General features: G+C 45.6%; 3 protein-coding genes across 12 annotated transcripts; 2 read left to right on the top strand and 1 right to left on the bottom strand.

The window, feature by feature from the left end:
- The first annotated feature begins 11,139 nt into the window (after window positions 1–11,139).
- Window positions 11,140–50,866, top strand: polr3g (polymerase (RNA) III (DNA directed) polypeptide G). Of its 5 annotated transcripts, none has more exons than XM_070885090.1 (8): window positions 11,140–11,328; window positions 11,622–11,740; window positions 15,081–15,210; window positions 19,387–19,446; window positions 28,433–28,489; window positions 35,765–35,841; window positions 46,081–46,203; window positions 48,242–50,866. In XM_070885090.1, exons 2-8 carry the CDS (start codon window positions 11,627–11,629, stop codon window positions 48,323–48,325), a joined length of 645 nt encoding a protein of 214 aa, XP_070741191.1. In that variant the 5' UTR covers window positions 11,140–11,328; window positions 11,622–11,626; the 3' UTR covers window positions 48,326–50,866. The 5 variants fall into 5 exon arrangements, with proteins under 5 accessions (XP_070741191.1, XP_070741181.1, XP_070741174.1 ...); XM_070885080.1 differs by having other exon boundaries at window positions 11,599–11,740; XM_070885099.1 differs by having other exon boundaries at window positions 11,151–11,200; window positions 11,599–11,740.
- A 10,205-nt stretch (window positions 50,867–61,071) lies between these two features.
- On the bottom strand, window positions 61,072–71,816 carry lysmd3 (LysM, putative peptidoglycan-binding, domain containing 3). Of its 2 annotated transcripts, none has more exons than XM_070866696.1 (3): window positions 71,579–71,816; window positions 68,888–69,217; window positions 61,072–62,677 (listed from the first exon to the last, which is right to left on the bottom strand). In XM_070866696.1, the coding sequence occupies exons 2-3, from the start codon at window positions 69,209–69,211 to the stop codon at window positions 62,033–62,035; spliced, it is 969 nt and encodes a 322-aa protein (XP_070722797.1). In that variant the 5' UTR covers window positions 69,212–69,217; window positions 71,579–71,816; the 3' UTR covers window positions 61,072–62,032. The 2 variants fall into 2 exon arrangements, with proteins under 2 accessions (XP_070722797.1, XP_070722859.1); XM_070866758.1 differs by having other exon boundaries at window positions 61,073–62,677; window positions 68,948–69,217; window positions 71,579–71,812.
- A 182,589-nt stretch (window positions 71,817–254,405) lies between these two features.
- On the top strand, window positions 254,406–1,147,189 carry adgrv1 (adhesion G protein-coupled receptor V1). Of its 5 annotated transcripts, none has more exons than XM_070885038.1 (90): window positions 254,406–254,515; window positions 286,410–286,594; window positions 311,806–311,955; window positions 325,507–325,602; window positions 334,541–334,645; window positions 343,930–344,043; window positions 354,170–354,735; window positions 356,164–356,434; window positions 367,090–367,419; window positions 378,182–378,358; window positions 378,839–379,062; window positions 406,380–406,506; window positions 413,009–413,194; window positions 414,058–414,238; window positions 417,539–417,702; window positions 422,200–422,323; window positions 426,510–426,776; window positions 435,951–436,077; window positions 438,520–438,737; window positions 439,878–440,621; window positions 442,620–442,993; window positions 444,950–445,120; window positions 446,622–446,802; window positions 454,506–454,705; window positions 462,110–462,239; window positions 463,499–463,579; window positions 467,201–467,340; window positions 467,566–468,172; window positions 493,587–493,802; window positions 495,455–495,670; window positions 498,919–499,163; window positions 503,345–503,526; window positions 504,428–505,239; window positions 505,991–506,200; window positions 511,481–511,611; window positions 518,813–518,912; window positions 522,647–522,826; window positions 525,888–526,051; window positions 534,948–535,041; window positions 535,617–535,695; window positions 536,773–536,911; window positions 540,779–540,920; window positions 543,418–543,680; window positions 551,337–551,512; window positions 554,388–554,512; window positions 562,305–562,486; window positions 562,612–562,758; window positions 582,676–582,786; window positions 594,142–594,406; window positions 595,251–595,373; window positions 598,335–598,557; window positions 614,682–614,886; window positions 615,273–615,419; window positions 620,463–620,718; window positions 621,394–621,596; window positions 622,088–622,264; window positions 630,034–630,216; window positions 633,610–633,789; window positions 636,769–636,930; window positions 652,956–653,076; window positions 653,226–653,349; window positions 653,935–654,073; window positions 655,911–656,096; window positions 671,424–671,659; window positions 698,525–698,673; window positions 700,426–700,627; window positions 717,401–717,620; window positions 721,429–721,668; window positions 722,868–723,017; window positions 726,536–727,003; window positions 728,965–729,108; window positions 733,121–733,292; window positions 734,360–734,498; window positions 743,967–744,814; window positions 761,627–761,744; window positions 764,135–764,306; window positions 768,992–769,234; window positions 804,896–805,303; window positions 806,086–806,270; window positions 811,025–811,277; window positions 812,018–812,157; window positions 821,327–821,487; window positions 842,704–842,804; window positions 958,830–958,946; window positions 963,897–964,075; window positions 1,045,204–1,045,361; window positions 1,083,716–1,083,837; window positions 1,085,762–1,085,953; window positions 1,116,570–1,116,747; window positions 1,146,878–1,147,189. In XM_070885038.1, the coding sequence occupies exons 2-90, from the start codon at window positions 286,412–286,414 to the stop codon at window positions 1,146,994–1,146,996; spliced, it is 18,660 nt and encodes a 6,219-aa protein (XP_070741139.1). In that variant the 5' UTR covers window positions 254,406–254,515; window positions 286,410–286,411; the 3' UTR covers window positions 1,146,997–1,147,189. The 5 variants fall into 5 exon arrangements, with proteins under 5 accessions (XP_070741139.1, XP_070741129.1, XP_070741148.1 ...); XM_070885028.1 differs by having other exon boundaries at window positions 504,425–505,239; XM_070885047.1 differs by lacking the exon at window positions 367,090–367,419 and having other exon boundaries at window positions 504,425–505,239.
- Window positions 1,147,190–1,153,433: the final 6,244 nt, after the last annotated feature.

Raw genomic sequence — 1,153,433 nt, 5'->3', positions numbered from 1 at the left:
TTCGACTACATGTTGGGGCATGCCCGATGCCCTTGTCTGCCTGGAGAACTGTGTGCTGCTTTAACAATGTTGAATCTCTGTCCCAACCATTCCTTAACACAGTTCCTCTCGTCTGTTCTGCTAGTGGCCATGCTCGCGTGGTTTAAATCCCAGTTTCTTGTCGCCATTGATACGTCTTTACTATACAGTATAAATGCACACGAGGTCCATGCTTGAGAGAAGGTCAGTCTGTGACCTGTCCTTTATTCCTTAGCACTCAAGTGATGAAGGTGGGTGGAGCTTCCCCTTTTATACCTGAAGGTCCAGGTTAGGAGTGTCTCCCACATCTTGGTCAGTGTTCTCACGGTGTACAACTTAGGTCCGTTTATACATGGGTTACAATGCTGGTTGAATACATGACACATTCTATGAATTCCTCCTCAAGGCTACCCCGTGCGATTTGATTTGACCAATCGATATGTAGGTTGAAATCCCCCATGATTACTGCCGTTCCTTTTTCACATGCCTCCATTATTCCCTTGATTATTGTCCGCCCCACCGTGAAGTTATTATCTGGGGGCCTATAAACAACGCCCACCAGTGACTTTTTCCCCTTACTATCTCTAATCTCCACCCACAATGATTCAACATTTTGTTCATTAGAGCCAATATCGTCTCTCACAACTGCTCTGATATCATCCTTTATTAACCAAGCTAACCCACCTCCTTTCCCTTCTTGTCGATCTTTCCGAATTGTCAGATACCCCTGTATGTTTAATTCCCAGTCTTGGCCACCCTGCAACCACGTTTCTGTAATGGCCACCAAATCATACCCATTTGTAATGATTTGTGCCGCCAACTCATGTACTTTATTTCGAATGCTGCGTGCGTTTAGGTAGAGTGTTTTAATACTAGTTTTTAAACCATGATTTTTAGTTTTGACCCCTCCTGCAGCCCCTTTATATTCATACATATTGTCCCTTCCTATCACCTTGTGGTTTACACTTACCCCAGTACTACTCTGCTCTGTTGCTTCCTGCCTTTTGCATTCTTTCTTGGGGTCCTGTTCATCTGAACTCTCACCCACTCTAACTAGCTCAGAGCCCTCTCCTGGGTTCCGAATACTCCTCGCATTGAGGCACCGAGCTTTCATGCTTGCCTTTTTATTACACTTTGAGCTTTTAGAATTTTGCTGTACAGTGGCCCTTTTTGTTTTTTGCCTTGGGTTTCACTGCCCTCCACATTTACTCATCTCCTTTCTGTCTTTTGCTTCTGTCTCCATTTTGTTTCCCTCTATCTCCCTGCATTGGTTCCCATCCCCCTGCCATATTAGTTTAACTCCTCCCCAATAGCACTAGCAAACACTCCCCCGAGGACATTGGTTCTGGTCCTGCCCAGGTGCAGATCGTCCGGTTTGCACCATGGCACTGGTAGCAATCCTGAGATTACTGCTTTTGAGGTCCTACTTTTTAATTTAGCTCCTAGCTCCCTAAATTCATCTTGTAGGACCTCATCCCTTTTTTTACCTATATCGTTGGTACCTATATGCACCACGACAACTGGCTGTTCATCCTCCCTTTTCAGAATGCCCTGCACCCGCTCCAAGACATCCTTGATCCATGCACCAGGAAGGCAACATACCATCCTGGAGTTTTGATTGCGGCCACAGAAACGCCTATCTATTCCCCTTACAATAGAATCCCCTACCACTATAGCTCTCCCACTCTTTTTCCTGCCCTCATGTGCAGCAGAACCACTAATGGTGCCATGAACTTGGCTGCTGCTGCCTTCCCTTGATGAGTCATCACCCCCAATAGTACCCAAAACGGTGTATCTGTTTTTGCGGGATTGACCGCAGGGGACCCCTGCATTACCTTCCTTCCACTGCTCTGCCTGATGGTCGCCCATTCCCTATCTGCCTGAGTAATCTTTGCTTGCGGTGTGACCAACTCACTAAACGTGTTATTCATAACATCCTCAGCATCGCGGGTGCTCCAGAGTGAATCCATGCGCAGCTCCAGTGCTGCAATGCAGTCTGTCAGGAGCTGCAACTGGATACACTTCCTGCACACATAGTAGTCAGGGACGACTTCCCATATAGCACAGAAGGAGCATGACACGGGTCTGGTCTCTCCTGCCATGACTTAACCCTTAAATTAACTTAATTTGGCAACAATGTCAAAGGTTACCTACTGATAAGGAAATAAAAAGAAAGGAAAAAGATTAAATACTCACCAATCCACCAGCCAATCACTTACCCGCAGGAGACAGAGAGTAGGGATAAAGGGAACATTCTTTGATTGGCAGGATGTGACACCTGGTGTTCCACAAGATTTGTACTGGGGCCTCAGCTTTTCACCAGGTATATTAATGACTTCGAATAGTGAATAGAGACTTGTATATCTTAATTTGTAGATGACACCAAGTTAGGAGGCACAGTAAGTTGTGTGCATGGGAGCAGAAAGTTACAAAGGAACATAAACATTCTAAGTGAGTGGGCAAAACTATGGTAGATGGAGTTTAATGAGGGGAAGTGTGAGATCATCCACTTTAGATACGAGAAAGACAAATCAGAATATTTTCTTAATAGTGAGAGACTAGGAGCTGTGAAGGAGCAAAATGAGTTAGATGTCCATGTACACAATCACCGAAAGCTAGTGTACATGTACAATTACTACAAAAGTGAAACATGTAATGAGGCAACAGCTGTTAAAAGGTTGACGCTCACCATTAAAGAGAAAGTTGTAATTGTGGGCAAAATAATGGACTAATTATTCACAGTGTCATGTGGGCAATGCTGTCCCCTTAATACAGAAGAATTGTGGGTTCTGCTGCAGAAGGAGCCCTGAAGGAGGATGGTCCTATTTGGGGCTGATGAAAGATAATCCAATAATAGTGCAAGTGCAAGCTGCATAGTGAAGTGTGCCAACTGAGTCAGTGCAATCACCCAGGTTCACCTGGCTGAAAATAAGAAAGAAGTGTGCAGCCTTCAAAACAAAATTGAAGGTTTCCTCTGCAGCCATGGCTGCTGATCCCACTGAAGAACCTTCAACAGCAGAGGAGGGGCTTGGACTGACATCTCAGCCTGCCTGTTGTACATTCAGGAAAAGTATTCATGCAGTTCACTTTGCCCACATTTCTCGTGGGACACATCAACCATGGAACAAACCCTCAAGCATTATGTACAATCATTGCTCTTTTGTACATGCTCATCTATTGTACCAAAGCATACTTTTCTTGATAGTTGAGCTGGCAGCTGAGAAACAGGGAGCAGATGGTTCCTCAGTTCATCCGAAAGGCGGAATCTCTGATAGTGCAGCACTCCCCCAGTACTGGAGTGTCAGCCTAGATTTTTGTGCTCAATTCTCTCAAGTGATACTTGAACCCACAACCTTCTGACTCAGAGGCGAGAGTACTACCAACTGAGCCACGGCTAACACTTAATGTCAATGAGCTCAATTGTCCCCAAAGCTTATTTTTGGCGTACTTGAAGAGTTACACCCGTTTTTTGGGGACCCAAGTATGCCAAAAAAAAATGTCTAAGTTTCCCCATTGGATTTCTTCATTTTGACATGGCCTAACCTGTCCTTTAGTTTTGGGGGTGGAGCCTTGATCTGCGCCAAAAAGATCGGGTTACCATGGTAACCAGGGACACAATGCGAGCTGAGGCTGCAAAGTGAAACATACAGCCAGCTCCCAACACATTAAAACACATTGCATCAATTTAAAAACACATTAAAACACATTGCATCAACTTAAAAACACATTAAAATATACTGCAGCAACATACCTCCAATTATTAAAGCCAGGTCGCTACCCCCGCCCCTAGCCCTGGCCGAAGGGCTTGCCGGTGCGCTGCACCGCCCAACCCTGGCCCTGAGTGCCTTGCCATGCACTCCCCCGCCCGACCCTGGCCGCGAGTGCCTTGCCATGCACTCCCCCGCCCGACCCTGGCCCCTAGTGCCTTGCCAGTGCGCTCTCTCACTCTAGCCCTGGCCAAAAGGCATGCCGGTGCGCTCTCCCATCCCAAGCCCAGGCCGAAGGGCTTACCAGTCTGCTCCCCCGCCCCTATCCCAGGCCAAATGGCCTCCTCCTTCTCGGTCCCGCATCTAACTACACCTGAAAGGCTTCCCCCCCCACCCCCTCTCCCTCCCCCCCACCCCCACCTCTCTCTCTGCCCCCCCTCCCACACCCCACCTCGCTCTCCCCCTCTGTCTTACTTTTCCTGTTGCTGCTGTCTGGGCATCTGCTACACTTACTTGCGCCGATTTCCTTACTTGCGCTGATTTCCTTACCTGCACCAATTTCTTTAACTCTCCAGAAGGTTTTCTGCAGAGGCCACATACGCTGGCCTAAGCAGAACTGGAATAACCCCCAGCTGGCCAAACTTGCCTAAATGGCCAGAATTGGTGCGGGTTGCAGGTTACGCCCCCTTTGGCTGAAAAAAAAACGTACCTAAAAATTCGTAACTGAGTTACACCGGTGCAAATTGATTTGGGAAATCGTTGCTTTTTTAACTTAGGCCAAAAAAAGCAGCCTGCTCCACAAAAAACACGCAAATCACTGGGGAAAATTGAGCCCAATGTTTGGAAGGTAAAGATGCTGAAGAAGCACAAGTTTGAATTGGGCAAACTGATGGAGCATCAGGGTGAAGGAGGAAATGCCTCCAGCAAACCATTTGGTGAAAAGACTGGTGCTAAAATATGTAGGGTTAATGGATATGAACCTCATCATGCCCAAGAAACTGTCTTTAAAAACTTATATCATAAAATATCTCATTCATGAAAAAAAAACCTTACCTTTATATATTACATTATTACAGATAGGAGCCGATTAATGCTGTCTTGTAATAGCAAACGTCAGAAGAGCAATTTATTCACCTGAGAAGCGCACTCCACTTTAAGAGAGCAAGCACCCAAATGGTTCAAGAGGCCCTCCAGTCATAATAATGGCCTGTGTTTCCTACTTGACAACAGTGACTACACTTTAAAAAGTCTGTGCTTGGCTCTTTGGAACATCCTGAGGTTGCTCCAAATCTCGTTTACCCATCACCCCTGTGCTTGCTGACCTGCACTGACTCCCGGTCCAACAAAGCCTCAATTTTAAAATTCTCATCCTTATTTTCAAATCTCTCCATGGCCTCACCCCTCCTTTTCTCTGCAACCTCCTCCTGCCCTACAAGCCTTCGAGAACTCTGCGCTCCTCCAATTTTGGCCTCTTGCGCATCCCTGATTCTAATTGCTCCTCTAATGGCAGCTATGCTTTCAGCTTCCTTGGTCCTAAATTCTGGAATTTGCTCCCCTCCCTAAACCGCTCTGCCTCTCTATCCTCCTTTTAAGAGGCTCCCTAAAACCTATCTATTTGACCAAGCCTTTGGTCATCTGTTCTAACATCACCTTCTGTGGCTTGGTGTCAAAAATGTTTTTATTGATATTACTCTTGTTAAGCACCTTGGTGCGTTAAATGCACTATATAATGTAAGTTGTTAAAAGGCATTATATAAATTGAAGTCTTTCTTTCTATAAATGCACTGCACAACATAAGCACTTTCTTGGCACTGATGATGAGATCTTGTTTCTATTTATTTTTGGAGCCTTAATAATAGGAGTGCATGTGCCCACCCTATGTTCCCAGGTCACTGTCTGGTTGCATTGTGGCATGTTGAGTGTTTAGGGTGATCAATATGTCAAATGCCTGAACATCAATATCAGGGACCCTGCTTGCTTGATGGGCATTGATGCTATTATGTAATCTGCCCCATAATTAATTACTTTGAAGTGTAGCTGCCTTGTTAAATTTTATTCCAATACCCAAAGGAACAAAGGGTGGGTTAATTATGAAAGTATTTAAAAAGGATTATGGCTAATAATGCATTTCATTGTATTTATAAAACTATAGATATACAACGGGAGAAACCTAATTACAGTAAATTAAAGAGGCTAGAAGTGGTGCAGATCAGACCCAGTTTATTTCACAAATGACTAAGGAGTGAGGAAGTTACAGAAGGTTTCCTACCGTTAAGTATCATTGGTTTGGCATTTATATCTGTTATCGGGGCAACTTTGTTCAAAATTTGAAAAATGAAATAAGTTATAATTATTATTGAGGATGTTTTAATACTACATAAATGATTGTGAGTGTTCTTCTCACTCTCCATCTTGGCATCACCAACAACACTCCCTTTATGTTGTATCTTTACTCGTGGTATATATTTTTTTAAACCAAAGATGAAAGATCAGAGGTATAGTCTACATTTAAACAACCATAATGCGTGAAATATCAGTTCTGCAAGGCAGTTTGACCGTAAACAATATTGCTTTGCTTTTTCGATAACTAAGATTAAAGCGTACACGCACGATAAAAAAAATAATGAGTCGAATTCTAAGCTACCTTTCGCCCCAACTGCAATGATTCCAAACATCATCATCTGCTGCTAGAATCTCACTCCATTTGATGTTGTGACGAAGCTTTCAAAGCCGTGGACTTATCCAGACAGCAGGGAAGAAAAGAAAGACTCAACAGAAATGCAACGCAAAATACGTTTTCACCGGCGTGGGTCCCAACGTAAACAAACATGTTGCGTCAGCTCATTTAAAAAACCCACATCTGTATATACCTAATCGCAATTACAAATATTAAAAAGGCACAGCTCCCTCCCAGAATATGAATACATATCTAAAGTGCTGAGACCGAACAAATCATTTGTTTCTTATGGAACGCTGTTCTGCCTAATTCCGTTTCGGATGAAGACGGAAAGCTTCCCAAAACAGAAAGATAAGCCGGCTTGACAGCCCTCAGCCAGGCACTAGGAGTTCCCGTTTCAGTGATGATTGATTCTGGGCACAAAATCTGAAATTAAACGAATGTTTGTAGAGTTTAATAAGGACGTTGTTAAATTTAAACACATAGCTTGAAAATCAAATTAACTAATATTCTGTAGATCTATCAGCAACTATTAAATACGTTTGAGAATACTTTATTTATTCTACTCCACAATCATAACAGAAATGTAAGTATAAATATATAGAAAATATATATGCTCAACGTAACACATTTAGGACCATATACAGTAATTATTGATAAATGTGTGTCTCCATGCCTATATATGTTTTTAAAAAATAACGTGCTAAGGATATGCAATGTTTGGTGTATATACGGGCAGCCTGTATCCCGTTGCAGCAATGATGATGTAGGATGATTGATGTTTGTCACTGCCAGTGTCACTTGTGTTGTCACTTGGACCATCAGACGAGCGCGAGAAAACGTGGCACTTCTTGGCTAATTTTTAATGATCACCTGACGATGGGGCTTTAGAACCAATACTGTTTTTTTCCTATGGGATTGATGTACAGTAGAAAAGCTCTTATTTGCACATGAGCTTGGTGGTAGATTTGAGGGCCTGGTTTTCGAACACTCTTTTCCTCAGGCGGCCGAAGGCTGCGCTGGCGTACTGGAGGCTGTGTTGAATCTCCTCATCAATGTCTGCTTTTGTTGATAAAAGGCTCCCAAGGTATGGGAAATGGTCCACGTTGTCCAGGGCCGCGCCATGGATCTTGATGACTGGGGGGCAGTGCTGTGCGGTGAGGGCAGGCTGTTGGAGGACCTTTGTCTTACGGATGTTTAGCGTAAGGCCTATGCTTTCGTACGCCTAAGTAAATACGTCAATTATGTCCAAGAGTTCAGCCTCTGAATGTGCGCAGACGCAGGCATCGTCCGCGTACTGTAGCTCAATGACAGAGGTTGGGGTAGTCTACAGGGCTGCAGTAATACACGCCCTCCTGTATGGCTCAGAGACATGGACCATGTACAGTAGACACTTCAAGTCGCTGGAGAAATACCAGCAACGATGATTCCACAAGATCCTACAAATCCCCTGGGAGGACAGACACACCAACATTAGTGTCCTCATCCAGGCCAACATCCCCAGCATTGAAGCACTGACCACACTTGATCAGCTCTGCTGGGCAGGCCACATTGTCCGCATGCCAGACACGAGACTCCCAAAGCAAATGCTCTACTCGGAACTCCTTCATGGCAAACGAGCCAAAGATGGACAGAGGAAACGTTACAAGGATACCCTCAAAGCCTCCCTGATAAAGTGCAACATCCCCACTGACACCTGGGAGTCCCTGGCCAAAGACCGCCCTAAGTGGAGGAAGTGCATCCGGGAGGGTGCTGAGTGCCTCGCGTCTCATGGCCGAGTGCAGGCAGAAAACAAGCGCCGGCAGCGGAAAGAACGTGCGGCAAACCTGTCCTACCCACCCTTCCCCTCAATGACTACCTGTCCCACCTGTGGCAGGGACTGTGGCTCTCGTATTGAACTGTTCAGCCACCTAAGAACTCATGTTAAGAGTGGAAGCAAGTCTTCCTCGATTCCAAGGGACTGCCTATGATGATGATGATGATGATTTGCACATTAATCATACAATTGGCAAACCTTCCTAGAAGCATTAGGGGCAGTCTAAAGAAAGATTGGATTTATATAGTGCCTTTCACGACCACCAGATATCTCAAAGCGCTTTACAGCCAATGAAGTACATTTGGAGTGTAGTCACTGTTATAATTGGGAAACATGGCAGCCAATTTGCGCACAACAAACAGCAATGTGATAATGACAAGATAATTGAGTGATAAATATTGACCAGGACATGGGGATAACTCTCCTGCTCTTCTTCGAAATAGTGCCATAAGATCTTTTACATCCACTTGAGAGAGCAGATGGTTTAAAGCTTGGTTTCATGTCTCATCCAAAAGATAGCACCTCCAACAGCACTGTTGGAGCTCCCTTCGCACTGCACGGGAGTGTCAGCCTAAATTTTTATGCTCAAGTCCTCTGACTCAGAGACGAGAGTGCTATCCACTGAGCCATCTGAAAACTTCTTTCAGGTAAAGCTTATAATGTGTATTAGAAAACCTCCATGGTGTTGTCTACCATAATTGAACATTGGTTGGGCATGAAATAAAAAGGAGAACAGAAGCAGGAGCGGGGGTGCTAGAGTGTAGGCTGGGAGTTTTTTTTTCAGCCAGAATGAGAATTGAACAAAACAGTAGAAAGAAAGCTTGCATTTATATAGCAACATTCACAACCTCAGGATATCCTAATGCACTTTACAAACAATGAAGTACTTTTGAAATGTAGTCACTGCTGTAATGCAGGAAACGCGGCCGCAGAGCATGTATCCAGTCATCCTGGTTAACACTTGCCACTGGATAAAGGCCTAAGGTGGGCAGCGGAAACATAACAAAGACATCCTCAAAGTCTCCCTGATAAAGTGCAACATCCCCACTGACACCTGGGAGTCCCTGGCCTAAGTGGAGGAAGTGCATCCGGGAGGGCACTGAGCACCTCGAGTCTCAGCACCAAGAGCATGCAGAAATCAAGCGCAGGCAGCGGAAAGAGTGTGCGGCAAACCAGTCCCACCCACCCCTTCCCTCAACGACTATCTGTCCCACCTGTGAGAGTCTGTGGCTCTCATATTGAACAGTTCAACCACCAAAGAACTCACTTCAGGAGTGGAAGCAAGTCTTCCTCGATTCCGAGAGACTTCCTATGATGATGAAGAGCTCTGTCAAGCCCGTGTGGTGACTGATGTGCAACAGTCACCACACGTTAAAAAAATCCATGCACAGGCATCTTCTACCCCTTCAATTGGAGTTCAGGACTCGAACATCGGGTCTTTCATTGAAACATCTGTGAACTCATGTGGAAGCAATTCATCCTCGTTCGAGGGACCACCGCAGGAAACGTGGCAGCCAATTTGCACTCAACAAACAGCAGTTAAGTAATTGGCCAGATCATCTGTTTTAGGTGTTGGTTGAGGGATAAATATTGGCTAGGATATTGGAGAGAACTGCTCCGCTCTTGTTCGAATAGTGCTGTGAGTTCTTTTACATACACCTGAGAGGGCAGATGGGACCTCAGTTTAACGTCTCATCCAAGAGACGGCACCTCCAAAAGTGCAGCACTCTCTCAGTACTGCATTGATGTGTCAGCCTGGATTATGTGCTCAAGTATCTGGAGTGGGACTTGAACCCACATCCTTCTGACTCAGAAGCGAGTGTTACCATTGAGCGACTACTGACAGTAAAAGGTAAAAAGACACAAGGGCCTCCATTGCGAATGCTCTCTTGTTGACAGCGAACACTGACCATGCAGATATGGGGCAGATATGGTGGCCGGGAGTTCCTCAACATAAAACTTTCACCGGCCATGCGTGACTCCCAGAATCTCAGTATAATGTGCATATCATACGCCAGATGATAAATCTTGTTTTATCATTCTTGAGATTTGGGCGTCACTAGGAAGGCCAGCATTTATTGCCCATCCCGAGTTGCCCTGAGAAGGTGATGGTGAGCCACCTTCTTGAACCGTTGCAGTCTGTGTGGTGAAGGTGCTCCAACAATGCTGTTACATAGAGAGTGCCAGGTTACTGGTGTAAAACAATCATTTTTTAAAACGGAGAAAGAAAGCCAGATATTTGATCCTTTGTTTTGATCTGAAAGTTAGAAATAATTTGCAGCCTCTAATTTACCGTAGGAATTTATAAGGAGCCACTATTACCTGGATTCCCACAGGGAATATCTGAGCAGAGGCCTTAAAGGGATAGGGTTAGCTGCTCAGCGCCACAGCTGTGTTCCATACACTCGACTACGTCAAGATTGACTTATTTTTGGACATCTCGACTTGCCCATTTGTTCCTATAAATTACTGGCAAGTGATCTGGCAAGTCTTACTTATCTTCAACGATCATGTCTTTTGGAAAAAAATCCTTTTCTGTATTTTACTGTTTAAAAAAAAACCTGCAGTATTTATTACAATGCATTTGAAACGCAGTATTTTCAAGAAGTTCATTGTTTCCATATGTCTAACATTGGCACTATATACTGCAGCATTTAATCAGGAACTTCTAAGCCTTCAGTTTCCTAGTGGAACCCAGAAAAGCCATTCCTCACTTTCAAGATAGAAATTCCTTAATAGACATTTAAACGTGTTTATTTATACAAATTTAACCTGACAATGCTATTTCCATCATGTCTCACAAAGAAAATCCAGATGCACCTCACAGTGACAAAATTCTTTGGAAAACGCTGTGAATTGACTTTTGCCACATTGCCTCATACGTGGATCGACCAGAAGTGGTGCATGCGTATTCCGAGGCTGAGCAGTTCCGGTAACTGGCGAGTCTGCGTGCAGCAAGCACATGTGAATGTGAATGTGAGAGTGAGTGAGTGAAAATGTCTGTAAAATAACCGGTTTAAATAGAAACACAAACCGGAGGCAGGAGGAGCGCAGTGCCATTGTTGTGCGGTTCCTTTAATTCTCGGTATAAACTCCAGCGTGCAGAAGCAGTTAAGCAAGCCGTTCTGAAATCTTCGGGGTTCACTTGGGGATTGGTAAAAATATTAAAGGGGTTGACCAGAGTGTGCTTAGAAGCGCTTCGAACTTGTAATATTTCTAAGAGGCAAAGTGCGCTTCTGACTGAGGCGTGGCCAGTGTGGCGCCTCGGATCTCGCAGCAGTGGTGTGGCACCTCATCTGATGCAAACACTGTCCCTGCAGACTGAGAGAAACCGCTCAATTTGTTACTGTGTGGCTTTTTCTGCTCTTTATTTTACACAGCTGGTTTTGTGTCTGGATTTCAGTCGTGATGTCTAGAGGAGGCCGCGGCAGAGGGCAATTCACTTTTAATATCGAAGCGATCGGCTTTTCCCGAGGCGTGGCGTTACCTGATACTGGAGGCCAACCTCTCCCTTTATTTCCGGTAAGTGTTAACAGGTTTATTTTAAAGGGGCAATGTCGCCACAGGCAAAATGTTGGGCCTGTCTCATGATGTAACCCGCAGCGAGCCAATCTGTCGCTGGATCGCAGATATCAACATCCTCTTCTGACTCAATTCCCTTTAAAAGGAAAACGTGTACACCACCTTTATATTCAGGACCAGCATTTTACACCTAACTTCCTAGGAGTAATCAAATGGATATCTATGTTTCCCGCACTCTTCATATCCGAGCCCATTAACTTTTGCGTGCAACCGGTCTAATTGCATAACAGCAAAACGAATCACTTAAACTCCCTTGTAAACTTTTAGGCCATCTGATGGCGTTACTGAGGGTACAATTAAATGGATAGGAAAATCGAGCGGGGGTGTAACAGGTGGCGGACCCTCTATCAACCGTTTTACGCTCCCGTTGATGTTAAATTTTGCCCCGACTGTGTGTCTATCGTGTTAAAGTAACTTTTAAGACCCTTCATTTTTTTGAGTGCAAAGGTGAAATAATTTAACTGTCGGCATGATGTCATTCAATTTACTAGTGATCAATGTAATGAAGACTGAGGTTAACATGAAAAACCCATGTTGCAAAAGTTCACACGGCATATAAATCAGATGCAGTTCATTTTATGTTTTGGCCAGTGGGTGGTACTGCAGTTAGCATGCTCAAAAACACTCTTGTAAAACTATTCAATCCTTTTAATGTTTAGCATTTGCAGTGTGACTGTTTCGCTGCAGTTTATATAAATGGCCACACAAATGTTTGCACAAATTAAAATAATGTATGCTAGTTCAAAAGCTTAGTACAGATGAACCTTGATGCATTCACTGGTTCATGTCAGATGTTATTGGCCACTGCTTCATTATGAAGCATCATTGACTATGTTGTCTCGACTTCATTCTCTTGAGCAGAAGCATCATTCATATATAACACAATCAAATCTAACAGCAGTGGGAGAGATGGGCTGTAAGGCTTAAAGCTACGCTCAGCCATCAGTGAGGTGTGGTTACCATTCTTGAGACATTTTTGATATTCTTGATTTGCATGTTATTTCACTTGTGATTTTCCTGTTTCATTTTAAAGTGTGTCTCCCAAGTTTTTTCCCTCCAAGTGAAACAAAAGAAATCAAAATTTGTATTATGTGCATCTATACCTGCAACCAAAACACTCAAAACATGTGAACAAATAGAAAATGCAAGAAATAAAAGGGTAGCCATGTCTAACTGTGAATACAACTGCATGAACTATATACATCATAATTGTGTCTGTTTCTTACCCTCTTGTACGCATTTCATTGAAATTATACAAACAAATGTGGAACCAAATACATAAAGGGTTATCATCTGAAGAAAAAGCTTCAGGATGGGCAAACTGGGTGTGTTATACGAAAGATGGTTCTGATGGGAAAATGAGGTCACTATAAGGTATGGCATCTAGTTTTCTTTAGTGACATCCTCTGCATCAACCGAAGTTGGTCCTCAAATTGTACTGCTTTGAGCATCCATATATCTGATATTGGCCCACAGACTGCTGAATTCAGCCTTCTTGTTGCTGTTTGGGGATCAGAAGTTGGAAAGGATTATCGGGAGGATGTAGGCGAAGATGATTGGGGGGGCCCGGGGGGGGGGGGGACTTTATTGAGTTGCTTGCCAACTGTCTACTTCAAATTCTAGGTTGTTTGCAGCCTAGACTAGTCTTCAACATTATTCAAGAAGATAGGGTCTGAGAAGAAAAGAGGTTCTGCCTTCATCTGTAGTCTATTTGAATAGGCTGTTTTGGCTAAGATCTAACTGAACAGTCCAAAGGTAGATTACAGGTTTTGTTACTGGAATATTTCTGTCTTCTGAAAATAATTAATACTTTCAACTTTTCTGTGGGCAATTGTTTAAATATGACATTTTCTGCTGCTCCTCTCCACCTTTCCGGTGTAGGCTTTTGCTGTACCCATGTGTCTCCCATGGCCAAGAGGTTGATCTTGATCCTGGATCTCTGATAATGATGTTCTTCAGGCAGCCGCTAAAAAGTGTCGCAAAACCATTCTGTAATGAATACAGGATGGTTCTGAAGGAAGGCCTATGGGGCTGACTGCACAGAAGTTGTGATAAGTGCCTTTGATAGCTGAAATTTAGGGAACTGTCAGATATGGAAACAAAGCTTTCAGCTTTAACACCGAAGTCTGTCGATCACATTTTAGTGTTGGTACCAATTGTTTGGCTGGTACCAGACTAGAATTGGATTGTAAAGTTAAGGTGGATTCTGGTTTTGTGGTGTACGGATTTGATGGATAGAGGTCTGAAGGAGGTTTTTCATAATTATCTCAACTCTGCTAATTAAAGAAGCTCTAAGATGCCCAGAGAAGATACCACGCAACAATTTTGTGACTGACTCTGGGGAGTGCTGAGCCTAATGATGTGATCTTGAAACAGTTTCTCTTTCCAAAGTCCTTGCAAAATCATGATGAAAGGGCCAAGTAGAAGCTGCAGAAATTGATGTCATGTACTTAAAATAAGAGGGAGGATAAGTATTAAAATAATAAAGACCATCCTAAACTGGAAGTATGCTGTGGCTCTTAAGAATGGGCGGGGGTGGGAGGGTTGCAGGTGCAGCGGCAAATGGGGTAAAAGGAACCTCTTGATGCAAATGGCATCTCCCCTGACATTGTGACATCAAACATATTCAAAGTTGCCTGTTGCAGTCTCACTATTGGTGACCGTGATCGAGGATGCCACAAAAAAGAATGCTGTTCTTGGCTATGGGTGTTCTATAATTGTAGTAGAACACATTTATTCAATCCGATTGTAAACAGAACGTGTATAAGACCTGACTAATGAAGTGCCCTGTCGGGTGGTTTGGCAATCTTTGGCACTCACTATTTACTGATCACAGTTGCAAGCAATTGGTGGTACACACTTGAAAGGTGCTACAACTTTCCTCATAGGAAGAGGCAGTGAGAGAGGGGAAATTAGTGGGAATGTTGGTTACTGGGCAGCTCACGCATCTAGTGAACTCCTCAGTAGTAGCACGGGTAAGCCCAAGACTCTGGTTGCGTGACCTTTCTGTGTTACAATTCGTTTGTGGATGGGGGAGAAAATGTATCCTGGAAAAAAATAAAAGAATTTGTACCCTCAATAAAAAAGGGTCCAGATTAAGATTTGGTTGTGGCTTGCTTAGTGAGCAAAGTATTAAAAACTGAATTAGGAATTCTGTGCTGGAATGAGATTTGGTATAATGAAAATTCATGTTTGAATCAGGTATGTGCTTGTCTGGTTTCAGCTATATTATTGCCAAATGTACTTGTACTATATGATAACCTACATTACCAATCTGTAGCCCACAGAATTTAAGCCTGTCCCCTTGAATACAGGGGAAGATGTAAACTACATCCTAGCCTTGAAGCAGGAGTTAAGGGGAGCCTGCAAGAAACTGCCATACTACATTGAAGCTGCCATTGTAAAGAAAGGTAAGAAATAGTTTGTTGTATATACATGTAGGCAAAGTCTCCATAGATACAGCTGCAGAGGAAGCTACAGAGCTTTATAGGTTCGGAATATTGGCATGTAAGTACACAGAATTTGCAGCACAGAAACCGGCCATTTGGTGCCAGTGTTTATGCTTCACACAAGAATATTACACTTCCTTATGACATTGGCGGGGTGCAGAAGGAGTGGAAAATCTGTATTTTCATGTCTGTGTCTGTCCTGGGCTTTGCTTTGGATCAGCGCTGGAAGCAGAAGAGGCTTGCACTACTCCATGGCACAAGCTTCATTAAAATAGATATTAGGGGAGTATCCACGCCCCTCCAGAAATTGTGCATCTTTGTGCCATTGCCACAGTATTCGCCAAATAAAGATTGAGCAGGGGGCTGTGCAGCAGTCCTTAAATCTTAAAGGTGTACTCATTCTTATTTGTTTTGCTAGTTTTTATTTGGGCTTTTTTTGATTTGTCAAGAGTCTTGGAATTTCTGTGTTTCTTGCTAATGTGGAGTGGAGCGGAGCAACTCTCTGGAGACATGTATTGACTTCTACAATCCAAAACATCCAAGGCAACTTCGCCCACACCTTGGCAATCCCTAAAGGAATCCCAGTAGCTCTTTTTGAGAAGGAGGAAATGGACCAGAGGAAGGGGCCACAAATGAGTCGACAAGAGGCACCAAGATGTGGACTTTTCACCACCCTTTGAGCAGCAATATGTAGAATAATTAGGTTATGTTACTGGACTAGTAATCCAGATGCTTGGACAAATTATATAGATAATGAGTTCAAATCCCACCATAGCAGTTTGTGTATATATATAATATATATGCCCTGTAGGTTACAGCACTTTCACTGCACATCCAAGTATTTTTTAAATGTGGTGAGGATTTCTGCCTCTACCACACTTTCAGGCAGTGAGTTCCAGACCCCCACCACTCTCTGTGAAGAGATTTCCCCTCGTATCTCCTCTAAGCCTCCGCAATTACTTTAAATCAATGCCCCCTGGTTGTTGACCCCACGGCCAAGGGAAACAGGTCTTTTCTGTCCAGGCCACTCATAATTTTACAAACCTCAATCAGGTCTCCCCTCAGCCTTCTCTGTTCCAAAGAAAACAGACCACATCTCCAATCTTATAGCCAAAATTCTCCAGTCCAAGCAACTTTCTTGTAAATCTCCTCTGCACCCTTTCCAGTGCAGTAACATCTTTCCTGTAATGTGGTGACCAAAACTGCACACAGTGCTCCAGTGTTTTATACAGTTCAAGCATAACCTCCTTGCTCTGTTATTCCATGCCTCAACTAACTAAGTATTCCATATGCCTTCTTAACCACCTTATCTACCTGGCCTGCTACCTTCAGGGATCTGTGGACCTACACTCCAAAGTCCCTTTGTTCCTCGACACTTTTCAGTGTCATACCATTTAATGTGTATTCCCTTGTTAGACCTCCCCAAATGCATTACCTCACACTTATCCAGATTGAATTCCATTTGCCATTTTCTGCCCACCTGACCAGTACATTGATATCTTCCTGCAGCCCGCAGCTTTATTCTTCATTATCAACCACACAACCTATTTTAGTGTCCTCTGCAAACTTCTTAATCATACTCGCAACATTCAAGTCCAAGTCATTGATATATACCACAAAAAGCAAGTGATCCTGCAGAACTCCACTGGATACAGCCTTCCAGTCACAAAAACACCCATCGACCATGACCTGTTGCTTCCTGTCTCTGAGGCAATTTTGGATCCAACTTGCCACTTTGCCCTGGATCCCATGGGCTTTTACTTTTGTGACCAGCCTGCCATGTGGGAGCTTATCAAAAGCTTTGCTAAAATCCACATACAATACATCCTGCGCACTGCCCTCATCAACACTCCTTTATACAGTTGTGAAGAAAGGTGAACGGTTATGTGTGTTTATAGGTATGGCATTGCAGACCAGTACAAATGAATGAGAGGACTTGTACCTTGGCAAATGTCTTGAGGATCTTCCTTCTCATAACTTCAAAGATTGCACTCTGTTCAGACCAGCTGCATGTTGCTGAAGAGAATGGACATTGTACCCAAAGATGGTATGTCTCCTTGCCTGCACCTCCTGCAAGGTGCTCAGTAAAAGCAACATTCCTGTCTGCATCATGACAGTTGCCAGACTTTGTAACACTTCCACTAAAGCTCTAAAGCTGCTCTCCATATCATCCTCACCAGGAAAGGACAGTGCACCTTTTCAGGTCTGAACTTCTCCAGAAATTGTTACCTCTGAGCAAAGTGCACAGACAGTGCAGTATCCATATGCTAATATATGGCAGCGCAGATTCTAGAGAGATTCCTTCAGCAACGTGGTTTTGCAAAGTGCACTATGCAAAGCGGTATACCAGGGGCACAATGTGAGAGTAGGATGTAGAGAAGTGTGTTTAGGAGGGAATTGATCCATCTGTGAAATGGATATTGGGTATTTTACAGCTGACTATTTTAATGTGATAATTTACATTACAAAATTATTTGAATAATTTTGTTTGAGAGCCTTAAGAAATTGGCAAGACGCAATGTTTCCAAAACAATATCCTAGCACGGAAAAAATGCAGAGTGATACTCAAAGCTGCTTTGGAATAAGAGCAAAATACCATCTCTACATATTTCTACATATATCTTAAGGACTCAAGTGAAAAAGATCAGCAAGATCATAAAGCTGAGCTTAAATAGTATAAATTTTGTGGAACTATCCTATGTGTGCTGTTTGCTGGTGAATTATCACAGAACAAGCATTCTGTTCCATGATAAATCAGTGCCACACCAGACATTTTTTCCCTCCTTAAGTTCAACTGACAGTCTGTGCTAGCTTAACTGATTTCAGTTGAGGGGATGTGTTTGTCCCCATCATCATCATAGGCAGTCCCTCGGAATTGAGGAAGACTTGCTTCCACTCTTAACATGAGTTCTTAGATGGCTGTGCAGTCAAATACGAGAACCACAGTCTCTGTCACAGGTAGGACAGATAGTCGTTGAGGGAAGGGGTGGGTGGGACTGGTTTGCCGCATGCTTTTTCCGCTGCCAGCGCTTGATTTCTGCATGCTCTCGGCGATGAGACTCGAGGTGCTCAGCGCCTTCCCGGATGCACTTCCTCCACTTAGGGTGGTCTTTGGCCAGGGACTCCCAGGTGTCAGTGGGGATGTTGCACTTTATTAGAGAGGCTTTGAAGGTGTCCTTGTAACGTTTCCACTGCCCACCTTTGGCTCGTTTGCCGTGAAGGAGTTCCGAGTAGAGCTCTTGCTTTGGGAGTCTCGTGTCTGGCATGCGAACTATGTGGCCTACCCAGTGGAGCTGATCAAATGTGGTCAGTGCTTCAATGCTGGGGATGTTGGCCTGGAGGAGGATGCTAATGTTGGTGCATCTGTCCTACACTTGGCCTTTTGTGCCCCTAGTGGGGAAATGAGCCAGGGTTCCCATTCCTGCTTGCTCTTCATCTATGCCATTTGAAAATTCATACATGTGGATGTTGGATGAAGACAAAATCTGGTTCAGCTGTGATGCTTGTTTTGCCTGGTTGAATAGTCTACCAATGTTCGCTATCTAGGCTCAAGCATGAAGAATGGCTGCTTGGACAAGGTATTGGAGGACACCCAGCACATGGACTGTACCTCAGCGTGAGTTGGTACCTTTTAGCACGGGTCGGGGGGGGGGGAACGGGGGGGAGCCTGCTGTTTGGTTCTAAATTGGATAGACATCAGGGAAGGATGGTAATGAAAAATAACTCCTCTCATGGGTAAGTTTAATAATCTTCACATTGTGTTGAAAATGAGATTTGCCCTTCATTCCATGGTCATGTTTTGTAGTTTTATTCTGTCCTTTTAGATTAGCCACCAGGTGGCAGCTGAAGCAAGTTGCAGAAGCACAATGTTCATTTTACACTGCAGGGCTCGACCATTGAAAATATTTGAGCACCTTTGTATTTTAGTAAAATAGTTGAAATTGTATAAATGATTTATGTTTCATGTTTCATATTGCAATACCAAAGTGAAGTAATAAAGGATGAAGTGTTGATCAGATTCTAAACATTGTGACTACTTGCGTTCGTATATAATTCAAATGTGAAGTTCCATAGTAAAGCAGATTTGAAAATTTAAATCAAATAATGTTACATTCAAAGATATATCTTTCATTTTAGATGTTGAAAGATATGCACACAAGTATCAAGACAAAGATAGCAACAAGAAATGGACACCAGGTAACTACAAATTACTTTATTTGTGCTTATTATTGTGTGATCCTTGAATTAGCTGCATGTTTGTATTTCTCTACATCTAATGTATATTGTGTTTTACTTTATTTGTATTGCCTTGTATAATCTACCTATTACATATTTTTTAGCATCTTTAATCAAGTTAATCATGTGTCACTTTTCTAGAAAATCCTAATCGACCGATCATAATCATGTAACCATTCAGTGTGCTTTCATTGGTCAGTTTTAAACATGTGACAGTTCTGATTCTTCCAAGTCTGGAACAATGCCAATAAAAGTAAGGACTAGAGACAATTTGGTAGATTTCAATTTACAGTTTAAAAGAAATAAAATGCATGTTTATAACCCAATACCCACTAGACTTACACTATTAATGAACATTAGTTTTAATGCTGCAAACCCTCTTCTTCAAGAATTCCAAACGTTTGGCATCTACCTGCCTGAGGGAAATAACTGTTTTTGCACCATTACTGATCTTACTGTGACATGACTCATTGTGATGTAGTGACAGAACATGCACTGGTGATCCTTTATCTGTCAGAGAGTGATAGAAATGAACCAATAGCAGCAGCAGATAACAAAAGTGGAAAACATAACAATAAACTTGGCCTGATGGAGAGGTTACTAGGTATAGCTGAGGTAGACCACCTAATCTGGCCTTAGTCTAGAATCTTGTGAGCAGTATTGTAGGAGATACAAGTAACATAAGTTTCATAAAGTAGACTTACTGATGCATTAAGGCTTTTGGATCCCCTGAACTGAGCCACCAATGGGAATTATTATCTGCCGTTGGCTGGTTAGCTTGCAAATGATCCAGTGACATCTGACACCAATTTGCAGGCAGACTAGCCAGGAAAATGCAGCTTTGTTATCTGTGATGTGGAAGAAGAGAGTTTCTGCTTTCCAAGTTTTCAAAGACCACATCAGGGAGTTAAACTCATGATTGTCACCTTGTAGACCTTTTCCAACAGTCTATCGACTCGGGATCCGTTCCTATGGGCTGGAGGATAGCTAATGTAACACCACTTTTTAAAAAGGGAGGGAGAGCAAAAGCGGGTAATTATAGATCGGTTAACCTGACATCAGTAGTGGGGAAAATGTTGGAATCGATTATTAAGGATGAAATAGCAGCGCATTTGGAAAGCAGTGACAGGATCGGTCCAAGTTAGCATGGATTTATGAAGGGGAAATCATGCTTGACAAATCTTCTGGAATTTTGAGGATGTAACGAGTAGAGTGGACAAGGGAGAACCAGTGGATGTGTATTTGGACTTTCAAAAGGCTTTTGACAAGGTCTCACACAAGAGATTGGTGTGCAAAATCAAAGCACATGGTATTGGGGGTAATGTACTGACGTGGATAGAGAACTGGTTGGCAGACAGGAAGCAGAGAGTCGGGATAAACGTGTCCTTTTCAGAATGGCAGGCAGTGACTAGTGGAGTACCGCATGGCTCTGCTAGGACCCCAACTCTTTACAATATACATCAATGATTTGGATGAAGGAATAGAATGTAATATCTCCAAGTTTGCAGATGACACTAAACTGGGTGGCGGTGTGAGCTGCGAGGGGGACGCTAAGAGGCTGCAGGGTGACTTCGATAGGTGAGGTGAATTGACACATGCATGTCAGATGCAGTATAATGTGGATGAATGTGAAGTTATCCACTTTGGGGGCAAAAACGCAAAGACAGAATATTATCTGAATGGTGGCAGATTAGGAAAAGGGGAGGTGCAACGAGACCTGGATGTCATGTAACCTCAGTCATTGAAAGTTGGCATACAGGTACAGCAGGCGGTAAAGAAGGCAAAAATGGTATGTTGGCCTTCATGGCTAGTGGATTTGAGTATAGGAGCAGGGAGGTCTTACTGCAGTTGTTCAGGACCTTGGTGAGGCCTCACCTGAAATATTGTGTTCAGTTTTGGTCTCCTAATCTGAGGAAGGACGTTCTTGCTATTGAGGGAGTGCAGCGAAGGTTCACCAGACTGATTCCCTGGATGGCTGGACTGACATCTGAGGAGAGACGGGATCAACTGGGCCGTCATACATTGGAGTTCAGAAGGATGAGAGGGTATCTCATAGAAACATACAAGATTCTGACGGGACGGGACAGGTTAGATGTGGGTAGAGTGTTCCCAATGTTGGAGAAGTCCAGAACCAGGGGACACAGTCTTAGAATAAGGGATAGGTCATTTAGGACTGAGACGAGGAGAAACTTCTTCACCCAGAGAGTTGTTAACCTGTGGAATTCCCTGCCGCAGAGAGTTGTTGATGCCAGTTCATTGGATATATTCAAGAGGGAGTTAGATATGGCCCTTACGGCTAAAGGGATCAAGGGTATGGAGAGAAAGCAGAAAAGGGGTACTGAGGGAATGATCAACCATGATCTTTTCGAATGGTGGTGCAGGTTCGAAGGGCCAAATGGCCTACTCCTGCACCTATTTTCTATGTTTCCTTCTATCCCATTCTTAAATGCTATAAATTACTCCAAAGATACTCATTACCAAACGTTTCCTTTCTATATTGATTCATCTTCATACGCAAATGTGTGAATGCCGATTATCCCGAATACCAGTAGCATCAAGCATGAACATAAGAACTTTTGGGAGAAGTGCTGTTATTTAAATCATGTGGTCCGTTATTGTAAGGTGGAATGTTGGCCTTTATTGCAAGGGGGATAGAGTATAAAAACAGAGAAGTCCTGCTACAACTGTACAGAGCATTGGTGAGGCCACACCTGGAGTACTGCGTACGGTTTTGGTCTCCGTATTTAAGGAAGGATATACTTGCTTTGGAGGCTGTTCAGAGAAGGTTCACTAGGTTGATTCCGGAGATGAGGGGGTTAAACATAGAAAATAGGTGCAGGAGTAGGCCATTCGGCCCTTCTAGCCTGCACCGCCATTCAATGAGTTCATGGCTGCACATGCAACTTCAGTACCCCATTCCTGCTTTCTCGCTATACCCCTTGATCCCCCTCGTAGTAAGGACTTCATCCAACTCCTTTTTGAATATATTTAGTGAATTGGCCTTCACAACTTTCTGCAGTAGAGAATTCCACAGGTTCACCACTCTGGGTGAAGAAGTTTCTCCTCCTCTCGGTCCGAAATGGCTTACCCCTTATCCTTAGAATGTGACCCCTGGTTCTGGACTTCCCCAACATTGGGAACATTCTTCCTGCATCTAACCTGTCTGAACCTATCAGAATTTTAAACGTTTCAATGAGGTTCCCTCTCATTCTTCTGAACTCCAGTGAATACAAGCCCAGTTGATCCAATCTTTCTTGATAGGTCAGTCCTGCCATCCCGGGAATCAGTCTGGTGAACCTTCGCTGCACTCCCTCAATAGCAAGAATGTCCTTCCTCAAGTTAGGAGACCAAAACTGTACACAATACTCCAGGTATGGCCTCACCAAGGCCCTGTACAACTGTAGCAACACCTCCTGCCCCTGTACTCGAATCCCCTCGCTATGAAGGCCAACATGCCATTTGCTTTCTTAACCGCCTGCTGTACCTGCATGCCAACCTTCAATGACTGATGTACCATGACACCCAGGTCTCGTTGCACCTCCCCTTTTCCTAATCTGTCACCATTCAGATAATAGTCTGTCTCTCTGTTTTTACCACCAAAGTGGATAACCTCACATTTATCCACATTATACTTCATCTGCCATGCATTTGCCCACTCGCCTAACCTATCCAATTCACTCTGCAGCCTCATTGCATCCTCCTCGCAGCTCACACTGCCACCCAACTTAGTGTCAATCGCAAATTTGGAGATACTACATTTAATCCCTTCGTCTAAATCATTAATGTACAGTGTAAACAGCTGGGGCCCCAGTACAGAACCTTGCGGTACCCCACTAGTCACTGCCTGCCATTCTGAAAAGTACCCATTTACTCCTACTCTTTGCTTCCTGTCTGACAACCAGTTCTCAATCCACGTCAGCACACTACCCCCAATCCCATGTGCTTTAACTTTGCACATTAATCTCTTGTGTGGGACCTTGTCGAAAGCCTTCTGAAAGTCCAAATATACCACATCAACTGGTTCTCCCTTGTCCACTTTACTGGAAACATCCTCAAAAAAATTCCAGAAGATTTGTTAAACATGATTTCCCTTTCACAAATCCATGCTGACTTGGACCTAGCATGTCACCTCTTTCCAAATGCGCTGCTATGACATCCTTAATAATTGATTCCATCATTTTACCCACTACTGAGGTCAGGCTGACCGGTCTATAATTCCCTGTTTTCTCTTTCCCTCCTTTTTTAAAAAGTGGGGTTACATTGGCTACCCTCCACTCGATAGGAACTGGATCCAGAGTCAATGAAATGTTGGAAAATGACTGTCAATGCATCCGCTATTTCCAAGGCCACCTCCTTAAGTACTCTGGGATGCAGTCCATCAGGCCCTGGGGATTTATCGGCCTTAAATCCCATCAATTTCCCCAACACAATTTCCCGACTAATAAGGATTTCCCTCAGTTCCTCCTCCTTACTAGACCCTCTGACCCCTTTTATATCCAGAAGGTTGTTTGTGTCCTCCTTAGTGAATACCGAATCAAAGTACTTGTTCAATTGGTCTGCCATTTCTTTGTTCCCCGTTATGACTTCCCCTGATTCTGACTGCAGGGGACCTTCGTTTGTCTTTACTAACCTTTTTCTCTTTACATATCTGTAGAAACTTTTGCAATCTGTCTTAATGTTCCCTGCAAGCTTCTTCTCGTACTCCATTTTCCCTGCCCTAATCAAACCCTTTGTCCTCTGCTGAGTTCTAAATTTCTCCCAGTCCCTGGGTTCGCTGCTATTTCTGGCCAATTTGTATGCCACTTCCTTGGCTTTAATACTATCCCTGATTTCCCTTGATAGCCACGGTTGAGCCACCTTCCCTTTTTTATTTTTACGCCAGACAGGAATGTACAATTGTTGTAGTTCATCCATGCGGTCTCTAAATGTCTGCCATTGCCCATCCACAGTCAACCCCTTAAGTATCATTCGCCAATCTATCCTAGCCAATTCACGTCTCATACCTTCAAAGTTAGCCTTCTTTAAGTTCTGGATCATGGTCTCTGAATTAACTGTTTCATTCTCCATCCTAATGCAGAATTCCACCATATTATGGTCACTCTTCCCCAAGGGGCCTCGCACAACGAGATTGCTAATTAATCCTCTCTCATTACACAACACCCAGTCTAAGATGGCCTCCCCCCTAGTTGGTTCCTTGACATATTGGTCTAGAAAACCATCCCTTATGCACTCCAGGAAATCCTCCTCCACTGTATTGCTTCCAGTTTGGTTAGCCCAATCTATGTGCATATTAAAGTCACCCATTATAACTGCTGCACCTTTATTGCATGCACCCCTAATTTCCTGTTTGATGCCCTCCCCAACATCACTACTACTGTTTGGAGGTCTGTACACAACTCCCACTAACGTTTTTTGCCCTTTGGTGTTCTGCAGCTCTACCCATATAGATTCCACATCATCCAAGCTAATGTCCTTCCTAACTATTGTATTAATCTCCTCCTTAACCAGCAATGCTACCCCGCCTCCTTTTCCTTTTATTCTATCCTTCCTGAATGTTGAATACCCCTGGATGTTGAGTTCCCAGCCCTGATCATCCTGGAGCCACGTCTCCGTAATCCCAATCACATCATATTTGTTAACATCTATTTGCACAGTTAATTCATCCACCTTATTACAGATACTCCTTGCATTAAGACACAAAGCCTTCAGGCTTGTTTTTTTTAACACCCTTTGTCCTTTTAGAATTTTGCTGTACAGTGGGCCTTTTTGTTCTTTGCCTTGGGTTTCTCTGCCCTCCACTTTTCCTCATCTCCTTTCTGTCTTTTGCTTTTGTCTCTTTTTTTTTTTGTTTCCCTCTGTCTCCCTGCATTGGTTCCCATCCCCCTGCCATATTAGTTTAACTCCTCCCCAACAGCACTAGCAAACACTCTCCCTCGGACATTGGTTTCGGTCCTGCCCAGGTGCAGACCGTCCGGTTTGTACTGGTCCCACCTCCCCCAGAACCGGTTCCAATGCCCCAGGAATTTGAATCCCTCCCTGCTGCACCACTGCTCAAGCCACGTATTCATCTGCGCTATCCTGCGATTCCTACTCTGACTAGCACGTGGCACTGGTAGCAATCCCGAGATTACTACTTTTGAGGTCCTACTTTTTAATTTAGCTCCTAGCACCTTAAATTTGTTTCGTAGGACCTCATCCCTTTTTTTACCTATGTCGTTGGTACCAATGTGCACCACGACAACTGGCTGTTCTCCCTCCCTTTTTAGAATGTCCTGCACCCGCTACGAGACATAGAAACATAGAAACATAGAAAATAGGTGCAGGAGCAGGCCATTCAGCCCTTCTAGCCTGCACCGCCATTCAATGAGTTCATGGCTGAACATGAAACTTCAGTACCCCCTTCCTGCTTTCTCGCCATAACCCTTGATCCCCCGAGTAGTAAGGACTTCATCTAACTCCCTTTTGAATATATTTAGTGAATTGGCCTCAACTACTTTCTGTGGTAGAGAATTCCACAGGTTCACCACTCTCTGGGTGAAGAAGTTTCTCCTCATCTCGGTCCTAAATGGCTTACCCCTTATCCTCAGACTGTGACCCCTGGTTCTGGACTTCCCCAACATTGGGAACATTCTTTCTGCATCTAACCTGTCTAAACCCGTCAGAATTTTAAACGTTTCTATGAGGTCCCCTCTCATTCTTCTGAACTCCAGTGAATACAAGCCCAATTGATCCAATCTTTCTTGATAGGTCAGTCCCGCCATCCCGGGAATCAGTCTGGTGAACCTTCGCTGCACTCCCTCAATAGCAAGAATGTCCTTCCTCAAGTTAGGAGACCAAAACTGTACACAATACTCCAGGTGTGGCCTCACCAAGGCCCTGTACAACTGTAGCAACACCTCCCTGCCCCTGTATTCAAATCCCCTCGCTATGAAGGCCAACATGCCATTTGCTTTCTTAACCGCCTGCTGTACCTGCATGCCAACCTTCAATGACTGATGTACCATGACACCCAGGTCTCGTTGCACCTTCCCTTTTCCTAATCTGTCACCATTCAGATAATAGTCTGTCTCTCTGTTTTTACCACCAAAGTGGATAACCTCACATTTATCCACATTATACTTCATCTGCCATGCATTTGCCCACTCACCTAACCTATCCAAGTCACTCTGCAGCCTAATAGCATCCTCCTCGCAGCTCACACTGCCACCCAACTTAGTATCATCCGCAAATTTGGAGATACTACATTTAATCCCCTCGTCTAAATCATTAATGTACAATGTAAACAGCTGGGGCCCCAGCACAGAACCTTGCGGCACTCCACTAGTCACTGCCTGCCATTCTGAAAAGTACCCGTTTACTCCTACTCTTTGCTTCCTGTCTGACAACCAGTTCTCAATCCACGTCAGCACACTACCCCCAATCCCATGTGCTTTAACTTTGCACATTAATCCTTGACCCTTGCACCAGGGAGGCAACATACCATCCTGGAGTCTCGGTTGCGGCCGCAGAAACGCCTATCTGTTCCCCTCACAATTGAATCCTCTATCACTATCGCTCTCCCACTCTTTTTCCTGCCCTCCTGTGCAACAGAGCCAGCCACAGTGCCATGAACTTGGCTGCTGCTGCCCTCCCCTGATGAGTCATCACCCTCAACAGTACTCAAAGCAGTGTATCTGTTTTGCAGGGGAATGACCACAGGGGAGCCCTGCACTACCTTCCTTGCACTACTCTTTGACTTATGAAGATAGGTTGGGCCTATACACATTGGAGTTCAGAAGAATGAAAGGTGATCTTATTGAAACTTATATGATAATGAGGGGGCTCGACAAGGTGGATGCAGAGAGGATATTTCCACTCATAGGGGAAACTAAAACTAGGAGGCACAGAATAATGGGCCACCCATTTAAAACTGAAATGAGGAGGAATTTCTTCTCTCAGGGTTGTAAATCTGTGGAATTCTCTACCCCAGAGAGCTGTGGAGGCTGGGTCATTGAATATATTTAAGGCGGAGATAGACAGATTTTTGAGCGATAAAGGGTTATGGGGAGCGGGCAGGGAAGTGGAGCTGAGTCCATGATCAGATCAGCCATGATCTTAGTGAAAGGTGGAGCAGGCTCGAGGGGCCAAATGGCCTACTCCTGCTCTTATTTCTTATGTTATTATGTCGATCTTTTCAAGGAGATTTTAAACTAGCCTACCATCAAGGTTTTGAGAACTGGAGGCATCAGTGGTTAGAAGTTCATTGGCAAAAGTGTTGCATTTGGCCTGATTTGTCATATATCACTTCATATATTGAGATCATGTTTTTTTGGAAGCGGGGCGGAGGTCATGGATTATCTATCTGTCTGTTCTGCATTAAGTGAGTGTTTGTTTGGTTTGGACCCTGTCTTTTTAATCCATCTGATTGAGGAGTATGGGAATAAAAAAATGCAATTAAGCACATTCCAGATAGAATGTCTTGTATTTTCTCAGATGGATTAATATCTTATTGTATTTTGAGGTTACATATGTCTAGATTTTCCTCCCAAAAGTTGTGAATGGATGGAAAAATTACCCCTGTGTACTTTAAGGCATAAATTTATGTAGCACTGAAATATAATGAGGGGTTAATTCCTCTGAACACATACCAGACTCTCTTTCCACAAGTCCAAAACAACGTCTTGAAGGTTACACTCGTCCTTGGCACTGTTTTATATTGAGGAATGCTGTTTTGAAGTGTGGAACTCCTTACCTCTTACAATCTACTGTATTTTAAAACCCAAACTGCTTGATTTGCCTCTTTCCCCGCCCCCCCCCCCCCCTCCCCCCCCGCATCTTCTGTTCTTTTCAACTTGCTGGCAATCTGAACAATGGCTGTTTAACATGAGTTTCTTCATTAAAAATTAATTTTAAAATGCTGTGAATTCTAGTGACCTGCATGTTAATTATATGTAATTTAAATGTTTAGATTGGAGAAGACTTCCAAGGGAGCTAAAGCCAAGAATCAAAACGTTAAAAAAAGCAAGTAAGTATGATTTGTAATATATTTGCTGTGTGAAAATAACACCTTTGTTGTGCAAATGGAAGTTAACTAACTTTCACAAATGTTGTGCCCAGTTAAAGTGCCCTCGTCTTAATGTATCTTTGATCTTTCAAATTTCTAGGAAAGCAGAGCATAAATAGTACAATAAGTTTCACAACTGAAAACTACATTTATCAAGTGCTATATTTTTATAATGCTAGATTCATAAAAGAACAGCAGTTTTGGGCATTAAAGCCTTGGAACATTGGCAAGACTGGTCAGATTTTAAAATGTTTTCAGGTCGTATACTGTGACACTGAATGAACATCAGAGCAACATTACCCAAATGCTGGAAGTAGCTTTATTGGTACAATGTTAATCCTATATACAACTGACATAAACTTGAAACTTTATTTTTATTTAACAAAAATTAAGCACTGTCCTGGCCCTCTTTCCCTTTTGAGCACCTTGCCCTGTTCCACCATCATCGCCTCCTTTTTAAAATCATCTTTGTCTAAGGGGCGCCCCAGTCCTTCCCCTCTCCCTCCCTCAGACTCTACACTAAGTGACTCCTCATCCTCAGTGATTTAAATTTCTATCTCCACTACCCTTGACCTCTCTAAATAACTCATGGCCAGTGCTCCAGCCTAACCATCTCGCATGGCCTCTATTCCCATGCTCTTGATCACTGGTAAGGATATCTCTTGACTGCTTGCTTGTATCCCTCACTACCTATATCCTCCTATCCCCTCCCAACCTTACGTAAACACCTTGAGACATTTTGCTATATTAAAGGTACCTTATAAATGCAAGTTGTTATTTTTTTACTTCCTTCTCCAACTGTCCTGGGGGGAAAACTTTGCCTCCAAGGTTGCAACCAAACTCCTAACTGCTTGGCTAGACCCTGGAGTCGTCGTCATCTTAGGCAGTCCCTCAAAACGAGGATGACTTGCTGCCACACCAAAAAGGAATGAGTTCACAGGTGTTTTGATGAAGGACCTGATATTCCAGGTCACGAACTAAATATTGAAGGGTGGAAGATGCCTGTGCATGGATTTTTTTTTTAATGTGTGGTGACCGTTGCACACCAGCCACCACACGGGCTTGACGGGGCTTGGTCCAGTGGCAAGGATTAACCAAGACAACTGGAGACCTGCTCTGCTGCACGGGCCTAGTGCGCACACATATCGCAGTGTGGGCTGGCCTGTGCTGTCTTTGGGTCCTCGCCTCTTCTGGCCCCGAACTCGCGCCTCTCCTGGGCCCCGATCACGTCCCTCTACAATCTCTCGCCACTCCTTCGCCCCGACCTCGCCACTCCTGCTGTACTTCCCCATGTTCCAGTCACCGACCTGCACCTTGATGACGTCCCTCTTCGCTGCCATCGCCCTCCTGCACCTACTCGCGCTGTACCTTGCAGTGGTATGCCGCCACGCTGCCCATGGCCGGCACTCGCCGCTCCTTTTATGGCCCTGACCTGCCGCTGATGGTTTCTCGCAGTTCAGGGCCGCCACGTTGCCCATGGCCGCCAATCACCGCTGATTTTATGGCCCCTACCTGCCGCTGACGGACCCTGTGCCCACTAAACTGCTGACCACCCAACTTCACTTATTGGCCTCTATGCTAGCTGACATTGTTAATGATTCCTTCACCATAGGTACTGTCCCCATCCCTTTTAGAACTGTTATCATTAACCCCCATTCTTCAAAAAGCCCCCCCTCAAATCCACTGTCCTTGCAAACTGCCATCTCCAACCCCCCTTTCCTTTCCAGAGCCATGGAACATGTTGCCTACCAGATCAGATCTTGTGTAACACCCATGTTTGAATCTGTCCAATTGGGATTTCACCTCTCCTCAAAATTGGCTTTAACCAAAGTAATGCCCTACATTTTCTGATACTGGCCATGATGCTTTATTCATCCTCTACCTTTCTACAGCCTTTGACACAATTTGACCTTGTCAATCTTTTCTGTCATCCAGCTCGATGGGCTACCCTTTCTTGGTCCAACTTTTATCCATCTGATTGTAGTCAGAGCATCTCTACTAATGGCTCCTCTTCTTACTTCTGTACTGTTGGCTCTGGAGTTGAAGTAGCTATCATTGGCTCCAGGGCAATTAGAGATGGGCAATAAATGATAGCCTTGCCACCGAGATGTTTTTTTTAAAAGCTGTCCCTTGGTGACACACTCTGATGACTATCAGCTCAACATCGCCATCGCCTAATTGCCCTCCACTGTCTCGGGTGTTGTTAGCTTGCTTGTCAAACAGACCATCCTGGGTGAGCCACAATTTCCACCAGCTAAACATTGGGAACACTGAGGTCATTGTCTTCAGCCATTTAGATTTACTAGAATGGTTCCAGGGATTAGCGATTACAGTTATGTGGCTAGACTGGAGTTGTTCTCCTTTGAGCAGAGAAGACTAAGGGGAGATTTGATAGGTGTTTAAAATCATAAAGGATTTAGATAGAGTAAATAAAGAGAAACTGTTTCCAATGGCTGAAGGGTCGATAACCAGAAGGCACAGGTTGAAGGTGATCTGCAAAAGAACCAGAGGTGACATGAAGAACAACTTTTTTTATGCAACGAGTGTTTAGGTTTTGGAATGCACTGCCTGATCGGGTGGTTGTTACAGATTCAATAGTAGCTTTCAAAAGGGAATTGGAGAAAACATTTCATGGGAAAGAGCGGGGAGAGTAGGACTATCTGGATTTCTCTTTGAGCCGACGTAGACACGATGGGCTGAATGGCAGCCTTCTGTGCTGTACTATTCTGACTCTATGCATTTCAGTTGGGAGGCAGTTTCTGAATGTGATCAGACTTTGGCCTGCACTTGGAATTTGAAAACTCATATTTATGCCGACACCTGACGCTAATTCTGGGCTCCATACTACATCCATGATGTCAAATCTAGCGAGCTTACCATATTTTATATTATTTTCCAGTCAATGAGTTACCCATTCAAAACATTTATTTTCTATACATTTGCATATAGAATTCATTATTGGTATAGAGATGAGATTCTGACTACATATCTGTACCATTACTAAGACTCCCTATTTCCACCTCCGGAACATCGACCGATTCCTTCCCTGCCTCAGCTCATCAGCTTAAACCCTCATCCATGCCTTTGTTACGTCACAACTTGACTATTCCAACACTCACCTGGCCGGCCTTCCATGCTCTACTCTCTGTAAACTTGTCATCCAAAGCTCTGCTAGCCACGTCCTAACTTGCACCCAAGTCCTGTTTCTCCCATCACCTTGTGCTCACTGACATACATTGGCTCCCGGTTAAGCAACGCCTTGATTTAAAAAAAAAATTCTCATCCTTGTTTTCAAATCCCTTCATGGCCTCGCCCCTCTGTAATCTCCTCCATCCCCAGAATCCTCCGAGATATCTGTGCTCCTCTAATTCTGGCTTTTTACACATCCCCGATTTCAATCACTTCACCATTGGTGGCCGTGCCTTCAGCTGCCAACGCCCTAAACTCTGGAATTCCCTCCTTCAACCTCGCTGCTTCTCTACCTCTCTCCTCCTTTTAAGATGCTCCTTAAAACCTACCTCTTTGACCAAGTCTGCTGTAATATCTCCTTATGTGGCTGTCAAATTTTCTTTTATAATGCTCTGGTGAAGCTCCTTGGGACATTTTATTACGTTAAAAGCGTTCTACAAATACAAGTTGTTGTTGGTACGATATGGCATGTTGTCTGCTTAAAGTTTAAAGTATTTTAATCAGTCCTAATATAAAACCTACCACTCAAATTATTTTCAAGGAAACCGATGTTCATTAATTATATTGGTTTATTATGGGGGAAATGTTAACATAGGTGGGGGTGGGGGGGTTAAATGGGGAAAAATTGGAAGCGCGTCGGGAAGCCAGCTCCGACCTGCCAACCTCCGGGTTTTACTTAAGGTGGGATAAGGGGTGGGCAGCCTGTTCCCAGGATGCGGATTGGACATTCAATATGATAATGAGGCTGAAAGCCGCCGCTTTATCCTGCTTTTCAGGTTTTACTCTGGCTGTCTGGGAATCCTGGCAGCTGCAGCAAGGCAAGGACATCCTCGGGGAGCACTCTTTGTGGGCTGGGAGAAGCAGAAGTGCTTCCTCCCAGCCCCTAGAGCGTCTTCGCCATCAAACCACACCTGGGGTCAGGGATCGGAGTTAAATTTCCACAGTGTGCGGGTAAACACAGATTTCCGGGTTTCCCATGTGCTACCACCATCCCAACTCTTAGGTCTGCACATAAAATAAAATCCAGCTCCCATTTCAATGTCTAATCAAACTTTCCAACTGTGGGTTTGATATTATCACTGTGGTACACAGTGATGTACATAGCCAGCAAATTGGAACAGCTAAAACTTGGAACCTACCTTTTCATAAATATATAATTTGCAGTAGTATTCCTGGTAGTGTGGGTTGTAGTGAAGAACCTTGAATTTGAAAAGGCCAGGATCACCGATGCTCCAAGCAGCTCTGCTTCCCAAATTGCTGTAAGTTTTGCTATATAAATATAAATAAGATGAAATCAAAGTATTACATTAAAATAACAGATTGTAATGGGGACTGAATTATATCTGTGCACCCTCTAACCTCAGTTCACTATACATGAGCACGTGCAACATCATAGGAGATTGACTAGTAATATATTAAAATTGACACATATAATTGCATGCTCTATTTTAGAGACAGACGAACCTCTCGGGGATTTTCCAGTGTTAACCTACCAACAGTTGGCTGTCACTAATCCTCGTCTTGCCTGTAGGATTTCCTATTGTAAAGTGTATAATTTGTTGTCATGGTCCCAGTCTTGGCATCAGGTCCAGCTCGTCCACTAGATGGGGCTTCAGAGCCATCACATCCACACATCGCAACCAACATTACAGCTGCCCAGCCTACGTCGTAAATATCAGACCAGACCTCTGGCCGAATAGCTGTTGGCCACTAGCCTCGCGTCCTACCTCTCGCTGCTCCCGTTGATTGGGTCTCCCTATTGTTAACCCAGATTGCATTGCCCACCTGCTCCACTTCTGCTGCAGTGCAAACTCTTGAGTCATTAAGTAAATGGAATCCAATGAATTCATTTAATAATGTATGGATGAGTGAACTTAATCCAGAAAATTAATTACATAATATTGTGGTCAATCAGTATAATCTGGCAAATTACTCGACGCATTTTTAATCCAAAATTTTGCTGCAGTCCTAGAAACTTAATAAAACAGATTTTGTAATCTATTTCTTTTGTCAAAATATCAGGCCTGGAAAGAAAACCAATTTATCAATTAATTTAAAATTTGAAATTCAAACCAACTTTTTACTGCAAACTTAGCTACTGAACATAAAAAGAGCAGGATTAGGCCATTTGGCCCCTTGAGCCTGCTCCACCATTCAATAAGATCAAGACAGATCTGATCTTGGCCTCAACTCCACTTCTGCTCCCCATAACCCTTGATTCCTTTATTGTTCAAAAATCTGTCTATCTCCACCTTAAATATATTCAATGACCCAGCCTCCACAGCTCTCTGGGGTAGAGAATTCAAAGATTCACGACCATCTGAGAGAAGAAATTCCTCCTCATTTCGGTTTTAAATGGGCAACCCCTTATTCTGAAACTATGCTCCCTAGTTCTAGATTCCCCCACGAAGGGAAACATCCTCTCTGCACCTACCCCGTCAAGCCCCCTCAGAATCTTATATATTTCAATAAGATCACCGCTCATTCTTCTAAACTCCAATGAGCATAGGCGCAACCTTTCTTCATAAGTCAAGCCCCTATCTCAGGAATCAACCTGTACAGTTGAAGCAGGACATTTCTGCTTTTATACTCTATCCCCCTTGCAATAAAGACCAACATTCCATTTGTCTCCTAATTACTTGCTGTACCTACATGCTAACTTTTTGTGTATCATGTACAAGGACCCCCAGATCCCTCTGCTTTTTTATTTTTCCTACCAAAGTGGAACCTCACATTTTCCCACATTATACTCCTGCCAAATTTTTGCCCACACGTTTAGCCTATCTATATCTCTTTGCAGATTCTTTGTGTGCTCCTCACAACTTTCTTTCCCACCTATCTCTATCATCAGCAAATTTGGCTACATTACACTCGGTCCCTTCATCCAAGTCATTAATATAGATTGTAAATAGTTGAGGCCCCAGCACTGATGCCTTCGGCGCTATGCAAATGCCAATTGTGCTCGAAGCATAATGGTTTATTGAGGTTAGTCAAATTTAACTTTGCATATATTTTCACTAGAGAAAAAGTATTTGGCAGTTGAATTCAGGGGCTTGGACTAGATGATCATAGGGACGAAGTTACATTCCACCATTTTGTGGTATATTTGTACTCCAGTGCATTTTGCGGTCCTCTTTTTCCATTTTAAAACATTTGATTTTGCATTAACTAATCTGCGGTAAATTTTTGAGCTTCAGGCTGATTATTGCAAACTAATAGACAAATTTGCTACTGAATCTTTTTGGGTTTCACTAACAGGATATCTAATAAACACAACATTCAAAAAAAGAAAGGCAATTGATGCAGGAGTTGGCCTGGTATTTTGTGCTGAATAGAGCTGTACTTAAGATACTAGACAATACAGAACAATAAAGGGCTACTGGAATTTAAAGGAGACAGTTGTTCAAGCTGCCTTTTTGATTATATTTGCATTTGAAATGCCTGATATATTCATGCAATAGTAAGTGTCAAGAATGTAAAGGTCTATAATCCATACACTATATATGCATGTGCCTTACACTTGGGATAGTAGTTTTCGTTGAAGTGTGGTGGAATTCAGCCTCCAGCTATTCACACATGTCATATAAATGACAAAAGAAAATTAGAACGGCCTTTTTAATATCCCAGTCTCATGTACTCCACCTTTTTTGATCTGGGTTATCCGAGCAGTTACTTCCCATGAATTACTTGTCTGTTTTAGATGCATAGAAGGGTTTTCAAATGAAACCATTGGGACATACCAATTTCTTTTGTTGGAACGGATTATCGTCCTGTGCAAATGAAATATTTTTCTGCTGTCTAGGAAATGTTAATAACTAGAGTAAGCAATGATGAAATGAATGTGTGGTGATTAAACAGTATTTGGAGTTAAAGGAGCAATAAGATTGACAGCTAATGAAAATGTTTTTTAAGCTACTTTTTGCTAAATATCAGTGCGATTTTCATTACTGGTTTGGTTTTATATAGTTGTGATTTATGGCTTTAGTGAATTTTACAAAACAGACTGCTAATTATTGCTTTCTCTGTTGCATTATTTCATTTTTGCAGAAACTAGTAAAAATGTACCCCCGGTCCCTAAAGCTGTAGTTAACAAATCTAATGAGGATGTAATACAGACACTGGAGGTGAGAAGCACAATTACATATGATTCATTTTAGATGCGAGTCTGATTTACAAATTTTATATCTGGATTTCATCTGTTGATGCTACCAATTCAGTAACTTGGAGTATTTGAAAAATAGATAGACATGATAGTTCAGTGATGAATTTAATTAAGTGATTTTAAAAAAGCTGATCTTTGCAGTTACCTGCAAAATTAAGTTCAGTAAATTGCAGTGGATAAGATGGACTGTTGAACTAAACAGTAGTGTCGTGGTTATATTACTTGACTAGTAATCCAAAGACCGGGGATAATCTGCCAGGGTAAGTTCAGATCCCACCATGTTAGTTTGTGAATTTCAGTTTAATCCAATCTGGAAATAAAAATACTATCAGTAAAAGTGACCATTGTCATAAAAACCTAATTGTTTCGCTAATGTCCGTTTTAGGGAAGAAAACTTGCCATCCATACCTGATCTGATCTATATGTGACTCCAGTCCCACACCAATGTGTCTCATAATATTGTTTTAATTCAGATAAGTCTCTGAGCACCACCTATTGTGATTTAAAAACTTTCTTTCTATGGCTGTATAGTCTACTCTTAATTCAAAGTCGTTTAATTTGAATTATCTGATCACTTGATTTTTTTCAAGCACAAAATTAATTAATAAGGCCATCCCTTATTTTCTTCTATAACTATATATTTAGTTCCCAGTTTTATCTTGACTGAAGCCAAATTTCATCAAAGCTAAACCATATCTACCCGCTCCTCGTTCTACCTCGTCGCTCTAGTTTCCTGACAATTTCAAATGCTTTGCAAGTTTACATGTAGTCACAAATTCCTGACTTTCAGATTCCTTGGTATCCTGTTTCCTTTGTTTTCTTATTTCATTCACTATCTTTCCTGTTAGCCTATCTTCTATCTGGCCAAAGGTAGATGACTCTATACTGCTTCCTAAGCTTACTATTTTAGTCTGTTTTTCTCTACTTATTTTAACTCCTTTCCCATAAACTTTTAAGAATTGCCACTTCCCATTAGTTTAAACCTATGGCTTTATTTGTGTCTGTGAAGAAGAACATAAGAAATAGGAACAGGTGTAGGTCATTTGGCCCCTCGAGCCTGCTCTTCCATTCAATAAGATCATGGCTGATCTGATCATGGACTCCGCTCCACATCCCTGCCCGCTTCCCATAACCCTTTACTCCCATATCGCTCAAAAATCTGTCTATCTCCGCCTTAAATATGTTCAATGATCCAGCCTCCACTGCTCTCTGGGGCAGAGAATTCCATAGATTTACAACCCTCCTGAGAGAAGAAATTTCTCCTCATCTCAGTTTTAAATGGGCGGCCCCTTATTCAATCTTCCCTAGTTTTAATTCCCCCAAGAGTGGAAATATCCTTTCTGCATCCACCTTGTCGAGCCCCCTCGTTATCTTGTATGTTTCGATAAAATCACCTCTCATTCTTCTGAACTCCAATGTGTATAGGCCCAACCTACTCAACCTATCCTCATAAGTCAACCCCCTCAACTGCGGAATCAACCTATTGAACCTCCTCTGAACAGCCTCCAATGCAAGTATATCCTTCCTCAAATATGGGGACCAAAACTATATGCAGTACTCCAGGTGTGGCCTTACCAATACCCTGTATAACTGTAGCAAGACTTCCCTGCTTTTATACTCCATCCCCTTTGAAATAAAGACCAACATTCCATTTGCCTTCCTGATTACTTGCTGTACCTGCATACTAACTTTTTGTGTTTCATGCACAAGGATCCCCAGGTCCCTCTGTACTGCAGCACTTTACAATTTTTCTCCATTTAAATTATAATTTGCTTTTCTATTATTTCTGCCAAAGTGGATAACCTTGCATTTTCCTACATTATACTCCATCTGGCAAATTTTTGCCCACTCACTTAGCCTGTCTACATATCCTTTTGCAGATTTTTTGTGTCCTCCTCACTACTTGTTTTCTCATCCATCTTTGTATCATCAGCAAACTTGCCAACATTACACTCAGTCCCTTCATCCAAGTCATTAACATAGATTGTAAATAGTTGAGGACCCAGCACTAATCCCTGCTTGGCACCCCACTAGTCACTGTTTGCCAACTGGAAAATGACCTATTTATCCCGAGTCTGTTTTCTGTTAGTTAGCCAATCCTCAATCCATGCTAATATATTACCCCCAACCCCGTGAACTTTTATCTTGTGCAGCAACCTCTTATGTGGCACCTTATCGAAAGCCTTTTGGAAATCCATATACACCACATCCACTGGTTCCCCTTTATCCACCCTGCTCGTTACATTCTCAAAGAACTTCAGCAAATTTGTCAAACGTGATTTCCCTTTCATAAAACCATGCTGACTCTGCTTGATTGAATCATGCTTTTCCAAATTTCCTGCTACTGCTTCATTAATAATGGACTCCAGCATTTTCCCAACGATGGATGTTAGGCTAACTGGTTTATACTTTCCTGCTTTTTGTCTGCCTCCTTTTGTAAATAGCAGCATTACATTTGCGGTTTTCCAATCCGCGGGGACCGCACCAGAATCCAGGGAATTTTCATAGATTACAACCAATTCATCCACTAACTCTGCAGGCACTTCTTTTAAGACCTTAGGGTGTAAGCCATCAAGTCCAGAGGACTTGTCCGCCTTTAGTCCCATTATTTTACCGCGTACTACTTCATTAGTAGTGATTGTGTTCTTAGAAACATAGCAAATAGGTGCAGGAGTAGGCCATTCGGCCCTTTGAGCCGGCACCACCATTCAATATGATCATGGCCCATTTTTGCAACTTCAGTACCCCATTTCTGCTTTCTCTCCATACCCTTGATCCTTTTAGCCGTAAGGGCCACATCTAACTCCCTTTTGAACATATCTAATGAACTGGCCTCAACAGCTTTCTGTGGGTGAGAATTCCACAGGTTCACAATTCTCTGAGTGAAGAAGTTTCTCCGCATCTCGGTCCTAAATGGCTTACCCCTTACTCTTAGATTGTGACCCCTGGTTCTGGACTTCCCCAACATCGAGAACATTCTTCCTGCATCTAATCTGTCCAATCCGGTCAGAATTTTTATATGTTTCTGTGAGATCCCCTCTCATTCTTCTAAATTCCAGTGAATATAAGCCTAGTCGATCCATTCTTTCTTCATATGTCAGTTCTGCCATCCCGGGAATCAGTCTGGTGAACCTTCACTGCACTCCCTCAATAGCAAGAATGTCCTTCCTCAAATTAGGAGACCAAAACTGTAGACAATATTCAAGGTGAGGCCTCACAAAGGCCCTGTACAACTGCAGTAAGACCTCCCTGCTCCTGTACTCAAATCCTCTCGCTATGAAGGCTAAAATGCCATTTGCTGCCTTCACCGCCTGCTGTACCTGCATGCAAACTTTCAATGACTGGTGTACCATGACAACCAGGTCTCATTGCACCTCCCCTTTTCCTAATCTGTCACAATTCAGATAATAATCTGCTTTCCTGCTTTTTTGCCACCAAAGTGGATAACCTCACATTTATCCACATTATACTGCATCTGCTATACATTTGCCCACTCACCTAACCTGTCCAAGTCACTCTGCAGCCTCTTAGCATCCTCCTCGCAGCTCACATTGCCACCCAGCTTAGTGTCATCTGCAAACTTGGAGATATTACACTCAATTCCTTTGTCTACATCATTCATGTATATTGTAAATAGCTGGGGTCCCAGCACTGAACCTTGAAGTACCCCATTAGTCACTGTCTGCTGTTCTGAAAAGGACCCGTTTATTTCTACTCTTTGCTTCCTGTCTGCCAACCAGTTCTCTATCCAGGTCAATACATTATCCCCAATACCATGTGCTTTAATTTTGCACACTAATCTCTTGTGTGGGACCTTGCCAAAAGTATTTTGAAAGTCCAAATACACCACATCCACTGGTTCTCCCTTGTCCACTCTACTAGTTACATCCTCAAAAAATTCTAGAAGATTTGTCCAGCATGATTTCCCTTTCATAAATCATGCTGATTTGGACCGATCCTGTCACTGCTTTCCAAACGCGCTGCTATTATACCTTTAATAATTGATTCCAATATTTTCCCCATTACTGATGTCAGGCTAACCGGTCTATAATTCCCTTTTTTCTCTCTCCCTCCTTTTTTAAAAAGTGGGGTTACATCAGCTACCCTTCAATCCATAGGAACTGATCCAGACTCTCTAGAATGTTGGAAAATGACCACCAATGCATCCACTATTTCAAGGGCCACTTCCTTAAGTACTCTGGGATGCAGACTATCAGGCCCTGGGGATTTATCGGCCTTCAGTCCCATCAATTTCCTTAACACAATTTCCTGACTAATAAGGATTTCCTTCAGTTACTCCTTCTCGCTAGACCCTCGGTCCCGTAGTATTTCCGGAAGGTTATTTGTATTATCCTTAGTGAAGATAGAACTAAAGTACTTGTTCAGTTGGTCTGCCATTTCTTTGTTCCCCATTTATAAATTCACCTGATCCTGACTGCAAGGGACCTACATTTGTCTTCACTAATCGTTTTCTCTTCACATACCTATAGAAGCTTTTGCAGTCAGTTTTTATGTTCCCTGCAAGCTTACACTCATTCTCTATTTTCCCCCTCCTAATTAAACCCTTTATCCTCCTCTGCTGAATTCTAAATTTCTCTCATTCCTCAGGTTTGCTGCTTTTTCTGGCCAATTTATATGCCTCTTCCTTGGATTTAACACTCTCCCTAATTTCCCTTGTTAGCCACGGTTGAGCCACCTTCCCCGTATTATTTTTAAGCCAGACAGGGATGTGCAATTGTTGAAGTTCATCCATGTGATCTTTAAATGTCTGCCATTGCCTATCCACCGTCAACCCTTTAAGTATCATTCACCAGTCTATCCTAGCCAATTCACGTCTCATACCATCGAAGTTACCTTTCTTTAAGTTCCGGACTCTCGTCTCTGAATTAACTGTGTCACTCTCCATCTTAATGAAGAATTCTACCATATTATGGTCACTCTTCCCCAAGGGGCCTCGCACAACAAGATTGTTAATTAATCCTCTCTCGTTACACAACGCGCAGTATAGGATGGCTAGCTCTCGAGTTGGTTCCTCGACGTTTTGGAAAACCATCCCTTATACTCTCCAGGAAATCTTCCTCCACCGTATTGCTACCAGTTTAGTTAGCCCAATCTATATGCAGATTAAAGTCACCCATGATAACTTCTATACCTTTATTGCACACATCCCTAATTTCCTGTTTGATGCCATCCCCAATCTACTACTGTTTTGTGGTCTGTACACAACTCCCACTAGCGTTTTCTGCCCTTTGGTGTTCCACAGCTCTACCCGTTCAGATTCCATATCATCTAAGCTAATGTCCTTTCTTACTATTGCGTTAATCTCCTCTTTAACCAGCAATGCTACCCCACCTCCTTTTCCTTTCTGTCTATCCTTCCTGAATATTAAATACCCCTGGATGTTGAGTTCCCAGCCTTGGTCACCCTGGAGCCATGTCTCCATAATCCCAATTACATCATATCCGTTAACAGCTATCTGCGTAGTTAATTCATCCACCTTATTACGAATGTTCCTCGCATTGAGACACAGAGCCTTCAGGCTTGTTTTTTTAACACTTTGTCCTTTTAGAATTATGTTGTAATGTGGCCCTTTTTGATGTTTCCCTTGATTTCTCTGCCCTCCACTTTTCCTTGTCTCATTTCTACCTTTTGCTTCTGCCTCCATTTTACTTCCCTCTGTCTCCCTGCATAGATTCCCATCCCCCTGCCATATTAGTTTAAACCCTCCCCAACACGACTAGCAAACACTCCTCCTTCGGATATTGGTTCCAGTCCTGCCCAGGTGCAGACCGTCTGGTTTGTACTGGTCCCACCTCTCAGAACCAGTTCCAATGTCCCAGGAATTTGAATCCCTCCCTCTTGCACCATTCCTCAAGCCATGTATTCATCTTAACTATCCTGCTATTTGTACTCTGACTAGCACATGGCACTGGTAGCAATCCTGAGATTACTACCTTTGAGGTCCTACTTTTTAATTTAACTCCTAGCTCCCTCAATTCAGCTTATAGGATCTCATCCCATTTTTTACCTATATGCACCACGACAACTGGCTGTTCACCCTCCCCCTCCAGAATACCCTGCAGCCGCTCCGAGACATCCTTGACCCTTGCACCAGGGAGGCAACATACCATCCTGGAGTCTCGATTGCGGCCACAGAAGCACCTATCTATTCCCCTTACAATAGAATCCCCGACCACTATAGCTCTCCCACCCTTTTTCCTGCCCTCCTGTGCAGCAGAGCCACTCATGGTGCCTTGAACTTGGAACTTGGCTGCTGCTGCCTTCCTCTGATGAGTCATCTCCCCAACAGTACCCAAAACAATATATCTGTTTTGGAGGGAGATGACTGCAGGGGACCCCTGCACTACCTTACTTCCACTGCTCTGCCTGATGGTTACCCATTCCCTATCTGCCTGTGTAAGCTTTACCTGCGGTGTGACCAACTCACTAAACGTGCTATTCACGACATTCTCAGCATCGCAGATGCTCCAGTGTGAGTCCATGTGCAGCTCCAGTGCCGCAGTGCGGTCTGCGCCCACAATAGTTAGGGACACTGGAAGCATCCCTGACTTCCCACATAGCACAGGAGGAGCATAACACGGGTCTGGGCTCTCCTGCCATGACTTAACCCTTAAATTAACTTAATTTGGCAATGATGCCAAAGGTTACCTACTGATGAGAAAAGAAAACGAAAAAGATTAAATACTTAACAATCCATCAGCCAATCACTTACCCGCTTGGCTGTGACATCACACTTCAATTTCTTATTACTTCTTTGTTTACTTTTGTCCCTGCACCAGCTAGCTGCTCCGACTGCCCGAACTCCTGGCCTTTTATAGGCCTCGATCCTCGACCTCCCGCTGCTCCCGACTGCTGCTCCGACTGCCCGAACTCCTGGCATTTTATAGGCCTCGATCCTAGACCTTCCGCTGCTCCGACTGCCCGAACTTTGGCCTTTTATAAGCCTCGATCCTCGACCTCCCGTTGCTCACAACTGCCCTCCCTATAGCCCCTTGATTATCCACTATTGGGATGTTTTTAGTGTCTTATACTGTGAAGACCGATACAAAATATTTGCTCAAAGTCTGCCATTTCCCTGTTCTCCATTATTAATTCCCCAGTCTCATCCTCTAGGGGACCAACATTTACTTTAGCCACTCTTTTCCTTTTTTATGTACCTGTAGAAACTCTTCATATCTGTTTTTAAATTTCATGCTAGTTTACTTTCATAATCTATCTTCCCCCTCTATCATTTTTTTAGTCACTCTTTGCTGGCTTTTAAATATTTCCCAATCCTCTGGCCTCCCAGAATCTTATTTTATCTGTAAATGTTACCCTTTGCCCAAGAACTTGTTTCAATGCCCTAGAACTATGAAATATCATCTGTTAAACTGTATTTACCATGTCTAATTGTGGTTCTTCATAACTGACTTAACACTAGTACCAGAAATAATCTTAAGTTTAGTACCCTTGAGGTCCTGCTTTACCTAACTCGCCAAACTCCCTTTGCAAGATTTGTATTCTTTTTTTTTTTCCCTACATTATTGGTTCTGAAATAAACTTTGAATTTAAATTGCTTACTCCTCGCTCCCTTTCTCTTCCCCCCCGCTCCCCCCTCCCACCAGAAGCTTTTCCATGCGCTCTATTTTATCCTTTACCCTGGCACCTGGGAGGCATCAGACTACTCCCAGTCATGGCTGCAGAAAAGGCTATACATTCCTCTAATTACTTTTCAACCCCTAACTGCTTCTTGCCCATCTTCATCATGATCACTTCTTCATTCTGGTAGCCACTTGCTCCATGGATGTTCTGTTGAGTTAATTAATTTGCAGGAAACTCGGTGCTTGACTTTAAACAGCAGCCATACCATTTCCAGTAAACAATAGTATGAGTAATAGGTACTCTACTGCTTGTGAAGCATGTGATCTAGCACTGGAGCCCCATAGAGTCCATGTCTGTTTTTGCTTAAATTCTGCACCCTACATATTTGAATTAGTTGTCTATGTTCTCTGAATGCTACATGTCCACATGGTGGTCTTCTATATTGTTAATGCCCTACAAACGGCATACTTCTGGTTAAAGGGTCTTGTGGTAGTTGGCTTATTGTATGGAATTTGCAATATTCTATTGGTGTTATTTTTTACATAGAAACATAGAAAATAGGTGCAGGAGTAGGCCATTCGGCCTTTCGAGCCTGCACCGCCATTCAATAAGATCATGGCTGATCATTCCTTCAGTACCCCTTTCCTGCTTTCTCCCCATACCCCTTGATCCCTTTAGCCGTAAAGGCCATATCTAACTCCCTCTTGAATATATCCAATAAACTGCCATCAACAACTCTTTGCGGTAGGGAATGCCACAGGTTAACAACTCTCTGAGTGAAGAAGTTTCTCCTTATCTCAGTCCTAAATGGCTTACCCCTTATCCTTAGACTGTGTCCCCTGGTTCTGGACTTCCCCAACACCAGAAACATTCTTTCTGCATCTAACCTGTCCAGTCCCGTCAGAATTTTATATGTTTCTAAGAGATTCCCTCTCATTCTTCTAAACTCCAGTGAATACAGGCCCAGTCAATCCAGTCTCTCCTCATATGTCAGTGCAGCCATCCCGGGAATCAGTCTGGTGATCCTTTGCTGCACTCCCTCAATAGCAAGAACATCCTTCCTCAGATTAGGAGACCAAAACTGAACACAATATTCCAGGTGAGGCCTCGTCAAGGCCCTGTACAACTGCAGTAAGACCTCCCTGCTCCTATACTCAATTCCCCTAGCTATGAAGGCCAACATGCCATTTGCCGCCTTCACCTCCTGCTGTACCTGCATGCCAACTTTCAATGACTGATGTACCATGACGCCCAGGTCTCGTTGCACCTCCCCTTTTCCTAATCTGCCACCATTCAGATAATATTCTGCCTTCGTGTTTTTGCCCCCAAAGTGGATAACCTCATATTTATCCACATTATACTGCATCTACCATGCATTTGCCCACTCACCTAACCTGTCCAAGTCACCCTGCAGCCTCTTAGCATCCTCCTCACAGCTCACACCGCCACCCAGTTTAGTGTCAACTGCAAACTTTGAGATATTACACTCAATTCCTTCATCTAAATCATTACTGTATATTGTAAATAGCTGGGGTCCCAGCATTGAGCCCTGTGGCACCCCACTAGTCACTGCCTACCATTCTGAAAAGGATCCGTTTATCCCGACTCTCTGCTTCCTGTCTGCCAACCAGTTCTCTATCCATGTCAGTACATTACTCCCAATACCACGCTTTAATTTTGCACACGAATCTCTTGTGTGGGACCTTGTCAAAAGCCTTTTGAAAGTCCAAATACACCACAACCACTGGTTCTCCCTTGTCCACTCTACTAGTTACATCCTCAAAAAATTCCAGAAGATTTTTCAAGCATGATTTCCCTTTCATAAATCCATGCTGACTTGGACCGATCCTGTCACTGCTTTCCAAATGCGCTGCTATTTCATCTTTAATAATTGATTCCAACATTTTCCCCACTACCGATGTCGGGCTAACCAATCAATAATTCCCTGTATTCTCTCTACCTTCTTTTTTAAAAGGTGATGTTATATTAGCTACCCTCCAGTCCATAAGAACTGATCCAGAGTCGATAGACTGTTGGAAAATGATCACCAATGCATCCCCACTAGTTCTAGGGCTACTTCCTTAAGTACTCTGGGATGCAGACTATCAGGCTCCGGGGATTTATCGGCCTTCAATCCCATCAATTTCCCTAACACAATTTCCCACCTAATAAGGATATCTTTCAGTTTCTCCTTCTCACTAGACCCTCGGTCCCCTAGTATTTCCGGAAGGCTATTTGTGTCTTCCTTCTTGAAGACAGAACCAAAGTATTTGTTCAACTGGTCTGCCATTTCTTTGTTCCCCATTATAAATTCACCTGAATCTGACTGCAAGGGACCTACGTTTCTCTTCACTAATCGTTTTCTCTTCACATATCTATAGAAGCTTTTGCAGTCAGTTTTTATGTTCCCGGCAAGCTTCCTCTCATACTCCTTTTTTTCCCCCTCCTTTGTTCTCCTCTGCTGAAATTTCTTTGTCCTCCTCTGCTTACAGATTTGAAATTTATAGCTATTAACTCTTGAAGGAAATAAATAAATGATACTTTTATACATAAAAGTATGTCCAATTTTCTTGTGTTTAAGATAATTGTTTTTCTATAGATTCTAGAGAAGAAGGATACAGAAAATAAATCCGATGAAGAAACTGAAGAGAAGGAAAAAGAAAAAAACGAAGAGGAGGATGAAGCTGTGGATGAAGAATATGATGAGGAGGAATGTGAAGAGGTATAGTGTTTAGTATTTCCAGGGATTGTTCAGAAACAATGGGGGGTGGTAAATTGATGACTTGTTTTGTTAATATATCTGCTATATATGTATTGCTGATCAGAAAAGTGCTTCATCTGAAAATACAGATCAAAAACAATGCTTGGCTATAACGTAAAAGTGAATTCTAGGAGATTTATGGTTCTTGGTTAAAAGATATGCATTTCCTGCTGGTGGTTTCCTCATGGCATTCTTTCTTCTTGGGCAGTCCCCTGGAGTCGAGGATGGCTTGCTTCCACACTAAAATGAGTTTGAAGGTGACTGATGTGAGATCTACAGTCTCTCACAGGTGTAGAGAAGGTGGTTGGAGGGACGGGATGATGGGGTGCCTGATTTGTCATACGCTCCTTCTGCTTTTTGTACTTGGCTTCTGTGTGCTCCTGGCGAAGAGTCTCTAAGTGTTTGGTGCCTTCCCGGATGCTCCTCCTCCAGTTTGAGCGGTCTTGGGCCAGGGATTTTCAAGAGTCGGTGGGAATGTTGCATTTTTTTCAAGGAGGCTTTAAGGGTTTCCTTGAAGCGTTTTCTCTGCCCTCCTGGGACTCGCCTGCCATGACGTAGCTCGGAGTAGAGTGCTTGTTTTGGGAGCCTGTCCACATGCCTGATGCTAATGTGGCCCGCCCACCGGAGCTGGTCGAGTGTGGTCAGTGCCTCGATGCTGGGGATGTTGGCCTGAGCGAGAACGCTGATGCTGGTGTGCCTATCCTGCCAATGAATTTGCAGGATTTTGCGGAGACAGCGTCGGTGGTGGTACTTCAGTGCTTTGCGGTGCCTACTGTACATAGTCCATGTCTCTGAAGCATATAGGAGGGGGAGTATGAGCTTGGTGCCGGGTTTGAGATCCCGGTCTTCGAACATTTTCTCTTCAGGCAGCCAAAGGCTGCACTGGCACACTGAAGGCAGTGTTGGACTTTGCCATCGATGTGTGCCCTTGCTGATAGTAGGCTCCCAAGGTATAGGAAGTGGTCCTCATTGTCCAAGGTCTCATTGTGGATCTTGATAACCGGGGAGCAGTACAGTGGCGGAGGCATGTTAGTAGAGGACCTTTGTCTTACTGATGTTTAATGTGAGGCCCTGACTCTCGTACGCATCAGTGAAGGTGTCAATGAAAGTTTGGAATTCGGACTCTGAGTGTGCACAAACACGAGCGTCATCTGCATATTGTAATTAAATGACGGAGGTTGGAGCAACTTGGATCTGGATTGGAGGCATCGGAGTTTGAACAATTTCCCACTTGTCCTGTAGATTAACTCCACTCCAGCAGGGAGCTTGTTACGAATGAGATGAAGCATTGTCGCGAGGAAGATTGAGCAGAATGTTGGTGCGATGACACAACCTTGCTTGACCCCGGTCTGCACTTGTATTGGGTCTGTGATGGATCCGTTGATAAGAATCACGTCTTGTATGTCATCGTGAAGCAGGGGAAGGATGGTGATGAATTTTTGAGGACAGCCACATTTGAGAAGGACACTCCATAATCCCTCACGGTTGACACATTGAAGGCCTTTGTGAGGTCAAAGAAAGCCATGTAGAGGTTGATGCTGCTTTCTACATTTTTCTTGGATTTGTCGTGCGGTGAAGATCATGTCCATTGTGCCCCACACTGGACGGAATCCGCATTGCGACTCTGGGAGGAGCTCTTCAGCCACTGGGAGGAGACGGCGATGATTTTCCCTGCGGCTGATAGCAGGGAAACTCCTCTGTAGTTACCGCAGTCAGACTTATCTCCTTTCTTATTCTTAAAGATGGTCATGATTATGGCGTCTGATATCCCCTGGCATGCTCGCCTCCTTCCAGATAAGAGAGATGAGGTCATGGAGTACTTCTCTGCCATGCTTTAGTACTTTGGCGGGGATTCCATCTGATCCTGAGGCCTTGTTGTTTTTCTGTTGTCTGATGGCCTTTTCAACCTCATTCTGGGCATGGTGTTAGTAGCATGGGATTAGTTTACATTTATTGTGAATTGGGAAGTAAACTGAAAAATCATTTTATTTGCTTTTAGGAAAATGACTACATTGCATCGTACTTTGAAGATGGAGATGACTATGGAGCTAGTGATGATAATATGGATGAAGCAACATACTAGCAGTGTCTGGCATTGTATGTAATTAATGTACACAAGTAGTCAACATTCTTATTAGGATTATTTTAACTTTCCTCAGGTCACTACAAGATTTTGTTTTGCACATGCAAAGGAATCCAAATAAGAAATATTGTTTACAAGGAAGATAAATGGCTTCCAACTAAGCTACAATAAGCGTATGTTTGAGCTAGTCACATTGAACTGGTTATTAAAAAGCAAATTACCAGTAACAGATCTTGTTTTAAGTGCACTTGGGCTGGTGGTTACACTAGCGTACTATTTTATGATTATGCAAATCTTGTGAGACCAAAGGTGTTGCAAAAATGAGTTAGAACACAACGTTAGAAGTACGTGTTAAAATATCCTCCTTGCTGGTAATTTATAAGTCAATACTTTTGGGTAGTATTTTTCTTAATGGTTATTGACTGTGATCATTGGCGTTTATTATGAACCCTAAAATCCTGTCAATGGAAGTAGGCTGCTTCATTGCATCTTTGGTGCTAGAATGTGTCGGGTCTCTTTGCTGGTTCTGACTTAAACTAGTATAAATAAATGTTCAAAGCAATAGGTTTGAAAAAAATCGCATTCCTACTGACTGAATTTTTATTTAGGAGCGCTTCAGCTGTTCGCAGTAGGTTTAAAAACTATAATCAAATTGTGGGTATTATATAGAAATGCAATCCTGTTTACAGAAGTCAACTGCCTCCATTGCCCAGGCATGTAATCTACCTCTTAAAAATGATGACTGCACAAGTATATGCCCTTGGGTTCTTCAAACCTCCAGATTCATATGTAACTGTTTGTTTATATATTGCACCAGAGGAGATACAACAATAATACAATGCCTTTGAAACTTTTTAAAAAGAAAGAGGCAGTCCAATTTGGCCAAGAGTGTAGTATGAATATATGTGATAAATACCTACCTTCTGAGCTGTGGTAATTTAAATGAGCCCAAACACCACTAAATCTTGGGAGCAGATTTAAATTTTTCAAATACACCAATATGTGAATAGGAACATGGGAAAATACAGGACAGTGAAGACGATGCAATCTCTGTGTCTGGTCCCAAATACTAATACTTCTCAATTCCCCACTCACTCAAATATATCCATTTCTCCCTTAAATTGTAGTCTCTACACAGTCTATTGCGTATGTTTAGCACACACTCCATAAAGTAGTTAAATCTAAACTCTACACGTTCCCTCTTTTAAACTTAAGCCCATGTCCACTGACAATCTCAAAACATATTGCAGTTTATCTATTCCATTGTGAATCTGGCATGATATCATCTCACTGAGCTTTCTCTTTGCCATAGTAAATAATTACAGGCTCTTCAACCTGTCTGTCTTGGCTTAAGACATCTGAGCTAATATCAATTTGGTTGCCTATTTTATTTTTTGCAGTTCCTCCAATGGCTGCATATCCTTGCTATAGTATGGCGACCTGAATTGTACACCAAGTGTGGGTGTACTAGTGCCTCATCATCATCTTATGGGATACTCATCCCAAGATCCAGTTAGCTTTTCTTACTGCTGTTGCACACTGTTATGTTGGTTTTAGTGAGCTGTCCCATCAAAATGACCAATTCTTTACCTGTATCCTAGACTGATTTAATTTATATTCCCTTCCCAAGTCTTCTTTGCCACATCAGCCCACCTTCCTTATCTATCCCCAGCACTAATTCCTATGACATTACTTTAGTGACCCCTTGCATAGTTGATGCATCTCCATTCACAACCATTATTTATTTTCTCAGATTTAGCCAATATTTATTCCACTTCAGAAGCTTGCCTCCTATTCCATGCCTTCCTGCCTTGTGAATTAATTGCTTTTGTGATACATTATCAAAGCCTTGATGAAATCATACCTACAGAATTTTGTTGTCCAGAAATGAACGTGCGTCTTTCACGTCCCCAGGACGCCCCAAAGCACTTCAGACAATTAAATACTTTTGAAGTGTTATTTTATAGGCAAAGACAGCAAGCTCCCACAAAGAACAAATGAGGTAAATGAGCAAATAATCTGCTTTAGTAGTATGGGATGAGGGATAAATGGTGGTCGTACACTGGGGAAAACCCCCTGCTGAAGTTAAATATCTCTGGCGTCCTCATTCCCTTTTCCTTTATAAACTTAATCATAAACTGTAACTTACTGCTGTTGCGGTTTCCGAGATGTTCTTTGAACTCCTAGTTATTATTTAACATCAGGTACAATATTTTTGACTAGAAGAGGGTATGCTTCAATCAGCCCACTGCCCTCTTCTAACTTAAACCTGCATATAACCACAAAATATTTGAACAACTTTCTAAATGGAAGGACTAAAATTACCCAGACGGATTATAAAAAAAACTTGAAAACAAAAGTGCAGTATTATTTGCCTTAACATTTTTTAATGAGTTTTGTTGTTTGAAGGAGATGACTGTACCATGGCTTACTTGCATTTGATTTTGTATAGTATATGCATACTTTTATGTGCATAATAAATTATTGGTGTTTGCTATAATGTTGGCCAACAGTATGAGATTTCTGCAAATTTTGTAATTTATTTTGAGGATTTAATTTCTAATTTTGTTTTCATGATGTCAACTTAACATAAATATACTAATGCCTCAAAGTGTTGCATTAATAAAGTATTTGGATACTAGATTCTTGGATAACCATTTTGTTGATTTAAGTGGAATCCCAATCATTTTTGGGGGATTTGCCTCACCTTTGTCAGTAGTTCACAAGTTAGACTGTCAGAATTTCAGTTTTATGTCATTATATGTGTTACACTGAAATTGGTTCATTTGCTGCACTTCTGTGCTTGTCAAGATGAGGAATAGCTATTCCTAGAATCATACAGCACCAAATAGGGCTATTTAAGTCCATTGTACCTGTGCCATCTCTTTGAAAGAGATATCTAATTAGTTCCACTCCCCTGCTCTTTCCCATAGCCCTGCATTTTGTTTTCCTTTTCAAGCATATATTGAATTCCCTTTTTGAAAATTACTATTACAAACTTTCACCCCTCAAATGAAATTGACGGGCAGAAAAAGACCATTTGTTCGGCCCTTTAAGGGGCCATTCAAAATACTGCACCTACTTGGTTTTTACATTGAAATGCCAACTGCATGGGTTCCTTTGAGTGCTGCACAGCCACAAAGCTTATAGGAAACATTGATCTCAACACTACAGCTAATGCCCACCCTTAAACTCGCACAGCTGAACACTTGTTAAGCAAAAGGAAGGAACCCACCACCAGTGCTACTTAAAGGGATCATCAACTACTTTCAGGTTAGTTGCTGCTTGATTTCTACTGACTGTTGCTGAGTTTGTAAAAGTGTTTGGTGTTTTGTACAGTTGCTAAACTCTACAGTGAGTGGTGTGGCAGGTACTGAAGGACTTTTTTTATGACTTCAAGGATTCTGCACAGACCATTTGCTCCCAGACATGGGTGGGTGCAGTCGTGGGTATTCCACTTGACCTAGAGTATGACCGGGAGAATGAACCGAGGCATCATGGAGCAGGACAAGCTGCTGGCAGGAGGAGTGGGAGAAGAAGGGCTTTCAGCAGGAGGCCATCATGAGACCCTGCCTCACCCAGCCCCCACGAGGCCGCCATTCGCCTTTCCAAACTCCCCACAACCCCCCTATTCTCTTGCTCCGATACTTCCTCTAGTGCTCCGGCCCTGATCCCTCCTTTCTGTGGCCTAGTGCCGCAGGCCTACCCACCTGCAGCCAGCCAGCCTCACCATCTAGCTGCCAGCCGGTAGGAAACAGGCCTTTTGAAATGCAAATCAAGCCCTCCTGTTAAATTCAGCAGAGCCTGAGGGGAAACCTGTTCTCTCGGGATTCCCGACTGCTTTCTAGCTCCCCGTGCTGCCAATCAAAATTCCAGCCAATGTGTCAAACTTCTGTGCTTCACTAAGGACGTTCCGCATTGATATCTGCCACTTGCTGCCACAACAACTACTTCAGAGCAGGGTGAGGACCGCTTTGCAAGTGACTGTGAAGGTCATGGTGGCCATGAAATGTTATGCCTTGGGCGCCTTCCAGGCTGGAGCAGGAGATATTTGCAACATCTCCCAGTTTGCCTTCCCCTGTTGCATAATGGAGGTAATTGAGGCTCTGTATTCCAAAACAGCTGAATATCTTTCCTTTTCTCTTGATGGAGAGCAGCAAGCGGAGTGAGCACACGGCTTTGCAAGGATTACAGGCTTCCCCATGGTGTAGAGTGCCATTGACTGGATGCATGTTGCTGTGTGGACGCTGCATATCAACTCTGAGATGTACTGCAACCAAAAGGGATCCCAGTAAGAATATAAATAGGAGCAGGAGTAGGCCATACAGACCCTTGAGCCTGCTCCGCCACTCAATACGATCATGGCTGATCCGATTATAGACTCGGGTCCACCTCCCTGCCCGCTCCCCATAACCCCTTATTTCTTTATCGGTTAAGAAACTGTCCGTCTTAAATTTATTCAATGACCCAGCTTCCACAGCTCTCTGAGGCAGCGAATTCCACAGAGAAGAAATTCCTCCTCCATCTCAGTTTTAAATGGGTGGCCCCTTATTCTAAGATTATGCCCCCTGTAAGGGGTGGTCCCAGGGGTCAGATTCACCTCTGACTTACTTGAGCGGTTCGAATCACTCCCACTCCCTTGGGTTCTGGACTCTGGATTTATTTGGGGGGTGTGATAAAGTGCAATGGGCAACTGGTTTGATGCAAAAGAACTTTGATTTTATTACAGACAAGAAAATACACTGTCAAACTTACAGTCACTCTAATAAAGAACAATACATTACATGTTCAAAGGGGGTTACAGTAAAAATTACACCTCCCACCTCCCAATACCTAATCCTAACGAGGTTAGACTCCAGGGCAGGCAGGGACTATGCTTACCAATTCTTTCTGGTCAGTTAGCGGTAGTTCACGATTTCGGGGTTCGTTGAATTCTGTGGGTTCTGCTTGCCGTACCCCGAACGTCGGAGAAGACTTCTTACTGCACAATCTTCAGTTGGGTTGAGTCCGCTGATGCGGTAAGGCGCGTTTTGGATCTATGGGGTAAGTACCCGATTTCCTTCGTTAGAAATAGGTTCAAAGTCCCTTTAGGTAATGTTTTCACCTGTTGGTAGTCAGGACTTAGATTGTAGAGTGGAAACTTTAAATTCTTCGGTTTCTTGTTGTGGCGTTTAGTTTCAAAATTGGTCGATCGCGGTGATTTTTCAGTGGTACCACGTTGGCTGTGGTTGGTTGCTGCCGCAATGGTGATCTTTCCTTTTGGACTTCAGGACTTCGAGACTGGAGAAGTTAGTTTACAACTGTTGCGTTGGTTTCGCTCCCTTCTGATGACATAGTCGCAGTATGGCACCTGGTGTGGTATGGCATACCCTTTGTTAGAACATGGGGCCAGTTATACGGTTTGAGTTGTCCTAATCTTCGCGCCAAATCAGTCCAAAATTCTTTGTTTAAATTTGGCGGGCTTGACATTTCTTTGTAATATTTTGGCAGGCTCGTTAAAAGTTAATATGTCTTGGGTGGGTTGCTCTTCTAAATCTGTTTCCTGATGGAAATATTAGCTTGGTAATCGCAATGTCCTTTTGTGCTTGGTTTTTGCATACAGGCTGTAGTGGGCCCTTTGTTCTTATTCATGCTGAAGATGGCTTTTCTCGGTTTAGTCTGATGGCTGGTCATCTCTGAGTTATTGTTGTAATAATGTCTCTTGTGGAGAAGGGTTTTAGAATATCCATTTCTCCAGACAATTTACTGTAGTCCCAACACCCAGACAGTTCCAATAATCAAGTTGGCTCCTTTAGTTCCTTAGGCCCACCCACAGACTTGAATTTGTCTTGTAAAAGTCCAAAATTCGATTAAAGTTCATAGTTTCTTCCGTAAACACTTTAGGATTTCAAACTTTCTGGTAGATAGTTCCAAATTTCCTTTCCAATGAGCCCAACACTGGGGGGGGGGGGTGCCGTGAATTTTGACCTTTCATCCCTAGTTCTAGTCTTCCCTATCAGTGCAAACATCCTCTCTGCATCCACCTTGTCAAGCCCCCTCATAATCCTATACGTTTCAATAAGATCACCTCTCATTCTTTTTGAATTCCAATGAATAGAGGCCCAACCTTCTCAACCTTTCCTCATAAGTCAACCCCCTCATCTCTGGAATCAACCTAGTGAACCTTCTCTGAGCTACCTCCAAAGCAAATATATCCTTTCTTAAATATGGAAACCAAAACTATGCAGCATTCCAGTTGTGGCTTCACCAATACCCTGTATAACTGTGGCAAGACTTCCCTGCTTTTATACTTCATCCCCTTTGCAATAAAGGCCAAAATTCCATTGGTCTTCCTGATCACTTGCTGTACCTGCATACTAACTTTTTGTGTTTCATGTACTAGGACCCCCAGGTCCCGCTGTACTGCAGCACAATGCAATTTTTCTCCATTTAAATAATAAATTGCTCTTTGATTTTTTTTCCCCTCTGCCAAAGTGCATAACCTCATACTTTCCAACATTATACTCCATCTGCCAAATTTTTGCCCACTCACTTAGCCTGTTTGTATCCTTTTGCACGTTTTTTGTGTATCCTCACACATTGCTTTTCCTCCCATCTTTGTATCGTCAGAAAACTTGGCTACGTTACACTCTGTCCTTTCATCCAAGACATTAATATAGATTGTAAATAGTTGAGGCCCCAGCATTGATCCCTGTGGCACCCCACTAGTTACTGATTGCCAACCTGAGAATGAACCATTTATCCTGACTCTCTGTTTTGTTAGTTAGTCAATCCTTTATCCATGCTAATATATTACCCCCCATCCCCGTGAACTTTTATCTTGTGCAGTAACCTGTTAAGTAGCATCTTGTCAAATGCCTTCTGGAAGTCCAAATACATCACATCCACTGGTTCCCCTTTATCCACCCTGTTCGTTACATCCTCAAAGAATTCCAGAAAATTTGTCAAACACCTCTTCATAAATCCATGCTGACTCTGCCTGAGTGGATTATGCTTTTCCAAATGTCCTGCTACTGCTTCTTTAATAATGGACTCCCAACATTTTCCCAACCTCAGATGTTAGGCTAACTGGTTTACTTTCATAGTCTATCTTCCCTTTCTTAATCATTTACCTCAATGTCCAGCTGGTGTTTCATTTATACATGAAATCATGCTATATTGCGTACAAATTTAAACTAATCACCTGTGTGCTTTCCCTTAGTGCCTGTTTTCTGTGTGTGTGTGCCTGTCCTGGTGCTACACAGTGTTACCCCAGTGGCTACAGCTCAGCTGGTGAAAAGTTGCTGACTTTCAATGAAGGAGACTACAGATGGCCTTGGAGGATGACCTCAAGTAGCTCTGGGTCGAGAAGGCTCAGCTTTGGACTGCACCATTTCAGTTTCGGCAGGAGCAGTCTGGGCTGGCTAGCTGACAGAAACATAGAAACATAGAAAATAGGTGCAGGAGTAGGCCATTCGGCCTTTCGAGCCTGCACCACCATTCAATAAGATCATGGCTGATCATTCACCTCAGAACCTTTTTCCTGCTTTCTCTCCATACCCCTTGATCCCTATAGTCGTCAGGGCCATATCTAACTCCCTCTTGAATATATCTAACGAACTGGCATCAACAACTCTGCAGTAGAGAATTCCAGAGGTTAACAACTCTGAGTGAAGAAATTTCTCCTCATCTCTGTCCTAAATGGCTTACCCCTTATCCTTAGACTGTGAGCCCTGGTTCTAGACTTCCAACATCAGGAACATTCTTCCTGCATCTAACCTGTCCAGGCCCATCAGAATGTTACATGTTTCTATGAGATCCTCTCTCATTCTTCTAAACTCTAGTGAATATAGGCCCAGTCGATCCAGTTTCTCCTCATATGTCAGTCCCGTCATCCCAGGAATCAGTCTGGTGAACCTTCGCTGCACTCCCTCAACAGCAAGAATGTCCTTCCTCAGATTAGGAGACCAAAACTGAACACAATATTCCAGGTGAGGCCTCACTAAGGCCCTGTACAACTGCAGTAAGACCTCCCTGCTCCTACATTCAATTCCTCTCGCTATGAAGGCCAACATGTCATTTGCCTTCTTCACTGCTTGCTGTACCTGCATGCCAACTTTCAATGACTGATGTACCATGACACCCAGGTCTCATTGCACCTCCCCTTTTCCTAATCTGCCGCCATTCAGATAATATTCTGCCTTTGTGTTTTTGCCACCAAAGTGGATAACCTCACATTTATCCACATTATACTGCATCTGCCATGCATTTGCCCACGCACCTAACCTGTCCAAGTCACCCTGCAGCCTCTTAGCATCCTTCTCACAGCTCGCACCACCACCCAGCTTAGTGTCATCTGCAAACTTGGAGATATTACACTCAATTCCTTCATCCAAATCATTGATGTATATTATAAATAGCTGGGGTCCCAGCATTGAGCCCTGCGGCACCCCACTAGTCATTCTGCCATTCTGAAAAGGACCCGTTTATCCTGACTCTCTGCTTCCTGTCTGCCAACCAGTTCTCTGTCCATGTCAATACATTAGCCCCAATACCTTGTGCATTAATTTTGCACACCTCCTGTGTGGGACCTTGTCAAAAGCCTTTTGAAAGTCCAAATACACCACATCCACTGGTTCTCCCTTGTCCACTCTACTAGTTACATCCTTAAAAAATTCTAGAAGATTTTTCAAGCATGATTTCCCTTTCATAAATCTATGCTGACTTGCACCGATCCTGTCACTGCTTTCCAAATGCACTGCTATTTCATCTTTAATAATTGATTCCAACATTTCCCCCACTACTGATGTCAGGCTAACCGATCTATAATTCCCTGTTTTCTTTCTCCATCCTTTTTTAAAAAGTGGTGTTACATTAGCTACCCTCCAGTCCAAAGGAACTGATCCAGAGTCGATAGACTATTGGAAAATGATCACCAATTCTTCCACTATTTCTAGGGCCACTTCCTTAAGTACTCTGGGATGCAGACTATCAGGCCCTGGGGATTTATTGGTCTTCAATTCCATCAATTTCCCTAACACAATTTCCTGACTAATAAGGATTTCCTTCAGTTCCTCCTTCTCGCTGGACCTTTGGTCCCCGAGTATTTCCAGAAGGTTATGTGTGTTTTCCTTCGTGAAGACAGAACCCAAGTATTTGTTCAATTGGTCAGCCATTTCTTTGTTCCCCATTATAAATTCACCTGATTCTGACTGCAAGGGACCTATGTTTGTCCTCACTAATCTTTTTCTCTTCACATAACTATAGAAGCATTTGCAATCAATTTTTATGTTCCCAGCAAGCTTCCTCTCATACTCTATTTTCCCCCTCCTAATTAAACCCTTTGTCCTCCTCAGCTGAATTCTAAATTGCTCCCAGTTCTCGGGTTTGCTTTTTCTGGCCAAATTATATGCCACTTCCTTGGATTTAACACTATCCCTAATTTCCCTTGTTAGCCACGGTTGAGCCACCTTCCCCGTTTTGTTTTTACTCCAGTGATATACAATTGTTGAAGTTCATCCATGTGATCTTTAAATGTTTGCCATTGCCTATCCACTGTCAACCCTTTAAGTATCATTTACCAGTCTATTCTAGCCAATTCATGTCTCATACCATCGAAGTTACTTTTCCTTAAGTTCAGGACCCTAGTCACTGAATTAACTGGGTCACTCTCCATCTTAATAAAGAATTCTATCATATTATGGTCACTCTTTCCCAAGGGGCCTCGCACAACAAGATTGCTAATTAGTCCTTTCTCATTACACATCACCCAGTCTAGGAAGACCAGCCCTCTAGTTGGTTCCTTGACACATTGGTCTAGAAAACCATCCCTAATACACTCCAGGAAATCCTCCTCCACTCTATTGCTACCAGTTTGGTTAGCCCAATCTGTATGTAGATTAAAGTCGTCTATGATAACTGCTGTACCTTTATTGCATGCATCCCTAATTTCTTGTTTGATGCTGTCCCCAACCTCACTATTACTGTTTGGTGGTGTGTACACAACTCCCACTAGCATTTTCTGCCCTTTGGTATTCCACAGCTCTACCCATACAGATTCCACATCATCCAAGCTAATGTTCTTCCTTACTATTGCGATAATTTCCTCTTTAACCAGCAACGCTACCCCACTTCCTTTTCCTTTCTGTCTATCCTTCCTGGATATAGAGTTCCCAGCCTTGGTCACCCTAGACCCATGTCTCCGTAATCCCAATTATATCATATTCAGCTGCCTGAGCAGTTAATTCGTCCACCTTATTATGAATACTCCTCGCATTGAGGCACAGAGCCTTCAGGCTTGTCTTTTTAACACACTTTGTCCCTTTTAAAATTTTGCTGTAATGTGGCCCTTTTTGATTTTTGCCTTGGGTTTCTCTGCTCTCCACTTTTACTTTTCTTCTTTCTATCTTTTTCTTCTGCCCCCATTTTACTGCAGGCAAGGGTACTGGCGCAGTGACAGTGGTGGGAGGACAAATGCTGTCATCCTGAGAGAGCACGGCAGGTTTCTGCTCCATCGAGGCACTGTCACTCCACCGGGTGGCGCCTCAGCAATCTGTTGGAGGTCAGGAAATAGGAGGTGGGTGGGGTGGATTGACCCATCCACCTCCACGGAGGTGTGTGGGGGGGCCTGACCCATCCACCTCCATGGCACGAACCTGGTATTGCAGTACTTCCAGGAACGGTGCAGTGGCTCTAGGCCTTTTGGCTAAGAGCATTGGCGCAGAGTGATCCTTGATGTGTGCAAGGTGACCTCTGGCGTTTGTGATTTGACAAAGAATTGGAAAGATTGGCAACGAAAAATTAAAAAAAAAAAAATCTGTTGGAGGTCAGATTGCTAGACAGCTGTAACACCCAGCAAGCCCCTTTGAACACTGGTAAGCACAGCCAGCAGTCTGCGTGGCAGCAAGCTGAGCTTGCATGAAAGAAGTCTCAGCTTCCACTGTGGCACCCATATATTGGGTGGCTTCTACTTGTGCTGCAATGGAAGCTGAGACATCGGCTATCAGATGCTGCATTGTGGTTTGGTCCGCCAGTGTACTAATAGAGTTGGGCATCATTTCCATACTGGAAAGAATGGGCTCCAAGCTCTGCACAAAGTCCTGTGTCAAATTTGTGCTGGATTCCTTCATGTTCCTTGACATTGTATGCAGACTTTCTGGCAGGCCTGCCAATGCATCAAGCATTTCATTGTGTATACCCATCACCCTTCTTCTGTAGGCTGCCCCATTGAAGTATTCATCTGAGTCATCTGCAGCAGTACTTGTGTGGCCTCATCCTCCAGGGAGCTGGCATCTGCATAGCCCTTGCCCCCTGCATCCCGCTTGTGCACTGTGTCTGACCACATGCAGATTTCACGTCTAATCTATCCTCTAAAGTACGCGTAGCATCAGTGTCTGATGGTGCTATGTCTTCAGCATCAATGTCTTCTTTTCTACCTGTTGCTGCTCCTCCACTGGCTGGCCAGGTTGAAGTTCTTGATATCTGAAAGGTGAAAGGCACAGGGTAAGCTTGCGATGAGGGAAGGGGGGAAGCAAGAGGTGCATGCTTACACCATCTGGCTTCTAAATCAGAAGAGATTACGGGACGCGGGGGAAGTGGGATGTGAGGAGGAGGATATCGTTATCTTTGATTGTTTCAGTCCCACCGCTGGCCACGGGCTCAGCGATGGCCACTCCAGTGATGGTAACTACCATCTTCTCCATCAGGGTAAGGTTTGTGCAGAAGCTGGTCAGCTCTAGTTAGGCACCAACTTGTCCTTGCAAGAGATGGAAGTGTGTCAGATTGTCATTAAATGTGCTCGACATGAATGAATTGCTGATAGTGTGTGCAAGCTGAGAGATTTGGATATAAGGCTTGTATGAGGGTGAGGTGAATCTATGTTCGGTATGAGCCCTGTTTGATAGAGGTTGTTGGTAGGTGTGATGCATTGAGCAGTGTGTGAGGCTAGTAGTGCAATTGGTGGTATAAGGCATTTGAGGATGCATTCACTGACCTCTTGACTACTTGTCAGAAGTCATTAAACGTTTTGGGGCACTGCTTCCAGATCCTCGAGGCTTGACTTCTGGCATTGACCGCCACAGCTATCAGCTCCCACTGCTTTCTGAGAGTTTGTCTGGAGGGCCTATGGATAGAGGACACCTCTCCTCATGTTCACCTCCTCCACCAAGGCCTCCATTGCAGCATCTGAGAACCTTGGAGCATGCTCTCTCTCCTTTTGCACCATTAGTCACTCTTCTTGCAGGTCAGACTCTCTTCCCCAGCCACTTCCAGCACCTGCTCCATCAGGTGGTGGTGCAGGTTGGGTTTAAGTGGTGCTAGTCTCGCACGACCTTGGGCAATCATTTAAATTAGTAGACAGCACAAAATTTACACGTCCCTCGAGCTGGGTGACAGTGCAGTTCAACCAGGTGGTGGCTGGGATCCCTGAAGGGTGCATTTTAAAAATTCTTTCTGATCTGCCCTCTTTTATAGGGGGCTGAGCAATTCCTGGTCGAGGTCAAGAGGAGCTGGAGCGCAATCCTCCAGTTGGACATTCCAGCTATATGGAGCAGGCTAGAGATATTCCCACCTGTTCTTTGAAAATTTGGTGCTCTCCCACTGCTCTTGCAAACTACAGCAGAGTCCATGATGGAGGCTATCGGTGGGTGCAGTCACAATGTTTGGAATTTGGGAGATAACTTGTTTACTCATTGAATATTTATCCCAAACTAAATATAAATGGGAACTGCATTGTGCATCGTGTTTCAATTTTTATTTTAAAAGTTATGATAAATTCCAAAAGAATACAATTCTGTTACAAAGTTTTAAGAAAATACAACTGAAGTAAATGGTGGAATTTCATTCTTGAATAGCCACATTTTGAATCATTTGGTCTTTTCTTCACAATTATGATCTCCAGCTTTACTGTACAGAATCAATAACTGTTACATAAAACACTAACTTTCAACAGTCTCAGTACTAACAAGACATCTGCATGTCTTCAACTATGGTAATTTAACAGTCAATAAATACATTTTTAGGCAGCAGAAATCCTTAATATGAAAGAGATTAAGACAACATGTAGTTTTGACATTTAGAGTTACTATTTCCGCATTTACAGGAAAATAGCATTCTGGCGTAATCACTGCATAGCTGCACTGAATATCAATGAGCTGCCAGCAGGGTATCTTTCAAGGTTTAAAGAACATGAGGGATGTGGGGATAATGCTAAATGCATAATTTTTTACACTGGATGTCAGTTTTAGCATTTTAAATTACATATTAAAACTTTAGTGTCTTTAAACACAAACAGTTGCAGTTTAATAACGAATGTATTTTCACCCTAGAAAATAACCACAAAATGTCTGGCTTAGAAATATATTTAACCAAGCTAATCGGGATCAGTTATTTAAAGGAAGATGCTGGTTAAACAATGATGTAAAGCTGCTGTTTAGAACTGCAATATCAACCCAAATGCAATTATTAATGCTACATATCATTTAACTCAGGCACAAAATTCCAGCAAATTCTGTATCAGTGTCATCTTTTATATTACCATATCCCATAACATAGGAAGGCAAGTCTTCACTGCTTCCATCGATTATTTTGCAAAATTTGGTTCACTTGTGCAGTAGAAAATGAGAGCATTTTTAACATGATGCAATTTCCCCAGTTCCTCCCCATTAAAACTAGAGGCTATTGGATAGTCATTTTACATCTGCGCTGCACAGTCATGTTAGATGTTTGTGGTCAGGTGACAGCCACTTGAACTTTTGAGTTCACATGCTCATGGGCCTCCTCTGAACCCATTTTAGTCCTTTTAATAGAATTAATTTCATAGTTGTACTTTGGCTCTTTCTGTGCAGTTTGAGTAACAGGTAGGTTTGTTGATTCCATAGTAGAATGATGGCTTGTCTCAACCTTTACCAGGACTTCATAGTAGAGTAGATAAAACACTGGTGTAACAATCCCAACTACTAACATTATCATCACTGCATTCCACCAACGCATGCCCCAGTCAGCTCCATAATGGGGATCTTTACGTGGCAAGATTTTGCGATCTGCTGCTTGATAAAATGGTTGTGTAGATAAAGCTGAAACCACTTCATTTAAATGCTCCCTAGTGGTGTCATTAGATTTCACTATCCTTTCTATGTCTTTATCAACCTCTCTGAGAAAATTGTCAGCATTTTCATTCGATGAAGAATCTACACCAGTGTTGGATTCCTGAAACTGTGCATTAGATTCCAAGGCAACACGTGGAATTAGTCTTGATTTGGCAGGGCTGTGCGTCTCACTCAATAAAGTGATCTTTTTCACAGGGATCTTTATAGATCTGAGAGCAAAAAAGTCCTGGTCGTTGATAAGATTATTAATCCTCTTGATATCTGCAACCTGAAAATGAAATTTAAATATTTAGTAAAGAAAACAATCATACGAAGGACAGTATGTTCATATTCTTTGAAAGCTTTCCATAGAGCATCTACAAAGTCTCTTCATAATCAGCAAGGCAGCAAATGCAGCTAGGTGTCTGTGTAAAAAGACTTGCATTTATATAGCGCCTTTCACAACCACCGAATGTCTTAAAGTGCTTTATTAAGTACTTTTTGAAGTGTAATCACTGTTGTAATGTGAGAAACACGGCAGCCAATTTGCACATAGCAAGGTCCCACAAACAGCAATGTAATAATGACCAGATACTGTTTTTGTTATTTTGATTGAGGGATAAATATTGGCCAGGACACCGGGAATAATTCCCCTGCACTTCTTCGAAATAGTGCCATGGGATCTTATGTCCACCCAAGAGGACAAACTAACGTCTCATCCGAAAGACTGCACCTCCACCACTGCAGCATCAGCCTAGATTTTTTTTATGTGCTCAAGGCCCTGGAGTGGGATTTGAACCCACAACCTCAGAGGCAAGTGTACTACCCACTGAGCCACTGCTGATACACAGTATTCCAATCTCAGCTAAGCAACTGCACATTTTTCTTGTATGTATCACACAGTACTCTACATCAGAATCCTCGAACAACCTAAGACAGCAGGAGTTGCTCCTTCCAAAAATATTACATAAATTCTTTTGATTCGTGTTGACGCACTTTGGTTGTAGAATACCAGATTTCTGTGCTGCATTTTGACCCATCATTTTCCTGGACCTCAGAATTAGAATCGCAATCTTAAGTTCTGCTACTCTGCATTCTCAGTGGAAAAATAAAACTGCCTTTCATCGCTTCTAATGTGAAGTCCCTAGAGAGTTGCTTTGTTGGCACTATAATTCTGTTTTACCAAATAGACTCGCACTGAGTCAACTTGTAATTAAGACTAGAGATTTCCAGTAGCATTGCCCACAATAAGGAAATGGTTCTGTTGTAGCATGGGTTGATAGATGAGAGAGTGGTTTGTGGGAGTGGGTTATCTGAGTTGTAAGAATTTAGGAGAGCTACTGGAATAATAATTGAATTGGGAAAGTGAGGGGGGTGCAGAGGTTGTGATATTGGTAAGTAAAATATTAAAGACTCTGGGAGGCAATTGGGTATAGTGGTGAAGGGGAAGATAGGATGGGTAAGGGAGGGGTAGAGGAAGCAACAGGGTACTGAGCAATTGCAGCAAATAAGAGTTGGAGTGTATGGTATGAGATACTTCAATTGAAGAGCTCATCTCAAACTTGCCAAAAACTTAACAGTGGTATTGTGCACGGACCTACATTGGCTCCCGGTTTGCCAATGCTCCAATTTTAAAATTCTCATCTTCATGTTCCAATCCCTCCATAGCCTCGCCATTCCTCATCTCTGTAACCTCCAGCCCTATAGTCCTCTGAAAACTCTTCGTTCTCAAACTCTTGTGCATTCCCACTTCCTTTTCCCTACCACTGGTGGCCGGGCCTTCAGCCATCTAGGCCCCAAGCTCTGGAATTCCCTCCTCAAATCTCAGCATCTTCACCTTTCTCCCCTCCTTTAAAAAGACACTGCTTAAAACCTACCTCTTTAACCAAGCATGTGGTTACCTGTCCCAATATCTACTACTTTGGCTTAATGTCAATATTTTATCTGATAACACTTCTGCGAAATATCTTGGGATGTTTTACTATGTTAAAAGTGCTATATAAATGCAAGTTGTCGTTGTACTGCACGGCTTGAACTAAACATAATAATGAAGAGGTGTCATTGAATTATATATATGTACAGAATAAAGGAGAAATATTTAACAGAAGGGCAAAACATTGACATGGAGGGCTTCACCATTGATGAGGATTTCTTGGAATGCAAACAAATCGGGTGCGAATTATAGCCAATTTTCCAAAACACTTCATTTTTTTAATCAGATATAGTTTAATTTACATACAGACCAATTAAAGCCAGCGAGATGTGGTAAATAATTCACTTATAAAGCTGACTACAGTAGTAACTATTGCATACTAACTGTAATATATCCTCTATTGGTATCAAGACGGCAATGATCAGCCCTTTAGATAACATTCAATGGCCCCAAGTTTCCACATGATTTGCTCCTGATTTTTTTGGAGCAACTGGTGTAGAACGGAGTATCTTAGAAATCGGAATTCTCGTCATTTAGTTTGCTCCAGTTCTAGTCAGTTAGAACAGTTTCACTTTGGAACAGAATTTTTTTTTCAAAAGGGGGCTTGTCCGGCCACTTGCGCCTGTTTTCAAAGTTTCGTCAGTGAAAACTTACTCCAAACTAACTTAGAATGGAGTAAGTGAAGATTTTTGTACGCTCGAAAAAACCTTGTCTACACTTTAGAAAATCAGGCGTAGGTTACAAATCAGGCGTAGGGAATGGGGGGTGGTTTAAAAGGGAAGTTTACAAACATTAAACACTTCAGTTTTACAAATAAAGAGCCATCATCAATAATAAATGATAAATACATCAATAAATCAATCACAAAAAATTAAGAAATTTTTTTTTAAATCAATAAATAAAACATTTTCTACTTACCGACTGCAGCACCGGGAGCCCTCCAACAGCGTGCTGGAATGCCCCCCCCCCGTGTGTCTCTATCTCTCTGTCTGTGTGTGTCTCTCATTCTCTGTCTGTCAGTGTTTCTGACAGCGAGATGGGGGGGGGTGGGGGGGAGGGGAGGGGAGAAAGGAGATGGGGGGGGGTGGGGAGGGGAGAAAGGAGATGGGGGGGGGGTGGGGAGGGGAGAAAGGAGATGGGGGGGGAGGGGAGGGGAGAAAGGAGATGGGGGGGGGGTGGGGGGGGAGGGGAGAAAGGAGATGGGGGGAGGGGGAGAAAGGAGATGGGGGGGAGGGGAAGAAAGAAAGGAGAAAGGGGGGGGAAGAAAGAGAAAGGGGGGGGAAGAAAGAGAAAGGGGGGGGAAGAAAGAGAAAGGGGGGGGAAGAAAGAGAAAGGGGGGGGAAGAAAGAGAAAGGGGGGGGAAGAAAGAGAAAGGGGGGGGAAGAAAGAGAAAGGGGGGGGAAGAAAGAGAAAGGGGGGGGAAGAAAGAGAAAGGGGGGGGAAGAAAGAGAAAGGGGGGGGAAGAAAGAGAAAGGGGGGGAAGAAAGAGAAAGGGGGGGGAAGAAAGAGAAAGGGGGGGGAAGAAAGAGAAAGGGGGGGAAGAAAGAGAAAGGGGGGGGGGAAGAAAGAGAAAGGGGGGGGAAGAAAGAGAAAGGGGGGGGGAAGAAAGAGAAAGGGGGGGGAAGAAAGAGAAAGGGGGGGGAAGAAAGAGAAAGGGGGGGGAAGAAAGAGAAAGGGGGGGGAAGAAAGAGAAAGGGGGGGGAAGAAAGAGAAAGGGGGGGAAGAAAGAGAAAGGGGGGGGAAGAAAGAGAAAGGGGGGGGAAGAAAGAGAAAGGGGGGGGAAGAAAGAGAAAGGGGGGGGAAGAAAGAGAAAGGGGGGGGAAGAAAGAGAAGGGGGGGGAAGAAAGAGAAAGGGGGGGGAAGAAAGAGAAAGGGGGGGAAGAAAGAGAAAGGGGGGGGAAGAAAGAGAAAGGGGGGGGAAGAAAGAGAAAGGGGGGGGAAGAAAGAGAAAGGGGGGGGGGAAGAAAGAGAAAGGGGGGGGAAGAAAGAGAAAGGGGGGGAAGAAAGAGAAAGGGGGGGGAAGAAAGAGAAAGGGGGGGGGAAGAAAGAGAAAGGGGGGGAAGAAAGAGAAAGGGGGGGGAAGAAAGAGAAAGGGGGGGGAAGAAAGAGAAAGGGGGGGGAAGAAAGAGAAAGGGGGGGGAAGAAAGAGAAAGGGGGGGGAAGAAAGAGAAAGGGGGGGGAAGAAAGAGAAAGGGGGGGGAAGAAAGAGAAAGGGCGGGGAAGAAAGAGAAAGGGGGGGAAGAAAGAGAAAGGGGGGGAAGAAAGAGAAAGGGGGGGGAAGAAAGAGAAAGGGGGGGAAGAAAGAGAAAGGGGGGGGAAGAAAGAGAAAGGGGGGGGAAGAAAGAGAAAGGGGGGGGAAGAAAGAGAAAGGGGGGGGGAAGAAAGAGAAAGGGGGGGAAGAAAGAGAAAGGGGGGGAAGAAAGAGAAAGGGGGGGGAAGAAAGAGAAAGGGGGGGGAAAGAAAGAGAAAGGAGATGGGAGGGGGAGGGGGAGGGGGAGGGGGAGGGGGAGAAAAAGAGAAAGGAGATGTGGGGGGGGGGGGGAGGATGCGGGAGTCGGGTCCGGTCCGGAGGCGGGAAGCGGGAGTCGGGTCGGGTCGGAAGGAAGCAGGAGCTGGCCGTGGGAGGAGCCTTATTCACGCAGCCCCAGTGAGGCCATTCGGCCAGGGCTAGGGACTGTGTGCTTCGGGCCCCTCCCACACAGTTTCGCGCGCCTGGAGCTACTGCACTTGCGCGCCCACGTGCAGAGGTCCCGGCACGGTTTACAGCGCAGGGACCTAGCTCCGCCCCCTACAGCTCGTGCTGCGCTGCGCCGAGGGCCAGAAGACCTGCAGGGAGCTGGAGAATCTGGAGGGGTTTTTTAGGCGCACTTTGTGGCGCGAAAAACGGGCGTCCAGGTCGGGACTGCGCCGTTCTAGGCGCGGCTCGAAACCTGGGCCCAATAGTTCTGGAATACGAACACTTGTTTTGTTTACTTCAGAGTACAAACAAAACACATGTTATGCATCCAACTAACTCAGTTATTCATGAATTTTTAGTTAGCTATGAAAATACCCAACTTGTGATACTTTTTCCAAATAACATTATAAAACTATGTCTTGTACTTTTAAAGATACAACTTTTGTCAGATCAAACACAACATTGCATTCTCAATGTAGTTTTGTTTTCAAACATCTTAAAATGCACATAACAAACTCACGAATTACAAGCTTGACAGGATATATATGCTTTCCAAATAGGCAGTACTTCATGTTAGGATCTAAATTTGGATTAGAATCAGGATTAAGTGGGAAAAGTCATAAAGGCAAATGGATTATGAATTTTATATATAGGGGCACAGAATCCAAATGTGAGGAGGTAATGATGAATATGTACAAGTTGATGAGTGCAACTAATGTGTAGTTTTGGGCACCCCATTATAGAAAGGATATTGGTAACATGCAAACGGTACAATACAGATCTACCAGGATGATACCTAGGATGAGGATACAATTACGATGAAAGATTTATTCACGAGAGTACAGAAGATTGAGGGATTGAATATGATTATTCAAAATATATTCACTGGTTCGTGGATCAAAAACAAGAGGACATAAATTTTGGATTTTTTTCTTAATTTTGGCAGGAAATGGGTGATGCTGCCAGTGGTATTTAATGCCCATCCTTTGTTGCACCAAGGTGGTAGTAGTCCTTGTGGGGATGGTGCTCCCACAATATGCTAGAAGTATAAAAAGGGGAGGCTAAAACAAACTTTTCCCATGCAAGTGATTATTAGATTGTGGAGTATATTACTACAGGTGCCTACCGCAGCTGAAGCAATTTTGACATTTGAGAGAGGAGATAAATACTTGTACACAAAGTATTAATGGGTAAAGGGAAAAGCAGGGAAGTATAGTTACACTATAATAGTGCTGATGTGGAACTAGCACTATCAAGCATGATGAGTCCTTCTGTGCTGCAAGTTTAACAACAGTAACAAGCTACTACCTGAAAAATTTTACTTGTTACTGTATAAATAACATTTTTGAAAGGGTAATGGAACCAAAATTGCAGACATCTTTAGTCTTATTCATTCTACCCCATTTAAGATTTTTTTTAAGCAAAGTAAAAGTATCGGTTTTACAACAGTCACACAAATCTTACCCATATTTTAAGACATTGATTTTGGCATCTACTTTTATTTCCAATATTGCTTCCTAAAGTAGTTATCCCAACAATATAGTATGACTTGATGTTTAATAAAAAAGTAAAAGCACTGCACTATAAAACTCAACATTAGAACTCCTTTCTACATTTCCACACTATTCTGCAAGTCTCATTTACTTCTGCAGTTGCAGTCATCTAGAAGTAGTGTAAACAGAGGAGTGAGCCACACTTTACACCCACTAATATTCTTTCTACAATAGAACCTTTTATGTACTTGTTATTTTTATTCTTGCGTTCACTTCAATTTTGACACTGCTACAGTTAATAAAATATTCTTTGTTTTACACCAGAATGTACTGTGCCTTTACTTCTACATCTGTAAAATATTTTCTACCCTATTTTCTGCCTATAGCTTTCTTTACCATTCCTTCCACCTCTTCTTTGCAACAATCCTTTACGTTATGACTCAAATCATCACTTACAGTACAGCAGTACTGCAAAGCAAGTGCGTTCAAGGTGTCACCCTCTTGAATTTCTCGGATCAGGTACACAATATCATCCAACCGATCTTTAGATGTGGTTCTTCGTATTTTCTCCTTTCTTCTTGGTCTCAGCTCAAAACATTCTACATCCTCTTCTGAAAGTTCATTTTCTGAAGGTGTGCCATTTGCAAACACATAAACATTGCCTCCCAATGCCGGCTGAACAGTAGCCGGCAGGAAACGGATTTGACTTCTTCCTGCCATGATCAGCTGTAGAGAGATTGAACAGAAAATTAGTCTAATACTTATCCCAAGAAAAAACAAACATTTTAGTTAGATAACAAGATAAGTACAGACGAGGAAGGCCATTCTAGCACTTTAATTTGAAAAAAACTAGTCGTCATATCAGTCTCCAGCTGTTACGAGAGTTTGAATTTATGTCCAGTATAATCTGAATGCCCAAATTTCATTTTTCTATGGTCATTTACTATATTTTACACTTCTAGGATGTCCCAAGACTAGAATATCACATTTCAGTAATTTTCTCAATGTATTATCCACTTTGATAAATGCTGAAGTTTTAAAAATAGCAAAATCAAGACCGTTTCTCAGTTCAAAAGGTAATAATGAAATACACTGCACATAGAATTACCAGTTTTCAAATACATTCTGAATTCTACTTCTAAAATTTGAAAGAATATTTGTAAGTAAACCAGTTCCTGTCCTCACACAATGACCATAAACATATACATCCATTGGATATCAATTAGGAAGAACAACACTTAATTTTCCCTTTCCTGATCCAGCTGTAGCAAACAACTGCTGCCTTGACCAAGATCAACACACACAAGGGATCAAATTTGATGCCTCCTGTTTGCAATGAGTTAATACTGCACCATGCAGTGCTTTTACCCACTCTGCCAGAGACTTGACCACAAATATCTAGGCTGATATTTGTACTGAGGGAGTGCTGCACTATTGGAGGTGCCAACTTTTCGATGAGATGTTAAGCCAAGGCCACATCTACTCTCAGGTGGATGTAAAAGATCCTGTGGCACTATTTCAAAGAAGAGTTGGGCAGTTATCCCTGGTATCCTGGCCTATATTTATCCCTCAATCAACATCACTAAAACAGATTACCTGGTCATCATCACAGTGCTATTTGCGGGAGCTTGCTGTGTGCAAATTAGCTGCCGCGTTTCCTACACTGCAACAGTGACTAAACTTCAAAAAGTACTTCATTAGCTGTAAAAATGCTCTGAAGGTCATGAAAGGCACTATATAAATGCAAGTATTTCTTTCACTGAAGAAGCTGTGATGGGATGTTTAATAGATTTTTGTGTTTCACCTCAGAGTATTTAGAGTTCAAACAGATTGTACAACCTGAATAGTTAAGAGTGTAATTAATAACTCAGGATATATACAAACATAGAAATGGTGAGGGGCAACACCCGACCTCTCAGAGGTCACCTGGCCCTTGTTACTGTCTCAGTGACAAGCAAAATAATCTATCACTGTACCGTATCATAATCTTGAAATCCTCTATCAGCCCTTAATCTTCTCTTCTCCCGTGAATAAACTCTAACTTCTCAAGTTTCTTTTCATAACTGTAACCCCCTCATCTTTGGTAACTTCCTGGGTGGATCTGCATTGCACCTATTCAATTGTTTGTAAATCCTTCTTGTATTCCACTGCTCAAAACTAAACAAAAAATCTCCAACCGCAGTTCAACTAGGTTCTTGTACAAGTTCAACATTACATTCTTATTTTTGTACTCTATACCTCCAGATACAAAACCAAAAATACAAAACCAAATATTCTATTTGTTTTGTTATGGTTCCATCTATTTTCACTGATGCCTTTAATGACTAAGATACCTGCAAACTAAGGCTGCCCCATATGCTACCTATTGATCCATGGAACCCAAAGAGGGGGAATCAAATGTATAATCCATATCTCTCGTTTCAATTTCTTAGAACCAATCTTGATTATTTTATTTACTATGCTTACAGAAAGTGTGCAATACTTTCAAAATAATGGCCTGGATTTTGCAGTCAGCAGCGTAGGGTCGGCAGTCACCGCTGACCTCAAAAAAAGATTTAGCGGGCTCCAGAGCATAGATTTCCTCTATTCCGACGTCACCTTGAACTTGACACCATCTATATATCCATGGATCTGTGCAGTTCAGCAACAGGGCCAGCAGCTGGCACACAGATCAGCCAATCAGATTGAATAATTCTCAGACAGCAAAGCAGGAAGTAAAAAGCAGGGAATATAATTCATATTTAAATAATTGTACACAAAGCAAAATAAAGTTTGATTTATACACAGGGGACTAAGCAATAAATTAATTCCCTCACCCTCTGACACCCTGGGATCATCCCTCTCCCCCCCCCAAACCCCAGTTAGGTGCTGCCCCTCACCCTATGACACCCGCCCCCCCCAAAGTCAGACACTGCCCCTCACACCCTGGGGGCTCTATCTTTATTCTCTTTCCTCTCCCCTCCCGTGGGTCAGACACTGCCCCTCACACCCCGGGGCTCTCTCCCTCCCCGGGTCAGACGCTGCCCCTGGCGGCGAGGCGGCTGATGCCCCTGAGCAGGTCGCTGCGCCATAACTGACGGCACTCACCTGCTCGCTCTCCCGGCTCCATCTTCACCGCGGGCCGAGCCACGTCGCCGGGAACCCGCCGGCACCAGCCATCGCGCTGCAGCAGCCCAGGACCGGGCCTGGGGGGAAGGGGGCCGGACCAAGCCCGGCTGACGTGGAGCAGGCTCCTAGCCCAAGCAGACTCGGCTGTGGGCCGGGTGCGGAGCAGTTGTTGTTGTCGTCGGCTCTCCGCGGATCGCAAACTGCCAGGTCAACCAACAGCTGTAATCTCGCGAGGGCCAGAGCTCGAGCTCAGTGCGGCGGTTGGCTGTTGCGTTTAAATGTATAATTTATTGGGTTTGAGTTTAAGATTATTAGGTTTAAATTTATAATTTACTGGGTTTGGGTCGTTGGGTTTGGGTTTAGGATTATTAGGTTTAAATTTATAATTTATTGGGTTTAGGATTATTAGGTTTAAATTTATAATTTATTGGGTTTAGGATTATTGGGTTTGGGTTGTTGGGTTTGGGTTTAGGGTTATTAGGTTTAAATTTATAATTTATTGGGTTTAGGATTATTGGGTTTGGGTTTAGGATTATTAGGTTTAAATTTATAATTTATTGGGTTTAGGATTATTGGGTTTGGGTTGTTGGGTTTGGGTTTAGGGTTATTAGGTTTAAATTTATAATTTATTGGGTTTAGGATTATTGGGTTTGGGTTTAGGATTATTAGGTTTAAATTTATAATTTATTGGGTTTGGGTCGTTGGGTTTGGGTTTAGGATTATTAGGTTTAAATTTATAATTTATTGGGTTTGGGTTGTTGGGTTTGGGTTTAGGATTATTAGGTTTAAATTTATAATTTATTGGGTTTAGGATTATTAGGTTTAAATTTATAATTTATTGGGTTTAGGATTATTGGGTTTGGGTTTAGGATTATTAGGTTTAAATTTATAATTTATTGGGTTTAGGATTTTTGGGTTTGGGTTTAGGATTATTAGGTTTAAATTTATAATTTATTGGGTTTAGGATTATTGGGTTTGGGTTGTTGGGTTTGGGTTTAGGGTTATTAGGTTTAAATTTATAATTTATTGGGTTTAGGATTATTGGGTTTGGGTTTAGGATTATTAGGTTTAAATTTATAATTTATTGGGTTTGGGTCGTTGGGTTTGGGTTTAGGATTATTAGGTTTAAATTTATAATTTATTGGGTTTGGGTTGTTGGGTTTGGGTTTAGGATTATTAGGTTTAAATTTATAATTTATTGGGATTAGGATTATTGGGTTTGGGTTTAGGATTATTAGGTTTAAATTTATAATTTATTGGGTTTAGGATTTTTGGGTTTGGGTTTAGGATTATTAGGTTTAAATTTATAATTTATTGGGTTTAGGATTATTGGGTTTGGGTTTAGGGTTATTAGGTTTAAATTTATAATTTATTGGGTTTAGGATTATTGGGTTTGGGTTTAGGATTATTAGGTTTAAATTTATAATTTATTGGGTTTAGGATTTTTGGGTTTGGGTTTAGGATTATTAGGTTTAAATTTATAATTTATTGGGTTTAGGATTATTGGGTTTGGGTTGTTGGGTTTGGGTTTAGGGTTATTAGGTTTAAATTTATAATTTATTGGGTTTAGGATTATTGGGTTTGGGTTTAGGATTATTAGGTTTAAATTTATAATTTATTGGGTTTGGGTCGTTGGGTTTGGGTTTAGGATTATTAGGTTTAAATTTATAATTTATTGGGTTTGGGTTGTTGGGTTTGGGTTTAGGATTATTAGGTTTAAATTTATAATTTATTGGGTTTAGGATTATTAGGTTTAAATTTATAATTTATTGGGTTTAGGATTATTGGGTTTGGGTTTAGGATTATTAGGTTTAAATTTATAATTTATTGGGTTTAGGATTTTTGGGTTTGGGTTTAGGATTATTAGGTTTAAATTTATAATTTATTGGGTTTAGGATTATTGGGTTTGGGTTGTTGGGTTTGGGTTTAGGGTTATTAGGTTTAAATTTATAATTTATTGGGTTTAGGATTATTGGGTTTGGGTTTAGGATTATTAGGTTTAAATTTATAATTTATTGGGTTTGGGTCGTTGGGTTTGGGTTTAGGATTATTAGGTTTAAATTTATAATTTATTGGGTTTGGGTTGTTGGGTTTGGGTTTAGGATTATTAGGTTTAAATTTATAATTTATTGGGATTAGGATTATTGGGTTTGGGTTTAGGATTATTAGGTTTAAATTTATAATTTATTGGGTTTAGGATTTTTGGGTTTGGGTTTAGGATTATTAGGTTTAAATTTATAATTTATTGGGTTTAGGATTATTGGGTTTGGGTTTAGGGTTATTAGGTTTAAATTTATAATTTATTGGGTTTAGGATTATTGGGTTTGGGTTTAGGATTATTAGGTTTAAATTTATAATTTATTGGGTTTAGGATTTTTGGGTTTGGGTTTAGGATTATTAGGTTTAAATTTATAATTTATTGGGTTTAGGATTATTGGGTTTGGGTTGTTGGGTTTGGGTTTAGGGTTATTAGGTTTAAATTTATAATTTATTGGGTTTAGGATTATTGGGTTTGGGTTTAGGATTATTAGGTTTAAATTTATAATTTATTGGGTTTAGGATTTTTGGGTTTGGGTTTAGGATTATTAGGTTTAAATTTATAATTTATTGGGTTTAGGATTATTTGGTTTGGGTTGTTGGGTTTGGGTTTAGGGTTATTAGGTTTAAATTTATAATTTATTGGGTTTAGGATTTTTGGGTTTGGGTTGTTGGGTTTGGGTTTAGGATTATTAGGTTTAAATTTATAATTTATTGGGTTTGGGTTGTTGGGTTTGGGTTTCGGATTATTAGGTTTAAATTTATAATTTATTGGGTTTTGTTATGTTTTCAGTCCGACCTCACAAACACAGAGCTTTAAGATGGCTGATAACTTCAGGAAGTCTGTCAGCTGACCTGTTCCCTCTTTATTGTAAACAGCAATGGCTGCAATGCCACAGTAGTCCACTGGGAGGAGCTATATATATTATACTTTTTCCTTAATGAAGAAGTAATTATAACAAACAATCATCATACATAACTTGCATGGTTATACATAACAAAATATATGGACTTATTTTGCCATATTTACAAATCAAGCTTAACCAGTTATTTTCTGTTTCGAAGAGGACACCTTCGCTCTTGAACAGAATCTTCCAAACATGGTGTCTAACTTACTCAGACTAGGCTGATCCCGAGGAAAGTTTTCCTCCATTTGATTTACATTTGAACTTTCTACAACTTCATACTGTTTCTCTGCCTGACTCGGAATCAGGCTTAAATTCTGACTTTCTCTTGGATTGTTTCCAGTACATTTGATGTAGGATATGCTACCGGTACTCTACTTGTATCAAAACTATCTGATGAGTCAGAAATAATCAAATCTTTCCAACCTTCAACTCCTTCCACATCTGTAGGTAAAATATGATCAATGTGAACAAACCTAACCTGTCCATGATCAAACATCTTGACCAAATATGTGCGAGGACCACATGTCTTCACCACTCTTCCTGGTAACCACTTTAACCATTTATGATGATGGTTCTTCACTCTCCTTCTGATTTAAGTTCACACCTCTCTTTTACTCTACCTCTATGATAATTCTCTTTCTGCCTTAATTGTTCCTCTTCTATGGACAGTGCCAAGCTTGGTTTTAACAACGAGAATCTGGTTCGTGGCTGTCGTATGAGAAACAACTCTGCTGGTGTTCTACCAGTACTTGTGTGAGGAGTATTATGATACATAATTAGAAAATTAGCCAATTTGTGGTCCAATGTCAACTGTCGTTTCTTTGGATTTGGATCCAACATCTGTTTGATGAGGGCACGTGTTACAATTTGTACTGTGCGCTCTGCTGCACCGTTTGAAGCAGGGTGGTATGGTGGAACCTTGGTATCACACCATTTTTGCTCGTGAACTGTGCAAATTCTTCTAAACAAAATTGTGGTCCATTATCAGAAACAATTTCTTTTGGGAGGCCAAATGAAGAAAATAATCTTTGCAAAATGTTTAATGTTTTACTTGTTGTTATTTTCCGCACTGGAAACACCTTGACCCACTTCGAATGGCTATCAATCACAATGAACAATTGTTGTCCTTCTAGCTCAGCAAAATAGATATGTAACCTTTGCCACATCCTGGTACTGATGGTGGTTTCTTGCTTATCGATTGACATGTTGTACGCTGACTGATGATGCACTCTATATCTTTATCTAGACCTGACTACCATAACTAACTGCGTGCAAAACTCTTGGTCAAGCACATTCCCAGGTGCTGGTCATGAAGATCTCCTAATAATTTATTTAGTATAACGACTCTTGCACCTCAAATGATACAATCCTTATCGACTGATGATTCATTCCTACAAATGAAGAATGGATGAATATCTTTGTCTGTTACCTGCCAGCCATTTGCGATGTAATCATACACCTTTGACATAACTGGGTCACGTTTGGTTGCTCTACCAATCTCTTCAGCTGTGACTGGCAGTTCATCAATGTAAGAAAAATAGAACACTTCTTCCCTACTGGGTGTAACTTGTGATGAGGAAGGCAATCTAGACATAGCATCAGCATTACTGTGATCAGCTGATCGTCTCTATTCAATATCATATGTATATGCTGACAAAATCAAAGCCCATCTCTGCATTCGGGCTGCAGCTAATGTTGGGACTGGGGACTTTGGATAGAGGATTGCTGTCATAGAAACATAGAAACGTAGAAAAATAGGTGCAGGAGTAGGCCATTTGGCCCTTCGAGCCTGCACCACCATTCAATAAGATCGTGGCTGATCATTCCTTCAGTACCCCTTTCCTGCTTTCTCTCCATACCCCTTGATCCCCTTAACTGTAAGAGCCATATTTAACTCCCTCTTGAATATATCCAGTGAACTGGCATCAACAACTCTCTGCGGCAGAGAATTCCGCAGGTTAACAACTCTCTGAGTGAAGAAATTTCTCCTCATCTCAGTCCTAAATGGCCTACCCCTTATCCTAAGATTATGTCCCCTGGTTCTGGACTTCCCCAACATTGGGAACATTCTTCCCGCATCTAACCTGTCCAGTCCCGTCAGAATCTTATATGTTTCTATGAGATCCCCTCTCATCCTTCTAAACTCCAGTGAATAAAGGCCCCGTTGATCCAGTTTCTCCTCATATGACAGCCCAGCCATCCTTGGAATCAGACTGGTGAACCTTCGCTGCACTCCCTCAATAGCAAGAATGTCCTTCCTCAGATTAGGAGATCAAAACTGAACACAATATTCCAGGTGAGGCCTCACTAAGGCCCTGTACAACTGCAGTAAGACCTCCCTGCTTTTATATTCAAATCCCCTAGCTATGAAGGCCAACATACCATTTGCCTTCTTTACCGCCTGCTGTACCTGCATGCCCACTTTCAGTGACTGATGAACCATGACACCCAGGTCTCGTTGCACCTCCCCTTTTCCTGGGCTGCCAGGTAATATTTTGCCTTTGTGTTTTTGCCCCCAAAATGGATAACCTCACATTTATCCACATTATACTGCATCTACCATGCATTTGCCCACTTACCTAACCTGTCCAAGTCACCCTGCAGCTTCTTAGCGTCCTCCTCACAGCTCACTCCGCCACCCAGTTTAGTGTCATCTGCAAACTTGGAGATATTACACTCTATTCCTTCATCCAAATCGTTAATGTACATTGTAATGAGCTGGGGTTCCAGCACTGAGCCCTGCGGCACTCCACTAGTCACTGCTTTCCATTCTGAAAATGACCCGTTTATCCCAATTCTCTGCTTCCTGTCTGCCAACCAGTTCCCTATCCACGTCAGTATATTACCCCCAATACCATGTGCTTTGATTTTGCACAACAATCTCTTGTGCGGAACCTAGTCAAACGCCTTCTGAAAGTCCAAATATACCACATCTACTGGTTCTCCCTTGTCCACTCTGTTAGTTACATCCTCAAAAAATTCCAGAAGATTCATCAAGCATGATTTCCCTTTCACAAATCCATGCTGACTTGATCCGATCCTGTCACCGCTTTCCAAATGCGCTTCTATTTCGTCCTTCATGATCGATTCCAACATTTTCCCCACTACTGATGTCAAGCTAACTGGTCTATAATTACCCGTTTTCTCTCCCTCCTTTTTTAAAAAGTGGTGTTACATTAGCTACCCTCCAGTCCATGGGAACTGATCCAGAGTCGATAGACTGTTGGAAAATGATCATCAATGCATCCACTATTTCTAGGGCCACTTCCTTGAGCACGCTGGGATGCAGACTATCAGGCCCCAGGGATTTATCGGCCTTCAATCCCATCAATTTCCCTAACACAATTTCCCGCCTAATAAGGATAGTGGTTTATGGTCCATAACAATGGTAAACTTACAATCATACAAATATTTGTGGAACTTCTTGACCCCAAAAATTAATGCCAAAGCTTCCCTTTCGATTTGTGCATAATTACGCTCACTGACACTAAGCGTGCGTGAAGCAAAAGTAATTGGTCTCTCCTCCCTACTATGTAGCACATGAGAGATTACTGCCTTAACTCCATACGGAGAGGCATCACATGCTAGCTTAATCTCCTTAGATTTGTTATATGAGCTAACATGGCGCTCTCTACCAATTGGCTTTTACACTCCTTGAATGCTGTGTCGCATTCTTCTGACCACTTCTAGTGGACCTGTTTTTTCAATAGTTCATTCAGTGGATGTAACACTGTAGCCAAATTTGGTAAGAACTTCCCATAATAGTTCAAAAGACCCAAAAATGATCGAAGTCCAGTGACATTCTTGAGAGTGGGTGAATTTGTGATTGCATCCAGCTTTCCCTTGGTTGGAAGTAAACCATCTTTGTCTACTCTGTACCCTAAGTACTCCACTGAGTTTTGAAATAACTCACATGTGCGAGCAGTTACTCGTACTCTGTGCTTCTCTAGCTGTTTGAGGACTTCATTCAATATGTTATGAATTTGCTTGTTTGATGCTGAAATTAGTATGTCATCTAAATAACATACTACCCCTTCAATACCTTGCAAAATCTGGTTCATCACCCCTTGGAATATTGCGGGGGCGGAAGACACTCCAAATGGTAGCCTATTAAATTGATATAGGCCTAGATGGATATTTATAGTCAAGCATGACTTGGACGCCTCATCTAGTTCAAGCTGTAAATATGCATTCGTAAGATCCAACTTTGAGAAGATCTGACCATCTGCTAGTGTTGTGAACAAATCTTCTACCCTCTCAAACCTGATTTATGGTTACTTTATAATCACCACACAATCTTACCTTACCATCGGACTTAGGTACAACAACAATGGGTGTAGCCCAATTACATAGATCTATCTTAGAGATAATATTCTCAGTCTCTAGTCTTTTGAGTTCTAGCTCAACTTTCTCCTTAATGCATATGGTACGGGATATGGCTTACAGTAAACTGGTCTAGCGTCCCTCTGTACCCTGACACTCGCCTTGAAGCCTTGGATTAGACTGCCTGTTTCGCAGAACACCTTTGGATACTTCTTGATGACATCATCCTTTGATACAAATCTGGTTTGAACATGAAACATCTCACTCCAATCCAGCTTCGGTGATCCCAACCAATTTCTTCCTAGTAAGGCAGGCTTGTCTCCTGCCACTACTAAGAGAGGCAAGCTCTGAAATTGATCCTTGTATTTCACTGGTACAATGATACGACCTACCACAGGAATGTACTCTCCCGAGTAGCCTCGCAGCTCTATCTTGGATTTCTCCAATGTCAAATCATGCAATTTGTCGAGGTATAGCGATTCCGGTACTAGTCACGGATGCACCAATGTCGATTTCCATTGGTATCTTGGTTCCTGCAACATCTACATTTTCGAATCGCTGTTAGTTAACCTCGTGCTCCTGATGATATGTCGCTCTAAAACCTCCTCATCCTGTTGTTTTTCTTCCATGCTATATAGTCTCTGGGGATTTCTACTTATAGCTTTGAAAGCTGGTTTACCCTTCAGTCGACATGCCTTCGCAAGATGCCCACTTTTCCTGCAGAAGAAAGACTCTGCCTTTACATATGGACAACTTTGAGCAATGTGTTGACCCAGGAACTGATAGCATGACTTCAATGTTCTGTTACCATTGCCGGTTGTGAGACCTTGGGGCGCAACTGCCTTTTACTTTTAACCTGAAGCAGATTCACCTCGGTTGTCTGACGACTGGAAATGGTACGAAATTCTCGGGAATATTGGTCGGCCTTGTCCATTGACATAGCTGTCTGACAATCTAAATGAAAAGTCAAGTTAGGAGTTGTCACTAACTTTCTTCTGATCGCATCATTTTTCATTCCACAAACAAAGCGGCCATGTAATGCTCGGTCCTGAAAGTTTCCAAAATTACAGTGAATAGATAGCATTTTTAATGCTACAATGTACTCACTGATACTTTTATCGGTTAACTGATTTCGTATTCCGAAACAATAACTTTCAGCAATTTCCAGGAGCTCAGGACTGTAGTTTTTCAGGGTTTTACTACACCTCGGACCCTGCTTCAGTTAAGAAAATAGCCTGTTTTCTTTCGAACACCACCCGGTTATGGTTTTCATCATTGGGAACTTCGATGATACTATTTGCGGTGAAAAACATTTCTAGCCGCTCCACATACGCTCCAAAACTTTCACGGTCACGTTGAAAATCCCCCAAGCGCCCTATTATTTCCAAAGGCACGGCCATCTGGACTCTGGCAGTTCAGTCAAGTGTGCTTGTAATTTACCTTGAATTTTTAGCTGTTAATCAAAACAGAGAAGTTCTCAAAGTCTCTCTGTCAGATGGCTGAATCATCCACAAACAAAAATTTCAGCTACGTTATCCAATTATCCTATCCTCATCGCCAAATGTTATGTTTTCAGTACGATCTCAGAAACACAGCTTTAAGATGGCTGATAACTTCAGGAAGCCTGTTACGTGACTTGTTCCCTCTTTATTGTTGTAAACAGCAATGTCTGCAATGTCTACCCACTGTAGTCCACTGGGTAGAGCTATATATATTACAGGTTTAAATTTAGGATTATTGGATTTGGGTTTAGGATTGTTGGGTTTCAGGAGAAACCTCTTCACCCAGAGAATGGTTAGAATGTGGAACTCGCTCCCACAGGGAGTACTTGAGGTGAATAGCCTTTAAGGGGAAACTAGAAACTAGATAAGTACATGAGGGAGTAAGTAATAGGTTATGCCGATAGGGTTAGATGAAGTTGGGTGGAAGGTGGACCAGTTGGGCCGAATGGTCTGTTTCTGTGCCGGAAATTCTATGTTCTACATTCCTAGATTTACTTAAGTGACTAAACTGACCATTGCTTCAAGGTCACCCTGACTCAATAGCCGAGTAATTTAAATTGACTTAAACTTACCTGCTTAACAGGTAAAGATTAAAGGTTAGGTTTACTACACTTAAAGGAAAATCAATAGCATGTTAACAGACTGCAGTCTGATTAACCCTTTCCATACACATTTATTCTTGGGATGTGGGCATCACTGGCAAGGATTGGAAGTGGTTTTGATCCTAGCCCAATTGCTAGACAGCAGTTCGAATCGCCCCCACCTTATGAAAATTCTATACCCGGGGATTATTATTCAGAGTGTAAATGGAATAAGTCACGGACAGGAATGCTTCGGTGAAAATCGTACTTATATTTATTTAGTCTAGCATATACTGGCTAAAACATGCACTAGCAAACAGAATCACTGTCTCTGTGGAGAATAAGATCCAGGTTACAAACAACATACATACAGTACAGAACTGAGGACCGGTAACATGCAGTAATTCCCTTGTTGCTATGGTGGATTCTAACTCCACCCCTACCAACGAATTACCCAATTGCAGCCCCTTCACCTGGCTAAACCAAATGAAGCTTCCTCCCCAGAATAACCCTGAAAAGCTTCACTTCTGAGAAACCCCTGAGCCCTTACACCTCACCCAGCTCGCCTGGGATATCTGGTTACCAGCTTGGGACACACGTGGCCGTGCTCACCACCACACACGGTTGGTCTCGATTGCTCAGCTCAGCTCTGGGAAGTCACTGCCTGGAGGCTGTAAGCTGTGAGGGGTATGCAGTTCTCAATCTCAGCGGCTTCTTCTGGGGTACTGTGGCTTCCTCCTCTGGTACTTCTTGTTATGTCGAGAGCGAGAGGGAGAAGGGTCTATCTTTATAGGAGTCTTGCTACCCTTATCTTTCCCGCCAATCTTTAAAACCCTTTTGTTTCTAAGCACTCCAGTGCTTAGTCAATGATGGGCCATCTGACCCATGTGTATTGGACTAATGGCCCTGAGTCTGGGACATATCTCGGTCTTTGTATTGGGAAAAAACAAAAACAAAACTGGCTCCTCTTTGGCTGGCCAGGCTAGTGGGTTCATTGTTCTGCTTCTCTTCTGAGATGGAGGTGAGAAGTGCTTTTGCATATGGCCCCCTTCCTTTAGCTAGGACTGGCGGGCAAACCTGTACACCCGTACACCCATGTCACAGCCAACTGCTATGCGGTCTCTCTGCACAGGGTGATCCCATCACAGGGAAAAATATCCTCAGAAAAATCCCATAAAGTCCTTGAAATATTCTCAACTGAGTCCATTCTTTAAATAGAGACTTTGCGATCTCTTCAGTCCCCCATTTGATGCTTTTTCTTTCCATAAAGCATCACACGACGAGAGAGCAAAGGCCAAAGTCTCCCACAAGTGAAGCTGGTCCCCTGATTTTACGTTTTAAAACCCCGAAACTGTACCCCTTACTGCGTGTCACAGTTCCCTTCTACAGAGTCAGTCTCCAATGGCCTCACTGGGCTGCGTGCATAAGGCTGCCTCCCACGCCCAACTCCTGCTTCCTCCCGACCCGACTCGACTCCCGCTTCCCCGCCCCCGGACCGGACCGGACCCGACCCCAACCCCGACTCCCGCTTTCACCCCCGCCCCCGGACTGGACCCGACCCTGACCCCAACCCAACTCCCGCTTCCCCGCCCCCCCCCGCCCAGGATTGGACCCGACACGACTCCCGCTGCCCCCCTCCCCCCGGCCCCCGCCTCCGCCTCCAGACCGGACCCGACACCGACACCGACCCGACTCCCGCCTCCCCCCGCTGCCCCCCCCCCCCCCCCACCGCCTCCGGACTGGATCCGACCTGACCTCCCTCCTCCCGACCTGACCTCCATCTCCCTCCCTCCCCCCGGCCCGAACCGAACTGACCTCCCTCCCACCACCCCCCCCGATCCCGACCCCAACCCGACCCAATGCCACCTACCTGTAAATCTGGTGCTGGGGACGGGCCCTGCCCGAAGTCTCGGGCCCGGCTGGGCCCGGCTCGTTCAGCCTCCCTCCCCCTTCTCCTTTCCCCCCCCAATCTCCTTCCCCCCCCAATCTCCTTCCCCCCCAATCTCCTGCCCCCCCCAATCTCCTTCCCCCCCAATCTCCTTCCCCCCAATCTCCTTCTCCCCCGAATCTCCTTCCCCCCCAATCTCCTTCCCTCCCAATCTCCTTCCCCCCCCAATCTCCTTCCCCCCCAAATCTCCTTCCCCCCGAATCTCCTTCCCCCCCAATCTCCTTCCCCACCCCATCTCCTTCCCCCCCATCCCAACCCCTTCCCTTCCCCATCCCTCCTCCTGCCCCCCCTCTCTCCCTCTACCCCCCTCCTCCCCCTCCCCTCGCTGTCAGAAACACAGACACTGACAGACAGAGAATGAGAGACACACAGACAGACAGAGAGATAGAGACACTGACAAAGACACACTGGGGGTGGGGGGCATCCCAGCACACTGTTGGAGGGCTCCCGGTGCTGCAGTCGGTAAGTAGAAAATGTTTTATTTATTGATTTTTTTAAAAATTATTTCTTATTAATTTTTTTTGATTGATTTATTGGTTGATTTATTGATGTATTTATCGTTTTTATTGATGATGGCTCTTTATTTGTAAAACTGGTGTTTAATGTTTGTAAACTTCCCTTTAAAGTCCCTCCCCCACCATTCCCTACGCCTGATTTGCAACCTACACCTGATTTTCTAAAGTGTAGACAAGGTTTTTTCGAGCGTACAAAAATCTTCACTTACTCCATTCTAAGTTAGTTTGGAGTAAGTTTTCACTGACGAAACTTTGAAAACAGGCGTAAGTGGCCGGACACGTCCCCTTTTGAAAAAGAAATTCTGTTCCAAAGTGAAACTGTTCTAACTGACTAGAACTGGAGCAAACTAAATGACGAGAATTCCGATTTCTAAGATACTCCGTTCTACACCAGTTGCTCCTAAAAATCAGGAGCAAATCATGTGGAAACTTGGGGCCTATATCTGTGAGGACTCTTGATGAGTGTACCACAGACCTCAGCTTGTCATACTGCTCCTGGAGCAGCACTGCGCTTAAACTGTCCTCTATGGCAGCTGTCTCCAAAAAGAACTCCTCTCCCCCATCAATCGCTCCTAAAGCCGGTGCGGTCTGCAGATCTCTCTTCAGACGACTAAAAGCTGCCATGCAGTCCTCATCCCACTCCCAGCCCACTCCCTTGTGGAGGAGCCGGAATAGAGGAGCTGCCGTCGTGGCATAGTCCTCTATGAAATCCCTGCAGTACCCTGTGAGTCCCAGGAAGGATCTTACCCCTATTACCGTGGTCGGGGCAGGTAGCTCCTGTACTGCCTTCCTCTTCGCCTCATCGATGGCCCTCTCCCCAGCACGCATGGTCAGCCCGAGGAATTTTACTTCCTGCTGGCCGATCTGTGCTTTCCTGGGATTAACCTTGAACCCAGCTTCCTTTAACAGATTCAGCAGCTCAGCCAACAGTGGGCCATGCTCCTCCCTTGTTGGAGAACAAAAGCAGGTCGTCCACGTACTGCACAAGCTGCTGCAGTCTGCTGACCCCTTTTAAACAGTTGGCCATACTTTGGTGGAAAACAGAAGAACTGTTATGAAACCCTTGGGGAAGGCAGGTCCATGTGTACTGCTGACCCTTGAAAGTGAATGCGAACTTATACTGGTCCTCTCTTTTGAGAGCGATAGGCCAGAATCCGTTCGAAATGTCCAGCACCGTGAATGTTTTCGCGGATGCTGGGATACTCCCGATCAGGTTGGCTACGGCTGCGATGATGGGGGCACAGGCTGGGATGTTCTTGTTAAAAGCCCGATAGTCCACAGTGGCTCTCCACGAATTGTCCGGTTTCCTAACCGGCCAAGTCGGAAAGTTCACATGGGTCGCTATGGGTCTCAACACACCCTGCTCAACCAGTGATACCAACGCCGTCTCTAAATCCACCTCTGCCTCTCTGGGGAAGTTGGACTGTTTCTGTGATCGGGCCATGGGGTCTCTTCCTACTCTGACCTCCCCCCCTGCTACCCTCCCGCAGTCGGCTTGTGTGTAGCGAATGCCGCGAGGTTGGCTCGCACATCCGCCCTGTACTCCGCCGGGGTAGAAGTGACCAAAAGTTCAAGGTCATAACTACCCTTGGGCTTCATTGTACACGCAGTTCCCTTGCCTTGCTTCCCTGATATAACTACCATCTCCTTCTCCTTTCCCGTGCTTACTGCCCCCCATAGACAGTGATTCCATAAATCCACCAATATCTTGTGGGCCAGTATAAAGTCTGCCCCAAAAATGCCTATTCCCTCCCGCATCAGGACACATTTCCACTCCTTATGGAGTGACCCAGATTGATGGCTACCGGGATGGAGAAAGACCCCGTTCATTCGTTCCCGGTGAACCCTACTAAGTTATATGGGACCCTGTTCGATAGAACATAAGAACATAAGAATTAGGAACAGGAGTAGGCCATCTAGCCCCTCGAGCCTGCGCCGCCATTCAACAAGATCATGGCTGATCTGGCCGTGGGTTCAGCTCCACTTATCCGCCCGCTCCCCGTAACCCTTAATTCCCTTATTGGTTAAAAATCTATTTATCTGTGACTTGAATACATTCAATGAGCTAGCCTCAACTGCTTCCTTGGGCAGAGAATTCCACAGGTTTTCAACCCTCTGGGAGAAGAAATTCCTTCTCAACTTGGTTTTAAATTGGTTCCCCCGTATTTTGAGGCTGTGCCCCCTAGTTCTAGTCTCCCCGACCAGTGGAAACAACCTCTCTGCCTCTATCTTGTCTATCCCTTTCATGATTTTAAATGTTTCTATAAGATCACCCCTCATCCTTCTGAACTCCAATGAGTAAAGACCCAGTCTACTCAATCTATCATCATAAGGTAACCGCCTCATCTCCGGAATCAGCCTAGTGAATCGTCTCTGTACCCTCTCCAAAGCTAGTATATCCTTCCTTAAGTAAGGTGACCAAAACTGCACGCAGTATTCCAGATGCGGCCTTAACAATACCCTATACAGTTGCAGCAGGACCTCCCTGCTTTAATTCTCCATCCCTCTCGCAATGAAGGCCAACATTCCATTCGCCTTCCTGATTACCTGCTGCACCTGCAAACTAACTTTCTGGGATTCATGCTCAAGGACCCCCAGGTCCCTCTGCACTGCAGCATGTTGTAATTTATCCCCATTCAAATAATATTCCCTTTTACTGTTTTTTTTCCCAAGGTGGATGACCTCACACTTTCTGACATTGTATTCAATCTGCCAAACCTTAGCCCATTCGTTTAACCTATCCAAATCTCTTTGCAGCCTCTCTGTGTCCTCTACACAACCCGCTTTCTCACTAATCTTCGTGTCATCTGCAAATTTTGTTACACTACACTCTGTCCCCTCTTCCAGGTCATCTATGTATATTGTAAACAGTTGTGGTCCCAGCACCGATCCCTGTGGCACACCGCTAACCACCGATTTCCAACCCGAAAAGGACCCATTTATCCCGACTCTCTGCTTTCTGTTCGCCAGCCAATTCTCTATCCATGCTAATACATTTCCTCTGAATCCGCGTACCTCTGTCTTCTGCAGTAACCTTTTGGGCCCAAGTTTCCACACAATAAAAAACGGGCGCCCCTCCGAGCTGGGCGCCCGTTTTTCGCGCCACAAAGTGCGCCTAAAAAAACCCTCCGTATTCTCCACCTCCCTGCAGGTAGTCTGGCCCTCGGCGCGGCGCAGCAGGAGCTGTAGGGGGCGGAGCTAGGACACTGCGCCGAAAACAGTGCCGGGAGCTCTGCACATGCGCGCTACAGTGGGCACGCAAGTGCAGTAGCTTAAGGCGCCCGAAACTGTGTGGGAGGGGCCCGGAGCACGCAGCCCCTAGCCCTGGCCCAATGGCCTCACTGGGGCTGCGTGAATAAGGCTCCTCCCACGGCCAGCTCCTGCTTCCTGCCGACTCCCGCTCCTGCTTTCCCCCCTCCCCCCCCCGACCGGTCGGGACCCGACTCGACCCACCTATCGCTGCCGTTCCTGCTTCCCCGTCGCTCCTGCTTCTGCACCCCCCGACCGGACCGGACCCGACTCGACCCGTCTGCGTCTGCTACTGCCGCTCCCGCTCCCACCCGACTCGACCCGACTCTACTCTCGCCCCCGGACTGGATCCGACCTGACCTCCCCGACCTGACCTCCCTCTCCCCGACCTGACCTCCCTCCCCGACCTGACCTCCCTCCCTCCCTCTCTCCCTCTCTCCCTCCCTCCCCCTCCCTCTCTCCCTCCCTCCCTCCCTCTCTCTCCCTCCCTCCCTCTCTCTCTCCCTCTCTCCCTCTCTCCCTCCCTCCCCCTCTCTCCCTCCCTCCCCCTCCCTCTCTCCCTCCCTCCCTCCCCCTCCCTCTCTCCCTCCCTCCCCCTCTCTCCCTCCCTCCCCTGTCGACCCGAACCGAACCTCTCTCCCCCTCCCTGACCCAACGCCACCTACCTCTGGTGCTGGAGACGGGCACTGCCCGAAATCTCGGGCCCGGCCCGTTCAGCCTTCGGTCCCGACGACAAACCGCTTCCTGAAGGCCTGCCTGAAGAACTTTCACACAGGTAGGAAGATGGTTTATTTAATCTTTTCTTTGCTTATAAATGTTTATTCAGTTTGGATTTATTTGTATAATATTTGTATAAGTATAACTAAGGATTTATTGTAGAATTTAATGACTTCCCTTCCGCCCCCCCCCCCTCCCCCCCTCGTTCCCTACGCCTAATTTGTAACCTGCGCCTGATTTTTTTAATGTGTAGAACAGGTTTTTTCAGTTCTACAAAAATCTTCACTTGCTCCATTCTAAGTTAGTTTGGAGTACGTTTTCACTGTGGAAACTTTGAAATCAGGCGCCAGTGGCCGGACACGCCCCCTTTTGAAGAAAAAATTCTGTTCCAAAGTCGAACTGTTCTACCTGACTAGAACTGCAGAAAAAAAAATGTGGAGAATTGCGATTTCTAAGATAGTCCGTTCTCCACCAGTTGCTCCTAAAAATCAGGCACAAATCATGTGGAAACTTGGGCCCTTTGTGTGGCACCTTATCGAATGCCTTTTGGAAATCTAAATACACCACATCCATCGGTACACTTCTATCCACCATGCTCGTTATATCCTCAAAGAATTTCAGTAAATTAGTTAAACATGATTTCCCCTTCATGAATCCATGCTGCATCTGCTTGATTGCATTATTCCCATCTAGATGTCCCATTATTTCTTCCTTAATGATAGTTTCAAGCATTTTCCCCACTACAGATGTTAAATTAACCGGCTTATAGTTACCTGCCTTTTGTCTGCCCCTTTTTTAAACAGAGGCGTTACATTAGCTGCTTTCCAATCCGCTGGTACCTCCCCAGAGTCCAGAGAATTTTGGTAGATTATAACGAATGCATCTGCTATAACTTCCGCCATCTCTTTTAATACCCTGGGATGCATTTCATCAGGACCAGGGGACTTGTCTACCTTGAGTCCCATTAGCCTGTCCAGCACTACCCACCTAGTGATAGTAATTGTCTCAAGGTCCTCCCTTCCCACATTCCCGTGACTAGCAATTATTGGCATGGTTTTTGTGTCTTCCACTGTGAAGACCGAAGCAAAATAATTGTTTAAGGTCTCAGCCATTTCCACATTTCCCATTATTAAATCCCCCTTCTCATCTTCTAAGGGACCAACATTTACTTTAGTCACTCTTTTCCGTTTTATATATCTGTAAAAGCTTTTACTATCTATTTTTATGTTTTGCGCAAGTTTACCTTCGTAATCTATCTTTCCTTTCTTTATTGCTTTTTTAGTCATTCTTTGCTGTTGTTTAAAATTTTCCCAATCCTCCTTAAAAGTCCTCCACTGTTCCTCAATTGTGCCACCATTTCGTCTGTGTTTCCAGTCTACTTTAGTCAACTCTGCCCTCATCTCACTGTAGTCCCCTTTGTTTAAGCATAGTGCGCTCGTTTCTGACACAACTTCCTCACCCTCAATCTGTATTACAAATTCAACCATACTGTGATCACTCATTCCGAGAGGATCTTTTACTAGGAGATCGTTTATGTTTCCTGTCTCATTACACAGGACCAGATCTAAGATAGCTTGCTCGCTTGTAGGTTCTGTAACAAACTGTTCTAAGAAACAATCCCGTATGCATTCTATGAATTCCTCCTCCAGGCTACCCCGTGCGATTTGAGTTGACCAATCAATATGTAGGTTAAAATCCCCCATGACTACTGCCGTTCCTTTTTCATATGCCTCCATTATTTCCTTGATTATTGCCCGCCCCACCGTGAAGTTATTATTTGGGGGCCTATAAACTACGCCCACCAGTGACCTTTTTCCCCTTACTATCTCTAATCTCCACCCACAATGATTCAACATTTTGTTCATTAGAGCCAATATCATCTCTCACAACTGCCCTGACATCATCCTTTATTGACAGAGCTACCCCACCTCCTTTCCCTTCTTGTCTATCTTTCCGAATCGTCAGATAACCCTGTATGTTTAATTCCCAGTCTTGGCCACCCTGCAACGATGTTTCTGTAATGGCCACCAAATTATACCCATTTGTAATGATTTGTGCCATCAACTCATTTACTTTATTTCGAATGCTGCGTGCATTTAGGTAGAGCGTTTTAATCCTAGTTTTTAAACCATGATGTTTAGTTTTGACCCCTCCTGCAAACCCTTTATATTCAGTGGCCCTTTTTGTTTTTTGCCTTGGGTTTCTCTGCCCTCCACTTTTACTCATCTCCTTTCTGTCTTTAGCTTTTGTCTCCTTTTTGTTTCCCTCTGTCTCCCTGCATTGGTTCCCATCCCCCTGCTATATTAGTTTAACTCCTCCCCAACAGCACTAGCAAACACTCCCCCTAGGACATTGGTTCCGGTCCTGCCCAGGTGCAGACCGTCCGGTCCCACCTCCCCCAGAACCTGTTCCAATGCCCCAGGAATTTGAATCCCTCCCTGCTGCACCACTGCTCAAGCCACGTATTCATCTGCGCTATCCTGCGATTCCTACTCTGACTAGCACGTGGCACTGGTAGCAATCCCGAGATTACTACTTTTGAGGTCCTACTTTTTAATTTAGCTCCTAGCTCCTTAATTCGTCTCATATTACCTCATCCTTTTTTTTTTACCTATGTCATTGGTACCAATGTGCACCACGACAACTCCGAGACATCCTTGACCCTTGCACCAGAGAGGCAACATACCATCCTGGAATCTCAGTTGCGGCCGCAGAAACGCCTATCTATTCCCCTTACAATTGAATCCCCTATCACTATCGCTCTCCCACTCTTTTTCCTGCCCTCCTGTGCAACAGAGCCCACCACGGTGCCATGAACTTGGCTGCTGCTGCCCTCCCCTGATGAGTCATCCCCCTCAACAGTACTCAAAGCAGTGTATCTGTTTTGCAGGGGGATGACCGCAGGGGACCCCTGCACTACCTTCCTTGCACTGCTCTTCCTGCTGGTCTTCCATTCCCTATCTGGCTGTGGACCCTTCACCTGCGGTAAGACCAACTCGCTACACGTGTTACTCACGTCATTCTCAGCATCGTGGATGCTCCAGAGTGAATCCATCCTCAGCTCCAATTCTGCAACGCGGTCCGTCAGGAGCTGGAGGCGGATACACTTCCCGCACACGTCGTCGTCAGGGACACCGGAAGTGTCCCTGAGTTCCCACATGGTACAGGAGGATGTGGTCGGGTTATCCGCATAGACAATAGTGCTTGAAGCTCCAGTGTCCAGCAGATAGGTCCCTTGCACCTTGTTCACCCCCATCGTCATGCACGGTCTTTTCCAAGCATCATAACTTAGTGGGCACAGGTAAACGGGCTGAGAAGCCCCTATTCATGGGTCGGGATTGTACGGGGCGGATGGGAGTACGCTGCCTGCTGTCACGTTCACCCTACCCTGCCATGCTGGAAAGACTGCACGGAGAGCAGCCACTAATACCGCGAACGGATCGGTGCTGCTTCCCTCTACAGCTGCGGCTTTCCACCCTGGCGCTGGAGGATCCTCTTTCCCGCTCCCTTTGTTTGGGACTGGGCAGTCTTTCCTCCAGTGCCCTTTACTCTCACACCCATAACAACCCTGCTTCTTCTTTGAGCTAACCCCTTCCTGGTGCCACTCTCTCCAAAGTTGCCTCCACTTGCCTTTAACTCGTGCACTCTGCCCTTTGGTTTGTCATCCTCACTCCTACCATTCTTAAAAGAGAGAGTTAATTGCCGGATCACACTCTGCTCTGTGGTCTGGGGATCCCTGGAATCGAACCACCCCTTTGTCCTGGGCAGGCTGTTCGTCACCAGGGTCCTTAGCCAATGTGCCCTAGGCTCCCCCTGCAGCTGCGTCCGGTCGGTCACCCCCACACAGGCACTCCGATAGACAGCCACAGCCTGTCCGCTGATACGTCCTTACTACACAGTATAAATGCACACGAGGCCCATGCTTGAGAGAAGGTCAGTCTGTGACCTGTCCTTTATTCCTTAGCACTCAAGTAATGAAGGTGGGTGGAGCTTCCCCTTTTATACCTGAAGGTCCAGGTTAGGAGTGTCTCCCACCTAGTGGTCAGTGTTCGCATGGTGTACAACTTAGGTCAGTTTATACATGGGTTACAATGCTGGTTGAATACATGACATCACCTCCCCCTCCCAAAGTCTTATTGGGATCACAGGTTGAGTCTCTCTGGTGGTTTACGCTCCCTTGTAGAGCGCCTGAGTTGGGGCTCCGGTTGTTGGGCGCTGACCTGAGTGTCTACTGTTTGCAGTGCCTCAGTCCTGTCCGGACTGCCCAAAGTGACTGGGCTCTCCTCCCTTTGGTTCCGGTGTTCGGTCACCTGTGGTGGCGTGAACTCTATATCGTGTTCTTCCTCTGCTTCTTCTATGGGGTTGCTGAACCTCCTTTTTGTTTGATTCACGTGTTTACGGCAGATTTGTCCATTGGTAAGTTTAACTACCAGAATCCTATTTCCCTCTTTGGCAACCACAGTGCCTGTGAGCCATTTGGGCCCTGCAGCGTAGCTGAGGACAAAAGCAGGATCATTTACATCAATACATCGTGCCCTTGCATTCCTGTCATGGTAGTGATATTGTGACTGGCGCCTGCTCTCGACAGTTTCTTTCATGGTGGGGTGTATAAGGGATAATTGGGTTTTGAGCGTCCTTTTCATTAGTAGCTCTGCGGGTGGAACCCCTGTGAGCGAGTGTGGTCGGGATCTATAGGCCAACAGGAGGCATGATAAGCGGGTTTGTAGGGAACCCCCTTGGACTCTGAGCATCCCCTGTTTGATTATCTGCACTGCTCGTTCTGCCTGGCCGTTTGAGGCCGACTTGAACGGTGTCATTCTAACATGGTTAATTCCATTGCCTGCCATGAAGTCCTGGAATTCAGTGCTTGTGAAGCACGGGCTATTGTCGCTGACCAAGATGTCCGGTAGACCGTGGGCGGCGAACATTGCCCGTAGACTTTCTACCGTGGCAGAGGATGTGCTTGAATTTAAAATGTCACACTCAATCCATTTGGAGTAGGCGTCTACTACAACCAAAAACATTTTCCCCATGAAAGGACCTGCGTAGTCCACATGGATGCGTGACCAAGGCTTGGCAGGCCATGGCCAGGGGCTAAGGGGGGCTTCCCTGGGTGCATGGCCCAGCTGGGCACACGTGTTGCACCTGCGAACACAAAGTTCCAGATCTGCGTCTATCCCTGGCCACCAAACGTGTGACCTGGCAATTGCCTTCATCGTGACAATGCCCAGGTGCCCATTGTGGAGTTCTCTGATGAACACCTCTCTGCCCATCTGGGGCATGACTACGCGGTTTCCCCACAGTAGGCAATTGGCCTGAATCGAGAGTTCATCCTTGCGCCTGTGAAATGGTTTAAATTTCTCAGGGCATGCCCTGTACGTGGCTGCCCAGTCCCCATTCAGCACACATTTCTTGACTAGAGGCAATAGCGGGTCTCTATTTGTCCAGACTTTAATCTGACGGGCTGTCACGGGTGAGCCTTCGCTTCTGAAAGCTTCAACAGCCATGACCATCTCAACACCATGCTCGGTAGCCCCCTCAGTGGTGGCTAGTGGAAGCCTGCTGAGTGCATCGGTGCAGTTTTCGATGCCCGATCTGTGCCGAATTGTGTAGTCATAGGCAGCTAGCGTGAGTGCCCACCTCTGTATGCGGGCCAATGCGTTTGCATTTATGGCCTTGTTGTTGGCCAAAAGGGACGTTAGGGGTTTGTGATCTGTCTCCAGCTCAAATTTCCTGCCAAACAGGTACTGGTGCATTTTCTTTACTGCATATACACATGCGAGCGCCTCCTTTTCTACCATCCCGTAGCCCCTTTCTGCCTGGGACAGACTTCTGGAGGCATAAGCTACCGGCTGTAACTGACCCTTGGCATTGACATGCTGCAACACACACCCGACACCATAGGACGACGCATCGCACGTTAACACAAGTTTCTTACATGGGTCATATAGCGTTAACAGATTGTTGGAACATAACAAATTGCGTGCTCTATTAAAAGCCGTTTCCTGGCTGTCCCCCCAGACCCATTCGCGACCTTTGCGTAGGAGACGTGTAGCGGCTCTAGCAGCATGCTCGATTTGGGAAGAAAGTTACCAAAATGGTTCAGGAGCCCCAGGAACGAACGCAGCTCTGTCGTGTTACGGGGTCTGGGTGCTCTCTGGATCGCTTCCGTCTTGGATGCAGTAGGGCTGATCCCGTCTGCTGCTACCCTCATCCCTAGGAATTCTACCTCTGGAGCTAGGAAGACGCACTTCGCCTTTATCAGTCGCAGACCTACCCGGTCCAGTCTGCGTAGCACCTCCTCCAGGTTGTGGAGGTGTTCTTCAGTATCGTAACCCATAATGAGGATGTCGTCCTGAAAAACCACCGTCCCTGGAATCGACTTGAGGAGGCTTTCCATATTTCGTTGGAAGATCGCGGCGGCCGAGAAAATCACGACCGGAAATCTGTTGTACTCAAACAACCCCTTGTGTGTCGTGATGGTGGTCAGCTTCTTCGACTCACTCGCCAGCTCCTGGGTCATGTAAGCTGAGGTCAGGTCCACTTTTGACAAAAAGTTTGCCACCGGATAGCGTCGCAAAGAGGTCCTCCGCTCTCGGTAGTGGGTACTGGTCTTGGAGTGACACCCGATTGATGGTGGCCTTGTAATCGCCACATATCCTGACCGACCCATCCGCCTTGAGCATCGGCACAATCGGGCTCGCCCAGTCACTGAATTCGACTGGCGAGATGATGTCTTCCCTCAACAGGCGGTCCAATTCGCCTTCTATCTTTTCCGGCATCACGTACAGCACCGCTCTGGCCTTGTGGTGTACTGGTCTGGCGTCCGGATTTATGTGAATCACTACCTTGGCCCCCATGAAAGTGCCAATGCCGGGTTGAAATAATGAGTCAAATTTGTCCAGGACATGTGAGCATGATACTCGCTCCACAGAGGAAATTGCATTGACATCGCCCCATTTCCAGTTCATGACAGCCAGCCAACTCCTCCCCAGTAGTGCGGGACCGTCCCCTGGGACAATCCAGAGTGGCAACCTGTTCTCCGAATCTTTGTGGGTCACGACTACTGTGGCGCTGCCTAGCACCGGAATGATCTGCTTTGTGTAAGTCCGCAGCTGTGCGTCAATCGGCGATAATTTTGGCCTCCTGGCCTTGGATGCCCACAACTTTTCAAACTGTTTGATACCCATCAGGGACTGGCTGGCACCCGTGTCTAACTCCATTGATACCGGGATGCCATTGAGGAGCACTTTCATCATTATCGGTGGTGTCCTAGTGTATGAACTGTATACGTGCTCTACATGAACTCGCTGAACTTTAGCTTCCAGCGATTTCCCCCAGTGTCCATTTCTGCAATTTCTGCAGGTATTTTGCTCATCTCTGCAAACTCCGGCTGAATGTATGCCTCCACGCCTCCAGCATGAGTTGCGGTTTGAAACAAAAGGTCCCTTGCCAGTCGATCGTCCCTGACTGCCCCTGTTATTGTCCTTGAGTGCACCATTAACAGGTGTTGATGGCCCCATTACTGGCCGCGTTGTCCCTTGCAATGGCGTGAATCACTGTTCAGCTTGCCATTGTCTCTGTCGAACTCCCCCTCTGGGTTCGACTACATGTTGGGGCATGCCTGACTGCCCTTGTCTGCCTGGAGAACTGTGTGCTGCTTTAACAATGTTGAATCTCTGTCCCAACCATTCCTTAACACAGTACCTCTCGTCTGTTCTGCTCGTGGCCATGCTCGCGTGGTTTAAATCCCAGTTTCTTGTCGCCATTGATACGTCCTTACTACACAGTATAAATGCACACGAGGCCCATGCTTGAGAGAAGGTCAGTCTGTGACCTGTCCTTTATTCCTTAGCACTCAAGTGATGAAGGTGGATGGAGCTTCCCCTTTTATACCTGAAGGTCCAGGTTAGGAGTGTTTCCCACCTAGTGGTCAGTGTTCTCACGGTGTACAACTTAGGTCAGTTTATACATGGGTTACAATGCTGGTTGAATACATGACATCCGCGAAAGCCTGCGGTGCCTCCCCAGCTACTGCAGTGTCCTTTCCACTCGGGAGAAGGGACTTCCATCACTGAGGCCCATAGCCTCTAGGATGTCATCCTTTATCCCCTCTAACGTACCCTGCCCCCTCTTGCTACCAGCTGAGAGTGACTGGTACAATCTACTCTCCAGGGAAAATAAAAGTAATTTGGCTGCCTCAGCTTCGTTATAATTATTGATCCCCACCACCTGCTCCACATCCGTAAAATGGTCAGTTTGCTAGTCAGTTTGGTCAAGTTACAGACCATTGCCTGCAGCTGTGACTTCATATCCGGGACCATGAAGTCACTCTGCAGTGGACCTTGTTCTTGACCGCCTACGGACGCACCGTATTTTCGCTGCCGGACAGGGTACATGGGTCCTGGTCCCAGCACTTCGGGCGGTGGTCGAGCGTCCTCCTCTGCCTCACAGTCCTCCTTATCTACCCGGGCCATTCCCAGAGCTACCAAGCAGACCATCCCTTTGGCCTTCGATAGAGCATCGGTCAAATTCCGGATCTGCTCCTGTCAAGTGATATGTTGATAACAAAGGATGAAACTGAGTACTGTGTACAATGAGCAAGTGTGACCTTAGCTCTTTTAATAAGACTCCAGAGTGCCAGTACCTCGTTGGTGGCCTGCTTATATACCGCACTCCCAAGGGATGCTGGGATCCCTTGGGACTCCAACAGCTACTCTGGTGGTAGTGTAATACAGGTTACAAGGGATTAAATACATAACATAATTCCCCCGTGAAGTCAATAGTACACTTATTTACAAGGTGAGACGATCTGGGGCTTTTCGCTCCCTTGTCAATTGTCTCGGTACAAATGCGGGTGTGGATGGGTTGGTCAGTTCTTCACTGGGTTGTTGGGCAGCCGGTCTTGCCAGGCTGCTGGGGATGGTGAGTTCGGCTTCGAGGTCAACCATGATGTCAGTTGCCACTTGTGTGTGTGTGTTGGAAGGTCAAAGTTGGTGGTGTCTTCTTCGGGTTGTTCGTAGCTGTTGGTGAACCGCAATTTGATTTGGTCCAAATGTTTTCTGTTCGTTAGTCCATTGGCCAATTTGACCTGAAACACCCTATTCCCCTCTTTGGCTGTGACCGTGCCAGCGAGCCATTTGGTACCATGTCCATAATTGAATACAAACACAGGATCATTGACCTCAATATCGCATGATAAATTTGCGCGGTCATGGTACACACTTTGTTGATGCCACCTGCTCTCCACATGATCATGGAGATCAGAGTGGACAAGAGAGAGCCTTGTTTTGAGCACCCTTTTCATGAGCAGCTCGGCTGGGGGAACTCCGGTGAGTGAGTGGGGTCTGGTGCGGTAGCTGAGCAGCACTCGGAATAGTCAGGTCTGCAGGGAGCCTTCCGACACGTGTTTCAGGCTTTGCTTGATGATCTGAATTGCCCGTTCTGCCTGGCCATTGGATGCAGGGCAGATGTGACGTGCTTGATCCCATTGCGGGTCATGAATTCTTTGAATTCAGCACTGGTGAAACACGGCTCATTGTCTCTGACTAGGACATCAAGCAGGCCGTGCATGGCAAACATGGTTCGTAGGCTTTCAATAGTGGCTGTGGATGTGCTTAATCCATTTTGAGTAAGTGTCCACAACAACCAAAAACATTTTACCTAGAAATGGGCCCGCATAGTCCACGTGGATCCTCGACCATGATTTGGAGGGCCACGACCACAAAATTAGCGGTGCCTCTCTGGGTGCATTGCTCAGCTGAGAGCAAGTGTTGCACTGGCGCATGTATGACTCTAAATCTGAGTCGATGCCGGGCCACCACACATGGGATCTAGCTATGGCTTTCATCATTACGATGCCTGGGTGGGTGCTGTGCAATTCACAATTGAACGTATCTCTGCCTTTCTTGGGCAAGGCCACACAATTGCCCCACAACAGTCAGTTCGCTTGCAGAGACATTTCGTCTTTGCGCATGTGGAACGGCTTAATTGCCTCCTGCATCTCCACTGGGACCCTGGACCAGCTCCCATGGAAGACACAGTTTTTTTACCAAGGACAGTAAAGGAACCTGGCTGGTCCAGGTCCTGATCTGGCGGGCCGTAATGGGGGACTTTTCGTTTTCAAATGCATCCATTACCATGAGCAAGTCCGCAGGCTGTGCCATTTCCACCCCGGTGGTGGGCAATGGCAGCCGACTGAGAGCATCTGCGCAGTTCTCTGTGCCCGGTCTGTGGCAGATCACATAGTAGTATGTCGACAGCATGAGTGCCCATCTTTGGATGCGGGCAGAGGCATTGGTGTTAATCCCTTTGCTTTCAGAGAACAGCGATATGAGCGGCTTGTGGTCGGTTTCAAGCTCAAACTTGAGGCCAAATAAGTACTGGTGCATTTTCTTTACCCCGTAAACACACGCCAGAGCCTCTTTTTCAATCATGCTGTTGGCCCTTTCGGCCTTGGACAAACTCCTGGACGCATAAGCAACCGGTTGCAAAATCCCCGATTCATTAGCCTGTTGTAACACACACCCAACCCCGTATGACGACGCATCGCAAGCTAGCATTAATCTTTTACAAGGGTCATACAGGACAAGCAGTTTGTTTTCTGGCTTTCTTAAAGGCAGCATCTTGTGAATTCCCTTGTGTAGGGATTCTAGCAGGGTGCTTAACCTAATTAGGAAATTACTGATCGATAAGAAGTCCCAGGAACGACCGCAGCTCAGTCACATTCTGTGGTCTCGGAGCGTTCTTGATGGCCTCTGTCTTGGCGTCGGTGGGTCTGATGCCGTCTGCTGCGATTCTTCTTCCCAAGAACTCGACCTCCTGCGCCAGGAAAACACACTTCAAGCTTTTCAACCTGAGCCCCACGCGATCCAACTGACTAAGAACCTCTTCCAAATTCTTCAAGTGATCAATGGTGTCCCGACCTGTAACCAGTATGTCGTCCTGGAAAACCACGGTGCGACGAACCAACTTTAGCAGGCTCTCCATGTTCCGTTGGAAGATTGCCACGGCCGACCGAATCCCGAATAGGCATCTGTTATAGATGAACAGACCTTTGTGCATGTTGGTGCAGGTGAGGCCTTTCGAAGACACCTCCAGCTCCTGCGTCATGTAGGCCGAGGTCAGGCCCAGTTTGGTGAACATCTTCCCTCCAGCCAGGGTCTGCCTTGGGTAGCGGGTACTGGTCCTGCAGCGAAAAACGGTTATTCGTTACTTTATAGTCACCACAAATTCTGACCGTGCCGTCCTCTTTAAGTACCAGGACAATTGGACTAGCCCACTCGTTGAATTCCACCGGTGCGATGATGCCTTCTCGCTGCAGCCTGTCCAGCTCAATTTCCACTTTCTCACACATTATGTACGGTGCCGTCCGTGCCTTGTGGTGGATGATTCGCGTACTGGGAACCAAATGGATCTGCACTTTTGCCCCCGAGAAGCTTCCAATGCCTGGCTTGAACAACGACGGAAACCTGCTCAGAACCTGAGCACATGAGGTGTCGTCGACGGACGAAAGCGCTCGGATGTCGTCTCAGTTCCGGCGGATTTTTCCCAGTCAGTTTCTGCCAAACAATGTGGGGCCATCCCCTGGCACAATCCACAGTGGGAGTTCGTGTACTGCTCCATCATAGGAGACTTTGACTTCTGCACTGTCAATTACAGAGATTATTTCCTTGGTGTAAGTCCTTAGTTTGGTGTGAATGGGGCTGAGCTTGGGCCTCTGTGCCTTTTTGCCCCACAGCCTGTCGAAGGCCTTTTTACTCATTATGGACTGACTTGCACCCGTGTCCAGTTCCATAGATACCAGAATACCGTTTAGTTCAACTTTCAACATTATTGGTGGACATTTCGTGTTGAATGTGTGCACCCTGTACACTTCTGCCTCCTCGGTACGAGTCTCCATTCAGTCTGATCCACAGTGGATCGATCTTCCTCCGCAACGTGGTGGTTTGCAGGGTTTGCAGCTCACCTGCACATTCGCTGGAGGTGTCCCATTGTTTTGCAACCGTTGCACACATAGTGCTTGAAGTGGCATTGATGGGGCCGATGATCACCTCCACAGCACCAACAAGGTGTTAACTGCCTTGCATTAACGATTAATGGTGGACTCTGGGTCATCTGAGGTCGGACAGCAGCAGCCGGCGTGTTCGTTCTGCCATGTATATTCCTGCTCGAAAACGACGTTACTTTATGCACAGTTTGGTTTTGTCGCTGGCGGACATAAATGCTTGGGCTATCGTTATGGCTTTACTTAGATTTGGAGTTTCAACAGTCAACAGTTTGCGAAGGATTACCTGATGGCCAATGCCCAGTACAAAAAAGTCTCTAAGCATTTGTTCTAGGAATGCCTCAAATTCGCAATGTCCTGCGAGGCGCCTTAGTTCGGCGACATAGCTCGCCACTTCCTGGCCCTCCGACCGTTGACACGTGTAGAATTGATACCTCGCCATCAAAACGCTTTCCTTAGGATTTAGTTGCTCCCAGACCAGCGTACACAATTCTTCATAGGATTTCTCTGTTGGTTTTGCCAGAGCTAGGAGATTCTTCATGAAGCCATAAGTTGTTGCCCCACAGACAGTTAGGAGGATCGCCCTTCGTTTGGCAGCTTTCCCGTCCCCTTCCAGCTCGTTGGCCAGAAAGTATTGATCGAGTCTCTCCATGAAGGCCTCCCAATCGTCCCCTTTTGAGAACTTCTGCAGGATACCAACTGTTCTTTGCATTTTCGCGCCATTGTTCGTTACCTCATCACCAATTGATACATTCATAACAAAGGATGAAACTGAGTACTGTGTACAATGAGCAAGTGTGACCTTAGTTCCTTTAATAAGACTCCAGAGTGCCGGTACCTTGTGGGTGGCCTGCTTATATACCGCACCCACAAGGGATGCTGGGATCGCTTGGGTCTCCAACAGGTAGGCCCTCTGGTGGTAGAGTAATACAGGTTACAAGGGGCTAAATACATAACAGCAAGGACCATGATTACCTGTTGGCGACTCTGTATGCCACCTGACTATCCTTCACCTGCTCTTCCAGCACCTTTCCCTCATGCAAGAAACGAGCATTCTCCTCCCTAACCACCCTCTCATTCCCCTTTGCCTCAGTTACCTGACATTGCAGGAACTCCTTATGGTTACGGAAGGATTTCTCCTGGCTTATTCTTCCCAGCTTCTCATCCCTTAGCGCCGTGCAGAACCTGTTCCCTACTACAGCCCATGCGTCTGACTGTGCCTCGGACTCCCTGAGCACTGCCTTTAACTTAGCAGCCTGCTCATCTAGCAGTTGGACTTGTCTTTGTAGACAGACGAGCCATATCACCTTTTCAATACTACGCCTATGCTCCTTGCCCTCCGTCCATTCTGCCGCTGCATCCACCGGATGCTCAGCACGCAACAACCTAGCACCCATTTCTTAGTCATGTTAACCTTCTTAAATACATATGAAGAAAGCCCTTCCTCCATTTGGGATCTTTCGCCAGAAGCATTGTCCATGACTGATTAACCTTCTTTTAACCCGGGTTCCTTCGTGGTCGCCAAGAGATGTAAGTGGTTTTGATCCTAGCCCAATTGCTAGATGGACAGTTCGAATCGCCCCCCGCTTTACGAGAATTCTATACCCGGGGATTATTATTCAGAGTGTAAATGGAATAAGTCACGGACAGGAATGCTTCGGTGAAAATCGTACTTATATTTATTTAGTCTAGCATACACTGGCCAAAACATGAACTACTAAACAAAATCACTGTCTCTGTTGAGAATAAGACCAGGTCACAAACAACATACATACAGTAGAAAACAGAGGACCGGTAACATGCAGTAATTCCCTTGTTGCTATGGTGGATTCTAACTCCACCCCTACCAACGAATTACCCAGTCGCAGCCCCTTCGCCTGGCTAAACCAAATGAAGCTTCCTCCTCAGAATAGCCCTGAAAAGCTTCACATCTGAGAAAATCCTGAGCCCTTACGCCTCACCCAGCTCACCTGGGATATCTGGTTACCAGCTTGGGACACACGTAGCCATGCTCACCACCACACACAGTTGGTCTCGATCGCTCAGCTCAGCTCTGGGAAGTCACTACCTGGAGGCCGTATGCAGTTCTCTGTCTCAGCGGCTTCTTCGAGGGAACTGTGGCTTCCTCCTCTGGTACTTCTTGTTAAGTCGAGAGCGAGAGGGAGAAGGGTAGCAAAATGGTGGAAAAAGAATCTGTCGAGGAAATTTTAGCTTAAATTAACTCAGGCAGAGGCTTTCAGAGTTGTGCTTCGAGAGAATTTTATTTTACAAACGAGATATCTCGGAGAGCCTGCTCAGTCCGTACCGAGGCAAAACTCTGAGTTTTACAAGCAAACCCGCTCTATATTTATACAGTCAAAATAGGAATTTTATCTAAAACACACCACACATGAACATTAATCAAACATCCTGTAAATACAAAGGTCATTCCAGGAGGCACACTTTATCTGTTCTTGCATAGTTTCTCTCTGTCCGTATCCTGATAAGCAGGGTATCTGGAAATTCATATACATACCAGATAGTCATGTATTTACAACATTCTTTGTTTTAAGGCAGAGAAGTGTGGGTGTTTTTTCTAGCTCCACTAATTCTACAAAATCAGCAAAAAGTGAACTTAACCCTTTCCTTTAAAATAGGACATAGATCGTTTTCTTCCACAATTCCCTCCTTGTTGATCTTCTACTAGATCAACACAGTGTTTTATATTTTCCTTCTATGCGCCTTAACCTTCCTTTCACGAACACACTTTTCCTTTCTACTTGGGATACCAGGCCCATTACTTGACTAATTAATTTTTTCAACTTTATCCACATTCCACAAATGATTATTAACAATATAAGCATAACCACACCTAAGATTACTATGGGGTGTATGACAAGCTTCAGTACTGCTGAAGCTTTTGTGGACCATCCGAAAAACACATCCCACCAGTGGTGTACTGTCAAAGAGGTGACTTCATCTGCGATTCTTACTAGTTGCCCCTTCTTGTAACTCATTTCGACTCTAAATTGGTGGATGTCTCTGCCTCGCTTTGACAGAGCTTCCTCAATTTGCTTGTCATTCTGTATCAAATTGTGCAGTCTGGTCAAATTAATTACAGGGGGTAGGGGTTCAATCTTGTGCACAGACAGATATTTTTCTACATTTTGCCATTGCCCAAAGGTATAAGTTATTTTTTCTTCTGGGTCATACAGGGTGTAGACTCCTCTCACGCATTTATTAATGGGGGGCCTATACAAAATTCCATCCAGATAGACAGGTTTATTTCCGGTCACACAGACCTCATTCTGTCCTATTTCCGTAATATCAGTGTCACTTGTTGGCTTTAGTTCCCATTTACATACTCCAATGGAGTGCTGTAATGAGCATGGTTCGTATGTGGCAGTCTGATAAGGACATACCATTCCGAATGGCCACCTAGCACATCCCCTATGGTGATGTGTCAAATTCTTTTCATCGACCCAATCTCCTTTAAATTCTGGGTACCAAAAGTTCTGTCCAAACAACTGGGGCATTACTTGGAACTGACACCAAATTTATTTTCTCGTCTTATTTACTATTTCCATAGTTATGTTACATCCTTTTGAATCACAACTGGTATATCTTTCTTGGGGTTTAATGGTTAAATTAAGAAGCTTATCCTTCTGATTGATTTTCAGCAACCTTTCCCATGTGTCAACATGGAAGGATAATATTTTCCTTTCTAGCTCGGCTCTCAATAACTGTCTGATCATTTCTTTATATATACAATGGCTGTACCTGTTTCTTCAAGTGATTCTTCTTCCTGTCTGACTTTCTTTACTGCTAAAATGATCAGAATGCCCAATGTCCGCTTATAGTTTTTCCAAGAGTCCCGCCTCATCTTCCCTTTTCTGTTTACTTCTATAACACTCTTGAACTAATTCGTTACAATAACAACACGCAAGCACGATAGTAATAGTAACCCAAATAATAAAGGCCCAAACTGGCATACAAATGAGTTCTGACATTCGTCCCTGGACTTTTGGGTAACTATAAATACTTTTAAGTCCAAAATACACAATGAGTGAACACAAAATAAGAGCAGGTACAGTTCTTCAGCGAGAAGATGGCTGTTTTCTTAGTCGGGCAACCATAGCTCGTCCTGGTTCAATGCCTTTTCTTTCGGCTGTAATTCGTCAGGGAAATAATATTTACAGCAGGTTGCATGCACCCAGTTCGGGTGCTTTTCCAACTTCAAAGCGGTTCGTGTTGTGAGAATGATCTGATACGGTCCTTTCCACCTAGGAGAAAAGGATTCTTTATTTAATGTTTTTACTAACACTTGATCTCCAGGCCTGAAAGGGTGCATATTTCCTTCCGACGGGGGAACCTGTATCTGCTTTATTTGTTCGTGCAGACTCCTCGCTATTTCACACATGGCTTGAGCATACTTTAGTGATTTTTCATCATTCCAAATTAATGCTATTTTTTCAGCCACCTGTGGTGGTTTTACGCCGATAGGCATTGGTCGTCCCAACAAGGCTTCATGTGGTGTCAAACCAGTGTTTCGGTTTTTTTGGTTTCTAATTGTATACAGTACCAATGGTAAGGCATCTGGCCACTTTAGTCCTGTCTCCTGACATACCTTGGTGAGGGTAGATTTTATTATCCCATTTACTCTCTCTACCATTCCCGAGGACTGTGGTTGATATGGTATATGTAACTTCCACTGGAAACCTAATGCTTCTGCAAGATTTTGCACTATTTTTCCTGTGAAGTGTGTTCCCCTGTCACTGTTGATTCCCATAGGTATCCCATATCTTGGTACTATTTCTTTCAATAGAATTTTTACTACTGTTCGGGCATCGTCTCTCCTAGTGGCGTACGCTTCTACCCACCTTGTGAACATGTCTACTATGACTAATAGGTACTTAAGACCTGATACTGGAGGCATGTGGACAAAATCAATTTGCAAATTTTCAAAGGGCATACTTGGCTGGGGTAGATGATCATATTCAGCAGGTGTTTTACCTCTGTTATTTTGTTGACAAATTTGGCATGTTCTAGCAACTTTTTCAATTACTACTGTTATTCCTGGTGCATACCACTGTGAATTCTTTCTGGTCCTAGCTGCCTCTGCCCTTGAGATATGTGAAAACCCAGGTACTGGACTTGAGTCTGACAAAATTGTAACTTTTGTAACGACACTCGGTGTCCTCTTTCACATAGGTGCTGTAACAGTTTCAGGGAATCTTGCATGCACCTGTATCCGTGGCTAGAAGCCACAAGCAAATCGTCCGCATACTGCAACAGCACAGACTGGTCCGATAATGAACAGTCTTCAAGGTCTCTTTTTACTGTTGCTGCATATACTGCGGGGCTTTCGGTGTATCCTTGGGGCAACCTGGTCCATGTGTACTGCTGTTTCTTGTAGGTGAAAGCAAACAGATACTGACTTTCTTGATTTAATGGGACGGAGAAAAAGGCTGAACACAGATCTACCACAGTAAAGACAGTTGCTGTTGGTGGGATAGCAGATAGTATAATGTTGGTGTCCGGTACCACAGGGGTGATAGGACTACTATCTTATTAATAGCTCTCAGATCTTGCACAAATCTCCACTAATTCGGCCTATTAACCTTGGGTATGGGCAGTATCGGAGGTGTTACACGGGCTCTGTGTCTTTTTTAGAACTCTTTGTTCCAACAATGCAGAAATGACTGGCTCTATCCCATCTTCTGCCTCTGGAGGCAGTCTGTACTGCCTAATGCTTGGTAACACGGCGTTCTTTATCAATTGTATCCGATGGGGTACTGCAGAATGTACTTGCCCAACATGATTCTTATGTTTTGCCCAAAGTTCCGAAGATACTTGATTCAATGCCATCGGCAGCTTAGGGCTTGGTTGTTCAGGGGGTTGCTGTTTTTCGAAAGTGGAGGCATGATTTTTACCTTTCCACTGGAGAATCCCCCTGGTGCGGGTGATAAATTCTATCAGAACATTCTGCAATTCTATTACTGCCCAAGGTTGATAGCCTTGTTGCTGTTTTTCCTTTTCTATTTCTACAATCATCGGACCCATATCTTTGGGTTTCGCTGGCGGTTTTACAGCCAATGTCAGATGGGGTGTCGAGTTCTCTTCTCTAAACCGCTGCTGCTGTAAGGGTGTCAAATCCACGGCTACCCCCAATCCTTCTGGTCCAAAATAAATGCGGGGCGTAGCTTCTACTATTTCTTCTCTATTTAAAAAGGATTGTACCAAACACTGGTAAGTTTCAGCTTTTTGTCGAGTGTACCAGGCTGTACAGTGAAGCTGAACTGCCTCAAAGCTTGTCAAAATTATATACATCAATTCTTCAGTATTAGAGTCAATTTTAGCTTTTAGATTTTGTATAACTTCATGTATCAAGGGGGAATAGAAGTTGCCATTCAATTGCCAACAATAGAGGGTAGCCTTTTCTTTGTTATCTTCCCTTTTCTCCCCTTCAATCCCATTAAAGAACTGATGGATTTTATTTGGGGGGAGCTCCATGAACATCCTTTCTTTTGTGCAATAAATTGTGGCTCCTAGTTTGCACAAAGTCTGTCTTCCTCATAAAGGGAGAGGTGTTTTTTTAGAGACTATCAAAGTCTCATTATTAACTTGTTGTCCTTCAATTATCAATTTGGTAAGTTCAGATAAAAATTATTTCATGGGGATACCGGCCACACCGATACGTAAGACGGTGGTGTTGCTTACAGGTAGTCCCACAGAGGATGGTACAGAAGACATAGTAGCACCGGTATCCACCAGGAATTTCACATAAGTGTCTCCCACTTTTACTACTGCCAAAGGGTTTTCTTCTATGTCTGCTGATAAGCGGAGGGCTGCCGCCTGTACCACTAAGCCTCCGGGGCATCCCTATGCTGATCGGTGCGGATTGGGGTTAGAGAACGAGAATTGAGGGGCCAACGCAGGTGGAGGTTCGGGGAAATCCCCTTGTAATCCTCCGAGCTGTTTAGGTGGGCATCTGCAATCTCGAGCCCAATGCCCTTTCCTTCCGCAATTTCTACACTCATCTTGGGAGCGATCTCGTTGGGGCCACTGTCCTCTTCCTCTTCCTCGTCCTCGTCCTCCAAACCCTCCTCTATTATTCTGTGCTTGTCCGGAGGGGCTGCTAGTTCCCTCGGAACTTGATTTCTATGGGCAGCGATTATTTCTATAATTTCCTGCCAACTATCTTGTTTTGGGGGTTCTATGCGGGGATAGAGTCCTACTGCTGGTGCTGAGGGGATAGGAAGGCCCGGAGGACTATAAGAGGGAGGTTTTTCATTTTCCCTTTTTTCCTTTTTTAAAACAGTTTTCCATATAGTCCCTATCCCAAGTGGGGTCTCCCCCTCCTTCCTTGGTTGTTTTTCTCCATTCCTCAATCAAAGATAACTTAAAACTTCCTCCATATGGTCAATCCCCATCAGACCAACCTTACAAATCGCTGCTAAACGTTACCGCATATCTGTCATCTCCTGTTTCCTTAATTACAGTGTCCGCCGGCGAACTGGGCGGCACAATGGGATCTCCTACCTTCTCTCGTGGCTTTACTACCTTACGGATTCTTTTCTCGGTCTTAGGATGTACTTTCATTCTTTCAGTCAAGAGGTCGTCTTTCTTTCCTTTTCTAGGAGCTGGGCGCGAGCGCCCTGCTCGACTAGAGCCGTTTCCCATTCTTCCGGGTGCAACGTCTCGCGATCTTTTCTGAAATGAGAGTTAGGACAATCCTACAAAATATACAGTAATTTACAAAGCGTTCACCGGTGTTCTCTTTTCCGCTCAGCTCGGGGTCTCCTTTTGCCTTTTTGTTATTTTAGCTTCTTTGCGGTAGCTACCTTAAATGCCTCACCCCCCAGGGGATCTCGGCAGCTCGTCCCCCTTTTAGCTAGGACGGCCTAGGCACCTTCCCCCTTTCAGCTAGGAAGGTCCTTAAAATTCCTCTTTTCTCTTTAAAAATTAAATTTAGTTCTTTTGGATCTCGTTTTTTAGAGATCCTGCCTGACTACGCCAGAATCTGTCGAGGAAATTTTAGCTTAAATTAACTCAGGCGGAGGCTTTCAGAGTCGTGCTTCGAGAGAATTTTATTTTACAAACGAGATATCTCGGAGAGCCTGCTCAGTCCGTACCGAGGCAAAACTCTGAGTTTTACAAGCAAACCCGCTCTATATTTATACAGTCAAAACAGGAATTTTATCTAAAACACACCACACATGAACATTAATCAAACATCCTGTAAATACAAAGGTCATTCCAGGAGGCACACTTTATCTGTTCTTGCATAGTTTTTCTCTGTCCGTATCCTGATAAGCAGGGTATCTGGAAATTCATATACATACCAGATAGTCATGTATTTACAACATTCTTTGTTTTAAGGCAGAGAAGTGTGGGTGTTTTTTCTAGCTCCACTAATTCTACAAAATCAGCAAAAAGTGAACTTAACCCTTTCCTTTAAAATAGGACATAGATCGTTTTCTTCCACAGAGTCTATCTTTATACGAGTCTTGCTACCCCTATCTTTCCCGACAATCTTTAAAACCCTTTTGTTTCTAAGCACTCCAGTGCTTAGTCAGTGATGGGCCATCAGACCCATGTGTATTGGACTAATGGCCCTGAGTCTGGGACATATCTCGATCTTTGATCTTGGGAAAAAACAAAAACAAAACTGGCTCCTCTTTGGCTGGCCAGGCTAGTGGGTTCATTGCTCTGCTTCTCTTCTGAGATGGAGGTGAGAAGTGCTTTTGCATATGGCCCCTTTCCTTTAGCTAGGACTGGCGGGCAAACCTGTACACCCGAACACCCATGTCACAGCCAACTGCCATGCGGTCTCTCTGCATAGGGTGATCCCATCACAGGGAAAAATACCCTCAGAAAAATCCCATAAAGTTCACGAAATATGCTTGACTGAGTCCATTCTTTAAGCAGTCTTTGCGATCTCTTCAAGATGACATTTATTGCCCATTCCTAGTTGCCCTTGAAAAGATGATGGTTGGGCGCCTTCTTGAACCACTGCAGTCTGTGTGGTGAAAGTGCACCCACCTGGCTGTTGGGTAGAGAGTTCCAGGATTTTAACTCGACGATGGAACATCAATATCTGTCCAAGTCAGGATGGTGTGTGACTTGGAGATGAGCTTGGAGGTGATGGTATTCCCAGGACAGCACTTTTGACAATGCAGCACTCCATCAGTAATACACTGAAATAACATAGATTAGGAGCTTGAACCCACAACCTTCTGACTTCGAGGTAAGTTCTGCCACTGGACCAAGCTGTTAGGATTTCTCCTAAGAACTGCAAAAAGGCAGTTTCTATAAGCAGGCCCAAGTTTGCTGACTCTTTTAATGCTGGCAATTGACAATTAAAAGTCAAGCACGTGCCCCCTTTTTAAAGCGGCACAGCCAATAAAGACTGTAATTAAATGAAAAATCTTAAAAAAGCCTTAACAAATTAAATTAAAATTCTATAACCGGTTGTGATGAAGCACTCTAGTTCCCCCGGTGCCCACAGGTCGCCTCAAGCATGCCGGTGGACACCGTATGCTCCATCTCCAGGGAAGCCCGGGTGTGAACTTAGCTGTAGAAGAGGGAAAAGGCTTGCTGACTATTTCATTACTGGCAAATGTGAATTAAAAATCAACCATGTGCCTCCTTGCACAAACAATAAAACCTGTAAATTAACAAAAAAGTTTTAATTAACTTTAACAAATTAAATTAAAATCTTATTTCCGGTGGTGATGAAGCACTCCAGTCCCTCTGGCTTGCACCATTCATGGAAGGCCTTCAGCGTTCCGGTGGACACCACGTGCTTCATCTCCAGGAACACCCGGGCGCGAATGTAGCCGTGGAAGAGGGAACAAGTTTGCTGTGAATGGAAGGCTGCATCCTTAGTTGCATGTCATGAGTTGGATAGGACCTCATAGGATTAACAATTTATCCTTAACCATGGCATACTCCATTGCAGTTCATTTGAGGGTGTCCAGCTGCCGATTCAGAAAAGTGGTAAATACTACAAATTCAGACCAGTGTGAAAGGCCATGAGTTACACACAGTAGCAGAAAGATATAGGGCCCGAGTTTGGTTGACTTGCCGCCGGCTGCCGGCGAGTTTTCTCGGCGGTTTTGATGTTTTTTGGGCGCTCTCCCCTCTGAATGAGTTTTGTCAGGTCCTCACGGCAGCAGGGAGAGAAGACCGCTGGGGAGCGTCCGATGGTGGTGTCGTCGTACAATGCTCACAGGAGTCCTCCCGCCCGCTGAGTCCCCAGTTTGGTCCGGGCGGTCCTCTGATCCGGCAGCAGAAGAGACTGCCGCGTGGAGGCAGGTCTTACCTGAACGGTAAGTATGAAGACCTGCAAGAAAAGGTTAGTGCACTTGTTTTCTTCATTTCTTTTGCAGGGATTTAGGTGGATGGGGTCCTTTGAAGGATTTCTAATGTTTTTTTTATTGTTTGAAAATTTTTTGAAAACGTTTGGTGGCCTGGAGTTGATTCAGACCTGGAACACTGTTCACAGGTGCACGACATGTGCCCAGCTGGGTAATGCCCTCAGGAAGGCCCCGCTCAGCCCGTGGCCCTGGCCCACCAGGCCATGGTCACGCTTTCATGTTGACTACGCGGGCCCATTCATGGGAAAGATGTTCCTTATTGTGGTAGATGCGTACTTGAAATGGATCGAGTGCATCATTCTGAATTCATGCACATCATCCGCCACCGTGGAAAGCCAACGTGCGATCTTTGCAACCCATGGCTTGCCGGACATCCTGGTTAGCGATAATGGCTCATATTTCACATGCTACGAATTCCGAGAGTTTATGTCGGGCAATGGCATCAACCACGTCAGGACTGCGCCGTTTAAGCCGGCCTCCAATGGCCAGGCGGAACGTGCGGTCCAAATCATTAAGCAAGGTATGCTCAGGATTCAAGGACCCTCCCTACAATGCCGCCTATCGCATCTCCTGCTGGCCTATAGATCCCGACTGCAGTCACTCACGGGGGTCCCGCCCACAGAGCTACTAATGAAACGGACACTCAAAACTTGGTCGTCCCTCATTCACCCAATCCTGACTGATATAGTTGAGGGCAAGCGCAAATCTCAAAACGAGTACCATGACCGAAATGCAAGGGGGAGATGTATAGAAATAAATGATCCTGTATTCGTCCTCAATCATGCCATGGGGCCCAAATGGCTTGAGGGCACTGTAATTGACAAAGAGGGGAATAGGGTCATCGTGGTAAAACTCAACAATGGTCAGATATGCCGTAAGCATCTGGACCAAGTAAAAAAAAGGTTCAGTATCGACACGGAGGAACCTGAAGAAGACCATGAGATGGAATTCACAACACCGCCAGTGAACGAGCAACAAGAGCAATCAGAAGAATGCACAGTCCCTGCGGTCAGCCCGGACAGGCCGGAATCACCACAGGTGACAGACACTCATGCCACAACTGCGGCACTCCACGAGGGAGCGTAGACCACCTGAAAGACTAAACCTATGATCCCAATAAGACTTTGGGAGGGGGGGGGGAGGTGATGTCATGTATGTAACCACAATGTAACACCACTGTATTTCTGTAAACACTCAACCTAGATGCACACCTTGACCACAAGGAGTGAACTTGTGGGAGACACTCCTTACCTGATCACACAGGTATAAAAAAGGAGGTCCCACGCAGGGTCATCGTCTTTGGAGTCCTGTGAATAAAGAGTTAAGGCCACAGAGTAACCTTGTCCCCAGAATGTGCCTCGTGTGGTTTCATACTGTTGAGTAAGGACTTTACAGACTCTATCCTTGGCGGTACTTTGCCAAGGATCGCATTTGCTGCCCAGAATGGGACCTACTGCCCGTCGCCGCCAGATGGTCTTTTGCAAAGTTTTTCACGAAACTATCAGGATCTTAGCGGTCCTTTGGACGGTACTTGGGCGGAACTTAGGTTTCACGAAACTCGGAGCCCATAAAAACTTACTGATGGTACAAATAGTATTTAGACAACTATAGACATAGAATCAGTCCACAAAAGGTTGATTAATCCTTTTTATTAGGTATTTCTTGTGCAGTACAATAATCATGAAGACTTTTCGATAAAATAGGTTTTCATAAATTTACCAATTTGATGGTTGTACATTTTGCAAAATTCCTGCCCACAGCATGGAGCTCAATGTGCTCGATTCCTTAACTTGGGCTTGGACCCACATCAATCTGACAGAGGTGAAAGTACAAACATTGAACCAAGCTGTCACTTTAATATACACTGTAAATAATGGCTGGTATGAAAAGGTTAATAAAATAATTTATTTCTGTGCATAGGGAAGGGTTTCTTGCCAGTAGTGGCAAAAAGAAAATAAATGTAATTTTTTTGATTTGATTGGTAATCGAGACTAAGTTTTTTGGGAAACAGCTCATAAATCATATATGATTCTTATCTTTGCAAAACATAGAGGCACATTTTCCAATCTAAGATTTTTATTTATGAGAGTGATGATGCAGCCAAGTGCCGAAGGTGAGAGGTACAGCCAAATTGTTAGCATTCAGGGGCTCTTTGAGGTTTCTAGAAGCCCAGGATTGTTACAAATGCGTCATTTATTATGTTCAATATAAAATATGAGATAAATGCAAATAATCAAAAAATCTTGCACCTGCGTGCACTTCCTGTCTACAAAATTTTACAGCATGCTGTCAATCTTCTAGTCGCGCCTTTGCGTCAACTTTACTATTTTCGGGTTGGCAGGCTGTAACTAGTGGGGTACCACAAGGATCAGTGCTTGGGCCTCAGCTAGTTATAATCTATATCAATGACTTAAATGAAGGGACCAAGTGTAATGTATCCAAGTTTTCTGATGATACAAAGTTAGGTGGAAAATTAGGCAGCACCTGCGGAGAGAGAAACTATTTCAGGTCAATGATCTTTCATCAGAATGGGGACAAGTTAGAGATGTAACGGGTTTTAAGGAAATACAGAGACAGGGAAAGAGGGTGGGGAGGAAAGAACAAAAAGGAAGGTCTGTGATGGGATGGAAGCCAGGAAAGATTAAATAACAAAAGGGATGAAGATAATGGGACGAGTAAAGAAACAAAAGATGGGTCTAGGACTGGTGTAAATGGCCCTGGAATATCATGGGCTGCCCCGACCTGTGTGAGAACACCACCACAAGTCGGGGCTATAAGTAGAACTGGAGTGCCGGGACCTGGAACAACATGGACGAACGTGCAGCAAATGAGGGTACGGGGCCCAGAAAAACCAAGGGCCCAGGGGCAGCACAGGCCTGCCCACACTGTGATATGTGCGCACACTAGGTCCGTGCAGCGGAGCAGGTCTCCAGTCGTCCTGGTTCAACCCTTGCCACTGAATAAAGGCCTAGCCCTGTCAAGCCCATGTGGTAGCTGTTATGTTCAGAATAACTCCACAAGACTGTATACTGTAAGCTCAAACTGTTGTTACCATGGTCTCTTTAATGTAACTCCAGAGTGAAGAAGCAGCATGGTTGACTGCCTTTTATATCTGCTTGCCCGGGGTGTGCAGATGACCCTTGGATCGCCAACAGGTGCGCCCCCTGGTGACAAGTCTTTCACACTAGTAAGGTTTACATATATAACATCACTTCCCCCCAAAGTCTTGGATACAAGTTATTTACAACTTGAAGCGATCCGGGGCTCTACGTTCCAAATATGTATTGGTACATTTTCTTAACCCCGTATACGCATGCTAATGCTTCTTTCTCAACTATACTGTAGGCTCTTTCAGCCTTAGATAAACTTCTGAACGCATATGCAACCGGTTGCATTTTGCCTGACGCATTGGCTTGCTGTAACACACAACCGACCCCGTACAAAGTTGCATTACAAGCTAGTACTAAACGTTTACATGGGTCATACAATACAAGAAACTTGTTAGAACATCGCAGGTTTCTGGCCTTATTAAAGGCTGTCTCTTGAGATTTACCCCAAACCCAGTCGTCACCCTTGTGTAGCAATAAATGCAAAAGTTCCAGCAAAGTGCTCAACCCCGGTAGAAGGTTACCAAAATAGTTCTGGAGTCCCAGGAATGAACGCAGCTCTGTCACATTCTGTGGTCTGGGTGCATTCTTGATGACCTCCGTCTTGGAGTCAGTGGGTCTGATGCCGTCCGCCGCAATCTTTCTCCCCAAAAATTCGACTTCTGGCATCATGAAAACATACTTGGAGCGTTTCAGCCTGAGTCCCACTCTGTCCAGTCGCTTTAGAACCTCTTCCAGGTTGTGCAAGTATTCGGTGGTGTTGCGGCCAGTGATCAGGATGTCGTCTTGAAACATCACGGTGTGCGGAACGGTCCTTTGTGCGTGTTGACGCACATCAATTTTTTCGAAGGTTCAGCCAGCACCTGTGTCATGTAAGCAGAGGTTAGATCCAGCTTGGTGAACGACTTTCCCCCTGCTAGCATTGCAAACAGGTCATCTGCTTTGGGTAGTGGGTACTGGTCTTGTAGCGAGACTCGGTTGATCGTTACCTTGTAGTCCCCGCAGATTCTGACCGTCCCATTGCTTTTCAACACTGGAACAAATTGGACTGTTGAACTCAACTGGCGATATGATCCCCTCTTGTTGAAGTCTGTCCAGCTCAATCTCGACTTTCTCTCACATCATATATGGAACCACTCGGGCCTTGTGATGAACGAGTCATGCATCAGGGACTAGATGGATCTGCACTTTGGCGCCTGTGAAGTTGCCGATGCCTGGCTAAAATAAGGACGAGAATTGTCTCTCTTACTCGTTCAGCGTGATCCACGCCGGATCGGTCATCTTCTGCCAACTCTGCCACGTGGTGAGTCGCAGCAAGTTTGCACATTCGCTGGAGGTGCCCCATTGTTCCACAGCCTTTGCACACGTTGAATCGATATTGATGGATCCGATGATTACCCCCGCAGCGCCAACATGGTGCCAATGGATTCGCATTCACGCCCCACAGCGGACTCTGAGTCATCCTAGGTCTGGCCTCTGCAGGTGTGTAGGCCCTGCCATGTACAGTTATGCCTGCTGAAAGCGTTATTTTATGCACAGTACTAGCCGGTGAGCTTTGATGCTGCAAAGATATCTGTTTAGTGTTATCGTTCGTGGACATGAAAGCCTGGGCTATCGTGATAGCCTTGCTCAGATCGAGGGATTCGGCAGACAACCCCGTTTGCAAAGAATGACCTCGTGGCCTATTCCAAGCACGAAAAAGTCCTGCAACATTTCCCCCAAAAATCCAGCAAATTCGCACGGTCCCGCAAGGCGTCTTAGGTCGGTGACATAGCTCGCCATGTCCTGACCCTCAGAGCGACGGTGCGTGTAAAAGCGATACCTGGTCATTAAAATGCTCTCCTTCGGCTTGAGGTGTTCACGAACCACCGTGCACAACTCTGCATATGTCTTCTCCGTTGGTTTCATTGGTGCTAGCACATTTTTGATGAGGCCATATATCATGGACCCACAAACGGTGAGGAGAATCACCCTGCGCTTGACTGCGGTCTCTTCCGTATCCAGCTCGTTGGCCATGAAGTACTGGTCAAGACGCTCAACGAAGTATTCCCAATCATCACCCACAACAAATCTCTCGAGAATAAGGATGGCAGCATAACCGCGTGAAAGTTCGTGATCTCTTACTCGTCGCCAATTGTTATGTTCAGAATAACTCCACAAGACTGCATACTGTAAGCTCAAACTATTGTGACCTTGGTCTCTTTAATGTTATACCTGCTTGCCCGGGGTGTGCAGGTGACCCTTGTGTCTCCCACAGGTGTGCCCCCTTGTGGCAACTCTTACACACTAGTAAAGTTTATATACATAACATATCCAAGTTTGCTGATGATACAAAGTTAGGTGGGACAGTAAGCTGTGAGGAGAACACAAAGTGTTTGCAAAGGGATATAGATAGACTGTGAATGGACAGTAAGGTGGCAGATGGAGTATAATGTAGGGAAATGTGAGGTTATTCATTTTTGTAGAAAGAATAGAAAAACAGAATATTTTTTAAATGGTGAGAATTTTTTTAATGTTGGTGTTCAGAAAGATTTGGGTGTCCTCCTCTCCTTCCTCCTCATGGGAGAGGTCCCCAAAAGATGGAGTGAGATCTAGGGTGTCAGCAATGCTGGATCCCTCAGTCTCATCAATGCTGCCAATATGTAGATGTATATCAGTATCAGCAAGGGTCTCCTTCAGGCCTTGTGACGGTCTTTCATGAGCATCTTCCCCCTCGCCTCGTCTGCCACTGGTCACTGGGGTCCCCTCCAGGCCTGGCGACGGTCCTTCATGAGGCTCCTCTCCCTTGCCTCGGCTGCTACTTGGCCTCTGATCTGCAAGCTTCAATGGGAGGTGGGCTGTCGTGAGGGGGAGGTAGGGGATTTATGCATGGAGCCTGCAACTAGCACACTCTCAGAGGGTAAGGCATAGTGTGTGCTGTCGCATTCAGGGAGACATAACATTAAAGGAAGGCCTTCACTTACCCATGCTGCACACATCAGCATCGCCAGTACCAGAACACACAGGGGGGGGATCTCATCTGCAAACATAAATGGGAGAAGGACTGCCGTGACGGGGAGGTGGGGAGTTTACGCATGGAGGCTGCAACTAGCACACTTTCAGAGGGAAAGCCACAGTAGGAGCTGGAGCATTCAGGGAGAGATAGCATTAAAGAAGTGCCTTCACTTACCCTCATCGGCATCGCCAGTGCCGTGGGCCACAGGGAAGGCACTGTGTCTGCCAACGAGCACCTCCATCCTCGCCTCCAACGGTGTGAGGATTTGATTGTCAGCCTCAGCACCGCCCGTCCTCCTTAGCTCCATGCGATTATACACTAGTTTGGCCTGCAAGATAAAGAATAGTTGGTTTGTAGCACCGTGATGACGCTTCAGAAATGAGAGCACAAATGTGTGTCCCTGACATGCAGCTGTCAATGTGAGATGTGAGGTCCTCCATTGTGAGCAGACACACATATATATAGAGGTGTCAGCAATTAAATGCTGCTTCAGTGACTAAAGAGTGAAGATGGGAAATAAGAGAAGGATGAAGGAGAGGCTCGCGGATGGAAGGTGAGCAGTTGGTGCAACAGGTACTCACTTTCATCAAACAAATGATGTTGTTCAGCCTTGGGTCGCCATGCGATTATATATGGAGGTCCCCAAAACCTCGACTGCAATCTCCCTCCAGGCATTTCTGAACATTTGTTGAGTTGGTCTCCTTAAGTCCAGATAAAGGACTCGCCTCCTTCCCTCGACACCCTGAATGAGGGTCTCCAGCTCCGCATCAGAGAATTGCCTTGCCCTCCGTCCCACATCAGCAACAGCACCAGCACAAGCACACACCATGACCTTTACTGAAAGGCCTTCCCTCTTCAGGACATAGCTGCAAACCCTGGCCTTTAAGAAGGCCATGGAACATTGACGACAAATCACCATAAGGGTGAATTTCCCCGTGTCAATAGTGCCCCAATCAACCCACTCACACCGCTGCAAAGTGCCAATTCAGAAGGGCAATTTGCGCCGCAGGACATTTTTTCAAAAAAAGGGTGAATATCGCTCCATTGGCCGACACAACCATAGCGGCGGTAATTGCGGTAAAAAGGCACCAAGTGCGTCAGCTTTCTGGCGGCACTGAATTTTGGCCCCAGGAAGTCTTGCTCCAATTGTACAGGGCCTTGATGAGACCACACCTGGAGTACTGCGCACAGTTTTGGTCTCCTTATCTAAAGAAGGATATACTTGCCTTGGAGGTAGTCCAACAGAGGTTTACTAGATTGATTCCTGGGATGAGAGGGCTGTCCTATGATGAGAGACTGTGTAGAATGGGCTTGTACTCTCTGGAGTTTAGAAGAATGAAAGTTGATCTCACTGAAACATACAAGATTCTGAAGTGGATTGACAGGGTAGATGCTGAGAGGTTGTTTCCCCTGGCTGGAGTGTCTCGAACTAAGGGTCACAGTCTCAGGATAAGTGAAAGGCCATTTAAGACAGAGATGAGGAGGAATTTCTTCACTCAGAGGGTTATGAATCTTTGGAACTCTCTGCCCCAGAAGGCTATGGATGCTGAGTCTTTGAATATATTCAAGGCTAAGATAGATAGATTTTTGGCGTTTAGGGGAATCAAGGAATACGGAGATCGCGCGGGAAAGTGGAGTTGAGGTCGATGATCAGCCATGATCTTATTGAATGGCGGAGCAGGCTCGAGGGGCCGTAGGGCCAACTCCTGCTCCTATTTCTTATGTTCTTATGTTCTTATGTTCTTATACCTACGACACAGAGAAAGTCTCAAATAGACAGAATGCATTTCATCTTCCTAATTTAATTTCTTTTTTAAAAAAGTAACTTGAATTATGAAGGCAAACAAAACCTCTTTGAGGGAAACAGAAAGGAAAGAAGTGTAGAAGGAGGAGGGGAGGGTGGAAGTAGGTTGATGGTGAGGGGGACCTTAGCCTATCGGCAGCAAATCAACTTTGGGGGAGTAGATAAGATTAGGGGGAAATGGATGGGGTTAAGGATGAAGTGATTAACAGTAGAACAAGGAGAATGCAGGATACAGAAGTTCAAAGGGTAGTTCAAAGAGGAAGCGGTACAGCTATGATGCAAATGAGGGATGGTATGAAGGGAGGGATAGTGGGAAAGACAAGATAAAGGGCTGGAAATTCAGTATCGCCCGCCGTCTACCGCCTCAAAGTGTGATATTCAGTTGTATTTGTAGAGGAGAGTGGGGGGCTAAGAGAAGCAATCCACACTTCTCTTGGGGCTCTAATGGAGTGATAACGCAGAAGGCCTGCTCAATTTTGTGCCACTAAGATGCCGACATCCTAGCGCCAGAAGCTGAGAAAAAAAATCCTTGTGAAAATTTCAATAAACTTCACCCACACTTCCCCACTACTGCAACAAATAAATAGAAGTTGAAGAACTGAAATTTCATCACTTACCTTGCACTCCGGATGATATCGCCCCAGGATCGACGCTGTACTGACTGCTTTCCTCTGCTGGTGTCACCAGCAGGTGCTACTGCAGGCAAAGGAGTAAAGTTTGCAACCACACGACTACGGAGGCATTGCACACTTGGTGTCATCACCAGTGGCGTTAGCAAGCGCAGTGCAAACTGTCAGCGCCACCGCGAAACCTTCACTGAAGTTCGCGGCAGGAGCTGATAGTGCGGCGCTCGGGCAGTAGGTGTTTAGCGGCCCCTTAGCGGCCACTCTGGCGCTAATGGTGATGCTAAGCTCGGAATTTCTAGCCCTTGATGGCAACAAGTGGGTGGGGAGAAGCATGAGTGATTTGGGAGGGGTTCAGAAGAGAGCCACTGATGGCTACATGTTGCTTGCCTCCCCCACCCCAAATGCAACCTGCGAATCTCAGTCACTCCTTTCCGTACAAAAGGAAAGAAAAAGACAGAGAGAGAAGCAAAGAGGAGTTGGAGAGTGATATATAAGAGAAAAAAACACTGGCTGCGAAATTGGAGCCTTTAGCGTTAGCCGTTAAGAGTGGTTTGGAAGCAAAATTGGCGGCCACCTCGCTTCCGCATACTTCCGGCACGACGCACAGCTGCCACCACTTTGGGCAGTTCGGCAGTGCTGCCGTTGCCTCTGCTCACTCCAGATATTTAGATGAGGCGGCTTGTGATATCAATGAGTGTGCAATGCTGATTTGACGCACAATCTGCCATTTTCAACGCCGCCGTTCCATTTAACATCCTCTCCTAATCACGACCCACTGACCATGCGTTCAACAGTAGGAAGGACCCCCCCCACCAGCGCAATTTAAAGGGATCATCAACAACTTGCAGATGACTTGCTTTTTAAGTTCTACTGGCTCTTTGTAAATTTCTACAATTGTTTGGAGCTTTCCACAGTTATTTAAATTTGCTGGGGTGACAGGGAGTGTTGTTGCAAGTGGAGAAGGCCTTGCTTCTCATTCAAAGGGATCTCCTCATACCACTTACTCCCAGTCCTCGGGGGTCTACTTGCAGTCCACCTCGTGCTCAAGTGTGACAGGAAGGTGGAGCTGAGGCAGCGAAGAGGAGTACAATATGCTCACAGAGTGAGGAGGAGGAGCAGGAGGGCACTCAACAGGAGGTCTTACCCATCGAGGGTCTTCTGAAAGCACTTCTCCTACCCCAGGAGCAGTGTATTCAGAGGCTCCGCTTCACCAAGGAAGTGGTCACAGAATTCTGCCACCTCCTGCAACCAGACCAGCAGCCTCAGAGTAGAGCAACAATGGCTCTCCCAGTGGCCCTCAAGGTCACCGTGGCCCTCAATATTTTTGCCACCGGATCCTTCCAGTCTGAAGCAGGAGACATAGCTAATGTGTCCCAGGTTACCATCGCTGCCTCCGAGAGGTCACAGAGGCTCTGTACTCTCGGAGAACGGATTTGATTGCTTTCTCTCTGAATAGAGAGAAGCATAAGTGTGCTTGTGTCTTTGCCTTCCCCATGGTGCAGGGTGGCATCAGCTGCACATAAGTGGCTTTGCGGGGCACCGTGCATCAATCCTGAGATATTCCACAACCGCAAAGGCTACCACCCACTTAATGTACAGTTGTTGTACGACCATGCCCAGTGCATCATGATGGTAATTCCCCAGTATCCTGGCAGCAATCATGATGCTTTCATCCTGTGCCAGTCTACTGGGCCAGGAATCTTCTGGTCACCACGTCGAAGCCGAGGACGGCTGCTCAGTGAGAAGAGCTATCCGCTCTACACCTGGCTGATGGCTCCCCTTCGCAGTCCAACCACGCGTGGCCAGCCCTCAGATAATGACAGCCATGCTGCTGCGAGGACTCTGAGGAGGAGAGAGGGAGGAGGCAGGCAGCAGATTCCCCTTTCGGACGGGCTGTCTGTGAGCGCTTCATCAGAATCCAATTCCAGTGAGTGAAACCCCAGATCCCTATTGCTCACCACTTCCCCATCTGTCACAGGACATCACAGCATCCTCCTGGGCACAAAACTGAAATGAGAGTCGCATTCCAAACATAATCTTTATAATTTATCAAATGCAAATCAAAAGAACAAAGTCAACTAATCACCCTTGTGCATTCTCTTTGTGTCTGTCTTTTGTTTACCTTTTCCTACTCTAGTGCTCCGACAAAGTGCTCCCCAGTGGCTGCAGCACGGCTGGTCGAAGGCTGCTGAGTTTCCGCGGGGAACACTGCCTTGAAGGACGACCTTGAGCAGCTCCGGCCTAAAGGCCCCAGCTGTAGACTGCACCACCTCTGCTTGGCGGCAGCAGTCTGAGCTGAGTGGATGACAGGAAGCAGCAATAGCACTGGTGGAGTGGCAGTGGTTGGAGTAGGAATTCTGTTAGAGAGGGTGGTGCCTCAGCATTGCTAGTCATCTGTTGGCGGCAGATTGCTGGAATGCTGTGAGACCATGCAAGCTCCTTTCCACACTCACAAACCCAGCCATGATGGCAGCAGTCTGAGCCTCCACTGTAGTACTGAGACATTCCACCTGTGCTGCAATGGAAGATGCGACACCGTCTATCGCATGCAGCATCATGCTGGATCCACATGGACGGGCTCCAAACTCCAAGCAAAGCCCTGTGCAATGTTGGAGCCGGACTTCTCCATGCTCCTTGACACTGACAAAAGGCTTTCTGGCACGTCTGCCACTGCACCAAGCTTTTCTGTGTGCATGCCAACCAGCATTCTTCTGGAGGTTCTCCATTGAGGTCATCATCTGAGTCTTGTGCAGCAGAACACATATGCGAACTCGCCCTCCAGGAGCTGGCACCAGAGATATCATTTGCCCCTGGCCTGGCTGCAGCCCATTCACGCCCAGTAACTCACCACTATCAGATTCTGCCTCTATACTAGCTTTTAAAATACATACAGCACCATTTTCTGAGCTGGTGCCTGCAAGTGTCAGATGCAGTGCCAGTGTATCTTCTCCATCACTTCAGGGACAGGCTGGGCTGATAGCAGTCCTTGGGTATCTGAAAGGAGAAATACACAAGGATCGGGTTGTCTTGAGGGAGGGGGAAGAAGCAAGATATCCATGCATACACCAACCATTTGTAAGTGAGAAGAGATTGTGGGATGAGGGGAAGGTGGGATGTGAGAAGAAGAGTTAAGTATGAGTGTACCGTCATCCAACAATGATTTCCACTTTCTCGCTCGCCACAGACGCTGTGACTGTCCCTCCAGTTATTTTGAGAACTGTTCACTCCAGCTCAGTGAGGTTCTGAAGTCTGGCTTGCCCTCCACCCGTCGGCTGGTGCTCCAGGTGGTTGTGTGCCACCTCAGCCTGCAAGAGAAAGGGAAGTGTGTCAGTGAGTGTGGTGCAACGTGTTTGGGTGATGTGCCTGCCATGTTTGAATAGCTGACAGTGTGTGCATGGTGTGAGATGTGGGTATGAGTCAGCAATGGTAAGTGTGTGAGGGTGAAGTGAAACTATGATTGTGAGTTATGAATGGTGATTGCTAGAGATTGTTTGTAGGTGAGTGATGGGGTGTGGTGCATTGAGCAGTGTGTGAGCCTTGTGGTGCAGATGGTGGGATATGGCATTTGATAATCAATCATGATCTTATTGAATGGTGGAGCAGGCTCGAGGGGCCAAATGGCCTACTCCTGCTCCTATTTCTTATGTTCTTATGATGCATTCACTCACCTTGACCACACTTGTGTGAGGTCATTACATTTTTTGCGGCACTGGATCCAGGTCCTGGGGACTACACTCGTTGCAGTGATAGCTTGAGTGATCTTCTCCCACAGCCTTCTGGTGTCCAACTTTGACGGCCTCTTGCCCTCTGTGGGTAGAGGACCTCATGGTCTCTTTGTACCCCCAGGAACAAGGCCTCCAGTGCCACATCGGAAAATCTTCTTGCCCTTCCCCTTAGCTCTGTTCAGAATGACAGAGGTGCTCTGGAACAAAGCACCTCCCCTTTAAGTAGTGCAGAGAGCCATGGCCAAGCATTAATGGCCAGCAGTCCCCTTGTTGAGTGCTAAGTCAATCAGCAGCACGTTCAGCGCTGAGATCACCGCTGCAATCATTATAATGAGCAGGCAGCATAAATTTTGCATGCTGCCTGCACCACTTTGAACGGGCATGGGCAGATAGCACATCGGGCCTTGTCTAATTTCTACAGCAGCACATAGCCAACAGAGATAGCTAATAAAGAGATCATATTTTATGATTTACCATCTGCAACACGACAAAATATTGACTAGTATATAATAAAGGTGCCAGTGGTTCTTCAGAAATGTGGGTGTCATCAGAATGAGAGTGAGTTGGAATGTCTTTAAAATATTAAGGTCAACAACTGTTCAGCATTTATAAAAAGAAAAGCAAACACCAAAGGTCCTATTTTTAAAAGACATTCACTTTTATTTCTACAATGTGGAGGCACTCATTTTTAAGGTTACTAACATGTTCAATTAATTTTTATCATCTGCAAACTAAACATCACACTTCCAACCATGTTTCCATCCGTGCCCCAACTCTATTCTGTCCCTGCTCAGTTTTGGACTAAGCGAAAAGTATCAACCCTAAATCACATATAAAATACATAATTTTAAATTCAATGAATAAAAATGACATTTCACTGCAGTATATTTTATTGCAAAGCAAATATGAAAGGCTAAAGAAGGTAGTAAAAGCTCACACCACTGAGCAGGGGCGGACTGGTCATATGGTTAATTGGGAGATTTCACGATTCCATAGTGCTGTATTTTCAGTGCCCGATTTCTTTGTGAGACTCTTAAAGAATCCTGTGTCATTTTGGGGGAGTCAGTCCGTTGCTGCCACCAAGTTTGAAAGAGTCGGAGGAAAGATGAGGTAAATCAGAAAACAGTAAGGATTGATAACTAACAATTGTTTTTTATTTTAAAAAACTAAATGGTTGGTAGAAAGCCCAGGTTGTCTTGATCCAATTATTTTTTGAAAATTTCCCTTATCTTTGCAATGTCACAGATTGGAATGTATGAGTGGAACTTTCAACTTTGGGAGTAAAACGGGCGATAATCGCATTAAGTTCAATGGGAGGGAATGTCCTTGGGCTTATTACCGGCGGCGGATCCGATATTGCCCATTTTATACCCCCGCTGGAGGTTTCCCAGCTAAACCCAGTACCATCACACAACCTAGCAATAAGCCGCATGCTTGTACATCCTGTACAAAACAACAAATACAAATTGAAATAATGACATTAAGTATTTATACTCAATTCCTAAGTAATTATACTCATTGATGGATAGTGAAATTAATTATTTAAAGAGGCATTTATTATGGAGCTGATGTGTAAAGGTAATGTGATAGCATCAGCATTACTTAAGTAACCAATAACTCACAGCATCTAGAAAGAAAGAAAAATAAATTGCATTTATATAGCATCTTTCATGAGCTCAGGATGTTCCAAAGCTAATGAAGTACATTTCAAGTGTAGTCACTGTTGTAATGCAGGAAAATTCAGCAGCCTGTTTGCACACAAGGTACAAGCAGCAATGCGATAAATGCTAAGATAATCTGTTTTAGTGATATTGGTTGAAGGATAACATCATCATAGTCAATCCCTCAGAATCGAGAAGACTTGCTTCCACTCTTAAAATGAGTTCGTAGGTGACTGAACAGTCCAATATGAGAACCACAGTCTCTGTCACAGGTGGGACAGATAGTCGTTGAGGGAAAGGGTGGGTGGGACAGGTTTGCCGCATGCTTTTTCCGCTGCCTGCGCTTGATTTCTGCATGCTCTTGGCGATGAGACTCAAGGTGCTCAATACCCTCCCGGATGCATTTCCTCCACTTAGGGCGGTCTTTGGCCAGGGACTCCCCGGTTGCAGTGGGGATGTTGCACTTTATCAGGGAGGCTTTGAGGGTGTCCTTGTAACATTTCCTCTGCAAACGTTTGGCTCGTTTGCCGTGGAGGAGTTCCGAGTAGAGTGCTTGCTTTGGGAGCCTCGTGTCTGGCATGCGAACAATGTGGCCTGCCCAGCGGAGCTGATCAAGTGTGGTCAGTGCTTCAATGCTCGGGATGTTGGCCTGGTCGAGGACGCTAATGTTGGTGTGCCTGTCCTCCCAGGGGATTTGTAGGATCTTGCGGAGACATCGTTGGTGATATTTCTCCAGTGACTTGAGGTGTCTGCTGTACAGGGTCCATGTGTCTGAGCCATACAGGAGGGCGGGTATTACTACAGCCCTGTAGACCATGAGTTTGGTGGCAGTTTTGAGGGCCTGGTCTTCAAACACTCTTTTCCTCAGGCGGCCGAAGGCTGCACTGGAGACGGTGTTGGATTTCATCGTCGATGCCTGCTCTTGTTGATAGGAGGCTCCCGAGATATGGGAAATGGTCCACGGTGTCCAGGGCCGTGCCGTGGATCTTGATGATCCACAATCACACCACTTGTGGCCAGCAACCATATAATGACAACCATGCTGCCACAAGGAACCTCATCGAGCAGACCATTGTGGTGCTCAAACAATGGTTCCGCTGCCTTGACCGCTCGGGGGGATCCCTCCAGTATTCACCAATGCACGTGTCTCAATTCGTGGTGGTCTGCTACATGCTTTGCAACTTGCATCATGAAGGCACAGCCCTTGCTACCACCTAAGGAGCGGGAGGAAAAAGGAAGGCTGAAGGCAGGCAGGCAGCAAATTCCCCTTCCGAATGGGCTGTCTGTGAGCGCATGATCAGATTCCAGTTCCCCGAATGAGACCCCAGATCCCCATTGCATAACACTTCCCCACCTTACCATCCCTCTGTCACGGAGCATCCCAGCGTCCTCTTGGGCACAATGCTGAAAGAAAAGCCGTCACATATGAAATATTCCAAACATAATAAATGATAATTCCAATATTACATGACAGAGTCAACTCATCACTCTTGTGCATTCCCTTAGTGTCTGTCTTTGATGTTCCTTTGTCTACTCTAGTGCTCCAACACAGTGCTATCCCAGTGACTGGTGGAAGGCTGCTGACTTTCCATGGGGGACACTGCAGATGGCCTTGCAGCATGACCTCCAGCATCTCTGGGTGCTCGAGAAGGCCCATCTTAAAACTGCTCCACCTCGGCATGGTTGGCAGCAGTCTGGGCTGGCTGGCTGACAGGCAACTGCAATGGCACTGGTGGAGTGGCAGTGGTGGAAGTTCGAACGCTATTATCCTAAGAGAGGACAGCAGGTTCTTGCTCCATGGAACCACTGCCACTCCTTGGAGGACAAATGTTGGCTACTGTGAGACCCTGATAGCCCATTTCCACCTAAACCTAGCCACGATGGCAACACTCTGATCTCACATGGCAACAAGCTGAGCCTGCATGAGAGAAGTCTGATCTTTATTAAAGGGAAGTCACAATAGCCCAGAAGGCATCTCAACCCATTAACAGCTTTCACATAGGTTGGAGAAGCAGGAGACTAAGAGAAAGAAAAATGTGAAGTGAAGGGAAAGGAAATCCAAGGTGCAGGCATGAGTCCATCGGCAAGTGACAGAGTAACTCAGCACCCAAGCCACTATTTGTTGGCTGCTAAATTCAAGGTGGTGAGGCATGATGCGATTGCAAGTGTCGTGGTCCTCTGTGCCACTCCACAGCACCATTCCCACAGGGAAATACTGCAGCATGCCTGCAAGAAACTTACTGTTACTGAGTGTGCCACCACTATGCTGTATGGTCTTGGAGTTGATAGCATGGCTGTGCCCCTGCATCTGTGCTGACCGAGGCCCTGAGAAAACAGATCCCTAAGGTAACTGCCAGATAAGTGTGCCAGATTTAGTGATGTCTTAGTGGATATAGCCACTCAGGTTATGCTGGCTGTTGATCACTCTGAAATGCAAAAAATTACTTGCATTTAAGCAGTGCCTTTCACATCCTCAGGATGTCCCAAAGTGCTTACAGCCATTTAATTACTTTTGAAGTGTAGTCACTGTAGTTTATAGATAAACATAGGAGGTCAAAATCGGTATGGAGCAGAGGTATGAAGCTGCGAGGAGCGGAGATAGGAAGCGGCAAGGAGCGGAGGTCGGAATTGGAATGGAGCGGAGGTTGGAAGTGACGAGGTGTGGAGGTCGGAAGTGGCGAGGAGCGGAGGTTGGAATCAGGGAGGAGCGGAGGTTGGAAGTGACGAGGTGTGGAGGTCGGAAGTGGCGAGGAGCGGAGGTTGGAATCAGGGAGGAGCGGAGGTTGGAAGTGACGAGGTGTGGAGGTCAGAAGTGGCGAGGAGCGGAGGTCAGAATCGATGAGGAGCGGAAGTCGGAAGTGGCAAGGAGCGGAGGTCGAAATCGGGGAGGAGCGGAGGTCGGAAGCGACGAGGAGCGGAGGTCAAAAGTGACGAGGAACGAAGTTTTGAAGTGGCGAGGAGCGGAGGTCGTCATCACGCTGGTGCGTCACAACATCCCTCTCCTTCGAACTGCAAACTCTGCAGCCACTTCAGTGGCAAACATTGGGCCACCAGGGAGGGTTTCGGCCGGGCCAGCAGCCTGTTGGCAGCCTGGCCGAACCAGCAGCCATAATTGTTGGCCCGACCTGGCAGTCAGCTGAAAAAAAAATGGAATCGCCAGCAGCGCCTTTAAGGGAGGCCATGTCGCCCAGCCAAAGAAAGGGTACCGACAGCAAAAGCTGGCCATGGCGCTGCTCCCGCGGGATAATTTTCGAAAGGGGTAATTTCCCACAGGACAATTTCTGGAAGGGGTCGCCGCCGATCGGTAAGGGATCGATGCGTGTGTAAGGGGGTAAAAAGTAAACTTGAGTAAGAAGCATAAGGGAATTAGGAGGTTCTGAGGAATCGGGAGTTCCTCTGACTTCCGGTATGGATTGTAATATTGACCGATTATATAAAACTCACTTATGTCCATAAAGCACGCTTATACACTCGCTTACATTGGGTTAAGAAGAGGGAGGCAGCAATGCCTGATGGTTAATGAACCATCATAACTAGCCAACACGGCATTGCCCCTTAGCACAGACTGATAGAACATGAAAACATACAGTCTGTTATGCTCATAATAAATGGCGAGGCTGAGTACTGTGTGTAATGAGCAAATGTGATCTTAGCTCCTTTATTAAGGTTCCAGAGTGCAGGTACCTCGTGTGTGGCCTGCTTATATACTGTGCTCCCAAGGTATGCTGGGATCCCTTGGGATTCCAACAGGTGGGCCCTCTGGCGGTCAGGTGTAATGCAAGTTACAAAGGGTTAAATACATAACATCACTCCCCCGTGAAGTCAACAGTACACTTATTTACAAGGTGAGACGATCTGAGGCTTTGCACTCCCTTGTCGATCGTCTCGGTACAAATGCTGGTGTGGGTGAGTTGGCCAATTCTTCACTGAGCTGTTGGGCAGCCAGCCTTGCCGGGCTGCTGGGGATGATGAGTTTAGTTTCGTGGTCAACTATGATGTCAGTTGCCACTTGTGTGTGTGTTGGAAGGTCAAAGTTGGTGGTATCCTCTTCGGGTTGTTCGTAGCTGTTGGTGAAACGCAATTTGATTTGGTCCAAATGTTTTCTGTGCGTTTGTCCATTGGTCAGTTTGACCTGAAACATTTGGCTGTGACTGTGCCAGCGAGCCATTTGGGACCATGTCCATAATTGAGCACATATATAGGATCATTGATCTCAATATCGCGTGATAAATTTGCGCGGTCATGGTACATACTTTGTTGATGCCGCTTGCCCTCCATGGAGATAAGGGTGGACAAGAGAGAGCCTTGTTTTAAGCGCCCATTTCATGAGCAGCTCAGTTGGGGGAATCCCGGTGAGTGAGTGGGGTCTGGTGCATTAGCTGAGCAGCACTCGGGACAACCGGGTTTGCAGGGAGCCTTTCAATACATGTTTCAAGCTTTGCTTGAAGGTCTGAACTGCCCGTTCTGCCTGGCTGTTGGATGCGGGCTTAAACGGGGCAGTTGTGACATGTTTGATCCCGTTGTGGGTCATAAATTCCTTGAATTCAGCACTGGTGAAGCATGGCCCTTTGTCACTGACTAGGACATCAGGCAAGCCATGTGTGGCAAACATGGCTCATAGGTTTTCAATGGTGGTCATGGATGTGCTTACAGACATTATTGCACATTTAATCCATTTTGAGTAAGCGTCCACGACAACCAAAAGTATTTTGTCGAGGAATGAGCCCTCATAGTCTATATGGATCCTCGACCACGGTTTGGATGGCCACGACCACAAACTTAGTGGTGCCTCTCTGGGTGCATTGCTCAACTGAAAGCAAGTGTTGCACTGGCGCACACATGACTCTAAATCTGAGTCAATGCCAGGCCACCACATGTGAGATCTGACTATGGCTTTCATCATTATAATGCCTGGGTGGATGTTGTGCAGTTCGCAAATAAATGTCCCTGCCTTTCTTGGGCAAGACCACGCGATTGCCCCAAAAAAGACAGTCCGCCTGCAGGGACAACTCGTCTTTGCGTCTGTGGAATGGCTTAATCGCTTCCTGCATCTCCACTAGGACACAGGACTAGCTCCCATGGAGGACACAGTTTTTTACCAAGGACAGGGCCATAACGGGGGACTTCTCGTTCTAAAATGCCTCCATGAGCAAGTCCGCTGGCTGTGGTGGGCAATGGTATGACTGAGAGCATCTGCGCAGTTCTCCGTGCCCAGTCTGTGGTGGAATTACATAGTTGTATGCCGACAGCATGAGCACCCATCTTTAGATGCAGGCAGAGGCATTGGTATTAATCCCTTTGCACCCAGACAACAGTGATATGAGCAGCTTGTGGTCAGTTTCAAGCTCAAATTTGAGGCCAATTAAGTAATGGTGCATTTTTTTTACCCCGTAAATGCACGCCAGAGCCTCTTTTTCAAACATGCTTTCGGCCCTTTCGGCGTTGGACAAACTCCTAGATGCATATGCAACCAGTTGCAAAATCCCCGAATCATTAGCCTGTTGTAACACACACCCGATCCCGTATGACGATGCATCGCAAGAGTGACCATAATATGGTAGAATTCTTTATTATGATGGAGAGTGACACAGTAAATTCAGAGACTAGGGTCCTGAACTTCGGGAAAGGTAACTTAGATGGTATGAAAAGTGAATTGGCTAGAATAGACTGGCGAATGATACTTAAAGGATTGACGGTGGATAGGCAATAGCAAACATTTAAAAATCACATGGATGAACTTCAACAATTGTACATCCCTGTCTGGAGTAAACATAAAATAGGGAAGGTGGCACAACCGTGGCTAACAAGGGAAATTAAGGATAGTGTTAAATCCAAGGAAGAGGCATATAAATTGGCCAGAAAAAGCAGCAAACCCGAGGACTGGAAGAAATTTAGAATTCAGCAGAGGAGGACAAAGGGTTTAATTAGGAGGGGGAAAATAGAGTATGAGAGGAAGCTTGCTGGAACATAAAAACTGACTGCAAAAGCTTCTATAGATATGTGAAGAGAAAAAGATTAGTGAAGACAAACGTAGGTCCCTTGCAGTCAGATTCAGGTGAATTTATAATGAGGAACAAAGAAATGGCTGACCAATTGAACAAATACTTTGGTTCTGTCTTCACGAAGGAAGACACAAATAACCTTCCGGAAATACTAGGAGACAGAGGGTCTAGTGAGAAGGAGGAACTGAAGGAAATCCTTATTAGTCAGGAAATTGTGTTAGGGAAATTGATGGGATTGAATCCCCGGGGCCTGATAGTCTGCATCCCAGGGTACTTAAGAAAGTGGACCTAGAAATAGTGGATGCATTGGTGATCATTTTCCAGCAGTCTATCAACTCTGGATCAGTTCCTATGGACTGGAGGATAGCTAATGTAACGGCACTTTTTAAGAAAGGAATAAGAGAGAAAACGGAGAATTATAGACCGGTTAGCCTGACATTAGTGGTGGTGAAAATGTTGGAATCAATTATTAAAGATGAAATAGCAGCGCATTTGGAAAGCTGTGACAGGATCGATCCAAGTCAGCATGGATTTAGGAAAGGGAAATCATGCTTGACAAATCTAGAATTTTTTGAGGATGTAACTAGTAGAGTGGACAGGGGAGAACCAGTGGATGTGGTGTATTTGGACTTTCAAAAGGCTTTTGACAGGCTAATGGGACTCAAGGTAGACAAGTCCCCTGGTCTGATGAAATGCATCCCAGGGTATTAAAAGAGATGGCGGAAGTTATAGCAGATGCATTCGTTATTATCTACCAAAATTCTCTGGACTCTGGGGAGGTACCAGCGGATTGGAAAGCAGCTAATGTAACACCTCTGTTTAAAAAAGGGGGCAGACAAATGGCAGGTAACTATAGGCCAGTTAGTTTAACATCTGTAGTGGGGAAACTGCTTGAAGCTATCATTAAGGAAGAAATAGCGGGACATCTAGATAGGAATAGTGCAATCAAGCAGACGCAACATGGATTCATGAAGGGGAAATTCTGTTTAACTAATTTACTGGAATTCTTTGAGGATATAACGAGCATGGTGGATAGAGGTGTACCGATGGATGTGGTGTATTTAGATTTCCAAAAGGCATTCAATAAGGTGCCTCACAAAAGGTTACTGCAGAAGATAAAGGTACGCGGAGTCAGAGGAAATGTATTAGCATGGATCGAGAATTGGCTGGCTAACAGAAAGCAGAGAGTCGGGATAAATGGGTCCTTTTCGGGTTGGAAATCGGTGGCTAGTGGTGTGCCACAGGGATCGGTGCTGGGACCACAACTGTTTACAATATACATAGATGACCTGGAAGAGGGGACAGAGTGTAGTGTAACAAAATTTGCAGATGACACTAAGATTAGTGGGAAAGCGGGTTGTGTAGAGGACACAGAGAGGCTGCAAAGAAATTTAGATAGGTTAAGTGAATGGGCTAAGGTTTGGCAGATGGAATACAATGTCGGAAAATGTGAGGTCATCCACCTTGGGAAAAAAAAACAGTAAATGGGAATATTATTTGAATGGGGAGAAATTACAACATGCTGCGGTGCAGAGGGACCTGGGGGTCCTTGTGCACGAATCCCAAAAAGTTAGTTTGCAGGTGCAGCAGGTAATCAGGAAGGCGAATGGAATGTTGGCCTTCATTGCGAGAGGGATGGAATACAAAAGCAGGGAGGTCCTGCTGCAACTGTACAGGGTATTGGTGAGGCCGCACCTGGAGTACTGTGTGCAGTTTTGGTCACCTTACTTAAGGAAGGATATACTAGCTTTGGAGGGGGTACAGAGACGATTCACTGGGCTAATTCCGGAGATGAGGGGGTTACCTTATGATGATAGATTGAGTAGACGGTCTTTACTCATTGGAGTTCAGAAGGATGAGGGGTGATCTTACAGAAACATTTAAAATAATGAAAGGGATAGACAAGATAGAGGCAGAGAGGTTGTTTCCACTGATCGGGGAGATTAGTACTAGGGGGCACAGCCTCAAAATACGGGGGAGCCAATTTAAAACCGAGTTGAGAAGGAATTTCTTCTCCCAGAGGGTTGTGAATCTGTGGAATTCTCTGCCCAAGGAAGCAGTTGAGGCTAGCTCATTGAATGTATTCAAATCACAGATAGGTAGATTTTTAACCAACAAGGGAATTAAGGGTTATGGTGAGCGGGCGGGTAAGTGGAGCTGAGTCCACGGCCAGATCAGCCATGATCTTGTTGAATGGCGGAGCAGGCTCGAGGGGCTAGATGGCCTACTCCTGTTCCTAATTCTTATGTTCTTATGTTCTTATAACAGTTTGCGACGGATTGTCTCATGTCCGATGCCCAGTACAAAAGAGTCTCTGAGCATTTGTTCCAGGAATCCCTCAAACTCACAATATCCTGCGAGGCGCCTTAGTTCGGCAACGTAGCTCGCCACCTCCTGGCCCTCCAATCGTTGACACGTGTTGAACCGATATCTCGCCATCAAAACGCTTTCCTTAGGATTTAGGTGCTCCCAGACCAGCGTACACAATTCTTCATAGGATTTCTCTGTTGGTTTTGCTGGGGCCAGGAGATTCTTCATGAGACCACAGGCTGTTGCCCCACAGACAGTTAGCAGGATCGCCCTTCGTTTGGTGGCGTTCTCGTCCCCTTCCAGCTCATTGGCCACAAAGTATTGGTCGAGTCTCTCCATGAAGGCCTCTAAATCGTCCCCTTCTGAGAACTTCTCCGGGATGCCGACTGTTCTTTGCATTTTCGCGTGGTTGTTCGTTACCTCGTCACCAATTGTTACATTCATAGAAACATAGAAAATAGGTGCAGGAGTAGGTCATTCGGCCCTTAGAGCCTGCACCACCATTCAATAAGATCATGGCTGATCATTCCCTCAGTACCCCTTTCCTGCTTTCTCTCCATACCCCTTGATCCCCTTAGCCGTAAGGGCCATATCTAACTCCCTCTTGAATATATCCAATGAACTGGCATCAACAACTCTCTGCAGCATGAAATTCCACAGGTTAACAACTCTCTGAGTGAAGAAGTTTCTACTCATCTCAGTCCTAAATGGCCTGCCCCTTATCCTAAGACTGTGTCCCCTGGTTTTGGACTTCTCCAACATCGGGAACATTCTTCCCGCATCTAACCTGTCCCGTCCCGTCAGAATCTTACATGTTTCTTTGAGATCCCCTCTCATCCTTCTAAACTCCAATGTATAAAGGCCCAGTTGATAAAGGGCGAGGCTGAGTACTGTGTGTAATGAGCAACTGTGACCTTAACTGCTTTATTAAGATTCCAGAGTGCAGGTGCCTTGTGGGTTGCCTGCTTATATACTGTGCTCCCAAGGGATGCTGGGATCCCTTGGGACTCCAACAGGTGGGCCCTCTGGTGGTCAGGTGTAATGCAAGTTCCAAAGGGTTAAATACATAACACACTCAGTACTGAACAACAAGGGAAGTGGAGAATCAACAGCCTAGAAAGATAGCAAATCCTGGGAAGCAAGGTCAATCAACACGTCATGAGAAACTGAGGCAAAGTTGATACCATGGGAGATGAACAGGTCGGGGAGAACCACTCAGAGCCAGTCTGAGCCGTAGGCCAATCTGTGGTTTTGTAGGAGGGTCGCACAAATCGGAAAACTATATAACTGTGCTTGTAGAACTCTTTTACTTTGAAGTGTTCATCGGAACATTTCCTGAGCATGTTCGAATAAACCAGTAAACTGAGGTTTCGTCTGCGTGATTCCGTGATCGCTATACAATACGGGCGGGTGTCAATCCCTTATATCAGGGAGTCCACCTTGAGGAAGAGAAGTCTTCTTTTTACCCCAACACATGCGTGACATGGTGGAAAAACGGGCGGAGCAGTCCCCTACACTGCTCCAAAACTGAGGAAGGGCAATTTCTAAAATGGCGGCCCCTCTGTGGAGACTCGGCAGCCCAGTCCGCACCGACCTGTGGCCACCGCTTTCAGGCGGCCACGGGCCTCATAGAAAGGGGCAATTTCGGCACTGCTGTCTCCTTGCAATCACTGTACACTTCTGTTCTCCCCACATGTACAGCGCTAACCCTGACCTTGACCTCATTTCTGTGGGAAGTTTATTTAAGTAATGGTGGCCATATTCACACTGGTGTTCTGGCAGGGATTCGTGCTTTGCCCTAGTGGGGCTGGGGAAGGAAAACCTTGCACTGCTGCAGAATAATGCTTCCTCTTCCTCTTTAACTTTCTATAGATCTTGAAGACTGGGGCTAGTGCTTTTGCTCAAAGGCAAGAGATAGAACAGACACTGCCTTTTGATTCATACAATTCAGTCACAGAAATGATTGATTAATTATGATCCAAGAATAAAGGTTCTATTTAGTGTTGAGCTGTAGGTTAGGTTTAATTAAAGGCTCATATTAATAACAATACAACCCCAATGCGTGCGGTATTTCTCCCAAGTCCAACCCTTGACTTGCTGGAGTTCAGAAAATAGCAGTGAAACAGTGACTAACTTAAAATTAATGCATCATGACTGTTGCCAGAGACGTGTAGATCGTCACACACAAGCTGAACATCGATGGAGTAAAGCACAGTTCATGTGTGGAGCACTCGTGTGTGGGAGTACATAGGGCTACATGGAAACCATCAGCAACTCCCTGGGCTTTAGAAAATCTTGCCTTGCCATTAAATCCTCACTGTTGCCCTGTGAGAATGTGGTGAACTTGCTTGCTCTTGGAAACGGCATAATTCGCCCACTTTATGCAGTATTGCAGTGCAGATTGATGTCACTGATGTTCCCAGTGGCACAATTGAAACAGCCCAAGGTAAAAATAAATGTTCAAGGCTGCTGTAACCCTTTGCAGTGCTGTCCATGCTCAGGTGTTGGGCTGGACGACTTCCTGTAGCATATTACACAACTTTGATGTTGTCTCACTTTCCTAGCATTCAGAAGTTTTTCCTCATTATCTTCTTTCTCCAAGTAACATAAATATATTAGGTCCCTGAGGGAAAGAGGAATGGTACCAACTGAAAAAATAACCGTAAAACAGCCTTTCACCTCCTCTAGTCCCACAGATACATGGAAAATTAATCACAAAAATAATTTATGAAACATAATTTGTTCAAAATTATGTATTAATTATGATCTCAGAATTAATTCCCAACATTTCAAAACTATCAAAAACTATAGCATAGCCATTTGCAACTAGTTTTGTGTTCCTTTAAAGGCAAGTGTATTATGCTGAACGCAAAGACAAGTCATCATGCATTAACTAGAATAATGAATAAAACGGAAGCATATTTAGTTTTCATTTTAATTCTGTTGTTTTAAAATGCAGGCCAAGGAAATAGATTAGTACATCAACTTTTTCAACAATTAAGGACATGACTTTTTAAAGAAGTTGGTGTGCCTTGGGGTGTGTCATGTATGTAATTTTGGGATCACTAGCCACTAGATGGCGTCACAGTTGGAGGCCATTGGGCTGCACGCACGTGTGTGCAGCCCAAGTATAAAAGGCCAGCCATTTTGTATATTAGTCACTGGAGGCCTTAATAAAGCAGAGCCAAGATCATACCTCTTGGAGTTAAACAGTACTCAATCTAACAGTTATTGCATACACAACAGGGTGGGTGCACTCATGCAATTTTGTAACAAACTTTTGGTGGCAGTGAGGGGAAAGTGGAATGGAACTTGACCCATCAATTTAAGTGTATTAAAACCACTTTATGTTGGGGTGGTGGGGGGGGCAGTGTGGGGAAGAGAGGTGAGGGCGTTGAGTCAGTGAGAGATGGTGATAATCTGATTGCTTTTTAAATGTTATAACATCAGAGACTGGACACAGGAGAAGTCTTTGAACCATGGGTGTAGACATTTCAAAGCAATTTGCAGACGTGAATTGATTAAACACATAGCATCATTGCATTGGCTCCATGTAAAGCTCTGTAGCTTTTTGGTTCCATTTCCTTTTTTGCAACTTTTCTAAACATATTCATTTAGGGGAATGCACTCTTTAGCTTCCAGAGACATAGGGCTAGAACCTCTACTTTTTTTGCATGCTCAACACCCACCTAACGCCCATTTTACCACTGAAATGACGTATAACATCGATATATCGCCCACTTTGGCACAAAATGGAAACTGACGGGCATTTTTAGAAACTTACCGCCGAGCGTTACTTTCCTCATGTGCTTAACGCTGGGAAAAAATATTATCGCCCGCCCACTTTTTTGGGGCAGAATCAGCAGATTGGGCGAAATCAACGCCCATAATATCGGCCAACGTTACTTTCCGCGCGGAATTATCGCCGAGATTCAATAATACCGCCCGCCCACTTTTTTTTGTCATAAAGAGCACATTTGGTGAAACTGACGTCCAGGTGATCGCCCACCATCACTTGCACCACCTCGCACACATATTGCCCACAATATCACTCGCCCAAAAAACCGCCCAGAAAAAGTGGAACTGTTCTGAACTAACGCCAGCGGTGTGGCTGCCATTTTTTTAATCGCAGGTCGCTTCATTCAAAAGGCTGCTTCAACTTCGGGGGAGTTTGCATTGACTCTGGAGTTCTTCTCAGGTGAAGTGACCATCTTAACAGACATATTTTCAGACTCTGGATTATTGGGTGTTTACTGTAGGTGTATTTTAGTGAGGGAATTTATTGCTTCTGATCAATAGCTATTATACTTTCATTGCAATGGGGCCAGCCATTTCTCAGCCTGCATCGATTAATATGCAGATGCTGCAGAGTGCAGATGGCTCAATGTGTGATGCACATCATTATGTCCCCAATTTAAGACATGCAAGAATGAGGAGGAGGGCCAGATCAAGCACATCCCGCATGCACAAGGAACAGAGGTCTCCGAGCACACCTGCCTTCGGAGACTGTGCTTCCACAAGGTGGTAATCAATTAAATATGTGAGCTCATCAGGCCACATATGCAGCCTGCCATCAGGACTTCAGTGTCGGCCGAGGTCAAGGTCACCCCGGCACTGTCTTTCTACACGTCCGGTTTCTTTCAAGCCTCCGCAGTCGAGATTTGCCCTCTGTCTCACGATGCAACTCATCGCTGCATTAGACAGGTCACGGAGGCTCTGTACGCGAGAAGGATGGACTTTATCAGTTTCCCTATGACCATGAAGGCTCAGACTGACATGGCTGGAGCATTCTACCACATTGCTAAGTTCTCCAGGGAGCTATAGAGTGCACTCACATCGCCATGCAGCCACTTTCTCAGGACCCAGAGTGTTTTCGTAACACAAAAGTATTTCACTCCCTGAAGGTCCAACTTGTTGTTGACCACAACCGGATCATACTGGCAGTGAATGCCAAATGTCCGGGCACCTTCGATGAGGCTCACATCCTGCGTGAGAGTGCTGTCTCTGACATCTTTAAGAGTCAGCCACAAGGACAATGTTGGATGCTTGGTGATAACTGATATGGCCTAGCCAACTGGCTGATGATCCCCTGCGTGACACCCACACCGAGGCTGAGAAGCGATACAACCGGAGCCACAGAGACACATAAAATGTGGTCCAGAAAACAATAACTGTGCTTTAGCAGTGCTTCAGATGTCTGCACCACTCAGGAGGGGAGCTACAATACAACCCTGAGCAAGTAGGTAAATTCGTGGTCATGTGCTCCATGCTGCACAACCTGGCTATCAGGAGGGGTCAAGAATTGCCAGAAGGCGCTGATGTTCCACCTCAGGAGAGAGAGGAAGAGGACGATGAGGGGCTGGATGCTGACCTAGGGCCAGACAATCAGGCTGACTATGCAACCATGCTCACGTCCCCCCTCTCAACCGCAGGAAAGGGCCCGTGGTGGCTACATAGCTGCAAGACTCTTACGTGAGGAACTGATATCTGAATGATTTGTGTGAAAGAATGTTGATGTGAGTGACAATGCTGACACACTGCTGTGTGTGTGCAGCTCAGACATCAATGGTGCCCATCACCTTGGTGCCAGTTAAAGTTTACGTTGATTGAAGTTAATTTGTATTTAACCCTTTCATGTTAAGGAATCACCAGTGTGTAATGGTCCAGCATGCATAATAAAACATTTTTTACACCAACATTGGTCTGAAATCATAATGGCCCCCATCCACATCCCACTTTTTCCACCATTGACATCAATCAAATGTTCAACATGTCCAGCACCACAGAATACAAAGGCAAAGCAGGTGCGTGATCCCCAGCCCCCATACATTACAACAAATTGCATACACCCAGATGGAGATATTGTGAATGTTTAAAAATGTATAGAGACATTGAAGTTGAGAACGTGGGAATTGTATAGGGACAGTATAAGCTAACAAAGAATTCATGGAGGAATAGCCATGACATCTCAGACTCGAGACTGCGAAATGTTACAACACTAACATGTATTGAAACAAAACCCACAGCTTGCAGAAAAACCTCAAGGTCTTATTAAATCATGTTATTAACCTGAAACATTAACAGAAGGTCTTTGTTTAAAATCAGACCATACTTAGGTCGGCTTATGAGTGGACAAAGGGAAAGAGGGATCTAAGAGGATAGGCTGAACTAGGATGTCACTCTAGCCCTATCTTGTTATCTTTTGCCGAAAATGTATAACCATCGTCCCTTTACAATGTAACGTCACTTTGTCCGTAAGAAGTGAGTGCGTTCGAACAGACTTGCATTCCTTCTGTCTGATAAAGTCCCCGATCGGGATTTGCTTTTTAAATAAAAGCTTGCTTTGTTTAAAGCACAAACGGTATTCGTTTCAGTAATTTTGCTGAACCAGATTGAGGTAAAAGAATCCAGGAATCAACAATATAACACAGCCATCACCTGCGGACATGCACCTCACTTTCCTTCCCCACCTCCCCTTCTTCTCCCCACCTCTACTCCTTCCCCTCCTCGCTCCATGGTGCCTTGCTGAGGAGCTCCTCAGGCGGTGCCTCATTGGGGGGGATGAAGGCAGATGTGGTTGCACAGGTACAGGAGCGGGGGCTGCCGAGAGGGCAACATTCTCTGATGCAGAAGCAGGATCTTGGTCATTTGCTCTCATCTGTCGTTTGCAGTGGTGGTGCAGAACCTAGGATGAAGTGCCGTGCTCTGGGACCACTGGGAGGCCTGTGCCAGCAGTGTTCCTGGCTATCGCATCCAGGGACTCTGCCATGCGTGGAATGTACTCAATCATGGTGGCCAGCTGTCTGGATATGCCCCCCAATGCTTCGATGAGCTGGTCACCAATGTCTACAGTCCTCCTGGACAACTATACCATCTCTCTGCTCTCATGTGGCGCTCGTGGAACAGACCTGCCGCTTCCATGAAGCTTCCGCGGGTTCGGCGCCGTACTGGGGACAAATGGCTGCCCTGTGGTGAGGTGCTTGGGGTCGGTACCTCCAGAGTGGAGGCGGGAATGACCGGAGGACCACTAGATGGCCTTGGGGTGGAATGGCTTCTGGAGCGTGGCGATGCAGGTTCCTCAAAGTCGGTGCTCTCATCCGTGGAGAACAGACCCAGCGGATTGACGGGCTAGAATCGGAGCTCCTCAGCACCAGATGTAGGATCATATGGAGAGTCGGCCCCGCACCCCCACATTCTGGCCTTTGTGGTCTTACCTGGGGCCGTGTTGCTGGCTGAGCTGCAAAACGCAAATGAGGTTATTAGAGGAAAAAGGGGTGCTCGGGTCACAAGGTGAGTCCAGCGCTGCACACAGCATATGCACGACAAAAGCACCACCGCTATCAAAATCATCACAGACATTCGGCCCTTCGAGCCTGCATGACCATTCAATAAGATCATGGCTGATCATTCCCTCAGTACCCCTTTCCTGCTTTCTCTCCATACCCCTTGATCCCTTTAGCCATAAGGGCCATATCTAACTCCCTCTTGAATATATCCAATAAACTGACATCAACAACTCTCTGCGGCAGGGAATTCCACAGGTTAACAACTCTCTGAGTGAAGAAGTTTCTACTCATCTCAGTCCTAAATGGCCTGCCCCTTATCCTAAGACTGTGTCCCCTGGTTCTGGACTTCCCCAACATCGGGGACATTCTTCCCGCATCTAATCTGTCCTGTCCTGTCAGAATCTTATATGTTTCTATGAGATCCCCTCTCATCCTTCTTAACTCCAATGTATAAAGGCCCAGTTGATCCAGTCTCTCCTCATATGTCAGTCCTGCCATCCCTGCAATCAGTCTGGTGAACCTTTGCTGCACTCCCTCAATAGCAAGAATGTCCTTCCTCAGATTAGGAGACCAAAACTGAACACAATATTCCAGGTGAGGCCTCACCAAGACCCTGTACAACTGCAGTAAAACCTCCCTGCTCCTATACTCAAATCCCCTAGCTATGAAGGCCAACATGCCATTTGCCTTCTTCACCGCCTGCTGTACCTGCATGCCAACTTTCAATGGCTGATGAACCGCGACACCCAGGTCCCGTTGCACCACGCCTTTTCCTAATCTGCCGCCATTCAGATAATATTCGCGTTTTTGCCCCAAAGTGGATAAACTTTTATCCACATTATACTACATCTGCCATGCATTTGCCCACTCACCTAACCTGTCCAAGTCATCCGGCAGCCTCTTAGCATCCCCCTCACAGCTCACACCGCCACCTAGTTTAGTATCGTCTGCAAACTTGGAGATATTACACTCAATTCCTTCATCTAAATCATTAAAGTATATGGTAAAGAGCTGGGGTCCCAGCACTGAGCCCTGCGGCACTCCACTAGGCACTGCCTGCCTACCTTCACATTTCATGACCATCAGCACATTAGCATTGCAATGGTTTTCATTAGGCCAGCATTATTTATATGACAATTTTAGAAATCATCTATCATATATGATTGGTCGGATATGAGTGGGTGTGGCATCTATTGAATTTACATTACATAATGGTGTAAGCTTTACTCACGTGGTATCACTTCAGGGTCTGCAATTGCTTCCGTGGCTGTCCAGGTGTGCTTCCCCACGAGTGCGAGCACCCAGTCCTCCGTCTCAGTGATGTCGCTGGGGACTGGTGGCCCCCCCCACCCGTTCGCCTCTGCATGGACCTCATCGTCGATAGCTTCTTCTGTAAAAGGTGACAGGACGACATGGCATGAGATCATTGTGTGATATCATTGCTAGGTACTGTCACAGAGACTGATACACACATAACCAACAGATGTAATCATGATTATTATGAAAATTAGCATTCTTTATCTAAAGACGTGCATCGTGACCACAGGCTTTGAGTAAAACATTCCCGGTAAAAGTGAAAGACCTCAAATCTGCTGATAGTCACTCATAACTGTTACAAATCAAATTATATAAATACATAAGTAAATGTAAATCAATGTAATGCTTACTCTTGCGGATCCCACAAGGTTGGTCCATCGTTTGCAGCATTAGTTGCCCTCACGAACCTCGTTGGTCGCCGACGAGACCACCTCTGCTATCTCAGTCCATATCTTCTGGTCGGTCTTTGGGGTAGGCTTCCCACGCCCACCCTGTGTCAAATCACCCCAGCGTGACTCGACCTCCTGCAGGAGGGAGGCATTTGCCTCATCTGAAAACCTCCTGGCTCTTTTGCGCCTTCCAATGTGCTCCTTTCCCACCTCACTGCTCTCTCCAGCTTCAGTCTCTACAGCGTGCTGTGATGCCTCCCCCTCTCTCTCCATTATAGGCCAAATTCGGGCAAATATGTGGCTGGTAACAGCTAATTTTTCTTTCCCTACTTGCTGTGAAGCTCTAAAGTCTCCCTCCTTCCTCCCAAAGCAGCCACACCACATCCAGACACGCCTCCAGTCCTTCTGAGCTCCTTCTCTCTCTGTCTCCTCTTCTGTGCATGTCATGATGACCCTTGACCTCCTGAATCGTGGGAATCGAGTGTTGCCATGCCGCTGCTAAGGACGGCGACACTTTACGGCAGAAATTCAGCGAGATTTAACGCTACCGCCCATTTCATATCGCTCGCGGTAACACCCATTTTAAAAACTGGAGACTAGGTGCTTTGAGAATGGGCGAGAAGCCGGTGATCTGAAAACCCATTTTTACCGCCCACACTGGAAATAACACCCATTTTTGGGTGATAAGCACAAAAGTGGAAAATCTAGCCCTTAAGTGATACATATTATTCAGTCTGTTTTTTTGTTTGTTTTAGTCTTCTTGAGACATGGGTAAAATTCCCATGGGGTTTACTTGATCTCACTCCGAAACTTCAGCGGAAGATCCATGTAAACCCCAAAGAAACGGCATGCACAGCCCTTTACACCATTTCTCCTGAGCCTCTGCTGAATTTATGATGAACGATCAGGAGAATTGCCCACTGAAATTTTACTCCAAAGAGTTCAATGAAGATTGAACAATATAACTGCACAGTTTCCAAAGCATAAGACTTTCTAAAACTTATCTTGGGATGGAACTTTCAAGTTAGATGAAGATTTAAGTAGAAAAAAAATAATTGCAAATGTTGGCAATCTACAGCAAATACAGAAAATGCTTGAAATATAGTTATTATTTGGATAGAGATAAGATAACTTAACATTTTGAGTAGGCTGAAGTTTCCAAGTTTGTCTTGAACAGTTTAAAAATGTCTCTAACAATGGCTAGTCCGATCCTGTTTTAGAAGGGCATTTTATTAGCACATTATTTTTGATGTATTTCCAGTCTTCTTCAATATCAGTACTAGCTGCAGATGCAAGCAACGTTTTCATGTAACATAAACACAGGGTATAGCCAGTCATATTTTGTACAGATCTAATTGTAAGCATATTTTGTTGATTATTTTGACTAGTTGATTATAACAGTTTCCAGCGATATCTGTTTTACCAATAAATATTTCCTCATTTTGACATAGCCAACATGCAACGTGTTCCCATGGTGAATGACTTGAACCCTCCCTTACTTTATTATACTCTGAATTGATTTAGAAAAATAATTGAAGACATGACCATGACAGGAGGATATCATTGCTGCAGTAAAAAACACTATACAGGGTAGCACACATTTTAAATGCTATATTTGAAATAGAGCCAAATTCTGCTTCACAAATCATATTTCAGATTATTTTTGTTTTACAGAGCTCTCAATGCTGGGGCAGTTAAGGTGGATGATTTATTTACTAGTATTTTGTAACATTTTTTTCTGAAACCAAGACAACAATCTATTTTGAACCTACAGTTTTCTGTTTTTCCTGAAGTAGAATGTTCAAATAGCTCAAATATTGATTCAGGGAAATGAATGGCTGCATCATTCATTGGGTTCTGACAACTGGACAAATGCTTCCATGGTTACTTTTTGATATTCACAGTGGATACTGTGCTTTGTCTGCTTCCTTCTTTGCTGTTGAACTAAAATAACAATCCATTGGGAATTGCCACACATGGTGAACAGAATTCAGGAACAACTTAAAAAAAAAGGCAGAATGGGCTAGTCTTACATGGACTTTAGCGATAATGAGTTCCTTTGCATTGCTACTGCAATTAGCCAAAAGAGGTATTTAAGCACTCCAACATTTTGATAGCTATGAGTTATTTATCAACATGTGTTTGAAAACTTTGAACAAAACATTGTGTAACATCATGTCATTGATTGAATTGCACATTATTTTGCTTTCCTCACTATAAGATTACTGCTGGGTTCCCTGTTCAAAAGAAAGCCTGCAGAGAATACATATGATTCTTGATGTTTATCTAAGTTGCAGTATTCAGTGTAATGTTTATTTTTTAAGCACTACTTTTGGCTTTCTGCTTGCAAAATTCATATATCATTAATTAAAATAATAGAAAACGGGTGAGAATGCTTGTTTGTGTAATACTAGGAAAGAAACCTCAAAAACAAAGAAGCCAAACAGAATGTACAGTGTTTGTAGATGCTGCCAGAGAAACATCCCTGCTCATTAAAAATCCCTGGTGTTTAACTAGTAAATCTTGCACCTGGTGCTTTTGTTCCATAAGGTCTGAGGGTGAATTTGGCAAAAGATATCAACAATTCACAAATAATTTCAAACTAAAATGTTTACCATGAAGCCTGGATTTTTCCCCAGTAATAAGCTGTCTTATTTAGTATTTCAACTTTTTGTTGACAATTTCAGTCTGCTACATCATATTTATGATTATAATAATAGAAATGTCCTAAAGAAAAGCCTGAAGAATTAGAGGGGTTGATTTTAAATGGCTGCCTGCTTTTCAGCATAATAGAGCAGCCGGCAATTGAAAATTATTTTTTAAATCATCATCATCATCATAGGCAGTCCCTCGAAATTGAGGAAGACTTGCTTCCACTCCAAAAGGGAGTTCTCTGGTGATTGAACAGTACAATTTGAGAATTACAGTCTCTGTCACAGGTGGGACAGAGAGTGGTTGAAGGAAAGGGTGGGTGGGGGGACTGGTTTGCTGAACGCTCCTTCCACTGCCTGCGCTTGTTTTCTGCATGCTTTCGGTGACGAGACACGAGACTCGAGGTGCTCAGCTCTTCCTCCACTTAGGGTAGTCTTTGGCCAGGGATTCCCAGGTGTCGGTGGGGATGTTGCTCTTTATCAAGGAGGCTTTGAGGATGTCCTTGAAACGTTTCCTCTGCCCACCTGGGGCTCGCTTGCTGTGTAGGAGTTCTGAGTAGAGCGCTTGCTTTGGGAGCTTTGTGTCGATCAATGTGACCTGCCCAGCGGAGCTGGTCAAGTGTGGTCAGTGCTTCAATGCTGGGGATGTTAGCCTGGTCGAGGACGCTAACGTTGGTGCATCTGTCCTCCTGGGGACTTTCACGATCTTGCGGAGACATTGTTGGTGATATTTCTCCAGCGATTTGAGGTGTCTACTATATATGGTCCATGTCTCTGAGCCATACAGGAGGGTGGTTATCACTACAAAACGGATCTTGATGACTGGGGGCAGTGCTGTGTGATGGGGTCAGGTTGGTGGAGGACCTTTGTCTTACAGGTGGTTAGTGTAAGACCCATGCTTTCGTACATCTCGGTGAAGATGTTGATGATGACTGCTCATTGGCTGCCTGAGATCCACCTGACACAGTTTTCAAGTGGGCCTTGAAAAGGGCAGCCAGGGCTCCTGCCTGTTTTAATTGCCTATTGAAGTTGTCTGGCAGGACACTGTCAGGTCTGCTTTGTAATTTTCAGTACTGCTACTAGGCGAGGAGTGGCTTCATCAGCAGTCCTCAAAGGGACAGCCGCAGGCCATTCAAAAACAGGTAAGTTTCAGATGTAAAAGTGATTTTAATGGGTTTCAGCTGGAGTAGGAATGAGTTGGGATATCTCTATTTAAGCCTCCTAGTACGTTGTTATTATAGCATAATTTTGGTAATATTTTAGAAAGCATGGGCCTGCCTGTCGGTGCCCTTTAGCGCTGACGCTGACAGAGTTTGCAGCTGGAGGTACCTCATTTACATTTGGCCAGTGGGCGCAAGACCACTTTCCTGGCCTAAACCCTCTCCTTGTGCCCTTCTGGAGGATAATATGCCTCATCTCACTGGGCAGACATCATACATCCAGTGTGATGTCAGGGGAAAAATAAATAATTTCACTTTTAGAAAATTTTACCAGTGTTATATTAAATGTCTCAAAATTAGTTTACGTTACTTTAAACAGATAGTTATGAACATGTGGAAAATAACGGACAGGAAAAGATCTACTGGCCCATTCAACCTGTCCCATACAAATGTGATGTCTTGTGCATTATAATACATACACTCCCCAAGTTTTGTTGGAGTGATATTGGGTGCAAAAGGTGGAAAAAATGTTCCCTTCCCCACAACTGATATTGATTAGTTTAAGTATTTTTCTGTTGAGACAACAATATCCCTTTTTGGACTCTTTCCAATTGTCCGAAGCTGGCTCCGTATTGGTAACAGTGGTGGTTTTATTTGATATAAGTAAGACTTAATACATTACAGTATTTGAGCAGCAGTTTACAAGGTGCAATGTCCTTGGGTAGAAGCTGTGACTGCCTGTTCCACGTTACTTCTACAGTTCGACCTTGATCATCCTCCAGAAGCTTGCTGTTGAATCTTCTACACCGAGTGATCCAAACTCCCTGGTTATACTTCACAAACAGGAACTCACTGTACAATTTGTACAATCACATTTTCTTTCATACTCCCCCAACCCACATAATCATATTGATGATATAGGCACTGACATGCTTAGGCTTTTCCTATCTCTGCCTCTAGCCTCATCACAAGCTTCTATTTTCTCTGGATTAATGGCCCATCCTGCAGACCTTGAAATCAACAGCCTTACTGACTGTAATCAAGTCTCGAAACATTGTCCTCATTACTATTTTAATCAGCAGAATGAATACAACCATGGCCTATCAAAGCTAAGAGATTAAATGTAGTCTACCAAGGCCCAATATTATAAACTGATCAAAGTGGTTTATAGATTGGGCAAAAGAATAAGCAGCATACTCGTTAGACTATGAGAGCCTATTATCAACTGTAGCAGTTTACGGTGAATCTGTTGTTCCAAGCAACTTGCCATTTTTTAATTCTTTCAGACTGATTTCCCCAAATACCTTTCAAATCCATATTTTACCTACAAATGAAATACCAACCTGGTGAAGCTATGACACAGGACTCATCATAGGCAGTCCCTCAAAATCGAGGAAGACTTGCTTCCACTCTAAAAGTGAGTTTTCAAGTGACTGAACAGTCCAATTTGGGAATTACAGTCTCTGTCACAGGTGGGACAGATAGTGGTTGAAGGAAAGGGTGGGGGGGCCTGGTTTGCTGCACGCTTCTTCCACTGTCTGTGCTTGTTTGCTTGTTTTCTACATGCGCTCGATGATGAGACTCGAGGTGCTCAGCGCCATCCCGGATGCTCTTCCTCCAGTTAGGGCAGCCTTTGGCCATGGATTCCCAGGTGTCGGTGGGGATGTTGCATTTTATCAAGGCGGCTTTGAGGGTGTCCTTGAAATGTTTCCTCTGCCCACCTGGGGATCGCTTGCCGTATAGAAGTTCCGAGCAGAGCGCTTGCTTTGGGAGTCTTGTGTCGGGCATGCAGATGATGTGGCCTGCCCAACAGATCACGAACACTGACATTGGTGCGTCTATCCTCCCAATGGATTTGCAGGATCTTGTGGAGACATCGTTGGTGGTAGTTCAGCGATTTGAGGTGTCTACTGTATATGGTCCACGTCTCTGAGCCATTAAGGAGGGCGGGTATCACTACAACCCTGTAGACCATAAGCTTGGTGCCAGATTTGAGGGCTTGGTCTTCGAACACTCGCTTCCTCACACGACCGAAGGCTGCGCTGGCGCACTGGAGGCAATGTTGGACCTCGTCATCGATGTCTGCCCTTGCTGATAGTAGGCTCCCAAGGTATAGAAAGTGGTCCACATTGTCCAAGGCCCTGCAGTGGATTTTAATGACCTGGGGCAGTGCTGCGTGGCAGGTTAAGTTGGTGGAGGACCTTTGTCTTACGGATGTTTAGTGTAAAGCCCATGCTTTCATATGCCTCGGTGAAGATGTTGATGATGGCTTGGAGTTCAGCCTCTGAATGTGCGCAGACGCAAGCATCGTCCACATACTGTAGTTCGATGACAGAGGATGGGATGGTCTTGGGTCTAGCCTGGAAGTGTTGACGGTTGAACAATTTCCCACTGGTTTTATAGTTTAGTTCCACTGCAGCAGGGAGCTTGTTGAGTGTGAGATGTTAACCACGAGGGACTATGGAGCGTCCTCCTATGTTTCAGTTGCCCCCAAAAGTTTGTTGCCACCCTCTGCCTGCTCCAGACAAGCCATGATCCTGACCAACGGATCCACCACTGACCCAATCCACATCCGGACCGGGGTCAAGCAGGGCTGCGTCATTGCGCCAACCCTTTTGTCGAACACAGGATGACATACATGCTAAACAGCATGCTACGGACACAGCTAAGTGATCCCACAACTAATGGATCAGATCAATGCTCTGCAGTCCTGCCACATCCAGTCGTGAATGCTGGTGGACAAGTAAATAACTAAGGGTAGGATGAAGCTACATGAACATCCCTAGCCTCAACATTGGCAGAGCTCAGCATGTGAGTGCAAAAGGCAAGGCTGAACCATTGGCAACCATCCATCTTCAGCTACCAGTGCCGAGTGGATGATCCATCTCGGCCTCCTCCTGAGGTCCCAGGTATGGTCTGTCCACAAAAAGCAGGAAAAATCCAATCCAGTCAATTACCGCCCATACAGTCTATTCTCAATCACCAGCAAAGTGATGGAAGGTGTCGTCGACACTGCTATTAAGCAGCACTTATTCACCAATTACCTACTCACCAATGCTCAGTTTGGTTTTTGCTACGACTACTCGGCTCTAGACCTCATTAAGGCCTTAGACAAAAGAGTTGAATTCCAGAGGTGACGTGAAGTGCCTGCTCTTGACATTAAGGCATCATTTGACCGAGTGTGGCATCAAGGAGCCCTAGTAAAATTGAAGTCAATGGGAATCGGGGAATATGCTATACTGGCTGGAGTCATACCTAGCACAAAGGAAGATGGTTATGGTTATTGGAGGTCAATCTTCTCAACCCAGGATATCGCTGCAGGAGTACGTCAGGGCAGTGGTCCAGGCCCAACCATCTTCAGCTGCTTCATCAATGACCTTCCCTCCATCATAAGGTCAGAATTGGGGAAGTTTGCTGATGATTGCACCATCCAGTGATGATTGTTCAGTTCCATTCACAACTCCTCAGATAATGAAGCAGTCCATGCCCACATGCAGCAAGACCTGGGCTGACAAGTGCCAGGCAATGACTATCTCCAACAAGAGAGAGTCTAACCACCTCCCCTTGACATTCAATAGCATTACCATCACCGAATCCCCCACCAACAACATCCTGGTGGTCACCATTGACCAGAAACTTAACTGAACCAGCCACATAAATACCGTGGCTACAAGAGCAGGTCAGAGGCTGGGTGTTCTGCGGCGAGAGTCTCACCTCCTGACTCCCCAAAGCCATTCCACCATCTACGAGGCACAAGTCAGGAGTGTGAAGGAATATTCTCCACTTGCCTGGATGAGTGTAGCTTCAACAACACTCAAGAAGCATGACACCATCCAGGACAAAGTAGCCCGATTGATTGGCATCCCATCCACCACCTTAAACATTCACTCCCTCCACCACTGGCGCACCGTGGCTGTAGTGTGTACCACCTATAAGGTGCACTGCAGCAACTCACCACGGCCTCTTCGGCAGCTCCTCCCAAACCCACGACCTCCACCACCTAGAAGGACAAGAGCAGCAGGTGCATGGGAACACCATGACCACCATGACAAAATACCCTTCAAGTCACACACCTTTCTGACTTGGAAATATACCGCCGTTCCTTCATCATCGCTGGGTCAAAATCCTGGAACTCCCTCCCTAACAGCATTGTGGGAGTACCTTCACCACACGGATTTCAGCAGTTCAAGAAGGCTACACTCTACACACTTGAATGTTAAGCAAGGTAAGCAAAATTCCTAATCCCGAGAGTCAACCTTCCCCGCATTTATACTAGCTAAACATTAACGTGTATTCCCCCTTTGAAATGCAATGCAATTTACAGGTGAATACAATTACTACAATTCAGTTACATTATAGAGGGGGGTCCGATGCCCCTCCTTTACTCTGTTTTCACAGTAAAATAACGGTATACAGTCAAACACAACTTTAAGTACAGTAAAAAAGAAGGTACATAGTTAAACAGATTTTTAAGTAACGCTCTTACAACACTTGACATTTGCGTTTTACAGCATGTGAAATCAAATACATATTAAACATGGTAGTATGGTGTCACCCCTCCCTGCGCAATTCCCAAGTTCGGCCAAGAAGCGTACAGCACCCTTTGGTGCCTGACCTGACGGCCTCTGCGTTTCACTCGGCAAGTGAGACACCAAAAAATAATCGCGAGTTGACAGATAACTAAAGTGTGAGAAGCGATTCGGATCCAGACTGAGACTTCTATATTTCTGAAAAGATCCCACCAAGGCGGAATTGTGATCTCGAGAATCTTTCTCCCGATCTCAATTATTTTCTGTTCCAGAGTACAGAAGTGTTTTTGTGAGATAATTACAGCTTTTAGCAGAGCGGTAAGATGTTCAGGTAGAGGGGGACTGGCTAGCTCCGGTATCCAGTTCCATGTGCACCGGAATGCCATTCAGTAAGACTTTTATCATCATGTGTGGCGTTTTGGTGTATGAGCTGTGGACGTCGGCCACATGAACTCTCTGAACTTCAGCCTACATGGTAGTTCCCCAGGCCTCATCCTGCATTTCAGACCTCTCGTCTGGTTCGTCTGTCTCGCAGACTAGCCTCGCTACTGCCTTTTTGCACATCCTGGCCAGGTGTCCCTTGACATTACAAATCCTACAGGTGTAAAGTTGGAACCTGCAGATTTTTGCAGTGTGTCTGGCCCCCACATCTCCAACATGAGCTGAGATTGCTGTTAACAAAAGGGCTATTCCCAGGCTTTCCTCTCTGATGGCCCATTTGGCTGTTTCTAATCACTCTGATGGAGGGTGTTAATTGTCCCATCACAGGATGCATTGTTCCTCGTGATGGCGTGAATTGCCGATTCCCTTTCCATTGTCCCTGTTGCAGGCCCACCCTGCCTGCCTGGATGGTATCGAATTGCCCTTGCCTGCCTGTGGGGTTCTGTGTCCTTTTTACAACATTAACTCCCTGGTTCATCGCAACATTGAAACCAGGGCTGTGTGTGTAAATTAGCTTGGTCTCCTCTTCCCCTGCCATGAAGGTCTGAGCTATCAACGCTGCCCCTTCTAAAGTCAAATCCTTAGTCTTTATGAGCTTCCTGAAAATGCCGGCATAATTAAGGCCCTCGATGAAAAAGTCCCTTCACATCTCCCCCCTGCAGGCATCGGAAAACTTAGAGACTGGCCAGATGCCGCAGTTCCGCCACGAAGTCCGAGATGTTTTGACCCTCCTGACGCCGGTGAGAGTAGAACCGGTGCTGGGCCATATGTACGCCACTTGTCGGCTTGAGATGCTCACTGATCAGCTGGCTGAGTTCTTCAAAGGACTTGTCCACTGGCTTTTGGGGTGCGAGCAGGTCTTTCATCAGCGCATACATCTGTGGACCACAGCTGGTCAGTAGATGCGCCCTCCGCTTGTCAGCCGCTGTCTCTTCCAGCCAGTCCTTTGTGACAAAGCTCTGCTGGAGTCTTTCCACAAAGTCGTCCCAGTCCTCACTCACACAGTAGCGTTCCTCTGTGCCAACGGTGGCCATCCTCGTGGTTCGGTGATTCCCAATTCTCGTTGCCAGATGTAATGTCTCTGCACCTTGTTACAAACTCACACGAGGCATGGATATATCAGACACAGTCACTCTGTGACCTTCACTTTATTTCCAGGACTGAAGAGTCCTGATCCTGGATGGGACCTCCACTTTTATACCTGGAAGCCCAGGTGAGGAGCTCACTCCCTGTGGTCATGGTGTGCATTACAAGGGTACAGATACAGTATGCATGAGTTACAGTTACATACTTACAGTCATTGCAAGATGGTGAAATACATGACAGTGCAGAAGGGAGGGATTCAAATTCCTGGGACATTGGAACCAGTTCTGGGGGAGGTGGGACCAGTACAAGCCGGACGGTCTGCACCTGCACTGGACCGGAACCAATGTCCGAGGCGGAGTGTTAGCTAGTGCTGTTGGGGAGGAGTTAAACTAATATGGCAGGGGGATGGGAACCTATGCAGGGAGACAGAGGGAAGTAGAATGGGGGCAGAAGCAAAAGATAGAAAGAAGAAAAGTAAAAGTGGAGGGCAGAGAAACCTAAGGCAAAAAGCAAAAAGGGCCACATTACAGCAAAATTCCAAAGGGGCAAAGTGTGTTAAAAAGACAAGCCTGAAGGCTCTGTGGCTCAATGCGAGGAGTATTCGGTATAAGGTGGACGAATTAACTGAGCAGATAGCAGTATGACGTAATTGGCATCACGGAGACATGGCTCCAGGGTGACCAAGGCTGGGAACTCAACATCCAGGAGTATTCAACATTTAGGAAGGATAGACAGAAAGGAAAAGGAGGCGGGGTGGCATTTCTGGTTAAGGAGGAAATTAATGCAATCGTAAGAAAGGACATTAGCTTGGATGATGTGGAATCGGCATGGGTGGAGCTACGGAATACCGTTAGTGGGAGTTGTGTACAGACCACCAAACAGTCGTAGTGAGGTTGGGGACAGCATCAAACAAGAAATTAGGGATGCATGCAATAAAGGTACAGCAGTTATCATGGGTGACTTTAATCTACATATAGATTGGGCTAACCAAACTGGTAGCAATGCGGTGGAGGAGGATTTCCTGGAGTGTATTAGGGATGGTTTTCTAGACCAATATGTCGAGGAGCCAACGAGAGGGCTGGCCATCCTAGACTGGGTGATGTGTAACGAGAAAGGACTAAATAGCAATCTTGTTGTGCGAGGCCCCTTGGGGAAGAGTGATCATAACATGGTAGAATTCTTTATTAAGGTGGAGAGTGACACAGTTAATTCAGAAACTAGGGTAACTTCGATGGTTTGAGGCGTGAATTGGCTAGAATAGACATATTGTGGTAGTCCCCATTGGGAGAACACTTCTCTGACCAGGATCCTGGCTATTCCCAGGGCAGTGGCTATTCGGCACGGGGAGGCTTCCACCCATTTGGTGAATACGTCGACCAATACTAGGTAGTACTTATAGCCTTCCTGGGCAGTGGGTAGGGGCCCGATGTAATCGATTTGGGTCGACTGCCAGGGTCCCTCTACCCTCCTGATATGTCCCATCGACACCTTTCTTTTCTGGGGGTCGGGGTTGTTGGCCGCGCACACCAGACAGCTAGTACAAAACTCGCGGACGTCTTCTCTGAGTCCTGGCCACCACCCTGCCTGTTCCACTCATTGCCAAGTGGTGTCAGGTCCAGGGTGTCCTGCTCCTGGACCCTCGTGGGCCAGCTGGAGGAATTCCCTCTGGTGTTGTTGCGGTACTACCTATTGATCCCCCCTGAACAGCATGCCTTCTGTAATGGCAATTGCTGCGGTGCCGTACGGGCCGTCTACCCTTTCCCCTTTAGCTAGCATGTTCAGGACAGTTTTGAGGATGGGGTCTTGGGTCTGAACCGTTTTTAGGTCCGGGGGCAAATCCCTGCCTTCCCTGCCACCCCCATAAGAACATAAGAACAGAAGAATTAGGAACAGGAGTAGGCCATCTAGCCCCTCGAGCCTGCTCCGCCATTCAACAAGATCATGGCTGATCTGGCCGTGGACTCAGCTCCACTTACCCGCCCGCTCACCATAACCCTTAATTCCCGTATTGGTTAAAAATCTACCTATCTGTGATTTGAATACATTCAATGAGCTAGCCTCAACTGCTTCCTTGGGCAGAGAATTCCACAGATTCACAACCCTCTGGGAGAAGAAATTCCTTCTCAACTCGGTTTTAAATTGGCTCCCCCGTATTTGGACAGCCACGGAAGCAATTGCAGACCCTGAAGTGATACCACGTGAGTAAAGCTTACACCATTATGTAATGTAAATTCAATAGATGCCACACCCACTCATATCCGACCAATCATATATGATAGATGATTTCTAAAATTGTCATATAAATAATGCTGGCCTAATGAAAACCATTGCAATGCTAATGTGCTGATGGTCATGAAATGTGAAGGTAGGCAGGCAGTGCCTAGTGGAGTGCCACAGGGCTCAGTGCTGGGACCCCAGCTCTTTACCATATACTTTAATGATTTAGATGAAGGAATTGAGTGTAATATCTCCAAGTTTGCAGACGATACTAAACTAGGTGGCGGTGTGAGCTGCGAGGGGGACGCTAAGAGGCTGCCGGATGACTTGGACAGGTTAGGTGAGTGGGCAAATGCATGGCAGATGTAGTATAATGTGGATAAAAGTTTATCCACTTTGGGGCAAAAACGCGAATATTATCTGAATGGCGGCAGATTAGGAAAAGGCGTGGTGCAACGGGACCTGGGTGTCGCGGTTCATCAGCCATTGAAAGTTGGCATGCAGGTACAGCAGGCGGTGAAGAAGGCAAATGGCATGTTGGCCTTCATAGCTAGGGGATTTGAGTATAGGAGCAGGGAGGTTTTACTGCAGTTGTACAGGGTCTTGGTGAGGCCTCACCTGGAATATTGTGTTCAGTTTTGGTCTCCTAATCTGAGGAAGGACATTCTTGCTATTGAGGGAGTGCAGCAAAGGTTCACCAGACTGATTGCAGGGATGGCAGGACTGACATATGAGGAGAGACTGGATCAACTGGGCCTTTATACATTGGAGTTAAGAAGGATGAGAGGGGATCTCATAGAAACATATAAGATTCTGACAGGACAGGACAGATTAGATGCGGGAAGAATGTCCCCGATGTTGGGGAAGTCCAGAACCAGGGGACACAGTCTTAGGATAAGGGGCAGGCCATTTAGGACTGAGATGAGTAGAAACTTCTTCACTCAGAGAGTTGTTAACCTGTGGAATTCCCTGCAGAGAGTTGTTGATGCCAGTTTATTGGATATATTCAAGAGGGAGTTAGATATGGCCCTTATGGCTAAAGGGATCAAGGGGTATGGAGAGAAAGCAGGAAAGGGGTACTGAGGGAATGATCAGCCATGATCTTATTGAATGGTCATGCAGGCTCGAAGGGCCGAATGTCTGTGATGATTTTGATAGCGGTGGTGCTTTTGTCGTGCATATGCTGTGTGCAGCGCTGGACTCACCTTGTGACCCGAGCACCCCTTTTTCCTCTAATAACCTCATTTGCGTTTTGCAGCTCAGCCAGCAGCACGGCCCCAGGTAAGACCACAAAGGCCAGAATGTGGGGGTGCGGGGCCGACTCTCCATATGATCCTACATCTGGTGCTGAGGAGCTCCGATTCTAGCCCGTCAATCCGCTGGGTCTGTTCTCCACGGATGAGAGCACCGACTTTGAGGAACCTGCATCGCCACGCTCCAGAAGCCATTCCACCCCAAGGCCATCTAGTGGTCCTCCGGTCATTCCCGCCTCCACTCTGGAGGTACCGACCCCAAGCACCTCACCACAGGACAGCCATTTGTCCCCAGTACGGCGCCGAACCCGCGGAAGCTTCATGGAAGCGGCAGGTCTGTTCCACGAGCGCCACATGAGAGCAGAGAGATGGTACAGTTGTCCAGGAGGACTGTAGACATTGGTGACCAGCTCATCGAAGCATTGGGGGGCATATCCAGACAGCTGGCCACCATGATTGAATACATTCCACGCATGGCAGAGTCCCTGGATGCGATAGCCAGGAATACTGCTGGCACAGGCCTCCCAGTGGTCCCAGAGCACGGCACTTCATCCTAGGTTCTGCACCACCACTGCAAACGACAGATGAGAGCAAATGACCAAGATCCTGCTTCTGCATCAGAGAATGTTGCCCTCTCGGCAGCCCCCGCTCCTGTACCCGTGCAACCACCACATCTGCCTTCATCCCCCCCAATGAGGCACCGCCTGAGGAGCTCCTCAGTAAGGCACCATGGAGCGAGGAGGGGAAGGAGTAGAGGTGGGGAGAAGAAGGGGAGGGGGGGAGGAAAGTGAGGTGCATGTCCGCAGGTGATGGCTGTGTTATATTGTTGATTCCTGGATTCTTTTACCTCAATCTGGTTCAGCAAAATTACTGAAACGAATATCGTTTGTGCTTTAAATAAAGCAAGCTTTTATTTAAAAAGCAAATCCCGATCGGGGACTTTATCAGACAGAAGGAATGCAAGTCTGTTCGAATGCACTCACTTCTTACGGACAAAGTGACGTTACATTGTAAAGGGACGATGGTTATACATTTTCGGCAAAAGATAACAAGATAGGGCTAGAGTGACATCCTAGTTCAGCCTATCCTCTTAGATCCCTCTTTCCCTTTGTCCACTCATAAGCCGACCTAAGTATGGTCTGATTTTAAACAAAGACCTTCTGTTAATGTTTCAGGTTAATAACATGATTTAATAAGTCCTTGAGGTTTTTCTGCAAGCTGTGGGTTTTGTTTCAATACATGTTAGTGTTGTAACATTTCGCAGTCTCGAGTCTGAGATGTCATGGCTATTCCTCCATGAATTCTTTGTTAGCTTATACTGTCCCTATACAATTCCCACGTTCTCAACTTCAATGTCTCTATACATTTTTAAACATTCACAATATCTCCATCTGGGTGTATGCAATTTGTTGTAATGTATGGGGGCTGGGGATCACGCACCTGCTTTGCCTTTGTATTCTGTGGTGCTGGACATGTTGAACATTTGATTGATGTCAATGGTGGAAAAAGTGGGGTGTGGACGGGGGCCATTATGATTTCAGACCAATGTTGGTATAAAAAATTTTTTATTACGCATGCTGGACCATTACACACTGGTGATTCCTTAACATGAAAGGGTTAAATACAAATTAACTTCAATCAACGTAAACTTTAACTGGCACCAAGGTGATGGGCACCATTGATGTCTGAGCTGCACACACACAGCAGTGTGTCAGCATTGTCACTCACATCAACATTCTTTCACACAAATCATTCAGATATCAGTTCCTCACGTAAGAGTCTTGCAGCCACCACGGGCCCTTTCCTGCGGTTGAGAGGGGGGACGTGAGCATGGTTGCATAGTCAGCCTGATTGTCTGGCCCTAGGTCAGCATCCAGCCCCTCATCGTCCTCTTCCTCTCGCTCCTGAGGTGGAACATCAGCGCCTTCTGGCAATTCTTGACCCCTCCTGATAGCCAGGTTGTGCAGCATGGAGCACATGACCACGAATTTACCTACTTGCTCAGGGTTGTATTGTAGCTCCCCTCCTGAGTGGTGCAGACATCTGAAGCACTGCTAAAGCACAGTTATTGTTTTCTGGACCACATTTTATGTGTCTCTGTGGCTCCGGTTGTATCGCTTCTCAGCCTCGGTGTGGGTGTCACACAGGGGATCATCAGCCAGTTGGCTAGGCCACATCAGTTATCACCAAGCATCCAACATTGTCCTTGTGGCTGACTCTTAAAGATGTCAGAGACAGCGCTCTCACGCAGGATGTGAGCCTCATCGAAGGTGCCCGGACATTTGGCATTCACTGCCAGTATGATCCGGTTGTGGTCAACAACTCGTTGGACCTTCAGGGAGTGAAATCCTTTTGTGTTACAAAAACACTCTGGGTCCTGAGAAGGTGGCTGCATGGCGATGTGAGTGCACTCTATAGCTCCCTGGAGAACTTAGCAATGTGGTAGAATGCTCCAGCCATGTCAGTCTGAGCCTTCATGGTCATAGGGAAACTGATAAAGTCCATCCTTCTCGCGTACAGGGCCTCCGTGACCTGTCTAATGCAGCGATGAGTTGCATCGTGAGACAGAGGGCAAATCTCGACTGCGGAGGCTTGAAAGAAACCGGACGTGTAGAAAGACAGTGCCGGGGTGACCTTGACCTCGGCCGACACTGAAGTCCTGATGGCAGGCTGCATATGTGGCCTGATGAGCTCACATATTTAATTGATTACCACCTTGTGGAAGCACAGTCTCCGAAGGCAGGTGTGCTCGGAGACCTCTGTTCCTTGTGCATGCGGGATGTGCTTGATCTGGCCCTCCTCCTCATTCTTGCATGTCTTAAATTGGGGACATAATGATGTGCATCACACATTGAGCCATCTGCACTCTGCAGCATCTGCATATTAATCGATGCAGGCTGAGAAATGGCTGGCCCCATTGCAATGAAAGTATAATAGCTATTGATCAGAAGCAATAAATTCCCTCACTAAAATACACCTACAGTAAACACCCAATAATCCAGAGTCTGAAAATATGTCTGTTAAGATGGTCACTTCACCTGAGAAGAACTCCAGAGTCAATGCAAACTCCCCCGAAGTTGAAGCAGCCTTTTGAATGAAGCGACCTGCGATTTTAAAAATGGCAGCCACACCGCTGGCGTTAGTTCAGAACAGTTCCACTTTTTCTGGGCGGTTTTTTGGGCGAGTGATATTGTGGGCAATATGTGTGCGAGGTGGTGCAAGTGATGGTGGGCGATCACCTGGACGTCAGTTTCACCAAATGTGCTCTTTATGACAAAAAAAAGTGGGCGGGCGGTATTATTGAATCTCGGCGATAATTCCGCGCGGAAAGTAACGTTGGCCGATATTATGGCCGTTGATTTCGCCCAATCTGCTGATTCTGCCCCAAAAAAGTGGGCGGGCGATAATATTTTTTCCCAGCGTTAAGCGCATGAGGAAAGTACCGCTCGGCGATAAGTTTCTAAAAATGCCCGTCAGTTTCCATTTTGTGCCAAAGTGGGCGATATATCGATGTTATACGTCATTTCAGTGGTAAAATGGGCGTTAGATGGGTGTTGAGCATGCAAAAAAAGTAGAGGTTCTAGCCCTATGTCTCTGGAAGCTAAAGAGTGCATTCCCCTAAATGAATATGTTTAGAAAAGTTGCAAAAAAGGAAATGGAACCAAAAAGCTACAGAGCTTTACATGGAGCCAATGCAATGATGCTATGTGTTTAATCAATTCACGTCTGCAAATTGCTTTGAAATGCCTACACCCATGGTTCAAAGACTTCTCCTGTGTCCAGTCTCTGATGTTATAACATTTAAAAAGCAATCAGATTATCACCATCTCTCACTGACTCAACGCCCTCACCTCTCTTCCCCACACTGCCCCCCCCCCCCCCCACCACCCCAACATAAAGTGGTTTTAATACACTTAAATTGATGGGTCAAGTTCCATTCCACTTTCCCCTCACTGCCACCAAAAGTTTGTTACAAAATTGCATGAGTGCACCCACCCTGTTGTGTATGCAATAACTGTTAGATTGAGTACTGTTTAACTCCAAGAGGTATGATCTTGGCTCTGCTTTATTAAGGCCTCCAGTGACTAATATACAAAATGGCTGGCCTTTTATACTTGGGCTGCACACACGTGCGTGCAGCCCAATGGCCTCCAACTGTGACGCCATCTAGTGGCTAGTGATCCCAAAATTACATACATGACACACCCCAAGGCACACCAACTTCTTTAAAAAGTCATGTCCTTAATTGTTGAAAAAGTTGATGTACTAATCTATTTCCTTGGCCTGCATTTTAAAACAACAGAATTAAAATGAAAACTAAATATGCTTCCGTTTTATTCATTATTCTAGTTAATGCATGATGACTTGTCTTTGCGTTCAGCATAATACACTTGCCTTTAAAGGAACACAAAACTAGTTGCAAATGGCTATGCTATAGTTTTTGATAGTTTTGAAATGTTGGGAATTAATTCTGAGATCATAATTAATACATAATTTTGAACAAATTATGTTTCATAAATTATTTTTGTGATTAATTTTCCATGTATCTGTGGGACTAGAGGAGGTGAAAGGCTGTTTTACGGTTATTTTTTCAGTTGGTACCATTCCTCTTTCCCTCAGGGACCTAATATATTTATGTTACTTGGAGAAAGAAGATAATGAGGAAAAACTTCTGAATGCTAGGAAAGTGAGACAACATCAAAGTTGTGTAATATGCTACAGGAAGTCGTCCAGCCCAACACCTGAGCATGGACAGCACTGCAAAGGGTTACAGCAGCCTTGAACATTTATTTTTACCTTGGGCTGTTTCAATTGTGCCACTGGGAACATCAGTGACATCAATCTGCACTGCAATACTGCATAAAGTGGGCGAATTATGCCGTTTCCAAGAGCAAGCAAGTTCACCACATTCTCACAGGGCAACAGTGAGGATTTAATGGCAAGGCAAGATTTTCTAAAGCCCAGGGAGTTGCTGATGGTTTCCATGTAGCCCTATGTACTCCCACACACAAGTGCTCCACACATGAACTGTGCTTTACTCCATCGATGTTCAGCTTGTGTGTGACGATCTACACGTCTCTGGCAACAGTCATGATGCATTAATTTTAAGTTAGTCACTGTTTCACTGCTATTTTCTGAACTCCAGCAAGTCAAGGGTTGGACTTGGGAGAAATACCGCACGCATTGGGGTTGTATTGTTATTAATATGAGCCTTTAATTAAACCTAACCTACAGCTCAACACTAAATAGAACCCTTATTCTTGGATCATAATTAATCAATCATTTCTGTGACTGAATTGTATGAATCAAAAGGCAGTGTCTGTTCTATCTCTTGCCTTTGAGCAAAAGCACTAGCCCCAGTCTTCAAGATCTATAGAAAGTTAAAGAGGAAGAGGAAGCATTATTCTGCAGCAGTGCAAGGTTTTCCTTCCCCAGCCCCACTAGGGCAAAGCACGAATCCCTGCCAGAACACCAGTGTGAATATGGCCACCATTACTTAAATAAACTTCCCACAGAAATGAGGTCAAGGTCAGGGTTAGCGCTGTACATGTGGGGAGAACAGAAGTGTACAGTGATTGCAAAGAGACAGCAGTGCCGAAATTGCCCCTTTCTATGAGGCCCGTGGCCGCCTGAAAGCGGTGGCCACAGGTCGGTGCGGACTGGGCTGCCGAGTCTCCACAGAGGGGCCGCCATTTTAGAAATTGCCCTTCCTCAGTTTTGGAGCAGTGTAGGGGACTGCTCCGCCCGTTTTTCCACCATGTCACGCATGTGTTGGGGTAAAAAGAAGACTTCTCTTCCTCAAGGTGGACTCCCTGATATAAGGGATTGACACCCGTCCGTATTGTATAGCGACCACGGAATCACGCCGACGAAACCTCAGTTTACTGGTTTATTCGAACATGCTCGGGAAATGTTTCGATGAACACTTCAAAGTAAAAGAGTTCTACAAGCACAGTTATATAGTTTTCCGACTTGTGCGACCCTCCTACAAAACCACAGATTGGCCTACGGCTCAGACTGGCTCTGAGTGGTTCTCCCCGACCTGTTCATCTCCCATGGTGTCAACTTTGCCTCAGTTTCTCATGACGTGTTGATTGACCTTGCTTCCCAGGATTTGCTATCTTTCTAGGCTGTTGATTCTCCACTTCCCTTGTTGTTCAGTACTGAGTGTGTTATGTATTTAACCCTTTGGAACTTGCATTACACCTGACCACCAGAGGGCCCACCTGTTGGAGTCCCAAGGGATCCCAGCATCCCTTGGGAGCACAGTATATAAGCAGGCAACCCACAAGGCACCTGCACTCTGGAATCTTAATAAAGGAGTTAAGGTCACAGTTGCTCATTACACACAGTACTCAGCCTCGCCCTTTATCAACTGGGCCTTTATACATTGGAGTTTAGAAGGATGAGAGGGGATCTCATAGAAACATGTAAGATTCTGACGGGACGGGACAGGTTAGATGCGGGAAGAATGTTCCCGATATTGGAGAAGTCCAAAACCAGGGGACACAGTCTTAGAATAAGGGGTAGGCCATTTAGGACTGAGATGAGGAGAAACTTCTTCACTCAGAGAGTTGTTAACCTGTGGAATTTCATGCTGCAGAGAGTTGTTGATGCCAGTTCATTGGATATATTCAAGAGGGAGTTAGATATGGCCCTTACGGCTAAGGGGATCAAGGGGTATGGAGAGAAAGCAGGAAAGGGGTACTGAGGGAATGATCAGCCATGATCTTATTGAATGGTGGTGCAGGCTCAGAGGGCCGAATGGCCTACTCCTGCACCTATTTTCTATGTTTCTATGAATGTAACAATTGGTGACGAGGTAACGAACAACCACGCGAAAATGCAAAGAACAGTCGGCATCCTGGAGAAGTTCTCAGAAGGGGACGATTTAGAGGCCTTCATGGAGAGACTCGACCAATACTTTGTGGCCAATGAGCTGGAAGGAGACGAGAACGCCACCAAACGAAGGGCGATCCTGCTAACTGTCTGTGGGGCAACAGCCTGTGGTCTCATGAAGAATCTCCTGGCCCCAGCAAAACCAACAGAGAAATCCTATGAAGAATTGTGTACGCTGGTCTGGGAGCACCTAAATCCTAAGGAAAGCGTTTTGATGGCGAGATATCGGTTCAACACGTGTCAACGATTGGAGGGCCAGGAGGTGGCGAGCTACGTCGCCGAACTAAGGCGCCTCGCAGGATATTGTGAGTTTGAGGGATTCCTGGAACAAATGCTCAGAGACTCTTTTGTACTGGGCATCGGACATGAGACAATCCGTCGCAAACTGTTATAAGAACATAAGAACATAAGAATTAGGAACAGGAGTAGGCCATCTAGCCCCTCGAGCCTGCTCCGCCATTCAACAAGATCATGGTTGATCTGGCCGTGGACTCAGCTCCACTTATCCGCCCGCTCACCATAACCCTTAATTCCCGTATTGGTTAAAAATCTACCTATCTGTGATTTGAATACATTCAATGCGCTAGCCTCAACTGCTTCCTTGGGCAGAGAATTCCACAGATTCACAACCCTCTGGGAGAAGAAATTCCTTCTCAACTCGGTTTTAAATTGGCTCCCCCGTATTTTGAGGCTGTGCCCCCTAGTACTAATCTCCCCGATCAGTGGAAATAACCTCTCTGCCTCTATCTTGTCTATCCCTTTCATTATTTTAAATGTTTCTATAAGATCACCCCTCATCCTTCTGAACTCCAATGAGTAAAGACCCAGTCTACTCAATCTATCATCATAAGGTAACCCCCTCGTCTCCGGAATTAGCGCAGTGAATCGTCTCTGTACCCCCTCCAAAGCTAGTATATCCTTCCTTAAGTGAGGTGACCAAAACTGCACACAGTACTCCAGGTGTGGCCTTACCAATATCCTATACAGTTGCAGCAGGACCTCCCTGCTTTTGTACTCCATCCCTCTCGCAATGAAGGCCAACATTCCATTCGCCTTCCTGATTACCTGCTGCACCTGCAAACTAACTTTTTGGGATTCATGCACAAGGACCCCCAGGTCCCTCTGCATCTCAGCATGTTGTAATTTCTCCCCATTCAAATAATATTCCCTTTTACTGTTTTTTTTCCCCAAGGTGGATGACCTCACACTTTCCGACATTGTATTCCATCTGCCAAACCTTCGCCCATTTGCTTAACCTATCCAAATCTTTTTGCAGCCTCTCTGTGTCCTCTACACAATCCGCTTTCCCACTAATCTTCGTGTCATCTGCAAATTTTGTTGCACTACACTCTGTCCCCTCTTCCAGGTCATCTATGTATATTGTAAACAGCTGTGGTCCCAGCACCGATCCCTGTGGCACACCACTAACCACCGATTTCCAACCCGAAAAGGACCCATTAATCCCGACTCTCTGCTTTCTGTTAGCCAGCCAATTCTCGATCCATGCTAATACATTTCCTCTGACTCTGCGTACCTCTATCTTCTGCAGTAACCTTTTGTGTGGCACCTTATCGAATGCCTTTTGGAAATCTAAATACACCACATCCATCGGTACACCTCTATCCACCATGCTCGTTGCATCCTCAAAGAATTCTAGTAAATTAGTTAAACATTATTTCCCCTTCATGAATCCATGCTGCGTCTGCTTGATTGCACTATTCCTATCTAGATGTCCCGCTATTTCTTCCTTAATGATAGTTTCAAGCATTTTCCCCACTACAGATATTAAACTAACCGGCCTATAGTTACCTGCCTTTTGTCTGCCCCCTTTTTTAAACAGAGGTGTTACATTAGCTGCTTTCCAATCCGCTGGTACCTCCCCAGAGTCCAGAGAATTTTGGTCGATTACAACGAATGCATCTGCTATAACTTCCGCCTTCTCTTTTAATACCCTGGGATGCATTTCATCAGGACCAGGGGACTTGTCTACCTTGAGTCCCATTCGCCTGTCCAGCACTACCCCCCTAGTGATAGTGATTGTCTCAAGGTCCTCCCTTCCCACATTCCCGTGACCAGCAATTTTTGGCATGGTTTTTGTGTCTTCTACTGTGAAGACCGAAGCAAAATAATTGTTTAAGGTCTCAGCCATTTCCACATTTCCCATTATTAAATCCCCCTTCTCATCTTCTAAGGGACCAACATTTACTTTAGTCACTCTTTTCCGTTTTATATATCTGTAAAAGCTTTTACTATCTGTTTTTATGTTTTGCGCAAGTTTACCTTCGAAATCTATCTTTCCTTTCTTTATTGCTTTTTTAGTTATTCTTTGCTGTTGTTTAAAATTTTCCCAATCCTCTAGTTTCCCACTAACCTTGGGCACCTTATACGCATTGGTCTTTGATTTGATACTCTCCTTTATTTCCTTGGTTATCCCTTCTCTTACCGCCCTTCTTTTTCACTGGAATATGTTTTTGTTGCACACTATGAAAGAGCTCCTTAAAAGTCCTCCACTGTTCCTCAATTGTGCCACCGTTTAGTCTGTGTTTCCAGTCTACTTTAGCCAACTCTGCCCTCATCCCACTGTAGTCCCCTTTGTTTAAGCATAGTACGCTCATTTCTGACACAGCTTCCTCACCCTCAATCTGTATTACAAATTCAACCATACTGTGATCACTCATTCCGAGAGTATCTTTTACTAGGAGATCATTTATTTTTCCTGTCTCATTACACAGGACCAGATCTAAGATAGCTTGCTCCCTTGTAGGTTCTGTTACATACTGTTCTAAGAAACCATCCCGTATGCATTCTATGAATTCCTCCTCCAGGCTACCCCATGCGATTTGAGTTGGCCAATCGATATGTAGGTTAAAATCCCCCATGACTACTGCCGTTCCTTTTTCACATGCCTCCATTATTCCCTTATCCCCATCCTGCCCCTGACTGCTGCGATGGGTCCTAGGTTGTACGGATCGCAGAGCTTGCTCGTGTGGGCATCTTGCTTGGCCAACACGTCAGCCTGTTGGTTTCCCTTGCTACGGGGTTTGGTGGTGGAATGTGCCTTCACCTTATGTATATAGATATTCCCTTCCTCCTCTATGGCTTTCATGATCTTTTCCAGTAGGGGCTTAATTGCCAGGGGTCTCCCATCTGCGGATGTGTACCCGTGACGGGACCAGATAGCCAGGTATTCTGTACACGAATTGCATGTGAACATACTGTCTGAGCAAATCGTATATGGGGTAGGGAATTCTTCTGGGTGTGTGACTACGTACACCACCGTAGCGTGTTGGGCGCTCATAGTACTGGGGATTTTAATCGCCAGGGCAATGCCTGCCTCGGGGTCATAAACTCCGCAGCCTGTGAGTCGTTCACCCGCAGATACTGTGCTTGAACCGTCCACCTAGATCTCTCGGCCTGTGAGGTGTAGCCCAGCCCGAAAGCCTATGTTAATTTCCCATACCCCTTCTACGGAACACCGGTGGGCTGCCCCTGGATAAATCATGTTGGCTGTGAGTCTTGGCTCGCAGAGACCCTTTACCCTTGGATCCATTTGAGAGAGGAGCAGGGTCCAGCGAGCAATGCGGGCACTGCACACTGTCCCGTCGTTGATTCTCCCATTCAAGAACATTTGGGTGGGCATATGGTGGGTAAGGAGTGTGATAGGGGACCCCCCTGTGAAGATCAGTGATCTTTTCACAGCCCAGTGAGTGGCTAGAAGGTGTTGCTCACAGTTGGAATATCCCTTCTCCACGTCCGTGAGTATCCTGGAGGAGTAGACCACTGGTCTCAGCCGGCCGTGCTGCTCTTGGAGCAGTATTGCGCTCAGGCTGTCCCCACTGGCTGCTACCTCCAGGAAAAACTCTTTACCCCCATCGATGGCCCCTCGAGCTGGCGCAGTCTGCAGGTCTTTCTTGAGTTGGATAAATGCTACCTCGCAACCTTTGTCCCATTCCCATTCCACTCCCTTGTGTAGGAGTCGGAGCAGAGGAGTTGCGGTGGCTGCATAATACTCAATGAAATCTCTTCAGTGCCCGGTTAGCCCTAGAAAAGATCTTACTCCTTTACTGTGTTGGGGGCGGATAACTTCTGCACTGCTTCCCTTCTAGCTTTGTCAATGACTCTTTCCCCAGTCCACACAGCCAGTCCCAGGAATTTGACTTCCTTCTGGCCGATCTGTGCCTTCTTTGGGTTTATTTTAAGCCCTTCTTCTTTCAGCAGCTCCAGCAGTTCAGCCAGCAGTGGGCCATGCTCCTCCCCCTCATCAGTGAACAGGAGCAAGTCATCTACATACTGCACCAACTGCTGGGGTCTGCTGAAACTCTTTAAACAGTTGGCCATACACTGATGGAGCATACTGGGGCTGTTGTGGAAGCCCTGAGGGAGACAGTTCATAGAAACATAGAAAATAGGTGCAGGAGTAGGCCATTCGGCCCTTCTAGCCTGCACCGCCATTCAATGAGTTCATGGCTGAACATTCAACTTCAGTACCCTATTCCTGCTTTCTCGCCATACCCCTTGATCCCCCTAGTAGTAAGGACCTCATCTAACTCCTTTTTGAATATATTTAGTGAATTGGCCTCAACAACTTTCTGTGGTAGAGAATTCCACAGGTTCACCACTCTCTGGGTGAAGAAGTTCCTCCGCATCTCGGTCCTAAATGGCTTACCCCTTATCCTTAGACTGTGACCTCTGGTTCTGGACTTCCCCAACATTGGGAACATTCTTCCTGCATCTAACCTGTCTAACCCTGTCAGAATTTTAAACGTTTCTATAAGGTCCCCTCTCATTCTTCTGAACTCCAGTGAATACAAGCCCAGTTGATCCAGTCTTTCTTGATAGGTCAGTCCCACCATCCCGGGAATCAGTCTGGTGAACCTTCGCTGCACTCCCTCAATAGCAAGAATGTCCTTCCTCAGGTTAGGAGACCAAAACTGTACACAATACTCCAGGTGTGGCCTCACCAATGCCCTGTACAACTGTAGCAACACCTCCCTGCCCCTGTACTCAAATCCCCTTGCTATGAAGGCCAACATGCCATTTGCTTTCTTAACCGCCTGCTGTACCTGCATGCCAACCTTCAATGACTGATGTACCATGACACCAGGTCTCTTTGCACCTCCCCTTTTCCTAATCTGTCACCATTCAGATAATAGTCTGTCTCTCTGTTTTTACCACCAAAGTGGATAACCTCACATTTATCCACATTATACTTCATCTGCCATGCATTTGCCCACTCACCTAACCTATCCAAGTCGCTCTGCAGCCTCACAGCATCCTCCTCGCAGCTCACACTGCCACCCAACTTAGTGTCATCCGCAAATTTGGAGATACTACATTTAATCCCCTCATCTAAATCATTAATGTACAGTGTAAACAGCTGGGGCCCCAGCACAGAACCTTGCGGTACCCCACTAGTCACTGCCTGCCATTCTGAAAAGTACCCATTTACTCCTACTCTTTGCTTCCTGTCTGACAAGTGTATTGCTGTCCTTTCAAGGTAAAAGCAAACTTGTACTGATCTTCCCTTCTTAAAGGTATGGACCAGAACCCGTTGGAAATATCCAGCACCGTGAAGGTGGTCGCAGAGGCTGGGATACTTCCAATGAGGTCGGCGACAGCAGCAACGGTGGGTGCACAGGCGGGGATGTTATGGTTGAGTACTCAATCGTCCACCGTGGCTCTCCAGCAGTTGTCCGGTTTCTTAACCGGCCACAATGGAAAGTTCACATGGGTAGCTATTGGTCTCAATAATAAGAACATAAGAATTAGGAACAGGGGTAGGCCATCTAGCCCCTCGAGCCTGCTCCGCCATTCAATAAGATCATGGCTGATCTGGCCGTGGACTCAGCTCCACTTACCCGCCCTCTCCCCGTAACCCTTAATTCCCTTATTGGTTAAAAATCTATCTATCTGTGACTTGAATACATTCAATGAGCTAGCCTGTTTCTATGGTTAAACAGGGGGCATTCAATGCCCCCTGTTTAACCAGAGAACCCAAGGCTGTTTCCATGTCTGCCTCCGCCTCCCTGGGGAGGTTGTATTGTTTCTGTGGTCGGGTCATTGGGTCCCCATCTACGCTAACCTCGACCCCGTTTATTCTCCCACAGTTGTGTTTGTGAGTAGCAAAAGCTGCAAGGTTTTTCCTCACATATTCTTGGTATTTTATCGGAGTGTTACCGACCAATGATTCAAGGTTGTAACCCTCCTTTGGCTTCATGGTGCACACCGTCTCCTTTCCCCGTTTTCCTGAGATAACCATCACCTCACTCTCCTGTCCCATACAGACTGACCCCCAAAGACAGTGGTTTCTTAAATCCACTAGGATCCCGTGGCCTCGGATGAAGTCAGCCCCCAGGATCCCTCTCCCTTCCTGTTCCCACTTCATCAGGACACAATTCCACTTAGTGTGGAGTGTACCTAAATGAATGGAGAGTAGTGCCTGTGAAACCCACCAAGCTGCAGGGGACCCCGCTGGACAGAGGTGAAGTGGCGGGGTTAGCTGCATAGACAAGAGTGCTTGAGGCACTGGTGTCCAGCAGATAAGTCCCTTTCATCTTTTCCACTTCCATCTGAACGGTTGGTCTCCGCCACTCAAGGGAACACAGGTGGACAGGCTGCGCCTGTCCTAGTCATGGTTTTGGTTGGGATGGGGCAGATGGGATTTCGGTATCGGTGGCAGTGGCTACCCTACCAGGGCCATCTAACATGGTTCGGAGCGTGTTTAGGAAGGTATCGACCGAGTGGGGAGGGACTGGCTTATCTGTTTCGGCCCTTTTGGCTGGGGTTGAAGAACTCTTTCTTGTGCTACTCTTCCAAGGATTTCTACAATCCTTTCTCCAGTGCCCACTTTTTACGCACCTGAAGCAGGTACGTTTTGTATCGGAGGGGTTGCCCCCCTCGTGGTGCCATTCCCTCTTATCTTGGCTAGGTCGTATTTCATGGACCTTCCCCTTTTGTGGGTGCTCTTCCGTCCCTCTGCCGTTCCGGTAAGCTAGGATCAGTTGCCTAAGCACTCCCTGTTCGGTGGCTTGAGGATCTCTTGGGTCGAACCAGGCCTCAGCCTTGGCTCTTATTCAGGGTAAACTGTTAGCTACTAGGCTTCGAAGCCAGCGGGCTAACACGTCCGGGCTTAAGTGATTTCAGTCGAGGTCCCCACCACAGGCGCTCTGGTACACAGGCCACAGTCGGTCTGCGAAAGCCTATGGGGTTTCCCCTGTGAGCTGCACCATTTTCTCTACTCTGGAGAAGGGACTCCCGTCATTGCAGCCCATGGCTTCTAAAATGTCTTCCTGGATGGCGGCAAATGCTCTCCGTCCCCTTTTGCTCTCAGTAGAGAGGGACTGGTACAGGTTGCTGTCCAGGGATAGGAGGAGCATCTTTGCCATTTCTGCATCATTGCACCCATTAATATCCCTTGCCTGTTCCACCTCCATACAATGGACCGAGGGGCCTCCCTTTGGAGTTAGCTTTCCCAGGTGGCTTATCATAGCCCTAAGCTGTTGGGGTGTGTGGGGAACCACAAACTGGTTTTCCAGGGGCCCTTGACCCCCGCCACTGGTGGGCGGGCCAAACTTCTGTTGCCGGACCGGGCACATTGGCCCTGGTTCTGGCTCTCCTTATTCTGGCTCGCCTACCCATCCTCCCTGCTGCCAAACCGAGCTGAAACTCGACGCCACAGCGGGTGGTGGTTTGCTATCCCTGTCTGACTCACAACTCGTTCACCCCTCCTGCTGCTGCACCGGTGCAGTCACCGGTGCCACAGGTGGTGATCGAACAGTTTCCTCCTTCTCTTCCAGGTTTACCTGGGGCGTACCCGGGCTTATTCGGCATACCATGTCTTTTGCTTTAGACAGAGCAAGGTTTAAACTTTTGATTTGTTGCTGGCAGGGACGGTGATCTCCCGATTCAAACCCATTACTGCTAGCTACTTTATAAGCTGCCTGCACATCTTTTAATTTTTCTTGGAGCTCTTTTACTTGTAGGGTGAGGCGAGTGCTTTTCTCCCGCAGTAACTTTTCATTATTTTTGGCTTCGGCAACCTGACAATGAAAATAATCCTGACTGTTTTTAAACCTTTCCATTAGCTTGGTCTTTCCCTGTTTTAGCTTACGGAGTTCTCTCCATAACCTCTCTTCTGTCATAACCCTTTATTGGTGGGCCTCTGCGCATTCCCATAGTTCTGCCTGTAGTGACTCAATGGTTTTGTCTCGGAGTTGGACCTGTCACTGTAGACAGACCAACCAAATTTCCTTCTCTACTGCTTCTTTGTGATCCTTGCTTGCTGTCCACTGGGCTGCAGCGTCAGCTGGACGCTCAGCGTGCAATAGACCAAGCACCCATTCTTTAGTGACATTGACCTTCTTAGACACATAGGAGGAAATCCTCTCTCCCATCTTGGCTCTTTCCCCCAAACTAGCACTCTCCGCATCACACCCCTTGTACCAGAGTCCTGCCGCGGTCGCCATTTTGTAAAGGGTGGTCGCGGGGGTCAGGTTCACCTCTGACCTACTTGAGTGGTTCAAATTGTTCCCACTCCCTTGAGTTCTAGACTCTGGATTTATTTGGGGGTGTGATAAAGTGCAAAGGACAACTGGTTTGATGCAAAAGAACTTTGATTTTATTACAGACAAGAAAATACACTGTCAAACTTATAATCACTCTAATAAAGGACAATACATTACGCATTCAAAGGGGGTTACAGTAAAAATTACACCTCCCACTTCCCATACCTAATCCTAGCTAGGTTAGATTCCAGGGCAGGCAGGGTCTATGCTTACCAATCCTTTCTGGTCAGTTAGCGGTAGTTCGCGATTTCGGGGTTCATTGAATTCTGTAGGTTCTGCTTGCCATAACCCAAACGTCGGAGGAGACTTCTTTACTGCGCAATCTTCAGTTGGGTTGAGTCCGCTGATGCGGTAAGGCGCGTTTTGGATTGTGGGCTAAGTATCCATTTTCTTTCGTTAGAAGTAGGTTTTTACAGTTTTTTAGGTAATGTTTTACCCGTTCGTAGCTCAGGAACAGCTTGTAGAGTGGAAACTTTCGATTCTTTGGTTTCTTTCTGTTGGAGTTTTGTTTCGAGTTTGGTCGATCGCGGTGGTTTTGGTGGTGTCACGTTGGTTGTGGTCGGTTGATGCCGCGATGGTGATGTTCTTCCTTCCTTTTTGGACTTCAGGACTTCGAGGCTGGAGAATTTGTTTTCAACTGTCGCATTGGTTTCTCTCCATTCTTGATGGCATAGTCGCAGTATGGCACAAGCTTTGTTAAAACAGGAGGCCAGTTATACAGTTCGAGTTGTCCTAATCTTCATGCCAAATCAGTCCAGAATTCTTTGTTTAAATTTGGCGGGCTTGACATTTCTTTGTAATATTTTGGCGGGCTCGTTAAAAGTTAATATGTCTTGGGTGGGTTGCTCTTCTAAATCTGTTTCCTGATGGAAATATTAGCTTGGTAATCGCAATGTCCTTTTGTGCTTGGTTTTTGCATACAGGCTGTAGTGGACCCTTTGTTCTTATTCATGCTGAAGATGGCTTTTCTCGGTTTAGTTTGATGGCTGGCCATCTCTGAGTTATTGTTGTAATGTTAATGTCTCTTGTGGAGAAGGGTTTTCGAATATCCATTTCTCCAGACAATTTACTTTAGTCCCAACACCCAGACAGTTCCAATAATCAAGTTGGTTCCTTTAGTTCCTTAGGCCCACCCACAGACTTGAATTTGTCTTGTAAAAGTCCAAAATTCAATTAAATTTCATAGTTTCTTCCATAAGCACTTTAGGATTTCAAACTTTCCGGGTCCCAAATTAAATTTCCTTTCCAATGAGCCCAAAAACTGGGTGGGTGGGGGGAGGGGGGGGGGCATTGCCATGAATTTTGACCTTTCAGTGGATCTGCAGGAATTGATTCTCGAGTCTCAACGACATATTTTTGGTGAGCTGCCTGCACTGGTCATATCTCCACAGGCAGCTCTCTCCACGAGAAAAATCTATTTCAGGTCCCCTGCCTCGTTGTCAGGTATGTTGTGAGAGGGGGGAATTAATGCAGGCAACAAGGGGGAGAGCAATGGCCTGCTCCCCCTGACTCCACAGAAAGTTTTTTTTTAACGTGTTAAAAAACTTACTTTTAGTTGGTGGCCTCAAGGATTGTTGAATTATCCAGAGCGACGCAGGCCCAATGCCTGGCCGCTCATTGGTAACAAATTTTGTAGTGGGTTCTGTCAACATGCATTCGGCCTAATGCCTGTTTTAGGTGGCAGCACGCATCTGACAAATTTAGTAGTGGGCCCAACGGCGGTACAGGTTGGGCCCAGCTTATTCTTTGTACTCATTTTATGCCTGGAAAATGGGCACAATGCATACCAATTTCTACCCTCTGAGTCTAAACTCACCTGACATATTATGATTTCTAAAAATATTTGAAGGTTCTCGGAAGCATCTGATATAGAATTCTGTACCTTGTGATAGAAACTCATCCAGAAAAATGTTTTGTTTTGTGTGTACTGTATTATCACCGGACCACCCAAAAATGTAGTCAGATCTAAGGTCACCTGGAATCTATTAACTATTAGCATGGGTTTTTCCTACTCTTGATGATCACAGCAAAACTCAAAATATGTTGTTTAGTGCATGGCAGCTTATGTTGGTGAGTTTATGCTGATTTATGTTAAATAATAGGAAAGTTAATAATGGAAAGCCTGGGAAAATAATCAAGACAATAAATATTTGTAAAGGTATTCAATCTGATGATGTTAACTGAACTGAGCTTTCTTTACAATCAGCACTGAAGCACTTCAGAAGCCTGAGAAACTTAACTTGAGGGAGCTACCAAAATGTTCTGAAGTACCTCATTAGTCCCTTGAGAGAAGGATGCTGAGTCATCTTTTGTGAAGAGAGTACTGTTTGTTGTTTCACACAAAATCAGTTGAGGAGGACTTTAAACAAAATAAGGGTTAGAAAATTTACATTAAATCTCCCAATGTTGTTTCTTTTCTATCTGGAACTAAAACACTATGGGTTAGAACCGCCACTTTTGAGCATATTGCCCAAAAATAGGCGTTATTTCCAGCGCGGGCGGTAAAAAAGGGTTTTCAGATCACCGGCTTCTCGCCCTTTCTCAAAACACCTAGTTTACCGTGAGCGATATCAAATGGGCGGTAGCGTTAAATTTTTCTTCCCTTCTGCCGTAAAGTGTGGCCATCCTTAGCAACGATGTGGCAATGCTCGATTCCCGCGATTCAGGAGGTCAAGGGTCACCATGACATGCGCGGAAGAGGAGACAGAGAGAGAGGGAGCTCAAAGGGACTGAAGGCATGTCTGAGTGTGGTGTGGCTGCTTTGGGAGGAAGGAGGGAGACTTTTGAGCTTCACAGCAAGTAGGCAAACAAAAAGTAGCTGTTAACAGCCACATATTTGACCAAATTTGCCCTAGTATAGAGGGAGGAGAGGAGGCATCACAGCACGCTGTGGAGACTGACACTGGAGAGCGCAGTGAGGTGGGAGAAGAGCACATTGGAGGCCGCAAAAGAGCCAGGAGGTTCTTGGATGAGGCAAATGCCTCCCTCCTGCAGGAGGTCGAGTAAAGCTGGGGTGATTTGACACAGGGAGGGCGTGGGAAACCCACCCCAAAGACCTACCAAAGGATATGGACCGAGATAGCAGAGGTGGTCTCGTCGGCGACCAATGAGGTGCGTGAGGGCAACCAATGCCACAAATGATGGAACGACCTTGTGGGCTCCGCAAGAGTAAGTATTACATTGATTTACATGTACTTATGTATTTATATAATTTGATTTATAACAGTCATGAGTGACTATCAGCAGATGTGAGATCTTGCACTTTTACCGGGAATGTTTTACTCAAAGCCTGCAGTCACAGTGTACGTCTTTAGGTAAAGAATGATAACTATCATAATAATCATGATTACATCTGTCGGTTATGTGTTGTATCAGTCTCTGTGACAGTACCTAGCAATGATATCATGCAATGATCTCATGCCATGTCGTCCTGTCACCTTTTACAGAAGAAGCTATCGATGATGAGGTCCGTGCAGAGGCGAACGGGTGGGGGGCCACCAGTCACCAGGGACATCACTGACATGGATGAGTGAGTGTTAGCACTCATGGGGAAGCACTCCCGGACAGCCACGGATGCATCTGCAGACCCTGAATTGATGCCACCTGTATAAAGCTTACACCATTGCGTGATGTAAAATCAATAGATGCCACACCAACTCATATCCGACCAATCATATCAGATAGATGATCTCTAACAGTGTCACAGAAATAATGCTGGCCTAATGAAAATCATTGCAATTCATAACGTGTTGATGGTCATGAGATGTGATATCTGTGATGATTTTGAGAGCAAATTTTTTTATTGCGCATGCTGGACCGTTACACACTGGTGATTCCTTAACATGAAAGGGTTAAATACAACTTAACATCAATCAACGTAAACTTTAACTGGCACCAAGGTGATGGGCACCATTGATGTCTGAGCTGCACTAACACAGCAGTGTGTCAGCGTTGTCACTCACATCAGCGCTCTTTCAGGCAAATCTTTCCAATATCAGCTCCTCATGTAAGACTGGGATTTAACAAATGCCAGCCAGACTGCTGGCATCCGTCCCAGTTAGTTCCACTTTTTGTGGGCAGTTTTTTGAGCGGGCGATATCCTGGGCGATATGTGTGCGAGGTGGTGAAATTGATGGTGGGCGATCGCCATGGCCGCTGGTTTGGGTAAATATGCTCTTTATGACAAAAAATAGTCGCCGGGCGTTATTATAGAATCTCGGTGTTAAGTCCATGAGGAAAGTAACGCTGGGCGATAATATGGCTATTGAAATCGCCCGTTCTGCTGATTCCACCCCAAAAAAGGGGGCGGGCGGTAATATTTTTTCTCGGCGTTAAGCCCATTGGGAAAATAATGCTCGCCGATCAGTTTCCTAAAAAAGCCCGTCAGTTTCCATTTTGTGCCAAAATGGGCGATATCTGAGTGTTATACGTCATTTCAGCGGTTAAATGGACATTAAGTTGGCGTTAAGCAGGCAAAAAAAGTGGAGGTTCTAGCCCATGATGTGTGTAGGTGTGATGTGCAATTCTGTGGTCTGAGCTATTTTTGCCACGATTGTGTGTTTTTTTTGGCGTCCAAACATTTTTTGGCGTGAAATACTCCCTTTCCAACTTTCACCAACGTTTGGATGCCGGCACCAACTGTGTGTGTCAGTTTTTTTTAACCATAGCATTTTTGGCACCAACCCAAGTGAAAACGGGATCGGGCGCCGTTTTTATGCACTTAATCGATTTTGGCTGTCCACGATTTTTTCCAGCACGGCGCACACTGACCACAAAAAAAAATCTGTGAAATTAAGGAATCGGCGTGGCGCACAAGAGGACAGGAGTGAGGCAATAAGAATACAAAATAAAATACTTTTTTTTTCACAAGCAAGGGAAGATGATTTCCAGGCCTAAGGACTGCTCCCCCCACTGCAATCCTGGGCTGAAAGGACTGCTCCCCCCTGCTGGACACGTTGCAAACCTGAGCCAAAAGGACTGCTTCGACCGGCCCCCTCCCTACCCCCCCCCCGCCCCCGCTGGACCCACTGCAATCCTGGGCCGAATGGGCCCCCGCTCAGTCCCGCTCCCCCTGCAAATTGAAGTTCAGGAGTGGGAGGGCCATTCGGCCCAGGATTGCAGCAAGTCCAGCCGGGGGAGAGCAGTGATAGTGGGTCGAGCCGAGGGGGGAAGCGGTGGCCGCGGGTCCAGCTGAGGGGGGGGGGAAGAGGTCCTTTGTGGTCCTTTCGGCAGCGGCAGGCTAGCAGTCCTTTCAGGGGAGTGGGCTTCAGCTTGCTTCAGCGTCTCTGGTTGCCCTGACAACTTCAGCTTTTCACACATGCCTAGAGAGTTCTGCCCCCCCCCCCAGACTAATTTCGGAGAGCGCGGCGCCAATTCAAATATTTCTTTGGCGAAAGTCCCGATTTTTTTTTTTCTAGCGCGAACTTACACAAAAAAATCGGACGTTAACATGCACAGGCGCCAAAAATCCAGCAAGTGGAAAATAGGGGCCAAAGCCTGTACATTGACATAGACAGAACTGATGATGCTATGGGCTTGATTTTCCACTATTTTTGCATGCATACCCACTTAACGTCCATTTTAACGCTGAAATGATGTATAACGCCCATATATCGCCCATTTAGCCACAAAATGCAAACTAACACCCATTTCTCGGTCACTTATCGGCGAGCGTTACTTGTGGCATGTACATAACGCCGATAAAAAATAATACCACCCGCCCACTTTTTTTGGGCGGAAAGATCAGAATGGGTGAAACCAATGGCCATAATATCGCCTAACGTTACTTTCGGTACATAATTAACGCCGAGATTTAATAATACTGCCCAGCCACTGTTTTTTGTCGTAAAGGTAACATTTGCTGAAACTAATGCCCAGAAAATTGCCCAGCGTTACTTTCGGCACCTCGCACACATCTCACCGACAATATCGCTCGCCAAAAAAACCGCTGTGAAAAGTTGCTCTCACCTGAACTAATCACAGCGGTATGGACGCCATTTTCTAAATCGCAGGTCGCTTCATTTAAAAGGCTGTTCTGCTTCTACTTCGGGGGAGTTTGGATGTACTCTGGAGGTCTTTTAAGGTGATGTGAACATCTGAACAAACATCTTTTCATACTGTGGACGATTGGAATTTATTTAGGTGTCTTAGTGGGGACATTTATTGTCATGTATCCGACATGGCTACTGTTGGTATTATCACAAGGTGTGCCACCAGAGAGCACAGCAGTGGGAGACTCGTAGGTTACCTGTACAAGTGTGCCTGACCTAGTATAAAAGGCAGGCCACCAGGTGTGATCCTCACTCTGGAGTTATCAATAAAGGACTAAAGTCACTAAAGTTCAAGTATAACACATTGCCTCGTGAAGTCATTATCAGAACATCCAAGGAAACAACAATTGGCGACGAGATTACAGACTTTCATGCGAAAATGGCTACCCTTGGTACGTTGCAGCAGTTTGCCGATGGTGATGATTGGGATACCTTTGTGGAGAGGCTCGACCATTTCTTCACAGCAAACGACCTGCCAGGAGACAACCGGCCACACTGGCTGGCAAACGCAGAGCTATCCTGCTAACCAGTTGTGGGCCCACCGTCTATGGCCTCGTCAGGAACTTGCTGGAACCAGCGAAGACGACGAGGAGCTCGTAGCACTGATCCATAAGCAACTCAAACCCAAGGAGAACATTCTCACAGCCAGACACCGGTTCTACACCACCGATGACCCGAAGGCCAGGAAATCACAAAATACGCTGCAGACCTCAGGACGCTGGTGGCACCGTGTGATTTCGGCACCCACCTCACCGAAGCGCTGCGGGACATTTTTGTCATTGCAATCGGCCTTGAGGGCCTTCTTCATAAGCTACTGTCGGCGGATACCACAGTCACACTGCAGAAGGCCATCTCTGTGAGCCAGGCATTCATGACCTCAACCAGCAGCTCGAGGCAGATGACTCACCCTTAGGGCTCAAACCCGGCAAGTACTGTGCACAGAGTGGCGCCTTTTATAGGCTGGACTAGAGAACGCGAACCTTCTCAGGGAAGAGAGAACAGGCCCCCGAGTCCCTTAACTCAGAGTGTGCCGAAGGGGGCTAATCGAGTAGCTCCATGCTGGCGTTGTGGAGGGAATCACAGGGCTCACCAGTGCTATTTTAAAGACTATGTATGCAAAGGCTGCAGCACAAAGGGCCACCTCCAGCGAATGTGTAAGAGAAATATGACTCACTGTGTCGATGAAGAATCTGCAGATGGCCATGAATCCAACGTGGATTATGAAACGATAGGCAGAGAGGCAGCTCAGCCCCACGATGAGGTATATAGCATGTTTACCTGCACCACTGAGTGTTCCCCATTGAGGATGGAAGTCGAGATAGATGGCGTTCTAGTCTTCATGGAAGTGGACACAGGGGCGAGCCAGTCAGTAATGAATCAAGAAACCTTTGAGAGGCTATGGGACAATCAAGCTGAATGACCCAAGTTGGTCCCGGTTCAGGCAAAGCTGCGCACCTACACCGATGAACTTATCCCAGTCGTTGGTAGTGCAGATGTTAAGGTACTCCATGATGACGTGGTACACAAGTTACCTCTGTGGATTGTTGCAGGTGATGGACCAATGCTACTCGGAAGAAGGTGGATGGAGAAGATCCATTGGTGTTGGGAAGACTTCATCCCTCCAGCGATCGGCGCCCTCTGTGCTCAGAGGCAAAGCAAACCTCACCTGAGGGTGAACCAGGCACCAGAGAGCAGACCAGCACAGCACCCGAGGCACAGACCTCCCAGCACGACTGCGTGGAGATGATCCAGCTGAGACGATCCAAACGCACCTTCCAGGCTCCAGTGGCAGGACTCCGGAGGAAGAAAATCGGATCCAGAGATGACTTCCCAGCTTCGGAGGCAGAACCTGGGGAGAAGATGATCACCGCAGTCGACATCGTGGATGGAGGAAAGATGGTGCCCGAACCACGAGGTGATGCGCTGAAGAAAAAGATGGCGGCGGCCAGATCACGAGGTGCAGCGCTGATGGAGCAACACGTGGCACCAAATGGAGAAGAGGATTGGGGTAAAGAAAAACAAGGCTCTCTTAAAGGAGGCCTGCAAACCATCACACTTAAAGGGACAGTTCCACACACTCAAGCAATGTAATAGCAACTGTGAGTTAGAGATAAAATGTGTAACTGATGATCAGAGTTGTGTACATGCAACAAGCAAGGAAAAGTCGCGCGATTGCGATCGGAGCTACAGGGTATTCACAATAAGTAATGAAAAGTTGTGCGATGTAGGATTTCAACTGCACACAGTCAATGCAGTGGGCAAACACCCATTGGGAGTACACAGGTTCAGCGAGCTACCCAACGCTGTAGCCTGCACCCTGTTCCCCACCATGGAGTGTGGCCACAAGCAGCCAACACACACGAATTGCAGAGCAAGCGATCTCAGGAGGACAACGGCACCGGCATCGTAATCCTGTCCCTGATCGGCTCCGCTTCTCAGGCACCCGGTGGCACCAACCACCACGAGCCTGAAAAAGCAAACTGTGCTAAGGCACAGCCCCCAGAGCCCATCGCCACCAAGGCCATACCCGGAAACGAAGGGTCACCCGCAACAGTCCTCCCAAAGGGGACCGGGACCAGCCAGGATCCCAAACCAAACAACGCCCAGGCCAGCGAGTCAGCAGTTCCCTGTGCACTGCTGGACAATAGCTCCTCGGGGAGCAGCAGCGACCCAGGGCGCAAAGAAAGGGCAGGGAGGTCACAGGCATCTGTGAACCTGCCTGACGCTAGGAGCAACGGCAACAGCCCCAAGAGCAGGCAACTTGAGCCAATCAGGTTCCCACTGCCAGCACTGGGCACCGCGCCAGCACCAGACTGCAGGGACACCATCCAGCAGTTCTGGAACTAGTTTGTCCTTACACACCGGTTACCGATCCCCAGTACGTATCGATAATGTATCTCACCAGTCTAACGTACTTGTCTCACAACTGATCCACAAATGTAATTCAAACTTGTTTTCCTGGACTTGAATGTATGTGAATGGAATGAGCCTCCGGCATAATCTATATGTGAGGGCGGGGGGGAGGGGGAGAATGGAGTGGTCAGGAACACACACAAACAGCAACCACCAACACTCTACTGCCAACAAACCACCAACCACTCACCCAAGACTGAAACGACCTGCCAAGGGTCAACCAGATAGAGCTAAGCCCAGAGCACAGTCAATGCAGAGGCGATTTGCACTAAAGGCTTGGCAGAGAGTGATGTCATAGTACAAACAGTAGCCATGTAGGATACTGTTTGTACTATCACAAGGTGTGCCACCAGAGGGCTCAGCAGTGGGAGACTTGCAGGTTACCTGTACAGGTGTGCCTGGCCTAGTATAAAAGGCGGTCCACCAGGTGTGATCCTCACTCTGGAGTTATCAATAAAGGACTAAGGTCACTACAGTTCAAGTACAACACATTGCCTTGTGGAGTCATTATCAGAGCATCCAAGAACACAACATTTATTGTTTGTGAACAATCTGTATAATACTGATAGTTATTGGAATGGGGCCTGTCATTTCGCAGCCTGTCTTGATGAGTTTGCACATGCTGCAGACTAGAGATGGTAGAAGATATATTCAACAGCATTATGTGCCCAATCTAAGACGTGCCAGACTGATGAGGTGGACCAGACCTTACACCCGCAGCACTTACAGGGAGAAGCAGTCTTACCTCAACTTGTCCAATAACACCTGCCTTAGGAGACTGTGCTTCCACAAGGAGGTTATCAGTGAGATATGCCAGCTCATCGGTGGAGATCTGCAGCCTGCCAGCACCATCAGGATCGCACTGTCCGTCGAGGTCAAGGTCACAGCGGCACTTTTGTTCTACGCGTTGGGTTCCTTTCAGGCCTCAGCTGGCGACATTTGCGCTATATCTCAGTATGCCACACATTGTTGCATTAGACAGGTCACTGAAGCCCTTTACGCATGCAGGATGGACTTTATCAGCTTCCCCATGACCAGGGAGACTCAGACTGAGAGGGCTTTAGGATTCTACTGAATTGCTAACTTCCCCAAGGTGCAGGGAGCAATAGGCTGTATGCATATCACGATGCAGGCACCTTTTCAGGATACAGAGGTTTTTAGGAACCGCAAGGGATTCCACTCCCTGAATGTGCAACTCGTTGTCGACCACCAGCAAATTATTATGGCACTAAATGGCAAATTTCCAGGCAGCATCCATGATGCTCACATCTTGCGTGACTGCACTGTATCTGACATATTTACCAGTCAGCCACAAGGTCAATGCTGGATGCTTGGTGACAAAGGATATGGCCTCGCCATCTGGCTGATGACCCCTCTGCATGACACCCACACCGAAGCCGAGAAGCGATACAACGAGAGCCACAGAGCCACTCGCAATATCATCAAGAAAGCCATTGGAGTGCTTAAGCAGCGCTTTAGATGCCTGGACCACTCAGGAGGCGAGCTCCAATACCACCCTGAGCAGGTAGCTCAATATATGGTGGTCTGCTTCATGCTGCACAACTTGGCTATCAGGAGGGGACAAGAATTGCCAGCAGGGACTGACGGTCCACCTCAGGAGAGAGAGGAAGTGGAGGACGAGGAGGTGGACGCTGATCTCGGGCCAGACAATCAGGCTGACGCTGAAACCATACACCCGCCCCCCTCTAGATCACAGGAAAGGGCCCGTGGTGGCTGCATAGCTGCAAGATTCTTACATCAGCAGCTCACAAATGAGCACTTTGCTTGATAGAACGTTGTTGTTATTTACAAAGCTGCAACACTGCTGGGTGTGTCGGTCATACATCAATGGTGTGCATCACCTTGATGACAGTTAAAGTTTAAGTTGATTCAAGTTAAGTGTAATTATACCCTTTCATGTTCAGGAATCACCAGTGTGTAACATGCCGCTATCTGAGACAATGCGCAACAAGGTTATGTTAAATAAAAAACATTATCCTGACCATTTGTGTGAAATCATAATTATAACTGTAAAAAAACACCCCACCCCACCCCACCCCACCCCACCCCCGCCACAACCCACAGCAAATTAATCACATTTACATCATTTGATTGGTCACCAATTCCAGCAACACAGAACATAAATGCAAACCAGCAAGGTAGCCCTCTCGCCCCTTCCCCCAACCCTCCCACCAAAATAGCATCAACAACATAAAAATATGCCAAAGACAACACCTACGGCCATGCACCTCACTTTCCTTCTCACCCCCGACCCCCGCATCTCCTCCCCATCTTTACCCCTCCCCATTCCCCTCCTGACTCCAAGCCGCCTGGTCGAGGAGCTCCTCAGGCGCTGCTTCATTGATGACGGCAGAACCACTGCTTGGGCGGATATGGAAGAGGACGATCCCGAGGTGGGAACATCCTCCAGGCCAGAAGCAAGATCTTTCGCCTGGCTCTCATGTGTCGTTGGCAATGGGGGTGCGGCACCTTGGGGTGCAGTGCTGTGCTCCGGGACCACTGGAAGGCCTCTGCCACCAGTGTTCCTGGCTATCACCTTCAGGGCCTGCGCCATCCGCGGCACGTACTCGGTCATTGGCGGACATGATGGCCAGCTGGAAGGATATGCCCCCCATTGTCTGTTGGATCTGCTGACCTCTGTCAACACTCCTCCTGGACAAGTGTACCATGTCCCCGCTCAGTTCTGCCGCTCGTGGAGCAGACCTGCCATGTCGAACTAACGTCTGCTTGGTCGGCGCCATCCTGAAAATACTTGGGACACCCTGGGGCAAGGTGCTTGGGCCTGGTACCTCCACGGTGGTTGTGGGAATGGCCGCAGGAGTACTGGATGTCATCGGTGTCGAATGGATTACGGAAGTTGGGGATGCAGGCTCCTCGAAGTCGGCACTGTTGAAAAGGGACCCAGCAGATGCACGGGTGAGAATTGGTGCTCCTCAGCACCAGATGGAGGAGAGTCCAGCGAGTCCGTCCCCCACCCGCACCTTCTGGGCTCGGTGGTCTTGCATGGGGCCGCGCTACTGGCTGAGCCGCAAAACATAAATGAGGTTATTAGAGGAGAAGAGGGTGCTAGGGCCACAAGGTGAGTTCAGCGCTACATAGAGCATATGCACGACAAAAACAACACCGCTATCAAGATCATCACAGACATCACACTTCATGACCATCACCAAATTCTGTATTGCAATGATTCTCATGAGGACGTCATTATTTAGAGAATTTTATGATTCATCTATCATATAATATTGGTCGGATATGAGTGAGTGTGGCATTTATTGACTTTACATCACGCAATGGTGTATACTTTACTCACGTGGCATCACATCAGGCTCTGCTGCTGCTTGTGTGGCCGACCAGCCCACTAGTGCCAGCACCCGAACCTCAATGTCGGTGGGGTCTCTGATGACTGGTGGCCCGCTACCCATTCGCCTCTGCTCGGCCCTATTCCTCGAAAGCTTCTTCTGTAAAAGGTAACAACAGCACGACATGGCATGAGATCATTGTGTGATATCATTGCTAGGTACTGTCACATAGACTGATACAACACATAACCGACAGATGTAATCATGAGTATAATGAAAATTATTATTCTTTACCTGAAGACATACACCGTGACTGCAGGCTTTGACTGCAATCTTCCCGATATAAGTGCAGGACATCACATCTGCATTTAATCACTCATTACACTTATAATTCCAATTATATAAATATATAAGTACATTTAAATAAATGTAATACTTACTCTGGCAGATCCGACAAGGTAGTTCCATCGCTTGCGGCATTGGTTGACCTCACACACCTTGTTGGTCGCCGATGAGACCACCTCGGCTATCTCGGCCCATATCTTCTGGTAGGCCTTTAGGGTGGGCTTCCCACTCCCTCCCTGGGTCAATTGACCCCAGCATGACTCGACCTCCTGCATGAGGGAGGCATTTGCCTCGTCCGAGAATCTCCTTGCTCCTTTGCGTCCTCCCAATTGTTCCTCTCCCAGCTCATTGCTTTCGCCAGCGTCCTCAGTCTCTACAGCGTGCTGGGTCACCTCCTCCATCCCTTCCATGTTAAATATTATTTTTTCCACAAAAACTCCGTGCCAACTATCTTCTTTGTGCTTATTAGGCTTTTTGCTGCTGGTGAATCTCCCTCGTGCCTCCCACAAGCCAAAGAAGCATACACCACACCCACACACGTGATCAGTCCCGCTTTGCTCCCTCTCTCTCTGTCTCGTCTTATGCACATGTAATGGTGACCCCTGATCTCCTGAAACACGGGAAACAAGCGTTGCCATGCTGTTGCTATGGTCGGCGACACTTTATGGCAGAAGGTCAAAAAAAATTAACACTTACGCCCATTTCAGATCGCTTGCGGTATCGCTCATTTTCAAAAATGGAAAGTTAGGGTTTTGAAAATGGGCGATAATCCGACGATCTCAAAAACCATTTTTACCGCCCACGCTGGATGGATGTTCCTGGTGTATAAGAGTCCAGAACACAATGGCATTAATAGCCCTAAATTAACAGTCTCAATTGGAGAAATGATAGAGTGGAAAAGGGAAATACCACACAGGCACAAATGAGTGGTTGAAGGAAACATGCTTCATTGAATAGAGTAATGGGACCTTTACTCAATGTCAAAAGTGTAATACCTTTGTCATGGGAGTATTTAATGTTAATCCTGAAAATGAGTAAAATATGAAGAGCTGGATCTTTGGTTTGTTGCTGCCTTCGTTTTCGCCCGGAGGGGCGGTAATGGCGGCAGAAAGCATCTCCAGGTGGGCGACAAGCTTCCAGTACCCCGCCGGAACATTTGGTCGCGGATTTGTGGGGGCGGGGAGCAGTACCACCCAGAGAGGCGAGCCGGTCTGCAACGCCCCTGGTTACGACACTGTCTCAATATTTGTTTCGCACCCAATCCGTAGCGCCCTGCAGCGCCCCCCAGTGGGACCGCCTGTGAAAGCTGGCGTCTGAGCTGTACCGGCTGCAGTGAGTGGAAGTAATGTCGATCTGAGGTAAGTGCGATTGTTTAAAATGTTAACATTTTTGCGATTTATGTTGATGTGGCGTCAGTAATGTATTGGTAATGTTTTTAGTGTTTATTTTTCAGGGGTTTTTTTCCACAGAAGCCTCTCTTAGGGCACTCTGAGGCCGGTTGTTTAGCTCGGGATTTTCAGTTGCTCAGCCGCCTAGCACTCTAAAAGAGGTGTGGAAAGCCTCCCTTAGTGCTCCGCTCCACACTCTGGGCCCAGCTGCTGAATCTTGCGGCTGGAGACACAAACTATTTCCCGGCGCAAAATTTACCGCTCCGCCTGGATTAACGCCGCAACAGAACTTCCACCCTGAAGAATCTTCCCATCATTACATGTGAAATTTTTTTAATTATCTTCCCTTCTCCAAAAAATAAATGTACAAGCATATTAAAATATGAGGGAACACTCACCCGGTCAGTCAGCATCTATGACTAAAACAGACAAGTTAATATTTAAGCTGTTCACACCTGAATGATTTTTTGTGTTCTCTTCACAGATTCTGACTGAGCTACTGAGTGTTTCCAGAATTGTCTATCTTTATTTCAGATTTTCAACATCTGCAGAATTTTGCTTTTTGTTCAAACTATTTGGGAATTGGATGGCGCAGTGGATTAGAAAATGTATTTTCAGCTGACAGTTTGGGGAAATTATAACTCCAAAACGGGTGGTTGGGTGCAGGTTAAAACTGAATCCCGATTCCAACCTGCCCACTTCCAGTTTTAACGGAGGCGGAATTGGGGACGGGCAGCCAACCGGCTCCCAGGAGGTGAGTCTACCATTTAAATATTATAATGAGGCTGGCCATTTCAAATTTAACTCTTGCTGGCTGCGTTTCCCAGGCCTTGGGGAACCCACCACCTAAAGGGAGGCAAGGACTGCTGGATCCAGAAGTTAAGTGCCTTTCCACTTACCTGCTGAATCCAGCATCCCTGCCTCACCCACCCCCCCACATTTGGACACCCCCCTACCCTTCCGACCTCCCCCCACAAGGCCTCCGATCCTCCCCCTATCTCCCCACCCCAAGGCCTCCAATTCCCCCCTCTGGCCTCCGACCTCTGCCCTCCTTTCCCTGATCGTCTTCCCGGCCTCCCCCCTTCGGCCTCACTATTCCTCCAGCCCCCAACCACCCCCGATCTTCCACTGGCCCCAATTCAACCACTAATCTTCCTCCAGCCCCGATCCTTTGGCCCCGATTTACCCCTTCCCTCCGCAATCCGCTGCCATCCCCCAACCCTCCAGCCCCGCTCCAACTCCCCCCCCCGACTTCCATCTTCTTCTGACCCGATTCACCCTCCGATCCTTCTCCAGTTCCAATTCCCCCGCCCCCGTTCCATCTGGCTGGCTGCAGGTGGGAAACAAAGTTTTGAAATGTTAATGAGACCCTGTTATTGAATTCGGCATGGTCTACAGGAAATCTGTTCTCCCGGGTTTCAGGACCGCTATTGAGCCCCTCTGCTCCCTACCCACCTCCAGGTGAAAATTCCAGCCTTTGGGTCTGAATTTCCTCAATATCTGTTGCGTTGTTATTATGCCAGAAAATAATGCCATTCACCAGCAGGGGGAGTAGCATAGAAATTTCCCAGGTGAGTTAATTTAAGAACATAAGAATTAGGAGCAGGAGTAAGCTATTCGGCCCTTCGAGCCTGCTGAGCCATTCAATAAGATCATGGCTGAACTTCGACCTCAGCTCCACTTTCCTGCCCGATCCCCGAGTCCCTTGAATGCATTAATATCCAAAAATCTATCGCTCTCTGTCTTGAATATACTCAACGACTGAGCATCCACAGCCCTCTGGGGTAGAGAATTCCAAAAATTCACAGCCCTCCGAGTGAAGAAATTTCTCCTCATCTCAGTCCTAAACGATTGAACCCTCATTCTGAGACTGTGAGCTCCTAGTTCTAGACTCCATAGGGAGTCAGCTTCACGGAGCACATGGCTGGAAGGAGGAAGGAAGTTGATCTGGAAGTCTTGCTCAGCAGGTCGGAAGCATGATGCAGGGTAGATGGGAATGATAGGGGTCAGCCTGCACATCCAGATGAAGTAATGGCAGGCAGAATCACGCTCTGATCCTCTTGATGCTCTAGCTGGCGGAAATCACAGCAACTCAGGTTCAAAGTTCACCGGTGCATGGAGCATGCGGGGAGATGCATAGGGATCATATCAAGCTGGGAGGATTCAAGACAAGGTGACGCCCAGGACAATGGCCAGGATGACAAGCAGAATCAGGACTCAGGATGACATAGAGTTTGTGTTTGCAGATGAAGTGGTGTTAGTTGTTGCATAATAACGTTGTAAGGGCAGCATAGGCCCCAGGAAATTTCAGTTCAGAAGTGGGAAGCCTCTGTAAAGACTGCATTCTTTATCCGGGCACTTGGGGACAGCAATGTGAAGCTGGAAAGATTCTTTTCTCAACCCTTTACATTTGATCCATTCAGGGCATCTCCCACCTTCATGTGAAGTGTTTCTTGCCAGAAGCTTGACCAATCACAGACCAAGTGTCCCCATGGGGCATCATGACAGGGCAGCAGGTCACTAAAGGGCTGTGCATTTTTGTCATCAGATATAGTTTCAGTGCCATGTGTGTGGCATTTATGGCACCTGAATTCTGGGGAATTTAGCAACGTGGTAGAACTCCCTAGCTCTCTCCCTCTGCTGCCTGGGTGTGATCCCAAAATTGATTAACTCTGCAACTGTGCTAAAGAGCACATCCATGACATGTTGAATGCCTGTCATAGCTACTCCTTGGCTGATTTTGCACAGATCCCTGTGACACCTGGAATCATTGCTTAAAAAAAAATCAGGGCCGTGGTCACTTACATTTCGGCAGAAAGAGCTGTTCTGGCAATGGAGCAAGGCTGAAGATCTTCACAAAGATCACAGAGATGAGCAATTGCAGGCTTGGGCAATCACAAACGTTGAACAAAAATCTCCCAAGAGACCCTCGAAGGATCTATGCTGCCTATAAAAACACAGTCGAGGGCAGTCCCTGGTGGGCTGGTGTCTTCTGCCATGCTGCCTTATTATCCTCAACTCCATGCACTGCCATTGCTCCTCCTCCTCCATAATGATGGTGTGCCCAAATGGAATACAATTTCTGCTCCAAAGCCGTTCTGAGTATGTGGGAGAACAAGGTGAGGGGCTGTTTAAATTTTTTAAAATCTGTTCCAGGATGTGGGCGTCACTGGCAAGGCCAGCATTTATTGTCCATTCCTAAGTGCCGTTGAGATGGTGGCGGTGAGCCACCTTCTTGAACCTCTGCAGTCCTTGTGGTGAAGGTATTCCCATGGTGCTGTTATGGAGAGAGTTCCAGGATTTTGACCCAGCGACGATGAAAGAATGACGATATATTTCCAAGTCATAATGGTGTGTAACTTGGAGAGGAACTTGCAGGTGGTGGTGTTCCCATGCGCCTGCTGCCCTTGTCCTTCTAGGTGGTAGAGGTCACGGGTTTGGGAGGTGCTGCCGACGAAGCTGTGGCGAGTTGCTGCAGTGCATCTTATCGGTGGTACACACTGTAGCCACGGTGCGCCGGTGGTGGAGGGAGTTAATATTGAAGGTGGTGGATGGGGTGCCAATCAAGCGGATTGCTTTGTCCTGGATGGTGTTAAGCTTCTTGAGTGTTGTTGAAGCTGCACTCATCCAGGCAAATGGAGAGTATTCCATCACACTCCTGACTTGTGCCTTGTAGATGGTGGAAAGGCTTTGGGGAGTCAGGAGGTGAGACACTCGCCACAGAATACCCAGCCTCTGACCTGCTCTTGTAGCCACAGTATTGTGTGGCTGGTCCAGTTAAGTTTCTGGTGAATTTTGACCTCCAGGATGTTGATGGTGGGGGAATTCGGCAATGGTAATGCCATTGAATATCAAGGGGAGATGGTTAGACTCTCAATTGTTAAAGATAGTCATTGCGTGCCAGTTGTGTGGCGTGAATGTTACTTGCCACTTATCAGCCCAAGCCTGAATGTCATCCAGGTCTTGCTGCAGGTGGGCATGGATTGCTTCATTTTTTGAGGAGCTGCAAATGGAACTGAGCACTGTGCAATCATCAGCGAACATCCCCACTTCTGACCTTATAATAGAGGGAAGGTCATTGATGAAGCAGCTGAAGATGGTTGGGCCTAGGACAGACACTGCCCTGAGGAACTCCTGCAGCGATGTCCTGGGGTTGAGATGATTGACCTCCAACACCATAATCATCTTCCTTTGTGCTAGTTATGACTCCAGCCAGTGCAGAGTTCACCCCCTGATTCCCATTGACTTCAATTTTACAAGGGCTTCTTGATGCCACACTCAGTCACATGCTGCCTTGCTGTCAAGGGCAATCACTCTCACCTCACCTCTGGAATTCAACTCTCTTGTTCATGTTTGGACTAAGACTGTAATGAGGTTTGGAGCCGACTGGTCCTGGTGGAACGCAAACAATGGCGGGCTGCCCTTCTATTTCGGGTAGAGTATTTAAAGCGGGGATACACTCTTAAAGTGAGGCAGCCTTTGCCTTAACAGTAGTACCTGACAGAGAGAGAGGTGAGCAGAAGAGGTGCCCCCTGCTTCTCAGATGTCATGCTGGAGGTTTTAATTGAGGAACTCAGGGGAAGGAGGGAGATCATTGGCAGGGAGAGTCCAAGAAAGAGCTCGCCAGAGAGTGAAGACCCCTCCCAGCTCAGCGAGGAGGACACAAAAATGGAGTACAGAGCCTCAGCCATGTAATGAACTGGAAGGCCTGCCAAGAAGTTGCAGCACCATGGCTCAGAGTATGGAGGAGTCCGCCTCCATTCTGTGTGGTGACATCTCTGCAGTCTACTATCACTTTGAAGATCTCCTCAATCGAGACTCTGCCTTTGACTCGAGTATTCTCAACTCCATCCCACAGCATACGACCCGCCGCCACCTCAGTGAAACCCCAACACTGCACAAGGTAGGCAAAGCCATAAAACAGCTCAAGAATAACAAGGCTACGGGTGCGGATGGAATTCCTGCTGAGGCGCTAAAGTATGGCGGAGAGGCACTGTTGGCACGGATACATGACATCATCTCTCTCCTTTGGAGGCAGTAGAGCATGCCGGGAGATCTCAGAGATGCAGTGATCGTGACCATCTTTAAAAAGGGGGACAAGTCCGATTGCAGCAACTACAGGGGAATCTCCCTGCTCTCAGCTACTGGGAGGTTGTTGCTAGAGTTCTCCTCAACCGTCTTCTCCCTATGGCCGAGGAGCTCCTCCCGGAATCACAATGCGGATTTTGTCCCCTATGGGGCGCAACGGACATGATCTTTGCAGCATGACAGCTACAGGAAAAATGCAGGGAGCAGCGCTAGCCCTTATACATGGCCTTTTTCAATCTTACAAAGGCCTTTGACACTGTCAACCGTGAGGGCTTATGGAGCGTCCACCTCTGTTTTGGATGCCCCCAAAAGTTTGTCAACATCCTTCACCTGCTCCACGACGACATGCAGGCTGTGATCCTTACCAGCTGTTGCATTACAGATCCAATCCACGTCCGGACCAGGGTCAAACAGGGCTGCGTCATCGCTCCAACCCGCTTCTCAATCTTCCTCGCTGCCATGCTCCACCTCACAGTCAACAAGCTCCACACCGGAGTGGAACTAAACAACAGAACCAGTGTGAAGCTGTTTAACCTACGCCGCCTCCAGGCCAGGCCCAAGATTATCCCAACCTCCGTCGTCGAGCTGCAGTACGCGGACGACGCCTGTCGATGTATTCACCAAGGCATATGAAAGCATGGGCCTTACACTTAACATCCATAAGACAAAGGTCCTCCACCAGCCTGTCCTTGCCGCACAGCACTGCCACCCAGTCATCAAGATTCACGGCGCGGCCCTCGACAACGTGGACCACTTCCCATACCTCGGGAGCCTTTTATCAACAAAGGCAGACATTGATGCGGTGATTCAACATCGCCTCCAGTGCGACAATGCAGCCTTTGGTTGCCTGAGGAAAAGAATGTTTGAAGACCAGGCCCTCAAATCTACCACCAAGCTCATGGTCTACAGGGTTGTAGTAATACCTGTCCTCCTGTATGGATCAGAGGCATGGACAATGTACAGAAGACACCTCAAGTCGTTGGAGATATATCACCAACAATGTCTCCGCAAGATCTTGCAAATCCCCTGGGAGGACAGGTACACCAACATCAGTGTCCTCGCCCAGGCTAACATCCCCAGCATTGAAGCACAGACCACACTTGATCAGCTTCACTGGGCAGGCCATTTAGTTCACATGCCAGACACGAGGCTCCCTAAGCAATTGCTCTATGCAGAGCTCCTTCACGGCAAACAAGCCAAAGGTGGGCAGTGGAAACGTTACAAGGACACCCTCAAAGCCTCCCTGACATCACCACTGACACCTGGGAGTCCCTGGCCGAAGACCGCCCTAGGTGGAGAAAGTGCATCCGGGAGATCGTTGAGCTCTTCGAATCTCAACACCGCAAGCGTGAAGAGGTCAGGCGCAGGCAGCAGAAAGAGCGTGCGGCAAAACAGTCCGAACCGCCGCCCCCCCCCTTCCCCCGACAAACGTCTGTCCCACCTGTGACAGGGTCTGTGGCTCTCGCATTGGACTGTTCAGCGACCAAAGGACTCACTTTACGAGTGGAAGCAAGTCTTCCTTGATTCCGAGGGACTGAATATGATGATGATTATCAAGAGTCAGATCGAAGGATACTGCAGCCGGGCCCTCACATAAGGACTCTTTATTAGGATGCTTTGCAGTTTGGGTAGAAGCGTAAACCATGCTGGCTTTGGGCTCCACTTTGGAGAGAATTTTGTTCACTTTGGACAGAATGGTGGACTGTATAGATAGGGGCTTTGAAGAAGTCACTCATCTTCTGCATTCTGCTTCCTGCAGATCAGTGGAAGTGATCAGCGCAGCCCCACAGAAATGGCAATGGCACTATGGGAGTAGTATGCGTTGCCCTCTCTCAGGATGTCAGCACATTTGCTCCTTCACCACCCCTTCAACCAATACCCGCCATGGTGCTGGCAAGTCAATTGGGTCAGACTGTCCCGGCAGCAGTCTACAGCCTGACTGTCACAGATTCAAGCACCCAGAACTCACTGGCTACAAGCATCTCAAGGGTTCTCACATGAGCAGTAGCAGCCGTGCACCCGCTCTGCTCAGTCTACTAGGTAGCATCTCGTAGGAGTTTTAGAGTTAGGAAACATTTTAAGAAAAGCCCTATGGGCTGACATTTGGGTGAAAAATTAATGAATAGCAATTATTGTGATGGAAATTAAATTTATCACTCTTATCAGTTTTGGCACTTTGGTCAGCAGTGTGGTTTAATAGTGGCTTCTGAGTCTATTGCCCCTATGCCACTGATATAGAGGTTGTTTGATGCTTCAATGTAGGATTTATGGCTTAGTCAAGGTTATAACTGGGACTCTAAATGGAGAGGGATTCTGTGTATGGTTTGAGGCCAGGGGAATGATCCCCAGAATCTATGCAGCAGCAATCTTTATGAAGGTATTTAAGTTTTTTTACAGTGAAAATAAGCTGCTTTGCTGATAATTATCTGAAAAACTATGAAGTATAGTTTTCTTGTGTTGCTGAGTCCCCACACTAAGATTAGTTTTGAAATATTACAATAATTCTGAAGTTAAAGATAATAAATATTTTTTTGGGGTAAACATTGACACAATCCCAGGGCCCCTTGTCCTAACTTCTATAAGATAGTGTCAGCTACTCAAAGGAAAAAAAGTGATATAATTGCAGAAAATGTTTTTTACTGGTACACATCAGAAGTAGTAATCAACAAATGCAGACAAGATTTAGAATGCAGAATAATCATGACACTGCTTGCTGTCTGCAATATTTCTAACTCAGTTGCACAGAAATGTGATGATTTTTGGGATTCTCATGGATCTTTTGGGCTCTAAGGACCCTAATTTAAAGACAAGGGCTAGATTTTCCATTATTTTTGCATGCATAACGCCCACTTAATATCCATTTTGATACTGAAATGAGGTGTAACGCCCAGATATCGCACATTTAGCCACAAAATGGAAACTGACGCCCATTTCTCTGACACTTTTTGCCGAGCGTTACTTTCGCCATGTACGTAACACCGAGGAAAAATAACACCGCCCGCCCACTTTTTTGGGGCGGAATCATCAGAATGGGTGAACCCAATGTCCATAATATTGCCCAGCATTACTTTCAGCACGCAATTAATGCCGAGATTCAATAATACCAACCGCCCACTTTTTTTTGTCGTAAAGATCACATTTGCCGAAACAAACGCCCGGTATATTGCTCAGCTTCACTTTCAGCACCTCGCACACATCTCGCTCACAATATCGCTCGTCGAAAAAAACGCTCTGAAAAAGTTGAACTGTTCTGAGCTAATCACAGTGGTATGGACGCCATTTTGTAAATCGCACGTCGCTTCATCGAAATGGCTGCTTCAACTTTGGGGGAGTTTGGATTTACCCTGGAGTTCTTCTCAGGTGATGTGACCATCTGAACAGACATCATTTCATACTGTCGACGATTGGGTTTTATTGAAGGTGTCTTAGTGGGGAAAAGTATTGCTTGTGAACAATCGGCATTATACTTTTATTGGAATGGGGCCAGCCATTTCTCAGCCTGCATCGATTACATCGCAGATGCAGCAGAGTGCAAATGGCACAACGTCTAATCCACGGCATTATGTGCCCAATCTAAGATGTATCAGACTGATGAGGAGGTCCAAACCATACACACACTGCACTTACAGGGAGAAGCGGTTACATATGTAAACTTGTATTTACTCTGTACAGCCACCAGAGGGCTCATCCTATAATCCCTTGGGAGCACAGGTATTTAAGGAGGCCTCTGGAGACCTGCAATAAAAGACTACGGTCACACTTTACTTTGAGCTCACAGTGTTCAGTCTGACTCTTTCTCCATACATAACAACTGGCGACAAGATACAAGATACAGATAAGTGAACCCAAAGATGTAGAGAACCGTGGGCATCCTGGGGAAATTCTCGGAGGGAGATGATTGGGAAACGTTTGTGGAGTGACTCGACCAATACTTCGTGGCCAACGAGCTAGATGGGGAAGAGAATGCTGCCAAATGGAGGGCGATCCTCCTCATCGTCTGTGGGGCACCAACGTATGGCCTCATGAAGAATCTGCTCACTCCAGCGAAACCCACGGAGAAATCGTATGATGATTTGTGCATACTGGTCTGAGAGCATTTGAACCTGAAAGAAAGCATTCTGATGGCGAGGTACCGGTTCTATACCTACAAAGGGTCTGAAGGCCAGGAAGTGGCGAGTTATGTCGCCGAGCTTAGACGCCTTGCAGGACATTGTGAATTTGAAGGACTTTGGAGCACATGCTCAGAGACTTTTTCGTACTTGCCATTGGTCACGAAACCATACTTCGCAAACTTTTGACTGTAGTGACCCCAACCTTGAGTAAGGCCATAGCGATAGCCCAGGTGTTCATTGCCACCAATGACAATATAAGCAAATCTCTCAGCACACAAGTGCTGCTACAAGTAATGTGAACAAAGTGATGTTGTTTTCGAATCGCAACAATCAGGGCAGGTCACACACGCCTACAGCTGCATGTCCGCAGATGTCTCAGAGTCCACCATCAAGGGTGATGAATGCAAGGCCATTAACACCTTGTTGGCGCTGCGGGGGTGATCATAGTTTCCATTCATGCCGATTCAAAGGGTATGTTTGCAAGGGCTGTGGAACATTGAGACACCTCCAACATATGTGCAGGCGAGCTACTAATCCTGTTAAACCTGCAAGCCACTATGTTGCAGAGGAGGACAGATCCAAGGAGGATCACGACGAACTAGAGCCTCAGACCGAGGAGGCAGAGGTACATGGGGTACACACATTCAACATGAATTGTCTCCCGATAATGCTGAATGTTGAACTAAATGGACTCCCGGTGTCAATGGAACTATATACGGGCACGAGCCAGTCCATCATGGGCAAAAAGACTTTCGAAAGACTGTGGTGCAACAAGACCTCAAGGCCAGTCTTAACTCCAATTCATACGAAACCAAGAACTTACACAAAAGAACTGATTCCCGTAATTGGTAGTGCTACCGTAAAAGTCTCCTATAATGGAGCGGTGCACAAGCTACCACTCTGGGTGGTACCGGGCGATGGTCCCACGCTGCTCGGCAGGAGCTGGCTGGGAAAGATACACTGGAACTGGGACGACGTCCAAGCGCTATCGCCCGCTGATGACACTTCGTGTGCCCAGCTCTTAAACAAGTTCCCTTCGCTGTTTGAACCAGGCATTGGGAAATTCCAAGAAGCCTAATTCCGGGGGCGCGACCCATTCATCACAAGGTGAGAGCAGTACCATACATGATGAGAGAAAGGGTAGAGATCGAGCTAGACTGGCAGCAACGAGAGGGCATAATTTCACCGATCGAGTTCAACGAATGGGCCAGCCCGATCATTCCTGTCCTCAAGGGAGACGGTACTGTCAGAATCTGTGGCGATTACAAAGTAACTATCAATCGTTTCTCTTTGCAGGACCAATACCCACTACCAAACGCCGGCGACCTCTTTGCAACGCTGGCGGGAGGAAAGACATTCACGAAGCTGGATCTGATTTCAGCCTATATGACGCAGGAACTGGAGGAATCATCGAAGGGCCTCACCTACATCAACAGGCACAAAGGTCTTTTTATTTATAACAGATGCCCGTTTGGAATTCTATCAGCGGCGGCGATATTCTAGAGAAACATGGAAAGTTTACTGAAGTCGGTCCCGCACACCGTGGTCTTTCAGGATGACATCTTGGTCACAGGACGGAACACAGCCAAGCATCTGCAGAACCTGGAGGAGGTTCTTAGTCGACTCAACCGCATGGGACTCAAGTTAAAACTCAAAGTGCATTTTCCTGGCACCAGAAGTGGAGTTCGTGGGAAGGAGGATTGCAGCCGACGGCATCAGGCCCACCAATGCGAAGACGGAGGCAATCGAGAACGCACCAAGGCCACAGAACGTGATGGAGTTGCGGTCGTTTCTGGGACTCCTGAACGACTTTGGTAACTTCTTACCGGGTCTCAGCACACTGTTAGAACCACTACATGTCTTATTGCATAAAGGAGACGAATGAGTATGGGGCAAAAGCCAAGAAAATGTCTTTGTAAAAGTGACAACATTGTTATGCTCAAACAAATTGCTTGTGTTGTATGATCCATGTAAGCGTTTGGTACTAGCATGTGATGCATTGTCATATGGCGTCGGGTGTGTATTGCAACAAGCTAATGATTTCGGGAAACTGCAACCAGTTGCTTATGCATCCAGGAGTCTGTCTAAGGCTGAAAGAGCCTACAGCATGTTTGAGAAAGAAGCGTTAGTGTGTGTCTATGGGGTAAAGAAAATGCATCAATATCTGTTTGGGCTAAAATTCGAATTGGAAACTGACCATAAGCCACTCATGTTTTCCGAGAGTAAAGGGATAAATACAAATGCACGGCCCGCATGCAGAGATGGGCGCCCACGTTGTCCGCATACAACTATGTCATCCGCCACAGGCCAGGCACAGAAATCTGCGCTGAGGCTCTCAGTAGACTGCCATTGCCCACCACGGGAGTGGAAATGGTGCAGCCCGCAGATCTAGCCATTGTTATGGTAGCATTTGAGAGTGAGCAATCACCCGTCACTGCCCGGCAGATCAAACCTGGACGAGCCAGAACCCCTTATTATCGCTAGTCAACAGCTGTGTGCTTCACGGGAGCTGGTCCAGTGTCCCAGTGGAAATGCAGGAAGAGATAAAGCCGTTCCAGCAGCGTAAAGATGAAATGTCTTTACAGGCAGACTGCCTTCTGTGGGGCAATCCTGTAGTGGTTCCCAAGAAGGGCAGAGACACCTTCATCAATGACCTCCACAGTACCCACCCAGGCATCGTAATGATGAAAGCGATAGCCAGATCCCATGTGTGGTGGCCCAGTATCGATGCGGACTTAGAGTCCTGCGTTCACAGATGTAATACATGCTCGCAGTTAAGCAATGTACCCAGGGAGGCGCCGCTAAGTTTATGGTCTTGGCCCTCCAAACCATGGTCTAGGGAACACGTCGACTATGCAGGCCCGTTCTTGGGTAAAATGTTCCTTGTGGTTGTAGATGCGTACTCCAAGTGGATTGAATGTGAGATAATGTCGGCTAGCACGTCCGCTGCCACTACTGAACGCCTGCGGGCTATGTTTGCCACACACGGCCTACCCAATGTCCTGGTGAGCGACAACGGGCCATGTTTTACCAGTGCTGAGTTCAAAGAATTCATGACCCGTAACGGGATCAAACATGTCACATCTGCCCCATTTAAACCAGCGTCCAATGGTCAGGGAGAGAGAGCAGTGCAAACCATCAAGCAAGGCTTGAAGAGGGTAATTGAAGGCTCACTGCAGATACGCCTATCCCGAGTCCTGCTTAGCTACCGCACGAGACCACACTCACTCACTGGGATCCCACCTGCTGAACTGTTCATGAAAAGAGTACTTAAGACAAGGCTCTCATTAGTTCACCCTGATCTACATGAACAGGTAGAGAGCAGGTGGCTTCAACAAAGTACATATCATGGTAGCGCAAATGTGTCACGCGAGATTGAAGTCAATGATCCTGTATTTGTATTGAATTATGGACAAGGTCCCAAGTGGCTTCCCGGCACTGTCATGGCCAAAGAGGGGAGCAGGGTGTTTCGGGTCAAACTTTCAAATGGACTCATTCACCGGAAACACTTGGACTAAATGAAACTCAGATTCACAGATTATCCTGAGCAACCCACCTTGGACCCTACCTTTTTTGATCCCCCAAAATACACACCAGTAGCAACCGGCACCACGGTTGACTATGAAGCAGAAACCATCATCCACAGCAGCCCAGCAGGACCCAACAAATGATTCAACAATACCAGCTTTCACACCGAGACGATCAACCAGGACAAGAAGGGCCCCAGATCGACTCATATTGTAAATAGTTACACTCTTGACTTTGGGGGGGGGAGTGTTGTTATATCTGTAAACTAGTATTTACTCTGTACAGCCACCAGAGGGCTCATCCCCTGGAGTTCCAAGGGATGCCATAATCCCTTCTGAGCAAAGGTATTTAAGGAGGTCTCACAGGTTGGAGAGGCATTTTGGAGACCTGCAATAAAAGACTAAGGTCACACTTTACTTTGAGCTCACAGTGTTCAGTCTGACTCTTTCTCCATACATAACAGAAGCAGTCTTACCTCGACTTATGCGCTTCCATAAAGTGGCTATCAGTGAGATATGGCACCTCATCAGTGCAGATCTGCAGTCTGCCAGCACCTTCAGGACATCACTGTCCGTCGAGGTCAAGGTCAACGCGGCACTGTTGTTCTACGCGTGCGGTTCCTTTCAGGCCTCCACGCTCGACATTTCCCTTATGTCTAAGCATGCCACACATTGCTGCATTAGACAGGTCACGGAGGCCCTGTACACGCGTAGGATGGACTATATCAGCTTCCCTATGACCACGGAGGCACGGACTGACAGGGCTGGAGCATTCTACTGAATTGCTAAGTTCCCCAAAGTGCAGCGAGCAATACAGTGTATGCACATCGCCATGCGGGCACCTTCTCAGGACCCAGAGGTTTTTCACACACCAAAAGGATTTCACTCCCTGAAGGTCCAACTAGTTGTTGACCACAACTAGATAATTATGGCAGTGAATGCCAAATATCCGGGCAGCTTCGATGAGGGTCACATCCTGCATGAGAGCGCTGTCTCTGACATGTTTACTAGTCAGCCACAAGGTCAATGCTGGATGCTTGGTGACAAACGATATGGCCTAGCCACCTGGCAAATGACACCCCTGCATGACACCCACACTGAGGCCGAGAAGCGATACAACGAGAGCCACAGAGCCACATGCAATGCGGTCCAGAAAACAATTAGTGTGCTTAAGCAGTGCTTTAGATGCCTGGAGCACTCAGGAGGGGAGCTACAATACAACCCTGATCAGGTAGCTCAATTCATGGTCGTCTGCTCCATACTGCACAACCTGGCTATCAGGAGGGAACAAGATTTGCCAGAAGGGACTGATGGACCACCTCAGGAGAGAGAGGAAGAGGAGGATGAGTGGCTGTACGCTGACCTCGGGCCAAACAATCAGGCTGACTATGCAACCATGTTTATGCAACCCTCCAGACCGCAGGACAGGGCCCATGGCGGCTACATAGCTGCAAGACTCTTTTGTCAGCAGTTCATAAATGAGCGATTTGCCTGAAAGAACGTTGCTGTTATTGACAAAGCTGACACACTGCTGTGTGTGCAGCTCAGACATCAATGGTGTGCATCACCTTGGTGCCAGTTATAGTTTAATTTGATTCATGTTAAATGTAATTATACCCTTTCATGTTAAGGAATCACCAGTGTGTAATGGTCCAGCTATCTGAGACAATGGTTATGTTAAATAAAAAACATTTAACATGACCATTGTTCTGAAATCATGAATCATGGGCAAAAACACCCCACTCCCACCCCACTTTTTCGAACACTGACATCAATCAAATGGTCAACATGTTCTGCAACACAGAACACAAATGCAAACGAAAAGAGTGGCCCTCTCCCCTCATACCTTACAACAAATTGCATACACCGAGATGGAGATATAACACAGCCATCACCTGCGGACATGCACCTCGCTTTCCTTCCCCCTCCCCTTCTTCTCCCCACCTCTACCCCTTCCCCTCCTCGCTCCAAGCTGTCTGGCCGAGAAGCTCCTCAGGCGGTGTCTCATTGGGGGGAATGAAGTCAGAGTCGGTGGTCGCACGGATCTGGGAGCGGTGGGTACCGAGATGGCAACATTATCAAATGCAGAAGTAGGATCTTGCTCCTGCCTCTCATGTCTCGTTGGCACAGGGGGTATGGAACCTAGGGGTGGAGTGCCGTGCTCAGGGACCACTGGGAGGCTTGTGCCATGAGTGTTCCTGGCTATCGCCTCCAGGGCCTCTGCCATCCACGGAACGTACTCCGTCATGGTGGCGGAGATGCTGGCCAGCTATTGGGACATGCCCCCCAATGCATGTAGGATCTGGTCACCTATGTCTACAGTCCTCCTGGACAAGTGTATCATCTCTCTGCTCTCATCTGGCGCTGGTGGAGCAAACCTGCCGTGTCCACGAAACCTCCACGGGGTCGGTGCCATCCTGGGGACACCTGAGGTGCCCTGTAGCGAGGTGCTTGACCCCGGTACCTTCAGAGTGGATGTGGGAATAGCCGGAGGAGCACTAGATGGCCTTGGGGTGGAATGCCTTCTGGAGCCTGGCAATGCAGGCTCTTCAAAGTCGGTGCTCTTATCCATGGAGAATGGACCCAGCTGATTGATGGGCGAGAATCGGACCTCCTCAGCACCAGATGTAGGATCGTCCGGTGAGTTCAGCCCCACGCCCCCACCTTCTTGCCTCTGTGGTCTTGCCTTGGGACGTGCTGCTGAATGAGCTGCAAAACACAAATGAGGTTACTGGAGGAGAAGGGGGTGCTAGGGTTACAAGGTGAGTCCAGTGCTTCAGACAGCATATGTATGACAAAAGCACCACTGCTATCAACATCATCACAGACATCACATTTCATCACCATCAACACATTCTGCATTGCAATGATTCTCATGAGGCTAGAATTATTTATAGGACACTTTTAGAAATCATCTATCATATATTATTATTCGGATATGAGTGGGTGTAGCATCTATTGTTTTTACATCACACAATGGTGTATACTTTAATCACGTGGCATCACTTCAGGGTCTGCAGCTGCCTGCGTGGCCGTTAGCGGGATACTCCCAACTAGTGCCAGCACTCGCTCCTCGATATCAGTGATGTCGCTGATGACCTGTGGCCCCCCATCCGTTCGCCTCTCCTCAGACTATTCCTCGATAGCTTCTTCTGTAAAAGGTACCAGGATGATATGGCATGAGATAATGGCGTGATATCATTGCTAGGTACTGTCACAGAGACTGATACAACACATAACCGACAGATGTAATCATGATTATTATGATTGTCATGTATTCAACTGTCATTGTAACCCATGTATAAACTGACCTAAGTTGTACACCATGAGAACATTGACCACTAGATGGTGAACTTGTGGGAGACACTCCTAACCTGGACCTTCAGGTATAAAAGGGGAAGCTCCACCTACCTTCATCACTTCAGTGCTGGCTAATAAAGGTTACTGGTCACAGAGTGATCTTCTCTCAAGTATGGGCCTCGAGTGCATTTATACTGTATAGTAAGGACATATCATTGGCGACGAGAAACTGGGATTTAAACCACGCGAGCATGGCCACTAGCAGCACAGATGAGAGGTACTGTGTTGGTGATGATTGGGACGATTTTATTGAGAGACTACAGCAAAATTTCATCAATAAGGAATGGTTGGGGATTCGGCCGACAAACACAGGGCTCATCTCCTGACGGTTTGTGGATCCAGGATGTACTCCCTGATGACGGACCTTCTAGCGCCAGAGAAGCCGGCGGACAAGACTTTTGAAGAGCTCAGTAAGTTGATCGGGGAACACTTTAAACCAGCGAGCAGCATGCACATGGCGAGACATCAGTTTTACACGCACCGGCGGCAAGAAGGGCAAAACATTCCAGACTTCATGGCAGACCTCCGGCGACTGGCGAGCCTATGTAAGTTCCCAGATGCATGCAGAGCGGAGGTGCTGTGAGACTTTTTTACTAAAGGGCATCGGGCACACTGGGGTTTTCAGGAAACTGATTGAGACCAAATACTTGACCCTGGAAATGGTGGCTTTGATAGCCCACACATTTATCTCAGGGGGGGATGAGACCAGAATGATATTTGACAAAAATCTTGGCTTAAATGCAGCAAATGGACAGGAAGTCAACATTGTTAACGCGGGATACAGTTCTCCAGGTAGGCAGGGGCAATCGGACATGCCCGAGCGTGTAGTCGAACCCAAAGGGGGAATTCAACAGAGACAATGGCTAGCTGAACGGCGATTCATGCCATTGCAAGGGACAATGTGGCCAGTAATGGGGCCATCAACACCTGTCAATGGTGCGCTTAAGGACAGTTACAGAGACAGTCAGAGATGATCGACTGGTAATGGACCTTTTATTTCCAACAACAGCTCATGTTGGAGGTGTGGATGCAAATACCCAGCCAGAGCTTGCAGGTAACAGCAATATACCTGCAGAAACTGCAACGTCAGCGGTCACTTGGTGCGTATGTGCAGGAAGCCTGCAGCCAGGTTGATGTACGAGGAGGACGGGCTCGATGTAAGCCCAAGAGGCCAAATGAACACTGGGGGAAATCGCTGGAAGCTGAAGTTCAGCCAGTTCATGTGGAGCACATACACAGTTCATGCACCAGGACGCCACCGATAATGATGAAAGTGCTCCTCAGTATCAATGGAGCTAGACACGGGAGCTAGCCAGTCCCTGATGAGTATCAAACAGTTTGAAAAGTTGTGGGCGTCCAAGACCAGGAGGCCAAAATTATTGCCGGTTGACGCACAGCTACGGACATATACAAAGGAGATCATTCTGGTACTAGGCAGCGCCACGGTAGTCGTGACCCACAAAGATTCGGAGAACAGGTTGCCACTCTGGATTGTCCTGGGGGATGGTCCCACACTGCTGGGGAGGAGTTGGCTTGCTGTAATGAACTGGAAATGGAGCGATGTCAATGCAATTTCCTCTGTGGAGCGAGTATCATGCTCACAGGTCTTGGACAAATTTGACTCGTTATTTCAACCCGGCACTGGCACTTTCATGGGGACCAAGGTAGTGATTCACAAAAAACCCGGACGCCAGGCCAGTATATCAAAAGGCCAGAGCAGTGCCGTAAGTGATGCGGGAAAAGATAGAATGCGAATTGGACCGCCTGCTGAGGGAAGGCATCATCTCGCCAGTCGAATTCAGTGACTGGGTGAGCCCGATTGTGCCGGTGCTCAAGGTGGATGGGTCGGTCAGGATATGTGGTGACTACAAGGCCACCATCAATCGGGTGTCACTCCAAGACCAGTACCCGCTATCGAGAACGGAGGACCTCTTTGCGACGCTATCTGGTGGCAAACTCCACCCACCTTCATCACTTCAGTGCTGGCTAATAAAGGTTACTGGTCACAGAATGACCTTCTCTCAAGTATAGGCCTCGTGAGCATTTATACTGTATAGTAAGGACATATCAATGATATCACATGCTAGTCAGAGTAGAAATAGCAGGATAGTTAACATGAATACGTGGCTTGAGGAATGGTGCAAAAGGGAGGGACTCAAATTCCTGGGACATTGGAACCGGTTCTGGGGGAGGTGGGACCAGTACAAACCGAACGGTCTGTACCTTGGCAGGACCGGAACCGATGTCCAAGGGGGAATGTTTGCTCGTGCTGTTGGGGAGGGTATAAACTAATATGGCAGGAGGATGGGAATCTATGCAGGGAGACAGAGGGAAGTAAAATGGGGGCAGAAACAAAAGGTAGAAAGAAGATAAGTAAAAGTGGAGGGCAGAGAAATCAAAGGCAAAAATCAAAAAGGGCCACATTGCAACATAATTTTAAAAGGACAAAGAGTGTTAAAAAAACAAGCCTGAAGGCTCTGTGTCACAATGCGAGGAGCATTCTTAATAAAGTGGATGAATTAACTGCGCAGACAACTGTTAATGGATATGATGTAATTGGGATTATGGAGACATGGCTCCAGGGTGACCAAGGCTGGGAACTCAACATCCAGGGGTATTCAATATTCAGGAAGGATAGACAGAAAGAGGTGGGGTAGCTTTGCTGGTTAAAGAGGAGATTAACGCAATAGTAAGGAAGGACAATAGCTTGGATGATGTGGAATCTGTATGGTTAGAGCTGCAGCACACAAAAGGGCAGAAAATGCTAATGGGAGCTGTGTACAACCAGTAGTAGTGAGGTTGGGGATGTCATCAAACAGGAAATTAGGGATGTGTGCAATAAAGGTACAGCAGTTATCATGGGTGACTTTAATCTACATATAGATTGGGCTAACCAAACTGGTAGCAATACGGTGGAGGAGGATTTCCTGGAGTGTACAAGGGATGGTTTTCTAGACCAATATGTCAAGGGCTGGCAATCCTAGACTGGGTATTGTGCAATGAGACAGGATTAATTAGCAATCTTGTTGTGCGAGGCCCCTTGGGGAAGAGTGACCATAATCTGGTAGAATTATTCATTAAGATGGACAGTGACAAAGTTAATTCAGAAACTATGGTCCTGAACTTAAAGAAAGGTAACTTCGATGGTATGAGACATGAATTGGCCAGGATAGACTGGCGAATGATACTTAAAAGGTTGATGGTGGATAGGCAATGGCAGACATTTAAAGATCACATGGATGAACTTCAACAATTGTACATCCCTGTCTGGCGTAAAAATAAAATGGGGAAGGTGGCTCAACCGTGGCTAACAAGGGAAATTAGGGATATTAATTCGTGTTAAATCCAAGGAAGAGGCATATAAATTGGTCAGAAAAAGCAGCAAACCTGAGGACTTGGAGAAATTTAGAATTCAGCAGAGGAGGTCAAAGGGCTTAATTAGGAGGGGGAAAATAGAGTATGAGAGTAAACTTGCAGGGAACATAAAAATTGACTGCAAAAGCTTCGATAGATAGGTGAAGAGAAAAAGCTTAGTGAAGACAAATGTAGGCCCCTTGCAGTCAGAATCAGGTAAATTTATAATGGGGAACAAAGAAATGGCAGACCAATTGAACAAAAACTTTGGTTCTGTCTTCACTAAGGAAGACACAAATAACCTTCCGGAAATACGAGGGGACCGAGGGTCATAGAAACATAGAAAATAGGTGTCGGAGTGGACCATTTAGCCCTTCGAGCTTACACCATCATTCAATAAGATCATGGCTGATTATTCACCTCAGTACCCCTTTCCTGCTTTTTCTCCATACCCCTTGATCCCTTTAGCCATAAGGGCCATATCTAACTCCCTCTTGAATATATCCAATGAACTGGCATCAACAACTCTCTGCGGTAGGGAATTCCACAGGTTAACAGTTCTCTGAGTGAAGAAGTTTCTCCTCCTCTCGGTCCTAAATGGCTTACCCCTTATCCTTAGACTATGTCCCCTGGTTCTGGACTTCCCCAACATCGGGAACATTCTTCCTGCATCTAACCTGTCCATTCCCATCAGAATTTTATATATTTCTATGAGATCCCCTCTCATCCTTCTGAACTCCAGTGAATACAGGCCCAGTCGATCCAGTCTCTCCTCATACGACAGTTTTTCCATCCCGGGAATCAGTCTGGTCTAGCGAGAAGGAGGAACTGAAAGAAATCCTTATTAGTCAGGAAATTGTGTTATGGAAATTGATGGGATTAAAGACCGATAATTCCCCAGGGCCTGATAGTCTGCATCCCAGAGTACGTAAGGAACTGGCCCTGGAAATAGTGGATGCATTGTTGGCCATTTTCCAACATTCTATCAACTCTAGATAAGTTCCTATGGACTGGAGGGTAGTTAATGTAACCCCGCTTTAAAAAAAAGGAGGGATAGAGAAAACATGGAATTATAGACTGGTGAGCCTGACATCGGTAGTGGGGAAAATGTTGGAATCAATTATTAAAGATGTAATAGCAGCGCATTTGGAAAGCGGTCCAAGTCAGCATGGATTTATGAAAGGGAAATCATGTTTGAGAAATCTTCTAGAATTTTTTGAGGATGTAACCAGTAGAGTGGACAAGGGAGAACCAGTGGATGTGGTATATTTGGACATTCAAAAGTCTTTTGACAAGGTCCCACACAAGAGATTAGTGTGCAAAATTAAAGCACACTGTATTGGGGGTAATGTATTGGTGTGGAGAAAGAACTGGTTGGCAGACAGGAAGCAAAGAGTTCGAATAAACGGGTCCTGTTCAGAATGGCAGGCAATGACTCATGGGGTACCGCAAGGTTCAGTGCTGGGACCCCAGCTATTTAGAATATACATTAATGATTTAGACGAAGGAATTGAATGTAATATCTCCAAGTTTGCAGATGACACTAAGCTGGGTGGCAGTGTGAGCTGTGAGGAGGGTGAGTTGGACAGGTTAGGTGAGTGGGAAAATGCATGGCAGATGCAGTATAATGTGGACAAATGTGAGGTTATCCACTTTGGTGGCAAAATCAGGAAGGCAGAATATTATCTGAATGGTGACAGATTAGGAATAGGGGAGGTGCAATGAGACCTGGGTGTCATGGTACATCAGTCATTGAAAGTTGGCATGCAGGTACAGCAAGCAGTGAAGAAGGCAAATGACATGTTGGCCTTCATAGCGAGAGGAATTGAATGTAGGAGCAGGGATGTCTTACTGAAGTTGTACAGGGCCTTGGTGAGGCCACACCTTGAATATTGTGTTCAGTGTTGGTCTCCTAATCTAAGGAAGGACATTCTTGCTATTGAGTGAGTGCAGCGAAGGTTTACCAGACTGATTCCCGGGATGGCAGGACTGACATATGAAGAAAGATTGGATCGACTAGGCTTATATTCACTGGAATTTAGAAGAATGAGATGGGATCTCATAGAAATGTATAAAATTCTGACGGGATTGGACAGGTTAGATGCAGGAAGAATGTTCCCGATGTTGGGGAAGTCCAGAACCAGGGGGTCACAGTCTAAGGATAAGGGGTAAGCCATTTAGGCCCGAGATGAGGAGAAACGTCTTCACTCAAAGAACTGTGAACCTGTGAAATTCTCTATGAAAGAAAGTTGTTGAGGCCAGTTCATTAGATATATTCAAAAGTGAGTTAGATGTGGCTCTTAAGGCTAAATGGATCAAGGAGTATAGAGAGAAAGCAGGAATAGGGTACTGAAGTTGCATGATCAGCCATGAACATATTGAATGGTGGTGCAGGCTTGAAGGGCTGAATGGCCTACTCCTGCACCTATTTTCTTTGTTTCTATGTTTCTGTGTTATCATTCTTTACCTAAAGACATGCACCATGACCGCAGGCTTTGAGTACAACATTCCCGGTAAAAGTGAAAGATCTCACATCTGATGATAGCCACTCATGACTCTTACAAATCAAATTATATAAATACATAAGTACATGTCAATAAATGTATACTTACTCTTGCGGGTAAGATGGAACAAGGTTGTTCCATCGCTTTCGGCACTTCCTTGGTCGCCGACGAGACCACCTCTGCTATCTCGACCCAAATCCTCTGGTAGGCCTTTGAGTTGGGCTTCCTACACCCTCCCTGTGCTAAATCACCCCAGCCGACTCGACCTCCTGCATGAGGGAGGCATTAGCCTTGTCCGCCAACCTCCTCGCTCTTTTGCGTCCTCCAATTTGCTCCTCTCCCATCTCACTGCTCTCGCCAGCGTCAGTCTCCACAGCGTGCTGTGTCGCCTCCTCCACTCCCTCCATTATAGGCATCAAATTCAGGATAATATCTGGCTGGTAACAGCTAAATCTTTTGGCACAATTTGCTATAAAGCTTGAACCTCTCCCTCCTTCCTCCCAAAGCAGCCACACCACACCCACACACGCCTTCACTCCCTCTCAGCTCCCTCTCTCTCTGTCTCCTCTTATGAACATGTAATAATGAACCTTGACCTCCCGAATCGCGGGAATCGAGCCATGCCGTTGCTGAGGATGCCGACACTTTGCAGCAGAAAGTCAGAGAGATTTAACGCTAACACCCATTTCAGATCGCTCGTAGTATCGCCCATTTTATAAAATGGAAACTAGGATGTTTGAAAGTGAGTGACAAACCGGCGATCTGAAAACCCATATTTACCGCCCACGGCGGAAATAACGCCTATTTTTGGGTGATCAACACAAAAGTGTAAAATCTAGCCCCAAGCCTTAAAGTACCATTATAAAAATTAGATGGGAAGATCTTTTCGCATCAGGAAAGGCAGCAAATTCATCTTGGGTTTTAAGGTAGCTTTTGGCTGAAATCCAGTAAGGATTTCTGAAATGAATGCATTGACAGACAGGCAGACAGACAAAAAGACACAATGATTACAATACCTCCTTCACCATTTGGGGCAGCGGTAATAAGGAATGTCAGTAATTTCAGACTGAACAGCTCAGAGGAGAAGCCTTGTTGTACATCTCAGTGTTAATACTTTTGAAAACCATGCAAATGGAAGTAATGGGAACCAGCCGTGCTCTTTATTGTTGAAAAAGGGATGGGAAAGGATTAAGAAAGCTACGCCAGATGTGAGAAAAGTAGAACATTGATGAGAAACAAATGTCTGGCTGGTGTGTGCATGAAAGTTGAATGTAGCACATACAGTCAGGAAAAGATAGACAAAATCAGAGACCAATTGGTCCATTAATAAGATTTCTTTGTGTAAGGTAACAAAAATGACACACTAAATATTGAAGTCTGATCTAACACTCTTGTTCGAAATATCCTTCTCTGAAAGTGGTAAAAATATTAGCTTCTACAGATGCGCATATTTTTGAGCGTCTAATTTTGATTGCAGGTGTTTTAAAACTAACAGCAATCATAACGCACAGTTAAATTAATCCTTTTTTTACAACATTTTAAATATTGAACGCTCAGAGAAGCACTTTTAAATGTTGAACAAAAGATGTGCTTCTTTCTACAGAATGATTAAGGGGCTAAAATTACCCACCGCCGAAAACACGGTGGATCTCCCCTGTATCAGCTGTTTTTCATCATCATCATAGACAGTCCCTTGGAATCGAGGAAGACTTGCTTCCACTCCCAAAGTGAGTTCTTTGGTGGCTGAACAGTCCAATACGAGAGCCACAGACCCTGCCACAGATGGGGCAGAAAGTCGTCGTGGGAAGCGGGGGGGTGGGACTGGTTTGCCGCACGCTCCTTCCGCTGCCTGCGCCTGACCTCTTCACGCTCTCGGCGTTGAGATTCGAAAAGCTCAATGCCCTCCCAGATGCACTTTATCTACCTAGGGCGGTCTTCGGCCAGGGACTCCCAGGTGTCAGTGGTGATGTCGCACTTTACCATGGAGGCTTTGAGGGTGTCCTTGTAACGTCTCCGCTGCCCACCTTTGCCTCGTTTGCCATGAAGGAGCTCCGCTTAGGGAGTCTCGTGTCTGGCATGCGTACTATGTGGCCTGCCCAGTGAAGCTGATCGAGTGTTGTCAATGCTTCAATACTGGGGATGTTAGCCTGGTCGAGGACACTGATGTTGGTGCGCCTATCCTCCCAGGGGATTTGCAGAATCTTGCGGAGACATCGTTGTTGATATATCTCCAGCGACTTGAGGTGTCTTCTGTACATCGTCCATACCTCTGATCCATACAGGAGGGTGAGTATTACGACAGCCCTGTAGACCATGAGCTTGGTGGTAGATTTGAGGGCCTGGTTTTCGACAATCTTTTCCTCGGGCGGCCGAAGGCTGCGCTGGTGCACTGGAGGAGATGTTGAATCTCCGCATCAATGTCTGCTTTTGTTGATAAGAGGCTCCCGAGATATGGGAACTGGTCCACGTTGTCGAGGGCCGCGCCGTGAATCTTGATTACTGGGGGGCAATGCTGTGCGGCAAGGACAGGCTGGTGGAGGACCTTTGTCTTACGAATGTTAAGCGTAAGGCCCCTGCTTTCATATGTCTCGGTGAATACATCGACTATATCCTGGAGTTCAGCCTCAGAATGTGCGCAGACGCAGGCGTTGTCCACGTACTGTAGCTCAACGACAGAGGTTGGGATGATCTTGGACCTGGCCTGGAGGCAGCGTTGGTTAATTAGCTTCCGACTGGTTCTGTAGTTTAGTTCCATTCCAGCAGGGAGCTTGTTGACTGTGAGGTGGAGCATGGCAGCGAGGAAGATTGAGAAGCGGGTTGGAGCGATGATGCAGCCCTGTTTGACCCCGGTCCGGACGTGGATTGGATCTGTAATGGATCCGCTGGTAAGGATCACGGCCTGCATGTCGTCGTGGAGCAGGCGAAGGATGTTGACAACCTTTTGGGGGCATTCAAAAGAGAGGAGGATGCTCCATAAGCCCTCACGGTTGACAGTGTCAAAGGCCTTTGTAAGATTGAAAAAGGCCATGTATAAGGGCTGGCGCAGCTCCCTGCATTTTTCCTGCAGTTGTCGGCGCTGCAAAGATCATGTCCGTTGTGCCCTGTAGGGGACGAAATCTGCACTGTGACTCCGGGAGGAGCTCCTCGGCCACAGGGAGAAGACAGTTGAGGAGAACTCTAGCAACAACTTTCCCAGTGGCGGATAGCACGGAGATTCCCGTGTAGTTGCCACAGTGGGATTTGTCCACCTTTATAAAGATGGTCACGATCACTGCATCTCCCGGCATGCTCTCCTCCCTCCAGATGAGAGAGATGAAGTCATGTATCCGTGTCAACAGTGCCTTTCTGCCATACTTTAGCACCTCAGCAGGAATTCCACCCGCACCCGTAGAATTGTTATTCTTGAGCTGTTTTATGGCTTTGCCTACCTCGTGCAGCGCTGGGGTTTCACTGAGTTGGTGGCGGGTAGCATGCTGCGGGATGGAGTTAAGAACACTCGAGTCAAAGGCAGAGTCTCGATTGAGGAGATCTTCAAAGTGCTCCTTACAGCGGGCCCTGACAGCCTTAGTGCCCCCGTTCTTGGCCAGGAGTGGGGTTGGGAGTTTGGACCGTAGGTGGCGTTGACTGCAATGAAAAATCGTCGCCCATTGTGGCTGTCGGCCAGTTGTTGTATCTCCTGTGCTTTCTCCATTCACCACCTGTTCTTTAGGTCCCGGGTTTTTTGTTGACCTCAGCCTTGAGCCGTCTGCAATGTTGCTTTGCTGTTCCCGAGTTGGGTTGTTGCTTGAGGCTCAGATATGCACTGTACTTGCGATCTATTAGTTCTTGGATCTCCTGATCATTCTCATCAAACCAGTCCTGGTGTTTTCTCATTGAATAACCAAGTGTCTCTTCACAGGCACTGGTTATAGAGGCCTGGCGGGCAGACCAAGCACGGTGGACATTCAGCATCTCAGGGTCATCAAGGCACGCCAGATTACATAGAAACATAGAAACATAGAAAATAGGTGCAGGAGTAGGCCATTCGGCCCTTCTAGCCTGCATCGCCATTCAATGAGTTCATGGCTGAACATGCAACTTCAGTACCCCATTCCTGCTTTCTCACCGTACCCCTTGATTCCCCTAGTAGTAAGGACTTCATCTAACTCCTTTTTGAATATATTTAGTGAATTGGCCTCAACAACTTTCTGTGGTAGAGAATTCCACAGGTTCACCACTCGCTGGGTGAAGAAATTCCTCCTCATCTCGGTCCTAAATGGTTTACCCCTTATCCTTAGACTGTGTCCGCTGGTTCTGGACTTCCCCAACATTGGGAACATTCTTCCTGCATCTAACCTGTCTAACCCCGTCAGAATTTTAAACGTTTCTATGAGGTCCCCTCTCATTCTTCTGAACTCCAGTGAATACAAGCCCAGTTGATCCAATCTTTCTTGATAGGTCAGTCCCACCATCCCGGGAATCAGTCTGGTGAACCTTCGCTGCACTCCCTCAATAGCAAGAATGTCCTTCCTCAGGTTAGGAGACCAAAACTGTACACAATACTCCAGGTGTGGCCTCACCAAGGCCCTGTACAACTGTAGCAACACCTCCATGCCCCTGTACTCAAATCCCCTCGCTATGAAGGCCAACATTGCCATTTGCTTTCTTAACCGCTTGCTGTACCTGCATGCCAACCTTCAATGACTGATGTACCATGACACCCAGGTCTCGTTGCACCTCCTCTTTTCCTAATCTGTCAATCTGTCACCATTCAGATAATAGTCTGTCTCTCTGTTTTTACCACCAAAGTGGATAACCTCACATTTATCCACATTATACTTCATCTGCCATGCATTTGCCCACTCACCTAACCTATCCAAGTCGCTCTGAGCCTCATAGCATCCTCCTCGCAGCTCACACTGCCACCCAACTTAGTGTCATCCGCAAATTTGGAGATACTACATTTAATCCCCTCGTCTAAATCATTAATATACAGTGTAAACAGCTGGGGCTCCAGCACAGAACCTTGCGGTACCCACTAGTCACTGCCTGCCATTCTGAAAAGTCCCCATTTACTCCTACTCTTTGCTTCGTGTCTGGCAACCAGTTCTCAATCCATGTCAGCACACTACCCCCAATCCCATGTGCTTTAACTTTGCACATTAATCTCTTGTGTGGGACCTTGTCGAAAGCCTTCTGAAAGTCCAAATATACCACATCAACTGGTTCTCCCTTGTCCGCTCTATTGGAAACATCCTCAAAAAATTCCAGAAGATTTGTCAAGCATGATTTCCCTTTCACAAATCCATGCTGACTTGGACCTATCATATCACCTCTTTCCAAATGCACTGCTATGACATCCTTAATAATTGATTCCATCATTTTACCCACTACCGATGTCAGGCTGACCGGTCTGTAATTCCCTGTTATCTCTCTCCCTCCTTTTTTAAAAAGTGGGGTTACATTGGCTACCCTCCACTCCATAGGAACTGATCCAGAGTCAATGGAATGTTGGAAAATGACTGTCAATGCATCCACTATTTCCAAGGCCACCTCCTTAAGTACTCTGGGATGCAGTCCATCAGGCCCTGGGGATTTATCGGCCTTCAATCCCATCAATTTCTCCAACACAATTTCCCGACTAATAAGGATTTCCCTCAGTTCCTCCTCCTTACTAGACCCTCCGACCCCTTTTATATCCGGAAGGTTGTTTGTGTCCTCCTTAGTGAATACCGAACCAAAGTACTTGTTCAATTGATCCGCCATTTCTTTGTTCCCCGTTATGACTTCCCCTGATTCTGACTGCAGGGGACCTACGTTTGTCTTTACTAACCTTTTTCTCTTTACATATCTATTGAAACTTTTGCAATCCGTCTTAATGTTCCCTGCAAGCTTCTTCTCGTACTCCATTTTCCCTGCCCTAATCAAACCCTTTGTCCTCCTCTGCTGAGTTCTAAATTTCTCCCAGTCCCCGGTTTCGCTGCTATTTCTGGCCAATTTGAATGCCACTTCCTTGGCTTTAATACTATCCCTAATTTCCCTTGATAGCCACGGTTGAGCCACCTTCCCTTTTTTATTTTTACGCCAGACAGGAATGTACAATTGTTGTAGTTCATCCATGTGGTCTCTAAATGTCTGCCATTGCCCATCCACAGTCAACCCCTTAAGTATCATTCGCCAATCTATCCTAGCCAATTCACGCCTCATACCTTCAAAGTTACCCTTCTTTAAGTTCTGGACCATGGTCTCTCAATTAACTGTTTCATTCTCCATCCTAATGTAGAATTCCACCATATTATGGTCACTCTTCCCCAAGGGGTCTCGCACAACGAGATTGCTAATTAATCCTCTCTCATTACACAACACCCAGTCTAAGATGGCCTCCCCCCTAGTTGGTTCCTCGACATATTGGTCTAAAAAACCATCCCTTATGCACTCCAGGAAATCCTCCTCCACCGTATTGCTTCCAGTTTGGTTAACCCAATCTATGTGCATATTAAAGTCACCCATTACAACTGCTGCACCTTTATTGCACGCACCCCTAATTTCATGTTTGATGCCCTCCCCAACATCACTACTACTGTTTGGAGGTCTGTACACAACTCCCACTAACGTTTTTTGCCCTTTGGTATTCTGCAGCTCTACCCATATAGATTCCACATCATCCAAGCTAATGTCCTTCCGAACTATTGCCTTAATTTCCTCCTTAACCAGCAATGCTACCCCACCTCCTTTTCCTTTTATTCTATCTTTCCTGAATGTTGAATACCCCTGGATGTTGAGTTCCCAGCCCTGATCATCCTGGAGCCACGTCTCCGTAATCCCAATCACATCATATTTGTTAACATCTATTTGCACAGTTAATTCATCCATCTTATTGCGGATACTCCTTGCATTTAGACACAAAGCCTTCAGGCTTGTTTTTTAACACCCTTTGTCCTTTTAGAATTTTGCTGTACAGTGGCCCTTTTTGTTCTTTGCCTTGGGTTTCTCTGCCCTCCACTTTTCCTCATCTCCTTTCTGTCTTTTGCTTTTGCCTCCTTTTTGTTTCCCTCTGTCTCCCTGCATTGGTTCCCATCCCCCTGCCATGTTAGTTTAAATCCTCCCCAACAGCACTAGCAAACACTCCCCCTCGGACATTGGTTCCGGTCCTGCCCAGGTGCAGACCGTCCGGTTTGTACTGGTCCCACCTCCCCCAGAACCGGTTCCAATGCCCCAGGAATTTGAATCCCTCCCTGCTGCACCACTGCTCAAGCCATGTATTCATCTTCGCTATCCTGCGATTCCTACTCTGCCTATCACGTGGCACTGGTAGCAATCCCGAGATTACTACTTTTGAGGTCCTACTTTTTAATTTAGCTCCTAGCTCCTTAAATTCGTTTCGTAGGAACTCATCCCTTTTTTTACCTATGTCGTTGGTACCAATGTGCACCACGACAACTGGCTGTTCTCCCTCCCTTTTTAGAATGTCCTGCACCCGCTCCGAGACATCCTTGACCCTTGCACCAGGGAGGCAACATACCATCCTGGAGTCTCGGTTGCGGCCGCAGAAATGCCTATCTATTCCCCTCACCATTGAATCCCCTATCACTATCGCTCTCCCACTCTTTTTCCTGCCCTCCTGTGCAACAGAGCCAGCCACGGTGCCATGAACTTGGCTGCTGCTGCCCTCCCCTGATGAGTCATCCCCCTCAACAGTACCCAAAGCAGTGTATCTGTTTTGCAGGGGGATGACCACAGGGGACTCCTGCACTACCTTCCTTGCACTACTCTTCCTGCTGGTCTTCCATTCCCTAGCTGGCTGTGGACCCTTCTCCTGCGGTAAGACCAACTCGCTACACGTGATACTCACGTCATTCTCAGCATCGTGGATGCTCCAGAGTGAATCCACCCTCAGTTCCAACTCCGCAACGCGGACCGTCAGGAGCTCGAGGTGGATACACTTCCTGCACACATCGTCGTCAGGGACACTGGAGTCATCCCTGAGTTCCCACATGGTACAGGAGGAGCATAACACCCGACCGAGCTCTCCTGCCATGCCAATGCCGGTTGCCACTGGTGTGTATGTTGGGGATCAAAAAAGGTGGGTCCTAGGTGGGTTGCTCAAGATAGTCTGTGACTCTGAGTTTGATTTGGTCCAAGTGTTTCCGGTGAATTAGCTCGGAAGCGCTGGCTGTATAGGACACTCTTAGCTGGGTCTTTAAGTGCCCCGGCATTAACTTTTTGTTATGTATGGAGAAAGAGTCAGACTGAACACTGTGAGCTCAAAGTAAAGTGTGACCTTAGTCTTTTATTGCAGGTCTCCAGAGTGCCTCTCCAACCTGTGAGGCCTCCTTATATACCTGTGCTCCCAAGGAATTATGGGATCCCTTAGGACTCCAGGGGATGAGCCCTCTGGTGGCTGTCCAAATACAAGTTTACATATATAACAACACTCCCCCCAAAAGTCAATAGTGTAACTATTTACAATATGAGTCGATCTGCAGCCCTTCTTGCCCTGATTGGTCCTCCCAGTGTGAAAGCTGGTATTGTTGGATCATTTGTTGGGCCCTCGCTGGGCTGCTGTGCAGCTGGTCTTGCTGGGCTGCCTGTTGTGTTGGGTCCTGCTGGGCTGCTGTAGATGATGGGTTCTGCTTCATGGTCAACGATGGTGCCGGTTGCCACTGGTGTGTATGTTGGGGGATCAAAAAAGGTGGGTCCAAGGTGGGTTGCTCAAGATAGTCTGTGACTCTGAGTTTGATTTGGTCCAAGTGTTTCCGGTGAATGAGTCCATTTGAAAGTTTGACCCGAAACACCCTGCTCCCGTCTTTGGCCACGACAGTGCCAGGAAGCCACTTGGGACCTTGTCCGTAATTCAATACAAATACAGGATCATTGATTTCAATCTCACATGACACATTTGCGTTATCATAGTATGTACTTTGTTGAAGCCGCCTGCTCGCTACCTGTTCATGTAGATCAGGGTGAACTAATGAGAGCCTTGTCTTAAGTGCTCTTTTCATGAGCAGTTCAGCAGGTGGGATCCCAGTGAGCGAGTGGGGTCTCGTGCGGTAGCTAAGCAGGACTGGGGATAGATGAGTCTGCAGTGAGCCTTCAGTTACCCTCTTCAAGCCTTGCTTGATGGTTTGCAGTGCTTTTTCTGCCTGACCATTGGACGCTGGTTTAAATGGGGCAGATGTGACATGTTTGATCCCGTTACGGGTCATGAATTCTTTGAACTCAGCACTAGTAACACATGGTCCGTTGTCACTCACCAGTACATCGGGTAGGCCATGAGTGGCAAACATGGCCCGCAGGCTTTCGGTAGTGGCAGCAGACGTGCTAGCAGACATTATCTCACATTCAATCCACTTGGAGTACGTGTCTACAACCACAAGGAACATTTTACCCAAGAACGGCCTGCATAGTCGACGTGTACCCTCGACCACGGTTTGGAGGGCCAAGACCATAAACTTAGCGGCGCCTCCCTGGGTACATTGCTTAACTGCGAGCATATATTACATCTGTGAATGCAGGACTCGAAGTCCGCATCGATACCGGGCCACCACACGTGGGATCTGGCTATCGTTTTCATCATTACAATGCCTGGGTAGGTACTGTGGTGGTCATTAATGAAGGTGTCTCTGCCCTTCTTGGGAACCACTACACGATTGCCCCATAGAAGGCAGTCTGCCTGTATAGACATTTCATCTTTGTGCCGCTGGAACGGCTTTATCTCTTCCTGCATTTCCACTGGGACACTGGACCAGCTCCCGTGAAGCACACAGCTTTTGACTCGGGATAATAAGGGGTCCTGGCTCATCCAGGTTTTGATCTGCCGGGCAGTGACGAGTGATTGCTCACTCTCAAATGCTTCCATAACCATGGCTAAATCTGCGGGCTGCGCCATTTCCATTCGTGGTGGGCAATGGCAGCCTACTGGGAGCATCAGCGCAGTTTTCTGTGCCTGGCTTGTGGCGGATGGCGATGTTGTATGTGGACAACGTGAGCTCCCATCTCTGGATGCAGGTCGATGTGTTGGGATTTATCCCTTTACTCTCGGAAAACAGGGATATGAGTGGCTTATGGACAGTTTTCAATTCGAATTTTAGCCCAAACAGGTATTGATGTATTTTCTTTAGCCCATAGACACACGCTAATGCTTCTTTCTCAATCATACTGTAGGCTCTCTCAGTCTTAGACAGACTCCTGGATGCATAAGCAACCGTTTGCAGTTTCCCGAAATCATTAGCTTGTTGCAATACACACCCGACGCCATATGACGACGCATCACATGCTAGTACCAAATGCTTACATGGATCATACAACACAAGCAATTTGTTTGTGCATAACAATTTTCTCGCTTTTACAAAGGCATTTTCTTGGCTTTTGCCCCAAACCCATTCGTCCCCTTTTCGTAGTAAGACATGCAGTGGTTCTAACAGTGTGCTGAGACCCGGTAAGAAGTTACCAATGTAGTTCAAGAGTCCTAGAAACGACCGCAGCTCCGTCATGTTCTGTGGCCTCGGTGCGTTCTCGATTGCCTCCGTCTTCGCGTTGGTGGGCCTGATGCCGTCGGCTGCAATCCTCCTTCCCAAGGACTCCACTTCAGGCACCAGGAAAACGCACTTCGAGCATTTTAACCTGAGCCCCACGCAGTTGAGTCGAATAGAGTCTCCTCCAGGTTCTGCAGATGCTCGACTGTGTTCCGATCTGTGACCAAGATGTCGTCCTGGAAGACTACGGTGTGCGGGACCGACTTCAGTAAGCTTTCCATTTTTCTCTGGAATATCGGCGTCGCTGATCGAATTCCAAACGGGTGTCTGTTAAAAATAAAAAGACCTTTGTGTGTGTTGATGCAGGTGAGGGCCTTCGATGATTCCTCCAGTTCCTGCGTCATGTAGGCTGAAGTCAGATCCAACTTCATGAACGTCTTTCCTCCCGCCAGCGTTTCAAAGAGGTCATTGGCCTTTGGTAGTGGGTATTGGTCCTGCAGGGAGAAACGATTGATAGTTACTTTGTAATCGCCACAGATTCTGATGGTGCCGTTTCCCTTGAGAAATGGAACAATAGGACTGGCCCACTCGTTGAACTCGATCGGTGAAATGATGCCCTCTCTTTGCAGCTGGTCTAGCTCGATCTCTACCCTTTTTCTTATCATATACAGAACTGCTCTCGCCTTGTGATGAATGGGTCACACCCCCGGAATTAGGTGGATCTGCACTTTTGCTCCTTGAAATTTCCCAATGCCTGGTGCGAACAGCGAAGGACATTTATTTAAGACCTGGGCACACGAAGTGTCGTCAGCGGGCGATAGCGCTCGGACATCGTCCCAGTTCCAACGTATCTTTCCCAGCCAGCTCCTGCTGAGCAGCATGGGACCATTGCCTGGTACCACCCAGAGTGGTAGCTTGTGCACCGCTCCATCGTAGGAGACTTTTACAGTAGCACTGCTGATTATGGGAATCAGTTCTTGTGTAAGTTCTTAGTTTCGTACGAACTGGAGTTAAGACTGGCCTTGAGGCCTAATACACCACAATCTTTCAAAAGTCTTTTTGCCCATGATGGACTGGCTCGCGCCCGTGACCAGCTCCATTGACACCAGCAGTCCATTTAGTTCAACATTCAGCATTATCGGGGGACAATTCGTGGTGAATGTGTGCACCCCATGTATCTCTGCCTCCTTGGTCTGAGGCTCTGGTTTGTCGTGATCCTCCATGGATCTGTCCTCAGCAACATGGTGGTTTGCAGGTTTAACAGGATTTGCAGCTCGCTTGCACATACATTGGAGGTGTCCCATTGTTCCACAACCCTTGCAAACGTACCCTTTGAATCGGCATGAATGGAAACGATGATCACCCCTGCAGCACCAACAAGGTGTTCATGGCCTTGCATTCATCACCCTTGATGGTGGACTCTGAGACATCTGCGGACGTGCAGTTGCAGGCATACGTGACCTGCCCTGTACGTTGCGATTCGAAAACAACACTTTGTTCACAGTACTTGTAGCAGCACTTGTGTGCTGAGAGATTTGCTTAGTATTGTCACTGGTGGCAATGAACGCCTGGGCTATCGCTATGGCCTTACTCAAGGTTGGGGTCTTTATAGTCAAACGTTTGTGAAGTATGGTTTCGTGGCCAATGCCAAGTATGAAAAAGTCTCTGAGCATGTGCTCCAAATGTCCTTCAAATTCACAATGTCCTGCAAGGCGTCTTAGCTCGGCGACATAACTCGCCACTTCCTGGCCTTCAGACCTTTTGTAGGTGTAGAACCGGTACCTCGCCATCAGAACGCTTTCTTTTGGGTTCAAATGCTCTCGGACCAGTGTGCACAAATCATCATACGATTTCTCTGTGGGTTTTGCTGGAGTGAGCAGATTCTTCATGAGGCCATACGTTGGTGCCCCACAGATGGTGAGGAGGATCGCCTTTCATTTGGCAGCATTCTCTTCCCCATCTAGCTCATTGGCCACGAAGTATTGGTCGAGTCGCTCCACAAAGGTTCCCCAATCATCTCCCTCCGATCATTTCTCCAGGATGCCCACTGTTCTCTGCATCTTTGGGTTCGTTATCTGTATCTCATCGCCAGTTGTTATGTATGGAGAAAGAGTCAGACTGAACACTGTGAGCTCAAAGTAAAGTGTGACCTTCGTCTTTTATTGCAAGTCTCCAGAGAGCCTCTCCAAACTGTGAGGCCTCCTTAAATACCTGTGCTCCCAAGGGATTATGGGATCCCTTGGGACTCCAAGGGGATGAGCCCTCTGGTGGCTGTACAGAGTAAATCCAAGTTGACATATATAACACTTTTTTGCAGCACTTCTTCTGCTGTCCCTTCTGGTTTGGGGCTATGTTAATATCGATGATGGATCCGATTAGCCAATGGACCATCCAGCAGTCGCCAGCTCCTGATAAGGCGCATGTGATGCGCACATACACAACTGTTTTTACCGGCACGGTGGATGCAGTGGCCTCTTGAGCTAAATTCCGCTCTTTGGCTTTCGTTTCCCGCAGCCCAGAAGTCGGTCATAAATGGGGGCGGCAGTGCGGCAGTGAGTGGAAGTTCACTTAAAGGGGAGAGCCGCTGACATTATTTAAGTTTAATCCACTGGGCCACCAGGGAGGGTTTCGGCCAGGCCAGTGGCCTGGCACCCAAGAGGGGGTGCCAGGCTTGCTGTTGGTGGCTAGGCTGAACCGGGGGCTTAATTGTTCGCCTGACATGGCAGTCGGCCGACAAAATAAATTAAGATGGCGGCCGCAGCAGTACGTCCTCCCCTTTAATGGCAGCCACAGCACCATTTTGAACACACTCCAAGCACAGTGCACTGGCAGTAAAAGCTGTCGGTGGCACTGAGCGGTGGGTGCAAGATTTTCTCGGCGGAATTTCATGATCGGCGGGGTCGGGGGGGTGGGTGCGCAGGGAACATCGGCGGTGCGCGCTCTGATGACACACTTAAGACGGATCGGCAGCAATGGAGCGGTAGTGGGGGGAGCAGGTCCCCGTCGGGATACCACAGAAGTGGAATTTTCAAAATGGCGGCCATTCCACGAAAAATCGACATCCATTCCACTCCGCAGGGTGGCCGCCAATTTCCGGCAGTAACAGGCCTTAAGGGTAGGGGCAATTTCGGCCCCTAAATATATCATATGTTATTAAAAGATCCATGATCTGCTTTAGTATAATACTTGCTTTCTGTTTATTGATAAATATGAACATTTATCATATATGAGGTAGCTATCCGATCCTAGTATTTCAGTTATAAAAGCAAAATAAACAAAAGGACCCTTTTGGTAAATTGGTGCCTGGGAATGTTTGATTTGATCTTTCTTCAGCCACCCAACAAAACATGGCAGGAACAACAGTAAGCAGGCTTCAACAGTGATATTTCAAGGGGCTTCACCTCCATTAAGGGTAGTCTCTGGCTAGGTCTTTTTGGAGACAATTTTTGACTGTTTTTGCTGAGTTTGGGAAGTTGTTGAGAATGCAAAGCTGTTGGAGAGCTGTATTTTGGTTGCAACAGGTGACATCAGCAGCATTTGTCACATTTTTAAGCGTACAGCCATCAGGCATGTGACACATGACCACTTTGCAAGGAAACAGCAATCATCACATAGAGGCTGCCAATCAGGAGGAGAGGGCTTGCGGATTTGCCTGCATTGTGGACTTCCCTAGATGCAGGGCATAATTGACTGCATACATGTTGTGCTGCATTCTCCCCTTCAAGCATCAGTCGTGTTTTATAACAGGAAGCAATTCCACTCCCTGAACATGCAGCTGATGTGGGACAACAGGAGCCCTTATCCATGCTCTCTACACTCCTACCCATGCTTTCTTTCATGGACTGAAAGCCTGAGAAGATGCTAGTCTCCAGTGCCACAGTGGCAGCAGTCTGAGCTCCCAGCAAAATTGTCAGGGCTGTTACTAGAGGCTCCATCATTTTGGACCCCACTGCAGTGTTCATAGAGCTGACCACTCACTCCATGGTTGACTGCACAGTCTCAATACGATGCTGGATGGTCATACACATGTTGGAGCTGGACTTCTCAATACACCATGTCATTTTCCACAAGCTCGCTGGTAGGCTGCCGAGTACACTTAAAAGATCCTGGTGAAAAGCAATCAGTATTTTTATGCAGGCACTACCCTCAAAGTCTTCATCTATGCCCTCTGCAGAAGAGCTACTTTGCGAGCTCTCCCTCCTGCAAGCTGCTTCCTAAGCCATCCTATCCCCCTACCCATACTCTTGCACACGAGTGTTCGGTGAGTCTCACAGCGCAGACTAGCCTATCCAGTAAAGAATGTATAGTAGCAGTGAGCTGGTGCTTACTAGCGCACGGTTGAGTGATGCTGTATCTTCATTAGTGCTTCCCCCTTGCAGCTGCTTGACCTCTGGTCATTCTACATTGGCTTCACCTGAAAGAAAGAGATGGATAAGGATTAGCATTTAGTGTTCAAGGATAAGCATAGACAGATGAGTGGCTGTTAAAAGCAGCTGCACTTTGTCATTCATAGCGTGTGAGGGTGAGATTTCAGTGAGAAGGGACTGAGTGTAAGGTGGCCAGAACCCTGCATGGCACATTCTCCAGACTCTTTACTCGCCATGCCACTGATACGACCCATCTCCATGATGTCCTCCTTCACTGAGGAGAGGGCAGTTATGGATGCTCTCCCTTTTCGCTTGCCTGTTCTCTGTTATTGTTTGTGAGCTTGTCATGCAAGAAAGAAGGGAGAGTGTCCACTATGTGTTAGTGGTAGTCTAGTGAGATTCTTTGAGGATGTCAAGGTACATAGTTGTGTTGGTGTGTGAAGGCTAGCAAGGTGTGAGGAGTTGAAGAAAGCAATAGTGACAGAGTAGCATGTGCAAAGCGTGGCATGAGAAGAAGGAGGTGGAGTGAGGTGTGCAGCAGTGATTGGAGGAGAGTGCTGGTAATCGGGGAAGGAAATGGTTGTGAGTGCTGAGCTTCAGGTAATGCAGGGTTATGCAGAGGGTAATGCAAAATAGGAGTTAGGAGTATTACCTTAGCAACTCTGGTCAGGTCATTAAACATATTCCGTCATTGCAGCCAGGTCCATGGTGTGATACTCTGGCGCTGACTCCCTCTGCCACTTAGAAACATAGAAACATTCAATGAGTTCATGGCTGAACATGAAACTTCAGTACCCCCTTCCTGCTTTCTCGCCATACCCCTTGATCCCCCGAGTAGTCAGGACTTCATCTAACTCCCTTTTGAATATATTTAGTGAATTGGCCTCAACTACTTTCTGTGGTAGAGAATTCCACAGGTTCACCACTCTCTGGGTGAAGAAGTTTCTCCTCATCTCGGTCCTAAATGGCTTACCCCTTATCCTTAGACTGTGACCCCTGGTTCTGGACTTCCCCAACATTGGGAACATTCTTCCTGCATCTAACCTGTCTAAACCCGTCAGAATTTTAAACGTTTCTATGAGGTCCCCTCTCATTCTTCTGAACTCCAGTGAATACAAGCCCAGTTGATCCAGTCTTTCTTGATAGGTCAGACCCACCATCCCAGGAATCAGTCTGGTGAATCTTCGCTGCACTCCCTCAATAGCAAGAATGTCCTTCCTCAAGTTAGGAGACCAAAACTGTACACAATACTCCAGGTGTGGCCTCACCAAGGCCCTGTACAACTGTAGCAACACCTCCCTGCCCCTGTACTCAAATCCCCTCGCTATGAAGGCCAACATGCCATTTGCTTTCTTAACCGCCTGCTGTACCTGCATGCCAACCTTCAATGACTGATGTACCATGACACCCAGGTCTCGTTGCACCTCCTCTTTTCCTAATCTGTAACCATTCAGATAATAGTCTGTCTCTCTGTTTTTACCACCGAAATGGATAACCTCACATTTATCCACATTATACTTCATCTGCCATTCATTTGCCCACTCACCTAACCTATCCAAGTCACTCTGCAGCCTCATAGCATACTCCTCGCAGCTCACACTGCCACCCAACTTAGTGTCATCCGCAAATTTGGAGATACTACATTTAATCCCCTCGTCTAAATCATTAATGTACAATGTAAACAGCTGGGGCCCCAGCACAGAACCTTGCGGTACCCCACTAGTCACTGCCTGCCATTCTGAAAAGTACCTATTTACTCCTACTCTTTGCTTCCTGTCTGACAACCAGTTCTCAATCCACGTCAGCACACTACCCCCAATCCCATGTGCTTTAACTTTGCACATTAATCTCTTGTGTGGGACCTTGTCGAAAGCCTTTTGAAAGTCCAAATATACCACATCAACTGGTTCTCCTTTGTCCACTTTACTGGAAACATCCTCAAAAAATTCCAGAAGGTTTGTCAAGCATGATTTCCCTTTCACAAATCCATGCTGACTTGGACCTATCATGTCACCATTTTCCAAATGCGCTGCTATGACATCCTTAATAATTGATTCCATCATTTTACCCACTACTGAGGTCAGGCTGACCGGTCTATAATTCCCTGTTTTCTCTCTTCCTCCTTTTTTAAAAAGTGGGGTTACATTGGCTACCCTCCACTCGATAGGAACTGATCCAGAGTCAATGGAATGTTGGAAAATGACTGTCAATGCATCCGCTATTTCCAAGGCCACCTCCTTAAGTACTCTGGGATGCAGTCCATCAGGCCCTGGGGATTTATCGGCCTTCAATCCCATCAATTTCCCCAACACAATTTCCCGACTAATAAAGATTTCCCTCAGTTCCTCCTCCTTACTAGACCCTCTGACCCCTTTTATATCTGGAAGGTTGTTTGTGTCCTCCTTAGTGAATACCGAACCAAAGTACTTGTTCAATTGGTCTGCCATTTCTTTGTTCCCCGTTATGACTTCTGCCCACTGTTGCAAAGCAGCATGTCTGGAGACCTTCCTGCCACCTGGTGTGAAGAGGGCAACTCTCCCCCTGCTGAATTCCTCCACCAATACCTCCAATGCAGTGTCCAAGAACCTTGCAGCTTTTCTTTTGCCTGCCATTGTTTGAAACCTTCAATAACAGTTGCCTGCATCCACAGAGTACTTCACCTTTAGGAGGCGCAGACTGCCTTTAAATAGTGTCTGGGGCTCCAATATTTATGCCTCCCTATTAGGTGTGGTACTAATCAATACCATTGTAGCTCTGGCAGCCCACCTATTTAATGATAATGAGCGCCCCCGATCTATTTTGATTCCCACGTGATTAAGCACGGGCTGCTTGCCCAGTGGTAATACTGGGTCTGAAAATGGGGCCAGGCAAATTTCTAGCCCCAGTAATCAATAATTTTTAAGCTTTCTAATTTAAACTTAGATCGCCAAAATTCTAAATTACTGCTATATAGTAGTATCACTACTAGAATCAATTTGAAAGCATTTCTTCAATCTTTTAGCGAAGCAATCACGTAAGTGTTTCAAAAAGTAAACTACTACAGATGCTGGAAATCTAAACAAAAGCAGAAAATGATAAAAGCACTCAGCAGGTCAAACTGTAACTGTGAAGAAAACAGACAACTTAGTGTTTCAGGTATGGACCTTTCATCAGACCTTTCAATTGTTTTCCAGAACTGTTTTAATTTGAGTATTCATTATATAAATTCTACATGTAATCATCTTCACCCTTGTGTCAGCAGCTCATTGAAACTCTTGTATTAAGATTCTCTGTACTTGGTATCAAGTGTATTGCATTCACTCAAAGCACCCCAATTTGTTTCTGATCATTTCTAATCTGTCATGTTATACCTAGTAGCAGTTGTGAATATTTGTATTTGAATGTAGATAGGATTGAATCTTGAAACTATGGGCCCAACATTGGCCATGAGTTGCATCAATTTTTTGGGAATAAGTTGTTTTTTCTGGCATAAGTTAGAAAATGCCATTTTCCCCCAAAAGTTTGCTCCAGAGTAAGTCAGTTAGGTACGATTTTTTTTAGGTCATTTTTCTTTTTTCAAAAGGGGGCGTTCCCAGACACTTACGACAGTTTTGGCCATTTATGCCACTTTGGCCAGCAAAAACGTACTCCAAATCCATTTAGGTCAGCGTATGTGGCCAGCTCTGAAATAACTTGCGGGCAGTTAAGAAAATGCAGCGCCCATTCGGCAGACATTAGGGCAGGGATAGGGGAGGGAAGGGAACTGGAGAGGATCTCAACAACCAAACAGCAAACATTAAGGAAAAGCTCAAACCATTAAAATACAATAAAAAAAGAAGTAAATCCTACCTTATGTTTAAAGTCTGCCCGGGAAAGGCAGCGGGCCAGCCTGTGCGTGAGGCCATTCGGCCTGGGATAGGGGAGGGAAGACGTGCACTGGAGAAGTCACAGCTGCTGGGCCGGGGCGCCTCGAGGGGGCGGGGCACCGAGTGACCGGAGGATTCACAGCTCGTGGGTCTGGAAGTCTCATCTCTCACCCACACCCCCCCAAAACTCTCCTCCTCCTCCTCCCCCCAAAACTCTCCTCCCATCCCCTCCCCCAAATCTCCTCCCATCCCCCCCCAAAACTCTCCTCCTCCGCAGAGTGGCCAGGATAGGGCCCCTTTTTTCTGCCGCCCTTTCCAACGCGCAAAGTCGGCGCGCTTTAGGTCAGTGCGCCGAAAAAAGGGGTTGGGCAATGTTGGGCCCTAAGAGAGTAGGCACAGAAAAAATACCTTATGAACATAAACCAGTATCAATGATTCAGATACTTAATGCTGAAAACATTTTTATTTAATTCACTATTTGGACATGAAGCAATTTTGCTTGGAAATATTTTGTTAATGAAAACAATGTATTAACAATTATCATCTTTTTATTATCTAAATGTTTTTGTATGCGAATAACTCAGATTCATAGGAATATACTATAATAGGTCACATCCTGGTATTAAAAATGTTTAAAAGTACAGTTTCTATTTGGGATTTTAAGCTGAAGTTCAGCTTCCAGCTCGGCAAAACCATGTTTACATTGATTGGCTTCCCAGGAGGGAGCTTTACGCATACTCGAACACATGCCTACACAAGCCTTTCTCTCAACGGTGAGAAATATAAATGTTCAGAGAGCATGAAGGGGGTGGCCTGCCTTCTAAACATTTAAATTAAGATCAAGTAGGAACTTTGTGCACTTTGTAAACTAGTTTGGACATGAAGTTAATGGAATGCTGATACGGACAGTATAGAGGCAGTATTAATGTAGAGGTGGTCAAACAAGCTATGCTTGACTTTATATATTGAATTATTTACCCTTTCTATTGATATGTTTAATTTGAATAATCATTCCATGACCAAATTATATCAAAGAGAAAGTTAAAATATACAGCATTGTTTGGAATTGTTTCAATGCCTCATCACTTCCAGGAATGTTCCAGTATCATAATTCTTGATATGTCTTTGTGTTTTTATTTCAATTATTTGTTTTTCTGCTCGTTTCCAAATGAGTTCCTTTGTTAAATGGTGGAGTAGTGTGCCATGTAATGGTGAGTTATGGTTTCTCCCAATTTCTCAAACAGCCAGAGTCTGATGTTGGACATGCCATTAAGAGGAAGTACATGAGATCAGAATGTGAGTCACCCTTGGCTTTTTTCAGGTCGCTACTATCAGCAGATTACAGAATGGCATTGGCAGAAGACTAGTACCCCAACTGGCAAGATGGCATCAGGTTTGGAAAAGTTGAAACAATTAATCCTACAAAAGTCAAAATGAATGAGTGCAAGCCTTTAATTCAAATTCTTTGTAGCTCTACTTTTAATGGTGAATGTCAAATGTAATCATTCTTCCACTAACAAAAAATATTAACATTTTTCATTTGTATTCATTTATGTCTGGGGGAAAGAGGGAGTAGGGTTAGGTTTATATTAAGCCCATATTAATGAGTAAAAAATTTGGATTGTGTCTCTCTTCACACAGTTTCCCCAACAACTGAGTAGTGTGGTATAAAGATAACAAACTCCCTCCGCTGTTAAGTACAGTTTTTTTTCCATGGATGATCTGAAATCACCAGCAAGTAGAAGAAAGTTAAATATCCTAAATAGGATACAAATGATATTTAAAATTTGGAAGAAAATATTCTAATGCAAAACAGTTTTTTGCTAAACTTTGCAAATCAGGACAAATAGATTAATGACAGGAATGTCTGTGATCTCTGGAGTGAGGTATCACTTTCACGAGATTATGCCACAGATGCAACATAGGATGACTTATAGGTTTCCCATGCACTCTACTGAGCTACAGACCATAACAGAGCAACCTAAAGGCACTAAAACCGACTCTGAAAAGTTAGAAAATCCACCAGAATAATGGAAAGTAAAGTGAAAATTAAACAACAATGTAGTTATTATTGCAATCAATCCCTGCTTCTTGTCCTCCTCTTTTAACCCATCTCCAGATACATTCAGAAATCCTGGATGCTATTTGGTTGTTTCTTTCAAGAATTAGTCTAAAATACCACAAGTAATCAGTTCATAACTCCTTCGCTCTGCCAGCTTATTGCCAGTCTCTCTTGCTCCAAGTATAGCACAGTTTGCACTTGAAACACAAAGGATTATCCTAATTCTAATGATATGACAGGGAGCCGAGATCAAATCGAGCACAAAGCACAGTTATAACTTTCCAGTACAGACTTGCTAAACAGCTAATGTGAAAGTTTGTCAGAATATAGTTATCTTTCCTTGCTCTTCCAGGAACTGAGCATCATCAAAAACTTAAACAAATATGTTGCTATAGCTTATAGTATTTGATAACCAAATAGCATAGAGATAATGTAAAATGGTTTGAAACAGTGGTTTCAATTTTGTTTATGTCTGGAAGACCCTCTCTAAATATTAATACACTCCCTAGGACTCCCATCCTGAGCATTCTCATTGGGGTAGATTTTGACTTTATGCGATCGTGTAAAACGAGTGACAGCAAATCAGCAGCCTGTTTTACATCTCTCTCGATTTTTATTTCCACTGCAAGAGATATAAAATAGGCTGCCAATTCGCTATCACCCATTTTACACCATTGCACATAGTCAAAATCTACCCGTTGTGTTTTATGTCCTCGACTCCGAGGGACTGCCTAAGAAGACGATTACTATATAGAACACCAGAAATGATATGCTAGAACATCAACAAATAAAGAAAAGTACACAATCTGATGAACTCACAGAAGGTGTGATCTCTTGGCAGACCTTCAAAGACCTAGGCATATCAATGTAAAAATTGATGGTTTAAATAATTGTATCTGGATTCATAAATTGTAATACACAAATGTTATGGTGCACAATAAAAAGACAAGTTCAGGATAAACATTTCAAACGTGAAGCCACTTCGAGATGGGATCTGTAGAAAAACAAAACAGGCCGGGGGGGGGGGGGGGGGAATAAAAGATTTAATTTGTTTCTCTTTTCCCACAGGTCCTATTTAAAGAAGGCCTCATGGCCAAAGCATTGTTTATGACCTTTTCCTTTTTAAACATCTACCCTGGAAAGATTATGGTGCTAAAATTACACTCTCCTCCCCTTTCCTATTTACTCCTCTGCATCCAGTCTGTCATTTCAGTTGGGAGGTACAGTTCAGCTATCAGACACCTCCGTAAATACCATTAATGTTGCTCTCACGGTCAATTTATCAGAAGGTATGTTTGAGCAGGGTAGGAAATAATCTTTTTTGTTTTTGGCCCCAGCTAATTTTTTCCAGGGGATCTTGCTAAAATGGTTGATGATGTAATTAATTACTCATAGGTTATCTAGAAGTACATTATGTAGCTTAAAAGTGTCAAAGTGCAAAAATACATTATTTGGCAATATATCTTAACTGTCAGTTAAGGTAAAAATAAAAAAAGCTACATGGATGGGATTGAACTGAAGATTTATAGTGTAGTGTTCTATATGTCACATAAAAATTGTTGAGAAGTAGCAGAAGAAACAAATGTTTTGAAGGTACTTGAAAAAAGAAAAGAAAGACTTGCATTTATATAGCACCTTTCTCGACCACCAGATGTCTCAAAGCACTTTACAGCCAATGAAGTACTTTTTGAAGTGTAGTCATTGTTGTAATGTGGGAAATGCAGCAGGCAATTTGCGCGCAGCAAGCTCCCACAAACAGCAATGTGATAATGACCAGATAATCTGTTTTTATTATGTTGACTGAGGGATAAATATTGGCCAGGACACCAGGGATAACTCCCCTGCTCTTCTTCAAAATTGTGTCACACAATCTTTTGCGTCCACCTGGGAGAGCAGACACGGCCTCAGTTTAATGTCATCCAAAAGACAGCATTTCTGACAGATGCAGCACTTCCTCAGTACTGTACTGGAGTGTTAGTCTAGATTTATATGCTCAAGTCCCTGGAGTGGGAATTGAACCCACAACCTTCTGACTTAGAGGCAAGAGTGTTACACACTGAGCCACTGCTGACACTGCAATTTGGGAAATATATAATACGCAGATGATATTATTGTTACAGTAGGTCATTTTTGTATTCATACAGCAATATTAGGTTAAAAAAATCTAGCGAATAAACTATACTTTGGAAATAGTTCAAAGATTTCCTTTCTTAATACATAAAATGTAATTATGCTTTCCGTGCCTTGTTTACAACATTATTTGCTTGGTATTTGTGCCATACTTCACTGTCATCTTTATTACTTCAACTCACACATTAGTTACTAAACATGCTCGAGACACAAAAAAGTATTTTATACAATTGCAATTGATGTAAATGTATTTAAAAATAAACTGCACATTTCTTGTTGTGTCAAGCCCTTCTGAATGTTTTCCACAGATCTTAAGATTCATGGAGGGCAGAAGCAATTAATAAATCTTAACAGTTCACTAACTTTTTCTCAATGCCAGGGCCAGTTTCAATAAAGTTGGGTCAAGGCATTTCCTAATTACATTTGTCCACTTACTGGAAGATTATACTTGCATTGTGATTTGATATGGAGGCTGCATAGCTACCGAGATAACAATCCATCTACTGTGGAGTTAGCCATAGTGCAGTTAAAATTGGATCTGTTCCAGTTGAGTAGAAAATTGTAAAATCTGCCAACAGTATCAGTTTTCTGGCATGGCTGCAACAGATGTGAATGCCAGATATAAATACTCTTATAATGGCTTGTAAAACAATTAATAATGTGATAAGGCCCATAAATCTAAATTTTGGTTCTTTAGTTGCATTCTGATTATGCTGGAGACATGGCCCTGAAATTCTTGGGACCTGATCCTTACGGTTACTTCAGAATTGTGCCTGCCAGTGCCCCTCAGTGCTAACCCTGTCTGAATGTGTAGGGTCAGTGAGAGGGCACCTAATTTACATGGGGTGGGGGGGGGTGGGTGGGAGTTGAAAACATCATTGTGGGTGCAACTCCAGTGTTCCTGCCTACCCTATGTACTGGAGAATCCGGTTTCCGTCCGGCGTTGGGAAATGGGGGCGGGGAGGGGGGTTTCCAGGCCACCTCGCACCCGAGCTATCCCCCTCAGCCCGATGTGTAAGGGTAATAATTGGCACCTTTGTAAAAAAAAAAATGTCCTCTTTCTTCGGGGATCCAGGTCACTTCCCTGGCCTGGGCTCCATCGGTAGAGTCACTTTCTACCTTCTAGAGGCCGGTGTGCCGCAACTCAGTGTGCTGTCCTCCAGAGATAGGGTTCTGACTAAGTCAGGCAAGTGGGATCTCCCAGTATAGGATGTACCCCTGTTCCTCAACGCCAACCCCGGCATGAGTTCCGGGGTCGGCGAGAGGCCTACAAAAGGCCCAACGCGGCGGCAGTAGGGAGCAGCGTGTGGAGGTGCGTCGCTGAGTCGGGAGCAGCGTGAGGAGGTGCATGGCGAGGCGTGAGTTCCGGGGTCGGCGAGAGGCCTATAAAGGCCCAACGCGGCGGCAGTCGGGAGCAGCGTGAGGAGGTGCGTGGCGAGGCGTGAGTTCCGGGGTCGGCGAGAGGCGTGCTTGTGCAGCTACAGGGAGAAGGCAAAAAAGAAGTAGAAAGAAACAGAAAGGTGACGTCACAGCCAAGGGAGTAAGTGATTGGCTGGTGATTGGTGAGTAGTTTTTCTTTTTTCTCTTCGATAACAGTCAGTAACTTTTAACATTGTTGTTGCCAATTTAAGTGTATCTAAGGGTTAAGTCACGGCAGGGGAGCTCGGTCACGTGATATGCTCCTCCTGTACCATGTGGGAACTCAGGGACGCTTCCGGTGTCCCTGACGACTACATCTGCAGGAAGTGTATCCGCCTCCAGCTCCCGATGGACCGCGTTGCAGAATTAGAGCTGAGGGTGGATTCACTCTGGAGCATCCACGATGCTGAGAACGACGTGAGTAGCACATGTAGCGAGTTGGTCTTACCGCAGGAGAAGGATCCACAGCCAGCTAGGGAATGGAAGACCAGCAGGAAAAGCAGTGCAAGGAAGGTAGTGCAGGGGTCCCCTGTGGTCATCCCACTGCAAAACAGATACACTGCTTTGAGTGCTGTTGAGGGGGATGACTCATCAGGGGAGGGCAGCAGCAGCCAAGTTCATGGCACCGTGGCTGGCTCTGTTGCACAGGAGGGCAGGAAAAAGAGTGGGAGAGCGATAGTGATAGGGGATTCAATTGTGAGGGGAATAGATAGGCGTTTCTGCGGCCGCAACCGAGACTCCAGGATGGTATGTTGCCTCCCTGGTGCAAGGGTCAAGGATGTCTCGGAGCGGGTGCAGGACATTCTAAAAAGGGAGGGAGAACAGCCAGTTGTCGTGGTGCACATTGGTACCAACGACATAGGTAAAAAAATGGATGAGGTCCTACGAAACGAATTTAAGGAGCTAGGAGCTAAATTAAAAAGTAGGACCTCAAAAGTAGTAATCTCGGGATTGCTACCAGTGCCACGTGCTAGTCAGAGTAGGAATCGCAGGATAGCGCAGATGAATACGTGGCTTGAGCAGTGGTGCAGCAGGGAGGGATTCAAATTCCTGGGGCATTGGAACCGGTTCTGGGGGAGGTGGGACCAGTACAAACCGGACGGTCTGCACCTGGGCAGGACCGAAACCAATGTCCGAGGGAGAGTGTTTGCTAGTGCTGTTGGGGAGGAGTTAAACTAATATGGCAGGGGGATGGGAACCAATGCAGGGAGACAGAGGGAAACAAAAAGGAGACAAAAGCAAAAGACAGAAAGGAGATGAGGAAAAGTGGAGGGCAGAGAAACCCAAGAAAAAGAACAAAAAGGGCCACTGTACAGCAAAATTCTAAAAGGACAAAGGGTGTTAAAAAAACAAGCCTGAAGGCTTTGTGTCTTAATGCAAGGTGTATCCATAATAAGGTGGATAAATTAACTGTGCAAATAGATGTTAACAAATATGATGTGATTGGGATTACGGAGACGTGGCTCCAGGATGTTCAGGGCTGGGAACTCAACATCCAGGGGTATTCAACATTCAGGAAGGATAGAATAAAGGGAAAAGGAGGTGGGGTAGCATTGCTGGCTAAAGTGGAGATCAATGCAATAGTTAGGAAAGACATTAGCTTGGATGATGTGGTATCTATATGGGTTGAGCTGCAGAACACCAAAGGGCAAAAAACATTAGTGGGAGTTGTGTACAGACCTCCAAACAGTAGTAGTGATGTTGGGGAGGGCATCAAACAGGAAATTAGGGGGGCATGCAATAAAGGTGCAGCAGTTATAATGGATGACTTTAATATGCACATCGATTGGGCTAGCCAAACTGGAAGCAATACGGTGGAGGAGGATTTCCTGGAGTGCATAAGGGATGGTTTTCTCGACCAATATGTCGAAGAACCAACTAGGGGGGAGGCCATCTTAGACTGGGTGTTGTGCAATGAGAGAGGATTAATTAGCAATCTCATTGTGCATGGCCCCTTGGGGAAGAGCGACCATAATATGGTGGCATTCTGCATTAGGATGGAGAATGAAACAGTTAATTCAGAGACCATGGTCCAGAACTTAAAGAAGGGTAACTTTGAAGGTATGAGGCGTAAATTGGCTAGGATAGATTGGCGAATAATACTTAAGGGATTGACTGTGGATGGGCAATGGCAGACATTTAGAGACCACATGGATGAACTACAACAATTGTACATTCCTGTCTGGTGTAAAAATAAAAAAGGGAAGGTGGCTCAACCGTGGCTATCAAGGGAAATCAGGGATAGTATTAAAGCCAAGGAAGTGGCATACAAATTGGCCAGAAATAGCAGCGAACCCGGGGACTGGGAGAAATTTAGAACTCAGCAGAGGAGGACAAAGGGTTTGATTAGGGCAGGGAAAATGGAGTACGAGAAGAAGCTTGCAGGGAACATTAAGACGGATTGCAAAAATTTCTATAGGTATGTAAAGACAAAAAGGTTAGTAAAGACAAACGTAGGTCCCCTGCAGTCAGAATCAGGGGAAGTCATAACGGGGAACAAAGAAATGGCAGACCAATTGAACAAGTCCTTTGGTTCGGTATTCACTAAGGAGGACACAAACAACCTTCCGGATATAAAAGGGGTCAGGGGGTCTAGTAAGGAGGAGGAACTGAGGGAAATCTTTATTAGTCGGGAAATTGTGTGGGGAAATTGATGGGATTGAAGGCCGATAAATCCCCAGGACCTGATGGACTGCATCCCAGAGTACTTAAGGAGGTGGCCTTGGAAATAGCGGATGCATTGACAGTCATTTTCCAACATTCCATTGACTCTGGATCAGTTCCTATCGAGTGGAGGGTAGCCAATGTAACCCCACTTTTTAAAAAAGGAGGGAGAGAAAACAGGGAATTATCGACCGGTCAGCCTGACCTCAGTAGTGGGTAAAATGATGGAATCAATTATTAAGGATGTCATAGCAGCGCATTTGGAAAGAGGTGACATGATAGGTCCAAGTCAGCATGGATTTGTGAAAGGGAAATCATGCTTGACAAATCTTCTGGAATTTTTTGAGGATGTTTCCAGTAGAGCGGACAAGGGAGAACCAGTTGATGTGGTATATTTGGACTTTCGGAAGGCTTTCGGCAAGGTCCCACACAAGAGATTAATGTGCAAAGTTAAAGCACATGGGATTGGGGGTAGTGTGCTGACGTGGATTGAGAACTGGTTGTCAGACAGGAAGCAAAGAGTAGGAGTAAATGGGTACTTTTCAGAATGGCAGGCAGTGACTAGTGGGGTACCGCAAGGTTCTGTGCTGGGGCCCCAGCTGTTTACACTGTACAGTAATGATTTAGACGAGGGGATTAAATGTAGTATCTCCAAATTTGCGGATGACACTAAGTTGGGTGGCAGTGTGAGCTGCGAGGAGGATGCTATGAGGCTGCAGAGTGACTTGGATAGGTCAGGTGAGTGGACAAATGCATGGCAGATGAAGTATAATGTGGATAAATGTGAGGTTATCCACTTTGGTGGTAAAAACAGAGAGACAGACTATTATCTGAATGGTGACAGATTAGGAAAAGAGGAGGTGCAACGAGACCTGGGTGTCATGGTACATCAGTCATTGAAGGTTGGCATGCAGGTACAGCAGGCGGTTAAGAAAGCAAATGGCATGTTGGCCTTTATAGCGAGGGGATTTGAGTACAGGGGCAGGGAGGTGTTGCTACAGTTGTACAGGGCCTTGGTGAGGCCACACCTGGAGTATTGTGTACAGTTTTGGTCTCCTAACTTGAGGAAGGACATTCTTGCTATTGAGTGAGTGCAGCGAAGGTTTACCAGACTGATTCCTGGGATGGTGGGACTGACCTATCAAGAAAGACTGGATCAACTGGGCTTGTATTCACTGGAGTTCAGAAGAATGAGAGGGGACCTCATAGAAACGTTTAAAATTCTGACGGGTTTCGACAGGTTAGATGCAGGAAGAATGTTCATAATGCTGGGGAAGTCCAGAACCAGGGGTCACAGTCTAAGGATAAGGGGTAAGCCATTTAGGACCGAGATGAGGAGAAACTTCTTCACCCAGTGAGTGGTGAACCTGTGGAATTCTCTATCACAGAAAGTTGTTGAGGCCAATTCACTAAATATATTCAAAAGGAAGTTAGATGAAGTCCTTACTACTAGGGGGATCAAGGGGTATGGTGAGAAAGCAGGAAGGGGGTACTGAAGTTGCATGTTCAGCCATGAACTCATTGAATGGCGGTGCAGGCTAGAAGGGCCGAATGGCCTACTCCTGCACCTATTTTCTATGTTTCTATGTTTCTATGTTTCCATCCAAATGCCGTTTGCCTTGTAAGTAGCAAGCAGAGAGGTTCGCCCCTTGCAAGGCATGTCAGAAACTCCCCAAACTGGTGCCAGTTTCTCTCCAGAGGTATAGCAGGAGAAGGGAGGAAGCCCTGTAAATTTTTGGGCCCACAGTTTCCTATCTGAATTAGTTATTGACTATATTTTTTTAATTTCGCAATACTACTGAAGGGCAGCTTGTTAATGAATGCATCACTAATGAGCTGAGACAATAAACAACTGCCAGACTTTGCAGTACCTGTTATTAGTGTTGCTTTAATACAGGTATCAAAAGAAATATACATTGGCAGAGTTGAAGCATTTTCATTTTTATGGTTTGGTTAATGCTCTTGCAGTATAAAAATAGTAATATTTTAATTTAAATGTTTCCATGAAAGATCACATTGGGGAGGAAAAATCAGCAAGTGATTTTTTAGGGAAGTGAACCAAATTGAATTCCAAACCTGAAGTTAACTAAACAGCCCATCTCAGTCTTATTCAGAAGCATCCATATTGTGCAAAATTTGAATTACTTCGTTTTCAGGTTGGTCTGCTGCCTTTAATGCCTCTATAAACTGACAAATACATGAATGGGAGGACAAATGTTCTTCTGAACATACGCATCAAATTTTATGTATGATATACAACTAATATCTATGACTCAAGCCACAGCAAAATGTGTTTTCTAAATGTCCTGGTAGCCTGCCATGAGCAGTCCAATTCTAGGGAGGCTAGTAGTGATTATACATCCATTTTCTCGGTTGGTCTGGTAGACGTATGGGAAGGGCTTATTCTCATCCCTGGTGGTCCAGTGACGGAGCATTCATCTGATTTCCCAAATGGCATCAGCGAGCTGTTCAGTTAGGCAGTGGGAGGTCTGCACACAATCCCTCCTGTGTGGATGATGCCCAAACAGCACAATGGGGAAAGATGTATCCTTCTAGAGAGACATCTGGGCTGACCTAAGTTACAACAGTGACTACACTGCAAAAGTAATTAATTGGCTTTGAAGAGTTTTGAGACGTCTTGAAGTTGTGAGAAGTGCTATATAAATACAGATTCTTTCTTTCGAGCTATTAGAATCATAAAATAATAGAATATTACAGCACATTTGACCCATCAAGTCTGTCTGATTTTTTTCACCACCTAGAATAATACCATTCTCAACACTCCTCATACCTTTTAATATTAACTTTGTTGAGAAACTATTTCTTGCAAATGAATTTATAGACTCCGCGTCAACAACAGTTCATAGCAGAGGATTTCACATTCTAATCATGCTCTGCATAAAGAAATCTTTTCATAACTGCCTTTTATTGTTTTCTCATTATCGTAAATGTGTGCACTCTGATTATCATTTCACCGAATATCTATCACTATTATTATTGTGTTCCTAACACAGATGAGACTGCACCAGGGAGGTTAAAGTAACAGTGACCTCAGTCTTTATTAAGACACTCCAGATTGAGGAACAGGCCTTCGGGGCTGGCTGATATACAGTGCTCCCAAGGGATGCTGGGATCCCTTGGGACTTCAGGGGAGGCACTCCCTGGTGGCGGAACATGGGAGTGCATGCTTTACAGATACACAACATCACTCCCCCGCAAAGTCAAAGTGAAAACTATTTACAAGGTGAGGCGGTCGGGAGCCTTTCTTTCCCTGGTGGACCGCCTCGGTACAAATGTCTGTTCTGGTGTGTTGGCTGTGCCCTCGCTGGGCTGGCGTGTTGTTGGCCCTGCAGGGCTGCTGGGTGAGCCTGGCCTTAAGGGGCTGTTTTTTGGGCGTGATGGATTCAATTTCCTGGTCCGGGGTGGTGTCGTTGATCCTTTGGGTGTGTGTTGTGGGCTCGAAAAAGGTGGTGTCTACTGTGGGTTGGTCAGGGCAGTCTGTGAACCGCAGCCTCGTTTGGTCCAGGTGCTTTCTGCAAATTTGTCCATTTTCTAGTTTGACTACAAACACCCTACTCCCTTCTTTAGCTATCACCATGCCCGCGATCCAGTTGGGACCATGTCCATAGTTTAGCACATACACAGGGTCATTCAAATCAATTTCCCGTGACACAGTGGCGCGACTATCGTTTACATTTTGTTGCTGCCGCCTGCTCTCTACCTGATCATGCAGGTTGGGGTGAACCAGCGAGAGTCTGGTTTTAAGTGTCCTTTTCATGAGTAGCTCAGCCGGGGGCACCCCGGGGTCTCGTGCGGTAGCTGAGCAGGACTCGGGTCAGGCAGGTTTGGAGTGAGCCTTCTGTGACTCGTTTAAGACTCTGTTTGATTGTTTGTACTGCCCGCTCTGCCTGCCCATTGGAGGCTGGTTTAAACGGGGCCGAGGTGATATATTTGATCCCATTGTGGGTCATGAATTCTTTAAATTCAGCACTGGTGAAACATGGCCCGTTGTCACTGACCAGTATGTCAGGCAGGCCGTGGGTGGCAAACATGGCCCTCAGGCTTTCAATGGTGGCGGTGGCAGTGCTTCTCGACATTATTTCACATTCAACCCATTTTGAAAAAGCATCCACCACCACCAGGAACATTTTACCAAGAAACGGGCCCGCATAGTCGACATGGATCCTCGACCATGGTCTGGAGGGCCAGGACCACAAACTTAGTGGTGACTCTCTGGGCGCGTTGCTCAACTGAGCACACACGCTGCATTGCCGTACACAGGACTCTAAGTCAGAGTCGATACCTGGCCACCACATGTGGGATCTGGCTATCACTTTCATCATTACTATACTCGGGTGTGTGCTGTGGAGATCCGAGATGAATGTCTCCCTGCCCTTTTTGGGTGGCACTACGCGGTAATAGGCAGTCTGCCTGAATGGACAGCTCGTCCTTACGCCAGTGGAACAGCTTGATTAGCTCTTGCATTTCAACAGGGATGCTGGCCCAGCTCCCATGCAGTACACAGTTTTTTACTCGGGACAGCAGAGGATCTTGGCTGGTCCAAGTCCTAATCTGGCGGGCCGTGACAGGTGATTTATCATTTTCAAATGCTTCCATGACCATCAACAAGTCTGCGGGCTGCGCCACCATCAACAAGTTTGCAGGCTGCGCCATTTCTAACCCCGTGGTGGGCAATGGTAGCCGACTGAAAGCATCCGCACAGTTCTCGTTGCCTGGCCTGTGGCGGATGGTATAGTTATACGCTGATAGAGCGAGTGGCCACCTTTGTATGCGGGATGAGGCATTCGTATTTATCCCCTTGTTTTCAGCGAACAGTGATATGAGGGGCTTGTGATCGGTTTCCAGCTCAAATTTGAGGCCAAACAGGTACTGATGCATTTTCTTTACCCTGAACACACACGCTAATGCCTCTTTCTCAATCATGCAATTGGCCTCTCGGCCTTAGACAAGCTCCTGGAGGCATAGGCGACATGTTGCAACTTCCTCGCAACGTTAGCTTGTTGTAATTCACACCCGACTCCGTACGATGATGCGTCACATGCTAGCGCAAGTCTTTTACACGGGTTAAACAATACAAGCAGCTTGTTGGAGCATAAAATGTTTCTGGCTTTCTCAAAAGCAATTACTTGGTTTTTTTCCCCATACCCAGTTCTCACCTTTACGCAATAACACATGTAGGGGCTCTAAGAGAGTGCTTAACCCCGGTAGGAAGTTACCAAAATAGTTGAGGAGTCCCAGGAACGACCGCAGCTCCGTGACGTTCTGTGGCCTGAGGTGCATTCCTGATAGCCTCTGTCTTGGTATCTGTTGGCCGAATGCCGTCCGCCGCGATCTTTCTCCCGAAAAACTCCACTTCTGTTGCCATGAAGATGCATTTCGACCTCTTCAGCCACAGCCCTACGCGATCCAGTCGCTGGAGGACCTCCTCCAGGTTGTGTAGGTGCTCAACGGTGTCCCGACCCGTGACCAATATGTCGTCCTGAAAAACCACCGTGCGTGGTACTGACTTGAGGCAGCTCTCCATGTTTCTCTGGAAGATCGCTGCAGCCGACCGAATTCCAAACGGGCATCTGTTGTAGATGAACAGTCCCTTGTGCGTGTTGATGCAGGTGAGGCCCTTCAAAGACTCCTCCAGCTCCTGCGTCAAGTAGGCCGAAGTCAGATCGAGCTTGATGAACGTCTTGCCTCCTGCCAGCGTCGCAAATAGGTCGACTGCCTTAGGTAATGGGTATTGGTCCTGTAGCGAGAAACGATTATGAGTTACTTGATAATCACCGCAAATCCTGACCGTGCCATCACTTTTGAGTACTGGAACAATCGGGCTGGCCCACTCACTGAATTCCACTGGGGAGATGATGCCCTCGCTTTGCAGCCTGTCCAGCTCGATTTCCACTCTCTCCCTCATCATGTGAGGTACCGCTCGCATCTTGTGGTGAATGGGTTGTGCCTCTGGGACCAAGTGGATCCGCACCTTCACCCCGGAAAAGTTTCCAATGCCTGGCTCAAAAAGGGAAGGAAATTTGTTAAGAACCTGGGTACATGAGGCCTCATCAACATGTGATTGCGCTCGGATGTCATCCCAGTTCCAGCGGATTTTGCCCAGCCAGCTCCTTTCAAGCAGTATGGGGCCATCGCCCGGGACAATCCAGAGTGGCAGTTCGTGCACCGTGCCCTCGGAGGTGACCTTGACCATGGCGCTGCCCAGGACTGTGATAGCTCTCAGTTTCGTGTAGATGGGGCTCAGGGCTGGTCTGAGTGTCTTGTTGCACCACAGCCTCTCAAACATCTTTTTACTCATGATGGATTGGCTAGCCCCAGTGTCCAGTTCCATGGCTACGGGTAAGCCATTCAATTTTACATTTAGCATTATGGGTGGACATTTCGCCTAAAATGTGTGCACCCCGTGTACTTCAGCATCTGCCTCCTCTCTCTGGGGCTCGAAATTGCTTTGATCCACCATGGACCGATCTTCCTCTGCCACGTGGTGGTTAACAGGTTTTGCAGAACTTGCAGCTCGCCTGCAAGTTCGTTGGAGGTGCCCCATTGTTCCACAGCTCTTGCAAACATACCCTTTGAAGCAGCATGAATAGGCTGAATGGAAGCCTCCACAACGCTAACAAGGTGTGAATTGCCTTGCATTTATCCTTTGTTGCGGACTCTCTGAGTCATCTGGGTCACCTGAGGCCTGCTGGTAGTTGCAGACTTGTGGTTTCTGCCCTGTACATTTCTGCTCACAAACACAGTTCCAGTTAATTTATGAACATTGCTAGCACTTGTGTGCTGAGAGATTTGTTTGGTGTTATCACTGGTGGACATAAACACCTGTGCTATCGCAATGGCCTTACTGAGGGTCGGTGTCGCTACAGTCAAAAGTTTTCGTAGGATGGTTTTGTGGCCAATGCCCAGTAAAAAAAGTCTCTGAGCATTTGCTCCAGGTAGCCATCAAACTCACATTGTCCTGCAAGTCGCCTTAGCTCCGTGACATAGCTCGCCAGTTCATGACTTTTAGATCGCTGGCATGTGTAGAACCGATACCTTGCCATCAGCACGCTCTCCCTCGGGTTAAGATGCTCTTGAACCAGTGTGCACAGCTCCTCATACGACTTATCTGTGGGTTTCACCGGAGCCAGAAGATTGTTCATGAGGCTGTAGGTCGGTGCCCCGCAGACTGTGAGGAGGACCGCTCTCCTTTTTGCAGCGCTTCCTTCTCCATCCAGCTCATTGGCTACAAAGTACTGGTCTAGCTGTTCAACATAGGCTTCCCAGTCCTCACCCTCCGAGAACTTCTCCAGGATGCCCACAGTTTGCTGCATCTTTGCGTTGGATTCGTATACTCGTCGCCAGTTATTGTGTTCCTAACACAGATGAGACTGCACACAGGGAGGTTAAAGTAACAGACCTCAGTCTTTATTGAGCCACTCCAGAGTGAGGAACAGGCCTTAGGGGCCGGATTATATACAGTTCAGGGGATGCACTCCCTGGCGGCGGAACATGGGATTGCATGCTTTACAGAGTCACAACACTTAGCTTATGACAAACCTTCATGATTGTGAAGATCTCTATAAAGTTACCCATTACCTTTCTCAGCTCAATTGAAAAATGCCTAATTTCTCAAAACTCTCTTCATAACTATAAGTCCTCATCCCTGGAAACATCCTAGTGAATCACATCTAGGATCAGCTCTCCACCTTAAGTTTTTGTGAATATCCAAAATACTCTGAAGTGCTCAACATGTTCAGCTGAATTCTACTATCTATGCACCATTTGTGGCTATCCAACTGTTTATTCGGTTGAAATAGTAAATGTTACAATACAAGATAACAACGATTTACATTCATAGAGCACCTCTATTGTAGAAAATGTTTCAGGGTACTTCACAGAGGCACAAGGAAAAACAAACATGACAAGCCAAAGAAGGAGATGTTAGAAAGTGTGACTCAAAAGCTTGGTCAAAGAGAGTGGTTTTCAGAAGGGTCTTAGAGGAGAAGAGGGAGGCAGAGAAGCAAAGAGTTTAGGGAGAGAATTCCAGGGGAAGTTGGAGACTTGGCTACCAGTAGTGGGGCAGAAGGAGGGGAATGCACAAAAGGCATGCGGGGCAGGGGGGGGGGGGGGCGCGGTGCAGAGAGTTCAGGGGGAAGTGTAGTGCTGGAGGAGGTTACAAAAATAACAAAAGCCAAGAACATGAAGCAAGGATGAAAATTTTTAATTTAAGGCATTGGAGGACCATGAGTCAACGTGGGTCAGTGAGGACATGAGTGATAGGCAAGTGCGACTTGGTGCGGGATAGGATATGGGGAGCAGAGTTTTGGATGAACTGAAGTGGAAGATGGGAGGCCAGCCAGGAGAACATTGGAATAATTGAGTCTGAAGGTGACAAAGGCATAAATGAGGGTTTTAGAGGCAGAAGCGCGGAACTAGTACTGGAAGCAAGTGCTATTACAGAGGTGAAAGTAGGGAGTCAGTGCGGCGGAGAAGATGGTTGGTTGGAAGCTCAGGTTGGGGATACATAGGATGGCGAGATTGGGAACAACCTGGTTCACCTGGAGACAGGGACACGGAACGGGGCAGAATCAATTGCAGCGGTATGGAGTTTGCGGTGGAGGCCAATTAGGTCTTTTCGTGTATAGCAGGCCATCAGTGTGAAATCAAAAGCAGAAAATGGTTCACATATAAATGAGAACTATTCATACTTTTGATTATCATTATTCAAAGGGCACAAAGATATTAGAGCTAAAACTGTTAATCCAATTAGTATAGATACTGTGGCTATACAATGTATAATATCGTTGAGGGTTTTAAAGAGCTTTCTTATGAACCAGGAAGACATATAATTCAGGAGTGAAACCACTGCGAATGTCTTTTGTGTTGAATCAAAAAGTATCAGTGATCCACCAACATTTTAAAACATTTCTGACAGTGGGTTCTATTTTACTTCAAAACGCATGTTACACTACTCAAAATGTAACAGACTTTCTCATTTTTAATATCACTGCTCGGAATGTTTACATTGCTGGACAGTAAGGTTATCAATCATATACATGAATAATAATTGACATCACAAGATTATGAATCGGATTTTGTCTATTATTTTACTTTCGGGAAAAACCATTGATGATTTGAGCCATTTGTGATTTAAATCGAGCAAAACTGAAATAATTTTGAGTGAACAGTGAATGGCTTTAGATGCACAAATGTTATTAATTGCCCATCTAGATTCAATCAGAAGATGTTTGAATGATCATCAAATCTGTATTGTGGAGGAATTGCATGTAACCACATTTATTTGACAACTATTCATCACTGACAGAATCGTAGCCTGAAAAGTGTTCATTAACCAATTGATCCAATCAAAATCCTTTTGCTTGAAATAGTTGTCTTTTGGTGAAAGATAGCAGCCTGCTGAAGGTAAATGGGCTGAAAAAAACTCAAAATCTTTGGCAACCTCTGTAGAGATTTTGAGGGTTTGGGGTGAAGTCAGGCCTGGTATTGCTTAAGCGGTCTGTTTCCACAATAATCCAATACTTCTGCAGGAAATTGTTACCTTGAACAGAAGCTACTTCCATTCCTCGGTATATATAAAAAAGACAAATGCAACAAGAAGTGAGCGGCATGGACCATTTTCAAGTTGTGGTGAGGAGCTCTCGAGCATAGAAGTTACATCTGGCAGACACTGTAGATACTTCCAGGTAAATGCTACGTTTTGAATTGATATAAGACTGCTTGGCTCTCTATTGTAAAACATTCAACATTTGACTCTGCTTTACTGCAAATTGGCTTGCTCGAAATGTTTCTATTCACATTTGCAATATTTACTAGGTTCCGCTGTGAAAAGAAAATATAATTTTGGTTCTGTCACTAACAAATTATAAAATTGTTAAATCTGAATATTTACCGTTCGTTTCCCCAACCATTTCACAATATCGCAAACTTTAACTAAATATAAATTGAGGAATTATAGTTGGAGCATTTTTTTTTGAAAGCACATAATTTTTTCAAGTGGCGAATTCTGCACTAGAAACTGAAGGATCAGTTCAGAACATTTGGTCTGGCGATGGTGGGCACTTGTCCTTCAATTTTCTATCAGTCACCCTTCATCAATTCGCTTGACAGCTTTGATGAAAGATAGAGCGCATGAAAGTGTATTTACTCATGCTTGTCAGAATACAGTCGTCAGCAAAATACTCGCGGGCTTCAGCAACGTTAAGTAAATTCTGGCGACAGAAAAAAATTGCCTAATTAGTGTTCTGTCTTTTGTTGGGAGTATATTTTTCCTCAGTGAAAATGATTACCATAATCACACATTTTTTTTGTGGGACTAAGCAGAAATAAATCATCCTTTTCCTTCACACTTGTCAGCAGTGGTGAACTTTGTCTTGTGTATATGGGCTCAGAACCACTCAAGCTGACCTTATTAAAGATTTTACACGGCCTTAATCCTGCCATCTGCTATCTGTCTGCCAAATAAGCAATCGTGAAGGATTTGGATAGGAGGTTAGAAATTTCCCACATTTTAAAAGGTGAGGGAGAATAACAAAAATTATCAATGGAACATGAATATTTCATAATAATATTTCTGAATTAGAGTTTCTGATCTGCGTTGAGAATGTTAGAAAGAGGCAATTAGCATTTCAACCAGCCGATTTGATTAAATGCAGTGAAGTAATCTGGTTTGCAATTTGTCATTGTCCACTTGGCACTGCTGTTGCATAGACTGTGTGGAATCCCTGGAAGGCATTTTTCTTTTCAGCATTGTTATTGTTGCTTCTTATAAATAGCTAATCAGCAAAGAGGCTGTCTGGTCCACAACAGCCAGGCGGCTTATAACAGCAGCGTTTGAATTGTACTAAAGCAAAATACTGTGGATGCTGCGAATTGTACTCGATTACGAAGTATTTCAATTTTCATTGAAGATATCAAAAAAAGAACTTGGAAAAGTTACAAGATACACTGGACCATGCTTTCCTTTTATTTTATTTTCTGTTTTCATAATTATGCCACCAGCTTTTTAAAGTGATGGTACTAACAGCATGTATTGTCGCACAATTTAGGTGGCTTTGTGGTGCAAAATCGTCAACAACTGCGAGCTATTTATTTTTTAAAGTCAAATCTCAATCAATATTTGTACATTAAAGTGGTATTTTTCCAGTACTAAGTTTGTGTATGTAGGAATTTGCAGTGATGTATTTGGGATGGTTTCTTAGTACAATACGTTATGGAACCAACTAGGGAGCAGACTATTTTAGATCTGGTAATGTGTAATGAGACGGGATTAATTAATGATCTCATAGGAAAGGATCCTCTTGGGAAGAGTGATCATAGCATGGTAAAATACAAAAAATCTGCAAAAGGACATAGACAGGCGAAATGAGTGGGCAAAATATTTGGCATATGGAGTATAATGTTGTAAAGTGTGAGGTCATGCACTTTGGCAGAAAAAAATCAAAGAGCAAGTTATTATTTAAATGGAGAAAGATTGCAAAGTGCTACAGTACAGAGGGACCTGGGGGTCCTGGTGCATGAAATACAAAAGGTTAGTATGCAGGTACAACAAGTGATCAGGAAGGCAATGGAATCTTGGCCTTTATTGCAAAGGAGATGGAGTATAAAAGCAGGGATGTCTTGCTGCAGTTGTACGGGGTATTGGTGAGGCCACACCTGGAATACTGCGTGCAGTTTTGATTTCCATATTTACGAAAGGATATACTTGCTGTGGAGGCAGTTCAGAGAAGGTTCACAAAGTTGATTCCGGAGCTAAGGGGGCTGACTTATGAAGAAAGGTTGAATAGGTTGAGCCTCTACTCATTGGAATTCAGAAGAATGAGAGGTGATCTTATCAAAATGTATAAGATTATGAGGGGGCTTGACAAGGTGGATGCAGAGAGGATGTTTCCACTGATACGGGAGACTAGAACTAGAGGGCATAATCTTAGAATAAGGGGCCGCCCATTTAAAACTGAGATGAGGAGAAATTTCTTCTCTCAGAGGGTTGTGGATCTGTGGAATTCACTGCCTCAGAGAGCTGTGGAAGCTGGGACATTGAATAAATTTAAGACAGAAATAGATAGTTTCTCAAACGATAGTGGAATAAGGGGTTATGGAGAGCAGAAAGGGAAGTGGACCTGAGTCCATGATCGGATCAGCCATGATTGTATTGAATGGCGGAGCAGGCTCGAGGGGCCATATGGCCTACTCCTGCTCCTATTTCTTATGTTCTTATATAATCACAAAAGTATGAAGGTAGAGTTGGTTAAAATGGGCTAGGAAAATAGATTAAGGGTAAGACAGTAGATGAGCAGTAGCAAACATTTAAGGAGATATTTCATAATTCTCAGCAAAGATATATTCCAGTGAGAAAGAATCTAAGAGAAGGATGAACCATCCAAGCTTAACTAAAGAAGTAAAGGATGGTATCAAATTGAAAACAAAGGCATACAAGGTTGCGAAGAATAGTGGAAGGCCAGAGGATTGGGAACTTAAAACAATCATCATCATTAGAGAGAAAGTACTAGGCAAACTAATGGGACTAAAGGTGGACAAGTTCCCTGAACCTGATGGCCTGCATCCTAGGGTCTTAAAAGAAGTTGCAGAGATAGTTAGTGCATTGGTTGTAATCTACCAAAATTCCCTGGATTCTGGAGAGGTCCCAGTGGATTGAAAAACCGCAAATGTAACAGCCCTATATAAGAAAGGAGGGAGACAGAAAGCAGGAAACTATAGTTAGCCTAACATCTGTCATTGGAAAAATGCTGGAGTCCATTATTAAGGAAGTAATAGCAGGACATTAAGAAAATCATAATGCAGTCAAGCAGCATCAGTATGGTTTTATGAAAGGGAAATCATGTTTGACAAATTACTGGAGTTCTTTTAGGATGTAACGAGCAGAGTGGATAAAGGAGAACCAGTAGATGTAGTGCATTTGGATTTCCAGAAGGCATTCAATAAGGTGCCACATACAAGATTACTACACAAGATAAGAGCTCACGGGGTTGGGTGTAATATAATAGAATTGATAGAGGATTGACTAACTAACAGAAAACAGAGAGTCTGGATAAATGGGTCATTTTCAGGTTGGCAAACTGTAACTAGTGGGGTGTCACAGGGATCAGTGCTGGGGCCTCAACTATTTACAATCTATGTTAATGACTTGGATGAAGGGACCCAGTGTAGTGTAGCCAAATTTGCTGATGATACAAGGATAGGTGGGAACGCAAATTGTGAGGAGGATGCAAAGAATCTGCAATAGGCTAAGTGAGTGGGCAAAAATTTGGCAGATGGAGTATAATGTGGGAATATGTAAGGTTAGGTAGGAAAAATAAAAAAGCAAATTATTATTTAAATGGGGAGAGATTACAAAATGCTGAGGTGCAGAGGGATCTGGGGGTCCTTGTGCATGAAACACAAAAAGTTGGCATGTAGGTACAGCAAGTAATTAGGAAGGCAAATGGAATGTTGGCCTTTATTGTAAGGGGGATGGACTATAAAAGTACAGAAGTCCTACTACATCTGTACAGGGCATTGGTGAGACCACACCTGGAGTACTGCGTACAGTTTTGATTTCCTTATTTAAGGAGGGATATACTTGCATTGGAGGCAGTTCAGAGAAGGTTCATGAGGTTGATTGCTAAGATGAAGGGGTTATCTTATGAAGAAAGGTTGAGCAGATTGGGCCTATACTCATTGCAGTTTAGAAGAATGAGAGGTGATCTTATTGAAACATATAAGATTCTGAGGGGGCTTGACAGGGTAGATGCAGAGAGGATGTTTCTCCTCATGGATGAATCTATAACTCGGGGGTATAGTTTCAGAATAAGGGGTCGCCCATTTAAAACTGAAATGAGGAGGAATTTCTTCTCTCAGAGGGTTGTAAATCTTTGGAATTCTCTACCCCAAAGAGCTGTGGAGGCTGGGTCATTGAATCTTATTAAATGGCAGAGCAGGTTCAAGGGGCCAAATGCTCCTGCTCCTATTTCTTATGTTCTGATATTCAAATGTATTACCTCACACTCCTCTGGATTGAATTCCATTTGCCACTGTTCTGTCCGCCTGACCAGGTCATTGATATCTTCCTGCAGTCTACAGCTTTCTTCTTCATTATCAACCACACAGCGATTTTAGTAGCATCTGTAAACGTTTTAATCATACCCTCTACATTCAAGTCTAAATCATTGATATATACCACAAAAAGCATGTGACCAAGTACTGAGCCCTGAGGAACCCCACTGGAAACAATCTTCCAGTCACAAAAACACCAATCAACCATTACCCTTTGCTTTCTGCCTCTGAGCCAATTTTGGATCTAACTTTCCAATTTGCCCTTGATCCAATGGGTTTTTACTTTTGTGACCAGTCTGCCATGCGGTACCTTATCAAAAGCCTTGCTAAAATCCATATACACTACATCAAATGCACTACCCTCCTTGTTACCTCCTCAAAAAATTAAATTAAGCTCGTCAGACATGATTTTCCCTTAACAAATCCATGCTGACTCCTTGATTATACCATGTCTTTCTAATTGAAGATTTATCCTGTCCCTCAGAATTTTTTCCAATAATTTCCCACCACCGAGGTTAGGTTTGCTGGCCTGTAATTGCTCAGTCTATCCCTTTATCCCTTTTTAAACAAAGGTACAACATTAGCAGTCCTCCGGTCCTCTGGCAGCAGAGAGGATTGGAAAATGATGGTCAGAGCCTCTGCTATTTACCCTTCTGCTGCTCGTAACAGACTGGGATACATTCCATCGGGGCCTGGGGACTTATCCACTTTCAAAGCTACTTATCACCTTAATACTTTCTCTCTCACTATATTTATTTAATCTAATATTTCACACTCCTCCTCCCTGTTTGCAATATTTGCATCGCCCCTCTCTTTTGTGAAAACAGATGTGAAGTATTTATTAAAAACCATACCCACGTCTTCTGCCTCCACACACACATCACCTTTTATGATGTCTACTAGGTCTCACTCTTTCTCTAGTTTTCCTCTTGCTCTTAATGTATTTATAAAACATCTTTGGGTTTTCCTTGATTTTACTTGCTGACATTTTTTCATGCTCACTCTTTGCTTTTCTAATATCCTTTTTTAATTGCACCCTGCACTTTCTATACTCCTCTCAGGTTTCTGCAATATTGAGTTCTCGGTATTTGTCATAAGCTTCCCTTTTTTTCTATATCCTACCCTGTATGATCCCTGATATCCAGGGGGCTTTAGATTTATTAATCCCACCCTTTTTCTTTAAGGGAACATACTTGCTCTGAACCCTCAGGATCTACTCCTTGAATGCTCTGACACTGATTTACCTTCAAGTAGCCATTTCCAGTTTGGCTAAATCCCATCTCAGCCTAGCAAAATTGGCTTTTCCCCAATTGAGAACATTTATTCCTGGTCTATCTTTGTCCTTTTTCATAACTACCATAAATCTAACTGAATTATGATCACTAGCACCAAAGTGCTCCCCCACAAATATCCCTTCCACCGGCCTAGCTTCATTCTCTAAAACCAAGTCCAGAACCACCCCCTCCCTTGTTGGGCTTATTACATACTGGCTAAAAAAGTTCTCCTGAATGCAATTTAGGAATTCCGCACCTTCTATACCATTCAACACTAATTTTATCCCAGTTAATTATAGGGTAATTGAAATCCCTTACTGTTACTGCCCTATAGTTTTTGCACTTCTCAGAAATTTGCCTATATATATGCTTTTCTATCTCCTTTTGTCTGTTTGGGGGTCTATAGTACATTTCCAGCAATATGATCACCCCTTTTGTGTTCTTCAATTCAATCCATATGGTCTCATTTGATGATCCTTCTAACATATCATTCCTGCTCCCAGCTGTAATTGTTTCTTTAATCAATACTGCAGCTCCCTCTCCTTTTTACCCACTTCTCTCTCCTGTCTGAAAACCCTGTAACCAGGAATGTTGAGCTGCCATACCTGCCCTTCTTTCAGCCACTCCTCCCAGAGTCGCAATGCGGATTCCGCCCACTGAGGGGTACAACAGACATGATCTTCACCATGCGACAGCTACAAGAGAAATGCAGGGAACAGCATTTGTACATGGCCTTCTTTGACCTCACAAAGGCCTTTGACACTGTCAACCATGAGGGAGTATGGAGCGTCCTCCTCCGTTTCGGCTGGCCTCAAAAGTTTGTCATCATCCTCCATCTGCTCCACGATGACATGCAAGCCGTGATCCTGAACAATGGATCCATTACAGACCCAATCCACATCCGGACCGGGGTCAAGCAGGGCTGCATCATCGCACCACCGCTCTTTTCTTTCGATCTTCCTTGCTGCAATGCTCCATCTCACTCTTAGCAACCTCCCCACCAGAGTGCAGCTAAATTATAGAACAGATGGGAATCTGTTCAACCTCTGCCGCCTCCAGGCCAGATCCAAGGTTGTCCCATCCTCTGTCATTGAACTACAGTGTGCAGACAATGCTTGCGTCTGCGCACACTCGGAGGCCGAACTCCAAGCCATCGTCAACACCTTCACCGAGGCATACGAGAGCATGGGCCTTACGCTAAGCATCCGTAAGATAAAGGTCCTTAACCAACCTGATCCCTCCACATAGCACTGAGTCCGATTATCAAAATCCATGACGTGGCCTTGGACAACGTGGACCATTTTCCATACCTCGGGAGCCTACTGTCAGCAAGACGAGGTCCAACACCACTTTCAGTGCGCTAGCGCAGACTTCAGTCACCTGAGGAAGAGAGTGTTTGAAGACCGGGACCTCATACCCGGCACCAAGCTCATGGTCTACAGGGCAGTAGTGTTACCCGCCCTCCTATATGGCTCAGAGATGTGGACTATATACAGCAGATACCTCACAGCGCTGGAGAAGTACCACCAGCGCTGCCTCTGCAAGATCCTTCAAATCCACTGGGAGGATAGACGCACCAACGTCTGTGTTCTCGCTCAGGCCAACATCCCCAGCATCAAAGCATTGACCATGCTCGATCAGCTCCATTGGGCGGGCCACATCGTTCGCATGCCTGACACGAGACTCCCAAAGCAAACTCTCTACACGGAGCTTCAACATGGCAAGCAAGCCCCAGGAGGGCAGAGAAAACACTTCAAGGACACCCTCAAAGCCTCCTTGACAAAGTGCAACATCCCCACCGACTCCTGGGAATCCCTTGCCCAAGACCGCCCAAAGTGGAGGAAGAGCATCCAGGAGGACACTGAGCACCTCGAGTCCCATCGCCGAGAACAAGCAGAAACCAAACGTAGACAGCGGAAGGAGCGTGTGTCAACCCAGGCTCCGCAACCATCCTTTCCTTCAACCACTGTCTACCCCACCCGTGACAGAGACTGTAATTCCCGCATTGGACTCCTCAGTCATCTGAGAACTCACTTTTAGAGTGGAAGCAAGTCATCCTCGACTCCGAGGGCCTGCCGATGATGATGATCTTTCAGCCATGTCTCAGTAATAGCTATAGTTCTTACAATTTTTGCATTGCACATTGTTTACGAATGTGCTGTGTATCACTTGGCCCCACTTACTATGAATGGAATTTGTATAAAGTCTTCATTTCTGAAAACTGAAGTGAACAATTTATTTAATGGCCCGTAATTTGCAGTTGGCGGTGAAGCAAAGGTGTTCGCCACTGGTCCTGAACTAAGCTTCCCACACAGATCTCGTGATCTCTGTGGCGAGAAGTCCGGATTTTCCGACACGTAATTGAAATCAATGCAAGTTAATGGGGATTCCCAGCAAAGAGCTGCTGTGATGTCAACAAGCCGTCTGAGCAACCAATCAACATGCAGAATTCTCACAGACAGCGAACCATGAAGTGGGTAAGCTCATTTGATTCTAACTTTTAAAAAATGTCAGAGCGATAAAAACAAAGATTAGGGCTCTCACATGGGAAAAAGGCAAACCTGAAATAAAGATGAACAAACTTTAAAATATATTTTTTAAGTTTCATAAAAATGTTAATTTTTATTAAAATGGATAAATTTGACACACCACAAATTAAATGAGTTTTTCAGGGCCATAACCTATGCATTGCAGTCAATCCGCTGTTAAAACCGTAGTTACACCTAATGGGTCTAACTTTTAATGGGGTATTTAACAGCGGTATTACTGCAGTAGTCATAAGAACATAAGAAATAGGAGCAGGAGTAGGCCACCTGGCCCCTCGAGCCTGCTCCGCCATTTAATAAGAACATGGCTGATCTGATCATGGACTCAGCTCCACTTCCCTGCCCGCTCCCCATAACCCTTTATTCCCATGTCGCTCAAAAATATGTCTATCTCCGCCTTAAATATATTCAATGACCCAGCCTCCACAGCTCTCTGGGGCAGAGAATTTTAATAGATTTTACAACCCTCTGAGAGAAGAAATTCCTCCTCATCTCAATTTTAAATAGGCGGCCCCTTATTCTGAGACTATGTCCCCTAGGTTTAGTTTCCCCTATGAGTGGAAATATCCTCTCTGCATCCACCTTGTCAAGCCCCCTCATTATCATATATGCTTTGATAAGATCACCTCTCATTCTTCTGAACTCCAATGAGTATAGGCCCAACCTACTCAACCCCCTCATCTCCAGCATCAACCTAGTGAACCTTCTCTGAACTGTCTCCAATGCAACTATATCCTTCCTTAAATATGGAGACCAAAACTGTATGCAGTACTCCAGGTGTGGCCTCACCAATACCCTGTACAGTTGTAGCAGAACTTTGTTGCTTTTATACTCAATCCCCCTTGCAATAAAGGCCAACATTCAATTTGCTTTCTTGATTACTTGCTGTACCTGCATACTCACTTTTTGTGTTTCATGCACAAGGACCCCCAGGTCCCTCTGTACTGCAGCACTTTGCAATTTTTCTCCATTTACATTATAATTTGCTTTTCTATTTTTCGTATCATTATAAGTCATATCGGCAGTTTCCGTGATTTGATAGATTACATTGATTGCCGTCTGTGGAGGCGGGTGGCGGTGGGGGAGGGGTGCAGGGGGGTACAGCGCAGTTGGAGCAGTGAATGAGTGACCGCAACTTCAGGATTTCCACTTTAGGATGCGCATGTTCTAAATCCTGAAGTTGCGATCAGTTTCAAAGGCGAAATGATGCCGAATGCTGCCAGTTCAGTCATCAGGGCTGCAAATTCCGAGCCAATATATCTACTATATTCTGATTACCTTTAATAGTTTTACCCAACCTATTCTTTAATAAACCTCCCTATTTTTAACTTTCCCACTGCTATTAACATTTCCTGAAATTATGCATGTATTTTAGCTAAAATAAAAATGTAATTCAAATTATGTAACATTGGAGCAGTCCATAGTAATCTGAACTTGTCCAACTGGTCAACATACCATTACAAATTTTGGGAGTCCGCTATTTCAGAAAGCCATCCTGTTTCTGCTGAAAATTCCAAAAATATAAAGTACAAATGTAAATATAAAACTGTGTTCATCTTTGTTGAATATTCTACTTCCTTTGAAGACAAAGCATTTTTGAGCAGTCCTTCCTCTTATTTTCAAAATGAAAGAATAAAAATAAAAACGGTATTTCCTTTTCATATCATTTTGGACGAACATTCTTATCCGGATATCCCAAATTAGGTCATGCATGGAGGTGGGGGGAGCAACTGATACAATATTGTTAACATAAGAGTGACAATTCTGATATATGTAAATTTCACCCTCTGTTCAAAAGTTGTCTCTGTATCCTGTCTTGATGATAAGCAGTGCTGAAAATGAATATTATGTGTCACAGAGCAAATGCCAATTGCAAGAAGGATCTTCATTGATTTCTACACCAGCTTTGGATAACTAGATATAACCCCCAAACAGAAATTCATGAGATTACTCATGGAGTGCAATATATTTTGATGGATTATTTAATCACTCTGTCTACCACTTGTACCATCCAGTTGGCAACTGCATCATATTTGCCAATAGGAGGATCTTGGCTCAGATTGTGTCATGTAGTGCATTTAATGTAGAAAGCATCCCAAGTGGCCTTCAATGTAGAAAAAGGTCCAAAGACATTTCACAGTGGCAAGTAAAATAAATAGGGCAATCAGAATGATTGAGGGTATGGAGGGATTGGATCGGATTATGTAAACTGGGCACGTTTTCACTATTGTGTCAGATGTGGCTCAGTTTGTAGGCTTTTGCCTCTGAATCAAAGGGTTGTGGCTTTATGATCCACTCAGGAGACTTCAGCACAAAAATCTAGGCTGACACTCCAATGCAGTACTGAGGGAGTACTGCTTTGTCGGAGGTGCTGTCTTTCGGATGTGACGTTAAACTTTGCTTTCTCAAGTAGATGCAAAAGATCCCATGGTATTACCTGTATTTCAAAGAGGCCAATATTTATTCCTCAATCAACATCACTAAAAACAGATTATTTAATCATTATCACATTGCTGTTTGTGGGAGCTTGCTGTGCTGTTGTGTTTCCTATATTACAACAATGACTACACTTCAAACATATTGGCCTGAGGTCATGAAAGGTGCTTTTTAAATGCAAGTCTTTTCTTTTCTTTTTGGAACAGAAAAGGTTGAGAGGTGATATGATTGGTGATTTTAAGATTATAATAGGAATAATGTAGACCATGAAAAGTTGTTTCACATTGTCCAGTAGAATCAGAGGACATGGCCTATGTTGAATGGGGTAAATTCAAAACTAATTTGCAGGAACATTATTTCAGTGAATTTATGGAATAGATTCTTTAGTGAGACTGTAGAAGAATAAAGTTGTGATCCATTTAAATGCAAAATGATATAGATTTCTTTCAAATAATATTTTGAGATACAGTACAGTATATGAATAAATTGCGACATGACATCTGTAGCATGTTTGAGAGGAACAGGCAACTTTGGACCCATGCTTCCCAAAGTTTTCCACCACTGGGGTTTACCTCGCCTCATGTCTGGGTCTGTTGCAGATTAATTGATAGGAATTGATTGCCATGATTAGTCAACAATTCTCATGGTTGATCTCACATTCTCCACTCTCTATGAACTTCAGCTCCTCCAAATCTCTACTGCCCATACCTATCCTGCACTATATCCTGCTTGTCCATCACACCCATATGTGCTGACCTACATTCACTCCCAGTTTCAGTGCCTCAAATTCTCATCCTTGCACTCAAATCTCTCCATGTCCTCACCCCTCCTTACCTCTGAAACCTCCTGCAGTCTATAACCCCTGAACTCTGCATTCATCTGACTCCAACACCTTATGTATGTCCACCCCACTTTTGTCCCACCATTGTTGACCATGCCTTTAGCAGTCTGGGTCCCACTGTTTGGAATTCCCTCCCTAAACCCCTTCACCTCTCTCTCCTCTTTTAAGACCCTTCTCAACCCCCACTTTAAAACCCCCCTCTTTGACCAAACTTCGACCAAGTCACCCCTGCCAATCTATCCTCCTTTGACTTGATGTCCATTTTTTGATTATGCATCTGAGAAGTGCCTTGGATGCTTCAGTAGACCCTTTGCACTCAGTAAAATAATGTAAAAAGTATATTCATGTGCTGCCAGTTATCAATATATGCCTGTTCATTTGCACTCGGCAGATTTTGCTTTCTTCTCATTCATGTGATTAAACAAAATAAAGGTAAAAGCTGAAGTCTAATTTGGGGGCAGGCGAGTGAGCCACTCAAGCAGCCAGCCCCGAGGTCCGGCCCGGCCCGGCGCATGCGCTCTGGCGGAGCCGCTGCGAGCCCTGATCCCGATGCAGGGAGCGGGAGCAGTATTTACGTTGACATTGCCGGGAACCGGGACACGCTTGCGGATTCTCTGCAGGCTTTCCACGGACCCTCAGGGGACCGCGGCACCCCGCTGGAAAACCACTGCAAGTGAGTGTAAAGATCAAGCAGAATGAGTTTAATTAAAATTGTTTCCAACTAGACTTTTATAGATCTTCTAACCAATGAAAATATCGCTTTGCGAGTGCGGGTATCTATCGGAACAAAATCTATATTAGAAATAACGGATTCGCTTAAAAACAAACCATCCGATGGATTTATTGTTATTACACGGATTGCGCACAGTTGGAGGATCTGGATTTGCAAAGAAAATCAAATCAAAGAAAATCCTGATTTCCTCACCTGCTAACCGAGCAGTGGTACCAGCAATGCAGCTCTCTGCAGCACTAACTACATTTTGTCCGGCTGGTTGGCTGTTTTTATTTAGTATATTGTTGATCACACGGTGTCAGCGTGCGGTGTGTGAGCGACTGAGCGATGCTGGCGCCAGGCAGTGGGGACGGCGAACACCTTTTGGTGCATGTCTACAAATCCAAAGCCAACAAAGCCCAGACTTGTGTGAAAAATCCTCATTTTTAAAATCAAAATGTTTCTGAAAAGTATTTAGTACAAAAACGCAATCGTTGTTTGATTTTAAATAATACAAATACATTCTGTTTACCGTGAGAACATTTCACTATAACGGCAGAGGACAGCTGATGTTCAAGTGCAATTACTCTAAACAATTGTTCTCAATATTCTATTATTTTGAGTAAAGTATTCAACCAATTTATAGTCAGCACCTTGGTGTGAAACTGGTATTTAAAGGGAGTGCAATCCTGAAAGTAGCCGTTTCCTGGTCCTGAACTGTAATTAATGTTTTTAAAAAGAGTAACAGAAGGAATACTATAAGACATATTCTAAATTGCATCGTCTTAGTGTTACCTGAATATTTGTTATACGGGCACATGATAAAAACAGCTGTAATGGCAGTTACATTTCTTACTGCACAACTGGTTTCCTTTTGCAGCTATCCTTTTAATTCGACCTTATACAGTACTTTTATACTTGCTAAGGTGCCTACTTAGAAACTGCATTTGGATAACTTTTGAGAAAAAAAGTTTAGGTAAGTTGTTTATGTACTGAAAATTACTTTATTTGGTGCTATGTTTTTGATCCTAAATAAGGATAACTGTTCAGTGCATAAAGGGGGGTGAGGTGGGGCTTGGAATGGCCCTGACATGCTTTTCATAGAAAATGACAACTCTGAGTAGGAGGCTTACCAAATAGTGGGGAAATAATACGTTCCAATTCGAATATAGTAATTATATCATGGGACTATGAAACATTTAAAGTAACTAGTAAAAAGCCATTACAGGATCTTGTTCTGGAATACTGCTTCAAGAAATTCAATCACTACACTGACAGATTATTTATGATGATTGATGACACTGAAAATAGAAGATTAGTGCTCAAATTTTCATTGCAAAGTAGAAGTAATTTTATTATATTTGGTTGTATGACAAGGGTAATAAGGTTATTGGCATTTTCTTCACCAGCTTAACTTGGCAGTGAATAAACTTCCTTTAGACTTGAAGTATGGAATTAGACAATTGCATTTTTGGTTCTGAATATTTTATCATATGCAAATCTATACTCTCTTATCAGATCAGATGTTCATATATCAGTTGCCAGGTTAAATTATTATAGGGCACAAGGGTTAAAAAAATCTTAGAGAATAGTACAGCTACACTGAAAGGGAATGATCGACTGGGTAAGGTTTAAATCCTTCCACAGTCACCTCGAGTGCATCACTATTACTTGGAGAGAATTATAAAGAATAGGGAGAGCCAATGAGTGTTGAAAATTTCAGGAGGCATTAGCCCAATCAGAGTGGTTACACACATAGACACATTTCATTAATACAACCCCATGAAGAATATATATGGGTTTTAAGATTTCAGCTTGTCCACGAGTTGTGATTTCGTTGGGACCAACAGAAAAATCTGCTGCAAGGAGCTGTTTGCAATAATGAGGCTCACATTCAAGAGCAATGTGATGGTTTAAAGGCCAGGATAATAACCGAATAAATAACGTTTATAGATTTTGAAGCTGTGATTGTTTACAGATATGACAACAACAGTTACAAAACTTAACATCTGGCTCCTATTTAGAATAATTGAACAAATGATTAATTAAAAATTTTGTATCGTGGAATAGTTATAAAACTTATCAAACATATGCGCATGCTGCAAATTTTTGGGGGTCTTGAGTTTTCAGGTGCTAGGTTAGCACCACTTAAAATGTCATGTTATTATTACAGTAAGTGATTATTTCCAGCTGTTGTGACAGGATGATTCTGATTGCTATATTTTAAATAATGCACATTTTATTCAAAAATCAGCTTATCAAAAATGTAAGTTATTCAATTATGTTTAATTGTTAACACTGCAGGAGCATAATAACACCCAAAAAGATTACTTAGTTTATGCAGAAAGTACTTCAGGGGATCATGAAATGTGGGTGGTGGTGTCGCGTGAGGGTGGGGGTGGGTGAGCTGGCAGTGGCAACCTGAAAACAGTGCAAAATATGAATACCGAATATTTTACTAATATATTGTGTTGTGTTGACATAATCAAGGTTGAGATGATGGTTGCGATCATTTGAGCTTGACTGTTCCAGTAACTGATGTCATCTTGATACCTAGATTGGATAACATCCTAATATCTTTCAGATGAGACGTTAAACTGAGGTACTGTCTGCTCTCTCAAGTGGATGTAAAAGATCCCATGGCACTATTTCGAAGAAGAGCAGGGGAGTTATCCCCGGTGTCCTGGCCAATATTTATCCCTCAGTCAACATTTAAAAAAAAACAGATTGCCTGTCATTATGACATTGCTGTTTGTGGGAACTTGCTTGTGCGCAAATTGGCTTCTGCGTTTTCTACATTACAACAGTGACTATACTCCAAAAGTACTTAATTGGCTGTAAAGCACCTTGAGTCGTCTGGTGGTCATGAAAGGTGCTATATAAATCCAAGCCTCTTTTTAAAAAAAAAAATCTTAGTAGTCCTTTTTGGGTCCCATTATTCCATTTCGATCTGTGTGTGCATAAATCCTTATTTGCCTTGATAAAGACTTTTCAACACTGTCAAAGTATTTTTGATTCATTCCTGGGATGTGGGCATCACTGGAATTTATTGTCCATCCCTAGTTGCTGTTGAGAAGATGGTGGTGGGACTTCTTCAACTGCCTAGTCCATGTGGTGTAGATGCTCCCTCAATGCTGTTCGGTAGAGGTTTCCAGGATTTTGCCCCAGCGATGATGAAGGAATGACAATATATGTCGAAGTCAGAGTGGTGTGTAACTTGGAGGTGATGGTGTACCCCTGTGTCTGCTGCCCTTATCTTTCTATAAGGTGGAGGTTGTGTGCTTTGGAGGTGCTGTCAAAAAAGCTTTGGCGAGTTGCTGCAGTGCATCTTGTAGACACCATAGGCATGTAATGTCAGTGGTGTGGATAGGTAGGCCAGTGGATGAGGTACTGAAAAATTGTACAGCTTTGGTCATGTGTTGTTGCAGCTGCACCCGTCCAGACAAGTGGAAAGTATTTCATCACACTCCAGACTTGTGCCTTGTAGATGGAGGAACAGCTTTGGAAAGCCAGGAGATGAGTCACTCGCTACAGAATTCCCAACCTCTGACCTGCTCTAGTTTCCAATCCATTTATATAGCTGTGCGAGTTGAGTTTCTGGTCAGTGATGACTCCCAGGATGTTAATGGTAGGGTGTGCAATGGTAATGGTATTGAATGTCCAGGGGAGGTGGATATGTCCTCTCTTGTTGAAGATGGTCATTGCCTGGCACTTGTGTGAATGTTACTTGCCACTTATCAGCCCAAGCTAGATGTTGTCCAGGTCTTGCTGCATTGGGCATGAACTGCTTCAGTATCTGTGGAATTGTGAATAGAGCTGAACACTGTGTAATCATCAGTGAGCACACTTCCAACCTTATGATGGAGGGATAGATTGATTGAAGTAGCTGAAGATAGTTGGACCTAGGATGCAATCCTGATGAACTCCTGCAGTGATGTCTTGGTGCGGAGATGATTGGTCCCCAACAACCACAACCACAACCATCTTCCTTGTGTGAGGTATGATTCCAGCCGCTGGAGAGTTTTCCTCCTGGTCCATATTGACCAATGTTCCCATTAAGCTTTGTAGCCACACAGCTCTCTGGACCTCCCGTGCAGCCGGCTCACCAGCTTTTCAATGTGAAAAACTGCGCAAGCGCTGTATTTTGAATGGACTGCACAGCTCCTTAAAGGGACCACGCACCCAAAAATAAATTAACGGGAACATTGTTATTGACTTCAGTTGTACTCGGGCTTCTTGGTTCTACACTAGATCAAATGCTAATTTGACGTTAAGGACATTCACTCTTGCCTCGCCTATGGAATTGAGTTAATTCCAGGTTTGAACCAAGGCTGTAATGATGTTTGGAGCTGAGTGATCTTGGTGGAATCCAAACTGGCAGTGGGCAGGTTATTGATGAGTAAGTACTACTTGATAGCACAGTTGATGGACTCCTTCCATCAGTTTAGTGATGATTGGGAGTCGGCTAATAGCGTGGTAAATTGCCTGGGTTGGATTTGTCGTCTTTTTTGTGGATAGGACACACCTGGGCAATTTTCCACATTATTGGGTAGATGCCAATGTAGTAGTTGTACTGGAGCAGTTTGGCTAGTACCAGAGTACAGGTCTTCAGCAGTACAGTATTGTTGCGTCACGTAATCTTTGCTGCATCCAGTGGACCCAGCTATCTCTTGATTTCATGTGGAATTAATTGAATTGGCTGAAGACTGGCATCTGTGATGGTAGGGACCTCACAAGGAGGCTGTGAAGAATCATTCACTGGTCAATTCTGACTGAAGTTGTTTGCAAACGCTTCAGCCTTGTCTTTTGCACACGCATGCTGGGCTTTACCATTATTGTGGATGGGGATGTTGATGGAGCCTCCTCTTTTTAGTTGCTTTATTGTCCACCACCAATCATGACTGGCTGTGGCAGGGCTACAGAGCTTTGACCTGATTCCTTGGTAGTGGGATTGTTTAGCTATGTCCATAGCATGCTGGCTTTTGCTGTTTAGCACGCATGTAGTCCTGTGTTGTAGCTTCACCAGGTTGACACCTCATTTTCAGTTATGCATGGTGCTACTTCCGACATGCATTTCTACACTCTTCTTTAACAAATACAAGTAATTAAATACAGTCATTAATGTTATACAACATCACAGTGCCAGATAAATACTAATGCCTATAGGGCTAACCTTTCTTTTCATTCAATTATTATACTCTTTATTTCATGAAGAATTAAATAAAAGATTAATGAATTAAAATAATCAACTCATAGAAACATAGAAATCTACAGCGCAGAAGGGGGCGATTTCGGCCCATCGTGTCCGCGCCGGCCGACAAAGAGCCACACGGCCCTTGGTCAGCAGCCTTTAAGGTTATATATAAACCTATGAACAATGGCGGAAAGGTAAAGAGCACCCAGCCCAACCTTACACAACTGCGACACCCCTTGCACCAAAACATTCTACACTCCACCTCAACCGGAGTCATGTGATCTCCTGGGAGAGGCAAAAACCAGATAAAGCCCAGACCAATCAGGGAAACAAAATCTGGGAAAATTTCCCTCCGACCCATCCAGGCGATCGAAACTAGTCCAGGAGATCACCCTAGCCATATTCGATTCACTGCAGTACTTATCATCATATTTGCACCAGCCAACAAGAGGTTATCCAGTCTAATCCCACTTACCAGCTCTAACTCCGTAACCCTGTAGGTTACAGCACTTCAAGTGCCCATTCAAGCACCTTCTAAATGTGGTGAGGGTTTCTGCATCCACCACCCTTCCAGGCAATGAGTTCCAGACCCCCAAAACCCTCTGCGTGAAGAAGCCTCCCTTCAAATCCCCTCTGAACCTTCCACCAACCACCTTAAAACTATGCCCCCCTCGTAATAGACCCCTCCACCAAGGGAAATAGGCCCTTGCTATCCACTATGTCCAGGCCCCTCAAAATTTTATACACCTCAAAGAGGTCTCCTCCCAGCTTCCTCTGTTCCAATGAGAACAAACCCAGCCTATCCAATCTGTTCTCATAGCTATAATTCTCCATTCCAGGCAGCATCTTAGTAAATCTCCTCTGCACCCTCTCTAGTGCAATCACGTCCTTCCTATAATACGGCGACCAGAACTGCACGCAGTACTCCAGCTGTGGTCTAACCAGAGTATTATACAATTTAAGCATAACCTTCCTGCTCTTGTATTCTATGCCTCGGCCAATAAAGGCAAGCATTCCGTATGCCTTCTTAACCAACTTATCCACCTGGCCTGTTACTTTCAGGGATCTGTGGACAAGCTATCCAAGGTCCCTTTGTTTATCTACACTATTAAGTGGCCTACTGCTTAATGTGTATACCCTTTCCTTATTAGCCCTCCCAAAGTGCATTACCTCACACTTCTCCGAATTAAATTCCATTTGCCACTGCTCTGCCCACCTGACCAGTAGATTGCTATCCTCCTGCAGTCCATGACTTTCCTCTTCATTATCAACCACACAGTCAATTTTAGTGTCATCTGCAAACTTCTTAATGATACCCCCTACATTCAAATCTAGATCATTGATGTATACCACAAAAAGCAAAGGACCCAGCACTGAGCCCTGTGGAATCCCACTGGAAACATCCTTCCAGTCACAAAAACATCCATCAACCATTACCCTTTGTTTCCTACCTCTAAGCCAATCAAGCAAGAGATTACTGGCAATGTGTATTGTGCAGTTCATTTGCTGATTCAGCTCCTGGTGCATATTGCTGATATTGTGTCAACAAGATAAACATTGAAATTCATTCCAGCTTTGTTTATTACTGTAGCTAAACAGTTGACTTGTACACTGGTTTTGAAATATAATCTAAACAACCTAAAATTTATTCAGTGTGAAAGTATCACATTAAGGCGCAAAGCTCTAAATGCAAATTTAGTTAAGAAGTATTACATTTCTATAATTATTCAGTATTTCAAAATATTTAATAGGATCTTAGTAAAATGCATGTTTCATCCACAACATACAACATAGGTATGAAATGGTAATGTTTGTACAAAAATGAAGGTCGTGTTATAAACAGCAGTATGCACGTATTGCCATCTGAAGTGCTACTTGTTCAGACCTAAATATAGGCTTTTGAAAAGGTTAACACAAATTACTTTGCAACTCGTTACGATGCAATATTCATGGGACTTACAACATTGTGCGTAGGAAGGTGAGCAGTGGCTGCTTAATTGTTGCTGGGTGGACTAGAAATACCAGGTGATTATTAATTGATGATACTATTATGAAACAACTTCTCTGTTTCCAAATGAGTAACACAAAGACTTTAAAATGACCTCTGTTTTGGCAGTAGGGGCTAACCTTTCATGAGATGACTACTAAGGATCATGTGTTGCTGTATCAGTTTCAATATGCAGTTTAGTACGGGGAGGAGAAAGGATTGGCAACTCATAGTGCTGATGACCAGGTAGCACTAAAGCGTCAGTATGGCTATTAGGAAATATCTGGGCTTGCTTTGGGAGTCTCGTGTCTGGCATGTGGACAATGTGGCCTGCCCAGCGGAGCTGCTCAAGTGTGGTCAGTGCTTCAATGCTGGGGATGTTGGCCTGGTCGAGGACGCTAATGTTGGTGCGTCTGTCCTCACCAGCAACCCTCCTGTTAAATTCCCCTCATCTGGTTTGCACAGCTACAATGAGGGCCTCGTTTGCTTCATAACTGAACTTTTGGGCTCTCTGCCTACTTAAGACCCTTCCATCGTGGCTGCTTGCTCTGTGAAAAATACCTGCTTCAGCCCTGGATGTCCTGCACATCCGCGGGCGCACCCTGACCGCTGACCAGAATTGCGGGAAGAAGAAAAATATCAGAGAAAAAAAAATATGGAAAAAAAATTGGCACATATGTAGAAGGTCCATTTTTTTTCTTCGCAAAATTTGGCTCTGGCGCACAAATTTCATTGTGCAAGGCCGTTTGGTGAATTTTGTGACTTCCGCTACCCCGGCACCAAAAAAAAACTCCACGATTATCACCCAAACATGGGCGAAATCGCTAATACACGAATTTTTAGCCCGCAATCTCTGTGAAAAGTAGCCTACCCTGAATCAACTTGTTCTAGAATTTGCTGTGCTGTTCCTCAAATGCCATCTGTTATTATCTTTTGTTGTGCTACTGCTTTATTCTAAGCAATGACACAAAGATACTCGGCACAATGCACTAATCAACTGCAGTATACTTATTCCATCCATTGTGTGTTCTGTGAGTAACTGAATGATTTGTCTTACTGCTTCCCCTTTATACTTGCAGTTTGTTTGTGGTGTGTGACATCTAACCCGCTACTTAATAATTTTGTAATTAAAAGGCATAAATATGCTGACTGGTTGCAGGGTTTCACTGCAAGCCTGTTGGGATTGTGGTAGCATCGACCTCTGTGACATACACTTTGCTGTCCCTACATGTCAACACTATCCAGTGCATTTGATCCTGCATACTTTTTGATACACCTACTATCACTTGAGCAGAGATCCTCGATTGCTTGGATGTGGCATTATCGTGAAAGCCACTCATCTGATTTGCAACAACTACAGGCAAAACCCTGCTGTTATGTATTCTCTTGACATATCCACTTGTCTGTCTGAGAGATCTTTGGGCAAATATGAGTTTGCCTATATCTGATTTCCAAGCATGCGAGGTGCTTCCTCTGTGCCTATGACCCATACATTCATGCATTGCTGTACAGATCCAGATGGTTGACATCTCTACACTCTTCTCCATATTTTGCAGTGCATCTTACATGAACACAGTGGGCGGGATTATCTTTTTTAAGCCAGAGTTTTGGCGGGGTGGGACTTCCCCCAACCTGACCCATTTCCCTGGCTTGGAACTCATTATCATTGCTTGACAATCTCCCAGCAGGATTCCCACTGATAGGTGGATGAGGTTTGGCAGCGCTGTAATTCTTGCACATCCACTTATGATAGGTGCTTGTCTTGCAGTGGGCAACACTGGCCCACTTTAAGATTTCCTCCCATGCCTGCTGCTCATGCTGCTTCAGAGGAGAAGCCATCCATTTCATATATTATTCCTTTCTCAACCGCCTTAACAGTGTTTAGAGCATGTGGTCATAAAAATAGGATCTTCTTTGATTTCTATGTTACCTGTACAGGAAAATTGTCCATGTATATAGCAAGAATGAGCGCCCATGAGCTACTTCAAAAGTTTAAGTGGCTAAATATTGCTGCTCAAAGGCCATGTTATTGATCCTGCTGCTCCACTGGATGCCCCATTATATGATTATTACGGCACATGTAAGTAAAAGAGGAACATTGTAAGATCATAAACATGCTCAATTATGTTGGGAAAAACTCAAACAACATTCAGTTAATCCTTTAACCCCACACAAACAGTAATATAGAGCCAATATACTGTTCTAATTCTATTTGGAATTTGAACGACTTTTAGTAAAAGCACGATATTCCAAATCTGCAATTTTTAATTATCTGGTCATATCCCTGAATTGTTCTGTTCATCTTAGATTAACTATCCTGAATCAACTTATCTAATGTGCCTGTAATCTATTGGTAGGATTTTTTCCACCTATCCACTGTCGATTAGTGCTTGAATGACATAATGTCTACTGTTTTTTCTTCACAAAAGAATAATACTTGCATTTATCATGTTAACATGTATTGAGGTGCTTCACACTATAAATTGCTTTTAAAGTATCATGTTGGAAAATCCAATAGCTTGAAATTTAAAAGATGAAAGGTGAAAAAATAATTTAGATTTAATTACTATACAAGGAAGGTGATGAATTTATGGAGTGGACTGTTAAGGGATTAAATAAGGGCTGAATGTATCAACAAATTCAAGAGAGAGAGCTCTATTAGTACATAAGGAATAGGAGCAGGAGTAGGCCTTTTGGCCCCTCGAGCCTGCTCCGCCATTCAATAAGAACATGGCTGATCTGATCCAGGCCTAAACTCCACTTCCCCATCCGCTCCCCATAACCCCTGACTCCCTTATCTTTTAATAATCTGTCTATCTCCGACTTAAATACATTCAATGGGCTCAATTTTCCCCGATCATTTGCGCTGCTTTTTGGCACGCGCCTTTTTTTAATGGCGTATTTATTTTTTTTCCAAGTTTCTCACTGCGATCTGCGCCGGTGTAACTGACTTAGTTACGATTTTTCTAGGACAGTTTTTTTTAACGTCATGGGGGCTTTCCTCATGTCTGCGCCGTTATTTTTAATTGTTCGCTCTTTGGCCAACATTTTTTTCTCTTACGTTGGCGTATCTGGCCACTCCCGAAAAACCTTCTGGTGAGTTAAAAGCAGCGCACATTCACAAATCTGTGCTGAGAGACGCCATTGTTTTTAAATCGACGATTTTGGAGAGAGTCAAGAACACTGTCAAAATCAATAATAAAGTTCAACTTTTTTTTACCTGTCAAAGTAGAAGTGTAAATTTGTTGGATTTCAGAAGTTTTCTGATTTTTTTTTACTGACTCACACGTCACCACCGAACGTCTTGAAGCAGGACTGGAGGGTCGTAGGTTTGGCCGGCAGAATCGGCCCCGCGCCCGGACACAGCGGCTCGGGGTTCAGCTGCAAAATAAGCCGTGGGGGCGGGGGAGGGGGAGGAGAGAGGGAGGGAGCGAGGTGCCAATCAAAATGCTTGGAGCCTGGGGAGGGGGAGGGAGAGAGAGAAATCACAAGACCTTTGGGTGTGGTCCATCCAGACAGACATGGAGAAATACAACTGCGAACCTGTGCTGCCTGCTTTCCTGCTGTTTTGAGCTTCTTTCAAAGGTTAAATTTAAATATGGGGACAATACTGACATTGCCATACCTTGTGCGAGCCTTCTGCATCATAGTAGGAGACAATTAATTCGACTTCATCGCATCAGGAACATCAGAGCCCGTAGGGTACTGGGCAGGAGGCCTTATCCACCTCGGGTATATCGAGACAGGCGTTCATACCTCCACCTGAGTGATGCAGATTATGTCAGAAGGCTGCGTTTCCGCAAAGAAGTTGTAACTGAGATCCATGAGTTGGTCAAAGCAGACCTGCAACCTAGAAGCATCAGGAGGACTGCTTTGTCAGTTGAAATGAAGGATACTGTAACAAAATTTGCAGATGACACAAAGATTAGTGGGAAAGCGGATTGTGTAGAGGACACAGAGAGGCTGCAAAGAGATTTAGATAGGTTAAGCGAATGGGCTAAGGTTTGGCAGATGGAATACAATGTCGGAAAATGTGAGGTCATCCACCTTGGAAAAAAAAAAACAGTAAAAGGGAATATTATTTGAATGGGGAGAAATTACAACATGCTGAGGTGCAGAGGAACCTGGGGGTCCTTGTGCATGAAACTCAAAAAGTTAGTTTGCAGGTGCAGCAGGTAATCAGGAAGGTGAATGGAATGTTGGCCTTCATTGCGGGAGGGATGGAGTACAAAAGCAGGGAGGTCCTGCTGCAACTGTACAGGATATTGGTGAGGCTGCACCTGGAGTACTGCGTGCAGTTTTGGATACCTTAAGGAAGGCTATACTAGCTTTGGAGGGGGTACAGAGACGATTCACTAGGCTGATTCTGGAGATGAGGGGGTTACCTTATGATGATAGATTGAGTAGACTGGGTCTTTACTCGTTGGAGTTCAGAAGGATGAGGGGTGATCTTCTTGAAACATTTAAAATAATGAAAGGGATAGACAAGATAGAGGCAGAGAGGTTGTTTCCACTGGTCGGGGAAACTAGAACTAGGGGGCACAGCCTCAAAATACGGGGGAGCCAATTTAAAACCGAGTTGAGAAGGAATTTCTTCTCCCAGAGGGTTGTGAATCTGTGGAATTCTCTGCCCAAGGAAGCAGTTGAGGCTAGCTCATTGAATGTATTCCAATCATAGATAGATAGATTTTTAACCAATAAGGGAATTAAGGATTATGGGGAACAGGCGGGTAAGTGGAGCTGAGTCCACGGCCAGATCAGCCATGATCTTGTTGAATGGCGGAGCAGGCTTGAGAGGCTAGATGGCCTACTCCTGTTCCTAATTCTTATGTTCTTATGTATAAAGTTGCACTTTCAAGCTACAACTGGGGATATGTGCACCATCTCTCAACATGCAACACATGTCTACATTCGGCAGGTGACGGCTGCACTGTACGCGCGTAGGAATTACTTCAGAAAGTTCCCCATGACCGTCCAGCAATTCATGGCAGGGCTGTGGGCTTCTCCAAAATTGCTGGCTTCCCAAAGGTACAGGGCTGCATTGATTGTACCCACAATGTCTTGCGAGCATCTTTGAAGGATTCCGAGATGTACAGGAACAGAAAAGGCTTCCACTCCATTAATGTGCATCATGCATCATATGTCAGTCGATGCAAGATAACCTGGCAGCACCCATGATGCGTTCATTCTACGTGAGAGTGCTATATCTGCCATGTTTCAACAGCAGCCAGAAGGGCAGAGCTGGCTACTGGGAGACAAAGGGTACGGCCTCGCCACCTGGCTCATGACGCCCTTACCCGTAATCCGGACGGAAGCTGACCGTCAATACAACATGTTGCACATTGTGACGCGCAGCAGCATTGAGAGGACCATTGGCATCTTGAAACAGCGTTTCCGATGCCTGGACCATTCCGGAGGCTACTTGCTGTTCTCCCCTGAGATTGTTGGTCAGTTCACTGTTGTGTGCTGCATGCTGCATAACTTAGCCATCATGTGGCAGCAGCAGCTGGTAGTGGAAGACCCACCTGCGGTGAGAGTGGCTGATGATAATGATGTGGAAGATGCAGGTGACGAGCAGGAGGAGGAGGAGGAGGAGGTTGATGACTAGGATGAGGAAGCCATGCAAGTGCCTGAGGCTGGAGCACGATGGCGGAGGAGGGAGGGTCATTGTGCTCCTTTAACGATTGGTCGAGCCTTGCGCCAGCAGTTCATCCGTGAACACTTTACTGATGCCTGAGGGCTCAACGACAACTATTCCACATGGACATGTTTATTGTTTGGAGCTGTTCCATAATGTGTTATATTAATGGAACATGATTCAGTTTTAATGTAAAATATATTTTATTCAGAAGTTTACAACGTACTTAACTTTACTAAAATTATTCTTGTATTAAACTTTAATAGCACTCTTTAAGATCACTTAAAAACTTGTAAATTTACATAACTTACAAAAAACTTTTAATTTGAGAACAGTTATAACAATAATAACAACAACAGCAGCAGCAAAGAAAGGCTGCATCCATCTCTCCTCACCCTTATTCTAAAACCGCCCGCTGCGCTTGGTCTTGGACACCAGGTGGTGGTGCAATGTTTCTGGGCTTGATATCAAGCTTATTCTTTCTAACATCTCGGGTACTACGCAGCTCTTGAGGAGGTTGGGGGTGGGGGGGGCGGGCGTCAGCGTCAGGCGGCAATTTGGAGGGCCCAGGGAACAGATTGGAGGGCCTGGCTTTGGGCTCATCAGAGGCTGGTGTGGGAATTGGAGTGGGAGTGATGGTTGATTCTGTCAATGGGCGCGGGGTCTGGGCGGGGTCCCTTATTGCAGCAGCTAACTCCAACATGTTTTCCTTCATGCGCCCTGACAGTGTCTCAACGACCTGCAACATGCCCTCCCTCATGGCCAGTGACGTGGTTTGCACTACCTCTGACATTCCCTCCCTCATGGCCACTATTCCCTCACTGATGATCCCGGATATCGTTCCCATTTTTCATGTCATTGCTGTTACTTCTCCCGACAGTCCTGCTACCTCATCACTCACTCCACCGATGGCATCCAGGAGTGATCGGGTAAGGTCAATGCTCTCCGCACTCGATGACATCATCTGAACCACATCTGTGAGATCCTGTACCTCAGTCGAGCTCTCCTTCCCCCTCTTCCCCGCGGGTGTGGCTCGCCCCCCAACACTGGGATCCGCAGACTGGGATGGTGGGGCCCTGGGTGTGCCTCGCTGCACCCCAACACTGGGACCCGCAACCTCGGAAGGTGGGGCCCTGGGTGTGCCTTGCTGAACCACACCATTGAGATCTACAACTTCGGAAGGTGTGAAACCATGGAATGTCCCACCAACACTCAAACCACTCGTCACGGAAGGGGCTGTCACCTCCATGAACGGCACCTTCTCCAAAGTCAGTACAACAGTGGGAGCTTCATCCAGCTCCATCCCTCCCCCTCTCCCTCACTCCCATGTTCTTGGTGTGGCAGGTTGGATTGGAAGATGTTCTCCTCTTCAGGCTCATCCTCGTCTGAATCTTCTGCATTGTCAGGGTTGGCCTCAAGTTCTGCAAAAGATAACAGAACAGTCAAATGCTCAGCAGCACAGGAGGGGGCAGGGTGGGTGCATGAGTAGTGTCATGTCTATAGTGTACTTATGAATGACTCCACGAGGCAATGTGTTGTACTTGAACTGTGGTGACCTCGGTCCTTTATTCCAAACTCCAAATTGCTGTGCAAGCATGGTGTGCAGCCTTTCATACAGGGCCCTGCCACCAGGGCAGGGAACCCCCGGTCTCCACCAGTTGCACCCTCTAGTGGTGCCAGCATATATGTACACGGTGTGAACTTTATTGATAGTACATCAGGTAAGCAAGTCTCCATCTAATACAATCTCACAGTGACTACACATAGAATAGATCCATAGTCAGTATATACAACATCACTCTCCCCCAAGTCCTTTGTGCCAATTACCTTTGCACTATGTGCTCTGGCTTAGCTCTCCCCAGACTTAAGTGCCAATAGCCCTTGCACCTTGGCTGTGCTTTGGCTTGGCCCTCTCCCTGTTAACCCCAAAGTCCTTTTGCTACAACCTTGGGTCGTGGTTATCAGATTGGATGGTTCAGTGATGCAGTGGAGGTTCCAGTAGGTTCTGGGTGTGATCCATGTGTGTGTCCATGGATACATACATCCATTTCACCGCTGCCCCCCCCCACAGCGAGATCATGCAGCTGGCCCTTGCACTGTGTCTGAACCTGTATGTTAATTTAATTATAAAGAAAGGAAGAAAAAATTTTTTTTTTCAGTTTGTGATACCTAGGTTCCGTGACTTACATTTGTTACATTTTACGGTCGTGTGCCAGGATTGGGTAGATTGCATTCATGGTTTAGTCATGGTCAGTACTGAAGTAGCAGTACTGGTATGCGAGGACACTGATTCCAGAGCAACTGGACAGGGTCCTAGTTGTCTGATGGCGGCGCTACACCCCCTGCAAGCAGGATGGCCTTGGTTCACTCACCGAGCCAGGACTCAGGGCCTTTGCCATTGCCTAGTGGTGGGCAGAGCCACAGATGTGTGTGGCCTCTTTTTGAGGGCTGCAGAGTCTTCTGCCTGCTCTCTCACGGTGTTGGGAACCTGGCTGTTCCAGGTCCCATTTGGGGAACTGGTTGGTCCTGACCTTTCGCTCCAGGACATGGCCGAGGTAGTGACTGGGTCTGGGGGCTGGGCCGTCTCCACCGGGTGGTGGGCAACGGCGGCCGACTGCGCGTATTGGGGTCGTTTTTGTTTCCAGGTCCGTGGTGAATAGTGCCATCAGGTGCCTGCGGAGTGGGATAGACCTGGGGCAGGGTATCTGTCTCCGCGACTTTACCCTCCTGAATTCACTTGCTTGCTGCTCTCGGGGACACTATTCCCGATATCTTGCAACAACATTTGGTTCTTTGCATTGGGACTGGTACCGACATCTTGCAACAACATTTTGTTCACAATCATTACATTGATTGCCATGCATATACAATGCCTCTTGAAGTTCAGTTGTTTGCATGTCTCCTTTCAGAGAACCCTGCTGGCTTTACCCCAATCAGATCCTTTGTTGGACGCCACGTGTTGGTCCCTCAGCGTTGCACCTCGTGATGTTGCCGCGGCCATCTTTCTTTTCAGCCACGCTGCTCCTCGGTCCTCGAGGTCGACTGCTTTGATCCTTCCCTCCCGCGATTCTGCCACAAACGCTGGAAGGGTACCTGTGAATTCGATCTTCCTCCCCAGTAGTCCTGCCACTGGAGCCGGGAAGGTATTTTTAGATCGTTCTGGTCAGATCATTGCCACGCAGTCGTGATGGACGGTCTGTGCCTCAAGTGCTGCGCTGTTCTGTTTTCTGGTGCCTGACCCAAGCGAAGGTGAGGTTTTGCTCTGCCTCTGAGCACGGGGGACATCGATTACTAGAGTGAAGAGGTCTTCCCATTTCCACTGGATCTTCCCCATCCACCTTCTTCCGAGTAGCATTGGGCCATCACCTGCAACAATCCACAGAGGTAACTTATGCATCACACCATTATGGATTACACTTACATCCGCACTACCAAGGACTGGGATCAGCCCCTTGGTGTAGGTGCGCAACCTTTCCTGCACTGGAACCAGCTCGGGTTGTTTTTCGTTCCCCAAACTCTCAAAGGCATCCTGGCTCATCACTGACTGGCTCGCTCCCGTGTCCATTTCCATGAAGACTGGAACATTGTTTATATCGACTTCCATCTTCACTGGAGGACAATCGGTGGTGCAGGTATACACGCCATACACTTCTTCTTGGGGCTGAGCTGCCTCTCTAGCCAAATCATCATACTCCCCGCTGGATTCAAAGTCATTTACCGACGACTCTGCTAGACGGTGAGTCATATTTCTTTTACACATCCGCTGGAGGTGGCCCTTCGTGTCACAGGCTTTGCATACATACTCCGCAAACCAACACTGGTGAGCCCTATGGTTTCCTCCGCAACGCCAGCATGGTGCTACTCAATTAGCACCCCTTGGCGGACTCTGAGTTCTGCATGGCCCTGGGCAGAGCCATGTTCTACAGTTTTGCCTGTGAAAGGCACCATTCTGTGTACAGTACTTGCCGGCTGAATGATTTGCTTACAGTCTGAATGATTTGCTTGGTGCTGCAGGTCGAGGTCATGAATGCCTGACTGATGCCGATGGCTTTCTGCAGGTTGACTGTGGTGTCGGCAGATAGTAGCTTGTGAAGGAGGCCCTCATGGCCTACTGCTACAACGAAGATGTCTCGCAATGCTTCGTTGAGGTGCGTGCCAAAATCACACGGTGCTGCAAGTCTCCTGAGGTCAGCAGCATATTTTGCAATCTCTTGTGTTATGTATTTAACCCTTTGTAACCTGCATTACACCTCACCACCAGAGGGCCCACCTGTTGGAGTCCCAAGGGATTCCAGCATCCCTTGGAAGCACAGTATATAAGCAGGCCACCCACGAGGTATCTACACTTTGGAATCTTATTAAAGGAGCTAAGGTCACATTTGCTCATTACACACAGTACTCAGCCTCACCCTTTATTATGAATGTAACAATTGGCAACGAGGTAACGAACAACCGTGCAAAAATGCAAAGAACAGTCGGCATCCTGGAGAAGTTCTCAGAAGAGGACGATTGGGAGGCCTTCGTGGAGAGACTCGGCCAATACTTCATGGCCAACGAGGTGGAAGGGGACGAGAACCAACAAACGAAGGGCGATCCTCCTAATTGTCTGTGGGGCAACAACCTATGGCCTCATGAAGAATCGCCTGACCCTGGCAAAACCAACAGAGAAATCCTATGAAGAATTGTGTACTTTGGTCCGGGAGCACCTAAATCCTAAGGAAAGCATTTTGATGGTGAGATATTGGTTCGACATGTGTCAACGAACGGAGGGCCAGGAAGTGGCGAGCTACGTCGCTGAACTAAGGCGTCTCGCAGGACATTGTGAGTTTGAGGGATTCCTAGAACAAATGCTCAGATACTTTTTTTGTACTGGGCATTGGACATTGGACAATCCTTCGCAAACTGTTGACTGTAGAAACTCCGAATCTAAGTAAAGCCATAACGATAGCCCAGGCATTTATGTCCACCAGCGACAACACCAAGCGGATTTCGCAGAACAAAAGTTTCGGCTAGTACTGTGCATAAGGTAATGTTCGTTTTGAGCAGAAATGTACATGACAGGACATACATGCCGGCTGCTGTGGTCCGACTTCAATTGACCCAGAGTCCACCATCAACTGTTAATGCGAGACAGTTAACACCCTGTTGGCGCTGCGGAGGTGATCATCGGCCCCTTCAATGCCACTTTAAGCACTATGTGTGCAATGGCTGCCGAACAATGGGACACCTCCAGCGAATGTGCAGGCGAGCTGCAAACCCTGCAAACCACCACGTTGCAGAGGAAGATTGATCTACAGTGGATCAGGCTGAATTGGAGACTCGTACTGAGGAGGCAGAAGTGTATGGGTACACACGTTCACGACAAAATGCCCACCAATAATGTTGAACGTTGAACTGAACGGCATTCAGTATCTATGGAGCTGGACACGGTGGTAAGTCAGTCCATAATGAGTAAAAAGGCCTTCGACAGGCTGTGGGGAAATAAGGCTCACAGGCCCAAGCTCAGCCCCATTCACACCAAACTAAGGACTTACATCAAGGAACTAATCCCTGTAATTGGCGGAAGTCAAAGTCTCCTAGGATGGAACAGTACTCGAAATTCCGCTGTGGAATGTAACAGGATGGCCACACGTTGTTTGGCAGAAGCTGGCTGGGAAAAATCCGCTGGAACTGGGACGACATCCGAGCGCTTTTGTCCGTCGACGACGCCTCATGTACCCAGGTTCTGAGCAAGTTCCCATCGTTTTTTGAGCCAGGCATTAGAAGCTTCTCGGGGGCGAAAATGCAGATCCATTTGGTTCCCGGTACACGACCCATCCACCAAAGGCTCGGGCGGTACCGTACATGATGCGTGAAAAAGTGGAAATTGAGCTGGACAGGCTGCAGCGAGAAGGCATCATCACGCCGGTGGAATTCAATGAGTGGCTAGTCTGATTGTCCCGGTACTCAAGGAAGACAGCACGGTTAGAATTTATGGGGACCATAAAGTAACGATTAACCGTTTTTCACTGCAGGACCAGTACCCGCTACCCAAGGCAGACGATCTATTTGCGACCCTGGCTGGAGGGAAGACGTTCACCAAGCTGGACCTGACCTCGGCCTACATGACGCAGGAGCTGGAGGAATCTTCGAAAGGCCTCACCTGCATCAACACACACAAAGGTCTGATTATCTACAACCAGTGCCCATTCGGGATTCGGTCAGCCACGGCAATCTTCCAGCAGAACATGGAGAGCCTGCTAAAGTCAGTTTCTTGTACAGTGGTCTTCCAGGACGACATATTGATTACAGGTCAGGACACCGTGGAGCACTTGAAGAATCTGGAGGAGGTCCTTACTCGGTTGGATCATGTGGGGCTCGGGTTGAAACGCTCGAAGTGTGTTTTCCTGGCACTGGACGTCGAATTCTTCGGAAGGAGGATCGCAGCAGATGGCATCAGACCCACCGATGCCAAGATGGAGCTCATCAAGAACGCACCGCAACCACAGAATGTGACGGAGCTGCGGTCGTTCCTGGGACTCCTTAACTATTTTGGTAATTTCCTACCTGGGTTAAGCACCCTGTTAGAAACCCTACATGCGCTACTGTGCAAGGGAGACGACTAGGTATGGGAGAATTCACAAGAGGCTGCCTTTAAGAAAGCCAGAAATCTGTTGTGTTCAAACAAACTGCTTGTCCTGTATAACCCATGTAAACGATTAGTGCTAGCTTGCGATGTGTCGTCATACAGGGTCGGGTGTGGGTTACAACAGGCTAACGAATCGGGGATTTTGCAACCGGTCGCTTATGCGTCCAGGAGTTTGTCCAAGGCCGAAAGGGCCTACAGCAAGATTGAAAAAGAGGCTCTGGTGTGCGTTTACGGGGTAAAAAAAATGCACCAGTACTTATTTGGCCTCAAGTTTGAGCTTGAAACTGACCACAAGCCGCTCATGTCGCTGTTCTCTGAGAGCAAAAGGATTAATACCAATGCCTCTGCCCACATCCAAAGGTGGGCGCTCACGCTGTCGGCATACAACTATGTAATCCACCACAGACCGGGCACAGAGAACTGCGCAGATACTCTCAGTCGGCTGTCATTGCCCACCACCGGAGTGGAAATGGCACAGCCAGCGGACTTGCTCATGGTCATGGAGGCATTTGAGAACAATAAGTCCCCCATTACGGCACGCCAGATCAGGACCTGGACCAGCCAGGATCCTTTATTGTCCTTGGTAAAAAACTGTGTCCTCCATGGGAGCTGGTCCGGTGGCCCAGTGGAGATGCAGGAAGCGATTAAGTCGTTCCACAGACGCAAAGACGAGTTGTCCCTGCAGGTGGATTGTCTATTGTGGGGCAACCGCGTGGTCTTGCCGAAGAAAGGCAGAGACACATTCATATGTGAACCGCACAGTGCCCACCCAGGCATTGTAATGATGAAAGCCATAGCCAGATCCCATGTGTGGTGGCCCGCCATCGACTCAGATTTAGTCATGCGTGCACCAGTGCAACACTTGCTCTATGCCGGCCCATTCCTAGGCAAAATGTTTTTGGTTGTCGTGGACGCTTACTCAAAATGGATTGAATGTGCAATAATGTCTGTAAGCACGTCCATGGCCACCATTGAAAGCCTACGAGCCATGTTTGCCACGCACGGCTTGCCTGATGTCCTTTTCAGCGACAATGGGCCGTGCTTCACCAGTGCTGAATTCAAGGAATTCATGACCCGCAACGGGATCAAACATGTCACATCTGCCCCGTTCAAGCCCGTATCCAATGGCCAGGCTGAATGGGCAGTTCAGACCATTAAGCAAAGCTTGAAACGTGTGTCGGAAGGCTGCCTGCAGACCCGGTTGTCCCGAGTGCTGCTCAACTACCGCACCAGACCCCACTCGCTCACCGGAGTTTCCCCAGCTGAGCTGCTCATGAAATGGGCGCTTAAAACAAGGCTCTCTCTTGTCCACCCTGATTTCCATGATCACGTGGAGGGCAAGCGGCATCAACAAAGTATGTATCATGACCGCGCAAATTTTCACATGATATTTAGATCAATGATCCTGTGTTTTTGCTCAATTATGGACATGGTCCCTAATGGCTTGCTGGCACGGTCACAGCCAAAGAGGGGAGTACGGTGTTTCAGGTCAAACTGACCAATGGACAAACGCACAGAAAACATTTGGATCAAATTAAATTGCGGTTCACCAACAGCTACGAACAACCCGAAGAGGACACCACCAACTTTGACCTTCCAACACACACACAAGTGGCAACTGACATCATGGTTGACCACGAAACCGAACTCATCATCCCCAGCAGCCCGGCAAGGCCGGCTGCCCAACAGCCCAGTGAAGAACTAACCAACCCACCCACATCTGCATTTGTACCGAGATGATCGACAAGGGAGCGTAAAGCCCCAGATCATCTCACCTTGTAAATAAGTGTATTGTTGACTTCACGGGGGAGTGACGTTATGTATTTAACCCTTTATAACCTGCGTTACACCTGACCACCAGCGGGCCCACCTATTGGAGTCCCAAAGGATCCCAGCATCCCTTGGGAGCACAGTATATAAGCAGGCCACCCACGAGGTACCTGCACTCTGGAATCTTATTAAAGGAGCTAAGGTCACACTTGCTCATTACACACAGTACTCAGCCTCATCCTTTATTATGAATGTAACATCCTGGCCCTCAGCTCTGCGGTGCATGTAGAATCTGTCCCTGGCTGTGAGCAAGCTCTCCTTTGGTTGCGAATTCGTTCAGTCAGCTCATCATATGTCTTATCCTTGGCCTTCGTGGGTGCCAGCAAGTCCCTGACGAGGCAGTAGACCTCGGGCCCACAACTGGTCAGCAGTATAGCCTTGCGCTTCTCCGCCAATGTGTCCGTCTCCCCTGCCATGTCGTTTGCCACAAAATATTGCTTGTGCCTTTCCGTGAAGGCATCCCAATTATCACCCTCTGCAAAGTCTTTAATGTGCCAAAGGAGGCCATGATCGCTTGGAAGTCTTTATTCTCGTCGCCAGTTGTTATGTCTATAGTGTACTTATGAATGACTCCACAAGGCAATGTGTTGTACTTGAACTGTTGTGACCTTGGTCCTTTATTCCAAACTCCAGAATGCCGTGCAAGCATGGTGTGCAGCCTTTTATACAAGGCCCTGCCACCAGGGCAGGAAACCCCCAGTCTCCACCAGTTGCACCCTCTAGTGGTGCCAGCATGTATGTACACAGTGTGAACTTTATTGATAGTACATCAAGTAAACAAGTCTCCTTCTTATACAAGTAGGCTCACACATTGCAGGCCAGGCAGCAGGCTGATTTGAAGGGCCATGATGAATTTTCAGGACTTACCCTCCCACTCGAGTTCCAGCTTCTGCAGTACTGATTGCTTTTTTCCAGGCAGGACCCATCAAAGCAGCGACCCTCTCTTCCAAGGGTGTCAGTGGGTGTAGATTTGCCAGGCCTCCTCCTGTTCGAGTTCTTTCCCTTTTATTATGTGCCACCTTCCTCTGCAAAGATGAAAATGCAACTTTTTAGAGAGGGTGTCTTTCTGCTGGGTGGGACATATACAACTGGTCACATTTACAATTGCATTGAATAAATGAAAATATTATTTATACTAACTACTTGACAAAGGTCCTGCCATTTCTTTTTACACTGGCCTCCAGATCTCATGGGGGTCACCATAGCTCAGTAATCTTCTGCAAATTGGTTCCAACGTGTCTTCATTTCTTTGGGTGGAACTTTTATGTGACCTCTGCTGGTGTCCAGCTCCTGCCATCTGTTCTCAATCACAGTAACTAGTGCCTCCACTTCTTCCAGTAAGAAATTCTTGGTTCTTACACTGCGTTACATCTTGTATTGCTGGAGCTGCGATTTTTCCAATGCTCTCACACAGCACTCGTCACACACACAACTGGCTCTTTAAAAATGGCCGATTGCCAAATCCGAGCTGTACTGAGCATGCACGTCCATTGGAACAGCGTCAAAAACGTAATTGATTTTTCCATACATGCGCAGAAGGTGCGGCTTTGTTTTACGGCACAGACAGCAGGCTCTACCCCCTGAGGTGACTGGACATGCTGTGCGCCGTCAAATTCGAATTATAGATCGGGGAAACTTTGACAAAATATTTCTAGCGCATTTCTGGCCTAGAAAAACGGATGCAACTCTGGCAATACGCCAGAAAGCGGGCTTGGGGAAAATTGAGCCCAAAGCTCTCCAGCTCTCTGAGGTAGAGAGTTCCAAAGGTTCATGACCCTCTGAGAGAAGAAATTCCTCCTCGTTTCCATTTTAAATGGGTAATCCCTTATTCTGAAACTATGCCTCCTAATTCTAAATTCCCCCACGAGGCAAAACATCCTCTCTGCATCTATCCTGTCAAGCCCCCACAGAATCTTACACATTTCAATAAGATCACCGCTCAAACTTCTAAACTCCAATGTATATAGGCCCAACCTGCTCAACCTTTCTTCATATGACAGCCCTTCATCTCATAAATCAACTTCGTGAATCTTCTCTCAACGGCCTCCAGTGCAAGTATATCCTTCTTCAAATAAGGAGACCAAAACTGTATGCAGTACTTCAGGTGTGGTCTTACCAACCTGTTCTAGCAGAACTTCCCTACTTTTATACTCCATCCCCCTTACTATAAAGGCCAACATTCCATTTGCCTTCCTAATTACTTGCTGTCGCTGCATGCTAACATTTTGTGTTTCATGTACAAGGACCCCCAGCTCCCTCTGTACCACCAAATTTCTAATCTCTCCCCATTTAAATAATAATTTGCTTTTTTATTTTTCTGCCAAAGTGGATAAGATCATATTTTCCCACATTATACTCCATCTGCCAAATTTTTGTCCACTTACTTAGCCTATCTATATTCCTTTGTAGATTCTTTGCATCCTCCTCACAATTTGCTTTCCCACCTATCTCTGTATTATCAGCAAATTTGGCTACATTACACTCAGTGCCTTCATCCAAGTCATTAACATAGATTGTAAATAGTTGAGGTCCCAGCACAGATCCCTGCGGCACCCCACTAGTTACGGTTTGCCAACTTGAAAATGACCCATTTATCCTGACTGTGCTTTCTGTTAGTTAGCCAATCCTCTATCCATGCTAATATATTACCCCCAACCCCATGAGTTCTTGTCCAGTAATCTTTTATGTGGCACCTTATTGAATGCTTTCTGGTAATTCAAATACATGACATCTACTGGTTTCCCTTTATCCACCCTGCTCATTACATCCTCAAAAAAACTCCAGCAAATTTGTCAAACTTAATTTCCCTTTCATTAAACCAGTCTGACTCTGCTTGACTGCATTATGATTTTCTAAATCTCCTACCAGTACATCCTTAATGATGGACTCCAGCATTTTCCCAATGACCGATGTTAGGCGAACTGGTCTATAGTTTCCTGCTTTCTGTCTTGCTCCTTTCATAAATAGGAGTGTAAGAAATAGGAGGTGGATGGGGGGCTTGACCCATCCACCTCCATGGCACGAACCTGGTATTGCAGTACTTCCAGGAACGGTGCTTTGGCTCTAGGCCTTTTGGCTAAGAGCATTGGCGCAGAGTGATCCTTGAATGGGCCCAAGGTGATCTCTGGCGTATGTGATCTGACAAAGAATTGGAAAGATTGGCAACAAATAAAACATTAAAAAACATTTTTTTAAAAATAGGAGTGTTACATTTGCGGTTTTCCAGTCCGCTGGGACCTCTCCAGAATCCTGGGAATTTGGGTAAATTACAACCAATGCATCTACTATCTCTACAGCCACCTCTTTTTTAAAACCCTAGGATGCAGGCCATCAGGTCCAGGGGACTGGTCCACCTTCAGTCCCATTAGTTTACTGAATACTTTTTAGTGGTATTGATTGTTTTTAGTCCCTCCCTCTCTATAGCCCCATGATTATCCATTATTGGGTTGCTTTTAGTGTTTTCTACTGTGAAGACCGATACAAAATATTTGTTCAAAGTCTCTGCCATTTCTCTGTTTCCCATTATTAATTCCCCAGTCTCATCCTCTAAGGGACCAACGTTTAATTTACCTACTCACTTCCTTTTTATATACCTGTAGAAGCTCTTGCAATCTGTTTTTATATTTCTTACTAGTTTATTCTCATAAGCTATCTTCGCATTTTTTTTAGTCATTCTTTGCTGGTTTCTAAAAATTTCCCAATCCTCTGGCCTTCCACTGTTCTTTGCACATTGTATGCCTTTGTTTTCAATTTGATACCATCCTTTAATAGAAACATAGAAACATAGAAAATAGGTGCAGGAGTAGGCCATTTAGCCCGTGTAGCCTGCACCGCCATTCAATGAGTTCATGGCTGAACATGCAACTTCAGTACCCCCTTCCTGCTTTCTCGCCATACCCCTTGATCCCCCGAGTAGTAAGGACTTCATCTAACTCCCTTTTGAATATATTTAGTGAATTGGCCTCAACAACTTTCTGTGGTAGAGAATTCCACAGGTTCACCACTTACTGGGTGAAGAAGTTTCTCCTCATCTCTGTCCTAAATGGCTTACCCCTTATCCTGAGACTGTGACCCCTGGTTCTGGACTTCCCCAACATTGGAAACATTCTTCCTGCATCTAACCTGTCTAAACCCGTCAGAATTTTAAACGTTTCTATGAGGTCCCTCACATTCTTCTGAACTCCAGTGAATACAAGCCCAGTTGATCCAGTCTTTCTTGATAGGTCAGTCCCACCATCCCGGGAATCAGTCTGGTGAACCTTCGCTGCACTCCCTCAATAGCAAGAATGTCCTTCCTCAAGTTAGGAGACCAAAACTGTACACAATACTCCAGGTGTGGCCTCACCAAGGCCCTGTACAACTGTAGCAACACCTCCCTGCCCCTGTACTCAAATCCCCTCGCTATGAAGGCCAACATGCCATTTGCTTTCTTAACTGCCTGCTGTACCTGCATGCCAACCTCCAATGACTGATGTACCATGACACCCAGGTCTCGTTGCACCTCCCCTTTTCCTAATCTGTCACCATTCAGATAATAGTCTGTCTCTGTTTTTACCACCAAAGTGGATAACCTCACATTTATCCACATTATACTTCATCTGCCATGCATTTGCCCACTCACCTAACCTATCCAAGTCGCTCTGCAACCTCCTCGCAGCTCACACTGCCACCCAACTTAGTGTCATCCGCAAATTTGGAGATACTACATTTAATCCCCTCGTCTAAATCATTAATGTACAGTGTAAACAGCTGGGGCCCCAGCACAGAACCTTGCGGTACCCCACTAGTCACTGCCTGCCATTCTGAAAAGTACCCATTTACTCCAACTCTTTGCTTCCTGTCTGACAACCAGTTCTCAATCCACGTCAGCACACTACCCCCAATCCCATGTGCTTTAACTTTGCACATTAATCTCTTGTGTGGGACCTTGTCGAAAGCCTTCTGAAAGTCCAAATATACCACATCAACTGGTTCTCCCTTATCCACTCTACTGGAAACATCCTCAAAAAATTCCAGAAGATTTGTCAAGCATGATTTCCCTTTCACAAATCCATGCTGACTTGGACCAATCATGTCACCTGTTTCCAAATGCGCTGCTATGACATCCTTAATAATTGATTCCATCATTTTACCCACTACTGAGGTCAGGGTGACCGGTCTATAATTTCCTGTTTTCTCTCTTCCCTCCTTTTTTAAAAAGTGGGGTTATATTGGCTACCCTCCACTCGATAGGAACTGATCCAGAGTCAATGGAATGTTGGAAAATGACTGTCAATGCATCCGCTATTTCCAAGGCCACCTCCTTAAGTACTCTGGGATGCAGTCCATCAGGCCCTGGGGATTTATCGGCCTTCAATCCCATCAATTTCCCCAACACAATTTCCCGACTAATAAAGATTTCCCTCAGTTCCTCCTCCTTACTAGACCCTCTGACCCCTTTTATATCCGGAAGGTTGTTTGTGTCCTCCTTAGTGAATACCGAACAAAAGTACTTGTTCAATTGGTCTGCCATTTCTTTGTTCCCCGTTATGACTTCCCCTGTTTCTGACTGCAGGGGACCTATGTTTGTCTTTACTAACCTTTTTCTCTTTACATACCTATAGAAACTTTTGCAATCCGTCTTAATGTTCCCTGCAAGCTTCTTCTCGTACTCCATTTTCCCTGTCCTAATCAAACCCTTTGTCCTCCTCTGCTGAGTTCTAAATTTCTCCCAGTCCCCGGGTTCACTGCTATTTCTGGCCAATTTGTATGCCACTTCTTTGGCTTTAATACTATCCCTGATTTCCCTTGATAGCCACGGTTGAGCCACCTCCCCTTTTTTATTTTTACGCCAGACAGGAATGTACAATTGTTGTAGTTCATCCATGCGGTCTCTAAATGTCTGCCATTGCCCATCCACAGTCAACCCCTTAAGTATCATTCGTCAATCTATCCTAGCCAATTCACGCCTCATACCTTCAAAGTTAGCCTTCTTTAAGTTCTAGACCATGGTCTCTGAATTAACTGTTTCATTCTCCATCCTAATGCGAATTCCACCATATTATGGTCACTCTTCCCCAAGGGGCCTCGCACAAACGAGATTGCTAATTAATCCTCTTTCATTACACAACACCCAGTCTAAGATGGCCTCCCCCCTAGTTGGTTCCTCGACATATTGGTCTAGAAAACCATCCCTTATGCACTCCAGGAAATCCTCCTCCACCGTATTGCTTTCAGTTTGGTTAGCCCAATCTATGTGCATATTAAAGTCACCCATTATAACTGCTGCACCTTTATTGCATGCACCCCTAATTTCCTGTTTGATGCCCTCCCCAACATCACGACTACTGTTTGGAGGTCTGTACATAACTCCCACTAACGTTTTTTGCCCTTTGGTGTTCTGCAGCTCTACCCATATAGATTCCACATCATCCAAGCTAATGTCTTTCCTAACTATTGCATTAATCTCCTCTTTAACCAGCAATGCTACCCCACCTCCTTTTCCTTTTATTCTATCCTTCCTGAATGTTGAATACCCCTGGATGTTGAGTTCCCAGCCTTGGTCACCCTGGAGCCACGTCTCCGTAATCCCAATCACATCATATTTGTTAACATCTATTTGCACAGTTAATTCATCCACCTTATTACGAATACTCCTTGCATTAAGACACAAAGCCTTCAGGCTTGTTTTTTTAACACCCTTTGTCCTTTTAGAATTTTGCTGTACAGTGGCCCTTTTTGTTCTTTTTCTTGGGTTTCTCTGCCCTCCACTTTTCCTCATCACCTTTCTGTCTTTTGCTTTTGTCTCCTTTTTGTTTCCCTCTGTCTCCCTGCATTTGTTCCCATCCCCCTGCCATATTAGTTTAACTCCTCGCCAACAGCACTAGCAAACACTCCCCCTAGGACATTGGTTTCGGTCCTGCCCAGGTGCAGACCGTCCGGTTTGTACTGGTCCCACCTTCCCCAGAACCGGTTCCAATGCCCCAGGAATTTGAATCCCTCCCTGCTGCACCACTGCTCAAGCCACGTATTCATCTGCGCTATCCTGCGATTCCTACTCTGACTAGCACGTGGCACTGGTAGCAATCCCGAGATTACTACTTTTGAGGTCCTACTTTTTAATTTAGCTCCTAGCTCCTTAAATTCGTTTCGTAGGACCTCATCCCTTTTTTTACCTATGTCGTTGGTACCAATGTGCACCACGACAACTGGTTGTTCTCCCTCCCTTTTTAGAATGTCCTGCACCCGCTCCGAGACATCCTTGACCCTTGTACCAGGGAGGCAACATACCATCCTGGAGTCTCGGTTGCGGCCGCAGAAACGCCTATCTATTCCCCTCACAATTGAATCCCCTATCACTATCGCTCTCCCACTCTTTTTCCTGCCCTCCTGTGCAACAGAGCCAGCCACGGTGCCATGAACTTGGCTGCTGCTGCCCTCTCCTGATGAGCCATCCCCCTCAACAGCACTCAAAGCAGTGTATCTGTTTTGCAGTGGGATGACCACAGGGGACCCCTGCACTACCTTCCTTGCACTGCTTTTCCTGCTGGTCTTCCATTCCCTAGCTGGCTGTGGATCCTTCTCCTGCGGTAAGACCAACTCGCTACACGTGCTACTCACGTCGTTCTCAGCATCGTGGATGCTCCAGAGTGAATCCACCCTCAGCTCCGATTCCACAACGTGGTCCGTCAGGAGCTGGAGGCGGATACACTTCCCGCAGATGTAGTCGTCAGGGACACCGGAAGCGTCCCTGAGTTCCCACATGGTGCAGGAGGAGCATATCACGTGACCGAGTTCCCCTGCCATGACTTAACCCTTAGATACACTTAAATTGGCAACAACAATGTTAAAAGTTACTGACTGTTAGAGAAGAGAAAAAAGAAAAACTACTCACCAATCACCAGCCAATCACTTACCCCCTTGGCTGTGACGTCACCTTTCTGTTTCTTTCTACTTTTTTGCCTTCTCCCTGTAGCTGCACCGGCTCGCCTCTCGCCGACCCCGGAACTCACGCCTCTCCACGCACCTCCTCGATGCTGCTCCCGACTCAGCGACGCACCTCCGACGCTGCTCCCGACTGCCGCCGCATTGAGCCAAGGATGGTTCATCCTTCTCTTCGAGTCCTTCTTTCTCACTGGAATATATTTTTGCTGAGAATTATGAAATATCTCCTTAAATTTTTGACACTGCTCATCTACCATCTTACTCTTTATAATCTATTTCCCCAGTCTACTTTAGCCAACTCTGCCTTCATACCTTTTTTAAATTACCTTTATTTATGTTCAGGACACTAGTTTGAGACCTAGCTTTCTCACCCTCAAACCGAATTTGAAATTCTACCATTCTATGATTCCCCAGAGCATCCTTCACTGAGATAATTAATCCAGACTCGTTACACATTACAAGATCTAAAATAGCCTGCTCCCTGGTTGGTTCCACAAAACGTATTGTTCCAAGAAACCATCCCGCATACACTATGAATTCTTCCTCCAAGCTACCTTTGCCAATTTGATTTGTCCAATCAATATGAAGATTAAAATCACCCATGATCATTGCTGAACCTTTCTTGCAAGCCTCCATTATTTCTTGATTTATACCCCTACAATTTGGCTACTGTTTGGGGGCCGGTAGACCACTCCCACCAGTGACTTCCTACCCTTATTATTTCTTATCTCCACCCAAACTGATTCTACATCTTGATCTTCTGAGCCAATATCACTTCTCACTACTGATCTCATCCCTTATTAACAGAGCTACCCCACCTTCTTTTCCTTTCTGCCTATTCTTATGTAATGGCAAATACCCCTGAATATTCAGTTCACATCCTTGGTCACCTTGCAGCCACGTCTCTGTAATGGCAATCAGATCATACCCGATGAAAAAATTGGCAGAGGGATATGACCTATATTATGGGATATGATATTTCTGGGACTGACCAATGGACCACAATAGTATTTTTATGGTTTATGCACATTCCTCCTATGTTTCCATGTTTTGCATGCGCAACATCCCACAGTAGTTTGTGAACTAATAATATGATTCCTGTGTGAAGCAGTGTTTGGGCCAGAATAATATAGTAGTTATGGCATGCCAGTATCTTTACAAATGAGAGTTGGTTATACCTACATTTTTAGTCTGAGTGGTAACATGCATACTATCTCCAAGTTATTTCTTATTATCATTACTTTTCATTTCCACTCCTAGCCTTGTTCTAAAGAGTTTTGAAGCTCTGAGTTGTGAAATAGGCATTTTGTTGAAGGCACAACTAAAATATTGAACAATAAGTTCTATTGCAACAATTTACACATATATTGACTTTTACATAACAAACATCCAAAGTAACTTTTATGCAGAATTGTCGGACACTGAACAAGAAGTGGGAGAGAAGTGATGGGAGGTAACCTTAGCATTATAACAGGTGTTGAAGGTGGGAAGTTAGATGTGAAAGAGAGTTTTAAAGCACTGGGAAATGGTAACTGAAGACTCAGCCACAGATACTGTGGCAAAGTGTTGGGGGCACACAGTAGACCAGAGTTCTGAGAACATAGGGTACCTTTTGGGATGCAGGTAATGTAGAGTGAAGTCACCCTATCTTTGCAACTAAGGATTTTGAATGGGGAACCAATGAAAATCAGTGAAGATTGGGTAAAAACTGTGCAGGATGTAGTACAAAATAGAATGAGTATTAGAATTCTGGATGGTCTGGAATTTAGTGTAGAATGAAGTTTACGAGGCAAGTATTTGTGTCATAGAATCTTATCTGATGTTTACTGCTGAGAAATAATATTGCTGAGAGTATCATGTAACTAATAATAAGAGGGACAATGAAGGGGATTTTGGGTACTACAGAGGTGCCCTTGTAGGGTGGGAGGAAAAATAATTGGAGTAAATGTACAGACTATGTTGGGGCGGGTAGGAATGGAATGGCAAAAGAGTCGTTCTATAGAGGTTAACCATGAGTAGAAGTGGCAGAGGAGGATAGTGTGACCAATCACGTTGAAATCCACAGAGATCAGAGATTATAACCACTCATTGGTAATGGGGAGGTTGTTGATAGTGTGTGTGAGGGAAATCCAGACAAAGGGATTTCAGTAGGGTGTGATGGGATATATGGGCACAGAGTTGGATAAGGAGCTTCGAGAGGAAAGGAAGGTTAGAGATAGGCTGGTGGAGAGGACCGAGATGTTGGAGCTGGGGCTTTAGCAAAGGAGGATGGCTCCAACAGTTTTGAAGGGGGAGGTCAATTCCTGAGGAAAAGGAGAGATTGACTACATTGGCAAATGTTAGGCTGAGGAGAGGTAGTTGGGTTGGGAGAGGGTTGAGGGAGTAGCTGGTATTATTCCTGGAGATGTTGACTGAAGAAAGCTGATGAAAATGAGTAGTGAAGAGGAGTTTGGCCTCCAGAATTATCCTGTAATAAGACTGTTACTAAAAACTAATAAAGCTTTTTATCTGAAATATGTATAAAATGATTTGGGGAAGACTTTCTTTGATTCTGAAAACAATTACCCATATGGTTTAGGTTTGTACATTTTTATCTGTAATCCTAATAATGATCCTAGTTTAAACTAGTGTTCTGTCTCTGATTTGTCTTCATAGGAATGCCTGCTGTTTTCTCGGTGGCTGAGCTTATTTTGGGTCTTTGTGTCACTCTCGCATTTGGAGATACAGAAGTGAAGTTTGCAGGTCAAACAAAGTTTGTGGTGAATGAAACAAGCACCTCAGTTTTACGCCTGGTTATCGAAAGGACAGGAACACCAGCCAATGTCACAGTACTCTTACTGGTAAGGGAGAACGATTGTCTAGGCACTCCTATCTATGCTGCTACTTATTATGCTTTCAGTCTACATTTAATGCTATTTTACGCATTGTTTTACATTGTAAATACTTGAAGGAGAGATCTTATCATACATTATGTTTGAAACATTGAGGCAAAATCTAAACTTAGTCCTTAAACTCAGCTTTCCAGAGAGTGTTTGTTAAAAAGAATATTCAATCCTAATATGATTATAGTAGTGCAGTACAGAGTTAATTTTATTACAAGTAGTTTCTCTAAACGATATTCTCCAGGGTGATCAGTTACAGTGAGAGAGAATGGACCAATCTTGTACAATGTAACACCCCTATTTAAAAAAGGAGGCAGACAAAAAGCAGGAAACTAAAGACCAGTTAACCTAACATATGTGGTTGGGAAAATGTTGGAGTCCATTATTAAAGAAGCAGTAGCAGGACATTTGGAAAAGCAAAATTTGGTCGGGCAGAGTCAGCATGGATTTATGAAGGGGAAGTCATGTTCAACAAATTTGCTGGAATTCTTTGAGGATGTAACGAACAGGGTGGATAAAGGGGAACCAGTAGATGTGGTGTATTTGGACTTCCAGAAGGCATTTGACAAGGTGCCACATAAAAGATTACTGCACAAGATAAAAGTTCATGGGGTTGGGGGTAATATATTAGCATGGATAGAGGATTGGCTAACTAACAGAAAACAGAGAGTCGGGATAAATGGTTCATTGCCAACTAGAGAATCAGTAACTAGTGGGGTGCTGCAGGGATCAGTGCTGGGACCCCAACTATTTACAATATATATTAACGACTTCGAAGAAGGGAACGAGTATAACGTAGCCAAGTTTGCTGACGATACAAGGATGGAAGGAAAAGCAATGTGTGAGGAGGATACACAAAATCTGCAAAAGGACATAGGACAGGTTAGGTGAGTGGGAAAAATTTTGGCAGATGGAGTATAATGTTGGAAAGTGTGAGGTCATGTACTTTGGCAGAAAAAAAATCAAAGAGCAAGTTATTATTTAAATGGAGAAAGATTGCAAAGTGCGTGTAGAATCGATATTGTGAGATGATGATGCTTTTTTCTGGTTTGAGATGGTCACGTACCAGAGCACACAATTCCTCATAGTCCTTGACCGTTGGACTTGCAGGCGAGAGAAGATTCATTATGAGTCCATAGATTTTCGGACCGCAAACTGTGAGAAAGACCGCTCTGTGCCTAACTGCGTCAGTGGGTTCCTCCATCTTGTTGGCCACGAAATACTGGTCCAGGCGAGCTACAAAATCTGCCCAGTCCTCTCCCTCCACGAATCTCTCCAGAATTCCAATTGTGCTCATTTTTGCATGCGAAGGTTCTTAAGTTACCTCGTCGCCAAATATTATGTATGTAATGTACAGCGGGACCTGGGGGTACTTATTCATGAAACACAAAAGGATAGTGTCATGTATGTATGCTTGGGGTTACCAGCCACCAGGCGGCGCCACTGTTGGAGGTCATTGGGCTGTACGCATGAGTGTGCGACCCAAGTATAAAAGGCAAGCCATCATGTAATGTAATCACTTTGGGCCCTAATAAAACAGAGCCAGGTTTGTACCTGTGCTAGTTTACAGTATTCAGTCTATCGAGTTAATACATACATAATATTTGGCGACGAGGTAACTTAAGAACCTTCGCATTCAAAAATGAGCACAATTGGAATTCTGGAGAGATTCATGGAGGGAGAGGACTGGGCAGATTTTGTAGCTCACCTGGACCAGTATTTCGTGGCCAACAAGATGGAGGAACCCACTGACGCAGTTAGGCGCAGAGCGGTCTTCCTCACGGTTTGCGGTCCGAAAATCTATGGACTCATAAAGAATCTTCTCTCGCCTGCAAGTCCAACGGTCAAGGACTATGAGGAATTGTGTGCTCTGGTACGTGACCATCTCAAACCAGAAGAAAGCATCATCATCTCACAATATCGATTCTACACGCACGTTCGTTCTGAGGGCCGTGATGTGTCGGAATTCGTTGCCGACCTAAGACATCTAGCTGGACCGTGTAAGTTCGAAAACGCATTGGGAGACATGCTGCAGGACCACTTTGTAATCGGCATCAACTATGAGGCGATCCTCCGTAAGCTACTGGTGGCGGAGATGCTGGATTTGAGCAAGGCCATCTCGATTGCCCAGGCATGCATGATGACGGACAAAAACTTAATGCAGATATCATCGAAAAATCGGAACTCGGCAGGCACTGTAAATAAGATTGTATCGTCGTTTGGCAGAGCTGCATATGGCAGGGCCTACTTGACTGCGTATGCGAAACCTGTGGTTGCCCAAAGTCCGCCAACGGGAATGAATCCGATTTCACCGTGTTGGCGTTGTGGGGGCAATCATCGGCCTCGTCAGTGTCGGTTTAAACAGTACATTTGTAAAGGCTGTTCGAGACTGGGGCATCTCCAGCGCATGTGTCCGCAACTATGCAAGCATGCTGCGACACAGCACGTGGAGGATGATGTACCAGTATAGCGCGGATCCAGATATGCAATCCGAGATACCAGAAGAGGAAGTGTATGGGACTGTAATCGTTCCGAACAGAGCCAACTGACAATGATTAATGTGAAACTTAACGGTGTGCCGGTACCAATTGAATTGGACATGGGTGCGAGTCAATCAATAATGAGCCAAAGGACATTCAACAAGCTGTGGGAAACTAAGGCTGTGAGGCCTAAGCTGAGTCCAGTCAATGCCACGTTGTGTATGTACACTAAAGAACTCATAACGGTGATTAGCAGTGCAGTAGTCAAGGTGTCGTATGATGGTGCGGTTCATGATTTACCATTATGGATTGTTCCAGGCAATGGTCCAATGCTGTTTGGCAGTAATTGGCTAGAAAAAATCAAAAGGAGTTGGAATGATATCAAAGCGTTGTCGTGGTAGGATGATACTCCATGTGCTCAAGCGCTGAGCAAGTTCCTCTCGCTGTTTGAACCAGGTATTGGAAATTTCACGGGAGCCCAGGTGCTAATGGACTCGGATGTAAGACCCTTCCATCATAAAGCTCGGGCAGTTCTGTACATGATGAGGGAGAAGATCAAAATCGAATTGGACAGACTCCAGCATGAAGGGGTCATATCATCGGTCGAATTTAATGAATGGGTCAGCCCCATTGTTCCTGTGTTGAAGAGGGATGGCACTGTCAGGATTTGTGTAGACTACAAGATTACGATCAACCGAGTTTTGAAACTGTTGTGTATCTGTAAAGCATGCACTCCCATGTTCCGCCACCAGGTAGCGCATCTCTGAAGTCCCAAGGGATCCCAGCAAGGGAGCACTGTATATAAGCTGGCCCCTAAGGCCTGTTCCTCACTTTGGAGTGTCTTAATAAAGACTGAGATCACTGTTACTTTAACCTCCCTGTGTGCAGTCTCATCTGTGTTAGGAACACAATAACTGGCGACGAGTATACGAATCCAACGCAAAGATGCAGCAAACTGTGGGTATCCTGGCGAAGTTCTCGGAGGGTGAGGACTGGGAAGCCTATGTTGAATGGCGAGACCAGTACGTTTTAGCCAACGAGCTGGACGGAGAAGGAAGTGCTGCAAAAAGGAGAGCGGTCCTCCTCACAGTCTGTGGGGCACAGACCTACAGCCTCATGAAGAATCTTCTGGCTCCGGTGAAACCCACAGATAAGTCGTCTGAGGAGCTGTGTACACTGGTTCGGGAGCATCTTAACCCGAGGGAGAGCGTGCTGATGGCGAGGTATCGGTTCTACACATACCAGCGATCTGAAGGTCAGGAAGTGGTGAGCTATGTCGCCAAGCTAAGGCGACTTGCAGGACAATGTGAGTTTGATGGCTACCTGGTAATTTTCTACCAGGGTCAAGCATCCTCTTAGAGCCCCTACATGTGTTATTGCATAAAGGTGAGAAGTGGGTATGGAGAAAAAAAACAAATAATTGCTTTTGAGAAAGCCAGAAACATTTTATGCTCCAACATGCTGCTTGCAACATATAACCCATGTAAAAGACTTGTGCTAGCATGTGATGCGTCGTCGTGCGGAGTCAGGTGTGTATTACAACAAGCTAACGTTGCGGGGAAGTTGTAACCTGTAACCTATGCCTCCAGGAGCTTGTCTAAGGCCGAGAGGGCCTACTGCATGATTGAGAAAGAGGCATTAGTGTGTGTGTTCGGGGTAAAGAAAATGCATCAGTACCCGTTTAAACCAGTCTCCAATGGGCAGGCCGAACGGGCAGTACAAACAATCAAACAGAGCCTCAAACGAGTCGCAGAAGGCTCACTCCAAACCCGCCTGTCCTGAGTACTGCTCAGCTGCCGCACGAAACTACACTTGTTCACAGGGGTGCCCCTGGCTGAGCTACTTATGAAAAGGACACTTAAAACCAGACTCTCGCTGGTTCACCCCAACCTGCATGATCAGGTAGAGAGCAGGCGGCAGCAACAAAATGTAAACTATGGTTGTGCCACTGTGTCACGGGAAATTGATCTGAATTACCCTGTGTATGTGCTAAACTATGGACATGGTCCCAAGTGGATCGCGGGCACGGTGATAGCTAAAGAAGGGAGTAGGGTGTTTGTAGTAAAACTCGACAATGGACAAATTTGCAGAAAGCACCTGGACCAAACGAGGCTGCGGTTCACAGACTGCCCTGAACAACTCACAGCAGGCACCACCTTTTTCGAGCCCACAACACACACCCAAAGGATTAACGACACCACCCCGGACCAGGAAATTGAACCCATCATGCCCAACAGCCCCTCAAGGCCAGGCTCACCCAGCAGCCCTGCAGGGCCAACAACACACCAGCCCATCAAGGGCACAGCCAACACACCAGAACAGACATTTGTACAGAGGCGGTCCACCAGGGAAAGAAATGCTCCCGATCGCCTCACCTTGTAAATAGTTTTCACTTTGACTTTGGGCGGGAGTGATGTTGTGTATCTGTAAAGCATGCACTCCCATGTTCCGCCACCAGGGAGCACATCCCCTGAAGTCCCAAGGGATCCCAGCATCCCTTGGGAGCACTGTATATAAGCTGGTCCCGAAGGCCTGTTTCCTCACTCTGGAGTGTCTTAATAAAGACTGAGGTCACTGTTACTTTAGCCTCCCTGTGTGCAGTCTCATCTGTGTTAGGAACACAATAGAAACAGGATCAAAACCCGTTACCAAAGGCTGATGACCTGTTTGCTAGCCGGGGGGGGGAAGTCGTTCACCAAACTGGATCGGACGTCGGCCTACATGACACAGGAGCAGGTCGAGATGCCGAAGAAACGTACGTGCATCAACACTCATAAAGGACTGTTTATCTGCAACAGGTGTCCTTTTGGAATTTGCTTGGCTGCAGCCATATTTCAGAGGAACATGGAGAGTCTACTGAAGTCCATCTCTAGAACCGTCATGTTCCAAGATGATATCCTGGTCACAGGTCGTGACACCGCCAAAAATCTGAACAACCTGGAAGAGGTTCTACATTATCTCGACAAAGTGGGACTTAGACTGAAACGTTCGAAGTGCGTCTTTATGACACCAGAAGTCGAATTCCAGCGGAGGAAAATTACTGCTGATGGCATCAGGCCTACGGACTCGAAAACCAAGGCCATCAAAAATGCACCCAGGCCTCAGAATGTGACAGAGCTGCGTTCATTCCTTTGTCGACTGAACTACTTCGTTAATTTCCTACCTAGATTGAACACTTCATTAGAGCCACTGCACATGCTGGGAAGAAAAGGCGACAACAGAGTTTGGGGTGATGCTCAAGATAGAGCTTTTGAGAAAGCTACTTGTTATGTATGCAAGTTAATGTATGTACTGTAACACCAGACCACTGGCTGTACCTTCACCCGATGTACACAATACCTGTACACCAGAGGGTGCTGCTGCTGGAGACCTAAGGATCACCTGTACACTGCAGGTAACCAAGTATAAATGGAGCTCACCTCTTGGTGGCCTCACTCTAGGAGCTGCAATAAAGGACTAAGGTCTATACAGTTCAAGTACTATACCCTTAACTAGTGGAGTTGTTACTACAGAGTGCTTGCATACATGATAACTGGCGACGAGATTACAAATTTCCATGCACAGTATATCTAATCTAAGCAACTTCCAACAATTTTCTGATGGGGAAGATTGGGTTGCTTTTGTGGAAAGACTAAAACACTTTTTCATCGGCAACGACCTGGCTGTGGACTCACCGATCTCGCTGGCGAATAACGCAGAGCCATCCTGCTCAGCAATTGTGGGCCCACTGTCCATGGCCTCGTCAGGGACCTGCTAGCCCCAGCGAAGACGACAACCAAGACTTAAGCAGAGCTCGTAACCTTAATGCAAGAACAACTCAAACCTAAAGAGAGTATCCTCACAGCCAGACACCGGTACTACATCCACCGGCGGCCCAAAGGCCAAGAAATTGCTAAATACGCTGCTGATCTGAGAAGATTGGCTGCACCGTGTGACTTTGGCGACCACCTCACTGAAGCACGAAGGCACATCTTCGTTATTGGAATCGGCCACGAGGGCCTCCTCCATAAGCTGCTCTCTGCAGACACTACGGTCACCCTGAAGAAGGCAATCAAAGTGAGCCAGGTATTCATGATTTCGGTCTGCGACTGCAAATGGATGATGACTCACACCCAGGACTCTAACCCGACGAGTACAGTGAACAGAATGGCGCCTTTCAGAGGCAGGAATGCTGCCCCAAGTCCCGCAATCCTGAGTCTGCCACCTGGGGCCAACCGGCTAGCCCTGTGCTGCGCTGTCGAGGAAACCACAGGACCCACCAGTGCTGATAAAAAGACTATACCTGCAAAGGCTGCAACACTAAAGGTCACCTTCAGTGAAAGTGTTGGAAAAGTTTTACTCACCGAGTCGCTGAAGAGTCGGCCGATCACACGGGCCCCAGAGCTGATGAAGACGAAGCTGCTCAGCTCCTGGAAAAAGAGTACGGAATATTTACCTGCTCCACCGAGAGTTCCCTGTGGAAAATCGAAGTAGAAATCAACGGTCTCGATGATGATTGACACAGAGGCGAGTCAGTCGCTGATGAATCAGACGGCCTTTGAGAAACTCTGGGACAATCCCGCCGAACGACCCAAAATGTCCCCAATCCAGGCGATGCTGCTCACTTACACAAAAGGCACCATCCCAGTCGTTGGCAGCGTGGATGTCCAGGTGTCCTATGGCAGCGTGATGTACAAGCTCCCCTTGTGAGTCATTGCCGGTGATGGTCCAACGCTGCTGGGTCGATGGAAGAAGCTGGTCCAAATCGATCGGAGCGACGACGGCCTCCGGGCCCCGGTGATTAACATCCCATGCGGCCCCAAACTTGGATCCATTGCGGCACCTGAAAATCCTACCTTCTGACTCGACTGCGTGGCAACGACGCAGACTGCACAACTCAGCGGCGAGATGATCCAACCTGAACGACCAGACCTCTTCTTCCGGGCTCCAGTAGCAGGACTCCGAGGGTAGAAGATCGGCGCAGAAGGTAGATTCCCGGTGTCTGTGGCAGAACCTGGGGAGGAAAGGATCACCTTGTGGAAAGAGAGAAGGTGAAGCCCGCACCACGGGGCGAAGCACCTGGAATCAAGATGGCCGCGACCAGACCACGAGTGGCAGCGTTGAGGGAGCAACACATGTTACCGAGCAGCTAACCGGATTGGGGTAAAGATTGCAAGGCCCTCTTAAAGGAGACCAGCAACACAAAACAATTAAAGGGACAGTTCCACTCTCGGCACAGCGATGCCAGTGATATTAAAGATAAAAGTGCAGTAAATGAATGCAGATATACAAATGTACTGTTAAATGGTGATGCCGGCAATGCTAATGGGAGAAATGTAATGAATGCTTCAACAAGTGATGTAAGTAACAAGTTTGTACTGTTGAACAGTGATGCCAGTAATGCTAACATGATAAATGAAACTTGTACAGAGATACCGATACACAAGAAAGCGTTGTAAGTGACAAATGTGAAAGTGTAAAGAGAGATAACAATGTCGAGTCGACTAGTCGTGACCAGAGCCAATGTGTCATGTATGCTAATGATAGAATGATAAATGATACCAGGTTCTACCTGTATATTGTCAATGCCAAAGGAAACCCCTCGTGGGAAACACCCAGGTCCAGCGCGCTACCTGATCATGTAGCCTGTGCTTCCGGCACCAATGTGATGCCCCAGGAAGGGCTCACACACACCCAGTGGGAGCATACCCACTGCAGGAACAGCGGTCAATGGGTAGCACAGCCCCCACCATTGGCAACCTGTTCCAGATCGGCCCTAAACCCCCTGGCCACCAGGGACAGCACCAGGAGGAAGACGCAAATACCCTCCAGCTTTCCCGGCAGAACCTGGGATGACCAGACTCCCACCATCAATGGAGGACAAGGAGGCCACACCACTGTGGCCCTACCCACCATTAAACGCCACCACCTACCCATTTTGCAAAGTATGCACCTTACCCATGACAACATGTACTTGCTCCACCACTGCGGAATCTTCCAACAGTGACACCCACAAGGTCTATGTATGGGGGGGGTGGGGGCGGGGTGGGAAATGGATGAGTGCAGCCACGAACACAGGGATCACACCCGGCACCCACACAACTCTCACCACAACCTCCCACCGTCCACTATTGATTACCTCCCCATGTCATGGCAATAAGGACTTGGGAAAGGCTTAGGGGGGAGTGTTGTTATGTATGTATGTTAATGCATGTACTGTAACACTAGACCAATGAATGTACCTTCACTCTGTATACACAATACCTGTACACCAGAGGGTGCTGCTGCTGGAGACCTAAGGGTCACCTGCACACTGCAGGTAACCAAGTATAAAATGGAGCTCACTCTAGGAGCTGCAATAAAGGACTAAGTACAGTTCAAGTACTATATCCTTACCTCGTGGAGTCATTATTACAGAGTGCTTGCATACACAATACTACTAATCTGCTTTGCTCTAACAAGCTGCTGGTATATTATGATCTGTGTAAGCATCTAGTATTGGCCTGTGATGCTTCGTCATATGGAGTTGGTTGCATGCTCCAACAAGCTAATGAGTCAGGTAAACTACACCCTGTTTCGTATGCTTCTAAAAGTTTGTCAAAGGCGGAAAGAGCCTACAGCATTGAGGCATATAGGAAAGAGCCTGGAATTGACTCTGATCTGGAATCATGTGTGCATCAGTGCATGCAGCTAAGTAAAGCACCAGCGGAATAGCCTCCGAGTCTGTGGTCGTGGCCATCTAAACCATGGTCCAGGATCCACATTGACTTTGCAGGTCCCTTCCTGGGAAAGATGTTTTTAAGTTGTGGTGGATGCATATTCCACATGGATAGAGTGTATAATCATGTCATACTGTACATTCACAGCTACCATTGAGAGCCTTCTTGTCATGTTTGCCAATTATGGTCTGCCCGACATCATTGTAAGCGACAACGGACCTTGCTTCACTGGTCTGGAGTTTCAAAAGTTCATGAAACTCAATGGTATCGTAACATAGAAAATAGGTGCAGGTGTAGGCCATTCGGCCCTTCAAGCCTGCATCACCATTCAATATGATCATGGCTGATCATGCAACCTCAGTATCCCATTCCTGCTTTCTCTCCATACCCCTTGATTCCTTTAGCGATAAGGGCCACATCTAACTCCCTTTTGAATATATCTAACGAACTGGCCTCAACAACTTTCTGTGGTAGAGAATTCCACAGGTTCACAATTCTCTGAGTAAAGAAGTTTCTCCTCATCTCGGTCCTAACTGGCTTACCCCTTATCCTTCGACTGTAACCCCTGGTTCTGGACTGCCCCAACATTGGGAACATTCTTCCTGCATCTAACCTGTCCAACCCCGTCAGAATTTTATATGTTTCTATGAGAAACATGTGAGGTTAGCACCATTCAAACCCACATCTAATGATCAGAGCATGCTGTCCAAACCATCAAGCAGAGTATGAAATATCAAGCGCGTAACTCAAGGTTCACTGCAGACTCGCTTGTCTTGCATATTGCTTAGTTACAGAACAAGACCCCACACGCTTACCAGGGTCCCCCCTGCTGAACTATTGATGAAGAGAGGTCTCAAGACCAGGCTCTCTCTTGTCCACCCTGACTTGAGCGATCATGTTGAATACAGACATCAAAGTCAACTGTGGTATCATGATCACGCTGCTGTGTCACGCGACATTTCTGTTAACGATCCTGCGTATGTACTAAATTATGGTCAAGGTTCCAAGTGGATCGCCGGTACTGTTACGGCCAAGGAGGGTAACAGAGTGTTTATGATCAAGCTCAAGAATGGGCAAACAAGCAGGAAACATGTTGATCAGATAAAGCTGCGGCACACGGATGAACCGGAACAGTCTGAGGAAGACACAATCAGTGACCAACCAACCTACCCTCAGTCATCAGAGGATGCCGCTGTCATCAATGAATCTGGACTTTCAATCCCTGACATGGTCATTGCCACTCCCATCAGATTGGCTACCCAGCCCCCAGTAATAACAGACTCAGAACTCTCGCCCAAGGCTGGAGTTGAACTGAGACAATCAACTCGGGAGCGGAAAGCCCCGGACCGTCTCAATTTGTAAAAAGACTGTTACTAATATCTTAAAGGGGGATATTGTCATGTATGTATGCTTGGGGTTATTAGCCACTAGGTGGCGCCACTGTTTTGGTCATTGGGCTGTATGCACATGTGTGCGGCCCAGGTATAAAAGGCAAATCATCATGTAATATAATCACTTTGGGCCCTAATAAAGCAGAGCCAGGTTCGTACCTGTGTTAGTTTACAGTATTCTGTCTATCGAGTTATTATATACATAACAGATAGTATGCAAGTACAACAAGTGATCAGGAAGGCCAATGGAATCTTGGCCTTTATTGCAAAGGGGATGGAGTATAAAAGCAGGGAAGTCTTGCTACAGCTATATAGGGTATTGGTGAGGCCACACCTAGAAAACTGCATGCAGTTTTGGTTTCCATATTTACGAAAGGATATACTTGCTTTGGAGGCAGTTCAGAGAATGTTCACTAGGTTGATTCCGGAGATGAGGGGGTTGACTTATGAGGAAAAGTTGAATAGGTTGGGACTCTACTCATTGGAATTCAGAAGAATGAGAGGTGATCTTATCGAAACGTATAAGATTAGAAACATAGAAACATAGAAAATAGGTGGAGGAGTAGGCCATTCGGCCCTTCGAGCCTGCACCACCATTCAATAAGATCATGACTGAACATTCATTCACCCTTTCCTGCTTTCTCTCCATACCCCTTGATCCCTTTAGCCGTAAGGACCATATCTAACTCCCTCTTGAATATATTCAACAAACTGGCATCAACAACTCTCTGCGGTAGAGAATTCTACAGGTTAACAACTCTGAGTGAAGAAGTTTCTCCTCATCTCGGTCCTAAATGGCTTCCCCCTTATCCTTAGACTGTGTTCCCTGGTTCTGGACTTCCCCAACATCGGGAACATTCTTCCTGCATCTAACCTGTCCAGTCCATTATGAGGGGGCTTGACAAGGTGGATGCAGAGAGGATGTTTTCACTGATGGGGGAGACTAGAACTAGAGGGCATGATCTTTGAATAAGGGGCCGTCCATTTAAGACGGAGATGAGGAGAAATTTCTTCTCTGTGGATTGTAAATCTGTGGAATTCGTTGCCTCAGAGAGCTGTGGAAGCTGGGACATTGAATAAATTTAAGACAGAAATAAACAGTTTCTTAAACGATAAGGGGATAAGGGGTTATGGGGAGCGGGCAGGGAAGTGGAGCTGAGTCTATGATCAGATCAGCCATGATCTTATTGAATGGTGGAGCAGGCTCGAGGGGCCGTATGGCCTACTCCTGTTCCTATTTCTTATGTTCTTATGTAATGAGTTGCTTTATAAATGGGAAACAGGCTTCAGGAATGTGCAGCTACAGCTCCCCTGATGTACAATTTAGCTAAAATAGTGGCAGAAGTTATGGATGGCTTCATCAATTTTTATTATGTTATTTTAAAAAGTTTTTTTTAGCAGCATGGTGATACTGAGCATTAATGGAATAGTGCTTCAGAATAGGTTTGGATGCAGTTTTGAATCCCACTTTGCTCAATTCTCAATCTAAGCCCTGTTGAGTGGGGCAATGCCAAATTGATCCCAGGGAAGGGGTGAGCCATCAGTGCTTTCTGGTGGCTACCAAAAGGCATATTAGCTGGGGTTTGGGAGTAGGGATAAAATGACCAAAAAAAGAAAAAAGCTTAGTTCAAATCTCACCCCTCACAAAAATGTTTTTTTTAATTGTAAAAAGCTAAAATTTAATATCCAATATTGGCTTTAGAACCATGAGAAAAATTACCAAGCGTTGTGACTGAAAAATGTTACATTTCTTTGGATATGAGACTGTCTGCACTAAGGAGGTGGTTAGTGTTTTATACCCTCAGTATACCATTTTCCTGTTTGGATTCCGTGTAAACAGGAAATAAATCTCACTGCTCATAGACTGATTGGCAGAGGAATATCATGAATGTTGGAGCTCATCGCTCTTTTGAGAGTTTGAATTGCTCTATTTTTTTCTGCAGTTCTCTGCAGTCACCCTAAGATGTATAACAGCATTAGCCAAGAGAGAAAATGTTCCCAGCAACCTCCTCTGAGCTGGATTCTTGAGGTGCATGAGAGCAGTTTGTGGAGGAAACAAAAAGCCAGAGTCTGAGAAACAGGGTTCTTGGGGGAGGCTGGTTGTAGAGCTGGAGGAAGTTACAGAAATAAGGAGGGGCAAAGTCATGAATAGATAGTATAGAAGGTACTGTCCTGGTTAGAACCAATCAAACACCCTGTAGTTGAAGATGCTGGCCAGGTAGTAGGTCTTGGATACCGCTTTGCCACTTCCTGGTCACGCTTCTTGATCAGATTCATCAAGTTCACGGTGCGTCCTCCATCCTCAACTTCGAGAGTCTGGACTCTAGTAGAGTTCTTACACATATCTTGGCAGCTCTGTTTGTCACATTCATCATCCTCAGAATTCGCACCATTGGCTAAATAGGATCAGTACATTGGCCACTGGTTGCGCATCTTCTGATCTATCGCTATATTCGTTGCAGCATATTCTTTATCAGATCTCCAGTGAATATTGATGTAATTTCACCACTGGAGGATCTCAAGATTTGTAGTGGCCTGCTGCATGCTGCACAAACTCACCATCATGAGGGCACAGCCCTTGCCACCAGCTATATGGCAAGAAGCTGAGGAGCATGAGGAGGAAGAGGACGGGTTGGTGAAGAGCTACCAGTAACCACAACCCCAATTACCCATTCACCAACATTCTCACACCTCACTTTCCCTCTGTCACTAACCATCTACTTGAGCCACAATGCAAAAATAAAAGCCATCACAAAATAAATTTATGAAAGAAATTATGCCATATTGCATGCAAACTTAAACTAATTACCCTTGTGCATTCCCTTAATGCCTGACTTGCGTGTGCCTTTGCCTGTGCTAGTGCTTCTACACAGTGCTACCTCAGTGGCTGCAGTATGGCTGCTGGAAGGCTGACGACTTTCAGTTGAGGATACAGATGGCCGTGGAGGATGACCTTGAGCAGCTCTGAGCCTCGAAGGCCTAGTTGTGTGCTGCACCATCTCGGCATAGGTGGCAGCAGTATGGGCTGACGGGCAACAGCAAGGGCAATGGCCGAGTGACAGTTTTGGAAGACAAATGCTGTCATCCTGAGAGAGGACAGCAGGTTTGTGCTCCATGGAGCCACTCCCCTGGGGTGGCGCCTAGCAATCCGAGTAATTTGCTGGAGGACAGATTTACTGCAGTGGTTCAAGAAGGCGGCTCACCACCACCTTCTCACGGTAATTAGGGAGTGGCAATAAATGCTGGCCTTGCCAGTAATGCCTACATCTCATGAATGAATAAAAAAAGGATTGCTGGACTGCTGTGATACCTACAAGCCCATTTGAACACTGTATTCCTCATCATCATCATAGGTAGTCTCTTGAAATGATGATGTCTTGCTTCCACGCCAAAAAGGGATCAGTTCACAGGTTTTTCAATGAAGGACCTAATATTCCAGGTCCTGAACTACATCTTAAAGGGTGGAAGATGCCTGTGCATGGATTTCTTTAACGTGTGGTGGCCGTTGCACACCAGCCACCACACGGGCTTGACAGAGCTAGGTCTTGGTCCAATGGCAAGGATTAACCAAGACGACTGGAGACCAGCTCTGGTCCACAGCCATGATGGCAGCAGTCTGAGCTTGCATGGCAGCAAGCTAACCTTTTATGACAGCAGTCTGATCTTCTACTGCAGCATACAGATGTTGCTCCTGCTTGTGCTATACTATAACCTGAGACATTGGCCATCAGACACTGCAGCATGGTTGGGTCCATAAGTGTACTAATGGAATTGGCCACCACTTCCATGCCGGAAAGGATAGTCCCAAAGCTCTGCACATTGCCCAGTGCCAAATTGATGCTAGACTCCTCCATGCTCCTTGACATTGGATGCAGGCTTTCTGACCGGCTTTCCAATGCACCAAGCATTTCATTGTGCACATCCACCAGCCATCTTCTGTTGCCTGCTCCATCGACGTGCTCATCCGAGTCTTCTGCAGCAGAACTCGTGTGTGTGACTTCGCCCTCCAGGGAGCTGGCACCTGCCCTGGCTGCAGATCACTTGTGCCCGGTGTCTCACCACATGCAGATCCTGCCTCTATGCCATCTTCTAATTTACATGCAGTTTCAGTATCTGAGCTGGTGGCTGCGAGTGTGAAATCGAGTGATGGTGCATCTTCATCATCATTCTCTTCTTGCTGTCCCTCCACGCCAGGTTGCACTTCTTGGGTATCTGAAAGGAAAAAGGCACCAGGGTAAAGTTGTGAGGAGGGGTGGGTGGGGGAGGGCGGGGGTAAGAGGTGCATACTTACACCATGTGCAGCTTGTAGGTCAGAAGAGATTTTGAGATGAGGAGTGGGATGTGAGAAGGAGGATTAAGTATGAGGATACTGTGATCAACAATGGTTTCAGCCCCGCCACTGGCCACAGGCTCAGTAATGGTCAGCGCCGTCCCCTTCATGGTGGTTAGCCCTGTCTCCCTCTGGTTAGCTGCCTCTCGTTGTGCGCCACCTTCTCCTGCAAGAGAGAGGAAAGTGCGTCAGTGAGTGTCGTGCAATCTGTTTTGCTCAGGTGGCTGTCATGGTTGAATAGCTGGCAGTGTGTGCGAGCTGTGAGATGTGGGTGTGAAGCTTGCAGCCGTGCTAAGTGTGTGATGGCGAGGTGAAACTATGATGTATAAGGGCTGATTGATAGAGATTGTTGGTAGGTGAGAGATGAGGATGTGCTGATTTGAGCAGTGGCTGAGGCTACTGGTGCAGTTGGTAGGATTTGGCATTTGAAGATGCAGTCACTGACCGTGACCACTTGTGTGAGGTCATTGAACTTCTTGCAACACCACATCCATGTCCTCGGGGCATGACTCCTGGCATTGATCTTCATGGCTATCTGCTCCCACTGCCTTTTTATCGTTTGTCTGCAGGGCCTCCTTCCCCCTCCTCTGCGAATACAGGACCTCTCTCCTCCTTTCCACCTCCTCCACCAAGATCTCCAGTGCAGCATCCGAAAATCTTGGAGCCCACTCTATTCTCCCTGTTGTGCTGTTCCTCACTCTTTCCCAGGTCAGAGTCTCTTTCTGCACAACTCCCAGAACCTGCTCCAGTCACAATGCACCTCTCAAGAGGTGCAGGCTAGCTTTACCCAATGCAGTCTATCTTTAATTGGTGCTAGCCTCTCACAATATTGGCCCCCTGCTTATCTGTCCAACCAATGAAGAGCGTGGTTAGCGTTGGCTGGACGCTGCAATCATTTAAATGAGAAAGCAGCATGAAATTTACATGCTACCTGCATCGCAATCAACAGGCACCGGTTAATCATGCATTGTGATCCCTGTGCCCATTTTTGGGGGCTATTGAATTTAGTCCCTGTTATGTATGCAACCCGAGGTAACCTGTATCATACTGCCACCAGAGGGCATACCTGTTGGAGTCCCAAGGGATCCCAGCATCCCTTGGGAGCACTGTATATAAGCAGGCTGACCAACACTCTGGAGTTTGAATAAAGGAGCTAAGGTCATACTTACTCATGTCTATAGTACTCAGTTAAATTACCTTATTATGAGCTTAACAGTACCAAGGCTGCTTTTTTGGTGGTGGCCACAGATTGGGTGTGGGGAACCTGATTAGTTTAATTGATATTGTGATTGGCACCACATATAATTTATTACTGTCATTGTTTTAATAAGAATTAAGATAAGTATCTAAAAACTGTATGGCAAAGGTTAACATTGCATTCTGTCAGCTGGTGACTAATATCGTGATAGAAAAGCAAAATACTGCGGATGCTGGAATCTGAAATAAAAAATGCTGGAAATCTCAGCACGTCAGGCAGCATCTGTGGAGAGAGAAACAGAGTTAATGTTTCAGGTCAATGACCCTTCGTCAGAACTGGCAATAGTTTGAAATGTAACAGATTCTTAAGGAAGTGCTGGGGCCCTGAAAGGTGGAGGGCGGGAGGTGAGGGGGACAGAGGAAAGAACGAAAGGAAGGTCTATGATGGGGTGGAAGGCAGAAGAGATTCGACAGACAAACGGGATGATGGGCCGAATTGAGATGGTAACAGCACAAGTTAGGAAACAAAAGATGAGTCTCGATAGGGTGTGAATAATTACCAGCTGCCATGGGAAACTGAGAGAAACAAAATAAAAATAAAAAAAGCTGTGGGGGGGCGCAGTTTTGTAAAAAATATTGCGAGGAAAGGGAACAAAATGTGGGCAGAGGTTATGGTCTGAAATTGTTGGACTCTGTGTTGAGTCCAGAAGGCTGTAAAGTGCCTAAACGAAAGGTGAGATGCTGTCCCTCGAGCTTGCGTTGAGCTTCATGAGAGCACTCCACTAGAGTCAGAGTGGGAGTGGAGCAGAGAATTAAAGTGACAGGCGACCCGAAGCTCGGGATCACCCTTGCGGTCTGAACGGAGGTGTTCAGCAAAGGGGATAATTCGACAAGGGCGCACAGACGCAATTCAGGTCCCATTTAGAGTCGTACATTATCTCATTACTTTTATATTCTATTTACTTGATATTATCTGTAAATATAATTAAAATCTAGCATTTGTGTACACTTTCTATCAGCCTTTTCCCTTATACGTTTACAATGGAAATGGCCTATGCAAATGTTACATTGCAATTGCCCTCCCGCCATGCTTTCTGCATATTTAGACAATAACAAGAACTTGTATTTATATAGCACCCTAACATAGTAAAATGTTACAAGGCGCTTCACAGGAGTGTTATAAAACGAAACAAATAAATTTGACACTGAGCCACATTAGAAGAAATTACGGCAGATGACCAAAAGTTATGTTAAGGTGCTATATAAATACAAGTTTTTGTTGTTGTCTAAATATGCAGAAAGCATGGCGGGAGGGCATTTGCAATGTAACAAATTTGCATAGGTTTTAAGGAGCATCTTGAAGGAGGAAAGCGAGGCGGAGAAGTTTAGGGTGGGAGTTCCAGAGCTTCGGGACCAGGCAGCTGAAGGCACGGCCACCAATGGTTGAGCAGTTATAATCAGGGATGCTCAAGAGGGCAGAATTGGAGGAGTGCGGACATCCGGGAGGGAGGGTGGGGGGGGAGGGGGAGGTTGTGAGGCTGAAGGAGACTCCAGAGATAGGGAGGGGTGAGGCCATGGAGGGATTTGAAAACAAGGATGAGGGGTCGAGAGAAGTGGTGGTGAGGTAGAGCTGGGTGTCGTCAGCGTGTGGAAACTGACGCTGTGTTTTCAGATGATGTCGCCAAGGGGCAGCATACAGATAAGAAATAGGAGGGGGCTAAGGATAGATCCTTAGGGGATACCAGAGGTAACGATGCAGGAGCGGGAAGAGATGCCATTGCAGGTGATTTTCTAGCTATGATTAGATAAATAAGAATGGAACCAGGTGAGTGCAGTCCCACCCAGCTGGACACTGGTGGAGAGGCATTGGAGGAAGATGGCGTGGTCAACCATGTCAAAGGTTGCAGACAGGACAAGAAGGACAAAGAGGGATCGTTTACCTTTGTCACAGTCACAAAAGATGTCATTTGTGACTTTGATGAGAGCTGTTTCAGGACTGTGGCAGGGGCAGAAACCAAACTGAAGGGATTTAAACATGGAGTTCTGGGAAAGATGGACACGGATTTGGGAGGCGACAACACGTTCAAGAACTTTGAAGGTTGGAGATGGGGCAGTAGCTTGCAAGCACAGTGGGGTCAAGGGTTGGTTTATTTTGAGTAGAGGGGTGATGATGGCGGAGTTGAAGGGGAAGGGGACAGCACCTGAGGAGAGAGAACCATTAACAATGTCACCTAACGGGAGCTAGAAAAGGAAGTTGGGTGGTCAGCAGTTTAGTGGGAATAGGGTCAAGGGAGTAGTAAATGGGTCTCATGGACAAGATGAGTGTGGAGAGGTCAAGAGGGGAGATCGGAGAGAAACTGGAGAAAGATGCGAGTTCAAGGCTAGGGTGGGGGGGGGGGAACCTCAGAGGAAGTTTGGCCCGGTGGGCTAGGGGAAGGAAGGGAACTGGCAGAGGCAGCTGATCGGGAGGTCTCAATCTTTGAGACAAATAAGTACATGAGCTCCTCATACTTGTTGGAGATGAGTGTGGTGGAGACAGGGGAGAGGGGTTTAAGAAGACAGTTAGCAGTAGAGAATAGTAGCCGGGTGTTATCTTTGCATTCCAGAATGATCCTGGAATAGTGAGCAGTTTTGGCAGACAAGAGTAGGACCCGATAATGCTTTATGTGGTCCATCCAGATCTGACAGTGAATGGCTAAACCAGTTGTCTGCCACTTCTGTTCAAGTCTGCATCCCTTGGACTTGAGGGAGCGAAGATGAGGGCTGTACCAGAGGGAACGGCCAGGATGAGAGAGAGTAATGGTTTTAATAGGGACTAGGTGGTGAGGATGTGATTGAGCAGATTGGTGGCAGCAGAAATGTCATAGATGTACAAAATATGACATTCTTTACAAAATGAATGCAAGTTGTGATTCCTTTCAGAGAGAGAACATTCTGGGTCTTGCCTACAAATGTGAAGAAGCAGACTTCATCAGGCTGTAGAATATGATTTTATACTCAACCGATAAAAACAGAAAAGAAAGACTTGCATTTATATAGCGCCTTTCACAACCACTGGATGTCCCAAAGCGCTTTACAACCAATTGAGTTTTTGAAGTATAGTCACTTTTGTAATGTAGGAAACGGGCCAACCAGTTTGAGCATTTAAGTTAGTTCTTTGTTAGTTTTCTCAGATACACAAAGATACATTATATGAATAAAAGAGATTCAACTGCCTCAACCACAGAATATTACAAAATGAACAAACATTGTAAAATTTCACTTGTCAATAGTCATCCAACAACATCAGGTTCTGAAAAACAGTCTGTCGGTGCCTACAAGTACAAATCTAAGCTTGAAATGTGTATTTATGTAAATTGTTGTCAGATTCAGAATGTGACAAACTTGGACCACGGCGGGGGTGTAGAACGTGTGGTACTGGATCGGCTATTTTATTAACTTTGTTTCCATTTCAAATGGAAACCTGGCACACACAGAGCTAAGGTTTCCCTTTGTTATTCATTCACAGTTACTGTTATCCTGGTCAAGGAGCACATGTATACTGATTTGTAGAGGGTGGCCTCTGTGTTTTGTGGTTTAAGAAATATGTTTATTGATTTTATGCCATAAAATAAGACAAAAATAAACTTTTTAAAATGATGGGAAATGTTTTCCAAATTTATGTAGAATTGTTTGCCATTTATAAATTCTACTGATAGAAAATGAAGATTGAATTTGAATAATATTATTAATTGTGTTCGAGCAAATTCATCAAGCGTTAGTAAATTATTTAGTGTTGCTGACACTATTGCGCCATGTTGTCAATGTAAGGAATCAGATGACAAGTTTACAGTAGTTAGTACTGTGCATAATATTCGCCGATACATTTTCTCTGCAAAGCCTTCCAGCACCTATCAGGAGGAAACAGAAATATGGACATTATTAGTGTGACCTCGCTATCGACTACTGTTCGGTTGGCGATTACTGTTTGCTATATTAACACTACATTCCTGTTCTCTATTTTAATGCAAGTGTTGGCCTATTATTCTTACTATTCCAGTTGAGGGTCATGAATAATAATGGCTCTGAATTTGTGGCCGATATGACAACTTATTCCGAGTACGCCATCACACCGCCTTTGAAATTGACTAAGTTCGGGATTTACTAAGCGCATGCGCTAAATCCCGAACTTGCGATCAGTCAATTTCCAACTCCGCATCGGCTTTTCTGCATGTTTCACCGACCCATTGACATCAACATGCTGGTGAAAAGTTAAGCTAATTGCCCACTTACTGCGCATTAAATACCCTGAACATTTTTATGGCTGGTACAAACAGGCAAAGTTGCACAGTGTAAGCGGAGGCTTAGCAGAGCAAGGTCTTGGTCTAGTAGCAAGGTCTTGGTCTAGTGGCAAGGGGATCCGAGATGACTGGAGACCAGGCTCTACTGTATGGACCCAGTTGCCTACAGTGGGATGTGAGCCTTAAGCTCGGCACTGAGCAGCGCCTTCAGGAGAGGTAGTGGGAGATCTGGGGTGTGATGAGGGGTGGGGATGAGAGGCGCTTGGGCCCTGCTCCATTTTAGCTTCTCGAAGAGTCGTGAGAGAAGTCAGAGAGGCCGCTGCCATTCCCTTCGGCCAGCTCAGAGCCTTGACAGGACCTGCAATAGCTAGCTTATGTTTAAAACTCCCACCAGCTGCTCCAGGCTCGAACTGCCTCCCTTGTCAGGGAGATGCTGAGCCTCCCTGTGCAACGGCCACCCCACGTTAAAAGAACTCATGCACAGGCACCTTCCACCCTTCAAAGTGACGTTCGGGACCTGGAACATCAGAACCCTCATGGACAATCCTAACAGCGACAGATCGGAATGCCGCACTGCTATCGTTGCCCGGGAACTCATCGACGTTTCGACGTTGACATAGCCTCCTAAGTGAGACCCGGCGGGCAGGGGAAGGCCAGCTCAAAGAACAAGGTGTTGGTTACACCTTCTTCTAGAAAGGCAAACCAGAGGAAGAATGCCGCCTCCATGGAGTTGGCTTCGCTGTCAAGAATGAGCTGATGGGCCGCCTCAGAGACAACCCCTGTGGCATAAACGAACGACTCATGATTCTCCGGCTCACACTAGCCCGGAACCAGTGCGCCACAGTCATCAGTGCGTACGCCCCAACACTCGACGCAACAGATGAGACCAAAGAGGAATTCTACTCCAGTCTCGATCAATCCCTGTCCCAAGCCCCTATGGACGACAAACTGATCCTCCTCGGTGACTTCAACGCCAGAGTCAGTAAGGACACAGACCTCTGGGGAGGCGTGATCGGCAGAGAGGGGGTAGGGAAAACCAACTCCAGCGGTACACTACTCCTGACAAAATGCCTAGAGCATGACCTTGTCATTACCAACACCTTGTTCCGTCAGAGGAACAAGTACAAGGCATCATGGCAACATCCTCCTTCAAGCACTGGCATCTGCTTGACTACGTCATTGTCCGAGCGAGGGACTGCAACGATGTGCGCATCACACGCATCATGACAAGAGCCAACTAATGCTGGATGGACCACTGTCTAATCTGCTCCATCATTAATATCAATATAGCCCCAAAACAGCTATGGCAACAGAAACAATGCCGTAGGAAAATCAACGCTGGGGCACTCAAAGACTCAGTCAAGAAAGCCCTATATAGCCAGTGCCTCACTGCCAACCTGGTGACCCTTGATGACCCCGAGATGCAGAGTGCCCACAGCGCCTGGTCTGGCCTCAAGGCCTCCATAACCAGTGCCTGCGAAGAGACGCTCGGTCACTCAACCAGGAAACACCAGGACTGGTTTGACGAGAACGACCAGGCTATCCAGGCTAACAAGCTGCAAGGCATTTCTGAACTTAAAGCAGCAACCCAATTCGGGAGCAGCAAAGCAGCTCTACCTGCGGCTGAAGGCCGAGGTCCAACAAAAAACCCACGAGCTACAGAATAGATGGTGGGTGGAGAAAGCACAGGAGATCCAGCAGCTGGCTGACAACCACGACATGCGAGGATTCTTCAGCCCAAGCACCCAAGGCCCCACCCCACTACTGGCACCCATTAAGGACACCGAGGCAGTTGGTGCCGGGTGGAAGGAGCACTTCGAAGATCTCCTTAATCGAGATTCTGCCTTTGACACGAGTGTCCTCGACTCCATCCTGCAGCATCCGCCACCATCTCAGCAAAACCCCAGCCCTGCATGAGGTAGAAAAGGCCACCCGTCAGCTCAAGAACAACAAGGCTTCTGGAGCCGATGGAATCCCCACTTTTCCTTTGTGAAGTACAAAAGCTGGTAGTCTCGATAGCAGATGGACACCAATCTAACTTGAGGGTGATTTTGATCGAAGTGAAGAACCAAATGTACCAAATCACACTTCACTCATTTTTTTGGATCTCTCACTGATCTAATCTTCGGCAATGGTCAATGACACCAGCCCTGAAATTCCATAGTGCCACCACTGCTGGAATTTCAGTGTTTGATCGAATTCTATTAATGTTGAAATGTTGGATTGTGTATTAAATACTATTGTGATGATTGTAATTTATTAATAAAATAGCATTTTTGGCTGCTAATTTATTTAAAATGAGTTGTGGGCAAATCGACAATCTCCACTGTTTGCTCTTTAGCGAAGAGTCAGGAAGTGAATGGAGCACCGTCCCATGTGATCCCAGGTTAGCATACACACAACGGTGCACCTCTGGGATCTGTGGGCCTCTAAGCTACGCACAACTCTGCAGCGTTTGAAAGCAAGTTTTTGCTTGCGGCTTCACATGAGGTAAGTGCGGATTTTGTTCGGATGTTGGCGGTGTACTCCTCAGTTACGCCGCCGACCTCAAATTCAGGGCCAATGTAAGTTCTATCTTAAATTCACTGAGAAGTACCTGTTATTGCTTAGAATATATATAAGATAGTGAATTTTGTTATTGGACTCTGTTATAAGACTCTTCCTGGCCATTGTCTGAGGCTGAACCATACTGTTTGCAACCTTGGTGTCAATGTTATTTTTTTTTAAAGTTTTGGGTGTGTGGCCACTCTATCAGGCTGTGCGGCCCATTCAAATACCTGCACATATTGAAAAGCCAATAAGTTGGCCTGCGTGGGATCTCCAGAGAGCTGCGCAGCTGCACAGCTTATAGGGAACATCACTTGGTATCCTTTTTGATGCTGATCTGAGCTTCCTACCCATATTCTCTCCATCACCAAGACCGCATATTTCCACCTCCATAACATCACCCTTCTCCACCACTGCTTCAGCTCATCAGCTCCTGAAACCCTCAACCATGTCTTTGTTAACTTTAGGCTCGACTATTCCAATGCTCTCCCACCTTGAGCCTTCCTGGCCAATATTTATCTCTCAATCAACAACACAAAAAAAACAAATGATCTGGTCATTATCACGTTGCTTTTTGTGAGAGCTTGCTGTGCATAAATTGGGACTACACGTCAAAAGTAGTTCATTGGTTGCAAAGCGCTTTGGGATGTCCTGAGGTCGTGAAAGGTGCTATATAAAGTAATTCCTTCTTGCCTCCTTTCCTTGTTAAACTTCAGCTCATCCAAAACTCTGCTGCCTTTATCCTAACTCTCACCAAGTCCCATTCACCAATCACCCCTGTGCTCGCTGACCTACATTAACTTCCGGTGCCACAATGCCTTGATTTTAAAATTCTCATCCTTGTTTTCAAATCCCTTCATGGTCTCATCCCTCCCTATCTGTGTAACCTTCTTCAGCCCTACAACTCTCCGAGATCCCTGTGCTCCTCCACTTCTGGCCTCTTGCACATCCCTGATTTTCATCGCTCCACCATTGGCGACCGTGCCTTCAGCTGTCTGGGCCCTAAGCTCTGAAATTCTCTCCCTAAACCTACTGTGAAGAGTTTTGGGATGTTTTACCATGTTGCAGGTACAATATAAATGTAAGTCGTTGTTGCTTTTTCTAGATGGTACAATGCTGTGAAATTGTGTATGAGTTCATAATTACCTATACAGACCGTTTTACTATTTCAGCTCAGCCATTTGTGGCCAAGTAGCACTTTCCCACAAAGGGAAAATTGGACAACAAATTATCCCAGATTGCACCGCCTCTTAGTACTCTAAAAACTAAGGGCTAGAAATTCACCACCGTAATGTGCGTTAAAACAAAGTTTTTGTCCTGAAAATAAACTGCTTAAAATTCCACAAACCTTAAGGATGGTGTTGTCACAATATCACCATTTTCAGTAATGCCATACCTAAAGAAAAACGTACCGCCTAAGTTTGGCCGTTTGGCCGTTTGGCACCGGCAAACACGCTTTGCAAAGCACCGTTTTGAAAAACCTTGCGTTGCAGTTTCAAAAATGCCGGTAAGTAAGAAGACCTACAAAAAAGATAAGTTGAATTTAAAAAAAAATTTTTTTTTCAGCGATTCTGTTGTTAATGCTTTTGTGAATGTTTCCTGAAATGTTTTTTTGGTGTTTTTTCCCCTGTATTTTTCGTGATATCGACCTCTCGGTAAAGTTGGAGAGGACGGCGTTTTCCAACACGATTCCTCCAGGAATGTTGTTTTTTTAAGGATGGGGATATTTTTGGGCCAAACTTACCCATTAAGAAATGGCGAGATTTTTCTTTTTTTTCATTAAAATGGCGTTATTTGTCAAATAACGACAGTGGAAATTCTAGCCCTAAGAGTTAAAAATATCTCATAAGAACGCCTTGAAATATGTTTTCTATAGCAGAACCAATTATCGACGTAGCCTTCTACAATACCAGCATTTGCATCTGTTATGTTAATAAACTACATGTATTTCACTTTATTCAAACCACCTTGAAATGAATAAATGAAAAAATAGCAAGTAATAATCTTACACTTGCAATTTTGCCCTGTGCATTTAATAACATTTGAAGCAATAATTGCATGTTTGAAAAAAAAAACATCTTTAATGGGATAAAGTTATGTTGAGTAGAAATTTATTGGAAACAAAGAAGTTAACTTTGGGTTAGCATTTCTGTGCCTGTTTAAAAACCTCTGAGAAAATTACTAAATGTAGGTTTGAAAACCTAAATAAAGATATGAGCTCACATGTTCATTACAAATCTTTTCAGCTTCAAGGGGAAGATACTGGCGATTTTGAAGCCACATCTGCCGCAGCTCGATTACTGACTACAGAAACAAATAAAACTGTATATGTCGCAGTCAAGGATGATGATTTTCCAGAAGCAGATGAAACTTTTGTATTTTACCTAAGACTGCAGGTAACTTCATTTTCTTTTTAAATTCATTTCAAGAAAAATGGGACCATATAGTTTATCGTGCTCGGTAAAGTACTTTATTTAATTTCCTTAAGTATTGCAGGTACAAACAAATTAACATGAGTTATCAAAAGTAAATGAATGCCAGTGCGCACATTAATGTTGCGAAAGTTTATTTGATCTTTCAGTTTGTGCAGTTCACATTTGGATTTTATAATAAGCAAAAATTGATGAGACTTAAAAGTAAAATGAGAAATGGTGGAAAGCTAAAATTAAAAGAGGAAATGCGCAGAGGGACCTTACTCAAAACTTTAGCCTCTATCTCTTTTCGGATTCTGACTGATTAAATGTACATTTCCAGTGTTTTTGAAGTCTGCAGCCAAGTGGTCCTGGCAGAAGCTGAGCATCGGTGAGCAGGTTATTGATGAGTAAGTGTAAGTTGATAGCACTGTAAATGGCACCTTCCATCACTTTGCTGATGATTGAGAGTAGACTGATGCGGTGGTAATTGACCGGATTGGATTTGTCCTGCTTTTTATGGACAGGAAATATGTGGGCCTTTTCCACTTTGTCAGGTAGATGCCAGTATTATAGTTATACTGGAACAGTTTGGCTGGAGGCATGGCTAGTTCTAAAGCACAAGTCTTAAGCACCACAGCTGGAATATTGTTATTGTAGTCTTTGCTATGTCAAGTGCACTCGCTATTTCTTGACTTCATGTAGAGTGAATTGAATTCAGCCCTGGTTCGCATCCTTGATGTCATATTTGACCCTGAAATGAGCTTCTGACCACATATCTGTGGCATAACTAAGACCGTCTCTTTTCACCGCCGTAACATCACATGTCTCCGCCCTTGACTCAGCTCATCCGATGCTGAAACCTTATCCCGGCCTTTGCTACCTCTAGACTTCACTATTCCAACGCACTCCTGGCTGGCCTCCCACGTTCTACCCTACATAAACTTGAGGTCATCCAAACCTCGGCTGCCCATGTCCTAACACGCACCAAGTCCCGTTCACCCATCACCCCTGTTGTCGCTGACCTACATTGGCTCACGGTTAAGCCACACCTAGATTTCAAAATCCTCATCCTTGTTTTCAAATCCCTCCATGGCCTCATCCCTCCCGACCTCTAATCTCCTCCAGCTCCACAACGTCGCCCCCCCCTAGATAACTGCGCTCCTCTAATTCTGCCCTCTTGAGCATACTTGATTATAATCGCTGTGGTGGCTGGTGTGCAATGGTCACTCCACGTTAAAGAAAATCCACGCACAGGCGTCTTCCAACCTTCAGGATGTAGGTCAGGATTTGGAATATTAGGTCCTTCATTGAAATAACTGTGAACTCATCTTTTTTGGCGTGGACTGCCTATGCTGATGATGATTATAATCGCTCAAGCATTGGTGGCTGTGCCTTCTGCTGTCTGGCCCCCAAACTCTGGAATTCCCAGCCTAAACCTCTCTGCCCCTCTTTACTCATTTATGACTCTCCTTAAAACTTACCTCTTTGACCAAGCTTTTGATCATCTGCCCTAATTTTTCGGTGTCAAATGTTTTTGTCTTATAATACTCCTGTGAAGCGCCTTGAGACGTTTTTGTTGTGTATCTGTAAACATGCACTCCCATGCTCCGCCACCAGGGAGCGCATCCCCTGAAGTCCCAAGGGATCCCAGCATCCCTTGGGAGCACTGTATATAAGCCGGCCCCTAAGGCCTGTTCCTCACTCTGGAGTGTCTTAATAAAGACTGAGGTCACTGTTACTTTAACCTCCCTGTGTGCAGTCTCATCTGTGTTAGGAACACAATAACTGGCGACGAGTATACGAATCCAACGCAAAGATGCAGCAAACTGTGGGCATCCTGGAGAAGTTCTCGGAGGGTGAGGACTGGGAAGCCTATGTCGAACGGCTAGACCAGTACTTTGTAGCCAACGAGCTGGACGGAGAAGGAAGCACTGCAAAAAGGAGAGCGACCCTGCTCACGGACTACGTGGCACCGACCAACAGCCTCATGAAGAATCTTCTGGCTCCGGTGAAACCCACAGATACGTCGTATGAGGAGCTGTGTACACTGGTTCAGGAGCATCTTAACCCGAGGGAGAGCGTGCTGATGGCGAGGTATCGGTTCTATACGAGCCAGCGATCTGATGGTCAGGAAGTGGCGAGCTACGTCGCCGAGCTAAGGCGACTTGCAGGACAATGTGTGTTTGATGGCTACCTGGAGCAGATGCTCAGAGACTTTTTTGTACTGGGCATTGGCCACGAGACCACCCTACGAAAACTTTTGACTGCAGAGACACCGACCCTCAATAAGGCCATTGCGAGAGCACAGGCGTTTATGTCCACCAGTGATAACACCAAACAAATCTCTCAGCACACAAGTGCTAACAATGTTCATAAGCTAACTGGAACTGTGTTTGCGAGCAGAAATGTACAGGGCAGAAACCACGAGTCTGCAACTGCCAGCAGGCCTCAGGTGACCCAGATGACTTAGAGTCCGCAACAAAGGATGAATGCAAGGCAATTCACACCTTGTTGGCGTTATGGAGGCTTCCATTCAGCTTATTCATGCTGGTTCAAAGGGTATGTTTGCAAGAGCTGTGGAACAATAGGGCACCACCAACGAGTTTGCAGACGAGCTGCAAGCTCTGCAAAACCTGCTAACCACCACGTGGCAGAGGAAGATCGGTCCATGGTGGATCAAAGCAATTTTGAGCCTCAGAGAGAGGAGGCAGATGCTGAAGTACACGGGGTGCACACATTTTCGACGACATATCCACCTATAATGGTAAATGTAAACTTGAATGGCTTACCCGTAGCCATGGAACTGGACACTGGCGCTAGCCAATCCATCATGAGTAAAAAGATGTTTGAGAGACTGTGGTGCAACAAGGCACTCAGACCAGCCCTGAGCCCCATCCACACGAAACTGAGAACGTACACCAAAGAGCTCATCACTGTCCTGGGCAACGCCATGGTCAAGGTCACCTACGAGGGCACGGTGCTTGAACGGCCACTCTGGATTGTCCCGGGCGATGGCCCCACACTGCTTGGAAGGAGCTGGCTGGGCAAAATCCGCTGAAACTGGGATGACAACTGAGCACTATCACATGTTGATGAGGCCTCATGTACCCAGGTTCTTAACAAATTTCCTTCCCTTTTTGAGCCAGGCATTGGAAACTTTTCCGGGGCGAAGGTGTGGATCCACTTGGTCCCAGAGGCTCGACCCATTCACCACAAGGCGCGAGCGGTACCTTACATGATGAGGAAGAGAGTGGAAATCGAGCTGGACAGGCTGCAACGCGAGGGCATCATCTCCCCAGTGGAATTCAGCGAGTGGGCCAGCCCGATTGTTACAGTACTCAAAAGTGATGGCACGGTCAGGATTTGCGGCGATTATAAAGTAACTATTAATCGTTTCTCGCTACAGGACCAATACCCACTACCTAAGGCAGACAACCCATTTGCGACGGCAGAAAGCAAGACGTTCACCAAGCTCGACCTGACTTCGGCCTACTTGACGCAGGAGCTGGAGGAGTTTTCGAAGGGCCTCACCTGCATCAACACACACAAGGGACTGTTCATCTACAACAGATGTCCATTTGGAATTCGGTCGGCTGCAGCGATCTTCCAGAGAAACATGGGCCCCAAGTTTCCACATGATTTGCTCCTGATTTTTAGGAGCAACTAGTGGAGAACGGTGTATCTTAGAAATCGGAATTCTCCACATTTAAGTTTTCTGCAGTTCTAGTCAGGTAGAACAGTTTTACTTTTGAACAGAATTTTTTTTTCAAAAGGGGGTGTGTCCGGCCACTGATGCCTGATTTGAAAGTTTCCACAGTGAAAACGTACTCCAAACTAACTTAGAATGGAGCAAGTGAAGATTTTTGTAGGCTTGAAAAAACCTTGTCTACACATTAAAAAATCAGGCGCAGGTTACAAATTAGGCGTCGGGAACGAGGTGGGGGGGAAGGGGGGGGAAGGGAAGTCATTAAATTCTACAATAAATCCTTAGTTATACTTACACAAATATTATACAAATAAATCCAACCTGAATAAAAATTTATAAGCAAAGAAAAGATTAAATAAACCATGTTCCTACCTGTGTGAAAGTGCTTCAGGCAGGCCTTTCAGGCTGCGGTTTGCCGTCGGGACCGACCAATGGCAGGGGGAGGCAGGGAGAAGGCTGCAGGAAGCCTCATTACTTGAGGCAGCCGTTTCCGACGGCAGGGGGAGAAAGCTGCAAGAAGCCTCAGTGCTGATCATGGAAGGGCAATGTGGTTTTATTAAAAAATGTTAAAAATTGAACAGCTACAAAGAATTTGAATAGTCTCAAACAAGTGCATGTGTCCCGTTTATCACAGTCTATCTTTAATTACAGAATGCACTCCCTCACCCTCACACACAGAAATATCAAGAAAATTAAAATGCAAGCCTTTGCAAGGGTTCAATAAACAAATTTTCACTTTTTCTGCAGCACTTTTTAAAATGGGCGAGTGCCAATGTTTCCTTCAGACTGCGCGTGAGCGAACGCTCCAATGCGCACGCGCAGGGTTGCCGACACGAAAAAAACTCATTTAAATTGTACCCGCCCCCTCCTACTTACAAAATCGGCGCGAGTGGTAGGCTCCGCCCCCTGGGCGCCGTGCCAAGCAGACATCGAGCTGCAAAGCGCTCAAGAATAGCGCGTTTTTATTCAGGCGCCGTTTTCGGCGTGAAAAACGGGCGCCCAGCTCGGAGGGGCGCCTGTTTTGCCGCGTGTGGAAACTTGGGGCCATGGAGAGCCGCCTCAAGTCGGTACCACGCATGTATGGTTTTTCAGGATGACATATTGGTCATGGGTCAGGACAGTGTTGAGCACCTACAAAACCTGGAGGAGGTCCTCCAGCGACTGGATCGCGAAGGGCTGTGGCTGAAGAGGTCGAAATGCGTCTTCATGGCAACAGAAGTGGAATTTTTGGGGAGAAAGATCGCGGTGGACGGCATTCAGCCCACAGACGCCAAGACAGAGGCTATCAGAAAAGCGCCCAGGCCACAGAATGTCACGGAGCTGCGGTCGTTCCTGGGACTCCTCAACTATTTTGGTAACTTCCTACCTGGCTTAAGCACCCTCTTAGAGCCCCTACATGTGTTATTGCGTAAAGATGAGAACTGGGTATGGGAAAAAAATGAAGTAATTGCTTTTGAGAAAGTCAGAAATATTTTATGCTCCAACAAGCTGCTTGTATTGTATAACCCGTGTAAAAAACTTGTGCTAGCATGTGATGCATCGTCGTACGGAGTCGGGTGTGTATTACAACAAACTAACGTTGCAGGGAAGTTGCAACGTGTCGCCTATGCCTCCAGGAGCTTGTCTAAAGCCGAGAGGGCCTACAGCATGATTGAGAAAGAGGCATTAGCTTGTGTGTTCGGGGTAAAGAAAATGCATCAGTACCTATTTGGTGGCCTCAAATTTGAGCTGGAAACCGATCACAAGCCCCTCATATCCCTTTTCGCTGAAAACAAGGGGATAAATACCAATGCCTCAGCCGCATACAAAGGCGGGCACTCAGCGTGTAACTATACCATCCGCCACAGGCCAGGCACCGAGAACTGTGCGAACGCTCTCAGTCGGCTACCATTGCCCACCACGGGGTTGGAAATGGCGCAGCCTGCAAACTTGTTGATCGTGGCGCAGCCCGCAGACTTGTTGATGGTCATGGAAGCGTTTGAAAATAATAAATCACTGTCACGGCCCGCCAGATTAGGACTTGGACCAGCCAAGGTCCTCTGTTGTCCCAAGTAAAAAACTATGTACTGCATGGGAGCTAGGTCAGCATCCCCGTTGAAATGCAAGAGCTAATCAAGCCGTTCCAGCGGCGAAAGAAGGAGCTGTCCATTCAGGCAGACTGCCTGTTGTGGGGTAACCGCGTAGTGCTACCCAAAAAGGGCAGGGAGACATTCATCTCGGATCTCCACAGCATACAGCCGAGTATAGTAATGATGAAAGCGATAGCCAGATCGCACGTGTGGTGGCCCGGTATCGACTCTGACTTAGAGTCTTGTGTATGGCAATGCAGCGTGTGTGCTCAGTTGAGCAACGCGCCCAGAGAGGCACCACTAAGTTTGTGGTCCTGGCCCTCCAGACCATGGTCGAGGATCCATGTCGACTATGCGGGCCCGTTTCTCGGTAAAATGTTCCTGGTGGTGGTGGATGCTTTTTCAAAATAGATTGAATGTGAAATAATGTCGGGAAGCACTGCCACCGCCACCATTGAAAGGCTGAGGGCCATGTTTGCCACCCACGGCTTGCCTGACATACTGGTCAGTGACAACGGGCCATGTTTCACCAGTGCTGAATTTAAAGAATTCATGACCCGCAATGGGATCAAATATGTCACCTCGGCCCCGTTTAAACCAGCCTCCAATGGGCAGGCAGAGCGGGCAGTACAAACAATCAAACAGAGCCTTAAACGAGTCACAGAAGGCTCACTCCAAACCCGCCTGTCCCGAGTACTGCCCAGCTACCACACGAGACCCCACTCGCTACAGGGGTGCCCCCGGCTGAGCTACTCATGAAAAGGACACTTAAAACCAGACTCTCGCTGGTTCACCCCAACCTGCATGATCAGGTAGAGAGCAGGCGGCAGCAACAAAGGTGTAGCAGTTATAATGGGTGACTTTAATATGCACATAGATTGGGCTAGCCAAACTGGAAGCAATACGGTGGAGGAGGATTTCCTGGAGTGCATAAGGGATGGTTTTCTAGACCAATATGTTGAGGAACCAACTAGGGGGGAGGCCATCTTAGACTGGGTGTTGTGTAATGAGAGAGGATTAATTAGCAATCTCATTGTGCGAGGCCCCTTGGGGAAGAGTGACCATAATATGGTGGAATTCTGCATTAGGATGGAGAATGAAACAGTAATTTCAGAGACCATGGTCCAGAACTTAAAGAAGGGTAACTTTGAAGGTATGAGGCGTGAATTGGCTAGGATAGATTGGCGAATGATACTTAGGGGGTTGACTGTGGATGGGCAATGGCAGACATTTAGAGACCGCATGGATGAAGTACAACAATTGTACATTCCTGTCTGGCGTAAAAATAAAAAGGGGAAGGTGGCTCAACCGTGGCTATCTAGGGAAATCAGGGATAGTATTAAAGCCAAGGAAGTGGCATACAAATTGGCCAGAAATAGCAGCGAACCTGGGGACTGGGAGAAATTTAGAACTCAGCAGAGGAGGACAAAGGGTTTGATTAGGACAGGGAAAATGGAGTACGAGAAGAAGCTTGCAGGGAACATTAAGGCGGATTGCAAAAGTTTCTATAGGTATGTAAAGAGAAAAAGGTTGGTGAAGACAAACGTAGGTCCCCTGCAGTCAGAATCAGGGGAAGTCATAACGGGGAACAAAGAAATGGCGGATCAATTGAACAAGTACTTTGGTTCGGTATTCACTAAGGAGGATACAAACAACCTTCCGGATATAAAAGGGGTCAGAGGGTCTAGTAAGGAAGAGGAACTGAGGGAAATCTTTATTAGTCGGGAAATTGTGTTGGGGAAATTGATGGGATTGAAGGCCGATAAATCCCCAGGGCCTGATGGCCTGCATCCTAGAGTACTTAAGGAGGTGGCCTTGGAAATAGCGGATGCATTGACAGTCATTTTCCAACATTCCATTGACTCTGGATCAGTTCCTATGGAGTGGAGGGTAGCCAATGTAACCCCACTTTTTAAAAAAGGAGGGAGAGAGAAAACAGGGAATTATAGACCGGTCAGCCTGACCTCAGTAGTGGGTAAAATGATGGAATCAATTATTAAGGATGTCATAGCAGTGCATCTGGAAAATGGTGACATGATAGGTCCAAGTCAGCATGGATTTGTGAAAGGGAAATCATGCTTGACAAATCTTCTGGAATTTTTTGAGGATGTTTCCAGTAAAGTGGACAAAGGAGAACCAGTTGATGTGGTATATTTGGACTTTCAGAAGGCTTTCGACAAGGTCCCACACAAGAGATTAATGTGCAAAGTTAAAGCACATGGGATTGGGGGTAGTGTGCTGACGTGGATTGAGAACTGGTTGTCAGACAGGAAGCAAAGAGTAGGAGTAAACGGGTACTTTTCAGAATGGCAGGCAGTGACTAGTGGAGTGCCGCAAGGTTCTGTGCTGGGGCCCCAGCTGTTTACATTGTACATTAATGATTTAGACGAGGGGATTAAATGCAGTATCTCCAAATTTGCGGATGATACTAAGTTGGGTGGCAGTGTGAGCTGCGAGGAGGATGCTATTAGGCTGCAGAGTGACTTGGATAGGTTAGGTGAGTGGGCAAATGCATGGCAGATGAAGTATAATGTGGATAAATGTGAGGTTATCCACTTTGGTGGTAAAAACAGAGAGACAGACTATTATCTGAATGGTGACAGATTAGGAAAAGGGAAGGTGCAACGAGACCTGGGTGTCATGGTACATCAGTCATTGAAGGTTGGCATGCAGGTACAGCAGGCGGTTAAGAAAGCAAATGGCATGTTGGCCTTCATAGCGAGGGGATTTGAATACAGGGGCAGGGAGGTGTTGCTACAGTTGTACAGGGCCTTGGTGAGGCCACACCTGGAGTATTGTGTACAGTTTTGGTCTCCTAACTTGAGGAAGGACATTCTTGCTATTGAGGGAGTGCAGCGAAGGTTCACCAGACTGATTCCCGGGATGGCGGGACTGACCTATCAAGAAAGATTGGATCAATTGGGCTTGTATTCACTGGAGTTCAGAAGAATGAGAGGGGACCTCATAGAAACGTTTAAAATTCTGACGGGTTTAGACAGGTTAGATGCAGAAAGAATGTTCCCAATGTTGGGGAGGTCCAGAACCAGGGGTCACAGTCTGAGGATAAGGGGTAAGCCATTTAGGACCGAGATGAGGAGAAACTTCTTCACCCAGAGAGTGGTGAACCTGTGGAATTCTCTACCACAGAAAGTAGTTGAGGCCAATTCACTAAATATATTCAAAAGGGAGTTAGATGAAGTCCTTACTACTCGGGGGATCAAGGGTTATGGCGAGAAAGCAGGAAGGGGGTACTGAAGTTTCATGTTCAGCCATGAACTCATTGAATGGCGGTGCAGGCTAGAAGGGCTGAATGGCCTGCTCCTGCACCTATTTTCTATGTTTCTATGTTTCTATGTAAACGATAGTCGCGCCACTGTGTCACGGGAAATTGATCTGATTTACCCTGTGTATGTGCTAAACTATGGACATGCTCCCAAGTGGATCGCAGGCACGGTGATAGCTAAAGAAGGGAGTAGGGTGTTTGTAGTAAAACTCGACAATGGACAAATTTGCAGAAAGCACCTGGACCAAACGAGGCTGCGGTTCACAGACTGCCCTGAACAACCCACAGCAGACACCGCCTTTTTCGAGCCCACAACACACATCCAAAGGATCAGCGACACCACCCCGGACCAGGAAATTGAAACCATCACGCCCAACAGCCCCTTAAGGCCAGGCTCACCCAGCAGCCCTGCAGGGCCAACAACACGCCAGCCCAGCGAGGGCACAGCCAACACACCAGAACAGACATTTGTACCGAAGCAGTCCACCAGGGAAAGAAAGGCTCCCGACCGCCTCACCTTGTAAATAGTTTTCACTTTGACTTTGCGGGGGAGTGATGTGTATCTGTAAAGCATGCACTCCCATGTTCCGCCACCAGGGAGTGCATCCCCTGAAGTCCCAAGGGATCCCAGCATGCCTTGGGAGCACTGTATATAAGCCGGTCCCTAAGGCCTGTGCCTCACTCTGGAGTGTCTTAATAAAGACTGAGGTCACTGTTACTTTAACCTCCCTGTGTGCAGTCTCATCTGTTTTAGGAACACAATAGTTTTACTTTGTTAAAGGCCATATATAAACACAAGTTGTTGTTGAATTGGCTGAAGACTGGCATCTGTGCTGGTGGGGACCTTGCAAGGAGGCTGAGAAGAATAAATTGCTTGCCACTTCTGGCTGATGATGGTGAACGCTTCAGCTGTGTCTTTTGCACTCGTGTGCTGGACTGTGCCAACATTCGTGTTTGAATCTGTCTTTGGAATGCTTGGCATGGTTTTGAGCATTTAGTGATAAAATTACAGTGAAATGCTTTTTTTAAAATTCCTTGTAATTAATTATCATGTGCTTTATTATTATTACTAGCAACCACAGAATAAATCTAAAGTCTGTACAAAATGGTAATCTGATCAAGGGGTTTATTTGATGTCATAAACTAGGAGAGTGCAATTTTGAGTGCTTTGTATCTATCATGTGAACCTCAGGTGCTTTGAAATCAGCTTGGAGCATCTGTTACATTTAGCCACTATAAATGCTGCAACCAAAACAACATACAAAGCCTGTGGAACTTCATGAGATTCCCTTCCTCTTATTGGATGTTCAAGGATAAATGAGTAAAAGCTGCAGAATTGAGCTAGGTTTCATTTTTGCACCATTCTGGAGCCTTCATGAGGCTGGAGCATAATGGGCTCAATTTTCCCCAGCATTTGTGCCGTTTTTTTTGGAGCAGGCTGCTTTTTCTGGCCTAACTTAAAATTCCCCAGTTTCTCCAATCAACTCAGTTCGTTACAAATTTTTTAAGTCAGTTTTTTTTTCAGTCAAAGGGGGCGTAACCTGCCACCTACATCACTTCTGGCCATTTAGGGAAGTTTGGCCAGCTGAGAATTACTCCAGTTCTGATTAGGCTAGTGTATGTGGCCTGTCCTGAAAAACGTTCCCTGGAATTAAGGAAATCGGCTTGGGCAAGAAAGTGGCGCAGCAGATGCCTGGATACACTGAAACAATTAAAAAACACATAGCAGCAACTTATCTCCAACCCTGCCCGAAGTCAGTCCGGTCCCCACACACAGGAAGGCTGTCCAGTCCGATACTCGGTCCCCGGTTCATGTGCTGGCATAAAATGGCTGCTCTATTTCCCTACATAACACACCCAATGACTTTCAAAAATATATTAATTGTGTAAAGTGTTTTGAGATTTACCACCATGCAAAACACTATATAAATATTATTTTAACCACATGGTATAATTGCAAACATGGGGGTAAATTTTACAAATTAGCAGTTCCATTTGCACCTAGAATTAGCAATCCAGGTGCATAGCTTCGCATGATGGGAATGTATATTGGTAAATTGGGCACGGGGATAATAAATGGATGAAAAATCAGGTGGGATATGTTGGCATGCTACTCAAATTCCAAATATGTGCTTCTATTGTCTGAAGCTCTGTGTGCCATAAGCATTACTTTGTAAAAGTTGTTTCAAAATAATAATACTCAAAAACAGCAGCTGAAACCAGAGAGCCTGGAATTCCCTGCAGTTGGCAACAGTTTAAGGATTAACATTTAAATTCCTAAAGATACTTAAATAGCTCAAGTTATTTTAAATGATCAACAATACTGAGCCTACCATGAAGATTATTTTGCACGAGGCTTGTTATTCTAGTCAGGCATGACATTTGTTACAATAAACCATATAATTTTTGGAAGTGCTATATTAAAATGCATGAATGTTCTGTTTCATAGCTCCCATGATCAGTATAACAAAGGCCCTTGTATATCATCAATTACATTTTTATCTTAAATGGACACTTTCTTTGTTACTACTATTCTGTTAGATTTTCAGAATAAAAAACTCATTCACTTTAAACTGGCAGACTAAATCTCATTTAAATTATGACAACAGGTATTTCAAAGCAGAGATGAAATCATTCATGATGGAGGTAAAATTTGAATAATGTGGTGTGTGAACAGTAAGATGTTAAGGAAGTTGCTATGGAAACTGTTGATAATCGACTCCTGTATGGACTGTATGAAGTTCAGACTTTAGATTAAGTGATCATGAGTCAGAAACTGTGGACCTTTTAATATTTATTACATTTCTTTTGGAGCTTCAAAAAACGTAAAGTGCTTGACAATGAATAACACAAATATTACAGCTTTAACATTTCATCCAGTCCCAGCACATATTAAATGGATCAAAACATTTCACCAATAATAATTTGGCAAAAGAAAATCAAATTAAATATTTGACTGATTTTATCTATGTTCCTTTTAATGTACATGTGAAAATTGAATAGCATCAACATTCTAGAAAGATATTTTGTAAAGTTTAGGATGTTCGATGTTGGTTTACCTTTGATAGATGATATGAAAGAGAGAAATAGTGGTCATCAACTTAACTAAAACTGTACTTACACTTTGTTATTTAGGTAAATATGAATATATCAAATGTTACTAGATGACATTTTTATTTGTTTATGTTGCGTTACCAACTTTTCTAAAATTGAGGTTTTCTAAGGTCCAAGCTTTAAACAAACAGTTTAAAAGCATTTTTTTTGCAATATAAACTTTTAACCAGCACATTGTAATTTACCATGCCTATGTCTGATTCTTGTGAACTTGTGTGCCACATTATTTTTCGAAGAAGATGTTAACTCTGTAGTTTTTGGACAACCCTCTATTTTATAATATCTAGTGCCTAACATTTGTTGTAGTTGTAAAATTATATTGCTAAGAAATACAAATTCTAAACTGTTTTTGTCCAGAATCTAACTAATTCACATTCCACTGTGCAGTAGAGAACAGAGTCTTACCCATGAGAATGGATTTTGAGCATGAAATCTTGTTATTTCTCACTACAGTCTGTAATGGTCTTCGTTATTTTTTTACTAGGATTCAAAGTAAAGTATGATAATCAATAAGGATTTTAGAACAAAGTATTTCACAGACAAGCTTTCTTTAACACAGTCCTGTATGTTACATTGATACATCCAGTTAAAAGAAAGAAATGTACGATGCATCTATCTTCCCACAACCATTCATTTCACTGCATGAATCAGATTGTTGAGACCTTTGACCTGGAGTTGGGAATAGAATTCAGCTTTTTAACATTTAAGTCAAAGGATAATGTATAAAGGCGAAGGGCTGAAAGGAAACTTCATTTTCAAATAGAGCTGCATACTTCATACCTAGGTTCTTATTGCTATGGTGTCATTACCAGGTTGTCAGACCATGATAAATGAGTTTTGAAAGACCTCTTTATTAACTTGGGGTCCTAATTAAGTTGTGGTGCCCAAAGAACTTACTTTTTGCAAAAGTTATAGATCATGAACAATTTACATTTTTGAACAAAACTGTGATCCAGTTGGTAATTACAGCACTGATAAAAGTATGGAATCTGACTGTTGTAGCAAAACAGTTTTGGCAGATATATTTTTAGTTTGGCTAGTAATTTTGCACTGCATACTGCCATACATTAGGTTGAAAGTGAGAAATGTGTTTTCGGCTGGAGCTGTTTATGGCCACTGTCATTGGGATTGTGTAAATTCTCTTTTGTTTAACTGCTGATTACAGTTTTGAAGACAAACATAAGCACATCATTATTATTATACATATAACTTAAAAACCTGTCTATCTAAAAATACTTCAAGACAACCAATCTAGCTGAAGTTATGTATTCATAAAATCTGTATATAAAAAAAAAACAAATAACCATTAGACCTGTGACAAAGCAGTTTATAACAGTGCTGCATTTTTCTGTTAACTCAAGGGTACTTCTGCAGATGTGATGCTTGGAATTCCCAATATTGCCACAGTAACCATTCTGTCGAATGATAATGCCTTTGGAATTATATCTTTCAATATGGTAAGTACTTTTTTCAGCCAGTGTAATTGTTTAGCATACTTGGAATGTTTTTATTTATGACATATTGAGGCAGATTAATGGATGGAAAATTGTAGGGAACATGGGCCTGAATTCCCTATATACACTCCCAGCAAGGGAGGCACCCTGCCAGCAACCTAATTTTGTTAGATCGGCCTTATTGTATTCAAATCCTGTGTTACAGTGCATATCATAAGATCCCCGTAGTGCACAACTGCAATGCTAAAATACTTGGGGGGGGGGGGGGGGGAATTGTCCCCTCTCTTTAAGGCTCGCTACCGTCTCTAAGAGGCGATAATAGGACGGTAAGGCCTTTCCGAACGGGGGCAGACGGCAGCGTTGACCCACTCCAATTGCCCCTGTGCTGGGGCTGGCGAGAACAGGTTTCCACTATGCCCCCTGTTTCCGCACCACCCGGCGTGCTGACCTCTTACCACCCGACAGCGACCCCTTTTTCGCCATGTGAGGAAATTGTCCCGCGAGAGCGCAACCATCGCCAGTTGGTGCTACCGACAGCTTCGCGCGGCGAGGAACTGCCAGTAACTGGGCGGTGCGGCTGCCCATAAAGGGGAGGACGCAATGCTGCGGCTGCCATTTTGTTTTCATTGTCGGTCGACTCCTGAGTCGGCTCAACAATGGCGGCTGCTGGTACGGTGTTGGCAGCCCAGCACCCCTTTTTGGGTGCTGGGCCACTGGCCCGGCTGAACCCCTCCCTGTTGGTCCAGTGGGCTCCATGTAGGCCTCGCAGCGTTGCTCCTCTCGAAGTGAAGGGGAGGGACGTTGTAACACGTCAGCGTGACACATCCGTGTCACCGTCATCACGACACCGCCCTTCTCCTGACCCGAACATGCCCTGATACCGCCTCAAACAGTGCTCCAAAGCGCTGGGAGGCGGTGTCAGAGTTAAAGAGCCGAATTTTCAGGGTCTTCCCTCTGACTCCTGCCGGGCGGTAAATTTCCGGATAAATCAAAGTGCCCTCCCCAATTTCCCGCTGAGGGCAATTTGAGCCGTTAAGGTTCTGAAGGCACTGGAGCAGAAGTTTGATTATGTTGAAGAAATCTAGATTTAGTGTTATGTGAACAATACTTTGTTGGGAGAAAGAGGCAGGAAAGTAAAATTAGGATTTTGAAAAAATTGTCAAAGGCCTTTTAACATATTTTGAACTACGTCAAAATATTAATGACAGTATAATGCATTACAGCATTTTTTGATGTAATTTATTAAATGTGCTTTTATAGTCTTGTTGGACAATACCATAGAATATTGTTAAATTCTATCTGACCTAGAGGGAAGTGCCTTTGTTTTGCTACATTAAAGCTGTTATAGAAATGTAAGCTGTTGTAGTTGAATTGCACTAACAATGGGATTAGATGGGAGTATACTTTTCTACTTTATAGTCATGCCAACTTTTTCAGCTAATATTAGTGAACAGAGGCAGATAATCTTTCACATTCTCTATTTTAAATCATCACACTTCTGCAGTTTCTTGATTGACCAGCAGGGTCATAGTTGAGCAGAGTGGATTGCAATGTCCAAAATAACTTTGTAGAACGAGACATTGCTAGTTGCTCCTCCCAGGTTGCTGCAATTTGTCATGAAACTGCTTGGACATTCGAAAAGAATTGTCCATGGGATGAGTATACCTCAACACCTCAGAAGAATACTTGCGCTCATAAAAATGGAGCTGACTAATATTTTGGTAATAAAAGCAAGAACTTGTACCTCTGTAAAAACTTGCATACAATTAGAGCAAAGGTGTTCGGTAAGGAGCTGTCAGTTCAGGAGCCATTATATATATATAGTTCTTCTCATTTAAAAGAGAACTTCTTTGAATGCTGACCAACATGGAGAATGTGGGCACCAAATGGGGGAAAGGGCTGCAGTTTGAAGCATTTGAAGACTGGGAGGGATGTGCCAATGGGAGGTGATTTTGGGAGAGATTTCCAGCATACAGGAGCATGATATTTGAAAGAACAACGTTCATTGGTGGAGTGGAGGGATTGAGCAATGTGCAATAATGTGCAATGTTGTAGGAATGTCTGTTGATGTGTATAGAAACATAGAAAATAGGTGCACGAGTAGGCCATTTGGCCCTTCGAGCCTGCACCACCATTCAATAAGATCATGGTTCATCGTTCACCTCAGTGCCCCTTTCCTGCTTTCTCTCCATACCCCTTGATCCCTTTAGCCATAAGGGCCATATCCAACTCCCTCTTGAATATATTTAACGAACTGGCATCAACAACTCTCTGTGTAAGAGAATTCCACAGGTTAACAACTCTCTGAGTGAAGAAGTTTCTCCTCATCTCGGTCCTAAATGACTTACCCCTTATCCTTAGACTGTGAACCCAAGTTCTGGATTTCTCCAACATTGGGAACATTCTTCCTGAATCTAACCTGTCCAGTCCCGGCAGAATTTTATATGTTTCTATGAGATCCCCTCTCATTCTTCTAAACTCCAGTCAATACAGGCCCAGTCAATCCAGTCTCTCCTCATATGTCAGTCCTGCCATCCCGGGAGTCAGTCTGGTCAACCTTCGCTGCACTCCCTCAATAGCAAGAATGTCCTTCCTCAGATTAAGAGACCAAAACTGAACACAATATTCCAGGTGAGGCCTCACCAAGGCCCTGTACAGCTCCAGCCACACCCCTCTGCTCCTATACTCAAATCCCCTAGCTATGAAGGCCAACATACCATTTGCCTTTTTCACCGCCTGCTGTACCTGCATGCCAACTTTCAATGACTGATGTACCATGACACCTAGGTCTCATTGCACCTCCCCTTTTCCTAATCTGTCACCATTCAGATAATATTCTGTCTTTGTGTTTTTGCCACCAAAGTGGATAATCTCACATTTATCCACATTATACTGCATCTGCCATGCATTTGCCCACTCACCTAATCTGTCCAAGTCACCCTGCAGCCTCTTAGCATCCTGCTCACAGCTCACACCACCACCCAGCTTAGTGTCATCTGCAAACTTGGAGTTATTACTCTCAATTCCTTCATCTAAATCATTAATGTATATTGTAAGTAGCTGAGGTCCCAGCACTGAGCCCTGCGGCACCCCACTAGTCATTGCCTGCCATTCTGAAAAGGACCCGTTTATCCCGACTCTCTGCTTCCTGTCTGCCAACCAGTTCTTTATCCACATCAGTAGATTACCCCCAATACCATGTGCTTTAATTTTGCACACAAATCTCTTGTGTGGGACCTTGAAAAAGCCTTTTGAAAGTCCAAATACACAACATCCACTGGTTCTCCCTTGTCCACTCTACCAGTTACATCCTCAAAAAATTCTAGAAGATTTGTCAAGCATGATTTCCCTTTCATAAATCCGTGCTGACTTGGACCGATCCTGTCACTGCTTTCCAAATGCGCTGCTACTTCATCTTTAATAATTGATTCTAACATTTTCCCCAATACTGATGTCAGGCTAACTGGTCTATAATTCCCTGTTTTCTCTCTCCCTCCTTTTTTGAAAAGTGGTGTTACATTAGCTCCCCTTCAGTCCATAGGAACTGATTCAGAGTCGATAGAATGTTGGAAAATGATCACCAATGCATCCACTTTTTTGAGGGCCACTTTCTTAAGTACTCTGGGATGCAGACTATCAGGCCCTGGGGATTTATCGGTCTTCAATCCCATCAATTTCCCTAACACAATTTCCTGCCTAATAAGGATTTCCTTCAGTTCCTCCTTCTCGCTAGACCCTCGGTCCTCTAGTATTTCCGGAAGGTTATTTGTGTCTTCCTTCGTGAAGACAGAACCAAAGTATTTGTTCAATTGGTCTGCCATTTCTTTGTTCCCCATTATAAATTCACCTGATTCGAACTGCAAGGGACCTACGTTTGTCTTCACTAATCTTTTTCTCTTCGCATATCTATAGAAGCATTTGCAGTCAGTTTTTATGTTCCCAGCAAGCTTCCTCTCGTACTCTATTTTCCCCCTCCTAATTGAACCCTTTATCCTCCTCTGCTGAATTCTAAATTTCTCCCAGTCCTCAGGTTTGCTGCTTTTTCTGGCCAATTTATATGCCTCTTCCTTGGATTTAACACTATCCCTAATTTCCCTTGTTAGCCACGGTTGAGCCACCTTCCCCATTTTATTTTTACTCCAGACAGGGATGTACAATTGTTGGAATTCATCCATGTGATCTTTAAATATTTGCCATTGCCTATCCACCGTCAACCCTTTAAGTATCATTCACCAATCTATTCTAGCCAATTCACATCTCATACCATCGAAGTTACCTTTCCTTCAGTGCAGGACCCTAGTCTCTGAATTAACTATGTCATGCTCCATATTAATAAAGAATTCTACCATAGTATGGTCACTCTTCCCCAAGGGACCTTGTAAAACAAGATTGCTAATTAGTCCTTTCTCGCTACACATCACCCAGTCTAGGATGGCCAGCCCTCGAGTTGGTTCCTAGACATATTTTGTCGAGAAAACCATCCCTAATGCACTCCAGGAAATCCTCCTCCAACGTACTGCTACCAGTTTGGTTAACTCAATCTATATGTAGATTAAAGTCGCCCATGATAACTGCTGTACCTTTATTGCACGCTTCCCTAATTTCTTGTTTGATGCTGTCCCCAACCTCACTACTACTGTTTGGTGGTTTGTACACAACTCCCACTAGCGTTTTCTACCCTTTGATATTCCGCAGCTCTACCCATACAGATTCCACATCATCCAAGCTAATGTCCTTCCTTACTATTGCGTTAATTTCTTCCCTAACCAGCAACGCTACCCCACCTCCTTTTCCTTTCTGTCTATCCTTCCTGAATGTTGAATACCCCTGGATGTTGAGTTTCCAGCCTTGGTCACCCTGGAGCCTTGTCTCCGTAATCCTAATTATATCATATTTGTTAATAGCTGCCTGCGCAGTTAATTCGTCCACCTTATTACGAATACTCCTCACATTGAGGCACAGAGCCTTCAGGCTTGTCTTTTTAACACACTTTGTCCCTTTAGACTTTTTCTGCAATGTGGCCCTTTTTGATTTTTGCCTTGGGTTTTCTCTGCCCTCCACTTTTACTTTTCATCTTTCTATCTTTTGCTTCTGCCCACATTTTACTTCCCTCTGTCTCCCTGCATAGGTTCCCATCCCCCTGCCATATTAGTTTAACCCCTCCCCAACAGCACTAGCAAATACTTCCCCTAGGACATTGGTTCCGGTCCTGCCCAGGTGCAGACCGTCCAGTTTGTACTGGTCCCACCTCCCCCAGAACCGGTTCCAATGTCCCAGGAATTTGAATCCCTCCCTCCTACACCACTCCTCAAGCCACGTATTCATCTTAGCTATCCTGCAATTCCTACTGTGACTAGCACGTGGCACTGGTAGCAATCATGAGATTACTACTTTTGAGATCCTGCTTTTTAATTTAATTCCTAGCTCCCTAAATTCACCTTGTTGGACCACATCCCGTTTTTTTACCTGTATCGTTGGTATCTATATGCACCACGACAACTGGCTGTTCACCCTCCCCCTCCAAAATGTCCTGCTGCCGCTCCGAGACATCCTTGACTCTTGCACCAGGGAGACACTATACCATCCCGGCGTCTCGATTGCTGCCACAGAAACGCCTATCTATTCCCCTTACAATAGAATCCCCTACCACTATAGCTCCCCCATTCTTCTTCCTGCCTTCATGTGCAGCAGAGCCACGCATGGTGTCATGAACTTGGCTGCAGCTGCCTTCCCCTGATGAGTCATCCCCCCCAACAGTACCGAAAACATTGTATCTGTTTTGGAGGGAGATGACCGCAGGGGACCCTTGCACTACCTTCCTTCCACTGCTCTGCCAGATGGTCACCCATTCCTTATCTGCCTGAGTAACCCTTGCCTGCGGTGTGGCCAACTCATTAAACGTGCTATTCACGACATCCTCAGCATCGCGGATGCTCCAGAGTGAATCCATGCGCAGCTCCAGTGCCGCAATGCAGTCTGTCAGGAGCTGCAGCAGGATACACTTCCTGCACATGGAGTGGTCAGGGACACTGGAAGCGTCCCTGACTTCCCACATAGCACACGAGGAGCATGACATGTGTCTGAGCTCTCCTGCCATGACTTAACCCTTAGATTAACTTAATTTGCCAACAATGTCAAAGGTTACCTGTTGATAAGGAAATAAAAAGAAGAAAAAAAGATTATATACTCACCAATCCACCAGCCAATCACTTACCCGCTTGGCTGGGTAGTTTCCGTTAGCCTAACAGTTGATAATGTCTATGTCTTTACTTCAAAAAATAATTCTACCTTTTATTTACAAATAATTTGGAAAATCTCAAAAGAATGTTAAAAAATCTTTTTACACCATGAAGAGATATTCCCTTGCAATTGTGAATCAGTGTGCCATCCACATTAAAGCATGATCGAAATTTCTGTACATGCTCAGACCATGGCATTTCCCTGAAGCTAATAATGATAATTATAGGTCAAAGCAACAACTTTAAGCCCAATCTTTTGAGGCCTACAAGTGGAAAAAAAAATAAAACTACTTAAAAAGGGCAACTTTATAAATAAGTTTAATCGGGCACTTGAAGGCAAATAAAATGGTGAATTAAGAAATTTTCAGCAAATGTTTTGAGTAATTTGATTGGTTTGCATTATTCACCTTCTCCTTGATAAAAATTTGCAACTTACCATTAATAAATTAGAATAACAAATGCAATTGCATATAAACAATTAGCTGGAAGAAATTTACATAAAACTCAAAAATATGAACTGGGAAAATCTGAATATGAGCCACATTGCACTACCCATGGGGAAAGATGAGTGAGATCGACTACCCTGGATGAGAGAGCATTGTGGCTTACTAGGATGTGTAAACATTAAATGATGGGGTTGTAAGATGTAGAAGTAGTGTGAGGGGATGTGGGAACACTGAGAGTGCTGTCTTGGGGGTCCAAGCAGAATGGGAGGGGATTGTGTGATATTTCATGGCAGCAGAGAGATGTTGGGAGAATTTAGAATATTGGGTAGAGGGGGATCTGAGGACCTGGGAGAATTGATGAGAAGAGTTTTGGGATATGCGAGCATTGAGATCTGGAATCATTCTTGCAGCATATTTGGGTCAAAGAGAATTGCAGGACAATGGAAGCTATAGGCCTTCATCCATTTCTCCATTCCCAGAAGTTTCAACCAAGGTGCAGAGCTGCTTTCCCTGCACAAAGATGGAAACGAGCTCTTTGTTTAAAACGTTTAGTGGCTCAAGATTGTATGTCAAGTTTTGGAGATGAATCATTCTGGGGTTGGGGGGTGAGTTGTTGGGGAGCAGATCAGGTTGCGGCAAGGTGGGAGTCTAGTCATGGACAAACCTGCATTGTGTAAAATAATTACTTTGCTCAGTATTGATTTTTAAATTCTGAAGAACATAGAAACAAGTGCCTGATGATGTGGGTTTGCAGGTGATGGGGGAAAGATAGTAGCTGTGGCAGGGGGCGGAGGGGGGGGGGTGAACAGGAGGGTGGGGGGGCGGGTTGGAAGGAAAGAGGGAGGCAGCATCGGATCTTTGCCATGATTTTTGGAGCTTAAAGGTGGATAACAGTGTCATGTATCATGGAGACAGAGCTGCTAATTCTCAGAGATAAGTAAGCAACAGTGCCCACCTATCACGGAGCACTTGATCATAGAAACATAGAAACATAGAAAATAGGTGCAGGAGTAGGCCATTCGGCCCTTCTAGCCTGCACCGCCATTCAATGAGTTCAGAGTTAAGTAAAGTGAATTGGCAAGTGTATTCGAGCCAGAAAGAATGATAGATAGTAATGATGGAAATAACGTTACAGAAAAATGTGCCAGAAATAGACATGTCAGGACAGTGTTACAGGAAGCAAGTATTACTTGACAGATTTTCTAGATGTGTCTGGCTGGGTCTTAAACTTGAGCCTTTGACTTAGTTTGAGCTTTAGATTTGATATTGAGGATAAGCAGCAATGTTGATCCCTGTATGTCTCAATGGCAGCCAACCAGAGAGGAAATGCCTAGATACATAAACGGAAGGTGTGCTTTCTGGTTCAAAATTTGGGGTCTTTTTTTGATTTTTCTCCAGTTGAAATATTTCCCCCTGTTTGGGAATTATAAATACAATCTTTCTTTCCACTCTTTGATGGCAAGAATACTTTACAGTTAAAATGCTTGCTTCCCATAATTACACTCTCTCTTCTGATAAAATAATATATTGCCTATCCAGCTCATTTTTAAATACTTACAATATTTTACAAAAATGTTAATATTTAGGTTTAAATTAATTCAAACCATCTTCATATTATGAATTGGCCCCTTGTTTACTGACAAAATTTCAATTTTGCAAAAGAAAATATTTCTAATAACATGGGGAATTAAGGGTCCAAATAGAAATGAATGGGTGATCCAAATCCAATTCCCATGTAATATGTACTGTTAATAATATCAGAATTAGTTGCCTGGAAGAATGAATGTGAAGGAAATGGAAACATTACACAGTGAGAATGTGCTTGAGCAATGCAGAGAGAGCTTCCTTACTCTAATCATTGTTGAAGGAGCTTTACAGGGCAACAGATATGTGCTGTACCTGTCTTCAGAGTCAGTACTGTTGATCTTACTGGCAAGAAGACAAAAGGTATTCCACTTCCCCAGCACAGACATATTTTATTTTGATGAGCACTTCATTCCAAAAAAGCAACAACAGCCAGTTACAGATTTTTATGTCATTAGCCCTTTTATATTAAAGCTTGGCTCTTTAAATTTTGTAACCCAAATTGTTCTAAAAGTTGAAAGATTTTGGCAAAATTTGTTTCCCATGGAATATAATACCACGAACTACTTTACAAATTAGATTCATTTGTTTGTGAGAGTTTGATGTTGTCAGGTCCACGGATCTGTCCATGCTATTCATGTCAAAATAATATTTTCTCTGTCTCTCCCTAAGTCTTCTATAATCATCGTCAATGAGGCAAGAGATAGAGAAGAATTTGTGCCGCTTACTTTAATCAGAAAGAAAGGAACCTATGGGGCTGTAACTGTGAACTTTGAGGTAAGTGATATTAAATTACTTTTCTGTCTCATCTTGGCTTAATAACAGAATCTGGCATTTGGTTTACTGCCACCAGCTGACCTAAATTATTTAATTAATGTAGCACGGACCATTTGTTATCAGACAGCCACCTGGCTTAAATAGCGATTAGTATCATGATTTCGGTCTCTGGAGCTGAGGGGTATGATTATTTAATGGAATTACTTCCACTGAAATCTTCCTTGGAAGTTCGTTACTATTCTACAACTATGTTTTTTTTAAAGTATTTTTGAATATTTGCTATGCCAGAACAGCACCCAAATTCCTATACAGCGTGTCACTTTTGTGATTTTGCTGTTTATTTTTATTTGGCCTTAAAATTACAACAAACAGAATACTTCTAGATAGAAAAAATGCATTTATATGGTGCCTTTCACATCCTCAGGAGGAACTTTACAGCCAATAAATTATTTTTGAAGTGCAGTTACTGTTATGCATGCAGATATGGCAACTAATTTGCACAAAGCAAGGTCCCACAAGTTTGTGTTTTGGTTGTGTTAGTTGAGGAAAGAATGTTGGCTAATATATTTGGAGAACTGCCTGGTCTTTTTGAAATGGTGCCATGTAATTTTTTTGAACCACCTGGGGCCTTAGTTTAACCAAAATATCTAAAAGATGGCATATCTAACAATGTAGCATGCCTCCAGGACGGCACTAAAAAATGTTAGTTTAGATTATGTGCTCAAGTCCTAGAGTGGGGCTTGAACTTACAACCTTCAGACTGAGGAGAAAGCACTACTTACTTGGGTATGAATAAGAAATTGGCTGAAGGGTAAAAAACAATGGACACTTGGTTAGAGAAGTTATGTTGGAGTGGAGGAAGAACTGAGTGGGATGTTCCACAGATTGGTGATAGGGCCACTACTGTTTCTAATTTACATTAATGACTTGGATTAAGAAAACCAATGTAAATTGGTTACATTTTCAGGTAATACCAAACTAAGATGGCAGTGGAATCAGTGAAGGCAGCTGAGAAATTATTGAATGAGTTGACAAAATATGTGAATGGGTAGAACAATTTAATACAGACAAATGCAAAGTACTACCTGTAGAAAGGGAAAATGGGCAACATACATATTGCATGAATCCTGTTATCATAGCTAAGGATGAAGTGTAAAAAAGATGTAGGCGCCTTAATGGACTTGATGCTCAACATGTCCAACCAATGCAGAACAGCAATCCGTCCAGCTAATACAAGGTTTAATTATATAACCAAAACAGAAGAATACAAGTCATGAGGCCATGTACAGATTTGGCGGCAATGCAGAGAAGAGCCACAAGACTGATCTCTAGTGTCAGAGGCCTGAGTTATATGGAAAAGGCTGGAAGGCTTTATAACCTCAATAGGAAGCCTGAAGTGATTTAATGGAGAAAATAAGATTGTAAATGGTATGGAAAAGATAAATCTGCAAAACTATTTTAAACTGAGTAGGATAAGGAGACACTGGTTCAAACTAGTTAACATTAAAGTTAAAGGACTAATATTAGGAAGTTCCTCATGCAAAGAGTACTCAATACATGGAATGGTCTCCCAGATAGAGCAGAGGAAACAAAAACCCTGAAATCATTTAAGAACCAATCCAAGGATGGATTTGAGTCATTCTGGATGGATGAACTAAGATGGACTAAATGACCTTCCTCATTTGTAATTAATTTGTGATCTTTTGAAGTGAACACAGGCTATCCCTTCAGCCTTGGCTCAGTGGTAGCACGCTCACCTCTGAGTGAGAAGGTTGTGGGTTCAAACCCCACTCCAGAGACTTGAGCACATAACCTAGGCTGATACTTAAGTGCAGTACTGAGTGTTGCAATGCCAGAGGTGCTGTCTTTCAGATGAGAAATTAAACATAATACCTGTTTGCACTCTCAGGTGGACGTAAAAGATCCCGCGGCACTATTTCAATGATAGGGTATTTTTCCCAGTGTCCTGCCTGGTAATTTCTCAACCAACGTCATTAAAAACAATGATCTGGTCATTTGTCACCTTGCTATTTGGATCTTGATGTGTGCAAATTGGCTGTTACATTTCACTATTACAGCAGTGACTACACTTCAACAAAAATACTTATTTGGCTGTGAGCTGCTTTTGAGATGTACTGAGGTTGTTAAAGAAGCTATATAAATGAAAGTGATTTCTTTCTTTAGACTGAATATTGTATGGTCAAAAATTCTTGTAATTTTTTTTCCTTCTACACAAGCTTTATGTGAAAAGTATTAGGAATTATGCTCTAGGTATCGATGATGAAATTTTCCAATGTTAAACAAAAATCTTGAAGTGCATAAAAAATGATCAGCTAGGTTTATTGAGGCTCGAGAATGACTGGTCTTTGTTCATTCAGTTTGCTGTTTATTCATGTTTTTCAACGCCATATCCATTGTCGCAACATTTATTGTGATGCGACAAACAACTTCCTTTGAAAAAAAATGACCAAAGCAAGAAGACTGTTACAGTGAATTGAATAGCAGTGATTGCACATTATGTTAAGGTTTTCTTTTTGGAAACTTATGCAGTGTAAATTTAGCTAATTCATAAACTTTAAGCTTATCCTTAATTATAATTCCCTTTTGTGGGGAAATGATTGATCTCTGCTCAACACCACCTCCCTAAAGCTCCTCCCTCGAAGGCAGGGCCGACAGTGAGAACTCGTGTTTGAGCAGCTGAGCCACAGCTATTGGTGCTTAGGCCAACAGCGAGGTCGTGAGGCCGCCACTGCATCCTATGAATCCCAGGGAGCGATCATCTGCGGGAAGGAGAAAGGAGGATAGTAGGAGTATGTGTGTGTGTATGCACTAGTCCCATGCAGTGGAGCCTGGTCTCCAGTCATCTTGGATCTCCTTGCCATTGGGCCAAGACCTTGCTCTGCTAAGCTCGTGTGGTAGCCGGTGTACAACGGCCACCCCATGTTAAAAGAATTCACGCACAGGCATTTTCCACCCTTCAAAATGAAGTTCTGGACCTGGAACGTCAGGTCCCTCATGGACAACCCCAACAGCAATCAAACTCAGACTCACGAACTATCCTGAACAATCCACCTTGGACCCTACCTTTTTTGATCCCCCTACATACACACCAGTGGCAACCGGCACCACGGTTGACCACGAAGCAGAACCCATCATCCACAGCAGCCCTGCAGGGCCCAATACATCAGGCAGCCCAGCAAGGCCAGCTGCACAGCAGCCCAGCGAGGGCCCAACAAATGATTCAACAACACCAGCTTTCACACCGAGACGATCAACCAGGGCAAGAAGGGCCCCAGATCGACTCACATTTTAAATAGGTACACTGTTGACTTTGGGGGGGGAGTGTTGTTATATATGTGGACTTGTATTTACACTGTACAGCCACCAGAGGGCTCATCCCCTGGAGTCCCAAGGGATCCCATAATCCCTTGGGAGCACAGGTATTTAAGGAGGCTTCACAGGTTGGAGAGGCACTCTGGAGACCTGCAATAAAAGACTAAGGTCACACTTTACTTTGAGCTCACAGTGTTCAGTCTGACTCTTTCTCCATACACAACAACTGGTGACGAGATACAGATAGCGAACCCAGAGATGCAGAGAACAGTGGGCATCCTGGAGAAATTCTTGGAGGGAGATGATTGGGAAACTTTTGTGGAGTGACTCGACCAATACTTCGTGGCCAACGAGATAGATGGGGAAGAGAGTGTTGCCAAATGAAGGTCGATCCTCCTCACCGTCTGTGAGGCACCAACGTATGTCCTCATGAAGAATCTGCTCTCTCCAGCGAAACCCACGGAGAAATCGTACGATGATTTGTGCACACTGGTCCGAGAGCATTTGAACCCAAAGGAAAGCGTTCTGATGGCGAGGTATCGGTTCTACACCTCCAAAAGGTCTGAAGGCCAGGAAGTGGTGAGTTATGTCGCCGAGCTAAGATGCCTTGCGAATTTGAAGGACATTTGGAGCACAGGAAGCAAAGACTAGGAGTAAATGGGTATTTTTCAGAATGGCAGGCAGTGACTAGTGGGGTACCGCAAGGTTCTGTGCTGGGGCCCCAGCTGTTTACACTGTACATTAATGATTTAGATGAGGGGATTAAATGTAGTATCTCCAAATTTGCGGATGACACTAAGTTGGGTGGCAGTGTGAGCTGCGAGGAGGATGCTGTGAGGCTGCAGAGCGACTTGGATAGGTTAGGTGAGTGGGCAAATGCATGGCAGATGAAGTATAATGTGGATAACTGTGAGGTTATCCACTTTGGTGGTAAAAACAGAGAGACAGACTATTATCTGAATGGTGACAGATTAGCAAAAGGGGAGGTGCAAAGAGACCTGGGTGTCATGGTACATCAGTCATTGAAGGTTGGCATGCAGGTGCAGCAGGCGGTTAAGAAAGCAAATGGCATGTTGGCCTTCATAGCAAGGGAATTTGAGTACAGGGGCAGGGAGGTGTTGCTACAGTTGTACAGGGCATTGGTGAGGCCACACCTGGAGTATTGTGTACAGTTTTGGTCTCCTAACCTGAGGAAGGACATTCTTGCTATTGAGGGAGTGCAGCGAAGGTTCACCAGACTGATTCCCGGGATGGCGGGACTGACCTATCAAGAAAGACTGGATCAACTGGGCTTATATTCACTGGAGTTCAGAAGAATGAGAGGGGACCTCATAGAAACATTTAAAATTCTGACGGGGTTAGACAGGTTAGATGCAGGAAGAATGTTCCCAATGTTGGGGAAGTCCAGAACCAGAGGTCACAGTCTAAGGATAAGGGGTAAGCCATTTAGGACCGAGATGCGGAGGAACTTCTTCACCCAGAGAGTGGTGAACCTGTGGAATTCTCTACCACAGAAAGTTGTTGAGGCCAATTCACTAAATATATTCAAAAAGGAGTTAGATGAGGTCCTTACTACTAGGGGGATCAAGGGGTATGGCGAGAAAGCAGGAATGGGGTACTGAAGTTGAATGTTCAGCCATGAATTCATTGAATGGCTGTGCAGGCTAGAAGGGCCGCATGGCCTACTCCTGCACCTATTTTCTATGTTTCTATGCTCAGAGACTTTTTTGTACTTGGCATTGGCCTCGAAACCATACTTCGCAAACATTTGACCCCAGCCTTGAGTAAGGCCATAGCGATAGCCCAGGCGTTCATTGCCACCAGTGACAATACTAAGCAAATCTCTCAGCACAAAAGTGCTGCTACAAGTACTGTGAATAAAGTAATGTTGTTTTCAAATCGTAACGTACAGGGCAGGTCACACATACCTGCAGCTGCACATCCACAGATGACCCAGAGTCCACCATCAAGGGTGATGAATGCAAGGCCATTAAAACCTTGTTGGCGCTGCAGGGGTGATCATCGTTTCCATTCATGCCGATTCAAAGAGTATATTTGCAAGGGCCGTGGATCAATGGGACACCTCCAATGAGTGTCCAGGCAAGCTGCAAAGCCTGTTAAATCTGCAAACCACTATGTTGCAGAGGAGGACAGATCCATGGAGGATCACGATGAACCAGAAGCCTCAGACCGAGGAGGCAGAGGTACATGGGGTGCACACATTCACTACGAATTGTCCCCCGATAATGCTGAAAGTTGAACTAAATGGACTCCTGGAGCCAGTCCAGCATGGGCAAAAAGACTTTCGAAAGGTTGTGGTGGAGCAAGGCCTCAAGGCCAGTTTTAACTCCACTTCGCACGAAACTAAGAACATACACAAAATAACTGATTCCTGTAATCGGCAGTGCTACCGTAAAGGTCTCTTACGATGGAGCGGTGCATAAGCTACCATTCTGGGTGGTACCGGGCGATGGTCCCACGCTGCTCAGCAGGAGTTGGCTGGGAAAGATACGCTGGAACTGGGACAACGTCCGAGCGCTATCGCCCGCTGACAACACTTTGTGTGCCCAGGTCTTAAAGAAATTTCCTTTGCTGTTCGAACCAGGCATCGGGAAATTTCAAGGAGCAAAAGTGCAGATCCACCTAATTCTGGGGGCGCGACCTATCCATCACAAGGCGAGAGCAGTACTGTACATGATGAGGGAAAGGGTAGAGATCGAGCTCGACCCGTTGCAACGAGAGGGCATCATTTCACCGCTCAAGTTCAGCGAGTGGGCCAGTCCTACTGTCCCAGTCCTCAAGGGAGACGGCACCGTCAGAATCTGTGGCGATTACAAAGTAACTATTAATCGTTTCTCCCTGCAAGACCAATACCCATTGCCTCACTGCCAACCTGACAACTCTCAGTGACCCAGAGATGCAGAGTGTCCACAGCGCCTGGCCTGCCCTCAAGGCCGCCATAATCAGCATCTGTGAAGACACGCTTGGTCACTCGACCAGGAAACACCAAGACTGGTTCGACGAGAATGAACAGGAGCTAATAAGCGCAAGTACAAGGCATTCTTGAACTGGAAACAGCAACATAACTCGAGAGCAAGAAAGCAGATCTACAGACGTCTTAAGGCCAAGTTCCAACAAAAAACTCGCGAGCTAAAGAATAGATGGTTGGTAGAGAAAGCACAGGAGATCCAGCAACTAGCCGACAACCACGAGGTGCAAGGATTCTTTAGCGCCATCAAGACCACCTACGGACCAGGCATCTAAGGCCCTTGCCCACTGTTGGCCAAGAACGGAGAGGTACTCCTCAAGGACAGAGAGGCGATCAGTGCCCGCTGGAAGGAGCACTTCAAAGATGTCCTCAACTGAGACTCTGTCTCTGACTTGTGTGTCATCGACTCCATCCCGCAGCTACCGGCCACCATCTCAGCATAACCCCAGCCCGGCATGAGGTAGAAAAGGCAATCCGACAACTGAAGAACAACAAGGTCTCTGGATCAGATGGAATCCCCGCCGAAGCATTAAAACATATCGGAGAAGCACTTTTGGTGCGAATACATGAACTCATTTCTCTTAACTGGAAGGAGGAGAGCATGCCAGGGGATCTCAGTGATGCCATAATCGTGACCATCTTCAAGAAAGGCGACAAATTTGATTGCGGTAATTACAGAGGAGTTTCCCTGCTGTCTGCCACAGGAAAAGTCATCGCAAGAATCCTTCTCAATCGCTGCCTTCCTGTGGCTGAAGAGCTCCTCCCAGAGTCGCAATGCGGATTCCGCCCACTAAGGGGCACAATGGACATGATTTTCACCGTGCGGCAAATCCAAAAGAAATGCAGAGAACAGCACCCAACCGCTGTACATGGCCTTCTTTGACCTCACAAAGGCCTTCGACACTGTCAACCGTGAGGGACTTTGGAGCATCCTCCTCAAATTCGGCTGCCCTCAAAAGTTTGTCACCATCCTTCACTTGTTTCACGATGACATGCAAGCTGTGATCCTGACCAATGAATCCACCACAGACCCAATTTATGTTTGGACCGGGTCAAGCAAGGTTGTGTCATCGCAGCAACACTCTTCTCTCGCTCTTCCTTGCTGCAATGCTTCATCTCACTCTCAGTAAGCTCCCCGCTGGAGTGGAGCTAATCTGCAGAACAAACGGGTAACTGTTCAAACTCAGCCGCCCCCAGGCCAGATCCAAGGTCGTCTTATCCTCTGTCATTGAATTACAGTATGCAGACGACGCTTGCATAATTGGAGGCCCAAGCCATTGTCAAGGCCTTCACCAAAGCGTATGAGAGCAGGGGCCTTGCACTCGACATCCATAAGACAAAGGTCCTCTACCAACCTGCCCCCACCATACAGCACTGCTTGCCGATTATCAATATGCATGACGTGTCTTTGGACAACGTGGACTATTTTCCGTACCTCTGGAGCCTACTGTCAACAAGGGCAGACGTCGACAACGAGGTCCAACACCGCCTTCAGTGTGCCAGCTCAGCCTTCAGTCGCCTGAGGAAGAGAGTGTTTGAAGACCAGAACCTCAAAACCGGCACCATGCTCATGGTCTACAGAGCAGGAGTGATACCTGCCCTCCTATATGGTTCAGAGACATGGATTATGTACAGCAGGCACCTCAAAGCACTGGAGAAGTACCACCGATGCTTCCGCCGCAAGATCCTGCAAATCCATTAGCACCAACGTCGCTGTTCTTGCTCAGGCCAACATCCCCAGCTCAACCAGGTCCGTTGGACGGGCCACATCGTCCGCATGCCCGATGCGAGACTCCCAAAATAAGCGCTCTACTCGGAGCTTCGACATGGCAAGCGAGCCCCAGGTGGGCAGAGGAAATGCTTCAAGGACACCCTCAAAAGCTCCTTGGAAAAAGTGCAGCATCCCCACCTGAGAATCGCTGGCTGAAAATCGCTCAAAGTAAAGGAATAGCATCCGAAAAGCGCTGAACACCTCGAGTCTCTTCGTCGGGAGCAAGCTGAAGCCAAGCGTAGACAGCGGAAGGAGTGTGTGGCAACCCAGGCACCCCAACCACCCGTTCCTTCAACCACTGTCTGCCCCACCTGTGACAGAGACTGTTGGCATTGGACTCATCAGTCACCTGAGAACTCATTTTTAGTGTGGAAGCAAGTCATCCTCGACTCCGAGGGACTGCCTAAGAAGAGAAGATTGGTGCTCCATTATTTTCACTGTGCGAGCCATAATTTTATGTGTCAATTTATATAGGGTGTTTCTTTGGTGTCAAGACTATTCCTGTTGTTATCAATAAGGAACATGAAGAAAAATCTTTCTGCTTTACATTGAACTTTCTGCTTAGCTGTGTTCGTTTGAAAATGTTTCATGTTAAAATGACACACTACCTCATAAAAAGTAATTAATCTTCGTTGAAAGCAAGTTGCCATTTTATAGCATCTTATCACATCATCTGAATATCCCAAAGCTATTCATAGACAATTAATTACATTGGAAATGCAGTTACTGTTATGTTAGGAAATGCAGCAGTCACTTTGCACATAACATGATGGGAAGTGGGTGATTTTCAACTGACAGCTACCGCTTCTCCGACTTCGTGCCTGTTTCGGGCTGAAATTAAATTTACCTCCAGGGTCTTTTATGTCCACCTGAAATGGCCTTGGCTTAATGTCTCATCTAAAATACAGCACTCCTCAGCACTGCACTAGGTTGACAGCACCCCTCAGACCAGGTTATGTTCCCTAGATTATGTGCACAAATGGTAAATATGGGAATATAAATTCTCATTTTAAATGCAGAATGTGTTGATATGCAGATTGCATGATAGCTCTATGATGTCAATGTGAAATTTGTATTTGTTTAATGCTGTCTGTTCTCCGTTGTGATATCATCTTCGTGAATGTTGTCTCCACTTGTATAAGTGCTAATAACTGATTTGTTGTAATTATTATATGCTGTCTCCACTGGCAGATAACAGCAGGCCCAAATTCTGCAGACGAAGACATCAGTCCAGCAAGGGGAAGCATCATACTTCCTCCTGGGAGAGCAGTGGTAATTTATAACCTTACCATTGTAGACGATCAGGTGAGAAACACAGCTCTAAGGAACACGAATGGTAAACATTCTCTGTTGAGTGAAATGCTTTTCAGCCATATATTTGAAAGACTAAGGCCCCAAAGTTACATGGGTTGCTCTGACAGACTCCCGCTGTAATTCAGGCAGATTCTGCTTGAAAGGCCACAAAATCAGTTGAGATCTGGGTACGCTAGATCCTGGTCTTAATTTAGTTTAGTGTTGGAAGAAGTTGTCTGTGGTTCCTGCTCCCATCAGAAAACTACATAATGCCTTAATGAAACAGTTTGTAAAAAAAAAAACTGTACAGCAGATTTTCTGATCTGCTTTGCTGATTGTGCTGGCATGGAACAGGAAGTCAAGTGAACCGGTCTTAAGGATCCATCACATGGCTGTTGCTGATAAAACCAGGTGCTTACTTAAAATGTTCATATGGCACTCCTCTGTCTGCTATTTTAAACACAGGTTAATCTATTTAAAATAAATGGGTTAATTCCCTCCATAAAATAGAAGACCGAGGAACATCACTCTCGTGTGTTAAGCATTTGAAACTATTCTCATCAACAGTAATTTCTATCCTGTGTTGTTTGTTTGATTCAGTCAAAAATATTTATTTTGTTGTACTGGAAATAATACAAATCATTTATATAAAAAAAAGAAAATGTACAAAACATAGTTTGTATGATGAGACAAAGGGAGTTGGATTTGTACTCTTGGGTGGACCTGACTGGCTCGTCAGAGTTTGTAATCTATTATACTCTAATTGATTATTAATGTTACTCTTCACATTTCTTTTTGGAGGTTGACCACTCTAATACAGAAGGTGCAGGCGATCTCCCTGGTTATTACATGTTAACAAAGGGGCTTCCACCATGAGCATGTAAACAAACTGAATTCCATTTTCAAAGTGCATAATGTAACATAACCAGGCCCCAAAATTCAGTCACAAATGGGCCTATGGCACTGTTACACATCATACTAGTGCATTGTAGTAAAATCCCTAACATGGCAATCTCAGTGTAATTTTTAAATTGATAAAACTTTTCACTATTTGTTATGTATGCATGTAAACCTCACCAATATGTAATCTTGCCACCAGGGGGCACACCTGTGGGAGACCTAAGGGTCATCTGTGCACCCCGGACAAGCAGGTATAAAAGCCAATCCACCATGCTGCTTCCTCACTCTGGGGTCACATTAAAGAGATCAAGGTCACAACAGTTGGAGCTTACAATACATTCTTGTGGAGTTATTCTGAACATAACACTATTCACAACCACTTCCTATTTTATTCCCAAGCTGTAGCTAATTTGCCCAGTGATAAGAATTCTCAAAGGAAGCTAGTTAATGCACTCATGCCAAGGAGCATCTTCCTTACCTCAAACAAATGATTAAATCTGGTCTTGAAGAAAATAATCATCTGCTGGACATGGCCAAAAAGAAAAATTAAAATTTTATAGCAGCCCAAATTTTGCCAGCTTACTTGTTGCATATGAGGAGTAGATGCTTGTTGAGACGTTTCCTTAATTTGGGTAACATCACCCAAATAAGCAAGTCAGCAATACACTAGAGGGTGATAGAAAAGTAGCTTCACAATGGGAACTCTTTCATCATTTCCTCATTTTCTTCTTACAAAATCACCCAACAGCATTAGAGGACACAGCACTTTTACCAGCTGGCAGGCTTTCCTAACATACAAGGTGTTACAGATAGAAACATAGAAAATAAGTGCAAGAGTAGGCCATTCGGCCCTTCGAGCCTGCACCACCATTCAATAAGGTCATGGCTGATCATTCCCTCAATACCCCTTTCCTGCTTTCTCTCCATACCCCTTGATCCCTTTAGCCGTAAGGGCCATATCTAACTGAATATATCCTCTTGAATATATCCAATAAACTGGCATCTACAACTCTCTGCGGTAGGGAATTCCACAGGTTAACAACTATCTGAGTGAAGAAGTTTCTCCTCATCTCAGTCCTAAATGGCTTACCCCTTTTCCTTAGACTATGTCCCCTGGTTCTGGACTTCCCCAACATTGGGAACATTCTTCCTGCATCTAACCTGTCCAATCCGGTCAGAATTTTATATGTTTCTATGCCATCCCCTCTCATCCTTCTAAACTCCAGTGAATAAAGGCCCAGACGATCCAGTCTCTCCTCATATGTCAGTCCTGCCATCTCGGGAATCAGTCTGGTGAACCTTCGCTGCACTCCCTCAACAGCAAGAACCTCCTTCCTCAGATTAGGAGACCAAAACTGAACACAATATTCTAGGTGAGGCCTCACTAAGGCGCTGTACAACTGCAGTAAGACCTCCGTGCTCCTATACTCAAATCCCCTAGCTATGAAGGCCAACATGCCATTTGCCTTCTTCACCACCTGCTGTACCTACATCAATGACTGATGTACCATGACACCTAGGTCTCGTTGCACCTCCACTTTTCGTAATCTGCCGCCATTTAGATAAAATTCTGCCTTAGTGTTTTTGCGACCAAAGTGGATAACCTCACATTTATCCACATTATACTGCATCTGCCATGCGTTTGCCCACTCACCTAACCTGTCCAAATCACCCTGCAGCCTCTTGGCGTCCTTCTCACAGCTCACATCACAAACCAGCTTAGTGTCATCTGCAAACTTGGAGATATTACACTCAATTCCCTCATACAAATCATTAATGTATATTGTAAAGAGCTGGGGTCCCAACACTGAGCCCTGTGGTACCCCACTAGTCACTGCCTGCCATTCTGAAAAGGACCCGTTTATCCCGACTCTCTGCTTCCTGTCTGCCAAACAGTTCTCTATCCACGTCAGTCCATTACCCCCAATACCATGTGCTTTAATTTTGCACACCAATCTCTTGTGTGAGACCTTGTCAAAAGCCTTTTGAAAGTCCAAATACACCACATCCACTGATTCTCCCTTGTCCACTCTACCAGTTATATCCTCAAAAAATTCCAGAAGATTTGTCAAGCATGATTTCCCCTTCATAAATTCATGTTGACTTGGACTGATGCCGTCACTGCTTTCCAAATGTGCTGCTATTTCATCTTTAATAATTGATTCCAACATTTTCCCCACTACTGATGTCAGGCTAACCGGTCTATAATGACCCATTTTCTCTCTCCCTCCTTTCTTAAAAAGTGGTGTTACATTAGCTACCCTCCAGTCCATAGGAACTGATCCAGACTCGATAGGCTGTTGGAAAATGATCACCAATGCATCCATTATTTCTAGAGCTACCTCCTTAAGTATTCTGGGATGCAGACTATCAGGCCACAGGGATTTATCGGCCTTTAATCCCATTAATTTCCCTAACACAATTTCCCGCCTAATAAGGATATCCTTCAGTTGCTCCTTCTCACTGGACCCTCGATTCCCTAGTATTTCCAGAAGGTTATTTGTGTCTTCCTTCGTGAAGACAGAATCATAGTATTTGTTTAACTGGTCCGCCATTTCTTTGTTCCCCATTATAAATTCACCTGAATCTGACTGCAAGGCACCTACGTTTGTTTTCACTAATCTTTTTCTCTTCACAAATCTATAGAAGCTTTTGCAGTCAGTTTTTATGTTCCCAGCAAGCATCCTCTCATACTCTATTTTCCCCCTCCTAATTAAACCCTTTGTCCTCCTCTTCTGTATTACAAAATTCTCCCAGTCCTCAGGTTTACTGCTTTTTCTGGCCAATTTATATGCCTCTTCCTTGGATTTCACACTATCCTTAATTTCCCTTGTTAGCCACGGTTGAGCCACCTTCCCCTTTTTATTTTTACTCCAGACAGGGATGTACAATTGTTGAAGTTCATCCATGTGATCTTTAAATGTTTGCCATTGCCTATTCATCATCAACTCTTTAAGTATCACTCGTCAGTCTATTCTAGCCAATTGACGCCTCAAACCATCGAAGTTACCTTTCCTTAAGTTCAGGACCCTAGTTTCTGAATTAACTGTGTCACTCTCCATCTTAATAAAGAATTCGACCATATTATGGTTACTCTTCCCCAAGGGACCTCGCACAAGATTGCTAATTAGTCCCTCCTCATTACACATCACTCAGTCTAGGATGGCCAGTTCTCTAGTTGGTTCCTCGACATATTGCTCTCGAAAACCATCCTTAATACACTCCAGGAAATCCTCCTCCACCGCATTGCTACCAATTTGGTTAGCCCAATCAATATGTAGATTAAAGTCGCTAATGATAACTGCTGTACCTTTATTGCACGCATCTCTAATGGCATGTAACTGGTCATCTGGGCCTCTGTTATCAATTCCATGGTGTTTATGAACAGAAAAAGATAACATTCCATTAACATGCAGGTTGTCTGTGACTGCATTCACCAAATAATGCATCAAATACCCACTACCTTGGTTCACAGTCATCACATCTTCATTTTATGCCAATCTGCCATGTCATTTTTATTTGAAGGAAGATCGAGAAGAGAGTTGGTGCGATGACACAGCCCTGCTTGACCCCGGTCCAGACGTGGATTGGTTCTGGTAGATCCATTGGTCAGGATCACAGCTTGCATGTCATCGTGGAGCAGGCAGAGGATGGTAACAAACGTTTGTGGGCAGCTGAAACGGGGGAGGATGCTCCATAATCCCTCATGGTTGACAATGTCAAAGGCCTTTGTGAGGTTAAGGAAGGCCATGTACAAGGGTTGGTGCTGTTCCTTGCATTTCTCTTGTAGTTGTCGCGTGGTGAAGACCATATCCTTTGTACCCGTTAGTGGTCAGAATCCGCATTGTGACTGTGGGAGGAGCTCTTCAGCCACAGGGAGAAGATGATTGAGGAGGAATCTTGCGATGACTTTCCCAGTGGCTGACAGCAGGGAGATTCCTCTGTAGTTGCCGCAGTCGGACTTGTCCCCTTTTTTGAAGATGGTCACGATTACAGCATCTTTGAGACCTCCTTCCAAATTAGAGCGATGAGGTCATGCATTCGTGCCAATAGCGCTTCTCCGCCATACTTTAGTGCCTCAGCGGGGATTCCATCCACACTAAGGCCTTGTTGTTCTTGAGCTGTCGGATGGCCTTTTCTACCTCATGCAGGGCAGGGGTTTTGCTGAGATGGTGGCGGGTGGCATGCTGCGGAATGGAGTCATGAACTCTTGTGTTGAGGGCAGTGTCTTGGTAAAGAAGATCTTCACAGTGCTCCTCCCAGTGGGCCCTGACTGCCTCGGTGTCCTGAATGAGTGCCTCTCCATTCTTGGCCAGCAGTGGGGTGGGGCCTTGGGTTTGGGTGCTTGGGCCGTAGGTGGTCTTGACTGCGCTGAAGAATCTTTGCACGTCGTGGTTGTCGGCTAGCTGCTGGATCTCCTGTGCTTTCTCCACACACCATCTATTCTTTAGCTCGCGGGTTTTTTGTTGGACCTTGGCCTTCAGCCACCTGTAGAGCTGCTTTGCTGCTCCCGAATTGGATTGCTTCCTTAAGTTCAGAAATGCCTTGCGCTTGCAGCTTATTAGCTCCTGGATCTCCTGGTCGTTCTCATCAAACCAGTCTTGGTGTTTCCTGGTTGAGTGACCCCACTGGATGTAGCCGACTCAGCTGCTCCACTCAATCCCCAATGGCATCCGGTGAGCCTCCGACCAGCTCCAACTACAGGTTTGGGCCCTTGGGCAGTAGACTTCCTTGCTGCAATGCTTCATCTCACTCTCAACAAGCTCCCCGCTGGAGTGGAACGAAACTATAGAACCAACGGGAACCTGTTCAACCGTCGCCGCCTCCAGGCTCGATCCAAGGTCACCCATCCTCTGTCAGCGTTCTACAGTATGCGGACAACGCGTGCGTCTGCGCACACTCAGGCCGAACTCCAAGCCATCGTCAACACCTTCACCAAGCCGTATGAAAGCATGGGCCTTACACTAAACATCCGTAAGACAAAGGTCCTCCACCAACCTGCCCCCTGGACATCAAAATCCACGGCACGGCCTTGAAAAACGTGGACCATTTTCCATACTTCGGGAGCCTACTATCAGTAAGGACAGACATCGATAACGAGCTTCAACACTGCCTCCAGCGTACCAGTGCAGTCTTCGGCTGCCTGAGGAAAGAGAGTGTTTGAAGACTAGGATCTCAAATCTGGCACCAAGCTTATGGTCTACAGGGCAGTAGTGATTCCCGCCCTCTATATGGCTGAGACGTGAACTATATACAGCAGACATCTCAAAGCGCTGGAGAAGTACCACCAGCACTGCCTCCGCAAGATCCTGCAAATCCACTGGGAGGATAGACGCGCCAATGTCAGTGTTCTCTCTAAGGCCAACATCCCTAGCATCGAAGCACTGACCACACTCGACCAGCTCCGTTGGGCGGGCCACATCGTCCGCATGCCCGACACGAGACTTCCTAAGCAAGCGCTCCACTCGCAACTCCTACATGGCAAGTGAGCCCCAGGTGGGCAGAGGAAACGTTTCAAGGACACCCTCAAAGCCTCCTCGATAAAGTGCAGTATCCCCACCGGCACCTGGGAATCCCTGATCCAAGACTGCCCAAAGTGGAGGAAGAGCATCCGGAATGGCGCTGAGCACCTCGAGTCTCGTCGCCGAGATCGTGCAGAAATCAAGCGCAGACAGCAGAAGGAGCGTGCGGAAAACGAGGCTCCCCACCCACCATTTCCTTCAACCACTGTCTGCCCTACCTGCTACAGGGACTGTAATTGCCGCATTGGACTGTACCGCCACTTGAGAACTCACTTTTAGAGTGGAAGCAAGTCTTTCTTGATTTCAAGGGACTGCCTGTGTTGATGATGATTATTTGAAGGAGGAGTGAAGCTGGATAGACGACTTCTTTGCAGCTGAGTATCTTCTAATCTTGGTGCTTACCCTTGGCGACAGGGTATGATGTGTGTCTTTTCGAACTAACTCTACTGCTTTTGTATGTGCTTCCTGATTGGAGGAGTGGGTGATGTGGTTGGCTGCTGTTGGCTGCTGTGTAGCACTGCATTTTGTTGCTTTGTGGGCCTGACTTTAAGTATGACAGCCTTTGCATATTTCAGTGCCAGTTGCAAAGTTTGCCCTGCAGCAGAGTGGGTATAAATGTGAATGAAAGAATTGAAAAGTTGTGAGTACTTTGCATGCAGCCTCCTTGAGATATAATTCTTTGTGGTATGTGCCCAAAAACTTTGGGTAGCAAATGTTGGGTAAGCTTGGCAATCTTTCTGAAGTTAGTAAACGTTCCTCATTTGCTTCATGTGGACATGGGTGATGGCATTGACTCATCCTCTCACACAATGAAAAATGCTGTGCATTGAAAGTGTGCCCCTTTACTCCAATGAGGGTAGACCTCTCTTCCACTTCTTGTTTCAGAAGTACAGCATTTTTGCAAAGAACAGTTGGTAAATGGACTCTTCTTCCTTCTATCCTCAGAGTTCCAAAGTGCCAGATTGCAATAGCACATGCTGTTCTCTATTAAATAGCAGAACCATCCCTTTGACAGCTGCTGGGCAGGTAATCTTACCCCTTCAATCATTGAGCTCCTTGGTGCATGGCTAATGTAGGCAGGAAGCTCGCCAGTCACCTACAAATGATTAGCTGACCGTAAAAAAAGCAGGACGTCAACCATTGAACAACTTTGTAAAGCTAATGTCGTTACAAGCTTTTCCTGCTGCATCTACACTAAAATTGGAAAATAGATGTTTGTATTTAGTTGAGTGATGGTTAATATTATTATCCACCAATTCAATATGACTGTATAATACCACCTACCAAGAATCAGTGGCCCTGAAATTCCGGCCTCCTGGGTCCGTACGGAGTGTGTACAGACCCGAGGAGGCATCGCAAAAGCCGGTTTTCAGCGCACAATGCGCATGCACTAAAAACCGGCTTTTCCGATCTGTCGAGTTGGATCTGGAGCTTGACAGATCCTCCATATCTCCACATCCAGGACATTCACAGGGGCAAGATTGCAGTATTTACCCATATCTTGCCCAGTGGATGTCCTGAAAACTCTTGCGCCTGATAAAAGCCTACTTTTACAGGCGTAAGAGTTTTAAAACATACCAAAACATCAAAAAATTAAATTAAAAAAACGTTATTTTTAAAAACCTTGCCCACTAGATGAAATTTATTTTAAAGCAAAAAAAAATGTTTTAATCGGAAAGATAGATTTTTTTAATAATACATAAATAACTTTAATTTAAATTAATGTTAAATATGTAGTGTATTTTTTCAATTTTTTATTAATGTTTTGTGTGTTTGAGGGTGTATCTCATTCATAATAATGGGAACTCCAACTTACGGAGTTCCCATTATTATGAATGAGAACATACTTTACCTGGATTGGCTGCCCAGAGCCATGTGACTGCAGCTCCAGCCCTACGCATGCCCTGAAGTGTAAGTGCTGCGAAGTGCAGTCAGCGGAGGCCTCAGGACCGGGAACTCGTGTGGGCACAGCAGCTTCAGGTAAGGAGAAACCGGGATTTCTGGGCCAGTATCTTTTTCTCTTTTTCAAGATACCCCATCATCATCATCATAGGCAGTCCCTCAGAATCGAGGAAGACTTGCTTCCACTCTTAGCATGCGTTCTGAACAGCCCAATACGAGAACCACAGTCTCTGTCACAGGTGGGACAGATAGTCGTTGAGGGAAGGGGTGGGCGGGACTGGTTTGCCGCACGCTCTTTCCGCTGCCTGCGCTTGATTTCTGCATGCACTCGACGACGAGACTCGAGGTGCTCAGCGCCCTCCGGATGCACTTCCTCCACTTAGGGCGGTCTTTGGCCAGGAATTCCCAGGTGTCAGGGGGATGTTGCACTTTATCAGGGAGGCTTTGAGGGTGTTCTTGTAACGTTTCCGCTGCCCACCTTTGGCTCGCTTGTCGTGAAGGAGTTCAGAGTAGAGCGCTTGCTTTGGGAGTCTCATGTCTGGCATGCCAGACATATGTGGCCTGCCCAGCGGAGCTGATCAAGTGTGGTCAGTGCTTCACTTGTTGGCCTGGGTGAGGACGCTAACGTCGGTGCATCTGTCCTCCCAGGGGATTTGTAGGAGACATCGTTGGTGGTATTTTTCCAGCAACTTCTCAAGATACTATATTGTGCCTAAGTGAATAAAAAGTTTTTTTTCTTGTTCATTTTAAATATTGTTCAATTTTGCTAATTAAACAAGCATTGCTATCTGCAAACTTATACTTTTAATCCTATTTCATCCAAGAAGTATTTCAATCAAATATATATGACCATATTTGTGTTCTCCATTCAGCAGCCTGAATTGTTCCATTTGTCTCCAAAAAATCTGTTACGCAGCCTGACAACAGTTAACTCCTAACTGAATAAAGGTGTGACCAGGGACAATATATTTTTTCCAGTCAAAACTTTAATTCCCTTGTGGCTAATTTAACATACACATTATAGTTACTCAAATATGAACTGCTGAACTTATCCTGAATCTGATTGTCATGTTAATTGTTGGTTCTCCCAGGGCTCAAATGTATGATGAGTGAGATGCGAAGTGAGTTACTTAATTGCTTTATTTCAGACTGCACCTATTTTTAAAATGCAAATCTGTGGTATTTTATAATTTGTGTGACTATTCTGCAGAATATTGTTTCTCTGACAATTGTGTGTAGTACAAGCTTCTAAGAAGGATTTACTATTCAGAAATTTAAAGCTAAAAACCCCAAAATTACAGGGTCTCATCTCCATCAGCATAGTGGGGCCCCCATGCCCCCATAGACAAAGCCATAGGACCCATCTCATTATGCAGTGACAGGGTAATTATCATAATCGGAATGGAAGGCTTGCGCTCGTAAGAGCATTTCAGAAGTGTCCACTTTGACGGCTGGTATGAGAACCAGAGCTTGTGCCCTGTCGTTCCGAGGGTGAAAGTTCAGTTTGAGCCGAATGGGGACTTGATTCCCGGGCTGGCATGGGAACTCCACCAGACACACTCCAAGATGTTGTCGGGGGGACGGGGGCTGGGGCAGGTGGAAGATGCTCCCTTCTCCCATTGCCTGGAATGTGGAGGAAATTTAAATGATACCTGGCACCTGGGTACTGCCCCAAATCCTGGCCCTCCCTCTGGCGAGTGATGATCTTGTCCTCCTCAACTACTGGAATTTTTAGCCTAATGTAATTAAATCAAAGATTTACCTGTTCAACATCCAAGTGGCTACTATTTAAGACATTTATTTCGTTCTTCCAGATTCCTGAAAATGATGAAGTCTTCACTGTCCAGCTGACGAGTGTCGAGGGAGGAGCTGAAATAAATTCTACACAAAGCAGCTTTCAACTTAAAATCAACAAGAATGACAGCCCCCTGCGATTAGCACAAGCAGTATACACAGTGTCAGAGACAATTGATGTGATTAACATACCAGTCATTCGTGGGAGGGACCAGAATGGAAAAATAATTGGTTCTGATGATATTCTGGTTTCTATTAATTACCAGATAGTAACTGGCAACAGTTCTGCCAGTGCATTGTTACAATCTGATTTTATTGATCTGCAACCAAACAGGACCATTAATTTTCCACCTTATGTTTATGAAGTAAATCTGACATTTCAGATTATTAATGATCCTACCCCTGAAATTGCGGAATCATTTCAGGTTATGTTACTTGAAGATACAATAAAGGGAGATGCAGTACTGTTTAGTCCCAGTACCGTTCAGGTTATTATTGAGCCAAATGACAAACCTCATGGAGTTCTGTCAATTAGCAACAGTCTTCTGGCACAGAAAGTTGTTATCGATGAAGACATGACAACAAGGTAGGATACAATACAAATGTCTCTTGCAACAGCTTCTTGTATTATAATATTCAGTAATGTTCTTTGTTTTACACAGAAACAATCTTGCATATCTTTCATATTTAGTAATATTAATCTAGTTGGAGTGACTGAATGCTGACTTAAATTTTTCTTTTAATTATACATTTCTCCAAATAATAAGAGCACTACCATTTAGATTGCCCTTAAACATAATAATTGAACGTATTTAATATTATTTGGTAATCTGATGCCAATGCACTCAATTTATATATTTACTTAACTGCAGCTTCCGAAAAGACCAATTTATTTCATCTATTTCTCTGGTAATGTCTTCTGTTAATATCTCTCGTTCTCATCATTCCGTATTCTAACTTGCTTATTTATCTACCAATGTTAGCTCAAGCCCTATAAAGTACTGTGAGACATCACTGTATGTAATGAGCTCAATAGAAATGTAAGAGGACCACGAGGAGGCAATAGCTCGATCCAAGAAGAGGCTCTTAGTGCGGTTTTTGAAGTCAGGGAAGGAGATGTCCAGGTGGAGGTGCTGAGGGAGGTAGTTCTAGAGGTCAAGGACCAGGTGACTGAAGGATAAGCTACCAGTAGTGGAACTGAGGGATGGAAATGAGCTGGTGTTGGAGGTCCAGAAGATACGCTTAGAAGTGTAAGCTTAGAGGAGATCACTGGGAAGACCTGTTTATAAGAGCTGAAGTAGGCACAGCAAAGGACGCCCAGATTGAGCTAGAAGGCAGAAAGCTTGTCCAGGAGCGATGAGTGTCTGAGACAGTGGAGGTCAAGAAGATTGGTGGGGAAGCAGCAGTGAGTGGAGGCTGGAAGCAAGACAGAATTGAGGTAGTCACTTGGGAAAGGTTGGTGTTATAAGAAACAAAGACAGGCGGTAAGGAACTTAGGGAGTGTAGAGAGTGAGACAAGTATGATGGGGTTGAAGAAGTAGAAGAGCAGCAGTCATTAAACAGAGGTTAGAAACAATAACATCCAGCTTGAAAGTTTGTCAGAGAAATGTTTCAATGAGACAGGATTCAAAGTGAACCAAGAAGGCTGGAGAATAGTCCAGAATCAATGTACGATTCAGAGAGACTGGGTTATGTGCAGAGATGTAGAAGTCTAGGGTCTGTGCAGAGGTTGGAGATTAATCCAGGGTCAGCACAAAAGTCTGCTGACACTCTTTTAGCAGACTTTATGCCATTAGTACATTATTTTTCTACAACAGAGTGATAATTAAAGCTACATGTATGGCTAATGTATGCCAGATTTTATATGGTTCATCCAAGTTACTAAATCACATATAAATAACTGCTTAAGAAACAAAATTGAAGCTTTGCAGAATGACAGATTTTAGATGCCCATACAAATCCAGTTATTGTCAATGTTCATTAATCCATGTGGTAATCCATATTCTGTTTGCAGATTTGATGGAATTACCATTGTAAGGAATGGTGGGACACATGGTAACGTTTCGGTGAACTGGCTTATTTCAAGGAACAGTAGTGACTTTTCTGCTGTCACTGCAGACCTCATGCCAGCTTCAGGAACTCTGAACCTTGTGGAAGGACAGATGATGGCCACAGTACACCTTACCATCATTAATGATAATACACCCGAGGAAGCAGAGGCGTACCTTTTCCAGCTGTTAAACAGTACAGTAAAAGGAGGAGCAGAATTGGATGAACCTATGCAAGTAGGTTTATTAAAACGCCTGTTTAGACACACATTATAATTTTCTTCAGTACACTCCTAGGAATGTATAAAACGGCTTTGCATAACTTTTTGATGATAGATAGATAATGTAAGTAAAAAGAAAGGAAGACCTGCATTTATATGGTGCCTTTTACAACCTCAGGTCATCCAAAAATGCTTCACAGCCAATGGAGTTGCAAAGAGATACATGACCAAATAATCATTTTTAGTGATGTTGGTTGAGGAATAAATATTGGCCAGGACACCAGGAGAACTGCCCTGCTCTTCTTCAAATTGCAGCATGGGATCTTTTACGTGCACCTGAGAAGGCAGACGGGGCTTTGGTTTAACCTCTCATCTGAAAGATGTACAGTAGACACCTCAGGCTCAAGTTTCGGCCTGAGTTGCTCCTATTTTTTTGGAGCAACTAGTTTAGAATGGAGCATCTTAGAAATTGCAATTCTCGGCATTTAGTTTGCTCCAGTTCTAGTCAGTTAGAATAGTTTCATTTTAGAACAGATTTTTTTTTCAAAAGGGGGCGTGTCCAGCCACTTACGCCTGTTTTGTAAGTTTAGGCAGCGAAAACTTACTCCAAACTAACAGAATGGAGTAAGTGTAGATTTTTGTACGCTAAAAAAAACTTGTCTACACTTATAAATCAGGCGTAGATTGGGGGGAGGGTGGGGAAAGGGGGGATTACAAACATTAAACATTTCACTTTTACAAATAAAGAGCCATCATCAATAATAAATGATAAATAAATCAATAAATCAACCAATAAATCAATCAAAAAAAATTAAAAAATAAAATATAAAAAAATAAAATATAAAAAAATAAAAAATCAATCAATAAATAAAAAAATATTTCTGCTCACCTACTGCAGCACCGGGAGCCCTCCAACAGCGTGCTGGGACGGGCCCCCCCGCCAGTGTGTCTCTCTCTGTCTTTGTCAGTGTCTCTCTCTCTGTCTCTGTCAGTGTCTCTGTGTTTCTGACAGCGAGGGGTGGGGGGAGAGAGGGGGGAGAGAGGGGGGAGGGGTGTGGGGGGGAGAGGGAGGGAGGGGAGGGAGAGAGGAGGGGGAGAGGAGGAGAGAGAGGAGGAGAGAGAGGAGGAGAGAGAGGAGGAGGAGAGAGAGGAGGGAGGGAGAGGGGGAGAGAGGGAGGGAGAGGGGGAGAGAGGGAGGAGGAGGGGGGAGGGAGGGAGAGGCTGAACGGGTCGGGCCAGGCCACCGTCGCCGTGGACACTTCAGGCGGGGCCCGCCCTCAACGAGATGCCGGGCGGGCCCTGCCGACGACATGGAGGGAGGGAGGGGGAAAGAAACGGGAGGGGAGGGGGGTGAGAGAAGGGAGGTGGGGGGAGAAAAGGGGGGGAGAAGAGGGAGGAGGGGGGAAGGCTGAACGGGAGGGAGTGGGGGGTGGAGGCAGCTGAACGGGAGGGAGGTCCGAGTCCCGATCTTCGCCCGGTGAGCCCATTCGGCCAGGGCTAGGGTCGGGCCACTCCCACGCAGCCTCAGGGGCCTGGAGCTACTACACATGCGCGCACACTCTAGCGTGCATGTGCAGAGGTCCCGGCACTGTTTTCAGCGCCGGGACCTGGCTTCGCCCCCGACCCCTTGTGCTGCGCCACGCCGAGCATGAAGACATCCTGAGGAGACTGGAGAATCACAAGGTAAGTTTTCGCCGCCCTTTTTCTTCCAGAAATCGTCGCACCTTATCGCGATGCGCCGTTTTTCCAGAGGACGGAAACTTGGGCCCCTCAAGTCACTGGAAAAATACCAACGATGTCTCAACAAGATCCGACAAATCCCGTGGGAGGACAGATGAACCAACATTAGCATCCTCGACCAGGCCAACATCCCCAGCATTGAAGCACTGACCACACTTGATCAGCTCCGCTGGGCAGGCCACATTGTCCGCACATACCACTCACGAGATTCCCAAAGCAAGCGCTCTACTCAGAACTCCTTCACGGCAAACGAGCCAAAGGTGGACAGAGGAAACGTTACAAGGACACCCTCAAAGTCTGCCTGATAAGTGCAACATCTCCAATGACACCTGAGAGTCCCTGGCCAAAGAGCACCCTAAGTAGAGGAAGTGCATCCGGGAGGGCGCTGAGCACCTCGAGTCTCATCGCTGAGAGCATGCAGAAATCAAGCACAGGCAGCGGAAAGCGAGTGTGGCAAACCTGACCCACCCACCCTTTCCCTCAACGACTATCTGTCCCACCTGTGACAGGGACTGTGGTTCTCGCATTGGACTGTTCAGTCACCTAAGAACTCATTGGAAGCAAGTCTTCCTCGATTCCGAGGGACTGCCTATGATGATGATGACATCTGACAGTGCAGTACTCAGTACTACACTGGAGTGCCAGCCTGCATTATGTGCTCTGGATTATGTCTTTGTGTACAAAACTGGGTGACATATTGTAAGAAACATAGACATAGAAACATAGAAAGTAGGCGCAGGAGTAGGCCATTCGGCCCTTCGAACCTGCACCACCATTCAATATGATCATGGCTGATCATGCAACTTCAGAACCCCATTCCTGCTTTTTCTCCATACCCCTTGATCCCTTTAGCCGTAAGGACCACATCTAGCTCCCTTTTGAATATATCTAACGAACTGGCCTCAACAACTTTCTGTGATAGAGAATTCCATAGGTTCACAATTCTCTGAGTGAAGAAGTTTCTCCTTATCTCGGGCCTAAACGGCTTACCCCTTATCCTTAGACTGTGACCCCTGGTTCTGGACTTCCCCAACATCGGGAACATTCTTCCTGCATCTAACCTGTCCAATCCCGTCAGAATTTTATATGTTTCTATGAAATCCCCTCTCATTCTTCTAAATTCCAGTGAATATAAGCCTAGCCGATCCAGTCTTTCTTCATATGTCAGTCCTGCCATCCCGGGAATCAGTCTGGTGAACCTTCGCTGCACTTCCTCAATAGAAAGAATGTTCTTCCTCAGATTAGGAGACCAAAACTGCACACAATACTCAAGGTGTGGTCTCACCAAGGCCCTGTGCAAGACCTCCTTGCTCCTATACTCAAATCCCCTCGCTATTAAGGCCAGGATGCCATTTCTTTCTTTACTGCCTGCTGTACCTGGAAGGCCTCCTTCAATGACTGATGTACCATGACACTCAGGTCTTGTTGCACTTCCCCTTTTACTAATCTGTCACCATTCAGATAATAATCTGCCTTCCTGTTTTTGCCACCAAAGTGGATAACCTCACACTTATCCACATCTGCCATGCATTTGCACATTCACCTTATCTGTCCAAGTCCCCCTGCAGCCTCCTAGCATCCTCCTCGCAGGTCGCATTGCCACCCAGCTTAGTGTCATCTGCAAACTTGGAGATATTACATTCAATTCCTTTGTCTAAATCATTAATGTATATTGTAAATAGCTGGAGTCCCAGCACTGAACCGCACTAGTCACTGCCTGCTATTCTGAAAAGGACCCGTTTATTCCCACTCTTTGCTTCCTGTCTGCCAACCAGTTCTCTATCCATGTCAGTACATTACCCCCAGTACCATGTGTCTTAATTTTGCACACTAATCTTTTGCGTGAGACCTTGTCAAAAGCCTTTTGAAAGTCCAAATACACCACATCCACTGGTTCTCCCTTGTCCGCTCTACTAGTTACATCCTCAAAAAAACTCTAAAAGATTTGTCAAGCATAATTTCCCTTTTACAAATCCATGCTGACTTGGACCGATCCTGTCACTGCTTTCCAAATGCGCTGCTATTACATCTTTAATAATTGATTCCAGCATTTTCCCCACCACTGATGTCAGGCCAACCGGTCTATAATTCCCTGTTTTCTCTCTCCCTCCTTTTTGAAAAAGTGGGGTTACATTAATAGGAACTGAACCAGTGTCCATGGAATGTTGGAAAATGACCACCAATGCATGTACTATTTCTAGGGCCACTTCCTTAATACTCTGGGATGCAGACTATCAGGCCCTGGAGATTTATTGGCCTTCAGTCCCTTCAATTTCCCTAACACCATTTCCTGACTAATAAGGATTTCCTTCAGTTGCCCCTTCTCGCTAGACCCTCGGTCCCCTAGTATTTTTGGGAGGTTATTCCTGTCTTCCTTAGTGAAGACAGAACCAAAGTATTTGTTCAATTGGTCTACCATTTCCTTGTTCCCATTATGAATTCTCCTGATTTTGACTGCAAGGGACCTACGTTTGTCTTCACTAATCTTTTTCTCTTCACATATCTATAGAAGCTTATGCAGTCAGTTTTTATGTTCCCTGCAAGCTTACTCTCATACTCTATTTCCCCCCTCCTAATTAAACCCTTAGCCCTCCTCTGCTGAATTCTAAATTTCTGCCAGTTCTCAGGTTTGCAGCTTTTTCTGGCCAATTTCTATGCTTCTTCCTTGGATTTAACATTTTCCCTAATTCCTCTTGTTAGCCACGGTTGAGCCACCTTCCCCATTTTATTTTTACTTCAGACAGGGATGTACAATTGTTGTAGTTCATCCATGTGATACTTAAATGTCTGCTATTGCCTGTCCACCGTCAACCCTTTAAGTATCATTCTCCAGTCTATCCTAGCCAATTCGCGTCTCATACCGTCGAAGTTTCCTTTAAGTTCAACACCCTCGTCTCTGAATTAACTGTGTCACTCTTCATCTTAATGAAGAATTCTACCATATTATGGTCACTCTTCCCCAAGGGGACCCGCACGACCAGATTGCTAATTAATCCTCTATCGTTACACAAGACCCAGTCTAGGATGGCCTGCTCTCTAGTTGGTTCCTCGACATAGAAGATCACCCCATTAACACTCCAGAAAATCCTCCTCCACAGTATTGCTGCCAGTTTGGTTAGCCCAATCAATATGCAGATTAAAGTCACCCATGATAACTGCTGTACCCTTATTGTACGCGTCCTTTATTTCTTGTTTGATGCCATCCCCAACCTCACTACAACTGTTCGGTGGTCTGTACACAACTCCCACTAACGTTTTCTGCCCTTTGGTGTTTCGCAGCTCTACCCATATAGATTCCACATCATCCACGCTAATGTCCTTCCTTACTATTACGTTAATCTCCTTTTTAACCAGTAACACTACCCCACCTCCTTTTCCTTCCTGTCTGTCTTCCTGAATATTGAATACCCCTGGATGTTGAGTTCCCAGCCTTGGTTACCTTGGAGCCATGTTTCCGTAATCCCAGTTACATCATATCCGTTAACAGCTCTCTGCGCAGTCTAAGATTTCTAAATCTCTGGCATTAAATTGACAGCAAGACCGATTCTTTTAAAACAATTTGGAATAGTTTATTAAACACACACACATGCACATCTATCAGAGAAACAGCAGTTGTCAGCTATCCTATGGATTGACTTAGTTACAACAGATACAATGATGTTACAATAATGATTTATAAAAAGGTATACTTCACTTCTCTCTGGCAAAGCACAAGCACATGGTGTTCATCCTTGCTTCTGCTATGGAGGGAGGTTCCTGTTTTGCCATGTGCTAAGGAGAAGAGAGAGCTAGCAATCTTTCCTTAGGTTATTATACTCCTTGAGGTCTCTCAGAAAGCCTCAGGATTGGGTCGTAGTTTCCAGGGCCGTTCCTGATTGGCTTCTCCTCATACATGTGTCTGTCCGGAGGGCCGGTACTATTCCTTGATTAGGTTAATGGCTTTCCAATTAACACCTTTTCTAGTTTGGTGAGTTTCAAAGCCATGCTTCCTTTGTTCCTTGGACTCTGCCCAGCCAGAGAACACATGGGCTTGGGGAAGGGATCCATTTTGTCTCTTTCAAAACCGCAGCCTTTCCTTATAATCAACACTTTTAACATTTTTATATATACACAGAATCATTACTATACACTTTTATTCTTACCTTGAGGAGGAAATATCCTTATTGATTCCTCATATGGTTTATCTCTTCAGGGCTTGAATATCATAAACATTGAGGGGGTTCTGATAGCTCTGCTGTTTATGTTTCTGTGAGTTGGATGACTGCTGTATAATGGGTTTTAAACTTAGGAGAGAGAGAGAGAGAGAGAGAGTAAAGTGGATGGCCTGACTTGGTCCCCACCTCGTAAGATGTAGCACACGTAGGGGATTTACTATAGTACAATAACATCTCCAGCAGAGGCCCTTCCTTTCCCTTATCTTCAGTGCACCGTCGCTTCTCGAAGCACATTGATGATATTCGTAAGTCATGCTGCAGCTCCCGCTTCGCCATCTTCCCTCGGCTTCGGTTGTGGCCAGTGTTGTCCCAACAATCATAAGGATCCGTATCATGGTCTGTGGGAAACAAGATCAGTGTAATATTTACTCTTTGGCAATTTTTAACTAATTAATGTGAAACTATTTCTTGTACTTAACGTCTTTTTCCACCGGTAACTGAATCAAATAAACCGCGGAGTTCAATCGGTCTATAATCGTATGTGGTCCCCAACACCCAGGCTCAAAGGCAGCTTCTTTTCCCCATAATTTGGAATCATTATTGAGTCTCCCATCTGATATTCAAAGGGATGTACTTTCTTGTCAAAGTACCTTTAAATTTGTCTTTTTGACTTCCCCAATTTCATGGCCACAAATCGATTGATCTGATCGATGTGATCTACCACTTGTTTCAGCCACTTGGAACTACATGGTTTAATTGTCAGGGGACTCATCCTGTTAGTGTTAGCTGGCCTGGTGTTCTCATGAGCCTCCCCATCATGGCCTGATATGGGGAGACCCCTGTTGTTCTATGAGGTGTGGACCTCATTGCCATTAAGCACATTGGCAGCATGTTAGCCCATTGAGTGGGGTAGTCCACGCACAATTTTTTTAACATTAACTTGAGGGTCCTGTTCCCCCTTTCAACCCCTCCGGACGACTGGGGATGGTGAGCAATATGTAATTTATGTTTTATCCCTAATACTTCCTGCAGGTGGGTAAAAATTTTACTGGTAAAGTGTGAACCTGTCCACTTATACTGGTACACCCCACCTACAAAACACATGATTTAATAGTGTTTTGGCTGCCATGATTGTAGTGTTGGAGCAGCAGGGGAATGCTTCGATCCATTTAGTGAATTGATCCACCACCATTAGTGTTATGTCTTGGATAAAGAGTCAAACTAAATACTGCAAGCTCAAAGTAAGGTGTGACCATTGTCCTCTATTACAGATCTCAGAGTGCCTCTCCAGCCTATGAGGCCTCCTTATGTACAGGTGCTCCCAAGGGATTGTGAGATCCCATGGGACTCCAGGAGATAAGCCCTCTGGTGGTTGGACATGGTATTTACAGGTTTACATACATAACAACCTCCCCCCACCCCCGCAAAGTCAATAGTGTAACTATTTACAATGTGAGTCGATCTGAGGCCTTCCTTTCCCTGGATGATCGTCTCGGTGCAAATGCTGGTTTTGGTGAGTCATTTGTTGGGCCCTCGCTGGGCTGCTGCGCAGCTGGCCTTGCTGGGCTGCTAGGGGTGGTGAGTCCTGCTGGGCTGCTGCGGGTGATGGGTTCTGCTTTATGGTCAACTGCTGGATCGATTGCCACTTGTGTGTGTGTGTTGGTGGGTTGAAAAAGGTGGAGTCTATTGTGGGTTGTTCTGGATAGTCCATAAATCTGAGTTTGGTTTGGTCCAAGTGTTTCCTGCAGGTGAGTCCATTTGAGAGTTTGACCACAAACAACGTACTTCCCTCTTTGGCCAACACAGTGCCAGGAAGCCACTTGGGACCTTGTCCATAGTTCAATACAAATAGAGGATCATTTATCTCAATTTCGCATGACACATTTGCACGATCATTATATGTATTCTGTTGAAGCCGCCTGCTCTCTACCTGTTCGTGTAGATCAGGGTGTACTAAAGAGAGCCTTGTCTTAAGTGCCCTTTTCATGAGCAGTTCAGCGGGAGGGACCCCAATGAGTGAGTGGGGTCTTGTGCGGTAACGAAGCAGCACCCGGGATAAGCGAGTCTGCAGTGAGTCTTCAGTTACCCTTTTCAAGCTCTGCTTGATTGTTTGAACTGCTTATTCTGCCTGACCATTGGACGCTGGTTTAAACGGGGCAGATGTGACATGTTTGATCCTATTGCGGGTCATGAACTCCTTGAACTCGGCACTGGTAAAGCATGGCCCATTGTCACTTACAAGGACATCAGGCAAGCCGTGTGTGGCAAACATGGCCCGTAGGTTTTCAATGGAGGCAGTGGACGTGCTTGCCGACATTATCGCGCATTCAATCTATTTGGAGTACGCATCTACAACCACTAAGAACATTTTTCCCAAGAATGGGCCTGCGTAGTCGACATGGACCCTCGACCACGGCTTCGAGGGCCAGGACCATAAACTTAGTGGTGGCTCCCTGGGTGCATTGCTTAACTGTGAACATGTATTATATTTGTGCATGCAGGACTAAGTCTGCATCGATACTGGGCCACCACACGTGGGATCTGGCTATTGCTTTCATCATTACGATGCGTGAGTGGGTGCTGTGGACATCACTGATGAAAGTGTCCCTGCCCCTTTTTGGCACCACTACCCGATTACCCCATAGAAGGCAGTCTGCCTGTATAGACATTTCATCTTTGTGCCGCAGGTACGGCTTTATTTCCTCCTGCATCTCTAACGAGACACTAGATCAACTACCGTGAAGCACACAGTTTTTTTTTACTAAGGACACTAAGGGGTCCTGTCTCATCCAGGTTCTAATCTGTCGGGCGGTAACAGGTGATTGCTCACTCTCGAATGCTTCCATTACCATGAGTAAATCTGCGGGCTGTGCCATCTCCACCCCTATGGTGGGCAATGGCAGCCTACTGAGAGCATCGGCACAGTTTTCTGTGCCTGGCCTGTGGCGGATGGTGTAGTTGTATGCGGACAACGTGGATCTGTTCTCCTCTGCAATATGGTTGTTTGCAGGATTAGCAGGGTTTGCAGCTCGCCTGCACATACGCTGGAGGTGTCCCATTGTTCCACAGCCCTTGCAAACTTATCCTTTGAAGCGGCATGAATGGAAACAATGATTACCCCCGCAGCACCAACAAGGTATTAATGGCCTTGTATTCACCACCCTTGATGGTGGACTCTCAGTCATCTGCGGACCTGCAGCTGCAGGTGTGTAAGTCCTGCCCTATACATTTCCATGAAAAAGCAAAGATAATTTGTTGACAGTACTTGCAGCAGCACTCGTGTGCTGAGAAATTTGTTTGGTATTGTCACTGGTGGAGATAAACGCCTCGGCTATCGCTATGGCTTTAGTCAAGGTTGGTGTCTCTACAGTCAAAAGTTTGCGAAGTATTACTTCATGGCCAATGCCAAGTACAAAGAAGCTCCAAGTGTCCTTCAAATTCGCAGTCTCCTGCAAGGCGCCACTTCTTGGCCTTTAGAGCTCTTGTATGTGTAGAACCGATACCTCGCCATCAGAACACTTTCCTTCGGGTTTAGATGCTCCTGGACCAGTGTGCACAAATCATCGTATGACTTATCTGTGGGTTTCGCTGGAGCGAGCAGATTTTTCATGAGGCCATACGTTGGTGCCCCGCAAATGGGGAGGAGGATCGCCCTTCGTTTGGCAGTGTTCGCTTCTCCTTCCAGCTCGTTGGCCACGAAGTATTGGTCGAGTTGCTCCACGAAGGTTTCCCAATCATCTCCTTCCGAAAATTTCTCCAGGATGTCCATGGTTCTCTGCATTGTTGCGGTGGGGTTCGTCATTTAATCTCGTCACCAGTTGTTATGTCTTGGATAAAAAGTCAGACTAAATACAGCAAGCTCAAAGTAAGGTGTGACCTTAGTCCTTTATTACAGATCTCAGGGTGCTTCTCCGGCTGTGAGGCCTCCTTTTATACAGGTGCTCCCAAGGGATTGTGGGATCCCTTGGGACTCCATGGGATAAGCCCTCTGGTGGTTGGACATGGTATTTACAGGTTTACATACATAACAACTAAGGCATGCTGAAAATTGCCGTGCCCCTGTGGAAGTGGTCCAATGGAGTCTACCTGACTAAAATAATCGCAGAGCTCGCAGCGGCTCTCCTCTTTAAGTGAAGGGGAGAGATGTGGTGACGCGCTAGCGCGATGACGTCATCAGCACTATACTGATGACTGACAGTGGGTGGACACTACGCCCGGCCTCACTTCCGCCCCTCTGATGACCGAATTCCGGTCCGCTCAAAAAATATGACAAAGAGCTGAATTTTGCGCAAGCGACCACCCCATCCAACATGGTGGTGAAAGCACAGGAAAAACGATAGGTGCGACCCCTTTCTGGCGGAGGTGAATTTCTACCCCGCAGCATCCAGCAGTTTACTGAATCTTGGGCACCATTGGGCATATTACCTGTCTACTGATGTTTAAAAAAACCTTTCCATTAGTAGGATGCTTTTTTTATATTGGGGTATTTCTTTAAGTTCTGAAAAATGTAACTACCTTAATTGATATATGGATGGCAATCTTTTTTTGAAATGACTTTTGAACATTGAGAACAAATTTCAGTGTGTAAAATTGTATATGCATGTAGGTTTTGCATTTCTTATAAACCTGGTGAGATAACAAAAGTGTTGTAGTGCATGATTTTTATCAGTTGCAGATTGTGGTTTTGACAATATTGCAACCAATCTGTTGGATTTTAAATTACTATGTTGGATAGAAACAAGCTATATACACTTTTCGTCTTTCTCTTCCTGTTTAGATTATTTTCTATATTCAGGATAGCGATGATGTTTATGGCCTAATTAAATTTCATTCTATGGAAGCACAGAAGATAGAGAGTAGCCCTGCTGGGCGATTTCTGTCGTTGAGTTTTGTCAGGCACAATGGAACCATGGGGGTTGTGAAGTTGAACTACAGTGTACTGTACATCCCTGCTGGTGTTTTGGATCTTTCTGAAGCAAAGGATGATGTCCTAAATGTTTCTAGCAAAAACAGCATCATCTTCGTGCCAGGACAATCACAGATGAGACTCAAGCTACCAATAAGAAACGATGCCTTCCTTCAAAACGGAGCAAGCTTTCTTGTACAGGTATGTCAATAGAAATGACAACAGTTTATAATATGCTGATTCAATATTAATGGCCAAAAAATCAATATGTTTCTGCATACCAATATAGACGATCCATTGGGATTTTTTAATATTTGTATCAGTGACATTGAATCCTTTTTCAGTGAAAAATCAATCTCCGTTTAATTCCCCTTGAGACTGTTTATCTTAAATGATATACAGTTGCTGCCAGTCCCATTATATTTAATTGTAATGTATTTGATGCCATTATTTTACAGAGTGCTTTTCAGGGAGGTATCATATATCAGTTGTAATTGAAAACAGGAGCTTTCATACTAAATATGTGCTACCATTCTTTAAATATCATGGCCATTTATTATTTAAAATGTTTTCAGACCAGCATTTAATCCCAACTGGGGGAGAAATTGGGGTAATTTGCACCGCCCGTTAGCGCCCGACCCCGGGGACACTAACGAGGCACAAATAACTTTGCGACTCCCGCTAAATTCGGCGGGAGTTTAGTGGCGGCACTATGGCGTTACGTCCCGATCTCCTGCGCCCGGAGATCGTGGCATCATTACCGTGCGCATCCCCCCATTCGCGTCCTGGCACCTAAATTGGGTTTTTCCCCCTGAAGTTGCACCTGGCGATAACAACGATGTGTACCTGGCGGCCAGCTGCTGCCAGGGCAAAATTTGATCGGGAGGTGGCCGGCTGCTCCTGAAAGAATCTCACGTTTTCATTTACGTAGGGCTGCTGAGCCGTGCGCACTGCTCCCACCCCAGAAAGGAAGTGGGGTGCTTGATTTGGCGCTCCACTTCCTTTTGAGGGCAGTAGCCCCAATTTATCGTGAGTGGCAAAACTTCTGCGCCTGTTGTAAAGTCTTGCGCTTTGCGAGTATTACTGCCTGAATTTCTAGGCTATGTTTTTACTATTATTTTAAGTAGTAATAATAATTTGTACTGTGCTGTAGAATTGAGGATAAACAGCTTAATAGTACAGGAGAAGTTTTTCCACCATCTTCAGATCCCTGGAATAGTATAGCCAGATTCCTCTGTCACTATTTGGTCATAGTTCCTGTTATCTTAAGCCATTGTCTTGTTTTTCTAGTTCTTTGCCACTGTGAAAAATTGCTGCCTCGGTTCTCTTGACATTTACACCAACGCAGGGAATATGCAATTAATTAATAAATATCCTGTAGTATTAAAGTGCCTCATGAATATATTCTCAATTACGCTGCCTGTTCAAGTTTCAACATACAGCAATCAGCCACAGTACTACCCAACACTGTTTATGAACTAAATGGAGGGTTTAAGGTTACATTGAAACTTTCTAGTTTTTGGAACTTGGGGCAACAAGACTATGAAACCCCATACTTTCAAACTCTTGCAACCTAATTTTGCCTGAATTTGTGATTAATCCCATTCAATGCCTTTGGGGTTGAGATAGCATGCTCTTTTATAGCCTGACAATCTGCAATTGGTCTGTTAGAAAGAAAGAACAAACCTCCATTTATATAGTATCTTTCACAACCTTGGGAAGACCCAAAGTTTTTCACAACCAATGGAAAAGAAAATTGGGCACGGTGTATAATGGACGAACAATCTGCCACTACACATTTTGCTCCCCGTTGAAGTTGAACTTTACTCCCATAGTGCTCAAAATTGCCCAAGAGTTGCTCTGTTTCTTTTGGAGCAACTTGATTTTCCTGGAGTATCTTAAAAATCCCCATTTTGCACATTGAATTTACGCTAGTGTAAGTGAGTTTGTTAGGATTTTTTTAGTTTAGTGTAGTTTTTTTCAAAAGGGGGCGTTACCAACCACCTATGCCCGTTTTGGCCATTCAGGCCACTTTGGCCAGCTAATAGAACTTAGGCCAGCGTATGTGGCCACATGTGGTCGCAAAGAAAACTCTTGCAGAGAGTTAAGAAATCAGCGCAGGTAGGTACTAATGACTTGACGAAATAATGTGACTGAGGATGAAACAGCTATACAGGACATCATATGACAAACTTCACAAATTAATTTACTGTACAACAGAAGCATTCATGGAAGCTTAAACTACAAAAATAAAAGAAGTAAAGAGACAAAACATATTTGCATAATTTTTTCAAAATAGCCAAATAAAAAATAGAAGTACCTCCTGCTTATAATTCTTATGTTCTTATGCAGGAAAGTATTTTCATCAACAGGGTTAAGGAAAGTCTTGAGTAAGCTCATTAAAATTATTGGCTACACAGCTATCACCCCTCCCCCCCTCCCGGATCAAAACTCCCCCCGGGATCAAAACTCCCCCCCGCTTCCCCAATATCAAAACTCCACCTCCTCCCACCCCCGGATCAAAACTCTCCTGTCCCCGGCCCCTCCCACCCCACCGGTCAAAACTCTCCGCCACCCCCCTCCCCTTCCCGATCTAAACTCTGACTCCCCCCCCGCCCCCCCGCACACCCGTCCCGATCAAAACTCACACCAACCTGTAGCCTTAGCCCGGGAAGGCAGCAGACCGGCCTGTGTGGCAGGCCACTTGGTCCGGGATAGAGGCGGGAAGCATTGGGTTCCACGCTGCAGCATGCATCATCAGCAGGAGCAGCTGCGCATGTGCGAACGCTCTAATGCGCATGCGGACAGCTGCCGGCACCCTTTCACGTGCAGGGCCCTAGCTCCGCCTCCCAATGGAATCGCCACGCCACGCCAAGCCCCGGGAGAGTCAACAGAACGGCCAGAATCTGGGGACATCTTTTTGCCTAGGAAGTCGGCACATCTCACGTGAGTGTGCTGAAAAAACAGGTGGGCCAAATTTGGGCCCATAGTATTTAATTTTTACGTTGCTACCACGTTGGTGCAATGTTATATTGGAATCTTACTGAGAAGTATGGCACAGTTTTACTTCATACTTATTGTTTATCCTTGTATGTAATCTTTATGTGCATGCAATAGGCTATTGGTGGCTGCTGTTTTAATTTTATTTTTCAGTTAGGTTTGATGTATGACAGCAGAATAGCATTCTGAGTCACACTGCATTGTGGATTAGATTAGATATTTAAGACTAACAAAAATCCTATTCAAGAGCATCCATCCAAACTATATTTTGCTGTTTTTAAATAATGGTAAATTTATTTCAACACTGCATATTTATTGTATTTCAGTTTTTGCTTCTGTCCTTTAAGATCAAATTTTGGTTTGATTATATTTGAAACTTCTTAATTCCTGATTCAAAACTGAATCAGCCTCTTTATTCCAATATAAATAATCAAAATTAGTTACAGTTATGCCATCTTTCTTAAATTCACTCTCATTTGTTTTAATTAGCACTAGTTGCTCTGCAGCTCCAGTCTTTCCCTTTTCCAATATGCTGAGATGGTCAGACATTTCTTTATTGCAAAATTGCTGGTATAAAATTGTATCTTGAAGAGAATACTATAATTTGTAAGCCATTCCCTGAATTGTGTTCAAGTCAAGCTGTGTGTGATGTTGGCTACAACTTCTTTGTTGGCTGGTGTTTGTAACATATAACACTATTCTAAATGGTTCAGTTCATCATGGTATTAATGTTTGAATGAGGAATTAGTGTGCAGTTCACTACAGTACCACAGTTCCCCTGAACAATTTAAACTTTCCCTCTCTTCACTTACCTGCCTTACTGTACTGTTTTGCTTCATACATCATTTGCTTTTGTTTTAACAGAATTAAACTAAAATGCTTGGATTATATACCTGGTAGCACTGTGGTTTAATGTTGTAGAGTGCTAGGGCATTGCCAAGTGACTTTTGTTTTCTACATGGTGCTGATTTTAGACAGGTGGTCAGGGGAATGTAGTGAATAGTCATAACAAGTCCAGTGCTTTCCTGCAATAAGTTAGAAAAAAATAGCAGGTAAGATGTTCTCCTGCGCCTCTTAATGGCAAGATACTGGTAGGTTTTCACAAGAACATAAGATAGATATGGATGAAAAATGCCACTTGGCACATCCCAATTCATCCAGAAGGTTAGATTTTATGAGCAATTTTCAGTGGTGAATTGGGTAAATTTTGTTGGAACATTGGACAAAGATCTGCAATTTTGGATCTCTGCCCATTTTTGCTCATCTGATTTTCTGATTGGGCTTTATATTAGTCCAGGAAGAATCCTCCATTCTATGGATAAATACATGTAATTAATGCATCTTTCACTCCATTCTCTGTTCTTTCCACCCATATAATGCTGTTTTATTTAACCGGCCATATTAACTGGAGTTGAGGGTTGCTAGGTGCTAAGTTCCATACGTAAATCATTTTAAAGAGATCAGTAGCAAGACTATCACATTGTCAGGCCATTGTGAAGCTATTTTTCCCCTGTGATGACATTGAAGATCCTGTAGCAATTACTGTGGTGTTGTCTTTTTTGTATGCCTGCAGGCATTTTGCTACAATGGGTACCCCCCTGGAAATGTCCTTATTTCTCTGCTTCTTGGAGGAAGAAGAGAAGGACCTACATTGGGGGCTTTGTGCCCTGCAGCATCCTCTAAGACATTCTTCAAAGATTTTTCTGCCTGCTTGCCAAAAAAAAACATCAATTGCTGAGACCTGTAGGCTGGAATTTTCCAGAGGGTCAGTGGGCGGGATCAGTGGCAGGTCAGGTGGGAAAGTATTTTTTTTGAGTCGGGACCCTGCTGTCAACCCGCCACCATGCTCCTTTCCCAATGTCGGGTCTGTCGGCACTGAGCAGACCCAACACGCAGCAGCGGGGCCCCAATTAAGTTGATTATTGCCTTGTTGACTGATCATTAATAATACATTTAACCTTACCTTTCCTCTTTGACTGTTCGCCCACGGGGTACATGCTGCTCGGGAATCACTTCTGTTAAATTGAGGCGGGAGTTGAATGGCTATTGAATGAGCTGATTACTTGACAGCTTGAAATATGCTATAAAAGCTCCCCTTTCACAGCTGTTCACTTTCCAAGCTCAGAAGCTGTTGTTTACTCCATTTGGAACACAGATTGAGCTTTATGCAGGCTTCCATTTTTTGGAGCAAACTCTCTATCCACTGTCACCTCCTTGGAACAACCTCTCACACCATTGACAGATTGCTTCTGTCATCTCAACTTCACCTGCCATCTATTCCATCAGCATGGGTACCATTTATAGTCTTTCATCTTGGTCCTCAGAATCTGTCCATAATCAGCCCCAATACGAGCAGAACCAGGCATAGCAGCAACACCTACAACAATACCAACCTTCTCCGCAATCACCTGATGCTGCACAGGACACAGGGCATTAGCACCTGAGCACATTGCTGCCCGGGAAGCTAGGCATGGCCTTACCATGACCAGATTTATTTCACTTTACGCTAAATACCCTGGCTGCCACATGATGCACCAGGTTGGCACCACCCCACACCAACACCGTAAAGCACACCTACAATGTCCAAGCCATTCCTTTCACGCTCACCACCACTGTGAGGGGGATGGGGTACCATTATGTCTCACCATTCACTGCAACTCACAAAGCCACTTCCAAAGGTGCACACACATCTGGCCAAAATGCAACATGTTGAAAATAAAGGTTTCAATATTTGACAGCACATTAACAGAAACATATACATGAACATTGGATAAAACACCCAAATGGCTACCCTTGTGTGTTGTTAGTTGGTATGATTGCATTAGAATGAGGGCGAGTGTGAGGGGTGGCTAGTAAGGTAGGGATGTGATAATGTAGATAGAGAGAGAGGAATGAGTGGAGGTACACGGTAAGTTGGTGTGAGTAAAGAAGTGCAGGAATAGGATAGGGAAGGCAGTGTGATGGGGATGTGATGAGAGGCACAGCAGGATGAGGTTGAGTATGGCTTTGCAGTAATGTTTCGTGATCTACTGAGATCATTGAAACATTTGTGCCACTGCAGCCTGGTCCTCCTGATGACATTCCTGTTTGTGCCCTCCTCTGTAATATGCAACCAGGCTGTTTAGGTCTCCTGGGGAGGTCTCTTCCGCCCATGGGAAGGGAAGAGAACTTCCCTGCGTGCGGTGACTCCCTCCATAAACATATGGAGGGAGTCATGGGAGAACCTGGGTACAGCCCTGCACCTTTGTGCAGTGCTTGTCAGTGTTTGCAGCACCTCATTACTGCAGAACACTGACAGCAAAAACGTCAAAAGTAAGGTGGCCATGGTCCTTTTAAGGAAACCGGCTGATGACGCATCATGAAATGACATCATCAGAACCGATTCCTCTAATTGGCCCGAAAAATGCACTGGGCAGGTTTAACAAGCCCTATCAACGGAAAGTTATTTCACAGAACAGGATGGAGCCAGCAGCGGGGCCGCGACCCGCTATCGACATTGCTCATCGAGGTAAGTAAAATCGTGGCAGTAAATCCTGCAGGAACATGCTCTTTCCTGACCAAAATGGGCGAACTTCCAGTCAAAGGCTTTGGCAATGCCAGGAGGTTGCTTTGAATCTTCTAATGTACCTGGCAATAAATCAGACTGAAGAGAAAATCCAGGCTTGTGTGTCATCTGATCTGATCTGTTTTTTGAGATGACCCGAGAATTTGTTATCAATACTGAGTCAGCAGATAGAAGTGGTCAGTTACACCAATAAATCCGAGTGACTGGCTGAAACTCTAGTCCCATGGCATAAAAAGCTTTTCCATTTGTCGATTGGTCCAGAACTAGCCATGTCTTTAGCCAAGTTGTTCCAGTTCAGCTACAACATTGGCATCTACCCAACAATGTGTAAAATTGCATAGGTATGTCCTGTCCACACAAAGCAGGACAAATCCAATCCGGTCAAACTGATGGAAGGTGTCGTCGAAAGTGCTATCAAGCGGCACTTGCACATCCATAACCTGCCCACCGATGCTCAGTTTGGGTTCCACCAGAACCTCTTGGCTCCAGACCTCATTTCAAACATGGACAAAAGAGCTGAATTCCAGAGGTGACATGAAGTGACTGCCCTTGACATCAAGGCAGCATTTGACCGAGTGTGGCATCAAGCAGCCCTAGTAAAATTGAAGTCAATGGGAATCGGGGAAAACTCTATAATGGCTGGAGTGCTATCAAGCATAAAGGAAGATGGTTGAGATTGTTGGAGGCCAATCATCTCATTTCCAGGATATTGCTGCAGGAGTTCCTCAGGGCTTCAGCTACTTCATCAATGACCTTCCCTCCATCATGGAGTCAGAAGTGGGGATATTCGCTGATGATTGCACAGTGTACCGTTCCATTCGCAACTTCTCAGATAATGAAGCAGTCCGCGCCCGCATGCAGCAAGACCTGCACAACATTCAGCCTTGAGCTGATAAGTGGCAAGTAATATTTGTGCCAGGCCATGACCATCTCCAACAAGAGAGATAAAAACAGAAAATGCTGGAAATCTCGCGGGTCAGGCAGCACCTGTGGAGAGAAAAACAGAGTTAATGTTTCCGGTTGATGACCCTTCATCAGAACTGGCGAATGTTCGAAATTAACAGATTCTAAAGGAGCACAAAAGGAGGGGAGGGGAGGAAAGAACAAAAGGGAAGCTCTGTGATAGGGTAGAAGACAGGAGAGATTTGAAAGAAAAGGACTGATGGGCCGACTTGAGATGGTAATGGCAGAAGTTAGATAGGGTGTGAATGGCAGAATATTTACCAGCTGCTATGGGAAACAGAGAGAGAGCAAAAATACATAAGATCGGATGGTGGTGGGTGGGGGAGGGGGCGGCTGGGGGGTGGTAGGTTTTAAAAAAGGAGGAAAGGGAGCAAAATATGGGCAGAGGTAAAGGTCTGAAATTGTTGAACTCGATGTTGAGTCCAGAAGGCTCTAAAGTACCTAAACAAAAGATGAGGTGCTGTTCCCACTTGCCTGGATGAGTTCAACTCCAACAACACTCAAGAAGCTCAACACCATCCAGGACAAAATATCCCGTTTGATTGGCACCCTATCTACCACCTTAAACATTCACTTCCTGCACCACTGGTGCACTGTGTCTCTAGTGTGTCCCATCTACAAGATGTACTACAGCAACTCACCAAGTCTTCTTTGACAGCACATCCCAAATCTGTGACCTCTACCACCTAGAAGGTCAAGGGCAGCAGGTGCATGGAAATACCATCACCTCCACGTTCCTCTCCAAATCACACACCATCCTGACTTGGAAATATATTGCCATTCTTTCATCGTCGCTGGGTCAAAATCCTGGAACTCCCTCCCTAATAGCACTGTGGGAGTACCTTCAACACATGGACTGCAGCGGTTCAAGAAGTCTGCTCAACACCACCTTCTCAAGGGCAGTTCGGGATGGGCAATAAATGTTGCTTTGCCAACATCCCGTGAACGAAAAAAAAAGTAAGTTGTCTGTTGACTCAATAGCAAGGCCTATTATTATTATTATAATAATTATCTGAATGGTGACAGATTATTAAAAAGGGAGGTGCAACGAGACCTGGGTGTCATTGTACATCAGTCATTGAAGGTAGACATGCAGGTACAGCAGGCAGTAAAGAAAGCTAATGGTATGTTGGCCTTCATAGCGAGGGGATTTGAGTATAGGAGCAGGGAGGTCTTACTGCAGTTGTACAGGGCCTTGGTGAGACCACACCTTGAGTATTGTGTGCAATTTTGGTCTCCTAATCTGAGGAAGAAAATTCTTGCTATAGAGGGAGTGCAGCGAAGGTTCACCAGACTGATTCCCGGGATGGCAGGACTGACATATGAGGAAAGACTGGATTGACTAGGCTTATATTCACTGGAATTTAGAAGAATGAGAGGGGATCTCATAAAAACATATTAAATTCTTACTGGATTGGACAGGTTAGATGCAGGAAGAATGTTCCCGATGTTGGGAAAGTCCAGAACCAGGGGTCACAGTCTAAAGATAAGGGGCAAGCCATTTAGGACCGAGATGAGGAGAAACTTATTCACTCAGAGAATTGTGAACCTGTGGAATTTTCTACCGCAGAAAGTTGGTGAGGCCAGTTTGTTAGATATATTCAAAAGGGAATTAGATGTGGCCCTTACGGCTAAAGGGATCAAGGGATATGGAGAGAAAGCAAGAAAGGGGTACTGAAGTTGCATGATCAGCCATGATCATATCGAATGGTGGTGCAGGCTCGAAGGACCGAATGGCCTACTCCTGCACCTATTTTCTATGTTTCTATAATCCCAGCGTGAGAAGTAAACAGCCGCTCGGCTTAAAAAATGTGAATTGAAATAAGTGGTCATCCTCTAGTTCAACTGAGGACTGAAAAAATAGTGGAATCCAAGCTGCAATATGTTCTTTAAAAAAGTCATTTTTGTGGATCTTTTACAAGAACATTTTCTAATTTTAGTTCTTTCAAGTGAAATACTGTTTTGAAATGTTAAGAATGCTCACATTTGGAAACCGACTAATGGTAATGATTTGTGTCGAGTACGATGAACCAAAAAATGACATGAATGCATGCGTACTGCTTTGAACTCTTGCTCTCCAGCCTCAATTTGTACTCTGGTCGTGAGTGCAGGGGCAAGGGCGAGCAGTAAGCTCGTATGACTGCACCCCATGAAACCCAAAGAGATTTGAACTCCCAGACCTTATTTCCATGTCAGATGTCCGGCTTCCTCCTGAACACTGCAGGAATGACTATCTGGCCAGTGGGCAGAAGCAGGATTTAATGCAGCAGGAGGTCACAGTCGGAACCCGAGGGAATGGTCCCCAAAGGTAATTGGTTGGGTGGTGGGGATCTGGAGCAGGAGTTCTCCTCTGTGGCCCCACAAGGTAACCATTAAAAACATTTTAAATTACCTATCCATTTTCACTGGCAGGTCTGGCACTGTGTCTAACTTGCACAATTGGGAGTTACAATTTCATTGGGGTCCTAAATGCACTATAGGACCCTCATTTTTACATGCTAATGAGACGTCCATCGGACTGTGATGGGTGTCCTTGCCCCAAAATCAAAAACTGCATGGTTAAAATGGCGGCCTGTGGGAGTGTGTCAGGAATGCAGTGGGAAGCATGCGACCGCCATTTCACCCCGACCTGTTTCTGTTGGATGGGTTGGGTTAAAATCAGGTTTACTCTCTCCGAACTCATGGGCCCCGATATTTACTCGAGGCCGGGAGATGAGCAGGGGAAGGGGTGAGGTTGTGGGGTTGGTGGGGTAGGATTTTTGAACAGGAAACCATAAGTATGGGTTTCCCGGAAGTCCTGACAAAATTAATCGCAGGACGTCTTGTTGGGTCTTGGGGAAACACTCCTTCTCCTTCTCCTGGCCCACAAGCAATGCAATAAAGGCACATATCATGGATCCGGCCCTTCTCGCCTCCTTTTACCTGCTGCGGTTTCCAGGTCCAGGAAGTCCAACTTCCATGTGTTAAAAATAAAAATGGCGTAAAAAGGAGGCAGGTTGCTGCCTGAAACGATTTTACTGACCGACCTGCCTCCCGAGAACAGATTGGTCGTTTGCCCTCTAACCTGCCTCCGTTAAAACCGGAAGTGGGCCGGTTGGTGTTGGGTTTGAGAGTTTAAAAATGTAACCTTCCCAGCCACCCTCAACGCACCTCTCCTTGAGTGTTAAAGTGCCCTCCATGCTATTTCTCTTTGTGCATTTGTTGATAGTATTCTATTGCGTTCCATCACAGTTGCATCTTTGTGATCTCAGTACAAGAATTGTTTAAGTTGATAAAAATGTTATGCTTGGTAAAGTTATGTTTTTGTTATAATGACTGGGAGCAGTTGTAAGGTCTGGAAAAAATCTCACCATTTAATTTTCTTTCAGCTTCCTGTGCTTGACATTGGGATATGGAGTTGATTTAAATCTGACAAGCTTCTGTTATTTCTTCCAGCTAGAAACGGTGGAGTTAGTAAACATCATTCCTCTAGTTCCATCAGTGAGTCCCAGACTTGGTGATCTTCTAAACATCTCACGGACAGTTACTCCTGAACTAGCAAATGGAGAGGTTGGATTTACCAGCAATGAAACTCTTCTTGTTTATGAACCAGAGAACTCTTCTGATAGTCAGGTATATATGAGCTACAAATTATGGTTTTTGCCAGAAAAATGATGACCGTATACATGTAAACTTACGGACAGTAAAAGACCTACTGGTCCATTCAACCTGTCCCATACAGTTGTGATGCTTCGTGCATCACGATGCCTGCACTTCCCATCCTACCCAGAGCCATGTGATCTCTTGGGAGGGGAGAAAAACGAGTTTATAAATCCAGGCCAATCTGGAGAAAAAAATCTGGAAACTTTCTCTCTGAATCCCTTACATGATTAAAACTAGTCCAGAAAATGAGATAATAAATTACATTAAAAAATTGTACTTTTTTCTGTGCTGCACTTGGAGAATCCATGTTCTCCAACAAACATGTGTGTGAATATAATGAATAGTAAATAGATTTTTATTTTTGGTTCCGTTGACAGATCAATGATGTTTTAAAAACACAACCAGTCCAGAAATGTCAGTTATTCCTAGTTGCTGTGGTCTTCTCTCCAGATATATATTGCCTTGCAACGAGATGGAACTGATGGCTCCGCAGAAGTATACTGGCATTTGAAACCTACAGGGGTTAATCATTACAATATTACCAGTGAAGACCTCAGCCCAATCAATGGTTCTGTTACATTCTTATCAGGCCAGAGCAGTGCTACAATCAACATCACAGTAAAATCAGATGACGTGCCTGAAATAAATGAGACTTTGATTATCTCATTAGACCGGTATGTGCTTTCCACTGGGTTTGTTTGTTTTTAATTCACAAACTTGTTAGCATTTTCATTAATTAATAAAATATGATAAATTAATTATATCAATGCTTATTAACGGTGTCAGCCTTGGCTCAGTGGTAGCACTCTTGCCTCAGTTCCATTAGGTTGTGGGTTTAAGCTACATTCCAGAGATTTGAGGACATAATTTAGGCTGACATTTCAGTGCGGTGCTGAGGGAGTATTGCACTGACAGAGCAGCTGTCTTTCGGATAAGGCGTTAAAGCAAGGTCCCATTTCCCTTGGGTGGATATAAAAGATCTTTTGACACTTATTAGAAGAAGAGCAGGGAAGTTCTCCCAGTGTACTGGCCAATATTATTTGCTGAACCAACCTCAGTAAACACAGATAGTCTGGTTATTTATCTCATTGCTGTTTGTGGGACCTTGCTGTGCATAAATTGTCTGTCGCATTTCCCTATGTTACAACAGTGACTACACTTCAACAGTACTTAATTGGCTATGAAGCATTTTTGGATGTCCTGAGGTTGCAAAAGATGCTAACAACTGCAAGTTATTTTTTCTTAATTCTGAGTATCTCATGATCAGCAGTGAAATATTATGCCCTAGAAACTGGCCTCCTTTGCGCCTCCCATTATCACATCTGTGGATGTGTAGCTGCAGGTATGTGTGACCTGCCCTGTACGTTACGATTCGAAAACAACATCACTTTGTTCACATTGCTTGTAGCAGCACTTGTGTGCTGAGAGATTTGCTTAGTATTGTCACTGGTGGCAATGAATGCCTGGGCTATCGCTATGGCCTTACTCAAGGTTGGGGTCTCTACAGTCAAAAGCTTGCGAAGTATGGTTTCGTGGCCAATGCCAAGTACGAAAAAGTCTCTGACCATGTGCTCCAAATGTCCTTCAAATTCGCAATGTCCTGGAAGGCGTCTTAGCTCGGCGACATAACTCGCCACTTCCTGGCCTTCAGACCTTTTGTAGGTGTAGAACCGGTACCTTGCCATCAGAACGCTTTCCTTCGGGTTCAAATGCTCCCGGACCAGTGTGCACAAATCATCGTACGATTTATCCATGGGTTTCGCTGGAGTGAGCAGATTCTTCATGAGGCCATACGTTGGTGCCCCACAGATAATGAGGAGGATCGCTGCACGTTTGGCAGCGCTCTCTTCTCCATCTAGGTCGTTGGCCACGAAGTATTGGTCGAGTCGCTCCACAAAAGTTTCCCAGTCATCTCCCTCTGAAAATTTCTCCAGGTTGCCCACTGCTCTCTGCATCTTTGGGTTCATTATCTGTATCTTGTCACCAGTTATAGTGTATGGAGAAAGAGTCAGACTGAACAATGTGAGCTCAAAGTAAAGTGTGACCTTAGTCTTTTATTGCAGGCCTCCAGAGAGCCTCTCCAATCTGTGAAGCCTCCTTAAATACCTGTGCTCCCAAGGGATTATGGGATCCCTTGGGACTCTGGGGAATGAGCCCTCTAGTGGCTGTACAGAGTAAATACAAGTCCATATATATAACACCGAGGGGTTCCGGATTCGGGACGCTGCACCTGTAGTAATAATTTAAGATATAAATTATTTAATTAACCTTGAATGTAAGCAATGTTATCAGTTCTAAAACTGCACAGGGTCCAGTTTATAATTCTATGTTTGTAATCATAGAATCGTTACACAGGCTTTTCGGCCCATCAAACCTGTGTCGGCTCTCTGCAAGAGCACTTCAGCTAGTCCCACCCCCCCACCCTTTCCCCGTAGCCTGCAAATTTTTTTACTTCAGGTACTTATCCAATTCCCTTTTGAAAGCCACAATTGAATCTGGCTCCACCACCCTTTCAGGCAATGTATTCCGGATCCTAACCACTTGCTGTGTCAAAAAGGTTTTCCTCGTGAGTTTATTCTTATGTTGCCTTTGGTTCTTCTGCCAATCATCTTAAATCTGTGTCCTTTGGTTCTCGACTCATCTGCCAGTGAGATCAATTTCTCTCTACCTACTCTGTCTAGACCCCTCATGATTTTTAATACCTCTATCAAATCTCCTCTCAACCTTTTCTGCTCTAAGGAGAAGAACCCCAGCTTCTCCAGTCTATTCATGTAACTGAAGTCCCTCAATCCTGGAATCATTCTTGTAAATCATTTCTGCACCCTCTCTAAGGTCTTCATATCCTTCCTAACTTGCAGTGCCCAGAATTGGACACAATACTCTAGTTGAGGCCGTGTTTAATAAAGGTTCATCATAACTTTCTTGCTTTTGTACTCTATGCCTCTATTTATAAAGCCCAGTATCCCGTATGCTTTTTTAACTGCTTTCTCAACCTGCCCTGCCACCTTCAACGATTTGTGCACATATACCCCTAGGTCTCTCTGTTCATGCACTCCCTTTAGAATTGTACCCTTTCGTTTATATTGCCTCTCCTGAATCACTTCGCACTTTGCTCCATTAAATTTCATCTGACACATGTCTGCCCATTTCACCAGCCTGTCTATGTCTTCTTGAAGTCTATCACTATTCTCCTCACTGTTCACTATACTTCCAAGTTTTGTATCATCTGCAAATTTTGAAATTGTGCCCTGTGCACCCAAGACCAAGTCATTAATATATATCAAGAAAAGCAGTGGTCCTAGTACCGATCCCTGGGGAACACCACTGTATACCTTCCTCCAGTCCGAAAATAACCGTCACCACTACTCTCTATTTCCTGTCACTTGGCCAATTTTGTATCCATGCTACCACTGTCCCTTTTATTCCATGGGCTTCAACTTTGCTGGCAAGCCCATTATGTGGGACTTTATTAAATGCCTTTTGGAAGTCCATGTACACTATGTCAATTGCATTGCCCTCATCAACCCTCTCTGTTTCCTCATCAAAAACCTCAATCAAATTTGTTAAGCATGATTTGCTTTAACAAATCCGTGCTGCCTTTCCTTAATTAGATACATAGAAACATAGAAAATAGTTGCAGGAGTAGGCCATTCGGCTCTTTGAGCCTGCACCACCTTTTTTGGACACGGGTGTAACATTTGAAGTTCCCCAGTCCTCTGGCACCAGCCCCGTATCCAAGGAGGATTGGAAGATTATGGCCAGTACCTCTGCAATTTCCACCTTCACTTCCCCCAGCATCCTTGGATACATCCCATCCGGTCCTGGTGACTTATCTGCTTTAAGTACACCCAGCCTTTCTAGTACCTCCTTCTTATCAATTTTTATCCCATCCAGTATCTCAACTACCTCATCTTTCACTGTGACTTTGGCAGTATCTTTTCGCTTGGTAAAGACTGATGCAAAGTACGCATTTAGTACCTCAGACATGCCCCTTGCCTCCATGCGTGGGTTTATATTTTGGTCCCTAATCAGCCCCATCCCTCTTCTTACTACGCGTTTACTATTTATATGCCTATAGAAGACTTTTGAATTCCCTTTTATGTTAGCTGTCAATCTATTCTCGTACTCTCTCTTTGACTCTCATATTTCCTTTTTCACTTTCCCTCTGAACTTTCTATATTCAGCCTGATTCTCACTTGTATTCTCAATCTGACATCTGTCATAAGCGCTCTTTTTCTGCTTGTTCGGCGCGGCCCTGGACAATGTGGACCACTTCCCCTATCTCGGGAGCCTCCTATCAACAAGATCAGGCATTGATGACGAGATCCAACACCGCCTCCAGTCGCCTGAGGAAAAGAGTGTTTGAAGACCAGGCCCTCAAAACTGTCACCAAGCTCATGGTCTACAGGGCTGTAGTAATACCCACCCTCCTGTATGGCTCAGAAACATGGACCATGTACAGTAGACACCTCAAGTCGCTGGAGAAATACCATTTAGGATATCTCCGCAAGATCCTACAAATCCCTGGGAGGACAGGAGCACCAACGTTAGCGTTCTCGACCAGGACAACATCCCCAGAATTAAAGCACTGACCACACTTGATCAGCTCAGCTGGGCAGGCCACGTAGTTCACATGCCAGACTCCAAAAGCAAGCGCTCTACTCGGAACTCGGGGCAGCGAACCCGGGGACTGGGAGAAATTTAGAACTTAGCAGAGGAGGACAAAGGGATTGATTAGGGCAGGGAAAATGGAGCACGAGAAGAAGCTTGCAGGGAACATTAAGGCGGATTGCAAAAGTTTCAATAGGTATGTAAAGAGAAAAAGGTTAGTAAAAACAAACGTAGGTCCCCTGCAGTCAGAATCAGGGGAAGTCATAACGGGGAACAAAGAAATGGCAGACCAATTGAACGAGTACTTTGGTTCGGTATTCACTAAGGAGGACACCAACAACCTTCCGGATATAAAAGGGGTCAGAGGGTCTAGTAAGGAGGAGGAACTGAGGGAAATCTTTATTAGTCGGGAAATTGTGTTGGGGAAATTGATGGGATTGAAGGCCGATAAATCCCCAGGGCCTGATGGACTGTATCCCAGAGTACTTAAGGAGGTGGCCTTGGAAATAGCGGATGCATTGACAGTCATTTTCCAACATTCCATTGACTCTGGATCTGTTCCTATCGAGTGGAGGGTAGCCAATGTAACCCCACTTTTTAAAAAAGGAGGGAGAGAGAAAACCGGGAATTATAGACCGGTCAACCTGACCTCAGTAGTGGGTAAAATGATGGAATCAATTATTAAGGATGTCATAGCAGTGCATTTGGAAAATGGTGACATGATAGGTCCAAGTCAGCATGGATTTGTGAAAAGGAAATCATGCTTGACAAATCTTCTGGAATTTATTTGAGGATGTTTCCAGTAAAGTGGACAAGGGAGAACCAGTTGATGTGGTATATTTGGACTTTCAGAAGGCTTTCGACAAAGTCCCACACAAGAGATTAATGTGCAAAGTTAAAGCACATGGGATTGGGGGTAGTGTGTTGACGTGGATTGAGAACTGGTTGTCAGACAGGAAGCAAAGAGTAGGAGTAAATGGGTACTTTTCAGAATGGCAGGCAGTGACTAGTGGGGTACCGCAAGGTTCTGTGCTGGGGCCCCAGCTGTTTACATTGTACATTAATGATTTAGACGAGGGGATTAAATGTAGTATCTCCAAATTTGCGGATGACACTAAGTTGGGTGGCAGTGTGAGCTGTGAGGAGGATGCTATGAGGCTGCAGAGTGACTTGGATAGGTTAGGTGAGTGGGCAAATGCATGGCAGATGAAGTATAATGTGGATAAATGTGAGGTTATCCACTTTGGTGGTAAAAACAGAGAGACAGACTATTATCTGAATGGTGACAGATTAGGAAAAGGGGAGTTGCAATGAGACCTGGGTGCCATGGTACATCAGTCATTGAAGGTTGGCATGCAGATACAGCAGGCGGTTAAGAAAGCAAATGGCATGTTGGCCTTCATAGCGAGGGGATTTGAGTACAGGGGCAGGGAGGTGTTGCTACAGTTGTACAGGGCCTTGGTGAGGCCACACCTGGAGTATTGTGTACAGTTTTGGTCTCCTAACTTGAGGAAGGACATTCTTGCTATTGAGGGAGTGCAGCGAAGATTCACCAGACTGATTCCCGGGATGGTGGGACTGACCTATCAAGAAAGACTGGATCAACTGGGCTTGTATTCACTGGAGTTCAGAAGAATGAGAGGGGACCTCATAGAAACATTTAAAATTCTGACGGGTTTAGACAGGTTAGATGCAGGAAGAATGTTCCCAATGTTGGGGAAGTCCAGAACCAGGGGTCACAGTCTGAGGATAAGGGGTAAGCCATTTAGGACCGAGATGAGGAGAAACTTCTTCACCCAGAGAGTGGTGAACCTGTGGAATTCTCTACCACAGAAAGTAGTTGAGGCCAATTCACTAAATATATTCAAAAGGGAGTTAGATGAAGTCCTTACTACTCGGGGGATCAAGGGGTATGGCGAGAAAGCAGGAAGGGGGTACTGAAGTTGCATGTTCAGCCATGAACTCATTGAATGGCGGTGCAGGCTAGAAGGGCTGAATGGCCTACTCCTGCACCTATTTTCTATGTTTCTATGTTTCTAACTCCTTCACGGTGAATGAGCCAAAGGTGGACAGCGGAAACGTTACAAGGACACCCTCAAAGCTTTCCTGATAAAGTGCAACATCCCCACTGACACCTGGGAGACCCTGGCCAAAGACTGCCCTAAGTGGAGGAAGTGCATCCGGGAGAGCGCTGAGCATCTCGAGTTTCATTGTCGAGAGCTTGCAGAAATCAAGCGCAGGCAGCGGAAAGAGCGTGCAGCAAACCAGTCCCACCCACCCCTTCCCTCAACGACTATCTGTCCCATCTGTGACAAAGTCTGTGGTTCTCATATTGGACTGTACAGCCACCTAAGAACTCATGTTAAGAGTGGAAGCAAGTCTTCCTCGATTCCGAGGGACTGACTATGATGATGATGATTTTCTGCTTAATCTTACTTTCTATCTCTTTCGTCATCCAGGGAGCTCTGGCTTTTGTCGCCCTACCTTTCCCCCTCCTAGGAATGTACCTCGACTGTACCCGAACCATCTCCTCTTTAAAGGCAGCCCACTGTTCGATTATAGTTTTGCCTGCCAATCTTTGATTACATTTTATCCGGGCCAGATCCATTCTCAACCCACTGAAATTGGCTTTCCTCCAATTAAGTATGTCTACTCTAGATTGCTCCCTGTCTTTTTCCATAGCTAGTCTAAGCCTTATGATATTGTGATCACTGTACTCGAAATGTTCCCCTACTGACCCTTGCTCTACTTGACTCAACTCATTGGGCCAGAAATGTACTGATCAAGAAAGTTCTCCTGAATGCACTTCAGAAATTGTTTTCCCCTCACTGCCCTTTACACTATTACTATCCCAGTCTATATTAGGATAGTTGAAATCCCCCATGATCACAACTCTACCGTTCTTGCTTCTCTCTGTACTTTCCCGGAAAATTTACTCCTCTATATCCTTCCCACTAGTTGGCAGCCTATAGAATACACCGAGTAGTGTAATGGCACCTCTATTGTTTCTCAACTCTAACCAAATAGTTTCTGTCCTTGACCCCTCCAGGACATCATCTCCCACCAGCATTATAATATTCTCCTTAACCAATACTGCCACCCGACCTTTTTTCCTTCCCTATCTTTCCTGAACACTCGGGGCCAAAATTTCCCCTTTCTATATGGCCCCTGGCCAGGTCTCCCATATAGCCACAACATCACATTCCCACGTATCTGTTTCCATCTGCAGCTCACCAACCTTATTTGCCACACTTTGTGCATTCACACACAGGCATTGTCAGCCTATCATATACCACCTTGTATTCTCTCTCAGTCTGACCCCACCTAATACCGTTCTTACTCTTGTGGTATCTGTCTCTCCCAATCCTTTATGCACCTTGTTTCTCCTTTGTAATACTATACCCTGGTGCCCAGCCCCTGCCAAATTAGTTTAAACCCTCCCCGACAGCACTGGCATACCGCACCGTCAAGAACATTGGTCCCGGCTCTGTTGAGGTGCAACCCGTCCGGCCTGTACAGGTCCCACCTCCCCCAGAACTGGTCCCAATGTCCCAGAAATCCAAAGTCCACTCTCCTACACCATCTCTCCTTTTTTTGTACTCATTAGCTCGTGGCACTGGGAGCAGTCCGAAGATTACTACCTTTGAGGTCGTACTTCTTAATCAAACCAGAAAATGTTGGAAATATCAGCGGGTCAGGCAGCATCTGTGCTGAGATTTCCAGCATTTTCTGTTTTTATTTCAGATTCCAGTATCCCCGCAGTATTTTGCTCCTGCTTTTTAATCTCTTTCCTAGCTCCTTAAAATCTGCCTGCAGGACCATATCCCTCTTTCTACCTATGTCGTTGGATACCGATATGGACCACGATCTCTGACTGTTCACCCTCCTCCCTCAATGTCCTGCAGCCGCTCAGTGACATCCTTGACCCTGGCACCAGGGAAGCAACATACCATCCTGGAGTCACGTCTGCATCCTCAGAAACGTCTGTCTGTTCCCCTATATCGAATCCCCTACCACTATTGTTTTCTCGATCTTGCTCCTCTCCCCAAGTATTGAAGCCATTATTCAATAAATAGCTATGTTTACTGAACCAAAATTTTATAGTGTTAATTAGTGCGGTGTGATTTATTGATAGAGGTGTGATTTGTTTGTACAATCAGGTAAACTGGACAAACCCTATCCAGCCAAATCAAATGTATTAATGTAATCTGCAACTGTTTATATAGAGGCTCCACTTTAATTCGTAGTCTTGGAGCTGGCCCAGGCACTTACACTGCTAAATCAGCTCTCCTATCTCAGTGGCAGTCCAGTAGACCGAACTTTTCAACAGCTGATAGGCTTAATTTTAACTCAGAACAGGAATCGGGTGGGTGAGGGCGAGGCAAGTGCCAAGTCCCCCTAACTGTGGCTGCATGAAGCCCGGGCATTTTAAACGCCCGGACCTCAGCTGCATGCCCCAGGTTAGTTATCTGCCCAAACTGGGTGTAAGCGGCAGCTGGCTGACCATCAGGAGCGTAATTTCGGATGCCAGGAGGCTGCTTCTAGGACCAAAGGAATGGTCACCGGCACTTGGGTAAGTCACGAGGAGGGCGTTTCGCAATCGGGAAGAGGTGAACCTCGGGCGGGGAGCCCTAAACTTTCCTTGTGGGATGTGGAGCAGCATTCCTGCTGGTCCCACAAGGAAACTGAAAAAACTTACCTGTTTGGGCCTCTTAAGGCCACAGCTCCTCTTCCAGCTATCTTCACCTGGTGGGAAAGGACACAACTGCTACAACTCAGTCCACAACTTAAAATTACAGTTGGAGCCTGATGATGTCATTGGACCTTAATCTCTGTATTTAAAGAAAGACCCCACCAGTTTCATGTGTGTGTCTTGATATGAGGTCCTGTCTGCCAGGAGTGCAGATTAGGAAATTTCAAACATGCAGTCCAGATCTTTCTGTCCATATCGACATAAAAATGTGGGGACCATATTTGTGATTTCTTGAGTAGCTGCTCCCAGTGGATACAGTTTCTCGCCCGGAGTTTGCATTCATAAAATTGTCCCTCTGGTCTTTGCTCAGCCCGTCTTGTTGTACACCATCCTTGCTGCAGTCCAAGTTATTGTAAAACATTGTATTATACGAGATTGGTATATAAATGCATAATGCTGAAAATATCAAGGCCCTATTTTACAATTGCTTAAATTTCAGCAGTTAATTAGATTTAGAGGTTGTGAAAGACACCTTACTTCCATTAAGTTATAAAAATAAGATATATTGTCATTTGTTGTAAAACTCCTGAAATTGTGTTTGTTTGTTATAATATTCACTACATTGTTCACCTTGATATGATCACATAGATGATCCTTTAATAATAAGGTGGCTAACATTAGTTTGGATACCAAAGTAAAACTGAACTCATGCAGACTCCAGTTAGTCCTAAGTGACATTCTTCTACAGCAGTTACATTACCAGTTTGCCGGCAGAATCTGCTGTTGGCAGCAAATTGGCAATATAAAAGAGACAGTGCTGCTACGGTGCTGTGTATCACTAAAAGTGCTTTTTGCAGCTGGCGCCTCTCGCACTGCCTTCAATGACAACATTAAATACAGAATAGGCTTGCTGTTGGAAGAATAGGCAGCCATGCGTTTTGGCAGCCAGGAAGCTGTGTGCCTGAAATACTCACAGCTGCCTCATACAGACCAACAAAACATTTTGTGTGTGAAGTGCTGCTGCCAACTAAATAATCATTAATTGAAGTTTAAAAAAAAAGTGGAACTAATTGTAGAAAAAATGTCTGTTGCTGCAGCACAAGTACTTGAAGTCAGTATTTCGGTCTCAATTCAGGTAGCAGGTCCTTCCCTACATGGCTCACATGCATCTGCTGGCACCGACAGCAACAGGAGAGCACTCTTCTGGCTAGACGACTGTATCTGACTTATCAAAGAGGTTATAGTGGATGCAGGTGTGGAAGAGAGTGTAGGTTGTGATGTGAAAATATAGAAAAGTTTTTTAAAAAACAGACAAAAGTTTTAGTGATAAGATTACATTTAATACATTTTTCCCTTCTCCAGTTAGCATCCATGTAATTTTATTTTGATACAAAGCTCCAGATAGCTGAATTGCCATTAACACAATGAACTCTTTGATCAGCCTGCCAAGAGTTATTTTATGATTGGGCATGGACACCTTCCAAAGCTAGTTTTTAAGCAATCATCTGAGATTGCTGCGACTCGTATTCTATAAGGAAAATTTGAGAGTGAATATCAGTTTTAAACTGCTTTGCAGTCACATAAAAATTAGTGTGGCCTGGGTTTTCTTGCACTATCACACCTTAAATCACACACAAAAATATTGTAAATGGAATCAAAATCTGGCAGTAAGAACAGTTGCTGCTGCCTTGACCCAAAATGGATTTTCTTTCCCCAACCCCGCCCGCCACAATACGGTAGAGGTAGCAAGCCGTCCCATTTTCCTGTCTTCCACTTGTCTCGGAGTCACCGGCAGGCTTCTGCTTGCTGGCGGAAATCCCACTGGGAGCCTGCCGTGCATATATAATGACACCACCGACCCAGGAAACTGGGCCAGGGTCATTGTGAATTCAGGGCGGCATGCACAATTTCCACCTGACCCTTCTGGGTGGGAAAAGGAAAATTCACGTCTCCAACGTTTGAATCGGGTCCCAACCAGACTCTGGAACCCAGTAGCTTAACATCTTTTCGAAGGCGCAGGCTTGACACTGCACAGAGTAGTGCATTGGAGTTCCTGAACACTTTTTAAACTTAGGTAAAGTATTTTTTAATGTTTTGGCAAAGCAGTACTTCTGCCTATACTTTCAAAGCATAGGGAATGAATTGGCTGTAGAGCAGAGTGTGTATCTATTGTTGTTTGGGTATTAGAATGCAATTTCCAGACTGCACCATAACTTGATAGCTGCCAGCTACTGCCACTCCCTGTCTCCGAATGATAGTGCACGATTGCTGCAGCATTGCCAGTTCAGCCAGTGTAGCATTGTAGTGTGATAAAATCTTATTAGTAAATGCATATTCGGCATTTATTAATGTACATTTTCAACAATAATAGTTATACATTTTGAACAGAGCAACAAGTAGGTGGCACTGCTAAATTAAGTTTGCATGGCACACACAACCAATTAAAAGTCAGCATCACCTAAGAGTCCACTTCTAAAACCACAAGAAAATGCAATTCTTCCTTTGGGGAAAAAACAGTTTTACTTTTACATTTATATTCACTGCGAGAAAAGGCGACAATTCCTAATTCAGTGCAAGGAGTCACCACACATTGGGCCCAAATTTGGTCCTCCTCTTTTTTTGGTGCACTCACATGAGATGCGCCAACTTCCTACGATCCAAACAGCGGCAAAAAGATGTTCCGGGATTCTGGCCCCTCTGCTGACTCTCCTGGGGCTTGGCGTGACGAGTCCATTGGGGGGTGGAGCTAGGGCCCTGCACCTAAAAGAGTACCGGCAGCTGTCCGCATGCGCAGTAGCTCCTCCCATGATTGTGATGGGACCCAATGCGTCCTACCCTATCCCGGACCGAGTGGCCTGCTGCACAGGCCGGCCGCTGCCTTCTCGTGCTGAGGGGCTACAAGAAACAGGTTGGTGCGGGGAGACTTTTGATCGGTGCGGGGGAGTTTTGATCCAGGGGGAGGAGAGAGGAGAATTTTGATCTGGGGGTGGAGGGGGGAGGAGAGTTTTGATCCGGGGGGGCGGGGGGAGAGTTTTGATGTGGTGGGGTGGGGGAAAGAGGAGAGTTTTGATCTGGGGAGGAGGAGAGAGGAGAGGTGGGGGGGGAAGGGAAGGTGTGATAACTGTGTAGCCAGTAATTTTAATGAGCTTATTAAAGACTTTCCTTAACCCTGTTGATGAAAATACTTTTCTACGAGCAGGAGATACTTCTATTTTTTAATTAGATATTTTGAAAAAATTATGTAAATACGTTTTGTCTGTTTACTTCTTTTATTTTTGTAGTTTAAGCTTCCTTGAATCCTTGAATGCTTCTATTGTATAGTAAATTAACTTTGCGAAGTTTGTCAGTTCTGTATAGCTGTTTGATCCTATTCACATTCTTTAGTCACATCATTAAGTACCTACCTGCGCTGATTTCTTAACTCTCCGCAAGGGTTTTGGCCGCATATGCTGGCTTAAGTTAGTTTGGAGCAACTATTAGCTGTCCAAACTGGCTTAAAAGTACAATCAGAGTCAAGATAGCTCAGATGAATACGTGGCTTGAGGAATGGTGCAGAATGGAGAGATTCAAATTCCTGGGACATTGGAACCGGTTCTGGGGGAGGTGGGACCAGTACAAACCAGACGGTCTGCACCTGGGCAGGACCAGAACCAATATCCAAGGGGGAGTGTTTGCAAGTGCTGTTGCGGAGGGGTTAAACTAATATGGCAGGGGGATAGGAAGTAGACTGGGGGCAGAAGCAAAAGATAGAACGAAGAAAAGTAAAAGTGGAGGGCAGAGAAACCCAAAGCAAAAATCAAAAAGGCCACATTACAGCAAAATTTTAAAGGGGCAAAGTGTGTTAAAAAGACAAGCCTGAAGCCTCTGTGCCTCAATGTGAGGAGTATTCGTAATAAGGTGGACGAACTAACTGCGCAGGCAGCAATTAACGAATATGATATAATTGGCATCACGGAGACATGGCTCCTGGGTGACCAAGGCTGGGAACTCAACATCCAGAGGTATTCAACATTCAGAAAGGATAGACAGAAAGGAAAAGGAGGTGGGGTATCGTTGGTGGTTAAAGAGGAAATTAACGCAATAGTAAGGAAGTACATTAGCTTGGATGATGTGGAATCTGTATGGGTGGAGCTGCGGAATACCAAAGGGCAGAAAACGCTAGTGGGAGTTGTGTACAGACCACCGAACAGCAGTATTGAGGTTGGGGGCAGCATCAAACAAGAAATTAGGGATGCGTGCAATAAAGGTACAGCAGTTATCAATCTACATATAGATTGGGCTAACCAAACTGGTAGCAATACGGTGGAGGAGGATTTCCTGGAGTGTATTCGGGATGGTTTTCTAGACCAATATGTCGAGGAACCAACTAGAGGGCTGGCCATCCTAGACTGGGTGATGTGTAATAAGAAAGGACTAATTAGCAATCTTGTTGTGCGAGGTCCCTTGGGAAAGAGTGACCATAATATGGTAGAATTCTTTATTAAAATGGAGAGTGACACAGTTATTTCAGAGACTAGGGTCCTGAACTTAAAGAAAGGTAACTTCGATGGTATGAGATGTGAATTGGCTAGAATAGACTGGCGAATGATACTTAAAGGGTTGACGGTGGATAGGCAGTGGCAAACATTTAAAGATCACATGGATGAACTTCAGCAATTGTACATCCCTCTCTGGAGTAAAAATAAAACGGGGAAGGTGGCTCAACCGTGGCTAACAAGGGAAATTAAGGATAGTGTTAAATCCAAGGAAGAGGCATATAAATTGGCCAGAAAAAGCAGCAAACCTGAGGACTGGGAGAAATTTAGATTTCCGCAGAGGAGGACAAAGGGTTTAATTAGGAGGGGGAAAATAGAGTATGAGAGGAAGCTTGCTGGCAACATAAAAAGTGACTGCAAAAGCTTCTATAGATATGTGACGAGAAAAATGATTAGTGAAGACAAACGTAGGTCCCTTGCAGTCAGAATCAGGTGAATTTATAATGGGGAACAAAGAAATGGCAGACCAATTGAACAAACACTTTGGTTCTGTCTTCGCGAAGGAAGACACAAATAACTTTCCAGAACTACTAGGGGACCGAGGGTCTAGTGAGAAGGAGGAACTGAAGGAAATCCTTATTCGTCAGGAAATTGTTTAAAAAAGGTGAGAGAGAGAAAATGGGTAATTATAGACCGGTTAGCCTGACATCAGTAGTGGGGAAAATGTTAGAATCACTTATTAAAGATGAAATAGCAGCGCATTTGGAAAGCAATGACAGGATCGGTCCAAGTCAGCATGGATTTATGAAAGGGAAATCATGCTTGACAAATCTTCTGGAATTTTTTGAGGATGTAACTAGTAGGGAGAACCAGTGGATGTGGTGTATTTGGACTTTCAAAAGGCTTTTGACAAGGGCCCACACAAGAGATTGGTGTGTAAAATTAAAGCACATGGTATTGGGGGTAATGTACTGATGTGGATAGAGAACTGGTTGGCAGACAGGAAGCAGAGAGTTGGGATAAACGTGTCCTTTTCAGAATGGCAGGCAGTGACTAGTGGGGTGCCGCAGGGCTCAGTGCTGGGACCCCAGCTATTTACAATATACATTAATGATTTGGACGAAGGAATTGAGTGTAATATCTCCAAGTTTGCAGATGACACTAAGCTGGGTGGCGGTGTGAACTGTGAGGAGGACGCTAAGAGGCTGCAGGGTGACTTGGACAGGTTAGGTGAGTGGGCAAATGCATGGCAGATGCAGTATAATGTGGATAAATGTGTGGTTATCCACTTTGGTGGCAAAAACACGAAGGCAGAATATTATCTGAATGGCGGCAGATTAGGAAAAGGGGAGGTGCAACGAGACCTGGGTGTCATGGTACATCAGTCATTGAAAGTTGGCATGCAGGTACAGCAGGCGGTGAAGAAGGCAAATTGTATGTTAGCCTTCATAGCTAGGGGTTTTGAGTAGAGGAGCAGCGAGGTCTTACTGCAGTTGTACAGGGCCATGGTGAGGTCTCACCTAGAATATTGTGTTCAGTTTTGGTCTAATCTGAGGTAGGGCGTTCTTGCTATTGAGGGAGTGCAGCGAAGGTTCACCAAACTGATTCCCGGGATGGCAGGACTGACATATGAGGAGAGACTGGATCGACTGGGCCTGTATTCATTGGAGTTTAGAAGAATGAGAGGGGATCTCATAGAAACAAATAAAATTCTGTCGGGACTGGACAGGTTAGATGCAGGAAGAATGTTCGCGATGTTGGGGAAATCCAGAACCAGGGGTCACAGTCTAAGGATAAGGGGGTAAGCCATTTAGGATTGAGATGAGGAGAAACTTCTTCACTCAGAGAGTTAATCTGTGAAATTCTCTACCGCAGAGAGTTGTTGATGCCAGTTCATTGTATATATTCAAAAGGGAGTTAGATATGGCCCTTATGGCTAAAGGGATCAAGGGGTATGGATAGAAAGCAGGAAAGGGCTACTGAGGTGAATGATCAGCCATGATCTTTGTGAATGGTGGTGCAGGCTCGGAGGGTCGAATGGCCTACTCCTGCACCTATTTTCTATGTTTCTTTGTTTCTATATTAAAACGGGCGTAGGTGGCTGGTAACGCTCCCTTTTGAAAAATAAAGAAAACTAAATAAAATCCTAACTAACTCACTTACACTGGCACAAATTAAATGTGCAGAATAGGGATTTTTAAGATACTCCAGAAAAATCAAGTTCATCTAAAGAAAACGGGGCAAATTTGGGCCCATAGGGAGAAACTTCACAATTTGTGGATTGATTTTCCTGGCTGCATATAAAAATGGTGCATTTCAACGAATAAGCATATGTTTCAAACACAGGCTAGGATAACTTTACAATGAGGGTTTCCAGATACAAGAACAATATGTTATTGTTAAACCTCTGAAATAAAATTTGCTCAGCTGCTCTAGTTTGCCCACTTCGTGTGTGCAGTGATTGACAATAATCCTCTTTGTGGGACCTATCTTGGCATCGTGTCATGAATAGACCTTGACATACTGATTGGTCACGGAGCCACACTAGTTCATTGGGAAATACCAAACCCTTTGAATTCATTTGCCATAAGTGAAAGTAGTATTTTCATAATGTGCATGTTATGCGATGTTGCAGATGAAAAAACCCTCTCTTTTATCCTATCTTCTGAAACTTCTGAAAAACAACATTCATATTCTCTACCACTCTGTCTACAGGGTAGAGACAGAAAGATTTGTGGTATATTTTGGGTAAGTAGAGTGATTTGTGGTGTTCAGATTTTGCTCAAAACGTTATGATTCTCATCTACTTTGTATGACGTTTCATGAGTACAGTATTAGCATACACGTCATCTGTTTGCATGCAGCATGATTGAAATCAAGAATGCTTTAGGTTATTTATGCAAGGTAGTTAATTAACATAACAAAGCTGCTCCCATGGCTGCTGTCTTTATTTGGTTGTTATTTTGGATGTTCATTAACAATTAAATAAGAAAACAATATTACTAGGATTCTGAAGAAGCCTTGTTTGCTTGCCACAATTTTATTCCTGGTAACCTCCTTTGCATTGCCCTTTTGCATTTTGCCTCGTATATATGTTTAAATGGAGACTAATTTTCTAACATTAATCAAATGGTATAGAAAATACAGTACTACCAACTGTCATTATTGCTATTGAAATCAATGTGGCGTAGATCACACCATTGAGACTTTTGTAGAGTTGAAAATTGTCATGGGCTAATGCCATGTTGGTCACCATATAAAATTGTTTGTTGCCTTGATGTCTATAGATTGATTATGATTTGAGAATGCAAACTTAAAATTTCAGATTTTTGCATGCAGGAACAACTATTAGCATGATTTACCCGAAGCCATAAATATGCGATTTTATTCTGCAGAGTTGGCTAGTTAAAATTGACCTATCAAGGAACTAGGGGACACAGTGGGTTGGCATACTAGTTTTGGGACCTGAGTTTGAATCCAACTCGGAATGATGGAATGAAGGTCTGTTGCTTGCAAAGGTCAAATACAAAATCAGTTTCTGTTGGATGTGAAGTGTCTACAATTTTAATCTTCCTGAAATAGCTGAAACTTACAGTGGGGTCAATCTCTGTGCATGGGAGAGTTTATTGAAGCACTTCAAGAATCTTTTCTGAAACAGCAGGTGAGCCTTCTAACTAATAAGGAGGAAGTAGCAGTTGAAGTGAGAGAACATTTGGGGATGTTCATAAAGTTACTAATTTGAAGGTTATAAAGTTGTTCATTTTAAAATTGAAATGAGAACATACAGGTAATAATTACTCAGCAATTTGCAGACAGAAGAGATTAAATGTATAGAAAGAATAGTGAGAGGAAAAGCAATGTGTGAGGAAGACTCAAAAAATCTGCAAAAGGACATAGACAGGCTGAGTGAGTGGGAAACAATTTGGCAGATGGAGTATAATGTTGAAAAGTGTGAGATCATGCTCTTTGACAGAAAAAAATCAAAGAGCAAGTTATTATTTAAATGGAGAAAGATTGCAGAGTGCCACAGTACAGCGGGACCTGGGTGTACTTGTGCATGAAACGCAAAAGGATAGTATGAAGGTACAGCAAGTGATCAGGAAGGCCAATGGTATCTTGGCCTTTATTGCAAAGGGGATGGAGTATAAAAGCAGGGAAGTGTTGCTACAGCTATATAAGGTATTGATGAGGCCACACCTGGAATATTGTGTGCAAATTTGGTTTCCATATTTACGAAAGGATATACTTGCTTTGGAGGCAGTTCAGAAAAGGTTCACTAGGTTGATTCCGGGGATGAGGGGGTTGACTGATGAGGAAAGGTTGAGTAGGTTGGGCCTCCACTCATTGGAATTCAGAAGAATGAGAGGTGATCTTATCGAAACGTAGAAGATTATGAGGGGGCTTGACAAGGTGGATGCAGAGAGGATGTTTCCACTGATGGGGGAGACTAGAACTAGAGGGCATGATGTTAGAATAAGGGGCCACCCATTTAAAACTGAGATGAGGAGAAATTTTTTCTCTTCGAGGGTTGTACATCTGAGGAATTCGCTGCCTCAAAGAGCTGTGGAAGCTGGGACATTGAATAAATTTAAGACAGAAATAGACAGTTTCTTAAACGATAAGGGGTTATGGGGAGTGGGTGGGGAAGTGCAGCTGAGCCCATGATCAGATCAGCCATGATCTTATTGAATGGCGGAGCAGACTCGAGGGGCCCTATGGCCTACTCCTGCTCCTACTTCTTATGTTCTTATGTAATACTATGTTACTATGTATGTTACTGGCATTTGGAGATGGTATGGTGACAAGAAAGGGGAATAGGTAAGAACTTGGAGAAGTTGACCCTTTGGGAGCACGGCACATGAGCTATGCACTGGGACTGGAAAGTGGACAACTCACATGGTTGCGCTGGGAGAGCCATGGCAGTTAGACTGGGAGTGTTGGAATGATAGAGACCAGGAAGAGGAAAGGAGATATGAACTAAATAGTGGGCATGAGTAGGATCAAGAGACGGGCAACGGATAGAAAGCAAAACTTGGGTCTGCACATGGGTAGCTATGATGTAGTAGCTTTGACTTAGGCATATTTCTCCACATTAACAATCAAAATCATTAACATAATAACATAGAAAACAGGTGCAGGAGTTGGCCATTCGGGCCTTTGAGCCTGCACCACCATTCAATAAGATCATGGCTAATCATTCACATCAGTACCCCTTTCCTGCTTTCTCTCCATACCCCTTGATCCCTTTAGCTGTAAGGACCACATCTAACTCCCTCTTGAATATATCCAACGAACTGGCATCAACAACTCTCTGCGGTAGAGAATTCCACAGGTTACCAACTCTTTGAGTGAAGAAGTTTCTCCTCATCTCAGTCCTAAATGGCTTACCCCTTATCCTTAGACTGTGTCCTCTGGTTCTGGACTTCCCCAACATCGGGAACATTCTTCCTGAATCTAACCTGTCCAGTCTCGTCAGAATTTTATATGTTTCTATAAGATCCCCTCTCATCCTTTTAAACTCCAGTGTATAAAGGTCCAGTCGATCCAGTCTCTCCTCATATGTCAGTCCAGCCATCCCGGGAATCAGTCTGGTGAACCTTCGCTGCACTTCCTCAATGGCAAGAACGTCCTTCCTCAGAAGAGGAGATCAAAACTGAACACAATATTCCAGGTGAGGCCTCACCATGGCCCTGTACAACTGCAGTAAGACCTCCCTGCTCCTCTATTCAAAACCCCTAGCTATGAAGGCCAACATACCATTTGCCTTCTTCAGCGCCTGCTGTATCTGCATGCCAACTTTCAATGACTGATGTACCATGATACCCAGGTCTCATTGCACCTCCCCTTTTCCTAATCTGCCGCCATTCAGATTATATTCTGCCTTCATGTTTTTGCCACCAAAGTGGATAACCTCACATTTATCCACATTATACTGCATCCGCCATGCATTTGCCCACTCACCTAACCTGTCCAAGTCACCCTGCAGCCTCTTAGCGTCCTCCTCACAGTTCACACCGCCACCCAGTTTAGTGTCATCTGCAAACTTGGAGATATTACATTTAATTCCTTCATCTAAATCATTAATGTATATTGTAAATAGCTGGGGTCCCAGCACTGAGCCCTGCGGCACCCCACTAGTCACTGCCTGCCATTCTGAAATGGACTTGTTTATCCCGACTCTCTGCTTCCTGTCTGCCAACCAGTTCTCTATCCACATCAGTACATTACCCCCAATACCATGTACTTTAATTTTGCACACCAATCTCTTGTGTGGGACCTTGTTATAATCCTTTTGAAAGTCTAAATACACCACATCCACTGGTTCTCCCTTGTCCACTCTACTAGTTACATCCTCAAAAAATTCCAGAAGATTTGTCAGGCATTATTTCCCTTTCATAAATCCATGTTGAATTGGACCAATCCTGTCACTGCTTTCCAAATGCGTTGTTATTTCATCTTTAATAATTGATTCCAACATTTTCCCCACTACTGATGTCAGGCTAACCGGTCGATAACTACCCATTTTCTCTCTTCCTCCTTTTTTAAAAAGTGGTGTTACATTAGCTACCTTCCAGTGCATAGGAACTGATCCAGAGTCGATAGACTGTTTGTAAATGATCACCAATGCATCCACTATTTCTAGGGCCACTTCCTTAAGTACTCTGGAATGCAGACTATCATGTCCCGGGGATTTATCGGCCTTCAATCCGATCAATATCCCCAACAAATTTCCCGCCTAATAAGGATATCCTTCAGTTCCTCCTTCTCACTAGACCCTCGGTTGCCTAGTACTTCCGGATGGTTATTTGTGTCTTCCTTCGTGAAGACAGAACCAAAGTATTTGTTCAATTGGTGTGCCATTTCTTTGTTCCCCATTATAGATTCACCTGAACCTGACTGCAAGGGACCTACGTTTATCTTCACTAATCTTTTTCTCTTCACATATCTATAGAAGCTTTTGCAGTCAGTTTTTATGTTGCCAGCAAGCTTCCTCTCATACTCTATTTTCCCCCTCCTAACTAAATCCTCTGCTGAATTCTAAATTTCTCCCAGTCCTCAGGTTTGCTGCTTTTTCTGGCCAATTTGTATGCCTCTTCCTTAGATTTAACACTATCCTTAATTTCCCTTGTTAGCCACGGTTGAGCCACCTTCCCCGTTTTATTTTTACTCCAGACAGGGATGTACAATTGTTGAAGTTCATCCATGTGATCTTTAAATGTTTGCCATTGCCTATCCACCATCAACCCTCTAAGTATCATTTGCCAGTCTATTCTAGCCAATTCACTTTTCATACCATCGAAGTTACCTTTCTTTAAGTTCAGGACCCTAGTCTCTGAAATGACTGTGCCACTCTCCATCTTAATAAAGAATTCTATCATATTATGGTCACTCTTCTCCAAGGGGCCTCGCACAATAAGATTGCTACTTAGTCCTTTCTCAATACACATCACCCAGTCTAGAATGGTCAGCCCTCTAGTTGGTTCCTCGACATATTGGTCCAGAAAACCATCCCTAATACACTCCAGGAAATCCTCCGTATTGCTACCAGTTTGATTAGCCCAATCTATATGTAGATTAAAGTCGCCCATGATAACTGCTGTACCTTTATTGCACGCATCCCTAATTTCTTGTTTGATGCTGTCCCCAACCTCACTGCTACTGTTTGGTAGTCTGTACACAACTCTCACTAACGTTTTCTGCCCTTTGGTATTCCGCAGCTCCACACATACAGATTCCACATCATCCAAGCTAATGTCCTTTCTTACTATTGGGTTAATTTCCTCTTTAACCAGCAATGCTACCCCACCTCCTTTTCCTTTCTGTCTCTCCTTCCTGAATGTTGAACACTCCTGGATGTTGAGTTCCCAGCCTTGGTCACCCTGGATCCATGTCTCCGTGATGCCAATTATATCATATTCATTAATTGCTGCCTGTTCAGTTGATTTGTCCACCTTATTATGAATACTCCTCACATTGAGGCACAGAGCTTTCAAGCTTGACCTGTTAACACACTTTGCCCTTTTCGAATTTTGCTGCAATGTGGCCCTTTTTGCTTTTTGCCTTGGGTTTCTCTGTCCTCCACTTTTACTTTTCTTCTTTCTATCTTTTGCTTCTGCCTCTATTTTACTTCCCTCTGTCGCCCTGCACAGGTTCCCATCCCCCTGCCATATTAGTTTAACCCCTCCCCAACAGCACTCGCAAACACTCTCCCTAGGACATTGCTTTCGGTCCTGTCCAGGTGCAGACCATCCGGTTTGTACTGGTCCCACCTCCCCCAGAACCGGTTCCAATGTCCCAGGAATTTGAATCCCTTCGTTCTGCACCACTCCTCAAGCCACGTATTCATCTGAGCTATCCTGCGATTCCTACTCTGACTAGCACGTGACACTGGTAGCAATCCTGAGATTACTACCTTTGAGGTCCTACTTTTTAATTTAGCTCCTAGCTCCCTAAATTCAGCTTGTAGGACCTCATCCTGTTTTTTTTTATCTCTATCGTTGATACCTATATGCACCACGACAACTGGCTGTTCACCCTCCCCTTTCAAAATGTCCTGCACCCGCTCCGAAACATCCTTGACCCTTGCACCAGGGAGGCAACATACCATCCTGGAGTAATCAGTGAGTAGGAGAGAACTATAAAAGTGGAATTCAATCAAGCATGATGGTAGAGTGAAGTTCAAGATTTCTTTTTAAAATGTCAATCCAATTCCTTTAGAATAGTTGGAATATTGGAGTAATTTTTGTGCATTGTCTTTTGGTGTGTTGCCTTGCTAAATGAAATAGCAGACGCACAATCAGGCGCGGCAGTCAATTAATCAAATTCATACCCCTTCCACTAATCTTTTACACCTGGACCCCTAACACACAAAATTTGTTCCTCTTTGGCATCACTGTTTTGCCTCTACAGGTGCCCAACTCGAAATGACCCTGTCCCCCGGATTTGGGATGGAGTCATAGGGAGGCCAAAGCAATGGGTACACGTCCACTCAGCTGCACTTCCATACCCTTGCCAAGGTCTGTGGAAGTTTCAGGCTGATTTTTCCAACATCCCCCTTGCTGGTCTCCCTCCATAAAGTCCAACTCATTCAAAATTCAACTGCCCATATCCAGCCTCTCATTGGATCTCACTCACCCATCACCTATCCTGTTGATCTACTCCCTACTCCCTCTTATAACCTTGCTGCACTCTATGCATCTAACCTCCTCCTCCCATGCACTCAGTCCTCCAATTCTGATCTTCTATGCATTCCCCATTCCCTTTACACTTTAGGTGACAGACCCTTTAGCTGCCGTTACCTCAATCTCTGGAGCTCTCTCCCTAAACCCTTCCTCTTCCATGTGCAATTTTAAAGGACATAAAACTCATCTTTTTGATCAAGGTTTTGTCACCCACTTTAACTCTCCACCATGGTTCAGTATCTATTCTTTTTTATTTTTAAGTGCCTTGAGACATTTCTCTGTTTCTACATAAATTTGGAATTGAGGTTGTGAAAAGCGCTCAATAAAACTTGTCTGTGAAAATTGGCACTTTAGCGCTGACAGTTACAGCCGGTTTTGGAAAAAAATGGCGGCTGCCTCACTTCCACCCACCTCTGGCGCAGCCTGCGCTGGTCGCCATCTTGGTGAGAGCAACAGCATGGGTGGGACATGTGTACACCGGCAGTATTCAGAGTTGGCAGATTGTGTCGTCAGTCAGCACGTAACACTGATTTGATGCACGACCTGCCATTTTGGATGTCGCCGTTTCAAACAACGGCCACTCCTAAACACGCACAGTTGAACAGGCGTTCAGCTGCACGAGGGACACCCTCACCAGTGCTATTTAAAGGGAGACATCCAACTTAAAGGCAAGTTGATTCTTTCACTTGTAGAGTCTATATGAATACTGGCTTGCTGGAAGACATTTATAAAGATGTTAAAGTGTGCAGGGACATTGGCAAGGTATTGGTTCCGAGGGCTTTTGCTCACAATACTTGCTCCCAGTCATGGGGCTCTACTTGCAGTCCCCCTCACGCTGCAGCATGACGGAGAGATGGAGCAGAGGTAGCAAAGACGAGCTACTCACAGAAGGAAGAGGAAGAGGGGTAGGATGGCTCTCAGCAGGAGGCCTTACTCACTTGGGGTCTTCAGGGAGCACTTCTCCTACCTGCACCTAAGCCAGGAGCAGTGTATTTGGTGGCTTTGCTTCACCAAGGAGGTGGTCACAGAACTCTGCCACCCCCAGAACCAAACCTGCAGCCTCAGAGCAGGGCAACAACGACTGGCACTCAAGGTGACTGTGGCCTTGAATTATTTCCCCAGCGGATCCTCCCAGGCTGGAATGGAGACATAGCTAACATCTCGCAGTTCGCCATCCATTGCTGCATCCAGGAGGTCACAGTAGCTCTGTAATCTAAGAAAAGGGACTTCATTGTTTTCTCTCTAAAAATAGAGAAGCAGGAGGAGTGCACAAATGACTTTGCCAGGATATCGGGCTTCCCCATGGTGCAGGGTGCCATCAACTGCACGCACATGGCTTTGTGGGAGCCACATATCAATACTGAGATGTACCATAGCTGCAAAGGCTCCCATTCCCTTAATGTGCGATTGATGTGTGCCCACGTCATGCTCATTATGATGCCCGGTATCTTGGCAGCAGTCATGATGCCTTCATCTTGTGCCAGTAATCTTCCAGCCACCACATTGAAACTGAGGGTGGCAGCTTGGAAACCAGGGGTATCTGCTCAACATCTAGCTGATGACTCCCCTCCACAACCCCAACACTCGTGGCCAGCAATCATATAATTACAGCCATGCTGCCACAAGCAGACTATCGGGCGCTGAAGCATCAGTTCTGCTGCGTTGACTGCTTGGGACGAGCGGTGGTCTAATGCATCCTCTACAACTTGGCCATCATGAGGAATCAGCTCTTGCCAACACGAGTTCTGCGACCACCTCAGGAGGAGGAAGGGAGGAGGCACCCTGTAAATTGCCGTTCCATGCTGTCTTTGAGCGCATCACCAGACTCCGGTTCCCCTGGAAAAAAAAACAGATCCCTGTTGCTCAACACTTCACCACCTTACTATCCCTCTGTCACGGAACATCACAGGGGCACAATACTAAAATGAAAGCCACCACAAAACAAACATTCTAAACATAATTTATAAATGTTTAATTCCAATAATACATGACAATGTCAACTCATCGCCCTTGTGCATTCCCTTAGTGTCTGCCTTTCATGTTCCTTTGCCTCTTCTAGTGATCCGATGCAGTGCTACCCCAGTGGCTTCAGCATGGCTGGTGGAAGGTTGCTGACATTTGTGGGGAGCACTGCAGATCGCCTTGCAGGATGACCTCAAGCAGCTCTGGGCTGTAGACTACACCACCTTGGCATGGGCAGCAGTCTGGGCTGGCTGGCTGACCGGCAACTGCAACTGCAAAGGCACTGGTGGAGTGGCAGTGGTGGAATTAAGAAAGCTGTCATCCTGTCAGCAGGTCAATGCTCCATGTAGCCACTGACACACTCCTCAACATTCCTAACCATCTGTTGGAGGATAGATTGATGGACCGTTGTTGGGCCCTGCAAACCCCTTTCCACACTCGTAAACCCAGCCATGACGGCAGCAGTCTGATCTTGCGTGGCAGCAAGCTGAGCCTGCATGAGAGAAGTCTGAGCTTCCACTGCAGCACTCAGACGTTGGGTCACTTCTGCCTGTGCTGCAATGGAAGCTGCGACATTGCCCATCACACAAAGCATTATGGATGGGTCCACAAATGCTCTAATGGAGTTTCCCACTACTTCCATCCTGAAAATTGTGGGCTCCAACCAAGCTCCGAGCAAAGCCCCGTGCAATGTTGGAGCCAGACTCCTCCATGTTCCTTGACAGTGACAAGAGACTTTCTGGCAGGCCTGCCATTGCACCTAGCATTTCTGTGTGCATGCCCATCACCCTTCTATTGAAGCGCACCCCATCGAGTTCCTCATCTGAATCCTGTGCAGAAGAATCGTATGCAACCTTGTCCTCCGGGAAGCTGTCACCTGCACTACTCTCTCTCCCTGGCCTGGCTGCAGCCCACACATGCCAGTGACTCACCATGTGCAGATCCTGCCTTTATACTGCCCTCTAAAATTTGCGCAGTGCCATTTTCTGCGCTGGTGCCTGGAAGTGTCAGATCGAGTGACGGTGTCTCTTCTCCATCACTCTCCTCTACTTCTTGCTGCACAGGCTGGGCTGGTGGCAGTTCTTGAGTATCTGAAAGGAGAAATGCACAAGGGTCGGGTTGTGGTGAGGGGAGCGGGGGAAAGCAAGCTGTGCATGCTTAAAGCAGTTTATGTGAGAAGATATTGCAGGAAGTGGGATGTGAGAAGAAAGATTCGGTATGAGCATACCGTCCTCATCAATGCTTTTAGCCTCGCTGATTGCCACGTCCCTCCAATGATCTCCGGCATAGTCTCCTCCAGCTGAGACAGGTTCTGCAGCCGTGCTTCCCCCCCACCCCCCCCCACCCTCCCAGCCTGTTCCTGCTCACGCTGGTTGTGAGCCACCTTGGCTGCAAGAGAAAGGGAGGTGTGTCAATGAGTGTGGTGCAATGTGTTTGGGTGATGTGCCTGTCATGGTTGAATAGCTAGCATTGTGTGCAAAGTGTGAGATGTGGGTGTGAGGCCTGCCCCAATGGTAAGTGTGTGAGGGTGAGGTGAAGCTATAATTGTGAGGTATTGAGTCGTGATTACTAGAGATTGTTGGTAGGTGAACAATGGGGTGTGGTGCATTAAGCAGTGTGTGTGGCTAGTGCTGCAGTTGGTGGGATATGGCAATTTGAAGATGCATTCATTCATTTTCACCACTCGTATGAGGTCATTAAACTCTTCTGGCACTGGATCCAAATCCTGGGGCAACACTGTTGGCACTGATCGATTCAGCAATCTCCTCCCACTGCCTTCACACACTGTGTCTCGACGGCCTCCTGCCCCAGGAGGACCTGTATCCTCCTATAGGCCCCCTGCACCAAGGCCTTTCTGTGTTGCATCGGAGAATCGAGGTTAAGACATTGCTCCAGCTCCAGTCACAATGTGGTACTTCTGTAACAAAGCACCTCTCCTTTAACAAATTTAACAAAGGAACACATTTCTCGTGCTGCCTGCACTACTCTCAACAGGCATGGGCAATCCTCACCCACTTTTTCGGGCCTTATCCAATTTAGCCCCCAGATCTCTCTCTTTAATGCAAGTTGTTCCTGATGTTGGATGTCAGCTTGTGCTGATTTAACACAATGGCAGTGAAGTGACAAAAGAAAAAATTATGGTGTATACCTTGAACAGTGATTCAAATTATGTAATGGGTCTTGCAGGATAGTAGATGTTATTTTCTCCATTGTAACGTGTCAGAGTTTTATATTTATTTCTAAATTAAAGAAACATTCCCATGGTAATAATTCTATCTGTGTGTAGGTTTAATTTGATCTGTTTTCATAAAGTTCCTTTGTGTATTATTTAATACCGCCTTTAACTTGTTTTTTTAATGTGCTAATGGCATTTTATGTGAGCATGCTTGCCTGTGTACTGGTGAAGAAAATTCACCTCTTGATTTTGCTTTGCTCTAAAAACATAGTTTCTGTGAACTTTGTGGCTGGATGAGATTCTGGCATTTAAAAAAAAATACACATTATTCAATTGAAGATTTAAAACTGGAAGTAGTTACCAAATACTTCAGCTAAATAGTTTCTTCTTAGGCGGTCCCTCGTATCGAGGATGACTTGCTTCCACACCAAAAAGGGATGAGTTTGCAGGTGTTTCGATGAGGACCTGATATTCCAGGTCCCGAACTACATATTTTGGTTATAAACATAATTCCAGTCATTAACAACTATCATTGCTCCATTCATTTATTCATTTGTTCCTGCATCCCCGCTCCATTCATTTACTGATATGCTGGTGTTCCTGCTGCTTGGTGAATTTATTGATTCACTGTTGCCCACTTCTCCATTTAACTCACTGGTGCCTGCTGATGATTTAATTGTTGCCTCCTTGCTGTATTAATGTGCTGGGGCCTGTTGCTCCATAACGGTATTCATTCACCGCTGCCTACTTACTTGCTGCAGTGACCATCGGTATCTCTGTTTGAGCCAGGATGCATGTGGTTTGTAAATAGTTTACCGTTATTTGAATGTATATAATTGTTTTCTGTGAAACTGTGACATTTGTAGTTTTTGCCTTTCTATTTCATTTGCAGAACTAACCCTGAAAATCAGATTGTGAAATCAGGATTTACAAGTAGAGAGATAATTATTTTACAAAATGATGACCCAGGTGGAGTATTCGAATTCTCCCCACAGACAAGAGGACCATATTTTGTTTATGTAAGTCTGGATGGATGGTGTTGAAAGTTAATTTTTGAACTTTTTTGTAGAAAATTGTGAACAAAATGCAACTTTACTTGTTTCTCCGTGAATTATTTTTTATATACCCTGGATTATCAATTTGTTTGATTTTTCTAGCTTTAAAAGCACACAAATTCCCTAATATTGTGACCTCACTGGGAGGTTTCATTTTACCACCGAATGGAGACGGGACTCAAAACAAAGTGGAATTCTATTACGCAGAATAGCGAGGAACTGAAAATGCATTTATAACCAAACTTGTTTCGAACAGGACTGGCTATAACCAGCACATAATATAGGAAACATATCAACATTTGATAATTTGCAGATATAAAGAATTCTTGCCTTCTTTCTTCCTTTGCTGAAGGGGTGAACTCCTTGCTAGGATACATTTCCACAGGTTTCAGATGTGTTCTGTTACATTAGTCCAATGGCTGTTATTTTTGTGTGAACCTTCACAGTGAATGGCAGAATGCTATTTGATGACAAGCCAACATAACCGAGTCTATTTCTGTCCTTATCTGATTGCCACAAATGCACACATCTAGCGGTCACTGGATAACACTCAGGAGAGGGAATCCTGACTGAATTTCCTTTGAGCAGCCAATTGCAGCGTTCCTGCTGCCACTTATTTCTTTTTCCGTGTCCTCACTGATCAAGAATTGCTGTAACAGTAGTTTCTCAAGATTGGAAGCTCATGTACAGGCGTCCATATATGTGGCTGTGACATAAATGATGCATTGCCCAGAAACTTAACTGGATCAGCCACATAAAATACTGTGGCTACAAGTGCAGGTCAGAGGCTGGGTCTTCTGTGGTGAGTGACTCATCTCCTGACTCCCCAAAGCCTTTCCACCATCGACAAGGCACAAGCCAGGAGTGTGATAAAATACTCTCCACTTGTCTGGATGAGCGCAGCTCCAACAACACTCCAGACTCGACAGTTGACATCATCCAGGACAAAGCAGCCCACTTAATTGGCACCCCATCCAGCACCTTAAACATTCACTCCCTCCACCACCCGTGCACCGTGGCTGCAGTGCAATAACTCGCCAAGACTTCTGCAACAGCACCTCCCAAACCTTCAACCTTTACCACCTAGAAGGACAAGGAGCAGGATCATTGGAGCACCGCCCCCTGCAAGTTCCCCTCCAAGTCACACACCATCCTGATTTGGATTAAAGAGATTTACTAGCCTTGTTCTTTTCAAATCTTAGTGAATCTAGGATTTCTGAAGAGGGATAAGGCTTCTTTATAATCTTTGAGGCAGATCTGTTTAAAATCTTTGAAGCGCACCAGCTGCTCAGATACTTCTGTAACTGTTTATAAAGGCTAATTAAAAGGTAGTCTTGTATAGAATTGGAAATTAGTATTTTCTATTGTAAGGAGGAGCTAGTAAAGGTAACTGCTACTGAAGCTGTATCTGTTATTATCTGCCGTAATTTTTTCTCGTGGCTTGGTGTCAAATTTATCTGCTTTGTCATGTAACACTGCTGTGAAGCGCCTTGGGACGTTTTACTACGTTAAAGGCGCTATATAAATAAAACTTGCTATATTATTGCATTATTCGCTTGTTAATTTTCTATTTAATGTATGTAAATTTCCCCCTGGGCGATTGCAGGTTGACTTCAATGAAAGGAATATTGGGCGGGATGTATAGAGGACGGCTGATCCTTAATAGCCAGTTTTCCTCCACCGCTAGAAATTAAAATTGGTCCCAATAAATTTGTTTGGCAGTTAGAGCAAAAAGTAAGGTCCAATATAATGTTGTTCTGCTATCGTTTGAAACAAGGAGGATCATATGGAGCTGTGGGATAGAATCAATAGCTAAAGCAATCTTAAAAAAGGGTTCTTCGTGCATGGGCACACGAGAAACTCCAACACCATTGCCTAGATATTCAGAACAAGTGACAACACTCTCAAGGGCAGAGGGAACTAAAGCTCATCGATGAGATTAGTCTGAAATATGGAAGTCAAAAATATCTGGAATACAAAGGATAAAAGAAACCAAATAATGCCACAGTGGTACAAAATAGAATATAAATATACCCTATTTTTCTGGTCCGGGCTCACCTTTACCCAGGATTTTGGGGGGAGTTAATTAATATGTTCAACTTTAATTCTCTTCCTGCTCCTGCATCGTTATCTCTGTAGGATCTGTCCTTGGCCCCCTCCTATTTCTCATCTACATGCTGCTCCTTGGCAACATCATCCGAAAACACAGCGTCAATTTCCACATATACACTGATGATACCCAGCTCTAACTCACCACCACTTCTCTCGAACTCTCCACGGTGTTTAAATTGTCAGACTGCTTGTCCGACATCCAGTATTGGATGAGCAAAAATTTTCTCCAATTTAATATTGGGATGTCCGAAATCATTGTCTTTGGTCTGTGATACAAACTCCGTTCCCTAGCCACTGACTCCATCCCTCACCCTAGCATCTGCCTGAGGCTGAACCAAACTGTTTGCAACCTTGGTGTCAGATTTGACCCTGAAATAAGCTTCCGACCACACATCCACCTCCGTAACATTGCCCGTTTTGGTCCCTGCCTTAGCTCATCTGCTGCTGAAACCCCAATGCATACCTTTGTTACCTCTAGACTTGACGATTCCAAAGCACTCCTGGCTGGCCTCCCACGTTCTACCCTATGTAAACTTGAGGTCATCCAAAACTCGGCTGCCCATGTCCTAACTCGTACCAAGTCCCGTTCACTTATCGCCCCTGTGCTCGCTGACCTACATTGGCTCCTGGTTAACCAATGTCTCACTTTTTAAAAATTCTCATCCTTATTTTCAAATCTCTCTATTGTCTCGCCCCTCCCCATCTCTCTAATTTCCTCCTGTACCACAAACCCCTGAGATATCTGCACTCCTCTAATTCTGCCCTCTTGAGCATCCCTGATTTTAATCGCTCAACCATTGGTGGCTGTGCCTTCAGCTGCCTCGGCCCTAAGCTCTAGAATTCCCTCCAAAAACCTCTCCGCCTCTCTACACCTCTTTCCTCCTTTAAGATGCTCCTCAAAACCTACCTCTTTGATCAAACTTTTGGTCATCTGCCATAATTTTTCCTCATGTGGTTCGGTGTCAAATTTTGTGTCTTATAACACTCCTGTGAAGCGCCTTGGGATGTTTTATAGGTTGAGCGTCCGAAATTCGGTGTTCCGAAATTCGGAATGTTCCAGATTCCGGACGCCGGGCCGATCTGTGACGGAGTCATCCGGGAACCGGAAAATGTTCCGAAATCCGGACTCTCCCGCCCCGGCTGCCCGACCTCGAGCCCCGCACGACCTCGACCCGCTCGACCTCGCCCCGGCCTCTGTCGGCACGACCCATCTCGCCCCGACCTGCCTCGCCCTGATCCGCTTCGCCTCGCCTCGCCCCGCACCGACTCACCCCGACCCCGACCTGCCTCGCCCCGACCCCGGCCCCGACCCGCCTCGTCTCGACCCGCCTCGCCCCAACTCGCCTCGTCTCGACCCGCCTCGCCCCAACTCGCCCCGCACCGCCCCGCCTCGCCCCGACCCTCCACTCCCTGCACCGACCTGCCTCGCCCCGACCCCGACCTGCCTCGCCCCGACCCCGGCCCCGACCCGCCTCGTCTCACCCCGCACCGCCCCGCCTCGCCCCGACCCTCCACTCCCTGCACCGACCTGCCTCGCCCCGACCCCGACCTGCCTCGCCCCGACCCCGGCCCCGACCCGCACCGCCCCGCCCCGACCCCGACCTGCCTCGCCCCGGCCCCGACCCGCTTCGCCCCGCCACGCCTCGTCCGGACCCGAACCGCCTCGTTCCACCCTGCCTCGCCTCGCCCCTTAGATGAAGGAATTAAGTGTATTATCTCCAAGTTTGCAGATGACACTAAGCTGGGTGGCGGTGTGAGCTGTGAGGAGGATGCTAAGAGGCTGCAGGGTGACTTGGACAGGTTAGGTGAGTGGGCAAATACATGGCAGATGCAGTATAATGTGGATAAATGTGTGGTTATCCACTTTGGGGGCAAAAACACGAAGGCAGAATATTATCTGAATGGCGGCAGATTAGGAAAAGGGGAGGTGCAACGAGACCTGGGTGTCATGGTACATCAGTCATTGAAGATTGGCACGCAGGTTCAGCAGGCGGTGAAGAAGGCAAATGGTATGTTGGCCTTCATAGCTCGGGGATTTGAATATAGGAGCAAGGAGGTCTTACTGCAGTTGTACAGGGCCTTAGTGAGGCCTCACCTGGAATAGTGTGTTCAGTTTTGTCTCCTAATCTGAGGAAGGACATTCTTACTTTTGAGGGAGTGCAGTGAAGGTTCACCTGACTGATTCCCGGGCTGGCAGGACTGACATATGAGGAGAGACTGGATCAACTGGGCCTTTTTCAGTGGAGTTTAGAAGGATGAGAGGGGATCTCATGGAAACATATAAAATTCTGATGGGACTGGACAGGTTAGATGCGGGAAGAATGTTCCCGATATTGGGGAAGTCCAGAACCAGGGGACACAGTCTAAGGATAAGGGGTAGGCTATTTAGGACTGAGATGAGGAGAAACTTCTTCACTCAGAGAGTTGTTAACCTGTGGAATTCCCTACCGCAGAGAGTTGTTGATGCCAGTTCTTTGGATATAATCAAGAGGGAGTTAGATATGGCCCTTGCGGCTAAAGGGATCAAGGGGTATGGAGAGAAAGCAGGAAAGGGGTACTGAGGGAATGATCAGCCATGATCTTATTGAATGGTGGTGCAGGCTCGAAGGGCCGAATTACCTACTTCTGCACCTATTTTCTATGTTTCTATGACCCGCACACCCTGACCTGCCCTGCCCTGGCCCAGGCCCCGAACTGCCTCGCCCCGTCCCGCCTCGCCCCGCACTGACCCGCCTTGCCTCGTCCCGCCTCGCCCCGACCTGCCTCGCCCCAATCCACCTCGCCCCGCCCCGCACTGACCCGCCTTGCCTCGTCCCGCCTCGCCACAACGCACCTCGCCTCGCCCCGACCTGCCTCGCCCCAATCCACCTCGTCTCGCCCCGACCTGCCTCGCCCCGACCCACCTCGCCCCGCACTGACCCGCCTTGCCCCGACCTGCCTCGCCCCAATCCACCTCGCCTCGCCCCGACCTGCCTCGCCCCGACCCACCTCGCCCCGCACTGACCCGCCTTGCCTCGCCCTGCCTCGCCCCGACCCACCTCGCCTCGCCCCGACCTGCCTCGCCCCAATCCACCTCGCCTCGCCCCGCACTGACCCGCCTTGCCCCGACCTGCCTCGCCCCAATCCACCTCGCCTCGCCCCGACCTGCCTCGCCCCAATCCACCTCGTCTCGCCCCGACCTGCCTCGCCCCGACCCACCTCGCCCCGCACTGACCCGCCTTGCCTCGCCCTGCCTCGCCCCGACCCGCCTCGCCTCGCCCCAATCCACCTCGCCTCGCCCCGACCTGCCTCGCCCCGCCCCGCCTCGCCCCGCACTGACCCGCCTTGCCTCGCCCTGCCTTGCCCCGACCCACCTCGCTTCGCCCCGACCTGCCTCGCCCCAATCCACCTCGTCTCGCCCCGACCTGCCTCGCCCCGCCTCGCCCCGCACTGACCCGCCTTGCCTCGCCCTGCCTTGCCCCGACCCACCTCGCTTCTCCCCGACCTGCCTCGCCCCATTCCACCTCGTCTCGCCCCGACCTGCCTCGCCCCGTCCCGCCTCGCCCCGCACTGACCCGCCTTGCCTCGCCCTGCCTTGCCCCAACTCACCTCGCCCCGACCCGAACCCGACCTCACCCTGGCCTCGGCCCAACCGATCTCCCCTTTCCTCAGCCCGCCCGACCCTATCTACCTCGGCCCAGGCAAAGATGTTCCGAAATCCGGAAATAGCCGGATTCCGGAACGGCCTTGGTCCCAAGATTTCTGGATTTCGGACGTCACACCTGTAACATGTTAAAGGCGCTATATAAATATGTTGTTGTTGTACTAAGGCTGATTAGAATGTGCATAATTCAGTGAAACCCCACACTAACATTTCTATCTTTTGTTTGTCGCAAAAAGCTGTGGTATTTTTCATTAAGATGTGATTTGCTCCAGGAACTTGAGCACCTAAATCTAGGCTGACACTCCAGTGCAATGTTGAGGGAGTGCTGCACTGTCGGCGGTTCCGTCTTTCGGATGAGATGTCAAACCAAGGCCCTGTCTGCTCTCTCAGATGGACGTAAAATATTCCATGGCACTATTTCGAAGATGAGCAGGGGAGTTATCTGCTGTGTCCTGGCCTATATTTATCCCTCAATCAACATAATAAAACAGATTATCTGGTCATTATCACATTGCTGTTTGTGGAAATTTGCTTGTGTGCAAATTGGCTGCCACGTTTCCCACATTACAACAGTGACTACACTTCAAAAGTACTTCATTGGCTGTCAAGCACTTTGAGACCTCCGGTCATCTTGAAAGGCGCTATATAAATGTAAGTCTTTCTTATATATGCTAATTGATTTTAATCGACTAAAAATATTTTCTTTCTTAGGAAGGTGTTGCCTTTGAACTGAAGATTGTCCGATACCGTGGGGCACTTCTGAAGCAATTCTTGCGCTATGTTGTGGAACCAAAAAAATCTTTTGAGTTTTATGGGAATACAGGAGTTTTGGAATTTGATCCCGGTGAAAGGGAGGTAGCAATAACATTGTTAGCAAGGCAAGATGACATACCAGAGGTAAGGCTTTGGGTAGATTTATTTTTTTCAGGTGTAAAAGATCTTTGCTGTGTATACAGGGTATTTGAAACTTGGTAATAATGACAATTCCAGAAATAACTATTGGTACAGTATATTTTGCTGTTCATGCAATCAGATTCCTTTCAAGTATTTCTTTAAAAAAAACTCAAGGACTGTGTTCTGCTGCAGGTGGGTAGGGCTGTGATGAAAAAGTGTAAACATTGTAATGAAATCTTCTGGGCAACCTTGTTCTTGCAGTGCTTGAAAAAGCAGCAGCAGGCCTTGCTACTATTTAAAAAAATGTCTGGAATTATTCTGTTCCACTTTAGTGGTATGACATTTCTGCTAGCAAGAAAACTGTTTTATCTGATGGTTTCTGTTGTAACTGATCGTTTTGTTACAGTTGACTACAGCATTTATTTACCCAGCCTATCTCATTTCCCAAGATGCTTCAACATTTTGCCATCCTCTCATTGCTAAATCTAAAAAGATTCCAGAATACCTATACAGACTATCCTATGCTACTTTAATCAACAACTACTGGCTGAGCATGGAATTCCCAAAGTCCCAGCCATTCAGGAACATTATATTCGAGAGACATTCAACCTTTATTGAAACTTATAAGGCTCAATGCTGTTCGGAACCATATATCCCTCCAGTCTTTTAAGGGTGTTGATTGACCACAGTATTGACTCATTTATCTGCATATTTTATTCCATATATTTAACTCTGAGGGAGAACAAATTCTTTCCTCTTACTTGAGGCTTCTTAATTTTGGACCTCTCTCTTTGTAGCATTTCAACTTTCATTAAAAACATATTAATGTCTGCTGATATATTTGTTATTTATTGACTTGTTCTTAGCTGGATGAACACTATTCTGCAATACTCAGCAGCCATAGTTTACCACCAAGCGAATTAGGAACTGCTACACAAGTCAATATCACAGTTTTGAAGAATGATGATCCTCATGGTGTGATACAATTCATCACTCAAGAATTTACTAAAACTATAAATGAAAGCAAGGGAGATACTTTGTGCACAGGTAAAAACAACTTTACCAATAAATGATTGATTTTGTTTTCCAGTAGCTGGGTGGGATCATAATGTTATAAAAGTTATCACAAATCCCCTTAAAAATGAAATAACTTGATTAACAGAACAGTAGTCATTTTCTGATCTCTCATACATTTAGCACTATTGAATGAATTAACGTGTCTAGGCTCAATGTAATTTAAAAAAATGTTTAGATGAAAACAGGCCCTAAAAAGTGTAAGGCCTCATCATTCGCACACATACAGCAATCAAGGTCTGTAAAACCAACTTGGTGGCCTATATCAACAGGAAATGTTTTCACTCCATCAACATGCAGCTAGTCTCTGACCACAAGCACAAAGTAATGCAGGTTACAGTGATACCTTGGCAGGAGGCACAGTGCCTTTTTTCGACACCAGTACATGGTGCCAGGACTGTTTCAAGGAACATCCAGACTGAGTTGTGGGTACTAACATTGTTACAAATCTTTAAACAGAGGTTGAGAGAATGTACAACGAGGCTCATTGAAAGCTCTGCTTTAGGATGCCAATGCCTGGACAAATCAGTTGATGTCTTACTGCACAACCCCTAAAATAATTTGTGTCTGATATTTCTTGCATAAGTTTGCCATCCAAAGAATGGAACCCAGTCAAGCAGTGAACCAGGAAGGTAGACCTGCAGTCTCAGTGGAAGAGGAAGAAGAAGAAATGGGAGAGGCTGTTGTTTCAAACATATGAATGTCTCTCTTATGGCCCTGCAGTAATTCATTGGTCTACAGGATCCTGGAAGGGGGTTGAAATACAAAGGGGTAGAAAGTTATGTTACAGTTATATAAAGCTCTGGTTTGACCTCATCTGTAGTACTGCTGTTGGCCGTGCAAATTGGCTGCGTTGTATCCTACAGTGACTACACTTCAAAAAGTACTTAATTGACTGTAAAGCGCTTTGAGACGTCCAGTGGTTGTGAAAGGCGCCATATAAGTGCAAGTCTTTCTTTTCTTTTTCTTTATGTACTTGTTCTACAGTTCACTGAGAGGGCACACTGGATTGGTTGAATGGGCCACCATCCTAAAACGCAAATGCTTCATCCATCTCTGCCAGCTATCCCCAGCTGCTGTGTTCCCCCTGTGGATAACCTGGGTTCTCTGTAGGGACAGCCCCCTGGCCCCCAATCAAGCTTGCCATCAAAGTATCTCGTCCAGCCTCTCAAGGCCAGAATGAGAGCCTCATGCACGTTTAAGCCCAAGGTCTCAATGTCATTGGACACAATGTTTGCTGGCAAAAGCTAACCTGACTTTGGGGCCCTCTGCTTGGAAGTACCCTGCAGGCCAACCATTTGCTCCATGGTGTTCTGCAATTCATAAATTACTCTCGTGTCTAGACAGATGTTGAAGCAACAGTCCTGCATGTTCTCTGCTGTTCCATGCAGGGATCGTTGAAAATTCTCAAAAGACTTCACAAAGAGTTTCTAGGGATTAATGAGGTCTATTCCCTAGACAGCCCTGTGTGCCTTGTAGCAGCTAGCCAAAATGATCCTGCCCTCATTTCTTCTTGTTCATGATCATCTAATGTCACTCCATGAGCTCCACTTCACTTGTGTAGTGTTTCACCAGGTGGTCCCTCCTCACTTCCAAGTGGGTATTTCTGTGCTGATACTGGATTGCTTGAGAAGTGTTGATGTGAAGGTCTAGCTGCATCAGCATAGGAAATTCCTACACAAAGGACTCCAAGAGTTAAATTACAAGGAGAAATTACACAATCCCTGGAATTTAGACGGTTAAGGGGTGATTTGATCCAAGATTTCAAGTTGCTAAGGGGAACTGATAGGGTAGATACAGAGAATTTATTTACGCTGGTTGGGGAATCAAGGACATGGGGACATAGCCTAAAAATTAGAGCCAGACCAGAGAGTGAAGTTAGGAAACACTTCTACACGCAAAGGATGGTAGAAATTTGGAACTCTCTTCCACAAACAGCAGTTGATGCTAGGTCACTTGCCAATTTTAAATCTGAGATTGATAGATTTTTGTTTACCAAAGGTATTAAAGGATATGGGGCAAAGGTAGTTTTAAGGAATTAGGTTGCAAATCAGCCATTATCTGATTGAATGCCAGAACAGGCTCAAGGGGCTAAATTGCCTACTGCTGTTCCTATATTCTTAAGAGAAAGGAAAACTATGTTAACATTAGTATGTGGCAAATATGACCAAGGCCATTTAGGGGAATGTGCCAGCCTGCCATTCAGTGATTGACTTTAAAGGAAAGGAAAAAGAAGAAGCTGAAGTGAAGATTTACTTTGTTGGGCTGGCATCAGACCACAAAGCCTCTCTCGCCCTTTTATTTAATTATTATTATAACCTTGAGCAATCAATAAAGTAACCATGATTGAAATTGAAGGAGAAAGAATAACTCAACCATTTCCTATTAAGAAGTCATTCTTATTGTATAAAAGTTTGCAATACTGTACAAGGAATTGTGATACATCAATATATATTTGCATATATGAACAAAGCTTACTTTATAATAATTAACTATTAAAGGACTGGATAATTGGGCAACAGCGGTATTTCTGTTTATGGTGTAATAGAGTAATAACATACTGATATTTTGGGTTAGGTTGTCCTCTGTTCTACTACCCAAGCTTTGTCCGGGCCAGTGTTTAAATGATGATGGGAGATGGGGTTAGGGAAGCAGACCGATTTGCTTGCCTTCCCATCACGGTACTGATTAACTCAGGTTAGGACCAGAATAGGAGTGGCAGTACCTCTTCGGAGCAGCTGTCTGAAGACCACAGAGGGCCCTGATTGAGGGAGAAGATCTGGTTTCTCTTTCTGTCCCCATGACACCTCAAGAAGATGGCAGTTCATTTTAGAAAAAATCTATGCAGATTCTTCAAGGTGCTTTTGCCCTCTTTATAACTCTTAACTCCTCCTCCTTCTGATACTGCAGAAGGTGTCCTGCTGCAGCACTGCTGTACTTTCCTGGCATTTTGGACTCTCTCTGTATTGCAGAGAATACTGCCAGGAACCTGACCTGCATGCTTGATAAACTCTGACCCAGGAAAATGGGTTGTGGTCACAGCGGGGTCAAGGCACGAGGTACATCAATCTGTCTCGGCAATACAAGAGGGTTTTGTGAACCTGTAGAACACCATGCAGGAATTGGTTGACCTGCAGGCTACCTCTGAGGACAGAGGGCCCAAACACAGGTTTCGGTTTGCTAGCCAACATTGTTCTTTATGTTGTGAGCTATTTTAAATACCTTGTGCCCATACAGCTACGCTCAATTAAATATTTTCCTTTAATTTAACAGCTGACTTTCCCCTAATCCGTGACCGAGGAACGTTTGGCAATGTTAGTGTATACTGGATTGTGGACCCTGCTTTCACTAATGATGTTTACCCAGTCCAGGGCGTGGTCAATTTTAACGGTGCCGAATCTTCAAAGAACATCACTCTTCAGTCCCTTCCTGATGCAGTGAGTTATGGTTTTTCCAGTTCAGTACATTCTGATAATGGCAGGTTTTAAAAAAAACAAAGACTCATGTTCAGAAGGTATACGAATTTTTTAGAAACTGCAATTTGGATGGAATTTGGTTGGAATTTGGGGTGAACCTGTTTATGGATCTCTGCCCGATCTAACTTAACTTTAAAATTCTAACTAGTTGTGGAGATGAGCGCATCTTCTGCCTGCCCCACCTACATCCCAGCAGCAGTTTGAGAACATGTTTGTGGACATTCCCAGAGCCCCACACGTTCTGTCATTATGCCTGTCTTCTGTTCATTGGTTGACCTCTACTGGACAGAAGAGACATCCCGAAGATGAAAAATGTTCCCTGCAGTGAATGGAACTTTCAGCAATAAGGGCCTAGAGCTTTCTGTCTGAGTGGCTAAGGGCTCCTTAAGCTCACTACCTTTACTTGCTGCATTGATAATATCTGGGGGCAAACCTGGGCTACCTCAAAAATTCTTCCAGCTTGCTCCTCTTAGATCCAGTGGAACACACATCTGCTGTGAGCAAGCACAAGTTCCATTTTGGGCTTCCTCATTGCCCCAACATTGAGGGAGTCCAAGGTAATTGATCCCAGATGGCTTGGTTACCTTAAGCCCGTCACACAGATATTCCCAGCAGGGATTAAAGCTATTTTTTGCTGTTTTAATCTTCAGCCCGTCTGAGTCTCAAAGGATCTGAGGTGCCTCCTCTCGGGCCGTGCCTGAGATCCGCCACCTCTTTGGGTGGGCTGCTCTTTTGCAGTTATACAAATGATTTGAGATGGGAACATGATCGATTACACAGAGATTTTTGTATTTAATTGTACATTGTTTAGAAGTAAAACATATCTCCCAGTTCATTTCTGTAGAATATTTTTCTGGTAAGATTGATTTAATTATATTTGCCTTGCTTTGATACCATATATATAATATTTGCCAAGCAAAAGATTAATGGTCCCAGTGTTACTTTTGCAGAAAGTAATCTATTCATCCAAATGATTCCACTAAATACCTTATCAGAGTTATGACATTTGAACCTCAATGTGGTATATGATATTACAAAAAAATGTATTGTAACAAAATATTTCCCTGGTCCTTACTGAAACTTTATTGGGCCATAATTTGCAACCCCTACGGGTGCATACGAGTTGCGCATATGCCCGTAGGGGCCGAGTAAGTTCTGGGTTTAGGCATGCGCTAAAACCCAGAACCTGTGATCTGTCAACAATTTTCGTGACAGATCGCACGCACCCGGGGGAAAGGGCCTCCGCGGGTGGAGAATTGGGTTATTTGCCCAACTTCTGCCCGGTGAATGCCCGTGAAATTCTTACACGTGGTAAAAGCAGGCATAAGACCTGTTTTTACTAGCGTAAGAGTTTAAAAAAAAATAAACATAAAAATGTTTCATTCATTTATACATTAAAAACCCTGTGCAATAAGGTAAGTTTATTTTTAGCTCCGTTAAAACCTGTCAAATTTTTTTTTTTTAATTACATTTTTGTTTTAAAGATTTAATTAAATGCCATTTTAATTAATTTTAAATATGTAATTTTTGAAAATGTGTTTGATGCCTAGATGTATTTTTTATGTGATTCCATTCATACTTACGGGAATTCCGTACGGAATTCTCATTGGCATGAATGTAGATTCCCTTCCTTGATTGGTTGGGCCAGCCCACGTGATGCCAGGGGCCCTTGCGAACCTCTATGCAGGCCTACGCATTGAGGCCCAGGAGCGCAAATCTCTGGATCCCGAAGCTGAAGGTAAGTTCGTAGATTTTTTGCTGATCGGAGGCATCTGCCCGTGGGAAGCCTCAGACCGTAAATTCAGCCCCAATGTAGTCTGTAAAGAAAATCAAAACTAGATGAATGAATGGCCTGGTAAGACAAATTATATTGTCAGAAATCAATGTAGCTTATATGAGCTTCTCCAAAATCTGCAGTTCAAATAATGCTCGTCTTACCCAAGACAGTCATCCAGCACTGCATTTCCTCCCCTCCTCCTCCTTTAGCAGATACCTTCGTGGAGCGGGTGCCTGCACAACATCTGTTAAACAGTTGACCCCTCCCTGACTCTGGCTACTCCAGTGGGATCAGGAGGAGAGGTCATCACAAGTGTGCTCTCAGTCACACATGCACCAGTGGAGCTGGGTTGAGGATTTTCTTAATGTCCTTCAGTATAGAGTAGGAGTCAACAACAACAATTTACATTTATATTGCATCTTTAAATCTTTAACCTGGAAAAATAATGCAAGTTGCTTCATAGAAGCATAATCCGATACTGAGCCAAAGAAGGTGGTTATTAGGAGGGGTGATTAAAAGTTTGGTCAAAGAATTGGGTTTTACAGAGGTTCTTAAAGGAGGAGAGAAATGGGGAGAGGTGAAGAGGTCTAGGGAGAGAATTCCAGAGCATAGGTCTAAACTGCTGAAGGCACAGCCGCCAGTGGTGGGGCAAAGGTTGTGGGAGAGTGAACAATAGACCATTGTCAGGGGAGTGAACAATAGACCATTGTCAGGGGAGTATACAATAGACCATTGTCAGGGGATCACTAGTAGAATTGTAGAACTGAACGAGGTTACAGAGATGGAAAGGCACAAGGCCATGAACAGATCTAAACATGAGAATTTAAAATTTCTAGCATTGGGGGTCTGTGAGCCAATGTTTATCAGTGAGCCCAGGGATGATGGGTGGGCAGAAGTTGGTACAGGATAGGATGCAGGCAGCAAAGTTTTGGATCAGCCAGGGAGGGGAGTATTGGAATAGGTGAGTGAGGAGGTGACGAGGCATGATGAGGTTTTCGGCGGCAGATGGGCTGAAGCAGGCTGGAAATGGGTGATATTATGGAGGTGAAAGTAGATGGCCTTAGTGATGGAGATGATATGGAATCTAAAATTTTGCTCTGGATCAAATAGGAGTCGAGGTTGTGAACAGTCTAGATCAACCTGAGCGAGTAGCCAGGGTGGGGAATGGAATCGGTGGCAAGGATTCGGAGTTGGGATTGGAGATGGTTAAGACATTGAGACCGAAATTCAGGGTCTCAAAGAGACCCATTAATGCCCGTTTGCGGCGGCCATTCTTAAAAATCGAATGGCCGCCGCTTAATGGTCAACAGGCCGACCCGACGGAAATTCAGGTCGGGAATTTTTTGGCCTGGACCCCATTCCGCCCAAATAGTTGCACTGCCAATTTAAAGCATTAAAAAAATACCAGCCATTTTCAGATGAATCCCTCGATCCCCGCTGTGCAGGTTTTTCTGTCAGTGCACCATCTCCGAACTGAGTAAGGCCCAACAGCGTGGCCGTCCTTAACGGGGAGGGCCCAATGCCGCGGCCGCAATGATAGAATTTTTGCCAGCTGACTTGCCGATCGACCGACAAAATACTGGCCCCGGGTTCGGCTGGGCCGCCAATGGACAGCCTGGTACCCCCTCTTAGGTGCCAGGCCGCTGGCCTGGCCGAAACCATCCTTGGTGGCCTAGTAGCCAAAGTTAAAAAACGATCGAATCTCTCCCGTTTAACTGAGGGGTGAGAACGTGGTGACGTACACGCGCTGTGATGTCACCACATTGATTGACAGTGGTAGATGCATATTCAGCCATTCAGCCGAGCTTTGAGTCTAAGGCCCGCCCCAAATGATCCATTTCCTGCGGGACTTTGAACAAAATTCAAAATCCTGAAAATAGATCTACTCACCGCACCAAGAGTTTCAGCGGTCAGTTACCAGTTAAAAACTTATAGGTGTGGCAGCTTTCTGGTGCACCTGAATTTCGGCCCAGCTGCATTTTATAATTGGAGGCAAATAAATTCATAAACCTATTACAAATCATTAATTGAGTCAAGAGGAATAACTTTTCAATATTCAGCAAATCTGCATGTTTGTGTTAATACACTAATTTGCTTTAGCTTTAGTTTTCTAGAACAGCTTTCATACACATTTTACACAATCAAAAGATATGTATATTTTGAATTTGAGTTTCTATCTTATCTATCATATGAGTTTCATTGAATATCAAATCGTAACAGGGTTGACGTCCATGAGATGTTAACAATAGCATTTAGAATGTGTAATGGATAATGTTTATTATAATGGAAGCTTTAACTTTCAATTTGTTGAAATCTTGCATATCCAAAAGTGTTAAGTAGTAAGTGATATGTGCTTTGCAGTTTGACAGATGCCATAATTTACATGGCATGCCTGGCTGATTGTGAACATTACCAATAGTAATGTAAACGCTGGAACAACATATTCTATTACAAACATAATATTGACCAGGATAATTAAGGCTTGTATGGCTGCAGGAAATGTAATGTGATGATAGTCCAATGTTAAAATATTCCATGGAGTTTTTGGTTGAATTCTTTGGAAAATGCTAACTACTGAAGTGGAAACCAACCTGTACTTTACTCATTATATAAAAAAAACTTTACATAAGCTATGAAACTCCAAGTTAATTTACTTTGTTATCTTTGTAATCTTTACCCAGATTCCTGAGGAAATAGAAACCTTCACAGTCATCCTTTGGAATACCACTGGAGGTGCCAGACTTGGAAGTGTACTTAATGCAACTCTTCTTATTCATAAAAATGATAATCCCATTTATTTCGAAGGTTTGGTTCACTTCTTATAAAGTTTATCTATATGCATTTTGATAAATTTCTTCAATTTTTAACAAACCTATTAATTTTAGATGAAAATAAGTTAAAAGGTTATTCTGTGGAATATGCTATTATCCTTTGGCATCAAATTTTAAATCCACGTAGGCTGATGGAACATAAGCCTCTTTTATGAATGGTCTTGCGTGAAATTACATAGAATGTACACCACTGAAACAGGCCACTCGATCCAACAGGGCTATTCGAGCATTTATGCTCCACAAACTTCACGTGAGGCTTCCCACGGGGAAATGTCTCTGATTGGCAAATAAAATGCCCGGTGTTTTTATCAGTAGGAATGCAAGAGTCAGATTAAAATTGTAAGATCTAAGTAACTGACACTCCTCACGAGTGAAATTAATTGATGGTGTCAGTGTTGGCAATTAGCAATTGCAACAGGAGTAGTGAGCCAATTAAACCAGATGGATAGCACAGGATATTAGTATTCCAACTCTGAACTGTGAAGTTAGTGGGAGTAGTGTTTATGTCTGTGAACTCCCACACAGCGATACGGTTTCAGCTAGCATAAGCACTGATTAGTGGAAGCCAAGTAGCAATTGCTCTTCTATTGGTGATTTTGAGGCTGCTTCAAATCCCAAATCTGATTCTGTCATCAAGTTCCAGACCGGTCTCCGATGATTACCTTGGGCTTGTTCTTCTTGCATTTGGACTCATAGTCTGCACATGAAGTGGAATTTCAACAGGAGAGTGTTGCTTGACTTTTTATTTCCTGTGTGAATTTGTTTATAGCCACTTAAAGGCAGTGCTGTAAGGGACATAGACTGACTGGGCTTGTGGCATCTGTAATTGTCTACACTGTTCTGAACAGGTTGACAGGTCTTGAAGGTGGTAAAGTGTCAGGAATTGGGTGAGCTGTCATTAAATTGATGTAGTCTGTAATATACAGGTTTGCCATAGTGTACAATATGATTTGAACTTCTTCCATGCCTAATAGCAATAAAATGTTAATGTGAAGCAAAATAAGAGGTAATATATTGAATCACTACATGTTGCAAAGGATGGGATTTGGACATTGCTGAGGAAAACGCCATAAGAAAACCATTATGGGTGGAATGGATATTTTAAATCTGTAATTTGGAGTGAAACAACATTAATTTGTTATCTCAGGCTTGTCACTGATGGGGAAACTTTGAGTGTGCAGGTGCAGCGTCCAAAATCTGGAGTTTCTATGTTTCTATGTTTCTATGTTCCGGAATACGGACCCTGGACCAATTGGTGGCAGGGTCGTCCGGAATCTGGACCCGCCGACCCTGCCGACCTCGAGGTCCTGCCGCTGCCTGACTTTGGGCCTCGCCTCAGCGTCCCTCACTTCGCCGTTGCTGCCCTTACCTCCGAGCCTCCTTGCCGGCCCGCCTGAACACCTCCTCTGTGGCGGGTCCTGCCCGAACATCTCCTCCTCGCCGGCCCACCCGAACACCTCCTCCATGACGGGACCCCGCCCGAACACCTCCTCCATGCCTGGGCCTCACCCGAGCAATTCCTCCTTGGTGGGGCCCGCCTGAAGAGCTCCTCCTCGGCGGACTCCACCTGAACAACTCCTTGGCGGTTGGGCCCCGCCCGACGACCTCATCGACGGGGCCGGCAGCCCGAGCAACTCCTCGGCAAGCACCGCCCCCCCCCTCCACCCCCTGCCCATTTCTGATGTTCCGAAATCCAGAAATACCCGAACCTGGGCTTGGGTGTTCCGGATTTGTGACGTCAGAAAGGCGACACAAAGTCCGGAAAAACATGGAATCCGGAATGGCCTCGGTCCCGAGTGTTCCGGAGTCTGGAAGCTGCACCTATACTACCCAGCAGTTAGTAATATTGGCCCCAAGTTTCCAAACGTGGCAAAACAGGCGCCCCTCCGAGCTGGGCGCCCGTTTTTCGCGCCGAAAACGGCGCCTGAAAAAAAACGTGCTATTCTCGAGCGCCTTGCAGCTCGATGTCTGCTTGGCGCGGCGCACAGGAGGCAGAGCCTACCACTCGCGCCGATTTTGTAAGTAGGAGGGGGCGGGTACAATTTAAATGAGTTTTTTTGGTGCCGGCAACCCTGCGCGTGCGCGTTGGAGCGTTCGCGCATGCGCAGTCTGAAGTAAACATTGGCACTCGGCCATTTTAAAAAGTGCTGCAGAAAAAGTGAAAATTTGTTTATTGAACCCTTGCAAAGGCTTGCATTTTAATTTTCTTGATATTTCTGTGTGTGAGGGAGTGCATTCTGTAATTAAAGATAGACTGTGATAAACGGGACACATGCACTTGTTTGAGACTATTCAAATTCTTTGTAGCTGTTCAATTTTTAACATTTTGTAAGAAAACCTCATTGCCCTTCCATGATCAGCACTGAGGCTGCTTCCAGCTTTCTCCCCCTGCCATCGGTCGGGCCCGACGGCAAACGGCTGCCTCAAGCACTGAGGCTTCTTCCAGCTTTCTCCCCCTGCCGTCGGTCGGTCCCGATGGCAAACCGCTGCCTGAAAGGCCTGCCTGAAGCACTTTCACACTGGTTGGAACATCTTTTCTTTGCTTATAAATTTTTCTTCAGGTTGGATTTATTTGTATAATATTTATATAAGTATAACTAAGGATTTATTGTAGAATTTAATGACTTCCCTTTGCCCCCCTCCCCCCCCCACCTCGTTCCCGACGCCTAATTTGTAACCTGCGCCTGATTTTTTAATGTGTAGACAAGGTTTTTTCGAGCGTACAAAAATCTTCACTTGCTCTATTCTAAGTTAGTTTGAAGTACGTTTTCACTGTGGAAATTTTCAAATCAGGCGTCAGTGGCCGGACACGCCCCATTTTGAAAAATAAATTCTGTTCGAAAGTGAAACTGTTCTACCTGACTAGAACTGCAGAAAACTTAAATGTGGAGAATTCCGATTTCTAAGATACTCCGTTCTCCACCAGTTGCTCCTAAAAATCAGGAGCAAATCATGTGGAAACTTGGGGCCATTGGGTCCAACAGATCTTCCCCAGTACAGCACGCAAATTCTCACCAATGTTAGCTATGGGGGCTGAGAAAATTGTCAATTGGGCATGAAATATTTCCCTGCAATGAGGCAGGAAAAATTTGGATCTCAAGTACACTATAGCTACTTGTTACAGAATGGCATTAGTCGATACATGGAAACAAGTAACCTGTCTGTTGTCTTTTCGGAAAGTAAGATAAGAATACAATCATTAAGAGAGTGCGGAGTAAGGAAGTAAAGTAAATAGTAATCATCAAATGGGAATTTTTGATGGATTTGTTACTCAAGAACCTAAACCTTGTGCGGAACAAAACAAATTGTTTGCTGATAGATTGACAATGAGTGTTTTACAAATACATTTGGCACAGTAAATATCCAATTTGTATCAGAATTTGAATTAACACCTGCATTTGGAACACAAATGGACCTCTGCTTTATAGAAAATCTTAATAAAATCCAGATTTCAGTTTCCAGTTAGCTCTTGCATAAAAAAAATTGTTCAATTTGGATTAGCATAATTTTCTTCTACTAAGACATTTTTAAAAGTTCTGATAATGAGCTGTGAAATACAATAAAATAAATGATCATCGGGGTAGTTTTGCAAGACTGCTACAGGCATGAAGCCTTGATAGCAGTAAGCACAGGTCAGAAATATGGCTAGAACACTAAAACCCTGGTTTTCTGACATGCAGTATAGCCTTGATTTACTAATCTACGCTCAATATCAGTGAGGCTACTCTCCAATGGTGGAGCCTCGTCAAATTATCCCGATAATTAACTGCCAGCTGGTCGCTGTTTTACCACTTTAGGGATACAGTACTGAAAACCACAAGAGCAATAAAACAATACTTTCCATTTTGATGGATTCAGTGGACAATAGCTCTTGGGTTTATTGAGTAGAAGTGAAATTCATTGAATGCTGTCTGGGAAAGGAATATTGCACTTAGTCTTCCAGCAATCCTGAACTGTGACCTGGTATAATACTAGGCAATTATCAGTAGCCACAGACTGCTTTCCTCCCTATTGCACTTAAAGCATCCCTTGGTAATCAGTTATGAGCACAAGATTCACAAAGGTATATTTCTAAGATGGGCTATTTGAAATGTGTTTAATGTTTTACCAGATATTTTGTGTTGGTAATTCTGACCCTTGACTGATCTGCTTAATTTTAGAGCCAATTGTCATTAGAGTCCAAGAAGGAAGTGTTGCCAATTTCACAATTGCGAGAAATGGATCTGCTGACTTTGTCGCTGCTGTTGTTTACAATGTTGAGAGTGGAGGAGCCTCCAACAGTGAAGTAGACTTCCTTCCTCTGAGTGGAAACAATACACTGGTATTTGAAGTTGGAGAAAGAGCTAAGACTGTTTCTGTTATTATTAATGAAGATGATATTCCTGAAACAGATGAAGCATTCTACATTGTGTTGCTTCATTCGACAGGTACCATTATTTACCTGTTTTTCTACAGCAGAAATTGATTCTTGTTTTTTGGCACTGTCTTCAAGACTCGTGTTTTCTTTTTTCTAAATATGAAGAAAAGACCAAGATTGTAAACTATACAAATGGTTTTTTGTTACTTCAACTAGTTTAGGATTAATGTGGTTAAATTATGATTCATATTTTTTTTGGTAGCAAAAAGTAACTAAATGGGCTCAATTTTCCCCAATGCTGTTTTTTGGCGTATTGCCAGAGTTCCGCCCGTTTTTCTTGGCCCCAACTACTCCAGAAAAAAAGTAGCAAGTTTCCCTGTTTTACTTTTTTAAATTGGCACCACGCAGCCTGACATGTAGCCTCGGGGGGTTGGAGCCTAATGTCAGCACCGAAAAAAACGTTGTTGCCCCTTCTGCGCATGCGCGGGGGGGAAAAAAGGAAGTTTTTGACGTGATCCCTATGGGCACGCATGCCCAGTACAGCTCGCGGTCTGCAATCGGCCATTTTTAACGAGCCAGTTGTGTGTAAGAACTAAAATCGGAGCTGCAATACAAGATGCAACGCGCTGCAAGGACCAAGAATTTCTTACAAGATGAAGTGGAGGCACTAGTTACTGTAATTGAGGGCAGATGGCACGAGCTGGACACCAGCAGAGGTTAAATAAAAGTTCCACCAGAAGTAATGAAGAAACGCTGGAACCAACTTGCAGAAGAGGCCAGTGCAAAAAGAAGTGGCAGGACCTTGGTCAAGTAGTTAGTGTAAGTAATATTTTCATTTATTCAATGGAATTGCAACTGTAAATGTGACCAGCCATATATGTCCCAACCAGCAGAAAGACACCCTTTCTAAAAAGTTATACTTTCATCTTTGCAGAGGAAAGAGGCACACGACAAACGAGAAAAAACTCGAATATGAGGAGGCCTGGTAAATCTGCAGCCACTGACATCCTTGGAAGAGAGGGTCGCTGCTTTGATGGGTCCTGCCTGGAGAAAAGCAACCATCACTGCACAAGCTGGGCCCACACTCGAGGGAGAAGGTCAGGCCTGCAAATTTCACAGTCTGGCTTTGCTAAATGTTAAGTACTGCACGGGCTAGCCATGCTTCGGTTCGTGGGGATGTCTCCGTCCGCTTGCTTCGGTTGATTCAATGTGCTATCATTTATCGTGGTCCTTCAAATCAGCCTGCTGCCTGAGCTGTGTGAGCCTACTCATGCCACCCACCCTGCCCCCTCCTCTGCTGTTAACCATTTGACTGTTCTTTTATATTTTGCAGAACTTGAGGCCAACCCAGACGATACAGAAGAAGATTCAGATGTGGATGAGTCAGAAGAGGAGAACATCTTCCAATCCCACCTTCCAGACCAAGAGTATGGGGGGGAGGGGGAAGAGGATGGATGAAGCCCCCACTGTTATACTCACTTTGGAGGAGGTGAAGGTGCCGCCCATTGAGGTGCCAGCCCCTTCCCTGAGTGGTTTGAGTGTTGGGACATTCCATGCTTTTCCACCGTCCAAGGCTGGGGATTCCAGTGGGGTGCAGCGAGGCACACCCAGGGCCCCACTGTCCAAGGCTGCAGGGTCCCACCTTCCCAGGCTGCGGATCCCAGTGGGATGCAGCAAGGCATACCTAGGGCCCCACCATCTGAGTATGCGGGTCCCACTGGGATGCAGTGGGCCACACCCAGGGTGAGGAGAGAAAGGAGAGTTCGACTGTGCTCTCCTGAGGTGCAGGATCTAACAGATGTGGTTCACATGATGGCAATGAGTACGGAGACCAGTGACTTTACCCGATCACTCCTGGACACCATCAGTGGGGTGGGTGATGAAGTATTGGCACTGTCGAGAGAAGTAACAACACTCTCACGAGAAATGGGAACACTGTCTGGGAACATAAGAGAGGGAATGTCTCAGTCAGCTGAAACAATGTCGGTGCACAGGAGGGAGGGAATGTTGCAGGTAGCTGATGCACTGTCAGGGCCACATTACAGCAAAATTCTAAAGGGGCAAAGTGTGTTAAAAAGACAAGCCTGAAGGCTCTGTGCCTCAGTGCGAGGAGTATTCAGAATAAGGTGGACGAATTAACTGCGCAGATAGCAGTTAACGAATATGATGTAATTGGCATCACAGAGACATGGCTCCATGGTGACCAAGGCTGGGAACTCAACATCCAGGGGTATTCAGCATTTAGGGAGGATAGACAGAAAGGAAAAGGAGGCGGGGTGGCGTTGCTTGTTAAAGAGGAAATTAATGCAATAGTAAGGAGGGACATTAGCTTGGATGATGTGGAATCGGTATGGGTGGAGCTGCAGAATGCCAAAAGGCAGAAAACGCTTGTGGGAGTTGTGTACAGACCACCAAACAGTAGTAGTGAGGTTGGGGACAGCATCAAACAAGAAATGAGGATGTGTGCAATAAAGGTACAGCAGTTATCATGGGCGACTTTAATCTACATATTGATTGGGCTAACCAAACCGGTAGCAATGCGGTGGAGGAGGATTTCCTGGAGTGTATTAGGGATGGTTTTCGAGACCAATATGTTGAGCAACCAACGAGAGAACTGGCCATCCTAGAATGAGTGACGTGTAATGAGAAGGGACTAATTAGCACTCTTGTTGTGCGAGGCCCCTTGGGGAAAAGTGACCATTATATGTAGAATTCTTTATTAAGATGGAGAGTGACACAGTTAATTCAGAAACTAGGGCCCTGGACTTAAGGAAAGGTAACTTCGATGGTATGAGGCATGAATTGGCTAGAATAGACTGATACTGAAAGGGTTGACACTGGATAGGCAATGGTAAACATTTAAAGATCACATGGATGAACTTCAACAATTGTACATCTCTGTCTGGAGTAAAAATAAAACGGGGAAGGTGGCTCAACCGTGGCTAACAAGGGAAATTAGGGATAGTGTTAAATCCAAGGAAGAGGCATATAAATTGGCCAGAAAAAGCAGCAAACCTGAGGACTGTGAGAAATTTAGAATTCAGCCGAGGAGGACTAAGGGTTTAATTAAGAGGGGGAAAATAGAGTACGAGAGGAAGCTTGCCGGGAACATAAAAACTGACTGCAAAAGCTTCTAAAGATATGTGAAGAGAAATAGATTAGTGAAGACAAACGTAGGTCCCTTGCAGTCGGATTCAGGTGAATTTATAATGGGGAACAAAGAAATGGCAGACAAATTGAACAAATACTTTGGTTCTGTCTTCACGAAGGAAGACACAAATAACCTTCCAGATGTACTAAGGGACCGAGGGTCTAGTAAGAAGGAGGAACTGAAAGATATCCTTATTCGGCGGGAAATTGTGTTAGGGAAATTGATGGGATTGAAGTCCGATAAATCCCCGGGGCCTGATAGTCCGCATTCCAGAGTACTTAAGGAAGTGGCCCTAGGAATAGTGGATGCATTGATGATCATTTTCCAACAGTCTATCGACTCTGGATTAGTTCCTATGGACTGGAGGGTAGCTAATGTAACACCACTTTTTAAAAAAGGAGGGAGAGAGAAGATGGGTAATTATAGACCGGTTAGCCTGACATTAGTATTGGGGAAAATGTTGGAATCAATCATTAAGGATGAAGTAGTAGCGCATTTGGAAAGCAGTGACAGGATCGGTCGATGTCAGCATGGATTTGTGAAAGGGAAATCATGCTTGACGAATCTTCTGGAGTTTTTTGAGGATGTAACGAGCAGAGTGGACAAGGGAGAACCAGTGGTTGTGGTGTATTTGGACTTTCAAAAGGCTTTTGACAAGGTCCCACACAAGAGATTGATGTGCAAAATCAAAGCACATGGCATTGGGGATAATGTACTGACGTGGATAGAGAACTGGTTTGCAGATACGAAGCAGTGAGTCGGGATAAACGGGTCCTTTTCAGAATGGCAGGCAATGACTAGTGGAGTGCCGCAGGGCTAAGTGCTGGGACCCCAGCTCTTTACAATATACATTAATGATTTAGATGAAGGAATTGAGTGTAATATCTCCAAGTTTGCAGATGACACTAAACTGGGTGGCGGTGTGAGCTGTGAGGAGGATGCTAAGAGGCTGCAGGGTGACTTGGACAGGTTCGGTGAGTGGGCAAATGCATGGCAGATGCAGTATAATGTGGATAAATGTGAGGTTATCCATTTTGGGGTCAAAAACTCAAAGGTAGAATATTATCTGAATGGTGGCAGATTAGGAAAAGGGGTGGTGCAACGAGACCTGGGTGTCATGGTACATCAGTCATTGAAAGTTGGCATGTAGGTACAGCAGGCGGTGAAGAAGGCAAATGGTATGTTGGCCTTCATAGCTAGGGGATTTGACTATAGGAGCAGGGAGGTCTTACTGCAGTTGTACAGGGCCTTGGTGAGACCTCACCTGGAATATTGTGTTCAGTTTTGGTCTCCTAATCTGAGGAAGGACGTTTTTGCTATTGAGGGAGTGCAGCTAAGGTTCACCAGAGTGATTCCAGGAATGGCTGGACTGACATATGAGGAGAGACTGGATCAACTGGGCCTTTATACACTGGAGTTTAGAAGGATGAGAGGGGATCTCATAGAAATGTATAAGATTCTGACGGAACTGGACAGGTTAGATGTGGGAAGAATGTTCCCGATTTTGGGGAAGTCCAGAACCAGGGGACACAGTCTTATGATAAGGGGTAGGCCATTTAGGACTGAGATGAGGAGAAACTTCTTCACTCACAGAGTTGTTAACCTGGGGAATTCCCTGCCGCAGAAAGTTGTTGATGCCAGTTCATTGGATATATTCAAGAGGGAGTTAGATATGGCCCTTATGGCTGAAGGGATCAAGGGGTATGGAGAGAAAGCGGGAAAGGGGTACTGAGAGAATGATCAGCCATGATCTTTTCGAATGGTGGTGCAGGCTTGAAGAGCCGAATGGCCTACTCCTGCACTTATTTTCTGTGTTTCTATGTTTCTATGTCAGTGAACATGAGGGAGAGAATGAGTCAGGTAGTTGAAACACTGTTACTTAATATGAGGGAGGGCATGTCACAGGTAGCTGAGACACTGTCGACGAACATGAGGGAGGGAATGTTACAGGTAGTTGACACGCTGTTAGTGCACATGAGGGAGGGAATGTCGGAGTAAGCTGCTGCAATAAGGGAACATGCCCAGACCCCGTGCCCATTGACAGAATAAACTGCTACTCCTACTTCGATCCCCAGACCAGCCTCTGAAGAGCCCCAAGCCAGGTCCTTCACATTACCGCCTTCCCGTCCACCCCCAAGCCCCCCACCCAATCAAGAAGTGCGCATTACCCGAGATGTTCGAAAGAAGAAGCCTAGTTCGATCCCGAAAAACGCTGCACCACCACCTGCGGGCAGGGGTGGAGTCACCAAGAGCAAGCGCAGCAGGCAGTCTTGGAATAAGATGGAGGAGAGATGGGTGCAGCCTTTTTTTGCTGCTGTTATTATTATTGTTAGTGTTGTAACTGTGCTCAAATTAAATTTTTGGTAAGTTTACAAGTTTGTGAGTGATCTTGAAGTTTGCAAGTGATCTTAACTGAAAACTTTAAAGTTTGATACAAGAATATTTTTATTAAAGTTAAGTTAAGTACAAACAAATGTTTGTTAAACTTTTAAATAAAATATATTTTAAATTATAACTGAATAATTTCCATTATTTGTTCCATTATTAACACAACTTTTTGAAGTAAACAAGAATCATTTCTATCATTTGTTCCATTAACACAACACAGCATTATGGAACAGGTCCAAGCAGTAGACATGGTCCATGTGGAATAGTTGCCACTGAGCCTTCAGGCAGCAATGCGTTCACGGATGAGCTGCTGGCGCAAGACTTGAGCAATTATTAAAGGGCCATGACGGCCCGCCCTCCTCCACCGTCATGCTCTGGGTTCAGGTAGTTGCATGGCTTCCTCGTACTCCTCCTCCTCATTATTTGCATCTTCCTCATCATCATCAGCCACTCTCACCTCAGGTGGGTCTTCTACTACCAGCTGCTGCTGCCTCATGATGGCTAAATTATGCAGCATGCAGCACACAACAGAGAACTGACCGACAATCTCAGGGGAGTATTGCAAGTAGCCTCCTGAATGGTCCAGAGGCTGCTTCAAGATGCCAATGGTCCTCTCGATTATGCTGCGTGTCGCAATGTGTGACATGTTGTATTCCCAGTCAGCTTCTGTCTGGGTTACGCGAAGGGGTGTCATGAGCAAGTTGGCGATGCCATACCCTTTGTCTCCCAGTCGCCAGCTCTGTCCTTCTGGCTGCTGCTGAAACATGGTAGATATAATGCTCTGACGTAGGATGAATGAATCATGGGTGCTCCCAGGGTATCTTGCATCAACTGACATGATGCGATGCATGTCATCACACACGAGCTACACATTAATGGAGTGGAAGACTTTTCTGTTCCTGTACATCTTGGAATCCTCCAAAGGTGGTCGCAAGGTGATGTGGGTACAGTCAATGCAGTCCTGTACCTTTGGGAAGCCAGCAATTCTGGAGAAGCCCACAGCCCTTTCACGCATTGCCTGGGCGTTCATGAGGAACTTTATGTAGTCATTCCTCCGGGCATATAGTGCAGCAGTTCACCTGCTGAATGCAGATAGGTGTTGCATATTGAGAAATGGCGCACGCATCCCCAGTTGTAGCTTGAAACGATCCAGAGGCATAGAATGAAAGTGCAGCTGTAACCTTCACTTCAACTGACAAAGCAGTCCCCCTGATGCTTCTAGGTTGCAAGTCTGCTTTTACTGACTCACAGATCTCAGTCACAACTTCTTTGCGGAAACGCAGCCTTCTCACGCAGTCTGCATCACTCAAGTGCAGGTACGAATGCCTGTCTCGATATACCCGACATGGGTAAGGCCTCCTGCACATCACCCTATGGGCTCTGAGGTTCCTCATGCGATGACGTCGAATCAATTGCCTCCTCCGCAGCACCAGTTTGCAGAAGGCTTGCATAAGGTATGGCATTGTCGGTATTGCTCCCTATGATTAAATTGTACCTTTGCAAGAAGCTCAAAGCAGCAGGCAGGACAAGGTTCTTTGTTCTCTCTCCCCAAGGTCGACGCCCTAGTATGGACCACACCCAGGTCTGAGCAGGCGCAATGATCGGGAACCACCCCCCCACCACCCCAGGGCTTCATTTGATTCGTAGTATAGGCTTCTCATGCCTTCTGTTCGCCTTACACAGCCCCCCCCACCCCCACTCCCCGGGCTTCTTTTGAAGCCGAGCCCCTGTGTTCGGGTGAGGGAATGATTCTGCCAGCCAACGCTCTGACCCTCGAGCCCGGTTTGGAGACATTCAGTGGTGGCGTGTCACTTTATTAAAAAAAAATGAAAACTTAAAGAATTCCATTAAACTTCCATTTCTTGCATTTTAACTTTGAAAAAATTAAGCTTGATGATGCATACTTAATGTGTTCTTGACTCCCTTCAAAACTTTGCATAAAAACAATGGTGTCTTTCTGCGCCGCTTTTTTAATATGCGCTGGTTTTACTAAGTGCCCAGAAGGTTTTTCGGGAGTGGTCACATATGCCGTCCTTGGAGAAATTTAAATTGGCCAAACTTCCATAATTATGAAAAACTGACGCGGACATCAAGTTACGCCCCATGACGCAAATAAAAAACCTAACCTGAATAAATCGTAACCAGCTGAGTTTCACTGGTGCACAAAGATTGCGGAAACTTGGATTTTTTAATTTGGGCCAAAAAAAGGCACAAATCATTGGGGAAAATTGAGCCGAAGGTAAGTCACTAAATATAAGGAGGTTCATAATGAGCCGTAATTTGCTAAAGTGATTTTGTTAATTAAGTAATACCCTATGGTTTAACTGTTCTCGCAAAATGAAACAGATCATTAGGCCAATTTAGAATATTAATTTCTGAGACTTGGAAACATTGAATAAACTATCCATTATTTAATGAATATATGTTAGGATGTTCATAATTGCTTCATGTAAATAGAACTTGCTAACACTTTTTTGTAGATCTCGTTAATAAAGTAGTAATACCTCGGTTGAGTAGTGGCAACAACCATTTCTTACTGAGTCTTCAGAGGCCTGGACACTGGGACCATTTCAGAAACATTAAAATGGGGATATGGCAGGATTGGTTTTTGGAAGGATTAAATCTGAAGGATTTTCTTCATCTGACCAATCTCATGATTTTAAGGGAAGATTTCTGCTGCTTGCAATACATAGTGAAATTGTAAATGTGTTCTTTATAAACTCATTTATTGGCTCAGAAATTGCAGTCGGAAGCTTCCCGCGGGCAGATGCCTCCGACCTGAAACATTTCTACGAATCTACCTGGTGGTCCGGGAGGAGCCTACGATTCCAGTGGGGAGGCCTTCTCTTCCCGCGCTGCGAAGTGCGCTCCTGTCCTCCAGGTTCCCACGCAGAAGGTGCAGTCACGTGTGACTGCTCAGCCAGTCAGGTACAGTATTCCACAGCTTTCTCATTAATAGCAATGAGAACTCCGTATCTACCAGTTCTCATTGCTATCAATGAGAAGAAAAAAGAAAGAAACTAAACACATGTAATAAAAAGTAAAAAACACACCTCACATAATTAAAATTAATTGAAATTAAAGTTAATATCTGAGAATTTTTTTTCCAAGTTTTTAAAATGTTTTTTTAATTATGGTTAAAAATAAATGTAATGTAGTGGGCAGGGTTTTTAAAAATATGTGTTTTTAAAATTTAATTTAATTATATTTTTGTATGTTTTTAAACTCTTACGTGTGTAAAAGTAGGCGATGCACCTGCTTTTATCAGGCGCAAGAATTGTGAGGACATTTGCTGGGCAAGATATGGGTAAATACTGCAATCTTGCCCATGTAAATGTCCTCGCTTCCGATTCGCGTGAGATCTGTCAAGCTGACAGATTGGAAAAGCCGGTTTTCAGTGCATGCAAATTGTGCGCTGAAAACCGGCTTTTCTAATGCCTTCCTAGGCATTTGTACGGACCCAGAGGGGCCGGGATTTCCAGGCCATAATCTTTAATTTAATTTACAGTGAAATCATAAATACATTTTTAAAGAAAATGTTCATGATTTCACTGCATTTAGTGAACAGGGTAAGTTTCCCCCTTGTTGATATGTATATTTTTGTTTTGTATCCTCATGATATTTATGTGGTTAACCAAGAAATCTTATCAGCTGATGCCTTCTGTTCTAAAAGCATATTGAGTTGAGTTTCATTTATTGTCATAGGAGATACAGTTGTTTATGGGGCCTCGAGAGCTACAGTTGTTATTGAGGCAAATGATGATCCTAATGGAATATTTTCACTAGAACCTTTTGAAAAGATTGTATTTGAAGGAATGACCAACAATTTTATGTAAGTAGTAAAACTTGATTTTTTAAAAAAGTATTATCAACATCAAATTTGAAAATAGAATGAAAGCCAAATCATATTCTAACCTGGAGCGACTTGTATTAGCTTACATGTGCACTGTCTTATCAATTAAAAAAATATATATAGATTTACTTTTGAATAAATGTTCGTCATCTCTCAAATTAGAAAAATTAATATATTGTAGTTAAATAATTTGAATTGCACCTTTTCATTATGGTTTTGAACAACATAAATTCGGAATGTGCCTTTGCAGCACCTCATACATACTGGGGCAGTGCAGGATTGGGACTTAGGCCCCAAATAGGTCATGAATTGATACAAGAGGATTTCCCTCTAAAATACCTGGTGCGAGTGGAGGAGGGTGAAATTGTGGGGGATGGGGTGGGGGCGCGGGTTGGTGAGTGAGGGGTTCAGAAGAGTAGGGAGAGAGTAGTGAGGTAAGTGGGTGTGAGACGATAAGGTTTGGGAGAATTGGAGACAGTCCAAGCATGTGATATATTCTTTGCAGAGGGAGGTGGCTGCACCAGTGAGTGCCACCTCCTTGAACACCAGGATTCCTTTGTAGTGCAGGAGGAAGTTTAACAACCCCACTAGAGCAGCTACCTATTCTCGCTGATCCTTCATTGTAGTGTCTTTATATAAGTGGCAGTCCTTGATTCATCACCTTCATGGTGCCAGAGGATTTAGAAGTGAAAGTGGGGTGAGACATTGCAGAGCATCGGCTATGCAGAAGTCAGTCCCTGGCTCGTGAGACAATGGACTTAGATCTTTGGGGTCCTTCTATCAACAGAAAAATGCTGGATTTGCATCACTCACTCACTGGAGGCAATGAGGCCCAGCATGGAAAACCTGAGACAGATGACGGGGGTTTGTGTGAAGTCCCGTGCCAAAATTCAAGAAGAATTTGACACAGTGCAGCGTTACAGGTGGTGGCACCATAAATATCTGCACCCATTCTCCATGACAGGTCGAGCCCAGATCAGTCAGTGGATCTGCAGTTTTGACCACTGTCTTCCGACCTTAGTGGACTGTTTAGAGAGAACATCAGAAAGAAGCTTCTGGCAGCTTTGGGTGACATTTTTCAGGATTTGGAGGATCTAAATGATAGTGTCAGGTCTGCTGCCCCTCTGATTAGTGGGTACTCATCTGGGACCGAGCACAAATGGCATCGCTTTAAAGTCCACCTTTACGATGTAGTCCTCTCTCAACAACTTGTGATCTTTCTAGTTGCCCCACTTCAGATGTTTGCTCAAGTAGATGTCAGGATATGGAGCCAGGTTGTTCATGCACCTGAATGGCCATACAGGCTACTGATGAGTCCTCCTGGGAATCAGAAATCCTGAGATGAAGGGCACGTCAGTCCCAAAAGGATTATGAATCACAGCACAGCCAAGCACCACTGACATCCCTGGCTCTAAAATATAGGTTTAAGAATGGCAGAGAGGCACCATGGGTGGTAATAAATACTTACCGTATGTGTACATTGTGATATGAAGTCCAGTGTTCTGAAATTAGTTTATTCTTTGTTTTTTGAGAGTATGTTTAGAAATCAGTTTTGAACAGCAAACAGTTAATTTTATGCCTCCTTACTCAACTATTGCCTCCTTAAGCAGAACCCTTCCGAAATAGAAAGATGGAGCATAAGATTTCCCTGCCTGAAATTACTGAAAGCTTGCAGAATCCTGTCTTAGTTGCACAGCTAAGAAAAAAATTCTAATTGCTGCAGTCAAAACTGATTCACGTTGACCCGTCTCTTATCCGGCATTCTTGGGACCTGGCCTGTGCTGGATAAGCGATTTTGCCGGACGAGGGGAGGTCACGTTAAATTGGACGGTACAGGTACTGAGCAAGGGGATATCTGGGCTGGTTGGCTTGGGGCTGGGAGTGCGGCAGAGAGATCGTGGCGGGGGGAGGGATGGGGGGTGGCGGTTGATCGCGGGTCAGGCCAGCAATTGCGGGAGTCAGCAGTGAGGAAGGACTTCAATTTGTTCATGTCGAAGCGGCCGGGGGTGGAACTGGATAAGGGGCTCCAGACAAGGGAGGTTCAACCTGTATTGCATACTACGTTTGCTGGCACTAGAACCTGTGAACTCAACTACTTCATGTTTTGACAAGTCACGCTGGTAACTTATCCTTCTTTTCTACAAGCTTCACTTAAGTCAGGTGCAATACTGGTGTAAAGGGCAGAATTTCTGGGGCAGCAGCTTTGGCCCTAATTACCCTGTCATTTGGATACATGCATCACATTGAGGCAGGTGCATCTTCTACCAGCTGCTAATTCTACTGGAATTTAGTGTGTATTTTTAGAAAGGGTGTAACTCTTGCAGTCTGATTTATGCCCTAATAACAACCCAAAATATTAAGCAGCGAAATGCTTTAGAGTAAAATGTTTTCCTTTTTTATTGTTCTTTTGCTTACAAACAGGATTATGAGACAGCGAGGAAAATTTGGCAATGTCTCGGTTTCATGGCAGCTGTTTATCAATGATTCTTTCTTGGAACCTGGGCAAGAGTTTTTAGAAACATCTGGTATTGTGCTGTTCACAACTGGAGAACAAGCCCGTCCTATAATACTCTATGCACGTGCTGACGGAATTCCAGAATTCAATGAAGTTTATGTTCTAAGGCTGCTAAGTGCTTCGGGTATGTGCTTGAGGCAAGGCCTGTTGAAATAGTATTCTATTTTATTATATTGTAAATTCATTGTAGTATTCTTTTTTACAATATTAACATAAAAATCTGAACTTTATGGCTCTCTATTAATAAAGAAGTTATCTAAAACACTCCTTTTAACACACATCAACATTTATTTTTATTGCTTGTGGAGTCTGTCATAGAACGGGAAAAGCAGAAGCTGTTTTTAGAAACAATGGGGGTGAAATTGCCCTTTATTATATCCCCATTTGTGCCGCCGGAGCACTCCTTAAAGGGGAGGCTGTTTGTGCCATGGGCCGCCATATTTTTCTCTTGGCCGGCTCTTCTGTCGACCTGACAATGGTGGCCCTCGCCTCGACTGGGCCGCCATCCTGCAGCCTGGCACTCCGTTTTGGGTGCCAGGCTGTTGGCCCGGTCGAAGGTGTACCTGGTGGCCCAGTGACGGCTGCCAAAGGGACTGCAGAGCATGCAGCGGCCCTCCCCTTTAATTGAAGGGAAGGGGCATTCTGCTGCGTCAGCACTACGTGGAGCATCAGCGCCATACTACCGCCCCGGGAGCGCCGCCCCACGGACGCAGAGTGCCTCTGATATTACTCCGCCTCCGTCGAGGGGCAGAAGGGCCGTATTCTGCGCCAGAGGTGGAACGTCCGTCCCGGCCCCAGAAGGTTACCATCTCCAAACGGGGCACGGGGCAATTGCGCTCCTATATCCTAGAAATGACTGAAGCACTATTATTCCACTAATTTTAAACACATTCATATCAAATTCCTCTGTTTGCTATTTTAATATTTAATACTAAAATAATGAGTTAATACCTCCATTAAAGTAGTAGACTGAGGAGTTTGATACAAATGCAGTAAGTGTTTGTACAATAATATTACACACAGGTTTACAATGTATGAAAGCTGAGCTCTTGTAATGCCTGTAAATAGTCCTTGCTGAACAAGCTTCAGCTTCATATTTAAAACATTTACTTACCTTCGATATACTTTTTATCTTTTAGTTTCTTTGCTAGAGTTACAGTTATAGTTGTTTTAAAATGAAAAAACAATAATCTTTTATAAAGTTGGTATTTGTCTAGTAGAATAATTCGGGGAAAACTAATCAACTTTTTTGCTAACTTTATAGGAGGGTCTCCTGGTCCTGGTGGTCAGTTATCAAATACCAGCTTAAGTGTGAATGTTGTAATTCCATTTAATGATGATCCTTTTGGAGTTTTTGTTCTGGACATCGAAAGCCAAGACAGGGAAGTTGCGGAAGATGTGCTTTCAGTTGATGATATGTCCTATATTACAAACTTCACCATTCTACGACAAAAAGGCACATTTGGGGATGTTCGAATTGGATGGGAGATACTGTCCAATGCATTCAGATATGGATTGCCTGAAATGACAGACTTTATACTGGTTGGAACATTTCCCAGTTCTGTTGCATTACGGCCTCATACAAGGCGACATCACACTGGTACAGATGCTCTGTACTTTAGTGGGGCAGAAGGTGTTTATGGAACCATTAGCCCAGAATATCATCCAAGGATGAATAATACACTTGCAAACTTTACATTATCTGCATGGGTGATACCTAAACCCAACACTGATGGGTTTATCATCTCAAAAACAAACAACAATGGCAGCATTTATTATGCTATGAAAGTGATGACAAATGAATTGTCTATGTCAGTATTGCTCCACTATACTCTGTTAGGGTCAAATGTTACCCATGTTGCCATGGTAACAGCATTGAATTATGTGGAAGAAAAGACTTGGATACATATTTTAATCATGGTGGATGATGGGATAATTGAATTTTATTTGGATGGAACTCTGCTTCCTGATGGCATTAAGAGCCTCAAAGGGGAAACAATTGCAGATGGTAAGTGCTAAAGACTGACAATCGTGTACAGTTTAGTGGTACATTTACATTGCTAGTTTGTGCCAGTAGCACCTTTGTTATCAATTGCAAATCACCAGTGTAAAGGAGGCAGTCCTGTTGTTGCCAAGAGTTCATCATTTAAACAGGTGGCTTTGGATGCAGCCTTTAGTGGCAGTGGTACTTCTGGTGACCATTTGAAGGTGGCTATGTTGCTTGCTCCTTGATGACTGAGTGGCTAAAGTGATCATACCCATCCTATGCAGACTGACCAAGTGTTTTTAGAATCTCTGACCTATATGGACCTTCCCCAGTCATTGGGGGACTTAAGGCAACTGCAATTGGAGAGGTCAGGGAAATGAGATCAAATGCTAGTCCAGCCATAGCATTTCTAAAAGAGGATGGACAAAATTAATTCAACACTCTAATTTGTAATATACATTTTTTATGAGTAATAAGCCCGTTATCATAAATACAACCAATATGTTAATTAAATTAATTCTCATGCTATTATTATATAAAATACATTTTTCTATGGTGGATATGTGTCCCTTTAGATCCTACTTTAATGCTGTTGGGGTAGAAATCCCTCTTGGGCGATAGCACAAAATAGGCAGTATTGCATCAGCTGTCTGGTATATGCCTCGATGGACATTCACTTCCATTGAAATCAACATAATTAAATAGCAGGTGAGACTTATAATGGGTGGCTGATGTGATGCTGCCTGTTTAGCTGTGTAATCCAAGTCGAATTTCTACCTGAACAGTATAGAGTTTCTGCTTTGGGTGCTATTAGAAAATTGGACCCAAAATGCGCTCGAAATTGCACAGGTTAGGTTACAGTTCAAGTTTCTACTAAAATTATTTGCATAATCACAAACATAAAATCTTCCATGTACCAGCACAATTGGGCAGAGTAATAAAACGCAATCGGTTCTTTTTATTCTTTCCGTTACAAAGTATTCCTTGATGTATTTAAGAGTGTTAACCTGGTGCAGCTTTATTAATACAGCTGAAAATGGATTTATCAGCAAAAATATACATTTATAATAAGGGTGTCCAGCAAAGTTCCTTCTAAGCTGCGCTTGGTTATATTCATTTCAGTGCGAAATCCCTTTAAATTTCTGCGCATGCGCGATATTTCCAATAGAAAAGCTCGTGAATGGCCTGCGCGCGGGACCTTACAGATTACTGCGTGGCTGCGCATGTGTGCAGCTTAGAGGGAGCATTGGTGTCCAGTCCTACACCTGTGACTAACCTGAATTAAAATCACTGAAAATGATTCCCAAAAAAATACTGAACTATTTAATAGTTTGTGTATACAAGTCAGCTTCTTATTAAATTAAATATTTTTTGATATGTAAAACCTTTTAAAACGTGACTGCGAGTGTCTGTGCATCTAAGAGACTGAGTACAATTTGAAGAGCCTTCCTGAACCAGCACAATCAGTGGAATATCACAATTTCAACCAGGGTGTGGCCAGGTTTGTGGGCGGGGCCTGATTCAGGCAAATTGAATCTTGAACCAGTGTAAAAGAATGTGGAAAACAAGACGTGAGTGGTTTTGGGCATTACTCATTGACTTTTAAAATTCTCCGATTTTTTTTTCATGCTGGTTCGGTCGATTCTGCCCGGATTGGGTTAATATTATTGGCGGAAACTCGACCACACTTTTTTCTGCCAGCAAAGTCCTTTTTATAATCTCTTTTGAGCCGTAACAACTGTAACCCACATTTTTCTTTTGCAAATTGAAAAACATAGTACAAGATTACAATAGATCATTTGAACAATTCTCCATTCTGTAATATGGCACATTACTCTATTTACAGAAGCCTTTTTAGGAGATTCATTATTTTTCATTTCACATATTATGTTTCATATATTAGATTTATGCAGCAACCCCATAATAATCCAGGATTTTACATTTTGGATGAAAATTATAATAATATTTGAAAGTAGTTCAATATTCTAAAATTGTTTGAATAATATTCTATATCTTTAGGCCCTGGCGTTCTAACTGTTGGGGCAGATGCTGATGGGCGGAACAGGTTCACAGGACTAATGCAAGATGTGAGAATGTATGTTTGCAAGCTGAACCGAGCAGAAATTCATGAAATTCATGCTACTCCGGCAAAGACTGACCTGCACCCAATATCAGGATATCTGGAGTATAGACAAGGAGAAAAAAAGAAGTCATTTATAATTGCTGCAAGAGATGACAGTGAAGAGGAAGGAGAGGAATTTTTCATATTAAAAGTGACAGCTGCATTTGGTGGAGCCAGAATATCACGGGATAATACCACAGCCAGACTACGAATACAAAAAAGTGATAATGCCAATGGATTGTTTGGTTTCACTGGGACCTGTATTCCACAGGTGAAATTTATATTTTAGTGCTGCTGAAAATGAACCTAATAACGTCAGGCAATTCCAAGATGTAAGGTTTTAGCCGTGAGTCAAGAAATTTGAGGCCTTTATATTTAGAATCATAGAGCATAAAAGCTTATAGCCCAGGAAGAAGCCTCTCCGGCCATTGTGTCTGTAAGGCTTCTCTGCTAGAGCAATCCAAATCCATTCCCACCGGGATGCTCTCTCTTCCATAAACCTTAAGATATAAATATTTATCCAATTTTTCCTTAAAAGGTTCAATGGCCTCTATTTCAACTATTCCCTGTGGCAATGTATTCCATGCTCCAACAATTTCAATGCATCAAAAAATTTCTTCCGACCTCTCTCGGTGACCATTTTAATTTGATGACCCCAGTCACTGACTCCCAACCACAGTCCTCTTTACCTATTCCTCCTTCAAGACCTTTCATAATTTAAGAAACCTCTATTAAATCTCTTTGCAGCATTCTCTGCTCTGGTGGAAATAATCCCAGTATTTCAAGTCTCTCCTCATAAATATAATTTCTCATCTCTGATATCCTCCGAGCGAATCTACGTCGTACTATGATTTTAATGTCCCTTTTTTAATGGATTGCACAAAACTGCACAGCACTGCAGTGCTTTGACTGTGGCCTACCTGTTGACTTGTACAAATTTATCATTATCTTGAATTCCGTGCCCAAGTTAATAAAACACAAAATGCTATTGGCCTTTTTTATGAATTTGTCTACTACACTCACGCTTTCAGGGAATTATGTATTTGAAGCCTTCGGTCTCTTGTTCATGTATTCACTTCAGCAGTGTTTCCATTCAGTACATATACTCCCATTCCTTGTTTTTCCTCTGAAGATGTATTACCTCACACTTATCTACATTAAATTCCATCTAGCCCCATTTACCCTTTCTACTAACCTGTCTCCATGAACTATTTTACATCCTCTTTGCTTTTTGCCAAACCTACATTGACAAATTTCAAGTACTCAAGTCCAAATTATCAATATATATTTAGAACAAAAGTAGACGCAGGCTGCCCTCAAAGGTACACATCAGTCCACTCTTCTTTAATCCGACCAATGTCCATTAACTGTAACTCTATTTCCTGTCCATCAACTAACTTTCCAATTATATTTTCCTCAAAGTAAATGTCTGAACTTTTGAAACAAACCCCTATGAGTCACCTTATTACCCTCCTTCTGAAAATCTATATAGATTACATCTACTGTATTCACTTTATATATGGAATCAATTTCTTAATCAAAAACTGTATTACATTTGTCAAACATGACTTGTCTTTAACAAATATATTATCCCATGCAACTCTAAATGCTTACTGTTTTGATCTTGGTTCTAAGGATCCCAAATTCCTGGTTACCTTGGGAATTCTGCCGAGATGTTACTTTTAGGCCGAGCAGAACTTGCAGCTTCTGTACTGGGCCTTCCGATGGCTGCAAAATAATTTCCCAGCAAAGATAATTGATGCCAGAGGGATTGATTGCCTTACAATGGATGCTCTTATTTCCCTTTGAGGAAATATGAAACATTTTTTAAGGTTCTTTTTAGTTCGCTAAGAGCCTCTGTCTCCCTCTAATGGAGCAGCAGGGCACCACTTCAATTTGCCGTCGGCTACTTGGGATGGAAGATTCTGCTGCCCACACTGAATTTTAAAATAACCCTGTTATTAGGATTTGGGTTAATATCCTTCCCATTCGGCAGCTGGGCGGCCCAACCTGGCGCACACTGGCAGTGGAGCAGTGCTCGTCGAATTTTGGCCCTTAAGAGTTTACCCACTCTTACAACTGACATGTGGTTAATTCGCCTGTAGCTATTTATTTCGTGCTTCTCTCCTTTCTTGAATAGAATTTGTTCTTGTATCTGAAAATGTTTTCTGTGTAGATAATTTTGTGTAACCGACCAGCAAATCATTGCTTTGTTTTTTTCTTGCAGACATCGGATGAAGGATCTACAATATCATGTGTTGTGGAAAGAACGAGAGGGGTCTTAGACTATGTCTATGTGTATTACAGTATCACGCAGATTGAATTTGACAACAGCAATATTAGTGATTTTGTCAACGCCAGTGGCACTCTCACCTTTGTTCCACGGCAAAGCTCAGAGGTGACGATAAATCTAACCACCGAAGATTAATATCATACGCAGTGGTGGGCAGCACTTTAGAGCACCAACAGATGGTGCAGTGTAGCTGTGGGCTGTAGGCTTTATCTCATGTTATCCTAAATTTCTGATTTTAGATACATATGTCAGGAAGGCAGAATTAGCAGTAGACCATGATACTGTCGGGACGATTTTCAACTAGCACCTGAAATGAGTGTGAAGTCGGAAGAGCTGCTACTCCACCTGCTCATTTGTGCTGGCATGAGACCCAAGTCATTTTGAAGCTCGGTCTTTATTAGTATACCGCTGCTGAGCTGCGGGCGACATGTGAGCAACCTGCTGCAGCTCACCGGTTCTGGGAGGACAAGAAATTGGCTGGCTACCATACTGAGCCGGCTAGCAGGTTGGGCCGAGGGGGTAGGGTAGAAATCCTGGAGGGATGTCATGAACAGCTGGAATTTTGGAGGGGCGGGGGTGGAGGAGGCGCATGAGTGCTATTTTTTGAGTGGCCAGTAGGGGTCCCCTTGAAAAGATCACTGGTTATGCTTCTCAATGCCTGGTACAATTGGTGGAGCGTACATGACACAGCTCCATCCATTTATACCTAAAAATTACAATCGGAGTCCGACAACTGAGCCATGTGATCTATTGGGGCAGTCAAATAAATAGATATAAAAAACCCTCGGCCAATTCAGGGGGAAGAAAATCGGATACATTTTGTCTATGACTCCCTAATGCAATCAAAATAGATTTAGGAAATCACAGTGGCCACCTACCTTTTGTATGCAGTGATATTAGCCACAACAAGGAATTCATTCAGCTCCTTTTCAAACTGTTGCAGTGAATCCGCACTTACCACATGAGCTGGTAACTTATTCCAAGCGTCGATAATCCTCTGTGTAAAGAAAAGCCTCCTAACATCTAATTTAGTTCTCTGCTTACATAGTTTATATGCATGAATCCTTAATTTCCCTTGCCCATAGTTCAAAATAATCTTACAATTAGCCGAGAAAGACAACCTGCATTACTCAGAGCTGAATCTCAAGCCTAGAGATGAAAAGAGTGGTCCTTTTACAAAAATAAGAAAAGGTTTGTTTCCTATAACCACCTAAAAGTAAAATGGAGATGATTTATGGGTAGATGTATTCAGGCATTTGTTATTTCCATTCTTCATGGGGTAAGATTTCCTCTGCATGTATTGCAAATGTGTTTATAAAGAATGTGTTTATGATATTGTTGCATTGAGTGCACAGGGGAAATTCTGTTTGTTTCATTCATCTTGACTACTTCAAATTCTGCTATATAATTGTAGTGGGAGCAAAAGCATTGAATAAGTCAAAAGTAAAATTAAGTATTGCCTTTTATAAATAGGTTCTCAACATCTACTGTTCAAATAAAACATGTAGTTGACACTTAATTATTATTCATTATCATATTATTTGCCAGTTTAATTTGTTTCTTGGGACACTGAATTCTGATTGTGGTACTTCTGTTTTTTATGAAGGTTTTGAACGTGCATGTTGTAGATGACGACTTACCTGAGGTTGTTGAACATTTCATAATTTCACTTGTTTCTGCAAAATCTGGAGATGGAAAAATGGGCTCTACTCCAACTAGTGGGGCCAGTATAGACCCAGAGAAGACCAGCACAGAAATCGCTATAAAATCCAGTGACCATCCAAATGGTAATTATGTTGTAAAATGTGCATTGTATATGCCATCGTATAGCTGATGATGATGATGTGATTAAAAATTAACTACTAATTAGAAATGTCTAATTTGAAAGGATTCAATATTCAGATAAACTGAGACTTTAACCATTTAAAATGAAAATTAATGTTGATGTTAGCTATGCAGTATTGTATGGTGTCTATTTGCTGTCAGTGGAAATGACTTCTATGCACTGTTATGCTGAAGATTGAATGTCAGGGTAGTTGAGGTTATTATTTGCCAGCATAATAAATACTTAAGTGTAAAACATCCCATATTTCAAGGCTAAAACATACCATATATGTTGAATTGCTAGTCCCTGTATGAAACAGGTATCGTAGCAGAGGATACAGTTTGTCTAACTGCTGACAATTGAGCAGCTATAAGCATTTTTAAATGCTGTGGGGAATCTGATTTAGTGCAATTGGCAGAGGAGAGGCAGTAAGGCAAGGAAAAGAATACTCTTTATTTAGGGTGACCCACAAGTTGAACTGCCTGGTATGCAACACAGCAGGTCTATTGTACCCGACACAGCTACCGTAATTGCTGGAATTGACTGTCGACAGAGGCTGAAACTTTAAAGGATGCTGTGACAGAACTGTGCCATCTCTTTCAGAAAGATCTGCAGACAAGCTCGACCAAATGTACAATAATGCTGCTTATTGTCAAAGTAATTGCAGTACAAGGGGAAGGTTTAGCATAGTGGACAAAGGGAAGCAGCTGAACGGGTGGTCTTATTCTTAGCGATAACCTAGTCCAGGAGATCCTTGCTCTTGTTGGTGAGGATAAAGGGCACAGGGGAGAGAGGTTTCAGGAGACAGTGTATAGTTGAGAAAAGAAAGTGGGCGTTATCTTTGCCTCCATGATGATCCTGGCACACTGGGGTTTTGGCAAAGGGGTGTTCGGCCCAATAGTGCTTGATGTAGTCTAGCTAGATCTGGTGAGGAATGGCTAAACAAGTTGTGCACCAGATGCGCTCAAGTCTGCGCTCCTTGAACTTGAGGGAACAAAGATGGGGGGGCATACCGAGGGGAATGAACTGTGATGGAAAAAGCAAAGGTAAAGAAGAACTTGCATTCATATAACACTTTCACATCCTCAAGATGCCTCAAAGTGCTTCACAGCCAATGATTTACTTGAGGTGTAGTTACTGTTAAATTGACAAACGCAGCAGTCAGTTTGTTGGTTGAGGGATAAATGTTAGCTTGGACATCTGGAGAACTTCCATGCTCTTGGAATACTGCTGTGGCCTTGATGGCAGACAGACTCTTAGTTTAATATAATCATCCAAAAGACAGCACCTCTGACAGTACTTCCCTGAAGTATCAGCCGAGATTATGTACTCAATCTTGTAGATTAAGTAAGGTGCCATTCGATAAAATGCCACATAAAAGGTTGCTACACAAGTTAAGGGCTCATGGGGTTGGAGTAATATATTAGCATAGATAGAAGATTGACAGAAAAAAGAGAATTGGGATAAATGGGTCATTTTCAAATTGATAGGCAGGCAAGGAGCAGTGCTTGGGCCTCAGCTATTTAAAATCTATATTAATGATTTGGATAAAGGGACCAAGTGGAATGTATCTTAAGTTTGCTGACGATACAAAGCTAGGTGGGAAAATAAGCTGTGAGGAGGACACAAAGAACCTGCAGAGTAAAAATAAAATGGGGAAGGTGGCTCAACCGTGGCTAACAAAGGAAATCAAGGACAGTGTTAAATCCAAGGAAGAGGCATATAAATTGGCCAGTAAAAGCAGCAAACCTGAGGACTGGGAGAAATTTAGAATTAAGCAGAGGAGGACAAAGGGATTAATTAGGAGGGGGAAAATAGAGTATGAGAGGAAGCTTGCTGGGAACATAAAAACTGACTGCAAAAGCTTCGATAGATACGTGAAGAGAAAAAGATTAGTGAAGACAAACATAGGTCCCTTGCAGTCAGAATCAGGTGAATTTATAATGGGGAACAAAGAAATGGCAGACCAATTGAACAAATACTTTGGTTCTGTCTTCACGAAGGAAGACACAAATAACCTTCCGGAAATACTACGGGACCGAGGTCTAGTGAAAAAGAGGAACTGAAGGAAATCATTATTAGGCAGGAAATTGTGTTAGGGAAATTGATGGGATTGAAGACCGATAAATCCCCAGGGCCTGATAGTCTGCATCCCAGAGTACTTAAGGAAGTGGCCCTCAAAATAGTGGATGCATTGGTGATCATTTTCCAACATTCTATCGACTCTGAATCAGTTCCTATGGACTGAAGGAAAGCTAATGTAACACCACTTTTCAAAAAAGGAGGGAGAGAGAAAACAGGGAATTATAGACCGGTTAGCCTGACATCAGTATTGGGGAAAATGTTAGAATCAATTATTAAAGATGAAGTAGCAACGCATTTGGAAAGCAGTGACAGGATCGGTCCAAGTCAGCACGGATTTATGAAAGGGAAATCATGCTTGACAAATCTTCTAGAATTTTTTGAGGATGTAACTAGTAGAGTGGGCAAGGGAGAACCAGTGGATGTGGTGTATTTGGACTTACAAAAGGCTTTTGACAAGGTCCCACACAAGAGATTGGTGTGCAAAATTAAAGCACATGGTATTGGGGGTAATCTACTGATGTGGATAGAGAACTGGTTGGCAGACAGGAAGCAGAGAGTTGGGATAAACGGGTCCTTTTCAGAATGCAGGGCTCAGTGCTGGGACCCCAGCTATTTACAATATACATTAATGATTTAGATGAAGGAATTGAGAGTAATATCTCCAAGTTTGCACATGACACTAAGCTGGGTGGCGGTGTGAGCTGTGAGGAGGATGCTAAGAGGCTGCAGGGTGACTTGGACAGGTTAAATGAGTGGGTAAATGCATGGCAGATGCAGTATAATGTGGATAAATGTGAGGTTATCTACTTTGGTGGCAAAAACACGAAGGCAGAATATTATCTGAATGGCGGCAGATTAGGAAAAGGGGAGGTGCAACGAGACCTGGGTGTCATGGTACATCAGTCATTGAAAGTTGGCATGCAGGTTCAGCAGGCGGTGAAGAAGGCAAATGGTATGTCGGCTTTCAGAGCTAGGGGTTTTGAGTATAGGAGCAGGGAGGTCTTACTGCAGTTGTACAGGGCCTTGGTGAGGCCTCACCTGAAATATTGTGTTCAGTTTTGGTCTCCTAATCTGAGGAAGGACGTTCTTGCTATTGAGGGAGTGCAGCGAAGGTTTACCAGACTGATTCCCGGGATGGCAGGACTGACATATGAGGAGAGACTGGATCGATTGGGCCTGTATTCACTGGAGTTTAGAAGGATGAGAGGAGATCTCATAGAAACATATAAAATTCTGACGGGACTGGACAGGTTGGATGCAGGAAGAATGTTCCCGATGCTGGGGAATCCAGAACCAGGGGACACAGTCTTAGGATAAGGGGTAAGCCATTTAGGACTGTGATGAGGAGAAACTTCTTCACTCAGAGAGTTGTTAACCTGTGGAATTCTCTACCGCAGAGAGTTGTTGATGCCAGTTCATTGGATATATTCAAAGAGGGAGTTAGATATGGCCCATACGGCTAAAGGGATCAAAGGTTATGGAGAGAAAGTAGGAAAGCAATACTGAGGTGAATGATCAGCCATGATCTTATTGAATGGTGGTGCAGGTTCGAAGGGCCGAATGGCCTGCTCCTGCACCTATTTTCTATGTTTCTATTTTTCTATATGGACAGGTTAAGTGAATGGGCAATAAGGTGGCAGATGACATACAATGTGGGGAAATGTGAGGTTATTCATTTTGGTCGGAAGAATAGAAAAACAGAATGGCCCCAAGTTTCCACACGCTACAAAAGGGGCGCCCCTCCGAGCTGGGCGCCCGTTTTTCGCGCCGAAAACGGCGCCTGAAAAAAAACGCGCGATTCTGGAGCGCCCTGCAGCTCCATGGCAGCTTGGCGCGGAGCCGACCACTCGCGCCGATTTTGTAAGTGGGAGGGGACGGGTACCATTTAAATTATTTCTTTTCATGCCGGCAACCCTGCTCATGCGCGTTGGAGCGTTCGCGCACGCGCAGTGTGAAGGATACATTGGCACTCGGCCATTTTTGTAGTTCTTTGTAGCTGTTTAATTTTTTAACATTTTTTAATAAAAGCACATTGCCAACAGCACATCAGCACTGAGGCTTCTTGCAGCAGTGAGAAGGCTGCAGGAAGCCTCAGAAGTTTAGGCAGCCGTTTCCCGATGGCCTCCCCCCCCCCTGCCGTCGGGAACGACTGCCTCCTCCCTGCCTCCCCCCCCGCTGCGGTCGGTCGGGCCCTCACTCCCTCCCCCCCCCCCCCCGCCGCCGTCGGGAACGGCTGCCTCCCCCCCCCCCCCCCCCCCGCTGCGGTCGGTTGGGCCCTCATTCCATCCTCCCCCCCGCCCCCGCCGTCAGGAACGGCTGCCTCAACTTGTGAGGCATGCTGCAGCATTCTCCCTGGCTGAAGCACTTTCACACAGGTAGGAAGATGGTTTATTTAATCTTTTCTTTGATTATAAATTTTTATTCAGGTTGAATTTATTTGTATTATATTTGTATAAGTATAAATAAGGATTTATTGTAGAATTTAATGACTTCCCTCCCCCCCCACCCCCCCCACCTCGTTCCGGACGCCGAATTTGTAACCTGCGCCTGATTTTTTAATGTGTAGACAAGGTTTTTTCAGGCCTACAAAAATCTTCACTTGCTCCATTCTAAGTTAGTTTGGAGTACGTTTTCACTGTGGAAACTTTGAAATCAGGCGTCAGTGGCCGGACACGCCCCTTTTGAAGAAATAATTCTGTTCCAAAGTGAAACTGTTCTAACTGACTAGAACTGCAGAAAAAAAAATGTGGAGAATTGCGATTTCTAAGATAGTCCGTTCTCCACCAGTTGCTCCTAAAAATCAGGAGCAAATCATGTGGAAACTTGGGGCCAATATTTCTTGAATGGTGAAAAACTATTAAATGTTGGTGTTCAGAGAGATTTAGGTATCCTCGTACAGGAAACACAGAGTTAGCATGCAGGTACAGCAAGCAATTAGGAAGGCATTCCTAGAGTACTGTGCACAGTTTTTGTCTCCCTATCTAAGGAAGGATATACTTGCCTTCGAGGTGGTGCAACGAAGGCTCACTAGATTGATTCTTGGGATGAGAGGGTTGTCCTATGAGGAGAGATTGAGTAGATTGGGCTTGTACTCTCTGGAATTTAGAAGAATGAGAGGTGATCCCATTGAAACATATAAGATTCTGACGGGAATTGACAGGGTAGATGCTGAGAGGTTAGTTTCCTTGTCTGGAGAGTCTAGAACTAGGGGGCATAGTCTCAGGATAAGGGGTCGGATATTTAAGACTGAGATGAGGAGGATTGTGAATCTTTGGAATTTTCTACCTGAAAGATCTGTGGATGCTGAATCGAATATATTCAAGACTTTGATAGATAGATTTTTCGACTCTTGGGGAATCAAGGGATATGGAGATCGGGCGGGAAAGTGGAGTTGAGATCGAAGATTAGTCATGAACGTACTGAATGCGGAGCAGGCTGAGGGGCCGCATGGCCTACTCCTGCTCCTAATTCTTATGTTCTTATGTACTCAATCCTGTCGTGGGGTTTGAATCCATCACTGTCTGAAAAACAATAGTTCGACCACTGTGGAGTATCTGTGGAGAAAGAAACAGAGTTAACGTTTCAGGTCGATGACCTTGCGTCAGAACAGATGCTGCCTGACCTGCTGAACATTTCCAGCATTTTCTATTGTTCAGATGTCCAGCATCCGCAGCATTTTGCGTTTGTATTAATCCTAACAGTGAAGCTGGTTAGTTCATTTCACACAGGTGTTTCCTCTTTGTGTGTGCTGTCTAACACCTAACTGACTGCATACTATCTAACATCAAGCCTATAGTTGGACAAAGGACAAAAAACTGCAGATGCTGGAAATCTGAAACAGAAACAAAAATGGCTTAAAACCCATAGCGGATCATCTGTGGAGAGAATTGAATTGAAGAGTTAATGTGCCAAATTTCGCTGCAGCAAGTCGTCTAACGGCATCTGCCATTAAGCTAGACTTGCCCATGCATTCTTAGGTTTTTAAAAAAATTTTTGCGTGACAAATTGCTGAAAGTGCTTTGGTTGATAACGTTGCAGCGACACAAACAAGGCATCTGGGACCAAAGTGAACAGGACAAGTAACTGTATCTTCTTAATTTCATAATCAGTTATTCTGATTGGTTAACAGTGCAAGGACTGAAAAGGAAGTGTAAATTAGAAAGCGTACATCCGCGCCAGGGTGTCCCTAGAGATGGAGCAGGCGGTGTCCACCGGTACGCTCGCGGCCTTCCGCGAGAGGTGTGCGCAGGAGGGACTGGAGTGCATCATCACCCCCGGCAACCAAATTTTAATTTGATTTTATGTTTTAAAGTTTAATTTGTTTTAATTGCCGGTGATTTTAGTGTCCTCCTCCCCTTTTATAGGGGGCACTTGGAAAAAAAATTGATTTTAGTGCCCAAAACCCCCCCCCCCCCCAAAAAAAAAAAATAAAATAAAAGGGCCTTGAAAATGTTTGGTGTGTCCCCCAGATCGGGGGGCACGATTTAATGTTTAGTTTTCTCCCAAAAAGAGTTGTAAATTAGAATGGGTGGATTCAATGTCAAATCAGTACAGAAAGAGAAATAATGTGAGGGAAATAAAGACTGGATTAAGAGACAGAAAGGAAATTACAACTTTTTTTTGAAATGTTCATATTTGACACTTTTTAAAATCTCCAGCAACAATTAATACCCGAAGGAAAAAGACTCCAACACATATAATAGTTCATTTTCAGTGGCAGAGAGGTTTTTTGGCAGTAATTAACACTAATGATGTTGTGAAAAGGGTACATACACTTGTAATGGCATGAGTTAACTTTCTGTGGCGAGTTTAGTTCCTATCGATCACGCAAATACAGTAACTTTACACCATTCAATGTATTTCAATGATGAGACAGACAGTAAGATGTAGTTTTTGTGAAGCTAAATACAGAGCGGCTCAATGTGGACAGCAACTTTTTGATATTGGCATTTAACCACTCACTGCTCCTCGCCTGAAGTTGTACCATTTGCACAAATAACACCGAGCACCATTAGCCTCACTGTTACTGTGAAAGGACAATCTGGACCAATGTTTTGTTTGTGGAGCCTTTGTCTAAACTGAAGCATATCACAAATGCACATCATTTAAAAAGAGGAACAGAACAAATGGAAGGGGCAGGAGAACAACACACATAAGAGAAAAGGAAAGGAATGACCTGTAAGGTGCTGACATGAAAAACAGGAGATGGTTAAATTGCAGAAATTATATTAGCATCAGACAATAGGAGGCATAGAAATTGTGTGAATAGCTGAGGAGGTGGGGGATGAGGCAGGTAGAAATGGAAGCACAAAAACCTGGAAAAGCAGACCAGGCCCCAGTGGTCCAAGTACAAGGGAAAAGAAAAAATTCATTTGACACACATGGTGCAGGCAACCTCACCAGCATAGTCTTCTAACAGTGGGTCTCAATCCCAAGTCACCAATACTTCATACTGGAACAGTTATCTGCAGGCAATAGTGATTTAGGGCATGTAAAAACCCTTTACAATTAGCGAGTGTTGTAAACAAGCCTTAAAGTACCCAGAGCTCAGAAATATCTTCTTACTGTAACATTTTTCAGGTCTACTGCAGTTTTCTACTAAGCTACCGCCTGATAAAAACACAATTATCTCTCCTGCGCTCTCCGTACCAAGCATCACTGTGAAAGAGGAGGTTGGTCTACTCAGATTGCTCGTAGTCCGTGCACAGGGTCTTCTGGGAAATATCATGGTGGCATACCAAACTGTTCCCCTGACAGCTGCCAGTCCTTCTGATTATCAGGTGAGTTGAAAATCAATTAAAAAAAAAAAGATTCTTCTCATTAAGTAAGAAACATTTTTCTGAGTTGGACTAATGATATTGTAGCGGCTTTCAGAGCCATTGAGTAAAAAAATACAACAGGAAATGTTGATGTATTAAAAATATTTGCTGTGAAATTCGGCACCTTAGTGCCAGCAGTTAAGGCTGGTTTTGGGAAAAAATGACAGCCACGCTTCCACCCACATACTGCGCAGCCCGCGCTGATCTTCATCTTGGTGAGGGCGATAGCGCAGGCAGGACACGTGTGTGCCGGCAGTATTCAGAGTAGGCAGATCGTGACGTCAGTCAACGTTTAACACTGATTTGACGCACGACCTGCCAATTTGGGCGCCGCCGTTCTAAACAATGCCTTCTCCTAAACACGCACAGTTGAAAGTCCATTCAGTTGCATAAGGGACACCCCCCCCCACCACTGCTATTTAAAGGGACATATCCAACTTGGAGGTAAGTTGATTATTTCCCTTGTACCTGTACTGACTCTTGCAGAGTTTATATCAATACTGGCTTGGTGGAAGACATTTATAATGTTGTTAAAGTGTACAGGGAGTGTTGCTGGAGATTGGTAAAGTGATGACTACAACTGGAAGGTCTCTGACTGTGGGGGACGGGGGGAGGGGGGGAAAGAGTGGGACAGGGCTCTCAGTAGGAGGCCTTACCCACAAAGGGTCTCCTACCTGCACTTAAGCCAGGAGCAGTGTGCTTGGTGACTCCGCTTCACCAAGGAGATGGTCACAGAACTCTGCCACATCTTGGAACCGGAGCAGCATCCTCAGAGCAGGGCAACAACAGCTCAGCCAGTGGCCCTGATTTTTTTTTTGCCAGTGGATCCTTCCAGGCTGGAACAACCGACAAAGCTAACATCTTGCAGGTTGCTGTCCATTGCTGCATCTGGGAGGTCAGAGTCTCTGTACTCTAGGAGAAGGGACTTCATTGTCTTTTCTCTAAACAGAGAAGCAGGTGGAGTGCGCACATGGCTTTGTCAAAGACTACCACTCACTGTGCAGTTGGTGTGCGACCACGCTCAGCACATCATCATGATGAATGCCCAGTATCCTGGCAGCATTCACGATGCCTTCATTCTGTGTCAGTCCGCGTTGCCAGCAATCTTCCAGCCACCATGTCGAACCCGAGGGTGACTGCTCAAAGACCAGGGCTACCGCTCTACACCTGGCTGATGACTATCCTCCGCAACACCACCCTTTTGGCCAGCACTCGTATAATGAGAGCCATGCTGCCATGAGGAATGTCATTGAGCAAACCATTGGGGTGCTCAAGCAATGGTGCCGCTGCCATGACCACATAGGAGGAGTTTTTCAAAACTCACCGGAGTGAGTGTCCCAATTTGTGGTGGTCTGCTACATCCTCCACAACTTGGCCATCATGAGGGCACAGTCCTTGCCACCACAGGTTCTGGGACCACCTCAGGAGGAGGGAGCTTGCAAATCCCCATTCCGGGGATAAGCTAACTCAGCTCAGATTCGTGAAAGAACTTAGGACCTTTAAGGAATGTTGATTCAGTCACACACTGCCTTAATCAACTGAAACTTTTTGGGGTAGAAATTGAACCTCGTGTAACCTGCTTTGGGGTGAAATTAGGCCATTTTTCAATGCCCAAAGTCAGCGTTGGGTCCCTTACATATGTAAATCGGGGGCCTGATGCCAGTTTTAGGTCCCCTTACAGAAATTGATCTGTGATTTTTCAGTGGAGGACAACAAATGTTTTGGTTTTTTTTAAATTACAAAAATGTTGCTGTGGAGCCAGAAGGAGCAGGAGTGCTCCACCAACTTGACAGTATTCGCGATCGTCCCACCGATCATCCTCATTCCGCGACCTATCTTTGGCCTTGTGCTGTTGAGGCAATCAGCCCGACATTCGTGCAGGCAAAATGGGCGGGCTGCATGTGGAGGTGTGACTGGTGCTGGCAGCTCTCCCAAGTACAGCAAATGAGACCGAGGCCCAATGTCAGGCCGACATACATTGAGGTGATTTTTGTACTATCAGACCTGGGTGGATTCGAACCTCAGCCCTAAAGTTGAAATCACAGAGAAATATATCACTCAGTATCCAGTACAGGTTGGACTTCCCTTATCCGGCACCACCCCTCGTTCAGCATCATTCCCACCGCCGGGGAGCGTATGCGCAGAATGAGGCTGGGTTGTCCGACATGAACAAATTGAAGTCCTTCCTCGCTGCCGACTTCTGCAATCGCTGGCCTGACCCCGCGGTCCAGCGCCCCCCTCCGCCCCCATGATCTCCCTACCGCACTCCTAGCCCCCAGCCAACCAGCTCCGATATCCCCAACCACTCCACTGCAAACTCCAGCGGACTCACGACTCTGTGATCTCTTCCACCGACGCTGAACCCCCCCCCCCATGGCCTGCCGCACTTCCAGCCTCCAGCCAGCCAGCCCCATATCTCCGACTGCTATGCTCTGCTGCAAACTGCCGGACCGGCGGTCCAACTCCGTGAATTTTTTTTTACTTAGTGAGAAACAGATGAGCAATGAGAAAACATGACTGGCGTTGGCAATCTCTTCCACCGCCGCCGATTCCACCCCCCCTCCCTCCCCCGCGGCCTTCCTTGCTGCCGCACTCCCAGCCCCCAGCAAGTCAGCCCCGAGCGCCGGGGAATGTCAGATAATCGTAACTTTGCCTATCTTTCCAGCACTTTGCTTTCATTGGGGATATCAGGGTAGGCATGCTGGGGGCTGGGAGCATGGCTGCGAGGAAGGCCGCGGGGAGGTGGGGGAATCGGCAGCGGTGGAAGAGATCACAGAGTCGGGAGTGCGGCGGAGTTTGCAGTGGAGCAGTCGGGGATATCGGGGTTGGCTGGGTGGGGCCTGAGAGTGCGGCAGAGAGATCGAGGGGCGGGCGGGGCGGTGGATCGCGGGGTCAGGCCAGCGATCAAAGTTCATGAAAGTTGTAAAAATTACGCTTAATGTACACAATAATGTGTGTACTTGGTTGCTATGGCACAGAAATGAAGACACGGTCTGTTTTTGACCAATGATTGACACCAATGAAGTTGTAAAAACAGTTTGTATAGCGTTGCTCCCCTTATAACACGTGACCTCCCCTTGACCGGCAAAATCCCTTATTCAGCACTGGCCAGGTCCCGAGGTTGCCGAATAGGGAGCTTCAACCTACAGTTCATTTTCTTTATTGACCAAACTATCATCGTTGTTTTCTTTTTTTAGGGTAATCCAATTAATGTCTGACATTTTTCAGAAAATTGATCTTGTCAAATGCTTCACTGTGATAAAGGTTGCAAATACTGAGAGACACAAGTTAAAAATGAGGAAGTTAGGAGTAAGCAGGGAATTATTTTTAAATCCAAAGGACATTTTGGATTGTGGAATGAATTACTAGGGACGATTATTGAGGCAAACAATATAATGGACAATTGGATCCTTTTCAGGAAGGGATTGAGGGATGGGTAGGTAGGGTTGTTGTACAAAAAAGACTTAACTCTCTATGGGCCAGAAATTCATGGACATACCGCCCGCTTACTGCCCAAAAATGTGATTTTCGTAAAAAAAACATCTACATACCGCCGACATACTGCTCGGCGGAATATTCATCATTGACATACCGCTGAGCGGTATACACACTGTCCGCCATGCAGGACCGCCCGCATACCGCCCAAAAAGTCAGATTTTATGGCATACCACCGACGTACCATTGGAGCTGCATACCGTCCTGCAAAAGGTGGTTTTACGCGATGTTAAGTGTCAGCTAAAGCAGCACCTCAGTATTTCTGGGGCGAACAGTGATTTTACAGTGGGATTTACAGTGGAAAAGCTATTTTTATTGGTACTGAGTAACTTATTGAGATCAAAGGCATTTTAGTTATTTTTTTCATTGAAAAATATTCTGGAGATTTAAAAAGAATGGGGCCTGTACTATCTCAGCCTGTATTGCTGACTACCTATCTAATGGAGGAACCAGATGGGAGAAGGTTTATTGAGCAGAGTTATCAGGGTAATGGAGGATGTCGCAGACTGATGAGGAGGAGGAGGCCTTACCCTCAAAAGACTTTCAGGGAGAAGCCTTCATACTTGGACCTGACCGATTGACAGTCCGTTCGAAGCTGCGCTTCCAAAAAGAAGTGAACAATGAGATTTGCCAGCTCATTGCAGCCTAGTTCCACCAACTTTACTGCACTCTCTCTCTCGAGGTGAAGGTGACTGCAGCACTTGCCTTTTATGCGTGTGGCTCTTTTCAGGCATCAGCTGGGAACATACGCAGTATTTCTCAGTACGCTACTCATAGGTGCATTCGACAGGTAACCGAAGCACTGAATGCACGCCAGATGGAATTTATAAACTTCCCAATGACCAGGGAGGCACAGAGTGAGAGGGCTTTGGGATTTGCACGCCTTGCCGGCTTCCCCAAGGTGCAGGGTGCTGTTGACTGTACCCATATTGCCCTGCGAGCATCATTACAGGAAGTGGAGGTGTACCGAAACCGTAAGGGATTCCACTCCCTTAATGTGCAGTTCGTCTGCGACCATACACAGCGCAGAATGGTAGTGAATGCCAACTTTCCAGGAAGCATCCATGATGCGCACATCTTGCGTGAGAGCACTGTGTCTGACCTGTTTAAATCTGAGCCACAAGGTAAATGCTGGATGCTGGGGGACAAAGGGTACGGCCTCGCTACCTGGCTCTTGACCCCCCTGCGGAACCCTCAGACAGAAGCCGAGCAACAATATAATAAGAGCCGTATAGCCATACGTAATATTATCGAAAAGACAATTGGAGTGCTGAAGCAGCGCTTTTGATGCTTGGACCACTCGGGAGGCAGGCTGCAATACTATCCTGAGCCGGTTGTTCTGTTCACAGTGGTGTGCTGCCTGTTGCATAATTTAGCCATCATGCGGGGACAGGAATTGCCAGGGGACTGCGGAACCACTTGAGGAGAGAGTGCAGGAGACGGAGGAGGAAGAAGAGGAAAATGAGGGGGAGGAGGATGAGGAGGAGCTTCCAGATGAACCCATGGCACCAACTCCCACAACACCACAGCGGAGGGCACGCGGAGCATAAGCCACTGCAAAATTGTTACATCAGCAGCTCATAAATGAACACTTTGCTTGAATGTGGAGAGCTGCTTTTTGGGACCCTGATGACTGTTACCCCAAAAGTTTAACACTGTACAAGAGTGCTTAAATTCAATTCAAACGCTTATGTAAAAACGTAAAAAATATACAACGATTTTAAAACTTTGTAAAACTTAGAACTTTAGTAACATCTTTAGTAACATCTTTAGTAACAACTTCAGTAACAACTTTAACAACAACTTTAACAACTTGAATAAACTTTTAAAAATCAAACTTGAATTATTAAATGAACAAGTACAAGAAAAGACCCTTTACTGTCTTCGACCATGACCTCGACCTCGACCACATGCTACACCACTCTTTGGATTATTCCCCCCACTGCCCCTAAGCCCGGACCTCCCCGTGGTGATACCAAGCCGGCGTACAGCACCGCACCTCGAGTGCTATTGCTGTCGTTGGGGTCAGACATTGCAGGCGCAATAAATGGGGCCTCATGAGAAGCTTGTGATGTGGAGGGCACGGCTTCAAGGCTGGAAGATGATGTCAGCTCCCCACCGTCAGGAGCTGTCGACCTGACTACTATGGTATGGGGGGATTCCGCGCTGTGTCCCGATCCCGTCGATTGCCGCATGGCTTCGACGGAGTCGGCGGTTCGCTCCATCGCGGTGATCATACGCGACATATCCACCGACTGGCTCTGATAGAGCCGCGATGTTTGCGGCTCTCGACCTATGTCGGCGCTGGCCTATGACAGATGCACCATGTCCTGGTACACGCCTATCTGTCTTTTCTGCACCAACCTCCGTCGCTGCTGCAAAGGTGTTCAACACTGGGGATGCATTGCTGCACACCACTTGGTCCCGCAGAATCAGAGGAGCCATGGGGGAATCCCCTGAATACAGACTCGGTGGTGGAGGATGTTCCAGCTGGCCCACATGGAGCTGGTGTATCCTCCTCAGTCACCACCCCCACCTCCACCTCCATTGGCTCCAGGATCAGCGGCTCTTCCTCTTCATCATCTCTGCCAGTGGTGAAGTCGGCGGGAGAGGGCTGGTGACGCCAGAGTTGGAGGCAGTGGAGGCTCAGGTCTGATCTCTCTGTGTCGGTGTGGTCTGAATCGTCCGAGTCTGGAAGTACAAAACAACATTTAAAAATGCTTGGCACCAGGGGTTCGGTCAGGGTTACATGAATACATAGTATAGTGACAGCGCAGTCTTACTTAAATGTCCTCGAGTCTCGTTGCCGAGAGCATGCAGAAATCAAGCGCAGGCAGCGGAAGGAGCGTGCAGCAAACCAGACTCCCCGGCCAGCCTTTGCTTCAATGACTATCTGTCCCACCTGTGACAGAGACTGTGGTTTCTCGTATCAGCCACCTCAGAACTCATGCTAAGAGTGGAAGCAAGTCTTCCTCGATTCCAAGGGACTGCCTATGATGATGATATGATGACTTAAATGTCCACCACTGCTGCATCACTGCATTACATATCGCAGACAGACAATAAATATATGCATTGCGTTACATGCCCCCAACATTGCAGTACATTACATGAGGCCAACATTACAGTTACAGTTACATTACATGACATGAGAGGACCGCAACACAGACCAGGGAATGTATTCAACTTACCATCCTGTGTGAGTGGGTCAGCTCCAATGCCGGTGGTGGCACGGTTGCTAACCCCAACCATGGACAGGGCACGGATCTCTGTTTCTGTCAATGGCTCTTGGATTGTGGGTCCTCCCCTGCCTCCCCCCCGTCCCCCCACCCCCATACGCTGTTGATCGGCTGCTGTTGCAGATGTCTTCTGCAGAAAGTGAAGTAAATGAAAGTAAAAATCTTCAATCCATTTAACATCGTAGACACACAGGGTCTCACACACACACACGCACACATATTAAAATACTGCGTTGACCCTCTTGTCATTGCCTGAAAGCACGTATACATCGCCGTAACCTTAAGATAAATAACATCATCCGTGTGACACTGAACCTATATTTACAAGGTACATGGCACATGGATGCATAAATAAAATCATTACTTACTCTTGCTACCCTCAGTGAACTAAGAAATTTCATTCACGTGTATTAAGCATCCGTATGGTCTAATTTGAAGATTGTCATTTCAAGTGATAGGTGACCAGTTGTCTCATTAACTGGATTAAAATCTACTAAACTGATTTCTAGTGTGATCCCCACTATCCTTAGATAACGGATGGCTTTCATCATTTGGATTAGTACCTGTTCATCACATTGTCTAAAACTGTGGACTACTGAGAAATTACTAATACATTTAAATTGTTTTCTAGGATACAGCAGGCTTTCTGGATTTTAAGCCTGGAGAGCAATATAAATACATAACTGTAAATATCACTGATGATTCTGTTCCTGAACTGCCAAACAGCTTTAAGGTAGTGCTTCTGAACTCACAAAGAGGAGGTGAGGATCAATAGCAACATTTCTGGTATACAAAGAATATTTCCATTCCTTACTTTGGTTAATGCACAGGAGCTCACTTTTCAATTTAATATAATTTTAAGATAAAAGATTTAGGGCTAGAATTTGATCAAAATCCGCCACCGCCGGATTTCCGCCCAAAAAACCGCTAGATTATTCAATTAAGGGCGGCAGAAAATTGATCAAAAAATGGAAAAAATCGGTCTTCCATGCAGATTCTAGGTGGAAAACGCGAACCAGGTCAAATTAAGTGGTACTTAGTCAAAATTTAATCCGAGGCTGCGCGTTGGGCCGAGGGAGGGAGGAAAACACAAAAAATATTTTTGCAAAAAATAAAAATCGGAAAACATTCACAGAATTCTTTTCCAGTGAATCGCTGCAAAAGAACGTTAAAAAAATTTACACTTACCTTTTTTTGCAGGGTTTCATACCTTCTGTTGCTGCTCCGGCTGGTTACTCCTCGGCAGTGTTTTTTCAAGCAACTATGGGTCACCGCTACCACCAAACCCGGGCAGTGGCGGTTTTTTCAGTGTTACACGCCGGCGGTCCGCTCCCCAGCGGTATTTCGAAACCGCCGGCGGAACACTTTGACGAAACTTGCACCGGGGCGGTTTTCAACCAAAAAATCGGAATACCGGCGAGAAACTGGGCAGAAATGCTGATCAAATTCCAACCCTAAGGCAAGATAATGCCTTCTAACTGTACATTATAACTGCAACGAGCTCTGTCATAATTCCATAGCATAAAGGCTCACCTGATTCCACATGATGAGTTTCCAATCTAAGCTGCACCTTGTTATGCTGTGTGTAGTTCCTAACTATGTAACAAGTGTCCTCCTGTCACTTCATTTTGTTCAGTCCACAAAATTGTAGCAAGGTTTCTTAAGTCTGAAATCAAAAGCAATTGCCTACATGTGGCACATTTGTAATTTTGGAACTTGTTTAAACCTATCACATTTGTGTTGTGATGTGTGTTATTCCAGCTTATTTTCTGCTTTTCTGCCCAAACTGTAAATCTTTCCAAGCTAATGGGAATGACTATAGGGCATTTATACTCCCGTAAATAGTTGTACATGATATGTGCCGTGATTATTAATTATTTCAGTTTAAAATAAAATTGCTTTATCTTATAAGAAAGGTTCTGTCTGATCTTTCAGCTGTGTCAGTGGTTCATTTTCTCTTGTTCATTGCTTTATCTGTTTTTTTTGTGTGTATGAATGTGCTGTGTGTTTATTTCTGAAGTGGCTGAACTCTTTGGCACAAGTACCAGCGGTAGTGGTGATGGTGAGGTGGAGTTCTTCCTTCCAGCTTTGCACGTACGTGGTAAGAACCTACTGTCTATCATGTATTTATGTCTGTTTAACCTTTCCTATGTTGTTTACATTTAGTTCCTAATTTAGCATTACTAGTGATTGGGGTGGGTGGTGCATGAGGTGAGCACTAATGGGCCTGATGGTCTTTTCTCACCCTTTTCATAAGATATACATCTGTCACCTGTATCAATTTTCAATTCACTAGAATGCGCATGCCCATTTATTCATGTTCTGCTAGTCTCGGCTGCTGAGTGTATTGAATCATGTTCCTGAAGAACTAAATTTTCTGATCTTATCAGAAGAATGATTTTTCAAACCATTTTGCTGTCCTTGTATAAATGGAATTAATTTGTGGAATGTTTTTGTTAATTATTTGTCTCTGTGAAATGAAGGGCTAAATGTAGATAAAATTGCAGATTTTAAGAAAGCTTTTAAAGACGGGGAAAGATGAGAAGGCCGAAGGCTCTGCCAGTGATAGTGGAGTGGAAGGGCACATGGTAGACTGAGTTGGAAGATTGAAAGATGCAAGTAGGAATACAGGGAAGGGAAGGGAAGTTGTCGAGATAAGATAGAAAAATGAATCCTGGAGTTTGAAAAGAGGAATGGAGAAGACAAGGTAACTCAAGGTATGAAAAGAACTCCGTACTGGAAAATTGAAATAAAAGCAGAGTCTGTTGGAAATACACAGCATCTGTAAAGAGTAAAGATAGGTAAATGTGGATCCTTAACCAGAACTGAAAAATAGTAGTTAAATTACTTCAAATTTGGGTTTTAAAGGCCTCTCACTTGTAAGAGCAAGGAAAACAGAGGAAGGCAAAGAGTTTCAACTTTGAAGTCATTGGAAAGAATGAAGTGGAGTGAAAGATAAGTCTGATGAATCTATATTTCAACACAGCGAACATACAGAGAGAAGAGGAGCATGGAGGATGGCAGTACCAGAATTTAGCAGGAAGAAATGAACAACCTATAGAATCTAAAATGTTTACGTTAAAGAGAGAGATTGGAGTTTAGAGTTGAGAGAAAGATTGCCTATCAGATATCTTTTTCCTGTCTGGAAGTGTGATAAGAGATGCTAGACGATCCCCTGCAGATATTAGCAAAGTATACAAGTTTCAAATAGAAAGGGCTTTATAGAAAGTTAAGGATTGTTGGTGGTAAGAGGAGTGTTTTGCAGGAGAGAGGAAACTCAGCTTTTCGGAGACAACTTTGTCAATGGAGATGTTGGGAGTCCCACCTCATGTTAGATTTTACATAGGTGCACTTTTAGGAATTATATAATATGCTTATCTAAGTGGGGGTCAGACCCAAGCAGGAGATGTGGGAAAAGGAGGTGTCCAAATGCAGTTAAGGAGGTAGGTTGTAAGGAAGTTTTGAAGATGTGGACAGATGGGGCATTTTCTTGAAGATAATTCTAGAGTGGTTTCAGTGGATAATTCCAAAGTGTGCCGATGAGAAGCCTGATTTGTCTGCCAGTGATATTGGATTGGAAGGAGATGAGACACACACAAGGCTAGAGTTGAAAGAACAAAGAATGCAATGCGGGATTTAGGGCAGGGAGGTTGCACTGTGCGATGTGAAAAATTTGGCAAGGTCAGGGGTGACGGATATGGGGTACTTCGTACAGAACAAAATGTTGCCACCAGAGTTCTGGATGAGTAGAAATTATAGGATGGAGCTTGGGGGAGATGTTGGAGAAATTTGAAGAACTACAATAGCAGTTGATATTACTGAGTAACTAAAATATTTCCAATAAATATCACAGCATTGAAACTGTAAACAGTTCAACCATTAGAATGCATTGTACTGTATTGCAAAGTGCTGCAGTACAGAGGGACCTGGGGATCCTTGAGCATGAAACAAAAAGTGAGTATGCAGGTACAGCAAGTAATCAGAAAGGCAAATGGAATGTTGGCCTTTATTGCAAGGGGGATAGAGTATAAAAGCAGAGAAGTCCTACTACAACTGTATAGAGTATTGGTGAGGCCACATCTAGAGTACTGCATACAGTTTTCGTCTCCGTATTTAAGAAAGGATATACTTGTCTTGGAGGCTGTTCAGAGAAGGTTCACTAGGTTGATTCCGGAGATGAGGGGGTTGACTTATGAAGATAGGTTGAGTAGGTTGGGCCTATACACATTGGAGTTCAGAAGAATGAGAGGTGATGTTATCGAAACATATAAGATAATGAGGGAGCTCGACAAGGTGGATGCAGAGAGGATATTTCCACTCATAGGGGAAACTAAAACTAGAGGATATAATCTCAGAATAAGGGACCGCCCATTTAAAACTGAGATGGAGGAATTTCTACTCTCGGATGGTTGCAAATCTATGGAATTCTCTGTCCCAGAGAGCTGTGGAGGCTGGGTCATTGAATATATTTAAGGTGGAGATAGGCAGATTTTTAAGCAATAAGGGAATAAAGGGTTATTGGGAGCGAGCAGGGGAGTGGAGCGGAGTCCATGATCAGATCAGCCATGATCTTATTAAATGGCGGAGCAGGCTCAAGGGGCCAGGTGGCCTACTCCTGCTCATTTTTCTTATGCTTTTATGAGTATTTGACCCATATAAAGCCCATATTTTTCCATAGACCATGTATAATCTACCCTACCACAAAAACTTAATCTGCTTAGAAAGAGTTATGCAGAATTTCTCCTTGACCCCCAAAGAAGAATGATTAAGTATCAAGTAACTTAAAACTTCACTAGCAGCCTCCCAAATTCTTATGTTTCTGTATGTTAAAAGAAAGGAATTGTTTGCGTTTTTAAATTGATTCTTGGGATATGGGCAATTGCTGGCAAAGTTGCCATTTATTGTCTTTCCTTAGAAGGTGGTAATGGGTTGCTTTCTGTTCATGAAGCCGCAAACCAGTGATTTTTGATACCAATGTGTTGCTTGTGAAGCCACTTCAGAGGGCAGTTAAGAGTCAAGCATGTTAGTGTGGGACTGGCGTCACAGATAGACCACACTTGGTAAGGATGCCGGGTTTCCTTCACTTAAAGATCAGTTGTTTTTTTGGACAATCCACTAGCTTCATGGTCACTTTTTTATTGATTTTTAAAAAAAAATATCCAGATTATTTTTTTAAACTGAATTCAAATTCTCAAATTGTCATGGTGGGATTTTAGTGCAGTTGTCTCAGTCTCTGGTTTACTATATTGTCATTTGTTAAATGTTTGGGGCTTTCAAAAGATCTCATTGGAACTTGCACCAGTTCACAGCTGGTGTAAGTTCTCAGGTTTACAGGACACAATTTCTGGAGTATGTCAGGACCTCCCATGATATAACCCCTTGATGTGGGGATAGTTGGAAGATCTGTTCACTTTCTTTGTCTCCAACAAAATTTAAAGAGGCACTGTAAACCAGGCAGAACCCTGGGTCCACCTTGAATTCCTGCCTCTTTTTCATCCTTCCCATAACCTCAGAAATTCTGGTCTCAGTGCCTTAACCAACTTTTTTTTTGTAAAACAAAAAGGTTATATGATTGTTTATTTAAAAAAAATTGTCTTATGCATTCTAACAATGGAAGTTATTTCATAAATATCAGTAGGTATTTCTGATAACATGAACAGCCCAAAAATAATTAGCAGTGAGAAGATTAAAGTGCCACTTATTCAATTGATTTGATTTGCAGCCACCCTTGGGATAGCATCTGAAATCATAGTGATTATTGATGCCTCTGATGATGCCTATGGAGTGTTCCAATTCAGCAATAACTCTTTGCATATGAATGGTACAGAACCCGAAGGAGGTCATGATATTGTTTTATTACAGGTCAGTAATTAATCTTGCCTGTTATCTAAATATTTTATCTGAGATGGAAAATAGAAATTGTTATGAAACATAAAAATATGTTGGCGAGTGCGATGCTTAGTTTGCGGTGTTAAATTTGTCAATACATTATGATGCCATTACTTTGTGTGACTCATTGGTAAGACTCTAACATTGATAATCTGCATTATACAGTTTAAGAGTTTAATAAGTTGTTTGAATTTTTAGGTTGTACGTGCTGGTGGTGCACTGTCCCAGGCTACTTTATTTTGGGATGTTGTGTCTGATCCTTACAATAATTTGGTCAATATCCACGGCAATGTCACGTTCGAAATAGGACAAACTCTGGCCAACATTGTGCTGCAGGTGGCTTCAGATGATGTTCCAGAATTGGACGAAGAGTTTATGGTTTACATCAGTAAGGTTTCCAAAGGTCGCCTGGGAATTCTAACAAATGCTACCTTGACAGTTCAAGCAAATGATGACCCCTATGGTGTGTTCATCTTTTCGGGAAGAAGTCGACCAGTCAGAGTTGAAGAGGAGGACCAGAATGTAACGCTTACAATTGAGCGATTAAATGGATTCATGGGTATTGCCATAGTCTCGTACTCCACTGTAGATGACACAAAGTCAACTGATCTGCCATATTTCATTGCGAGGGCAACAGAAGAAAGTGATTACCTTGCCATCTCTGGGTCAGTAATCTTTGAAGCCAATCAAATAGAAGCTAATGTAACCATTCCCATACTGGATGATGTAGAACCTGAGCGGCCAGAGTCTGTGTTTGTCCAGTTGCATAATGTTGTGCTGCTTGAAGAGGAGCAGAACAGACCAAGTGAGTAACCCAAAATGGTTGATTAGATTTTTATTGCATTTGATTTTATTGTTCATATTTTATTCATTTTTTAAAAAGTTATTACCTTCCTCCTCTATATACCATATACCATTCCCTCATGAAAACCTTAGTTAGGTAGACCTTTTCCCACAGCTCTGTCAGTGTCTGTCTGTAAATGATGCCATGCAGGTGTTGTCTGGTCTACCTCATCTACCTCACCTCAGGTGAATTTATAATGGGGAACAAAGAAATGGCAGACCAATTGAACAAATACTTTGGTCCTGTCTTCACTAACAACCTTCCGGAAATTCGTGGGGACCAAGGGTCTAGCGAGAAGGAGGAACTGAAGGAAATCCTTATTAGTCAGGAAATTGTGTTAGGGAAATTGATGGGATTGAAGGCTGATAAATCCCCAGGGCCTGATAGTCTGCATCCCAGAGTACTTAAGGAAGTGGCCCTCGAAATAGTGGATGCATTGGTGGTCATTTTCTAACATTCTATAGACTCTGGATCAGTTCCTATGGATTGGAGGGTAGCTAATGTAACCCCACTTTTTAAAAAAGGAGGGAGAGAAAAAACAGGGAATTGTAGACCAGTTAGCCTGACATCGGTAGTGGGGAAAATGTGGAATCAATTATTAAAGACGTAATAGCAGCGCATTTGGAAAGCAGTGACAGGATCTTCCAGAATTTTTTGAGGATGTAACTAGTAGAGTGGACAAGGGAGAACCAGTGGATGTGGTGTATTTGGACTTTCAAAAGGCTTTTGACCAGGTCCCACACAAGAGATTAGTGTGCAAAATGTAAGCACATGGTTTTGGTGGTAATGTATTGACGTGGATAGAGAACTGGTTGGCAGACAGGAAGCAAAGAGTAGGAACAAACGGGTCCTTCTCAGAATGGCAGGCAGTGACGAGTGATGTACCACAAGGTTCAGTGCTGGGCCCCCAGCTATTTACAATCTACATTAATGATTTGGACGAAGGAATTTGAATGCAATATCTCCAAGTTTGCAGATGACACTAAGCTGGTTGGCAGTGTGAGCTGTGAGAAGGATGCCAAGAGGCTGCAGGGTGACTTGGACAGGTTAGGTGAGTGGGCAAATGCATGGCAAATGCAGTATAATGTGGATAAATGTGAGGTTATCCACTTTGGTGGCAAAAACAGGGAGGCAGAATATTATCTGAATGGTGACAGATTAGGAAAAGGGGAGGTGCAGCGAGACCTGGGTGTCATGGTACATCAGTCATTGAAAGATGGCATGCAGGTACAGCGGGCAGTGAAGAAGGCAAATGGCATGTTGGCCTTCATAGCTAGGGGATTTGAGTATTGGAGCAGGGAGGTCTTGCTGCAGTTGTACAGGGCCTTGGTGAGGCCACACCTTGAATAATGTGTGCAGTTTTGGTCTCCTAATCTGAGGAAGGACATTCTTGCTATTCAGGGAGTGCAGCGAAGGTTCACCAGACTGAATCCCGGGATGGCAGGACTGACATATGAAGAAAGACTGGATCGACTAGGCTTATATTCACTGGAATTTAGAAGAATAAGAGGGGATCTCATAGAAACGTATAAAATTCTGATGGGATTGCAGGAAGAGTGTTCCCGATTTTGGGGAAGTCCAGAACCGGGGGTCACAGTCGAAGGATAAGGGTTAAGCCATTTGGGACCGAGATGAGGAGAAACTTCTTCACTCAGAGAATTGTGAACCTGTGGCATTCTCTACCACAGAAAGTGACTGAGGCTAGTTTGTTAGATATATTCAAAAGGGAGTTGAATGTGGCCCTTACGGCAAAGGGATCAAGGGGTATGGAGAGAAAGCAGGAATGGGGTACTGAAGTTGCATGATCAGCCATGATCATATTGAATGGTAGTGCAGGCTCGACGGGCCAAATGGCCTGCTCCTGCACATATTTTCTATGTTTCTATGTTTAGGTTTTTTTCCTTCACTTCATGAAGAAATGTCCAGGTGAGATCAGAAACTTTTCATTTGTGGAATCAAGTGAGCACATTTGTGACGTGGCAATCAGTAACCTAATATGCCACCAAGCTACCTAAAAAGGTTTATTTTTATTTGTGTAATACAAATTGTTGTAACTGGACTACATAGGTAGTCTGCTTTTTACTTTGCACAAGCAGAATACACCTCCCAAAATCAACAACTTGCAGAAGACAGAGTTCCACATTGCACTGAGGTTGAGCATATCCCTTTTATTGGTTTAATACTTGATCGTGATTATAAGATAAAGTTCATCCAGTTCCAATGTGTTTAATACATTAATAGGCTGAGTTGACTAATTAGCCTTCTGACTAATGATACTTTTAATTTTTTGCATTTGGTGCCAACTTTCTCTGCCTGTATTTTTCTCTCTCCCACTTTCAGAAAGCATTGGCTCATTATGGGTCATTGGTTAATCTATTGAAATTATCTTTGTATTAAAATGCTGGCTCCCTGCTGGACGGAGTTGCACACCGTACAAGGCAGGAAGAAAGTGGTGGAAACCAGACGCAACCAGTCCTTGCTGCTTTCTGGTGCTGGGTTCCACCTCTATTCCATCAGAATATATAGCCAGCTGCCCTAGAAGAGAGAATATATATATACTGCAATTGATCACTCTATGGCTTAAACTGTGCAGGGGAGCAAAGTTGTGCAGGGAACAATTCTACTGGTTCCCCGCTACATACCACTTTCAAAGTTTTGCATTGGAGGTTAGGTCAGTTGTCCAATATGTTTGCCTGAGTTTATGTGGGCATACTGTAGTGAAATGCAAAGAACAGGATTATGTCATATGACTTATTTCCCATCAATTGCTGGGTGCTCGGAATGTTGGTGCATTTCTGGTGTCCAGGTTGTGATACCCGTGGAGGACACAGGGGAGGACTTAAGCTTTAAGCCATAGAGCGATCAATTGCATATATATATATTCTATCTTCTAAGGCAGCTGGCTAGACATTCTGATGGGATACTCAGCACCGTAAATCAGCACGGACTGGTTGCGTCGGGTTTCCACCACTTTCTTCCTGCCTTGTATGATGTCCATTCTGAAGAGGCAAGTTAAGGGAGGGAAACCTCCCTAAGCCAAGAGTACTGCTTCTCTGGCTAATGTAGGACCAAGCATAGTGCCGCAGACTAGTACACCCAGTGAGATTAGGGGTATTGATCTCAAGTATGAGGTGGGGTGGGAAGGGGAGTTGAGGTGAGGGGGACTGGAACCTAGGCCAGGCAAATCTTGATTTGATCCTTTACACAAAAGTTTGGACAACATCCTCCCCAGTCCCGGGCAGCTGCCAGATTTTCCTGTTGCACAGGGTAGGTGGGTTCCACAGATGTGCCCAAAGTGGTGCTCATGCCTGCCTGATTGATGTAAATTAGGTGCTCTACCACTGACCCCATAAATTCCAAAGATCGTTTCCTGCAGATTTTTGGGGCTGTGGTAATTAGCCTAACCCTGAAAATTTGGCCCACGTCAGAGATGCAGGTAGAAGGTAGTTGGATATCCTGTTCCTTCAAAGTTGTGCCACAGTAGTGACAAGGAAATAGTGTGCCTTGTAGTGTTATTACTGTGGAACATCAACACCAGGTTAAGCACTTAGAGAGAATGAACAATGTGTAACAGTTTTGAAGGTTCATAAAGCCATGTATGTACGTAAAACAGGAGGCTAGATGGCTCTTTGGAAATCAATTAGGTTAGTAGTCGGAGGAAAGCATTAAGTGCAGTTATCCTACAACCAAAGCGTACTTCGTCGAAATAAAGTTAAGATAGAAATGTCTCAGCACTGTTTTGTAGTACATACAAACATAAGAACCTAAGAATTAGGAGCAGGCGTGGCCTATAAGCCTCTCCGCCATTCATCATCAACTTTGACCTCAACTCCACTTTCTCGCTCGATCCCCATATCCCTTGATTCCCTAGAGTCCAAAAATCTATCCATCTCAGCATTGAATAAACTCAACAACTCAGCATCCACAGCCCTTTCGGGTAGCAAATTCCAAAGATTCACAACCTTCCTTATCTCAGTCATAAATGGCGGACCACTTATCTTGAGACTATGCCCCCTAGGTCTAGACTCTCCAGCCAGGGCAAACAACCTCTCAGCATCTACCCTGTCAATCCCCCTCAGAATCTTATGATTCAATAAGATCACCTCTAATTCTTTTAAACTCCAGACAGTATAGGCTTAATCTACTCTATGGGCTAGACTTTCCACTTCACATCACTGGGCTAGTGCCCAGATATCGCCCAACAAGGGCTGATATTGCCCAAAGATGGAAAGTTGGACACATTGTCGAGCTTATCGCTGAGTTGATTGCCCGGCCCAACTTTCGGCTCACATCGCCGAGGTGATCGCTGAGGTGATCGTCCACACATCGCCAGCCCAACTTTCGGCACATCGCCGGGCTGATCGCTTGCCGAGAACATCGCTGGAGAATAGTTGCTATAACCTGGCCTTCCTCACAGACCTCTTTTGAACGTTATTTTTCAATTACAAATGGTTGGAAGGGGAGATTTCACGCAACTCCAGGATTATCTGCTGTGTCGCCTCCGCTTGGCGAGCAGACACCCGGGAGAATTCCAGCGTGAACCCTACAAACACCTGGAGCTGCTCACGCTGAATCGTGACAGACTCCTCGCACAGTCGTGCCAGGTTCTCTACGCGGTCGTCCAGGGTAGGCCTTTGCTCAAGTCGCTGACCCAGCCTCCGTGGGGTCTGCCACAGCACCAATGTGCGCCTTGGCATCGCCAACTGCATGCCGCTTGGTGCCGATACCTCCTCAGTTGGGATCCCCATCGTGGCCGCAGGTTCCCCAGACACAGGGATGCAAGGGGCATCCCCCTCTGTCTCCAGGTGTTCCTCCTCCTCCTCTGGCTCGGTGGTCTCATCCTCTTCACCACCCGTGGTGAATGACACATGCAGTGGGTCAGGTCCATGTGTATGTCTGTCCTCCTGTTGCGCCTCTGGAGCTGGTAAAGCTGCAAAACACAATTGAGATTATTAGAGCAGAAGGGATTGGTGCGCCGCACTGGCATATGTAGGAAGAGCAGCACTAATCCCATAAATGTGACCAAGAAACGTTACATATTAATGCATCATATGGTGGTATCTATGTGGAATTCACTGCGCCAGAGAACTGTGGTGGCTGGATCAGTCACAGATAGACCGAATGATAAGGGAGCGAGGGTTTATGGGGTGCGGACAGAGGGCCAGATGGCCTGCTCTTATGTTCTTATGTTGTCAACCTGAGCGTGGCAGAGAGTCGCACAGAGGCTGCATGCATAACATGACATCATTCGTCTATGATATAATGAAGTGATGTCACATAGCTTTTACACTGCTTGACACATTACTCACGTGACACATGGGAGGGTCCAGCAACACCACGGGTGGTGACCTCTCGACTGTGGGCCCCCAATGGTGCTGCAGCACATTCCTCCAGGTCGGTCAGTGGCTGTATTACAGCAGGGTCTCCCCCAGTGCACCTCTGCTGTGCCCGATTATGAGATATCTTCCTCTGCAAATGTGAATAGTGCATGGCATAAGCTACTTGACTAGGTTATGTCATTTATACACACCAGCTTCAAATGTTATATGTTAATAGGGGTTGTGTCCACAATTGATGCACAGTTATAACAAAGTTCAGTGTGTTTAGAGGCTAACGCTTGCCACATACATCTCTCTCGAATACAATCTACATTGAAGTCGACAATGACAGTAGCTAATGTCCAAAAGTGTCCCAGGCCAGACATTGAGCAAAGGTAGCTCTCCCTCAGTCTATGTTGGGTTCCTGTGTAAGTGACAGCAGCCAGAGAGACTTAAAACGGGCACAGGTTCATGGCCCTGTCCAGTTCTTAGCGGGGATGATATATATTATCTCAGTTAGAATAACAAGCTTACATTCAATCCAGGAGAATTACCATTATAATGATTATTATACTTAGAATGTGCATCATTAAAATATAAAGTCGTACTTACTCTTGCAGAAGCAACGAGATTGTTCCAGCGTTTGCGGCATTGGTCGGAGCCCTTGGGCTCGTGGGACGCAGACGAGACGACATCAGCTATCTCGTCCCATAACCTGCTGTACGCCCGTGGTGCAGGTTTCCCACCCCCCGCCCCGCCCCCGGTCAATTGGGCCCACTGGGAGTGCACTTCCACCACAAGGGCCTCGTTGGCCTCCTCGGAGAAGGCTTTGGCCCTCTTCCCCGCTCCACATCTCTCCCACTTTCATCGCTGTCAGACATATTTCTCTGCCTTTCTCTCTCTCTCCTCTCTTGATCTCTCTCCCCCTTCTGCGCATGTGTGGATGACCCCTGATCTCCTGAAACGCGGGAAAACATGGCCACCAAAAAAAAAAATTGCGCATGCACAGAAGGCCGTTGCTAGGGAAGCTTTTGCCTTCACCATTGCTGGGCTATCGCTGGGCGATGTCACATCGCTGGGCTCTCGCTGGGCCCATTTCACATCGCTGAGCTATCGCCGAGCCGAAAGTCGCGATCCAAAAAATGGGCGATGGTCCAGCGATCATGAAGGCTGGAACATCGCTCATTTTTTGGGCCCTAGTGAGCAAAGTGGAAAGTCTAGCCCAATATCTCCTCATAGGTCAACCCTGTTATCCCAGTGATCAATCTGGTGAACCTTCGTTGCACCACCTCTAAGGCACGTGTGTCCTTTCTTGGATTAGGAGACCAAAACTGTGCACAGTACTTTGGATGTGGTCTCACCAAAGCCCTGTAAAATTGTAGTAAGACTCTTGTACTCCAACCCCCTTGCAATAAAGGTCAACGTGCAATTTGCATTCCTAATTGCTTGCTGTACCTGCATGCTAACTTTGTGTTTCCTGTACGAGGACACCTAAATCTTTCTGAACAGTAACATTTAATAGTTTCTCACCATTTAAAAAAATAGTCCGTTTTTCTAATCTTCCTACCAGAGTGAATAACCTCACATTTCCCCACATTATACTCCATCTGCCACCTTATTGCTCACTCACTTAACCTGTCTTTATCCCTTTGCATGCTCTTTGTGTCCTCCTCACAGCTTACTTTCCCACCTAGCTTTGTATCATCAGCAAACTTGGATATATTGCACATGGTCCCTTCATCTAAATCATTAATATAGATTGTAAATAGCTGAGGCCCAAGCACTGCTCCTTGCGGCACCCCACTAGTTACAGCCTGCCAACCGGAAAATGACTTGTTTTTCCCTACTCTGTTTTATGTCCGTTACCAATCCTCTATCCATGCTAAAATATCCCCCCCAACCCCATGAGCTTTTATCTTGAGTAGTAACATTTTATGTGGCACCTTATGGACATCCAAATATACCACGTCCACTGGTTTCCCTTTATCTACCCTGCTAGTTACATCTTCAAAAAACTCTAATAAATTTGCTAAACATGATTTCCCTTTCATAAAACCATGTTGTCTCCGCCTAATCATTTTCTAAGTGTCCTGTTACCACTTCCTCACTAATAGATTTCAGCATTTTCCTGATAACTGATGTCCGGCTAACTGGCCTGTGGTTCCCTGTTTTCTCTCTCCCTACTTTCTTGAATATCGGGGTTACATTTGCTACCTTCCAATCTGCTGGAACCGTTCTAGAATCGAGGGAATTTTGGACGGTCACAACCAATGTATCCAGCTCTTTTAGAATCCTAAGATGTAGGGTATCATGTTTAGGGAATTTGTCAACTTTTACTCCCATTAGTTTCTCAAGTACTTTTCCTCCACATGTATTAATTACTTTAAGTTCCACACTCTTATTAACCCCTCAGTTCCCCACTATTGTTGGTATGATTTTCATGTCGTCTACTGTGAAGACAGATATAAAATATTTGTTTAAAGTCTGCCATTTCCTTATTCCCCATTATAATTTCACGTGTCTCAGCTTCCAAGGGAACAATGCTTATTTTTACTACTAGCTTTGTTTCTCCATACTTGTAGAAACTCCTACAATCTGTTTTTATATTTTTTGCTAGGTAAGTCTCATTCTCCCTTTTTATCAATTTTTTAGTCAGCCTTTGTGGGTTTCTAAAGCTCTCCCAATCCTCAGGCTTACTATTATTCTTCACAACATTATAAGCCTCTTGTTTTCATCTAATACTATCCTTAACTTCTTTAGTTAGCCATGGATTGATCAATGCTCCCATGGAGTTTTTATTTCTCAATGGAATGTATATTTGTTGAGAATTTTGGAATATTTCTTTAACTGGTTGCCACTGCTTATCTACCGTCATATCTTTTAATCTGATTTACAATATACTTTAGCTAACTCATCCCTCATACCATTGCAATTGGTTTTATTTAAATGTAAGTCTCTCATTTCCAACTGAGTATTTCACTCTCAATCTCAATGTGAAATTTTGATCATATTATGATCACTCTTTCCCAGAGGATCCTTTTCTATGTGATTATTAATTAACCCTGTCTCATTACACAATACAAGATCTAATATATCCTCTTCCCTGCTTGGTTCCATGGCATATTGTTCAAGGAAACTGTCATGAATGCATTCCATGAACCCAACCTTCAGACTACTTTTGCCAATTTGATTTGCCCAGTCTATATAAAGATTAAAGTACCCCACGATTATTGCTTTACCTTTGTTTCAAGCTCCTATTATTTGTTGATTAATACACTGTCCAATGGTATAGCTACTGTTAGGGGGCCTGTAAACTACTTCCACCGGTGTTTCTTCCCCTTGTTATTTCATATCTCCACCCCTACTAATTCTATTCCTGATCTTCCAAGCCAAGATCCTTTCTCAACACTTATGTCATCCTTTATTAGCAGGGCAATGCCCCCCCCGCCTCCCCCCCCCCGGCCCTTTTACATTCTCCCTGTCTTTTCAAAATGCCAAGTATCCTGGAATATTTAGTTCCCAAACCTCGGTTACCTTCTAACCACATCTCTGTAATAGCTATTAGATCAAACCCATTTATTTCTATTTGTGTCACATAGAAACATGGAAACATAGAAAATAGATGCAGGAGTAGGCCATTCGGCTCTTCGAGCCTGCACTATCATTCAATAGGATCATGGCTGATCATTCACCTCAGTACCCCTTTCCTGCTTTCTCTCCATACCCCTTGATCCCTTTAGCCGTAAGGGCCCTCTTGAATATATCCAATGAACTGGGATCAACAACTCCCTGCGGTAGGGAATTCCATAGGTTAACAACTCTCTGAGTGAAGAAGTTTCTCCTCATCTCAGTCCTAAATGGCTTACCCCTTATCCTTAGACTGTGTCCCATGGTTCTGGACTTCCCCAACATTGGAACATTCTTCCTGCATCTAACCTGTCCAGTCCCGTCAGAATTTCTATCTTTCTATGAGATCCCCTCTTATCCTTCTAAACTCCAGTTAATAAAGGCCCAGTCGATCCAGTTTCTCCTCATATGTCAGTCCAGCCATCCCTGAAATCAGTCTGGTGAACCTTCGCTGCACTCCCTTAATAGCAAGAACATCCTTCCTCAGATTAGGAGACCAAAACTCACCAAGGCCCTGTACAACTGCAGTAAGATCTCCCTGCTCCTATATTCAAAACTATGAAGGCCAGCATACCATTTGACTTCTTCACTGTCTGCTGTACCTGCATGCCAACTTTCAATGACTGATGTACCATGACACCCAGGTCTCGTTGCACCTCCCCTTTTCCTAATCTGCCGTCATTCAGATAATATTCTGCCTTCATGCTTTTGCCCCCAAAGTGTATAACCTCACATTTATCCACATTATACTGCATCTGCCATGCATTTGCCCATTCACCTAACCTGTCCAAGTCACCCTGCAGCCTCTTAGCGTCCCCCTCACAGCTCACACCGCCACCCAGTTTAGTGTCATCTGCAAACTTGGAGATATTACACTCAATTCTTTCATCCAAATCGTTAATGTATATTGTAAAGAGCTGGGGTCCCAGCACTGAGCCCTGCGGCACTTCACTAGTCACTGCCTGCCATTCTGAAAAGGACCTGTTTATCCCGACTCTCAGCTTCCTGTCTTGCCAACCAGTTCTCTATCCACGTCAGTACATTATCCCCAATATCATGCGCTTTGACTTTGCACACCAATCTCTTGTGCGTGACCTTGTCAAAAGCCTTTTGAAAGCCCAAATACACCACATCCGCTGGTTCTCCCTTGTGCACTCTACTAGTTACAGCCTCAAAAAATTCCAGAAGATTTGTCAAGCATGATTTCCCTTTCATAAATCCATGCTGACTTGGACCGATCCTGTCACTGCTTTCCAAATGCACTGCTATTTCATCCTTAATGATTGTTTCCAACATTTTCCCCACTACTGATGTCAGGCTAATCGGTCTATAATTACCCGTTTTCTCTCTCCCTCCTTTTTTAAAAAGTGGTATTACATTAGCTACCCTCCAGTCCATAGGATCTGACCCAGAGTCGATAGACTGTTGGAAAATGATCACCAATGCATCCACTATTTCTAGGGCCACTTCCTTAAGTACTCTGGGATGCAGACTATCAGGCCCCGGGGATTTATCAGCCTTCAATCCCATCAATTTCCCGAACACAATTCATCTATCTTGCTCCGAATGCTTTGTGCATTCTGATAAAGAGCCTGTAATTTTAACTTTTTACCATTATTCCCTGCTTTCACTTAATTCGCTGATGTACTTTTACCATTAAAGTCTCTGGGCTAGAAATTCAGTTGGTTAGTGCCACCTGTTAGTGCCAGCGCTGTGCGGTAACGGGTGGTTATGCGTTATCACCCGAAAGGAGCAAAGCTGACGCCGCTCGGAAAAATCATTGGAGTTTTAGCGCGCCGCTAAAAGGTAGTGTCTCGCGATGTAGCATCCCTTCGATCGTGACGTTAATGAGTGTGCAACATGTCCCGGATGCCATCTTCAGTTGTTTCTCCTCACTTACCGGCTGACGCTAAAAACGCCTCAGAAAGCAGGCGTTCAAACCTCCAGCTGGCACTGCAGGTCGGTATTTAAAAGGATGTGCAACCGTTCACTGAGATGTCAGAGTGAGTGGTAGCTATTGTGCTATCACATTTGGCAGCTCTTGCGTTATTGCAGCTGGTAATTACTTTTCCTTATCACTTACCTACCCATTTTCAACTCATGCCGTTGGACTTTCATGGGGGCAGCACTGGCACTGCACCTTGCCATCCGCCAACTACTTCGTAGGTGATGGCTGCAGGGACAGATTATGGGAAATGTGGGCTGAGGAATGAGGAGGGCTGGTAGAGGCCAGAACTTGGAGGCCTTAACCACCCCCCCCCCCGCCCCCGCCGTCTCCCAGGGGTTTTCCAGGAAGAGTTCTCCTACATTAATCTGTCGGCGGAGCAATGTAAGAAGACTGCGGATCACCAAGGAGGAGTTGACAGAGATCTGCCACCTCTTGCAGCCAGACCTGCAGCTTCACATCAGGACCAGGACTTTGCTCTCAGTGGCTGTTAAGGTGACAGAGTCACTGAGTTTCTATGCTACCGGCTCCTTCCAGGCTACAGTTGGGGATCTCTGCAACATCTCGCAATTTGCTGTCCATTGATGTATCCGGGAGCTCACTGACATTCTGCACCGCAAGAGAAGAGACTACATCACCTTCAGCATGAGAAGGGAGAAGCAGGAAGTCCGGTCATGTGGCTTCGCCAGGATTGCGGCCTTCCCCAGGGCGCCATTGACTGCACCCATGTGGCATTGCAGGCACCTCCACAGAATGTAGAGGTTTTTCATAACCACAAGGGCTACCACTCTCTGAATGTTCAGTTGGTGTGCAACCACAGGCAGTGTAAAGACCTTTCCCCTCAGTATAGAGTCACACGAGGCGTGTAGTGAAGTCAAGGTCACTCTGGACCTGCACCTTTATTTCACAGCTCTGGAATGCTGCACTTGCCTGAGACCTGCCCTTATATACCTGTCTCTTGCAAGTGCACCCCTGGTGCTAAGGTATGCTGGTGGTTACAGGTCATATCTTATTACAGTCATGTATAGCATGTTAGGATACAATTATATATAATAATGTAAGATACATGACATCACCCTCCCCCAAGGTCTTATTGTCTTTATAGGTTCAGTCTCTCAGGTGGTCTACGCTCTCGCGTGGACCGTCTGAGTTGTGGTTCAGTTGTTTGCCTTGATGTCTGTTTTTCTTTGGGTGTGGTTGCTGGTATCTCGCCTGGGCTGTCTGTTTCAATTGGTGTGATTGTCGTTGACTCACCTGGGCTGTCTGTTGGGATTGCCCTTTCCTCAGGTCATTCCCTCTGTCTGTCCACCAGGTGTGGTGCGAGTTCCACATTGTAGTCTGCCTCTGGTTCCGCAGTGTAGTTGGTAAATCTGCTTTTGACTTGGTCTACATGCCTCCGACAGGTTTTGCCATTGTCCATTTGTACTATCAGTAGCCGGTTTCCTTCCTTGCCCGTTACTGTCCCTGCAAGCCATTTGGGACCCCTGCCAGAGTTTAGTACAAACACTTTGTCCCCTATCTCATTCAATCTCCCCCTCAAATTTCTGTCATGGTACTCAACTCAGTCAGCTTACAGCGCTTTGCCAAAACGATTTCGTGCATGTCTGGGAGGATTAGTGAGACCCTTGTTTTTAAAGTCCTTTTCATCAACAGTTGCGCGGGGCGGGGTCCCAGTCAATGATTGCGGACGAGATCTGTATGCGAGCAGCAGTCGCGACAGGCGACCCTGCAGCGTGGGACCTTGGATTTTAAGCATGCCTTGTTTAAGGATTTGCACTGCTCTATCCGCCTGGCCGTTGGAGGCCGGCTTGAACTGTACCGTCTTGACGTGATTTATGCCGTGGTCAATTATAAAATCTTGGAATTCTGCGCTGGTGAAGCACGGACCATTGTCACTGACCAATATGTCAGGGATTCCGTGCGTTGCAAACATGGTTGCGAGGCTCTCCACAGTGGTGGAGGTTGTGCTCGAGTTTAAAATGGTGCATTCGATCCACTTTGAAAATGCATCTACAACTATGAGGAACATTTTGCCCATGAATGGGCCTGCATAGTCTACGTGCACCCGCGACCACAGTTTGGTAGGCCAGGGCCAGGGGCTCAGGGGAGCCTCCCTGGGGGCATTGCTGAGTTGGGCACAAATGGTGCACCTTCGGACGCAGAGCTCCAAGTCCGCTTCAATACCAGGCCACCAGACGTGGGATCTGGCTATGGCCTTCATGAGAACGATCCCCGGGTGCTCGCGGTGGAGCTTCCGGACAAATGTCTCTCTGCCTCGCAGAGGCATGACTACTCGGCTGCCCCACATCAGGCAGTCTGCTTTTAGTGATAGCTCATGCATGCGCCTGTGAAAGGGTTTTAATTCCTCGGGGCAGGCATCGCGAGCCTCTGCCCAGTCACCGGTTAGGACACATCTTTTTACTAAGGATAACGTGGGGTCGCTGGCCGTCCAGGCTTTGATTTGGTGAGCCGTCATGGGCGAACCTGTGGACTCAAAGGCATTGATTGCCATGACTATCTCACAGTCCTGTTCGTCAGACCCTTCCGTGGTCGCCAAGGGTAGCCTGCTGAGCGCGTCGGCACAGTTGTCTGTGCCTGGTCTGTGCCTTATGCTATAGTCGTAGGACGCCAACATGAGTGCCCACCGTTAAATTCGCGCCGAGGCGTTGGAGTTTACTGCCTTGCTCTTGGATAGGAGGAACGTGAGGGGCTTGTGGTCGGTTTCTAACGCGAACTTGGCCCCGAAAAGGTATTGGTGCATCTTTTTGACACCGTACACGCACGCGAGCGCCTCCTTCTCGACCATTCCGTACCTGCGCGCCGCCCACGAAAGTGACCTGGAGGTATAAGCTATGGGTTGTAATTTGCCCGCACTATTGACATGTTGCAAAACGCACCTGACCCCATACGCTGACGCATCGCATGTGAGAACTAGCTTTTTACTTGGGTCAAAGAAAGTCAAAACACTGTTGGAATACAGAAGGTTGCGTGCCTTATTGAAGGCGAGTTCCTGGGCGTCCCCCCAAAACCAATCGCACCACTTCCTGAGTCGCACGTGGAGAGGCTCCAGCAGCGTGCTTAAGTTCTGCATAAAGTTCCCAAAGTAATTGAGTAGCCTGAGAAAGGCACACAGTTCTGAGACATTCCGGAGCCTGGGTGCCAGGCGAATTGCTTCTGTTTTGGACTCTGTTGGGTGGATTCCATCAGCGGCAATCCTTCTGCCCAAAAATTCAACCTCGGGTGCGAGAAACAGGCACTTGGATTTCTTGACTCGTAGGCCTACCCGATCCAACCGCTTTAGTACTTCCTCCAAATTACGGAGATGGGAGTCGGTGTCCCTGCCCGTGATAAGTATGTCGTCTTGAAATACAACCATCCCCGGGATGGACTTGAGCAGACTCTCCATGTTGCGCTGGAATATGGCAGCTGCCGACCTGATGCCGAATGGACATCGATTGTACATGAAAAGGCCTCGATGTGTGTTGATGGTGGTGAGTAGCTTGGATTCCTCGGTCAATTCTTGCGTCATATACGCAGATGTGAGGTCTAGTTTTGAGAAAAGTTTACCTCCAGCCAATGTGGCAAATAAGTCCTCCGCTCTGGGCAGTGGGTTCTGGTCCTGTAGGGAGACTCTGTTTATGGTAGATTTGTAGTCCCCATAGATTCGTATGGATCCATCAGGCTTCATGACTGGGACGATGGGACTTGCCCAGTCGCTAAATTCCACAGGTGATATAATGCCTTCCCGCAGAAGCCTGTCTAGTTCGTGTTCAATCTTTTCCCTCATCACATAGGGTACAGCTCTGACCTTGTGATGGACCGGTCTAGCATCCTGTGTGATGTAGATTTTGACTTTGGCCCCTTTGAAAGTGCCCACACCTGGCTGAAAGAGATGTTCAAATCGCTTTATAACTGTTGAGCAGGAGGTCCATTCCTCTGATGACATGGCATGGACATCATCCCATTTCCAGTTTAGTTTTGCCAGCCAGCTTCTCCCCAGCAGGGCTGGGGGGTCTCCGGGGACAATCCACAGGGGAAGTCGGTTCACTGTCCCTTTGTGTGTGACAGAGATCATGGCGCTGCCGAGGACTGGTACGATTTCTTTGGTATAGGTCCTTAGTTTGGTGTCGACCCTTGTGAGTTTTGGTCTGTCTCTTTTATGCGGCCACAGTTGTTCAAATTGTTGAGCGCCCATGAGAGATTGACTCGCTCCCATATCCAGCTCCATGTTGACAGATATCCCATTGAGTAGGACCCTCATCATTATCGGAGGCGTCCTGTTGTAGGAGCAGCGGCCATTGACCGTGTTGACCCGCTGTACATTGGTGTCCCGGGTATTGTCCCTACTGTCTTCTGGTCCGCTTTCCGACCCATCCGATTCGTATACCAGCCAAGCTGCCGTTTTTTTGCACATGCGGGCCAAATGCCCTGTATATTCATAGTTCCTGCAAACAGCCTGCTGAAATCGACATCCCCTTGACGAGTGCCCACCCCCACACTTCCAGCACAGACTGTGTCCATTGTTCCCAAAGAATGAGCTGCGTCTGGCTGATCTCTCTTGAGCTTCTCTCAATTTGTAGTTGATTGCTCGCATTGTGGGTTGATGAGGTGTGAACGGCCGTTCATGTGGCCCTTGATGGCTTCTGGCGCCACTGCCTGCTGTTGAGAACCTGTTCTCCCGGTTTTGTCTATTTGTGGGGATAGCAGCTTGTTTAATGCTGTGAACCCCTTATTGTTCCGATATTTTGTTATTTGTCGTAATTGCATTGTAAATCAACCTCGTTTCTTCTTCCCCTACCAAGAATGTCTGTGCAACCAGTGCTGCTGCCTCTAAGGTCAGGTTCTTGGTGTCTATGAGCTTTCGGAATATGCCTGCGTGGCCTATCCCTTCAATGAAAAAGTCTCTCAGCATTTCTCTCCTCAGTTCATCGGAGAACTCACATAAACTAGCCAACCTCCGAAGTTCCGCCACGAAGTCGGGTATGCTCTGGCCCACACAGCGTCTGTAGTTGTAGAACCTGTGTCTGGCCATGTGTAGGCTGCTCGCTGGCTTCAGGTGGTCTCTTACCAGTGTGCTCAATTCTTCAAACAACTTGCTTGCTCTTTTCTCGGGTGCCAGCAGATCCTTCATTAAAGTGTATGTTTTTGAGCCACAGCTGGTCAAGAGATGGGCTCTTCTCTTGTCTGCCTTATCGTCGCCTAACCAGTCTTTGATTACAAAGCTTTGCTGGAGCCTTTCTATAAAGTCCTCCCAATTGTCGCCCGCATTGTACTTTTCATCTGATCCGTTGTTAGCCTTTCTGTGGATTCTGTAATCCCGTAACTTGTCGCCACTGTAAAGTCCTGTCCCCTCAGTACAGATTCACATGAGGCATGTAGTGAAGTCAAGGTCACTCTGGACCTGCACCTTTATTTCACAGCTCTGGAATGCTGCACTTGCCTGAGACCTGTCCTGATATACCTGTCTCTTGCAAGTGTACCCCTGGTGGTAAGGTATGCTGGTGGTTACAGGTCATATCTTATTACAGTCATGTATAGCATGTTAGGATACAGTTATATATAATAATGTAAGATACATGACAGGCAGCTCATCCTCACTGTCAATGCCTGCTATCCTGGCAGCAGCCATGATGCTTTCATCCTGCGACAGAGCACTGTGCCAACACTCTTCCAGCCACCACATGAAGGTCGTGGCTGGCTGCTCGGAGACGAGGGTTATCCACTTGCCACCTGGCTGATGACCCCCCCCCCCTGCAACTGCAACACCCCTGCTGAGCAGCATTACAATGACAGCCATGCCGCCACCAGGAACCTCATCGAACAGACTATCAGTGTGCTGAAGCAGCGTTTCCACTGCCTTGACCGTTCTGGAGGGACCCTTGATCGAGTCTCCATCTTCATCGTTGTTTGTTGCCTGCTGCATGCCATTATGAGGACCCAGCCATTGTCACCAGGGATTGAAGGTCCACCTGAGGAGGAGGACGAGGAAGAGGACGAGCAGGAGGAGCAGCATGGTGAGGCAGAGGAGGAGGATCAGCAGCCACGGAGGAGGGATCGTGGCAATGTTGCCGCTGCAAGGGCAGCACAGCAGCATCTCATTATGCATCAGTTCCATTGATTTGCCCATCAGATTGTGAATGGTCAGCAAACTCACATCGCGCACCACCCTGAAAAGCTGAAATGAGGAACATCAGAAGAATGGAAAGGTCCAAATAATTATTTAATGTCGCCAACAAGTCTGTGCCCTCAACCGGCACCCACCCGCAAGAATCGACCACAACTTATTCACAATAACCCCTAACCCCTTCAGACATCATAAACCACAAGCAGATTCAACAATCCCTCGCCTCTTAAAAAGAACCACAACATCCATCAACAATAGCGCAGAAAACAAGCCTCCCCTTTCACACATCAAAACTCTCAACTAGTAACCAGAATATGTGTCAAAACATTCCCAATGACAAATGTGCCAACATGGCCATGTGGGGAAACTGTCTAATTGGCCGCTGGTGTCATGTTTCCCTCCCACTCTCCTTTACCCTCTCCCAGCCCTGTTACTCCTCCTCAATGGGACCCCAGTGGCTGCAGCAAGGCTGGTCGAAGGCTGCTCCGTCTGTGACACAGAGACTGCAGATGGCCAAGCAGGACGTCCTCAACCAGCTCTGGGCCCGGTAGGCCCGGCTGCAGACTGCACCACCTCAGGATAGGCAGCAGCAGTCTCGGAGGGATGGGGTGCAGACAGCGGCAGGTGCAATGACGAAGTGGCAGTGCCGGGAGCCGGAATGCTGTCATCCTGAGACAGGACAGCGTCTTCCATTTCCACCAACACACTGCCACTCCCCCAGGGGCAGAGCATCAGCATCCGGACCAATCTGCTCCAGCACAGATAGCTAGCCAGCTTCGGCACCCTGAGATCCCAGATGGACTGCTGGGGACACAGAGATGATGGCAGCAGTCAGTGCTCGCGTGGCATCAGTCTGAGTCTGCATGACTCCAAGCACTGACTCCATTACAGCATTAAGTCGTTGCGTCACTTTGGCCTGTGCTGCAATCGGTGATACCACCTCACCCATGACCAAATGTAATATATTCAAGTTTGCTGATGATGCAAAGCTTGGTGGGAATGTAAGTTGTGAGGAGGGTGCAAAGAGCTTCAAGGGGATGTAGACAGGCTAAGTGAGTGGGCAAGAACATGGCAAATGAAATATAATGTGGAGAAATGTGAAGTTATCCACTTTGGTAGGAAAAGTAGAAAAGCAGAATATTTTTTAAATGGTGAGAGATTGGGAAATGTTGGTGTTCAGAGGGACCTGGGTGTCCTTGCACACGAATCACTGAAAGTTAACATGCAGGTACAGCAAGCAATTAAGAAAGCAAATGGTATATTGGCCTTTATTACAAGAATATTTGTTTCAGAGTAAAGACCTCTTACTGCAATTATATAGGGCCCTGGTGAGACCGCACCTGGAGTATTGTGCACAGTTTTGGTCTCCTTACCTGAGGAAGGATATACTTGTCATAGAGGGAATGCAACGAAGGTTCACCAGATGGGATGTGGGGGGATTGTCCTATGAGGAAAGATTGAGTAGACTCGGCATTTATTCTCTAGAGTTTAGAAGAATGAGAGGTGATCTCATTAAAACATACAACATTCTTACAGGGCTTGACAGGGTAGATGCAGGGAGGATGTTTCCTTTGGCTGGGGAGCCTAGAACCAGGGGTCACAGACTCAGAATAAGGCGTCGGCAATTTAGGACTGAGATGAGAAGAAGCTTCTTCACTTAGAGGGTGGTAAATCTTTGGAATTCTCTACCCTAGAGGGCTGGGGATGCTCAGTCTTTGAGTATATTCAAGACAGATATCGATAGATTTTTGGATATTAATGGAATCAAGGGATATGGGGATAGTGCAGGAAAGTGTAGTTGAGGTAGAAGATCAGCCATGATCTTATTGAATGGCAGAGCAGACTCGAGGGTCTGAATGACCTACTCCTGCTCCTAACTCTTATGTTCTTCTGACACAAGGCATCAGTTCTGGGTCCCCACCGTCCCTCTGCGAGTCCACCATTCTTTGCAAATTACCAAGGATGGGCTCGAAGGTCTGCTGAGAAACTAGGGCAATTAGTGAGGTGGACTGTTCCAAACTCACAGCAAGTGCATCCATGGTGTCAGGCACCCTTGCCAATGCACCCAGAAGCTCGCTGTGCATCTGTAGTGAACGTCTGGCCACAACATCCACGTTGAGGTCCTCATCTGAATCCTGCTGAGCAGCACTTAGGCGCGAACTCGCCCTCTGGGGAGCTGGCCCCCGAGCTTCCCTTCTCCCGTGGCGTTACTGCCTGCCGCTGGATCCCGGAGCACCAACAACATCAGACCCCACAAACATGGCCGCCTGCACTGAAGTGATGCCCCCACTGTCAGAAGCAGCTGGCTGCTCTGACACAGGCAGAGATTCAATGTCCTCCCCTTCCTCATCCTCTGCGGTGTCGCTGGAATTGGAGGGCTGAGGCACAGGCTCCTGGCCTGCTGGCTCATTATCTGAAAGCAAAACAGCAGAAAAGTGTGGTTAAAAGTGTGGGAGGGGGCAGGAAGGCAGCAGGGAGTTCAGACACCATAGTTACATGTGAAGTGGAAGTGGTGTGATAGAGAATGAAAAGGTGAGCAATATAGCGCTACTGTCCCTGGGGGGGTCGGCTTCTCCGGAGGCAACCACACCCACTTAAACACCCATGACGGCGGACACTTGTTCCTCCAGGTCCATTGGGCGCTGGAGATCCGGCTGTCGTCCACCTGTGCACAGCTGCTCCCTGCGGTTGTGTGCAAGCTTGGCCTGCAGGAACAAAGAGAGCGTGTGAGTGAGTGTGCAGCTATGTGTTTGTCATATCTACCTTCCATATTGAATAGCTGTAACTATATGGAAGGCGTCAGATGCGCATTTAACTCTCAATAGCTGGTGCCAGTTGGTGTGTGAGAGCTGGAATTTGGGGGCCTATAAAGTGTGTGAGACAGTGAGGTTGATCTGGTGGCATGTTGAGGTTTATGAAGAATGTACTGACTCTGACGACCCGAGTGAGATCGTTCAACTTCTTGCGACATTGCGTCGCAGTTCTGGACACCGTGCTCCTAGGCCGACACTTGGGCTGCCACTTTCCTCCATAAACGGCGGAAAACATTCGGCGATGGCCTCATGCCAGTGTCTGGGCGCAGCACGTCCCTCCGCCTCTCCACCGCCTCGACAAGAGCCTCCAATGACCCCTCTGAAAATTGATGGGTGCGCTGCTGAGCTCCCATGTCTGCCATTCTCACTGTTCAAATACCAGTGTAGAGGCTGCAATGACCAGAATGAGGCTGTGCTGCGTCAGTGAAAATACCCTTTAAGAACCAGATGGCGGCAGTATGCCTGATCAGAAGCGCCAGACCCTGATTTGCGTTGTCATGCTAGCACCCCGCTTGCCAGCTTTAGCGCTTTATGGCAACTGTGCACCGCCTGATTTAGTGCTTGACTTCCCTCTGAGGGTGTGGCAACTCAATATTGCGGTCGCTGGTACTAATTATCGGCGGGCGCCAAACTTATCGCCCTGTCAATGTTACCGCCTCAAAATGGTCGATGATGAATTTCTAGCCCTCTGTTCCTTCCTGTCACATTCTCTGTATCTACCCAAATCACTGCATGCTCCAGTGCCTTGACTTTTTTCTTTAGATTTTTAGATTTCCCCTCACCTGACCCCTTTCTTCCCCCCCCCCCCTTTTCTTTAAAGCCCTATCTACAGGTCACTGGTCGCTGTCTGTTTTAAGTGGAGATCATCCCAATGGAACAGCTCCCTCTTTCCCCAGTACTGGTGACAGTGCCCCATGAATCGAAACTGCTTCCTCCCACACCACTCTTTGAGCCACACATTTAACTCTCTGATCTGCTTATACCCATGCCAATTTGCACATGGCTCAGGTAACAATCCAAAGAATATTATCTTTGATCTGCTTTTGAATTTAGACCCTAGCTCCTCAAACTTTCTCAGCAGAACCTCATTCCTAGTTCTTCCCATGACATTGGTTCCTACGTGGACCACAACAACTGGATCCTCCCCCTCCCATTCTAAATTCTTCTCCAGCCACGAAGAGATATCCTTAACCCTGGCTAGCAACACAGCCTTTATAACTCCCGGTCGCGACTATAGAGAACAGCATCTATCCCCCTGACTATTCTGTCCCTAACCATGACAACATTCCTTTTCACTCCCCCCTCCCTGAAAGGCCTCCTGTACCACGGTGCCGTGTATGTTTGCTCATCCACCCTGCCGACTTTGCCCTCCTCCACACAGGCAGCAAGAACCTCATAACTGCTGGATCAGGGCAAAGGGTGAGGCTCCACCAGCAATATTTTGTTTTGTTCTGGAAAGCCATAAAAAGGTGCTTGTCTGCTGGTAATTGTATTCCACTTCCCAAGTAAAAAATTTCTTTAACACATTATTCGGGTCTACCATAGAAATGAAATTTTCAATGAAGTGGAAGTTGTGAGGAAACCTTTCAGCTGTGGTTTTCCAGCTCTAACCTTCATGTGCCTCAGATGTCTTCACATCTAAATTACACTATACAGTCTGTATGGCTGAAGAAGAAACCCCTTCCATGCTGACACAAATTGTATGGTATAACAGGTATATTGGAAGGCCCTGTGACAGAACATTACTGGAATTATAACTGCAGCAGAGTCCAGTGTCTGGTTGATGCTGTGGTGACTAGGAAGTGAATTCATATTTAAATGTGGACCAGTATCCGTTTCTGAGACCACAGAATTTGTTTTGTATACTTGCAGGTGTTCACTGCTCGCAGGTCTATTCATATGTCAGATGACTGCTCTAAGAAATATCTAACGAATGAAACATGCAAGGTTATATACTGTTACAAGGGACATACACCTGGAGTAGCTCAAATGATAATGGAAATATCTGGATCATTAGATCACTAGATACATGCTGAAGTTATCCACCATATTTCTGAGGAGCTGAGGTGATTTAAAAAAAATAATAATAATTTATTTCATCTATATTCGCCTTTCATATTTTTTGTAATTCGTTCCTGGGATGTGGGTGTCACTGGCAAGGCCAGCATTTATTGGCCATTGCTAATTGCCCTTGAGAAGTTGATACTTGAACCGCTGCAGTCTGTGTGGTGAAGGTACTCCCAAAATGCTATTAGGGAGGGAGTTCCAGGATTTTGACCCAGCGACAATGAAGGAACGGCGATATATTTCCAAGTCAGGATGGTGTGTAACTTGGAAGGGAACTTGCAGGTGATGGTGCTCCCATGTGCCTGCTGCCCTTGTCCTTCTAGGTGGTCGAGGTCACGGGTTTGGGAGGTGCTGCCAAAAATGCATTGGCGCGTTGCTGCAGTGCATCTAGTAGATGGTACACACTGCAGCCACGGTGCGCTAGTGATGGAGAGAGTGAATGTTTAAGATGGTGGATCAGGTGCCAATCTAACAGGCTGCTTTGTCCTGGATGGTGTTGAGCTTCTTGAGTGTTGTTGGAGCTGCACTCATCCAGGTAAGTGGAGAATATTCCATCACACTCCTGACTTATGCCTTGTAAGTGGTGGAAAGGCACAGGACGCGAGACACTCACTGTAGAATACCCAGCCTCTGACCTGCTCTTGTTGCCACAGTATTTATGTGGCTGGTCCAGTTAAGTTTCTGGTCAATGGTGACCCCCAGGAGGTTGATGGTGGAGCATTTGGCAATAGTAATGCCATTGAATATCAAGGGGAGGCAGTTAGACTCTTGCCTGTTGGCCATAGTCATTGCCTGGCACTTGTGTGACACGAATGTTACATTGCCACATCAGCCCAAGCCTGAATATCGTCCAGGTCTTGCTGCATGCGGGCATGAACTGCTTTATTATCTGAGGAGTTGCAAATGGAACTGAACACTGTGCAATCATCAGCGAACAGCTCCACTTTTGACCTTATGATGGAGGGGAGGTCATTCATGAAGCAGCTGAAGATGGTTGGACCCAGGACACTGCCCTGAGGAACTCCTGCAGTGATGTCTTGGGGCTGAGATGATTGGTCTCCAACAACCACAACCATCTTCCTTTGTGCTAGCTATGACACCAGCCAATGGAGAGTTTTCCCCCTGATTCCCATTGACTTCAGTTTTACTAGGGCTCCTTGATGCTACACTCAGTAAAATGCTGCTTTGATGTCAAGGGCAGTCACACTCGCCTCACCTCGAGTTCAGCTCTTTTGTCCGTGTTTGGACCATGTCTGTAATGAGGCCTGGAGCTGAGTGGTCCTGGCGGAACCCAAACTGAACGTCGGTGAGAAGGTTGTTGGTGGGTAAATGCCACTTGATAGCACTGTCGACGACGCCTTCTATCACTTTGCTAATGACTGAGAGTAGACTGATGGGGCAGTAATTGGCTGGATTGGATTGTCCTGGTTTTTGTGGACAGGACATACCTGGGCAATTTTCCACATTGTCAGGTAGATGCCAGTGTTGTAGCTGTACTGGAACAGCTCGGCTTGAGGCGCGGCTAGTTCTGGAGCACAAGTCTTCAGCACGACAGCCGGAATTTTGTCAGGGCCCATAGCCTTTGCTGTATCCAGTGCACTCAGCTGTTTCTTGATATCATGTGGAGTGAATCGAATTGGCTGAAGGCTGGCTTCTGTGCTGGAAGGAACTTCAGGGGGAAGCCTCTTTCCACTCAGCCCTTCTGGCTGAAGATAGTTGCAACATTTCACCCTTGTCTTTTGCACTCATGTGCCTTGCTCCACCATCATTGAGGATGGGGATATTCATGGAGCATCCTCTTCCTGTTAGTTGTTTAATTGTGCACCACCATTCACAACTGGATGTTGCAGGACTACAGAGCTTTGATCTGATCCATTGATTGTGGGATCGCTGAGCTCTCTCTATAGCAAGCTGCTGCCGCTGTTTAGCATGCATGCTCTCAATTTTGGCACAAGTCCCCAAATGTTAGTGCGGAGGATTTTGCAGGGTCGACGGGCTGTGTCTGCCATTTTCATGTCCGAAGCCAGTGCCTAGGTCGATGCTGGGTGGTCTGTCTGATTTTATTCTTATTACTGCTTTTTGTAGCGGTTTGTTACAATTGAGTGGCTTGTTAGGTCATTTCAGAGGGCAATTAAGAGCCAACCACATTGCTGTGGGTCTGAAGTCACCTATAGGCCAGATAGGTAAGGGCGGCAGATTTCGTTCCCGAAAGGACATTAATGAACCAGATGGATTTTTACGACTTATTTAATTAACTGAATTTTAAATGTGGTGGGATTTGAACTTGCGTCTCCTGATTATTAGTCCAGGCTGCTGAATTACTAGCTGAGTAACATAACCACCATGCTACCATTTTGTACTATAGAGTACAGTTTGCATTTTCCTGTGCTCCTGTTTAAGGAAAAACCTTTTGGCTGAAAAGGAAGTAACAGTGGGTATATAAGTTCTTAATAACACATACCATCACAATGCCCAGCTTAAACTCTTCAGATGGTTACAGACTATTCAAGTACCAGTGAGGTAACAAATTGTTTTCCCCAAACAGCATTACTTGAGTTTTGAAATTGTTATGGTTGGAAGAGAGTAGGCAAGTAGATTTAACTTTTAATAATTTTCCTATTCCTGCCACTGAAGTACCATAATGGATTATTTTATGTATGCAGTTGTGTGAACAGAGATTCAAGTAATGATTGAGGAAGAACACCAACAGAAAATACAAAGGAGTGTGCTTGCCTATAAAAGGCTCAGCTATACTCTTATGGATATGCAGGTTTTGTATTACCTTCCTTACTGACATTTTAATTTTATAGGTGAGTAAGTAATCAGATGGCTAATCCTATATAAGGGAGAAGATACGTGCAGAAGGAAATTATTTAAAAAATTTTCACTTTTGAAATAGGTATTGCCCCAATCGAGGTAGCTAATGTAAAAATGAATAAATCCTGTAATTTACAGAAAATAATCAGTATTTTTCCCCTTGTGAAGATCTGATTATTTGTTTATCCGCATCAGTAGGGGCCACTCAAGTTACATCAACTAAGGACGCAATTGTTAACGGTCCCACCAGAAATCTCATAGACTGGAATTCTTTCCTGTCCTGTATGCTGATTGGAACGATCCTGGCAGAGAAACTTCTGTGCAGACCATCTAGTAGTGCATTTAACTGCAGTAAGTCCATTGACTGATGAGTCTCTTGAAAAGCTGTTCAGTACAATGGTCCTAATTTTGTAAAATTGACTGAACTGAACAAGCATCTTATTAAAAAGTGGATTTAACACTTTACAGATCGCAAGTTGCGGGGCCTTTCAAATGGATTACGACGGTATACTCTCAGAGTACGCCATCTCAGAGACCACAATTTCAGAGCCATGATGCGCACACACAGATAAAAATCACTTCTGTATATTGAATTTTTTTTTGGTTTCACATGGACTACTGTAATAGTATGCACAACAATGATGATAGACACTCCATTTTTTAGTTGCTGGTTCTCCACGTCTTGGACCAAAGAATGACATCATAGCCCAAGTGATAATCAATGCCAACGATGATGCATTTGGTACCCTGCAGCTTTCTACTTCTGCTGTACGAGTTTCTGAAAATTATATTGGACCAATAATCAATGTGACCAGAACTGGAGGCATATTTGCAGATGTTTCTGTAAAATTCAAAGCTTTTTCAATGACAGCGAGAGTTGGTAAGAGACATTTACACTTATTAATATTACACTTAGAGTTGGAGTCTTTTTCTGTCCTTTACCATAAGTTAATTTTTAAATGTTATACATATGACTTGGGCAGTATAGTGGTTTATAGTATAGAAAATCTAACAATGTCTGAGAATGGAAGGACATCACTTTGAGGCTGGGATGCCCCACACACAGTTACCAATCTGAGCTGTGAGTCATAGAATCATAGAAATTTACAGCAATTTCAGCCCATTGTGCTCGCACTGGCCAACAAAGAGCTATCAGCCTAATACCACTTTCCGGCTCTTCCTCTGTAGCCCTGTAGGTTACACCACTTCAAGTGCACATCCAAGTACTTTTTAAATGTGATGAGGGTTTCTGCCTCTACCACCCTTTCAGGCAGTGAGTTCCAGACCCCCACCACCCTCTGGGTGAAGAAATTTCACCTCAAATCCCCTCTAAACCTTCTACCAATTACTTTAAATCCATGCCCCTTGGTTGTTGACCCCACTGCTAAGGGAAATAGGTCTGTCCTATCCACTTTATCTAGGCCCCACATAATTTTATACACCTCAATAAGGTCTTCCCTCAATCTCCTCTGTTCCAAAGAAAACAGCCCTAGCCTATCCAATCTTTCCTCATAGCTAAAATTCTCCAGTCCAAGTAACATCCTCGTAAATCTCCTCTGTGCCCTCGCCAGTGTAATCATCCTGTAATATGACTAGAACTGCACGCAGTACTCTAGCTGTGGCCTAACTAGTGTTTTATACAGTTCAAGCATAACCCCCCTGCTCTTAAGGCAAGTATTCCGTATGCCTTCTTAACCACCTTATCTACCTGGCCTGCTACCTTCAGGGATCTGTGGCAACATACTCCAATGCCCCTTTATTCCTCTACACTTCAGTGTCCTATCATTTAATGTGTATACCCTTGCCTTTTTGGCCCTCCCCAAATGTATTACCTCACACTTCCCTGGATTGAATTCCATTTGCCACTGTTCTGCCCATCTGACCCCATCGATATTTTTCTGCAGTCTACAGCTTTCTTCTTCATTATCAATGTGCTGTTCTCTCTTCTGACTCTGGCTTCTAGTGCACTCCTTCTCTTTGCATCACCATTGGCAGTAGACACTTTTTATCGCTTGGTCTGTACTTTCTGTAATTCCTGTAGTTTGTCAAGCAATGCAGGTAAGGGGAGGAGATTGAAGACCAGATAGTTCCTCACAGTGAGGTAAGGAGAAATTTCGGAAGTGTCAAACTGGCCTACTTTTGTGCACTGTCTTGCAGCCAGTTTTCGAGTAGAATTGGTGGAGTGCAGGTTCCTTTGTTTTCCTATTGGACAGTAATATTGCAAGGTGTAGGGAGACTAAGAGAGAAGTCAAAAAATAGGAAAAATGCAACAAAAAACTTGAATTAAAATGATGAAATATAATAAAGTGGAGACTACCAATGACAATCAAAATGTTAAACCGGTGGCCCAGTAACAACTGAAATTTTGCAAATACAGCATTACCGAGAAATGTTGCTGCTAGTAGTGAATGAAATACGTATGGTATTCATGTATGCATTGACCCTCAAGAAGTATAATAGCACGTTGGAATCTTTTTAAAACCTAATCTTCTCAGAGAAAATTATTAATTTTTTTTTGTATTACTTCTGTAGGTGAAGATTACAGTATAGCGTCTTCTGATGTCATTTTACTTGAAGGGGAAACGAGCAAAGCTGTGCCAATTTACCTCCTTAATGACATAATTCCTGAACTCGAAGAGTCATTTTATATCGAGCTTATTAATGAGACCACAGGGGGTGCTGTGCTTGGAACTGTTACACAGGCAACCATTACAATTGAGGCTTCTGATGACCCTTATGGATCCTTTGGTAAAGTCAAAAGTTTAGAAATCAAGGGCTCAATTTTCTCCAGTGATTTGCACCGTTTTTTTTGAGCAGCCTGCTTTTTTTGGCCTAAGTTTAAAAAACCCCACAGTTTTCCCAATCAATTTGCACCAGCATAACTCAGTTACGATTTTTTTTAAGATACGTTTTTTTTCAGCCAAAGGGGGCATAACCTGCCACCCGTGCCAATTCTGGCCATATAGGCAAGTTTGGCCAGCTGAGAGTTACACCAGTTCTTCTTAGGCCAGCGTATGCGGCCTCTGCAGAAAAACCTTCTGGAGAGTTAAAGAACTCGGCGCAGGTAAGGAAATCGGCGCAGGTAAGTACAGCAGATGCCCGGACACAGCAGCAGCAGGAAAGGTAAGAGAGAGGCGGGGGTGGAGAGGGGAGAGAGAGAGAAGGGTGGGGGGGAGGAGAGAGAGAGAGGGATGTGGGGCGGGGGGAGAGAGAGGGGTGGGGGGGGAGAGAGAGAGAGGGGTGGGAGCAGAAGAGAGAGAGGGGTGGGGGTTGGAAGAGAGAGAGGGGGGTGAAGAGAGATGGGGGGGGAGAGAAAAGAGGGGGAAGAGAGAAGGGGGGTGTGGGGAGGGAAGCCTTTCGGGTGTAGTTAGGTGCGGGGACCAGGAATGAGGAGGCCACGCGGCCTGGGATAGGGACGGGGGAGCAGACCGGGAGGCCACTCGCCCTGGGATAGAGGTGGGACCGGCAAGGCACTCGGGGGTGGGGGGGGGAGCGGGACCGGCAAGGGGCTCGGGGCGAACTTAGGGAAGCAGACTGGCAAGCCCTTCGGCCAGGGCTAGGGGGAGCGGGACCGGCAAGGCACTCGAGGCTGGGAGGGGGGAGGAGCGGGACCGACACCGGCAAGCCACTTGAGGGTGTGTGGGGGAAGCAGACTGGGGGGCCCTTTGGCCTGGGATAGGGGCGGGGTGCCTTGCCGGTCCCACCCCTATCTCAGGCCGAGTGGCCTCCCAGTCCGCTCCCCTGGGATTGGGAGGGGGTGGGGGGACTTTAATAATTAGAGGTAAGTTGCTGCAATATATTTTGATGTGTTTTTATGTTGAAACAATGTGTTTTTATGTTGATGCAATGTGTTTTTAAGTTGATGTAATGTGTTTTAATGTGTTGGGTGCTGGCTGTATGTTTCACTTTGTAGCCTCAGCTCGCATTGTGTCCCTGGTTACCGTGGCAACCCGATCTTTTTGGCACAGATCAAGGCTCCACCTGCAAACTAAAGGACCGGTTAGACTGCATCAAAATGAAGAAATCCAATGGGGAAACCTAGAACATTTTTTTGGGTGTACTTGGGACCCCCAGAAAATGGGCGTAACTCTTCAAGTACACTAAAAAAGCTTTGGGGAAAATTGAGCCCCAAATGCTGGTTATAGAAATGCATGATTAGTAAGCAGATAGTTCATGGGCAGGGCTCCTCGCCATTAGCAAACTTGCCTAAAATTGGGCCTTAAATCCGTAACTTAATCCCAGCTACCGTGCAGTGCATCACATTAATATAAATTTAGATTCTTGAAGTCCTGTGTCTAACACACATCCTTCACAGATCAGGTATCACACTTCAAATATCACTTCAAAGTGTGTTAAGTGTGTAAATAAAAAAGAGAAAGAAAGCCAGACATTCGTTGTTTTTTATATAGCCTGGCCTCTCCTCTAGAGTAGGAGCTGGGAATTTTCAAATAGCTGGTTATCTGCAGATAGTAAAAGGCATGACTACAAACAGACCCTCAGAGAGTCGAGCGCACTAAAGTCGCCAGGTTGGGCAGAATGCAGCAAAGTACAATAATGTGGCCCATTTTGTCCCGGCTACATTGCAGGGAGCCCCCAGAGTGATTAAGGCATCTGAATCGATGCTTCAAAATGCCAATGGTATGCTCTATAATGTGCCCGGTGGTCCCATTGTACCTGTGTTGTTCAGGTATGATGAGATTGCAGAGGGGTGTCACCAGCCAGGTGTGAAGGGGACATTCCTTGTCCCCAAGCAGCCATAATCTGATGTAAAAGTAGGAGGATAGATAAATGTTGTAGAATAAAGGCAGTTATCAGCGAACGTGGCACAGACTTGCATCCTCCTTCTGTCGTGAATATTGATGGAATGGAAGCCCACCTTGTTCACACAAACTGCTAGCTTGCCTTCTGGTGTCCTGATAGCCCTGGACAAAGGGGAAGCTGGCCACTGCTGCACAGCACATAGTTCTCTCATTCTGGTGTCTATTGAGAAGGTTTGCTCTAGCCATGCAGGGCATTGGTGGTATGTTTGATGCAGCTGTGCACTACAGATTTTGAGATGCAGGTGTTGTCCGCATACCAGCCTGGAAGGAGGCTGTGGTTTAAAAGTTAAGGGGTGAACTTTGACAACTGCTGGCCAAGCATGGTCCCTAGTCCATCAGCTAGCAGTTCCTGCTGCAAGATGCTGATTCAGTCAGCAACAGTCTGCCTGGTAAAGCACAATCTCCTCCTGCACTGCTCCTAAGAAATCTCAAAGAAAATAATTTGGGTTATAGTCTCTATGAGCAGACTCCCTCACCTATTGTGCTAACAGACCTGGCTGCTGCTTGTCCTAGCTCTTCAGGTTGTTTGAATAAGCCCTATTTAAGTTTATTCATGAAGCGCCTGCCTCTTGCAGCAGGTGAGTTTGTGACCCAAGTTAGCTCAACAGTAAAAATGGCAGTTGATTGGTGTCTACAGATCGCCGACAATATGCTGATGAGACTTGAGTCTCAATATCAGGTGAGGCTCAGGCCACCAGTTCTGGCACGCATTTCCAGTATGCTGCCTATTTCAGGCCCGAAGTTGGACCAAAATGAATTTCCACCCCACGTGGACTTGGTATAACATCTCATCTGAAAGACACCAAATCAAATAATGCAGTAATCCCATGATATGATGCTGAAGTATCAGTCAAATTGTGTGTTGTGTGCTTAAGTCCTGGAATGGGGCTTGAACATATAACCTGCTGACTCAGAGATGAGAGTACTAACATCCAGGCCAGTCTGGAGTACTATTGTCCACCATATGGATCACTTCCCCAGAGTACTCAATCAGATTATTGAGGCAGGATCTATGTTTCCTGAAAGCTAATAACTGCCAAACTCCCCCAAATGATTGTAAATTGCATTCTGTATAATTCTTTCCAACAGCTGGAATGTATTTATATTGTGTTAATTTAACTAATTGGCGAGAGTATAAAAATTGAGTTAATCCTAATGGCTTATTTTCTGTTACAGTTTTTGAAAGGACAGAATTTACTGTTGAAGAACCAGAATCTAAAACTACGAAAATAAATCTGTCAGTTATTCGAAATGCTGGGACACTTGGTGCTGTCACAGTCCAGTGGGTTGCCACAATGAATGAACAACAAATTACCAGTGATCTTCAGGTGACATTGGGCGAGCTGACCTTTGCTCCAGGACAAACCATTCAAACCTTACAACTGGAACTCCTAGCAGATGATTTCCCTGAAATTGATGAGGTAAAGACAAAGTGATATAAATAGATGAATACATTTTGAATATTTAGCCTGCCTATATCTCTTTGCAGATTCTTTGTGTACTCCTCACAACTTGCTTTCCCACCCGTCTTTGTCTCATTAGCAGACTTGGCTATATTACACTTGGTCCCTTCATCCAAGTCATTAATATAGATTGTAAATAGTTGAGGCCCAGCACTGATCCCTCTGGCACCCCATTAGTAACCATTTGCCAACCGGAAAATGACCCATTTATCTCGACTCCCTTTTCTGTTAGTTAGCCAATCCTCTATCCATGCTAATATATTACCCCCAAACCCGTGAGCTTTTATCTTGTGCAGTAACCTTTTATGTGATACCTTATCGAATGCCTTCTGGAAATCCAAATACACTACATCCACTGGTTCCCCCTTATCCACCCTGCTCGTTACTTCCTCAAAGAACTTCAGCAAATTTGTCAAACATGATTTCCCTTTCATAAAACCATGTTGACTCTGTTTGATTGTATTATGATTTTCTAAATGTCCTGCTACTACTTCCTTAATAATGGACTCCAGCATTTTCCCTACAACAGATGTTAGGCTAACTGGTCTATAGTTATCTGCTTTCTATCTCCCTCTCTTCTTGAATAAGGGCTTTACATTTGCGGTTTTCCAGTCCGCTGGGACCACTCCAGAATTCAGGGAATTTTGGTAGATTACAACCAATGCATCCACTATCTCTGCAACCACTTCTTTTTAGACCCTAGGATACAGGCCATCAGGTCCAGGGGAATTGCCCACTTTTAGTCCCATTATTTTACCGAGTACTTTTTCTTTAGTGATAGTGATTGTTTTAAGTTCCTATAACCCCTTGATTAACTATTATTGTGATGTTTTTAGTGTCTTTTACTGTGAAATATAAAGTCTCTTCCATTTCCGTTTCTCATTATTAATTCCCCAGTCTTATCCTTTAATGAACCAGCATTTACTTGAACCATTCTCTTCCTTTTTATATACCTGAAGAAGCTCTTGTTTTTATATTTCTTGCTAGTTTACTCTCATAATCCATCTTCTCTCCCTACTATTTTTTAGTTGTCCTTTGCTGGTTTTTAAAAATGTCCCAATCCTCTGGCCTCCCACTAATCTTGGCAACATTGTATGCCATTGTTTTCAATGTGATACCATCCTTTACTTCCTTACTGAGCCACGGATGGCTCTCCCTTCTCTTAACGTCTTTCCTTCTCACTGGAATATATTTTTGTTTGAGAGTTATAAAATATCTCCTTAAATGTTTGCCACTGCTCATCAACCGTCTTACACTTTAATCTATTTTCCCAGTCCACTTTAGCCAACTTTGCCTTCATACCTTTCTAATCGCCTTTATTTAAGATCAGGACACTGGTTTGAGACCCAACTTTTGCACCCTCCAACTGAATTTGAAATTCAACCATGCTATGATCGCTATTTCCTCGAGGATCCTTTTCTATGAGATCATTTATTAATCCTGTCTCATTACACAGTGCTAGATCTAAGATAGCCTGTTCACTGGTTGGTTCCACAACGTACTGTTCAAAGAAACCATCCCAGATACACTCTATGAACTCTTCCTCAAAGCTACCTTGGCCAATTTGATTTGTCCAATTAATATGAAGATTAAAATCACTCATGATTATTGCCGTACCTTTCTTACAAGCCTCCATTATTTCTTGATTTATACTCAGTCCTACAGTGTAGCTACTGTTAGGGGGCCTGTAGAGTACTCCCACCAGTGACTTCTTTCCCTTATTATTTCCTATCTCCACCCAAACTGATTTTACATCTTGATCTTCTGAGCCAATATCATTTCTCACTAATGCACTGATTTCATCCTTTATTAACAGAGCTACCCCACCTCCTTTTCCTTTCTGTCTATCCTTCTGAATTGTCAAATACTCCTGAATATTCAGTTCCCAGCCTTGGTCACCTTGCAACCACGTCTCTGTAATTGCTATCAGATCATACCCATTTATATTTATTTGTGCCGTCAACTCATCTATCTTGTTACGAGTGCTGCTTGTGTTCAGATAAAGTGCTTTTAATTTTATCTTTTTACCATTTTTCCCTGCTTCGACCTCACTTTCTGATGCACCTCTTATTTTTATATATTCTGTCCCTGCCTGTTACCCTCTGGTTATCATTTCCCCCATCGCTACCTTGCTTTTTAGGCTTCTCCTTTCTCTTTGACTTTTAAAATTTCCGCTCACCTGAATCCCCTCCATTATTTAGTTTAAAGTCCTATCTACAGTCCTAATTATTCGATTTGCCAGGGCACACGTCCCGGCATGGTTCAAGTAAAGCCTGTCCCAAAGGAATAGCTCCCTTTTACCCCAGTACTGGTGCCAGTGCACCAGGAATTGTAACCCATTTCTCCCACACCAGTCTTCGAGTCATGCGTTCATCTCTCTGAGCTTATTTACCCTATGCCAATTTGCTTGTGGCTCAGGTAGTAATCCAGAGATTATTACCTTTGTGGTTCTGCTTTTTAATTTAACCCCTAGCTGCTCATACTCCCTCAGCAGAACCTCTTTCTTTGTTCTACCTATGTCATGGGTACCTACGTGGACCATGACAACTGGATCTTCACCCTCCCACTCAAAGTTCCTTTCCAGCCCAGAGGAGATGTCTTTAACCCTGGCACCGGGTAGGCAACACAGCCTTCAGGACTCATGCTGTCGGCTGCAGTGAACAATATCTATTTCACTAACTCTACTGTCCCCTATCATAACTACATTTCTTTTTACTCGCGCCCCCCCCCTCCCCACTCCCCACTTGAATGGCTCCCTGTACCACAGTGCTGTGGTCAGTTTGCTCATCCTCCCTGCAGTTCCTGCCCTCGTCCACACAGGCAATAAGAACCTCAAATCTGTTGGACAAGAGCAAGCACTGAGGCTCCTCCATCACTCCATCCTGAGTCCCCATAGTTTCCTCGCTTGTAATCATACCACCTGTCTCTGACCACAGACCAAATTTGAATAATTTAACCTAAGGGATGTGTCTGCCTCCTGGAACACAGCGCCCAGGTAACTCTCCCCCTCCCTGATGTGTCGCAGTGTCTGAAGCTCGGACTCCAGCTCATCAATTCTGAGCCAAAGCTCCTCGAGCTGCAGATGTGGTCGCCGTGGATCATACTGGTGTCCACCAGCTCCCACATGCAACAGCTGCAACACATTGCCTGCTCTCCGATAGCTATTATATTTTATTTAATGAATTTGGTTTTTAAGTTTTGAAGTATCAATTGTCTATGTTTATTTTTTAATCCCGGCTCTTAATTTAAACCAGTGCCCAAGTTTAGGAAAAAAGAGAAATACTCACCAACCAACCAGCCAATCACTTACCTGCCTTCCTGTGATGTCACACTTTGCTTTTGTCCCCTTCTCAGGTCGGCTCGTGTTACATAAGAACATAAGAACATAAGAATTAGGAACAGGAGTAGGCCATCTAGCCCCTTGAGCCTGCTCCGCCATTCAATAAGATCATGGCTGATCTGGCCGTGGACTCAGCTCCACTTACCCACCCGCTCCCTGTAACCCTTAATTCCCTTATTGGTTAAAAATCTATCTATCTGTGATTTGAATACAATCAATGAGCTAGCCTCAACTGCTTCCTTGGGCAGAGAATTCCACAGATTCACAGCCCTCTGGGAGAAGAAATTCCTTCTCAACTCGGTTTTAAATTGGCCCCCCCGTATTTTGAGGCTATGCCCCCTAGTTCTAGTCTCCCCGACCAGTGGAAACAACCTCTCCGCCTCTATCTTGTCTATCCCTTTCATTATTTTAAATGTTTCTATAAGATCACCCCTCATCCTTCTGAACTCCAACGAGTAAAGACCCAGTCTACTTTGCATGACAGAGCTCTGTATCTTTTGCATAACCCAGCACTGTTATTTTTATAATAGTAGGTTGAAATGAAGGTATATAAAAGGTCAAAGGAAATGCAAGGGATAAGATCAAACACAGATTTCTAACAGTAAATTCTTATTATGAGTCTAAATCTACATGCAAAGTACTTTCTGCTAACAGACAGGAGTTTCTAGAAAGTACACAGAATTTTACTCCTGAAATCTTGAAGTTAGGAGAGGTTTTATTCCTTGTTGAAAATGTAATTTTAGGCTGAGTTTTAATGTGGCTAATAAACTAATTTTAAAGTAAATCTTTTCCTTTAAAGGTCATTCAAGTGAAGCTTACCGGTTCTACTTATGGAAGCTCTATTGGGAAGGACAATGTGGTGAATATTTTTGTTCCAGCAAATGACAACCCACATGGTACTGTTCATTTTACACAGACAGTGTACAGAGTTCAGGAACCACTGGAAGGAAATTCCATAGCAAATATCACAGTGAAAAGAAGGTGTGCATGCTTTGAAAGTTTCCAAATTAAATACACCTTTTTGTGACAGTCAAGTTACAATATAACAGTGTTCACCGTTATAACAGAGGCAATCTGACAGGAGTCTCTGGAGTATGCACATGCGTAGTTAAGCATAGAAATCCTGAAGTTGCTGTCAGAGATACCCCATTCCTCCACAGGGTGCACTGTTGCAGACCTCGCCGATAGACTTGGTACTGAAATGAATGGAATGGCATGAACTTGGGGTACTTTCCCACTAGTTCCACACTAAAAACAGCTGAAAAAGTTAGCGCTGATGCATTCAGGAGTAAGTGAGTTTTTAATGGTGTGATAATTACTGCCAAACAACCTCTCTGCCCCTGAAGATTTAATTTTGCAGGTGTGACGTCTCATTCCCTCAGAAGAAAATTACTGTTGGAGATTAAAACATTTTTTTTACTATTTGTCAGTCCCTTTTTAATCTCTCTCCCATAATACCATATCTTTTTTCACTTTTTATAAATCTAATTTATATTTTCTGCTTTATACTCCCTAGTTTGGACTCTGCGTGTCTCAGTGAGGACGCTTCAATCTGATTGGTTGAAAAGCATCGATGTTTCTTTTTACTGCTCACAGACAAGCAGATCTCCTGTAGAGGGTGCCAACATGGATTAGATGCCGGATAAGAGCATGTCATTGCTCTAAAGTCCGCAAAAACTTTGTTGGCAACTGTCAGTGAGGTGAACGGTAAGCGCCGTTCCTTCGCCGCTGACCACAAAATCCGTGTCATAACTGAATATTGAGTTCTAAGCACTGTGACAATAAACTGTTTGGAACTAATAATACAATGAGTCAATGAGTAAAGGTGGAGCTTGTACATGTTTTCTAAAACAGTGTTTAATTGTGCTTGCTTTTCAAGTAGCGGAGGCCATTTTGGGCAGCTGCGAATATTCTACAGCACCTCCAAAATTGATTTTGTGGACCTTTTAATAAAAGAAGGACAGGACATATTCTCTTATTATGAACCCCCAGTCCCTGGAATTGCAAATGGCCAACCTATTCTTCAGGCGAATGTTTCTCTGGAGAAAGATGCTTTACATGCATGTGCAGCTATTTGTCTCAAAGAACAAGCTTGTTTAACCTTCTCGTTCACAAATATCTCTGGGAGATCCAAGTGCTCCTGGACAGCTTCATTGTCTAACATACTGGCCAACAGCATAGAATTCTCAACATATCGCAAGAACATTTCCAGTGTGTCCAATCTGCTGAGTGCCCAGGCAACAGCTGGCAGTGATTATGAGCCAGTCACTAGATTGTGGGCAATCATGCATGACGGAGATGAGTTTGCTAATCTCTCAGTTTCAATACAAACTGACACTGCACCAGAACGTGATGAAAAGTTTGCCATTTTGCTTTTAAATGTGGAACTGCTGAATGAAATGGTTACTCCAGGAAACCAACCTACAGTTGGCCAACCAAATGTCTCCACTGTTGTCATTACTATGAATGGAGATGCATTTGGGATCTTTCTGATTTACAGTATAAACCCTAATGCCACAGATGAAGGGAGTTATCTTGAAGTAACAGAAGAAACTCAGACAACAGTACAGTTGGTTATAGACAGGAGTGGTGGGAGTCTGGGTGAGGTGACTGTGGAGTGGAGTGTGGTTGGTGGCACAGCTACAAGGAACATTGATTTCATTGGTGATGGTGAAATTCTAACATTTGCAGAAGGTAGGGTAGTTACGTGTGTTACAAAAATTCTAAATACTTAAAGCTTAAAGACTATTGCTTTCACTGCTTGTTATAATATTTTATTTTGAATACATGCATAACATGAAATATATTTTTGGTATAATTTTTTACATATGCTAATTTGATGGGATTGTACCTTTTTCTCCTAATGTGGACTTCTTGTGACTCTTTTTCCTAATCTTAGGCTTGAGATCCATCAGATAATATGGCTGGATTTTTTTTTCGTAGAATTTACAGTACAGAAGCAGGCCATTCGGCCCAACAGTTCTATGCTGGTGTTTAAGTTCTCACGAGTCTCCACCCACCTTACTTTGTCTCACCCTATCAACATATCCTTCTATTCCTTTCACCCTCATGTACTTATCTACCCTCCCCCTTTAAATGCATCTATGAAAAGCAGATATCAGCAACTTTTCTCACACCAGTATTTTTTAAAAAAGAGTTAATGGTATTAATAGCTGATGAAAGTTGGATATTTAAGTGTGCACAGTAGTTGTAAGCTTGCTTGTATTGTTCTAATACATCTTCCATAGCAGAGAAAAGATCCAGCTTTTCACAGATGTGTAGTGGTTTAAAAGTCCCTTGATAATTATCTGGAAAGAAGACTGCAAAAGCAGAAGAAATACAGATTTTATTTTGTATTTGGATGGTACTTTAAACATAAAATTCAAGTAGATGGGCCAAGAAAGCTGTAAACTAAATCTTACTTTTCCTCTATTTTTCCCTGCAGGTGAGAATAAGAGATTCATCACATTAACAATTGTCGATGATGAAGAACCAGAAGACAATGAAACCATTCTAGTCAGTTTAACGCACACTGAAGGCGGCAGTCGTATTCTGCCCAGTTCCGACACTGTCACTGTGGTCATTCTAGCCAATGATTATGTTGCAGGAGTAATTAGTTTTCAGGCATCCTCCCAGTCTGTCATTGGATATGAAGGTGGGTTTCTGTATGTAATGACAACGCTCCTAATAATCATTATCAATTCCTGCAGTGCCACAGTCTTTCTAAGTCTTGCTTTACTATATTAACCATGACATATATCTTTTCTTCAATTCTTATATTACAAAAAGAATATAGGAGGATAGAATAAATAACCAGATTCTATATACATGTAAAACAGAAATTATTTTGGCAGATTTTGTGACAGTTTGATCATTTTTATTTTATCCTCCTGGTACTGTAATTGAATACATCAATGGTGATACCTTAAGGTTTGAAAATTACCTTCACTGTTGATGAACTGCAGTATAGCTTGCAAATAATGAGCAAAATAAAAAAGACCATATCCAGGATAAACTTAAAAGTGACAATGGACTCGTACCAAAATATAGCTGAAAGCGATCCTGAGTATGGCTGTTTCTAACCTACTTTGGACTGGCTGCCATATATAATCATCACCAAGAAACGGGATATCTCTTGCTTCATGGCCTGATTGGAAAATGAAGAGTTATTATAATGTGCCTATTTTGTTTTACAGCATTTTGACAGGATGAAAGTATTTTCTTAGGGACTGATCCATAACTTGCTTCTTTCTTGGATTCTAGTCCAGGAGGTTATACCTTGTCCTGTCAAGAGATTATTATAAATCATGTTTGACAAACTTATTTTGAGTGCATAAATAAGGTCCTTGATTATTGGTACTGTATATGGATTATTGTACAACGGTTTGTTGCTCAAGATTTCTTGGGAACAGTATGTTGATGATAACTAGTGATCCTTTACATGATTTATAATATGTAGGAATGCTGGTGGGCCATCTATAATTGTCATTTTTCCATTGCATTGGATATAATTATCTCCCCCTACCAGCTGTAAAAGAATTAGTGAAAATCTATCATTTTTTTTTAGTACAACAGGGAACATTAACCTACCCCTCTCCGTCCATCCTTGTAATAATACTTTTGTAAAAATGATGAATTTGTTACAGATGGCTCTTTATAAAAACTGTCTTTGGTTTACCTTTTTAAAGGCTTTATTGATGTGGTTTGTGCTGATATTTTTATGCTGGTGTGTGTTCGCATTAATGTTTCTGTTCGGCCTGTCACAGCTGTAGCTGAATTGCAGTTCTGATTGGCCAATAAGAACCATCAATGTTGGTTAAAAGGGATATACATCTTGACAATGCATTGGCTTTTAAATAAGTGTAAAAGGAACATAAGTGTAAAAGAAAACCGTTTTTTTTTAATTCAAAAGAAATCTACATTTATAAGCTTTAATTATATTTGATTTGGCCTAGAATAAGCATATTGTGACATGGTTGAAATTTGAATGAGAAAATGGCCCTTAATTGATTAGCTCCCAAAATCGGGCACAATTCTGGTGGTGCGCTGGAACAGAGGCCCAAGGACCAAACTAAATTCATCCTCGGGCCTCCATGATAATTCAGACAAGCTGTTGGCACCAATCAGAGCGCACATGCAGTTCACCTGTTGGGGACTTACCAATTTCACCCCATGCCGAGAACCACAGGTAATTCCATGGAGGGGGGTTTGGCCCTAATAAAACAGGCCTAACGGTGTTGAATGTTGGCCTTCATGTATTTAGAACTTGAAATTAATTGTAACCTGGAAATGTTATTGATCATTTTTAGACTTTAGATGTATCAATCATATCTGATCCAAGTAAAATTATAGAGTTAGCTTAGCTAGGTGCAGTTGCTTTGCATTGGATTATAAATTAACTGTAAATCTGATTTTATTTTCTTTGTTGTACCACTTATATAAATGGATGAGACAAACCGAGGTGTGTCCTGCCTAGTCAAGTGTTGTAGGTACACTTTTTAAATCCTGTGGCACTATGCAGAGTTTTTCCACTATCCTGGCCTCATTTCCTTTTGTGCGATATTGATGAGCAGAATAGCTATGTTGATGCCTACAGAACAACAGTTACCATTCTTGAAAAGCAATTAATTGTGTGAAGTGCTGTGGCACGTCTGGATAGGATAAGCCCTGGACAAGTGGAAGTATTATTTTATTAAGAAAGAGACATAAACACTTTTTACAACATACAATAAATTATTACTATGATAGAATTTTATTTTTAGAGAAAATTAAGTGCAACTCTGAGCGTAGTTGTTAAATATGTGACTCAAAGGGTAATTTTCTTGCGTTAAGCTCCTGTTAAGAGTACCTTTTGGAAATCCCAATGCATGATTTTGAGATAACGGTCTGAAAATTGTACAAAAGTCATGCGTTCAATTTGTGATTGTGCTCTTGAAGGGCGAGGCTACCTGCCAGGAACATCAAGTCAGAATTTTTTTCTGTAAGAGTTGTACAACATCATTCACTCTTGTGTTCCAACTTCTATATTTAAAATATGTAGGTTGTTTCCTGTGATTTTTATTAGGCTATATTTAAAAGCCAATGCAATACTGTATGTACTGGCAAAATAATGTTACTGTTTGTAGAAGGTTTTATGATCATGATTCTTCTATAATTTTTTAATGCAATTCATTATTTTAGGAAAAGCTTTCTTCATAAACGTTATATATTTATTAATGCAATGTTTAAAATGTAAATTTAAACTTTAAAAAAAGTTTCATTTATTTTGAACAGAATTACTGGCAGTCTTTGACTAGATAATGCCTCCTTCAAAAAGTTTTAACCATTTTAATATTTTTCAGAAGTATATTTTTTCACATTCTGTATGTTTAATATTATTACTTTTGCTGATTTTTTGAATATCTATTTTAGACTGAAATTGTTTCCAACAATTGAAAATTATTTTGAAAATTGTAAATCTTTTTCCTTTTGTGCTTTTTTGACTTGCAAACATATTTTCAGCTGCAACATACAACCATTCAATGTATTTTTATTTTAATAAATGGTTGGTCTTTTGTTTTATGATTATTATCCAATTTTTTGTTTAATGAACGTCCTGCTGCCTCTAAAACCAGTACATTTTTCTTCCACATTTTGTGATTTTTCAACCCCTTATATTTTTTTACATAGAATAAATGTTTGTTTAACATTCACATAGCCTTTGGTCTTGCAGGTAAATGCAAGTGTATATACATTTTGCTGCATGCTTTTCAAGTAGTTATACAGTGCCAATGGATTTAGCATGCAATAGCACCACATAATGATTTAGCTGGTACATACAGCATGCCAATTTGGCATTGCGAAATTCAGCAAAGATACTGTGGAGCAAGAACACTAAGATGAACATTTGGAACTATTTTGTGTTGTGTTATGCTCTAACATTGCTATAAAGTAGTTTCATTACATAACCCTTTGAGCTGTTCTGAATTCACATTTCTTTGAATAACCTCAATGAGTGAAAGCATTTCTGATAATGCTTCAAAATAAACAGCAAAATATTTTATTTCGTGATTTGAGTTCAAGAACAAACCATCAGGACTATAAGGGTTATTACTGATGAAAATATTTGCAACGTGCAATGTTTTCTTGGCATTTCTTTTATGTGCATGTTTTGAACTGTCTCTTTTTGCCTAATCGTTTGTTCAGTGTGGAATACAGCTAATTTAGGTGTGTACATAACCATAAATATACACTTATACACACAGAATGTAGTTCTGTTTGGAAAATTTCAGGCCATTTTTATTCTACATGTATGCATTTGAGGAAATGCAAGCAATAACTAAACCTATGTGAATAAAAACGTTCACTATTAGAATACTGATTTCTAAACACACTTTTTTTAGTGATGGTTGTCTGCTCCTTATTACTAAATTATACCTTTCCCCCTACTCTGGTATTTTCACCTCCTTTGAGCACATCAACTTGTTCCGTCCCTCTCATCTCCTTTAAACCCCTCGTTATCTACCATAACCTCAAGCCCTACCTCAAGTTTCCCACCAAGATATTCTCCCTCCTTTCCACCCTCAGCCTCTGCATTGACTGAATCCTTATCAATGATTTTAACATTCATCTCAGCTCCCCTTGCTCTCTCCTCTGAATTCACTGACCTCCTGTCCTTCTAAACATCTCCCTCCTTCAAATACTTCTGGCCACTTTCTTAATCTTTACGGAATGTTCTTGTGCATCTCCTAATAATCAGATCAATTCAAAGTATTTTTATATGACCCTGTAAACAATCGAAACATGTTCTACATCGAGAAAGCAGGGAGGTGAAAGACAATGGGCTCAATTTTCCCCAGTGATTTGCACCCTTTTTTTGGAGCAGGCTGCTTTTTCTGGCCTAACTTAAAAATCCATAGTTTCCCCAATTTGCACCAGCGTAATTCATTTAGTCATGTTTTTTTTAGGTAAGTTTTTTTTTCCCTCAGAAGTGGGTGTAACCAGCCACCTACGCCAATTCTGGCCATTTAGGGAACTTTGGCCAGCTGATAGTTACTCCATTTCTACTTAGGCCAGCGTATGTGGCCTCTTGAGAAAACCCTTGCGGAGAGTTAAAGAAATCGGCGCGGGTAAGTAAATCGGAGGCCATTCGGTCTGGGCTAGGGGCGGGAAGCAGTGCGGACCTGGACCGGCACTCACTTGGGACCGGAGAGGCTCGGCGGGAGAGGGAACAAACTGACCGGCACTCACTCGGGGACCACAGCGGACTGGGACCGGCACTCCTCCTGGCACACACACACACACACACAACTTGCTCTTTAAAAATGGCCGATTGCCAACTCTGAGTTCTACTGCGCATGTGCGGCCATTTCAGTGACGTCCAGAATGTCAGTTTATTTCCCCGCGCATGCGCAGAAGGCCCGGCTGCTTTTTCCGGCGCAGACCGCAGGCTCCACCCCCCGAGGTGACTGGCCACGCTGCGCGGCTCCAGATTACAGTACAAACATCGGGGAAAGTTCGGACATGTTTTTCTGGTGCATTTCTGGACCTAAATAAGCAGTGCAACTCTGGCAATACACCAGAAAACGGGCTTGGGGAAAATTAAGCCCAGTGTTTTTAATTATCGAATGCCATAACATTGTTTTGTGCTGTAAAAACATACTCCGGATTCAAAGAATTTCTCTTAGTCATTGGTATATGGAAAAAAAAAAATTCTTCTTAGTTGAGTTAACCATAAAAATTATAATTTGTTATATTTGCCATATGTAAGCTGAACATTTATACACTGCAAGGTTTAATAAATACTTGTAATTCTCTTTTTTTTATTGTATCTGTATAGCTTTGCATGAAGTGTTTGATTAATAAGCCAAATGAATGATGCATGACTGATAAATCTACAGCTTGCCAGTAGAAAATGGGTTGATAGTCCAATCTGATTCTGCTTCCTCATTTACAGGAGAAGTGTTACTGTTCTGGATTGAAAGAAGTGCTCCTGGACATGGAAACATTACTGTTGACTGGAACATCCATGGGAGATACGTTCAGGAGAATTTTGTGGATACAAGTGGGACTCTTTTGCTTTCTGAGGTAAATAACTAGGACGCTCCCCTAAATTACTGAGCACAATTGATGGCCACTCTTTTGTTATTTAGCTTGCCATAAACAAAATAAAATGCTTGGCTTATTTTTTTACAAGTGAGGACAAATAACTATTACAGTTTGGTGATAATCTGATAAATTAAGGTATATGTCATTTACTGCTAAATGTATAATCTAGTTTTTCATTATTTTCTTTCAGTGTGTAATAGACATACAATTAAATACCCTGGAGAATAAAAACTTATGACAAATTGGGGGTTTAGAGTGCTAACCATAGTCATGGCTAAACTCCAGTAGATCAATGAACAATTGAACAATTTACATGGGGTACATGATTATGGTACTAGACTAGTGTACTCGAGGTTCAGAGGTCAAGGTGGTGAAATTGCCCCACGCTAGGTCTGGAGTGTATAATTCAAATTGTTGTTTTTTTTCCACCGGTGCGGGAAGTGCCGACCCCGGCACGGAATTGGCCACTTTGAGGGAAAAAAATGTTGGTTGTGCTAACTGAGCCTTCGCGCAGTCGCCCGCCTCTCCTCGAAAAGCGCCTGATTTAAAGGTGGAAGTCGGCGGGATGATGGCGGGTTTCCGAGGCACTGTCAATTTCAGCCGACCCGCCCCCACGTTCTGCAATGTGAAAATTCCTGCCTACATGTCAGAAATTTCTGACACAAGGTCTACACCTGAAACATTAACTTACCTTTTGTCTTTACAGCTGCTGTGTATTTCCAGCATTTTCTGTTCTAATTTCAGATTTCCTTCATTTGCAGATTTTTTCTTTTATATTTTCACTCTATGGGGTAGATTTTCATTGACCAGTGGCAGATAGAATGAGTTTGCCGCCCGCTCGATAGAAGCGATCTGAGGCTCAACTAATTTGCATTCTGCCAGCGAGTTGCTTGTGCACTTGGAGAAACTCGCTGATCGGAAGTGGTGGCTCCCCCATGGATTAAGTTGTGGGAGGGAGACTTTCTCTAGTGAGGGCTGCGAAGAGTCAGGCATCACAGGGGTTGATCTTTATGGGGCTAGGTGACATGCTCCTCCTGACCCTACAAAAATCACTTACAAACCATTTGATAAACTTTTTTGGAGCAAATTCTTTAAGGACCCCTGGTTAGGCTGTTCAATGTCGAACACAAATGAGCGGAGTATGCACGGTGCACTCTCAGCTCATTGGGACTTCAAAATTTTGTTGAGGTTCTGTTGACGTCCTAGGACCTCGATTTACGTGGGCTCCCACCCATTTCCAGGCAGTGCCTGGGCTGCACATTTCAAGATCTCAACCAAAATGCGCTGATCCCGACGTCAGCAGGAATAGGGCGGTAACTGCTGAGCTGCTGTTTTAATCATGCCACCAGTCCATTCCCACTCAACAGAGGGGTTTAATCAGCCCCTAAATCTGTCTTTTTGGTGCATTTCAGAAAATGAACAATTAAGGTGAAAATGAATTGAAAGAAAAAAATGTGCTTATACGATTGGAATATTGCACATTACTCACTGGTGTACATACAGTCTTCTTTCAATATTTTTTCACTTTTAGAGCTTCACCAAGAGAAGCCACATTAAAGGTAAGTGCATTGTAATGCTTTAAGAATGCCTGTGACTAAAAGGAAAGGCAGCTGGGCTGATGGTGGGTAATTCACTGACCAGCAGAATATCTACTGGTTGGAACTTAGAGCATAGAAAATTTAGATGAAATGAAAAACTCAAGACAATGGGTTTGGTTTTGTTACAAATGATGTACATTCACACTGTTCACTATGGGAAATAGGAGCCAAAATCATCAGATTTTTGTTTGCTGATTAGATTCTACTTTTCACTATTAAGATTATTATAGGGCTCCAGCACAGGCATGATGGGCCGAATGGTCTCCTTCTGTGCTATAAGATTCAATGATTTATAAATCTTGCTGAAATGCCATCTGAATGTTCTCCACTTGAGGGAACATGTGCCATGCAGAAGCGAGCTGATCTTGCCAGATTCGCTGAGGTCAGCTCCTTGATATATTTAGCATAAGATCCCTGTGTGTTCTTCACAAGTGCAAAAAAGTTGTAATTGTTGCAGAATGGGATTTCTAGACACCTCCAGTTCTTAAAGCATAGCTGCTCCCATTTAAAGGCAACCAGTTTGTGTACCACAAGAACCAACATTTTTGCCTGTAATGGAAGGTGCTGAAGGAACTGTAGAAGAATGTTCCCTTAAGAAAAAGGTGCTCTGAATCTTCTGAAAATAGAGGAATGTTTGAGGTTGAGAAAAATGTTCCTCTGTAAAATCAGCACAACAGGAGTAGGCACAAAGGAGGCAGTTGATGCCACATCCATCCAATCAACCCAACTCATTCCTCAATGAACTCAAAATTGCGAAGTAGCAGGTCAACCAGCATAGTATGAGAAGCACTGGCAAATGTTGCAGAACTATCTCATGACTCGGCTGTCTTATGCAGCCCCTTTCGTATGATTAGCAGCCTACCACTGTACTTCCACTGAGAACTCCGACAACAAGTGTGAAGAGCTCATGGACTTCTTCTCTCTAAGATTGAGGCAGTCCGTTCAGCTGCCTCTGCCACTTCCCTTCCTTCCCCTAGCCAGACTTCCTCTAAGGTTCTTCCCTGCCCTAGCCCTGAACGCGCATCTTTCTCCAGTTTCTCTCCGATTTCCCCTCATGACGTCTCCATGCTTATCTTGTTCATGAGACCCACTTCCTGCTCCCTCGAACCTATTCCCACCAAACTGCTGACCACTCAATTTCCTTTTCTGGCTCCCATGTTAGCTGACCTTGTTAACTGTTCCCTCTCCTCAGATACTGTTCCCCCCGCCCTCAAATCTGCCATCATCACCCCTCTTTTAAAAAAAAAACAACCCTTGACCCCTCCGTTCTTGCATACTACCGCCTCATCTTCAACCTTCCTTTCCTCTCCAAAGTCCTTGAACGTGTTGTCGCCTCACAAATCTGTGCCCATCTTTCCCGGAACTCCATGTTTGAATCCCTTCAATTGGGTTTCCACGCCTGCAACAGTACCGAAACGGCACTGATCAAAGTCACAAATGACACCCTTTGAGACTGTGACAAAGGCAAACCATTGCTCTTTGTCCTTCTTGAATTGTCTGTATCCTTTGACATGGCTGACCACTCCATCCTCCTCCAACACCTCTCCACCGTCGTCCAGCTGGGTGAGACTGCACTCACCTGGTTCCATTCTTATCTATCTAATCATAGCCTGTAATGGATTATCTTCCTGCTCTTGCATCATTACCTCTGGTGTCCCCCAAGGATCTATCCTTGGCCCCTTCCTATTTCTCATCTGTTTTTGGTGTCAAATAAGACTTCTGTCATATTGTTGATTACATTGGCGCATGGAAGGCTCATTGGTTTGGCAAAACTTCTCACTGATGGTATCAAAATTTAATGCTATGGTCAGCTTCACATCTATAAGCAGTAGCATCCTTGTGCTGGTAGTTATCTGGAGGTCAGGCTTGAGGTGATACAATAAGTGTGATAGCTTTGCTCATCATTGAAGTGTGATAGCTTTGCGCATCAGTCATTGAAGGTTGGCATGCAGGTACAGCAGGCGGTTAAGAAAGCAAATGGCATGTTGGCCTTCATAGCGAGGGGATTTGAGTACAGGGGCAGGGAGGTGTTGCTACAGTTGTACAGGGCCTTGGTGAGGCCACATCTGGAGTATTGTGTACAGTTTTGGTCTCCTAACTTGAGGCAGGACATTCTTGCTATTGAGGGAGTGCAGCGAAGGTTCACCAGACTGATTCCCGGGATGGTGGGACTGACCTATCAAGAAAGACTGGATCAACTGGGCTTGTATTCACTGGAGTTCAGAAGAATGAGAGGGGACCTCATAGAAACGTTTAAAATTCTGACGGGTTTAGACAGGTTAGATGCAGGAAGAATGTTCCCAATGTTGGGAAAGTCCAGAACCAGGGGTCACAGTCTAAGGATAAGGGATAAGTCATTTAGGACCGAGATGAGGAGAAACTTCTTCACCCAGAGAGTGGTGAGCCTGTGGAATTCTCTACCACAGAAAGTAGTTGAGGCCAATTCACTAAATATATTCAAAAGGGAGTTAGATGAAGTCCTTACTACTAGGGGGATCAAGGGGTATGACGAGAAAGCAGGAAGGGGGTACTGAAGTTGCATGTTCAGCCATGAACTCATTGAATGGCGGTGCAGGCTAGAAGGGCCGAATGGCCTACTCCTGCACCTATTTTTCTATGTTTCTATGTTTCTATCTGTCTTTAGGCTGAGATGTTAAACTGATGGCCCATCCAGCTGTTCAGTTGGGCATCAGATCCCATGGCATTTTTTCAAAGAAAAGTAGGGAGTTCTTCCAGTATCCTGGCTAACATTTATCCTTCAACCAAAACCATCAAAACAGATCAACTGTTTATTCATCCAATTGCAAACTCATGGCCTGGCACATCCCTCACTCCTCCAGCACCATCAAGACAGATGACCAAAAAGGAGTTCAGTGAAGAGCATAGAAGAGCATGCCAGGCATACCTGAAAATGAGATCTACAACACAGGACTATATGCATGCTAAACAGTGAAAGCAGTATGCTATAGATAGAGCAAAGTGATCCCACAACCAATGGATCAGCTCAAAGCTCTGCAGCCCTGTCACATCCAGTCACGTATAGTGTTGGACAATTAAGCAACGAACAGGAAGAGAGATTCCATGAATATCTCCATCTTCAAATATGGCAAAACCTATCACGTTGTGAAAAAGACAGTACTTTGGCCATCTTTGGCCAGAAGTGCCGAATGGATGAGCTTCTTGGTCTCCTCCTCAGGTCCCAATCATCACAGATGTAAGTCTTCAGCCAATTCACTTCACTCCATGTAACTGCAAGGAATGGCTGAGTGCACTAGGCACAGCAAAATCTATGGGTTCTGACAACATCTTGATGGTAGTACTGAGGATCTGTGTTCCAGAACTAACCTTTCCTTGAGCTACGCTGCTCCACTGCAGTGCCAACTCTGGCATCACCCGACAATATGGGAAATTGGTCAGGTATCTCCTGTCCACAAAAAGCAGGACAAAACCAACCCGGCCAATAACCCCCCTGCCTACTTCCAATCATCAGCACGGTGATAGAAAGAGCCATCAACAGTGATATCAGGTGGCACTTATTCAGCAATAACTTGCTCGCTGATTCTCAGTTTTGGTTCCACCAGGACTACTTGGCTCCAAACATAGAAACATAGAAAATAGGTGTAGGAGTAGGCCATTCGGCCCTTCGAGCCTGCACAACCATTCAGTAAGATCCTGGCTGATCATTCACCTCAGTACCCCTTTCCTGCTTTCTCTCCATACCCCTTGATCCCTTTAGCCATAAGGGCCATATCTAATTCCCTCTTGAATATATCCAATGAACCTCATTAGCAGAATTCCAGAGCTGAGGCGAAAGTGACTGCAGTTGATATCAAGGCAGCATTTGACTGAGTGTTGCTCCAAGAAGCCTAGTAACGCTGAAGTCAGTGTGGATCAGGGGGAAATATCTTCAGTGGCTGGACTCATACCTGGTATGAAGGAAGATAGTTGTTGATGTTGGAGGCCAATCACCTCACCCCGAGGACATTGCTGCAGGAGTTCCTCAAGGCAGCCGAATCCCCTACCTTCAACATCCGGAGGAGCCACCTTTGACCAGGAACTCAACTGGACCGGTGGCTACTAGAGCAGGTCAGAGGCTGGGTATTCTGTAGTGAGTGTCTCACCTCCTGACTCCCCAACGCCTTTCCACTATCTACAAGACATAAGTCAGGAGTGTGAATCATAGAATCATAGAAATTTACAGCATGGAAGGAGGCCATTTCGGTCCATCGTGTCCACGCTGGCTGACAGAGAGCTATCCAGCCTAATCCCACTTTCCAGGTCTTAGTCCATAGGCTTGTAGGTAACAGCATTTCCAGTGCACATCCAAGCATTTTTTAAATGTGGTGCGGGTTTCTGCCTCTACCACCCTTTCAGGCAGTGAGTTCCAGACCCCCCCCACCCTCCGGGTGAAAGGAATTCCACTCAAATCCCCTCTAAACCTCCTACCAATTACTTTAAATCTACGCCCCCTGGTTGTTGACCCCTCTGCTAAGGGAAATAGGCCTTTCCTATCCACTCTATCTAAGCCCTTCATAATTTTATACACCTCAATAAGGTCTCCGCTCAGTCTCCTCTGTTCCAAAGAAAACAATCCCAGCCTATCCAATCTTTCCTCATAGCTAAAATTCTACAGTTCAGGCAACATCCTCCTAAATCTCCTCTGTACCCTCCCTAGTGCAATCTTTCATGTAATGTGGTGACCAAAACTGCACACAGTACTCTAGCTATGGCCTAACTGGTGTTTTATACAGTTAAGCATAACCTCCCTGCTCTTCTGTATATATGCCTCAGCCAGTAAAGGCAAGTATTCTGTATGCCTTCTTAACCACCTTATCTACCTGGCCTGCTACCTTCAAGGATCTGTGGACATGCACTCCAAGGTCTCCCTTACCCTCGGTGGCTGTCTGTCCCACCTGTGACATGAACTTGGCTCTCGTGTTGGACTGTTCAGCCCCTAAGTACTCATGGTGGAAGCAAGTCTTCCTTGATTCCGAGGGACTGCCTATGATGATGATCATGATGGTGTTCCTCTACACTTCTCAGTATCCCCAAATGTGTTACCTCACATTTCTCCTCCGGATTAAATTCCATTTGCCACTGTTCTGCCCACTTGACTAATTGATTAATATCTTCCTGCAGTCTGTAGCTTCCTTCTTCATTATCAACCAGACAGCCAATTTTAGTATCATCTGAAAACTTCTGAATCATACCCCCTACATTCAGGTCTAAATCATTGATTTTTTTCCACAAGAAGGATGGAATACTCTCCATTTGTCTGGATAGGTGCAGCAGCAACAACATTCAAGAAGCTCAACACCATCCAGCACACAGCAATCCACTTGATAAGCACCTCATCCATTAGTCTAGACATCCACCCCCTCCACTATTGGCCAACCATGTCCACAGTGTGGCCAAGACTTCTGATGTAGTGCTTGTCCTATCTGGCACCATGATTTTCTATATAGGATGTTCTGAGGTCGTGAAAGGCGCAATATAAATACATTTAAATTTATTTTATATATATTTCTGTTGTGTTCTCTCTTTTTATTCTAATTGTGTCTGCGATCTCTATAACCTTATAGGGTGTTCTGAATGCATCTCTTCTGGTCCACCTATTTGATGATGGTATTCCTGAAGAAAAGGAGGAATACAGAATTATTTTGTCAAATGTCAGAACTCAAGGTAATATTCTACCGCATTAAGTAGAGTATTTTTGAGGCTACACTAACATGACGTATTTATGAGAGAGGGACAGTGCATAAGGAAAGGGATTCATTGTAGATCTCTGCTAGCAAGGAGGCTAGTAAGGGGGTTGAGTTAGGAGGGGATCAGGAGAACAGAAGGTGAGTCTCCTGGAGATGATGGGGTGAAATTTCCCTGAGTGGACCTAGTAGTCACAGTGGGAAGCCTGGTGCATTTTGAGGGGGATCTGCATTTAAGGACATAAGAAATAGGAGCAGGCCATTTGGCCCCACGGGTCTACTCCGTCATTCAGTAAGATCATGGCTGATCTGATCTTGGCCTCAACTTCACCTTCCTGCCCACTCCCCATAACCCTTGACTTCCTTATCATTCAAAAATCTGTCTATCTCCACCTTAAATGTATTCAATGACCCAGCCTCCACAGCTCTCTGGGGTAGAGAATTCCAAAGATTCACGACCCTCTGAGAAAAGAAATTCCTCCTCATTTCCATTTTAAATGGGTGACCCATCGGGACAGCGGGCTGTGGCTGGAGTTTGAGCAAACCAGGTCACCCTGTTGGCTCTAGGCCATCGCAATATTGGGCAGCCCGGCCGGCCTCCGGGCCGAAGAAAGAAAGTCTATTAGGGAGGTGGGATGGGGGAGCCTTGATATTTGATGGGGTAGCTAGCTGGTGTGGCACAGTCCAGACTGGATCTCTGGAGTCTGAAGGGACCACTTTGCCTAAGCCAACAGCTGATATTGGTTGGAGAGTGTACACCGCATGCTCCACCATGTCCGGTTCAAAATGACAAATTAGGCTCCTATTGATGTCACAGGACCCCAATTTCCATTTTAAATGGGCTTTGTTTTTTATTCATTCATGGGCTTTGTGTGTCGCTGGTAAGGTCAGCATCTATTACCACCTGCCTCCAGGTAAATTTTCGCCTTCTCCACATGGCTGGTGCAGATTTCCCCAGTTGCAGAACCTGTCTGATTTTCATTCCATAGAAATCAATTGAAAGAAATATAGTGGGTTCTGCAATGGTCAGGTGATAAGCACAGCACAATTACTGCATATGCTGTGTAAATGACAATTTAACCTAAACTTAATTAAGACTCTTCGGGGTCGAAATTCGGTAATGCCGTTTTTGAGGCGGTGTCACCACCTGAGTGCTGGTTTTACCGCCAGGCGTTGGGTGCAGGCTACAACTGTCAAAATCAGTTTTTACGCCCAAAGGTGAGAGCAGCAGTAAAAAGGGGCGTTACACACTCATCCTCGTGCAGGAGCTGAAGAGGCCTACTGAATTTTGCATCGGGAGGCTGCCGCCATGCTAGCTGGAAAACAAGAAGAAATGGGAAGAAAGAAAAGAAATCTCAAATTTCTCCAACCTGCACACAAACTTTCCCACTGTTACAACTAATGAAAAAATGAAGAAATAAATAAAGAAAAAAACATGCCTAGCTCTCTGGTCGATTCTGCCCAAGTTCAGCTGTTTACTCACCACTTTTTTCAGGCTGTACGGCAGCAGTACAAAGCAAATATCGCAACAGAGGCGTTGTATGCTGGATGACATCACCATGTGGGTGGCATTAGCAGGCATAGCGTTGCCTCTTGACGTCACTTATTGTCAAAGGTAGGCCATTGCCGCCTCCCGTGCACGATAACAGGCAACCAAATTTCGACCCCTTAGCTCCCTCCTAACTTATTCTTTCCCTGCGAACGTTTTGTAATGAAGGGGCTATAGGGAGGGATGAACTTAGTGCAATTACTATCACTAAAGAAGTAGTACTCGGTAAAATAATGGGACTAAAAGCGGACTAGTCCCCTGGATCTGATGGCTTGCATCCTAGGGTCCTAAAAGAAGTGGCTGCAGAGATAGTGGATGCATTGGTTGTAATTACCAAAATTCCCTGGATTTTGGGGAGGTTCCCGCAGATTGGAAAACAGCAAATGTAACGCCCCTATTTAAAAAAGGAGGCAGACAGAAAGCAGGAAACTATAGACCGGTTAGCCTAACATCTGTCATTGGGAAAATGCTGGAGTCCATTATTAAGGAAGCAGTAGCAGGACATTTAGAAAAACATAATTCAATCAAACAGAGTCAGCATGGTTTTATGAAAGGGAAATTATGTTTGACAAATTTGCTGGAGTTCTTCGAGGATGTAATGAGCAGGATGGATAAAGGGGAACCAGTGGATGTGGTGTATTTGGATTTCCAGAAGGCATTTGACAAGTTGCCACATAAAAGGTTACTGCAGAAGATAAAAGTTCACGGGGTTGAGGGTAATATATTAGCCAGGATAGAGGATTGGCTAACAGAAAACAGAGAGTCGGGTTCAACGGGTCATTTTCAGGTTGACAAACAGTAACTAGTGGGGTACCCCGGGGATCGATGCTGGGGTCTCAACTATTTACAATCTATATTAACGACTTGGATGAAGGGACCAAGTGTAATGTAGCCAAGTTTGCTGATGAAACAAAGACGTATGGGAAAGCAAATTGTGAGGAGGACACAAAAAATCTGTAAAGTGATAAAGACAGGCTAAGTGAGTAGGCAAAGATTTGGCAGATGGAGTATAACGTAGGAAAATGTGAGGTTATCCACTTTGGCAGAAAAAATAGAAAAGCAGAATTAAATTTAAATGGAGAAAAAGTGCTGCAGTACAGAGGGACCTGGGGGTCCTTGTGCATGAAACACAAAAAAGTTAGTATGCAGGTACAGCAAATAATCAGGAAGGCAAATGGAATGTTGGCCTTTATTGCAAGGGGGATAGAGTATAAAAGCAGAGAAGTCCTGCTACAACTGTACAGGGTATTGATAAAGCCACACCTGGAGTACTACGTACAGTTTTGGTCTCCATATTTAAGAAAGGATATACTTGCATTGGAGGTTGTTCAGAGAAGGTTCACTAGGTTGATTCCGGAGATGAGGGGGTTTATTTATTAAGATAGGTTGAGTAAATTGGGCCTATACACATTGGAGTTCAGAAGAATGAGAGTTGATCTTATCGAAACATATAAGATAATGAGAGGGCTGGACAAGATGGATGCAGAGAAGATATTTCCACTCATAGGAAAACTAAAACTAGGGGACATAGTCTCAGAATAAGGGGCCACCCATTTAAAACTGAGATGATGAGGAATTTCTTCTCTGAGGGTTGTAAATCTGTGGAATTCTCTATCCCAGATATGTTTAAGGCAGAGATAGACAGATTTTTGACTGACAAGGGTTATGGGGAGCGGGCAGGGAAGTGGAGCTGAGTCTATAATCAGATCAGCCATGATCTTATTGAATGGCGGACCAGGCTCGAGGGGTCAAATGGCCTACTCCTGCTCCTATTTCTTACGTTCTTGTAACTTTTCCATGTTTTCTACTTCCAAGATAGCCACTCCACTTCCTAGCCATCTTTTCCTGAATTGGTTACAGCAGGATGACACAGCGTGTTCATATCTCCAAAAATATCATCAATGTTACTCTTTTGTTGATTGACTGGGAAATATACTAAGTGACCTTTGCTCCAGGTGTCTTTCTTTCATCTTACAGATGACTCTTCCCCATCCCTCTAGTCCTTGAGTGTGATTTGAAATTCCAGGAGGAAGTTTCTTAGCTGAGATGTAACAATGTATCTGTTGGGCAGTGTGTGAGTTCTGAAAGATAATGAATTGCAGTTACAATTACCTGATGTTTTCAAGAAAAGCAAAAGATCATCATTTTTTTCTCTCTTTTGGCAGGTGTTCCCGCAACAGGTGCAGCTATTATTGATAGCCAAGGATACAAAGCTGTTCTTCTAGTGGAAGCCAGCGATGAGCCACATGGGATAGTGAAGTTTGCTCTGTCGTCTCAAACTGTTTCCATTCAGGAAGGAAATAAAACCATTCAGCTGTTTATCAGTAGGGAATTTGGATCCCTAGGTAACAAAATATTGATTAGAACAACGTTAAATTATATTGTTTGGATAGATGTGAAACGAGACAAGGGAACTTGTTAGTTTGCTTCCTTTTTGTATTATGATGTGAAATAGTCAAACGTATAATAATCAAGCTAAGCTACACCTAAGGAGTGAAACCTTGCTCCCAGTGTTTTTGTACTCATCGAGGGGTATAAATGCTATCTTTAATTCTAGTGATCTGAAACATGGGGCTCAATTTTCCCCAGTGATTTGCGCCATTTGTTTGGAGCAGGCTGCTTTTTTTGGCCTAAGTTTAAAAAACACAGTTTCCCCAATCAATTTGCATCAGCTCAGTTGATTACGATTTTTTTTAAGGTACGTTTTTTTTCAGCCAAAGGGGGCATAATAACCTGCCACCAGCGCCAATTATGGCCATATAGGCAAGTTTGGCCAGCTGAGAGTTACACCAGTTCTTTTTAGGCCAGCGTATGTGGCCTCTGCAGAAAAACCTTCTGGAGAGTTAAAGAAATCGGCGCAGGTAAGGAAATCGGCGCAAGTAAGTGCAGCAGATGACCGGACAGCAGCAGCCGGAAAGGTAAGAGAGAGAGAGAGGGGGAGGAGGGTGGGGTGGGAGTGAGAGAGGGAGTGGGGGGGAAGCCTTTCAGGTGTAGTTAGGTGTGGGCACCGGGAGGGAGGAGGCCACTCGGCCTGGGATAGGGATGGGGGAGCAGACCGGGAGGCCACTCGGCCTGGGATAGGGGCGGGGGAGCAGACCGGGAGGCCACTCGGCCTGGGATAGGGGCGGGGGAGCAGCCCGGGAGGCCACTCGGCCTGGGATAGGGGCGGGGGAGCAGACCGGGAGGCCTCTCGGCCGGGGATAGGGGCGGGGGAGCAGACCGGGAGGCCACTCAGCCTGGGATGGGGCGGGACCGGCAAGGCACTCGAGGCTGGGAAGGGGACCAGGACTGGCAAAGGACTCAGGGCTTGGGGGTGGGGGGGGAAGCTTGAGCTGAAACAGCACCAGCACTGGCAAGGGGCTCGGGGCAGGCTAGGGAAGCCTTTCAGCCAGGGCTAGGGGCGGCACCGGCAAGGGGCTTGGGGCTGGTGGGGTAGTGGGACTGGCAAAGCACTCGGGGGTGGCGGGGGGGAGTGGAGCTGGACCGGCAAAGCACTGGGGGCTGGGGAGCGGGATCGGCAAGGCACTCTGGGTGGGCGGGGGAGCTGGAGCTGGACCCGCAAGGGACTCTGGGCAGGCTAGGGAAGCAGACTGGCAATCCCTTCGGCCAGGGCTTGGGTGAGTGGGACCTGCACCGGCAAGGCACTCTGGGCTAGGGAAGCAGATCAGCAAGGCACTCGGGGCTATGGTCGGGTGGGGGAGTGGGACTGGCACTGGTAAGGGGCCTGGGGCAGGTGGGAGAAGCAGGCTGGGAGGCCATTCGGCCTGGGAAACCATTCGGCCTGGGATAGGGGCGGGGATCAGCACCGGCATCGGGGCAGGAGTGGGGGTGGGGGAGGGGGAGAAACTTTAATAATTGGAGCTAAGTTGCTGCACTATATTTTAATGTTTTTTAAGTTGATGCAATGTGTTTTAATGTGTTTCGAACTGGCTGTATGTCTTACTTTGCAGCCTCAGCTCGCATTGTGTCCCTGGTTACTGTGGCAGCCTGATCTTTTCAGCACAGATCAAGGCTCCAACCCCAAAATTAAAGGACAGGTTAGGTGATGCCAAAATCAAGAAATACAACGGGGAAACTTAGAGCATTTTTTTTTTGGCGTACTTGGGCTCCAAAAAATCGGTCGTACCTCTTCAAATATGCCAAAAACAAGCTTTGTTGGAAAATTGAACCCATGGTGAGGTAATAGAAGTATACGAGCTGGAACTTCCACCCACTGTTGTGAACTGTCAATGACTCCATCACAAATCCCAGGGAAGGATCATTTGAATATTCAGGTCGGGTTCCTGCAGTAATCATGGTACAACTAAAGCCCCCACCTCACCAAGACAATTAGCTTCATAATTTATTTGAATCCTCTTGGGGAACAGAGGAGCAACTTTGTTAGAGTATTTGGCCCACAATGGGACATACACCTGTTCTTAGCAGGTGTAGATCTTACTCAGATTATCGGGGGTCCTGTGGTAGAATTTCTGGGGATGTTTAGAATGTTGTGACTCATCTACAACTGCCAGAGCATCCTGGTGGAAATGGGTAAAGCAATCCTTCCCCTCTCCTGGAATGGAATTCCTTGGTGTAACTTCAGTTATAGCCCCCACACCAGAGTTTCTCCCTAGTTGTTCCAATCTTCTCTGGAGTTATATTTTTAACAATAGTGTTAATATTGTTCAGTGTTGTTATATAAAATAATGCAATTCTATTTGATATTTCTCTCACAGTTAAATTCTGTGTCCCTGAAATTATACAGCAGAATTATAGAGGAGCACTTAATACATTCACTGAAATGCTCTCCACAATCTTAATGTTAATCCATTTATAATAAATGGGTGAACATTGTCACAAATATAATCAAAAGAGGAATTTCAGATGAATATGTTAAGAGTTCATACCATTAGTGTCCTACAGCGTAACTTTAACCTATGTATTGTGGCATACCAAATGGATTTATGTGATTTTTGGAAAAAGGCCAATATACTAAATTGAGCCCGGCAATGTTGTTGGCAAATGAAGGCTTCAAGACATCAAATTTAATGATGTCAAAGGAGCCAAGAATTTTATGGGAGCCCTTAAAAGCATATATGCAATGTTTCTATTAATTTTTCTACCCCAGAAAACGTTGAATCAGCTGCCTGTTATACATCTCACCCAAGTTTCATTTCTATTGAAGTCAATGGGAATGAAAATTGGGAGAGAGATGTAACAAGTAAAAACATGTCAAAGCTAGGCTTACAAATACATAAGAAAGGATAGCACAGCTGGTCCAGTGAGCCTGTCCTGCCCTGGCAAGGTGTAATTTTCACACACGATCATCACATCCTCCCCATCGCCTTAATACTTTGAAATATACATTGTTACTACATTTTCTATGCTGTATCCTTGTTTTGCGTAATGTTTTCTTTTAATGTGTAGGTGCGATTAACATCACTTTTGAGACTGTTCAAGGGTCTTTGCTACCTTTAAACCTCATTGAGGAGTCGCTGGCTGAGCCTGGTCTCGATTTTCTGTCTGTGTCTGGTTTCGTTATTATGGAGGAAGGGGAAGCCACTACTGCCATAAATGTCACTATTTTAGAGGTGAATCAGAATTCTATTTGGAGAACTTACATTTGTAATATGGCATACCATGTGACCTGCTTAACTGTGACTTCTGCGATCATAAGTACAGAGCTGCAACAGAAGAGAATATAGTGATTTATGTACTAAAGTGACTTTGGCTGTAAGATAAATAGTAACTCAGGAACATAGGGACTGGAATAGGATGTTCAATCCCTCCAGCCTGTTCTGCCATTTAATTAGGTCCTCCCCTTTGTTTTGTCACATTTTGATTGCAAAAAAACATGGAATGAAAATCAGCCGGGTTCTATGGGCTCAATTTTCCCCAGGAGTTGCTCTGTTTTTTTTTGGAGTAGGCTGCTTTTTCTGGTCTAACTTAAAAATCCCTAGTTTCCCCAATCAATTTGCACCACCACTTAGTTGTGTTTTTTTTTAGGTAAGTTTTATTTTCTCAAAAGGGGGCGTTACCAGCCACCTACACCAGTTCTGGCCATTTAGGCAACTTTGGCCAGCTAATAGTTATTCCATTTCTACCGAGGCCAGATATGTGGCCACTTGAGGAAACCCTTGCGGAGAGTTAAAGAAATCGACGCAGATAAGTACATCGGAGGCCATTCGGCCTGGGATAGGGGAAGGAAGCGGAGAGGACCTGGACCTGAACCAACCAAGCCTTAGCAATGTTAAATAAATCAATGTGGATTGCATTTGCAAACAAGAAATAAAAAATTGAAGCCCTACCTTCAGCATCAAACTCCAATTCACCTTTCTGCACTCAGCCCGGAAAGGCAGCGGTCTGGTGCGGGAGGCCACTCGGCCTGGGCTAGGGGTGGGAGAACGCACTGGGAGGCCACTCGGCCTGGGCCAGGGGCGGGAGAACGCACCGGGAGGCCACTCGGCCTGGGCTAGGGGCGGGAGAACGCACCGGGAGGCCACTCGGCCTGGGCCAGGGGCGGGAGAACGCACCGGGAGGCCACTCGGCCTGGGCTAGGGGCGGGAGAATGCACCGGGAGGCCACTCGGCCTGGGCTAGGGACGGGAGCAAGCGAACTGGCCGGCATCGGGGTACACAGAGCGGCTGCAATTCAACGGAGAGGCTGCAATTCATCGGAGAGGCGTGGGGGGAGGGAGGGAGGGACCTGGCCGGTATCGGGGGCCACAGAGAGGCTGCAATTCAACAGAGAGGCTTGGGGGTGGGAGGGGGGAGGGAGGGAGCCACCTAGATGGCATCGGGGGCCACAGAGAGGCTACAATTCAACGGAGAGGTTGGGGGTGGGGGAGGGAGAGAGGAGAGGACAAAAGATCTTTGGATGTGGTCCATCCATACAGACCTTGGAGAGAGAGAGAGAACTGCGAACCTGTGCTGCCTGCTTTCCTGTCGTTTTGAGCTTCTTTGAAAGTTTAACTTTAAATATGGGGACAATTCTGACAATGCCATATCTTGTGCGAGCGTTCTGCATCATTGTGCTACGTGGGAGACAATTGATTAGAGCTCAACACATCAGGAACATCAGAGCCTGTAGGCTGCTGGGCAGGAGGCCATACGCACCTCGAGAATGTCGAGACAGGCGTTTGTACCTGCATCTGAATGATGCAGAATGTGTCAGAAGGCTGCGTTTCCACAGAGAAGTTGTCCGTGCGATCTGAGTTGCTGAGAGCAGACCTGCAGCCGCGAAGCATCAGGTGGACTGCTTTGTCAGTTGAAGTGAAGGTTACAGCTGCACTTTCATTCTATGCCTCCGGATCATTTCAATCTACAACTGGAGATGTGTGCGCCATCTCTCAACATGCAATACATGTCTCCATTTGCCAGGTAATGGCTGCACTGTATGCGCAGAGGAATGACTTCATCAAGTTCCCAATGACCGCCCAAGCAATTCATGACAGGGCTGTGGGGTTCTCAAGGATTGCTGGCTTCCCAAAGGTACAGGGCTGCATTGATTGTACCCACATCGCCTTGGGATGTTCAGGAATAGAAAAGGCTTCCACTTAATGTGCAGCTCGTGTGTGACAACATGCATTGCATCATATCAGTTGATGCAAGATACCCTGGCAGCACCCATGATGCGTTGATCCTACGTGACAGCTTTATATCTACCATGTTTGAGCAGCAGCCAGAAGGGCAGAGCTGGCTACTGGGAGACAAAGGGTATGGCCTCGCCACCTGGCTCATGATGCTCCTACGGATGGAAGCTGACCGTGAATATAACATGTCGCACATTGCAACGTGCAGCATCATAGAGAGGACCACTGGCATATTGAAATAGCATTTCCAATGCCTGAACCATTTCTTGATGTACTCCCCTGAGATTGTCGGTCAGTTCACTGTTGTGTGCTGCATGCTGCATAACTTATCCATCATGAGGCAGCAGCAGCTGGTAATGGAAGACTCATCTGCGGTGAGAGTGGCTGATGATAATGATGTGGAAGATGCAGGTGACGAGGAAGAGGAGGAGGAGGAGGAGGAGGATGATGACGAGGATGAGGAAGCTATGCAAGTGCCTGAGGCTGGAGCACGATGGCGGAGGAGGGCGGGCCATCGTGCTCCTTTAACAATTGCTCGAGCCTTGCGCCAGCAGTTCATCCGTGAACGCTTTACTGATGCCTGAGGGCTCAGCGACAACTATTCCACATGGACATGTTTAGTTTTTGGAGCTGTTCCGTAATGTTGTGTTGTGTTAACGGTACATGATTCAGTTTTAATGTAAAATATATTTTATTCATAAGTTTACAATGTACTTAACTTTACCGTAATAAAATTATTCTTGTATCAAACTTTAATATGACTCAAGATCACTTAAAAACTTTAAGATCACTTCCAAACTTGTAAATTTACATAACTTACAAAAAACTTTTAATGTGAGAATATTTACAACAGTAACAACATCAACAACATCAATGACAGCAGCAAGGAAAGGCGACATCCATCTCTTATCCCCCTTCGTCTAACACCACCCGCTGCGCTCGGTCTTGGACTCTCCACCACCCCTGTCTGCAGGCGGTGGAGCAGTGATTCTGGGCATGCTACCAAGCTTATTCCTTCTAACATCTCGGGTAATGGGCACTTCTTCATGGGGCGGGGGAGGTTCAGGTGGTAATGTGGAGGGCCCGGTTTGGGGCTCTTCAGTGGCTGGTGTGGGGATTGTAGTGGGAGTGGCAGTTGATTCTGTCAATGGGTGCATGGTCTGGGTGTGTTCCCTTATTGCAGCAGCTAATTCACACTTGCCCTCCCTCACGCACCCTGACAGTGTCTCAGCGAACTGAAACATTCCCTCCCTGATGGCCTGTGTCATTGCCAGTATCGTCCTTTGCACTACCTCTGACATTCCCTCCCTCATGGCCACTGCCGTACTTTGCACTACCTTTGACATTCCCTCCCTCATGGACACTATTCCCTCACTGATGGTCACGGACATTGTTCCCATTTCCCGTGTCATTGCTATTACTTCTCCCAAAAGTACCGCTACCTCATCACTCACCCCACTGATGGTGTCCAGGATTGATCGAGTAAAGTCAATGCTCTCCGCACTCAATGACATGATCTGAACCACATCTGTTGCATCCTGCATCTCAGGAGTGCGTGGTTGAGTTCTCTTTCCCCTCACCCTGGATCTGCCTTGCTGCATCCCACTGGGACCCGCAGCCTCAGACTGTGGGGCCCTGGGTGTGCCTCGCTGCTTCCCAGTGGGACCCGCAGCCTCCGACTGTGGGGCCCTGGGTGGGCCTCGCTGCACCCCACTACTTGGACCCTCAACCTCGGAAGGTGGGAAACCATGGAATGTCCCACCAACACTCAAACCACTAGTCACAAAAGGGGGGAAACCATGTAATGTCCCACCAGCCTCAAACCACTAGTCACAGAAGGGGGGAAACCATGTAATGTCCCACCAGCCTCAAACCACTAGTCACAGAAGGGGGGAAACCATGTAATGTCCCACCAGCCTCAAACCACTAGTCACAGAAGGGGCTAAACCATGGAATGTCCCACCAGCCTCAAACCACTAGTCACGGAAGGGGGGAAACCATGGAATGTTCCACCAGCCTCAAACTACTAGTCACGGAAGGGGGGAAACCATGGAATGTCCCACCAGCCTCAAACCACTAGTCACGGAAGGGGGGAAACCATGGAATGTCCCACCAGCCTCAAACTACTAGTCACGGAAGGGGGGAAACCATGGAATGTCCCACCAGCCTCAAACCACTAGTCACGGAAGGGGGGAAACCATGGAATGTCCCACCAGCCTCAAACCACTAGTCACGGAAGGGGCTGCCAATTCCATGAGCTGCATCTGCTCCATATTCAGTACAAAAGTGGCAGCTTCATCCAGCTCAGGCCACTCCTCCTCCACTGCCGCCCCCCCATGTTCTTGGTCTTGAGGATTGGATTGTGATGTTCTCTTCAGGCTAGTCCGCGTCTGAATCTTCTGCATCTTAAGGATTGGTCTCAAGTTCTGCAAAATATAACAGAACGAGCAAATGGTTAGCAGCAAATTGGGGCAGGATGGGTGTCATGAGTAGGCTCACACATAGCAGGCCAGGCAGCAGGTTGATTTGAAGGGCCACGATGAATTTTTAGGACTTACCCTCTTCCTCGAGTGTGGGCCCAGCTTGTGCAGTACTGATTGTTTTTCTCCAGGCAGGACCCACCAAAGCAGCGACCCTCTCTTTCAAGGTTGTCAGTGCGTGCACATTTGCCAGGCTTCCTCCTGTTTGAGTTCTTTCCCTTTTGTTGTGGGCCAGTTTCTTCTGCAAAGATGAAAATGCAACATTTTAGAGAGGGTGTCAATTGAACAAATACTTTGGTTCTGTCTTCACGAAGGAAGACACAAATAACCTTCCGGAAATACTGGGGGACAGAGGGTCTAGGGAGAAGGAGGAACTGAAGGAATTCCTGATTAGTCAGGAAATTGTGTGAGGAAATTGATGGGATTGAAGGCCGATAAATCCCCAGGGCCTGATAGTCTGCACCCCAGAGTACTTATGGAAGTGGCCCGAGAAATAGTGGATGCATTGGTGATCATTTTCCAGCAGTTCCTATGGACTGGAGGGTAGCTAATGTAACACCACTTTTTAAGAAAGGAGGGAGAGAGAAAATGGAGAATTATAGACCTGTTAGCCTGACATCAGTGGTGGGGAAAATGTTGGAATCAATTATTAAAGATGAAATAACAGTGCATTTGGAAAGCAGTAACAGGATCGGTCCAACTCAGCATGGATTTATGAAAGGGAAATTATGCTTGACAAATCTTTTAGAATTTTTTGAGGATATAACTAGTAGAGTGGACAGGGGAGAACCAGTGGATGTGGTGTATTTGGACTTTCAAAAGGCTTTTGACAAGGTCCCACACAAGAGATTGGTGTGCAAAATTAAAGCACATAGTATTGAGGGTAATGTATTGACGTGGATAGAGAACTGGTTGGCAGACAGGAAGCAGAGAGTCGGGATAAACGGGTCCTTTGCAGAATGGCAGGCAGTGACTAGTCGGGTGCCGCAGGGCTCAGTGCTGGGACCCCAGCTATTTACAATATAGATTAATGATTTAGATGAAGGAATTGAGTGTAATATCTCCAGACTTGCAGATGACACTTAGCTGGATGGCGGTGTGAGCTGCGAGGAGGATGCTAAGAAGCTGCAAGGTGACTTGGACAGGTTAGGTGAGTGGGCAAATGTAGTATAATGTGGATAAATGTGAGGTTATCCACTTTGGTGGCAAAAACACGAAGGCAGAATATTATCTGAATGGCGGCAGATTATGAAAAGGGGAGGTGCAACGAGACCTGGGTGTCATGGTACATCAGTGATTGAAAGTTGACAGCAGGCGGTGAAGAAGGCAAATAGCATGTTGGCCTTCATAGCTAGGGAATTTGAGTATAGGAGCAGGGAGGTCTTACTGCAGTTGTACAAGGCCTTGGTGAGGCCTCACCTAAAATATTGTGGTTAGTGTTGGTCTCCTAATCTGAGGAAGGCTGTTCTTGCTATTGAGGGAGTGCAGCGAAGGTTCACCAGACTGATTCCCGGGATGGCAGGACTGATATATGAGGAGAGACTGAATTGACTGGGCCTGTATATACTGGAGTTTAGAAGGATGAGAGAGGATCTCATAGAAACATATAAAATTCTGATGGGACTGGACAAGTTAGATGCAGGAAGAATGTTCCCAATGTTGGAGAAGTCCAGAACCAAGGGACACAGTCTAAGGATAAGGGGTAAGCCATTTAGGACCGAGACGAGGAGAAACTTCTTCACTCAGAGTTGTTAACCTATGGAATTCTCTGCCGCAGAGAGTTGTTGATGCCAGGTCATTGGATATATTCAAGAGGGAGTTAGATATGGCCCTTATGGCTAAAGGGATCAAGGGGTATAGAGAGAAAACAGAGGAGGGGTACTGAGGTGATGATCAGCCATGATCTTATTGAATGGTGGTGCAGGCTCGAAGGGCCGAATAGCCTACTCCTGTACCTATTTTCTATGTTTCTATGTGTTTATGTGTCTTTCTGCTGTGTGGGACATCTACAGTTGGTCACATTTACAATTGCAGTTGCATTGAATAAATGAAAATATTACTTACACTAACTACTTGACCAAGGTCCTGCCATTTCTTTTTACACTGGCTTCCAGATCTCTTGGTGTTCACCACTGCGCAGAAATCTTCTGCAAGTTGGTTCCAGCATTTCTTCATTTCTTTTGGTGGCACTTTTATGTGACCTCGGCTGGTATTCAGCTCCTGCCATCTGTTCTCATCACAGTAACTAGTGTCTGCACTTCAAGCAAGAAATTCTTTGTCCTTGGTCCACGTTGCTGTATTGCTGCAGCTGCTCTGATACACTCACAGCACTTTTCAAATGCTCTTAGGCACACAGTACAGGTTGAGCATCCAAAATCCGGAAACCTCGGGACCAAGGCTGTTCCGGATTCCGGGTATTTCCAGATTTTGGATTTTGAGTCAAGGTAGGTAGGGTCTGGCAGCCGAGGTGAGGGGGGAGAAGTGGGGGGAGCCGGGACTGGGGGGAGAAGGGGGGTGGAGCCAGGGCCAGGGGGAGGTCGGGCCGCCGAGGGCCGGAGCGAGGTAGGGTCAGGGCGAGGTCGGGCCGCCGAGGGCCGGGGCGGGTGAAGACGCGGTGAAGTCGGGGCGGACAAAGTCGCAGCGAAGTCGGGCCGGAGGTCGGGCCACCGTGGGCCGGAGCGAGGTAGGGCTGGAGCGAGGTCGGGCCGCCGAGGGCCGGGGCATGCGAAGTCGGGCCGCCAAGGCAGGGGGGGGGTCCGGGTTTTGGAACATTTTCTGGTTTCCAGATGGCTCCACCACGGATCGGCCCAGTGTCCGGATTCCGGAAGGTAGCAAATTTTTTTTAACTCCGGCTTTTGGACGCTCAACCTGTACTGATTTTGCATGCAGCAGTGATTTTTCCAAACACAGCACTCCTTCTGGCACGCAGACCCAAGTAGCTCTTTAAAAATGGCCGATTGCCAACTCGCGGCCATCACTTTTCTCCACCGCGCATGTGCAGACGTCTCGACACATTTTCCAGCGCAGAACACGGGCCCCAGCCCCCGAGGCGACTGACCACGCCGCGCAGCTGCAGAGAAGAGGCCAGAGAGCGGCGAAAGTTGGAACATTTTTTTCTGGAACATCTCCGGACATACTGAAATGGGCTCGGCCAAAATTGAGCCCAATAATAGGTGGGCAAACTGCTCCACCAGATTACTGCCATTTGGTGAGCACAAATATTTACCCCCAGCCATGCAATTTTCTGTGAGAGGAACTCCACACCGAAGATGAGAATCCCAACCAAAGTATTATATCCAGATAAAGACACTCAAACTGAAATCATTCAATACAGTAGATAGACATCTACCATTGTAAGCCTCAAAATTACTCAGTAATATTCAAATTCCTATCTCAACTAATTTGATGATGGCATGAACCCATCTATTTTCAATGGTTTATTGTCTCCATAAATTTAGCAAAGAGAGGGATTTGATGCTAGCCATTGAATTTGTTTGCGAACATTGCTGACAGTATTTTTTAATCTTCTTGTTTTTAATGTGAAAAGGTGCTGAATAATGGTCTTGAAATGTCATCCAATGAGCTTTTAGTATTTGCCCTGGTTGCCTTAGTTAGATTCTCGAGGAATATGAACATATGAAAAAGCAGTTGGTCCAACAAGCCGGCCCCATATTGTCAAGGTGCAACCTATGCACACCATGAGTCACATCCTCTGAGAGACAAAACACTGAGAAAATAAACCTTGGACCAATTTAGGAGGAAAAGAACTCTGGGAAATGCCTCTCTAAACCCTTAAGGCGATTAAACAATTTCCAGGGGACCATTGTGACACATCCCCCAATACCCCACCTACCTTCTATACATAATGATGTCAGCCTCAGCTAGGAGCTCATCCTGCACCCTTTTGAATGTTTTCAGCGAATCTGCACAAGCTAGCAAATTGTTCCATAGGTTGACGACCTTAATGGGACTGCTGCCAGCTGCTTGGGAAAAGGCAAGTTTTTTTTTAAATTCCTTTTTTTTTGGTCCAGGAGAGCGTGAGTGCATCATAGCTACTGAGGCCCTCCCTCAAAATAGCAGAGATTTTGAGCAGGCAATGCAATCACACCACCTGTCCATCTACCTGAAGTATTACTCAAACTTAAAACTGATTTCTGTATCTTTAATGTTCCCTTCTACCAGCTTGCTTTTAATCAGTCAAGTTAATGGGCCTGTAATTTCCCAGTTCTGACTTATTGCCCTTTTTAAATATATATATATCATCAAATCACAGGAGCCATGTCACTACGATTTGTTTCAGTGTCTTTTTGTGATTTGCAACATGAGTAGAATATATATTATGTAATTTTGTGATGTATCTGACTTTAAAGCAAATATATAGTTTTTGTCTGTTGTATTGAAATGTGTCTTTTGCAGGATGAAATTCCTGAATTGCAGGAGTTCTTCCTTTTGAATCTGACATCTGTGGAGCTCATCCAACATGATTTGACCACCTTCCCTCCTAGACTGGGTGTGTATTCCGTGTTTATATACCTACATATTTAGCTGCTTAATATAACAAAATTGATTCCCCTTATCAATGACGCTTTTAAATATGTGTATATGCTCTCTAATCCTTTGGGGGCTCCTATGATCCTATTCTGAACTGGGTTTCTCTCCTCTGCTATGTGCCAGATTGGTTCCTACTGTTACCATCTCCAAACTATTCCTTTGCTTCTCCTGTTTGTCTCTGAATTAGACTCAATCCATCAATGACTCCTGCCTAGAGGCTCCTTCCCCTGTTAATTTAAGTCCTTAAATAGTGAACTGATTTTTCTCATATCTGCCCTTATCCAAATTTACCTCTGCCATCCCTTGATCTCCACCACTAAACCACCAAACCTAAACCTTCCCTATTTGTCCTTTCACACACATGCACTGTGCTGCTCGGTATCCAATCTCGTCTCCCATTTTTCCTTTCCAACCAGGTCTCATCCAACCATACCTCCGTTCTCCACGTACTTTCAGCATCCTCTTCTATTTTTATCTTTTGAAATTAATTCAGTCATTTACTTTTGGTTTTAAAGGTGTGGTTTTAATTTCTAGATACTGCAGGTCAAGTTTCCCAGATAACTGTTGATGCAAATGATGGTATAAAAGGAATCATCCAATGGCAAAACATTCAGTAAGTGTTTAATCAAGAAAATCAACATGTGTTACTATTTAATACAAATCTATTTTACTTTTATATATTTATGTATGCATTGCTTTGTACAGTAATAACATTTGTTTAATTTACTATTATATTTTTTAACTTTGAAGTTAATTCCATACTTAAGTGTGCTCAGTTTATTCAAAGCTTCTATTTACTTTATTATGTAATGTGTTGTAAAATCTTACTGATTGTCAAACAGAACCACAGCATGAGCCCATTTTTGAGCAAAGACAGTCTTGTGTTTGACACCCAAGGGATTTCTTAAAGTTTGCCTACTTCTGATATACTGTGGTGATGGCAGATAGAAATCAAGAATATTAGAATGTATGGAATGAGAAAAGGACACCAGCCCTACTCCATTCCACAGACCATGTACCCTATCAGACTCTAAACATTCATGATGGACGGTTCTGAATTATACCGATTCGTAAAAGTAATCAGTATCTATCCAAGTCCCAACACATCCTCCATAGTAAAACAGGGCAGATTTCCCTGCCACTGCAGTGGTTCAAGGAGAAGGGGCAACGAGGGATGGGCAATAAATGCGACCTTGCCAGCATGTCCCAGATCCTGAAAACAAATTTTATAATTTGTTAGTGTTCTATTAACTTTGCTGATAAAAGTTTCATATAAAGAGGAAACTTTGAGTGAATCATCAGTAAATATGCCCACATTTTATCCTTTTAACTCAACCTTTTAAAAGTCATCTGTGAAACTTCATTCCTTGCATTCTGAAAGTTGAAGTAAATATGCTAGTGCCTTGCAGCGATAAGTGACCAGTTACTTGGACACATTCCCTCACTTTACTTAAAAAGGAAGGTGAAGGATATTGTTACACAGCACCATCTGCTCAGTTTGGCTCCAGTGATTAGATTTTATAATTTAAATCCAAGAGCCAATACTAATTTTAATTGGAATCATTTTAGCTGTATTGGTCCAGTTAAATTATTTATGTTCAGTTGTGGTTAAATTCACAGTTTCTTGAACTGTACTGTCAGAATATTTTGTTACCTAATGGATAAGTTTTTACTATTCTTTTTCTTCAAGTTTTGAGGTGAATGAAACCAATGAAAATCTAACCTTGGTGATCTATCGAGATAGGGGCACCTATGGAAATGTATCACTATTTTACTACCCCCAGAATCTGGAAGCTCAACTGGGATGGGATTTCAATGTGCCACCAATGGTAAGAAGTAATTTTGCAATAAAGTTTCAAATTTGGGGGATGAAACCTTGATTTTTAATATGTTTGGCTAAATTTTCATCTGCACTGCACTGGAGGAACTGGTCTTGCCCAGGAACAAGAGAGGGGGAAAAGTGAGAGAGACGCATTGGCTAGAATTTCCTGGATCGCCATGCAGAAATTATGCCAAAATTTACATCAGTTTCTGCTTGTCGATGGAAACTTGCACCAGATTTCCTGCGGAGCTCATTTGCCTATAGCGTAATATAAAAACCAGTACAAGCGCAAATTCAGCGGTAAAACCTTGCCTTCTAATTTCTATATTTGAAATGATTGAAGAGAGGCTTAAATTAATAGCTGTTTTACTCATGTCCCAATAAACGTGATAAAAACCATACAACTGTATCCTAACATTTGTACTCCATTGTATATTTATTTCAATAATCAGACATTTATAAACTAAGGAAGCCCAAATATGAGTTTTTAGAAAACCAGATTTGAAGAAGGGACTGAGTGTAACGTAGCCAAGTTTGCTGACGATACAAAGATGGGGGGAAAAGCAATTTGTGAGGTGGACACAAAAAATCTGCAAAAGGTCATAGACAGGCTAAGTGAGTGGGCAAAAATTTGGCAGATGGAGTATAATGTTGGAAAGTGTGAGGTCATGCACTTTGGCAGAAAAAATGAAAGAGCAAGTTATTATTTAAATGGAGAAAGATTGCAAAGTGCTGTAGTACAGCGGGACCTGGGGGTACTTGTGCATGAAACACAAAAGGATAGTGTTATGTCTTTAGATGCTCTGATAATGACTCCACGAGGCAATGTATTGTACTTGAACTGTAGTGACCTTAGTACATTTAATGTAACTCCAGAGTGAGGATCACACATGGTGGCCTGCCTTTTATACTTGGCCTGGCCTACCTGTACAGATAACCTACAAGTCTCCCACTGCAGTGCCCTCTGGTGGCACACCTTAGTGACCATACAGCTGGTGTACAATTTTCCCATAGTAGTGCCCTCTGGTGGCACATCGTATGTAATAGTACAGGCGTAACATGTCTAGATACATGACAGATAGTATGCAGGTACAGCAGGTGATCAGGAAGGCCAGTGGTATCTTGGCCTTTATTGCAAAGGGGATGGAGTATAAAAGCAGGGAAGTCTTGCTATAGCTATACAAGGTAATGGTGAGGCCACACCTGGAATACTGCGTGCAGTTTTGGTTTCCATTTTTTTGAAAGGATATACTTGCTTTGGAGGCAGTTCAGAGAAGGTTCACTGGGTTGATTCCAGGGATGAGGGGGTTGACTTATGAGGAAAGATTGAGTAGGTTGGGCCTCTACTCATTGGAATTCAGAAGAATGAGAGGTGATCTTATCGAAACGTATAAGATTATGAGGGGGCTTGACAAGGTGGATGCAGAGAGGATGTTTCCACTGATACGGGTGATTAGAACTAGAGGGCATAATTTTAGAATAAGGGGCCGCCCATTTAAAACTGAGATGAGGAGAAATTTCTTCTCTCAGAAGGTTGTAAATCAGTGGAATTCACTGCCTCAGAGAGCTGTGGAAGCTGGGACATTGAATAAATTTAAGGCAGAAATAGACAGTTTCTTAAATGATAAGGGGATAAGGGGTTATGGGGAGCGGGCGGGGAAGTGGAGCTGAGTCCATGATCAGATCAGCCATGATCTTATTGAATGGTGGAGCAGGCTCGAGGGGCCGTATGGCCTACTCCTGTTCCTATTTCTTATGTTCTTATGAATAGTAACTACAGCTGGACCACATGGTTTCTTACAACCACCTTTATAATTGTACTGCTGAATTGGGCCAATATTTATTTATTTACAAAATCTCTCCTATCCAGTGCATCAATCTCTATTTTAGCAAATCACATATTAACTATTCCAATAATTCAGCAGTTGCTCTTTAGTTATTTACAAAACATAAGTGGCAGAATTAAACTTAATGACCACAATTCTTCAGAGATTACACATGTGCACTAATGCAGTGGAGAATTCTCTGGATCTTACAATTTACATATTCAGATTGAACGTTCATTAAAATAGGCTGATTGTGCATTGGAGAGACACTTGAAAAAGTATGTGAATCTCTAGGGCAGACACTTCTGTTTCTATTTATTGGTTAATATTATTTATATAGAAGAAAAATGATATTTTTAATAAAAGAAGCATCAATAGTTCTAAAATTATCTCTTGCCTAAAAATTTAAAAATTCAGACCAGAAAAATACAGTTACCCCTTAAGTTATGTCACAATCAGGTGGTGTCTTTGGATCCTGCTGCGCCTAACTTTGAGTAATTCTGCATAAATCTACGGCAGCGCATTACTGCCGTAAATGCAGGAAACTCGCATAAGCTAGTTTTCACATGGGAAACGAGCTATGTAAATTAGTGGTGGAGGGTTTCAGCAGCTTCAATTTCCTAAGGCTTCCTCCGGAGATGCAAGTTGGTCTGTGATTGTAGTAGGTGTATGCCCAGCTCTGGATTTGAGGCCTTTTAGCTGTTACCTCCTAGCCAGGGAGTGGGTTTGCACTTGCGACCATTTTAATGACCTGGTGGATCAAAAGCTTGAGCAATTGCCTCCGTATACTGAACGGGCAACCCATAAGAGGGAAAAAATACCCTCTTGTGTTCATTGAGTCAATAGCCATCTGATACAAATATATAAACCCTTCTAACCAAAAATATGAAGAATAGTGTTTAAAAAAAGACTGCAATTAAACACTAAGGTGCAGATGTAGAAAATATTTTCTGCTTTAGAAATCATTGGTCCAGATTTTGCTCTCAGTGGCGAAAGATCATCTTTAGCCATTCACCTCATGCACAGTTGCCCAGAGACTTTTCGCGGGCCTGTCAGCGGAGATTTCTACTAATCTGGTATCTAATCCAGTACAGCTCCCTTTACAGGAAATTTGTGGCGTATGTGAGCAGGTAAAGCAACAGCAAGGCTCTTCAGCCAATCAGATTAAAGTATCCTCACTGAGACATGCAGACTGCAAACCAGGAAGTAAAAGACAGTCAATATAAATGACATTTAAATTATTGTACAATAAGCAAAATAAAGGGACATACAGATGGGATTAAGGAAGAGAGATAATAGAGAAAAAAAGAAAAACAAAAAAGTATATAATTTTTAAAAAATCTACAACGTTAATTTTCTACTGAGGGAATGAGACTCAAAATGCATTTAACTGTGCATGTGTGGATGCAGAAATTTCTGTCCAATTTACCCAGTAATAATGATAAATGCTGATAGCCTCACCATTATTATTACAGCAGAATCCGGGCCATTATTGAAGTCAACCTGTTTCTGTTCAGAAGCATCATCTATGAATCAAATAGTTAGATGAATCTATATTTCTTTCTGTTGGATTTGTTATTCACAAATATAATTTCACCATAAAGATACTGCTCAATCGGCACGTGTCGGTAGTGATGCTCAATTTTACACTTCTCAAGCACCTGACCAGCTGCTTAACGAGCTGAAATGAATTAAAATTCACAAATTTAGCATGTTACTTGACCAACTATAATAAATGCACAAGTTCTGTTGGGAAATTTTCATATAATCTGATTTACGTTCTCCTTCAACTAAATTGGCACCCTACACCCGAATCTGCTAGCAGCTGTTATCCGACTGTTGCTAATAGTCTTCAGTGTACTCACTCCCATGACCACTACACAGCTAATTCAACATAAAACCCTCTGAAAACCCCCAGTCAGCATCTGCATACCGAATGTCAGCCCACATATTGCCATCCCTACAATCAGCAAGTTCCGTTTGTTTTCTATTGAGACACTGCAGGTGATCTTTAACACTGTGGTAATTTGTTTTTCTTGAATTTTCAGACTATTTTTTTCGGTGATGGGGAAAGATACAAATATGTTGAGGTTGCAATTTTTGATGATGATATTCCAGAAGGAGATGAGGATTTCCAGCTGATTCTCACTAATCCTTCCTTAGGACTAGAACTAGGGGAAAGAACCACAGGTAACAAGTAGAATATCTGCTGCACAAATGACTAGTGCATTGCCCTGACCAGAGGGCAATGCACAAAAACATATGGATTTTAATCCATTCTGAAGGTGGCAGAATATTTGGGGTGATTTTCATCCTGCTGTCATTCAGGCCAACAATAAGAAAGCAACAGACATGACAGCTGGAGGAAATGTAATGGATGCAATGTTCTTGATTTTAAGGAACGCCTTTGATAAGGTACCACATGGAACCTTGTGAGAAGATTAATGGATACAGAATTAGGAGAGGATAGCAAATTTGATTTAAAAATTGGTTAGATGGGATAAAACAAAAATTAGAAGTTCAGGAGTGGTTCAATTCTGGGCCCACTTCTGTTCATGTACTGAACTTCACTGCTAGTTTCCAGAGGATCTTGTTCTTGTGTGGATATAGATTATTCTAAAGTTTTATGGGGCTTCTGGCAACACAATTATTTTCTTTGTGAGGATCTTCATAGCAATTACACCCTGGTAAACAAAGGAGAAGATGGAGCAGTCGTAGGAGGAAAGAGCAATGAGAGCTGCAACTGCAGGGAAAACAAATAGAAGGAAGCATGCTCATAGGAATCCTTACACTCTCAACAGAGTTTATAGTCCCAGGGCCACATACTCACAGTTCTTTGTGGAATATTGCTTAAGGACGTTGTGCTTCTCTTGGAAGGTTGTCACAGAGTTGTTTCACCTCCTAGAACAAGACTTGCAGTCAACTGCTACAGTTAGCACTGCATTGCTTGTTGCAGTAAAGATCATTTCAGTCCTGAACTCGTTTGCCTCCGACTCCTTCCAGGCTGTCACAGAGGATACCAGTAACGTTAGTCCGTTTACAGTTCATGTATTCATTCTGGTGTTGACTGATGCTATATTTGCTAGATTCTTTCATCACTTTCTTCATGGACATTTGGAAGGAGCAGGATAGGATTTTGGGGTTTTCACAGATTGAAAATGTCCCCCAGGTCCATTGGTGTCACTGAGGAGAGGAGCTATGAGGGGGAATCGGAGTGGGGAGGGGAGGTCAGGTGCTCGTGGGGTGGGGGGATTGTGGTGGGGAAAGAGCACTAACTGTGGGGATGTGAGAAGAACTTGATCCAGATATAAAAGTGGGGGGGGGGGGGAGGTGAAATGAGGGCAAGAACGTGATCCAGATGGGAAGACGCATCAATTTCTCCCCCCTCTGTTAGACGTGGATCACGTTCTTCCAACCGACTGAATTAGTGAATCCCTTCTCACAGACTGAGCAAGTGAACGCCTTTTCTCTAGTGTGAACTTGGTAATGTGCTCGCAGTTTGTTGGAATGAGTGAATCCCTTCCCACACACATGGAGCAGGTAAACGGCCTCTCTCCGGTGTGAACATGCTGGTGTCAGAATCCCAGAGCTTTTAAAGCTCTTCCCACAGTCAGAACATGTAAACAGCCTCTCCCCAGTATGAGCACACTGATGTATTCTTCGATCCCAGGGGCTTTTCAAGCTCTTCCCACAGACAGAATATTTAAATGGTCTTTCATCAGTGTGAATTCACTGGTTGTCAGTATATCTGAGTGCATCCCTTTCCACACACAAGCAGGTGAATGGACTGTCCCTGGTATGACTGCGCCGATGAACTTTCAGCGCAGATAGTGAACTGAATTCTTTACCACCCCATACACACACGCACCCCACATGCGCGCATCCACACACCTACTCACACGTGCGCATTCACGCACCCACCCGCATGGACCTACACCCGAATGCACACCACATATTGCGCACCACACACAGGTCCCTTCATTCTGAATTAAAGATTTTTTTATCACTTCCAGAAGGAAAAGAAACCCAAAAAACTCAAAAGAAGTAACTAATCCACTAATTAGAGTCTAAAGTCTTTTATTTTACCAGCCAAGGACAAATATAATTACAATGGCAGCACACTAAATAACAGAGGATCTTCACAAAGCTAACTACACTTCCACTTTCTGAAGGATGCCTTACAAGACTGGATCAAATTACACATTGCAAGTACTTTACAACAGGCAGAATCAAATTACACATTCCAGACAAACTGTTGGGTGTGTCTTGTCCTCCATGGGGACCTATCAGAAATCTGATCCAACCGACTGGTGTTGCAAATAAATGCTGCCTACAATATTAGCAATGAACACATTAGCATATTCAGGTGAAATTCCTTTGCTTGCTGTTTTAACAAAGATAGAAACTCTTTTAAAATAAACAGGTTAACATCTTTCTTGAAATAATGAATAACTGAAATTTCATGAATACTTTTTGTAACCAATATTGCACAGCTTGTTTTCTACCAATTTGAGAATTTCCTCAGTTTTTCTTGGTATTGGGGTTACAAAAATACAGACAATTAATTTGATTGATGTTCTATGTTGAACCACTTGCAGATCCTTAGAAAGATTATAGCATAATATTTTGGGGGATGATGTCTTAACCCAACTGGACAACTGCTTACAACATACTTTTGTTATTACAGCCACAGTAACCATCTTTGCCAATGATGATGGACATGGGATTCTGTCATTTAACAACACTGAGCACTTTTTCCTTAAGGAGCCAACTGCCCTTGGTTTATCACAGAGCGTTGCAGCACTGCACATTGTACGAGACCCACCACTAGGGACATTTGGAATAGTCACCGTTCAGTACATTGTCACAAGTATGAATGGATCAGACTCTTTGCTGGATCTGAAACCTACGCAAGGTTTTATTGTACTGGAAGATGGTATGAGAATGAAGGTAAAATACTTTTAAATGTGTATTTAAAAATAGATTTAGTAATAATTCAGAATGATCTTTCTGCAGTTTACTTACATTGTTATTCATACAACATAAACGGATTATGCTTACATTTGCTTTGCATTCAGTAGAAAAGGTAAACATGACAAATCACAGTACAATGTAATTTCAAGTTTGTTTTATTATTTTGATGTGTATTTGAAGTAAAAGTAAACTGACTCAAGCAGAAAAGAAAATCTGTGAGCTTCAATGATTCACACATTTTGAGTTAAACAGGTTTCCTAATTTAGTTTAACTCTTTTTGAATTTACATAAATTAATGATGTGTTTAAAATGGAAACTGTCAGAATATCTCATTTGTTTTGGTTATCTGGAAAAATTCCCTCAGCAATCCAATGACATGACCTACGTAATCTCCTTGGAGAGTTGCTGGTGACCGGGGAGGAGGCCAGTGATTAAAAATCATCATGTTGGCCAAAAGCATGTGTTTGCCCCCAAAAATTATCCAGATACAAAAAGCACTCAAGAAGATAATCTATGCTATATTAAATGTATTGCACATACATGCACTTCCTGTTAATCACCTTTAATTATTACCTTTTGTAATGCTAATTCCATTATATCTGCCTGACACACCTAAACAAAACCTATCTATGCTAAATGTTTACCTTTGTATCCAATCATCTCTCCAAGGTAAGTGGTGCTTTATATTGCCATCCATCTGAAGATTACTGGATTGGGCCTCTTCCAGCTCTCCCCAGAACCTTAAGCACATAAGAAATAGGAGCAGGAGTAGGCCGTACGGCCCCTCGAGCCTGCTCTACCATTTAATACGACCATGGCTGATCCGATCATGGACTCCGGTCCACTTCCCCGCCCGCTCCCCATAACCCCTTATTCCCTTATCAGTGAAGAAACTGTCTATCTCTGTCTTAAATATATTCAATGTCCCAGCTTCTACAGCTCTCTGAGGCAGCGAATTCCACACACCCACAACCCTCTGAGAGAAGAAATTCCTCCTCATCTCAGTTTTAAATGGGCGGCCCCTTATTCTAAGATTATGCCCCCTAGTTCTAGTCTCCCCTATCAGTGGAAACATCCTCTCTGCACCAAACTTCTTTCTTAAAAAAAAATGTCTGAATATTTTTACAGTTTTTTTTTGCAGCTCTTTCCAATTTAAAAAGTGACCACTATTGCACCTCCTCCTACTCTGGCCTGCTGCCCTGGCTGGATCCCTGCTGCTGTCCCAATTGTTCGAGGAGACCCAGACTGTGTTCCTGGCCTGATTCTCTCCCCATGATTGCTCTCACTCTCTACTGATTGGAAGCCTGTGGCTGTGGATGGATAAGTTTAAAAAAATAATTAGCTGAATTTGGAGCCATGAGGAGCAAGAGTGTCGTTCTCAGCTCCACAGCAGTACTAACCTATCAGGAAAATTCCTGAGTGTTACGTCCTTACTATACAGTATAAATGCACACGAGGCCCATGCTTGAGAGAAGGTCAGTCTGTGACCTGTCCTTTATTCCTTAGCACTCAAGTGATGAAGGTGGGTGGAGCTTCCCCTTTTATACCTGAAGGTCCAGGTTAGGAATGTCTCCCACCTAGTGGTCAGTGTTCTCACGGTGTACAACTTAGGTCAGTTTATACATGGTTTACAATGCTGGTTGAATACATGACACTGAGGAAGTTCCAGATGCAACTCTCTTTGCAGCTGTAGAAGTTAGAAAGTGATGTGTGGATAAAATGATGGAGAAAAACAACTATTAAAAAGAACAAGGAATAAGGAAAGTAAATAAATAAAATTGTGTTGGTTACTCTGAGATAAAGGGCTCAAGTTTTGGCCTGAGTTGCTCCTATTTTTTTGGAGCAACTAGTTTAGAATGGAGCATCTTAGAAATTGCAATTCTCGGCATTTAGTTTGCTCCAGTTCTAGTGAGTTAGAATAATTCAATTTTAGGACAGATTTTCTTTTTCAAAAGGGGGAGTATCCAGCCACTTACGCCTGCTTTGCAAGTTTAGGCAGCGAAAACTTACTCCAAACTAACTTAGAATAGAGTAGGTGTAGATTTTTGTACACTCAGAAAAACCTTGCCTACACTTATAAATCAGGCGTAGGGAACGAGAGATTTGGGGGGGGCGGGGGGAGGGGGGTTTACAAACATTAAATACTTCACTTTTACAAATAAAGAGCCATCATCAATAATAAATAAATAAATCAACCAATAAATCAATCCAAAAAATTTTTTAAAAATCAATCAATAAATAAAAAGTTAAGTTTCTACTCACCTACTGCAGCACCGGGAGCCCTCCAACATTGTGCTGGGACGGAGCCCCGCCAGTGTCTCTCTCCCTCTGTATCTGTCAGTGTCTCTCTCTCTGTCTCTGTCAGTGTCTCTCTGTGTTTCTGAAAGCGAGGGGTGGGGGGAGAGAGGAGGGAATGAAATGAGGGGGGAGGGAGGGAGAGGGGGAGAGAGGGGGGAAAGGAGAGGAGGAGGGGGAGACTGAACGGGCCCCGCTGACGATGAAGCAGATGCCTGGCTGCTGCTGAAGACTTCGGGCGGGGCCTGCCCCCAGCAAGATGCCGGGCGGGTGGGCCCCGCCGACGACGTAGAAGGAGGGACGGAGGGGGGGAGGAGGGGGAATGGCTGAACGGGAGGGAGGGAGGGAGGTGGGGGGAGCAGGAGCTGAACGGGAGGGAAGACGTGGGGGGGGTGGGGGAGCGGGAGTTGAACAGGAGGGAGGGAGGAAGGCCCGAGTCCGATCTTCGCCCGGGGAGCCTATTCGGCCAGGGCTAGGGGCGGCATGCTTCGGTCCCCTCCCACGCAGCCTGCACAGATTCGGGCTGCGAGGAGCTACTGCACATGCGCACACACTCTAGCGTGCATGTGCAGAGGTCCCAGCACTGTTTTCAGCGCAGGGATTTGGCTCCGCCCCCGACCCTTGTGCTGCGCCACGCTGAGCACGAAGACGTCCTGAGGAGCTCCCAGAATCACAAGGTAAGTTTTCGGCGCCCTTTTTATTCCAGAAAATCGGCGCACCTTATGGAGGTGCGCTGTTCTTACTGCAGGCGGAAACCTGGGCCCTACAGACTTAAAAAAATTAAAAGAAAGTAAAAGTCAAAAAGTATTGAAAGGGACTGAAAGGTTATGCTAAAATTGTGGTTGACACATCTATCAAATAACCTTAGCCCTATCAGAAAAAAGTTGGCACAGTAATCAAGGAAAGTTTGCCTTTTTGGCAGAAACCAACATTAGTCTATTATTCTGGATCATCCGACAGTAAATCCTAAAATGTTTATCTCAGAGAACTAGGGTATCTGAAGGAGTGACCTTAGTATTATTGATAGCAAGAGCTCAAATTATACTGCAACAGGAAACAGAAATATAGAAAATAGGTGCAGGAGTAGGCCATTCGGCCCTTCGAGCCTGCACCACCATTCAGTAAGATCATGGCTGATCATGCAACCTCAGTACCCCTTTCCCGCTTTCTTTCCATCCCCCTTGATCCCTTTGGCCATAAGGGCCACATCAAACTCCCTTTTGAATATAACTATCGAACTGGCCTCAACAACTTTCTGTGGTAGAGAATTCCACAGGTTAACCACTTGGTCCTAAATGGCTTACCCCGTATTCTTAGACTGTGACCCCTGGTTCTGGAACTCCCCAGCAACGAGAACTTTCTTCCTGCCTCTAACCTGTCCAGTCCTGTCAGAATTTTATATGTTTCTATGAGATTCCCTCTCATTCATCTAAACTTCACTGGATACAAGTCCAGGAAGAGAAACAGAGCAAGGAAGTTTTTTTTGATACACTAAGGGTTAATGTTAGGGTGCATAGTTTTGGATTAGATACAGAGGGGCTGAAATTGGTCGACATACCATCCATGTACCGCCGACATACTGCCCAGAATTACAAAATTCATCAAAAAACACCTACATACCGCCTGGTGGAAAATTCATCAGTGACATACTACCCGCCCATGCAGACCACCAATGACACAATTCGTGACTTACCATTGACATGCTACCGGAGCTGCAGACCGTCCTGGAAAAGGTGGTTTTAAGTCGATCTTCAGCAGGCGGTATGTAGACAGAGCTGACAGGTCACCTTTAACTTCAATAAAAATGTTGTCTTTCACCGCCGCGCTCCCCCCCCCGGGTCTCTCCCATACCCCAGTCTCTCTCATCTCCCCCGCCACCTCTCCCCCCGCCAGCACCGGGCAGCGATTCCCCCCCGTCACCCCACACAGCGATCTCAGACCGCCCCACAATGTCATGAGTAGGGGAGAGGCTAGAGAAACATTGATGCACTGTGCCTCTGACCTTTCAGAGGATTGTCTGGTGAATGGGAGATATACAAATAATGGACACACAATTAAAAGTACCAGCTATGGACGTTAGGTTATACAGCATGGGATCAGACCCCAACATGCTGTCGTCCACGCATTGAAAGCACATTCACTATTAAAATAAGTAATAGTTTGGAGAACTACATTAAGAAAGAGCAATGCATTTCAGGTTAAACTCATACCTGTGTATCAGGAACTCCAAACAGTCTCTGGCCTCTCGTCTGTGCCTCTCGGGGGGCGGAGCTTCACAGCAGTATGAGCGTGTGCACAACTCGGGAGCCGAAGATTCCCAAGTGAAAAGGCCTCTCCGCCACACACCGCCGGCTGCACTCCGCTCCGCTCCCGTCGGCTGCACTCCGCTCCCGCCCACTGCACTCTGCTCCCGCCAGCTGCACTCCGCTCCGCTCCTGCCCACTGCACTCCGCTCCACTCCCGCCCAATGCACTCCGCTCCACTCCCGCCCACTGCACTCCGCTCCACTCCCGCCCACTGCACGCCTCTCCTGCCCGCTGCACTCCGCTCCCGCCCACTGCACTCTGCTCCACTCCCGCCCACTGCACTCCGCTCCGTTCCCGCCCACTGCACTCCGCTCCGCTCCTGCCCACTGCACTCCGCTCCCGCCCACTGCACTCCGCTCCACTCCCGCCCACTGCACTCCGCTCCGTTCCCGCCCACTGCACTCCGCTCCGCTCCCGCCCGCTGCACTCCGCTCCGTTCCCGCCCACTGCACTCCGCTCCGCTCCCGCCCGCTGCACTCCGCTCCCGCCCACTGCGCTCCGCTCCACTCCCGCCCACTGCACTCCGCTCCGCTCCTGCCCACTGCACTCTGCTCCCGCCAGCTGCACTCCGCTCCGCTCCTGCCCACTGCACTCCGCTCCACTCCCGCCCAGTGCACTCCTCTCCCGCCCGCTGCACGCCGCTCCCGCCCACTGCACTCCGCTCCACTCCCGCCCGCTGCACTCCGCTCCACTCCCGCCCACTGCAGTCCGCTCCCGCCCGCTGCACACCGCTCCACTCCTGCCCGCTGCAGTCCGCTCCACTCCCGCCCACTGCGCTCCGCTCCCGCCCACTGCACTCCGCTCCCACCCACTGCACTCCGCTCCCGCCCACTGCATTCCGCTCCCGCCCACTGCACTCCGCTCCACTCCCGCCCACTGCACTCCGCTCCGCTCCCGCCCACTGCACTCCGCTCCCGCCCACTCCGCTCCTCTCCCGCCCGCTGCACTCTGCTCCCGCCCACTGCACTCCACTCCACTCCCGCCCACTGCACTCCGCTCCCGCCCACTCCGCTCCTCTCCCGCCCGCTGCACTCTGCTCCCGCCCACTGCACTCCGCTCCACTCCCGTCCACTGCATTCCGCTCCACTCCCGCCCACTGCACTCCGCTCCACTCCCGTCCACTGCACTCCGCTCCGCTCCCGCCCACTGCACTCCGCTCCCGCCCACTGCACTCCGCTCCACTCCCGCCCACTGCACTCCGCTCCACTCCCGCCCGCTGCACTCCGCTTCCGCCCACTGCACTCCGCTCTGCTCCCGCCCACTGCACTCCGCTCTGCTCCCGCCCACTGCACTCCGCTCCACTCCCGTCCACTGCACTCCGCTCCGCTCCCGCCCGCTGCACTCCGCTCCGCTCCCGCCCGCTGCACTCCGCTCCACTCCCGCTGCACTCCGCTCCACTCCCGTCCACTGCACTCCGCTCCGCTCCCGCCCACTGCACTCCGCTCCACTCCCGCCCGCTGCACTCCGCTCCACTCCCGCCCGCTGCATTCCGCTCCGCTCCCGCCCACTGCACTCCGCTCCGCTCCCGCCCACTGCACTCCGCTCCGCTCCCGCCCACTGCACTCCGCTTCCGCCCACTGCACTCCGCTTCCGCCCACTGCACTCCGCTCCCGCCCACTGCACTCCACTCTGCTCTCGCCCGTTGCACTCCGCTCCGCTCCCGCCCACTCCGCTCCACTCCCGCCCGCTGCACTCCGCTCCACTCCCGCCCGCTGCACTCCGCTCCCGCCCACTCCGCTCCGCTCCCGCCCGTTGCACTCCGCTCCACTCCCGCCCGCTGCACTCCGCTCCGCTCCCGCCCACTCCGCTCCTCTCCCGCCCGCTGCACTCTGCTCTCGCCTACTGCACTCCGCTCCACTCCGCTCCCGCCCACTCCGCTCCTCTCCCGCCCGCTGCACTCTGCTCTCGCCTACTGCACTCCGCTTCACTCCCGCCCACTGCCCGCCCACTGCACTCCGCTCCCGCCCACTGCACTCCGCTCCCGCCCACTGCACTCCCCTCCACTCCCGCCCACTGCACTCCCCTCCACTCCCGCCCACTGCACTCCACTCCACTCCCGCCCACTGCACTCCGCTCCACTCCCGTCCACTGCATTCCGCCCGCTGCACTCCGCTCCACTCCCGCCCACTGCACTCCGCTCCGCTCCCGCCCACTGCACTCCCCTCCACTCCCGCCCGCTGCACTGCGCTCCACTCCCGCCCACTGCACTCCGCTCCCGCCCACTGCACTCCGCTCCCGCCCACTGCACTCCCCTCCACTCCCGCCCGCTGCACTGCGCTCCACTCCCGCCCACTGCACTCCGCTCCCGCCCACTGCACCCCGCTCCACTCCCACCCACTGCACTCCGCTCCGCTCCCGCCCACTGCACTCCCCTCCACTCCCGCCCGCTGCACTGCGCTCCACTCCCGCCCACTGCGCTCCTCTCCCGCCTGCTGCACTCTGCTCCTGCCCACTGCACTCCGCTCCACTCCCGCCCACTGCACTCCGCTCCACTCCCGCCCACTGTACTCCGCTCCCGCCCACTGCACTCCGCTCCGCTCCACTCCCGCCCACTGCACTCCGCTCCACTCCCACCCACTGCACTCCACTCCTGCCCGCTGCACTCCGCTCTACTCCCACCCGATGCACTCCGCTCGGCTTACCGCTGAGAAAAACTTGATGGAAATCCCGCACACTCCGCGCCAGCTGTACCAGGCGGTAAAATTGACGCACCACCCAAAAAACAGGCAGACCATCTGTTCAACCAATTTCGGCCACAGAAAGTCCATCTGTCGATAGCATTTGATCCCAGTCATCTGGCTCATAAAGCATACTACAGGTATTAACTCCTATCACTTTGATAGCTGGCTTGTTGTTTTATTTCATTTCAATGCTCCATCTATTGGGCTCTTTGAGTACTGGCATAAGTCATATGTTGTACCAATTTATAATTAACTATTGAATGCTTCTTACACCATATTCAACTATAGTTGTTACGTTGTTTGTTTGAAGCCGTACTTTAGATATTGTCATTTTACTTTTTTCTCCCCAGATTCTGCAGATTTCTGCTATATTGGATGAAGAGGCAGAGATGGATGAGCAGTTCTTGGTTACTTTGTTTGGCCCTACTGGAGGGGCTAGACTGGGAGAGAAAGTACAGACCCTGATAACAGTCCTTCAGAATCAAGCACCATTAGGACATTTTAGTATCTTCCCAATAGAAAACAGGTCAGAAAATATAACAGATACAATAATTTACATTGGTTATTAAGGATAACTTTGGGGCAATTCAATAATTATGGCAGTAGAATGAGTTCACAACCCAAAGGATCATGATTTAGAAACTCAGCCTCACTTTGCATTCAGTATATTTGTCATCCAACTAGCAAACATTTTCTAGAATTAGCCAGTTACAAAGTTTATGTCAAAACAGTCAGTACCCTAACTTGACAGTATTGCTCGGGTAAGCTAATTATGCTGACCCAAAATTCTTACACTCCAGCAAAATAATTATTTTGATATATTTTTAAACCTACCTTTGCTTGCAGGTTGCTTGTGCAGCATACAATCATTACTCATCCAAAACAAGGCAGTTTATTAACGGTTAATAATAGTGTATTGTGCAATTCTAAAAGGAGGTTTAATTTATATGGTAAAACCTAATCATTTGAATGCAGCCAAATGGCAAAATCACTGAGCCTTTAAAAAAAAACACACAGTAATTCAACATCTGATGATCAGTATTTGAATTTAAGGAACACCAAGTAGAATGAAATGTAATTAGTGAGTAAACACAGCTGTTTCTGCCCGAAATAAACGGAGCACTTAAATTGCTATAACTGGCAACTTTGAAATCGACGTTAATACAAGTGGGTAATGGTTGTCGCTTTTTGGCTTATATAAGCAACTGCCCGTTTTAAATATGGGTGTTTAAGTGGTGGGGTCTATCATGGGCTTTTCCTACAAAATTTGAAAGTAGTTGATGATGGTCTGAGTCTCTTAGAACAACCCAGTTTCACAGAGTAGAATCAATTACCTCTGTCAGTCCTTTTCTGCATTTCAGCTCTTAGAACTACTAACAATAACAGAGACCCTATTTTAAAGAAATGAGGCACAAATGTAATGAACTGTTAACACAACGCAGATTTTGTTTTTATCATGCTTTTGCAAGGAATCATAGAAACATAGAAACATAGAAAATAGGTGCAGGAGTAGGCCATTCGGCCCTTCTAGCCTGCACCGCCATTCAATGAGTTCATGGCTGAACATTCAACTTCAGTACCCCATTCCTGCTTTCTCGCCATACCCCTTGATCCCCCTAGCAGTAAGGACCTCATCTAACTCCTTTTTGAATATATTTAGTGAATTGGCCTCAACAACTTTCTGTGGTAGAGAATTCCACAGGTTCACCACTCTCTGGGTGAAGAAGTTCCTCCGCATCTCGGTCCTAAATGGCTTACCCCTTATCCTTAGACTGTGACCCCTGGTTCTGGACTTCCCCAACATTGGGAACATTCTTCCTGCATCTAACCTGTCTAACCCTGTCAGAATTTTATATGTTTCTATGAGGTCCCCTCTCATTCTCGGGTGAAGGTGCAGCATAGTTCATTGAATAATTACTGGTTGGTTGAATTAAATTCAGAAAAATATGGGGCCCAATTTTGGCTATGACTTGCATCAATTTTTTTGAAGTAAGTTGGTTTTTCTGACGTAAGTTTAAAAAAAAACATTTTCCCCAATAAACTTGCTCCAGAGTAACTTAGTTAGCTGCGATTTTTTTTAGTTCAGTTTTTTTTTCAAAGGGGGGTTTTTCCAGACACTTACGCCAGTTTTGGCCATTTATGACACTTTGGCCAGCTAACACTTACACCAAATTGATTAGGTCACCGTATGTGACCAGCTCTGAAAAACGTTGCGGGCAATTAAGAAATCAGCGCAGGTAAGTAAGTAAGGATCTGCACCCAAGCACCAAGCAGCAAACATTCCAAATAAAAGTTAAAATAACTCAATAAAAATAAAGAACTCAGGTAAACAATTGATTAACAATTAAATATTTGAAGTAAATCCTACCTTGGGCCGGGGAAGGCAGCGGGCCGGCCTGTATGGAAGGCCATTCGGCGTGGGATAGGGGCGGCTGGCAAAGACTGATTGGGAGGCTGGGGGGGAGGGAGGGAGAGGAAAGGCTGGGCTCGCTGGCATCGGGGGACGGCATCGGGAGAGGGGGAGGGAGAGGAAAGGCTGGTCTCGCCGGCATCTCGGGTAGGGTTCTGGCAGCCTGGGCTGCTCTCAGATGTGGGCGACCATTTGGCCACGGCTAGGGGCGTCGAACATCGGGTCCTGCTGACAGCTTGTAGGACACGCTGGGAGGGCGAGGAGCATGCGCGCAGACTACACTGCGCATGCAACAGCTGCTGGCAATGTTTTCAGCGCAGGGCTGTAGCTCCGCCCCCCTACTCCACCATGAACGCTGTGCCAGGACCCGGGACACTCGGCAGAGGGGCCAGGATACTAAGTAAATTTCTTGGTGCCCTTTCCAGCGCACAAAGTCGCCGTATAAAGGTTTAGTGCACCAAAAAAACGGGTTGGCAAAAATTGGGCCCAGTGTATATGGAAAGTGGTAATGAACTATATCTACTCTCAGGAAATCTAGTTTAAAACCCCAAAATGCCTGAGGTAATTTTTATTAAGTTGATGATCAGATTAACAAATTCCTTGATCAAACTCCTTAGTTCAAAAAATACTATACTATATCAGATAAAGGGATATGTTCTATAAGTTCCAGCTTTAATAACTTACTAAGTGGCTGTTCTTCATGTGAAAGGCTAGTTAGTAAGTGTCACCAGGCTATTTGAGTGTGGAGGACATTACAACTGAGTTCAATTTTGCTCTCGTCCAATATCCACCCCTCACACACGCTCACACACTTTAGGGTTCACTGAAGAATAGTCAGGAGCAGGAGCTCTGGTGGATATATTTCCTTTCCCTCCATAGTGCCAATTCTGTATGTGTGTGTGTGTTAAACACTGATATTTTCAATGTTGACTTGCACTTCAACTATTTCATTTTTGAAAATTGGAATGTTTTAAATCTTCATTTTATTTAGAACTCGCTCAGTGAGTTTGGAAGAAGGCAATAGGACTTTGTATTTAAAGGTTTCTCGAAGTAATGGTTTGGAGAATAGAGTCACTGTGGAATGGGAGACACAGGCTGGAATGGCATACGGAATAAGTAAGTTGTATTTTTTAGAACCGCTATCTAGTGAGCCATAGATAATTTGCTACAAGAGGTTAAATATAATTCTAATGTAATAGTTAAAACTTTAAAATTGGATGCATTAGTCGAGAAAGTATGCAATACCAATAACAGATAAACAGATTTTATAAGAACACATTAAATATTTGTACAGTAATAACATGGCTTAATTTCTGGGCGATTGTATTTTTATCTTTTGTCACTTATTTTATATTTTATCTCCTTCATTGTTATAAATCTTCCTATGCCACATATTATTGCTTGGTTAAGAACTTAGGGTGCTAATATTTGTCCTGCTCTTTGTCAATGTTGTTTTAGAACCAGCCACTAGAGTTGGTTGGGCTACCTTACTGAGTTACACCCTACTGCTCAATGTGAGTGTAAATTAGTTCACTAATCCAATGCACCGTCATTCTATCTTGCATTATTGCCCTTAATATATAGCTTGCCATAGAAGCATTAGTCTGTGTATTTTTTTCTGCCTTTCTCTTCTGTCAAAGGTTATCCTATCAAGAAATATAGCTCTATTTTGTGTATAATTGAATTTATTTCTTCTTGGTGTTGTATTTATCTCTTTATTAAGTCGATTTGTTGCTCGTGTTAATTTGTTGTTGGATTTTATTTTAAATTGAAAAATGAAGGCGAAAGGCCAGTAGAGCAGGATGCTACCAAAATTAAAAAGAGTAAAAGTGAAGCTGAGGTGAATCAGGAAGTAGTGATTTTATCTTCAGCATCAAAAGCTTGATGTTTGCAGATTGGAGGAAAAACTAAAGTAGGTAAAAAGTTCATGGGCTGGGAAAAATTAGTTAGAATAGGAGTTGTGATAAGTCTTGATTTGGAATCCTAGGGGATAAAATTGAGTGGCAGTGCAAAAAGGGCAGCTTGCTTAACACCTCATCTGATTTTCTTTTCCAATGAATTTTAAACACAAAAGGAGGCCTTTTGCTCTATCCCATGTGCTGGCACTCAAGAACAGCTATCCTCAGTCCCATTCCCCTGACCTTTCCCTGCATACCTTTATAATTTATTTTTAAATATTTATCTACTTCCATTTTAAAAGCAATTATAGATTATAGAAATCTATTATAGAAAATGTTGGAATCCATTATTAAAGAAGCAGTAGCAGGACATTTGGAAAAGCAAAATTCAGTCAGGCAGAGTCAGCATGGATTTATGAAGGGGAAGTCATCTTTGACAAATTTTCTGGAATTCTTTGAGGATGTAACGAACAGGGTGGATAAAGGGGAACCAGAGGATGTGGTGTATTTGGACTTCCAGAAGGCATTTGACAAGGTGCCACATAAAAGGTTACTGCACAAGATAAAAGTTCACGGGGTTGGGGTAAATATACTAACATGGATAGAGGATTGGCTAACTAACAGAAAAAATAAAGTTGGGATAAATGGTTCATTCTCTGGTTGGGAACCAGTAACTAGTGGGGTGCTGCAGGGATCAGTGCTGGGACCCCAACTATTTACAATCTATATTAACGACTTCGAAGGGACTGAGTGTAGCGTAGCCAAGTTTGCTGATGATACAAAGATGGGAGGAAATGTGTGAGGAGGACATAAAAAATCTGCAAAAGGACATAGACAGACTAAGTGAGTGGGCAAAAATTTGGCAGATGGAGTATAATGTTGGAAAGTGTGAGGTCATGCACTTTGGCAGAAAAAAATCAAAGAGCAAGTTATTATTTAAATGGAGAAAGATTGCAAAGTGCTGCAGTACAGCAGGACCTGGGGGTACTTGTGCATAAAACACAAAAGAATAGTATGCAGGTACAGCAAGTGATCAGGAAGGCCAATGGAATCTTGGCCTTGATTGCAAAAGGGATGGAGTATAAAAGCAGGGAAGTCTTGCTACAGCTACACAGGGTATTGGTGAGGCCACACCTGGAATACTGCGTGCAGTTTTGGTTTCCATATTTACGAAAGGATATATTTGCTTTGGAGACAGTTCACAGAAGGTTCACTGGGTTGATTCTGGAGATGAGGGGGTTGACTTATGAGGAAAGATTGAGTAGATTGGGCCTCTACTCATTGGAATTCAGAAGAATGAGAGGTGATCTTATCGAAACGTATAAGATTATGAGGGGGCTTGACAAGGTGGATGCAGAGAGGATGTTTCCACTGATACGGGTGACTAGAACTAGAGGGCATAATTTTAGAATAAGGGGCCGCCCATTTAAAACTGAGATGAGGAGAAATTTCTTCTCTCAGAAGGTTGTAAATCAGTGGAATTCACTGCCTCAGAGAGCTGTGGAAGCTGGGACATTGAATAAATTTAAGACAGAAGTAGACAGTTTCTTAAACAATAAGGGGATAAGGGGTTATGGGGAGCAGGCGGGGAAGTGGAGCTGAGTCCATGATCAGATCAGCCATGATCTTATTGAATGGTGGAGCAGGCTCGAGGGGCCGTATGGCCTACTCCTGTTCCTCTTTCTTATGTTCTTAATGCTGCTTCCACCACTGTTTTTGGTAGGGCATCCCATGTCCTAAAATTCCATTAAATATTTTTTTCCTAGTCTCTTTGATTTGTTCTTAGATGATCTGATATTTATGCCTTCTAACTACCGAGTCCAAGATCTTTATCCGAATCTTTCATAATTTAGATCTCCTAAACCTTCTTGTTCTAATGACATAATCTCCAGATTCTATAGTCTCTTTTCATCCCTAGTATCACCTCATCGAATCTTTTCTACATAGCCTTGATATCCTTCCTAAAGTAAGCTATCCAAAACCGGATAATATATTCTAATATTAGGATAACTAATGATTTAAATAGGTTTTGCATTATCTCTTTGCTTTTGTACTTTACTTCCTATTTATAAAACTTAGAATCCCATGGGCTGGAAATCCGGCTCTATAGCACCAGATTATCCGGCGTTATGGGTGCCGATTTGAGTTAAAAATGGCGTCTGCGCTATGTGTGCATACTTCTGATGCGGACCGCGCCGGATGCCATTTTGGTGAGGGGCGTTCAGAGCATGCGCCGGAAGTATGCAGAGTAGGCAGATTGTGATGTCAGCTGATTTGACGCCATTTGCCATTTCCATCCTCAACACTGGAGCTAACATTCTGACTTAACCTCTCACTGCAAGGACCTCCACCAGTGACACTTAAAGGGATCAGCAACCACTCTCAGGTTAGTTGCTGATTAATTTCTGCTGGCTCTGTAATTTTGTGGAAGTATTTGGTGCTTTCCAGAGTTGTTTAAAGTTGGTGAGGTGACAGGGAGCTCTGCTGTCAATGGAAAAAAACAAGTGCATCAAAGAGGAAACTAAGCTTCTTTACGAATGGAGAAGATTTAGGAGTTACATTTGAAGTTAAAGATAGTGAGGCCAAGAATATCAGTAAAGGAAGGCTTAAAGATGGGTCCATTTAATATGAAGTGAGAATTGTTAGTTAGACATAGGAAAGATATGAAGAAATTGCCTCACAATATGCAATCTGCTTGAATAGACAGTTCGGCCTTGCGACGAATGTACGGTTTGGTCTCCTCGTACATTTGCTTAGGTATGGCAGACTAATCCCCTTTGAGGATGCAACCCTTTACCACCGATAAAATCGGGTCCTGGCTGGTCCAGTTCTTAACTTGTTGAACCGTGACAGGGGTACCTTCACTCTCAAAAGCATCCATGATTAATATTAAATCTGCCGGTTGTGGCGTTTCCATCTCCGGTGCGGACAACGGCAACCAGCTCAAAGCATCGTCACAATTCTCTGTGCCAGGTTTGTGGCGAATGACATAATCATAGGCAGATAATGTCAGCGCCCACCTTTGGATGCGGGATGAAGCGTTGGTATTGATACCGTTGCTCTCAGAAAATAACGAAATGTGCGGCTTGTGATCGGTCTCTAATTCAAACCTCAGACCGAACAGATATTGATGTTTCTTTTTAACACCGTACACACATGCTAAAGCTTCTTTTTCTATCATACTGTAGGCTCTTTCTGCTTTAGACAAACTTTTGGATGCATACACGACAGGTTGAAATTTCCCCGACTTATTGGCTTGTTGTAACACGCAACCAATTCCATATGACGATGTGTCACAGACCAAAACTAAACATTTACATGGGTCACAATGTACCAGATGCTTGTTTGAGAAAAGCAGAATGGTGGTTTTCTCGAAAACTCTGTCCTGTAATGCGCCCCACACCCAGTTGCCTTTTCTCAATAGCATAGTTCAAGTAAAGTGCTCAATTTAGATAGGAAGTTACCAAAGTAGTTGAGTAGACCCAGGAATGAACGCAGCTCCATCACGTTCTGTGGCTTGGGTGCATTCTTGATGGCTTTGGTTTTCACATCAGTAGGTCTGATGCCATCAGCGGCGATTTTCCTCCCGAGGAATTCAACCTCCAGTGCCATGAAAACGCACTTCGAGCATTTAAGTCTGAGTCCCACTCTGTCCAAACGCAGTGGAACCTCTTCCAGGTTGTTCAGATGTTCCTTGGAGTCACGACCAGTGATCAGGATGTGATCTTGGAATACGACGGTTCCGGGAACGGACTTCAGTAGACTTTCCATATTCCTCTGGAATATTGCTGCAGCCGAGCGAATTCCAAACGGGCACCTGTGATAAATAAACAGTCCTTTGTGCGTGTTAATGCACATAAGTCTCTTTGACGTCTCGACCAACTTCTGCATCATATAGGCCGATGTCAAGTCTAGTTTTTTGAACCCTGGCTAGCGTCGTATACAAGTCATCAGCCTTCGGTAACGGGTACTGATCTTGTTTCGAAACCCTGTTGATCGTAGCCTTGGAGTCTCCACAGATTCTGACTGTGCCATCACTTTTCAGCACAGGAACAATGGGGCTGGCCTATTCATTAAATTCGACCAGTGATATGATCCCTTCATGCTGGGGTCTGTCCAGTTCAATTTCGACCTTCTCTCATCATATACGAGCTTTATGATGGACGGGTCTTGCATCTGAGTCCACGTGGATCTGCACCTTGGCTCCCGTGAAGTTGCTGATACCCGGTTCAAACAGCGAGTGGAACTTGTTCAACACTTGGGCACATGTATCTTCCTCCGACGACAACGCCTTTATGTTGTTCCAGTCGCATCTAATCTTCTCCAACCAGCTCCTGCTGAGCAGCATTGGGCCATTGCCTGGAACAATCCACAGTGGTAACTCGTGAACCGCACCGTTATACGACACATTAATTTGTGCACTGCCAATCACCTTTATCAGTTCTTTGGTGTACGTGCACAGCTTGGCGTTAACAGGTCTCAGCCTGGGCCTCACAGTCTTAAGTATTCCAGAGCTTATTAAATGCCCTCTCGTTCATGATCGATTGACTCGCTCCCGTGTCCAGTTCCATCGATACTGGTATCCCGTTAAACTTCACATTAATCAAAATTGGTTTACTCTTAGTTATGAAGGAGTACAGTCCATACACTTCCTCCTCTGGCATCTCGGATTGCGTATCCGGATCCGCACTAGTCTGACTCTCATTCTCCATGTGGTGTGCCACAGCTCCCTTGCTCATCTGCGGACACTTGCGCTGGAGATGCCCCACTCTCAGACAGCCTTTACAACTATATTGCTTAAATCGGCACTGCCACTGCCAATGATTTCCCCCACAACGCCAACACGGAAAAGTCGGATACATTCCCGCTGGCGGACTTTGGGCAGCAGCAAGGTTCGCGAACACAGCTGGATAGGCCCTGCCATGTGCCACTCTGCCGAATGCCGAATCAATCGCATTTACAGTACTTGCCGAGTTTCGGTTCTTCACCGCTATTGCTTTAGACTCCTGTCCGTCGACATATATGATTGAGCGATCTGGATGGTCCTTTTTAAATCCAACTCCTCCACCACCAGAAGTTTGCGTAGGATCACCTCGTGGTTGTTGCCGATAACAAAGAAGTCCCGCAGCATGTCTACCAACCCTGTCCCGAACTTGCACGGTCCCGCTAGACGTCTTAGGTCAGCAACAAATTCCGCCGCGCTCTGGCCCTCCGGTCGAACGCGTGTATAAAACCTGTATCTCGAGATGATGACGCCGTTGTCTGGCTTGAGGTGCTCCCATACCAATGTACACAACTCCTTGTACATTTTCTCTGTTGGATCACTAGGCATGAGTAGATTCTTTATCAGACCGTAGATCTTTGAAACGCACAAAGTGAGGAACACGGCCCAGCGCTGATCTGCATCATCGACCCCCTTCGTTTTGTTGGCCACGAAGTACTGGTTCAAATGGCTCACAAAGTCTCCCCCATCTTCTCTCTCCACGAATCGCTCTAAAAATCCAATCGTGCTCATTTTGCAAACAAAGATTCTTGTATTCTCGTCACCAAATGTTATGTATGCAATAAAGGTACAAACTGAGTCCTGTTTAACTGAACAAGATACAACCTTGTTCTGCTTTATCACGGCCCAAAAGGCCTGACTCACAAAATGGCTGGCCTTTTATACCAGAGCAGCACCATGTGCGTACTGCTCAGTGGCCTCCAAAATGAAACCATCTGGTGGCTACAAACAGCATGTACATACATGACAGGTTCCCCTCCCAGAGCTCAGCCTGATTGAAAGGCTGGCTTCCAGCCGGGTGGGAAACACTGAAGAAGAGGTTGCAGCCCCAGGTAGGTACGAGCCCCAACCCCGGGGGGCGTCCAATCATTGACCCGGGGAAGAAGGGCCACCCCCTGCCCTGCTGCCATTAAACTCGGAAGTGTGTGGGTTGGAGGCGGATTGGGGTTCACACTTTAACCTCCCACTGACCCAAACCCGCCCCTTTTTGGGGTTAAAATTCTCCCCATGATGCCAAAGGTTTTGGATGTATCTTAAGTAATGGTAGATAATTCACTAAAGATTTTGAGACCAAAATTTCCAAAGTTTATAACAATAGCAGGAAGATCATGACAAAAACAGTTTGGCTTATGTCAGAACTTTCAAGGCGATGGATAATTTGAGAGATAATAGTTAGAGTTAACTTCCATAACTTTACTAATTAAATGATGTAAATACAATGATCCTATAAATGCACAATGGGAGTGAAGTTGAAGGACTGAGATAGGCTCGGATCACACTGGCCTTTGCTGGTAGTTTCAACAGGGTTTTGACTAAGGTGTAACCTCTGTGGGCCCCAAACATGGCCCTGTGTATCAGAAGGAGAGTGGGTCGAAGGTGGGGACTTCTCCAGGCTTAGTAGGAAACAGCATAATTGTGATGGTCAGTACACTGAGTGAGTTGAAGCATAATGGCCTCCTGAAGAGTGCAGTTGGGCCCGACCAAGGTGAATGATCCAGGCCAGGGTGGAATGGAATGGTCTGTGCCCGTGAAGCAAAAGTAATAAAAAAATACATTGTTGTCTCTTTCCCCCCCCACCGCCCCCTCCAAATCAAGTTTTGGACAGCCTAAATTTACATGCACACATCTTGAGGATGATGGGAGATTTACCATCAGGGCCAAAAGTCTTACTGGAGTCCGACAGGCCTGGTGAAAATAGATCTCAACGCTGGAACAAGAGAGAAACTGTTTACGAAGATGATGAAAATTAGAGTTGACAGAGAAAATCAAACTAGAAAGGTTAACTTTCTCTTTAGCAACTAAAGCATTAGGATGAAAGCGGGTGGAAAAGGGAGTTCACCAAAGTTACAAAAGACAGCTTTGATAACAGACCAGAATGGGTGCCTTTTTGAAGGGTAGGAAATGGCAATTGATGTTTCTTTTCGATAGAAAATGATTCAGTACTGATTGATTATGTACATTTATTAATTTCCTAATTAATATGCACATTGTTCATATTTTTTTTCAGAGGGTGATATTCAAGTGTTGTCCACATTGCAGAATTTCCCTGATGCACTCGGCTCAAGTTGGTGTTTCTTGAGATTAAACAACAGCCTGTTTGGAATTTTTCTTCAATTGCCTGAAAGCAGCTCCGAAGCAGATGTTTTATCAACACTTTATCAATGGCGGGGTGTATTTGTCCCAGTGCAGGTAAAAACAAACTAAAAATGCTCTTGGTCTGTTTATTACGAAATTATAACTATAACTTTTTTAATCATTTCTGGAAATGCTGTGAAATAACTAAGAAAACAATAATGTCATTGTTGTTCTCACAGAACTTCAAAATACGGAATCCCACAGGCTGCGCAACCTTCGTCAAAAATGATGTGTCCTATATAATCATTACTCACAGTGGAATGATAGGAATGAAAGCATCCAGTAACAGTGTTTACAGGTTTACATTGCAATCTGAATTAACATTGGTATGATCTATATATAGCTTCTTGTTTCTAGTTATTAATTCAGATGTGAATCAGCATGCTATTTAAAGTTGTTCTTACAGGATTAAATATTGTCACAAGGGAACAATCTGAGGAAATATAATTGATTTGTGCGAATGCAGCAAAGTTCATCAGATGACTATTGAAACAATGGGCTCAATTTTCCCCCAGTTATTTGTGGTGTTTTTTTGGCGTGTGCCGTTTTTTCTGGCGTATTTATTTTTTTCCACGTTTCCCCCTGCGATCTGCGCCGGCGTAACTGACTTAGTTACGATTTTTCTAGGACAGTTTTTTTTGACGTTCCCTCATGTCTGCGTATTTTTTTTCAATTGTTTGCAGTTTGGCCAACATTTTTTTCTCTTAGGTCGGTGTATCTGGCCACTTCTGAAAAACATTCTAGTGAGTTAAAACCAGCGCATATTCACAAATCGGCGCTGAAAGACGCCATTGTTTTTAAATCAAAGATTTTGGAGGGAGTCAAGAACACTGTCAAAATCAATAATAAAGTTCAACTTTTTTTAATCTGTCAACATAAAAGTGTAAATTTGTTGGATTTCAGAAGTTTTCTCATTTTTTTACTCAGCGAACGTCTTGAAGCAGGGCTGAAGGTTTGGCCGGCATAATCGGCCCCGCACTCTGACACAGCAGCTCAGGGTTCGGCTACAAAACAAGCCATGCGCGGTGGGGGGAGGGGGAGAGAGAGGAGAAATCACAAGACCTTTGGGTGTGGTCCATCCAGATAGTACTGGAGAGATACAGCTGCGAACCTGTGCTGCCTGCTTTCCTGCCATTTTGAGCTTCTTTCAAAGGTTAAACTTAAGTATGGGGGCAATACTGACAATGCCATGCCTTGTGCGAGCCTTCAACATCATGGTGCTATGTAGGAGACAAATGATTCGACTTCATCGCATCAGGAACATCAGAGCCCATAGGGCTCGGTTATATCGAGACAAGTGTTCGTACCATTCCGGAGGCTACTTGCTGTACTCCCCTGAGATTGTCGGTCAGTTCATTGTTGTGTGCTGCATGCTGCATAACTTAGCCATCATGTGGCAGCAGCATCTGGTAGTGGAAGACCCACCTGCGGTGAGAGTGGCTGATGATAATGATGTGGAAGATACAGGTGATGAGCAGGAGGAGGAGGATGAGGAAGCTGTTATGTCTGTAATGCACTTATGAATGACTTCATGAGGCAATGTGTTGTACTCAGACTGTAGTGACCTTGGTCCTTTATTTGTAATTACAGAGTGAGGCACAAGCATGGTGGGCAGCCTTTTATACTGGGCCCTGCACAACTATGCAGGTGACCCTCAGGTCTCCCATCACAGTGCCCTCTAATAAACAGCCTCTGCCACAGGGGCAGAAAACCCCGCTCTCCACCAGTTGCATCCTCTAGCATAGTATATACACAGTGTAAACCTTATTGATAGTACATCAGGTAACAAGTCTCCATCTTATGCAACTATTCAGTGACTACACAGTGAGTATATCTATAGTCTGCGTATATAATATCACTCTCCCCCAAGTCCTTTGTGCCGATTACCTTTGCACAATGTGCTCTAGCTTAGCTCTCCCTAGACTTAAGTGCCAATAGCCCTTGCACCTTGGCTGTGTTTTGGCTTGGCTCTCTCCCTGTTAACCCCAAAGTCCTTTTGCCACAACGTTGGGTAGTGGTTACCAGTTTGGATGGTTCGATGATGCAGTGGAGGTTCCAGTGGGTTCTGGGTGTGATCCATGTGTGTGGCCATGGTTACATACATCCATTACACCACCGCCCCCCCCCCACCCCCACCACAACGAGATCATGCAGCAGGCCCGTTAAAATAACATACAGGATCAGAAACAGTGCAAGTACAAAGAAAGAAAGTTACTGTTTGTATCGTGACACCTTGGTTCAGAGACTTACATTCGTTACGTTTTGCGGTTGTGCCCCAGGATTGGGTAGATTGCATTCATGGTTCAGTCATGGTCAGTACTGAGGTAGCAGTACAGGTATGCAAGGATGCAGGTTCCAGAGCAATCGGATGGGGCCCTAGTCGTCTGATAGCAGCGCTGCACCCCCTGCTAGCAGGGTGGGCTTGGTTCGCTCACCTAGCCAGGGCTCGGGGCCTTTGCCGTTGCCTAGTGATGGGCAGAGCCACAGATGTGTGTGGCCTCCCTGTCCTCCTTTGAGGGCTGCAGGATCTTCTGCCTGCTCTCTAATGGTGTTGGGAACCTGGCTGTCCCAGGTCCCGTTTGGGGAACTCGTTGGTTCTGACCTTTCGCTCCCAGAAATGGCCGAGGTAGTGACTGGGTCTGGGGGCTGCGCCGTCCCCACCTGGGTGGTGGGCAACGGCAGCCAACTGCGCGTATTGGCGCCGTTTTCGTTTCCAGGTCCATGGCAAATAGTGCCATCGGGTGCCTGCAGTGTGGGATAGACCTGGGGCAGGGTATCAGGATCAGTGCTTCACCCTCCTGAGGTCGCTGGCCTATATCTTGTGGGGACACCTGGGGCAGGGCATCAGGAGCAGCGCCTTTACCCTCCCGAATTCACTCGCTTGCTACTTTTGGAGACACTCGTCCCGACATCTCGCAACAACATTTTGTTCACAATCTTAATCGGTTCGTTACATTGATTGCCATGCATACAATGTCTCTTTAAGTTCAGTTGGTTGCAGGTCTCCTTTAAGAGAACCCTGCTGGCTTTACCCCAATCAAATCCTTTGTTAGATACCACGTGTTGGTCCCTCAGCGTTGCACCTCGTGGTATGTCCGTGGCCATCTTTTTTTTCAGCCACGCTGCACCTCGCTGCAGTAGGAACGCCATCTTGCCTCGGTCCTCGAGGTCGACTGCCTTTATCCTTCCCTCCCACGATTCTGCCACAAAAATTGGAAGAGTGCCTGTGAATTCGATCTTCCTCCCCAGGAATTCTGCCACTGGAGCCGGGAAGATATTTTTAGATCATTCCAGTTGGATCATTGTCATGCAGTCTTGATGGGCGGTCTGTGCCTCAGGTGCTGCGCTGGTCTGTTCTCTGGTGCCTGGCCCAAGCGAAGGTGAGGTTTTGCTCTGCCTCTGAGCGCGGGGGACATCGATCGCTGGAGTGAAGAGGTCTTCCCATTTCCACTGGATCTTCCCCATCCACCTTCTTCCGAGTAGCGTTGGGCCATCACCTGCAACAATCCACAGAGGTAACTTGTGCACCACGCCATTATGGATTACACTTACATCCGCAATACCAAGGACTGGGATCAGCTCCTTGGTGTAGGTGCGCAACTTTTCCTGTACTGGAACCAACTCGGATCGTTTTTCGTTCCATAGCCTCTCAAAGGTATCCTGGCTCATTACTGACTAGCTCGCTCCCGTGTCCACTTCCATGAAGACTGGAACGCCATTTACCTCGACTTCCATCTTCACGAAAGAACAATCGGTGGTGAAGGTATACACTCCATACATTTCTTCTTGGGGCTGAGCTGCCTCTCTGGCCAAATCATCATACTCCCAGCTGGATTCAAAGTCATTACTGACTCCTCTGCTGGACGGTGAGTCGTATTTCTTTTACACATGCGCTCATGGTGATCCTTCGTATTACAGGTTTTGCATACGTACTCCACAAACCGACACTGGTGAGCCCTATGGTTTCCTCCGCACCGCCAGCATGGTGCTACACAATTAGCACCCCTCGACGGACTCTGAGTTCTGGAACACTGAGGTCTGTGCTCTCTGCCCTGGGCACAGCCGCGTTCTACAGTCTTGCCTGTGAAAGGGACCATTCTGTGTCCAGTACTTTCCAGGTTTGAGTCCATAGGATGAATAATTTGCTGGTGCTGCAGGTCGAGGACATGAACGCCTGACTGATGCTGATGGTCTTCTGCAGGTTGACTGTGGTGTCGGCAGATAATAGTTTGTGAAGGAGGCCCTCGTGGCCAATTCCTATAACGAAAATGTCTTGCAATGCTTCATTGAGGTGCGTGCTGAAATCACACGGTGCCGCAAGTATCCTGAGGTCGGCAGCATATTTGACAATCTCCTGGCCCTCAGGTCTGCGGTGAGTGTAGAATCTGAGCCTGGCCATGAGGATGCTCTGTTTTGGTTTTGGTTGGTCGCGAATTAGTTCAGTCAGTTCATCGTATGTCTTATTCTTGGCCTTTGTGGGTGCCAGCAAGTCCCTGACGAGGCGGTAGACCTCGGGCCCACAACTGGTCCGCATTATAGCCTTGTGCTTCTCCGCCAATGTGTCCGTCTCCCCTGCAAGGTCGTTTGCCACAAAATATTGCTCGAGCCTTTCCGTGAAGGCATCCCAGTCATCCCCCTCTGCGAAGTCTTTTAGTATGCCAAAGGTAGCCATAATCACGTGAAAGTCCATATTCTCATTGCTAGTTGTTATGTCTGTAATGCACTTATGAATGACTCCACGAGGCAATGTGTTGTACTCAGACTATAGTGACCTTGGTCCTTTATTCGTGAGGAGTGAGGCACAAGCATGGTGGGCAGCCTTTTATACTGGGCCCTGCACACCTATGCAGGTGATCCTCAGATCTCCCACTGCAGTGCCCTCTGGTGGACGGCCCCTGCCAAAGGGGCAGGAAACCCCGGTCTCCACCAGTTGCACCCTCTAGTGCTGCCAGCATTGTATATACACAGTGTAAACCTTATTGATAGTACATCAGGTAACAAGTCTCCATCTTATGCAACTATACAGTGACTACACAGAGAATGTATCTATCGTCTGCATATATAACAGAAGCCATGCAAGTACCTGTGGCCGGAGCACGACGGCAGAGGAGGGCGGTCCATCGTGCTCCTTTAACGATTGCTCGATCCTTGCATGAGCAGCTCATCCGTGAACGCTTTACTGATGCCTGAGGGCTGCGCGACAACGATTCCACAAGGACATGTTTGCTGTTCTGTAATGTTGTGTTGTGTTAATGGAACATGATTCAGTTTTAACGTAAAATATATTTTATTCAAAAGTTTACAATAACATAACTTTAATAAAATTATTCTTGTACCAAAATTTAATTTAAGATAACTCTAAGATCACTTAAAAACTTGTAATTTTACATAACTTACAAAAACTTTTTAATTTGAGAACAGTTACAACAGTAACAATAATAATAACAACAACAACAACAGCAGCAAAGAAAGGCTGCACCCATTTCTCATCCACCTTATCCTAAGGCCGCCTGCTGCACTTGGTCATGAACACTCCACCACCCCTGCCCGCAGATGGTGGCGCAGTGTTTCTGGGCTTGAAACCAAGCTTATTCTTTCTAACATCTCGGGTACTGCGCATCTCTTGAGGGTGGGGGGGCGACAACGCCAAGCGGCAAGTTGGAGGGCCCGGCTTTGGGTTCTTCAGAGACTGGTGTGGGGATTGGAGTGGGAATGATAATTGATTCTGTCAATGGGCGCGGGGTCTGGGCGTGTTCCCTTATTGCAGCAGCTAACTCCAACATGCTGTCCCTCATGTGCCCTGACAGTGTCTCAATGACCTGCAACATTCCCTCCCTTCTGGTCAGTGATGTGGTTTGCACTACCTCTGACATTCCCTCCCTCATGGCCACTATTCCCTCACTGATGGTCCCAGATATCTTTCCCATTTCTCGTGAGAGTGTTGTTAATTCTCCCGACAGTCGCGCTACCTCATCACTCACCCGACTGATGGCGTCCAGGAGTGATCGGGTAAGATCAATGCTCTCCGCACTCAATGACATCATCTGAACCACATCTGTTAGATCCTGCACCTCAGGAGAGCGCGGTCGAGCTCTCCTTACTCTCCTCCCCATGGGTGTGGCTCGCACCCTAAAACTGGGATCCGCAGCCTGGGACGGTGCGCCCCTGGGTGTGCCTCACTGCACCACACCACTGGGACCCGCAACCTCGGAAGGTATGAAACCATGGAATGTCCCACCAACACTCAAACCACTAGTCATGGAAGGAGCTGTCACCTCGATGAGTGGCACCTCCTCCAAAGTCAGTACAACAGTGGGAGCTTCATCAAGCTCCATCCCCTCCCCCTCACCCCCATAGATACATTGGAAAATGTTCTCCTCTTCAGGCTCGTCCGTGTCGGAATCATCATCTGCATCGTCAGGTTGGCCTCAAGTTCTGCAAAATATAACAGAACAGTCAAATGGTTAGCAGCAGAGGAGCGGGCAGGGTGGGTGGCATGAGTAGGCTCACACATCGCAGGCCAGGCAACAGGCTGATTGAAGGGCCACGATTAATTTGCAGGACTTACCCTCTCCCTCGAGTGTGGGCCCAGCTTGTGCAGTACTGATTGCTTTTTTCCAGGCAGGACCCATCAAAGCAGCGACCCTCTCTTCCAAGGGTGTCGGTGGGTGCAGATTTTACGGGCCTCCTCCTGTTCGAGTTCTTTCCCTTTTATTATGTGCCACCTTCCTCTGCAAAGATGAAAATGCAACTTTTTAGAGAGTGTCTTTCTGCTGGGTAGGATATATACAGCTGGTCACATTTACAATTGCATTGAATAAATTAAAATATTACTTACACTAACGACTTGATCAAGATCCTGCCATTTCTTTTTACACTGGCCTCCAGATCTCATGGTGGTCACCATTGCACAGTAATCTTCTGCAACTTGGTTCCAGCGTTTCTTCATTTCTTTGGTGGAACTTTTATGTGACCTCTGCTGGTGTCCAGCTCCTGCCATCTGATCTCAATCACAGTAACTAGTGCCTCCACTTCTTCCAGTAAGAAATTCTTGGTCCTTGCACCGCGTTGCATCTTGTACTGTTGAAGCTGTGATTTTTCCAATGCGCTCACGCGGCACTTGTAACACACACAACTGACTCTTTAAAAATGGCCGATTGCCAAATCTGAGCTGTACTGAGCATGCGGGTCCATTGGAACGACGTCAGAAACGTAACTTTTTTTCCACGCATGCGCAGAAGGTGCGGCTTCGATTTTGGCACAGACAGCAGGCTCCACCCCCCGAGGCGACTGGACACGCTGCGTGCCACCAAATTTGAATTATACATCGGGGAAACTTTGGCCAAATATTCATGGCGCATTTCTGGCCTAGAAAAACGGGCTTAACTCTGGCAATATGCCAAAAAATGGCTTGGGGAAAATTGAGCCCAATAATAGTTCAATTAGCATAGCACTGAGGAAAAATTCAAGGCAAATACCTTAATAAGAAGATCAAGATGTAGAACCAGTTTGGGTGGAGATAAGAAATAACAAGGGAAAGAAGTCACTGGTGGGAGTAGTATTTAGGCCCCAAACCGTAGATACAATAGAGGACAGAGTGTGACTCAAGAAATAATGGGGGCTTGTAAGAAAGGTACTGCAATAATCATGGGTGATTTTAATCTTCATATAGATTAGATAAATCAAATTGGCAAAGGTATCCTTGAGGAAGAGTTCATAGATGTATTCGGGATGGTTTCTTAGAACAATACGTTGTGGAACCAACCAGGGAGCAGGCTATTTTAGATCTGGTAATGTGTAATGAGAAATGAGATGGGATTAATTAATGATCTCATAGTAAAGGATCCTCTTTGGTAGAGTGATCATAGCATGTTAGAATTTCTAATTCAGTTTCAGGGTGAGAAGCTTGGGTCTCATGCTAGTGACCTGAACTTAAATAAAGGCAATTACAAAGGTATGAAGACTTTCCCAGGCTAAAGTGGACTGGGAAAATAAAGTAAAGGCTAAGACAGTAGATAAGCAGTGGCAGCCGTTTTAGGAGATATTTCATAACTCTCAAAGATATATTCCAATGAGAAAGACTCTAAGAGAAGGATGAATCATCCGTGGCTAACTAAGGAAGTTAAGGATGGTATCAAATTGAAAATAAAGGCATACAATGTTGTGAAGATTAGTGGTAGGCCAGAGGATTGGGACATTTTTAGAAATCAGTGAAGGATGACTAAAAAAATAAGAAGAAGATAGATTATGAGAGTCAATTAGCAAGAAATATAAAAACAGACAGTAAGAACTTCTACATATATAAAAAGGTATATAAAAAGGAAGAGAGTAGCTAAAATAAACATTGGTCCCTTAGAGGATGAGAGTTTTCCCAAGTTATTTGAAAATTTCTCCAGAGGTTTTAAAAGTTTCCCAAGTTGATTAAAAGTTTAAAATGAAAGTTCATGGTTAAGTTACTTCCTTTGGTATTGTTCCATGGGCGTTGCCAGCCCTCTGCAGCTGCACAAAGCCCTGGTTAGACCACACTTGGAGTACTGTGGGGAAGTAGAGGCCCAATCGTCTCTGAAGGAGGGGGAAAGGCCAGCCACCGTAGTGGAAGAGGAGGAGGCCCAAACGCCATCGTGGAGGAGAGGCACAGCTGTTGCCGCTGGAGGGGATCCGGTTGCCACAGGGGACGAACACCTGGACAGCGCTAGGGTCCCGAACGCCTGGCCGGATGCTCACCATATAGACCGGGGCTCCGGCATCCACACGATCAGCGTAGTTCCCTTGCCGCAGGAGCCTGTGAGCACGGCCCACGGGGAACTGCAGTCCAACCCACCACTGTCATTCACGGTCTGCTCACTGAATGAGGAGTACTGCCCCTCTGACAGTGCTCTGACAGAAACTTTCAAATAACTTGGGAAAACTTTTAAAACTTCTGGAGAAACCTTTAAAACTTCTGGAGAAACTGTCAAGAATTATTTTCTTTTAAAAAATTTTTACTAAGGAATTGAATAACTGTACTCCAATCTAACTAGAAAATCGTTTGGTGTGTTTTAATAGCATTATTTTCAGTCATTTGAAACCAGATTATTCACGTCGACACCCGGCGAGCAGGTGAGCCTCTGACCAGGCGACCGGCACATCACCCCACCCCCCCTCCTGCGGCGGGCTTACATCCCTCCAGCGGCAGGCCTTCATCCCTCTAGCGGCGATTCGGCTGGATCTCTCCTTCCCCACTGGTGACCTGGCCTCTTCGACTGGTGAGCATCACACTATGACTCTCCCACCCTCCCACTCCTTGCTGACCTCCCACTCAGAACTCCAGCGGAAAACTGACCTTCCTAATGCCTGCCCCCAACCAAGCCTCGGGCCACCCTACCATCAAGGACACTACTCGGCGGCGAGCTTGCAGCCAACATCTCGCCGAAGGCAATTAAGCTCATACAGCAGTGCCTGGTCTCCAGTCGTCTTGAACCCCCTTGCCACTGGACCAAGACCTTGCTCAGCTAAGCCCGTGTGGTGGTCGGTGTGCAATGGCCACCCCACATTAAAAGAACTCATGCACAGGCATCTTCCACTCCGTTAACATGAAGTTCGGGACCTGGAATGTCAGGACCCTCATGGACGACTCCAACAGCAACAGATCGGAACGCCGCACCACCATAGTTGCCCGGGAACTTAGAAACTTTGACATTGACATCGTTGCCCAAAGCGAGACCCGGTGGGCAGGGGAAATCCAGCTCAAGGAACAAGGTGGAGGTTACACCTTTTTCTGGAAAGGGAAACCAGAGGCAGAACGCCGCCTTCACGGAGTCGGCTTCACCATCAAAAATGAGCTGGTCGACCGCCTCAAAGACTCCCCCTGCGGGGTTAACGAATGCCTCATGATTCTTCGACTCACCCTATCCCGGAATCAATGTGCCACAGTCATCAGTGCGTACGCCCCAACACTCGGTGCAACAGATGAGACCAAAGTGGGGTTTTATTCCAACCTCGAAACATCCCTGTCCTGCGTCCCCGCGGGTGACAAACTGATCTTCCTAGGTGACTTCAACGCCAGGGTCGGCAAAGACACAGCCCTCTGGGGAGGCATGATCGGCAGAGAGAGGGTAGGGAAAGCCAACTCCAGTGGTAACCTACTCCTGACAAAATGTCTAGAACATGAACTTCTCATCACCAACACGCTGTTCCGCCAAAGGGACAAATACAACGCATTATGGCAACACCCTCACTCCAAACACTGGCACCTGCTCGACTATGTCATCATCCGAGCCAGGGATCGCAAGGATGTGCGCATCACCCGCGCCAGGAGCTGACGACTGCTGGACGGACCACCGCCTAATCCGATCCATCATCGACATTAACGTTGCCCCAAAGCGGAGGGGGCAGCAGAAGCAGTGCCAGAAAAAAGTCAATGCCGGAGACACTTGGTCACTCAACCAGAAAACACCAGGACTGGTTGATGAGAATGATCAGGAGATCCAAGAACTGAGATTGCAAGTACAGAGCATTTCTGGGCCTCAAGCAACAACCCAACTCGGGACCAGCAAAGCAACATTACAGATGGCTCAAGGCTGAGGTCCAACAAAGAACCCGGGACCTAAAGAACAGGTGGTGGATTGAGAAAGCACAGGAGATACAACAACTGGCCGACAGCCATGATGTGCGAGGATTCTTCACCGCAGTCAAGGCCACCTATGGTCCAAACTCCCAAGGCCCACCCCACTGCTGGCCAAGAACGGGGAAACACTCATCAAGGACACCGAGGTAGTCAGGGCCCATTGGAAGGAGCACTTCGAAGATCTCGTCAATCGAGACTCTGCCTTTGACTCGAGTATTCTCGACTCCATCCCACAGCATGCGACCCGCCACCACCTCAGTGAGACCTCAACACTGCATGAGGTAGGAAAAGCCATAAGACAGCTCAAGAGCAACAAGGCTATGGGAGCAGATGGAATCCCTGCTGAGGCGCTAAAGTATGGCGGAGAGGCGCTGTTGGCAAGGATACATGACCTCATCTCTCTCATCTGGAGGGAGGAGAGCATGCCGGGAGATCTGAGATGCAGTGATCGTGACCATCTTTAAAAAAAGGGGACAAGTCCGACTGCGGCAACTACAGAGGAATCTCCCTGCTATCAACCATTGGGAGAGTCGTCGCTAGAGTCCTCCTCAACCGTCTCCTCCCTGTGACTAAGGAGCTCCTCCCGGAGTCACAGTGCGGATTTCGTCCCCTACGCGGCACAACGGACATGATCTTTGCAGCGCGACAGCTGCAGGAAAAATGCAGGGAACAGCGCCAGCCCTTATACATGGCTTTCTTCGACCTTACAAAGGCCTTTGACACTGTCAAGCGCGAGGGTCTATGGATTGTCCTCCTCCGTTTCGGATGCCCCTAAAAGTTCGTCACCATCCTCCGCCTGCTCCACGACAACATGCAGGCCGTGATCCTTACCAACAGATCCATTACAGACCCAATCCACATCTGGACCAGGGTCAAACAGGGCTGCATCATCGCTCCAACCTTCTTCTCAATCTTCCTCGCTGCCATGCTCCACCTCACAGTCAACAAGCTCCCCGCTGGAGTGGAACTAAACTACAGAACTGCTGTTTAACCATCGCCGCCTCCAGGCCAGGTGCAAGACCATCCCAACCTCTGTCGTCGAGCTACAGTAAGCGGACAACACCTGCGTCTGTGCACAGTCAGAGGCTGAGCTCGAGGACATAGTCGACGTATTTACTGAGGCATACGAAAGCATGGGACTTACGCTAAACATCCGTAAGACAAAGGTCCTCCACCAGCCTCTCCTCGACGCACAACACTGCCACCCAGTCATCAAGATCGATGGCGCGGCCCTGGACAACGTGGACCATTTCCCATACTTCGGGAGCCTCTTATCAACAAAAGCAGACATTGATGAGGAGATTCAACACTGCCTCCAGTGCGTCAATGCAGCCTTTGGCCGTCTGAGGAAAAGAGTGTTCGAAGACTAGGCCCTCAAATCTACCACCAAGCTCAAGGTCTACAGGTCTGTAGTAATACCCGCCCTCCTGTGGCATGGACCATGTACAGTAGACACCTCAAGTCGCTGGAGAAATACCATCAACAATGCCTCCACAAGATCCTGCAAATCATCTGGGAGGACAGACGCACCAACATTAGCATCCTCGACCAGGCCAACATCCCCAGCATTGAAGCACTGACCACACTTGATCAGCTTTGCTGGACAGGCCACATTGTCCGCATGCCAGACACGAGACTCCCAAAGCAAGCGCTCTACTCGGAACTCCTTCATGGCAAATGAGCCAAGGGCGGACAGAGGAAACGTTACAAGGACACCCTCAAAGCCTCCCTGATAAAGTGCGGCATCCCCACCGACACCTGGGAGTCCCTGGCCAAAGACCGCCCTGAGTGGAGGAAGTGCATCCAGGAGGGCGCTGAGCGCCTCGAGTCTCATCGCCGAGTGCATGCAGAAAACAAGCGCAGGCAGCGGAAGGAACGAGCGTGGCAAACCTGTCCCACCCTCCCTTACCCTAAACGACTGTCTGTCCCACCTGTGGCAGGGACTGTGGCACTCGTATTGGACTGTTCAGCCAGCTAAGGACTCATTCTCAGAGTGGAAGCAAGTCTTCCTCGATTCCGAGGGACTGCCTATGATGATGATGATGATGAGAGGATGAGACTGGGGAATTAATAATGGGAAACAGGGAAATGGCAGAGACTTTGAACAAATATTTTGTTTCGGTCTTCAAGGAAGAAAGATTTAGAAACATAGAAAATAGGTGCAGGAGTAGGCCATTCGGCCCTTCTAACCTGCACCGCCATTCAATGAGTTCATGGCTGAACATGCAACTTCAGTACCCCATTCCTGCTTTCTCGCCACACCCCTTGATCCCCCGAGTAGTAAGGATTTCATCGAACTCCTTTTTGAATATATTTAGTGAATTGGCCTCAACAACTTTCTGGGGTAGAGAATTCCACAGGTTCACCACTCTCTGGGTGAAGAAGTTTCTTCTCATCTCGGTCCTAAATGGCTTATCCCTTATCCTTAGACTGTGACCCCTGGTTGTGGACTTCCCCAACATTGGGAACATTCTTTCTGCATCTAACCTGTCTAAACCCGTCAGAATTTTAAACGTTTCTATGAGGTCCCCTCTCATTCTTCTGAACTCCAGTGAATACAAGCCCAGTTGATCCAGTCTTTCTTGATAGGTCAGTCCCGCCATCCCAGGAATCAGTCTGGTGAACCTTCGCTGCACTCCCTCAATAGCAAGAATGTCCTTCCTAAGGTTAGGAGACCAAAACTGTACACAATACTCCAGGTATGGCCTCACCAAGGCCCTGTACAACTGTAGCAACACCTCCCTTCCCCTGTACTCAAATTCCCTCGCTATGAAGGCCAATATGCCATTTGCTTTCTTAACCGCCTGCTGTACCTGCATGCCAACCTTCAATGACTGATGTACCATGACACCCAGATCTCGTTGCACCTCCCCTTTTCCTAATCTGTCACCATTCAGATAATAGTCTGTCTCTCTGTTTTTACCACCAAAGTGGATAACCTCACATTTATCCACATTATACTTCATCTGCCATGCATTTGCCCACTCACCTAACCTATCCAAGTCACTCTGCAGCCTCATAGCATCCTCCTCGCAGCTCACACTGTCACCTAACTTAGTGTCATCCGTAAATTTGGAGATACTACATTTAATCCCCTCGTCTAAATCATTAATGTACAGTGTAAACAGCTGGGGCCCCAGCACAGAACCGTGCGGTACCCCACTAGTCACTGCCTGCCATTCTGAAAAGTCCCCATTTACTCCTACTCTTTGCTTCCTGTCTGACAACCAGTTCTCAATCCATGTCAGCACACTACCCCCAATCCCATGTGCTTTAACTTTGCACATTAATCTCTTGTGTGGAACCTTGTCGAAAGCCTTCTGAAAGTCCAAATATACCACATCAACTGGTTCTCCCTTGTCCACTCTACTGGAAACATCCTCAAAAAATTTCAGAAGTTTTGTCAAGCATGATTTCCCTTTCACAAATCCATGCTAACTTGGACCTATCATGTCACCTCTTTCCAAATGCGCTGCTATGACATCCTTAATAATTGATTCCATCATTTTACCCTCCACCGATGTCAGGCTGACCGGTCTATAATTCCCTGTTTTCTCTCTCCCACCTTTTTTAAAAAGTGGGGTTACATTGGCTACCCTCCACTCAATAGGAACTGATCCAGAGTCAATGGAATGTTGGAAAATGACTGTCAATGCATCCGCTATTTCCAAGGCCACCTCCTTAAGTACTCTGGGATGCAGTCCATCAGGCCCTGGGGATTTATTGGCCTTCAATCCCATCAATTTCCCCAACACAATTTCCCGACTAATAAGGATTTCCCTCAGTTCCTCCTCCTTACTAGACCCTCTGACCCGTTTTATATCCGGAAGGTTGTTTGTGTCCTCCTTAGTGAATACCGAACCAAAGTACTTGTTCAATTGGTCCGCCATTTCTTTGTTCCCCGTTATGACTGCCCCTGATTCTGACTGCAGGGGACCTACGTTTGTCTTTACTAACCTTTTTCTCTTTACATATCTATAGAAACTTTTGTTTTAAATGTTCTTAATGTTCGCTGCAAGCTTCTTCTCGTACTTCATTTTCCCTGCCCTAATCAAACCCTTTGTCCTCCTCTGCTGAGTTCTAAATTTCTCCCAGTCCCCGGGTTCGCTGCTATTTCTGGCCAATTTGTATGCCACTTCCTTGGCTTTAATACTATCCCTGATTTCCCTTGATAGCCACGGTTGAGCCACCTTCCGTTTTTTATTTTTACGCCAGACAGGAATCTACAATTGTTGTAGTTCATCCATGCGGTCTCTAAATGTCTGCCATTGCCCATCCACAGTCAACCCCTTAAGTATCATTCGCCAATCTATCCTAGCCAATTCACGCCTCATACCTTCAAAGTTACCCTTCTTTAAGTTCTGGACCATGGTCTCTGAATTAACTGTTTCATTCTCCATCCTAATGCAGAATTCCACCATATTATGGTCACTCTTCCCCCAAGGGGCCTCGCACAACGAGATTGCTAATTAATCCTCTCTCATTACACAACACCTAGTCTAAGATGGCCTCCCCCCTAGTTGGTTCCTCGACATATTGGTCTAGAAAACCATCCCTTATGCACTCCAGGAAATCCTCCTCCACCGTATTGCTTCCAGTTTGGTTAGCCCAATTTATGTGCATATTAAAGTCACCCATTATAACTGCTCCTTTATTGCATGCACCCCTAATTTCCAGTTTGATGCCCTCCCAACATCACTACTACTGTTTGGAGGTCTGTACACAACTCCTACTAATGTTTTTTGCCCTTTGGTGTTCTGCAGCTCTACCTGTATAGATTCCACATCATCCAAGCTAATGTCCTTCCTAACTATTGCATTAATCTCCTCCTTAACCAGCAATGCTACCCCACCTCCTTTTCCTTTTATTCTATCCTTCCTGAATGTTGAATACCCCTGGATGTTGAGTTCCCAGCCCTGATCATCCTGGAGCCACGTCTCTGTAATCCCAATCACATCATATTTGTTAACATCAATTTGCACAGTTAATTCATCCACCTTATTACGGATACTCCTTGCATTAAGACACAAAGCCTTCAGGCTTGTTTTTTTAACACCCTTTGTCCTTTTAGAATTTTGCTGTACAGTGACCCTTTTTGTTCTTTGCCTTGGGTTTCTCTGCCCTCCACTTTTCCTCATCTCCTTTCTGTCTTTTGCTTTTGTCTCCTTTTTGTTTCCCTCTGTCTCCCTGCATTGGTTCCCATCCCCCTGCCTTATTAGTTTAACTCCTCCCCAACAGCACTAGCAAACACTCCCCCTCGGACATTGGTTCCGGTCCTGCCCAGGTGCAGACCATCCGGTTTGTACTGGTCCCACCTCCCCCAGAACCGGTTCCAATGCCCCAGGAATTTGAATCCCTCCCTGGTGCACCACTGCTCAAGCCACGTATTCATCTGCGCTATCCTGCGATTCCTACTCTGACTAGCACGTGGCACTGGTAGCAATCCCGAGATTACTACTTTTGAGGTCCTACTTTTTAATTTAGCTCCTAGCTCCTTAAATTCGTTTCGTAGGACCTCATCCCTTTTTTTACCTATGTCGTTGGTACCAATGTGCACCACGACAACTGGTTGTTCTCCCTCCCTTTTTAGAATGTCCTGCACCCCCTCTGAGACATCCTTGACCCTTGCACCAGGGAGGCAACATACCATCCTGGAGTCTCGGTTGCGGGCGCAGAAAAGCCTATCCCCCTCACCATTGAATCCCCTATCACTATCGCTCTCCCACTCTTTTTCCTGCCCTCCTGTGCAACAGAGCCAGCCACGGTGCGATGAATTTGGCTGCTGCTGCCCTCCCCTAATGAGTCATCCCCCCCAACAGTACCCAAAGCAACGTATCTGTTTTGCAGGGGGATGACCACAGGGGACCCCTGCACTACCTTCCTTGCACTGCTCTTCCTGCTGGTCTTCCATTCCCTATCTGGCTGTGGACCCTTTTCCTGCGGTACGACCAACTCGCTACACGTGCTACTCACGTCATTCTCAGCATTGTGGATGCTCCAGAGTGAATCCACCCTCAGCTCCAACTCCGCAACGCGGTCGGTCAGGAGCTGCAGGCGGATACACTTCCCGCACACGTAGTCGTCAGGTACACTGGTGTCGTCCCTGAGTTCCCACATGGTACAGGAGGAGCATAACACGTGACCGAGCTGTCCTGCCATGACTTAACCCTTTGTTAAGCAACAACAATGCTAAAGTTTACTCACTGTTATCGAAGAGAAAAAAGAAAAACTACTCACCAATCACCAGCCAATCACTTACCCCTTTGGCTGTGATGTCACCTTTCTGTTTCTTTCTACTTCTGTTTTGCCTTCTCCCTGTAGCTGCACCAGTACGCCTCACCACGCACCTCCTCGACGCTGCTCCCGACTGCAGCCGCGTTGGGCCTTTATAGGCCTCTCACCGACCCTGTAACTCACGCGTCTCCACGCACCTCCTCACGCTGCTCCCGACTGCCGCCGTGTTGGGCCTTTATAGGCCTCTCACCGACCCTGTAACTCACGCGTCTCCACGTACCTCCTCACTTGCATTTATATAGCGCCTTTTATGACCATCGGACGTCTCAAAGCTTCCCAATAGGGGTATATGGAGGGAGGAACTTAAAACAATCTCTATCACTCGAGAAAAACTCGTAGGCAAACTAATGGTACTAAAAGTGGACAAGTCCTCTGGACCTGATGGCCTGCTTCCCAGAGTCTTAAAAGAAGTGGATGCAGAGATAATGGATGCATTGGTTGTAATCTACCAAAATTCCCTGCATTCTGGAAAGGTCCCAGTGGATCGAAAAACCACAAATGTAACGCCGCTATTCAAGAAGAAAGGGAGACAGAAAGCAGGAAAATATAGAGCAGTTCGCCTAACATCTGTCATTGGGAAAATGCTGGAGTCCATTATTAAGGAAGTAGTAGCAGGATGTTTAGAAAATCATAATACAATCAAGCAGAGTCAGCATGGTTTTATGAAAGGCAAATCATGTTTGACAAATTTCCTAGAGTTCTTTGAGGATGTAACAAGCAGGGTGGATGACGGGGAACCAGTGGATGTTGTGTATTTGGATTTCCAGAAGGCATTCGATAAGGTGCCATATAAATGGTTACTGCACAAGATAAGAGCTCACGGGGTTGGGTAGAGGATTGGCTAACTAACAAAACAGAGAGTCGGGATAAATGGCTCATTTTCAAGTTGGCAAACTGTAACTAGAGCGGTGCCGCAGGAATCGGTGCTTTGGCCTCAACTATTTACAATCTATATTAATAACTTGGATGAAGGGACTGAGTGTAATGTAGCCAAATTTGCTGATGATACAAAGATGGGTGGGAAAGCAAGTTGTGAGGAGGACACAAAGAATCTGCAAAGGGATAAAGATAGGCTCAGTGAGTGGGTAAAAATGTGGCAGATGGAGTATAATGTGGGAAACTGTGAGGTTATCCACTTTGGTAGGAAGAATAAAAAAGCGCATTATTATTTAAATGGAGAGAAACTACAAAATGCTGCAGTACAGAGGGACCTGGGGGTCCTTGTGCATGAAACACAAAATATTAGCATGCAGTTACAGCAAGTAAGTAGGAAGGCAAATGGAATTTATTGCAAGGGGGATGGAGTATAAAAGTAGGAATGTTTTGCTACAACAGTTTGGTCTCCTTATTTAAGGAGGGATATACTTGCTTTGGAGGCAGTTCAGAGAAGGTTCACTGGGCTGATTCCTGAGGTGAAGGGGTTGTCTTATGAGGAAAGGTTGAGCAGGTTGGGCCTATACTCATTGGAGTTTAGAAGAATGAGAGGTGATCTTATTGAAACATATAAGATTCTGAGGGGGCTTGACAGGGTAGATGCAGAGAGGATGTTTCCCCTCAGGGGGGAATCTAAAACTAGGGTCATAGTTTCAGAATAAGGGCTCGCCCATTTAAAATGGAGATGAGGAGGAATTTCTTCTCTGAGGGTCGTGAATCTTTGGAATTTTCTGCCCCAGAAAGCTGTGGAGGCTGCGTCGTTGAATATATTTAAGTTGGAGATAGACAGATTTTTGAATGATAAGCGAGTCAAGGGTTATGGGGAGCGGGCGGGGAAGTGGAGTTGACACCAAGATCAGATCAACCATGAACTCATTGAATAGTGGAGCAGGCTCGAGGGGCCAAATGACCTACTCCTGCTCCTATTTCTTATGTTCTTGTGTTAATCTGTTTTTATATGGCATTCAATGAGTTACTGAGTAAAGTTACTGCTTGTTACAGTATTGAGCCGTACAGACTAAGAAATCCCGGGTTCAATCAGTAAGTTGATCTCAGGTATGGCAGAATTTTGGGGTCTACAATTAGCCTCTGTGCTTCTGAGCTAGGCAGATTCAAAATTATCCCGGGTTCTCGCCATGTTTCTAGATGTTGAGGATGAGATCAGTCTTAGCTATGATGCCCTCCATGGTAGAGTAGCTCATCATATTGAGGTTCTCACATGATGTTGGTTTAAAAGGAAGACTTCTCTTCCTCAAGGTGGACTCCCTGATATAAGGAGTCGACACCTGCCCTCTTAATAGCGACCACGGAATCACTCAGACGAAAACTTCGGTTCAACCGGGTTTATTCGAGCGTGCAAGGGAAATGTTCCGAGGAAGGTATCAATGATGTCACTTTGCCTCAGTTTTTCATGACGTGTGTTTGATATCTTGTTCCCAAAACACCTGCTTTCTTATCCTGTTCCCAAGAGAACTTCAGTCATCATGTCCTAATTTTTCATCAGATACAGATGCTGTTTACAATCTATGTTCCCAAATAGCTTATTCTCTACTGTCCTTGGCAAGTGTTGTTCTATACTGAATGTGTTGTTTCCATCTTCTGTTATGATGGTTCATTAACCATCAGGCTTTGCAACATAGCAAGCTTTGCTGCTTCCCCTTCTTAAAACCCATTCAAACAAGTGTATAAGCGTGCTTTACATACATAAGCGAGTTTTACATACAATTACAATCGCTTAGAGACAGAGGAACTCCCGATTCCTCAGAACCTCTTAATACTGATAAGCCCTACAATTCAGTTCGGATATCGGTTTTCCTCCCCTTACATATGAAGAATGTTGAAGTGAGGGAGGTATCGGATGGCTAGATTCAACGCCTTCAGGAAACGACAGTAGAAAATGGGTGAAACAGATTTTTTTTTTAAAGCACACTTGTCCTCATCTGATTAAATCAGATTAGCAGAGCCCTAGGGACAGATTATCTATATATATCTTCTGGCTCAGGTAATTGTGCTTGACAGAGGAAGAATTGAAATGAATAGGTTTTTGCATTTTGTGGTTTATGCCAACACTTGTACTTAAAAGAATGAAGTGGATCTTAGCTTGGCCCGACTGGGGGAAAAGCCCCTCAATGTTTATAATTGTTTATAGGCAAATATTGGAGAAAATAATTTTCAAACTGAAGACTTAAATCTGAGGGTTTTTTTTACAGAGTAATTAATATCGAAATGTTTTGAAGTTTTTACCAAAATGTTTACCTATTTTCCAGTAAATGATAGGTTACTGTTTAGTTTATCAAATGCAATCTTATTATTCTGGTGATACGAGATGCTTGAACATTAAATCAAATGGGTGCAATATTGTTATAATTTCAAAGTATGGTCTTAGTCTTTGCTTTTATTTTCCCCACAGATTCAGTCTTTGATTGTATCCGAAACCAGTGATGTGAAACACTTTACACAGGGCAACCAGGATTATTTGATCATTAGTAGTCAAGTGGACACTCGAGACAGTAATTCAAAGGTTAATTTTGAGATTACACTAGATTTAATGACCGTAGCCTTGTATTAACTCAGTTTTATTATAGCCATTATTTATGTAATGATAAAAAAGAAGCAGCAATTAAAGGCTGTATCTTTTGGAGTTTGTTAAACACAACAAGGGTCCTGCCAGATTTTCCACCTTCATTGTGTCTCCTGCACCTCAGCTGCAGAACTGCGGTACTTTCAACCTCTATGTTTATAATGATATTTTTGATATGCTCAGTCACTAAAAAGACCAAAAAGGTTACATCAGAAAATAATTTCTGAGGCAAACAGGACAGCTTTGTGTTCATGGCTAATTACTAAAGTTAATCAGGTTGGCCATGAAATTTTCATCAAATGAGTGGCTGGAAATCAAGCTGATTTGGGGGAGGGTCCATAATTTGGGGCAGAAGCTGGACCGACCATAAATTCTCAATGGAAGGTAGAAGTATAATCCCCCTCCCCCCTCCCCCCCCCCCCCAGACCACTCCCGACCAAACGAGTGCAGCCATGTAAATGATGATTCAGAATAGGATTATGCCACCCATTTTAACTTCTGTTATTTCCACCCTAAGATCATCATCATCATCATCATAGGCAGTCCCTTGGAGTCGAGAATGACTTGCTTCCACACTAAAAATGAGCTTTCAGGCGACTGAAGAGTCCAATGCAGGACCTACAGTCTCTGTCACAGGTGGGGCAGACAGTGGTTGAAGGAATGGATGGGTGGGGGGGCCTGGTTTGCCGTACGCTTCTTCCGCTGTCTACATTTGGTTTCACCTTGCTCTCAGCGAAGAGAACTTGGTGTTCAATGCCTTTCCGGATGCTTCTCCTCCACCTTGGGCAGTCTTGGGCCAGGGATTCCCAGGTGTCGGTGGGGATGTTGCATTTTTTCAAGGAGGCTTTGAGGGTGTCCTTGAAGCGTTTCCTCTGCCCACCTGGGGCTCACTGGCCGTGTCGGAGCTCCGAGTAGAGCGCTTGCTTTGGGAGTCTCATGTCAGGCAAGCAGACGATGTGGCCCACCCAGTGGAGCTGATTGAGTGTGGTCAGTGCTTTGATGCTGGGGATGTTGGCCTGAGCGAGAACACTGATGTTGGTGCACCTATCCTGCCAGTGGATTTGCAGGACGTTGTGGAGGCAGTGCTGGTGGTACATCTCCAGTGTTTTGAGGTGCCTACTGTACATAGTCCATGTCTCTGAGCCATATAGGAGGGTGGGTATCACTACTGCTCTGTAGACCATGAGCTTGGTGCCAGGTTTGAGGTCCTAGTCTTCAAACACTCTCTTTCTCAGGCGACCGAAGGCTGTGCTGGACCTCGTCGTCGATGTCTGCCCTTGTTGACAGTAGGCTCCCGAGGTATGGAAAATGGTCCACGTTGTCCAAGACCTCATCATGGATTTTGATAACCGGGGGGCAGTGCTGTGTGGCGGGGGCAGGTTGATAGAGGACCTTTGCTTGCGGATGTTTAGTGTAAGGCCCTTGCTCTCGTAAGCCTTGGTGAAGATGTTGACGATGGCTTGGAGTTCGGCCTCCAAGTGTGCGCATGCATTGTCTGCGTACTGTAATTCGATGACGGAGGATGGGACGACCTTGGATCTAGCCTGGAGGCGGCGGAAGTTGAACAGATTCTTTTTTCTCCTGTAATTTAGCTCCACTCCAGCGGGGAGCTTGTCGAGGGTGAGATGGAGCACTTGCAGCAAGGAAGATCGAGGACAGCGTTGGTGCGATGACATACCCTTGATTGACCCCGGTCCGAACGTGGAATGAGTCTGTGGTGGATCCATTGGTAGGATCACAGCTTGCATGCTTTCAGGCGGAAAATTGTGACAAACATTTGAGGGCAGCCGAATCTGAGGAGGACGCTCCATAATCCCTCATGGTTGACAGTGTCAAAGGCTTTTGTGAGGTCGAAGAAGGCCACGTACAGGGGTTGGTGCTGTTCCCTGCATTTCTCTTGTATCTGCTGCGCGGTGAAGATCATGTCCATTGTGCCCCTTAGTGGACGGAATCTGCATTGCGACTCTGGGAGGAGTTCTTCAGCCACTGTGAGAAGGTGATTCAGGAAGATTCTTGCAATGACTTTCCCAGTGGTTGACAGCATGGAGATTCCTCTGTAGTTACCGCAGTTGGACTTGTCACCTTTATTGAAGATGGTCACGATTACAGCATCTCTGAGATCTCCTAGCATGATCTCCTCCTTCCAGATAAGAGAGATGAGGTCATGGATCTGCGCCAGTAGTGCTTCTCCGACATGGTTTAATGCTTCGATGGGGATTCCATCTGTTCTTGATTACTTGTTCTTCAGTTGTCGGATGGCCTTTTCAACCTTGTGCCAGGCTGGGGTTGTGCTGAGATGGTGACACGTGGCATGCTGTGGGATAGAGTCGAGGACACTTACATCGAAGACAGAGTCTCGGTTAAGGAGATCCTTGAAGTGCTCCTTCCAGGCGGGCACTGACTGCCTCTCTCTCTTTGATGAGCACCTCTCCGTTCTTGGCCAGCAGTGGGATAGGGCCTTGGGTACTTGGGCCATAAGTAGTCTTGACTGCGCTGAAGAATCCTCACACGTCATGGTTGTCGGCTAGCTGCTCGATTTCTTGTGCTTTCTCCACCCACCATCTGTTCTGTAGGTCACAGGTTTTCTGTTGGACCTCGATCTTCAGGCATCTGTCGAACTGCTTTCTTGCTCTCGAGTTGTTTTGCTGCTTCCAGTCCAAGAATGCCTTGCGCTTGTGGCATATTAGCTCTTGGATATCCTGGTCGTTCTCATCGAACTAGCCTTGGTGTTTCCTGGTCGAGTGACCGGGTGTCTCTTCGTAGGTGCTAATTATGGAAGCCTTGAGGGCAGACCAGGCACTGTGGACACTTTGCGTCTCTGGGTCACTGGGAATCGTCGGGTTGGTAGCGAGGTGCTGGCTGAATAGGGCTTTCTTAGCGGGATTTTTGAATGCTCCGGCGTTAATTTTACTACGGCATTGTTTTTGTTGCCGTCGCTGTTTTGGGGCAGTGTTGATGATGATTGTTATGTATGAAGAAAGATTCAGACTGAATGCTGTGAGCTCAAAGTAAAGTGTGACAGTCTTTTATTGCAGGTCTCCAGAGTGCCTCTCCAACCTGTGAGGCCTCCTTAAATACCTGTGCTCCCAAGGGATTATGGGATCCCTTGGGACTCCAGGGGATGAGAACCTCTGGTGGCTGTTCAGAGTATATACAACTTTACATATATAACAACACTCCCCCCACCCCCCGTCCCCCAAAGTCAACAGTATAACTATTTACAAGGTGAGTCGATCTGGGGCCCTTCTTGCCCTAGTGGATCGTCTCAGGGCAAATGCTGCTATTAGTGATTCGTCTGTTGGGCCCTCGCTGGGCTGCCTGGTGAGGTGAGTCCTGCTGGGCTGCTGTGGATGATGGGTTCTGCTTTGTGGTCAACCGCTGTGTCGGTTGCCACTGGTGTGTGTGTTGGGGGTCAAAGAAGGAAGGATCCAAAGTGGATTGCTCAGGATAGTGCATGAATCTGAGTTTGATTTGGACCAAGTGTTTCCAGTGAATGAGTCCATTTGAAAGATTGACCCTAAACACCCTGCTCCCCTCTTTGGCCACAATAGTGCCGGGAAGCTGCTTGGGACCTTGTCCATAATTCAATACAAATACAGGATCATTGATTTCAATCTTGCGTTGACACATTTACGCTCTCATGATATTGACTTTGTTGGAGCCGCCTGCTCTCTACATGTTCATGTAGATCGGGGTGAACTAACGAGAGTCTTGTCTTAAGTGCTCTTTTCATGAGCAGTTCAGCAGGTGGGATCCCAGTGAGCAAATGGGGTTTCATGCGGTAGCTAAGCAGGACTCGGGATAGGCGAATCTGCAGTGAGCCTTCCGTTACCCTCTTCAAGCCTTGCTTGATTGTTTGCACTGCTCTCTCTGTCTGATCATTGGATGCTGGTTTAAACGGGGCAGATGTAACATGTTTGATTCCGTTACGGGTCATGAATTGCTTGAACTCAACACTTGTAAAACATGGCCCGTTGTCGCTCAGCAGGACATCAGACAGGCCATGCGTAACAAACATGGCCCGCAGGCTTTCAGTGGTGGCAGCGGACGTGCTTGCCAACATTATCTCACATTCAATCCATTTGGAACATGCATCTACAACCACAAGGAACATTTTATCCAAGAATCGGCCTGCATAGTCGACATGGACCCTAGACCACGGTTTGGAGGGCCAAGACCATAAGCTTAGTGGCGCCTTCCTGGGTGCATTGCTTAGCTGCGAGCATGTGTTACATCTGTGCATGCAGGACTGTTAAGTCCGCATCGATACCGGGCCACCACACGTGGGATCTGGTTATCGCTTTCGTCATTATGATGCCTGGGTGGGTACTGTGGAGGTCACTGATGAAGGTGTCTCTGCCCTTCTTGGGAACCACTACCCGATTTCCCCACAGAAGGCAGTCTGCCTGTCTAGACATTTCATCTTTGCGCCGCTGGAACGGCTTTATCTTTTCCTGCACTTCCACTGGGACACTGGACCAGCTCCCGTGAAGCACACAGTTTTTGACTAGGGACAGTAAGAGGTCCTGGCTCGTCCAGGTTCTAATCTGCCGGGCTGTGACGGGTGATTGCTCACTCACAAATGCTTCCATAACCATGGCTAAATCTGCGGGCTGCGCCATTTCCACTCCCGTGGTGGGCAATGGCAGCCTACTGAGAGCATCGGCACAGTTTTCTGTGCCTGGCCTGTGGCAGATGGTGTAGTTGTGTGCAGACAACGTGAGCGCCCATCTCTGGATGTGGGCCGATGCATTAGTATTTATCCCTTTACTCTCGGAAAACAGGGATATAAGTGGCTTATGGTCAGTTCCCAATGCGAATTTGAGCCCAAACAGATATTGATGCATTTTCTTTACCCCATAGACACACGCTAACGCTTCTTTATCAATCATGCTGTAGGCTCTCTCAGCCTTAGACAAACTCCTGAATGCATAATCAACCGGTTGCAATTTCCAAAAATCATTAGCTTGTTGCAATACACACCCGACGCCATATGACGACGCATCACATGCTAATACCAAGCGCTTACATGGATCATACAACACAAGCAATTTGTTTGAGCATAACAATTTTCTCGCTTTTACAAAGGCATTTTCTTGGCTTTTGCCCCAAACCCATTCGTCCCCTTAACGCAGTAAGGCGTGCAGTGGTTCTAACAGTGTGCTGAGACCCGGTAAGAAGTTACCAAAGTAGTTAAGGAGTCCTAGAAACAACCGCAGCTCCATCATGTTCTGTGGCCTCGGTGCGTTGTTCGATGGCCTCAGTCTTCGAATCGGTGGGCTTGATGCTATCTGCCGTGATCCTCCTCCCTAGGAACTTCACTTCAGGCGCCAAGAAAACGCACTTCGAGCGTTTTAACCTGAGCCCCACGCAGTTGAGTCAACTAAGTACCTCCTCCAGGTTCTGCAGATGCTCGACTGTGTCCTGACCTGTAACCAAGATGTTGTCCTGGAAGACAACAGTGCGCGGGACCGACTTCAGTAAGCTTTCCATGTTTCTCTGGAATATCACCACCGCTGATCGAATTCCAAACGGGCATCTGTTATAAATAAAGAGACCTTTGTGCGTATTGATGCAGGTGAGGCCCTTCGATGATTCCTCCAGTTCATATATCACGTAGGCTGAAGTCAAATCCAGCTTCGTGAACGTCTTTCCCCCCGCCAGCGTTGCAAAGAGGTCATCGGCCTTTGGTAGTGGGTATTGGTCCTGCAGGGAGAAACGATTGATAGTTACTTTGTAATCGCCATAGATTCTGACGGTGCTGTCTCCCTTGAGGACTGGGACAATCAGACTGGCCCACTCGTTTAATTCGATCGGTGAAATGATGCCCTCTCTTTGCAGCCGGTCTAGCTCGATCTCTACCCTTTCTCTCATCATGTACAGTACTGCTCTCACCTTGTGATGAATGGGTCGCGCATCCGGAATTAGGTGGATCTGCACTTTTGCTCCTTGGAATTTCCCGATGCCTGGTTCGAACAATGAAGGGAACTTGTTTAAGACCTGGGCACACGAAGTGTCGTCAGCGGGCGATGGCGCTAGGACATCGTCCCAGTTCCAGCGTAACTTTCCCAGCCAGCTCCTGCCGAGCAGCGTGGGACCATCACCCGGTACCGTTCCATCATAGGAGACCTTTACAGTAGCACGGCTGATTACGGGAATCAGTTCCTTTGTATAAGTTCTTAGTTTCGTGCGAAATGGAGTCAAGACTGGCCTTGAGGCCTTGCTGCACCACAATTTTTCGAAAGTTTTTTTGCTCATGGTGGACTGGCTTGCGCCCGTGTCCAGCTCCATTGACACCGGGAGTCCATTTATTTCAACGTTCAGCATTATCGGGGGACACTTTGTGGTAAATATGTGCACCCCATGTACCTCTGCCTTCTCGGTCTGAGGCTCTGGTTCGTCCTGATCTGCCGTGGATCTGTCCTCCTCTGCAACGTGGTGGTTTGCAGGATTAACAGGATTTGCAGCTCACCTGCACATATGTTGGAGGTGTCCCATTGTTCCACAGCCCTTGTAAATGTACTCTTTGAAGCAGCATGAATGGAAATGACGATCACTCCCGCAGCGCCAACAAGGTTTTAATGGCCTTGCATTCATCATCCTTGACGGTGGACTCTGAGACATCTGCAGATGTGCAGCTGCAGGCATGTGTGGCCTGCCCTGTACATTGCTATGTGAAAACAACATCACTTTGTTCACAGTACTTGTAGCAGCACTTGTGTGCTGAGAGATTTACTTAGTATTGTCACTGGTGGCAATGAACGCCTGGGCTATCGCTGTGGCCTTACTCAAGGTTGGGGTCTCTACAGTCAAAAGTTTGCCAAGTATTGTTTCGTGGCCAGTGCCAAGAATGAAAAAGTCTCTGAGCATGTGCTCCAAATGTCCTTCAAGTTCGCAATTTCCTGCAAGGCGTCTTAGCTCGGCGACATAACTCGCCACTTCTTGGCCTTCAAACCTTTTGTAGGTGTAGAACCGGTACTTTGCCATCAGCATATGATTTCTCCGTGGGTTTCGCTGGAGCAAGCAGATTTTTCATGAGGCCATGCGTTGGTGCCCCGCAGAAGGTGAGGAGAATCGCCCTTCGTTTGGCAGCGCTCTCTTCTCCATCCAGCTCGTTGGCTACGAAGTATTGGTCGAGTCGCTCCACAAATGTTTCCCAATCATCTCCCTCTGAGAATTTCTCCAGGATGCCCACTGTTCTCTGCATCTTTGGGTTCGCTATCTATATCTCGTCGCCAGTTGTTATGTATGAAGAAAGAGTCAAACTGAGTGCTGTGGGCTCAAAGTAAAGTGTGACTGTAGTCTTTTATTGCAGGTCTCCAGAGTGCCTCTCCAACCTGTGAGGCCTCCTTAATTACCTGTGCTCACAAGGGATTATGGATCCCTTGGGACTCCAGGGGATGAGCCCTCTGGTGGCTGCACAGAGTTTACATATATAACAGTGATGGCAGAACGAATTAGGCGATGGTTCATCCAGCAGTCGTCTGCTGCTGTCGTGGCCCAGGTGATGCGCATGTCTTTGTGGTCCCTCGCTTAGACGATGGCAGTGCTTGGAGCGAGGATGTTGCCATGGGGCTTTATATTTGTCTTTCTGACGGAACAGGGTATTGGTTATGACAAGGCCGTGTTCTAAGCATTTTGTCATGAGGAGAGTGCCATTGGAGTTGGCTTTCCCTACCCTTTCTCTGCCGATCACACCCCCCCAGAGGTCAATGTCCTTTCCAACTCTGGTGTTAAAGTCACCAAGGAGGATCAGCTTGTCGCCTTTTGGGACTCGGGACAAGGATTGTTCGAGGCTGGAGTAGAATTGCTCTTTGTCTCATCTGTATTTCCAGTGTTGGAGCGTACGCGCTGAAGACCGTAGCTCACTAGTTCTGGACTAGGGTAAGCCGAAGTGTCATGAGGTGTTTGTTTATCCCGCAAGGGGAGTCTCTGAGACAGCCCATTAGCTCGTTTTTTAAGGCGAAGCCAACCCCATAGAGGCGGCGTTCTACTTCTGGTTTTCCTTTCCAGAAGAAGGTACAGTCACCATCCTGTTCTTTGAGCTGGCCTTCCTCTGCCCGCCAGGTCTCGCTTAGGGCGGCGACGTCTATGTCGAAGCGCTTGAACTCCCAGGCAACGATAGCGGTGCGGCATTCCGGTCTGTCGCCGTTGGGGTTGTCCATGAGGGTCCTGACATTCCAGGTCCCAAACCTCATCTTCAAGTGTGGTAGATGCCTGTGCATGAATTGTTTTAACATGGGGTGGCCGTTGCTCACTAGCTATCACACGGGCTTGACAGAGCAAGGTCTTGGTCCAGTGGCAAGGGGAGACCAGGCTCTGCTGTATGGGTCTAGTTCATACAACATGCATACTCCTACCATCCTCCTTCCTCCTTTCCACAAGAACGCTCTCCTTGAGATTCACAGTGTGGCCCTCGCGGCACCTCGCTGTTGGCCCATGCTATTCCTTCCTTGGCCTCGACCTCGCCGCTCCTGGGCTTCCGATCTCCGCTCTGGGTCCCGACCTCCTCTCCTCCTCCTGCTCTGGGCCCCGACCTCCGACACCCGCTGGGCCCCGACCTCCGACACCCGCTGGGCCCCGACCTCCGACACCCGCTGGGCCCCGACCTCCGACTCCCGCTGGGCCCCGACCTCCAACTCCTGCTGGGCCCCAACCTCCGACACCTGCTGGGCCCGACCTCCAACACCTGCTGGCCCGACCTCTGACTCCGCCTGGCCTCAACCTCTGACTCCATTTGGGCCCGACCTCCGACTCCACTTGGGCCCAACCTCTGACTCCTCTTGGGCCCAACCTCCGACCGTATCGGACTGTTCAGTCACCTGCGAACTTACTTTTAGAGTGGAAGCAATTTCGAGGGACTGCCTATGATGATGACTCATTTTGTGTTGCTGCTGAGGTTGAATTTCAACCCCTGTGTCACCCAAATGCATCTATCAGTACTGGTGAGTAAGTGATAGACTATATAATTGGAGGCATCCACGAGAAAATTTCTGCTGTGCCTGACATAGAAGGTCGTGGCATCAGTTCGTCTGTTTCTTCAGCCCCTTTCTAACACTCTTCTTCCACCTGAGATAAGGTGAGTCGGTCATGCAATCGGTTTTCTGCTGCACATTTTACTTTAAGGTTCAGCTCAGGTCAGAGTCTTCTCAGAGCATGGGCTTCAGAAAAGAGAAAAGTAGTTTTTATGATTAATCATAAGCACATGCGGCCCGAACTTGGTTGAAGCCAAGGCCCGCCCAAAGGACCGCCAATGGGCGCCAAGAGACTGGGCGGTACTTTGCTTGGAAGCTTCCTCTCAAAGACATGGCAGTACCGCCCGGCAGCCAAACAGCAGCTTATGCCTTCAATCTGGGCGGCAGCGGGCGGAAGTTCTCCATCTCGGCGGCAAACCTCTTGCCGTCCAAGTGCCGACAAGGATGGAGTCGGGCCCAGGGAGGGTGGAAGACCTGCAAATAAAAACCATAGGAAACAAAAAAAAACACGGGAACACCTTCAGGGAACCCCATCCAGGTAAGTCGCTGTAAAAAAAAAAGTCAAATACTTTAACCTTTTTTTCCCTTCTTTGTACCGACCATCGGGGTTAGACCAGCCTCCACACAGCGGTCCTTCCCCCTGCTGGCGCCAACTCCCACCCGTACCAATCTGACAGCTCGGCGGGCGGGAGGCCACTTACGCTACTTGGCCTCCAGAGGATGTCAGCGGGCGGTTCCCAGCGGTACTCCCCTCCCGCCCGCTGCAGCCCAAGTGGAAAATGGCGAGGGGAGGAAAATGGCAGCAAAACTCGGCGGCAGTGGGCCATGGTCTGCACAACCCCACAGTTCGTGTAGGTCCTCCCACATCTCCATTTCTTACAGCATTAGCCACAATCTCAATTGCTTTTTTGTCCCCCTGAGTTAAGATTCCTTTTCCTGTTGCCTGACATTCTCTTACATTGCAAGTTATTTTCTCCTGCATCAGAAAGAATGCTTGTTACGGTCAGTCTCATATTCCCATTTTATTGATTAGTGTTTATTTTTTCTACTATTAGAGAGTTATTATACCGGCAGTTATGAAGTTTTTCCAGGAAGTTGACTCTTCATAGTTCATTCATGCATTGCCTATGTTATTGCTGTATAATTGGAGACATCCATGTGAATGAGTAACCGCAGGTCACTTTGCGCTTAAGGTGAACTTCTTTGGCTGTGGACTGAATTTTTAGGGTAAATATTTGTCAGTTGTCTCAGAGTAGAAAGTGAACAGCTTGGAGCCATTTAACTTAATTTTGCTGCCCTTGTCAGTTCATTAAACTTCTTCCTGTATTGGGGTGAGGTCTCGGTGCTTTGGCCTCAACTTGGTCCTCCCTGCTCGCTCCCAACCTTGTACAGCTGACGCTTCAGCAACTAGATTGCGGTTCCACATTGTACAACTACCCCAAAGCAGTTTTCTACCTCCCTTTCTATTCCCACCTGCTGTCAAACATCCACACGCTAAAGCTGTAGATTTCCCCACTTCTGCAGTCCTAGGCTCTGGTATCTATCTCCGATCCCAGCACTGTGCCTCTGTTTCACACAGTTTCGGCCCTCACAGACACCTTTCCGTTAACTCGCAGCTTAACCACTGCCCTCACAGCCAGCTGTACCAGATCCCAATCTGAGACTCAGCCTTGGCCACAGCCTGCACATTTTTCTCATAGAATTGTTACTTTCTGGAACCAGTGTGACAAGATGTCCACTTCCACATGTGACAAGCATGGGTACATTGCAGTACTTTAAGATGCTGCTTGACAAGTTCTTGAGGGAGGAAGACAACGGGGTATATCAAGGTGTGTAGATTATAGTGAAGTTCAACTAGTGATGTGTAATGATTAACGTGGCCCCGTGAAGGTGCTTAAATGTGTTATAGAGTCAGGGTGGAATATTCCAGAGTTTTTCATGCACCTCAAATACAGCTTCGACAGCCAGCTTCCCAACTGTTCCCACCATGATTTGCTGGCCGGGCTTAAGGATGAGTGAATTAGATGCTGCCACAGTTTAATATCATAAAAACATCCTGAAACCGGCAAAGGACCTGAACAATATCGCAATCCAACACACTTCCGATGCTGATTGATCGCCACCCAAATTTCTTCTCTTTAACACCTGTTTTACCGCTGAAAAAGGAGCAAGATGCAGTCCAATTTCTCCCACTATTTATTTTTAAATCTCACATGATGTGTTCATAGCTAAAATAAAAACAATACGATTTCACAAGTGAGTAAATTGAACACCCTCTCAGGTTTAACATTAACAGTATGTTCAATTGATATGCACACAGATCTATAGGTGGAATGGGCAGTCATTTATTTTACACCAAAACCTTCCTACCAATGGGGCTACCGGCCTTACTCTGTTTAACCGAGGAAATCTATTGTACCTGGCTGTTTCCCAGTTCAGCTTCAACCGAGTATCTGTCCTCTATCAATGGCGTGATGACCAGTTCAGCAACCCCCAGAATTTGACGGTCCATGGAGCAACGCATATTAGCAGCATGATAGTTGGGGCAGATGTCTACCTCGTCTTTGGTTATACTGCCATAGAAGGTCAGTGATTTGGATGATTATTTAGTAATTCATTTTTAAATAGATATTAACATTCTACCAACCTGTTATACTGGTACCCTTTGGTAATTAAACCATGTCTAGTTAAATGTCACTATTGTATATATTTTTATTGTATTGGAGCCATATTTTTGAAAAAGAATTTGATAAACTGGAATGCTCACGTTTAGATACAGTAAACACACATGTTAATGTTCTGCACTTTTGCCATTGGCTCAAGATGTAGGGCACTTCTAGTCGTTATGGTCCTGGAGTAGCAGCCCGGATGTTGTGAGTTCATAATCCTACCATACCAGTTTAAAATTGAGATTATCATTAAAAATCCACTGGTTTACTAATGTTCTTCAGAGAAGGGAGCTTGCCACCAACTACCTTAACATGTGACTGCAGCTGTGAGTGGAGCTAAATTGTTACACATCCATTTTGTCAAGCCCAGTGGAGGTGGAACAACTAAAACAAGATATTGTGCCTGTTTTATGTTACTAATAATGGTACATAAATCTTGGCCCAACAAGGATATAAGAGGGGTAAGTTGCACTTCCAGTGTGGAGGTCTTGGTGGACACAGCATGAATTAGTGTAAGGACACATCAGATGTTTTGCACAATTCTGTTGCTTTTTCACAGTCAAATAAACTTTAATTTTGTTAGAAATAGTTTGTGTTTAAACTGCAATTTACAAACAACTCTAGTTCTTTGAGGATACTATTGTCATTAAACTTTGCTCATTAAAGGGCTTTCAGATTCTTTATTTTTGCCACTTTTGAATATAGCACATTATTTATTCATCAATGCATTAACTAAATTGGTATTTGTTGTGCTTCACAGGCAACCATACTTCCTGTCTTGTGTACATTTGGGAGCCAGGACAGCCCTTTTTAACACTGGTCCAGTCTATTCCTGTTAACATTGTGAGAAGTATCTACCTTTTTACAGCTCCCTCTGGCTTTGGTAAGACTCCAGAAATGAACTCATCAAACCATCAAGTATATCATGGAACTCTTTATGAAAAATAAATGGTGCGCAGAAAGATTAGTGTATAAAATTTATAATTATCTTGTACAGTTTATATGATCAAAGTTTTATTTTTACAGTGTTGAGGTAGTTGCAAAGAGGGTTCTGTGCCATTCAACTACACTATCTGTTGTGTATCTGTAAAGCATGCACTCCCATGTTCCGCCACCAGTGAGTGCATCCCCTGAAGTCCCAAGGAATCCCAGCATCCCTTGGGAGCACTGTATATAAGCCGACCCCGAAGGCCTGTTCCTCAATCTGGAGTGCTTTAAAAAAGACTGAGGTCACTGTTACTTTAACTTCCCTGTGTGCAGTCTCATCTGTGTTAGGAACACAATAACTGGCGACGAGTATACAAATCCAATGCAAAGATGCAGCAAACTGTGGGCATCCTGGAGTAGTTCTCGGAGGGTGAGGACTGGGACGCCTATGTCGAACGGCTAGACCAGTACTTTGTAGGCAACGAGCTGGACGGAGAAGGAAGCGCTGCAAAAAGGAGAGTGATCCTCCTCACGGTCTGCGGGGCACCGACCTACAGCCTCATGAAGAATCTTCTGGCTCCGGTGAAACCCACAGATAAGTCGTACGAGGAGCTGTGTACACTGGTTCAGGAACATCTTAACCCGAGGGAGAGCGTGCTGATGGCGAGATATCGGTTCTACACGTGCCAGCAATCTGAAGGACAGGAAGTGGCGAGCTACGTCGCCGAGCTAAGGCGACTTGCAGGACAATGTGAGGTTTGATAGCTACCTGGAGCAGATGCTCAGAGACTTTTTTGTACTGGGCATTGGCCACGAGACCATCCCATGAAAACTTTTGACTGTAGAGACACCGACCCTCAGTAAGGCCATTGCGATAGCAGAGGCTTTTATGTCCACCACTGATAACACCAAACAAATCTCTCAGCACACAAGTGTTAGCAATGTTCATAAATTAACTGGAACTGTGTTTGCGAGCACAAATGTCCAGGGCAGAACCCACGAGTCTGCAACTGCCAGCAGGCCTCAGGTGACCCAGATGACTCAGAGTCTGCAACAAAGGATGAATGCAAGGCAATTCACACCTTGTTGGCGTTGTGGAGGCTTCCATTCAGCCTATTCATGCTGCTTCAAAGGGTATGTTTGAAAGAGCTGTGGAACAATGGGGCACCTCCAACGAGCTCGCAGATGAGCTGCATGCTCTGCAAAACCTGCTAACCACCACGTGGCAGAGAAAGATCGGTCCATGGTGGATCAAAGCAATTTCGAGCCTCAGAGAGAGGAGGCAGATGCTGAAGTACATGGGACTGCATGCTTTACAGATACACAAAACTATCCTCATGGGTCAGCATTGCAGCACGCCTGCAAGGGGGTGGAACCAAATTTAGGCTGTAGCCTATCATTACTTCCATTGAATGTGCCCAGTCCCATGCTGTCTGTTAGCTGCAGGTGTCCATCTGCATCTACCTCCTTGATGATCAAGACCCTGTAAAGATACTTCCCCATGGACATTGCCAACTATCTGTGCCGGGACCTACAGAAACAGTTGGTGGCATCTTGACATTTGTGGCCAATTAGGCTGCTCTGGTTCTTATTCACCATGGTGTGCCTTCTTTAATACAGCACCATTGAAAGCATGACATACTATAATGGGGTCCTTCTGAAGAAGGGTCCAAAAGTATGGTTAATCAGGCACTCGCATATCTTAGTGATGACCATTGGGACTTCTGTCCAGGCTTACTTTGCGAAGAGAAGCCTCCACTAGCACTGATTGTCAAAGCAGAGTATGTTTACCTCTGTCTGGAGATGTGGATGTGTGGGTTCCAGCAAATAGTCACAGAGCGCCTCTTGTGCATCCTTATAACCTTCCATTGGTCTTCCTCTTCTACCGAACACCTCAGATAAGGGGATTCCCATTGGTGACAATAATAGTGTTGGAGCAAAAACAAATTAGAACAATTTGCTGAAAGGCTTATGGGAGCCTAAGTGCCAGCCGCAAATGAATGAAGAAAAACAGTTAAATAACTGAAAAACTCTTATTTAACATTGCTGTGTCCTTTCAGTGACCTATTTAATTAACATTACCTCGTTACTCTGGGCACCTATTGCACATGATCATGATTTAGAAATGATAACTTGCGCACCAAAATATCAGGAAATAGCGTGTGGGATATCAGTGCCCCAAAATTAATAATTAAATGAAGCTTCAACTGGCTTGAGACAGGAGCTTCTAATGCCGGCGCTCTCTGCCTTCCAAAATCGTGCATTTTGTCAAGTAGGTGGCGATCTGGTTGATCAGAAAATCCCCACTGCCATCTCTTTCACAATTATTTCTGTAAGATAGGTATAAAGCTTATTAATATTTACTGAATGATCGCCACTTATCAGATTTATAAACATAACTGAAAAATCTTGAATAAATATACTGCTGGTTGTAATCAGGGTTCAGATAAAATTTAATCAGTTGATGTGATCAAATTGCATATATTAAATACTAATTTCACCTAATGATTTCAATATGTGACAATAAAAATCAGTTACTATAGAACCTCAATTATGCTCCATCTTTTTCCCACTTTCTCAATTATCTGCCAGAATACTAACACAATATTAACAGTTTTCTTACAAGTTGGGGTTTTGGGTTAGGAGACCAGCAGGAGTTGGACTGCTCAGAATTTATTTAAAAATGGGGAACTTTCAGTTTAGAATGAAAAAGAGAAGTTTGTGAACCTCAATCAATTTACCTGTTGATGAAAGGGGATTAAAGGGCTCTCAATTCTAGATAATATTCGATTAACCATTATGGGGGTGGGGGCTGCCCTCCAGTATGGTACAAATTAATGGCTATGCGATATGATAGTGTTTTATTTCTGATGAATTGAGCATATTATGCAAATATTAATTTTAGAATTTTTTTTAGCTCATCTCCTGCTGGCTGGTGGAAATCAGTCAGCCCTTTACACATGGAATTCAGCAACCAGCCAGTTTACATTGGTGCAGGAACTCCCGCCATCAAATCGTATGCTTTCTGTCACTGCTCCTTCACGAAATGGAACCAAAACCCTCATTGCTACAGCCGGTGATTTGGATTCCTGGATCTATGAGCTAGCTTCTGTATCTAACCAATCAGATTTCATTCCAGGGTAAGAATTTCTGATTTGCTCTGCTTCTTTATTTGTTTTATTTGAGAGTAATATATTTTTATCCTGGACAACTGAGTGGAACAACCTTAACATGATTGAAATGATCCTTGGTGGGCTGACCAAAACATATTGGGGCTCCGAGAACATTTATTTCTCGGGCACAAAAACACATCAAATTGAGGCGGCGATCTGTTATGCAGCTCTCCACACCTTTTACATTACTCTGTGATTTGCAGGGTTTCCCTTGGGGGCGGGGTGGAGCGGTATGTGCCGACAAAAGGCGCAGGCAAAAGATTCTTCATTAAAAGAGGGGTGAAGGGAAATTCCTGGCCATCCCACCTCATTTTCTCAAGGTTCATGGGAAAAGCGCCCAGACGCAGTGTTAGGCCTTGCATCTGGACCTGATATATAGATCAGAGCATCTGAGAGGGGCAGGCAGCAAGGAGGTCTGAAAATGTAACTTCTACTTTTAAATTCCAGATTCCCCTTGGATCTTGTCACCTGCAAACCTTCAGGATGTAAACATGAGGTTAACTTCTGCATGTATGTTGATGGCACTCAGCTCTACAACTCCGTCACCTCCCTCAGTCATTGTCTTTGTGATGTTAGATAGCTTGTCCAACATCTAGGGGGTGAAATTCGTTATCGTCCTGTTTGGGGGCAATAACAGTTGGGAGGTGCGAAACTTGGTGCCGGGCGCTAAAGTTTCACCCCTCAAAAAATTCACATTGCTGATTTTATGTCTTGAATGAAACATAGAAACATAGAAACATAGAAAATAGGTGCAGGAGCAGGCCATTCAGCCCTTCTAGTCTGCACCGCCATTCAATGAGTTCATGGCTGAACATGAAACTTCAGTACCCCCTTCCTGCTTTCTCGCCATAACCCTTGATCCCCCGAGTAGTAAGGACTTCATCTAACTCCCTTTTGAATATATTTAGTGAATTGGTAGAGAATTCCACAGGTTCACCACTCTCTGGGTGAAGAAGTTTCTCCTCATCTCGGTCCTAAATGGCTTACCCCTTATCCTCAGACTGTGACCCCTGGTTCTGGACTTCCCCAACATTGGGAACATTCTTCCTGCATCTAACCTGTCTAAACCCGTCAGAATTTTAAACGTTTCTATGAGGTCCCCTCTCATTCTTCTGAACTCCAGTGAATACAAGCCCAGTTGATCCAGTCTTTCTTGATAGGTCAGTCCCGCCATCCCGGGAATCAGTCTGGTGAATCTTCGCTGCACTCCCTCAATAGCAAGAATGTCCTTCCTTAAGTTAGGAGACCAAAACTGTACACAATATCCAGGTATGGCCTCACCAAGGCCCTGTACAACTGTAGCAACACCTCCCTGTCCCTGTATTCAAATCCCCTCGCTATGAAGGCCAACATGCCATTTGCTTTCTTAACCGCCTGCTGTACCTGCATGCTAACCTTCAATGACTGATGTACCATGACACCCAGGTCTCGTTGCACCTTCCCTTTTCCTAATCTGTCACCATTCAGATAATAGTCTGTCTCCCTGTTTTTACCACCAAAGTGGATAACCTCACATTTATCCACATTATACTTCATCTGCCATGCATTTGCCCACTCACCTAACCTATCCAAGTCACTCTGCAGCCTAATAGCATCCTCCTCGCAGCTCACACTGCCACCCAACTTAGTGTCATCCGCAAATTTGGAGATACTGCATTTAATCCCCTCGTCTAAATCATTAATGTACAATGTAAACAGCTGGGGCCCCAGCACAGAACCTTGCGGCACCCCACTAGTCACTGCCTGCCATTCTGAAAAGTACCCGTTTACTCCTACTCTTTGCTTCCTGTCTGACAACCAGTTCTCAATCCACGTCAGCACACTACCCCCAATCCCATGTGCTTTAACTTTGCACATTAATCTCTTGTGTGGGACCTTGTCGAAAGCCTTCTGAAAGTCCAAATATACCACATCAACTGGTTCTCCTTTGTCCACTTTACTGGAAACATCCTCAAAAAATTCCAGATTTGTCAAGCATGATTTCCCTTTCACAAATCCATGCTGACTTGGACCTATCATGTCACCATTTTCCAGATGCACTGCTATGACATCCTTAATAATTGATTCCATCATTTTACCCACTACTGAGGTCAGGCTGGCCGGTCTATAATTCCCTGTTTTCTCTCTCCCTCCTTTTTTAAAAAGTGGGGTTACATTGGCTACCCTCCACTCCATAGGAACTGATCCAGAGTCAATGGAAGAGTCAGACTAGCTACTGCAAGCTCAAAGTAAGTGTGCCTGTAGTCCTTCATTACAGATCTCAGAGTGCCTCTCCAGCCAGTGAGGCCTCCTTATATACAGGTGCTCCCAAGGGATTGTGGGACTACAGGGGATAAGCCCTCTGGTGGTTAGACATGGTAATTACAGGCTTACAGACATAACAACCGCCCCCGGAAGGAACTGGAGTGCTGAATCAAGCGCTCCACTTCCTTCTTGGAGCACGAACTGGGCGGGCACCTCAGCACACCGGGCCATGCAGCGCTGCCACGTTCAAGGGTTCTTCCCTAGCTTAGAGGGAATGGCCCACACTGCAGACTCTGCAAATTGAAAAGGGACCTATCTGGACCACCATGGAGCGGGGGGGCCACGCGATCAGCCCGGCACTCAAGCAGAGTGCTGTGCTTAGCGACCATGGCCGGGACTCTGCGAAAAAAATAGTTGGAGGATTAGGGTTACAGGTTACAAAAAAATACCCAAAAGTTCTTAGGATTTGTAAGGTATTTTATTAAAGAGCTACAGTTTTAAAGCATAATCAGACACTACATACATTTAAGATAGGTATAATTGACATACAACCAGTGACAGTTGAGTGCGATCTACGCGGAGTGAAACGGATGCACAGGTGTACGGCGAGGCAGAGTGGTACAGCCTGCAGCAGTGGTCACTTCTGCCGGGTCGTCCTTCAAGCTGTTGGAGGTGTTAGGTTAGTAACCAGCATTCATCCACCTCAGAGGTTAAGACTTGACCAAAGTGTTAGGCTATTTAGCCAGTATTAGTCCTATTGTGTTCCTAACACGGATGAGACTGCACACAGGGAAGTTAAAGTAACTGTGACCTCAGTCTTTATTAAGACACTCCAGAGTGAGGAACATGCCTTAGGGGCCGGCTTATATACAGTGCTCCCAAGGGATGCTGGGATCCCTTGGGACTTCAGGGGATGCGCTCCCTGGTGGCGGAACATGGGAGAGCATGCTTTACAAATACACAACATCACTCCCCCCGCAAAGTCAAAGTGAAAACTATTTTCAAGGTGAGGCGGTCGGGTGCTTTTCTTTCCCTGGTGGACTGCCTCGGTACAAATGTCTGTTCTGGTATGTTGGCTGTGCCCTCGCTGGGCTGGCGTGTTGTTGGACCTGCAGGGCTGCTGGGTGAACCTGGCCTTGCTGGGCTGTTGGGCGTGATGGGTTTGATTTCCTGGTCCGGGGTGGTGTCGTTGATCTTTTGGGTGTGTGTTGTGGGCTCGAAAAAGATGGTGTCTGCTGTGGGTTGTTCAGGGCAGTCTGTGAACCACAGCCTCATTTGGTCCAGGTGCTTTCTGCAAATTTGTCCATTGTCTAATTTGACTACCAACACCCTACTCCCTTCTTTAGCTATCACCGTGCCATCGATCCACTTGGGACCATGTCCATAGTTTAGCACATACACAGGGTCATTCAGATCAATTTCCCGTGACACAATGGCGTGACCATCATTTACATTTTGTTGCTGCCGCCTGCTCTCCACCTGATCATGCACGTTGGGGTGAACCGGCAAGACTCTGGTTTTAAGTGTCCTTTTCATGAGTAGCTCAGCCAGGGACACCCCTGTGAGCGAGTGGGGTCTCGTGCGGTAGCTGAGCAGTACTCGGGACAGGTGGGTTTGGAGTGAGCCTTCTGTGACTTGTTTGAGGCTCTGTTTGATGTTTGTACTGCCCGACCATTGGTGGCTGGTTTAATCCGGGCCGAGGTGACATGCTTGATCCCATTGGGGGTCATTAATTCTTTAAATTCGGCACTGGTGAAACATGGCCCGTTGTCACTGACCAGTATGTCAGGCAGGCCGTGGGTGGCAAATATGGCCCTCGGGCTTTCAATGGTGGCGGTGGCGGTGCTTCCCGACATTATTTCACATTTAGTCCATTTTGACAAAGCATCCACCACCACCAGGAACATTTTACCGAGAAACGGGCCCGCATAGTCGACATGGATCCTCGACCATGGTCTGGAGGGCCAGGACCACAAACTTAGTGATGCCTCTCTGGGCATGTTGCTCACCTGAGCACACACGCTGCATTGCCGTACACAGGACTCTAAGTCAGAGTCGATACCGGGCCACCACACGTGGGATCTGGCTATCGCTTTCATCATTACTATACCCGGGTGTGTGCTGTGGAGATCCGAGATGAACGTCTCTCTGCCCTTTTTGGGTAGCACTACACGGCTACCCCACAACAGGCAGTTTGCCTGAATGGACAGCTCATCCTTTTGCCGCTGGAACGGCTTGATTAGCTCTTGCATTTCAACGGGGATGCTGGCCCAGCTCCCATGCAGTACACAGTTTTTTACTAGGGACAGCAGAGGATCTTGGCTCGTCCAAGTCCTAATCTGGTGGGCCGTGACAGGTGATTTATTATTTTGAAACGCTTCCATGACCATCAACAAGTCTGCGGGCTGCGCCACCATCAACAAGTTTGCAGGCTGCGCCATTTCCACCCCCGTGGTGGGCAATGGTAGCCGACTGAAAGCATCCGCACAGTTCTCGGTGCCTGGTCTGTGGCGGATGGTATAGTTATACGCTGATAGCGCGAGTGCCCACCTTTGTATGCGGGCTGAGGCATTAGTATTTATCCCCTTGTTTTCAGCGAACAGGGATATGAGGGGCTTGTGATCGGTTTCCAGCTCAAATTTGAGGCCAAACAGGTACTGATGCATTTTCTTTACCCCGAACACACACGCTAATGCCTCTTTCTCAATCATGCTGTCGGCCTGCTCGGCCTTAGACAAGCTCCTGGAAGCATAGGCGACAAGTTGCAACTTCCCGCAACGTTAGCTTGTTGTAATGCACACCCGACTCCGTACGACGATGCATCACATGCTAGCACAAGTCTTTTACACGGGTTATACAATACAAGCAGCTTGTTGGAGCATAAAATGTTTCTGGCTTTCTCAAAAGCAATTACTTGTTTTTTTCCCCATACCCAGTTCTTACCTTTACGCAATAACACATGTAGGGGCTTTAAGAGGGTGCTTAACCCCGGTAGGAAGTCAGCAAAATAGTTGAGGAGTCCCAGGAACGACCGCCACTCCGTGACGTTCTGTGGCTTCGGCACGTTCCTGATAGCTTCTGTCTTGGCGTCTGTGGGTCGAATGCCATCCGCCGCGATCTTTCTCCCGAAAAACTCCACTTCTGTTGCCATGAAGACGCATTTCGACCTCTTCAACCGCAGCCCTATGCGATCCAGTCGCTGGAGGACCTCCTCCAGGTTTTGTAGTTGCTCGACGGTGTCCCGACCCATGACCAATATGACATCCTGAAAAACCACCGTGCGTGGTACCGACTTGAAGCGGCTCTTCATGTTTCTCTGGAAGATCGTTGCTGCTGTAGATGAACTGTCCCTTGTGCGTGTTGATGCAGGTGAGGCCCTTCGAAGACTCCTCCAGCTCCTGAGTCATGTAGGTCAAAGTCAGGTCGAGCTTGGTGAACGTCTTGCCTCCTGCCAGCGTCGCAAAAGGTCATCTGCCTTAGATAGTGGGTATTGGTCCTGTAGTGAGAAACGATTAATAGTTACTTTATAATCGCCGCAAGTCCTGATCGTGCCATTACTTTTGAGTATTGGAACAATCGGGCTGGCCCACTCGCTGAATTCCATTGGGGAGATGATGCCCTCACGTTGCAGCCTGTCCAGCTCGATTTCCACTCTCGGCCTCATCATGTGAGGTACCGTTCGCGCCTTGTGGTGGATGGGTCATGCCTCTGGGACCAAGTGGATCCGCACCTTCGCCCCGGAAAAGTTTCCAATGCCTGGCTGAAAAAGGGAAGGAAATTTGTTAAGAACCTGTGTACATGAGGCCTCATTGACATGTGATAGCGCTCAGATGTCATCCCAGTTCCAGTGGATTTTGCCCAGCCAGCTCCTTCCAAGCAGTGTGGGGCAATCCAGAGTTGCAGTTCGTTCACCGTGCCATCGTAGGTGACCTTGACCATGGCGCTGCCATGATAAGCTCTTTGGTGTACGTTCTCAGTTTCGTGTGGATGGGACTCAGGGCTGGTCTGAGTGCCTTGTTGCACCACAGTCTCTCAAACATCTTTTTACTCATGATGTACTGGCTAGTGCCAGTGTCCAGTTCGATGGCTACCGGTAAGCCATTCAATTTTACATTTAGCATTGTAGGTGAACATTTCGTCAAAAATGTGTGCATCCCATGTACTTCAGCATCTGCCTCCTCTCTGAAGCTCGAAATTGCTTTGATCCACCATGGACCGATCTTCCTCTGCCACGTGGTGGTTAGCAGGTTTTGCAGAGCATGCAGCTCGTCTGCAAGCTCATTGGAGGTGCCCCATTGTTCCACAGCTCTTGCAAACATACCCTTTGAAGTGGCATGAATAGGCTGAATGGAAGCCTCCACAACGCCAACAAGGTGTGAATTGCCTTGCATTCATCCTTTGTTGTGGACTCTGAGTCATCTGGGTCACCTGAGGCCTGCTGGCAGTTGCAGACTCGTGGTTTCTGCCCTGTACATTTCTGCTCGCAAACACAGTTCCAGTTAATTTATGAACATTGTTAGCACTTGTGTGCTGAGAGATTTGTTTGGTGTTATCACTGGTAGACATAAACGCCTGTGCTATCGCAATGGCCTTACTGAGGGTCGGTGTCTCTACAGTCAAAAGTTTTCGTAGGATAGTCTCGCGGCCAATGCCCAGCACAAAAAAGTCTCTGAGCATCTGCTCCAGGTAGTCATCAAACTCACATTGTCCTGCAAGTCGCCTTAGCTGGACAACGTAGCTCGCGACTTCCTGACCTTCAGATCGCTGGCACGTGTAGAACCGATACCTCGCCATCAGCAAGCTCTCCCTCGGGTTAAGATGTTCCTGAACCAGTGTACACAGCTCCTCATACGACTTATCTGTGGGTTTCACCAGAGCCAGAAGATTCTTCATGAGGCTGTAGGTCTGTGCCCCGCAGACCGTGAGGAGGACCGCTCTCCTTTTTGCAGCGCTTCCTTCTCCGTCCAGCTTGTTGGCTGCAAAGTACTGGTCTAGCCGTTCGACATAGGCTTCCCAGTCCTCACCCTCCGAGAACTTCTCCAGGATGCCCACAGTTTGCTGCATCTTTGCGTTGGATTCGTATACTCGTTGCCAGTTATTGTGTTCCTAACACAGATGAGACTGCACATAGGGAGGTTAAAGTAACAGTGACCTCAGTCTTTATTAAGACACTCCAGAGTGAGGAACATGCCTTAGGGGCCGGCATATATACAGTACTCCCAAGGGATGCTGGGATCCCTTGGGACTTCAGGGGATGCGCTCCCTGGTGGCGGAACATGGGAGTGCATGCTTTACAGATACACAACAAGTCCACCTCGAGGAAGTCTCCGCCCATAGCTGCTTGATTTCCCCTCTCGGTCACCCATTTTTATACTTCATTTCGATGGGCTGGTGGATACCTGGTGTCAATCATCTTTTACCCATCCGATAGTCCAATTAGCAGGGAGAGGTTATCACTGACAATCCCTTCCCATCTAACTGACAGCAGTTTTTTTCTTATCTCTGTGCTGAATGTCTTGTTAATTTCTTTAATGCATCATTGGCTCCATGCTGTCTGACTTTGGGTCTCCCTAGGAGTACTTTGTTTATTCTACCGCTCTTTGCTTCCCCTTATCAATATAATGTCCAAGGAGGTTCGTTCCTGTGTTAGCCGTTCGCTCTTTGTGCCATTATCTAATGTAGCTGGCTGTAGCCATTTACCAGCTGCTGGGCTGTGAAGCCTTTTTCTTTAGGTTCATTATCCCTTTTTGTAATTTTCAATTCCTTTGGATATAAACCCCTACTTTTAGATTTAACTATTTCTCACAGTGAAAAGCAAGGCAAGTATTTTTTTATGTTCCATTGGCCATCCCGGCTTCAATTTTCGCCCAAGTAGCGGCCGGCCGGCCGATCCGTGCCCACTGCAGCTGCCGGTGTTTTCGCCCGGCACTGCTGCAGGGGGAGAAAATGATTTTTGGGGCCGGGGCGATGCGCGCGGCGATGACGTCACCGTCTCCAGGCGCAAAGCCATGGCGCTGTCACTAAACTCTCGCCCTAAATGGCGGGTGTCGTTGTCAGCATTACGCCTGGGCGGTAAGGCATTTGCAACCTTTTAGCATACCCAGGAGGCGCAAATGCATTGAATTTCTTGCCCCTAGTCTTCAATGAGCTGCAGTTTCCTACAACTAAAGGTTAATAAGATCGAAGCCATCATCTTCGTCCCCTGGCACAAATTCTGTACCCTTGCCACTGATTCGAGCTCTCCAGCCGATTTCTCTGGCTGAACAAGACGGTTTGCAAATTCGCTATTCTATTTGACCCTGAGCTGAGTTGTGATCCCATAATCTCACCATCGCAAAGCTGCCTACTTCCACCTTCGTAACATCGCCCACCTCATCAATTACTTTGTCACCGCAAACTCAACTATTCTAATGCTCTTCTGTTTGGCTTCCAATCCTCCAGTCCTCATAAACTTTAGCTCATCCAATGTCCGTATCTTATTCCACATCAAATCACACTCACCCATAACTCCTTTCTTCACTGACCTACATTGGCTCCCAGTCTCCAACACCTCAAATTTAAAATTCTCATCCTTGTTTTCAAATACTTCCATTGCCTTATCCCTCCTTCTGCCCTACATCCCTCCTGAGTGCTCTATTTCTCTGACTCTGGTCTCCCATGCACCCCCTCCCTTTCCCTACCATTGGCTGCTGTGCTGCCTTCAGCCACTTCGGCCCTATACCCTAGTATTCATTTCTAAAACTCCTCTATCTATTCCCCTTCCTCTCCTTTTGAGAACTTTAAATTTATGACACCTCATCACGGATTCCGTAACCAGAATAGTCTTTTTCTGTGTAATCTATCAAAATCCTTCATAATTAAAAAAAAACCTCAATTCCATTCCCTCTGCTTAAAACTACACACAGTACTGCAACTGTGGCCTAACCAATGCCTTGTACAAATATATAATTATGTCTTTACTCATGTGCTCTATGCTCCAATTTATAAAACCCAAAATGCTCTGAGGTTGGCTGTTCTCATACTTTTGCATGATTTCATTGTGGTGTTAGCTGTGGCTCAGTGGTAGCACTCTTACCTCTGAGTCAGAAGTTGTGGGTCCAAGTTCCACTTGAACATAACAACTAAGCTGACACTCCAGTGCAATACTGAAACAGTCATGTACTGTCAGAATGGTTGTCTTTCAGATGAGATGTTGAACCGAGGCCCCATGTGCCCTCTTGGAGACATAAAAGATCAGCTGGCACTAATCGAAAAAGAGTAGGGGAGTTCTCACCATTATCCTGGCCAATATTTATCCCTTAACCAACATCACTAAAGCAGATTATCTGCTCACTATTGTTTGTGGGAACTTGCTGTGCGCAAATTGACTGCCATGTTACAACAGTGTGCTTTGGGACATCCTGAGGTCATAAAAGGCACTGTATAAATGCAAGTCCTTTCTTTGATGATGCAGAAGGTTGTAACTTGCAACTTTGGTGGGGGCAGAAAACTGGCGATATCGGGTTATACACCCCGCCCAAATTACGGATTTCAGACAGTTTTACACCCCCACTGAAGTTGAAAGTTACATCAAGTTACATTTTTATGTAAGGGTGAGGAGAGCACATCGGGGCCTGTTACTGCAAGGTTTCTCTCAAGAGAGTGAGTACTCTTGTTTAGAAGTGGTTCATCTGGCTGCCAAGGGTAAAACCGAGCAACACTCTCCAGTAAGGACCGTTCAGGCCAAGATTCTAAGTGAAACCCATAGTTAGAATCCAGTGTTCTACTTCCATGACTATTTGCCGAGAAACAATGAGGGAAATGCTTAGCTGCTGCCTGCCCCGTTTACGCCGGAAAATGTAGTAGCTGATAGTATGTCTGCAATTACCATTGAATAACTCCACGAGGCCTTGTATGAGTAAGAGCTGTGTGACTTCACTCCATTTAATACGACTGCAAAGTGAGGAGCAGCATGGCTGGCTGCCTTTTATATATCCCTGCACACCAGGGCAGGAAACCCCTGGGCCTCCAACAGCAGCGCCCTCAGGTGGTACATCGTACATAGTTACATAGTGAATACAAAGAGTTTGCAGACATGACAGCTGGTAGTTGTAATTTGAAAAGAAATCACTTGCCAATTGGCCGCCTAAGGCCTGCCCGATATAATTATCAGGTGGGCCTTGAAATGAGTGGCTCGTGCTCCCACCTGAAGCAGAAAATATATGAATTGGGATCCTAAACTGATTAAAAGAGTGAGTAGTGCTAGCATTGTGCATGTTCTGACTATTGGTACCAGTCATTGAACAGTCTAGCCATCAGTCCTTAAAGGGACAGCTGAAATCTGCTGACAAAGCAATTTTTTAAACAGTGATTTTTGTGGCATCAGGAGGGCAATTCAGGCTCATTGTCAACCATTCAGTAACCCCCCGGGTGCCTGCCTTCCAACTCGGCTCCACAGAGAATCCATTGGAATGTCTCCACCCCCGCTCCCGCCAAACCCAGCGGTGGGCTGCCTGTGTGTGCTCGTTGAATGCCGGCAACTTCAGACCTCTTGCTGGAACCATTAGGCGGGCATAGTGCATGATCCGCCCAGTGCCCGCCCAATGTATACTCCAATTGAAATTGGCCTTAATATGTTTATTTCTAATTTCTCTTTTCCGATACAATTGTCATAACTTGATGAGCCAATTATTGATTTAGCCCTATAGCTATGAATAACCTGTAATATGTTAATTGTTTGTCTATTGTCAGCTTGGCTCACTGGTAACATTCTTGCCTCTGAGCTGGAAGATAGTGGGTTCACTCCAAGACTTAAGCAAACAATACAGGATGACATTTCAATACACTACTGAGGGTATCTTGTATTGTTAGAGGTGCTGTATTTCAGAAGAGATATTGGCCAGCGGCAAAGCAAAGATGTTCATTTGCTGGCCCCGAAGTAAGCTGCCCACAAAGATCTCGCAATCTCTGTGGGGAGAAGTTTAGCTTTCCAGTTGAAATGCAGTTGAAATCAGCGTAGTTTAGGGGGAATCCCATAGTGCAAGCTGGTGTAACATCAACAAGCTGTCTAACCAGTCAATCACAATGCAGAGTTTTCAGACTGGGAAGCAGGAAATAGAAAGCACTAATCAATCACCTTTTAAAAAATTTACGGAGAATGAAATAAAGATTGGGATATACACATAGTGTTAAGGTAGAAGCTGAAGCAGTGCCTGCTTTTACCAGTGTTGGAGTTTTAAAAGTTAGAAAAATAAAATGTTAACAGTAATTTTTATATTAAAAACCCTGAGCATTTAGGTAAGTTTATTTTACCCTTATTAAAACATATTGAAAAAAATTCAAAAAAAAATGTTTTTGTCTAAAACATTTCATTAAATTCAATTTCAATAAATTTTAAACATATGAAGTGTTTTTCTTATTTATTTAAAATTTTTTGTGTTTTTGGGGGTGTTCCCATTCACACTAATGGTGATCTCTGTACAAACTGAACTCACCATGACTGTGAATTGGGTTGCTACATTTTCATTGGTTAGTCCAGCCCACATGATCCCAGGCTGCACATACACTCCTGGAATACGTGGGCCCCTACGGTGGGCTATGCATCGAGACTTCGTAGCGCATGTGTTCGTTCCTCCGAGACCACCAGGTACATTAGTAAATATTTTTGTGGTCGGAAGCCTCCGACCACAATTTTTGGTCCATCATGAACAAACTTAAAAAAACATTTTAAAATTAATTTTAAAATATAATCATTTTTAACAATGGAGAAATTTGACATTCCAGCAATATAAAATTAGTGTATCAGTAGTTATTAAATAGAACTCCATTTAAAAACCCAGTTAGGCCTCATTTGAATGGGCATCATGGAGACATGGCTCCAGGGTGACGAAGGCTGGGAAGTCAACATCCAGGGGTATTCAACATTCAGGAAGGATAGACAGAAAGGAAAAGGAGGTGGGTTAGTGTTGCTGGTTAAAGAGGAAATTAACGCAATAGTAAGGAAGGACATTAGCTTGGAGGATGTGGAATCTGTGTGGGTGATGCTGTGGAATACCAAAGGGCAGAAAACGCTAGTGGGAGTTGTGTACAGACCACCAAACAGTAGTAGTGAGGTTGGGGACAGCATCAAACAAAAAATTAGGGATGCTTGCAATAAAGGTGCAGCAGTTACCATGGACGACTTTAATCTACATATAGATTGGGCTAACCAAACTGGTAGCAATACGGTGGAGGAGGATTTCCTGGAGTGTATTAGGGATGATTTTCTAGACCAATATGTCGAGGAACCAACTAGAGGGCTGGCCATTCTTGACTGAGTGATGTGTAATAAGAAAGGACTAATTAGCAATCTTGTTGTGTGAGGCCCCTTGGGGAAGAGTGACAATAATATGGTACAATTCTTTCTTAAGATGGAGAGTGACACAGTTAATTTAGAGACTAAGGTCCTGAACTTAAGGAAAGGTAACTTCGATGGTATGAGACATGAATTGGCTAGAATAGACTGGCGAATGATGCTTAAAGGGTTGACGGTGGATAGGCAATGGCAAACATTTAAAGATCACATGGATGAACTTCAACAATTGTACATCCCTATCTGGAGTAAAAATAAAACAGGGAAGCTGGCTCAACCATGGCTGACAAGGGAAATTAAGGATAGTGTTAAATCCAAGGAAGAGGCATATAAATTGGCCAGAAAAAACAGCAAACCTGAGGACTGGGAGAAATTTAGAATTCAGCAGAGGAGGAGAAAGGGTTTAATTAAGAGGGGGAAAATAGAGTATCAGAGGAAGCTTGCTGGGAACATAAAAACTGATTGCAAAAACTTCTATAGCTATGTGAAGAGAAAAAGATTAACGAAGACAAATGTAGGTCCCTTGAACACAGAATCAGGTGAATTTATAATGAGGAACAAAGAAATGGCAGACCACTTTGAACAAATACTTTGGTTCTGTCTTCACGAAGGAAGACACAAATAACCTTCCGGAAATACTAGGGGACCGAGGGTCTAGTGAGAAGGGGGAACTGAAGGAAATCCTTATTAGGCAGGAATTTGTGTTAGGGAAATTGATGGGATTGAAGGCCGATAAATCCCCAGGGCCTGATAGTCTGCATCCCAGCGTACTTAAGGAAGTAGCCCCAGAAATAGTGGATGCATTGGTGATCATTTTCCAACGGTCTATCAACTCTGGATCAGTTCCTATGACTGGAGGGTAGCTAATGTAACACCACTTTTTAAGAAAGGAGGGAGAGAGAAAACGGGTAATTATAGACCGGTTCGCCTGACATCAGTAGTGGAGAAAATGTTGGAATCAATTATTAAAGATGAAATAGCAGCGCATTTGGAAAGCAGTGACAGGATCGGTCCAAGTCAGCACGGATTTATGAAAGGGAAATCATGCTTGACAAATCTTGTGGAATTTTTTGAGGATGTAACTATCAGAGTGGACAAGGGAGAACCAGTGGATGTGGTGTATTTGGATTTTCAAAAGGCTTTTGACAGGGTCCCACACAAGAGATTGGTGTGCAAAATTAAAGCACATGGTATTGGGGGTAACGTACTGATGTGGATAGCGAACTGGTTGGCAGACAGGAAGCAGAGAGTCGGGATAAACGGGTCCTTTTCAGAATGGCAGGCAGTGACTAGTGGGGTGCCGCAGGGCTCAGTGCTGGGACCCCAGCTATTTACAATATAGATTAATGATTTAGATGAAGGAATTGAGTGTAATACCTCCAAGTTTGCAGATGACACTAAACTGGGTGGCGGTGGGAGCTGTGAGGAGGATGCTAAGAGGCTGCAGGGTGACTTGGACAGATTAGGTGAGTGGGCAAATGCATGGCAGATACAGTATAATGTGGATAAATGTGAGGTTATCCACTTTGCTGGCAAAAACACAAAGGCAGAATATTATCTGAATGGCGGCAGATTAGGAAAAGGGGAGGTGCAACGAGATCTGGGTGTCATGGTACATCAGTTATTGAAAGTTGGCATGCAGGCACAGCAGGTGGTGAAGAAGGCAAATGGTATGTTGGCCTTCAGCAGGAAAGGGGTACTGAGGGAATGATCAGCCATGATCTTATTGAATGGTGGTGCAGGCTCGAAGGGCCGAATAGCCTACTCCTGCACCTATTTTCTATGTTTCTATGTTTCATAGCTAGGGGATTTGAGTATCGGAGCAGGGAGGTCTTACTGCAGTTGTACAGGGCCTTGGTGAGACCTCACCTGGAATATTGTGTTCAGTTTTGGTCTCCTAATCTGAGGAAGGACGTTCTTACCATTGAGGGAGTGCAGCGAAGGTTCACCAGACTGATTCCCGGGATGGCTGGACTGACATATGAGGAGGGACTGGATCGACTCGGCCTGTATTCACTGGAGTTTAGAAGGATGAGAGGGGATCTCATAGAAACATATAAAATTCTAACGGGACTGGACAGGTTAGATGCAGGAAGAATGTTCCCGATGTTGGGTAAGTCCAGAACCAGGGGACACAGTGTAAGGGTAAGGGGTAAGCCATTTAGGTCTGAGATGAGGAGAAACCACTTCACTCAGACAGTTGTTAACCTGTGGAATTTTCTGTAAAGTCCTACTCTACCAGCATGAAACCACACGAGGCACATCCCAGGGACAAGGCCACTCTGTGACCTTACTCTTTATTACAGTACTCCAGAAGTGATGACACTGCGTGGGACCTCTCTTTATATACCTGAGTGATCAAGTAAGGAGTGTCTCCCACAAGTTCACCCCCTGTGGTCAAGGTGTGTATCTAAGTTGAGTGTATACAGTAATACAGTGGTGTTACATTGTAGTTACAAACATGACATTTTCTACCACAGAAAGTTGTTGATGCCAGTTCATTGGATATATTCAAGAGGGAGTTAGATATGGCCCTTACAGCTAAAGGGATCAAGGGGTATGGAGAGAAAGCAGGAATGCACTGATTTCACTGTTTGCTGACTCTGGGGTGGGCGGGGCTGGGGGAGTGTCCACAGTGCAGCTTGTGGATGAGCAGTGAGTGACAGACCGCAACTTCAGGATTTCCGTGTTAAGTTGAGCATGCACTAAATCCTGAAGTTGCAGTCAGTTTCAAAAGCGAAATGACGGCGAACGCTGCCAGTTTGCCGTTATTAAGACCACAAGTTCCGGGATATTAAATAGAAGCCCTATCTGCCTGTCAAAGATCACTTGGCATTATTTGCAGAGAGTCTTTCTGGTGTACTGCTCAACATTTATCCCTTGACCAATACCACCAAAACAGTTTAACTAGTCATTTATGTCATTTGTTGTCTGTGGGACCTTGCTGCATGGAAATTGGCTTCTGTGCCGCCTATATCTCATTGATTGCACTTCAAAAGTAAGTATTTGCCTGTGAGGTGTTTTGGGACATTTTGAGCACCTGAAAACCACTATATAATTGAAAGTTGTTTCTTGATTGTTAGAATTTTTGAAAACTGTTGTGTAGCAGGAAATCTATACGTGTACAGAACAAATCAAATTCACTGGAAAAAAAAGTGCAACCTAATTATATTTAATAATACTATTAACATGCTACTGTTCTCAGTATCAGTGTAAATATTAATTCATCATCATCATCATCATCATCATCACCACCATCATAGGCAGTCCCTTGAAACGAGGATGACTTGCTTCCAAGCCAAAAAGGGATGACGTCACAGGTGTTTCAATGAAGGATCTAATATTCTGGATCCCAAACTACATCTTGAAGGGTGGAAGATGCCTGTGCGTGGATTTTTTTAATGTGGGGTGGCCGTTGCACACCAGCCACCACACGGGCTTGACAGAGCTAGGTAATATTAATTACAATATATACTGTCACCTATTAAATTGATACTGTCACCTCTTAAATTGTTAGGTCTGGTGAGCTCATATTTGAACCTGGGGATAAAGAAGCTGTGATAGCAATAAATATTCTCGATGATGATATACCAGAGGATGATGAGATTTTTGCAGTGAGACTCACGAATGCGAAAGGAGGAGCTGAGATTGGTTTCAATAATCAAGTAACTATAGTCATCCAGTCAAATGATGACGCACATGGGATCATTGGTTTTATACAGGTAAATGCAGTTAATTCATTTTCATATTGATTTGCTTTTTGAATAAATGTGCCTCGACGTTACGAAAACAGTTCGGAAGCATTTTACATGTCTGAAGTTCCAGATTTGTAGTGTTAACATGAAAAGGTTATTCAATAAATCTAATACTAAAGTGATTGCTGTGCTGCGTCCAAGTAGTATTTGTGATGGGGAAAACTTGCATTATTCCTGAAAACACTGGCTAACATTTTTTCTGCTATTGTAGTGAAAACATAACTGGATTTTTTCTGAATAGGTTTATGATTTAAGTACCAATAGGTTACAGAAGAAACATTCAATGCAAAATTCTGAATTTTATAGCTGAGCAACATTGAAAGTTGAGAGAATGTTTTTCTCGCCTTCTCCAGAGTTCTTTGTCGAAGCAAGTTGAAGAATTGGAACAGGACAGTATGGTCAGTCTGCGTATTGAACGGCTGCGAGGAACACACAGACCTGTGACGGTACAATGGACAACCAATGGAAACATCAATGATATCTTTCCAACTTCTGGAGTAGTAAGGATATTTCACTTGCTTTGTATATCAGTTAATTTGTTCCCATGTTGTCAAAATCTTGTGGATGAGCTGGGTCGAAGTCCAGGGATTTAGATTTTTGTTTTGTTACCCAAAAGATGCATTGGGGTGGAAATTTATTTGGAAGCTTTTTCGGGCAACAGTGGCGGCGGGACGGTAAATTTTGCGCCGGGAAATGGTTTGCTTCTGCAGCCACAAAATTCAGCAGCTGGGCCCCAAGTGTGGAGCGGATTGCTAAGGAAGGCATTCCACACCTCTTTTAGGACTCTAGGCCAGTTGAGCAACTGAAAATCCGTTGCTAAAGAGCCGGCCTCGGAGCACCCATAGAGAGGCTTCCCTGGAAAAAAAATCGCCCCAAAAAAACATTTCCAATACCTTGTTCACCCCACATAAAGATAAATCGCAAAAAAAAAAACAATCACACTTACCTCATGTAGTTATTCCTTCCCTCACCATCGCCAGTACAGCTCGGACCGCCCACTTTCCCAGGCGGTCCCACTACGGGGCGCTATGGGTCCCGCTGCAAACAAATTTCACAACGGTATCACAACCGGGGGGGCGTTGCACACCGTCTCGACTCTCCCGGACGGTACAGCTAAGTGCCCCTGCAAAACCGGCACAAAATGTCCCAGCGGGGCACTGGAAGCAGGCTGGCCAGCCGGAAATCATTTCCACAGCCATTACCGCCCCTCCGGAACAGAGGTGGCAACAGACCGAAAATGCAGCCCATTTTCTTTCATTTTACTTTATATTCCAAAAATCACTGAGCTAAAACTCATCACTTTTCAATTCACTTTTAAGTTATTTTGACAATCTTTCATAGAATCATAGAAATTCACAGCATGGAAAGAGGCCATTTCGGCCCATCGTGTCTGGGCCGGCCGACAAAGAGCTATCCAGCCTAATCCCACTTTCCAGTTCTTGGTCCGTAGCCCTGTAGGTTATGGCACTTCAAGTGCACATCCAAGTACTTTTTAAATGTGGTAAGGGTTTCAGACAGTGAGCAGACAGTGAGTTCCAGACCCCCACCACCATCTGGGTGAAGAAATTTCCCCTAAAATCCCCTCTAAACCTACTACCAATTATTTTAAATCTATGCCCCCTGCTTGTTGACCCCTGTGTTAAGGGAAATAGGTCCTTCCTATCCACTATATCCAGGCCCCTCATAATTTTATACACCTCAATAAGGTCTCCCCTCAGCCTCTTCTGTTCCAAAGAAAATAAACCCAGCCTATCCAGTCTTTCCTCATAGCTAAAATTCTCCAGTCCAGGCAACCTAGAAACATAGAAAATAGGTGCAGGAGTAAGCTATTCGGCCCTTCGAGCCTGCACCACCACTCAATATGATCATGGCTGATCATGCAACTTCAGTACCCCATTCCTGATTTCTCTCCATACCCCTTGATCCCTTTAGCCGTAAGGGCCACATCTAACTCCCTTTTGAATATATCCAACGAACTGGCCTCAACAACTTTCTGTGGTCGAGAATTTCACAGATTCACAATTCTCTGAGTGAAGAAGTTTCTCCTCATCTCAGTCCTAAATGGCTTACCCCTTATCCTTAGACATCCTCGTAAATCTCCTCTGTACCCTCTCTAGTGCAATCACATCTTTCCTGTAATGTGGTGACTAGAACTGCACGCAGTACTCTAAAGCTGTGGCCTAACTAGTGTTTTATACAGCTCAAGCATAACCGCCCTGCTCTTGTCCTCTATGCCTCGGCTAATAAAGGAAAGTATTCTGTATGCCATCTTAACCATCTTATCTACCTGGCCTGCTATCTTCAGGGATCTATGGACATGAACTCTAAGGTCCCTTTATTCCTCTACACTTCTCAGTGTCCTACCATTTAATGTGTATTCCCTTGCCTTGTTAGCCCTCCCCAAATGTATTACCTCACACTTCTCCGGATTAAATTCCATTTGCCACTGTTCTGTCCACCTGACCAGTTCATTGATATCTTCCTGCAGTCTACAGCTTTCTTCTTCATTATCAACCACACTGCTGATTTTAGTATCATCTGCAAACTTCTTCGTCATATCCCTTACATTCAAGTCGAAATCATTGATATATACCACAAAAAGCAAGGGACCTAGGGCCCAAGTTTCAACTGGATTTGTTCCTTTTTTTTGGAGCAACTAGTTTTTTTTGGAGTATCCTAGAAATTGCAATTTTCTACATTTAGTTTGTTCCAGTTCTAGTGAGTTAGTTTAGTTTCGTTTTAGTTCAGTTTTTTTTTTCAAAAGGGGGCGTGTCCAGACACTTATGCCCGTTTTGCAAGTTTGAACTGTGAAAAGTTATTCCAAAGTAAATTAGAAAGGAGTAAGTGTCCACTTTTATATGCCAGGAAAAACCTTGTGTAGAGTTAAGAAATCGGCGCAGCTAGCCGGGGGGTGGCGGGGAGCGGAAGGGAAGAGAGAGCACTAAACACCTTCACTTTTAAAAATAAAGAACCATAAGAACATAAGAAATAGGAACAGGAGTGGGCCATACAGCCCCTCGAGCCTCATCAATAATAAATGATCAATTAATCAATAAATCAAAAATAAAAGTTCCTACCTCACCTGCTGCAGCACGCAGCGCCTATCCGTTCGGCCAGGGGCTGGAAATCGTTCACCCAGCAGCAAAGAAAATCACGCAGCAGCATATCTTCGGCCGTTCGGCCAGGGGCTAGGGGCGGGAAATCGATCACCCAGCAGCTCACTAAAGTAGCAGCAGCATATCTTCGGCCAATTGGCCAGGGGCTAGAGGCGGGAAAGCGCTCACCCAGCCAATGTTTCTGTGCCATTGCGCATGCACGCACGCTCCAACGCACATGCGCAATGCTGCCGGTACTCACAGACATGCTGGGCCCTAGCCCCGCCCCCATGCTGGCTGTATAGACACAGCATGTCGATAGCTCCGCCCCCCCGCAGCTCAAGCTGCGCTGCGCCGATTGGAATGGAAGTCTGCAGACAGTTCAGAATAGCGAGGTACTTTTTCAGCGCATTTTTAATTCTAAAAAATAGGCGCAAGGCTCGGAGGTGCGCCGTTCTAATGAACAGTTCAAACTTGGGCCCATAGTACTGAGCCCTGTGGAACCCCACTGGGAAAAGCCTTTCAGTCACAAAAACATCCATCAACCATTACCCTTTGCATCCTGCCTCTGAGCCAATTTTGGATTCAACTTGCCACTTTGCCCTGGATCCCATGGGCTTTTATTTTGGTGACCAGTCTACCATGTGGGACATTATTGATTGCTTTAAAAAAAAGTACAGAACCACAAAACACTCTGCAGTGCATTTGTCTGGTACCACACTATTTGCCTCCAGTGGATACCTCAGTAGTGTATTTCCATATTCACCACAGTCTGAATAAAGTTATTAAATATAAATTGTCCTTCTACTTTCCCTCTTTTAAGCTTGAGCTTGTGTTTCCCAGTTCTAGAATTGGTGGTAATCTCAGACATATCAGAGTTCAATTTAAGAAGATGCTTTTAAGAATCTTGAATACTTGTATAATATTTGCCCTGGGCCTTCTCTTCAGAGTAAACAAACCCAGCATCTTCAATCTCACTTCATAGTTCAGGTGCCATAAACCAGGTGTCTGTTTGGCTGTCCCAATGTCTGAATATCCTTGTGTAGCACGACAACCAGAATTGTACACATGAGTCCAGACATCGCTGGCTATACTAGTGCATTCCAAAGATTCTGTTACCTCCTGGGATTTGTGCTGTATCTCTCTAGCTATACTTCCCAAGATCTGGTGATTTTCCCTTACCACTGTCAGCACTACACACATTATTGTCTGCAGTAAGCTATCTACCAACCATAATCCCTCTTCTGTATTGTGCCCTGTTATCTAGAATTAACTGGTTTATAGTCCCACCGTTTATTTCCCTTTCCTAGCCTCATCATTTTGCATGTGTCCACATTCATTGCCATGTGCCAGTCATCATATTACTTTCCCAACCTATTCATATCTCTTTGTATTTGGGTTTGGCTCTTCCCTATTGCTTGGAATCTCCTGTTTCCACAAGCTCCTGCCCCCCAAAATTTGGAATAATCTGTAAAGTGAGACATCTTTGTTTATCTCCCCTCTTCAAATCATTTAAATATACTATAAATAGCAATGTCCCTTTCCCATTAGTGACCGTATACCATATCAATGCAGTTCTATTCAAAACCACACTATGCTTTCTCTGCTTTAATGGGAACTCCTTATGCCAGGGGTTCTGGTATAATACTGGATGCTGGTATGCCAAGTGAGATAAGGCATACTAACCCCCAATTCGGTGTGCGGTCCCTTAAGGGAGAGGATCAGGGAATCAGTCTAAGGAAGCAAGGTTTAGCATTTTAAACATGTCTTCATTGCCCCACTTACACAGAGAGACGGGGATAAGGCTGAGATCAGAGGTGGGGAGGGCTGGGCAACTCTCCCCCACCCAATGGTGTACAGACTCCAGATTTTCCAGCTGCAAGGTACCATCAGATACTGGAGATGTGCTTGCAGTGATGTTTATGCCCGCCTCCTATCCACTGATTCCACAAACACTGACATGGTTAGCGCTGAAAGACACCAGTGGGCATGATTCTATCATAGGTCCCATCACATGCTCTGATACACCTAACCGACTTGCTAGACCACTTCCGAGGTCAGTTAACAGTCAACCAGTTGGTCTGGGAATGGAGTCATATGTTGGCCAGACTGGGAGGTTTCCTTCCCTAAAGGACATTGGTGAACCAGTTGGGTTTTTACAATTCAATCATCGTCACTTTTACTGATACCAGCTACAAGATCTTGCATATTTTTTTAGACAGAAATGAACAGAAAGCACACCCACTAAACTTTTCCTTCTGCTTTAACACCTATGCTGCTATAGCAATGCTGGCCAGACAAATGATCAAATCATTTATGAATGGGAACAGATCAGATAGCTGCTGTGAGATAGCATTATTCAATCCATTCGGTCGGTGTTGAAGCGTTTCACAAATAGTCTTCAATGTTTTACACTTTGTGTGATTAACTATTGGTCCAATATTACAGTTCACTTTTGCAGAGGGTCAAGCACTCATGACAGTTTCACTTACAGTACTGGCTGACAACATTCCAGAAGCATCTGAGATTGTAACTGTAACACTTGTGAATGTCACTACAATGGGTGTGCAAGACCAAGGCAAAGGAGCAACTATTGACTCCAACAAGAGAAATGCTGTCTTGACTATTCTCCCTAATGACTCGCCCTATGGTGTGGTTGGCTGGCACATAGACTCTCTCTACATCTCTCTGCAGGAGCCTGAATGTAAGTTTTATTTTGAGTATTTGGGATTAATCTCATAGCTGTTTTGATAACACTTGAATACTCAAGTCTTTAATCATTTATAATTAAACAGGTAGTTTGCAATTTAATATTAGCTATTTGAAAGCAAAAAAATATTTATATTTGTTAACAATTTGAGGGGAATAGTTTCAATAATATAACATGACTGTTTTGATAATTGGTCTCTATACCTGTTCCTGATGACCTCTCATTGTTGCAGCATAAAACATGATTATTTTAACAGCTCATTCATCTCATCATTATTTATGCGATGTTGCTAATGCGAAATGGCTACCGTGTTTGCTTGCAAAACAACAGTTACTGCACTTGGGGGAAAAAAATGTTTAGATGTTTTCACGTGATAAAATGCGATATAAATGCAATATTACTTCGTAGAATAATACCTCACATTCGATGTAATGAAATTTTGTATCACAATTCAGTGGGTTAGATTTTTGATTTTATGCGATAGTGTAAAACGGAAGATAGCAAATCGGCAGCCCGTTTTACATCTCTCCCGTTTGTTATTTCCATTGAAAGTACTATTGTACAAAGTCAAAATCTACCCAAGTAAGTTTTTTTTTAAATATATGTGAAAATATTCTGACAACCACACAAATATAAGGTGATTTTAAAGTGATGTTTGTCTTTTTACAGTTGATGCAATTAATATCACTTTAACAATTGTTCGTGAACAAGGATTTGTGGGAGATGTTGCTGTCCAGTACGGTACCAAATCAGATCTTTTGCTCCTACTGGTTAATCAAGCAACTGCAAACCAGGACTACATTGCAAGCCAAGGCACAGTTATTCTAAAGGAGAATAGCACACAGGCTTTGATTAGATTTAGCATATTACCTGTAAGTTTCTTAACGCTGATGGTGATTATTATTGTCTTGTTCAAAAGTATATAATACTCATGATAAAAAAACAATCCATTCCATACAGTAAGAAATATGATAGATGTTTTGTATGTCTGCTGATGACTTTTTTGCATCAATTTATTAACCAACATTGGACTTTATTTTTCTCTTTGTTTGATAATAAGGGAATATAAGAGCCATTTTTAGCTCGAGGTGGGAATCAGGGGTGGGGATGCCAAAGGGAGTGCCAAACCTTCTGGCCCTTGGAGCATGAGGCCCAGGAGATTTTAACATGCCCTGACTCTGACTCCTGCCCGAAGCCTATGAGACAATGTCATCACTGGCGGGCAGGAGTCAAAAATTAGTCGGTCGCTAGAACCCATAGAAATGGTCACAGTAGCACAACAAAGCAGCACAACTGTTTGATATTTTCAATAAATTCAAATTTAATTAGATCATATTAAAAACAATTCTTCTTCATTTGAAAGGATAACATTCCTGAATTACGTGAAAGCTTTCTAGTTAACATTACCAGTGTGGAACTGACTGATACAACACTTGTTGGAGGACAACCCAGTGTGAAGCGTTTGGGAATGGAACTGGCAGAAATAACAATTGAAGAGAATGATGACCCCAGAGGAATCATCCAGTTCAATGTAACCAGGGTATGATTTACTATATGATATAGTGATAAAGTGGTGCTTGTTCATTGAAATACTGCACCTAAAATACTAGGTTTATTGAACTTTTTTCTCTAATCATATGCTGCAGTAATTGTTACAGATAGGTCAAGTTTTAGCTGTTTCCTGCTTTTTTCTGATGCTTTGGTCTGCAGTGCGATTGATATCACTTAATGTATAAACTTTAATATATTGCAGATGCAGTTTGTGGAAGAATTCTCTTAATGATTAATAAATCTAACAACAGCAATTCTTGTGGTAGATGATATCAGATAACATCAAGCCAAATCAGAACTTTCCTTACGAAAGAAAAAAAAATCCTCTGTTGATGCACTTGTTGAAACCCATGGCCCAGAATTTTGAACCAGTTCAGATACACATACTAATATGCAATATTATCAGTGCCTCTTGGTACTATTTAAATTCCCGGTGTGATAATATTTAGCAGGTTTTTCAAAGCATAGATCCACTAAAACAAGGAAAAAAATGAGAAAGATGATATGGAAATGTTGCAAAGTGGCAGGTAAAGAACTAATGAAAAGATTAGAGCAGGTTGAGGGAAATCCTTTTGATATATGTTTATGGAATAGTGTTGGCCAAGCGAAGAGGAATCTTTTGTATAGATAGGAGCACTGCAATTACTCTTCAAAGAGAAAGGAATGTCTCGGGATGGCACACTCAATAACATGTGATGGCTACAATTCAAAGCAGCTTGAGGGCTGCTTTTTGTAAATCCACCATAAATTGGGGCAGTGGAGCAGGATCAGGAAACGGAATTGCCCTGCGCCCCGATTGGGGACGGTAACCTGCTGCGGCCGGGACTTCCTGCGTCTGGCACAGAAGTCCCACCCCGGCTGCTGAATTGGGCTTACCACCCCTCAAAGGAAGTGGAGTGCAATCTCGCGCGCTCAACTTCCTTTAGTGGCGAGACCAGCGACGCTAACGGGGTGAGTAGTGCAGCGCTACATGGGTGCTCCACGTAGCACTGACGTGCTTCAATGCCCCTCCCCTTCGCTTAAAGGGGAGGGCCGCTGCGCAATCTGCAAGGCCTCTGATAGCCTCCACTAGACCACCAGGGCAGTGTGGTGCCGGGGCTGCAGCACGGCACCTAAAACGAAGTGCGAGGCTGCGCGATGGCAGCCTCGACCACGCTAGAGAGGATGATGTGAAGCCGACCCGTAAGTCGGCAAAACGATATAGATGGCGGCGTGGGACAATGCGGCCCCCCCCCCCCCTTTAACTTCTGCCCCGCAAGCAGATGATAGCCAGCTTCGTGACCTGAAAGTTGGTGCTGACACCAGCTCGCGCCAGCCTCCAGGGCTGCGGGGCAATTTCCCCTGCGGGGTGGAAAGGGGTCGGGGCATGGCACTGAGGATTCACTACGTATGGTTACGTGGCAAACCGGGGCACTACCTGTGGGGCATGGCACTGCCTTGGCAGCGCATACACAAGCTCCCGGGCAATTTCCCGGGAGCCAGCAGCGTCCCCCCCCCCTCAACCCCCGGATGAAAATAGCTGTGGTTGTTATGTCTGCAATTACCATTGAAAAACTCCACGAGGTCTTGTACTGTGAGTAAGAGATGTGTGACTTCAGTCCATTTAATTCGACTGTAAAGTGAGGGGCAGCATGGCTGACTGCCTTTTATATGCCCCTGCACACCAGGGCAGGAAACCCCTGGGGCCTCCAACAGCAGCGCCCTCAGGTGGTACATCGTACATAGTTACATAGTGAATACAAAGAGTTTGTATAGATGACATCATTCTCCCCCCAAAGTCTTTGATGCGAGTTGATTACAGGTTAAGGCAACCCAGAGCCCTGCACTCCCTGGTTGACTGAGTGTCGCTTCTGGCCTGGGTGAGTTGGTTGGGCTACTGCTGTCTTGCAGCGCGACTGGTTGGGCTGGACTGTTGGGGATGGTGGGATCATCCTCGTGGTTGGCAGCGAGGTCTGTTGTTGATTGGGTGTGTGTCGGTGGGTCGCTGAAGATGAGGTCCTCTTCTGGAGGTTCCTGGTTATCTGTGAATCGTAATTTGGTTTGGTCCAAATGTTTTCTACACATTTGACCATTAAGCAGTTTGACAACAAACACTCTGTTCCCCTGCTTGGCTAATACAGTGCCGGCTATCCATTTGAGGCCCTGACCGTAATTCAGCACAAACACAGGGTCACTTACAGTGATGTCGTGTGATACAGCCGCGCGATCATGGTACGTGTTTTGCTGATAACGTCTGGTTTCAACCTGATCAATGAGGTCAAGGTGTACTAAGGAGAACTTGGTTTTGAGTGCTCGTTTCATGAGTAGCTCTGCAGGGGGAACCCCAGTAAGTGAGTGGGGTCGTGTCCTGTAGTTGAGCAGTACCCGGACAGGCAGGTTTGTAAGCAGCATTCAGTGACACATTTCAAACTCTGCTTTATGGTTTGTTCTGCCCGCTCCATTTGGCCGTTGGATGCGGACTTGAACGGGGCAGATCTGACATGCTTGATGCCATTACGGGTCATGAATTATTAAAGATGAAATAGCAGCGCATTTGGAAAGCAGTGACAGGATCAGTTCAAGTCAGCATGGATTTAGGAAAGGGAAATCATGTTTGACAAATCTTCTAGAATTTTTTAACGATGTAACTAATAGAGTGGACAAAGGAGAACCAATGGGTGTGGTGTATTTGGACTTTCAAAAGGCTTTTGACAAGGTCCCACACAAGAGATTGGTGTGCAAAATTAAAACACATGGTATTGGGGGCAATGTACTGATGTGGATAGAGAACTGATTGGCAGACAGGAAGCAGAGAGTCAGGATAAACGGGTCCTTTTCAGAATGGCAGGCAGTGACTAGTGGGGTGTCGCAGGGCTCAGTGCTGGGACCCCAGCTTTTTACAATATACATCAATGATTTAGATAAAGAAATTGAGTGTAATATCTCCAAGTGTGCAGATCACACTAAGCTGGGTGGCGGTGTGAGCTGTGAGGAGGACGCTAAGAGGCTGCAAGGTGACTTGGACAGGTTAGGTGAGTGGGAAAAGGCATGGCAGATGCAGTATAATGTGGATAAATGTGAGGTTATCCACTTTGGTGGCAAAAACATGAAAGCAGAATATTGTCTGAATGGTGGCAGATTAGGAAAAGGGGAGGTGCAATGAGACCTGGGTGTCATGGTACATCAGTCATTGAAAGTTGGCATGCAGTGAAGCAGGCGGTGAAGAAGGCAAATAGCATGTTGACCTTCATAGCTAAGGGATTTGAATATAGGAGCAGGGAGGTCTTACTACAGTTGTACAGGGCCTTAGTGAGGCCTCACCTTGAATAATGTGTTCAGTTTTGGTCTCCTAATCTGAGGAAGGACTATTGAGGGAGTGCAGCGAAGGTTCACTAGACTGATTCCCGGGATGGCAGGACTGACATATTAGGAGAGACTGGATCGACTGGGCCTGTATTCACTGGAGTTTAGATGGATGAGATGGGATCTCATAGAAACATATAAAATTCTGACGGGACTGGACAGGTTAGATGCAGGAAGAATGTTCCCGACGTTGGGGAAGTTCAGAACCAGGGGACACAGTCTAAGGATAAAGGGGTAAGCCATTTAGGACCAAGATGAGGAGAAACTTCTTCACTCAGAATTATTAACCTGTGGAATTCTCGACCGCAGAGAGTTGTTGATGCCAGTTCGTTGGATATATTCAAGAGGGAGTTAGATATGGCCCTTACGGCTAAAGGGATCAAGGAGTATGGAGAGAAAGTAGGAAAGGGGTACTGAGATGAATGATCAGCCATGATCTTGTTGATGGTGGTGCAGGCTTGAAGGGCCGAATGGCCTACTTCTGCACTTATTTTCTATGTTTCTATAAATTCCGAGCTGGTGAAGCACGGACCATTGTTGCTGACAAGAATGTCGGATAAGCCATGGGTGGCAAACATGGCCCTGAGGCTTTCAATGGTGGCTGCGGACGTGCTGATTGCCATTATTACACATTCAATCCATTTGGAGTAGGCGTCCACAACAACCAGGAACATCTTTCCCAGGAAAGGGCTCGCATAATCCACATAGATCCTGGACCATGGTTTTGAGGGCCAGGACCAGAGACTAAGTGGAGCCTCCCTGGGAGCATTGCTCAGTTGTGAGCATGTGTTACACTGGTGCACGCACGACTCCTGGTCTGAGTCAATGCCGGGCCACCAGACGTGGGACCTGGTGATAGCCTTCATCATGACTATGCCTGGGTGGATGCTATGTAGGCCACGTATGAAGGCTTCCCTGCCTTTCTTTGCCAAGATAACGCAGTTGCCCCATAAGAGGCAATCTGAATGGATCGACATTTCGTCTTTACGACGGTGAAACGGCTTGATCTCGTCTTGCATGTCTCTAGGGATCGCTGACCAGCTCCCATTGAGGACGCAACTTTTTACAAGGGATAGCAGAGGATCCTGGCTGGTCCAGGTCTTAATTTGGCGGGCCGTTACGGGTGACCCTTCGCTATCAAAGGTATCCATAGCCAGTAGCAGGTCTGCGGGCTGCGCCGTTTCCACCCCGGTGGTGGGCAACGGTAGTCGGCTGAGAGCATTGGCGCAGTTTTCAGTGCCTGGCCTGTGGCAGATCACATAGTCATAGGCAGACAGTGTTAGTGCCCATCTATGGATTCGAGACGAAGCATTGGTGTTTATGCCTTTGCTTTCCGAAAACAGTGAGATTAGGGGCTTGTGGTCCGTCTCTAACTCGAACCTGAGTCCGAACAAATATTGGTGCATCTTTTTTACACCGTAAACACAGGCTAAAGCCTCCTTTTCGACCATACTGTAGACTCTTTCGGCCTTTGATAGGCTTCTGGACGCATATGCAACCGGTTGGAGCTTGCCTACTGCATTGGCTTGCTGCAAAACACATCCGACATTGTACGACAACGCATCACATGCTAAAACTAGACGTTTACATGGGTCATATAATACCAGTAACTTATTCGAACACAGCAGGTTTCTCAAAAGCGGCCTCTTGATTTTTACCCCAAGCCCAGTCGTCTCCCTTGTGTAACAGCTTGTGCAATGGTTCCTGCAAGGTGCTCAACCCTGGAAGAAAGTTACTGAAATAACTGAGAAGTCCCAGAAACGAGCACAGCTCCGTTACATTTCGTGGTGTGGGTGCATTCTTGATGGTCTCTGTCTTCGAGTCCATGGGTCTGATGCCGTCTGTCACAATCTTCCGCCCCAGGAATTGTACCTCTGGCGCCAGGAAGACACACTTGGACCGTTTCATCCAGAGTCCAACTCTGTTTAGTCGACTTAAAACTTCTTCCAGGTTGTGCAGGTGTTCGGAGGTGTCGCGGCCAGTGATGAGGATATCGTCCTGAAATACAACGGTGCGTGGAACCGATTTCAACAGGCTCTCCATGTTTCTTTGGAATATGGCTGCAGGCAAGCGAATCCCAAACGGGCACCTGTGGTACACGAACAGTCCTTTGTGTGTGTTAATGCATGTTAATTTTTTCGACGACTCAACCAGCTCCTGGGTCATGTAAGCGGAGGTTAGATCCAGCTTGGTGAACGCCTTTCCCCCTGCTAATGTCACGAAAAGGTCATCGGCTTTGGGTAGTGAGTACTGGTCCTGTAACGAGACTTGATTGATCGTTACTTTGTAGTCGCTGCAAATTCTGACCGTGCCATCGCTCTTTAGTACCAGAACAATCAGGCTGGCCCACTCGTTGAACTCGACTGGCGATATGATTCCCTCGTGTTGAAGTCTGTCCAATTCGATCTCCACTTTCTCCCTCATCAGGTAGGGGACCGCTCGAGCCTTGTGATGAAGGGGCCATGCCTTGGGGACCAAATGGATCTGTACTTTGGCGCCTGTGAAGTTGCCGATGCCTGGTTCAAATAAAGATGGGAACTTGTTCAGCATTTGAGCACAGGAAGCATTATCCCCTGACGATAATATTTTGACGTCTTCCCAGTTCCACCGAATCTTCCCCATCCAGCTCTGCCAAGCAGCGTTGGCCCATCGCCTGATACAATCCACAGTGGCAGCTCGTGTGCCTCTCCATCATAGGATACTTTTACATTCGCACTGCTAATAACTGGTATCAGTTCTTTGGTGTAAGTGCACAGCTTTATCTGAATCGGGCTCAGCTTGGGTCTTTGTGTTTTGTTGTTGCCCCACAGCCTTTCAAATGCCGTCTGGTTCATAATTGACTGACTCGCCCCCGTGTCCAGCTCCATGGATACAGGAACACCATTTAATTTGACTTTTTCATCATGGGTGGACTTTTTGTGGAGAAGGTGTGCACCCCACACACTGTTCCCTTGGGCTGAGTTGCCTCTCTAGCTTGTCCTTTGTGATCCACGCTTGATCGGGACTCTTCTGCCGACTCCACTGCCACGTGGTGAGTTGCAGTATGTTTGCACATTCGCTGGAAATGGCCCCTTGTTCTGCAGCTTTTGCAAGCATAGTCTTTAAATCGACATTGATGGGCCTCATGATTACCCCCGCAACGTCAGCATTGTGTTAATGATTTCACATTTACACCCCTTGGCGACCTAGCAGTAGCGGGCATGTAGGCTCTGCTCTGTACAGTTCTTATTAGTTCAACAGTTCTGCCTGCAATCGGCGTTATTTTACATACAGTATTTGCCAGTGAGCTCCAATTCTAGTAGGAAGTCATCTGTATGATATCGCGACTCGAGGACATGAACGCCTGGCTTATGGTGATGGTCTTCTTCAGGTTAACGGTTTCGGCAGCCAGTAGCTTGCGAAGGATATCCTCGTGGCCTATGCCCATCACAAAAGCGTCTCGCAACGCATCGTTCAAAAAATCCAGTGAATTCACATGGTCCCATGAGCCATTTTAAGTCGGCGACATACTTTGCCACGTCCTGGCCCTGCGGGCGGCGGTATGTGTAGAAGCGATACCTGGACGTTAAGGTGCTCTCCGTTGGTTTGAGGTGTTCCCGAATCACAGCTCTGCGTAAGATTTCTCCGTTGGTTTCACTGGTGCAAACAGATCCCTGATGAGGCCGTAGACCGTGGACCCGCAGCTGGTCAAAAGAATCGCCCTGTGTTTTTCCTTCCAGTGCCTCGCCGTCCAGGTTGTTGGCCACGAAGTGCTGGTCAAGCTGCTCGATAAAGGCTTCCCAATCTTCACCCTCTGCATACTTTTCTGAAACACCAACGGCAGCCATGACTGTGTGAAGGTTCGTGATCTGTAACTCGTCGCCAGCTGTTATGTCTGCCATTACCATCGAATAACTCCACGAGGCCTTGTACCGTGAGTAAGAGCTGTGTGACTTCAGTCCATTTAATATGACCGTAAAGTGAGGGGCAGCATGGCTGACTGCCTTTTATATGCTCCTGCACAACTGGGCAGGAAACCCCTGGGGCCTCCAACAGCAGCACCCTCAGGTGGTACATCGTACATAGTTACATAGTGAATACATGACAGTTGTGGTGGAATAAAGTGGAAGTTAATGGCATATTATACAATCTATTTTGGCAGGACATGTTGACATTTGTGGGGTATTTTCAATAAGCATGTAACAGTTAGATACGCACCACTATATTATCCTCAATAATTTGGTTAGACATTCAAGTGAAAGCGCCCTCACAAAAGAAAAATACATATCTTCATTTGAAATTTTACAATATATAATGAACATTCTTGCATAAAATGATGCCTTAATATGTAATCTTTACTAGTTCTATTTTTTATAATGTATGAAAGTAAAAACTAATGCGACATAATAAATGTTGACTTCTGTCAAATATTCTTAGGAGGAAACTGGTGCAGTTGTTGCTTATGAGGTGGCCTCTCCAAGAAACCTCCTGAAATTGCTGGTTATCCGCAGCTCTGGTAAATTTGGAGAAGTAAATGTAGCTTGGGAAGCACACCCTGGAAGTGCCAATTTCTCAGATTTTACACCAGCCTGTGGAAACCTTACATTTGCTGATGGAAAGGTAGGCTTTTATTTTACATAGAAATTCCAACACGGAAACGGGCTGTTTGGCCCAGTCAGTCCATTGTGATGTTTATCCTTTACACAAGCAGTAGTCCTAATCCCATGTCCTTGCCCTGTTGAAATATCCTTTATCTCTCTTTCCTTTAACCACCTATTTAAACGATTCTTAAATGTTGACCTGGTGGATAAGATTCAACTTTTGTGGTGGTGGAAAATGGGCAGTAGTGGATTGTCTGCTTGTGGTATACCCGACCAGATAAAAATTGGTCGGGGTGTATAAGAGGTGGCCGAACCACTACCAGCCATTTTGTGCCTACACTAAAATTGAATTTTTGTTCTTGGTGTCTGCTTCAGTCACTAAAATATGTAGTGCATTCTGCTGACTCTCATCTCACGGTATAAAAAGTTTCTCCTGCTCTCTGTCCTAAATCTCTTGCGTTTGTCTTTATATTATGACTTTGTACCCTCATTCTGGACCGCTCAATCACTGGAAACAGTCTGGGGCCGATTTTTGTCTTCAGGTGTAAAACAGTTTTAGTATGCACTGCTCTAAGACCCACCAGAATTTCCAGTGTAAATAATATGACATTTTTGTGTGTAATCTTATTTGCATAAAGATTCACAATTCCAGTCAAATTTTTTTAAATGGGGACAGTTAAAGAAGGGAAGCAAAAAAATTTGAAATCTTCTGGAGAGCATTAAAGGGGATTTCAACCCATCAGCAACATTTTCCAAAGTTAAAGGGCATGGGATTAAGGGATGGTCAGGATGAAGGGAAAAGAGACCTGTAGGTGCAGGCATGAGTCGGCAGACAAGTGACTGTACAGTCCAGTACTTTGCCACTTCTTTGATGGCTGCTGAAGTTGGTGGCTTTTCCTCTCTGCCACTCTAAAGCCATCCCAAAGGGCAGCACTACTACATGACTGCAAGATAATGCAGCCACGTTTCAGGCCACAACTAACTGTTGCCATTCCTGCACATGTGAAACCTCTGTGCTGCATGGTGTTCTTACAATAGCTATCAGAGCTAGGCAGCTTCCCCTCTTCTCATCCACATTCTGAGCAGACAGGTTATTAGTCATATCCAGTTGCGTTTACCAGGACTTACAGAAAAGGTTAGTGCCATCTTGTCCAGTGTGGTCAAACAAGCAACAGTGGCTCCTGATCACCCTGGCATACCTTTTTACGTAATACATATAAAGCATGATATGCACTGACGGGGAGACCTCTGAATAACCTTCCAGCATAAAGTATTCACATCTCATTGTGGTGCTACCAGGCGGTCTACTGGCACAGCCATCATTGAGAAAAGGAGCCTCCACCAACAATGTCTTCCAAAGAGAGGTTTGTTACCTCTCTGCAGATGTTGGGATACGGGCCCCCTACGGGAGAGCAATGGGCACTACTCAGCAGCCTGATCAGCCTGGTATCCATCCATTGCTTTCCATTTCCTCTGAACACATCAGCTCAAAGGATTCCTAATGACAATCTATCTGATGCGAATAAACAACAACTTGCATTTATATAGCGACAATAACGCAGTAAAGGCTCCAAAGGATTGTAATCAGATACAGAGCCAAAGAGAAAGATATTGGGACAGGTGACCAAAAGCTTGGTTAAAGCTGTAGATGTTTAGGAGCATCTTAAAGGAGGAGAGAGAGGTGGAGAGGTTTAGGGTGTGAATTCCAGAGTTGAGGACATACACGACTGAAGGCACGGCTGCCAATAGTGAGGTGAGAGAAGTGAGGATGCAGAAGAGAAAGAAAAAAAGAAAGACTTGGGGGTTGAAATTGGTAGACGCACCATCTGCTGCCGCCGAGTTTTCTGGGCGGTCTCCCCTCCGAGCGAGTTTGGTGGAGGCCTCCCGCCGGCAGGGAGAGAAGACCACTGGGGACCACCCGCTGACGTCCATTGGCATGCAACACGCGTGAGAGTCCTCTGCCCGCCGAGCTGCCAGTTTGGTCCGGGCGATCCTCCACTCCAGCAGGGGAAAAGACCGCTGCATGGAGGCAGGTCTAACCTCAACGGTAGGAAGACCTGCAAAAAAAGGTTAGTCCACTTTTCTTTATTTTTTTTTGCAGCGATTCAGGTGGATGGGGTCCCCTGAAGAATTTCTGGTATTTTTTTTTATTTTTTGAAAATGTTAAATTTAATCAGTTCCCCCCTCCCTGGGCCCAACTCAATCCTCGGCGGTACTTTGCCGAGGATCGCATTTGCCACCGAGAATAGAAGCAACTGCGCGCTGCCACCCAGATTCAGCGCGTAAGTCCCATTTTTGCCACCAGGCGGTTTTTCCAAGATTTTTCCATGAAACTTCCGTCCAAAGTACGTCAGGATCTCAGCGGTCCTTTGGACGGTACTTGGGTGGAACTTAGCTTCCACCAATTTCGGGCCCTTGGATTTATATAGCGCCTTTCACAACCACTGAACATCTTAAATCACTTTACAGTCACTGTTGTAATGTAGTAAATGTGGCAGCCAATTTGCGCACAGCAAGCCCCCACAAACAGCAATGTGATAATGACCAGATAATCTATTTTTGTTATGTTGATTGAGAGATAAATATTGGCCAGGATACCCGGGATAACTCCCTTGCTCTTCTTCGAAATAGTACCATGGGATCTTTTATGTTCACTTGGTTTAACGTCTCATCCGAAAGACGGCACCTCCAACATGTAGCGCTCTCTCAGTACTGGACTGGATTGTCAGTCTAGTTTTTTGTTCTCAAGGTCCTGGAGTGGGACTTGAACCCATAACCTTCTGTTGGAGGACAATTGTAGGTCTTGCGGAGGTTACAGAAATAGGACATGAATAGATTGGAACACGAGAATGAAAATTTTAAAATCAAGGCATTGGTGGACTGGGAGCCAATATGGGTCAGCGAGCACAGGGGTGATGGATGAACAATTCTTGGTACGAGTTAAGATATGGCCAGTAGAGTCTTGGAGGATGGAACGCCGGCCAGGAGAGCATTGGAATAGTTGGGTCTGCACATAACAAAAATAAAAGGAAATGGGGTAAAATAAATAAGTTATTGAATATTTTTACTGAATATTTTTTTGAAAAAGTTTTCACTGTTACAATTATAAAGAAAACTGACTGGACACAAGATAATTGACAGTTTAAAATCTATTTGCAATGTTTATCCATTGTCATTGTACCATTACACTGCAAAGTTTCAGGAGTACGATATAAACTGCATAAATGTTGCACATTTTTTAAAAAGTTGATTATTTTAATAGCTGAGGCATCAACAACTTCAAATTTAAATTAGTCTTAATGAATTGGATACAGTACTTAACAATGATCCTGCGGTCTCAAACTCTCTTAACTGCAAATTCATGAAATATAAACTCACAATATGCAATATGTTTTCACTCTTTTTTTTGTAGTCTTCCGCTGTTCTAGAGATCGTTATAGTGGATGATAACTTGACAGAATTTCTGGAGACATTCAGTGTTATCCTGACTCAAGTGATAGGAGGTGCCAAAATGGGGGATGACATTGTAGTTACTGTCAACATTCCAAACAATGACTCACCTGTTGGAGTGTTTGGGTTTGAGGAACGATCTGTGAGTAATCTTTTCCTTCTTTCTCAATCTTTTTTACTGCTCAAATTCTGTAGTTATAATATTTGTTTATAATCTGGCTGAGGATAGATATCTGCAAAGTTAACAAGAAAAGTTGTGTACTTGCAGTCAAAAACCTTAGTATTGCTAAGTCTCTATCACAATTAATACTAATACAGGTGGTGAAATTCACCATGGGCAATAGTGCAAAACCGACTATAGGGCATCGTCAGCCCGTTTTACACTCTGCCCCATTTGCTTTTTCATTCAAGTCAGTGGAGGAAAAAAAACAGGTGGGCTTTGAAACAGGCTGACCATGTGTTATCGCCCGTTTTGTGCTATCACTTAAGATGAATTTTAACCCCCACAGTGTCAAATGTTGTGCAATAATATGATCAAATTCAAATATTCAGCCTAAACAGTTGATCTGAAAGAGAAGTTTATAGAACTGTAAGCAAATAAATCTTTAGGTGGTTTAAAAAGATTTCCCTAAATGGCTGTGATGTTAACAAAAGGACTTTTAAGCTTTTGAGCATGTTATCCTTCTCTGCTGTGTGCTACAAAATTGCCAATGAGAATAAATTGATTCTTTGGTTATTAAATTGTTATATAACCTTGTGAGGTGGGGTGGTACAAGTTGGTGCGATGTGCTAAAATACTTTAATTTCAACATTACTGGGTAGGGAAAACCAGTATAAATGCTTTACACCCAACATGGAAGATCCCTAAGCTGCATGTCATTTCAGCTTTCGTGCTTCAGTTCTCCCTTCGCTTGTTGGATAAGGTGTCATGCAGGGACAGTGTTGCCCCTCAGTGGTGAAGAATTACTGATTTGGACCAACTTCTCATGCTTGAATCATAGTGTATCAATGAGCTATGTTAACATGGCAGCCACAGGCACATATACAGTCAGGATGCCCCATTCAACTGAGTAAATGAGCAGCATCATAGGGAAATAATAGTGAGAAAGATTTTGCTTTAACTTGCATTTCATCACTGAAGAATGGATTTGATGAGCCATCACTTTAATGTCTACGTCAGCTCCAGGGCTTGAATGTCTCCTTATGCCTAATGACCAGAACTGAATATTGCACCCAAGGTGTAGACCAGAGCTTCGTATGGTCGGAGTGACTCCTGCCATCATCATGTGTTCAGTTTTGGTCTCCTAATCTGAGGAAGGACTTTCTTGCTATTGAGGGAGTGCAGCGAAGGTTCACCAGACTGATTCCCGGGATGGCTGGACTGACATATGAGGAGAGACTGGATCGACTGGGCCTTTATTCACTGGCGTTTAGAAGGATGAGAGGGAATCTTATAGAAACATATAAAATTCTGACGGGACTGGACAGGTTAGATGCAGGAAGAATGTTCTCAATGTTGGGGAAGTCCAGAACCAGGGGACACAGTCTAAGGATAAGGGGTAAGCCATTTAGGACTGCGATGAGGAGAAACTTCTTCACTCAGAGAGTTGTTAACCTGTGGAATTCCCTACCTCAGAGAGTTGTTGATGCCAGTTCATTGGATATATTCAGGAGGGAGTTAGATATGGCCCTTACAACTAAAGGGATCAAGGGGTATGGAGAGAAAGCAGGAAAGAGGTACTGAGGTGGATGATCAGCCATGAACTCATTGAATGGTGGTGCTGGCTCGAAGGGCCAAATGGCCTACTCCTGCACCTATTTTCTATGTTTCTATGTATCACCATAGGCAGTCCCTTGAATCGAGGATGACTTGCTTCCACGTCAAAAAGTTCACAGGTGTTTCAATGAAGGACCTAAAATTCCAGGTCCCGAACTAAATCTTGAAGGGTGGAAGATGCCTGTGCGTGGATTTTTTTAACGTGTGATGGCCGTTGCACACCAGCCACCACATGGGCTTGACAGAGGTAAGTCTTGGTCCAGTGGCAAGGATTAACCAGGACGACTGGAAACCTCTGCACGGACCTAGTGTGCTCACATATCGCAGTGTGGGCTGGCCCGTGCTGCCCCTGGGCCCTCGCCACTTCTGGGCCCTGAACTCGCGCCTCTCCCGGCCCCAATCACATCCCTCTAGAATCTCTCGCCGCTCCTTTGCCTGGACTTCGCCTGCCCTGCTGTTCCTACCCTTGGTGACGTCCCTCTTCATTGCCGCTGCTCTCCTGCTCCAGCACGTGTTGCTCCCTGGAGTGGTATGCCGCCACGCTGCTCCTTCCGCTCCCCGGCCTGCTCCGATGGTGCTAACCAACCGGAAGCTGTGCAGAAGCATTCTGCGCAAAACTGTCAGGTCCCAAATTTAAAAAATAATGTTCACCACAACAGACGGAGGATCTCATAAGTGCGGAGACACTGAGAAGTGCGAAGGCACATTACTAAGAAAGTTTCATTAACTTTGTTTCATTAATGTTACTGTGGTTGGATTCATTTAACTTTGTTTCATTAATGTCACTATAATTTGATTAATGTTACTAGATTGGGTTAATGTTATTAAGTTGGGTTCATGTTACTGGTGATTTTTCTAGTTTACGAACCGCTGTCTTGAAGGACAAACAACAACTTTTAAAAATAAACTCACAGCTTGAATTTTATTTAAAATTAACGGTTCTAACATAATTCACTAAATCCACTTCTTTATTCCTCATTCTGGGAAGTCCGGTAACAACAAACAAATAACACCCACTGAAACTGCGAATGCACAACTATTTCCGGTTCGTTGGCATCCTTGTATGGTTCCTATGACTTTACACTATATAGTTTTACATTCCGTTTGCTTTGTTGCTTGCTGATTTGCAGTGATTGGACATGTTAAGCACCAAGTCTGCTGATACGCCAAATCTCTCAACTTCAGTTATTTCAGCACCACTAGTAGACTATGTATGTTAGTCATGGAATATATAGTTTTAATGTTATATGAATAAAAGTGCATTTCAACTTTGATATAGCTGTTGGAGAGACCGAACAAATATCTGTGGTTATTGTACAATTAAGCACAATTCTTTTCTTTTAGGTGACTGTTCAAGAACCACAGACATCTGAAGATCCAGCTGGTCTGGTGTCCTTTACAGTCTGTCGAGATGATGGTCATGGCTCAGTCCAGATTGTTTGGCAGGTGGATGAGTCTGCAATTGATGATCTCACACCCCTTTCTGGAACTTTGTCCTTCAATGAGGTACACAGCACATGTACAATTATTAAAACGGACTAGCAGAATCTGCTTGTGAACCATACACAACTTGATGAAACTTGTAGTAAAGCCTCAAGAAAATGATACGTTACCTGATGATAACCTCATAATTTTAAACACCTCTGTCAAATCACCACATGATGGTCCAATTTTACAAGTCTTTGTAGTAGTACTTCCTCATATCAGGTAGCATCCTGCCTGTACACTCTCTCTTGTCGCAATAGCCTTTCTATAGTGTGGAACCCAAAACTGCACACACTACTCCAGCTGTGGTCCTACTAAAGTTTTATTTAGATTCACCTTTACATCTTGACTTTTATATTCTATACCTCTTGCTATAAAATCTATGCGTCTGTCCATTAGTGATGGTGTTTTTAAAGCCTGTGATCCTGAACTCTCAAATCCCTTTGCTCTTCCACATCACTTAACTTTTCCCCATTTAAAGTATATTTATTACTGTTTTTTAAAACCAAAATGTACCAACTCATATATACTTACATTGAATTCCATCTCCCACTTTTTTTTTGCCCCTGCTATCATCTTATCAATATCCCCTTGCTGCTTTCTTTGGACCTCAGATTTACTTACTATGCCTCCTATACTAGTATAATCTGCAAATTTGGACATCACTCTCTCTTGTCTATATCCAACCCATTGATGTAGGCAGTGAATGGGAACAGTCCCAAATCCAATCATTGTGAGATACTGCTACTTTCTTCCATCACTCTGAGAAAATGTCCGTAACTCCTGTTCTGTTTTCTCTCTTCTATCCAGTTCTTAATACAATTGGCTATCCTCACCCTCATTCCATTCAACTTAATTTTCTCCAGTAGTCTCCTGCGTGATGCCTTGTTGAAGCCTTTCTGAAAGTCCATGTAGACCAAATCCCCTGCATTTCCCCCATTTACCATATCTGCCATCTCCTGAAAGGACTCTATAAAGTTTGTCAAGCGTGATCTTTTCTGAAATCTGTGCTGGTTGCCTCTATTTACTTTCTCCTCATCTGGATATTTATTAATTTCATCTTCAATTAAAAATTACAGAATTTTCTCTACCACAGATATGAAAGTAACTGTCTTGTAATTATCTAAGTTAGCTTTATCCCCTTTTTTGAAAATGGATATACATTGTCCACTCTCCAGTCTGTCAGCAAACATCTAGGGAGAAATTCGCTCGCGCCTCAGTTGGGACGGTAACCCAGGCCGAGCGATAATTTGAAAAAGTTTGCTTCTCCCGTCGAAAAAGTTGTCGGAATTGGGCGAAGAGCTGAAGGTGGCATAAAATCAGCCGTCACACACTTGACCTGGGGGCGCTAACAAAACTGCCAGCGCTAAATTTAACTGACACATTGCGCATGTGCCAATCTCCGATTCAGATCCCGGGAAAAGCTGAATCTTAAAGGCGCAGCATAGTAATGCACTCATTAAAGTTTTCAAAATCTCTTTTTTTCAAGCTGTACTGTTATGTCTGTCTACCGTTGCAAACGCGAAGGCTCACGCACTGTGCACTGTGTAAACGTTGCACTGACTGTGACCTCCGAGAGAAACGCTGCCTCATCCATTTAAGTAGCCACCAGTTAACAACTCTGCAAGCCTGTACCGACTGTTTTTCTAGACGTTGTTATTGATGGGTGCTCAATGAGGCGGCCGCACCTAATTTCGTGAGCTGGGCACAAACGTGGGCGTTGCACCAGCACTGACGTCATGATCCCGGAATGATCATCAGCAGCCTACCGCTAACGGTTTGCGCCCCCGCTAAACTTCTAATTAATTTTCGGTTGGGGGGCTAAAAGCTGTGTGCCCAGTCGCTAAGCTCTAATGCTTGCATTACTGCCCCCTCTGGGCGCTAACTGTGGCTATAGATAACCAAATATTCAGCCCCTACTCTCAATAGAACCCTAAAATATAATCTCTCGCCCCTCTATTACATTTTGCCCCTTTTCCCTCAGGGCTCTTGGTTGCATCCCAGCATCCTGTCCTCTTTTACTAACTCATATAATACTTTCCTTTTATTTATTATGATATCTTTCATCGGGCTTTTAACCAATTCAGATTTCAACATTCATAGGCGGTCCGTCAAACGAGGATGACTTGCTTCCACGAATTCACAGGTGTTTCGATGAAGGACCCGATGTTCCAGTCCTGAACTCCAATTGCGGGGGTGGAAGATGCCTGTGCGTGAATTTTTTTTTAACATGTGGTGACCGTTGCACATCAGCCACCACACCAGCCACCACACCAGAGCTAGGTCTTGGTCCAGTGGCAAGGATTAACCAAGATGACTGGAGACCTGCTCTGCTGCACGGACCTAGTGCGCACACATATCGCAGTGTGGGCTGGCCCGTGTTGCCCCTGCGCCCTCGGCTCTTCTGGGCCCCATACCCTCATCTGTTACACCTCCGCCACGATCTCTCGCCGCTCCTCCACCATAAACATTCACCGCATCTCGCCACAAACACTCGCCGCTCATCCGCCCCGACCTTCCCACCCCTCTGTACCTGGGCCCTGCCGATGTTCCTGCCCACGCTCCAAAACGGTGACCAGGGTTTTGATGACGTCACCCAGTCGCCCATATCAAAATCGGCTCACACTTGGAGCAGCTCGCGCTGGAAGTTCAAGTGGTACGCCACTCCAGCTCTTTTATCTCGCAGGTCGGGGGCCACGATGTTCCAGGGCCCCTGCTTTAGCTCTTTTATAGCCCGACTTGCAGCATACCTAATACTCACTCAAAAACAGTGCAGGTCAGAGATAAGGCTACAACCCCAGCACAGTCTCCAACCTGAGCTACCTTTGAGCTTGGTTTCCTTTTGTGCATGGCAAGTTGAAGAAAGTAACTTCACCGGTAGCTACTATTGCAAGCCGATACTTATCCAAAGAGTTCTCCCATCTGTCAAGACAATTGTTTTAGTTCGGAGAAATATTTGCTTACAAAGCTCCCTTATAAACCTCCATTTAAGCCAATCTATTTGGATCGACCATGTTGGAGTGATGTGAGCCAAGGCAATAACTTGAGTGTTTCCATAGTAACACGATTATCCTTTAACAATTTCAAATGAACTGGCCTAATGATAATATTGCTAAGAAATAACAATACTTGCATTTGAATAGAAGTTTTCACACAAAATGTCTCAAAATGCTTTAATCAAAGAATTTTTTGCATTGCAATGACTCTTATTACATTGGCAAAGTACTGGCTGGTACAGGCAAGCTGTAGCAATAAATGGTATACAACAGAGTAATCTTTCTTCATTAACTTTCTAATAAGAAGCATGAGATTCTTATTAAAAAAAGAATGTAAGAAATCGGAGTTGTAGTCAGTCATTTGGCCCTTTGAGCCTGTTCGAATATTCAACAAGATCATGGCTGATCTTCGACCTCAATTCCAGCTTCCCGCACTATCCCCATATTTCTTAATTCCCTTTGTTGTGTCTTGAATAAAGAGTCAGACCAGATACTGCAAGCTCAAAGTAAGGTGTGACCGTAGTCCTTTATTACAGATCTCGGAGTGCCTCTTCAGCCTGTGAGGCCTCCTTATATACAGGTGCTCCCAAGGGATTGTGGGATCCCTTGGAACTCCAGGGGACAAGCCCTCTGGTGGTTAGACATGGTAGTTACAGGTTTACATACATAACAACACTCCCCCGCCCCCCCGCCAAAGTCAATAGTGTAACAATTCACAATGTGAGTCGATCTGGGGCCTTCCTTTCCCTGGTTGATCATTTCGGTGCAACTGCTGGTTTTGTAAAAGCTGGGCTGCTGGGAGTGGTGAGTCCTGCTGGGCTGCTGCGGGTGATGGGTTCTGCATCGTGGTCAACCGCTGGGTCGGTTGCCGCTTGTGTGCGTGTTGGAGGGTCGAAAAAGGTAGAACCTATTGTGGGTTGTTCTGGATGGTCCGTAAATCTGAGTTTGGTTTGGTCCAAGTGTTTCCTGCAGGTGAGTCCATTTGAGAGTTTGCCTACAAACATCCTACTCCCCTCTTTGGCCAGAACAGTGCCAGGAAGCCACTTGGGACCTTGTCCATAGTTCAACACAAATACAGGATCATTTATCCCAATTTCGCGTGACACATTTGCGCGATCATGATATGTATTCTGTTGAAGCTGCCTGCTCTCTACCTGTTCGTGTAGATCAGGGTGGACTAACGAGAGCCTTGTCTTAAGTGTCCTTTTAATGAGTAGTTCAGCGAGAGGGACCCCAGTGAGCGAGTGGGGTCTTGTGCGATAACTAAGCAGGACTCAGGATAAGCGAGTCTGCAGTGAGCCTTCAGTTATGTTTTCAAGCTCTGCTTGATTGTTTGAACTGCTCGTTCTGCCTGACCGTTGGATGCTGGTTTAAACGGGGCAGATGTGACATGTTTGATCCCATTGCAGGTCATGAACTCTTTGAACTCGGCACTGGTAAATCACGGCCCATTGTCACTTACAAGGACATTAGGCAGGCCGTGCATGGCAAACATGGCCCGTAGGCGTTCAATGGTGGCAGCGGATGTGCTTGCCGACATTATCACACATTCAATCCATTTGGAGTACGCATCTACAACCACTAAGAACATTTTTCCCAAGAATGGGCCTGCATAGTCGACCACGGTTTGGAGGGCCAGGACGATAAACTTAGTGGTGCCTCCCTGGGTGCGTTGCTTAACTGTGAACATGTGTTACATTTGTGCACACAGGACTCTAAGTCTGCATCAATACCGAGCTACCACACGTGGGATCGGGCTATCGCTTTCATCATTACGATGCCTGGGTGGGTGCTGTGGAGATCACTAATGAAAGTGCCGGTGCCCTTTTTTGGCACCACTACCCGATTGCCCCATAAGAGGCAGTGTGCCTATATAGACATTTCATCTCTGCGCCACTGGTACAGATTTATTTCTTCCTGCATCTCTAGCGGGACACTCCCGTGGAGCACAGTTTTTTTACTATGGACAGTAAGGGGTCCTGGCTCGTCCTGGTTCTAATCTGTCGGACGGTAACAGATGATTGCTCACTTTCGAATGCTTCCATTACCATAACTACATCTTCAGGCTGTGCCATCTCCACCCCTGTGGTGGGCAATGGCAGCCTACTGAGAGCATCGACACAGCTTTCTGTACCTGGCCTGTGGCGGATGGTGTAGTTGTATGCAGATAACATGAGCGCCATCTCTGGATGCGGGCCGATGCATTCGTATTTATACCCCTGCTTTCAGAAAAGAGGGATATAAGTGGCTTATGGTCAGTTTCCAATTCAAATTTGAGCCCGAACAGATATTGATGCATTTTCTTTACCCGTAAACACACGCTAACGCTTCTTTTTCGATCATACTGTAGTTCCTCTCAGCCTTAGACAGACTTCTGGATGCATAAGCAACCGGTTGCAATTTTCCAAATTCATTAGCTTGTTGCAATACACACCCGACCCCGTACAACGACGCACCACATGCTAGTACCAAACGCTTACATGGATTGTACAACACAATCAATTTGTTTGAACATAACAGCGTCCTAGCTTTCTCAAAAGTATTTTCTTGGCTTTTACCCCATACCCATTCATCTCCTTTACGCATTAAAGAGTGCAAGGGTTCTAACAATGTGCTAAGACCCGGTAAGAAGTTACCAAAATAGTTCAGGAGTCCTAGAAATGACCGCAGCTCCATCACGTTCTGTGGTCTCGGTGCGTTCTTGATTGCCTCCGTCTTCGAATCGGTGGGCCTGATGCCGTCCGCCGCGATTCTTCTCCCCAGGAACTCCACTTCAGGGACCAGGAAAACGCACTTCGAGCCTTTTAGCCTGAGCCCCACACGATTAAGCTGACTAAGAACCTCATCCAGGATCTGCAGGTGCTCGACGGTGTCCCGATCTGTAACCAAGCTGTTGTCCTGGAAGACCACGATGCGCGGGATCGACTTCAGCAAGCTTTCCATGTTCCTCTGGAATATTGCCGCGGCCGATCGAATCCCAAACGGGCATCTGTTGTAACTGAAAAGACCTTTGTGCGTGTGATGGATGGGTCGCGCCCCCGGAATCAAATAGATCTGCACTTTTGCTCCTTGGAACTTCCCAATGCCTGGTTCGAACAGCGAGGGGAACTTATTTAGGACCTGGACACATGAGGTGTTGTCGACGGAAGAAAGCGCTCAGACGTCGTCCTAGTTCCAGCGTATCTTTCCCAGCCAGCTCCTGCCGAACAGCGTGGGGCCATTGACCGGTACCACCCAGAGTGGTAACTCGTGCACCGCTCCATCGTAGGAGACCTTTACGGTAGCACTGCCGATTATGGGAATCAGTTCCTTTGTGTACGTTCTCAGTTTAGTATGAATGGGAGTCAGGACTGGCCTTGAGGCCTTGCTGCACCACAATTTATCGAAAGTCTTTTTGCTCATTAGGACTAGATCGCGCCCATGTCCAGCTCCATTGACACCGGGAGTCCATTTAATTAAACCTTCAGCATTATACGGGGACACTTTGTGGTCAATGTGTGTACCCCATATACCTCTGCCTCCTCGGTCTGAGGTTCTGGTTCTTCGTGATCCACCGTGGATCTGTCCTCTGCAACATGGTTTGCAGGGTTTGCAACTCACCTGCACATACATTGGAGGTGTCCCATTGTTCCACAGCCCTTGCAAACGTATCCTTTGAAGCGGCATGAATGGAAACGATGATCACCCCCGCAGCGCCAACAAGGTGTTAATGGCCTTGTATTCATCACCCTTGATGGTGGACTCTGAGTCATCTGCAGACGTACAGCTGCAGGCGTGTAAGTCCTGCCCTGTACATTTCGATTCGAAAACAACGTTACTTTGTTCACGGTACTTGTAGCAGCACTAGTGTGCTGAGAAATTTGTTTGGTATTGTCACTGGTGGCGATAAATGCCTGGGCTATCGCTATGACTTTACTCAAGGTTGGGGTCTCTACAGTCAAAAGTTTGCAAAGTATTACTTCATGACCAATGCCAAGTACAAAGAAGACCCTGAGCATGTGCTCCAAGTGTCCTTCAAATTCGCAATGTCCTGCAAGGCTCCTTAGCTTGGCGATGGAGCTCGCCACTTTCTGGCCTTCAGACCTCTTGTACTTGTAGAACTGATACCTCCCCATCAGAACGCTTTCCTTCGGATTTAGATGCTCCCGGACCAGTGTGCACAACTCATCGTACGACTTATCTGTGGGTTTCACTGGAGCGAGCAGATTTTTCATGAGGCCATACGTTGATGCCCCGCAAACGGTGAGGCAGCATTCGCTTCTACTTCCAGCTCGTTGGCCACAAAGTATTGGTCGAGTTGCTCCACGAAGGTTTCCCAATCATCTCCCTCCGAATATTTCTCCAGGATGCCCACGGTTCTCTGCATTGTTGCGGTGGGATGCGTCATCGGTATTTCGTCACCAGTTGTTGTATCGTGAATAAAGAGTCAGACTAGATACTGCAAGCTCAAAGTAAGGTGTGACCATAGACCTTTATTACAGACGTCAGAGTGCCTCTCCAGCCTATGAGGTCTCCTTATATACAGGTTCTCCCAAGGGATTGTGGGATCCCTTGGGACTCTAGGGAATAAACCCTCTGGTGGTTAGACATGGTATTTACAGGTTTTCATACATAACATCCTTTGTTCCCAAAAATGTCATATTCAAAGACTAAGCATCCACAGCTTTCTAGGGTAGAGAATTCAAAAGTGTCATGCATTCAACTATCATTGTAACCCATGTATGAGCTGACCTAAGTTGTACACCTTGGGAACATTGACCACAAGGGGTTGAACTTGTGGGAGACACTCCTAACCTGGACTTTCAGGTATAAAAGGGGAAGCTCCACCCACCTTCATCACTTGAGGTCATGATAATAATGGTAACTGGTCACAGAGTGACCTTCTCTCAAGTATGGGCCTCGTGTGCATCTATACTGTATGGTAAGGACATATCATTGGCGACGAGAAACTGGGATTTAAGCCATGCGAGCATGGCCACTAGCAACACAGAAGAGAGGTACTGTGTTGGTGATGATTGGGACGACTTTATTGAGAGACTTCGGCAAAGTTTTGTCACTAAGGAATGGTTGGAACAGGATTCGTCCGACAAACGCAGGGCTCATCTCCTGACTGTTTGTGGATCCAGAACGTACTCCCTGATGAAGGACCTTCCAGCGCCAGAGAAGCCGGCAGACAAGACGTTCAAAGAGCTCAGTAAATTGATCGGGGAACACCTTAAACTGACGAGCAGCATGCACATGGCGAGACAACGGTTTTATACGCACCGGCGGCGAGAAGGGCAAAGCGTTCCAGACTTCGTGGCAGATCTCTGGCGACTGGCAAGTCTATGTAAGTTCCCAGATGCATGCAGAGCGGAGATGCTGCAAGACTTTTTTATTGAGGGCATCGGGCACGCTGGGATTTTTAGGAAACTGATTGAGACCAAAGACTTGACCTTGGAAGCAGCGGCTCTGATAGCCCAGACATTTATCTCAGGGAAGGAAGAGACCAGAATGATGTATGACAAAAATCTTGGCTCAAATGCGGCAAACGACCAGGGAGTCAACAATTCTCTACGCAGACAAGGGCAATCGGACATGCCCCAGCATGTAGTCGAACCCAAAGGGGGAATTCAACAGAGACAATGGCTAGTTGAACGGCAATTCATGCCACCGCAATGGACAATGCGGCCAGTAATGGAGCCATCAACACCTGTTAATGGTGCGCTTAAGGATAGTTACAGAGACAGTCAGAGACGATCGACTGGTAATGGACCTTTTGTTTCCAACAATGGGGCCTCCAGCTCATGCTGGAGGTGTGGAGGCAAACACCCAGCCAGAGCTTGCAGGTATCAGCAATATATCTGCAGAAACTGCAACGTCAGCGGTCACTTGATGCGTATGTACAGGAAACCTGCAGCCAGGCTGATGTACGAGGAGGACGGGCCCGATGTAAGCCCTACGAGGCCAAATGAACACTGGGGGAAATCGCTGGAAGCTGAAGTTCAGCGAGTTCGTGTGGAGCACATATACAGTTCATATACCAGGACGCCACCGATAATGATGAAAATGCTCCTCAGTGGCATCCCAGTATTAATGGAGCTAGACACAGGAGCCAGCCAGTCCCTGATTAGTATCAAACAGTTTGAAAAGTTGTGGGTGTCCAAGGCCAGGAGGCCAAAATTATTGCCGATTGATGCACAACTATGGACATATACAAAGGAGATCATTCCGGTGCTAGGCAGCGCCACGGTAGTCGTGACCCACAAAGATTCGGAGAACAGGTTGCCACTCTGGATTGTCCCGGGGGACAGTCCCGCACTACTGGGGAGGAGTTGGCTTGCTGTCATGAACTGGATATGGGGCGATGTCAATGCAATTTTGTCTGTGGAGCGAGGGTTCTGGACAAATTTGACTCATTATTTCAACCCAGCATCGGCACTTTCATGGGGGCCAAGGTAGTGATTCACATAAACCCGGATGCCAGGCCAGTACACCACAAGGCCAGAACGGTGCCGTACGTGATGCGGGAAAAGATAGAATGCGAATTGCAACCACCTGTTGAGGGAAGGCATCATCTCGCCAGTCGAATTCAGTGACTGGGCGAGCCCGATTGTGCCGGTGCTCAAGGCGGATGGGTCGGTCAGGATATGTGACGGTTACAAGACCACCATCGATCGGGTGTCACTCCAAGACCAGTACCCGCTACCGAGAGCAGAGGACCTCTTTGCGATGCTATCCAGTGGCAAACGTTTTTCAAAATTGGACCTGACCTCAGCTTACATGACCCAGAGCTGGCGAGTGAGTCGAAAAAGCTGACCACCATCACGACACACAAGGGGTTGTTTGAGTATAACAGATGTCCGTTTGGGATTCGTTCGGCCGCCGCGATCTTTCAGCGAAATATGGAAAGCCTCCTCAAGTCGATTCCTAGGATGGTGGTTTTTCAAGACGACATCCTCATCACGGGTCGCGATACTGAAGAACACCTCCACAACCTGGAGGTGGTGCTACGCAGACTGGACCGGGTAGGGCTGCGACTGAAAAAGGCGAAGTGCGTCTTCTTAGCTCCAGAGGTAGAATTCCTGGGGAGGAGGGTAGCAGCAGACGGGATCAGACCTACTGCATCCAAAACGGAAACAATCCAGAGAGCACCCAGACCCCATAACACGACGGAGCTGCGTTCATTCCTGGGGCTCCTGAACTATTTTGGTAACTTTCTTCCCAAATTGAGCACGCTGTTAGAGCCGCTACACGTGCTCCGATGCAAAGGTCGTGATTGGGTCTGGGTGGACAACCAGGAAAGGGCTTTTAATAGAGCAATCAATTTGTTATGCTCCAACAAACTGTTAACGTTATAAGACCCATGTAAGAAAGTTGTTTTAACGTGTGATGCGTCGAACTATGGGGTCGGGTGTGTGTTGCAGCATGTGAATGCCAATGGTCAGTTACAGCCGGTAGCTTATGCCTCCAGACGTCTGTCTCAGGCAGAAAGGGGCTACAGGATGGTAGAAAAAGAAGCGCTAGCATGTGTATATGCAGTAAAAAAAATGCACCAGTACCTGTTTTGCAGGAAATTTGAGCTGGAGACAGATCACAAATCCCTAATGTCCCTTTTGGCCGACAACAGGGCCATAAATGCGAATGCAGAGGTGGGTACTCACATTAGCCGCCATGACTACACAATTTGGCACAGACCGGTCACTGAAAACTGCGCCGATGCACTCAGCAGGCTCCCACTAGCCACCACTGAGGGGGCAACTGAGCATGATGCTGAGATGGTCCTGGCTGTTGAAGCTTTCAAAAGCGAAAGCTCACCTGTGACAGCCCGTCAGATTAATGTCTGGACAAATAAAGACCTGCTACTGTCTTTAGTTAAGAAATGTGTCCTGAATGGGGACTGGACAGCCACGTTCGGGGCATGTCCTGAGGAATTTAAACCGTTTCATAGGCGCAAGGATGAACTCTCGATTTAGGCTGATTGCCTAATGTGGGGAAACCGAGTAGTCATGCCCCAGATGGGCAGAGAGGTGTTTATCAGAGAACTTCACAATGAGCACCTGGGCATTGTCATGATGAAGGCAATTGCCAGGTCACACGTTTGGTGGCCAGGGATAGATGCAGACCTGGAACTTTGTGTTTGCAGGTGCAACACGTGTGCTAAGCTGGGCAACACACCCAGGGAAGCCCCCCTTAGCCCCTGGTCCTGGCCCGCCAAGCCATGGTCACACATCCATGTGGACTACGCAGGTCCTTTCATGGGAAAAATGTTTTTGGTTGTAGTAGACGCCTACTCCAAATGGATTGAGTGTGCCATTTTAAATTCAAGCACATCCTCTGCCACGGTAGAAAGTCTACGGGCAATTTTCGCCGCCCATGGTCTACCGGATGTCTTGGTCAGCGACAATTGCCCGTGCTTCACATGCACTGAATTCCAGGACTTCATGGCAGGCAATGGAATCAACCATGTCAGAACGGCACCGTTCAAGCTGATCTCAAACGGCCAGGCGGAACGAGCAGTGCAGATAATCAAACGGGATGCTCAGAATCCAAGGGGGTTCCCTACAAAGCCACTTATCACGCCTCCTGTTGGCCAATAGATCCCGACCACACTCGCTCAGAGGGGTTCCACCCGCAGAGCTGCGAATGAAAAGAATGCTCAAAACCAGGTTATCCCTTAATACACCCTACTATGAAAGAAATTGTTGAGAGCAGGCGTCAGTCACAATGTGACTACCATGACAGTAATGCGAGGGCGTGATGTATTGATGTCATTCACCCTGTTTTTGTCCTTAATTGCACTGCAGGGCCCAAATGGCTTGCAGGCACTGTGATTGCCAAAGAGGGGAATAGGGTTTTGGTAGTTAAACTTACCAATGGGCAAATCTGCCGCAAACACGTGGATCAAACTAAAAGAAGGTTCAGCAACCCCATAGAAGAAGCAGAGGAAGAACATGACGTAGAGTTTACTCCACCACAAGTGACCGAACACCGGAACCAAATGGAGGAGAGCCCAGTCACTGTGGGCAGTCCGTCAGGCCTGAGGCACTGCAAACAGCAGACACTCAGGCCAGCGCCCAACAACCGGAGCCCCAACTCAGGCGTTCTACAAGGGAGCATGAACCACCAGAGAGACTTAACCTGTGATCCCAATAAGACTTTGGCGGGGAGGTGATGCCATGTATTCAACTATCATTGTAACCCATGTATAAGCTGACCTAAGTTGTACACCTTGAGAATATTGATCACAAGGGGGCAAACTTGTGGGAGACATTCCTAACCTGGACTTTCAGGTATAAAAGGGGAAGCTCCACCCACCTTCATCACTTGAGGTCTTGGTAATAAAGGTAACTGGTCACAGAGTGACCTTCTCTCAAGTATGGGCCTCGTATGCATCTATACTGTATAGTAAGGACATATCACAAAGATTCACAACGCTTTGAGTGAAGACATTTCTCCTCCTCTGAATTCTTTGGCCGACCCTTTATTTTGAGACTGTGACCCCGTAGTTCTAGATTCCCCAGCCAGGGGAAACATCATCTCAGCATTAACTTTGTCAAGCCCCTTAAGAATTTTATATGTTTCAATTAGACCACCACTCATTGGGCTCAATTTTCCTCAGTGATTTGTGCCATTTTTTTTGGAGTAGGCTGTTTTTTTGGCGCATTGAATCAAATTTTTGGCGTATTTATTTTTTTCAAACGTTCCCCCTGCGATCTGTGCCGGCGTAATTGACTTAGTAACGATTTTTCTAGGACAGGTTTTTTTAACATTCCCTCATGTCTGCACCGGTTTTTTCAATTGTTCACAGTTTGACCCACATTTTTTCTATTACGTTGGCGTATCTGGTCACTCACGAAAAACCTTCTGGTGAGTTAAGAAACCAGCGCACATTCACAAATCTGCGCTGAAAGGCACCATTGTTTTTAAACCGGAAATTTTGGAGGGAGTCAAGAACACTGTCAAAATCAATATTCGAGTTCAACTTTTTTTTAATCTGTCAACGTGGAAGTGCAAATTTGTTGGATTTCACAAGTTTTCTCATTTTTTTACTCACACGCCACAAGCGAACGTCTTAAAGAAGGCCTGGAGGGTTGTAGGTTTGGCCGGCAGAATCAGACTCGCATCCAGACACAGTGGCTCGGGGTTTGGCTGCAAAACAAGCAGTGCGGGGGCGGGGAGGGAGGAGAGGAGGGAGAGATCGCCGATCTTATGGCTTGTAGCCCGGGGAGGGGAAGGGGGAGGGAGAGAGAGAAAGAGGAGACCCTGAGGGCTCATCGACAACTATTCCACATGGACATGTTTACTGTTTGGAGCTGTTCTGTAATGTTGTGTTCATGGAACATAGTTCAGTTTTAATGTAAAATATATTTTATTCAAAAGTTTACAATAACTTAACTTTAATAAAATTATTCTTGTATCAAACGTCACTTTAAGATTGCTCTTTAAGATCACTTAAAAACTTTAAGATCACTTATAAACTTGTAAATTTACATAACTTAAAAAAAACTTAATTTGAGAACAGTTACAACAGTAACAATAACAACAACAACAACAGCAGCAAAGAAAGGCTGCATCCATCTCTCATCCTCCTTAGTCTAAGACCGCCCGCTGCGCTTGGTCTTGAACTCTTCACCACCCTTGCCCGCAGGCGGTGGAGCAGTGTTTCTGGGTTGGTACCAAGCTTATTCCTTCGAACATCTCGGGTACTGCGCAGGGTGGGGGGCATCAGCGTCAGGCGGCAAATTGGAGGGCCCGGCTTTGGACTCTCCAGAGGCTGGTGTGGGGATTGGAATTGGAGTGATAGTTGATTCTGTCAATGGACGTGGGGTCTGGGCGTGTTCCCTTATTGCAGCAGCTAACTCTAACATGCCGTTCCTCATGCGCCCCGACAGTGTCTCAGCGACCTGCAACATTCCCTCCCTAATGGCCAGTGACGTGGTTTGCACTACCTCTGACATTCCCTTCCTCATGGCCACTATTCCCTCATTGATATCGTTCCCATTTCTTGTGAGAGTCTCGCTACCTTATCACTCACCCCACTGATGGCGTCCAGGAGTGATCGGGTAAGGTCAATGCTCTCCGCACTCAATTATCACATCTGTTACATCCTGCACCTCAGGTGAGCACAGTCGAGCTCTCCTTCCCCTGCCCCCCATGTATGTGGCTCGCACCCCAACACTGGGACCCGAAGCCTGGGACAGTGGGGCCCTGGGTGTGCCTCGCTGCACCATACCACTGGAACCCGCAGCTTGGGACGGTGGGGCCCTGGATGTGCCTCACTACACCACACCACTGCGACCCGCAATCTCGGAAGATGGGAAACCATGGAATGTCCCACCAACACTCAAACCACTAGTCACGGAAGGGGCTGTCACCTCCATGAGTGGCACCTCCTCCATGCAGTCCAACAGTGGGAGCTTCAGCCAGCTCCATCCCCTCCCCCCTCACCCCCATGTTCTTGATCTGGAGGGTGGGATTGAAAGATGTACTCCTCTTCAGGCTCATCCTCGTCTGAACCTTCTTCTGCATTTTCAGGGTTGGCCTCAAGTTCTGCAAAATATAGAACAGAACAGTCAAATGGTTAGCAGCAGAGGAGGGGGCAGGGTGGGTGGCCTGAGTAGGGTCACACAAGGCAGGCCAGGCAGCAGGCTGATTTGAAGGGCCACGATGAATTTGCAGGATATACCCTCTCCCTCAAGTGTGGTACCAGCTTGTGCAGTGGTGGTTGCTTTTCTCCAGGCAGGACCCATCACAGCAGCGACCCTCTCTTCCAAGGGTGTCAGTGGATGTAGATTTGCCGGGCCTCCTCCTGTTCGAGTTCTTACCCTTTTGTTGTGTGCCACTTTCCTCTGCAAAGACCTCAAAAGATATTTATTAATTCCATCTTTAATTAAAGATTCTAAATTTTTCCCCGCAATAAATATTAACTAACTGGTTTGTAATTACCTGGGTTAACTTTGCCTCTCTTTTAGAAAATGGTTATTAATATTACCAACCCTCCAGCCCTCTTCAATTTTATTTTGTTTCTAACCTCTTTATTTATCCATAGCATTTTGAAATGTCACGTAGCCTCCATTTTATGGTATACCTGTAGATCTATTCTGCAACATTGCAATTTCTTTAAATAAGAATCCTGTGTTCCAATTTATTTTCCACCTCACCTCAGCTAGCTCATTACTTATCTTTCTAAAATCTGCCCTATTTTTTTGTTTTGTATTTGGACCTTAATTCTTATTAAATTACAGTCATTCCTATTGAGGTGCTCACTCAATTTAACTCATCTACCTGATTTATTTTGTTAGCCATAACCATATCTAGCAATACTTCTCCCCTTGTAGACATCCAAACGTATTGCTTGAGGAAGGAGATCTGCAAACATTTTAGGAATTCCATTCTCTTTTCTCTGTTTACTACCCCCTGCCTCAATCGATAAGTGGGTAAATTACTCACCTCCGTCATCTCTGTCTTGATTTCCTCTTCCATTTCTCTCCCGTAATTATGACGTCTGGAGTGTCCTCCCCTCCCCTAAAATCCCTTTTTAAATCTTTGATCGATTACCATATTGTTTCTGTGGCTCATCCGCCAAAGTTATGGAAGATGATTAGAAGAACTCGTGTGGAAATTTACCTCCATCTTATTTTGCCAGACTCTTGGCTCCTCAGAAACAAAGCAACCAGGAAATGGTTGTAGTACATATTTATCCATTGACTGCACTTTTTTGCCCCAGTTTTCTTCCCTTTCTTTAGATCTCTGCCGACCACGAATCAGTTATTGTCTCCAAGGATGGGTAAATATATGACTTTGTCTATAAGCCTCTGCAAGGCTGCCATTTATTTAGGAGACATTTGGTCTAATTCACTTTCCGTGACCCCTGGGGAAGAGCCTAGTCTTGGCTTGGCATTTCACCATCAGGGTATAGAAGAGGTCCATAACTTGCCATCAACTGCACATTTATACATATCTGCCACATAATATCAAACTAAATACACAAGAAATTGCATCTGTAGATGAACAAAAATGTTACTTTGCCCTAAAGGTTAGTAATCTGTTTCACTTTTGTTATGTTAGACCGAGACCAAAAAGACACTTGTTTTACGCATTTATCCAGATGCTCTTCTAGAGGGAGAAGAACAATTTACGATTCGGCTGGTATCTGCCACTAATAATGCAGAAATATCACCTGTATATGGTAAGTGTGTCAAATTAGTTGATAAATGTAACAGTTTTAACAATAGAAACAAATGTAGCTAAACAGAAATAAGCTTTTTGTGGTTTTACATTAGAAAAAAAATTGCCTCTATTTCTTTCTGCTTTGTTAGATGAATGTTTCTTCCACAGGAAGTACCACTATCATTATTTTGGGTGATAGTGCAGCATCTGGGATAATTGCCATAGCTGCATCCACCAAGCATATTCTAATTGGAGAACCAGTCAGCAGCTACAATGGGACTGCATTAATAATGTATGTGGGACTTATGAAATCACTTTTTGTAGAAAACATGAATAGTAACAGATAAGTTGATCAATCCATTCTTAAAATGTTTCAGGCACCAAGTTTATTTTTTTAAAGCAAAAATTAAATTTCATTAAGATGTCAGTTTTTCACTTTAAAGGCACAGCTCATGAAGGTCCAGATTAAAATGTTTAGTGATGTTAGGTATGTCTTACTGGAGCTATCTGACTGAAGTAGGGCATCTATTGATGATCACGCATCTTGCAATCATTCCTCCTCAGAAATCATGCATAGATACAAATTTGGATGTTACAGTGCGTGCTTGTGTGGGCTATATATTACATGAAGTCATCACAGGGCACACACTAATTTATAGACTCAAAACAAACATCAAAGAAAACATGGCATTTTATATATGCACCCATTCGCCATAATCGTTATAAATTGGTTTAATTTTGTTGTTGACAAAAAAGAGGTAGAATCGCCTTTATATAATTTTTAGAATGTTCTTGTATTAGTAAATTCACAAAGTACCTGTACAGCTATTTATAATGTTTGATAGAAAAATATTTAACACTTTTTATTTCGCTATAGATTAGTGCGTGGTCCAGGAATTTTTGGTGAAGTTACAGTTAACTGGATCATAACTCCAGCACTTTTGAATGAGTTTGTCGAAACAGGCGGAACACTTCTAATGCGTGACAGGCAGTCATCTGCCACCATTTTGCTGCAGGTACAAGAAATTGAATAAAGCTTGAAATAGGTCAGAACAGGAAGCTTGATCGTTGGTCTGTGGTGAATTAGCTTATCTTAGCCGGTGTGACAGTAAAGTTGTCACAGTCGGGGCCGGATTTTCGTGAGGTTTGCGACTGAGTTTTCGCTGCGATTTGACCCTCCGCGGCGAAAACCCGGTCGCAAAGCCCGGGCTGGATCCTCGGGTACCTGTTTGCAGCGGCGCTTTCAAGTACCACCGGGGAGAGGTGCGCCGACGTGCAACGATTCGGATTGCGTTTGTGTCCGAGTTTCGTCACTCTCCTGACCCGTTCGCTGAGCCCAGAACAGCGACAGGTTAAACCTGTCGGTGCAGCCCTACCAGCAGCGGTACGTATGAAAACCTGCAAAAAAGGTAAGTTAAAGTTTTTATTTTTTAATTTTTTTTTGCAGTGATTCGATGTTTTTGGAATTTTTTTGTTTGTTTCTCCCCCCCACTGCCCCCCCCCCCCCCCCCCAAGGCGCCTCTCGCTGCATTTCCGGCCCTGGACTAAAGTTGCCGAAACTCGCAGTTAATGCCTCCCTTACATAAAGGCCAAAAGTTCGGGCTAAAAACAGTCACTCAGCGAAAACGGTAAGTTTCACATATCGCTACCATTTTCGCTGAAATACCCCAAAAGCCGAAAATCCAGCTCTTGGTCTCAATGCCCTGTATTAAGCGAGTGGGGGAGGAACTGGTTTGGATTGCAACTGCTGATCCTTATCACAAGAATGCAAGATACTTTGAGAATTTTTCACCATTGCATAAGTGATGGGGACTGTATTGTTATTGTGTACAGTAATTATTGTTTGTATCTCACCAGATGCTAGTGTTTCCTGCAGATAAATAGCTTAAAACTACTTAAAACTTAATATACAAGTTAGAGGTTTGTCAAGTACAGTTGTCCAGATACTGTTGAATTCGTAACAAATATATGAAATGCTAGAAAAACTCAGCAGGTCAGTCAGTATCTTTAGAGAGAAAAATGAGTCAATGTTTCAGAACTAGAAGATATTGCAGATGAACAGCATTCAAAAAGGAACAGTATTAAAGGAAGGGAGAAGGAGAAGAAAATGGCTGAAATTATATCAACATAAATCAATAGAAGGCATGATGGGAGAAATCAAAGACATTTATGAGATACAGAGAACATTGAAAAGCTGAAAGAGGTTATGTGTAAGGCAAGTAGAAATTAAAGCATAAAAACTGGTAAAGTGCTGCAGCCTGAACGAAGAAAAAAGTAGGTCGACACCAAGTCTGTAGACTGCTGTGCCAGCACAGTGTTCCCAAGGAGTGTTCCCCCAAGTACCAATCCATTCCCCCAACCCACAATCCTGAAACAGCTGCCTTGCCCTGACTGCCTCACTTATTCATACGTTCTTTGTATCTTGTAAATATCTTTAATTTTTTTCATTTCTCTTATTACACATCCTATTGTTTCATGTTAATATCACTTCAGCCATTTAAGTATCTCCTGTTTTACATTGAAGCACTTTATAAGTCATTTCTTCTTTGTGTGTGTGTATTTTTCCTTCCCATGTGTGTGAGTATGAATTTTCCTTCCGTCCTCCCTTTGTTCAATTCCTTTTTAAATGCTGTTCATTTGTAATATCTTTCAGTTCTGATAAAGGGTCCATGCCTGAAACGTTAATTCCTCTGTTCTCTATAGATGCGGACTGACCTATTATGTGTTTCCAGCATTTTCTGTTCTTGTTACAGATTTTCAGTATCTGCAGCTTTTTGCATTTTGTACATACTGTTGAATTTGTACTTGCTTAGATGTTCAGCTTTTAATTGTAAAACTATTTTTGCTGTTCAGGCAGTAGATGATGATATTCCTGAAGAGAAGCAATATTACCAACTTCAACTAACGGGGGTCAGTGGTAGTGCTGTGATTAACGACACATCAAACTCTGCTAACATCACCATGGCAGCCAGTGACTTTCCGTATGGTCAATTTGCATTTTCGCATGAACACCTTCAAACCTTTGAGAATGGAGAACAGGTGCCATCATTTAAAATATTTTTTTTTAATGAATAATCAACAGTAGATTGAGTTTTAAATGTATTTAAAATGAATTGAAGTAGATTATCTTCCATTAACCTGGATCAGCTAGTAATGTTTTGCATACTGTTAAATGTATATGTCTTACAGTGAGTGATTTGATACGTATTAGCCACATGTGCAATATAAATAGGAGATGACATGGACCAATTTATGAGACTGAAAAATAGTAATAGGAGCTAAAAAGAAACCGAAGCAAATGGTAAAAACTAAAAGTTGAAAAAAAGGAATGCTGAGATAGGATTGCAGAAATAAACCATTAAAAAAATCTGCTTCAACAGTAGCGATATTTTTTGGGGTACCTGGTTGTCTAAATGACATACAAACTCATCACTGTGTTTTAGAATTTCCAAACCAAGCTACTGAGAAACCCACATTAGTAGAGTTTCTCTTCCTGCTCCCTTGACCCTGTTCCCACCAAATTACTGACCATCCGACTTTCATTCCAACCCCGCTGTTAGCTGATATTATTGTGTTCCTAACACAGATGAGACTGCACACAGGGAGGTTAAAGTAACAGTGACCTCAGTCTTTATTAAGACACTCCAGAGTGAGGAACAGGCCTTAGGGCCGGCTGATATTCAGTGCTCCCAAGGGATGCTGGGATCCTCGGGACTTCAGGGGATGCGCTCCCTGGTGACGGAACATGGAAGTGCATGCTTTACAGATACACAACATCACTCCCCCGCAAAGTCAAAGTGAAAACTATTTACAAGGTGAGGCGGTCGGGAGCCTTTCTTTCCCTGGTGGACCGCCTCGGTATAAATGTCTGCTCTGGTGTGTTGGCTGTGCCCTCGCTGGGCTGGCGTGTTGTTGGCCCTGCAGGGCTGCTGGGTGAGCCTGCCCTTGCTGGGTTGTTGGGCGTGCTGGGTTCAGTTTCCTGGTCCGGGGTGGTGTCGTTAATCCTTTGGGTGTGTGTTGTGGGCTCGAAAAAGGTGGTGCCTGCTGTGGGTTGTTCAGAGCAGTCTGTGAACCGCAGCCTCATTTGGTCCAGGTGCTTTCTGCAAATTTGTTCATTGTCTAATTTGACTATAAACAACCTACTCCCTTCTTCAGCTATCACCATGCCCACGATCCACTTGGGACCATGTCCAAAGTTTCACATACACAGGATCATTCAGATCAATTTCCCGTGACACAGTGGCGTGACCATCGTTTACATTTTGTTGCTGCCGCCTGCTCTCTACCTGATCATGCAGGTTGGGGTGAACCAGCAAGAGTCTGGTTTTAAGTGTCCTTTTCATGAGTAGCTCAGCCGGGGGCACCCCTGTGAGCGAGTGGGGTCTTGTACAGTAGCTGTGCAGTACTCAGGACAGGTGGGTTTGGAGTGAGCCTTCTGTGATTCATTTAAGGCTCTGTTTGATTGTTTGTACTTGCCCGCTCTGCCTGCCCATTGGAGACTGGCTTAAATGGGGCCGAGGTGATATGTTTGATCCCATTGGGGGTCATGAATTCTTCAAATTCGGCACTGGTGAAACATAGCCCGTTGTCACTGACCAGTATGTCAGGCAGTCCGTGGGTGGCAAACATGGCCCTCAGGCATTCAATGGTGGCGGTGCTTCCCGACATTATTTCACATTCAATCTATTTTGAAAAAGCATCCACCACCACCAGGAACATTTTACCGAGAAACGGGCCCGCATAGTCGACATGGATCCGCGACCATGGTCTGGAGGGCCAGGACAACAAACATAGTGGTGCCTCTCTGGGCGCGTTGCTCAACTGAGCACATACGCTGCATTGCCGTGCACCAGGACTCTAAGTCAGAGTCGATATCGGGCTGTTGCTTTCATCATTACTATACCTGGGTGTGTGCTGTGGAGATCCGAGATGAACGTCACCCTGCCCTTTTTGGGTAGCACTACGTGGTTACCCCACAACAGGCAGTCTGCCTGAATGGACAGCTCGTCCTTTCGCCGCTGGAACGGCTTGATTAGCTCTTGCATTTCAACGGGGATGCTGGCCCAGCTCCCATGCAGTACACAGTTTTTTACGAGGGACAGCAGAGGATCTCGGCTGGCCCAAGTCCTAATTTGGCGGGCCGTGACAGGTGATTTATCAAAACGCCTCCATGAACAAGTCTGCGGGCTGCACCACCATCAACAAGTTTACAGGCTGCGCCATTTCCACCCCCGTGGTGGGCAACGGTAGCCAACCGAAAGCATCCGCACAGTTCTCGGTGCTTGGCCTGTGGCGGATGGTATAGTTATACGCTGATAGTGCGAGTGCCCACCTTTGTATGTGGGCTGAGGCATGAGTATTTATCCCCTTGTTTTCAGCGAACAGGGATATGAGGGGCTTGTGATCGGTTTCCAGCTCAAATTTGAGGCCAAACGGGTACTGATGCATTTTCTTTACCTCGATCACACACGCTAATGCCTCTTTCTCAATCATGCTGAAGGCCCTCTCGGCCTTAGACAAGCTATTGGAGGCATAGGCGACAGGTTGCAACTTCCCCGCAATGTTAGCTTGTTGTAATACACACCCGACTCCGTACGACGACGCATCACATGCTAGCACAAGTCTTTTACACGGGTTATACAATACAAGCAGCTTGTTGGAGCATAAAATGTTTCTGGCTTTCTCAAAAGCAATTACTTGTTTTTTTTCCCCCATACCCAGTTCTCACCTTTACGCAAGAACACATGTAGGGGCTCTAAGAGGGTGCTTAACCCCGGTAGAAGTTACCAAAATAGTTGAGGAGTCCCAGGAACGACTGCAGCTCCGTGACGTTCTGTAGCCTGGGCGCGTTCCTCATAGCCTCTGTCTTGGTATCTGCGGGCCGAATGCCGTCTGCCGCGATCTTTCTCCCCAAAAACTCCACTTCTGTTGCCATGAAGATGCATTTCGACCTCTTCAGCCACAGCCCTACGTGATCCAGTCGCTGGACGACATCCTCCAGTTTTTGTTGGTGCTCAACGGTGTCCCGACCCGTGACCAATATGTCGTCCTGAAAAACCACCATGCGTGGTACCGACTTGAGTAGGCTCTCCATGTTTCTCTGGAAGATCGCTGCAGCCGACCGAATTCCAAACGGGCATCTGTTGTAGATGAACAGTCCCTTGTGCGTGTTGATGCAGGTGAGGCCCTTGAAGACTCCTCCAACTCCTGCGTCATGTAGGACGAAGTCAGGTCGAGCTTGGTGAACCTCTTGCCTCTTGCCAGCGTCGCAAATAGGTCGTCTGCCTTAGGTAGCGGATATTGGTCCTGTAGCGGGAAACGATTAATAGTTACTTTATAATCGCCGCAAATCCTGACCGTGCCATCACTTTTGAGTACTGGAACAATCGAGCTGGCCCACTCACTGAATTCCACTGGGGAGATGATGCCCTCACGTTGCAGCCTGTCCAGCTCGATTTCCACTCTCTCTCTCATCATGTGAGGTGCCGCTCGGCTCTTGTGGTGAATGGGTCGTGCCTCTGGGACCAAGTGGATCCGCACCTTTGCCCTGGAAAAGTTTCCAATGCCCGGCTCAAAAAGGGAAGGAAATTTGTTAAGAACCTGGGTACATGAGGCCTCATCGACATGTGATAGTGCTCGGATGTCATCCCAGTTCCAGCGGATTTTGCCCAGCCAGCTCCTTCCAAACAGTGTGGGGCCATCGCCCGGGACAATCCAGAGTGGCAGTTTGTGCATCGTGCCCTCGTAGGTGACCTTGACCATGGCGCTGCCCAGGACAGTGATGAACTCTTGGTGTACGTTCTCAGTTTCGTGTGGATGGGGCTCAGGGCTGGTCTGAGTGCCTTGTTGCACCACAGTCTCTCAAACATCTTTTTACTCATGATGGATTGGCTAGCGCCAGTGTCCAGTTCCATGCCTACGGGTAAGCCATTTAATTTTACATTTGGCATTATAGGTGGACATGTCGTCGAAAATGTGTGCACCCTGTGTACTTCAGCATCTGCCTCCTCTCTCTGAAGCTTGAAATTGCATTGATCCACCATGGACCGATCTTCCTCTGCCACGTGGTGGTTAGCAGGTTTTGCAACTCGTTGGAGGTGTCCCATTGTTCCACAGCTCTTGCAAACATACCTTTTGAAGAGGCATGAATATGCTGAATGGAAGCCTCCACAACGCCAACCAGGTGTGAATTGCCTTGCATTCATCCTTTGTTGCGGACTCTGAGTCATCTGGGTCACCTGAGGCCTGCTGGCAGTTGCAGACTCGTGGTTTCTGCCATGTACATTTCTGCCCACAAACACAGTTCCAGTTAATTTATGAACATTGCTAGCACTTGTGTGCTGAGAGATTTGTTTGGTGTTATCACTGGTGGACATAAACGCCTGTGCAATGGCCTTGCTGAGGGTCGGTGTCTCTACAGTCAAAAGTTTTCAGAGGATGGTCTCGTGGCCAATGCCCAGTACAAAAAAGTGTCTGAACATCTGCTCCAGGTAGCCATCAAACTTACATTGTCCTGCAAGTCCCCTTAGCTCGGCGACGTAGCTCGCCACTTCCTGACCTTCAGCTCGCTGGCACGTGTAGAACCGATACCTCACCATCAGCACGCTCTCCCTTGGATGAAGATGCTCCCGAACCAGTGTACACAGCTCCTAATACGACTTGTCTGTGGTTTTCACTGGAGCCAGAAGATTCTTCATGAGGCTGTAGGTCTGTGCCCCGCAGACCGTGAGGAGGACCGCTCTCCTTTTTGCAGCGCTTCCTTCTCCGTCCAGCTCATTGGCTACAAAGTACTGGTCTAGCCGTTCGACATAGGCTTACCAGTCCTCATCCTCCGAGAATTTCTCCAGGATGCCCACAGTTTGCTGCATCTTTGCGTTGGATTCGTATACTCGTCGCCAGTTATTGTGTTTCTAACACAGATGAGGCTGCACACAGGGAGGTTAAAGTAACAGTGACCTCAGTCTTTATTAAGACACTCCAGAGTGAGGAACAGGCCTTAGGGGCCGGCTTATATACAGTGCTCCCAAGGGATGCTGGGGATCCCTTGGGACTTCAGGGGATGAGCTCCCTGGATGTGGAATATGGAAGTGCATGCTTTACAGATACGGTTAACGGTTCCCTCTCCTCGGGTACTGCACCCTCCCCTTTGAATCTGTCGTCAACATCCCTCTTCTCAAATAATCCACCCTTGACCCTTCTGTCCTTGCAAACTATCGCCCCATCTCCAACTTCTTTTTCCTCTCCACCAGTCCTTGACTGTGTTGTCGCCTCCAAATCCCTGCCCATCTTTCCCGCGACTCCATGTTTGATTCTCTCCAATCAGATTTTCTGCCTCTGCCACAGTACTGAAACAGCCCTTATCAAGGTCACAAATGACATCCTATGTGACTGTGACCATGGAAAACGAACTCTCCTCATCCTTCTTGGACCGTCTGTAGCCTTTGACACGGTTCACCTCACTATACTCCTCTAAATGACTCCTCCGTCGTCCAGCTGTGTGGGTCTGCCCTATCCTGATTCCATTCTTATCTATCCAGTTGCAGCTAGAGAATCACCTGCAATGGTTTCTCTTCCTGCTGCCGCACCATTACCTCTGGAGTCTCCTGAGAATCTAACATTGGCCCCTCCTACTTCTCACCTCCATGCTGCCCCTTAGCGACATGATCCAAAAATACATCAGCTTCCACATGTACACTGATGACACCCAGCTCGAACTCACCACCACCTCATTTCAACCCCTCCACTGTCTCAGATTTGTCACACTGCTTGTCATCCAGAACTGGATGAGCAGAAATTTCCTCCAACTAAATATTGGGAGGCCCCACCACCAACTGCGTTACCTACCCATCTTTCCTCTCCCATCCTAATGTGGGTTTCTCAGTAGCTTGGTTTGGAAATTGTTGCGTCGAGTGTTGGGGCGTACGCGCTGATGACTGTGGTGCACTGGTTCTGGGATAGGGTGAGTCGGAGGGTCATGAGACGTTCGCTCATCCCACAGGGGGAGTCTCTGAGGCGGTCGACCAGCTCGTTCTTGATGGCGAAACCGACTGTGGAGGTGGTGTTCTTCCTCTGGTTTGCCTTTCCAGACGAAGGTATAACCTCCACCTTGTTGTTTGAGCTGGCTTTCCCCTGCCCGCCGGGTCTTGCTTAGGGCGGCGTTGTCGACATCGAAGCATCTAAGTTCCAGGGCAACGATGGCGGTACGGCATTCCAGTCTGTCGCTGTTGGAGTTGTCAATGAGGGTCCTGACGTTCCAGGTCCCAAACTTAATTTTGAAGGGTGGAAGATGCCTGTGAATGAGTTCTTTTAACGTGGGGTGGCCGTTGCTCACCGGCTACCACATGTGCTTAGCAGAGTAAGGTCTTGATCCAGTGGCAAGGGGGTCCAAGATGACTGAGCCTGCAACCCTCCGGCGACACTCGGGCCTGTAATCCTCCGGCGACGTCCTGGTCTTCACCCCTTCAGCAACATCCTGGCCACTGGCCCCACTCAACGGCGGAGTCTCTGTCGAGCACGTGGTGTGGACAATGGCTGTGGTACTGTCTGGAGAAACAGTCTTAGGATAAGGGGTAGGCCATTTAGGACTGAGATGAGGAGAAACTTCTTCACTCAGAGAGTTGTTAACCTGTGGAATTCCCTGCCGCAGAGAGTTGTTGATGCCAGTTCATTGGATATATTCAAGAGGGAGTTAGATATGGCCCTTACGGCTAAAGGGATCAAGAGGTATGGAGAGAAATAGGTACTGAGGGAATGATCAGCCATGATCTTATTGAATGGTGATGCAGGCTCGAAGGGCCGAATGGCCTACTCCTGCACCTATTTTCGATGTTTCTATGTAACTTTGATCTATTTGACCTCCTCCTCCCACAATATGGACCTCTGACCTTCCCAATGCCTGCCCTCAGCCAGGCCTCGGTTTTCTCATCACCTCACCGAAGGGCGCTGCTTAGCGCCAAGCTTACGGCTCACATCCTGCCGTAGGCTCATGCAATAATATTGCTGGAGTGTAATAGCTATGATCATGTAGTCTACCAGTACAGAGAACTGGTAAGCTTCACGCTGCTTGACCAGCCAGCATCATCATCATCATCATCACAGGCGGTCCCTTGTATCGAGAATGACTTGCTTCCACGCCAAAAAGGGATGAGTTCACAGGTGTTTCAATGAAGGACCTAATATTCCTGGTCCCGAACTACATATTGAAGGGTGGAAGATGCCTGTGTGTGGATTTTTTAAAAAGTGTGGTGGCCGTTGCACACCAGCCACCACACGAGCTTGACAGAGCTAGGTCTAGGTCCAGTGGCAAGGATTGACAAAGACGACTTGAGACCAGCTCTGTTACACGGACCTAGTGCGCACACATATTGCAGTGTGGGCTGACCCGTGCTGTCCCTGGGCCCTCGCCTCTTCAGGGCCCCGAACTCACGCCTCTCCTGGACCCCGATCACGTCGCTCCACAATCACCCGCCGCTCCTGCGCCCCGACCTCGCCGCTCCTGCTGTACCTGCCCATGCTCCAATCAGCAACCTAGACCTTGATGATGTCCAATCCAGTCACCCTCTTCGGTGCCGTCACCCTCCTGCTCCAGCTCACGCTGTACCTTGCAGTGGTATGCTGCTATGCTGCTCCAGGGACTGCTCGCCGCTCCTTTTAAGGCCCCGACCTGCCGCTGATGTTCCCACGCAGGTCGGGGCCGCATCACTTCTGCATTAATACACTTGCTTGCAGGGCTACCTGGACCTACATGGGAATAATCTCAGCCTCAGATCTAACCTTTCAGGTACTATTAGTGTGCCAGACTGGCAAATCAATCAACCGTACCCTAGAATACTGCAAACTTGCCTGGCTCACGTATTGATGTACCAAATCTGCTGTAGAGGATTAACTTAATTCCAAGCTGCCATTGGCAGGCTATCAACTTGGGACCTCTGTAACACCCATAGATATCTGTTTACCATTACCCTTCAATCCCCGGGAATAGTTACTGCTCATTGATAAGTGTGAATTTGAGCCCTCAGTACGTGGACAGTAGGGCAACAAGAAGCACCCCAATGGCATGGTAAACCGCATAATTCACCATACAATTTGTGACGAGTAATAGTAGGTTCGAACATCAAACTATAGTTATAACTAGAAATGACTATGGGGTAGAATTTCTGTGGTTTTCAATGATCCCACGTTGTAACTTCAGCAGAAACCCTGAAGAAACGGCGTAAACAGCCATTTATGTTGTTCTCCAGGGTTACCGTCTAAGTTATGGCAGGAGGAACCCCTATGGATGTTCAAGGCAAATGGCCACTTTCTGGTTTTCTCCTGAATTCTTGATTTTGGGCCAGTTTGGGCTTATCCATTTAAAAATTATCCTTCTTTGATTCCTATTGAATGGTGGTACAGGCTCGAAGGGCCGGATGGCCCACTCCTGCACCTATTTCCTATGTTTCTATGTTTCTATCTTTTTATTCGAGCAGCGAGGAAGATTGAGAAGAGGGTTGGGGCGATGACGCAGACCATGTACAGTTGACACCTCAAGTCGCTGGACAAATACCACCAACGATGTCTCCGCAAATCCCCTGGAAGGATAGACGCATCAACGTTAGCATCTTCGTCCAGGCAAACATCCCCAGCATTGAAGCACTGACCACACTTGATCAGTTCCACTGCACAGGCCACATAGTTCGGATGCCAGACATAGAAACATAGACAATAGATGCAGGAATAGGCCATTCGGCCCTTCGAGCCTGCACCATCATTCAATAAGATCATGGCTGATCATTCACCCCTTTCCTACTTTCTCTCCATACCCCTTGATTACCTTTAGCCGTAAGGGCCATATCTAACTCCCTCTTGAATATATCCAATGAACTGGCATCAACAACTCTCTGCGGTTGGGAATTCCACAGGTTAACAATTCTGAGTGAAGAAGTTTCTCCTCATCTCAGTCCTAAATGGCTTACCCCTTATCCTTAGACTATGTCCCCTGGTTCTGGACTTCCCCAACATCGGGAACATTCTTCCTGCATCTAACCTGTTCAGTCCCATCAGAATTTTATATGTTTCTATGAGATCCCCTCTCATCCTTCGAAACTCCAGTGAATACAGGCCCAGTCGATCCAGTCTCTCCTCATATGTCAGTCCTGCCATCCCGGGAATCAGTCTGGTGAACCTTCGCTGCACTCCCTCAACAGCAAGAACCTCCTTCCTCAGATTAGGAGACCAAAACTGAACACAATATTCCAGGTGAGGCCTCATTAAGGCCCTGTACAACTGCAGTAAGACCTCCCTGCTCCTATACTCAAATCCCTTAGCTATGAAGGCCAACATGCCATTTGCCTTCTTCACCGCCTGCTGTACCTGCATGCCAACTTTCAATGACTGATAGACCATAACACCCAGGTCTCGTTGCACCTCCCCTTTTCCTAATCTGCCGCCATTCAGATAATATTCTGCCTTCGTATTTTTGCCACCAAAGTGGATAACTTCACATTATCCACATTGTACTGCATCTGCCATACATTTGCCCACTCACCTAAACTGTCCGAGTCACCCTGCAGCCTCTTAGCATCCTCCTCACAGCTCACATCGCAAACCAGCTTAGTGTCATCTGCAAACTTGGAGATATTACATTCAATTCCTTCATCTAAATCATTGATGTATATTGTAAATAGCTGGGGTCCCAGCATTGAGCCCTGCGGCACCCCACTAGTCACTGCCTGCCATTCTGAAAAGGAACCATTTATCCCAACTCTTTGCTTCCTGTCTGCCAACCAGTTCTCTATCCACGTCAATACATTACCCCCAATACCATGTGTTTTGATTTTGCACACCAATCTCTTGTGTGGGACCTTGTCAAAAGCCTTTTGAAAGTCCAAAAACACCACATCCACTGGTTCTCCCTTGTCCACTCTACTAGTTACATCCTCAAAAAATTCTGGAAGCTTCATCAAGCATAATTTCTCTTTCATAGATCCATGCTGACTTGGACTGATCCTGTCACTGCTTTCCAAATGCGCTGCTATTTCATCCTTAATAATTGATTCCAACATTTTCCCCACTACCAATGTCAGGCTAACCGGTCTATAATTACCCGTTTTCTCTCTCCCTCCTTTCTTAAAAAGTGGTGTTACATTAGCTTCCCTCCAGTCCATAGGAACAGATCCAGAGTCGATAGACTGTTGGAAAATTTCTAGGGCTACTTCCTTAAATACTCTGGGATGCAGATTATCAAGCCCTGGGGATTTATCGGCCTTCAATCTCATCAATTTCGCTAACACAATTTCCCGCCGAATAAGGATTTCCTTCAGTTCCTCCTTCTCACTAGACCCTCGGTCCCCTAGTAGTTCTGGAAGGTTATTTGTGTCTTCCTTCGTGAAGACAGAAGCAAAGTATTTGTTTAACTTGTCTGCCATTTCTTTATTCCCCATGTTGATGGCTAATTGTTCCTCACCTAGACTAATTGTTCATGTTTACCTTCCCAAGGTGACTTAATGGTTGGTTTCCTGGTAACATTCATGTCCAAATGGTTCAGGGTCTGGTCCATTGTCTAGGCCAACCTGATACCAGCCTTTCTGGAGCCACAGTCCAGAAACAATGTAACCCCTTAAGGTATATGAATGTTCCTGTATCTTTTTTCGACTGCGCCATCGCGCCAACCCTCTTCTCGATCATCCTCGCTGCAATGCTCCACCTCACACTCAATAAGCTCCCCGTTGGAGTGGAACTAAACTACTGAATCAGTGGGAACTTTCGTTGCCTTCAGGGCAGATCCAAGACCGTTCCATTCTCTGTTGTCAAGCTACAGTACATGGACAAGGCTTGCATCTGCGCACATCGAGGCTAAACTCCAAGTCACAGTCACCGAAAGCATGGGCCTTACACTAAACATCTGTAAGACAAAGGTCCTCCACCAACCTCGCCCCGACACACAGCACTGCCCCCCAGTCATTAAGATTCACGACGCGGCCCTGGACAATGTGGACCACTTTCATTACTTCGGGAGCCTATTATCAGCAAGGGCAGACATCAACGACGAGGTTCAACGCCGCTTCCAGTGCACCAGCGCAGCCCTACGGCCACCTGAGGAAGAGTGTATTCGAAGATCAGGCCCTCAAATCTGGCATCAAGCTCATGGTCTACAGGGCTATATGACACCTGCCCTCCTGTATGGCTCAGAGACGTGGACCATATACAGTAGACACCTCAAATCGCTGAGGAAATACCACCAAAGATGTCTCCGCAAGATCCTGCAAATCCCCTGGGAGGACAGACGCACCAACGTGAGTGTCCTAAATCAGGCCAACATCCCCAGCATCGAAGCACTGACCACACTCGACCAGCTCCCTTGGGCGGGCCACATTGTTCGCATGCCTGACACAAGACTCCCAAAGCAAGCGCTCTACTCGGAACTCCTTCGCAGCAAGCGAGCCCCAGGTGGGCAGAGGAAATGTTTCAAGGACACCTCAAAGCCTCCTTGATAAAATGCAACACTCCCACCGACACCTGGGAGTCCCAGGCCAAAGACCGCCCTAAATGGAGAAAAGAGCATCCGAGAGGGCGCTGAGCCTCGTCACAGAAAGCAAGCGCAGGCAGCAGAAGGAGCGTGCGGCAAACCAGTCCCACCCACCCTTTCCCTCAACGACTATCTGTCCCACCTGTAACAGAGACTGTAATTCCTGTATTGGACTGTTCAATCACCGAAAAACTCATTTTAGAGTGGAAGCAAGTCTTCCTCGATTTCGAGGGACTGCCTCTGATGATGATGATCTTTTCCGACAGGAAGTCATTGAAGATGTGAATGTCTCTCTTCTGCTGCCATTGGCTAGTGATTTTGGTCGATGGTATATATCCTGTATCGTTGACCCTCATGATGTCTGATGGTTTGGCTGTAATGTAAGAGTTAATCCTTTCCTGCCCAGCTTTTTGCAGGCTGTAATGCAGTTCTAAGGTTTTATATTCAATAGTCCAATTTTTACCATTGGGGGGGCGGGGGGGAAGGAACGTATCGGGAAGCGGAATTGTTTCTGATTCCCAAGCAGTGTCACGTAAATGGCCATGCTCCATGATGATCAGAGGGCAGTGGATCCATCCAATTACCAGCAATCTAAGTGGGCAGATGGGTGCAGTCATTGAAGGTATATTGGGGTGGGTGCATCCGCTACATTCCTTGGTATGGTCTGTCAGTCAGTTTGTGTCCTATCCCTGTTAGTATTATTGAGGAAGGAAGGGGAACAGATGGAATGGAATCCATTCATTTTTATCAATTGGTCTCGTGGTGAGCATGCAGTTAACAGTGACTTAATACTGGCATGTAAAACATTACTGATCTAAGCCACCATTATGATATGGCTTTTGCTTCAGTTTTGTTTTGGGGCTGCTAAGTAAACATTAACCTGGAGACTCGTATCTGTTCAGTGTTCAGCAGTAGTTCACATTACTGTAATCTTTGTATATAATAGGCACTTTGCCTCTCAATATAGATAGTGCACGGACACTTAAAAAAAAAAGTCTTGGGAACAAGAGCTTTGTTGAGATGCTCGAAGTGCCTTAAACTTCAGAATACTGAACAATCTTAAGCTTTTCAATTGCACTGCAGCTCTTGCAAAGACACCTGCCAAACAATTTAGCCATTTTCAACAGCCAAAATTGAGGGGTGTGTATTATACAAAATACTACATTAATGTCAAAATTTAAGAACCAAAGTGGGGGAGGTAGAATGTGTATTATATGTGGAGTCTTGTTCTACTTGGAGATTTATTGTAGTTAAAAACCAATACCTTTAGATGCTTTTTGTGAGCTTATTCAGGTATGCTATTTGCACTTGTCTAAGCTAAAAATATTTAATTAAAAATAGCATGACCTAAAAGCAGAATACATTATGTAGCGATGATGTTTGCAGTCTTATGAAAGAATGCCAACTGCATTCAAGACTTATGTTCTAAAAATGAGAGCTGCCTATGGCCATAAAATTCAGCATATATATGATCTTATCTGATTTCTAAGAAGGCCTTTGTCACAAAATATATATATATATATATCCAGATATCCACTTTATCTTATAAGTATGTATTTGCTATTATAGTTGTTTCGATAAATGTTATGTAACAATGTACTTCATGAAAAATGTCATCCTAAACCTGTTTTAACCAATTTGCCTGCTACTCATGTCTTTGACAGTTTTTCAGTGTTCAGCATTAGATACATGCTACTAATGCAGAATGGATAGCTAGCTGGCTGAAAGACAGAAAGCAGAGTAGGGGTAAAGGGTATCTATTCAGAGTGGCAGAAGGTGGGAAGTGGGGTCCCACAAGGATCAGTGCTGGTACCACAGTTGTTTACAATTTATATTAACGATTTAGACTTTGGAATCATAAACACAATTTCTAAATTTGCAGGTGACACCAAATTGAGAGGATTAATCAACACTGAGGAGGACTGCAAAACATTAAAAGAAGACGTTAATAAACTTGCAGAATGGGCATATAATTGGCAAATGAATTTCAATATAGATAAGTGTGAGGTATTACATTTTGGCAAGAACAATAAGGAGACCACATAAGAATCTAAATTGCACAGAGTAGCAAAAGGATCTGGGAGTACAAATACACAAAACACTCAGGGCTTAATTTTCCCCAGTGATTTGCATCGTTTGTTTGGCGCAGGCCGCTTTTTTTGGCCTAAGTTTTTAAAAAAACAGTTTCCCTGATCAAGTTGCACCAGTGTAACTCAGTTACAATTTTTTTTAGTTAAGTTTTTTTTTCAGCCAAAGGGGACGTAACCTGCTATCCGCGCCAATTCTGGCCATTTAGGCAAGTTTGGCCAGCTGAGAGTTACTCCAGTTCTTCTTAGGCCAGCGTATGTATGGCCTCTGTAGAAAACCTTCTGGAGAGTTCACGAAATCGGCGCAGATAAGTGCAGCAGATGCCCGGACAGCAGCAGCAGGAGTTGGCGGGTGGGGAGGGTGGGAAGCCTTTCGGGTATAGTTAGGTGCGGGGACCGGGAGGAGGCCGTTCAGCCTGGGATAGCTGCGGAGGAGCAGACCGGGAGGCTGTTCGGCTAGGGGCAGGGGAGCGGACCGGCAAGTCACTCGGCCAGAGCTAAGGGCGGGGGAGTGGGACCAGGAGGCCCTTCGGTCTGGGATAGGAGTGGTGATCGGGAGGGGGGGATTTTAATAATTTAATGGCAGTAAGTTGCTGTAATGTATTTTAATGTGTTTGCGAAGTTGCTGCAATGTATTTTAATGTGCTTGTGCAGGTTGTGAGCTGAGCTGTAAGTGACACTTTCCAGCTTCAGTCTGCATTGTGTCCCTGGTTACTGTGGCAACCTGATCTTTTTGGTGCAGATCAAGGCTCCACCCCCAAAACTAAAGGACAGGTTAGGCTGTGCCAAAATGAAGAAATCAAACGGGGAAACTTAGAACATTTTTTTTTGGCGTACTTGGGCTCCAAAAAAAAGGGGCATAACTTTTCAAGTCAGCCAAAAAAAAGCTTTGGGGAAAATTGAGCCCTAAAAGTTGCGACACCAGTCAATAAGGCCATAACAAAAGCAAACCAAATACTGGGGTTTATTTCTAGAGGGATAGAATTGAAAAGTAGTTAAGTTATGCTAAACTTTTATCAAAACTTTGTTAGACCACACTTGGAGTACTGTGTACATACAGTTCTGGTTGCCATATTAGAAAAAGAATATTGAGTCACTGGAGAGGGTGCAAAAAAGATTTACACTGCGAAGTTATACCCAACAGGAAAGGATGAACAGACTGGATTTCTTTCCTCTTGAAAAGAGAAGGCTGAGGGGTGACCTAACAGGTCTTTAAAATTATGAACAGTTTTCCTAGAGTGTCTTTCCACTTGTGGGGAAGAGCAAAATTCGAGGTCAATATAAGATAGTCACCAAGTAATCCAATAGGGAATTCAGAAGAAACTACTTTACCCGAGAGTAGTGAGAATGTGGAACTCGCTACCACAGGGAGTGGTTGAGGGGAATAGTATAGATACATTTAAGGAGAAGCTAGATAAGCACATGAGGGAGAAGAAAATAGAGCGTTATGCTGATAGAGTTAGATGAGGAAGGATGGTGGGGAGGCTGGAGTGTAAGCACCACCATGGACTGGTTGGGCTGAATAGACTGTTTCTGTGCTGTATATTCTGTGTAATTCTATGTTTTCAAACTTAGTAGACTATAAAAACATTTTTCAATGAAGTACCTGATCAAATAATACAATATTAACTTATTCTTTTATAAGAAGTATTAACATATGCATTCAAATCTCTCTTCTCGGCAAACTTTGTTAGCACAGGTTTTTATTGCATGAATAAAGAAATTAATCTTTTGACTAAATGATCACCTTTATAATTTCCCTTTTTTTGTTAGGCTAACATTACCATTGTACGATCCCATGGTAGTTTAGGCCGTGTTCGCCTGTGGTACCAGACATACAATGGGACTGCACTAGGTGACATAGATTTCACATCTAAGTCTGGACAGTTGTTATTTGAACCAGGAGAACAGACACAATGGATCCCAATTGATATTCTTGATGACAATACTCCTGAAGGCCCTGAGGATTTCTTTGTGAACATTCTTAAAGTAGAGCTTCTGTCAGACAGGTAAGTAATCAAGTGACAGTGTTGTGTAATTTTATAATTTTGAGAACTGACTTTGAATGCCATTCAAAAATATTGTTGGGGGAGGGAAGTAATTATTCCACACACTTAACATCTATGATGAAATGGCATTTTAAACAGTAAAAGAACTTTAAGGGTATTTATATATTAATAGCATATATCTAGTGGCAGGTGTACTAGTACTATATCAATGTAAAAGAGGTCAACATTTCATCGAAGCCCTGAATTTTTTTTTGGATTCGAGAACAGTCAAAATGCGAGTGCAGAATTCAGGGCTCCTTTCTATTGGTGTTCCAATGGAACCAACAGGGACAAGTGGCTTAATCTTAAAGAAAAGCTGAGAGAGCAGTGCTTCGAAGTTGTGGGTTTATGCTTGTGCACTAATTTACACAGTTTTCAGTTTGTGTATTGCATTAAGTTTAATTCATCAGCAGTTTTTGTACACTTAAAACTTTTCATACACCAGTGAATAACTCATGTTCCTGCCAAGCAAAAGGTTGTTTTGTAGAAGGCCATCTTTGCTAAATGCTATATAGATCGAAGCTGGATTTTTAAAAATTACATAAGGTTGTTGAGACTTTCATGGGAGATAATCACAGAGATGTACCAAATGCTGGCCCCACATTTCAAGAGCATCTCGGTGACTGTTTTTCCCGTAATTGTAAAGACCACAGCAGTCATTCATTCTGCTGCAGCGTTTGTTTTGGAAAGCTGTAAGAAACTATAATTGCATTGCTCGGAGTAGAATGTCCATCTGCATTTAGGAGGTGAACATAGAAACATAGAAAATAGATGCAGGAGTAGGCCTTTCGGCCCTTCGAGCCTGCACCACCATTCAATATTATCATGGCAGATCAGGCAACTTCAGTACCCCATTTCTGCTTTCTCTCCATACCCCTTGATCCCTTTAGCCATAAAGGCTACATCTAACTCCCTTTTGAATATATCTAATGAACTGGCCTCAACAACTTTCTGTGGTAGAGAATTCCACAGGTTCATAATTCTCTGAGTGAAGACGTTTCTCCTCATCTCGATCCTAAATGGCTTACTCCTTATCCTTAGACTGTGACCCCTGGTTCTGGACTTCCCCAACATCGGGAATATTCTTCCTGCATCTAACCTGTCCAATTCCGTAAGAATGTTATATGTTTCTATGAGATCCCCTCTCATTCTTCTAAATTCCAGTGAATATAAGCCTAGTCGATCCAGTCTTTCTTCATATGTCAGTCCTGCCATCCCGGGAATCAGTCTGGTGAACCTTCGCTGTACTCCCTCAATAGCAAGAATGTCTTTCCTCAGATTAGGAGACCAAAACTATACACAATATTCAAGGTGTGGCCTCACCAAGGCCCTGTACAACTGCAGTATGACCTCCCTGCTCCTATACTCAATTCCTCTCGCTATGAAGGCCAGCATGCCATTTGCCTTCTTCACCGCCAACTGTACCTGCATGCCAACTTTCAATGACTGATGATGTACCATGACACCCAGGTCTCGTTGCACCTCCCCTTTTCCTAATCTGTCACCATTCAGATAATATTCTGCCTTCCTGTTTTTGCCACCAAATTGGACAACACATTTATCTACATTATATTGCATCTGCCATACATTTGCCCACTCACCTAACCTGTCCAAGTCACCCTGCAGCCTCTTAGCATCCTCCTCATAGCTCACACTGCCACCCAGCTTAGTGTTACCTGCAAACTTGGAGATATTACATTCAATTCCTTCATCTAAATCATTAATGTATATTGTAAATAGCTGGAGTCCCAGCACTGAGCCCTACGGTCATCATAGGCAGTCCTTCGGAATCGAGGAGGACTTGCTTCCACTCCCAAAGTGAGTTCTTTGATGGCTGAACAGTCCGATATGAAAGCCACAGACCCTGTTACAGATGGGACAGACATTCGTAGAGGGAAGGGGTCGGTGGGGCTGGTTTGCCGCGCACTCCTTCCGCTGCCTGTGCTTGGCCTCTTCATGCTCTTTGAGTTCCTTCCACCGCCTGTGCTTGGCCTCTTCATGCTCTTTGCGTTGGGACTCAAAGAGCTCGAAGCCCTCCCGGATGTACTTTCTCCACCTCGGGCGGTCTTTGGCCAGGGTCTCCCAGGTGTCAGTGGTGATGCCGCACTTTACCAGCGAGGCTTTAAGGGTGTTCTTATAACGTTTCCGATGTGCTCCTTTGGCTCGTTTACCATGATGGAGTTCCGCATAAAGCATTTGCTTAGGGAGTCTCGTATCTGGCATGTGAACTATGTGGCCTGCCCAGCGTAGCTGATCGAGTGTGGTCAGTGCTTCAATACTGGAGATGTTAGCCTGGTCGAAGACACTGATGTTGGTGCGCCTGTCCTCCCAGAGGATTTGCAGGACCTTGCGGAGACATCGTTGGTGATATATCTCCAGCGACTTGATGTGCCTTCTATACATTGTTCATGCCTCTGATCCATACAGGAGGGCGGGTATTACTACAGCCCTATAGACCATGAGCTTGGTGGTAGATTTGAGGGCCTGGTCTTCAAACACTCTTTTCCTCAGACGGCCAAAGGCTGCACTGGCACACTGTAGGCGATGTTGAATCTTGACATCAATGTCTGTCTTTGTTGATCAGAGGCTCCCGAGATATGGGAAATGGTCCACGTTGTCCAGGGCCGCGCCGTGGATCTTGATGATTGGAGGGCAGTGCTGAGCGGCGGTGACAGGCTGGTGGAGAACCTTTGTCTACGGATGTTAAGCGTAAGGCCCATGCTTTCATATGCCTCAGTGATTATATTGACTATATTCTGGAGTTCAGCCACTGAATGTGCGCAGACACAGGCGTCATCCGCATACTGCAGCTCAATGTCAGAAGTTGGGTGATCTTAGCCCTGGCCTGGAGGCGGCGTAGGTTAAACAGCTTCCCACTGGTTCTGTAGTTTAGTCCCCGGGGCCTGATAGTCTGCATCCGAGAGTACTTAAGCAAGTGGTCCTAGAAATAGTAGATGCATTGGTGATCATTTTCCAACAGTCTATCGACTCTGGATCAGTTCCTATGGACTGGAGGGTAGCTAATGTAACACCACTTTTTAAGAAAGGAGGGAGAGAGAAAACGGGTAATTATAGACCGGTTAGTCTTAACATCAGTAGTGGGGAAAATGTTGGAATCAATCATTAAGAATGAAATAGCAGCGCATTTGGAAAGCAGTGACAGGATCGGTCCAAGTCAGCATGGATTTATGAAAGGGAAATCATGCTTGACGAATCTTCTGGAATTTTTGAGGATGTAACTAGTAGAGTGGACAAGGGAGAACCAGTGGATGTGCTGTATTTGGACTTTCAAAAGGCTTTTGACAAGGTCCCACACAAGAGATTGCTGTGCAACATCAAAGCACATGGTATTGGGGATAATGTACTGACGTGGATAGAGAACTGGTTGGCAGACAGGAAGCAGAGAGTCGGGATAAACAGGTCCTTTTCAGAATGGCAGGCAGTGACTGGTGGAGTGCCGCAGGGCTCAGTGCTGGGAGCCCAGCTCTTTACAATATACATGAACGATTTAGATGAAGGAATTGAGTGTAATATCTCCAAGTTTGCAGATGACACTAAGCTGGGTGGCGGCGTGAGCTGTGAGGAGAACGCGAAGAGGCTGCAGGGTGACTTAGACAGGTTAGGTGAGCGGGCAAATGCATGGCAGGTGCAGTATAATGTAGATAAATGTGAGGTTATCCATTTTGGGTGCAAAAACACGAAGGCAGAATAATATCTGAATGGTGGCAGTTTAGGAAAAGGGGAGGTGCAACGAGACCTGGGTGTCATGGTTCATCAGTCATTGAAGGTTGGCATTCAGGTACAGCAGGCGCTGAAGAAGGCAAATGGCATGTTGGCCTTCATAGCTAGGGGATTTGAGTATAGGAGCAGGGAGGTCTTACTGTAGTTGTACAGGGCCTTGGTGAGGCCTCACCTGGAACATTTTGTTCAGTTTTGGTCTCCTAATCTGAGGAAGGACGTTCTTGCTTTTGAGGGAGTGCAGCGAAGGTTCACCAGACTGATTCCAGGGATGGCTGGATTGACATATGAGGAGAGACTGGATCAACTGGGCCTGTATTCACTGGAGTTTAGAAGGATGAGAGGGATCTCATAGAAACGTATAAGATTCTGACGGGACTGGACAGGTTAGATGCGGGAAGAATGTTCCCGATGTTGGGGAAGTCCAGAACCAGGGGACATAGGCTTAGGATAAGGAGTAGGCCATTTAGGACTGAGATGAGGAGAAACTTCTTCACTCAGACAGTTGTTAACCTGTGGAATTCCCTGCCGCAGAGAGTTGTTGATGCCAGTTCATTGGATATATTCAAGAGGGAGTTAGATATGGCCCTTACGGCTAAGGGGATCAAGGGGTATGGAGAGAAAGCAGGAAAGGGGTACTGAGGGAATCATCAGCCATGATCTTATTGAATGGCGGTGCAGGCTCGAAGGGCCGAATGGCCTACTGCCGGACCTATTTTTCTATGTTTCTATCTTTCTAGTTCCACTCCAGCGGGGAGCTTATTGATTGTGAGGTGGAGCATGGCGGCGAGGAAGATTGAGAAGATGGTTGGAACGATGACGCAGCCCTGTTTGACCCCGGTCCGGACGTGGATTGGGTCTGTAATGGATCCATTGGTAAGGATCACGGCCTGCATGTCATCGTGAAGCAGGCGAAGGATGTTGATAAACTTTTGGGGCCATCTGAAACGGAGGAGGACGTTCCATAGACCCTCACGGTTGACCGTGTCAAAGGCCTTTGTAAGATCGAAAAAGGCCATGTATAAGGGTTGGCGCTGCTCCCTGCTTTTTTCCTGCAGCTGTCACGCTGCAAAGATCATGTCTGTTGTGCCCTGTCGGGGATGAAATCCGCATTGTGATTCCGGGAGGAGCTCCTCGGCCACAGGGAGAAGACAATTGAGGAGAACTCTAGCGACAACTTTCTCAGTGGCTGATAGCAGGGAGATTTCCCTGTAGTTGCCGCAGTCGGTCTTGTCTCCTTTTTTAAAAATGGTCACAATCATTGCATTACTGAGATCTTCCGGCATGCTCTCCTCCCTCCAGATGAGAGAGATGAGGTCATATCTCCGCGCCAACAGTGCCTCTCCGCCATACTTTAGCGCCTCAGCAGGGATTCCAGCCGCACCCGTAGCCTTGTTATTCTTGAACTGTTTTATGGCTTTGCCTACCTCGTGCAACGTTGGAGTTTCACTGAGTTGGTGGCGGTTCACGAGCTGCGGGATGGGGTCGTGAACACTCGAGTCAAAGGCAGAGTCTCGATTGAGTAGATCTTCAAAGTGCTCCTTCCATCGGGCCCTGACAGCCTCTGTGTCCTTGATGAATGTTTCCCCGTTCTTGGCCAGGAGTGGGGTGGGGCCATGGGAGCTTGGACCATAGGTGGCCTTGACTGCAGCGAAGAATCCTTGCATATCGTGGCTGTCGACCAGTTGTTGTATCTCCTGTGCTTTCTCCATCCACCACCTGTTCCTTAGGTCCCGGGTTTTTTGTTGGACCTGAGCCTTGAGCCGTCTGTAATGTTGTTTTGCTGGTCCCGAGTTAGGTTGTTGCTTGAGGCTCAGAAATGCTTTGCGCTTGCGATCTATTAGCTCTTCGATCTCATGATCATTTTCATCAAACCAGTCCTGATGTTTTCTGGTTGAGTGACCAAGTGTCTCTTCACCGGTACTGGTTATAGAGGCCTGGAGGGCAGACCAAGCGCTATGGGCATTCAGCATCTCAGGGTCATCAAAGCATGCCAGATTGGCTGTGAGGCGCTGGCTGTATAGGGCTCTCTTAGCTGGGTCTCTAAATGCCCTAGCATTAACTTTTTTGTGGAACTGCTTCTGCTGTCCCCTCTGCTTTGGGGCAATGTTAATGTTGATGATGGATCGGATTAGGCGGTGGTCCGTCCAGCAGTCGTCAGCTCTTGTCATGGCACAGATGATGCGAACATCCTTGCGATCCCTGGCTCAGACGATGACACAGTCAACCAGGTGCCAGTGTTTGGAGCGAGGGTGTTGCCACGATGCTTTGTATTTGTCCCTCTGATGGAACAGGGCGTTGGTGATGAGGAGTTCATGATCTGGACATTTTGTCATGAGTAGGGTACCGCTGGAATTGGCTTTCCCTACCTGCTCTCTACCAATCACGCCGCCCCAGAGGGCTGTGTCTTTGCCAACCCTGTCATTAAAATCAGCTCGGAGGATCAATTTGTCGCCCGTAGGGACGCGGGACAAGGATGTCTCGAGGTTAGAATAAAAACCCTCTTTAGCCTCATCCGTTGCATCGAGTGTAGCGGCGTATGCACTGATGACCGTGACGCATTGATTCCGGGATAGGGTAATACGAAGAGTCATGAGGCATTCGTTAACCCCACAGGGGGAGTCTTTGAGGCGGTCGACCAGCTCATTCTTTATGGCAAAGTCGACTCCATGAAGGCGGCGTTCTGCCTCTGCTTTCCCTTTCCAGAAGAAGGTGTAACCTCCACCATGTTCCTTCACTGGCCTTCCCCTGCCCGCCGGGTCTTGCTTAGGGCGGCGATATCAATGTCAAAGGGAGACAGAGGCAAAAGGTAGAAAGGAGAAGAGTAAAAGTGGAGGGCAGAGAAACCCAAGGCAAAAAACAAAAAGGGCCACATTGCAGCAAAATTCTAAAGGGGCAAAGTCTGTTAAAAAGACAAGCTTGAAGGCTTTGTGCCTCAATGCGAGGAGTATTCGGAATAAGGTGGACGAATTAACTGCGCAGATAGCAGTTAATGGATATGATGTAATTGGCATCACAGAGACATGGCTCCAGGGTGACTAAGGCTGGGAACTCAACATCCAGAGGTTTTCAACATTTAGGAAAGATAGACAGAAATGAAAAGGAGGCGGGGTGGCGTTGCTGGTTAAAGAGGAAATTAATGCATTAGTAAGGAGGGACATTGGCTTGGATGATGTGGAATTGGTATGGGTGGAGCTACGGAATACCAAAGGGCAGAAAATGCTAGTGGGAGTTGTGTACAGACCACCAAACAATAGTAGTGAGGTTGGGGACAGCATCAAACAAGAAATAAGGGATGTGTGCAAAAAGGTACAGCAGTTATCATGGGCGACTTTAATTTACATATAGATTGGGCTAACCAAACTGGTAGCAATGCGGTGGAGGAGGATTTCCTGGAGTGTATTGGGGATGGTTTTCTTGACCAATATGTTGAGGAACCAACCAGAGAGCTGGCCATCCTAGACTGGGTGATGTGTAATGAGAAGGGACTAATTAGCAATCTTGTTGTGCGAGACCCCTTGGGGAAGAGTGACCATAATATGGTAGAATTCTTTATTAAGATGGAGAGTGACACAGTTAATTCAGAAACTAAGGTCCTGAACTTAAGGAAAGCTAACTTTGACGGCATGAGGTGTGAATTGGCTAAAATAGACTGGCAAAGGATACTTAAAGGGTTGACGGTGGATAGGCAATGGCAAACATTTATAGATCACATGGATGAACTTCAAAAAGTGTACATCCCTGTCTGGAGTAAAAACAAAACAGGGAAGGTGGCTCAACCGTGGCTAACAAGGGAAATCAGGATAGTGTTAGATCCAAGGAAGAGGCATTTAAATTGGCCAGAAAAAGCAGCAAACCTGAGGACTGGGAGAAATTTAGAATTCAGCAGAGGAGGACAAAGGGTTTAATTAGGAGGGGGAGAATAGAGTACGAGAGGAAGCTTGCCGGCTTCTATAGATATGTGAAGAGAAAAAGATTAGTGAAGACAAACGTAGGTCCCTTGCAGTCGGACTCAGGTGAAATTATAACGGGGAACAAAGAAATGGCAGACCAATTGAACAAATACTTTGGTTCTGTCTTCACGAAGGAAGACACAAATTACCTTACGGAGGTACTAAGGTACAGAGGGTCTAGTGAGAAGGAGGAACCGAAGGATATCCTTATTAGGCGGCAAATGGTGTTCGGGGAAATTGATGGGATTGAAGGCTGATAATCCCCGGGGCCTGATTGTGTGCATCCCAGAGTACTTAGGGAAGTGGCCCTAGAAATAGTGGATGCATTGGTGATCATTTTCCAACAGTCTATCAACTCTGGAGCAGTTCCTATGGACTGGAGGGTAGCTTAATGTAACACCACTTTTTTAAAAAGGAGGGAGAGAAAACAGGTAATTATAGACTGGTTAGTCTGACATCAGTAGTGGGGAAAATGTTGGAATCATTTATTAAGGATGAAATAGCAGCACATTTGCAGAGCAGTGACAGGATCGGTCCAAGTCAGCATGGATTTATGAAAGGGAAATCATGCTTGACGAATCTTCTGGAATTTTTTGAGGATGTAACTAGCAGAGTGGACAAGGGAGAACCAGTGGATGTGGTGTATTTGGACTTTCAAAAGGCCTTTGACAAGGTCCCACACAAGAGATTGGTGTACAAAATTAAAGCACATGGTATTGCGGTAATGTACTGGCGTGGATAGAGAATTGGTTGGCAGACAGGAAGCAGAGAGTCGGGATAAACAGGTCCTTTTCGGAATGGGAGGCAGTGACTAGTGGAGTGCCGCACGGATCAGTGCTGGGACCCCAGATCTTTACAATATATATTAATGATTTGGATGAAGGAATTGAGTGTAATATCTTCAAGTTTGCAGATGACACTAAACTGGGTGGCGGTGTGAGCTGCGAGGAGGATGCTAAGAGGCTGCAGGGTGATTTGGACAGGTTAGGTGAGTGGGCAAATGCATGGCAGATGCAGTATAATGTGGATAAATGTGAGGTTATCCACTTTGGTGGCAAAAATACGAAGGCAGAATATTATCTGAATGGCAGCAGATTAGGAAAAGGGGAAGTGCAACGAGACCTGGGTGTCATGGTTCATCAGTCATTAAAAGTAGGCATGCAGGTACAGCAGGCGGTGAAGAAGACAAATGGCATGTTGGCCTTCATATCTAGGTGATTTGAGCATAGGAGCAGGGAGGTCTTACTGCAATTGTACAGGGCCTTGGTGAGGCCTCACCTGGAATTTTGTGTTCAGTTTTGGTCTCCTAATCTGAGGAAGGACGTTCTTGCTGTAGAGGGAGTACAGCGAAGGTTCACCAGACTGATTCCAGGGATGGCAGGACTGACATATGAGGAGAGACTGGATCAACTGGGCCTTTATACACTGGAGTTTAGAAGGATGAGAGGGGATCTCATAGAAACGTATAAGATTCTGACGGGACGGGACAGTTTTGATGCGGGAAGAATGTTCCCGATGTTGGGGAAGTCCAGAACCAGGGGACATAGGCTTAGGATAAGGGGTAGGCCATTTCGGACTGAGATGAGGAGAAACTTCTTCACTCAGAAAGTTGTTAACCTGTGGAATTCCCTGCCGCAGAGAGTTGTTGATGCCAGTTCATTGGACGTATTCAAGAGGGATTTAGTTGTGGCCCTTATGGCTAGAGGGATCAAGATGTATGGAGAGAAAGCATACTGAGGTGAATGATCAGCCATGATCTTATTGAATGGTGGTGCAGGCTCGAAGGGCCGAATGGCCTACTCCTGCACCTATTTTCTATGTTTCTAAAGCGTCTGAGTTCCCGGGCCACTATGGCGGTGTGGCGATCCGGCCTGTTGTTGTTGGGATTGTCCATGAGGGTCCTGACGTTCCAGATTCCGAACTTCATACTGACGAAGTGGAAGATGCCTGTGCGCGAGTTATTTTAACGTGGGGTGGCTGCTGCACACCGGCCACCACACGGGCTTAGCTGAACAAGGTCTTGGTCCAGTGGCAAGGGGGTCCAAGACAACTGGAGACTAGGCACAGCTCTATAAGCCTAATTGCCTACGGCAAAGTGTTGGCCGCAAGCTCGGCACCGAATAGCGCCATTGATGGTAGATGGCCCGAGGCTTGGTTGGGGGGCAGGCATTAGGAAGGTGACTTCCAAAGTTATTTTAAAAGTTCAAAGTTGATAAAGATTCCCAATTTCTTTCAAAAGTTTCTAAGAGCTGTTAAAAAGTCTAAGATGTAAATCATTAATAGGTTATGAAAGTTTCCCCAATTTAAAACGTTTCTAAAGTTTGTTAAAAAGTCAAGGATGTAGGTCAATATTAGATGTTTAAAAGTATTTCGATTAAAAGTCTAAAATGTAAGGTTTAAAAGTTCTCTCAAATTGTTTAAAAAGTTTAAAAGTTGATTGAAGGTTCAAAAATTTATTAAAATTGTCCCACTGGGCCCTCAGCAGCCCCAGCGGGACAACACACAGCGGGCTCTGAGCAGCCCCAGTGAGACAACACACAGCAGGTCCTGAGCAGCCCCAGTGGGACAATACACAGCGGGTCCTCAGCAGCCCCAGTGAGACAACACACAGCGGGCCCTGAGCAGCCCCAGCGGGACAACACACAGCGGGCTCTGAGCAGCCCCAGTGAGACAACACACAGCGGGTCCTCAGCAGCCCCAGTGGGACAATACACAGCGGGTCCTCAGCAGCCCCAGTGAGACAACACACAGCGGGCCCTGAGCAGCCCCAGCGGGACAACACACAGCGGGCTCTGAGCAGCCCCAGTGGGACAACACACAGCGGGCCCTCAGCAGCCCCAGTGAGACAACACACAGCGGGCCCTCAGCAGCCCCAGTGGGACAACATACAGCGGGCCCTCAGCAGCCCCAGCAGGACAACACACAGTGGGTCCTCAGCAGCCCCAGTGAGACAACACACAGCAGGTCCTGAGCAGCCCCAGTGGGACAACACACAGCGGGTCCTCAGCAGCCCCAGTGAGACAACACACAGCAGGTCCTGAGCAGCCCCAGTGGGACAACACACAGCGGGTCCTCAGCAGCCCCAGTGAGACAACACACAGCGGGCCCTGAGCAGCCCCAGTGGGACAACACACAGCGGGCCCTCAGCAGCCCCAGTGAGACAACACACAGCGGGCCCTCAGCAGCCCCAGCGGGACAACACACAGCGGGCCCTCAGCAGCCCCAGCAGGACAACACACAGCGGGCCCTCAGCAGCCCCAGCAGGACAACACACAGCGGGTCCTCAGCAGCCCCAGTGAGACAACACACAGCGGGCCCTCAGCAGCCCCAGTGAGACAACACACAGCGGGCCCTCAGCAGCCCCAGTGAGACAACACACAGCGGGCCCTGAGCAGCCCCAGTGAGACAACACACAGCGGGCCCTCAGCAGCCTCAGAGGGACAACACACAGCGGGCCCTCAGCAGCCCCAGTGAGACAACACACAGCGGGCCCTCAGCAGCCCCAGCGGGACAACACACAGCGGGCCCTCAGCAGCCCCAGCAGGACAACACACAGCGGGTCCTCAGCAGCCCCAGTGGGACAACACACAGCGGGCCCTCAGCAGCCCCAGTGAGACAACACACAGCGGGCCCTCAGCAGCCCCAGCGGGACAACACACAGCGGGCCCTCAGCAGCCCCAGTGGGACAACACACAGCGGGCCCTCAGCAGCCCCAGTGGGACAACACACAGCGGGCCCTCAGCAGCCCCAGTGAGACAACACACAGCGGGCCCTCAGCAGCCCCAGCAGGACAACACACAGCGGGCCCTCAGCAGCCCCAGTGGGACAACACACAGCGGGCCCTCAGCAGCCCCAGCAGGACAACACACAGCGGGTCCTCAGCAGCCCCAGCGGGACAACACACAGCGGGCCCTCAGCAGCCCCAGTGAGACAACACACATCGGGCCCCCAGTAGCCCCAGTGAGACAACACACAGCGGGCCCTCAGCAGCCCCAGTGAGACAACACACATCGGGCCCCCAGCAGCCCCAGTGAGACAACACACAGCGGGCCCTCAGCAGCCCCAGCGGGACAACACACAGCGGGCCCCCAGCAGCCCCAGTGAGACAACACACAGCGGGCCCTCAGCAGCCCCAGCGGGACAACAAACAGCGGGCCCTCAGCAGCCCCAGTGAGACAACACACATCGGGCCCCCAGCAGCCCCAGCAGGACAACACACAGCGGGCCCTCAGCAGCCCCAGCGGGACAACACACAGCGGGCCCTCAGCAGCCCCAGCGGGACAACACACAGCGGGCCCTCAGCAGCCCCAGTGAGACAACACACAGCGGGCCCTCAGCAGCCCCAGTGAGACAACACACAGCGGGCCCTCAGCAGCCCCAGCGGGACAACACACAGCGGGCCCTCAGCAGCCCCAGCAGGACAACACACAGCGGGCCCTCAGCAGCCCCAGCAGGACAACACACAGCGGGCCCTCAGCAGCCCCAGCAGGACGTCGAACTGGCTGAAGGGACTCCGAGGCCGGCGTTTAACAGGCCGAAGGGACTCCAGACCAGCGCTGAACCGGCCGAAGGGACCACAGCAGCTGCGTTCAACCCAACGTCTTAAACTCCTAACCTTGCTTGTACTCCACTCGTCACTGCCTGCCATTCTGAGAAGGACCCATTTATCCCGACTCTCTGCTTCCTGTCTGCCAACCAGTTCTCTATCCACGTCAGTATATTACCCCCAATACCATGTGCTTTAATTTTGCACACTAATCTCTTATGTGGGACCTTGTCAAATGCCTTTTGAAAGTCCAAATACACCTCATCCACTGGTTCTCCCTTGTCCACTCTACTAGTTACATTCTCAAAAAATTCTAGAAGATTTGTAAAGCATGATTTTCCTTTCATAAATCCATGCTGACTTGGACCGATCCTGTCACTGCTTTCCAAATGCGGTGCTATTACATCTTTAATAATTGATTCCAACATTTTCCCCACTACCGATGTCAGGCTAACTGGTCTATGTATTTGTCAGGGTTTCATAGCTTCATTCACTTCTTGGATAGCATGGAGAAATAGTCAATTACAATGGTCAGTGGCTTTTCTTAGAGTTCTGTGTGTGGATCTGAATCTTCCAATCCTCCTTGGATACGCGGCTGGTGCAGAGGACTGGGGAATTGGAAATATTACACACTTGTTTAAAAAAAGGGTGCAAGGAGAAACCCAGCAACTACAATTTATCCTCTTTCATCTTGGTAGTGGGGAAGCTTTTAGAAAAGATAATCAAGGACAAAATTAACAGTCACTTGGATAAGTATGAATTAATTGAAGAAAGCCAGCATGGATTTGTTAAAGGCAAATCGTGTTTAATTAACTTGATCGAGTTTTTTGATGAGGTAACAGAGAGGGTTGATGAGGGCATTGTGGTTGACATGGTGTATGTGGATTACCAAAAAGGCATTTGATAAAGTGCCACATAATACGCTTGCCAGCAAAGTTGAAACCCATGGAACAAAAGGGACAGTGGCAGCATGGATACAAAATTGGCCAAGTGACAGGAAACAGAGACTGGAGGAAGGAATACAGTGGCCACTGCTTTTCTTGATAGATATTAATTTACTTGGACGTGGGTATACAGGACAAAATTTCCAAATTTGCAGATGACACAAAACTTGAAGTGCAGTGAACAGTGAGGAGAATAGTGATAGACTTCAAGAAAACATAGATGGGCTGGTGGAATGGGTGGACACATGTCAGATGAAATTTAACGCAGAAAAGTGTGAAGTGATACATTTTGGTAGGAAGAACGAGGAGAGGCAATATAAACTAAAGGGTACAATTCTAAAGGGGGTTCAGGAACAGAGAGACCTGGGGGTATATGTACTCAAATCATTGATGGTGGCAGGGGAAGTTGAGAAAGCGATTAAAAAAGCATACTGGATCCTGGGCTTCATAAATAAAGTACAAAAGAGTACAAAAGCAAGGCAGTTATGATGAACATTTATAAAACACTGGTTTGGCCTCAACTGAAGCATTGTGTCCAATTCTGAGCACCACATTGTAGGAACGATATGAAGGCCTTAGAGATGGTGACGAACAGATTTACAAGAATGTTTCCAGGGATGAAGGACTTCAGTTATGTGGATAGACTGGAGAAACTGCGATTGTTCTCCATGGAGCAGTGAAGGTTAAGAGGAGATTTGATAGAGGTGTTCAAAATCATGAGGGGTCTCAACAGAGTAGTTAGAGAGAAACCGTTCCCATTGGCAGAAGGGTCGAGAACCAGAGGACACAGATTTAAGGTGATTGGCAGAAGAACCATTGGCGATATGAGGAAAAACCTTTTTACGCAGCAAGTGGTTAGGATCTGGAATTCACTGCCGGAGAGGGTGGTGGAGGAAGACTCAATCGTGGCTTTTAAAAGGGAGTTGGATAAGTACCTGAAGGAAAAAAAATTGCAACGCTATGGAGAAAGGGCGGGGGTGTGGGACTAGTTGAAGTCCAGGCCAGCGGGCCGAATGGCCTCCTTCTGTGCTGTAACCATTCTCTGATTCTTTGGTGGACTGTATCCATGCAGAAATACATACTTTGAAAGGCTCTTCCCAGAATAAGTTTCATTGGCTTCAACTTGAAATTCTTCCCTCTCTTCCAAGTTTTTCAAACTACACAGCTTTAGCACTGTTTTCTCTCCAGTTTTTATAGCTTAGAGGTTGAACACAGTTTTCTCTCTTTTTTACATCGTTATATTGTTCCCTGATGTCAAGCCAGTGGTATTTCTTTAGAAATGATTGTGTGTGAACTACCTCGGAGCCTCTTTCAGGCCTCTCTGTACAATCATGGATTCAGGAAGTCAATGCCATTATAAAATTTAAAGCCCTTCAAGAAGTTGGCTCCTCAGAGGTCAATCTTTGGTTCAGTGAACCGAGGCTTTGGTTGATTTTTTTCCCCCAAAATTGTGTTTAATTACTTGGCTACTTTTACAATAAAGGAAATGTGTGATAATGTGACTTTAGTCCAGTTTGTTAAGAGCAAGATTTATATTTCATGCCTATACAAGCACACTTTTCCTTCTTTTCTGAATGTAGAACATTGATCTGTTGATTCAGGAAAAACACTTAATTTCAATCTATTCCATTTTGTTGTCCTCTACAGGCAATTACAATTTAGTATTTTCACAAAAATGGGATTATAGAAAATAGACACATTGACCTTTTTCTGACTCGAGGTTGTGACTGCAGGAGGGTGAAATAAATTGTACTACCTTTTCATATATATTTTAGTAATTTTTTCTTACTCGTGAGTGAATTTAGTTTCAGTGCTAACACCACAAGTTCATTCAGGGTGCTTTGTCACATCACTTTCACGCTGACAGCTTTGTGGCATATAAGAACATAAGAGATAGGAGCAGGAGTAGGCCATATGACTCCTTGAGCCGACTCCGCCATTTAATACGATCATGGCTGATCCGATCATGGACTCAGGTCCACTTTTCTGCCCACTCCCCATAACCCCTTATTCCCTTATCTGTTAAGAAACTGTCTATCTCTGTCTTAAATTTATTCAATGACCCAGCTTCCACAGCTCTCTGAGGCAGCGAATTCCACAGATTCCACAGAGAAGAAATTGCTCCTCATCTCAGTTTTAAATGGACGGCCCCTTATTCTAAGATTATGCCCTCTAGTTCTAGTCTCCCCTATTAGTGGAAACACCCTCTCTGCATCCACCTTGTCAAGCCCCCTCATAATTTTACATGTTTCGATAAGATCACCTCTCATTCTTCTGAATTCCAATACTCAACCTTTCCTCATAAGTCAACCCCCTCATCTCCGGAATGAACCAAGTGAACCTTCTCTGAACTGCCTCCAAAGCAAGTATATCCTTCCTTAAATATGGAAACCAAAACTATACGCAGTATTCCAGGTGTGGCCTCACCAATACCCTGTATAACTGTAGCAAGACTTCCCTGCTTTTATACTCCATCCAATTTGCAATAAAGGTCAAGATTCCATTAGCCTTCCTGATCACTTGCTGTAGCTGCATACTAACCTTTTGTGTTTCATACACCAGGACCCCCAGGTCCCACTGTACTGCAGTACTTTGTGCAATTTTTCTTCATTTAAATAATAACTTGCTCTTTGATTTTTTTTGCCAAAGTTCATAACCTTACACTTTCCAACATTATACTCCATCTGCTAATTTTTTCCAATCTGCTGGGACCTCCCAGAATCCAGGGAATTTTGGTAAATTACAACCAATGCATCCACAATTCCTGCCGTTACTTCTCTTAAGACCCTAGGATGCAAGCCATCAGGTCCAGGGGATTTATCTGCCTTTAGTCCCATTATCTTACCGAGTACCACCCCCTTAGTGATTGTGTTAAGGTCCCCCCCCCCCCCCCCTATAGCCCCTTGACCATCCACTGTTGGGATATTTATAGTGTCCCCTACCGTAAAGACTGATACAAAATATTTGTTCCGAGTTTCTGCCATCTCCATGTTCCCCATCACTTATTCCCCGGTCTCGTCTGCTAAGAGACCAACATTTACTTTAGCCACTCTTCCTTTTTATATACCTATAGAAACTCTTGCTATCTGTTTTTATATTTTGTGCTAGTTTACTTTCATAGTCTATCTTCCCTTTCTTAATCATTTTTTTAGTCATTCTTTGCTGGCTTTTAAAAGCTTCCCAGTCTTCTATCCTCCCACTAGTTTTGGTCACTTTGTATGCCCTTGTTTTTAATTGGATAGCATCCTTTATTTCTTTAGTTAGCCATGGATGGCTATCTTTTCTTTTACACCCTTTCCTCCTCACTGGAATATATTTTTCTTGAGAGTTATGAAATATCTCCTTAAATTTATGCCACTGTTCATCAACCATCCTACATTTTAATCTATTTTCCCAATCCACTTTAGCCAACTCTGCCCTCATATCTTCATAGTCTCCTTTATTTAGCTTAGTACGCTGGTTTGAGATCCAACTTTCACACTCTCCATCTGAATTTGAAATTCAACCATGCTATGGTCACTCATTCCAAGGGAATCATTTACTAGGAGATTGTTTATTGATCCTGTCTCATTATACAGGACCAGATCTCGGATAGCCTGGATGGTTCTGTTACATACTGCTGAAGGAACCCGTCCCTTAAGCACTCTATGAACTTTTCCTCAAGTTGTCAAGTTTTTGACCTGATAATATTCATGTTAATGAATATTAGTATTGTATATAGCTGAACATAAACAAACACTGGCTGCTTGTTTCTGTTAACATATGCTGAATTTGGCTCGGTTCAAATAATTATTCCTCAGGCAATCTTTTCTTGCAAGCACTGGAACCCTCGGAAGCAGTCGTGTTTGTATGCCTTTTCATGGTGTATGGCTGGATTGAGTGCATAAAAGTTAATGTTCTAGCCCAAAGGTTTATGGCAATTATATTATTAATAATAAACTTTTATTCCACCGTCACTTGCCACATATGTCCTTTGCCCAGGATGGTGATAAGTTCTGCATTGGCAACAATTCCCAATCTCCACTAAGTGTCACCCTGTGACTGTCTGATGATGCAATGGGGGTAACTTTACAAGTCAGTACTACTGGTGAGCAAAGGTCTCTGCTGGCAGCATAGAGTTGTGTGGCACTACTGCCATGCTCAATGAGATAGATTCAGAACAGATCTAGCAGCTCAAAATTGGGCATCCATAAGGCGCTGTGGGCCATCAGCAGCAGAATTGTATTCCACTACAGTCTGTAACCTCATGGCCCGGCATATTTCTCATCATTACCATCAAACCACGGGACTGACCCTAGTTCAATGCGCAGTGTAGAAGAGCATGCCAGGAGCAGCACCAGGCATATCAGCAAATGAGGTGCCAACCTGGTGAAGCAACAACATGAAGAAAGAAAGACTTGCATATAGTGCCTTTCACAACCACTGAACGTCTCAAAGCGCTTTACAGCCAATTTTTGCGTGTAGTCACTTTTGTAATGTAGGGTACTGCAGCAGCCCATTTGCGCACAGCAAGCTTCCACAAACAGCATTGAGATAATGACCAGATAATCTGTTTTTGTTATGTTGATTGAGGGATAAATATTGGCCAGGACACCAGGAATAACTCCTTTGCTCTTCTTCGAAATAGAGCCATGGGATCTTTTACAGCCACCTGAGAATGCAGAGGGCCTCGGTTTAACATCTCAGCCGAAAGATGGTACCTCCGCCAGTGCAGCACTCCCTCAGTATTGCAATGCAGTGTGAGCCTAGATTTTTGTGATGGGACTTGAACCCACAACCTTCTGACTCAGAGGCGAGAGCGCTATCTACTGAGTCACAGCTGACACAGGACTACGTGCATGCTAAACAGCAGAAGCAGCATGTTATAGACAGAACTAAGCGATCCCACAACCAATGGATCAGATCAAAGCTCTGCAGCCTTGCCACATCCAGTCATGAATGGTGGTAGACAATTAAACAACTAATGGGAGGAGGAGGCTCCATGAACATCCCCATCCTCAGTGAACATCCATATCCTCAATGATGATGGAACCCAACACATGAGTGCAAAAGACAAGTCTGAAGCGTTTGCAACTATCTTCAGCCAGAAGTGCTGAGTGGATGATCTGTCTTGGCCGCCTCCTGAGGTCCCAACCATCACAGAAAACATTCTTCAGCCAATTTGATTCACTTCACGTGATTTCAAGAAATGGCTGAGCGCATTGGATACAGCAAAGACTATGGGCTCCGACATTATCCCAGCTGTAGTGCTGAAGATTTGTGCTCCAGAACTAGCCGCGCCTCTAGCTACGCTGTTCCAGTACAACTACAACATTCGCATCTACCTGACAAAATGGGAAATTGCTCTGGTATGTCCTGTCCACAAAAAGTAAGAAAAATTCAATCCAGCCAATTACTGCCTCATCAGTTTACTCTCAATCGTCAGCAAAGTGATGGAAGGTGTCATCGACGGTGCTATCAAGCGACACATACTCACCAATAAACTGCTCACTGGTGCTCAGTTTGGGTTTCACCAGGACCACTGAGCAGCAGACCCTATTAGAGCCTTGGTCCAAACATGGACAAAAGAGCTGAATTCCAACATTGAGGTGAGAGTTACTGCCCTTGACATCAGGGCAGCATTTGACCGAGTGTGGAATCAAGGAGCTCAAGTTAAATTTAGGTCAGTGGGAATCGGGGTGGGGGTGATAACTCTCCACTGGCTGGAGTCATACCTAGCACAAAGGAAGATGGTTGTGATTGTTGGAGGCCAATTATCTCATCGCTGCAGGAATTCCTCAGGGCAGTATCTGAGGCCCAAACATCATCAGCTGCTTCATCAATGACCTTTCCGGCATCATAAGGTCAGAAGTGGGGATGTTTGCTGATTACACGATGTTCAGTTCCATTCACAACTCCGCAGATAATTAAGCAGTCCTTGTCGGCATGCAGCAAGACCTGGACAATATTCAGGCTTGGGCTGCTAAGTGGCAAGGAAAATTTGCATCACACAAGTGCCAAGCAATGACCATCTCCCACAAGAGAAAGTCTAACCACCTCCCTTGACATTTCAAGGTTTTTTGACATTTGAAGACATTTAACATCATCTAGTCCACCACCAGTAATATCCTGGGGGTATTCTACGGTGAGTGACTCACCTCCTGACTCCCCAAAGCCTTTCCACCATCTATAAGGCACAAGCCAGGAGTGTGATGAAATGCTCACCACTTGCCTAGATGAGTGCAGCTCCAACAACATTCAAGAAGCTCGACACATTCCAGGACATTCACTCCCTTAAACATTTACTTCCTTCATCATTGGCGCCCAGTGTCCAGTGTGTACCATCTACAAGATGCACTGCAGCTTCTTCTACAACACCTCCCAAACCCACAACCTGTACCACCTAGAAGGACAAGGGCAGCAGGCACATAGGAACAATACCACTTGCAAGTTCCCCTTCAAGTCACACACCAGCTTGACTTGGAAATATATCGCCATTTCTTCATTGTCGGTGAGTCAATATCCTAGAACTCTCTCCTTTACAGCACTATCGAAGTACCTTCACCACATGGACTGCAGCGGTTCAAGAAGCTAGCTCACCACCACCTTCTCGAGAGCAATTAGGGATGGCCAATAAATGCTGGCCTTGCCAGCGACGCCCGCATTCCATGAATGAATAAAAAAAATTGTCCCATGTATTTGTCTAAGGCAAAACTGCCATTGTTGCTTTGTCTCCTCTTAAGATACAGCGCTCAAGCCATGCAACTCTTCCCTCGAAAGTCAGCAAAAATCTACTCAATGAGGGCAGGTGATATCAAAGATCCGTTGTAGTGGATTCAAATTCTGAACCACTGTTGGTACACTACAGGGGGCCATCATCAACCTCTGGCCATTGACTTTTTTAAAGAAATACATTTTTAAAAATTATTGGCTCTGAAATCCCGATTCTGAGCTTCCCGTGGGCAGTCGCCTGAAAAGAAGAGAAAAGATGCGCATTTACCTTTAGCTCGGGCGCCCAGCAACGATTGCGGTTTTAGGCCCAAGAGACATGCACATCGGAACGCATGCAAGTCTGAACGGACGTAGAGCTGGAGCTGGAGTCATGTGGGCCTGGACACCCAATCAAGGTAAAGTATTTTCTCATTCATAATAATGGGAACTCCGTAGGTAGGAATCCTCATTATTATGAATGAGAACACCCCCTCCGCAAACACCTAAACACAAATCAAAAAATAAAAAAGGCACCCCATACATTTAAATTAAAGTTAATAAATGTTACAAAAAGTATATATTTTTCCGAGTTTTTTAAAAATTTAATAATTATGGTTTAAAATAAACTTACCTTAGTTGGCAGGGTTTTTAAACATAAAAATGTGTTTTTAAATGTTATTTTAATGTTTCAAAACTCTTACGCCGCTAAAAGTAGATTATGCGCCTGCTTTTACCGGGCGCAAGAGTTTTAAGGTCTTTCGCTGGGCAAGAGATGGGCAAATAGCGTAATCTTGCCCATGTGAATGTCCTTGCTGCCGAGATGCATTGGATCTGTCAAGCCAGAACTTGACAGATCGGTCACGCACGCGCCGAAAACTGGCTTTTGCGATGCCTTCCTGGGTCTGTGTACACTCCGTATGGACCGGGGGAGGCCGGAATTTACAGGCCCATATACAATTTACAATGTTGGCCATTTTTTAAAAAATTAGTAAGTAGCTTAAAAACTCTCTACCTATTTCTGATGCACCTGTAGAGATATTTCTCATTTTTAATCAAGCAGGGTTAATGTATTGATCCACATGTGTATTAGCAGGGATCACTGAGCTGTTGGCTGATTTTCCCTTCTTTGTCCAATGCCGCACTTCAACATCTGCCCTGACTGAGATTAGTGACAGCGATATGGCTTACTATCATATAGCTCCTATAAATCTGTATAAGCTCCTATAAGGCTGTTAAGAGAAGCAAAAGAGGAAATAGCAGAGGTTCTGACCATCATTTTCCAGTCCTCTCTGGCTACAAGGTGTGGTGCCAGAGGACTGGAGGACTGCTAATGTTGTACCTTTGTTTAAAAAGAGAGAAAGGGATAGACCAAGTAATTACAGGCCAGTCAGCCTAAACTTGGTGGTGGGAAAATTATTGGAAAAAATCCTGAGGGACAGAATAAATCTTAATTTGGAAAGACATGGATTAATCAAGGATAGTCAGCATGGATTTGTTAAGGGAAGGTCATGTCTGACTAATTTGATTGAATTTTTCGAGGAGGTAACCAGGAGGGTGGATGAGGGCGGGTGCATATGATGTAGTGTATATGGATTTTAGCAAAGTTTTGATAAGGTTCCACATGGCAGACTGGTCACAAAAGTAAAAGTCCATGGGATCCAGGGCAAAGTGGCAAATTGGATCCAAAATTGGCTCAGTGGCAGGAAGCAAAGGGTAATGGTTGAGGGGTGTTTTTGTGACTGGAAGAATGTATCCAATGGGGTTCCACAGGGCTCAGTGCTGGGTCCCTTGCTTTTTGTGCTATATATCAATGGCTTGAACTTAAATGTTGGGGTTATGATTAAGAAGTTTGCAGATGACACTAAAATTGGATGTGTGGTTGATAATGAAGAAGAAAGCTGCAGAATGAATTGGTCAGGTGGGCAGAACAGTGGCAAATGGAATTCAATGCGGATAAGTATGAGGTAATGCATTTGGGGAGGTCTAACAAGGCAAGTGAATACACATTAAATGGTAGGACACTGAAAAGTGTAGTGGAACAAAGGGACCTTCGAGTACAGGTCCACAGATCACTGAAGGTAGCATTCCAGGTAGATAATGTGGTTAAGGAGGCATATGGAACACTTGCCTTTATTAGTCGAGGCATGGAATACAGGAGCAAGGAGGTTATGCTTGAACTGTATAAAACACTGGTTAGGCTGCACTGTAATACTGTGTGCAGTTCTGGTCACCACATTACAGGAAAGATGTGATTGCACTGGAAAGGGTGCATTTACCAAGAAAGTTGCCTGGACTGGGGAATTTTGGCTATGAGGAAAGATTGGAGATGCTGGGTCTGTTTTCTTTGGAACAGAGGCGGCTGAGGGGAGACCTTATTGAGGTGTATAAAATTATGCAGGGCATGATATAGAGTGGATAGGAAGGACCTATTTCCCTTGGCAGAAGCGTCAACAACCGTGGGACATAGATTTAAAGTAATTGAGGGGAGATTTAGAGGAGATATGAGGGGAAACTTCTTCACCCAAAGAGTAGTGGGAGTCAGGAACTCACTGCCTGAAAGTGTGGTAGAGGCAGAAACCCTCACCACATTTAAAAAATACTTGGATGTGCACTTAAAGGGTTCAAATTTGGCCCCCCGTTTTTACCGGCGCACTCACGTGAGATGCGCCGACTTCCTAAGATAAAAACGGCGCCAAAACGTTGTCCCCGCATTCTGGCTGCTCTGTGACCTCTTGTATGGCTTGGCGCAGCGTGGCAATTCAATTAGGGGGCGAAGCTAGGGCCCTGCGCTCAAAAGAATGCCGGCAGCTCAATGCATGCGCACTGGAGGTTTCGCAAATGCGCAGGAGCTCCTCTGCAACGTGGGACCCAATGCCCCGCCCCTATCCCAGGCCGAGTGACATCACGACGCGCGCTGAGCTGCTGCACGTCATGAAGAGAGTCTCACACCTATCCCCGGCCGAGTGGCCTCCCGCGCCAGTCGGCCAGCCCATTGACTTCCCGGGCTGAGGTAGGACTTCAGTTTTATTTTTTATTTATTATTGATTTTTGTGCTTTGTTTAGTGAGGAGAGTTTTGATGGGAGTGAGGGGGAGGGGGAGGGAGGAGAGTTTTGATGGCGGGGGGGGGGAGGAGGAGAGTTTTGATGGCGGGGGGGTGGGGGGAAGAGTTTTGATCTGGGGAGGAGACTGTTTTGATGGGGGGGGGGGTGTTAACTTTTTCTTTGGATATTTTGAAAAAATTATGTAAATATGTTTTGTCTCTTTACCACTTTTATTTTTCTAGTTTAAGCTTCCATGAATGCTTCTGTTGTATAGTAAATTAACTTTGCGAAGTTTGTCATATGTCCTGTATAGCTGTTTGATCCTTTTCATATTCTTTAGTCAAGTCATTAAGTACCTACCTGCGCTGATTTCTTAACTTTCCGCAAGGGATTTCTGTGCGTCCACAAGTGGCCACATACGCTGGCCTAAGTTAGTTTGGAGCAACTACTAGCTGTCCAAACTGGCTAAAATGGCCAAAACGGGCTGGTAACGCACCCTTTTGGAAAAAAAAACTAAACTAAAAAAAATCCCAACTAACTCACTTACACTGGCACAAATTGAATGTGCAGAATGGGGATTTTTAAGATGCTCCAGAAAAATCAAGTTGCTCCAAAAAAAACGGAGCAACTCCTGGGCAAATTTGAGCCCATAGTGCCATAACCAACAGAGCTATGGACCAAGAGCTGGAAAGTGGGATTAGGCTGGATAGCTTTACAGACAAATAAAAGCCATGTCCCATATTGTTGAATTATGCTTACTGGCTAAACTATCTGGTAGCTTATGCGCTTTGCATGCTGGTGATGACAATGCTCTAAGATGGCTGATGCCAAGACTGCTAAATAAATAAAAATTCAAACAGAATTTTAAATAAAAATTTAAAAACTTTGCTCATGCTGTCTTTTTTCTTCCAATCTTCTCTCTTTTCCCAATTACCCTCTCTCCTACATTTTATCTTTATTTTTAATTATAGTCTATCATCTGAATATATAATTAATCTATTGCAACCCTTTTTCTCTTCTTTAAAAAATAAGTTCAGATCCTTTACTTGTGAAAGGGAAATCATGCTTGACAAATCTTCTGGAATTTTTTGAGGATGTTTCCAGTAGAGTGGACAAGGGAGAACCAGTTGATGTGGTATATTTGGACTTTCAGAAGGCGTTCGACAAGGTCCCACACAAGAGATTGATGTGCAAAGTTAGAGCACATGGGATTGGGGGTAGTGTGCTGACATGGATTGAGAACTGGTTGTCAGACAGGAAGCAAAGAGTAGGAGTAAATGGGTACTTTTCAGAATGACAGGCAGTGACTAGTGGGGTACCGCAAGGTTCTGTGCTGGGGCCCCAGCTGTTTACACTGTACATTAATGATTTAGATGAGGGGATTAAATGTAGTATCTCCAAATTTGCGGATGACACTAAGTTGGGTGGCAGTGTGAGCTGCGAGGAGGATGCTATGAGGCTGCAGAGCGACTTGGATAGGTTAGGTGAGTGGGCAAATGCATGGCAGATGAAGTATAATGTGGATAAATGTGAGGTTATCCACTTTGGTGGTAAAAACAGAGAGACAGACTATTATCTGAATGGTGACAGATTAGGAAAAGGGGAGGTGCAAAGAGACCTGGGTGTCGTGGTACATCAGTCATTGAAGGTTGGCATGCAGGTACAGCAGGCGGTTAAGAAAGCAAATGGCATGTTGGCCTTCATAGCAAGGGGATTTGAGTACAGGGGCAGGGAGGTGTTGCTACAGTTGTACAGGGCATTGGTGAGGCCACACCTGGAGTATTGTGTACAGTTTTGGTCTCCTAACCTGAGGAAGGACATTCTTGCTATTGAGGGAGTGCAGCGAAGGTTCACCAGACTGATTCCCGGGATGGCGGGACTGACCTATCAAGAAAGACTGGATCAACTGGGCTTGTATTCACTGGAGTTCAGAAGAATGAGAGGGGACCTCATAGAAACATTTAAAATTCTGACGGGGTTAGACAGGTTAGATGCAGGAAGAATGTTCCCAATGTTGGGGAAGTCCAGAACCAGAGGTCACAGTCTAAGGATAAGGGGTAAGCCATTTAGGACCGAGATGCGGAGGAACTTCTTCACCCAGAGAGTGGTGAACCTGTGGAATTCTCTACCACAGAAAGTTGTTGAGGCCAATTCACTAAATATATTCAAAAAGGAGTTAGATGAGGTCCTTACTACTAGGGGGATCAAGGGGTATGGCGAGAAAGCAGGTATGGGGTACTGAAGTTGAATGTTCAGCCATGAACTCATTGAATAGCGGTGCAGGCTCGAAGGGCCGAATGGCCTACTCCTGCACCTATTTTCTATGTTTCTTTGTTTGCCTCATTCCTTCTTCTTGGCACTCACACTCCAGTTAGTCTTTGATTGGCTGGAAATTGGCTCTAAAGTCTGGTTTTCCAGCCAATTCAATTGCAGAAATGTAAAGATGACCTGTAAAAATACATCGGACCATAAAGGATTGTCACTGTGGCGTAAGCCGCGAAAAGTCAATCGTGTCGCAGTATCATATAATCATAAAGCACAGAAGGATGCCATTTGACCCATTGGCTGCAATTTAAATCTGAGTGGGGGTGGTGGGGGCATTCGAAAATGGTTGGGAGAACAGGTTTCCCGCAGTCCATGGCCAATTTAACAGCACGGCCTGATTAGCATTTATCTCTTTCGTACCTGAAGCCAGAGAGGCGGGGGGGGGGGGGGCGGGGTGGGGGGGGGTGCAGGTGATTGGTAGCTGGAGGATGATTGGGGTTGGTGGAGGGGGGGTCGTGATCAGGGACCGGAGGAGCATCGATGGGAGGACAGGGGTGGTCAGAGGGAAATTAGAAGATGGCGATGCATTGGGTGGATGATCGCGGGCCGGAGGGGGATATGGTCGCAGGAGCCGGAGGATGACAAGGGGTCGGAAAAGCATTGCAGCAGCAGCGGGGGTGCTGGGGCGGGGGGAGCCTGGGGGCAGTCAGGACCAGGAGGGCGGAGACCAGAGGAGCATCGGGGGGGGCATATTTGGGGGCTGGAGCAGCATCGGGGCTGGAGAGGGAAAGCCGGGAAGGCTTGAGGGGGCCAGAGAAAGTAGGTGGGTTCCGAGGCCTCTGGATGGGCAGGTTGGGGGGAGTTTAGAGGTCTCGGGGCGGGGGGGGGGGGGGGGAGAGGGGAGATTGGAGGCATCAATGGGGGAGGTCGGAGGGAAATCAGAGGCCTTATTGCAGTGGGGATCGGAGGCCTTGGGGTGAGGGGAGTTCTGCGGGTGATTGGAGGCCTCGGGGTGGGGCGGGGCAGGGCGTTTGATAGTGGGGATTGGGCTAGACAGGGATGCTGGATCCAGGAGGTGAGTGGAAAGAAATTTACCTCCTGTATTCAGCAGTCTTCACCTCCCTTGAGCTGGTAGGTTCCCAAACCAATCAGCCAGAGTAAAATTTGCAATTGCGGATCACCATGAGGCACGCCAGCCTCATTATAATATTTAAATGAACGACCCTCCTCCAGGAATTGGTTTGGCTGCCCGACTGCCATCCCGTCTCCATTAAAACTGGAAGTGGGCAGGTTGGGGTCGAGATTCCATTTTTTAACTCTTTAACCTTCCACCTGACTCCAACCCACCCATTTTTTGGAATTTGAATTCCCCGTATTTTGTCTGTGCTGGCGCTGTGAAACAACAATTCAATTAGTCCTACTCCACTGCTCTTTCCTCAAAGGCCTGCAAATTTCACCTTTTCAATTATATCTCCAATTCCCTTTTGAAAGTTACTATTCAATCTGCTTCCACCACTTTTTCCAGTAGTGCATTCCAGATCATCATAACTCGCTCGGAAGTAAGGATTAAAGTATTCTGTGTGTTTTTCTTGTTTATATTTGAACCATAATAAAAGAGAAACTGATGTACCCTTCTATATTTTACCAGCTTTCATGATTTCACTGTTGGAGATCACGGTGTACAGCCAGATCAACCCCCTGTGTTGGGTAACATCTCATCCGTTAGGATTGTAATACAAACAAATGACAATGCAGAGGGTATTATAGACATTGACCCACAATTCCTCAATGTGGAAGGTAAGTTTTTTTCCCCCTCAATGAAGAAACAATAAGGGGAAAGCATTTGAGCTCTAATTCCACAATCCTGAGGGGAGCTATGTTGACAGGGATTGTGACTCAGAGAATCAGTTCTATAATTTTAGCACAGACCATGTTAATGAGGAGGGCTACTATTTTTCATGCAGTTGATATGTAATGATATCTTAGGTGAAGGAAGAACATAAGAACATAAGAAATAGGAGCAGGAGTAGGCCATTTGGCCCCTCGAGCCTGCTCCGCCATTTAATAAGATCATGGCTAATCTGATCCTGGACTCAGCTCCACTTCCCTGCCCGCTCCCCATAACCCTTTATTCTCTTATCGCTCAAAAATCTGTCTATCTCCACCTTACATATATTCAATGACCCAGCCTCCACAGCTCTCTGAGGCAGAGAATTCCATAGATTTACAACCCTCTGAGGGAAGAAATTTCTCCTCATCTCAGTTTTAAATGGGCGGCCCCTTATTCTAAGACTATGCCCCCTAGTTTTAGTTTCCCCTATGAGTGGAAATATCCTCTCTGCATCCACCTTGTCGAGCCCCCTCATTATCTCATAAGTTTCAATAAGGTCACCTCTCATTCTTCTGAACTCCAATGTGTATAGGCCCAACCTACTCCACCTATCTTCATAAGTCAACCCCCTCATCTCTGGAATCAACCAAGTGAACCTTCTCTGAACAGCCTCCAATGCAAGTATATCCTTCGTTAAATACGGAGACTAAAACTATACGCAGTACTCCAGGCCTCACCAATACCCTGTACAGTTGTAGCAGGACTTCTTTGCTTTTATACTCTATCCCTCTTGCAATAAAGGCCAACATTCCATTTGTCTTCCTGATTACTTGATGTACCTGCATACGAACCTTTTGTGTTTCATTCAGAAGGACTCCCAGGTCCCTCTGTACTGCAGCACTTCGCAATTTTTCTCCATTTAAATTATCATTTGCTTTTCTATTTTTTCTGTCAAAGTGGATAATCTCACATTTTCCCACATTGTACTCCATCTGCCAAATTTTTGCCCACTCACTTAGCCTGTCTATATCCCTTTGTAAATTTGTTGTGTCCTCTTCACAATTTGCTCTCCCACTCATCTTTGTATCATCAGCAAACTTGATTACAATACACTCGGTCCCTTCATCCAAGACATTAATATAGATTGTAAATAGTTGAGGCCCCAGCATCAATCCCTCTGGCACCCCACTAGATACTGTTTGCCAACTGGAAAATTACCCATTTATCCCGACTCTCTGTTTTCTGTCAGTTAGCTAATCCTCTCTCCATACTAATATATTACCTTCAACCCTGTGAACTTTTATCTTGTGCAGTGGTGATTTAATCATTTGAAGCTGATTGAGTGATAAACCACAGTTGATTACTAGTAAAATGCATAGTCAAAAATCTTTATAATTGATATTCAATTTAATCCTTATTTTTGATTCTCTGTTTGAGCCTATCAATGTACAAAAATATCTAATGTTTTTAGTGAATTATACCATCTAATGCAGAGGAAAATGAATAAAAGATAGAAAGACAGACAGAATTATCTGAATAACATTAATGGTTTAATATATAATTGAATTATAATTTTAATTACACATTGCTGTACAAACAAAAATATAACACAAACCTTTAAGGTACTAGTTACAATTAAATATTTTAACCTACATAGAATTTAATTTAATGACTAGAATAAAGATTAACAGTCATGAACCCTGCATTTGATTGCACAGTTGAGGAGGACATTGGGATACTTGGAATTCCTTTGATAAGAAAACGGGGAACATATGGATTTGTCACAACAGACTTTATCTCTCGTGCTATCACAGCAACTCCCAGTGGGGTTGACTACATTCTTCCCAATGGTACAGTCATATTCTACCATGGACAAAACCAGAGCTTTATCAATGTGACCATTATTGATGACACAGAAAGGTAAGGAAAAATATTTGCTAAAATGTCAAAAAGTTAGTATTTGAAATGTATCTTATCACCAGGGTAACCATCTATTAAACTAACTCCACCTGTATACTCATCAGATTCGGCTGATTAGCTTTAACATAAAAATATTCCAGTGAAAACATATGAATAATTCAGCATAGTATATTCCCTATTCATAGCTTAGGCAGAAAGTGCTGCAACAGGATGTGATATTTGCTCCCGTCCCCTGCAGCATCGCCGGTGTCACCTCACCTGGCTGCTTGGGGAGCAATATTTAAAGGCAGTGGTGGTCAGGTAGAGTAACATTTCTTTCTCTCCCAGTCTGGTGCTTCCTGATTTGTTTTGATGCTGCGATTCCTCAGCCCTGCACTCTCTTAGTGCTTGGGGCTGCTATGCACATAGCACAGGTCCCATGGCCCCACAGGGATAGCATGATTGATTCAAACCAACATTGGCCCTTCCCTTTAAGCGAGGGAAGGAGCCTCCAGAGACAGCAGCGCTGCACTGAACATTGTTCGGCGCTCTGCTGCAACCGTGCCTCTCACTCACTTTAGCGCTCTCAGGGAAGTGATAGCGCTTGATTTAGCCCTCCACTTCCCTCTTGGGGCGCTAAATTGGAAGTTTAGGGAGAAAAATGTATTTTAGCCTGGCAATACCTTTGAGCTCCTTGAAAAGTTATCGCCCAAAACGGGGCGCTGTGCAATTTCTAGCCCTAGGGCTCTGGCAATGAGCAAAACATTTTGGTCCCTTAGTGCCTTCTTAAAATTCAAACAATACTTGGAAAATTGCCACCATTATGTCAGCTGGCAAGTTGACTTTAAAGATTTTTTTCCAGATTGTTTATAGAAAGAAGCAAATTGCAATCATGTACAATCTTTCATGTCCTGGATATCCAAAGCAATTCACAACCAAAGGAACATAGGAACAGGAGTAGGCCATTTACCCCCTTGCGCCTGTTCCGTCATTGAATGAGATCAAGGCTAAGCTGTGACCGAACTCCATATAACTGCCTTTGCCCCATATCCCTTAACACCTTTGCTTAACAAAAGTCTGTGGGCTAGACTTTCCACTTTGCTGGTCATCGCCCAAAAAATGGGCGATGTTCCAGCGATGTACGACATCTCAGCCTAACTGATCGCTTGAACATCGCCCATTTTTTTTGAGCGATTCTCCACTCGGCAATAGGCCAGTGATGTGACATGGGTGATCTGAAATGTCGGCGATGTGACGTTCGCCCACCGAACGGCCAGCGATGTGGAAGGCAAAAGCTTCCCTAACAACGGGCTTCTGCACATGTGTTGGAGGTTAGGGGTCATCTACACATGCGCAGAAGGCACGGGGAAGGACAGAGAGAGAGGATAGAGAGAGAGAGAGGAGGAAGGTAGAGACAGAGAGGAGAGAGGAGAGATCATTGTTCATTGTATGTTAAATTGCTTCAAATGTTTGTTCATAGTTGGAGGGGCGGGTGGTTGGGGGGAGGCGGGTGTTTGAAAAGAATTCTGTTTGCAATAAATTTTGTTAATGATTTTAACAATTGTTGTGCATTCTCTGATAAGGTTAGTTCACTTAAGCATTTTGAATAATTCAACATCTTTATTCGCTTGTAATAACATTACTTAAGTTAAGCATTAATGCAAATGCTGCACTACAAAGGCCAGGCCAGTGCAGGCAAGGCTAAAACATAACTTAACGCAAATGCAACTTTTGTATAAACGTAATTGTTAATCAAAATTTAAATGTGCCGATCCCCATTGTAAGTTCATGCACATCGTTCCTTTATCAGCTGCTGACGCAACAACTTTGCTGCCGCGTAACTCCCACGTGCTACTGTTCTTCTTGGGGGTAGGGGGGGGGCGCGGGGTGTGATAGGATCATGGCTACATCGCCAGTGTCATGTTTGTAACTACAATGTAATACCACTGTATTACTGTATACACTCAACTCAGATGCACGCCTTGACGACAGGGGGTGAACTTGTGGGAGACACTCCTTACCTGATCACTCAGGTATATAAAAGGAGGTCCCACGCAGGGTCATCACTCCTGGAGTGCTGTAATAAAGAGTTAAGGTCACTGAGTGACCTTGTCTCTGGAATGTGCCTCATGTGGTTTCATGCTGTAGAGTAAGGACTTTACATTGGCGACGAGAAATGGGAATTCACGACCCACGAGAATGGCCACCAGTAGCACAGATGAACAGTACTGTGTTGGGGAAGACTGGGACGATTTTGTTGAGAGGCTTCAGCAGAGCTTTGTCACGAAAGACTGGGCTCATCTTTTGACCAGCTGCGGGCCAAAGACTTATGCGCTCATGAAGGACTTACTGGCACCCGAAAAGCCGTCGGACAAAACCTTTGAGGAGCTTAGTAGGTTGATTGGGGAGCACCTCAAGCCGGCGAGCAGCATACACATGGCTCGACACAGATTCTACACCCACCGACGTCGTGAAGGACAGAGCATACCGGACTTTGTAGCGGACCTCAGGCACTTGGCCAGCCTGTGTAAGTTCACAGACGCCTGCAGGGGGGAGATGCTTAGGGACTTCTTTATCGAGGGTATCGGTCATGCGGGAATTTTTCACAAGTTAATTGAGACCAAGGACTTGACTGTGGAAGCAGCGCCGTTGTTGGCTCAGTTTTTCATGGTGGGGGTGGAAGAGACGAAAATGATTTACGCGCGCAATTCTGCCTCCAATGCGGCGATGGATCAGGGAGTCAACGTCCTCAATGCTACTCAGAGCCCCGCGGGCAGGCAGGGGCAGTCCGACATTCATCAGGCAGTAATAGACCCTAGAGTAGGACCTCAACAGAGACAATGGCAGGCTGAACACGCCATCACACTGGACAATGCGGCCCGGGATGGGGCCATTGACACCTACTAATAGGGTACTTAAGAGCAGTCAAAGGGACAGTCAGTGCGGAATTCCTGGCTACAGCCCTTTTGTCCCCAACAACGGAAACTTTAACTCGTGCTGGAGGTGTGAGGGAAAACACTCAGCCAGATCTTGCAGATTCCAACAGTTTGTCTGCAGAAACTGCAACCTCAGTGGCCATTTAGCTCGTATGTGCAGAAAGCCTACAACCAGACTAATATGAGGCAGATGGACCAGAAGAGAGTTCTGTGAGGCAGGATGACTTTTGGGGCGCCGAGGTTCAGCAGGTCCATGCGGCGAATATTCGCAGCTCATACACCAAAACGCCACCAATGATGATGAGGGTTTTATTGAACGGTATTCCAGTACGCATGGAGCTGGACAGGGGGGCCAGCCAGTCACTGATGGGCATTCAACAATTCGAGAAGCTATGGCCACTCAAAGTCAGTAGACCCAAATTAGAACGTATCGAGACACAATTAAGGACTTATACTAAAGAAATCATTCCAGTGCTAGGCAGTGCAATGTTGGCTGTCACGCACGATGGCTTAGTGAACCGGCTGCCGCTCTGGATTGTCCCGGGCAATGGTCCCGCACTCTTGGGGAGGAGCTGGTTAGCTGAGATGAACTGGAAATGGGGGATGTTCACACAATGTCCTCGGTGGAGCGAAGTTTGTGCTCACAAGTCCTACAACACTTGGAGTCACTTTTCCAACCGGGCATCGGGATTTTCAAAGGCACTAAAGTAGTGATACACATCACCCTGGACGCCAGGCCAGTGCCACAAAGCCAGAGCAGTGCCGTATGTGATATGGGAGAAAATCGAGAGCAAATTGGACCGGCTATTGTGAGAGGGCATCATCTCGCCTGTTGAATTCAGCGACTGGGCAGGCCCCATTGTCCCCGTTCTTAAAGTGGATGGCTCTGTCAGGATCTGTGGCAACTACAAGGCCACCATCAATCAGGTGTCCTTACAAGACTAATACCCGCTCCCAAGAGCGGAGGATCTCTTCATCACGCTGTTCACCAAGTTGGACCTCACTTCAGCCTATATGACCCAGGAACTGGCCAACGAATCTAAACTGCTGACCACAATCACCACGCACAAGGGACTGTTTGCATATAACAGATGCCCGTTTGGCATTCGATCAGTGGCCGCAATTTTTCAATGCAACATGGAAAGCCTGCTTAAATCCATCCCTGGAACAATCGTATTCCAGGACGACATCCTCATTACGAGACACCGAGGAACATCTCCACAACCTGGAGGAGGTACTGCGCCGACTGGACCGGGTAGGCCTGTGACTCAAGAAGTCTAAATGCATGTTCTTAGCTCCTGAGATTGAGTTTCTGGGCAGGAGGGTTGCTGCAGATGGGATTCGGCCCACCGAATCCAAAACAGAGGCGATTCGACGAGCACCCAGGCCCTGTAACACATTGGAGCTGCGTTCATTCCTGGGACTGTTGAACTATTTCGGGAACTTTCTGCCAAACTTGAGCACGTTGGTGGAGCCGCTACACGTGCTCCTGCGTAAGGGTTGCGATTGGTTTTGGGGGGACTGTCAGGAACGAGCTTTTGATCGGGCGCGAAACCTACTGTGTTCAAACAAGCTGTTGACCCTGTACGACCCTTGCAAAAGTTTAGTTCTGACATGTCCTATGGGGTTGGGTGTGTGTTGCAGCAGGGTAATGCTGAGGGTCAGCTACAACCTGTGGCTTATGCCTCCAGGTCGCGCTCTCAAGCAGAACGGGGCTATGGGATTGTAGTGTCTCTGCACTGTATTATAAAGTCACACGAGGCATATACTGCAGACAAGGTCACTCATGACCTGCACCTTTATTCCCAGGATCAAGGAGTGCTGAGCCTGCGTGGAACCTCCCTTTAAGTACCTGGCTGACCAGGTGAGGAGTGTCTCCCACAAGTTCACCCCCTGTGGTCAAGGTGTGTATTTCACAGTTGTATACAGTGTACAGTGTTGTTCCATATTGGTTACAATTATGTGAAGGTTACAAACATGGCATCACCTCCCCCCTAATATCTTTGGGTCAAAGATTGAGTCTTTCAGGCGGTCGACGTTCTCTTGTGGAGCGCCGCATTTGTGGCTCTGGTGGTTGAGCCGTGACATGTGTCTCTGTCGCCTGAGTTGTTTCCGGCCTGTCCGGGCTGGCCGCAGGGACTGTGCATGCTGGTGACTGTCCTTGTTGCTCGTTCACTGGCAGTGGTGTGGTTGACATCCCATGGTCTATTTCAGGTTCCTCAGTGTCCATGCTGAAACTTTTCTTTACCTGGTCCAGATGTTTGCGGCATATCTGCCCATTGTTTAGTCTGACCATTATGATCCTATTCCCCTCTTTGCCGATTACAGTGCCCTCAAGCCACTTGGGTCCCAATGCGTGATTGAGAACGAATACAGGGTCATTGATTTCTATGCATCTCCCCACTGAGTTGCGATCATGGCACTCGATTTGGGACTGGCGCTTGCCCTCAACAATGTCCGACAGAGCAGGATGAATGAGGGACAGCCACGTTTTAAGCGTGTGTTTCATGAGTAGTTCCGCAGGCGGGACTCCTGTGAGCGAATGCGGGCGGGACCTATAGGCCAGCAGGAGGCGCGATAGGCGGTACTGAAGAGAGGGTCCTTGAATCCGGAGGGTGCCCTGTTTTATGATTTGAAACGCACGTTCCACCTGGCCATTGGAAGCCGGCTTGAATAGCGCTGTCCTGACATGTTTGATACCATTACCCGACATAAACTCCTGTAATTCATAGCTAGTAAAGCACGGGCCATTGTCGCTAACTAGGATGTCTGGCAAGCCGTGGGTCGCAAATACCATGTGCAGACTCTCCACAGTGGTGGATGTCGTGCACGAATTCAATATAATGCACTCGATACATTTCGAGTATGCATCGACAACAATCAGGAACATTTTTCCCATAAACGGGCCCGCGTAGTCTACATGAATGCGTGACCATGGCTTGGTGGGTCAGGGCCACGGGTTGAGGGTGGCCACCCTAGGGGCATTTCCCAGCTGAGCACACGTCGTGCACCTGCAATCACAGTGTTCCAGGTCTGAGTCAATTCCCGGCCACCATACATGTGACCGGGCAATGGCTTTCATGAGCACGATGCCTGGGTGCTCGCTGTGGAGTTCCCTGATGAAAGCTTCCCTTCCTTTCTGGGGCATGAATACCTGGCTGCCCCATAGAAGGCAGTCAGCTTGAGTGGAGAGCTCGTCCATCCATTTGTGAAACGGTCTGACCTCCTTGGGGCACGCTCCGTGTGCGGGCGCCCAATCCTCAGTTAGGACACATTTCTTTATCATTGACAAGAGGGGATCTCTGTTGGACCAGATTTTGATCTCGCGGGCTGTGATGGGGGAGCCTTCGGTGTCGAAAGCCTCACGGCCATGACCATCTCCGCGCTTTGCTCCGACGCCCCCTCAGTGGTTGCCAGTGGGAGCCTGCTGAGCGCATCAGCGCAATTTTCGGTGCCTGGCCGGTGCCGTATGGTGTAGTCATACGCAGCCAGCGTGAGAGCCCATCGCTGTATGCGAGCTGACGCATTGGCATTGACAGCCTTGCTGTCGGACAACAGGGATATTAATGGTTTGAGGTCCGTTTCTAACTCGAACCTTCTGCCAAAAAGGTACTGGTGCATCTTTTTTACCTCATAGACATATGCGAGTGCTTCCTTTTCAACCATCCCATATCCCCGTTCTGCCTGGGAGAGCGACCTGGAGGCATAGGCCACAGGTTGAAGTTGGCCCTCATCAGTACTCTGTGGCAACACACCCCCAGTCACATAGGATGATGCATCACACGTTAAAACCATTTTCTTACAGGGGTCGTACAAGGTCAACAGCTTATTAGAACAAAGCAGGTTCCGCGCCCGATTGAAAGCCCGTTCTTGACAGTCCCCCCAAAACCATTCGCAACCCTTACGCAAGAGCACGTGTAGTGGCTCCAACAATGTACTTAAGTTTGGCAGAAAGTTCCCAAAGTAATTTAAGAGTCCCAGGAATGACCGCAACTCCGATGTGTTGCCGGGGCGGGGCGCATGACGGATCGCCTCCGTTTAGGATTCGTTAGGCCGGATCCCGTCTGCGGCAACCCTCCTGCCCAAGAACTCGACCTCTGGGGCCAAAAACACACACTTGAGCTTCTTTAGTCGCAAGCCTACTCGGTCCAGTCGGCGTAGCACCTCCTCCAGGTTGTGGAGGTGTTCCTCGGTGTCTCAACCCGTGATTAGGATATCATCTTGGAATACGATTGTGCCAGGAATGGATTTAAGCAAGCTTTCCATGTTCCTCTGGAAGATAGCGGCCGCTGAACGAATGCCAAACGGACACCTGTTGTAAACAAATAGCCCCTTGTGTGTAGTGATGGTGGTTCATAGCTTGGATTCTTCGGTCAGTTCCTGGGTCATGTAGGCTGAGGTGAGGTCTAACTTGGTGAACAGTTTGCCACCTGCCAGCGTGGCAAAAAGGTCCTCCGCTCTCGGAAGCGGGTATTGGTCCTGCAGTGACAATCGGTTGATGGTGGCTTTGTAGTCGCCACAAATCCTGACCGAGCCATCCACTTTAAGGACAGGGATGATGGGGCTTGCCCAGTCACTGAATTCAACAGGCGATATTATGCCCCCTCTTAGCAGCCTGTCCAACTCACTCTCAATTTTCTCACGCATCACATACGGCACGGCTTTGGCTTTGTGGTGCACTGGTCTGGCGTCCGGGGTGATGCGTATCACTACTTTGGTGCCCTTGAAAGTCCCGACCCCAGGTTGAAATAGTGATTTGAATTTCTGTAGGACCTGTGAACATGAACTTCGCTCCACAGATGAAATGGTGTGCACATCCCCCCATTTCCAGTACACCTCGGCTAGCCAGCACCTCCCCAAAAGCGCAGGACCATTCCCCGGGACAATCCAGAGTGGCAGCCAGTTCTCTGATCCATTATGTGTGACCACCAAATTTGCACTGCCGAGCACTGGGATGATCTCTTTGGTGTACGTTCGTAATTGTGTCTCAATGCGTTCTAGTTTGGGTCTGCTAGCTTTGAGTGGCCATAGTCTTTCGAATTGTTGGACACTCATAAGTGACTGGCTAGCTCCTGTCTCCAGCTCCATGTGTACCGGGATGCCATTTAATAGAACTTTCATCATCATTGGCGGCGTTTTAGTGTATGAGCTGTGGATGTCTGCCACGTGAACCCGCTGGACTTCAGCGTCCATGGCTGTGCCCCAAGCATCACCCTGCCTTGCAGACTCTTCGTCTGGTTCCTCTGCCTCGTAAACGAACCTCGCTTCGGGTTTTCTGCACATTCTGGCCAAATGTCCCTTGAAATGGCAGGCTCTGCAGATAAATTGTTGAACCCTGCAGGTTTTCGCATTGTGTCTGCCCCCGCATCTCCAGCATGAGCTGAGATTGTTGTGGACAAAGGGACTGTTACCAGGCATTCCTCTCTGATTGTCTCTTTGATTACTCTTGATCACTCTGTTGCTGTGTGTTAATGGTCCCATCCCGGGATGCATTGTCCCTTGTGATGGTGTGAATTGCCGATCCTCCTGCCATTGTCTCTGTTGCTGTCCCACCCTGGAATCTGTTGCTGCCTGGGCGGTGTCGAATTGCCCTTGCCTGCCTGCCTGGGCGGTGTCGAATTGCACTTGCCTGCCTGCGGGGTTCTGTATCACTTTTACAACATTAACTCCCCGGTTCATCGCCACGTTGAAACCAGGGCTGCGTGCATAAATTATCTTGATCTCCTCTTCCCCTGCCAAGAAGGTCTGAGCTATCAAAGCTGCCCTTTCCAAAGTCAAGTCCTTGGTCTCAATAAGCTTCCTGAAAATTACGGCATGACCAATGCCCTCAATGAAGAAATCCCTTAACATCTCCCCCCTGCAGGCATCTGTGAACTTACAGAGGCTGGCCAAACGCCGAAGGTCCGCAAAGAAGTCCTGTATGCTTTGTCCCTCCCGACCTCTGTGTGAATAGAATCGGTGTCAGGCCATGTGTACGCTGCTCGCCGGTTTGAGGTGCTCATCGATCAGTTTACTGAGCTCCTCAAAGATTTTGTCCGCCGACTTCTCAGGTGCGAGCAGTTCTTTCATCAGCACGGACGTCTTAGGCCCACAGCTGGTCAGTAGGTGCGCCCTTCGCTTGTAGGCTGCTGCCGCTCCCAGCCAGTCCTTCGTGACAAAGCTCTGCTGGAGCCTCTCAACGAAATCATCCCAGTCCTCACCAACACAGTACCTTTCATCTGTGCTACCAGTGGCCAATTTTCGTGAGTCCTTGATTCCCGTTTCCCGTCATCAAATGTAGTGTCTCTGCACTATTATAAAGTCACACGAGGCATATACTGCAGACAAGGTCACTCATGACCCGCACCTTTATTCCCAGGATCAAGGAGTGCTGAGCCTGCGTGGAACCTCTCTTTAAGTACCTGGCTGACCAGGTGAGGAGTGTCTCCCACAAGTTCACCCCCTGTGGTCAAGGTGTGTATTTCACAGTTGTATACAGTGTACAGTGTTGTTCCATATTGGTTACAATTATGTGAAGGTTACAAACATGACATCGGGATGGTTGAGAAAGAAGCGCTTGCATGTGTCAATGGTGTAAAGAAAATGCATCAGTACCTCTTTGGTAGGAAGTTTGAATTAGAGACGGACCATAATCCACTCACATCCCTGTTGTCAGACAGCAAGGATGTCAATGCCAATGCATCAGCTCGCATACAGCGATGGGTTCTCATGCTAGCGGCCTATGACTACTCCATCCGGCACAGGCCTGGCACTGAAAATTGTGCTGACGTGCTCAGCAGGCTCCCACTGGACACCACCGAGGGGGCAACTGAGCAAAGCGCTGAGATGGTCATGGCTCTCGATGCCTTCGACAGTGCAGGCTCCCCTATTACAGCCCGCCAGATCTAAATCTGGACAAACGGATCCCCTCCTATCCCTGATTCAGAAATGTGTCCTGACTGGGGATTGGGCGCCCGCACACAGAGCATGCTCTAAGGAGGTCAGACCATTCCACAGACGGATGGATGAGCTCTCCATCCAAGCTGACTGCCAACTATGGGGCAGCCGGGTAGTCATAACCCAGAAGGGCAGGGAGGCGTTCATCACGGAACTCCACAGCGAGCACCCAGGCATTGTGATGATGAAGGCCATTGCACGGTCACATATTTGGTGGCCCGGAATTGATTCAGACCTGGAACACTGTGTTCGCAGGTGCACGACATATGCCCAGCTGGGTAATGCCCCCAGGGAGGCCCCGCTCAGCCCGTGGCCCTGGCCCACCAAGCTATGGTCACGCATTCACGTTGACTACGTGGGCCCGTTCATGGGGAAGGTGTTCCTTATCGTTATAGTTGCATACTCGAAATAGATCGCGTGCATCATCCTGAATTCATGCACGTCATCCACCACCGTGGAAAGCCTACATGCGATCTTCGCAACCCATGGCTTGCCGGACATCCTGGTTAGTGATATTGGTCCTTGTTTCACGAGCTATGAATTCCGGGAGTTTATGTCGGGCAATGGCATCAACCACGTCAGGACTGTGCCGTTCAAGCCGGCCTCCAAGGGGCATCCCTTGCTTAACGTTCAAATCCTGCTGGCCTATAGGTCCCGCCCGCACTCGCTCATGGGGGTCCTGCCCGCAGAGCTACTTGTGAAACGGACACTCAAAACTCGGTTGTCCCTCATCCACCCAGTCCTGACCGACATAGTTGAGGGCAAGCGTAAGGTACAAAACGAGTACCATGACCGTAATTCGAGGGGGAGATGTCTAGAAATAAATGATCCAGTATTCGTCCTCAATCACGCCATGGGGCCCAAATGGCTCGAGGGTACCGTAATTGACGAAGAAGGGAATAGGGTCATTGTGGTAAAACTCAACACTGGCCAGATATGCCGTAAGCATCTGGACCAAATAAAAAAAAGGTTCAGCAATGACACGGAGGAACCTGAAGAAGATCATCAGATGGAGCTCACAACACCGCCAGTGAACATGCAACAAGAGCAATCAGAAGAATGCACAGTCCCTGAGGTCAGCCCGGACAGGCCAGAATCACCACAGGTGACAGACATTCACGTCAGTGGCCAACAACCAGAGCCCCAACTGCAGCGCTCCATGAGGGAGCGCAGACCACCTGAAAGACTAAACCTATGATCCCAGTAAGACTTTGGTGGGGGGAGGGGGAAGGTGATGTCATGTTTGTAACTACAATGTAACACCACTGTATTACTGTATACACTCAAATCAGATGCACACCTTGACCACAGGGGGTGAACTTGTGGGAGACACTCCTTACCTGATTACTCAGGTATATAAAGGGAAGTCCCACGCAGGGTCATCGCTTCTGGAGTGCTGTAATAAAGAGTTAAGGTCACTGAGTGGCCTTGTCCCTGGAATGTGCCTCGTGTGGTTTCATGCTGTAGAGTAAGGACTTTACAGCCAGGCTGGTCCTCCCCGAGGTCCTCACCAGCCTCCTCTTCCTTCTGCTCCTCCTCCTCTTGCTCCTCGCCAGCTGACTCTTCTGTCTCCCCTCCTTCTGGAGGTGGACCTGCAGCCCCATCAGGCATTTGCTGTCCTCCTTATTGCTAGGTTATGTAGCATGCAACATGTCATCTATGTAGTTTTGGGATCACTAGCCACTAGATGGCATCACTGTTGGAGGCCATTGCGCTGTACACACAGTGTCCAGCCCAAGTATAAAAGGCCAGCCATTTTGTATATAAGTCACTTTGGGCCTTAATAAAGCAGAGTCAAGGTCATTCCTCTTGGATTTAAACAGTACTCAGTCTAACAGTTATTGCATACACAACATTTGGCAACGAGGCAACAAGAACCTTTGCCTGCAAAAATGAGCACAATTGGATTGTTGGAGCGATTTGTGGAAGGAGAAGATTGGGAAGACTTTGTGAGCCATTGGAACCAGTTCTTCGTGGCCAACAAAATGGAGGAGGTCGGCAACGCAGATCAGCGCCGGGTGGTGTTCCTCACGGTTTGCGGTCCAAAAATTTATGGTCTGATAAAGAACTTACTCCTGCCTATGAGTCCAACAGAGAAGATGTATGAGGAATTGTGTACACTGGTACAGGACCACCCTAAGCCAGAATAAGGCTTCATCATCTCCAGATACAGATTTTACAGGCACGTTCGCTCAGAGGGCCAGAACGCAGCGGAATTCATTGATGACCTGAGATGTCCAGCGGGACCGTGTAAGTTCGGCGCTGTGTTGGCAGACATGCTGCGGGACTTCTTTGTAATCGGCATCAACCACGAGGTGATCCTGCGTAACCTACTGGCGGTGAAGACATTGGACTTGAACAGGGCCATCATATTCGCTCAGTCATGCATGGTGACGGATAGAAGTCTAAAGCAGTTATCAGTGAAAAATCGAAACTCGGCAAGTACTATAAATTGATTGATTCGGCGTTCGGCAGAGCGGCACATGGCAGGGCCTACCCAACTGCGTACGCGAAACCTGTGGCTGCCCAAAGTCCGCCAGCGTGAATGCATCCGATTTCTCCGTGTTGGCGTTGTGGGGGAAATCACTGGCACCAGCAGTGCCGATTTAAGCAATATAGTTGCAAAGGCTGTCTGAGAGTGGGGCATCTCCAGCGCAAGTGTCCGCAGATGAGCAAGCGTGCTGCGACACACCACGTGGAGGATGAAGATCATACTAGCGTGGATCCAGATACGCAATCCAAGATACCAGAGGAGGAGATGTATGGACTGTACTCGTTCCTAACTCAGAGCAAACCGATAATGATTAATGTGAAATTTAATGGGGTGCCGGTATTGATGGAACTGGACATGGCGGCGAGTTAATCGATAATGAGCCAGAGGGCATTCAACAAGCTGTGGGATACTAAGGCTGTGAGCCCAGGCTGAGTCCAGTCAATGCCAAGTTGCGCATGTACACCAAAGAACTCATAACGGTGATTGGCAGTGCCACAATTAAAGTGTTGTATGATGGTGCGATTCACGAGTTACCGCTATGGATTGTCCCAGGCAATGGCCCAATGCTGTTCGGTAGGAACTGGCTTGAAAAAATCAGATGCGATTGGAACAACATCAAGGTGTTGTCGTTGGAGAAGGATACACGTGCCCAAGTACTGAGCAAGTTCCCTTCGTTGTTTGATCCAGGCATTGGCAATTTAACTGGAGCCAAGGTGCAGATCCACATGGACTCGGATGCAAGACCCGTCCATCATAAAGCTCGGGCAGTTCCGTATATGATGAGGGAGAAGGTCGAAATTGAATTTACAGATTCCAGCGTGAAGGGATCATATCACCGATTGAATTTAATGAATGGACCAGCCACATTGTTCCTGTGCTGAAAAGTGATGGCACAGTCAGAATCTGTGGAGACTACAAGGCTATGATCAATAGGGTTTCAAAACAGGATCAGTACCCGTTACCAAAGGCTGATGACTTGTTTGCAGCACTGGCACTGAACTTGACGTCGGCCTACAGGACACAGGAGCTGGTCAAAACGTCGAAGGGACTTACGTGCATTAACACGCATAAAGGACTGTTTATTTATCACAGGTGCCCTTTTGGAATTTGCTCGGCTGCAGCAATATTTCAGAAGAACATGGAGAGTCTACTGATGTCCGTTCCCAGAACCGTCGTGTTCCTAGATGACATCCTGATCACAGGTCATGACTCCGAAGAACATCTGAACAACCTGGAAGAGGTTAGACATCGTCTGGACAAAGTGGGACTCAGACTGAAACGCTCGAAGTGCGTCTTCATGGCACTAGAGGTTGAGTTCCTGGGGAGGAAAATTGCTGCTGACTGCATCATGCCCACGGACGCGAAAACCAAGGCCATCAAGAATGCACCCAAGTCGCAGAATGTGACGGAGTTGCGTTCGTTCCTGGGTCTACTCAACTACTTCGGTAACTTCCTACCTAAATTGAGCACCGTATTAGAACCACTGCACATGCTGCTAAGAAAAGGCGACAACTGGGTGTGGGGTGCGTCTGAAGACCGAGCTTCTGAGAAAGCCATTAACCTGCTTTACTTTAACAAGCTGCTGGTACATTATGACCCATGTAAACATTTAGTATTGGCTTGTGCTGCTTCGTCTTTTGGAATTGGTTGCGTACTCCAACAAGCTAATGAGTCGGGTAAACTTCAACCAGTTGCGTATGCTTCAGAAAGTTTGTCTGAAGTGGAAAGAACCTACAGCATGGTAGAGAAAGAAGCACTAGCCTGTGTGTATGGAGTTAAAAAGATGCATCAGTACCTATTTGGTCTTCGGTTTGAACTGGAGACAGATCACAAGCCACTCATTTCACTGTTCTCTGAAAACAAAGGTATCAATACCAATGCTTCATCCCGCATCCAGAGGTGGACGCTCACATTATCTGCGTATGATTATGTCATTCGCCATAGACCTGGCACCAAGAATTGTGACGATGCTTTGAGCCGTCTGCCGTTGCCCACACTGGAGGTGGAAACGCCACAACCGGCGGACCTATTGTTAGTTATGGATGCTTTTGAGCGTGAAGGAACCCCTGTCACAGCTCAACAAGTTAAGACCTGGACCAGCCAGGACCCGATTTTATCGGTGGTGAAGAGTTGCATCCTCAAAGGGGATTGGTCTGCCATACCCAAGCAACTGTGCAAGGAGACCAAATCTTACATTCGTCGCAAAGACCCACTGTCTATTCAGTCGGATTATATACTGTGGGGCAATCGTGTTGTTATGCCCAAGAAAGGGAGAGAGAAATTTGTACGTGAGCTACATAGCACACATCGCAGCATTGTAATGATGAAAGCCATCATCAGGTCTCATGTATGGTGGCCAGGAATTAACTCTGAGCTGGAATCATGTGTGCATCAATGCAACACTTGCATGCAACTCAGCAAAGCACCAGCGGAATCACCGCTGAATCTGTGGTTGTGGCCGTCCAAACCATGGTCCAGGATCCACATAGACTTTGCAGGTCCCTTCCGGAGGAAGATATTTTTAGTTGTGCTGAATGCATGTTCGAAGTGGATAGAGTGTATAATCATATCATCCAGCACATCCACAGCTACCATTGAAAATCTCAGTGTCATGTTTGCGACACATGGTTTCCTGACATCGTTGTTCGCGACAACAGATCGTGCGTCACCAGTCAGGAGTTTCAAGAGTTCATGAAACTCAATGGTATCAAACATGTAAGGTCAGCACCATTCAAACCTGCATCCAATGGGCAAGCAGAACATGCTGTCCAAATCATAAAGCAGAGTATGAAGCGAGTAACCCAAAGGTCACTGCAGACCCGTCTGTCATGCATACTGCTTAGTTACAGGACAAGACCACACATGTGTACCGGGGTCTCGCCTGCTGAACTAATGATGAAGAGAGGTCTTAAGACCAAGCTATCTCTTGTACACCCTGACTTGAATAACCATGTTGAATATAGAAGACAAAGTCAGCAGTGGTATCATGATCGCGCAGCTGTGTCACGCGATATTTCTGTAAATGATCCTGTATATGTTCTGAATTATGGTCAGGGTTCCAAGTGAATCTGGCATGGTCACACAACAGCAATAAGATGAATGATTAGTTATTGGCCCAGAATTTGCGGTTGGGATGATGGCGAACTGGCAACGTTCGCCGTCATTCCGCCTTTAACTGCAACTTAGGGATGTGGAAATCCTGAAGTTGCAGTCTATCAATAACAGCTCCAAAACAGGCTGCACTCTGCCCCCCTCCCACAGAGCCAACAATCTGTGTAATTAGCCAAATCCGGGAAACAGACGAAAACTTTGGTTCTTCCACAGTAAGTATGCTGTTAAATTCCCCACTAAATGTTAGACCCAAAGGGATTAGGTGTAACTGGGATTTTGGCAGCATTATTACTGCTAAACAAATGTTTAGGGTGTGGAAAACTAATTTAAATTTTCGGCAGTGTGAAATTTGTCCATTTTAATAAAAATTACAATTTTTAAGTTTGTCCATCTTTATTGCAGATTTGTCTTTCTCCATGTGAGAGCTCCAATCTTTGTTTTTCTCTCTAACATACGTAAAAAGTTAGAATTTTAAGGACTTACTCACTTCCTTGTTCGCTCTTTGAGAATTGTGCGTTTTGACTGGTTGCTTGGACAGCCTGTCGATGTCACAACAGCTCGCACAAGAGGATACCCACTATACTTCATTGATTTGAATTGAAGGTTAGAAAACCCAAAGTTCTCGATACAGGGATCGCGACAACCTTATCTTCAGGGCCAGCTGCAAATTCCGGAGCATTGTGTTTTGCGATACTGGGAGAAGTTCTTGTTCTTTTTGAAAAAAACATTGGATCTTTTACAGACAGGGTCCTGATTTAAAACTCGCCTGGAAAATGGTATTCACTCAGTTCTGCACGGAAATTTCAGCCTAAATTGATGCGCTTAAATTCGAGAATGGGGCTTAAATCCACAACCTCTGACCAACATTCTCACTGAGCTGTGCAGCTGCGCAGCTCTCTGCTGGCCCCGCATAGCCTGGGACCAGCTTTTCTAATATTACATTTTGCACATGCGGGAAACTGTGAACGGGCCACACCATAATACGGGGTACATTGCTTCTGCCCTTGAAGCAAAAGTGCTATCACTGATCTAAGCTGACACCTGACTTGAAGCAGTATTTTGCAAACAGTCCTATTCCATTCATTATAAGTGGTCCAGAGTGACTTGATTGCTACATTATGTGTAATGTTAATAAAAGATTGGAAATCGCTTGAACCAGTCAGTGACATGAGGATCATTGGAACAGCAAGTCTGAATATTTTCTGGCAGATATGTTGATAATCTGAGCACCGTTTCACCTATTTGCATAATGATTAAATTTACTGTACAATTTTAAAGCGGAGGAAAAGCTAACATTTGTAGTATGTTTGCCTGCAGCGAGTTTGATGAGCAGTTTGAGATTCAATTGATAGGAGCAACAGGAGGAGCAGTACTTGGAATCCATCTCACCACCAGAATAACCATCCGTAAAAGTGACTCCATCAGTGGGCTCATTCGATTCCTAAACCTGACCCAGCTGATCATCCCTAATCCCAATGTGACACAGATACTAACACTGATGCTGGAAAGGACTGGAGGATCTACTGGAGATGTGAAAGTAGGTTTGAGCTTATCCCCATCTTGATGAATGACTAGTTATTATGTGTTGTTGAGGGATGAATGTTGGCCAGGACACTGGGAGAACTCCTTTCTCTTCTTTGAAAAAATTATCATGGGATCTTTGACAAGCAGGGGCCTGATTTAGCATGATCAGACCATAAATTAGTATAAAGTTGCAAAATGCTTTATGAAACATTGTAGGTCCATGGCCAGTATTTTGAGGCTGTTGTATTAGTGACTAGGCTATTAGGATGTATACTCCTACCCAATCGGACCTACATGTGACTCCATTCCCACACAACGTGATTGACTCTTACTGTCCTCAGGGAAACTAGGGATGGGCAATAAATATGGCCTTGCTAGTGTCGCCCACATCCCAAGACTGAAAAACTTATACCTAGGACAATTAAATATAAATCAAGAAGTATAGTTTTTACCTTGTACAAAGTCTTGGTTCAGCTGCACTGAGAATACTGCATGCAGTTCTGGTCCCCTCACAAGGTTGGAGATATCAAGGACCTAGGTAAAATTCAGAGGATGGCCACTTGATTGACACCTAGTTAAGGACCTTTCGTTTTCTGGAAAAGTGTAGACATTGAGGGATATGATTGAGGTCTTTGAAATAATGAAGGGATTAGATTTTGTGAACTGAATAGATTATTAGAGTTAGATAGACAGGACAGGACTAGATGTGTTCAGTACAAGTGCTGGGAAGTGCTTCTGTTCTGTTCAGAGAGTCATTGACGTCTGGAATAGATAGCTAATATGTGCAATGATTGTGGATACCCTGCAGTCCTTCAAAAGGGTGTTGGGCAAGTGCCTGGGATTTGCAGCCTAAAACTACTGAGATTTCAACATTGCAGAAGCAACATGATGTAAGAATAAACTTTACCCAAACTCCAGCTGCTCAGAGGCACAGATGAGTGAGAAAAGAAGTCACAGTTGAAGTTAAAAAGAAACTAGGGCAAGAGTTTTTCAAAGTGTGTATGGTAAGCTTAGCAGGGTTGGGCGATGGCAGTAAAGGGAGGTTAAAAAATTGCCTGAGACAACCCTATGAGTGATTGAGATCTCGGCACAGGAGAGGCAAGAGATGGTGAGATCATGGGGCTATTGTATAGACAAGGCTTGTATTCTCTTGAGTATAGAAGATCAAGGTGTATAAGATGATTAAAGGAGTTGATACAGTAGATTGAAACTAACTATTTCCTCTGGTGGGGATGCCCAGAATAAGGGGACATAAATCTAAAATTAGAACTAAACTGTTCAGGGGTGATGTCAGGATGCAGCTTTTCACGCAATGGTTAGTGGAAATCTCGAGCTCCCTCCCTCAAAAAGCTGTTGTGTCTAGGTCAATTGGAAAATTCAAAACAAAGTGAGGTAGATTTTTGTTGGGTAAGGGTATTAAGGAATATGGAACAAAGGCAGGTAAATTGAGTTTAGGTACAGATCAGCCATGCTCTAATTGAATGGCAGGACAGGCTTGAGGGGCTGAATGGCCTATTCTTGTTCCTATGTTTCTAGCTGTAGATGTGGGTGAGAACGTATGTGAATGGTGAGGTTGAGTGAAGATGAAAGGCAGAAAAGTCAAAGGAGTGGGAACTAGTAGACTTTAGGAATAGGTTGAAAGCGGCATGGATGAACTATCTTTTGGTGCAAAGGCAAGAGATTAAATTCATAGTATTTCAGTAAATTAGTTGGGGCTTTCTGAACATACCTTCAAGATGAATTAGGCTGATCTGCAACACATGTCAAAGGCACTTTTAGGCAAAAAGGGTAATTTTATTACTTTGTGCTACTGGTGAGGAACCTCATCCATTATTGGAAATTCAGGTGTGGATAGTCCATAATTTATTTGATCATTTAAAACAAAGGTTGGAAAATTGTGCACATCAAACATCCAAATTTCAAAAATGTGCTTCCGACCGGTGAGCCACCTGCTCCACCCATCATCATTATCATCATCATAGGCAGTCCCTCGGAATCGGGGGAGACTTGCTTCCACTCCTAAAGTGAGCTCTTTGGTGGCTGAACAGTCCAACACAAGAGCCACAGACCCTGTCACAGGTGGGACAGACATTCATCGGGGGAAGGGGGGCGGGGGTGGCACTGATTTACCACGCGCTCCTTCTGCTGCCTGCGCCTGACCGCTTCACACTTGCAGCGTTGAGATTCGAAGAGCTCAACGCCCTCCCGGATGCACTTTCTCCACCTAGGGCGGTCTTCGGCCAGGATCTCCCAGGTGTCACTGGTGATGTCGCACTTCACCAGGGAGGCTTTGAGGGTGTCCTTGTAACGTTTCCGCTGCCCAACTTTGGCTCATTTCAATGAAGGAACTCTGTGTCGAGTAATTGCTCAGGGAGTCTTGTGTCAGGCATGAGAACTAAGTGGCCTGCCCAGCAAAGGTGATCGAGTGTAGCTAGTGCTTCAATGCTGGGGATGTTCGCCTGGGCAAGGACATTGATGTTGGTGCGTCTGTCCTCCCAGGGGATTTGAAGGATCTTGCGGAGACATCGTTGGTGATATATCTCCAGCGATGTGTCTTCTGTACACCATCCATGCCTCTGATCCATACAGGAGGGCGGATATTACTACAGCCCTGTAGACCATGAGCTTGGTGGTAGGTTTGAGGGCCTGGACTTCGAACCCTCTTTTCCTCAGATGGCCGAAAGCTGCACTGGCGCATTGGAGGCGATGTTGAATCTCAGCATCAATGTCTGCCTTTGTTGAAAAGCGGCTCCCGAGGTATGGGAAGTGGTCCACGTTGTCGAGGGCCGCGCCGTGAATCTTGATGACTAGTGAGCAGTGCTGTGCGGCGGTGACAGGCTGGTGGAGGACCTTTGTCTTACGGATGTTAAGCGTAAGGCCCATGCTTTCATATGCCTCAGTGAATACATCGACTATATCCTGGAGTTCAGCCTCTGAATGTGCGCAGACGCAGGCATCGTCCGCATACTGCAGGTCAACGACAGAGGTTGGGGTAATCTTGGACCTGGTCTGGAGGTGGCATCGGTTAAACAGCTTCCCACTGGTTCTGTAGTTTAGTTGCACTCCAGCGGGGAGCTTGTTGATTGTGAGGTGGAGCATGTCAGCAAAGAAGATTGAGAAGAGGGTTGGGGCGATGACACAGCCCTGTTTGACCCCGATCCAGACGTGGATTGGGTCTGTAATGGATCCGCTGATAAGGATCACGGCCTGCATGTCGTCGTGGAGCAGGCGAAGGATGTTGACAAACTTTTGGGGGCATCCAAAACGAAGGAGGACGCTCCATAAGCCCTCACAGTCGACAGTGAGATCGAAAAAGGCCATGTATAAGGGCTGGCGCTGCTCCCTGCATTTTTCCTGCAGTTGTCGTGTTGCAAAGATCATGTCCGTTGTTCCCCGTAGGGGATGAAATCCGCATTGTGACTCCGGGAGAAGCTCCTCGGCCACAGGGAGAAGAGTTGAGGAGAACTCTAGCACCAACCTTCCCAGTGGTTGATAGCAGAGAGATTCCCCTGTAGTTGCTGCAGTCGGACTTGTCCCCTTTTTAAAAATGGACACGATCACTGCATCTCTGAGATCTCCCGGCATGCTCTCCTCCCTCCAAATGAGAGAGATAAGGTCATGTATCCGTGCCAACAGCGCCTCTCCGCCATATTTTAGCGCCTCAGCAGGGATTCCATCCGCGCCCGTGGCCTTGTTATTCTTGAGCTGTTTTATGGCTTCACCCACCAGAAGTGGGAAGTCAGAAAAAGTTCCCCCTAAAATGTTCTGCTCATGGTTATATTTCTGTAATCCTAATAACTGTGTATCATTTTCTTTCATAGATAAAATGGAACATTCTGGGTCCAAACTCAGAAACAATCTTGCCATTATCCAACGCAGACATGGGTGACCCTGTGAATGGATCATTCTATTTTAGAGACGGGGAGGCAGGAAATAGAATCATTGAATTGAGTATCTTACCACATGGAGAAATTGAAATACAGGAGACTTTCATCATCCAGATTAGCCTGGATTTTGGTGAAGCAGAAATTGACCGTAAAGCTGGAAAAGTGTTATTAACAGTAAGTGATTGTGGGATGAATAATACTGTTTAAACTACTCTTTCCATATATAAAATCCTGTTGATTATCTATTCTATTGAATTTATATTGAATTTCCAGACTTGAAATGACATACTCTTGTTTTATTTGGTTGAATTGTCAAATGGTAGAATAATAAAGGCTGTGAAATTCGAAGGTGTAAAGTCGGTCATTGAGGCCGGTTTTGTTGAAAAAATGGCGGCCGCCTCACTTCCGGCATGGAACACAGTGGCCGCGTTTTGGAGAGATTGTTAGTGCTGCCATTGCCTGCACTTGCCTCTCGCATGTAAATATGCAGATCATGACATCAGTCGGTGTGTAACATTTTCAGGCCTTACCAAATTTCCCAGCCAAATTATTTAAAAGTATGCATAAAGCAGTCCAAATAAAAGCTGTATGTCAACAACCTGTAAATCATTAATTGAAATACAAAGCATCTGAATAATGCACTTAACATTTCCCCAGCATCCCATTTCTATTCAGCCACTGGGGCATATATTTGTGGTACTGTTGTTTCATTCAGATCTTTAAAAGAATTACATTATTCAGAAGCTTCAATTTTACAATTATTATTATCCTGAATGTATAACCCTAAGCAATAGTTTTTTTGATATATTTCTATTTAATTTCCCTCCTCACCTTTCTCCCCTTTCTGATGGCCAGGAGTCCGTACCATCATGGGGCTGAAAGGGCAGCTGGTATGCCCTGCTCCCAGGATCCCATTTATCCTGCCCTTGAATGAGGTGCCAGAAATGTGTGATAGTGGCCTGGTGACAACTCCCTCTAATGCTTTCCCCTCTGTTTCTGTGAGGAAAACCAGGCCTTCTCCACAGAAAGGTGGTTGAACTCAGCAACATTTGGGCTTTAAGCCATACCCTGTTGTGCTATGACATATTTTAGTGCTCCAGCATGCAGTGCCTATTGTGCTGCTCCCTATAATCAGCAACAGTAAAATGTTTACCAGATATTTTCTTAGTATTATACAAATCCTTTTTCAATTGATGTTTGCATACAGCCAGGTGCTTTTTCTTTCATGGGGGGGTGGGGGGGGGGGGGCGGGGGGGGCGGGGTGCATCGGGGAGAGGTACTATTCAGGATTTAGAATGAGCAAAACTATTTTTTTGAAAAGATGATCCAATTTCAGCAATTGTAAAAATTCTTATGTTTTTTTCATTCCTTAGATACAAAAGTTTGGAAATCCCAATGGAGTAGTTCAGTTTACTGAGGAGTCTTTGTATATAAATACTTACCTGGAGCCATCTAATCAGGAAGAACTGTTAAATATTACATTCTTTATTACAAGAACTAAAGGAACGATGGGGGATGTAAAGGTAATGCTATGACTTGCAACATTATATTTACTTTTTGATTTGCTTGAACATTTTTTCATGAATTGTGGAAATTCTTTTTGCAAGGCATAGAAATGCATATCATACTATGCACAGGTGGGAACAGTATGATTCAATGGAAAACATTGCCATGGTCACTGCTTGACAGAATGAGGATTATGATAATGCACATCCTTTTATGTAATTTTACATCTTTTAACCAGATTTTCCGGTTCACATGAATAGCGAGCAAACAGTGGGACTGAAAGTGTGGCCCAAGTACTGCATCACTAGCGCTGGCACCGTGTAGGTGCAATATGCACCAGAAGATGCCAGGCCAACCTACTTGCATAATTTACTGATGCTCTAGATGCAACTCTTAGAACTTTATGCTAATTTTGCAGGGGGCACCCCCACCCCATTATATTATTGGCCTAGCTATGTCACACTCTGATACCTGCCATGCTCTACCTCACTGTCAACGAGCTCCCCGCTGGAATGGAACTAATCTACAGAACCAGTGGGAAGCTGTTTAACCTACGCCGCCTCCAAGCCAGGTCCAAGATCACCCAAACCTCTGTCATTGAACTGCAGAACGCGGACGACGCCTGCGTCTGCGCACATTCTGAGGCTGAACTCCAGGATATAGTCGATGTATTCACCGAGGCATATGAAAGCATAGGCCTTATGCTTAACATCTGAAAGACAAAGGTTCTCCACCAGCCTGTCCTCGCCGCACAGCACTGTCCCCCAGTCATCAAGATTCACGGCGCAGCCCTTGACAACGTGGACCACTTCCCATACCTCGGGAGCCTCTTGTCAACAAAGGCAGACATTGATGCGGAGATTCAAAATTGTCTTCAGTGCGCCAGTGCAGCCTTCGACTGCCTGAGGAAAAAAGTGTTAGAAGACTAGGCCCTCAAACCTACCACCAAGTTCATGGTCGACAGGGCTGTAGTAATATCCGCCCTCCTGTATGGATCAGAGGCATGGACGATGTACAGAAGACACATCAAGTCCCGGGAGATATATCACCAACGATGTTTCCGCAAGATCCTGCAAATCCCCTGAGAGGACTGGTGCACCAACATCAGTGTCCTTGACCAGGCTAACATCCCCAGCATTGAAGTACTAACCACACTCGATCAGCTTCGCTAGGCAGGCCACATAGTCCTCAGGCCAGATACGTGAGTCCCAAAGCAATTGCTCTATACAGAGCTCCTTCATGGCAAACGCGCCAAAGGTGGGCAGCAGAAACGTTACAAGGATACCCTCAAAGCCTCCCTGGTGAAGTGCGACATCACCACTGGCACCTGGGAGACCCTGGCCGAAGACCGCCTTAGGTGGAGAAAGTGCATCCGGGAGGGCGCTGAGCTCTTCGAATCTCAACGCTGCGAGCGTGAAGAGGTCAGGCGCAGGCAGCGGAAGGAGCGTGTGGTAAATCAGTGCCATCTCCCCTTCCCCAACGAATATCTGTTCCACCTGTGACAGAGTCTGTGGCTCTCGTATTGGACTGTTCAGTCACCAAAGAACTCACTTTAGGAGTGGAAGCAAGTCTTCTTCGATTCTGAGGGACTGCCTATAAAGATGACCTGTATTTGCATTTGCCTCAGCAAATGAAGAATTTCCATGAGCGAACAATGGCAATGGCAGGCCTACTCCTGCTCCTATTTCTTATGTTCTTAAAATCAGCAATAGGTTTAAGTGAAACAAGTGTTCCAAACCAATGCTCATCTCTTATTACCTTTACATGTTATGACATGGGTAATTGTTGGGTAGTGGAAATATATTTGTTGCTTATTTTGAAACTGAACAGGTATATCTGGTAATTTATTTTGCATTCTAATTCTAACATTCCACCTAATACGGGAAAAAAAATTCTGAGTCGGCAAAACAATAGCCCATGACAGATATTTTTGATTTGGGATTTTGAATGTGAGTCTGTGAAACTAGGTTCTATTTGAATTTGGTATTTCTTTTCTTCACTATCTGCAAGTGAACTGTCTTGTCAGATTATATTACTTCAGCAAACACCTTGTGGCTGTTGGTTGCATTGAAGTAATGTATTCTGTTAACACCTGTGGTTGGGAAATTTCATGTCTTCCTGCTATGTAACTGTGAATTCTAAATGCCTTGAAATGCCCTAGGAGATTACTATAATAATAATACAAGCTATTTCAATATGAGGATGACCACAAAAACATAGGAAAGATTCACATTCGGCTATGTTTGCAGGAATGGTTTCATAATCCAATACACAAAGCATGTTTATGGTCACATTTATCAATTGTCCCCTGTGGTTCAAGAGCCAACCACTGATGTTGCTTTTTTGCAGCAATATTTTTCTTCTGATGTTAGAGCTCTACTGACTTGAGGTCTGTAGCATCATGTCTTACAGCATTTTCCCAGACTACATAATCTTTGGCTAAATATTACCAGGTTTCTGAATGATTGTTGCAATCCTTAAGTCTGCAAGTCTGCACTTCAGGTTATCTTTGAAATTACCCCCTGGGTGAAACATAAGATCATAGAAACAGGAGTAGACCATTCAGTCCCTTGAGCTTGTTCCGCCATTCACTTGGATCATGGCAGATCTGTATCTTAACTCCATTTACCCGCCTTGGTTCCATAACCCTTAATAACCTTGCATAACAAAATACAATCAATCTCAGTTTTGAAATTTTCAATTGACCTAGTCTCAACAGCTCTTTGGGGGAGAGAGTTCCAGATTTCCGCTACCCTTTGTGTGAAGAAGTACTTTCTGACATAATTCCTGAAACTGCCTAGCTCTAAGTTTAAGGTTATGCCCCTTTGGGTGATATAGCTCAGCTACACACTGAATGGTAAACCATCAGGAGAACCTCTCTCTCTATTGCTAATAGCAGCTTGAATACTTCTAATTATTTCATGTCAATCGTTTGGTATGTTATCAACTTATTTTCCAACTTTATAGTTTCCTGTGCTGGATATGTGGCAATTTACCTGGTACATAAACAGAGAAAATAGAGCACTGTTACGTTGCCCAAAATCCTACAACCATGAACTTTATGTTTGCAAAAGTTAAATAAAAGTATTTTATTGCATACTTGCAATGACTGGTAAACTGATGAGCAAAAGTGTCAGCTGTTGAAACTATAAATTTCTTCTCCCTCCCCTTGATTAGTATGGCAAATGATGGAATGTGCTTTATTTGTGCTCTGAACATTTTTTACATTTTAATCTATTTTAATTCAGTAAATGTGCTTGATCATGTTCCCAAAGCCTGAAGATATGCTCTGTTTTCCTAACTGTGACTTTATGAGATCTATTTACTGATTGATATTTAACAAATGTAATTCGCCCGTTGAATATTTCAGCAGTATTACTTCAAAACAGGATTTTTTTTAACTTACTTGGGAAAATGCAAAAAAAAAATTAGCATCAGAAATGAAGGTTGTCAAATTTCATGGAACATATTTTCTCTACATTGGTAATGTTGCTCTTAATTCAAATGACTAACTATCTCTGTATCTTGATTTAAGGTGTACTGGAAGCTCCAGAGTGATTCTGATATGACAGGAGACTTTTTTTCAATCAGCGGCACAGTCATTATCCTAGATATGCAGCAAAATGCAGAGATAAACGTTCAGCTGTTAGCTGATGACATTCCAGAATTAGATGAAGTTTACGTAATTAGGCTGACGTCTGTGGACGGAGGAGCTGATTTAAACAAGGAAAAGGACAGTTCAAGATTTAATGTCCCTGCAAATGATGACCCTTATGGCCTGTTTGCCGTCTACTCAGATGGGCAAACTGTGATTATTGAAAGTGATTTGAGTCGCTATTTTCAGATTAATATTACAAGACATGGTGGGACGTTTCAAGATGTGATTGTGGAATACAAACTCATGTTTCGTGGGCAGGAATCTTCAACAGATGGATTTTTGGGATATGTGTTGGTCAGAGATGGTGCTAGCTTTGCTGTTGCCAGAGTGCCAATCACAAATCAGGTGGGTACAACAGCTTAAAATGTAAAAAAAATACTTGATCTTTCAGCTTAACAAATCTGCTTATGCTTTGAGGTGTGGTGAGGAACCTACACAACTGCTTTACTGAGGGGGATGCACAGAGTGTCTGCACTTGGAGTGGGCGCAAGCACGGTCTACTATGAAAACAAGATGATGAGGTCCTAATGGGCCTTTCTGCCTCATTATGCTGCTGGTATGTTGTGCAGGCACCCGTAAGGAAGAGCACTTGGAAATAGCAAATGTGGGCCTTGCAGTAGGCCCCCTTGAGATCAGAAGATTTGTGAAGAGCAGCAGCAAGACTTCACCACAAGGGCTGCAGTGGTTCAGGAAGGTGGCTCCTCACCATCTTCTCATGGGCAATTAGCAATGGGCAATAAATGCTGGCCTTGTCAGCGATGCCCACATCCCAGAATGTTTTTTTTTAAAGGTCCTATGGAGATCTCTGAGGTCATTTGGCTACTGTTTTTGTACAGCAGCCAGAAGTCCTGCACTTCTTCTGCAACCCACAGCCATTACTGTTATTCCAGGCTTCTCAGTCCTACAGCAGCCGGTGACTTTATTCTTTCAGTGGCTTGGCTGTTTTGGGGGCGACCGTGCCAGGGAAACATAAGATCTGAACCCAGCAAGCCACACTTTGGGTGTTCGTCATCTAACCTGCACTTAGGCAGAATGGGGCGGGGTGAGGGGAGGGGGGTGGGGGTGGGGGGGGCGGGTGCTAGAAAATCAGGATTATGTATACTTTTTTTGCCTTGGAAAATCCTGCATCATCTTTATTAGCATTCTACTTTTGCCACTCTCTGATGACACCAGGGCTGCTACACACTGGCCCTAGTTGGGACAGGAAGCTTACTTACTGATAATGCACGGTCAGCACATATGAATATTTTGACATTGCTCTCAGTGCATTGCACATGACCTGCTGGGGAGTAACAAGTTTCTGGAGGTGTGATTTCCAGCACCAGCAGCTCTTCGATGTGTATTTTTTTCATGCGTAAAATCGTTGGAGGCCAAAAGCTCTATTCAGTGAAAATGTTTTGAAGGTCCTGCTGCACTGAGTCCTGCACGAAAGAATGGCCTTGTTTGGAGGAATGGGCCACCTACAATAAAATGTATGACCAGACCAGCATGGACGAAAGTGGCAGAGCAAATTAATGCACTCTCATCTGTGGGCAAATGTGGGAACAGGCGATGAAGAAATATTTTGGCTTTTTAAATTGCCAAGATGAGTGCAAATATATGACAAAACTTTGCACGGCCCTGTGTTGCTGGCCATGCCTTGCTCTCTGCAGGCTAGTGGACAAGTACAAAAAATAATTTAAACGGCTAATGGAATGTTGACCTTTATCTCAAGAGGGCTGGAATACAAAGGAGTAGAAGTTGTGTTAGTCATAGAGAGCTCTAGTTCGATCCCATCTGGAGTACTGCATTCACCTCATTGGGCATTGCACCTCGAAGGATATATTGGCTTTGGATGGGGTGCAGTGGAGCTTTACCAGAATGAGACTGGGGCTAAAAGGGTTACATAATGAGGACAGGTTGAAGACTAGGCCTGTACTCCATTGAATATAGAAGATTAAGGGGTGATATAATTGAAGTGTTTCAGGTGATTAAAAGATTTGATAGGGTAGATAGAGATAAGGTATTTCCTCTACTGCGAGAGTCCAGATCAACTCAATGCTTCATTGATAATGAGGCCCAAGATTAGGAGCAGGAGAAGCCCTTGGAAATTCACCCACATAATCATTGTAGTGAATGCAGTAAGTTGGAGCAGAACTTGGAAGTATTAACTGCATGATATTAGGATGCTGCACTGCAGAAGTGTCCTGCAGCTTGTCTGGCATGCAAGACTGCTGTGGTAAGACAGAGGAGTATTGGAAGTAAGTTTCTACAGGTCAAGGGTTATTACTGATTCATAGCTTTTTACATTTGACTTCTCTTTGTAGACTTTCCTCGGACTGGATTTTGATGTTTCTGTTGAATTAATAAATGTAAGCCTTTTGAGTGGAAATACTTCGAATCCTCCCCGACTGTTTACTGGGACAGACTCGGCTATTATATTTGTCCCGGAAGAGGCAGCAAATTCTGAGGTATAATATTTTTTTAACATTTATAAATTTGGATCGATGGATCTTAATAACTGTTCAACCTCTCAACAGCTAAACATTTCAGATGCAATTCATAACTCCTTTTTAACTTACATTTTTGAATTAAAGTTTAAAAAAAATGGCATTGAGATACTTAATTACTTTTCAGCCATTCTTGCTTTTATGGTATTTTGTTAAAACAATTATTTCACTGGAGGAAATCAGCAGAAGTCTCTTCCGTTACTGATTATTCATTAAGGTTATAGATATACAATAGACAGGCATTAAATCCATTAAGTATTCAATACATGATTCTATTATATGATCTAAATCACAGATGGATAAATTCAACAGGATTGTCAGTTGAATATTTATGGTCTTACTATGTTAATCAGGGGCCTAACACTTGTTTCAGGCTAGGCATCTGAGCCAGCTGATTTTGGGAAGGCCCGGACAGTCGAGCTGCATCGGGATTGGCATTTGCAGCTAACAATTATTTTATTCATTCATGGGATGTGGGCATCACTGGCAAGGCCAGCAATTATTGCCCATCCCTAATTGCCCTTCAGAAGGTGGTGGTGTGCCGCCGTCGTGAAGCACTGCAGTCCATGTGATGAAGGTATTCCCACAGTGCTGTTAGGGAGAGAGTTCCAGGATTTTGACTCAGCGGCGATGAAGGAATGGCAATATATTTCCAAGTCAGGATGGTGCGTAACTTGGAGGTGATCGTTCTCTCATGCACCTGCTGCCCTTGTCCTTCTCGGTGGTAGAGATTGCGGGTTTGGGTGATGCTGTTGAAGAAACCTTGGCGAGTTGCTGCAGTGCATCTTATAGATGGTACACCACTGTGCGCTGGTGGTGAAGTGAGTGAATGTTGAAGATGGTGGATGGCGTGCCCATCAAGTGGTTTGTCCTGGTTGGTGTTCGAGCTGCGCTCATCCAGACAAGTGGAAAGTATTCCATCACACTCCAGATTTGTGCCTTGTAGGTGGTGGAAAGGCTTTGGGGAGTCTGGTGATTGTGAATCTGAGATTTAAGGTGATTGGCAAAAGTACCAAAGGCGATGTAAGAAAAAACTTTTTTAAGTAGCGAGTGGTTGGGATCTGGAATGCACTGCCTGTAAGGGTGGTGGGGGCAGACTCCGTCTTATCTTTCAAAAGGGAGTTGTATAAGTATCTGAAGGAAATAAATTGCAGGGCTACGGCAATGTTCCCGCTAAGATGCGTGCACATGGCCGTGCTGTAATCTAAAAGGCTCAGCATAGGCCGCTCACCGGCTTTTACATTGTAAATGTCGCGCATGCGCAGAAATGAAAAGGGAACACACATTAAAAGAAACAGGCCATGCAGAACAAAGCGCAGCTTACAGGGAACATTCGTCAGGAGGTGAGTCACTCACCACAGAATACCCAGCCTCTGACCTGCTCTTGTAGCAACAGTATTTATGTGGCTGGTCCAGTTAAGTTTGTGGTCAATGGTGACCCCCAGGATGTTGATGGGGGATTCGACAATAGTAATCCAGTTGAATGTCAAGGAGAGGAGGTTAGACTTTCTCTTGTTGGAGATGATCATTGCCTGGCACTTGTGTGCCGCGAATGTTACTTGCCACTTATCAGCCCAAGCCTGAATGTTATCCAGGTTTTGCTGCATGCAGGCACAGATTGCTTCATTATATGAGAAGTTGCGAATGGAACTAAACACTGTGCAATCATCAGCGATGTGTTGACGCTGAGATGATTGGCCTCCAACAACCACAACCGTCTTCCTTTGTGCTAGGTGTGACTCCAGCCAGTGGAGAGTTTTAAAACATTTTAAAACGGGCCAAAATTTACCTAAACTAATTTTAAATGTTTTAATCATTTTAAAAATGTTATTTTAACATTTCTTTTAACCCTTACGCTGCTTTTAACAGGCGAAAGGGTTTTGTCAGCATTTGCTGGGCAGTAGTCGAACTCTGTGCCAGCGAAAAGTGTTTTTGTAGCGAATGCAAAGGATCTGCCAATGCAAAACTTGACTGATCGCAAGTTCCCAGTAATGTGAGGCCCCAGGCTCAGTTTGGAGCTAGCCTCAGGCCTATGTCTTCAAGTGCATATTTTCAGTGCGTCGCCAATTTCACATTGGTTCATGGCTGATAACCCAATTTCTCCCCCAAATGTGAGTAATTGCAGGTGAAAATATGTATCACTACATTCTATGATACAGACTATTCTACCATGTCATTCATTTTCAGCATTTTAAAACACAAATAAATTTCCTCGGGGCAGAGTGGCATCCAGTGCTCTGCAGTTATTCAATTAGACTTGCCTAGTTACTATGGTAGATTGCCAGGCTCTAGGTTGCTTAGGCAACTACTATTCCATGTTTCTTGGGTTAGTTTATGGGATAGCATATTGCTGACAGTAAACAACACAAACAATTTGTCATTAAAATACTGGTAACTGGAAAAGATCAGCTGAATGGTTAAGACTGCATTTTCTTCCTCATTGATTCTCAGACTTACTGCTTCTTCCTTTCCTGTTTTTCAACGTGTTTGAGAACTCAATACTTGTCCACACAGTATTGATGAAAAGAATAACTACATGTTGTAAATGTGGATGTTCTAGTTCTGTCACCAGAGTTGTCATTTTTCTTGTGCCAAGGAGGCAGCAGTTGATGTTGCTCATACATCAGGGATTCAATTTGAGACACACAATAGCCTGTGCTAAATGCATGCACAACATTTACTGTTTCATGGAATTCTCACTCATGAGTTTGATTTTTAACTTCGAGTGGGTTTCAAGCAGAAAACTCTGAGTCAATTAATTTTGCCCCGCCTGTGGCAGAATGAGGCCACTGCACTTTTAACCGCTGTGCTTTATTAGCAAGCCACCTGGGCGGGTATCAATTGCTGGCCTGTGGTACGCAGGTAAAGGTGAGAACAGGGATTTTGGGCATGTTTCGCATTGGGGAAAGCGGGTAAAGGGACAAGGGTGGGGTCTAGGGCAATGGAGGTCTAAACATTTCGAGTGGGGCATGGAGAAACACTCCTCCTCCAGGCCTCACAAAAAAAAGTAATAAACTTACCATGAATGCTTCTTCTGCTTCTGATTCTCTTCTGACAGCCCTTCACCTGGTGGGAAAGCTGCAGCAGCTTTCCTGCTCATACCAGAGTTAAACTTGTATTCTGGGCCGATTACATCATCGGATCCCAATCTACATACTTAAAAGAGGACCATGCCGGTTTTGGGTGGGAGGCTTGGCCACCTGCCAAGAAGTGCCAATAACATTTGGTAATGGTGTGATTCGGTGGGACATTAGCTTGTAAGTTACCCGGTGGATTTCAACTGCTTAACACTCCCCCACCACCTCCCCCCCCCCCCCACCAGTTTCGGATGAGTTAGCAGGGTTAAAATTCCCCCATAAACCTTGCACCTGTGATCCAAATACACAAATTTCATATTTATTCAGGTGTATTAATATTTTCAAGGTATCATTTCTGAGTGTGAAAGGGACTATTTATACATGACTTTGATTGCCATCTTTTGCACATTTCAAAATAAGATTTAATGGTAGAATTGTGACAGGGTAGGGTTTGTGATGGTTTGAATTCTGAAAATTATTTGACAACCTTATTAATCTTAAATAGGGATGGAGTAAATAGATGCATTACTTCTATTTTTTTTTAAATCAGATCTTGGGGCTTGATTTACAATTTAGTGGGAAGAAAATTTAGATTTTTATTTGAAAAACTTCTGGACCTTTTACTGAAGAACTAGATGGTCTACTCCAGAACTGGTCAGATGGCCACCCTATTAAACCCACGCAGCAGTACTTTCAAGGGATTTATGAATTGTAAATGAATCTGAAATGCATGAATTGTTACCTAGAGGAACAAAAGTGTACTTTTTCTCTTTCTATACTGAGTACATGTATAAGAAATGTTTGTTGAAGTTGTTAATATTTAATTGCTTATAATCTCAGTGGTTTTACACCTGCCAAAATTCACTGTGGTTGCTAAATATTCTTCTTCTGTTTAGATTGGCTTTGATTCTTTAGTTCTTCAAGTCTCAGATATTTCTGCTGGCACATGTTGGGCTGTAATATCACGGAATGGTGTGTATGGGCTTATTGTTGTAGAATGGAGTAGTGGCTATCCTGATGGCATGGTCCCTGTCGGATTTACACCTGGTAATATCAAACCTGTATTTGGTAAGTGCAATTGTTAACAGTTTATCGGACATAATAGTGAGCTGTGTGACTAATGAACTTAGCATGACTTTGTCCTTCTCACAGACCTGACATGTCTTCACCTCAAATATAGTAGTCAAGTAAACCTAACTATTCCTTTAAATAAGATTCCACAGAGAAAAGTTAAATAGTTTGAACCCTTCATGGAAAACCCAACAGTGTGAACAACTTGTGATTCTGGGAAATTAAAAGAATGCTTTCTGGACAGAAAAGAGCTAAAATCTGTACATAACAGATATTAGTATATTTAACTACTTTTTGTCCCTCAAGAGGAATCTACAAAGGCATGCTAATGCCTTTAGCATACCATATTGTAATCCTAAAACAGGAATTAGGGTTCTCATTTACATATTCAAGGGGCCTAACGTCTGTTTTTAGGCAGCTACACTGGTCCCAATTTTGGCTTGTATATTCTTCAGGCATCCTTGGGTCGCAGGATGTCTGTTCTTGAAATTGGGCTTTGTTACGTCCATTTTTCACCTGTAAAATGGGTGCAACAAAGTCCAATATCTACCCCATTATTTTTTTTTATGTGTTTCTAAATTTCTGTAAAATTGGATAGAAGACCCCCTTTTTCATGAACTGAAAACTAGTTTAATAAAGGAACAATTAAAGGATTATTATAATTGTTAAAGGCTATTGAAGTACCTATGGTAACATACAAAAGATAATAGGGTAAATTCAGCAATCCTGCACTCAAAGGGAGCATGGATTAAAGATAGAGCTGCAACACTGTAGTGATGACTTTCTGACTCGTGCTCTCTGCAAGTGTAGCACAATGGTGTGAGCACAAAATTGCCTGAATTTACCCTAATCTCAACTGTTTCTATCAGAAATGAAGTCATTGGAAAAACTTCTAGCCCAATCTTTTGGCATTACTGTAAAGTGTACAATTATTGGTACGACCTGTTAAGTGTTCATCCACATCTTGCGCCATTATTCGCTGTTCACCCTTTACCAACTTAAATAAAGGTTCCCAAAATTGTTTCACATGAGTTAATGCAATCTTTTAATATACTTTATATCAGGTTCAGTTGTACTTTCCCATGGTGAAAAAAGCAAACAGTTGTTTCTCACTGTACCCACTACTAATTTTACGGGGCTGGAATCCTTCGCTGTACATCTGACTGCAATACACAGTAATTTTACTGGTAAAGCTAAACTAAGGTAAAGTCAACCAGTTCATTAAAAATGTTCGTGATCAATAATTCTACTTGTTTGTAGTGTTCACAGTTCATTTAATTTTATACAGTTATTACTTAAAGCTATTTTATTTTCCAAGCCAGTTGCTGGAATTATGTTCATCATCAGAGGAAGTAACTACTGATGATCAATACAATTATGTATAATGTCAAATTAATTTGTTTCCTCGGAAGTATCACAATTTCATCATCTTGGCATTCCAAAGTCAGGAATCCGGAATGTAAATTTTCTGATCTGAACATTGAGGTGTGGGGCTAGAGCACTGTGGGTATTTCACTTGCCTATTTCTGAAAAGGCTGACCTAGAATCATTATGCAACTTTGACAGTTGCCATCACAAGCACCAAAAGTCTTAGGGAACACAATCTCTTTAAGATCTAAAAATCTCAGCAGGTCAGGCAGCATCTGTGGAGAGAAAAACAGAGATAACATTTCAAGTCAATGACCCTTCGTCAGAACTGGCGAATGTTCGAAATGAACAGATTCTTAAGGAGCATTGAAAGGGGGAGGGAAGGAGAGGAAAGAACAAAAGGGAAGGTCTGTGATAGGGTGGAAGACAGGAGAGAATGGAGAGGCACGGGGATGATGGGCTGACTTGAACTGGTAAGGGCAGAAGTTAGAAAAAGGTTCGTCTAGGTAGGGTGTGAATGGCAGAGTAATTACCAGCTGCCTTGGGAGACAGAGAAAAGAATTACATAAGATCGGGGGGTGCGGTGGTTAAAAAAAGGAGGCAAGGGAGCCAAATATGGGCAGAGGTTATGGTCTGAAATTGTTGAACTTGATGTTAAGTCCAGCTCTACTCCCACTCCGACATCTCCATCCTCGGCCTCCTACACTGTTCCAATGAAGCTCGAGGAACAGAACCTCATCTTTCGTTTAGGCACTTTACAGCTTTCTGGACTCAACATAGAGTTCAACAATTTCAGAGTATAACCTCTGCCCATATTTTGCTCCCTTTCCTTTTTTTTTACCCCGCCCGATCTTATGTAATTCTTTCTCTCTGTCTCCCAAGGCAGCTGGTAATTATTCTGCCATTCACACCCTATCTAGACTAACCCTTTTCTAACTTCTGCCATTACCATCTCAAGTCGGCCCATCATCCCTTTTGTCTCTCTAATCTCTCCTATCTTTCACCCTATCATAGACGTTCCCTTTTATTCTTTCCTCCCCTCCCCCTTCCAATGCTCCTTAAGAATTTGTTCATTTCAAACATTTGCCAATTCTGACGAAGGATCATCGACCTGAAACGTTAACTCTGTTTCTCTCTCCACAGATACTGCCTGACCTGCTGAGATTTCCAGCATTTTCTGTTTTTATTTCAGATTCCAGCATCTGCAGTATTTTGCTTTTGTGTCCTTTTAAGGTCTAGATGAGCAACAAATCAATAATGGTTTTTCACTAACGATAAAGCTCCTGTCCCTCAGAATTCTTACTGGCTTGGGTTGGCCCAGTGCTAGCTGCATTCAGGGAATTTCGGGAAAGGGTCCTGAAACTGGTGTGTAATGTGCGCACACACGCCTCCTGCCATATTGAATGGTGTCTATTTTATGCCTGTAAAACGGATGCGAAGTCAACTAATTTCTAGGCCTATGAATTTAAATTAAACCATGGCAAGTTATGAAATTGAATTTAGTAAATTTAGTAATTTTTGGACTAACACCAGACACTGACCATTAAAGCTGCTGGATTGTCAAAGGAAACCTGATTCGTCAATGCCCTATCTGGTCTGGCCTACATGTGACTCCAGTCCCACACTATGCGATGACTCCTAAATATACTCAGCAGGTATGGACAATAAATACTGCCTTGCTAGTGTTGCCCACATCCCCAAAAACAAATTGTGTGGAAAATGTGCCTGTATTCCCGATATGTGCTCCTGGTGGGTGAATGCAATTTTGTAAAATCAACCCTGTAAACTTGAGCAGTTGGATGCTAGTTTTGATTACCAGAGGGACAAGCTTTGGTAGTTTTAATGGTATTTTCTTTCATTTATCACTGTTCCTATCTTAGAAAGGATATGTGAGAACAGAAAAGTTATTTTAATGGGAGATTTCAATCAACCAAATATAAACTGGGAAAACTCAAATGTTTTAGAATTAGAATTGGTATATATAATGCATGACTGTTTTATGACCCAGTGCATCAAGGAAATAATGCAACAGTGCTAATCATGACCTGGTGGTTTTTACATGGAATATACGGCACAGAAACAGGCCATTCGGCCCAACCAGTCCATGCTGGCGTTTATGCTCCACTCGAACCTCCTCCCGTTTTTCCTTATCTAAATCTGTCAGCATAACCCTCTATTTCCCCCTCCCTCATGTGATGGTCTAACCTCCCCTTAAATGCATCTATGGTATTCGCTTCAACCACTCCCTGTGGTAGCGAGTTCCACAATCTCACTGCTCTTTGGGTAAAGAAGCTTCTTCTAAATTCCCTATTGGATTTCTTGGTGACTATCTCATATTGATGGTTATCTGATAATGTCCAGGAAATGAAAGACATAGCACCCGAGGGGCAGTGACCATGGTATGATAACATTTAGCATGGTCTAGTAATCAGAAATATCTAAGACCAGGTGCTAGGTATAAAGCTTTATGTGCTAAATTCAACTAAATGAAGGAACAGCAAAAGCAAATCGATTGACTCAGGTTTTTCAATAATATTTCAGTAGCAGATTATACCTCTGAGCATGCACGATAAATACATTCTTAAAATCAATAAGATCAGACTGAACAAATATGACTCACAATGAATTAACAAGCACATTTCAAGTGATAGGAAAAGGAAAAATGGCAACAAATATTGCAGTAAGAGGGAAGAGAGTACCTTGGGATGAATATAAGAAATGCAGAAATAAGTTAAAAGGGTGATCAGAGGGGAAAAGAGAAACCTAGAAAAGGCACAGCAGCAGAATCTAAACAGTAAAATATATATATATTTCAGGTAACAATAAGAGGGTAGTCAGAAAAGAGGTAAAACCATTAAAAGCTGGATGCAAATGGAATTGAAACTGAAGATGAGCACGAGGCAGTTAATGTTATGAATGACTGCTTCCTCCAAGTATTCACAAGGGAAGATGTAAGTAACCTGCCCTCCTCCTCAAACAGGTAACCAAAATAACGGCAACAACTTCAGTATCAGTGAGATAGAAGTCCTAGGTAGCCTAAAAAGGCTCAAAACAAGCTAATCTTGCGGGATAGATTGCATTTATCCCTAGATGCTGAAAAAGACAAGGGAACAGATTTGTGAGGCCTACTGACAATTATTATGGGAAAATCATTGTACTGGTGAGGTACCAGTAGATTGGAAATAGGCCAGCATTGTGCCCATATTCAAAAGGGGAATAAAACAGACTCAGTAAACTACAAACACAGTAGTCTCACTTTCATTGCATGTAAAATAGTGGAATGGATTAACACAAATAAACTTGAACAGTATCTGTACAATAATAACCTTTTGAACAGTAGCCAACATGGAATCAGATGGGAGAAGATTCCTGACCAATCTCCGCGACCTCTTTAAAGAAAGTGGAAAACCCTACAACATCGTGCACCTAGACCTTTAAGAGGCATTTGATGAAGTCCCACATTGCAGGGTTAATAGTTAAATAAGCTTTCGGGATTCAGGGTAACCGTGGAAATGAATAAGAAGCTGGCTGAAGGGTTGAAAATGAGTATTGATTAATGGGTTTTTGTCATGGTGGGGGAAGTACTAAATAGGATGCACCAGGGCTCGGTGTTACCACCATTTCTCAATTATGTAAATGAGCTAGATTCAGAAACTTACTGCAAAAGTGGTCGGATTTGCAGATGATAGCAAGCTGGAAGGACCGTGGAATCGGAGGAAGCAGTTCAGAAATTAGAAAGTAAGTTTGACAAAATAAGTAAGTTGACAGATTAATGGCAGATGAAATTTAATGCGGACAAGTGCAATTTACTGCATACAGGAAAGAAAAATAAGCAACACACATACATCATGAAGGTGTTGAAACAACTAACAAAAAGACCTAGAAGTCTTAGTAAAGTTGATGCCATGGGCTAGAATTTTAGGTTTTAGCCATTTCGCCCATTTTTGGGTGATAATTGCAGTGAGAAAATTGGTTTTAGCGCTGGGGTACTGCTACCGCCAGAGCTCTCAAAATGTGCCAAACGGTGAAGAGTGATAGCGATAAATTCGGCGGTGCACAACTGAATTTGTGCACCAAGGCCAAAATTTCCGATCAATCAAAAAATTGGACCTTCTGCGCATGCGCTAATTTTTTGGGGGGGAATTTCTTTTTTCCCAGTTTTTTCTTCTCACATTTCTGGTCAGCTGTCAGGGAGCGCCCACGCATGCGCAGTACACCCAGGGCTAAATCATCATTCTTAGATTGCATTCACGACGGAAGGAGATGGGAGCAGACAGCGAGCCAGAAAGTTTAGTAATGAGGCCAACGAGTCCCTTGTCACTGCTGTGGAAAGAAGATGGGCGGAATTAAACAGGAGAGGTGCAAGTAAACCCCTCCAGGCGGTTTTTCGTCACATTTGGACCAGCATCGCTGAGGAGGTGTCCTGCATCGACGACATCCGAAGGACCCACACCCAGTGCTGCAAGAGGTTCAATGACCATTGCTGGGTCCTTAGAGTAAGTAATATTTTTATTGATGCACTCCTTCATTACTTAAATTATAAATCTGACACATATTGGTATAGGTAGGCACATTATTAAGCCTGCTTTCTGAGATCTTCAAAGATGTTTCTGCACTTCGATGTCTTCCTCATGAATCACATGCAACTTCCAGGACCATTAAACAGAGGACTGTATTAAATGCACACAGTATGGTACAAGTGCTTTGATGGGTATCTGTGTGTGCTACAAGAGCAGATGGGCACTCTGGTAACCATTCTCATTGTCATCTTTGCAGGGAAAGATGTCCCACAATCACCTGGAGCAGCGGCGGTCCACCCAGAACCATGCCTCTGATAGACCTAGAGGAACGAGTGGCTGGTCTGATCGGTGCCTCAGGGAGGGCAGCTGCCCGTGGGGGTGCTGAGACCCCGTTCGAAAGTGAGGGTAAGTCCTGCAAAATCCCCGGGCTAGGTTGGGGCAATGTGATATAGTGTCTGTGGACTAGGGTTGGGATAATGTGATGTAGTTTCTGTGGACTAGGGTTGGGGCAATGTGATGCAGTGTCTCTGGACAAGGGTTGGGGTAATGTGATGCAGTGTCTGTGGACCAGCATTGGGGCAATGTAATGCAGTGACACTGGACTAGGGTTGGGGCAGTCCTTCAAATGAGCCTGTGCTATGTGACCTTACTCATGTCACCCTACCCCCTCCCCTGCTGCTAACCACTCATCTGTTGTTTTCTATTTCCAGAGGAGTTGCATGCACCACATCCTCCAATGAAAGCCTCCACCTCAGGCCGTGGGGAGTAGGGGGATGAGGGCGAGGAACTTCAAGGAGAGGAGCAGTCCGAGCAGTCTATTCCGGGGGTCGTGGAGGCGGGGGGCGGGTGAGGGGGTGGCGGGCTGATGCTCTCGACACCTCTTTTTTTTTTCTGGACCGAACCTCGTCCGAGGAAGAAATATTCTCGGGTTTTGAACCATCCGAGACCCCAAGTACAAGTGGCGTGCAGTAACGCACCATCGGGATTGAATCCCGTATGCCGTCACTCCAGAGGGGGCGTCGGCAAAGTCAGTCTGCCTGCAGGCAGATGCACACCTGGACATGGTGGGACTGTCCAGCTCACCCGACAGCTCCTAGAGGTATTGGGTAGGATTCCCGCAAGCATTGCGGCACTATCTGTGAAGGTGACGGAGGTCATGTCACAGATTGTCCGTGCGGGCTGCGAAACCATCGCGGTTGTCAATGCGCACGCGCAATTGATGGTCTCCATCTTTGACACTACTGTCCCCAGTGTCACACCCAGACCGACATCACCCATGAGTGGTGAGGCTGAGCAAGAGGCTCACCACTCAGAAGCCGGGTCTTCCATACCCTGAGCTTCTCCAAGGGATCCACACATGGCGTCTCCATTGCATCTCCCCCCCCCCCCCAATACAGCAGGACTCTGGCCGCCGTGCTGCACGAACTCTTGGTGCCACCTTGGGTTGGGTCATGACACGAGGGAGGGCGATTAGGAGGAGGGGCCGGAGGTAAAAGACATTTGATGCAGTGGTTGTTTTGTTATTTTATAAAAGTTTTAAAAGTTTCCCAATTCTGTTAAGTTATAAAAGTTCACAATAATGTTTAATACATTTTATTCCATTTTCCAAATCACATTTATAATGTTTAATAAATCTTATTCAAGTTACTCTATGTTTAGTAAATTATTTTGTTCACCTTAACCATTCCTGTGTAGTGTCTCATTTGCAGAATAAGAGGGGGAATAGTCAACATGGTGGGATAGAGTAGGCGGGCAATGGTGAAACGTGCCGTTCACTGTTCAAGCAAAGCATTGAATTATGAGCTGCTGACATAAGGCTTTTGCAGCGGCGAAAGCTCCACGAGGCCTCCCCTGTGGTGGTGGTGGTGGCATGGGTTCTTCGCCAGGCTCCTCGTCCTCCTCCTCTCCTCTCTCCTGAGGTGGTCCTGCAGTCCGCAGTGGCAAATCCTGTTCCCTCGTGATGACTAAGTTGTGTAGCATGCAGCACACCACAATGAACTCAGAGACCTGCTATGGGGAGTCTTGCAGGCAGCCTCCAGAGTCATCCAGGCATCTGAAGCGCTGCTTGAGCACTCCAATTGTCTGTTCGATGATGTTGCGTGTGGCTGTATGGCTCTCCTTATAGCGATACCCGGCTTCTTTCTGAGGGTTCCAGAGGGGACTCATGAGCCAGGTGGCAAGGCCGTAACCTTTGTCCCCCAGCATCCAGCTCTGGCCTTGTGATTGACGCTCGAACAGGTATCAGACAGAGCTCTCACGCAAGATGAAAGCCTCATGGATGCTCCCTGGATATTGGGCATTTACTGCCATGATATGCTGAGTATGGTCGCAGACGTTCTGTACATTCATAGAGTGGAATCCCTTTCAGTTTCAGTAAACCTCTGGATTGAGTAAAGGTGCTCGTGATGTGTGTACAGACAAGGGCACCCTGAACCTTGGGGAAGCCAGCAAATCGCCCAAAACCTACAGCCCTCTCATTCTGTGCCTCCTTGGTCATTGGGAAGTTTATGAAGCCCATCCTGCATGCGTACAGTGCAGTAATTACCTGGCGAATGCAACAATGTATAGCGTACTGCGAGATGGAGCATATGTCCTTTGCTGATGCCTGAAAGGAGCCGGAGGCATAGAAGGCAAGTGCCGCAGTCACCTTTACCTCGACGGATAGTGCAGTCCTGTTGTTGCTGGTAGGCTGTAGGTCTGCCTTTATGAGCTGACATATCTCTGTGATCACCTCTTTTCGGAAGCACGGCCTTCCAATGCACTGTGCCTCAGAGAGCTGCAGGTATGAGCCTGGGGGGTAAGGCCTATTCCCCATACATATGCGAGCTCTTCGATTACGCCCAAAATGTTCATCAATAAGCCTCTTCCAGCTCGTCGCTGCATAGAAAAAGCAGCCAGGTTTAATGGCTGACATAGTACAGCCCCCATTTTTTTTTAAATATCCTTAAATATTCTTTAAAATGAACTATAAACTCACATAAAACTTCACTGTGTAAAACGCAGCCCTCCTTCTCTAAATCCTTTTATGCACCGAACTTCTGCTCCGTTTTCAAGATAGCGCCGGGTGCAACCTGGGTTCGACTGATTCTTTTGGACGGGTTTCTGGGCGAACGGTAAAACGGGCGATATCCGCAGAATTTTCCGCCAGGGCGATAGCGCAGCGTTGCACGGCGATTGATGTCATCCAAATCGTGAAAACATCGGGCGGACGCTAAGTTTTAGCGCCGCTGCAAAACCACTGCCGAAATTTCTGCCTGGTCACAAACTGTGTGAGTCGATTAGCTCCAAAAAAAATTTGTTTTGCGCTTCGACCAGGTGGAAAAACGGTTGCAAACCTGTTTAAAATCTAGCTCCATATGTCTCACCAATGCAGAGCAGTAATTGACAAAGCAATAGAATGTTAAACTAGATAATCAGAACAGTTGAATAAAAGACAGAAGAGGTTTTTAACCATTCATTCAGTGCTCTGGTCAAACCACACCTTGAAAACTGTGTCCAGTTCTGATTACATTCAAGCACTGAAAGCAGTGCAGGGAAAAGTGACGAGGATGATCCTTGTGTTACAGACCAGATTATAAAGAAAGACCGGAGAAACTGGGTGATGGGTGGGGCGGGGGGCAGGGGGGAGTGAAATTGGCTAACGCCGTGTTTGGCGCACTAACTTTTAAAAGTTTGAAAAATTAGCGCCTGGTGCTAATCATTTCAAACTTTAAAAAAATTTGGCATTTACGCTCCAAGTAGGAAGTAGAGTGCTCAATCAACCGTTCCATTTACTTCCTGGAGCGCAATCGGCAGCAGGCTGGCCAGTGAGTTCAGCAGCACTGCACATTGGGCCATGCAGCGCTGCTGCATTGAAAGGCTTCTTACCTCCCTTAAAGGGAAGGGGCATCGCTGCAAGCTCTGCAAAGGAAAAACAAATTATCTCCTCTCCGACGGCAGTCGCAATCCCACGTGATCAGCCCGGCACTCAAGCAGTGTGCCGGGCTGTTCGATCGCGGGCAGGAACCCACGCAAAAAGCTGCAAGAGAGAAGGTAATTTTTTTTTTTACTTGTCTCGGCCACCTCACCTTTAAATGTCGTCCCCAAAGCGGCCGGCCGCCTGATGCACGCTCCTGCAGCTGTTAGTGTTTTCACCCACACTGCTGCAGGGAGCAGAACGCAATTTCAGGTTTGGGGCGATGTGCACTGCGATGATGTCATGATCTCTGGGTGAAGGAGATCGTGGCGCAATGCAATAGCTCCACCTCAAAACTCACACCGAATATGGCGGGAGCCGCTGATCTTGCTGCACCGGTCGCAGGACGATTTGCGTCCCGTTATTGCGCCCCCCCCGGGGCGTTAATGGGAGGCGCAAAGGAAACCAATTTTGCCCCCTTGAGTTTTTTATCCGAGAAATGAGATGTATGAGAGGTGATATAGAGTTGCATAAGATAGTTATTGGGTATTACTTTAAAACAATATTACTTTAAAGCAAAATGTGAGTATAGGACAAAGGGATGTGTTCAAACACGTAAATGGAAATTTCCGACCAATATCAGAAATAATTTTTCATATGAAAAGTGATCAATACCTGGAACAAATTCAAGGATAGACTAGTGGAGCCAAAACCCTTGGAATCATTTAAGGAACAATTAGATCCCAGGGGACTGTAGGCTGCTTTTCGATAGATAAATTAAAACGGGCTGAATGGCCTTCGTCATCCGTAATTATCTTGTGATGTTCTTATGGCATGTATGTACACATGAAGGATGAAAAATACTTATTTGCTGTTTAATTTTTATAGATCAGGCTTCACTGTAGCTGAAATTGAGCCACTAGGAGTCTTCCAACTTGCCCCCCAGTCAAGGCAGGTCAGCATAGAAGAAGATGCAGGCATAACTACTTTGCATATCCAGAGATTGTTTGGTTTCCATGGCAATAAAACAAAACTGACATATTACACAACAGCAGGAAGTGCCAAACCTGATGAAGATTTTGAGCGCATCCAAAATGGAGAACTCATCTTTACTTCACATCAAATTGAAGCTATTATTAAATTGTTTATTATCAATGATAATATTCCAGAAATGGATGAAGTATTCTACCTAAATTTGTCCAGCGTTGAAGTTCTGGGTTTTAGGCCAAATAATACAGAAGAAAAACCTCACTTGAATTTAGACTTTAGTGTGTCATCTATAACCATTATTGCCAATGATGCCACTAATGGTGTTCTAAGTATTGGACCCACTGTGATACACACTGTAGAGGACACCGATCATAGTACAGCAAGTGTAGTAGTCCTTCACATTCGAAGGACACTGGGATTTACTGGGATCATCAGTGCGAGTGTTACAACTTTTGGAGAAAAAAAGGTTGCAGATGGTTTACAACAAACCCCTTTCCAAAACATCCAGCAAAACTCCAGCTTTTCCTGGGCCAAAGAAGGAGCAGATTTTGAAGATGAAGCTTTAAATGTTACTCTACAGGATGAGCAAAGGGAGATCAGTGTATCCATCAGAATTTTAGATGATAATGAACCAGAGGGACAAGAATTTTTTTATGTCTACCTAACAAATCCTCGTGGAGGTGCACAAATTGTGGAAGGAAAAGATGAACATGGATTCATGGCTTTCATGAAGATCGTTATTTTAGGTACCAGAAATATTACCCACAGTGTGGCTTATACTCATCAGTAACTATGGTATCAGTAACTATGGACTGACATTGATTGCACTCTTACAGTTTTCAATAATGTAGCTGAATTACTGCTGTGTGTTTGTCAACTTTCAAAATGTGCAATAATTGAAAAACCAATGGCCTCGATTGTAACTTCAACTGGGTTTGGATGGATAGGTGGCAAGATGTGTTGGAAACTCACCAGCTGCTACAGAAATTGTGTCTGGGCTGTTTTATCTTTTAGCATTCATTAACATGCTTTGGAAAATTGGGCGGTCCATGGCTGCCCGCTGGTACTTGGGTAAGTGTGGGGGAGAGGGGATAAGGTGGGCATCTGGTGCTGGGGACGTCCAAACTATCCTTGTGGGGCCCGAAGGAGCACTCCTACTCTGCATGCTTAAAAGAGGACCCTGTCAGCTTTGGGTGAGTGGCATAGCCGCCTGTCCAGAAGCCTGCATAAAAATCGCTGTCGACAGAATCCAGGCAGCTTGAAGACAGGTAAGTGACTTGATAATTGTAACTGACCACTCGCTTGGTTTCCACTAGCCATGTAGGATTAAAATCGCCCCAATATTTTGTACCTTTTCTGAATATTTGAAATAGGGCTTTTTAATGTCTAAACCTTAGCCAAATGTGTGATCTTGAAAATGAAGTATCTTCGGCTGTTCGAGCTGTGCTCAATAAGTGGGTTATTTAATCAACATTCGTGCAAAATCAGAAATTCTTCTACACGAGCTTTCCAGTGGTTCATTTTGGGGCTGATATTCTGCTCCTTTGCACCATTTGGTGTAGATGCAAGCTGAGCTAAATGGGAGCACAAATTCGGGGGCAGTGATCTTCTGCTTTAAACATATTGTGGATGGAGCTTTCTAGCTGGGCAGCAATCCATGACACAAGCCTACATTAAATGTAAGAAAATTATGCAAATCAGGTGCATTCCTCCCAGCTCATTGGTTTGGGCTGAGATTATGCTATCATGGATTGAGCCCTTTAAATAAATTATAAACAGTTGTGCAAGCAAAAGAAAACACTTCCTGCTTTTCTTAAAGCTGTGCAGTGATCTTGTAAGGTTTCTTTCCTCTTCAGTTTCCTTTTGTTGTGTTTAAGTGTGCCAAACTTTTTTTTAACATTGCAATTTAATTTAGACTTTTATCAAGTTTTATTAATTTTTTCTCTTTTAGCCACCAATGATATGCAACAGCCACCACTGATAGGATACGTGCTTTTTTAAAACTCCTTTTGCCCTCCCCCCTAAAGGAGCCAGAGGATTTCAAGGTGCTCCTATGAACATTTATGCATCTGGCTCCTTCCAGGCTGGTGCTGGAGATATTAGCAACATTGCACAGTTTGCAGTCCACTGTTGCATAAGGGCTGTCACTGAGGCTCTCTATTCAAAGAGTGATAACTTAATTTTAATCCCTCTTCCAAAGAGAAGCAGGCGGAGCTTGAGAGGTTGCAATGTTTGCAGGCTTCCCCATGGTGCATGGTGCCATTGACTGCACGCATATTGCTTTGAGGGTGTCGCATGTCAATTCTGCCATAAACTGGAATCAAAATGGATTCCACTCCCACAACGTGCAGCTGATATGTGACCATAGGTAGCACATCATGCAGGTTAATGCCCAGTATCCTGGCAGCAGTCATGATGCCTTCATTCTGTGGCAGTCCACTGTGCCAGCTGTACTTCAGCCACCACTGCAAACCAAAGGGTGGCTACTGGGCGACCAGAGCTATCTGCTGATGATATGTCTGATGACTCCAGTCCGCAACCCACGCACATGTGCGTAGAAGGCATACAATGAGAGCCATGCTGCATCAAGAAATGTGATCGAGCAGGCCATTGGTCTGCTGAACCAATGGTTCCGCTGCTTGGATCGCTCTGAAGGAGCCCTGCAGTACTTGGCTGAGCGGGTCTCAAGATTTGTGGTGGTATGTTGCATGCTGCACAACCTTGTCATCATGAAGGGTCAGCCCTTGCCACCACCTATCAGGCGAGAAGCTGAGGAGGAGCAGGGAGAAGAAGAAGAAGTGGACAAGGGAGGAGGCAGAAGAGGAAGGGAGGCAGCAACCGAGACAACCCATTTCTGTCCGGGCTGTATGTGAAGAACTAATTCAAGTGCGATACCAGTAACTCAACTCCAATTCCCCATTCACCAACAGTCCCATGCTCATTACCTTCCCTCTGTTAAGATCTATCGCGTCGTCCTTTTGGGCACAACGCAAAAATAAAAGCCAACAGAAAAAAAATATTCTAAACCAAATTTATAAATTAAATCATGCCATATTGCATACAAAATTAAACTAATCACCCTTGTGCATTCCCTTAGTGCCTGTCTTTCATGTGCCTTTGCATATCCTTGTGATGTTACGCAGTGGCTGCAGCATGGTTGGTGGAAGGCTGCTGATTTTCAGTGGAGGAGACTGCAGATGGCTTTGGAAGATGACCTCAAGTAGCTCTGGGCCGAGAAGAGCCAGCTTCAGGTTGCACCATCTTGGCATAGGCAACAGCAGTCTGGGCTTGCTGGCTGCGGGCAACCACAAGGGGAGTGGCAGGTGTGGGAGAACGAATGCTGTCATCCTGAGAGAGAACAGCAGGCTCATGCTCCATGGAGCCACTGCCACTTCCCAGGGGCGATGCTTCAGCAATCCTAGGAATCTGTTGGAGGACAGATTTCTGGACTTCTGTGAAACCTTCAACACTCTTTGAACACTGGTATCCGCAGCCATGGTGTCAGCATCTGAGCTTGCATGACTTCAGTGTGAGCTTCCACTGCAGGATTCAGACTTTTAGTGGAAACAGCTTGTGCTGCAATGGAGGCTGAGACATTTCCCATAATTTGCTGCTTCATGGTTGGGTCCACAAGTGTGTTGCTGGAGTTGGCCACCATTTCCATGCTGGAAAGGATGGGCTCCAAGCTCTGTGCAAAGTTGGTGCCGGACTCCTCCATGCTCCTTGACATTGGACGCAAGCTTTCTGGCAGGTTTTGCAATGCAACAAGCATTTTGTTGTATACATCCATCAGCCTTCTTCTGTAGCCTGGCACATCAAAGTCCTCGCCTGAGTCCTCTGGAGCAGAATGATTGTGCGACCTTGCCCTCCGACGAGCTGGCACCTGTGCTTCCTTGTCCCCTGCCCTGGCTGCAGCACACTCATGCCCGGTGTCTCACCACGTGCTGATCCCGCCTCTAATCTATCGAAAATACACACAATGTCAGGATCTGAGCTGCTGACAGAGTGTGAACTCAAGTGACGGCGTGTCTTCGTCGTCACTCTCTTGATCTTCTCTCCGCTGCCTGATCAGGTTGCAATTCTTGGATATCTGAAAGGAAAAAGGCACAAGGGTAAAGTTGTGGTGAGGAGAAGTGGGGGGAAATAAGAGATGCATGCTTACACCATCTACAACTTGTAATTCAGAAGAGATTGTGGGATTAGGAGGATGTGGGATGTGGGAAGCAGGATGAGGTAAGAGGATACCATCTTCTTCAGTGGTTTCAGCACCGTCGCTGGCCATGACCTCAGCAATGGCCCATCCAATAAACCAGGAAATAGTGGGGCTTGTAAAAAGGGAACAGCAATAATCCTGGATGATTTTAACCTCCATATTGATTGGACAAATCAAATTGGTCAGGGTAGCCTTGAGGAGGAGTTCATAGAGTGTGTAAGGGGCGGGTTCCTTGAGCAGTATGTAACGGAACCAACCAGGGGGCAGACTATCTTAGATCTGGCCCTGTGTAATGAGACAGGATCAATAAATAATCTCCCAATAAAGGATCCCCTTGAAATGACTGATCATAGCATGATTGAATTTCAAATTCAGATGGAGGGTGAGAAAGTTAGATCTCAAACCAGCGTACTAAGCTTAAATAAAGGAGACTATGAAGGTATGAGGGCAGAGTTGTGTAAAGTGGACTGGGAAAATAGATTAAAGAGTAGGACGGTTGATGAACAGTGGCGTACATTAGGAGATATTTCACAACTCTCAATAAAAATATATTCCAGTGTGGAGGAAAGGGTTTAAGAGAAAAGATAGCCATGTGTGGCTAACGAAAGATATAAAGGATGGTATCCAATTAAAAACAAGAGCATACAAAGTAGACAAAACTAGTGGGAGGACAGAAGACTGAGAAGCTTTTAAAAGCTAGCAAAGAACAACTAAAGAAATGATTAAGAAAGGGAAGATAGACTGTGAAAGTAAACTAGCATGAAATATAAAAACAGATAGCAGGAGTTTCTATAGGTATATAAAAAGGAAAAGGGTGGCTAAAGTAAATGTTGGTCCCTTAGAGGATGAACCAGGGAATTAGTAATGGGGAACAAGGAGATGGCAGAAACTCTGAACAAATATTTTGTATCAGTCTTTACAGTAGAGGACACTAAAAATATTCCAACAGTGGATAGTCAAGGGGCTATAGGTGGGGGGGGGGGGAATTAACACAATCACAATCATGAGGGAGGTGATACTCAGTAAGATAATGGGACTAAAGGCAGATAAATCCCCTGGACCTGATGGCTTTCATCCTAGGGTCTTAAGAGAAGTAGCGGCAGGGATTGTGGATGCATTGTTGTAATCTACCAAAATTCACTGGATTCTGGGGAGGTCTCAGCAGATTGGAAAACTGCAAATGTAACGCCCCTATTTAAAAAAGGAGGCAGACAAAAAGCAGGAAACTATAGACCAGTTAGCCTAATATCTGTGGTTGGGAAAATGTTGGAGTCCATTATTAAAGAAGCAGTAACAGGACATTTGGAAAAGCAAAATTCGGTCAGGCAGAGTCAGCATGGATTTATGAAGGGGAAGTCATGGTTGACAAATTTGCTGGAATTCTTTGAGGATGTAACAAGGTGGATAAAGGGGAACCAGTGGACTTCCAGAAGGCATTTGACAAGGTGCCACATAAAAGGTTACTGCACAAGATAAAAGTTCACGGGATTGGGGGTAATATATTAGCATGGACAGATGATTGGCTAACTAACAGAGAACAGAGAGTTGGGATAAATGGTTCATTCTTTGATTGGAAACTAGTGGGGTGCCGCGGGGATCAGTGCTGGGATCCCAACTATTTACAATCTATTGTAACGACTTGGAAGAATGGACTGAGTGTAACATAGCCAAGTTTGCTGATGATACAAAGATGGCAGGAAATGAAATGTGCGAAGAGGACACAAAAAATATCCAAAAGGACATAGACAGGCTAAGTGAGTGGGCAAAAATTTGGCAGATGGAATATAATGTTGGAAAGTGTGAGGTCATGCACTTTGGCAGAAAAAAAATCAAAGAGCAAGTTATTATTTAAATGGAGAAAGATTGCAAAGTGCCGCAATACAGCGGGACCTGGGGGTACTTGTGCTTAAACACAAAAGGATAGTATGCAGGTATAGCAAGTGATCAGGAAGGCCAATGGTATCTTGGCTTTTATTGCAAAGGGGATGGAGTATAAAAGCAGGGTAGTCTTACTACAGCTATATAAGGTATTAGAAACATAGAAAATAGGTGCAGGAGTAGGCCATTCGGCCCTTCTAGCCTGCACCGCCATTCAATGAGTTCATGGCTGAACATTCAACTTCAGTACCCCATTCCTGCTTTCTCGCCATACCCCTTGATCCCCCTAGCAGTAAGGACCTCATCTAACTCCTTTTTGAATATATTTAGTGAATTGGCCTCAACAACTTTCTGTGGTAGAGAATTCCACAGGTTCACCACTCTCTGGGTGAAGAAGTTCCTCCGCATCTCGGTGCTAAATGGCTTACCCCTTATCCTTAGACTGTGACCCCTGGTTCTGGACTTCCCCAACATTGGGAACATTCTTCCTGCATCTAACCTGTCTAACCCCGTCAGAATTTTATATGTTTCTATGAAGTCCCCTCTCATTCTTCTGAACTCCAGTGAATACAAGCCCAGTTGATCCAGTCTTTCTTGATAGGTCAGTCCCGCCATCCCGGGAATCAGTCTGCTGAACCTTCGCTGCACTCCCTCAACAGCAAGAATGTCCTTCCCCAGGTTAGGAGACCAAAACTGTACACAATACTCCAGGTGTGGCCTCACCAATGCCCTGTACAACTGTAGCAACACCTCCCTGCCCCTGTACTCAAATCCCCTTGCTATGAAGGCCAACATGCCATTTGCTTTCTTAACCGCCTGCTGCACCTGCATGCCAACCTTCAATGACTGATGTACCATGACACCCAGGTCTCTTTGCACCTCCCCTTTTCCTAATCTGTCACCATTCAGATAATAGTCTGTCTCTCTGTTTTTACCACCAAAGTGGATAACCTCACATTTATCCACATTATACTTCATCTGCCATGCATTTGCCCACTCACCTAACCTATCCAAGTCGCTCTGCAGCCTCACAGCATCCTCCTCGCAGCTCACACTGCCACCCAACTTAGTGTCATCCGCAAATTTGGAGATACTACATTTAATCCCCTCATCTAAATCATTAATGTACAGTGTAAACAGCTGGGGCCCCAGCACAGAACCTTGCGGTACCCCACTAGTCACTGCCTGCCATTCTGAAAAGTACCCATTTACTCCTACTCTTTGCTTCCTGTCTGACAACCAGTTCTCAATCCATGTCAGTACACTACCCCCAATCCCATGTGCTCTAACTTTGCACATCAATCTCTTGTGTGGGACCTTGTCGAACGCCTTCTGAAAGTCCAAATATACCACTTCAACTGGTTCTCCCTTATCCACTCTACTGGAAACATCCTCAAAAAATTCCAGAAGATTTGTCAAGCATGATTTCCCTTTCACAAATCCATGCTGACTTGGACCTATCATGTCACCTCTTTCCAAATGCACTGCTATGACATCCTTAATAATTGATTCCATCATTTTACCCACTACCGATGTCAGGCTGACCGGTCTATAATTCCCTGTTTTCTCTCTCCCTCCTTTTTTAAAAAGTGGGGTTACATTGGCTACCCTCCACTCCATAGGAACTGATCCAGAGTCAATGGAATGTTGGAAAATGACTGTCAACGCATCCACTATTTCCAAGGCCACCTCCTTAAGTACTCTGGGATGCAGTCCATCAGGCCCTGGGGATTTATCGGCCTTCAATCCCATCAATTTCCCCAACACAATTTCCCGGCTAATAAGGATTTCCCTCAGTTCCTCCTCCTTACTAGACCCCCCGACCCCTTTTATAACCGGAAGGTTGTTCGTGTCCTCCTTCGTGAATACCGAACCAAAGTACTTGTTCAATTGGTCCGCCATTTCTTTGTTCCCCGTTATGACTTCCCCTGATTCTGACTGCAGGGGACCTACATTTGTCTTTACTAACCTTTTTCTCTTTACATATCTATAGAAACTTTTGCAATCCGTCTTAATGTTCCCTGCAAGCTTCTTCTCATACTCCATTTTCCCTGCCCTAATCAAACCCTTTGTCCTCCTCTGCTGAGTTCTAAATTTCTCCCAGTCCCCAGCTTCACTGTTATTTCTGGTCAAATTGTATGACACTTCCTTGGCTTTAATACTATCCCTGATTTCCCTTGATAGCCACGGTTGAGCCACCTTCCCTTTTTTATTTCTATGCCAGACAGGAATGTACAATTGTTGTAGTTCATCCATGCGGTCTCGAAATGTCTGCCATTGCCCATCCACAGTCAACCCCTTAAGTATCATTCGCCAATCCATCTCAGCCAATTCACGCCTCATACCTTCAAAGTTAGCCTTCTTTAAGTTCTGGACCATGGTCTCTGAATTAACTGTTTCATTCTCCATCCTAATGCAGAATTCCACCATATTATGGTCACTCTTCCCCAAGGGGCCTCGCACAACGAGATTGCTAATTAATCCTTTCTCATTACATAACACCCAGTCTAAGATGGCCTCCCCCCTAGTTGGTTCCTCGACATATTGGTCTAAAAAACCATCCCTTATGCACTCCAGAAAATCCTCCTCCACCGTATTGCTTCCAGTTTGGTTAGCCCAATCTATGTGCATATTAAAGTCACCCATTATAACTGCTGCACCTTTATTGCACGCACCCCTAATTTCCTGTTTGATGCCCTCCCCAACATCACTACTACTGTTTGGAGGTCTGTACACAACTCCCACTAACGTTTTTTGCCATTTGGTGTTCTGCAGCTCTACCCATATAGATTCCACATCATCCAAGCTAATGTCCTTCCTAACTATTGCCTTAATCTCCTCCTTAACCAGCAATGCTACCCCACCTCCTTTTCCTTTTATTCTATCCTTCCTGAATGTTGAATACCCCTGGATGTTGAGTTCCCAGCCCTGCTCATCCTGGAGCCACGTCTCCGTAATCCCAATCACATCATATTTGTTAACATCTATTTGCACAGTTAATTCATCCACCTTATTGCGGATACTCCTTGCATTAAGACACAAAGCCTTTAGGCTTGTTTTTTTAACACCCTCTGTCCTTTTAGAATTTTGCTGTACAATGGCCCTTTTTGTTCTTTGCCTTGGGTTTCTCTGCCCTCCACTTTTCCTCATCTCCTTTCTGTCTTTTGTTTTTGCCTCCTTTTTGTTTCCCTCTATCTCCCTGCATTGGTGAGGCCACACCTCGAATACTGCGTGTACTTTTGGTTTCCATATTTACGAAAGGATATACTTGCTTTGGAGGCAGATCAGAGAAGGTTCACTTGGTTGATTCTGGAGATGAGGGTGTTGACTTATGAGGAAAGGTTGAGTAGGTTGGACCTCTACTCATTGGAATTCATAGAAACATAGAAAATAGGTGCAAGAGTAGGCCATTCGGCCCTTCGAGCCTGCACCACCATTCAATAAGATCATGGCTGATCATTCACCTCAGTACCCCTTTCCTGCTTTCTCTCCATACCATAAGAACATAAGAATTAGGAACAGGAGTAGGCCATCTAGCCCCTCGAGCCTGCTCCGCCATTCAACTAGATCATGGCTGATCTGGCCGTGGACTCAGCTCCACTTACCCGCCCGCTCCCCGTAACTCTTAATTCCCTTATTGGTTAAAAATCTAACTATCTGTGACTTGAAGACATTCAATGAGCCAGCCTCAACTGCTTCCTTGGGCAGATAATTCCACAGATTCACAACCCTCTGGGAGAAGAAATTCCTTCTCAACTCGGTTTTAAATTGGCTCCTCCGTATTTTGAGGCTGTGCCCCCTAGTTCTAGTCCCCCCGACCAGTGGAAACAACCTCTCTGCCTCTATCTTGTCTATCCCTTTCATTATTTTAAATGTTTCTATAAGATCACCCCTCATCCTTCTGAACTCCGAGTAAAGACCCAGTCTACTCAATCTATCATCATAAGGTAACCCCCTCATCTCTGGAATCAGCCTAGTGAATCGTCTCTGTACTCTCTCCAAAGCTAGTATATTCTTCCTTAAGTAAGGTGACCAAAACTGCACGCAGTACTCCAGGTGCGGCCTCACCAACACCCTATACAGTTGCAGCAGGACCTCCCTGCTTTTGTACTCCATCCCTCTCGCAATGAATGCCAACATTCCATTCGCCTTCCTGATTATCTGCTGCACCTGCAAACTAACTTTTTGGGATTCATGCACAAGGACCCCCAGGTCCCTCTGCACCGCAGCATGTTGTAATTTCTCCCCATTCAAATAATATTCCCTTTTACTGTTTTTTTTCCCAAGGTGGATGACCTCACACTTTCCGACATTTTATTCCATCTGCCAAACCTTAGCCTATTCGCTTAACCTATCTAAATCTCTTTGCAGCCTCTCTGTGTCCTCTACACAACCCGCTTTCCCACTAACCTTTGTCTCATCTGCAAATTTTGTTACACTACACTCTGTCCCCTCTTCCAGGTCATCTATGTATATTGTAAACAATTGTGGTCCCAGCACCGATCCCTGTGGCACACCACTAACCACCGATCTCCAACCCGAAAAGGACCCATTTATCCCGACTCTCTGTTTTCTGTTAGCCAGCCAATTCTCGATCCATGCTAATACATTTCCTCTGACTCCGCGTACCTTTATCTTCTGCAGTAACCTTTTGTGTGGCACCTTATCAAATGCCTTTTGGAAATCTAAATACACCACATCCATCGGTACACCTCTATCCACCATGCTCGTTATATCCTCAAAGAATTCCAGTAAATTAGTTAAACATGATTTCCCCTTCATGAAGTCTGCTTGATTGCACTATTCCTATCTAGATGTCCTGCTATTTCTTCCTTAATGATAGCTTCAAGCATTTTCCCCACTACAGATGTTAAACTAACCGGCCTATAGTTACCTGCCTTTTGTCTGCCCCCTTTTTTAAACAGAGGCGTTACATTAGCTGCTTTCCAATCCGCTGGTACCTCCCCAGAGTCCAGAGAATTTTGGTAGATTATAACGAATGCATCTGCTATAACTTCCGCCATCTCTTTTAATACCCTGGGATGCATTGAGTCCCATTAGCCTGTCCAGAACTACCTCCCTAGTGATAGTGATTGTCTCAAGGTCCTCCCTTCCCACATTCCTGCGACCAGCAATTTTTGGCATGGTTTTTGTGTCTTCCACTGTGAAGACCGAAGCAAAATAATTATTTAAGGTCTCAGCCATTTCCACATTTCCCATTATTAAATCCCCCTTCTCATCTTCTAAGGGACTAACATTTACTTTAGTCACTCTTTTCCGTTTTACATATCAGTAAAAGCTTTTCCTATCTGTTTTTATGTTTTGCGCAAGTTTACCCTCGTAACCCCTTGATCCCTTTAGCCATAAGGGCCATATCTAACTCCCTCTTGAATATATCCAATGAACTGGCATCAATAACTCTCTGCGGTAGGGAATTCCACATCATAACAACTCTCTGAGTGAAGAAGTTTCTCCTCATCTCAGTTCTAAATGGTTTGGCCCTTATCCTTAGACTATGTCCCCTGGTTCTGGATTTCCCCAACATCAGGAACATTCTTCCTGCATCTAACCTGTCCAGTCCCATCAGAATTTTATGTGTTTCTATGAGATCCCCTCTCATCCTTCTAAACTCCAGTTAATACAGGCCCAGTTGATCCAGTCTCTCCTCATATGTTAGTCCTGCCATCCCTGGAATCAGTCCAGTGACCCTTCGCTGCACTCCCTCAATAGCAAGAACATCCTTCCTCAGATTAGGAGACCAAAACTGAACACAATATTCCAGGTGAGGCTTCACTAAGGTCCTGTACAACTGCAGTAAGACCTCCCTGCTCCGATACTCAAATCCCCTAGCTATGAAGGCCAACATACCATTTGCCTTCTTCACCGCCTGCTGTACCTGCATGCCAACTTTCAATGACTGATGTACCTTGACACCCAGGTCTCGTTGCACCTCCCCTTTTCATAATCTGCCGCCATTCAGACAATATTCTGCCTTCGTGTTTTTGCCACCAAAGTGGATAACCTCACATTTATCCACATTATACTGCATCTGCCATGCGTTTGCCTACTCACCTAACCTGTCCAAGTCACCCTGCAGCCTCGTAGCATCCTCCTCACAGCTCACACCACCACCCAGCTTAGTGTCGTCTGCAAACTTGGAGATAGTATGCTCAATTCCTTCATCTAAATCATTAATGTATATTGTAAATAGCTTGGTTCCCAGCATTGAGCCCTGCAGCACCCCACTAGCCACTGCCTGCCATTCTGCAAAAGACTCGTTTATCCTGACTGTCTGCTTCCTGTCTGCCAACCAGTTCTCTATCCACATCAGTACATTACCCCCAATACCATGTGCTTTAATTTTGCACATCAATCTCTTGTGTGTGACCTTGTCAAAAGCCTTTTGAAAGTCCAAATACACCACATCCACTGGTTCTCCCTTGTCCACTCCACTAGTTACATCCTCAAAAAATTCTAGAAGATTTGTCAATCATGATTTCCCTTTCATAAATCCATGCTGACTTGGACCGATCCAGTCACTGCTTTCCAAATGCGCTGCTATTTCATCTTTAATAATTGATTCCAACATTTTCCCCACTACTGATGTCAGTGTAACCGGTCTATAATTACCGTTTTCTCTCTTCCTCCTTTCTTAAAAAGTGGTGTCACTCTCCATCTTACTAAAGAATTCTACCGTATTATGGTCACTCTTCCCCAAGGGGCCTCGCACAACAAGATTTCTAATTAATCCTTTCTCATTACACATCACCCAGCCTAGGATGACCAGTCCTCTAGTTGGTTCCTAGACATATTGGTCTGGAAAACCATCCCTAATACACTCCAGGAAATCCTCCTCCACCACATTGCTACCAGTTTGGTTAGCCCAATCTATATGTAGATTAAAGTCGCCCATGATAACTGCTGTACCTTTATTGCACGCATCCCTAATTTCTTGTTTGATGGCATCTCCAACCTCACTATTACTGTTTGGTGGTCTGTACACAACTCCACTAGCGTTTTCTGCCCTTTGGTATTCTGTCGCACCACCCATATCGATTCCACATCCTTCAAGCTAATGTCCTTCCTTACTATTGCGTTAATTTCCTCTTTAACCAGCAATGCCACCCCACCTCCTTTTCCTTTCTGTCTATCCTTCCTGAATGTTGAATACCCCTGGATGTTGAGTTCCCAGCCTTGATCACCCTGGAGCCATGTCTCACGATGCCAATTACATCATATCCGTTAACAGCTATCTGCGCAGTTAATTCATCCACCTTATTACGAATATTCCTCGCATTGAGGCACAGAGCCTTCAGGCTTGTCTTTTTAACACACTTTGCCCCTTTAGAATTTTGCTGTAATGTGGCCCTTTTAGCTTTTTGCCTTAGGTTTCTCTGCCCTCCACTTTTACTTTTCTTCCTTCTATCTTTTGCTTCTGCTTCACTCTGTCTCCCTGCATAGGTTCCCATCCCCCTGCCATATTAGTTTAACCTCTCCCCACGAGCAAACACTCCCTGTAGGAAATTGGTTCCGGTCCTGCCCAGGTGCAAACCGTCCGGTTTGTACTAGTCCCACCTTTCCCAGAACCGGTTCTAATGTCCCAGGAATTGGAATCCCTCCCTTCTGCACCATTCCTCAAGCCACATATTCATCCTGCGATTCCTACTCTGACTCGCACGTGGCACTGGTAGCAATCCTGAGATTACTACCTTTGAGGTCCTACTTTTTAATTTAGCTCCTAGCTCCCTAAATTCGTCTTGTAGGACCTCATCCCATTTTTTACTTATATCGTTGGTTGCTATATGCACCACGAGAACTGGCTGTTCACCCTCCCCCTTCAAAATGTCCTGCAGCCGCTCCGAGACATTCTTGATCCTTGCACCAGGGAGGCAACATGCCATCTTGGAGTCGCAATTGCGGCAGAAACGTCTATCTATTCCCCTTACAATAGAATCCCCCACCACTATAGCTCTCCCACTCTTTTTCCTGCCCTCCTCTGCAGCAGAGCCACCCATGGTGCCATGAACTTGGCTACTGCTGCTCTCCCCTGATGAGTCATACACCCCAACAGTACCCAAAGCGGTGTATCTGTTTTGCAGGGGGATAACTGCAGGGGACCCCTGCACTACCTTCCTTCCACTGCTCTTCCTGTTGGTCACCCATCCCCTATCTTGCTGTGTAAGCTTTACCTGCGGTGTGGCCAACTCATCAAACGTGCTATTCACAACATTCTCAGCATCGTGGATGGTCCAGAGCAAATCCACCCGCAGCTCTAGTGTCGCAATGCGGTCTGTCAGGTGCTGCAGCCGAATACACTTCCCGCACATGTAGTCGTCAGGGACACTGGAAGCGCCTCTGACTTCCCACATAGCACAGGAGGAGCATGACATGTGTCCGAGCTCTCCTGCCATGACTTAATCCTTAGATTAACTTAATTTGGCAACAACAATGCTAAAGGTTTCCTAGTGATAAAGAAAAAGAAAAACTACTCAGCAATCACTAGCCAGTCACTTACCCCCTTGACTGTGACGTCACCCTTCGATTTCTTTCTACTTCTTTTTTGCTTTCTCTCCCTGCACCTGCACCGGCTGGCCTCTCCGATGCTGCCGCTCCGTCTCCACGAACTCCCGCTGCTCCCCGACGACGTTGGGCCTTTTATAGGCCTCTCCGATGCTGCCGCTCTGCCTCCTCGATGTCCTGCTGGCCCCCCGACGACGTTGGGCCTTTTATAGGCCTCCCCACACTGCCGCTCCGCCTCCTCGATGTCCCGTTGCTGCCCGACGACATTGGGCCTTTTATAAGCCTCCCCATGCTGCCGCTCTGCCTCCTCGATGTTCCGCAGAAGAATGAGAGGTGATCTTAGCGAAACGTATAAGATTATGAGGGGGCTTGACAAGGTGGATGCAGAAAGGATGTTTCCACTGATAGGGGAGACTAGAACTAGAGGGCATGATTTTAGAATAAGGGGCCGCTCATTTAAAATAGATGAGAAGAAATTTCTTCTCTCAGAGGGCTGTAAATCTGTGGCATTCACTGCCTCAGAGCTGAGGAAGCTGGGACATTGAATAAATTTAAGACCGAAATAGACAGTTTCTTAAACGATAAGGGGATAAGGGGTTATGGTGAACGGGTGGGGAAGTGGAGCTGAGTCCATGATCAGATCAACCATGATCTTATTGAATGGCGGAGCAGGCTCGAAGGGCCATATGGCCTACTCCTGTTCCTATTTCTTATGTTCTTATCTACTTTATGGGGCTTAGTGCATGGAGCACCTATCCCCCTCCGGATAGTTCCTGCTGCCTTTAGTTGCGTGCTACCTTCTTCTGCAAAAGAGAGGGACGTGTATCAGTGAGTGTCATGTAATATGCTTGGTTGATGTGACTGTCATGGTTGAATAGCTGACAATGTGTGCAAGATGTGGGTGTATGCTTGCAACAGTGCTAAGTGTGTGAGAGTGGGGTAAAGCATATGCATGTTAGGAATGAGTCCTGATTGATCGAGATTGTTGACAGCTGAATGATTGGTGGGGGGGGGTGGCGCGGGGGTGGTGGATGTGGTGAATTGAGCAGTGACTGAGCTACTGGTGCAGTTGGTAGCATATGTGGTTTGAAGATGCCTTCACTGACCTTGACCCCTCGTGTGATGTCATTACACTTCTTGCGGTACTGCATCCAGGTCTTTGGAGTTAAACTCCTGGTATTAAAAACATAGAAAATAGGTGCAGGAAAAGGCCATTCGGCCCTTCGAGCCTGCACCACCATTCAATATGATCATGGCTGATCATGCAACGTCAGAACCCTACTCCTGCCTTCTCTCCATACCCCCGATCCCTTTAGCCGTAAGGGCCACATCTAATTCCCTTTTGAATATATCCAACGAACTGGACTCAACAACTTTCTGTGGCAGAGAATTCCACAGGTTCGCAACTCTCTGGGTGAAAAAGTTTCTCCTCATCTCAGTCCTAGATGGCTTACCTCTTATCCTTAGACTGTGACCCCTGGTTCTGGACTTCCCCAACATCGGGAACATTCTTCCTGCATCTAACCTGTCCAGTCCCGTCAGAATTTTATATGCTTCTATGAGATCCCCTCTCATTCTTCTAAACTCCAGTGAATATAAGCCTAGTCGATCCAGTCTTTCTTCATATGTCAGTCCTGCCATCCCGGGAATCAGTCTGGTGAACCTTCGCTGCACTTCCTCAATAGGTGTTGACCTCCATGGCTATCTACACCCATTGCCTTTTCACCGTGTATCTGAAGAGCCTCTTGGCCCCCTGCGGATACAGGATGTCTTTCCTTTCCACCTCCCCCACCAAGACCTTCAGTGCATTATAGGAAAACATGGGTGCCCGCGCTCTCCCTTATTCAACCATTCTTCTTTCTTTTCCGGTCAGATTCAGCTCACAAAGGAGTCCCAGCACCTGCTCCAGCCACATACACCTCCTTTATGTGGTGCAGGCTAGCTTTAGGTAGTGCAGGCTAGCTTTAAGTAGTGCTAGCAGGTATCGATTTTGTGTCCCCTGTACAGAAGTGATGCTAATGAGCAGGCAGCATAATGCTGTACTGCTTGCATTACATCGAACGAGCGTGAGGTAAATGCGCATCGTGATTCCCGCGCGTGTTTTCGGAGGCTATCCAATTTAGCCCCCCGTGGGTTTGAAAATGTGAATTTGGCAATGTTTCTCATTCCACTTTGGATCTTGAAGGTGTGCCCTCTGGAATCAAGGATAAGCATGAGATGTGTAAAGATTACGTGCAGAACAAGGAAGATTTTGCAGGATCCTTTAAGTGTGCCATCATCTTTTCCAAATGTTCCAAAGTCCTGCAGTGTTAAACCCTCTTACTACCTGCTACCAGGAATGGTGTACTGGTGTCTTCAGTACACCATTCTCACATCTACCTCATGTAGCTGCATATTCTTTAACTGTCCATCAAACAGCGGTTTAGATGCTGTACCAATAGAATTTGTCATGTGCCTTCTTTCATTTTACTTTTTATCTGCCACCTCTTCCCCAACAAGGCTGATACATATCTAAAGTTGATTTTGAAACCTGATAAAGGTTGAAATAAATATGTGGGCACTTACTTTTAAGTATGCACGTCGCTTTAATTTGGATCTGCTTGCCAAAATTTCCTGTTGCCTTATATGGCTTGCTTTGTTCACCAGAGCGACACTGGGGTCGTAGAATGTCATCCCCTTTATTTCTGATTTTCACATTGGTCTTATATATTGTTATCACTGGAAATGCAAATGGGGTTTAGTTTATTTTTGAATTTAGATTTAGACTTGGCATTGGAGGACTAGTTTAACATTCCCACACTGTCGGCTGGATTAAAACCCAGTTCTCGCAAGCAAAAGCAAACCACTGCATCATGCAATCATCAGATCCTGCTTTTTTATTAAAGAAATTTGAATTATTTCAGTTTGACATAATTTTTTGCTTATCCTTTATTTCTTTGCAATACAGGAAGTGACATACAGAATGGTATTGTTGGATTTACGTGGGTCTCCCAGAGTAGCCTAGTGTTGGATGAAGACTCTGAAAATAGGAAGGTTCGGCTAACAGTTGAGAGGCAAAAGAACAGGTAAAACCTTCATTAATAGAAATATTCTTCATCTTTACATTTTAAAATAAAGCAGCTCCAGACTAGAATCAACAGAAAATGTATAAATATCTCTGAAATCTCAAACTCCCAGCAGGAACATAAAGGGTTGATTTTTAACCCCTGACGGGTTTCGGGTGGTTCGGGTGAGTACAAAACGCAGTTTGAGGGCTGAGTAGTTTAACGCCCAGGCCTCATCTAAATGCGACCGGTCAGTTGCCCACACAAAACGGGTGGAAAGCAGCAGCTGGCCTGCGGGCGGGAAAAGAAGTTCAAGGGGCCAAAGGCCGCTGGATGGCACCAAAGGAAGGCTCACATGCGAGCAGGGAAGTGACTGTGCGGATGTTTTGAGATGGTCTCTTAGGAAGGAAGGGAGGGGAAGCCAGGAACTGTCCTGTGGGGCTCAGAAAACCACTTACCCTGGAAGGCCTCTTCAGACTTGCAGCCGATCTGCTTCAGTCTGGCGGGAAAGCCACAGCAGCTTTCCTGTTAAGGCCCAGTTAAAATGCAATTGGGGTCTTTTTTGATGTAATGGGGCCCTCAGTTGCATAAATTAATGAGGCCCCCACCTGCTTTAGGCAGGGGCCTTATCTGCCTGCAGAACTCTGCAGGTTACAGTTGGCAATATTGGAAAGGGGTCAAGTTACAAATGGGTAAGTACCGTATATACTCGTGTATCCTACGATCTCACGTATCATGCGACCCCTAAATTTTCGTCCCCAAAACATGATTTTATCATATATCTCATGTATCATGCGAGTCACTTTTTTGAGATACCAGATGCCACTAGGCTAGGCTTTCAAACAAGTTTAACAAGTACCCAACACGTAACAAGTACCCTAACACATAACAACGATCGAATACAGACCTTAACAACCGAATCATAAAACATCGAGTGGATTCTGTTGTGAAAGCTGTTCGCGAATCGAACACCGATATAGCAATCATTCCAGCTGGCTTGACTAGCGTCGTTCAGCCACAGCCTCTACTGTGTTTGCGGGTAAAAAAGCATGGGCTGAGATAGATGGAGCCTCTAATAATGCAGCAAACTTCAGAGGGAGTTGTGGGTGGCGATCTCTAGACCACAGCAAAGATACAGTACAAGCGACAATAGAGGCTGCAATCCAGCCCAGGAGATACCTGCTGAGATTCAGCGTGGATACGGTCTGCTTAACAGCCTAACAGCCTAATCTTGGCCAGCACTTCACACCCGCAAATTTTGTATCTCGCGTATCATGCGACCCCCCCAAATTTAGGTTACAATTTAGGTCTTCAAAAGTCGCATGATACGCGAGTATATACGGTAACCGTTTTGTTTATAAATGCCCAGCTACCCAGTATCTGCCATGCGGCTCGTGTTAAAATCAACCCTACGTGATACTTTGGTGACGTTTCACTCTCATAGTTCTTGAGATTGATTCATAAGCTTTAAGCTCCTGATTTTTGGAAAATAAAATCCAACGGGTGGCAGAAGAATTTCAATGTGTAAAAGTTCCTGGAATCTGTCATCTGATTGGTTCTTTGCTCATTTCTACAAAGCCCTTCTCCCAAACTCTCCCATTGAAACTCCAAATCAAGTGGGGCCAAGTTATCTGTAATCATCTTACATCACAGCCTAAAAGTGCTGATGAAAGGTCATCAACCTGAAATGTTATCTCAGTTTCTCTCTCCACTCATGCTGCCTGACCTGCTGAGTATTTCTAGCATGTTCTGTTTGTATATTAGAAATTACTGTTACCAATATTAGTCAAGAACAATTAATGCATGTATGACATCTCTCTATTTAAACAAAAATGTTAATTCATTTAAAATAAATGGTTGTGCACAAGGAATGCCTTTTGAATACTTGAAGTGTTGATCTGCTAATATCACAAGCAGTTATTTCTGGTCTAAGAAACACAGGGGCCTTAGTTCATCCTAACTCTATACATTGTTCTATCGATTTATCTCTCCTCAATAGCCTTTGTCAAAGAATCAGCTGAACTGATAACATAAAGGCAAAGTTAAGGTAGTTAACCCAGACATGACTGGGTTCACATCGGGAGGTCCTTGAGAATTAACATGAGATTAGACATCTGTTTTCTGTGTGCATCACAGTACAGCGCAAGTAAATATGTCCTGGTAAGCTGAGCGCAAAAACGGTAGATAAAGGGGGAGCTTTACTGGAATGAAAATTAGGCAGGTTCTCTAAGGAGTGTGCGATCTGCCTCACCAGATCTCTGCCCAGGAAGTGAAGATGAAAATCTACCCAATTTTCCCACCTGAGCCTTACTCGCTTCCATGTTAATAGAAAAACTAAGAGATCTGGGAACATGATTTTAAATGATATTCCAATGTTAAGAAAAGGTGTGACTTTTATTTTACATTTACAGATCTTTTGAGGATGTGAAAATTTCTTGGCGTGTGACGTTTAGTAAAACAGATGTTGTACTGCAAAGAGATGGGGTAAATCTGGTCAATGAGCTAAAGGCTACATCAGGAGTTACCCTCTGTGTCACTGGAGAGTCTGAATGTACCATCACAATTGAAATCAAACCAGACACGGTCAGTAAACAGAAAGATAGTGCTATTTAAATAACTGGTTGTGATGTAAGGATACTGGTTATGGAAATTCTTTTTACGGGGTAGATTATGACTTTTGGGCGACCGACCAATGGAGTGAGCTAGTCAGCCATCCATTCTGATGGTGAAGTGGCCCTCATGATTATAAGGCTCAAGCTTTTAAATTCACCAGCTGAGCTGCAGGGCACCAAGCAGGTGTCTCGATGGAGCTCGCCAGACTGAAGACTGGAAATCGGGTCAGCAAGGTAAGTTACAGGGGGAGGGGGTCCCGGGGCAGCAGTAGACCAAATTATTTTTGTGGGTCACGCAAGGCAGTCCTGCTCCTCTGGGGGCCACAAAAATAATTCAAGACTTAACTTTAGGGGGCCTCTTCTCTTCATTTGCACGTGGAACTGATCGGAGCCTGACCTCCGCAGATTCTGACCAGTTCCTACCTAAATTGGCAATCGGGGCCCTATTTATGTCATCAGACCCCTATTTCCACATGAAAAGGGGCCTATCGCTTGAAACGGATGCGCTTTGGACACGCGGCGGTAATGCTCCCTTATAAAATGGAGCAGGGCTCATCATTGGTATTATCAGGGCGGTAAGGCTACCAATCCCATTTTGAGACCATTAATGCTAGGTGAGGGCACTCAAAATCGACTCCCTGGTTTGAGTGGAACTAAAACATACTGATCAACTAAATGACAGACCAGAATCATCTGTGTATTCAGCAGGTACACTCACATTTCAATATGATTAGCTCTTCAGTGCAACTTATCTACAACTGATTATTTAGGATGATCAAAAAGACTGTGGGAGGGTAGGGAAATTGCCCTCCACCGCGTTTGGGGTGGATAATTTGAATTATTACTGCCCGGCGGGAGTCGGAGGGAAGAGGTGGGAAATTCAGATCTTCAACTTTGTCACCATCTCCCAGCGCTATTTGAGGCGCTGTAGGAGCAGCTTCGCATCGGGAGCGGGGTAGTGTCCATCACCACCATCATCACCACCATGTCAGCCTGGCGGTGATGACGTCAGAGTGATGTGGATGTGCTGCGTTGCTCTGAAGCGTAGCAACGTCCCTCCCATTCACTTAAAGGGGAGGGACGCTGCGAGGCCTAGTGAGGGCTCCTTGGCGCCAACTGGGCCACCAGGGAGGGGTTCGGCCGGGCCAATGGCCACCATTGTCGGGCCGACTGCAGAGTCAGCCGACAAATAAAACAAGATGGCGGCTGCAGCGGTGTGCCCTCCCCTTTAAGGGCGGATGCACCGCCCAGTCACTGGCAATTTCCCACCTCACGAAGCTGTTGGGGGCACCGACCGGCGACGGCCGTGCTCCTGCGGAGCAATTTCCCCCGCAGGGCGAAAAAGGGGTCACTGCCGGGCGGTAAGGGGTCGGCGAGTGGCCGACAACTGGTCGGAGCGTCGGGCGAGGTGGAATCACGGACTGTGGTAGAAACCCATTTCCGCTACCCCTGGCTCGGGGGCAATTGCGGATGGGTCACACCATCTGCTTGCCCCCGGTCGGAAAGACCTTACCGCCACAGAGGCAGTATCGGCCCTTAATTAAAGGGACAATTTCGGCCCCTAAATCTACATGTAACTAGTAGAGTGGACAAGGGACAACCAGTGGATGTGTTGTATTTGGACTTTCAAAAGGCTTTTGACAAGGTCCCACACAAGAGATTGGTGTGCAAAATTAAAGCACATGGTATTGGGGGTAATGTACTGACGTGAATAGAGAACTGGTTGGCAGACAGGAAGCAGAGAGTAGGGCTAAACGGGTCCTTCTCAGAATGTCAGGCAGTGACTAGTGGGATGCCGCAGGGCTCAGTGCTGGGACCCCAGCTATTTACAATATACATTAATGATTTGGACAAAGGAATTGAATGTAATATCTCCAAGTTTGCAGATGACACTAAGCTGGGTGGCAGTGTGAGCAGTGAGGGGCACGCTAAGAGGCTGCAGGGTGACTTGGACAAGTTAGGTGAGTGGGCAAATGCATGGCAGATGCAGTATAATGTAGATAAATGTGAGGTTATCCACTTTGGTGGCAAAAAAGGGAGGCAGAATATTATCTGAATGGTGACAGATTAGGAAAAGGGGAGGTGCAACAAGACCTGGGTGTCATGGTACATCAGTCATTGAAAGTTGTCATGCAGGTACAGCAGGTGGTGAAGAAGGCAAATGGCCTTCATAGCGAGAGGATTTAAATATAGGAGCAGGGAGGTCTTACTGCAGTTGTACAGGGCCTTGGTGAGGCCACACCTTGAATATTGTGTGCAGTTTTGGTCTCCTAATCTGAGGAAAGACATTCTTCTATTGAGGGTGTGCAGCGAAGGTTCACCAGACTGATTCCCGGGATGGCAGGACTGACATATGAGGAAAGACTGGATTGACTAGGCTTATATTCACTGGAATTTAGAAGAATGAGAGAGGATCTCATAGAAACATATAAAATTCTGACGGGACTGGACAGGTTAGATACAGGAATAATGTTCCCGATGTTGGGGAAGTCCAGAACCAGGGGTCACAGTCTAAGGATAAGGGGTAAGCCATTTAGGACCGAGATGAGGAGAAACTTCTTCACTCAGAGAATTGTGAACCTTTGGAATTCTCTACCACAGAAAGTTGTTGAAGCCAGTTCGTTAGATATATTCAAAAGGGATTTAGATGTGGCCCTTACGGCAAAGGGATCAAGGGGTATGGCGAGAAAGCAGGAATGGGGTACTGAAGTTGCATGATCAGCCATGATCATATTGAATGGTGGTGCAGGCTTGAAGGGCCGAATGGCCTACACCTGAACCTATTTTCTATGTTTCTATAATCAGAGAACCTCTAACTGCAAAGCTAGACACATTATAAAAATAGAGCCAATTTTCCTGCCCCCTACCCCGTGACTGAGTAGGCAGAGTGCACACAAAGTACCTGCAATGACATGAACGTGCATGTCTTTTGAGGTTTAAGCCTTTATCCCACCTCCAACATACTGCTGACACCAGCCTGTCCCCTGACAGGGCGTTGTGCTTGGAAACGGGTGTGCCTAATTTTAAGAGCGTAACCCAGTGGCAGAAGAGCCGGTAACCAGATGACACAGATTTAAGGTGATTGCCAAAAGAACTAGAGGCGACATGAGGAAACATTTTTTTCGGCAGCCAGTTGTTATAACCTGGAATGCACTGCCTGAATGGGTGGTGGAAGTAGATTCAATAGTAACTTTCAAAAAGGAATTGGATAAATGCCTGAAGGGGAAAAAAATTGCAGGGCTATGGGGAAAGAACGGTGGAATGAAACTAATTGGATAGCTGTACTAAGAACCACGATGGGCCGAAAGGCCTCCTTCTGGTGCTCTATGATTCTATGAACCCCGTAACGGCATACTCAGCCCAAACCAATGGGGCTGGGAGGCATGGTCCCATTGAGGGGTTTTTTCGGCCCTTTAATGGAGCATCGCATGGCTTCTGCTTGGCCAGAGCTGCCTGGTAGAAAAAACTTTCGGAGTTTGTAATGCAAGTACATCCCTGAAAGTTCTGTTCCCCCCCCCGCCCCCAACATGCCCTGCTCATGTCCAACCACTGGCCCACAGGATTGTTACGCAAGTCCTTATGCATTCGAAGTTGCATTATCGGAAAAACGTCTATGCCGTTGCCAAAGAGGATGATAATGTTAACACATTCATAACTTTGGAAGAAAAATAAAATAAGAATGTCAAAGATATGAACATTTCTAAATTTATTAGTATCTACTTGCACTTTTAAACCCGCAATATTCAAATGGGAATCATAAAGTCTTATGCAGTTTTAGCAACAAACATAACACAATGACAAATAATGTAATATGAAGTTTATATAAGTTAAATATCCAGTACTTTTATTACTTAATACATCTTTACTGATCAATATATTATCGATATGTTGTCCATAAAAACTATCAATTGTAATTTGGATTTGTACATTGTCTAGGAAGTGAAGCAGGGGACCATGAATTATGCATGGTTTCTGGTGTGCTGAATTAAAAGTTACTTTACCTGTGACATTTTAAAACCACCGATAGCTGCATTTTTGTGATAAAGTTAAATTTCAATTTTAGACTGTCTAATTGAATAGAATGCTTACCTTGTCCACAGAAAAAGTTCCTCTTTAAATTACCCACACTCCTCAGAATACCCAATTCCTCTCTTTTGAGATCCATAACCAATGAAATATTTAACAAATTAAAGTTGTTAAAAACTTAAATCAGGCTTTGTACCAAGATAATTGTTAATTTCAAAAGCTAAAACAGTCCTGTTTTCCAGCCCCCTGACTTTCATGTCTTCTTCCTGCTGCTTTAGACAGAATCCAGGCTATGCACCTGCTTTTATCGATTTTATCTGCAGTTGCGTCTGCAGATGCTGGCCAGTAGTTGGGCAAATAGCCCAAATCTGCATCAGCAGTGCTATTTTTGTTGGGGATGCGTGTGATCTGTCAAGAAGAATCTTGACAGATCGCAAGTTCCGGGTTTCAGCGCATGCGCAGTGCATGTCTAAACCCAGAACTTGCTCGTACGCATCTCGTATGCACCCGTAGGGGCCGCAAATTCAGCTCCAATATGTTTCAACATGTTACTTAAGTAATGACCACATTGTGATGTGAAAAGTATGGACAATGTTTCTTACATGCTTACTGTTCTTTGCTCCTCTGCAGATCCCAGAATTTGAAATGTGGTTTCTTGTGGAAATCTACGAAGTGGGTGCAGGGGCCACAATAAATAGCAGTGCTCGATTCTTAAACATTATGATTCTGGAGAGTGATAAGCTACACAAGTTGATCTTTTTTGCTGTGGGATCTCGGCTTCCTGTCATTCATCAGAAGGCCACTTTTGTCAGCCTACAAGTTGTCAGGGAGGATGATACAAATGCAATTGTCAGTGTCAGCTACCATACACAGGTGAGAATAACCCAGAAAAAGATTTTTTTTAAATCTAATCCAGCAAGTTATTTTGTGATGACTTGTGATTTTGTCAGATGTAAATGCAGGCTCGAGGGGCCAAATGGTCTACTCCTGTTCCTATTTCTTACATTCTTACAGTTAAAAACTGAACTCTCAGAAAGCCTTGAGGGTATAATTATTTCATCATACTGTGTATCATCATCATCATCATAAGCAGTCCCTCGGGATCGAGGATGACTTGCTTCCACACTAAAAATGAGTTCTCAGGTGACTGATGAACTAAATTTAAACGGTGGAAGATGCGTCAAGGTCAAACATGCTCCCACTGTCCTCCTTCCTTTCTCCTTCCCATAGGACCTCTCTCTACGTGGAATTCACAGTAAGCAGTGTGAGCCTCACGATCTCACAGCCTCACTATTGGCCCGTGCTGCGCCTTCCCTTGGTCTTGCCCACGTTGCTCCACCATTACTGTATAAAATGCAGGTACAGCAAGCAATTAGGAAGGCAAATGGCATGTTGGCCTTTATTGCAAAGGAGTTGGAGTACAAGAGCAAGGAAGTCTTGCTACAATTGTACAGGGATTTGAAGAGACCACACCTGGATTACTGTACACAGTTTTGGACTCCTTGTCTAAGGAAGGATACACTTATCTTGGAGGCAGTGCAGCAAAGGTTCACCAGATTGATTCCTGGGATGAGAGGGTTGTCCTATGATGAGAGCTTCAGTAGAATGGGCCTATACGCTCTGGAGTTTAGAAGAATGTGAGGTGATCTCGTTGAAACATATAAGATTCTGAGGGGGCTTGATGGGGTAGATGCTGAGAGGTTGTTTCCCCTGGCTGGAGAGTCTAGAACTAGGGGGCATCGTCTCAGGATAAGGGGTCGGCCATTTAAGACTGAGATCAGGAGGAATTTCTTCACTCTGCAGGTTGTGAGTCTTTGGAATTCTCTACCCCAGAGGGCTGTGGATGCTCAGTTGAGTATATTCAAGGCTGAAATCAATACATTTTTCAGACTCTAGGGGAATCAAGGGATATGGGGATCGGACGGGAAAGTGGAATTGAGGTTGAAGATCAGCCATGATCTTATTGAATGGTGGATGGCCTACTCCTGCTCCTATTTCTTATGCTCTCATAAGTTTCCATGTAGAATTAACATAATTTAATCTGCTACAACATTGATGTTAATGCACAGTCACTTATTTGAATGATCAACTTATTTGAATAAGAGTATTTCCTGAAATGTTTGGATAAACAGCATTGAATTGTATATAAGCATGAACCAGTTATTGAATTATGAAATTAATTATTGTATTCTTGTGAATGAGGCTCTTTAAGGACTGTTTCTCTCAAAGATTGCATCAAGCCAGCCATGAACCATTACACTTATTGTAATCAGATAGATTGTGTCTCCGGTTGCATCATTCAGGGATAACAATGATCCAATTTATAGTAACACTAAATGCTGTCATCTGAGTAGTATTCCCACTCTGTTTTGTGCCAATCTTCAGTTTCTGAGCAAGAAAATGAAAGACAAAAAAAATTTCAGGAAATATTTTAAATGATTTGTGAGATGAGATTACACAATCAGCATGACATTGATCAGGCCAACATCCCCAGCATCGAAGCACTGACCACACTCGACCAGCTCCGTTGGGCGGGCCACATTGTTCACATGCACGACATAAGACTCCCAAAGCAAGTGTCGAGGAAATATTTAGCTTAAATTAACTCAGGCGGAGACTTTCAGAAGTGCACTTCGAGAGAATTTATTTTAAAAAGCAAGATATATCTCGGAGAGCCTGCTTGGACCGTACCAAGGCAAAACTCTGTCGTACAAGCAAATTGCACTTATCTTTATACAGAAATTGAATACTGAAATAGAAAAAGAATCTTATTCATTAGTCCCGCGAGTACAAAGGTCGTCTCGGGAGGTACACACTCTATCTGTCCTTGCATAGTTTCTCTCTGTTCACAGTCTGATAAGCAAAGGCAAAAGGAGACTCCCTTTTAATACCAGATGGTCACCTAATTGCATCTCTAAGTTTCAAGGCTAAAAAGCGTGGCTATTTTTCTAGTCTTATTATTTCTTTAAGCATAGCAAAAAACAGAATTTAACCCTTCCCTCTAAATTAAGCCAGGTGTTCATAGATTCTTTCTTCCACAATTCCCTCCTTGTTGATCTTTTTATTTTTTAGATCAACACAATTTCCTGTATTCTCTTCTTGAGCAAAAGGGGGTGTATACCCTTCAGGATAGGGTCGCATTTGGAGATATTCGTCTTCATCAACCTTTTCCTCTAAGCGACTTAACCTTCCTTTCATGTATATACCTTTTCTTTCTATTTCGGAGAGCAGACCTATTACTTGACTAATTATATTTTTTAATTTTATCCACATTCCGCAAAGGATTATTAATAATACAAGCATAACCACACCTACGATTACTATGGAGTGTATAGCAAGCTTCAGTACTGCTGTAATCCTTCATCCCAGGCATTTCTGATCTTTATATCTTCCCCTACCAGTCCCCCGACGGCCTGGATTTTATTTTGTAGGGTCTCGATATCCATGGAGTTCAATGCTCCTATTCCTGCTCCCACTCCACCTAACACAGTCTCTAATACATCCCGTTTCTTTCTTTGGGGTCTTTCTTTTTCAAAAGATACCTTAACACGGGTTGTGTGGCAACCATCTTCTTTCTTTGGGGGATATTTAATTCGTATTGTTAGATTTAATACACCTGGGGATCTTACCACTGGTCAGTATCCTTTTTAGATGTCCCGGGTCCCGGTCTTCTGGGTGGTCGGATTCTTTTACTTACCATTTTACCACAAATGGGTCTCCTCCATTCACCGGGGTGTTATTCATGCACAACATCCGCTGCCCTTCTACCATACTTGTAAAAGAATAACTACCTTTTCTCCTGTCCGGCCTTCCTATGTACCCCCATCTCTTGTTTTTCCCTGTGCTCAGGGTACACTTCATCCACACATCGGCCTGGTATTCTATGAACAACCGATACCCTTTCCCCAATATAAACTGGAATTCCCCTCTTTCTTCCTTCATTCCACATGCCTCACATCATGCCGTAAAATTCCCTACTTTACAACTTTGGCCTACTGGGCATATAAAATTGCCTTGCTGCCTTATACTATTACTGCTTTCCCATACCATATTTTTCCTTCTTTTAGGACTTCTTCCTCCTGCCGGGAGTTCCCTGTCGCTAAAATGATCAGTATACCTATTTATAATTTTTCCAAGAGTCCCTTCCCATCTTCCCTTTCTTGTTTGTTTCTATACCACTCTTGAAATAAGTTGTTACAATAACAACACGTCCACACGATAGTAACAGTGACCCAAATAATAAAGGCCCAAACTGGCACACAAATGAGCTCTGACATCCGTCCGTGAATTTTGGGCAATATTTTCAAGTCCAAATATTTAATACAAGAGCAGGTACAGTTCTTCAGCGAGAAGATGGCTGTTTTCTTAGTCGGGCGACCGTAGTACGTCCTGGTTCAATGCCTTTTCCTTCGGCTGTAATTCGTCGGGGAAATAATATTTACAGCGGGTTGCATGCACCCAGTTCGGGTGTTTTTCCAACTTCAAAGCGGTTCGTGTTGTGAGAATTATCTGATACGGTCCTTTCCACCTAGGAGAAAAGGATTCTTTATTTAATGTTTTTACTAACACTTGATCTCCAGGTCTGAAAGGGTGCATATTTCCTTCCGACGGGGGCATCTGCTTTATTTGTTCATGAAGACTTCTTGCTATTTCACACATGGCCTGAGCATACTTTAGTGATTTTTCATCATTCCAAATTAATGCTATTTTTTCATCTGACAGTGGTGGTTTTACGCCAGTAGGCATTGGTCTTCCCAATAAGGCTTCATGTGGTGTCAAATCAGTGTTTCGGTTTTTCTGGTTTCTCATTGTATACAATACTAATGGTAAGGCTTCTGGCACTTCAGTCCAGTCTCCTGACATACCTTGGTAAGGGTAGATGTTATTATCCCATTTACTCTTTCTACCATTCCTGAGGACTGTGGCTGATATGGTATATGTAACTTCCACTGGAACCCTAACGCTTCTGCAAGGTTTTGCACTATTTTTCCGGTGAAGTGGGTTCCCCTGTCACTGTTGATTCCCATAGGTATCCCATATCTTGGTACTATTTCTTTAAATAGAATTTTTACTACTGTTCGGGCATTTTCAAAGGGCATACTTGGTTGGGGTAGATGATCATATCCAGCAGGTGTTTTACCTCTGTTATTTTGTTGACAAATTTGGCATGTTCTAGCAACTTTCTCAATTACTACTGTTATTCCTGGTGCATACCACTGTGCATTAATAGCATGTATCATCCCTCCTTTGCCCATGTGAGCCTGACCATGTGCTAGGCGTGACAGGGGCAAAAATAGAGATCTAGGGCAAACAGTTCACCCATCAGGGTGATACCAAATGTTGTTTTTTAAAAAACAACCCTGGTTTTCCCAAGTTCTTCCTTCCTGCATGGTAACTTGTTGTTGGGCTGTTTTAAGTTGTTGGATGTCAAGTACCTGTGGAGGGGAAACTGAGACTGCTTGAAGGCAGTCTGCCTGTGCCGAAGCGGCCTGTTTGGCTGCTTCATCAGCCCTCCTATTTCCTACTGATACTTCATCCTCACCGGTTGTGTGAGCTGCACATTTGATAACGGCTACCTTACTTGGCAACTGAATGGCGTCTAATACATTAAGCACCAGTTGAGAGTGCTTAATATGCTTTCCACCAGAGGTGATAAAGCCTCTGTTTTTCCACAGTTGTCCAAAATCATGGACCACACCGAATGCATATCTAGAATCAGTATAGATATTAGCAGTATGATCTTTAGCTATTATACAAGCTCTAGTGAGGGCAAACAATTCAGCAGCCTGAGCCGAGGTTCCAGGAGGCAGGGCGAATGCTTCAACAGTTTTGTAGGGATTTACAATAGCATAGCCTGCCAAAAACAAATCATCCGACGGCCTATGTGATGATCCATCCGTATAGAGAATAAGATCAGGATTGTCCATGGGTTCTGTGAGCAAATCTGGTCTTGGTAAGGTGGCTACTTACACCGTTAACAGACAATCATGCTGGTCTGGATCCTCTACTTCTTTAGTAGGAAGAAAGGTGGCTGGGTTCACTACCGGTGCACGTCGAAAGGTATAGTTACGGTGTGACAGCAGTTCATAACCTGTTCTTCGAGACGCTGTAAAGTGTTGTGTGGCAGCTGAATTCAAAAGTAGTAACACAGCATGGGCTGTAATGACAGTACATGGATGACCCAAAACAATAGGTACCGACTTTTCCACCATGACCGCAGTAGCAGCTACAGCACGTAGACATGCTGGCATTCCCCTTACTACTGGAGGCAGCAAAACCGAATAATAAGCAACTGGTCTATTTCCCCCACCATGTTCTTGGGTTAGTACTGCTGTTGCAAATACTGCGGGGCTTTCGGTGTATCCTTGGGGCAACCTGGTCCATGTGTACTGCTGCTGCTTGTGGGTGAAAGCAAACAGATACTGACTTTCTTGATTTAACGGGATAGAGTAAAAAGCTGAACACATGTCTATTACAGTAAAGACAGTTGCTGTTGGTGGTATAGCAGATAGTATAATGTTGGTGTCCGGTACCACAGGGGTGATAGGACTACTATCTTATTAATAGCTCTCAGATCTTGCACAAATCTCCATTCATTCGGCCTATTAACCTTTGGTATGGGCAGTATCGGAGTGTTACACGGGCTCTGTGTCTTTTCTAAAACTCCTTGTTCCAACAATGCAGAAATAACTGGCTCTATCCCATTTTCTGCCTCTGGAGGCAGTCTGTACTGCCTAATGCTTGGTAACATGGCATTCTTTATCAATTGTACCCGATGGGGTACTGCAGAATGTACTTGCCCAACATGATTCTTATGCTTTGCCCAAAGTTCAGAAGATACTTGATTCAATGCCATTGGCAGCTTAGGGCTTGGTTGTTCCGGGGGTTGCTGTTTTTCAAAAGTGGAGGCATGATTTTTACCTTTCCACTGGAGAATCCCCCTGTTGTGGGTGATAAAGTCTATCTGAACATTTTGCAATTTTATTACTGCCCAAGGTTGATAGCCATGTTGCTGTTTTTCTCTTTCTATTCCTACAATCATCGGACCCATATCTTTAGGTTTCGCTGGCGGTTTTACAGCTAAGGTCAGATGAGGTGTCGAGTTCGCTTCTCTAAACCGCTGTTGCTGTAAGGGTGTCAAATCGATGGCTACCCCCAATCCTTCTGGTCCAAAATAAATGCGGGGCGTAGCTTCTACTATTTCTTCTCTATTTAAAAAGGATTGTACCAAACACTGGTAAGTTTCAGCTTTTTGACGAGTGTACCAGGCTGTACAGTGAAGCTGAACTGCCTCAAAGCTTGTCAAAATTATATACATCAATTCTTCAGTATTAGAGTCAAATTTAGCTTTTAAGTTTTGTATAACTTCATGTATCAAGGGGGAATAGTAGTTGCCAATCAATTGCCAACAATAGAGGGCAGCCTTTTCTTTGTTATCCTCCCTTTTCTCTTTTTTAATCCCATTAAAGAACTGGTGAATATTATTTGGAGGGAGCTCCATGTACATTCCTTCCTTTGTGCAATATATTGTGGCTCCTAGTTTGCACAAAGTCTGTCTTCCCAATAAAGGGAGCGGTGTTGTTTTAGAGACTATCAAAGTCTCATCATTAACTGATTGTCCTTCAATTATCAATTTGGTAGTTTCAGATAAAAATTCTTTCATGGGGATACCGGCCACACCCATACTTAAGACGGTGGTGTTGCTTACAGGTAGTCCCACAGAGGATGGTACAGAAGACATAGTAGCACCGGTATCCACCAGGAACTTCACATAAGTGTCTCCTACTTTTACTACTGCCAGAGGGTTTTCTTCTATGTCTGCCGATAAGAGGAGGGCTGCCGCCTGTACCACTAAGCCTCCGGGGCATCCCTATGCTGATTATTCTGTGCATGTCCTCGTCCCTTTTGCTGATTTACTGACCTGCTGTTTTAGCCATATTTTCCTTATAGGTAAATAGTCCCTCTCTATCCATGTTAGCCAGTACTGTAACTGTCTCTTTCCAACTTTTTCCTTGCCAGTCCAAAACCTTTATTTTGTATGTTCTTGCTTGTTGTGGCAACATACCATTTAACAAGGTTTGCACTGCCAAAGGTTCATTTTGATCCATTGGTATTCCTGCATGCTCGTCCCAACTATTTTTCCATCTGCCTGCAAAATCTATTCTTCTGCTTTCTGCAAGCAGCGGGTGACTTCCCCTATATCTCCATGCTTTTTAGCTCCCTTTAATAAATGGTACAGGTTTGCTCAAGCCAGTTGTGAAAGGCTACTGGCTTCTTAACAGGATTAGGGGCAGCTGATATCATATCCCGAGCTTCTCCGGGTGTCCAGGGCTTTAGGACAGCCGTTGTTCTGATCATTACACGGGGGCTTGTGTCGTGGGGGTAGTGGAGGAATCGGCCTGTCTTATCCAGCTGCGCAGCCACTATTTCTATAATCTCCTGCCAATCATCCGGCTTGGTGGTTGGAAGACAGGGGTATAAGCCGACAGGGGAAGTGGTCAAAACCGGGGCACTCGGGGGGCTGTAAGTGGGAGGGGGCTTCTCCTTATCCTCCTCCTCTTTCTTTTTATTTTTAGGGGCTGGTGCCTCTTTGCCACCTCTGTCCATTTTTTAAAACAATTCTCCATATAATCTTTATCCCAACTGGGGTCCCCTGTCCCATTTTTGGTGGTCTGTCTCCATTCCTCAATTAAGGACAATTTAAAACTTCCTCCATATGGCCAATCCCCATCAGACCAACCGTACAAATCGCTACTAAACGTTACCGCGTATCTGTCATCTCCTGTTTCTTTAATTACAGTGTCCGCCGGCGAGCTGGGCGGCACAATGGGATCTCCTGCTTCTCTCGTTGCTTTACTACCTTACTGATTCTTTTCTCAGTCTTAGGATGTACTTTCATTCTTTCAGTTGAGAGGTCGTCCTTCTTTCCTTTTCTAGGAGCTGGGCGCGAGCGCCCTGCTCGACTAGAGCCGTTTCCCATTCTTCCGGGTGCAACGTCTCGCGATCTTTTCTGAAATGAGAGTTAGGACAATCCTACAAAATATACAATAATTTACAAAGCGCTCACCGGTGTTCTCTTTTCTGCTCAGCTCGGGGTCTCCTTTTGCCTTTTTATTATTTTAGCTTCTTAGTGGTAGCTACCTTATGCCTCACCCTCTAGGGGATCTCGGCGGCCCGTCCCCCTTTCAGCTAGGACGGCCTAGGCACCTTCCTCCTTTCAGCTAGGAAGGTCCTTAAAATTCCTCTTTTCTCTTTAAAAGTTAAATTTAGTTCTTTTGGATCTCGTTTTTTTTAGAGATCCTGCCGACTACGCCAGAATTTGTCGAGGAAATATTTAGCTTAAATTAACTCAGGCGGAGAATTTCAGAAGTGCACTTCGAGAGAATTTATTTTAAAAAGCAAGATATATCTCGGAGAGCCTGCTTGGACCGTACCAAGGCAAAACTTTGTCGTACAAGCAAATTGCACTTATCTTTATACAGCAAGTGCTCTACTCTGAACTCCTACATGGCAAGCGAGCCCCAGGTGGGCAGAGAAAATGTTTCAAAGCCTCCTTGATGAAGTGCAACAACCCCACCGACACCTGGGAGTCCCTGGCCAAAGACTACCCTAAGTTGAGGAAGAACTCCGGGAGGGCGCTGAGCACCTCGAGTCTCGTCGCCGAGAGCATGCAGAAATCAAGCGCAGGCAGCGGAAGGAGCGTGCGGCAAACTAGACTCCCCACCCACCCTTTCCTTCAACGACTGTCTGTCCCACCTGTGACAGAGACTGTAATTCCCGTATTGGACTGTTCAGTCAATACCTTTGTCCAGCAAAAGTCTATTGATCTCAGATTTATAATTATTATTTGAGCTGACATCTACTGCTTTTTGTGTGAGAGAGTTCCACACTTCTGGCACCCTTTGTGTGATGGAGTATTTCCTAACCTCTTCTGGCTGGCCTGACTCTGATTTTAAGGTTATGTTCCCTTGTCCTAGGCTTCCCCACCAGCAGAAAAGGTTTTTTATCTACCGTAACAATTCCTCTCAAATCCTAAAAATCTCAATCAAGTCACCTTCTATATTCCAGGGAAAAGAAGCCTAGTTTATGTAATCTCGCCTCATAATTTAACTGTTGGTGCCCTGGTAACATTCTGGTACAGCTATGAGAGAACCCAAGCATGGGATTCGTTTCGGATTGTTCTAGCAAATGCAATGTGCCGAATGGCTAACTTGTCTGAGGGACTGGAAAAGTTAGATGCGGGAAGAATGTTCCCGATGTTGGGGAAGTCCAGAACCAGGGGACACAGTCTTGGGATAGGGGGTGGGCCATTTAGGACTGAGATGGGGAGAAACTTCTTCACTCAGAGAGTTGTTAACCTGTGGAATTCCCTGCCGCAGAGAGTTGATGATGCCAGTTCATTGGATATATTCAAGAGGGAGTTAGATATGGCCCTTACCGCTAAAGGGGTATGGAGAGAAAGCAGGAATGGGGTACTGAGGGAATGATCAGCCATGATCTTATTGAATGGCGGTGCAGGCTCGAAGGACCGAATGGCCTACTCCTGCACCTATTTTCTATGTTTCTATGTTTCACCTGAGAACTTTTGGATTGGAAGCAAGTCTTCTTCAATTTCAAGGGACTGCCTATGATGCTGATGACAAGATTACATTGGCAAAGCCCAGTATAACTGTGGACAGAGGACTTTTTAATTGAAAACATTTGTGACAAGTACTTGACAGCAAGAAATCCGGTTGTGCAGACAGAAAGTGTGCACAGACATAAGATCGATATATATGTGTGAGGGAGAGATATCCATAGCGATATATTTGTATGTGCATTCAACGCTGTCTCGTTGCTTCCCGTCTTTCTCCCTTTCACTCCCTCCTTCCCCAATCTCTGTTGCATACACCTCGCTAATTGCTTCCATGGAAAATTTGCAGATTAGGATGATCCTTACTTATCTGGTAAAATTAAACTGTGGCTGATGTAATTTGTTTGTGTGATATGAAACTAATCACTTCTTTGTAGTAAGAATAATTTCTATACATTCCTCATGTATGTAGCAAGAATACAAACCTGAATGCATTACTTTTTATGGTATGTGTTTAGGAGGGCACAAAAGATAAGCAAAAAAGTGCCATTTGCATTCTTGTGAAAAAGATGACATAAATGGTACATTAAGGTCTTCTGACAAGAGGAGGTAATTTTTTATCTTTACCAACAGAGTGGAATGCCTGTTTGTTTCAGCCAGGCTATATAATGGGCAGCTGATCCACTACACCATATTATCGCTCAGGCGGTGAAGATGAAAATTTACCTTAAGATCTTTTATGGTAGATATATTTGTCAGAGAGATACCTGTGAAGATATTAGAACTAAAGATAGAAACTAAAAGTGACGGGTTCCGACTGAATAGACATTATTGAAGCACTCTTTCTCCTGTTCAGAAGATTGTAATGTCAGCTGATATTGAAAATTCCACAAGTTTCATTTATCTACAATATTTGCTTTGACAGCACCTGCAGTTTATGGGTTGTATGATTTGATTAATAAGTATGCTTACTTTGTATACTATGAGTACCTGCTGCACCTAATGTTAGTAAATAATACTGCCACTGCAGAAAATTCCTTTAGACCGAATTTAGTAGAGATTTAAGATAAAGCATGAAGATCCTGGGTAGAGGAAAAGTGAAAATCATACTTGTCCTGCTTCTCTTCAGCTTGTTCCTGGCCCACCAGCCCCTCTCCCCCCTCAGATCCCCTAATCTGAGGACACTCCCACCATGAGCCCCAGCGCCAACCTCTTTGGGACATTAAGCTTGAAAGCAGTCCCTCCAGCCTCATTTCCCGAACAACGAACGCAAAGGCTACCACTCACAGAAAGCTGCGGACTTCAAGAACATATCCATCAACTGGTCAGGTGGGCTGAACAGTGGCAAATAGAATTTAATCCAGAGAAGTGTGAGGTAATGCATTTGGGGAGTGCTAACAAGGCAAGGGACTACACATTAAATGGGAGGGCACTGAGAAGTGTAGAGGAACAAAGGGACATTGGAGTGCATGTCCACAGATCCCTGAAGGTAGCAGGCCAGGTGGATAAGGTGGTAAAGAAGGCATACGGAATACTTGCCTTTATTAGTCGCGACATAGAATATAAGAGCAGGTGGGTTATGCTTGAACTGTATAAAACACTGGTTAGGCCACAGCTGGAGTACTGCTTCCAGTTCTGGTAACCGCATTACAGGAAGGACGTGATTGCATTGGAAAGGGTGCAGAGGAGATTTACGAGGATGTTGCTGGGACTGGAGAATATTAGCTATGAGGACAGATTGGATAGGCTGGGTTTGTTTTCGTTGGAACAGAGGAGGCTGAGGGGAGACCTCTGTCATGTATGTATGCTTGGGGTTACTAGACACCAAGTGGCGCCACTGTCGGAGGACATTGGGCTGTACGTATGTGTGTGCGGCCCAGGTATAAAAGGCAAGCCATCATGTAATGTAATCACTTTTGGGCCCTAATAAAGCAGAGCCAGGTTTGTACCTGTGTTAGTTTACAGTATTCAGTCTATCAGTTATTATATACATAAAATTTGGCGACGAGGTAACTTAAGAACCTTCGCATTCAAAAATGAGCACAATTGGAATTCTGGAGAGATTCGTGGAGGGACAGGACTGGGTAGATTTTGTAGCTCGCCTGGACCAATACTTCGTGGCCAACAAAATGGAGGAACCCACTGACGCAGATAGGCACAGGGCGGTCTTCCTCACGGTTTGCAGTCCGAAAATCTATGAACTCATAAAGAATCTTCTCTCGCCTGCAAGTCCAACGGACAAGGACTATGAGGAATTGTGTGCTCTGGTACGTGACCATCTCAAACCAGAAGAAGGCATCATCATCTCACGATATCGATTCTACATGCACGTTCATTCTGAGGGCCAGGATGTGTCGGAATTCGTTGCCGACCTAAGACATCTAGCTGGACCGTGTAAGTTCGAAAACGCGTTGGGAGACATGCTGCGGGACCTCTTTTAATCGGCATCAACCACGAGGTGATCCTGCGTAAGCTACTGGCAGCGGAGATGCTGGATTTGAGCAAGGCCATACCGATTGCCCAGGCATGCATGACGACGGACAAAAACTTAAAGTAGATATCATTGAAAAATCGGAACTCGGCGAGTATTGTAAACAAGATTGTATCGTCGTTTGGCAGAGCTGCATATGGCAGGGCCTGCTCGAAACCTGTGGCTGCCCAAAGTCCGCCAACGGGAATGAATCCGATTTCACCATGTTGGCGTTGTGGGGGCAATTATCGGCCTCATCAGTGTCGGTTTAAACAGTACATTTATAAAGGCTGTTCGAGACTGGGGCATTTCCAGCACATATGTCCGCAACTGAGCAAGCGTGCTGCGACACACCACATGGAGGATGATGACCAGTATAGCGCGGATCTGGATATGTAATCCGAGATACCAGAGGAGGAGGTGTATGGACTGTATTCGTTCCAAACAAAGAGCCAATCAATAATGATTAATGTGAAACTTAACGGTGTGCCGGTACCGATGGAATTGGACATGGGTGCGAGTCAATCAATAATGAGCCAGAGGACATTCGACAAGCTGTGGGATACTAAGGCTGTGAGGCCTAAGCTGAATCTAGTCAATGCCAAGTTACGTACGTACACTAAAGAACTCACAACGGTGATTGGCAGTGCAGTAGTCAAGGTTTCGTATGATGGTGCAGTTTGTGATTTATCATTATGGATTGTTCCAGGCAATGGTCCAACACTGTTCAGCAGGAATTGGCTAGAAAAAATCAAATGGAATTGGAACGATATCAAAGCGTTGTCGTCGGAGGATGATACTTCACGTGCTCAAGTGCTGAGCAAGTTCCCCTCGCTGTTTGAACCAGATATCGGCAATTTCACGGGAGCCAAGGTGCAGATCCACATGGACTTGGATGCAAGACCCATCCATCATAAGGCTCCGGCAGTTCCGTACATGGTGAGGGAGAAGGTCGAAATCGAACTGGACAGACTCCAGCGTGAAGGGGTCATATCACCAGTTGAATTTAACGAATGGGCCAGCTCCATTGTTCCTGTATTGAAGAGTGATGACACTGTCAGGATTTGTGGAGACTACAAGATTACAATCAACCGAGTTTCGAAACAGGATCAATACCCGCTACCGAAGGCTGATGACCTGTTTGCAACATTAGCCAGGGGGAAGTCGTTCACTAAACTGGATCTGATGTTGGCCTACATGACCATAGGAGCTGGTCGAGACGTCAAAGAAACTTACGTGCATCAACACTCATAAAGGACTATTTATCTACAACAGGTGCCCTTTCGGAATTTGCTCGGCTGCAACCATATTTCAGAGGAACATGGAGAGTCTACTGAAGTCCGTCCCTAGAACCGTCGTGTTCCAAAATGATATCCTGATCACAGGTCGTGACATCGCCGAACATCTGAACAACCTGGAAGAGGCTCTACATCGTCTGGACAAAGTGGGACTCAGACTGAAACGTTCGAAGTGCGTCTTCATGGCACTGGAAGTCGAATTGCTGGAGAGGAAAATTGCTGCTGACGGCATCAGGCTTACGGACTCGAAAACCAAGGCCATCAAAAATGCAAACAAACCTCAGAATGTGATGGAGCTGCGTTCGTTCCTTGATCTACTCAACTACTTTAGTAATTTCCTACCTAGATTGAGCACTTTATTAGAGTCACTGCACATGTTGCTAAGAAAAGGCAACAACTGGGTTTGGGGTGCGTCTCAAGATAGAGCTTTTGAGAAAGCTACTAATCTGCTTTGCTCTAACAAGCAGCTGATATATTATGCTCCATGTAAGCATTTAGTATTGGCCTGTGATGCTTCGTCATATGGAGTTGGTTGCGTGCTCCAACAAGCTAATGAGTCGGGTAAACTACAACCTGTTGCGTATGCTTCTAAAAGTTTGTTAAAGGCGGAAAGAGCCTACAGCATGGTAGAAAAAGAAGCATTAGCCTATGTGAATGGGGTTAAAAAGATGCATCAGTACCTGTTTGGTCTTTGGTTTGAACTGGAAACAGATCACAAGCCACTCATTTAATTGTTTTCAGAAAACAAAGGTATCAATAACAATGCATCGTCCCGCATCCAGAGGTGGGTGCTGACATTATCTGCCTATGATTATGTTATTCGCCATAGACCTGGCACCGAGAATTGTGCCGATGCACTGAGCCATCTGCCGTTGCCCACACCGGAGGTGGAGACGCCACAACCTGCAGACCCACTGTTAGTTATGGATGCTTTTGAAAGTGAAAGAACTCCTGTCATGGCTGAACAAGTTAAGACCAGGACCAGCCAGGACTTGATATTATCGGTTGTGAAACGTTGTGTCCTTAGTGGTGATTGGTCTGCCATACCCAAGCAAATGGGTGATGAGACCAAACCTTACATCCGTCGCAAAGACGAACTATCCATTCAGTCAAATTGTTTATTGTGGGGTAATTGTGTTGTTATGCCTAAGAAAGGCAGAGAGAAATTTGTACATGATCTATATAGCACTCATATCGGTATTGTCATGATGAAAGCCATTGCCAAGTCTCATGTATGGTCTGGAATCATGTGTGCATCAGTGCAACACTTGTATGCAGCTAAGTAAAGCACCAGCGGAATCGCTGCTGAGCCTGTGGTCGAGGCCATCTAAACCATGGTCCAGGATCCATCTCGACTTTGCAGGACCCTTCCTGGGAAAGATGTTTTGGTGGATGCATATTCCAAGTGGATAGAGTGTATAATCATGTCATCCAGTACATCCACAGCTACCATTGAGAGCCTTCGTGTCATGTTTGCTACCTATGGTCTGCCCGACATCGTTGTAAGCGACAACGGATCTTGCTTCACCAGTATGGAGTGTCAAGAGTTCATGAAACTCAATGGTATCAAACATGTGAGGTCAGCACCATTCAAACCCGCATCTAATGGTCAAGCAGAGCGTGCTGTCCATACCATCAAGCAGAGTTTGAAATGTGTAACTCAAGGTTCACTGCAGACTCGCTTGTCACGCATATTGCTTAGTTACAGGACAAGACCCCACACGCTTACCGGGGTCCCCCCTGCTGAGCTATTGGTGAAGAGAGGTCTCAAGACCAGGCTCTCTCTTGTCCACCCTGACGTGAATGATCATGTTGAATACAGACAATAAATTCAGCAGTGGTATCATGATCGCGCTGCTGTGTCACGCGACATTTCTCTTAACGATCCTAAGTATGTACTAAATTATAGTCAAGGTCCCAAGTGGATCGCCGGTACTGTTACGGCCAAGGAGGGTAACAGAGTGTTTATCGTCAAGCTCAAGAATGGGCAAACAAGCAGGAAACATGTTGATCAGATAAAGCTGCGGCACACGGATGAACCGGAACAGTCTGAAGAAGACACAATCAGTGACCAACCAACCTACCCTCAGTCATCAGAGGATGCCGCTGTCATCAATGGATCTGGACTTTCAATCCCTGACATGGTCATTGCCACTCCCATCAGATCGGCTACAGCCCCCAGTAATAACAGACTCAGAATGCTCACGCAAGGCTGGAGTGGAACTGAGACGATCAACTCTGGAGCGGAAAGCCCCGGACCATGTCAATTTGTAAAAAGACGTACTAATATCTTAAAGGGGGATATTGTCATGTATGTATTCTTGGGGTTACTAATCACCAGGTGGCACCACTGTCCAAGGTCATTAGGTTGTACGCACGTGTGTGCGGCCCAGTTATAAAAGGCTAGCCATCATGTAATGTAATCACTTTTGGGCCCTAATAAAGCAGAGTCAGGTTTGTACCTGTGTTAGTTTACAGTATTCAGTCCAATCGAGTTATTACATACATAACAGCCTCATTGAGGTGTATAAAATTATGAGGGGCCTAGATATAGTAGATAGAAAGTGCCTATTTTCCTTAGCAGAGGGGTCAACAACCAGGGGGCATAAATTTAAAGTAATTGGTAGAAGGTTTAGAGGGGATTTGAGGAGAAATTTCTTCACACAGAGGGTTGTGGGGGTCTGGAACTCACTGCCTGAAAAGGTGGTTGAGGCAGAAACCCTCACCACATTTAAAAAGTCCTTGGATGTGCACTTGAAGTGCTGTAACCTGCAGGGTTACGGACCAAGAGCTGGAAAGTGGGATTAGGCTGGATAGCCTCTTGTTGGCCGACGCAGACACAATGGGCCGAAATGGTCTCCTTCCATGCTGTAAACTTCTATGATTCTACGAACGCTCGATGTGCACCCATCCAGAAAAGCCCTGGTAATGCTGGTCAGCGTAGTGGTAACGTAGCAGCTCTCCACCTCGCTTTTGTCTCAATAGCATCTGGGATCTGAGCATTCCCCAGGCACTACGAAGAGGAAAATTAGTCCTCCACATTGAGCATTATCTTTGCATATTGAGGGATCCAGGAAGTCTGTCTTTTTTTATTGTAAATGTCACTCCTGACATTTTGAAAATGGTGGCAACCATGGGATTCGTGTCATTCACAAAGGGTGAAAAACAATTACCAAATAGGGAGAGCAAAATGCTTGAAAATAATAATTACACGTGTGAAATGCAACATTTAATAGCAATCCCTCGATATTACATAATGTGAAACTTGAATTACCAGCAATACTGCCGTAAAACAGCAGGTGGCTCTTCATCCACCTGAATGCCACTGTGTAGAGATGCGTTTAATTTATTTTATAAACCTCTGGAATATGTTCATTGAGAATTTCACAAGATTTTAAAGATAACTTGCATAATGTTATAAATTGCAGAATTTATTTTATAATTCTGTTTAGTGATTTCATTACAGCTGTACTCCACCATATTTAAATTACCCCATATATTTACTTTATTGCCACCAATCGATAGATTTGTTTACTTACACTTTACAGATTTTTGGGGGAGTTGGTTTTCAGTTTCCTTGTGGGTCATCAAAACTAAACACATTGCCAACAGCAATGGTTGTGTGACTACATGGCGGGAAGCAACATCCTAATTGATTGCTCAGTCACATTTTTACTTTTAAGGCTAGAAATTAACGTTGATTAATAGAAAATTAATGCTCAGTGTAAATAAATAAAATAGGTTAACACCATCGCTAAAATAGCAAGCAGAGTAAATAAATGACTTAAAAGATTGTCTGCTATCATCACCAACAATAATTTCGAGGAACCTTTAATTTCTTGGCAATCAGTAACGAGTGGGGTGCCTGCCACAGGGATCAGTGCTGGAACCCCAACTACTTCCAATCTATATTAACGACTTGGAAGAAGGGGCTGAGTGTAACGTAGCCAAGTTTGCTGATGATACAAAGATGGGAGGAAAAGCAATGTGTGAGGAGGACACAAAAAATCTGCAAAAGGACATAGACAGGCAAAGTGAGTGGGCAAAAATTTGGCAGATGGATTATAATATTGGAAAGTGTGAGGTCAAGCTTTTTGGCAGAAAAAATTTAAAGAGCAGTTATTATTTAAATGGAGAAAATTGCAAAGTGCTGTAGTACAGCGGGACCTGGGGGTACTTGTGCATGAAACACAAAAGGATAGTATGCAGGTACAGCAAATGATCAGGAATGCCAGTGGAATGTTGGCCTTTATTGCAAAGGGGATGGAGTATAAAAGCAGGGAAGTCTTGCTACAGTTATACAAGGTATTGGTGAGGCCACATTTGGAATACTATGTGCAGTTTTGGTTTCCATATTTATGAAAGGATATACTTTGGAGGCAGTTCAGAGAAGGTTCACTAGGTTGATTCCGGGGATGAGGGTGTTGACTTATGAGGAAAGGTTGAGGAGGTTGGGCCTCTACTCATTGGAATTCAGAAGAATGAGTTGATCTTATCGAAACGTATAAGATTATGAGGGGGCTTGACAAGGTGGATGCAGAGAGGCTGTTTCCACTGATAGGGGAGACTAGAACTAGGGGGCATAACCTTAGAATAAGGGGCCACCCATTTAAAATTGAGATGAGGAGGAATTTCTTCCCTCAGAGGGTTGTAAATCTGTGAAATTCACTGCCTCAGAGAGCTGTGGAAGCCGGGACAGTGAATAAATTTAAGGCAGAGATAGAAAGTTTCTTAACCGATAAGGGAATAAAGGGTTATGGGGAGCGGGCAGGGAAGTGGACCTGAATCCATGATCGGATCAGCCATGATCTTATTAAATGGTGGAGCAGGCTCGAGGGGCTGCATTGCCTACTCCTCCTATTTCTTATGTTCTTATGTTCTCAACATATTTAAAATCTAGAAATTATTGTTGTTGATATTGAGATGGATCATTTACATAGTTTGCATTATTTTAGAGCTGTACAACTATGCAAAATTAACAGATTAACCATTATGTTCAGGTAGCAGACCAAAGAAATACATATGAGGAAACTAAGGGTTCATCTAGTAAAAGAAAAAAAGACTTGCATTTATATAGCGTCTTTCACAAGATGTCCCAAAATACATTACAGCCACTTTTGAAGTGTAGTCTCTGTTGTAATGTATGAATGTCAACAACAATCATTTCTCGGCTCAAATCATAATTTGAAATTTGCAAAATAATGCAAAGTTTAATAAGCTGCATTTCATCACAACAAATACTCTTTAGGATGAACAGCATTTATATTTTGAGCAGAACATTCTTTTAAAGTGGCATTTCCACCATAATCTGTTTTTGTTATGTTGATTGAGGGATAAATGTTGGCCAGGATACCAGGGATAACTCCCCTGCTCTTCTTCGAAAAATTGCTGTGGAATCTCTTGTGATCACATGAGAGGGTTTAACATCTCATCCGAAAGACAGCGCCTCTGACAATGCAGCACTCCCTCAGTGCTGCACTGGAGTGTCAGCCTAGATTTATGTGCTCAAGTTCTTGGAGTGCGACTTGAACCCACAACCTTTTGACTCAGAGGCAAGTGTGCTACCTACTGAGCCACAGCTGACATAAAGCTCAATCTGTGTTCCAAATGGAGTAAGCAACAGCTTCTGAGCTTGGAACATGAACAGCTTTGAAGTGGGAGCTTTTATAGCACAAAAAAAGAAAAGAAAGACTTGGATTTTTCTCACGCCTTTCTCGACCACCGGACTTCTCAAAGCATTTTACAGCCAATAGAACACTGTTGTAATGTAGGAAACCATAATGACAACATCCCTTTGAAAATGTAGTGCAATTTGTTTTAAATATTTGTTGCATATGCAATAGTGCTTTCCTCACTTCTTTTATTAGCTCCTTTATCATCTGTATTGATCTGTAGGGTAACAAAAACCTGTGTTTTGCTTTGCTAAACATTTGTCACTGAAGACTGTGCCCCTTGAGCCCATGTTTAGCTTTGTCTTGTTATCTCACTTTTTATCTTCTGTAAGCACTGTGATTTGGCACCTGTGTTGTATTTTTAGGACTGAAGTACACACAAAATCGATTTAGATCAATATAGTTTCAAAACAAAGTTGATTTATTAAAATGCAGTGCAAAAGTGACTGAAGCAAACCTTGAACAGCACTTCAGTGTGGCTGAAGAGCTATGCTGTATAGAGAGCTTTTCAGAGGGTCAGTGAAGAGGGTTAATGTCCACTGGGTCAGCCTGAACAGTCAGCTAAATAAACAAGTTCCTGCATTTTGGAAAAATAGCTATTTCAGACATAATGGCCCTGATTTTAATTCCCCCACCCCCACTTGACTGAAACCAGTTTGGGGCCTGGAGGGGGGAGGGAAGTGGCAGTTAAAATGAGGGTAGCAACTTGCCTCATCTGATCCTGTTCCCTTCCCGATGTTAACGCTATCTTTTGAGCGGGTGAACAAGATGTCCGCAGGAAGGCAGCGGGGTCCATTTTAAAATATGCAAATCGGGTCCCGGCCAGACCTGCCGGTAGGTGGATTTACAAGAGAGACCCATGCAGGTAAGTTTTAAATGTTATTTTAGGTTTCCTTGACTAGAAGGAGCAGGAGTGCTCTTCAGTGCTTGACTAGAAAGCCGTGGGCATCTCTTGCCCCGGACTCTCTCCCTCCACTCGACCACATCAAAAGACTGACCCAACTTCTGAGCACTGCTCCCATACATCCCCGACTGCGGCCTTCTGCCGCCCAATTCCCACTCTCACCCGCTGGCTACGTAATGGATCTGGCCAGCTTCAGGCAGGAGTCAAAAAAATGTATGCAAATGGGACACTGGCTGTTAAAATCAGTCGGGTCTTGACCTTTCAATTATGTCCATGTGCGCCACCCACTTCAGGGCTTGCACGCACTGTGCCCATCCCGTTAAAATCAGGACCAGTGAAGTTGAATCCTAGTGTCACATGACCGGAAGGAGCAGAGCTGCAGCGGCCTAACAAGAGCGGGAGACTCCAATTTATAAACAACAACAAAACAATCATTGAGTGACATCACAGGAGAGCAGGTAAGTGATTGGTTGGTGAGTATAACAGCTTTTCTTTGCTTTCCAAGTTAGGGAAAAGGTTAAATTAAAAGCTGAGGAACTGTAACTTGCTAGTACTTATTAAATTAATAACTTACAGCATAAAATAATTAAACAAAACTAAAATATCAATTGAATCAAAGTATATGTGACAGGGGGTGTGTCGTAATTGCAGCATGTGGGAACTGGCAGACAGCATCGCATTCCCGAGCAACCACATCTGCAATGAGTTTGTCTGCAGCTCAAGGAACTTCGGCTCAGAATTGTTGAGCTGGAGTACGAGCTGCAGTGCATCAGGAAGGGAGAGAGTTACCTAGACACTTTGCTTCAGGGGGCAGTCACACCCTTTAGGTTAAGTAGTACTTTAGATTTAATCAATGGTCAGGGACAGGAGGGTGTGACTGTGAGTCAGGAAGGTATGGGGACCCAAGATGCAGTGATGGAGGAGCCTCAGCCCTTGACCCTGTCCAACAGGTACATGGTACTCGCTCCCTGTATGGATGAGGAAAAGGACTGCAGGGAGGATGGGCAAACTGACCACAGCACCGTGGTACAGGGGGCCATCCAAGTGTGGGGGCGGGGGGGGCGGAAAGGAAGGAATGTGGTAGTGATAGGGGATAGTATAGTCAGAGGGATAGATACTGTTCTCTGCAGCCGTGACAGGGAGTTCTGGAGGTTGTGTTGCCTGCAGGGTTAAGAATATCTCCTCGTGGCTGGAGAAGATCTTGGAGTGAGAGGGGGAGGATTCAGTTGTTGTGGTCTATTTAGGAACCAACGACATAGGTAGAAATAAGAATGAGGTTCTGCTCAGGACATTTGAGGAGCTAGGGTCTAAATTAATAAGCAGAACCTCAAGGGTAATTATCTCTGGATTACTACCTGAGCCAGGTGCAAATTGGCATAGGGTCAAGCAGATCAGAGAGTTATATGTGTGGCACAAAGAGTGGTGTGAGAGGAAGGGGTTTCAATTCATGGGGCACTGCCACCAGTACTGGGGAAAGAGCGAGCTGTTCCGTTGGGATGGGCTCCACTTAAAGCGGGCTAGGACCAGCGGCCTGGCAAATCGATTAACTATGTCTGATATGACCGTAGATAGGGTTTTAAACTAAAAAATGGAGGAGAGGTCAGGTGAGGGTAAATTTAGATATCTAAAGAGAAAGATCAATGCAATAGAGCAGGGTAGCGATATGTGTAAAAATAAGCAGTGTGACAGAAAGGGACAGAGTTTAATGATAGCAGTGCAGCAGTGAATAAGGTCAAAGCAAGGATTAATGATACAAAAATTAAATTAAAAGCTCTTTAGCTGAATGTACAGAGCATTTGTAGCAAGATAGACGAACTAGTAGCACAAATCGAGATAAATGGGTTTGATCTAATAGCTATTATAGACGTGGTTGCAAGGTTACCAAAGTTGGGAACTAAATGTTCCAGGGTAGTTGAAGTTTCGAAAAGACAGACAGATTGGGAAAGAAAGACTAGCATTTATATAGCGCCTTTCACGACCACCGGATGTTTCAAAGCGCTTTACAGCTAATTAAATACTTTTGGAGTGTAGTCACTGTTGTAATGTGGGAAACGTGGCAGCAACTTGCACACAGCAAACTCCCACAAACAGCAATGTGATAATGACCAATTAATCTGTTTTTGTTATGTTGATTGAGGGATAAATATTGGCCAGGACACCAGGATAACTCCCCTGCTCTTCTTTGAAGTAGTGCCATGGGATCGTTTACATCCACATGAGAGGGCAGACAAGGCCTCAGATTAATGTCTCATCTGAAAGATGACACCTCTGACTGCACCTCTCCCTCAGTACTGCACTGGAGTGTCAGCCCAGATTTATGTGCTCAAGTTCCTGGAGTGCGACTTGAACCCACATCCTTCTGACTCAGAGGCGAGTGTGCTACCCACTGAGCCACAGCTGACATTAAAGGTGGGGTGGGGGGTAGCCCTGATAATAAAGGATGACATAAGGACAGGAGAGAAAAAGGATCTTGGCTCAGAAGATCAGGAAGTAGAATCAGTATGGGTGGAGATAAGGAATAACAAGGGGCAGAGAACATTGGTGGGTGTAGTATATAGGCCCCCTAACAGTAGCTATACCGTGGGACAGAATATTAATCAAGAAATAGTAGGAGCTTGTAACAAAGGTAATGCAATAATTGTGAGGGACTTCAATCTTCATATAGACTGGACAAATCAAATTGCCAAAGGTAATCTGGAGGTCGAGTTCATGGAATGCATTTGGGACAGTTTCTTCGAACAATACATCATGGAACCAACCAGGGAACAGGCTATTTTAGATCTTGTATTGTGTAATGAGACAGGGTTAATTAGCAATCTCATAGTAAAGGATCCTCTGAGACAGAGTGATCATAATAGGATAGAATTTCACATTATGTTTTAGAGTGACTTGCCTAAGTCCGAAACTAGAGTCTTAAACCTAAATAAAACCAATTACATAGGTATGAAGGGCGAGTTGGCTAAGGTAGATTGGAAAATTAGATTAAAAGGTATGGCAGTAGATAAGCAGTGGCTAGCATTTAAAGAAATATTTCATAATTCTCAACAAAAGTACATTCCATTGAGAATCAAAATCTTCACAGAAAAAGTGATCCATCCATGGCTAACTAAAGAAGTTAAGGATAGCATTAGATTGAAAGAAGAAGCTTATAATATTGTGAAGGACAGTAGTAAGCCTGAGGATTGGGAGAGTTTCAGAAACCATTAAAGAATGACCAATCAATTGATAAAAAGGGAAAAGAAAAGACTATGAGAGAAAACTAGCAAGAAATATAAAAACAAATTATTAAGAGCTTCTACAAGTATGTAAAAAGGAAGAGAATGGAAAAAGTAAACATCGGCCCCGTAGAGGATGAGGCAGGAGAAATTATTATGGGGAATAAGGAAATGGCGGAAACGTTAAACAAATATTTTGTATCTGTCTTCACAGTAGAAGGTGAAAAAAGCAAACCTAAAATGGTGGAGAACCAAGGGTCTAATGAGGGTGAGGAACTTAATGGAATTAATATAAGCAGAGAAAAAGTACTAGAGAAACCGACAAATCCCTAGGACCTGACGGCCTACACCTTAGGGTTCTAAAAGAGGTGGCTGAAGAGATAGTGGATGCATTGATTTTGATCTTTCAAAATTCACTAGATTCTAGAACGTTCCAGCAGATTGGAAGGTAGTAAATGTAACACCACTATTCAAGAAAGGAGGGAGAGAGAATCTACAGACCAGTTAGCCTGACATCAGTCATCGGGAAAGTGCTGGAATCCATTGTTAAGGAAGTGGGAACAGGGCACTTCGAAAATCATAATATGATTAGGCAGAGTCAACCCCGATTTATGAAAGGGAAATCGTGTTTGACAAATTTATTGATTTTTTTGAGGATGTAACTAGCGGGGTAGATAAAGGGGAACCAGTGGATGTAGTATATTTGGATTTTCAAAAGGCATTCGATAAGGTGCCATATAAAAGGTTATTATACAAGATAAGGGCTCATGGGATTGGAGGTAATGTATTAGCATGGATAGAGGATTGGTTAACGGACAGAAAACTGAGAGTAGGGATAAACAAGTCTTTTTCAGGTTGACAGGCTGTAACTAGTGGGATGCTGTAAGGAGTAGTGCTGGGGCCTCAGCTGTTACAATCTCTATTAATGACCTAGATGAAGGGACTGAGTGTAATATATCCAAGTTTGCTGATGATACAAAGCTAGGTGGGACAGTAAGCTGTGAGGAGAACACAAAGTATCTGCAAAGGGATATGGATAGATTAAGTGACTGGGCAGTAAAGTGGCAGATGGAGTTTTATGTAGGGAAATGTGAGGTTATTCACTTTGGTTGGAAGAATAGAAAACAGAATATTTTTTAAATGGTGAGAAACTTTTAAGTGTTGGTGTTGAGAGAGATTTGCGTGGTCTTGTGCAAGAAACACAGAAAGCTAGCATGTTGTCCTCGATAGCAAGGGGATTGGAGTATAAGAGTAAGGAAGTCTTGCTACAATTATACAGGGCCTTGGTGAGACCAAATCTAGAGTACTGCGCACAGTTTTGGTCTCCTTTTCTGAGGAAGGAATAACCTGCCTTGGAGTTGGTGCAATGGAGGTTCACTAGATTGATTCCTGGGATTAGAGGGCTGCCCTTATGATGAGAGATTGTGTAGAATGGGCCTATACTCTTTGGAGTTTAGAAGAATGAGAGGTGCTCGCATTGAAACATACAAGATTCTGAAGGGGGTTTGACAGGGTAGATGCTGAGAGGTTGTTTCCCCTGGCTGGAATGTCTAGAACTAACCAAACTGGAAGCAAAACGGTGGAGGAGGATTTTCTGGAGTGCACAAGGGATGGTTTTTTAGACCAATATGTCGAGGAACCAACTAGGGGGGAGGCCATCTTAGACTGGGTGTTATGTAATGAGAAAGGATTAATTAGCAATCTCGTTGTGCGAGGCCCCTTGGGGAAGAGTGACCATAATATGGTGGAATTCTGCATTGGGATGGAGAATGAAACAGTTAATTCAGAGACCATGGTCCAGAACTTAAAGAAGGCTAACTTTGAAGGTATGAGGCGTGAATTGGCTGGGATGGATTGGCGAATGATACTTAAGGGGTTGACTGTGGATGGGCAATGGCAGACATTTAGAGACCGCATGGATGAACTGCAACAATTGTACATTCCTGTCTGGCATAAAAATAAAAAAGGGAAGGTGGCTCAACCGTGGCTATCAAGGGAAATCAGGGATAGTATTAAAGCCAAGGAAGTGGCATACAAATTGGCCAGAAATAGCAGCGAACCTGGGGACTGGGAGAAATTTAGAACTCAGCAGAGGAGGACAAAGGGTTTGATTAGGGCAGGGAAAATGGAGTATGAGAAGAAGCTTGCAGGGAACATTAAGACGGATTGCAAAAGTTTCTATAGATATGTAAAGAGAAAAAGGTTAGTAAAGACAAACGTAGGTCCGCTGCAGTCAGAATCAGGGGAAGTCATAACGGGGAACAAAGAAATGGCGGACCAATTGAACAAGTACTTTGGTTCGGTATTCACGAAGGAGGACACGAACAACCTTCCGGTTATAAAAGGGGTCAGAGGGTCTAGTAAGGAGGAGGAACTGAGGGAAATCCTTATTAGCCGGGAAATTGTGTTGGGGAAATTGATGGGATTGAAGGCCGATAAATCCCCAGGGCCTGATGGTCTGCATCCCAGAGTACTTAAGGAGGTGGCCTTGGAAATAGTGGATGCGTTGACAGTCATTTTCCAACATTCCATTGACTCTGGATCAGTTCCTATGGAGTGGAGGGTTGCCAATGTAACCCCACTTTTTAAAAAAGGAGGGAGAGAGAAAACAGGGAATTATAGACCGGTCAGCCTGACATCGGTAGTGGGTAAAATGATGGAATCAATTATTAAGGATGTCATAGCAGTGCATTTGGAAAGAGGTGACATGATAGGTCCAAGTCAGCATGGATTTGTGAAAGGGAAATCATGCTTGACAAATCTTCTGGAATTTTTTGAGGATGTTTCCAGTAGAGTGGATAAGGGAGAACCAGTTGATGTGGTATATTTGGACTTTCAGAAGGCGTTCGACAAGGTCCCACACAAGAGATTGATGTGCAAAGTTAGAGCACATGGGATTGGGGGTAGTGTACTGACATGGATTGAGAACTGGTTGTCAGACAGGAAGCAAAGAGTAGGAGTAAATGGGTACTTTTCAGAATGGCAGGCAGTGACTAGTGGGGTCCCGCAAGGTTCTGTGCTGGGGCCCCAGCTGTTTACACTGTACATTAATGATTTAGATGAGGGGATTAAATGTAGTATCTCCAAATTTGCAGATGACACTAAGTTGGGTGGCAGTGTGAGCTGCGAGGAGGATGCTGTGAGGCTGTAGAGCGACTTGGATAGGTTAGGTGAGTGGGCAAATGCATGGCAGATGAAGTATAATGTGGATAAATGTGAGGTTATCCACTTTGGTGGTAAAAACAGAGAGACAGACTATTATCTGAATGGTGACAGATTAGGAAAAGGGGAGGTGCAAAGAGACCTGGGTGTCATGGTACATCAGTCATTGAAGGTTGGCATGCAGGTGCAGCAGGCGGTTAAGAAAGCAAATGGCATGTTAGCCTTCATAGCAAGGGGATTTGAGTACAGGGGCAGGGAGGTGTTGCTGCAGTTGTACAGGGCCTTGGTGAGGCCACACCTGGAGTATTGTGTACAGTTTTGGTCTCCTAACCTGAGGAAGGACATTCTTGCTATTGAGGGAGTGCAGCGAAGGTTCACCAGACTGATTCCCGGGATGGCGGGACTGACCTATCAAGAAAGACTGGATCAACTGGGCTTGTATTCACTGGAGTTCAGAAGATTGAGAGGGGACCTCATAGAAACGTTTAAAATTCTGACGGGGTTAGACAGGTTAGATGCAGGAAGAATGTTCCCAATGTTGGGGAAGTCCAGAACCAGAGGTCACAGTCTAAGGATAAAGGGTAAGCCATTTAGGACCGAGATGCGGAGGAACTTCTTCACCCAGAGAGTGGTGAACCTGTGGAATTCTCTACCACAGAAAGTTGTTGAGGCCAATTCACTAAATATATTCAAAAAGGAGTTAGATGAGGTCCTTACTACTAGGGGGATCAAGGGGTATGGCGAGAAAGCAGGAATGGGGTACTGAAGTTGAATGTTCAGCCATGAACTCATTGAATGGCGGTGCAGGCTAGAAGGGCCGAATGGCCTACTCCTGCACCTATTTTCTATGTTTCTATGTTTCTATGTTTCTAACTAGGGACACAGTCTCAAGATAAGCGATAGGCCATTTAAGATAGAGATGAGGAGGAATTTCTTCACTCAGGTGTGAATCTATGGAATTTTCTGCCCCAGAGGGCTGTGGATGCTGAGTCTCTGAATAGATTCAAGGTGAGATAGATAGATTTTTGGAGTCTAGGGGAATCAAGGGATATGGAGATCGGGCGGGAAAGTGGAGTTGAGGTCAATGATCAGCCATGATTTTATTGAATGGCGGAGCAGGCTCGATGGGCCGTAGGGCCTACTCCTGCTCCTATTTCTTACGTTCTTATGTTCTTAATGCAATAATTTTAATATAAATAAATCTGTTTGCTAAATTGTCATTAATCAGCAAAGTTTTCTGCTAACTAATCAGTACTGTAGTTTCCAGCCTACAATCTGTGTTTTTGGAAGATGATAGGTTATCTATGATGACATTTGAAAAATACTTCTTCCGTTTTATAAGAAAAGTGTTTTCGGAATGTGGGAAGAATCTTCTGTTTTTTTGTTCAAGCTTTCTATTGACTGATCTTCAAAGACTGTACATATGAATGCTCTGATGAAGGAATTTAAGAGACGCAATAAATTCATATGCTATAGTTCATTGGGGTTATATTTCAAACAAAATGTACCATTACCTATTATCTTTGAGGCCCTTACATCCAGTACTTGAAGCTAATTGGAGAAGAGTTAACTGGCAACCTTGTACTAACAGCACTGGCTTTATCACTCAAACTGTAGCAAGTTAAAATTTTAGGACAGCCTGTTACTTGAATCTCAACTGGTTCAATAGGTGGATCACTTTGTAACAGGCCTGTATTTAATTTTGCAGAATTAAATAAAATGGTTGTACCAATTTAAAGTGAAATGTATCTCTTTATATGTTCTGTCTCTTTGTCTATCTTGTTTTGTATGTCCCTTTTCTCCTCTTCTGTATTTTTCTCTCTTTCTCCCTCCCACCTCCGGCATGGGCCCAGTTATGTCCAGGAAATACCAGGGCAATGTTGTGGTGGTGGAGACCTGACATAGGAACTGTGCTCCCCCGGTTATACAAAGAGAAAAATCTACCCCATTTATTATATGTATTAGAAGTGATTAAGAATTTCCAAAATAAATACAGGTAGCAAGATTTATGTTGTATACTGAATGCAATGAGAATCCAATCTCAGATTATCACTGCTAACTTGACAAGCAGCTTACACATAAGAGTACATTTTTGAAAGGCTCTGCTCTGATATGGAGAAGTCAGAAAGGGCAGCAGGAGCTGCAGCATCAATCCTGCAGTGTTCTAGCTGTATCTACGGCTCGTGATGCTGTCCATTGAGGCCCCATGCCAGGAGCAGAACCTTGCAAATTGTCTATATGATACCAAATGATTAGGCATCCAATTTTAACCCAAACTGTGAGACAATTATCAAATTAAGCTTGAGGCCATACATGAGGTTACTAGATGGCTTCACATACAACCAAGGTTTACACGCTAGCTGTTGTGAGAAATGAATCACAATTCGGCAATTGAATTTAGTTCATCAGAAGTTGGGAGCTGAAGCATTCTGCTGGGTTAGAGAAATGAGAGCTTTATTCTTGAGCCTTAAATCTAGGAGCACTTAATGATGATGATTGCTGCTATTTTTGAATGCGTAAAGTCTAACTGGGACTGAAACACAGGCCAAAACCAAGAGATCTAACATTTCCCATAAGCGGTGATTCTGCAATCTGGGGCTCCCGTGGAGCAGATTGCAGGAAATTGTGGGCACAGCCTGTGATTATCGGTCTCGCTGGGGAGACTGGATTGCTGAATCACACTTGCGGATTAAATCTTTCCCGTTGTGCAACTTGATAAAATGATAGCGGAAATTTTGCAGCAGGCTTTGAGGAGGACAACAGTGTGGGCAGGACATGCCTGTGCTGGCAGTATGCAGAGTAGACAGGTTGTGATGTCAGTCAGCGTGTAACATTGATTTGATGCACAACCTGCCATTTTCGATGTCGCCATCCATTCAACGCCCTCTCCTAAACATGTACAGCTGAACATGCGTTCAGTTACACGAGGGACCCCGCACTAGCGTTATTTAAAAGGAAACATTCAATTTGCCGATTATTTCTCTTGTACTGGCTCGTGCAAAGTTTGTGGGAGTACTGGGTTGCTGGAAGACATTTAAAAGTGCACAGGGAGTGCTGGGACATCGGGAAGATGCTGGCTGCTACTGGAAGGCCTCTGAGTACATCACTTGCTCCTAGTCATGGGGCTCTAGTTGCAGTCACCCTCACGCTCCAATGTGACAGGGAGATAGAGCAGAGGCAGCAAAGACAAGCTGCTCGCAGAGGGGTGAGATGGAGGAGGGCTCTCAGCAGGAGGCGTTAGCCACGTCGGGTCTTCAAGGAGCACTTCTCCAGCTGCACCTGAATGAGGAGCAGTGTGTTCGGTGGGCTGCTTCACCAAGGAGGTGGTCACCGAACTTTGCCATGTCTTGGAACCAGACGTGCAGCCTCCGAGCAGGACGATGATGGCTCTGCCAGCAGCGCTCAAGGTGAATCTTTTCGGCAGTGGATACATCCAGGCTGTAACAGGCGATGTAGCAAACATCTCAGTTCGCTGTCCATTGCTGCATCCGGGAAGTCACAGAGGCTCTGTACTCCAGGAGAGGGAACTTCATTGTCTTCTCTCTAAACAGAGAGAAGCAGAAGGAGCACGCACGTAGCTTTGCAGGCTATCCGGCTTCCCCATGGTGTAGGGCATTAGCGACTGCAGACACATGGCTTCACGGATGCCACATATCATTGGTGAGATGTTCCATAACCACAAAGGCTACCACTCACTTAATGTGCAGTTGGTGTGCAACCCTGCCCAGCACATTATGATGGTGAATGCCCGGTATCCTGGCAGCAGTCATGATTTCTTCATCCTGCGTCAGTCTATTGTGCCTGCAATCTTCCAGCCACCACATCGAATTAGAGAGTTGCTGTCAGGCGACAAAGGCTAACCTGGCTGATGACTCCCCTTCACAACCCCACCACTCATGGCCAGCACTCGTATAACTGCCAGGCTGCCACGAGGATCGTCATCGAGCAGACCATCGGGGTGCTTAAGCCTTGACCACTCAGTAGGAGCCCTCCAGTACACGCCAGAGGGGGTGTCCCAATTCATGGTGGCTGCTGCAGCCTCCACAACTTGACCATCATGAGGGTGCAGCCCTTGACACCACGGGCTCCACTACCACCTCAGGAGGAGGAGGAAGAGAGGAGGCAGCCTGCAAATCCTGCAGATCTCGCCTCTATACTAACCTCTAAAGTTCGCGCAGTGCCACTTTTTGAACTGGTTCCTGCGAATGTCAGATAGAGTGACGGTGTCTCTTCTTCTCCATCACTCTTGCTCTTCCAACACTGGTAGGCCTGGTTGGAATGCTTGGGGTATCTGAAAGGAGAAAGGCACAAGGGTAAGGTTGTGATGAGGGTTTGGGGGGAAAGCAAGATGTGCATGCTTACACCATCAGCAGTTTGTAAGTAAGAAGAGCTTGTGGGATGAGTGGCGAGTGGGATGTGAGAAGGAGGATTAAGTATGAGCATACCGTCTTCATCAATGCTTTCAACCTCTCTGATCGCCACGACCTCAGTGACCTCCCCTCCAATGATGTCTAGCACTGTCTCTTCCAGCTGTGTCAGGTTCTGCTGCCATGCCTGCCCCCTGCCTGTTAGCTGCTGTTGCTGCTGGTTATGAGCCACCTTTTCCTGCAAGAGAAAGGGAAGTGTGTCAGTGAGTGTGGTACAGTGTGTTTGGGTGATGTGCTTGTCATGGTTGAATATGTGGCATCGTGTGCAAAGTGTGATATGTGGGTATTGCAGCAGTGGTAAGTGTTTGAGGGTGAGGTGAAGCTGTGATTGTGAGAGATGATTTTTGGTAAGTGTGTGATGGGGGTGTGGTGCATTGAGCAGTGTGTGAGGCTAGTGGTGCAGTTGGTGGGACATGGCATTAGTAGATGCATTCACTGACTTTGACCGCTCCTGTGAAGTCATTAAACTTTTTTTGGCACTGGATCCAGGTCCTAGGGGAAAGACTGGTGGCACTGACCGCATCAGCAATCTGCTCCCATTACTTTCTCACAGTCAATCTTGGGGGCCTTTTGGCCCCCTGCGGGTAGAAGGCCAGTCTCTTTCAATCCCCTGCACTGAGGCCTCCACTGCTGCGTCTGAGAACTGAGGTGCCCTTTCTCTGCCCTATTGAGCTATGGCGATCTTCAATATCTCTTTGCAACAATTACAATGAGGTGCTTCTTTCAGAAAGCTCCTCCCCTTTAAAGGGTGCAGACTGTGTTTCATACTGCAGGCTAGTTTTAAATAGCTTGAGCAGACTTCTCACAAAGTTAGGCCCCCTGCTGAACGCTGATCCAACCAGCAGCGCTTTCAGCGCTGGGCTCAGTGGTTCAATCATGTTAATTAACAGGCAGCACGAATTTTGCATGCTGTTTGCATTACTTTCATCGGGCGCAGGCAGATCACGCATCGCGATCCCCATGTCTATTTTCAGGCCTTATAGAATTTGGCCCCAATGAATTTTTACATCTGAATTATTAGTTTCTCTTTAATTCTGAATGTATTTTGCATTTCACCATAATGGCCCAGAATTTGCTGGAGTGGGGCATCTCGCAGTGTGCCGTTAGTTAGACTTGTTTCTGCACCCTTCAGCTCAAATATTTTTGTCCACAAAGTTGCTGGAACTATGAGCTGCTCAAGACTTGGCCAAGAAAACAGGGCATCTGGGACCTTGGTGAAAAACAGGACAAAAAGTGTATTTCCTTAACCAACGAGGATGAGAAATAAACAGAGGAAGGACTGAGAAGGAGGGTGAATTAGAGTGAGTGAATCCAATGTCAAATCAGGTACAGAAAGAGAAATAAAGAAAGAGAAAGATTGGATGAAAAAGGAAAAGTAAGAAAAATTATTATTTTAAAGTTCAACATTTAAAAAATGTTACATTTTTAAAATCTCCCGACAATAATTCACTACTTGAAGGAATGGGTTTCTGCACTTCTAATTGTTCACTTTCTGGGCAAATGAAGTTTGTGGTGTATGGAGAAAGAGTCAGACTGAACACTGTGAGATCAAAGTAAAGTGTGACCTTAGTCTTTTATTGCAGGTCTCCAGAGTGCCTCTCCAACCTGTGAAGCTTCCTTAAATACCTGTGCTCCCAAGGGATTATGGGATCCCTTGGGACTCCAGGGGATGAGCCCTCTGGTGGCTGTACAGAATAAATACAAGTTTACTTAGAAACAACACCCCTCCCCCCGCCCCACCCCCCAAAGTCAAAAGTGTAACTATTTACAATGTGAGTCGATCTGGGGCCCTTCTTGCTCTGGTTGATCATCTCGGTGTGAAAGCTGATGTTGCTGAATCATTTGTTGGGTCCTCGCTGGGCTGCTGTGCAGCTGGCCTTGCTGGGCCGCCTGGTGTGTTGGGCCCTGCAGGGCTGCTGTGGATGATGGGTTCTGCTTCGTGGTCAACCATGGTGCCGGTTGCCACTGGCGTGTATGTTGGGGAATCAGAAAAGGAAGGATCTAAGGTGGGTTGCTCAGGATAGTCCGTGAATCTGAATTTGATTTGGTCCAAGTGTTTAGTGAATGAGTCCATTTGAAAGTTTGACCCGAAACACCCTGCTTCCCTCTTTGGCCATGACAGTGCCAGGAAGCCACTTGGGACCTTGTCCCTAGTTTAATACAAATACAGGATCATTGATTTCAATCTCGCGTGACACATTTGCGCTATCATGGTATGCACTTTGTTGAAACCGCTTGTTCTCTACCTGTTCATGTAGATCAGGGTGAACTAACGAGAGCCTTGTCTTAAGTGCTCTTTTCATGAGCAGTTCAGCAGGTGGGATCCCAGTGAGTGAGTGTGGTCTCATGCGATAGCGAAGCAGGACATGGGATAGGCGAGTCTGCAGTGAGCCTTCAGTTACCCTCTTCAAGCCTTGCTTGATGGTTTGCACTGCTCTCTCTGCCTGACCATTGGACGCTGGTTTAAATGGGGCAGATGTGACATGAATCATGAGTTCTTTGAACTCAGCACTGTTAAAACCTGGCCCATTGTCGCTCACCAGAACATCGGGTAGGCCGTGTGTGGCAAACATGGCCCGCAGGCTTTCAGTAGTGGCAGCGGACATGCTAGCCGACATTATCTCACATTCAATCCACTTGGAGTACGCATCTACAACCACAAGGAACATTTTACCTGCGTAGTCGATGTGTACCCTAGACCACAGTTTGGAGGGCCAAGACCATAAACTTAGCGGTGCCTCCCTGGGTACTCTCGCCTTGTGATGGATGGGTCACGCCCCTGGAATTAGGTGGATTTGCATGTTTGCTCCTTGGAATTTCCCGATGCCTGATTCGAACAGTGAAGGAAATTTGTTTAAGACCTGGGCATACGAAGTGTCATCAGCGGGCGATAGTGCTCGGACGTCATCCCAGTTCCAGCGTATCTTTCCCAGCCAGCTCCTGCCGAGCAACGTGGGACCATCGCCCAGTACCACCCAGAGTGGTAGCTTGTGCACCGCTCCATCGTAGGAGACCTTTATGGTAGCACTGCTGATTACAGGAGTCAGTTCTTTCATGTAAGTTCTTAGTTTCGAGGCGAACTGGAGTTAAGACTGGCCTTGAAGCCGTGTTGCATGACAACCTTTCGAAAGTCTTTTTGCCCATGATGGACTGGCTCGCGCCCGTATCCAGCTCCATTGACACCGGGAGTCCATTAAGTTCTACATTCAGCATTATCAGGGGACAATTCATGGTGAATCTGTGCAGCCCATGTACCTCTGCCTCCTCGATCTGAGGCTCTGGTACGTCGTGATCCTCCATGGATCTGTCCTCCTCTGCAACATGGTGGGTTGTAGGTTTAACAGGCTTTGCAGCTCGCCTGCACACTCTTTAGAGGTGTCCCATTGTTCCACAGCCCTTGCAAACGTACTCTATGAATCGGCATGAATGGAAGCGATAATCACCCCCGCAGCGCCAACAAGGTGTTAATGGCCATCTGTGGACGTGTAGCTGCAGGTATATGTGACCTGCCCTGTACGTTACGATTCGAAAACAACATCACTTTGTTCACAGTACTTGTAGCAGCACTTGTGTGCTGAGAGATTTGCTTCGTATTGTCACTGGTGGCAATGAACGCCTGGGCTATCGCTATGGCGTTACGCAAGATTGGGGTCTCTACAGTCAAAAGTTTGCAAAGTACGGTTTCGTGGCCAATGTCAAATATGAAAAAGTCTCTGAGCATGTGCTCCAAATGTCCTTTAAATTCGCGTCCTGCAAGGCGTCTTAGCTCGGCGACATAACTCGCCACTTCCTGGCCTTCAGACCTTTTGTAGGTGTAGAACCGATACCTCGCTATCAGAACGCTTTCTTTCGGGTTCAAATGCTCTCGGACCAGTGTGCACAAATCGTTGTATGATTTCTCCATGGGTTTCGCTGGAGTGAGCAGATTCTTCATGAGGCCATACATTGGTGCCCCACAAACGGTGAGGAGGATCACCCTTCATTTGGCAGCGCTCTCTTCCCCATCCAGCTCGTTGGCCACGAAGTATTGGTCGAGTCGCTCCACAAAACTTTCCCAATCATCTCCCTCTGAGAATTTCTCCAGGAGGCCCACTGTTCTCTGCATCTTTGGGTTCGCTATCTGTATCTCGTCGCCAGTTGTAGTGTATGGAGAAAGAGTCAGACTGAACACTGTGAGCGCAAAGTAAAGTGTGACCTAAGTCTTTTATTGCAGGTCTCCAGAGAGCCTCTCCAACCTGTGAAGCCTCCTTAAATACCTGTGCTCCCAAGAGATTAAGGGATCCCTTGGGACTCCAGGGGATGAGCCCTCTGGTGGCTGTACAGAGTAAATACACGTTTACATATATAACAAAGTTGATTGGCAGTCATCAACAATTATGTCTTAAATAGGTAGTTACACTATAATTTACTAGAGTTAACTTTCCATGGTGAATTTAATGGGCAATTAATATGCAAATGCAGCAACTTCATGAAAATCACGAGAGATTAAGGGTGAAATACCGTTTTCATGAAGCTAGTGGTGGATCGATGCAAATTGGCCAGCAACTTGTGGCGATTCGCAATTCACGGGGCTCGTCTTCCTCACCACAAGTTGTTGACCGATTTGCACATTAATAATGTTGTGCGTCGTTTGGATGCCATTATTATTTCAGCAAATTCTGGACATTGTCTTCTATGTTTCTGTTATCATGATTTTAATTTTTTTTTAGTTTTTATTAAAGTTATGAAATAAATACATGCATCAAACATAAATTCACAATGGTGAATTTATTTGATTCAGAGCAAATAAATATCCTTATTTTGTATTTTATAGGAGTTGAGAAAAGCTGAGCTGGTAGGCCAAACCTTAATATCACCAGCTATTGCTGGGATGGATTTTGTGAAGTCGGGAGGCATTTTAACTTTCCAACCGGGGCAGTCGAGCGTTGCATTGGACATTGTCCTTACTCCAGAGCTGGCGTCTTCCAATCCATTGCCCAAGCGACTTCAAGTGCTGCTCTACAATCCATCTGCAGGAACTCGGCTGGATAAGGATTACAACATAGCAAACATCACAATAGTCACGGATGCTAACTCTCAGTTCTTCTGGGGTTTAGTTGATCAGTTATACCAACCCCTTGATGATGACTTAATAAATCAAATTCTTCAAAAACTGCAAAACAAGATCACTGCAGAAGCCACAGGAGAACAACTCAGTGCAGTAATGAAAGTGTTGGAAAAGGTGAAAGTTACAATTTATCTTAAACGAGCGTAATACCATAATCCACATAAGTGTAACTATAAGTGAAAAAGCATAATTTAAAAAAAAATACCTACTATTTGTTGTCAAACATTTACTTATCACAGAGTAAACTTGTGTCAGCAGCACAACTAGATGTGCTTGCTTTGAAAGTGCATTAATTACTGTACATTACAGACAGAACTGGATAATAATTTAGAATCATAGGTTTTAGTTTCTGCTTTGGCATAAAAAATAGACGTAGACAGGGTGTAACCGAACAATAGATTTCCACCCATTGTGCGTCCCGTGCTAATTTTCGGTAGGTTCTGGTGTGGGTGGTGGAATGAAAAAAAATGGCATCATTTCAAGTTGGACATTATCAACCTCGGGCTTGTGAGAAATCAGGCATCTTTTTCAAATGGGAGCTTTTTAAATACCAGATACTAGTGTAACCTACTGTGATTTATGGATTATATTAGGCACGTTCTGTGTGAAAGAAATTTATAGGAGTGAAGTCCTCCATTCTCCATTGCATTGCCCTGGACAACAAGTGCAAGGTTGGCTCTTTTGAGACCAAGGCCACTGCAGGCAGTGGTTTATGACTCCTTTCCACTATCCACTTACACCTGTCGAACACAAGTTTATTCATGCTATATGCCTAGCCCTTTTATAATTCCCACTTTGCCTGACACACTTGGAAGAAGATGCTGTCCAGCAATATTTTTTTCCATTATAATTTTGGTACTTTAATTTAATGGATTAATTTGTTTATGATTCATTAGGTGATACAGGAAGGAGCGAAGACGCCGGCCAGTGACACCAGTAGGGGACTACTTTACAATATTCTTTGTGCACTACTAGACCCTACACGCAAGGATACTAAAGGATTCAGTCAACTGGCTGAAGTGACCGAGAGATTTGCCTTCTCACTCCTCACTGATGTAGAATGTGGATCTCCTGGTCAGAGGTAAAATTATTCAAGATTATTGAGATTTTATAGGATTAATACATAAAGCAGTAACTATTATTTGCATCTATCTAGGGGTTGAATTTAATGCATCGTGTATTGAATATATTAGTAGCTTTCAGTAAAAGCTAACAAAGGAGAGTATCATAAAATAGAACCAGAAAAATCTAGACAAATCTAAATATCCTTTTAGTTCAAAGTATTCTTTAAATAAATGGGGAAAAAATGTAAGCCTATTTTTCATCTTGGTGTAGGAATATCATAGCAGTCATCAGAGAGCTACAATCAAATTCTAATTTCAGACTGTGATGCATTGTGTTCACAGTAAAATATTGCTAATCGAAAATGTGTTGATTTTTGTGGCCATGAACACTTGAAAATCAGCAGCACATTGCGCTCTTTTCAAATTTGCTCACTAGCATAGTGACAACACAAAGGCAGTGGATGGGTCAAGAGCGAAGGTGGAAATGTAGATCTGGGTATTGTCTGTGCACATGTAGAAGCTGACCCCATATTTGTGGACAATTTCACTAAGGGACAGTATGCTTTGAGGAAAAGGATAATACACCAAGTGAGGGAAATCCCACTGAGCTGAACAGAGGAAAGACATTGATCAAAGATGGAGTGGTCGGCTGTGTCAAAAGTTGCAGTGAGGTCGAGGCGGGATAATGCACCATGTTCAGAGTCACAGAGGATGTCATTTGTGACTTTGGTTAGGGTCGTTTCAGTGGTGTGGCAGGGATGGAAATCTGATTGGGAGAGATTCAAACATGGAGTTACAGGATAGAGATATACATAGTGGGAACTAGGGTCATATTGCAGTCTCTAAAAATAAAACTAACCATTATGTAACTCACAGGTCATGTCCAGAATAATTTTACCTCAAGATGTTCAGAAAATATTAGTACTACTCATTCTCCTATGCTGACTACACTATTATTTCTCAGTTTACTTTTCAGTACCTGTTCAAACATATAGATATGAAATCATGCAACTTGTTACTGAAATCATCATCATCATCATAGGCAGTCCCTCGAAGCGAGGATGATTTGCTTCCATGCCAAAAAGGGATGAGTTCACAGGTGTTTCAATGAAGGACCGAATATTCCAGATCCTGAACTACATCGTGAAGGGTGGAAGATGCCTGTGCTTGGATTTTTTTAACGTGTGGTGGCCGTTGCACACCAGCCACCACATGGGCTTGACAGAGCTAGGTCTTGGTCCAGTGGCAAGGATTACCCAAGACTAACTGGAGACCAGCTCTGCTGCATAGACTGAGCGCGCACACATATCACAGTGTGGGCTGGCCCATGCTGCCCCTGGGCCCTCGCCTCTTCTGGGCCTCAGATTCATGCCTCTCTTGGGCCCCGGTCACTTCCCTCTATGGACTCTTGCCGCTCCTTCACCCCTCCTGCTGTGCCTGCCCGCACTGCAATCAGCGACCTGGCTTCGCAGCCGTCGCCCTCCTGCAGCAGTACCCGCTGCTCCCTGCAATGGTATGCCGCCTCATGCTGCTTCTTCCAATGGCCCCGGCCTGCTGATGGTCTTGTAGGCCGGGACTGCATTGATTTCCGGGCCAGGCCGCCGCACACTGCTCCCTCCAATGGCACTGAAAGAGGTGATAGTGTAACACTAACAGAAGTGGGTCTACATTACCAATACCAGAAACATACTCTATTGAATACAATAGAGACAAGATCTAGAGTTATAATAATAGAGACATGCACTAGAACTGGAATAACAGGGGCCGGTTATTTTCCAATCATAGCAGAGGCCGGGCATAGTGTAACAATTCCTACATTATAACTCCTCTCAGTTTTTGATTTATTTTGCATTGGTCTTGTTATTAGGTCTCAATTGTATATCTGGATATGTGACCACTTTCAATGCGCTGCACATTTTCAAAAATAATTTTTAGATGTTAGCTGGCAGTCACATGGAAATTTGTCTGATTATATGGCAGTCTAATGGGGGCTTGTGAGTTGTACTGGTCCAGTGTTTCCAGTTACATATTAAAGAAGAGGCTTAATATGCTATTGACTAGTACAATGAAAGGAATTTCAGTACACAAAAACAGGTGGGTTGGGAGCAGGTGCGGGTGCAGGGGGGATTTTTAAAATCTGAACCCCGATCCCAACCCGCCTCCAATCTGCCCAATTCCGGGCTTTACGGATGCTGGACAAAGGGCAGGCAGCCAACCTGCTTCCAGGAGGTGGGTTGGCAATTTAAATATTTTAATGAGGCTGGCAACCTCTAATTTAACCTGCGTTGCAAGTTTTACAATGGATGGTGTAGGGGGTGGTCTCGGGGGTCAGGTTCACTTCTGACCTTCTGAGCAGTTCGAATCGCTCCCACTCCCTGGGTTCTAGACTTTGGATTTATTTGGGGATGTGACAAAGTGCAAGAGACAACTGGTTTTGGTGCAAGAAACTTTGATTTTATTTAGAAAGGAAAGTACAATGTCAAAACTTACAATCTATAGAATAAGGAACACTTTATTACACATACAAAAGGGGTTACAGAAAGATAATACACCTCCCACCTCCCAATACCTAAATCTGACTAGGTTAGACTCTCGGGCAACAGGGATAATGCTCACCAATCCTCTTGTTCCCAGTTAGCAGTGGTTCGCAATTTTGGGGTTCGCTGGATTCTGTAGGTTCTGCTTGCCGTACCCCGAACGTCATGGAAGACTTCTTACTGCGTAGTCTTCAGTTGGGTTGAGTCCGCTGATGCGGTAGGGCATGTATTGGATTTATGGGGTGAGTACCTGCTTTCTTCTTGTAGGAGTAGGGCTTTGGGTTACTTTAGGTAATGTTTCACCCGTTGTAAGCCAGGAGTAGATTGTAGAGTGAAAACTTTTGAATCTTCAGTTTCTTCTTGAGTAGTTTTTGTTGATCGCGGTGGTTCGAAGTTACCACGTTGGCTGTGGTCAGTTTGTTGCCGCGATGAGTTGGTGATGTCCGAAGTTACTGGGAACTGCTTTTCTCAGCCCGTTTGACGATGTTCTTCCTTCTTCTCCGGTGGCAGAGCAGTGTGACCCAGGAGTGCTGTTGAGGCTGAAGGTGCCGAGGCTCAGAGGGCTCTAGAAGGCTGCGTAGCGAGCTCCTTGGAAAGCTGATTAACTCAAAAAATAGGGCTTCAATTATACTTTGAGAGTCTTTCTAATCTGCGCGCCAAATCAAACCCGATTCTTTGTCTTAGTTTTGGCGGGCTTGGTAATTCTTTGTTGGATTTTGGCGGGCTCGTTAACGGTAACTTGGTTTAGGATGTGTCGATCGGTTGAATTCGGGTTGCGATTGTACAAATTATTTTCGGTGTTTACGTTGTCTGCCTAGGCCTGGGTTTTCAATGCAGGCCGGTTGGGCGATTAACATTATGCATGTACTGGATGGATTTCATGCTTAGAGCTATGGCTGGCTATCTCTGGGTCAATTGTTGCTATGTTAATGTTTCCTGGGGAGCAGAGTTTTGGAGTTTGCACAATTCCCCAGACAATTTGTTTTAGCTTGAATATCCCAGACAGCTCCAATACCCAAAAATGGCCTTTTCAGAGGTTAATGTTCCCCTGGGTTTTGCAGTCCTTTTCCCCTGCAGACCCATGCTTCTTTTAACAATCCCAAAGTTGATTTCAAGCAAGCCCCAAATGATCCTTCCTTAGGGTTTCTTCACACAGAGGCGGAATCTTTGAATTTTGAGAAAACTCGAGTTTTACAATGGCTAGGTCTTGGATCAGACCGGACCTACCTGGTACTGCGGTCTGCTCTGGAGTGCTCCCTGTCTGACTGAAAGCCAAGCCTGTCAATCAGGCTGACTTCCAGGCAAGGAACCTATCAGGGCCAATAGACGCATGCTGTGGAAGTAAAACTCTGGGTTTCGCAATTGAAATCCTGCCCTCCCCGCCCCAGTTAATATCCAAGCCAATGATTCTAACATTTCAGGTTATGGAGGGAGTATTCAAAGATTGGTACAAGATTGCCTTTGCACTTAAACTGTGAGATACTGCTTCCTCCATATTTATACCCTTGTACCAAAAAGATGTGCTTCAAATTAAAATGTCATTTGAATCTTTATTTTCCATGAAATTAGAGAAGTTCCGAGTTTAATGTAAACAAATTGCTACATGTGATTTCTAGGTTTTAAAACATTAACAAAAATACTGTGAATGTCATTTTGAGTCGAGAAAGTTTTAGTTGTCCAAGACACTCAACCCGAAGCCAGAGGGTGCCTAATAAAAATATATAAATGAGGGTGCTGCACCTGTTTAAGTACCCTTGTGGGACCCCACTTCTCACCTTTTGCCATTCTGAATAGCTACTCTTCACCTGTACTCTTTGCTTTCTGTCTTGCAGCCAGCTAGCTATCCATTCCGCTATTTGTCCCCTGACTTTGTATACTCTGACCTTATTCATTAGTCGATTATGTGGTACCTTATTTGAAAGCCTTTTGGAAATCTAGATATATTACATCTACTACATTACCCTTGTCTCCTCTCTGTTACCTCTTCAAAGAATTCAATGAGGTTGGTCAAGCAACACTTTCCCTTTTGAAATCCATGTTGACTATTCACTATTGTATTCGGGAACAAAATTAGTAGCTGGTTCTTTCATTTTATGTAAAATTGAACTGAGAAAAGATGAGTTTCAGTTTAGTCTGATCAAAGTAACTAAATTCAATTTATTGCGATATCTACCCTAGATTTTGGAATTGTCACCGGGGCACTTATTTTAACATCTCTTTTTTCAACTTCATAGGGGCAAAACAGTTCTTGATACTTGCCAGTATCTCACTATTAAATCATATCACTGGTATCCCCAACAAATTAATGGACACAAGGTTGATGGGAAGAATGGTGATTCCTTTCATGTTCCCGAACGGCTGCTGGACGTTCCTCCTACCTCCTCACTTACCACGGGAGATGAAAGTTGTCAACATGTGCAATTCACAGAGTACAGCAGCCAGCAGTGGTTCCAAGCCAGTGCAGAAGGAATTGCACTCAACAATAAAGTAGGCCCAATGTGTTCTGAAAATTTTTATTGAAAACAGAAACTTATTGATGACCTAGAATTAGATTAACAAATAGAGATAATGGGGTGAAATTAGTCTTTGATGGTAGCGCAAAGCTCGTGAAAGCGAATCGGCAGTCCTTTTCACAGCCCGCTCAATTTTCTTTTCCATTGACTTCAATTGATCAGTGCAAGCTTAGTTTTTGGTTTGGAAAGTAAGCGTTCTTGATGGCATAAATATATTTCTGGTCACATTTGGCATTTTTGTTTCTCATTGAATCAGTAAAATTCTACTTGGGTCTGTTGATCTGAATGACAAGCATAAAAGGTAAAACTCAATAATTATTTTAACTAAAATTACATGAATAATTTGCAGATAAAGGTGTCACTGAAGATAATTTCACAAAAACTGGAACAGTGCTTGGTGACAGTTTCTCAGTGATTGGCATTGACTGATAATAGTTTTAAAGAACCTATATTTCAAAGTTCAGCTGATATTAGTTTCAACTTGAGCATTACTGTGGGCATTTTGTTTCTGTAGTTCAAACATAACCCAATGTTAATTTAGATGAGCGATTAAATCTTCAAAGTGATTTGATTTTTTTCTAAAAAGGAAAAATATAGTGTAAAGTAGATTTTAAAAAAAAGGATTGTAACTATTTAGCCTTGTTTGAAATGATGCTGTTATTATTGCAGACACAAGGTTTGACTGTATCTCTTCTGATTCCTGTTGCATTCTAGATATTTTCAGCAAGCCTGAAGGATCGGGGTTCACGACCTCTTGCAGACAACAATGAAATAACCTACCGGATCCACACTCTGGACAGTCGCATTGTTCCACACAAATCTGCATGTCTTCTGTGGAACCAGGCAGCTGAAAGGTGAAATTAGAAATATTTGATTCTATGGAGCCTGTTATGTATTCATGTCAATGATGTACTGTAACACTAGACCATTGAATGTACCTTCACCCTGTATACATCATACCTGTACACCAGAGGGTGCTGCGGCTGGACACCTAAGGGTTACCTGGACACTGCAGGTAACCAAGTATAAAAGGGAGCTCACCTCTTGGTGTCCTCACTCTAGGACCTGCAATAAAGGACTAAGGTCGCCACAGTTCAAGTGCTACAACCGTGCCTCGTGGAGTCATTACTAGAGCGTGCTTGCATACACAATAGGGCCTAAATTCATCAACTCACCACCCACTGCCGCTGACATTCCTCGTCAAGATCCGTCCAATGCCACTTTGGAGGTGGCCTGGAGAGGGTGGGAGGTGAGAGCCGCCGGGAACCGCCCGCTGACTTCAGTGGACGGCCGAGTGGCGCAACTGACCTCCCGCCCGCCGAGCTCCCAGATTCCTGCGGACGGGAGTCAGCGGCAGAACAGGGGTGGACCACTGCGAGGCGGCTGGTCTGTCCCCAACGGTAAGTAGGAAGAACCTGAAAAAAAGGTAAGTGAACATTTTTTTTTTAAATGTCAACAGCGACTTACCTGGATGGGGTCCCCTGAAGGTCTTCGGATAGTTTTTTTATTTTTTAGTGTTGATTTTTTTTTTCAGGTCTTCGACACTCCGTGGGCCTGACTCCATCCTCGGTGGCACTTGGGCGACAAGCGCCTCTGTCGCTGAGAATGAGACCTCCCACCCACTTCCGCCCAGATTGGCAGTGTACGTCGTCCATTTGGCGCCCGCCGACCTTCGCGGGATCTCGGCGATCAATATCCCGCCCAAAGTACCGTCCGGTACCTCGGCGGCCACCAGCAGCACTTGGGCGGGCGGAGACCTTGATGAAAATCGGCCCCTATATGTTATTTAACAATTGTATTCTTGTCATTAAATGCAAAAGAAAGAGGAGTAAATATTTAGTTGTTACATTTCGCTTCAGAAGAATTTGATTTTAGTAGTATTGGTATAAACATCAAAATGAGTCTGTCAGAAAGGTTGTAAACTAGGTTCGGACTCCGTTGCGCTGAGTCACAGCCTTTCATTGAACTTTCTGGGATAGTCTGTTGGGGGGGGAAACCAAAAATGGCCATCGGCATTGGAGGGGTCGGGATGAGGACTCAATGGCTTTGTGCACTCTTATCAAATCGGATGGGTTTGATAATGGGTAGATAATCCATTCAACCAGATAATTGCTCGTGTGGTGAAGACAAAAACAATCACACCTGTGTTTGTGATAATTAACTTATGAATAATTATTTCTGATTTTTGCAGAGTTGAATAACCCACATGTGGGAGGTGAAATTATCAATGGTATCCCTGTAATAAACTTTTCAATAATTTTCCAATATTCCAAATGGTTTAAGGAAGCTATTTTATGTTGGCTGAATGCATATGTAATATAATGTGTAAAATGCATATGTCTAGTTTTATGCTCTGAGTATTTGAAAAGAGGCACTTTTCTTGGAGTAAATAAAAGAGTACAGGTTCACTTCACTAATCATGCACTCCCAGAAGGGAGCAGTGCTCAAAAGAAGTGCAGGGTGCAGAATCAACAACACTGTTTTGTGGCCCTGTCTCCAGCTCCTGCTAGCGTCAAGCCGACCCCAAACTGCAAGTGTGGGATTAGTGAATTTACTTTTACATGTGCTGTTGTGAAAATGATGATAATTAGAAACATACAGCTACCAGATTTGTACATTTCAGGGTAAGATTCTGCTAGCAGCTGCTAGCATAGTGCCTTTTGAGGCATGGAAAAATCACAAGATGTCAGGACATCACATATGCACATCTCATGAATTTTCCATCCATCCATCAAAATTAATGGCTGCCATATGATTTCCTAAAAGGCTTGGAGAGGGGGATTTTAATTTCGATCCCCAATCCCGCTCCACGATGTCTCCCTTTCCTCCCGATTGTTGTTCCGACCCCTCCACTTCTGCCCCAAAATGTCTCTCGGTTGCCAGGTACTGTTCCCAATAATCTCCGACTGCGGCCTTCTACTGCTGACTTTCCCTGTCAATCTAGCCAGCTGCCGGGTGGGAAAATAGTTTAAAAAAAAAAATTACAATGAGGTCTTGCCCTTAAATTCGGCAGTTTCTGGCAATTCCATGGGTTTCTTCCCCGCCCCCTCCCCTCTTCCTTGCAAATATCTTGGCCTTTGTGCCAGTTGCGTACAAGCAGAAAATTCACCCTGCCTATCTACGATGGTAGCCTTACATGGACTGTGTACAGCAGGCACCTCAAAACACTGAGAAGTACCACCAACACTGCCTCCGCAAGATCCTGCAAATCCATTGGCAGGATAGGCGCACCAACGTCAGTGTCCTCGCTCAGGGCAATAACTCCAGCATCGAAGCATTGACCATGCTCGATCAGCTCCGCTGGAAGGGACGCATCGTCCGCATGTCTGACACGAGACTCCCAAAACGAGCGCTCTACTCGGAGCTCCGACACAGCAAGCAAGCCCCAGGTGGCAAAGGAAATGCTTCAAGGACACGCTCAAAGCCTCCTTGAAAAAATGTAACATCCCCACCGACACCTGGGAATTCCTGGCCCAAGACCGCTCAAAGTGGAGGAAAAGCATCTGGGAAGGCGCTGAAGACCTCGAGTCTCTTCGCTAAGAGCAAGCTGAAGCCAAGCGTAAACAGCGGCAGGAGCACGTGGCAACCCAGGCACCCCACCCACCCGTTTCTTCAACCACTGTCGGCCTCACCTGTGACCGATGCTGTAGGTCCCACATTAGACTCTTCAGTCACCTTAGAACTCATTTCTAGTGTGGAAGCAAGTCATCCTCGACTCTGAGGGACTGCCTATGATGATGATGATAGTTCACTCAGATTTTCATTTGGTTAAATTGGTTTTATTAGGGCGGTAAAGGCCTAAAAATGGGATCGGTAGCCTTACCTCCTGATTAATCTCCAATGATCAGCTTGCTATAAGTTTTGCAGAGGCTGGGTGGCTGAACACTTGCCTGAAACAAGTGATAGGCCTCTTTCCTTAGCAAATCAGGGTCCTAATAAGAACATAAGAAATAGGAGCAGGAGTAAGCCATACGGCCCCTCGAGCCTGCTCCGCCATTCAATAAGATCATGGCTGATCTGATCATGGACTCAGCTCCACTTCCCCACTCGTTCTCCATAAGCCCTTATCCCCTTATTGTTTAAGAAACTGTCTATTTCTGTCTTAAATTTATTCTATGTCCCGGCTTCCACAGCTCTCTGAGGCAGCGAATTCCACAGATTTATAACCCTCTGAGAGAAGAAATTTCTCTTCATCGCTGTTTTAAATGGACGGCCTCTTATTTATCGTGTCCTCAGTTCTAGTCTCCCTCATCAGTGGAAACATCCTCTCTGCATCCACCTTGTCAAGCCCTCTCATAATCTTATACGTTTCGATAAGATCACCTCTCATTCTTCTGAATTCGAATGAGTAAAGGCCCAACCTACTCAACCTTTCCTCATAAGTCAACACCCTCATCCCCGGAATCAACCCCGTGAACTTTCTCTGAACTGCCTCCAAAGCAAGTATATCCTTTTGTAAATATGGAAACCAAAACTGCACGCAGTATTCCAGGTGTGGCCTCACCAATACCCTGTACAGCTGTAACAAGACTTCCCTGCTTTTATACTCCATCCCCTTTGCAATAAAGGCCAAGATTCCATTGGCCTTCCTGATCACTTGCTGGACCTGCATACTATCCTTTTGTGTTTCATGCACAAGTACCCCCAGGTCCCGCTGTACTGCGGCACTTTACAATCTTTCTCCATTTAAATAATAATTTGCTCTTCGATTTTTTTCTGCCAAAGTGCATAACCTCACACTTTCCAACATTATACTCCATCTGCCAAATTTTTGCCCACACACTTAGCCTGCCTATGTCCTTTTGCAGATTTTTGTGTCCTCCTCACACATTGCTTTTCCTCCCAAATTTGTATTGTTAGCAAACTTGGCTACGTTACACTCAGTCCCTTCTTCCAAGTTGTTAATATAGATTGTAAATAGTTGGGGTCCCAGCACTGATCCCTGCGGCACCGCACTAGTTACTGGTTGCCAACCAGAGAATGAACCATTTATCCCGACTCTGTTAGTTAGCCAATCCTCTATCCATGCTAATATATTACCCCCAATCCCGTGAACTTTTATCTTGTGCAGTAACCTTTTATGTGGCACCTTGTCAAATGCCTTCTGGAAGTCCAAATACACCATATCCACTGGTTCCCCTTTATCCATACTGTTCGTTACATCCTCAAAGAACTCCAGCAAATTTGTCAAATATGTTATTATTTAAATGGAGAAAGATTGCAAAGTGCTACAGTACAGCAGGACCTGGGGGTACATGTGCATGAAACACAAGTGATCAGGAAAGCCAATGGAATCTTGGCCTTTATTGCAAAGAGGATGGAGTATAAAAGCAGGGAAGTCTTACTACAGCTATACAAGGTATTGGTGAGGCCACACCTGGAATACTGCGTGCAGTTTTGGTTTCCATATTTACGAAAGGATATACTTGCTTTGGAAGCAGTTCAGAGAAGATTCACTAGGTTGATTCTGGGGATGAGAGTTTTGACTTATGAGGAAAGGTTGAGTAGGTTGGGCCTCTACTCATTGGAATTCAGAAGAATGTGAGGTGATCTTATCGAAATGTATAAGATTTTGAGGGGGCTTGACAAGGTGGATGCAGAGAGGATGTTTCCACTGATGGGGGAGACTAGAACTAGAGGACACGATCTTAGAATAAGGGGCCGCCCATTTAAAACAGAGATGAGAAGAAATTTCTTCTCTGAAGGTTGTAAATCTGTGGAATTCGCTGCCCCAGAGTGCTGTGGAAGCTGGGACATTGAATAAATTTAAGACAGAAATAGACAGTTTCTTAAATGATAAGGGAATAAGGGGTTATGGGGAGCCCGCGGGGAAGTGGAGCTAAGTCCATGATCAGATCAGCCATGATCTTATTGAATGGCGGAGCAGGCTCAAGGGGCCGTATGGCCTACCCTGTTCCTATTTTTTATGTTCTTATGTTCCTATGACTTCCCCTTCATAAATCCATGCTGACTCTGCCTGACCAAATTTTTATTTTCTAAATGTCCTGCTACTGCTTCTTTAATAATGAACTCCAACATTTTCCCAACCACAGATGTTAGGCTAACTGGTCTATAGTTTCCTGCTTTTTGTCTGCCTCCTTTTTTAAATAGAGACATTACATTTGCAGTTTTCCAATCTGCTGGGAACTCCTCAGAATCCAGGGAATTTTGGTAAATTACAACCAGTGCATTCACAATCCCTGTAGCTACTTCTCTTAAGACCCTGGGATGCAAGCCATCAGGTCCAGGGGATTTATCTGCCTTTAGTTCCATTATCTTCCTGAGTACCTTAGTGATTGTGAATGTGTTAAGTTCCTCCACCCGCTATAGCCCGTAGAGTATCCACTGTTGGAATATTGTTAGTGTCCTCTACTGTAAAGACTGATACAAAATATTTGTTCAAAGTTTCTGCCGTCTCCATGTTCCCCATCCTCTAAGCGACCAACATTTACTTTAGCCACTAATGATGTAGTTAGAACCACAATTGTAATTTTAAGGGACATATGAGCGGAGCTTGCAACATGAATGCTCCATGCATGTGTACTGATAGTTTTTTTGTGGAGCTGGGAGCTCCTCTTGGCTTCACAAAAATATCACGGACTACTGCTGGCCAAGCCTTGCCCCTCCTCTGCCTCGCGACCCTTCTCTCACCAAGAACCTATCTGCGGGTCCCTGCCGGCCTCGCGGAAGCCAACAGTTATGAGGCCGAAGAGCGGCGCGCCTGTTTGTTGTCCGCAGCTCATCTGCCAAACTTCAAATGAGACCAGGGCCTCAAAATCACAGGTGCCTCTTTGCCACCAGAACAGGTAACTGGTCAGCGCGTTCTGCCAGTCTGCCTCCCAAAAGTCAAAATTGACCCCAGTAAGCGCACTTTGTGCTCAAACAGAATGACATGGGTTTGAGCCTATTTGTTATTCCAGTTATTTTCTGATTGCTTACTGACGGTGCAGAGCTTTGCACACCAGGAGTACATACTGGGAAAACATTTTGCACACAGCCCAAGATTTTCCATCCATTAATTTTAATGAACACAACAACAATTTGTATTTATATAGCGCCTTTAATGTAATAAAATGTCCCAGTGCGCTCACAGGAGTATTACAAAACAAAATTTGACATCGAGCCACATAAGGAGATATTAGGGCAGATGACCGAAAGCTTGGTCAAAGAGGTAGGTTTTAAGGAACGTCTTAAAAGGAAGGAAGAGAGGTGGAGATTTAGGGAGGGAATTCCAGAGCTTAGGGCCTAAGCAGCTGAAGACACGACTACCATTGGTTCAGCGATTTAAAATCAGGGATTCTCAAGAGGCCAGAATTGGAGGAGTGTAGATATCTTGGAGATGGGGGTGGCTACAAGTTGTGGTGCTGGAGGGGATTACAAAAATGGGCAGGGGTGAGGCCATGGAGGGGTTTGAAAATGAGGAGGGATTTAAAAACAAAGATGAGAATTTTAAAATCAAGGCGTTGCGTAACTGGGAGTCAATGTCGGTCAGCGAGCACAGGGGTGCTGGGTGAACAGGACTTACATAAGAACATAAGAAATAGGAGCAGGAGTAGGTCACACAGCCCCTCGAGCTGCTCCGCCATTTAACACGATCATGGCCGATCCGATCATGGACTCGGGTCCACTTCCCTGCCCGCTCCCCATAACCCCTTATTCCCTTATCGTTTAAGAAACTGTCTATTTCTGTCTTAAATTCATTCAATATCCCAGCTTCCACAGCTCTCTGAGGCAGTGAATTCCACAGATTTACAACCCTCTGAGAGAAGAAATTTCTCCTCATTTCAGTTTTAAATGGGCGGCCCCTTATTCTAAGATTGCCCTGTAGTTCTAGTCTCCCCCATCAGTGGAAACATCCTCTCTGCATCCACCTTGTCAAGCCCCCTCATAATCTTATACATTTCAATAAGATCACCTCTCATTCTTCTGAATTCCAATGAGTAGAGGCCCAACCTACTCAACATTTCCTCATAAGTCAACCTCCTCATCTCCATAATCAACCTTGTGAACCTTCTCTGAACTGCCTCCAAAGCAAGTATATCCTTTCGTAAATATGGAAACCAAAACTGCACGCAGTATTCCAGGTATGGCCTAACCAATACCCTGTATAACTGTAGCAAGACTTCCCTGCTTTTATACTCCATCCCCTTTGCAATAAAGGACAAGATTCCATTGGCCTTCCTGATCACTTGCTGTACCTGCATACTAACCTTTTGTGTTTCATGCACAAGTATCCCCAGGTCCCACTGTACTACAGCACTTTGCAATTTTTCTCCATTTAAATAATAAGTTGCTCTTTGTGATTTTTTTCTGTCAAAGTGAATGACCTCACACTTTCCAACATTATACTCCATCTGCCAAATTTTTGCCCACTCACTTAGCCTGTCTATGTCCTTTTGCAGATTTTTTGCATCCTCCTCACACATTGCTTTTCCTCCCATCTTTGTATCATCAGCAAACTTGGCTACGTTACACTCGGTCCCTTCCTCCAAGTCATTAATATAAATGGGATCCCAGCACTGATTTTTGTGGCACCCCACTAGTTACTGATTGCCAACTCGAGAATGAACCATTTGTCCTGACCCTCTGTTTTCTGTTCATTAGCCAATCCTCTATCCATGCTAATATATTACCCCCAACCCCGTGAACTTTTATCTTGTGCAGTAACCTTTTATGTGGCACCTTGTCAAATTCCTTCTGGAAGTCCAAATATACCACATCCACTGGTTTCCCTTTATCCACCCTGTCCGTTACATCCTCGAAGAATTCTAACAAATTTGTCAAACATGACTTCCCCTTCATAAATCCATGCTGACTGTGCCTGACCGAATTTTGCTTTTCCAAATGTCCTGCTACTGCTTCTTTAAGAATGGACTCCAACATCTTCCCAACCACAGATGTTAGCCTAACTGGTCTATAGTTTCCTGCTTTTTATCTGCCTCCTTTTTTAAATAGGGGCATTACATTTGCAGTTTTCCAATCTGCTGGGATCTCCCCAGAATCCAGGGAATTTTGGTAAATTACAACCAACGCATCCACAATCCCTGCCGCTACTTCTCTTAAGACCCTAGGATGCAAGCCATCAGGTCCAAGGGATTTATCCGCCTTTTGTCCCATTATCTTACTGAGTACCACCTCCTTAGTGATTGTGATTGTGTTAAGTTGCTCCCCTCTTATAGCCCCTTGACTATCCACTGTTGGAATATTGTAGTGTCCTCTACCTTAAAGACTGATACAAAATAGACTTGGTGCGAGTTAGGACACAGGCACCCAAGTTTTGGATGACCTCAAGTTTACGTAGGATAGAATGTGGGAGGCCAGTCAGGAGTGCATTGGAATAGTCAAGTCTAGAGGTAACCAAGGCATGGATGAGGGTTTCAGCAGCAGATGATCTGAGGCAGGGGTAGAGACTGGAGATGTTACGGGGGTGGAAATAGGAAATAGTTATGGCGCAGAAATAGGAAATAGTTATGGCGCGGATATGTGTTGGAAGCTCATTTCAGGGTATTATGAATAGAAAATCTTGCGCTTTGTATGTGCACTTTCCTGGTAAGCACACTCAGCTGTGTAAGTGTCTTTTTTTTTGGTTATTGACTGTGAGAGGGTAACTTTAATCTTATGCACCCAGTGGGAAACTGACTCGATCAGATCAGTTGCCTGCTTTTACTTTAAAATACCTTCAACGGTCAGTTTCCCTTCGGTCAGATTCAGTTATAATTATCCCATAACAATCCATCTCTAAACCAAGTTACTGGGAAATGTACGTGGATAGAATTTATTTTTTGCTCAATGTGGAGTGTATGCTCTCCCTCAAAGAATAAAACCCCATTTCATTTAGGCATGGCCACAGTCAGAGTAAAATCCACTGCCAATACTGTCACGCCCTACAAGCTAGAAGATGTGTGTCATGCAAGTGACACCACTGGGAAGAAATTATGAGTCATTTGATTAATTTTTTTAATTTAACATTTGAAATGCTAATGTCTTCCTCCAAGAGTCCTTTACTGTGTTTATTTTTAATAGCTGGCTTTCAGGCAATCAATTCTGTCGAGTGGTTGAAGATACCAGTGACTATGTGGAATGTGCCTGCTCACACATGTCCATCTACACAGCCTCTGCCCAAACAGACAGCCTTTCCTCCTACAATGAAGCCTTCTTGTCAGCTGCATTTATTTGCATTTCAGGTGTGTGAAAATGAAAATTAATTTGGAGAACACATGATCACATTGTATGAGATTGCTGATAATTGGCCTGTGTAGAAAGAGTTTCCCTTCAAAGACTATAAGGGTGAAAAGCCAACAGTGTTTAATTATTCATTTCTTTGGGTTTGTTTCAGGTGTTACTATTTGAAATGGTGTAACTGTAGACCTGACAAAAGGTCATCAGTTTGAAACGTTAACTTTGTTTTTCTCTCCATAGATGGTCCCTGACCTGCTGAATATTTCCAGCATTTTCTGTTTTTATTATAAATAGTTTCTCTGGTTCTGGTTTAAATGTCTGCTATAGTCAGTACAAGAGCTCCAACTTCAAGAATATTACCCATATAAAAAATCATTTTCTAATTCACAATAACAGTGTTTGTCTCTAGTACATTATATATAGCCCCTGAGTAGCATATATTTCAACGTAAAACAAATTTAAGTCCATCAAGGGGCAAATTTCCATACTGGCGATAAGTATATAAATCCTAACCTCACCTGATCATTCAAACCTAGATTTCCGATCATGTTTCAAACAATTTGGGAGTGGTTATTGGATGGATAATGGTGCCAATAATGTCAGATCCCAGCCCAGTTTAGTGCCTGCCTGATTTTCCACTATCATTTCTGTTAGATGGCAGAAGCTTGCTTCCCGGCAGCTGCCATGATGCCTTCATTTTAAAGAAAAAAGACTTACATTGATATAGAGCCTTTCATGACCACTGGATGTCCCAAAGTGCTTTACAGTCAATTAAGTACTTTTTGAAGTGAAGTCACTGTTGCAATGTAGGAAACGTGGCAGGAAATGTGCGCACAGCAAGCTCTCACAAACAGCAATGTGATAATGACCAGATAATTTTTTTTTGTGTTGCTGACTGAGGGATAAAAATTAAGGAACTCCCATCATGCCATTTTTTGAGTAAGCAAATATAAATGATGTGGTAACACCACCAGTCCCAGTTCCCATCATTGCCGCCTCAATCCACACCAGTATACATAGAATTACATCGAGTTTGCAGCACAGAAGCAGGCCATTCGGCCCAACTGGTCCATCCTCGTGTTTATTCTCCACACGAGCCTTCTTCCACCTTACTCCCTCTTGCCCTATAAAACTGACATCCAGGGTTGCTAATCCCCTGGCCTTCCAAATAGGCACAATATGTTTCTCACTGGGAAGTTCCCTCTTATCATTTCAAGACACCAGTCTGTAATATAAACCACACAGTTATGTATGAGTGCATCACCCAAGTCACAGATGCAATGTTCTCTAGAACCCTCCTGGGCAGAGGACACATACATATACTGCTCCAAAAATGGTGGGTAACGAACTATTGCCCCATTGCCACAGAAACTCTGGCCATGGCAATGATTTCCCGGGCCTACTGCTGGGTGGTAAGAGTAGCTTCGAGTCAGGTGGTAGGCCCATTTAAAATATACATTAACAGTATTTCCACCGAAGTTACAATGGTGCAGTGGGAGAATCCCCAAGGAAATTCACCGATCTAATATTCTGATGTGGCCAGTGCTATGCTGTGTGATGGTTATGTGCAAAACTGGCACAGACTTTCATTATTCATCTGCAGGGAGCACACACCAGTTGTACATTTATGGAATGAATGTCCTTGGTAGTCACTAAAGCTTTCTAACCCATCTTCTGATGCCTTAATATCTACATGAGTATAGTCTATTATGCCCTGGACATGTAGAAAGCCAGCCACTGCTGCAAATCTCAAAGCTCTCTCATTCTGGCTAGTTGGCAGTCACAAGGAAGGTAATGTCTTGGTTGGCTCTAGGAAAAATGGTGACCTACTTGATGCTGTTGTGTACTGCAGAGAAGGAAGTGTGGATGATGTCCCCTGTAGCAGCCAGGAAGGAACCTGAGGTGAAGAACTTCAGGGCGGTGGTGACTTTCAAAATCACTGGCAAAGCATGGTTTCCTGGTCCAGCAGGCAAGAAGGAGGTCCTGCATGAATAGATCAGCAACAGCCTGCTTGGTGGAGCGCAATCTCCTGATGCAGTGCTCCTCACAGATATCCAGGAAACTGACTTGTGGCCTATAGACTCTGTGTGCTGGGTAAGTCCTTCTATGAGCAACCCACCTCACCGACAGTGTTCCAACAGGCCCACCTGCGGCTTGTTGAGCTTGTTGTTGCTGCTGCTCCTCGTCCAAATGTTCCTTTGTCCAAGGCAAAGAAGCAAAAATGGCATCCATGACAAGCAGTGAGGGTGTCATGGCAAAAAAGAAAAAATCAGAAACAAGCAATCTCCAAGCTCAGCAATCCCTTGGAAATTTGCTAAGCACAATCGCACAAAGTTCCCCATGATTTTTTAAGTTACGAGGCAAGATTAGACAAATGAGGGCTGTATTCCCTGGAATTTAGAAGGTTAAGGGGTGATCTGATCAAGGCTTTCAGGATATTAAGAGCAACTGATAGGATAAATAGAGATAAACTGGGGCCGAAATTCAGCCTCCCGAAAAGGCCTGTTACAGCCGTAAAGTGGCGGCCAAGCGGCGGTGTCGAATGGCCGCTGATTTGTCGTCAAATGGCCGCCGCTCATGAAATTCTCCTAGTTGTTTTTTCTGGGGGTCCCTACTTCCATTCCACTGTTACTGAACCCTCCGTACTGCGTCATCAAAGTGCGCACCGCCGATGTCCTACCCTGCAACCAAAATTCACCTTAGAAAATCTTCCGGCCACCACTCGGTGCCCCTGACAGTTTTTTCTGTGTGTGCAAAACGGCAGCGTGGCCTCCATTAAAGGGGAGGGCGCACTGCTGCAGCCGCCATCTTATTTTTTTTTGTCGGCCGATTGCCAGCAATTATGCTCCCGCGATCAGCCGGGCCGCCAATAGGCAGCCTGGCCCGGCCGAAATCCTCCCTAGTAACTCAGTGGACTTAAAAAGCTTCAGAACTTGCAGCGGCTTCCCCCTTTAACTGAAGGGCGAGACGTGTTGACGTGCCAGCGTGATGACGTCACCAGCCCGATGCTGATGACTGACAGCAATGGAGAGTCTGTCCCGCCTCGACTTCCACCCCCATTATGACGGACTTCCGCTCCGCTCGAAAAAAACTGACAAATAGCTGAATTTCGCAAGTTGGGCCATCGCATCTGTTGTGTATCTGTAAAGCATGCACTCCCATATTCCGCCGCCAGGGAGCACATCCCCTGAAGTCCCAAGGGATCCCAATATTCCTTGGGAGCACTGTATATAAGCCGGCCCCTAAGGCCTGTTCCTCACTCTGGAGTGTCTCAATAAAGACTGAGGTCACTGTTACTTTAACCTCTCTGTGTGCAGTCTCATCTATGTTAGGAACACTATAACTGGCGACGAGTATACGAATCCAACGCAAAGATGCAGTAAACTGTGGGCATCCTGGAGAAGTTCTCGGAGGGTGAAGACTGGGAAGCCTATGTCGAACAGCTAGACCAGTATTTTGTAGCCAACGAGTTGGACGGAGAAGGAAGCGCTGCAAAAAGGAGAGCGGTTCTCCTCACGGTCTGCGGGGCACCGACCTACAGCCTCATGAAGAATCTTTTGGCTCCGGTGAAACCCACAGATAAGTCATATTAGGAGCTGTGTACACTGGTTCGGGAGCATCTTAACCCGAGGGAGAGCAGCTGATGGCGCGGTATCGGTTCTACACGTGCCAGCGATCTGAAGGTCAGAAAGTGGCGAGCTACGTCACCGAGCTAAGGCGACTTGCAGGACAATGTGAGTTTGATGGCTACCTGGAGCAGATGCTCAGAGACGTTTTGTACTTGGCATTGGCCACGAGACCATCCTACAAAAACTTTAGACTGTAGAGATACCGACCCTCAGTAAGGCCATTGCGATAGCACAGGCGTTTATGTCCACCAGTGATAACACCAAACAAATTTCTCAGCACACAAGTGCTAGCAATGTTCATAAATTAACTGGAACTGTGTTTGTGAGCAGAAATGTACAGGGCAGAACTCACGAGTCTGCAACTGCCAGCAGGCTTCAGGTGACCCAGATGACTCCAAGTCCGCAACACAGGATGAATGCAAGGCAGTTCACACTTTGTTGGCGTTGTGGAGGCTTCCATTCAGCCTATTCATGCTGCTTCAAAGGGTATATTTGCAAGAGCTGTGGAACAATGGGGCACCTCCAACGAGCTTGCAAACGAGCTGCAAGCTCTGCAAAACCTGCTAACCACCACGTGGCAGAGGAAGGTCGGTCCACGGTGGATCAAAGCAATTTCGAGCCTCAGAGAGAGGAGGCAGATGCTGAAGTACACGGGGTGCACACATTTTTGATGAAATGTCCACCTATAATTCTAAATGTAAAATTGAATGGCTTACCCTTAGCCATGGAACTGGACACTGGCGCTAGCCAATCCATCATGAATAAAAAGATGTTTGAGAGACTGTGGTGCAACAAGGCACTCAGACCAGCCCTGAGCCCTATCCACATGAAACTGAGAATGTACACCAAAGAGCTCATCACTGTCCTGGGCAGCGCCATGGACAAGGTCACCTATGAGGGCACGATGCACGAACTGCCACTCTAGATTGTCCCGGGCGATGGCCCCACACTGCTTGGAAGGAGCTGGTTGGGCAAAATCTGCTGGAACTGGGATGACATCCGAGCGCTATCACATGTCGATGAGGCCTCATGTACCCAGGTTCTTAACAAATTTCCTTCCTTTATTGAGCCAGGCATTGGAAACTTTTCCGGGGTGAAGGTGCGGATCCACTTGGTCCCAGAGGCACGACCCATTCACCACAAGGCGCGAGCGGTACCTTACATGATGAGGGAGAGAGTGGAAATTGAGCTGGACAGGCTGCAACGCAAGGGCATCATCATCTCCCCAGTGGAATTCAGCGAGTGGGCCAGCCCGATTGTTCCAGTACTCAAAAGTGATGGCACGGTCAGGATTTGCGGTGATTATAAAGTAACTATTAATCGTTTCTCGCTGCAGGACCAATACCCGCTACCTAAGGCAGACGACCTATTTGCGACACTGACAGGGGGCTAGACATTCACCAAGCTCGACCTGACTTCGGCCTACATGACACAGGAACTGGAGGAGTCTTCGAAGGGCCTCACCTGCATCAACACGAACAAGGGACTGTTCATCTACAACAGATGCCCATTTGGAATTCGGTTGGCTGAGCAATCTTCCAGAGAAACATGGAGAGCCTACTCAAGTCTGTACCATGCACGGTGGTTTTTCAGGACGTCATATTGGTCACTGGTCGGGACACCGTCGAACACCGACAAAACCTGGAGGAGGTCCTCCAGCGACTGGAACGCGTAGGGCTGCGGCTGAAGAGGTCGAAATGCGTCTTCATGGCAACAGAAGTGGAGTTTTTCGAGAGAAAGATCGCGGCGGACGGCATTCGGCCCACAGACGCCAAGACAGAGGCTATCAGGAACGCGCCCAGACTGCAGAAGGTCATGAAGCTGCGGTTGTTCCTGGGACGCCTCAACTATCTTGGTAACTTCCTACTGGGGTTAAACACCCTCTTAGAGCCCCTACATATGTTATTGCGCAAAGGTGAGAATTGGGTATGGGGATAAAACCAAGTAAGTGATTTTAACAAAGCCAGAAACATTTTATGCTCCAACAAGCTGCTTGTATTGTATAGCCCGTGTAAACGACTTGTGTTAGCATGTGATGCGTCGTCGTACGGAGTCGGGTGTGTATTACAACAAGCTAACGTTGCGGGGAAGTTGCAACCTGTCACCTATGCTTCCAGGAGCTTGTCTAAGGCCGAGAGGGCCTACATCATGATTGAGAAAGAGGCATTAGCGTGTGTGTTCGGGGTAACGAAAATGCATCAGTACCTGTTTGGCCTCAAATTTGCGCTGGAAACCGATCACAAGTCCCTCACATCCCTGTTCGCTGAAAACAAGAGGATAAATACCAATGCCTCAGCCTGCATACAAAGGTGGGCACTCACGCTATCAGCGTATAATTATACCATCCGCCACAGGCCAGGCACCGAGAACTGTGCAGATACTCTCTGTGCGGAGGTGGAAATGGCGCAGCGTGCAAACTTGTTGATGGTGGCGCAGCCCGCAGACTTGTTTATGGTCATGGAAGCGTTTGAAAATGATAAATCACCTGTCACGGCCCGCCAGATTAGGACTTGGACCAGCCAAGATCCTCTGCTGTCCCTAGTAAAAAACTATGTACTGCATGGGAGCTGGGCCAGCATCCCCGTTGAAATGCAAGAGCCAATCAAGGCGTTCCAGCAGCGAAAGAACGAGCTGTCCATTCAGGTAGACTGCTTGTTGTGGGGTAACCGCGTAGTGCTACCCAAAAAGGGCAGGGAGATGTTCATCTCGGATCTCCACAGCACACACCCGGGTATAGTAATGATGAAAGCGATAGTAAGATCCCACGTGTGGTGGCCCGGTATCGACTCTGACTTGGAGTCCTGTGTACGGCAATGCAGTGTATGTGCTCAGTTGAGCAACGCGCCCAGAGAGACACCACTAAGTTTGTGGTCCTGGCCCTCCAGACCATGATCGAGGATCCATGTCGACTATGTGGGCCCGTTTCTCGGTAAAAGGTTCCTGGTGGTGGTGGATGCTTTTTCAAAATGGACTGAATGTGAAATAATGTCGGGAAGCACTGCCACTGCCACCATTGAAAGCCTGAGGGCCATGTTTGCCACCCACGGCCTGCCTGACATACTGGTCAGTGACAACGGGCCATGTTTCACCAGTGCTGAAATTGAAGAATTCATGACCCGCAATGGGATCAAACATGTCACCTCGGCCCCGTTTAAACCAGCCTCCAAAGGGCAGACAGAGCGGGCAGTACAAACAATCAAACAGCCTTAAACGAGTCACAGAAGGCTTACTCCAAACCCGTCTGTCCCGAGTACTGCTCAGCTACCACACGAGACCCCATTCGCTCACAGGGGTGCCCCGGCTGAGCTACTCATGAAAAGGACACTTAAAACCAGACTCTCGCTGGTTCACCCCAACCTGCATGATCAGGTAGAGAGCAGGCGGCAGCAACAAAATGTAAACGATGATCGCGGCACTGTGTCATGGGAAATTGATCTGAATGACCCTGTGTATGTGCTAAACTATGAACATGGTCCCAAGTGGATCATAGGCATGGTGATAGCTAAAGAAGGGAGTAGGGTGTTTGTAGTCAAACTAGACAATGGACAAATTTGCAGAAAGTACCTGGACCAAACGAGGCTGCAGTTCACAGACTGCCCTGAACAACCCACAACAGACACCACCTTTTTCGAGCCCACAACACACACCGAAAGGATCAACGACACCACCCCGGACCAGGAAATTGAACCCATCACGCCCAACAGCCCAGCAAGGGCAGGCTCACCCAGCAGCCCTGCAGGGCCAACAACACACCAGCCCAGCGAGGGCACAGCCAACACAGCAGAACAGATATTTGTACCGAGGCGGTCCACCAGGGAAAGAAAGGCTCCCGACCACCTCACCTTGTAAATAGTTTTCACTTTGACTTTGGGGGAGAGTGATGTTATGTATCTGTAAAGCATGCGCTCCCATATTCCGCCACCAGGGAGCTCATCCCCTGAAGTCCCAAGGGATCCCGGCATCCCTTTGGAGCACTGTATATAAGCCGGCCCCTAAGGCCTGTTCCTCACTCTGGAGTGTCTTAATAAAGACTGAGGTCACTGTTACTTTAACCTCCCTGTGTGCAGTCTCATCTGTGTTTGGAACACAATAGCATCCATTGCGGCAGCCAAAACAAGAAAAATGGTAGGTGCGACCCGTTTCCGGGGGGTTGAATTTCAGCCCCACTGTTTCCGCTGGTTGGGGCTTCTAGGACTGGGGCGCATCATCTAAAAATTAGAGCCAGACCTTTCAGGAGTGAAATTAGGAAACACTTCTCCACACAAAGGGTGGTAGAAGTTTGGAACTCTCTTCCGCAAAAGGCAATAGATGCTAGATCAATTGTTCATTTTAAATCCGAGATTGATAGCATTTTGTTAACCAAAGATACTAAGGGATATGGGCCAAAGGCAGGTATATGGAGTTAGATTGCAAATCAGCCATGATCTCATCAAATGGCGTAACAGGCTCGAGGGGCTGAATGGCCTACTCCTGTTCCTATGATTTAAGTGCCAGCAACTGAGTGCCCCTTTATATATTTTTTAAAATTCATTCATGGGATGTGGCAAGACCAGCATTTATTACCAACTCTAATTACCCTTGAAAAGGTGGTGGTGAGCCGCCTTCTTGAACCTCTTCAGTCCGTGTGGTGAAAGTACTCCCCCAGTGCTGTTGTGGAGCAATTTCCAGGATTTTGACCCAATGAATATGAAGGAACAGCGATGTATTTCTCAGTCAGGATGTGTGTAACTTGGAGGGGAACTTGCAGGTAATGGTGTTCCCATGTGCCTGCTGCTCTTGTCCGTCTAGGTGGTAGAAGTCGCGGGTTTGGAAGGTGCTGCCAAAATGCATTCACAAGTAGCTGCACTGCATCTTGTAGATAGTACACATTGCAGCCACGGCGTGCCGGTAGAGGGAGTGAATGTTTAAAGTGGTGGATGGGGTGTCAATCAAGCAGGCTGCTTTGTCCAGGATAGTGTCGAGCTTCTTGAGTTCATCCAGGCAGGTGGAGAGTATTCCATCACACTCCTGATATGTGCCTTGTAGATGGTGATGGAAAGGCTTTGGGGAGTCAGGAGGTGAGACACTCGCTGTAGAATACCCAGCCTCTGACCTGCTCTTGTAGCCACAGTATTTATGTCATTGGTCCAGTTAAGTTTCTGGTCAATGGTGACCCCCAGGATGTTGATGGTGGGGGAATTCAATGATGATGATGCCATTGAATATCATGGGGTGATGGTTAGACTCTTGCTTGTTGGAGATAGTCATTGCCTGGCACTTGTGTGGCGCGAATGTTACGTGCCACTTATCAGCCCAAGTCTGAATGTCGTCCAAGTCTTGCTGCAAGCAGGCATGAAATGCTTCATTTTCTGAGAAGTTACGAATGGAACTGAACACTGTGCAGTCATCAGCGAACATCCCCACTTCTGACCTTATGATGGAGGGAAGGTCATTAATGAAGCATCTGAAGATGGTTGGGTCTAAGACACTGCCCTGAGAAACTCCTGCAGCGATGTCCTGGGTCTGTGATCATTGACTTCCAACAACCACAACCATCTGCCTGTGTGCTACGTATGACTCCAACCAGTGGAGTTTTCCCTCTGATTCTTATTGACTTCAGTTTTACTAGGGCTCCTTGATGCTACACTCAGTCATAATGCTGCCTTAATGTCAAGGGCAGTCACTCTCATCTCACCTCTGGAATTCAGCTCTTTTGACCGTGTTTGGACCAAGTCTGTAATGAGGTCTGGAGCCAAGTTGCCCTGGTGGAACCCAAACTGTACATTGGTGAGTAAGTGCCACTTGATAGTACTGTTGACAACACCTTCCATCACTTTGCTGATGATTGAGAGTAGACTGATGAGACGGTAATTGGACGGATTAGATTTGTCCTGCTTTTTGCGGACAGGCATACCTGGGCAGTTTTCCACATTGTTGGATCGATGCCAGTGTTGTAGCTGAACTGGAACAGCTTGGCTACATGTGAGGCTAGTTACGGAGCACAAGTCTTCAGCACGACAGCCTGGATTTTGTCGGGGACCGTAGTCTTTGCTGTATCCAGTGCACTCAGCTGTTTCTTGATATCACATGAAGTGAATTGAATTGGCTAAAGGCTGGTTTCTGTGATGGTGGGGACCTCAGGAGGAGGCTGATATGGATCACCCACTCGACACTTCTGGCTGAAGATGGCTGCAAAAGCTTGAGCCTTGTGTTTTGCACTCACGTGCTAGGCTCCACCTACATTGAGGATGGGGATATTCATTGAGCCCCGTCCCATTAGTTGTTTAATGGTCCACCACCATTCACAACTGAATGTGGCAGGACTGCAGAGCTTTGATCTGATCCATTGATTGTGGGATCTACCAATGCTGTCATGGACAGTTAGATTGGTGAGGATGAGGTCAAGTAGGTTTTTCTCGTATTGGTTCTTTCACTACCTGCCGCAGGCCCAGTCTGGCAGCTATGTCCTTCAGGACTCGGCCAGATCGATCAGTAGTGGTGCTACTGAACCACTCTTGGTGATGGACATTGAAGTCCCCCACCCAGAATACATTCTGTGCCCTTGCTACTCTCAGTGCTTCTTCCAAGTGTTATTCAACATGGAGGGATACTGATTCCTCAGCTAAAGGAGAGAGGTAGGTGGTAATCAGCAGGAGGTTTTCTTACCCATGCTTGACCTGAAGCCATGAGACTTCATGGGGCCGGGAGTCAATGTTGAGGACTCCCAGGGCCAATCCCTCCCAACTGTATACCACCGTGCCACCACCCCTGCTGGGTCTGTCCTGCCGGTGGGACAAGACATATCCAGGGATAGTGATGGAGGAGTCTGGGACATTGGCTGACAGGTATGATTCTGTGAGTATGACTATGTCAAGCTGTTGCTTGACCAGTCTGTGGGACAACTCTCCCAATTTTGGCACAGATCTCCAGATGTTCGTGAGGAGGACTTTGCAGGGTCAACTGGCCTGGGTGTGCCCCTGTCGTGTCTGTAGCCGGTGCCGAGGTCAGTGCTGGGTGGTCCGTCGATTTTATTCTTTTTCGTAGTGATTTGTTACAACTGAGTGGCTTGCTAGGCCATTTCAAAGGGCAATTAAGACTGAATCACATTGCTGTGTGTCTGGAGTCACATATCGGCCAGACCAGGTAAGGACGGCAGATTTCCTTTCCTAAAGGACAAATAGTGGTGTCAGTCAGTTTGCGAAGCCAATTCTACGAGGTTTTACTCAGCGGGTTGACCAGTGGTCTGGATGTCCGTCCCACTCAATTAAAATTGCATCGGGATCGTCATTACATCATAGGACCCCGATTTGCATTTATTAATGAGACAATCACCTATTTCTAATGGGTGTGTTTGCCACCAGAGTCAGCTCCCAAGTTTTAGGGTGGTGTTACTTCTCGATATTGTAACAGCCCACCCACCCTGTTCCCGTTTGGCAGGTTGGGTTAAAATCGCAATCCCTGTTTCCAATACCTGGAACGTTCCCAAATCACACTGACCTTGCTTGTGTAGGTGGGTAGGAATCGTCCCATGTCACGTGCATCCACTGGTATTGTGCTCTCGTAGAAAATTTAGGTTTCAGACTCCGTAATGAGTAGCTGTTCTTTTTCCTGAAGGAGCTGCTACAATGAGCACTTTGCTACTGTGTAGGAGAGACAAAAATCTCAAAAATGTTTTGCACTCTGTTCACTGATGTGAAACAATATTGGTGACAACAATTGGAAAATGTGCAGTTCAGTCTATGACTAAAGGTGAGTGATGTGTTAGGGAAGCAGGAGAAACACTGATAAATAAAGGAGAAAGGATAAAGAATGTGCACATTACTCCCTTCTAAATTAATAAACTATCACATGAAAAATTATTTCCAGCAAATCATTGCTGATGATTTGCAGATATTTAAATGTTGAGGTCAGAAATGCCAGGAAATGCAACAGCCTAACTTAATTTAGGTTGAGGGAGATCACTTTGCAGCAGAACTTGTTTCTGTTAGGTTTCAGTCCTTTCTGGCCTCCTTGATAAATTCTGATAAGGGGTTTCCTACCTCTGTCGTGACATCACTTTTGGAGTGGGGCTGATGGTATGCCTGGTGGATCCCCTACAAATCCTGCCAGTTCTGCCAAGTCGATGGCCAACAGTAATTTTATGCTACAAGAAGTCATAAGTGAGTCTTGCAATGCTGTATCTAACAGAAATTGATTGCCATTGGCAGAATGGCACATCATCAACGGAGCAGTTGGCAGGGCAAATTGTGAAGCTGGCTTATTAAGTTGCTGCTCCAAATTTCTGTTGCCACCACAGTGTGGCAGAAGAGGATGGAACAGTTGACTGCATTGAAGGCCACAGAGAGGGGTGAGGAGGGAGAAAGCACCATGGTCATACAAGGTGGTCTTGGCGATTTTGACACATGCGGTTTTGATGCAATGGACAGGATGGATGCCAGGATGAAGGAATTTGAATAGGGTGTGGTGGGAGATATGGCCACATAATTGGGCGGCAGTGCATCGAGGACAGACCAAGTCAGTAACAAGGCTGCTAAACTTATTTAAAATTCCTACAATATAAAGTGGTTACATTTCCTTGGGGGTTCTGTGTATTGTCAGCAGTAACTTTGATAAAAAATTTGCAGAAACAGTGGAAAAACAGTGTAAATGCCATTCATGCAGGGTTTCCACGGATCTTCTACTGAAGTTATAAATAATTGGGAACGTTTATGCAGAAATGTATTATTTCTAAGTCTGAACTTGGAGGAGAATTTAAATGTTTAACGCAGCAGCTGATAGTTGATATGTACTGAGTGGTTCTGTGGCAAGGTTGCAAGTCTGTAAAGCTGCTACAATTACATTAAACATCAATTTCTCCTGTAAACTAGGTCTTTGGAAGCAATATTTATAACTTAACGAGAGCTGAGAAGCATTTAAACCGAAAATATTTCCCTTAACACTTAGGCTGGGAATTTCTTTGGATCTGCTCTCACTTCACTGCCGTAACTTCACCCGAAAAATGTAACTGGGGCTTCTAATGCAGTTCCAGCAAAGTTGCGGAAATGGAGCAGGAGCAACTCCGAAGAAATTCCTAGCCTTGAATTCTCCCACCTAGTTGCTGTGACTTTATAATAATGAAATTGACTGTAAAAGCTTTTACTTTATAATAGACAAGATTCTCATTGGTCCACTAACTTTGCTATCAACATTTACAACTCCATAATCAGCTGGTATGAGTCACATGACCTTGTATTGCCAGGGTAGACAATTTGCTTGATTAATTTTTCCTACAGCGACGCATTTACAATGTAGCCACTGTTGAGACATCACAATAGCTGCTGTGTTTCTGCCACTATTACCGACCAACACTATCTGCACACTCACAGTAAGAAGATTAGAGTGTAGATAGGTACAAGTACAAAAGTCTGTGGTTATTGATATGAAGGAATCTTTGTCATCAACCACTTTCCTTTCCAACTCAATATTTAATCTTGTATATGTACCCAAAGACATCAGTTCCCCCAGTATTGGACTGTCTGAATTTTCTTTTACCGGTTATTTTAGTTTAAATTCCCCTCCTATTAACACTTGGCTTGCTTAAAGTCGATTGAACCCAGATGGGAGTATTTCAGAGGCATAGGATTCTAATCCGGAGGTGGGGGGCGGAGGGGGCAAGGAAGTGTTTGGCAAACCCTGGAGAACGGGATTCCCGCAGGCCCTGCCGAATTTAACGATAGGTCTTATTGTGTTCCTAACACAGATGAGGCTGCACACAGGGAGGTTAAAGTAACAGTGACCTCAGTCTTTAATAAGACACTCCAGAGTGAGGAAAAGGCCTTCGGGGCCAGCTTATATACAGTGCTCCCAAGGGATACTGGGATCCCTTGGGACTTCAGGGGATGAGCTCCCTGGTGGCGGAATATGGGAGTGCATGCTTTACAGAAACACAACATCACTCCCCCGCAAAGTCAAAGTGAAAACGATTTACAAGGTGAGGCGGTTGGGAGCCTTTCTTTCCCTGGTGGACCGCCTCGATACAAATGTCTGTTCTGGTGTGTTGGCTGTGCCCTCGCTGGGCTGGCATGTTGTTGGCCCTGCAGGGCTGCTAGGTGAGCCTGGCCTTGCTGGGCTGTTGGGCCTAATGGGTTCGATTTCCTGGTCCAGCGTGGTGTCGTTGATCCTTTGGGTATGTGTTGTGGGCTCGAAAAAGGTGCTGTCTGCTGTGGGTTGTTCAGGGCAGTCTGTGAACCGCAGCCTCGTTTCGTCCAATTTCTGCAAATTTGTCCATTGTCTAGTTTGAGTACAAACACCCTACTCCCTTCTTTAGCTATCACCATGCACGCGATCCACTTGGGACCATTCCATAGTTTAGCACATACACAGGGTCATTCAGATCAATTTCCCGTGACACAGTGGCGCGACCATCATTTACATTTTGTTGCTGCCGCCTGCTCTCTACCTGATCATGCAGGTTGGGGTGAACCAGCGAGAGTCTGGTTTTAAGTGTCCTTTTCATGAGTAGCTCAGCCGGGGCACCCCTGTGAGCGAGTGGGGTCTCGTGCGGTAGCTGAGCAGTGCTCAGGACAGGCAGGTTTGGAGTGAGCCTTCTGTGACTCGTCAAGGCTCTGTTTGATTATTTGTACTGCCCGCTCTGTCTGCCCATTGGAGGCTGGTTTAAACGGGGCCGAGGTGACATGTTTGATCCTATTGCGGGTCATGAATTCTTTAAATTCAGCACTGGTGAAACATGGCCCGTTGTCACTGACCAGTATGTCAGGCAGGCCGTGGGTGGCAAACATGACCCTCAGGCTTTCAATGGTGGCGGTGGCGGTGCTTCCCGACATTATTTCAGATTCAATCCATTTTGTAAAAGCATCCACCACCACCAGGAACCTTTTACCGAGAAACGGGTCCGCATAGTCGACATGGATCCTCGACCATGGTCTGGAGGGCCAGGACCACAAACTTAGTGGTGCCTCTCTGGGCGCATTGCTCAACTGAGCACATGCGCTGCATTGCCGTACACAGGACTCTTAAGTCAAGAGTCGATACCGGGATCTGGCTATCACTTTCATCATTAGTATATCCGGGTGTGTGCTGTGGAGATCCGAGATGAACGTCTTCCTGCCCTTTTTTAGTAGCACTACGCGGTTACCCCACAACAGGCAGTCTGCCTGAATGGACAGCTCGTCCTTTCGCCACTGGAACGGCTTGATTAGTTCTTGCATTTCAATGGGGATGCTGGCCCAGCTCCCATGCAGTACACAGTTTTTTACTAGGACAGCAGAGGATCTTGGCTGGTCCAAGTCCTAATCTGGCGGGCCGTAACAGGTGATTTATCATTTTCAAACGCTTCCATGACCATCAACAAGTCTGCGGACTGCACCACCATCAACAAGTTTGCAGGTTTCGCCATTTCCACCCCCGTGGTGGGCAATGGTAGCCGACTGAGAGCATCCGCACAGTTCTCGGTGCCAGGCCTATGGCGGATGGTATAGTTATATGCTGATAGCGAGTGTGCCCACCTTTGTATGCGGGCTGAGGCATTAGTATTTATTCTCTTGTTTTCAGCGAACAGGGATATGAGGGGCTTGTGATCGGTTTCCAGCGCAAATTTGAGGCCAAACAGGTACTGATGCATTTTCGTTACCCCGAACACACACACTAATGCCTCTTTCTCAATCATGATGTAGGCCCTCTCGGCCTTAGACAAGCTCCTGGAAGCATAGGTGACAGGTTGCAACTTCCCCACAACGTTAGCTTGTTGTAATACACACTCGACTCCGTATGACGACGTGTCACATCCAAGCACAAGTCTTTTACACGGGTTATATAATACAAGCAACTTGTTGGAGCATAAAATGTTTCTGGCTTTCTCAAAAGGAATTACCTGTTTATTTCCCCATACCCAGTTCTCACCTTTGCGCAATAACACATGTAGGGGCTCTAAAAGGGTGCTTAACCCCGATAGGAAGTTGCCAATACAGTTGAGGAGTCCCAGGAACAACCGCAGCTCCGTGACGCTCTGTGGCCTAGGCGCATTTCTGATAGCCTCTGTCTTGGCGTCTGTGGGCCGAATGCCGTCCGCCACGATCTTTCTCCCCAAAAACTCCACTTCTGTTGCCATGAAGATGCATTTTGACCTCTTCAGCCGCAGCCCTACTCGATCCAGTCGCTGGAGGACCTCCACCAGGTTTTGTAGGTGCTCGGCGTGTCCCGACCCGTGACCAATATGTCGTCCTGAAAGACCACCGTGTGTGGTACCGACTTGAGTAGGCTCTCCATGTTTCTCTGGATGATTGCTGCAGCCGACCGAATTCCAAACGGGCATTTGTTGTGGATGAACAGTCCCTTGTACGTGTTGATGCAGGTGAGGCCCTTTGAAGACTCCTTCAGCTCCTGCGTCATGTAGGCCGAAGTCAGGTCGAGCTTGGTGAACGTCTTGCCTCCTGCCAGCGTCGCAAATAGGTCGTCTGCCTTAGGTAGCGGGTAAATGTCCTGTAGCGAGAAACGATTAATAGTTACTTTATAATCACCGCAAATCCTGAATGTGCCATCACTTTTGAGTATTGGAACAAACAGGCTGGCCCACTCGCTGAATTGCACTGGGGAGATGATGCCCTCGCGTTGCAGCCTGTCCAGCTCGATTTCCACTCTCTCCCTCATCATGTGAGGTACCGCTCGCGCCTTGTGGTGAAAGGGTCATGCCTCTGGGACCAAGTGGATCCGCACCTTCACCCCGGAAAAGTTTCCAATGCCTGGCTTAAAATGGGAAGGAAATTTGTAAAGAACTTGGGTACATGAGGCCTCATCGACATGTGATAGCGCTCGGATGTCATCCCAGTTTCAGCGGATTTTGCCCAGCCAGCTCCTTCCAAGCAATGTGGGGCCATCGCCCGGGTCAATCCAAAGTGGCAGTTTGTGCATCGTGCCCTCGTAGGTGACCTTGACCATGGCGCTGCCCAGGACAGTGATGAGCTCTTTGGTGTATGTTCTCAGTTTCATGTGGATGGGGCTCAGGGCTGGTCTGAATGCCTTGTTGCACCACAGTCTCTCAAACATCTTTTTACTCATGATGGATTGGCTAGCGCCAGTGTCCAGTTCCATGGCTATGGGTTAACAATTCAATTTTACATTTAGCATTAGAGGTGGATATTTCGTCGGAAATGTGTGCACCCGTGTACTTCAGCATCTGCCTCCTCTCTCTGAGGCTCAAAATTGCTTTGATCCACCATGGACCGATCTTCCTCTGCCACGTGGTGGTTACAGGTTTTGCAGAGCTTGTAGCTTGTTTGCTCGCTCGTTGGAGGTGCCCCATTGTTCCATAGCTCTTGTAAACATACCCTTTGAAGCGGCATGAATAGGCTGAATGGAGGCCTCCACAGCGCCAACAAGGTGTGAATTGCCTTGCATTCATCCTTTGTTGCGGACTCTGAGTCATCTGGGTCACCTGAGGCCTGCTGGCAGTTGCAGACTGATGGTTTCTGCGCTGTACATTTCTGCTCGCAAACACAGTTCCAGTTAATTTATGAACATTGCTAGCACTTGTGTGCTGAGAGATTTGTTTGGTGTTATCACTGGTGGATATAAACGCCTGTGCTATCACAATGGCCTTACTGAGGGTCGGTGTCTCTACAGTCAAAAGTTTTCGTAGGATGGTCTCATGGCCAATGCCCAGTACAGAAAAGTCTCTGAGCATTTGCTCCAGGTAGCCATCAAACTCACATTGTGCTGCAAGTCGCTTTAGCTCAGCGACGTAGCTCGCCCCTTCCTGACCTTCAGATCGCTGGCACGTGTAGAACCGATACCTCGCCATCAGCACGCTCTCCCTCGGATTAAGATGCTCCCGAACCAGTGTACACAGCTCCTCATACGACTTATCTGTGGGTTTCACCGGAGCCAGAAGATTCTTCATGAGGCTGTAAATCGGTGCCCTGCAGACTGTGAGGAGGACCGCTCTCCTTTTTGCAGCGCTTCCTTCTCTGTCCAGATCATTGGCTACAAAGTACTGGTCTGGCCGTTCGACATAGGCTTCCCAGTCCTCACCCTCCGAGAACCTCTCCAGCATGCCCACAGTTTGCTGCATCTTTGCATTGGATTCGTATTCTCGTCGCCAGTTATTGTGTTCCTAACACAGATGAGGCTGCACACAGAGAGGTTAAAGTAATAGTGACCTCAGTCTTTAATAAGACACTCCGGAGTGAGGAACAGGCCTTGGGGCCGGCTTATATACAGTGCTCCCAAGGGATGCTGGGATCCCTTGGGACTTCAGGGGATGAGCTCCCTGGTGGCGGAACATGGGAGTACATGCTTTACAGATACACAACAGGTCTGATTTGCCTTTCAAAAGTCTGTTTTCCACCAGCGGCCAGCCAAATGGAAAGGCTGGCTGACTGCAGGTGGGTAGGCCTGCAGTACTAAGCTGCAGAGAGGAGAGAGGCAGGGATCAGGTGAGGGCATCAGAGCACTGTGGGGCAAGGGGAAGCATTGGAGGGGGAGGAAGGGGAAGCATCAGCGCACTGGCGGGCGGGGGGGTGGTGGAGAGAAGCATTGGAGAACCGCGGGGGGTGGGGAGGGAAGGAAGTATCGGAGCACCGGAGGTGGGGGGAGGGAAGGAAGTATCGGAGCACCGGAGGTGGGGGGAGGGAAGGAAGTATCGGAGCACCGGAGGTGGGAGGAGGGAAGGAAGTATCGGAGCACCGGAGGTGGGGGGAGGGAAGGAAGTATCGGAGCACCGGAGGTGGGGGGAGGGAAGGAAGTATCGGAGCACCGGAGGTGGGGGGAGGGAAGGAAGTATCGGAGCACCGGAGGTGGGGGGAGGGAAGGAAGTATCGGAGCACCGGGGGTGGGGGGAGGGAAGGAAGTATCGGAGCACCGGAGGTGGGGGGAGGGAAGGAAGTATCGGAGCACCGGAGGTGGGGGAAGGGAAGGAAGTATCAGAGCACCGGGGTGGAGGAGGAAGCACTGTGGGCGGAGGATCGGGAGGGTAGGGAAGTATCGTAGGATCGCGGGTTGGAGCATCGGGGAAAGGGAAACAGGAAGTTTCAGGTGTCAGAGCTTCGGCAGGGGGTGGGGAAGCTTCGGAGGATCGGGGCCGGACCATTGGGAGGGGGCGGAGTTAGGGAAGCACCGGGGGTGGTGGGGAGGGAACCATCTAAGCCCTGAGTCCTGCAACAAAACCCGACCAGCCAGGGTTAGATTTGTAATGCTGGTTAAATCTGCGGCACGTCAGCCTCATTATAATAATTAAATGGATGACCCGACCCCCTGGGAGCACGTTGGCTGTCCCCAACCCCCACCCCCGTCTCACCTCTGTTAAAACCGGAAGTGGGAGATTTGGGGACGGGATTGAGTTTTTAAACACGTTAACCTCCCACCCGACCCCAACCCACACACGTTTTTTGGGGGTTAAAATTCCCCCCATAGTATGTACTGGGGGTCTTTCAGAGAAAATGAACCTGCAAGAGTTACAGATCAAGAAAGTGGGATGGAAAATTTGCTTTTGCATTGAGTCGACATCATTTTCAAAATTGCAAACACTTGTGAGCTATTCCTTTGGAATAATTGTTGATTTTTCGCACTTCTTTGTAGTAAAATACAGTATTTTGCAATACAGAAAAACGTCGTTCAGCCCATCACACAGGTGCTGGCTTTCAGAAGGTTTAGCCCCTCAGATCCATTCTTCTACCCATTTACTTTTCTCTTTTCCAAATACATATTTACTTATTTTTTTAAAAGCCATTTGTGGTCTGCTTCATTGTTGTTTCTGGTGGGGCTTTCTATCTTCTAACAACTGTTTGTGTATATTTTTTAAATCTCATAATCTCTCCATTCATTGATAATTTTAAATTTATGCCTTCTCGTTACCGACTCACCAACCGGTGGAATAGTTTTTTTTTGCAATTTTCTTTCTCAAAACCTCTCATAATTTTGAACATCTCCATACAGTCTCCTCTTAACCTCCTTTGTTCTTGTGAAAAGAACCCCTGTTTCTCTAGTCTTTCCTCAGCACTAAACCTTCTCATCCATGATATATTACTGAATCACTTCTGCACCTATTTCATGACCTCATAGTGTAATGGAATCTTTGGTTAATATAGCCGTTCCCATTCCATTTCGTCCTACTCGGTCCCTTCCGAAAATTATGTAACCATGAATGTTCAGCTCCCAGTCCTGCCCAAACCTACACCTATGGTGATGATAATATATTATATGCACATATCAATTTGTGCCTTTAGCTCACCAACTTTATTCACAATATTTCATGCATTTACGTACAAGCCATTGTTTTCGATCCCCAATTCAAACTCCGTTCCCTAGCCACTGACTCCATCCAACTTCTTTCTGAGGCTGAACCAGACTGTTCGCAACCTTGGTGTCATATTTGACCCTGAAATGAGCTTTCTACCACATGTTCGCAGCATAACTAAGATCACCTATTTCCACCACCGTAACATCGCCCGCCTCCACACTTGCCTCAGCTCATTTGCTGCTGAAGCCCTCAACCATGCCTTTGTTACCTCTAGACTTGACTAATCCAACGCACTTCTGGCTGGCCTCCCATATTTGACCCTACGTAAACTAGAGGTGATCGAAAACTTGGCTGCCCATGTCCTAACTCACACCAAGTCCCGTGCCCCCATCACCCCTGTGCTCGCTGACCTACATTGGCTTCCGGTTAAGCAACGCCTCAATTTCAAAATTCTCATCTTCGAATCCCTCCACGGTGTCGCCCCCACCCCCCCCCCCCACCCCCCGACCTATCTCTGTAATCTCCTCCAGCTCCACAACTTCCTGAGATGTCTGCGCTCATCTAATACTGCCCTCTTGAGCTTCCCAGATTATAATCGCTCAACTATTGCTAGCCGTGCCTTCTGTTGCCTAGACCGCTCCGCCTATCTACTTCTCTTTCCTTCTTTAAGATGCTCCTTAAAATCTACCTCTTTGACCAAGCTTTTGGTCACCTGCCCTAATTTCTCCTTATGTGGCCCCGCGTCAATTTATTTGTCTCATAATACCCCTGTGACGCGTCTTGGGACGTTTCACTACGTTAAAGGTGCTGTATAAATACAAGTTGTTGTTGTAGATAAGATAATATATCTGCTCCAAGATCACTTAATGATAAAAATAGGACAACAAGGATTATTTAATAAGAGTTGATCTCCCATGCTGTTGCCTACAGATTTATATGGATTGGCTCTTCCTCTCACTGTTGCTGCGGATGGGCAATTCTAAGCGTATCATGAATAGAAATGGAGACTTTGCTGCCCCTCAACTTCCATCCTGTGTCTCAAATCTTTCTTCTTCCTCTGTGAGCTAATCGCCTGTCTCTCATATTATTATTTTAGTTCATAATAGCTGTGCTGTGACTAGATTTTACAATCAGAAGAGGAAGAAGGTTCTTCAGCCCAGTTGATCTCAAACTTCCAGAAGAACAAATCCACCATGCTGTCCTATAAACTGTGCTCTTTCAGTAAAACTGACCAAACCAATAGAAAAATATCAACTGAGATGAACTTTTAAGACAATTCTTCACTTAAAATGTAGATTATTTGAAACTATTACAGATACAGTGACACACTGGAAGCCTAGTACAAAGTCCTTTCTAACCCCATCTATGGTCTGTGTCCACAGGTTTTTCTCTGGCCATTTTGTCTCATTTGCTCTGCTCAAGGTTCTCCATGTTTGCAGCCAAACTTCTCATGCACATGATGGTTGCCTGCCTAGGAACTCAGGTAACATTTACCAGAACTGTGCTGAATGAGATTTAACAATGTGTTGTATTATGAAATAATCATTAATCCCAGTCTTGTGTTGTGTACAATATGGTTATTTCATTTTATAAGCTTTTTTGAATAGCAATGTATGACACTTGAGAACAAAAAGTGGGTTTTCCTTTCACATTGTTTTTGGATAACACATATAATAATAATTCCTGTGTTACCATCTATTACTATCATTACAGGTATTCATTCAGTGACAAAATTGCTGCCCTAAAAACATGACTAATGGTCCAGTAACAGCCATTAGAATCTCCATTATTTTCAGTGGAAATTAAGGATTTTTGTCATTTACGTATTTTTTTTAATTCGTGCATATGTGGAGTGAGGTCTTATTTACCATAGACACATTGAAACTTAAAAAGTTATTTGTGTTCAAAATGTTTGAGTTGTTTGTTAAGTACAAAGTAATCTTCTTTAATCCTTTACCCATGGTTATAATTGATTCCGCTTGCCACACTCTTCTGCTCTTTCATCCAAGTCTTCTGTGTCATCATATTTGTTTTTATGACCCTTTGTCGGAATTTGACATGAGTCATTCTGCATGGTTTAATAGTTTATTGCTGCTGCATTGGGGCTTGAAGGAACGCAAATATAATGGCTGAATTCACCACAATATGTACAGAGTATAATGAGATTCACTGCAAGTTAAGGGAGATGGGTTAAGCTACTTTTTTCAGTTTAAAAAATGAAACTTAGATCTACATAAGCGATACTGGCCCCAATGTTATTGGGTAGGAGTACTATCAGGTACACAATGCTGACTTGTGTGCCTGAATGTTATTTTATGGGTAGATTTAGGAACAACGTATAGCTGCCTAACAGCTGCAGGAAATTAAATATAAAAACAGATTTGCAGCATTTCCAGTTGTTTTTTAATCTCTACTGTCTGATTCAAATTCTTTGTCATTTCAATTGGGTTTATTCTGGGCTACATTTACGTTTTTGTAGAGGGCAATGGGGAGCAACAGTCACCACTTGCATTGGTAAACATGGAGCTGGTCCTATAAATACAAGAGTCTTTTTGTTTGGACATTTTATTTCAGTATCATTCACTTATTTTCATTAAGGGGACGAAATTTCCCTCCACCCTAAACGGGGCGGATAATTCAAATTAAATGATTAATCCCCGCCCGAATCCTTGGGGCGGAGAATAGAGGGATTTTGGCCACTTAAACTTTTTTAAAGTGTCCGCACGGTGTTTCGAGCGGCTGCGGGGCAACGCTGATGCGTAGCAACTCCCCTCCCCCCCCCCAATCAGTTAAAGGGGAGGGCCACTGCGAACTCTGCAGCCACTTTAGTGCTGCCCATTGAGCCATCAGGGAGAGCTTCAGCTGGGCCAGTGGTCCGGCACCCAAGAAGGGGGGTGCCGGGCTGCCTGTTAGCGGCCTGACTGAACCCGTAGCGCGCCATTGTCGGGCCGACTTCAGAGTTGTCCGACAATTAAAATAAAATGGCAGCTGCAGCGGAGCGCCCTCCGCTTTAAGGTCAGACACACTGCCCGGCAACTGGCAACTTCCCGCCAGGAAAAGCTGTCGGGGGCACCGAGCGGTGGCGGCTCCGCTCCTATGGGACAAATTTCCTCAGGGAGCGGATAAGGATTGCCGCCAAGCCGCAAGGTGTCGGCATGTGCCCTATGGGGTGGGAACACGGGCCATGGTGGAAACCCATTTGCACTGCCCCCGACTCGGGGTCAATTTCTGATGGGTCAGCCCATCCGCCTGCCCACAATAGGAAATAGGCCCACATTACCGCCTCTTTGACCTTAAGGAAGGGGGCAATTTCAGGCCCTAAATGTTTTAACTGCAGGGAACTGTGGCTCATCCATGACTGGCTGTTGGACAAGCAGTCCGACAACACAGAGCAGTGGGAAGGTGGAGAGCATATCTGGAAGTTGATCTCGTGTCTGCAGATGATTTTACCAAGGAGCAGCATATAGATGACGAAAAAGAGGAGGCCAAAGATAGATCATTGGAGGACTCGGGAGTTAATGATGCGAGGGCAGGAAGAGAAGCTATTGCTGCAGATGCTCTGGCTATAATTAGATACCCAAGCTGGACCACAGATAAGGAACATTGGAAGAGGATGATGTGTTCGACTGCATCCGTGGCTGCAGAGGGATCAAGATGGAATAATTCATCATGGTCACAGTCACAGAGAATTTCATTTGTGTTTTTGGTTAAAGCCACTTTGGTTCTCTACTGGGGCAGAAACCTAATTGGAAAAGCGTTGAGGCCACGTGTGAAGACAAGGTCATATGTGTGTATGGGTGGAGAGTCAATGTTGGAAGTGAGTATGAGGGAGGCGAAGAGCATCAAAGAAACTGGCTGTGGTGGTGAGAGTGAGTTCCGGTGAAAGTTGAAATCACTGAGGGTGGGTGGTAAGTCTACAGATTCAGGAAGCAGGAGCATTCAGGTTCGGGGGTGCATCGGGCATGGGACACCCCAAACATTCATTTGGCACCCAGAAACTGGGTGTGACGTGGTCCAATTTCTCCACCTATTTATGGTAAGTTTTGCGAGGCCTCAAATCACATGACTATCTTCGCACACAACCAGCACATATTGAAAAACTGAGACCAGTGCACCTGTGACTCTCTGATGTGTGCTGGCTGTATGCAAGGCCCCACCAGTGACACAGAGCATAGCAAAATCTACCCTAATAAATGTAGGTTCTTCTTATTGTTGAAAGAGACAACAATTATTATGAGCAAGGTGAAAGAGACAAATGGAAATCATGATAAAGAACAGGACTTCTTCAAGACCTGCATTCCTGGAAGATAAGTAGTAATAATAAAAAGAAAAACTGCAAATGTTGGCAACTGAAGTAAAAACAGAAAATGCTGGAAATGCACAGCAATCCCCTCAACTTCTCTGTAAAGAGAAACAAGAGATTAACATTTCAGGTGCAGAAATGATAAAGGATCTACACATGAAATATTAACTCATCTTTTCTCCTTATAGATGCTGATAGTATGTCTTTTTTGCAAACCTTTCTATTTTTATTTGTTTCAATATTTAAAAAAAATTGTGAGTATAATTGATGCTATTAATCAGATGTCATTTTTGTTTATTACCTGCAGGTGGCAGCACAATACAGTGTATAATTAATAGAGCCATTTTAACATTATTGACAACACTGGCAATGCAACATAAAGTATTCTAGAGCTTAACATCATGGAGGAAGTTGGTGTTCAGATTTGCTAAAGATTGCACTGACATGTACTGGGAAGGTGTGAAATTTAAGTTGCACTGTAAATAATCTCCATAGTTTAGATGCTTTGTTAATTAGCAGTTGGTTCAGATTTCAAAAGTCAGATTTCACATATCTACCACATAGATTGGAATCATGAGCAGCCCTCTTTCCTGTTGTTGCACCTGGGCATATTGAATTGCTTGGGAGTAGCCCATAGAGGAATGCTGGGAAGGCTCTGTTAAGGGTATGCGATCCTCCCAGCTGATTGTCTTCTGTGCTAAAGTGTTCCAATACACGCAGAGGCAATTACAGGAAAATCTGCTCTATCGTGTTCAATATGGCTTAAAGTCATGTAATTCAGATCTAAAAATGGCTCTTCTACCCAAAATCTTAATGATTTTCCTAACCCCCCACCCCCACTCCCGTCCACCAGTTTTGTCATACTTCCTCTTCAGTGCTAAATGTATCCAAAACTTCATTACAGTCTGTATTAAAGCTTTACCACATACATGCGCACTTAAAGAGACGTGCACACAATATATAAACCTACTGCTATGTGGTTTGTGAGCTAAAAATAAGTCATTCATTTAGATTTAAAGGAAGTTTGCTATTAATATTGGCCTAGGGGCTTCTTTAAAACATAAGGGCCTGATTTCCCTTCCTCGTCCCGCCCTGCCCCCGCGCCCCCCCCCCCATCCTAGTCCAGTCTGTACCAGTATAACATCGCAGCCAAATGCTTTCGTTCACTCAAAAAATGCCCTATTGTACTGAAGAATTATTTATCTAAGGTAAATTGAAGTTGCTAGCAGCAACTTTACAGAACCTCCGATCTGGACGTGAAACTCTGCAATTTCTGTTACCTAGTTTCCATGACTGGTCATCAGGCATGCACCTGTCCAGCAGTATCCTTGGAAAATTATGCGGATGGCATTCTGCCTGCTGTTCCGATGTTCTTCGACTTCAGCAAGGAGGGTGCCTCAGTTGCGCTTCTGCAAGGGCGGCCCGCCAACCCCAAATATTAAAATGACGCCACCTCCGAAATTTGAGATGAGATCAACGTCTGAGCAAAGTGGCAGTCAGAAGTCCCACCCTGCTGCACTTGTGCCCCTTTAAAAGGATCCATGGAATTTTGAGTAAAGGATTTATCATGTGTGAAAAACATTATATAACCTGATTAAACCCAGGAAAGTACCAGAAGATGTATTAATATTTCCTGAAAAAAGTTCACGTTTATTCAGTAATCTCCCTACTTTACCTGTAACATTTATAAATTAGGTGAGAACTTGATTTGTGTAGATATGTTAAATCAAAGCTAACATTGGTGATGGATTTCACATTTTTTTTCCTTTTCAGTCACCTCTCCTGAAAGTGCTGACTTTTGCTGAGGTACAGTTCCAAGAAGGTCAAATAGGCCTCTTGTGCTTCACCCACGTGGATATTTGTTAAACATGAGGCTTGACAGTGAAGCCTAGATTTTCCAATTGTTTCCACCTGATAATTCAGGTGGGCACAATATTGGGCAGAGTTCTGTTATACCAGATTTCCTCCCATTTTCCTGCCCACTTAATTTTCCATTGTCATTTAAGATGGGTGCCAGAAGTACCTTCCCATTTCCACCTCATTTGCACCCACATGGCTAAACATGCTCCCTTGCTCAATATTACCATATTAATGTGCAACTCAGTTGTGACCAGCATTATCATACCATACAAGTGAATGCTTGCTTCCCTGGAGCACCCTAACATCTTCATTTTCAGGCACTCTGCTTTATCAGCATTCTTTAACCAAGAAAGGAAAGTCACGGGGTGACTGCTGAGATCAGGGCTATCCTCTTCAGCAATGCCTGATGACATTTGTGCAGTATCCCTAATCTACTTTTCTTGCCATTGGTAATTTCATGGGATCCCACCTTGCAGGCTTACCAAGCTGCGACCCAGGAAAATAGGTTTGGCTAGGGTGATACGGGGGGCTGGCTGAAATCCTGCCCTGCAGGAACTCCGGCCCGAAGAGGAAATCCACCCCCATAGATCTTTAAAGGTAGGAATGCTGGCAGAAACGGCTGCTAAAAAAGGCAAATAGAATTCTGGGTTTTATACATGGGAACATTAAATACAAAAACAAGGAAGGAATATTAACATTGCACAAGATATTGGTTAGCCTCAGTTGGAGTATTCAGTGCAGTTCTGGGTGTCCAACTCAGAACTTATACTCCCGACCTGTAGTTCTGGGTGTCCAACTGCAGGTCGGGTATATAAGAGCTGGAGCCACTGCAGCTTCCAGCGCGAGCCGACACAAATGTGCGACGGCTTCCTTCGAGGTGGGCGACTGGGTGACATCATCAGGACCCAGGTCCCCGTTTGGAGTGTGGGCAGGAACATCGGCTGGGCCCTGGTACAGCGGAGGAGCGAGAAGGTCGTGGTGGACTTGCGACGAGTGATCGGGGCGGAGGAGTGATGAGGGATCGTAGCTGAGATTTGGTGGGTGATCGTGGCGGAGGTGCGGTGAATGTTTGTGGCAGAGGAGCGGTGAGAGTTCGTGGCGGAGGTGTGGCGAATGTTCGTGGCGGAGGAGCGGTGAATGAGGGTACGAGGCCCAGAAGAGTCCAGGGGCAGCACGGGCCAGTCCACGCTGCGATATGTGTGTGCACTAGGTCCATGCAGCAGAGCTAGTTAACCCTGGATAAAGGCCTAGCTCTGTCAAGCCCGTGTGGTGGCTGATGTGCAACGGTCACCACATGTTGAGAAAAATCCACACACAGGCATCTTCCACACTTCAATTGGAGTTCAGGACTGGAACATCGGGTCCTTCATTGAAACATCTGTGAACTCATGTGGAAGCAAGTCATCCTCGTTCGAGGGACTGCCTGTGATGATGGGTGTCCAACTGTAGGAGGGATAGTAGAAACATGGAAAAAGTACAGTAAAATCTCACTGAAATAATAATACCCGTACAAGCCATTATTTCTTTCACTGTCACGAAGGAGGTTACGTTTTCAAATTATGGTAGGCTCTGAGAGGGGAAAACTGAATGAAAAAACATGTTAAAAGAAATGTCTTCACGCATAGATTTATTATAACATGGCATGTTTTACAACAAGTAGTCATTGAGGCAGATTTTGTGAGGTGTTCCTGAGGCACACCGTGCAACTGTGGCCAAATGATTATGCCAGATTAGCTAAATTGAACATTTTCATGGCAGTTTTGGTTTTTAAACACATTCCACACTGGAAATGCCACGGGGACAAGGGCTGGTATATTATGATCCAGCCTCCGTGAAAGGTCTGTTGGCTGCTCTATTGGTACCATATTTTGGCCAGGAGAACAAGTTCGGGGACAACTGCACCTTTCAGTGATTGGCTATTGGAGGTTAAAGAAGCAACGTTAAAGAAAGAGTTTTCCCATCAGAAAGAGAGGCATCCCATTAAAAGTCAGGCTTCAATGAGTCTCTTGCACAGGCATGCGCTCAAGCCACGCAAATGGCCCAGGACAGAAAAATTACGCGTATCTCTTTTCTCACAGGTGCTGTGCCTGTGAGGTGCCCAACTGTGGCCCTAAGAGAAAAATCAGCCCTGTGCTGTTCGTTAACGAAACTAGAACTCATTGGTGTAAAAACAGCTCAGTGAATCACTTCTGCTATTATTGTCTTATAGTCATGAAACAGATTTTTGGAAAATAAAAATAGAAAATGCTGAAAGTGCAGAGGAGTTTGATCAGCATCTGTAATCAGAATGATGGCTGAATTGTTAACCTCTCTTTTTCTTTCTGATGCTGCTTGCCCTATTGTGCATTGTCAGCATTTCTGTTTTATTTCATTAAAGTTATGTGCACTTCCACACCTGGTTATTTCTTTAAAGAAAAATAGCAGGGATTTCTATGAAGGGTAACCTATTTACTGCTCAGTTTAATGAGTAAACTTTTAATTTAAAGATGTATAAAAATATTGACCCTGAAATCCCGATGCTGGGCTTCTCGCGGGCGCTTGCCAGAAAATAGTAAAAAAGATCTGCACCTACCTTTTGCCGCTGCGCCCATAGCGATCCCGGTCGGAGGCCTCCTCTCCCTGTGCATTGGAGCGCGTTCACATCTTGCAGATGCACAGGGAGAAGCTGGAATCACATGGCACTGGACAGCCAATCAAGGTAAAGTATTCTCATTCATAATAATGGGAACTCCGTAAGTAGGAATTCTCATTATTATGAATGAAAAACACCCAAACAAAAATAAAAAATAGGGGAAAAAAATCATATATTTAACATTAATTTAAATTAATGTTAATAAATGTGTTAGAAAAAATATATATTTTTCGGATATTTTTAAAGTTTTGTGATTAGGGTTTAAAATAAACTTACCTTAGTGTGAAAGGTTTTTAACAGAAAAATGTGTTTTTAAATTTTATTTTTATATGTTTTGTATATATTTTAAAACTCTTATGCTGGTAAAAGTAGGCTATGCGCCTGCCTTTACCAGGCACAAGAGTTTGAAGGACATTTGCTGGGTAAGAGATGGGCAAATAGCGCAATCTTGCCCATGCGAATGTCCTTACCGCCGAGATGCGTTGGATCTGTCAAGCCAGAACTTGACAGATTGTAAAAGCCGCGAGCCGAAAACTGGCTTTTGCAGGGCCCCGTCGGGTCCATCTGGATCCAGCGAGACCGGAATTTCAGGCCCACTTGTCAATATAACTTTTTTACATTGAGGCAAATCCATTATCCATGTTTCACAAACGTACTTTTGTCAAAATGGGTGTAAATCAGTGTAAGCAATCAGGGCCCAGGGAAAGCACCAAACTCACACCATAGACTGGATTTTAAGGCGGATGGGGGATGGGGTGCGCTCTGAGGGGGTCAGGACTTTAACAGCAGGGCCTGATTTGCATCAGTTTCCCACAGCCCGCCAGATGGAGAGGCTGGCTCTCCGATGAAAGATCGGGTACATTGTGGGCTCAGACAGGTGGCGGGGAGAAGATCGGAGACATCGGTGGGGGGCGGGAGGGGGCAGAGGTCACTTCGGGGCCAGTCTCAAGATCATCGGGGTTGGGGGAGGAGAATCACTTCTGGGCCGGCCATCAGAGGATTGTGGCTGGCCTGATGCTGATGGGGGGCCGTAAGGGAAGATCGGTGGCCTCGTGAGGGGGTCTGTGATCGCAGGGGGTGGGTTAGGCAGGGACCCTGGATCCAGGAGGTAAGTATAAATGCACTTACCTCCTGGATGCAACAGTCCTCACCTTATCTTACTTGCTGGGCTTAGCGAAGTGTGTAAAACCAGACCAAATGCAGTTAGAAACAAAATGGAGGTTAAAGAAGATGCTTCCAGCCTCATTATAATATTTAACTTAACGTCCCACCTCCTGGAGCGGGTTGGCTTCCCGTCCCGCCTACGTTAAAACCAGAAGTTGGAGGCGGGATCAGTTTGGGAATCTGATTTTTAACCATTTAACTATTCCCACGCTCCAAACTCACCCATTTTTTTAGGCTAAAGTCCTGTCCCATATATTTCTTTTCTGCAAGTATAAAAATTAAAGTTTCAACTTATTCAACTCTCAATTATTCACATTAGGCACATGTTCAAGAACCTGCAATCAGGGAAATTTAAAAATTTTTAATGTGACATACTTAGACCAGTTTTATGGACAGAGATGCTTTTGGGCAGAGGGATTCATAGACAGCTGCACAAAATCGATAAGACTTGGGCCTGTTGTACATGCGTGCATAACTCATTTGTCTGTGAACTTTCAGGCTGCAAAATTGATTTACGCCTTGGTTACGCATGTTTTGGTGTAAATATGCAGTAAATTCAAGGCCTGTATGTCAAAATCAGGGTGATGCATGACACGGAACTCAACTTGAAGGTGCTGACCATAACAAGAATGCCCACTTCCACCTCTGTCTCCGCCCTTGCCTCAGCTCATCTGCTGCTGAACCCCTCATCTATGCATTTCTTACCTCGAGACTCGACTATTCCAATGCTCTCCTGGTCGGCCTCCCACCTTACACCCTCCGTAAACGTGAGTTCACCTGAAACTCTGCAGCCCATGTCCTAATTCATGCCATGTCCCGTTCACCCATCACCCCTATATTCGATGACATACATTGGCTCCCAGTTTGGTAGCGCCTCAATTTTAAAGTTCTCATCCTTGTTTTTAAATCCATCCATGCGCTCAAAATTGGCCCACCCCTTTCTTTGGCGCACTCACCAAAGATGCGGCGACTTTGTGGGCTGAAAAGGGCGCCGAAAAAATGTTCCGCAATTCTGGCCGCTATATTGCCTCTCCCAGGGCTTGGCACGGCATGGCCAGTCGATTGGGGAGCAGAGCTAGGGCCCTGTGCCAGAAACAGTGCCGGCAGCTCTCCACATGTGCATTGGAGTGCGCGCGCATGTGCAATAGCTCCTGCCCCCAGCCTCTGTGTGCGTGCTGCAGTGTAGGACCCAATGCGTCCCGCCCTTACCCCAGGCCGAGTGGCCTCCCACACAGGCCGGCCCACTGCCTTCCCGGGCTAGAAGGCTACAACAAACAGGTTGGTGCAGGGCCCAAGCCGAGGCAGTAGGGATGGGGGTTGGAGGGGGGGAGCTTTGATTCCCGGGGGGGAATTCCGAACCGCAGGGTGGGTTTGATCACCGACCCCATGGGGGTAGGGGATTCTGATCCCGTGGGCGGTCCGATCCCAGACCTCTAGGGAAGATCTGATCCCCAGACGTGTCCGATCTCTGACCCTAGGTGTTGTTCTGATCCTGGAGGGTCTGATCCTCGACCCCTGGAGGTAGGATTGTTTGTAAGGGGCGGGCTGATGGTGGGTGAGCTTCGGCGGCTGGGAGAACATAAGAATTACGAGGACCTTCTATTTTTTATTTGGATATTTTGAAAAAATTATGTAAATATGTTTTGTCTCTTTATTACTTTTATTTTTGTAGTTTAAGCTTCCATGAATGTTTCTGTTGTATAGTAAATTAACTTTGCTAAGTTTGTCATTTGATGTCCTGTTTAGTCAAGTCATTAAGTTCTGCTGGCCTCCGATTGTTAGGTACCTGTGCTGATTTCTTAACTATCCAAGGGATATCTGTGCGGCCACAAGTGGCCACATACGCTGGCCTATGTTAGTTTGGAGCAATTATTAGCTGTCCAAAGTGGCCTAAATGGCCAAAACGGCTGTTGGTGGCTGGTAACGCCCTCTTTTGAAAAAAACTAAACTAAACTAAAAAAATCCTAACTATCTCACTTACACTGGCGCAAATTGAATGTGCAAAATGGGGATTTTTAAGATACTCCATAAAAATCAAGTTGCTCCAAAAAAAAATGAGCAACTCCTGGGCAATTTTGAGCCCTATCTCTCTAACATTCTCCATCCGTACAACTCTCTGAGATCTCTGCACGCCTTCAATTCTGGCCTCTTGCGCTTCCGATTTTTATCACGACACGATTGGCGGCCGTGCCTTCAGCTGTCTAGCCCCTCAGCTCTGGAATTCCTTCTCTAAACCTTGCTGCCTCTCTACACTCCTTCTTTAATACACTCCTTAAAACCTATCTATGTGACCAAGTCACGTATTCTAATATCACCTTATGTGCTTCGGTCTCAAATTTTGTTTGATAACGTTCCTGTGAAGCACCTTGAGACATTTGACTATGTTAAAAGCACTATATAAATGTATGTTGTTGTTGATGGTGACCCCATGATGTTGCTGCAGGATTCAAAACACTGAAATTTTTCAGCCACAATACATTTTGTTTTTGAGCTAAACTTACATGAGGGTGATGGGGAACGATGGAATGTACATTAATTAGGTTATTTTGATGCATTCACGAATTGCTTTTATTCAGTTTGAAACAAAAAGTACATTGTAATTGCAAGGACAGGGATTTTATTCATGTTCTATGTATCTGGCAATCTTAACAGTACCTCTTTCAGCATTTTAAATTGATATTTAAAAAACAAAAATTCTTATCTTTTTTTCTGCTCCTCCCCCAAAGATGATGAGATATTCTGTGGCACCAGCAGCCATCTGGCACCTCACCCGTGGAGTTCCCATATCTATGCGTCAGTGGACTATTTTACCATGGGCTCCCAGTATGATCAAATGCTGAACTGATGTCCACTCAAGAGCACTTTATAGCTGGAGTCACTGGGCAGTGATCAGGCGAAGAAACTCTGGCTGATCTACATTCCCTTCTCACAGCTGGAGATTACGGGTCAATTGTAGGCCCATAATAACTAGATTCGATTGGCTAATTCAGCACAGACCACAACCTAGATCTTTGTGAACTGCATGGCTGAGTACCAAACTATTTATTCACCGAGCCTTCTGGAAACTCTTCTACTATTCTGATTGATAATTTAAAAAAAATCTTTTATGAGACATATGTTTCTGTAGCAATATTTACATTTTTATTGCTCACCCATTACAAGAAAAAAATGGTGAATGGTGAAATTTAATTGACTGTTTCTGCAATAATTAACTTTTTTAAAATAACAGAACCATAGAGAAATATATTCAACCAATCAAGTTTTTATTTGGATAAATGAACAAATTATTTAAGTAAATAATTGTGAAATATTGATTTTATTATTTTCCCTGAATTGTTGAAGTAGTGGTATTAGAATGTGAGGTTTGAATGTACAAGGGCTTAATCTGGGTTGCATCCAAAGCTGTATTTGGCACCTGTCAGGAACAGATTGTGGAGACCATACCTGTTCAGGGGTGTTGAATCTTTTCAAACCAAATTGCACTGAGGATATGATGTGACTTTTTATTTGCCCCCGAATTGGGTAATACCACTAGTGTGCTGGTGCTAAATCGTGACGTTAATACATAGGCCGCAAAATTTGGCATCTTAGCACCAGTAGTTAAGGCCCTTTTTTTAAAAAAAAATTGCCGTCTGCCTCGGTTCTGCCCACTTCCGGCGCGGGCGGGACATACATGCGCCGGCAGTATACAGAGTAGACAGGTGGAGACGACAGTCAGCGTGTATTGCTGACTTGATGCACGACATGTCATTTTTGACATTGCCGTTCCATTCAACGTCCTCTACCAAACACGCACAGCTGAATGTGTGTTCAACTGCATGAGGGATCCCCCACAACACCATTTAAAGTAATACATCCAGCTTGCAGGTGCGTTGATTATTTCTCTTGTACTGACTCTTCGAAAGTTTCTGGGAGTACTGGGTTCCTGGAAGACATTTAAAAAGTTGTTAAAGTGTGCATGGAGTGCTGCTGGACATTGGGAAGGCATTAGCTCCTACAGGAAGGCCTCTGAGTACATCACTTGCTCCAGTCCTAGGGGCTATAGTTGCAGTCCCCCTCATGCTGCCACATGACACGGAGATGAAGCAGAGGCAACAAAGAAAACAAGCTTCTTGCAAAGAGAGGGGGAGGAGGGCTCTCAGCAGGAGGCCTTACCCAGCTAGGGTCTTCAGGGAGTACCTAAACCAGGAGCAGTGTGTCTGTTGGCTCTGCTTCACGAAAGAGGTGTTCACTGTTATGTTCAGAATAACTCCACAAGACTGTATATCTTAAGCTCAAACTATTGTGACCCTGGTCTCTTTATTGTAACTCCAGAGTAAGGAAGCAGCATGGTAGACTGCCTTTTATACCTGCTTTCCCAGGGTGTGCAGGTGACCCATGGGTCTCCCACAAGTGCGCCCCCTGGTGACAAGTCTTACACATTGGTAATGTTTACATACATAACATCATTCCCTACCAAAATCTTATATACAAGTTATTTACAAGTTGAGGCGATCCAGGGCTCTGCGTTCCCGGGTTGATCGCCTGAGTTGAAGTCCTGACATGGGTGAGTCGGTCGGATCATTGCTGCACTGCGGTGTTACTGGTCTGATCGGACTGTCAGGCATGGTGGGTTCATCCTCGTGGTTGACCGCGAGGTCAGTTGCTGGTTGGGTGTGTGTGGGTGGATCAATGATGGTAATGTCCTCTTCAAACTGTTCTTGGTTGTCAGTGAATCGCAGTTTGGTCTGATCCAAGTGCTTTCTGCACGTTAGTCCATTCAAAAGTTTGATAACAAACACGCTATTCCTCTCCTTGGCTAACACAGTGCCAGCAACCCATTTGGGACCATGACCATAATTCAGAACAAACACGGTCATTAACCTCAATGTCGCGTGATACAGCCGCGCGATCGTGGTACAGGTTATGCCGGTGACGCCGGGTTTCTACGTGATTATTGAGATCTGGGTGAACTAAGGAGAGCCTGGTTTTGAGTGCTCTCTTTATTAACAATTCTGCAGGGGGATCCCCAGTAAACGAGTGGGGTCGCGTATGGTAGCTGAGCAGAATCCGAGATAACCGGATCTGCAGGGAACTGTCGGTCACACGTTTCAAGCTCTGCTTGATTGTTTGGACTGCCCGTTCCGCTTGACCATTGGATGCGGGCTTAAACGGCGCAGACCTGACATGCTTGATGCCATTGCGGGTCATGAACTCGTTGAATTCCGAGCTGGTGAAACATGGTCCATTGTCACTAACAAGGACGTCGGGCAAACCATGGGTGGCGAACATGGCCCGGAGGCTTTCAATGGTGGCAGTGGACATACATGACGAAATGATTATACATTCAATCTATTTAGAGTAAATGTCCACTACTAGCAGGAACATCTTTCCTAGAAAGTGGCCAGCAAAATCTACGTGGACCCTGGACCACGGTTTGGAGAGCCATGACCACAGACTCAGTGGGGCCTTCCTTGGTGCATTGTTCAACTCCGAGTCAATGCTGGGCCACCAAACGTGCGACCTGGCGATAGCCTTCCTCATGACTATGCCTGGGTGGGTACTGTGAAGGTCGCGTATAAACATTTTTCTGCCTTTTTTTGGCAAAATTACACGATTCCCCCATGGGGCAGTTCGAATGGACGGACATTTCATCCTTGCGTCGGTGGAACAGCTTAATTTCATCTTGCATTTCCCCTGGAACCACCGACCAGCTCCCATTGAGGACACAGCTTTTTACTAGTGATAGCACTGGGTCCTGGCTAGTCCAGGTTCTGATCTGGCGAGCCGTGACGGGTGACCCCTCACTCTCAAGAGCATCCATTACAAGAACCAAGTCTGCGGGTTGCACCATTTCCACCCCAGTGGTGGGCAATAGTAGCCGACTGAGGGCATTCGCACTGTTCTCCGTGCCTGGTCTGTGGCGGATTACATAGTCATACGAAGATAACGTTAGTGCCCATCTTTGGATGCGGGACGAAGCATTGGTGTTAATACCTTTGCTTTCTGAGAACAACAAAATGAGCGACTTGTGTTTGGTTTCGAGCTCGAACCGGAGTCCAAATAGGTATTGGTGCATTTTCTTAACCCCGTATACACATGCTAATGCTTCTTTCTCAACCACACTGTCGGCTCCTTCAGCTTTAGATAAACTTCTGGACGCATATACAACTGGTTGCAGTTTGCCTGACACATTGACTTGCTGTAACACACAACCGACCCCGTACAAAGATGCATCACAAGCTAATACTAAACGTTTACATGGGTCATACAATACAAGTAACTTGTTAGAACATAGCAGGTTTCTTGCCTTGTTAAAGGCTGTCTCTTGAGATTTTCCCTAAACCCAAACGTCACCCTTGCGTAGCAATAAATGCAATGGTTCCAGCAAAGTGCTCAACCCCGGTAGAAAGTTACCAAAATAGTTGAGGAGTCCCAAGAATGAACGCAGCTCCATCACATTCTGTGCTCTGGGTGCATTCTTGATGGCCTCCGTCTTGGAGTCCGTGGGTCTGATGCCGTCCGCTGCAATCTTTCTCCCCAGAAATTCGACCTCTGGCGCTAGGAAAACATACTTGGAGTGTTTCAGCCTGAGTCCCACTCTGTCCAGTCGCTTGAGAACCTCTTCCAGGTTGTGCAAGTGTTTGGTGGTGTTGCGGCCAGTGATCAAAATGTCGTCTTGAACCACCACGGTGCACAGAACCGATTTCAGCAGACTCTCCATGTTCCTCTGGAAGATGGTTGCAGCCAAGTGAATTCCAAAGGGGCATCTGAGGTATATGAACAGTCCTCTGTGCGTGTTGATACACGTCAATTTTTTCAAAGGTTTAGCCAGCTCCTGTGTCATGTAAGCAGAGGTTAGAACCAGCTTGGTGAACGACTCCCCCCCCCCCTGCCAGGGTTGCAAACTAGTCATTCGCTTTGGGTAGTGGGTACTGGTCCTGTAACGAGACTCGGTTGATCGTTACCTTGTAGTCTCTGCAGATTCTGACCGTCCCATCGCTTTTCAACACCGGAACAATTGGACTGGCCCACTCATTGAACTCGACTGGCGATATGGTCCCCTCTCGTTGAAGTCTGTCCAGTTCGATCTCGACTCTCTCGCATCATGTATGGAACCGCTCGGGCCTTGTGATGAACGGGTCGTGCATCAGGGCCAAAATGGATCTGCCTGTGAAGTTGCCGATGCCTGGTTCGAATAACGACAGGAATTTGTTTAGCACTTGGGCGCACGAGGCATCATCCACCGAAGACAGTGCTTTGACCCAGTTCCATCGGATCTTTCCTAGCCAGCTTCTGCCGAACAGCATTGGGCCATCGCCTGGTACAATCCATAGTGGTAAATCATGCACAGCTCCATCGTATGATACCTTCACTGCCGCACTGCCAATGACTGGTACGAGCTCTTTGGTGTAAGTGCGCAGCTTGGTGTGGATCGGGCTTAGTTTTGGCCTGTGTGCCTTGTTGCCCCACAGTTTCTCAAAAGCTTTCTGGCTCATAATTGACTGACTCGCCCCTTGTCCAATTCCATGGAAACTGGAATGCCGTTTAATTTGACTTTTAACATTATCGGAGGGCTTTTGGTGGTGAAGTTATTTTATGCACAGTACTTGCCGGTGAGCTTCGATGCTGCAATGATATCTGTTTAGTGTTATTGTTTGTGGACATGAAAGCCTGGGCTATCGTGATGGCCTTGCTCAGATCTAGGGATTCGGCAGACAGCAGTTTGCGAAGAATGACCTCGTGGCCGATTCCAAGCACAAAAAAGTGCCACAACACTTACCCCAAAAATCCAGCAAATACGCACGGTCCCGCAAGGCGTCTTAGGTCAGCGACGTAGCTCGTCGCATCCTGGCCCTCGGAGCGATGGTTCGTATAAAAGCGATGCATGGCCATCAAGATGCTCTCCTTCGACTTGAGATGTTCCCGAACCAGCGTGCACAACTCTTCATATGTCTTCTCCGTTGGTTTCGTTGGTGGTAGCAGATTTTTGATGATGTCATATATCGTAGACCCACAAACAGTGAGGAGAATCGCCCTGTGCTTGACCGCGATTTCTTCCTTATCCAGCTCGTTGGCCACGAAGTACTGGTCAAGACGCTCAACGAAGGCTTCCCAATCATCACCCTCAACAAATCGCTCAAGAATACCAATGGCAGCCATAACCGCATGAAAGTTCGTGATCTGTTACTTGTTGCCAATTGTTATGTTCAGAATAACTCCACACGACTGTATATCTTAAGCTCAAACTGTTGTGACCTTGGTCTCTTTATTGTAACTCTAGAGTGAGGAAGCAGAATGGTAGGCAGCCTTTTATACCTGCTTGCCCAGGGTGTGCAGGTGACCCTTGGGTCTCCCACAGATGCGCCCCCTAGTGGCAAGTCTTTCAAATTGGTAATGTTTACATACATAACAGTCACAGAACTCTGTCACCTCTTGGAATCAAACCTGCAGCCTCAGAGCAGGGCGACGATGGCACTGGCAGTGGCCCTCGAGGTGACCGTGGCGTTGAATATTTTCGCCAGTGGATCCTTCCAGGCTGGAAGAGGCAACATAGCAAAAGTCATGTTTGACAAATTTGCTGGAATTCTTTGAGGATGTAATGAACAGAGTGGATAAAGGGGAACCAGTGGATGTGGTGTATTTGGATTTCCAGAAGGCATTTGACAAGGTGCCACATAAAAGGTTGCTGCACAAGATAAAAGTTCACACGGTTGGGGGTAATATATTAGCATGGATAGTGGATTGGCTAACTAAAATAAAGCAAAGAGTTGGGGTAAATGGTTCATTCGCCGGTTGGCAATCAGTTACTAGAGGGGTGCCGCAGGGATCAGTGCTCGGACCCCAACAGTTTACAATCTCTATTAAAGACTTGAAGGAAGGGACCGTGTGTAACGTAGTCAATTTTCTGATGATACAAAGATGGGAGGAAAAGCAATGTGTGAGGAGGACACAAAAAATCTGCAAAAGGACATAGACAGGCTAAGTTAGTTGGCAAAAAATTTGGCAGATGGAGTATAATGTTGGAAAGTGTGAGGTTATGCACTTTGGCAGAAAAAAATCAAAGAGCAAGTTATTATTTAAATGGAGAAAAATTGCAAAGTGCTGCAGTACAGAGGGACCTGGGGGTCCTGGTGCTTGAAACACAAAAGGTTAGTATGCAGGTAGAGCACGGGATGAGGAAGGCCAATGGAATCTTGGTCTTCATTGCAAAGGGGATGGAGTATTAAATCAGGGAAGTCTTGTTACAGTTATACAGGGTATTGGCGAGGCCACACCTAGAATACTGCGTACAGTTTTGGTTTCTATATTTAAGAAAGGATGAGGAAAGGTTGAGTAGGTTGGGCCTCTACTCATTGCAATTGAGAAGAATGAAAGGTGATCTTATTGAAATGTATAACATTGCGCCCAAGTTTCCACACGACAAAAAACAGGCGCCCCTCCGAGCTGGGCGCCTGTTTTTCGCGCCTAAAACGGCGCCTAAAAAAAAAATTGCGATTCTGGAGCGTTCTGCAGCTCCTTGTCTGCCTGGCGCGGCGCCTATGGGGGCGGAGCCTACACTCACGCCGATTTTGTAACTGGGAGGGGGCGGGTACTATTTAAATTCGTTTTTTTCCTGCCGGCAACACTGTGCGTGCGCATTGGAGTGTTCGCGCACGCGCAGTGTGAAAAAAACATTGGCACTCTGCCATTTTTGTAGTTCTTTGTAGCTGTTTAATTTTTGAACATTTTTTTAATAAAAGCACATTGCCATCAGCACATCAGCACTTGCAGCCTTCTCACTGTCTCCTTCCCCCCTCCCCCCCCCGCGGGAAGAACGGGCGCCTCCCCCCCCCCCCCCGCGGGAAGAACGGGCGCCTCAGGCTGACTGCAGAATTCTCGGTGCCTGAAGCACTTTCACACAGGTAGGAAGATGGTTTATTTAATCTTTTCTTTGCTTATAAATGTTTATTCAGGTTGGATTTATTTGTATAATATTTGTAGAAGTATAAATAAGGATTTATTGTAGAATTTAATGAGTTCCTTTCCCCCCCCCTCCCCCCCACCTCGTTCTGTACGCCTAATTTGTAACCTGCGCCTGATTTTTTAATGTGTAGAACAGGTTTTTTCAGTTCTACAAAAATCTTCACTTGCTCCATTCTACTTTAGTTTGGAGTACGTTTTCACTGTGGAAACTTTGAAATCAGGCGTCAGTGGCCGGACACACCCCCTTTTGAAGAAAAAATTCTGTTCCAAAGTAGAACTGTTCTACCTGACTAGAACTGCAGAAAAAAAAATGTGGAGAATTGAGATTTCTAAGATAGTCCGTTCTCCACCAGTTGCTCCTAAAAATCAGGCGCAAATCATGTGGAAACTTGGGCCCATTATGAGGAGGCTTGACAAAGTGGATGCAGAGAGGGTGTTTCCACTGATAGGGAAGACTAGAACTAGGGGGCATGATCTTAGAATAAGGGGCCACCCATTTAAAACAGAGATGAGCAGGAATTTCTTCTCTGAGGGTTGTAAATCTGAGAAATTTTCTGCCCCAAGAGCTGTGGAAGCTGGGTCATTGAATAAATTTAAGACAGAGATAGACAGTTTCTTAACCGATAAGGGGTTAAGGGGAGCAGGCAGGGAAGTGGACCTGAGTCCATGATCGGATCAGTCATGATCGTATTAAATGGCGGAGCAGGCTCGAGGGGCCGTCAAACTTACTCCTGCTCCTATTTCTTATGTTCTTATGTAACTCCTACACGGCAAGCGAGCCCCAGGTGGGCAGAGGAAATGTTTCAAGGCCTCCTTGATCAAGTGCAACATCTCCACCGGCACCTGGGAATCCCTGGCCCAAGATCTGCCAAAGTGGAGGAAGAGCATCTGGGAGGGCGCTGAGCACCTCGAGTCTCATCGCCGAGAGCATGCAGAAATCAAGCACAGGCAGCGGAAGTAGCGTGCGGCAAACCAAACTCCCCACCCACCCTTTCCTTCAACCACTGTCTGTCCCACCTGTGACAGAGGCTGTATTGGACTGTACATTCACATGAGAACTCACTTTCAGAGTGGAAACAAGTCCTTCTCGATTTCAAGGGACTGCCTATGATGATGATGATGAGCACTAACCCAACCAGCAGCGCGTTTAACACTGAGCTCTGTGCTTCAATCATTATAATGAGCAGGCCGCACCAATTTTGCGTGCTGACTGCACCACTTTGAGTGGATGCAGACAGATCGCGCTTTGCGCTCCCCATGCCCATTTTTAAGCTTTATCCAGCTTCATCCCCCGAAGTCTTTTTGAATTAAAACAACGCAGATTATGGAGCAATATGATAGAAGTGTTTAAAATTATGAAAGGATGGAATAGGTTTGATGGAAGGAGATTATTTCTAGTAATTGATTAGTCAAGAATGAGGGTCATAGATACAGAATTAAATGTAAGGGCTCAATTTTCCCCAGTAATTTGCGCTGTTTTTTTTGAGCAGGCTGCTCTTTTTGGCCTAAGTTGAAAAACCACAGTTTCTCCAATCAATTTGCACCAACGTAACTCAGTTAGTTCCGATTTTTTTACGCCAGTTTTATTTTCAGCCAAAGTGGGCGTAACCAGCCACCTATGCCAATTATGGCCATTTAGGGAAGTTTGACCAGCTGAGAGTTACTCCAGTTCTGCTTAGGCCAGCATATGTGGCCTCTGCAGAAAAACATTCCCTAGAGTTAAGGAAATTGGTGCAGGTAAGGAAATCGGCGCAGCAGATGCCCAGACACACTAAAAGAAATGAAAAACACATAGCAGCAACTTACCGCCAACCCGCCCGAAGGCTGTCCGGTCCCATTCTCGGTCCTCGGATCTCACACAGAGAGAGAGAGAGAGAGAGAGAGAATGGGACGGGTAGGGTTGGAGGTAAGTTGCTGCTATGTGTATTTCAATTCTTTTAATGTGTTGGGAGCTGTCTGTATGTTTCACTTTGCAGCCTCAGTTTGCATTGTGCCCCTGGTTACCATGGCAGCCTGATCTTTTTGGCGCCGATCAAGGCTCCACCCCCAAAATTAAAGGTCGGGTTGCACCATACCAAAATGAAGAAATCCAACGGGGAAACTGAGAATTTTTTTTTGGCGTACTTAGGCCCAAATAAATTGGCCGTAACTCTTCAAGTACGCCAAAAAAAATTTTGGGGAAAATTGAGCCCCATGATTTAGAAAAGAGGGCACAAGAAGCTTCTTTACACAGGCAGTTTTGAGGCTGTCGAATTCACTTCCAATGTTAGTGGTTGAGACAGAAACTATGGCCCTGAAATTCTGGCCTCCCCGGGTTCGTACGGAGTGTGTACCATACGGTTTTCGGCGTGCAATACGCATACGCCGAAAACCGGCTTTTCCAATCTGTCAGGTTTCTGGCTTGACAGATGGCCACATCTCTGGGAGAAGGACATTCCCACAGCAGAGATTGAGCTATTTGCCCAGCTCTTGCTCTTGTCCTGAAATCTCTTGTGCATGCTAAAAGCAGGCGCATAGCCTACTTTTACCAGCATAAGAGTTTAAAAACATATCAAAAACATATAAAAATTAAATTTAAAAATACATATTTATGTTATCCCTGCCCACTCAGGTAATTTTATTTTAAACTAAATTAAAACTTTAAAAAAAAAATCGGATACTATTTTTTTTGCAAAAACATTTCTATCAACTTTAATTTCTAGAATGTATTTATGTGAGGTGTTTTTTAAATGTTTTATGCAGTGTTTGGGTGTTTGAGGGGGTTTCTCATTCATAGTAATAGGCGTTTCGGACATAGGAAACTCCTATTACAATGAATAAGAAAATACTTTACCATGATTGGGTGTCCAGGCCCACGTGACTCCTATGGACGTCCCGACGTGAACGCACTCCATTGCGCAAGAAGAGGAGGCTTCAGGACTGGGATCTCTGGTGAGCGTTCGACCAAAAGGTAAGTGCGCATCTTTTCTCCTATTTTTAGTCGAACGCCCGCAGGAAGAAGAACCCGGGATTTCTGCACCATCATAAAATTTCAAGATTGGGTTTGATAGCGGATGAAGAAAAATTTCCATCAAGCCAGCAAGCTGCAGACGGTAACAGGCAACTGCTGGTGAAACGGCATTGAAAATCAGCAGCGCGGCCCTCGGGTAAGTCATGAAGAGGACAATCAGGAAGGGAGGGAGACTGGGAAGTGGGGGCGATCGGGTCGAGAAGGAAGTGGGGGGCGGGGGAGGTAGCAGTGCGATTGGGGGGGCGGGGGAGGTAACGGTGGCGATCGCGGGGGAGGGGGAGGTAGCGGTGGCGATCGTGGGGGGGGGGGCAGGTAATGCCGACAGTCAGCGGCGGGGGGAGGTAACGATGGCGATCAGAGTGGAGGCAGGTAACAGCAGTGATCAGCGGGGGAGATAACGGTGGTGGTCATGGGAGCAATGGACTGCAGCAGCCCTTATTCTGTGAATGTGGGGTCTGGAAGAGCAATCCTGCTCCTCCCGGCTCTAAATTCAGGTAACTATATTTTACTTGTTGGTTGGTAAAACAAATTGCATTGACTTTTACAACTGCATCATCATGTTTGAATATTGCAGTCACAGTACTCACTTAAAGTACGCTATTATTTCTTCACAGTCCTTCACTAATGTTGCTATTGCTTAACATATATGAAGTGGCCTCTGACGACAAAGCCTCTTGACTATTACAAACTGTAACAGAGGAAGCAGGAATTAGATTGTTTTGTGAGAAACTAGAAAAAGGAAACAATCCAAGCTTGAGTTTTGTCAGATGTGTTTGATTTACACCCCTAAAGTTTACAAATTGTTGCCAAGTTATGTATGACATATTGTATGAACTCTCTGAGGTCTCAGTGATATTCCCCAAACCACGTAAATGTGCAGTAAAAAGCTCTCACTATTATTCTTTCGACAGAGTGTGTGAATCTTGGAACAAACTTGACATTTTCATTTACGTACAACCCTCCGTTTTCTGAAGTATGCCTGTTCTTTTTTTTAATCTTGCTCCTCAACATGTGCTACTGCAAAAATATTTGTACAAATTTAACTGTTTATTCATTCGACCTTTCATAGAATCATGGAATGGTTACAGCACGGAAGAAGGCCATTCGGCCCGTTAAGCTCGTGCCGGCTCTCTGCAACAACACCTCAGTTGGTCCCATTCCCCCGCCCTTTCCCCATAGCCCTGCAAATATTTTTCTTTCAGGTACTTATCCAACTTCCTTTTGAAAGCCATGATTGAGTCTGCTCTCAGGCAGTGCATTCCAGATCCTAACCACTCACTGTGTAAAAAAAAGTTTTTTCTTGTGTCATCTTTGTTTCTTTTGCCAATCACCTTAAATCTGTGGCCTCTGGTTCTCAACCCTTCCGCCAATGAAAATAGTTTCTCTCTATCTACTCTGTACAGACCCGTCATGATTTTGAACACCTCTATCAAATCTCCTCTCAGTCTTCTCTGCTCTAAGGAGAACAACCCCAGCTTCTCCAGTCTATCCACGTAACTGAAGTCCCTCAATCCTGGAATCATTCTCGTCAATCTTTTCTGCACCCGCTCTAAGGACTTCACATCCTTCCTAAAATGCGGTGCCCAGAATTAGACACAGTACTCCAGTTGAGGCCGAACCAGTGTTTTATACAGGTTCATCATCATTCCCATGCTTTTGTACTCTATACCTCTATTCATAAAGCCCAGGATCCCGTAAGCTTTTTTAACTGCTTTATACTGAGATAGTATGGCTGAACACAAACTGATTTATTTTCAGTGGTGATTGTGTATACATTGAAATTGCTTTTTTATTTATTACATTACATTTATTACATTAAAGGGACATTATCTTCATAAAAAGAGAATTTGACAAAATATTTTTGTTTAGTGCAAGAGATGAGCCAAGCCTTATTTTCAATGCAGTAATCTAGGTCGGAATGTTCCGGGGTGTCAGCGGGTGGGATCAGTGGCGGGTTGGGTGGGAAAGTGTATTGTTCTGACAGTGGGTTGGCAACCCAACGCAAAGCGCCTTACTCTGCTGTGCAGACCCGACAGGCAGCGGTGGGCGACCCAATTATAATGGGTCAGAATTTGTGGTCGGAGGCTTCTCGCAGGCGAATGCCTCCGACCTGAAAAATTTCTACGAATTTACCTGGTGCTCTGGGAGGTTCGGAAACTTGCGGTCCTGGGCCTCTACGCAAAGGCCTGTAGAGAGGCCCACGTATCCCTGGGACTTTAGCGCTTCGTACGTGTCCCTGGGGTCACGTAGGCCGGCCCAACCAATTTAAGTAAGGCTATTCCTATTCATACGTTTGTACGGAACTCACCATAAGTATGAATAAGAATGCCCCAAAAACACACATGCACTTAAAATAAAGAAAAAAAACCATCACATATTTACGATATAATTATTGTACGAGACTGTTTGACAGACATGCATCTGTCAAGCCCCGGCCCCGAATCATTCCTTCCACGTGGTGCCGAGAAGTGGGACCTGAGGCCCGAGACTGCTGACCTGATTTCGGTGGGTGGCCGAGGGGGCCCGTGGGCAGCCGAGAGTGGCGGCAGTGGGCAGAGAAGTGGTGGGAGGCCAAGTGACGGAGGGGAAGAGAGCGCGAGGCTGGGGAGGGGAAGAGAAAGTCTGGGGTGAAGAGAGAGTGGGGGAGAGAGAGAGACGGGAGGAGGAAGAGAGAGAGAGATGGGGGGGGAGAGAGAGAGAGAGCTGAGGGGGGAAAGAGAGAGACAGAGTCGAAGAGTGAGACGGTGGGGCGAAGAGAGAGACGGGGGGCGAAGAGAGAGAGACGGGGGGGGTGTGAAGAGAGAGAGATTGGGGGGGTGCGAAGAGAGAGAGACTGGGGTGGAAGAGAGAGAGACTGGGGGGAGAGAGAGAGCGGCTGGGGGGGGGAGAGAGAGAGAGACTGGGGGGCAGAGAGAGAAACCGGAAAAGAGAGAGAGAAGCAGGTGGCAGGGGTAGAGACATGGGTGGGGGGGATCGGAGGGGAGACGGATCACATTCTTCCAATCCCCTACAAGGGACATCGTTGGAGTGGATTATATCCAGTAGTCACGACACTGTCACTATTCACTTCATACCCAATAAACCTGTAATCAATCCGTACACAATGCCCCATCTATTGGCGGAGGGGAGGGGGGTGGTAAGGTTTTGCACTGTGGTAAGGGACTTCGGCTGGGGGAGGGATGTACTTGGACTGGGGTAAGGCACTTCGGCTGAGGGAAGCATGCACTTGGACTGGTGTAAGGGACTTTGGCTGGCCCTTGCTGTCTTTTGGGGAGCTCTGTCCTCTGTCGCTTCAGGAAGCCAAAGTGGATCGAGTTACAATTTGCAAAGTCAGTGAGACCTTGGGATGAGCGGTTCCAGTTACACATTCCTGTGAAACGTCAGGGTGTGGCTTATCCTCCAAGGGGACCAATCATAGACAAAGAGTTGCGCATGGCGGCCATTTTTGCAGTACAAATAAGCGCGTCCTTAAAATTTATGAAAATGGAATTTAAGCAATTATTTAAAACAAAAATGTTATTTTTTGAAAAATAAATTTACATTTCAAAGGGTTTAAAAATAAACTTACCTTATTTTACCAGGATTTTAAATACATAAATTATTGAAAAAAAATGTATTTTTCTGTCCTTCAAAAGTCTTGCACTAATAAAAGCCTTACGCCTGCTTTTATCAGTCATCACAATTTCAAGGGCATTCGTTGGGCAGAAGTTGGGCAAATAGCCCAACTCTCCGCCCATGGAGGCCCTTCCGGATCTATCAAGAGGATTTCTGACATCACAAGTTCTGGGTTTAGGCGCATGCGCTTTGCACACCTAAACCCGAAACTTGTGGGGCCCCTACGGGCGCGTGCGCAGCTCGTACGTGCCCTTAGGGGCCACAAATTACGTCCATTATACGTACCATACCCTGAACAGGCTTTTTTTACCTTACTTTTTAACTTTAACGTCATGGCCACGGAAACCACGCTGTTCGGTAACTACTTCTGTCAACCTGAGATGGGACTTCAGTGATTACTTGACAGCATCAAACGTACAGTAAACGCTCACACCTGACAGAGATCACTTTCCTCAGCCACAAACTGTTCTTCACTGCATTTCCAAAATAGATTCCGCATGCTGCAAGTTTTTCCACAAGTCTCCGCATTACCTCTTTCACCAGTGACAGATCGCTTCTGTCATCTGTACTTCACCTGCCATCTATTCCATCATCATGGGTGCCATTTATACTGTCCACCTTGGTCCTCAGAATCAACACCAGCAGTACGAGGTACACCAACCACACCAAACTTCTCCGCAATCACCTGATGCTGCACGTGACAGATTGCCCGGGACACCAGAAATGACCTCAACATGGCCAGATTTACTTCACTTGACACTGCACACCTTGGCTGCCACATGAATTGCCAGGTTGGCACCACCCCACACCAACACCGTAAAGCATCCCTACAATGTCCAAGCCATTCCTTTCACACTCATCACCATTGCGGAGGGTACCGTTTTGTCTCACCATTCACTGCAACTCATTAAGCCACTTCCAGAGGTGCACACAAATCTATCCAAGACCGGAAAGTTTTGAAAATAAAGATTTCAATGTTTGACAGCATATTAAGAGAAACTTCACATAAACATTGGATAAAACACACAAGTGGCTAGCTTCTCCATCAGCATTTATACTGTCTCACATTGGTCCTCAGGATCAACACCAACAACACCAAACTTCTCCGCAATCACCTGATGCTGCACAGGACAGAGGGCATCAGCACCCGAGCACATTGCCCGGGACACCAGGGCCGGTGTGTTGCTGGTTGGTGTGATTGTACTAGGATGAGAGGGAGTGTGAGGGCTGGCTAGTGAGATGGGGATGTGATAGATAGAGAGAGGGGGATAGGTGGAGGTTCAAGGTTTGTTGGTGTGAGTAAAGATGTGCAGGAGTAGGATAGGGAAGGTAGAGTGATGGGGATGGAATGAGATGCACAGCAGGATGAGGTTGAGGGTGGCTTTGTACTAACGTTCCACTGAGATAATTGAAACATTTGCGGCACTGCACCTAGGTCCTCTGATGACATCTCTGCTGGTGCCTCCTCTGCAATGTGCAACCAGGTTGTCTTGGTCTCCTGGGAAGGTGTCTTCTGCCCATCGAAAGGGAAAAGGACCTCCCTGCGTGCTGTGATACCCCCCCGCCACCGCCCCCATCCCCACCCCCATAAGCATACGGAGGGTGTCATGAACCAGTGGATGTGGTGTATTTGGATTTCCAGAAGGCACTCAATAAGGTGCCACATAAGAGGTTACTGCACAAGATAAAAGCTCACGGGGTTGGGGGTAATATATTAGCATGGATAGAGGATTGGGTAACTAACAGAAAGTAGAGAGTCTGAATAAATGGGTCATTTTCCGGTTGGCAAACAGTGACGAGTAGAATGCTGCAGGGATTGGTGCTGGGTGCTCAACTGTTTACAATATACATAGATGACCTGGAAGAGGGGACAGAGTGTAGTGTAACAAAATTTGCAGATGACACAAAGATTATTTGGAAAGCGGGTTGTGTAGAGGACACAGAGAGGCTGTAAAGAGATTTAGATAGGTTAAGCGAATGGGCTGAGGTTTGGCAGATGGAATACAATGTCAGAAAATGTGAGGTCATTCACCTTGGGAAAAAAAAGCAGTAAAAGGGAATATTATTTGAATGGGGAGAAATTACAACATGCTGCGGTGCAGAGGGACCTGGGGGTCCTTGTGCATGAATCCCAAAAAGTTAGTTTGCAGGTGCAGCAGGTAATCAGGAAGGCGAATGGAATGTTGGCCTTCATTGCGAGAGGGATGGAGTACAAAAGCAGGGAGGTGTTGCTGCAACTGTACAAGGTATTGATGAGGCCGCACCTGGAATACTGCGTGCAGTTTTGGTCACCTTACTTAAGGAAGGATATACTAGCCTTGAAGCGGGTACAGAGACGATTCACTAAGCTGATTCCGGAGATGAGGGGGTTACCTTATGATGATAGATTGAGTACACTGGGTCTTTATTCATTGGAGTTCAGAAGGATGAGGGGTGATCTTATAGAAACATTTAAAATAATGAAAGGGATAGACAAGATAGAGGCAGAGAGGTTGGGCCCAAGTTTCGAGCCGCGCCTAGAACGGCGCAGTCCCGACCTGGACGCCCGTTTTTCGCGCCACAAAGTACGCCTAAAAAAACCCTCCAGATTCTCCACCTCCCTGCAGGTACTCTGGCACCTCGGCGCAGCGCAGCAGGAGCTGTAGGGGGCGGAGCCAGGTCCCTGCGCCAAAAACAGTGCCGGGACCTCTGCACATGCGCGCTACAGTGGGCACGCAAGTGCAGTAGCTCCAGGTGCCCGAAACTGTGGGAGAGGCCCGAAGCATGCAGCCCCTCGTCCTGGCCGAATGGCCTCACTGGTGCTGCATGAATAAGGCTCCTCCCACGGCCAGCTCCTGACCCGACTCGACTCCCGCTTCCCGCCCCCGGACCCGACACACGCTCCCTTCCCCCCGCCCCCTATCCCCCGGACTGGACCCGACACCCGCTCCCGCCCGCGGACCGGACCCGACACCCGCTCCCCCCCGCCCCAGGACTGAATCCGACCTGACCTCCCTCTCCTTCCCTCCCTCTCCTTCCCTCCCTCCCCCCGACCTGAACCGAAGTCTCGGGCCCGGCCCGTTCAGCCTCCCTTCCCCTTCTCCTTCCCCCCCCCACTCCCCCCAATCTCATTCCCCCCCCAATCTCCTTCCCCCCCGCAATCTCCTCCCCCCCCAATCTCCTTCCCCCCCAACCTCCTTCCCCCCCACAATCTCCTTTCCCCCCCCAATCTCCTTCTCCCCCATCATCTCCTTTCCCCCCATCTCCTTTCCCCCAACATCTCCTTTCTCCCCTTCTCCCCTTTATCCCCTTCTCCCCCCTTCTCCCCTTCTCCCCCCTCCCCCTTCTCCCCCCCTCCCCTTCTCCCCCATCCCTCCCCCTTCTCCCCCATCCCTCCCCCTTCTCCCCCCTCTCCCTTCTCCCCCACCCCTCTCCCTTCTCCCCCATCCCTCTCCCTCCTCCCCCTCCCCCCCTTCCCTCCCCCTTCCCTCCCTCTGCTCCCCCCCTCTCTCCCTCTACCCCCCTCCTGCCCCTCCCCTCACTGTCAGAAACACAGACACTGACAGACAGAGAATGAGAGACACACAGACAGACAGAGAGATAGAGACACTGACAGAGACACACTGAGGGGGGCAGCCCAGCACGCTGTTGGAGGGCTCCCGGTGCTGCAGTCGGTAAGTAGAAAATGTTTTATTTATTGATTTAAAAAAAAAATTATTTCTTATTAATTTTTTTTGATTGATTTATTGGTTGATTTATTGATGTATTTATCATTTATTATTGATGATGGCTCTTTATTTGTAAAACTGAAGTGTTTAATGTTTGTAAACTTCCCTTTAAACACCCCCCACCCAGCATTCCCTACGCCTGATTTGTAACCGACACCTGATTTTCTAAAGTGTAGACAAGGTTTTTTCGAGCGTACAAAAATCTTCACTTACTCCATTCTAAGTTAGTTTGGAGTAAGTTTTCACTCACGAAACTTTGAAATCAGGTGTCAGTGGCCGGACACGCCCCCTTTTGAAAAAAAATTCTGTTCCAAAGTGAAACTGTTCTAACTGACTAGAACTGGAGCAAACTAAATGACGAGAATTCCGATTTCTAAGATACTCCGTTCTACACCAGTTGCTCCTAAAAATCAGGAGCAAATCATGTGGAAACTTGGGGCCGTTGTTTCCACTGGTCGGGGAGACTAGAACTAGTGGGTACAGCCTCAAAATACGGGGGAGCCAATTTAAAACCGAGTTGAGAAGGAATTTCTTCTCCCAGAGGGTTGTGAATCTATGGAATTCTCTGCCCAAAGAAGCAGTTGAGGCTAGCTCATTGAATGTATTCAAATCACAGATAGATAGATTTTTAACCAATAAGGGAATTAAGGGTTATGGGGAGCGGGCGGGTAAGTGGAGCTGAGTCCACGGCCAGATCAGCCATGATCTTGTTGAATGGCGGAGCAGGCTCGAGGGACTAGATGGCCTACTCCTGTTCCTAATTCTTATGTTCTTATGTTCTCTGGTGGCTGTACAGAGTAAATACAAGTTTACATATATAACAACATACAGACAGGCCAAGTGAGTGGGTAAAAATTTGACAGATGGAGTATAATGTGGGAAAATGTGTGGTTATCCACTTTGGCAGAAATAATAGAAAAACAAATGATAATTTAAATGGAGAAAAATTGCAAAGTGCTGCAGTAGAGACACTTTGTGCATGAAACACAAAAAGTTAGTATGCAGGTACAACAAGTAGTCATGAAGGCAAATGGAATGTTGGCCTTTATTGCAAGGGGGAATAGAATATAAAAGCAGAGAAACCCTGCTACAAGTGTACAGGGTATTAGTGAGGCCACACCTGGAGTACTGCATACAGCTTTGGTCTCCGTATTTAAGGAAGGATATACTTACATTGGAGGATGTACAGAGAAGGTTCACTAGGTTGATTCCCGAGATTTGGGGGTTGACTTATTAGGATAGGTTGAGTAGGTTGGGCCTATACACATTGGAGTTCAGAAGAATGAGAGGTGATCTTATTGAAACTTATAAGATAATGAGGGGTCTCAACAAGGTGGATGCAGAGAGGATATTTCCACTCAGGGGAAACTAAAACTAGGGGACATAGTCTCAGAATAAGGGGCCGCCCATTTAAAACTGAGATGAGAAATTTCTTCTCTGAGGGTTGTAAATCTGTGGAATTCTCTGCCCCTTCTAAGGCGGAGATAAATTTTTGAGCGATAAGGGAGTAAAAGGTCATGGGGAGTGGGCAGGGAAGTGGAGCTGAGTCCATGATCAGATCAGCCATGATTTATTGAATGGCGGAGCAGGCTCGAGGGACCAAATGGCCTACTCCTGCTCCTATTTCTTATGTTCTTATGAGAGCACCTGGGTGCAGCCCTGTGTCTCTGTGCAGTGATTGTGAGTGTTTGCAGCAACTCAATGCTGTAGAACACTGACAGCACAACTGTCTAAAGAAAGTTGGCAATGGTCCCTTTAAGGAAACCGGCTGATGATGCATCATGAATGATGTCACCAGACATGCCTCCTCTAATTGGACCGGGAAATGCATTGGGCGTGTTTAACATGCCCTATCACTGTAAAGTCATTGAAGAAAGCGGGATGGAAACAGCAGCAGGGTCTGTTCCCGACACCAGTTCCACCAGAACCACTGAGATTAACAAAATCCCGGCCCTAATGTGTAAGTGACAGTTACGTATTTTAATAACATTTAAGTCATTTTAATGGGGGTTTGGCATTTTCTTTTTGTATCACAAATGCATTTTAATGAAGACTGTGCCCCTTTCACAATGGAGTGCAATTATATCGTATTATTACACACTGTTCTAAGTCACCCTTCCTCCAATCTCTGAGATGCCCTTGAACAAACCTTTCCTCTCAATCCCACAGTGAAACAGCTATAATGTTAGCCTTGACACGCACTCTTGCATATGAGTCAGGAAGTAGTGAGTTCAATCCTCACTCTGGAGACTTGAGCACAAAATATAGGCTGACACTTCAGTGCAGTCCTGAGGGAGTGTTGCACTGTTGGAAATGCTGCCTTTTGGATGATATGTGAAACCATCCACCTGTTTTGGCAAATGTAAAAGATCCGATGGAACTAATTGACAAAGAACAGAAGCATTTGCCCACTGTCCTGGCCAATATTTTTGCAGTTAAAGGAAAGGAAGATGAAGGGAAATGGGGTTTAATTTTCCCCAACCCCTTTTTTCGGTGCACTTGCCCTAGAAGCGCCGACTTTGCGCGCTGGAAACGGCGCCGAAAAAAAGTGGCCCCATCCTGCCCGCTCTGCCGAGTCTCCGGTGTCCCAGCGTGGTGTACATAGTGCAGTGGGGGGACGGAGCAACAGCCCAGCACAGAAAACACTGCCGGCAGCTGCGCGCATGCTCCTCGCCCTCTCAGCGTGTCCTGCAGGCTGTGGGCAGGACCCATGCTCGCAGCCCCTATCCCTGGCTGAAGGGGTGGCCCGATGTTCGCCTGGTGAGTGGGGAATATCCTGTAGTATTTATTCAGCATCGCTCAGAGTTGTCAGAAATTTAATGCATCATAAACAAAGTATAAAAGTTGGGAATTTGGGTAAAAGTTGGGAATTTTGTGTAGAGGGGAAGGAGGTTCTGTTTTTTGGCTTCAATACTTCTAGTGGTTCATGTTACATATTTAAATATTTCATATAATCTACCTATAACTTAAACTAGATCAAGTAATGAGTTAAAAAACTATAAGCTAAGTTGATTAAATGTTGAAAGGTTGTTTCCCTTGGCTGAGATTATTCATTTTGGACCCAAGAATAAATGGTGTGAAGCTCGGAACTGTGGTATTTGCTAGTGCTGTTGGGGAGGAGTTAAACTAATATGGCAGGGGGATGGGAACCAATGTAGGGAGACAGAAGGAAACAAAATGGAGACAGAAGCAAAAGACAGAAAGGAGATGAGTAAAAGTGGAGGGCAGAGAAACCCCAAGGCAAAAAACAAAAAGGGCCACTGTACTGCAAAATTCTAAAGGGTCAAAGTGCAATAAAAAGGCAAGCCTGAAAGCTCGGTGCCTCAAGGCGAGGAGTATTCGGAAACCAGAAGAGGGCTCTGAGCTAGTTAGACTGGGTGAGAGCGCAGATGAACAGAACCCCAAGAAAGAATGCAAAAGGCAGGAGGCAACAGAGCAGAGTAGCATTGGGGTAAGTGTAAACCACAAGGTGATAGGAAGGGACAATATGTATGAATATAAAGGGGCTGCAGGAGGGGTCAAAACTAAAAATCATGGTTTAAAAACTAGTATTAATACACTCTACCTAAACGCACGCAGCATTCGAAATAAAGTAAATGAGTTGACGGCACAAATCATTACAAATGGGTATGATTTGGTGGCCATTACAGAAACGTGGTTGCAGGGTGGCCAAGACTGGGAATTAAACGTGCAGGGGTATCTGATAATTCGGAAGGATAGACAAGAAGGGAAAGGAGGTGGGGTAGCTCTGTTAATAAAGGATGATATCAGGGCAGTTGTGAGAGACGATATTGGCTCTAATGAACAAAATGTTGAATCATTGTGGGTGGAGATTAGAGATAGTAAGGGGAAAAAGTCACTGGTGGACGTAGTTTATAGGCCCCCAAATAATAACTTCACGGTGGGGCGGACAATAATCGAGGGAATAATGGAGGCATGTGAAAAAGAAACGGCAGTAATCATGGGGGATTTTAACCTACATATCGATTGGTCAACTCAAATCGCACGGGGTAGCCTGGAGGAGGAATTCATAGAATGCATACGGGATTGTTTCTTAGAACAGTATGTTAGAGAACCTACAAGGGAGCAAGCCATCTTAGATCTGGTCCTGTGTAATGAGACAGGAATAATAAACGATCTCCTAGTAAAAGATCCTCTCGGAATGAGTGATCACAATATGGTTAAATTTGTAATACAGATTGAGGGTGAGGAAGTAGTGTCTCAAACGAGTGTACTATGCTTAAACAAAGGGGACTACAGTGGGAGAGTTGGCTGAAGTAGACTGGGAACACAGACTAAACGGTGACACAATTGAGGAACAGTGGAGGACTTTTAAGGAGCTCTTTCATAGTGCTCAACAAAAATATATTCCAGTGAAAAAGAAGGGTGGTAAGAGAAGGGATAACCAGCCGTGGATAACCAAGGAAATAAAGGAGAGTATCAAATTAAAAATCAATGCGTATAAGGTGGCCAAGGTTAGTGGAAAACTAGAAGATTGGGAAAATTTTAAATGACAGTAAAGAATGACTAAGAAAGCAATAAAGAAAGGAAAGATAGATTATGAAAGTAAACTTGCGCAAAACATAAAAACAGATAGTAAAAGCTTTTACTGATATATAAAAAGGAAGAGAGTGACTAAGTAAATGTTGGTCCCTTAGAAGATGAGAAGGGGGATTTAATAATGGGAAATGTGGAAATGGCTGAGACCTTAAACAATTATTTTGCTTCGGTCTTCACAGTGGAAGACACAAAAACCATGCCAAAAATTGCTAGTCACGGGAATGTTGGAAGGGAGGACCTTGAGACAATCACTATCACTAGGGAGGTAGTGCTGGACAGGCTAATGGGACTCAAGGTAGACAAGTCCTGTGGTCCTGATGAAATGCATCCCAGGGTATTAAAAGAGATGGCGGAAGTTATAGCAGATGCGTTCGTTATAATTTACCAAAATTCTCTGAACGCTGGGGAGGTACCAGCAGATTGGAAAGCAGCTAATGTAACGCCTCTGTTTAAAAAGGGGGGCAGACAAAAGGCAGGTAACTATAGGCCAGTTAGTTTAACATCTGTAGTGGGGAAAATGCTTGAAGCTATCATTAAGGAAGAAATAGCGGGACATCTAGATAGGAATAGTGCAATCAAGCAGGCGCAACATGGATTCATGAAGGGAAAATCATGTTTAACTAATTTACTGGAATCCTTTGAGGATATAACGAGCATGGTGGATAGAGGTGTACCGATGGATGTGGTGTATTTAGATTTCCAAAAGGCATTTGATAAGGTGCCACACAAAAGGTTACTGCAGAAGATAAAGGTACGCGGAGTCAGAGGAAATGTATTAGCATGGATCGAGAATTGGCTGGCTAACAGAAAGCAGGGAGTCGGGATAAATGGGTCCTTTTCAGGTTGGAAATCGGTGGTTAGTGGTGTGCCACAGGGATCGAGCTGGGACCACAACTGTTTACAATATACATAGATGACCTGGAAGAGGGGACAGAGTGTAGTGTAACAAAATTTGCAGATGACACAAAGATTAGTGGGAAAGCGGGTTGTGTAGAGGACACCTAGAGGCTGCAAAGGGATTTAGATAGGTTAAGCGAATGGGCTAAGGTTTGGCAGATGGAATACAATGTTGGAAAATGTGAGGTCATCCACCTTGGGAAAAAAAACAGGAAAAGGGAATATTATTTGAATGGGGAGAAATTACAACATGCTGCGGTGCAGAGGGACCTGGGGGTCCTTGTGCATGAAACTCTTTTGAGTTTACCTGAAAATAAACATAAACATTAAAACCATGCCACCCGCCTGGGTGACACAGCAGACATTTTCAAGGCCCCTTTTTGGTTTTTTTTGGGGCGCTAAAATCAAATTTTTCCAGTGCCCCCTATAAAAGGGGAGGGGGACACTAAAAGCACCGGCAATGAAAACAAATTAAACTTTAAAACGTAAAATCAAATTAAAATTTGGTTGCCGGGCGTGATGATGCACTCCAGTCCCTCCGGTGCCCACCTCTCGCGGAAGGCCGCGAGCGTACCGGTGGACACCGCGTGCTCCATCTCCAAGGACACCCTGGACCGGATGTAAGAGCGGAAGAGAGGCAGGCAGTCAGGTTGAACGACCCCCTCGACCGCCCGCTGCCTGGACCGGCTGATGGCACCCTTGGCCGTGCCCAGGAGCAGTCCTACGAGGAGTCCTTCGGACCTACCCGCTCCCCTCCGCACAGGGTGCCCAAAGATCAGGAGAGTGGGACTGAAGTGCAGCCAGAATTTCAGGAGCAGCCCCTTCAAATAATGGAACAGGGGCTGCAACCTCGTGCACTCAATAAAAACATGGAACACGGACTCCTCCAGACCGCAGAAATTGCAGGCGGCCTGGGAGTCCGTGAACCGGCTTAAAAATTTATTGCACGGCACTGCTCCGTGCACCACCCTCCAGGCCAAGTCCCCGATGAATAGTGGGAGGACCCCTGCGTAGAGTGCCCTCCATCGGGGACCTCCGCCTCCTCCGGCCGGCAAGATGGTACGCCATGGCGTGTCCGGACGGCCGGCGAGGATGGCAAAGTTGAGGGTGTGCAGGAGCAGCCCGTACAGGAAACCCCTCCGCGCGGAACTGAAAGACACGGAGGGGATTTCCCCGAGGCGGCTCAAGTTGTGAGGCGCCGGCCCCCGAGGGAGGTTCCGGGGTTTGGCGCCGATGAGGAATTCCGTCCGGACTGGGGTCAGTTCGGACGGGATCTCCCCACGTGCTTGAGCCTCCTCGATGCACCTAACGGAGTCAGGGCCCAGAGCTGTTTTTAGCGACTCGATGGCATCGGCCGCGTGGCGGACGTTGGCAGAGTTTAGGCGCCGCGCCAGCGTGTCTGGCGCCATCCAGCCCGCTCCTCCGCCATCGAGCAGGTCCCTGACCTTGGTCACCTCACCAGCCACAGCCCTCTCTTCCGACCGCCACATAAAACCTCGGCCGTGGAGGTACGGATTCCCGAGCAGCGGTTCCTGCAGGACGGCCGCCACTCCAGCCGGCGGAGAGCTGCGCTTGGTGGAGACTTTGTTCCTCCTTGTGCATGAATCCCAAAAAGTTAGTTTGCAGGTGCAGCAGGTAATCAGGAAGGCGAATGGAATGTTGGCCTTCATTGCGAGAGGGATGGAGTACAAAAGCAGGGAGGTCCTGCCGCAACTGTACAGGGTATTGGTGAGGTCGCACCTGGAGTACTGCGTGCAGCTTTGGTCACCTTACTTAAGGAAGGATATACTAGCCTTGGAGGGGGTACAGAGACGATTCACTAGGCTGATTCCGGAGATGAGGGGGTTACCTTATGTTGATAGATTGAGTAGACTGGGTCTTTACTCATTGGAGTTCAGAAGGATGAGGGGTGATCTTATAGAAACATTTAAAATAATGAAAGGGATAGACAAGATAGAGGCAGAGAGGTTGTTTCCACTGGTCGGGGAGACTAGAACTAGGGGGCACAGCCTCAAAATACGGGGGAGCCAATTTAAAACCGAGCTGAGAAGGAATTTCTTCTCCCAGAGGGTTGGGAATCTGTGGAATTCTCTGTCCAAAGAAGCAGTTGAGGCCAGCTCATTGAATGTATTCAAATCACAGATAGACAGATTTTTAACCAATAAGGGAATTAAGGGTTATGGGGAGCGGGTGTGTAAGTGGAGCTGAGTCCACGGCCAGATCAGCCATGATCTTGTTGAATGGCGGAGCAGGCTCGAGGGGCTAGATGGCCTACTCCTGTTCCTAATTCTTATGTTCTTATGTTCTTAAATGTACTAACCTGCGCCGAATTCTTAGCTGCCCACAATGTTTTTCAGAGCTGGTCACATACGCTGATGTAAGTCAATTTGGAGTAAGTTTTAGCTGGCTAAAGTGGTATAAATGGCCAAAACTGGCGTAAGTGTCTGGGAATGCACCCTTTTGAAAAAAAAACTCAACTAAAAAAAAACGTATCTGAGTTACTCTGGAGCAAGTTTATTGGGGAAAATGGCGTTTTTTAACTTACGACAGAAAAAACAATTTACTCCAAAAAAATTGGAGCAAGTCATGGCCAAAATTGGGCCCATGGAAACTGGACATAAGAACATAAAAAATAGGAACAGGAGAGGCTAGGCCAAAAGATCCCTCGAGCCTGATCCGCCATTCAATAAGATCATGGCTGATCTGATCATGGACTCAGCTCCACTTCCCCACCCACTCCCCATAGCCCCTTATCCCCTTATCATTTAAGAAACTGTCTATTTCTGTCTTAATTTTATTCAATGTCCCAGCTTCCACAACTCTCTGAGGCAGCGAATTCCACAGATTTACAATCCTCTGAGAGAAGAAATTTCTCCTCATCTCTGTTTTAAATGGGCGGTCCCTTATTCTAAGATCATGCCCCCTAGTTCTAGTCTCCCCCATCAGTGGAAACATCCTCTCTGCATCTACCTTGTCAAGTCCCCTCATAATCTTATATGTTTCGATAAGATCATCTCTCATTCTTCTGAATTCCAATGAGTAGAGACCCAACCTACTCAACCTCAACCCCCTCACCCCCGGAATCAACCTAGTGAACCTTCTCTGAACTGCCTCCAAAGCAAGTATATCCTTTTGTAAATATGGAAACCAAAACTGCACGCAGTATTCCAGATGTGGCCTCACCAATACCTTATACACAGGCAACTCCCGATTATCCGAGGCCCTCGGGGATCAGGCTTTTCCGGGTAAACGATTTTGCCAAGAATGTTTGGGTTCCAAATTTATACTTTGATGCTTTTCTGCTTCTGCTTCCAGGATGGGATTGTCCACCTATTCATTTTAATATAAAGTGAAGAGACCTATGTTATACTGTGTCTACTTTTTCTTAAAATGGCCAGTCTAAAGGCTTCAACTGCTGGAGGTCGATTGAGACTTGGCTTTACTTACCCCCGAGGCCGGGCGAGACCCTCAGTGATTGCCTATGAATAGAGTTGCAGAGGTGTCAGAGAACGGAAAGACGGCAGGGAAGGGAGGAAGAGTTGGATAAATCTTTTGCCCCTCTGAACTTGCTTCCAGCGTGATGATCTGGACAGTGCCCAAAAAGAGTGGGGTTGGGAGCAATGCCTTCGATCTGATAACATGAGGATGGGTCGCAGTATGAGCGGACAGACTGTCCAGGTCCGAGTTACAATAATCTGATTGACGAGTTTGATTGGAAGTTTTATAAATATATAAATCGGAATTAAGAAGGGACCCATGTGCATAGGCTTGACTCCTGAACTGCGTGCCATCCCTAATCATATTTCATTACTGGTTGGATTCATGCTTAGCACACGGGACAGAATCACAGTTTCTAAAAGTGCCGTTGCAGCGGGTTCTCCGTTAGATCCGTGTACAGATAATCGAGAGTTGCCTGTAGCTGCAGCAAGACTTCCCTGCTTTTATACTCCATCCCCTCTGCAATAAAGGCCAAGATACCAGTAGCCTTCCTGATCACTTGCTGTACCTGCATACTATCCTTTTGCGTTTCATGCACAAGTACCCCCAGGTCCCGCTGTACTGCGGCACTTTGCAATTTTTCTTTATTTAAATAATAACTTGCTCTTTGATTTTTTCTGCCAAAGTGCATGACCTCACACTTTCCAACATTATAATCCATCTGCCAAATTTTTGCCCACTCACTTCGCCTGTCTATGTCCTTTTGCAGATTTTTTGTGTCCACCTCACACATTGCTTTTCCTCCCATCTTTGTATCGTCAGCAAACTTGGCTACGTTACACTCAGCCCCTTCTTCCAAGTCGTTAATATAGATTGTAAATAGTTGGGGTCCCAGCACTGATCCCTGAGACACACCACTAGTTACTGGTTGCCAACCAGAGAATGAACCATTTATGCCGACTCTCTGTTTCCTGTTAGTTAGCCAATTCTCTCTCCATGCTAATATATTACCCCCAAGCCCGTGAACTTTTATCTTGTGCAGTAACATGGGATTAAGATGATTGCTTGGGGGGGGGATAAACAGGAACAAGGACTGAATAGATCAAACAGCCTGTTTTTCGGTTGTAAATTCCACATAGTGGGGGAGAAATTCAGGTCGTTTGCTCCTCCTCTGAGCACAAATGATTTTTCGCCTGGGCGCCGCATTGCTAAAGACTCATGCAAAATTCCATGTGAGTTTAGCGGTGGCGGTAACTGATCATCACCCGTGCGCAGCAACCCGTTTTCGCCCCGGAGCAAACATTCGGTATCGCCCCCTGAAGCTGCGCCGGGCAATGCCAGCGACAGCTTCAGAGGGCGCGTATATGGCGGCCAGCCATCAGTTAAAGGAGAGGTGGCGTGCACGTAACAAAAAAAAACAGCTGACTTACCTGTCGTGGCCCATTGCCTCCTTGAACACGAGATCTGTGCTGCGACCTGGCAGGTCGGCACTCCGCATGTGTGCCGGGCTGTTGGCACGGCACCCCGCACCCCGGTGGTCCAGGTAGGACCCCGCAGAGTCTGCAGCTTGGCCCTTCCCTTCAATGAAGAGGAGAGCCCCTTCTACACGGCAGTGCTACGTGGCCCAGTGCGTAGTGCTGCGCCCCACTCCCTCTGCCTCCACCCTCTTAGCGCCCCAGAGAGGAAGTGGAATGTGTTTTTTGCGCTCAACTTCCTCTCTGGGACGGGAACCCCAATTTCGCGAGCGGGGCAGGACTTCTGCCCTGGCACAGGAACTCCCACCTCGCGGATGTTACCACCCCTAAATGGGGCGCTACGCAATTTTCTGGCCAGTAAACGCTTACTGTAGGGAATGTGGCTTTTAGGGTAGGATTTCCTAAAGGGCTTCCCCAATACTGAGCTGCAAAAATCTTTTATCATATAAAGTGAAAACTGTGACATTAATTGTCATCTCTAGCCATCATAAAATAGCATATCCTCCATTTCACTTTGAGCAATGCCATGGAAGATCGTTAGTACTCCAACACAATTTTCTAACTTTGCACTTCGAGTATTTCAAGTAGTTAGAAGGCCCCATAGCTAGAAACCATTACCACTGCTTCAGGCCTCTCAAATTACAACAATTATGGCTTTATGTCCCCATTTCAGCACAGTTACCTGCCATGAGCAGGTCTGTGTCGGTGGCATATTGGGGCCATGTTAAAGAGCAGAATCTTTAATATCCAGAAGAGTTCAGATCACGTCTGGTGAGCACAATTTGGATATGCACCTGACTAGTGCCCTGAGTAGAGGAAGAAAGAGAAATAAGCAAAGGCTGGTACAAGTGGTATGGAGATTTCAGTGTCATGAGGTTGCATCCCTTTTTCTCCTGCTCTGTGCCCAGGAAATAAGCATTCATAACAAAACAGAGCAAAGTCAGACCTAATCGGTGAAATTGGTCTTCAGCAGTAGCACAAATGGACAATAGCAAAACTCATATAGTTACAAACAATTTTACTTATGACTTTATGGCGGAATTTTAACCTCCAAAAACAGGTGGGCTGGGGTTCGGCGGGAAGTAAGAAGTGTAGAAATTTCAAGTGCAACCGGAACCTGTCTCCAACGCACCCACTTTCAGGTTTAACGGATGCGTGTTTGGCTGCGTGTGAGTAACTTGCTCGCCAGATTATTAGGACAGATGGCTCGGTAATTAGCACAGCCATTTACATCATTAGCACATGGTAATGAGGCGGTTTTACATAAGAACATAAGAATTAGGAACAGGAGTAGGCCATCTAGCCCCTCGAGCCTGCTCCACCATTCAATAAGATCATGGCTGATCTGGCCATGGACTCAGCTCCACTTACCCGCCCTCTCCCCATAACCCTTAATTCCCTTATTGGTTAAAAATCTATCTATCTGTGACTTGAATACATTCAATGAGCTCGCCTCAACTGCTTCCTTGGGCAGAGAATTCCACAGATTCACAACCCTCTGGGAGAAGAAATTGGCTCCCCCGTATTTTGAGGCTGTGCCCCCTAGTTCTAGCCTCCCCTACCAGTAGAAACAACCTCTCTGCCTCTATCTAGTCGAGCCCTTTCATGATTTTAAATGTTTCGAAAAGATCACCCCTCATCCTTCTGAACTCCAACGAGTAAAGACCCAGTCTATTCAATCTATCATCATAAGGTAACCCCCTTATCTCCGGAATCAGCCTAGTGAATCATCTCTGTACCCCTCTCCAAAGCCATTATATCCTTCCTTACGTAAGGTGACCAAAACTGCACGCAGTACTCCAGGTGCGGCCTTACAAATACCCTATACAGTTGCAGCAGGACCTCCCTGCTTTTGTACTCCATCCCTCTCGCAATGAAGGCCAACATTCCATTTGCCTTCCTGAATACCTGCTGCACCTGCAAACTAACTTTTTGGTATTCATGCACAAGGACCCCCAGATCCCTCTGCATCTCAGCGTGTTGTAATTTCTCCCCATTCAAATAATATTCCCTTTTACTGTTTTTTTTCCCAAGATGGATGACCTCACACTTTCCGACATTGTATTCCATCTGCCAAACCTTCGCCCATTCGCTTAACCTATCCAAATCTCTTTGCAGCCTCGCTGTGGTGAGTGAGGTAAGCAGGCATTTGAATTTAATGCCTCCAGTATGGGTTTCCCAGGTCTCAGGAAAAGGAGGTGAGCTTGAGAGGCACTTCATGGGGTGTTTAAAGGTCAGCTGTTTAAAGCTTACAGCTGCTTTGTAAGTTCCCTCTGACAAAAGTTTTACAGAAAGTTCTTGTGAGCATTTAGGTTTTTGAGAAGTTTGGAGGCTTTCAAACAAATAACTTCAGGATGGTGGGGTATTGCGCCCCCACCTCCGTCCGTCCCCCAATCTGGACTCTCCACAGCTGTCCTTGCCACCAAAGCAAAAAGGGCCAGATTACAGCAAGATTCAAAAGGGGCAAAGTGTGTTAAAAAGACAAGCCTGAAGACTCTGTGCCTCAATGCGAGGAGTATTCGGAATAAGGTGGATGAATTAACTGCGCAGATAGCAGTTAACGGATATGATGTAATTGGCATCACGGAGACATGGCTCCAGGGTGACCAAGGCTGGGAACTCAACATCCAGGGGCATTCAACATTTAGGAAGGATAGACAGAAAGGAAAAGGAGGCGGGGTGGTGTTGCTGGTTAAAGAGGAAATTAATGCAATAGTAAGGAAGGACATTAGCCTGGATGATGTGGAATCGGTATGGGTGGAGCTGCGGAATTCCAAAGGGCAGAAAATGCTAGTGGGAGTTGTGTATAGACCACCAAATAGTAGTAGTGAGGTTGGGGACAGCATCAAACAAGAAATAAGGGATGTGTGCAATAAAGGTACAGCAGTCATCATGGGCGCCTTTAATCTACAAAATGGAGACAGAAGCAAAAGACAGAAAGGAGATGAGTAAAAGTGGAGGGCAGAGAAACCCAAGGCAAAAAACAAAAAGGGCCACTGTACAGCAAAATTCTGAAGAGTCAAAGTGTAATAAAAAGGCAAGCCTGAAAGCTCGGTGCCTCAATGCGAGGAGTATTCGGAACCCAGGAGAGGGCTCTGAGCTAGTTAGAGTGGGTGAGAGCTCAGATGAACAGGACCCCAAGAAAGACTGCAAAAGGCAGGAGGCAACAGAGCAGAGTAGCACTGGGGTAAGTGTAAACCACAAGGTGATAGGAAGGGACAATATGTATGAATATAAAGGGGCTGCAGGAGGGGTCAAAACTAAAAATCATGGTTTAAAAACTAGTATTAAAACACTCTACCTAAACGCACGCAGCATTCGAAATAAAGTAAATGAGTTGACGGCACAAAGCATTACAAATGGGTATGATTTGGTGGCCATTACAGAAACGTGTTGCAGGGTGGCCAAGACTGGGAAGTAAACATACAGGGGTATCTGACAATTCGGAAGGATAGACAAGAAGGGAAAGGAGGTGGGTTAGCTTTGTTAACAAAAGGATGATATCAGGGCAGTTGTGAGCGATGATATTGGCTCTAATGAACAAAATGTTGAATCATTGTGGGTGGAGATTAGAGATAGTAAGGGGAAAAAGTCACTGGTGGGCGCAGTTTATAGGCCCCCAAATAATAACTTCATGGTGGGGCGATAAGAATCAAGGGAATAATTGAGGCATGTGAAAAAGGAACGGCAGTAATCATGGGGGATTTTAACCTACATATCGCTTGGTCAAATCAAATCGCACGGGGTAGCCTGGACAGGAATTCATAGAATGCATACGGGATTGTTTCTTTAAACAGTATGTTACAGAACCTACAAGAGAGCAAGCCATCTTAGATCTGGTCCTGTGTAATGAGACAGGAATAATAAACGATCTCCGAGTAAAAGATCCTCTCGGAATGAGTGATCACAGTATGGTTTGTAATACAGATTGAGGGTGAGGAAGTAGTGTCTCAAACGAGCGTACTATGCTTAAACAAAGGGGACTACAGGGGATGAGGGCAGAGTTGGCTAAAGTAGACTGGGAACACAGACTAAATGATGGCACAATTGAAGAACAGTGGAGGACTTTTAAGGAGCTCTTTCATAGTGCTCAACAAAAATATATTCCAGTAAAAAAGAAGGGCGGTAAGAGAAGGGATAACCAGCCGTGGATAACCAAGGAAATAAAGAAGAGTATCAAATTAAAAACCAATGTGTATAAGGTGGCCGAGGTTAGTGGGAAACTAGAAGATTGGGAACATTTTAAATGACAGCAAAGAATGACTAAGAAAGTAATAAAGAAAGGAAAGATAGATTACGAAAGTAAACTTGCGCAAAACATAAAAACAGATAGTAAAAGCTTTTACCGATATATAAAACGGAAAAGAGTGACTAAAGTAAATGTTGGTCCCTTAGAAGATGAGAAGGGGGATTTAATAATGGGAAATGTGGAAATGGCTGAGACCTTAAACAATTATTTTGCTTCGGTCTTCACAGTGGAAGACACAAAAACCATGCCAAAAATTGCTAGTTATGGGAATGTGGGAAGGGAGGACCTTGAGACAATCACTATCACTAGGGAGGTAGTGCTGGACAGGCTAATGGGACTCAAGGTAGACAAGTCCCCTGGTCCTGATGAAATGCTTCCCAGGGTATGAAAAGAGATGGCGGAAGTTATAGCAGATGCATTCGTTATAATCTACCAAAATTCTCTGGACTCTGGGGAGGTACCAGCGGACTGGAAAGCAGCTAATGAAACGCCTCTGTTTAAAAAGGGGGGCAGACAAAAGGCAGGTAACTATAGGCCGGTTAGTTTAACATCTGTAGTGGGGAAAATGCTTAAAGCTATCATTAAGGAAGAAATAGCGGGACATCTAGATAGGAATAGTGCAATCAAGCAGACACAACACGGATTCATGAAGGGAAAATTATGTTTAACTAATTTACTGGAATTCTTTGAGGATATAACGAGCATGGTGGATAGAGGTGTACCTATGGATGTGGTGTATTTAGATTTCTAAAAGGCATTTGATAAGGTGCCACACAAAAGGTTACTGCAGAAGATAAAGGTACGCGGAGTCAGTGGAAATGTATTAGCATGGATCGAGAATTGGCTGGCTAACAGAAAGCAGAGAATCGGGATAAATGGGTCCTTTTCGGATTGGAAATCGGTGGTTAGTGGTGTGCCACAGGGATCGGTGCTGGGACCACAACTGTTTACAATATACATAGATGACCTGGAAGAGGGGACAGAGTGTAGTGTAACAAAATTTGCAGATGACACAAAGATTAGTGGGAAAGCGGGTTGTGTAGAGGCTGCAAAGAGATTTAGATAGGTTAAACGAATGGGCTAAGGTTTGGCAGATGGAATACAATGTCGGAAAATGTGAGGTCATCCACCTTGGAAAAAAAAACAGTAAAAGGGAATATTATTTGAATGGGGAGAAATTACAACATGGTACGGTGCAGAGGGACCTGGGGATCCTTGTGCATGAATCCCAAAAAGTTAGTTTGCAGGTGCAGCAGATAATCAGGAAGGCGAATGGAATGTTGGCCTTCATTGCGAGAGGGATGGAGTACAAAAGCAGGGAGGTCCTGCTGCAACTGTACAGGGTATTGGTGAGGCCGCACCTGGAGTACTGCGTGCAGTTTTGGTCACCTTACTTAAGGAAGGATATACTAGATTTGGAGTGGGTACAGAGACAATTCACTAGGCTGATTCCGGAGATGAGAGGGTTACCTTATGATAATAGATTGAGTAGACTGGGTCTTTACTCGTTGGAGTTCAGAAGGATGAGGGGTGATCTTATAGAAACATTTAAAATAATGAAAGGGATAGACAAGATGGAGGCAGAGAGGTTGTTTCCACTGGTCGGGGAGACTAGAACTAGGGGGCACAGCCTCAAAATATGGGGGAACCAATTTAAAACCGAGTTGAGAAGGAATTTCTTCTCCCAGAGGGTTGTGAATCTGTGGAATTCTCTGCCCAAGGAAGCAGTTGAGGCTAGCTCATTGAATGTATTCAAGTCACAGATAGATAGATTTTTAACCAATAAGGGAATTAAGGGTTATGGGGAGCGGGCGGGTAAGTGGAGCTGAGTCCACGGCCAGATCAGCCATGATCTTTTTGAATGGCGGAGCAGGCTCGAGGGGCTAGATGGCCTACTCCTGTTCCTAATTCTTATGTTTCTTATGTACATATAGATTGGGCTAACCTAACTGGTAGCAATGCGGTGGAGGAGGATTTCCTGGAGTGTATTAGGGATGGTTTTCGAGACCAATATGTCGAGGAACCAACGAGAGAACTGGCCATCCTAGACTGAGTGATGTGTAATGAGAAGGGATTAATTAGCAATCTTGTTGTGCGAGGCTCTTTGGGAAAAGTGACCATAATATGGTCGAATTCCTTATTAAGATGGAGAGTGACAAAGTTAATTCGGAAACTAGGGTCCTGAACTTAAGGAAAGGTAACTTCGCCGGTATGAGGTGTGAATTGGCTAGAATAGACTGGCAGAGGATACTTAAATGGTTGACAGTGGATAAGCAATGGCAAACATTTAAAGATCACATGGATGAACTTCAGCAATTGTACATCCCTGTCTGGAGTAAAAATAAAACTGGGAAGGTGGCTGAACCATGGCTAACAAGGGAAATTAAGGATAGTGTTAAAACCAAGGAAGAGGCATATAAATTGGTTAGAAAAAGCAACAAACCTGAGGACTGGGAGAAATTTAAAATTCAATAGAGGAGGACCAAGGGTTTAATTAAGAGAGGGAAAATATAGTACAAGAGGAAGCTTGCAGGGAACATAAAAACTGACTGCAAAAGCTTCTAGAAATATGTGAAGAGAAAAAAAATGAGTCAAGACAAACGTAGCTCCCTTGCAGTCGGATTCAGGTGAATTTATAATGGTGAACAAAGAAATGGCAGACCAATTGAACCAACACTTCGGTTCTGTCTTCACAAAGGAAGATACAAATAACCTTCCGAATATACTAGGGGACAGTGGGTCTACTGAGAATGAGGAACTAAACGATATCCTTATTAGGCGGGAAATTGTGTTCGGGAAATTGATGGGATTAAAGGCCGATAAATCCCTGATAGTCCTGATAGTCTGCATCCCAGAGTACTTAAGGAAGTGGCCTTAGAAATAGTGGATGTATTGGTGATCATTTTCCAACAATCTATCAACTCTGAATCAGTTCCTATGGACTGGAGGATAGCTAATGTAACGCCACTTTTTTAAAAAGGAGGGAGAGAGAAAACGGGGAATTATGGACCGGTTAGCTTGACATCAGTAGTGGGGAAAATGTTGGAATCAATCATGAAGGATGAAATAGCAGCCCATTTGGAAAGCAGTGACAGGATCGGACCGAGTCAGCATGGATTTATGAAAGGAAAATCATGCTTGACGAATCTTCTGGTGTTTTTTGAGGATGTAACTAGTAGAGTGGACAAGGGAGAACCAGTGGATGTGGTGTATTTCGACTTTCAAAAGGCTTTTGACAAGGTCCCACACAAGAGATTTGTGTGCAAAGTCAAAGCACATGATCTTGGGGGTAATATACTGACGTGAATAGAGAACTGGTTGGCAGACAGGAAGCAGAGAGTCGGGATAAATGGGTCCTTTTCAGAATGGCAGGCAGTTACTAGTGGGGTACCGCAGGGCTCAGTGCTGGGACCCCAGCTGTTTACAATATACATTAACGATTTGGATGAAGGAATAGAGTGTAATATCTCCAAGCTTGCGGATGACACTAAACTGGGTGGCGGTGTGAGCTGTGAGGAGGATGCTAAGAGGCTGCAGGGTGACTTGGACAGATTAGGTGAGTGGGCAAATACATGGCAGATGCAGTATAATGTGGATAAATGTGAGGTTATCCATTTTGGGGGCAAAAACACGAAGGCAGAATATCATCTGAATGGCGGCACGAGAAAAAGAGGAGGTGCAATGAGACCTGGGTGTCAAGGTACATCAGTCATTGAAAGTGGGCACGCAGGTACAGCAGGCGGTAAAGAAGGCAAATGGTATGTTGGCCTTCATAGCTAGGGGATTTGAATATAGGAGCAGGGAGGACTTACTGCCTGGGCCTTGGTGAGGCCTCACCTGGAATATTGTGTTCAGTTTTGGTCTCCTAGTCTGAGGATGGACATTCTTGCTATTGAGGGAGTGCCGCGAAGGTTCACCAGACTGATTCCAGAGATGGCTGGGCTGTCATCTGAGGAGAGACTGAATCAACTGGGCCTTTATTCACTGGCGTTTAGAAGGATGAGAGGGGATCTCATAGAAACATATAAGATTCTGACGGGACTGGATAGGTTAGATACGGGAAGAATGTTCTCGATGTTGGGGAAGTCCAGAACCAGGGGACGTAGTCTTAGGATAAGGGGTAGGACATTTAGGACTGAGATGAGGAGAAACTTCTTCACTCAGAGAGTTGTTAACCTGTGGAATTCCCTGCCGCAGAGAGTTGTTGATGCCAGTTCATTGGATATATTCAAGAGGGAGTTGGATATGGCCCTTACGGTTAAGGAGATCAAAGAGTATGGAGAGAAAGCAGGAAAGGGATACTGAGGGAATGATCAACCATGATCTTATTGAATGGCGGTGCAGGCTCGAGGGGCCGAATGGCCTACTCCTGCACCTATTTTTTATGTTTCTATGGGCCCAAGTTTCCACACGATAAAAAACGGGCACCCCTCCGAGCTGGGCGCCCATTTTTCGCGCCTAAAACGGCGTCTAAAAAAAACCTCACGATTCTGGAGCGTTCTGCAGCTCCTTGTCTGTTTGGCGCGGAGCCTACACTCGCGCCGATTTTGTAAGTGGGAGGGGACGGGTACTATTTAAATTAGTTTTTTTCCTGCCGGCAATGCTGCGCATGCGCGTTGGAACATTCGCGCACGTGCAGTGTGAAAAAAACATTGGCACTCGGCCATTTTTGTAGTTCTTTGTAGCTGTTTAATTTTTGAAATTTTTTAAATAAAAGCACATTGCCATCAGCACATCAGCACTTGCAGCCTTCTCACTGTCTCCTCTCCCCCCCCCCCCCCCCGCAGGAAGAGCAGGCGCCTCTTCTCCCCCCCGCGGGAAAGAACAGGCGCCTCCTCCCCCCCCCCCCGCGGGAAGAACGGGCGCCTCCTCCCCCCCCCGCGGGAAGAACGGGCGCCTCCTCCCCCCCCCCGCGGGAAGAACGGGCGCCTCCCCCCTCCCCCCCCCCCCCCCCGCGGGAAGAACGGGCGCCCCCCCCCCCCCCAGCGGGAAAGAACGGGCGCCTCAGGCTGACTGCAGCATTCTCCGTGCCTTCACACAGGTAGGAAGATGGTTTATTTAATCTTTTCTTTGCTTATAAATGTTTATTCAGGTTGGATTTATTTGTATAATATTTGTAGAAGTAGAAATAAGGATTTATTGTAGAATTTAATGACTTCCCTTCCCCCCCCCCCTCCCCCCCACCTCGTTCTGGACGCCTAATTTGTAACCTGCGCCTGATTTTTTAATGTGTAGAACAGGTTTTTTCAGTTTTACAAAAATCTTCACTTGCTCCATTCTAACTTAGTTTGGAGTACGTTTTCACTGTGGAAACTTTGAAATCAGGCGTCAGTGGCCGGACACGCCCCCTTTTGAAGAAAAACTTCTGTTTCAAAGTAGAACTGTTCTACCTGACTTGAACTGCAGAAAAAAAAATGTGGAGAATTGCAATTTCTAAGATAGTCCGTTCTCCACCAGTTGCTCCTAAAAATCAGGCGCAAATCATGTGGAAACTTGGGCCCTATGTTTCTATCCGTTCGTACTCACTTGTGACTTGTAAATTGTGAATCACCAGGTGAGAACCTAACTAACTCGCTAATTGGACCCACTGAACTGTGAAAATTTGCCCTGATGTATGTATGGCTCTATGTCCTGTAACGGTGCATCTTCAGAAAGAATGAGGACCTCTGAGGAATCATTCTCATGCATCTCCACCGACTCTTCCTCTCTGCATGAAGGCTCTGGAAAAAAAAGGAAAGGGATATGAACCAGTCATGGCAACATAACGATCTTGACAGTCACCATACCCAGACTTCTCATAGTTTAGTTATTGATGAATTAAAGTCAGCATGCGTGTCAGAGATATTTTTAATTCTGTCACCAGGCATCTGCGAGTTCCCAGTCTCTCCATCTCCGATTGACGGGCGCAGATGTGCCACATATCACCATGGCATCTTCTTCTGCATCTGTGAGCTGCATAATTTGTGACTGGCCACCTGCAGTCCTCTCCCTCTCCCTAGCATTTTGTGCTCTCTTCTCCTACAAGGGGCGAAAGAACAGACCTGTGAGTGACAGAACTTCAGATATTCACACGATGGATGCAGTGCATTCGGTGAGGATGACTGAGACAGGTGCATCATATTGGAAAAGGATTAAGGGGAGTAGCAACAGTGGATTGATACATAGGGAGGTGAGGAAGTGCATAGAAAGTGAAGGATGAATGCTGCTGAAACTTATGTGGGTGTGAGGAGTGAATCATAGAAAATAACAACACAGAAGGAGGCCATTTGGCTCTTCATGTCTGTGCCAGTCGAAAAAGAGTTACTCAGCCTAATCCCATCTTCCAGCACTACATCTGTAGCCCTGTAGGTCACGGCTCTTTAAGTGCACATCCAAGTACCTTTTAAATGTGATGAGGGTTGACATAAGAGCATAAGAAATAGGAGCAGGAGTCAGCCATTTGGCTCCTTGTGCCTTCTCCGCCATTCAATAAGATCATGGCTGATCTGATCTTTCCTGCCCGCTCCCCATTTTTCCTTACCCTTCTGTTTTTCCTTTGTCCTTATCCATAATTATGCTAAAACTAACTTGAATTATGATCACTACCACAAAAATATTCTCCCAGTGCTACTCCTTCTACCTGCTCAGCTTCATTCCCAAACACTAAATCCAGAACTGACGCCCGCCCCTCGCTCTTGTTGGGCTTGCTATGTATTGGCTAGAAAAGTTCTTCAGAATGCAATTTAGGAATTCTGTGCCCTCTGTCCCTTTTACACTGATATTGAAATCCCTTACTATTACTGCCCTATTGTATTTGCACTTGTCAGTAATTTGCCTACAAATTTGCACTTCTGTCTACCTTGGACTGTTTGGGGGTCTATCATACACGCCCAGCAGTATGATTGCCCCTTTTTTGTTCTTTAGTTCCACCGATATAGTCGCATTTGATGATCCTTCTAACATATCATCCCTCCTCACAGCTGTAATTGTTTCATTAATCAGTACTGCAACCCCCTCCCCACCCTTTATTACCCCTGTCTCTATCCCGTCTGAAAACCCTGTAACCAGGAATGTTGAGCTGCCATTCCTGCCCTTCTTTCAGCCATGTCTCAGTAATGGCTATAATATCATACTCCCGTGTGTCTATCTGTGCCCTGAGCTCATCTACCTTATTTCCTAGACTTGTTGCATTAAAGTATATACCATTTAGCATTGCCAATCTGCCTTGTTGTCCATTTTCTAGCCTTTGTTTCCTCTGCCTTCCAAACTCGCTGACTAATTTTCTGCCTTCCATTTCCAACTTGGCTTTTCTCCCCTCCGACAATGCTCTCAGGTTCCCATCCCCTTGCCAAGCTAATTTAAACCCTCCCCAACAGCACTAGCAAACCTCCCCCGCCCACAAGGATTTTGGTCCCGGCATGTTGAGGTGCAACCCGTCCGGCTTGTACAGGTCCCATCTCCCTCAGAAACGGTCCCAGTGCCTCAGGAATATAAAGCCCTCCCTCCTGCACCATCTCTCCAGCCACACATAATCATCCCTTCTATCCTCCTATTCCTGTACTCACTAGCACGTGGCACCGGGAGTAATCCGGAGACTACTACCTTTTGGGTCCTGCTTTTTAATCTCTCTCCTAGTTCCTTAAACTGCCTGCCGGACCTCATCCCTCTTTCTTCCTATGTCATTGGTGCCGATATGGACCACGACCTCTGGCTGTTCACCCTCTCCCTTCCCCCCACCCCCCTCAATGACCTGCAGCTGCTCAGTGACATTCTTGACCCTGGCACCAGGGAGGCAACATACCATCCTGGAGTCATGTCTGCGGCCGCAGAAACGCCTGTCTTGTCCCCTGACTATCGAATCCCCTATCACTATTGCTCATCCACTCTTCTTCCTCACCTCCTGTGCAGCTAATCCACCCGTGGTGCCTTGGAATTGGCTCTGGCTATACTCCCCAGAGGAACCATTGCCCCCACCAGAACTCAGAACAAAATACTGGTTGGAGAGCAAAATGCACTCAGGGGATTCCTGCACTATCTGCCTAGTCCTCCTCTTCTGTCTGGCAGTCACCCATTCCCTCTCTGTCTGCTCTCGCTTCAGCTGTGGGGTGTCCACCTCTAAAAGCGTGCTATCCACGAATTTCTTAGCCTTGCAGATGCAATGCAGTGACTCCAGCTACCACAAAGGCTCCGAAACACGGATCTCGAGCTGTCATAGCTGGTGACACTTCCTGCACACGTGGTCGTCCAGGCCATGAGAAGCATCCAGGACTTCCCACATGGCATAGGATGTGCATTCCACGGGACTGAGCTGCCATGCCTCTATTTAATAGACTAAGAACTAACTTAGCAGACATAAACTTAAAACTAAAAAACAACACTCACCAGCTACTCACCAGTCTGTTCCTACCCTTGTGCCGACATCACTTTTTCTACTCTGGCATCACTCTTTCGATTTCTGCCTGTGTTGAGACGCTCCCGCTCAGGTCTTGCCCAGTTCTGCTGTCTCCTCCGGTCTCGGGCCTGCACTTTATTGCCGCTCTCGCTCTGCTCCCGTTCTGGTCTCATCTAGGTCCGCTGCCTCCTCCTGGTGGAATACGCTTGGCAAGACAGAGTAGGGGGGGAAATGTGGAGGGTAGGTTATACCACAGGGTGTAGGTGAATCAGCAAATGTACTCCATTTTCCTGACCTGGTTAGGCTATTAAACCACTTCCTGTACTGCATGCAAGACCAGAGCACAATGCCCCTACTGCTCACCTCCTCAGCTACCGACAACTGCGCCTTCTCAGAGACAGCAGCAGGTTTCTTCCTCCCATTTCTGGGGAAAAGTATGTCCCTCCTGCTTCTGACTGCACCTAGCAATAACTCAAGGGAAGCATCATTGTGAATCTGAGTGCTGGCCTTGTTCTTTGTGAATCCATTTCTGCACTGGCCCTTTAAATAGTCGACTTCAGATCGCATCATGCAGGTGCGCATCACGCCCGCTGTGCAGCTTGGTGACGCGAAATCTGAAAGGAAAAATGTTATGATTTTAAACAAGTTAAAATCTGCAGAATCCAAGCCGCTAACTTTGTTTCTGGATTTAGCCTAGAAGATCTTTAAGACATGACCTGTTGCTTCTAAAACCATACTTAGTATTATGGCCTCTCCAGTTAGATGAACACTGATAGCACCCTATAGAATGCGGTCAAGCCTAATTTCCCCTACTTACTGATTTAAGCTAATGCTCTTTATTACCGAATTCATGTCTCACTACTTTCAATTTGGGATAACATTTAATATGATCCAGTTCTCAGATAAAGCATCTGCATTTATTTCCTTGTTTATTTCCTTGAGGGTCTTGGGTTGTATCCAAATGGTTCTAGTATCCTGTCGATCTCCATAGTTTTTTGCCGGCTTTAACCTGTTTAAAATTATTCTTTTCTATATATTAATGATTTGGATTTGGGTGTACAGCGCCCAATTTCAAAATTTGCAGATGACACAAAACTTGGAAGTATAGTGAATAGTGAGGAGGATAATGATAGTGTATGTCTTTAATACTCCTATGAATGTCTCCACAAGGTCTAGTATTGTACTTGAGCTGCTGTGACCTTAGTTCCATTTATTGTAACTCCAGATGAAGCACAAGCATGGTGGGCAGCCTTTTATATGGGCCCTGCACACCTATGCAGGTGACCCTCAGGTCTACCACCGCAGTGACCTCTGGTGGCACACCTTATGTGACTATACCGTTAGTATACATGGTCTACATACATGACATCACTTCCCCCCAAGTCTTTAATGCAAATTGACTCGTACATTGACGGTGACCTGGGCTTTGCTCTTCCTGGTTGACCATTGGAGGGTCGCTTCTAGTTTGGGTGGGTTGGTTGTGAGATTTGCTGCCAGTGGAGGTCCCCGTGGTTTCTGGTTGTGAGCCCATGACTACTCCATTCTCCCCCCTACACAGAGATCATGCTAATGGCCCGTTACATGCAAGTTGCATTCAAGTTCATCACATGGTTTTTACATTTACATCTTGGTACATTTGTTGGGTGGATTACAGTTGTAGTTCTTTTTGTGTGGTACATTTACATGATCAGTACAGGTATATCAGTACAGGTACACAAGGACAGTCTAGTTCCAGCACGGCCGGATGAGATCTGGGTCGTCTGGTGGCGGCGTAGCGCCCCATGCTAGTGGGTCTGTGGGCGAGGTGAGCTCATTTTGTTCGAGTTGCCGAAGCTCAGGGCTCTATCCTTTACTCCTAGTGTTGGGCAGGCCCAAAGACAGCTGATGTGTCTGTGACCTCCCTTTCCTTTTTGTTTGCACAGTGTCGCTGCTGCTCCCTGGGAAGTGGTCTGAACGAGTGAACGTTTCATCTAAGCGACGGTGGGGCTGCCTCGTCTTGTCTAGCAGTTCACAGGAGACTGCTGACTCGCTTTCCTTGAGGGCACCGTTGTGAGCAATTTCTATTTTGGGATCCTGGCTGGTCCAGATCCCGTTTGGAGGAGCCATATCGGGTGACCCTTCGCTCTTGGGCATTGCCTGGTAGTGAGTGGATTTGTGGGCTGCACCTTTTCCACCCGGGTGGTGGGCGACGGTAGCCGACTGCGAGCATAGGCGCAGTTTAATGTTTCTGGCCCGTAGTGGTTCATGTCATCGGGTGCCTGCAATGTTAAACCGATCTGAGGCAGGGTATCGCTACCGGTGCCTCTGCTCTCCGGGGATCGTTTACTCTGCGGCTTGTCTACTTCTACCAGCTGTGGGGACACTTTATGATCCATTGTTCTGGTCCCGGGGATGCAGGCTACAGCATTGGGTAGCCCGCTGGACCTGTATACGACCGCTAGGTGTTCGCCCGCTACATTGGCTGATTGCAATTTGCACTAGACATATGGCAACAACATTTTGCTCGTTACAGCTGGACTTTTACATTGGTTACCAATTTCAAGCAGTTCATTCAAAAATGGCGGGTTGCTGGCCTCCTTTAAAATGGCCTTACTACTTTTACCCCAATCGTCTTCCTTGATGGAACCATGTGTTGTTACTCCATTAGCGCTGCACCTCATGGTTTGGACGCCATTTTTTCCCTGTCCTTGATGTCGACTGCCGCGATCTTCTTTCCCAGGGATTCTGTCACTGAAGCTGGGAAGGCGCCCTCAGATCCAATCTTCCTCCCCAGGAGTCCTGCCACTGAAACCGGGAAGGTGCGTTCGGGTCGTCTCAGCCGGATCATCGCCAGGCAGTCGTGATGAGCGGTCTGTGCCTCGGGGGCTGTGCAGATCTGCTCTCCAGTGCCTGGTCCAATTGAAGATGGGAGCTTGCTCTGCCTCTAAGCATGGGAGACGTCGATGGCTGGAGGGATGAAGTCTTCCCAGTTCCAATGAATCTTCCCCATCCATCTTCTTCCAAGTAGCGTTGGTCCATCATCTGAAACAATCCACAATGGTAAATTGTGCACCACGCCATCATGCGATACACTTACATCCGCGCTACCAACAACTGATATCAGTTCCTTGGTGTAGGTGCGCAGCTTTGCCTTAACCGGGACCAACTTGGGTCGTTCAGCTTGATCGTTCCATAGCCTCTCAAAGGCGCCCTGGCTCATTACTGACTCACTCGCCCCTGTGTCTATTCCATGAAGATTGGAACGGCATTTATCTCGACTTCCATTATCACTGGAGGACAATCTATGGTGCAGGTATATACTCCACACACTTCGTCCTGGGACTGAGCTGCCTCTCTAGCCATCTCCTCCTAATCCGCGCTGGATTCACAGCCATCTGCTGACTCCTCTTCCACGTGGTGAGTCACAGCTCTTTTGCACATTCGCTGGAGGTGGCCCTTTGTGCTGCACCCTTTGCACATGTAGTCTCTGAACCGACATTGATGAGCCCTGTGATTACCTCCGCAACGCCAGCATGGTGCTACTCGACTTATGTTTGCACCCCTCAGCGGACTCTGAGTTAAAGGACTCAGGGGGCCTGTACGCTCTGCCCTGGACAGATTCATGTTCAATAGTTCTGCCTGAGAAAGGCGTCATTCTATTTACAGTACTTGCCGGGTGTGAGTCCTGAGAGTGAGTTATCATCTGCTTGGAGCTGCAGCTTGAGGTCATGAACGCCTGGCTGATGCTGATGACCTTCTGCAGATTGACAGCGGTTTCGGCAGACAGTAGCCTGTGAAGAAGGGCCTCATGACCAGTGCCAATTAAGAAGATGTCCCGCAACGCATCGGTGAGGGATGCGCCGAATTCACACGGTCCTGCCAGATTCCTGAGATCGGCAGCATACTTCGCAATTTCCTGGCCCTCGGGGCGGCGGTGTGTATAAAATTGATGCCTGGCCGCGAGGATGCTCTCCTTCGGTTTGAGTTGGTCCCGAATTAGCACTTTCAGCTCCTCGTATGGTCGTTGTTTTCTCTGGTGCAAGCAAGTCCCTGACGAGGCCGTATATCGGGGGCCCACAACTGGTCAACAGGATAGCTCTGCGCTTATCTGCCAGCGTGGCCGGATCATCGCCTACCAAGTCGTTTGCTACGAAATATTGGTCAGCCGCTCCGTAAAGGCTTCCCAATCTTCACCCTCTGAGAACTTTTCTAATGCACCAACATTAGTCTTTTTTGTGTGTAAGTTCGTAATCTCGTCGCCAGTTGTTTTGTCTTTAATACTCTTATGCATAACTCCACGAGGTCTAGTATTGTACTTGAGCTGTTGTGACCGTAGTCCCATTTAATGGGCCCAATTTTGACCATCTCGGTTTTTTGGCGCACTGACCCTTTATGCGTCGACTTTGTGCGCTGGAAAGGGCGGCAAAAAACTTTCTTAGTATCCTGGCCCCTCTGCCGCGTGTCCCGCGTCCTGGCGCGGCGTCCATGGTGCAGTGGGGGTGCGGAGCCACAGCCCTGCGCTGAAAACACTGCCGGCAGCTGTCGCATGCGCAGTGAAGTCTACGCGGATATTCCTCGCCCTCCCAGCATGTCCTGCAAGCTGTCTGCAGGACCCGATCTTTGCCGCCCCTAGCCGTGGCCGAATGATTTGAGTGCAGCCCAGGCTGCCAGAACCCTACCCGAGATGCCGCCAAGCCCAACCTTTCCTCTCCCTCCGCCCCTCCCTGATGCCGCCGAGCCCAGCCTTTCTTCTCCCTCCCTCCCTTCCCCCCCCCACCCCCAGTCTCCCGATGCGGCCGGCTGCCCCTATCCCACACTGAATAGTCTCCCGTACAGGCCGGCCCGCTGCCTTCCCCGACCCAAGGTAAGATTTACTTTAAATATTTAATTGTTAATCAATTGTTTACCTGAGTTCTTTATTTTTATTGAGTTATTTTAACTTTTATTTGGAATGTTTGCTGCTTGGTGCTTGGGTGCAGGTCCTTACTTACTTACCTGCGCCGATTTCTTAACTGCCCGCAACTTTTTTCAGAGCTGGCCACATACGCTGACTTAAGTCGATTTGGTATAAGTGTTAGCTGGCCAAAGTGGTATAAATGGCCAAAGCTGGCGTAAGTGTCTGGTAAAGCCCCCACTTTGAAAAAAAAACTGAACTAAAAAAAATCGTACCTAACTCTGGAGCAAGTTTATTGGGGAAAATGTTTTTTTTTAAACTTACGTCAGAAAAACCAACTTAATCCAAAAAGATTGATGAACGTCATGGCCAAAATTGGGCCCATTGTAACTCCAGAGTGAGGCACAAGCATGGTGGGCAGCCTTTTATACTGGGCCCTATGCAGGTGACCCTCAGGTCTCCCACCGCAGTGCCCTCTGGTGGCACATCTTATGTGACTATACAGTTAGTATACATGGTCTACATACATGACAGATAGACTTCAGGAAGACATCGACAGGCTGGTAGAATGGGTGGACATATGGCAGATGTAATTTAACGCAGAAAAATGTGAAGTGATACATTTTGGTGGAAAGAATAAGGACAGAAAATGCAAACTAAAGGTTACAATCCTAAAGGTGCTGCATGAACAGAGAGACCTGGGGTGTATGTGCAGAAATCGTTGAAGGTGGCAGGGCAGGTTGAGAAAGCGATCAAAAAAGCTTACAGGATCCTGGGCTTCATGAATAGAGGTATAAGGGTCAAAATTGCCCCTTCTGATAAGGCCTCTGGCCGCCTGAAAGCGACGGCCAGAGCCTTTAACTGAAGGGGAGAGACATTGTGACGCGCCAGCATGATGATGTTATCAGTGCGGCGCTAATGACTGACAGCTTCAGCAACTCCACCCCGCCCGCACTTCTGCCCCGCTTTTGACGGCCACTCCACCCCACCTCCACTTCCGCCCCCATGGTGAGGCCACTTCCGCCCCGCTCTCAAAATAACCCCGAAGTGCTGAATTTTGATGGTTAGGCTGTCCCAATGTATCGGGCGGCCATCGAAAATGGTAGGTGCGCCTCGTTTCCGGTGATGGGCAATTTCGGCCCCATAGATTACAAAAGCGTGGAAATTATGATGAACCTGTATAAAACACTGGTTCGGCCCCAACTGGAGTATTATGTCCAATTCTGGGCACCGCACTTTAGGAAGGATGTGAAAAGAGGGTGCAGAAAAGATTTACGAGACTGATTCCAGGAATGAAGGACTTCAGTTACATGGATAAACTGGAGAAGCTGGGGTTGTTCTTCTTGGAGCAGAGAAGATTGAGAGGAGATATGATAGAGGTGTTCGAAATCATGAGGGGTCTGGATAGAGTAGTTAGAGAGAAACTGTTCCCATTGGCAGAAAGATTGAGAACTAGAGGACACAGATTTAAGGTGGTCGGCAGCAGAACCAAAGACGACATAAGAAAAAACTTTTTTACTCAGCGAGTGGTAGGATCTGGAATGCATTGCTTGAGAGGGTGGTGGAGGCAGACTCAATCACTGCTTTCAAAAGGGAGTTGGATAAGTGCCTGAAAGAAAAAAAATTGCAGGACTACAGGGAAAGGGTGGGGGAGTGGGACTAGCTGAGGTGCTCTTGCAGAGAGCCGGCACGGGCTTGATGGGCCAAATGATTGTATGAAAATAAATGGGTTAATACAAGCATTAAAATAACGCTGACCGGAAAATCTAGTCTTTAATTTCTTGTGTTTCTTCATAACGCAAGCTTTACTAATGTAATGTTACCAGCAATTTGAACAATATTTAATTTTATCTATTGCTTTAAAGCAAGAGTCACAACAGATACTCCACAAAGTAATGTTTGGATGGCATTGGAGTTATTTTAAGTAAACAGGACAGACCTTCATGTAAATAGTGACCTAGAAAAACACAGTATCCTGTTTAGGACTGTGGACTGACCCTATTTGAACTTTTGTACCAACATTCCTCTCCTTTGACAATTTATGTGATTTAAATTCACTCTTACCTGTAGTTCAGTCGAGAACAGAAAAGGTGGGTACTCTCTTTTTTGCCTGTTCTAACTAACATACGTGCATACAGGCATAGTTCGTGACTGACAGGGAAGGAATGTCACCTGCAAATACAGGAGCAACATCAACAGGCCACTGCTCTGAATCCCCAAAGTCAACCTCGACTGTGAATTTTAGTATACCAGCCTCCCAGCCCAGAAAGCTGAACTTACTTTTGAATACCTGTGAACATCCTTACTAGGTTTTGCATAAATTTTGAGCAAAATAATGCAATCTTTCCTTTTCCACTTTCAGTAGCGAATCTGACTTACCTTACTTAGTTTCACATTTCTCAACAGCTATTTAACTATCAGTATTAGACAGCCTTGCTTCAAAAGGGCAAATCATTTTCCCAGTGGAAAACGTGGGCTATTTCCTGCATTAATTACGCTGAAAACTATCCTCCAAAAAACAAAAGGAAAAAATATGCCACTTATCTTTTTAATTGTAAAATACAAGTTTATCAGGGCATTGGTTATACAACAAACTACTTAACTGTTATCACAGTGAAAGAAAGTAAATCAGAATACTGTAAAACGCTGGCATAAATGGGAACATGTGATATATTTATGCCTATCAGAAAAGATTGATCAGGCTGGGGCTCATTTCTTTAGAAAAGAGGAGTGAGGGGTGAACTGAAAGAGGTCTTTAAGATTATGAAAGGATTTGATAGGGTAGTTGTAGAGAAGATGTTTCCAATTGAGGATGAGACCAGAACTCGGGGCCATAAATTTAAGATAGTCACTAATAATTCAATAGGGAATTCTGGAGAAATTCTTTACCCATAAAGTGATTGGAATGTGGAACTCACTACCACAAGGAATAGTTGAGGTGAATACCACAGATGCATTGAAGGGGAAGCTGGATAAACACATGAGGGAGCAAGGAATAGAAGGTTATGTTGATGGGATTAGATGAAGAATGATGGGAGGGGGCATATGTGAATCATAAAGATTGGCATGGATCTATTACAGTTTCTGTGCTGTAAATACCTTGTAATTAAATAACTGAAAACAAGGAAGAAATAGTAATCTGGAATAATTTGTATGTATGGTGACAGTAACTAAAGGCGAATACTATGACCCCAATATTTATGGGGAGGGGGGAGGAAGCGGGGGTGACATTTTGCGATCAGGAAACGCAGAAATACGAGGAAAGTGACGGTCCTGCCAAATTTAATGCAGCCTATTCCACGTTTATTAGTAACACACGGAATCAACCCTAATTAAAAATAGTATTTCAAAAACAGTATACTTAAGTTAGAGCTTTTTATCTGAAACTTTAGTGTTGAAATACTATTTATAACCATCATCTTGAACTTTGCAATGGAAAACTTCCAAGGCCAGGCAGATAAATAGAATGTTAGTTGTTGAACATAACATGAGTGGTGCATGCACAGACAATGTACATTCCTGTAGGTCAATGTTTTTGGAGTATTACTAATCCTGGGCTCGAAAATCCTTTGGCCCACTCCCACCAGCATTAGTGCAGTAGAGTGAGCCACACTCACCTTCACTCCTGATTCTTCCAGAGTATCTGTACTCATGGGAGGGTCAGCAGATTTGCATATCATCTGCTGAGGGGAGGAATCATAGAATGATACAGCACAGAAGGAGGCCATTCGGCCTGTCGTGCCTTTATGTTTGCTTGGCCTGTCCCCTTACTCTTCTGGCACTCCTTTGAGCATCTCGCATTGTTCCATCCCTCTCACCTCTCATTTAAAATTCACGTTCCCTACCCACCCACCCAAGTACATAAAAATATTTTCACCGAGGCATCTTCACTACTCTCCTCCCTTAGCCTCTGCACCGAGTGACTTCTCATCCTCGGTGATTTCAACCTCTATCTCAATTCATCATGCTCACTCTCCTCTGAGTTCACTGCCCTCCTATCCACCCTTAATCTCTCCCTCCATGTAATCTCCCCAACCCATATTCACGGCCACACCCTCGACCTTGCCATCTCTCGTGGCCTCGCTAATCCCATTGCGTCAATCGCAGATAAAGCCATTTCTGACCACTTCCTCGTATCATGCTCCACCCACATTTACCTTCCACCCCCCACCCCCCCCCCCCAGCCCCCTGTAAACCCTGCCTCCTTCTGTGTCTGCCCCTGGAAAACACTCTCTCCCAACTCTCTTACAACTGCACTTACGAAATCCCAACGATCCAGCCTTCGACCCTCCATTCACCATGACATTTCTGCAGCTACCGATCTGCTCAACCTTATCGTCACCACCATGTTTAATACCCTAGTCTCTATTAAAACCTTTACTCTCGCTCACCCTGACCATTCCCCCGGTACGGCGCTCAACTTTGCCGGCAGATATCTGCCAGCCCTCATCCGGCAGATATGTCCGAGGCGCAGTGCATAAGAAGGCTGCAGTTCCGCAAGGAGGTGGTCACGGACCTCTGCCCTTCCTGCAGACAGACCTCGAATCTGAAATCGGCACCAGGACCTCACTGTCAGTGGCAGTGAAAGTGACAGTTGCCCTCAACTTCTATGCTACCGGCTCCTTCCAGTCTCCTGTAGGCGATATATGCAACATCTCGCAATTTGCAGTACATTGCTGTATTCGCCATGTGACCGAAGCTCCCTACAGCCGACGAATGGACTAAATAAAGATCAGCATGTTCAGGGAGAGCCAGGAGGAGCGTTCCCGTGGCTTCGTCAGGATATCAGGCTTTCCCCATGGTTCAGGGGGCCATTGATTGTACGTATGTAGCATTGCGGGCCCCCGCTTTACAATGGAGAGATGTTTCGCAATCGAAGGGGCTACCATTAACTCAACGTTCAGCTCGTCTATGATCACAGGCAGATGATCCTCGCTGTGAATACACATTATTCTGGCAGCTGCTATTGATGCCTTCATACTGCGGGAGAGCAATGGCAGAGCAGGCTCGAGGGGCTAGATGGCCTACTCCTATTCCTAATTCTTATGTTCTTATGTCACGACTCTTCCAGTCACCACATGAAGGCTGTGGCTGGCTCCTGGGCAACAAAGGATATGGTGTAACCCCCTGGCTGATGATACCCCTCCGCAATCCCACCACCCCTGCCGAGCAGCGCTACAACACCAGCCATATCACAACCCGGGCCATTATCGAGCAAACTATCAGGGTTCTGGAACAGCGTTTCCACTGCCTTGACCGCTCTGGAGGGGCATTTCAGTACTCACCTGATAGTCTCCATCTTCACCGTTGTGTGCTGCATGCTGCACAACATGGCCATCATGAGGGGCCAGCCATTACCAACAGGGTTGGCAGCTCCACCTCAGGAGGATGACGACTATGGGGAGGAAGATGAGGAGCTTCAGCCACGGAGGCAGCCTGACACTGTTATGGCTACAAAGGCTGCTTGATAGAGGCTCATCGCACATCGATTTCAGTGAATGAACAAGATGTGCCGAATGGCCTGCCTCTTCATCTGTTGATCTGCTGAAGACATCGCGCCCCACTCTCTAAGCCTCCGTTTATATAAATGGCAATGCAAAAATGTGACAAATTAAAATATGGCTTAGTGCGCTGTAAAGAAGCACAAAAGGACACCATCATCCACAGTAATGAATCATTAAAACCAGATCACTTGAAACATTCTAACCCACATCCACGTGCAACTAGTTACGTTAGTTTATATATGAGCAAGGTCTGCATCTCTGGCCACTATCACACAATTGTTTAGTGGCTCATCCAAGTGCAACTATTTACATGAGTTCATATTCAAGCAAGCTCATCATCTCTGGCCACTAGCACACACATTTTTAGCGGGTCTTTCTCAGTGCTTTCCCATCCCTTCCCTTCTCCCCTCTTCCAGGCCTACTTCTCCTCCTCAATGGGGTCTGAGTGCCTGCAGCAAGGCTGGTAAAAGGTTTCCCTGTTGGCGCCACTGCCACACCTGATGGCCTAGCAGGACGTACCAAACCAGCTTGTGCGCTAGAAGGGCCGGCTGTAAAGAGGTACATCACCTCTGCATGGGCGGCAGCACTCTGTGGTGGATAGTTTGCAACGAACAGCAGGGGCAAGGGATGTTGTCTTGAGAGAGGATATCACATTCCAACAGGCCCGACACGCTGCTACTGCCCCAGAGCAGAACCTCAGCATCTGGAGCAATCTGGGTGAGCACCGATTGCTGGCCTGCTTCAGCAATGTTAGGTCCCCATTGGGCTCATGGGGCCCCAGACACGATGGCAGCGGTCAGTGCCTGCGTGGCATCAAGTTGACTCTGCATTAACACAGACTGCGTCTGCAGCACGCCACAGAGCTGATTGATGCTATCACACATTGACGACATGACCGTATGCAGTGCCTACCATAGCGTCGGCCTGGTGCTCAATGACTACTGACACATCAGCCATAGCCCGTGCCACCATGTCTGGGACCCAATGGTCACTTGAAGCATCCAACATCCAAGACTGGACTCCATGGGCTTCTGAGAAGAATGTGTAACAGTTGAGGTGGACTCCTCCATCCTCACAGCTGGTGCATCGATACTCTCTGGCACCCTTGCCAATGCACCCAGCGGATCACTGTGCATCCACAATGCCTGTCTTGCGACATCCTCTAATTTGGGCTCATCATCAGAGTGCTGCTGAGCATCACTCAGGTGCTCACTCACCCTCCGGGGAGCGGCCCCCAGGTTTCCTCTCCCCCATGGCATTGCTGCAGGCCACTGGGTCCCGCACCATGCCTTCCACCAAAAGGTGCTGGCCCCGCTCTCTGGTGGATTCTCTGTCATATCCAGAGAGGTGTCCTCCGCCTCCTCCTCCTCTCCACCATCACCCACAGTGGAAGGCTAAGGTGCAGGCCCCTGGCCCTCTGACTCATCATCTGAAAGCACAAAGCCAGAGAAGAGTGGTTACCTGCAGGGGAGGGCACCAGGACCGGGAAAGGTGTTCAGAAATACCAGTCTCATGGAAAGTGGTGAAGGGATGTGGTGTCAGGGCTGAGAGGCCCGCTAGAGGCTGCAAAGGAACTCAACATACCCTCATTGTCCCGAGGGGTATCAGCCTCACCCACCACCACCTTACCCACTTGTGCACCCTTCAGGCCAGAGATGCATTCCTCCACAGGAGTTAGGGGTTGCACCTCAGAGTCCCCGCCTCCGCTCTTTGAATCTGTGCTAGCTTGGCCTGCAAGATTAAAGAGAACACCAGAGTTAGTGTCCTTCTATCCATCTGTCCGAAGAGCCTTATATAGTTCAGAACATGTTAGTATATGAGTGTCTTTAAAGGTCAATGTAACTTCTATTAGCTGTGAGTACTTGTGGCCATGAATGAGTGGGGTGAGGACCTAACAGTTATTGTGAGGATAGCATCTTACAGACGCTTATGAAGACTGAGGAGGTTACAAGATGAGGAATGGGACTCCAGTGCGGAGTAGGAAGGTTAACAGCACATGCAGGCCCTGGGAGTGGGTCAGGCTGCAAATGCGAACCTTACATCTGGCTTCACCCACATAGAGCATGGGGGTCAGACACATTCACATTGAGTAGAGACTGCACATTGAGCTCAGAGCATGGCATGCTCAGGTTAATGTTAAATATACTCACCCTCAGCAACCGAGTCATGTCGTTCCACTGCTTGTGACATTGGGTGGCTGTTCTGGGCACCATGTCACTCACTACCACTATTTCAGCGACTTCCCGCCAGTGCCTTCAAAATGTTTTGGGCTGTGGCCTCCATCCGAAGTAATTCTTGACGCCTCTCCAGGGCATCAAGCAGTGCCTTGACGGTGGCATCAGAGAAGCGGTGAACCTACTGTCGAGTTGCTACTGTATCTGTCATCTTCATCTTCATCATCATCCTCATCATCATAGGTGGTCCTTCGAGCGAGGATGACTTGCTTCCACACCAAAAGGGATGAGTTCACAGATGTTTCACCGAAGGACCCAACATTCCAGTCCTGAACTCCAGGGGTGGAAGATGCCTGTGCGTGGATTTTTTTAACATGTGGTGACCGTTGCACAACAGCCACCACACGGGCTTGACAGAGCTAGGCCTTTATCCAGTGGCAAGGATTAACCAGGACAACTGGAGACCTACTCTGCTGCACGGACCTAGTGCGCACACATATCGCAGTGTGGGCAGGCCCATGATGCCCCTGGGCCCTTAGTTCTTCTGGGCCCCTTAACTTCATTTGCCGCACCTCCGCTACAATCTCTTGCCGCTCCTCCGCCACGATCTCTCTCCGCACCAAACATTCACCGCACCTCCGCCACGATCACTCATCGAATCTCAGCCATGGTCTCTCACTGCTCCTCCGCCCCGATCGTTTGCCGCATTTCTGCCTCGATCTCTTGCCGCTCCTCCACCTCAATCAATCGCTGCACCTTCACAATGATCTCGCGCCGTTCATCCGCCCAAACCTTCCCACTCCTCTGCTGTATCTGGGCCCTGCCAATATTTCTGCCCACGCTCCCAAACAGCGATCTGGGCCTTGATTACGGCACCCAGTCGCCCACCTCGAAGTCATTGCACACTTGGAACACTCATCTACATGGTACGTATCTGTTGTTTGTATGTATCCCAGATCCTTATTATTCTGATTTAATGAAATAATGACCTGCCGCATAAAATGATGGTGACACATGACATCTGCGACGTTCTGCTACAGGCAGGCAGGGGCCTACTTAACATTCAGAAGTCGTGGCCCAATATCATTGGTACCGTGAAGTAATCTTAACTTAAAGATAGTGGGAATCTCGTACTGTCCGTAGCCCAGCAGCAGAACCACGGCAGGAGACACCGACTGGCCAGAAGAGGCCAAGGTAAGTTTTAAAAACTTACTTCTGTTAGAACTCTTTGAGGGCCAGCAGGAGTGCCCCTTCTACAGGGCCTGCAAAGGGTCATTGGGCCTCTTCCTCCCCACGCCCCCCACTGTTTGCCTCCAGACCCCTCCTTCCACCGACCATTCCCATGGGTCACCGGCTGCAGCCAAATTCCCACTCTCCGCCCACTGGCCAGGTAGTGAATCTGTTCTGTTAATGAGGTTCTGCCATCAGGCGGACTTCCACGTCAACGGACTCTCTGGGAACACCGCCCACTTTGGGGCGTGCACGCACTGTTCTTGCCTCCCTTTTAAAATCAGGGCCAATGAGAGTGACAGTCAAGTGCATTATATGCAAATACATTAACATTTAAAAAAATTGAACGCAAAGCGCTCGTAGAGTTGTAGAAGGAGGGTCGAGGAGGAAGGGGCGAGGAGGGAGGGTATGAAGAGATTAAAACAGGAGGATGAGAATTTTTACATTTGAGGCATTAAAGGACCGGGAGCCAATGTAGGTCCGCAAGCATAGGAGTGATGGGTGAGCGGCACTTGGTGTGACATTGGCTACGGACAGCAGAGTTTTGTCGGAGCTGAGGAGACTGGCCAGGATAGCATCGGAATAGTCAAGTCTGAAGGTGACAGAGCATGGATGAGAGTTTCGGTAGTAGATGAGCTCAGGTAGTGGCAGAGATGGGTGATGTTACAGAGGTGGAAGTAGGCAGTCTTTGCGTTGGAGAGAATAGGGGGTTGGACGATCAGCTTGAGGTTGAATAGGTCCAACCGCCCCACCCCTCACCTCCCTCTCCTCCTTTAGGGCCCTCCTTAAAACCCACCTCTTTGACTAAGCTTTCCGATTTCCCTTCTAATATTTCCTTTCCTGTGTCAGATGTCCATTTTTGTCTGGCAACGCCTCTGTGAAGCATCTTAGGATATTTTTCTATGTTAAAAGCATGATAGATAAGTACACGTTATTTTGATGTAGAGCAAATATATTTGATTGATCAAATTGAATAGAATTTATTCAAGTAAAAAAAAATACATTTTACACACAAACTGAGGCCTAAAAGTGACCACATTCTGATCTTCGACAAGTTAAACAGTTGGCACTAAAGTGCTCTGTCATTGGAATGTTGCAATGTTGTTGAGATATGCAGGCAGGACATATCTCAACAACACTGCATACTTCAGGAGTATTTCAGGAGTCTTTGCAGCACTTGTCAGCTTCACATTGTAAAGCTGTTTTACACCTGACTGAACAAAATCAATAAACATGAATACAGCGAAACATCTTCACCCTATGGGTGAGTGTGTAGGAAGGGAAGAGACCACGAGGCGGTGCCACGCCCAATCACTGAATTGAATCCAGGTGGCAGCAGTATGTCCGTGGCGCAGTTACAAATGATGATTGCCGCCTGGATGTTCACTTGCCGCCCTACTTACTGCCGCTTACTGTCTCCAGAGTACCATGCAACGTCTGATTTAACGCTGCAATCAAGCGGCAACACTAAATTTCGCGGTTAGTAGCTGCCGCCTGGCGGTTAAATCTCCATTCAGACAGTGACACCGTTCTCAAAAACGGCGGGACCAAATTTCGACCCCTTTTGTTTTAGGGGAGGTATGTAGCCATAGTGCAGGCAAAGGACTTAGTAGGGACCCTTAACTAGAATGAAGTGCAAGTGTTGCTGTTGTGTGTGTATGTGTTGCTTTAAGAGGGCGAAGAGTATGGTGCCCAGGATGGGCAAGGTAGAAAAGAAAACCACTGAGCGTCTTACCCTGCCAGATCTAGTGAGATCATTGACTTCTTCCTGCACTGCTCTGCTGTCCTGGGAGTGAGGGAGTTGGTCAACAGTGCAGTGCCACCTCTTTCCAGGCAGCAAAGCTTACTGCTCTGCTACGCTGAGAGTAACCGGAAGGTTGTGTCTCCTCTGCTCCACCTTGCAAGAAGACATCAAAGTTCTCCTCTGAGAAGTTCACATTTGCCTTCTCCCACCTCTGTATTGCCATGTTTCTGCCAACATAGACTAAAGCTGTAGGTTAGAGATGCCGTGGTGAGATTTGAGCAGAACTGAGAGAACACACTTGCTGCAACCTTTCCTGTCAGTCTCCCAGAGTCATGCCGAGGACAAGTGTCTGCAGAATGCTTTTAAACAGTTACACTGTTATTGCATCGAAGTATCCTGGGAATTCAACTGTTTACACTCGTTTTACACGACAATTATCCCAGAAATTACACCTGCTCATATGTAAATTAACTTACACAGGTAACTTGTATCTAACTCCCTCGCCTGGTGAATGGTATTATTTTCTGGCACTATAATGGAGCTACAGACATGGAGGAATTTCAGGACCTATGTTTGCCTCAGAGTTTCCAATGGCCCCTAATTTAATATCCTCATCAAAATAGCATCTATCCCAAGTGAAGTCCACTGTCCAAATTCTGCCAACCCAAAAACATCCATTCACCCCTACTCTTGCGCTTTCTCTGTAAGCTATATCCCTATCCATGTGGCTACTTTTCTTTTAATACCACGGGGCCAAAATTGCCCCTTTAAGGCCTGTTACCACCGGAAATCGGCGGCCACGCTGCGGAGTGCAATGGCCGCTGACTTTTCGTGTAATGGCCGCCATTATCAAAATTCCATTCCTGCGGTATCCGGGCGATGACCCCCCCACCACCGTTCCGCTGCTGCCGATTCGTCCGAAGCGCGTCATCAGAGTGGGCACCACCAATGTTCCCCCCCAACGCCGAAATTCCGCCGCAAAAATCTTCCTCCTGCCGTTTTTTCTGAGGCGGTGCAGCGAGGTTATGGTCTTCTAAAATTGTGGTGCAGCTCCCATTATAGGGGAGGATGCACTGTCGCTGCTGCCATGTTTTTTTTTTGTCGGCTGACTGCCTTGTCGGGCCGACAGCCTTGTCGGACCAACAATTATAATCCCCAGGTTCGGCCGGGCTGCCATCATCATCATCATAGACAGTCCCTTGGAATTGAGGAAGACTTGCTTCCAGTCTAAAAATGAGTCCTTAGGTGGCTGAACAGTCCAATACGAGAACCATAGTCTCTGTCACGGTGAGACAGATCATCGTTGAGGGAAGGGGTGGATGGGACTGGTTTGCCGTATGCTCCTTCCGCTGCCTGCGCTTGATTTCTGCACGCTCTCGGCGATGAGACTCGAGGTGCTCAGCACCCTCCCAGATGCACTTCCTCCACTTCAGGCAGTCTTTGGCCAGGAACTCTCAGGTGTCAGTGGGGATGTTGCACTTTATCAGGGAGGCTTTGAGGGTGTTCTTGCAACATTTCCTCTGCCCACCTTTGGCTTATTTGCCTTGAAGGAGTTCTGAGTAGAGCGCTTGCTTTGGGAGTCTCGTGTCTGGCATGCGAATGATGTGGCCTGCCCAGCGGAGCTGATCAAGTGTGGTCAGTGCTTCAATGCTGGGGATGTTGGCCTGGTCGAGGACGCTAATGTTGGTGCGTCTGTCCTCTCGGGATTTGTAGGATCTTGCGGAGACATCGTTGGTGGTATTTCTCCAGCACCTTGAGGTGTCTACTGTACGTGGTCCATGTCGTTCAGCCACACAGGAGGGCGGGTATTACTACAGCCTTGTAGACCATGAGCTTGGTGGCAGATTTGAGGGCCTGGTCTTCAAACACTCTTTTCCTCAGGCGGCCAAAGGCTGCACTGGTGCACTGGAAGCGGTGTTGAATCTCGTCTTCAATGTCTGCTCTTGTTGATAGGAGGCTCCCGAGGTACGGGAAATGGTCCACAATGTCCAGGGCCGCGCCGTGGATCTTGATGACTTGGGGGACAGTGCTGTGCAGTGAGGACAGGCTGGTGGAGGAAATTTGCCTTACGGATGTTTAGCGTAAGGCCCATGCTTTAGTGCGCCTCAGTAAACACGTTGACTATGACTTGGAGTTCAGCCTCTATGTGCGCAGACGCAGGCTGCGTACTGTAGCTCGATGACAGAGGTTGGGGTGGTCTTGGACCTGGCCTGGAGATGACGAAGTTTGAACAGGTTTCCACTGTTCTGTAGTTTAGTTCCACTCTAGCGGGGAGCTTGTCGACTGTGAGGTGGAGCATGGCAGCGAGGAAGATTGAGAAGAGGGTTGGGGCGATGACGTAGCCCTGTTTGACACCAGTCCGGACGTGGATTGGGTCTGTAATGGATCCGTTGGTAAGGATCACGGCCTGCATGTCGTCGTGGAGCAGGCGAAGGATGGTGACGAATTTTTGGGGGCATCCGAAACGGAGGAGGGCGCTCCATGGACCCTCGCGCTTGACAGTGTCAAAGGCCTTTGTAAGGTCGAAGAAGGCCTGGTGCTGTTCCCTGCATTTTTCCTGCAACTGGCGCTGTAAAAATCATGTCCATTGTGCCCCGTAGGAGCCGAAATCCGCACTCCGACTCCGGGAGGAGCTCCTCAGCCATGGGGAGAAGTCAGTTGAGGAGGACTCTAGCGACGACTTTCCCAGTGGCTGATAGCTGGGAGATTCCTCTGTAGTTGCTGCAGTCGGACTTGTCCCCTTTTTTAAAGATGGTCACGATCACTGCATCTCTGAGATCTTCCAGCATGCTCTCCTCCCTCCAGATGAGAGAGATGAGGTCATATATTCGTGCCAACAATGCCTCCCCGCCATACTTGAGTGCCTCAGCAGGGATTCCATCCACTCCCGTAGCCTTGTTGTTCTTGAGCTGTCTTAAGGCTTTTTCTGCCTCCTGCAGTGCTGGGGTTTTACTGAGGTCGTGGCGGGTAGCATGCTGCGGGATGGAGTCAAGAACACTCGAGTCAAAGGCAGAGTCTCGATTGAGGAGATCTTCGAAGTGCTCCTTCCAGTGGGCCCTGACAGCCTTGGTGTCCTTGATGAGTGTTTCCCCGTTCTTGGTCAGCAGTGGGGTGGGGCCTTGGTGTTTGGCCCATAGGTGGCCTTGACTGTGATGAAGAATCCTCGCACATCATGGCTGTCGGCCAGCTGCTGTATCTCCTGTGCTTTCTCCATCCACCACCTGTTCTTTAGGTCCCGGGATTTTTGTTGGTCCTCAGCCTTGAGCCGTCTGTAATGCTGCCTTGCTGCTCCCGAGTTGGGTTGTTGTTTAAGGCTCAAATGCCCTGCGCTTGCGATCTATTAGCTCTTGGATCTCCTGGTCATTCTCATCAAACCAGTCCTGGTGTTTTCTGATTGAGTGACCGAGCGTCTCTTCACAGGCACTGGTGGCCTGGAGGGCAGACCAAGCGCTGTGGGCATTCTGTGACTCGGGATCATCAAGGCACGCCAGCTTAGCTGTGAGGTGCTGACTGTATAGGGCTCTCTTAGCTGGGTCTTTGAGTGCCCCGGCATTGACATTTTTGCTGCACTGCTTCTGCTGCCCCCTCCGCTTTGGGGGCTATGTTGATGTCGATGATGGATCGGATTAGATGGTGGTCTGTCCAGCAGTCGTCAGCTCCTGTCATGGCGCGGGTGATGCGCACATCCTTGCGATCTCTGGCTCGGACGATGACAGAGTCGAGCAGGTGCCAGTGTTTGGAGCGAGGGTTTTGCCACAATGCCTTATATTTGTCCCTCTGGTGGAACAAGGTGTTGGTGATGACACCCTCTTGGGTGCCAGGCCCCGTGACCGGCCGAAACCCTCCCTGGTGGTCCAGTGGACCGAACTTTAAAAATCGCACAGGCTCTCCCCTTTAAGTGAAGGGGCGAGCGTGATGATGCGGTGCTGTGATGACATCATCAGCGTTATGTGGATGACTTACAATGGCGGCTACTCCATACCCCCCCAACCTCCGCTCCTCAAGTGTGCTCACTGCCGCACAACCATCCCCATTATGAGCGACTTCTGGTCCACCGGGGAAAAAAAAGCCAAAGGGCGGATTTTCGCTCAAGTGGCCATCTCATCCACCGTGGCGGTGAAAGCACAAGAAACGGGGTGGGAGCGCCCCGATTCCATCGGTGAGCAATGTAAGTCCGCATGCGTCTTAACCTGGCTGCTGCCTGCCTCTGTCTCAACTCCTTGCTGAGTTGCAATGGAAATTTGTTTGATCTGTACATGTTTTCTGTAAACACCACACATCATGCCACAGGTTGAATGTTGTTATGATTTATCGTAAAGAGTACACAAAGTGCCCATCTCTATTCACTTTTTGGCCTTGAGAAATCAAAGGTGAAAATTACAACAAGGTTTTGGTGGATTTAGAAGTACATTAGAATTTTAGAATGGTTACAGCTCAGAAGAAGGCCATTTGGCCTGTCGAGCCTATGCCAGCTCTCTGCATGAACACCTCAGCTAGTCCTACTCCCCTGCCCTTTCCCTGTAGACCTGCAAATTTTTTTCTTTCAGGTACTTATCCAACTCCCTTTTGAAAGTCGTGGTTGAGTCTGCCTCCACCACCCTCTCAGGCAGTGCATTCCAGATCCCAACCACTCGCTGCGTAAAAAAGTTTTTATCTTATGTTGCCTTTGGTTCTTTTGCCAATCACCTTGAATCTGTATCCTTTGGTTTTTGACCCTTCTGCCATTGGGAACAGTTTCTCTCTTTCTACTCTGTCCAGACCCCTCCTGATTTTGAACACCCTTATCAAAGCTGCTCTCAATCTTCTCTGCTCTCAGGAGATCAACCACAGCTTCTCCACTCTCCACGTAACTGAAGTTCCTCATCCCTGGTATCATTCTCGTAAATCTTTACTGCACCATCTCCGAGGCCTTCGCATTCTTTCCAAAGTGTGGTGCCCAGAACTGGACACAATACTCCAGTTGAGCCGAACCAGTGTTTTATACAGGTTCATCATAATTTCCACGCTTTTGTACTCTATGCCTCTATTTATGAGGTCCAGGATCCCATAAGCTTTTTTAACTGCTTCTCAACCTGCCCTTAACTGCTTCTCAACCTACCCTGCCACCTTCAATGATTTGTGCACATTTACCCCTTGGTCTCTCTGTTAATGCACCCACTTTAGGATTGTACACTTTAGTTTATACTTCCTCTCCTCATTCTTTCGACCAAAATGTTTCACTTTGCACTTTTCTGCATTAAACTTCATCTGCCATATGTCCGCCCATTCCACCAGCCTGTTTATGACCTCTTGTAGTCTATTGCTATCCTCACTGTTCACCATATTTCCAAGTTTTGTGTCGTCTGCAAATTTTGAAATTCTGTCTTGTGCACAATCTTATTTCAAACACAATCGATTTAAATCTATCCAAAGTAGATTATACTTTGAATGGTTTTAATTAAAGGAATTTGCACGGCAATAACCTTGTTTTGACAAGGAAAAAAATTATTAGACATTCAATATTGGGCTAGACATTCGGCACATTAGCATCCATATAAGCGTTGTGATGCAGGCTTTCACGCATATTTGCTGAGAAGTGGAAACTAGCGCCCGATTATAGCCTATTTATCTCCGGCCCAACTTTCGGCACACATGAATGAGTTGCATCGCCCGGCCTATTTAAAAAAAAATGTGACGTCATCCTCGTGCAAAGCCGAGAATAGTGTTTATAATGGAAACTTGTGCTCGATGGCGCAGATTATTGGCAAGCGCATTTCGCCCAAATGATGCATTGGTTGTAATTTACCAAAATTCTCTGGATTCTGGGGAGGTCCCAGCAGATTGGTAAACTGCAAATATAACGCCCCTATTTAATAAAGGAGGCAGACAAAAAGCAGGAAACTATAGACCAGTCAACCTAACATCTGTGGTTGAGAAGATGTTGGAGTCCATTATTAAAGAAGCAGTAGCAGGACATTTGGAAAAGCAAAATTCGGTCAGGCAGAGTCAGCATGAATTTATGAAGGGGAAGACATGTTTGACAAATTTGATAGAATTCTTTGAGGATGTAACGAACAGAGTGGATGGGCTTCATAAGCTTCCCTATGACCAGGGAGGCACAGACTGAGAGGGCTTTGGGTTTCTCGCGAATAGCAAACTTCCCCAAGGTGCAGGGAGCAATAGACTTACGCTCATCGCCCTGCGAGCACCTTTACAGGATGCAGAGGTGTTTCGGAACCAAAAGGGATTCCACTCCCTGAATGTGCAGTTCATTGTCGACCACAAGCAAGTAATCGTGGCAGTAAATGCAAGTTTTCCAGGGAGCATCCATGATGCGCACATCTTGCGTGAGAGCAGTGTGTCTGACCTGTTTAAGAGTCAGCCACAAGGTCACGGTTGGATGCTGAGGGATAAAGGATATGACCTTGCAAGCTGGCTCATGACCCTCCCCCCACCCCCCACGCTGCATAAGCCCCAGCCAGAAGCCAAGAAGCACTACAACGAAAGCCATATAGCCACACGCAATATCGTCGAAAAGACAATTGGAGTTCTGAAGCAGCGCGATTCAGATGCCTGGACCACTCAGAAGGCAACCTACAATACCACCCTGAGCAGGTCGCTGAGTTCTTTGTGGTGTGCTGCATGTTGCATAACCTAGCTATCAGGAGAGGACAACAATTCGTGGCGGAAGGTTGCTGAATTTCCAGCCCATAGATTTAGTTCAGAATGCACAACTTGATTCAGCCACTGTGTAGGTCTGTGTACTGGTGTGCACAACACCTTCCTTTTTATGCAACGATGAAAGGTTTGTCCACAGAGTTTTAAGAAAGCAAAAAAAGTTCAGATGCCTTGATGAGTGCCAGAGAACCCAATTGTTTAGCCAGGGGATTTGGAACCCAGCGTTGTGAAGCAGTGAAATATGAGGTCAGTTTCAAATAGCTCCAGTTTCAGTTTGGTACAAGTGGAGGCCTAGGAGCAGATCAGTTGTTTGCCTGCCTGAACTGTTAGCTAGGAATGATGCATGTAAAGTTGTCCCCTAAGGCCATACTATTGACCTGCCTGTACTTTTTCTACAGCCTCAACAGAAGCTCTCCATTAATTTCCAGAAAAATTGCAGCAGGTGTACTGTTATTCTCGCACAAATAGTAGAAAAATCAATTGTCAGGAATGTAAGATCTTTCCGAAGGTTAAAATATTAATAATAACATTTATTTATATAGTGCCTTAACGTAGTAAAACGTTCCAAGCTACTTCACAGCAGTGTAACAAGATAAAACAGATTAAGTTGACATTGAGCCACAAAAGAAGAAATTAAGGCAGATGACCAAAAGATTGGTTAAAGAGATAAGTTTTAAGGAGCGTCTTTAACAGAGGAAAGAAAGGTAAAGAGGCGGAGAGGTGATTAGAAGGATGAAATTGTGCCAGAACTAGTTTTGTGCTACAACGAAGCTACAGTAAAGTTTAGCCAGTTGTAGTGGAAAAAATATTTTAAACTCGTATAAGCTTCACGCATTTATTGAGATTATCCACATTCTTGTCATTAAACCAGATAATTACCAAAGACTTTGACATTGACCTCTTCTATCTGAGTAACAACACAATAAGAAAATATTTTCATTTTCTAAGGACTGTTGTATCATTATGGATTGGATCCAAGTTTATCTGATAGAAATGAAGCTAGGTAACCATGTAATAAAGGTGTATGAAAAGAACTTTGTATAATTAAAATGTAAGCTGATCAGAGTACAGACGCTGGAATTGTCTAATATGGCTTACTTTGAATAATATTAGGTTGGGATATACGGCTCAATTTTCCCCAGTTATCTGCCGTTTTTTTGGCATAAATTAAAATATCCAAGTTTCCCCAAAGTTTCTGTGCGAGTGTAACTCCGTTAGTTACGATTTTTTTAGGTTAGTATTTTTTTGCGTAACCTGATGTCTGCGCCAGTTTTTCAGATTTATGCAAGTTTGGCCAAATTTTTCCCAGGATGGGATAAGTGACCACTCCCAAAAAGCTTTCTGAGCACGTCAGAAAAACCAGCGCACATTAAAAATCAGCGCAGAAAGAAGCCATTGTTTTTATGCGAAGTTTTGGAGGGAATCAAAAACACATTGAATATGCATCATGAAGCTTAATTTTTTTCAAACTCAAAGCGGAAAAAATAGAAGTCTAATTCAATTCTTTAATTTTGGATTTTTTTCAAAGTGCCACATAGAAACATAGAAATATAGAAAATAGGTGCAGGAGTAGGCCATTCGGCCCTTCGAGCCTGCACCACCATTCAGTAAGATCATGGCTGATCATTCACCTCAGTACCCCTTTCCTGCTTTCTCTCCATACCCCTTGATCCCTTTAGCCGTAAGGGCCATATCTAACTTCCTCTTGAATATATCTAGCAAACTGGCCTCAACAACATTTTGCGGTCGAGAATTCCACAGGTTAACAACTCTCTGAGTGAAGAAAAGTAAAAGTGGAGAGCAGAGAAACCCAAGGCAAAAATCAAAAAGGGCCACATTACAGCAAAATTCTAAAGGGACAAAGGTGAATGATCAGCCATGATCTTATTGAATGGTGGTGCAGGCTCGAAGGGCCGAATGGCCTACTCCTGCACCTATTTTCTATGTTTCTATGATACCAGGTCATCAAGATGCTCTCCTTCGGCTTGAAGTGTTCCCGAACCAGCGTGCACAATTCTTCATATGTCTTCTCCGTTGATTTCGTCGGTGCGAGCAGATTTGTGATGAGGCCATATATCCGGGATCCGCAAACAGTGAGGAGAATCGCCCTGCACTTGACCACGGTTTCTTCCTTATCCAGCTCATTGGCCATGGACTATTGGTGAAGACCATTACTGAAGGCTTCCCAATCATCACCCTCAACAAAGCTCTCAAGAATACCAACAGCTGCCATAACCACTTGAAAGTTCGTGATCCGTTACTCACCACCAATTGTTATGTTCAGAATAACTCCACAAGACTGTATTTTGTAAGCTCAAACTGTTGTGACCTTGGTCTCTTTATTGTAACTCCAGATTGAGGAAGTAGCATGGTAGACTGCCTTTTATACCTGCTTGCCCAGGGTGTGCAGGTGACCCTTGGGTCTCCCACAGGTCCGTCCCCTGGTGGCAAATTTTACACATTGGTAATGTTTACATACATAACAAGAATCTCCACTTTTGAGCTTATCGCCCAAAAATGGGCGCTATTTCCGGCGTGGGCGGTAAAAAAGGGTTTTCAGATCGCCGGCTTCTCGCCCATTCTCAAAACATTTAGTTTACATTTTTGAAAATGGGCATTACCGCAAGCGATATCAAATGGGCGGTAGCGTTAAATTTTGTGGCCGTAAAGTGTGGCCGTCCTTAGCAACAGCATGGCGACGCTCGATTCCTGCGATTCAGGAGATCAAGGGTCATCATGACATGCACAGAAGAGGAGACAGAGAGAGAGGGAGCTCAGAGGCACTGAAAGCGTGTGTGGCTGTGGTGTGTGCTTGTCTGACTGTTGTGGGAGGCACGACGGAGATTCACCAGCAGCAAAAAGCCTACTCAGCACCAAGAACATAGTTGGCACCGAGTTTTTGTCCAACAAATAAGATATAACATGGAAGGGATGGAGGAGGCCCTGGAGCTGGTAGCCAGGTAGCCGGGCTCCCAGTGATCCCGGAGCGTGGCACTCCACTCCTAGGTTCCGCACCACCACTGCGAACGACAGATGCGAGCAAGGACCAAGATCCTGCTTCTGCATCAGAAAATGTTGCTCCCTCATCACTCCTCGCTCCCGTGCCCATCCAACCAACACATCTGCCTTCATCCCCCCCAATGAGACACCACCTGAGGAGCTCCTCGGTCAGACACCGTGGAGTGAGGAGGGAAAGGGATAGAGGTGGGGAGAAGAAAGAGAGGGGGGAAGGAAAGTGAGGTGCATGTGCGCAGATGATGGCTGTGTTATATCTCCATCTGGGTGTATGCAATGTGTTGTAATGTATGGGGACTGGGGACCATGCTCCTGCTTTGCCTTTGTATTCTGTGTTGCTGAATATGTTGACCATGTGATTTATGTCAGTGGTGGAAAAAATGGGATGTGGGTGGGGGTTGGATGTTATTGGCTGTGTTACTTATGATTTCAGACCAATGTTGGTATTAAAATTTTGTTATTGAACATAACCTTGCTGCGCATTGTCTCAGATAGCTGGACCGTTACACACTGGTGATTCCTTACTGAAAGGGTTAAATACAACTTAACATCAATCAACGTAAACTTTAACTGGCACCAAGGTGATGGGCACCATTGATGTCTGAGCTGCACACACATAGCAGTGCGTCAGCGTTGTCACTCACATCAGCGCTCTTTCAGGCAAATCTTTCCGATATCAGCTCCTCATGTAAGAGTGGGATTTAACAAATGCCAGCCAGACCGCTGGCATCCGTCCTGGTTAGTTCCATTTTTTGCGGGCGGTTTTTTGAGCGAGCGATATGCTGGGCGATATGTGTGCGAGGTGGTGAAATTGACTGTCTCCATGGCCGCTAGTTTGGATAAATATGCTCTTTACCACAAAAAACAGTCGCCGGGGGTTATTATTGAATCTCGGCGTTAAGTCTGTGAGGAAAGTAATGCTGGGCGATAATATGGTTGTTGAAATCGCCCATTCTGCCGATTCCTCCCCAAAAAAGTGGGCGGGCGGGAATATTTTTTATTGGCGTTAAGCACATGGGGAAAATAACGTTCGGCGATAAGTCTCCTAAAAAAGCCCGTCAGTTTCCATTTGTGCCAAAATGGGCGAATTCTGGGCATGAAACGTCATTTCAGCGGTTAAATGGGCATTAAGTGGGCGTTAAACAGGCAAAAAAAGTGGCGGTTCTAGCCCTTAGTCTTAGAATAAGGGGCCGCCCATTTAAAACTGAGATGAGGAGAAATGTCTTTTATCAGAGGGTTGTAAATCTATGGAATTCTCTGCCCCAGAGAGCTGTGGAGGCTGGGCCATTGAATATATTTAAGGTGGAGATTGACAGGTTTTTGAGCAATAAGGGAGTAAAGGGTTATGGGGACCAGGTAGGGAAGTGGAGCTGAGTCCATGATCTTATTGACCTTATTGACTCGTGGGCTTGAGGGGCCAAATGACCTTCCCTGCTCCTATTTCTTATGTTCTTATGTTCTAACTCCGACATTCCCTCCCTCATGTGCCCTGACAGTGTCTTAACTACCTGCAACATTCCTTCCCTCCAGTTCACTGACAGTGTATCAGCTACCCGCGACATTCCCTCCCTCATATGCACCGACACTGTCTCAGCTGCTTGCGACATTCCCTCCCTCATGTTCCCGGACAGTGTTCCCATTTCTCGTGAGAGTGTTGTTACTTCTCCCAACAGTCCCGATACCTCATCGGCCGCCCCACTGATGATGTCCAAGAGTGATTCATTGCTATCATCTGAACCACATCTGTTAGATCCTGCACCTCAGGAGAGCGCTGTCGAGCTCTCCTCCTCCTCACCCTGGGTGTGGCTCGCTTCATCCAGCTGGTACCCACAGCCTCGGACTGTGAGAAACCATGGAATGTCCCAACACTCGTATCACTCAGGAAAGGGCCTGGCACCTCAATGGGCGGCACCTGCACTTCCTACAGAGTGAGTACAACAGTGGGGGGTTCATCCATCCTCTTCCCCCTCCCCCCTCACCCTCGGTCTGGACGGTGGGATTGGAAGATGTTCTCCTCCTCAGGCTCGTCTGTGTCTGAATCTTCTTTTGCATTGGCCTCAAGTTCTGCAAAATATAACAGAACAGACAAATGGTTAGCAGCAGAGGAGGGGGCAGTGTGGGTGGAATGAGTAGGCTCACACAGTGGAGGCAGCAGGCTGATTTGAAGGACCACGATGAATGATAGCACATTGCATCAACCGAAGCGTAGCTGACGGAGACATCCCCATGAACTGAAGCATGGCTAGCCCGCGCAGTGCTTAACATTTAGCAAAGCCAGACTGTGGAATTTGCAGAACTTACCCTCTCCCTCGAGTGTGGGCAGAGCTTGTGCAGTGGTGGTTGCTTTTCTCCAGGCAGGTCCCATCAAAGCAGCGACCCAAGGGTGTCAGTGGGTGCAGATTTGCCGGGTCTCCTCCTGTTCGAGTTCTTTCCCTTTTGTTGTGTGCCACCTTCCTCTGCAAAGATAAAAATATAACTTTTTAGAGAGGGTGGTCTTTCTGCTGGGTGGGACATATACAAATGGTCACAATTACAATTGCAATTCCAGTGAATAAATGAAAATATTACTTACACTAACTACTTGACCAAGGTCCTGACACGTTTTACACTGACTTCCAGACCTCGGGGTGGTCACCATCACACAATAATCTTCTGCATGTTGGTTCCAGCATTTCTTAATTTCTTTTGGTAAAACTTTTATGTGACTTCTGCTGGTGTCGAGCTCGTGCCATCTTGCCTCAATTACAGTCACTAGATCCTCCACTTTGTCCTGTGAGAAATTCTTGGTCCTTGAGCCGCGTTGCATATTGTATTGCAGCTCTGATTTTTCCAATGAGAATTAAAGTTCTCACACACAACTAGCTCTTTAAAAATGGCCGAATGCAGATGGGAGCTTTACTGGGCATGCGCGCCCATAGCAGTCACGGAAAAAAACTTCATTGTTTGTTTTGTGCATGCGCAGAAGGGGGGGGGTATCCTTTTTCGGCGCAGACATTAGGCTCCACCCTCCGAAGCTAAATGACAGGCTGCGCAGCACCAATTTGAAAAAATAGAATAAGGAAACTTGCAAGTTATTTTTTTTGGAATAGTCGGGGCCAAAAAAACGGGCGTAACTCTTGCACTTTGCCAATAAATGGCATTGTGGAAAATGATCCCATAGTTATTGTATAAAATAGTAGTAACTCTTTATAGCGAATTCATAGTTTATGACTAATCACTGTAAACCTATCCATGGTAAACGTTTGTCAATGCTAATGTGTGTTTCAACAACACATCACCTAAAGTATTAACAAACCTTTAGGAATTATATCCTTCAATTTTCAATAAATCCCCCTCCCTTGCAACTGTTTAAAGCTGAACCAGATTGGTCGCAACCTTGGTGTCATATTTGACCCAGAGATGAGCTTCTGACCACATATCTGTGCCACCACTAAGACTGCCTATTTCCACCTCTGAAGCATCGCCCCTGCCTCAGCTCATCTGCTGCTGAAACCCTCATCCATGCCTTTGTTACCTCAAGACTCTACGATTCCAATACCTCCTGGCAAGCCTCTCATTCTCCCATCCATATAGTTGAGGTCATCCAAAACTCTGCTGCCTATGCCCTAACTCACATCAAATCCCGCTCACCCATCACCCCTGTGCTTGTTGACCTATGTTGGCTCCCGGTTAAGCAACGTCTCAATTTTAAAATTCTCATCCTTGGTTTCAAATTACTCCGTGGCCTCGCCCCTCCCTATCTATGTAATCTCCTACAACCTACCGAGATCCTTCACATTCCTCCAATTCTGACCTCTTGAGTATTCCTGATCAATCACTCCACAATTTTCACCCGTGCCTTCAGCTGCCGAGGCCCTAAGCGCTGGGATTCCTTCCCTAAACCTCTCAGTGTCTCTACCACTCTTTCCTCCTTAAAACCTACCTCTCTGACCAAGCTTTTGACCATTTGTCCTGATATCTCTTCATGTGGCTCGGTGTCGTTCTGTTTGATAACGCTTCTGTGAACTACATTAAAGATAATGCATGTTATTGTTGACTCCATTATAATGAGGCCCGAGACCCAATGGGCCCAAGTTTCGGGCCGCGCCTAAAACGGCGCAGCCAGGACCTGGATGCCCATTTATCGCGCCAGAAAGTGCACCTAAAAAAAACGTGCCTATTCTCCGGCTCCCTGCAGGTCCTCTGGACCTGGGCACAGCGCAGCACGAGCTGTAAGTGGCAGAGCCAGGTCCCTGCGCTGAAAACAGTGCCGGGACCTCTGCACATGCGCACTACAGTAGCTCCAGGCGCCCTAAACTGTGGGAGGGGCCCGAAGCACGCAGCCCCTAGCCCTGGCCGAATGGCCTCACTGTGGCTGCGTGAATAAGGCTCCTCCCACCCGACTGGACCCGACCCGATCCCCGATCTCCCCCCCCGGACCTCCACGACTCTCTCCCCTACCCCCCCCCCCCCCGAACCTCCACGGCTCTCCCCCCCCGACCTCCCTCCTCTCTCCCTCCCTCCCTCCCCCCTCTCTCTCTCCTTCCCTCTCTCCTTCCCTCCCTCCTCTCTCCTTCCCTCCCTCCTCTCTCCCTTCTCCCCTTCTCCTTCTCCCCCTCTCGCCCCCTCTCCTCCTCCAACCCCCCCACCTCTCCTCCCACCCCCCTCCTCTCCCCCCCACACCCCTTCTCCCCCTCCCCACCCCACCCCCTTCTCCCCCCTCCCCCCCACCCCCCTTTTCCTCCTCCACCCCACCCCCTTCTCCCCATCCCCCCTCCCTTCTCCCCCTTCCCCCCCGACCTCCCTTCTCCCCCTCCCCCCTTCCCTTCTCCCCCTCCCCCTCCCCTTCTCCCCCCCTCCCCCTCCCTTCGCTGTCAGAAACACAGACACTGACAGACAGAGAGTGAGAGACACACACACAGACAGAGAGGTAGAGACACTGACAGAGACACACTGGGGGGGGGGGCGTCCCAGCACGCTGTTGGAGGTCTCCCGGTGCAGCAGTTGGTAAGTAGAAAATATTTTATTTATTGATTTATTTTTTTAAAAATTTATTAATTTTTTTTGATTGATTTATTGGTTGATTTATTGATGTATTTATCATTTATTATTGATGATGGCTCTTTATTTGTAAACTTCCCTTTAAACACCCCCCCCACCATTCCCGACGCCTAATTTGTAACCTACGCCTGATTTTCAAAAGTGTAGACAAGGGTTTTTCGAACGTACAAAAATCTTCACTTACTCCATTCTAAGTTAGTTTGGAGTAAGTTTTCACTGCCTAAACTTTGAAAACAGGTGTAAGTGGCCGGACACGCCCCCTTTTGAAAAAGAAATTCTGTTCCAAAGTGAAACTGTTGTAACTGACTAGAACTGGAGCAAACTAAATGCCGAGAATTCAAATTTCTAAGATACTCCATTCTAAACCAGTTGCTCCAAAAAAACAGGAGCAACTCAGGCCGAAACTTGGCCCCAAAATTATGGGAACATCGGACCTCATCATTCAGGGGTAGGGAATACACCCTGTGCCCCTCGCCTCCCCCCGCCCACATTTCTGAGCCACAGTAATTATTAAACTATTTAAAAACAAAAAAAAATGACAAGCTATATATTATAATATTTCATGACAGAATCAGCAAAACGTGGTGCAGATTTGTACATTTTGATCCTTTCATGTATATGTGTTTAAAAATTCTAATTATTATTGAAGAATCTTGGAAGGTCAGTGGGAGGCAATCATCACATGCTTTACCTACAAAAACAATTTCAAGTAATCTATTAACCTTTTTTTTTTAAAGACCTCTCAGCTTTCAGCATCTCTTCACTTTCATGTGTGTGTCCAAAAAGATCTTCCAGTAACGTTGTCTGAAAGAATATTGTAAAGGAACAACATTGCTAAATCACGACACATTTCTCAATTCATACTTTTGTTTGGATAATTTTCCTTAATTTGGGTGTAATGTTCATTTTGGAGCACAAACATTACTGGGCAATTCAAAAGAGATCAAGAGTAATTTCATAGAAACTTAGAAAATAGGTGCAGGAGTAGGCCCTTCGAGCCTGCACCACCATTCGATAAGATCATAGCTGATCATTCCCTCAGTACCCCTTTCCTGTTTTCTCTCCATACCCCTTGATCCCTTTAGCCGTAAGGGCCATATCTAACTCCCTCTTGAATATATCCAATGAACTGGCATCAACAACTCTCTGCGGCAGGGAATTCCACAGGTTTAACAACTCTGAGTTTCTCCTCATCTCAGTCCTAAATGGCCTACTCCTTATCCTAAGACTGTGTCCCCTGGTTCTGGACGTCCCCAACATCGGAAACAATCTACCCACATCAAACCTGTTCCGTCCCGTCAGAATCTTGTATGTTTCTATGAGATCCCTTCTCATCCTTCTAAACTCCAATGTATAAAGACCCAGTTGATCCAGTCTCTCCTCATATGTCAGTCCAGCCATCCCGGGAATCAGTCTGGTGAACCTTTGCTGCACTCCCTCAATAGCAAGCACGTCCTTCCTCAGATTAGGAGACCAAAATTGAACACAATATTCCAGGTGAGGCCTCACCAAGGCCCTATGCAACTGCAGTAAGACCTCCCTGCTCCTATACTCAAATCCCCTAGCTATGAAGGCCGACATACCATTTGCCTTATTTACCGCCTGCTGCACCTCTATGCCAACTTTCAATGACTGATGAACCATGACACCCAGGTCTCGTTGCACCTCCTCTTTTCCTAATCTGCCACCATTCAGATAATATTCTGTCTTTGCGTTTTTGTCCCCAAAGTGGATAACTTCACATTCATCCACATTATACTGCATCTGCCATGCATTTGCCCACTCACCTAATCTGTCTAAGTCACCCTGCAGCCTCTTAGCGTCCCCCTCACAGCTCACACCACCACCCAGTTTAGTGTCATCTGCAAACTTGGAGATATTACACTCAATTCCTTCATCCAAATCATTGATGTATATTGTAAAGAGCTGGGGTCCCGCACTGAGCCCTGCGGCACTCCGCTAGTCACTGCCTGCCATTCTGAAAAGGACCCGTGTATCCCGACTCTCTGCTTCTTGTCTGTCAACCAGTTCTCTATCCACGTCAGTGTATTACCCCCAATACCATGTGCTTTGATTTTGCACATCAATCTTTTGTGTGGGACCTTGTCAAAAGCCTTTTGAAAGTCCAAATACACCACATCCACTGGTTCTCCCTTGTCCACTCTACTAGCTACATCCTCAAAAAATTCCAGAAGATTTGTCAAGCATGATTTCCCCTTCATAAATCCATGCTGACTTGGACCGATCCTGTCACTGCTTTCCAAATGCGCTGCTATTTCATCCTTAATAATTGATTCCAACATTTTCCCCAGCACTGATGTCCGGCTAACCGGTCAATAATTACACGCTTTCTCTCCCTTTTTAAAAAGTGGTGTTACATTAGCTACCTTCCAGTCTATAGGAACTGATTCCGAGTTGATAGACTGTTGGAAAATGATTACCAATGCATCCACTATTTCTAGGGCCACTTTCTTAAGTACTCTGGGATGCAGACTATCAGGCCCCAGGGATTTATCGGCCTTCAATCTCACCAATCTCCCTGACACAATTTCCTGCCTAATAAGGATATCCTTCAGTTCCTCCTTCTCACTAGACCCTCAGTCCCCTTGTACTTTTGAAAGGTTATTTGTGTCTTCCTTCGTGAAGACAGAACCAAAGTATTGGTTCACTTGGTCTGCCATTTCTTTGTTCCCCATTATAAATTCACCTGAATCTGACTGCAAGGGACCTACGTTTGTCTTCACTAATCTTTTTCTCTTCACATATCTATAGAAGCTTTTGCAGTCAGTTTTTATGTTCCCAGCAAGCTTCTTCTCGTACTCTATTTTCCCCATCTTATTTAAACCCTTTGTCCTCCTCTGCTGAATTCTAAATTTCTCCCAGTCCTCAGGTTTGCTGTTTTTTCTGGCCAATTTATATGCCTCTTCCTTGGATTTAACACTATCCTTAATTTCCCTTGTTAGCCACAGTTGAGTCACTTTCCCCGTTTTATTTTTACTCCAGATAGGGATGTACATTTGCTGAAGTTCATCCATGTGATCTTTAAATGTTTGCCATTGCCTATCCACCATCAACCCTTTAAGTATCATTTGCCAGTCTACTCTAGCCAATTCACGCCTCAAACCATCAAAGTTACCTTTCCTTAAGTTCAGGACCCTAGTTTCTTAATATACTGTGTCATTCTCCATCCTAATAAAGAATTCTACCATGTTATGGTCACTCTTCCCCAACGGGTCTCGCACAACAAGATTGCTAATTAATCCTTTCTCATTACACATCACCCAGCTCCCTGGTTGGTTCCTCGACATATTGGTCTAGAAAACCATCCCTCATATACCCCAGGAAATCCTCCTCCATCGCATTGCTACCAGTTTGGTTAGCCCAATCAATATGTAGATTAAAGTCACCCATGATAACTGCTGTACCTTTATTGCATGCATCCCTAATTTCTTGTTTGATGCTGTCCCCAACCTTACTACTACTGTTTCGTGGTCTGTACACAACTCCCACTAGCGTTTTCAGCCCCTTGGTATTCCGCAGCTCCACCCATACCAATTCCACATCATATAAGCTAATGTCCTTTCTTACTATTGCATTAATTTCCTCTTTGACCAGCAATGCACCCCTCCTCCTTTCCTTTCTGCCTATCCTTCCTAAATGTTGAATACCCCTGGATGTTGAGTTCCCAGCCTTGGTCACCCTGGAGCCATGTCTCTGTAATGCCAATTACATCATACCCGTTAACTGCTATCTGCGCAGTTAATTCGTCCACCTTATTGCGAATACTCCTCGCATTGAGGCACAGAGCCTTCAGGCTTGTCTTTCTAACACACTTTACCCCTTTAGAATTTTGCCGTAATGTGGCCCTTTTTGCTTTTTGCCTTCGGTTTCTCTGCCCTCCACTTTTACTTTTCCTCTTTCTATCTTTTGCTTCTGCCCCCATTCTACTTCCCTCTGTCTCCCTGCATAAGTTCCCATCCCCCTGCCATATTAGTTTAACCCCTTCCCAACAGCACTAGCAAATACTCCCCCGAGGACATTGGTTCCGGTCCTGCCCAGGTGCAGACCGTCCGATTTGTACTGGTCCCACCTCCCCCAGAACCGGTTCCAATGTCCCGGGAATTTTAATCCCTCCCTTCTGCACCACTCCTCAAGCCACGTATTCATCTGAGTTATCCTGCGATTCCTACTCTGACAAGCACGTGGCACTGCTAACAATCCTGAGATTACTACTTTTGAGGTCCTGCTTTTTAATTGAGCTCCAAGCTCCCTAAGTTCGCCTTGTCGGACCTCATCCCATTTATTTACCTATATCGTTGGTACCTATATGCACCATGACAACTGGCTGTTCTCCCTCCCTTTTCAGAATGCCCTGCACCCGCTACGAGACATCCTTGACCCTTGCACCAGGGAGGCAACATACCATCCTGGAGTCTCGGTTACGGCCGCAGAAACGTCCATCTATTCCCCTTACAATTGAATCCCCTATCACTATAGCTCTCGCACTCTTTTTCCTGCCCTCCTGTGCAGCAGAGCCACCCACGGTGCCATGAACTTGGCTGCTGCTGCCCTCCCCTGGTGAGTCATCCCCTCAATAGTACCCAAAGCGGTGTATCTGTTTAGCAGGGAGTTGACCGCAGGGGACCCCTGCACTACCTTCCTTCCACTGCTCTTCCTGTTGGTCATCCATTCCCTATCTGCCTGAGTAACCTTTTCCTGCGGTAAGACCAACTCACGAAACATGCTATTCACGTCATTCTCAGCATCGTGCATGCTCCAGAGTGAACCCACCCACAGCTTCAGCGCCACAATGCAGTCCATCAGGAGCTGCAGCTGGATACACTTCCCGCACACGTAGTCATCAGGGACACCGGAAGCGTCCCTGACTTCCCACATACAGGAGGAGCATAGCACGTGTCCGAGCTGTCCTGCCATGACTTAACCCCTAGATAAATTTAAATTGGCAACAACAATGCTAAAGCTTACTTACTGATATCGAAAAGAAAAAGAAAAACTACTTACCAATCGCTTACCCCCTTGGCTGTGACGTCATCTTTCGATTTCTTTCTACTTGTTTGCCTTCTCACCCTGCTGCACCTGCACCGGCTGGCCTCTCCGAAGTTGGGCCTCTTGTTGGTTTCCTTGATCTCCACGCTCCACCTCCCGACGACGCTCGAACTTCACCACCTGGGCGGTAATCTGGCAGAGCAGATTGCTCACTCGGTATAAAACTAGCAATATTTTCATCCAGTTGAGATAAGGGTTCTACAACAGGCCGGTGATCCATTCCGCCAGATTACTGCCCTGGTGGTGAAGATGAAAATTACCCCCGGAAGTTCTTGGGAGTTCATATTGGGAGTTCTTGGGAGTTCATATTGGGAATTCAAACACGAGGATCAGTAAGGCCTCCATGATTTTCCATTCATTAATTCCCTGAGTGCAAATATGTAAAATCTACTCTAAATTATCAAATCAATTTTGTGTGTGTCAATTCTTCATCTTCATCTTCATCTTAAAATGGCATTATGTGAAGGAGGCTAATGAGTTATGTAGACTATTGCATATGCATCTGTTTTCAGGCAAACTCAATTCTGCCAAAAGCTGATTCCTCCTGAAAACATTTGTTTTTTAATTGAGCATGTCCACAAAGGGTGCATCGAAATTTGTATCCGGCCACATCAGTTGCCTTAGCACACGTCAAAACATTTTAGTTTACTGTATAAATTGTGAAAACAAAGATGATATGAAGTCTAGCCAAACAGCTGGATGTGATTTTTGTCACAATTATATCATACACCAGTGATGTAACAATGTTTTTGCAGTGCAATGCCATGATTGATTTCTTTAAAGTGCTTTCATCGCATCTGCATGTTTGGCAAAGAAAGATTTTCAGAACAGTTTTCTTCTGGAGTTTCTGTGGGGGTTCTTCCAATCTCCTGGCATAACTTTGGCAGAAGGTCGACTGAAACCCCCAGTGAAACACTGTAACACCCGTTTCTCCAAGGTTTGCACCGAAGTTACGGTATGAATCAGGGAACCCCCATGGAAATTCTACCCATTCTTGTTTAATGATGTGCCTCTAAGTCCTGATTTTATAATTTTCGCTACCAGGACTGGAATATATTTGTTATTTTTCCATTAATTATTACATTATAAATTACAATAACATAAGTACACTGAATGTTAAAAAATGAGGTAAGTGAACACTGGATTCTTGGTGAATGATGTGTGAGCTGCTTTACACAGTTTATGCTGCTCAGTACTGGTTGCGAACAAAAGCTGATACCGAAAGGATGCTTTAATCTAGGATTCTGCTCAGGCTAGAGATATCCAGTTCAGACCAGTACCAGGCATGGGGGAGGGGAGTCTTGGAGCTCATCGATGAACTTTCAACAGTCCAGCTCATTTTCCGTTCCAATATTCAGTGTTAGGTTGGACAAGAAAAGCAAATGGGAATATACTACAATCAAGATAAAGGGGGAGAAATTCAACTCCTGGCTATCCATTTTGCATCTGAAAAGCAGGTGACTTAACAGTTGATAATCGGGGGGTGGGTTAGTGGGGGCAGGAACACCTCGGGTGCCACATTGCTGCCTAAGGCCCGCATGAAGCCATATTCAGGTGGTTCTGTAAGTAGGCGATCAATCTGCCGTGTCTGAAACTGGTGTAAGGCTGTTTTACTGTGCAAATTGGAATCCTAACTTCGATTGGAGCACCCTGATGCATTTTCAGATTCGAATTACACCAACGAGCTTCGAGAACCAAATGAGTACACTACTGCAGTTCACCAGTTTTGGACGCCGGAAAATCATCTGGCTTCTGCATGGAACTAGCTAGCAGGTGCCGGGGATAGGGATGAGAGTGGATTGAAATATTTACTCCTGATCCCAAGTTAATCTTTAAAAAAACTTACCATCCCTTGAATGTCCTCCAGCTGTTACTTTAAGGATTGCTTCAGGGACCTTTGTATACTTTTTAAAAATTCATTCACAGGATGTGGGTATCGCTGGCAAGGCCAGCATTTATTGCCCATTCCTAATTGCCCTTGAGAAGGTGGTGGTGAACCGTCTTCTTGAACCGCAGCACTCCATGTAGTGAGGTACTCCCAGAGTGCTGTTAGGTAGGGAGTTCCAGGATTTTGACTCAGCAACGATGAAGGAATGGCGATATATTTTCGAGTCAGAATGGTGTGAGACTTAGAAGGGAACTTGGAAGTGATGGTGTTCCCATGTACCTGCTGCCCTTGACCTTCTAGGTGATAGAGGTCGCTGGTTTGGGAGGTGTTGTCGAAGAAGTTTTGGGAGGTTGTAGCAGTGCATTTTGTAGATAGTACACCCTGCAGCCAATTTGCACTGGTAGTGGAGGGAATTAATGTTTAAGATGGTGGATGGGGTGCCAATCAAGCGGGCTGCTTTGTCCTGGATAGTGTCAAACCTCTTGAGTGTTGTTGGAGCTGCACTCATCCAGTTAACTGGAAAGTATTCCATTACACTCACGGCTTGTGCCTTGTAGATGGTGAAAGGATTCGGGGAGTCAGGAAGTGAGGCACTCGCCGCAGAATACCCAGCCTCTGACCTGCTCTTGTAGCCACAGTATCTCTTCAATGATGTTCCCCCCGCCTCCCCTCCCCCTCCCCCACCGCCCCCCGCCCCCCCGTCCAAAGAATGTTAATGACGATGGTTGTAACAATGGTAATGTTACTGAATATCAAAGGGAGGTGGTTAGACTTCCTCTTGTTAGAGATGGTCATTACTTGGCACTTTTGTGGCATGAATGTTACTTGCCACTTATCTGCCCAAGCCTGAATGTTATCCAGGTCTTGCTGCATGCGGGCACAGAATGCTTCATGAGTTGAGTTGTGAATGATTTATGATTACACTGTATAGAAACATAGAAAATAGGTGCAGGAGTAGGCCATTCGGCCCTCCGAGCCTGCACCGCCATTCAATGAGTTCATGGCTGAACATGCAACTTCAGTACCCCATTCCTGCTTTCTCGCCATACCCCTTGATCCCCCTAGTAGTAAGGACTACATCTAACTCCTTTTTGAATATATTTAGTGAATTGGCCTCAACAACTTTCTGTGGTAGAGAATTCCACAGGTTCACCACTCTCTGGGTGAAGAGGTTTCTCCTCCACTCGGTCCTAAATGGCTTACCCCTTATCCTTAGACTGTGACCACTGGTTCTGGACTTCCCTAACATTGGGAACATTCTTCCTGCATCTCACCTGTCTAAACCCGTCAGAATTTTAAACGTTTCTATGAGATCCTCTCTCATTCTTCTGAAATCCAGTGAATACAAGCCCAGTTGATCCAGTCTTTCTTGATATGTCAGTCCCGCCATCCCGGGAATCAGTCTGGTGAACCTTCGCTGCACTCCCTCAATAGCAAGAATGTCCTTCCTCAAGTTAGGAGACCAAAACTGTACACAATACTCCAGGTGTGGCCTCACCAAGGCCCTGTACAACTGTAGTAACACCTCCCTGCCCCTGTACTCAAATCCCCTCGCTATGAAGGCCAATATGCCATTTGCTTTCTTAACCGCCTGCTGTACCTGCATGCCAACCTTCAATGACTGATGTACCATGACACCCAGGTCTCATTGCACCTCCCCTTTTCCTAATCTGTCACCATTCAGATAATAGTCTGTCTCTGTTTTTACCACCAAAGTGGATAACCTCACATTTATCCACATTATACTTCATCTGCCATGCATTTGCCCACTCACCTAACCTATCCAAGTCACTCTGCAGCCTCATAGCATCCTCCTCGCAGCTCACACTGCCACCCAACTTAGTGTCATCCGCAAATTTGGAGATACTACATTTAATCCCCTCGTCTAAATCATTAATGTACAATGTAAACAGCTGGAGCCCCAGTACAGAACCTTGCGGTACCCAACTAGTCACTGCCTGCCATTCTGAAAAGTACCCATTTACTCCTACTCTTTGCTTCCTGTCTGCCAACCAGTTCTCAGTCCACGTCAGCACACTACCCCCAATCCCATGTGCTTTAACTTTGCACATTAATCTCTTGTGTGGGAACTTGTCGAAAGCCTTCTGAAAGTCCAAATACACCACATCAACTGGTTCTCCCTTGTCCACTCCACTGGAAATATCCTCAAAAAATTCCAGAAAATTTGTCAAGCATGATTTCCCTTTCACAAATTCATGCTGACTTGGACCTATCATGTCACCTCTTTCCAAATGCACTGCTATGACATCCTTAATAATTGATTCGATCATTTTACCCATATCGATGTCAGGCTGACCGGTCTATAATTCCCTGTTTTCTCTCTCCCTCCTTTTTTAAAAAGTGGGGTTACATTGGCTACCCTCCACTCCATAGGAACTAATCCAGAGTCTATGGAATGTTGGAAAATATCTGTCAATGCATCTGCTATTTCCAAGGCCACCTCCTTAAGTACTCTGGGATGCAGACCATCAGGCCCTGGGGATTTATCGGCCTTCAATCCCATCAATTTCCCCAAAACAATTTCCCGACCAATAAGGATTTCCCTCAGTTCCTCCTTCTTACTAGACTCTCTGACCCTTTTTATATCCGGAAGATTGTTTGTGTCCTCCTGAGTAAATACCGAACCAAAGTACTTGTTCAATTGGTCTGCCATTTCTTTGTTCCCCGTTATGACTTCCCCTGATTCTGACTGCAGGGGACCTACGTTTGTCTTTACTAACCTTTTTCTCTTTGCATATCTATGGAAGCTTTTGCAGTCTGTCTTAATGTTCCCTGCAAGCTTCCTCTCGTACTCTATTTTCCCTGACCTAATCAAACCCTTTGTCCTCCTCTGCTGAGTTCTAAATTTCTCCCAGTCCCCAGGTTCGCTGCTATTTCTGGCCAATTTGTATGCCACTTCCTTGGCTTTAATACTATCCCGATTTCCCTTGATAGCCACGGTTGAGCCACCTTCCCTTTTTTATTTTTACGCCAGACAGGAATGTACAATTGTTGTAGTTCATCCATGCGGTCTCTAAATGTCTGCCATTGCCCATCCACTGTCAACCCCTTAAGTATCATTCGCCAGTCTATCCTAGCCAATTCACGCCTCATACCTTCAAAGTTACACTTCTTTAAGTTCTGGACCATGGTCTCTGAATTAACTGTTTCATTCTCCATCCGAATGTAGAATTCCACCATATTATGGTCACTCTTCTCCAAGGGGCCTCGCACAACGAGATTGCTAATTAATCCTCTCTCATTACACAACACCCAGTCTAAGATGGCCTCCCCCCTAGTTAGTTCCTCGACATATTAGTCTAGAAAACCATCCCTTATGCACTCCAGGAAATCCTCCTCCACAGTATTGCTTCCAGTTTGGTTAGCCCAATCTATATGCATTTTAAAGTCACCCATGATAACTGCTGCACCTTTATTGCATGCATCCCTAATTTCCTGTTTGATGCCCTCCCCAACATCACGACTACTGTTTGGAGGTCTGTACACAACTCCCACTAATGTTTTTTGCCCTTTGGTGTTCTGCAGCTCTACCCATATAGATTCCACATCATCCAAGCTAATGTCCTTCCGAACTATTGTATTAATCTCCTCTTTAACCAGCAATGCTACCCCACCTCCTTTTCCTTTTATTCTATCCTTCCTGAATGTTGAATACCCTTGGCTGTTGAGTTCCCAGCCCTGATCATCCTGGAGCCACGTCTCTGTAATTCCAATCACATCATATCTGTTAACATCTATTTGCACAGTTAATTCAACCACCTTATTACGGATGCTGCTTGCATTAAGACACAAAGCTTTCAGGCTTGTTTTTTTAACCAGCTTTGTCCTTTTAGAATTAGGATGTAGTGTGACCCTTTTTGTTTCTTGCCTTTGTTGACTTGGCCTTCCACTATTGCTTTTTACCTTTCTACCATATGTTTCTGACTCCATATTACTTCGCCCTGTCTCGCTGCATAAGTTCCCATCCCCCTGCCATATTAGTTTAAACACTTCCGAACTGCATTAGCAAATGTTACCCCCAGGACATCAGTTCCAGTCCTGCCCAAGTGCAGACCGTCCCTTTTGTACAGGCCCCACTTCCCCCAGAACTGGTTCCAATGTCCCAGGAATTTGAATCCCTCCCTCTTGCACCACTGCTCAAGCCACGTGTTTATTCTAACTATCCTGCTCCCTCTACTCTGATTAGCACGTGGCACTGGTAGCAATCCAGAGATTACTACCTTTTGAGGTCCTACTTTTCAATTTAACTCCTAACTCCCTAAATTCAGCTTGTCGGACCTCGTCCCGCTTTTTACTTATGTCGTTGGTACCTACATGTACCATGACAACGGCTGTTCACCCTCCCTCTCCAGAATGCTCTGCAGCCGCTCCGAGACATCCTGACCCTTGCACCAGGGAGGCAACATACCATCCTGGAGTCTCGGTTGCGGCCACAGAAACTCCTATCTATTCCCCTTACAATAGAGTCCCCTATCACTATAGCTCTCCCACTCTTTTTCCCGCCCTTCTGTGCAGCAGAGCCACCCATGGTGCCATGAACCTGGCTGCTGGTGCCTTCCCCTGGCAAGTCATCTGCCCCAACAGTATCCAAAACGGTATGTCTGTTTTGGAGGGAGATGACCGCAGGGGACTCCTGCACGACCTTCCTGCTCTTGCCTTGTCTCTTGGTCACCCATTCACTTTCTGTCCTAACCCTTACCTGCGGTGTGACCAACTCACTAAATGTGCTATCCACAACATTCTCAGCATTGCGCATGCTCCAGAGTGAGTCCATTTGCAGCTGCAGTGTCGTCATGCGGTCTGTCAAGGGCTGCAGCTGGACACACTTCCCGCACGCATAGTAGTCAGGGACACTGGAAGTGTGGGAAGTGTCCCTGACTTCCCACGTAGCACAGGAGGAGCATGACATGGGTCCGAGCTCTCCTGCCATAAGAACGTAAGAACACAAGAATTAAGAACAGGAATAGGCCATCTAGCCCCTCGAGACTGCTCTGCCATTCAAAAAGATCATGGCTGATCTGGCCTTGGACTCAGCTCCACTTATCCGCCGGCTCCCCATAACCCTTAATTACCTTATTGGTTAAAAATCTATCTATCTGTGACTTGAATACATTCAATGAGCTAGCCTCACCTGCTTCCTTGTGCAGAGAATTCCACAGATTCACAACCCTCTGGGAGAAGAAATTCCTTCTCAACTCGGTTTTAAATTGGCTCCCCCGTATTTTGAGGCTGTGCCCCCTTGTTCTTGTCTCCCCAACCAATGGAAACAATCTCTCTGCCTCTATCTTGTCTATCCCTTTCATTATTTTAAATGTTTCTATAAGATCACCCCTCATCCTTCTGAACTCCAACGAGTAAAGATCCAGTCTACTCAATCTATCATCATAAGGTAACCCCCTCATCTCTGGAATCAGCCTAGTGAATCGTCTCTGTACCCCCTCCAAGGCTAGTATATCCTTCCTTAAGTAAGGTGACCAAAACTGCACGCAGTACTCCAGATGCAGCCTCACCAGTATCCTGTACAGTTGCAGCAGGACCTCCCTGCTTTTGTACTCCATCCCTCTCGCAATGAAGGCCAACATTCCATTCGCCTTCCTGATTACCTGCTGCACCTGCAAACTAACTTTTTGGGATTCATGCACAAGGACCCCCAGGTCCCTCTGCACCGCAGCATGTTGTAATTTCTCCCCATTCAAATAATATTCCCTTTTACTGTTTTTTTTCCCAAGGTGGATGACCTCACATTTTCCGACATTGTATTCCATCTGCCAAACCTTAGCCCATTCGCTTAACCTATCTAAATCTCTTTGCAGCCTCTCTGTTTCCCCTACACAACCCGCTTTCCCACTAATCTTTGAGTCATCTGCAAATTTTGTTACACTACACTCTGTCCCCTCTTCCAGGTCATCTATGTATATTGTAAACAGTTGTGGTCCCAGCACCGATCCCTGTGGCACACCACTAACCACTGATTTCCAACCTGAAAAGGACCCATTTATCCCGACTCTCTGCTTTCTGTTAGCCAGCCAATTCTCGATCCATGCTAATACATTTCCTCTGACTCCGCATACCTTTATCTTCTGCAGTAACCTTTTGTGTGGCACCTTATCGAATGCCTTTTGAAAATCGAAATACACCACATCCATCGGCACACCTCTATCCACCATGCTCGTTATATCCTCAAAGAATTCCAGTAAATTAGTTAAACATGATTTCCCCTCCATGAATCCATGTTCCGTCTGCTTGATTGCACTATTCCTATCCAGATGTCCCGCTATTTCTTCTTTAATGATAGCTTCAAGCATTTTCCCCACTACAGATGTTAAACTAACCGGCCTATAGTTACCTGCCTTTTGTCTGCCCCCCTTTTTAAACAGAGGCGTTACATTAGCTGCTTTCCAGTCCGCTGGTACCTCCCCAGAGTCCAGAGAATTTTGGTAGATTATAACGAATGCATCTGCTATAACCTCCGCCATCTCTTTTAATACCCTGGGATGCATTTCATCAGGACCAGGGGACTTGTCTATCTTGAGTCCCATTAGCCTGTCCAGCACTACCTCCCGAGTGATAGTGATTGTCTCAAGGTCCTCCCTTCCCACATTCCCGTGACCAGCAATTTTTGGCATGGTTTTTGTGTCTTCCACTGTGAAGACCGAAGCAAAATAATTGTTTAAGGTCTCAGCCATTTCCACATTTCCCATTACTAGATCCCCCTTCTCATCTTCTAAAGGACCAACATTTACTTTAGTCACTCATTTCCGTTTTATATATCGGTAAAAGCTTTTACTATCTGTTTTTATGTTTTGCGCAAGTTTACTTTCATAATCTATCTTTCTTTTCTTTATTGCTTTCTTAGTCATTCTTTGCTGTCCTTTAAAATTTTCCCAATCTTCTAGTTTCCCACTAACCTTGGCCACCTTATACACATTGGTTTTTAATTTGATACTCTCCTTTATTTCCTTGGTTATCCATGGCTGGTTATCCCTTCTCTTACCGCCATTCTTTTTCACTGGAATATATTTTTGTTGAGCACGATGAAAGAGCTCCTTAAAAGTTCTCCACTGTTCCTCAATAGTGCCATCGTTTTGTCTGTGTTCCCAGTCTACTTTAGCTAACTCTGCCCTCATCCCACTGTAGTCCCCTTTGTTTAAGCATAGTATGCTCGTTTGAGACACTACTTCCTCACCCTCAATCTGTATTACAAATTCAACCATACTGTGATCACTCATTCCGAGAGGATCTTTTACTAGGAGATCGTTTATTATTCCTGTCTCATTACACAGGACCAGATCTAAGATAGCTTGCTCCCTTGTAGGTTCTGTAACATACTGTTAGAAACATAGAAACACAGAAAATAGGTGCAGGAGTAGGCCATTCGGCCCTTCTAGCCTGCACCGCCATTCAATGAGTTCATGGCTGAACATGCAACTTCAGTACCCCATTCCTGCTTTCTCACCATACCCCTTGATTCCCCTAGTAGTAAGGACTTCATCTAACTCCTTTTTGAATATATTTAGTGAATTGGCCTCAACAACTTTCTGTGGTAGAGAATTCCACAGGTTCACCACTCTCTGGGTGAAGAAATTCCTCCTCATCTCGGTCCTAAATGGCTTCCCCCTTATCCTTAGACTGTGTCCCCTGGTTCTGGACTTCCCCAACATTGGGAACATTCTTCCTGCATCTAACCTGTCTAACCCCGTCAGAATTTTAAACGTTTCTATGAGGTCCCCTCTCATTCTTCTGAACTCCAGTGAATACAAGCCCAGTTGATCCAGTCTTTCTTGATAGGTCAGTCCCGCCATAGAAACATAGAAACATAGAAAATAGGTGCAGGAGCAGGCCATTCAGCCCTTCTAGCCTGCACCGCCATTCAATGAGTTCATGGCTGAACATGAAACTTCAGTACCCCCTTCCTGCTTTCTCGCCATAACCCTTGATCCCCCGAGTAGTAAGGACTTCATCTAACTCCCTTTTGAATATATTTAGTGAATTGGCCTCAACTACTTTCTGTGGTAGAGAATTCCACAGGTTCACCACTCTCTGGGTGAAGAATTTTCTCCTCATCTCGGTCCTAAATGGCTTACCCCTTATCCTCAGACTGTGACCCCTGGTTCTGGACTTCCCCAACATTGGGAACATTCTTTCTGCATCTAACCTGTCTAAACCCGTCAGAATTTTAAACGTTTCTATGAGGTCCCCTCTCATTCTTCTGAACTCCAGTGAATACAAGCCCAATTGATCCAATCTTTCTTGATAGGTCAGTCCCGCCATCCCGGGAATCAGTCTGGTGAACCTTCGCTGCACTCCCTCAATAGCAAGAATGTCCTTCCTCAAGTTAGGAGACCAAAACTGTACACAATACTCCAGGTGTGGCCTCACCAAGGCCCTGTACAACTGTAGCAACACCTCCCTGCCCCTGTATTCAAATCCCCTCGCTATGAAGGCCAACATGCCATTTGCTTTCTTAACCGCCTGCTGTACCTGCATGCCAACCTTCAATGACTGATGTACCATGACACCCAGGTCTCGTTGCACCTTCCCTTTTCCTAATCTGTCACCATTCAGATAATAGTCTGTCTCTCTGTTTTTACCACCAAAGTGGATAACCTCACATTTATCCACATTATACTTCATCTGCCATGCATTTGCCCACTCACCTAACCTATCCAAGTCACTCTGCAGCCTAATAGCATCCTCCTCGCAGCTCACACTGCCACCCAACTTAGTATCATCCGCAAATTTGGAGATACTGCATTTAATCCCCTCGTCTAAATCATTAATGTACAATGTAAACAGCTGGGGCCCCAGCACAGAACCTTGCGGCACTCCACTTGTCACTGCCTGCCATTCTGAAAAGTACCCGTTTACTCCTACTCTTTGCTTCCTGTCTGACAACCAGTTCTCAATCCACGTCAGCACACTACCCCCAATCCCATGTGCTTTAACTTTGCACATTAATCTCTTGTGTGGGACCTTGTCGAAAGCCTTCTGAAAGTCCAAATATACCACATCAACTGGTTCTCCTTTGTCCACTTTACTGGAAACATCCTCAAAAAATTCCAGAAGATTTGTCAAGCATGATTTCCCTTTCACAAATCCATGCTGACTTGGACCTATCATGTCACCATTTTCCAGATGCACTGCTATGACATCCTTAATAATTGATTCCATCATTTTACCCACTACTGAGGTCAGGCTGACCGGTCTATAATTCCCTGTTTTCTCTCTCCCTCCTTTTTTAAAAAGTGGGGTTACATTGGCTACCCTCCACTCCATAGGAACTGATCCAGAGTCAATGGAATGTTGGAAAATGACTGTCAATGCATCCGCTATTTCCAAGGCCACCTCCTTAAGTACTCTAGGATGCAGGCCATCAGGCCCTGGGGATTTATCTGCCTTCAATCCCATCAATTTCCCCAACACAATTTCCCGACTAATAAAGATTTCCCTCAGTTCCTCTTCCTTACTAGACCCTCTGACCCCTTTTATATCCGGAAGGTTGTTTGTATCCTCCTTAGTGAATACCGAACCAAAGTACTTGTTCAATTGATCCGCCATTTCTTTGTTCCCCGTTATGACTTCCCCTGATTCTGACTGCAGGGGACCTACGTTTGTCTTCACCAACCTTTTTCTCTTTACATACCTATAGAAACTTTTGCAATCCGCCTTAATGTTCCCTGCAAGCTTCTTCTCGTACTCCATTTTCCCTGTCCTAATCAAACCCTTTGTCCTCCTCTGCTGAGTTCTAAATTTCTCCCAGTCCCCAGGTTCGCTGCTATTTCTGGCCAATTTGTATGCCACTTCCTTGGCTTTAATACTATCCCTGATTTCCCTAGATAGCCACGGTTGAGCCACCTTCCCCTTTTTATTTTTACGCCAGACAGGAATGTACAATTGTTGTACTTCATCCATGCGGTCTCTAAATGTCTGCCATTGCCCATCCACAGTCAACCCCCTAAGTATCATTCGCCAATCTATCCTAGCCAATTCACGCCTCATACCTTCAAAGTTACCCTTCTTTAAGTTCTGGACCATGGTCTCTGAAATTACTGTTTCATTCTCCATCCTAATGCAGAATTCCACCATATTATGGTCACTCTTCCCCAAGGGGCCTCGCACAATGAGATTGCTAATTAATCCTCTCTCATTACACAACACCCAGTCTAAGATGGCCTCCCCCCTAGTTGGTTCCTCAACATATTGGTCTAGAAAACCATCCCTTATGCACTCCAGGAAATCCTCCTCCACCGTATTGCTTCCAGTTTGGCTAGCCCAATCTATGTGCATATTAAAGTCACCCATTATAACTGCTACACCTTTATTGCATGCACCCCTAATTTCCTGTTTGATGCCCTCCCCAACATCCCTATTACTGTTTGGAGGTCTGTACACAACTCCTACTAACGTTTTTTGCCCTTTGGTGTTCTGCAGCTCTACCCATATAGATTCCACATCATCCAAGCTAATGTCTTTCCTAACTATTGCATTAATCTCCTCTTTAACCAGCAATGCTACCCCACCTCCTTTTCCTTTTATTCTATCCTTCCTGAATGTTGAATACCCCTGAATGTTGAGTTCCCAGCCCTGATCATCCTGGAGCCACGTCTCCGTAATCCCAATCACATCATATTTGTTAACATCTATTTGCACAATTAATTCATCCACCTTATTGCGGATACTCCTTGCATTAAGACACAAAGCCTTCAGGCTTGTTTTATTAACACCCTTTGTCCTTTTAGAATTTTGCTGTACAGTGGCCCTTTTTGTTCTTTGCCTTGGGTTTCTCTGCCCTACACTTTTCCTCATCTCCTTTCTGTCTTTTGCTTTTGGCTCCTTTTTGTTTCCCTCTGTCTCCCTGCATTGGTTCCCATCCCCCTGCCATATTAGTTTAAATCCTCCCCAACAGCACTAGCAAACACTCCCCCTAGGACATTGGTTCCAGTCCTGCCCAGGTGCAGACCGTCCGGTTTGTACTGGTCCCACCTCCCCCAGAACCGGTCCCAATGCCCCAGGAATTTGAATCCCTCCCTGCTGCACCACTGCTCAAGCCACGTATTCATCTGCGCTATCCTGCGATTCCTACTCTGACTATCACGTGGCACTGGTAGCAATCCCGAGATTACTACTTTTGAGGTCCTACTTTTTAATTTAGCTCCTAGCTCCTTAAATTCGTCTCGTAGGACCTCATCCCTTTTTTTGCCTATGTCGTTGGTACCAATGTGCACCACGACAACTGGCTGTTCTCCCTCCCATTTCAGAATGTCCTGCACCCGCTCCGAGACATCCTTGACCCTTGCACCAGGGAGGCAACATACCATCCTGGAGTCTCGGTTGCGGCCGCAGAAACGCCTATCTATTCCCCTCACAATTGAATCCCCTATCACTATCGCTCTCCCACTCTTTTTCTTGCCCTCCTGTGCAGCAGAGCCAGCCACGGTGCCATGAACTTGGCTGCTGCTGCCCTCCCCTGATGAGTCATTCCCCTCAACAGTACCCAAAGCGGTGTATCTGTTTTGCAGGGGGATGACCGCAGGGGACCCCTGCACTACCTTCCTTGCTCTACTCTTCCTGCTGGTCTTCCATTCCCTATCTGGCTGTGGACCCTTTCCCTGCGGTAAGACCAACTCGCTACACGTGATACTCACGTCATTCTCAGCATCGTGGATGCTCCAGAGTAAATCCACCCTCAGCTCCAATTCCGTAACGCGGACCGTCAGGAGCTGGAGGCGGATACACTTCCCGCACACATAGTCGTCAGGGAGACCGGAAGCGTCCCTGAGTTCCCACATGGTATAGGAGGAGCATAACACCCGACCGAGCTCTCCTGCCATGTCTTAACCCTTAGATACACTTAAACTGGTAATAACAATGTTAAAAGTTACTGACCAATATAAGAAGAAAAAGAAAAACTACTCACCAATCACCAGCCAATCACTTACCCCCTAGGCTGTGACGTCACCTTTGTTTTTTTGCCTTCTCCCTGTAGCTGCACCGGTACGCCTCTCGCCGACCCCGGACTCGCGCTGCTCCGAGCTCCCGCCTCCTCGACTGACTGCTCGAACTGCTCGACTCCCGCTGGCCTTTATAGGCCTCTCGCCGACCCCGGACTCGCGCTGCTCCGAGCTCCCGCCTCCTCGACTGACTGCTCGAACTGCTCGACTCCCGCTGGCCTTTATAGGCCTCTCGCCGACCCCGGACTCGCGCTGCTCCGAGCTCCCGCCTCCTCGACTGACTGCTCGAACTGCTCGACTCCCGCTGGCCTTTATAGGCCTCTCGCCGACCCCGGACTCGCGCTGCTCCGAGCTCCCGCCTCCTCGACTGACTGCTCGAACTGCTCGACTCCCGCTGGCCTTTATAGGCCTCTCGCCGACCCCGGACTCGCGCTGCTCCGAGCTCCCGCCTCCTCGACTGACTGCTCGAACTGCTCGACTCCCGCTGGCCTTTATAGGCCTCTCGCCGACCCCGGACTCGCGCTGCTCCGAGCTCCCGCCTCCTCGACCATCCCGGGAATCAGTCTGGTGAACCTTCGCTGCACTCCCTCAATAGCAAGAATGTCCTTCCTCAGGTTAGGAGACCAAAACTGTACACAATACTCCAGGTGTGGCCTCACCAAGGCCCTGTACAATTGTAGCAACACCTCCCTGCCCTTGTACTCAAATCCCCTCGCTATGAAGGCCAACATGCCATTTGCTTTCTTAACTGCCTGCTGTACCTGCATGCCAACCTTCAATGACTGATGTACCATGACACCCAGGTCTCTTTGCACCTGCCCTTTTCCTAATCTGTCACCATTCAGATAATAGTCTGTCTCTCTGTTTTTACCACCAAAGTGGATAACCTCACATTTATCCACATTATACTTCATCTGCCATGCATTTGCCCACTCACCTAACCTATCCAAGTCGCTCTGCAGCCTCATAGAATCCTCCTTGCAGCTCACACTGCCACCCAACTTAGTGTCATCCGCAAATTTGGAGATACTACATTTAATCCCCTCGTCTAAATCATTAATGTACAGTGTAAACAGCTGGGGCCCCAGCACAGAACCTTGCGGTACCCCACTAGTCACTGCCTGCCATTCTGAAAAGTCCCCATTTACTCCTACTCTTTGCTTCCTGTCTGACAACCAGTTCTCAATCCATGTCAGCACACTACCCCCAATCCCATGTGCTTTAACTTTGCACATTAATCTCTTGTGTGGGACCTTGTCGAAAGCCTTCTGAAAGTCCAAATATACCAAATCAACTGGTTCTCCCTTGTCCACTCTACTGGAAACATCCTCAAAAAATTCCAGAAGATTTGTCAAGCATGATTTCCCTTTCACAAATTCATGCTGACTTGGACCTATCATATTACCTCTTTCCAAATGCACTGCTATGACATCCTTAATAATTGATTCCATCATTTTACCCACTACCGATGTCAGGCTGACCGGTCTGTAATTCACTGTTTTCTCTCTCCCTCCTTTTTTTAAAAAGTGGGGTTACCCTCCACGCCATAGGAACTGATCCAGAGTCAATGGAATGTTGGAAAATGACTGTCAATGCATCCACTATTTCCAAGGCCACCTCCTTAAGTACTCTAGGATGCAGTCCATCAGGCCCTGGGGATTTATCGGCCTTCAATCCCATCAATTTCCCCAACACAATTTCCCGACTAATAAGGATTTCCCTCAGTTCCTCCTCCTTACTAGACCCTCCGACCCCTTTAATATCCGGAAGGTTGTTTGTGTCCTCCTCAGTGAATACCGAACCAAAGTACTTGTTCAATTGGTCCGCCATTTCTTTGTTCCCCGTTATGACTTCCCCTGATTCTGACTGCAGGGGACCTACGTTTGTCTTTACTAACCTTTTTCTCTTTACATATCTATAGAAACTTTTGCAATCCGTCTTAATGTTCCCTGCAAGCTTCTTCTCGTACTCCATTTTCCCTGCCCTAATCAAACCCTTTGTCCTCCTCTGCTGAGTTCTAAATTTCTCCCAGTCCCCGGGTTCTCTGCTATTTCTGGCCAATTTGTATGCCACTTCCTTAGCTTTAATGCTATCCCTAATTTCCCTTGATAGCCACGGTTGAGCCACCTTCCCTTTTTTATTTTTACGACAGACAGGAATGTACAATTGTTGTAGTTCATCCATGCGGTCTCTAAATGTCTGCCATTGCCCATCCACTGTCAACCCCTTAAGTATCATTCGCCAATCTATCCTAGCCAATTCACGCCTCATACCTTCAAAGTTACCCTTCTTTAAGTTCTGGACCATGGTCTCTGAATTAACTGTTTCATTCTCCATCCTAATGCAGAATTCCACCATATTATGGTCACTCTTCCCCAAGGGGCCTCGCACAACGAGATTGCTAATTAATCCTCTCTCATTACACAACACCCAGTCTAAGATGGCCTCCCCCCTAGTTGGTTCCTCGACATATTGGTCTAGAAAACCATCCCTTATGCACTCCAGGAAATCCTCCTCTACCGTATTGCTTCCAGTTTGGTTAACCCAATCTATGTGCATATTAAAGTCACCCATTATAACTGCTGCACCTTTATTGTACGCACCCCTAATTTCATGTTTGATGCCCTCCCCAACATCACTACTACTGTTTGGAGGTCTGTACACAACTCCCACTAACGTTTTTTGTCCTTTGGTATTCTGCAGCTCTACCCATATAGATTCCACATCATCCAAGCTAATGTCCTTCCGAACTATTGCCTTAATTTGCTCCTTAACCAGCAATGCTACCCCACCTCCTTTTCCTTTTATTCTATCTTTCCTGAATGTTGAATACCCCTGGATGTTGAGTTCCCAGCCCTGATCATCCTGGAGCCACGTCTCCGTAATCCCAATCACATCATATTTGTTAACATCTATTTGCACAGTTAATTCATCCACTTTATTGCGGATACTCCTTGCATTAAGACACAAAGCCTTCAGGCTTGTTCTTTTAACACCCTTTGTCCTTTTAGAATTTTGCTGCACAGTGGCCCTTTTTGTTCTTTGCCTTGGGTTTCTCTGCCCTCCACTTTTCCTCATCTCCTTTCTGTCTTTTGCTTTTGCCTCCTTTTTGTTTCCCTCTGTCTCCCTGCATTGGTTCCCATCCCCCTGCCATATCAGTTTAAATCCTCCCCAACAGCACTAGCAAACACTCCCCCTAGGACATTGGTTCCGGTCCTGCCCAGGTGCAGACCGTCCGGTTTGTACTGGTCCCACCTCCCCCAGAACCGGTTCCAATGCCCCAGGAATTTGAATCCCTCCCTGCTGCACCACTGCTCAAGCCACGTATTCATCTGCGCTATCCTGCGATTCCTACTCTGACTATCACGTGGCACTGTTCTAAGAAACAATCCCGTGTGCATTCTATGAATTCCTCCTCCAGGCTACCCTGTGCGATTTGATTTGACCAATCGATATGTCGGTTAAAATCCCCCATGATTACTGCCATTCCTTTTTCACATGCCTCTATTATTCCCTTGATTATTGTCCGCCCCACCGTGAAGTTATTATTTGGGGGCCTATAAACTACGCTCACCAGTGACTTTTTCCCCTTACTATCTCTAATCTCCACCCACAATGATTCAACATTTTGTTCATTGGAGCCAATATCATCTCTCACAACTGCCCTGATATCATCCTTTATTAACAGAACTATGCCACCTCCTTTCCCTTCTTGTCTATCCTTCGAAATTGTCAGATACCCTTGTATGTTTAATTCCCAGTCTTGGCCACCCTGCAACCACGTTTCTGTAATGGCCACCAAATCATACCCATTTGTAATGATTTGTGCCGTCAACTCATTTACTTTATTTCGAATGCTGCGTGCGTTTCGGTAAAGTGTTTTAATACTAGCTTTTAAACCACTTTGTCCCTTCCTATCACCTTGTGGTTTACACTTACCCCAGTGCTACTCTGCTCTGTTGCCTCCTGCCTTTTGCATTCTTTCTTGGGGTCCTGTTCATCTGCGCTCTCACCCACTCTAACTAGCTCAGAGCCCTCTCCTGGGTTCCGAATACTCCTCGCATTGAGGCACCGAGCTTTCAGGCTTGCCTTTTTATTACACTTTGACCCTTTAGAATTTTGCTGTACATTGGCCCTTTTTGTTTTTTGCCTTGGTTTTCTCTGCCCTCCACTTTTACTCATCTCCTTTCTGTCTTTTGTTTCTGTCTCCATTTTGTTTCCCTCTGTCTCCCTGCATTGGTTCCCACCCCCCTGCCATATTAGTTTAACTCCTCCCCAAAAGCACTAGCAAACACTGCCCCTAGGACATTGGTTCCGGTCCTGCCCAGGTGCAGACCGTCCGGTTTGTACTGGTCCCACCTCCCCCAGAACCGGTTCCAATGCCCCAGAAATTTGAATCCCTCCGTGCTGCACCACTGCTCAAGCCACGTATTCATCTGCGCTATCCTGCGATTCCTACTCTGACTAGCACGTGGCACTGGTAGCAATCCCGAGATTACTACTTTTGAGGTCCTACTTTTTAATTTAGCTCCTAGCTCCTTAAATTCGTCTCGTAGGACCTCATCCCATTTTTTTATCTATGTCGTTGGTACCAATGTGCACCACGACAACTGGCTGTTCTCCCTCCCTTTTCAGAATGTCCTGCACCCGCTACGAGACATCCTTGACTCTTGCACCAGGGAGGCAACATACCATCCTGGAGTCTCAGTTGCGGCCTCAGAAACGCCTATCTATTCCCCTTACAATTGAATCCCCTATCACTATCGCTCTCCCACTCTTTTTCCTGCCCTCCTGTGCAACAGAGCCAACCACGGTGGCATGAACTTGGCTGCTGCTGCCCTCCCCTGATGAGTCATCCCCCTCAACAGTACTCAAAGCAGTGTAACTGTTTTGCCATGACTTAACCCTTAAATTAATTTACTTACTAAAATTTACTTAAACACCAAACAGCTACTTCGTAGTTCGCTGCCAATTAAACCAATCTAAAAGTCAGTCTCATAGAGAGTTATACTTACCACTCAAACAGCCAACCACTTACCAGCTTGGCTGTGACATCACCTCTCAATTTCGCACCCCTCTATCTTTGTCTGCAGCTGGTTGGGCTGGTCTCTGGGCCTCCATCTCCTACTCTCGCACTCCTTATCAGCTGCTCTTGTGTCAGCACTTGTAGGAAAAACAAGACAAAACAGCACCTGCCACCCCCAGTTGCTCGAACTCACCCACTTATCAACTCACGAATGCTACTCTTTGCTGCTGCACTCCGTGCTCTGCACGAGCTGCCTCTTTTTAAACTGTATCTTGGTCAGATGACTCACTACTGGTCAGTTGTTTACAGAACTGTTTTTAACTAGCTGCTAATTGCCTCCTACTGGAGAGTTACCTGAAAGATTCCCAACTATTTAACTTTTCCCCTTTAAATTAAACTGCTACTTACTTAGAAGCTACTGGCAATTGCCACTGACAATTTACTCCAGCCTCCAAATGGTTTAAAAAGAATAACTCTTAAAACTCACCCACTTACCAAACTCACGAATGCCACTCTTTGCTGCTGCACTCCCTGTTTGCGGTCTTGTCATAAAACCAGGGGTATGATTTCCTTATTTTTTAAAACATAAGCTTCGCCCCAGTTGTCAGGATATGGGCCTTGTGCCATGTCTCTGGTGCAATATGGCACAGATTTGTTTCAAGAGATTGCAGTTTTGGTGCTAATGAATACCATTTTGGTCTGACTTTTGCATGAGACTCTAAGAAAAACTGTCAGCTACAGTAACCATGATTGCTACGGCCATTTTAGCTCCCCCCCCCCCCCCCCCGCCTACAAAACACACAAGCTCATTCTTACATTTTTCACATTTTATGGATGATTAGCTTTATCTGATTCTTGTCCCTTCAAGGACCAAAGTTGTTTTCTATTTTTAATGTTTGTTTCCTTGGCTTTAATGAGCAACTCCATGTTCAGGTAATTAAAAAAGACTAACGTAGCAGATTCAGTTCTTAATAGAAATATATATATACCTCCACTGATCTGTAATAACAATCATAATAAAAATGTCTAAACCACAAAATGGATTCAAACTGTTTTTAAAAGAAACCACAAACATTTCCAAACAAAGTTACAACTCTTGTTGATGCACACCAAGTTCACAGTATTCAATTGATGTGGTTAGTCAACAGAATGGGAGCATGAAGGCACTGCTGAAAAAACAGCCTCCATTATCCATGATCTACTTTCTTCCAACTCTTGTTTATGCACATAGCATCTACACAAGAAAGGAGGTTTAGAGTTTCGAAGAAGATAAGTTGCATTGCTTGTGATAGATTTAGTACTAAAATATTGATAGAGTGGGTAAAAAATGTAGTTTCAAAGATATTAAACATGAAAATAGGAGAATGATATTCAGAGATTCAATTCACAGTTCTGATTTTATATTAAGTGGAATCTAACCCTCTACATTGATTGCAAGCTGCCTAAATCCAGCCTCCAAGTGCCAGTGTAAACTTCCTAAATTCTGCATTTCAAATCAGCCCTACAGACAGTAATCTGACTTCTAGGATAAATGGTTGCTTATCCATAGTCACATACGCTTCATTGGGATCAATTTAGACTTTTGGGAGGCTGATTGGCGGTGTGCGCAGTCAGTCGCCCATATCCGCAGCAAAGCTGTGTGATGCCAAACTGGCATCCTAATGCAACTGACCAATAACAGTCTGCCCCAGCTGGCAGCAAGTTAAGTGTGGAAGGGGTCGCAATTGCGCTCGGGATTCCCAGAGGCGAAAGCAGCCCATATTATTTTTATTGGGCCTGGAATAGCACCCTGGGCCCCACAAAAATAATACCAAACTGACCTTTGCTGAGCCTCTTTGGCTCTATTGCCCCAGAAACTGATTGGAACGTTCACGGCACAAGCCCCAACCAGTTAGTCCTGGAGCCCTCTTTTCACATTGAAAGGAGTCAACTGCCTGAAACAAGCAGGCACTTTGTGCATCCAGTGGCAGGCCTAATTTAAAACAGAGTGACTACACTAGTTTTTTGTGTGTCCTTCTGCGCATGTGCGCATTGGACTCCGCCCCCTTTTTGAGCATGGGCCCTCACTTCGGTTGTGCATGTACAGTGCGACGTACGAGGAAGTCGGAAGTGGGGCCACGAGCCGCGTGGAGCTGCTGCTGGAGCTGCTTCTAGTTTTGGATTATTTGCAACATTTTTGCAGCCTTCTGTGGGATAGAAAACATTAGAGGTAGTGGGAGAGAGAGCAACTGGGGAGGGAGAGAGAGAGAGAGACTGGGGAGGGGAGAGAGAGAGAGAGAGACTGGGGAGGGGGGGAGGGAGAGCGAGAGACTTGGGGGGGGGGAGGGAGAGAGAGAGAGAGACTGGGGAGAGGGGGGGAGGGAGAGAGAGAGAGACTGGGGAGGAGGGAGGGAGAGAGAGAGAGAGAGACTGGAGAGGGGGGGAGGGAGAGAGAGAGAGCGAGACTGGAGAGGGGGAGGGAGAGAGAGAGAGAGAGTGGAGAGGGGGGGAGGGAGAGAGAGAGAGCGAGACTGGAGAGTGGGGGGGAGGGAGAGAGAGAGAGACTGGGGAGGGGGCGGAGGGAGAGAGAGAGAGAGACTGGGGAGGGGGGGAGGGAGAGAGAGAGACTGGGGAGGGGGACGGAGGGAGAGAGACAGACTGGGGAGGGGGGAGAGAGAGACAGACTGGGGAGGGGGGAGGGAGAAAGAGAGACTGGGGAAGGGGGAGGGACAAAGAGAGACCGGGGAGGGGGGAGGGACAAAGAGAGACCGGGGAGGGGGGAGGGAGAGAGAGACTGGGGGGGTGGGGGAGGGGGAGAGAGACTGGGGAGGGGGAAGAGAGCGAGAGAGAGACTGGAGAGGGAGGAGGGACAGAGAGAGAGAGAGACTGGAGAGGGGGGGAGGGAGAGAGAGAGAGCGAGACTGGAGACGGGGGGGGAGGGAGAGAGAGAGAGACTGGGGAGGGGGCGGAGGGAGAGAGAGAGAGACTGGGGAGGGGGGAGGGAGGGAGAGAGAGAGAGAGACTGAGGAGGGGGGAGGGAGAGAGAGAGAGAGAGACTGGGGAGGGGGGAGGGAGAGAGAGAGAGACTGGGGAGGGGGGGAGGGAGAGAGAGACTGGGGAGGGGGGGAGGGAGAGAGAGAGACTGGGGAGGGGGAGGGAGAGAGAGAGAGACTGGGGAGGGGGCGGGGAGGGAGAGAGAGAGAGAGACTGGGGAGGGGGGAGGGAGAGAGAGCGAGACTAAGGAGGTGGGGAGGGGGGAGGGAGAGAGAGCGAGACTAGGGAGGGAGGGAGAGAGAGAGAGAGAGAGAGAGAGAGAGACTAAGGAGGGGGGAGGGAGAGAGAGAGAGATTGGGGAGGGGGAGGGAGAGAGAGAGAGAGACTGGGGAGGGGGGGAGGGAGTGAGAGAGAGAGACTGGGGAGGGGAGAAGGGAGAGAGAGAGAGAGAGAGAGAGAGACTGGGAGGGGGGGAGGGAGAGAGAGAGAGACTGGGGAGGGGGGGCAGGGAGAGGGAGAAAGAGAGAGAGAGACTGGGGAGGGAGAAAGAGAGAAAGACTGAGGAGGGAGAGAGGGAGAGCGAGATTGGGGAAGGAGGGAGAGAGACCAGGGAGGGAGAGAGACTGGGGTGTGTGGGTGAGAGAGACTGGGGGAGGGGGGAATGAGAGAGAGAGACGGGGGGTGAGGAGAGAGAGAGAGAGAGACTGGGGGAGGGAGAGACAGAGAGACTGGGGGAGGTAGGGGGAGAGAATGGGGGGCAAGAACTTGGGCTGGGAGCAGTATGAACTTAGGCTGGGGTTGTCAGGAACTGGTGCTAAGATGGGGATGAGCTGTATCCTGTCTGGGCTCTGAAGTCAGAATGGCTCAAATTACACTTTGCAAAGTCACTCAGAACTTGGGCTGGGTGCTTCTAATTATTCATTCCAGAGAAACTTCTGGGTGCAGCTTATCCTCCAAGGGGACCAATCAGCAATCAGGTCATGTGAGCCTATCAGAGACAATCAGAGCTTTTTGCTTGTGCAAATAGCTGCGTTCAATTTAAAATAGTGCCAGCCACATTATCAGGGTTACTGAGACAGTAGGCTACCAACCCGATTTTGAGGCCATTACCACCCCATTAATAGCAGGTACAACAAGTTAAAATTGTGTTTCCTTCTGCCCTATATACATAGGAAATAGAAATAAATTAATTGCACATGACAGCTAGGTCACTAATTCAGTTTTACAGTTAAACATTTTTTTATTTTGATCCAGGAACACAGGAACAGAAGTAGGCCATTCAACCCCTCGAGCCTGTTCTGCCATTCAGTTAGATCATGGCTGAGCTGCACCTCAAACCCATTTACCCACCTTTGCTCCATATCACTTGATACCCTCACCAAACAAAATTATATCGATCTCAATCATGAAAGTCTCAATTGACCCGGTATCCACAGCCGTTTAGGGGGGGGTAGAGTTCTATATTTCCACTATGATTTGTGTGAAGAAGCACTACCTGATTTCACACCTGAATGACCTGGCTCTAATTTTAAGGTTTAATCTCCTTGATTAGATCATCCCGTAATCTTCCATACTCAAGGGAATACACCCTCATAATAGAATGTTCACATATATATTGCATTTTATTTCACACAGACACATGCATTAAGACTTTTAACAAAATTGTGTGCATTTAGATAGTTTTATTGTGTTGTTATTCTCATGTTTAAATCTTTTCATAGCCTTACCCCTTCCTATCTCTGCAACCTCATCCAGTCCTACGACCCTCTGAGAACTCTGCATTCCAACAACTTTGGCTTCTTATGCATCCCACACTCTTCACCCCACCATTGGTGGCTGTGCCTTCAGCCAACTAGGCCCTATTCAAGTTGTTGAACAGGATGCCGCACCATCTGATCAGTCTGAACAGGTGGCTGGGAAGGGGGTGGTTGTGATGAATAGAGTCAGTGGTTAAAAACTTATGGCTTTGGTCTTCCCAGTGTTCAGTTGGAGGAAAATTTGACTCATCTAGGACTTGTCAGTTAGACAGTAATAAAACACAGAGGTGATCGTAGAGTCAGATAAAGTGGTGGAGAGAAAGAGCTATGGATGACGTTACAGAAGACAAGCATGTAGATGAGGAAGAAGGATCAAGATGGGATCCTTGGCGAAATCCAGACTGATAATCTGGGGGTGTGAAGAGTGTCATTGCTAGAGATGTTATTATTGTATTGAGACAGTTGGGAGTGGAACCACACGAGGGCAATCCCACAGAGCTGGGAATTGGAGGAGAGGTGATGGTCATCATAGGCGGTCCCTCGAATGAGGATGACTTGCTTCCACAAGCGTTCACAGATGTTTCAATGAAGGACCTGATGTTCCAGTCCTGAACTCCAATTGAGGGGGTGGAAGATGCCTGTGCGTGGATTTTCTTAACATGTGGTGACCGTTGCACACCAGCCACCACACGGGCTCGACAGAGCTCGGCCTTTATCCAGTGGCAAGGGTTAACCAGGATGACTGGAGACCTGCTCTGCTGCACGGACCTAGTGCGCACACATATCGCAGTGTGGGCTGGCCCGTGCTGCCCTGGGCGCTCGCTTCTTCTGGGCCCCATACCCTCATTTGCTGCACCTCTGCCACGATCTCTTGCCTTTCCTTCGCCACAAACATTCGCCGCACCTCCACCACGATCCCTCACCGCTCCTCCGCCACAAATACACTCGCCGCACCTCCACCACGATCTCTCGCTGCACTTCCACACCAAACATTCGCCAAACCTCCGTCACGATCACCTACCAAATCTCAGCCACGATCCCTCATTGCTCCTCCACCCCGATCACTCGTCGCAAGTTCGCCACGACCCTCCCGCTCCTCTGCTGTACCAGGGCCCCGCCGATGTTCCTGTCCACGCTCCAAACAGCACATTGGGTCCTGATGACGTCACCCAGTCGCCCACCTCGAAGCCGTCGTACATTTGTGTCAGCTCGCGCTGGAAGCTGCAGTGGCTCCAGCTCTTTTTAAAGCCCTGACCTGCGGAGATGTACTCTCGCAGGTCGGGCTGGCCCACAATGTCCCAATGCCCGGCACTCTTTTTCTAGCCCCAACCTGCGGAGACCTGCAGGGTGGCCCACGATAGCATGGCTAACTATACTTAATGTTGCTGAGAAGTCAAGAAGGTATAACACACTGCGTTCACAGTCACAAAGGATCTAATATGTGTCTTTGGCCAAAGGTATCTCAGCGCTGTGAGCAGGGTCAAAGCCTGACTGGATTTGAACAATGAGTTTTGGAAGAGATGGGTACTGAGCTTGGAGACCTGGTGCCAGAGGACTGGAGAATTGCAAATGTTACACCCTTGTTCAAAAAAGGGTGCAAGGATAAACCCAGCAACTTCAACTTAACCTTGGTAGTGGGGAAGCTTTTAGAAATGATAATCGGGGACAAAGTTAACTGTCATTTGGACAAATGTGGATTAATTAAAGAAAGCCAACACTGATTTGATAAAGACAAATCATGTTTTACTAACTTGATCGAGTTTTTTGATGAGGTAACAGAGAAGGTCGATGAGGGCAATGCAGTTGACATGGTGTATGTGTACTTCCAAAAGGCATTTGATAAAGTGCCACATAATAGGCTTGCCAGCAAATTTGAAGCCCATGGAATAAAAGGGGCAGTGGCAGCATGGATACGAAATTGGCTAAGTGACAGGAAGCAGAGAGTAGTGGTGGACGCTTGTTTCTCGGACTGGAGGCAGGTTTACAGGAGTAGGTACTCGGACCACAGCTTTTCTTGATATATATTAATGACTTGGACTTGGGTGTACAGGGCACAATTTCAAAATTTGCAGATGACACAAAACTTGGAAGTATAGTGAACAGTGAGGAGGATAGAGATAGACTTCAAGAAGACATAGACAGGCTGATGAAATGGGCAGATACGTGGCAGATGAAATTTAACGCAGAAAACGAGGAGAGGCAATATAAACTAAAGGGTACAATCCTAAAGGGGTGTATGAACAGAGAAACCTGGGGGTATATGTGCACAAATCATTGAAGGTGGCAGGGCAGGTTGAGAAAGCTGTTAAAAAAGCATATGGGATACTTGGCTTATGATGAACGTTTATAAAACACTGGTTCAGCCTCAAATTCTGGGCACCGAATTTTGGAAGGATATGAAGGCCTTAAGAGCGGGTGCAGAAAAGATTTACAAGAATAGTTCTAGGGATGAGGGACTTCAGTTACGTGGATAGACTGCGGAAGTTGTTATCCTTAGAACAGTGAAGATTTGATCGAGGTATTCAAAATCATGAGGGGTCCAGACAGAGTAGATAGAGAGAAACTGTTCCCATTGGCGGAAGGGTCGAGAACCAGAGGACACAAGTTCAAGATAATTGGCAAAAGAACCAAAGGCAAAATGAGGAAAACCTTTTTTACGCAGTGAGTGGTTAGGGTCTGGAATGCACTGCCGGAGAGGGTAGTGGAGGCAAACTCAATTGTGGCTTTCAAAAGGGAATTGGATAAGTACCTGAAATTTAAAAAAAATTGCAGGGCTACGGGGAAAGGGCGGGGGAGTGGGACTAGCTGAAGTGCTCTTGCAGAGAGGTGGCACGGGCTTGACGGGCCAAATGACCTCTTTCTGTGCTGTAATCATTCCAAGATTCTGTGATTCTAAAGGGGAAAGAAAATTTAGAGATGGAATGGTATTCAGAAAGAACTATACTTTTTCGAAGGTAGAATACTGGTCATTAGGTACTTTTATGAAGTTAGAAGACTATGGGGGCGAAATTGCCCCTCTCCCCGATTGGGGGCGGTAACCTTCTGGGGCCGGGACTTCTGTTGTCCAGCCCGGAAGTCCTGCTCCTCACGTGGAATTGGACCGTGTGCCCCTCAGAGGAAGCGGAGAGCTGTCTCTGGCGCTCTGCTTGATTGGAGGGGCGTTACCTGAGCGGCACTGAGTCCAGTGCCACATGTAGAGCAGGCCAGCGCTATGCGGATGCTCCGGGTAGTATGCGCTACAATGCCCATCCCCTTCAATTGAAGGGGAGGACTGCTGTGCACTTTGCAGGCCCTTTAGTGCCACCAGGGATGTGATCGACTGGAGCAGTGGCCTGGTACCCAAAACAGTGCCGGGCTGCATGATGGTGGCCCTGTCGATGTGAGGGCTGCCATTGTCGGGCCGACACAAGAGTCAGCCGACAAAATAAAATGGCGGCCCGGGTGCTGAGGGCTTCTCTTACCATCCGCCCGTGCCAGCCTCATGCAAAGGGGTCGGCACAGGATGGTGAGGGGTCAGCGTGCACGGCAATGATGTCATCACCGTTTGTGTGCCCGGGGCACTAATCGCGCGGCGCTACTGGCACAGCACCCCCAAACCTCCTTGGTAATTTCCCCGGAGGTACCCCCTTCCCCCAGGTGAAAATGCCATTGCGCCTCCATGAGGCGCTAAAGGGGCAATTTCAGCCCCTATTTTTGTAGCATCAGTGCTATCACTGCTTTTCAGCTTTTCAAAGTATCATCATAATTGCTGCAATTTTGTTTCATTTACTCTGACCATAAAGAGCCAAGCTGAGACCTAGTCAAATACCGAGTTTGCTAAACAATTATAAATATTAGAGCTGGGAGTTCTATGAAATCTATTTCGGTAAATATCAGATTACATGACACTGGGATGGGGTCTTACAAAATGCACAGAACAAAAATATCATCTGAATGGAATGCAATTTAATTATTTGGTTTCTGATTAGTCAGATAGTGTTCCCATCCCCAGTCTGCTTCTCTAGCTATTAAGAAACCATTTAAGTTTTTTGTCATGAATAATATGTTTAATACAGTGGTTTTCTAATAGGGTAATTAATGTATGCTTAAGTATACCACCCATCATTCTTCTGTAACAATAGAAGTGGTCTTATATACCATTTAGTTTTGAGGTATGGTCGTTTGTGTTTTTTTATATGGATGGGTGGGAGAGGAAGATGGCAGAAATGCTCCTTTAGCTTTTTAAAATTGAGACCAGCAGTATCAACTTTAATTATTTAAATTTTCTGCTACATTTTCAATTATTACAATTGTTCTTTGGTTACAACATGATATATTTTACAAAAGCAAAGTACTGCGGATGCTGGAAATCTGAAAAAGAAATAGAAATTGTTGAAAATACTCAATTGGTCAGGCAGTATCTGTGGAGAGAAAAACAGAGTTAACGTTTCAGGTTGATGATCTTTTGTCAGAACCCTGACGAAAGGTCATCGACCTGAAATGTTAACTCTGTTTCTCTCGCCACAGATGCTGCCTGACACACTGAGTATTTCCAGCATTTTCTGATATATTTTACATTTGAACTATACAGTGTACCTGTCCAGTATCCATGCTGCTTGTGGTAAGGAATTTTAATAATTGATTGAGTTGTTAATGGCTTGAGACGGAATGCAAGGAGTAGCAATGGTGTTAACACGCACCACTGTTCTTGCCCATTATGCCAGTGCTTGCTGGGTTTTGGTTGTACAGGTTGAACCTCCCTCATCCAGAACTCCCTTATCCGGAACCACCCCTCGTCCAGAACCATTCCTGGCCACCGGGTAGCGCATGCGCAGAACTCCGACATGAACAAATTGAAGTCTTTCCTCACTGCCGACTCCCGCAATCGCTGGCCTGACCCCGCGATCCACCGCTCCTCCCTCCCCCCATGACCTCTCTGCTGCACTCCCAGTCCCAAACCAGCCAGCCCGATATCTCCTTGCTCAGTACCTGTACCATCCAATTTAACATGACCACCCCTCGTCCGGAAAAATCCCTTATCCAGAACAGGCCAGGTCCCGAGGGTTCCGGTTAAGGGAGGTTCAACCTGTATCATTCGAGCTTTAATAGTGACCTTATACAGCGGGCACTGGGAACAGATTTCAAAGGATTTGGCTCAGTTTCAGAATATACTTGATTTTCTCTGACTGCCTTATCCTCCTTAGTTGTTCATTCCACATTGCTCAAGTGAGCTGGTGACCCTCCGGCTACTGCTTCACTGGGATGCACCAATAAGCTACAGGTAGCAAGAAACTCATCACATTGCCAATATTGAGGTTAGGGGATGACTATGGGTTTATTGATCATCAACTGTACTATTTTCTTAAATCCTTTAATATTTCAGATCTCGTTTTTGATGTCCATTTACCTCAGTCGAGACCTCTCGGACGAAAGTTGCTCTGCCCTTGGACTGGTAATGCATTACCTCTACCTGTGCCAGTTCAGCTGGATGCTCATTCAGGTCAGTGCAGGGAATCTCTTATCAGCCAACCTAAGTCTTTAGCAAATTCGCCAGGTGTTGTCATTTACTCAAAACGAGTGAAACTAATGAAAGGAATGCATTGAGCAAGACTACAAAGGAATATCTTCCAACAGTCTGAGAAACAGACTTACTCATGGGACAATTTCTGTAATAACAATTAGTATTTTTCTGCACATAAGAATGAGGCACAACACTGATTAAGGATCCTTTAAAATTCGTTTTAAATCTATCTGTCTATATAAAGGTCTCACATCTAGCACACATCTGTCACACTACTAAGCATCAAAAATAGAAAAAAAGGCTCATTTTCTGCTGGATTTTTTTCTGACCTTAATAACCTGGCATCTCCCAAGGACAGGAACTAGGAAATTATCACCAGTTGGCAATCTACAGAAACTTACAATTGGTCTGCAGTAGACTTCAATGTTGGGACAGGTTAGATACGGATAGATTGTTCTTGATGTTGGGGAAGTCCAGAACCAGGGGACACAGTCTTCGGATAAGGGGTAGGCCATCTAGGACTGAGATGAGGAGAAACTTCTTCAATCAGAGAGTTGTTAACCTGTGGAATTCCCTGCGCAGGGAGTTGTTGAGGCCAGTTCATTGGATATATTCAAGAGGAAGTTAGATATGGCCCTTACGGCTAAAAGGATCAATGGGCATGGAGAGAAAGCAGGAAAGGGGTACTGAGGGAATGATCAGCCATGATCTTATCGAATGGTGGTGCAGGCTCGAAGGACCGAATGGCCTACTCCTGCACCTGTTTTCTATGTTTCTTTGTTTCACTTTGTGGCCTTTGTGTACCACTTTCTCAGAGGGATATCTGAGCAGTGGGCTAAAAAGGGAAACACCAGGATAAACACAGCTCCATCTTAGCAGTTAAACATCATGGGAAGTTTGCCAGCTCATCCACCGTAGCTTTAGCGGAAGAGCCGCAGAAATCTTGGAAAAATTATGCAAACGGCAAAGTTACTGCAGACGAGCAAGAGAACCTCCATGACCATGACCATGCTTCAAACTGCAGTCTGTCTGTCAACAACACCAAAGTGATCTGCTAGACCGGGGGTTCCCACATCACCAGCCTGCTGAGGGACCTGGCTTAGTTAGGACAGCAGTGGTACACCTGGTCAAATGAAGGGTACCAGGCCACCAAAGGGCACACGTGGGTCTCACCACATACAGGAAACTGATTGACTGAATAGGTTTTGTTGATGTGGAGTGCCCCGGGTGGGCTGACTTCACCCAGAAGTCACCGCTTTCTTCGGTAGGTAGGCACCGGAAATGTGCCCTAACTAGCACGGACCCTCACCATTTCCATGCAAAATTCGGGACCTCCCTCAACCCTGCAAAATTTGACGAGTCAGCAGCAGGTGGGTTTTAAGGAAGCTTTTAAAGGGGCAAAAGGAAGTGGAGGAGTTTAGGGAAGAGCATGAGGCCTAGGTGGTTGAAGGCATGACTGCCACTGGTGGGGTAAAAGAGTGAACAAGAGTCTAGAGCCAGAGGAACTGAGGGGGCTGGAGGAGGTTGGGATGAAGCCATGGAGAGGTTTAAACATAAGGATGAGAATTAAAAACTTGAGTTGTTGGGTGACTGAGAGTCAATGTAGGTCAGCAAGGATGGAATGTTGGGTGATTACGATAGTGTGAGAAATGATATGGGCAGCAGAAATGTGGATGAATGTTTGGAGGGTAGAGGATGGGTGACTGGCTAGGAAATCATTAGAATAGGTGAGTCTGGGACTGACAAAGACATGACTGAGCATTTCAGCAGCAGATGAGCTGTGCCATGGGTGGAGGTGGATGACGTTAGAGGTGGAAAGAGGCAGTCTTTGTGATGGGAGAGAATCTGATGTTGGAAATTCAGCCCAAAGTTGAGCAGGATGCTGAGCTTGCAAGCAGCCTGTTTAGCTTGAGACAGTGGTCAGAGAGAGGAATGGAATCAGTTACTGGGGGTATATAGTTTGTGGCAGGGGCTGATGACAATGACTTTGATCTTCCTAATGTTTAGCTGGAGGAAATTACAGCTCATCTAAGAAAATTTATTCTTTAACTACCATTAAACTGAATATTAAATTGAATTTGAAATGACTTTGCAGTGTAGAATTTAAGGGAATCATGACATCTCTTTTAATAAAAAAAGAATTAGAGAAGGCAAATTTGTAATTTTTACTGCATTTTTCAATTCAGCTCTCATACTGTCATCTACTGTCCCAAGCCAGTTATTCAGGAGATATTATCAGACTTCTGTACAAACAGAAATATTCTACAGATCAAAGGAAACAAACAAAAAGTCAGACTTGTTTGGTTCACTTCCACCTCCACCCCTACGTTATAGTTTTTCTTTTTTTTAATTGTTAAAAGGTCACATTCTTCATGAAAAGAACCACAAAAACTATGTGTCACTTTTGTCAAACAATATTGTGTATGAGTATCATAAAGATGTATTTCAATGATATTTACGTCATGTCATTCTATATTTGTAAATAAATGAATTAAGGTCTAAGAGGCACTTTTTTCAAAAATATAGCACTTGAGATGCAATCCCATTTTAGCATGCTTATGTCTGTATTAAATAGGAATTCATCTGAAGAGTTTGTGTACATTTGTTTTTGTTGAAGGTGAAAAATTGCAATACCCTATTAGCAGTACTCAGAGCATCTGAAGACCATTGTCTTTGGAAAATGGCAAAGATCATTGACAGAAACAATATCAATAACTGGATGTTACAAGAGTTGAAACTCCAAAGTAAATGTATGCTATTGAATAATATAACATTGGATGTACACAGTGTTACAGTCAAACCTGCAATAAATTGTCTCATTACTTCATCATCCATCAGTCAGTGAAGGAGCTCAAACTCTTGGCAAGAGAGCCCATTTTTCCATTCTTATAAGTCTATAGCAATAAAATGTAACTGTATTAGGTTACTCACAGACATAAAAGACAAATTGAAAAGATAAAACTATATGAAAAAGATACCAAAAATTCACAGGTTATAATCCCAGCAGTAACCTTCAGCACTGACCCCACTGGAGTCTGCATGATCAGTGGGAGGGCCGTTAACCGGGACAGGTGGTCACATGCACCATTTCAGCCCATTTCTGATGCCTGCCTACCTACCTGGGCCGGTGGGTGGTTACCGAGGCCCCTTCCTCAATCCTAGTCACATTCCCTTCGGTCCCCTCAGCAAGAGAGCCACTACAAAACGTGAAAAAGCTGTCTCCCTTTGGTGCTTCAGACCTGACCAGTGGTGCCCACATGTGCCTTGTGAAGATCAGTGCACCTCCACTCATTCAGCATACTGGTATCCACAATGCTCATTCCGCTCCCCGGCCTGCTCCGATGGTGCTGGCAGGCCGAGGGCCGCGCAGGGGGAGCAGAAGGAGCAACGTGGCGGCCTGGTCCAGCAGTCTGCGCAGCCCCCAGCCTGCGAACACCATCAGAGCAGGCTGGGGAGCGGAAGGAGCAGCCTGGCAGCATACCACGCCAGGGAGCAGCACGTGCTGGAGCAGGAGAGCAACAGCAGCGAAGAGGGTGACTGGATTGGACGTCATCAAGATCCAGATCAGTGATTGGAGCGTGGGCAGGTACAACAGGAGCGGCGAGAAATTACAGAGTGACGTGATCGGGGCCTAGGAGAGGAATGACTTCGGGGCCCAGAAGAGGCGAGGGCTCAGGGGCAGCATGAGCCAGCCCACACTGCGATATGTGTGCGCACTAGGTCCATGCAGCAGAGCAGGTCTCCAGTCATCTTGGTTAATCCTTGCCACTGGACCAAGATCTAGCTCTGTCAAGTCCTTATGGTGCCTGGTGTGCAACGGCCACCACACATTAAAAAAGTCTACGCACAGGCATCTTCCACCCTTCAAGATTTAATTCTGGACCTGGAATATTAGCTCCTTCATTGAAACACCTGTGAACTTTTTGGCGTGGAAGAAAGTCATCCTCGATTCGAGAAATTATCTGTGATGATGCTGATACTGGTATCCACTAATAAACTGGGTCCCTGTCCAGCCTGGGAAGTGGGAAATCCCCTTGTAAGGAGTCCTGCCCCTGGCCATCACTTGTAAAGGATGGACAGAAGTTCAGCCCTTTAAATGGTAACCAAGAAACTCCCAGAAATTCAACCGGGTAATCCTCCTGGAGATTTCACTGCAGTTATGGTGGGAGACTGGTGAAATCATCAAGATGTTTTAGCATTAGCATGTTTACATGAGTGTCTTTGAACATATTCTTTCCCCATTATTATGACAATCACATTTCAGTAGTTAATTGATAAAAGTACAGTGAAAAATTACAGTTGCCTGAATCATGAGAGAAAACAAAAGCTAGTCCGAAAGTATAGCTTGATCATTTCTCCTTCGTTACTTTCTTATGCACACATCAAAGGAATTGAAGTTGTCAGTCTTGCAGCTAGAAAATATTTCCCCTAAAGTTGCTTGATTGGTATTCACCGCTTGATGAACTTTAGAACTATAGGGTACACATGAAACAAACATGGACACTATTTTAAATGGTGTACATTTATTAGCATTGGATTTGGATGCACCCCCCTGCCCCAGGGCAGGGCCCTCCATAACCCAGCCAGTATTGGCTATGTCACACTTCAGACCTTCTTACTGCCATTATACATAGTGTAAACACTTTTTTATTTCAGTGAATTACTGCCTTTTTTAAAATTAAAAACAAAACAAAATTAGTGATATAATAAGTGCTGATATAACAAAAGCATCTCTGAGTCAATGACACACCAGCAAAAATGAACAAGCTTAACTAATTTTTAAATCAGGATATTATTGCTATTATGGTCACTGTGGGGGAAGCCACTTTATGTAAAGTAAAACACAAACTGGGAGACTGTTGATGTGATTGTGGTTGCAATGGGTACAGTGCATGAGCACTTACTGAATATTCCTTTTCTTCCCTTTAGTCCATCAATTTCTGGCAAGTACTTGTGATGAATGATGAACACACAGATCGGCGGTACTTGCTGTTCTTCACTCTAAGTTGGGGTTTACCTGCCTTTGTCGTGGCCCTGCTTGTAATTATCCTACGAGGGGCCTATCACTGGACCATGCAAGAAGTCTATGGCACTGTATATGGTGATGTGTAAGTATTGCAAGTTACAAAAGCATTACCAACCATGTTGATAAATTGCAAACCTATATCATGTCCTGATTATTAGGCATATTTGAAATTGTCAGGTTATGGTTCACCTTCATTTTCAGAAAGTTCAATGAAGGTGAATTGAGCAAAAATAAGGAATATTCTGGGAGCACTTAAGGTGTGCATTAACTTTGCTTTGCTTTTTCATATTCAAGCAATTCCGGTGATACAGCAGAGCTCTCAGCTTAGGACATGAGTTAAATTTTGCTGCTGAATTTAAAGCTTTGCTCAGCCATGACTGTAACTTCCTGTAGTAGAACGGGGTGGGTGGGGATGCATTTTGTCAGTACTTTGCTCCTTCTACAATTAGACAAAATAGCTGTTTATACTAGTTGGTACAGAATTACTCACTTCCTGTTTGTACTTAAGCATGCATAGCTACGTCAGTCCAACATCAGATCATCTTTAATCCGCTTCTCAGCCTGTTCCTTGCAACCCTCCCCCACAACCTCATTCACAAATGTGTACAAACACACACACACACATCCTTCATCAATCTTTTCACTGAAATTTTACATATTACAGTTCTGATATAAGTAAGTTTGGTTAAAAACGTCCTCAGAACATTAATACTTGCCAAGAATTGAAAAATAACTAGCTTAAAGAGAAAGTATTGTCACCAGAACCTCCTTTTAAAGTCAGACATTTTGAAAGAATTCCAGTTAACTTTAAACATTTTTTTAAAACTGTCCATTCTTACTGATTTTTTCAATACTTTGGTTTAAACGATCACGTAATTAGTGGACTTCCTCTCAATTATTCTCTGAAGATTTTAACATATGCTGGAGTGCAGCTCTATAGATGGGAGCACTTAAGATGTGTAATAACTGCTTTGCTTTATCATACCAATCAACATCTGGTACTATTCAGAACATTCTCCAAGTGTAAGTTTAGACAGTGAGGCCTTGAAATTGGGCCATATGGTACCAATTTTTCAGGCGCTACATCACCTCGTAAGTCCCCCAAAATGCTTGGCACTGTGCAGCCCAATTTCTAGGTTTCTAGGTGCCTCCTAAGTCTCCAAAATGGTGGGTGCACTTCCAACTGGAAGTGCTCCACCCACCATATTGGATAAGGATAAACAAGAGCTGCCTTTTATCCACGCCTGAATCAGGCAGGTGTTGGACTCTTTGCATATGCAAATAAGGGGCTTGAGGTCCCCGCTGAAACATTGGTTTTCCCTGAGGCAGCCGGTACCATCGCTGGCTGGACTCGCGCAAACAACCCTTCAGATCGCCTTCCGGAAAAAGGTAAATTACTTACCTTAACGTGGAGCGAGAAGGAGCAGGCGTGCTTCTCCCGACCCCACATTAAATCATCCTCCCAATTGCTATTGCTCCAGCCTCGAGATCTACGGCCTCTAGGATCCCCAACCCCTGATCACCCTCCCGCCCGACCCTGACCTCCAGGCTCCCCAATCTCCAACCTTCCTTGACCCTGGCACTGATCTCCAGGCTCAGGCGTCACCTCCCCGAAGCCCGCGATCACTCACCTATGAAGTCCATGATGCCCCCCTCAAGGCCTGCAATAGTTTCCCCCCCAAGGCTCATGCTCTCCCCGTCAAGGCCCATGACGCCCCATCCACCTCCCCCCCCCCAAAGACTGCAATGTGCCCCTTCGCCCTCCCCCCCACCCCCTCCCCAAGTCCAGTGATGCCCCTCCAAGGCCTACGGCCCTAGCAGCCGCCCAAAATTCCATTACTTACTGGCATGGCTTCCTCCCACAACACCATTTATATGGGAATGAGGCCTGAGGCCCAGTTACCGCGGCGTTTCGGACCCCACCATTCATGCACAGGATAAGTACCCTGCGTTGGGGATGAATGGTCGCTCCCAAATTTCAAGGGCTCTGTTGGTATGCTATTAGACTAGATATGCTGTCGTTATGTGAGCATGTGAGCATTTTTTATCAGTAGTCAATATATAGTGATCAAGAATGCGAAACCAGGGTGATTTTTTTTCTTAATTCACCCAGGTGTACTGAGATTAATTGTAGAATTGTTTGTGCCACCCTCGCTGAGATCCAAAATTGGCTCAGAGGAAGCAAAGGGTAATGGTTGATGGGTGTTTTTGCGACTGGAGGGATGTTTCCAGTGGGGTTCCGTTGTGCTCAGTACTAGGTCCCTTGCTTTTTTAGATATACATCAATGATCTAGACTTGAATATAGGGGGTATAATTAAGAAGTTTGCAGATGATACTAAAATCAACTGTGTGGTTGATAATGAAGAAGAAAGCTGCAGACTGCAGGGAGATATTAATCAACTGGTCAGGTGGGCAGAAAAGTGGCAAATGGAATTTAATCCAGAGAAATGTGAGGTCATGCATTTGGGGAGAGATAACAAGGAAAGGGAATACACATTAAATGATAGGATACGGAGAAGTGTAGAGGAACAAAGGGATCCCTGAAAGTAGCAGACCAGGTAGATAAAGTGGTTAAAAAGGCATACGGAATGCTTGCCTTTATTAACCAAGGCATAGAATACAATAGCAGGGCGGTTATGCTTGAACTGTATAAAACACTGATTAAGCCACACTGGCGTACTGCATGCAGTTCTGGTCACCGCATTATAGGAAGGACGTGATTGCACTGGAGAGAGTACAGAGGAGATTTACGAGGATGTTGCCGGGAGTGGAGAATCTAAGCTATGAGGACAGATTAGATAGGCTGGATTTGTTGTCATTGGAACAGAGGAGGCTGAGGGAAGACCTCATTGAGGTGTATAAAATTATGAGGGGCCTAGATATAGTGGATAGAAAGGGCCTCTTTCCCTTAGTAGAGGGTCAACAACCAGGAGACATAAATTTAAAGTAATTGGTAGGTTTAAAGGGGATTTGAGGGGAAATTTCTTCACACAGAGGGTGGTGAGGGTCTGGAACTCACTACATTTAAAAAGTATTTGGATGTGCACCTGAAGTGCCGTAACCTGCTGGGCTATGGACCTTGTCATGCATGTAACCTCAATGTAACACCACCGTCTTACTGTATACACTCAACCTAGATGCACACCTTGACCACAAGGGGTGAACTTGTGGGAGACACTCCTTACCTGATCGCACAGGTATAAAAAGGGAGGTCCCACACAGGGTCATCACTGGGAGTCCTGTGAATAAAGAGTTAAGGTCATGGAGTGACCTTGCCCCAGAAGGTGCCTCGTGTGGTTTCATGCTGTAGAGTAAAGACTTTACAGACCTAGAGCTGGAAAGTGAGATTAAGTTGGATAGCCTCTTGTTGCCGGCATGGACACGATAGACCGAAATGGCCTCCTTCCGTGCTGTAAACTTCTATGATTCCATGATTAAATAATTTAACACAGATCAAGGATCAAACCAAGACCTTCCCAATTGGTTGAATAGGATTTATTTTAAAACGTTTATTTATATTACTGTGGTCTATCAACTCCTGCAGGTCTCATATAATCAATGGCACTCCCCAATGTAAATTTCCCTATATACCTTGCACTGGCTGCAGTGAATGTCTCCTTTTTCATCATTCTCTAGATCTGCTGTCAGTACAACCCCTTCTGTGAATTCAATTAGTCTGCAGAATACCATCAATAGATTTCAAATGTAAATGCCTTTGTTACCTCTAGACTTGACTATTCCAACGCTTTCCTGACTGGCCTCCCACGTTCTACCCTACGTAAACTTGCGGTCATCCAAAACTCGGCTACCCGTGTCCTAACTCACACCAAGTCCCGTTCACCCATCACCTGTGTGTTCACTGACCTACATTGGCTCTTGGTTAGACAACGGCTCGATTTTATATTTCTCATCCTTGTTTTCAAATCCCTCCGTGGCCTCGTCCCTCCCTATCTCTGTAATCACCACCAGCCCCAGAACCACCCCCCCAACCACCCCCGAGATATCTGCGCTCCTCTAATTCTGCCCTCATGAGCATCCCTGATTATAATCACTCAACCATTGATGGCCGTGCCTTCTGTTGCCTGGGCCCCAAGCTCTGGAATTCCCTTTTTAAACCTCTCTGCCTCTCTACCTCTCTTTTCTCCTTTAAGACGCTCCTTAAAACCTACTTCTTTGACCAAGCTTTGGGTCATCTGCCCTAGTTTCTCCTTATGTGGCTCGATGTCACATTTTTGACTTGTAATACTCCTATGCAGCGTCTTGGGACGTTTTACTATGTTAAAGGCGCTATATAAATACAAATTGTTGCTGTTGTAACGACAGGTGAGCAACACAGGAAAGTTCACAGACATTAGATTATATTCCATACTTATGGCCTCAACCTGCAGTTCTGTTTATCCACCATCACCCTTAATTTCACGATCGCCTCTGTGTTATCAGACTGTCTTTCTGACATCAAGTCGTGGACGAGCCAGAACTTCCTCCACTTTAAAATTGTGAAAACCCAAGCTATCTTGTTTCCAAATCTGCCACTTTACTCAGCTAGAGGATCAGGGGCCTTCTCCCCGGTGTCCTGGCCAATATTTATCCTGCAACTAACATCACTAAAGCAGATAATTGGATCATTATCATATTGCTGTTTGTGGAACTTTGCTGTGCCCTAAATTGGCTGCATTACAACAGTGAGTACACATTAAAAGCACTTTGGGATGTCCTGTGCTTGTGAAAGATGCTATATGAAGTCTTCCCTTTTTCCCTTTATCTGGCTGCTCACTCAGGCTGAACCAGGCAGTACACTAGCTGTGCTTATTGATAAATCTCCAAAAGCATGTAAAAAGTAAAAATGCCTTATAAATGCTTTTAAGAGTTACCATAGTCAGCACTATGATGGAGCTAAACTAATACATACAGTTGCAATGCCAATACTCATGAAAGCCCAAGAGATTAGTGACTGTAGCTGCTGACCTCCAGTGAGGTGGGCCTGTGCAGCTGACAGCAACAAGATAAACTTGCCAGACTCAATAAGGCCATTAGCTCGGAAAACCAAGGAAAAATATGTCTCCCCAGCTGCCGGCCTTATTGAATCCTGCAAGTTTATTTTGCTATTGCAGGTACAACGACGCAAATCCGGAATTTCGGAAACCGGACATTTTTTTAGATAAGGGCAAAAAACATTAGTGGGAGTTGTGTACAGACCTCCAAACAGTAGTAGTGATGTTGGGGAGGGTATCAAACAGGAAATTAGGGGTGCATGCAATAAAGGTGCAGCAGTTATAATGGGTGACTTTAATATGCACATAGATTGAGCGAGCCAAACTGGAAGCAATACGGTGGAGGAGGATTTCCTGGAGTGCATAAGGGATGGTTTTCTAGACCAATATGTCGAGGAACCAACTAGGGGGGAGGCCATCTTAGACTGGGTGTTGTGTAATGAGAGAGGATTAATTAGCAATCTCATTGTGCGAGGCCCCTTGGGGAAGAGTGACCATAATATGGTGGAATTCTGCATTAGGATGGAGAATGAAACAGTTAATTCAGAGACCATGGTCCAGAACTTAAAGAAGGGTAACTTTGAAGATATGAGGCGTGAATTGGCTGGGATGGATTGGCGAATGATACTTAAGGGGTTGACTGGATGGGCAATGGCAGACATTTAGAGACCGCATGGATGAACTACAACAATTGTACATTCCTGTCTGGCGTAAAAATAAAAAAGGGAAGGTGGCTCAACCGTGGCTATCAAGGGAAATCAGGGATAGTATTAAAGCCAAGGAAGTGGCATACAAATTGGCCAGAAATAGCAGCGTACCCGGGGACTGGGAGAAATTTAGAACTCAGCAGAGGAGGACAAAGGGTTTGATTAGGGCAGGGAAAATGGAGTACGAGAAGAAGCTTGCAGGGAACATTAAGGTGGATTGCAAAGGTTTCTATAGGTATGTAAAGAGAAAAAGGTTAGTAAAGACAAACGTAGGTCCCCTGCAGTCAGAATCAGGGGAAGTCATAACGGGGAACAAAGAAATGGCAGACCAATTGAACAAGTACTTTGGTTCGGTATTCACTAAGGAGGGCACCAACAACCTCCCGGATATAAAAGGGGTCAGAGGGTCTAGTAAGGAGGAGGAACTGAGGGAAATCTTTATTAGTCGGGAAATTGTGTTGGGGAAATTGATGGGATTGAAGGCCGATAAATCCCCAGGGCCTGATGGACTGCATACCAGAGTACTTAAGGAGGTGGCCTTGGAAATAGTGGATGCATTGACAGTCATTTTCCAACATTCCATTGACTCTGGATCAGTTCCTATGGAGTGGAGGGTAGCCAATGTAACCCCACTTTTTAAAAAAGGAGGGAGAGAGAAAACAGGGAATTATAGACCGGTCAGCCTGACCTCAGTAGTGGGTAAAATGATGGAATCAATTATTAAGGATTTCATAGCAGTGCATTTGGAAAATGGTGACATGATAGGTCCAAGTCAGCATGGATTTGTGAAAGGGAAATCATGCTTGACAAACCTTCTGGAATTTTTTGAGGATGTTTCCAGTAAAGTGGACAAGGGCGAACCAGTTGATGTGGTATATTTGGACTTTCAGAAGGCTTTCGACAAGGTCCCACACAAGAGATTAATGTGCAAAGTTAAAGCACATGGGATTGGGGGTAGTGTGCTGACATGAATTGAGAACTGGTTGTCAGACAGGAAGCAAAGAGTAGGAGTAAATGGGTACTTTTCAGAATGGGGTACCGCAAGGTTCTGTGCTGGGGCCCCAGCTGTTTACATTGTACATTAATGATTTAGACGAGGGGATTAAATGTAGTATCTCCAAATTTGCGGATGACACTAAGTTGGGTGGCAGTGTGAGCTGCGAGGAGGATGCTATGAAGCTGCAGAGTGACTTGGATAGGTTAGGTGAGTGGGCAAATGCATGGCAGATGAAGTATAATGTGGATAAATGTGAGGTTATCCACTTTGGTGGTAAAAACAGAGAGACAGACTATTATCTGAATGGTGACAGATTAGGAAAAGGGGAGGTGCAACGAGACCTGGGTGTCATGGTACATCAGTCATTGAAGGTTGGCATGCAGGTACAGCAGGCGGTTAAGAAAGCAAATGGCATGTTGGATTTCATAGCGAGGGGATTTGAGTACAGGGGCAGGGAGGTGTTGCTACAGTTGTACAGGGCCTTGGTGAGGCCACACCTGGAGTATTGTGTACAGTTTTGGTCTCCTAACTTGAGGAAGGACATTCTTGCTATTGAAGGAGTGCAGCGAAGATTCACCAGACTGATTCCCGGGATGGTGGGACTGACCTATCAAGAAAGACTGGATTAACTGGGCTTGTATTCACTGGAGTTCAGAAGAATGAGAGGGGACCTCATAGAAACGTTTAAAATTCTGATGGGTTTAGACAGGTTAGATGCAGGAAGAATGTTCCCAATGTTGGGGAAGTCCAGAACCAGGGGTCACAGTCTAAGGATAAGGGGTAAGCCATTTAGGACTGAGATGAGGAGAAACTTCTTCACCCAGAGAGTGGTGAACCTGTGGAATTCTCTACCACAGAAAGTAGTTGAGGCCAATTCACTAAATATATTCAAAAAGGAGTTAGATGAAGTCCTTACTACTCGGGGGTTCAAGGGGTATGGTGAGAAAGCAGGAAGTGGTTACTGAAGTTGCATGTTCAGCCATGAACTCATTGAATGGCGGTGCAGGCTAGAAGGGCTGAATGGCCTACTCCTGCACCTATTTTCTATGTTTCTATAAGCGCATTGCAGATGGAGTCGTCCGGAATCCGGAATTATTGTCCGAAAACCGGACATTTTTTTTGAAAAGCACATTGCAGATGGAGTCGTCTGACGTGCAATCGGTCCGAGCCTTGCCGAATGACCCTCGACCCCGATCCACATGTGACCCGACCCGACCTGACCTGGCCTGGCCTGACTCACGCTGTTTTAATGTCTGACTCAAAATCCGGAAAAATACGAAAACCGGCATGACCTCGGCCCTGAGGTTACCGGATTCGGGACGTCGGATTTTCTTCTCCGAATTCCACAAAAACCCAAAAATCGGCACGGCCTTGGACCTGAAGTTGCCGGATTCGGGGATTTGAGGGGAAATTTCTTCATCCAAAGGGTAGTGGGGGTCTGGAACTCACTGCTTGAAAGGGTGGTAGAGGCAGAAACCCTCACCACATTTAAAAAATACTTGTATGTGCACTTGAAGTGCTGTAAACTGCAGGGCTACGGATCAAGAGCTGGAATGTGGGATTAGGCTGGATAGCTCTTTGCTGGCTGGCGCGGACACGATGGGCTGAAATGGCCTCCTTCCATGCTGTAAATTTCTATGATTCTATGATTCACAGCTCAATATTTCTGGTTACAGGGTTTTCAGACGAGAAAAGAAAGGGGGTGAAGAAAGGAGGTTGGGAACCACAATATTGGTTAAATAAACAATTACAGCTGCGAACTGTAAGTAGGATAATCAAATCAGGCCACATGGGTTGAACTGAAGAACAAAAAAGGGGAAATCACACTGCTGAGAGTGTACTAAAGACCTCAGAAATGCAGGCATATTTCTGAGAAGTACAAAAGCAGTAGGGCAGTAATAGTAGAGGATTTCAACTACCCTATATTAACAGGGGTAGAATCAGTATAAAAGGTACAGAGAGCGCAGAATTCTTAAAATGCATTCAGGAGAACAGTTTTAGCCAGTACATAGTAAGCCCAACAAGAGAGGGGGCAGTTCTGGACATAGTTTAAGGGAATGATGCTGGGCAGGTGGCAGGGAGGAGAGCAATGGAGGAGCATCTTGGTGGTCGTGATCATAATTCAGTTAAATTTAGCATAGAAACATAGAAACATAGAAAATAGGTGCAGAAGCAGGCCATTCGGCCCTTCGAGCCTGCACCGCCATTCAATATGATCATGGCTGATCATGCAACTTCAGTATCTCACTCCCGCCTTCTCTCCATACCCCCTAATCCCCTTAGCTGTAAGGACCACATCGAACTCCCTCTTGAATATATCCAATGAACTGGACTCAACAACTTTCTGTGGTCGAGAATTCCACAGGTTCACAACTCTCTGGGTGAAAAAGTTTCTCCTCAACTCGGTCCTTTATGGCTTACCCCTTTCCTTAGACTGTGACCTCTGGTTCTGGACTTCCCCAACATCGGGAACATTCTTCTTGCATCTAACCTGTCCAGTCCCGTCATAATTTTATATGTTTCTGAGATCCCATCTCATTCTTCTAAATTCCAGTGAGTATAAGCCTAGCCGATTCAGTCTTTCTTCATATGTCAGTCCTGCCATCCCAGGAATTAGTCTGGTGAACCTTCACTGCACTTCCTCAATAGCAAGAATGTCCTTCCTCAGATTAGGAGACCAAAACTGTACTCAATACTCAAGGTGTGGTCTCACCAAGGCCCTGTACAACTGCAGTAAGACCTCCCTGCTCCTATACTCAAATCCTCTCGCTATGAAGGCCAGCATGCCATTTGATTTCTTTACTGCCTGCTGTACCTGCATGTCTACCTTCAGTGATTGATGTACCATGACATCCAGGTCACGTTGCACCTCCCCTTTTGCTAATCTGTCACCATTCAGGTAATAATCTGCCTTCCTGTTTTTGCCACCAAAGTGGATAACCTCACATTTACCCACATTATATTGCATCTGCCATGTATTTGCCCATTCACCTAACCTGTCCAAGTCACCCTGCAGCCTCTTAGCATCCTACTCACAGCTCACACTGGCACCCAGCTTAGTGTCATCTGCAAACTTGGAGATATTACATTCAATTCCGTCGTCTAAATCATTAATGTATATTGTAAATAGCTGGGGTCCCAGCACTGAACCTTGCAGCACCCCACTAGTCATTGCCTGCCATTCTGAAAAGGATCCGTTTATTCCCACTCTTTGCTTCCTGTCTGCCAACCAGTTCTCTATCCACATCAATACATTACCCCCAATACCATGTGCCTTAATTTTTGCACGCTAATTTCTTGTGTGGAACTTTGTCAAAAGCCTTTTGAAAGTCCAAATACACCACTTCCACTGGTTCTCCCTTATCCACTCTACTAGTTACATCCTCAAAAAACTCTGGAAGATTTGTCAAGCATGATTTCCCTTTCATAAATCCATGTTGACTTGGAACGATCCTGTCACTGCTTTCCAAATGCGCTGCTATTACATCTTTAATAATTGATTCCAGCATTTTCCCCTCGACCGATGTCAGGCTGACCGGTCTATAATTCCCTGTTTTCTCTCTCCCTCCTTTTTTAAAAAGTGGGGTCACATTAGCTGCCCTCCAATCCATAGGAACTGATCCAGAGTCCATGGAATGTTCGAAAATGTTCGAAAATGACCACCAATGCATCTACTTTTTCGAGGCCACTTCCTTAACTACTCTTGGATGCAGACTATCAGGCCCTGGGGATTTATCGTCCTTCAGTCCCATCAGTTTCCCTAACACCATTTCCTGAATATTAACGATTTCCCTCAGTTCCTCCTTTTCGCTAGACCCTCGGTCTCCTCGTATTTTTGGAAGGTTATTCGTATCTTCCTTAGTGAAGACTGAACCAAAGTATTTGTTCAATTGGTCTGCCATTTCCTTGTTCCCCATTATGAATTCACCTGATTCTGACTGCAAGGGACCTACGTTTGTCTTCACTAATCTTTTTCTCTTTACATATCTATAGAAGCTTTTGCAGTCAGTTTTTATGTTCCTTGCAAGCTTACTCTCATACTTTATTTTCCCCCTCCTAATTAAACCCTTAGACCTCCTCTGCTGAAATCTAAATTTCTCCCAGTCCTCAGGTTTACTGCTTTTTCTGGCCAATTTTTATGCCTCTTCCTTGGATTTAACACTATCCCTAATTTCCCTTGTTAGCCACAGTTGAGCCACCTTTCCTGTTTTATTTTTACGCTAAACAGGGATGTACAATTGTTGTAATTCATCCATGTGATCTTTAAATGTCTACCATTGCCTATCCACCCTCAACCCTTTTAAGTATCATTCGCCAATCTATCCTAGCCAATTGACGCCTCATACCTTCAAAGTTACCCTTCTTTAAGTTCTGGACCATGGTCTCTGAATTAACTGTTTCCTTCTCCATCCTAATGAAGAATTCTACCATATTATGGTCACTCTTCCCCAAGGGGCCTCGCACGACCAGATTGTTAATTAATCCTCTCTCATTACGCAACACCCAGTCTAGGATGGCCTGCTCTCTAGTTGGTTCCTCGACATATTGGTCGAGAAAAACATCCCTTATACACTCCAGGAAATCCTCCTCCACAGTATTGCTACCAGTTTGGTGAGCCCAATCAATATGTAGGTTAAAGTCACCCATGATAACTGCTGTACCCTTATTGCACACGTCCCTAATTTCCTGTTTGATGCCATCCCCAACCTCACTATTACTGTTTGGTGGTCAGTACACAACTCACACTAATGTTTTCTTCCCTTCAGTATTTGGCAGCTCTACCCATATAGATTCTACACCATCTAAGCTAATGTCCTTCCTTACTATTGCATTAATCTCCTCTTTAACCATGAACGCTACCCACCTCCTTTTCCTTGCTGTCTATCCTTCCTGAATATTGAATACCCCTGGATGTTGAGTTCCCAGCCTTGCTTAACCTGGAGCCATGTCTCCGTAATCCCAATTACATCATATCCGTTAACAGCTATCTGCGCAGTTAATTCAACCATCTTATTATGAATGCTCCTCGCATTGAGACTCAGAGCCTTCAGGCTTGTTTTTTTAACACGCTTTGTCCTTTTAGAATTATGTTGCAATGTGACCCTTTTTGATTTTTGCCCTTAATTTCTCTGCCCTACACTCTTGCTTTTCTCTTTCCTACTTTTTGCTTCTGCCCCGTTTTTACTTCCCTCTGCCTCCCTGCATAGGTTCCCATCCAGGGGATCAGGGGAAGTCATAACGGGGAACAAAGAAATGGCGGACCAATTGAACAAGTACTTTGGTTCGGTATTCACTAAGGAGGAGACAAACAACCTTCCGGATATAAAAGGGGTCAGAGGGTCTAGTAAGGAAGAGGAACTGAGGGAAATCCTTATTAGTCGAGAAATTGTGTTGGGGAAATTGATGGGATTGAAGTCCGATAAATCCCCAGGGCCTGATGGACTGCATCCCAAAGTACTTAAGGAGGTGGCCTTGGAAATAGCGGATGCATTGACAGTCATTTTCCAACATTCCATTGACTCTGGATCAGTTCCTATCGAGTGGAGGGTAGCCAATGTAACCCCACTTTTTAAAAAAGGAGGGAGAGAGAAAGCAGGGAATTATAGACCGGTCAGCCTGATATCGGTAGTGGGTAAAATGATGGAATCAATTATTAAGGATGTCATAGCAGTGCATTTGGAAAGAGGTGACATGATAGGTCCAAGTCAGCATGGATTTGTGAAAGGGAAATCATGCTTGACAAATCTTCTGGAATTTTTTGAGGATGTTTCCAGTAGAGTAGACAAGGGAGAACCAGTTGATGTGGTATATTTGGACTTTCAGAAGGCTTTCGACAAGTTCCCACACAAGAGATTAATGTGCAAAGTTAAAGCACATGGGATTGGGGGTAGTGTGCTGACATGAATTGAGAACTGGTTGTCAGACAGGAAGCAAAGAATAGGAGTAAATGGGGACTTTTCAGAATGGCAGGCAGTGACTAGTGGGGTACCGCAAGGTTCTGTGCTGGGGCCCCAGCTGTTTACACTGTACATTAATGATTTAGACGAGGGGATTAAATGTAGTATCTCCAAATTTGCGGATGAAACTAAGTTGGGTGGCAGTGTGAGCTGCGAGGAGGATGCTATGAGGCTGCAGAGCGACTTGGATAGGTTAGGTGAGTGGGCAAATGCATGGCAGATGAAGTATAATGTGGATAAATGTGAGGTTATCCACTTTGGTGGTAAAAACAGAGAGACAGACTATTATCTGAATGGTGACAGATTAGGAAAAGGGGAGGTGCAATGAGACCTGGGTGTCATGGTACATCAATCATTGAAGGTTGGCATGCAGGTACAGCAGGCGGTTAAGAAAGCAAATGGCATGTTGGCCTTCATAGCGAGGGGATTTGAGTACAGGGGCAGGGAGGTGTTGCTACAGTTGTACAGGGCCTTGGTGAGGCCACACCTGGAGTATTGTGTACAGTTTTGGTCTCCTAACCTGAGGAAGGACATTCTTGCTATTGAGGGAGTGCAGCAAAGGTTCACCAGACTGATTCCCGGGATGGCGGGACTGACCTATCAAGAAAGACTGGATCAACTGGGCTTGTATTCACTGGAGTTCAGAAGAATGAGAGGGGACCTCATAGAAACGTTTAAAATTCTGATGGGTTTAGACAGGTTAGATGCAGGAAGAATGTTCCCAATGTTGGGGAAGTCCAGAACCAGGGGTCACAGTCTAAGGATAAGGGGTGAGCAATTTTGGACCGAGATGAGGAGAAACTTCTTCACCCAGAGAGTGGTGAACCTGTGGAATTCTCTACCACAGAAAGTTGTTGAGCCCAATTCACTAAATATATTTAAAAAGGAGTTAGATGAAGTCCTTACTACTAGGGGGATCAACGGGTATGGCGAGAAAGCAGGAATGGGGTACTGAAGTTGCATGTTCAGCCATGAACTCATTGAATGGCAGTGCAGGCTAGAAGGGCCGAATGGCCTACTCCTGCACCTATTTTCTATGTTTCTATGTTTCTATCCCCCAGCATAGTTATGAAAAAGGAAAAAGATAGACCATGTGTATCTGTTTTCAATTGGGGAAAGGCCAATTTTACTAAGCTGAGATGTGAGATAGCAAAAGTGGACTGGAAACAGCTATTTAAAGGTAAATCAGTATCAGAACATTGAGAGACATTCAAGGAGAAGATAGCGAGGTTTCAGAGAAAATATATTCCCATAAAGAAAAATGGTGGGACTCCCAAATCTACAGCCCCATGGATGTCAAGGTTCATACAGGATAAGATAAGGCAATAAAAAAGGACGCTGATTACAGATACCGAGTGCTAAATACCGCAAAAGGCCCAGAGGATTATAGAAAGTGCAGGGGGGAAATTAAAAAGGAAATTAGGAAAGCAAAGAGAGGGTATGAAAAAATCTTGGCAAGTAAAATCAAGCAAAACCCAAAGATAAAGTGCAAGAGGTTAACTAAGGCAACAATAGGGCCTATTGGAGACACAAAAAGTAACCTGTGTGTGGAGACGGAAGACGTGGGTATGGTTCTTAATGAATAGAAGGGATGATGCAGACATTGTCGTTAAGGAGGAGGGATGTGAAATATTAGATGAGATAAACATAACAAGAGAGGAAATATTAAGGATTTAGCATCTCTGAAAGTAGATAAATCGCCAGGCCTGGATGAAATGTATCCCAGGCTGTTAAGAGAAGCAAGGGAGGAAATAGCAGAGGCTCTGACTATCATTTTCCAATCCTCTCCAGCTGCAGGCATGGTGCTGGTGGACTACTAATATTATACTATTGTTTAAAAAGGGAGAAAGGGATGGACCAAATAATTACAGGCCAGTCAGCCTAACCTCAGTTGTGGACATATTATTGGAAAAAATTCTGAGGAGCAGTAGGAATAGTCATTTAGAAAGCCACGAATTAATCAAGGACAGTCATTAGATTTGTTAAGGAAGGTCATGTCTGACAAAATTGATTGAATTTTTTGAGGAGGTAACAAGGAGGGTTGGTGAGGGTGGTGCATTTGATGTAGTCTACCTGGATTTTAGCAAGGTGTTTGACAAGGTCCCACATGGCAGACTGGTCAGAAAAGCAAAAGCCCTTGGGATCCAGGGCAAAGTGGCAAGTTGGATCCAAGATTGGCTCAGTGGCAGGAAGCAAAGGGTGATGGTCGATGGGTGATTTTGTGACAGGAAGGCTGTTTCCAGTGGAGTTCCACAGGGCTCAGTACTAGGTCTCTTGCGTTTGTGGTATATATCAATGATTTAGATTTCAAAGTAGGGGGTATGATTAAGAAGTTTGTACATGATACAAAAATTGCCCATGTGGTTGATAGTGTGGAAGTAAGCTGTAGACTGCAGGAAGATATCAATGGACTGGTCAGGTGGGCAGAACAGTGGCAAATGAATTCAATCTGGAGAAGTGTGAGGTAATGCATTTGGGGAGGGCTAACAAGGCAGCGGAATACACATTAAATGATAGGATACGGAGAAGTGTAAAGGAACAGAGGCACCTTGGAGTGCATGTCCACAGATCCCTGAAGGTAGCGGGACAGGTAGATAAGATGGTTAAGAAGGTATGTGGGATGCTTTCCTTTATTAGCTGAGGCATAGAATATAATAGCAGGGAGGTTCTGCTCGAACTGTATAAAACAGTATTTAGGCCACAGCTAGAATACTGCGTACAGTTCTGGTGACTTCATTACAGGAAAGGTGTAATTGTACTCGAGATGGTACAGAGGAGATTTATGAGGATGTTGCCAGGACTGGAGAACTTCAGCTATGAGGAAAGATTTGATCGGCTGTTTTATTTTCTTTGGAACAGAGTAGGCTGAGAGGAGATTTAATTGAGGTGTATAAAATTATGAGGGGCCTAGATAGAGTGTAAAGGAAGGACCTATTTCCCCTAGCATAGAGGTCAATAACTAGGGGCCATAGATTTAAAGTAATTGGTTCAAGGATTAGAGGGAGCTGAGCAGAACTTTTTTCACCCAGAGGGTAGTGGGGGTCTGGAACCAACTGCCTCAAAGGGTGGTGGAGGCAGAAATACTCATTGCACTTAAAAAGTACGTGGATATGCACTTGAAGTGCCATAACCTACTGGGCTACGGACCAAGAGCTCGAAAATGGGATTTGGCTGGATAGTTCTTTTTTGCCCAGTGCAGTCACGATGGGTCAAATGGCCTCCTTCCGTGCTGTAAAATTCAATTGCTACCTTCTCTTTAAACCTTTCCCTCTCTTAGAAACATTTCTCAAGATTTTAAACTCAAATATTGTTCATCCTTTTCCATAGGGGTTTCTGTGTAGCTGTCCAGAATTCACCAAATTGAGGCAAATACAACTGATCAGCAGCCTTTGGAACCAGAGCTGAAGTCTTCTGTCAGTTTGGCTCAATTGGTAGCATTTTCACATTTGAATCAGAAGGTAGTGGATTCATTAAACTAAGCTGATATCCCAGTGCAGAAGAGCAGGGAGTTCTCCCAGTGTCTGGGCCAACAGTCTTCATTCCTTCCTTAAAAACTAGTCATTCATCTCATTGCTGTTTGTGGGATCTTGCTGTGCATTAAATGACTGCCGCATTTGCCTGTATAACAACAGTGATTGCATTTAAAAATTAATTGGTTGTGAAGTGCTTTTGCATGTCCTGATGACATAATAACATGCTATATAAATGCAAGTGCTTTCTGAACCAACATCACCAAAAACACTAATTAAATTATCACTTTTCAAATTTACTATTTCTGGGAGTTTGCTGTGTGCTAGTTGGCGACAGCATTTGCCTACATAGCAAGTAACTGCACTTAAAAAATCATTAATTGATGTTATGAAGTCTTGATATAAAATTCTGTATAATTGCAAGTTCTTCTTTGCAATTCAGTATTTAATGGTTAGAGCTAAAAGGCCATGTCTGCTAAGTACGCTCATTTGATAATAGGCGTTAAAAATGCTATTAATCTAAAACACAATGAGAGGCTATAGTAAGATGTCAAAATCTGAACATTATATTAAGTTGTGTGCTGAACTAAGGATGAGTTCTGAAGTTTAGAAGACAAATTCCTTAAATATCAACAATGGACATTATTACTTAACTTTTGCCTTTATGCAGAGCTTAATATTATGCACATAATTTAAAATGTTGAAAGAGTATTGTAACCTCCTTTATAAAAAGGTTCATTGTTTTTGTGAAGAATAAATTAATCAGTCATGTTAGGTTCATTAAAGTGCGCTTGCATCACATTGAGGCAAAAAGAAAGTCAAGCTAAAGAAACCCAGTGTTCTGTTTTTTTCTGCCTCTTAGCGTGACAGTGGCTGTTTTATCAGATTGTCTCGCTATTTCAGGCTGGGTAGACTAGACAGTGTTTTTCTGTGGTGGTTTTGAATTCAAGCCATTGTTGGTCCTGTTCCATCACGAAAAGTTTAGCAGCTGCATATGGAAACTTGCAGTCATTAAGTTATGATGCATCATGTAACTTTATACAAAGTGTACACAGTATTTTTGGCTTGGCTATTATAATGGCACAATAAACCAGCCACTTTTTGATTGGTGTTTGGTAAAAACTACACATACATAGTTAATATAAATTCTGTCTTGTCAGGTGGCATGTTAATTCAGGAAATTATTGTGATGTGGTAGAGTAAAACTTTTAAGTTTTATGTAGCAATGTAATTGCAATATTTTGACCAGTGTTGCAATCAATGGATATATTTAGTAGTTTTGAAGGTGACAAGTTATTTAATATATCAGTAAAAGTCATCAATTAATAAAGCATGGTAAGCTATCAATTAGGGAAACACCTTCAGGTCATCAGTTTCTCTTTTTGGCCAGATTTTCAATTACTACCTTCTCTCTAAACCTTTCCCTCTCTTAGAAACATTTCTCAAGATTTTAAACTCAAACATTGTTCATCCTTTTCCATTGTATAAAATTCAACTGTATGCTTTGATGTAATGCCCATAAATGCATATAAACATAAAACAGGTGATTCATTAAAAAAAATACAGCTTCATCAATTAAAGATAAATTTTACAAGCTGTTTCTTCTACATGTCGGTTGCCCAGCTTCGCTACAGGTAACTGTGTTAACTTTCATAGACCATGGAAGTGCCCCAAGGAACATTTGTAAACATGATTATGTTTAAAAAAAGAACAGTAGAAAAATTCAGGTTCAGAAAGTACACATGAAAAAAATCTCCAATACATATGTTCTTTATTTCTTCAGTTAAATGGGAAACATGTTCTGCATTTGTATCCAATTATTATGGTACAATGATATTTTGGACTTCAAATTCACATTTTGCTGACAGTAGTATTTACTGTTAATTAATGGAAAAACCTGCAGTAGATGATAAATATTTGCTTGCAAAACAGTCTCAGATTAGAATGCATTCCTGAAAAGGACATAAGTGATTTTAAGCAGATTGGTTGTTTGGGTATCTTACTCACAGCCAAACAGTTTTGTTAGTAGAGCAGAAAGGTAAGAAGCTCTTACACTAATGTTGAAATATAAGAACATTTTGTAATGTTAATAGAGTGATTTAAAATAGTAAATCTTTCATGGATATGAAGAAACCTCCAAAGAATGAATGTGCAGAATTGGAATGATAAAGGCATTCTTCATAAATTATATTTTTCTTAATTAATAGTAATAAAGGTAGGTAGAGGACTAGAAAAGACAATAGCAGTCACTCTGGCCAGTCCCAGGCTTAGATATTCTTTGGCGCTGCGTCTGTTTAACAGCCATTAAACAGGTGCTTAAGTGTCCAATATGGCAGGTAGCATGTGCGCACACATTCTGTGTTGAATGTGTACCACCTGACATATTGGTAAAGGCTCTTGTATAGGCATCCAAAGCCCACGCCTGAAACAGGTGTTCGAGCCTTTGCATGTGCTAATAGGGGCCTAACACTTGCGTCAGGACCCCTCAGCAAAATTCGTTGGCAACTGACAATATCATGCTCCATGCATGTTGCAATCGGTATTCGCAACCGTTTGACAGTCAAACCAGTAGTCCTTAAAGGGTGGTAATACTGCTGAAGACTGCTTCCCGAATGCTAAGTTCATATTTCTTTAGCTTATCATGGAGCTACGAAGAGTGGGAGTGCTTCTCCTAGCTCCACCATAACTTTGCGGGCTCACTCCCACCACCACTCCCCCACCCCACCAATTGCCACCCCTGCCCCATCCTGGACCTCTACATACTGCCTAGACCGGCGTCCAAGCTACCATCACTGCGACCAGCTGAGCAAGCATTGACAGGCAGGAAGGAGGCTCCAGGAGTGTTATTTGAAGGGATCATCAGCATCTACTTGTAGCTGATATGTTTCTTCAGTTTGAAAAGCTCTGTGGAACTTTCCGCAACTCCAGCTACTTTGTAAACTTCTTTCAGGGTCTTAAGGTTACAGGGAATATTTGGGTAAGTGGAGAATGCCTTGCTTTCAATCTTATTTAAAGGCTTCTGCTCACAACACTTGCTCACGGTCATGAGGGCTCTACTGGCAGTCCTCTTCGTGCTCGAGTACCTTCCGGAAAGGGAACGGCGGCAGCGAGGAAGAGGAGAAGATGCTCAAAAACTGGGGTTTTCCGAGAGCACTTCTCTTATATCCACCTAAGTGAGGAGTAGTTTATTAAGAGGCTTTGCTTCACCAAGAAGATAGTTGCAGAACCCTACCACCAGCTGTAACCAGAACTGCAGCCTGAGAGCTGGGTGACCATGGCTCTCCTAATGACCCTCCAAGTCACCGTGGCCTTCAATTTCTTTGCTAGTGGATCCTTTCAGTCTGCAACAGGAGACGTAGCTAACATCTCCCAGTTTACTGTCCATCGCTGCATCCAGGAGGTCATTGAGACTCTCAACACCAGGGGAATGGACTACGTTTTCGTCTCTCTGAGCAGAGAGAAGCAGACGGAGCGCATATGTGGCTTTGCCAGGATACCGGGCCTCCCCACGGTGCAGGGCACCATCGACCATGCCCACGTGGCTTTGCAAACACGCATAACAATCCTGAAATCTTCCGTAACTCCAAAGGGCACCATTCACTTAATGTGCAATTATTGTGTGACCACGCCCAGCGCTTCCTGATGGTGAATGACCACTATCCTGGCAGCAGTCATGATGCCTTGATCTTGCGCCCGTCCAGTGTGCCAGCAATCTTTCAGCCACCACATCAAACCCGAGGGTGGTTGCTCCGAGACTAGAACTATCTGCTCTGCACCTGACTCATAACACCCTTCTGCAACCCCACCACTCCTGCCCAGCACTCATATTGTGAGAGCCATGTTGCCACCAGGAACATCATCAAGCACACCATCGGGCTACAGAAGCAACGGTTCTGCTGCCTTGGCCTCTCGGGAGGAGCCCTCCAGTTCTCAGCTGAACGGGTGTCCCATTTTGTGGTGGTCTGCTGCGTCCTCCACAACTTGGCCATCATGAGGGCGCAACCTTTGCCACCAACGATTGCAGGACCACTTCAGGAAGAGGACAAGCGAGAGGGGGAGGAGGCAGGTAGCAAATCTCCCTTCAGCATGGACTGTCAGTGAACGCCTCATCAGACTCCGATTCCAGTGAATGAAACCCCAGATCCCTGTTGTTCACCATATCCCTATCAACCACATCCCCATCATACCATCCCTCTGTCATGGAATATTATAGCTTCCTCCTAGCCACAAAGCTGAAATGAGAGGCACCACAAAACAAAGATTACAAACATAATTATTAAATTCATCAACAATCAATGCACACATACGATATCAACAAATCACCCTTGTGCAATCCTTTGTGCTTGTCGTTCGAGTGCCCTTTCCTGATCTAGTGCTCCCCCAGTGGCTGCAGCGGGGCTGGTGGAAGGCTGCTGCGTTTCCTTGGGGGAGACTGCAGATGGCCTTGCAGGATAACCTCGAGCAGCTCTGCACCTAGAAGGTCGTCTGCAGACTGCACCACCTTGCATTGGCTGCAGCAGTCTGGACTGGCTGCCAGGCAGCGGCAATGGCAATAGCAGAGTAGGAAAGCTGTCATCCTGAGAGAGGACAGCAGGGTCCTGCTCCACTGACCCACTGCCACTCCCCCTGGGGCCGCCCCTCAGCATTCCTAGCAATCTGGTGGAGGACAGATTGCTGGCCTGCTGCAACACCCTGCAAGCCCTGTTCGACAGTGACAAACCCAGCCACGATGGCAGCAGTCTGAGTTTGGGTGGCGGCAAGCTGAGACTGCAGGACAGCGATCTCCGTATCCACTACAGACATTGGGTTGCTTCCGGTGCTGCAATGGAAGCCGCGACATCGCCCATCTCATGCAGTATGACGTCTCAGATGACAGTCTCGCTGGGAGTGTTCCATCATTTCCAGCCTGGAAATCATGGGCTCCAAGCTCTGCGCAAAGCCCATGCAATGTTGGAGGTGGATTCTACCATACTCCTTGAAATTGTCAAGAGGCTCTCTGGCAGGCTTGCAATTTCATCTAGCAATTCGATGTGCATGCCCATCACACTTCTTCTGAGTCCTGTGCCGCAGAACCCCCTCACGGACTCGCCCTCTGGGGAGCTGGCCCCTGAGCTACCCTTTCCCCCTGGCCTAGCTGCAGTCCACTTGTGCCCTATGCCTCACCCTGTGCAGATCCTGCTTCTACACTTGCCTCTAAATTATGCGCAGTACCAGTTTCTGAGCTGGGGTCTGTGATTCTGTGGTGTCCCCAAGGACTTCAACCTTGTCTGTTGCCACGGCCTTCATGACTTCCCATCCAGTGATGTCCAGTTGGCTCAGGGACAGCTTGCCCCCGCCTGTCAGCCACTGCCACAGCGATTATGTGCAACCTTGGCCTGCAAAAGAAAGGGAAGTCTACGTGGTGCAATGTGTTTGGGTGATGTGCCTGCTGTAGTTGAATGTGAGACTGCAGGACAGCGATCTCCGTATCCACTACAGACATTGGGTTACTTCCGGTGCTGCAATGGAAGCCATGACATCGCTCATCTCATGCAGTATCATGTCTCAGTTGACAGTCTCGCCGGGAGTGTTCCATCATTTCCAGCGTGTGTGAGATGTGGGTGTGAGTGTTGCAGCAGTGGTAAGGTTGTGAGAGTGAAGAGAAGCCATGATTATGAGGTATGAGTGGTGAAAGATAGAGATTGTTGGTAAGTGAGTGATGGGGGTGTGGTACATTGAGCAGTGTGTGAGGCTTGTGGTGCAGATGATAGGATATGGCATTTGCTGAAGGTTTCACTCACCTTAACCTACCATGTGAGGTCATTAAACTTCTTGCAGCATTGGATGGAGGACCTGGGGACCTCACTGGTGGCATTCACATAATTGGATATCTTTCTCCACAGCCATCTGGACGTATGGGCCGATGCTTAATGGCGGCCTGCTGGAAGAGGACAGCCCACCTCCTCTCCACGGCCACCACCAGTGCCTCTAAAGCCGCGTCTCAGAATCATCTTGCTGTCTCCCTGTGCTGAGGCTCAACCATTCTTTGTAGTGGAATGAAAATTAATTGCTGTTGCATCAATTCACCTCCGCTTTAAGTAGTGGATAAAGCCGAGGCCAAACATGACTGGGAATTAGACTGCACCCGAGATTGGCCCACCTGTTGAATGGTAAGCCAATGAACAGCAGTTTTAGCACTGACATCAGCACTATCATCGTATTCATGAGGACTGAGCAGAAATTTTGTGTGCTACCTAGACCATTTTGACCCAGCGCCGCATAATAAGTGCTGGGATCTGACACCGCCCATTTTCAGGCCATATCTAATTTTTGCCCCTTAATATCCCAGACTACTTCATATACCCTTTAATTAAGTTTTCAACTCTTTTGAATTTGCTGATACAATCAGCCTCCACTGCCATCCTGTGCAGCCCAATTCATAGGCTCACCAGCCTCTTTGTAAATTGGTTAAATCTAAGCTGCCTTTTCACCCTCTCACTGCTAAGTTTAATTGACTGAGAAATAGTGGCCTTGAAAGTATACTGTGGGATACTAGGTACAAATGGTTGATGAATTTCTCTGAAATTCTTCTCTCCTTTTTTAGCAGAGATGATAACCCACAAACTAGCAGATATCCCATCATCATCATCATAGGCAGTCCCTCGAAATTGAGGAAGACTTGCTTCCACTCTAAAAGTGAGTTCTCAGATGGCTGTACAGTCCAATGCAGGAATTACAGTTTTTGTAACAGGTGGGGCAGACAGTGGTTGAAGGAAAGGTGAGTGGGGAGCCTGGTTTGCCGCACGTTCCTTCCGCTGTCTGCGCATGGTTTCTGCATGCTCTCGGCAACTAGACTCAAGGTGCTCAGCGCCCACTCGGATGCTCTTCCTCCACTTTGGACGGTCTTGTGCCAGGGATTCCCAGGTGCCGGTGGGGATGTTACACATTATCACGGAGGCTTTGAGAGTGTCCTTGAAACGTTTCCTCTGACCACCTGGGGCTCGCTTGCCGTGTAGGAGTTCCAAGTAGAGCACTTGCTTGAGGAGTCTCGTGTTGGGTATGCGGACGATGTGGCCTGCCCAGCAGAGCTGGTCAGTGCTTCGATGCTGGGGACTGTTGGCCTGAGTGAGAACACTGACGTTGGTGCGTCTATCCACCCAGTGGATTTGCAGGATCTTGTGGAGGCAGCGCTGGTGGTACTTCGCCAGCGCTTTGTGGTGTCTGCTGTATATAGTCTACGTCTCTGAGCCATATAGGAGGGCAGGTATCATTACTGCCCTGTAGACCATAAGCTTGCTGCCCTGTAGACCATAAGCTTGCTGCCTGGACTTCAAATACTCTCTTCCTCAGATGACCGAAGGCTGCGCTGGCACACTGGAGGCAATGTTGGACCTCATCATCGATGTCTGCCCTTGCTAATAGCAGGCTCTCGAGGTATGGAAACTGGTCCACGTTGTCCAAGGCCGAGCTGTGGATTTTGATGACCGGGGGGCAGTGCTGTGTGGCGTGACGTGCAAGCCGTGATCCTGACCAACGGATCCACCACAGACCCAATCCACATCCGGACCGGGGTCAAGCAGGGCTGCATCATCACACCAATGCTCTTCTCGATCTTCCTTGCTGCAATGCTCCATCTCACTCAACAAGCTGGATTGAAACTAAACTGTAGAACCAATGGGAACCTGTTCAACCTACGTCACCTCCAGGCAAGGTCGTCCCATCCTCGGTTATCGCACTACAGTACGCGGATGAAGCTTGTGTTTGCACACATTCAGAGACCGAACTCCAAGCCATCATCAACACCTTCACCGAGGCGTATGAAAGCATGGGCCTTACGCTAAACATCCGTAAGACAAAGGTCCTCCATCAACCTGACCTGCCACGCAGCAAATATCCCATGGTGTTGCTTAAAGTGAGTCCAAAGAGTGACAGGGCAAGTGTAAATGTGACTCTTGCAGACGATCTCCACCATATTGAATATTTTCAATGTATTAAAAGTCTTATCTCCTGTCATGTTGCTGATAATGTTTTATAAGAAAGTAGATATTATGTGGTGGTAATGGAAAGGGAGTGGATTAATAAATTAATGAATTTATGGCTGTCCTGGTATCATTGAAGTCTGATTTAATCTATTCAGTGCCCATTTATTAAATTGATTAATATGTAGCTGAGCCTCTCACCCGATTGCATTTGTTCAGGCACATTTATTTAATTAATTAATATGTGGCTGGCTTGATGCAGCTGGAACATTTTTTTCTGGGCACATTTATTTAATTCAGTAATGAGAAGCATAAACATCTGCCTTGCGGAAGGGCATTATGGAGTACTCTTAGCGTGAAAAGTTATTTCACAACAACACTGATATCCACGTCCAGTACATCCAGTCCTGAATTGTTCCATGCTATTTCTGATGCCCATGTGCTTTAAAGATGAATGCAGGAACTCTACCATGGCAACATTAATCCTACGACATGGCAAACCATTTATACATTGAAAATAAATGAACTTATCCAGACGAATTTAGTTTTTCTTTTATTTAAGGAATTGACAGATATCGGAAGACTCCCAAATATGAATTCTTTGAGGGCCTTCCCTGTATTGTTACAACTATGTAGGTCTTTATTACAACATCAAATCAAATGGCAGAATGATCACAAGTATCCAGCGTTACTAATCAGTTCTGGCCGAATGCAAATACTAAATTTAAATTAGCATCTGCCCTCTTGTCCTGTGTCATGTCATGTTTACTTACTAGTCCCCCCGTGGCTCAGTTGAAAAAGGTCAAGGGTCCAAAATTATTTGGCCCTACTCCATTGGCATAAGTGCAGGCAGAGCAAATGTTGTGGACTTCTATTCCTGATCCTGCCAGAATATTGACGGTCAGAGCACAGTCAGATAATTATAATAGACATCAGGCACCTGCGCCAGTATGTGCACATCTTGGTGCCCACTGCCGGGGGAGTGGAAATTATAGTCCCATATAGGCCGTTAGTGAGGGAGAATGGGGTCTTTCAGGCCATGACCCTGGCCTAACCTCCCTGGTGGGCCCCACTTCTACCAGTTCAGCGAACAGTATACCAAATTCATCCAGGGGTGGTTGGAGACTCAAGCCCTTTTGGGAATTGGGTGCCTGGGCTGGGAACTGGATGAAATTCTAGCGAGAAAGAGGAACTGAAAGAAATTTGCATTAGTAAAAAAACTCGATAAATTAATGGGATTGAAAGCCAATAAATCCCTTGGACATGATGGCCTACATCCTAGAGTTTTGAAAGAGGTGGCTATAGAGATCGTAGATACATTTGTTGTCATGTTCCAAAATTCCATAGATTCTAGAAAGGTTCCCATGGATTGGAAGGTAGCAAATGTAACCCCACTATTTAAGAAAGGAGGGAGAGAGAAAACGGGGAACTACAGACCAGTTAGCCTGACGTCAGTAGTAGGGAAAATGCTAGAATCTATTATTAAGAATGTGGTAACAGGGCACTTAAAAAATAATAATAGGATTGGGCAGAGTAAACACAGATTTTTGAAAGGGAAATCATGTTTGACAAATCTGTTAGTTTTTTGAGATTGTAACGAGCAGAATAGATAAGGGGGAACCAGTGGATGTGGTGTATTTGGATTTTCAGAAGGCATTCGATAAGGTGCCACACAAGAGGTTATTAAACAAAATTAGGGCTCATGGGATTGGGGGTAATATACTAGCATGGATTGAGGATTGGTTAATGGACAGAAAACAGAATAGGAATAAACGGGTTATTTTTGGGTTGGCAGGCTGTAACTAGTGGGGTGCCACAAGGATCGGTGCTTGGGCCCCAGTTATTCACAATACATATCAATCATTTAGATGAGGGGACCAAATGTAATATATCCAAGTTTACTGATGATACAAAGCTAGGTGGGAATGTAAGTTGTGAGGAGGATGCAAAGAGGCTTCAAGGGTTTATAGACAGGCTAAGTGAGTGGGCAAGAACATGGCAAATGGAATATAATGTGGAGAAATGTGAAGGTATCCACTTTGGTAGGAAAAGTAGAAAAGCAGAGTATTTTTTAAATGGTGAGGGATTGGGAAATGTTGGTGTTCAGAGGGACCTGGGTGTCCTACACGAATCACTGAAAGTTAACATGCAGGTACAGCAAGCAATTAAGAAAGCAAATGGTATGTTGGCCTTTATTGCAAGAGGGTTTGAGTATAGGGTAAAGATGTCCTACTGCACTTATATAGGGCCCTGGTAAGACCACACCCGGAGTATTGTGTACAGTTTTGGTCTCCTTACCTAAGGAAGGATATACCTGCCATAGAGGGAGTGCAACGAAGGTTCACTAGATGATACAAAGTTAGGTGGGAATGTTTGGAATTCGCTACCCCAGAGGGCTGTGGATGCTCAGTCGTTGAGTATATTCAAGACAGAGATCAATAGATTTTTGGATATTAAGGGAATCAAGGAATATGGGGATAATGCAGGAAAATGGAGTTCAGGTCGAAGATCAGCCATGATCTTATTGAATGGCAGAGCAGGCTTGAAGAGCCGAATGGCCTACTCCTGCTCTTATTTCTTATGTTATGTTCTTATGCCCAACTGACTTACATTGTGAACGCACCTCTGGTCCTAAGGAAAATAGAATCCAGTGTGTAGCTGAACTGTATAGACCAGAAAGGTCACAGATTAATTTCTCAGTCAGTGCCGGATTTGCTAATCTCTACTGGGTTTATAGAAGGGGCACAACAATTAGTTAGCACGACCAGTTAGCCTAACATCTGTGGTTGGGAAAATGTTGGAGTCCATTATTAAAGAAGCAGTAGCAGGACATTTGGAAAAGCAAAATTCGGTCAGGCAGAGTCAGCATGGATTTATGAAGGGGAAGTCATGTTTGAAAAATTTGCTGGAATTCTTTGAGGATGTAACGAACAGGGTGGATAAAGGGGATGTGGTGTATTTGGACTTCCAGAAGGCATTTGACAAGGTGCTACATAAAAGGTTACTGCACAAGATAAAAGTTCATCTTGGGGATAATATATAAGCATGGATAGAGGATTGGCAAACTAACAGAGAAGAGAGTCGGGATAAATGGTTCATTCTCTGCTTGGCAACCAGTAACTAGTGGGGTGCCGCAGGGATCAGTGCTGGGACACCAACCATTTACAATCTATATTAACAACTTGGAAGAAGGGACTGAGTGTAACATAGCCAACTTTGCTGATGATACAAAGATGGGAGGAAAAGCAATGTGTGAGGAGGACACAAAAAATCTGCAAAAGGACATAGACAGGCTAAGTGAGTGGGCAAAACCATGGCAAATGGAGTATAATGTTGGAAAGTGTGAGGTCATGCACTTTGGCAGAAAAAAATCAAACAGCAAGTTGTTATTTAAATGGAGAAAGATTGCAAAGTGCTGCAGTACAGCGGGACCTGGGAGTACTTGTGCATGAAACACAAAAGGTTAGTATGCAGGTACAGCAAGTGATCAGGAAGGCCAATAGAACTTTGGCCTTTATTGCAAAGGGGATGCAGTATAAAAGCAGGGAAGTCTTGCTACAGCTATACAAGGTTTTGGTGAGGCCACACTTGGAATACTGTGTGCAGTTTTGGTTTCTATATTTACGAAAGGATATACTTGCTTTGGAGACAGTTCAGAGAAGGTTCACTAGGTTGATTCCGGGGATGAGGGGGTTGACTTATGAGGAAAGGTTGAGTAGGTTGGGCCTCTACTCATTGGAATTCAGAAGAATGAGAGGTGATCTTATCGAAACGTATAAGATTATGAGGGGGCTTGACAAGGTGGATGCAGAGAGGATGTTTCCACTGATGGGGGAGACTAGAACTAGGGGGCATGATCTTAGAATAAGGGTCCACCCATTTAAAACTGAGATGAGGAGAAATTTCTTCTCACAGAGGGTTGAAAATCTGTGGAATTTGCTGCTTCAGAGAGCTGTGGAAGCTGGGACATTGAATAAATTCAAGACAGAAAGAGATAGTTTCTTAAATGATAAGGGGTTATGGGGAGTGGGAAGGGAAGTGGAGCTGAGTCCATGATCAGATCAGCCATGATCTTATTGAATGGCAGATCAGGCTCGAGGGGCCATATGGTTTACTCCTGTTCCTATTTCTTATGTTCTTATGTAACAATTGGTGTTGGCTCCCCTGAATTCAGGAGGGGAAAATCAGCTAGACTTCTTGTTCCTGATAGTACAAATGATGCTCAATAAGGGCCAGGCCTTTAAAAGAGGAGCGGGAGAGGAAATTAGCACAAAAAAGTATTAGTATTAGGCAGTCCCTCATTAGCTCTGCAAAGTTCAAGGGCAAGACGCCTGACTTCAGCCCATTCTAATTTCCAATTCATTTCTAAATTAAAAATATAGCGGAATAAAGAAGTGTTCTCCTGAGCTTCTATAGTATTGTGAAGATATTCTTCCTTGCCACTACAGTTGAGCGTCCCGAATCCGGCAACCTCGGGACCGAGGCCAAGCCGGGTTTCGTGTTTTTCCGGATTTCGGAACATGTTTCTGAAATTTGGAATCCGAGCCCGGATTTGGGTATTTCCAGATTTTGGAACGTCAGAAAGGGGGTGGGGGTTGCTCTCCGAGGAGCTGTTTGGGTCACCGGCCCCGTCCGGGAGGTCGACGGGCGGGGCCCAGCCGCCGAGGAGTTGTTCGTGCGGGGACCCCGCCGCCATGAAGGTGTTCGGGCGAGGCCCGCCAAGGAGATCGTCATCGGGCGAGGCCCCGCCAAGGAGATCGTCGTCGGGCGAGGCCCCGCCAAGGAGATCGTCATCGGGCGAGGCCCCGCCATGGAGATCGTCATCGGGCGAGGCCCCGCCATGGAGATCGTCATCGGGCAAGGCCCCGCCAAGGATATCGTCGTCGGGCGGCCCAGCAAGGAGGTCGTCGTCGGGCGAGGCCCCGCCATGGAGATCGTCATCGGGCAAGGCCCCGCCAAGGATATCGTCGTCGGGCGGCCCAGCAAGGAGGTTATTGTCGGGCGGGGCCCCGCCATGGAGATCGTCATCGGGCAGGTCCCGCTGAGGTTGTTGTCGGGCGGGGCCCCGCCATGGAGATCGTCATCGGGCAGGTCCCGCTGAGGTTGTTGTCGGGCGAGGCCCCGCCATGGAGATCGTCATCGGGCAGGTCCCGCTGAGGTTGTTGTCGGGCGAGGCCCCGCCATGGAGATCGTCATCGGGCAGGTCCCGCTGAGGTTGTTGTCGGGCAGGGCTCCGCCAAGGAGGTAGTCGTCGGGCGGTGCCCCGCTAAGGAGGTTGTCAGGCAGCCCCCACCAAGGAGGTTGTCGTCAGGCGGGCCAGCCCAGCCAAGGAGGTATTTGGGCGTCCCGGCGAGGAGGCCCGAGGTAAGGGCGGCAAGGCAGGCAGCAGCGAGGCCCCAAGGTCAGCAGGGTCGTCCGGTCCGGATTCTGGAACATTTTATGGATTCCTGACAACCCTGCCGCGGATCATCCCGATTCCAGAACATTCTGGATTCCTGAACTCCAGATTTTGGATGCTCAGCCTGTACCATGAAAATAACAGCTTTATCTGCATTATTTCTAAACAGTAGTTAGCATTTCATTGAAAATGAAAAGAAAGTGAGCGATACAATCAGCTGTATTACCACCCAGGTGGTGAAGCTGAAAATTATTCCCAAAATATCCACAACAATTTAGTTCAAAAAAATCTCTGAGCAGTGAGGTGGACACTGAACAGGAGGAGATAAAATTTTAGAGAAGAAGAGGAGACAATTATTTTTACGCAGCGCATTTTTATGATCTGGCAGGCACTGCCTGAAAGGGTGGTGGAAGTAGATACAACAGAAAATTTTAAAAGAGAATTGAATAAATACTTGAACGTGCAAAACATTGCATGGCTATAGGGAAAGAGCAGGGTAGTGCGATTAATTGGATAGCTGTTTCAAAGAGCCAGGTATGATTCTAAGATCAAAGATGCAGTCAAAGAGTTGAGCTTTAAGAAACATTTGAAGACAGAGAGGGAGGAAACTAGGCAAAGTGATGCAGGGAAAGAATTCCAGAAGACAGGCATACTGAATAAGTGATGACCCTCTGATAGTGGAGTAGATTATTGATTAATAATATGAGTTAGAGGAGGAGAGGGTACAGCCAGGAACTAGAAATTGCTGGATTGCTTGGATATGGTGGAGTGAGGCCATCGAGGGATTTGAAGATAAGGATGAGGATCATGGAATTGATTCACTACGACAGAGAGAATAAGAGGAGTTTGGAATGGATAGGATGAATGTGGAGAACTTTGTGTGAAAGAGAACAGAGACTGCAGACTTCTGTATTAGCTGGATTTGTAAGGTAGAAAGGCCAGTGAGGAAAATAATGGGAAATGTAATTCTTGAGGTGAACACAAAGCAACAATGGAAGAGAAATAGGGTTATAATCAGATAATGTTGCAGAGATGGAAGAATGTGATCTTCACAATAGATTGAATGTGGGATAAGGAGCTCAACTCAGTGCGCAAACTTAACATCCAGTATGATCCTATCAGTCTTGACTTGAGAGGGTAGCCAAGGAGGTTGATGGAGGAAAAGACATGTAGCTGCTGGTAGGAGCTGAAGTGGATAGTTTTGGTTTTGCTAATATTGAACTGAAGTGCCAAGTCTAGGCAAAGCTGCCTCCAGTTAGCTTCTGAAATGTGTGAATAAAGCAGCCCTAATAGGAAATCGAACCACCTAGTTTTTAAAAAAATGGAAATTAACGAGGTATCCATTTTTTAATTTACAGGATCAATGGCAATTTGAATGCAAATTATAAACAGTAATGTTTATCCAGACAATCTTAAAGAAGCTCTATGGGGACTGAATTGAGCTGCCCATTTTTTAGGGTACTATGCGGCCACATAAGGCTCGATAATGGGGTCCAAGAGGTGGGAAGCGCGCAGGGTGCCATTATGATAAAGGGGTTTGCATGCACCTAACGACTGTCAGCAACATGCAGACTAGTGAGATGATGATATGAATCAGTGTGCAACGCTGATTTGATGTCACCGCTGCCATTTTCGAACTGCACACTGCAGCTGTCTTAAACTCGCACAGCTGAACAGGACAATGAAGGAGCCCCCCCCCCCCCCCCTCACCAGCACTATTTAAAGTGATCATGCACTATTTAGTTCGTTGATGGATTATTAATTCAGGCTGCTGGTGCAATTATACGTGTTTTTGGAGCTTTCTTACTAAAGTTTGAATACTCTACAAGGAATGATCTGGTTGGTGCTGAAGTATTTCTTTCATCATTTACAATTTTGTGCTGCAAGAAGTTGGTTCCAGACATGGGTGGCCTGGTAGGGCCTCTTCTGTGAATTGAATATGACTGGGAGAATGAAGAGAGGGCACGCAGAGCAGGACAAGCTGCTAGAAGAGGGAGGAGGAGAGGAAGGAGTGTTCTCAGCCAGAGGCCATATCCGCAGATGCTTGGCTAAAGTTTGAATACGCTACAGAGAGTGGTCTGGCTGAGTGAAATCTGCCACAACTGCAGCCTCAAAGCAATGCAAGGACAGCATTGCCTGTGTTTGTCAAGATGACCGTGGCTCTTAATTTTTTTGCGTCTGGCTCCTTTCAGGCTGGTGCTGGAGATATAAGGAACATCTTGCAGATTGCCGTGCACTGCTGTATAAAGGGAGTCACCGAGGCTCTCTATACACAGAGAGACACTTTCATCTCATTTCCTCTTGGCAGAGACAATCAGGTGCAGCGAGCATGAGATTTTGCATGGATTGCAGGCTTCCCCATGGTTAAGAGTACCATTGACTGTATTTGATCCACCATGGCAAGCCAAAGGCTGGCTATTGAGCGACAAGGGTTATCCCCTCATAACACGGCCATGGTCAGGAACCCAGACCTACAGTGAGAGCCACGCTGCCACAAAAAAATTATAGAACGTGCCTTATCAAATTGCCTGCCGCGTTTCCCACACTACAATAGTAACTACACTTCAAAAAGTACTTCATTGGCTGCAAATTACTTTGAGACATCCGGTGGTCATGAAAGGCGCTATATAAATGCAAGTCTTTTATTTCTCAAGCAATGCTTCCGCTGCCTGGTGTGCTCGGGAGGAGACCTGCAGTACTCGCATGAGCATGAATCAAGATTTGTGGTAGTATTCAAGCTTGCTGCACAACCTGGCCATTATTGGGAACAGCTCTTGCCACCACTTATTGGGTGAGAAGCACGAGGAGGAATGGAGGAACAGGAAGTAGAAGAACAGGACAAAGAAAGTCTTGTGTTTATATAGCACCTTTCACAATCACCGGACATCCCAAAATGCTTTACAGCCAATGAAGTACTTTTTGAAGTGTAGTCACTGTTGTAATGTAGGAAATGCGGCAGCCAATTTGTGCACAGCATGCTCCCACAAACAGCAATGTTATAATGACCAGATAATCTGTTTTAATGATGCGGATTGAGGGATAAATATTGACTATGAGGATAAATATTTGCCAGGACACCAGGGTTAATTCCCCTGTTCTTCTTCGAAATAGTGCCATGGGATCTTTTACGTTCACCTGAGATGGCAGCCAGAGCCTCGGTCTAATATCTCATCTGAAAGGCGGCACCTCCAACAGTGCAGTACACCCTCAGTACTGCACTGGAGTGTCAGCCTAGATTTTTTTGTGGTCAGGTCTCTGGAGTGAGACTTGATCCCCCAACCTTCTGACTCAGAGGTGAGAATGCTACCAACCGATCCATGGCTGACACTATAAGGAAAGGAAAAGAGGCTACAACATAGACAGCCCCTTTCTGCACCGGGCTCTACATAATCCAATTATTCATGAACGATATCAGTAACCTCAGCCACACCCATTCACCAACAGTCCCACACTCCTTACTTTTCCTCTATCACTGACAGTCACATTGTCCTATTTCTCACAACACAAAAATAAAAACCACTAGATAATGCACATTTAAATCCAATGTAATAAATTTACTCATTAAATAATGCATACAAAATGACACTAATCACATTGTGCATTCCCTTTGTTGCTGTCTTCCATGTGCTTTTGCCTATCCTGTGCTCCTACGAGGTGCTTCCCCATTGGCTGCAGCAAGATAGGTGGAAGGCTGCTGATTTTCAATTGAGACGGCAGATGACCTTGGAGGGCAACCTCAAGCAGCTCTGGGGCTAGAAGACCTGGCTTCAAAGTGCACCATCCCGGCTTAGGTTGCAGCAGTCTGGACTGGCTGGCTGGCTGATGGGCAACAGCAAGGGCACTGGTGGAATGGGAGCAGGAATGCTGTCATCCTGAGAGAGGACTGCGGGTTTGTGTTCCATGTTGCCACTGCCACTTTCCCGGGGCAGAACCTTGGCAATCCTGATGATCCGGTGGAGAACAGACTGATGGATTGCTGTGATACCCTGGCAGCCCCTTTGAACAGTGCATCCAGAGCCACGATGGCAACAGTCTGAGCTTGCAAGGCAGCAGTCTAAGCTTCCACTGCAGCACTCAGACCGTTGATGGAAGCTGTTTGTGCTACAATGGAAGTTGTTTGTGTTGTAATGGTAGCTGGGATATTGACTATCAGACACAGCATCAAGAGGAGTTCCACAGGTGTGCTGATAGAGATGACTACCTATTCCACGTTGGAAAGGATGTGCTCTAAGCTCTGCGCAAAACCCTGTGCCAGGTTGGAGCTGGCCTCCTCCATGCTCCTTGACATTGTGTGCAGGCTTTCTGGAAGCCTTTCCAGTGCACCAAGTATTTGGTTGCGTATACCCATCAGCCACCTTCTGTAGCCTGGCCCATTGACATCCCACTTGACATCTCTGCAGCGGCACTGGTGTGCGACCTTGCCCTCCGGTGAGCTGGCACCTGTGCTATCATTTATCCCCGCAATGGCTCCTGCCCAATTTCTCACCACGTGCCAATCCCTCCTCTATCCTAGCTTATAAAATACGTACTGTGTCCGTCTTTGAACTGGTGGCTGCGAATATCTGCGAGTGATGTTGTCTCTTCATTGTCATTGTCTTCTTCCTCTTGCTCCTCTGACTGAGAAGGTTCCTGTTCTTGGTTATCTGAAATCAAAAAGGGACAAGGATTGGGTTATGGTAGAGGGAGAGGAGAAACTAAAAACTGTACGCTTACACCATCTACAGCTTGTGAGTCAGAAGCTTGTGAGATGAGGGAGAGGTGGGAAGAGAGAAGGAGAATTAGTTTTGCAGATACCCTCATCTTCGATGCATTCAGTGGCCACGACCTCACCGATGCCCCTTCCCATGATAGCCAACACTCTCCTCCATGGGGGTTAAAACATGCAGGCGTACTCGTCCTCCTCCAGTTCTTTGCTGGTGCCTTCTATTATGTGCCACCTTCTTCTGCAAGAAAGAGAGAAGTGTGCCAGTGAGTGTCTTGCAATATGTTTGGGTGATGTGGCTGTCATGTGTGCGAGCTGTGAGGTATGGATAGGAGGCTTGCAACAGTGCTAAATGTGTGAGGATGAGGTAAAGCATATGAATTGAAGAGTTGAGTGCTGATTGATAGGGATTGTTGGTAGGTGGATGATGGGGGTGTAGTGAATTGAGCAGTGGATGGGGCTAGTGCAGCAGTTGGCCTACCAACAAATATGCCATTTGAAGATTGAACTAACTCACCTTGGCAACTCATGTCAGTGCATTAAACTTCTTCCTGCACTGTATCCATGTTCTTGGAGCTATACTCCTGGCATTGACCTCCGCCGCTGCTACTACCCACTGTCTCCAAAGCATCTGTCTGGAGCGCCTCCTGCCCCCGACGGATACAAGACGTCTCTCTTTTCCATATCTTGCACCAAGGCCTCCAGTGCATTGTCAGAAAACCTTGGTGCATGCGCTCTCGCACGTTTAATCACTGTGCAATGTACATCCAATGGACTTGAAATTCTATGAGGGTTCTCCCATTCTGCCGACATAACTTTGGCAAGGAGCTGCCGGAACCCCCTGAGAAACAGTGTAAACAGCCTTTAGCTTCCGTCAGTTATATAAATAAATAAATGTATATATAATATATATCCCCTATAATTCAGTATTGCGATGAATCATGGGATAGCAGTACCCCCCCCCTCCCCCCCCCCCCCACCGAATGATATCTTGCTTCTCACTTATTAATGAGAGAAACCAAGAGAAATGCTGCTCATTATTGATAGTGCATTTTTAGTGAGATTGCAATCCTGAGGCGGAAGGGTGGAGATTAGCAGACTGCTGCCAAACACAGAAGATTTGGTAGGTCTGAATAAAGAGAAATAGTTACTACCTTTCATGCTTGAAGTGGGTGCCCTGAGTTACTTTTTGAATACATGTCTAAGCTACAATTCCCAAAGTTGCTAAGCAACTGATTTCACAATTTAGTCAACCTGTTTAGTATTCTTCAATTGGTAAACAGGAGTGATTTAAATAGTGCAGATTTACAGCAATAGCATTATTATGCCTTAAATTCACCGGAATAATTACGATAGGGAATGCAAAAGCACCAAAAGATTCTAAAGAGGCTTGGAAATAGTACCATTGCAAATTTCCACAGACATGCATGTTGTGAGTGAAATGCTGCCTCCATTGTGCTTTTTTTTTTGGAAATCAATTATGTCATTCTAGACTAACCTTTGTCATTTCAAAAGGTTTAAAGTGTTGCATGTTAAAGTTAAAACAGCTGGTGTAAGAATGCCTTTTCGTATTGTGAGTATCATTTCTCATGTCAGAATATGAATTATACGCAGTTCTTTGTGGCCGGGATTTTACTTGGTAACAAGCTTTTCTATAAATTAACCAATCCAAGCCCTCAGCATTGGATTACAATTCACTCGGCAACAGCTCATCAAACCAATAGAAACGTTTCTTCAGCTATTTTGCATGAAGGTCAGCAGAAATTTGCAAGCTTCCTATTCACCATCTGTGAGAAACAGATGCAGCATTTGTGATAAGAGTTTCATGGGTTTATTTAGCCAATCCACAGCTTCAGAGACAGAGTTCATATATAATTAAAAACAATATTTTTAAAAATAGAATAACGGAGCTGGACTATCCTAATACATGAAGCAATGATTTGATTTTTAATCTGCATTCCTTGGTTTTGTTATATTATCTGTACTGTAAATACAGTAGAATCCAGTTACATGCAGCAGATTGAGGAAGAGAAAAAGTTGTTGGTAAGCACAGAGCTTTGCCTACTAAGACGACATATCATGAATGCAGAAAATCCTGCTAGGGTTGCTAACATCCATGCCCAAATTCCTTAAATGTGCTCCTGGCAAGGGAAGCTTTGAGCCAGGAGTATAAACTTGTAAAATCTACCCTGTAGTGTAAAATGGCTGTAATGTTAATAAATCAGAAGTGTGCTAGCTGAAATAAATTAGACCTTACCAACAATAATAGAGCTTAACAGGAAGAGCTCATTTCTGTTCAGTGAATAATTTCTTTCTACACAGTGTTGTTTACTCGACAGGATTTCACAAAGCAATATTAGCACTTGCATGCATTAATATTGCTTAATTTCTTGCCTAATTTGAAATAAATAAAATGTAGAAATTTCCTGCTGCTACTTTTAAATTCCTGAACACAGTGTTAAACTGACAGTGGTAATGCAACATGTTACAAAGAGGGTGACTGCAACAGCTCCACCCCTGTACAGATGAAATTCATGGCACAGGGAGAGGAAAATAAGCTATGCTTTTCACTGCTCATTGTTATCAGGAGATCCGTGCCAGCTGCAAACATGTATGTCAGATAACGACCATTTAACTTATTTGTTCTATTAAAATCAGGACTGTTGCGTTTACAGGAGCCAAAGAAGACGGCTTTGGTTTTGCCTGCGTTAATCTGGAGGAAGTTTTGTCTTATCCAGGTCTTAATGTTGGATAGGCAGCTACACACAGTAGCATCAACTGTGGACGCCATGTAGGAGGTGGCATTGTAAAACTGGAGCTGGAATTTTAACAGGAAAGTGTGAGTTGGTTTAAGAGCAGGTGGGAGATAATTGAGCTGAAATTAACAAGGCGTCGGGAAGCCAGATTTAACCCACCGACTTCCGCATTTAACTTGAGCGCATTCGGCTGTGAGCGGGAATCCCCCTCAGGAGAGGCGGGTTAGCAATTTAAAGCAGTTTAGAGTGAGTCAAGAGGCTATTAAGAGCCCTTTTTACGGGATTCCCGAGCTTCCTGAAACTTGCCAGTGATGCAAGGTGAGAGCACAGTGGCAATTGAAGGGGCTGAACAAATGACAGTCAAAAACTCCCATAAATACTGAGACCTCACACCTGCTTCCTTACCTAAGTGAAAGGCATTTGCTCACAGCACTTGCTCTGAGAGTTTGTTTTCAGGAGTTTGCAGATGATTTCTACAACTTTGGAGGTCACTCTCAGTACACTGGAGGTCATTCTCACTACATCGGAGTTCACTCACTACATTGGAGACCACCTACGGCCCAAGCACCCAAGGCCCTACCCCACTGCTGGCAAAGAACGGAGAGGTGCTCATCAAGGACAGAGAGGCATCTCCTTAACCGAGACGCTGTGATGTGAGTGTCCTCGACTCCATCTCGCCATATGCCACCCACCACCATCTTAGCACAACCCTAGCCCGGCACGAGGTTGAAAAGGCCATCTGACAACTGAAGAACAACAAGGCATCAGGAGCAGATGGAATCCCCGCCAAAGCACTAAAACATAGAAACATAGAAAATAGAAGCAGTAGTAGGCCATTCGGCCCTTCGAGTGTGCACTGCCATTCATAAGAACGTAAGAAATAGGAGCAGGAGACATTTAATACGATCATGGCTGATCCGATCATGGACTCAGGTCCACTTCCCTGCCCGCTCCCCATAACCCCTTATTCCCTTATCGTTTAAGAAACTGTCTATTTCTGTCTTAAATTTATTCAGTGTCCCAGCTTCCACAGCTCTCTGAGGCAGCGAATTCCACAGATCCACAACCCTCAAAGAAAAAATTTCTCCTCATCTCAGTTTTAAATGGGCAGCCCCTTATTCTAAGATTATGCCCTCTAGTTCTAGCCTCCCCTATCAGTGGAAACATCCTCTCTGCATCCACCTTGTCAAGCCCCCTCATAATCTTATACGTTTCGATAAGATCACCTCTCATTCTTCTGAATTCCAATGAGTAGAGGCCCAACCTACTCAACCTTTCCTCATAAGTCAACCCCCTCATCCCCGGAATCAACCTAGTGAACCTTCTCTGAACTGCCTCCAAAGCAAGTATATCCTTTCGTAAATATAGAAACCAAAACTGCACACAGTATTCCAGGTGTGGTTTCACCAATGTACAACTGTAGCAAGACTTCCCTGCCATTATACTCCATTCCCTTTGCAATAAAGGCCAAGGTTCCATTGGCCTTCCTGATCACTTGCTGTACCTGCATACTAACCTTTTGTGTTTCATGCACAAGTACCCCCAGGTCCCGCTGTACTGCAGCATTTTGCAATCTTTCGCCATTTAAATAATAACTTGCTCTTTTTTCTGCCAAAGTGCATAACCTCACATTTTCCAACATTATACTCCATCTACCAAATGTTTGCCCACTCACTTAGCCTGTCTATGTCCTTTTGCAGATTTTTTGTGTCCTCTTCACACATTGCTTTTCCTGCCATCTTTGTATCGTTAGCAAACTTGGCTACGTTACACATGGTCCCTTCTTCCAAGTAATTAATATAGATTGTAAATAGTTGGGGTCCCAGCACTGATCCCTGCGGCACCCCAGTGGTTACTGATTGCCAACCCGCGAATGAACCATTTATCCCGACTCTTTTTTCTGTTCGTTAGCCAATCCTCTATCCATGCTAATACATTACCCCCAACCCCGTGAACATTTATCTGTGCAGTAACCTTTTATGTGGCAACTTGTCAAATGCCTTCTGGAAGTCCAAATACACCACATCCACTAGTTCCCCTTTATCCACCCTGTTCATTACATCCTCAAAAGAATTCTATCAAATTTGTCAAACATGACTTCCCCTTCATAAATCCATGCTGACTCTGCCTGACCAAATTTTGCTTTTCCAAATGTCCTGCTACTGCTTTTTTAATAATGGACTCCAACATTTTCCCAACCACTGATATTAGTCTAACTGGTCTATAGTTTCCTGCTTTTTGTCTGCCTCCTTTTTTAAATAGGGGCGTTACATTTGCAGTTTTCCAATCTGCTGGGACCTCCCCAGAATCCAGGGAATTTTGGTAAATTACAACTAATGCTTCCACAATCCCTGCCACGACTTCTCTTAAGACCCTAGGATGCAAGCCATCAGGTCAAGGGGATTTATCTTACTGAATGCCACTCCTTAGTGATTGTGATTATGTTATGTTCCTTCCCTCCTATAGCCCCTTGACTATCCACTGTTGGAATATTGTTAGTGTCCTCTACGGTAAAGACTGATACAAAATATTTGTTCAGAGTTTCTCCATGTTCCCCATTACTCATCCTCTAAGGGACCAACTCGAGCCACTCTTTTCCTTTTTATATACCTATAGAAACTCTTGCTATCTGTTTTTATATTTCGTGCTAGTTTACTTTCATAGTCTATCTTCCCTTAATCATTTTTTTAGTTATTCTTTGTTGGCTTTTAAGCATTTCCCAATCTTCTGTCCTCCCACTAGTTTTGGCCACATTGTATGCTCTTGCCCTTGTTTTTAATTGGATATCGTCCTTTATTTCTTTAGTTAGCCATGGATGGCTATCTTTTCTCTTACATCCTTTCCTCCTCACTGGAATATATTTTTCTTGAGAGTTGTGAAATATCTCCTTAAATGTACACTACTGTTCATCAACCGTCCTACACTTTAATCTATTTTCCCAGTCCACTTTAGCCAACTCTGCCCTCATACCTTTGTAGTCTCCTTTATTTAAGCTTAGTACGCTGGTTTGAGATCTAACTTTCTCACCCTCCATCTGAATTTGAAATTCAACCATGCTATGATCAGTCATTCCAAGGGGATCCTTTACTAGGAGATTGTTTATTAATCCTGTCACATTACATAGGACCAGATCTACGATAGCCTTCCCCCTGGTTGGTTCCGCTACATACTGCTCAAGGAACCCGTCACTACTGCACTCTATGAACTCTTTCTCAAGGCCACCTTGACCAATTTGATTTGTCCAATTATCATGGAGGTTAAAATCACCCATGATTATTGCTGTTCCCTTTTTACAAGCCCCATTCAATATGATCATGGCTGATCCTCTATCTCAACACCATGTTCCCGCTTTTTCTTCATACCCCTTTGTGTCTAGAAATCTATTTATCTCCCTCTTAAATATATTCAGTGACTTGGCTTCCACAGCCTTCTGTGGTAGAGAATTCCACAGGTTCACCACCCTCTGAGCGAAAACATTTCTCCTTATCTCGGTCATAAATTTCCATCCCCTTATCCTGCGACTGTGACCCCTTGTTCTAGACTTTCCAGCCAGGGGAAACATCCTCCCCGCATCCAGTCTATCCAACCCAGTCAGAATTTTTTATGTTTCAATGAGATCCCCTCTCATTCTTCTAAACTCTAGTGAATCCAGTCCTAGTTGACCCAATCTCTCCTCATATGACAGTCCTGCCATCCCAGGAAACAGTCTGGTGAACCTTCGTTGCACTCCCTCTGTAATGTCCTTACACACTACCATAAATTCACACGAGGCACATTCTGCAGACAAGGTCACTCTGTAACCCGAACCATTACTCACAGGACCAAGAAGTGATGACCCTGCGTGGGACCTCCCTTTATATACCTGGATGACCAGGTGAGGAGTGTCTCCCACAAGTTCACCCCCTGTGGTCAAGGTGTGCATTTCTTAGGTGTATACAGTATGCAGTGTTGTTACATGAAGGTTACAGTTACATGATGGTTACATACATGACACCCTCTATGGCAAGTATATCCTTTCTTAGGTAAGGAGAGCAAAACTGCACACAATACTCCAGGTGCGGTCTCACCAAGGCCTGTATAACTACAGTAAGACATCCTTGCTCCTGTAATCAAATGGCGGAGAAGCACTATTGGCGCGGATTCATGACACCATTTCTCTTAACTGGAAGGAGGAGATCATGCCAGGAGATCTCAGGGATGCTGTAATCCTGACCATCTTCAAGAAAGGTGACAAGCCAACTGCGGTAACTACAGAGGAGTCTCCCTGCTGTCAGTCACTGGGAAGGTCATCGCAAGAATCCTCCTCAATCACCTCCTCCTTATGGCTGAAGAGCTCCTCCCAAATTCACAATGCACACTCCATCCACTAAGGGGCACAATGAACATGATCTTCCATGCAACAGAAGCAAGAGAAATGCAGGGAACAGCACCAAGCCTTGTGCGTGGCCTTCTTTGACCTCACAAAGGCCTTCGACACTGTCAATCATGAAAGATTATGGAGCGTCCTCCTCAGATTCGGCTGCCCTCAAAAGTTTGTTACCATCCTGCGTCTGCTCCACGATGACATGCAAGCCGTGATCCTGACCAATGGATCTACCCCAGACTCATTCCGAGCAAGGCTGTGTCATCGCACCAACGCTCTTCTCGATCTTCCTTGCTGCAATGCTCCATCTCACCCTCAGCAAGCTCCCTGCTGGAGTAGAGCTAATTCACAGGACAAACGGGAATCTGTTTAACCTCCGCAGCCTCCAGGCCAGATCCAAGGTCACCCCATCCTCCATCATTTAATTACAGTACGCAGACAACGCTTGCTTCTGCGCACACTCGGAGGCCGAACTCCAAGCCATCGTCAACACCTTCATCGAGCCGTACGAGTACATCGGCCTTACACTAAACAGCCGTAAGACAAAGGTTCTCTACCAACCTGCCCTTGCCACACAACACTGTCCCCCAGTTATCAAAATCCACGACGAGTCCTTGGACAACGTGGGCCATTTTCCATACCTCAGGAGCTTACTGTCAACAAAGGTAGACATCGACGATGAGGTCCAACACTGCCTTCACTGTGCTAGTGCAGCCTTCGGTCGCCTGAGGAAGAGAGCATTTGAGGACCAGGACCTCAAACACGGCATCAAGCTCATGGTCTACAGAGCAGTAATGATACCTGCCCTCCTATATGACTCAGAGACATGGACTATGCACAACAGGCACCTCAAAACACTGGAGAAGTACCACCAATGCTGTTTCCGCAAGATGCTGCAAATCCATTGGCAGGATAGGCGCACCAACTTTAGTGTTCTCGCTCAGGCCAACATCCCCAGCATCGAAGCGTTGACCACGCTCGATCAGCTCCGTTGGACGGGTCACATCGTCCGCATGCCTGACACGAGATTCCCAGAACAAGCACTTTACTCAGAGCTTCGACACGGCAAGCGAGCCCCAGGTGGGCAGAGGAAACGCTTCAAGGACGGCCTCATAGTCTGCTTGAAAATGTGCGACATCCCCACCAACACTTGAGAATCCCTGGCCCAAGACCACCCAAAGTGGAGGAAAAGCATGCAGAAAGGCACTGAACACCTCAAATCTCTTCACTGAGAGAAAGTTGAAGCCAAGCGTTGAAAGCGGAAGGTGTGCGCGGCAACCCAGGTCCCTTATCCATCCATTCCTTCAACCACTGTCTGCCCTGCCTGTGACAGAGACTGTAGGTCCCGCATTGGACTCTTCAATCACCTGAGAAGTAAGTTATCCTTAAATTCGAGGGACTGCCTAAAAAGAAGGAAAGACAGGAAGACGAGGATGAGTGTCAGTGGTGGACGGTGAGATGGGGATGTGAGGAAATGCATAGACATAGAGGGATGGGTGCACCTGCAAGGTATATTGATGTGAGGAGTGATATACAGGAATAGGCTTGGAAAAGCAGAGTGAGTGGGTTGGGGTGATATGCATGTCAAGATGTAGTTAAATATGGCATTGTACTCACCTTTCCAAACCTCATGAGGTAATTAAATCTCTTCAAGCATTGAATCCATTACCTCGCTGTTATGTATGTAAACCTGTAATTATCATGTCTAACCACCAGAGAGCTTATCCCCTGGAGTCCCTAGGGATCCAACAATCCCTTGGGAGCACTGGTATATAAGGAGGCCTCACAGGCTGGAGAGACACTCTGAGATCTATAATAAAGAACTACGGTCACACTTACTTTGAGCTTGCAGTATATAGTCTGACTCTTTATCCAAGACATAACAACTGGCGACAATATACAGATGACGAACCCCAACGCAACAATGCAGAGAACTGTGGGCATCCTGGAGAAATTTTTGGAGGGAGATGATTGGGAAATCTTCGTGGAGCGATGGGATCAATACTTCGTGGCCAACGAGCTGGAAGGAGAAGGGAACGCTGCCAAACAAAGGGCGATCCTCCTCACCGTTTGCAGGGCACCAACGTATGGCCTCATGAAAAACCTGCTTGCTCCAGCAAAACCCACAGACAAGTCGTACGATGAGTTGTGCACACTGGTCCTGGAGCATCTAAACCCGAAGTAAAGTGTTCTGATGGCGAGGTATCGGTTCTACACGTACAAGAGGTCTGAAGGCCAGGAAGTGGCAAGCTACGTCACTGAGCTAAGGCGCCTTGCAGGACATTGCGAATTTGAAGGACACTTGGAGCATATGCTCAGGGACGACTTTGTACTTGGCATTGGCCATGAAGTAATACTTCGCAAACTTTTGGCTGTAGAGACCCCAACCTTGAGTAAAGCCATAGCGATAGCCCAGGCGTTTATCTCCACCAGTGACAATACCAAACAAATTTCCCAGCACACTAGTGCTGCTGCAAGTACTGTGAACAAAGTAACGTTGTTTTCGAATCGAAATGTACATGGCAGGATTTACACGCCTGCAGCTGCACGTCCGCAAATGACTCAGAGTCTGCCATCAAGGGTGGTGAATACAAGGTCATTAACACCTTGTTGCCGCTGCGGGGGTGATCATCGATTCCATTCATGCCGCTTCAAAGGATATGTTTGCAAGGGCTGTGGAACAATGGGACAATGGGACACCTCCAATGTATGTGCAGGCGAGCTACAAACCCTGCTAATCCTGCAAACCACCATGTTGCAGAGGAAGACAGATCCACAGTGGATCATGACGAACCAGAGCCTCAGACCAAGGAGGCAGATGTATATGGGGTGCACACATTTACCACAAAGTGTCCCCCGATAATGCTGAAGTTTGAATTAAATGGACTCCTGGTGTCCATGGAGCTGGACACGGGCACAAGCCAGTCCATAATGAATGAGCAAAAAGACTTTCGTTAAGTTGTGGTGCAACAAGGCTTCAAGGCCAGTCCTGACTCTCATTTGTACCAAACTTAGAATATACACAAAGGAACTGATCCCCGTAATTGGCAGTGCTACCGTAAAGGTCTCCTACGATGGAGCATGATTTACCACTCTGGATGGTACCGGGCGATGGACCCACACTGTTCGGCAGGAGCTAGCTGGGAAAGATACGCTGGAACTGGGATGATGTTCAAGCGCTTTCGTCTGTCGACGACACCTCGTGCCCAGGTCCTAAGCAAGTTCCCCTCGCTGTTCGAATCAGGCATCGGGAAGTTCCAAGGAGCAAAAGTGCAGATCCATTTGATTCCGGGAGCGCGACCCGTCCATCACAAGGCGAGAGCGCACCTTACATGATGAGAGAGAGGGTGGAGATCGAGCTGGACCGGCTGCAACGAGGGCATCATTTCGCTGACTGAATTCAATGAGTGGGCCAGTTCGATTGTTCCGGTCCTCAAGGGAGATGGCACCGTCAGAATCTGTGGTGATGACAAAGTAACTATCAATCGTTTCTCACTGCAGGATCAGTACCCGCTACCAAAGGTAGAAGAACTATTTGCGATGCTGGCGGGAGGGAAAACTTTCACGAAGCTGGACTTAACCTCGGCCTACATGACGCAGGAGCTGGAGGAAGTATCAAAGTGTCTCACCTGCATCAACACGCACAAAGGTCTTTTCGTTTACAACAGATGCCCGTTTGGGATTCGATCGGCTGCGGCGATATTCCAGAGGAACATGGAAAGCTTGCTGAAGTCGGTCCCACGCACCGTGGTCTTCCAGGACGACATCTTGGTTATAGGTTGGGACACCATCGAGCATCTGCAGAACCTGTAGTCAGCTTAATCATGTGGGGCTCAAGCTAAATCGCTCGAAGTGCGTTTTCCTGGCACCTGAAGTGGAGTTCCTGGGGAGAAGAATCGCGACGGACGGCATCAGGCCCACCAATCCGAAGACGGAGGCAATCAAAAATGCACCAAGACCACAGAACGTGATGGAGCTGCGGTCGTTTCTAGGACTCCTGAACTATTTTGGTAACTTCTTATCAGGTCTTAGCACATTGTTAGAACCCCTGCACTCTTTACTGTGTAAAGGAAATGAATGGTTATGGGGTAAAAGCCAAGAAAATGCCTTTGGGAAAGCTAGGAAGCTGTTATGTTCAAACAAATTGCTTGTGTGTTGTACGATCCATGTAAACGTTTGGTTCTAGCATGTGATGCGTCGTCATACGGGGTCGGGTGTGTATTGCAACAAGCTAATGAATTTGGGAAATTGCAACTGGTTGCTTATGCATCCAGAAGTCTGTCTAAGGCCGAGAGGGCTTACAGTATGATCGACAAAGAAGCGTTAGCTTGAATTTACGGGGTAAAGAAAATGCATCAATATCTGTTCGGGCACAAATTTGAATTGGAAACGGACCAAAAGCTGCTTATATCCCTCTTTTCTGAAAATAAGGGGTAAATACGAAACCGTGGTCCAGGGTCCATGGCGACTATGCAGGCCCATTCTTGGGAAAAATGTTTTAGTGGTTGTAGATGCGTACTCCAAGTGGATTGAATGTGTGATAATGTCGGCAAGCATGTCCGCTGCCTCCATTGAAAGCCTACGGGCCATGTTTGCCACGCACAGCCTGCCTGATGTCCTTGTAAGTGACAATGGGCCGTGCTTTACCAGTGCTGAATTCAAGGAATTCATGACCTGCAATGGGGTCAAACATGTCACATCTGCCCCGTTTAAGCCCATCACCCGCAGCAGCCCAGCAAGACTCACCACCCCCAGCAGTCCAGCAAGGCCAGCTGCGCAGCAGCCCAGTGAAGGCCCAACAAACGACTCACCAACACCAGCATTTGCACCGAGACGATCAACCAGGGAAAGAATGGTCAGGCAGAACGAGCAGTTCAAATAATCAAGAAGAGCTTGAAAAGGGTAACTGAAGGCTCACTGCAGACTCGCTTATCCCGAGTCCTGCTTAGTTACCGCACAAGACCCCACTTGCTCACCAGGGTTCCTCCCGCTGAACTGCTCATGAAAGGACACTTAAGACAAGACTCTCATTAGTCCACCCTAATCTACACAAACCGGTAGAGAGCAGGCGGCTTCAACAGAATACATATCATGATCGCGCAAATGTGTCACGCGAAATTGAAGTAAATGATCCTGTATTTGTGTTGAACTATGGACAAGGTCCGAAGTGGATTGATGGCACCGTTTTGGCCAAAGAGGGTGTTTGTGGTCAAACTCGCAAATGGACTCACCTGCAGGAAACACTTGGACCAAACTAAAATCAGATTTACGGACTATCCAGAACAACCCACAATAGACTCTACCTTTTTCAAGCCTCCAACACACACACAAGTGGCAACCGACCCAGCGGTTGACCACGAAGCAGAACCCATCACCCGCAGCAGCCCAGCAGGACTCACCACCCCCAGCAGTCCAGCAAGGCCAGCTGCGCAGCAGCCCAGTGAAGGCCCAACAAACGACTCACCAATAACAGCATTTGCACCGAGACGATCAACCAGGGAAAGGAAGGCCACAGATCGACTCACATTGTAAATAGTTACACTATTGACTTTGGTGGGGGGGAGTGTTGTTTTGTATGTAAACCTGTAATTACCATATCTAACCACCAGAAGGCTTATCTCCTGGGATCCCTTGGGAGCACCTGTATATAAGGAGACCTCACAGGCTGGAGAGCCACTCTGAGATCTGTAGTAAAAGACTATGGTCACACTTACTTTGAGCTTGCAGTATCTAGTCTGACTCTTTATCCAAGCGATAACACTCGCCACCACACTCCTGCTGCTCACCTCTGCCGCAATCTCCAGCCATGCCGCCTTGGGGATGGCTACCTCTTCCCGTCAGCAGGGAATAACACCTCTCTGGGCATTAACTCCTTGCAGCAGGAGGTCCAGGGAGGCATCACTGAATCAAGGGGAAGCTTTTGTACATTGGGATTGCATTTTTTGATCTCCCAGCAATGTCTCTCCAACCTCCACCAACCTTCAACTGCCACCTGTGCAGTGCTCCTTAAATATCTGGGTTAAATTAGACCCGTGCATGACGTCATCACGCCCGCTCGCGTTAATTGGTCGGGGAACCTGGAAGTTAGATGCAAATACAGTGGCTTCGTTAAACATCCAATGCCAAACAGGCCGCTGAGACTTCCAGGTTCCCCACGCGATCCAGCGCTCCCCCGCTGCCTGCGCCTCTGGCCTAGGTGTCAGCATATATATGAAAGTTGACCCCATACTTTTGTAAATGATGAAGCGGACAGGGCCAAGGGTGAAACCCTGAAGTATACCAGAGGTCACGGGAGGAAAACTCATGAGGGGTAACTCAATGTGTGCAGTGCAACTGGTAAGATTGGAATTAGGAAAGTGTCAAGCAGAGAGGTTGAGCAAGAGCCATGAGCTGCATTCATAGACACACCAAACATCTTTGGTGATTGTGACCAACAGGGATTCGGTAGCAGCCTGATTGGTGGGCATCAAACAAACTCATGAGAGAATTGAGAATGTAGTTGATAGATTTTCGTCACATTTCCAAAGAAGTTATGGCAGTAGAGCAGAGGACATTCCCAGCCATTATATCTTTCTGATGGTTCAGACATAATAGTAAACAATTTTGTTGAAGTTAAAGTATGTTTCACTGAAGAATATTGGTTAGAAATTACTTCTGAATATTAGCAGAGGAACAGTTAATGGTTTACGTGTCATTCCTCTCCCTGGTATTCTAACAAACCTATTTATTTTAACAGAATAACGTCCCTGTAAGAATAGTAGACAAAGGCATGTCACATGAAAGTGTCAAGTACTCATCCGCTAACATCATCAACAGTAATTCGTAGCCTCATGATTTGTAAGAAAAAAGTTAGCATCCAGAATGTGAAAAAGTATTGACACACCTAACAGCTAAAATTAAAATAGGAAATGAAACAGAAATAGTGAAAAACTGAAGATATGACTAATTCTTAAGAAGAGTAAAACATGAATTGCACTCCACATTCATTATAATTTAGTCCTCGGGAGTGACGCATTTTATGTGCTGTACTATAATAAAGTACATTTATTGTGAATGGCCTGTAACATGGTGTTATTTGATGTTGCATAAATGAGTCAGAAGAACATGAATCCCAAATTTACTCACATTTTACACTGGGTTTGGGGCACGGGTACAATGTACCAGCACTTTTTGCAATGTATTTTGAGGCAAGACTTATTTTTACCGGGTTTCTGACCTGTAATGGCTGCATTGATGTTTCTGTTTGTGTCTGGAATCAATGGCCTAGAAATTCAGTATCCCCAAAACCGGGCACGGAAATCGCAATGCGATAACAACTCGCACTCGTTCGGAGGACTGCAAGCAGCACGTAAAATTTGTGCTGCAGCATTCAGCTGAATACTGAACAGGATGTGAGGCTAATTCCAATTAAAGCTAGCCTATAGTATTTAAAGGCAATCTGCACTTCTTAAAGGGGAGATGCCTTCTACCTGCAACAAGTGGTGGAACTGCTTGAGGAGGCAACTGTCATAAACAACAAGACTGAGTAATGGCTTAACAGGCCAAAGAAAAGGCTCCAAGGTTCTCAGATGCAGCACTGGAGGCGTTGGTTTCACCTCCAGGAGAGAGGTCCTTTTCCCACAGGGGGCTAGGAAGCCCAGGCAACAGACCATGCAGTGGGAGCAGATAGCCAATGTGATCAATGCCAGCAGTATAGCCGCGAGGACCTGGACTCTGTGCAGAAAAAGGTTTAACAACCTCTCACGAGTGGTCAAGGTCAGTGAATTCATTGTCAAATGCAAATATCCCACCATCTGCACCACTAGCCTCAAACACTGCTCAATGCACCACAACCCCATCACTCACCTACCAACAATCGCTACCAAACACAATTCATATCTCACATTCATAGCCTCACCTCACCCGCACACACTTACCACTGTTGCAAGCCTCACAACCACATCTTACAGCTTGAACACGCTGTCAGTTATTCAACCATGACAGGCACATCACCAAAACAGATTTCACCACACTCACTGATATACTTCCTTTTCCTTGCAGGAAAAACTGGCACATAACCGGTGCCAGCAGACCTTAACCGGTGGGAGACAGGCTCACCTGCATCACCTCACCCCCTTGGAGGAGCCGGTGCTGGCCATTCTTGGCAGGGGCATGGCTGAGCCTATAGCTCAGGAATACAAGATTCTGGTATCCTCATACATTATCCTCCTCACATTCCACTTCCCCCAGGGTCTGTATTTGGGCTTTAGCTTTTCAGCATATATATTAATGACTTAGATGATGGATAAGAGAGTTGTACATTACGTTTGCAGATGACACTACTTTAGGAGGCACGGTAAGTTGTGCTGATGGGAGCAAGAAGTGACAAATGGACATAGACAAACTAAGTGAGAGGGCAAAACAGATGGAGTTCAATGTTGGGATGTGTGAAGTCATCCACTTTGAACCTGAGAAAGACAAATCAGAATATTTTCATATTGGTGAGAGATTAGGAGATGTGGAGGAGCAAAGGGATTTAGATGTCCTTGCACTAAAAGCTAGTGCATAAGTAGAAACGTAATCAAGAAGGCTAATGGAATGTTAGCCTTTATATTAAAGGTGTTGGAATTTAATAGTGAGGAACTTATGCATTAGTTTTATAGAGCGTTGGTCAGATCCCATCTGGTGTATTGCATTCAGTGTTGGTCACCAACCCTCAGGAAAGATATATTGGCCTTGGAAGGAATACAGCGCAAATTCACCAGAATTATACCAGGGATTAAAGGGTTAAATTATGAGGAGAAATTGCATAAACATGGCTTTTATTCACTAGTGTTTAGAAGGCTAAGGATGGATCTAATTGGTGGCCATGCCTTCAGCTGCCGAGTCCCTACGCTCTGGAATTCTTTCCCTAAACTTCTCCACCTCTTTTTCATAGAATCATAGAAATTTATGACACAGAAGGCGGCCATTTGGCCCATCGTGTTAGCGCCGATCGAGAAAGAGCTATCCAGCCTAATCCCAATTTCCAGCTTTTGATCCGTTGGTCCGTAGCCTTGCAGCTTACGGCACTTCAAGTGCATATTCAAGTACTTTTTTAATGTGATGAGGTTTTCTGCCTCCACCACCCTTTTAGCCAGCTTTCTTCCTTACTATCAACCACACGGACAATTTTTGTACCATCTGCAAACTTCTTAATCATACCCCCTACATTCAAGTCTAAATCATTGATATATACCACAAAAAGCAAGGGATCTAGTACTGAGCCCTGCGGAACCCAACTGGAAACAGCCTTCCAGTCACAAAAACACCCTTTGCTTCCTGCCACTGAGCCAATCTTGGATCCCATTTGCCACTTTCCCTTGGATCCCATGGACTTTTACCTTTTTGACCAACTTGCCATGTGGGACCTTGCCAAAGGCCTTGCTAAAACCCATGTAGACTACATCAAACGCACTGCCCTCATCAACCCTCCCCATTACCTCCTCAAAAAGTTCAATCAAGTTAGTGAGATGCAACCTTCCCTTAACAAATCTAAGCTGACTGACCTTGATTAATCCGTGGCTTTCAAAATAATGATTTATCCTGTCCCTCAGAATTTTTTCCAATAATTTTCACACCACCAAGGTTAGACTGACTGGCCTGTAATTACTTGATCCATTCCTGTCTCCCTTTTTAAACAATGATACAATATTAGCAGTCCTCCAGCGCCATACCAGTCTGCCATGTGAACCCTTGTCAAAAGCCTTGCTAAAATCTATGTAGACTATATCAAATGTGCTACCCTCCTTGTTACCTTCTTAAAACATTCAATGAAATATTCAAACATGACTTTCCGGTAATGCTTCCCAAATCCATGCTGACTGTCCTTAATTAATCCGTACCTTTAAATAACGATTAACACTGTCCCTCAGAATTTTTTCCAATAATTTGCGCACCACCGAGGTTAGGCTGACTGGCCTATAATTACTCGGTCTATCCCTTTCTCCCTTTTTAAACAACGATACAACGTCAGCAATTTTCCAGTCCTCTGGCATCACACTTGCAGCCAGAGAGAATTGGAAAATGATGGTCAGAGCCTCCACTATTTCCTCCCTTGCCTCTCTTAACAGACTGGGATACATTTAATCCGGGTCTGACAATTTATCTACTTTCAAAGATGCTGAACCTCTTAATACTTCTTTTCTCTCTCTATGCTTATTCCATCTAATATTTCACACTCCTTCTCCTTAACTACAATGTCTATATCGTCCCTCACTTCTGTGAAGACAGACGCAAAGTATTCATTAAGAACCATACCTATGTCTTCCGCCTCCACACATAGGTTACCTTTTTGGTCTCTAATAGGCCCCACTCTCCTTGGTTATTCTCTTGCACTTTATGTATTTATAAAATATATTTGGGTTCTCCTTAATTTTACTTGCCAATATTTCCTTTTTAATTTTCACCCCTGCACTTTCTATGCTTCCCTAGGTTTTATGTAGTATTGAGCTCTCGGTATCTGACAAAAGCTTCATTTTTTTCCTTATCCTACTCTGTATGCTCCTTGACATCTAGGGGGCTCTAGATTTGGGAATCACACCCTTTTTCTTTGTGGGAGCATATTTGCTCTGGCCCCTCCCTATCTCCTCCTTGAATGCCTCCCACTGATTTAGCTGTTTTCAATCCACTTTTGCTAAATCACATCTCAGCTTAGTAAAATTGGCCTTTCCCCAGTTGAGAACTTTTACACCTGGTCTATCTTTGTCCTTTTCCATAACTATGCTAAATTTAATTGAATTATGATCACTGGCACCAAAATGCTGTCCCACTGATACTTCTCCCAGCTGCCAGCTTCCATTCCCTATAACTAAGTCCAGAACTGCCCCCTCTCTTGTTGGGCTTGTTACGTACTGGCCAAAAAAAGTTCTCCTCAATGCATTTTAAGAATTCTGCGCCCTCTATTCCTTTTACACTAATTCTATCCCAGTTAATATTAGGGCAGTTGAAATCCCCTACTATTATTGCCCTATTGTTTTTGCACTTCTCAGAAATGTGCCTACATATTTGCTCTTCTACTTCTCTCTGACTGTTTGGGGGTCTATAGTACACTCCCAGCATTATGTTCTGCATTTGAACCCACATGGCCTCATTTGATGATCCAGCATATTGTCCCTCCTCACAACTGCAATTGTGTCCTTAACCCCCCCCCCCTTTTTTTAATCCCCTTCTCTGTCTCTTCAGAAAATCCTGTAACCAGGTGTATTGAGCTGCCATTCCTGTCCTTTTTTAAGCCATGTTTCAGTAATAACTATGATATCATACTTCCACATGTTTATGCTCTCAGCTCATCTGCCTTGTTCACTAAACAACTTGCATTGAAGTATATACCATTAACCACCACCAAACTCCTTCTTTGTCTATTTTCTAGCCTTTACCTCCTCTGCCTTCCAAACTCACTAACTAATCTACTGCCTTCCATTTCCAGCTTTGCTTCTCTCCCTACTAAATCTATGCTCAGGTTCCCATCCCCCTGCCAAGTGAGTTTAAATCCTCCCCAACAGCAAACTCCTCCGCGAGAATATTGGTCCTGGCCCTGTTGAGGCGCAACCCGTCCGGCTTGTACACGTCCCACCTCCCCCAGAACCAGTCCCAATGCCTCAGGAATCTAAAGCCCTCCTGCACTCTCTCTCCAACCACGCATTCATCTGCTCTATCCTCCTATTTCTGTACTCACTCACGCAAGGCACCGGCAGTCATCCAGAGATTACTACCTTTGAGGGTCTGCTCACTAATCTTTTTCCTAGCTCCCTAAATTCTGCCGGCAGGACCACATCCCTCTTTATACCTATGGCATTGGTACCGATATGGAGCACGACCTCTGGCTGTTCACTCTTCCCCCTCAGGATGTCCTGTAGCCGCTCAGTTATGTCTTTGACTCAGGGAGGCAACATATCATCCTGGAGTCACATTTGCGGCCACAGAAACACTTGTCTATTCCCCTAATGATTGAATACCCTATCGCTATTGCATTATTGACCTTCCTTCTCTCCTCCTGTACAGCTGAGCCATACATGGTGCCGTGGTATTAGCTTTTGGTGCACTGCCTAGAGGAACCATCTCCCTCACCAGTACCGGTTAGAGAGCGCAATGCACTCGGGAGACTCCTGCACTACCTGCCTGGTCGTCCTTGTCTGTCTGTTGGGCACCCATTCTCTATCTGCCTGCACATTCTTAAGCTGCGGGGTGACAAACTTGCTATCCACGTAGCTCTTAGCCTCATGGATGCACTGTAGTGACGCCAGCCACTACTCAAGCTTCTAAACCCGGAGCTCGAGCTCCTCCAGCTAACTTCCTGCACATGTGGTTCTCCACGACATGAGAAGCATCCAGAATTTCCCACATGGCACAGGATGTGCATTCGACGGGACTGAGGTGCCCTGCCTTGCCTTGATTAATTAGAGTAGTAACTAACATTTTTAGCTAACCCTCTGACCTAACTTTCCTCCTTTAAGACGCTCCTTAAACCCTACCCCTTTGATCAAGCATCTGCTGAATATCTCCTAATGTTGCTCGGTGTCAAATTTTGTTTGATAATTCTCCAGTGAAGTGCCTTGGGACATTTTACAACATTAAAGGTGCTGTAGAAATGCAAGTTGTTGTTGTTTGTTTAAAACGATAAAAGGATTCGATAAGTTAGCATAAGCAAGAAAACAGAATTATCAAAAATAATGGCACTGAAGACTGACAAATCCCCAGGACCTGATGATTTCCACCCCAGGACTTTAAAGGAAGTAAGTGAGGAAAATGTTGATGCTTTAGCCATAATCTTCCATAGCGCTCTTGGTTCAGGAATTGTCCCTTTAGATTGGAAGGGAAAATGTTGGAGCCCATTATTAAAGAAGCAGTAACAGGACATTTGCAAAAGCAAAATTCGGTCAGGCAAAGTCAGCATGGATTTATGAAGGGGAAGTTATGTTTGACAAATTTGCTGGAATTCTTTGAGGATGTAACGAACAGGGTGGATATAGGGGAACCAGTGGATGTGGTGTATTTGGACTTCCAGAAGGCATTTGACAAGGTTACTGCACAAGATAAAAGTTCACGGGGTTGGGGGTAATATATTAGCATGGATAGAAGATTGGCTGACAAACAGAAAACAGAGTCGGGATAAATGGTTCATTCTCTGGTTGGCAATCAGTAACCAGTGGGGTGCCACAGGGATCATTGCTGGGACCCCAACTATTTACAATCTAGACTAATGACTTGGAAGAGGGGACAGCCAAGTTTGCTGATGGGAGGAAGGGCAGTGTGTGAGGAGGACATAAAGAGGCTGCAGGAGGGCATAGACAGGCTAACTAAGTGGGCAAGAATTTGGCAGATGGAGTATAATGTTGGAAAGTATGAGGTCATGCAGAAAAAAAATCAAAGAGCAAGTTATTATTTAAATGGAGAAAGATTGCAAAGTGCCGCAGTACAGCGGGACCTGGGGGTACTTGTGCATGAAACACAGGGGGATGGTATGCAGGTACAGCAAGTGATCAGGAAGGCCAATGGAATCTTGGCCTTTATTGCAAAGGGGATGGAGTACAACAGCAGGGAAGTCTTGTTACAGCTGTACAGGGTATGATGAGGCCACACCTTGAATACTACGTGCAGTTTTGGTTTCCATATTTACGAAAGGATACACTTGTTGTGGAGGCAGTTCAGAGGAGGTTCACTAGGTTGATCCCGGGGATGAGGGGGTTGACTTATGAGGAAATGTTGAGTAGGTTGGGCCTCTAGTCATTGGAATTGAGAAGAATGAGAGGTGATTTTATAGAAACGTATAAGATTATGAGGGGGCTTGACAAGGTGGATGCAGAGAGGATGGGGGAGACTAGAACTAGAGGGCATGATTTTAGAATAAGAGTCCACCCATTTAGAACTGAGATGAGGAGAAATTTCTTCTCTCAGAGGGTTGTAAATCTGTGGAATTCGCTGCCTCAGAGTGCTGTGGAAGCTGGGACGTTAAATAAATTTAAGATAGAAATAAGACAGTTTCTTAAACGATAAGGGGTTATGGGGAGCGGGCAGGCAAGTGGAGCTGAACCATGATCAGATCAGCCATGATTTTATTGAATGTGGAGCAGGCTCGAGGAGCCTTATGGCCTACTCCTGTTCCTATTTCTTATGTTCTTATGTTCTAAAAAGGATATGGAGCCAAGGCTGGTGGATAGAGTTAAGAGGCAGATCAGCCATGATCTCACTGAATAGCAGAACAGGTTCAAGGGGCTAAATGGCCTACTCCTATTCCTATGTCCCTGTGATAGGGTAGATACAGAGAAATTATTTTCTCTGGTGGGGGTATCCAGAACAAGAGGGCATCATCTTAAAATTAGAACTAAGCCATGTAGGAGTGAAATCAGGAATCACTTTTTCACACATAGGGTAGTGGAAATCTGGAACATTCTCCTCAAAAGCTTGTGGATGTGGGGTCAATTGAAATTTTCAAGATCGATCTGTTTTTGTTGTGTCAGGGTATCAAGAAATATGGAACAAAAGTGGGTAAATGGACTTGTGGTACAGATAAGGTGTGCCCGGATTTTGCTCCCAGTGGTGAAGGAACGGTGCTCACCATTCACCTCGCTGACAATTGCCCACAGACATTTTGTGGGCTTGTCAGCAGAGATATCCTCTATTCTGGCATCTTTTCCAGCATGGCGACCTCTACAGGGAATCTGTGGCATGTGTGAACAGGGAAAACAACAGCAAGGCTCTTCAACCAATCAGATTGAAGAATCCTTACTGAGACATGTAGACTCCAAACCAGGACATATAAAGCAGGAAGTAAAAATTTAGATTTAAATGATGTACAGAAAGCAAAATAAAGATTGGGTAATACAGATTGGATTAGGGGAAAGAGATAAAAGAGACAGACAGAAAAAGTACAAAAAAAAGTTTATTTAAATTTCTGTTTTAAATCTCTAACACTCATTTCCTTCTGACATTTGTAAAACAATTTTTTGAAGAGAGCCTGTGTGAATGCCAGGATCAAACGGCTAGAGAGGTTATTTAGTTGTTATCACTTACCATGCTGTTAATAACTTACTTATTCGTAAATGCACCAGCCCTAACTTTATTAGCTGTTTTTAATGCAGATCGAGCGAGCAAGTATAGCAAGTTCACACTGTTGCAGTCATTTCAATGCGGAGTCTATCGGCGAGGACGGCAACAGCACACCCTCTGGAGGAACAGGGTATCTCTGACAGCAACTTCTGGATTTCCGAATATAACTGCACATAGAAACATAGAAACATAGAAAATAGGTGCAGGAGCAGGCCATTCAGCCCTTCTAGCCTGCACCGCCATTCAACGAGTTCATGGCTGAACATGAAACTTCAGTACCCACTTCCTGCTTTCACGCCATACCCCTTGATCCCCCGAGTAGTAAGGACTTCATCTAACTCCCTTTTGAATATATTTAGTGAATTGGCCTCAACTACTTCCCGTGGTAGAGAATTCCACAGGTTCACCACTCTCTGGGTGAAGAAGTTTCTCCTTATCTCGGTCCTAAATGGCTTACCCCTTATCCTTAGACTGTGACCCCTGGTTCTGGACTTCCCCAACATTGGGAACATTCTTCCTGCATCCAACCTGTCCAAACCCGTCAGAATTTTAAACGTTTCTATGAGGTCCCCTCTCACTCTTCTGAACTCCAGTGAATACAAGCCCAGTTGATTCAGTCTTTCTTGATAGGTCAGTCCCACCATCCCGGGAATCAGTCTGGTGAATCTTCGCTGCACTCCCTCAACAGCAAGTATGTCCTTCCTCAAGTTAGGAGACCAAAACTGTACACAATACTCCAGGTGTGGCCTCACCAAGGCCCTGTACAACTGTAGCAACACCTCCCTGCCCCTGTACTCAAATCCCCTCGCTATGAAGGCCAACATGCCATTTGCTTTCTTAACCGCCTGCTGTACCTGCATGCCAACCTTCAATGACTGATGTACCATGACACCCAGGTCTCGTTGCACCTTCCCTTTTCCTAATCTGTCACCATTCAGATAATAGTCTGTCTCTCTGTTTTTACCACCAAAGTGGATAACCTCACATTTATCCACATTATACTTCATCTGCCACGCATTTGCCCACTCACCTAACCTATCCAAGTCACTCTGTAGCCTCATAGCATCCTCCTCGCAGCTCACACTGCCACCCAACTTAGTGTCATCCGCAAATTTGGAGATACTACATTTAATCCCTTCGTCTAAATCATTAATGTATAATGTAAACAGCTGGGGCCCCAGCACAGAACCCTGCGGTACCCCACTAGTCACTGCCTGCCATTCCGAAAAGTACCCATTTACTCCTACTCTTTGCTTCCTGTCTGACAACCAGTTCTCAATCCACGTCAGCACACTACCCCCAATCCCATGTGCTTTAACTTTGCACATTAATCTCCTGTGTGGGACCTTGTCGAAAGCCTTCTGAAAGTCCAAATATACCACATCAACTGGTACTCCTTTGTCCACTTTATTGGAAACATCCTCAAAAAATTCCAGAAGATTTGTCAAGCATGATCTCCCTTTTACAAATCCATGCTGACTTGGACCTATCATGTCACCATTTTCCAAATGCGCTGCTATGACATCCTTAATAATTGATTCCATCATTTTACCCACTACTGAGGTCAGGCTGACCGGTCTATAATTCCCTGCTTTCTCCCTCCCTCCTTTTTTAAAAAGTGGGGTTACATTGGCTACCCTCCACTCGATAGGAACTGATCCAGAGTCAATGGAATGTTGGAAAATGACTGTCAATGCATCCGCTATTTCCAAGGCCACCTCCTTAAGTACTCTGGGATGCAGTCCATCAGGCCCTGGGGATTTATCGGCCTTCAATCCCATCAATTTCCCCAACACAATTTCCCGACTAATAAAGATTTCCCTCAGTTCCTCCTCCTTAATAGACCCTCTGACCACTTTTATATCCGGAAGGTTGTTTGTGTCCTCCTTAGTGAATACTGAACCAAAGTACTTGTTCAATTGGTCTGCCATTTCTTTGTTCCCCGTTATGACTTCCCCTGATTCTGACTGCAGGGGACCTACGTTTGTCTTTACTAACCTCTTTCTCTTTACATACCTATAGAAACTTTTGCAATCCGCCTTAATGTTCCCTGCAAGCTTCTTCTCGTACTCCATTTTCCCTACCCTAATCAAACCCTTTGTCCTCCTCTGCTGAGTTCTAAATTTCTCCCAGTCCCCAGGTTCGCTGCTATTTCTGGCCAATTTGTATGCCACTTCCTTGGCTTTAATACTATCCCTGATTTCCCTAGATAGCCACGGTTGAGCCACCTTCCCTTTTTTATTTTTACGCCAGACAGGAATGTACAATTGTTGTAATTCATCCATGCGTTCTCTAAATGTCTGCCATTGCCCATCCACAGTCAACCCCTTAAGTATCATTAGCCAATCTATCTTAGCCAATTCATGCCTCATACCTTCAAAGTTACCCTTCTTTAAGTTCTGGACCATGGTCTCTGAATTAACTGTTTCATTCTCCATCCTAATGCAGAATTCCACCATATTATGGTCACTCTTCCCCAAGGGGCCTCGCACAATGAGATTGCTAATTAATCCTCTCTCATTACACAACACCCAGTCTAAGATGGCCTCCCCCCTAGTTGGTTCCTCGACATATTGGTCTAGAAAACCATCCCTTATGCATTCCAGGAAATCCTCCTCCACCGTATTGCTTCCAGTTTGGCTAGCCCAATCTATGTGCATATTAAAGTCACCCATTATAACTGCTGCACCTTTATTGCATGCACTCCTAATTTCCTGTTTGATGCCCTCCCCAACATCACTACTACTGTTTGGAGGTCTGTACACAACTCCCACTAACGATTTTTGCCCTTTAGTGTTCTGCAGCTCTACCCATATAGATTCCACATCATCCAAGCTAATGTCTTTCCTAACTATTGCATTAATCTCCTCTTTAACCAGCAATGCTACCCCACCTCCTTTTCCTTTTATTCTATCCTTCCTGAATGTTGAATACCCCTGGATGTTGAGTTCCCAGCCCTGATCATCCTGGAGCCACGTCTCCGTAATCCCAATCACATCATATTTGTTAACATCTATTTGCACAATTAATTCATCCACCTTATTGCGGATACTCCTTGCATTAAGACACAAAGCCTTCAGGCTTGTTTTTTTAACACCCTTTGTCCTTTTAGAATTTTGCTGTACAGTGGCCCTTTTTGTTCTTTGCCTTGGTTTTCTCTGCCCTCCACTTTTCCTCATCTCCTTTCTGTCTTTTGCTTTTGCCTCCTTTTTGTCTCCCTCTGTCTCCCTGTATAGGTTCCCATCCCCCTGCAATATTAGTTTAACTCCTCCCCAACAGCACTAGCAAACACTCCCCCTAGGACATTGGTTCCGGACCTGCCCAGGTGCAGACCGTCCGGTTTGTACTGGTCCCACCTCCCCCAGAACCGGTTCCAATGCCCCAAGAATTTGAATCCCTCCCTGCTGCACCACTGCTCAAGCCATGTATTCATCTGCGCTATCCTGCGATTCCTACTCTGACTAGCACGTGGCACTGGTAGCAATCCCGAGATTACTACTTTTGAGGTCCTACTTTTTAATTTAGCTCCTAGCTCCTTAAATTCTTTTCGTAGGACCTCATCCCTTTTTTTACCTATGTCGTTGGTACCAATGTGCACCACGACAACATGTGTGTACTCCAGAAGTTGCTGTCAGATTTCCTCCAATATAATAGCGCTGTTAGCCTCGTCGTTATTCTCATCGCAAATTCTGGGCCATGACACTTGTGAAAATCCTGGAAAATACATTGAATGTTCTGAAGATTATAAAGATAAAACAAATGTTATATTGATGTGTGTACCAAGCTGCTAAAAGGTTTTGCAAGATAAAGTAACTGAGTCACATTATAACAGTCCTAAACTTCAAGGACCCTGCTTGAAATTAGTGTCTGTGAGAATTATAAACATTTGCTAGCTGTCAAGTCAGCATATTTCCAACTGTATTTCTATTGTCCCCATTGGAAACTCTGAAATAATACAAATGTGTGCAGAATAGACAGCATGAAGAGCGAGAGGCTCTAAAGTAGCTTTCAGGGAGTTTCTCAGAATAAGTTAGTGAGCCTCAGAGAAGGAGGTTGTGCTTTGTCTGCAAGCTAATAATCATTAAGGAACATCAGTAAGAGTTCATTCTAACTACTTGCTCCCTCATCTCTTCTCCTGCAGTTTCAAGCACACTCCCTCCTTCAGAGCAGTTCCAGGCTTCTCTCCCCATCTGCAGGTTTTTAGCTTCTCCCCGAGAGCAATACTGGTTCCTATCTCCTGCTGGTGCTCCAGATGATGGAACAACAATTGTTGGAGGGAATTTCTTCTATCATGAGAATTCTCACCTACAGTATGCAGCAGCATTTCATCACTTGGGTCAGCAGCAGAAGATAGGAACCGACTACAGCACTGAAAGGAGTAGAAAAGCCAGTAGTGACACTGAAGGTTGGAGGAGCCTGGAGAGTAATGAGAAAGTATTCTTTTTGCCAACCATATATCGTTTGCATATGGAAATGGAGCATCTCATTTACAATGTGATCTCAGTGCATGGTCGAATAGTGAACAGCAAAGACCTGAACAGATAGAAACATAGAAAATAGATGCAGTAGTAGGCCATTCGGCCCTTCGAGCTTGCACCACCATTCGATAAGATCATGGCTGATCATTTCCTCAGTACCCCTTTCCTGCTTTCTCTCCATACCCCTTGATCCCTTTAGCCGTAAGGGCCATATCGAACTCCCTCTTGAATATATCCAATGAACTGGCTTCAACAACTCTCTGCGGCAGGGAATTCCACAGGTTAACAACTCTCTGAGTGAAGAAGCTTCTCCTCATCTCAGTCCTAAATGGCCTACCCCTTATCCTAAGACCGTGTCCCCTGGTTCTGGACTTCCCTAACATCGGGAACAATCTACCCACATCTAACCTGTCCCATCCCATCAGAATCTTGTATGTTTCTATGAGATCCCCTCTCATCCTTCTAAACACCAATGTATAAAGGCCCAGTTGATCCAGTCTCTCATATGTCAGTCCAGCCATCCCAGGAATCAGTCTGGTGAACCTTCACTGCACTTCCTCAATAGCAAGAACGTCCTTCCTCAGATTAGGAGACCAAAACTGAACACAATATTCCAGGTGAGGCCTCACCAAGGCCCTGTACAACTGCAGTAAGACCTCCCTGCTCCTATACTCAAATCCCCTAGCTATGAAGGCCAACATACCATTTGCCTTCTTTACCGCCTGCTGTATCTGTATGCCAACTTTTAATGACTGATGAATCATGACACCCAGGCCTCGTTGCACCTCCCCTTTTCTTAATGTGCCACCATTCAGATAATATTCTATCTTCGCGTTTTTGCCCCCAAAGTGGATAAACTCACATTTATCCACATTATACTGCATCTGCCATGCATTTGCCCACTCACCTAATCTTTCTAAGTCACCCTGCAGCCTCTTAGCATCCCCCTCACAGCTCACACCACCATGCAGTTTAGTGTCATCTGCAAACTTGGAAATATTACACTCAATTCCTTCACTCAAATCATTGATGTACATTATAAAGAGCTGGGGTCCCAGCACTGAGCTCTGCGGCACTCCACTAGTCACTGCTTGCCATTCTGAAAAGGACCCGTTTATCCCGACTCTGCTTCCTGTCTGCCAACCAGTTCTCTATCTACATCAGTATATTACCCCCAATACCATGTGTTTTGATTTTGCACACCAATCTCTTGTGTGGGACCTTGCCAAAAGCCTTTTGAAAGTCCAAATACACCACATTCACTGGTTCTCCCTTGTCCACTCCACTAGTTACATCCTCAAAAAATTCCAGATGATTTGTCAAACATGATTTCCCCTTCATAAATCCATGCTGACTTGGACCGATCCTGCCACTGCTTTCCAAATGCGCTGCTATTTCATCTTTAATAATTGATTCCAACACTTTCCCCACCACTGATGTCAGGCTAACTGGTCTATAATTACCCGCTTTCTCTCTCCCTCCCTTTTTAAAAAGTGGTGTTACATTAGCTACCCTCCAGTCCATAGGAACTGATCCCGAGTCGATAGACTGTTGGAAAATGATCATCAATGCATCCACTATTTCTAGGGCCACTTTCTTAAGTACTCTGGGATGCAGACTATCAGGCCCCGGGGACTTATTGGCCTTTAATTCCATCAATTTCCCGAACACAATTTCCTGCCTAATAAGGATATACTTCAGTTCCTCCTTCTCATTAGACCCACTGTCCTCTAGTACTTCCAGAAGGTTATTTGTGTCTTCCTTCGTGAAGACAGAACCAAAGTATTGGTTCAACTGGTCTGCCATTTCTTTGTTCCCCATTATAAATTCACCTGATTCTGACTGCAAGGGACCTACATTTGTCTTCGCTAATCTTTTTCTCTTCACATATCTATAGAAGCTTTTGCAGTCAGTTTTAATGTTCCCGGCAAGCTTCTTCTCGTACTCTATTTTCCCCCTCTTAATTAAACCCTTTGTCCTCCTCTGCTGAATTCTAAATTTCTCCCAGTCCTCAGGTTTGCTGCTTTTTCTGGCCAATTTATATGCCTCTTCCTTGAATTTAACACTATCCTTAATTTCCCTTGTTAGCCACGGTTGAGCCACCTTCCCCATTTTATTTTTACTCCAGACAGGGATGTACAATTGCTGAAGTTCATCCATGTGATCTTTAAATATTTGCCATTGCCTATCCACCGTCAACCCTTTAAGTATCATTTGCCAGTCTATGCTAACCAATTCACGCCTCAAACCATCAAAGTTACTTTTCCTTAAGTTCAGGATCCTAGTTTCTGAATTAACTGTGTCACTCTCCATCCTAATAAGGAATTCTACCATGTTATGGTCACTCTTCCCCAAGGGGTCTCGCACAACAAGATTGCTAATTAGTCCTTTCTCATTACACATCACCCAGTCTAGGATGGCCAGCTCCCTGGTTGGTTCCTTGACATATTGGTCTCAAAAACCATCCCTAATACACTCCAGGAAATCCTCCTCTAACACATTGGTTAGCCCAATCTATATGTAGATTAAAGTTACCCATGATAACTGCTGTACCTTTATTGCATGCATCCCTAATTTCTTGTTTGATTCTGTCCCCAACCTTACTACTACTGTTTGGTGATCTGTACACAACTCCCAAGAGCATTTTCTGCCCCTTGGTATTCCGCAGCTCCACCCGTACCGATTCCACATCATCCAAGCTAATGTCCTTTCTTACTATTGCATTAATTTCCTCTTTAACCAGCAATGCCATCCCGCCTTCTTTTCCTTTCTGTCTATCCTTCCTGAATGTTGAATACCCCTGGATGTTGAGTTCCCAATCTGAATTTTGAGAAGTTAAAAGGGTATAAGAATTCTTTAACCTTATTTTGTAGATTATATCTCATTTGATTGCAAACCTGACATGTGAATTAAGTATTCCTGCACAGTGTTGCATTCATACTGAAGGACAACATTAAAGGCTCAAAATGTATGATCTGTGATTGGATTTGACCTCTGCTTACATTTTATTTTATAGGTTATATTTTATCACTGTTTGAGTTCAGATCTGTTTATGGTTTCTTTATTTGAAGAATGTTAAGATATGGCAGCTTTGTGACTGCTGTAAAAAAAGACACAGCTGCCTCCATGTGAAAGCATTTGACATTTAAACGTTGTGGTGTTTTGGGGTTGGTAGGTACATCAGTTGTTTATAGTTTTGCTGAACAGGACATGCTGGTCCTGTTTCTGTTCACCCGCTGGAACCATATGATTGTGGTATGAAAGTGAAAGTACAGATTAAAAAGTGCCTAAGCAGCTACAGCCTACTAATTGTTTGGCTAACCTGTGAAATCTCTATTAATCAGCACAGATTTCCCACACAAAATGCACTGACCTTTGTACCATGAAGTCAAATGGCGCACTAGGGTGTACTGTAAGTAGGTTTAGGGGCTTAAAAATAGTCTTGAAGTGAAAAAGTAGCATTGTGATGGATGGCGTGAAAGTATAAAGCAATCTGAGGTGTTCATTTGATTCTTATTTCTGCTACAATTTCTGTAGTTGATTATCTGAATTTCTTGCAATAATTACTGAAAGTGGTCTAAATTGGTTATCGCCTAAAATGTGTGTGTTGGGGGAGGGGGGGGGTGGGGGGCTCTGAAATGGTCATTGTGCTCCAACTATTCATATGGTCTCAAGGATCTCACCAAAGTGTTGCCCATGCCTGCTTATCATTGTAATGTATTTGCTTCATGGGTTCTTTGCTTAAGAATTCATAGTAACACATTGCTATTAAGAATTAGTTGGTTTATTAGCAAAGGTTTAACAATCACACTACACATTACCAGTTTATCCACCAGGCTCACAACCACCTGCCTTATGGATCCCCTGAACCCAACTGGCTGGGGTTTTATTGAGTCTTGTGAACATCACGTGACTGGCTAAGCCACTCACAACTCAACAGCTCTACAAACCTGTGAGCATATTCACAGGTGCCTACATTACGATCATGAAAGAAGCAAGCTGCCGTCATTACTCACGCTCTTCATTGACAGCTCACTGAACAAGAGAGGCAAGCAATCAGACATTACTGGCACCAGTTAAAGGCTGCCAGCACCTGATAAAGAAGACTGCCCTGCATTACCTGTACTCTGCACTCATACCCCTTCCCTTCCCCGCTTCCCACCAGTCTCCTCACTGCAACACACTTCACTCCATCTCGTTCTGCTGATGTCCTCATTATCACTTCCCACTGCAGATTCGCCTCATATCAGCACTGCAATTGGTAAGAGAGCACAGAAGACGAGAGCTTTGCGCAAGGTTGATTTTTTACTTCTCTATGTTCAGTCTAAGTAATCAACAAAGCAAGAGAAATCTTGTTCTCGTAAACATTTATTTCTTGGATTGCTGATGATCTTGATATTCTTAAGTCATGTAAGGGCAACACCCATGAAGTTGGATGATAGGACATTCAGGTGGTAGTTATGAGGACTGGGTTTGGTACATGGAGCATTGGGGAGAGGAGAGAAGATTCATGAGAATCTCTCATCAGTGAGATGCTGCCTGAGAGCCCTGGCAGCACTGCTGAGCCTTGCTCTTCCTCTGCAGCCTCAGCTTCCTGATCCGCCGCTTCTTGTTCTTCAACAACTTCTTGCTCTTTCGATTCCAATGCTTGCCTCCTTTCCAAGGCGAAATTATGCAGCATGCAGCCAACAATGACAAATAGTGACACGTAACTATATTAAAGCATACCTCCTGATTCGTCGAGGCGACAGAATCTTTGCTTGAGGAGCCAGGTAGTCTGCTGTATGAGAGACCTGGTTCTGGCATGGCTCTCATCTAATGCATGCTGTGCATCTGTGCCCAGATTCCTGATAGGAATAATGACCTAGATGTTCAGGGGATAGCCTCTGTCACCAAGCATGGGATATTGATAAATTACAAATTTGTACTCTTAGAGCTGAGCTTTGGCCACTGGAAGTGAATATCAGAAAATTGGGCTCAAAGGTCAGTGAGCCACTTAGGATTTTCCACCCATAAAATTAATGGCTGAAAAATCCTATGGGGTCTACTGAATGCCGTGCTTGAATTCCCAACAGCCTTTAGGCAGATGACACCCTAGCCCAGGAGTACATTATAAAAACTTTGCATGCTTAGGTTCTCTCTGAATGTATTTGTGGGTGATCTTTAGGACTAATGGTTTATAATGAGTGAATAAGTCAAATTAAAATGTTATTCTTTGATATTCCAGGATTTTTACCAGTATCTTTGGATTGTATTTCACAATTTTGCCCTTTTACTTTATGGGAGTGACATTGAGCGACTGAAATCCTTTCCTGTTGATGTAAATAATAGGATTAATGATGGAAGGCTAAATGTCCATGTGGGCGCAATCTATACTTTAGCAAACCCTGTTGCTCAGTAAAGGTACAGTGCCCTGTCATGTTGCCACTGATTGTCTGTGAGTAAAGTGATGAACTGTCTAACAATAGCAAAATAATACTTCTGTGACTTGCCTGAGGCACCTGTGCACAGCCAGTTGAACAATGGTACTGATGTCCCCATGAAAACCTGATGCAGGAAAAACACAGGGAACAGTGTCAGCCCTTATACATGGCCTTCTTCGACCTTACAAAGGCCTTTGACACTGTCAACCGTGAGTGTCCTCCTCCATTTCGGATGCCCCCAAAAGTAGGTCACCATCCTCCGCCTGCTCCACGACGACATGCAGGCCGTGATCCTCACCAACGGATCCATCACAGACCCAATCCACATTCGGATCGGGGACAAGCAGGGCTATGTCGAAGAAATACAGATGCACGAGTATACCCAATGAGAAGCCAATAATGGCCTTTTTAGCATGGAGGAGGACACAAAAGCAGAAATCCTGCAACAGAAGACAAAAAGATAGACATTGAAACAGTAGAAAGTGGCTCAAAAACAAATTGAGAAACTGTTCACGGTAACAATGATATTGGGGGTAAAGTATTGACGTGGATAGAGAACTGGTTGGCAGACAGGAAGCAAAGAGTGGGAATAAACGGGTCCTTTTCAGAATGGCAGGCAGTGAATAGTGGGATGCCGCAAGGTTCAGTGCTGGGACCCCAGCTATTTACAATATACATTAATGATTTAGACAAAGGAATTGAATGTAATATCTCCAAGTTTGCAGATGACATTAAGCTGGGTGGCAGTGTGAGCTGTGAAGAGAATGCTAAGAGACTGCAGGGTGACTTGGACAGGTTAGGTGAGTGGGCAAATGCATGGCAGATGCAGTATAATGTGGATAAATGTGAGGTTATCCACTTTGGGAGCAAAAACGGGAAGGCAGATTATTTGAATGGTGACAGATTAGTAAAAAGGGAGGTGCAACGAGACCTGGGTGTCATGATACATCAGTCATTGAAAGTAGGCATGCAGGTACAGTAGGCAGTAAAGAAAGCAAATGGCGTGCTGGCCTTCATAGCAAGAGGATTTGAGTATAGGAGCAGGGAGGTCTTACTGCAGTTGTACAGAGCCTTGGTGAGACCACACCTTGTGTATTGTGTGCAGTTTTGGTCTCCTAATCTGAGGAAGGACGTGCTTGCTATTGAGGGAGTGCAGCGAAGGTTCACCAGACTAATTCTCGGGATGGCAGGACTGACATATGAAGAAAGACTGGATTGGCTAGGCTTATACTCACTGGAATTTAGAAGAATGAGAGGGGATCTCATAGAAACATATAAAATTATGACAGGACTGGATAAGTTAGATGCAGGAAGAATGTTCCCGATGTTGAAGTCCAAAACCGGGGGTCACAGACTAAGGATAAGGGGTAAGCCATATAGGGCCGAGATGAGGAGAAACTTTTTCACCCAGAGAGTGGTGAATCTGTGGAATTCTCGACCACAGAAAGTTGTGGAGTCCAGTTCGTTGGATATATTCAAGAGGGAGTTAGATGTGGCCCTTATGGCTAAGGGGATCAGCGGGTATGGAGAGAAAGCGGGAGTGGGGTATTGAAGTTGCATGATCACCCATGATCATATTGAATGGCGGTGCAGGCTCAAAGGGCCGAATGGCCTGCTCCTGCACCTATTTTCTATGTTTTCTATGTTTCTAAGATCTTACAGTACTTTTTAGTGTATCTGCAGTAGCCCTTCAAATGTATATCTAATCTTTCTACCACATAGCAAGACAATTGTTTTATACAGGCATTAGTTATGTTCAGTGTTGTGGAGGCAGTAAATGGGATGTAGGATGTCAGCATGTCTGTACTGACTTATTTTAGTACGCCCACCCATATTTGGATGGGCGGAGCCAGCAGAAGTAACATCAGAAAATACATTAGATGTGAAATAGGGTGGGGATCTGATGTAATAGGTCTCCTTCCATTCCAGTGTGCTGGAACTCTGCCTGCGATCTATCATGGAAATATGAACGTATATCCATGTGTTGGCAAATTAAGGGGCCGAAATTCATCACTCACCGCCAGCTGTCGCCCACTGCCGCCGACATTCCTTCTGAAGATCCGCCCAGTGCCACTTTCGGGTTGGCCTGGAGTGGGCAGGAGGGGAGAGCCGCTGATGTCAACAGATGGCCAAGTGGCGCAACTGACCTCCCGCCCGCCGAGCTCCCATATTGTGAACGGGAGTCGGCGGTAGATCAGGGGTGGACCACTGCGTGGAGGCTGGTCTGTCCCCGACGGTGAGTATGAAGAACCTGGAAAAAAGGTAAGTGAACATTTTTATATTTTTTTTCAGCTCTTCGACCCTCCGTGGGCCTGACTCCATCCTCGGCAGCACTTGGGCGGAAAGCGTCTCTGCCACCGAGAAGAAGACCTCCCACCCGCTGCCGCCCAGTTTGGCGGCGTACGTCATCCATTTGCCGCCCGCCGACCTTCGAGGGACCTCGCCCATGAATATCCCGTCCAAAGTACTGTCCGGTACGTTAGCAGCCATCAGCGGCACTTGGGCGGGCGTAGGCCTTGTTGAAAATCGCCCCCATAGTGTTACCTTCCCACCAATTTTAAAATTCAAGATGCATGACATGTCAACTTTTATATAAACTATACGAAGGTTCAGAAGCTAGAGCTAATTTCTTGCACACAAAATGCATCAGGTAATATGCCAAATACAGTGTATTTTAGTCATTTATTTTTGGTGCTAATCTAAATTGCCAACTCTATGATGATTTACATAATTTAATATCTGCTGTTTGGAAAGGAACTGGAAGGTGAAGGATATTTCTAATGCCAGCAATACTGCGTGCTGACATTGATAAAATATATTTCATTTCTTGATAAAGTTTAGAGTGCTAAAATGTAACGGAGCTGATAATATTAACACGTTATTAAGCAAAGGTATTTAAATTCCTTGCTTGATGCTCCATGGAGATGGCCACTCTACCTGACAGACATTCTCGCAATTCTCTGTGCCACCAATCCACTGGCGATCGAGTTGGAATCTGCCATTCTTTCCACTGTTATGGAGAGTGTGTGTGGCGTGTCTGTCAGTACCTGGCTAAGTTGCTGATGCACCTCTAGAATTCTCCTTCTCAACGATAGCTGCTGGAGTTCAGCATCTGAGTCCAGCTGAGCAGAACTTAGAGTGGATTGTGCCCCCCGACGCGTACTGTCCACAGTTGTCCCTACCACCAGTGTCTTCTCGTGCTCATTTGTGAGGTGTGAATCACCAGGTGCAAACCCAACTAACTATGTTCTGTGACTGTGCACCCTAAAAAGAATGAGTTCCTCTGAGGAATCATCCTCGTGGATGTCCTACGACACATGCTGTACGCATGAAGGCTCAGGACGACAAAAGAAAAGATTATTATTTAGTTGTGGCAAAGTTACAATCTTGATAATTGCCATACTCAGTCTTCCCATAGTTCAGTCATTAATGAAATAAAGGCAGCATATGTGCATCAGAGATATTTGTAATTCGGTCACCAGCTATCTACAAGCTCCCTGTCAATCTCAAACAGAGAGGGTGCAGATGTGTCACTTCCTCTCCAGGGCCACCACCTCTGCATCTGTTAGCTGGATTATTTGTGGTGGCCCACTGCCAGTCTTTTCCCTTGCATTTTGCACTCTCTTCTCCTACAAGGGGTGGCAATACGACTTGTGAGTGAGTGAAGGTGAGGTATTGAGTTCATCCAAAACTCTGCTGCCCTTATCCTAACTCGTGCCAAGTCCTGGTCAATTATTGCTCTTGTGCTCACTGACCTACATTGGCTCCTAGTCCGGCAACACCTCAACTTTAAAGTTCTCATCCTTGTTTTCAAATCCCTCCATGGCCCTATCTCTTTTAACTCCTCCAGACTTCTCTGAGATCTCTGCGCTCCTCCAAATCTGGCCTCTTGCGCATCCCCTATTTTAATCGGTCCACCATTGGCAGCCATGCTTTCAGCTGCCTAGGCCCTAAGCACTGGACTTCCCTCCTTAAACCTTTCCGCCTCTCTACCCCTCTCTCCTTTCTAAACCCATCTCTTTGACCAAGCTTTAGGTCATCTATCCTAATATCTCTTTATATGGCTCAATGTCAAATTTTATCTGATTACGCTCCTGTGAAGCGCCTTGGGATGTTTTACTCCATTAAAGGTACTATATAATGTAAGTTATTGTTGTACTAATCTGATGGATGCAGTGTATTCGGTGAGGGTGACTATGAGACTGATGCATCACATTGGATAAGGATTGAGGTGAATGGCAACAGTGGATGGATAAATGGGGAGGTGATGAAGTGCCTAGAAAGTGAGAGCTTGATGCTGCTGAAAGTTGAGTGGGTGTGAGGAGTGCAAGAACCTAACATAAGAAATGGGAGCAGGAGTCGGCCATTTGGCCCTTTGAACTATTTAATAAGAGCATGGCTGAACTCCTACATAAACTCCACCTTCCCACACAATCCCCACATCCCTTGTTTCCCTTAGTATCCAAAAATCTATCCATTTCTGCCTCCAATGTACTTAACGACTGAGCATCCACGGCTGGAACAGGTTTCGCCTTCCATTACTGGGGGAAAATATGTCCCTCCTCCTCCTGACTGCACCCAGCAGTAATTCCAGTGATGCATAATTGAATGTGAATGCTCTGCTGCCCTTGCTCCATGAGCACCATCCAGCCTGAACACCTCCAATTTCCATCTGTTTACTGTCCATTTAAATACAACTGTGATCGCGTTATGCAGGTATACATCATGTCCGCTGCGCAGCTTGGAGACGCAAAACGCAGAAGTCAAAATTAATTGGTACAATTCAGTTGAGATCGTAGTTTCCGACCTGCTCATTTGACTTTCGGGTTTTGTCCACGCATCCCCCTCCTTTCATATTAATATGGGGGGGGGGCCATGGTCTCTCAAGAACTCTTAAATATTGCGATAAACAGTTCTGATATTTTTTACATAAATTTGACAAACAGGAAAGCATCTTGACAAAGATTCCCAGCATTTATAATGATTCTTGTCTGTGAATTGCTAAACTAAAATAGTAACATCCTGTTGACTGAAAATCCTAAGACAATAGTGGATCCTTATAGCCATTGGGAAACACATGGTCAGACCTGGAAAGGCACCAAGTGATTTCGCATAATTTAATTTTCTTTTGTGTGGGAGGAGACGATTCCATTCTGCTCTAAGTGGAAGAAAACTTGAACTTTGGTATACTCTTTGGGCTGGATTTTCAGTTGGATTGCGTCTCTGTTTTCACCCCAGAGGGGTGGTAAAGGCTGTCGAAATGCTTACCGCCCAGGTGGCCAGATTTCGGTGCCCCGCCGGGAAATTCAGTGCCAGTTTTGCGCTGCCGCAAAGCGCTACCGCCTCGCTCTGTAATTTCATTCAGATCATGACGTCAATCGTCGTGCAGCGTCCCGCTAGCGCCCCGGTCACTAAATTAGGTGCTAACATCGCATTTAACATCCGCCCCAAGTCACGCCTGAAAAACCCGGCAGTCCCACGGTCGAAACAGACGCTATTGGCCACGTGTTTAAAGTGAGGGAGAAGGATCCTAAATCGGAAGTCACATTGACTGCAACGTTTGCGCACAGCACGCTGCGTGAACCTCTGTCATTAAAGTGGAAGATTTATCTGCCATTGCAGGGTCCTTACAACTTCAGTGAAATAGGGGCATTATTTGTTTGCCAGCGTCTCCAACTCCATGCTCTTGTTAGGCGGCGTCAAGATAGAAGAGCTCTTGGCCGTGTCAGGTCACGGATAAGAGGCCACAGACGTCTGGACAGGAAGCCTTACCTCCCCCCCACAGGTTTATAAGCAGCAATGCTCATACCTCCAGCTCTCTGAGGAGCAGTGTCTGAGAAGGCTGCGCTTCCGAAAGGAAGTGTTGACAGAGATATGCCATCTCCTACAGGCAGACCTGCAGCCTCACATCGGCACCAAGACTGCGTTGCCTGTCACAGTGTAGGGCACTGTCGCATTGGCCTTCTATGCCTCCAGCTCCATCCAGACTGCAGCAGCGGACATATGCAGCGTCTCTCAATACACTGCTCAATACATCGCTGAATTCGCCACATCACAAAGGCTCTCTACGCCTGCAGAATGGACTACATAATATTCCCAATGAGCAGGGAGAGCCAGAATGAGTGGACATGTGGCTTTGGCAGGATTGCGGGCTTCCCGAGGGTTCAAGGAGCCATTGATGTAGCCTTGCGAGCACCATTCCACAACGCAGAGATATTCAGAAACCGAAAGGGATACCACTCCCCAAACAGGCAGCTGGTGTGTGACCACACACAGCGCATCCTCGCAGTGAATGCCCGCTATCCAGGGAGCACACATGATGCTTTTGTCCTGTGTGAAAGCACTGTATCACGATTGTTTCGGCCAATGCGGGAAGTGTGCGGTTGGCTGCTCGGAGACAAAGGATACAGCCTAGCCACCTGGTTAATGACCCCCTCCGCAACCCCACCATAGAAGCGGAGCATCGCTACAATAAGAGTCATGCGGCCACCTGCAACATCATCGAACAGACAATTGGCGTGCTCAAGCAGCGATTGAGATGTCTGGACCAAATCGCCATCCACACCATGGGGGAAGGCAGCATTGCGATACTGCCGGACCAAGAGCCGCACGTCAGCGGCTCATAATGGATCGGTTCTCTTGAATGGAGGATGCTGAGGGATGCAGCTAATACTGACCGCGCTATGTGCCAAGTGGCACATCTCTGTTAAAATCTACAATCTCTAACCTCAGTGGTGGGAAAATTATTGGGGAAAAATCCTGAAGGACAGGATAAATCTTCATTTATAAAGACAAAGATTAATCAAGGACAGTCAGCATGGATTTGTTAAGGGACGGTCGTGTCTGACTAACGTGATTGAATTTTTCGAGGAGGTAACCAGGAGGGTCGATGAGGGCAGTGTGTATGATGTAGTGTATATGGATTTTAGCAAAGCTTTTGATAAGGTCCCACATGGCAGACTGGTCACGAAAGTAAAAGCCCATGGGATCCAGGGCAAAGTGGCAAGTTGGATCCAAAAATGGCTGAGGCAGGAAGCAAAGGGTAATGGTTAATGGGTGTTTTTGTGACTGGAAGGCTATATCCAGTGGGGTCCGCAGGGCTCAGTGCTGGGTTTTTGTGGTCTACATCAATGATCTAGGCTTGAATATATGGGGTATGATTAAAAAGTTTGCAGATGATACTAAAATCGGCTGTGTGGTTGATAATGAAGAAGAAAGCTGCAGATTGAACTGGTCAGGTGGGCAGAACAGTGGCAAATGGAATTCGATCCAGAGAAGTGTGAGATAATGCATTTGGAGAGGCCTAACAAGGCAAGGGAATACACATTAAATGGTACGACACTGAAAAGTGTCGTGGAACAAAGGGACCTTGGAGTGCAGGTCCACAGATCCCTAAAAGCAGCAGGGCAGGTAGATAAGTTGGTTCAGAAGGCATATGGAATGCTTGCCTTTATTAGCCAAGGCATAGAATATAAGAGTGGGGGTGGTGGGGGGTGGTTATGCTTGAACTGTATAAAACACTGGTTAGGCAACAGCTGGAGTACTGCGTGCAGTTCTGGTCACCACATTACAGGAAGGACGTGATTGCACTAGAGAGGGTTCAGAGGAGATTTACGAGGGTGTTGCCGGGAGTGGAGAATCTTAGCTATGAGGACAGATTGGATAGGCTGGGTTTGTTTTCCTTGGAACAGAGGAGGCTGAGGGGAGACCTCATTGAGGTGTATAAAATTATGAGGGCCCTAGATATAGTGGATAAAAAGGACCTATTTCTCTTAGCCGAGGGGTCAGCAACCAGGGGGCATAAATTTAAAGTAATTGGTAGAAGGTTTAGAGGGGATTTGAGGGGAAATGTCTTCATGCAGAGGGTTGTGGGGGTCTGGAACTCACTGCCTGAAAGGGTGGTAAAGGCAGAAACCCTCACCACATTTTAAAAAGTATTTGGATGTGCACTTGAAGTGGGGTAACCTACAAGGTTAAGGATCTAGAGCTGGAAGTGGGATTAGGCTGGATAGCCTCTTGTTGGCCGGCATGGACACGATGGGCCGAAATGGTCTCCTTCCATGCTGTAAATTTCTATGATTCTATAAATGATACACAAGATGCCAATGCAAAATGGTCAAAATAACATTTTAGTAACGACACCAACGTAGTAGCCTCAACCAACAGAACCAAACCTCCCTCCCCCCAGCAAGTAACAAAACACAACAAGCACAATGAGGTGCAACAATGTAACTACATATTTACAGATATTACTTACATTGGGAGTACATCTGTCCACGGTGGGCAAGGTCGTCACTCAGACTTTGCCTGAAATTTCCCACCCCTCACCTTTACCCCCCCCCCCTCCCACACCGAGTGCTCCTCCTCAATGTGGCCTCAGCTTGAGGGCTGCAGTGTGTGTGGGGTAGCTGCAAAGGCAGTGGTAGGAGCCGAAATGCTGTCATCTTGAGGAAGTATAGCGCCTTTCATTTCCAGGAGTCCACTGCCACTCACACGGGGCGGAGCATCAGCATCTGGAGCACGATGTGTGAGCACAACTTGCTGGCCTGCTTCGGCACTGTTACATCACCTTCGGACTGTGGGGAACACAGAGGATGGCAGGAGTCAGTGATTGCATGACATTGCACTGAGACTGACGCAGAGCACACTGAGCCTGAAGCGCAGCAGTCTGCGAGTTCATGCCAGCAATCACTTGACAGCATCACATCATGATGTTCATGCCTGGCTTGGGCCTGTGATGCAATTGTTGCTGCCACGTCAACCATGGCATGCCCCATCCCCTCTGGAACTCCACTATCACTCATTGAGTCCATCTCCCTCTGTGAGCGGGCAAGGATGGGCTCGTTGCACTCCTGAGAGGCACGGGCAATGCTTGAGGGGGACTCACAGCAAGTGCATCGATGCTCAGGGGTCTCTATCTAATGTACCCATGAGGTCGTGGTGCATTTGCGTGGTCTCCCTGGATAGAGCTACCAAGCCCAGTTCCACGTCTGCCTGTCTCTCAGCGGGACTCCTGGGCCGACTCAGCCTCCAGGGAGCTGGCCTTCGAGCTTCCTCTCCTGCTGGGCGTTGTTGTAGGCTACTGGGGCGGGGAGCCTTAGAGTCCTCAAACCCCTCAAAAACAGGCTCGTCTACCGATGTGGTGTCCCCACTCACTGGGACTGATGGTGTCTCCTGCTCAGTGAGCACACTGTCGTCCCCTCCCTCGTCATCTCTCTGTTGCCTGATAGGGCAGGCTGCTGTGCTTGTGGCTGATCAGCTGCAAGCAGAAAGCTACAGATGTGTGGTTAGCAGCAGGGGTAGGGTGAGGGATATAAGCGGAAGGTGGCATTGGACATCTATAAATAAAAGGGGTAGGCCACTTGATATCGGGTCACCACGCTAACACCATTCACATACCGTCACCACCCATAGGGGGCTCTGCCTCGCTGATGGCCACCACAAGAACTGGGTTGCCCATGAGGGCTAACACGCGCTGCTCCACCTCAGTGAGGTCCTGAAGAGGTGCTGCTGCTCCCGCCGATTTTGCGCCAATTTTGCCTACGATAAGAACAAAAAGGTGTGAGTGAGTGTGCAGCACATTATGTGGCACATGTGCCTTCCATAATAGAGCAGCTGCTACTGTGTGGAAGTGTAAAGATGTGCATTGTAATCCGCATGGCTGCACACAGTGCATGTGGGAAGGCTGGGAGGAGGTGAAAACCACCTAGGATTGTGGCTCAGGATGACATTTGCCCAACGCATATCAAGAGTCAAAGGGTAGAGCGAGGAGGGATGAGAATGAATAGGGGACAAGAGGGTCCGCACCACCTGAATGCGCAGGGCATGGCTGGTGAACTGAACCTGCAGCTTTCAGGTGGCTTCACCAACCCACACCATGTCCTGGAACACATCAAGAAGGGGCAGCTTCTTCAAAGACTTTACATTGTGTGAGACAGTGATCTTGCAACCATGGCAGAGATGCATAAATGTAAAGGATACTCACCCTGACAACCCTTGTAAGGTCATTAAACTTCTTATGATATTGAGTAGCAGTTCGAGGCACTGTGTCTCTCGCTGACACCTCCTGTTCAATTTCCCTCCTACTGCTCCGAAACACTTTTGGCACAGGCCTCCTTCCGTCAGCAAGATGCAAGGCAGGCCTCCTCCTCTCAATGACCTGTATTAGTGCCTCAGCGGCCGTGGCTGAGAAGCGACGTGCTCTCTGGCATCCTGCCTGCACCTCCATTTGCCCACTCTGCTCAAAGTGCACAGGTGGAACTGTGCACGCGCAAACTTATAGTGCCGGGCCCTGAGTCAGCTGGTCTCAGGAACGATAACAGGCCTCTACGCACGCGCAAGTAAAGTTGGGTTTTTTGCGCGGCGGTTTTTGGTTGGGCTGGCAGAGCACAGGTGTGTAACGTCTGATTTAGTGCCCCCGATCATTGCAGCTGAGTTTTGGGTGAATTTCCCGGATGCAAAATTAGCCATTAGCGCCCGAAGAAACCTCCAACTGAAAATCCAGCCCTTTGAATCATGTTTATTTGAGCTTTAAAAGCTGCACAAGTTCTATGTCATGAAGCACTGAAAAATGATTGATTTGTTAACTCCTTAATGCTGAATATTCTGGAACAAAATATTTAATTTGAAGAGACCTCTGTGACATAATACTGAACAATGATTTTCAACAAATTTGCAACTTCTAATTTTGTCTTTGCCATTTGCAACAGTTTTGTGACAAACCTATATTCGATTGAGAATCAAGAATGTTTTTTATTGCATATATAGAAAGAATTTCAAAACTATATCTTACGAACTTAAAATGTGTCTGTAGAGAATATTAACTTCTCTTACCCATGGGTCATTTTACAAGTCTCCCAGCATGTCATATCATCATCATATCCTAGGCAGTCCATTGAAATCGGGCAAGACTTTCTTCCACTCTAAAAGTGAGTTCTCAGGTGACAGTATAGTATATGGGAATTACAGTCCCTGTGACAGGTGGAACAGACAGTGGTTGAAGGAAGGAGTGGGTGGGGAGACTGATTTGCCGCACGTTCCTTCTGCTGCCTGCGCTTGGTTTCTGCATGCTCTCGGCGATGAGACTCGAGGTGCTCAACACTCTCCTGGATGCTCTTTCTCCATTTTGGGCAGTCTTGGGCCAGGGATTCTCAGGTGTTGGTGGGGATGTTGCACTTTATGAAGGAGGCTTTGAGGGTGACCTTGAAGCGTTTCCTCTGCCCATCTGGGGCTCGCTTGCCGTGTAGGAGTTCCGAGTAAAGCGCTTGCTTTGGGATTCTCGTGTTGGGCATGCAGACGATGTGGCCCACCCAACGGAACTTGGTCAGTGCTTTGATGTTGGCCTGAGCGAGTACACTGATGTTGGTGCGTCTATCCTCCCAGTGGATTTGCAGGATCATGTGGAGGCAGCGTTGGTGGTACTTCTCCAGCACTTTGAGGTGTCTACTGTATATAGTCCACGTCTCTGAGCCATATAGGAGGGCGGGTATCACTACTGCCCTGTAGACCATAAGCTTGGTGCCAGATTTGAGGCCCTGGTCTTCAAACACTCTCTTCCTCAGGCGATCGAAAGCTGTGCTGGCACACTGGAGGCGGTGTTGGACCTCGTCACCGATGTCTATCCTTGCTGATAGTAGGCTCCTGAAGTATGGAAAATGGTCCTGGCCTCCTTCCATCCGGCATCGTTCTGGCCTCCCTCCGGCCGCTGGTCCCACTCAACTGGGGAGCCCCTGGTAAGCACTTGGTGCGCACAATGGTGGTGACCATTCTGACCTCTCTGACCTCTCCTCCTTCCGCGAAGTGGACCTCTGGCCATCCCAATGCCTGCCCTCAGTCAGGAGCTAATACCTGGGAGAGGGAAGCATTACCTCAAATCTCTCCTTCCCCACTTTTCACGCCTTGGATCTCTCTCCATCTCACTGAAGGGCGCTGCTCAGTGCCGAGCTTACGGCTCGCATCCCACCATAGGCAACTCGGCTCATACATTAGAGCCCAGTCGTCTTGAATCCCCTCGCCACTGGACCAAGACCTTGCTTTGCTTAGCCCGAGTGGTAGCCGGTGTACAAAGGCCACCCCACGTTAAAATAACTCACGCGCAGACATCTTCCACCCTTCAAAATTAAGTTCGTGACCTGGAACATAAGGATCCTCATGGACAACCCCAACAGCGACCGCCATCGTTGCCCGGGAACTCAGACACTTCGACGTTAACATCGCCGCCCTAAGCGAGACTCAGTGGGCAGGGGAAGGTCAGCTCAGTGAACAAGGTAGTGGTTACACCTTCTTCTGGAAAGGTAAACCAGAAGAAGAACGGCGCCTCCATGGAGTTGGCTTTGCTGTCAAAAATGAGCTGATGGGCCGCCTCAGAGACTCGCCCTGCGGGGTGAACGAATGTCTCATGACACTCCAGCTCACCCTAGCCCAGAACCAGTGCGCCACAGTTATCAGCGCGTACGCCCCAACACTCGACGCAACAGATGAGACCAAAGAGGAATTATACTCCAGCGTCGATCAATCCCTGTCCCAAGTCCCTACGGACGACAAACTGATCCTCATCAGTGACTTCAATGCCAGAGTCGGTAAGGGAGTCTTACCCCTTACCGACTCTGGGGAGGGCTGATCAGCAGAGAGGAGATAGGGAAAACCAACTCCAGTAGTACCCTGCTCCTGACAAAATGCCTAGAACATGATCTTGTCATCACCAACACCTTGTTCCGCTAGAGGGACAAGTACAAGGCATTGTGGCAACAGACTTACTCCAAGCACTGACAACTGCTCCACTATATCATCGTCCGAGCAAGGGACCGCAAGGACATGCGCATCACCCGCGCCATGACAGGAGCCGACGACTGCTGGACGGACCACCGCCTAATCCGTTCCATCATCAACATCAATATAGCCCCAAAGCAGCGACGGCAACAGAAACAATGCCGCATAAAAATCAATGCCGGGGCACTCAAAGACCCAGTTAAGAAAGCCCTATACAGCCAGCGCCTCAGTGACAACCTGGCGGCCTTCGATGACCCCGAGATGCAGAGAGCCCACAGCGCCTGGTCTGCCCTCAAGGCCTCCATAACCAGCTCCTGCGAAGAGAAGCTCGGTCACTCAACCAGGAAACACCAAGACTGGTTTGACAAGAACGACCAGGAGATCCAGGAGCTAATAAGCTGCAAGCGCAAGGCAATTCTGAACTTAAAACAGCAACCCAACTCGGGCAGCAGTACAATCCAAGATAGCGGGTGGGATGGTAGCTCCCTAGGGAGCTCTCCCTGAACAAACTTTCCCCTGGCAATCTGCTGCCATCCTTCACTCTTCTCTCCCTCTATCTTCCCCTTCCCCCTCCACTGTTTAAGCCCCCCCTGGCCCTATAGTGGTTGCATTTCCTACCCCTAAAGTATCTCCCTTACCCCTAAAACCTATGCTGCAAGGGCAGCTACCTGGACCCACTGCCCATCCCCCACCTGGTCACCTTCATCCATAAGCATCGGACTTATCATCATCATATCATAGGCAGTCCCTCGACCTTCCTGCTGCCAAGACTTTCGCTCCCCACTGGACATGGCCAACTCAGCTGCTTCACCTGATCCCCGACGGCATCCGGTGAGCCTCCAACTAGCTACGACCACAGGGTTGGGGCCTACCTTCTCTCTTTGCCCTCATGCCTTGGCCTGCCCTGCATGTCATATAATTGCTTGAAAATAGCTTATGACTATCTTAACTTCTTCTGATGTAAAATCTGGGGGTTTTCAATTTGTATGAGTCAATATTACATGAGGAAATGGATTTTGGAGATACTTTAGATAAATAGCTCTTCATTGGCTGAAAATCCAGTTGATTGTTCAGCTCGTCAAGTCATGGCTGCATCATTGATTTGATCAGGTCAAGACAGCAAACTGACTATATTCATTGACAGTGAGAGGAGGCTGACAAGAGTCCAGAACAAGTAAGTTCTTCACACTTCTGAAAGAGTCCATGTGTAGAAAATGGTATAATATTCAAAGGAATATTTCAGGCTAAGAAACTGGGGCTTCACTGTTCCCGTTTTTTAATCACTTGATTGTGTCTACCGATGAATATTTTGATTTTGAAAATAACAGCAATACCATTTCACTTGACTCCTGTTTAATGGATTTAAGCTCCATTTATTTCTCAAGTCTACCTACAATCTTACTTACCAACATCAGTCAAATGGTCTATCACCTCAACCACATAAAAATTGTACACCAAATGCATGTGAAATAAGATTTAATTCGATCATGTTTCAGTCTATAAATTTGCTGCAATACCATTATGATATAATTTTAACGTATCTGTCAACTTACAAGTGTGGTGAAGTTCCCAAGGATGTGAAATGGCGGTAATCTGACGATAGATCAGTTTTCTTTCAATTTTGTTATGTAAAAGGTCTACATTGATTTACATATTGGTGGAGTTGCTGTACACCTTAGACTAATTTGATAAGGTTCTGCTCCCAGCGTAAAGCCTCCCTAGCAGCAAACATGGATCAGAAAATAGGGGCTATCATGTTCTAGTCCAATGTCTGCTTCCACTCTCATTGCCAATGACTCTGTGCTGAGAGTGGAGCCACAGTAAATGACCCTGACCGTTTACACAGTATCTACAGGACCATAGATGAAGCTGCTAGTGTAATTGTATCAGCTTCAATAATGTTACTCACTTGAGGAAATGATCAGAACACACAGTAAAAAGGTGAATCATGTGGGAAAAATGTTAGCTGTGTGTCACTGAGAGATCACTGTGGTTTCATATTTTAAAGAGATACACAGGGGTGAAAAGTATATGTAAAAGTATTGAAGCACCATTGACCTCATTAAAATGAATATTCTTGTGATCTGAACTGTAAAGGTGTTATCTGACTATATGTAGAATAGGTTGACAAAGATGTACACGAAAAGTGTTGATTTTTCTCATTACTGTCCGTAGGTGCTTCATTCCAAATATTTATGCTGCTCTTGCCACAGCAGCTCTGATGCCCTTACTGTGCCTTGTGGGAGTCTTTGTGATTTCTATCTATGTATATCAGATGATTCAACAATGGAAGTCCTATGATGATGTTTTCAGAGGGAAAGCCAATAGCACAGGTAAGGACAGCATGAATATTATAGTTTGAATGAGTTGCAAACAGTCATAATAATTTCAATATTATTTTCAAGTATATTTTTCCATAATGCTCAATTTTGTCTTTGTGATGGTATAAAATTATCTGTAGAAAGGATGAAAAATCTTCCATGCATTTAAATCTCTCCTAATATTTTCAACCCGACTTTCAATTTTCTATCCTTTGTTTTGGTATAGGCTGACGACTAATAAAATAATAACCCAAAAATGCTGAAAAATGTTGGTCGGTAATTTGTGAGGTTTACCACTGGTCCTGAAGTAACCTTCACACAAGGTCTCAAGATCTCTGTAGCAAGAAGTTTGTTTCTTCCGACGTTCAGTTGAGATCAGTGCAAGTAAATAGGGAATCCCTATTACAAGCTGCTGTGACATCAACAAGCTGTCTAAGCAGCCAATCACAATGCAGATTTCTCACAAACCGGGAACCAGGAATTGAAGAAGCTCTTTTTATTCTAACTTTTTACAAATGTTATAGAGAGCAAAACAAAGCTTGGAGCTCTCACATGAGGAAAAGGTAAACCTGAAATAAAGAGGAACAAACTTGAAAAAAAAATGTCAGTTTCTTCAGAATTGTAATTTTTATTAAAATGAAGAAATTTGACATTCCACAAAAATAAAATTTGTTGTTCAGGGCCATAATCTTTGTTTAGCAGTCATTACGCTGTTAAAACCCATTACACCTAATCCAAAAGGGTCTAACTTTTATTTTAATGGGGTATTTAACAGCATAATTACCGTGGAAAAAACAGTTTTCGTCAAGTTTCATTGATTGCTAGCTATGGGGGCGGGGCCACAGCGCAGCCAGTGTCAGAGCAGTAAATGACTGACTGCAACTTCAGGATTTCCACGTTAGGATGTGCATGCGCTATATCCTGAAGTTGCGGTCAGTTTCAATGAGATAACAACAGCGAATGCTGTTTGTTTGCTGTTATTATCCACTGCAAATTCTGGGCCCATATGTCTGTTTTAAAAAAAAGTCCAGGGAGCATTTTCTCCATCTCTTGAGGAAATACTACTTGCTTACCTGCAAAAATATTGCTAAGTATGGTTACATATATTGCAATTCCCTCAGCCACTGTTATTCTCCTACTGTGTGAATGGGAGTGAGTGCCAAGATGAAATTATGAGCTTCATAAGGTAGTAGTTTTAGGGGAATTATAGTATTGTATCTTAAATGGGCAAAACTAGTTTATTACCAAAAGTGTAGAGATGATACTATTGTTGATTGTTGTTATTGTAAGAAAGCATCTGACTCAGTGGGTTAGAATAATATTCTTTTATAATTCAGACATGGGTTTCAATCTATGCCATTCAGGTATGTTTATGATGGTGTTTTCACTGAGCTGCACCTTTCACGACCTCAGGATGCCCCAAAGTGCTTTACAGTTAATGAAGTACTCACTGTTGTAATGTAGGAAGCCTAGGAGCTAGATTGTCTAAATATGATAATGACCAGATTATCTATTTTATGTGTTGGTTGAGGGATAATTATTGGCCAGGACATCAGGCAGAACTCCCCTGCTCTTCTTCTAGATAGTGCCATGGGATTGTTTGCATGCACCTTAGTGCATGACTGGGCCTCAGTTTAAAATCTCCTCCAAAAGGTGGCACCTCCGATGGTGCAAGATCTCCTTACATGTCTCACACTATTCCCTTATATAATTTGATTAGTCCACTGCAAAAACAAGTTTTCAACAAAAAACTCATTTGGTAAGGCCCATAAAGTATTATTAAAATTGATAAATTTGGAGTGCATTCATTTACCTTGAGATAATGCGTGCAAAATGAAATAATAAAGATACATGTTTACATTTCAGTAAAACTACAAGTAGGTCAGTACAATTAAAGTTCTGATTATTTATTTTAAATCATTTATACACCAATAGATAAAAAAGACAATCTATGCCCATAAAATAACATCACCATCAACATTTGCTTAATCGGTTTCAAGAGCTATAATCATTCTGTCCATTCTCATTTGCTTAATGTCATAATTTGTGTTTGTGTATCATAGTACCTTACAGCAGGTGTCATTTCTCTTTTCGAAATCATAAAAACAGACTAGTTATTTTCTGCATTGCTATAAACACCCCATAGGGCCACAGCAAGGCCAAAGGTAGTCAAGTTGATTAAACAACTGGCTGCAATACAGTGGAAATAACTATTGATATCTTAGTTCTGAGCCATTGTGTGTGACTTTAATCAGTTGATTTCTGAGTCATTATTTAAGGTAATATCATTAATATTATTATTACCTGCAGGAAATTGTAAGTATCTACGCATAGAACAGCACCATGGGCTCAGTTTTCCCCAAGCCAGTTTTCTGGCATATTGCCAGAGTTACGCTGGGTTTTCTAGGCCAGAAATGCGCCAGAAATAATATTTTGCCAAACTTTCCCCGATGTATAATTCGAATTTGGTGCCGCGCAGCGTGTCCAGTCTTCTCGGGGGGGTGGAGCCTTGATCTGCTCCAAAAAGATCGGGTTGCCATGGTAACCAGGGACACAATGCGAGCTGAGGCTGCAAAGTGAAACATACAGCCTGCTCCCAACACATTAAAACATACTGCATCAACTTAAAAACACATTAAAACGTGTTGCAGCAACTTACCTCCAATTATTAAAGCCGGCCCCGCTCCCCGACCCTAGCCCAGGCCGAAGAGCTTGCTGGTCTGCTCCCCCGCCCGACCCTGGTCCCGGTCCCGCTCCTAGCACAGGCCAAAGGGCTTGCCGGTACGCTACCACGCCCCTATCCGAGGCCAAATGGCCTCCTCCCTCCCAGTCCCCACACCTAACTACACCCAAAAGGCTTCCCCCCCCCGCCCCCCCCCCCACACCCCCTTCCACCCCCCACCTCTCTCTCTCTCTCTCTCTCTCTCTCTCCCCCTCTCTCTTATCTCCCCTGCTGCTGCTGCCCTGGCATCTGCTGCACTTACCCACGCAGAGTTCCTTACTTGCGCCGATTTCTTTAACTCTCCATTAGGTTTTTCTGCAGAGGCCACGTACGCTGGCCTAAGCAAAACTGGAGTAACTCTCAGCTGGCCAAACTTGCCTAAATGGCCAAAATTGGCACGGGTGGCAGGTTACACCCCCTTTGGCTGAAAAAAAAACGTACCTAATAAACCCGTAACTGAGTTATGCTGGTGCAAATTGATTGGGGAAACTGTGGATTTTTAACTTAGGCCAAAAAAAGCAGCCTGCTCCAAAAAAATGGTGCAATTCACTGGGGAAAATTGAGTCCCATGTCTCTAGAGGGAAAGTTTTCTATGTTACATTGCCTATGGCACTAGCGCCAAGTGGCAAATGGAGATGAGGATATTGGGCACAGATCCATAACGGCATATCTCTGCTCATTTTGTACAGTGCATAATGTTCTGGCCAGCCTTTTATGGCTGCCTAAAATGTAAGACAGCTGTACTTCAGTATTTAAATTATATAAGGTTATAGGAACGTACAGGACTGGCACAGACTCTGTAATTTATTTGGCTTGTCCCACGAACTAATACCACTCAATTTCCCATTCCTTTAATTTTTTTAATCCAATTTTGACTTCACTATATTCACAATCCTCAGCATAAAATAGTTAAATCTAAATTCTCTGTACACCTTTCCTCTTCGAAGTTTGAGCCAGTGTCCCCCAGCTCTAGATTCTGTGGAAATCCCTTACCTATTATCAGAGTTCAATTTATCTATTTCCTTAAGAATCTTCAGTACTTGAGCTTTCTCTTCTCCTGTTATGGTTATGGTTATAAACCATTCAACAAATTTTTGAACCTAAGCATTTACTTAGCATAATTAAATACATTTCTGAAAGTGGACTTTGAACGATGATTTTAGCAATGATTTGATTTTTGCATTTTGTTTGCCCAAATTTTGGGTGGCAACATTTTTGTTTGCTAAATCAGAATATGGAAATTGCTTTGGGTATTTTGGCAAATAGCATGGGGTAAATGGTGGAATCCGAATCAGGTTCAGTTGCACCAGATGCTACCGTCTATGGGCTCAATTTTGCCTAGGCCTGTTTTCTGGCGTATTGCCAGAGTTACGCCCATTTTTCTAGACCAGAAATATGCCGGAAATAATTTGCCAAAGTTTCCCCGATCTATAATTCAAATTTGTCGGCGCGCAGCATGTCCAGTTGCCTCGGGGAGTGGAGCCTACTGTCTGCGCCGAAAAATGATGCCGCACCTTCTGTGCATGCGCAGGAAAAAAAGTTACATTTCTGACGTTGCAATGGATGCACATGCACAGTACAGCTCCGAGTTGGCAATCGGCCATTTTTAAAGAGCCAGTTGTGTGTGAGAGAAGGAGTTCTGTGTGAGAGCATTGGAAAAATCACAGCTGCAGCAGTACAAGATGCAATGTGGTGCAAGGACCAAGAATTTCTTACAGGAAGAAGTGGAGGCACCAGTTACTGTGATTGAGAACAGATGGCAGGAGCTGGATACCAACAGAGGTCATAAAAGTTCCACCCAAAGAAATGAAGAAACACTGGAACCAAGTTGCAGAAGATTACTGTGCAATGGTGACCACCACAAGATCTGGAGGCTAGTGTGTAAAAAGAAGTGGCAGGACCTTGGTCAAGTCGTTAATGTAAGTAATATTTTCATTTATTCAACGGAATTGCAATTGTAAATGTGACCATCTGTATGTCCCACCCAGCAGAAAGGCACCCTCTTTAAAAAGTTAGGTTTTCATCTTTGCAGAGGATGGTGGCACATAATAAAAGGGAAAGCACTCGAACAGGAGTAGGCCCGGCAAATCTGCACTCACTGACACCCTTGGAAGAGAGGGTCGCTGCTTTGATGGGTCCTGCCTGGAGAAAAGCAACAACCACTGCACAAGCTGGGCCCACACCCGAGGGAGGGGTAAGTCTTGCAAATTCATCGTGGCCCTTCAAATCAGCCTGCTGTTGGCCTGCAATCTATGTGCCTACTCATGCCACCCACCCTTCCCCCTCCTCTGCTGCTAACCATTTGTCTGTGTTCTGTTATATTTTGCAGAACTTGAGGCCGACCCTGATGATGCAGAAGAAGATTCAGACATGGACGAGCCTGAGGAGGAGAACATCTTCCACTCCAATCCTCCAGACCAAGAACATGGGGGTGAGGGGGAGGGGATGGAGCTGGATGAAGCTCCCACTATTTTACTGACTTTGGAGTAGGTGCCGCTCATTGTGGTGACAGCCCCTTCCATGACTGGTGGTTTGAGTGCTGGTGGGACATTCCATGGTTTCCCACCTTCCGAGGTTGCGGGTCCCAGTGTTGGGGTGCGAGCCACACCCGTGTGGAGGAGGGGAAGGAGAGCTCAACCGCGCTCTCCTGAGGTGCAGGATCTAACAGATGTGGTTCAGATGATGTCATTGAGTGTGGAGAGCATTGACCTTACCCGATCACTCCTGGACACTATCAGTGAGGTGAGTGATGAGGTAGCGGAACTGTTGGGAGAAGCAACAGCAATGGCACGAGAAATGGGAACAATGTCCGGGACCATCAGTGAGGGAATAGTGGCTATGAGGAAGGGAATGTCAGAGGTAGCTGATGTGCTATCAGTGACCATCAAGGAGGGAATGTCAGAGGTAGTGCAAACACTGTCACTGACCATGAGGGAGGGAATGTTGCAGGTCGTTGAGACACTGTCAGGGCGCATGAGGGCGGCATCTTGGAGTTAGCTGCTGCAATAAGGGACCCCGCCCAGACCCCGTGTCCATTGTCACTCCCACTCCAATTCCCACACCAGCCTCTGAAGAGTCCAAAGCCAGGCCCTCCAACTTGCCTCCTGCTGCCGAAGCCGCCCCCCCCCCCCACCCACCCCCCCAAACAGGTGCATAGTACCCGAGATCTAGAAAGAATAAGCCTGGTACCAAGCCCAGAAACATTGCACACCACCTGTGGGCAGGGGTGATGGAGAGTCCAAAACCAAGTGCAGCAGGCGGTCTTAGAATAAAGTGGAGGAGAAATGGGTGGGTGCAGCCTTTCTTTGCTGTTGTTATTTTTGTTGTTACTGTTGTAACTGTTCTCAAATTAAAAGTTTTTTGTAAGTTATGTAAATTTACAAGTTTAAATGTTTGTAAGAGATCTTAAAGAGTGATCTTAAAGTAAAGTTTGATGCAAGAATAATTTTATTAAAGTTAAGTTAAGTACAAAAGAACTGTTTGTTAAAGTTTGAAATAATATATATTTTACATTAAAACTGAATCATTTCTATTATTTGCTCCATTAACACAACACAACATTACAGAACATCTCCAAACAGTAAACATGGTCCATGTGGAAAAGTTGCTGCTGATTCTTCAGGCATCAGTAAAGCGTTCACGGATGAGCTGTTGGCGCAAGGCTCGACCAATCGTTAAAGAGGCACGATGGTCCACCCTCCTCCGCCGTCGTGCTCCAGCCTCAGGCACTTGCATGCCTTCCTCATCCTCATCATCCTCCTTTCGCTCGTCATCTGCATCTTCCACATCATTATCATCAGCCACTCTCATCACAGGTGGGTCTTCTACTACCAGATGGCATGCAGCACACAACAATGAACTGACCGACAATCTCAGGGGAGTACAGCAAGAAGCCTCCGGAATGGTCCAGGCATCGGAAACGCTGTTTCAAGATGCCAATGGTCCTCTCTATGATGCTGCGCGTTGCAATGTGCGACATGTTATATTCCCGGTCAGCTTCCATCTGGGTTACGCGTAGGGGCATCATGAGCCAGGTGGCGAGGCCGTGCCCGTTGTCTCCCAGTAGCCAGCTCTGCTCTTCTGGCTGCTGCTGAAACATGGCAGATATAGCACTGTCGCGTAGGATGAACGCATCATGGGTGCTCCCAGGGTATCTTGCATCGACTGACATGATATGATGCATGTTGTCACACACGAGCTGCACATTCATGGAGTGGAAGCCTTTTCTGTTCCTGTACATCTCGGAATCCTCCAAAGGTGCTTGAAAGACGATGTGGGTACAATCAATGCAGCCCTGTACCTTTGGGAAACCAGCAATCCTGGAGAAGCCCACAGCCCTGTCATGGATTGCGTGGGCAGTCATGGGGAACTTTATGAAGTCATTCCTCCGAGCATATAGTGCAGCTGTCACCTGCCGAATGCAGACATGAGTTGCATGTTGAGAGATGGCGCACACATCCCCAGTTGTAGCTTGAAACGAGCCAGAAGCATAGAATGAAAGTGCAGCTGTAACCTTCACTTCAACTGACAAAGCAGTCCTCCTGATGCTTCGAGGTTGCAGGTCTGCTTTGACCAACTCACAGATCTCAGTTACATCTTCTTTGCGGAAACGCAGCCTTCTGACACAGTCTGCATCACTCAGGTGGTGGTACGAACGCCTGTCTCGATATACCCGAGGTGGGTGAGGCCTCCTGCCCAGCACCCTACGAGCTCTGATGTTCCTGATGCAATGACGTCGAATCAATTGCCTCCTACGTAGCACCATGATGCAGCAGTATTGCCCACATGCTTAAGTTTAACCTTTGAAAAAAGCTCAAAACGGCAGGAAAGCAGGCAAGCAGGACAGGTTCACAGTTCTCTCTCTCCCCAAGGTCTGTATGGATGGACCACACCCAAGGTCATGTGACTTCTTCTCTTTCCCCCCTAACTAATTGCAGTCTTGTGACTTCTCCCCTTCTCTCTTCCCCCCCTCCCCCCCCCCCCCCCACTCCCCACTCAATGCAGTCTTCAGAAGTCTTCCGATCGGCACCTCACTCCCCGGGCTCGAATCCTTCCGATCGGCACCTCACTCCCCGGGCTCGAAGCCTTCCGATCGGCACCTCACTCCCCGGGCTCGAAGCCTTCCAATCGGCACCTCACTCCCCGGGCTCGAAGCCTTCCGATCGGCACCTCACTCCCCGGGCTCGAAGCCTTCCGATCGGCACCTCACTCCCCGGGCTCGAAGCCTTCCGATCGGCACCTCACTCCCCGGGCTCGAAGCCTTCCGATCGGCACCTCGCTCCCCGGGCTCGAAGCCTTCCGATCGGCACCTCGCTCCCCGGGCTCGAAGCCTTCCGATCGGCACCTCGCTCCCCGGGCTCGAAGCCTTCCGATCGGCACCTCGCTCCCCGGGCTCGAAGCCTTCCGATCGGCACCTCGCTCCCCGGGCTCGAAGCCTTCCGATCGGCACCTCACTCCCCGGGCTCGAAGCCTTCCGATCGGCACCTCGCTCCCCGGGCTCGAAGCCTTCCGATCGGCACCTCACTCCCCGGGCTCGAAGCCTTCCGATCGGCACCTCACTCCCCGGGCTCGAAGCCTTCCGATCGGCACCTCACTCCCCGGGCTCGAAGCCTTCCGATCGGCACCTCACTCCCCGGGCTCGAAGCCTTCCGATCGGCAACTCGCTCTCTCTTTCTCCTCCACCGCCCCCACGGCTTGTTTTCTAGCCGAGCCCCTGTGTCCGGGCGCGGAGCCGATTCTGCCGGCCAAAGCTACGACCCTCCAGCCCTGCTTCAAGATGTTCGGTGGTGGCGTGAGTGAGTAAAAAAATGAGAAAACTTCTGAAGTCCAACAAACTTTCATTTGCTACGTTGATAGGTAAAAAAAGTTGAACTTTATTATTGATTTTGACGTTGTTCTTGACTCCCTCCAAAATCTTTGATTTAAAATCAGTGGTGTCTTTCAGCGCCGATTTGTCAATGTGCGCTGGTTTTCTTAAGTGCGCAGAATGTTTTTCGGGAGTGGCCAGATACGCCGACCTAGGAGGAAAAAATGTTGGCAAAACTGCGGAAAATTATAAAAACCGGCGCAGACATGAGGGAACATCAAAAAAAAACTGGCCTAGAAAAATCGTAGCTAAGTCAGTTACACCGGCACAGATCGCAGGGGGAAACTTGGAAAAAAATAAATATGGCCAAAAAAAACACCGCACGCCAAAACAATGGTGCAAATGACCGGGGAAAATTGAGCCTCTATGTCTGTCACTGAGTGCTCTGAAGCAAATACCTTAATGTTGCCATGCAGTCTATGGTGGACTAGATTTCAGATAATTGGTTATGCAAGACTGCACAAATGCTGTTCCTGAATTCCTCCATAGTGATCGCCAGACAATGCAGCTACTTGGCACACTCTCGAATGACAACAAAAAACTTTGATGTTCAGATAGTAGCCTTTTATATGCAGACCCGTGAGGTCTATATCCTAGGGTTCTGAAGCAGACAAAAGACACAGTTCGGCTTCTGGACAGCAAGTTCCTGCACCTCCTGCTCATTCATGCTCTGTGATCCACCTTGTGCATCTACTTCAAACTGACTATCTAAATCTCCCATAGTGGGTTTACTAGTGCATGCGACAGGTGGAGTAACATAGAAAATAGGTGCAGGAGTAGGCCATTCGGCCCCTCGAGGCTGCACCACCATTCAATAAGATCATGGCTAATTATCACCTCAGTACCCCTTCCCTGCTTTCTCTCCATACCCCTTGATCCCTTTAGCCGTAAGGGCCATATCTAACTTCCTCTTGAATATATCCAATGAACTGGCCTCAACAACTCTCTGCGGCAGAGAATTCCACAGGTTAACAACTCTCTGAGTTGATGTAGAGTTCGGTGAGCTGCTAGGCTGTTGGCAAATTGGGCTGATTCCTGAAGGTTGCCGACAGAAACAGCTTCAAGGATGCCTCTAGCATCACCCTGGACCATTCCCTTGGTGACTTCCATCCCCAGAATGTCCACCATAGCCAGTTTGAACAGACCTGTGGCTTTAAAATTACAGGCCTACCTACCATTCGGGTTTGTTTCTGTCTGTTATAACTCCTTGTCTTGTAAGCAAAGAGGTAGTGTTGAACTGCTGATGGTTTGAAGAGTACATAGAGTGAGATACATGTTTAAACTGAATCCCAGCTTGTGTATGAGTAAATGAGCACACATCATGCAGCTAGGTAATGCAATAACCTTATTTTGTGAGCTCACTTTCCCAAATGCTAATGTGATGATAGATTTAGGTGGAGGAAGGAAAATTAGAGCAAGCGTCACCCACCTTCTTGCCTCAAGAGGTGTGGCATAGGAAGAAAATAGGAATGTTATGGTCATAATCACTGTAATTACAATTTACAAAAAGTCCAATTTCACCACTACTCTGTGGAATTGCTTTCAAAGAAGTGAATGAGTTAGAATAAGTGTATTCCCTTCCAGCACATCTACTCAACACCAGAAGTTCAACGGTATCTGACTAATTGTCGGCTCACAGGTTTATTGAACAGCCCTCAGACAAGTATTATTTAAATTATAACTTGATCATTTTTAATTAATTAATTAGCTTATTTGTGGATTTATATATTTTTTATTTGTTCACGGGATGTGGTCGTCGTTGGCGGGGCCCATCGCTAATTGCCCTTGAGAAGATGGTGGTGAGCCACCTTCTTGAACCACTGCAGTCCGTGTGGTGAAGGTACTCTCACAGTGCTGTGAGGGATCCAGGATTTTGTCCCAGCGACGATGAAGGAACGGCGATATGCTTCTAAATCAGGATGGTGTGTGACATGGAGGGGAACATGGAGGTGGTGGTGTTCCCATGTGCTTGCTGCCCTTGTCCTTCTAGGTGGTAGAGGTCGCGGGTTTGGGAGGTGCTGCCGAAGAAGCCTTGGCGAGTTGCTGCAGTGCATCTTGTAGATGGTACACATGCAGCCACGGTGCGCCGGTGGTGAAACGAGTGGATGTTTAAGGTGTCGGATGGGGTGCAATCAAGCGGGCTGCTTTGTCCTGGATGGTGTCGAACTTCTTGAGTGTTGTTGGTGCTGCACTCATCCAGGCATGTACTAGTGATTCCTGACAGTTAACCAACACATGATTTTGGGACTGGATAGCAAACCATGGGGCTGAAATTCAGGCAGACCAGAAACTTAGCGCACTTACGATTTTTCACCTGTTTTTACCACCGGGTGCGATGAGGCGGCCTTCTGATCGATTTTCTGCATTTCTAACTTTTTTCCGCGTCGGACCAGAAGTCGGTCATAATGGGGGCGGAAGTGCAGTGGTAAGTCCTGGTGAGGGGCGGAAGTTCATGAAAGAATAATCATACCTGGATCTTTGGACGGAATCAGCTTGATGGGCTGTATGGCCTTTTTTCGCACTAGATATTCATATGCCTTTGGAGCAGACATTAGCATTTCTAGCCTCTGCATTTGACAGCGGCGGAGAATGAGGCAAAAGCCAGTGGTGAGGTCTACTGTTGCTTCACTGCTTTTACCTCAATTTCCCTCCAGCCAGGACCACCGCTGATTGGTGCTTCTCTGATGCCGCATGCAAATTTCAGTGGGGGTTGTGGGGACCTGGGTGCCCATTCAATTTCTCTCCCGTCTGCCCCAGTTATCTGTCACTTCTGAGAGTCACTATGTGGAAGGTGGCAGTAGTTCTAGGGCAGCAATGGTAGAAACCCATAGGTCAGGGAATGCAGGGATAGTAGACTCCTCCTCTCCCTCAATAGACTCCCACTTACTTACCAATGCAAACAGTCTCAGCTAGGGCCTACAAAGCTGATGGTCCCTTGATTTCTCGTACTCTTCTGTCATTTTAAATGCCCGCCAACCGCTTCTGTTGCTGGAGCGGCATCCTGCTGCAGTATCACCACCACTGGTGAGCTCCCTCAAGGCAGTGGGATTCTCGCTATGAGCCCACTGTGACCTGCAATTCAGAGAAACTGGCCAGGATTGAGATAAAGTCGGAATGATGGCTGGCATTCCTTCCCCCTACTCTGCTCTTAAAGAGAACAATCAAACCCTCTGTATGTTTTCAGATTTATCTGTTTTTTTGATTTCCAGCTTTTGCAGAATTTTGCTTTTTCCATACTTTTTCAGGTCTTCTATTTCCAAATTTACTCTTATCAGTCAAGAAGTGCTAGCCTCAGATCATCATCATAGGCAGTCCCTCGAAATCGAGGAAGACTTGCTTCCACTCTAAAAGTGAGTTCTCAGGTGACTCAATAGTCCAATACGGGAATTGCAGTCTCTGTCACAGGTGGGACAGACATTCGTTGAAGGAAAGGTTGGGCGGGGAGTCTGGTTTGCCGCACGCTCCTTCCACTGCCTGCGCTTGGTTTCTGAATGCTCTCGGTGATGAGACTCGAGGTGCTCAGCGCCCTCCCAGATGCTCTTCCTCCACTTAGGGCGGTCCTTGGCCAGGGACTCAGATAAGATACTGTTAGAGTACTGTGTGCAGTTTTGAGCACCCCACGCGAGAAAGGACATTAAAACCATAGAGAGCGTACTGTGTAGTTTCACTCGAATCTTGTCAGGGATGTGGAGGTAATAGTTATGAGGAGAGACTTGAGACACTGGGACAATTTCCACTGGAGCAGAAAAGCCGAAAAGGAGATTCAATAGAGTTGTTTAAAATTATGAAGGGTTTGAAAGTGAATGACTATTTCCTCTGGTTGGAGATTTAGTAACAGTGGGGGTCATCAGTTTAAAAGAGAGTGAAGAGAGAAGTTAGAAAAAAATGTCTACGTAGAAAATTGTTAAAGCAGAATCCTTTGCCACACAAAATAGTTGAGGCAGACACATGCATTTTTTTAAAAGAAGAGTAGATAAATATTTGAAGCCGAGGAAGATACAAGGCTACAGGAAGAGAGGATGACCATGGGATTAGTTTTGCACTGCTCTAACAAAAAGCTGGTACAGCCATGATGAGCCAAACTGTTTCCTTCTGTACTGCAAACTGCTATCTCTGTAAAAGATAGAATCAATTTTCTGCTCTTAATTTGAGGTTACTGAGTAGTTCTTTGATATTTAAGGCTATATCCACTTATCTGACAATTCAGTCTAATGCCAAAGTGTCTGATATGACTGATAATCATTATCCTCAGAGTTGAAGTGACTGTCTAGCATAAATCTAAAGTCATGACTTAAGTCTTCTGTTCACGCAGAACAAGTTTCCTCAGGCCACTTTGCACACTTGGTCACACTTCAGACCAAAGGGAGTGAGAGTGCTTGCCTATGGGAGATGATTTTTGTGTTGGGCATGAGGCAAGCATTTGGTGAGATCTCGAAATGTAATCCTTCTGGAAAAAAAACCCTCCAGAAACATTCACATCTTTGCCAGAACGCAATAGATAGAGTTATGAGAAAATTATGTATCTTTCAAAATATGGTCAAACGTTCCTTTGCATAAATTTCTACAAATAGTTAATGGAGTGGGTGGCTTTTGAAATGAACTACGGTATAGGTCAGCATGCATGCACTATAATTGAAAGAAAACAACCCACAGCATCCTGACAGCAGCTGATTTCTTCCTGAATTGTATATATTGGTGGTACTATCTACTTCTTTCCAAATCTTGGTCAGACATTTAAAGCTGTACATTAATTTATTTACAGGACGTGCTGAATTAAATACACCATGGCTCAGTTAGTAGCACTCTTATCTCTAAGTCAGAAGGTTGTGGGTTCAAGTCCTATCCCAGAGCCTTGAGCGCAAAAATCTAGGCTGACACTCCAGTGCAGTGCTGAGGGAGTGCTGTACTGTCAGAGATGCCGTCTTTTGGATGAAACGTTAAACCGAGGTCACGTCTGCTCTCTCAGGTGGGCGTAAAAGATCCCATGGCAATATTTCGAAGAAGGGCAGGGGACTTATCCCTGGTGTCCTGGCCAATATTTATCCCTCAATCAACATCACTAAAAAAAAGATTATCTAGTCATTGTCTCATTGCTGTTTGTGGGAGCTTGCTGTGCACAAATTGGCTGCTACATTTTCTGCATTACATCACTGACTACACTTCAAAAAGTACCTCATGGCTGTAAAGGGATATCCAGTGGTGACGATCCCTGGCCGCCCCACACCGATCCCTGACCGACCCCCGATCCCAGGCCGACCCTCGACCGACTCCCGACCCCTGGCCGAACCCCGATCCCTGGCCGACCCGCGATCCCAGGCTGACCCCCGATCCCAGGCCAACCCCCGACCCCTGGTTGACCCCCGATCCCTGGCCGACTTCCGATCCCAGGCCGACCCTCGACCGACTCCCGACCCCTGGCCGAACCCCGATCCCTAGCCGACCCGCGATCCCAGGCTGACCCCCGATCCCAGGCCGACCCCTGGCCGACCCCCGATCCCTGGCCGACCCCCGACCCCAGGCCGACCCCCGATCCCTGGCCGACCCGCACTGATCCCAAAAGACCACCGCCTCATGCTTCCTCTGAAACAAATGCTCCCTCTCTCTCTGCAGCTGTGCGTCTACCCACCCACAGCCAGCTAGCTTCTCAATCTAGCTGCCCTCGGGTTTCCCGCCCCCCTCGAAGCCCTACCCAACCAAACCCCTCCTTAGTTTTACCTAGTTTTGAGTTATCAGGACACTTGAAAACTGCTTCTTGATGATGGATTTTCATCAAACACAATACCAGCAATGAAAACATTAACCTTTTTATTTTGTCCCGTTTCTCTCTCTCTAGGCCAAGTACCATTTTCAACCCGGATGGGAGGCACCTGCTCCCAGCCTCTATCAACACACTCTAGAGTTTGCATTTATATAGCACCTTCTCACAGCCTAGATTTTCCTCTTCAGTGATTATGTCTCCATTAGCTTGGCAGAATGGGTGGCAATTTTGTCCACCCGCCAGTCGCACGGCTGACCCTGGTGAATTTCCACGGGTTGGCTGAATTTAACTATACTGCCTCAGGTTCCTAATACTGTCCCACCTGCACCAGGGAGCCATGATTTCTAGCTGCTGCAGAATTCGGCAGCTTGAAAGGACCATCCATCCTCACCAACCCGAGTTATGCTGGAAACCACTGTAACTTCACGGGAAAGTGTTTCATCACATCTCACAGGATTTCCTATAGCACTTCACAGCCAATAAATTACAATTTGAAAAGGAGACATTGTTATATGGATAACAGAAGTCTGCAAAAGTATCCATAGAAATACATAGAAGTTACAACATGGAAACAGATCATTTGGCACAACTAGTCCATGTCAATGTTTACCCTCACATTTACCCACCCTATTCCTATATCCCTACATCCAGGGGTATTCAACATTTAGGAAGGATAGACAGAAAGGAAAAGGTGGCGGGGTGGCATTGCTGGTTAAAGAGGAAATTAATGCAATAATAAGAAAAGACATGAGCTTGGATGATGTGGAATCGGTATGGGTGGAGCTACGGAATACCAAGGGGCAGAAAACGCTCGTGGGAGTTGTGTACAGACCACCAAACAGTAATAGTAAGGTTGGGGACAGAATCAAACAAGAAATTAGGGATTCATGCAATAAAGGTACAGCAGTTATCATGGGTGACTTTAATCTACATATTGTTTGGGCTAACCAAACTGGTAGCAATGCGGTGGAGGAGGATTTCCTGGAGTGTATTAGGGATGGTTTTCTAGACCAATATGTCGAGGAACCAACCAGGGAGCTGGCCATCCTGGACTGGTTGATGTGTAATGAGAAAGGACTAATTAGCAATCTTGTTGTGCGAGGTCCCTTGGGGAAGAGTGACCATAACGTGATAGAATTTTTTATTACGATGGAGCGTGACACAGTTAATTCAGAAACTAGGGTCCTGAACTTAAGGAAAGGTAACTTTGATGGTTTGAGGCATGAATTGGCTAGAATAGACTGGCAAATGATACTTAAAGGGTTGACGGTGGATAAGCAATGGCAAACATTTAAAGATCACATGGATGAACTTCAGCAATTGTATATCCCTGTCTGGAGTAAAGATAAAACGGAGAAGGTGGCTCAACCGTGGCTAACAAGGGAAATTAAGGATAGTGTTAAATCCAAGGAAGAGGCATATAAATTGGCCAGAAAACGCAACAAACCTGAGGACTGGGAGAAATTTAGAATTCAGCAGAGGAGGACAAAGGGTTTAATTAAGAGGGGAAAAATAGAGTACGAGAAGAAGCTTGCCGGGGACATAAAAACTGACTGCAAAAGCTTCTATAGATATGTGAAGAGATAAAGATTAGCGAAGGCAAACGTAGGTCCCTTGCAGTCGGATTCAGGTGAATTTATAATGGGGAACAAAGAAATGGCAGACCAATTGAACAAATACTTTGGTTCAGTCTTCACGAAGGAAGACACAAATAACCTTCCGGAAGTATTAGGGAACCAAGGGTCTAGTGAGAAGGAGGAACTGAAGGATATCCTTATTAGGCGGGAAATTGTGATAGAGATATTGATGGGATTGAAGGCCAATAAATCCCCGGGGCCTGATAGTCTGCATCCCAGAGTACTTAAGAAAGTGGCCCTAGAAATAGTGGATGTATTGGTGATCATTTTCCAAAAGTCTATCGACTCTGGATCAGTTCCTATGGACTGGAGGGTAGCTAATGTAACACCACTTTTTAAAAAGGGAGGGAGAGAGAAAGCGGGTAATTATAGACCAGTTAGCCTGACATCAGTGGTGGGGAAAATGTTGGAATCAATTATTAAAGATGAAATAGCAGCGCATTTGGAAAGCAATGGCAGGATCGATCCAAGTCAGCATGGATTTATGAAGGGGAAATCATGCTTGACAAATCTTCTGGAATTTTTTGAGGATGTAACTAGTAGAGTGGACAAGGGAGAACCAGTAGATGTGATTTATTTGGACTTTCAAAAGACTTTTGACAAGGTCCCACACAAGAGATTGGTGTGCAAAATGAAAACACATGGTATCGGGGATAATATACTGACGTGGATAGAGAACTGGTTGGCAGACAGGAAGCAGAGAGTCGGGATAAACGGGTCCTTTTCAGAATGGCAGGCAGTGACTAGTGGAGTGCCGCAGGGCTCAGTGCTGGGACCCGAGTTCTTTACTATATACATCAGTGACTTGGATGAAGGAATTGAGTGTAATATCTCCAAGCTTGCAGATGACACTGAACTGGGTGGCGGTGTGAGCTGTGAGGGGAATGCTAGGAGGCTGCAGGGTGACTTGGACAGGTTAGGTGAGTGGGCAAATGCATGGCAGATGCAGCATAATGTGGATAAATGTGAGGTTATCCACTTTGGGGGCAAAAACACGAAGACAGAATATTATCTGAATGTCGGCAGATTAGGAAAAGGGGAGGTGCAATGAGACCTGGGTGTCATGGTTCATCAGTCATTGAAAGTTGGCATACAGGTACAGCAGGTGGTGAAGAAGGCAAATGGTATGTTGGCCTTCATAGCTAGGGGATTTGAGTATAGGAGCAGGGAGATCTTACTGCGCTTGTACAGGGCCTTGGTGAGGCCTCACCTGGAATATTGTGTTCAGTTTTGGTCTCCTAATCTGCAGAAGGATGTTCTTGCTATTGAGGGAGTGCAGTGAAGGTTCACCAGACTGATTCCCGGGATGGCAGGACTGACATATGAGGAGAGACTGGATCAACTGGGCCTTTATACATTGCAGTTTAGAAGGATGAGAGGGGATCTCATAGAAACATATAAAATTCTGACGGGACAGGACAGTTTAGATGCGGGTAGAATGTTCCCGATGTTGGGGAAGTCCAGAACCAGGGGACATAGTCTTAGGATAAGGGGTAGGCCAATTAAGACTGAGATGAGGAGAAACTTCTTCACTCAGAGAGTTGTTAACCTGTGGAATTCCCTGCCACAGAGAGTTGTTGATGCCAGTTCATTGGATACATTCAAGAGGAAGTTAGATATGGCCCTTACGGCTAAGGGGATCAAGGGGTATGGAGGAAAAGCAGGAAAGGGGTACTGAGGGAATGATCAGCCATGATCTTATTAATTGATGATGCAGGCTCGAAGGGCTGAATGGCCTACTCCTGCACCTATTCTCTGTTTCTATGTTTCTATCACCTTTTCCCATAGATGGTGCTTCTTCTAGTTTTCCCTCCCTCTCTGTGCCTGACAGCTCAGCAGCATAAGATTAAACTTGCAGCCTACTCCTCAGCCTGTGTCAGTGTTACCAACTTGCTGCATCATTAAAATGAAATGTACTTTATTTGTTTTGAAGATAACAGGAAAGTACTAATCTAGTTCAAGGTTCAAAGATACTGCTCAGAGAAAAGAGAAAGTTACCGAGCTTGTGCTTAAACAAGGAAGGAACTGTTCAAATTGACCAGAAAAGAACAGCTGAACTTAGTTATACCAGACTGTACGTAATATCTTCCAAGCACATAGCTAACCATACTTGATAAGTAGAGGGCAAGGATGGCTTAATTCTAAAATGGTAACAATTTTACTGATAGGTTTACAAAACGTAGCAAAGCAATGCAATATTTCTTTCACTTAATGGCCCTACTTTATCAAATAAAACGTATTGTCAAAAAATAACTATTCTATCCTATAAACTTTAATCTTCCCCATTTGTGCACAAGCCAAACACAAATATCCTTTGCAACAACTGTTATTTTGTTGAAATTTCTGCCTGTGTTAATTTTTTCCAGGCTAAACCCCATATTTAAGAGAAAACTCTTTGGGTTGGAAATTTGATGGTTTTTTAAGGCATTAATGTCAGGTGGTGGCTAAATTTAGCACCGGGAACTGGTTTGTGTTGGCAGCCGAAAAATTCAGTGGCTGCGTCCTGACAGTGGAGCAGAGCACTAAGGGAAGTGTTCCACACAAGGACGTCTTGCTATTGAGGGAATGCAGCAAAGGTTCACCAGACTGATTCATGGGATGGCAGGACTGACATATGACGAGAGACTGGATCGACTGGGCCTGTATTCACTGGAGTTTAGAAGGATGAGAGGGGATTTCATAGAAACATATAAAATTCTAACGGGACTGGACAGGTTAGATGAAGGAAAAATGTTCCCGATGTTGGGGAAGTCCAGAACCAGGGGACACAGTCTAAGGATAAGGGGTAAGCCATTTAGGAATGAGATGAGGAGAAACTTCTTCACTCAGAGAGTTGTTAACCTGTGGAATTCCCTACCGCAGAGAGTTGTTGATGCCAGTTCATTGGATATATTCAAGAGGGAGTTAGATATGGCCCTTACGGCTAAAGGGATCAAGGGGTATGGAGAGAAAGCAGGAAAGGGGTACTGAGGTGAAGGCTCGAAGGGCCGAATGGCCTACTCCTGTACCTATTTTCTATGTTTCTATCTTAGGGCGATAGGCTGGGTGAGCAATTGAATATGTCGAGCTCAAGAGCCACTTCCTGGCGCCCCAAGAGAAGCCTCCCTGCAAAAAAAAGAATCGGAACAAAAAACACAAAAAACATTCCCTATATATTAAATAAAATCATAATGCAAAAAAAATGTTTTCAAACCATTCACACTTACCTCATGCAGTCATTCCTTCCCTTAGCGCTGCTGGGACAGCTCTGCATGCCAGCTTTCTCCAGTGGCATTACGGGTGTAGCGCAAAACAAACTTTGAATGGATGTCAATACCGGGGGTGTTGTACACTGGCGCGATGCTCCCGGGCGCTACTCTTCTGCGCTACCGGTACCGGCACACTAAATTTGCCGAGTGGTGTGAATGCCGGCGCTCGCGGATGCAAATCCTTTCGCGCCCCTGTTCCGACCCTCGCGAGGGGTGTTATCCCACTTACTTTCTCGCCCTGTATGTTGTCGGAAGCTCATTTACAAGATTAAGCAGATAAAATGGCACCTCGTTTTTATTATGACAAAAGCTCTTGTTGAATTTTTTTTGCCTGATTGAACAAACGTGAAGATCCATCTGGCTTCATATTTGTAATAAAAAAAATTTGTCTGGCAATTTAATTGTCACTTCTCCCGCTAGCCTAAGCATCCACCCTCTCCATGCTGGCATGCCATGGCTGCAGTGTATACTCACCAATGCTTTATCGGCAGCACCTCCCAAAACCACAACTTACAGCACCCAGAAAAATAAGGGCAGTGTGTGCATGGAAACACTATCACCTCGAAGTCCCTCTCCAAGTCACACACCATCCTGATTTATACATACATCACATTCCTTCATCATCACTGGGTCCAATTCTTACGGTAAATTAGAGGTTACAAATTATTTCCAACTTTCAGATCAAAACAAAGGATCAAATATCTGGCTTTCTTTTTCCTTTTTTAAAGAAGATTGTTTTGCACCTGTAAACTGGTACTTCTTACCGAACAGTATTGTGGGAGCACCTTCACCACACAGACTACAGTGGCTCAAGAAGAAGGCCTATCACCAACTTTTCATGAGCAATAATTTTTGAATGATCTGCACAGAGAAGCCTTAAACGGAGTGGAGTTAAACAGAGTGATTTATTCGGGAATTTGGAAAGAGTGGGAATTTGGAGAAGAGGGGGAAGATTAAAATCATTTAAAAAGGTACAATAGGTAAGTGATATTTCACTAGCTGCTAGTTTGGTCAGTTTTTCTCTCTTTTCTTGGGCATTGGTTTAAATTAAGAGCTGGGATTATAAACTAAATGTTCAAAACTTCAAATCTTAACGAATTGAATACATTAGAGATGGCAGGGCAAGTGGTGTGTTTCTGCTGTTGCATGTGGGAGCTGGTGGACACCATTGAGGTCCACGGTGACCACATCTGCAGCAAGTGTCTGCAGCTCGAGGAATTATGGCTCCGTGTTGATGAGCTGGAATCCGAGCTGTAGACACGACGACACATCAGGGAGAGGCAGAGTTACCTGGATGCCACAATCCAGGAGCTAGTCGCACCAATTAGATTAATTAATTTAAATTCGATCCGTGGTCAGGGACAGGAGGGTGTGACTACAAGTGAGGAAGGTATGGGGACTTGGGATGTAGTGATGGAGGAGCCTCGGCCCTTGCTCTTGTCCAACAGGTTTGAGGCTCTTATTCCCTGTGTGGACGGGAGTAAGGATTGCAGGGAGGATGAGCAAACTGACAACAGCACCGTGGTACAGGGGGCCATTCATGTGGGGGGGGGAGTAAAAAGAAATGTTGTAATGTTAGGGGACAGTATCTTTAGGGGGATAGATACTGTTCTCTGCAGCTGAGAGCATGAGTCTCGAAGACTGTATTGTCTACCCGCTGCCAGGGTTAAGGACATCACGTCTGGGCTGGAGAAGAACTTCGGAGTGGGAGTGGGAAGATCCAGTTGTCGTGGTCCACGTGGGTACCAACGACAGAGGTAGAACAAACAAAGTGGTTCTGCTGAGGGATTATGATTCTGCTAGGGGCCAAATTAAAAAGTAGAACCACAAAGGTAATAATCTCTAGATTACTACCTGAGCCACGAGCAAATTTGCATAGGGTAAATAAGATCAGAGAGTTAAACACATGGCTCAAAACTAGTGTGGGAGAAGTGGGTTTTGGTTCGTGAGACACTGGCACCATTACTGGGGTAAGAGGGAGCTGTTCTGTTGGGATGGGCTCTGCTTAGACCTTGCTGGGACTGGGGTCCTGGCGAATTGAATAACTAGGGCTGGAGAGAGGGATTTAAACTAATTAGTGGGGGGGAGGGTTCAGGTGAGCGGAAATTTAAAAAGTCAATGATTAAGGAGAAGGCAGGGTAGCATTGGGGGAAGTGAAAACCAGAGCGTGACAGGAAGAGACAGAATGTATAAACATAAAAGTTTATCAGAAAGTGGGGTCAAAGCAGAAAAAAATGTTAAAAATCAAATTTAACAGCTCTTTATCTGAATGCTCGCAGCATTTGTAACAAAATAGATGAGTTGACGGCACAAATAGATACAAATGGGTATGATTTGATAGCCATTCCAGAGACGTGGTTGCAAGGTGACCATGGCTGGGAACTAAATATTCAGAGGTATTTGACAATTCGGAAGGACAGACAGAAAGGAAAAGGAGGTGGGGTAGCTCTGTTAATAAAGGATGAGATCATTGCGTTAATGAGATATTATATTGGCTCAGAAGATGTTGAATCAGCTTGGGTAGAGATAAGTAATAATAAGGGGGGAAAGTTGCTGGTGGGCATAGTCTATAAGCCCCCTAACAGTAGCTACACTGTTGGACGGAGTATAAATCAAGAAATAATAAAGGCTTGTAAAAAAGGAACGGCAATAATCATTGGGCGATTTTAATCTTCATATTGATTGGGCAAAGCAAATTGGCCAGGGTCGCTTTGAGGAAGAGTTCATAGAATGTATCCAGGATAGTTTCTGTTATGTATTTAGCCCCTTGTAACCTGTATGACACTTGACCACCAGAGGACCCACCTGTTGGGAGTCCCAAGGGATCCCAGCATCCCTTGGGAGCACGGTTTATAAGTAGGCCACCCACGAGGTACCCACACTCTGGAGTCTTATTAAAGGAGCTAATGTCACACTTGCTCATTGTACACAGTACTCAGTTTCATCCTTTATTATGAATGTACCAATTGGCGCGAAAATGCAAAGAACAGTCGGTATCCTGGAGAAGTTCTCAGAAGGGGATGATTGGGAGGCCTTCGTGGAGATACTCGACCAATACTTCGTGGCCAATGAGCTGGAAGGGGAAGAGAACGCTACCAAACGAAGGGCGATCCTCCTAACTGTCTGTGGGGCAACAACCTATGGCCTCATGAAGAATCTCCTGGCTCCGGCAAAACCAACAGAGAAATCCTATGCAGAATTGTGTAGGCTGGTCCGGGAGCACCTAAATCCTAAGGAAAGCGTTTTGATGGTGAGATAACGGTTCTACACGTGTCAACGATCAGAGGGCCAGGAAGTGGCGAGCTATGTCGGCGAACTAAGGTGCTTCGCAGGACATTGTGAGTTTGAGGGATTCCTAGAACAAATGCTCAAAGACTTTTTTGTACTGGGCATTGGACATGAGACAGTCCTTCGCAAACTGTTGACTGTAGAATCTCCGAATCTGAGTAAAGCCATAACGATAGCCCAGGCATTTATGTCCACCAGCGACAACACTAAGCAGATTTCGCAGAGTAAAGAAGTTTCAGCCAGTACTGTGCATAAAGTAACGTCAGTTTTGAGCAGAACGTTACGCTGGCTGCTGCTGCCCGACCTCAGTTGACCCAGAGTCCGCCATCAATCGTTAATGCGAGGCAGTTAACACCTTGTTGGCGTTGTGGAGGTGATCATCGGCCCCATCAATGCCGCTTCAAGCACTATGTGTGCAACGGTTGCAGAATAATGGGACACCTCCAGCGAATGTGCAGGTGAATTGCAAACCCTACAAACCACCATGTTGCAGAAGAAGATCGATCCACTGTGGATCAGGCTGAATTGGAGACTCGTACTGAGGAGGCAGAAGTGTACGGGGTACACACATTCACCACGAAATGTCCACCAATAATGTTAAAAGTTGAATTGAACGGTATTTCAGTATCTATGGAGCTGGACACAGGGGCAAGTCAATCCATAATGAATAAAAAGGTCTTCGACAGGCTGTGGGACAAAAAGGCACAAGCTCAGCCCCATTTACACCAAACTAAGGACTTACACCAAGGAACTAATCCCTGTAATTGGCAGTGCAGAAGTCAGAGTCTCCTATGATGGAGCAGTACACAAACTTCAGCTGTGGATTGTGCCAGGGGATGGTCCCACGTTGTTTGGCAGAAGTTGGCTGGCAAAAATCCACTAGAACTGGGATGACATCTGAGCACTTTCGTCTGTCGACGACGCCTCATGCGCCCAGGTTCTGAGCAAGTTCCCATCGTTGTTTGAGCCAGGGATGTCGTCCGAGTTCCAGGGGATTTTTCCCAGCCAGCTTCTGCCAAACAACGTGGGGCAATCCACCACAAGGCATGGGCGGTAACTTACATGATGCGTTAAAAAGTGGAAATTGAGCTGGACAGACTGCAGCGAGAAGGCATCATCGCGCCGATGGAATTCAACGACTGGGCCAGTCTGATTGTCCCATAACTTAAAAAGGACGGCACAGTTAGAATTTGTGGGGACTATAAAGTAACGATTAACCGTTTTTCGCTGTAGGACCAGTACCCGGTACCCAAGGCAGACAACCTATTTGCGACCCTGGCTGGAGGGAAGATGTTCACCAAGCTGGACCTGACCTCGGCCTAGATGCCGCAGGAGCTGGAGGAATCTTCGAAAGGCCTCACCTGCATCAACACGCACAAAGCTCTGTTCATTTATAACCGGTGCCCGTTTGGGATTCATTCGGCCGCGGCTATCTTCCAGCGGAACATGGAGAGCCTGCTAAAGTCGGTTCCTTGCACCGTGGTTTTCCAGGACGACATACTGGTTACAGGTCGGGACACCATTGAGCACTTGAAGAATCTGGAAGAGATCCTCAGTCGGTTGGATCGCGTGGGGCTCAGGTTGAAATGCTCGAAGTGTGTTTTCCTGGCGCAGGAGGTCGAGTTCTTGGGAAGAAGAATCGCAGCAGACGGCATCAGACCTACCGACGCCAAGACAGAGGCCATCAAGAACGCGCCGAGACCACAGAATGTGACAGAACTGCGGTCGTTCCTGGGACTCCTCAACCATTTTGGTAATTTCCTACCTGGGTTAAGCACCCTGCTAGAACCTCTACATGTGCTACTGCGCAAGGGAGACGACTGGGTATGGGGGAATTCACAAGAGGCTGCCTTTAAGAAAGCCAGAAATCTGTTGTGTTCAAACAAACTGCTTGTCCTGTATAACCCTTGTAAACGATTAGTGCTAGCTTGCGATGCGTCGTCATACGGGGCCAGGTGTGTGTTACAACAGGCTGACGAATCAGGGATTTTGCAACCGGTCGCTTATGCGTCCAGGAGTTTGTCCAAGGCAGAAAGGGCCTATAGCATGATTGAATAATATGCTCTGGTGTGCGTTTACGGGGTAAGGAAAATGCACCAGTATTTATTTGGCCTCAAGTTTGAGCTTGAAACTGAGCACAAGCCGCTCATATCGCAATTCTCTGAGAGCAAAGGGATTAATACCAATGCCTCTGCCCGCATCCAAAGATGGTCGCTCACGCTGTCGGCATACAAGGTATGTAATCCGCCACAGACCGGGCACAGAGAACTGCGCAGATGCTCTCAGTCGGCTGCCATTGCCCACCACCAGGGTGGAAATGGCACAGCCAGCGGACTTGCTCATGGTCATGGAGGCATTCGAGAACGAGAAATCCCCTGTTACAGCCTGCCAGATCAGGACCTGGACCAGCCAGGATCCTTTACTGTCCTTGGTAAAAAACTGTGTCCTCCATGGGAGCTGGTCCGGTGGCCCAGCGGAGATGCAGGAGGCGATTAAGCAAAGGCGAGTTGCCCCTGCAGGCGGACTGTCTATTGTGGGGCAATCGCGTGGCCTTGCCCAAGAAAGGCAGAGACACATTCATATGTGAACTGCACAGCACCCACCCAGGCATTGTAATGATGAAAGCCATAGCCAGATCCCATGTGTGGTGGCCTGGCATCGACTCAAATTTAGAGTCATGCGTGCGCCAGTGCAACACTTGCTCTCAGCTGAACAATGCACCCAGAGAGGCACCGCTAAGTTTATGGGCGCGGCCCTCCAAAGCGTGGTCGAGGATCCACGTGGACTATGCCGGCCCATTTCTAGGCAAAATGTTTTTGGTTGTCGTGGACTCTTACTCAAAATGGATTGAATGTGCAATAATGTCTGTAAGCACGTCCACGGCCACTATTGAAAACCTACGAGCCATGTTCGCCACGCACGGCTTGCCTGATGTTCTAGTCAGCGACAATGGGCCGTGTTTCACCTGTGCTGAATTAAAGGAATTCATGACCCGCAACGGGATCAAACACGTCACATCTGCTGCGTTCAAGCCCGCATCCAACGACCAGGCAGAACGGGCAGTTCAGACTGTTGTGTATACGTAAAGAGTCTGACTGGATACTGTGAGCTCAAAGTGAATTGTGATCTTAGTCTTTTATTGCAGATCTCCAGAGTACCTCTCCAGCCTGTGAGGCCTCCTTAAGTACCTGTGCTCCCAAGGGATTATGGGATCTCTTGGGACTCCGGGGGATGAGCCCTTGGTGGCTGTACAAAGTAAATACAAGTTTACATATATAATAACACTTCCCCCCCCCCCCCCACCACCCAAAGTCAACAGTGTAACTATTTACAAGGTGAGTCGATCTGGGGCCCTTCTTGCCCTGGTTGATCATCTCGGTGTGAATGCTGATATTTGTGAATCATTTGTTGGGCCCTCGCTGGGCTGCTGTGCAGCTGGCCTTGCTGGGCTGCCTGGTGTGGTGGTCCTGCTGGGCTGCTGTGGATGATGGGTTCTGCTTCGTGGCCAACCGTGGTGCCGGTTGCCACTGGTGTGTATGTTGGGGGGTCAAAGAAGGTAGGGTCCAAAGTGGGTTGCTGAGGATAATCCGTGAATCTGAGTTTGATTTGGTCCAAGTGTTTCCGGTGAATAAGTCCATTTGAAAGTTTGACCCGAAACACCCTGCTCCCCTCTTTGGCCACAACAGTGCCGGGAAGCCACTTGGGTACTTGTCCATAATTCAGTACAAATACAGGATCATTGATTTCAATTTCGCGTGACACATTTTTGCTATCATGAAATGTACTTTGTTGAAGCCACCTGCTCTCTACCTGTTCATGTAGATCAGGGTGAACTAACGGGAATCTTGTCTTAAGTGCTCTTTTCATGAGCAGTTCAGCAGATGGAATCCCAGTGAGTGAGTGGGGTCTCATGCGGTAACTGAGCAGGATTCGGGATAGGCGAGTCTGCAGTGAGCCTTCAGTTACCCTCTTCAAGCCCTGCTTGATAGTTTGCACTGCTCTCTCTGCCTGACCATTGGTTTGAATGGGGCAGATGTGACATGTTTGATCCCGTTGCGGGTCATGAATTCTTTGAACTCGGCACTGGTAAAACATGGCCCATTGTCGCTCACAAGGACATCGGGTAGTCCGTGCGTGGCAAACATGGCCCGCAGGCTTTCAGTGGTGGCAGCGGACATACTTGCCGACATTATCTCACATTCAATCCATTTGGAGTACGCATCTACAACTATAAGGAACATTTTAACCAAGAACGGTCCTGCATAGTCGATATGTACCCTAGACCACGGTTTGGAGGGCCAAGACCATAAACTTAGCGACGCCTCCCTGGGTGCATTACTTAACTGCTAGCATGTGTTACATCTGTGCATGCAGGACTCTTAAGTCCGCATCGATACCGGGCCACCACACGTGGGATCTGGCTATCGCTTTCATCATTATGATGCCTGGGTGGGTACTGTGGAGGTCACTGATGAAGGTGTCTCTGCCCCTCTTGGAAACCACTACCCGATTTCCCCACCGAAGCCAGTCTGCCTGTATAGACATTTCACCTTTGCGCCGCTGGAACAGCTTTATCTCTTCCTACATTTTCACTGGGACACTGGACCAGCTCCCGTGAAGCACGCAGTTTTTAACTCGGGACAGTAAGAGGTCCTGGCTCGTCCAGGTTCTAATCTGTCGGGCTGTGACGGGTGATTGCTCACTCTCAAATGCTTCCATAACCATGACGAAATCTGCGGGCCGTGCCATTTCCACCCCCGTGGTGGGCAATGGCAGCCTACTGAGAGCACCGGCACAGTTTCCTGTGCCTGGCCTGTGGCGGATGGCGTAGTTGTATGTGGACAACATGAGCGCCGATCTCTGGATGCGGGCCAATGCATTAGTATTTATCCCCTTACTCTCGGAAAACAGGGATATCAGTGTCAGTTTCCAATTCAAATTTTAGCCCATTAGATATTGATACATTTTCTTTACCCCATAGACACACGCTAACACTTCTTTCTCAATCATGCTACAGGCTCTCTCAGCCTTAGACAGGCTCTCTCAGCCTTAGACAGACTCCTGGATGCCTAAGCAACTGGTTGTAATTTCCCGAAATCATTAGCTTGTTGCAATACACACCCGATGTCATACGACGACGCATCACATGCTAATACCAAACGCTTACATGGGTCATACAACACAAGCAATTTGTTTGAGCATAACAATTTTCTAGCTTTTACAAAGGCATTTTCTTGGCTTTTGCCCCATACCCATTTGTCTCCTTTACGCAGTAAGGCGTGCAGTGATTCTAACAGTGTGCTGAGACCCGGTAAGCAGTTACCAAAATAGTTCAGGAGTCCTAGAAACGACCGCAGCTCCGTCACGTTCTGTGGCCTCGGTGCGTTCTCGATTGCTTCCGTCTTCGAATCAGTGGGTCTGATGCCGTCCGCCAGCATTCTTCTCCGCAGGAACTCCACTTCAGGTGCCAGGAAAACGCACTTCGAGCGTTTCAAACTGAGCCCCACACAGTTGAGTCGACGAAGAACCTCCTCCAGGTTCTGCAGATGCTCACTTGTTTCCAACCTGTAACCATGATGTCGTCCTGGAAGACCACCGTGCGCGGGACCGACTTCAGTAAGCTTTCCATGTTTCTCTGGAATATCGCCACGGCTGATCGAATTCCAAACGGGCATCTGTTATAAATGAAGAGACCTTTGTGCGTGTTGATGCAGGTGAGGGCCTTCGATGATTCCTCCAGCTCCTGCGTCATGTAGGCTGAAGTCATGTGCAGCTTCGTGAACGTCTTTCCTCCCGCCAGTGTAGCAAAAAGGCTGTCGGTCTTTGGTAGTGGGTATTGCTCCTGTAGAGAGAAACAATTGATAGTTACTTCGTAATCACCACAGATTCTGACGGTTGCGTCTCCCTTGAGGACTGGAACAATAGGACTGGCCCACTCGTTGACTTCGATCGGCGAAATGATGCCCTCTCTTTGCAGCTGGTCTAGCTCGATCTCTACCCTTTCTCTCATCATGTACGCTACTGCTCTCGCCTTGTGATGGATGCGTCGCGCCCCTGGAATTAGGTGGATCTGCACTTTTTCTCCTTGGAAATTCCCGATGCCTGGTCCGAACAGCGAAGGGAAGTTGTTTATGTCCTGGGTACACGAAGTGTCATCAGTGGACGAGAGCGCTCGGACGTCATCCCAGTTCCAGCATATCTTTCCCAGCCAGCTCCTGCCGAGCAGTGTGGGACCATCGCCCAGTACCACCCAGAGTGGTAGCTTGTGCACCGTTCTATCGTAGGAGACTTTTACAGTAGCACTGCCAATTACGGGAATCAGTTCCTTTGTGTAAGTTCTCAGTTTCGTGTGAATGGGAGTCAAGACTTGAGGCCTTGCTGCACCACAATTTTTCGAAAGTCATTTTGCTCATAATGGACTGGCTCGCACCCGTGTCCAGCTCCATTGACACCAGGAGTCCATTTAGTTCAATCTTCAGCATTATCGGGGGACACCTTGTGATGAATATGTGCACCCCATATACCTCTGCCTCTTCAGTCTGAGGCTCTGGTTCATCGTGTTCCGCCGTGGATCTGTCCTCCTCTGCAACGTGGTGGTTTGCAGGATTAACAGGATTTGCAGCTTGCCTGCACATACGTTGGAGGTGTCCCATTGTTCCACAGCCCTTGCAAACGTACCCTTTGAAGCGGCAGGATGGAAACGATGATCACCCCGGCAGCGCCAACAAGGTGTTAATGGCCTTGCATTCATCACCCTTGATGGTGGACTCTTGAGACATCTGCGGACGCGCAGCTACAGGCATGTGGGGCCTGCCCTGTATGTTGCGATTTGAAAACAACATCACTTTGTTCACAGTACTTGTAGCAGCACTCGTGTGCTGAGAGATTTGCTTAGTATTGTCACTGGTGGCAATGAACGCCTGGGCTATCACTATGGCCTTACTCAAGGTTGGGGTCTCGACAGTCAAAAGTTTGCGAAGTATCATTTCATGGCCAATGTCAAGTACGAAAAAATCTCTGAGCATGTGCTCCAAATGTCCTTCAAATTTGCAATGTCCTGCAAGGCGCCTCAGCTCGGCGACATAACTAGCCATTTCCTGGCCTTCAGGCCTTTTGTAGGTGTAGAACTGGTACCTCGCCATCAGAACGCGTTCCTTCGGGTTCAGATGCTCCCGGATCAGTGTGCACAAATCATCGTATGATATCTCTGTGGGTTTCACTGGAGCAAACAGGTTTTTCATGAGGCCATAAGTTGGTGACCTGCAGACGGTGAGGAGAATCACCCTTCGTTTGGCAACGTTCGCTTCTTCCAGCTCATTGGACACAAAGTATTGATTGAGTCGCTCCACGAAGGTTTCCCAATCATCTCCCTCCGAGAAATTCTCCAGGATGCCCACTGTTCTCTGCATCACTGTTCACTGTTCTCTGAAATGGGTTCGTCATTTGTATCTCGTCGTCAGTTGTTATGTAAAAATAAAGAGTCTGACTGGATACTGTGATCTCAAAGTGAAGTGTGACCTTAGTCTTTTATTGCAGGTCTCCAGAGTGCCTCTCCAACCTGTGAGGCCTCCTTAAGTACCTGTGCTCCCAAGGATTATGGGATCCCTTGGGACTCCAGAGGATGAGCCCTCTGGTGGCTGTACAAAGTATATACAAGTTTACATGTATAACGTAGACCATCAAGCAAAGCTTGAAACGAGTGTCGGAAAGCTCCCTGCAGATCCGGCTGTTCCGAGTGCTGCTCAGCTACCGCACCGGGGTTCCCCCAGCCGAGCTGCTCATGAAAAGGGCGCTAAAAACAAGGCTCTCTCTTGTCCACCCTGATCTCCATGATCACATGGAGGGCAAGCGGCATCAACAAAGTGTGTACCATGACCGCGCAAATTTGTCACGCGATATTGAGATCAATGATCCTGTGTTTGTGCTCAATTATGGACATGGTCCCAAATGGCTCGCTGGCACGGTCACTGCCAAAGAGGGGCGTTTCAGGTCAAATTGGCCAATGGTCAAACATACAGAAAACATTTGGACCAAATCAAATTGCAGTTCACCAATAGCTCCGAACAACCTGAAGAAGACACCACCAACTTTGACCCTCCAACACAAACACAAATGGCAACTGACATCATGGTTGACCACGATGCCGAACTCATCATCCCCAGCAGTCGGGCAAGGCTGGCTGCCCAGCAGCCCAGTGAAGAACTGACCAACTCACCCACACCTGCATTTGTACCGACACGATCGACAAGGGAACGAAAAGCCCCAGATCGTCTCACCTTGTAAATAAGTGTACTGTTGACTTCATGGGGGAGTGATGTTATGTATTTAACCCCTTGTAACCTGTATGACACCTGACCACCAGAGGGCCCACCTATTGGAATCCCAAGAGATCCCAGCATCCCTTGGGAGCACGATATATAAGCAGGCCACCCACGAGGTACCCGCACTCTGGAGTCTTATTAAAGGAGCTAATGTCACACTTGCTCATGTACACAGTACTCAGTTTCATCCTTTATTATGAGTGTACCAGTTTCCTTGAACAGTATGTTGTCGATCCAACCAGGGAGCAGGCTGTCTTAGATCTGGTACTGTGTAATGAGACAGGACTAATAAACGATTTCCTCGTAAAGGATCCTCTAGGAATGAGTGACCATAGCATGGTTGAATTTCAAATTCAGTTGAAGGGTGAGAAAGTTGGATCTCAAACCAGTGTCCTAAACTTAAACAAAGGAGACTACAACAGTATGAAGGCAGAGTTGACTAAAGTGGACTGGGAAAATAGATTAAAGTGTGGGACAGTTGATGAGCAGTGGCAGCCATTTAAGGAGCTATTTCATAACTCACAACAAAAACATATTTCAATGAGAAGGAAAGACTGTATGAGATGGGATAACCATCCGTGACTAACTAAGGAAATAAGGGATGGTATCAAATTGAAAACAAGGGCATACAAAGTGGCCAAGACTAATGGGAGGCCAGAGGTTTGGGAAACATTTAAAATCCAGCAAAGAATGACTAAAAAAATAATAAAGGGAGGGAAGATAGATTATGAAAGCTAACTAGCACAAAATATAAAAACAGCTAAGAGTTTCTACAGATACATAAAAAGGAAAAGAGTGGCTAAAGTAAATGTTGGTCCCCTAGAGGATGAGACTGGGGAATTAATAATGGGGAACAGGGAAATGGCAGAAACTTTGAACAAATATTTTGTATCTGTCTTCACGGTAAAAGACACTAAAATCATCCCAATGGTGGATAATCAAGGGGCTATAGGGAGGGAGAACTTAATACAATCACTATCACTAAAGAAGTAGTACTCGGTAAAATAATGGGACTAAAGGCAGACAAGTCCCCTGGACCTGATGGCTTGCATCCTAGGGTCCTAAAAGAAGTGGCTGCAGAGATAGTGGATGCATTGGTTGTAATCTACCAAAATTCCCTGGATTCTGGGGAAGTCCCAGCGGATTGGAAAATCGCAAATGTAACGCCCATATTTTAAAAAGGAAGCAGACAGAAAGCAGGAAACTATTGACCAGTTAGCCTAACTTCTGTCATTGGGAAAATGCTGGAATCAATTATTAAAGAAGCAGTAGCAGGACATTTGGAAAAGCATAATTCAATCAAGCAGAGTCAACATGGTTTTATGAAAGGGAAATCATGTTTCACAAATTTGCTGGAGTTCTTTGAGGATGTAACGAGCAGGGTGAATAAGGGGGAACCAGTGGATGTGGTGTATTTGGATTTCCAGAAGGCATTCGATAAGATGCCACATAAAAGGTTACTGCACGATAAATATTCACGGGGTTGGGGGTAATATATTAGCATGGATAGAGGATTGGTTAACTAACAGAAAGCAGAGAGTCAGGATTAATGGGTAATTTTCCAGTGAGGTGCCACAGGGATCGGTGCTGGGGCCTCAACTATTTACAATCTATATTGATGACTTGGATGAAGGGACCGAGTTTAACGTAGCCAAGTTTGCTGATGATAAAAAGATGGGTGGCAGAGCAAATTGTGAGGAGGACACAAGAAATCTGCAAAGAGATACAGACAGGCTAAATGAGTCGGCAAAAATTTGGCAGATGAAGTATAATGTGGGAAAATGTGAGGTTATCCACTTTGGCGGAAAAAATAGAAAAGCAAATTATAATTTAAATGGAGAAAAATTGCAAAATGCTGCAGTCTAGAGGGACCTGGGGGTCCTTGTGCATGAAACACAAAAAGTTAGTATGCAGGTAAAGCAATTAATCAGGAAGGCAAATGGAATGTTGGCCTTTATTGCAAGGGGGTTGGAATATAAAAGCAGAGAAGTCCTGCTCCAATTGTACAGGGTATTGGTGAGACCACACCTAGAGTACTGGTACAGTTTTGGTCTCCGTATTTAAAGAAGGATATACTTGCATTGGAAGCTGTTCAGAGAAGGTTCACTAGGTTGATTCCAGAGATGAGGGGGTTGACTTATGAAGATAGGTTGAGTAGGTTGGACCTATACTCATTGGAGTTCAGAAGAATGAGAGATGATCTTATCGAAACATATAAGATAATGAGGGGGCTCGATAAGGTGGATGCAGAGAGGATATTTCCACTCATAGGGGAAACTAAAACTCGGGGGCATGGTCTCAGAATAAGGGGCCGGCCATTTAAAACTGAGATGAGGAGGAATTTCTTCTCTGAGGGTTGTAAATCTGTGGAATTCTCTGCCACAGAGAGCTGCGGAGGCTGGGTCATTGAATATATTTAAGGCAGAGATAGACAGATTTTTGAGCGATAAGGGAATAAAAGGTTATGGGGAGCGGGCAGGGAGCTGGAGCTGAGTCCAAGATCAGATCAGCCATGATCTTATTGAATGGCGGAGCAGGCTCGAGCGGCCAAATGGCCTACTCCTGCTCCTATTTCTTATGTTCTTATAATTGAATTGGCTAAAACTGCATATTACCTGGAACTCTTTGTGCAAAACATCAAGTGGGCGAAAATACCCCTCGCCCTGATTGTGGGCGGTAACCTTCCGGGACTGGGACTTTTATCGCCCAGCCCGGAAGTACCGCCCCCGACGTGGAATTGGGCCTTACGCCCCATGTATTTGGCGCTCCACTTCCTTTGAGGGGCAACCCGGGGCGGTAGTGCACCGCTGAGTCCAAAGCTACAACTCCCATAAGAACATAAGAAATAGGAGCAGGAGTAGGCCAATTGGCCCCTCATGCCTGCCCCACCATTTAATAAGATCATGTTAACCTTTACATCAATAAAGGCAACCAGATGTGGAAATAAACTGGGATTGTTCTCCATGGAGCAGAGAAAGTTAAGGAGAGGTTTAATAGAGACGTTTAAAATTATGAAGGATGTTGATAAAGTAAATAAGCAGAAACTGTTTCCACTGGTAGGAGGGTCAGTAACCAGAGGACACAGATTTAAGATAATTGTCAAAAGAACTAGAGAGGAGACGGGGAGAATTTTTTATATGCAGCAAACTATTATGATCTGGATTGCATTGCATGAAAGGGTGGTGGAAGAGCAGATTCAATATTAACTCACAAAAGGGAATTGGATATATGCTTAAAAAGGGAAAATTTGCAGAGCTATGAGAAAGAGCAGGGGACTGAGCTTAATAGAACCGACACAGACTGAATGACCTCCTTTTGTGTTGTATGATTCTATGATATGAAAACATTAACCTGGATTCCTAATCTAATTAAGTCAAATCTTATTTGACTAGACATTGTTTATTGAAGTTGTTTACATTGATGTATTCCTTTAGTCTCTGGGTTGTTACTGCAGGAAGTAATTCAAAATGATTCAGTTTTGATTATTTGGGAAGAATATTTTGTCTTCCATTATGTTAGCTTGGACATTAAAGCGAAGTTAGGAATTTTCACAGTTGTGGTCCCATGTTCTTCAGTTTTCTATTTTGGTGCATGTTCAAAATATACTGACAAACTTGTAAGTTTGAAACCTTTATTGCTTGCACCAAATTATGTAAAGTACAGTATATGTTATGTTGATTTGCTAATTCATTTTTGCTTCTGTATTTCCTTAATTTTAATGATTGTGAAATATTAGTTATACCTGAGCTGTATAGCCTGCAAGTGTGCTGTTTACGAGATCTAGACCATGTGCTATGTCAGCATATGAGCCTGGAAATTCCATGTATGTTATTCCAATCTCCTGCTATAAATTCAATGAGAGACCATTGGAATCCAAGAGAAACTGTATAAATAGCTGTTTTTTAAACACTTATACTGTTTCTCAGGGGTTCCACTAATCTCCTGCCAAAATGGGAGATCGGGTGAACTGCGTAGAATTTCCAAGCCATTACTTCTGGTGCGTATTTCAAAGGTAGAACAATTCATTGTTAACCTTTTGGAAATGCATCTTGGATATTTAGCATACAAGGTCAAGTTTCAGTTTATAGGAAGCATAGACTCGCCAATGAAAGTAACTTTTGTGGAAAGCACAAATGAAGGGCATTGGGACATAACTCAAATTTTAACACTTGATCCTCACAGAAATTCCATTCTAAAGACAGTAAAAGAGCTAAAATGTCAATGAACCCTATTACTTTGCTTCTTAGCAGGACAAATAATTTGAGCATATTGGCATACAGTTGGTTTAGTTTCCATCGCCAGATCTGGCTTGACCACATTAAGCTCTCCCGGACCTCACACTTCTCTACCAAAACTGCCCACTACTCCAGGATTATCCTGGAAAGCAAAGATAACTCCAGGCTCCTTTTTTAAAACCTCTTTCCCTGTTCACAGCACCCTCACCTCCTACAACAAATGTTTGAAACTAATGAATTTTGTTACATCAGCAAGATAGAGACCATCAGTTTGCTGCTTCTCCTATTGACACTGATCAGTAAGCAAATCCCCCACCCCGTTCCTCTCCCACCTTATTCTAAACCTTTGTCTCCTGTTTTCCCCCATTCCCCTGCCATCCCCTAGCTCATCTCATCCATGAGACTACCTCCTGCTCTCTTAACCCCATTCATTTCTGCCCCACATGCTAACTGTAAATAGATCCTTCTCCTCAGGCACTGTACCCCTCCATTTTAAAATCACCATCATCAATCATCCCCCCACCCCATCAAAAAATCCATCCGCAACTCCTCTGTCGTCGCTAATTACCATCCCATCTCCAAACTCCTTCACCTTTCCTCTAAAATCTGTGCCTATGACTCCTGCAATCCCCTATTTGAATCTCTGCAGTCAAGCTGCTGTCCCTCCCACAGCTCCAGAACAGCCCTAACCAAAGTCATGAAGGACATTCTCCGTGACTGTGACCATGGTGCATTATCCCTCCTCTCTGTAACCTTTAACACAGTTAATTGCACATCGTCCTCCGATGTCTCTCCTCCATTGATGTCAATGGAAACAAAAATCATGAGAGGCGTTTCATGGGTGGCCGAGCTGAAACTGTTTTACACTATCATCTAAAGTCAAAATTATCTCCAATCAATCCAGTGCTCTCTTGGCCGACCTACCATCCTCCACCCTCCAACTTCAGCTCATCCGAAACTCTGCTGCCCTATCCCATATCTGGTGCTGCTCACCCATCATCATCATAGGCAGTCTCTCGAAATCGAGGAAGACTTGCTTCCACTCTTAAAATGAGTCCTTAGGTGGCTGAACAATCCAATACGAGAACCATCAACCATCAATCCATGCTTGTTGACCTACATTGACTTCCGATCCTACAACACCGCAATTTTAAAATTCTTGTCCTTGTTTTCAAATATTCCCATGGTCTTAGTCTCCCTATTTCTGTACCTTCCTCAGCCTTAAAACCCTCCAAAACTCCTCATTACTCTAACTCCAGCTGGCTTCATGTAGTCTTCTGGAAATCTTCTATTTGTTGTGCGAACTTTTCCCGAACCAGTTGCGTGTAATAATCTTGGATTAATGTCGCCAAGTTGAAACCGCCACTGGGCCGAATCGAGCTGAAATCCTGCAACGGAACTGATTTATGCGCGGGAAAGTTCTGGCAAAGTTGTGCAGTGGAAGGAGCGGGGCTGTTGGACACCCGGGGCCCGTCAAGTTGCCAGCTGTTTTTTTTTGGGGGGTGGGGGGAGGTGAGAGGAGAGTTCAGGTTCCCGTGTCACTGGCTGGAGACGACAGGGTGAGGACTGGCTGAGAGCTGGAAATGCAAGGACTTGTTCCTGACCCACTGGGAACGCCCTGTTCATTAAAAGAACATGGTTTGTTTCATGTGGTTGACGGCGGACGGGTGTGAAACAGACGACCCCAATCACTTCAGCAGCTGTAAGTTTTGGGAAGTTTTTTTTGTCTTGATTTCTTTTTAATTTCACTTTTTTAACATTAGCATTGAATTAAAATTGAGACTTTTGCTAATTTCAAATTAGATTTATATAAAAAAAAGTTTGTAATTTAAAATTCATAGCTGAGCAGTGGTTTTAGTGTAACAAGTAGGAAAGTGAATAGCAGGCGCAGGTTTAAATAAATTGTCAAACATCACCAAGTGTAGACAGACTCTGCTGTGAGAAGCAAGAACACCCATCTTACTAATATCTATAAGTAAATACCTGGGGTTGGATTTTAGGTTCTGGTCATTTCAGGGCGGTAAAATTTGCGCCCGCAAATAGTTTGCCTCTCAGACAGCAAAATTCCTCAGCTGGACCCAGAGTTTGGAGCGGAGCGCTAAGGGAGGTGTTGCACACCTCTTTTGGGGTGCTAGGCCAGCTGGCAAGCGAAAATCCAGAGTTAAACTGCCGGCCTAAGAGAGGGCTGGGGAGGGGGATAAAAAGCCTGAAAAAAAATCACTAAGAACATTCCCAATACATAACTCACACCACCGCAACATAAATCACAAAAAAAAACAATCACACTTACCTGAGGTCGACATTATTTATCTGACTGCGACCGCTACAGCTGGGAACGCCAGCTTCCACAGGCGTTCCCAGCAGGGCGCGCTACGGAACGCTACGGATCGGATGTCAGCCAAACATCAAGCCGGTGTCGCAACCAGAGACATTGCACAGCGACTCGCCACTTTCGGGTGGTACTGCTCCGTGCCCCCTCCAAACCGGCACCAAATGTCCCGGCGGAATGCTGGAAGCTGGCTGCCCGCCCGGAAGTGCTTCCCGCCGCCATTGCTGCCCCTCCGGGGCATTAACAGGGGCGACAGAAGACCGAAAATCCAGCCCATTTTCTTAAAAGCTTTATTAAAAGCACTCTACATGCAGCACTTTCATGAGTATTATATAGTATAATTTAGATGGGGGGTCCATGATTACTAATCGATTTGAAAAGGGGTCCGTCAGCCAAAAAGGTTTGACAACCATTGCTCTAACACACTGCAGAGATAGAGTGGTAGGATGTGGGCTCATGCCTGCAGGTACCACCATGTGTGAGGTCTTGATCTTGGCCTTGCTGTCAGGAAGAGACTTCGAGAGGGAGGGAAGAACTTGAGAGTGAGTCACCCTTGATCATTGTTGTATACTGCCCAGGAACAGAATTGACATGCAGCGGACAACAGCTCACCTGACAATTATCTCAACTGGGTAAGGGGACATGGGAGACCTAGAAAGGGTAAAAACTGAAATATATTTAAAAAGTCAATGGTGACAGTTTATGACTATAAGGAGAAAGCTGTACACTAACAATAAAATAAAAAGGTTGTAAGATCAGATCAAAAATGATAAGCATGATTAGCAAAGGCCTTAAGATAAGTTTTATGAATTTACGCTCTTGCTGCAGAACTTTGCCCACCAGGAGCACACTGGTAATTCCAGGATGCAGGTCAACAGATCCTGCAAGATTTTACATCCGTTAAAATATGTTCTGGAACTTTCTAATATGTTCTTTCACCGTTTTATCTCCTTTATTTACAGAGGTTCCCCTTGTGCTGTACCTTTTCGCTTTGATAACACTTACATGGCTATGGGGAGGCCTGCACATGGCCTACAGATACTTCTGGATGTTAATTCTGTTTGTTATCTTTAATATCGTGCAGGTAAGTGTGGTACATACATTTAGAACCTCATTACCATAACATAGAAGGATAATCAAATATGAAAAATCATCAAACTGATGTGATTCTCATCCTTATTTTCAAATCACTCCATGGCCTCGCCCCTCCCTTTCTCTGTAATCTCCTCCAGCCCCATAACCCCCCCCTCCCCCGAGATGTCTGTGCTCCTCTAATTCTGCCCTCTTGAGCATCCCTGATTTTAATCGCTCAACCATTGGTGGCCGTGCCTTCTGTTGCCTAGGCCCCAGGTTCTAGAATTCCCTGCCTAAACCTCTCTACCTCTCTTTCATCCTTCAAGACGCTCCTTAAAACCTACCTCTTTGACCAAATTTTTATCGCATAATACTGCTGTGAAGCGCCTTGGAACATTTCAGTACATTAAAGGCACTATATAAATACAAGTTGTTGTTGATTCTTAATGGATTCTATTACCATATGAATTATTTTTTTTTAAATGTATCTAAACTGCACCAGTTTGGCTCTGAAGATCCAGTAGCAACATCCCCCACGTTATGTCTCCTACAATTTTCCAACTGAATTGAGTCTGATATTGTGATATGGAAATCTGGATTAGTTAATTTTAAATGTGAATTCACTTCATTTTTTGTCTAGCATACATTAGGATTTTTGAAAATGTATAATCCAATTGAATAAACTTGAAAAAGAAAACATCCTGTTTTCACTAATTCTGTTTTCAAAATTCTACTGGTAACTTTCCTGTCCCCTGTGATCACTGTGGTTTGAGTTGTGGACTGCACTGATTGCAACCAGATACATGAGGCCGCATAGAAGCTCTACAGATTGAGGGATACCATCATCCTGATTTGCATCAATAGTGAGGATCTGCCAGGAATAACGGAGACTGACCAGGATCAAGGACAAATTGATATATGCAGCCAGCCTTTGGCAGACTTCATATGGACCTCATATGGCTAAATTCAAAGCACAAATTCTAACTTCAAAAACATTAATGATTTTCTGCATTGATTAATGTGAATAACATTTTTTTAAATCCTAACTTATTATTTAATGAGAGCAAAATGCAGTCCTTGGACATTTACAGCGATGATCCTGAATGCCATCCTTTGTGATAAACCTGTAAAATGAACAATGCCATCAAGACCTGTTTAGGCTGCAATGATGTATGTTGATGAGAAAAGATGATCTTGACACTATGGTATTTTGTTTTGACTACAAGCTTCCTTATATGGTTGAAGGCCATGTGAGGATTTAAGATGTTGGACATAAACAACTACAGAAGGGCAATTGTTTCTGTAAAGCTGTTGTATCACCCTTTTAAGCAACAATCGGCAAATGAAAAGTAGCCTGAAACGCTGTTTACTGAATGTGAGCTGGTTTCCTCTGGCAAATTATTAACCTTTACGATGCACGGAAAAAGAAAGAGTTTTTTTCCTCCAGCAGTATCTCGATGCACAAACAAACTTCAAGTGGGAGTGCACTTGTCCAAACCAGATACATAACAGATTAACCCTCAAACTGCTTATTTGTTAAAGCACATAAAATTATTCTTTATCCAGCGGGGAAAAGGTTAAAGTTACTGGGTGCTTAGCAACCCACTGCTACCCTCATGCTAATACATATTGTTAACACTATAGGGGAAAATTACCAGGGATAGCAGAAAATAAAACCCAGATGCCAAACCTAATATTAGTAACATTAGATAGTGACGCTCACCAAAAATCATTAAAAAAATTAGGAAACAATAAAATTACATGGCCAAAAATCTGCAATCCAGCAATCTTGCTAAATGCCAGGAGAAAATCCTTTTTAATATAAAATTACATATTTAATCTTTTACAAAATCTGTTTACTCAAAAGCATTTGTGCTGCCACCATTTATCCCCTTTAATACACTGTTTATGATGATTTTGGTTGTGTTTTTCAGGGCCTGTATGTTTTTGTGGTATACTTTATCTTACATAACCAACTCTGCTGGCCAGTGAAAGCCAGCTACAGTATGGAAATCAATGGTCATCCAAGTCCAGGATCAACTTATCTCACACCAGGCAGCGGAGCACCATCAGTGGGAGGAGAGATCAGCAAGTCTACTCAAAACTTAATCACTGCAATGGAGGAGGTAATATTTACCAGAACTGTGCTTTCAAACAGGTTGCTTCAATACTCTAGATTTTTCTGACCAACATATTTATCTTGATGTGTATATGGGTAATCTTGTCAGTACAAAATCTGCAGGGCCCACTAACAAAACAAGTGAAAAATGATTGAGCACAAACACCTTATTTTTCTGATGTGATGTTAAAATTCTCTCCTATAGTGCAAATATATATTTAACATTTTAGAGTGCTACAACTCTGCTCCAGGTGTTATCCTGGAGAAACTTGGATGCTGGGATGGCAATAGCACTCCAAGAGGCAGTCTGGCAGCCCTGCAGATTGCCATGGAGGGGACTGATAAGAGGACAGCACCATACTGCCAAGAGGTAAGTGGAGGAACAGGGAAAACAAGTGTGACTATGAAAGTGATCGTAGATTAATAAGAGGACGGTACTGGTTTGACTGGTTTGAGGTTTTTCTTTTTGTCCAAGATGGCATGGAACAGTAGTATGGTCAGGGGATGGGGATTCTTGCTCTATGGTAGTAAAACAGGTATTGGTGGCTTAGGAGCAGGCTGACGAACTTCTTCAGAAGCTGTCCGTGAGGCTTGCGGTTGTTTCAGCAAAATGCCTACAAATATGAATGCTTAAATTGTGCCAGTGGTTAGTCAGTACAGTGCATGTCTTTCTTTTGGGCAGGTGCATGTAACAACAAATTTCATCAGCTTCTTCATTTACAGTTACTTATTGCTTAATTAAAATAAATGGGTTATTACCTCAGTGGAAAAACAAACAAAAGGACATCATACAAGTCATTTAAGCATTAGTATGCTAATATTATTCTAATTTCTAGCATTTCTATCCCCTCTGAAATTATTCACTCTATACCCCACTACTACCAAGATCCTATTCACACCTTTATCACCTCAAGGCTGGCCTTCAGTATTGCCAACTCTCGGGAATCCAGCGCGAGACATAATTTTGGAATAAAATAAAGCTTAACTTGTGATTTCGCGATGGAACACCTAAATCTCGGGACTACGCCAATTTGCACATACGTCGCTGGGCTCCTCTGATATCAATAGGGGACAATCCACCGCGCAGTATGTTCTGGCTACGTACAGCCGCCATTGGAACTAGAATCATTGGATAGAATCATAGAATGGTTACAGCACAGAAGGAGGCCATTTAGCCCATCGAGCCTGTGCCGGCTCTCTGCAAGAGCACTCCCCCACCCTTTCCCCGTAGGCCTGCAGTTTTTTTCCTTTAGGTACTTATCCAATTACCTTTTGAAAGCCACAATTGAATCTGCATCCACCACCCTTTCAGGCAGTGCATTCCAGATCCTAACCACTCGCTGCGTAAAAAGTTTTTCCTCATGTCGTCTTTGCTTCTTCTGCCAACCTTCTGCAATTATTGGGTACGGTAGCACAGCGGTTATGTTAAACAAAATATTTCCTTAAACGTTTGCCACTGCTTTTCTACAGTCTTACCCTTTAATATATTTTCCCAGTCCACTTTAACCAGCTCTGCCTTCTTACCTTTGTAATTACCTTTGTTTAAGTTCAGGACACTAGTTTGAGACCTAGCTTTCTCATCCTCACCCTCAAACTGAATTTGAAATTCGACCATGCGACGATCACTCTTCCCCAGAGGATCCTTCACTACAAAATCATTAATTAATCCAAACTCATTACACATTACCAGATCTAAGATAGTCTGCTCCCTGGTTAGTTCTACAATGTATTGTTCCAAGAAACCATCCCGCATACACTCTTCCTCCAGGCTACCTTTGCCAATTTGATTTGCCAAATCAATATGAAGATTAAAATCGCCCATGATTATTGCCATCCCTTTCTTACAAGCCTCTATTATTTCTTTATTTATACTATGTCCTACAGTGTGGCTACTGTTTGGTGGCCTGTAGACCACTCCAATCAGTGACTTCCGACCTTTATTATTTCTTACCTCCACCCAAACTGACCTACATCTTGATCTTCTGAGCCAGTATCATTTCTCACGACTGCACTGATCTCATCCCTTATTAACAGAGCTACCCCGCCTCCTTTTTCTTTCTGCCTATCCTTCCGAAATGGCAAATAGCCCTGAATATTCAGTTCTCATCCTTGGTCACCTTGCAGCCACATCTCTGTAATTGCAATTAGATCATACCCATTTATTTCTATTTCTGCCATTAACTTATCTATCTTGTTACGAATGCTGCGTGTGTTGAGATATAGAGGCCCCGAAATTCACGGTCCCGGGAAGGACCATTACTACCCGTTTGTGGCGGCCATTCGTCAAAATCGAATGGCCGCCGCTTTGGGCTCAACTGGCCGCCCCGACCTAGATTCGGCCCGGGAGGTCTTGCAGCGGTGTGGGCCACCACTGACTCTCGTGGCAGTGTGGGGCTTGTGGCGGTAGTGACGCGCTAAAAGTGTGCACCACTGCCGCTCTGCCCCCGGACCCATTTTCAGCGTGAAAAAGCCGTCCCTTCAGTTGACGGTGCCCCTGCCAGCTTTTAGGGCTGGTGCAGAGTGGCAGGGATCTCGGAGACGTGGGAGCGGGGAGAGACAAGAAGATAAGATCCAAACCTCAGGATGGGTCGGAAGCTCCCCAGAGTCCTCGAAGTAATAGCAGCTGAGTCAGTCTCAGAGAAGTCCGGTAAGAGATCATCTGGAGGAGATCAGCGAGTTCCGGACGGGGCGAGATTCCGGAGCCAGCTCTGTATTGCTCAGCAACAAGTCCAGGAGCCTCATCCAGGAGGAGTTCAGCACAGAATCCGCAGTCAAGGGGAGGGAGAGGGTGAGAGAGAGGGACAGGGAAAAACTAGAGAGAGAGAGAGAGAGAAATAGAGATCCTGAGATTCACAGAGAAAACTGAAATCTCAATCCAGGGGCTCAGACTGGAAACGTCGCCCCAGCTCAGCATTCCGCACGGTAACAAATGGGAATCTGTTCCACCTCTGTCGCCTCCAGGCTCGATCCAAGGTCGTCCCATCCTCTGTCATCGAACTACAGTATGCAGACGAGGCTTGCGTCTGCACACACTCGGAGGTCAAACTCCAAGTCATCGTCGACACCTTCACCGAGGCGTACAAAAGCATGGGCCTTACACTGAACATCCTTAAAACAAAGGTCCTCCACCAACCTGACCCTGCCATACAGCACTGCCCCCTGGTTATCAAAATCCACGGTGAGGCCTTGGAAAACGTGGACCATTTTCCATATCACGGGAGCCGACTGTCAGCAAGAGCAGACATCAATGACAACGTCCAACACTGCCTCCAGTGTGCCAGCGCAGCCTTCGGTCGACTGAAGAAGAGAGTTTTTGAAGACCAGGACCTCAAGTCTGGCACTAAGCTTATGGTCTACAGGGCAGTAGTGATACCCGCTCTCATATATGACTCAGAGACGTAGACTATTTCCAGCAGACACCTCAAAGCACTGGAGAAGTACCACTAACGCTGCCTCTGCAAGATCCTGCAAATCCATTGGGAGGACAGACGCACCTATGAGACGATGTTCTCGCTCAGGCCAACATCCCAAGCATCGAAGCACTGACCACGCTCAATCAGCTCGACACAAGACTCCCAACCAAGCGCTCTTCTCGGGGCCTCTACACGGCAAGTGAGCCCCAGGTGGGCAGAGGAAACACTTCAAGGACACCCTCAAAGCTTCCTTGATAAAGTGCAACATCCTGGGAAGTACAGCACCTGGGAATCCCTGGCCCAAGACCACCTAAAGTGGAGGAAGAGCATCCGGGAGGACGCTCAGGACCTTGAGTCTTGTCATCGACAGCATGCAGAAACCATATGCAGACAGCGGAAGGAGCGTGCGGCAACCCAGGCTCCCTACCCACCCTTTCCTTCAACCACTGTCTGCCCCACCTCTGACAGAGACTGTAGGTCCTGCATTGGACTGTTCAGCCACCTGAGAACTCACTTTTAGAATGGAGGCAAGTCATCCTCGACTTTGAGGGATTGCCTATGATGATCTTACATGTGCCTAACCTGCGACTTCGCCTCAGTGTCTCCCCTGTGGCTGCCTCATGGGTCTGGGAAGGCTCCTGTGTTCCCTGTGTGGAAGCTGCAGATGTCCTTCCAAGATATCCTTCAAGCAGCTTTGGGCCTGGAAGGGCCGGCTGGAGACTGGTCAACACTCTCCTGGGAGGGTTCAGTTTGACTTGACTCGGGCGAGGCCATGCGTGGAGGCACTGGTGTAGTGACAGGTCTGGGGACAGGAATGCTGCGAGCCGGAGGGAGCACATCGTCCGTATCCTGGCCCAAGGAGCCTGAATAACTCACCAGGGGCGGCACAATACCAGCACCACCAATCTAAGGGAGCTTAGGTCTGTGCTGTGGACCCAGCCACGAAAGCAACACTGAGGTCTCAGGGGGTATCCAGCTGAGACTGCATGCGAGCAGCCGCAGTCTAAAAGCCACCAGATATGACAACACTTAGACGCTCCGCCAACTCTTGCAGAGCCGCGGCCATCTTCTCCAAAGCAGCACCGATACGCTCGTTCCCTCGCGCCTGTGTTGCAATGGCAGCTGTCACATCACCCTAAGGGTGAATTTCCCGTGGGAATAACGCCCCAATTAAGACTGAAAACTTTCAGGTTTGAAGGGCTAATAAGACTGGAACACTTTTTTGTGGTCAAAAAGCTGAATTTGGATCCAGTGGCCGCCGCAAACTTTGTGGCGCTTTTAGGGGAAAAAAGGCCCCAACACCACCAGCTTTGTGGCTGCACTGAATTTCGGCCCCAGAGCTTTTCATTTTATCTTGTGTGTATACACTTTGTCTCTTCCTGACACACTCTGGTTATCAGTATCCCTATTGCTATTCTGCACTTTTGCCTTTTCCTTTCTCTTTTTACATTTCTGCTCATTGAATTTCTCCCCCCCCCACTATTTAGTTTAATGCCCTATCTACTTCCCCAGTTATTCGATTCGCCAGGACTTTGGCCCCAGCCTGGTTCAAGTGAAGCCCGTCCCAACAGAACAGCTCCCTCTTACCACAGTACTGGTGCCAGTGCCCTTTGAATTGAAACCCATTTCTCCCACACCAATCTTTGAGCCACGCGTTCATCTCTTTGATCTTAATTACCCTATGAATCTTGATTGATAGAGATTGTTGGTAGGTGAGAGATGGGAGTGTAGTAGATTGAGCAGTGGCTGAGGCTAGTGGTGCAGTGGTAGGATATGACATTTGGAGATGCAGTCACTGACCTTGACAACTCATGTGAGATCATTAAACTTCTTCCTGCACTGCATCCCTGTCCTTGGAGCTATACTCCTGGCATTGACCTCTGCTGCTAGCTCTTGCTACTGCCTTCTCAGCAAGTGTCTGGAGGGCATTCGCTCTCCCTGAGGATACAGGACATCTCTCCTTTCCACCTCTTCCACCAAGATCTCCAGTGCAGCATCTGAAAACCTTGGTGCATCCTCTCTTCCATGGACAGCCATTGTTAAATCTTCCACAGCACAATATTCACAATGATCTCAGCACCACCAACAGCCACAATACACCTTCCCTTTAAGTGATGCAGGCTAGCTTTAAACATTGCAGGCTAGCTTTAAGTAGTGCTAGGCGCTCTCAAATATTCGGCCCCCTGCTGATGCGTGCTGCCAGTCAACAGTGTGGGGAGAGCTGGTTGCACGCAGCAATTATGGAAATAAGCAGGAAGCACAAAGTTGGCATCCTGCCTACAGTGCAATCAACAGGCATGGGTTGATTGTGCATCACGATCCCTGCGCCCGTTTTGGGGGTCATCCAATTTAACCCCCTTACCTTACCACCTCCCTCCCTGCTTTCAAAATATTCCTCAAACCCTAATCAACATTTCTGTGCCCCTCTACCTACTGCTCGGTGTCCACTTTCATCCTCCACCCTATAAAACACTTTGAGAGACCTGCCTAGAATTTCTTCTGCAGCAGGAATTTCACCAGGAGCTTTCGAAACGGGCCTGGCCTCATTAGATTTTCTAATTGAAGTGTTGTTGGGCGAGGTCACAGCAGGATTGGAGAGAGAGGTCCAGTGTCAAAGCTGCAGGCTCCTTTCGCCTGTAGCAGCAGAATGTGGCCAGTCATCTCCAGGGCTACTGAAGTAGCGTACAACATTTTTTCAAATGTAAAATTTTGTACGCTGGGCGACTGCCATGGACAATCGGTTACCTAATGATCACTTTGCCCCAAATTACGAGACATTTAAATTCTAAATCCTCCCTCCGCTTACTTGACAATACTGGACACCCCAGAGCACAATGGCATTCCTAGTACCCAGCGTTTTCTGTTTTTATTTCCTAACACCCAGTGTTGCTAAGGCATTAATGAAGGAAAATGCATTGGATGACATATTTTCCTCGTTAACTAGCAGTTGAAAACTCCAAAACACTATTATCATACATTAAGGAACTATTTGCTTTAAATCTATTGTTTTCTCACTAAAGTTTGACTGGGGAGCTAGCTGGCTGTGAAATCTAAGTTTTGAACCAGATTACACATTGTGGGCAGGTGTCATTATGCCATCACTTTCGGAGGAAAATCTTCGAAATGGTGGCAAACAGTAGGAAGCTGCAGAATGGCTCCCTGACCATTTTCACTCTCCGCTTACCCCAGTATAACTGAAAATGGGGAGGAATATCAAGTCTGTCTTTCTTAAGTGAGAAATCTTTAGAAATGTAAATTGTTGCAATAGTAAAAGAAGAAACGGCTTTCACATTAGACCTTTCTGTCGTGAAGAATGTAACCATTTGTTGGAAGCCAGTATTTAACACTCCATGCTTCTCGTATTCTCTATCACTGCCTCCGATCATCAAAATCCACGGTGCGGCCTTGGACAACATGAACCATTTTCCATACCTCGGGAGCCTACTATCAGCAAGAGCAGACATCAACTACAAGCTCCAACACTGCCTCCAGTGTGCCAGTGCAGCCTTTGGTCACCTGAGGAAGAATGTTTGAAGACCAGGACCTTAAATCTGGCACCAAGCTTATGGTCTACAGGGCAGTAGTGATACCCGCCCTCCTATAAGGCTCAGAGACATGGACCATATACAGTAGACACCTCAAAGCGCTGGAGAAGTATCAACAACGATGCCTTTACAAGATCTTGAAAATCCACTGGGAGGATAGATGCACCAACGTCAGTGTTCTCAATCAGGCCAGCATCGAAGAACTGACCACACTCAACTAGCTCCGTTGGGCGGGCCACATCGTCCGCATGCCCGACACGAGACTCCCAAAGCAAGTGCTTACTCGGAACTCCTACATGGCAAGTGAGCCCCAAGTGGGCAGCGGAAACGTTTCAAGGACACCCTCAAGCCTCCTTGATAAAGTTCAACATCCCCACCGGCACCTGGGAATCCCTGGCCCAAGACCGCCATAAGTGGAGGAAGAGCATCCGGGAGGGCGCTGGGCATCTCGAGTCTCGTCACCAAAACGCAGAAACCAAACGCAGACAGCGGAAGGAGCGTGCGGAAAACCAGATTACCCACCTACCCTTTTCTTCAACCACTGTCTGTCTCACCTGTGACGGACACTGTAATTCCCGTATTGGACTGTACAGTCACCTGAGAACTCACTTTGAGTGGAAGCAAGACTTCCTCGATTTCGAGGGACTGCCTATGATGATAATGATGATGATGACTCTATCAATACAAACAAGAAGTACAACCATGGTTACCCACTCACATTATTCCCTGATACAGTGCTGCTTACTGCATTAAAACTGAACATTAAGTACTTTCTTTCACAAGTCCTAAATGATTGCCAATCTTTCAGTAGAATGAAAGAAGTCACACAATGTACTGTTAAGGTAGCAGTTTTGTGTTTATCATACAGGTGCAATTTAAGTATGTGCTCAATACGTCAGCCAATTTAAATTGTTAATCAATAACTAACCATAGCCGGATTATTATTTCAACTTTTGTTGCAGGTGGTTTGGCCAGAGAAAACTTCACTGTTACCCATAAAATAAACAATGGCTAATTGATGTAGTTAATTAGTTACAGAAACCTCCATATTGTTGAAAGTCTAATGATGCACAGGAACTATTATCACAATATTTCATGCATGGACTCAAAGCATGAGGAGATGGACCGGTTTTTATGGCTTGCATTTGGCCAGTCTTGCTGTTTTGCACCAGAGGTTCTTTTAGATGGAAGTTGACTAATGTTAGCAGTTGACATTCAATGGGGGTGAAATCGGTCTTCGGCAATAGTGCAAAATTGGCAATAGCAGATTACACTACGCTCAATTTTCTTTTCCATTGACTTCAAAGTCTTTGTGTATGTGTTGTTGGCATGCCATTTCAGAATGCATGATCGTTTACACTCGGAGGGCGGATAGTGCCTCAGTTTACCATCCGAAGGACAGTAATTCTGAGAATGCAGTACTCCCTTAGTGCTATACTGAAGTATCAAGCCTCGATTATGTGCTCCAGTGCAGCTTTAAGCTATGACATTCTGACTCTGAGGCGTGAATACTATCACTGAGCCAATGCTGACACAAATTATTTCCCATAGGATAGAAAAATAAAGCAACACATGTACTCCATGAATAGTGTTAGAATAGCAAAAGAGAAAAACACCTTACAAGTCCCAGTAGACTCAACACTAAACATGTCCAACTGATGCAGAGCAGCAATCAACAAAGCCAGTAATGTTAAATTTCGTAGCCAAAATAGTTGAATATGTGTTCAAATTGTTCAGTGTTCTAGACAGACTACACCTTGAATACTGCATCCATTTCTGGTCACCAAGGGAATATAGGTTCAAACTAGTAAATGGAAAATTTAGGACTGATGTCAGGAAGTTCTTCTTCACACAGAGTGATCAACACTGGGAATTAACTACCCAGTAGAGTTATAAAGGCAAAAGCCTGGTTGTATTTAAGAAACAATTGGATGCTGCAAATAATGAGACTGAAAAGAAAGAAAGAAAGACTTGGGTTTATATATGCCTTTCACAACCACCGGATGTCTCAGCGTGGTTTACAGCCAATGAAGTACTTTTGGAGTGTAGTCACTGTTGTAATGTGGAAAATCTCTGCCTCTGGATGGATGAATTAATATGGGGCAAATGGTTTTCCACATCCATGATTAACTTGTGATTTTAAGTGCAGGATACATTGATATTGGCAAAGATCATCAGCAGTGTTGCAGCTCATTTTTTTTTGGGTGCGCAGGGTCTCCAGACTGTTGCAGCGATTTGTGCCCTGAACTGGCACGGAACCCAGCGATGCAGGCCGCGAGGCTGGCGCAGACCGATGTCAGCGTCCGCGAACCGCCCGGGGCCCCCCTTAAAGGGAAGGCTGTGTGTGCCCCGTGGCACCATTTTGTTTGTTGGACGACTTTTCCATCGGTCCAACAATGGCGGCCCTTGTCTCGTCTGGGCTGCCATCATCCAATTCGACACTCCTCTTTGCTGGCCCGATAGAGATTGTCACTGGTGACCCAGTGGTGGCCACCAAAGGGCCATGCAGTGTCTGCAGCGGCCCTCCCTTTTAAATGAAGGAGAAAGGTGTTGTGGTGTGTCAGCGTTACACAGAGCAGCTGCGTAGAGCTGACTTCTTCAGCACAACGCTGACACCTCGGGAGTGCCCCTCCAGCGAGGTGGAGCGCCTGAGACAACACTGCACCTCATTTGAGAGGCGCAAAGGGCAATTCCTCGCCGGGGGCGGGACATCCGCCCCGGGCGTTAACTGACCCGGGCCCGGAAGGTTACCGGCCCCAGAGGGGCCATGGGGAAATTTCAGCCTCCAGGTATTTAAAGAGTCACAAGAACACCAAAGAATAGAAGAGAAAATCTTTTTAGGCCACGACCAAGACCTAAAAAGGCGATGCATTGAGGTCAAAATGAAGCAAGAGGAGGTCTCTACCCGGCCCCTGACCCCTCTAATCAGAAAATTTAAAGTCTTACTGATACTAGTCTGAGCCTACTGCCACCTTTCACTAGGTGGTCCTAGGGAGGATTGATGGGAAAGAAGTGCGTCAGGAACCTGAACCTGACCTCTGTGGTGGCATTTGCATGTGGTAGTGAGGGAAGGGAAGGCCAGCAGGGGACCCATTCGGGACAGCGGGAGGAAAGTTCAGATCAGATGGAGAGTCAGCATTACATCTCACTGACCTAATTTCAAGTCATTTCCACTACTATTCTGCCCCCCCACCCGCCAATTTGAAGTGATATAGCAGAGGAAAATCTAGCCCATGATTTCATTATTGAAACATAACTGCTGTCACCAGTAAAATAACATCAACTGATGTAATGTAAATTCTGCTTGAATTAAGTCTCCTTTTTAACTAGCTGTAACGCAATACATGTTTCACAATATTCCATTAATAGCAAAATTGTGCAGTACAGATCATGTTACTCTTAAAGTAGTTGTTTCCAGGTCCAGCTGTATACTTGGCAGCCTTCAGTGAACATGGTGTCTATAAGTGGGTGTTAACATTTTCCACCACATTCTGTAGGTATCCAGATAAATAAATATCTGTGTGTTCACACAAATTGCATGGAGCTTTATAGACACAAGGGCTGGATTTTCAGCTTTTAAGATTTCGGGGCGTTAATGGCGGCGGGGCGGCCCAGATATCGCCTGGAAAAAGTTTGTGCCTCAGTCAGAAAAATTGGGCAGCTGGGCCCTGAGTGTGGGGCAGAGCACTAAGGGAGGCATTGCACACCTCTTTTAGGGCGCTAGGCCGGCTGAGCATGCGAAAATCCCGAGCTAAAGAGCCGGCCTAGGAGCGCTCTGGGAGGCCTGGAGAGAAGAAAAAAAACCTGGAAAAAAACACCAAAAACATTCCCAAAAAATACCTCACGGCACCACTACATAAATCGCAAAAAAAAACCAATCACACTTACCTGAGGTTGATATTACTTATCTCTCTGCAGCCGCTGCAGCTGGGACCACCCGTTTTCACCGGCGGTCCCAGCACGGCGTTCTACGGAGCACTACGGATAGGGTGGGAGGCAAAAATCGATCCGGTGTCGCAACCAGGAGCATTGCACACCGGCTCACCCCTTCTGGCCAGTAATGCTCAGCTCCCCGCCGAAACCGTCCCTGAAAACCCCAGCGAGGTGCTGGAAGCTGGCAGCCCGTCCAGAAAACCTCACTGCCGCCATTGCCGCTCCTCTAGGGTAAAAACAGAGGCGGACAGGAGTGGAAAATCCAGCGTTTGTTCTTCTCAGTGAGATGGAAAATGTCCTGGTGCTGTTGTATTACATTTAATGCCAACGACTGAAATATTCAGTTTAATTTTGGAGTAGTAGCTCTATGTATAAAGTAATCACATTAAAGGCAGGTTTGTGTGATGAAAAGTTGACTGAATTGTTACAATGAAGGGTGTTATTGCAAAGCTGTTATTGCAATACATTGTGCTTCACAGTACTCAGACACCATTTGAGCGCATTCCATCACAGGAAGGTACACAGCAAAGACAGAAAAGGGAGCAGCATTTGGTCTGCTTTGCACACTTCTTAACAGGATAGCATGGCAGCAGGTCACCTGCTTTCCCACTGAGCAGTGTAGGTGTGTTGCATGGAGATCAAGGGAAAGAGGGACAAAAAGGAATATATACATTGAGGCTGTTAGAGAATGCATAGAAAGTGTGTGACACAGACTTTAATGCAGTATTACATTAATCATAATGTTATTACTGAAATAAGTGGAATAATTTAATTTTCTTGAAATAAAAGCTTATTTAAAGACAACAGTGAAACTATACCTGCTTCTACTTATGGATCTCCTTATGAATGCTGTTCCATATAAATTGAAACAGCTAACCGTCACTTACTAGACTATGACTTGACAGAGGATATTTCCCCTGGCTGGGCTGTCTAGATTCAGGGGTCACAGTCTCAGAATAAGGGGTCGGCCATTTAGAACTGAGCTAAAGAGAAACGTCTTCATGGAGAGGGTGGTAAATCTTTAGAATTCTTTACCCCAGAGGTCTGTGGAGGCTCAGTTGTTGAGTCTACTCAAGACAGAGATTGATAGATTTTTAGATATTCAGGGAATCAAGGGATATGTGGATAGTGCGGGAAAGTGGAGTTGAGGTAGAAGATATCATTGAATGACGGAGCAGGCTTGAAGGGCCAAATGCCCTACTCCAGCTCCTATTGGAAATCTGTTGTTCATTGGTGCCACAGTACAATCTCTCCAAGTCGTTCCATGCTCCCAGAAACCACCAAGGTCAAATCTGTCATCTCTATCTGTATCTCATGTTATGCCACCTAATGCACAATAGACTTAAGAGGCTTAGAAATTCATCTCAGGCAGTGGCGTAAAACGGGCGGTATCTGGTCGGCTGCCCGTTATACGCAACACCTGATATTTAGTTGCATTGACTGCAATAAACTGAATATCAGGCACTGTGTATAACAGGCGGCCGTCCAGATACTGCCAGTTTTGCACCACCGCCTAAGACAAATTTCTCGGCAGATTATCTTTAATTTAAAAAGGCTGCTTGTTTAATATTCCCTAATGTTTAATCAGGATAAAGTTTGATTTAGATTTACTTAATCCTCCATTGGGAGCCAGGTCTAATCTGGATTATTTCCCTGCGTGTGTACAATCTGTGCCCAAAGATGTATAACCAATTACCAGTGCAGACATATCTTACATATTTGCATCTTTGGGCTAGAAATTTGGCAGGTATGCACCCATTTACTGCCATGGCGGAGCGGGAAAAATAATTTTTATTGCCGATAAACATGGCGCACAAGATTTAGCACCCGGGCAGAAAATTCTGCAGCGGTTTTGCGGCAGTGATTAAAAATGATCGCCCGCCGGTTTTTTTTAAACTGTTTTTATGATGTCAATCAGCGTCCAATGCTCCGCTATCGCCTTGGGTGGAAAATTCGCTGATATCCCCATTTTTACCACCCTCCCAAAAACACGCTCGAAAAAATCAAGTCTTACCAGGTCAGACCCACGACACACCCGGCGCTAACGACGCCAACTTGAAAAATGGAGCAGAAGTTGAGTGCATAAAAGGATTTGGAGAGAAGGCTGCGTTTTACACATTGAGTTTTTTGTGAGTTTATAGTTTGTTTTTAAGGCCATTTGAAGACATTTGAGGACATTTAAAAGAATGGGGACTATAATATCTCTGCCATTATTGCTGGCAGCTTATTCTATGCAGCATTAAACTGGAAGAAAGCTTATTCAAGAGCATTTTGAGTGTAATCAAAGAGCTTGCAGCCGTATGGGGAGGAGACCTTATCCCCCGTGAGTTTAGAAAGTAATAGCACACATACCTGCAGCTGTCTGAGGCACAGTGCATTCGAAGGCTGTGCTTCCAAAAAGAGGTGGTCACAGATATGCCAGCTCATAAAGACAGACCTACAGCCTACCAGCAGCATCAGGACTGTACTGCCCATCGAGATGAAGGTGACTGCGGCACTTGGTTTCTACTTGTCTGGCTCCTTTCAGTCATCAGCAGGGTCATATGCTGTATCTTGCAGTTCGCTACACATAGCTGCATTCGCCAGGTGACTACTGCACTGTATGTACGCAGCATGGACTTTATAATGTTCCCAATAGCCAAGGAGACACAGAATGAGAGGGCTATGCGTTTAGCATGAATTGCTGGCTTCCCCAAGATTCAGGCTGCCATTGACTGTACGCACATTGCCCTGCGAGCACCTTTAGAGGATCCAGAGGTTTACCGAAACCAAAAGGGATTCCACTCCCTGAACGTACAGATCATTTGCGACCATACTCAGCGCATCATGGCAGTAAATGCCCAGTTTCCAGGGAGCATCCATGATGTTTTCATCTTGCGTTAGAGCAGTGTCTCATACCTGTTTGAGCGCCAGCCACAAGGCCAGAGCTGGATGCTGGGGGACAAAGGTTACGGCCTCGCCACCTGGCTGATGACCCCCCTCCGGAACCCTCAGACAGAAGCTGAGCATCGCTATAATGACAGCCATATAGCCACATGCAACATTATCGAACAGACAATTGGAGTGCTCAAGCAGCGCTTCTGATGCCTGGACCACTCTGGAGGCTGCCTGCAATACTCCTCTCAGTAGGTCTCTGAGTTCATTGTGGTGTGCTGCATGCTACACAGCTTAGCCATCATGAGGGGAGAGGATTTACCACTGGGGACTGCAGGACCACCTCGAGAGAGGGGAGGAAGGGACGGGGGTGGGGCGGGGGGTGAGGAGGACGAGGAACCTGGCGATGGACCCATGCCACCACCACCACCACCACAGGGGAGACTTCGTGGAGCTTTCACCACTGAAAAAGTCAGCAGCTCATAATTCAATGTTTTCCTTAACAGTGAACGGCATGTTTCACCGTTGCCTGCCCACTCTGTTGACTATTCCCGCTCTTATTCTGCAAATGAGACACTACATAAGAATGGTTAAGGTGAACAAAAGAATTTAAAAAACATTTGTACATTTATGAAACATTTGTACATTTTTGAAACTTTGTAAACTTTAACTTTGAAACTTAAATACATTTTTTTATTTGAACACAATTTGTAAAACTTTTATAAAATAACCAAAACAGGAAAACAACAGCAAAACAAGAACAGTCCCTGCACCAAATGTCTTTTAACTGCGGCCACCTTCCCCCCCCCCCCCTACGAACTTAACCCCCCCCCTCCATCCCTCGCTCTTAACCCCCCCTCCTCGCTTCTTGCCCCTACCCCTACCCGCGTTGGGACCAAGACGGTGTACAGCAAGGCGTGCAGAGCACTGCTGCCGTTGGGCGAAAGACAATGGAGATGCCATTGGATCCCCTGGAGAAGCTCAGGATATGGAAGGCCCGGCATCTGTCGGAAGGCTCTTGCTCGGCCTCATCACTCACTCAGTCTGGGTGGTATGACACTGGAGACTGCAGTGCCAAAAGTCGAGACCATCAAATTGCCGCTGGGCATTGACAGCCTCGGTGTTCTCCCACGTTGCAGCTGCCATCTGCGACATGCCCTCCCTCATGTCCACAGATAGTGCCGCAATGTTGCCAGAAATGTACCCAGGGCCTGGAGGAGCTCTCAACTGAACTCGACGCTCTCCCTTGACAATCCCACAATGTCCAGATGTGCGTCTGCCTGTCTTTCAGCACACCAGCTTTGCCGACTCAACCTCCGAAGAGACGGCATGCAGGGTTCAACCCTAGGGGTGCATTGCTGCACACGACTTGGACCCGCTGTGAATGTGACTTCCTCTGAGGAACTTGTGGCCGCAGCTAAAAGAGGTGGTGACTGCATCGCCTGCATCACACTCTCCACCCCCACCCCCACCCCCGCAACAGCTTCATCATCTTGTTCCTCCCGTGGAGGGTCCTCAGCGTGGCCCTCATCTGCCTGCTCAACCCACACATGATGGGCCGAGGTGGAGGCTTCCATAGGAGGATGTGGTGCCTCAGAATCCTCATCTGCAAAATAGAAAACAACAGACGAGAGGTGAGCAGCAGGGGAGGGGGCAGGATGACATGAGTAAGGTCATATAGCGCAGGCTTATTTGAAGGGTCACCAGTACTGCATTATATGTCGTCGAGAGACACTGCATCACATTGCCCAACCCTAGCCCACAGACACTGGATCACATTGCCTAACCCTAGTCCAGAGACACTGCATCACATTGCCCCAACCCAGCCCGGGGATTTTGCAGGAGTTACCCTCACTTTGGAAGATGGGCTCAGCATCCCCATGAGTAGTTGACGTCCCGGAGGCATCGATGAGAGCTGCCACTCTCTCCTCCACTTTTTAAAAAAGGAGGGAGAGAGAAAACAGGGAATTATAGACCGGTCAGCCTGACATCGATATGGGTAAAATGATGGAATCAATTATTAAGGATGTCATAGCAGCGCATTTGGAAAGAGGTGACACGATAGGTCCAAGTCAGCATGGATTTGTGAAAGGGAAATCATGCTTGACAAATCTTCTGGAATTTTTTGAGGATGTTTCCAGTAGAGTGGACAAGGGAGAACCAGTTGATGTGGTGTATTTGAACTTTCAGAAGGCTTTCGACAAGGTCCCACACAAGAGATTAATGTGCAAAGTTAAAGCACATGGGATTGGGGGTAGTGTGCTGACGTGGATTGAGAACTGGTTGGCAGACAGGAAGCAAAGAATCGGAGTAAATGGGTACTTTTCAGAATGGCAGGCAGTGACTAGTGGGGTACCGCAAGGTTCTGTGCTGGGGCCCCAGCTGTTTACATTGTACATTAATGATTTAGACGAGGGGATTAAATGTAGTATCTCCAAATTTGCGGATGACACTAAGTTGGGTGGCAGTGTGAGCTGCGAGGAGGATGCTATGAGGCTGCATAGTGACTTGGATAGGTTAGGTGAGTGGGCAACTGCATGGCAGATGAAGTATAATGTGGATAAATGTGAGGTTATCCACTTTGGTGGTAAAAACAGAGAGACAGACTATTATCTGAATGGTGACAGATTAGGAAAAGGGGAAGTGCAACGAGACCTGGGTGTCATGGTACATCAGTCATTGAAGGTTGGCATGCAGGTACAGCAGGCGGTTGAGAAAGCAAATGGCATGTTGGCCTTCATAGCGAGGGGATTTGAGTACAGGGGCAGGGAGGTGTTACTACAGTTGTACAGGGCCTTGGTGAGGCCACACCTGGAGTATTGTGTACAGTTTTGGTCTCCTAACTTGAGGAAGGACATTCTTGCTATTGAGGGAGTGCAGCGAAGGTTCACCGGACTGATTCCCGGGATGGCAGGACTGACATATCAAGAAAGACTGGATCAACTGGGCTTGTATTCACTGGAGTTCAGAAGAATGAGAGGGGACCTCACAGAAACGTTTAAAATTCTGACGGGTTTGGACAGGTTAGATGCAGGAAGAATGTTCCCAATGTTGGGGAAGTCCAGAACCAGGGGTCACAGTCTAAGGATAAGGGGTAAGCCATTTAGGACCGAAATGAGGAGAAACTTCTTCACCCAAAAGTGGTAAACCTGTGGAATTCTCTACCACAGAAAGTTATTGAGGCCAATTCACTAAATATATTCAAAAAGGAGTTAGATGTAGTCCTTACTACTTGGGGGATCAAGGGGTATGGCGAGAAAGCAGGAATAGGGTACTGAAGTTGCATGTTCAGCCATGAACTCATTGAATGGCGGTGCAGGCTAGAAGGGCCGAATGGCCTACTCCTGCACCTATTTTCTATGTTTCTATGTTAATGGATGTGTTTGGGGCAGACTGCCGCCTGTGCAACGCTGCTTCCGACAGTTGTGGGACAACTTTTCCTGCAAAAATGACAGTAGGAATGGTTATCAGAGGGCCCTTCTGCTCTTGTGGCACACACAGATAGCCATCAAAGCACTGTGCATTTAATACAGTCCTCTATTTAATGGCCCTCGTAGTTGCATGTGGTCCATGAGGAAGACATCGACATGCAAAAATATCTTTTAAGATGTCAAAAAGCAGTCTTAATAATGTGTAACGATCATTCATGGCAAATAGGTTGTAACACTAAACCTACCTATAGCAACATGTGTCAGATTTACAATTTAAGTAATGAAGGAGTGCATCAATAAAAATATTACTTACTCTGATGACTCTGCAATGGTCATTCCACCTTTTCCTGCATTGCTTGTGGTCCCTGCGAATGTCATCAACTGAGACTTCCTCAGCAACACAGGTCCAAAATCTCCTTATAACAGCTGGGAGGGGTTTACTTCGGCCCCTCCTATTAAACTCCCTCCATCTACTTTCAATTGTTGTGATCAGTGCTTCATTGGCATCGGAACTAAATTTCTTGGCCCTCTGCCTGCTATAATCACCCTATATCTTCTCTTGTCTGTGAAAAATGGCAGATTGAGACCTGGGTATACTGTGCATGCATGGGCGCATCCTGACAGCTGACCAGAATCGCGGGGGGGAAAAAATTGGAAGAAAAAAAATCGGAGGAAGAAAAGAATAAATTTGTGCATGCGCAGGAGGTCTGTTTTTTTTTCAGATCGGTGAATTCGGCTCCGGCGCACAAATACAATTGTACAAGGCTGGATTTACCGCTATCGTTGGTCACCATTTGCCGAATTTTGTGGCGTCCAGCGATCGCGGTATTCCGGCGCTAAAATCAAAGCCGCGATTATCGACCAAAATAACGTCGCTCAAAAAGATGGCGCTATTTTCCGAATTTCTAGCCCAAAGTCTTAATACATTGACATGTAAGAAAAGTTGTATTTCATTATCATAATTCCAATAGATTCAGCACAGTTAACGGCCTGAGGACTGCAGTGTCACTTGTAAAGAAAGATTTATATAGTGCATTTCACAACCACTGGACATCCCAAAGCACTTTACAGCCAATTAAGTACATTTTTTCAAGTTACTGTTGTAATATAGGACTGTTGTAATGTTGTGCATCAAGATTTTTAAAAAACCAGGCTGAGAAATCTATAATTGATCCAAACTAATTGGGAAATTAGAAAGGCCCTAAAGTTTCATCAAAGCCCAGAACATAAAAAATGGCGCAGATTTTGCAGTGAAAATAACAGTGAAGCTATCAGCACTCACCGTTATTAAAGAGTAAATTGGAGAGCAAATTCCTACGACTGCACATGCACAGTTAAACATGGAAATCAGGAAGTTGCGGTCCGAGTTGCCCTGCTCCTCCAGAAGCTGCAATTTACCGGTATCTCACTGAGAGACTTGGCATTAAAATACATGGAAGGGCGGAAAGTTGCTGTACTTACATGACAGATACCCACTAAGCTCACCAGCAAAAGTTGGGGCTTGTCCATTCCAGTGCAAGTAAATTTTTAATAGCATGCTAAGTCTTAATTACTTCTAAACAACGTTGCTGACACTGAAAATTAATGTACAGGTGTGGAGTCTCATTCCTTTACATTTTAATTATTGTTGGCGATTTTAAGAAATTAGGATATCACTTTTAAAATTTTTTTATTTCTGCCTCTTTTATCTCTCTTAATCACATCTTTCTTTCCATCTCTTCATTTTGCTTTCAGTACATGATTTGGAATTGAATTAACTATTCAAATTTACACTTCCTGGTTTAGGGGCTGAAATTGAGCCCCGCCCTAAACGGGGTGCACCTACCGTTTTTGAAAGTTTTTCTCTGCCCCAGTCCATGGGGCGGAGAGACTGGAGAAATTCACATCTTTGTATTTTTATTTGGCTCGGGCCAGTGTTCCGGTCGGTTGCGGGGCGGAAGTGCCATTACAGCAGATCCGCCGCCCTGACCAGTCACCAGCACCGCGCTGAGGATGTTAGCACGACGCAGAGATATGTCGCGCTGACGCATCACAACATCTCTCCCCTTCAATTAAAGGGGAGGGCCACTGCGAACTCTGCAGCCACTTCAGTGGCAAACACCAGGCCACCAGGGAGGGTTTCAGCCGGGCCAGCGACCTGACACCCAAGAAGGAGTGCCAGGCTGCCTGTTGGCAGCCCGGCCGAACCCGAGGCCATAATTGTCGGTCCGACCTGGCAGTCGGCCGGCAAAAGAAAATAACATGGCGCCGCCGGCAGCACCACCTCCCCTTTAAGGATGGCCACGCCGCCAAGCTACAGAGAGTGTACCGACAGCAAAAGCTGTCAATGGTACCAATTGGTGGTGGCACCGCTCCTGCAGGGCAATTCCAGGAAGGGGGCAATTTCCCCGGGGCAATTTCGGGAAGGGGTCAGTGCGTGCATGCCGCGGCGGGAAAATGGGCAGAGCGATCCCCTATACGGTGCCAAACCTGAGGAAGGGTGATTTTTAAAATGGTAGCCCCTCCACGGAGACTCGGCAGCCATTCTGCACCAACCTGTGGCCGCCGCTTTCAGGCGGCCAGAGACCTTATAGAAAGGGGCAATTTCGGCCCCCTTGACTCTACGTGCCTAAGTAAGGGTTCTTCAACATGATTGGTTAAGGAGATACATAGTTGCTTTCCCTGCTCACAATGGTCCTAAATCTCCTGCAGAGAGCACTGCACTAAAATTACTTTCTATTCGCCACAAGCTCCAGTGTAAAACCCCATAGAAAGTCTGTGGGCAAGTGTAAGTGTAATGACTGCTGAGTATAAAACCCGGGCCATTGTGTTGCTGCTTTAAGACTCTCTTGTAAAACTGTACGAAAACTGCACGCATTTGTTTTAGTAATTTTCATTTTCAGAAAGAGTAGTAGCAGAAACTTTCAGATATTTTAAATACAACAAATAAAAAGATCATTCATGCAAATAGTTTTCCGCTTTTCAACTTTTATAGATTGCTTAAACTTTATACGCTCTATGACTTGTGTTCTACTTTGATGTTGTCCAGTTATTGTGTAACTGCTACAGGTACTACAATAATGATGAAGCAAAGTGAACAATAATTCCTTAAATCCCATCTATCACCGTATAGATTTACTTTTTTATTTTCTGCAGTGCCTAAACTTAATGGCCTCCTCCATGGTCATGTCACGAAGTGCAATTTATTCTTGGCACAGATGTAATCAAAGGTTCAGCAACAGTTCTTGTGACATTTGAAGTTTTCCTATGTATACAAGCCTTGGCCCCAGGAATCTTAACACCACAGCAAATGGGAGGCAGTGTGCCAGGTAGAAACCAGGCAGCTGTTTTCCTCATCAATGCAGCACTGAAGTCTGACTTAAATCTAGTAATCGGTTTCGAGCTCAGCGCGGAGATATTTAATATTTTTTCCAATAAACTCTTATTATGAAATAGAGGTGGAGCATTTAGTTTTACCCAAGCATCACAGCCTCCAATAAAGACCATCATTTTGCATATGATGGTTGCAGTAGACTATATACTGGTTATAAATTGGCTCAAGGTACTTGATCAACTGTAGCTATCCATCCAGTTAGCAGTATTCTAGATGCTTCATAGAGGAACGTTGTAACCAGTTTTCAATCTTAACTAGAACTAAAACTGAGATTTGTATCTATGTATGCTTGCCATGTGAGGTGCTCTCATCTAAAATCAGTGAATCCAACTAACAGCCCCAATTATGTTGCAACTGAAATTCCAAACTTGACTCACAGTTTACCGCTGGTGCAGAATTATTTGCTCTAATTCTAGATGAAAGATTTATTATTATTATCTTTACCAGCCATTAGAGATAAGAGTCAAGTCAATCTGGATTGAATAGATTCTAAAGAGCAGCCAGCGGGAGTTCAAGGAGCTGCCCATAAAAGGCCGCAACCATCGAGGAGTGGCCACAGGAGCAGCCAGCGGGAGTTCAAGGATCTGCCCATAAAAGGCCGCAACCATCGAGGAGTGGCCACAGGAGCAGCCAGCGGGAGTTCGAGGAGCTAGCTGGTGCAGGAGCAGGGGCAGAGAAGTAAAAAGAAATCGAAGTGTGACATCACAGCCAAGCGGGTAAGTGATTGGCTGGTGGATTGGTGAGTATTTTATCTTTTTCTTCTTTTCTTATCAGTTGGAAGCCTTTGGCATTGTTGCCAAATTAAGTTAATCTAAGGGTTAAGTCATGGCAGGAGAGCCCAGACCCGTGTCATGCTCCTCCTGTGCTATGTGGGAAATCAGGGACGCTTCCAGTGTCCCCGACTACTATGTGTGCAGGAAGTGTGTCCGGCTGCAGCTCCTGACAGACCGCATTGCGGCACTGGAGCTGCGCATGGATTCACTCTGGAGCATCCGTGATGCTGAGGATTTCATGAATAGCACGTTTGGTGGGTTGGTCACATCGCAGGCAAAGGTTACACAGCCAGATAGGGAATGGGTGACCATCAGCAAGAGCAAGGGAAGGAAGGTAATGCAGGGGTCCCCTGCGGTCACCTCCCTCCAAAACAGATATACCGTTTTGGATACTGTTGGGGGAGGTGGCTCATCAGGGGAAGGCAGCAGCAGCCAAGTCCATGGCACCAGGGGTGGCTCTGCTGCACAGGAGGGCAGGAAAAAGACTGAGAGAGCTCTACTGATAGGGGATTCTATTGTAAGCAGAATAGATAGGCGTTTCTGCAACCGCAAACGTGACTCCAGGATGGTATGTTGCCTCCCTGGTGCAAGAGTCAAGGATGACTCGAAGCAGCTGCAGCGCATTATGGAGGGGGAGGGGGAACAGCCAGCTGTCGTGGTGCTTATAGGTACCAACAATATAGGTAAAAAAATAGGATGAGGTCCTACAAGTTGAATTTAGGGAGCTAGGAGTTACATTAAAAAGTAGGACCTCAAAGGTAGTAATCTCAGGATTGCTACCTGTGCCACGTGCTAGTCAGAGTAGGAATTGCAGGATAGTTCAGATGAATACGTGGCTTGAGGAATGGTGTAAGGAGGAGGGATTCAAATTCCAGGGGCATTGGAACCGGTTCTGGGGGAGGTGGGACCTGTACAAACCGGACGGTCTGCACAGGACCGGAACCTATGTCCTAGGCAGAGTGTTTGCTAGTGCTGTTGGGGAGGGGTTAAAATAATATGGCAGGGGGATGGGAACCTATGCAGGGAGGCAGAGGGAAGTAAAAAGGGGGCAGAAGAAAAAGGTAGAAAGGAGAAAAGCAAGAGTGGAGGGCAGAGAAATCAAGGGCAAAGATCAAAAAGGGCCACATTACAACATAATTCTAAAAGGACAAAGAGTGTTAAAAAAAACAAGCCTGAAGGCTCTGAGTCTCAATGCGAGAAGCATTCGTAATAAGGTGGACGAATTAACTGCACAGATAGCTGTTAATGGATATCATGTAATTGGGATTATGGAGACATGGCTCCAGGGTAACCAAGGCTGGGAGCTCAACATTCAGGGTTATTCAATATTCAGGAAGGATAGACAGGATGGAAAAGGAGGTGGGGTAGCATTACTGGTTAAAGAGGAGGTTAACGCAATAGTAAGGAAGGACATTAGCTTGGATGATGTGGAATCTATATGGATAGAGCTGCGAAACACCAAAGGGTAGAAACTGTTAGTGGGAGTTGTGTACAGACCACCAAACAGTAATAGTGAGGTTGGGGATGGCATCAAACAGGAAATTAGGGATGCGTGCAATAAGGGTACAGCAGTTATCATGATGACTATAACCTACATATTGATTGGGCTAACCAAACTGGTAGCAATACTGTGGAGGAGGATTTCCTGGCGTGTATAAGAGATGGTTTTCGAGGCCAATATGTCGAGGAACCAACTAGAGAGCAGGCAATCCTAGACTGAGTCTTGTGTAACAAGAGAGAATTCATTAGCAATCTGGTTGTGCGTAGCCCCTTGGGGAAGAGTGACCATAATATGGTAGAATTCTTCATTAAGATGGAGAGCAACACAGTTAATTCAGAGACTAGGGTCCTGAACTTAAAGAAAGGAAACTTTGATGGTATGAGACGTGATTTGGCTAGTATAGACTGGCGAATGATACTTAAAGGGTTGATGGTGGATAGGCAATGGCAGACATTTAAAGATCACATGGATGAATTACAACAATTGTACATCCCTGTCTGGCGTAAAAATAAAACAGGAAAGATGGCTCAACCGTGGTTAACAAGGGAAATTAGGGAGAGTGTTAAATCCAAGGAAGAGGCATATAAATTGGCCAGAAAAAGCAGCAAACCTGAGGACTGGAAGAAATTTAGAATTTAGCAGAGGAGAACTACGGGTTTAATTAGGAGGGGGGAAATAGAGTATGAGAGTAAGCTTGCACAGAACATAAAAACTGACTGCAAAAGCTTCGATAGATACGTAAAGAGAATAAGATTTGTGAATACTAATGTAGATCCCTTGCAGTCAGAATCATGTGAATTCATAATGGGGAACAAGGAAATGGCAGACCAATTGAACCTTTGGTTCTGTCTTCACTAAGGAAGACACGAATAACCTCCCAAAAATACTAGGGAATCGAGGGTCTAGCAAGCAGGAAGAACTGAGGGAAATCCTTATTAGTCAGGAAATGGTGTTAAGGAAACTGATGGGACTGAAGGCCGATAAAGCCCCTTGGCCTGATAGTCTGCATCCCAGAGTACTTAAGGAAGTGGCCCTAGAAATAGTAGATGCATTGGTGGTCATTTTCTAAAATTCCATGGACTCTGGATCAGTTCCTATGGATCGGAGGGTAGCTAATGTAACTCCACTTATTAAAAAAGGAGGGAGAGAGAAAACAGGGAATTATAGACTGGTTAGCCTGACATCGGTGGTGGGGAAAATGCTGGAATCAATATTAAAGATGTAATAGCAGCGCATTTGGAAAGCAGTGACAGGATCGGTCTAAGTCAGCCTGGATTTATGAAAGGGAAATTAAGCTTGACAAATCTTCTAGAGTTTTTTGAGGATGTAACGAGTAGAGTGGATAAGGGAGAACCAGTGGAAGTGGTGTATTTGGACTTTCAAAAGGCTTTTGACAAGGTCCCACACAAGAGATTAGTGTGCAAAATTAAGGCACATGGTATTGGGGGTAATGTATTAGAAAATAGGGGCAGGAGTAGGCCATTCGGCCCTTTGAGCCTGCACCGCCATTCAATGAGTTCATGGCTGAACATGCAACTTCAGTACCCCATTCCTGCTTTCTCGCCATACCCCTTGATCCCCCGAGCAGTAAGGACTACATCTAACTCCGTTTTGAATATATTTAGTGAATTGGCCTCAACAGCTTTCTGTGGTAGAGAGTTCCACAGGTTCACCACTCTCTGGGTGAAGAAGTTTCTCCTCATCTCGGTCCTAAATGGCTTACCCCTTATCCTTAGACTGTGACCCCTGGTTCTGGACGTCCCCAACATTAGGAACATTCTTTCTGCATCTAACCTGTCTAAACCCGTCAGAATTTTAAATGTTTCTATGAGATCCCCTCTCATTCTTCTGAACTCCAGTGAATACAAGCCCAGTTGATCCAGTCTTTCTTGATATGTCAGTCCCGCCATCCCGGGAATCAGTCTGGTGAATCTTCGCAGCACTCCCTCAATAGCAAGAATGTCCTTCCTCAAGTGAGGAGACCAAAACTGTACAAAGTACTCCAGGTATGGCCTCACCAAGGCCCTGTACAACTGTAGTAACACCTTCCTGCCCCTGTACTCAAATCCCCTAACTATGAAGGCCAACATGCCATTTGCTTTCTTAACTGCCTGCTGTATCTACATGCCAACCTTCAATGACTGATGTACCATGACACCCAGGTCTCGTTGCACCTCCCCTTTTCCTAATCTGTCACCATTCAGATAATAGTCTGTCTCTTTGGTTTTACCACCAAAGTGGATAACCACATTTATCCACATTATACTTCATCTGCCATGCATTTGCCCACTCACCTAACTTATCCAAATCACTCTGCAGCCTCATAGCATCCTCCTCACAGCTCACACTGCCACCCAACTTAGTGTCATCCGCAAATTTGTGATATTACATTTAATCCCCTCGTCTAAATCATTAATGTACAATATAAACAGCTGGGGCCCCAGCACAGAACCTAGCGGTACCCCACTAGTCACTGTCTGCCATTCTGAAAAGTACCCATTTACTCCTTTCCTTTGCTTCCTGTCTGCCAACCAGTTCTCAATCCACGTCAGCACACTACCCCCAATCCCATGTGCTTTTACTTTGCACATTAATCTCTTGTGTGGGTCCTTGTCGAAAGCCTTCTGAAAGTTCAAATACACCACATCAACTGGTTCTCCCTTGTCCACTCTACTGGAAACATCCTCAAAAAACTCCAGTAGATTTGTCAAGCATGATTTCCCTTTCACAAATCCATGCTGAATTGGACCTATCATGTCACCTCGTTCCAAATGCACTGCTATGATATCCTTAATAATTGATTCCATCATTTTACCCATATCGATGTCAGGCTGACTGGTCTATAATTCGCTGTTTTCTCTCTCCCTCCTTTTTTAAAAAGTGGGGTTATATTGGCTACCCTCCACTCCATAGGAACTGATCCAGAGTCTATGGAATGTTGAAAAATGACCGTCAATGCATCCGCTATTTCCAAGGCCACCTCCTTAAGTACTCTGGGATGCAGACCATCAGGCCCAAGGGATTTATTGGCCTTCAGTCCCATCAATTTCCCCAACACAATTTCCCGACGAATAAGGATTTCCCTCAGTTCCTCCTTCTTACTAGACCCTCTGACCCCTTTTATATCTGGAATTTTGTTTGTGTCCTCCTCAGTGAATACCGAACCAAAGTACTTGTTCAATTGGTCTGCCATTTCTTTGTTCACCTTTATGTCTTCCCCTGATTCTGACTGCAGGAGACCTAAGTTTGTCTTTACGAACCTTTTTCTCTTCACATATCTATAGAAGCTTTTGCAGTCCATCTTAATGTTCCCTGCAAGCTTCTTCTCGTACTCCATTTTCTCTGCCCTAATCAAACCCTTTGTCCTCCTCTGCTGAGTTCTAAATTTCTCCCAGTCCCCGGGTTCGTTGCTATTTCTGGCCAATTTGTATGCCACTTCCTTGGCTTTAATACTATCCCTGATTTCCCTTGATAGCCACGGTTGAGCCACCTTCCCTTTTTTATTTTTACACCAGACAGGGATGTACAATTGTTGTAGTTCATCCAGGCGGTCTCTAAATGTCTGCCATTGCCCATCCACTGTCAACCCCTTAAGTATCATTCGCCAATCTATCCTAGCCAATTCATGCCTCATACCTTCAAATTACCCTTCTTTATGCTCTGGACCATGGTCTCTGAATTAACTGTTTCATTCACCATCCTAATGTAGAATTTCACCATATTATGGTCACACTTCCCCAAGGGGCCTCGCACAACGAGATTGCTAATTAATCCTCTCTCATTACACAACACCCAGTTAAAGATGGCCTCTCCCCTAGTTGGTTCCTTGACATATTGGTCTGGAACACCATCCCTTATGCACTCCAGGAAATCCTCCTCCACCGTATTGCTTCCAGTTTGGTTAGCCCAATCTATATGCATATTAAAGTCACCCACAATAACTGCTGCACCTTTATTGCATGCATCCCTAATTTCCTGTTTAATGCCCTCCCCAACATCACTAATACTGTTTGGAGGTCTGTACACAACTCCCACTAACGATTTTTGCCCTTTGGTATTCTGCAGCTCTACCCATATAGATTCCACATCATCCAAGCTAATGTCCTTCCTAACTATTGCATTAATCTCCTCTTTAACCAGCAATGCTACCCAACCTCCTTTTCCTTTTATTCTATCCTTCCTGAATGTTGAATACCCTTGGATGTTGATTTCCCAGCCCTGATCATCCTGGAGCCACGTCTCTGTAATCCCAATCACATCATATCTGTTAACATCTATTTGCACATTTAATTCATCCACCTTATTATGGATACTCCTTGCATTAAGACACAAAGCCTTCAGGCTTGTTTTTTTAACGTGGATAGAGAACTAGTTGGCAGACAGGAAGAAAAGAGAGTGGGGATAAACGGGTCCTTTTCAGAATGGCAGGCAGTGACTAGTGGGGTGCCGCAAGGTTTAGTGCTGGGACCCCAGCTATTTACAATATACATTAATGATTTAAACGAAGGAATTGAATATAACATCTCCAAGTTTGCAGATGGCACTAACATGAGTGGCACTGTGAGCTGTGAGGAGGATGCTAAGAGGCTGCAGGGTGACTTGGACAGATTAGGTGAATGGGCAAATGCATGGCAGATGCAGTATAATGTGGATAAATGTGAGGTTATCCACTTTGGTGGCAAAACAGGAAGGCAGATTATTATCTGAATGGTGACAGATTAGGAAAAGCGGAGATGCAACAAGACCTGGATGTCATGGTACATCAGTCACTGAAGGTCGGCATGCAGGTACAGCAGGCAGTAAAGAAAGCAAATGGCATGTTGGCCTTCATAGCGAGAGGATTTGAGTCTAGAAGCAGGGAGGTCTTACTGCAGTTGTACAGGGCCTTGATGAGACCACACCTTGAATATTGTGTGCAGTTTTGGTCTCCTAATCTGAGGAAGGACGTGCTTGCTATTGAGGGAGTGTAGCGAAGGTTCACCAGACTAATTCCTGGGATGGCAGGACTGACATATGAAGAAAGACTGGATCGGCTAGGCTTATACTCACTGGAATTTAGAAGAATGAGAGGGGATGTTATAGAAACATATAAAATTCTGACGGGACTGGACAGGTTAGATGCAGGAAGAATGTTCCGGATGTTGGGGAAGTCCAGAACCCAGGGACACAGTCTAAGGATAAGGGGTAAGCCATATAGGACCAAGATGAGGAGAAGCTTTTTCATCCAGAGTGGTGAACCTGTGGAATTCTCGACCACAGAAAGTTGTTGAGTCCAGTTCGTTGTATATATTCAAGAGGGAGTTAGATGTGGCCCTTACGGCTAAGGGGATCAGCGGGTATGGAGAGAAGGCAGGAGTAGAGTACTGAAGTTGCATGATCAGCCATGATCATATTGAATGGTGGTGCAGGCTCGAAGGGCTGAATGGCCTGTTCCTGCCTATTTTCTATGTTAATCCAGGTCCCAAAGCTTTGAAAGGAAGATTTAGAACTGCTAAACTCAGTCCTCAAAGAAATGTCTATTTGTAGCACAGTATTTTGTGTTCCCTATTAGAAAATATTGTTCATGTCATTGTAGCCCAATAAATCCATGCACCAGCATCTTCCACCCTTCAGGATGTAGTACTGGACCTGGAATATTAGGTCCTTCATTGAAACACCTGTGAACTCATCCTTTTTTGGCAAGGAAGCAAGTCATCCTCGTTTCGAGGGACTGCCTCTGATGAGCCCAATAAATCTGAGTATCAAAGCACAATTATACAGTGCTGAAACAACTGAGATTTATAATACTATCTTATCAAGTCAAAGATTTCAAATCACTTTACACAATGAATTACTTTTGAAAAGCAATAGCCGTTACCTAAAAACACTGTGAATGCATTTCTCTCTCTCTCTCTCTCTCTCCCTCTGGTTATAGGCACTTCCAATAAAAGTATTAGTCAGAGTTTCACATATCTAACAAATGCAGTGACCCTTCCGAATGAGTTATAGTTTAGGATTTTCACAAACGTAATGGCCCAAAAATCCCAGTCGACTGCTTCCCGCGGGTGATTGGGTAAAAAAAGTTAAAGATGCGCACCTATCTGTTCCTGTTGTGCCCATGCGAGTTCCTGGTCCGGAGGCCTCCACTGACTGCGCGTCGGAGCGCGTGCACGTCAGGATGTGCTCAGGGCTGGAGCTGCAGTCACATGACTCTGGCAGCCAATCAAGGTAAAGTATGTTCTCATTCATAATAATGGAACTCCAAAGTTGGAGTTCCAATTATTATGAATGAGAAACCCCCCCCCCCGCCACAAACACACAAACGTCTAAAAAAAAATAGAAAAAATACACCACATATTTTTTTTAATTGAAATTAAAGTTATGTATTATAAAGAAATATATATTTTTTCGATTTTGAAAAAGTTATTCTAATTATGGTTTAAAATAAACTTACCATAGTGGGGAGGGTTTTTAACAATAAAATGCGTTTTTAAAATTTTATTTTATAATGTTTGTGTATTTTAAAACTGTTACGCCTGTAAAAGTAGGCTTTTTTCAGGCGCAAGAGTTTTGAGGACATTTGTGTAAATACTGCACTCTTGCCCTTGCAAATGTCCTCGCTCCTGAGATGTGGAGGGTCTGACAAGCTCTAGCTTGACAGATCAGAAAAGCCGGTTTTCAGTGCATGCGCATTGTGCGCTGAAAACCGGCTTTTGCGATGCCTTCCCAGGTCCGTACACGTTCTGTACGAACCCGGGAGGTTGGAATTTCTGGGCCATTATAGCTAACAAAGGTTTGCAAAATATTTGGTGTTGTCATGTGAAACAGACAGTTCAAGTGAGCTCAGTGGGACGATTTGAATCTCTCTATCATACAAAGTAAACACACTGTTACAATAGGTATGATTTTACTTGTTGGGATCAGAGTACAGTTATCAGTGTTTGCTTAAAAGGAATGAATGTACAAAGGTAATATTTTGATAAGGGAGTTTCCACTGAGAGGTTTTTACCCTATTAACCTTCTAGATAATTTTCTTTGATGTACACTTTTTACATTACCTTATAGTAGAATAACTTACAGTGACATAGCACCTGATCACATCTCTTAATGATGGCCCAAAGTACTTCACATACAATAAGTTACTTTGAAATGGAATCACTGTTATGTAGGCAAACATAGCAGCTATTTTGCACATTGTAATATCCCACAGCAATGAAACAAATGACCAGTTAATTTGTTGGGCAGTGTTGGTTGTGGGAGAAATGTTGGCCAGAACACTGGGAAAACTTCCTGCTCTTCAAATAATGCCATGGAATCTTTAACATCCACCTAAACCAAGGGAACAGGCAGATGTGGCCTCAATATACCTTTTCATCCTCTAGCACTGCAGCATCCCTTAATACTGCACGAGATCAAGAGGGTCAATTTCTACAGGGGATTCTCCCGCTCATCTGCTGTTGTTCATGCCATTTTAACAGGTTTCCATGTCTTTTCCACCAACATTACACCAGATGGATAAGAGAACCCCAGCAGAAATTCACTCTACCTACGTGCTGGAGTGAGTGCTACTAACTAAGCCTAATTTAGGATTATTAAGAGAATGCCATTTTCATGAAAATAGTGTTTGTCAAACTTTTACTGTTTGTATTTCATAAATGCTTCATTACGTCACTTGTAGTTGCATTGGTTGCACAGTCCTAAAGCTGCCCTTGGTTATTTTATCTTGATTTATTAATCGAACAGAAATGATACTTTTCTTGTACTTAAGTTTCTAATTATTAGAACTTTGTTTTTTCTTTAGATACCTGCTGACTGGGAACGAGCCTCTTTGAGACCTATCAGTCAAGCAAGCAGTATCTTCAAGCAAAGTCCACAGAATGGCAGCACCTATGCCACTACAGGGGGTTATGCCAACAGCAACCTGGTGGCAGATGAGGAGTCACAAGAGTTTGATGATTTAATATTTGCCTTAAAAACTGGTGAGTGGTGAACACATAATATGTTGATCGAAGCGAACATACTTTACTTTACCAGTTGATTAGTCCATGCAAACTGTTCCCAAGGGAAGCAGACCTGGTGGCATCACCAGGAAGAACTGTAATATTGGATGTTTCCTTCGTAGCATACTTATCACAGCCATTACTATCACTTGCTGTGCCTGCTGTTTGCTACATGGTAGCTGCCAGAATCCTTATAGCAAATAGCATGGCTCTGCATCTGCCTTCCTGCAGACCCAGATCCTGAGATGTCCATGCTTCATGGCTATTGCTAAATAGGTGTGCAGGGCCTACAGAAATGGTTAGTGGCATCTTGGCAGGTGCAGCTAATCAGGCTAAGAACATAAGAAATAGGAGCAGAAGTAGGACATTCGGCCCCTCGAGCCTGCTCCGCCATTCAATAAGATCATAGAATCATAGAAATTTACAGCACGGAAGGAGGCCATGTCGGCCCATCGTGTCTGCGCTGGCCGACAAAGAGCTATCCAGCCTAACCCCACTTTCCAGCTCTTGGTCCGTAGCCTTGTAGGTTATGGCACTTCTAATGCATATCCAAGTACTTTTTAAGAGTGGTGAGGGTTTCTGCCTCTACCACCCTTTCAGGCAATGAGTTCCAGACCCCCACTATCGTCTGGGTGAAATAATTTCCCCTCAAATCCCCTCTTAACCTTCCCCCAATTACTTTAAATCTATACCCCCTGGTTGTTGACCCCTCTACTAAAGTAAATAGGTCCTTCCTATTCACTGTAGGCTCCTCATAATTTTATACGCCTCAATAAGGTCTCCCCTCAGCCTCCTCTGTTCCAAAGAAAATAAACCCAGCCTATCCAATCTTTCCTCACAGCGAAAATTTTGCAGTCCAGGTAACATCCTCGTAAATTTCCTCTGTACCCTCTCCAGTGCAGTCACATCTTTCCTGTAACATGGTGACCAGAACTGCATGCAGTACTCTAGCTGTGGCATAACTAGTTTTTTGTAGAGTTCAAGCATAACCTCCTTGCTCTTGTATTCTACATCTCGGCTAATAAAGGCACGTATTCCATATGCCTTCTTAACCACCTTATCCACCTGGCCTGCTACCTTCAGGAATCTGTGGACATGCACTCCAAGGTCCCTTTGTTCCTCTACACTTCTCAGTGTCCTACCATTTAATGTGTATTCCCTTACCTTGTTAGCCCTCCCCAAATGCATTACCTCACAATTCTCCAGATTGAATTCCATTTATCACTGTTCTACCCACCTGATCAGTTCATTGATATCTTCCTGCAGTCTACAGCTTTCTTCTTCTTTATCAACCACACAGCCAATTTTTATATCATCTGCAAACTTCTTAATCATACCCCCTACATGTAAGTCTAAATCATTGATATATACTACAAAAAGCAAGTGACCTAATATTGAGCCCTGCGGAACCCCATTGGAAAAAGCCTTCCAGTCACAAAAACATCCACCAACCATTACCCTTTGCTTCCTACCTCTGATATAATTTTGAATCCACTTTACCTTGGATCCCATGGGCTTTTACTTTTGAAACCAGTCTGCCATGTGGGATCTTATCAAAAGCCTTGCTAAAATCCAAATACACTACATACGCACTGCCCTCATTGACCCTCCTTGTTACCGCCTCAAAAAATTCAGTCAAGTTAGTCAGAAATGACCTTCCCTTAACAAATCCATGCTGACTGTCTCCGATTAATCCGTGTCTTTCTCAATAAAGATTTATCCTGTCACTCAGAATTTTCTCAATACTTTTCCCACTACCTAGGTTAGGCTGACCGGCCTATAATTACACGGTCTATCCCTTTTTCCCTTTTTAAACAAAGGTACAATGTTAGCAGAATTCCAGTACCACTCCAGCAGCCAGAGAGGATTGGAAAATGATGGTCAGAGCCTCTGCTATTTCCTCTTTTGTATCTCTTAACAGCCTGTGATACATTTCATTCGGGCCTGGGGATTTATCCACTTTCAAAGCTGCCAAATCTCTTAATACTTCCTCATGGCTGATCTTATACCTCAACTCCACTTTCCTGCACTATCCCCATATCCCTGGATTCTCTTAATATCCAAAATTCTATCGATCACTGTCTTGAATATATTCAACGACTGAGCCTCCACAGCCCTCTGGGGTAGAGAATTCCAAAGATTCACTACCCTCTGTGCAAAGAAATTTCTCAATAGTCGACGCCTCATTCTGAGACTGTGACCCCTGGTTCTAGATTCCCCAGGATACGATGACTCTTCATCGCCCTTACATCCCAATGAAAGCATAACATATTGTGATTGGAGTGCTGCCAAGGAAGCATACAACATTACTGTTAATCATACTGTCACGTATCTTAGTGATGCCATCTGCTCGACTGTTCCAGATTCCTTGAGAAAAGTAGCCTTTGCACGGACTAATCATCTCCCAAAGTGAGGTATGTTCGCCTGCATCTAAGATGCAGTTGTGTATCAATGGTGTGCACAGAGCATCTCTTCTGCAGTCAAGCCAACTTGGCATACTCCTCCACTTCCAAATGTGTCAGATAGGGGATTCCCACTGAAAAATTCATTGGTGCTGAGGAGGGGGTCCATAATTAAATAATTTACAACTGGTGCATATAACTTGGGCTGGTATTTTGACTGGCTTGCGCCTCTGTTAGCACCCCGGAGAAGGGGTAAAGGGTGTCTAAATGCTTAACGCCAGGCTTTTATCGCCCGGTCAGCAAATTCGGCTCAGGGTTTCCAGCGACGCAAAAACTTACCGCCCCTTCCTGTAGTTTCATTCAGATCATGTCGTTAATTGTCATGCTACGTTCTGCTAGCGTCACAGTTGCAAAATTAGGTGCTAACGCCGCATTTAACGTCTGCCCCAAGAGAAACCAGGTGGTCCTACAGTCAAGTAGGTGCTATTTACCGCGTATTTAAATTGAGGGAGAAGGATCCTAAATTGGAGTTCAATGTTTGCGCACAGCATGCTGCATGAAGCTCAGACTTTAAAGCGGTCGCGTTATCTGCCATTACAGGGTCCTTACAACTTCAGTGAAATAATTTAATGGGGGCATTACTAGTTCGCCAGTGTATCTTGCTCCATGCTATTCCTAGGCGGTGTCAAGATAGAAAGGCTGTTGGGCATGTCGGCCCACGGATGAGGAGAGGCTGAAGACATCTAGGGAAGAGGGCTTACCCTCCACGGCTTTACAGGCATCAATGCTCATACCTCTAGCTCTCTGAGGAGCAGTGAGTGAGAAGGCTGAGCTTCCGAAAGGAAGTGTTGACAGAGATATGCCATCTCCTACAGGCAGACCTGCAGCCTTACATCGACAACAGGACTGCGTTGCCCGTCGCAGTGAAGGTCAATGTAGTGCTGGCCTTCTAGGCCTCTGGCTCCTTCCAGCCTGCAGCAGGGGACATATGCAGCATCTCTCAATACGCTGCACATCGCTGCATTGGCCACATCACAAAAGCTCTGTACGCCCACAGAATAGACTTCATAATGTTCCCAATGAGCAAGGAGATCCAGCATGAGTGGGCATGTGGGTTTGGCAGAATTGCCGGCTTAGAGGGGTCAAGGATCCATTGACTGCACACATGTGGCCTTGTGAGCACCATTACATAATGCAGAGGTATTCAGAAAACAAAAGGGATACCACTCCCTAAACGTGCAGCTGGTGTGCGACCACACGCAGCACATCCCCGCAGTGAATGCCCGCTATCCAGGGAGCACACATAATGCTTTCATCCTGTGTGAAAGCACTGTGTCATGATTGTTTTGGCCAACGCGGGAACAGCACGGCTGGCTGCTTGGGAACAAAGGATATGGCCTGACCACCTGGCTCACGGCCCTCCTCCGCAACCCCACCACAGAAGCGGAGCAGCGCTGCAACGAGAGCCATGCGGACATCCGCAACATCATCGAACAGACAATAGGGGTGATCAAGCAGCGCTTCTGATGCTTGGACCGCTCTGGAAGCAGCCTTCAATACTCCCTCAACAGGTCTTGGAATTCATTGTGGTGTGCTGCATGCTACACAACTTGGCCATCGTGAGGGGCCAGGCATTGCCAGTGGGGATTGTGGGCCCATCTCAGGAGGAGGGAGATGACGAACAGGAGCCTGGTGAGGCCCCGAATGGCCAGCCACACCATCCACGGGGGAGGCAGCGTGGAGATGCTGATGGACCAAGAGCCGCATGTCAGCAGCTCATAATGGATCGGTTGAATGGAGGAAGCTGAGGGATGCAGCAAATACTGACCGTGCTATGTGCCACCATAATGGCTCATCTTTGGTGAAGTTTGCAATGATACACAAGACACCAATGGCAAACGGTCAAAATAACATTTTACTCAAACAAACAAACACCACCCCCCCTAAAAAAAAATACCCCAACAAAATACAACATCATGTTGAAATTCATTCAACAACAATGAAGTACAGCAATGTACCCTTACTGTTTCTAGACGGGATTTACAATTTTCAGTGCATCTCCCCAATGTGGTCCTAGTCCTTAATCCGACTTGGCCTGAGCGTTCTCATTCCCTAACTTTTACCCCCCTCCCACGCCAACTGCTCCTCCTCAATGAGGCCTCAGTGCTTACAGCAAGGCTGATTGAGGGCTGCTGTGTGTGTGGGCCAGATAGTACAGATGGCTTACGAGGACGTCCTGGACTTGCTTTGGGCCTAGAAGGCCCGGCTGAGGATTCCTCCGCCTCAGCATTGGCCGCAGCTGTCTCTGATGGCCTGGGTGTGGACTGTGTTAGGTGCAAGGTCGGAGTAGGAGTGGTGGGAGCCGGAATGCTATCACCTTGAGGATACGTTCACAATAAAGGATGAAACTGAGTATTGTGTACAATGAGTAAGTGTGACTTTAGCTCCTTTAATAATACTCCAGAGTGCAGGTACCTCATGGGTGGCCTGCTTATATACTGTGCTCCCAAGAGATGCTATGATCCCTTGGGACTCCAACAGTTAGGCCCTCTGGTGGTAGTGTAATACAGGTTAAAAAGGGTTAAATATATAACATCACCCCCCCCACCGTGAAGTCAATAGTGCACTTACTTACAAGGTGAGACGACCTGGGGCTTGTCGCTCTCTTGTTGATCGTCTCAGTTCAAATGCAGGTGTGGATGAGTTGGTCAGTTCTTCACTGAGCTGCTGGGCAGCCGGCCTTGCCGGGCTGCTGGGGATGGTGAGTTCAGCTTCGTGGTCAACCATGATGTCAGTTGCCACTTGTGTGTGTGTTGGAGGGTCAAAGTTGGTGGTGTCTTCTTCAGATTGTTCGTAGCTGTTGATGAACCACAATTTGATTTGGTCCAAATGTTTTCTGCGCATTAGTCCATTGGCCAATTTGATCTGAAACACCCTACTCCCCTTTTTGGCTATGACCGTGCCAGCGAGCCATTTGGTACCATGTCCATAATTGAGTACAAACACAGGATCATTGACCTCAATATCGCGTGACAAATTTGCGCAGTAATGGTACACACTTTGTTGATGCCGCCTGCCCTCCACGTGATCATGGAGATCAGGGTGGACAAGAGAGAGCCTTGTTTTCAATGCCCTTTTCATGAACAACTCGGCTGGAGGAATTCCGGTGAATGAGTGGGGTCTGGTGCGGTAGCTGAGCAGCACACGGGATAGTCGGGTCTGCAGGGAGCCTTCCGACACATGTTTCGGGCTTTACATGATGGTCTGAACTGCCCATTCTGTCTGGCCGTTGGATGCAGGCTTGAACGGGTCAGATGCAACGTGCTTGATCCCATTGCGGGTTATGAATTCAGCACTGGTGAAACACGGGCCATTGTTGCTGACTAGGACATCAGGCACACCGTGCATGGCAAACATGGTTCGTAGGTTTTCAATAGTGGCCGTGGATGTGCTTACAGACATTATTGCACATTCAATCCATTTTGAGTAAGCATCCATGACAACCAAAACCATTTTGCCTAGAAATGGGCCTGCATAGTCCACGTGGAACCTTGACTATGGTTTGGAGGGCCACGACCACAAACTTAGCGGTGCCTCTCTGGGTGCATTGCTCAGCTGAGAGCAAGTGTTGCACTGGCGCACACATGACTCCAAATCTGAGTCGATGCCGGGCCACCACACATGGGATCTGGCTATGGCTTTCATCATTACAATGTCTGGGTGGGTGCTGTGCAGTTCACAAATGAACGTATTTCTGCCTTTCTTGGGCAAGACCACACGATTGCCCCACAACAGACAGTCTACCTGCAGGTACATTTCTTCTTTGCGCCTATGGAACGGCTTAATTGCCTCCTGCATCTCCGCTGGGATGCTGGACCAGCTCCCATGGAGGACACAGTATTTTACCAAGGACAGTAAAGGATCCTGGCTGGTCCAGGTGCTGATCTGGCGGGGCGTAATGGGGGACTTTTCATTTTCGAATGCATCTATTACCTTGAGCAAGTCCGCTGGCTGTGCCATTTCCACCCCGGTGCTGGGCAATGGCAGCCGACTGAGAGCATCTGCGCAGTTCTCTGCCCGGTCTGTGGCGGATTACATAGTTGTATGCCGACAGCGTGAGCGCCCATCTTTGGATGCGGGCAGAGGCATTGGTATTAATCCCTTTGCTCTCAGAGAACAGCGATAGGAGCAGCTTGTGGTCAGTTTCAAGCTCGAACTTGAGCCAAATAAGTACTGGTGCATTTTCTTTACCCCGTAAACACACAATCATGCTGTAGGCCCTTTCGGCCTTGGACAAACTCCTGGATGCATAAGCGGCCGGTTGCGAAATCCCTGATTCGTTAGCCTGTAGTAACACACACCCGACCCCGTATGATGACGCATCGCAAGCTAGCACTAATCTTTTACAAGGGACATACAGGACAAGCAGTTTGTCTGAACACAACAGATTTCTAGCTTTCTTAAAGGCAGCCTTTTGTGAATTCCCCATACCCAGTCGTCTCCCATGCGCAGCATGTAGGGGTTCTAGCAGGGTGCTTAATCCAGGTAGGAAATTACCAAAATAGTTAAGGAGTCCCAGGAATAACCGCAGCTCCGTCATGTTCTGTGGTCTCGGCGCGTTCTTGATGGCCTCCGTCATGGCATCGGTGGGTCTGATGCTGTCTGCTGCGATTCTTCTTCCCAAAAACTCGACGTCCTATGCCAGGAAAACACACTGAGTGTTTCAACCTGAACCCCACGCGATCCAACCGACTAAGAACCTCCTCCAGATTCTTCAAGCGCTCAATGGTGTTCTGACCTGTAACTAGTATGTCATCTTGGAAAACCACGGTGCGAGGAACCGACTTTTGCAGGCTCTCCGTTTTCCATTGGAAAATTGCTGCAGCCGACCGAATCCGGAAAGAGCATGTTATAGATGAACAGACCTTTGTGCGTGTTGATGCAGGTGAGGCCTTTCAAAGACTCCTCCAGCTCCTGCGTCATGTAGGCCGAGGTCAGGTCTAGCTTGTGAATGTCTTCCCTCCAGCCAGGGTCGCAAATAGGTTGTCTGCCTTGGGTACTGGGTACTAGTCCTTTATCGAAAAACTGTTAATCGTTACTTTATAGTCCCCACAAATTCTGACCGTGCCGTCCTCTTTAAGTACCGGGACAATCGGACTGGCCCACTCGTTGAATTCCACCGGCGCGATGATGCCTTCTCGCTGCAGCCTGTCCAGCTCAATTTCCACTTTCTCACGCATCATATATGGTACCGCCCGTGCCTTGTGGTGGATGGGTCACGTACCGGGAACCAGTTGGATCTGCATTTTCGCCCCTGAGAAGCTACCAATGCCTGGCTTGAACAACGATGGAAATCTGCTCAGAACCTGGGCACATGAGGTGTCGTCGATGGACGAAAATGCTCAGATGTCGTCCCAGTTCCAGCGGATTTTTCTGAGCCAGCTTCTGCCAAACAGTGTGAGGCCATCCCCTGGCACAATCCACAGCGGGAGTTCGTGTACTGCTCCATCATAGGAGACTTTGACTTCTGCACTGCCAATTACAGGTGTGAGTCTTTAGTTTGATGTGAATGGGGCTGAGCTTGGGCCTGTGTGCCTTTTTGCCCCACAGCCTGTCGAAGGCCTTTTTACTCATTATGGACTCGCACCCATGTCCAGTTCCATAGATACTGGAATTCCGTTCAGTTCAACTTTCATTATTGGTGGACATTTCGTGGTGAATGTGTGTACCCCGTACACTTCTGCCTCCTCGGTACGAGTCTCCAATTCAGCCTGATCCACAGTGGATCGATCTTCCTCTGCAACGAGGTGGTTTTCAGCTCGCCTGCACATTCGCTGGAGGTGTCCCATTGTTCTGCAACCGTTGCACACATAGTGCTTGAAGCGGCATCGATGGGCCGATGATCACCTCCACAACGCCAACATGTTGTTAACTGCTTCGCATTAATGATTGATGGCAGATTCTGGGTCATCTGAGGTCGGACAGCAGCAGTCGGCGTGTATGTTCTGCCATGTATATTCCTGCTCGAAAACGACGTTATTTTGTGCACAGTACAGGCTGAAACTTCTTTACTTTGTGAAATCTGTTTGGTGTTGTCACTGGTGGACGTAAATGCCTGGGCTATCGTTATGGCTTAGATTCAGAGTTGCCAGTTTAAGGATTACCTCATGGCCAGTACAAAAAATTCTCTAAGCATTTTCTCAAGGAATTCCTCAAATTCGCAATGTCCTGCGAGGTGCCTTAGTTCAGCAACATAGCTCGCCACTTCCTGGCCCTCCGACCGTTAACACGTGTAGAACCGATATCTCGCCCTCAAAACGCTTTCCTGAGGATTTGGGTGATCCCGGACCAGCGTACACAATTCATCATAAGATTTAGCTATTGCATTTGCCAGAGCTAGGAGATTCTTCATGAGGCCACAGGTTGTTACCCCACAGAAAGTTAGGCGGATCGCCCTTCGTTTGGCAGCATTCTCGTCTCCTTCCAGCTCGATGGCCATGAAGTATTAGTCGAATCTCTCCACGAAGGACTCCCAAGCGTCCCCTTCTGAGAACTTCTGCAGGATACCAATTGTTCTTTGCATTTTCGCACAGTTGTTCGTTACCTCGTCGCCAATTGATATGTTCACAATAAAGGATGAAACTGAGTACTGTGTGCAATGAGCAAGTGTGACCATAGCTCCTTTAATAAGATTCTAGAGTGCAGGTACCTCATAGGTGGCCTGCTTATATGCCGTGCTCCCAAGGGAAGCTGGGATCCCTTGGGACTCCAACAGGTAAGCCCTCTGGTGGTAGTGTAATACAGGTTACAAGGGGTTAAATACATAACAGACAGCACCTTCCATTTCCAGGGGACCACTGCCACTCACATGGGGCTGAGCCTCAGCATCTGGAGCACGATGTGTGACCACAACTTGTTGGCCTGCTTCAGCACCGTCACTTTCCCATTGGACAGTGGAGAGAGGATGGCAGCAGTCAGTGATCGCATGGCATCACCTAGCTGTTACGTGACTTGTGCCTGCAATGCGATCGCTGCTACCACGTCACCCATGACATGTACTATCCTCTCTGGGACTCCACTATCACTGCTAGGGCCCATCTGCCTCTGTGAGCGGCCTAGGATGGGCTTGCTGGAGTCCTCAGATGCACAGGCAATGCTTAAGGCTGACTCTGCCACACTCACAGCAAATGCGTCTATGCTCTGTGGGACCCTACCCAATGCACCCATGAGGTCACAGTGTTTTTGTGTGTTCTCCCTGGACATAGCCACCAAGTCCAGGTCCACGTCTGCTTGTCTGAGCGGACTCACCCTCCAGCGAGCTGGCCTCCGAGCTTTCCCTCCTGCTCGGCGTTGCTTTAGGCCACTGGGACCAGGAGCCTCAAACTCATGACAGCCCTCATCGGAGATGTCGTTCCCCCAATGTTGTGTCCGCTTTCGGTGGGACTGATGGGGTCTCCCCACTCGGGGAGCACTGTTATCCCCTCTCTCCTCATTTCCCTCATGCCCAGATGGTGATGGCTCACAGGAAGGCTGTTGCATGTCTATTCGCTCATACCTCCACATCTGCGCTTCCGAAAAGAAATGCTGACAGAGATATGTCAGCTCATACAGGCAGACCTACAGCTTACCAGCACCAACAGGACTGCGCTGCCCGTCGAGGTGAAGGTGACTGTGGTGATGGTCTTCTATGCCTCCGGCTCCTTCCAGGCAGCAGCAGGGGACATATGCAGCATCTCTCAGCACGCAGCACATTGCTGCATTCACCAGGTTACAAGGGCAGAATGGACTTCATAAAGTTGCCAGTGAGCTGGAACAGCTGCTGGAGGTCAAGCCAACAGTACCACCTGATGAGGAGGAGGAGGCACAGAAGGAGAAGGAGGAGGATCCCCGTCACCCCAGAGCTAGGAGGCATTATACCAACGCAACCCTGCAAGGGAAATGTAGCTGCGTACCACAGCTGCTCGCTTCAGATAATCCTTCTTGTGTATCTGTAAAGCATGCACTCCCATGTTCCGCCACTAGGGAGCTCATCCCCTGAAGTCCCAAGGGATCCCAGCATCCCTTGGGAGCACTGTATATAAGCCGACCCCTAAGACTTGTCCTCCCTCTGGAGTGTCTTATTAAAGACTGAGGTCACTGTTACTTTAACCTCCCTGTGTGCAGCCTCATCTGTGTTAGGGACACAATAACTGGCGACGAGAATACGAATCCAACGCAAAGATGCAGCAAACTGTGGACATCCTGGAGAAGTTCTCGGAGGGTGAGGACTGGGAAGCCTATGTCGAACGGCTAGACCAGTACTTTGTAGCCAATGAGCTGGACGGAGAAGGAAGCGCTGCAAAAAGGAGAGCGGTCTTCCTCACACTCTGCGGGGCACCGACCTACAGCCTCAAGAATCTTCTGGCTCCGGTGAAACACACAGATAAGTCATATGAGGAGCTGTGTACACTGGTTCGGGAGTATCTTAACCCGAGGGAGAGCGTGCTGATGGCGAGGTATCGGTTCGACACGTGCCAGCGATCTGAAGGTCAGGAAGTGGCGAGCTACGTCGCCGAGCTAAGGCGACTTGCAGGACAATGAGTTGATGGCTACCTGGAGCAAATGCTCACAGACGTTTTGTACTGGGCATTGGCCACGAGACCATCCTACGAAAAATCTTGACTATAGAGACACCGCCCCATTGCGATAGCACAGGCGTTTATGTTCACCAGTGATAACACCAAACAAATCTCTCAGCACACAAGTGCTAGCAATGTTCATAAATTAACTGGAACTGTGTTTGCGAGCAGAAATGTCCAGGGCAGAACCCACGAGTCTGCAACTGCCAGCAGGCCTCAGGTGACCCAGATGACTCAGAGTCCCCAACAAAGGATGAATGCAAGGCAATTCACACCTTGTTGGCGCTGTGGAGGCTTCCATTCAGTCTATTCATACCGCTTCAAAAGGGTACGTTTGCAAGAGCTGTGGAACAATAGGGCACCTCCAACAAGCTTGCAGATGAGCTGCATGCTCTGCAAAACCTGCTAATCACCACGTGGCAGAGGAAGATCGGTCCATGGTGGATCAAAGCAATTTCAAGCCTCAGAGAGAGGAGGCAGACGCTGAACTACGCGGGGTGCACACATTTTCGACGAAGTGTCCACCTATAATGCTAAATGTAAAATTCAATGGCTTACCCGTAGCCATGGAACTGAACACTGGCGCTAGCCAATCCATCATGAGTAAAAAGATGTTTGAGAGACTGTGGTGCAACAAGACATTCAGACCAGCCCTGAGCCCCATCCACACAACATGGAGAACTTACACCAAAGAGCTTATCACTGTCCTGGGCAGCGTCATGGTCAAGATCACCTACAAGGGCACGGTGCACGAACTGCCACTCTGGATTGTCCCGGGCGATGGCCCCACACTGCTTGGAAGGAGCTGGCTGGGCAAAATCCGCTGGAACTGGGATGACATTCGAGCGCTATCACATGTCAATGAGGCCTCATGTACCCAGGTTCTTAACAAATTTCCTTCCCTTTTTGAGCCAGGCATTGGAAACTTTTCTGGGACGAAGGTGCGGATCCACTTGGTCCCAGAGGCATGACCCATTCACCACAAGGCGCAAGCGGTACCTCACATGATGAGGGAGAGAGTGGAAATCGAACTGGACAGGCTGCAACTCGAGGGCATCATCTCCCCAGTGGAATTCAGCGAGTGGGCCAGCCCGATCGTTCCTGTACTCAAAAGTGATGGCACTGTCAGGATTTGCAGCGATTATAAAGTAACTATTAATCGTTTCTCGCTACAGGACCAATACCTGCTACCGAAGGCAGACGACCTATTTGCGACGCTGGCAGGAGGCAAAACATTCACCAAGCTCGACCTGACTTCGGCCAACATGATGCAGGAGCTGGAGGAGTCTTCGAAGGGCCTCACCTGCATCAACACACACAAGGGACTGTTCATCTACAACAGATGCCCATTTGGAATTTGGTCAGCTGCAGCGATCTCCCAGAGAAACATGGAGAGCCTACTCAAGCCGGTACCATGCACGGTGGTTTTTCAGGACGACATATTGGTCATGGGTCGGGACACCGTCGAGCACCTACAAAACCTGGAGGAGGCCCTCCAGCGACTGGATCACGTAGGACTGCGGCTGAAGAGGTTGAAATGCATCTTCATGGCAACAGAAGTGGAGTTTTTGGAGAGAAGGATCGCGGCGGACAACATTCGGCCCACAGGCACCAAGACATAGGCTATCAGGAACGCGCCCAGGCTATAGAACATCACGGAGCTGCGGTCGTTCCTGGGACTCCTCAACTATTTTGGTGACTTCCTTCCGGGGTTAAGCACCCTTTTAGAGCCTCTACATGTGTTATTGCACAAAGGTGCGAACTGGGTTTGGGGGGAAAAAAAAACAGGTAATTGCTTTTGAGAAAGCCAGAAACATTTTATGCTCCAAAAAGCTGCTTGTATTGTATAACCCGTGTAAAAGACTTGTGCTAGCATGTGACGCGTCGTCGTACAGAGTCGGGTATGTATTACAACAAGCTAACGTTGCGGAGAAGTTGCAACCTGTCGCCTATGCTTCCAGGAGCTTGTTTAAGGCCGAGAGGGCCTACAGCATGATTGAGAAAGAGGCATTAGCGTGTGTGTTTGGGGTAAAGAAAATGCATCAGTACCTGTTTGGCCTCAAATTTGAGCTGGAAACCGATCACAAGCCCTTCACATCCCTGTTCGCTGAAAACAAGGGGATAAATACTAATGCCTCAGCCTGCTTACAAAGGTGGGCACTCATGCTATCAGCGTATAACTATACCATTCTCCACAAGCTAGGCACCGAGCACTGTGCGGATGCTCTCAGTCAGCTACCATTGCCCACCACGGGGGTGGAAATGGCGCAGCCTGCAAACTTGTTGATGGTAGCGCAGCCCGCAGATTTAATGGTCATGGAAGGGTTTGAAAATGATAAATCACCTGTCACGGCCTGCCAGATTAGGACTTGGACCAGCCAAGATCTTCTGCTGTCCCTAGTAAAAAACTGTGTACTGCATGGGAGCTGGGCCAGCATCCCCGTTGAAATGCAAGAGCCAATCAAGCCATTCCAGCGGCGAAAGGACGAGCTGTCCATTCAGGCAGACTGCCTGTTGTGGGGTAACCGTGTAGTGCTACCAAAAAAAGGGCATGGAGACGTTCATCTCGGATCTCCACAGGACACATCCAGGTATAGTAATGATGAAAGCGATAGCCAGATCGCACGTGTGGTGGTCCGGTATCGACTCTGACTTAGAGTTCTGTGTACGGCAATGCAGCGCATGTGCTCAGTTGAGCAACGCGCCCAGAGAGGCACCACTAAGTTTGTGGTCCTGGCCCTCCAGACCATGGTCGAGTATCCATGTCGACTATGTGGGCCCGTTTCTCGGTAAAATTTTCCTGGTAGTGGTGGATGCATTTTACAAAATGGATTGAATGTGAAATAATATCGGGAAGCACCGCCACCACCACCATTGAAAGCCTGAGGGCCATGTTTGCCACCCACGGCCTGCCTGACATACTGGTCAGTGACAACGGGCCATGTTTCACCAGAACTGAATTTAAAGAATTTATGACCTGCAATGGGATCAAACAGTTCACCTCGGCCCCGTTTAAACCAGCCTCCAATGGGCAGGCAAAGCGGGCAGTACAACCATCAAACAGAGCCTTAAACAAGTCACAGAAGGCTCACTCCAAACCCGCCTGTCCCGAGTACTGCTCAGCTACCGCACGAGACCCCACTAGCTCACAGGGGTGCCCCCGGCTGAGCTACTCATGAAAAGGACACTTAAAACCAGACTCTCGCTGGTTCACCCCAACCTGCATGATCAGGTAGAGAGCAGGCGGCAGCAACAAAATGTAAACGATGGTCGCGCCACTGTGTCATGGGAAATTGATCTGAATGACCCTGTGTATGTGCTAAACCATGGACATGGTCCCAACTGGATCGTGGGCATGGTGATAGCTAAAGAAGGGAATAGGATGTTTGTAGTCAAACTAGACAATGGACAAATTTGCAGAAAGCACCCGGACCAAACGATGCTGCGGTTCACAGACTGCCTGAACAACCCACAGCAGACACCACCTTTTTTGAACCCACAACACACACCCAAAGGATCAATGACACCACGCCGGACCAGGAAATCGAACCCATCACGCCCAACAGCCCAGCAAGACCAGGCTCACCTAACAGCCCTGCAGGGCCAACAACACGCCAGCCCAGCGAGGGCACAGCCAACAAACCAGAACAGACATTTGTACCGAGGCGGTCCACCAGGGAAAGAAAGGCTCCCGACCGCCTCACCTTGTAAATAGTTTTCACTTTGACTTTGGCGGTGGAGTGATGTTGTGTATCTGTAAAGCATGCACTCCCATGTTCCGCCACCAGGGAGCTCATCCCTTGAAGTCCCAAGGGGGAGCACTGTATATAAGCCGGCCCCCAAGGCCTGTTCCTCTCTCTGGAGTGTCTTATTAAAGACTGAGGTCACTGTTACTTTAACCTCCCTGTGTGCAGCCTCATTTGTGTTAGGAACACAATAATCCCATCCACACGTGACCCTTCAGCTCCCACTTTCATTCGCCATCGCAATGATGCCTTCACACAGAATTGCCCACTCCCAAATGAAACACCTGGCCAGATATATGTGCCAAAAATAAAGATTTATAAAATTATCCAAATCAGTGCAAAAACAGAACATAAACAACAATATAATAATACTCTAATCATTTTTTACCCCTGTGCATCTCACTATCACACCTGTTATGCATGACTACCCTAACACTGCGCCTGTCTCCCCTGTGGCTGCATCATGGGTCTAGGAAGGCTGCTGTGGTTGTTCTGTCAAAGCTACAGCTGTCCATCTAGGACACCCTCGAACACCTCTGGGCCTGGTGCAGACTGCCCATCACCCTCCTGGGAGGGTGCAGTCTGGCTTTGCTCGGGTGGAAACATGCATGGAGGCACTGACGAAGTGGGAGGTCTAGGGCCAGGAATGTTGTGATCCTGAGAGAGCACATCATCAGGATCCTGGTCCAAGGAGCCAGAATCACTCCCCGGGGGCGGCACCTTACCACCACCACCAAGCTGAGGGAGGTCAGGTCAGTGCTGTGGCGCAAGACCCAAGGGTTCCCCATGGCCCCTGTTGGACCCAGCCGTGAACGCAACACTGAGGTGTCTGGTGGGATCGAGCTGAGATTGCATGAGAGCCGTTAGAGTCTCAATTCCACCAGTGATAGCAACAGTTTGACACTCCATGGCAGCACTAAGATGCTCCGTGGCCTGTTGCCCAGAGAGCATAAGAGCATTCTGTACTTCCAGTGCCGCAGCCATTCTCTCCAATCCAGCACCGATGCGATCGTTCAATCGCGCCTGTGCCGAAATGGCAGCTGCCACATCACCTGCAATTTGCGGCATCACAGGTGAATCCGCACGGACACTCTGGGAATCCTCCATCTCCTGCACACTGGCAATGATGTGCTCCATGGTGTGTGCAGAGCTGTCGCCTATTCGGGAAGTGGACTCCTCCACACTCCTGACTACTTCCGACATCCTCTCTGACACCCTTGTCAGAGCCCCCAACATCTGCGAATGCATAGCCTCCACCCTTTTCTTGTAGGCATGATCTGAGCCCTCGTCGGCAGAACTCCAGTGCAGACTCGCCCTCCGGAGAGGTGGCACCTGAGGTTCCCTAGCCCTGTGACCATGCTGCAGCCTGCTAGGCCCCGGTGCAATATCCAGTGCTGCCCCACCTACCACGTTAACTATATCAGACTGCACACACCCACCATATCTGAGCTGGATTGTGTGGGTGGAAGCAGTGACGCACTTGTGCTATCCGTCTCTTCCTCATCCTCCTCTTCCTCATTATTTCTTGGCATGAGCCAGGAGTGCTGAATATTGTGCCTTCATCACTGGAGACCTCAGTGTCCTCATCGCTGCTTGGGGTGATATCAGGCAGCCTACACTTCAGATCTACATGTGGTCTCACAGGTGTCTGTCTTGGTGGTGTTTCATCTGCAAGCATCTGCCGTGAGGGAAGGTAGGGGATTGACACATGGAGCCTGCAACTAGCACACTTTTGGACAGCAAAGCACATTCAAGTAGCGAGCACATTCAACGACGGCTTCACTTACCAATGCTGCTCACATCGGCATCGCCAGTTCCGCTGCCCACGGGGGGCATGACATCTGTAAGCATAAATGGGAGAAGGGCTGCTGTGAGGGGAAGTGAGGGTGAAGGCATGGAGGATGCAACTAGCAGACTTCCATGAAGGAAAGGAACAGTAGGCGCTGGCGCATTGAAAGAGAGAGTCCATTCAAGGAGGGCCTTCACTTACCCACATCGGCATCAGCACAACCATCAGTCACAGGGAATGCAGCATGGCCGCCGACCAACGCTTGAGCCCTCTGCTGTACAGGTGTCAGCACCTGTGTGTCTGCATCTCCACCCCTGGTCATCATTAGCTGGGCTCTCTTGTGGGCCAGTTTAGTCTGCAAATGAAAGCATGGTTGCTGAGTACCACTGTGATGATGCATGAGAAATGAGTGCACAAGTGTTTGTCCCTGACATGCAGCTGTAAGTGTGAGACGAAAGGGAGCCTCCATTGTGAGAACACACACATGTAAGTATAGAGGTGTGAACAATGAAATGCTGCTTGAGTGACTAAACAGTGAGTATGGGAAATAAGAGCATGTTGAAGGAGAGTCTCGCAGATGCAAGGTCAGCAGTTGGTGGAAGAGGTACTCACTTTCATAAGCCAGATGACATCGTTGAACCTCTTCCTGCACTGCATAGTGTCCTCACTTATATGGAGGTGCCTGACACCTCCCCTGCAATCTCCCTCCATGCATTCATCATCATAGGCAGTCCCTCAAAATTGAGGAAGACTTGCTTCCACTCTAAAAGTGAGTTCTCAGGTGGCTGTACAGTCCAATACGGGAATTACAGTCTTTATAACAGATAGTGCAGACAGTGGTTGAAGGAAAGGGTGGGTGGGGAACCTGGTTTGCCGCATGCTACTTCCGCTGTCTGCGCTTGGTTTCTGCATGCTCTCGGCGATGAGACTCAAGATGCTCAGCGCCCTCCCGGATGCTCTTCCTCCACTTTGGGCAGTCTTGGGTCAGGGATTCCCAGCTGCCGGTGGGGATGTTGAACATTATCAAGGAGGCTTTGAGGGTGTCCTTGAAACATTTCCTCTGCCCACCTGGGGCTCGCTTGCTGTGTAGGAGTTCTGAGTAGAGCACTTGCTTTGGGAGTCTTGTGTCGGGCATACGGACGATGTGGCCCACCCAGCAGAGCTGGTCGAGTGTGTTCAGTGCTTCGATGCTGGGGATGTTGGCCTGAGCGAGAACATGGACGTTGGTGCGTCTATCCTCCCAGTGGAGTTGTAGGATCTTGCGGAGGCAGTGATGGTAGTACTTCTCCAGCTCTTTGAGGTGTCTACTGTATATGGTCCACATCTCTGAGCCATATAGGAGGGCGGGTATCACTACTGCCCTGTAGACCATAAGCTTGGTGCCAGATTTGAGGTCCTGGTCTTCAAACACTCGCTTCCTCAGACGACCAAAGACTGCGCTGGCACACTGGAGGTGATATTGGACCTCGTCATTGATGTCTGCACTTCCTGATAGTAAACTCCCATGCACTATTTACTGCCTGTCTGCCAGGTCTCCCCACGTCAGGAAACAGTATTCTTCTTCTCTCCTTCACACCATCCATCAGTGTCTCCAGCTCCAGATCACTGAACCTGTTGGCTCTCCTTGCACCTCTTACAATAGCCATCCTTTCAAACTCTCTCCCCTCTCAGGGCTTAGCTGCAAACCCTGGCCTGCAGCTGGTTCGTTAGAAACCCTTACCTGCATGCTGAATTTCTCATTGGTAATTATGCTCCAATTAACACAGCTATACCGCTGAAAAATCCACTTTGGAAGGGTTCCTTAGCACTGGAACCCATTTTTTCACTTTTGGAACTGAATTATGGGTCGGGCCAGCCCCGAAAAAATTTCAGCGCCAATGGCCCCAAAAAGTCGAGGTGAGCGCCAGCTTTCCAGCAATGCTGAATTTCGGCCCCCATGTAAATGAACACAAAACTGCTCCCTGCAGTGAACAAAATGTAAATTAACACAAGACTGCTTCATGCAGCAACACCATTGAAGAGGAGTGCATTGTTTTCACACAACTATGTGCAATGTGGACAGTGGTACAGACATTACTAGCAATGATTTGATGCCAGCCCTTAATGGGTCTTTGCAAGACATTTCCCTCCCCTTCCCTTCAACCCCTTCCCATGCCTGCTGCTCCTCCTCAATAAGTTCTCAGGGGTACAGCAAGGTTGCTGGAGGGCTGCTGTGTTGGGGGGGGCCAGACAATGCAGACGGCGTCTGAGGATGCCCTGCATCAGCTCTTGGCCTGGAAGGCCCGGCTTTGAACTGGTGCACCTCATCATTGGTGTGACCAGTCATAACTGTGTATGGTGCATGGTTGGCGAGTGAGTGGTGGGATCCAGAATGCTGTCATCCTGAGGAATGACAGCACCTGTCATTTCCGGAGAGCCACTGACTCTCCAATGGGCCTGGGCCTCAGCAACTGGAGCACGTTGCCTCCCCACAACTTGTTGACCTGCTTTGGCACCGTCACTTCCCCGTGGGGAATGCAGAGAGTATGGAAGCAGACACTTGGCCAAGCTGAAGCAAAGCTTGTGCTGGTGATGTGCCCGAGACTGCGGTGTGATGAATGGCATGCGCTACACACTCTGGAACTCCACTGTTGCTGCTCGAGGCCACCAGCCTCTGTGTGTGGGCAACAATGGCCTCGCTGGACTCACGACTCACAACGACAATCTGCAACGCTGCCTCCGCAACAGTCGCAGTGAGCTTGTCGATGCTCGCTGGGATCCATCACAATGCATCCATAAGCTCACGGTGCATTCCTGTGGTTTCCCTGAACATTTCCACCAGGTCCAGTTCCACGTCTGCCTGTCTTTGAGCAGATCGACTTTGCCGACTCACCCTCTGGAGAGCTGGCCTGTGAGATTCCACCCCGGCACTGTGTTGCTGTACACCACTGGGACCAAGTACCTCCGACTCCTGAAATCCCGGGAAGTCAGCATTGTCCCCAGATGAACTTAGCCCCGATGGGGCAACTGGTAGGCTGTGATGCTCCACAGGAGCAATCTCCTCCCTTCTCTCATTGTCTCCACCATGACCTGAAGTGGAGGCCTCCCTCAAGGGATGCTGCACCTCTGGTTGGTCATCTGGAAGTAGAAAACAACAGAGGAGTGGTTAGCAGCAGGGGAGGGGGAAGAATGACATGAGGACGATCGCATGGCACATGTTCACTTGAAGGCCCGTCACAACTCCATAATATCTCTCAATGCAGTGTCTTGAGTCGCGTGATCCATTTATATACCCTCACTATCCGAAGGGGGCTCAGCATCGCCCCCGGCAACTGCCCGAGCTGGGACTCCGATGAGGGCTGAGACCCTTTCCTCGACATCTGTCAATAGGATTGGTTGAGGCGGACCCCCGTCTGTCCGCAGCTGCTCCCATCTATGATGGGAGTGTTTGGACTGCAAAGAGAAAAATAGAAAGGGTTTAGAAAGGGTTTCTCTTGTTGTTGCTTCCGTTCAATCTGTTTGGATGTTGCAAGTGCTTCATCAGTATTTGTTCGCAGGTTAGTGGCATCTAACATGGGGTTTGTAAGTGATCTTTCAGAAAGGCATAGCAATACATGGAGTGTATTGCAAGGGACGATGTACATTATAGAGTTAATTTGCATGGATCATTAAAAGCCAATGGGTGCTGAATTAAGCCTTCATCTTTCTTATGTATTGTGAAAGCCACCCCACAGAGTATTGAGAGAGACCATATGCATAACAAACCACATAGTGTGTGGGATTAATGTTAGAAGTCATTGAGGCGTACATAAATGCAAATGGTACTCATCCTGATGATCCTCGTAAGGTCGTTGAACTTTTTTTGACACTGTGTGCCAGTCCTGGGCACAGTGTCTGCAGCAGACACCTCCTGTGCACTGTCCCTCCATATTCACTTAAACACAGGAGGGAGTGGTCTGGCTCCCCCAGCAAGATGGAGTGAGAACCACCTCCTCTCCACTGCGTGGATTAAGGCCTCACTTGCCTCATGTCAGAAGCGCCTGGCACGCTGCTTTCCCTCCTGCTCCTCTATCTTAGCAGAAGTGACTGAAGTGGGGCGGTTTATATGCCTTGCGCGCAGGAGGTTGCCGTACTCTGCATTAGAATTTGCAATCGGAAAAGAAAAAAAAAATTCACTGCACATGCGCAAATGGCCGCCTCCTTTAAAGCCGAAAGTTTAACCTCGGGAGCACAAAGTCAGTCATGCAATGCCTGACTTAACGTCAACGCTCCTCCAGATGACTTTTTTGGAGAAACTTCCAGTTGAAAGTGCAAACTATTTTCAGGCACAAACGTTTACACCTTGCCGCGATTAACACCCCGAAATATAAAAGTCAAAAATCCAGCCCCACAACTTTGCGTATTATTTTATCAGTTCCTAAACTAGAAAATCCAATTCATAAAATTTAAGGATATGCAGCTTTGATTTTTTTTCTGAGATTATTAATACTGTAGTACAATATAATTTATTTACAAAGTATTTACCACCTGCAATTTTTGACTGACCAGGGGGGAGATTTGATGCATCACATTGGAATCACTTTTCGCTCCAATTACATAGTCTGAGCTCTCCGTAGTTACCAGTTACCTCAGCAGCTGTTTATTATACAGTTTATAGCTCACAGCCGCTTTCTCCCGACTCTACGCGCTGCCAACGGCTGCATGCACAGGCGTGCTTTGGAGAGGGCAGTAAGAGAAACGGTGACATCAAAATCAGTGAGCATGCATCAATTCAGCGTTGCATGCCGATTGACAGACAACGCCTGGTAATTCAAATACTTGCATCGAGTGCAGGCATGGTGGTCACTGCCTTCTTTGCCGGAAGTGGGCAGAAGCCATTTTTTTCTTCAAAACCGGCCCTAACAGCTGAAAGTTCGAATTTCTAGGCCGTTGAATTTTGTAATGTGTCCTCTAATCCAATGCTTAGTCAAATAGTATGTTCTTTAAATGATCTTCTTTGCACTGCAAAGAATATTTACAAGTATTTTTGCCACAATACTTGTTCGGCAAACTGGCATATAATTACCAGGTTCATGCCATTGTATCTTTTTGGACATTGGATCTATATTTGCAACACTTCTGTCCTTAAGTACTTCTCGAGTCTTTATGGAGCCCTAAAAAATACCAACCAAAGCATCACTAATGTCACTTTTTGTTCCTTGAGGACTCTAGGATGTAAATCATCTGACATAGGAGCTTTGTACATGTTTAATCTTTCCAGTTTCTACATAACAAAATTTTACTCATCTTTTTGTGTGCTTTGAGACCACGTGAGCTTCAGAGATATGGGTGAGAATTTTAACTCCCGGGTAGGCAAGTAGCCTAGTGAGCAACTAGCCCGTCCGAGAATGGCAGTGGGAACCCCAGGCGATTTTAATGACAGGATCTCGTTAACATGTCACTGGTCAACTTCCTGCCCAAAATGGGAGGGAAGTCTGTGGAAAGTGCGTCCCAGAAACTGCTCACCGTGTCCATGATAAGTGCCGGGATGGTCAGCGGTTCGCAAGGAGATGGAGGGGGGATGGGGGGTGGGGGTGGAAGTGTGTGGGGCGAGGGAGGTCTACACCTACCTGCTAAAGGAGGTTTTGTTAAGCAGTCCAATTAGCCCCCATTATATGGAACCGATATGCATAATGGAGCAGGCATCTTCAGGGGATCCAGGCCAGGGCTCCAGGTGAGTTCCAGCTAAATGCCAGTTCATCCAGGTCATTAGCCAAGACAGCACCACGGAAATTCTCCCTCTCCTCATCCTTGCTCACTCTGACATCAGTGCATGTTTGAGGTGGACAGATGTTCTGCCCTATCCAGGCCTTTGTGAGAATTACAATTAGATATGATTCAGAGTGGAGTCCCAATGTCCCAGGAGCACTGTTGGTGCCACAGAATTTTGGCATCTATATTTGTGAGGCCTGTATTTTTCAGTATCAGTAAGATTTGTAAGATTTTTACCTGAGATGATGTAGCGGTTCAATACATTTTCCATATTATAGCAATGAGCAAACCACTATTGTGTTCAGGTGTCACTGGGACCGTGGTAAGCACCAGAAATTGTGCTGCAAGTCCCAGGTTACCCACAAGCAATGCCACATTGAGCTACTAGTGTGAAAAGTAGTCTGTTGTTTTTTTTTAATGACCTTGGATTTAACCAAATCCATATATTAAGGCATGCATGATTGAGGGAGTGGTGCTGATATAAGCTTAAAAAAAGTCTTCATGAATAAGTCCTTGGCAAACCTTTCTTAATTCATGATGCAGTAACTTAAATCATGTTAACATCCTATCTCCTGCACGTGGTATCATCATGGCTGTTCTTCCTCCCCAAACAAGAAAACAGTTTGTCAGATAGGATTTCATGAAGCCAATGTCCTTAAATACAGATCTTTATGAGAAGTTATTACATATAGGCACACAGCACAGAGTTTTGCAGCGATACAGTCATGTACCTGCATTCTATTTTAACTAGTAAAATTAAAGGTGTGTGTTCAGCATAGGTTACAGGACATTCAGGACTATTTAAGTATGAGTCAAATGCAACTCTTAAAATAGACATCACTGCAATAAAACCAATTTGAGGTGTCAACTGTACATGGTCCATGTCTCTGAGCCATATAGGAGGGCGGGTATCACTTAGCGCTGAAGACCATAAGCTTGGTGCCAGAATTGAGGTCCTGGTCTTCAAACACTCTCTTCCTCAGGTGACCGAAGGCTGTGCTGGCACACTGGCAGGGGGTGTTGGACCTCATCATCGATGTCTGCCCTTGCTGATAGTAGAGTCTCGAGGTATGGAAAATGGTCCATGTTGTCCAAGGCTGAGCTGTGTATTTTGACGACTGGATTTAAGGACGCCCTCAAAGCCTCCTTGATAAAGTGTAACATCCCCACCGGCACCTGAGAATCCCTCGCCCAAGACTGCCCAGTGGAGGAAGAGCACCTCGAGTCTCGTCGCCGAGAGCATGCAGAAATCAAGTGCAGACAGCGGAAGGAACGTGCGGCAAACCAGACTCCCCACCCACCCTTTCCTTCAACCACTGTCTGCCCCACCTGTTACAAAGACTGTAATTCCCGCATTGGACTATACAGCCACCTGAGAACTCACTTTTAGAGTGGAAGCAAGTCTTCCTCGATTTCGACGAACTGCCTATGATGATGAAAAACAATTTAAACATGCATTTTGTGATCTAGCAACATAACGTAGCAACTGCTATGTTTTATAAACTGGGCCCAGTGCTAAAATGCGTTGCTCCTAATGCTATCATCTCATTCGTTGACCCCCTATTTATTTTAATACTTGGGTAAAGGTTTTTTTTTAAACTTCGTTCATGGGATTTGGACGTCACTGGCAAGGCCAACATTTATTGCCCACCCCTAATAAGAAGGTAGTGGTGAGCTGCCTTCTTGACCACTGCAGTGTTGCTTAGTATGCTTCTTTGTAACGGTTTGGTACAACTAAATGGCGTGCTGGGCCATTTCAAAGGGCAGTTAGGAGTCAACCACATTGCTGTGGGTCTGGAGTCACATATAGGCCAGACCAGGTAAGGATGGCAGATTTCCTTCCGGAAAGGACATTAGTGAAACAGATGGGTTTTTGGACAATCCAGTAGTTTCATGGTCACTGTTAAGTATGGAAGAAGTCCACAAGACTGAGTACTTTGAGCTAAAACTGATGTGACCTTAGTCTATTTAATACAACTCCAGAGTGCCTCAGCAGCATGGCAGACAACCTTTTATACTCCCTTGCACGAGGTGTGCAGGTGACCCTTGGGCCTCCAACAGTTGCGCCCTCTGGTGGCAAGTCTTACACAGTTACAATGTTTACATACATAACATCACCCCCCCACCCCCCCCGCCACAAAGTCTTTGATACAAATTATTTACAAGTTGAGACGATCCGGGGCCCTATGCTCCCTGGTTGATCGTCTGAGTTCAAACTCTGGAATGGGTGAGTTGGTCGGACCATTGCTGCACTACGGCGCGGCTGGTCTGACAGGACTGTTGAGAATGGTGGGTTCATTCTCTTGATTGACAGCGAGGTCGATTGCTGGTTGGGTGTGTGTTGGTGGATCGATGATTGTGATGTCCTCTTCAGGTTGTTCCTGGTTGTCGATGAGCCGCAGTTTGGTCTGATCCAAATGCTTTCTGCATGTTTGTCCATTCAATAGTTTGACTATAAACACTCTATTCCCCTCCTTGGCCAAGTCAGTGCCAGCAACCCAGTTAGGACCATGACCGTAATTAAGGACAAACACAGGGTCGTTAACATTAATGTGACGAGATACAGCCGCGCGATCGTGGTACATGTTTTGCCAGTGACGCTGGGTTTCCACATGATCATTTAGATCCGGGTGGACTAGGGAGAACCTGGTTTTGAGTGCTCTCTTCATTAACAATTCTGCGGGGGGAACCCCAGTGAGCGAGTGGGGTCGCGTCCGGTAGCTGAGGTGAACCCGAGATAAGCGGGTCTGCAAGGAGCCTTCCGTCACGCGTTTCAAGCTCTGCTTGATAGTTTGGACTGCCCATTCCGCTTGACCATTGGATGCGGGCTTAAACGTGACAGACCTGACATGCTTGATGCCATTGCAAGTCATAAACTCGTTGAATTCCGAGCTGGTGAAACACGGTCCATTGTCACTGACAAGGACGTCGGGCAAGCCATGCGTGGCGAACATAGCCCGGAGGCTTTCGATGGTGGCAGTGGATGTGCTGGATGACATGATTACTCATTCAATCAATTTAGAGTAAGCATCCACTACAACTAAAAACATCTTTCCGAGAAAGGGGCCAGCAAAATCTACGTGGATCCTGGACCACGGTTTGGAGGGCCATGACCACAGACTGAATGGAGCCTCCCTTGGTGCATTGCTCAATTGTGACCACGTGTTGCACTGGTGTACGCATGACTCTCAGTCCGAGTCAATGCCGGGCCACCAAACATACGACCTGGCTATAGCCTTCATCATGACTATGCCTGGCTGGGTATTATGTAGGTCGCGTATAAACATTTCCCTGCCTTTTTTTGGCAAAACCACGCGTTTACCCCATAAGAGACAATCCGACTGGATGGACATTTCATCTTTGCATCGGTGAAATGGCTTAATTTCATCTTGCATTTCCCCGGGAACGGCCGAGCAGCTCCCATTGAGGACACAACTTTTTACAAGTGATAGCAAAGGATCCTGGCTGGTCCAGGTCTTGATCTGGCGAGCAGTGACGGGTGACCCCTCGCTCTCAAAAGCATCCATAACCAGAAGCAAGTCTGCGGGCTGTGCCATTTCCACCCTGGTAGTGGGCAATGGTAGCCGACTGAGGAAATCAGCACAGTTCTCTGTGCCTGGTCTGTGGCGGATAACATAGTCATAGGCGGATAATGTTAGTGCCCATTTTTGATGCGGGATGAAGCATTAGTGTTTATACCTTTGCTTTCTGAAAACAGCGAAATGAACGGTTTGTGGTCGGTTTCAAGCTCAAACCGAAGTCCAAATAGGTATTGGCGCATTTTCTTAACCCCATATACACATGCTAACGCCTCTTTCTCGACCATACTGTAGGCTCTTTCAGTCTTAGACAGACTTCTAGATGCGTATGCAACCAGTTGAAGTTTGCCCGATACATTGGTTTGCTGTAAAACACAGCCGACCCCGTACGAAGATGCATCACAAGCTAGCACAAATCGTTTATACGGGTCATACAGTACAAGTAACTTATTAGAACAAAGTAGGTTTCTGGCCTTCTCAAAGACTGTCTCTTGAGATTTACCCCAAATCCAGTCGTCACCCTTACGTAGCAACATGTGCAATGGTTCCAACAAAGTGCCTAACCCGGGTAGAATGTTACCAAAATAGTTGAGGAGTCCCAGGAACAACACAGCTCCGTCGCATTCTGTGGTCTGGGTGCATTCTTGATGGCCTCTGTATTTGAGTCCATGGGTCTGATGCCATCTGCCGCAATCTTTCTCCCCAAATGTTCGACCTCTAGCTCCAGGAAAACACACTTGGAGCGTTTCAGCCTGAGTCCCACTCTGTCTAGTTGACTTAGAACCTCTTCCAGGTTGTACAGGTGTTCGGTGGTGTCACGACCGGTGATCAGGATGTCGTCTTGAAACACAACGGTGCGCGGAACCGATTTCAACAGACTCTCCATGTTCCTCTGGAAGATGGCAGCAGCCAAGCGAATCCCAAAAGGGCACCTGTGGTATATAAACAGTCCTTTGTGCGTGTTGATGCACGTCAATCTTTTCGAAGATTCAGCCAGCTCCTGTGTCATGTAGGCGGAGGTTAGGTCCAACTTGGTGAAAGACTTCCCCTCCGCTAACGTTGTGAACAGATCATCTGCCTTGGGTAGTGGGCACTAGTCTTGTAATGAGACTTCGTTGATCGACACCTTGTAGTCTCCGCAGATTCTGACCATGCCATCGCATTTCAATACCGGAACAATCGGACTGGCCCACTCATTGAACTCGCCTGGCGATATGATTCCCTCTCGTTGAAGTCTGTCCAGTTCGATCTCGACTTTCTTCCTCATCATATATGGAACCTCTCAAGCCTTGTGATGAACGGGCCTTGCATCGGGGACTAGATGGATCTGCATCTTGGCGCCTGTGAAATTGCCGATGGCTGATTCAAATAGCGACAGAAACTTGCTCAGCACTTGGGCACACGAGGCATCATCCACTGAAGATAGTGCTTTGATGTCGTCCCAGTTTCATCGAATCTTTCCCAGCCAGCTTCTGCCGAATAGTATTGGGCCATTGCCTGGTACAATCCACAGTGATAAATCATGCACAGCTCCATCGTACGATACCTTAACTGCTGCACTGCCAATGACTGGTATGAGCTCTTTGGTGTAGGTGCACAGCTTTGCCTGAATCGGGCTCAGTTTGGGCCTTTGTGCCTTGTTGCCCCATAGTTGACTGACTCGCCCCCGTTTCCAACTCCATTGATACCGGAATGCCATTCTATTTGACTTTCAGCATGATAAGAGGGCTCTTGGTTGAGTTGCCTCTCTGCCACGTGGTGAGTCGCAGCACGCTTGCACGTTTGCTGGAGTTGTCCCATTGTTTCACAGCCTTCGCACACGTAGTGCTGATGGCAGACGCTGAGTCATCCTAGATCTTGCAGCTGCTGACGTGTAGGCCCTGCTATATGCAGTTCTGCCTGCTAGCGACGTTATTTTATGCACAGTACTTGCCGGTGAGCTTCGGTGCTGGGAAGATATCTGTCTGGTATTATCACTCGCGGATATGAATGCCTGGGCTATCGTGATGGCCTTGCTCAGGTCTAGGGATTCAGCGGACAGCAGCTTGCGAAGAATGACCTTGTGGCTGATGCCAAGCACAAAAAAATCCCGCAGCATTTCACCCAAAAATCCAGCAAATTCGCAAGTTCCCGCAAGGTGTCTCAGGTCTGCGACATAACTCGCCATGTCCTGGCCCACAGAGCGGTGGTGCGTGTAGAAGCGATATCTGGCCATTAAGATGCTCTCCTTCGGCTTGAGGTGGTTCTGAACCAGCGTACATAACTCTGTATATGTCTTCTCAGCTGATTTCTCCGGTGCTAGCAGATTCTTGATGAGGCCGTATATTGTGGACCCACACACGGTGAGGAGAATCGCCCTGCGCTTGATCGCTTTATCGTCCCTTTTCAGCTCGTTGGCCATGAAGTACTGGTCGAGATGCTCAACGAAGGCTTCCCAATCATCACCCTCTACAAATCTCTCTAAAATACCAACGGCAGCCATGATCGCGTGAAAGTTCGTAATCTGTTACTCGTCGCCAATTGTTAAGTATGGAAGAACTCCACAAGACTGAGTACTGTAAGCTAAAACTGACGTGACCTTACTCTCTTTAATACAACTCCAGAGTGCCTCAGCAGCATGGCAGACAACTTTTTATATTCCCTTGCACGAGGTGTGCAGGTGACCCTTGGGCCTCCAACAGTTGCGCCCTCTGGTGGCAAGTCTTACACAATTACAATGTTTACATACATAACAGTCACCATTACTGATACTAGCTTTTTGTTCCAGATTTATTTACTTACCTGAATTTAAATTCCCAAGCTGCCGTGGTGGGATTTGAGCTCTTATCTCAGGATCATTAGTTGAGGCTTCTGGAATATTAGTTCAGTAACATAACCATTATACTACTGTACCCTAGAATAATCACGTGACTGATAGCAAATGATAAATTTCCATTATGTTGTATTTTATAATATCTTACAAGGAGAACTGAAATAGATAAGGAATATATATTGGTCTTCTGCAGGAGAAGGCAAATATTACATGGCTTTGTCTCTCACGAGTTAAGTTACGAGGCTAGATTACTTATGCCCCAAATAGAATTGTTTCTATATCTCATATAAATATGCAATAATTATTTATGAAACAGCTGGAAAATATTGTCATTGTGAAAAAGTACTGTACAATTTACTTCAATTTACAAAAATATGCAGTAGCTTCCTTCCTTTGGGGTGATGTGGAACTCAGCAGAATCAGGTGATTCAGTCAGATATAGGCCATTGCTATGTCAAAATCTTGGGTTCGGTACACATTGTTGTTGTGGTGTGTAGCAACTGTATGCCACGAGCCAGCATAAACTTTCTCTTTGCCTCCGCTCCTGAAGATCCTGACACATATTGTGATTTGGTTCCATGGGCTCTGGCAGCTTGCCCAGTATGTCACTCAAGTGTCCATTGTTTGTGTGTGAACATAGATCTGTATTGGCCAGCTCATTGAGATAGAAATATAGAAACATAGAAAATAGGTGCAGGAGTAGGCAATTCGGCCCTTCGAGCCTGCACCACCATTCAATAAGATCATGGCTGATCATTCACCTCAGTACCCCTTTCCTGCTTTCTCTCCATACCCCTTGATCCCTTTAGCCGTAAGAGCCATATCTAACTCCCTCTTGAATATATCCAATGAACTGGCATCAACAACTCTCTGCGGTAGGTAATTCCACAGGTTAACAACTCTCTGAGTGAAGAAGTTTCTCCTCATCTCAGTCCTAAATGGCTTATGCTTTATCCTTAGACTGTATCCCCTGGTTCTGGACTTCCCGAACATCAGGAACATTCTTCCTGCATCTAACCTGTCCAGTCCAAAAGAGTGATAGCTGAGCACAATTTAATATGGGCTAGGATAAGGACGGTAGAACTTTGGATGAGTTGGAGTTTGAGCCAGATCCTGTCCTCAGCAATGTTCACAGGTGTGCTTTCTAACAGGCGTGACCGGATCACGATTAGAAACAGGAACCCAAGCTGATTTTATATAACTTTAGCCTAGAGACACTGAGACCAATTATAGTACTATAAGTGCTATCACAATATGGATCAGCTTGCTCAGCACTGCACACGGTTCAGTGCCACACTACATGGTTCATTTATCCATTGAGCCATTCAGAGAATCTCTATGAAGCTGTATTCAAAAGGATACCCATCAGTGGTTTGGGAGTTATTTCCAGGCCATAAACTCTGGTACTATCTATTGAAAAGAACAAATACACCTTTCCCAATGATTCTAAATTAGTGTTTCTTCTTGCTTCAGGTGCAGGCCTCAATGCCAGTGATAATGAATCATATCACGGAAGCCAAGATGGTGGAAGCATTGCTAATTCACAGATTGTGGAGCTCCGAAGAATACCAATAGCAGACACTCACCTCTAACACTCTTATATGCTTTTTAAATCAAATTTGTCCATATTTTTATACTTTTCAGACGTACTTCTTTTGCACTAAAATTTTGCATTTAAATATGTAGAACAGTGTTATACTTTTCAATGTTTGTACAACATTTTTGTAATGTTCAACTGATTATGACCTTAGCCTTCAATCAAATCTATTTAAAAAGCATTTCCTGTAGGGGTTTTTTACATAGTTGCAGAGAAGTAAATTTTAACTCACTGTGATTAACTTGGATGTACAATTTATGTAGAATTTAGAGACAAACTCTAAAATAAAAACTAGCAATAAATTACATCTTTCTGTAGAAGTAACACAATAAAAAGTATTTTGTGTTCATTTCTGATAGTGTGAGTGCAAAAAGCAAGCCAGTTTTAAGTTCTTCCAGTGGTGTCATTCTTGTATATCATATCATGCTGACTTAGCACATACTCTTACTGCAACAATAACAACAGCACCTAGCATTTATATAGTGCCTTTCACATAGTAAAAGCGTCCTAAGGTGCTTCACAGTAGAGTAATCAGACAAGGTTTGTCTGACTTGCCTCTGCCAAACGGAGGGCCTCCGACAAAGAGCCTCTCCAGTCTTATCCTACTTTCCAGCTCTTGGGCCACAGCCCAAAACAGTAAGGTTCTGATCAATGTTCTCTTTAAGCTGCGCAGCCGCTCTGCAGCTCAAGCGCAGCCGGCTCACCAGTTTTTAAATAGGAAAAACCTGCGCCTGTGCGGTATTTTGAATGGGCCACAATGCCCCTTAAAGGAGCCGTGCACCCAAAAACAATTAAAGGAAACATTGGTTCTGGGTACCAGTTATTGGATTTACTTGTATGCAATTTTAATGGATGAGGAGGAAGAGTGTAAGATGGAGAAAGCCAGAGAAAGGCAATATTTGAGGAGACATTGGCGTCTAAATTAATTTTCTTGCACTCATTTAATGGGCCTAAAACAGACACAACAATAACCAATTTAACTGTGCAGAAGCCTGCACCCAATCTGCATGGGAACATTTCAGATCTGGACTCCAAAATTTGTTTGCTCTTAATGGATCTTGCAATGCCCAAGCACCGATTGCCATTTCTGGGTCTTGAGCAGCCTAACAAGTGGTCCTTAAAGGGAATGCCGGAGGCTACTCAAAACAGTCCACAAAACATGGAAGGTTTTTATTATTTTGTGGAATCGGAAGGAGCAGGAGTGTTCCTACTGGCTCCACAAAATAATGCAGGCCACTATTGGAACACCCTTGCTCCCTTCCTGAGCATTTTCTCCTACTCCCAGACTTGGCATTGGTCAAATCTCATAACACCCCAACAGATGAGCTGCATTGGGGCACCTGATTAGCTGTTTTATTCTGTTGAAGCCTAAAGATAAATTTACTTCTGAACTCAGGCATTTCCATTCATGCACGCCATCGCTGGATGCCTCCAGAATTGCACCTAATAGGGGGTATTTAAGCCCCAATGTTCTATAAAATATTACTCCCCAAATAATTTTCACGTCATGCATATGCTACGTAGACCTTAATTAGAAGCTTTGTGTTAGAAGAGTGAAATTCAAAGGGGCAGTAAGGGAACTATGCCAGTTACTGCTGAAGAATTATGGCCAAGATCATCAACCCAAATAGGTCTACTTGTGGCTGTGAAAGTAATGACTGCATCAACTTTTATGCCTTTGGTATTTCAAGCAGGCACAGGGATCTGTGCAAAATCACGCAGGGCGTCTGAATGTGCAATTGTCAAGTCACTGACACACTTATGAGAGCAGGTGAATTTATCCAGTTAAGCATGACAGTAAGGCAGCAATGGGATGGACCATAGTTGCTGGATCCCCCAAAGTCCAGGGTGCCCACATAGCACCACAAACCCCTACAGTTAATTCCCTTAGCAGTAGCATTCAAAAATAATTGATTGTCACACAGTTAACTAAATAAATCACAGCCTGAGTTTGTTCAAAAGCAGCTTAGTACCTCCCCTCAAGCCTGCTGTTCAAAAAACAGTTCAAACAAACCTCACAATATATATATCAAATTTGGCTGGATTATGAACTTGTGTTTTAACCGTAGCCAGCTTTATACTCCTTGTGACTGGATTTAAACAACCATAAAGCCAAACTTAGACAAATAAAAATACCAGCATAAAAATCCGTGGCTCCCCAAATCAACAGCATAAGTGCAGCAGGCCAAGAGTTACACCCGCTGAAATCGGAGAAGCATCTAACTGCTATGGCTGATATGAAAGTGATGTTGGCTCAAATAATGAATAGAAAGCAGTGTCAGAAGAAGTCTGATAAACTCATTAGATGAACAAAGGTAAGTGTTGATGAATAAAGGCAGATAATTGAATCCTAGAACAATAATCACTTAGAATTATGTTCTTTGTCCTTGTAGCAAATAACTTGCCAGCACTCATGTCAAGTGTCTCACATTCGGTAATGCATGCTGGAATATTGAATTTTCATATCCTAGATCCTGACTTCCTTAAACTGATCATTACTACTGTCATGTATTTCACCATCTTGCAATGACTATAAGTATGTAACTGTAACTCATACATACTGTACCTGTACCCTTGTAATGCACACCCTGACCACAGGGAGTGAGCTCACCTGGGTTTCCAGGTAGAAAAGGGGAGGTCCCACCCAGGATCAGGACTCTTTAGTCCTGGGAATAAAGTGAAGGTCACAGAATGTCCGTGTCTGATATATCCATGCCTCATGTGAGTTTGTAACAAGGTGCATAGACACTACATCTGGCGACGAGAAACAGGAATCACCGAACCACGAGGATGGCCACCGGTAGCACAGAGTAACGCTATCGTGTGGGTAAGGACTGGGACGACTTTGTGGAAAGACACCAGCAGAGTTTTGTCACAAAGGACTGGCTGGAAGAGACAGCGGCTAACAAGTGGAGTGCGCATCTACTGACCAGCTGTGGTCCACAGACGTATGCGCTAATGAAAGACCTGCTCGCACCCCAAAAGCCAGCGGACAAGTCCTTCGAAGAGCTCAGCCAGCTGATCAGTGAGCATCTCAAGCCAGCAAGTAGCGTGCATATGGCCCGGCACCGGTTCTACTCTCACCGGCGTCGGGAGGATCAAAACATCTCGGACTTCGTGGTGGAACTGTGGCTTTTGGCCAGTCTCTGTAAGTTCTCCGATGCCTGCAGGGGGGAGATGTTAAGGGACTTTTTCATCGAGGGCATTAATCATGCGGCATTTCAGGAAGCTCATAAAGACTAAGGATTTGACTTTAGAAGGGGTGGCGTTGATAGCTCAGACCTTTATGGCAGGGGAAACGGAGACCAAGCTAATCTACGCACACAGCCCTGGTTTTAAAGTTGCGTTGCACCAGGAAATCAATGTTCTAAAAATGACACAGAACCCACAGACAGGCAGGGGCAATTCGACACCATCCAGGCAGGCAGGCAAGGGCAATTCGACACCAGCCAGGCAGCAACAAGCTCCTGGCAACAGGAACAATGGAAAGGGGATCGGCAATTCACGCCACCACAAGGAATAATACATCCTGTGATAGGACAATTAACATCCCCCATCAGAGTGCTTAGAAACAGCCAAAAGGGACATCAGAGAGGAATGCCTGGGAATAGTCTTTTTGTTAACAGCAATCTCAGCTCATGTTGGAGATGTGGGAGCAGACACACTGCAAAAATCTGCAGGTTCCAACTTTACACCTGTAGGATTTGTAATGTCAAGGGACACCTGGCCAGGATGTGCAAAAAGGCAGTAGCGAGGCTAGTCTGTGAGACAGAGGAACCAGACAAGGGGTCTACAATGCAGGATGAGGCCTGGGAAACAACCATGGATGCTGAAGTTCAGAGAGTTCATGTGGCTGACGTCCACAGCTCATACCCATGATGATGAAAGTCTTACTGAATGGCATCCCAGTGCACATGGAGCTGGATACCAGAGCTAGCCAGTCCTTCATGAGTGCCCAACAATTTGAGAGACTGTGGCCACACAGAGCTAGCAGGCCCAAATTGGAACGCATTGAGATGCAGCTACGTATGTACACCAAAGAGATCATCCCAGTGCTGGGCAGTGCAAACTTGGTGATAACGCATAATGGATCACAAAAACGGCTGCCACTCTCGATTTTTCCGGGAAATGGCCCCGTGCTCTTGGGGAGGAGTTGGCTAGCTGAGATGAATTGGAAATGGGGGGATGTGCACGCCATTTCATCCGTGGAGCGAAGTTCATGCTCACAGGTCTTGCAAAAATTCGAGTCACTCTTTCAACCCGGTGTTGGAACGTTCAAGGGCACCAAAGTAGTGATACACATCACTCCGGACACCAGACCAGTGCACCACAAAGCCAGAGCGGTGCCGTACGTGATGCGTGAAAAAATTGAAAGTGAACTGGACAGGCTGCTCAGAGAGGACATAATTTTGCCCGTTGAATTCAGCGACTGGGCAAGTCCCATTGTTCCCATCCTCAAAGCAGATGGCTTGGTTAGGATTTGTGGTGACTACAAAGCCACCATCAACTGAGTGTCGCAGCAAGACCAATACCCGCTCCCGAGAGTGGAGGACCTTTTTGCCATGCTGGCAGGTGGTAAGCTGTCCACGAAGCTGGACCTCACTTTGGCCTACATGACTCAGGAACTGGCTGAAGAATCCAAGTGTCTGACCACCTTCACGACACACAAAGGATTATTTATTTACAATAGATGCCCATTTGGCATTCGTTCGGCAGCGGCTATCTTTCAGTGAAACATGGAAAGCTTGCTCAAGTCCATCCCTGGAACGATCGTGTTCCAAGACGACATCCTTATAATGGGTCGAGACACTGAGGAACACCTCCGCAACCTGGAGGAGGTGCTACGCCGATTGGAATGGGTAGGCCTGTGGCTGAAAAAGGCCAAGTGCGTGTTTTTGGCCCCAGAGGTCGAGTTCCTGGGCAGGAGGGATGCCGCAGACGGGATCCAGCCCACTGAATCAAAAACTGAGGCGATTCGCCGGGCACCCAGGCCCGGCAACACGTCGGAGTTGCGATCATTCCTGGGACTCTTGAACTATTTTGGGAACTTCCTGCCGAACTTAAGCACATTGTTGGAGCCGTTACACATGCTCCTCCGTAAAGGTTGTGAATGGTCTTGGGGGATTGTCAAGAACGGCCTTTCAATAAGGTGAGGAACCTGCTGTCTTCCAACAAACTGTTGACTTTGTATGACCCCGGTAAAAAAAAGGTGTTAACATGCGATGTGTCATCCTACGGGGTTGGGTGTGTTTTGCAGCAGGGTAACGATGACAGCCGACTCCAACCAGTGGCTTACGCCTCCAGGTCGCTCTCCCAGGCAGAGCGTGGATACGGCATGGTCGAGAAGGAGGCACTCGCGTGTGTGTACGGTGTGAAAAAGATGCACCAGTACCTTTTCAGTAGACGGTTCGAGCTCGAGACGGACCACAAGCCATTAACATCCCTGTTGTCCGACAGCAAGGCTGTCAACACTCATGCGTCAGCTCGCAAACAGCGATGGGCCCTCACGCTGGCTGCGTATGACTACACCATAATGCACCGGCCAGGCACCAAACATAGCACTGACGCGCTCAGCGGGCTCCCACTGGCCACCACCGAGGGGGCGTCGGAGCAGAGCGTTGAGATGGTCATGGCCATTGAGGCTTTTGACACTGCGGGTGCCCCATCACAGCCCGCCAGATCAAACTCTGGACCAACAGGGACCCCCTCCTATCCATGATAAAGAAATGTGTCCTGACTGGGGACTGGGTGCCCGCACACAGGGTGTGCCCCGAGGAAGTCAGGCCGTTTCAGAGACGGATGGATGAACTCTCCGTCCAAGCCGACTGCCTGTTATGGGGCAGCCGGATAGTCATGCCCCAGAAAGGAAGGGAAGCGTTCATCAGGGAACTCCACAGCAAGCGCCCTGGCATCGTGTTAATGAAGGCCATTGCCCGGTCACACGTGTGGTGGCCGGGGATTGACTCAGACCTGGAACACTGAGTTCGCAGGTGCACGACGTGTGCCCAGCTGCGCAATGCCCCCAGAGAGGCCCCGCTCAGCCCGAGGCCCTGGCCCATCAGGCCATGGTCACGTATTGACGTGGACTATACGGGCCCGTTCATGGGAAAAATGTTCCTGATCGTTGTCGATGCATACTCGAAGTGGATCGAGTGCATCGTATTGAACTCGTGCATGACATCCATCACTGTCGAGAGTCTGCGTACGGTTTTCGCGACCCACGGCTTGCCGGACATCCTGGTCAGCGACAATGGCCCGTGCTTTACCAGCCATGAATTCCAGGAGTTTATGTCAGGCAATGGGATCAAGTACGTCCGGACAGCACTGTTCAAGCTGGCCTCCAATGGCCAGGCGGAACGGGCGGTCCAAGTCATAAAGCAGGGCATGCTACGCATCCAAGGACCCACCCTTCAGTACCGCCTATCACGCCTC

This window comes from Pristiophorus japonicus, chromosome 1 (genome assembly GCF_044704955.1).
Source record: "Pristiophorus japonicus isolate sPriJap1 chromosome 1, sPriJap1.hap1, whole genome shotgun sequence".
Lineage (NCBI taxonomy): Eukaryota > Metazoa > Chordata > Chondrichthyes > Pristiophoridae > Pristiophorus > Pristiophorus japonicus.
The sequence above is the reverse complement of the archived record's forward strand: the minus strand, read 5'-3'. Positions and strand labels throughout refer to the sequence as shown.

What these genes read in the sequence shown, in the direction of transcription:
- polr3g (XM_070885090.1), top strand. Translation starts at nt 11,627, where the DNA reads ATGTCTAGAGGAGGCCGCGGCAGAGGGCAATTCACTTTTAATATCGAA. An exon ending in AGCTGCCATTGTAAAGAAAG is followed by an intron (nt 15,211 to 19,386) that starts GTAAGAAATAGT and finishes CTTTCATTTTAG; the next exon opens with ATGTTGAAAGATATGCACAC. An exon ending in CAACAAGAAATGGACACCAG is followed by an intron (nt 19,447 to 28,432) that starts GTAACTACAAAT and finishes TTAAATGTTTAG; the next exon opens with ATTGGAGAAGACTTCCAAGG.
- lysmd3 (XM_070866696.1), bottom strand. Translation starts at nt 69,211, where the DNA reads ATGGCAGGAAGAAGTCAAATCCGTTTCCTGCCGGCTACTGTTCAGCCG. An exon ending in AAGAAGAGGTGGAAGGAATG is followed by an intron (nt 62,678 to 68,887) that starts GTAAAGAAAGCT and finishes TTTCATTTTCAG; the next exon opens with GTTGCAGATATCAAGAGGAT.
- adgrv1 (XM_070885028.1), top strand. Translation starts at nt 286,412, where the DNA reads ATGCCTGCTGTTTTCTCGGTGGCTGAGCTTATTTTGGGTCTTTGTGTC. An exon ending in AATGGGACTGCATTAATAAT is followed by an intron (nt 653,350 to 653,934) that starts GTATGTGGGACT and finishes ATTTCGCTATAG; the next exon opens with ATTAGTGCGTGGTCCAGGAA. An exon ending in AGGGAAAGCCAATAGCACAG is followed by an intron (nt 1,045,362 to 1,083,715) that starts GTAAGGACAGCA and finishes CTTTATTTACAG; the next exon opens with AGGTTCCCCTTGTGCTGTAC.